The 1,130,358-nt window shown below is 43.9% G+C and overlaps 22 protein-coding genes and 2 long non-coding RNA genes across 65 annotated transcripts; 8 read left to right on the forward strand and 16 right to left on the reverse strand.

Annotated features, from left to right (window-relative positions):
* Positions 1-7,548: 7,548 nt before the first annotated feature.
* Positions 7,549-105,889, reverse strand: HEG1 (heart development protein with EGF like domains 1). Of its 6 annotated transcripts, XM_075933173.2 has the most exons (25): positions 105,586-105,889; positions 66,574-66,918; positions 66,259-66,360; positions 66,034-66,180; positions 62,592-62,873; positions 59,137-59,466; positions 58,339-58,671; positions 56,842-57,183; positions 54,611-54,952; positions 52,203-52,541; positions 49,787-50,404; positions 47,965-48,309; positions 47,062-47,403; positions 43,206-44,621; positions 36,213-36,329; positions 35,544-35,663; positions 32,375-32,469; positions 29,823-29,881; positions 29,094-29,254; positions 27,703-27,837; positions 19,528-19,570; positions 19,366-19,403; positions 18,077-18,164; positions 14,941-15,115; positions 7,549-12,981 (listed from the first exon to the last, which is right to left on the reverse strand). In XM_075933173.2, exons 1-25 carry the CDS (start codon positions 105,887-105,889, stop codon positions 12,832-12,834), a joined length of 6,768 nt encoding a protein of 2,255 aa, XP_075789288.2. In that variant the 3' UTR covers positions 7,549-12,831. The 6 variants fall into 6 exon arrangements, with proteins under 6 accessions (XP_075789288.2, XP_075789291.2, XP_075789290.2 ...); XM_075933176.2 differs by having other exon boundaries at positions 52,203-52,361; positions 66,034-66,360; XM_075933175.2 differs by having other exon boundaries at positions 7,549-12,723; positions 66,034-66,360.
* Positions 105,890-112,938: 7,049 nt separating this feature from the next.
* Positions 112,939-212,545, reverse strand: SLC12A8 (solute carrier family 12 member 8). 2 transcript variants are annotated; one of them, XM_006137661.4, is made up of 14 exons: positions 206,304-212,545; positions 200,241-200,469; positions 198,021-198,167; positions 193,251-193,442; positions 188,439-188,670; positions 155,054-155,167; positions 139,353-139,440; positions 136,379-136,466; positions 127,860-128,006; positions 122,065-122,752; positions 120,663-120,760; positions 118,657-118,774; positions 117,076-117,136; positions 112,939-114,865 (listed from the first exon to the last, which is right to left on the reverse strand). In XM_006137661.4, the coding sequence occupies exons 2-14, from the start codon at positions 200,358-200,360 to the stop codon at positions 114,700-114,702; spliced, it is 2,259 nt and encodes a 752-aa protein (XP_006137723.3). In that variant the 5' UTR covers positions 200,361-200,469; positions 206,304-212,545; the 3' UTR covers positions 112,939-114,699. The 2 variants fall into 2 exon arrangements, with proteins under 2 accessions (XP_006137723.3, XP_089635807.1); XM_089779681.1 differs by lacking the exon at positions 206,304-212,545 and adding an exon at positions 205,945-206,234.
* A 9,948-nt stretch (positions 212,546-222,493) lies between these two features.
* ZNF148 (zinc finger protein 148) lies at positions 222,494-286,536 on the reverse strand. 2 transcript variants are annotated; one of them, XM_075933178.2, is made up of 8 exons: positions 286,371-286,536; positions 263,086-263,176; positions 252,795-253,140; positions 251,247-251,369; positions 240,384-240,507; positions 239,665-239,748; positions 231,481-231,599; positions 222,494-231,232 (listed from the first exon to the last, which is right to left on the reverse strand). In XM_075933178.2, exons 2-8 carry the CDS (start codon positions 263,121-263,123, stop codon positions 229,637-229,639), a joined length of 2,430 nt encoding a protein of 809 aa, XP_075789293.1. In that variant the 5' UTR covers positions 263,124-263,176; positions 286,371-286,536; the 3' UTR covers positions 222,494-229,636. The 2 variants fall into 2 exon arrangements, with proteins under 2 accessions (XP_075789293.1, XP_075789294.1); XM_075933179.2 differs by lacking the exon at positions 263,086-263,176.
* Positions 286,537-286,573: 37 nt separating this feature from the next.
* LOC142830150 (uncharacterized) lies at positions 286,574-315,234 on the forward strand. Its single transcript, XR_012905128.2, has 3 exons — positions 286,574-286,706; positions 311,187-311,367; positions 315,183-315,234. It is a non-coding gene; the product is annotated as an uncharacterized LOC142830150 (long non-coding RNA).
* A 3-nt stretch (positions 315,235-315,237) lies between these two features.
* LOC149524035 (uncharacterized) lies at positions 315,238-318,309 on the reverse strand. Its single transcript, XM_089779685.1, has one exon. It carries the CDS (start codon positions 318,300-318,302, stop codon positions 317,466-317,468), a length of 837 nt encoding a protein of 278 aa, XP_089635811.1. The 5' UTR covers positions 318,303-318,309; the 3' UTR covers positions 315,238-317,465.
* Positions 318,310-326,274: 7,965 nt separating this feature from the next.
* On the reverse strand, positions 326,275-384,684 carry SNX4 (sorting nexin 4). The gene is made up of 14 exons (XM_006137659.5): positions 384,418-384,684; positions 379,794-379,912; positions 365,500-365,638; positions 365,267-365,416; positions 361,659-361,706; positions 355,702-355,757; positions 347,417-347,489; positions 345,031-345,092; positions 343,283-343,348; positions 333,811-333,900; positions 332,254-332,353; positions 330,713-330,858; positions 329,114-329,228; positions 326,275-328,318 (listed from the first exon to the last, which is right to left on the reverse strand). The coding sequence occupies exons 1-14, from the start codon at positions 384,529-384,531 to the stop codon at positions 328,271-328,273; spliced, it is 1,326 nt and encodes a 441-aa protein (XP_006137721.1). The 5' UTR covers positions 384,532-384,684; the 3' UTR covers positions 326,275-328,270.
* Positions 384,685-384,813: 129 nt separating this feature from the next.
* On the forward strand, positions 384,814-462,481 carry LOC102457599 (TGF-beta receptor type-2-like). Of its 3 annotated transcripts, none has more exons than XM_089779683.1 (7): positions 384,814-384,953; positions 433,770-433,920; positions 443,025-443,227; positions 448,790-449,604; positions 450,540-450,681; positions 453,053-453,180; positions 458,216-462,481. In XM_089779683.1, the coding sequence occupies exons 3-7, from the start codon at positions 443,095-443,097 to the stop codon at positions 458,426-458,428; spliced, it is 1,431 nt and encodes a 476-aa protein (XP_089635809.1). In that variant the 5' UTR covers positions 384,814-384,953; positions 433,770-433,920; positions 443,025-443,094; the 3' UTR covers positions 458,429-462,481. The 3 variants fall into 3 exon arrangements, with proteins under 3 accessions (XP_089635809.1, XP_075789301.2, XP_006137720.2); XM_075933186.2 differs by lacking the exon at positions 384,814-384,953 and adding an exon at positions 401,215-401,493 and having other exon boundaries at positions 453,056-453,180; XM_006137658.5 differs by lacking the exon at positions 384,814-384,953 and adding an exon at positions 401,216-401,493.
* On the reverse strand, positions 461,998-544,018 carry OSBPL11 (oxysterol binding protein like 11). Of its 2 annotated transcripts, none has more exons than XM_075933183.2 (13): positions 543,890-544,018; positions 501,514-501,582; positions 500,433-500,608; positions 499,264-499,343; positions 496,994-497,176; positions 489,218-489,419; positions 483,661-483,806; positions 481,881-482,021; positions 477,049-477,547; positions 475,018-475,204; positions 472,168-472,350; positions 469,203-469,356; positions 461,998-463,689 (listed from the first exon to the last, which is right to left on the reverse strand). In XM_075933183.2, the coding sequence occupies exons 2-13, from the start codon at positions 501,573-501,575 to the stop codon at positions 463,612-463,614; spliced, it is 2,091 nt and encodes a 696-aa protein (XP_075789298.2). In that variant the 5' UTR covers positions 501,576-501,582; positions 543,890-544,018; the 3' UTR covers positions 461,998-463,611. The 2 variants fall into 2 exon arrangements, with proteins under 2 accessions (XP_075789298.2, XP_006137717.2); XM_006137655.3 differs by lacking the exon at positions 543,890-544,018 and adding an exon at positions 529,500-529,947.
* LOC102456685 (glycerol-3-phosphate dehydrogenase [NAD(+)], cytoplasmic-like) lies at positions 543,903-588,873 on the forward strand. Of its 3 annotated transcripts, XM_075933188.2 has the most exons (10): positions 543,903-544,037; positions 564,414-564,605; positions 569,519-569,722; positions 573,931-574,108; positions 577,315-577,455; positions 578,181-578,319; positions 581,683-581,795; positions 583,598-583,831; positions 584,428-584,534; positions 586,248-588,873. In XM_075933188.2, the coding sequence occupies exons 4-10, from the start codon at positions 574,001-574,003 to the stop codon at positions 586,342-586,344; spliced, it is 939 nt and encodes a 312-aa protein (XP_075789303.2). In that variant the 5' UTR covers positions 543,903-544,037; positions 564,414-564,605; positions 569,519-569,722; positions 573,931-574,000; the 3' UTR covers positions 586,345-588,873. The 3 variants fall into 3 exon arrangements, with proteins under 3 accessions (XP_075789303.2, XP_006137715.3, XP_025034598.3); XM_006137653.5 differs by lacking the exon at positions 569,519-569,722; XM_025178813.3 differs by lacking the exons at positions 564,414-564,605; positions 569,519-569,722.
* LMLN (leishmanolysin like peptidase) lies at positions 586,382-617,067 on the reverse strand. 2 transcript variants are annotated; one of them, XM_089779682.1, is made up of 17 exons: positions 616,894-617,067; positions 615,401-615,498; positions 615,293-615,323; positions 614,585-614,667; positions 613,858-613,975; positions 612,672-612,850; positions 609,005-609,110; positions 608,692-608,786; positions 608,266-608,383; positions 606,610-606,717; positions 604,808-604,884; positions 603,661-603,771; positions 601,216-601,348; positions 600,386-600,545; positions 597,927-598,057; positions 597,091-597,305; positions 586,382-586,441 (listed from the first exon to the last, which is right to left on the reverse strand). In XM_089779682.1, the coding sequence occupies exons 1-17, from the start codon at positions 617,059-617,061 to the stop codon at positions 586,429-586,431; spliced, it is 1,944 nt and encodes a 647-aa protein (XP_089635808.1). In that variant the 5' UTR covers positions 617,062-617,067; the 3' UTR covers positions 586,382-586,428. The 2 variants fall into 2 exon arrangements, with proteins under 2 accessions (XP_089635808.1, XP_075789300.2); XM_075933185.2 differs by lacking the exon at positions 586,382-586,441 and adding an exon at positions 588,936-595,277 and having other exon boundaries at positions 597,095-597,305.
* A 5,571-nt stretch (positions 617,068-622,638) lies between these two features.
* Positions 622,639-652,042, reverse strand: LOC142818181 (protein mono-ADP-ribosyltransferase PARP14). The gene is made up of 17 exons (XM_075933190.2): positions 651,789-652,042; positions 648,391-648,530; positions 648,258-648,291; positions 647,330-647,578; positions 646,285-646,521; positions 642,776-645,066; positions 641,260-641,496; positions 640,635-640,856; positions 639,510-639,570; positions 638,550-638,699; positions 637,975-638,037; positions 635,550-635,717; positions 634,039-634,245; positions 633,338-633,946; positions 627,374-627,519; positions 626,654-626,828; positions 622,639-624,558 (listed from the first exon to the last, which is right to left on the reverse strand). The coding sequence occupies exons 1-17, from the start codon at positions 651,973-651,975 to the stop codon at positions 624,269-624,271; spliced, it is 5,466 nt and encodes a 1,821-aa protein (XP_075789305.2). The 5' UTR covers positions 651,976-652,042; the 3' UTR covers positions 622,639-624,268.
* Positions 652,043-656,961: 4,919 nt separating this feature from the next.
* Positions 656,962-705,046, reverse strand: LOC102456104 (protein mono-ADP-ribosyltransferase PARP14). Its single transcript, XM_006137650.5, has 19 exons — positions 704,754-705,046; positions 701,990-702,129; positions 701,849-701,882; positions 696,668-696,718; positions 695,021-695,209; positions 690,385-690,651; positions 688,431-688,667; positions 683,649-685,924; positions 676,369-676,605; positions 675,825-676,046; positions 674,434-674,527; positions 672,627-672,776; positions 670,381-670,443; positions 668,790-668,957; positions 667,027-667,245; positions 666,322-666,927; positions 663,045-663,190; positions 660,879-661,053; positions 656,962-657,872 (listed from the first exon to the last, which is right to left on the reverse strand). The coding sequence occupies exons 1-19, from the start codon at positions 704,938-704,940 to the stop codon at positions 657,583-657,585; spliced, it is 5,751 nt and encodes a 1,916-aa protein (XP_006137712.3). The 5' UTR covers positions 704,941-705,046; the 3' UTR covers positions 656,962-657,582.
* Positions 705,047-715,404: 10,358 nt separating this feature from the next.
* DTX3L (deltex E3 ubiquitin ligase 3L) lies at positions 715,405-726,069 on the reverse strand. Its single transcript, XM_075933214.2, has 5 exons — positions 725,862-726,069; positions 724,228-724,454; positions 721,697-723,205; positions 719,964-720,181; positions 715,405-717,972 (listed from the first exon to the last, which is right to left on the reverse strand). Exons 1-5 carry the CDS (start codon positions 726,049-726,051, stop codon positions 717,903-717,905), a joined length of 2,214 nt encoding a protein of 737 aa, XP_075789329.2. The 5' UTR covers positions 726,052-726,069; the 3' UTR covers positions 715,405-717,902.
* Positions 726,070-726,117: 48 nt separating this feature from the next.
* On the forward strand, positions 726,118-758,730 carry PARP9 (poly(ADP-ribose) polymerase family member 9). 13 transcript variants are annotated; one of them, XM_075933197.2, is made up of 13 exons: positions 726,230-726,380; positions 726,475-726,541; positions 734,029-734,064; positions 735,069-735,108; positions 735,704-735,836; positions 736,973-737,811; positions 740,768-740,995; positions 741,082-741,300; positions 743,568-743,643; positions 746,418-746,792; positions 748,121-748,272; positions 749,965-750,139; positions 756,566-758,730. In XM_075933197.2, exons 5-13 carry the CDS (start codon positions 735,809-735,811, stop codon positions 756,976-756,978), a joined length of 2,505 nt encoding a protein of 834 aa, XP_075789312.2. In that variant the 5' UTR covers positions 726,230-726,380; positions 726,475-726,541; positions 734,029-734,064; positions 735,069-735,108; positions 735,704-735,808; the 3' UTR covers positions 756,979-758,730. The 13 variants fall into 13 exon arrangements, with proteins under 13 accessions (XP_089635815.1, XP_089635816.1, XP_075789314.2 ...); XM_089779689.1 differs by lacking the exon at positions 734,029-734,064 and having other exon boundaries at positions 726,118-726,237; XM_089779686.1 differs by lacking the exons at positions 734,029-734,064; positions 735,704-735,836 and adding an exon at positions 730,006-733,031 and having other exon boundaries at positions 726,229-726,380.
* A 144-nt stretch (positions 758,731-758,874) lies between these two features.
* On the reverse strand, positions 758,875-770,865 carry FAIM (Fas apoptotic inhibitory molecule). Its single transcript, XM_075933216.2, has 5 exons — positions 770,648-770,865; positions 765,758-765,893; positions 763,581-763,809; positions 761,307-761,356; positions 758,875-759,708 (listed from the first exon to the last, which is right to left on the reverse strand). The coding sequence occupies exons 2-5, from the start codon at positions 765,866-765,868 to the stop codon at positions 759,559-759,561; spliced, it is 540 nt and encodes a 179-aa protein (XP_075789331.2). The 5' UTR covers positions 765,869-765,893; positions 770,648-770,865; the 3' UTR covers positions 758,875-759,558.
* Positions 770,866-770,934: 69 nt separating this feature from the next.
* Positions 770,935-801,456, forward strand: CEP70 (centrosomal protein 70). 10 transcript variants are annotated; one of them, XM_075933203.2, is made up of 19 exons: positions 770,935-771,037; positions 774,521-774,595; positions 778,363-778,470; positions 780,240-780,339; positions 780,493-780,616; positions 782,716-782,896; positions 783,329-783,498; positions 784,854-784,913; positions 785,701-785,800; positions 786,116-786,204; positions 788,360-788,434; positions 790,538-790,637; positions 793,395-793,565; positions 794,693-794,836; positions 795,346-795,514; positions 797,593-797,710; positions 798,568-798,647; positions 799,863-799,945; positions 800,388-801,456. In XM_075933203.2, exons 2-18 carry the CDS (start codon positions 774,587-774,589, stop codon positions 799,922-799,924), a joined length of 1,860 nt encoding a protein of 619 aa, XP_075789318.1. In that variant the 5' UTR covers positions 770,935-771,037; positions 774,521-774,586; the 3' UTR covers positions 799,925-799,945; positions 800,388-801,456. The 10 variants fall into 10 exon arrangements, with proteins under 10 accessions (XP_075789318.1, XP_075789326.1, XP_075789324.1 ...); XM_075933211.2 differs by having other exon boundaries at positions 798,580-798,647; XM_075933209.2 differs by having other exon boundaries at positions 786,125-786,204.
* On the reverse strand, positions 799,721-859,976 carry ESYT3 (extended synaptotagmin 3). The gene is made up of 22 exons (XM_075933202.2): positions 859,485-859,976; positions 850,328-850,369; positions 848,421-848,555; positions 847,550-847,626; positions 835,120-835,186; positions 833,779-833,868; positions 829,431-829,486; positions 824,919-825,039; positions 823,117-823,278; positions 820,844-820,926; positions 817,754-817,802; positions 817,049-817,138; positions 815,463-815,525; positions 813,883-813,945; positions 810,864-810,950; positions 810,238-810,387; positions 808,788-809,200; positions 807,268-807,366; positions 806,534-806,665; positions 803,999-804,104; positions 803,311-803,360; positions 799,721-801,854 (listed from the first exon to the last, which is right to left on the reverse strand). Exons 1-22 carry the CDS (start codon positions 859,821-859,823, stop codon positions 801,818-801,820), a joined length of 2,511 nt encoding a protein of 836 aa, XP_075789317.2. The 5' UTR covers positions 859,824-859,976; the 3' UTR covers positions 799,721-801,817.
* A 41,676-nt stretch (positions 859,977-901,652) lies between these two features.
* On the reverse strand, positions 901,653-954,666 carry CFAP221 (cilia and flagella associated protein 221). 3 transcript variants are annotated; one of them, XM_025178792.3, is made up of 25 exons: positions 954,469-954,666; positions 948,040-948,224; positions 947,479-947,579; positions 940,475-940,561; positions 940,267-940,362; positions 939,422-939,522; positions 936,529-936,632; positions 932,182-932,341; positions 931,590-931,713; positions 931,372-931,483; positions 930,982-931,090; positions 930,388-930,475; positions 929,500-929,589; positions 922,759-922,854; positions 922,037-922,133; positions 921,179-921,315; positions 918,265-918,345; positions 915,431-915,538; positions 915,157-915,333; positions 913,197-913,355; positions 912,393-912,493; positions 910,639-910,731; positions 910,328-910,414; positions 908,361-908,426; positions 901,653-902,202 (listed from the first exon to the last, which is right to left on the reverse strand). In XM_025178792.3, the coding sequence occupies exons 2-25, from the start codon at positions 948,176-948,178 to the stop codon at positions 902,091-902,093; spliced, it is 2,625 nt and encodes an 874-aa protein (XP_025034577.2). In that variant the 5' UTR covers positions 948,179-948,224; positions 954,469-954,666; the 3' UTR covers positions 901,653-902,090. The 3 variants fall into 3 exon arrangements, with proteins under 3 accessions (XP_025034577.2, XP_006137696.2, XP_089635817.1); XM_006137634.5 differs by having other exon boundaries at positions 921,179-921,318; XM_089779691.1 differs by having other exon boundaries at positions 921,179-921,318; positions 954,503-954,665.
* Positions 938,113-940,460, forward strand: LOC106732993 (uncharacterized). The gene is made up of 3 exons (XR_001369226.4): positions 938,113-938,212; positions 939,230-939,337; positions 940,231-940,460. It is a non-coding gene; the product is annotated as an uncharacterized LOC106732993 (long non-coding RNA).
* Positions 954,667-965,024: 10,358 nt separating the features above from the next.
* SCTR (secretin receptor) lies at positions 965,025-993,554 on the forward strand. Its single transcript, XM_006137630.5, has 12 exons — positions 965,025-965,343; positions 971,493-971,603; positions 978,989-979,092; positions 979,464-979,561; positions 980,629-980,761; positions 983,250-983,403; positions 983,502-983,562; positions 988,845-988,914; positions 991,305-991,396; positions 991,508-991,646; positions 991,826-991,867; positions 992,954-993,554. The coding sequence occupies exons 1-12, from the start codon at positions 965,082-965,084 to the stop codon at positions 993,134-993,136; spliced, it is 1,449 nt and encodes a 482-aa protein (XP_006137692.3). The 5' UTR covers positions 965,025-965,081; the 3' UTR covers positions 993,137-993,554.
* An 11,572-nt stretch (positions 993,555-1,005,126) lies between these two features.
* TMEM37 (transmembrane protein 37) lies at positions 1,005,127-1,015,970 on the reverse strand. Its single transcript, XM_006137629.3, has 2 exons — positions 1,015,746-1,015,970; positions 1,005,127-1,009,660 (listed from the first exon to the last, which is right to left on the reverse strand). The coding sequence occupies exons 1-2, from the start codon at positions 1,015,764-1,015,766 to the stop codon at positions 1,009,085-1,009,087; spliced, it is 597 nt and encodes a 198-aa protein (XP_006137691.1). The 5' UTR covers positions 1,015,767-1,015,970; the 3' UTR covers positions 1,005,127-1,009,084.
* A 21,298-nt stretch (positions 1,015,971-1,037,268) lies between these two features.
* Positions 1,037,269-1,044,034, reverse strand: DBI (diazepam binding inhibitor, acyl-CoA binding protein). The gene is made up of 4 exons (XM_075933227.2): positions 1,043,876-1,044,034; positions 1,041,871-1,041,988; positions 1,039,865-1,039,927; positions 1,037,269-1,037,528 (listed from the first exon to the last, which is right to left on the reverse strand). The coding sequence occupies exons 1-4, from the start codon at positions 1,043,882-1,043,884 to the stop codon at positions 1,037,455-1,037,457; spliced, it is 264 nt and encodes an 87-aa protein (XP_075789342.1). The 5' UTR covers positions 1,043,885-1,044,034; the 3' UTR covers positions 1,037,269-1,037,454.
* A 204-nt stretch (positions 1,044,035-1,044,238) lies between these two features.
* On the forward strand, positions 1,044,239-1,069,103 carry C7H2orf76 (chromosome 7 C2orf76 homolog). Of its 6 annotated transcripts, none has more exons than XM_089779695.1 (7): positions 1,044,266-1,044,389; positions 1,045,182-1,045,244; positions 1,052,243-1,052,395; positions 1,053,406-1,053,456; positions 1,062,393-1,062,430; positions 1,062,570-1,062,651; positions 1,066,242-1,068,864. In XM_089779695.1, exons 3-7 carry the CDS (start codon positions 1,052,263-1,052,265, stop codon positions 1,066,343-1,066,345), a joined length of 408 nt encoding a protein of 135 aa, XP_089635821.1. In that variant the 5' UTR covers positions 1,044,266-1,044,389; positions 1,045,182-1,045,244; positions 1,052,243-1,052,262; the 3' UTR covers positions 1,066,346-1,068,864. The 6 variants fall into 6 exon arrangements, with proteins under 6 accessions (XP_089635818.1, XP_089635821.1, XP_089635819.1 ...); XM_089779693.1 differs by having other exon boundaries at positions 1,044,267-1,044,389; positions 1,045,182-1,045,260; XM_089779696.1 differs by lacking the exon at positions 1,044,266-1,044,389 and adding an exon at positions 1,044,445-1,044,524.
* An 8,618-nt stretch (positions 1,069,104-1,077,721) lies between these two features.
* On the reverse strand, positions 1,077,722-1,118,536 carry STEAP3 (STEAP3 metalloreductase). The gene is made up of 5 exons (XM_075933223.2): positions 1,118,296-1,118,536; positions 1,094,771-1,095,262; positions 1,093,530-1,094,057; positions 1,091,746-1,091,910; positions 1,077,722-1,081,485 (listed from the first exon to the last, which is right to left on the reverse strand). Exons 2-5 carry the CDS (start codon positions 1,095,251-1,095,253, stop codon positions 1,081,195-1,081,197), a joined length of 1,467 nt encoding a protein of 488 aa, XP_075789338.2. The 5' UTR covers positions 1,095,254-1,095,262; positions 1,118,296-1,118,536; the 3' UTR covers positions 1,077,722-1,081,194.
* Positions 1,118,537-1,130,358: the final 11,822 nt, after the last annotated feature.

The raw sequence follows: 1,130,358 nt of genomic DNA on the forward strand, positions 1-1,130,358 counted from the left end.
ATGAATGTTTGATTTTAAGGAAGAAATCTGAAGACTGAACATTGGCTGGAGGGAATGAGGAATCCAGATGAATTTGGAAAGCAGACTGGAACAGACCAAACTGGAAAGGAATCCCTGTAAAGTACTACAGCTTCTATGGTAATGGCTAAACCCACTACATCTGATCACAGTGCTCCCGCAGAGCTTGGGGAAAGTCCAGTGGAATACTGCAGGAGAAATATATATAACAATGGATATGTTTGCATGTAGATGCAGCCATTAAGTATATTTAAATATATTTTCCTTCTGCTTAATGTACTAGCTATCCCAAGCAAGTCACCTGCTGTGCGGAACCCTGTTGGAGGTGGGGAAAGGAGTGCCATGGCATTAGATGGGGATGTCAGAGCTTCATAGGAAATGTGGCAACAGAGAAAGGATGAATTGTCTCAGGGTTGCTTAATATGTTGGGTGCACAGGACCAACTGCACTGAGAGTTCTGCTCTTTGCTCTGGTTCCGGCCCTGTTTAAAGCTTTGAAGTTCTGTTGGCACAGAGAAGCCCCTCAGGTGTAGCAAATGATAAGTCACCATAGCTCCCTTCCCCTAAGCATATGGACACCTTTACCTACCAAGAAATGGAACTGGTACTGAGTTAATCAACAGCCCACCTACAAGGCTGCCTGCTGGCCTGGTTCTGCTATGATCTGCCATGCAAGGTGACCTAGCTTTGACGCCTGCTCCTCTGAATGCCAGCTGGGGCTAGGAGACCTGCAGAAGCAACATGCAAAATTTACAGTGGCTATGGGCTAAACCTCATCTTGCTGAAGTACTTGTGGCTTATTAATCAGCAATACTGACGTACTCTGAACAGAGTTCTATCCGTCTCGCCTTGCTCAGAAGATCTGTAGCTGTAACACATGGAGGCGGTATTAAAAAACTGGCCCACACTTTCAATTTTGGGTACCTAAAATTAGGAGTCATAACCCCTAGAAAAATCAGGCTACTTTGATTTAGGTGTGTGTCTATAGATTTAGTTTAGCATAAGGCGCCGAAGTTTGTAAATATTGCCCAGAGGGCAGGAGAAAAAAGGAAGAATGCTTTATCATCTGGAATCTTTCCCCAACTACAGTATAGGAAAAACAAACCTTGTACCATTACTGCGTAGTGCTTAGATGCCAAGGTAGGAGCTAGATAGAAATAGAGGTGGTAGACACAAATAGATTGACAGGATTAGTGTTTTGTTTGTAACTGAAGCAAACGATGAAAAAAACATGTATCCATGTCTCATGTAGTCATGATCTAGCTGTTGCACTAAATGTTAAGGTGCATTGCACCCAACTAGAATTCTCTGCATTAGCAGAGTTAGAATTACATAGGCAGGCAGGCCGACAGCCTGTATGGGCCTCTGGGCAAGATGGAGGGGGGGCTGGCCCCATGCTCCTGGAAAGGGCGGGGCCTTGGGCAGAAGGGGCGGGGTCAGGGGCAGCCAGCTCTCAGCCCTGCCCAGAGTGTGCTGCTCCCCATCCCTGGGGCCAGGAGCCCCAGGCCCTTTTGAATTGCCAGGCCCCAGGGCAGCTGCCCCCTTTGCCTTCCTTGTCAGAGGCCTGCGCATCAAAATTGGTCAAAAATTGGAAAATTGTATTCTCCGCCTACATACTGTGTTTGCAGGTCAGCAAACAGTAAGACCAGCTTAGAAGTGGACTGAATCATGGGGCATGTTTTTGGTAACACTGGAATTCTGAAGAATCTCTCACAAAAAGCAAAATTCACCCTTGTGAAGATATCAAAGTATCAGCCCTATGCATTAAGTCCTCTGAGCAGAGCTTAAGTGGGAATGATATGGTGCATAGGTTGTGCGCTGACTGTTTACACAGGGCAGACTGAGTGCCAGCTAGAAAGCATGCTGAGTTTTCAAAGGATAAACTCTAATATTACAAAATATTTTCTTACTTCTACCTGCTGTGCTTTGTGGAAAGGTTCCATAAAATAAAGACAAGCAACCCTTCTGAAAAAGGCCCAATCCTGTAGCTATTATTCCTTGACTAGAATCAATGTTTCTTAACCTTTTTGAGAGAAGGCTTGCTGCCTTGCTACCCTGTCTTAAAGAAATCTCAGGGACTGGTTACCGTGGTCATTGACAAACACCCTGGAGGTCTCTTGCAGCCCTACGGTTTCTACAGTTTGGGTGATCCTGCCGATTTTAATGGGAATGCTCATGTGAATATAGGCTGCAGGAATGCACCCCAAGGAGAGGTTAGAAGCAAACGAAGAAATTAAAACAAACTCTTAACTGCCAGAGTATGTAATGATGCAAGTCAAATTGATCCTTTCAGTCCTAGGTACTGGTCCTGCAGCCATTCCTCACACAAGTTATCCCACTATCTTCAATGGGACTTCTCATATAGCAATCAGCTCCGGCCAACTGATGGGCCTCCTTAGTGAATCACGAGGAACCAAGCACTTTGCAGGATTAGATACCCAGGATCTACTTGTGTGAGGGCTGAAGGATCAAGTCCTTCATTTGAATCCTCAGCTGGGCCCCGGCTGGGAGGTAGCACTAAGACGGTAGCCCCCTGTGAAGAGGGCAACAGCACCATTCACTGAATGGAAATACTGATCAAAATGCCAGAGAGGTTCCAACAGAGACTTGGAAAGTTTAGATCCTTCATCATAGAATCGCAGAAGTGGAGGGCTGGAAGGAAACTCGAAAGATCCAGCCCCCACACTGATCAGGACCAACCCAACCTAGATCATTCCTGACAGGTGTCTGTAACCTGTTCTCAAAACCCACCAGGGATTCCACAGCCTCCTTTGGACAGTTGCTTTACTGTCCCTCTGTTGCTACGGTGATCAACACCAGTCCCCCCAACACACCTTTCAAGATCCACAGGACCTATGCATGCCAATCTCAACATGAGGTGAGCCTCATCCCAAGCACTAAATGCTCCAATAGCAGCGAAGTGGGTGAAACCAGACAATCACTGCACTCTCAAATGAACTCACATAGGAAAGGGATAAAAGACAAAACACCCAGTCAGTCCAAAGTGAACACTTGTCAAAAAAAAAAAATCTAATTTATCAAGTCCTCATCTCCAAGGGAAACACTGCAAAACACTCAAGAAATGGGCCTGAAAGCTTAAATTCATTACTCTGTTAGTCCCTCAAAAACACAGACTGAAGAAAGACACTGGATTTACCATTTATCATGATAATCTGTAACCCATTGACCTCCTCTTTTAGTTAACAGGCCACTTGACACTGAATGGTTCCTTACAAAAAGTGTTCACTACTTATGCCGAACCATCTGTTCCACTTGCATTTTGCCGTGATGCTGGGAGTCTCTCTCCCAAATAATAAAGAAGAGTTCTGTATGGTTTGAAAGCTTGTCTCTCTCTCCAACAAAATTTGGTCCAATGAAAGATATTCCCTTACCCGCCTTGACTATCTAATATCCTTGTAGTTGGACTGTTTTTGCTAATATCTAATCTAAATCTCCCATGCTGCAGATTAAGCCCATTGCTTCTTGTCCAACCTTCAGTGGACATGGAAAACAGGTGATCCTCTTTATAACAGACCTCTCCCAGTCTTCTTTTCTCAATACTAAACATACCGAGTCTAACCTTTCCTTGGTTTTCTAAACCTTTTCCTCATTTTTGTTGCTCTCCTCTAGACTCTCTTCCATTTGTCCACATCTTTCCTAACATGTGGCACCGAGAACTGGACACCGTATTCCAGCTAAGACCTCATCAGTGCACAACTGGGTGGAACATACACCAGAATATTTGCCTTTTTTTTTTTAAACAACTGCACCACATTGTTGGCTCATGTATAATTTTGTGATCCACTATAACCATCAGCTCCTTCTCTGCAGTACTACTGGCTAGCCAGTTATGTTTATTTATTAAGCTGTTTTGCACATTATAACTAATTGCTAGAGTTTTCTTTAAGCACAGCTCCTTAGGCAGAAGTAGATTATGCAAGAATCACACCGCCTTCGTGTTCAGAGTTGAGACGCGTTAAATATTACCTTCTGTGGGCTTAAGCCTGCGCAAGTCAGGGATGAAGTTCAGGGCAAGATCAAAAGCTGTAAGCGGATGAGAAGAACAAGGGACCCTGACCCTGCATCACTGAGAATATTGGTGCCAATCACATTGTTACTACTGCCTACTGCCTGCAGCATTAAGATAAAAAGCAGAGTAAGCAGTGAAGTGCTACATTTGCACATTACTGATCACAAGTAAACATCTCCTTAGATACACTAGTCTATTGCACCTCTCTTATCCTGCAATCTCAAGAGCAAGGTCTAGGCATAAACAGGGGTCTGATATGAACTGTCAAGAAACGCAGAGGAGAGATTACTCACCTGGTGCAGCAGCTGCAGTTCTTCCAGATGTATAGCCCTACGGGTGCTCCACTGTGCGTCTGATCAGAGATTTGTAGCAGCAGCACCTATTTGCTCCACACACGTGCCCCACACATCTCTGTGCCCTTCACAAGCCTATATGGGGCTGTGTGGATGAACCACCCTCAGTTTCTTCACCACCACATGTCCCACAAAGGAGATTCCAAAGCAGAGGGGAGAGAAGGCAGGCAGGTAGTGGAGCATCCATAGGGACACACACGAAGAACTACAGCTACTGCACAAGGTGAGTAACCACTCCTCCTGCTTCAAGTAGCATCCTGGTGGGTGCTTCACCTCAAAGCTGTACACCTCTAGAAGGTGGGAGGCTTAGAGCAGGATCCAATATGAAAGAGAGAGCCACATCTGATCTTGCAGCAAATACCAAGGCAGAGTGATTAGACCATGGACCACTAAGGACCATGATACTGTTGACAGATGTCTGCGACTGACATCCTTAAACCCAGCTACAGAATGAGAAACTCTCTAGTGGGACGTACTATCGCTCTCAAAGGGGGCTGAATCTGAGTTTTTTCATAACAGATAGTAATACACCTAGAGAGCCACTTTGATAACCACTGTTTTGAAATAACCAAACCCTTGATTCTGTCTGTAATGGATACAAGTTGTCTACAAGGCCTTCTGAAATCTTTGGTACTATTGTAACAGGATCAGGCCAGATGGTTACAGGGGGGTGGTAGAAGGAAAGTATATTAGCCCCAGATTATATAGGTCTCTTTTCCTGGGCTAATCCAGAACAAGCAGGAACTTACTAGAATCAACTGGGGCAGAGAGGTCAATTAAGACACCTGAAGTCAATCAGGAATTTTCCTGAACCAATTAAGAAGGCCAATCAGGACACCTGGAGCCAGTGAAGAACCAGTTGGTACTGGTTAAAAAGGACTCCCATTCTGTTAGCTCGCTGTATGCAATCCAAAAGTGAAGTGTCTGACATTCTGACTGCAGTAGGGGGATTCTGGAAGAATGGAACAACAGCCGTGTTTGGTTGCATCCTTCTACCAGCTGCGTAACTGTATAACCCACTAGGGAACTGACAGTAATTGGTCTAGACTGTGATTTCTTGGTTTGTAAACCATACACCGCCATCCCTTTACACCTCTGAGATGCAGTCTAGCATGCTGCAGTACAACGATGCAAGCTGACACGCTACCCAACTGTTCCAGACCATTATTGTTACTTGAAGACTGTCCAGAATCCTTAAAATGAGACTTGTAAGAACAAGAAACCTGCTGGGAATGAAGATACACTCTGCCGGATTCATTTAATCAGTTCCCAAAACTGTCTGGAGTCATTTTCTATAGAAAGTGGTGGAGGCATCATCAGGCAACAAGGAAGAAATATTTGTAAGAGGTATCACCTTCTTATCTCCCCTTGCCTCTTGGCCCGCCCAAGTCCCTTCCTCTAGCACAGGTGGTAGTGGAGGAGGTTGAAGCAAGAGGGCCCTTCTCTGCTCCTCCAGTGGTGCAATGATTTAGAAACAAATTATTCATGATAGGACACCCATGGGCCCAAACGGAGGCATCCATTGTGTTCCTGCCACGTGGGTGTCACTTGGGGTGTGTCTAAACTACATGGCTCCATCAAGGGAGCCATGTAGATGAGGCTGATCGGCAGAGGGAAATGAAGCCACGATTTAAATAATTGCGGCTTCATTTAAATTTAAATAGCTGCCACGCTCTGCCGACCAGCTGATGATCAGCTGTTTGTCGGCAGATCGGAGCAGTCTGGACGTGCCGCGGTTGACAAGGAGGCCTTTGTCGACCGGCGCAGGTAAACTGCGTACCTGCGCGGTTGACAAAGGCTTCCTTGTCGACTGCGGCGCGTCCAGACTGCCCCGATCTGCCAACAAACAGCTGATCATCAGCTGGTCAGCAGAGCACGGCAGCCATTTAAATGAAGCCGTGATTATTTAAATCGCGGCTTCATTTCCCTCTGCCTATCAGCCTCATCTACATGGCTCCATTGATGGATCCATGTAGTTTAGACCCACCTTTGGAGTCTATCTTTCTGTTGTATGTCAGTATAAGAGGAAAGTGCCATCTTCTGGAATAGACGGGGACACCTGGACTGATTCTTGAGATTCTAAAGAGTCCTGCTCCACACACTCCCAAAGCAGAAGGAAGTTTGTCCATTTGCAAGATAGACAAAGGTAACGGTGGTATTCTAGGAGGCAGAGGGGATAGTGACCAAGAGAGACCTGAAGCTGATGGACCACAGTGCTAATTAACAGAGGAGACACTGACTCGGAAGATACTATCAGGTCCTTAGGACACCTAAATTCTTGTGGTACCAATGAGGTCAGAAAGCAAGTCAAACGAGAACCTGTGCAGGATGGCTTCCGAATTGATGCAGGTGGTACCAAGCACTTGGCAGGGGAGTGAATTAGCTCCAGTTTCTTTGGAGTTTTAGGTGCCCAAGTGATCTTCGGTACCACTGACTTCTCTGTTACCAGAACCGTACGTTGTTCAGGACTGGACTCAGAACTCTTCACTGCTCTAGGTATGGGTACCTGAGCTTGGTGCAGGGTCTGTCTTAGATGGCGGGTTCCTCTTTGCTTTTGCGGTACTGATACCACTCAGAGCCTGCATGGAACTCCCCTTGGGACCTGAAGTCTCCATACTCTTCTTGTGTGTCAGAGACTGAGATTTTCTTGGAGATTTACTCCTCTCCTTCTGCTTAGAAGCTGACATCGAGACTATCTTTGCTGAGGTCTTCAGTGCTGTGGTACCACTTATATTTCTAGTAGCATCTAGTGACCAAGATGTCAATGTGGACAGGGCACTAATAGTCCTGAGAGGTCTCTATATAAGGGGATCCTCTGTCCCAGAATCTGAAGCTGATCATAGGGCTTGCTTCATCATCAGGTGTCTAAACTTGATTTCCCTCTTATCTCCCCTTGAAGAATGCGTGGAGCTTGCACTGACGAGGAGTATGGATAGCATCCGAACAGAATAGGTAGTGAGATTGCCTCTTGCTGACTGGAACAGCTTCATGACAAGAAAAGCATCTTTTTAATCCCAGGAAGCCTGGCAGTCACAAGCAAATTATTGACAAATTGACCTCTATTAAAAGGGGGGGGAAACCTCAGTAGTAATGATCTATGAACAAAAAATATAAAAACATTTGACTTTTTTGAGAAAGAAAGAAAGAAAGAAAGAAAGAAAGAAAGAAAGAAAGAAAGAAAGAAAGAAAGAAAGAAAATTTCAACCATGAAAAACACTGGATATTAAAGTAAATTCCAAATACTCATAGAGAACAGGCACAGTTGTAGACTCCATCACAGGTTGCAGGCAACTGAGAAAGAACTGAGGGTGGTTCACATGCAAGGACCCATCTAGTCTTGGTGTGGGCCATGAAGATTTGCAAGGTGCAGGCAGACTCTGCTACCAAAAATTCCCAGCCACAGGCACATCTGTAGTGGAGAACCCCCAAGAACACTTCTCACAGAATCATAAAATACTAGGACTGGAAGGGACCAAGAGGTCATCGAGTCCAGTCCCCTGCCCTCATGTCAGGCCCAAATACTGTCTAGATCATCCCTGATAGACATTTATCTAACTTACTCTTAAATATCTCCAGAGATGAAGATTTCACAACCACCCTAGGCAATTCATTCCAGTGTTTAACCACCCTGACAGTTAGGAACTTTTTCCTAATGTACAATCTAAACCTCCCTTGCTGCAGTTTAAGACCATTGCTTCTTGTTCTGTTCTTAGAGGCCAGGAAGAACAAGTTTTCTCCCTCCTCCTTGTGACACCCATTTAGATACCTGAAAACAGCTATCATGTCCCCTCAATCTTCTGTTTTCCAAACTAAACAAGCCCAATTCTTTCAGTCTTCCTTCATAGGTCATGTTCTCTAGACCGTTAATCATTCTTGTTGCTCTTCTCTGAACCTTCTCCAATTTCTCCACATCTTTCTTGAAATGCGGTGCCCAGAACTGGACACAATACTCCAACTGAGGCCTAACCAGCACAGAGTAGAGCATAAGAATGACTTCTCGTGTCTTGCCCACAACACACCTGTTAATGCATCCAAGAATCATTTTGACTTTTTTTGCAACAGCGTCACACTGTTGTCTCATATTTAGCTTGGGGTCCACTATAACACCTAGATCCCTTTCTGCCGTTCTGCTTCCTAGACAGTCGCTTTCCATTCTGTATGTGTGAAACTGATTGTTCCTTCCTAAGTGGAGCACTTTGCATATGTCCATACTAAACTTCATCCTGTTTCACCAGTTCGTCCAGATCATTTTGAATTATGACCCTATCTTTCAAAGCAGTTGCAACCCCTCCAAGGTTGGTATCATCTGCAAACTTAATAAGCGTACTCTCTATGCCAATATCTAAATCGCTGATGAAGATATTGAACAGAACCTGTCCCAAAACAGACCCCTGTGGAACCCCACTTGTTAGTCCTTTCCAGCAGGATTGTGAACCATTAATAACTACTCTCTGGGAATGGTTATGCAGCCAGTTATGCACCTACCTTATAGTAGCTCCATCTAAGTTGTATTTGCTTAGTTTATTGATAAGAAGATGATGTGAGACCGTATCAAATGCCTTACTAAAGTCTAGGTATACCACATCAACTGCTTCTCCCTTAGCTACAAGACTTAATATCCTATCAAAGAAAGCTACCAGATTGGTTTGACATGATTTGTTCTTTACAAATCCATGCTGGCTGTTTCCCTATCACCTTATTATCTTCCAAATGTTTGCAGATGATTTCCTTAATTACTTGTTCCATTATCTTTCCTGGCACAGAAGTTAAACTGACTGGTCTGTAGTTTCCTAGGTTGTTTTTATTTCCCTTTTTATAGACAGGCACTATATTTGCCCTTTTCCAATCCTCTGGAATCTATCCGGTCTTCCATGATTTTCCAAAGATGATAGCCAAAGGCTCAGATACCTCCTCTATCATTTTCTTGAGTAGTCTAGGATGCATTTCATCAGGCCCTGGTGACTTGCAGACATCTAACTTTTCTAAGTGATTTTTAACTTGTTCTTTTTTTATTTTATCTTCTAAACCTACCCCCTTCCCACTAGCATTCACTATGTCAGGCATCCTTCATCAGACTTCTTGGTGAAGACTGAAACAAAGAAGTCATTAAGCATCTCTGCCATTTCCAAGTTTCCTGTTACTGTTTTCCCCTCGTCACTGAGCAATAGGCCTACCCTGTCCTTGGTCTTCCTCTTGCTTCTAATATATTTATAGAATGTTTTCTTGTTTCCCTCTATGCCTGTAGCTAGTTTGAGCTCGTTTTGTGCCTTTACCTTTTTAGTCTTGCCCCTGTGTTCCTGTATAGTTTGCCTATATTCATCCTTTGTAATGTGTTCTAGTTTCAATTTTTTATATGACTCCTTTTTTATTTTTAGATCAGGCAAGATCTCCTGGTTGATCCAAGGCGGTCTTTTGCCATATTTTCTATCTTTCCTATGCAGCGGAATAGCTTGCTTTTGGGCCCTTAACAATGTCCCTTTGAAAAACTGCCAACTTTCTTCAGTTGTTTTTCCCCTCAGTCTTGCTTCCCATGGGACCTTACCTACCAGCTCTCTGAGCTTACCAAAATCTGCCTTCCTGAAATCCAAGAAGAACTAATGTCTAGTGCTGAATCTTACTTGTGCCTCTGTTCATACTCAAGATGGGACACAACAACAAGCGGAGTGCAGTGGAGACTCAGTAGGAACAGAGGTTCTGAGGCAAACAAACACTTTTATGTGTCAGTTATCTCAGGGTCTGTGTTTGCATTGGAGCTAACTCACGTGACCTTCTCTGCAAAGTTACTGCCCCAGAGTAAGGCTAGCTGGTGAAAGCAGGCATAATGGGAAATAGCCCTTGAGTTTCTTCATTCACACTGACACTGCATTCACTTACATGTGGCAATAACAATCTAAGGGCATGTGCCATTGTTAAGCGCTACAGTAAGAGAAGCCAATCTATGAATTCTTTCCTATGTATTGTGGGACAACTTGTCTGTTTTTTCAGAGCACACAGGGGCAACTGTGGGAAGATATTACAAGGTTAGTGGCTTTAGGGTGGAGCTAGCCAGCACCCACATGGTCAAGAGATTATGTTAATAGCTGACTTAAGTGCTAGTCTATATCCCATCTCAGACCAGCTCACCTGAATTGATAAACACTAGCAAGCTCGAGTTAAGAATTTTTGCATGTGGAAAGGAAGTTGAGCTAGGAGCAACTAGAATTATAAATTGAGTTCACTACAAAGTATCACCAATCAAGATAGGGGAAACAAGTTAAAGAGTTATTCAAGAATGAAACATCTGAGCAGTTAGAAAAGAGGTCGGCAATAACATGGTGGTAGTTCACCAGGATTAGCCCCTGGTAGGCTGCTGCCGCTATGTTTACCTGCATGGCAGCAGGTACTGGCAATTGCAATAACCATTGTTCTGGGGAACACCATTCCTGGCCAACAGGAGCAGTGGGAAGCAGCGCAGGCTGGGACACCACTTCCTGCAGCTCCCATTGGTCAGGACTTCCAATCCATGGCCAATGGGAGCTGCAATCATGGCCATGCAGGTAAATATAATGGTGGGAGCCTGCTAGGAGCTAACCCTGGCAGACCAGATGTGGCCCCTAGGCCAGTATTTGCCTTCCCCTGAGTTAGACCCTATTAAAAAAATGCAGAAAGGCTTCCGCAACAAATATTTTGTAGCTTTTCACGTCACTTTGTTGGTGAGCATTCCAATGTTTTATAATCACACAGTGCACAAGAAGCTTTTTTTTTTTAAAAAAGTAATTTGGTAGAAATGTGTTGAAAATTTTTGATTCAAAAATTCCTGACCAGCTCCATTTGCAGTGCAAATTGTCAGCTAATAGGACCAATAGGGAAAAGAGAGCCAGAAATCCTCAACCTTTTTGTTGTGATCCAAAGCCTCATGCTTCTCCTTTAGTCAACTGGCCACAACAGGCCTGACTTTCATATGTACTGAGTACTCCTCTAGCGCTCACTGAAATCATGGGAGCTGTGGCTATCTGAGTTCAACACCAAGTGTAAAATTCATGATGCATCAATCCAACCAGGACTATAGCATTACTGGTTTTGCTCCCTTTCTCCTTGAAGTTCATGAGGGGGCTGCCCACATTTTCTGCAAAGCAATGAGACCTACCTCATCAATTCTCTCCTGTACTTTCTTCTTCCATTAATGAATAATTAATCTGATACTGCTGCTTTTTAAAAGCTTTTAAATCCCTGCTGGAGGTTGCTATGGTGACCTATTTGAATATAATAATACAAGTTTTGAACAACGCCGCAGATCGGTGGGCAATACATGGTCATGTTCATACATTTCCAAACACAAAAAGAGACTTTCAAAGCAGTGCAAGGGATCAAGTTGTACCTTTTTCCATTAAAATTAAGGAGGCGTGGCTAAATCCCCCATACTCCTTTGAAAATGGCAGCCTACAAATTCAGCCAGTGCTGCCAGCTATGTTATACTATGAGACATTTGACAAAGAGACACACACTAATAAAGGAAAATAGTATTTAGAAGGCAGACCAGCTCCCTTGTTGCACAGGAAGCAGATCATAACATAGAAAGGCAAAGAAGGATTTGAAATGTCCAGAAAGGGCACATAGGGTATGGCTAGACTACATGCTTCTTTCGAAAGAAGCCTTTTCAAAAAAAATCTTTTGAAAAAACTTTTCAAAAGAAATTGTCTAGACAGCCACAACTTTTTTCAAAAAAGCGATCCACTTTTTCAAGAGAGAGCACCCAGGCAATCTGGATGCTCTCTTTCGAAAAAGCCCTGTTTGTGGTCAAGAACGCATTTTTTTGAAAGAGCTCTTTTGAAAAAAGGCGTTCTTCCTCGTAAAATGAGGCTTACCACCTTTGAAAAAAAATCACCGTGTTCTTTCGATTTAATTTAGAAAGAACGCAGCAGCAGTCTAGACACAGGTGAAGTTTTTTCGAAAAAAGGCCATTTTTTTTTCAAAAAAAGGCCACCTGTAGTCTAGACATAGCCATAGTGTATCTTTGCATAAAAGTTGGCCAAGAGGAAACACACAGTAGTCAGACCAATATTTTACAACAACTGTAAACAAAACACTCCCTAGTGGTATTAATTTTAGAGTGCGAGCAAATTTTGTCTGTCTGTACTGATCTATTAACAAATGCATGTGATGTGATGTCAATGGCAAAGACAAAAGCGGAACACACACGCTAACTTGCATAAACTTCCACCTTGGTCTTTCATAGATCTGCATACTGGTACATTCTTCCCTTCCATCTTTGCTACTCAACAACAACTACGGATGGGTTTTCAAGGCAGCAAGACTCTGTGTTCTTTTGAGTTCAAAGTCCTCCCTGTATGTGAAGATTAAGACTGGTATCAGTTGAACTGTCATGTGACAGAGTGTACCTGGTAAACAAGGACACGTATCTACGTTGATCTTCCACTCCCACATAATTGTGTTAAAAATAGTCTCTTCGTCTGGTTTCGTCACTAATAAAGGAAGGGTTATATTGTCCAGGGTAGATGCATGAATGTCGAGATCCAGGCAAACCAGTGTAGGGAGGATAAAGTCCATTTCTTTCCAGTTCAGAGTTTCGTAGACAAGTTGGCTATAGTATAAAAAAAAAAAGAAAACAAAAGGCTCTTATTCTTAGGCCTGAGTCCTATTTCAAATGTAGCCTTAAACCCTTTTCTTTCTCCAGTCTCACATGATGAAACAAAAACATGCTTGAATTTGTTTTTTTAGTTCTTATCTGAGTTCCCTTTTATTTCAGGTATTTATTTTGTTGATGTAAATTAGCATAGCTCCATTGACTTCACTGAAGTTATATTACATGAGAATACAGGAACGGCCACACTGGATCAGACCAAAGGTCCATCTAGCCAATGGCCAGGTGCTTCAGAGGGAATGAAATGTTGATTTACATTAGCTGAGGATGTGCATCATAATTTTAAGCAATGATTGAATACAGTTATTTCAGTGGCTACAAGGAAATATGGTTTGGGCTGATCTCTCAGATCTTTCCCACCTGCTATTACGGATTGATCCTAGCTATTTTCTTGGGCTTTTTTTCTCCAGTCTAATTTTAAATATTTCATGCAACGGGGACATGCCTAGACTTCATCTCTGATTCCATGAAAGGCTCTCTCAGAGCAGTAGAATAGCAGGACTCTTTGCAGCTCATTAATATATTGTGAACATTTCTCTCTATCCTAAAGGTGTGTGCTACTTTGTTGGGCTAAATCTCAATAACCAAAGGATACAGGCCCAAACAGCTGATTAGCTCAAAACAACTACTGTTAGCCTTTGCACCTGGTAATTAAGAGGGGAGAGCATCTGGAAGCTACCCAAGTTCAGCAAACACTTTCTCAGTCACTTTGAATGCAAAGGGAGATGCTATGCCTTTGAAGAGTACTAACACATCAGCACAGTGTGCTAGCAAATATCCTTTCTAAGGGAACCCAGAAAGATGTTGGCAGCTCCACTTTCAAAGAGACGCTAATGCCACACGGAAGCCTCTGAAAAAAAATCCATTTGAAGACAACTCTGCTGAGTCACCATGTTAAATTATCAGGGACATCTGGATGCCAGCAGAATCTTTGGTAATGCCTACATTGTCATATCCTCTCTCTCAGGCTGTCTCTAGACTGCAAGGTTTTTTCGAAAAAACTTCACCTGCGTTTAGACTACAGCCATGTTCTTTCGAAATTAAATCGAAAGAACGCAGCTTTTCTTTCGACGGCGGTATTCCTCATTTCACGAGGAAGAACGCCTTTTTTCGAAAGTGCTCTTTCAAAAAAAGGCGTTCTTGAATGTAAACAGGGCTTTTTCGAAAGAGAGCATCCAGACTGCCTGGGTGCTCTCTTTCGAAAAAGCGGCTTGCTTTTTCGAAAGTACTGCTTGTAGTCTAGACGCTCTTTTTTGAAAGAGGCTTTTTCGAAAGCATCTTTCGAAAAAGCCTCTTTCGAAAGAGGCTTGCAGTCTAGACATAGCCTCTGTGAGAGGTGCCACCTTAAACTTTGGCTTGATCCTGTTGGAAGACGCCTTATTACTGTACAATTCAGCTGTGCAGGTTCTGTACCATCCACCCACAAAAACTCACTTTCCTGGTTACTGGTTACAATAATGGTCTTCAAAAAATGTTTGGGAAATCTCTCAATTTGTGAGGGCAAGGACAAGGGTCAATGTCATTGCTATGGTATAGTGAAGTCCAAAAAACGTGCTCTGGGAAACTTTAAATTTACCTGCCAAAGAAAATGCAAATCAAAGTAATGCTCATGGTCCTCTTATATTTCTGGACTACATTACTGCAGAATATGGGCTTGATTCTTCAGTATTTACTCGCATGCGTAACCATATTGACTGCATTAGGCTTACTCACATGAGTAATGGTTTGTAGACTCAAACTGTGCCTGCAAGACTCCCAAAACTCTGTTCATAACCTCAGTCATTTGCTTTGTCCTTTTGTCTTACATGCCACAGGTCCACATCCCAGGTAGGAAAAGATAAAATATCTCTGGACCATCAGACAGAGGAGAAAATATAGACAGAACCAAGGGATAGATACCGAATAATATACATCCGTCATCTGCAGCAGGTTTTTAGTGCTTCCATTTTCTTGCATTTCTATGGCCTCTCTGCCCCACTCCTGTGCTCGAGGGTTCTTGGGGTATTCAGCGTATGGTGACATTTGGAAATCCCCGCTCTTAAAGATGAGTTTACTTATGTCATTTTTATTCTTCCTGTTAAAAAAAAAAAGTGAAAAGGCAAAACTGACCTTGCTATCTTCTTGTTATAACGTAATCTAAGAAAGCCCCATTTTTCTCCAGCGTAGCTTATCGGAATAAATTGCCCCAGTGTAAAAATGGCATCTTTCCTTGTTCATAGTTAAATGTGCACCAGTGTGAACCCTAACATGATTTCCCAAGCAGACAAGCCTAAACCTGTGACGAAGGCTGACCTGATTTAATAGTGAGGGTAATTAACCACTGGAACAGCTTACCTAGCGACAAGGTGGATACTCTATCACAGGCAGTCTTTATCTAAGACTGCATGTCTTTCTAAAAGACATGGACTTTAGCCCGAAGAGAGGTATGGGCTTAATGCAGGAATTACTGGGTGAGAGTCTATGCCCTGTTGTACACAGGAGGTCAGGTCAGATGATCATAATGGTCCTGTTTGGTCTTTAAAAAAAAAAATCCGTGAATTTTTGAATCTTGGTTCATGTAAGAGCCATGGGAAGTCTCAACAGTCAGGAATAGGTCATCAAAAACATGAGAATCAAGGTCCTCAAGTTTCTGTACATTTGAATAGACATCTTTTGCAGATACAGATTGAACCTCTCTAATCTAGTACCCTCGGGACCTGACCGGTGCTGAACCAGAGAATTTGCCAGACCAAAGGAGGTCAATATTGTTTAGCAGCATTGCCAACACTTCCATTGCTTAATGGGCTCTAAGAAGAAAGTCGGGGTAAATGAGAAATAAATAACAGCACAGAACACCAGGAGCCAGGATTGGTGATTGTAAATAAACTTTATGGGACCACAGGAAACTTGACCACACCGAGGATAAGTGGACATCACACTAACTAAAATCAGGCCAGACCACGGATGTTGCCAGACCAGAGAGTTCTGGATTTGAGAGGTTTAGCCTTGTGACTGGGCTAACCTGCCCTGCACTGAACAGGAGGGAGAGGAGCCCGTTTATTGGGTAGAACACGCCCCTCCCCCACAGCCCTACTGGGCATGATCGAAGTGCAGCCTCACTATAAAAGACTGCCGGGCTGCTCAGTTGGGGCAGACCGCCGGGGAGGAAGGAGCTCCGGCCCAAGCTGCAGGCCCGCCGCCGGACCTGCCGCCAGATTCAGAGCCGGAGGGACTGCCGCTATTGCCACTACCATCCCCAGGGCGAGCACGGCCCCAACGCCGACGCTGGGGGGCTGCCCGCCCCGCTGCAGGAGACACCCCCTGCGCTGCTGCCCCAGAGACGGGACCAGCTGACGTTGCCGCCACCGCCAGCCCAGCATCGCCAGGTGGGACCTCCGTCGGCCACAAGGCTGGGGTAGGAAGCAACCCAGGGCAAGGGGCAGGGAAGGCCCCGGTGGGCTCAGCACGTTTCGGGGAAGACCCCCCCCTGAGCCAGTGGTGGGAACCACCCACCACCATTAGGGCCCTGGGTTGGGGTCCGGTGGAGAGGGAGGGCCCGGACCTCCCTACCCCAACCCCTCAGGGTGTGGCCTAGGCCTCTGGGCCTGTTGCGGAGGCTGGCCGAGGCCTCTGGGCCTGCTGCGATTGCTGGACTAGGCCTCAGGGCCGGTGGCTAGCGCTTTAACCACGGGGAGAAGGGAAGGTGCGGGGAGGACCCCGCCACAAGCCTGTATATTGAAAACTGCTTGGATCAATACCTTAGACAGTTGGGCTATGTCTACACTCGTGGCTTCTTGCACGAATAATATGCAAATGAGGCTAACAATGGAATATCCAAGCCTCATTTGCATACCTAATGAGCCACCATTTTTTTCAGAAGAGGCTCTTGCGCAAGAAGGAGCATCTACACTGCCCCTTCTTGCGCAAGAAAACCCCTCTTGCGCAATGCCACTACGCCTATTACTTGAGAGGAAGAACGGCCTTGCGCAAGAGGGGTTTTCTTGCGCAAGAAGGGGCAGTGTAGATGCTCCTTCTTGCACAAGAGCCTCTTCTGAAAAAAAATGGTGGCTCATTAGGTATGCAAATGAGGCTCGGCGATATTCCACGCTTAGCCTCATTTGCATATTACTCGCGCAAGAAGCTGCAAGTGTAGACATAGCCTTGGTGAGCCCTGATACAATCTTGCTGTCCACCACAGAAACAGTATCAATAATTGTGTATATCACAGAACTGCAGTACAGCCTAATTAACACTGTAAAGTGCTACATTAAATATACGGAGTACAATTCTGTTTAACCATGGGGGTAAATCCTGCCTCCCTTTCAGTGCTTAATTTATAATGAAAGAGGGGCTCAAGCTACTAGGTAGCAGGCCTCATGCATTTTTTTTAAACTTTCATGACTGACGCAGCAAGCCCAGATAAGCTGGGGCTATGAACTGTCACAGCCCTGGCACAAATCAAGGGTTGTACCATTCCATAGGTACAGAAAGTCTCTTGGCCAGGGTAAATCAGTGGTGCCAAACTGAGGAAGCACTTGTCAGCTGTACAGAGGTCTGCACTTCACATGTGATATGGAATCGAGCTCTGCAGAGACAACCTACATGGCAATAAACAGGCTGTCTGAGCAGGGAGAGGGGATGGGGCAAGGGGGAGAGAACTACCCTAAATCCTCTAGTTTTTCCAACTGTGTACATGCTTTCTTTCATCTTAACTGCAGATGCCATTGCAAGGCTGTTCTTTTGCTGCTTCTTGGCTTGGAGCAGGCAGGATTCCTTTACCTGCCCATCCCAATGACTCATTCCCAACTCTAAGCTGAGTTACTTGGGCTGTTTACTGGAGGGGAAAACAATTTTATCTTACATGTAAGTACAATCTATCCCTTGATATCTCCCCTAAATCCACATTTCACACTAGATTGTGTCCTCTAAATCCACATTTCACACTAGATTGTGTCCTCTAAATCCACATTTCACACTAGATTGTGTCCTCTGCCTGAAGCATTAAGTCCTGTGCCATCCACTATCTTCAGACCACTACCTGATTTATGATACCTACCGGCAGCAAGTAATGATCAGTGCTATCCCCAGGATAAGCAGAAGTCCCCCTCCTGCAGCTGCAATCACCACGGTGATTAGCTGATACGCTAAACACAAAAAAACACAGGAGACCTCACTCACTTAGAAATGGTAACATGCTTATACATATTTAAGTAAGTGTTCCGCGATATAGCTACCTAGCTATCCATCATGCAGAAGGATTTGGAATTTTCTTTTCTTATCCAATAACAATTGAATAGGACATTAAATTATATCAAGTAGATTTACCTGGAGTTGGGGAGTTTTGGAGGATAGAGTAGAAAAATAGAACTATTAGACATGGAAAAACAGGCCCCCTCTTTGGGGCAGTTTGTACTTATGAACATACGAGAGGCATGCAATAAAAAGTATGCCAATTCACTTCAGGAGATCACATGTAAGCAGCAGCAATCAGCTCATGACTGACTGTATTTTGCATCTTCTGCTGAAGTATGGGTCCCTTGCAGTTTTAAAGTAGGGAAATGGTGAGTTCCCTATAGCTTGAAGTCTTTAAACCAGGATTTGAGGACTTTAATGACAGTAACTCAGTCAGAGGGTAGGAGTGACAGGAGTAACAGGTGGGTGAGGTTCTGTGGCCTGCAACGTTCAGGAGGTCAGAACAGGCATCAAAATGATCCCTTCTCACCTTAAAATCAATCTGTGGGCATAGAAGGCCTCCAAGGAGTCATAATGTTAATTAGAGCTGGTCAAAAAACCGTTGGAACACGCTTCCCTTGGAAAATTCAGTTTGATCACAAATGAAACTTTTTTCAGGAAGAAGATCTCAACAAAAGGTTGAACGTTAAAATTTTGAAATTATTTGTTACAATTTTCTTGTTTCATGTTGCTTTGACATCTATATTATTAATGTTTTGATCTGATTACATGAAACTACAAGGTGCTTTCAAATCAAATGATTTTTTAATTTCTGTTCTGAGAAAAATTTTGAAATTTCAACATTTTGTCCCGATTTGGGACTTCCTCCACCCACATTTTTGGAATTTTCTGACTAGCTTTAATGTTGAGCCAATGCCCACAGCTGTTTCAGCAATAAGATTCACTATACCAACTTTCTAGCCTAGGGTAAGAGCTCCATTTCATAAAAAGGATAGGGATTTTTCATTAGTGATGCTGGTAATGATGATCCAGAGAAAATTAGAAGAGCAATGCATTCTGATTACAGCCCAGGCCAAAAACATAACAGAAACAGAAGACCTATTTGTGCCCCAACAAAAAATAATTTGAAAGGACAAGAAGTTCTGTACTTACGGTTTCTACAGTTGAATCCCCCTAAGCCAAATGGGCACCTGTAACAGGAAAGAACTATGAGTTTTAAACATCTGATCCTTAGTTGTGGCAACATGTTACCAAAGCAGTTTTGGGGGGCGGGAGGGGGAAAGGGGTTAGGTTAAGAAACAGAACTCACTGTACCTCACACAGGTCTCATTTTCAAGCTTGTATCCATCTTCACAAGCTAGAAAATTAAAAAGAAAGGGGATGAGAACCCCTCAGTAGTGAACTATAAGCAGGTGTATAGTCACTATTTCTACTGCTGTAGCTAGAAGCTCTAATCCAGGGGTGGCCAATCCGTTACAGATGAAGAGCCAAAATAATGGTGGATGCAGTGCAAAGAACCAAGGGAAAGAAGTTGTTGTGCAAAAAAAAAAAAAAAAAAAAAAAAACCCTCCCCCCCAAAACAAAACACTGCCCCTTGAAGAGCCAGGTGTGGCCCAACCAGGCTTCTGTCAGCTGCAGTGTCAGATCTCGCTAAACCAAGCGGCACCCTGCACGACAAGGAAAAAAGGTCAGAGCAGGGGACTGTGAGAAGAGCCGCAGGTGCGGGAGCCACAGTTTTTCCTTTGAAGAGCCACATGTGGCTCGCCAGCCACGGGATGGCCACCCCTGCATTCATCATAGATTCACAGAAGATTAGAATGAGAAAGGACTTCAGCCAACCATCCAAAACAGCATCCTTTGCACTGAGAGCAGGACTTCTGGCATGTCTACACTGAAAGTGCTGCATCCGCACAGCTGCACTGGTGCAAATGCGCTGCTGTAGTGCTTTAATGAAAATGCTCTAAGCCAATGGGAGAGTACTCTCCTGTCAGCTTAGTTAATCCACCTCCACAAGAAGCAGAAGCAATGTTGGTGGGAGAAACTCTCCCACCAACAAAGCGCTGTCTACAGGGAGGGTTAGGTTGGTGTAAGTATGTGACTCAGCGGTGTGGATTCTTCACAGCTGTGAGCAATGTAGTTATATGATATGCCTCCTTAATGTAGACCAGACCTAAGTCATAATTAGACCAAACTTGACAGGATGATGGGAATGGACAGGAGAGGCTGGATCACTTGTTCATTACTTGTTTTGTTCATTCCCTCTGAAGCACTCCCCCTGTCAGAAGACAGGAGACTGGGTGAGATGAACCTTTGGTCTGACCCAGTATGGTCGTTCTTATGTTCAGCTAATTCCCTGTACTCTTTGGGGTGGTGGTGGGGAGCTGCATCTACACTGCACAGCAATAGATCTTAGATCCTACGTCCCAGCTTAACTTGAGTTTGGAGCCTCCAGCTCTGCAAGGTCCTGGGAGCCTGCCTTTGAGCCCTGGGTTAGTGCAGTTGCAGTATAGATGCAAGGGGGAGTTAGCTTGGAACTAGGGAACCAGGATGGGCTTATATTGCAGTGTAGATACACCCCTGGAACATACAGAGCGTGAGAAGAAAAGACAGGGAAAAGAGCTGAGATGCTGCCAACACACGCACAAGCTGCAATCAAAACAAAGCCTAAATGTCAAGGAGCTGGGCCTGTTAATATATAACCTTAGACAGTGCTGGGGGGGAAGGAATCCAGGAGCCACTGCTCCCAGTGCGAGGTGAGGAGTGCAACATACGACAAAGAAGAGGTCAATATTCACTGCCATGTATAGCAGAATAGCAGCACAGACTCTCATTAACACGGAGCTGGGTATTATTTCTGGCATTCCTGATCCTTTAAAGGCCCCCTATCAAGGAAGCTAAGTACAATGGTCCTGACCCATGAATGAGGCTCCTGGGTGCTACAACAATAGACAATAATAGGAACTCAGTGACCAGATCACACCCTCCAATTGCTATCAGTTTGGCCCTTGGTTGACTTTATGCACAAAACTAGCCTTGTCTTAGGGCAGTGTCTGTTTGCAGCGCCCTCTGGTGACAGGCCAAGGCATAACAAGCACTCCTCCCTCAGTTTCCCTCCTTCAGATTCCCAAACAGTTTTTCTGCATACCCCTTCTGGGGTTCATTTATTTAAAAAGTCTCATGCATCTAACCCATAACAAGTCCCAATCAAGTCCCACAACCACAGTCCAGAGTGTACATTGAATAGAGCCCAAGTGTTATTTTACCGTTGCTCTGCTACAGCACCACCATTCCTTGCCAGACCCCTGCCCTGTATGGCTCCAGCATCCCTCACGACACCTCATTCCCAGCCTTTTGGCCCTCTGGCTTCAGCTCTCCAGCTGTGAGAGCCAGCAGGTATCTTCCCTCAGTTGCCCTGAGCCTTCATTTCTCTCCAGCCTTCTCTAGCCATGGCTTTCTGGCTCAGGAAGGCTGCCCGATTAACCCCTCCACTGGCTCTCTAGCCCTCAGCTCTTTTCAGCCTTCTGGCCCTGGCTTCAGCTCTTGCAAAGTCAGCAGGCTAGCTCCTTCATGGGCTTGCTGATAATTTCTCCTTCTCTCCAAGGAGGGCCTGCAGACAGCTCTGTTGTTTTTCCCAAAGACCTCCTCCAGTCTCTGTCCCTCTCTCACTAGGCCTCTGTGACCCTTTATAGCACCCATGTGCTGCTCTGCCCTCTTAATTGGCCAAATGGGAGCACCTGTCCTGGCACTGGGGTGCTGGACTTACTTCATTGTTACCCCTCCCCCCACCTTCAATGGGACCACCTGAGTGCTTAAATGCATTGCTGGATTGGCACCTCAGACCATAATTTGAGACGGTACACATTTTTTTTATGGAACATGTTATATGTTTTATGGATTTTCACTGAAATCAAAACTTTCTGTGGGAACATGTCAATTTCAATGACATCTTGTTTTTAAAATATTGGAAATGAAGCTTTTTATTGTGAAAAGAGTTTTTGAAGTGTCTATATATTTTCCAAAGTCAGAAGCAGAACCATTTTTTGATTCTATCAAAGCAGAGCATTTCAACGAGTCCAAATGTATCATTTTCTTGTGCTCTGACATTACACTGGCCCACCGTGATATGATCGATCTAATCACACAGCTTTGGCCTCTTGTGCAGATGTTAAACCTCTGGGCCCACACTTTGTAATTAGGATTTCCACCTTAAAGCAGAATAGAAAGCATGTGAAATCTGTAATAAGACTCCAAGCTATGCTTTAGGAAAAGTCTACATATTGTTAAACACTGCTGACTAATGAAGGCTACTGTCAAACCACAGCAAAACAACTGACAAAACTTTTGTCTCCTAGCTCTGTGATTTTTGTATGCTGTTTGCAACCTATGGAATGCCTTTAAAGTTCTTGTATAACCAGATGATTATAACTCTGTTCACCAAGCTGTCTCTCTGTATCCAGATAGCTGACAAGGAAAAAAATGAAATGTGACATTAATTGGTACCCATTTAAGATGTGTTGGCAACATCATCACAGTACACCAGGAGAATTCTGTAGCAGAGGGGTCCCCTAACACTAATAGTAATTGAAAGTTTCATCAATTTAAAGGCCAGAAGAGACCACTGTGATCATCTTCTCTGGCTTCCTGCATAGCACAGGCTATAAGAGTTCCCTGAATTAATTTCTATTTCCAATCCAATGGTTGTGGTTTTACTAGAGGACACCTCCAATCTTGATTTTAAAATTTTCAGTGATGGAGACTCCACTACAACCACTGGAAAATATTTCCAATAGTTACTTACACTGATTGTTCAAAATTGTGTTACTCATTAAAGGTAATTTTAATCTAAAATGCATCTAATTCAATTTTTATCTAAATTTGTTTAGTTGCAATTTTCAGCAATTGACTTTTGTTATATTTTGTCTGCTAAAATGAAGATCCCCCTCCAGAGTCACTGATGGGTTGAAGAAAAAAGGGGCAGTTGGAATGAAAAGTATTTCATCCCGTGATATGAATACATTATTGATTTTCCCTAGAATAGAGCTATTTACTGAACACCCCAGTCTTTTCTGCTCAACAGTTCTATCATTTCTATCTAATAATGGTCCAATACCACTATTAGGGCTTCATAATTCCTGAAATACTTAAACTGCCTCCTATTGTACTTAGCTCTCTGGCCTTAGATTTCTCCTTGCATCCTTTTCCTTCCTTTACCAATTATTTTCATTGCTATCAACTTTCCATTTTTTCCATTTGCTATTTATATTATTTGTAATGCTGCTTCCATTTTCCTTTTATGCCGCTCTGGTTTTTTTAAACCATTTTTCATTATCTCGCAACTGTAATTTTTTGGATATTTAGTTGCCAGTCATCATTCATAATTAAGTCAGTCCATCCAATTCTTTATATTAGATTTATTATTTTTATAAAATCAAGGAAGAGTCCTCAAGTAGGAGGACAAGTGATAAGTGTCTCAGTTAACCAGATACCTAGGCATCATGCAGGTAAATACAAAATTATATGTGTACATCTGACTTGTAACAATAGTGAGGAGTCAGCAGAAGAGCAGAGATTGAGCGATTTGTTCATATGGAACTAGATTTGTTCATACGGAACCCTATGTTGGGGGAACCCTATCTCCCAAGCTATGCGCCACAAAGGTGATTGCAACCTAATGATTAGCATAGCTTACACAGCCTTAGCACTCTTCTGCTACTTGGGGAGTGGGGAAGTAATGGCCGATTTTGTGGTCCAACCTGATGCCAGTCCTGATGCAGTTAGTGCACCCACCACTTTGTGCAAAAAAAATTATCCAGGTACATTGATAGGAAAACTATCATGTAGAGGGCAGGAACAGGTCCTGAATGCACCATTTCTGTGCTCCTAGGGTTCTTTAAATGTAATGCAGAGCTGCAGAACTCTGCTTCTATTTCCCTTTCGCTACCCATTTGCTCTCCCTTTCCTGCTATGCTGCTTCCCTCCCACACCTTTCCCCAGTTCCTTTGAATGTGCTTCGGAGAGAGCTCACCCTGACACTCCCCTCTCCGTGCTTTTAACTATTACTGGCTATTCTGAAATCTAAACATGGTTTTCTTTGGAGAAGGCGGCGGGGATAAGGGGGACAAACCAAGCCACAAACCTTGGAATTGGACCTTCACCTGACTGGGGCCGCCCACCAAATACAGAAGTCAAACAATGCCTATGCTATGAATCTCACATGGTGGAAAGGGGGGGCTATTACAAACTACAGAGACCTGCAGCCAAACAGAATTTTCAACTCCAGTCCTCTTGACTTTTCACTCAGGATTTCTTTTTGTCCAGGTTGAGCTCCCTCACCCACTAAATGCCTGCGGGTCCTTGGATGGGAGGAAGGGCTCAGAACTTTCTCTCTGCTCACACAGGGATCCTCGATTTTACTGAGAAAAATGCAACCTGTAGAAGCCAACACGGCGTGCCTGTAGTGGCATTTTTTTCATCCACCCTGCAGGTTTGCAGTCCAGTAAAGGATGGGGACAGGGCTACCTGGAGATGAATGGAAGTACGTTCAAATTATATTTAGGCTGAGATTTTCAAGCTCTTTTAGGCACCTTTGAAATCCGCACCTTAAACCTCACTATACTAGATGTTTGTGGAGCCGGGATTACCATTGTGGTCCAGGCAGCAGATTTCCCACAAGTGTGCGTTAGCTTTTTGTCGGGAAGCTGGAGGTTTGCTGCTGACCATTCACCAGGCCTTTTTTGCTCACCAAGTCACACCCACCTTCCTGTAAGGATTCCAGGTGACACCGCACAATAGGCACTTCCCACAGGAAGAGACAAACACTGTAATTAGAATTACCACTAGTGAGCACTGAACATGCTACAGGCTACATTTTCAGCACCCACACTCAGGGCCAGTTTTTCAGACCCCTCAGTCCCTTTCCTATGCACCAGTGGAAGGGGCTTGTTTCTAAGAGCTCAGCACCTTGTGTCTGGCATTCTTCGAGGAGAAAAAAAATGGCAAAATGTAAATGTCAAATTGGGAGCTGCTGGCTGCTGAGTCCTTTTGAAAGTGTGGATCATACAACCGGGACTAATTGGTAACACAGCTGTGTCACAAATCTGGCCCCCACTACTGAGCACTTGAAAATCCAGGCTCAAATCAAGACCTCTTTTTAAAGATCTTGCCCCACTCTCACTTCAGGCAGGTCACTACAGAAGATGGCACCCCATTCTGCCTCCAGCTCTTGACACATGGAGGTAAAGTTCCCCTCAGCACAGTGCTATGTTAAAGGCCAACTGCCCTAATGCAAATTTCACCTGCGCCATTTGCAAGCTCATGGAGATGTCTAAAATGTGTGGCACCTGACTGTCCTGCTCATTTTATCATAGCCAAGGTGATGGAGCATCTGGTATTGCTCTGCTGAGAGTCCCTTGACCAATAAAGTAACCTATTTATATTACAGATGGAATGAGAACAGAATGATCCCATCCCATCTGAGGTACTTATAAAGCCCCCATTACCATACTATTTGAGCACAGATAGGGGAGAGAGAGGTTTCATTACCCCCATTTTGCAGGTGGGAAGCTGAGGCACAGGGAGATGAAGTGCCTTGACCAAGGTCATACAGGAAGCCTCTGGCGGAGCAAGAAACTAAACTTAGCTCTCCCAAGGCCCAGCCTAACACCTTAACCACTGGACCATCCTTATTGTCTCTCACTCTCTCACTCACTCACTCACACTCACACACGAGCAAGCTCTTCATCATCTCTGACATCTACCTTCCTCTATTCTCAGAAGAAGAAAAGGAACGCTATTTTCTCTGACAGGAACCTATTGAAATAAAAACTAGATGTTAATTTCTGTGGGTTTCACACATCCCATCTCCTCCCCTTTGTTCCTGTCAGATGCCAATGCTGCTGCTGATCTTGATCCCATTCCAGGTACCAGAGCTAAGCAGGGAAACAGTATCACACATTCTTCAGCGAAGGCAGATTAGAGGGTTTTAAGCTTACCTCAAAGCCACTGCAGACTTGATTAGAATTGTTTAGTGTGATTTGATACAGTGTTTTTATTGTGCTGTCGACAAGAACCTAGCCAGCTAAGGATGGCAAGATTAAGCACTATCTGGGAACAGTCAACGTATCTTAACAAAAATACCCCCTACACACATGCACCCACTCACACACATGTATACACTCACAAAGGGTTCATTTGTTTTACAAGAGCACTTGTAGATCCCCACTGAGATTGGGGCTTTTTGTGCTACGCGTTGCATACAAATATTACAAGAGCTATACTGGTCTCTAAGGCCAGGTCTACAATGGACCTGGAAGGTCAGCTTAAGGTACATAACTTCAGTTATGCGAAATGTGTAGGTGGAGTTGGCTTGCCTTAAGCCAAGTTGTGGCAGCCTCCACACTGCAGGAGGCCGACAAGAACAAATGCTCCCGTCAGTGTCCCTTACTCCGCACAAAAGAAGGAGTACCGGATGACAGAGGGAGCTGCCCTTGGTGTTCGATGGGTCTATACTAGACCAGCTAAATTGAACACCAGCAGGTTGACCTCCAGAGCATCAATCTTCTGATAAATACAGACAAGCCCTAAGAGCTTGCAAACAAAGGCTGTGCCAGGAAACAGAGGCACAGTCAGAATGGCTGAGCCAGGGTTGGACCCTAGGACTCCTGGGTCCCCATCCAAGGCTCCCAAAGATCTCCTACAGATTGTAATATTATCAAAACAAACCAACTGGCCACTGCATACCCTCTTTCCCTCTCTGTCTGTGTGACCTTTTGTAGACTGTGAGCTCTTTGGAGCAGGGACACTCTTCCCACACATTTATACAGCATCTAGCAAGTTGCAGTCACTGTCAGAAACAAAGAGTGCACTATAACCCTCAAAATCAGGGCCAGCGGGCTCCCTCAACCTATGTATATTTAGTTTGACCACTGCCAGAGCAAAACAGGCCACAGTTTATTTAAAATCCGGTGAAACGGCTCTGTTAGGAGAAATTTGCTCTTGTATTTAAATATCCATTATGATCCTTTTTATGATAAAATAAATGTCCACTCCCTCTCAGCTACTCAGTCATTTCAAAATACTAAGGATACATAAATACAGCTTGTGAATTTAAAACAATTATCTTTACTTCCTCTGGAGTGCAGACAAAGGGGAAACACAAATAAGTGTGCTATGTTATTGATGCACTACGCCACTGAACTTTTGCCTCAGACATTCCAACCCCTCGTCTCTTTTACACTGGATCTTTTGGACTTGCTCAGCATGCTCCAGAAAGTGATAATATTATGATTCCTGTAGTGAGAGGGAATATCTTCTACTTCTACTGTAAAGCCCCATATCCAAAAAGAAGAAATCTAAGCTGTTACTATTTATTCATAGCTCCGAGCTGCTTAGCAAGCAAAGAAATACAAAAAACACAAGTGTGAAAATCATTTCAACAGGAATCATATTAAGCAAGCACCAAAGCAAATCTGGCTGTGAAAAGAACCACACCTCTGCAGGAATGATCCATCTTGTTGTATTTAAAGTAGCCACTCTTGCACTGGCAGACTGCAATGCCATCCGAGTCGGAACATTCTGAAGTTTCTCTGTCGCATTCAGGGTCCTTCTGTTTACACAAGCCATCAACTACCATAAAGACATCAACAATATCAGCATATCCTTGTAAATACACGGTTATGCGTGCTGATCGGCAGCTTTCCCCATATATCACACTGGGCCAGGTAATATTTTCTCTGTTTTCTTTAATAATATTTGTTCCCTTTTGAGATAAAACCACACACAGGACCTGATGCTGCAGTCCCTCCAGCAGAAATTGGCCCAAACACATAGGGATGGGTAGGAACCAAAACCAGGATCTGAATTCTATAGCTGTCCATATTTTTGAGTACTGTTCAATCACATGACACATATAAACACCACGCACATACAAACACCACAAACACTGATCGGCCAATACATATAAAACAGAACTCTTTTTTACCATGTGATTGTATAGTACGCAACACAATGGGGTTCTGGTATTAAGTTTGTGGTTCCAAGCCACCACCACAATGCAAACAACAAAGAATAATGTAATGGGCATGAACTGAAATCCTGCATCTAACCCGTCCCAGCTTTAGCGATCTGATAACCTGGATGAGATTTTTGCCCATATCTACACTAAATATATAATTTACTTACTATGAGGGTCAATATTTGAACACAGATATTAGCAGAGCCCTACAAATCTCTGGCTATCCACTTCATATCTGTGGATATTCACAACTCATATGAATGCGGATACAAATTTTGTATTGAGAACCCTGCACATTTGCAGATATCCATGGATATTTGCATCCCCGCTGGAATCTGGCATCAAGAAAAACCCAACCTCCAGAATGTAGAGGTTAACTATAGCAGCCAATAAATCAAATAAATAAATAAATAAATAAATAAATCAAATTGGCTGGAAGGTCTTGCCCCACTATAAACCTCACTAGCTGTCACCTTACCCCTTTTTAGCAGCATAAGCCCTGCACTGGGATAATTTTAATTGGTTCAAACCATGTGATTAGAATAAGTCTCCTGTTTTTTAATCTGGATTGAGTTCAATGTTGTACCCTAAAGATGAAAGGACCATGCACAGTGATTGTAATTCTGTGCTGCGTAATGTCTTTTGCCCATGTAATGTTTCCACAAAGAGGTAGATTTCTCACACATGGGTGTAAGATAAAATTTAAAATTCAGAATCTTGTTTTGGTGAGGGGGCTTTAAGATGACTTCCAACTAAATGAGATAAACATTTGAAAGACTTTTCAGAAAGCTACAGTCACTTTAAGAATAAACAAACAAAATGCGGATTACTTTTCACATTGGTTACGATCAATCCAGACGTTATTTACCTCGGTGGAGCAGCATAAAGCTGGAGATGAACTGGCAGGTTTCAGCAGGAGTTTTGCAAGCTCTAATGTAGCTTTTTACACTGCTCACAATGGTAGCGAATGTCGCATTGGATATCAAAGAGAAGGTAGCTTGAACTGAAACTCGGACAGAATTGGACTCCCTGCCAAAAATATACCTATGCATCATTGTTTTGCATTTTATTTCACTGATTGCTCTTATTAATACCAGTAATACATAGATTGCACACAACATTCTCTACGTATATTGAACAGACTGTCCAAACATTAGCAGTCCCCATAACAACCCTGCCCTATATTATCCCCACTTTACAGATAGGACAAATACATACATTTAAAACGAATTCTGTCTCAGGTGGGATTCAAATAATTCATAATAAAGCCAATGAAAGAAGATACTCATATTTTTCAGGGGCAAATTTAGGCCTTTAATATTAATGACTTGATTTTGAAAACAGGTGTCACTGACTTCACTGGGAACTGGGGTCAGCATTTGTGCAAATCAGGCGGTAAGTGACTTGGCCAAGGCCACAAAGCAAGTCAGTAGCAGAGCACTGAAGTGTTCTTTGCTCCCAGTTCCAACATTGCATCTATTTTATCAGCTGTAAAGTTTGAATCCAGAGGTGAACTTCCCCAAAGTTTTGAGGCTGTTCAGATCAAGGAGGCTGGCTTTCCCCTATCCCCAGCAAAAACATTTATTATATGCCTTACCTTATAGCTTTAACTTCTGAGTTGTAATAGCCAGGTAGCGTTGAAAGAGACATGTTCAGCTGCAGGAAAGAATGGCCATTCTATTAAACAGGATTCTTTTAACCTTTGCAACAGCCTGTTGTTTCAGCAAGACAGAGAGGCCTTTGTCTTGTCAGCACAGGAAGAATGAAGTTACCATTGTGCAGCTTTGGACATGAGCAAAGTCTTATGGTTTATAAAAATGAGCATCTGTCCGGGGCCTGCTGTGCAGTAAGCACAAAGGGGAAAGATCATCCAGCGAAGCAATGGGGAAAGAGGCCTGCAGAGGGCTGTATTCAGAACAGTGCTCATCTTCAAAGGCGCCTCCCCTGAATGCCATACGCAAGGAAAGAGCCTCATAATCAGTCATTTATTTTCATTTCTCATGAGTCTGTTTAATCAAGATCATGGTGAGTGAAATTCCATCTTCCTGCTGCTTTGGCTGTGTCACCAGACAAGCCTTTTTGCTTGGTTAAGAAGCACAGGGAACTGCTGTGACCTTAGTCTGCTCAAAAGCTGACCTAACTCGTGCAAAGATAAATACGAATAGACGGTAGGCAAGAGAACTATCCCTGGTATTATGACTGGAGGACTCCACTATGAGCTAGGAGTGTGATTTCCCTGCTTGCACACACAAACTCACAGTAGCTTGTATTGAACTATGCGTGTTTTAATACCTGGGTAGCCACGGTAAGAGTCGCGGAGGCATGGTTTGGCTGTGTCGAGAATAAACCCACCGGAAACTGGTGGGGACATGTCTGGCACAGCTATGCCATGCCACTGCTGCCCGAGCTCCCACAGCTAAACTCCTAGTGACATTTGTGCTAGCTTGACAAGAGTCGTGGAGAACATGCATGGAAGCAGGGGGAATTGCAAACCAAACTCATTGCGTAGTCATAGCCACGGTTATTTTTCCATGCAACATCAGCACCAGGTTGGAATTTATGGTGAAACTATGGGAACCCAGCATTACTGGCCCTGCTTTTATTGGTTTGCTTCAGAACCTGCAAAAAAAGCTCTTCAGAACCTTGAAATTGGAAACGGCAATATATCAACAAACCACGAGGGGGCGGGCACTTAATGCTAGCCAATAGGCATTCAAAGCCTAGTCAGAATAAGCTTCATCAGCTTTGCGCACTTTCTACATTACAGGGTCATCTGTGTCACTATACTACCTCTGTTTACCTCGCTCAGCCTCCTTGAATCGGGGCCTCTCCATTGAGATTTTAATGTATTGCAGGCTGAACTAAGATTTTAAAAATACACAGGTCTTTGAATATACATATCAGCCTAAACACCCATCCTTAGCTCCTGCCTAGGCAAGTCAATCTTCAAGCCAAGGAAGAAAAACAGGAGCTAATGATTCAAGTTCCACACCTAATACCGCCCATCCATGGGCATGAAGGAAGAGCTGAGGTGACCCTTTCTTGTTCCATCTCTCACTGGTGGAACTTGGCTCTCCAGGTGGGTAAACCACAACGGTTCCTTAGGTGGGAAACTTAGATTGGAACAGCATGAACACCAGCCAGTATTTTTCAGCTACATGCAGATTATCCAATGTTACCCCTATGTGAGCTGTTCTGTGAATGCAGCTTTCTTATCATTTATTTGTATTGGCACAGCAACCAGGAGCTCCGGACATAGACGAGAGGACACCACTGAGCGAAGTGCCACACAAACAGAATGGAAAGACAAATCTTGCCCCAAGGAACAGATTCATTTTTTCTTCCCACACAAACACAAATTCTGGTGTGAAGCACTGGAATCACAACAGAATCATAGAATTGTAGCAATGGAAGGAACCACAAGAGGTCTTCTAAGTTCAGGACCCTGCAGTCATGGCAGGATGAAGCACCATTTAGACCATCTCTGACAGGTGTTTGTCTAACTTTCTCTTAAAAGTCTCCAACAATGGAAATTCCACAACCTCCCTAGGCAATTTATTGCAGCACTTAACTACCCTGACAGTTAGGGCTTGTCTACACTGGCAAGTTACTGCTCTGTAAGGGTATGTCTACACAGCAGGGCTAAAGTCGAATTAAGCTATGTAACTTCAGGTATGTCAATTATGTAGCTGAAGTTGAAATAGCTTAACTCAGCTTTTGGCGTGGTCTACACAGCAGGAAGTCGAAGAAAAAACACTCTTCCTTTGACTTCCCTTACTCCTCATAAAATTAGGGTTACAGGAGTCGGAGTAACAAGTCCTCCAACTTGACTTTATTTCAAAATAAAGGCTTGTAGTGTAGACATGCTCTTTGTTATTTCAGAATAACATCAGTTATTCCAAAATAACGCTGCTAGGTAGACATACCCTACCTTTCTTGCTCAGAGATGTGAAAAACACACACACAAACCAGCAAGTTACAGAGCTGCTAAGTACCAGTGTAAAGAGGCTGCCAGTGCTGTTAGCTTCTCCCCTCATAGAGATGGTTTACCTAGAGCGCTGGGAGAGCTCTCTCTCAGAGCTGGTGATGTGACCACACTGCCATGTTAAAGTCTTACATAAGTTACAATGTTCCAGAGAAGACACTTACCATTGTTATTATTTCATCTTCAATTACACGGAGTTCAGAATACTTCCCATGAGTCGTGTTCAGTTTCAATAGAAGTTCACCAACAAATGTTTTTACTAAAATTAAAAACAAAGCCTGTTAGCTACAATACATGCAGCTTTGATACCCCAAGCCAATGTTCCTTCTCACCTTTTCCATCCATGTGCAATTTTTTTCCATCCATGTGCAGAATAAACTTTCTGTGCACATAGGCATGTGTGAATGTGCTCCGCCAGCAGCAACACAAAACCTAACTGTGGGTGCTCTACTAGTCAGCTGGGTGACATTTGAATTTCTACTATGTGACTGCACAAGCACACAGCTTACAAGGAATGCTGCCTCGACTGACATCTTACCATGTCTCATGAGCTAGACAGGGTTTAGCTTGGTTCGAAACTACAAGTGCCATAGCAGTGGGAAACCTATGAATGAGTTTACCACTAATAAAGCAAAGATCCCATGGGATTCTTCACAAGAAGTGGTATGTTAGCCCATGTCCTAGCTAGGGATGTAAGCGACTAGTCAACAAGTGATGTGACTAGTCGTCGTCCCCGACCCCTTGGTGCCTCTTTCCATACCATCTCTGTGGGGAGCAGGGGAGGTAGAGGCACAGTGGAAATGGCGCAAGCAGTGACTGAAGCAGTGTCTGTTTGTGCCGCTTCTGCTGCGATTCTGCTTTTGAAATGTACAAGTGCCTGAGCTTCCTGCAGGCCTTCCTTTCGAAATGTGGCTCTTGCTACAGTTCAAAGGTGGCGGTGCCCTTATGGACTAATAGAATAGTTGATGGAAATCCCATCGACTACTATTCGATTAGTTAATTAATCTAAATTAACATCCCTAGTCCTAGCTAAATCTTAGCTCAGATAGTTATATGTATCTAATTGAATACTCCTGTAGCTTAAATTGAAGAGAGAATTGGTTTTTGTCTTTTATTTCCTACCCTAACCTGCTCTGCAATGGTACTACTTGCTGTTAATCAGTCTGCATTCAACCATAGAGTAACTGGATTTCGCTGCTAGGTGCAATAATTCTTGTCCTACATAATCTTGGTCTATCATTTATCAAAACCTTCAGAGTAGCCATATAAATGTCCTAATAGAGACAGAGAGATTATCTGCCTCCCCACCACATGCCTCTACCAAATCTTTTTTTTTAAATATTTTGCTCATTCCATTTCTAATCTTCCATTTTTTGCATTATGTATTTTGACCTTCCTGGTTTTCCCTTTTTTATTATTATTATTATTTGTCTAAATCCTTCTTATGCTGTCGTGCCCCAAATGGCTTAGAGAAAGCAGCATACCACGCAACCTGCCATAGTCCAAATAAGGAGTGCAAAGGGTGACAGAGACTCCCAAAGGAGGGACACAAAAACATGGTTAGTGCAGGACACGTTAAAGAGGGTGGGATTCGTTTCTTAAGGGAGTCTTCCAGTAATCTTAATTACAGTAGTCTATTTCTGATCTGAGTAACTTCAGCATGGTCAGCACTTGTCATTTGCTTGTATGTTTCACCGTATTCTATGGTTTTCTTAAAGCCTCAGATACTGGAGGTATGTGACTAAGTAAGACTCTCAGCTTCCTCTTTTATATAAAAGAGACTTTTCTAGCGCTCCTCAGTGTAGAGAAAAGCTTGAAAATGTGACCCAAGTGTAAACTTGTGATGGGGTCAACAGGCTTGGCTGAAGCTTGGCTGGGAGTGGAGCAATATTCTGCTAGGGCAGGGGTGGGCAATAATTTTTGCAGGGGGGCCCACTCACACATTTCTGAAGTGGCCCCAGAAGGAGCGGAGCCTTGGGCAGAAGGGGCGGGGCCAGGAGGCTTGATCAATCCTAGGAGGCAGACATTAAGAACCCAATTTGGAATGTGGTCAGAACAGCAGGGATTCTATCTCTAAATCTTCTTTTAAATATCATGAGCGTGGCAGTGAAAATGAGGGATCATAGCTTCGTCTTTTATATATCTCATCCAAATTCAAATCTCATCCAAACTGGGGGAGGTCTAGGTTAGATATTAGGAAAAACTGTTTCATTAGGAGGGTGGTGAAGGACTGGAATGGGTTACCTAGGGAGGTGGTGGATCTCCATCCCTAGAGGTTTTAAAAGCCCGGCTTACAAAACCCTGGCTGGGATGATTTAAAGTTAGGATTGGTCCTGCTTTTAGCAGGGGGATGGACTCGATGGCCTCCTGAGGTCTCTTCCAACCCTGTGATTCTATGAAAAGACAAATACAGGTGCTGGTAATGTACTAAAACCTCCAATCATTTCCCACGCCTGCAGGCTACACGGGTGCACCTCTCACAGGAAGTTTTGCACTAGAGAAACCTCAGTGACTTCTCTTATTTCTGATTTACACTGGCATAATCAGAGGTGAATCAGATTTACAGTGTTTATATAATCTGCCCTCTTCTTAGTTCAAAATAAAAATTAAATCATTTTCTAACCGCGCAGTCCATCTTTAAAATGCCCTTCATTGGTACCTCAGCCTGATTCAGCAGCATTATTTTCACATTTGTTATTCTTTCACATCCTGGCTCATAATAAAGTCTTGTAAAACACAGTCACTTCTACAATAGATCATGAAATTCAGAGTCTTCTCACATATAGAGGTGATGGAATTTGCGTACTGAATATAAGTGTGTTATATCCTAAATGAAAGCTATAAAATAGGGCTTTGATCCTACAAGGACTTACACAGTTACTTAGCTTTATGCACATGATTAGTCTAGCTGAAGTCAAATTATACAATGGCTCTACTGGAATGCAATTAAGTCTTTGCAGGAGTGGGATCTAAGCTATTTTGTGGAATTCTTTTGGATTGTTAGAATGTATTAAAAAAAAAAACCCTGGATTTTCTGTCCTTCAAATACAGTTAAGCCTGTAGACATTATTTGAAACATGTTGTCTCTTCAGCTTTAAGACAGTGGAGGAAATCTTTAAATATCACTGAATTTGTTCCCCAAGACATTTTACCACAGAATACATTAGATTGCATACCAGTATACACATAAAAGGTGCTTAAACTTATGAAAACTAGTTATTGGTAGCTGAATTTGAAAGTAAAGAATTTGTGTGATCCTTAGGGGTGTTGGGTTTTTTCCCCTAAGTTGTTGTTGTTGGTTTTTTTTGTTTTGTTTTTTTACAATTCTCTTACCTAAACTGCATTTTCTTTTTTCTAGCTGGTATCCAAGAGGACATTTGCAGACATAGGAGCCCTGAGTGTTATTACATATGGCGAAAGCTGGGCATGGGTTAGAAAGACATTCATCCACATCTGAAACAAGGGAGAAAACACAACCACTAATACGATCACAGAAGTACAGGAATCATTGACAGTAGAACCGAAAAAGCTTATTTGGCTCATTCACAGGACCCTCTGTGCACTGCTGTATGACTCACTGCACTGTTACCACTTATTGCTGTTTATCCTGTTCTTGATTATTCTTCTGGTGCTGAGAGAATAAATGCAAAAAGCTTTTCTATTCTCATTCAGTAGTTTTACAGATTTTGCTTCAGCTCCTGAAAATAATACCTTGCTCTTATCAATCATTTTATCGGTACAGCTCAAGGTGCCTTAAAAAGGAGGTCCTCATTATCCCCACTAACCATACAGAGGTGAAGGGACTTGCCGAAGGTCACCAACAGGCTAGTGGCAGAGCCAGAAACAGAACACAGGTCTCCTGAGTTCCATACAAAAACTTCAGCCACTGGGAGCATGGCCTGTTTCTACAAACTGCTATCATTCTGGCAATGCAGACTGATTTATTTGATGCTAACACCGGTACAAGATGGAGGAGCCATGGGCTGTCATATTATCCTTTACCTTCACTGCAGTCTTCTCCTTGCCAGGCTGGTGAACACTTGCACAGATGTTTCCCCACAACACCAGTAATAATGCATTTTCCATCATGCAGACAAGGGTTTGTGGAGCAGATATTAACTGTGAAATAAAACATTTGGGGGATTAATTCCTGGCGTGGAGAGCGTGACTGTGGTTTTGTCTATTTTCATGTGCTCAGCCATACAACTCAATATAACACATTTTTATAGGACAAAGCATGGGATTCTCACCCCTTTTAAGAACTCTCCCTTTTCTGCCCATGGTTCGAAGTGCTCTTCATGATGCATGTGTTCTTCTCATTAACAGGAATATAAATTATACACCCATCCAAGTGCAAAACAGACCCAGAAGCGTGGGCTTGTTAATTTCACCCGATTGTAAGACAAGCTAGGTGGCAAATGTCACTCAGATTTCTTTTGTGGTTATTGCTGAGCAGGGAAATACACAAAGGCTGGAAGGAGGGGTTTATGGTTAAAACACAGAGCTTGGATTCAAGAATTTCCATGTGTATTTCTGGCTCTGCTGCAAACTTACTATGTGGTCTCAGACAGGTCAACTTTTCAAAAATGGCCACTTAATTTAGGTATCCAGCTTAAGATGAACTGATTTTGCAGAGTTGCAGAGTGACTTCACTGGAGGTACGGGCAGTGTTCCCTCTAAGCTGTGTGGCACAGGTGATTCATCAGCCCTGCCTAGTCAGTCAGCTCCCTGCATGGAGCCCTGAGCCTCTGACTGGGCGGGGCTGATGAATCACCTGTTAAGCTATGCCGCCCTGCAGCTTAGGAGGAACAGAGGTTATGGGTGTTCAGCACCTCTGGCAAGCAGGCCTAAGGGTCTCAAGTAGGGCACCCAAACATGAAATAGCCAAAAGGTACTTCTCTGTATTTCCGTTTTCCATTTGTAATATAGGGAAGAAGTACATTACCAAGAGCAGCAGGGGAGAGGGGACACGGAATTGCATGCACACTTTTAAGTCTTCACGCCTTATTTTTTAAAATGTGAATGTGTCAGAATTCTGAAACGTGGTGGGAGAAGAAATGATGAAAACACGGAAGTGTTCTCTCTCCCGCTCGCTTTTTTATGTCAAGACTTGGAATACTCTTAAAAAATCTTCAAAATTCAAAAATCTTAGACCAGCTCTAACAGCGACGAGGTAGGCATGGGACCAGGGTTCCTTCTAGGCAGCACAGCCACGCAGCTGCCTAATAAACCCCATAGAGGAGCTCAGGGCTGCGTGGCAGTTCTCTGCTGGGGGCCGGAGAAGCATGCCTCTCCCTCAGCTGCAGCAGTTCTCTGGGAGGGCCGGCAGGGAAGTGGTGGCTGGGAAAGAAATGCATGCCACCTGGCCCAGCAGCAGGGCCGGATTAAATCCAGAGCCCGGGGCTGCAGCCCACAAAGCCTTTGTGTTCTGGGCCAGACCTTCCTGGAGGGGGAAGGTCTGGGAGGCGGCTCCGTATACTGCTGTTCCACTCCCCGGCTGCAGCCACGTCAACATGAGCATCGGGAGGCTTTGTCTCTATGGTGCCCTCGCCTGAAGGCTCCACCCCCACTGGTACTGCAGCCAATGGGAGCTGCAGGGGGCAGTGCCTGCAGGTGAATGTGGGGCAGCGCTGGCCACCTGTTCCTCTCCCTACCAAATGGTAAGGACCCCACAATCCTCGCCCCCAGCCCTGAGCTCCCTTCCCAGACCCTATAATCCAACCCTCAGCTTGTTCCATCATCCTAGCTCCATCCTAGACCTCACACCTCAACCCTGAACCCCCTGCTGCATCCTATCTCCTGCCCAGACCCCGCATCCTCACCCAAGCCTCCTGCCCTGAGCCTATTCCCAAACTCTAAACCTTTGGTCCCAGCCTGGAGCACCCTCCTTTACCCCAAACACCTCGTCCCCAGACCCATCCCAGAGCCCACACTTCTGCCACAGTCCTCATCTCTCTCCTCACCTGTAGTCCCCCTTATTCTGAACCTTTCAGCCACATCTCTGCCATGGACTGACTAGTGCAGAATGAATTTTGTTATGTACACCAATATGAAGGTGGTGTATCACACATCATCTCCATATTGGTGCACATAAAATTCATTCCACACACTGACATGAAAAATTAGTGGGAACACTACATGGGACTTCACCCTACCACTCATATTCATGTAAGTATTCCCACAGAAATAGATGGGATTTCTTGCATGAGAAAGGCAAGCAGGATCGGGCAATTAATTCCTTAGCATTTCTAAAACAGTTTGGAAGGGATTATAGAAATACAGAGTATTATTAAATCCAGAGCACAAAGTATTAAGACCAGGTCATCAAAAGGATTTCCTCTTTACAGTGATTGTCAAAACCTGATTTAAAAAAAAAATTATATAACAAAACCTGAATCGCTCAATAAAAGACTGCATTAAATTAGAGTCTCATGTAAAATGCATTAATCCATGTCACCGTTCCCAATATAATACTTTTATACATAAATACAATCTGTAATGAATATATTCAGTCAGAGGCCAGTCCAGTAAACACATATTATTGGCTGCAGTGTTTCCTATTTTATATTGTCCTACTGATGTTAAAGGAACAACTGAAGTGAGTAAATATAGCAAGGATTTTCAGCCCCAGGGGCTTTAATTATGAATTATATTTCCATTCTGATTAAAACTGTTCGGAATTTCTTTAACGAAGATAAGGAGGCTTGACTAACTGAAGGTTTTTGTTATATAAAGCTCTTCATATGCTCCTCCCAGTGTACTGATGACTTAGCCACAGCTACCTTTCCTCAACCCCCTTATTCCCTTAAGGATAAGTACGTGAGTCACCATCCCAGTTCACTCCTAGAAAGAGGTTTCCCTTAGCCAAGTGTGAAGATGCCTGATTCTGCCAAATGATGTATTCTTGTTTTATGAAGTGGAGTTGTTGCCAAAGTTTCTGCTTCTAATATCAATATAGTTTTATGTTCTTAACACATAATTGGCAATGGCACAAGGCAAAAACTGGAACTTGTGTGTGGTACATTTCCCAATTTGTCTTCAAAACATAAAATAGACCAATGGATACGGAGAAGGTGACCTAGACCTTAGCAAACAGGAGAAGTGACAAATGTGAAGTAATGCACATCAAATAACATCATACTAACTATATATACAAAATGATGGGGTCTAAAGGAATTGTTACTACTTAAAAGATCTTGGAGTCATTATGTATATCTTTGTGAAAACAAAGATCTATACAGCGTGCAGCAGCAGTCAGAAAGGCTAGGAGAATGTTAGGAACCATGAGGAAAGAGCAAAATAATGTGACGATCATGACTACATAAATCTAGGGTATGTCTATACCTTGAATACCGTGTCTCATGGTTGCCCAGTCTCACAAAAGTTCAGAGATAGGAAACAAAAATGATTAGGGGATGGAACAGCTTCCATATGAGAAGAAATTAAAAAGACTGCGAGTGTCCATCTTAGAAAAGAGATTGTGAGGGAGATTATAGAGGGTTATAAAATCATGAATGGTCTGAAGAAAGTGAATAGGAAGTGTTATTTATTCCTTTACATAACAAAAGAACCAGGGTTCAGCCAATGAAATTAATAAGCAGGAAGTTGAAAACTAACATAAGCAAGTGCCTGTCCACATACCGTGAGTTATCTGTGGAACTTGGTATTGGGTAATGTTGTGAAAGACTCAAATATAACTGAGTTCAAAAAGGAATTCACAGAGGATAGGTCCATCAGTGGCTATTAGCCAAGATGGTCAGGGATGTAACAAGGTACTCAGGTACTCTCTGGGCATATCTAGACTACACTAGACTTTCGAAAGAGGATATGCAAATTCCGTGGGAATATGTATATCTTCTTTTGAGCTCTCTTTTGAAAGTGAAAGTAATTAATACGCGGTTTTGTTGGCGAACCCTCCTGTTTGTCAAAGGGCCGCATAAACCTCATTTTTTAAGGAAAAGCAGCTTGTCGACAAATGGGAGGGTTCGCTGACAAAACCGCATCTTAATTACTTTCCCTTTCGAAAGTGCGGCTTTCGAAAGTGAGCTCGAAAGAAGATATGCAAATTACTGTGGAATATGCAAATTACCCATGAGAATCAAGACTGAGGGGAAAAACAACTGAGGAGAGTTGGCAGTTTTTCAAAGGAACATTGTTAAAAGCCCAAAAGCACGCTATTCCGCTGCGTAGGAAAGATAGAAAATATGTCAAAAGACCGCCTTGGATCAACCAGGAGATCTTGCATGATCTAAAAATAAAAAAGGAGTCCTATAAAAAATGGAAAGTAGGACAAATTACAAAGGATGAATATAGATAAACAGCACAGGAATGCAGGGGCAAGATTAGAAAAGCAAAGGCACAAAATGAGCTTAAACTAGCTATGGGAATAAAGGGAAACAAGAAGACTTTTTATAAATACATTAGAAGCAAGAGGAAGACCAAAGACAGGGTAGGCCCACTGGTCAGTGAGGAGGGAGAAACAGTAACAGGAAACTTAGAAATGGCAGAGATGCTTAATAATTTCTTTGTTTCAATCTTCACCGAGAAGTCTGAAGGAATGACTAACGCAGTGAATGCTAGTGGGAAGGGGATAGGTTTAGAAGATAAAATAAAAAAAGACCAAGTTAAAAATCACCTAGAAAAGTAAGATGCCTGCAAGTCACCAGGGCATGATGAAACGCATCCTAGAATACTCAAGGAGCTGATAGAGGAGGTATCTGAGCCTCTAGCTATCATCTTTGGAAAATCATGGGAGACAGGAGAGATTCTAGTAGAGAGATTCCAGAAGACTGGAAAATGGCAAATATAGTGCCCATTTATAAAAAGGGAAATAAGAACAACCCAGGAAACTACAGACCAGTTAGTTTAACTTCTGTGCCAGGGAAGACAACGGAGCAAGTAATTAAGGAAATCATCTGTAAACACTTGGGCTGCGTCTAGACTGGCATGATTTTGCCGCCTGTCTCCACTGGCTGCGAGTATTTGCGCAAGATCACTGACTTTGTAATGTACAAAAATCAGTGGTTCTTGCGCAAATAATCCAACGCTCCCCCTCAGGGATAAGCCCTCTTGCACAAGAGCGCCAGAGTAGACAGCCATGTTAATTTCTTGTGCAAGAAAGCCCGATGTCTAAAAGGCCATCAGAGCATTCTTGCGCAAGAGAGCGTCTACACTGGCACGGATGCTTTTGCGCAAAAGCAAATCTTTTGTGCAAAGGCACATGCCAGTATAGACGCTCTCTTGCGCAAATACTTTTAATGGAAAAACTTTTCTGTTAATAGTATTTGCGCAAAATCATGCCAGTCTAGACGCAGCCTTGGAAGGTGGCAAGGTGATAGGGAACAGCCAGCATGGATTTGTAAAGAATAAATCATGTCAAACCAATCTGATAGTTTTCTTTGATAGGATAACGAGTCTTGTGGATAAGGGAGAAGCAGTGGACGTGGTATATCTAGACTTTAGTAAGGCGTTTGATACGGTCTCGCATGATATTCTTATCAATAAACTAGGCAAATACAACTTAGATGGGGCTACTATAAGGTGGGTGCAGAACTGGCTGCATAACCATTCCCAGAGAGTAGTTATTAATGGTTCACAATCCTGCTGGAAAGGACTAACAAGTGGGGTTCCACAGGGGTCTGTTTTGGGACAGGTTCTGTTCAATATCTTCATCAACGATTTAGATATTGGTATAGAAAGTATGCTTATTAAGTTTGCACATGATACCAAGCTGGGAGGGGTTGCGACTAATCTGGAGGATAGGGTCATAATTCAAAATGATCTGGACAAATTGGAGAAATGGGCTGAGTTAAACAGGATGAAGTTTAATAAAGACAAATGCAAAGTGCTCCACTTAGGAAGGAACAATCAGTTTCACACATACAGAATGGGAAGCGACTGTCTAGGAAGCAGAACAGCAGAAAGGGATCTAGGGGTTATAGTGGACCACAAGCTGAATATGAGTCAGCAGTGTGATGCTGTTGCAAAAAAAGTAAATATGATTCTGAGATGCATTAACAGGTGTGTTGTGAGCAAGACACAAGAAGTCATTCTTCCGCTCTACTCTGCGCTGGTTAGGCCTCAGTTGGAGTATTGTGTCCAGTTCTGGGCACCACATTCAAGAAAGATGTGGAGAAATTGGAGAGGATCCAGAGAAGAGCAACAAGAATGGTCTTGAGAACATGACCTATGAAGGAAGGCTGAAAGAATTGGGTTTGTTTAGTTTAGAAAAGAGAAGATTGAGGGGGGACATGATAGCAGTTATCAGATATCTAAAAGGGTGTTATAAGGAGAAGGGAGAAAACTTGTTCATCTTGGCCTCCGAGGATAGAACAAGAAGCAATGGGCTTAAACTGCAGCATGGGAGGTTTAGGTTGGACATTAGGAAAAAGTTCCTAGCTGTCAGGGTAGTCAGACACTGGAATAAATTGCCCAGGGAGGTTGTGGAATCCCCATCTCTGGAGATATTTAAGAGCAGGTTAGATAAATGTCTATCAGGGATAGTCTAGACAGTATTTGGTCCTGCCATGAGGGCAGGGGACTGGACTCGATGACCTCTCAAGGTCCCTTCCAGTCCTAGTATTCTATTATTAACTTTTGGTAAAATTACCACCAAAATTTTCTTCATTTCTCAACTGGGGAATATATTAAACTCTCATCTTTTGCTTCAAATGCTTAAAAATACTTAAAATTAAGAATGGCGAGGAGTCCTGTGGCACCTTATAGACTAACCGAAGTGTTGGAGCATAAGCTTCCGTGGGCAAAGACCCACTTCATCTTTGCCCACAAAAGCTTATGCTCCAACACTTCGGTTAGTCTATAAGATGCCACAGGACTCCTCGCTGCTTTTGCAGATTCAGACTAACACGGCTACCCCTCTGATACTTAAAATTAAGACTAATTCAGACTAATTCAATGTTTTTTATGCAAGCTATGTTAGATGTTCTCTTCACTCTATATACCCAATGTTTTTGGGCAACCGTTTAGGTGTTTTACCTGTTGTATGAGAAGACGTTACCAATTCCTTTGTGCGACTTAAGAGAGCAACAGTAGTTGGTTTGGTAGCTGCTGCCAAAGTAGTGGAAAACCTTGCAGTGGTTTTGTGAGTGGAAGATGTTTTGGGAGGATGTGTAGCTGGGATATTTTCTTCAGTGATTTTAATGCTAGCGGTAGTGCTAGTTTCCATCGCTTTTGTAGTTACTGCAGCAACATAGGCCAGTGTTGTGGTAGCAGCAATTTGAACTCCGTGAGTGTGCATTGTACTAGATTGATCTGTAGTTGACAGAGCATGTGCTGGCCCAGAAGTCACACCTGTTGACAGTGTAAAAGTTTTTCCTGTTGTTAGTTCCACTGCAGGGAACACTTCTCTTTGATGCGTCATATTTGGCAAGATACTAGTTGATCCTTTTGCCATCTCAGTGTGTTGGGTACCCTGGCTCAGACTTGTAGCAGCTGTTGTCGGAAGCAAAGTTGTCTTTTCCACATGGTCCTCCTTTCCAATGGTCCTGGAAGTGAAGGTTCTTCCTGTGGAGCTCTCTGTCACTAGTAAGGAAGCTGATGTGGATGAAGAGTGATGGCTGAACTGTTCCATAGGTTCAGTCTGAAGAGAAAGTGGCTCTACAGTTTTGAAACTAGTGCTTTCTTTCTGCTGGTGCGGTCCACTGTGATTCCTGTATTGTCCGGGTGTACTCCCATAGAATACAGCAGAGGTGGGCTCAGTTCGGTCTGACCCTTCCGATGTAACTGTGGACACACTGGTCTGAAAACTATCGCTAGCCCGTGATGACGAAGACGATGAAGGTAATACAGATGATACTATAGGAAAGGACGTGACTGACGAGGAGGCGGATGAAGATGACAGAGATGGTGGTGGGAGTGATGATGGTCGTATCCCTGATGAAGAAGATGGTAGAGAGGACTCTGATGATGCAAATGACTGAGGAGGCAGTGGCGTTGAGGAAATCAAGGGTTGTAATGATGCCGCTGAGGAAGAAGGTGGAAACACTGATGATGATGATGATCTGCCAGTTGATGATGATTCAGTGCCAGTGACAGACAGAGTTGTATTTTGTAAGTTGACTGTAGAAGAGTAAGTTGCCATTTTGGAAGACTGTACAAGCAAAGGCTCCGTAGACGGAGCAATTAAATCCCCCTCACTTGAAGATATGTTACTTCCTCTGCTCTGAGTCATAAAAGATGAGGACTGTGCTAATTCTGAAGAGCTGGAAATATCTGCATAAAAAGTGGAACTTTCTGATGATTCGGCAGAGGTACTGTTATTTGATATAGACAGTAAAGTCCTGTCTCCGCCTCTACTGAACGTGGTTGAAATGTACGTGCTGTCAGTGCGAGAAGCAGAAGTCCTTTTCTCAGTCTCGATGCTGCTAACCGGTTGATAGCTACTTGCAAAGCCTGGAATAGAAGAAAAAAAATTAACATGACTGTGATGCCCTCCCCCTCTTCCCACCACCATGCTGTATGAAATTGTCTTATGTATACAAATATGCATAAGCTGAAGATTCTTTGGATAAAGACCTCATGTGACGTATCAATTTTAATGTCACAATCTGCTGGGTCTGTATATCATATTTTGGTATATGTATCACTCTTGTATGTAAAGTTAGAAATATGGAGTATGGAATGGTTTATGGTTTTAAATGTGCACATGAAAGCCATCAAGGGTGTTTCCAATGAATGGACACATTAATGACTGGGTGATCAACTTAACCACTTGAGAACAGTCTTGTTTGTCCATTTTCATTTGCAACCACTTAAATCCTATTGTTTGTACTCAATAAAATTACTTTTATTTATTATCAAGCCCAGTGTAAATAATTGTTCCTCGGAAAGAACAATCAGTGTGCACATCTTCCTTTCATTATTTCATACTTCTTATCCAGGATGGGAAGAAAAGGTGTCCCTAGATTCAGTCAGAGGCTTGGAATGGATGACAAGAGAGGGATCACTTGAGGATTACCTGTTCTGTTCACTTCCTGTGGGACACCTGGCATTGGCCACCATTGGAAGACAAGATACTGGGCTAGATGGACCTTTGGTCTGACCCAGTATGGACGTTCTTATGTTATGTTATTGCTAAGGGGAGCTTACCTGAATGAGCTTTCAACACATGAAACTCTCATACAATGAAAGATGGATTGATCTGGGCTTTTGATTCCATTTGGGGGGTTGGTTTACTGGATGCTGTGGCCTGGAACTGCATTCTCACAGATGTGAAGTGATTCAGTGTTTGCATTGCTCTTGGCGGGAGGGGGGGGAGAAGAGGGGTGGTTTTCTCAGCCCTGTGCCTTGTCTGGGGGAGACCAGGAGATGTGGCCCAGCTGCACAGGGTGGTGAGGAACCCAGAGAGCAGGAAGGTGAGCTTTATCAGTACACTTGAAGACAGCCCCAAGAGGTCTTCTGTGACCTTACCCCATCACAATGATAGTAACATATCACAATATTTTGGCATTTTACTGAAATTATATGTCTGACACAAAATGTATTAGTCTGTGTATTGGACAACCAGTCCATCAGTTAGTATGGAGGCTATCTGCCAGTGAAAACTTGTTTGAGCATGCTTTTGCAAATGCAACTATGTACTTATGACTATCTTGTGATTTTTAACACTCTGAAATGTTAACCTCAACCTCTTGCAGCATTGAGTCTCACACAGTAACTGTATGTTCATCACAAGGTATTTTTTACCTCTTTCAATGTGTTTCCTTTTCACATGATAGAGTACTATTTCTTCTACTTGTGTTTTGTGACTGGGTGAACAGAAAAGCCTATTTGTCCTCTACATCATTCAGAATGACCTTATCCTCTAACTCTTCCTCCATTCCAAATTCAATAAAACCAGTCTTTTTTAAAACTGGTTTTGCACAGAAGACTTCTCATACCTCCATAGGAAGAAAATATTTTTCAAGAACGCATTCTACCTTAGACCAGGTCTATACTAGACCCGGAAGATGGGAGTAAGGTCTGCAACTCTAGATACGTAAATAATGTAGCTGGAGTCAACGTACCTTAAACTGAGCTTGGTGCCATCTTCATAGTGGGGGGAACGGGGGGTCAATGGGAGCAAACACCCTTGTTGGCTTCTTTTACTCCTTGTGACTGTGAGAAGTACCAGCGCTGACTGGGGGCACCATCAGCAATAGATTTATCAGGTCTTTATTAGACCTGCTAGATCGAACACCAAAAGATTGATCTCCAGTGCTGCAAGTGGAGATGGGGCCTTGGTGTGTATAAAATAATGTCTTGTCAAATTAATTGATCAAAGACTTCATAATCAGAAGCCCTCAAGAGCACAAAATGTCTCTTTAAAAAGTTAGCTGTGGATGACACCAAATATTAATATTTGTGGTACAGTCAATCATAGGAAGAGCATGTGTGTAATTAATTTCTGTGTTTACAGTGAATTTAGTGATGTCCTTAGATTTACAGAATGAGATTTTCAAAAGACTTCTGCATTGGCCTAACTCTGCTTGTACTGAAAGCTCCTATTGCCTCTTTGGACATGGAGTTAAGCCAACAAGGAGCATTTTGGAAAATATCACCCATAAAAAAGAAGGTAGAATGCAAATGAACACAATAATATCAGATTCCTCACAAATAATGGCCAGTCAAGAATCACAGTTTCAATGTCAATAATCCTAGTTGCCTGGACATTTACCCCTTGGTAAAGATTTCCCAGAAAGTGTGAGCTTGGCTTTGATTTATTTACTGTAGATAGAGCACTTGGGTATATGGGGATCACCATCTGTCTGACACATGCAAGGGATTTAATGCACTGGTGAGATTTTGTATGTAAGACAAGCATTTCAAAGAAACATGCACCCAAAACACTCACTTGAAGGATCATTTTGGAAAGAAGAGTAAGTTGGTATCTTGGAAGAGCGTCTAAAGAAAGTCTCGGTTGAAGACCCAGTGAAACCCACATCTTTTGCTGAGATGTTTGTCCCTCTGGTCTGTGCCATTGAAGAGGACTGAATTAATGCAGAGGAATTGGCAATTTCTGTATATGAAGCGGAGCTTTCTGTTGCATGGGTAGATGTGCTATTTGTCAGAGATTGTGATGGCCTTTCATCGCTTCCGGTTGACGTAGCTGAATGGTATGTGCTGTCAGTATAAGGACTGGAAATCCTTTTTTCTGTATTTGAGCTGCTAAGAGACTGATGGTTACTTCCAATGGCTGAAATGAGATTAAAGAAGGAATCAGAAGGAATGTGAGATCTATAACAATTTTACCCTGAAATACAAGGCCAAATAAATCTCACGGATAACTCCAAAAGTTCAATGGAGCAATACATGGGATTAATTGGGTTTATAAAGATTTAAAAAACAATAATAGCTGCGTATATATCACTGAGTATTTAAATAAACAGTATGATTTCTAATAAATTCAAACCATTATGAGCAGGACTTTCTAAGAATGATTGACACAACGTGTGTCAGTAGAGTTGGAATGATGCATTAGACTTACTTGTATGAATCGGAGTGGCCAGGAAGTTAACAGTCTCCTATACTAAGAAGACATGGTCCACTTTCCTACACTGATGGCTCACTGTTAAATACCAAATGCTGTGGAGGGGACCCCATTGAAGAGAATCAGTACTGCTTACAAATATTGCGCCCGGAAACTGCAAAGGCTCTGAATTTGTTAGTGATAATAGTATGTATAACCCACACTGGGGAGGCATGGGAGAGAACGTTTCTCTTATCAAAATGAGATTTTTGAGTTTAGAAAACTCACTGGACATATCATTTGGTAAAGAAAACGTTGAGATCTCAGAAGACTCTGTAAGCAAAGGCTCGGTGGAAGGCTCCATGAAATCGGCATCACTTGATGAGATACTGAAACCTCCAGTCTGTGATACAGAAGACAAGAACTGGGTTGAGTCTGAAGACTTGGCTGCATCTCTAGTAGTCGTGAAGATTTCTGCTGCCACAGTCGATGTGCTGCTGTGAGTTTGAGACTCAGATGTCTTCTCCCCACCTCTGGTGAAAGCTGTTGACACGTACGTCCTGTGAGCAGGAGAACTGGAAATCCCCTTTTCTCGGTCCGAAATTATAACTGATCGATGGCTACTTCCAACTCCTGAAAAAGAATTAAAATCTGAAAATTAAAGTTTTTATACGTACATCTTGAGCAGATCAGTACTTACACACATGTACACACACCTGAAAAGAAATGTGGACGTTATTCACTCTTTAGGACATTGTAGGGAGCTATTAGGTGGCATAACTGACTTTTACACCAACTGCTTCTCACACCCAACCTGACAGGTGGAATAGTGGAAGCATGCTGGGACATACTAGGGAGAAGGGCAGGGCATGCCTGCACTACAGGAAACCCTCGCCATTCACAGTGGATGTGTTCCTGGCACCACCGTGAATGGTGAAATTCGTGAATACTGGGAGCCATGGCTCCTGGCCCCTGCAGTGAGCTCCCCGCAGCTCCTGAACAGGCCACAAGGGGGACTCACAGCACACCCGCCTGCTACAGGGAGTTCCCTAAAGCTCCTGACCCCTACTGCACCCCCTCATTTTTTCCAGAGTATGGGTTCTTTCAAAAAAAAAAAAAAAGGGGGGGGGGGGGGTTCCGAAAGAACCGCATTTAGACTGCGGTTTCACTTTCGAAATACCCTTTTTCGAAACAGCGATTGAACATGAATGTGCTAATGAAGCACGGGATATTTAAATCCGCATTTTATTTGCACTTTCAATCGGGCTCATTTACATCCCTCTTTCGACAGAAGGAGTAATCTAGATGTGCCCTAAAGGTTTGTCAATTAGACATACTGCAGTTAGACACTGGGGCTGTCCTCTACCAGCTGACTTAGGCTCCACTGGCTATTTATAGATATTTAGGCTCAAGATGGAGCCAAGATCTGGCACCCTTCCACCTTGTAGCACTGCAGAGCCTATGTTCCAGCTAAGCCTGAATGTCTACACTGCAGTTACACAGCTCCTGAGCCCAAGCCCTGCAAGCCTGAGTCAACTGGCATAGCCAGCTGCAGGTTTTTAATGGCAGAATCAACCCTAACAGCCTGAATCTCTCCTCATATTCACACTAATATCTTACAATACATATAACCCCATTCAGCATAATGGGTCTAACTTGCAGGATACCGCTGGACATAAACAATTGTGCCAGAATCTGGCAGAGAAAAAATGAATTATTATTTTTGAAGTGATTAAAATATTTGGAGCAGTGTTACACAATAAGGCTAGTCCAAGGTTAGGGTGCTTAGTTGGGACCCCCATATTTAGCTCCCTGGTCTTCTGAAAACTTTCTGTCTGACCTCGGAGAGATCACTTGGCTTTTCTTTGCCTGAGCTCCCTTGTGGTCAAACTGGGATAACAGTGCTCACCAGGATGTTGGGAGAATACAGTTTGGTGCCCAGACATGATGGTATTAGCAGCCTGTCATAGGTATGAGTCTGAGTTAAAGAGAAACTAATTCTTTAATGAAAAGGGTTGACTTAATTGGGGGGGAGGAGGGAAGGGTTAGGAAGTTCTCTCTTATTGTTATTTAAATTGTGCAATAACCAGCATGGAACTGCAAAACTCACCAGCAAGATCACTGGATGAAGATGAATGAGTTGGGATCTCTGAAGAATGTGTAAGCAAAGACTCCGTCGAAGGCTCAATGAAGTCACTTGATGAGATAATACCTCCTCCCGTCTGTGCTACAGAAGATGAGCGCTGGGGTAAAACTGAAGACTCAGTATTTTCTAAGTTAGAAGTAGAGCTTTCTGCTGCATCAGGTGACATGCTGTTTGTCAAGAACCTTAACGTTGTCTCTCCTCTGGGGAATGTCGTTGCAATGTAAGTACTGTTGGTATGCAAATCAGAAGTCCTTGTCTCTGTAACTGAGATGCTAATGGGTTGGTGGCTACTTTCCATGACTACTTTCCAAGGCTCAGTGAAGTCACTAGATGAGATATTATTTTCTCCAGCCTCTGCTACAGGAGTCGAGGGCTGCGGTAAATCTGAAGATTTGGTCTTTCCTAAATAAGAAGTGGCGCTTTCTGCTGCAGCAGGTGATGTGCTGCTGTTTATTACAGATGTTAAGGTCCTCTCTCCTCCTCCAGTGAATGTCGTTGATATATAGGTACTGGAAGTATGCAAATCAGAAGTCCTGTTCTCTGTAGCTGAGATGCTAATGGGTTGGTGGCTACTTTCCATGACTAAAATATGAAAAAGAGAAATTATAATTTCATGTGCATAATTCCAAATACATGATTGAATGTTCTTCCAAAAGAACAGAGATGAACACAGTGTATGAATGTTAAAACAGGGTAGGTTTCAGCCTGGAGAAAATGCTGCTTTGGAAAGGCATGTACACTCCCTAGTTACTAACACCTGAAATTATTATTTGCAAAAAAGAAAATGAGCAGAGCCATGAATAATGCCACCAAAAATAATGGTGGAACTAACAAGCTGCATGGTTAACTTCACCATCCAGTTACACTGTTTGCATTGCATGCTGTTGGCACAAAAATTATAAATCTGTACAAATAATGTCAGTACAAGGAATGCAAATTCTTTTTACTCTATTTGAGCTGTTAAGGCACAGATAGCTATGTCCAATGGGAGATACGATATCCAAAGGTGGAAATTACATTAAATCAAAATGGATTTACAAATTCTATAATAATTGTGCTTAAAATACAGGACCAAATAAATCCAGTGTGTGGCTCTATTAACTAAAAGGGATATTTATGAACAGAACTCTCAGAGAATGAAAGGTATAGATAAAATGAGTATCATTAGAGCTTGAATAATGTCTATAATTTATATGATCAAGTGTGACCCAAGCAGTCAGATAGTGGGCATTCTCCTACACTTAGAAGGTGGGGTCCACTTACCCATGTTGTTACCTTAATAACACTCGTGTGTGTATATATGTGTACACACACATATATAAAATCACATCTGGAAATTGTTCAGTTTTTTAGCACCTGATGATAACTTCAAAGAAAAGAATTGTGTGGAACTTTAGGGCTGAGATTCCAGTGGCTGATGCAGAGGAGAAAAATGAGAGAGAATGAGGGAACTTGCCTTAAATGGCCAGCAGAAAATTCCCTTGGTGAAGTGAAGGTCTCGGCTGGCTTTTGCACCAACTGCCCCCTACAAGCAAGTACTGGAGTACTGGCTGCATGCTGGGGCTACCAAAGGGGCAGGGCATACCTGCACTACCTCAGTTCTGAGTGGAGTTATGCTTTCTTAAAGAGATAGCCAGATGGTGTACCCTAGAATAGCCCCTAAACTGCTCTAAATTATGCTGATGGATGTGGGCCACTGCACATGAAGAGGGGAATTGGGAAGATGTAATTTTGCTCCAAGACAATTTCCCTTCCTCCTATGCTGAGAAAGGCACTGTTGGATAGGAGGAAAATCTGGCAGAGAAAATATGCGGATATTGTAGGGAAGGGAAGGCTGGTCCAGCTGACAGAGTATTAGCTTGGGAAGAGACTTGTATGAGTATGAGACTTGGGAAGCCAGAGATCAAATCCCAGCTCTTCTGCAAACTCCCTGTATGACCTTTATCTAGGTTCTCTGTGCCTCTCCATTTCCTATCTGTAAAATAGGGGAAATAGTACTTCCCTGACTCATAGGGTGGTTGTGAGGAAAAATACATGGCAAATCATGAGGTACTAAGTTAATAGAAGCAATACAAGGACCTGTGCACCTCAGTCCTTTGTGTCCTCACCTGTGGTGCATAATAGTCTGGCCTCCTGGAGGCTGTAACACTGTGGACTCATTTCCATCATTGGCTTAAGTGGGTGTATGTCTGGTGCCCTGTGACATACAGGAGGTTAAACACAATGATCTAGTGGTTCCTGTGGCCTTACATGGGTTTGAGTTACTAAAGAGCATCTGAGTTTTCAAAAAATGGGTTGACTGAGTTTTCTGGGAGCCAAGGGCTCTTTTTACCACATTTTTATTACTGCAGAATAATCAGGTGGGATTCACAAAACCCACCTAAAAGATCATTTGGTGAAGATGAATCACTTGGGGTCTTGGAAGAATGCGTAAGAGGCTCTGTGGAAGGCTCAGTGAAGTCACTTGCTGAGATGTTATTTCCTCCAGCATGTGTTACAGGCGACAAGGGCTGGGGTACATCCGAAGACTCGGTATTTTCTAAATAAGAAGTAGAGCTGTATGCCACATCAGGTAACATGCTATTGTATGTTACAGACCTTGCTGTCCTCTTTTCACCTCTGACAGATATCGTTGGAATATATGTACTCGAGGTATGCAAATCAGAAGTCCTTGTTTCTGTAACGGAGATGCTAATTGGTTGGTGGCTACTTCCAATAGCTAAAGTGGGATTAAAAGATGGAAATCATAATTAATATGCCAAAATCTGATAGGATTTGTGAGTACTACAATAATATTGCTCTAAAACTTGGGACCAATTATGTCTCAGATATCATTTCATCAATTTAAATGGAGCTCAACATGGGGATAAATGTTGTTTATAAAAAGACTAGATAAATAAAAACAAGTGGTGTATTAAATCATAGGGCATTTATTTTCTATTGAGTCAAACCTTCATAAAAAGGACTATCCAAGAATGCAAGGCACAGACCACAATGAATTTAAGTAGATGTGGAATGATGCATTGAAATGATTATAAATAAACCACAAACCAAACTAACCATGTGTTAGACACTCTCCCAATTAAGAAGATATGATGCATTTCCTACATTTTTATCTTAACAATACTTATTGATGCATATGTATACTTCATGGGATAATAAATCTGGAAATTATTCAGTCCTTAGAAAATTATAATTATTTAAAAGATTACCAAGTGAAAACTGTGGCTTAGATTCCGCTAGTTGTTCCAGAAGAAAAAGTTTGTAGAGATTAGAGTTCTGTGAAAAACAAACTTTTTAAATTTCTGGAAATTAAAAAAAACCCACACACATACAAACGTTTTGGGCTGACCAAACAACAACTTAATTTGAAATTCTTTGGTGAACTGAAAAATTAAAAAAAAAAATCAGTTGAACAAAAGTGTTATAGTTTGATTTTAAGTGCTTTAAAAATATTTTTTAAAACAAAATGGAAGGAGATTTCTAAATGAAAAATCATCTTAAACCAAAAAATGAAAACAATTAAATTAAAAAATATCACAGTGAAGCCTTTTGACTCAGGCAGGTGGATTGAGAGAAACTGGCACTAAATGGCTTTTGGCTGCAATTGCTGGCTTTTACGTCAACTACCCCCACCCACAGCCTGGAGGGTAGAATTATGGAGGCGCATTAAGAATGGCAAGGGGCAGGACAGGGTATTACTTCACTATACCTATTCTAAATAGGCCGATGGTCCCACAGAGAGACAACTAGTGAGGTAAATTAGAGCAGCCCGAAGGTTGCACTAACTTATGCCAGTGGGCTAGGCCCAGTACAAATGCACCATGAAAATCAAGAAGATATAATGTGCTCCCTAGCAGCTGCTTGACTCCCATTCCACACACACCTCAGCCCAGGAATCTGAGCTTTTATATTCAGAAATCTTAAGAACTATTGTCATCTTTCTGTAAAAAGTGGGCTCAAACCTCTCAAGGTTAATACTAGAGCCAAAGTTTGTTATGAGATGCAGTGAAGTTATTGAAGGTGTAAGTCAATGACTTTTGAATTGGAACTTGACAACGCTAGAAATATTTAGAGGTACAGCCCACAACTGTAGAGTAAATATAAGAAATCGAGATTATCTGCTGTGCTAATCCAGCTAGCAGGTAAAGAATCCCTGCGGGCTTGAATTTCCTCTCTTATTCACACTGAGTCATTCCTTCCTGTGTAAGTAGTCTCATTCAGCATAAAGGGAGTACTTGCACGGCACGGTACTGCTGGACATGAGCAATGATGGCAGTAGCTGATAGGGAAAAAGGGTGACATTATAGAGAAATAAATGGATTGCTACTTTTTAACAAAAGTGATTAAAATGATCAGAGCAGTGTAGATGGGTAGTATAGTCCGGGGACCACAGCGGTAGGTAGGGACTTGAGAGATCTGGATTCAGCATCCTCCTCTGCCACAGACTTCTTGAGGACCCATAGGTAAGTCACGTAGCATCTCTGGGCCTCCGTCCCCCACCTATAAAATGGGAATAATAATCCCTACCTCACAGAGGTGTTGTGATGATGTGTACTTTGAATATTATTACGTGCTCAGATAGTATGGTAATGGGGGGGGAGGGAGAGTGTATAAAGATCTTTGATAGGGATCAGTCTGGCTTAAAGAGAAACTGGTTCTATTTTTTTTTTTTTAAACGTTGACTCGGGGGTTTTTTTGGGGGGAGAGGGAACAACAAAAGCTTCTTTCTATTGTTTTATGTTTTTATAAACGGAGCACTAACTAGCTGAGAATCACAAAACCCACCTGCAGGACCATTTGGTGAAGATGAATAACTGTCGATCTTGGAAGAATGCGTAAGCAAAGGCTCGGTGGAAGGCTCAGTGAAGTCAGTAGATGAGATATTATTTTCTCCAGCCTCTGCTCCAGGAGACAAGGGCTGCGGTAAATCTGATGATTTGGTATTTCCTAAATAAGAAGTGGCGCTTTCTGCTGCAGCAGGATATATGCTGCTGTTTATTAGAGATGTTAAGGTCCTCTCTGCAGCTCTGGTGAATGTCGTTGATATATAGGTACTGGAGATATGCAAATCAGAAGTACTGTTCTCTGTAGCTGAGATGCTAATGGGTTGGTGGCTACTTCCAGTAGCTAAAGTGGGATTAAAAGATGGAAATTAAGTTTGATATTCCCATATCTGAACAGATTTTTGAATTCTACAGTAATTTTGCCCTGAAATACAGGACCCATTATGACCCACATGTCATTCCATCAACTGAAAGGGAGCTAAATGTGGGATGAATTTGGTTTATAAGTATTAGATCAAGAAAAAGAAGCAGCATATAAATCACTGGATATTGAAAAATAATATATTTTCTATTGATTCAAATCTTCATGAGGAGGACTCTGCAAGGATGAAAGGTACAGACCACAATGAATGTATTAGACTTCTAAAGATGCATTGAAATGATTATAAATAAAGTATGTCCCAAACTAGCCAGCTGGTAGACACTCCTCTGTTAAGATGTGATTCTCTTTCGTACAGTTAGCTTAACACTTATATACACACGGCATGAGAAAATGAATCTGAAAATTATTCAGTCCTTAGAAAATGATTATTACTTAAAATTATTGAGTGAAACTTGTGACTTCAATGCCTTTGTTTCAGAGGAGAAAGTTTGCACAGAGAGCTCTGTGAAAACAGACTTTTTAGGTCTCTAGCAATTAAAAAAAAAAAAAAAACCATGTAGCAAATGGCTAACACTACTGTGGTGGATCCTGTGCTTTTTCTTGGGGTGGTGAGCCAGGGTGCCACCCCTTGTCCCTGTTTTTGGGCATTGTGGGCTCCACTAATGCCCTAGGGGAGAGAGAAGAGAGTGGAGAAAGGGCCTACGTCTACTCTCCAATTCCCAGTTCCAGCCCTTTGCAGGCTGCTTACCCTTTCTCCCCTTAGATAGGGTTTCCTTCAGTCCTTTGTGCTGGGGGAGTCCATCTGCTCTGCTTTAGCAGGGTTTCCCTTCTCCTGGTACTCTAGCCCTCTGGCTAATGGCATTGCTTCTCCAAATTCTAGTTAGCTCTTCTTCCCAATCTCTCTCTGACTGAGGCAGCATTTTTTAGAAGATCTTGGGAGGGGCCTTAATTGACTCCAAGTGCTCTCCAATTACAGTAACCTTTCTCTAGTCCATAGTGGCCATTGATCATTGGGCATAAGTATGACCCATCCATCACCCTGCTGCACCCACAAAAACAAACAAAAACCCCCAAGTTTTCAGTTGAACAGGCAATCCATTTTTGGTGAATTGGAAAGTAAAAAAAAAAAGTCAAAGAAAAAAAGGTTCAATTTGAGTTCAAGTACTTTAAAAATATTTTTGCTTTTTAAAATAAAATTAAAAGATTTTCTAAATCAAGTCATATCAAACTGAAACATTAAAACAAATCATTTCAAAAATGCCAAAAGGAATGTTTTGACTTTTTTGTAATTTCGTTGGGGTTTCCCACCGGAACAAATTTGGTGAAACTGACATGAAATCACCACACCGTTTCTGTGTCACCTAATCTTCATTTTTCACAGAAAAAAAATTGTGGTCAGAAAAAATTCACCCAGTTCTGGCAGAGTGATGAATGTGAGCCCTAAACAGCTCACTGAAAATTCATCTGCTGTAGGGGACCTGCCAGCTGGCACCAACTGCTCCTATTTCAACTGCCCATAACAACCAAGTTGGCCCAGTGGAAGCACACTGGGGCTGGTGAGGGGGCAGGAGAAGGCACGCTTGCAATACAACTTTTGATAAGCTTATGGTTCAACAGGGAGATAGCCAGCGTGAATACCTCCTAAACTTCTCTGACTTATGTCGACAGACCACTCAGACAACCATGGTAACAGTGGGTCATGTAATTAACTTTGATTGGTATAATTCTGAGTTAAAAATCAACTGATTCCTTAAAAAAAAAAAGAGTCTGACCCAATATTTGGTGGGTGGAGGTTCCTTTTATTATTTTTTTGAATGGCGCACTAACCAGTGGGGAATCATAAAACCCACCTGCAGGACCATTTGGTGAAGATGAATAACTTGGGATCTTGGAAGAACGTGTAAGGAAAGGCTCGGTGGAAGGCTCAGTGAAGTCTCTTGATGAAATATTACTTCCTCCAGCTTCTGCTGCAGAGACTGAGGTCTGGGTTAAATCAGAAGGCTTCGTATTTTCTAAATCAGAAGTAGAGCTTTCTGCCCCCGGAGACAGCACATTGCTGTGTGTTAACGACCTTAACGTCCTCTCTCCACCTCTGGTGAATGTTGTTGAAATGTAAGTAAGGGTGCTATGTACATCAGAAGTCATTTTTTCTGTAGCTGAGATGTTAATGGGTCGGTGGCTGCTTTCTGTGGCTAGAATGGGATTAAAAGATAGAAATTAAATTCAATATGGCCAAATGAGCATTGATTTGCAACTTCTACAATCATTTCCCCCAGAAATACAGAACCAAATAAATCCAAAGTTTAACCTTAAATGTTGTTATGCAATGAATATGGCTTATAAAGACGAGGTCAAGAATAAATTAGTTGGTTATTAATCAGTGTGCATTAAAAAACAAATCTTTTCTAACAAGAAGCAGTCCTGTGGCACCTTAGAGACTAATAAAAATATATAGTATCATGAGCTTTCCTGAGCAAAACCCACTTCATCAGATGATGCTCATAATATATATGTTATTCTCTAAGGTGCCACAGGACTACTCGTTGTTTTTAAAGTTACTGTAATTTTTATGAGCAGGTGTCTCCAAAGATGCTGACACAGTAAGTACCTAAGAACAGGAGTGATGCATTAGAATTATTATAAAGTATGATCCAAGCTGGCCACGTACCTAGCACTTTCGTTCACTAATAAAATGTGATTTACTTTCTTACATTGTCAGCTAAACAACATATTCATTTATATATAACTGAAACTGAACAGCTACCGAAAGGTACCCCTCACAAATACTATAGGTAAGCAATCCATAGTTGTGTGCCTTGCTAGCTGGTACAGAATCACTAAGTACCTGAATCTCCAATTTTACAGAGTCAAACCTTGCAGTGGCAAGCATCCCCATACAACATAACGAGAGAACCTGAAGGATATGACATGGGTTGACATTGGCAATGGTGGCAAAACCTGGCAGAGAACAAACAGCTGCACTATAAAAAAATAGATTATGGTTTTAAAAGGAAAATAAGGCCATTAAAATATGAAGAGCAATGTCAAAGAGGTTGCTGGGGTGCTAGGAAATGACAACAAAGGAAACCAAATTCAAACATCTGGCCTGCCACAGACAACCTGGGTACTACTGTACCAGTCAGTCTCCCTGTGCCTCAGTTCCCTCTCTGTCCAGTGGGGATAACAGCCTTTGCTTACCTCACAGGGGCGTTGTGAGGATAAATACATTACAGACTGTGTGACACTCAGGTACTATGGCAACAGAGGGGCATATAAGGATGTTGGATAGGTAAGAATCTGAGTTAAAGAGCAACTGCTTCTTAAAAAAAAAAAAACAGAGCACTAACCATGTGGTGAAGATGAATAACTTGGGATCTTGGAAGAACGTGTAAGCAAAGGCTCGGTGGAAGGCTCAGTGAAGTTTCTTGATGAGATATTACTTCCTCCAGCCTCTGCTGTAGAGATTGAGGCCTGGGTTAAATCAGAAGGCTTGGTATTTTCTATATTAGAAGTGGAGCTTTCTGCCCCAGGAGGCAGCACATTGCTGTGTGTTAACGACCTTAACGTCCTCTCTCCACCTCTGGTGAATGTTGTTGAAATGTAAGTAAGGGTGCTATGTACATCAGAAGTCATTTTTTCTGTAGCTGAGATGTTAATGGGTCGGTGGCTGCTTTCTATGGCTAGAATGGGATTAAAAGATAGAAATTAAATTCAATATGGCCAAATGAGCATTGATTTGCAACTTCTACAATCATTTCCCCCAGAAATACAGAACCAAATAAATCCAAAGTTTAATCTTAAATGTTGTTATGCAATGAACATGGCTTATCAAGATGAGGTCAAGAATAAAATTTGTTGCTTATTAATCAGTATACACTGAAAAACAAATCTTTCCTAACAATGAGCAGTCCTGTAACACCTTAGTGACTAATAAAAAAATATTGCATCATGAGCTTTCCTGGGCAAAATCCACTTCATCAGATATATATGTTATTCTCTAAGGTGCCACAGACTTCTTGTTGTTTTGAAAGTTACAGACAGCTACCCCTCTAAATCGTTTCTACTGATTTATGTAAGGATGTTGGATAGGTAAGAATCTGAGTTAAAGAGCAACTGCTTCTTAAAAAAATAAACGGAGCACTAACCATGTGGTGAAGACGAATAACTTGGGATCTTGGAAGAGTGTGTAAGCAAAGGCTCTGTGGAAGGCTCAATCAAGTCACTAGATGAGATATTATTTCCTCCAGGCCCAGTCTGTACTACAGGAGATGAGGGCTGGGGTAAATCTGAAGATGTGATATTTTCTAAATTAGCAGTGGAGCTGTCTGCCATATCAGGTGATTTGCTATTCATTAGAGACCTTAACGTCCTCTCTCCGCCTTTGGTGAATGATGTTGAAATGTAGATACTGGTGGTATATAAATCAGAAGTCCTTTTTTCTGAGCTGTTAATTGGTTGGTGGCTATTTCCAATGGCTAGAAGATAATAAAATATTATAATTCCACATGGATAAATCCATTATTTTTCTTCTAATATCACCCAGATGCAAACAGTGCATGTACAAATATTAAATATGGATATGTTTTGTGACAGACCCCCTCCCACACTTTATGAAATGGACTTATGGACACAAATATGCATAACACAAAGATGCTTGGGACAAATTGCCTCATGTAATCTAACAATCTTAATGTCGTAATCTGCTAGGTCTGTATATCTTATTTTGGTGTATGTATCATTCGTAGGTGTAAAGTTAAATATATGGAGCATGGAATGGTTTAGGGTTTTAAATGTGTAAAGGCAAGCCATCATGGGTGTTTCCCTCAAGGTCTGGTGAACTCTAAATGGCCTCTTTTGTCCTTTAAATCTTAACAGTGATTGGTTTTAGGAAGTTATATGATTCCCCCAACTGGTAGGGTCTGACGAGCTGTGATTTTTCTGTGTATGTCTACACTACAGAGTTTTGTCAGAAAAATGGCTGTTTTTCCGACAAAACCTGAGTTACGTCCACACTGCAATCATGTTCTTCCAAAAGTAAATCAAAAGAACACAGGGGTTTTTCTGGCATTGGTAATCCTCTTTCTACTAGAAAGAATCCTTTTTCCGAAAAAGAGCTCTTTTGGAAAAAGGCGTGTGTGGACGGGGAAGAGGGAGTTCTTTTGAAAGAAGAGGGAAGAAGAAAAAGCACAGGTGCCCTGGTGGCCATTCTGTCCATAGTAATCACAGATTAAATGCGAGAGAGCATCCAGTCAGTGAGGATGCTATCTTTCGAAAAAGCAGATCGCTTTTTCAATGCGCTTTTGTAGACACTCTCTTTTGGAAGAAGGTTTTCTGGAAGATCTCTTCCGAAAAAAAGGTTCTTCTGAAAGAAGCCTGACGTCTAGACATAGCCTAAGACTGAAATGTAGAAAAAGAACTCCCACACAAAGTGGAATCTAAAAAACAATGGGAAGAGAGCAGTTTCTTTGTGCTTGGCTGGAGTGGCACTCCCAAGAAAATGAACCAGAGACCCCAGGGTTTAGCTAGAATAAGGTTTAGCTAGAATAAGAACAGTTTTAGGGTGAGTTTGTAATAAGTTTATATGATGATTTTAATGTTAGAATTAGCTACCTGTTTTCTGTTATTTTAAATTTGCAACCTACTTTGCTCTGCCTGTTTTCACTTACAACCTCTTAAATCCTACTGCTTGTTCTTAATAAGATCACTTTTATTCACTATCAAGCTCAGTGTAAATAACTGTTACCTGAAGGAGCAATCAGAGTTGTACATCCTCCTTTTATTGTTAAAGCGGGCTTACCCTTTAGAGTTTCAGTGTATGTACTACACCTCGGGGAGTGAGGGGGGAGGGTGATCTCAGCTTGGCTGGGGGACCTGAGCTGGCCCAGCAGGACAGGGTGGTGAGAAACCCCAGAGAGCAGAAAGGTGAATGTCAGTGGCTTTGTCAGCACTCCGGGAAGCACCCCCAAGGGGTCTTCTGTGTCCTCATCCTGTCACACTTCTTTTCTGGAGAAATTGTTAATTTAGTGAACCCTTCATAGTCAGGAGCACAGAACATTAGTATTTAGAAAAAATTAGCATAAAGCCATGAAAAGTGCAAGTAAAAAAAACCAGTGGCACTAACAAATGGCATGCTTCTCTCCATCGTGAAGTTATACCATGGTGCATTCCATGCTGCTGGTACTTACAAAATTATAAAACAAGAGAAATATCTGGAATTAAATTCAGCAGGGGTTAACACACAGAATAACTATGGGCTTGTCTAAATGAGACATTCGTGTTCAGCAACACTCTACTGCGCACTAGATTGCTGCAGGCTAACATCCAGTGTGGACTCTATTATAGTGCAGTGAAAGTCCTGGAGCACTCTTGAGCTGATTACACTTTACAAGCAGATATGGCCAAATCTCCTGGAACTTTTACAGTTAAGCTATTAACTCCAGGGGCTGGCCTGTCAACTGACTGGTGCTTGCGGAGCTCAGGCTACCAGGCTGTTCAGTTGCAGTGTAGATGTTTGGAGTCTGCTGGAGCCTGGGCTCAAGACCGAGCCTGAATGTCTACATCACAATTAAAGAGCTCAGTAGCACGAGCCAGATGACACGGGTCAACTGTAGTGTTTAACTGCAATGCACACACAGGATACTGCTGCGGGCAAACTAGGAGCTTGCTGTGCAATCATGTCCCATGAAGACAAGCCCAAACACATGAGATGCAAAGAGGTGGGATAAGTGGATATTAGGCTTTGTCTATATTGGCAATTGAGCAACAACTGAGTGACAAAGCTTTTGTTCATAGGTGCTTAAACCCACCTGAACTCCAAACGACAAAAGTTTAACCGCAAGTACTAGTGTAAACAGAGCTGTGTTGGCAGGAATGCTATGGCGACAAAACAAATGCTGCTTATAGAGGGTGGAAGGGTTTTTTCAGCAAAAGTGCCAACAAATAGTTATTACACTGCCTGACTTTTAGTGACAGGGCTGGGTCAAGATAGCCCTGTGGCTAAAAGCTGTGTAGTGCAGACAAACCCTTGCTCCTTCACAACAAAGGCTTTAGTTTGAACTACTGATGACTGGACTCAGTTCACATGCACCAGCATGGTCTAACAGATACAGAAAGGACAGTCACTCCGAAGACCAAAGTTCAAATCCCAGTTTTGCTGCATGGGGAAAATCACTCAACCTCTCTATTTTTCAGTTTCCTAGTCTGTAATATGGAGGTAATGATTACAGACGATCAAAACTATTCTTTGACGGAAAGTTGGGTTTTTGATTGAATGAAAAGTGTCAGTTTCTGTGTGAAATTTTGTCTGTCAAAAAAATCAAAACCCTGGAAACCAAAAATATGTTCTGTTTTTCTACAAAAAGATGAATTTTTCCCCCAAACCCCCAAACCACACCTCCATTTCTACTAAGCGCTAGTGGTGATACCGATACATAGTTACATGGTTGCGAAATGTTTTGAGATCTATGGGAAAATGCAATGTAAGTATAAAATATAGCATTATTTTCTCTTCTATTAAAATAACAACTGGGCATTTTGTTCACAAAAGGTTTTTTTTAATTAAAAAAACTTTAAAACAGCAAGCTAGACTATTAATGCTCACCCTGGAAAGTAGTTTCAGAAGCAGCATTAGACTGTGGCAGCAAAGGGTCTGTCAGTGCTATAGAAGATACTGATGACGTGAAATAGGAAGAGCTGGACATTTCAGTACCAGAAGCAGAGCTTCCTGTTGCATAGGAAGATCTGCTGCTGTTTACTAGAGATTGCATCTTCCCCTCTCCGGCTCTGGTGGATGTAGCTGAAATGTGCGTTGTAGCAGTGTAAGAACTGGCAATGTTATTCTCTGAATCTGAGCTGCTCATTGGCTGTTGGCTACCTTCAATGGCTGAAATAGGATAAAGAAACATTAAAATTCCAATCTCGCGAATCAAAAAACTTTGACAGATTTTCCTCCAATAATACTCAGAGTCATATAGTTTGTGTGTAGCAGCGTAAAAAACATTTTTCAGCGTGGAGAAAATAAAAAGTACCATGGATAGAAATCATTGAGTGAAACTCAGAATGCAAAGGGTTAACCAGTTAAGCGGTTACCTGGTAAGCATTCTCCTTACCAGCATGCTTACTGGGTAACTGGTTAACCAGTGCCCGTCCTGGCTGAAGCAGAGCCAGGGACTTTCCAGCCCTAACTGAAACCTTTACATTGAGGAAACACTGCAAGTGTCAACTTCAAATCCTAGAATAGTAGGGCTGGAATGTACTTCTAAAAGTCCAGCTAGAACTTCCCCTGTGCCTCCTGAGGCAGGATTAACTCTGCCTAGACCATCCCTAAGAGTTGTTTGTCTAGCCTATTCTTAAAAACCTCCAGTGATGGGGATTTCACACCCTCTCCAGGGATCCTGTCCCAGTGCCATATCTTTATACAGGTTGGACCTCCCTAGTCCAGCACCCTCAGGGCCAGATGGCTCCCAGACAATCCCCTCCTGGCTGTTGCCCTGCTCCTGGCCCCCAGCAGCTGCTAGCTGGGCTGCGCTCCAGGCCCAGGGGCTGTAGGGCTGCCTGGGCTGAGTGTCCAGTCCCCAGCGGCTGCTGGCTGCCCTCCAAGTCGCCGGCAGCAACCAAGTTGGCCAGTCTGCCAGCCCCCCAGTGGCTGGCAGCTGGGCTCCGCTGCTGCCCCCTTGCTGGACTCCCAACCTACAGCTGCTGGGGATCTCTGGGTCCAGGGTTCTCTGCTTCAGCAATGTCCATGACCAGACCAGAGGGTCCTAGACTAGAAAGATTCAATCTGTAGTTGGAAAGCGTTTCCCAATAACTAACCGAAATCTCTTGCTGCAAACAAGTCAATTACTTCTTATACTTCTCAGTGGGCATGGTGAACAATTTATCACTATCTTTTTTACAGCACCTTTTTACTATGTGAAAACTTATTCGCTCCACCCTCAGTTTTCTCTTCTCTAGATTAACTATGCCCAATTCTTTCAACCTTTCCTCATGAGTCATGTTTTCTAACCCTCTTACCATGCCTGTTGCTCTCCACTAGATTCTCTCCAATTTGATCACATCTTTCTTAAAGTGTGGTGCCCAAAACTGGGCATAAAGCACCCTACCTGAGGCTTCATCAGTACCAAGTAAAGTGACACATTTACCTCCCATGTTTTACATACAACATCCCTGTTAATTCATTCCAGAATTAACATTTGTCTTTTTTTGCTACAGCATTACACTGCTGATTCATATTCATTTTGTGACTCACTCAGACCCTTTTCAGTAGTACTGCTGCCTGACTAGTTCTCTAATTTGCATTTGTGCATTTGAGTTTTAATCCCTAAGAGCCGAACTTTGCATTGTCTTTATTGAATTTCATCTTGTCAATTTCAAACCATTTCTCCGGTTTATCAAGATAATCCTGCTTGGTGCCATCCACAAAATTTAAGCACACTCTTCACTGCATCATCTATGTCATTAATATACACCCTGAATTGTACTGGACTCAGGACAGATCCTTAGAGGATGCTATTCAGTACGTTCTCCAAGTTGGGCAATGAACCTTTGATAAACATTGAAAAAAGAATGGCTACCAATCTGTTAAAGGATCAGTTATGGGGAGGGGAAAAAAATCAGTGAACATACATAGATGCATGCTGAACTTCACCATTCAAACTGCATTGCTTTTGCATTTTCCCTTTTATCCCTCCCTTGTCTGCATATTGTTCATGTCGACATTGCCCCTGAAAACAGACCCCTGCAGATGGACCTTTTCCCCAATGAAAGTCACTGCAATTCTACATGAGGACAGAACAGTTTGCAGAATCAGGGCCTTTGACTGCAGGGTCCTAGGGAAGGCTCCTTATCTTCACATTAGTTGGAGAAGGCCTACCAGACTGCTAGCGCAAAAAATCCCAAACAAACCAGTAAATAAAAAAAATATAAAATTATGCAAATTATTATTTTTATTTTTTTAGAAAAGAATAATAAATAAATAATAAAAGCACCACAGTGAGATTGCAATTAAGTTCAGCAAATTTGGGGTGCTGAGTACAAGGAATGTATGGCCCAAATGCACAGAATGCAAAACATAGGAAACAAATCCCCTCTCCACCACATTTAGTTGTTCAGGAAGTACTATTGCTAAACCGACCTGGCTCTTCTATAGCATTTTACAACAGTAGTTTCCATGATGCTTTACAAAGGAGCATTTCAGAAACTCCAAGAACGACTGGACCATCACAAAAATATTATTGGCTCATGAAATCTAGAGCCCTTAGCATGAACTACTGACAAAGGACACAATTCAGAGGAAGCCATCCGTTGCAGTAAGTAGTACATAAGACTGACACGCAGGAGACCTCGGTTCAAATGCTGGGTGTTCCAGACTTGCTTTGTGATCTCAGTCAAATCATTTAACCTCTCTCTACCTCTGTTTTCCTATCTGTAATATCAGAATAACGATCCTTACCCAATCTTGCAGCTTTATGCGTTTTCTGGCTGAAAAGCACTATCTAAACTATTAATTATTTTTAAAGCCAGAAAAGACCATTGTGATCTAATTCAACCAACGACCCCAGAATTTCACCTGCTGATTAACCTGTGGCTGAACTAGAGCATGTATCTTTTCAGCATCACATCTAAACTTGATTTAAAGATTTCAGATGCATAAGAATCCCTCATAACCCTCAGAAAATTGTTCTAATTGTCCTGGCTGATACAAATTTGCAGTTTGAATTTGTCTACCTTCAATTTCCAGTCATAAGGCCTTGTTATGCCTTTGACTGCTAAATAAAAGAGGAGTCTACTATCCAATATCAATTTATGTTCAAGTAACCTCTTAACTTTCTGTTTCCTAAGGAGACTGAGTTCTTGAAATCTCTCACCGCAAGACATATTTTACAGCCATCAGATAATTCTTGTGGTTTGTCTCTAAACCCTGTTTACTTTTCAATAAAAATAGTAGCACTCAGCATTACAATTCCTATTTTTTAAACTGCATTTGGTAATGTATTATAATATTTTTGCTATGAAATGACAATCTTATGGACTGTAAATCTCACCTGAGAAATCACTCTTTAAAGAGGAATGTATAAGTAAAGGCCCCGTTGAAGACTCCAGGAGATCAGGACTAGCTGATGATAGATGACTTCCTTCAGTCCAAGACATAGAAGATGAGGAGTGGGTTACATCTGAGGACACGGCAATTTCTGCATGAAAAGTGCTGTTTTTTAGTGAATCCGTGGAAGTGATGCTGTTTGTTAGCAACTGCAATCTCCTCTCCCTACCTCTGCTGAATGTAGGTGAAATGTACATATGGTCATCATGAGAACTAGGAATCTTTTTTTCCATATCCCAATTGCTAGCTGTCTGGTGGCTGCTTCCAATGACTGAAATACAATAAAAAGAAATTAAAATGCCTGTATTTTATCATTTGTGCTAACAACAAAACTGATCACACACACCCTGTGACATTAAGAATGTCCCAGAATATAGTTCTGAAAAATAGGGCATGATTACTTTATAAACCATTACTTACGTTTGGTGCAGAATACTGGGTAGGACTTACTGGAGCTACTGCTCTTATGGAAGATAAAACTCACCTGGAGCATCACTCTGTGAAGATGAATAGGTTGGTATCTCAGAAGACCGTACAATTAAAGATTCCATTCCAGGCTCAGTGAAAACCCTGTCACTTGAGGAGCTAATTCTTCCACTCTGCTCTACAGAAGAGGAGTGCTGGGTTAAATCGGCAGAACTGATTATTTCCGTATAAGAGATAGTGCTTTCAGGTGCAGTTGTGGGCATAGCACTGTTCGTTATAGACAGCAACGTCCTCTCTCCACTTCTGGAGAATGTAGTCAGAGTGTCCATATTGTCCACAGGAAAATTGGAAGTCCTCATTTCAATGTCTAAACTTGTAAGTGTCTGATGTCTGCTTCCAATGACTGAAAGGCAGGGTAAGGGAAGTGAAAAAAACCATTAAAAATGTTGTCTGCATGAACACCAAGTCTCCTTTTATCATAACATACGGGGCCAGACTTTGCTCTCTGTTATCTGGGAATTTGGAGTAATTAAGATGAAATTCAGAGTTTCTTTGTGTTTACATACCATGAGAGGAGAATCTAGACCATCATGTAAAATTCAGAAATCCATGAGCTTGTGCAATGTAAGCCATGCTGTATTTGGTTCTCTCTCTTTGTCTGGGAAACGTTTTTGGGAAATTATTCTAAAAACAGTAAAATGATTTCCTTAAAAAGAAATTATTGATGGAATACTTATAATCTGGAATCCCTAACAGTAGCTCCACAGAGTAATTAGCTTTGGAAGCCAACAATTATGCCTCTTAATAATGGAAGAGCTATAATGAACTTCAATGGTTTAAAAAAACCTGGAATTTAGAAACTTCTATCCGCCTGGATAATGAGCTGAAAAATGTACTCTGAAGTAATAAATTGACATAATCTAGCTGAGAAAAAAGAAAGGAGGCACCAAAGTATTAGGGCTGCATTAGAAAATTTTGGCTGGTGTCTGTTGTAGAATCAGAAACAAAACATGGGCCCCCCTACTCTATCCTCAATTCAGATCACCACAGCTGTGCACCATTCCTTTAATACTGATGCTAAGAGATGGGGTGTCTTCTCTGTTCCTCTAAATGCCAGAGACTGGATGTCCCACATTGTGCACCCCAAAAATGAAGCACTCTGGATTGGTAGGACCTCTTTCACAGCTGGGCCTTTTCTCTAGACTGCACCTGTGAAAAAATCTGAATCACAGTGCTGACCTGTCTGTGTACATCCCTTTGAGGTCAGCAGATGAAAGTGATCAATCAGGGGAAAGTGTAACTAGTTATTAATGTGAAGTGAATCCCTGGAATCACAAGAGTGCCTCTGCAGCTCGCTGAGCATTAAGGGGAATCATTTTATGACGATTCCTTCTGAAAGTGGGTTCAATAGTTAAATGTACACAACTGTGCGGTGATCAACTAGATGCAGGCAGAATTTCAATTACATTCTGCTCAAAGAAATCTGAAAAAGACAGTGCTCAGGGTGAAATGGAACTAAGCCTGTGAAAACTATGCAGTAGAGCTGATGGGAAACTGCAACTTAATTTTTCTTTAATTTCCCCGCAAATATGTCACGCTTCCCTGTTCCTCCTCAAAATTTGTAGCATCCATTAAAAAGAGTCATACAGTAAAATGTAAATTTTTTCATCCACTCTGTACAAGGCCAAAAAATGAGCGGAGAGCCTGGAGAAAATTTTCATCACAAAGTCAATAACAATTTCATCTCTTTGAAAGCTGCAGCGGGATCATTCAGACTCTACTGAAGATCCTGCTGCTAACCAGGCTTACCTGGCCTGTATTCCCACCCCTAGCACTTTTTGTAAGAGCAGAGCTGTTTGTTGCCAGACTCTGGTTAAATTCTAGGGGGCAATTTAACCTCATTTTCCCTAGTATGTATTCTTAATGATCTTCCCAGAAGTGTCATGTAGGATTGCAGCACGCACTGGGGCTGACAGGCACCATGGGTCACAGGGCAAGGGAGGATGAGGGCCCTGTTCTGCACCCCCGGAAGGGACAGGGCTGAGTGCAGAAGGGGTGGAGCCTAGGGCAGTCAGCCCTTAGCACTGCCTGGACCATGGCGCTGCCTCGCCATAGAGTGGCACTCCCACGGGTGTTCAAAGGAGCCCAGGACTCCAGCCACCACCACTGCTGAAGTAGCAGCAGAGGCAGCAAGAAGCTCCAGGCCCCTGTGCAATTGCTCCCTCGCCTGGCCCCCTGGTCGGCAGGCCTGATTGTGTACCTGCCATATCACAAGTAGCTGCATTTCCTGGGTGATGTGATCTCTCTCAAATATAGCAATTTCAATGTTAATTCAGCCAGAAGAGAGAAAGATGGAAAGTGTTTGACTGAGATAGTAAGTACCTTGTGGCAGGCAGGCTGTTTTTGATACAGGTTGTAAACCCCTAGGGGCACGGACTTTTTGGTTCCGTGTTTGGACAGTCCCCAGCATAACTAATGTAGCCTATAGGGCTAACCTGCTTGCTTGACTATAGATATATAGATTTATGATCTCCTTAAGGTTTTGATTATATGTTTACGATAAGCTACAGTAGCTTTATATTGGCAGTTTGGCTGTAACACAAGGAACTGACAGGCCATGTCCTGTATGCTGAACTAAGGCAAAGCTAGCATGCACATGCCTGGGACCCTTCACCCAGATTGCAGTCAATGCACCTATATTTGGGACCTTTCACCTAGATTATGCAGCCTTCAATGGCATAGAGGCTTCCAAGAATACCCTGAAATTTAGAAGTAACATCATTACCTGGAAAAACCCAAAACCATCTTGTTAGTCTTTAAAGCGCTACATAAGTCTTTAAAGCGCTACATAGTCTTTCCTTTTACTAAAGGAGAAAGACGACTTAGGATACACAACGCCAGTTACATTAATTACGTTGCTGGAGTTGAAGTATCTTAAATCGCATTTTGGTGCCGTCCACACAGCAGAAGGCAACCGGAGCATGCGCTCTGCTCGGCTTCCCTTACACCTCACAGGAGCAGGACTAATGGCGCCAACAGGAGCCTCAGTTTGAATTAGAGTGTCTTCGTTAGACCCACTAATTCGAACCCTGAGAGACCGTCGGTGGCAGCTTTGATCTTCTCTGTAGTGTAGACAAGCACAGACTGAAAAACCCAGGGGGACAGAAATAACATATGTGAGAGACAATCATGACAGACACTTGATAATGAACCGACATTAGGTGAGGAAATACAAATAAGAAAAGGAAACATCCCTTACTGAATATGTATCATATATATCCACATTAGCATAACATATTATAAAAGTGGCATCCCAGCCTAAAGGCAGTAGGAAAAGAAGTTACAGTCCTTGGGAAGTGTCAGAATGATGGCCACTAGTGATGATGAGGAAGGTAAAGTTGATGAGGAAGATAACAGTTAACAACTTAGGTTGTTCTAGAAGGAATGGTGCGAGTATATGATACAGAAATATACATGTACATTCCCTAGGTTATGAAACTGGGGTGTTTGTGACTGTGTTAAATGTATCAATAAACTATATTTGTGAGTATACAGGAGTTCCTATTGTATGAGTGTTGCAACTGTGCACATCAGGGTTCCCAATCAGAGAATAATGAAATACTGGGCCTGATCCTGGTACAAAGGACTTGTCAGCCCTAACAGCAGTAACTGGAAATTCATACGTAATCTTACATCAGGAAACACAACAGGGCCCTGGTCTAATGCTAGGGCTCCTAGGTGCTACAATAATCTGAATACAATCATAATACGTTTGTGTAATGCTGAGCACAATCAGAACCACCAGAGTTTGGCAGAGTTTATCATGTGCTTTGACATCAGCTGATGATAGACGATGCATACAGCTGTTATTCCTAAATAAGCGCCAATTCTCCAAACAGAATTCTTACATCCAGCAGAGACTCACAAGCCAAGCCTACACCCACTTCACAAAGCTGCTTGTTGCCGCGGCCCTTTTGGGTTCAGGGTTTCTGAAGCATTGGGAAGGGTTTGGGGCATTTTATCTGTAACTCAGTACCCAGACTTTCCTTGTATAGCAGGATGAGGCTCAAACATGTGGGCACGTTTGTGGAAGAGACAGCAAATTCTCTGCATCCACCATTTGTCACCAAAAACTTTCATATGTGAAACAGCAGATCACCCTGCTGGAGCAACACACAGAGGAGCTCTCACATTCGTTTTTTGCTGGATTCAATAAATGTAACATAACAGATAATTTAGGACCCTTTCGAGCTTGATACTGATGGAGCAAGCTTTCCCTTCCCAAGCTATTAAGTAACTTGTCACTGAACCAACAGTTCCGTGATACACCTAGGCAGAAGTGCACATAGCAATAGCAAAAGACAGGTCAAACACAGGTGCCTCGAGTGCAAAACTAATTCTGTGAAAAATGACAACCTGGGGTTCCACACGTCTGGGCTCCCAGCGACTCCTGATCAAACGGCATCAGATTAAAAGTGAAAAGAAGCCAGTGGCTTTTTCTACATAGCCTGCCACACTCGTCTTCAAACTATGCCTTCACTAACACCTGTGCAACGCCACCACCTCTGGCGGGGGGCAGATTCCAATACTATTTTCAGAACTTAACGGTTCTGTCAATGGTTTACAAGCCAGAACAGAATCCAGTTCATTCTCTCAGGGTATCATTGAGTTTGCTTCTCTTACACTAGTTTGGCTCTGCAGGAGTCACTGAAGTCAGTAGATGTCATTCTGAATATAGCTAGGGAGCAGCGTCATCCTGAGTAAGACAATGCCATTTGCAGAGCGGAATTGTACTTTCAGTTATGCCCACAAAGTATGTGCACCTGCATGAGAAAAGGAAGCAAGCTTGCTAATGCAGGCTCAGTTACTGGGTTTTGTGGGCATGTTTTGCTCAGTTATGTTTGAAAATGTGGACCACATTATGCAATAATACCCAACACCGAATGAAAGAATCAAATGTGACAAAAATTTGTAATGATTGCTCTCTCTCTAACAAAAAAAATATATTTCCTCATTATGCAGCTGTCACGTCAGAGATGAGAGACAATTACAATCAAATCATTGTCGACTCTCTTACAGAATCTGATCTTTAAACATGACCCTCAGCTTGTGCAGAATGGCTCAAACCCAAACATCTTGTAAAATAAACTAAATGCAGGACTGTCCAGTCCCTTCGGGTCCATTAAAAGATTTAGACTATGGCAGTCCCATAGCTCAGGTACAGTTTTGTCACGAAAAAATTTGTCACATGCTAAGCTGTTGCCTTTGATTAAAAGTAAAATAAATTCCTACAATTACCGCACCAGCCAAGAAAAAATATAACTGTAACGTGAAATTGATGCACCTCTTGCAGCTTTTTTGTTTCCTGTTCGAACTTGCAATGATGCTTATCAGACATATCTAATCTTAAGAGCTACTTTTTCTTCATAAGCACAAAAAACATGCTACTTATTCACAGTACAGTCATAATGTGTCCAGGATAAACAGATAAAATGCCAGCAGATTTTTCAGCCCCAGGGTCTGCTGTTTTCAGCCTGGCTCAGTACGCAGCTTGTGAAAGTCTTCAAACATATGCAGACAGGATCAAAATAGGTCTACACAACTTGGCTGGACTTTATTCCCTCCCCTGCTCTAGTGAGTTCCTTCTTTGCGTCAGCATCACAATCCCTGTCTCTCCCTGCTTATGCACCCAAAGTTCCCTCCATCCTTGAGGGTCATGTCACACATAGGTTGCGCCATCGTGAAAGTGGTTATTAATCGACATGCCAATCACAATGTTTTCAATGGACTTCATTCAAGCCCACTCTCACAAAGCACATGGTTTACTAATAGTGGGCAAGGTTGTGACCAAAAGGGCTTGAAGGAAGAGCAGGAGAAAGCAGGATTTCCACTTCCTGTTGCATCAGGCCTACCAGACTGCACTCTGACAGCAAGGCAGACGCTCCCTGTGGCGGGCTGGAGATGGGAAGGGATGAGAGTTTGGCTGTGAATCATTCCTAACTTTGGCACAACCCTCTTCTTCATTATTATTCACTCCCAATAATGATAGGGATGGACTAATCTCTTTTATTCAGATTCTGTCATTATAGGTCATTGGTTTACTTTGGCCATTCCACATTAGCAGAGGTGGGCAGAGCAGATCCTATAAGCGTGTGCAACTGGCACAGCTTTTACAAGCCAACTGGCCAGATCTGAAGCACAAGCCTTAGCTAAGGTCACCTAGCTGAACGGTAACAGAACCAAACTAGAACCAGGTCCCTTGAGTCCAAGGTCTCCACCTGCTGCCCCTGTGCCCTGTTCCCAGGTAATCTACTTGTCTTACCTGTGAAATGCCATCACCTCTGGTGCAGAACACTACACAACAGTTTTAGGACAGGAAATGAAGGCAGCAATATCCAATTGGAACTACAGGGGGAATTTAGGTAGGTCAAATTTAACTGTCCACATTGGAATTTGACCAGGATCAACCCTCTACCCTTGTATGCCATCTTCCATCAAGTCCTTGGGTTTGTATCTAAACTGAAAACCACGTGGGACATTAGTACAGTACTGATTCAGACAGACCATGAATCACAAACGCCAATCCCTTGAGCACCTCAGGATTATTCCTGGAGGCCAAGTACTACATAAGCTGATCCTTGTTTATCTTATAGAGGCTGCCAAATGCACAGCCCAACCCCACTCCCAAGGAAAACAGCAGCAAAACCTAAACTGATTTCAAAAGGAACAGGCCCTAAAAGAGGGGTCCCCTCCCTGAAATGCAGGCAGCTTGGACTGAAAGGCAGCTCCTGTTAAACAGCTGCATGCCATACATTTTAGGGCAGGAAATGAAGACGATTGTATCACTTTAAAACTGTAGAGGGAAGGGCAAAAGGCAAGCAGAACAGGATCTCCTGGGCTGAAATCTTACCACAGGGCCAGAGCTAATACCTGTTCAAACCATGCAGCATGAATTTATCTGTCTGCTTATGGCCACTGAACTGAGCATTGTTCTCTGCTCTTCTATGGAAGGGATTTCCTAATATAACCTCTAGAATTGAAGAAACTATCCCCTCTCACCAGGGAGCTAATTAAATCTGAGTGAATCATTTATCAGCAAAAATTGATAGAAGAGAATCTAGTAGCCACCCCATTCTACAAACAGGGACTGTGAGCTCAGTTTCCATCATGCACATCAGTCACTTCCTCTCATATGCCTGAGTGTTAATCTCCCCTTCATGACTCATTTGAGAGAAGGTAACATTTAGCAGTGGACAGGACAGGTACATTGTATGGATGTCAGCGAGTAGTCAACTATACGGTTAGTTGATAAGCCTAGGCTTATGGGTTGATCTTGTTTACTTCTTGCATTCCTGCATCCCCCTTGCTGCCTTAAAAGCCAGTTCCCCTCAGCGGCTCAGCAGTGCCGCCTACTCCCACACAGCAGCATGGAGGAAGAGGGCCAGGAGAGGCTGCCGTGAAGTAGCCTCTGTCCACGGCAGGCCCGAGCTCCCCGCAGACATCCGATGGAGTACCCTCTGTCCGCGGCAAGCCTGGGCCCTGTCCGTGGCGGCCCAGGTTGGCTGCAGACAGAGGCTGGTCCCCGGCAGCAGCTCCTGCCTGGGGGGAGAGAGGGAGAGGTCTGAGCTCCCTGCGGATAGAGGCTGGAGCAGCCTCTGCTCACGGGGAACTTGGACCCCCCCCCCCCACACGGACAGGGGGTGCTGCTGGACCAGTCTCTGTCTGCAGCCAGCCTGGGCTGCCTCCGACAGAGGCTGCTTCGTGTCAGCCTCCCCCAACCTCCTAGAAGTCTCTGTTTTTAAACTGGCTCCCCTTGCGGACCAGCTCCCACCTGCCACCCCGCACTGGTGTCTCTGATGCGGAGACAGCAGTACAGGGTGGCAGGGGGCTCTCCAGGAGTGGGGCCGGAGCATACTGGCTGCCGGCTCCAAACCCAGGGACTACAGAGTAGTGTAACCATTAAGAGTTCATGCAGTTACACGACTATTCAATTACCCGATATCTAACATTCCTAATTCATTGTACGGTGCAGCTGTATTAAGTTACTAATGTGAAAAATAAGGTGATGTTTTGTGCATTCTATAGCTTTCTGGGGCTATCACACACTAAACTTAGTTTCTGTTATTTCCACTACAATTCATCTGATGAAGTGGATTTTGCCCACGAAAGCTCATGAGTCTCATAATTTTGGTTAGTCTCTAAGACTATGTATACAATGCGGAGCTATTTTGGGATATTGAAAGTATCTCAAAATAGCTATTCTTTGTCTTTAAAGCAGTCCACTATTTCAAAATAGATTTTGAAATAACGGACGCGCTATTCCAGCATTCCTGTAACCCTCATTCCACAAGGTTTAAGGGACGTTTCGGAATACCGCTTTATTTTGAAATTTGGCGCTGTCTTGACAGCACCAAATTTTGAAATAAGCTACGCAATTTGCATAGCTCAAATTGTGTAGCTTATTTTGAGCTCCAGGTGCAGTGCAGATGCACCCTAAGGTGCCACAGGGTCACTCATTGTTTTATGCATACTAAAGTAGATCTCTCATGAGAAAGAGAAGTCGAAATTGTAACACTCACATCTGTTCAACTAATCTCAGCATCAGACTGAGACAGAGAAAAAAAATCTAAACAGAAATCTCCTTGCCAGCTGTAGGAAAACTTCAGGACCCAGGTTAGGCTATGAAGAATAAATTAAGAACAGAGCAAACCATCTACTTGCTGAATCTGTCCAGCCTCACTAGGTGGCACATATTTCTCTGCTGCGTCTTTATCAGCCACCAGGAAAATGGCTCTGTGTCATGTTTTGAAACACTGCTGCGGATGTAATGATTATGGGTGGAGGCCATTTGGGAGCCAAGCGAGTTTGTATGAACAAAAGCTACAGCCCTAAATCTGGACTGACCAGGGCTCTGTGGGACTTTCAGTTTCCTTCCTTGTCCTTGCCCTGAAAAAGCATGGAGAAAAAAAATCTGATGCATAAAAAAACTTGTCAGACTTTAAACTGGTCAGTTCAGTAAAAACATGTTGATACTATTCCTTCAAAAGGGGCTTTGTGCGCATTAACCGTGAGAAGAATTAAAGGGGGGGGGGGTGGATTGCAACACACATTTCACCTCTTCATTGTTTCTGTCAGTATTTATAAATAGGCAAGGGACCTAAGAACATAATCTCTAGGACAGTGGTGTGCAAACTGTGGGTCGTGACCCCCAAGGGGGGCACAGATGTTTTCCTGGGGGGCCGCCAACAGCCGGGCCCAGGCTGGCAGATCTAAGCGCCATGCCGCACTGCTCAAATTATCTTGGGGGTCACCACACGAGTATATGGGGGTCGTGGTTGAAAAAAGGTTACGCACCACTGCTCTAGGAAATAACCTGCTAACTAACAGTAGCCATGACTCAATAGACTTACAACAATGCCACAATGGAGGGCATCATCAGAAAACATTCTCTCCAAATGCTCCCTTCATAAGAATACACTTTGTATCCCATCCAACTTCAAGCTACTGCATGAGATAAGAGCAGGGGCTTGCTCTGGAGGCCGCACACCCAGATTCTAGCAGGCCACTCTCCATCCAGGCAAGTTACTTTTTAATTCAGCATCACCCAAGAAACAAATTAAATCTAACTCCGTGTCCAATATCCCCAATGTGGTTTTGTCTCTGTTCAGCATTTGCACTTTGCTTTTCAAAACATTTACTCCTCAAAGAGAGCTCTGGTGTGTCTCCAATGAGCTAGGAGACAAGGAACAGATGCATTGGCAATGTGCTTTATTTTTTTCCCATTGTGCCCATTTCACCCGTTCACTCCTCTCTGCTTTAACAAGCAGAGGAAACACGAAATGGCAAATCCAGATTGTTGTCCAGCACCGTCTCCACCGCACACTCCCCGTCTCTGTCTTCTCACAAGTCTCCTCTTGGAAGAGGCTTCATGGGGTAGAGGGTACAACCACTCTTTATGGAACAGAGCTCCCAACTTAACCCTTCAGGGCACCTTTGTGTGAGCTCACGCTAGTTGGCTCAGCATACGCATCCCACTCCTACCATCAACACCACTGCATGTGGACGTCACTAGCACTTGCCAGAGCTTGCAAGTGTTAGAGAGACACTTGTGTCCTCTTCATGCATGGCCCAGACCTCCAAAGAATCTTGAGGAACTATTGGGTTTGGGGACTGAACCTTTTGCAGGTCTCAAGGAGAGTGAAACTTTTCCCACTTCTTAAAAAAAAACTCTCAAGTAGTTCCCAGTCTCTTAAGTGGGAAATTTGGTTGATATCTTGCATAGACTCCTTCAAAGAAGAAAACTGTAACTGTCCAAGATTAACAGTAGGACAACTAGCCTGGCAATGCCCACTCACAATGCCTACCACAATGGACTCCTGGCCTAGAACTGGAGCACTTATGCTACCACAATACATGCATACAAAGAAGGAATCAATAAGCACTTACGCAAATGTATTGAGAACACTTTCCACTCCCCCCTCAGCCCCTCCGATATTAGGAAATTGAATACACACTAGCCATATAGGCAGTGGTACCATAAATATGACAATGTCAGACACAAACACAGCACGAGGCGTCTATGTCCGTCACTCAATCATTGTTCTCATTGCTCCTGTTTCGAAAAACTTAACACGCCAATCAAAAACTGCAAGGGAATCTTTTATCTGTAGCAATCACCAGCCAGCAATCAAACTTTATATGAAAAAAAACAACCAACCCAGCCTATAGGAGACAATCTAACAGCTGAATCACTGAAGAACACAGCTTGTCCTTTTTGGTGACTCCTTAAAACTTGTTTCACGAGACATAAGGGATCGATCGGCACAGGCTTCCCCAGCCAACAGATCTACGTCTAGACTGCCGCTCTGTGTCGGATCGGCTGATCGTTGGCACAGCGCGGCACCCATGTTTATTTTAATGAAGCAGGGATTATTTAAATCCCCGCTTCTTTGGCTATGCCAAATACACTAATTTACATGGCTCTGTGGATGGAGCCATGTAGTCTAGACACACCTTAAGGGTAGGCAATAAGGTCATAGGAGAGGGGAGGACTAACTTGAAAAAGAGACAGGACATGGGGGCAATGGGCTGGAAGGAGTTTGTCCTTTATATTTGTCTGAGATAGACTTAAAAAGCCTAAAAGGGTTTTGATTTCTGGTTTTTCACCTTAGAAATCTCTGAAACTTCCTGGCCTTCCCTGCTGTTGTTGTTGAACTTGGAGGAATCAGAGCTGGTTTACTGGGGACTTCTCAGGCATGCCAAGTCCTTACGGAAAGGAAGCTTCTCTCTCTATGGTTTAGTTAAATACAAAGAAAAACTATCTTCCAAGCCCTATGAAGAATAGGAACACCAAAAATTCACTTCCTTCCTCCGTTTGACTATCAGCTACATGATCCTAATAATTCCCCAGCCACCCACAGCATGCAAAGACACCTCGATTTCTAATGGTAAATACTAGCAAGATTTTGATTTATTTTCAAAATCTTTCAGGCCTTTCCTTTTACAACGAAGCACAATAAAGAAGTCAATTGTGCAAATTCCACCCCATTTTTTAAAGTTCCCTTGATGTTTTCATTAGCTAGACAAGAGCATCAATGCTTCAGGCCCTAAGCAGCTGAAGAAAGAGAAAAGCCCATTAGAGAGCTATTTTGTTGTCATTTTAACTTTTGCTCCTTTCTGAGGGCAGTGCTGCTGGAGTCTGTCAGACTGCTGGGAGAGGAAGTTGACTGGCACGACTCCACCAAAGTGGAGCTGCTAGGTCATTGGAACAATAAAAAAGCAAGAAAAAACATCCTGGATGAAAAAAAAAAAAAAAGAAAAAGAAAAAGAAAAAGAGTAAAACCCCTGGCAGCTTCATGGGTGTGTACCATACAGGTTGAATGGAGTGAACTAAGTTTTGAAACATCAGGACAATGTCACTGCTGACTTTTAGAAGCATTTGAGTTAATTTATAGCACAGACTTTTCTGCCGTGTGCTAGTAAGTGTAAGGAAAGGAAACAAAAACAATTTGGAAAGTTTCTGTTAGAAAATTTACACTGGGCTTGATGGAACAGTATTTCCGAGGAACCTAGCTTGCTGCTTGTATGTAAAGATTCATTACTTTTTGAATTTTAAACCGAGTATCACCTGGTTTGTTGCTCTATTAGGCAGTTCCCAGCAGCTGTATACACTTATTTAAATGGTAAGGTGTAGGAAAACTCTTTCAATAGGAATAGACTTCATTAACAACATGGGAACTGATCCCAAGAGGTAGTGAGTGATCTGCAACTCACAGAGACAGGCTCTTACACCGGAAAAGGTGTGTGGAGCTCAAATGTTTCAAACTGAAACTGTAGGACAGTGAACCTTAAGGCCAAAAGGGAGTATTAGACCATCTCACCTGACCTCCTGTATATCACAGGCCACTTAAATTTACCCTGCTACCCCTACATTGGACCCAATATCTTGGACGAGAGCCACATACTCATTCTGTACCGGTCTTACTAGTTCAGTTAGAGGGGAACATTTTGTGTAGACAAAGACTTTTGTTCAAAATAATCCGTAAAAACAAACCTAAGCCCTTCAAATAATTAATACTTGACACTTCTGGGGCACCTTCCAACCACAGTGCTTTTGTAACCCACACATCTACTGGGCGTGTATTGTCCCATACGGTGTCACTAAGAGAGAAAGAATGAGTTTCTCACTTGAGAAATAATGAGTTTGCTCTACAGCTGAGAGTTAGCTGACTTTTACCTCAAGCATAGAGGTTCATGCACTAAGCTCCAGAGGTTCCCTGGTTCGGTTACCCCTGTCGGCATTACACATTACAAACATGAATGATTTAGCCACATACTTCCTTCCCACTCCACAGGAAAGCACTGTTTCCCCCCATTTTTACAGGAAAATAATCACAACGAGGTCAAGTGACTTGACCAAAACCACAGAGGAAGTAAGTGCCAGAGCCAGCATTAGTGCTCAGGAATGTGGTCTGCACAAGGTAACCCAAGAAGTCACTGGCAGAGCGAAGAGCACAACTTCAAGCCCCTGACTTACAATCAAAAACCCATATTTTCTTAACTCGGTGCTGTACTCTTTGAGCAGACAGAACATGCGGGGGAGTTTTGTTTCGGTTCGGGCCTGATCCTGCGCTCCTACATGCCTCTCATCCCATCACTCCTCTCCTCTCTGAAAAATGTCATTCCAGCACAATTACCCCCAGTGGGTAATTGAGATTTACAAATGCTTGGTAGAGATCTTGAAGTTTCTGGTCTCTGTCAGTGGGATTAGAGCAGATGCGGTTGTACCTAAGGGCTTGACTATAGACGATGGATCGTATGGTGTGTCCTGGATGGCCCCACAGTAAGCCAACATCTTTATGGCTGACTTAGAACAACATTTCCTCAGATCCCGTCCCCTTTTACACCTCCTTTACTTACGCTTCATCGATGACATCTTTATGATCTTGACCCATGGCCAAGAAACACTGGATGCATTCCACAGAGACTAACAACTTACACCTACACCCCACCATCAGTCTCAGCCTGGACCATTCAACACAAGAGAGATCCATTTCCTGGACACCACAGTACAAATCACTAATGGAAAATTAAATACCACTCTCTACAGAAAACCCACTGACTGCTACACTTACCTACATGCCTCAAGCTTCCATCGAGGACACACCATACGATCCATCGTCTATAGTCAAGCTCTAATCCCACTGACAGAGACCAGAAACTTCAGGATCTCTACCAAGCATTTGTAAATCTCAATTACCCAGCGGGGGAAATAAAAAAACAAATCAAAGAGCCAGACAAATACCCAGAAACCATCTACTTCAAGAGAGGCCCAAGAAAACCAACAATAGAACACCACTTGTCATCACCTGCAGCCCCCAACTTAAACCCCTTCAACGCATTATCAATAACCTACAACCTAGATTTGATCTGAGGAAGTGGGTCTGGCCCACGAAAGCTCATCATCTAATAAACCATCTTGTTAGTCTTTAAAGTGCTACATTGTCCTGCATTTTGCTTCAGCTACCCCAGACTAACACGGCTACATTTCTATCACTATTCTACAACCTATACTGGAACAGGATATACACTCTGAGAGGCTCTGGGGAACAGACACATAGTCTCCTATAGACAACCACCTAACCTCAGGAAGATTCTTACCAACAACCACAGGACATACCACATTAATACCAACCCTGGAACTTTCCCTTGCAACAAACTCCATTGCCAACTTTGTCCACATATTTACTCTGACACCATCACTGGACCTAACCATGTCAGTTATATGATCAAGAACACATTCCTGTTCATCCAAAAATATAATTTATGCCATCATGTGCCAACAGTGTCCTTCTGCTATGTATATCGGACAGACTTCTCAGACACTTCGCCAAAGAATTAATGCCCACAAATCAGATATCAGACATCTTCACAAGAAAAAAACAGTTGCTTTTCATTTCAGCCTACCTGAACATAGTCTTAACGACCTTACTATATGCATCTTACTTCAAAGACACTTTAACACCAGATTACAGAGGGAAACTTCAGAACTTTCTTTCATCCTTAAATTTGACACTTTACGAATGGGCCTTAACAAAGATGCTAATTACCTTAACCATTACAAAGATAGCTTCCCACTTATCACCCCCGATTAACCATTCATTGACTCAAATAGCTATTCCCTCCCCCTCCCCACCTTCTATACTAAATCTGATTAGATAGTTTAATAATGTGTTCACTTTTTTCACTGTATTCCTTTGGTACATATGGTCATGCCACTCTTCCAGAAGATGTTCTGAGGAAGTGGGTCTGGCCCACGAAAGCTCATCACCTACTAAACCATCTTGTTAGTCTTTGAAGTGCTACATAGTTTTTCCTATCTTGTGAGTAAACTGTTAAACACATATTTACCATCGTCTCATCACTGTTTAATCCCATTGTGTACAAGGGATAACATGAACCTGAGGCACGCCAGCAGTAAGCAGCTTCTTTGGGGATCAGACACTGCTGACCTGCGATGGCTTTTAAGCCTCACAAAAGTGTTTATCACTTGGCATGCAGCAACACGGCAACACAGCAAGCATTATCCCATTGAGCTGTTTGCTGGGAGCGCAACATGCATCTCCAACAAAGAACACCTCAGCTGAGTCCTCTAAGCATCCCTCTTTGCTTCCACACAGTTGCTTTGCGTGTCTGTGGGAAGCAGGACGGCAGCAATGCCACTAAGCCAGCATTCTCTCCAGCCACATGCTTGAAATCCATTCTGGGAAGAGTGCTGTGCCTTGGCTTGACCTGTACTTGATCTCAACACCCTATCATTTGCTTCCCCCTAATGAGCCAGCCTGCCATCTGGTGCATGCAAAGCCAAAAGGTTGGAGCGGCTTTTTCATTGCTAATCAAAGCACAAGAAAGCCTTGTTTCAATTAAATGCAAAGATTCAGGATAGAGGAGCTGGATTACAGGGCGCTAAAGATCCTGTGGGCTCTAACTACAACGGCATTCGTCCTCACAAAAGCCACAAATCAGTTTGGCTGGAGGACAGGAGTCAGTTTACTGCATAGGAGACAGCCTTGCCAAGTGTCTCATCACAGAAATCCAAACCCTCTTGTCCTGGAAACCACACCCCTCTCCTGCCCCTTCTCCGAGGTCTTTCTTCACTTACCCTCATGCGGACTCTGGGCTGGAGTTGTGGGGTTCAGAGTTTGGGAAGGAGCTCTGGGCTGAGCCTGGGGCAGAGGTTGGGATGCCAGAGGGGGGCACAGGCTCTGGGAGGGAGTTTGGGTGCAGGAGAGGGCTAAGGATTGGGAAGCGAGAGGGAGCGAGGGGTGCAGGCTGCAGCCAGATGGTGCTTACCTTGGCCAAAGGCCAGCAGTGAAAGTAACTTAAAATTTCTTACAAGTACTGTCCTATTTGCAACCCGGGTCCCTGCCAGCTCCCTGCTGGCTTTTACCGCAGCTCAGCCAGCTCTTGCTGGAGCCGCGTACCAGGGCACAGCTACTTACTTTCACCTGTGGCGGAGGTACGGTGGGGCTTAGGCAGGCTCCTTGCCTGTCCTGACTCCATGCGGCTCCCAGAAGCAGCTGGCACATCCCTGCATTCCCTAGGGGCCCACATTGCCCTTCCCCGCAGGCACCCTCCCTGCAGCTCCCATTATCCACAGTCCTCAGTCAATGCAAGCTGCAGAATCAACATGGGGGGGGGGGGCAGGAGGGGAGATGAATGTGCCTGCCACTTCCAGGAGCCATGCCTGGCTAGGACAGGCAGAGAAACTGCCTTGGCTCTGCTGCACCACTTGACTTTTAGTGGTTTAAAATCTGCCAGATTGGCTTCGGTAGCCTCCAGGACATCATTTTCCAAACTATGGGCCTCAGCATGCCTGGTGGCTGCCGGCAGGGCCGGCCTTAGGCCGATTCGGTCGAATCGGGCGCCGCGCCCCTGAACCCGGAAGTGCCGGCAAGTTACAGAGCCGGGGGGCCCTGCTCCACCAATATGTGGAGCAGGGTCTCTCCCCCGGCTCTGCCTGGAGCGGGCCCTGGCCCGTCCCTGCTGTGCACGGCGGCTCCTCGCCGGCTGCTGCTGCCCATGTGCGGCATTGCATATGGGCGGGAAGGACGCCCGGCCGTGACGTGACATCACGGCCTAGGATTTTAAAACTCTTTGGAGGCACATTGCAGGGCTGCCTCCGTGTTCGGCCTCCGGCCCCGCAACATGGAAAGCAGAAGCCAAGGAACGGGCTTGTGCGGCAGCGGCGGTGGGGGAGGAGAGGAGAGAAGAGGAGGCTGCAGCAGAAGGAAAGGGGCTTGGGCTTGGGTGGGAGGGGCTTGGACAGAGGGGGAGGGGTGGAAGGAGAAGGGACTTGGGCAGAGGGAGGGGAAGACACCAAGAGACAGGGGTGCAGGACAGACAAATGCCAGGGGGGCCAAGTGCAGACAATGAGGGAAAGGGCAGGAGAGTAGGTGTCAGTGGGACAGGGTGATGTTGGGAGAGGAGAGGAGAGGGGAAGGGCATTGGGGACCGGAGGGGGAAGTGCTGGGAGAAGGCGTGAAAGAAGGGGTGGGCATGAGAAAGGTGGGGATGGAGCAAGGCATGTGTGAGGGCACAGAGTGGCAGGAGGGGAATGGGGCAGAGAGTGGTGAGGGGGTGGGTATCAGGGAAAAAGGGGGCAGGGGCAGTAAGGGAAGGGGGAGGCACCAGGAGGGTGCAGGCTAAGGGAAGGTGCAGGTGCCAGGGGATTCTGGGGTGAAGCAGAAGGGTAGACACTTGCAGGGGAGGGACCAGCACCAGAGGAGAGAGGCAGGACAAGTGTATAAAGGGAGGTGTTAGAAGAGGGGTAGCTCACCTGATCAGAGTGGGGCTATTGGAGAGTGGGCATAGGGGGAAGAGAAGGGCTGGTGGAAGGGGGCAGGTCTCAGGAAGGCTGAGGGCAGTGAGAAGGGCAGAAGTCAGGACAGCAGAGGAGGGTGAGGAGTTGGGGGGCAGCAGACACCAGGGGAGATGATGGAGCAAGGAGAGGAGACATGACAGCAGAGAAAAAAGGTAAAGGTTTATAAAATACTTATTAATAACTTGGCATGCTGCCCACGACCAGTTTGTTTGTGCTCCGCGGTGCAGTTTGGGTTTATGTGGGGATCAACATGTGGCCGGCGAGTGGGAGCCGAAACAAAAAAGTAGTCAGTGTAATGATCTTCTGTTGAAATGTGTTTTAGCAGTTAAATTCTTGGACTGTCATTGCTCATGAAAAGTGCTGTTACATGGGTAGAAATCGGGTAAATATTGAATTTTATTAATATCAGTAGAACTGACTTAAATGGGGCCTGTGTGTTGCGTAGTCTTGCCTTAATCTTTGTATTCATGCCTGTCAGTGTGAGAGAAGCTATTTGTATATATTTTCTTGCATATGCAACCACACTTAAGTTGAGGCCCTCAGCATCAGCATGGCCCCTGGGGCTTCCAAAGCTGAGTTGCCCTAGCTCATCCCTGACAGGTGTCTATCTAACCTGGTCTTAAATATCTCCAGTGATGGAGATTCCGCAATCTCAATAGGCCAGCGTTTCCCAAACTATGGGCCGCAGCCCGGTACCGGGGAGTGGGACTGACCCAGTGGCGCTGCCCCCCTCCGCCCCCCACAAAGCACAAGTTAGTCCAGCCTGGGGATTCTATTGCCCCCCCCCTCCCCCACCTCCCCCGCCGAGTAGTTGCGAACTGGCTGGCTAGTAGACACACTCATGCAGCCTGAGCACATTTACCAGCCAGGCAGTTCAAAACTACAAACTGATACATCCAGTAATAATACAACTTACCTAATGAGAAAATACCAGACATGTTATATGTCTAGTATTTTCTCAGTTTGTTTTTTATGTGTTCATATTTTTGGGCTGCAAAAAACAGTACTGAAAAAAAAGGGATCCAACTAAAGTAAAAAGTTTGGGAAACCCTGGTCTAACCAGCTTTCTGTCTGTCTTACAGTCCATTTATCCAATCCATATTCCGTAACTTGCTGGCAAGAATATTGTGGGTGACTATATCAAGCTTTGCTAAAGCTGGCACTAGGGGTTTGGGGAGGACCAGAAAACTTATTTGAATATTCATCATTTGATTAATGCATATGCAAATATGCAAATGAACATTACCGGTCCTCCAAAAGTTTGTGGATGGATTTACTGGTCCCTGTGTCAAAAAGTATGGGAACTCCTGCTTCAGGAGATCAAGCCTAACTCCAGGAGACTTTCGGCAACTCTAATGAGACTACTGGACTCAAGCAGATATGTGCACTCCCAGGGCTCCTTCTCTAACAAAGCTATTCAGTGACACCTTCCATGCATCAACAACTGTGCCTGAGGAGTAACGTTAGTTCAAACCAAGTGGTTTGGTTCGAATTAACATGTCCCGGCGTGCACTTCCTGGTTCGAATCAGCTGTGATTTGAACTAACCTGCTGGTGAGATCTTGTTAATGAAGCGCAGGATATTTAAATCCCTGCTTCATTAGCAATTTCGAATGCCTGCATTTGTATCCCTACTCCAAACTAGGCTGCGTCTAGACTGGCATGATTTTGCGGAAATACTTTTAACAGAAAAGTTTTTCCGTTAAAAATATTTCCGCAAAAGAACATCTAGATTGGCACGGATGCTTTTGTGCAAAAAGTACTTTTGCACAAAAGCATCCGTGCCCAGTATAGATGCGCTTTTGCGCAAGAAAGCTCCAATGGCCATTCTAGCCATCAGGCTTTCTTGCACAAAAAATTAAGGTGCCTGTCTACACTGGCCCTATTGCGCAAGTATTCTTGCGCAAGAAGGCATATCCCTGAGCGGAAGTGTCAAAGTATTTGCGCAAGAAGCACTGAATTCTTACATTAGAACGTCAGTGCTCTTGCGCAAATTTAAGCAGCCAGTGTAGACAGCTGGCAAGGTTTTGCACAAAAGCGGCCGCTTTTGCGCAAATCTTGCCAGTCTAGACGCACCCCTCGTGTTTATCTTCAACCATTTGTTGTTTAAAGTCTATTTAGAATGTAAATTCCTCAGAAGAATTTCATTTTCGGTTCCCACACATAAATATAGCTTTGTCTTTTATTAGAATCACAATAAAAGGATACAGCCCCCATGTTTAGAATCAGATGGGTTCGCTCATATGGCTGTCCTCTGTTAGATTTGTAAAGTGATATACACAGCAGCCAAGAAAAATAAACCTTATTATATATAATGACACAGACACCCCCCCCACATACTCCTATGCATATGTATTAACTGTAAAGAAAATTAATAGTAATTAAGGCCAGAAGGGAGCTTTATGACCATTTTCCTGTGTATTACAAGCCAAAGAACCTCCTTCAGTAATTTCTGCATCAAGCCCCTAACTTGTGTTTGAACTATTACAAATCTTTTAGAAAGACACCCAGCCTTGATTTAAATACTTCAAATGATGGAGATCCACCATCTCTCTGGATATATTTTTCTAATGGTTAATACTCTCACAGTTAAAAACGTGCACTCTATTTTTAGTCAATTTTTCTAGCTTCATCTTCTGTCATTAGCTCTTATGCATACTTCTGCAAATTAAAAAACAATATGCCACCAGAAACCTATTCCCCATAGAGGTTATATGTAGCACAAAATCAACTCATCTCTTTAACTCCTCTTAAATTAACTAAATAAATTGAACTTTTTATGTCTTTGATCTTAAGGCAATTTTTTCCTGACCTTGAATCATTCTTGTAGCTCTTTTCTGAACTCTTTCCAATTTTTTCATCTTTTTAGACTGTTCAAAATCGTATCTTGGCTCCACATAAAACTTAACTATGCCCTTTGGGAGCAGCCAGTACGATTCTGATTTTACACAGCATCCACATCATTTGTAGGCTGTGAAACAGTAATTAGACAAGCACATTCCAAACTCTGCTTCCGTTTGAATTGGGTTCATCACTTCCTGTTCCATGCACAGAAGTAAGAATGCAGGTCAGACTGGGAAAGTGTCTGTCAGGTGGAAGCTGCTACAGTACAATTTTGTCCATAACACAAACATGCACCAATTGGACAGAAATGGCTGGCTTGGAGTGGCAGCACAGCTAAAACAGGAAGCTGAATTATGTCATGAATGCTTGTACCATGCCTGTCCCGCACTATACCCATCCCACTCTCATTGTCATAAATCTGCAGCCCTTCCTCCTTATTCTCCATTAGGTCCCCCAAACAAAGCAGATTCAGGCTTTGTCTACACTCAATAGTTTAAAGGGCAGCCGCAGCAGCGCTACCCCAGCAGCGCCTTAAACTGAAAGGCTGTGTCTACATTGGCATCCCTTTCCGGAAAAGGGATGCTAATGAGACACATCGCAATTGCAAATCCACGGGGGATTTAAATATCCCCCGCGGCATTTGCATTTACATGGCTGCCGCTTTTTTCCGGCTTGGGGATAAGCCGGAGAAAAGCGCCAGTCTAGACGTGATTCTCCGGAAAATAAGCCCTTTTCCGGAGGATTTCTTATTCCTACTTTCAAGTACTTCCTTGAAAGTAGGAATAAGAAATCCTCCGGAAAAGGGCTTATTTTCCGGAGAATCACGTCTAGACTGGTGCTTTTCTCCGGCTTATCCCCAAGCCGGAAAAAAGCGGCAGCCATGTAAATGCAAATGCCGCGGGGGATATTTAAATCCCCCGTGGATTTGCAATTGCGATGTGTCTCATTAGCATCCCTTTTCCGGAAAGGGATGCCAATGTAGACACAGCCAAAGTGTGGCTGTGGCACAAGCGCTGAGAGACCGATTTCCCAGCGCTCTATGTAAACCACTTCTGTGAGGGGAGTAGTTAGCAGCAGCGAGAGCCCGGCTCCCAGAGCTGTAACCTGGTTTATTCTAGCCCTTTACAGGTATTTTTTTCAGAACCCTGAGCCAGAAAGTTACAGAGCTGTAATGTGCCAGTGTAGACTTGGCCACAGACAAGGTTATTACTTGGATGGCAAGAAAGGTGTGATAGAAGACAGAATTGGTGATTAAGTAGATGGAACTCCTCTCACTTAGGCAACGTCTCCACTTACTGGAGGATTAACGCTCCAGCCATCGATCTTCTGGGGTTCAATTAAATAGGTCTAGTAAAGACACACTAAATCAAACACTGAGGGCATCCCCACAACAGTGAGGAGTAAGGGAAGTTGATAGGAGAGTTTCTCCCATCAACCTCCAACTGTCGGGCAACCCTGGAAAATAGATGCAAGATACATCGACTCCAGCTACGCAATTCACGTAACTGGAGTTGAGTATCTTGCACTGATTTTCTCTGCCAGTGTACACCTTAGGCAATACTGATTTAGCCCCACCGTATTAGGGGATAGATTGTGCTGTCTTACTGGTGAGAGGTAAAACTCAGGTCAATAGCCATTGTGGTCAAAGTTATTGTGACACTTTTTGAAAGAGGAAGGGTTTCAAAGACCAGATTCCAACCGGGCTAATGACATTCTGCCTCTGAAAATCCACACGCTCTTTGAAATGGGCTTAGGATAGAGCTGAGCAAATGACTGTTTGTTTGTTTTTTGGTTCCCTGAAAAGTCTGAAAAACAATTAAAAAAAATAAGGTTTGATTGGACTGAAAACCAATTTTTTTCAAAACTTTTGATGACACAAAAGATCAAAAATGGTTTGTTTTGGGCAGTGACCAGTCCTCCGCAAGGCCGTATCTACAAGGAGGAAAGGAAGAGGCAAATCAATATACAGGCAGTCCCCGGGTTACATGGATCTGACTTACATCGGATCCCTACTTACAAACGGGGTGAGGCAACCCCGTACTAGCTGCTTCCCCCCAGCAGACCAGGGAGACACGAAGCTAGCGCCCCCCCCCCCCCCCAGCAGACCAGGGAGACGCGGAGCGGTTTTTCTCAGCAGACATCTCAGCTTGAGAATAAAGGATTGAGGGAAGTGAGGTGCGGGAGAATAAAACTGAGCTCTGGAGAAATGTTTGGCTAGAGTTTCCCCTACAATATGTACCAGTTCCGACTTACATACAAATTCAACTTAAGAACAAACTTACAGTCCCTATCTTGTACGTAACCCGGGGACTGCCTGTAATGGAGGTCACCTTAAATTTTAATTTTTGGAAAGGAAAACCCCAGACATTGGGCAGGAATGATTATATAATTGAAACAATATAAAGTGACCTCAACCACTTGCTTAGGAAAATAAAAAACTGTACATCCCCATCACAATGGAAGAAGTTTTTCAACGACAGGTTGTATCACCTCAGAAGGGAGTCAATACCTCCTCTCCCCAGCTGCAAAGCCCACCTTCACCCCAGCTGTCCTGCTTTCATCTCTCTGCCTTGAGATGCTCCTTTGCTTCAACACTACAGCAACCACACACTTTCCAGCAGACCCACCCTTGCAAGACAGCTCCCCACCTGGAGGGCCACATTAATTCCCCAGGTGCCTAAATTTACTCCTTTTGTCAGTATCCCAGTTGATCGTATGGTCTGTGCCCCCTCGTGGCTGGCCCCTTGCACTGCCCTTCAAAGTCTACCCACCTCACCCCGGCTTCCTCATAAATCCCCATTTTTACCCAAGCACTGCCTCTTTCACCTCCTCCTTCTCTAACGGCCTTCTAACGGCCTCCGTCAGGCGGATTCTGAGACCCCTCTCACGAGCAGACTCCCCCCCCATCCTGGGTGCTGCATCTCAGCTGTTGACCCTCTCATTACACCTCCTGACATAACTGCAGCAGGTGACAGGGCCAGGGTGTGACACCTGTTCAACTCAAAACACACCCTTTGTTTAGACTGCGGGCTGTATTTGAACATTTTTAAACCATAAAAAAATAAAATAAAAATAAGGGGGATTTTTGGCCAAAAAAAGTTTAGTCTGAAAGCTGTTGCCCTGTTCTGCCCTCGCTCACTCACTATCCTGCAGTGCTGTGTGCTGTTTAACAGCTGCCATATTTCCCTCTAGAAGTGGCTACATTGCTATGGTGGGCTACCATATTAACCCCCTTGGATTCCTGCTCACTAGCCAGCCATGGGACTAGCGGAAACCAATCACCTTCCGAGTGGGCCTGACAGCAATGAGCTAAGCCCTACCTATGGCGTGACCTATTCCCGAGTGTGGTGCTATTACTGCACCAGCAACATCTCACAAACCATCCCACAGCTGAGCTGCCCAACTTCCCGGCAACAGAAAATGGGAGAAAAATGGAAATGAGTAGGCTTAACACGAAATTAATCCCTAGGACAGATAAGGGCCCATCCCCCGGCTCCTGAAAAGGATGATGATCTAAACTGCACTTCCCAGATGAAGCTGTAACCATCTGCCGCAGGAAGTAGTGATGGATGGCAGTGTTGAGGGGATAGCAAGTATCCCTTCCAAAGGCTGAGCTAGTTTCTCTCTCCTCCTACCACGCAGGGGAAGAAACACTGACTAATAATCCTTGATGTAATGAGCAGCTTTCAGTGTGAGGCTAGCACTGGGCCATCTGTGTGATTACCAAGTATGCAAATACATACACAGAGTTACACACACCTCCGTTGTGAGCATTAGGGATGGGAGCAGGGGATAGAGATTTGTGTCTACAATTTTCACTGTTGTTTTTTTTTTAATGCCTCAGGAAGGCTCAAAACTCCCCAGGCCTTCTGATCACTTCTCCGGAGGGATTAATTCTTCAGTGAAGAGATTCTCCCTGATGAATGATGGTTCCGGCACCTTACAGTTCCGCTTTACATCTGCATTCTGCTGCCTGTGCAGCCAAGCCAGAAGACAAGAGAGAACAGCAAGGCTGCATTGTGCAGCACACTACTGTCAGTCAGACCTGACAGAGAGAGTCAGATCAGAAGGACAGAGTGATCTCTTGCAGGGTTTACACCTACTTTGCACAGGTCTGAATGGCTGCCTCAGGAACAAGGAAGAATCAAGCCCACTATCAGCTTGAAATGTTTTCCAGCCGCAGCCCTGGACATCCACCCCACACTGCACAGACAAGGACCAGCTCATAGCGATTGCTCTGGTTTTCTCGCCCAGTCAAGTGACAAACAAGTTAGGCTTTAATCCAGCATGTGACCGGACCTCATCCATTGTGGTTTCTTGTGGAGATATGAATGCTGGCTGCGTTACTAATCCTCAGGACTGAATTCTGAAGACCTTTTGTCTTAAAAAACAGGACATTCCAGCAGACTGTATTCTATGAGATACTTTTAAATACAAGTCGACAGGCACGCAAGCATAGTCATTCCAGGTCTTTCCATCTAGTACCAAATTGTCCTACTTCTTTATTTTGATTCCTTCACGTGTCCACGTTTGCTTTTTCTGTGCCCCCCAAATATGAATGTCTTCATGATTAGTCTTAGCTCTGATCGTGTTACTGCTATAAGGCCAGGTCTACAATAGGGGGGCAAAGTCAAACTAAGGTACACAACTCTAACAATATGAATAGTGTAGCTGGAATCAATGTACTTTGGTTTGGTTTACCACGGCGTCCCCACTGCTTACTACCCCATATTACCTTCCTTTACTCCTTGCAACCCAGTGGAGTACCAGAGTCAATGGAGTGGGATCAGTGGTTGATTTAGTGTGTCCTTACTAGACCCACTAAATCGACCCCTGGGAGATCGATCTCCCAGGAAGTGAAGACCAGCCCTAAGAAACTATGTTTCAAAGTACCAGTATTTCCTTGGCTGTCTGGCATTCAGCGAGGCCGACAGCCACAGTGGGCTCTGGGGCATAAGGGGGGGGAGAGACTGGCTCCATGTCCCCAGAAGGAGCAGAGCGTTGGGTAGACGGGCACAGGGCCCAGTCAGTCAGCTCTTCGTGCCACCCAGACCGCAGTGCCTATTCCTAGCTCTCAGAGCCATACAGAGTGGCGCTTCAGCAATAACTGAAAGGGGCCCAGGGTTCTACATAAGTTTTGACTCTCCCGGCCCTAAGGCAATTGCCTTTTCCCCTCTCCCCTCCCCATCAGTGGGCCTGCTGACAGTCTAACACTACCCCACCAGCCTGCATTTGATAAACGAGCTGATAATATCCTAATGAGAATTGAAATTTAGTGCTTAGCTCTGTAACCGAATCCGAATGAAACACTGAATGTTCTGATGCCTAAAGCTACTCAGGGACATTTTTATAAGGCATTTTAAAACTTGTGCCAAGGGTAAGAAGTCTTTTGAAGATGTCTTTGTGAATTACAGCTGCTGAAACACTTCTCTTTGTCCTTCTAGACACAGATGCAATTATGCCCAGTTCCAAAAAAGAAGATAAGGGATAAATTACAAGAGCCGTATTGTGCCTCACGATCAAGGTCACCCATTCGAATTTATGAGCAAAGCAGGTAATGTGCAGTTTGATGGTCTGCAGAAATACCTTTCACGCAAATGCTTTACAACACAACACAGCAGTGGGAAATGACTTTAATACGACAATGCAGTTTGCCTCATTTAAGCGTAATTTCTTGTGGGTTTGGTGCCCTTACTAGCTTGACCTATGAGCTTCTCAGATTTTACAATCCAGGCAGGGTTAGACCTGGTTCATGTTTTTGGAGATTTCCAAAAAAATATCATTCAGATACACCAGAAAGTGATGTAAGTAGGTGCTGCCTTTTGCTCCACAGCAGTACTGGTCCCCGGTATGGGGCTAGAGTAGCATGAGGCTGTGCTACAACAGAAGGTATCTTTTGCATTACATTGAGGCCCCGAACACTCCTGGGGCCTGATCTGACCTCTGCGAATTGTCATATCTCAAGTGAAGAAAATGGAGCTCTCACATTGTTCACCAGCTAAAGATCCAGCTCTCAGTCTTTACAAGATTTTCCACAACAATAAGTGTGTGAATGCTTTACAAGCGGTACTGCGGCTAACGGTGTTCTGCACAGCCAAATTCCTCTTGTGATTTCAGCTGGAGAAATTCCTGTAAATTTCTCCTCAAACAACTAGTCTGGTGTGTAGCAAATACAGAGTAGCTGCTGCTCTCCGCCCCAGAAGTGGCTGCACTTCAGTGGCAGGATAAGTGAAGGCTCGGGCTGTTCGGGATCCCTTAAGTTGGAAGGCATCCTATAAATTTGAACTGATAGGTTTTAGTCTATCTTGAATGAGACAGAGTTAGAGAAAGTTCCACAAGCTCACCTGACACTGATGACTATAAGGACGGTGAGGTATCTTTACTAACGTTGTTATATGTTTTATGAAATGTGCACAGTTCTCGACTATGATGCCAAAGGCCCTGGCTTCAAAGCCCTCACAGTAGAAGTGAGAATTATCTATAACCCAAGTTGTGCAGGTAGTCAAACAGTTGATTGCTTTAATGGCCTCCTCTGCATTTAAAATCTGAGGTCAAAGTTCAGTGCAAACAGGAGAAAAGTAAAACAACTTAATTGTCAATGATAATAACAAGGGGAGAATTTGACCCACTATCCTAGGAATTTGCGTTAAAACCAAACAATGCACCTGCCCTAAAAGACTTCTTGCTTTATTCAAGATACTCTTACACCATTTTTTCTCTTTGCTCCCCAATATTTTGTGAAAACCTTGGCGCTTCAGTAGATTAGGTATGACAGCAGTGTAACAGAAATGCAGGCAACAGCATTGTTAACAAGCTTGGAGAAACTGAAGTTCGTAGAGCTTCCTTTCCTCGAGGGAGCTGCATTTTTCTAAGATTATATTATTACTTGGGCTGGCCGCTCAGTAACACCGCATCATTTCCCTTTTGGGTGGGAAAGTTCTCTCCTCATCCTCTGACTCTAATTATGATTTCAGCCTGAAAGGATATATGTGAGCTTTCCACATAATGGAAGTACAATAAGCAGTGTCTCACATAGAAGCTGCAGGATGTTATGGTATGGGCTGTGGGGCAATATATGCATACATCTGTACACACACCTTTTCCATGTACACAGAGAGAGGGAAAGCTGTTGTCTATTATAGAACAATGCCCTACAAATATGCATTTGAACTATTAATACATTGACTTAGACTGGGTTTGTGCCCCCTTTTACATCTGCTCCCCATGAATGCTCTCGCCAACAAGTTTACTTTAATGTTCATGGAAACAGCACATATAAAGTGACAACTGCAAAATGTCCTTGGAAAAATTTGTACTATAATAATACTACCATCTAGCTCGTACACAGCACTTTTCATCAGTATCTCTCAAAGTACTTAACTACTAAAGAAATCAGTAATTGTATTTCCACAAGGAATTGGATTCTATCTTGTTACATTCAGCCAATCAGGAAAGAGAAATCAGACCATAGGACCTACATCTAATCAAATGTGAATAACAGATTCCCCCATTTGGGGTATCTAAGGCTTACGACCAACTGTTTGCACAGAATCTACAGGTTTTGACTTATTCACAGGAAGTTATCTGGTGACTAGTTCTGAATTAAGACATTAGTTTGGTGAATCCTCGGATAGCTGGTTGAGTTGTTTTTGAGCTTCTTTGCTCCACCAGAGAGCACAAGGCAGTCTTAGCAGGGGTAAGGAACCAGCCCCGTACCTTTTCCCAGAAACTCAGTGTGAGTTATGGGATGAGAGGATTAATAAGGTTTGAATTAACAAGGTGCTACAGTAGGTGTGCGAGTGTGTGTAACCTTACTTCAAACGAGAGTGGGAGAAAAAAGATCTCGTGAGCTTCCAAAATGCCACCTTACCTACCTCTCTCCACAAAAAAAGAGGGAATATTGTGGGGGAAGTTCTATGGTCTGTGTTATACTTGGAGGTCACAATGGTCCCTTCTGGCCTGCGAATCTATATAACATCATTATACTCACTCTAAGAACAACAAAACATGACCCCTTGAGTGTTTTAGGGCTTTCTGCTCAGATTACAGTGTTAAAATAGAGTAAGCCTGGGCTTTTCGACAGGACTTGGTGCTGGCCTCTACCCTGCGCAGGGAGCAGAGTTATGTCAGTGCGGTACCTTTTTGAAAATCCCAGTGTGCATGCTCATTTGCCAATGTCAAAGTTTTGAAAAAGAAAAAAAAATAGAGAAAGCTGAAATGCTTTGGGGCAGAAAGGATGGAGGCTGTTTTGCCAGGCAACAATCTTGGCTTACCCCCCCCCCCGCAAGCTGTCTGCTTTATTTATCCTCATTTTGGAAACCTATATACTTAACTTGGAAAGAGCGCTTGCAGTTCTGGCCGTCTGGCCTGTAAGCTGGGCTCTTGCTGGGATTTCAAAGACATTGGGGAACAGGACAATTTGAAAGTTCTCAGAAGGAAAATAATAGAAAGCCCCGGACAAGCTTTTCCAGGGCATATTACAGCTACATGGGTAGTTTTTGTTTGTTTGCCTTTTTAGAGAAAGCAGTGTGTGCGGGGAGAGGTGGGGGCGATATTGTGCTTTTATTGTATTTTGCTCATGTTTTTACTATATTGTGAAAATGTCCCATCACCATGGCTGTGAGAGTTTAATAAATAAAATTATTATTGCCGAATTAAGTACTGTTAAAGCATCAGTCCTCATGCCAACTTCCTAACTGCATAAAACTGAAATCCATGCCCCACCTCCTGCCTTCCCTGTGGGCTCCCCTCTCCCACCAGTTCACTCCATCCCCTGCTCTCCCCAACCCTTGCTCACTAATTTTTACTGGACTGGGGTAGGGGCAGGGCTGAGGACAGACTTTGCTGGGCCCAGCTACAGGCTCCTGGAAGGGGCGGGGTCATTGGTAGAAGGGGCGGGGCTGGAGCTAGCCTTCCCCAACCAGCCCTTCAGCACCACTGGTGATTTAAAGGGCTGGGGCTCTGGCTGTTGCTGCTGCTGAGGTAGCAGCACCAGGGTATCAACCCTCTTTGCCTCCCCCTTTCGGCAGCCCTGGGCAGGGGCGTGGGGTGCCACAGGGCAGTGGTTCCCAACCTTTTTGATACCAGGCACCGGCAAACCCACTCACATACTTGGACCAGTAGCATTTTATTTGCATATTCATTATGCAAATGATGACTATGAAAATACACAAATAAAACATTACTGGCCCATCAAGAGTCCAGACCCCAGGCCCCCCATTGTCAGCCCTAAACCCTAGAGCCCTCCACTACCTCCAGTGCCAGCCCCTGCCCCGTAGAGCCCCCACCACCAGACCCCCAGTAGCAACCTCCTGTTTCCAGAGCCCCACTGCACCCAGACCCCATCACCCATCTCCAGAGCCCGCAGTGCCAGCCCTGTCCCCATACTCCCCCCGCCACACACTCTACTAGCTCAGCCTCCAGAGCCCCCCAGCACTAGCTCCACCACTGGAGCCCCTGGGCCTGCCCCACCCCTCCTTACCTAGCCCTGCACTGCTGCCCGGTGCCTCCCCTCCCGCCGCAGCTGTTGGGAGAGGCGTGTGCTGCTCCGCCTCTCAGCCAACTAGCGCCAAGCAGGGGTGGGGTCTCCTCCAGCCAGGGAAGAGCGCTTCCCCGCATGACGGGGGGGGGGCCGCACAGCGCAGGGGCTTCTCCTGGCCATGGAAGAATGCTCCGCGGCCCTCCCGCCATGCAGGGAAGTGCTCTTCTGCCCAGCGCAGGTTGGCGGAGAGGCGGGGCAGGACACGCCTCCCCCCAGAGCCGCGGTGAGAGCGGAGTGCCCCAGTTCCAGCCACCTGAGCTGCCACACCCTGGCAGCCAGAGGTCTGTGGCTCGGCAGTTGGGAACTGCTGCCATAGGGGGTAAGAGATCCAACTGGAGGGAGGGGTTCTGGGATGGGGCCAGCAATAGGGCCTTTGGGTATAGGAGGGGGTTCTGGGCTGGGAGGTGGGACTGAGGGGGGGTTGGAGTGTGGGAGGGGGCTCCTGGCTATGGCAAGGGGATGGGGTAGGGGGGATACAGGTGCTGGGAAGGAGTTTGGGTGCAGCAGAGGGATTAGGGGAGGGGGTTGGGTGTGGGAGAGGTGGGAGTGCCGGCTCTAGGCTGCACTGACCACCCCCAGCTCCTTGGAAGTGGCAACATGTCCACCTAGCTCCTAGGCAAAGGGGCACAGTCAGTGAGTGGAGGTAATGCACAAAGCCTCCCTGGCTGTCCCTATGCTTAGGAGGGAGAGGGACATGCTGGCTACTGTCTGGAAGCCGTATGGAGCCACTGGGCAAGGAGCCTGCAAGTCCCAGCATGCTGCAAACTAGACATTTAGCAGCCTGGTGAGCAGTGCTGACTGGAGCCACCAAGGTTGCTTTTTGACTGGGTGGTCGAGTTAAAAATAAAATCCATCACCTGGCAACCCTAACAATGGTCCTGAACACAACTTTCAGGTCTCTCCTGCCATTACAACTTCAAATTTCAGTCACAGACTTTAAGGCCAAAAGGGGCCATTCCTATCTGACCTCCCGCATCACACAGGCTGAAGAACCTAAGGCTTCCCAGTGGCATCTGCCAACTAACCCCAGCCTCAGAAGGAAACAGCTAAGGCTCACACACAATTGACTGGACATTTTATTTATACTTTTAAAATAAATGGTGGTTCACAACGAGCCAGAACTATGAGTCCTCAATAGAGCTGGCCAGGAAATGGTTTTGAGATTTCAGAAATGTTCCCATTCCACTTTGGGATGACAAGACCTTTCAAAAACCAAAGATTGGGAGAGACCCCCACTCCGGAATAGCAAATAGCCTGGTGACTAGTGCACTCACATGAGATGTGGGTTTCCAGAGACTTAATCTTGGCTATAGACTGTTCTAGGTAGGGCCCCTCCCGTCTCTCGTTTTAAGCAGAAATTCCATCCAGGCCCTGGGAAACCCTTTCCCCATAAATGTTGAATTCAAACTGGTATAATCTCATAGGAAAAAAATCAGTTTAGAAGAATTGGCAGTTTCTGACAAAAACCCACTTGACAAAAAATTCTTGACCTGCTCTAGTTCCCATTGTTTTCCAGTGGTGTAAAGAAATCTCTTTCCAAGAATAACTTGAATTATAGTTCTGAAGAAGCAGTCTAAAATGTAAGACTTCCGCCTGACAGCAACAAGCTGAACCACAACCTCTGAACAACTCCTTTTCATGCTGAAATCACAGTAAAATAAAAGTCATTTCATGCGGAGCGATTTTCTGTTCAACATCAGGAAAAACCAGTCAGTTTCCACCAATCAGTTTTAAAGATCAAACTTGTACTTGCTTCATTTATGGCATATGCAAAAGCTCTCAAGCGAAGACTCCTGTGATCACAGACCCAAAGGGAACCTTATTGGAGATTAGGCCTTTAAATGGTACAGGCTGTGCCATCACACAAAAAGTGATCTCCCATGCTTCTCCCAGTGCAATTTAATGCCATGCATGTAATTGTTAATAAATGTAAAGTAATGCACATTGGAAAAAATAATCCCAACTATACATACAATATGATGGGGACTCATTTAGCTACAGCTGCTCAAGAGAAAAATCTTGGAGTCATTGTGGATCGTTCTCTGAAAACATCCACTCAGTGTGCAGTGGCAGTCAAAAAAGCAAACAGAATCTTAGGAATCATTTTAAAAGGGATAGAGAATAAGACAGAAAATATCTTATTGCCTTTTATAAAATCATGGTGTGCCCACATCTTGAATACTACATACAGATGTGGTCGCCTCATTTCAAAGAAGATATATTGGCATTGGAAAAGGTTCTGAAAAGGGCAACAAAAATGATTAGGGGTTTGGAACGGGTTCCATATGAAGAGAGATTTAAAAGATTTGGACTTTTCAGCTTAGAAAAGAGGAGACTAAGGGGGGATATGAGAGAGGTCTATAAATCATGACTGGAGTGGAAAAGGTGAATAAAGAAAAGTTATTTACTTATTTCCACAATATAAGAACGAAGGGTCACCAAATGAAAGTAATTGGCAGCAGGTTTAAAACAAACAAAAGGAAGTTTTTCTTCATGCAATGCACAGTCAACCTGTGGAACTCCTTGCCAGAGGATGTGGTGAAGGCTAGGACTTTAACAGGGTTAAAAAAAAACTAAATAGATTCATGGAGGTTAGGTCCATCAATGGCTATTAGCCAGGGTGGGTAGTAATGTGTGCCTAGCCTCTGTTTGTCTGGAAATGGGTGACAGGGGAGGGATCACATGAAGATTACTTGTTGTGATCCCTCCCTCTGGGACATCTGGTCTTGGCCACGGTCAGCAGACAGGATACTGGGCTAGATGGACCTTTGCCATCCTTATGTTCTTACATAATTGCCCCCCCACAACACATATCCGGTATAGAAGTGGAAGTGTTACAGCAAGAAAATGTGAGGATGGGAAAGTTAAAGCCCTGATTCTGCTTAAGGCGAGCATTCATGAGACTTGGGGTTTAGCTCCAGGTTGGACACAGAATTCCACAAGTTAATAGCTCTGTGCCTCACTTCCTTGCTAGTTAAATAGGGATGGTGTTACCAAGATCCATGAATGTGTGTGAGGTGACCAGTTATTACAGGAACGAGTGCAAGGCAACTAGCTATAAACAAAACAGACAAGGAAAGAGGAGTAGAGGGTGGTGCCAGCAAGTGCTTGGGTGCAGAACTGCTTGAAATCTTAAACAGCATTGGAGAGATTTGGATTTGAGTTCTAGATTTAAACTACAGATCCTGCCAGCTGGGGGAAAAGAAACAAACCGTTCCAGGAAGACAAAAAATGCCATAGTCACCCTTATCTGATCACAGAGGAACTTGTTCAGGACGCGTTACAGTGACAGGAGTCAATCACATGAGCATTTCTCCTAATCCATCAATTAATACACTGTGAAACTAACCCTTTCCTATGGTTTTTCAAGCCACAAGACAAACTGCAGCTCATTGCACTGCCTGTTTTAAAGGTAAGCAGTGGTTCCTGATGGGAAGATCTTAGGAAGGGTGCTGGACTATTAGGGTTGTATAAGTAATGTGATGGCTCTAATAGTTTCCAATGCAAGACTGAAACCATCACGAGCTTCTGTAGTAGCACTTGCAATAAAATATCTCATCTCACATTCATGTAATGCTTATTGCAATAACCCAGCATAAGACAGATTCAATCCATTTTAATGTAGGTGTCATATAGTCATGTTGCACCTGGACTACAAACATTGGCATCATTCATTAATCTACCATTTAAATAAATGATTACTGCTTATGGAGTTTGGTTCAAAACCCATTTAAGTCAATGGAAAGACGCCCAGTCATGTCAGTGGTCTTTCAATCAGACCCTTAATGCCTGTAAAGGACAGGGAACTGAGTGGCTCTCTCTCCCCTTCTCTTTTGTTTCTGGAAAGGAGCAAAGCTAAATCCATATCACTTCAAAGCAGCAAAGCTAAATCCATACCACTTCAGGGACTACGGATTTGCAACACAAAACATACATTACTTTATATTTCGCATAAAGAGCAGTAGGGAAGGGGGCGAGACAGAAAAGCATTTTAGCATGCAGGTCTTCCAGGTACTGTGCAGAGAGCATGGTGCTTGATGTGCCATTGCTCTGCACCTTGCATGGGTCATTTACACCAGTGCAGTGAATGGCTGTCAAGATTGTTTTGCACACGCTTGCACTGATGTAAATGATTCTATAAGGCAGAGACAACGGAATCAGGCATGTGGACTGGAGGGAACCATGTGATCAATACTAACTACTGTGTAGGAAGGAGATTTGAAGCCAGCTTGAGCACACAAGCCCCCTTTTGAGTTCATCAGCCTGCTCCCCACGCCTTCTTAAACTTCCCTCCTGCGCCACAGAATGCTGCAGAGGAGTCACTATTACATGGTTACTTTTAATGTTCATAATGTGCAACACTGAAGAAATGCAAGGCAGCAACTAGCATGGAAAAGATGACAGAGGGAGGAAGGAAGGAAAGACAACCCAGACATGAAAAGGAGGAATCTACTTATTTAGGCATTTGCACTGCTCCCACCATCGTCATGCTGTCTGAGCGTCTCATATTCCACAAAAGAGGGACAACAGAGAAGAAAGAGGAAAAGACAACACAGATGACAAGGGGGAAAAGATTTGCTTGATTGGGGACCCGAGCCTAGATAGGAAACTTGTAGATGCTCAGTGCTACCCTTTATCATTATTTGTATTACCATAGTACCTGGAGTAGCACTGGGCGATCTAGGCTAGTAAGTGGGCCACACGAGTGTCACTCCTTCATTTCAGTCGGAGTCAAGATTGTCAAAACCAGGACAGTCTCCTGGGATAGAGTAGTTTTGCTGACTGCATGTGCGTACCTAGAATTTGCGGGGTGTGCTGACTGAACCGTAGCAGCATTTTGATTGGATGCAGAGTCAGTACTGTGTGCAATCAGTATGCACCTCACTTCACGTGCCCCTGTTTTACATGTGTGTCACTTTAGTAACACTGCCAGGAAAACAGCTACGCAGACAGCGAAAACTGGCCACTCTGCGAGTGGGCAACAGTAAACAAAATGTGTCACGGGCCACAGCATGGAACCCCGATAGATCACAGGTTGCTCATCACTGACCTAGAGGCCACAACCCAGATCAAAGACCTATTGTATAAACACAAAGAGCAAGTGGCAGTCCCTGCCCTAAAGATTTTACAAATCAAAATAAACAGGATAGACATCTATGAACAGGGAAGTATCTTTATCCCCATTGTACAGATAGCGAAGTGGATCAGAGAAAGACAATGACTTGCCAGTGGATATAAAGATGTTTGTGGCACAGTTGGGAACTGAACCTCAATCTCTCAAGTCCCAGTTCAATGTCCTACTGACAGACTAGCCCCTTCCTCTCAAGGATACCCCAATGGTAACTGCCAACAGAAAATGCACAGTACGCAGGTTAGGTGGTCCCATCATTCCAGCTATTGCTTGAACCATTTGTCTTGTATTCAGAAAAAGCAGTGGTGCTGACAAACACCTGTGCCTGGATTCAGTCTTCATCTTACACAACAATCAAAAAAGATACAGCCTAGTCCTAATTTAGTCTCATCACAACATGATTGCCCAGCATTTACCTCTGCTCCCAGTCAAGACTGAGCTCCCCTGGCAGAGTTGCAAAGAGAAGCTTGGATAAGGGTTGCCTCTGTAATGCCTACTTTGAACCATCCCCATTAGCCACTCACTTTCACAGGCATTCATGTTTTAAGATTAAAAGTTTCATTGCAGTGCTCCTCTCTGCTGATACCATCTCCTTAGCCAAACTCTGCTGAGAAAGTACCTCTGCATTCTGACCTCAAAGAGAGTCAGATCACAGGCTGCCAAAATGCAATCTTCATTTTCATGTAGTGGCAGAGTGAAGAGTTTACCGGAAATGCTTGTGGAAGAAAGGCAAGGGTAGACAAAAGCTAACTTTTCAAGTGTCTATAGCTCAAACCCCAAATGATCTAGCAGACCACATCAGACTACTGCCGTAATACAAAATCATTAACCTGACTGACAGGCATAGACCCTTACCTAACATCTAGTGGATTGCTGTTGTCAGGGCAGAATGTAATTTATTATGAGGTTTACTATGGTTTTCCAGCAGCCACAATGCTATCAGCCTTCTTGATGACATTCTTCCTAATTCTTCTCAGGTGAGGATCAATAGAATTCATAGCCTACCGCATGATACATTTTATGGAGAATGGCTCAATGAAATGCCTACAGAGATGCTCACAATAAGCCAAATTTATTGCAAAGCTCATGGACAGATAGTTTTTGTTTTTCAAATTATAATGTTAAAAATGCATTCCTCTCTCAACTCAGGAGTTATCAGAGTCATGAAAAGATGCTGGATCTGATCTTAAATGATGTATTTTTTCTACCCATCTAGGAGCACATGCTGATCTTTAAGAGATTTTCTCTCTGTCAGGTAGGAAAATATTAATCCCCATTTTATAGGTAGGGAATTGATGCACAAAGTAGATTAAGTGACTATTGCAAGGAAACACAAGGAAATCTGTGGCTGCAATGCAACAGAGGTGAGGCCTCTTAAATCCAAAGCCAGTGCCCAAGGCCAGATTAAGACTGTCAGAGGCCCTAAGCACTGAAAAGATTATGGTGCCTCCCCATATATAAATCAAAATAAAAACAATACTATACCGTCACATCTCTCTCTCTCTTTTTTTTTTTTTTTTTTTGTGCCCCTGATTTGCTGGTGCCCTAAGCACGTGCTTAGTCTGCCTGTTGGGTAATCCAGCCCTGCCAGTGCCCAAGCTGCTAGGCTATTCTTCCTCCCTTGTTATGCAAACATTATTGTGCATAGTTCTTCATTTGATTCACCCAGATATACACTGTTTTATATGTGTACATTTGATAAAAGGCACCTTCTGGATGTGTTAAGAAAATAGAAAAAAATTTTCAAAAGTAGTTTTAACCACATGTTCTGCAATTGTAGCTCCCTATAAATAAAATACATCTCTAAATAGCACAATGTGACATTGGGGAGGTCTCTCCACCACAGAAATTACTGGGTGAAATTCTATGGTCGGTGTGACCACAAGGTCGGGTAATCATAGTGGTGGTCCCTTCTAGCCCTAAAACCACTGAAGCTATATTTATCAGATGCTAGGTTTCTTTACACTGTATATAGAAATTCAGTGCCAGCTTTTCCAACATATTAATCATCCTTAGAGCTGTGTGTTCAAGTTGGAAAAAAGGGAAGTCATGCTGCTTAAAATTATGTCCACTGTCCCTATAAAAAATTTGGTCTGATGTGTCAGCCTGTGTAATGCCTAACTGACCAGGGTCAGTGGATATCTGTGTAAATGTACCTGGCATAGACTAACAAGAAGAAGATTTCACAAATCTGCTGAGTCTGAGACTAACCTCCCATACTTCATCAACATAGCAGAAGTGCAGTGTAGAAAGACAGAAATAAATATTTAAAATAGATTAAAATTCTGAAAAAAACCCTACATCTGGATGTGATAGGCCAGTAATCAATGTGAAGCAGGATGAGAGGAAATCTGTTGAAGAAAACCTCTGGGTAGTATACAGAAGAATTCTCACTGCACCTGCTGATTCCCTGCCCTGGAAATATTGCATAACACCTGGTAACATATACACCTTTGGAATGCAGCAACAACTAACTACAGTACCATTCTAACAGCCGCTACTGAACTAAGGACCATTCTGGTGCTTATCCCCTTCCTATTGAGGTTCTGCTAGCCTTGGCACTTTCATTTCCATCTAGTTTTTAAAAAATAGAAGGTAGAACCTTTTCAAGTTGATTCAATCAAAAAATGGAAATTTACAATCTTAACATGTAAATGAATACAGATGAATGAATTTTATTGTAATCTTTGCACAAGCCTCCATCTGCTCCGATCCTCTTTTACTACACTAGTATACAACTGTGCAATGTCCAAGTGATTCTAAGGAGCCCAATAATTTATAATTAACAAAGCAAGTGAATCTGTGCTTAGAATCTCTCTAGAGTTCAGTTTGATATTTTGTTAGAGGCTTCTGTGTCTGTTCTTAAAAGTATAAAAGCATCATATTCTGTTTAACTGAATCCTCTCTTAAACCCAGAGGTATTTTTTCATATTCTGTTCTCCCTCAACAATGCAGCATTTAAACTTTTGAAACTCTACACTACACCTGAGGTTTTATATAGCAGCCAGGAATGCAAGCTTTAATTCCATATGTACTAAGAGAAGTACATTTATTTTCTTTTTTACATCAGCGCTTGTTTCGTATGTTAATAAAATGTAAATTGCTGCCACAAAAAGCAGCTTAATAAGGACTGCAACTAAAAAGTAAAACCTGAAGAAGAGAAATAGCTCAAACTTTTTTCTTCTCTCTCTCTCCTTTGATATCACAGGTGAGGGGCTACTATGGTCAGCAGTATGACATACCTTTACACTGAACAGGAGGTTAAGCTATTCTGTGTTACAATTCCAGTGTACTGAAGGGGTTTCATCAGATATTGCGGTTATAATGTATATATTTTATCTCACAGACTCTGCTAAACTCCTTTGCTTCCAAGGGCACGATTCAAAGCTCTTTGAAGTCAGTAAGGCTTTGCATCAAGTTCAAGGGGCTTTTTGGGTCAGACTTAAACCCAGCGGAACGGTGAGGGCTGTTTTGCAATCCTACTCCCACACACATACCCCTTGCGGGAGTCCCCCTACGTGCACTTTCCTGCCCAGCCCTTTGTGCTGGAGAAGCAACCGATGCCCCATTGCTCAGTAACAGCTTCCCAATGCCCGGGCACCCGAATCCGCCAGGAAGTGGACTCGGGACAAGCCCCCAGCTTTGTCCTCTGCTGCTTTCGCTCTCCCCGCCCCTCGGGAGCCCACGGATTTCCCCTTGATTCGCTTCCACGCCGCACCCCCGGGCGCCCTGCAAAGGGGCCGAGAAGGTGCACTAGCCCCTCACCCACATGCAACCTACGTGCCAACATTTGCAAACAGGGATTTTTCCAGGGGGGGGGACACAAACCAGGGCCATGCTTATTAAAAATACACCCCCCCCCCGCTCCTCCTCCCTGGGAATGCACTGGCCGGGGGGCAGGGAAGGAGGGAGAAGCAGAGGGTTGCAATGATTTTGCTCCAAAAACAGCCGCACATTTGGCCCGGGTCTCTGCCGCAGGCTTCGGGGCTGCCCAGCCCGGGCTGAGCTGAGCTGATCATCACCCCGCCCCACACACACAGACACCAAAGCAACACAGGCTCCCTCTCCCTAGCAGCCCGCGCGGGCTGGGGCAGGGGGCGCGGGCTGCAGGCGGGGCAGTGCCCGTGCGGCCGCCCGCCAGACACGCCGTGGCGCCTGGCCCCTCCACTCACCCGGGCTGCTGGTGTGTCCTCCCGCCGCCGGCTCCGAGGTGCTGCTGGACACTGGCGGCGCCCAGGGCACGGAGCTCTCCCTCTCCCAGGGAGGCAGCAGGGAAGCAGCCGCCGCAGCAGCAGCAGCAGCAGCGGCCCGGCTGGAAGACCCCGCGGCCGCCGGCGTGGTGGCTCCGCTGAGCTGGGTCCGAGGAGGGGGGTCGCTGGAGGCGGCGCGGGGGCCCGATCCCGCGGCGGGCTGTAGCAGCAGCAGCAGCAGCAGGAGGCTAAGTTGGCGGAGCAGCAAAGTGCACGTTGCTCGCATGATGCGGCTGGGGGGCTTCGCATGCCCGGCGCGGAGGCCGGCTGGTCACGCTAATGAGTGGTGGTAATTAACCCGGGAGAGACGGGGAGGGGGAGGAGAAGGAAGCAGGAAGATCAAGGGGAAGAAGCGGCAGCAGCCTCTGCCTTAGAAAGTTCCCCGGCTCCATCGGGCGGCGGAGTGGGGGGACTCCATGGTCGAGCCCCCGAGGGTAACACTAGTGAGTGACTAGCAGCCTCATGCTAATTACATGGAGCTTGAAAGTAAAAGGACAGGCACAGGCTCCTCCTAGAGGTTGACATCACCAGCCAAACCGCTTCCCCGGCTCCGCTGGTGCCCTGGCCAGCCCTCCTCCGCAGCCCCATCCTGGGGAGAAGGGGCCGGGGGCTTGGCAGAGCGGGGGGTAAGGAGGGCACAGGCCCGCCTCGGTTGGCCCTGAGCACAGAGAACTGAAAAGTGCCGCAGACGTGCCACTGGCTGGACTTCTCCCGCAGTCAAACCAGGCTGTGCGCTACCCAGGAAAGGGGCAGTGTTGGGGAGACTTCTGCCACCAAACAGCTCCCCCTTCATAGGCACTTGTGATAAGTGTAAGATGCCCCAGCACAGTCTGTTCTGTACAGAGATCCCCTCCCCAGTTATTTATCCAGACGCCTAGCTAGCTTCTCCTGCTCTCTCTCAGATTGTATGTAAACTCTTCCCAGGGGAGGGTCTCTGGAGCAGTCTCCAGTATATTGGCAGCACTTAAAATAACTGTTTGGTGCTGGTCTGCCCTGGGATAATTTTATCCCTACACCATGTTTACATAAATCATAAATGAATATATAACAAAACACATTTGCATGTGTGTTAGGACAGAGTAAAGGGTTTGGAATTGCATGTCAAAGCCCTAGCCCCTCAGGTCTGGAATCTTGTCACTTGGCTGTCACCACTGCTTCAGAAGCAGTGGAGTACCAATCAAGTTGCACATGGTGAACAAGAAGGAACATGTTTTCCTCCTGACCCTTATGGTGATCATCTGGTTCCATGAAGCATGAGATTTAGTTGCTGTCTTAGGACCCAGCCTTTAATTCCCATGGAAGCTGCTCAGGAAGTGCTTTTTGCAGGATCGGGCCCGTAAGCGTACATAACTGCACATTCTTTTAATGGCTGTAAAGTTATCCAGCTCCGTTTTAAATTTCAGGGTAGCATTTGACTCTACAGCCGCCGTCAGTAGTGAATTCCATGAGCTGGTGGCATGCTGTGTGAAGGATTTCCTTTTATTTGTTTTAAAATTACCTACCATTAACTTCATTGAGTGACCCCTTGTTCTTGTAATGTGAGCCTGTATAAAGGATTGGCAGATTTATTTTTACTATACTCTGTAACCCTAAATAGCTCACTTACAGATCCCTGTAAGTTTTCTCTTTACAAGTGGTAGCATCCACACTGTGGGAGGCCAACAGGAGCAAACACTCCCATCTGCTTCTCTTACTCCTTGCAAAAGCAAGAGTACTGAATGCTGGCGGGAGCAGGTCTCAGCAGTCGATTTAGGGGTCTATACTAGGCCCACTAAATTGAATGCCAGAAGATCAACCTCCAGAGCATCGATCTTCCGATAAGTATAGATGGGCCCAAAGTGACCACAGATTTACTCAAGAGCTGAACTTGGGCACCATGTCCTTACACTGCGTCTCTTGCTCTAACATGCCAGAGAACACTCCTTCCGTTTCTAATCCATTTTATTGTCCTCTGCCATAATTTCACTCTCTGACATTGTAAACTCAACAGGTAGGAGGCACAATATCACATGCTTGACTAAAAATCTCAATACGGTATTCTGACTATTTTGCTCAACAGGCAAGTTGAAAATAAGATCAGAAACATGAATACAAACTACACATTCCTGGAGAATAACTGTGAATTATATTATGTCAGTATTAAATATCTCACTGTTACACTGTACAGATTGTTTAGCAGGACCACGGTTATTTGCTGTTGACATACCTTTAAAAACAAACAGACAAATGAGAGCTAAAAAGAAATATTAATTAAAACCAGAAATGAGCTCACGCTTAACATGAGGATCTGAACACTTCCAGAATTTTGGAAGCCAGGGAGTTGGATAAATCCCCACTCAAAAGTTTCAAAGCATAAAAAAAGAGAAGAATATCCTGCAAAAGCTGCTGTAACCGCATGCCAGGAATGTGGGTATGAATACAGGAGAAGTTATATATATTAAAATTAAATGTGCAGTGAAACACCAGGAAATGTTGAATTAAGACTACCAATTGCCCTTGACCTAGTGGCATCCTGATTAAGCTTAATATAGGTAGAAAAACAATAAGAGGTGTAGGTCTCTTACCTCTTCAGAGGATGTAACCATAGCACCTCAAGTCCCATGCTGTCATCTGGGGAATAATGCATGGATTTGCCTTTTACAGCTCATAATGTAATAATTATGTCACCTGAAGAAGTGGGTTGTGCCCACGAAAGCTCATGTTGCCATCTACATATTTCATTAGTCTTTAAGGTGCTACTAGACAATTCGTTGTTTTTTAAGTTTTTCTAGTTACAGACTAACTCGGCTACTCCTCTGAAACAATGTAATAATTAGCAGTCGGTGTGCAGAGCTGAGCTGTGGCTAACTGCAACATAAAAGCACATTACAAATACATTTAACAGACATAGGAAAATCATGCCCCCTCTCTGACATATTTACAGTCACCATTGGCACTGTATTAGCAGGCTCTGGAAATGAAAATACCAATAGTCACACTTCCCCAGTTTAAAATTTTTCCATTACAACTGCCCAATTTGTTGGAGAGTTGGGGGATTCTGTCTAAGTTTAAAACAACGGTTTCACTTCTTGTTATATTTCCCTCTCTCCACTTCTCTGTCTTACAAGTGTGTAATATTCACCCTTCAAAGCAATTCCCAACCAAAACAGCAGTGCTGCCAACTCTTGCAATTTCATTCTGAGTCTTGCAATATTCTGCATGTTTCATTAAGCTTTAACTGCTGGACACTGTCAGCTTTCATTTTTTTAAAAGGTAAGTTTTTGGCCCTAATGGGAGCAGGGGAAAGGTTGAAAACATGACCTGAGTGTAGTTTGAAGGTTACCTGTTTCCGTAACTGGAAGGCTGCAGAGGAGGCTTGTATCCTGGTCGAGTAGGCCTTGACGAGCGGAGGGCAGGTGATAGCACATCCAAATGCATGAGGTTAACCAATTGGAGATGCTCTGTGAGGATACTGGGAGCCCTTTCATCCACTCAGCATAAGCGACAAAAGTTGGGCCAACTTATGGAACGGTTTTGTTCTGTCAATCTAGAAAGCAAGGGCCCTATGAATGTCCAGGGCATGTAGTTGCCTCTCTTTATTGGTCACATAAGGTTTCAGGAAGAAGCCCAGGAGGAAGACATCCTGACTCATGTGGAAAGCTGAGGACACATTAAGTAGGAGGGCGAGGTGTGGTTACAGCTGCATCTTGTCTTTAAAGAAGACAGCGTACAGGGAGCTCCAAAGTGAAGGCGCACAGTTTGGAGACCCTCCTCGCTGATATAATTGGCACTAGGAAGGCCACCTTCCAAGACAGGTGCAGAAGGGAGCACGTGGCTATGGGCTTGGAGGAGGGTCCAGTAAATCTGGAGAGGACCAGATTAAGGTCCCATTGGAGAATGGGAGGCCATACACGTGGGAAGAGCTGCTAAAGACCTCTCAGGAATCTGACTGTCATGTCATGTGATAATAATCAAAGGGTACTTGTCTGGGAGTAGCCAGCGCAGATAACTCAGAGCTATTCTCTGCACGGATCTTAAGATAAATTGTATCTTCATGCAATCTGCAGACAGTCTAGACTTATTTGCTCAAGGGAAGTTACTAACCCGGTGATCGGATGCTATAGGGTGGAGGATAGTAACAAATTCCCACCCACACTCTTCTGTCTGAAAAAAGGTAAGAAAAAATGTTCATGCCCATAAAAGTTTCTCTAACATCAGAGAAATCAAGATGTTTTAGAAAGAGGAGCACAAGACACAAACTAATCTTACAGGCATTTATTTTGTTAACTTGTAGCATTGCTCAGTTCATATTAAGAGTTTTCAATGGGGTCATTGGGATTAAGGTGCTTAAATCTGGGGCTTAGGAGCCTAAGTTCTGTTGTGAATATGGACCAAGGAGACTGCAGACGATGCCATCGAGAGCTGCCAACTTCCAGCCCTCTTTCCAATTACTCAAATAACTCTCAACACCATCAGAGCTATTATGAACTCAGTTTAGCAATGATAAAAATCTCTTCTTCGGCTATGTAGGTGATTATTAAAGTCTAGACCTTCCAAAACCTAGAGCAGCCTATCCCTTTAGCCAGATGATATATGGTCAAAATAGACTTTCCCTGCAATGCTGACGATGAGATCTCCTATGTTCAGAGCCATCACAGGATATGTGTGTGAAGCCTCACGCTCATGGTGCTGTGACAACATAGCATTGTGCCCATTCGTAAGAGAGATGGATTATTTCCCTGGTGCACAAGTACAAGAAATGAGGAATTTCAGTTCAGGGTCCATTTCATGCTGCAACACGTGCCATCCCTACTGAGGTACATTATGTTGCAACAGCAATGCCAACACTATGTACATGCCAATCTGGATACATTTCTCAAATCATTTGGGGTGGAGGCAAAATTGACTGCTGTGCAGAAGGCCAGCAAAACCATGTGCACTGCTGAAGTCCCCTTTCAGAGCCCCCAAAATAGACCATAAGCGGTGCTTACGGCTTTGTGCTAGACCGCTGCCCAGGAATGAGTGTCCCACATTAAAGCCCACTATAACTGGCAGGATCATTACAGGGCAAGCGAAGAGAAGTTGTTTCTGAGAACCTTACGATGGACTGAGAGTTCTGGGGAGAGCTTTTGTTGTTTGTTCTGGTTTTCCTGGCATACTGAACTTGATCAAACAGCAGGAATGGTGCACAATCAAAACCTCAGTGCACAAAGCTAGAAACGATTGTTTGTATTTCCGGCCATTCACATGGTTGCGTCTGATAGATAACCGCATGAATTGTGGTGTCTGATATTTAAACATTCCACACCAAAACCAGTCATCTGGGTTTAATTAACACATTTTCCAAACAAGATATGGGTGGTAAAGGGACATTTTTTCCCTGAGATATTTTGCTTCCGTTTGCTGTCTCTGATATCAAAGAGGGCATTAAACTGCTTGGGACCTAAGAGAGAGAATGTAAAACAAAGACTTTCTAACCATCTCTCATACTATGCCGTGCTATGTGTTTTCTCTTGTTTAAATACCTTGCTACAGGAAAATGGGGGCTGAATGAGCATCCCAAGACAGAATGAGCACCAGCAGTGGAGCTCCGGCAGCCCTGGAGCAGCATCAGACCCGGAGGCCCTGGGGCCGTGGAAGTCCTGGTGGTCCAAGGAAGAGGCAGCACTGATGGCCCAGGGCAGCAGCAGTAGCCCCACTTGGTCCCGGTGGAAGGGGGGCAGTGACAACTCAGATGCAGCAGAAGGCTCTGTGGCCCCAGGAGCTCGGAAGCGGGGGCAGGGGAACCCTACAGCCAGGTGGGGAGCTCTACTGGGTCTCCTGATGGAGTCCATCAACAGAGGGCGGAATTGCCCTCCCCTGATCCGGCAAACTCCCTCGTTTGGGATTGGTTAGGGAGGTCCAACATGTAGTAGGTTTCTGCTTTGTAGTGATCTTTTCTACGGCGAGATACTAGGAAAAAAGAATCTTAAATGTCTTCACAGATAAACCTATAGAAGTCCAGTACCTCCGAGCATCAAGTACCACCACAAGTCGATTTTACAGCTCCAATCCTGCACCCATTTAAATCAATGGCAAGACTTGCATTGAGATCTGTGGGTTTAGGATTGGGGGTACATTAGGAAAGATAGTAAGACTTTCATTTTAAGAGATTTAACCTAGCTCAGAATGTATTGCAGGGCCATCTCTATGTATTTCTATCCAATTTTTTTATATCCAACTCAGAAATCCTGAAATGAACGTTTCTAACATGAAATAGCTTGGGGTCAATCAGCCTTCAGGGTGGGTTAATTTGACAGAGTCCCTTTAACTTTCAGAAGGGCAATCATTTAAGGCAGGGGTCTCCAAACTACGGTCCGCGGGCCAGATGCGGCCCGCGAGGCCCTCTCATCCGGCCCGTGGAGACTGTGACGGGGAAGAAACTCCCCGCACTAACAGCCCCTCCCCTGGAGAAGCGCCGAGCGGCGCAGCGCCGCGGAGCTGGGGCGGGGAAGAAACTCCCCACACTGACAGCCCCTCCCCCGGAGAAGCGCCGAGCGGCGCAGCGCAGCGGAGCCCAGGGGAAAGCCCACGGGGAGGGGAGCGAGGGCGCACAGCCGCAGGCGCGGCAGGCGAGGAAGGCGGCAGGACCCAGGAGGAGAAGGGGCAGGGACGCCAGGGTGAGCGGCACGCCCCGTGCGTGCCGGCTCAAAAGGTGGAGGGGCCGGAAGGACAGGGGCGGCCGGCACTCACTTTCTTTTGGGCAGGCAGCCAGGAGAGGGAAGCCGGAGGAGCCAGCGGGACGGAGGAGGGACTCTGGACCCGCGCAGCCCTTGCCCTGGGCAGCGAGACTCCCCGGCCGGGGGTGCGGGGGATCGGAGCCGCCAACGGACGGACACACGCCCTGCGGACCGACGGCCGAGCCCGGGCTCTGCGCGTCCCTCACAGCAAGAGGAGTTGGGACTTGGCGTGGACATTTGCTCCCTATTGGCCAGTGCGTTCTTATCCTATTGGCTAGCTCTCTCATGAGGTCACTAGTGGGCTGGGCTCTATTTTGGCATCCAGGAAACAATTTCACCATTCACACTAATACAGGTGTTCATGTGTAGTGTATCAATGTGTTATTAAATAATAACTGAATAAAATAATATTAAATAAATAATTAAAAACAACATCCATGTTTTGATTGTTTTTTATTTGGACCTCAAGTGTGTAGTCGGCCCCTGAACTGCTGTTTGATAGTTAATGCGGCCCTCGGGCAGAAAAGTTTGGAGACCCCTGATTTAAGGAATGGTGAATTGCGACCATATCAGAAAATGAAAACACAGAGCAAACTTTCCGCAGCATCCCAAAGTAGGTTTATTCATAATTTCATTGGTAAAGCTCATTTCCTTCCACCTGCATGAAAATAACACATGATAGGAACAGCACTCAAATGGGCTGACCCTGTGAGGTGCTGCTGAATACCTTCAGCTCCCATTGAATTCAGGGGAGTCAAAGGCCTTCAGCACCTGGTAGTAGCATGGGTCCCAAAATCAGGAGGAATTCGCAGAGTGTTTTCTGTAGCAGATGGTGAGAATAGGAACATCTGGTTATCATCTCACTGAACAAGAAATACAAAAACTGTCTTAAGCTTAAAGGAAATGATCTCTAACCTCCTTTCTTACACATTTTAAATGACCAAACAGCTTATTTTGCCATGCTCGCTACTATTTTACCACATACTCCTGAGGCCTGCTCATTCATTCAGCCCTCAGCATTGCTTCCTATCTGGAGGACTGAGTAGAGGTGATGCCTTTCTTCTTCTGAGTGGAGTAAGGGCGCAGCCATGTACAGTGAAACCTTTGTTATCTAGCACTCTGTTAACCAGAAAACTTTGTTAACCGGCATTGCCCCCAGCCACAATACTGTCACATCTTCAGGCGCACAGGCCTGGCTTGGTTTACATGATTGGCTTAACAATTTTTTATTTAAGAAGTACTAATCATCTTTAACTCAAAATAGAAATGTGAGACCAACTGCCTCAAACTACAAAACTACCAATATTAAAAACCTGAGTTTTACTATTATTGTCCATTGGTTTTTCCTAGGTTGATAGGACACTCAGATAACAGGAATTTTATAGATAACTGGAATGCCATAATCCTTGAGTGTGCCCGATAACACAAGTTTTACAGTATATCCTAACAAGCACTTTTTAATAATTTATATGAATGGTTATTGTAAAGAGGACATATCCTATTTGGGTACACTTTATACCTTCAGGAAGAGGATCCTCAAATTATCACCTGAGTTTAAAAATTCTGCCTCCCACAACCTGCATTTTAGAAGTGAGGCTGCACTAGCTATTTAGCACCAACAAGTTACAATTTCACGGTATGATGATACAGAAGAGGTCCTCATGGTGGAGATGAGTTTATACATTTAAATGAACAGATTTCATTTCAATTTTAATGTACTTCATAATCCTCTTGATTTCCCTATTTAGGCCTTTCATCTAAGTGTCTCAATGCAGTTTTTGAGCCCCAATTCATTAAAACTCACATCACCTCAGTGAGGTAGAAAACTATTATTTTACAGGCAGGAAAACTGGGGCGTAAAGAGGTAAAGCAACTCAACTAAGTTTGCACCAAATCAGCGATGGGGCTAAGAACAGAATCCAGGAGTTCTAATTCTCAGTTTGCTGCTCTAACCGAAACGTCACATTGCCTTCTTATTCAGTCCATGGAAGTTTCAAATGGCATTTTTAGTTTTTGTAATATTTAGCATGTGGAGTATTTGAATTCTTCAGACTTCCGATGCTATTGGCCTCAGTTACTGATGACTTTACTATAGTCCTTTAATTTGTTTCTCTCAGCTGGGTTGCATCTGGAATCCAAGTGACAATTACAAACTTTGTCCTTTGCGCGTGCGCGCGTGCACACACACACTCACACACACACACAGACAACAGTGGAAGCATTGAAAAATATATTCATATTGTTCAAATATTTTACCAGGTGCCACAACAGCACTTAGTGTTTTAATAAGAGACTTTTGGAGTGAACAGCCTGTTTGTTTTTGTTTGTTTGTTTTCTTTTACTGAAATTGATTGACAAACTCTTCTCTTCTGATCACAGAGGAATGGTGGTAGCGGTCTCGAGAGGCAAAATCTGCATTCTCTTCCGTGAGCTGAGTGGTCTCCATGCCAACTGTTGCAAAGGACGGTGTAACAACAAACTGCTCCTCTGGGGATGGCCTTCTCCTGAAAACAGAGAAACACACAACCTTCAGATGTCCCATTGTTTTCCAATCTATCAGCAGCTGTGCTTTCAACTATGTAAACAAAACAAATTGAATCCCTCATGCACATCGACTTCGAAAAATTAAACTAAAAACTTTCCTTGGTGGCTATGTGAGCTGCAGAGCTCCGAGCACATTTTCCTTTACTAGAAAAAACAATAGCAGCTTACCAAAATGTTCTTACTAAATATCCCTCCTCTTGTTGGTTGCTATCCAGTTGCTCCAAAGCTCACAAAACAAAGTGAGGCAGAACTTGTTTCAATTACACAGTTGCACTTTGTGGTTGTTAGCAAATAAAAAAGATAGCCATATATCTTACAATCGTTTTCCAAAGTTTCCAGGCAATGTCCTTGCAGGAAAGTGAGAAGGATCTACTTCTAGTCATCCTGCTCATAATTGTAAAGGTTAGTCAATAAAACTCTATTTTACAGTAAGATTTGTAGTGATCTGTCTGTAGACTATAATCTACTGTATTTAAGAGATTTTTTACGAACTTAGGTGGCTAAATATAGGCAACGTGTTATTGCCAAGCTCAAGCATTCAAATCATCAGGATCAAAAAATCACGAGATTGGCTTAAAAGTCTTGAGATTTCAAAAAATGTTAGGCCATTCCTAATATCAGATTTGTGTCTCATGCATCTGACGAAGTGGGTCTTTGCCCACGAAAGCTTATGCTCCTACACTTCAGTTAGTCTATAAGGTGCCACAGGACTCCTCGTCGCTTTTGCAGATTCAGACTAACACGGCTACCCCTCTGATACAAAAAATGTTATGTCCTTTATTGTTGCCTCTGGTTTGCGACTCCTTAGGGTGCACGCTTTTGATCTGGCCTGCGGGCCAAATCTGGCCCACGAAAGTCGAGGGAGGCTCCCCAGCAGCCCCATGCACCGTGAAGAAATGCAGCTGCAGGACTCCGTTTCTGTTTTAAAATTGGAGGGGAGGGAATAAGTTTTAGGAGCCGTCCCGCTCCTAGCACATTCCCATTGGCCAGATTCTGGCAGACTCCAGTCCCCTGCCCTAGGTCACAACCGCCTGCTTCATCCCAACTCCCTCCCAGACTCCTGTCTCCCTCCTGTCCCTTAGCCCAAGACCCCAGTCCGTTAGCCCAAGCTCCCTTCTGCACCCAACCTCCATCCCAGACCCTGCATCTTCATTAATATCATGGAAGAGTATGGCCCTCGACTACTTTCCAAAATCTTGGAGTGGCCCCGTCAAAAATTATTGCCCACCCCTGCTCTTGATGATCTGAAGCTTTTCTCTGTAACTGTGATGTCTAGACACATACTCTTTTTTTTAAGCACAGGTGAGATTCCCATGGCACCTCTTGATTCCAGGAGCTGGGGCTTGAGAAACACATCAAAATTCACATGACGTGCAATACAGTTGTGACAGTTGGCAGTACTGCTACATCGATATATAAACATCTGAATAAGTAGCCTGATTTTCAGAGGTGCAAAGAGCCCTCTTACCCCAATTCTGCTTTGGCTGGAGGTGATCAGAGCTTCTGGAAGCAGCAGGACTGAGTGGTGGGGAGCACCAGAGGGCAGGTAGGTGAGTTAAGTGATCAACAGACCAGATAAGAGCCCCAACTGGATCCTGGTGACTTGAACCCATCACAATCATGTCTTCTAAATAGAAAGTTATGTGGAACCTGGAACCTGCCCTCTGCTTTCCTCCAGGAATTGACTCTGACCAGGATGCTCACTAGCATTCCCATCCAAATACTGGATAGCGTATGGCCATCTGGCACATACAGGGCTTGTCTACACAGTGGGGTGATTCAGGCTGATTTCTCAAGAGCACTCATGCAGTGCTCATTAATTGGTCTGTGCAGCCCCAGCTGGGGTACACTAATGGTTCCCTTGTGCACTTTCATATACATAGGAATGAATATTTATTTCTGCCTGTAAAATGAGCATTGCAACCCTGAATATACAAAAGGGGCAGGTCTTTTGATTAAAGCAGTAAATAGTTTTACATAGTAACTTTCTGTAGCCATATCAGCACTCAAAATACAAGATTATATCAGTTATATCAGAGAACACCAATGCACCCCAGAGGCGTGTAACAATTCTGCAACACACAGCCACATTTTTTGCACAATTTCAATTGTTTATTGTTAAGTGTGAATATTACTTTGTCACTGCCAGTGCCAAGCGATTAGTACCAACCTGCATGAGCTGACCAAACCTAACTTAATCCAGCTGAGAAAACTGAAGTTAGCTGCTGTCCCTGCAGAGGGAAAACACATGAAAAAGTCACCATGCTGCTAATTCTCTCGTAATAGCTTTACTTGATCTAGACTGGGAATAAAGTCTCAAACAAGTGTGCAGATTGTTATTAGCCCTAATTACACCAAAGGTGAAAGGTTTAATAACTGTGAGAATTTATTTCAGTTTTTCCCATACATGAAAGCTTTTTAAAGATTCTCAAGAATGTAACCTGAAGGTTTAAGAGAGAATGATTATTAAAAGGCATAAACTTTATTAAACTGTAAAAATAATATTATCCCCTATATTTTCACCAGTAGATCTCAAAACACTTATATATGTGTTTCACTATTCACATTTTCAGATGGAGAAAATAGAAACAGAGAAGTGAAGTGACTTGCTTGAGGTCACCTTAGCAGAGTTGGGTAGAAAACCTAGGTTTCCCAAGTGCAAGTTCAGTGTTCTAGCCACTAGGCAATATTGCCTACTTTACTGGTATAGATGGTGACAACATAAAATGATAAGGGGGAATAAACTCAAAAGCATGTTCAAATTTTATACAAAAAGACTGAAAAGCAAGGACATTTTAAATTAAGGGAAATTTTTCAAATAATATGTTCAAAAATATGAAAAGCTAAAGTTAAGGTACTCCTAACAACCTTAACTCTTCCCCAATATTCCATATCAGAGATAAATTGAATCTGAAAAAAAATGGGGAACTGATGTGTACAGTGTAGATGGAATATTCAACAACTTAACTGCTTATTTCTTTGTTTTTTACAGTTTGTGTTCACGGGATATACAATCTAGCAACTTCAAGTCTAAATTGTCAAAAGGAAATATTTTCAAAAGCATAACACTGATTCCCACCATATGTGCACCAAGGAAGCGTAAGCCATGCTTTCTGAACTTTTTTTTAGTATTTAATTTTGAACCTGTATAAGCCGATCACATGCACAGACCTTTTCAATGCCCTTTTGCTTAAGAGTATTTGCCCAGATTACGTTCCTCACGTATTGAACCCGTCTAATTCAGAATCAAAAGGCTCACTTGTTTTGCCATTACAAACACTGAGATTTAATGAGATACTTATTGTAATTCCAAGTTTTACAGCAGTTTTCTCAGGTACATTTATATTGACCAATTAGGTTTATTAAAGTGTATTTATAGAGCAGCCATTGATGTAATACATTTAATATTTTCAGTTCCTATTAACTTTATAATCAGTGATTTTATTGAAAGTAATTGATCTTTCTAATTTATTTTAAAGCATAGCAAAACAACTTACTAACTTCTAAGCAAGATGGTTGAATTAATCAGAAACAAAAATTAATCTGCATAATAATATTGGTAGCCAGAGACAAATATACATTTGAAGAGTCAATTATCAAATTTTACTATAAATGAGCAAGGAAATAATATCTGTCATTTGTAATATGTAACTCATATACTAAATGAAAACGCCTTAATTTCTACTTAACTTCAATTAAAATGTAATCGGTATTTAAAATGGAGTTAATATCACAGATTAAAAATACTCACCGGGGGGTAGTCCAGGACTCATTTGGCCAATGTAGAAATACAGAATAATTGCTACACTCAAATTAATGAGAGTGTAGATCCACTGAATGACAAACATGATTGCAAGCGATCCAATTGCCTGTTGAAAATGCAGTGTTCAGGGTTACTCCACAGTGCATGATTGCATTTCATTGTTATGCTAAGAAATATTTCCTGCAAAATCCAAAAGACGTTTTCTGCCATTTTTCTGATCTTGTGCAAGACCTGGCGGGCAATACACTGGATCCTGGAGGAGTATTACCAGCCATATAGCGTGGTTGCCCCAATTAGAGTTTATTCTTTAAGATGAAAACAGGCTAACGCTTTTGATAAAGCCAAATAAAAAGTGGTCTGTACCAATGTATTTGTATTGAGTGTGTCAGTATTGGGGCTTTCTCGGTGTCATCTGATTATCAGAAACTCCACCTTCACCAGCACTGCTAAACCCTGTGTACACCAAACCACTCACATTTTTTAGCCTACCAAAAACCTTCGTTCTCTGCATCCCCAGTGTCTCCTTTGGAATGTTAACCGGTAGCTCTGGATAGTCATGGACAAAATGCAGCCCAGGGACTCAATCCGGCCCACCTAACATTTTGATCCGGCGCGCAGACTGCATCTGGCCACTTTCTATTTATAGCTTGCTGCCCATGCCACTGAATTTCCAGAGGGTGGCTCAGGCAGCAGGATCCTATTTAAATGGCTCCCTGCTCACCATTGCAGCACAACCCTGGCAGGGACCAGAGCTGCGAGCCCTTTAAATAGTCACAGCAGCCTGGGTGGCTCCCTGGCAACATGGTAGCAACAGGACTGGGTGCCATGATCCATTTAAATAGCAGCAATTTAAGGCGCTCACAGCCCTGACACTACCATTTTGCCTGGCAGCAGGGCTCATGGCTCCAGCCCCTGCCAGGGTAGCACAATGTCAGGGAGTCCTTTAAATAGCCACAGCAACCCCAGAGGTGTACCAGGCAAAGTGGTAGCTGTGAGGCCAGGAGTCGTAAGCCCTTTGCTGTGTTGTGTTTTTAACTCAAAGCCTCTGGCCCCAGGTAACTCTGTGGGGAGCCCTGCCCCTTTCACCCCAGACCCCACCTTTTATGGGTGTGGAGCTGGCCTATGACTAGGGTTGCCAGGTGCCCGGTTTTGAACTGGACAGTCCAGTATTTGAGCTTTCTGTTCGGGAAACAAATTGAGAAAATAGAAATGAGAAAATAGAAATGTCCGGTATTTTCTAAATAAGATGTAATGTAGACTGTGATGTAATGTCAAGTGTGTCTGGTATTTTTGTTGAAACCATCTGGCAACCCTACCTATGACCATGTACCAAAATTCATTATGGCTGTGTCTACACTGGCCCCTTCTTCGGTTCCCCATTGGCTCCGGTTCGCCATTTGCAGCCGCAGGGAGCCACGGGAAGCAGCGGCCCGGGCCACACCGCTTCCCACAGCTCCCCTTGGCTGCAAACAGCCCATGGACCAGTCCCTGCCAGAGGGATACACAACCAAGCCTGGGACTCCTGCCAAACCGGGGGTGGCCTGTCTGTTACTGGCCCCAAGCTCCGGCCCTTCCTGCCATTGTCCAACCCTCTCCCCCGATGTGATCCCAGTGATTCCAAAAGCTACATGCTCAGGGACGGGGTTCCATGAGGAGAGAGGGTGGGGCGATGGCAGGAAGGGGTGTGGAGTGGGGGCTGGTAATGGACAGGACACCCCTCAGCCTGCTGGGAGTCCCGGGTCAGATTGTGCAGTCGTTCCATCCGGGCCTGGCATGTGGGCTGGGAGTTGGAGACTCCTGCTCAAGAGCTTTTGGCTCAACACTGTGTATCTGAGCAATGTGAGGAACTGACTGCAGGATCACTTGTGACACTGGGCGTGAAACCCCCTTACCCATATCCCAGTACATTTTACTGCATTGTGAATCCTTCTGTTATTTATTTTTACTTTTCAACCCTCCTGCAGTGATGCTCCAAGTAAAAGAAAGTGACTTACACCAGCAAGGGAAACCCAGTGATTGCACAGTCTGGAATAGAAGGAAACCGGCATTCTCTGAATTTCTAGTTCTTGATTTTGTTGCTTTACATTTGTATCTATAGAAAGAAAAAGAAAACAAAAACATTACAAAACCCACACTGGTGATGAAGTAGACTTGCATCCTAGTAAGCAGCCAGGCTACCCCTTGGTGAGAGTTTTTGTCCCTTATCTAAATCAAGTTACATGAAAACAAGATATCATTTCAGACTTCCAACTCGCATGAGAAGGCTTAGCCAGACAACTTGTGCTGGGGTAGAGAGGCAATGTTGTTTAGCATTTAGAGCAGAAGACTAGGGCATGCAGAGTTCTATCCCCAGATCTGCTATTGTCTCTCTGGAGGGCCTCGGGCAAGTCATTCTCCCTCCGTGCCTCAGTTTCCTCGTGTGGAGGAAATAATAATACAACTTCACAGGGCTTTGTGAAGCTTAATTCATGAATGCTTGTAGAACACAAAGGGCTGGTCCACACAAACAATTAGCATGTGGCAAGATGGGGTGTGACTCTACTCTGTCTGTATGGAACCTGCTGATGCATATCAACAGTTTATTAGTAAGCACTTTGAAATGGGACTAGCTCAAAGCACATTAACCAACTTGCACATCAGTAGGGTCCACACATAGGGTTAGTCTGTAACAGGCTAGTGTGGGGTAGATTCACAGTCCAGTTTGCTGTGAATTCAATGTTTATACAGACATGCCCTAAGAATCTCAGATGAAAAACTCTACAAATTCAAAGCATTATATATCTCGATCTACACTATAAATTAATCACAACAAATGGTCTGGTAGCACTTTATAGACTAACAAAACATAAAGTGCTACCAGACCATTTTTTCCCCCTGTAACAGACTAACTCGGCTCCCCTCTGAAGCTTATAAATTAATCATTAGATGAAGTGAGGGTGATGTGACAAATTACTCATGGTCTTCTTGAATAGCATGGGGATAATTTCACTGGGAAGAACAGGGGCTCCATGCTTACAAGCCTTCTCCCCTTCAGTATCAAGATGAAAACAAATGCCTTGGCATGCTCAGAAATCTTTCTGTGTGCAGCATTAAGAATGCACTTGCAGAATTATAGGCAGCATGCGGTATACAGTCAACATTCCCACATAATATTGCCTGTTCTCCACCAATTAATCTTCCACAGGCAAATTAGATTGGAACCTCTCCTGAGACTCATTATGATGAACTCTACCCTTACCTATAAAAAAAAAGATATTATTGTCATGAATCACTGAATGACAGCATCATATAAAACTAATCTCTAGCCTGCATACAGAAAAGCACCAGCAGGGCAGAGATTATTAACCATCCCTCCATGAAAACACAGATGTCTATCTCGGCTCTTATAATCTTTACCTTCCGTTTTCTGATTGGAGGGATTTTGCAGCTCATTAAAAAGTTGTTCTCCATATTCCATTAGCTCATGGTCACGTTTCTGCTCAGTGTCCACAGCTGATGATACATATAGATTTCTTTCATGCTCGTGACTCTGATCAGCAAAACTCTGCAGACTTTCATCATGAGGGTCTGATGTTTTGGTGCAACAGTAAGGAGCAGGTGTGGTATTATGATCAAGATCCAAGAGAAAGCTATCTTGTAAGGTTTGCTTGGCTGGCTTCTTTACCTTTCTCTGTTTGACCTTTTGATTTAAATTCTTGTCTCGCTCTTCTTTCTCTTGATAAGTCCCCAGATCTTTATTAAGAGGTTTAAAAAGCTGGTCCATGTCTTTTGTGAATTCTAGCAACGTACCATCTGATCTGCTTTGCATTATTCCATCTGATCCGTAGCGGGAAGTTTTCTCAAAGGTTAAAGGCTGGGAAGAGTTGACAGTCCTAGACACCTCCCTCTGTGTCCTTTTGGGTTTCTGCTGCTGGAGATAACTCATAGAGACTGAGAAATAAGAGTAGTCCACAGCAATGTATGTCAGCATGAAGTTTATGGTGACTATAGGAGCGAGAATGTTTACTTGGCCAACGAAGACGAAAGCCATGGTGATGAGACTTGTTAAGCAAATGGCAGCCACTGGGGTCTTGTTACGCCCTTTCTATTTTGTAAACCAAACAAACATATTTATATATATACTTGCATACCTCACAAAAGCAGAACTGAAGATGACACTCTCTGTTTACACTGATAAAGGATTATCAAAGTCTAGGCAATCTTTTGATGGACATCTTGCTGGTCATGACATAAAGGAACATATACATACATGAAAAGAAGCATCAGAGTAAATGAGAAACAGTAGAGTAAATGAGACACCAGGAGACAGGAACCATTGAGCAATAATCTGACCCCTGCCACTGCCTTGCTGTTTGGCCCTGGGAAAGTCACTTAACTTCACTCAGGCTATGTCTTCGCTGCGGTTTTGTAGTGGAAGAGGATACGCAAATGGTACGCTCATTGGCGTATCTTCTTCCGATTCTTTTTGCGGAACAGGTTTTGCCGATAAAAAGCCCCGAGTAGATGGGACCATTTGTTGGAAAAAAACCCTTTTTCGCAAAATCCTGTAAACCTCGATTTTTGAGGAATAAGGGATCTTGAGAAAAAGGGTTTATTTCCGACAAGTGGCCCAGTCTATACAGAGCTTTTTAGCAGCAAAACCTCTTCCGCAAAAAGAATCGGAAGAAGATATGCAAATGAGCATGCCATTTGCATACCCTCTTCCACCACAAAAACGCAGTGTAGACATAGCCTCAGTGTCTCAGTTTTCCCATCCCTAAAATCAGGTAATAAAGTGATAGAGCGTTGAAAGTATTATTACATTGTTTAGAGGAATGGTTCCCAAACTTTTTGTCATCACGCCCCCCTTTTTGATTTTTGAAAAACCGTCATGTCCCCCCCCCCCTAAAAATAGCAGCAAAACTTGTTGATAAAAAAAAAAAGAAAAGAAAAGGAAAAAAGGAACTGAACTGGGCAGCAAAATTTGATGGGGGGGAGGCTGGGTCGCCTCGCTCCCCCCCTGAAAATTCTTCACGCCCCCCCCCAGTTTGGGAACCCACGGTTTAGAGAATGCCTTAAAAAGGAAAATTTCAGGTCCATGGAAGAACATTCTTTGTTACCAAACAAAAGGCGTGACATACACAGGTGCTGGAAAGGAGCTCTGAAAACAGTTTCAACTGGCAGCCAAGCAAGCCTTGTGAGGCAGGGGAGAGGCGCCATTTCACATTAGGAGCTGCTGGCTTGGCCTTCAATTGAGGCTGAACTGCAGCTGCTGTATTAGGGGATTCCGCATTTAGCATTTCTCCTCTTCTTAATAAAGAAGCCACCGCTGCCCTAAGGCCAAGAGGAAAGGAGCAGATGAAGAGGTTAAGCAGTCAAGGATGTTGAAGGGTGTGGGTCAGGAAGAGTAACAAACGATGCCAGGCAAGGTTCAGGAAGGCAGACTACCACAAGAAGTACTGTTTATTCTTTTACTTTGGGGTGGGGTGAAGGTAGGGGAGAATAGAAAGGAGGTACGGATTGAAGTGTGTCAAGCTAAATTAAAGGCTTGGGAGTTGGCCGCGCCTGAACTTTAACTCCAGGCCTAACACACCCTTCCGTTGGCTTAGACGAATCATTCAATGTGTCTATACTTCTGGGATGCCTGTGCAAAGCCACATAAGGCTCAAGGGAGGCCAATGAGGGCATAGTGTGACTGCAAAACCTCTCTTACTGGCGAAGCTGTGAGAGATGTAAAGGACCCCAATCCACTCTCCGGTCTTATCTTCACTGAAACAATCTTAAATCTGATTTTCAACAGCTGAGTTAGCTGACATAAGGCCGGCGGGCTAGCACAGACCAGGACAAGTCATGGGCAAATCCTTCTTAGATCAGGATTTACTTATGACTACCAGACACAATGCTGAATACATCTTGTCCTTGCGCAGACTGACCAGTCCGTCATGGTTAAAATTATATTCAATGCTAGCTGTACAGCAAAAACAAGGCTTCCAAGCTTAGGGTAAGTTCATGTGGCTCGCAGGTAAAACAAAGAAAGATGTAGGGCTGTATAGCCTAATCTGGTCTGGAAATCAACAAGACACACCCATAAAGCCACTTTATCAAGCAGAACCACACTTCAATTAACTTGGAAGGTCCAATGGAAACCTGCAGCACCTAATAGATTCTTTCTGAGGAATTTAGGTCTTTACTCAAACTCTTACATTTGTGCCTAAAGCATCACCGGGATAGGACAACACTAAAGGCAAGAAGGTACCCTCTTAGAAGTTTATAACGATCAGTGAAGAGTAAACACCAATGCAGAAGAGGGATTATTATTAGAATAGCATAAATAGACGGAGTGGGATGATGAAATTAAGGAAAGGAAAACTGAACCTAAGTATAAGACAAAATTCTAAAGTGCAACATAAAACTCTGCCTGTGAAGAATCAATATTTTACAGGATCCTGGCCTACATTTATAAGGCTGTGGTTTGGAAGTCTCCCTAAGGACGTGGTAGAAGACCATCACTTGAGACATTTAAAACTGTGTTAGATGAGACACAGTCAAGCACAATCCTGCACTGAGGAATGGGTTAGATGACTTAGTAGGACTTTTCTGGCTATAGCTTACTACCAAATATGAACTGAAATGTTATTATGGTTTTTGAATGAAAGAAAGGGGATTTGTGGAGGCATTTACACATTCACCTACTGCACTGGAAATATGACACTGTGTGGGAAGGTGGCTACTTATGAGACCATGAGGACTAATGTCACTGTCCATGCTGAGTGAAATACACAAATGAAAGGAGTAGCATAAAGGGTGGAAAGGAAATTGGATTTCTAAGCTTCTTATGGCATCGGCAACCCAAGGGAACATTTTCAAATAGCAGCTAAGTGCCTAACACCCATTGATTTCCAATAGGAGCCAGCTGCCTAAATGACATTTATGCCTTGGACAATCTGCCTCCTAAGACATTAGTAGTACTGCAAGCAAGACATTTAAATCATGAGTTTTCCTTTAATACAATCTTTCAGCTCTGATTGGATAAGCAAGACATTGTTTTTCAAATATAAAATACTATAAGGACTTTCACCAACTTCCATATAAACCAGAGTACTGACCATACAAAGGTCCCTCCAATAGTGTCTAGAAGGGACACTCCAGTTATACCAACAGTGACACCAAATACATCCCCTTGAAATATGTATCATCCTATATTTTCCTCAATCATATCTGCTTCTTTAACAAAGGCACAGCTCAAATGATAGCTATTTTGATCCTCTCCCACACTCTCACTCATTTATTAATAGAAAAGGGTAATGTATCGTGCACTATCCATATTTTTCCAACAATATGATAAATGTGTCTCAAGCATAAAGAAGCAATGTTCTCAGAAAGCATCTTAAGAAGTAGAAAAACTTATTGAGACAGGGAACAGATGGTACGGTCTTAGGATGTCTTTGGCCTAAGGTTAACAACACAGAAAACAACATTTAGCTCCCTCATATTAACTAGGATTATGATGACTACAAAAATTAAACCCTTGTATACATGGACCAGTGCAGAATGTATCGTTACAGGCAACCTACTATATTAACCCACCCCGTGAACCAAATCAACAGTCAATCTCAAGGTGGCAGATACAAGCAGGAAGGAAGGAGATTTTCCTTTAATTCCTAACCTCTTTTCAAAGCACTTCCTGTCCTGACACCTTGCCAGGACAAAGGACTTCATACTAGGAAATTTTATGAAAAAACAGAAGCTTGCTATGGCAGTGCTATGTCATGTTAGGATCAGCTTTCCAGTTGGGTCCAAGTCAACGAATGAGCCCACAGGAGTTGGCTGCAGAATTTGGCCCTTTCCACAGAAGACACTTAATAAAAAAATCATACTGAAAGAATTTAAGTACTGCTACTTCTATTTGTGAGAACCACAGGCAGAAATGCATAAGAAGCAGAGTATACAGTGTTACAGAACATTTAATGTATTAAAACCTTAAAGTAATTTTTTCTCACTTTATTTACAACGCTTGCACATCTGAAAAATGTCTCTCATGAGATTTTTGTTAGCTTTCATGAGTAGTTTGTTATTACAGGCTGGCTTTGAGAGATGGAATTTTCCTTCTATCTATCTAGCAAAAAAGAGTCAGAAAAGAAGGATTTGGTTTTAATTTATGGCCCAATCCTACAACCCTTATTCATATGAGCCCAGCTGAACTGAATAGGATTACCCAGGTATATAAAGCAATGTATATGAGTAATAGTGGCAGAACCAAGCCTCAATCAGTACTCAACCAAAGGTTAGTTTAAAAGACCATTTAAGATGTGTAGTCCCCAAAACTGACCTTTTCTGAAAACTTATCCACCCATCCTTTATTATTCACTAGTATTAGAAGCCAAAGTGAGTTAGACACCTCACAATATAAATAAGCAGTGATCCCCGCCCTACGATGCTTACATACTAAGGCCATGAACCTGCTACTAGCAAAACTGGCCCTAATTTCAAACATGATGCCATCAAAGGAGATCAGAGAGCAGGGAGAGGTTAAGGAGAACACGTGTGGCGAGTACAGGGTCACATGAAGTAGGAATGGTGGTGAGGGTTAGGACATAAATTAGCCAATCTTTTGCATTGACTGGCTAATTTATTGCGGGCATCATAAAAGAAGTGGGTCCTATGGAGGGACCCGAGCAAAGAGAGGAGAGGGGTCTTGCAGGCCAGCTTAAGAAAGGGTTTTCCATGAGTAGGGCTCTGTCTGGAAGAAGCCAAAGAGGCTGATGTGGGAGAGGTGGACTGGGGTACTGAGGCACACACCAAAGATGGAACAGAGATGGGCGGGAGGAAACACAATAAAAAACAATGTCCGATACGTAATAAGGGACAGTCATATGGCCTCCTGAAGGCAAGGACGAGATGCTTGGACTTCCTGCCACAAAGGAGGGGGAGTCAATGGAGGGGTTCAAAGAGGAGACAATATGAACAGAGCAACAGGCAGGGAAGAGGAACTCAGTGGCTGTGTTTTGCATGAGCTAGAGAGGGGACAGTATGGGTACTGGTGAGAGCAGAGATTAAAGGAGGAGTTTACTGTAATCAATTAAGGAGCTGGTATTTAATTACTGTTCATCAGCCATGACAATTTACTGACAATGGACTCATTTTTTTATGCATCATTAAAACATTTGTTTGTTATTGAACCCACAGCTAATTCTATATCATCGATTACTAACCCCATGTCCAAGAAACGCCAGGGTAGGTATCACTTTTTCCTGGGCAATGCACTGAAGAATTCGGGGTGCTCCATACAAACCTCCCATGCAGGAAGCTAAGGACGAAATGTACAATCCTAATAAAAACAAGAAACCCACCAAGGACACCTGGGAAATGTAAAGAGAAAACAAATATCAGATATTTTTTAAAAAACCCTTAATTTTCTTTAAATCTTTACAAATGCAAATCCATTCATTTCCTTTGCAAAAATTTAACTGAACGAGTGGGTGAAAGCTGCAACTTAACCTGCTCTGTGAGCGTGAGCTATTAATACTTTAAAGTTATCCCAGGAAAGCCGTTCAATGTTGAATATTCTGTACCAACTGGAAACTACTCAATAAGCTCATGTCCAGAAATGTGTGCCACACAGAGAAAACACACTGAGAAAGCAGACATCTGATTCCATTAAACAACTGGAAGTGAATTTGAAGGGAGTTTATTTCAGGAGCGCACACTTATATACCGAGGACATCATACAGGAAAGGCTACACAAGGCCAAAACAGGAAGACAAATCCCTGTGTCCCATAAGGGAAAACCAATAGTGGAGGAGTGGCGGGGGATGGGGAGAAAGCCACAGTGCAATCGAATCAAAGATGCTATTTAAATAAGTGAGATTTCAAAAACATGTTCCAAAGGATATAATGCGATGACCTTATTTTCCTGTCTTAAATGTGCGAGGAATGTCCTTAAGTTAAATGAACATAAAACTTAAAAGTTTTTAAAGCAATAGTGCTAAGTAGGCTGTTTTACTCATATTTTATATTTAACACCTTTGGTTCTGGTGTATCCTAAACCAATATTTAAAACATCACAAAACATTTATACAAACTAATTACTTAAGTGCAGGCACCTTTTATTACTAATACCTGTATTTTGTATGGTGGAAAGTGCCAACCTGGTAGGTACAATATGGACAGATTATGGTCCTTGATCCAAAGAGCATACACAGTGCATAGACAAGGCAGCAAAGCATGGGAGAAAGGAGAAATAGCTCATTTTACAGATGGGCAACTGAGGCACAGAGAATTAACATGCCCTGTCTCATTTCATAGGTGAAGTCTGTGGCAAAACCAGGAACAGAATCTAAATTTCCTGAATTCCAATCCACTACTTCAACTTCACCATCGTCCTTCCTCTGTACTTCACTTCAAGGCTGGAGCAAGACTGCTGTTTGACAGTAAACCGCAACAGTATACCATGCAAAACAAAAAGTGAAAAAGACTGTAGCCAACTGAAATTCCAAAGGGACTATGAGCCAGCAGAATGTAGATGCACAAATTGAAATCTGATCAGATAATTCCTCATCTAAAAGATGTCCTGTGTGCTGAGCTGGCCCCTGAACTGTGGCACAAAAACACCCGTATGAGAGCTACTCCCGGCAGAGAAGTGTGTTGTGATTGCTTTGGGGAAGCTGGTGACTCCTGATTGCTGTTGGAGTCTACCATAGGGACCGCACTTCTGCAAGCGTGCACGGCAATACATGGCATTTTGCTGCATAGGACCGGGACTCTGGGAAATGTGGATGACATAGTGGCTTGCTTTGCTGACATGGGCTTTCCAAACTGTGGCGAGGCAAACAATGGTACATACATCCCCATTAGAGCGCCTCCTCACATTGCCACAGAGTACATCAGTCGGAAGCGGTACTTCTCCATGGTGCTTCTGGTGCACGTGGACCACCCTGGGCATTTCACAGGCATAAATGTGGGGAGGTCTGAGAAGGTGCATGATGCAAACGTCTTCAGGAACACTGGTCTGTACAGGCTGAGATTTTCTTTGCAGACCAAAAAAATATAGTGGGAGATATGGAAATGCCCATAGTGATCCTAGGTGACCTGGCTTGGCTCGCGAAGCCTAACACGGGGCACCTGGACAGCAGTAAGAAGTGGTACAGCAACAGGCTAAGCCAATGCCACATGATTATTGAATGTGCCTTTGGAAGATTAAAAGGGAGATGGGGGTGTCTCTATGGCAGGCCGGACCTTATGGAGGATCATATCCTCAAGGTTGTGGCCACATGCTGTTGCTTACATAATTTGTGTGAGAGTAAGGGTGAAGTGTTTGCCCGTGGGTGGCACACTGAGGCTCAGCGCCTGGGCCACCCTGTCAATATCATGGAGGCTCTGTGGAATCACTTTGACAATGAGGGGTGCTGACATTTCCATATAGTGGGGTTGCTCCCCTGCCCATCCTGAGTGAGGCATTCCCATGAAACCAAGGGGTGTTCCAGGCTTCCACAGGGGTCTCACACATAGGATGAATACGTGGTGGTAAGAGTTGGTAAGGATTTTTGGAAAACCTCACAACTGTGTTAACGTTCAGCTATCAAAGTCACAGCTGCTGTGATGGGGAGTGGAGTCTGGTTGGAATAATCATTACCTGACTGTGAAAATGAGCGTGTGAGCATAGAGGAAGAGTTGCTGGATAAAGAATTTTGCAAGTGCCGCCATGGAGGCTGATGTATGGGTGTAGAGGGAGGGTCATTGTAAAAAAGGTTCTGCATGTGCTGACAGGGAGGCCTTTGGTTCTATACGCTTTGCATCTTGATCTTGATAAGACACTTCATCTCATTTGGTCTTCCATGAGTTTTAGCATGTGCTCAGTGGTGTCTGTTCTCACTTTCATCTTCCCCGGCCTCTTTTCCTCCCTTTTCTGTGATAGACAAGTGGTGAGGCAAGGGGAATGCCTTGATGGGGAAGCAGGGCAGGAACAAGGGTGTTTGGTTTTGTGCAAGTAGAAAGTTGGCAGCCCTAGCTGTGAGCTGACACAAGAAAAGGGCTGGAACTGCGTGAGGGCTCCATAGTAGCTAAAGTAGTCTGCAGACTGTATTTTCCAGGAGGTGGTGTCCGTAGGGAGAAATAATGCTGCAAGTTGCCGATGCCTACCATGGTGTTCCAAACAGAAGCATTAAGGCTGGCCCTTGAAAAGGAGGAAATAACCAGTTCGTTTTGAAAGACAGACGCATGAGGAATGTCTGAAACATTCCACAAGGAAATCTCTGAGGCACCAAGAATCCTGGCCTGGCACCTGCACATAACATAGCGCAGGATCCCCTCAACCAGTGGGGTATGACCCAGATGTGTGAAACGAAGGGGTAACTGCTGGGTTCCACCCCGCTGCGTGGGAGAGAAAAGAACTGGTGGTAAATCCCAGGAACTTGGGCTGGGGAGGGAAGGAGCAAATCAATCCCATTGCCTGCTGCTGGCCACCCAATCCTGCTGCATCTCACTCAACCATGTTTCACAATTTATTCTTTATCCCCAGAGCTGAACAACACGAGACCCAGGCAAGCGAAACACTCGACACTAACGATGGCTTCCCTTTCCAGGTTTCAGCATCAATCCAGTGACCCCACATTGAGCTAAAAGCAGCCATCTTCTCCCCCTCCCCCCCAAGAATCCAATCCCAGAATACTTTGCAGGACTGGGTGAGTAGCAATACGGAAACATGGATTTTTGAGGTTTCCAGAGGTAAAAGGCTGAAAGCCACCGGTACAGATAATTGATCTGAGTGATAACTTCCAAAATGGTGAAACAAAATACAGGACTATGCAGCACTTTAAAGACTAACAAGATGGTTTATTAGGTGATGAGCTTTCGTGGGCCAGACCTACTTCCTCAGATCAAATAGTGGAAGAAAATTGTCACAACCATATATACCAAAGGATACAATTAAAAAAAATGAACACATATGAAAAGGATGAATCATTTTTTAACTGCATCCTTTGGTATATATGGTTGTGACAATTTTCTTCCACTATTTGATCTGAGGAAGTGGGTCTGGCCCACGAAAGCTCATCACCTAATAAACCATCTTGTTAGTCTTTAAAGTGCTACATAGTCCTGTTTTTTGTTTCAGCTACACCAGACTAACACAGCTACATTTCTATCACTTTTCCAAAACGGTGGCACAGAACATCTGAGTATACATGTGTAGCTTGGGCCATGCCGGCAGGTAACAGGTATTCCAGTCCATTTCCCCATAATACATGTCTCCGAAGTTGTGACTCTAGAGTCTATCTAAGGCAGTGGTTCCCAAACTTTTCGGCATCACGCCCCCTTTTTTATTTTTGAGAGACCCTCATGCCCCCCTCACTCCCTCCAAAAATAGCAGCAAAACTTGTTGGTGGGAAAAAAAAAGGAACTGACTGGGGCAGCAAAACTTGATGGGCGGGGGGAGGGGGAGAGGCTGGGTCGCCTTGCGCCCCTACTGGAATTTCTTCATGCCCCTCCAAGGGGGCACCCCCCCCCGTTTGGGAACCCATGATCTAAGATATCAATAAGACCCTCATTACCACAACTCCTAAGCACATCATAACCTGTAACACATGTATCCTGTGAGGAAGGGAAGCGCTATTATCTCTCATTTTGCAAATGGGGAATCCTCTTCTCAGTGGATACGATTTAGTCTCCTAAATGTTTACATCACTTTTGACTTTAGGCTCCTATATCAGTTTGGCATTGCAATGCAGAGGGTAGCACTGTCTACACGAATCTAGAAACCTGGGCCCAAACAATTTGCCCCAAGTCACACTGGAAATATACAGCCAAGCAGGGAACTGAGCCCAGATCCCCCGAGTAGCACTCTATACACTGGATCATCCTTCCTCTCACAGGTAAACATTTCTAAACAAACATGCACATCATCCTGTTCACTTGAGACACCTGAAAGTTTATTCCCTGCTTCTTTGTGTTCCTGAGGTTGTACATGGTGTGTGCTTGACTAGTAGTGGTTAATAAATGTACATGTTCTAAGGATACATCGGACTTTCTTCTTATTTATGAAAGCAGCCTGCAGTGTAAAGGAGGATGAATGAAAAGATATAAAATTAATGCTGCTTGGAGACAGCATGTAAAATTCATGCTGTGTTTTGAAAATCCCCAACCCACACAACACCCATCTACCTCCTTCCCCTAAAAAGAACATACACCGTAACTAACTAATTTGGCTCCACAAAAATATACATGTTATGAATGGATGGATAAAAAATTATGAGAATCAAATCAATGAACATAATTTCCATTAGAGAAACAGATTGGCCTCTTTTTATTTCAGAATGGTCTATATAAAATATTGGTGCTATTTAAAAAAATACTTGAAAGAAACACTTGATTGGGTCATGCTTTGCACATCATTTTCGTCACCAAAAATACTTGCATTTAAATGTGCTACTTGACATTCCACTCAGGGCTTAGAGGGAAAATGTCTTTTCACTGAGACTGTCAAAAATAAAATAAATAAATAAGTAAATAATTGTTAAAAGTTCAGAGAGTACAAATACTTCACAAGAAATTGGCAGTTCTAGCCTATTAGATCTCCTTTGAAGTGAAATTACTCAGTATCCCTATTTTGTATGTTTATAAAAATGCATTCTAGGGAAGACAAACAGCCAAATCTTTCTTTAACCACGACTGTTGGAAATGGACAATTTGCATGTTTTTTTGGTTTGTAATGATTTCTTCTCTCCAAACAAGGCTGATAAAATACAGATTTGCTTACAGCAATTCTAATAAGAAGACATATTTTCTATATTTATTGCATCACCATTTTATGTGGTAAGGGGAAAAATGTATTTGCTTTTTCCTGGGTCTTTCTGATATGTAACATGACAGAAGACTCTCCAGAAAATGTCACAGAATCATGGAACCACAGAGTAGAAGGGACTGCAAGGGTTATCTAGTCTAGTGGCTCTCAACCAGGGATCCGGCGCCCCCTGGAGGGTTTGGGCAGACTACAGGGGGCCCACCAAAATAATTCAGAGAGCAGGGCTAGTGTTAGACTCATTGGGGACCAAGGCAGAAAGTCAAAGCTTGAGCTCCACTACCCGGAGCTGAAGCCAAAGCCCAAGTTTTCCTGCCTGCCACCGCCTAGTGCTAATCCTGGCTTTTAAACTATTGAATACAGAAAAACAGGTCTTGTGGCGCAGGTGGGGAGTGGAATTTGTAGGTTATTGGGCAGGGGGCAGGGTGGAGGGCTCTGAAAGAAAAAGGTTGAGAACTGCTGATCTAGTCTAACCCCCTGCCAAGAGGCAGGATTTGTTGTGTCTAAGCCATCCAAGACAGATGGCTCTCCAGCCTCCTCTGGAAAACCTCCAGTGCAGAAGCTTCCATGACCTCCCTAGGGTCTGTTCCATTGTCCTACTGTATTTATGGTTAGGAAGTTTTTCCTGAGATTTAATCTAAATCTGTAGTTTGAACCCACTGCCTCTTGTCCTGCCCTCTGTGACAAAAGAGAATAACTTCTCTCCATCTTTTCTATGGCAGCCTTTCAAATGTCTGAAGGCCGTTATCATATTCCCCCTTAATCTCTTTTCCAAACTAAAAATACCCAGTTCCTTTAGCCTGTATTCACATGATTTACATTCCATCCTTTTGATCATCTTTGATTTCACCTCTGGTTCCTTTCCATTTTCTTTACAGCCTGTCTATATATTGGTGACCAGACTGGACACTCTGCTCCAGCTGAGGCCTAACCAGCACTGAGTAGAGTAGTATTATCAACTCCTGTGACTTGCATGCTATGCCTCTGTTAACATTGCAACCTGAAATTGCATTTGCTTTGTTTGCAACGGCATCACATTGCTGATTCACGTTGAGACTCCGATCCACCACAACTTCTAAGTCCTCAGTAGTGCTGCTGCCAAGCCTGTTATCTCCTTCCCTCCCCCCCCCCCCCGCCATTCTGTATTTGTGCACTTGGTTTTACTTCCCTAAGTGCAGCTCCTTACATTTGCCTCTGTTGAATTTCTTTTTGTCATCTATAGTCCAGTTCTCTAATTCATCAAAATCCCTTTGAATTTTAGCTCTGCCCTTCAAAATGTATGCAAAGCCCAACTTTTTATTGTTGCAAATCTGATCAGTGTGCTCTTTATGCCTACATCCACGTAGTTAATAAAGATGCTAAACAACATTGGATCCAGAACAAAGTCCCCGTGAAACCGCTCTTGAGTCCCTCCCTTCCGCCTCCAATCTGACCTCATTCTATTGATAGCTACTCTTTTGGGTGGTTTAACCATCTATGCATCCACTTAATGGTAGTTCCACGGAGCCTGCATTTCTCCAGCTTACTTATCAGAATGTCATGTGGGACTGTGTCAAAAGCCTTACTAAAGTCCAGGTATACTATGTCCACTGCATTCCCCCAGTACATCCACCAGACCAATTACCCTGTCACAGAAGAAAATCAAGCTGTTCTGCTTGTTTGTTACAAAGTACTGAAAGTAACCTCATTTTACAAATCTTGTCTCTTCTAGTTGTTCATTAAAAGTAGCAGGGATAGACAATACTTTTACCAACTAAAAAACGTTTATTACTAGAGTACAAGTTTGTTTCACTGTTTCTTTGCACTCCTCCATTGGTGTATCTATATCTACCTGTTCTTCTTGTCTTATACTAAGACTGTTAGCTTTTGGGGGTGGGAATGAGGGAGGACTATCTTTTTTATTCTGTTTGCACAACCTCTAGCACAGAGATCCAATATTGGGGCTCATGGACACTATGGTAATACAAACATACATACATACATACAAAGGACTATCAACATTCATATAACAAAGACTGAATTCAAATGGCTAGTATAGAATTATTCTACTTTTCTCCCAGAAACAGTGACAATTTCTGGGTTATAAATTATATGAATCCACATACATTCATATTTCAGTATAAATCTAATGTATTTTGTCTTATCTTGGGAACAGAACAAAATCTAGGGCTGCTCTCACTTAGAAGGAAAATGAAAGCATGCATTTCAAATAGAAATTGTAGGCTGAACTCTATTAAAAGAATTAACAATTAAATAAAGGTAAAGCACATCCAACTACTTTAATCCAAGAAACTGTCAAATTACAGCAAGCATATCATTTTGGATGATGTGGGATAACTGAAAATTAGCCATGTAGTATTTTACTTCCACTTAATGTAAGCTAGCAATGAAACACACTGAAATCTTTTCCTCTCTTTTCAAAGGGCCTTAGCGATAAGGTTCATTGACTATGACAGTACCAACCTGCTACATAGGCATATGCCAATGTGGAATGCCTAGCATTTAATAATCCCATTACTTACATTGCAATTACACTAGAGTGGATATGAAAATGTAAGCCTGGCTTGACTTAGTAAAGATAAGCAGTGTGCTTCTTTAGAGATTTCAATTAGATCTAAGCTTCTACTGATTTAATGGCATATACTGAATAAAGTATAGCGCTTATCATTAGGCAACATTAGCATATTTTAGCTATTAACATTATTGCTGCGGAATGATTCCAAGATTCAGCATCACCAGGCACGTTGGAGAATTCAAGCTATTCAAATCAATTTTCCCAAGAATCTTGGGTTGAGATTTTCAAAGGAGTCTAAGGTACCCAAATATCATTGCTTTTCCCCTAGGCTCTGGAAAATCCCAGCTTTAAATAATGCTCCTGTGATCTGAAAAGCATTGTTTTCTACAATGGATTGGGTTATTTTAAATAGAATGAATTACCTTTTCTGCTATCATAAAGTCATAGCGGAGCGACTCCCGGGTACAAATGGCTCCCAGCAAGAAAACAAAGATGATATATAGAAACCACCTGCAAACAACGGAGAGACACAATTTGTTCCCAAAGCAATGAAATCATCAAACATTTTCATTAGTACTAAAACCTGAAGAAAATTCAGTTACTTACAATTGTCACCCACACACTTTTCTGGGTGTGGCTCACTGTCCCATCTAGTGACACCGAGACCACTTACAGAGAGAATCATGAGTCTGCTCTACAGCCTTAGTGGAGAGCCAACTGGCTTTTAGTTCATGCAGTAGAAACTCATGCACTAAGCTCCAAAGATCCTAGGTTCGATTCCGCCTGTCGGCGTTACACAATGACCACTAATGAATGGCTTCATGAATAACTGACATTACTGCCATGCTTATGGTATTCTCCATTCTCCATTTAGGAACCAGCACAGTGGCACTATGTGCATGCAAAGGCAAAACTACACAAGAGATAAGCAACAACCACTGTATTAGTTTATTATTTTTAAATACCCATTGGAATCCCTTTGCGTAAAGCAAAGTAGGTAAGCTCATATTTAACTTTAAGCATACATATAATCCCAAAGGAGTCAAATGGGACCAAGTGCATGCTTCAAGGTAAGCACATGATTAAAGGTCAGATTCGTAAAGTTATTTAGGCACCAAAATATGCAGACGGTCACCCATTGGGATTTCCAAAAGCATCTACTCCAGTATTTCTCAGCCAGTGGTATGAGAACCCCGACAACACAACTGAAAACTGAGAAAACTGAATTTTTATTTTAAGTTTTACAGCGCTTTATTATTTTTGTACTTTTTACACCCAAAAATGTCATCGCTTGCCCAGCTACAATTAAGTTGTTTAAACAAATGTGTTGCAGTGGTAGAAAAAATGTAGGTACTGGGGGGTACTTATAATTTTTTTTTAAAGGGATACCTTATTAAAAAAAGGTTGAGAAACACTGGTCTATTCCATTACTGGGAGGCAGTGTGACTTAGTGGATAGCACACTAGATTGAGACTCTGCCACTGACCTGACAAGAACCCTTAAGCAAATCATTTCATCTCTCTGTCTCAGTTCCTCCATCTGGAAAATGGGGATAACTAAATCTACCTCCTTTGTAAAGAAAGCACTTGGGGTGTGTCTAGACTACATGCCTCCTTCGACGGAGGCATGTAGATTAGCCAGATCGGAAGAGGGAAATGAAGCCGCGATTAAAATAATCGCGGCTTCATTTAAATTTAAATGGCTGCCCCGATCTGCTGATCAGCTGTTTGTCGGCAGATCGGGGCAGTCTGGACGCGCCGCGCCGACAAAGAAGCCTTTCTTCATCGGCACAGGTAAGCCTCGTGAAACCAGGTTTACCTGTGCCGATGAAGAAAGGCTTCTTTGTCGGCGCGGCGCGTCCAGACTGCCCCGATCTGCCGACAAACAGCTGATCGGCAGATCGGGGCAGCCATTTAAATTTAAATGAAGCCGCGATTATTTTAATCGCGGCTTCATTTCCCTCTTCCGATCTGGCTAATCTACATGCCTCCGTCGAAGGAGGCATGTAGTCTAGACACACCCTTGGAGATCTACTGATGAGGCAAGAACTCCCCACCATGCTGCCTTCTCCCCCCCCCCCCACACACACTGGGCTCCCAGCTGTTGCTGGTGCCTCCTATGGTGCTCCTGCCCTGCCGTCAGACCTCCCTGTTCCTGGGCTCGGCCCTGTGGTCCAGGAACATCTGTGGTCCATGCTGGACCAGGGAGTCCTGGTTAAGGGAGGTACAACCTGTATTACCATCACACACACACTGCAGTCAAAAACCCCTCTCACACCATCATGCCAAAACTAATGTGTGCTGATCAGGATGAGAAATGGCATGGAAAGAACAGAGTGTCGTATTCACTCTGAGTTTGTCACAAGAAGGCTTCCTTTTACCTGATGTGAGGTCTACACAGCAGCTGGGTGCATGCTTTCCAGCTCGGGTACACAGAGGTGCTAGCGCTGCTCAAACTAGTGCACTAAAAGTTTCAGTGTGGACACAGACCCACCTGCCTGACCTCAGGCCTGCTGAAGGGGGATGGCAAAGGAGGCAGTTGCCCTGAGGCCCGGTAAATCAAAAGGGCCCAGGGCACCCAGGCATCATTGTTGCAGAGCGGTGGCAGCCAGAGCATCAGGCTCTTTAAATTGCTTTCAAAGCTCTGGGTGGTGTACTCTTTATGGTGCTCAGGGCAGGCAGGGGGCATGGCGTGGTCCCGGCGGTGCTGAGACTGGCTGCCCCTAGCCCCGCCCCATCTATCTAAAGCCCCGCCCCTTCCAGGAGCACGGAAACCCCTCCCCCCTACATAAACACCTTGCCATAGGGCCCAACAATTCTTTCAGCCCCCCATTCCTGAACTTCTAGGTACAAACTCAGGTAGCTAGCCAGATCTGCCTTCCATCCCACCAAGACCACACTGCTGTTTCTAGCACATTAGTTTAAGCAGAGCTAGTGCAACTATCTACCAGCACTGGGAAGCACCCTGCCAGCTGCTATGAAGATAAAACCAAGTCCTTCTTCATAAAACAAGTACTTGACAAATTTAGCTGCAGCTCATCAGCTAATGTAAGTAAACCACTCAGCCTGTTTCTTTAGAAGACTTGTTTTTCATTTCTTAAGCCCAGCCGTGTCCAATTTCAAAAGCCTAACTGTTCTAGAGTTAATATACGTCCCATACTCGGAAGGGGGCCTGTGGGGTGGGGAAGGATTGATTATATCTGCATTAATGAATCTCTTCACTAAACCATCCAGTGGAGGAGGTGATAATAGATGATAATTTGAACAACAGCCAGCCTTTAATTTTCCAGATGGGTGAGTAATAAAAGGTTGACTGGAATATGAAATAGATTGGTCACATTCAGGGCACACTCTAAACAAAAAGTAAATTCTTCTCGCTCTCTTTCAAGAGACTTACGAAATGCAGATAGCTGCCAGAGACCCAAGTGGGATGCTGGCCACAGGCTTCCGGAGATCTCCACTCATATTAAACCCAGCCATCACACCTGCATGTTGTAGACAAAGACAAATATAAGGTGGAATTAGATCATGTATTGATTGTGTCAGAACTGCATCCATATGTAGATACGGCACTGCGGCAAACACACCATACCCGTAGCTTTGTAAATAAGTCACCATTCAACCCCTGTATCCAATGGTAACAAGCTACCAAAACCATGCCCACAAAGCACCCTTTGTTCAGACTGGACAATGACAAGAGAGGGGGGGAAAGCATGAATTTAAACAAAAACGTCTTATCTTAATACAAACATCATGGAAAACAGTGTTATTCAATTGTCAATAGAAAAGTGCTGCTATTCATCCCAGTGTCCATTCAACAGGCCATAGTACCCAACTCTGACACATGCAGTTACACCCACACAGATCTTATGTCCACGAGAGACAACCTTTATTAGAAAATGGCTTGTACTGCCTGTGTCTCCCAGCAATCCCACGCACATTTAATTGAGAGAGAATAACACCGGGCAGGCACATGCCATCTTCCGTGCAAGAATCTGCTTTGCAGACGTCAGTTAAAGCTCCCGACACCCGTGTGAGATAGCTATTATCTCTAGCTTGCAGATAGGGGAACCAAAGCTCTGAGAGGTTAAGTGGTAAGCCCAGAGAGAGACACAAAGCACATGACAGAACTGAGGACAATGTAACTAAACTGTTATTATTATTTATACGCCAATAGCTCTTAGAGGCCCCAGATGGGATCCCAAGCTGATAGACACATAGAAATACACAGTACGTGACAGACTCTATCCCACCGAGTTTACAATCTAAATAGACACAACGGACAAAAGGACAGAAGAAAGGGAGAATTATCCCCCAGTTTGCAGCCTGGCAAATTGAAGCACAAAGGGACTAACGGACTGGCCCAAGATCATACAGTGAGTGAGGCTGTGGTAAAGCGAGAGCAGGGGTGGAGAACCCAAGTCCCAGGGTCTGGATACAGCCCATAGCTTGCCTGAATCCAGCCCCCGAGGCTTGGGGCTCCCCCACCCCAGCACTGGGAACCCCTGTTGGTGCTGCAGCCCCTCCCTCACCACTTCCTGTAGGGTTGGAGCACACAAATCTACTATCCTAGGCTCTGGTGTGTGATGGGAATGTGGGGAGTGTCTTTCCCCGTCTCAGTCAATGGCCACATCAGTGAGGGCTTGGGGGGGGGGAGAGAGGGTTGTGTTTGTTTCTCACTTGTGTGCAGCCCTCAACTGATTTTTTTGTGGGCCAGCGGCCCCTGACCCAAAAAGGTTCCCCACTCCTGAGGTAGAGTCTGAACTCACAATGCCTGAGTCTCACTCAGTTCACTGACCTATGCACAAGACTATTCTTCTGGGTCAAAAATCGTTTTTTATACTTCCTAGAAGTATTCAGATACTGGCGAAGAGAAAAGTAGCCATGTTACTTTAAAAGCATGATGAGAATTTGGACAATCTGAGGGAGGAATGCTTGGAAATCCCTTGGCTCACTTTATTTCCTATTCCCCCAAGACTCTGGTGTTACACCGACCCCTCTGATTCAAGGATTTCTGGACCTCAAGCCAATCAATACTGGTCATGGGTCAGAAAGGGAGAAAAGGGGTGAGATCTCAGCTGAACAGCCAGGAACTGACTCCAAAACGCTAGTCGCTGATGCCAACCGGGGGAGCAAGCGACCAAGCAATGGTCTGCCATTCAACTGTCAATGCGGCCAGGAATTAGTTGTTTTAATGCAGCATCAGAATGCTGAAGCCGGAGTAGAGGTGGTAAATAAGTGACAACCAGCCCCGATTCAGCAAGAGTCTGAGTCATGTTAAAGGTGATTTAGTTGGGGTTGGTCCTGCTTTGGGCAGGGGGCTGGAGTCGATGACCTCCTGAGGTCTCTTCCAGCCCTGGGATTCTATGATTCTAAGGCTCTCCCCTGAAGTGACTGGCCCCTTGTGCGGCATTTCTTCCGGAACCAAAGACTAGGCAAGAGCAACTCCCTTGGCAGAAACCCCACTGCAAAGGGGACTCATTGCCATTCCAGTAGATTGCAGTCTGCAAGGGACACCTTCCGTGGCAACGAAGTGAACACCACTGAGGCGGAAGGAAGTTCAGTGGTTAGGATCCTATCCTGGAACTGACTCTGGTGCAATCTTGGGCAAGTCATTTGACCACTCAGTTTCTCATCTGTGAAATGGGGATAATACTACCGTTAATTAACGAATATAGCCCACGGGTTGTCCAAGTTTTTCCCTACCACGCATCCCCCTCCCCCCCCCCCCCGCAGGGTATATATGTCCACATGTTATGCAATTAGATTTTTACTCATATTACTGGTATCACGTTGTAGTAATATTTTAAGAGACTCGTTTCTGCACGTTGGCTATCTCTCTGTGCAAGAACCCACTTTGCCAGGTTTTCTTCTAGATTTGGCCACTTGGCTTTCTTTCCTCGGCGCGCTCTTTTGCAAGGATTTAATTTCTCAATCTCCTCTTCTTCTTTTCTCCCCTCACGAACAGACTTTTTATTAATGGAAAATTTTCTGCCTGATGCTCTACTGCCATTTTCTTTTGCATATTTAACAACAGATAGTTTAAAATCGGCTGTATGTGATTTGCACTAGGCATCTTTAAAAATATTTTCTTGGACAATATTTGTTATAAACTGAAAAAGTTGTAAAACTTTGTGGTTGGTATGGGTCTTATATACTGGTACTAGGGTAGTGCTTATTGCTTTTTTATAGCTCAGCGGCCTCAGCCGTGGTTCATTACCCTTATACCAAGATCCAGTATTATCGGGTTGCATGACGTCGTAATCTTCAATGTTCATAGCTGGCAAGTGGCAACCATATCAAAGACCATCAGATTCTTTTATGAAGGCGGCAGAAGTCTCTTGGATATGATAGTTGATGACTTTGTTCTGTGATAATGTTAATTGACCCACAAAATTATACTGGTTTTGCCTTTCATGCAAGCAATAGCTGTACTGCTGAATGCCTACAACTTCAAAGTTGGGACAATTACGGTACCGCAAGCAGTTTAGGGTTTCAATAGTACCATAAACAGAAAGGATGATTCAACATACCCTAGTATTCTATACTATGCTTATACCTAATGAAAAGAAGCCAACACAGATTTTGGTAGTTTATTGTTCTTTACGAAAACCTGCGGGGTATATACATCCGCGGGTATTTAATATATTTTTTACATACAATAGAAAAACTGTGGGTAATAAATGAATGAGTGTTATACTTGGATGCGTGTTATATTCACTAATTTACGGTACTTCCTTATCCACAGTGGTGTGTGGAGAGAAGTACACTAAGAGCTTTGAGCCACTCTGATGTACAGTCCCAGGACCATGTGAGTACGATAGATTATATAGAGCAGTGGTTCTCAAACTGCAGACCATAGACCACTAGTGGTCCACGGTCGCCGTCTAGGTGGTCCATGGCTCAAGCTCAGTCCCACCCCCTTTCTATCCTCCCTCTACCTCCCCGCAGCAGGAAACCCGCGCCGGCACTCCAGCCTTGCATCCTCCTCCCCCTATGAAGTTGGAGTGCCAGCGCTAGCTTCCCTCTTGGGGGAGAAGCCCTGAGCCTCCCCACTAGATCCACCTCTTGGGAAAGAAGCAGAACAAAGCGGAGCCAGAAGTGACTCCAGGTGCTGCCTTCCCCCCTCCTCTGGCTGGGGAAACAGCAGAGCCCTGACGTGCTGCCTGGAGGCTTTCCCCACTGCTCCTGTTGGCTGGAATCTGGCCAATGGGAGCAGTAGGAAGCATGCCTGAGACACGATGCCTGAGACAAGCGTGGGGCTCGAAACCAAGTAAGTGCTCCCTTCATGCCCAGACCCCACACTCTACCCTGCTCCTGCACTGCCCCCCACCAAGACCCCGTAGTCCCAGCCTGCTCTTGCACCCACCCCCTTGGATCCACTTGGCCACACATCCTATCCCCAGACTACTCCTGTACCCTCCCTTGCTCCTGTACCCTCTCCCCAGCTACACACCCCACCCTCAGCCTGCTTCTGAATCCTCCTCCCTGGTCAGATGCCCTTCCCACAACCTGTTCCTTTCCTTCCTCTTGCCTCCTCCCCACTGGCCAGCTACTCTACTCCTAACCTGCTCATGCATCCTACTTCTCACCCATATCCTGTACTCTCACCCCATCCCACTCACTTGCAGCCCTGTCCTGCATACTGAACCCCTCATTTTTGTCTGCACCCCAGAGCCTGGAGGGGTGTTCCACAAAATCCACTAACCCCAAAACCCCAGAAGAGTAAATCCGGCCCATGGAAAGCTCTGAACCTCAGTCCTTCCTGTCAGTCCACCTCGCCCCATGCTGCTGGAGCTCCAGAGGAGGTGTGTTAGTTGGGGGCCACATCGGTGAGGGTTGGGAGTTTTGGGAGGAGCTGTTTTGCTTCTCACTTGTATGGTCCTCAAATAATTTTTCTGTGGGTCAGTGCCCCTTGATCCAAGAAAGGTTCCCCACCCCACCATAAAGAGAGAAAACATTGAAACTGTTTGTGTTGGACATAAATTAATATTTTACTTTACTTAAAACAAAGTTTGAAAAACGAACATGAGAAAGTTAATGGGCTTCCTCTGTTTAATAATTTAATATTTCCTTTTTTACTTGTTAAATTAAATCATTCTCCCAAGCTGCAGCCCTAGCAAAATGGCTCAGGCGCAATCACGTAATTAACGGCAAGTTTCCACTAGCAACAGGTGGTCCACAGACAGTTTTGCATTGAGCCTGGTGGGCCACAGGCCAAAAAGTTTGAGAACCACTGATATAGAGCACAAGAATTAATATGGGCATCATCGACCATACAGGCCAATACAGCCTCCTGTATACAACATGCAGGTCTCAGAGAATAGGACCAGGGAAGTTCAGGAGTTACAGGTGGTGCCAGAGCTTTCTTGCAGTTTTATTCTTAGCCACCTTGTCCACAAAAGCCATGTTACACCCACGGGGATAGCTGGCATTTCACGAAGTGCTTTCCTGAATAGCAGATGCAACAACCGCTCTTTACAATGAAGCAGCAACCTGCCTACCCTTAATAATAAAGCCCGCCCTGCTAAATACAAGGAAGAATGGCTTTGACTGGCAAGCAGCAGGAGGGAGTTCCTCCAAAAATTCTAGCTCTCAAGAAAAAAAACACTGGCCAAAAATCAACATGAGAAGCAGGGACATTTCTCTCCTCCAGACATAGATCAGCCCCCAAGGAAACATTCATTCCCCTCCCAGTTTGAACAATCCTATCTGCTGATGGTTCACAGAGAGAACTGAAACACGTCTCTGTTTCAATCCGATAGCAGCCTGGATTTTCCATACTGACTACTATCTCCCAAAGCAGATCATGGCAAGGCAGGATAAAAATGTAGTCAAGTCAACCAGGAAACCAGGGGAGTATCAAGAAAGCCTGTGCAGCACAACACCACCCAACATAATCCTATTCAGCGGGGATGGACACAGTAAAACTTTTGCAGGAGAGTGCTACTTACATCATAGGTCAGAGACAATCAACAGCCTGCACCACCTACACTTTACTGCAGGGATGGGGAACCTCTTTTGGGTCGGGGACCACTGACCCACAGAAAAATCAGTCAGGGGCCACACACAAGCAAGAAGCAAACAATGAAAAATCAAACACCACCCCTTCCCCCAGCAATGTGGCCCCTGATTGACAAGGAGAAAGACATTTCCCACATTCCCCTCACATACCAGAGCCTTGCGGGGCCCAGGCTAGTAGATTTTGTGTGCTCCAGCCCTGCGGTGGGGGGAACCCCTTAGTCTCAGGGGCCAGATCCAGGCAAGCCGGGGGCTGCATCTGGCCCTAGACCTGAGATTCCCCACCCCTGCTTTATAAATTGTCAGTGCTCACAGCCGTCACTTTCACATGACAAAGATTTTTACATGGCCTAGTACATTGGTCAAGGTAAAGAGGAAAGGCCTTTCTATTCCTCATCTCCTTCATTCCTCAGGAGATGAGAAGTGGACAATGCCAGATCATTTCTAAAAGGGGCCAAATTCTCGATTCACGTTCATTGGCACCACTCCACAGCCTTAGTGGAGCTGTGCCATTTTGCATCAGCAGACTCTTTAGCCCAAGACTTCTGAATCTATTTGCTGTCACTTTGAAACACCAGATACAGTGTATTCCAAAATTCAGTTTCAATGCAATGATATTTCACACTAAAATGACCTCAAGAGCTACTTACCTTTTGGTAACTAGAGGTCTTTGAGATGTATGATAACTATTTATGTTCCATTGTGAGTACATATATGCTCCATGTGTCTGAAACTACAGGGTTTTTGCAAGTAAGCTAGGCTGGTCCACACCTGCATCCCTACTCTCTGTAGGGCATAAGGGGTGGGGTGGGATGGGACAGGGTGGATTAACCCCATTTTCAATTCCTTTTCCACCACAAATCATGTCAAGATCCAAAGCAGAAGAGAAACAGGGCAGGTAGTGAAATACAGAAAGGGACGACGGATCTTGCAGAACTCCAGTTTCAACAAGGTAAGTAACCTTAACTCTCCTGTCCCTGAGTGCACGTCCTTATGTTGTATTCTGTGGCGTGGTGGTTGACAAGTATTTCTTAAAGAGAAGGAGGATGCAGGTGGTATAGCTGTTGTTGAACTGCTGTCCAAATGATGCATCAGTGAAAGAGTCTTTGATCGAGGCATAATGTTTCATCGATGTATGGAAGGAGCTCCAAATAGGTGACCTGAAAATGTTAAGCAGGGGACCTCTTGAAAAATGCTTCAGAGGCCACTTGTACCTTATAGAGTGAGCCCTAACTCAATGTACCGTCTGATAATGGAGTAGGATACAGAATCACTTAGGGTATGTCTACACTGCATGGCTATTTTGGGATACCAAAGGTTCCTGAAATAGCTACCCTGCATCTACACAAGCCGCCCATTATTTCAAAATATTTTTTGAAATAATGGGAGCACTATTTAGCCACCTTGGCAAATCTCGTTGCACGAGAGATAAGGGATGGCCCAAAATAACGTGTTATTTTGAAATTTGTCGCTGTGTAGACCCACCAGATTTCAAATGTAAAAATAGATTAAAAATAAAATACGCAATTTGTGTAGCTCAAATTGCATATCTTATTTCGAGTTTAGGGTGTGGTGTAGACATACCCTTAAGGAACTTCTGGGAGGATCCAATTTGACCTCAAATGCGTTCTGCTATAGTAATGAAAAATCTATCTGGCTTTCTTATTCGTTTCATTCTCTGCAAGGTAAAACACCAATGTTGATGCTGGTTGCATGTCGAGGGAAGACCTTGAGAGCAGCTCTAGACCAAATGGAAGTGGCTTGTCTTGATAATGGTTGTGATCCACTATAAATCTATAGAATCATCTGTGGGAAGAGTGAATGCCCACGTGTCTCTCATTTCAAGAGTCGTGAACCAAGGGTTCTTTTCCAGAGATGGTATCATTGATTCCACTGTAACCAAACATAATTTTAATTTGTGACTAAACTGACTGGCTACGTCTACATTGGCCCCTTCTCCGGAAGAGGCATGTTAATTTCCAACTTCAGAATAGGGAAATCCGCGGGGGATTTAAATATCCCCCGCGGGATTTAAATAAACATGGCCGCCGCTTTTTTTCCGGCTTGGGGAAAAGCCGGAAAAAAGCGTCTAGACTGGTGCGATCATCCAGAATAAAGCCCTTTTCCGGAGGATCTCTTATTCCTACTTTGAAGTAGGAATAAGAGATCCTCCGGAAAAGGGCTTTATTCCGGAGGATCGCCAGTCTAGACGCTTTTTTCCGGCTTTTCCCCAAGCCGGGAAAAGAGCGGCGGCCATGTTTATTTAAATCCCGCAGGGGATATTTAAATCCCCCGCGGATTTCCCTATTCTGAAGTTGGAAATTAACATGCCTCTTCCGGAGAAGGGGCCAATGTAGACGTAGCCACTAAGTGTTGCCAGTCAAGAATGAGTGTCAACCCTCCCTTCTTTTTGGGAATTAGGGTATATTTTTAATAGAACCTTTTCCCCCGATACTAAAGAGGTACTTGCTCTATTGCTCCATGGTGAAGGGAAAATTCTGGCCCCTGGAAGGGGGATCTCCTGGTGAGAATGGTATCTGGACAGGGAAGGGTTTGTGGGGGGATAAGGAAAGTCTATGGTATAGCTGGAATGGATGATATCCTCTTCTATAGGGTCAGGAGGAAGTTTTGGTTGCTCTCTTTGAAGGAAGGGGAAATACGACTTTACTATATTACATAGTCCTGGGTAATAGGGGCAGTAGGAAGGATTGAAGGTGTGTTACGGAGGTTCCTAAGGCACCATGGATCCCGAGGAGAGTGTTTTGGTTGGGTAGGGGAGGCCGGTTCCAGGTAGCTCTAGATCTCCTGTCTGGACTCACTTTCTTCAGTGAAGGTTGTTGTGATACCCCCGGTGGCTGAAATTCTTTATGGATGCTCTTCATTGATACTGGCAGTGGCATTGCTGGTGTGGAGTTTGGAAGTGGTGCTACTCTGCTTATTTATCATGGATCTGGGACTTAGGTCTTTGGGAGCTAGGTGCAAAGACTTGCCTGATTTGGACAGGGTCAGAGAGGGATTCATCTTCTTTGGAGTGAACTTGGGGGTTGGCAGAGATTGCTCTTGTGCTTATGACAGGATTTCCTGCTCTGAGGAAACCCTGACAGAGGGTCCATACACAGGCAGTTGGTGAAGGTAGGGCTGGGGGTGCCTAGCCCTCAGCCCCAGTCCCAGCCCACCCCTTCTGCTGAGGCCCTGCCCCCCATGGGAGCCAAGCCACCTCCCTGTCCCCACATGGGGAGAGGATGAGGGCGGGTGGCATGCATCCTCAGCCTCCCTAGGCCTGGAAAACGGGGAGGGAGGAGGACGCATGTCCCCAGCCTCCCAGGCCCCAAAACACAGGGAGAGAGGAGAGTGTGTGTCCTCAACCTTCCCGGCCCTGGAGCATGGGGAAAGCGGGTGACTCCAGCCTCCCTGGGTTGCATGTGGCCCCAGCCTACCTGGCCTGGAGCATGCAGCTCCAGCCTCCCCAGCCTTTAAGCACAGGAAGGGCATGTAGCTCCAGCCTCTCTAGGCTGAGAACATGGGGCGGGCATGCAGCTCCAGCCTCCCCAGCCCAGGATCATGGGGAGAGTAGGCGGTGCACGGAGCACTGGGGAGGGAGGAGGGTGCATGGTTCCAGCTTTCCCGGCCCCAGAACATGGCAAGGGTGGGTAGCACGTGAAGCACCAGCAATGGAGGAGGAAACATGGCTGCAGCCTCCCTGGTAAGGAGCTTGGAGAGGGCAGGTGCTGAGGACAGCAACACTCTGCCTGAGTAGCCTACAGCAGGCGTTCTGGGGGCGGAGCGTAGGCAGGGCTAGGCTGGCGGTTTGGAAAGTCTCAGCCTTTCCCACCTAGCGTACAGGCCACCTGTCGGTCCCTAGGTGTATTCTCCATCACCCCGGCGTTATGCTAGGCCTCATGCGAGGCGGTGCACTCCTTCCTGTCTCAGACCTATGTACAAAGGGGTACCCCAGTGGGGGTATGTCTACACTACCCTCCTATTTCGAAATAGGAGGGTAATGTAGGCATACCGCACTTGCAAATGAAGTCCGGGATTTGAATTTCCCGGGCTTCATTTGCATAAGCCGGGCGCCGCCATTTTTAAATCCCGGCTGGTTCGAACCCCGTGCCGCGCGGCTACATGCAGCACGAACTAGGTAGTTCGGACTAGGCTTCCTAGTTCGAACTACCATTACTCCTCATTCCACGAGGAGTAACGGTGGAACTGGCCTTCATATGCAAATTTGACACTATCACCCAAGGACAAAGACATGAACTGGTTGGGCCATTATATTCAACACCCAAATGACCTCAAAAGCTAAGTATCGAACATTTACAGCCCATTCTATTAGCTTCATTTAGCATGGACACTATAATTGACAGGGGTTTTTCCCTCCCCCTCTCCTCTCTTTTTCTGCTTTAAATTTTGGAGTTTCTGTGCCTTTTGCTCCACTCATCTGAAGAAGTGGGTTGTGCTCACAAAAGCTCATGATACTATCTATCTATCTATTTATTTTTGGTAGTCTTTAAAGTGCTATAGGACCACTCATCATTTTTTAAGTGTTTTTAAGTTACCAACTAAGACGGCTACCTCTCTGAGGCACCAACAACTGTGTCCACTTTGTGCATGCAGTTACTGCCACTGTGAAAGCAACGATATAAGCTGTGCAGTTTCTGTGGCTCTTTGCACATGTAAATTCCCAGTTAAATGCGTACATGTCCAGTTCCATACTAGGGATGTAAAATCCATTTTAATCAGTTAACTGGTTAAAACATTAGATTTAACTGGTTAACCAATTAATCAAGATCCCAAGTCGGGGATAGTCCATGGGGCAGCTGCTCTCAGCTTTGCTGGCCCAGCAGGGCTGCTGACCTCAGAAAGCTGGCTCCCACCCTGGCACAGTGTGACACTGCTCAAACATTACCCAATAAGCATCACCTAGGAAGGGCAATGTTTACTGGTTACCCATTCATCAAGCACACATGTGAAGTCATGGCAATAATACAGACTAATTTGGAATGCATTCACACGCAATTTTTTGAAAAAAAAAAATCATTTCAGAGGGGTGTTAGTCTGTATCTGCAAAAAAAAAAAAAAAGAGGAGTCCTGTGGGTAGCTTGGGGTATGTCTACACTTAGATATCCTGGGCTTCATTTGCATGTTCCCGGGCACCGCCATTTTTAAATCCCTTAGTCCGAACTCCGTGCCCGCGGCTACACGCGACACGGAGTAGGTAGTTCGAATTAAAGATCCTAATTAGAACTACTGTTACTCCTCGTCGAACTAACGAGCTAGTGTAGACGTATCCTTAGAGACTAACAGGTTTACTAGGGTATAAGCTTTCATGGGTAAAACCCACTTCATCAGATGAACTGGAGTGGAAGTCACAGAGGTGGGGGTATATATATTGTGTTAATGAAAAAAATACATTCATTTGTGCTTTGGAGAAGTTATAAAAATACAGGTATTTTTACTCCCTCGACAGTAATTATTTTAGCCTTTGTGACATGGTCAATATTCCTCCATACCCATAAATACACATACAAGACAGCAACATGTATGTACGTACACACGCACATGGATCACCTCTTTATCATTAAATTACAGAACTTTTAAGAACAAAGCCAGCTAAACACTCCTTTCCTCTGAAATGCTTTAAGTGGCTATTGCATGGAAAGAAATAGATTACTAGGAGAAGAATTTGAGACTAACTTAGCGTTTCCAACTTTCACATTTCTTAAACCTGGACCCCACAGGCTCTGCCTCAGCCACTCACTCTCCCTCCCATCACTCACTCACTCACTCGCCCCAGGACTCACCTGCCTCTGCAGAGCCAGGCTGAGAAGTGACACAGATCCTGACTGCCTTCCCGCCAACAAGATGCAGATAAGAGGTAGCCCCAACTGAGAAGTGACTGGCATAGGTTGATTACTTGGGACCCTCCCCATTCTCACCCATGCTGCTTTGTCCCCTGCCCTGGTCCCTCCTGGTCCCCATGGCTTCAGGCATTGGTGGCCCCCTCCTCAGGTGGTGTTTTCAAGTGCCGAGTCCCCTTTTCTGGTGCCCTGCAGGCATTATTCAGACTTTTGAAATCCAGTCAGTGCTTCTGACCAGGTACCCTACAAACCCCTTTTGACCAGACTTTTCAGTCAAAAACTGGGCACCAGGCAAACCTAGTGTCGGTGTAAAACCGGACGAACTCCACTCGGACTGCTGGAAATCCAGAGAAACAACAGAATTTGGAACACAGCCTTATTTTTCTTTAAATGAAATCCCCAGAAAGTACAATATACTCAGCTTCACTTCAGAGACAAGGTGGGTGAAGTAATATTGTTTGTTGGACCAACTTGTGTTGGTGAAAGAGACAAGCGTTTGAGCTACACAAAGCTCTTCTTCAGACTTAGAAGGTACTCAGAATGTCACAGCCAAATACATGGGGGAACAGATTGTTTAGCATGAGTAGTTAACATATATGCTAAGAAACAATTCAAGGTGAAGTGGCCAATTAATATCTCAGCAGTCATAGGACAAAAAAGCGGGTTAGTGGGCTACACGTTATGATAAGCCATAAATCCAGTATTTTTTATTAAGACCAGGATTTTTAGTGTCTAGCAAAGTTATACATTTGAGCTCTCAGGCTTGTCTTTTGAAAGTGTTGTGTAGATTTCCATTGAGGTCAGCTTTGGATTAATTGCTCTGTGAAAAGTGTTTGCTCACAAGTGGTGCGATACACAGGGGCCCACGCATAATTGGAGCCTGATGCCTCATTACACAGAGCAGCACAGTTTCCTTAATATCACTTCAATGATACATTCTAGTTCTTAATGTTACCTTATGTGTGAGTATTTCCACTATTAATAATGGATTTATTAAAGGCTAGCATTTGGAAAGAACTTCCCATTACTCTAACCCTCTACTTCTATGCCCTATGGCTGTGGTTTTCAACTTTTTTTTTCATTTGCAGACTGCTACAAAATTTTGAATGGAGATACAGACTCCTTTGGAAACCTTAGACACAGTGTGCGGACTCCTAGGAGTCCATGGGCCATCGACTGGAAAACACTGTTCTACGGTAACAACCACCTTTTCCAGACTCTTTAGACATAGTCCTACCACAGGTTGAAAATCACTGCCCTATGAAATCGTTTCACTCTGAGATAGTTCCAACCTCCAAACCCCACTCAGCCCCCACCATACAGAACTCCACAAAGTGAATGTACTTTAACCATTCTGAACTTGGAACTCTAATGGTTTCTTTCTGTGAAGTTCCTCTTCACTCCCAGACATAAATCCTGCAATGTCCAGCAGAGAAAAGCTGAGAGAGAGGTCTTCATCATCCATCACAAAACCCTCAAATAGAAGCTGAGGAACAGCACTCTTTGCATTCTGACAGACTGTCCCCATACGAGCAGAACCTTCTAGTTCCTTGATTATTTCACTTCTATTATTAAAAAGTCATCATATCAAAACCTCTCTCCTGCCAGTTCAATCAGTCTGACTCTACAAGGGACTGTTACTGAAGGAGGGGAGAGAAGAAAATGCATGCTACTCCCCTTTGTCTTAGCTAACAAACCAGAATCTAGCTAAGGGCCATGGCTGAGTGCCTCACAATTTTTGTGGCATGGTCTTGTGGCTAAGGGAATGAATGGGAACTCAAGGAACCTAGGTTCAATTCTCAGCTCCACCACAGACTTCATGCATGATATAGAGCAGGTCACTTAGGATTGGTCTACACCAAAACTGTACAATGGCCTACCTACCCCTGTGTTTGCTTACAGGGGCTCAGCTGTCTGATTGCATGTTTCCTGGTCCAAACGAGGCGTGTGACTGACCAGTCCATTCGTACCTTTGACGTGCATAATTATACGAACGGCCATACTGGGTCAGGCCAAAGGTCCATCTAGCCCAGTATCCTGTCTGCTGACAGTGGCCAATGCCAGATGCCCCACAAGGAGGGAACACAACAGGTAATCCTCACGTGATCCCTCCCCTGTCACCCATTTCCAAAGAAACAGAGGCCAGGGACACCATTCCTACCCATCCTAGCTAATAGCCATTGATGGACCTAACTCTGCAACTCTACTGTACTCCTTTTCCCCCTGTTTATCTGGTTAGGAGATGCTGCACTCCATAGACAGTAATCACGAGTAAGAGAGAAATGAAAAACAATATCATCTGCCATTGCCTTTCCTGGGATGCTACATCTTGAAGCTGAACTTGGAGCAGTAATTCTCCCGGGGTGGGGGGGAGCTTATGGTGCCATTAGCTACGCTGATAAGATAGCACAGGAAATGTTTCAAAGTACTACAAACTCTCACTGGGCATATGCAAGAAACTGCCAGCCAAATCACTGCCCAACTTGTTTGGGCTTAGAATAAGCATGTCCAACGAAAGGCAAACAAGAAATAACTCAGGTACTTTCACAGTGGCCGAGTTTCCATTAAGGTACTGAATACACTCAATCCCCATGGAAGATGAAGCCCTTAGGTTGTGTTAGAACAATGATAGAGGATTCAAAAGCCTTTGAGGTGCTTCAGTCTTTCCATAACAAGTGAGCAAAAGGGCAAGTATTCCAGCTACTCAACAAAAGCTTCCAAAAATGCATAAAACAGGAGACGCAGAGGCCCGACACATCAGCACCTCTTCTAGCCCCACGCTAGCAAACACTCCCTTTATCGTTAGCATCGTCCAAACAGCACTACAGGAGTGTTTAAGGAAATGGGAAGCAAATTCCCTTCTGTTAAGCGCCACACAAGCCACTGAAAGAAACATTCCTCAGTCAGTCTTTGCAATAAGTTCACGTAGCCTTGGAGATCAGGCTGGCTAAGCGAATACCTTGGGACAAAAGGGAAGCAAGGGGAACACTTGCTCTTCCAAAGCATCCAAGGTAGATTTCTAACAAAACAAGTATTTATGCTCCTGGAACACTCGTTTATTCCATCTGTTTTATGAAACCCTATAATATGCCTCCTTGTATTGCAGCAACTCTGCTAATGACTTTCAGCTAGTTGCTTAGAGCTAATCCTCTCAAAGTTCATTCTATAATCCAAGGATTCATCACCATGGAAACTGCTTACAATCGGTACTTTTTATAGCATGAAAACAGCATCAACAAGAGGTATTCTAACACGAATTGATGGTGATTTCATTCCCCCTTGGTGTGGCCAGATTCAATTTGTATGGTCTTTTTGTTAATTGAGGGAAGCGAAATAAAACCAGCCTCACAATTAAATTTAGCAAAAGTGTCAGCTGGCATGATAAGCAATGGTATTTCATGCACCATGCCACCTGCCTCACCTTACACATATCACCACATCAATACAGCAGCACTCATTAGGAAGAGTCTCTCAATAGCTACAGCAAGAGAGGCTGTTGCGAAGAAAAACCTGTAAGTTGGGAGAGAGGGTAACTGTGGGCTGGTGCACTGAGCAGAGGGTTAGGGGTCAACATATCCAGGACTTGTTCCCAATTTTACCACTGATTTGCTGAGTGACCTTAAGTAAAACTTACCCATGCATTAGTTGCCCCATCTAAAACGGGAGCAGAATGCCCATCTAGCTTATTTCAGAGGTGTTACCCAAAATGTAGAAAATAAATCTTGCTCAAATGTGACACGCTGGGTTAATAGTAGAGTCTAACACTGACCTAAACCAATGCCTAACTTTCTGCTCTGGTGGTCAGGACAGGTTACTCAGATAACAATCACTGCATACAAAAGAATTCCAGCCTCCTGTATCAAGGAGTCAAGATAAGAGTCAATGTTCATTAGGGAGAAAAAAAAGCATGAGAATTAGGAGGTCAAACCAACCACAGTTCAGCACCAATAGGTTAAAAACCACATGGAATTTCTGACCAGAAAGAAAAAGAAGATTGCATGAAAGAGGACAGTGAGGCTGTGCAGGATGTGAGGCATCCCAGAATCCCTGATTTCCCATGCACTTTCTGAGGCAGGGTGGCACAGCCAACTCCGATAAGCAGGAGAGCTGCTTGCGTTGCTGCCTTTAAAGGTGCTAAGACCGGATCACACTGCTACCTGGGCTCACTTCTGCAATGCAGCTTAGGAGACACAGCTTCAGGAAATAAAATGCACAGTACCTGTCGCGGCTGGGAAGAACACTCCGAAAACGGTGAAGAAGGACTCCCCTGTACTGTAGTCTGGTAGTGTGTTGTTAAGCAGAAGTTCTGCTGAATACCCAACAAAGCCATGTTCTGCAAACACAAGGAGTTTAAATGTAAACCATGAGAAAATGGATTTGGAAGCTGAGACGTGGGAATCCTTATTTTTTCTTTTTTCTCTCTCTCTCTCTCACTCTCACTCTCACTCTCACTCTCACTCTCACTCTCACTCTCACTCTCACTCTCACTCTCACTCTCACTCTCACTCTCACTCTCACTCTCACTCTCACTCTCACTCTCACTCTCACTCTCACACACACACACACACACACACGAAATGTCTTCATGGGGCTCAGCCCCACAGTCTGAACCCCATGAGTCTGCTAACACGGGACAGCTGTGGATGTCTAGCTGCTACGTAGACAGACACTCTCTCCCCCTCCCCTGCCCATGGAGATGGTCTAGTTTCCAACACATGTGACACATTCCCCAACTGGCTTAAGCCCTAAATTTGTAATAACCAATATGGCTTCAGAAAAAAAATGGTTCTATTTTAAATTTCTGCAGAAACTATAGATAAATGGAGTGGTGGATTAGCCACCCTACCACTGTGGTCCTAGTGAATTGGGGGCCCCAGAAAAATGGGTGCTCCCACACAGGCCTGCTGATGGGGGAAGGGCAAAGGGACAACTGCCCCAGGGCCTGGTGATTCAAAGGGGCCCAAGGCTGCCAGCCACCATTGCTGCAACTGTGGCAGCAGTGGTGGCTGAAGCCCTGGGCCCTTTAAATGGCTGCTGGGGTGCTGTGGGCTTCAGGTAGCTCAGAAGGCTGTCTGCTCTTGGCCCCGCCCCTTCTGCCTGAGGCCCCACCCCTTCTCAGAGTGTGCAACTGTCTCCCACACATCTTGCCCAGGCCGTTGGCTCCCCCGCCCCAACCTGCTCTATCGGCCTGACACGTCTGCCAGACAGCAGGATGGGACATGGGATCTTGCCCCTCTCCATCCACCCAGCACTCCAGGGGAGCAGGTGAAGCTCTTGAGCCCCAGCTTCACTCCCTGGCAGGAGAACCAGGGATGAAGGGTGCAGGCAGAAGGGGTGGAGAAGCGACCCAATTTGGTCTGATTCCCGGCCCCACAAAACTATAATCCACCTTTGGAATACAACTAAAATAGGCCCGGTCAGATCATCAGCTGATGTAAACCCTACGGCTGTGTCTAGACTGGCAAGTTTTTCCGCAAAATCATCTGATTTTGCAGAAAAACTTTCCAGCTGTCTACACAGGCCTCTTGAATTTCCAGAAAAGCACTGACGATCTCATGTAAGATTGTCAGTGCTTTTCCAGAAATACTATGCTGCTCCCGTTTGGGCAAAAGTCTTTTTCCGAAAGACTTTTGCACAAAAGGGCCAGTATAAACAGCACAGTACTGTTTTCCGCAAAAAAGCCCCGATCGTGAAAATGGCGATCGGGGCTTTTTTGCGGAAAACTGCGTCTAGATTGGCCACGGACGCTTTTCCGCAAAAAATGCTTTTGCGGAAAAGCATCCTGCCAATCTAGACGTGCTTTTCCAAAAATGCTTTTAACGGAAAAGTTTTCCGTTAAAAGCATTTTCGGAAAATCATGCCAGTGTAGACGTAGCCTACCTATGCCATTGAAATCCATGGACCTGCGTGGATTTACACCAGCTGAGGACAAGGCTCACAATATGTACCTATTACTCCTTGTCTGTATGGGGGAAACTGACTAGCAGAACTCCAGCAGTATCATGACAGCACTGTAGTTATGCCAGTATAAAACTCCACTTCCAGAGCAGGCTTATTAGCCTGAAATAGTCACTATTCCTCCAGAATAGCATCCACATGAGGAATTATACAGCTGTGGTATAATGTTACCATTACAGATCAGCCTGTCAATTGCCCCATGTAAAGAAGCCCTGAGTCAGCCATCAATGTCTCGTCAAGCACATGTTATCAATATGCTCACAGCTAAGATAAACTTGATGTCCTTTAAATTAGGTCCTCTCCTGTATGTACGACCCAGACCCAGACTGGAAAAAACAAAAAACCAAAGGTGATATATTACAGACAGAGACTCCCACGGCAAGTTTTATTTTTATCATCTCCACTTACGTTGTTATTCTTTTGCTGTACTGCGGTTTCCAAAATGTAGCTCAACACGCGGCTGAGAGCTGTGACCAACAAAGCTCCCGCCCAGATCTTCAGCAGATGTTTGAGCTGGTGTGTAAACATGTATCATAACGAGAAACAAATGCCAATGACTGTGTACCTTCTACTATGGCTGGAGATTTCCCATTCTCCACACCCACCTCGGGCTAAGTTTTTCCACATCACACATGAACTTTGATTTAAAAAAGGAAAAGCATTATGAAGTATGGAAAAAAGGCAATGGGTGAGAGATCAGAGCTGTGTAAAATGATAATCTCAAAGTATCTAAGAAATGTAATCCTCCCTTCACCATCCACCCACGCTCTACAGACTTGGATACATCTGAATTTGCCAGACATATTTCAGCCGAACAGCTGTGGTGTCATCATGGCATTTATAAGCTAAGGTCACAGGCTGGTCATAGTAAACATGGCTCAGACTATGGAAATGTGGTAAAAAGTACATGACACAGACAGACTCCACAGATAAAGTGACCATATTGTCTCTGTTGACTAGGCTAGTCCTGGTTTTTCATATGATGGCCTTGAGTAGCAGGAACTTCTTCCAAGGGATTTGAACTGTGCCAGTTTTTCATTTCATTAATCAAAACATCTGTTTGTGTTCATAACTACAAAACGTTTGCTCACAGCAAAACTACTATATCAATGAGAATTTCCCCATGCAAGACAGGAATGAACAGTCAAGTGGAATGAGTGTTCAGTGCTGTGACCAATGTTTGGAGTAAAGAGAAAAGCTGACTCTGTGTAGACTCGCTCACAGCTGTCCTTTAATACAAAGAGTCATTTACATCCCCTTTAAGGCAAAGCGAGTTCTGCATACAACAGCTACAAGTTTTACTTCTAAAGACACGAAGAATAACAGGGCTTTGAAACTATCAGACAAAATTCCAGTGGATAAGAAGCAGCTCCTACTGAATCCTCATCATATGGGCAGCCTTACTGTGAATGGAAACTCTTGGACAAAAAGCACAAAGAAATGTTACTTGCTACAACTTTTTTTTAATTTCAGAATCTTATGAAGTGAAGGACTAGAAAGGCCCTGAGTAGGTCATCTAGTCCAGGGGTACTCAATACACAGCCCGCAGGCCACATGCAGCCCGTTTTTTTGTGGCCCGCGGAGCAGTTTGGGTTTATGTGGAGCTCAACATGTGGCCCACAGGTGGGATCAAAGTAGAGGAAAGAGCATCTTTGTGGGCAGGCTTGCAAACCTAGTGAGGAGGGCTTTAAACTAGGGTTCATTGGGGGACAGTGACCTAACCTCTGAAGTAAGTGGGGAAGTGGGATACTGGGAAGAAAAACAAGGAGGAATAGGCAACAAAGGAGGACCCCTGATTCGAATGGACAAAGTAGGGCAATCAACTGGTTATTTAAGGTGTTTGTACACAAATGCAAGAAGGCTGGGAAACAAACAGGAAGAATTAGAAGCCCTGGCGTAGTCAAAGAACTATGATTTGATTTGAATAACTGAGACTTGGTGGAATGACTCACATGACTGCAGCACTGTCATGGAAGAGTATAAACTGTTCAGGAAGAACAGGCAGGGGAGAAAAGGAGGAGGAGATGCACTGTTTGTAAGAGAGCAGTATGATTGCTCAGAGCTTCAGTATATAGAGGGAGAAAAGCCTGTTGAGAGTCTATGGGTTAAGTTTAGAGTCAGGAACAACAGAGGTGATGATGTGGTTGTTGTCTGCTATAGACCACTGGATCAGGTGGATGAGGTAAACGAGGCTTTCTTCAGACAACTAAGAGAAGCTTCCAGATCCGGCCCTGGTTCTCATGGGCGACTTTAACCACCCTGACATCTGTTGGGAGACCACTACAGCAGTACACAGACAATCCAGGAAGTTTTTGGAAAAAGCTGGGGATAACTTCTTGGTACAAGTGCTGAAGGAACCGACCAGGGAACATCCACAGCTTGACCTGCTGTTGGCAAACAGGGAGGAACTAGTAAGAGAAGTAGATGTGGGTGGCAACGTGGGCAACAGTGATCATGAAATGGTAGATTTCAGGATCCTGACAAAAGGAAGAAAGGAGAGCAGCAAAATACACACCCTGGACTTCAGAAGAGCAGACTTTGACTCCCTCAGAGAACTGATAGGCAGGATCCCCTGGGATGCTAACATGAAAGGGAAAGGAGTCCAGGAGAGCTGGCAGTATTTTAAAGAAGCCTTATTAAAAGCACAGGAACAAACCATCCAGATGAACAGTAAGAAAAGCAAATATGTTAAGTGACAAGATCAGCTTACAGGGGAAATCCTTGGTGAGCTTAAACACAAAAAGGAAGCTCACAAGAAGTGGAAGCTTGGATGGATGACTAGGGAGGAGTAGAAATATATTGCTCGAGAATGCAGGGGAGTTATCAGGAAGGCAAAAGTGCAATTGAAATTGCAGCTAGCACGGGATGTGAAGGGTAACAAAAAAGGTTCCTACAGGCATGTTAGCAATAAGAGGGTGATCAGAGAGGGTGTGGGGCCTTTACTGGATAAGGGAGGTAACCTAGTGACAGATGATGTGGGAAAAGCCGAAGTATTCGATGCTTTCTTTGCCTCTGTCTTCACAGACAAGGTCAGCTCCCAGACTACTGTACTAGGCAACGCAGTATGGGGAGGGGTTGGCAGCCCTTGGTGGATAAAGAACAGGTTAGGAACTATTTAGAAAAGCTAGACATACACAAATCCATGGGTCTGGATTTAATGCATCCGAGGGTACTGAGGGAGTTGGCAAATGCCATTGCAGAGCCTTTGGTCATTATCTTTGAAAACCCATAGAGATCGGGAGAGATCCCGGATGATTGGAAAAAGGCAAATGTAGTGCCCATCTTTAAAAAAGGGAAGGAGGACAATCCACAGAACTACACACCAGTCAGCCTCACCTCAGTCCCCAGAAAAATCATGTAGGGGATCCTCAAGGAATCCATTTTGAAGCACTTGGAAGAGGGGAATGTGATCGGGAATAGTCAAAATGGATTAACCAAAGGCAAGTCGTGCCTGACCAATCTGAGTAGTTTCCATGATGAGGAAACTGCCTCTGTGGACGTGGGGAAGTCAGTGGATGTGATATACCTTGACTTTAACAAAGCTTTTGATACAGTCTCCCACAATATTATTGCCAGCAAGTTAAGGAAATATGGCTTGGATAAATGGACTGTAAGATGGATAGAAAGCTGGCTAGATTATCAAACCCAACGGGTAGTGATCAATGGCTCGATGTCTGGTTGGCGATCGGTTTCAAGTGGAGTGCCACAAGGATAGGTTCTAGGACCGGTTTTATTCAACATCTTCATTAATGACCTGGATGTGGGGATGGAATACACCCTCAGCAAGTTTGCAGATGACACTAAGCTAGGGGAAGAGGTAGATATGCTGGAAGGCAGGGATAGGATCCATAGTGACCTAAACAGATTAGAGGATTGGGCCAAAAGAAATCTGATGAGGTTCAACAAGGAGAAGTGCAGAGTCCTGCACTTGGGATGGAAGAATCCCAAGCATTGTTACAGGCTGGGGACCGACGGGCTAGGCAGCAGTTCAGCAGAAAAGGATCTGGGGATTACAGTGGATGAGAACAAACATGTACAGGTGTCAGCATTTCTAGTCCTCAGGGAGGTGGTGCCGGGAATGCCAAGGCATTGTGGGAAGTGCTTTGTATTCATGCCCGTCAGTGTGAAAGAGGCTATTTGCATATATATGCAACCACTCTTAAGTTGAGGCCCTCGGCATGTACTGCGGGTATCATTGTGGTCCCCGGGACTTCCAAAGTTGAGTAACCCTGATCTAGTCCAATCCCCTGCATGCAAGGAAGGACTATGTTATAACTAAATCATTCCTGACAGACTTTTGTCTAACCTGCTCGTAAAAACCTCCCATGATGGAGATTCCACAACCTCTGTAGCCAAATTGCTCCAGTGCTTAACCACCCTGGCAGGAAATTTTTCCTAAAGTTCCATCTAAATCTCCCTTACTGCAATTTAAGACCACAGCTTCTTATCCTATCTTCGGAGTTTAAAGAGAAAATTTGTTTCCCTCCTCCTTGTAACAACTTTGATGTAATTGAAAACCATTAAGTCTCTCCCAGTCTTCTCTTCTCCAGATTAAACAAATCCATTTTTTCCCGATCTTCATAGGCAGTGTTTTCTAGACCTTTAATTATTTTTGTTACTCTTCTCTTGACTTTCTCCAATTTGTTCACATCGTTCAGAAAAGTGGCACCCAGAAATGGACATGATAGTCCAGCTCAGGTCTTATCACATAGCACATAGTAGAGTGAGCCAATCCATGCGGGGAGCTGGCTTGAAAGACAGCTTCCTAATGTACTGGCTCCCACTTGCCCCCCTTACTCTCCATGCTGCTGCCTCTCAATCAGAGGCAGTAGTGCAGGGAGAGGGGGAGGCGGCTCCACGGATCGAGTGCTCATAGGGAGCAAGCTTAAAAGCACCAACTCCCATCCACTCCCTTGCTGCTTCTGAGACAGAGGCAGCAGGGTATGTATGTGTGTGTGTAGCTGATAGGATTAACCAATAAGCCCAGGCTAATCAATTAATCATGTAGTTGGCTACATGTTGACATCTCTACTGTTTATAAATGTACAGAACTATTAAAACAACCAGGAGTCCTGCAGCACTTTAAAGACTAATTTGGGCATCAGCTTCCATGGGTACAAATCACTTTGTCAGATGCATCCTTGTTGTTCTTGCAGATATAGAGTAACATGTCTACCCTGCCGAGACAGAACTAGGGGTGATCCTTGTGCTTCTTCGCCTGCTTTCTTAGTTACATTCGCTCTCTGCTACACATCTACTCTTTGAGTGTAAGTTTTCTGGGGCAGGGACCAGGCCCCCGTATTTGTTTTGTGAAGCATCTTGTGCACTGCTGTATAACAGTCATGCTATTTGTCTGTTTTTCCATTTGCCTTGGTAGATGAATACAAAAAACCTATTGATGAAAGTTATCCCTGACCAGCACCGTCCTCACTTTCAAATCTGAAAGAGAGAACAGTGCTGGGTCATGTTATATGTACTTATGAACCACTGGGCACCTCACTCTAGGGCTGTGTCCAGACTCAGGGGTTTTTTCGGGAAAAGTAGCCTTTTTCCGAAAAAACTTCCCCTGCGTCCAGACTCAAGCCGCGTTCTTTCGAAATTAAATCGAAAGAACACGGCTTTTCTTTCGATGGCGGTAAACCTCATTTCACGAGGAAGAACGCCTTCTTTCGAAAGTTCTTCTTTCGAAAGAAGGCGTTCTTCAATGTAAATAGGGCTTCTTCAAAAGAGAGCATCCAGACTCACTGGATGCTTTCTTTCGAAAAAGCAAGCCGCTTTTTCGAAAGTTCAACGTGCAGTCTAGACGCTCTCTTTCGAAAGAGGCTCTTTCAAAAGTATCTTTCGAAAGAGCCTCTTTCGAAAGAGGCTTGCAGTCTAGACATAGCCTAGGATCTTGGAGGAGGTGTTATCCATTTTCCCCACTGCTATTATGTATCAGCCACAATCACAGACATGCTGTACACAAACCCGGAGCTGTTGGCTACAGTACAAATAAAGGCTGAACACTAACTCGCTTTGGGCTTCATTTATGGCTCTCAGTGAGAATATTTTGAGGACCTGTCATATCCAGCGAAGGGGCTGGCTGGATCCCTAGGAGAATGGAGGAGCAACAGGATTTAGCTCACCCTGTACTCACATCCCTCACCTACACTGCATGTTACATTACGAAAGGACGCAGAAAGCTTCCATAACTCTCAATGCTTCACTAACCGAATATGAGGAGACGCCTCCTTGCGGAGAGCTAAATGCTGATGTTGGAAGCTTTGTTCCTTCTCACCCTGGGCCAGTTTTAACACTTTCCGTTTGAAGAAGATAAAAATACTCACGTCAGCTTTAAGACATGGGGCTTAAGAATATAAGGACACGCCTTAGTGGGCTGGCGGTGTGCAAAGTCTGGGGTTTCTGCCTAGCACTGTAAGAAGTTGGAAAATGACTGATTTGGAGACCCTGCCAGCAAGTGGTGGTTATTTCGGGTCAGCCCATTATGCAACTGTATAAAGGATATCCGCCCTGCCAAGTTTCATACAACCTGGAGCTCATTACAGATTAGTCAAGTTTTGGCCAGATACAAAAACCCTGCTCATAGCCTTAAAGTTAAGCAAACCCTGGCAAGGCGGCAGGACTGACCATGGAACTAAATCACACACAACTGAAACTACCTTAAAAACCATCCGCCAAGCCATCGGCACTCACTACACTGTACTTGTGGTTAGAGTTTTACGCAGAAAGGTGGATGCTGAAGTCTTAGAAGACTGAGGGATTTAAAAGAACAAACCACCAGTTTTCCATTCCAAATGCCACAAAGTGGTACCTGGCTTGGATTTTTCTCACTGGAACAGGAAGGAAGATTTTTCTTGCGGGATGTTTCCTGGGGCTGCCCTAGACTTTTTAGGTTGCTAGAGAGTAAGATGTAGCTCTAGGGGAGCCTCAAAACAAATATACAATGGTAGCATAATTATTCTCTTCTTTATTTCTCTCCTCCTTCTGTCACTAAATCCTGCCTGTTTCCTCATCGAAGTCTGCCCTATTCCTTTCCATTGCCATTGCCAAAATATCTACAAAGTCCTTTAGTCTTCGTGTAATAGCATTCTGGGGAGTGCCTAGCCATTGGGCTGTGAAATATTATGGTGTGGGTCTCTCTCAATGTCTCCTGCACTGTATATAAACAGTTAAATAGTTTTTGGAACAGGGGTATGGGTCTTCCATCTCTCAGGTGAGTGCCTAACCATCAAGCTACATGGTTATGTTCATTCATTCACCCTCTCTCTGGCCCAGTAACTATTTAAGTATTTTATTCACAGTGGAAGAGCTTCAACAGAAAAGATTGAGACAGACCCCCATAAGAATACCCCAGAGCCCTGTGGTTAGGGTACTCTCCTACACAGTCAACCTATGGAACTCCTTGCCAGAGGATGTTGTGAAGACAGGACTTTAACAGGGGTCAAAAAAAGAACTAGATAAATTCATGGAGGTTAGGTCCATCAATACTTATTAGCCAGGATGGGTAGGAATGGTGTTCCTAGCCTCTGTTTGTCAGAGGCTAGAAATGGATGACAGTAGAGGGATCACTGGGTGATTACCTGTTCTGTCCACTTCCTCTGGGGCATCTGGCAGTGGCTACTGTCAGCAGTCAGGATACTGAGCTAGTCAGACCTTTGGTCTGACCCAGTATGGCCATTCTTATGTTCTTATGAAAGAACCATGCTCCAAAGCCTTCTCCTCATTAAATGGAGGAATTGAACACAGGTCCCCCACATCCCAAGTAAACGACTGAATCAGTAGGTTAAAAGTTATAAGGTGGGTGCTCCTCCCCCCATTTTGTAAGTGGTATCTAAACCCACCTCCCAAAATGACCAAAACTATTTGGCAAACTCATGTTAAGAACATAAGAACGGCCGTACTGGGTCAGACCAAAGGTCCATCTAGCCCAGTATCCTGTCTGCCGACAGTGGCCAGCACCAGGTGCCCCAGAGCGGGTGGACTGAAGACAATGATCAAGCGATTTGTCTCCTGCCATCCCTCTGCAGCCTCTGACAAACAGAGGCCAAGGACACCATTTTATCCCCTGGCTAATAGCATTTTATGGACCTAACCTCCATGAAATTATCTAGCTAGTTAAATTTACAAATAATTTTAGGTTGACCAAAACTACATTTTTCAGGGGGAGGCGTCAATTCATCCAAAATATACACCTACCCCTGGTTATAGTGTTATATCCTTTCACCACAAAATCATCTACTCAAGCCCACGCAGGCTGATGGTACCCAGGAATTGTTGCTATTAGACAACTGTTAAAGAGCTACATGAAATGAATATAGTGTGGTCTCATTTCCAGAGGACACGTATCCCCAGCAAAAACTAATTCAAATTCTGTATCCTATTGAAAACCTCACCAGAGAGGTGAAAGACTGACTTGAGTAGGGAGAGTCAGCTACCCTCTCTTTGTTGGTACTGACCCTTCCAGGTCAGAGCTGAGGCATGGTACGGAGAAGCTTGTGCCACCACCGCTGGTGGGGTGAATACACAAAGAACTTCAGTTCACTGGGGCTTTCCAGCTCGCACTTGCAGTAAATTCGCTAAAAAATAATACCCTCAGTCCATAACACAAGAGAAACGTTTTTCTTCATCAAGAAAAAAAACCAAGACTCTTATTCAAAGTGATTTTCTAAGAGAACGCTAGGAACTAGTTGACAAACATCTGAATGGATGATCTCCCATCCAGGAATAAACCTTAAAGTATGGCGATTTTGCAAGCTTCACTGAGGTGCCATCCCGTGCAGATGCCAATTGCGCTACTCTTGTTAAGATGATTGTTCAGCAATAATCTCCACTCACATGCACACACGTAGGGGGAGACATGGTCCCTGCTCATCTAAATCAGACACAAACAAGAAAAATCGGCCAACTTTAAACGGTATGGCTGGATTGTCAGGATCAAAAGGCCGTGGTGAAGACGAGTGGGATCCAAGGAGGAAATTAATGATATGATAAATGCCTTTCCCAACCTGCTCCAAAAACCAAAGTCTGCATACTGCAAAGTCAAAGACAACCCCTACTCCCACACACACACACGCATGCACACACTATTCTATGACAGGACTCTGCTAAAAGCAAAATTAACTATCTGATTAAGTCCAGCTCAAACCTTTCCAGGGTGGGCTGCTCCTTAGGCTCCCACATCATGACTACTCAGCCCGCACCCTAGATCCTCTCTCTTCAGCCAGTCACTCAGGCACGCCTTATATTCAGATACAATAACACCTCCCTCAGTAAATTAATAGAACTTACATACCCCTTTTTCCAGCAATACCTCGAAATCTATTTGGGAGACCTATGAATGAGGGAGCAAAGAGGAGAAATGAATTCAATGAGAGGAGGCCAGGAAGTGGGAAGGAGCAGACATGAGGCAGAGCTGAATAAAGTGGAATGTCAGAGTTCCTACTAAATAACTACATTCAGGCCTGAAACTTGGTAGAGGAGGCATTAGCACAAGTGGAATTTTCCCCCCTCAGGCTGCCAAATGTTACAGGAGATGCATTTAGCTACCGCTGAACTGTAAAACAGAACAATTCAATCGGGAAAGATGAATTGTCAGGTAAGCCAGACTGGATAAAGCACAAACAAAATCTTTGCCAAGCTAGAGCTGAGATTCAAACAGGGTTTTAACATTTTTCAAACAGAGTGGAGCAGACATCCCTGCACTTCCTGATTTGCTGGAGAAATACAAGGAACTGTTTTAAATCACAATTTCTGACAGGCACGGGTGGATTAAACATATACTGGGGCTAGATTCACTGAAACTTGGCAACCCCTCCCTACAGACAGCAGCGTGTGTGGCATATGCTAGCTGAGTTAGGGTCACATGATTCTCAGTTGTTGCCTGCCCCATGGCTTTCCCCACGCCATGATGAGACCTACAAGGTTGAAAGAGAGTTCATGGTGCATTTCCTGCTGCCCAGAGAGTGCACCAGCAACCGTTGGCTGCCTGGAACCAGCTTTGCTCCCTGACACATGCAGCACACAACTTGCTGCTACATCCCCGGCCTCTAGCCAATGTCTATAGATCCAAAAATCTTAACTAAGAAGCCTGATCATGTGAGATTCCAAACCAAACAGTGCTGGATACATTATGATCAGAAGTACCAGAAGCTTTATCCAAAACCATGTTAACACCTTCTGAGAGTCAGCTCATTACTAGCACTAATTTAGGCTGTAGCTGTGCAGTCCAGTAACCTCAAACAATTTAATTAAAATAAATACAAACATGCACACTATCAGCCCACTGAATGGAACATTGCGCACAACAGTGCGTTAGTTCACACAAGCTATCAGCTTATACACTGCAATTCTAGACACTACACAAAAGGCTAAACACATAGTGCTACAGGGAGCCAGTTGGTGGATTGAGCTAGTCCATTTCATAGAACATTAGAACTGGAAGGGACCTCGAGAGGTCATCAAGTTCAGTCCTCTGCCCTCATGGCAAGACCAAGCACCACCTAGATCATCCCTGAGAAATGTTTTTCTAACCTGTTCTTGAATATCTCTAATGATGGAAATTCCACAACTTCCCTAGGCAATTTATTCCAGTGTTTAACCACCCTGACAGTTAGGAGGTTTTTCCTAATGTCCAACTAAACCTCCCTTGCTGCAATTTAAGCCCATTACTTCTTGCGCTATCATCAGAGGTCAAGGAGAATAAGGTTTTCCCTCCTCCTTGTGACACCCTTTTAGGTACTTGAAAGCTATATCATTCCCCCTTTCAGTCTTCTCCTTTCCAAACTAAACAAGCCCAATTCTTTCAGTCTTCCTTAATAACTCATGTTTTCTAGACCTTTCATCATTTTGTTGCTCTTCTCTGGACCCTCTCCAATTTCTCCACATCTTTCCTGAAATGTGATGCCCAGAACTGGACACAATTCAGGCTTAATCAGCGCAGCATAGAATGGAAGAATTACTCCTTGCATCTTGCCCCCAGCACTCCACTCACCTCTGGAGTTCTGGATTCAAATGCTAGCTTTAGGTCATCAGGGAAAGCGAGTCTGGTGATATCCTGGTTGCCCCATGAGTAACACGTCTCAAAGCCATCATAGCATTAGGGCAAGCGAGGGAATCACCTCTTGGGGCAGGCCTGGCCCTGGAAAAAGCAGTGGAGCTTTATTTTATTTAAAGAAGCCCTGATCAATCAATGCACCTGCAATGAAAAAAAAATACCTCTCTGAGATAATGAGCATATTGGTGCAAGACCACGGAAGGACAGTGAAAGGTCTAAATGGCAGTTGCCCAAGCCCAGTTCTAGTGCAGATGTGCTCAGCTCCCTCCAAACCCCAACTGAAATCAAGAGGTGTTAAGGGAGCTCCATACTTCACACAAGCTAACTGAAGTCTTGGTAGGACTGGGACCTGCTATGCCTGCCTCTTAACTAATGTTATTGCTAGGGATGTAAGCGAGTAGTCAACTACCCAATAAGCCTAAGCTGTATCAGAGGCAGCAAGGGCTGCCAGCTGGTTCTTACTACATTTAAAATGCAGACCCACAGCAATCCTGGCTCTGTTCCAGCTCATGCTGATCTGGGACCTAGCCCCATTGTAGCTCTGCAGCTTAAATGTAGTAAGAGCTGGGCTGCCTGACCTGGCTCCTAGTACATTTAAACTGCAGAACCGCAGTGGGGGTAGTTCCTGGACTGGCACGAGCCAGGACAGGGAGCTTTCCCTTAATGACTAATTGTGTCGTCAATACAAATTGTATTAACTACATGACTAGCCAATTATCCGCCTCTTGACATCCTTAGTTATGGCATCCATGTTGCCAAAAGTGCTAAATACACGTTAATCTTTCCAGCAACAGGGAAGGAACACTGGGTTACTGTATAATTTAGTTCTAAATTCTCAGTTCAACTCACGCTAACCATTTAAATAGGTTTTTTAGCATTATTTGTCTCTGTTCTTACTAAAGCTGATTATGGTGATGGACACATGGAGATACGCTGCATATCTTAATGCAATTTTAGGTCCTACTGCTGGAAGCAGATCTGAATAGGTGATTGCCACATCCACATAGAGCTCCACTAATGGTCAAGACACACATGCACTAATGATGTTTCCCTTTATCCACACTAAGGCCTGAGTCCCACATTGGACCCTTACGGTTGAGACATCATTCTACGATAGGTGTCTGGAACACTGCAAGATAGAAATAAAAAATGAGAGAGAGAGAGAGAGATGGGATCTAATTGTGATTTTTTTTCCTATTCAAAACATCCTAAGGATAAAAAGAGACACTGGCAGTGTTTATTGGAACCCAATTGCCAGGGGAGTTATAAAGTAGGGCAAACAATTTACTTCAGGCTCAGATATAACACACTTACAAGCAATAAAACAAAAAGCAACCCTGCATCACCATTTTTACTGTTAAAAAAAATTGGAGGGGAAGAAATCACTGAAGAAAGAAAGAAAGCAAAGCAAGCAAGCCCTAGTCTGTGATTTTTTTTCCTACACTCATAATAAGCAGAGCAAACCCAAAATGAAAGATTATATAAAGTCTGTAATTGAAGAAGTGAAAACCACAGTTAAAACAATCTAAAAAGACCAAGCCCTGAGAAAGGCAATTTGGACTCCTTATCTTTTGATGGAAAAGAATGTGCTCCCTTAGATTAATGACGTGTTTACCCAAAAGGAAATCACCGCCCTTCAGAAGCATTGACTGTTTGTTCCTTCCAAGTCACTGTTCTCTGATTCCGAACTGATCTCCCAAACCTCCTGTTTAAAGTCAACACACAATATAACTTCCTGTCAGATATGGGCTGTGAGGGATCCCAGAATTAACCCTCTCCCAAAAACAGCCAAAGGCTGGAAATTTACTGCACCTGTTGTTCTGGCCCCTGCCAATGTCAACAAGAAGGAAAATTAGGTATTTAGATCACTCTTAAGCCAAGACTTGCTATGCACATGCAGCGAGACGGGGCTCACTTTAATTCCAGCCAGTGAAATTATAGCAGGAGGATGAGTCAGACCCCAATATACAAATATTTTTATGTACAATGAACAAACTAACACGTGCAGAGACGGTTGGGGTTTTAAGGAGGAAAACCATTCTCTGTGCACATTTTACATGGACCAAAGAGAACGCTCTTGGCAAAGTTTAAAAACACTGCGTGCTGCAGCTTTGCAGCTCAATGCAGGTTTCAGTTCAGGGTAACACTTTAGATTTTTGCAGGCATTTCTACAGCACAGAAGCAGAGGATCTCTAAGTGCTTGATCAATGTCTAAATCAGACCCCATCACACCCTTCTGAGGTAGGAGGCATTATTACTATGCAACAGAAGGGGAAACTGAGCTAATAAGAAGTTGAGTGTCTTGCCAAAGCTCACCTTGTGGATCAATTGCAGAGCAGGCAACCCAGGCCTCTTGGGGTGTGTCTACACAGCAAAACTATTTTGGAATAACAGCCGTTATTCCGAAATAACAATGCGAGCGTCCACACAGCCATTCTGTTATTTCGAAATAACGGACGGCTTATTCAGACTTCTGTAAACCTCATTCTACAAAGACTAATGCCTATCCTGAAATAGCTATTTTGAAATAAGGCGTGTGTAGACGCTCCACTTCTGCTGTTTTAAAATAGTCCTTCACCAGAGCCATTCTAAGTTATTCCTCCTGGGGCTCTAAATCGAGATAGCATGTCTACATTAGGGAAGCCTGCCTCGGACTAATTTTGAGGCTTCTCTGCAGAGTAGATATGCTATTTTGAAATAAGCTATTTTGGAATAACTATTCCGGAATAGCTTATTCCAAAATAACTACACAGTGTAGACGTAGCCTTGTTGTGTAACTACAGGGTCATTTTATCTCTTCAAATTGTATCCCCTCCAAGGATAATACAGTAATATTTACAGTAAGAAGAACTGTTTATTGGGATGAAGAAATAACTTATTAATCAACATAAAAGCAGGTTAAGTATCCTATTGCAACTTGCTGTTCAGCAGAAAAACCTTTAAAGGAGATTTTATACTGCATAGTAACATGGTTCTGATGTGTATTACCTGAGACCTGGCTGGAGTGGAGGACTGTTTACTCCAGGACTTTCAGTAGTTCAGCACACCTGGATGTCTAAGACAGACGTGCCTGGGGGGTTGTCTGGGTGAGCACAAACCTTGGGTAAAAGCAGTGACTCAGTGAATAGCTGTATGACTAACCAAACCAAGCGTTATGATTGGCTCTCCTTATACCAATCACCACTAGACCAGGGACTCTGGCAAGTTCATTATGACTGTGACAGAGTCCCCACAATTGGTTTTCCTTGGAGACCATGATGACTAGGACAGGCTGGACTCTTAAGAGCACAGGAACAGCCATATTGCTCAGACCAAAGGTCCATCTAGCCTCTTATCCTGTCTTCTTGCAGAGGCCAATGCCAGGAGCCTCAGATTCCTTAGCAATCTAACTCAACCAGTAAATAGACTACTCATTGCAGCCACCTAAAGAAGCCATTTTCACTGGACCTCATCTTCTCTCTCAGCGTGGTTACTTCATGGGTCGCATTGGCCCTAGCGAGCTATCAACTTAGTAGAGTCTCCATTTAAATTACACTCCTCAGCTCTAGTTCTAGTGAAAAGGATCTGGTCAAGATTTAGGAAAAGGATCTGCTTCAAGCTTCCTATTGGACTTCCAAAATAAATTACCTGATTTTTGGAATGTTGCATTCTCTGCCTCTCCCACTGAACTGATGGAAGTCAAGGGGAAGTGCAGGGTGCTCTGTGTTTTGAAAGCCAGGAGTCTAAATTATCACCTTATGCATGCACAAACTCTTGTGAGCTCTAAGAAACTTTGATCTCTCTGCACGGTTAACTAAGCAGATGTTTTGAGAGTAGTGGAAGTGTAACCCACACACCTTCAGTTCCCTTTCCCATGTAGTGGCACTGAGACCACTTACAGAGAGAGAGAATGAGTTTGCTCTAAAGACGTAGCTGAAAAGCAGCTGGCTTTTCGCACAAGCTGTAGAGGCTCATGCACTAAGCCCCAGAACTTCCAGGTTTGGTGCCACCTGTTGGCATTATAGAATCTTATCCTGAAACACCAACCAGGGTCATTAACACATCAATATCTGTTTGTTCTCATCTGTCTTGACTTCTTGAAGGAGAACACTGGGGTTTGAAAAGTAAAGACAAAAGGTAGGAGATTAGAATGTAGGTGGAGGGAAATGCAGATCAATTGCTGGTTGCACTCCTCACCATACTACCTGAGCACCTCACGGACAGTAATGAAACAAGCTTCACAATGTTCCTCTCAATGTGGTTAAGAGAAGTAGCACCTCAAATTCCAATTCCATGGGAAAATATGAAATGTTAACAACAATACAATGCTTTGAATCAGAACCAAAAACTGAAAGTTTGAAAGTTCATAAAAAACTAAAATTCTGAAATTTAATTTTGGAAAAATCAGAATGACATTTCATTTAGATAAAGTCAAACTGTTATCTGTGGACATTAACAACTCAGCTTCTAAGTTATATTGCATTAAAGTTTATATATAATTGCATTCTAATTTATAATAGAATAATGTAATTGTGTATCACATCATAACATATTGTATTGTGACATGACAATGTAATAGCTGAACCATTTAAAATATTTTTTTATTTTATGGCTCTGTTCATATTTTATTTTATAAATTGGTAATTAGTATTGTAATTTGTAAACAGTACTGTAATTGGTACTGTGTGTTCTAACTGGTCATTGGAATTTTAATTTAGAATAGAATAGAATAGAATTTTTGATCCACTGCGGGTTGTAGGACAGGAAATCAAGTTTAAAGAAAGTCGCTGGAGAAATAATTTAATATTTGGAAATTATTTTCATAAAGAAAATAAATAAAATTACTTAGCAAGTGCTGGGCTACAAAAGGGTGGAGACATTATTAGGATGAAACACTGAAGGAATGAAATTATGCAACATAAAAGGTTTCATTAATTTAAAAACAATCAAAGCATACGAAAAAGTGAGTTTGTTTTTTCCCATATAAGCAGAAAGAAGAGGAGGAAAGTAGATATTATATATGAGATAGTAAACATTTTCCTTGACCTGCTTAACCTTGTTTGGCTTCTAGTAGTAAATACACTGCAGATATAAAGAGAGAGAGAGAAAGAGAGAGTGTATGTATGTAACTATAACAGGATTTATCAATTAGCACACGAAGCACTGACAGAGACAAGGAAGTTCAAAACTGAAGTGGCAAATGCTGCTGGTGTTATTTCCATGGAGGCTAGTTATTGTTAGCATCTCCATACAAGGACTGGCTTGATATATATAAATAATAGCTATAACTTAACATAGGTCTGTCCACCCACAGGCCCCAAAGCACTTTACAGACATGGGTAAAGCATTTCCACCCTCCTGTTTACAGATGGGGAAGGGAGGAGGGAGAGGTGAAGTGACCCAGCCACGGTGAAACATGTAGAATATTTATGAAGGAAGGGAAAATCACCAGATACTGTTGGTTTGTTGCTTTTTTCCAGCAAATCACGGAGCCTTTTTAAAGTTTAGGGCCTTGATTCTGTCACTTGTGTATTTGTAGGCCTATGCAGAGCCCCACTGATTTCAATGAGGTTCTGCCTCTATGAAATAAATTGCTGAATTGGGGCCTCATTTGGTCAATCCAACAGTCTGTACTCATGTATGTAGCTCCATTAGATTGGGGAAGGGGAAGGGAATCCAGTGGGAAGAGAAATAGCATGACAATGAAGCACTCGGTGAAACTGGAAAAACACACACAGAAAGAGGAGAGAAAAGAATAAGGACAGAGATGAAATTTCTGCAGACATAATGGCTGAAAAAAAGCCATTAAATGAGTGACAAGGATAAAGACTAATAAAAATGAAAAAATGGGAGTTAAAGGGGGAAAGAAGTGCAACTCGATAACTGGGATGAAAAAGGCAATAGGCAGAGAACAGTGAAAGGAACTAACAGGCATATTTTATCCTGCCCACTTTATCCACCAAGTCCCATCCCTCTGCGTGGGCAAAAGCAGAGACGACCAATACAGAAAGCAAAGCCGTCAAAGTAGATTCCTGTTTTTGTAAACTGAAATATCCTCTTTCTTCAACAGCTATTGTTAGCAGCTTCAACACGCTTGGCTCCTTCTAAGGCTCTGACTGAGGTGTCTCACTCAGAGCCCAAATCCCACCTCTCGATGCAATAGGGTGACAACAGAAGTTCTTGTCAAAATTAACTAGGTAGCAGCACAAAGAGCAACAGGAAAAAAGGCTGGTGCCACTGCCAACAGCCACGGTTGGGTGTCAGACACAAACTCTCCTCTGTTAGAACCATTTGTGTCATGGTAGCACATGGAGCACCAGCCCGACCACAAGACTACATTACGGCAGGCACAGTAGACAAACACATGGTAAGAGTCCTTCCTGCTCGTTCTCTAAGCACAGCCCATCGTGGTGCTACTCAAGAGAGCAGCAAGGATTGAACTGTGACTCACTGAGTCATGATTTGGTCCCTGGTTACCTTCTCACTCCAGGGATGTAACTTGTGCTTGGCACAACTTCCTTCTTAGATGCACTGGTCCATGCATGTGGGAGGGGATGACGTCAAGATTTTGGCCACTCCCTGCTTGTCCATTATCTTCCCGGGAGGGCTGAATGCTGTAGCTCTGGCTCAGTACAGGGGTGCCTTCTGTGTCCCTGTTCTCTCAGAAAAGACACCTGCAGTGGCTCATAACTGAGCCCAGACCCATCAAGCCTTTCCTCAGGACATTGTTCCATTCACAGCTTCCTTCACATGAACCTTCAAGCATTAGAGTTGCAAGCACAGGTGCCCTTAACCAGCGATAAGTCCAACTACGAGAGGACACACTCACACAGGCATCCAAATTACCACCCTCTCTGCTTAATGGATAAAGGAACGTCTTCACTCCAGAGGAGACTCATTAGCCTCACCCTGATGTGTGTCCCCCACACTGCAAAGCCACACCCACTCGTTACCGTGTCCCCACTGTTTCACCCCCTGTTTGTGTGTCCAGGAGCATAGCCCATTGTTCTCTGTGCTGAGATTCTCTAGGAGTCTTCCTGAGTAACTTGTAGGGAAACTTTTCTGGCCTGTGGGAAGTTATTGGAGGGCTGCCAGCACCTGAGTGGTTTAGTCGGCATCTTCATTGCTAAGCAAGTGGGTCCCCGCTGGAGTTAAAATGGAGCCCAGCTCTGCCCCACATGCCCAGCTAGGCTGGACTGACAGAACCTCCAGATCACAGGTTTTTGTGTCTAGACAGTAGTGGGGTGTGGACTAAAACCTGGGTAAGAGCCCAGTGAAGACATGCCCTGCATGGAGAAGCAGAAAGGGTGCTGCTCCTGTCTCTGTTGCCCCTAAGCACGGATTTCCCTCCACGAACTAATCCATTAGGCCGTTACTCTCTCCTTCCTCAAAGCACCACAAGGCCCATGAGCAGATAGTCACCCCCTGCTGGACAGATGGAGGGACAGCTGGAAAAAGCCGGTATTTCGTGTGATTGCATGTGTGCATGCATATAAATCACAGCAACGCCTGTATATACTTGTATATACACCTCTCTCCACTTCCCACTGTTCTCATCATCTATTTGTAGTGTGGTAGGGCCCACAACCCCCAGTTAAGGATCAGGACCCCATTGTGCCAGGCTCTGTACGGATAAATAACAAGGAAGACAGATCCTGCCCCAATGTACTTGTCCGGCAGGACACGACAGGTAGATGAGACAGACAAAAGGGTGAATAGACCCAAAGGATGAGGTGATAGGACAGCAGAGCTGAGAAGAAGAGCGGAAGTCACTACTGACTACTTATCTAACCAAAGCCAGGGACGAGTGATTCACAGGTATTCCTAGTCTTTTAAACAAGGATGGTGATTAACCACTGGAAAACATTTCCACGAGAAGTGGTGAATTCTGTCTTCAAGTCTTCAGATCAAGAGTTGGACACCTTTCTGGAAGACACACTTTAATCTGGACACAGGTTTGGGGCTCAGTCCAGTCCTGATGGGAAGATATTCTATGGCTTATGTCAGAATAGAAGATCTGATCTGTTGACCCCTCGGACCTCAAACATCTCTGAAGGCTGGCAGAAGCTGGATTTAAGGGAGGCTTTCATTAGCAAATACAATCGCTGCCTTAGGAACACCAATGGCATAGGGACGGCACTGGAGAAAGTGCTGAAGCTCTTGAGGACAAGGGGACTGGGGGTAGGAAAGGGCTTCAAAGTTGGCACCACTGGCAGAGCGAAGACAGGGGCCGATAGTTTAGTGTGATAACAGAACGAACAGATGAGGGAGGCTCCCTTTGCTACCGTAATATCAATATTTCATTACTAATAACTGTCTTTTGAACAGACGATTGGGTGTTTTCAGTTTCATTTCTCTCCCCTTTCTTTTGCTTCAATAGACATCAGATGGGAAATCCTGGCCCCCCGGATCTCAACAGCAAGACTCCTCAGGACTTCCTTGGGGTTAGGATTTCACCCATCTCTGAGTGGCTATTTCTAAGCACAGCCTTTTGGCATTTTTAAAGGGAGAAATTCAAGTCTAAAGGAAGGCATTCACCAATCACCTTGATCCCACTGAGCACCCTCAAAAGCAGCATAATCTAAACAATAAGGCACTGGAGTTAGAATCAGAATCCTTAAGGTCTATTCCCATCCTTGCCACTGACCTGATGAAAGACCCTGGGCATGTCCCTTTACCTCTGTGTGCTGTCACAAAGCTCCCTTCCATGCTCAAAATAATCAATGTCAGCTACTGAAATCAATGGGAATGATGGCATGAGGCACTTAGCAGGAGGTGCTTGAGAGCTCACAAGATTGGGGCCATTAAAGGGACACCTCTTGTACAGGTAATACATCTCTGTCTTTCACCTACAGACAACATCACCACAAACACTGAGTGTTGCTTAATACAATCACGGCGATGGGAATACACAGGAGGAGGAGGGGGGCTAGAAAATGCAGACAGACAGATTCCGAACCTATCTAGCAGTGGGAGGGGCCAACTGTGGTAACACTAGCCCCTTCCCTTCCCAAAATAAGTTATGGCTCACTTAAAAAAAAAACTCTTTAAATACTTACTGCTGAGACTATGCAGACCTGTGAAACCTTCCTGCCAGTATCTAAACAAGGATCTCAACAATGTTATCACTTTTTAAAACACATCTACACTGCCGTCGATATCCCAGACAATTGGCAGGTAACCAGTTAATAAATTTCTTCGCCAGACTTTTGAATAGACTGGCCTAGGGTCAAAAGTGATGTCACAGCAATTCAATGTGCTATAATTGGAAAAACCTGGGTAAAGCAATTGCATGTGTTTCAATAAATAAAGATTGCATTAGCAGTCTCCTGCTTTATTCACCGTTGCATCTACCTTGTCCAGTAGCAAAGTGGGATTTTCTTTTGCTTTTTCTTCAGTGATTTCTACTCAGAACTTGATGCCAATTTCCAGATGTGTTTCAAGGCAGGAAGTCAGCAATCAGGCTAGATAAAGCCCATGGGATTAGCTGCGCATCATCGTCTGACACACACATCCTTCCTGTACCTCTCTTTCAAAATGGGGCACACCCCTACACCCAAAGCTTATTTCTGCTTTGATTTTTTTATTTTTGTGATAGGTCCTTTTTGTAAAGAAAGTCAGACCATCAAAGCTCCTGAGACACCATTTTAAGGATCTTTACAGAGATAGAATGTTTATACAACAGAGAACTCGATTTAACGGTGGTTGGTTCCCTTGCTACAAAATGGCTCACGAGAGGCTCTCCTCCTCTTACAGCTCGCCAGCTGCAGGGCTAACAAACAAGTGTCAGCTCTCCCTGTCCGATTACAAAAAGGCCAGGGGATGAAAGGTCTTCAGAGAATTCACCCTTAAAAGGAAAGGGAGGAGAACAAATATTTACCCCAGATTTTGCAAAGCTAGTTTCAAAATACTAACGCCAAGTGACACCAGGGGGTTTCTCTAAAGAATAACTCCAAAGAGAATTATCTTTACAGAGATGCAGTTGGAAATAACTATGATAGTACTGATGTAGCACCTCAGCTGCACACCTAAAAGCCCATTCAACCCCACCAATTAAGGCTCACAGCATCTCTTATGAAAGGAAACCTCATTTTACAGAGGAAAAAAGGCCATTAGGTATTGCAGGGTCCTAGCCATAGGAGGTGAAGTGACATGCACAAGGTCACACAGCAAAGTTGGCAGCAGAATGAGCTCCCAGTCTTCAGTTCACACCATTAGGCCATGCTGAGTTTAATTATGTAATTTGCGGGCACAGCCAAAGAGAACAACATGGTAGAACATTTTCTTTTAAAGGCACATGAGACATTTACAAATTGCAAAGCAACAGCCATTTCTCTGTCAATTGCTATTCTTTTTATCTCAAAAGAGGAACAAAGCAGGACAAGATTAACACTGGATCTCCTCCCCTCCAACCCTCCTTCCTAAGCCCCAAACTCTTCATTTATTCCCATTGGTACTTCTGTTTCCACAGTATACCTGAAAGCAGTTGCCAAAACAGGAAAACAGGCGCCTATTTGAAGGGAGTCTTTGGGAGTAACCCTCCACAAAAATTACCAGAGATAGGCTAGGAAAATAAAAGTAGGGCATTAACAGCAGTCTTATCTTCTTTTTCCATGACTCTGGCATTCTATGCAAAGGCCAAAAGATTTTGCATATTGTTCTGAAGAAATGATCACGTACACGGTAGCAGCTTTCTTTCTTTCTTTCTGTATCGCTTATTTACTGTGGGTAGCAAACAGAGACGAGTATTGAAATGTACCAAAGAAGAAAATATGAAATTAAAACACAAAGGCAAAACCGAAATGTCCAATATAGACAAAAATAATAATACAGTAACAAACACAAGTTCTCGGTAAGAGCAACAAGGAGTCCTTTAGCACCTTATAAACTAACAGATGTATTGGAGCATAAGCTTTCGTGGGCAAAGACACACTTTGTCAGATGCATCTGACGAAGTGGGTCTTTGCCCACGAAAGCTTATGCTCCAATAAATCTGTTAGTCTATAAGATGCCACAGGACTCCTTGTCGCTTTTGCAGATCCAGACTAACACGGCTCCCCCTCTGAAGTTCTCGGTAGGGGATCAAAGGGCAGCAGGATTTGCTGGTGCCAAGTTATGTATATTGGACTCAATAAAAATAATAAACAGCATTCACGTAGCAAGACAATATGACTATTTTTCATTCCCTCGCACAATAAGGTTCTCTTCTTTAAGCAAGCCTTTTGTTTTATTGAAGCAGATGTTCATACAAGGACCATGAGATCCAGATTTTCAGTAATAACTAGTGATTTGTGGTGCCCTAGCTGAGATACTTGCAAAGGGCCTGATTTTCAAAAAGTTCTAGTAACAGTGGGAAATTGAGACTCTGGAGACTGTACCAGGGAGCAGCTATAGAAAGCCCTGTAATTACTAAAGAAAATGGAAGAGTGACATCACTAGAAGCTCTCAGCAGAACACTGGATTCAGTTGCAAGGAAGAACCCGCTAGCCTCCCACCATTTTTTCCTCAGTCGTTTTTATACGGGCAAGGAGCTTGACACAGATCAATTGTTATTCTCCTAGTTCTCCTTTGTGGCATTATTGCTCGCAATGCTGGTTGTTAAATGTTCTTTTGGCTACATCTGAAAACCACAGAGACACTCTCTGCCATCTCCCACTACATCTCAGCTTTAATTTGCTGCCCACTGCCATCCCAGGATCTTGCACCATTGCTACTTCCCTGGTATCGCTGTCCTCAGAGGGGTCTGCAACATCTCCCCACATAGTAGCCAATGAGCTAAGTAATTATGTTTCACCCACGGCCAAAGTTCTCAACCTACATTTCTTACCCCGACAATGTGAATTCATGAATAGTTAGCTGTTCTTGGGCTGCACTTCACGACAGCGCACACAGGGGTGGGGATGGGCAGGGCTGTTTGCTGACTCACTCTGATCACCAGACCAGATGCCGGTTTCTTCAGCCCCAACTTAGGGCTCTTAAAGCCTGATAAATTATTGGAGGAAGAGTGAGCTAGAGAGACAGAGGCAGGAAGTCCAGCTGAGAAACCCCCTTTCATATAAGTACAGTCCTGCCTCAAAATGCTAAAAATAAGGGTAAATCACAGGAAAGGAATGAGTTTTTGGACAATATCCTATTTGATGTTTGATGTCTGGGGAAATGGGAGTGGGGGAGGGGAAGAGCCAGGGGACTCTGCCAAAGCAGAACCAAATAAAGACACTAGTTTATGTATTTCTTAGGATTTATGTCTATTTTTCCAAAATAAAGATACAAAAGAACATAAAAGGATGGCCAGCAACATCAGATGCACTACTGGTAAGTTTCAAAATAACAATAATAATCACACTATCTTTAAATGAGCATGCAGGGCATTTCTTACCATTGGATGGGCTTTCTGGCAGACTATTAAAAAGCCGAAGTCAAAATACATGACACACACATATTTCCAAAGTGTTGTACCGACAATAACCACTCCTTTTAGCGAGGAGTGAAATGGAGAAACATCATAGGTATCCTGTCCCCATTTTTCAGATGAGGAAACTGTTGCCCAAACACACTGAGTGACTTGCCATATGTCATAAAGCTAGTAAATATCAAAATCAGGATTAAAACCAGAACAACCAGACTCACAATCCATGCTCCACTACTTAATCTCTGTGTCCCACTGTGTATCTCTCTTGTCCTCGGTACCTAAGTTGCTGGCCTGATATATACAGTACTCACATTGTTTTCAGCCTCATGATCAAACTGAACAGCCAATGGCAGTAGGTCTAAAACCCCAAAAAGTTGATTACACACAAATATTGACTTGCTTAAGAGATGGGAAGAACAGCTTTAAAATACTGATCAAAGGCTGAGGCAGTTTTGCCCAAAACCAAGGACAATTTATTTCACTTTAAATTGCCTCGCACTTCCCCTTTCCCTCAAAGCCAAGCAATATTAACTTGATCTCTTGCCTAGCTATTGCCGAGCTGTACTGGGTCCTTCTATTTTGAGTTTCAAAATCATTTACTACCCAACAGAATGTGTGAAAAAGATCAGCTGGGTTTATCAACATCTGTATTTATACTCTGTCAGTCATTAAATGCTACCTTGTAGGAAAGGCTGATTGTAACCAATTCCGGGTTATGCTCATGAATGCCATCTACATGTTTCATTAGCCTTTAAGGCGCTGCAAGACTATCATTGTTTTTTAAGTTTTTCTAGTTACAGACTAAGTCGGCTACCCCTCTGAAGCAATTGCACTCTAAATGAAGGGCTGGAAATCCAGACAGAGCAGACTATTCTTTCCAAAGCCCTACTGCTTACAATCAGTACTGAGATACCACTCAGAGGCTTTCTAGGGTAATGCAGGACTTGGCTATGAACACACTTTTCAGCCAACTAAAAAAAAACCACCACCAAAATCCAACCCTCTCATCAATAAAGTTCTCTGTAAAACAAACAAACAAAGACTTCTCAAAACAAGCATTAAGCCAGAAGTTGGACTGTAGATGTAAGCTGCATGCTTGGGGAGAGAAGGGGAGTCTGGAATGAAGTGAAGGGACCCCCCATCTCCCAACCCTAAGCCACAATCAAGCGTGACAAGCTTAATTTGGCCCTGAAAATTTTCCCCTCCTCAGGCAGGCCATAGATCCACTGTAGATTCCATGCTGCTTAAAGCTGGGTACCTCACAGCCACCTCCTACCTTTCCCCTCTCTCTTTGCTATCAGATAAATTCAAGGAAAATTAATAAAGGAATGAAAAATTCCAGACGTAAAATTGGGCACGTTTCCTCCCTCTCTTTATTTCGTATTTTCTTCCTTCCATTCTCTCCTCAGGTTCATATTCATCTTCTCTCCTACAATAAAGTGTGTCTACACCGCAATAATAAACCAACAAAGACCAGAGGCTGTGAGGCTCAGAGCCTGAGTTCACTGACTTAAGCTTAGGCCACAGGGCTAAAATAGCAGCGTAGCCATTCAGGCTTGGACAGGAGCTCAGGTCTGAAACTCGGGAGAGGGAGGTTCTCAGAGCCTGGGCTCTAGCCAAAGCCTTTTGGGTCTCTCTATACTGCAATTAGACACCAGTCGATATGGGCTAGTGAGGCTGTTTCATTGTGGAGTAAACATTTGGCCTTTCCCAGCTTTCACAGAATCATAGAATAATAGGACTGGAAGGGACCTCGAGAGGTCATCGAGTCCAGCCCCCCGCCCTCAAGGCAGGACCAAGCTCCGTCTACACCATCCCTGACACATGTCTATCTAACCTGTTCTTAAATATCTCCAGAGAGGGAGATTCCACCACCTCCCTTGGCAATTTATTCCAATATTTGACCACCCTGACAGTTAGGAATTTTTTCCTAATGTCCAATCTAAACCTCCCCTGCTGCACTTTAAGCCCATTACTCCTTGTCCTGTCCTCAGAAACCAAGAGGAACAAATTTTCGCCTTCCTCCTTGTGACACCCTTTTAGATATTTGAAAACCGCTATCATGTCCCCCCTTAATCTTCTTTTTTACAAACTAAACAAGCCCAGTTCATGAAGCCTGGCTTCATAGGTCATGTTCTCTAAACCTTTAATCATTCTTGTCGCTCTTCTCTGTACCCTTTCCAATTTCTCCACATCTTTCTTGAAATGTGGCGCCCAGAACTGGACACAGTACTCCAGCTGAGGCCTAACTAGTGCAGAGTAGAGCGGCAGAATGACTTCACGAGCTTTGCTTACAACACACCTGTTGATACAACCTAGAATCATATTTGCTTTTTTTGCAACAGCATCACACTGTTGACTCATATTCAACTTGTGGTCCACTATGACCCCTAGATCCCTTTCCACCATGCTCCTTCCTAGACAGTCGCTTCCCATCTTGTATGTATGGAACTGATTGTTCCTTCCTAAGTGGAGCACTTTGCATTTCTCTTTATTAAACCTCATCCTGTTTACCTCTGACCATTTCTCTAACTTGCTAAGGTCATTTTGAATTATGTCCCTATCCTCCAAAGAAGTTGCAACCCCACCCAGTTTGATATCATCTGCAAACTTAATAAGCGAACTCTCTTTCCCAATATCTACATCATTGATGAAGATATTGAACAGTACGGGTCCCAAAACAGCTTTAATGGTTCCAGAGTCCAGCCTCTAGCCAGAGTCCAGTCTCTAGCCTGAGGCTAAGTATCTAGGGTGCACCTACACAGCACAGTTATTTTGAAGTAACTGACGTATTTCGAAATAACTATGCGAGCATCTACACAGCAATTCCGTTAACGGATGACCTATTTCAAAATCTGTAAACCTCATTCCATGAGGAATAACGTCTCTTCTGACACTACTATTTTGGAATAGCAGTAGTGTGGCTGCTCCACTGCTGCTGTTTAGAAATAGCTCCTTCCCAGGGCCATTCAAATTACTCCCCAGTGGCTAACTTGGGCTCTAAATTGAGGTAGCATGTCCATATGAGGGAAGCCTGCCTTGGACTATTTTTGGTGCTTCCCTGTAGTGTAGACATGCTACTTCAAAATAGCTATTTTGGAAAAAAATCCAAAATAGCTTATTTTGAAATAAGCATGCGATGTAGACGTACCCCTAGACTGCAAGTAACCAGCCCTGCAAGCCCAAATCATCTGGCATGTGCCTGCCCCAGATGTCTAACTGCAGTGTAGACATAATACACATTGCTATTTTTAGTCTTGTAGCATGAACACCAATCAGTTAACCTGGACTCTGGTCTTTTTTCCCCAATGTAGACATATCCATAGTCTCGCTCTCTAACATTGCATCTATTGTCCCCTTTTTATTAAAAAATGACCACTAGTTTTAGGCTCTGTTTCTTTCTACTCAAGACAAATTAACTGAACAGTGAACATTAGGAATTAGGAACAGGAACACTAGGAATCTTCCTTATGTTTTCTTTAATTATAAAGCACAGCTTCTTTTATTCTTGAAATGCACGCTAACTCGATTTTCTGTACCTCGCACAACATTCTTCCATTTACTTTTGTCTCCAAGCACCCGTTGAGCAGAAAAGCAGGTTTAATTTTGCAATGCTTGCTATGATTAATTTAAAAAATAATTTTCGCAGAGCCTACTTTCTACAAAGAATCATAAAATACTTTCTCTCAGATATAAGTCGTATGCCCATAACCCCCGCACAATGCTTGCATTCAGCATTACAAGGACAAAATATCAATGTGAAATTCTTTCAAACCGGGAGGGCAATGAATATTTACAAGGTGACTCATCTTCCCATCCCTGATCCAACAGTTACATTTTCTAAAATGCTGAAAACAAAACTAAGGACAACAAAAAATGAAATTTGTCAACAGATATAAAAAACAGAGAACACTGGGACATTGGGGGTAAAATCAAAGATAAAGTGACATCTTCTGTTTATTTGGATAATTGCAATTTTTGTGGTTAGTGCCACTTAAACATTCCTATGGGCCTTTCACTGCAGTCCATCATATTATGCAATATGCTTCCCAGGGCTGGCTTTACCATGAGGCGAACTGAGGCAGACTGTGGGGGGAGTGGGCGCCACTAAGACCCACAGTGTAGAAAATTGTGTCTGCTGCTGGTGCATATGTATTCTTTCTGCAGTACCGTGAGACAAGTAGAACAGGAAGAAGGCAGAATGGAGACCTTTCAAAGTTTTGGCCCAAGCAAGGAGGCATGGGGGCGTTATTTGATGCTGTTGTGATGCTGTAACAGTGGGATGCTGTTGCAAAGAAAGCAAACATGATTCTGGGATACATTAACAGGTGTGTTGTGAGCAAGACACGAGAAGTCATTCTTCCGCTCTACTCAGCGCTGGTTGGGCCTCAGTTGGAGTACTGTGTCCAGTTCTGGGCACCACATTTCAAGAAAGATGTGGAGAAATTGGAAAGGGTACAGAGAAGAGCGACAAGAATGATTAAAGGTTTAGAGAACATGACCTATGAGGGAAGACTGAAAGAATTGGGTTTGTTTAGTTTAGAAAAGAGAAGATTGAGGGGGGACATGATAGCCGTTTTCAGATATCTAAAAGGGTGTCATAAGGAGGAGGGAGAAAACTTGTTCATCATGGCCTCTGAGGATAGAACAAGAAGCAATGGGTTTAAACTGCAGCAAGGGAGGTTTAGGTTGGACATTAGGAAAAAGTTCCTAACTGTCAGGGTAGTCAGACACTGGAATAAATTGCCCAGGGAGGTTGTGGAATCTCCATCTGTGGAGATATTTAAGAGTAGGTTAGATAAATATCTATCAGGGATGGTCTAGACAGTATTTGGTCCTGCCATGAGGGCAGGAGACTGGACTCGATGATCTCTCGAGGTCCCTTCCAGTCCTAGTATTCTATGATTCTATGATTTGAGGTCCCCGCCTCAGGTGCCAAAATGTTGTGGGCCAACCCTGATGCTTCTGTGATCCCTGGCTGAGAGAAATAGCATGGTTAACATTATTCCATACCGTAGGAGTTATTATTAAGTGCAGAGATGTTTGTATCCAACCCTGAACGACAACCAGCCTTAAAAGACTTTCCTTCTCGCTGAAAATGTTCCCCCTCCTTAACTAGGTCACCTGTCATCCTGTACATTTCTTTTTTACTAAAAGTGGTGCATTTCAATGCAAAAAGCTACAAAAAGAGAATTGATATTGAAGTCACAATGAAGTGCCAGAAGTTTTCAAACTAAAAGCATTTTGGATATTCATGCTAATATTTCATACAGCTCATGTTGCTGATTACAATAACAGAGAGCAGATCTGAAAAGAACCGAAACAAAAAATGCAAAATTATACTCCATCTATGTTTAGGGTTTTCACATTATAAGTAAGAATATTTTCCTGGTGACAATTAGTATTTTTATTTAGTTCAGTAACTCCTCACTTTAAAAGCTTCAGAGGGGTAAGTGAGTTAGCCTGTAACTGGAAAAACTTAAAAAACAACGAATAGTCTAGTAGCACCTTAGAGACTAACAAAACATGTAGATGGCATCATGACCTTTCGTGGGCAAAACCCACTTCTTTTTGTTAGTCCTTAAAGGTGCTGCTAGACTATTTGTTGTTTTTTAAGTTTTTCTTCACTTAAAGTCACGCAATGAAGTGACCCCAGTGAATACGCTGTTTTGTTATTCAGTTGCTGATCTAACAGAGAACATACTCATTTAAAGTTGAACAATGTTCCATTATAAGGTTGTTTGGCTCCTCCTGTCTGCCTGGCATTCTAGCCAGGGAGGGGTTCAGGGACTGAGGCTTGTTGCATTTCCCCGTCACAGCCTGCCAGCTGCACAGTGGTCGAGCCCCCAACCCTGCTCCCCAGGAGGAATAGAGCATGCCCCTACACACCAACCCCACTCCCAGGCAGCAGTGCCAGGCAGGCAGAGTGGGACAAGTCCCTGACAAGAGCACTGATAGGGCAGGACACAAAAAGATCCCCGCCCCATCCACACTACGTCCCTGCTTCAACCAGGCTTCACAATCATTGATGAGTACAGTATTAAACCATTTGTTTACAATAATTTAAAACTTCTACTGTATGTGCATATAATGTCTTTTGTCTGGCTAAAAAAATTTCCCTGGAACCTAACCCCTCCCGTTTACATTAATTCTCATGGGGAAATTAGATTCACTTAACATCATTTTGCTTAAAGGTAGCATTTTTCAGCATCATAACTACAATGTTAAGCAAGATGTTACTGCATTTGCTTTAAGGTAGCACCTAGGACCTCAGTCGCAAACCACGACCCCTTATACCATGTGCTGTAGAATCAAAGCCAGAATAAAAAGACAAATCTCTGCCCCCTGAAAATTTACAGTCTAAGACAAGAGACAGAAGGTGGCTATAGACAACACAGACTGGGGGAAGGGCACAAGAGGAAAAGGAGACAAGATTGCCACTATTGTCCACTATGTTTGGTGTACTGTCATAAAATTCATTATAGCCTCACCATTTTGTTTTGTAAAGGATATTACAGACATCAAATGGATAAGAAACATTTCTTAATGTACATTTGCAATCCTCAGTCTTTATGACTACAACTCGTCTAAAAACTGGTTCATTGGAAATAGCAGCTCTATTAATGCACACAGTTTCCTATTGTTAGAAAGCTTTCAGAAACTCAACACTCAATGAAAGATTATAGCCAGCACTTTTACAAGGAGGTACTAACATTTAGGTACCACAGTCAGGGACGTATGGTTCCAATACTGCAAACATTGGTACCTGTGTTTAGAGATGTTTCTTAGGCCTAGTCCACAGGCTGTCCTTGCTAGAAGTCCAAGATACGTTCCAAAAAACTTGGACTTATAGCAAAACAACTTAAAGCGGGGAATTTTTTTCCCACGTCTGACTTCCATTTGTACAAATTATTATTATTATTTTTTTTTTTTTGCGTGACTTAAGGGTGGGGAATGGGAATAACATCAGTTGCTATAGGTGTCAATGACTTTACCGTGGAGTGGATGTATATCAGGGCAACTTATAGCAGAGATGCCCTGTACACTACATAGTTAGGTCAATGTAAACTTCAGCTTACGTCAACCTAATTATGTCAGCGCACACGCTACAGCCTTGTCCTGCTAATGTAAGTGCCTTACTCCACCTCCACACGTTGGTGGCATTAGGGTAACAATCAGCTTTTGGCTGTCTTGTCAATTCCATGGCTCCACCATGGAGCTGTGAAACCAGGGCCGTTCTTAGGATTTATGGGGCCCAACACAATACTATTAAACAGGCGTCTCTATGTCCTCTATAGCAATGCAAGGGAAATTTTTAGAGATGTGATTTTATCATCTTCACTAACACGCTAATGAAATATTTTTAAAGAAAATTTTAAACTAAGGTTTGGTAGACTAACACAGTAGACTAACCCAAAAACTGACAGTATATACCGGGAGTTGGCAAATGCCTGTTAAATACTTTCATTACCACTTGAATGGCTCTTTCTTAGGTTCAGTGTTCTGCTAATAGCTCTGACAGGTTTTTTCACTTTTAAGTTAACTAGATCCTTTCCAGAGGAAGCAAAGCCACAGACAAGGAATAGGAAGAGTGGATGGGTGGGCATTAAGACCCAGTGGAGCCTCAAATTTTCAGGTGCCCAGTGCATTTTGTGTATTTTGCCTATGGGTAAGGATGGCCCTGCATGAAACTGACAAGAAAGCTGGGCAGTTAAAGTCAGGCATAAAACTGACTCCCCACTCCTAGCGAGGCTTCACACTGGAGGCTTCCCACTACGGATGCCAACTAGGCCAGGTGGCTGCCCCCTCCTCTCAGCCAGCAGCAGGCAGCCAGAGGGGTGCAAGCAGAGCTCTCAACCACCCCACACTACCCCTCTTCAGTCGGCGGAAGTGCTTCTGGTGAGGACACATACCTCGGACAGAAGGAAAGTAGTGTGGACATCAGCCATCACAGCAAATTCTGTGGTAGCTGTAAGTCACCCCAACACAGGTCACCTAAGGGCTGTAGTGTAGAGATGTCCTACATGCTTGCAGGACAGGGGCTCTGGATAGATGCCTAACTTTAGGGATTCACATCTGGAAGTTTTGGTCCATATTTTTGTTTGGATTTAACATTCACAAAAACATAAATTAAGGGGAAAACAAAATTCAACCCATGTTAAATACAGTTGCAACTGTGAACATGAAGCATTCGTGACATTTTACCTGGATCTAGGTGCGTGAATGATCCAATGACAAAGTCCAGCGTAGAAACAGCCAGCAAGAAGAGCAGTAACAACTGCAGCCGAATTATCCATTTAACCCCAGCCAGGTTAATTCCAAGCAGACAGAGCAGGACTGCAAGTGAAATGCCTCTAACTGCCCAAGTGCTACTGAAACCCAGTAGGTCGGAGATGGATTCCGCAAACCCGGTGATGTACATAGCACCTGCAACACACTGAAAGACAGTTAAACATAAGTGCCCACCCAGAGCAAGCACTGGACATTTAACACACCTGTACAGGAGGATGTTGGATGGCTCAGGGCATTGGTGGCAAGGTACAGAGCCTTCCACCTTTTAGTTTGAGCCAGTCCACGATGGCATTGACTGAAGGTCGCTACCATCTGATGGCTGCACCTCAACTGGACCGTGTCTACACTAGCAAAGTATTTATAAATAACTAAATTTGACTTAACTCCCGATTTAACAACTTCAAACAAGCGTGTCCACTTTGAGGGAAGCCTCAAAATTAGTCCAAGGCAGGTTCTGTTAAAGTGGACACGCTATCTCGACCTAGACTCCCAGGAAGCACTGGGGAGTAATTATTTCGAAATAGGGGCATCGAAGCATCCACACTACCATTGTTTTGAAATAACTATTTCGGAATTAGCATTATGCCTGACGAAAAGCAGGAGTATAGATTTCAAAGTCCGCAGCCTGTTATTTAAAAATAACGGGCTTGGTAGTGTGGACGCTCCACTTATAAATTCAACCTAGGGAGGGAGATTATTTCGAAATAAAGTCCCAGTAAAGACCAGGGCTAGATGTGAAAGGAATTTGGTCACCTCAATCAAATCCCCACAAGACAGACACAACATCACAAGCTGCACTCTGGGTAGTATAATCAGGACTCCTGATGCATGTTAAAGACTAACAAGTGTATTTCGGCATTAGCCTTCGTGGGTTAAAAAACACTTCGTCTCCATGCATCTGACAAAATGGTTTTTACCCATGAAAGCTTATGCCCAACTAAATCTGTTAGTCTTTAAGGTGCTACAGGACTCCTCATTGCTACCCACCTATGACTCTGGTTACTGCAATCCCCACCCTTCTAATTATACATACAGGTTGCTACAGCCTTTGGTAACAATGTTGGTCTTTATAGTTGGCCCAGAGTTTGATGCCCACTTAGCTACCAGTGACCTATCCACAGCCTTAACATAACTTCAAAGAGACCAAGGATTCCTGGGCCAACATTCACATGGAGAAGGAACACGAGACTTCTCACACAAGAATGATGTATGTTGGTACGGTTGTGCAAGCAAGTTTGAACCCATTCCATGGGTCAATAGGGGACTTATGACTCTGAGACTGTCAATCCACTACCTTTTATCAGCTCCAAAATGCACCCTTTTTAAAGCAACAGAATGCAACTCAATGAAGTAAGTAAAGGCAAGGGCATAATGGATTTGCCATATTGACACAAGAGACACACTGTGCATCTGCTGAAAAATATTCTGACGCGAAATAAAATAGATTGACCCAACCAAAGCACAAAATAAGAGCATGTCTCCGTAATTTCTTGTTTTCCTTTCTTTCTGTGACCAGCAATGGGTCCTCTTTAAAGCACCTGCTTAGGGAATGACTGACTGCTTCCCGCTTTATTGTTTTCAAGGTTTCTAACTCAGTATTTGGTTTGGATTTGACGTTTGCTGTTTCACCGGTTCCCTATCTCTTCACTGGAATGTAGCTTGCACTTCCAATAAGCATGTATTGTGCAACTCATATTCAGGGGCGGATGAGAGTTTTGCGGGGCCCAGGGCAGCACAAGTTTGCGGGGCCCCTTTTAGAGAAAAAATAGAAAAAAGGCATCCCCCCCTGTGCCCACTCCTCCAGTAGCCCCACTCTGATCATGTGAGCTACCCCTCCTCATCCCCTCTCCTAACACCTCCCTCTACACACCTGCCCTGCCTCTCTCCTCTGGTGCTGGTCCCTCCCCTGCAGGTGTCTACCCTTCTGCTTCACCCCCAGAATCCCCGGCACCTGCCCCTTCCCTTATCCCTGCACCCTCCTGGTGCTTCCCCCTTCCCTCACTGCCCCTGCACCCTTTGCCCTCTTTTTCCCTGATGCCCACCCCCTCACCACCCTCTGCCCCCCGTTCCCCTCATGCCCGTGTCCTCACACATGCTTTGTTCCATTCCCACCTTCCTCATTCTCACCCCTTCTTTCAAGCCTTCTCCTAGCACTTCCCCCTCCCCTCTTTAGTCCCCAATGCCCTTACTCTCTCCTTTCCCAGCATCACCTTATCCCCCCTCCCACTGACACCTCCCCCCCAACCCTTTTCCTCATTGTCTGCACTTGGCCCCGTGGCATTTGTCTCTCCTCTACGCTGTCCCTTGGTGTCTTCCCCTTTCTTCTCCTGACCTGCCCCCGTCCCCTCAGCACAAGCCTCTTCCTCTGCCATCCACCTTCTGCCTTCCAGTTTGCCGGGTGGCCACACACCCAGCCCAGGCTCCAGACCACGTGCTGAACTGAGCGGTGCAATGCTGGGCCGTGACATCACGCCACTCCCAGGCGTCTGCCCTCTCAGCTGTCACGCAGCGTTTCAGCACGCCGCGCATGTGCTCCCTCGGCCCCACATGGCCCGTACTGGCTGGCGCCAGGGAATTTAAAATACAGAGCTGCGGCACCCTGTCACAATCCCCTTCTTCCTCCAGCAGCCGCCAGCCAGCCCTTCGGCGGACAGCCCACCGGGAAATTCCCAGTATCCCACTGGGCCAGTGTGCCCCTGGCACTGGCGCGGGGCCTACTGAAGCACATGGCCCGGGGCAGCCGCCCCACTCGCCCTGCCCTATATCCGCTGCTGCTCATATTCCACGAGGTCTGGGGAGAGCTATTTGTTTTTCTGGATGCAGAGTAGGACTTGTGTTCTTCATTGGAGATCTGGGCAAAGTGGTGGAGGGCCTGGTTCTGTGCTCCCAGAAGGGGCGGGGCCTAAGGCAGAAGGGGCGGGGCCGGGACAGCCTGCCCTCAGCACTGCCCGGAATGCAGGGTATCACACTCGCCCCCACCCACTGCAATGCTCCGGCGGTGATTTAAATGGCCCAGCACTGGCCGGGAGCCCCAGGCCCTTTTGAACTGCCAGGCCCCTTTACACAGACATATGCACAGGCACGTGTGCCCCTTTGCACAGACACACGTGGACGTCAGTATGCACCAAACCGAGTGGTTCAAAAACTCAGTGGGTGCATGTGCGAGCATTACAATGTGGGTATTTGAACTTCTGAGCAGCAGCTGCCCCAACCATCTTATGAATGGGAGGGACCAGAGGATAATGGGGTCTGGGTGTGGCAGCAACAGAGGTGGCCTCCCCACTCCCGGCCCTCTGCACACAGCTTCTCGGTCGCAGTGGGAAGCAGAGTGTCCCACCCCAGGGCGCTCTAGCTCCCCCTGCTGTGGAGAAGTGAGGCATAGTGGGTTGGGAGAGAGACATGGAGCAGGCTGCTGGACCGCTCCTGCTCTTGCTGCCTGTGCAGTGAGTGGGGAGAAGGCGGAGGCAACCCCTGCTGTCGCCACACCAGGACCCCATTATGCCCTGGGTTGCGTTGCTCAGGGGATGAGCTAAGGAGATGGGGTGGGCGTGGAGCAGGATGGGACATGGGGCAAGGGGTGGAGTAGGAGTGAGGATGTGGTGGGAGGTTGCCCCAAGTCCTGCATGTGGGGCAGTGGGGGAAGGGGAGCTGCCCCAGACCTCACACCACCCTCAGGATAGCCCTGCGTGATGCACGATTCACTCACTTTCCTCAGCCAGGGGCAAAGAGGGATTACAGTGCAAAGTGTATATGTAGGTCTTTTTCTTATCCCGTCTTGTAACTAATGAATTTGTACTTTGTGTTGACTTTTAGAACTGACCAGTGCTTAAAGACAGCTGCATTTAAATACTGGCATTTAAATGAACAATTCTTCTCTGCGTGTGATACTTGCTGGCATTTCTCATACCTTTATTTTCTTCAATTACTATGGGCATTAATAACCACTTTCTTCTAGTAGGGATAGTTGTTTATGTTTCTTAACCCTTTAATTTTAATCCACCATGGCAGCGGCACACCAGTGTCTCTCTAAAAACAAAGAGTGGAAAAATGGCTTTTTTTTAATGGCCCGGACACTACTGTCTCTCCAAACTGCCTAATTTGTTTTCCCCACATGCTGGTCATTGGTCCCATAACCAGCGTCTCAGGACAGCAGAGACCTTTCAGACTGTGCCAGAGATGGCTCTGTACATCAGGAGGAAATCATTAATCTCCCTAGTCACGCCCTGCAGGACAGACCCTCCTTTTTGAGCTGTACTCACTGATGTATTTACCATAGATATGTGGCAACAAGCCTGATAGGGCAGGAGTGAAGACTGACAGAATTGCCCCTGGGCAAAATAAGATGGGTGGGGCCTGGCTCCGTGCTCATGGAAGGGGTAGGGCTTGGGAAAGAAGGGGTGGGGCTGGGTCATAGCCCTGAAAGTGGGAGGAGGCTGCCTGGAAAATGCTGCACAGGGATCTGGCAGCAATTTAAAGGGCCAGGCTCCGGCCACCACCTATGCTGCAAGAGCAGCCGTCCGGGAGCCCCAGGCCCTTCTGAATTACCAGGCATGGGCAGCTGCCCCCTTTGCCTCCCTGTTGGTGGGCCTGAGCTTGATCATATCAATAAGAATGGAATTATATGCCTACAACTCTGCTTTTTCCTCCTCAGTAGCATCATCTTCTGTACTTTAGAGCATGGAAGAAAAGGACCCAGGGTACGCTTGCAGCACCAATCATTTTTACCTGACCAAAAATGTAAAGAAGGCCAATGGTCCCTCCAACTTGACCCCCGAGGACAGTAGAAATCATGGAATAGACTCCTCCACTTCCAACGCTGCACCGCTCACAAACGCCAATTCCAGACAAGACAGTTACTAGGGCAACCACGACAACAAAGGACACCAGAAACATGCCCATTAAAATGCCGGTGTTTCCCTGTAACGGAGAAACAAAGTTACTGAAGAACACAAGGGAAATTTTTCAGGGCAAGAAAAAAAAAAAGACCTAACCTCCTCATGAGACTCCAGTAACCTCTAACACATTGTGTCTGTTCACTGTAGGTTATTTTATATTCAGATTAAATAACACACACGCTTCTGGCAATTCAGCAGTCACAGAAATGTATGTTAATTGTAAAAATCTTGCATTATGTTCAAGTCTTTGGGATTTAGGGGCTGGCTGCCTTTTTTGTTCTGTATGTAGGTCCAGTGCCCAGGAATATGGCTCCTAGGTGCTAGCTCAGTACAAATAATAATAAATCACCATATAATATTTATCCCCACTGGATCTTTCCAGGCAATTCTACTGTGAACAACAAGGGAGGGTCTCTCCAACAAAGCCCTATGTTGTACAAGTTCCTGAAGGCATAAGGTATCTCAGTGGGTTTCAAACTTTTTTTCTCATGATCCATTTGAAGAAAAGTGCTAATGCCCGGTACAGGGTGTGGCTGAGGATGAGTTTTGGGTGTAATAGGGGGCTCTAGTTTGGGAGGGAGGTCTAGACTATGGCAGAGGGGCTTACCTTGAGTGGCTCCCAGTCAGTGGTGCAATGGGGGTGCTAAGGCAGGCCTCCTGCCTTTCCTGGCACTGCAGACCATGCTGCACCCCACAAGCAGCCAACAGCAGGTTCCCAGCCAATGGGAGTGCAGAGCTAGTGCTCAGGACAGGGGCAGTGCATGGAGCTCTGTGTGCTCTCCCCTCTCCACCTAGGAATTGGGACTGCTGCCAACCACTTCTGGGGTGCAGCACAGTCTGTGGTGCCAGGAAAAGCAGGCAGCCTGCCTTAGCGCACACACCCCGTCCCAGTCACCTGATCACCCTGCAGCAAGAAGACCAAGTGCCTGATATTCGGTCCCGGCCAATAGTTTGAAAACTACTGGGTTATCTCGCTGAGCCCTCGATCTGTCAATTGACACAGCAGGGATATTGTCACGAGCAGATCACCACCCAGCAGAAGTTTCAGAGCTACAACTCCCTAATAATCATGAATAATCCGCCACAAGGTAAAATGGGGGAAAGGGGTAAAAAAGAAATATCACGGTTATCACAAAGACTGGGTCAGATAAAGACAAAACTAAACACCTCAGCACTGATCTGGTCCTGAAATACCTGCCTGGATTTTCAGAAAGCCCATTTCTTAGGGCCCTAAATGATTGGATTTTCAGAGAGATTCAGTCAACGGCAGCGCCAACTGAGATGGATGCTTCTGAAAAATCTAAGCCGCTCAGACCTACTACATTGCTAACACCCAAGTCAATGAATTACCAAAGGAGCAAAAATACACTTCATATACAAGATAAAAAATAAACCTATGATAAATAATTACTTGCTGGTCTTTATCTGGACTGCACACTGTGTCAGGGGACACAATATCTCAATCCACCTCCACGTGCTCTTCCAGCTTTCCCCAGATGGTTGGGATAGTCCTGACCTTTCAAGCAGGCCTGCTCAGTGCCTCTGCATCATGGAAATTGGATCTCCTCCTGGTGGTATCACAAGCGGATTTGTGCAGCCCGGGACTCCTCACTTCCTGACCTGGTGCAGAGGTCCACAAACAGCTGCCTTGGCACACGACGCAGTCTCGTCTGCTAAGCTACATTAAAAGACTGCTAATCATATCTTAAATCCTTTTGCCATGTATCCAATGGCTGCAGCAGTGTCCTGAGTTAGTGAATGGGCGGGAAGGGCATTTATATGGGAATCTAATAGCCCTTCACAGGCTGGCAAGGAAATCCAACTCTTCCCAGGAAAATGTAATGCTTTTGTCATCGTGTGCCACACAGCCTTTGGTACCTGCAGCAGGTTAGTCATCTTGTGTACCTTGATAGCAATATAGGTCATAGCCTTCCACCATCTGCCAGAACACGTGCTTTCAGTTTGAATGATGCTTGTCACATTTGGTTGGCCTTTCTATTCAAGTCAAAAGGTCAGGATTCCAAAAGTGAACTAGAATTTAGGCTGTTCAGGTCCCTCAGGGAGTTCTGACATCAAATGCTTCTTTTGTGACCCCTGTTTTTGCTGTCTTCTGCTTGTTCTAAATATTGCAGGAATCTCTTTTGCGGGGTCAAAAGTATCTCTTTATACTCTTGCTGAACTTCCCCAGCTAGTGTAACTTCTTGATCTCTGAATCGCAGTCATTTCCACTGAAAACTCATCCGGGACACCATGCCAATGCAGAGAGGACTGGAAACCTCTCCCTATCCTGCCCTCCCCCACAGCACTGCTCCCATTACTACATTATAGTGTTGCATAATTTCTTCCCTGCTGTTGACTGACAAGCTCTCGCTCTGTCTCCATTCCTGTGGTGTATGTATGTGAGGACACACTGGCCTCTGGCACCATATTGTTTCTCATCAGCAACAGGCAGCGACTGCTTCTATTTTGTGCTGGTCTAAGTCCCAGACTTTTTGTTGTTGTTGTTGTTGTTGTTGTTGGAGGGGTTTGTTTGGTTTTGTTTTGTTTTTTTCCAGAAATGTATCCAGGATGTTGCTATTCTTGTGAAATCCTATTTTAGTTCAATAGCCTGCTGGTTTAGATGTTGGTTTTACTGGATCAGTGGAAAACGAAGTCTGGCCTCATTGTGAATGCATCATTAGCATTACTATTTAACATTTCACTGTGGCCCAAATACCTCCAGTAAGGCTCAGGCTGTCTCTGCACTGTTGCTGTAATAATATGTAGGAAGACCTGACCTCTTCTGTTGAGAAAAGTTTCCAAACAAAGGTCTTGCTCTTACAATCAGATCTAGGCAAGCAACCTCCTGTGCTCATGTGAAGCCCCAGTGATTTCAAAGCCTAATGCCATTATTTTTCATCATGCTCAGTTTCCCTTTTAATAATCCTGGGTCTATTTCATTTGGGGGGGGGAGTTGCTTTATGTATTGACTGTGCCACCAATCACTTGCTATTGAATTGCAAAGTGAGGGATGGAGGCAATACAGTTGTGTTGGTGAAGGCTTTATGAAAACCTTTCTGACATCTCAGTTGAAATTAATGTGGGAAAGAGAAGCAAATGGTAAAAGAAAAATCCCAACTATTAGAGTCTGGGCTGCTGGGTAAGGTTGCCATATGGTTGAAACAAAAATATTTAATACTCCCCCCCCCCCCAAAAAAAAACGCCAGGAAAAAATTCTGTTGAAGGGGGGAAAAGGGGGGAGAGGAGAGACCAAAGTTGTTGAGCAAAGAAAAAAAAGCCTCCAAGGACTTATTAAGCCCCCCCCCCCCAAATTAAATAAAACAGCATTAAAATAGCATGTCCCCTTTAAGTGCAGGGATAGGAACAGGGGAGGGGTTGAGTACTAAGATCCAGGGGAAGCATTGCTTCCCCTGCGTCTTTTGGCTGGCAGCCATTTTGTGCCGGCAGCCTTGGGGAACCAGGTAAGCATGGCGGCTGGGGTCAGGGAGCTGCGAGTGTTGGGTGCCGGAGGGGACTTGTGGGGGGAGAGAAGCCGGGTGCTGAGTGTTTGTAGGGTTGCCAGGTGCCCAGCATTTTAGGTGTCCGGTATTCTCTGAATTTTTTACCGGACAGGAGCCAAAAATACCAGACCGTCTGCGTGACTACCGGACACCTGGCAACCCTACTAGTGGGTATCAGTAATGAGCCCTGAGTAATGATGTCACACCAGTGGAGTATCAGATTTCATAAGGGTCAGCCCTGGGTGACTGATGGAGGAAAGGCTTCCAAGGAAAATCATGGCAGCTGAAGGATTAGTGATTCAGTGGGGAGCACTTAGTTTTCCGAGTCAGTAATGAACTAATCCCCTAGGTGGAGCTAAGGGACAGGGGGTTTCTAGAGGTACAGGTTGGACCTCACACTCCAGTTCCAAGCAAGGGAATTTGCTGAACCAAGGAAAGTCAGGGCCCTCACTTCTCTCCTAGCCACCAGCCCTGCTGCCAGCCAGGCTGCAGTCCTAGCCCCACTGGGCTCTGCTCCCAGCTCCTGGGACTTCTGGGCTGCGCTCCTGGCCCCCCAGCGGCTGGCCAAGCCGTGTTCTGCTCTGGGGCCACCAGGCTGTGCTCCCACTTCATTCTCACTCTTAAAGCCACAACACTGGCAGGTACACTCTCCTTGACTCACGAATGGGACTCTCCTGGAGATCAAGAATTTTATGCTATCCAAGGCCCTTCATTCAGGTCTCCATTTAAAACTCTCATGTTGGAAACACAACTATTTCAGTACTGCTTGGAGGAGGCCAGCGGAGGATGCGTAACCATGGCAATACATTTTACCTGGAGAGTTATATTTGGATACACCATTACACATGGACTTCCCTACGAATTATCAGGCTTGTTTGGAAGTTGCAGAACAGCACATTACAGGGAAGTCACGAAAACGGCCCCAGCCTCACTATTTTTAAACACAGTCATTTACATATTCTGAAGAGTGAGAAGAAAAACCAAGAGATTTAACTGCTTCACTAAGCACAAAATCAAAAGCAACCATGGTGATGGGGAGAGGGGAGGGACAATAACCTACCCATTAATCCACAATGTTACCCTGTTTGTCCTTCACTCACCACTAGCCATCCGGTCCTCAGAAAAAGAACCACTCCAAAAATGTTGATCATGCAAGAAGTAAAGACGCCATCCCAGGTCCCAAAGAGCACTGGCTCCCAGACGAAGAGCTGTATCTTCCACCAGGGTTTGGTCTGTGTTTGAGATACCTAGAAGATAGTAACACCTTCAGTTACAACCATGCAGCCATCTGGATAGCTGCAGAAGCAGCACTGTGGCCTGTGTCTACAACAGAGTAATCTGAGCATAGAATCATAGAACACTAGAACTGGAAGGGACCTCGAGAGATCATTAAGTCCAGTCCCCTACCCTCACGGCAGGACCAACCACCATATCATCCCTGATGGATGTCTGTCTAACCTGCTCTTAAATATCTCCAGGGATGGAGATTCCACAACTTCCCCAGGCAATTTATTCTAGTGTTTAAACACCCTGACAGTTAGGACATTTTTCCTCATGTCCAACCTAAATCTCCCTTGCTGCAGTTTAAGCCCATTGCTTCTTGTCCTATCACGGGAGGCCAAGAAGAACAATTTTTCTCTCCCCTCTTTGTAACGTGAAAACTGCTATCATGTCCCCCTCAGTCTTCTCTTTACTAAACCAAACAAACCCAGTTCTTTCAGTCTTCCCTCATAGGTCATGTTTTCTAGGTCTTTGATCATTTTTGTTGCTCTTCTCTGGACCTTCTCCAATTTCTCCACATCTTTCTTGAAACGTGGTACCCAAAACTGGACACAATACTCAAACTGAGACATAATCAGCGCAGAGTGGAGCAGAAGAATGACTTCTCGCGTCTTGCTCACAACACTCCTGTTAATGCATCCCAGAATTATGTTTGCTTTTTTTGCAACAGTGTCACACTGTTGACTCATACTTAGCTTGTGGTCCACTATGACCCTTAGATCCCTTTCTGAAGTACTCCTTCCTAGACAGACACTTCCCATTCTGACTGTTCCTTCCTAAGTGGAGTACTTTGCATTTGTCCTTATTAAATTTCATCCTGTTTGCCTCAGAGCATTTCTCCAGTTTGTCCAGATCATTTTGAATTATGACCCTATCCTCCAAAGCACTTGCAACCCCTCCCAGATTGGTATCATCTGCAAATTTAATAATCGTATTCTCTATGCGGTCATCTAAATAGTTGATGAAGATATTGAACAGAACTGGTCCCAAAACAGACCCTTGTGGAACCCCACTTGTTACGCCCTTCCAGCATGATTGTGAACTGTTAAAAATTACTCTCTGAGAACGATTATCCAGCCAGTTATGCACCCACCTTATACAGTAGACTTCCGATAATCCGAAACCTATGGGACCTAGGTGGTTCTGGATTATCAAATATGCCGGACTATCAGGAGGTACTATAAACTGGTTATATATATACTGTATACATTATATACTGTATATAAAGTGTTCTTAACCCTTTTTATTGTACATACTGTATACAGTATACTGTAATGTTTTAGTTTTTTTAAGCCTTTTTTACCCTTTTTGCTCAGTTCAGCTGCTGCCGCTGTTACCTTGTGACTCATTTTTTGCCGAAGCTCACGCACTAGGCTCTTACTATTTTGATGCCGGACTATCATGAGTGCCGGACTATTGGATGCCAGACTATTGGAGTTTTACTGTAATAGCCCCATCTAGGTTGTATTTCACTAGTTTATTGATAAGATGCTTGCTATAGCATCACTTTACCTGACATCACCCACTGTAACAATGGAAAGGGGTGATAGGAAAGAACCATGAGGGTTCATAGTCAGCAGCAATGCCATGAAACTATGGCAGGCTCCAGAACATGGATGCAGAAAGCACCAATAATTGGTCTTTAGTTTGCTCTGTCACACAGAACTCAATCGAACAAATAACACCAGACTGAAGCACAGAAAAAAGTGCCTCTGTTTTAGAGAAGGCAGGGTCACAAGGCCTCAGTCAGTCTGGTGCAGGAGGCTAGATATAAAAGCTATAAAGATAGTTTATCATCAGGCACAAGAAGTAGTGTTACAGGAGACGTCCATCAGCATGCTCTCCATTAATGGAGTCATGGTAAGGGTATTCTTGGGTTCTTCTCAGGTTCTCCTCTGCTGTTCTGTTTAGGTGACATATCTGAGACACTGTCCCAGACTGAGATGTCAGTAGAGGAGGATTCCGCCACAACCTGTTACAGTGCTGAAGATGGAAATCAGAGATTAGTGGTTCGCAGAGAAGGGGCCTTTTCAACATACCTGTTGTGCTTCCTCATGGAACAGCTCTTGCACATGAGAGTCACTCCTCAGACCTGTGCTGCTGTTCAGCGTAGGCATTTTATCTTTTACGTTGAAGTTGTATGCCCAACCAGAAGCCATAATGCCAACCAAAAGTCTGGGGGGCCGAGCAGAAGGTCAGCTATTCCCCTCAGACAAATTCCCGTCGTGTTGAAAACTTCCCAGAAGAGGATTCATGGTATTGTTACTCCTAGTCAGAAGGGATGGGGAAGAAAAAGAAAGAACAACTCACTGTAATTTTTTGATGCCATAAAAGACGACAGTGGCACAAATCTGCTTTTTAAACAGCACCAGCCTTTCAAGCCACATCCTTGTAAACACACCTTGTAAAATATAGGAGCTGCCTCCAATAAGGCATCTTAATTGGACATGTTTAGTATAAATACAAGAAAACAAAGTCCTGGCCTGAAGTTACTTAGTTAGTTGTCCTTTATCTTTGATAGCTCTTCCCCCGTTGGCTGTTTAACCCCAATAAATGTACAGAGACCAATCAAAGGCTTCACAGCGGGGGCATAGGACATAACAATAGGGTAATGACTGAACGATGATATGTATAACGATGATTCTGATGGTTCTTACTGGGACCTTGTTTGTTTCTTTGGGTTTCTAACATCCCTATTGATTACACTTCTTGGTAGATGGAATTAACAAACATGCACACAAAGAATCCATCCTGATTACACAATCCATGTTTACTGAGCTGCAGAAGTGAAGTAACTTAAAATTCTCACAGGTACTGTGGAATCACAAACACGCCCCCTCTGGTGGGCGAAGGGCACAGGGTTGGGGGATTGTGATTTGACACTACCTGTAAGAAATTTAAGTGTGGGGTGGAGTCAGGAGGGGAGGGGGGACAGGGAGGGTTTTGTGGTGGATGTGGGAGGGCTCAGGGCAGGGAGCTGGGTGTGTAGGGGGTGAAGGAGTCAGGATGGGAAGTCTCAGGGTGTGGGGCTTGGGCGTGTGTATATGGGAGGCATTCAGAGGGACAAGGGTGCTATTTAGGAAGGACGGGGGGGGGGGGGCAAACAAGTTCTCCCCTCCCACAAAATTAATTCCAGGAGGCTTCTTGCTGTTTGAGTGAGAGTGAAGTTCACAGTGTGGGTCACTCTCTCCTCTGCACCCTCCCCTGCCCAGTCGGGAGAGAGGCATGCACGCACACTGTGTGATTTCCTCTTGCTCTCTGAGGGGAAGGGGGACAGCAAGCAGCGTCCTAAACTAATCTCCAGGGGCACGGGGCTGTAGCCCCCCAGCCTTCCCTAAATAGTGTCTGTGGGGGCTCAAGAGTGGAGCAGATCCAGATTGGTGGGGGAGCATGCCCCCAGCCAGCTCATTTAATCTGCCTGCCTGCAGCTTAGTAGGAAACCCGGGACCCCAGCTGGGAGCATGCCGCGTCTCCTCCTCCTCGCCAGAGCGGCACACTGGGGCGCACCAGCTTTCCCCTCTGTTTATTCGTATTTGAGTAGAGCCGAGAGACCCCAACTGAGATAGGAGATCCACGGTGCTAGGTGCTGTACACAAACCCACAGAGAGGGACAGTCTCTGTTCCCAAGAACTGACAAACAGACAAAGGAAGTTTATTGTCCCTATCTTGCAGGAACATTAGGAGACAGAAATTAAGGGACTTGCTCAAGGTCATGCGGAACATCGGGTGGCAAGCTAGGACTTAAATCCAGATTGCTCACATCCCAGGCCAGGGGCTTCACCACAAGACCCTCCTTCCTCAACCAGCCTTCCTTTCTAAGTCTGCCTTTGCCTTAAAACATAACATTGTGAGCATGCTAGTGTGCAAACAACATCTGTGCTCCCCAACAGCTGCACCAATGATCCTCCTCGCTAGCATTTCTGCAGTGCCTGGTACATTGGACAGCACAGGAGGTGTTTCTTTACCCAGTGCATTTGTCCTGTTAAGGAGCAATGAAGCAGTGAAGAGTTCATTGATTCCCTGCTGCTCATTCCCCATTTCGAAGCAAAAAAAAAAAAAAAAAAAAATCCTGCACAATTTCACAATTGGTTGCTGTTGTAAGGTGGCTGGGGCTTTAACCAGGGAAGCAGATGAATTCTTAAGCAACAAAGATTGGATTTTTATGCAAATGACCCCAATGACGAAAACATAGGGAGGAAAACACAGGACATGCAGGCAAAATTGCTTTTAAGTAGAATATTTTTCAGTGTTCCACAAGGCATCAGGCTGCTCTTTAATGGGAAGAGATTTTATTTAGTAAAGGCTCCACTGTGACCACCAAAACTCATTTCATTTACGAAAGACACACATGGGAGTAAAAACTGAGCATCTCTGTTCCTTATTCATTTGACAGTGTTCATTTCTAAGGCACATCTGCTTGTTGCAGTACCTGAGGGCACACAAGTAAAGCAGCCCTAGCAACAAAAGTCCATTTGCAGCAATTTTGGCATATCAAGAGGTGATCATTCATTTACTGTATCTATATGCAAATGTTGAACATATTTTATGTGCTAAGGCCCCACTCCTGAAATTTATAACTTGCAGGGGGGGGGACTGTGCTCTATAGGTCACAGGACTAGGGTACAACCTTGCCAGGATATTTTGCCCTCCTATGCTTAAATCCTCCACTAGCCTTGCTTCTTTCTTCTGCTCTCTCTGGTCTCAGAGAATCCCTGTTCTTTCTTTTCTACTCTCCAATATCTCTGCTTGTTTATCCCTAATATCTCTCTCTCCCCATGGTCTGAGAGCTTTCTTCTCTTCAGCTACTGCTGTCTGGAACAAACTTCCTACTACTTCTCCCTTTCATATAATTTAATTCTACGATGATGTATATGCATGTCACAAATATTTGCATCCATTTAGCATTGGAAAGCAATATGGGAAGCTGCTTTATGTAGGATGCTGTGTAAGATGCATAAACAAAAGGAAAATAAATACTTTGCTAGGATCCTGACAAGACATATACATGCTTAACTTTGTCCAATGTGAGTCGTCTCATTGAAGCTGATTGTTTATCTTACATACTGTAAGAAATTCTAACATACTTCTTGGAGAGGTCCGGGTCTGAGATTTTAGTCTTTGGGGCAAGGACCTTCTTGTTATGTGTGTATATAGATGCCTCGCTCAATACCACCACTACAAAATATGTATGTAAGTTAGAACAAAAGAATGGCCATACTGTATCCCAGGGGTGGCGAACCTCAGGCCTAGGGGATAGATGCAGCCCCCAGCTTGCCTGGATCCGGCCCCTGACGCTCAGGGGCCTCCCCACCATTGGGGAGTTTCTGCTGGCACTCCAGTCCCCACCCCACTGCCGTGCTGGAGCACACAAAATCTACTAAGCTGGGCCCCCCTCTACTCTCTGGTGTGAGAGGTGAAAGTGGGGAGTGTCTTTCTCCTTCTCAGACGAGGAACACATCAGTGAGGGGGTTTCGGTTTTTTTGTTTTTTACTTCTCACTTGAAGTAACAAGTGGCCCCCAACTGATTTTTCTGTGGGTTGGTGGCCCCTGACCCAAAAAAGGTTCCCCACCTATGCTGTATCCTGTCTTCCAGCAGTAACAGATGCTTCAAAGAGGATGACCAGAACAGGACAATCTCCTGTTGTCTGGTCTCAGCCTCTGGCAGTCAGAAGCTTCAGCACACCAACAACATGGCTTTTGCATCCCTGACCATCTTGACTAATAGCCACTGGTTGATAAGTTCATGGCGGCTAGATCCAATTCTTTTTTTTTAAATCTAGCTACAGTTTTGACCTTAACAGCATCCCTTGGCAATGAGTTCCACAGGTTTAGTCCACATTGTAAGAAGAAGCGGCGAGGAGTCCTGTGGCATCTTATAGACTAACTGAAGTGTAGGAGCATAAGCTTTCGTGGGCAAAGACCCACTTCGTCAGATGCATGTAGTGGATGAAGTGGATCTTTGCCCATGAAAGCTTATGCTCCTACACTTCAGTTAGTCTATAAGGTGCCACAGGATTCCTCGCCACTTTTGCAGATTCAGACTAACACGGCTACCCCTCTGATAATTGTAAGAAGAAATACTTCTGTTTGCTTTAAACCTCCTGCCTATTAATTTCATTGGGTGATCTCTGATCCTATTTGCCACACCACGACTGAAGAGTGTTATGCTACACACACCATTCAAAATTAGTCTTCTACTAATAATAATAGTCTTCTACGATAATAATTCCTTTCCTCACATTTAAATTAAGGTCTAATTCAAATCTTGATTCGTAGGCACTTCCTCATCACTAAATAAATAAATGAAATGTAACTATGAGCATGGCTTTCACAGCTAAGAGCAAAACAAGAGCTTTTAGGCTAGGGGAATACATCCATCGTGGTTTTAAGTAAAAATAATTCTGTAGGGTTGATTTTCGGGTTGTTTGCTTTTATGGTGATAAACAATTTGGAAGCTGAGGTATACTCATGTTTAATTATAAAGGCTTGTTCTAGAAGATGAAAATTACATCCCTTAATTTAGTGTGCATTCTGCAACTCACACTGCCTTTATACCTTTTCAGACTATGACTATTTCTTAATGATCACATTACAGACAACAAAAATCACTACTCTGAGCTATTCAACAGATGGCTGACTTTAAAGAAAAGAGGTTAATACATTTCCAACCACAACTGCGTGTGGTCCAGTGACCTCTGAAAGGGCTGTCTTCCTGTTACAGAAGTTACTTTCAAGGCCTGTTTTGTGATGGGATCCAACAGCCTAGAGCACATTGTTTTCACAAAATCCCTTAAACCCTTATCATGGTCAAGTTCTTAAAAACATCTAATTTGGAGAACTCCAAGGAAGAAACGAATTAAAGATAGATCAAATATCACTCAGCACAATATACTTATATAGCATACTCAGGAATGTTTGATTATATACCAATACAACAATGTTATCCAGGGAATGTAATATGCAAGCTCATTTTTGTTGCTCTTCTGTATTTTGAAAACAATAGTAACAGACTTATTAAAGGACAAAGCTTTACTGCTCTAGCAGCATATCAGTTTTACAGCCTGACTTGTCTTCAGTCCCTCTGCATCCTTCCCGCTACACTACACTACACTACACTACACCCCTCTCCACCCCCGCTCGCTGAAGCACACAAAATCTACTAGCCTGGCCCTTCCCTAGGCTCTGTTATGAAAGGGGAATGTGGGGAGTGTCTTTCTTTTCTCAATCAGGGACCACATCAGTTTTTTGGTTTGGTTTTTTTTTTCCTTTTTCCCTTCTCACTTGTGTGGGGTCCCCAGCTGATTTTTCTGTGGGCTACCGGCCCCCGGACCCAAAAAAGATTCCCCAGCTCTGCTGTACATTCTCTCTCTTTCTCCTACCCCATGTGTCTGTCTAGTCTATACTGTAAGGTCCTTGGGGCAGGGACTGTGCTGGGCTCTGTACCAGACAACAGGGTTTTGTTCACATCTAACCCTTAGGCAGTACTACCCTGACTGTTGCTGAACTAAGACTGAACTGATCCAAAACACTCCCGGTGAGAAAGTGTTCCCTGAACCTCTCGCCTCTTTGCCGAGGTACCGCAAACGCAGCCGCCCAGCTCCTATTATTAACTGGGAGGGGGGGGGGAAGGGGGTTAAAAATAGCTGAAAAAAGATGCCCAAGGAAACTCGCAGGTGGGGCAGCTTTTCCCTCCCAGGATTCACAGACCAGCTCTCCGTAGCCGCTTTGCCCAAACTAGCGCACCTGGCCAAGCCTGCTCCCGGGCACTCCGCGGCGAAAACGCCCCCCGACAGCCGGGGAGCTCCAGGGCTGACGAGTCCTAGCGCGGGCCAGGAAGGAGGCGAGGCGAGCCCTGCCCCGCTCCACCTGCGCGCAGGAGTTTCCTGGATCCGGGAGGCACCTGCAGCTGTTTCCCTGCGCCCTGTCCCCGGCTTCCCCCTGCCTGGCCCGCTGGGGTCCCCTGGCCGCGCTGCCTGGGAGGGGGCAGCCCCTGGGTCTCTGCTCGGTCCCTGGCGGGTCCCGCCGGGCAGGGCTAGCGGCGGGGAAGCAGCAAGCCCGTGCCTGCCCCGCACCCCCCGTCCCCCGGCTCTGCGCCCACCTACCGCCACGCAGCCGCTGCTGGCTCCGCTCCCCGGGGCCCTGGCCGGGGCCGCTCGGTCCTCTCCGCCCGCCGGCCGGCTCGCCTTACCCTGCCCGTCCCACCGGCTGCCGGATCTAGGCTGCGCTCCTGGGCCGGGCACGCAGTGCCACGTGGGCCTGGCCCGGCTGGTGCTGCGGCGGGACGTGGGGGTGGCCCTTCCCCAGGCAGGGACACTCCCTGGGAGTTTGCCAGGAGCCAGAGCCTGCCGTCTCCCTCCACAGCTGGAAGCCCTGGGACTGAGGGCTTGGCGCTCCCGCGCGGGGCTAGACAGCCTAAAGGGGACACAGGCAGCAGGGCTTCGCCAGAGAAGCCGCCTCTTGCCTCCAGAAAGCAAGACGGTGACAGTCCCAACCGCTGGACGCCCCTTATAGTGTATTGAGACTTAAATCGGGTGCCTACTCCTGGCTACTACGTAAGGCCCGATCCTGCCACCACTTCCTGGGGTCAGCAGTCTCTTTGCCTGGCCCTGACTTAGGAGGGGGCTGGGTTATGGCTTGACCCGGAGTGTTGGAAGTTCGTACAGAGGGAAGGCCCAGGCCCCCTGTTTCCAGCAGTTATAGCTTTGCCCTTCACAGGGCTGAGACTGGCATTCCCAGTCTCCAACTACTCCAGTGTTCACACCAGTAAATCCAGAGTACAACCTTTAAAAGGGTGTTTGACTTACACTGACAGAGCTGAGAGCAAAATTAGATCCATATAGGGGCCCCATCGAAGTGACTGGGACAACTCCCAATAACCTCACTAGAGCCAGAATTTCAATCCTAGTGTTTGGAGTCTGCAGGTGGAAAGGGCGGGGACGGGGAGCAGTATCTGAAAACATTGCATCCTGTCACAAGACACTGGGACCAGATGGCATTCACCCAAGACTTCTGAAAGAACTCAACTGTGAAATTGTGGAATTATTAACTATGGTTTGTAACCTATCCTTTAAATCAGATTCTGTACCCAGTGACTGGAAGATAGCAAAATTAACACCAATATTTAAAAAGGATTCTAGAGGTGATCCTGGCAATTACAGACTGGTAAGTCTAATATCAGTACCAGGCAAATTAGTTGAAACAATAGTAAAGAATACAATTGTCAGACACATAGAAGAATATAACTTGTTGGGCAAAAGTCACCATGGTTTCTGTAAAGGGAAATCATGTCTTACTAATCTATTAGATTCTTTGAAGGGGTCAACAAACGTGGACAAGGGGGATCCAGTAGATATAGTGTACTTAGATTTCTCAGAATGGAGAAGGGTAACTAGTGGTGTTCCCCAAGGGTCAGTCCTAGGACCAATCCTATTCAACATATTCAGAAATGATCTGGAGAAAGGGGCAAACAGTGAGGTGGTGAAGTCTGCAGATGATACTAAACTGCTCAAGATAGTTAAGATCAAAGCAGACTGTGGAGAACTTCAAAAAGATCTCACAAAACTAAGTGATTGCGCAACAAAATGGCAAATGAAATTTAATGTGGATAAATGTAAAGTAATGCATGTTGGAAAAAATAACCCCAACTATACATACAATATAATGGGGGCTAGTTTAGCTACAACTAATCAGGAAAGAGATCTTGGAGTCATCATGGATAATTCTCTGAAGACATCCACACAGAGTGCAGCAGCAGTCAAAGCAAACAGGATGTTAGGAATCATTAAAAAAGGGATAGAAAGTAAGATGGAGAATATCTTATTGCCCTTATATAAATCTATGGTACATCCACATCTTGAATATTGCGTACAGATGTGGTCTCATCTAAAAAAAAAGATATACTGGCATTAAAAAAACGTTCAGAGAAGGGTAACTAAAATGATTAGGGGTTTGGAACAGGTCCCATAGTAGGAGAGATTAAGGAGACTAGGACTTTTCAGCTTGAAAAAGAGGAGACTAAGGGAGAATATGATAGAGGTATATAAAATCATGAGTGGTGTGAAGAAAGTGAATAAGGAAAAGTTATTTACTTATTCCCATAATATAAGAACTAGGGGCCACCAAGGCTATGTCTAGACTGCAAGCCTCTTTCGAAAGATACTTTCGAAAGAGCCTCTTTCGAAAGAGCGTCTAGACTGCATGCGGAATTTTCGAAAGAGCAAGCCGCTTTTTCGAAAGAAAGCACCCAGTGAGTCTGGATGCTCTCTTTCGAAGAAGCCCTATTTACATTCAAGAAAGCCTTCTTTCGAAAGAAGCACTTTCAAAAGAAGGCGTTCTTCCTCGTGAAATGAGGTTTAACGCCGTCGAAAGAAAAGCCGCGTTCTTTCGATTTAATTTCGAAAGAACGCGGCTGCAGTCTAGACGCAGGTGAAGTTTTTTCGGAAAAAGGCTACTTTTCCCGAAAAAACTCCTGAGTCTGGACACAGCCCAAATGAAAGTAATGGGCAGCAGGTTTAAAACATATAAAAGGAAGTTCTTCTTCACACAGCGCAGTCAACCTGTGGAACTCCTTGCCTGAGGAGGTTGTGAAGGCTAATACTATAACAGGGTTTAAAAGAGAACTAGATACATTCAAGGAGGTTAAGTCCATTAATGACTATTAGCCAGGATGGGTAAGGAATGGTATCCCTATCCTCTGTTTGTCAGAGGGTGGCAATGGATGGCAGGAGAGACATCACTTGATCATTACCTATTCGGTTCACTCCCTCTGGGGCACCTGGCATTAGCCACTGTCGGCAGACAGGATGCTGGGCTGGATGGACTTTTGGTCTGATCCAGTATGGCCATTCTTACGTTCTTATGGTATATTTTCTACTAGCCCTATTAAGAGATAATGCTTATTGGTTGCATCCAAAAGAAGCAGCACAATAACAGGAGCCTTGGACAATTTGGTTTGTTACCAATACATGCAGCCAGTGGGGAGGGAATGTGACAGGTTATATAAATGCACAGAATGAGTCCATTATCACAGATAATAGGCTCAACACCTTGCTTGGCAAGCCTGTTTATTTATTGACACTCAGGTGGGAACATGATTTTTTCCCTTAAGGTGGAAGACAATGAGGCACATAAACAGTCAAAGGAGGATACAAGGCAGCAGCATCCTGTGTTCCACTGAAAACATGAAACAGATCATTCGTTTCCTTGCTTCTTATTCATAGTGAAGGAGGGCTTTTAATTTATTTGAAAAGCTGTAAAGCAGGGGTGCGAAACCTAAGGCCCAGGAGCCAGATGTAGTCCCCAGCTTGCATGGATCCAGCCTTGGGAGCCTGCGCTGGCAGTCGGGCGCTCCACCCCCTGTAACCCAAAATCTACTCACATGTCCCCCCGGGCTCTGGTGTATGAGGGGAATGTGGGGAGGGTCTTTCTCCTTCTCACCTGGGGGCCACATCAGTGAGAGTTTGGGTTTTATTTATTTAGCTTCTCACTTGTGTGTGGCCCGACTGGTTTTTCTGTGGTTCAGCAGCCCCGACCCCAAAAAAGGTTTCCCAGCCCTGGCGTAAAGAAATTCTCTCACAACCAAGTTCAGCCAGATGGAGCAGTATGGCTACATCTACATTGGCAAGATTTTGTGCAAAAGCAGCTGCTTTTGTGCAAAAACTTGCTGCCTGTCGACACTGGCCGCAAGTTCTTACGCAAGAACACTGACATTCTAATGTAAGAGATCAGTGCTTCTTGCACAAGAACTACGATGCTCCTGCTCAGGAATAAGGCCTCTTGCGCAAGAGGCCAGTGTAAACAGGCAACATGAATTTCTTACGCAAGAAAGCCCGATGGTTAAAATGGCCATTGGAGCTTTCTTGCGCAAGAGAGCATCTACACTGACACGGATGCTTTTGTGCAAAAGCACATCTCTTGCCAAAAGCACATGCCAGTGTAGACGCTCTCTTGTGCAAATACTCTAACGCAAAAACTCTTGCGTTAAAGAGTATTTGCGCAAAATCTTGCCAATGTAGACGTAGGCTATGGGTTTAAGAGCTGGTCTAGGCAAGGAAATTGACCGGAAGAGCTATTTCATACTAGGTCTTCTTGCATAGCTGACCATGTGGCAAAGGAAGGAGTCGTCTACGCCAAGAACTTCCAAAGCAGACTAAAGCATTCTTATTCTAGAATTCCAGTCCATTTTACATAGTTTCTGAGATCATGCCCATCATCAGTATCTGAGCACCTTCCAGGAGTTCATTAAGCAACATGACCAAACTTCTGTAGTCTGTTCTCTTATCTTCTCCCCAGGGGAGGAGTGTATGCTATGGAGTGCTATACTTTGGCAGGGTTTTAGGATTGCTTCTCTGTATTTATGGTGGAGAAGCAAAGACAAATAAATTTGCCTTGCACTTGGAGGAGAAGATGGTGATATTTGAAATGGTCCTCAATTCCTAGGTTTTTTTTCCCCAGAGCATCAAACTAACCTCAATGGCAGCTGAAAGCCAGAGACACTTTTCTGTTCTGTTTCCCAACCAGATGAACTTTGCCCTTTTTGTAGAGAGTTTAGTTGGGCCAAACAAAGGCCCGTTGTTGTCCAGGAGCATCACCTCACACCATTAGGACAACTTTACTATGCCCTGGGCCCAGAAAGGACTGAGACTTCGAACTTGATTAGAAATTCTGTGGGAAGCCAATGAAGAGAGCAGAGGACAAATCTGATGTGTCCACAGTTGCCTGTACAGCTGAGAAGGCAGTCTGCAGAGTTCTGGATTAGTTGGTGTTTCCTAAGTGCTGATGTTTTTGTCCCCATGTTTGCTGTAATCCACACAAAAAAGTACAAAGGCATGATAATTGAGGCCAGGGTAGGACAAAGTTTTCTAGCCAACTGGAGATGGTAAAATATTATTCATGCATACTGCTATATGAGAGATTAACATCAGTGAGGAATCCAATTGTAGGTGTGTATGTTTAATCAAAGGAGACTGCACCATCACTGTAAGCTCAGACACTCACACATTAAGTACCCTCATGACCATGTAGTCCAGTGCATTTCAAACTTTTCTATTGGGTACCCCTTTCACACAACAAACCTCTGGCTGCGACCTCCCTTATAAATTAAAAGCATTTGTTTTTTATATTTAGCACTATTATAAATGCTGGAGGTAAAGCAGAGTTTGAGTTGGAGGCTGACAACTTGCAACCTCCCATGTAATAACTTTGTGATCCCGATCTAATCTACCTCCTGCATGTCATAAGCCATAAAACCTCACAGTCACTGCTGTAATAGACTCCCAGCCTCTGGCTGAGATATTGATGTCCCACATTTTGAGTTAAAGACTTCAAGTTATAGAGAATCCACCATTCTCTAGTTCAAACCAGCATGTGACCTATGCCCCATGCTGCAGAGGAAGATAAAACCTCAAGGATCTCTGATCAGGGCATAATTCCTTTCAACCCCTTAATATGGCGATCTATGAGCCCCTGAGCAAGTGGGCAAAACCCAACAGCCAGACACCTGGGAAAGAATTCTCTGTCATAACTGAGGACCCTCCCTGCCTGGTGTTCCATCTCCAGTTGTTGGAGAAGTTAGCTAATAGCAGTTGCAGGTGAGTCATATACCATAGTAGGCAATTTCTTCATACTATCCACATCATAAACTTATCAAGCTCAGTCTTAAACCAAAGTAGATTTTTTTGCTCCTATTACTTCTCCTTGGAAGGCTATTCCAGAATTTCACTCCTCTGATGTTTAGGAAACCTTCATCTAATGTCAAGCCCCTAAGTGAATGACTGTACACCATTACATTTCATTCCTTTTCTATACCTGTAATCTAGGTCCTCCATATCATCTTGTTTGATATTCTAATCCTCCACCCTATTTTCAATAACTTCCCAACGTTGTGTCCTCTGCAAATTTTACTAGCACTTTCCCACTTTCTGTGCCAATATCATTAATGAAAATGTTAAATAAGATTGGCCTCAAGACTGATCTGTGAGGAACTCTATTAATAACTTCCCTCCAGCCTGACTGATCACCTTTCAACATGACCCACTGTAGTCTTTTCTTTAACCAGTTTCCTACCCACCTTTTGATTCTCATATTAGTTCCCATCTTCTCCAATTTAACTAATAATTGCCCATGTGGAACTGTATCATATGCTTTACAGAGTTCCAGATAGAGCAGAAACATCATTTATCTTCTCAAAAGAAAGAAATCAGGTTAGTCTGGCATGATCAATTTTTTATAAAACAATGTTGTATTTTATCCAATTATCATTTACCTGCATGACCTTAACTGCTCTCTGTCAAAATTTGTTACAAGACTTTGTAATTAAGGGTATGTCTACACTTGCCCCCTAGTTCGGACTAGGGAGGCAATGAAGCATATTGAAGTTGCTAATGAAGCTTGGGATTTAAATATCCCGCGTTTGATTAGCATATTCGCCGGCCAGTCGCCATTTTAAAAAGCTGGTAGCCCGAATTAACTCGCCGCGTGTAGACGCAGTAGTCCGATCCAAAACCCTTCCCTCGAATTAACTGTTATTCCTCATTGCACGAGGAGTAACAGTTAATTCGAGGGAAGGGTTTTGGATAAGACTACTGCGTCTACACACGGCAAGTTAATTCGGGCTACCGGCTTTTTAAAATGGCGACCGGCCACAAATATGCTAATCAAGTGCAGGATATTTAAATCCCAAGCTTCATTAGCATCTTCGGTATGCTTCATTTGCCTCCCTAGTCCGAACTAGGGGGCAAGTGTAGACATACCCTAATTGAGGTCAAACAACAGGCCTGTAGTTTCCTGGATCACACACCCCCTTTCTTAAATGCAAATACTATATTTGCAATTCTTCAGTGATTGGGTGTAACCTCTTAAGTTTACGGATTCATTACAAATCCCTGCTCTCGGGCTTGCAATTTAAAGTGGCAGTTCCTTTAATATTCTTGGATGGAGATTATCTGAGCCACCTGATTTTGGTCCTATTAAGCTGTTTGTCTTCTACCTTTGATATGATCCTTGCACATCCTCATTTCCTGTAGTCAAAGTTGCAGAAACTAGCTCCAAGTTTCCTTTGCAGTCAGTTCCTTGAGTTCTCTAGTCCAGTCCACTTCTCTGACTAATTTACTTAATTTTTTAAAGTTTGTTCCCTTGAAATTAAGGACCCTAAGTGCAAACCTATTTTTATTTATCTTCCCGTGTAATTTAAACTGAATTAACTCATGATCACATGAACCACATGGTTGCCTTTTCCAATTTGTTCTTCTATGAGGTCCTTGCTTCTTACCAATACTAAATCTAAAATGGCATCACCCCTTCTGGATTCAATAACTATCGAATTCTGTTGGCTACCATATCCAGGAATACCTGGGCCCTACCATTATTAGTAGCACTTGTCCTCCAATCTATATGTGGGAAATTAAAGTCTCCCATGATTACACATTTCTCAATTAGTAATTACTGAACTAAAATATTAGCAAAATCTCTATCCATTACCAAAATTGCGTCCTGGGAGGTCTGTAGTAGACCCCAGCACAATCCCAGTATAGTCTATTTTGCCTTTCTTCCCTGAAGTAAGTTTGACCCAAACAGATTGTTTTCTCCATTCCATCACTTCTAATTTCTTTACAATTTACCTGCGATTATATATTACTTCTCTATTTTTGTTTTTTCTTGAACAGCACATGTCGGTCAATACTCATATTTCAGTTATGAATGTCATTTCATCTTATTTCTTTTATCCCTATAAACTTCCTGAACTAGTCGTTCTAGTTCCTCCATTTTGTAATCCGTATATCTTAATTGTTTTTGCTTGAGGTCACCCATATTTCTCACCTAATTAGGTAAAGTCATTTCATGCTACCATTGCTTACCATACAATTACTGTTATTGGCATTAGCTTTCCTCTTGTCCATTTGCCTATCCCCTGTGGTTCCTCTTACCACTATCTCTTTTGTTTGATTTTCTTCCTGTGTGCAGATTACATGAGCATCTCTCAATCGTTTCCCCCATATTAGTAGTTAAAAGCCCTTAATTAGTTTTTCCAACTTCCATCCCAGCAGACTATTTTCTTCCCTACTTCGGTGAAGTCCATTCCGAGAACTCTGTGCTCCCAGTAGTTGACCATCCCCAAGCACTCCTTACAGAACCACTGCCTGAACCATCTATTGATCATCATACTCTTGTCTCACCTTCCCTCTCCTCCTCTAGGGACAGATAGAACTTCACTGAAGATCATCTAAGCCTCTTTATTTCTTTGTGTGGCTTCCCCAGAGTGGTGTCGTTTTCCTTGATAGCAGGAACCTATAAGTATCATTTGCTCCTTCATGAAGGAAAATCAATGGGTTCTTTCCTGTTCCTATTAGATCTTCTTTAGTCTCAGGTCCACATCCTGTATCTTAGCTTTTGGCTCACCCTTCTGTTCCACAGATCTGCTCTGGTGACAGACCTCACTGCTGTTCCCAGTAGAGAATTCCAATCATGTAGACCTGGCTCTTCTTGATACTAGTGCAATTGTCCAGCCTTTCTCCTTCTGTTCTTTCTGGCAGCAAATCTAGTCTGCTGTCCTCAGATGTCGTCTTCTGAATGACAGCCTCTATCCTACTGACTATTGACACTGTCTCTTCCCATCTTGTCACAGGACTAGCTACTCTTCTCTTCTTCATTGCTCTTCAATCTGCCTACCAGCATCACCTTCATTTTGCTTGGTTTTAGCTTCAACCAGCTGCTCATTATCCATGAGCTGATCTCATCCAGATGCTGGGTTATATTGGTGTTAATGGTATTGTCATACATGGAAAAGGATAGGTAGAACTGTGTGTTATCTGCATATTGTTGATCCTTCAGTCCATGTTTTCTAAAAATGTCCTAAAATATCTTTTCTATATGTAAGAACAGTATGAACTTGATGTTTAATATCTTCAGTGTTTTCAGGGTCTGGAGGAAAAGCAGGAATCTCCCCTCTGCTGTAATACAGAGCTCCCATTTCAAGGTTGTGAGATGATGGATGCTAATTAGCAGGACAGAACACTGATCCTCAGACTTTACAATAAAACAGATCTCTTTTCTCCATAAAGTCATAGTATGCCAGCCATCTGAAACTGCTCAGAGGGTTGGAATGTGGAGATAGATTAATGGGTGAGATGATAAAAGAATGGCGTAGTGAAAGCAAGCAAGCAGGCAGGAGCTAAATTCTGGGGCCCAGAAAATATAACATATCAGACAACAGGAAGCAAATTTCTGAGATGGGAAGATAGTAGCAGTGAGGTTAGGATTATCACAACTTCCACCTTCTGCACCAAGTGCAAAGTACTTTCCTTTGAACTGTCTTCTCTGACACACGCACAGCAATGTGCATATTTTAAAAAACAAACCTCAAAAGGAAACAATTCCACTACACACACAATTCTTACCCTTGAGAGAAGATGAGAAGAAGAAGCCACGTGATAGACATTTAATTTGACTAACTTGATGCTTTTGATTTAACAACAGCAAAATCCCTGTATTTCTGCCTTTGTAAGGTGGCACTAATAATAATATCTGACCACGAGAAAAAAATCAGACGCAACTGTGAAAGCTATAGAATACGTTCAGTGTCACAGCTTGTACTTCTGTGCCAATGCTAGCTAACCTCTCTCAAACTACAGCTTAAAAGGTTATGCAGTCAAGGGAGAGGCTGTTCTGAAAGAAGGCACCTGCTTACAATATTGTTGGAATATAAATGTAACTTGTTGCTAGGGTTATGAATACATATTTGCAGGCTAGTAAGAGCTGTACTGGCATAGAAAATATCCTAAGATACCAGAACCACAGCCAAACTGCTCTGCTAATCAATGGGTAATAGTGTACAATAACTGTCACAGTATCCTACTTTGGCACTTGAGTGTGAGATGCACAGAAATACAGGCCAACAAAATGAACTCCATCTGGGAAAATGCTACTGAAGCCAGAAAGAGGAACAGTTGTGGTTTGGTGATACTGGGATTCAGAACACAGCATCAAAAACTGCCTTGGAAAACACCCACAAAACTTTCCCTGAGTGCATACAACAGAAGGAAGTATCTGTCCTCCCTGTCCCCCAAAGTGCATGGCTGCTGACATCTACATAGATCAGTTGTTAGTAGAAATTTGGGTGGGTCCCAACTTATTGTGCAGGAGGAACAACCAAAGTTCTGCTACTACAGCAAATAATCTGTACTGCATATCACTGTGGATTATTGAATATATATTTGAGTACTAGGGTGCAGGATTATAGGGAAGGGGTATAGACAGTGCAGAGAAGGGATTTGAGAGCAGGGATGCTGCGTGATGGGCTACTCAGTGGCGAGGAGTGATCCCTGCTGTCCCTCAGGTAGGTACAAGTTAAGCCAGGGAGGAAGAGGTGCTAGTTATCTCCGGTGTGGGGCCTGGCTCTCATCAAAGTCATCCAGGGCTGGAAGGGGTGCTGAGTGGAGGCAGCGGTGTGACAGACTGGGCTGTTCTACTCTGCTCCCTCCCAGCCATGGCTTTCTGTAGATAGGCCAAGAACCATCAACTCTTAAGCCAGGAGTCCTGATCCATAAGCACAAGGACCTCAGTTTTTGCATTCACACAAGCTTGTACTTGAGAGGGCCTTGGTGCTAGGTGAGAAGGCAATGCTACACCAGTGGCTACCCCTGTGACAGATTTGGGGTGAGATAGGTTGCAAAGAAAATGTAGGAAATTGAATTTATTAGTGAATGATCTTTAGGAGGAGGAAAAGAAATTAGGTCCTTCAGCAAATAGAATATAAACTGACAAATACCATATTACCCCAACTGTCAAATTCATGTGTGTAATAAGTTAAAAGGCTGCTGTATGCGTGAGAGAGAGGGAGAGAATTATCCATTTTTCCAGGAACTCTGGGTATAATAGCCACTACAGTTCCAGGTTGTACTACTACATTATGAGGAAGACAATCTAGCATCAGAAAATTACCATTGATAAAGGTTTACTGGAAGAAATGTTCTAACATCCTTTCTTATAGTGAAAGGCAGCTTAAGTGTCAATGATTTTTTTTAAAATGTCAGGTATTAGCTACCATCAATAGTGTTACTAAGATATTCCACAGAGCTGCTCTTGTTCATGTAAGGTTTCAAGGCACTCAACAATGATAAGCATCAACATATCACTTGGTTGGAGGTCAGATACACAGATGAACTACAACATGACAAAATGTATCCCAAAATACTCAAGGAACAGACAGGGGAGATATCTGAGCAATCAGTGATTATCTTTGAAAAGTCATGGAATACACGAGAGATTCAATGGACAAATATAGTGGAAAAGGAAAATTTATAGTGTCCATTTATAAAAAAATATAAAAAAGGAAATAAGGATAATCCAGTGAATTACAGACTAGTCATCTTAACTGCTATAACCAGGAAAGATAATGGAGCAAATAATTAAAGAATCCATTTGCAAAAATCAAGAAGGTGATAAGTAATAGCTTAGATTTTTAAGAACAAACCATGTCAAACTAACCTGATAGTTTTGACAGGATAACAAATTTTGTGGATGGGAGGAAGCAGTAGATGTGGTAAACCTAGACTGTAGCAAGGCTTTTGATAGTCTTTCATGACCTTCTCATTAACAAACTAGGGATATACAACCTAGATGGAGCTACTATTAAGTGGGTGCATAACAAGTTGCATAACTGTTCCGAGAGAGTAGTTATCAATGATTCTCACTCATGCTGGAAGGACATAACAAGGGAGTTCTGCAGAGATCAGTTCTGGGTCAAGTTTTGCTCAATGTCTTCATCAATGATTTAGATAATTGTATAGATGGTATGCTTATAACGTTTGTGGAGATACCAAGCTGGGAGGATTTGCAAGTGTTTTAGAGGACAGGATGAAAATTCAAAGTGATCTGGACATACTGTAGAAATGGCATCAAGTAAATAAGATGAAATTCAATAATGACAAATTCAATATAGACAAATGCCAAGAACCCCACTTAGGAAAGAATAATCAGTTACATACATACAAAATGGGAAATGACTGACTAGAAAGGGATCTAGAAATTATAGTAGACCACTATTCAAGAGTGTGATACTGTTGCAAAGAAAAGAAAAAGTAACATTCTGGAATGTATTAGCAGAAGTGTTGTAAGCAAGATGGGAAAAGTAATTCTTATGCTCTGCTCTGTGCTGATTAGGCCTCAGCTAGAGTACTGTTCATTTTTGAGTGCCAGCTTCAGGAAAGATGTGGATGAATTGAAAGAGCAACAAAGATGATTGAAAGTCTAGAAAACATGACCTATGGGGATAGATTGAGAAAGCTGGGTTTGTTTGGCCTTGAAAAGAGAAAACAGAGGGGCAATTATAAGAGTTTTCAAGTAACTAAAAGGATGTTATGAGGAAAGAAAAAAATTATTCTCCTCAACCTCTGAGGATAGGACAAGAAGCAATGGGTTTAAATTGCAGCAAGGGAGGTTTAGGTTGGACAGTACAAAAAAAACCCTACTGTCAGGATGGTTAATCACTGGGATAAATTGCTTAGAGAGGTTGTGGAATCTCTGTCACTGGAAATTTTTAAGAGCAGCTTATGTTCTTATATTCACTCCCTGTCAGCAAATCCTTGTTTCCTTCCTCCTTGCCCCAACTTAGATAGTGTATGTAAACAAAGGCCCAATCCCTCTCCCTGTTGTCTCAGCTGTAACCTGCTTCTAAAGAAGTCCTTTTGAAGCCACCAACCCCTCAATGACAGGAACTTTGATAATTTTCCCATCTCCACAATAACAAGCATCCTTCACTTGCCTGCATTAAACTTGTGACAAAAAGGCTCTCTGGCTTTAACATACAGCTACCTATCTAGAACTTGTATCTTTCAAACTTCCCTAAACGAGCAGCTCAGAAAAAAAAAAGAGAATTGATGCTATTTCAGGATACAGTGATTCTGGTGTACAGCTGTAGCTGAGGCACATATAAAGCAGAGTTGTGGAATTTTTTTAAAATTAAGTGCCCAAACTTTAATAATGACCCCAAAAACAGTCCCAGCCACACCAAGGGTCTATGCACCTTGAGAGACCTGTGTTCTATTTCCAGCTCAGTCATTGGTCTGATGGGTGATCTTGAGCAAGTCACATCCTTCCCTTTGCTTTTGTTTTTCCCTCTATAATATGGAATAATAGAACTGATCTGTGTAAAGCTGTTTGAGATCACCAACGAAAAGTGATACAAAAGAGATAGGCATTAAAATAATAAGTATAACTCGACTATCATAAGAGAGGAGTGAGCTGATGACAATACAATTCTCCAGTCTTTCATCTGTCCCTTTTTTGATTCCTTAGCTGACAGGTATGTTCCTCTATCAGCCAGGGAGAGCCACTATGCCAGTAGTTATAATGAGTGAAAGAATTTTACTTTACTGAGCAAACCTGCTAAAAGAAACAGATCTGCACCAACCCCTTTCCAAAACGATCATGAAAACTTACCAACCCAGGGACAAAACCTACACTTGCCTAGTCTTTACCAAGAGATCATTTAAAAGTATTATATTTTACTTGTCTTTCAAGAATTGTGCTCAAACCAGGCAAGTGGAGGAGTAGAATTTTCGAGACTGGATTTACCAGGCTACATCTTTAATAATGTAAAGCCTGGCTTGGATGCTGTGATGGAAAATGGGAACTAGAAGGAGAGCCCTGCAGTGGAAGTAGAAAGAGGAGGCCACCACTTACCTGAAGCATTATTTCAGTGTTGCTGGCTTTACTAATTTCTGAAAGGAAAACATATTCTAATGCCATTTTCAGTCTCTCTCAAAAAGTAGTTGAGATCCAACAAAAGATTTCACTTGTTTAAATCCATGTATTGAGAAGATTAAACAAAACATCATACTAGTTACTGTGGGATACAATCCTTCACTGGCTTAGTGAGGATAATGGATTAGATTCGTACTAACTGTTTTGTGGACTCTGGTAATAACCAGTGTCCATTTACATGAGTGGATCACTGGAGTAGAGCTTCAGGATGGTTCCTCACATGAAGTAAAAGGAAAATTCCAAGTTTTGCATAAGGATTGTATCCTTCTAAACACAGAGCACCAATTTTGATAGGTCAGGCTATTTAGGAATTCGTATTAAGAGCAAGATGATTACACTTCTCTGTATGATAACCATAGCAAAAATTAAAGACAGCTTAATGTGTTATTCTCTGTGCAATAGTATTGGTTCAGTGAAGAATTAGGGGATATTTGTATTCCAAGTTGGTTTGCAGCAAGTACTACTTTTAAAAGAAAATGAGGGTAGACAAATATATTACATCAAATTATTGACAAATGTCCCCATTTTCAAAATCACAGATCTATTTTACTATTTGACAATTTTACATTTAAAGCATGAAATCCAACATTCTTAGCCTACCAATTTCAGATTTAAATGGTGTCTTACTTCCAATAAATAACTAAAAAAAATTCCTAAAAATAAACAGCACTAAGAAAATATAACAGAATACAGAAAACAGATCTGAGTAAGGAGGAGCAACTTTCTCGGTCATATTTCAAAGTATGCCTATAGTCAAAGATTTGAGAGGTTCTTTATACATTGTTTTCTATATAAGCTATAGGTTTACATGTTTATATGTTCATAAAATCATATTAGAAGTGAAGCAACATATTTATATGCATAGTGTACTCAACCCGTATTTATGGGATGTATGTTTTTTGTTGCGTCCACAATCATGTTATGAAAGCAATGTGCATAGACTAAAAAGTAGTGGAGTAAGGCGAGTCATACAAGCGTTACAAGAGTTTATATGCTTTTGTGTGTCCTCTTTACATATAATGTGATGTAGCTATCAAGTCTACTTCTTATGCAAAGTCAAATGGATTTCCACTTATTTTATTACTGGAAATGGTCCTATGTACCAAAATCATCAATACTAAAAAACATTTCAGTAAAATAATGGCACTAAATATATGCAAAATGTTTAGAGATTAGCACTAGGGCATGCTTTTATTTTTGATTACAAGATATACGCTTCCTTGTAAATGCAGAATGTTATGCATTGCAATTCTTTTTAAGGAGTCTGCTTTAATGCAGGAAGAATTTGTTCAATTAGATTATATATTACACATATTATGCATTTGTATCCAATATATTCAAAACTTTAATATTCAAGTTCGCATTTCTGACATGTACTTCAGGTCTGATTCTCGTTTATACTAAGGCCTCTTTATACTGTCATATGATGTAAATGGCCATTCGTGTACATAATCTATCTCATTTATCTTTTGTGATTCTATTCTACTTTAATGCAATCAACTCAAAATTTCTGAATTAAAATTAGTATCAAGTGTGGTAATAATGTGCTACATCTATAGAAAGGGAAAACAGGAAATAAATCCTATTAAAAAGTGCTATATCCCATTAAGTGAAATATTTAAATATTTCACTTATTTGTTGAAACTATTCAGATATGTTCCGGCATACTTAACATATTTCTACAGGCCCTTATCTGCCATGTTAAGAAATCAAATTTTGTCTTACATCAACTAACATGAAAAATACTGCTAACCAGTTTAATTCATAAAACAGTATTCTATATTTTTATTTTTCAAACAGCCAGTGACCACATTTAAAATGCATCATTTTGCAAATATAAATTATCAAACTAATAGATTAATTAAAAATGAAAGCAAATAACATAACTTCCTTTAGTATCACAATACATAAAAGGGTATTAAACCCCCAAAATGGCTAAGTTAACCATAAGAAAACAGTTATGTCAGAAGCAATGAAACCTATTAAGCCACTTAATGAATAAATCAATTCTAATAATACAATATCATTCACTATGACTATGCATAAAACCATCTTCCACTGTATTATACAGGCACAACAATCCAATCATTCATGCCATATTTTTGTCAAGCAAAATTTAATTTACAATCACAGTCAAATCAATAGGAATAGCAACTTCCAAAGTATTTTAAAAATTGCTTTAGGAGAGAGATAAAGGCAGAAAAACAATCTTTTAAAATGTGTTGTTAATAAAAAAATTTAGTTTGGCCAAGCCTGCTAAACAAGTAGTTTTATTTATTTATTTTTTATTTAGGGTAACAATGCACATTTCTTTTTTTATAATTCCAGCTTAAGTAACCAAAGCTCCATTAACTTGAATGGGAGCAAGATCAAACCCTAAGATCATAGTAATTCAGGTTAAATAACTTCCCTGCAAAATATTTTCACCCTTCTGAATGGATTATTAAATTCAAATGCTTAGAGAGACTGCTTTGAAATGAAATAACCCTTTTATACTTTGTTTGCCATCTCACCCTCTCTCCCTCTCTCTCTCTCACACATACACACACGCACACACACCACACCCTCCTCTTTCTCAAGAAATTCCTGATCTCACAGGAACTAAGACTGACATCCTAATTTCTATCAGAAACATAAGAAATATACAAATTCATACTTTTCAGGTTTATACAAAACCATCTATTACTTATATACATATTTTTACAGATGGAATTTGAATTTTGCTTTTCTTATTTTTACACAGACAGTAAAATGGACGGAACTGATGGTGTAAGTTAAAAGAATACTGTATAACCACTGAAATAAACTTATTATCCTGCCAAATACATAACTCTAGGGTGTTGGTCTTTTATTTATTAGTTGAAATACAAAGAAGGCATATGGACTTCAGGAAAATAACACTATATTAGAAAATGCACTGTAACAGTGTTCCACTAATATATCTATACCTGTATCTATATATCTATACAGCTATATACATATATAGATATAGATATATTAAAAATCATAATTCCAGACTCAATTTAGCACTACATAGTAAACCCTTGAAATAAAAGGATGTCACCTGCTTTATTTGGATACGAAATTCCCTTCCAGACCACATTAAAATAAAGACAAGAGTAAACAGACAAAATCCAGTAAAATTCAATTCTGACAATGAAAATTTCCCCGCATACTGTTGCAAAATTCCTTCTACTGAAACGTTTTGCTACAATAATAAAAAGCATACATTACATATAAAAGATACCAGTGTACTAAAAGTGACAGAAGTGGACTAGCAAATCCTTCAAAACACATATTATATAACTGACTAGCATTTAAAAACATTTCTCTTATAAAATGTAGGTCATTTACATTTATAAATCTGTGATTTTTTTTAAAGCAGTGATGACCGTGTTCAAATAGCTATGCCACATTCTGCAACCCAATACCTATTCAGTTTGAATTTATGACACCTTAATATCTGAATAAACCCATCTCATCAGTTGAGGATAGCTCAGACTTAAAAAATAAGCATGTAAAATGAACATACAACTTGCACTAATTAACTGCATATTAATTATGAAGAAAACTATTCCTTTATATTGGAACCCAAAGTCACATCAGGTCAGTATCAGGACTTAAGGACTCAGAATTAAAGTACAAGAATTGTCAGGAATCAGCACAGAAGCAGAAAAGCAGCTCTCTTCTTTTTAAACTAAACTTTTCCAGTCTCTCATATCTTGCAGAAGTGCAGTAAAGCCATTCATTTCTTACTTAAAGCATATATAGATGAAGTCATAAATCTAAAGACTGTCTCCTCTGTGACTGAAATTGTGCTGTGTAAACAATGTTATATACTGCGACAGGAGGACAGTTGAATTTATTTATAAAAATGATTAAGAATATTGATTAACTCAAACAAGGCTATTAACTCCAAAACTATTTTTGGAACTATCCTTATGCTACTTGTAAAGTTAGCACTGTCATGTATTATTGCTTACATACAGTACAACATTATATGCCTTCTAACATAAAGCAGTACTGTGATCAGTTTGTATATATTTACAGCATTTTTTTGTGATTTTTTTAAAACAAGCTATAAAAACATTACATACTTTACAGACAATACAGATTTCCACATTGGTACTCAAGTCAAACAAATGGAATGCATAACAATAATAAACATCATAAAGGAAGACTGACGTAAGTCCTTGATTGTCAAGACACATTTATATTTATAGATAAACTCTAACTGTGCAGAATCAGAGATTCAATCATACATACATCCTTATTTGATAAATCATATTTACAGCAAGATATTGCATAAAAAAATAAAATAATGTTTACACAATTTTACCTCTCCATCCATTGGATTAAAGAAAGCAAGAAACAACTCTTAGAAATGTTTGCTTGCCTCAATTTGTGTATCCTAAGAAAAAAAATTGTTTTAAAAAGGAAACAAAAGGTTTTTATATTCAGAGTATAGCAAATGCAACTATAAAATTTATTTCCCTGACATAAAGCAATTTAAAACTGAACAAAAGTTCAAATTTAAACTCAAAGATGTTTTTCATTCAGTAATACTTTCTTAGTACATATTTGTTGCAAAAGTGAATTCTAGTTTAATGTTACATGCTTAACATAAACATGCACCAACATAAAATGAATGAACTTTCAAAATTACAAGGCTTCCCATCTAGAAGAACTTTTAACACTAATAAAGCATAAAATCATTATTATGCCTTAGTACTAACCATATAATTTGAAAGTTCACATGTGTATTACTAACAACTAAAGTATCCATAGCACAGATATATTTCTTCCTGCTAGAGTTTCCAAATGTATTCCCAGGAATATTAGGATTTTCCCTGCAATTTGTAATTAAGTTAATTTAAAAAAAACTAACAAGAAAATTCAGTTTGCAAAGTTATATACAGAATAATCCAATACTGCAAAAATCAGATCAGATTAATCCAACTACTAGGGTAATTTTCAAATTTTTGCTGCACATGATGCAAACTTAGTATTCTGAACAATATATATTCTGATTTTTCAGAGGGAAAAACAAATGTTTTGGAAAAAGCTACAGCAGAACCTCATTAATGCACAGTAATGACTTGGAAAACCATTCAAAATGACTGAATTTTGAGAAGTAGCAAGTAAGCAAACAAAGGCCAGGATATCACATCACAAAATGTAGTTTGTTCATTTAGTGCAACAACTGTAGTTAGTTTTCATTATACTACTTCAGAGTATACTGATAAAAGTTCCGTAGTATGCTTGGTTGAAGTAACACAGTCTGACAAAAGTGAGACCTCACTACATTATTTTTACTATTAATACTTTGCAAAGTAGGGCGAAAGAAGATTGTGTGGGTAAGTATTAGGCAGTGCTTTGATAGGCAATCAGCGAATTAGAAAGATTTTACTGTATTTTCCCTTTATCATTGAACTGCTCCCTTTCTCCAAAAATATTGACAACCTACAATATAAAAAGTTATGAAAATGATAAGCAAACATGAGCTTGTTAGAGGCTGTTGTATTTTCTCCTTGCATCATAATTTTCCCATAGGCAACACTATGAGACCTACAGGACCATGAACAAATGTATTGGAAAGCCTGATTTAAATTCTTCATATTACTGTTTATAAAGTGTATAGTAGTACATAATGCTATCCTCTTCTGCAAACTCTATCATTTATCATTAACTCACTTTCAAACCAGTACAAGAAAATGTAGGTGCTTACTAATATATCATTGCAAGCCAATTCCTTCATTAGTAGTTGCAATCATGTTAAAACCTAACAAAAGACTAATGCTAACAGGGATACTGTCAAGTAATTTAGCTCCAAAATCCTACCTATTTAAAATTATTATTGTCTGGGGGCAGATGCCCTCAATTTCCTAAATATATATCTTTAAATTTATTGTTACCTTGTCACAGAAAAAAACCAGACATAAAAAAATCCACCTTATGTGCACATGTGCCCACACCTTTCACAAGTCATAAAATAAGAGCTACAGTTGGATTGCTGGGGTGTAAATGCTATTCCTAAAGTACTCTGACTAAATAATGTTGGCACATGAACAATATAACAAAGATAACGTCGTTTTCATTTTTAGTTATTCAAACACATTAGTGGCACAGATGAAAATAAACATCTGCCAGATCAAAAGGGGAAATCACGTGTTTGTGTGCATTAGGATAGGAAAAAATAAAATATGCTGAAGGAGAAAATACTTTTTAAAATGGTAAACTTGTTAAAAAAGACTGGCTTATAAAAAAAAAAGATAAATTTACCAGCAGAACAATCCTGGAATAACTGTAGCAACACAATCATATTGGGAAAATTCTGCTCTTAAATTTCTGCAGGTAGAAAAGCCCTACATTTCCATGGGTTAACAATCAATCAGCACTGCCTTTAATTATATAAGAACGTAAGAATGGCCATACTGGTCAGACCAAAGGTCCATTCAGCCCAGTATCCTGTCTGCCGAAAGTGACCAATGCCAGGTGCCTCAGAGGGAGTGAACTGAACAGGTAATGATCAAGCGATCTCTCTCCTGCCATCCATCTCCACCCTCTGACAGATAGAGGCTAGGAACATGTATAAAGTAGATCAACAAAATAATTACCATTGGATAGAGTGGGAACTTTACAACCAGTTATGAAAATGCTAAGCAACCTAAGGCACCAAATACAGCTGTAATGCCCCAGAAGCAAACCAGAGAATGAATTGTGACTCAGAAAGCCTATCTTCCTTCCATAACCCAACTTTGCTCTAGGGTAGAGGTGGGGAACCTTTTTTGGGTCAGGGGCCACTGACCCACAGAAAGATCAGTAGGGGGGCCACACAGATGCAAAACACCCCCAAACCCTTAATGAGGTGGCCCCCAACAGAGAGGGTGAAAGACACTCCAACGTTCCCCTCTCGGAGTCTAGGGGGCCCATGCCTAGTAGATTTTGTACAATGCTGGGGGAGAGGGCACCCTGAGCCTCGCGGGCCAGACCCAGGCAAGCGGGTTCCTCACCCCTGCTCTAGGAGGAAGCAAGTTATTTCACCCTTTGTGTAAAACAGTTTACTCACCTCTATGCCCCAAGCTAACTATTCTGGCTAATGAATAGAAAGAGTAGAGCCAAGGTTCCTCCACCCGCATTTTCTTACAAGAGTATTGGGAGAGTAAGCTCCTGCCCTCTTCAACATATCCAATGTCATCACTCTGGTGAGGGCAGAGTAGGCCTTACTTCATCTTATTCCCATGTATTTAACTAAGTGCTTTGATTATCTAGCTCCAAGGGATTTTTCTTATAATGGCAGTAAATAAATGGACAGATATTTGAAATGGCAGGACATTAAACTGAAGTTGCCAATGTAGCACTATGGGGGCAGTTAAAGTGAGGATGTGATGAGGTAATATTTAATGGAAATGAGGTACCTGCTTCATGATAGGTTGTATATTCTTGTGAGTTAGGTGCCATACGTACATCTATGTCTAAGCAAGTAGGACAGGAGATTAACAATAATTCTTTTAAAGGTGTTTTCTTATGTGTCACTAATATTCTACAATGGTTTTGCTTTTCTCCCTTGATGTTTACTTTTCTGTTTAACTCAGGGCCATATCTTCAGACCAGTTACTATAACTGCTACTGTAGTAGGGTATATAAGAACTTGCAGTATCAAAAACAGCTGCACATTGGACCAATGATTCCTAATAATTAAGGTTATCACAGGGCAACAAGAAACTGATCTCACTGTATACAAATGAGATATGCAGGAAGCTCATGTAAATAATACCCTTGAGATGCAGTCTATGGATTCCAGATAAACTTTCTTCCTAAAATGGGCCCAAGAAAGGCCCATTTTACTATACTACAACTACTATACGACAACTATAATGATGCCACACAAGGTGTAGAGAGGGAGGGATTGAGACCAGGGTCCCATTAAAACAATAAAATGTGGTACTATTTTGGGAAAGGTTAAGCTGCACTCTCCCACTGCTCAAATCTGCTAGCAGGGTGTTCTTCAGCATGATGACGTTCAACCTCCTCTCCCAGCTGATGGTTTCATTTGAGAGACATCAGCCAGGAACAGTGCTGTAAAAGGATGTAAGCATCCTTATCTGTATCCCCACTTGCTGGGTGATGTTAGGTTTAAATTGCCTTAAACTACCTGACAGCGTCCCCTCTAGGGAAAGGTTCAAAGGAATGAGTCTAGAGTTCAAAATTTTAAAGTTAACTTAAACTACACAGCATATTTATATTATTCCACCCTAACCCCTTTAAAAATGCACAGAAAACTATTTATCGTACCTTTCTGCATACATCAAGCTAAGTACTATTAAAAAAACATATTCATGATACAGGGATAAAGTTTGTAGTTTATTTATACTGTGAAATGCAACAAAAGCTTCGGGTCACTCATTTGTATGGAGAAAGAAATTCTGTTCACTAGCATTAGTCAACAGTTTTGGTAAAATGTAATGAACATTGTTCATTCACTAAAAGATATTCAATTAGAAGGCCTACTTCTTCAGCTTCCTGGGATGATTTAGTATGTTTAATTATCTGAATTGTCAAAGTTCTAGACAGAAAGAATTAAACCAGTTTTTACAGAAGTGAAGAAATTCTAATCTCATTTTATATTAAAAGATAATAATCAATGTTGTATGAAATGATAATGATGCAGCCATAACAAACCTAAAAATCTAAAATAGTTTTTTATTCTTTGAGAAATCAAAAAATATCAAAAAGAATCTAAGTGCTCTTTGTTAATCATTGTGAATAATCAGGGCAAAGTACAATTAAAGCTTTAAAATCTCGGGATACACCATTTGTGTAAGCTTTTCTGCAATTGGGAATGTAACCTACAGATTATTTTAACTAAAACTTCAACCTCTTGATATCTGTATGTGAAAGAATCATAAAAAAGTTATATCCAGGTTCAACTGTACAAAGAAATATGCAACACACTTCAAGACTGAAGTAAATGCATTAGCAGACATATATTTTGCTAAAAAAGTTTTAAAGTATTTTAAATTAATTAGACTTTTAAATAATGGAGTTAGTCTATCAGAATTTATTACTACTTTTTTCCTTGAAAACACAGCTCAGTGTAATGCAAAGCAAATATAAAGGGCATACGACATATACTTCATTTTAAGAGAGGGGGAAGTAAGGGTATCTCCATAGAATACACCAATGTTGCTTCACCATAATCTCTTGACATTTAAACTTTTAGTTTACTTTGTTTAGTATATTTAGATTCCCTGCGGAAGAGCAATGGCTACACTGACAAGCTTAGAAAATGACAACATGAATAATCTCAGACAATTACTGTTCTCCCAAGAACGTACAATGAAACTAAATAGGAAACTATTATGGGAGGAAACATTACCTTGGGTGGTACTTGTTTTCGTTTGTTTGTTTGCTTCAAATTTAAGTGTATGTAAAATAGCAAGTTTCTGGTCTCAAACAAGTAAGTAATAAACTGCCTTTTATAGGGGAGACAACATGTAAAGCAGTTCAATGATTGGTTACTAACCAAAAAATGAAGTTACTGATCTTGCTATATCAGCTTATTTTTGTTATAACACAATGTTCTTAAAAGCTGTACAGCACTGCATCTTATACAGAGCAACCCCACTCTCGGCAGATCTGTTCTAAAGTGCCAATATTATTTACAAAGATTTTCTTAGCCAAAAGTTTGGCCCGTTGTGGCATCAGGTGAAGCAGTCATCCCAGCCCTATTATCATTTACATTCACCAAGGGAAATTCTGGGAATTCAGCACTTGTCCCTGGTCCTCGCAGGTTCACCTGTCCATTGGCAGTGCTAAACTGAGATGATATTCCAGCTCTTGCTCCATGGTATTGAGCTCTGAAGGGCTGCTCAAAGGAGCTCATTTGATAAGCCTGATGGACAGGCTGTGCCTCTGCTTTCTTCTGAGAAGTCACTTGATCCAAGAAGTCCTGTGTAGAAGAGGAGGAAGAATGATTTGCCTCATCACCTGAAAAGGGAAAAGAGTGCTGGGAATCAGCAACCATTAGTCCAAAATGAGACTTGTCTGGAGTTGTTCTTAATGGAGAGCTCATTCCCGATCGAAAGCTATTAACAGGGATAGACGCATAGACCTGTTTGTCTATGGAAGAGAATGCTGACTGGCTTGTAAGAGTCTGGTTATCAGTCACAAAATTAAGGCTCGGGTTATTCAAATAGGCATCATTTTGGCTAGTTCTGTCCAATGCTTGTTGTAGAAACTTTGAATATTCTTGTAACATACTGGCTTTATCTGATGAGGAAGCTTGAGAGCTTGTTCCAACAGTTTCAGACTGGTTGACCTCAGATACTTCAGAAGAATTGATCGATATACTGGAGGTCACCTCAGTATCCGTCACGCCAAAAGATATTTCATGTTGTCCATTAGCTTTGTGGGAATAATGATCTAATAGGGTTTGAAGCACCTCATCTGGAATGACATTTTTGTCATGGTTACTTTTAATTTCCACATTCAGTGCCTGTGAATCTAATATGGATGCTGTGGTATTTTCATCAATGACACTTGCTACAGCTGCCTGTGTTACTGAAGGTTGAGATGCTATAGTACCTACATTCAAGGCATATTCTCTACTATTATTACTAGCCGCTTGCAGATACCTCTTTTTCTTTAAAAACTGCATTGCATCATCATAATTAGTGCTGCTGTGTACAGGTTTACTGGGTCCTTCCTGTAAAGTATCAACTTGGTCAATGTCAGCATTACCATCAGCGTCCAGTAAACCTTGTTTATCCACAAGATCAAAGGCATACTTTGGAACCTTGTTTTCTTCATATGTAGATAAAGGTGAAATGGTCTGACTTTGCTCAAGTGGCTGTTTTAGACTTCTCTTACTATTAACTTTTTTGAGAACCAATTTAGGAGGATGTATTTCTCCAGAATTTGCATCTTCTAAATGTGACCCGCTGACAGAAGAATGTGGCATTTCAACAGCATATTCTGCCACCATATATTCATCCTTTACTTTAGCACTGGCAGAATACAAAGGCAAGAAGTCATTTTTATCCTTCTTCTGTTCTGATTTATCTCCAATTTCCTTGTCCAAAGACTTTGCTTTCTCTGTTTTCTGCCTTTTCTTTTTTGGCAAGGAGCTGTCTTTCATGGGTGTAGAGAAGCCAGGATCTTCCTCTGATGTCAAAAGGCCAATTTTGGTAGCACTTCTATTAGGTTTCTTGTCACGGCTCTCATGGCACATGCGTTTATGTTTCAGCACACGATCAGTCCTGGAAAAGTACTGTAGAGGATTTTTTTTAAGTTAGAGAAAAATGTAAATAAGAAAAGCCATCTTTGACGTAAGAAATATACTCATTAATTCACTTCAGCGGAAGGCTGCCTACAACATACAGTTTGCATTACTATAATTTTTCTACAGCAATCTGTAGGATTGTCAGACTTCAAAATTTAGAGAAATTCTTATGTGTATAACTTCAGAATCAGCTTTGTTATTTCAATCATGTGAATTATTTCAATTAACCATCTTACCTGCAAACAATATTCACACTGGTAAGGCTTCTCTCCACTATGAGTTCTCTTGTGCCTTTCCATATGATATTTCTGTATGAACCTCATACCACATTCATCACAGCGAAATGGTTTTTCACCTAAGAACAGTCATTATATAAAAATATAGTTTAAACAAAATAAAAACAGAGAAGCAAAGGTTTATTCCACATAATAACCTTGGCAAATATTACTAGTTTCTACTGGAAGTAACAAAAAAGAGGATTTAGCATGCTCCTGTTGAAAAAGCAATCTGTGATTGTTCGTATACGTCTCAATTTTTGTCATACTCACTAATATGTCAAAAAACTATGAAGAAAAGCAAAAAGGGACTATCGTGCCAAGAAAGTTTCATTCAAAAAGGGAACATTTTAAGTAAAAAGTTTTTATTCCCATCTCTGTTCCCCCAAGTCCAGATAGGTACAGTAAATCTATGAAAGTGTTACAAAAGATTGCAGAGGATAATTTCAAGATGCCAAAAAACATATTTTGGACAATGTACTGATAACAACACCCGCATTCTTTCATACTTCTTGCATTATTTGACCCCATTTTCTAAAAAATAAATTTAAAATTTCAAGATGTCAGTGGTTTAAAAAGTTTTAAGTATCTGTTATTTTCCTCTAGTTCTCCCTCTTCTTTTCTTCCATATTTGTATAAAAAATGAAATAATGAACCTAAATAATATAAACATTTTGGTTTGATTTTGAGAGTAGTTCCAATAGTAAGTAAAAGACATGTTCACTTGACTTTTTATAATTAAATTAAAAACAGCAAATCTCTGTAATTAAATTCATTCTGGCAAACAGAATACTTGATCTCTGTCATATATTCATTTGTTCAGACAACATAATTTTGAATGCTGCTTTGACTCCTGTGCTACTTTTTTCTCACCTCTTACCTATTTTGTTCTTAATGAAAAATAAACAAAATTTACAAAGATCCATTCACATTATAAAGTAAGTCAGAATATCTCTGTTTTAACTTCTGTTCTTTGCTGTCTTAATTGTTTATGTTTGTCTGATGAAGACTAAAAAAAGAAATCTGCCTGTCTTTAATAACCTCTCTTTTACAGGAACTCACTGTTATTCAATGGAATTCACCTAAAGAACAGGGCATTTCTTGCATTACAGATGTAATATTAAGGCTTCAAGATTACTGATTAAAGGCAGAAATTTTGTCTTTTTAATAACTGTAAAATAATCTGCAAAGCTATGGCACATTAGATTTTATGAATTAATTACACATATTCCCATGTAAATTAGTTCCTTAAGAGGAAAAATGTAATGTTATCCTAGTATTTATTTAGGAAAAAAATTCCATCTTTCACAATGAAGAGACACTGGGGCAAAATTAAATTTAAAAAATAATTAAACCAGTATGATCTTGGCCAGGAGGGTATTATACGGAGTGGATTCTGTACAGGTGTAAAGCTCTTCAAGGCATAGGAATTACAGTATCTAGATGGAAACAGTATAGCAATACTTCCATTTCTCTATCTAAGTCTCTGCATTTGGAATATGATTATCATTTTGTTCTCCAATGTCAAACTTATTTATTGTTGAAGTGAGTGATTGTTTCTAGAAGTAAGGTTTACATGAGGGCTACTCAACTTTGGAAGCCCCAGGGCCCACAATGATACTCACAGCAAATGCCAAGGGCCACAACTAAAGTGTGGTTGCATATGCATGCAAATATATGTGCAAATATATTTAAAAAGCTTCTTTTACACTGACGGGCATGAATATAAAGATAAAGGCAAGACTATACAACATGCAGGTTCCATTTAAGTCAGTTCTACTGATAGTAATAAAATACAATATTTACGCAATTTCCACCCATATGACAGCACTTTTAATGAGCAATGACAGTCCAGGAATTTAACTACTAAAACATATATCACCAGTAGACCATTATATGGACTACTTTGTTTTGGCTCCCACCCGCGGGCCGCAAAAAACAGGCCACGGGCCGCATGTTGAGTAGCCCTGGTTTACATTGTTCCACTCTTTCCATCTGAGGTTACTTGATACTGTTATCTGTTCTCATTACTACCAAGTTATGAACATGGATATTCACAGATTTTTTTCCCCACTAAGTATAGAGGAATTTAACCACATCCCAGAACTAATCTAAATGAGGATGGCATAGCTGAAGCCTCATGTAAGACATTAAGATTTTATAGTGCTGCAGTTTTAGTTCCTTATTACTTATAATTTCAAATGAATGATGCAACATAAAATACAAAAACACTATACATTCTATGCAACCTTCTTCCACTATCCATGTAGTGAACAGATTCTGCAGCTATTGTAGGTAGCCTACTACTGAAGTTTACATTTTAATTATCTGAGTATTTGTCGTCTTCATCTTCTTCAATTATATAACTGGACACACCTACAGTAAATCATGACAATCTGATTAACAGAAATTAGAAAAGACAAGACTTTTTTTAGATCATATGTATATTGTCTTTCTTGCTGACCCCATGAGCTACCATGGTTTCATCCCTCACTTTTATGCACCGCTTCCAACTCCAGCTACTGAATCTTGCATCTCCAATTGCATCTCAGATACCTCTACTTGGATGGCCTGTAACCACCTCAAATTTATTTTCTTAAAAACTGAATTTATCCTCCATTCTGAGCACTCTTTGCTGTTCCTTCCCTCTTCTCAGACTCACCATTTCAGAATCATCTTTGAGTTTTCTCTTCCTCCTTCCACATCTTGTCTCTTGCTAACCTTTGTTACATTTTCTTTTTAATACCATCACCAAAATCTGGTATTCTTCACTACTCACATGGTCATCTCTTGTATTGAATATCTTAGATTTCACCACTCTGGTCTTCTACCATTGTACCTCTACAACTCTAGTCTATGCAGCTTAGCTGCCACTGAAGTTCTCTCTTTTTCCCCTTTCACACACTATTTATCTAGGGGTGTTTACACACTATTACCATAATATTGCACTCTTGTCTAACCTTCCACCTGCTTCTTGAATCAAATTTTTAAAAAATTTCACATTTACCTTCAAAGCCCTAAAAATCTTGTCCCACCTGTATTTACGTTCTAGTTTTATACTCTGTGTCACTCCCATCATCCCTTATTCTGCTTTCAATTAGGGATGATAAATTTAGATATATTGGCTAATCAAATAGTCGATATGCATCGACTATTCAATCAGTCAATAAGGGAGCCTCCACTTTTGAAGTGTAGCAACAGCCCCAGTGCTGTTGCTACACTTCAAAGGCGAAAGTGCTGCAGGGAGCATGGAGTCAACGGGGGACTGCTTGAGTCCCCCGCTGGCCCCGTGCTCCCCATGGTGTTTCAAAGCGGCAGAGTCCCCAGCTAATCCTTGACTCCATGCAGTGCTGCTTCTTTGAAACGCCACGGGGAACACGATATCAGGCTCCATATGGCATTTTGAAGCAGCAACACCACATGGGGCCCAGGGTTAACTGTGGGGGGGGGGGAGGGTCCCGGCTAACCCCGGGCTTCACATAGCGCTGCCACTTTGAAATACCCCTTTCCTCTTTCTGATAGAGACAGCATGGAGGGGTGGGGGAAGCAACTAGCCGTTCACAACCCTATTTCAATCTTCTTTCCTTGCTGCTTTCTTTTCCTGTTTCCTACCATTCCTAATATTGTGTTATTTTCAAACAGTTCCTACTTTTGGAACATCTTTCGGCTTCTTATCTACCAAATGCCCTCCTTACTGTCATTTAAATCCCCCTTTAAAGCCTAGTTCTGGGGTTGATGGCAGGCACAAAGAGGCTTTGCTTCCCAAATTTGGAGCAACTCAAATGAAAACAGAACTAGAGAAAGCTCAAACTTATTTTAGCTTTAACTTTCCCCTTGAAGCAATTCTCCAGCTCATGAAGGCTGGCGCACAGAGTACTCGGTTCACACACCTTTTCATGCCTGAGCTACTTTATTCTATCTGGGTAGGCAGCACTTGGAAGGGTGAGATGAGTGAAATGTGCTGATAGATTACTCTTCCAGTTATCTGCCTCCTTTTGTAGAGTGGGAAGGAGTCACATCATAAGAGAGAATTTGGGACATTTGTGAGCATACACTGAGTACTTCTTCAAACCTAAACATTATTTCTGTCTAGATCTTGAATGGAAAGAGCAGGAATCTTGATTTGAGAAAACTGTCCCCAAACGAGCTGCTTCACTTAGGAAGATAAGATTATTCAGCAGAGTGGCATAATGTTCTTCCAGATTAAACTAAGAAGTGCCTTGTGAAGGTGAGTCTGTGACCTTAATACCACAGTTAACTCTGGTTTAAATCTCTATAAAGATGGAGTATGTTATTAAAGTTCTAAAATTTATGAGAAAATTCATGTTCTATTCTTAAGATGATCTGATGCCTACTATAAACAATTTTATATAGCTGAAACCTAAAGACTGATTTTTTTGGTACAATTTTGTCCTTTTTTGAACCAGGACACATTATGTGAATTGATGAGATTCAAGACACAATCTTCTCTTAAACTAGGGAAAGAAAGAGGTGAGGATATATTTTGTTTAACTGGATTAAAGAGTGAGAAAAAAAAGCATTAGAAGAAAAGGAATAACTTAAATGGAATGTACACTATATTATGAAAGTTACTGATCTAAGTCATATAAAGGAAAAATCATTTAAGATGTTTTGGACATATTGTGTCTGTACTGGAAGTCTGTTAATATTAATTCTAAAATATATCTAGGAAGTGCAGCTCCAAAGTGTAGTGAACAGGACACTGGAAGAGCTTACAATCGAAATAGATAAAATTTAGGCAAAAGAGTAGAAAAGGCAAGCAAAAGCAGAGTGACTGAGTAATTATGTTTGATAAATGTTTTGTTAGTTAATTTAAAAAAAAAATAACTAAAAAGGTAAGTGAGCTGGATTAAAGAATTAGGAGGTGAGACATGAATGCAGAGGCAAGGAACTGGTACAGAAATCTCCACCAATGAAAACAAAGCAGAAGAGATTTGAAGAAATCCTATAGTTGTGTTTTCTTCAGGAGCCCAGTGATCTAAGAATACTGAAGTAACAAACAGTCTGCTTAGGATTTTCCCTCCTCCTACAAATTGAAAGTTGAGTCTCATTTCTCAGTATCATTAGCAACAAGCAGAATCATAACAAATTACAATTAGTATCTCAGATGATATTTATGATTATCACCCTCTTCCCAGGTATGACTTTTTCTAGGTAACATGATTTTTCATTAATACAATTTGTTAATTGCCTACACAGAATAAGGGTTGTTGACTGATGTCTTCCTACCTTCTCTGAATATGCAATAGTTCCGAGAATAGAAACCTTGCCTACTGCTACTAGTTGGCACATTTCTAAATTCCCTGTTTTTACAAAGATATTAATGGGACTACTGCCTTCAGCAGTATTAATACAGAAAGCTGGAGAATGGATAAAAAACTTTAACAGGCCAAAGAAAATCTGTTAATCTTTAGTCTTTTGAACACTGTATCAAGGTTGGAAACAATATAGGGTCATTTTGCTAGGAGAAAAGGCATTATCAGACCTTTTGAGGGCTGGGAAATGAAGAAAACCAAAACTGTTTACACAGAGAGAGGGAGAGCTAGGCAGAAATACTTCCCACAGTTTCTCACCCTTTACAGACTGTAAAGAACCTATGGCAATACTGAAGTTGAAGTCCAACTAACAGACATTTTTCTAGAGTAAAATCATAGAGATGGTAGCCATAGAAGGCAATCTCAAAATATACATTTTTCGAAAGGCCTCAGAATGCAGCTGTTAAACAGCATACCATAACACTAGAACAATTTAAGAACGAACACCATATATAAACTAAAACATAGGTGTTTAGGGTATGTACACTGTAAGAAGCCAAACTATAATTGGGGCAGGACACCAAAACTCACAGTTTATAAACCCAGAAAAGGCGATTGTGATCACCTAGTCTGACTTCATCACTACGGTTTCTGTTTATTTTCTAGGAATGTAAAGGGTTAACTGATTATCCAGCTAGCATCACCCTTACCAGGTGATGTTTACCAGGTAAACGGTTAACCAGATTAGACCCCTGCCTGACACAGGCAGGGATCTGTTTCAGCTTGGCTGGCTCTACCACGCTGCACCACGGGCAACGGGCACTCCAGGCTGGCTGGGCTGGAGCAGCAGCAGCAGCAGCTCCCTGCTTGTAATGCGCCCTGTTGGAGCAGCCTCCCACACACGATGCAGAGGCAGATTTGGCCTAAGCAGCCCCTGCCTCGCCTAGTTGGAGCAGCCAACAGTCTGGAAGATCTGGCTGGCCAGCCCCCTCCTGCATCACGTGGATCCTACCTGCAGGATCCCCTGCCTGCAGGATCCCAGTTAACCTGTTAAACGAAACGTTTAACTTTTTAAATAGGCTATTGCATCCCTATTATTTACTAAATTAACTTTAGAGTACTTTTTAAGACAACCAAAAACAGTTATTTTCTTTTTCTTCAAATAGATAAATTGTAAATAAATGTAATAGTATAAATGGAACTAACTAAGATTTTAAGGCAGACTCTCTTGACTGCACGATCAGTAAGGCAGAGAATTATACCACTAAAGAGTGTCCTAAATACTCATTTAACAGTCATCTAGGATACACCAGAGTTCTAATAGTTTAAACCGAATCTTCTATTCCAGTTTCCAGAAAAAATTACCAAACTATTCTAAGCCAGTAGGAGGCTAAAGGGGAGAGGGGTGGTGGTGTGAAACATTTTTCCAAAATTCAACAAATAGTAAAGTTAATTTGTTACACAGGAGGATATTTTTTCTCTTATACACAAAAGATTAACACATCTATGCAAGAACTGGCATAAGCAAGCTAACCAACCCTAAGCATAGACCAGCTCTCTCTCTAGCACTGGAAATGCTGAATTTTAAAAATATTAATAACATTTATATAATGCTTGTACTCAATTGTTAATTGGACATATTGCCCAGTCTCATTTTCAAAGCTATGTACAATGAACTAACCTGCAGATAAAATGATTCTGCAAAACATGACAACAGACTGTGCATTTTAAACCTTTTCCTGCTTTCTTGTGTGCGTGTATGGGCGTGCGCATGCATGGTCTGTTCTTGACGAGAATAATATCAACACAGAGTGAAGGCAGCAATTTCTCCAGAGTGAACTTCCCCTATTCTGAGCCAGAGGAAATACTAGGAATATAGCGAAGCCATTGGATGGAAAAAGAATGTAGTCTGTGCCTGACTACCAAAGGAAATCTGCTAAATCTGGATTTGTGGCAACATAAAACATAGAAATTCTTTAAAAACAGGATACTTGTGCACATAACTCCCTGTATGCTGCTTGAAAATTCATTTTGAAGTGTTAAACTCTCAATTTACACGCACACACTTGCACATTAGTAGCATTCATATCTATTTAAATGCTACAGCCAAGAAACTCTGCACATTCACCAGCTCTGCTTTTCTGTAAAAAAGGCTGAGAAATTGGCATCCAGTCCAAAAGGACGCTATCACAAAATATTTACAGAGGGATTTAAAGGCCATGCACCAAAATGCCAAAAACCCAATGAAGCCAAACCTGTTAGAGAATCTGATTTTGCACATTACAATAAGACAAAAATAAACAAATACGCATAAACTCACTCATTTGCTTTAAAATTTGGGCCTTATTTGACCTATTATATATTAGAATAATTCAGTGTTAAAACTTTTAAAATAGACTGAAAAGTAAAGCTGATGCTAATACCTTGGGGGTTGGGCATTTTGGCCATTATAGTCCTGATAGTTTTCCTTTCATTCAATAGGAAATAACAAAGCTTCTAAGCTATTAAGACCCCAGTGAAAAAATCAGTTTTATATGACAAAAGAGAAGATTGAAAAAAAATCATGGGTTGTTAAATTTCATGATTTCCTACTGTGGAAGCTACTTCATGATGTGCTACTATTTTACAAAGAATACAGTACTTAATTTCCACATTTGCTTACTACTATTTACACACACTTTGCAGCCAAAGAAAAGAGGAACAAGTCTAAAGCACAGAACTAAAAACACTTCTAAATGTGCTGTATCATTAAAATCAAAACAATCTCCAACAGGATATTAAGCTGGATACTTATTATTGGAAACCTGGTCTGATTTGGGAAACAATTATTTAAGCACACCAGTAAAGATACTCAAGGCACTATACTCACCAGTATGAATCTTCTCGTGTCTCTGTAGCAGGTACTTCTGTATGAAACGCATGTCGCATTGACTGCACTGAAATGGTTTTTCACCTTAAACAATATAATTCCATATCCATAAGTTAATAACTACAATCTGTTGTTTCTGATGATTATTTTGAGGAATAAAATAGTTGTCTATAAGAAACAAGCATCTGAGCGAATTCCAAAATATTCAAATACCAAAAACTTTATTCCTATTAACTATATGGCCTTCCAAATTCTTCCCATGAGTCACATCAACACAAACATAGAGGAGTTGGAGCTGAAATGGCTGTAATTTCCTCAAGAACAAGATCAATCATGATGCTAGATTAAGTTTGCATTTGGGCTTCGGCAAGCTATTATAATGATAAGTATACTTTTCATTTATCTGAACCAGAGATACCTCAGCAGGCATCTAGAGCACATTTTACAAATGGGGTCAATTTTGGCACTTAGGCTACAAGACAACTCGTTACTTTCTGATAAAGAAAAGAAACTTTGTAAACAGTTATAGCCTCAGTTTAATGAATGTATGTTGATTTTTTTCTGGTGTTCTTTTGACACTTTGGTGCATGGAAATGCTAAGCTTAGATGCCAAGTTACCTACACTTTTAGAAACGAAATTCTCATAGAGCTGAAAACATTTTAACTGTGTGTAAACAGATCTTTATATTGAAGAAAAGACAAGTGAAGTCAAGCAGTACCTGTATGAATGAAGACGTGTCTTTGTAAATGGTAGTTGGTTCTAAAGGCAGCATTGCAATGTTCACAAACATGAGATTTGGGGGTTTTCAGACCAAGCGATCCATCCTCATTTATTGTAAGGATCTATTTAAAAAAATAAAGTTTGTTCTCACATTTATCACTAACCATATTTTATTAACTACAAAATCAAAACATAGTATCCATTTGCAATGCAGAAAATTCAAATATTTCAAATAAAAATAGTGCCACCTTCTATAAAACTACATCAACAGGATTTTGGTTTTACATTTGCTACAACTGCCTAGTCCACACTTATGTATCACCCATTGTCTATCACGTAATGAACAAAAGCAACTGATGCAAAATCTGATTGCAGCTTCCCTATTCAGAGTGTAGTCATTTAAATGTCAGTGTTTACCTGTTGTGAAGGAGGTAAAGTAACCAAACCACCTTTGGAAACAGAGCCATGGATGATCATATTTTAAAGTAATACAGGTTGAATTTCTCTAGTTCGACACACTGGGGGCATACCCAGTGCCAAACCTCAGAATTTGCTGAACCACAGGAGGTCATTATTGTCTGGCAGTACTACCAACATTTCCACTGCTTACTGTGCTCTTAGGGTAAATTAGAGCTAAACAACAGCACATAACACTGAGAGCCAGGGCTGGTGGCTGTAAACAAACCTTATCGGATCACAAGAAACTTGACCACACCCATGATAAGTGGACATCCCGCTAATTAAAATCATGCTGGACCACCGGACTGAGAGTGCAGACGAGAGAGGTTCAACTTGTAGTTCTCAAACTTTTTTTTCCTCATGACTCGGTTGAAGGAAATTGTTGATGCCTGCAACCCACCATAATTTATCTTTTGACTAGAGTGCAGACTCCAGGGTGGGGCTGAGGAAGAGGAATTGGGGGAGGGGACCCTCAGAACTGGGGCAGGGAATCGAGTCACAGACATACCTCTCGTGGCTCCCAGTTGCAGGCACCACCACTCACTCCCTTTGGCTGGTACCCAGCCATGGGAGTGAGGAGCTGGTTCTCAGGTGGGAGCAGTGCACAAGGCTAAGTCCCCCCAAGACCTGCCTAGTAACAGGATCTGCTGCTGGCCAATTCTGGGGTGCAAAGCAGTCCATGATGTCAAGATAGGCAGGAAGCCTGCCTTAGCACGCCAACTGATCACCAGATCACACAAGCAAAGTGACCCAGTGCATGACTTTCCATGACCTAGTACTGGTTCATGACCTGTACTTTGAAAACCATTGCTTTAAATAATAAGTTGAATGCTGTATGATCTTTGTGGGAATAAAGCAAGAATATATGATTTTCAAAATATATAAAAGTTTAACCCTAAGTAACCTTTGCTACTGCACATCATAATAAAAATAAGATTGGCCTAATAAAACTGTACTTCTGTCCAGTTACATATACAATGCCAGTACAGAAGTAATTTTTTTATGTTTACTTATGTTCCGTTATATTCCTGTTAAGGATATAAATATCAGTTAAAACAGTTAACCAGTTAACCAATTCAAATTATATAATTTAACCAGCTAACCATTAACCAAGGTCACTTTGGCAAATCAGCTCAGGGCAGTTGAGTCTAGAGTCCTGTCCCAATGGTCAGTCACAGTGGGGGCTGCTCCAGGCCAGCCTGCTCCAGCCTGCATGGCCCACCATGACCAGGGCCAGGGTCCCACTGACCGGCCAGTCCGCCATGGCTGGGGCTGCTCCAGTAAGCATTTTGGTAAGACTAATGTTTACCAAACGTTCACATCCCTAATTCCCTTAGCCTGGACTTCTGATTCTTTGATATACTGACACGGTACAGTACGTAGCAGACTTTTATTTCAGTTTTGTATGCTAAGCGAATCACAATACAACCTCCCCCAGTAATCGGTAATACCTTGGATCCCATCTAACTCGTTCATCCTATGGAGCCCTTCCTCACTTAAGACTATCCCTTGAAAAGGTCTCCCTGTCAAATTCAGCTTTCCACTTTCACTAACGATGTTAGGGACATAAGCAACTAGTCGACTATCCAATAGGCATTTATCGGACTCAACTTGTCACTTCCTCCCTCTTGCTGCCTCTATCGGGGGAGGCTAAAAAGCTGGTTCCCCCAGCACCATATCTGTGGGAAGAAGGGGCAGGGGCACAGCAGGAAACTGGAGGTGCTTCTGCTTTTGAAATGTAGCACAAGCTCTTGCTACATTTCAAAAGCGGAAGCCCTGAGGGGAGCTGGGGACTCAAACAGTCTCCCACTGGCCTAGTGCTCCCAAGGGTGCTTTGCTTTTGAAATGTACAAGAGTCCTCCTGTAGCAAGCTGCTCTTGCTATATTTCAAAGGCAGAGGTGCCCTTATTGACTAATCGAATAGTCAATGCAAATTACATCGACTACTCTATTAGTTGATTAATCTAATTTTAACTTCCTTAATTGATATCATAGTAATTTTTTTTAAGATGCAAGAATTTTTTAAATACTAGGGAAAGTTCATTTTCACACTATCCCCCATTTGATATGTCAGTATAGTTTTGCTCACACTTGCCCCAAAATAGCACCATTGGGAGGAGACGACCAGCAAGAAAATGGCAGCCTGAAATTTTCAGATTTTAGGTAATTGAAAAGTGTTTTAATAGTGTGTTACAACTAGCGATGTAAAATCCAGTTGAATTGGTTAAATGGTTAAACGGTGCTGATGTAGCTCCCGGCCATGGCTGCCCTTGCTGGCCCCCATGCAGGTGGGGAGCCAGCAGCCCCGCACGGGAAGCCTGGCAGGACTGGAGCAGCACTTCACCCACAGCTGGGCCATAGGCAGGGGGCTGCTCCTGGGATACCAGTAACCATTACCCGGTAAGCACCACCATTAAGGATGATGGTTACTGGGTAATATTTTAACTAGTTACCCATTAACATTCTAGTTATAACAAAATCATCTCAAATAAATAGTAATGTGGTTGATTGATTGGTTAACTGATGCAATTAGCCCAAAAAAGTAATCACAATTATCACACTGTTAAACACTAGATACCAAATGAAATGTATTAAATATTTATTTCTACTACAACACCGAATGCAAAGTGTAGAGTGCTCATGTCATATTATTTTATTGCAAATATTCCAGCTTCTTATTTACAATGTCACCTGAAAATGGAACAGGTCTTGGATGGCACTTTACAGCCAGTGTTACAAGGTATTCACATCCCAGATATGCTAAACATTCATATTCACCTTCATGCTTCAGTCACCATCCCAGAAGACACGGTTCCATACTGATGACACTCATTAAAGAAAATGCATTAGTTAAATTTGTGCGTGAACTCCTACAGGGAGAACTGTACATCTCTTGCTCTGTTTTACCTGAATTCTGCCATATATATCATGTTGTAATAGACTTGGAGGATGACCCAGCTCACGTTTAAAAACACTTTCACTGCAGGTTTGACAACACACAAAGAAGATACCAATGTGAGATTTCTAAAAATAGCTACAACAATTGACCCAAGGCATAAGAATCTGAAGGGCCACCCAAAATCTGAGACGATGAAGTGTGGAGCACACTTTCACAAGTCTTAAAAGAGCAACATCCCGATGCAGAAATTATAGAACCTGAATCACCAAAAAAAAAAATCTAGCTTCTGGTGGTGGCATCCGACTCAGAGGATGAAAACAAATGTGTGTCAGTCTGCTCTGCTTTGGATATTTATCTAGCAGAACACATTAACAGCATGGACATATCTTCCGAAACAGTGGCTAAAGCATGAAGGATTACATGAATTAGTGCATTCTAGCACATAAACATCTTGCAAAGCTGGCTACAACAGCACCATGTAAATACCTGTTCTCACTTTCAGGTGACACTGTAAACAAGACGCAGGCAACATTAGCTTCTACAAATTGTAACCAATCTTATATGTCTGAGCAATTGGCTGAACAAGGAGGACTAAGTGGATCTGTAGGCTGTAAAGTTTTACACTTTTTTGAATGCAGTATTTATTTTGTACATAATTCTACTCTTATAAGTTCAACTTTCATGATAAAGAGATTGCACTACAGTACCTGTATTAGGCAAATTGAAAAACATTGTTACTTAAATTTTTTACAGTGCAAATACTTGTAATAAAAAATATATATAAAGTGGGCACTGGACACTTTGTATTCTGTGTTGTAATTGAAATCAACATATTGAAAATGTAAAAAACATCCACAAATATTTTTAAAAATGGTATTTTATTATTAACAGTGCAATTAATTGTGTGATTAATTTTAATGGCTTAACAACCCTAATAAATAGTGATTAGCACTCTAACTATAAAAACAAAGCAAGCGAAAGAGCTTCTTGCTGTGTGACTGCTGATAAACTCAGTATTAACTGTTATAGGATCTACTTTGAAAAATGTTCCAATTTTACGTGCTGGTTCTGCTATAGTAGACCTCACAGACAGTTCAGGGGCTGATCTAGCACACACACTTAAAATCAATGGGGTTACTTACATGTTTATCAACAACTACATGTTTGCAGGGGCCTTATAGATCTGTTAAGTCCAATGCTTATAAAATTATGTTCTGTAACAATATACTTCTACTTAAAGCACTGCCAGATATAAAACTATATTTTATAAAACAATGACATTTCATCACATGTATTATGTATATAATTGACATTTTAAAATAACTGTGATGAAAACAAAAAAAAAACCATTTTCTTCCTTTTTTGCTCTAAATTTGAGAATCTTTAATTTATTGGGTTGTGGCTCCCCTTAAATGAAGAAAATCAGTTGTGCCAATGCAGTTTTGGCAAAATGTAATCCAAAAAATAATGGGGTAAAAATTAATTAGAACTATAGATTTTTCAAGTAGACAATTAATAAATGAAAAATAGTACTGAAAATATTTCAGTGTATTTACCTCCACACTTAAAAACTCAGCTGTTGGGCTGAAAACAAATCAAGACCAATATTCTGGGATTATACCAATCTTTCTGTTTTTCCTGACCTCCCTATTTTTATGAGCCAATAAAAGATTGATACAAAACTTCTCAATGATTTTCTTCAAACTTTTTCAATCCCACTTCATGTCAGGGCTTCTATGTGGCTCAATCTGAGTGTGTGCAGCTCAGTGGGGGATCCTGGTGAGGGAGGAATCTGGATGCTGCCCATCTGCCCAACTTCCATGTATCATGACATGCCCCCCCCTGCTCACCAACCCACTGTACTTAGCCCTGCTCGCACCACAGTACAGAGCTTCCTGCTCCCAGGAGAGATTTCTAGGATTGATCTGACACCCAGCTGCTCTATGCAGGGGAGTAGCACCTCTACAGCCATTGTCCACTTCCTCACCCAGAATTAACTAATGTCCGTTGGTGACCAGGGCACCCCCAGACACACACACCAGCTCCACCATAACTTCTTTCTCTCCTGGCTCTCTGGACAGACTCTAAAGGGGAGGGATAAGCACTGGTGCAGCTTCTCTCTTTAGTTCTCAAAAAAAAACCATTTTTCTGCAGAAAGCAAAGAGAATCTGGAATGGGAAGGGGGGATATTTCTGCAGGGGCGCAGCAGCACAGAATATATACAAAGACACTTGAATTTTAAGAATGCTCTTTACCAGCAGCATATTTTATTAAATTTATGGATGAAAACTTTTTAAATTTTCAAAACAGTCATTTTAGATTTTCTTTTAAACTCTTCTCAATGCACAAGGCACACAATAATGCTCAGACTCAGAGAAAGGTACAACTATTATTAGATAAACATAGTGCAATGATTTATAACTTGCCTACAAAACTACTGACTCATAATTTTTAAAAAATAGTTGGAAAGAGAACTGCCTGGAAAGATAAAGAAGCACTTGGAAAAGGGGAAAGCGATCAGGAATAGTCAACATGGATTCACCAAGAGCAAGTCAGGTCTGATACCTTGTCATAGAAGACAGTCAGGTTAACTGGCACTGTGGACATGGGGAAGGCAGTGGACTGATATACTTTTACTTTAACAAGGATTTTGATGGCGTCTTCCACAGTATTCTTGCCAGGGAGTTATGGAAGTATGGATTGGATAAATGGATATTAAGGTGGACAGAAAGCTGGCTAGATTATCAGGCTCATCGGGTAGCAATCAATGACTTGATGTCTGGTTAACAGTCGGTATCAAGCAGAGTGCCCCAAGAGTTCGTTCTAGGGCTGTTTTTCAACATCATTATTAATGACCTGGATGAAGGGATGGACTGCACTCTCAGCAAGTTTGCAAATGACACTAAGCTAGATAGAGGCAGATACGTTGAAGGGTAGAGATAGAGTCCAGAGTGAGCTAGACAAATTGGGAGGATTGGGCTGAAAGAAATCTGATGAGCTTCAACAAGGACAAGTGCACAGTTCTGCACTTGGGACGGAAGAATCCCAAGCACTACTATAGGCTGGGGACCGACTGGCTAAGCAGCAGTTCAGCAGAAAAAGACCTGGGGATTACAGTGGATGAGAAGCTGGATATGAATCAACAGTGTGCCCCTTGTAGCCAAAAGGCTAATGGCATATTGGGATGCATTAGGAGGGGCACTGCCATCAGATCTAGAGAAGTGATTCCCCTTTATTCGGCATTCGTGAGACTACATCTGGAGTACTGCATCCAATTCTGGGCCCCTCCCTACAGAAAGGATGTGGACGCATTGGAGAAAGTCCTGCAGATGGCAACAAAAATGATTAGGGGACTGGAATACATGACTTAGTGGAAAGGATGAGGTATTTGGGCTTCTCTACATAAGAGAAGAGTGAGGGAGGATTTGATAACAGCCTTTAACTACCTGAAAGGATGTTCTGAAGAGGATGGAGAGAGGCTGTTCTCAGTAGTGACAGATGGCAGAACGAGAAGCAACTGTCTCAAGTTGCAGTGGGGGAGATATAGGTTGGAAAGTCAAAAACTCAAAACGTAATAGTAAAATGTTTTTAAGTACTGTACATCAGAAGCAGGAAGCCTGATAAACAACCAGTGGGGTCCTTGGATAATCGAGATGCTAAAGAAGCACTCAAAGATTATAAAGTCATCACAGAGAAACTAAATGAATTCTTTGCTTTAGTCTTCATGGATGAGGATATTGGGGAGATTCCCAAACCCGAGCCATTCTTTTTAGGTGACAAATCTGAGGAACTGTTCCAGATTGAGGTGTCAATAGATGAGGTTTTGAAACAAACTGACAAACTTAACAGTAACAAGTCACCAGGACCAGATGGCATTCACCTAAAAGTTTTGAAAGAACTCAAATGTGAAATTGCAGAACTATTAACTGTGGGTTGTAACTTATCCTTTAAATCAGCTTCTGTATCTAATGATTGGAAGATAGCTAATGTGACATCAATATTTAAAAAGAGCTCTAGAGGTGATCCTGGTAATTACAGACTGGTCAGTACCAGGCAAATTAGTTGAAACAATAGTAAAGAATAAAATTGTCAAATATATAGAAGAACATAATTTGTTGGGAGAAAGTCAACATGGTTTCTTTAAAGGGAAATCATGCCTTACTAATTTACTAGAGTTCTTTGAAGGGGTCAACAAACATGTGGACAAGGGAGATCTAGTGAACATAGTGTTCTTAGATTTCCAAAAAGCCTTTGACAAGGCCCCTCACCAAAGGCTCTCAAGTAAAGTAAGTTGTCATGGATAAAAGGGAAAGTCCTTTCATGGACTGATAACTGGTTAAAAGACAGGAAACAGAGTAGGAATAAACGGTAAGTTTTCAGAGTAGAAAAAGGTAACTAGTGGGATCGGCCAAAGGTCTGTCCTGGGACACATCCTATTCAATTTATTTATAAGTGATCTAGAGAAAGGGGTACACAGTGAGGTGGCAAAATTTGCAGATGATACCAAACTGTTCAAGATAGTTACAACTAAAGCAGACTGAGGAGCTTCAAAAAGATCTCACCAAACTAAGTGATTGGGCAACAAAATGGCAAATGAAATTCAATGTTGATAAATGTAAAGTAATGCACATTGGAAAAAATAATCCCAACTATATATACACACAATATGATGGGGACTAATTTAGCTACAACTACTCAAGAGAGAGAGAGATCTTGGAGTCAGTGTGGATAGTTCTCTGAAAACATCCACTCAGTGTTCAGTGGCAATCAAAAAAAGCAAACAGAATGTTAGGAACCATTAAAAAGGGATAGAAAATAAGACAGAAAATATTTTATTGCCTCCATATTAAAAACCATGGTATGCCCAAATATTGAATACTACATACAGATGTGGTGTCCTCGTCTCAAAAAAGATATATTGGCATTGGAAAAGATTCGGAAAAGGGCAACAAAAATGATTAGGGGTTTGGAATGGGTGCCATGTGAAGAGAGATTAAAAAGACTTGGACTTTTCATCTTAGAAAGGAGAAGACTCTGGGGGTATATAAAATCATGACTGGTGTGGAAAAGGTGAACATGGAAAAGTTATTTACTTATTCCCACAATATAAGAACTAGGGGTCATCACATGAAATTAATAGGTAGCAGATTTAAAACAAACAAAAGGAAGTTTTTCTTCATGCAGCGCACAGTGAACCCGTGGAACTCCTTGCCAGAGGATGTTTTGAAGACTAGGACTTTAACAGGGTTCAGAAAAGAGCTAGATAGATTTATGGAGGTGAGGTCCATCAATGGCTATTAACCAGGCTGGGTAGGAATGGTGTCCCTAGCCAGTTTCTCTGGAGGTGGGTGACACGGGAGTGATCATGTGAGATTACCTGTTGTGATCCCTCTTTCAGTGGCCAATACCAGATTCCCCAGTCAGCAGACAGGATAATGGGCTAGATGGACTTTTGGTCTGACCCACTATGACCATTCTTATGTTCTATGTTGATATTAGGAAAAACTATTTTACTAGGAGGGTGGTGAAGCACTGGAATGGGTTACCTAGGGAAGTAGTGGAGTCTCCATCCCTAGAGGTTTTTATGTCCCTGCTTGACAAAGCCCTTGCTTGGATGATTTAGTAAGGGTTGAGCCTGCTTTGGGCTAGAGGTTGGACTTGATGACCTCCTGAGGTCTCTTCCAATCCTAAGATTCTATACCAAAGGTTCACGTTGCTAAAACAAGCTCAAAGAAACACTATCAATACCTTATATCAGTGGCTTCCAACCTTTTTTATACAGCAGACCGGCAAACCCATTCATAAACTATTGGCGGACAAGGAACATTTTATTTTTAGCAAATAATGATTATGCAAATATGTAAATAAAATAATACCTGTCTGCCAACCCCCTCACCCCATCCTGTCACTGCACATCCCTCTGCCTCCAACCCCAAAACTCCCTGAACCTGTCTAGCCAACCTTGGTACTCTGTCTCTGGATTATTAAACTTGCCATCATCTGATATTCCCTATATCCCACTAACCTCATTACCTCACAAGTCTGCGTTGCCAAGCCTGTCACCCAGTGCCCACTATCTCCCACTTCCCAACACCCCCTGCTGCCAACTTTCTTTCGTCGGCCACCTCTGTCTTGCCTAGAGCCTATCCTGCATCCACAGGAACTACCAGAGTTGGCATGCTGTGTCCCAGTGACCCTGACTTAAATTGACAACTTCCCATTTCCCTGGATCCTGCCCCACTACCCCGGTGTCCCTTGCTCCACAAACTCCATGAATACCTGTTGTGCCAAACTCTGATCCTACCCCACTGACCCTGCAACTGCCTGTTCCACAAGCTCTGAGGCCTTGACCCTGCTCAGATGCCCTCAGATCTGCTGTCCCGTGAGACAGAATCATGAGCTCTACCACACCTGGCCCCATAATCTGTGACCCACTACAACCCACCCTTCTTGCCCTTTGACCTCTAATCCCTGCCCTCCCTCAGCCCCAGCCCTCCCCCCTTTAACTCCTAGCCCAAACTCTGCCCCTTGCTCCCCAGTACCTAATACCCTTTGACCCCCAACCCAATGCCCTTTGCCCATTTAACCTCTGATCCCTACAGCCCATGCCAATACTCTCTTTCCCCATGACCCCACCACACCCCCACCCAACCCTCAGAGCCAGGCTACATTCTCTAGGGAGTGTGGTCATTATTGCCATGGGGGCAGGGGAATCAGCCACTGGCAGTGCACCCCTTCCCTTCTCCTTTACGCCCACTCCCTCCCCAAGTACATCTCACACCCCCATGGGTAGAGGCTGGGTGGAGGGGGAGCACGCTAGCTTACTTGGGTGGGAGGGGGGCGGGGAGCACCTCCTGCTCTGCCTCCTCCTGCTGCCATCTCAGCCCCAGCACCACTGCAAGGCAAAAGCAGCTGCCAGAGCTGAAGCTGGCTGCTGTGCAGTGCATCAGGGGGCCAGGGTGAGCCCTGGCCCCCAGAGCCACTGCGAACAGCGGGCTTCAGCTGGCAGCCACTGTGGCCCCGCAGCCAACAGTTTGTGGCCTGGCACCATTCCAAGAACCAGCGGTTGGGAACCAGTTTTCTCTGGACTCTGGAAAGCTCCAAACTTGCACATTTAGGCTACATGTACACTGCAGAGCTATTTCAGGATACTGGAAGTATCCTGAAATAGCTATTCAGTGTCTTTAAAGCAGCCCTTTATTTTTAAATAGCTATTAGTACAACAGGTGTACTACTCTGGCATCCCTGTAACCCTCGTTCCACAAGAGTTAAGGGACATTTCGGAATAGCGCTTTATTTCAAAATGTGGCACTGTGAAATTACCTTGAAATAAGCTACGCAATATTGCATAGCTTATTTCAAAGTAAGGGTGAAGTGTATGCGCACCCTTACTGTGAAAACAAGCAACTTCAGACATAACTACTTCAAATTCTAAAGAAATCCAAGTCATAGCAAATCTACAGGTCCTTTTCAAGCTTGGTTTCTTCAAAATTAGGGTCTTACCTTTGCTGGTGACCGCTGTTTTCTTTTCTTTTTTTTCTGCAAATCTACTGGCTCTCGTATTTGTTTTTTGTCTCTCTTCTGTTCAGATGCATCAGTAAAGGTAATTTCCTGCTTTACACTGATCTGTTAAGATACCAAGTGCCAGTTTCAGGGGAGGTCCTAATTATCAAAAAGCAATTTCTCATTTTCAAATGACAAACTGCTGAAAAAAAGGCTAAGATTTTTGCAGAGGGTATTGTCCCATGGTTTCATTCTTTTACAACATTTACAAAAGGGAGCAATCAATATATTAAATGCAGAAAGGACATAATTCTATTCATATTTACAGTTTGCTGTACCCTCTCAACTCATCAACATAATTTAGGGTTTTTTTCTGACCTTTAAGTATATCTTTGTGATTCCTAATGCTTACCAAAATCTCTCAGATATGCATATAATCACTCTTTTTAAAAATACATGTATTTTTTTTTGCCAGTCATATTACCAATGGCAGGATTTAACAGAAACAGATTAATTTACTATATATTTGAGCTAAAAAAATTTAAAATACAGTTAATGAATTTTTCCCAGTAATATTTCTTGATCGAATGTCAACTTCATTAAAGATCATAGTGTTAAATATTCCTGATGTGTTTTCTAAACTATCAAACAATCTTTTATCTCCAGTTAAAGGGAAGCTCTCCGAATTTCCACAGTTTTTTTAACAAAGCTCTAGTTGAGAAAAACTATTATTTCTTTTTACACTTATATAACTCGTCTTTTTAAATCAACACTTCAATAAATACCCAAACCGAAGTATGCAATTTTACATAGTAATAATGTAATGTTACAAAACAATGCCTATTTTCAAATGTGTCTTCTCCTTATAGTGAATGGAAGACACTATTAAACACAAAGGAATACAACATATGGGCATCTACAAAGTGTCTCATGTTCAACCTGCAGCATGAATGCAAGCAATACCTGTCAAACGCTAAATTTCTATACGAGATATACTTTAAAAACATGTACAGAAATGCTTCAGGTTGCAAAATGAAAAAAAATGTCCAGACATGGACCAAATGTGCTATTCATAAAACAAATAAATCATGCAGGTTGGTCCTTCTAATACTATTACTTATCCTAGTTTATATTTGTTCTTTAATATTTATTATTTTGTGATTTTAAGTGTTTAATGTTAACCAGTCAATTCACATAGTAACAAAGCCAGTATAACTATCAATTTTTTTTTACAAATAGATGCTTATTATAAAAATGGAATACAACTGGGTGAAACTCACCTTGATGCACATAACCTACAAAAAGTTGCAATACACCCTTTAAACAGACTTAAGCTCATGAAGCTTAATTTAAATGAGATATAGGTTCTTGTAGACCCTCTGAAATGAATTTCACCCAATCATTAGCTAAAAACACTTTCATAAATAGCATCTTATTAATATATATTTTTATAATCAAAATGCAAACAGCTCATAATGTATTCCTAACAACTTTACCAAGCCATCCTTCCTAAATGAGTGTGCAGTATTTCATGAAGAAAATGCTTACAGGAACATTGACTGCATACTGTAATCCTTGAGGAAGTCTCTCTTGAGCCTCCATCTCTTCATCGTTTTTTACAGTCTCCTCATGGACCATGAGTTCATCATGTGAAATCATCTCTTGCTGGCGAAGCTCACTTTCTTGTAAGACTTCATTTGATGAAAGAATTTCTTGATGTGCCATAGTCCGGTCTTGAAGCACTGCCTCTTGCCGTTCCCCAGACACTGAAGATTGGTCAGATATTGCACCCATCCCTACCATAGCCCTGGATGACTGCATTTGGTCTATGCCACCACATTTAAGAAATAATCCTCCAAGTTTGTCTTCAATATTCATGCTTAAGTGCAATAGCCTACAAAGAGAAGTATAACAAGTGAATATTTACAAATGGGGAAGTTATTAAATTTCTTTCTTCAAACATTTTTTTAAAAAGTTTTACAAAATATAGTCCACAAAACATCTAAATATCTTTCCTGTAGGAACTGTCCAGGGCTTTCAATACTTCATCTTTCCTGGAATAAGCTAAAGAGGATTACTTACAAACAAACAAACAAACAAACAAACAAACAAACAAACAAACAAAACACACTCTCTCTCTCTCTCTCTCTCTCTTTCAAATAAGATGTAGTTTAGTATCTTTTTGCCAATATAATGGGTTAATAGTTATATGAATTAATAGCCAAAATGAACTTAAATATATTTCCTACCCTTAAAGGAAGCAAACTGCTTCAATTTTTTAAATTTTCTGCCTCTCTTCCCCATCCGCCCTCCCTCTTTAGTGCCTAATCCTTCTCCTGAAGTGGCCTCCTTTCACTGTGCTCTCTCTTCTCTACCGCCTCTCTTTATGTGCGCTGCTTCTCCTGTCACAACTGCCTCAGTCTGTCAGAACAGTTTTCTCTTCACAAAGGAAAGAAGGAAGAATGTTTAGGCTTTTCTTGCTGCTGCTGTTGCTGCATGTGAAGGAAGAGGAGTAATTAAACATACTTACAGATGGATGATCACCTCCACATCCACTCAGACACTAGAGTATGAGTCAGGGTGTATGGGTTTAGATACTTCCCCCACTAATAGTGCAAAACTTGGTAAGAAATAGGCAGTAGTTCAGCTTCCTCCATTCCACCTCAGTTAGGCCTGGTCTGAACTAGATGTGGCTAAGTTTGACCTAAACTCCCAAACAATGAATCCATACCACCAAGCCCATTCTGTCGACTTTAAGTCGATTTCAGTATCCTGCTTTCACAAGGAGTAATGCTAAATTTGACTTTGCATGTCAACTTTACTGCAGTACAGACACAGCACTGTGAAATTCGACGTTCTTGGCCCCCAGGTGGTATCCCACAGTGCCCACCTGTGACCACTCTGGCTAGGACTTTCAACTCTACTGCTCTCCAGGTGAACAGGAAAAGCCCCAGGAAAATATGAATCTCATTTCCTGTTTGGCCAGCATAGCAAACAGACCTCAGAGCAGGCCGCACACCTGACCAGCACATCTATGAGTTCCCAGGGTTGTAGACGAGCACCAGTAAGGAACATGCAGGAGATTCTAGATCTCATTGCTGTCAAAGAGGAATCTGTTCTCACGGAACTGCAAACCAGCAAAAGATACGCAGATATCTATGCCAAGATTGCAAAGGGCATGGAGGAGAAAGGATACTCCAGGAGTCTAGAAAAGATACATCTAGCAGTACTGAATGAAAATAAAGGAGTCATACCAAAAACAAAAGGAGTCAAATGGATTGTCAGGATCTTTGCTGAAAATATGCAGCTTCTATGAGCAGATGTATGTGATCCTTGGGGGGAACCGACCAGTTTCCCTAGCCAGTCGGTGGATTCCTCCCAAGACAATCTTCAGACAGTCTCATAGCAGCATGGAGGACATTGCGGATGAGAAAGAGTAGGAGGAGAATACTCAGTTAAGCAAGCAGAGCCACCAATGTCACCGAGAGCCAAGAACTTTTTAGAACTTCTAGGGGAGACAATCCCCTTCTAGGGTTACAAGGTGGTTAAAAAAAAAAAAATACCAGACGCACTTGATCTCAGATGGGGGGGGGGGGGGAGGGGAACCGGCCAGGAGGATGTGGGGGTGGGGGGGCAACTGGTGGGAAGGAGGGCTGGCTGGGGGGGGGGGGAGGGAGGTCAGGAGCAGCAGGGCTGGCTGGGGGAAATGGGAGGGGGTCGGGGGCAGCAGGCCAGGCCAGGGGAGATCAGGGGGCGACCGGCCGGCAGGAAGCAGGTCTGGCCGGGAGGGGATAAGGGGGAGTGGAGCTGGTCAGGAGAGATTGGGGGGAGGGGGAAAAGAACCAGCCAGCAGCAAGCAGTGTTGGCCAGGGGAGATGGAGGGGGGGGGGAAATCGGCTAACGGGAAGTGGGGCTGACCATGGGAGATCGGGGCGGGGACCAGCCAGTGGGAAGCGGGACTGGCCAGGGGAGAGAATTGGCTGGCAGGGTGCAGGACTGACCTGGGGTGCATGCAGATCCCAGGGCACTTCCCATCCCGCACACAGTCCTGGCGAAGCATGAGTGAGTCTGGCCCAGGGGATTCCATCCCGCCCCGGCCCCAGCCCCACCTCGCGTAGTTGCGTTGGCCTGGTTGGTAGACATGCTCATGCAGCGTGAGCGTCTACACCAGCCAGACAGTTCGCAACTACGTACTGATACTCCTAATAATAATAAAACTTACCTAATTAGAAAATACCGGACATTTTGTGTGTCCGGTATTTTCTTAATTTTTTCCTCAGACAGAACCCTCAAATACTGGTCTGTCTGGTTCAAAACCGGACACCTGGCAACCCTATCGCTTTCTCCCAGGATGTCTCACAGCCAGGCACTGGTCCCAGGGAGGATACTTCTGGTGAGTTTACATTTTTTATCTTGCTAAAAGTAGTTTAAAGCAATCAGGTGTGATTTGTGGTGGCCACTGTGCCCACACAGTGGGGGTCTGTAGAACAGGACCGTGGGGGAAGTTTATAGGCAAGCACACTGAATGCAGGCAGTCGGGGGCAAAGATGTCAATGTGCGTTCTATCTATCGTTTACTACAGTTAGGGAACCCCATTACAGCAAAGCCCTCCATTACAGGTATATCTAAACTACATCCCTTTTTCGATAAAGAGATGTAAATTAGACGTATTGAAATTGTAAATGAAGCTGGGATTTGAATTTCCCATGCTTCATTTACATAATGGCATCCGTGGCTTTTTTATTCCGAAAAGCGGATTTTTGGGGGAAAAAAACGCAGTCAAGATGGGGATCGTTCGACAGCAGCCATTATTTAAATGAAGCACAGGAAGTTCAAATCCCGGCTTCATTTACAATTTCAATACGTCTAATTTACATCCCTTTATCGAAAAAGGGATGTAGTTTAGATGTACCCTATATCCCCCGCATTTCCCATAGTCGCTATCCTCCACAGCACAAGGGTATTTGATTGCCTTGGCTAATTCAATCAGCAGTCTCCACTATAGATTTCCTCACTCAGAATTGATTCCCAACTTATACTGATCGGTAGCTTTTTTGCATTGCAAGCTTACACAGGGCAATTGCCATTCGCTTCTCCACTGTCAGAACAATTCTCATTCTTGTATTCTTGCACTTGAGGGCAGTGGAAATCAATTCGCAAACTTCCATTAAAGTGGCCTTATGCATTAGGAACTTTTCCAAGCACTGCTTATTGTCCCATGCCTGCATCACAGTATGATCCCACCAGTCTATATTTGTCCGACAGCATCAGAACCAGTGTTCCACTGTGAACAGAGGATCCAATGCTGATGTGCTTTGCAGAAGAGCATATTCATGGCCTCCCGAAATTCATCCTCGTTCCAGCAGACCCTGGATATATTCCAGCATTAGATGTACCACCGTTAATATCGACACAATGCAGGAAGTTTCTGGAGAATGTTGGGGATAACTTCATGGTATAAGTGCTGAAAGAACCGACATGGGGACATCCACAGCTTGAACTGCTGCTCACAAACAGGGAGGAACTAGTTGGGAGAGTAGAAGTGGGTGACAACCTGGGCAGCAGTGATCATAAGGATCCTGACAAAAGGACGAAAGGAGAGCAGCAAAATACACACCCTGGACTTCAGAAGAGAAGACTTTGACTCCCTCAGAGAACTGATGGGTAGGATCCCCTAGGATGCTAACATGAGGGGGGAGAGGGGCCAGGAGAGCTGGAAGTATTTTAAAGAAGCCTTAAAGGGACACACACCCCTCCCCAGACAGCTGCTTCTCTGTTTCTGCTGCCTGCTTGCCAGCCTCTTTGGCAAAGCAAAGTTTCAGCAGGGCCTGCTCTGTCTGCCCTGTGCTTTTTGGGGACAACACAGCTTTTTCCCTTTTGCTGTTTGCCATGGAGCCCGAGCTGCCCCTGCACAGGCGACAGCCCCACACGGTCATGCTGCAGTTCCTGCCTACTTGTTACTGCTGGATGCGGACACTGAACTCCTCCTCGTGTCCCTCTGCATGGCTGCAGCTGCTCCAGTCTGGCTGCCGCGCCCCACCATACCCAGGAGGTTCTGGAGGCTGGAGACCAGTTCGGAATGGTGGGATCGGCTGGTCATGGAGCAGTGGGACGACCAACAGTGGCTGCACGACTTTAGAATGCGCAAGGCCACCTTCCTTGAGCTCTGTGCCTGGTTCACACCTGCCCTCCAGAGACGTGACACCCATCTGCAGCCCGCCATCCCTGTCCCAAAGCCCTCTGGAAGTCGGCCACCCCAGACAGCTACCGGTCAGTGGCCAACCAGTTTGGGGTGGGGAAGTCCACCGTTGGGTCCATCCTGATGCAGGTAAGGAGCTCGCGGGCTGCAGTCCCTGCCCAGGCAGGGGGGAGGGGAAGAGAGGAAAGGGGAGGGAGTGCTGGATAAGGGGGACCCTCGGGGGGGGGGGGGCTGAGGACTGTAGGGGGTGGACTTGGGGTGGGGGGAAGGCCTGGCCCTAGTGGCTGGTGCAGTCCCACCCTCATACAGCCCTGCTGCTGGGGGGGAGGGGAGGGGAGGGGAAGGGGCACAGTCTCGTAGGGGATGGCTCCTGGGAGGTTGGGGGGGGGGGCGGCAGAGGGGAGGGTACCTCCCAAAGGCTCACACAACCCCTCTCTCATTCTCTGTTCCATGTGTTTTTTTGTCTCCTTCTTCAGGTCGTCCAGGCCATCAATTCCCTGCTACTGCGCAGAGTCATCCGTCTCCAAGACCTGGTTGCAACCATGGGCGGATTTGCTGCCCTGGGGTTCCCCAACTACGGGGGAGCCATCAACAGCACACATATCCCCATCCGGGCTCTGGAACATGAAGCGGCCCACTTCATAAACCGCAAGGGCTACTTCTCAGTAGTCCTGCAGGCCCTGGTGGACCACCGGGGCCACTTTACAAACATTTATGTAGGGTGGTCGGGCAGGGCACACGATGCCTGAGTTTTCCGGAATTCCAGACTGTGAGCCAAGCTGGAGGCGGGCACCTTTTTCCTACGCTGGGACTTTGCAGTGGGTGAGCACAAACATGCCAGTGTGCATAGTGGGGAATGTGGCATACCCACTCATGCCCTGGCTAATGGAGCCCTACACTGGCCACCTGGATCCCAGCAAGGACCTGTTCAATGCCTGCCTCAACCGAGCCTGGATGTAGGTGAAGTGCGCTTCAGTCATCTGAAGGGACTGTTCCGCTGCCTCCTCACCCACCTGGATGTCAGGGAGCGCAATATCCCTGAGGTGGTGGCAGCATGCTGCGTGCTCCACAATATTGTGGAGCTCAAGGGGGAGGCTTTCATCCCGGGGTGGGTGGCAGAGGCTGGTCACAAGGGCTGTGTGTTTCAGCAACCCCAGACAGCTGCCACCTGCCAGGCCCATCAGGCTGGGGTGTGCATCCGGGCGGCCCTAAAGGAGAGGTTCTCTGAAGTCCCCCAGTAATTGTCCCCAAGGCCTCCCCAACAGGGGCTTCTGCCTTTCCGCTCTCTCCCTTCCCCCTCTCCCCATCTCCCCTTGCCCGTTCCCTGACCTTCCAATAAACACGTCTGTTTCATTTAAAAACAAAAGGAGGTTTTTTTATTCAACATAAGAGAAGGGGGGCAGGAGGTATGTCTGAACTGGGAGAGGGTATCAGGACTGGGAGGATTAGTGGGGCTGCCTGCTCTGCCACCTCGGGTGCAGGGACGTGTTTGGGGTTGAGTGGGTCTGGGGACCAGAAAGGGTTGGACAGAAGAGGCATCTACAGCTGGGTCAGGGTTAGCAGGGGGGGCAGGAGGAAGGGCCATAGGCATCACTTGGGGAGGGGGATGGGCATTGGGAAGGGAGGGAGCAGAGGCATGGCATGGGGAGGGAAGAGAGGCATAGCAGGGTGGGCAGACGGATGGGCAATGGCCATGGGGGGGGGGCAGAACAATGGAAGGTAGGAGCAGCGGCATCAGGCGGGTGTTTCCCCATGCGAGACAGGACGTTACAGATGTTGTCACAACGCAACATCATCTCAGTCCACACATGCTCCTGCCACTCTAGGTCAGCACTGAGCCTGCGCGACAGAGTGTCGTGAATGTCGTGCATGACGCCGACGTGTTGCTGCATGAGGTCCTCTGCCATTCTGGCCCGTCTGTGGTTCCCCCGGATTCTGACAGGTGGCTGCAGTGGTGGTGGTGGCTGGGCCTTCCATCCCGGCTGTGGAGAACACAGAGAAGGGAGAGACCGTCAGTGCTCCCTGCACACACATTCCCTGAGGTCGTGCCCTCTTGTGAGAGTGGCGACTGCACCAGTCCGCGGCTCGCAGAAAGGAGATGTCCCGGTGCAAGGCCATGTTTGGCCTGCACAGCATACCGTGTCACCCGATGGGGCCAGAGGTCTGTGATGCCCTCTCCTTTCCCCCCAAACACACACACCACAGCCAGGCAGGCAAGGGAAGTGCGCGGCCACAGTGGGATCCCCTCATGGGCAGCAGAGGAGCCGCGAGAAGCCTGCCCTCCCTGGGGTCTGCACACACAGCTGCGGCTTGCTGGGCTATCAGTGGGAGCGGCTGCTGCCTTGCATGTGCAGGCATGTCTGTGTGCAGCACTCTGGGGTGTGTGGGGGGTTGTGCTTGCGCCCTAGTGCGCCCCATCTTCCCTAGGGACAGGACTTGTATGGCCATACATGAAGCTAGCAACAGGCTCCCAAGCATGTTGAGGGGCTGGCTGCTATGGCCGCGTGCCGCACCCTCCCGCTGCATGTGGATGCCCATGCTCAGACTGCGGCAGCATGTGCTGGCTTAGCAGCCCACGCGACACTGTGCCCCCTGTGCACCCACCTCCCCCCAACACCCCCCCGTGTGGGTGTGTGCGCGCCAACGTACCTGAAGATCTTTCCCAAGCCTCCTCGGAGGCCTGGAAGACGTCCAGGATGGCAGGGACTGGCTCCAGGGACAGGGTGATGGTCCCACTGTCCTCATTCTCCTCCTCCTCCGTAGGAGGCTGAACCTGCCCCTCCGTCTCGGGGACGGGCTCCGGGAGCTGGAGTACGGGCTCCTCCAAGCCAGAGTCCACCACGATGGAGGGGGAAGAGGGTTCCTCCCTCCCCAAGGATGTGGTAGAGCTCAGCGTAGTGGGGCAGGTGTGGAGTCCTGCTGTTGAGCGTGCCCTGCGCTCCCTGGCCTTTATGTACCCCTGACAGAGCTCCTTCACCTCTGCCCGGACTTGTTCCATGGTCTGCACATGGTGACCTCACTCCGCCAGGGGTATGGCCAAGTGAGAATAAATCTTCGCATTGCGGCGGTTGGCCCCGGGGGGATCCTGCAGGGACTCCTCTTCACCCCACAACTCGAGGAGGGTGACGGTTTCAGGGCCATTCCAGGTGGGGCACGCTTTTTGGTCCCCTAGTGGGTCCTGTGACCCCTGTAAGGGCCAGGGGGGTCTTGGGGAGCTTGCTGGGAGGCCATTTGTGGCTGAAGCAGAACTATAGAGTTGTGCTTGACTTGGCCGGAGTGGCCAAGAGGCCATCTTTTTTTCCCCCTGGAAGCCAATCCTTGCACAAAACGCCCTCTGGAGCATCCACACTTGCCTTTTTGCGCGAGCCGTAGCGCAAAAAGGAGTTATGCCTCATAGAAGGGAGGTATACCTACACTGCAAAAAGCCTTCTGTTCTGTCAATTGACTAGATTTTCTTGCACAAAAGCGCGCTTGAGGAGTGGACACTGCGCGGGTTTTTGCACAAAAACGGTTGTTTTTGCACAAAAACCTTGTAGTGTAGACTTAGCCAGAGGTTGCTAAACACATTTTGGTGCAATGTTTGGATGTTCCCAGGCATGATGTCTATTCTTAGGGCTTCTCTACATGGAAAATTATACCAAAATGAACTAAGGTGTGAATTTAAACAGATACAGTCATAGCAGGGTAACTCCTTGCACTCAGGATCAGAGAGTTCTGGTGCCGCGGGGTGCTGGGGAACTGGGAGTCCAACTTGATGTGGGGGGGAGGTGCATGGCCCAGCTGGGCTGCGGAGGGTTCCATGGGAGCTGGCGTGTAGCTCAGCTGGGCTGTGAGGGGGAAGAGAAGGGGATGGGAGCCAGTGTGAGAAGCCAGGTGCACATCCCGGATGGGCTGTCCAGGGAGCCAAGAAGCCTGGGGGTAGAGGGGAATGCAGGGGGGCCACAAACGACCTCTCCTGGTCCAGCAAAATCCCTTGTCTGGGACCAATCAGGTTCTGAGGGTGCCAGACTAGGCAAGTCCCACCTATATTAAATGCTCAAAATTAACCATTAGAATTTTTGTACAGGACAAAATAAGGAAATATTCCTGCAATTCTTTATGCAAACTAAGAGAGATAGCAAAATTACCTAATAATGCTTTAAAAACTAAAAGTGCTTAACATGTTGTACTTTTATCCTTTGTATTAATACAACAACATTATAAGCAGAACCCTCCTCAGAAATTAAGAAAAGTAGCACTCATAATAAATTAATAGTTGTTGAGTTTTGAAATGCAAAGAAATTTACTTAACACAAATCAACACACACAAAGCTAACAGATTATGAAATCAGAAAATTCTAACTCTACAATATAACAGAAATACTCTTAAAACTCAGATCATCCAGCATATGCCCTGTGAATAACTGGATTGCTGAATTTCTGCCAATATAGGCCTGATCCTGAAAGGATGTACCTCTATGCTTAATTTAGTGCATTGTGAAAAGTCCCATTAAAATTAATAGGACTCTTCACAGCAGAACTATTTATACTGCATGTGTGAAAATCTTCAGAGGTTTGGAGCCACAGTCTAGAACTTCTTGCCTTTTCTAAATTCTGTATTAGTTGACCATTCAGAGTCACACTGTGATCTATCTAGAGCGGTGGTCCCCAACGCGGTGCCTGGGGGCGCCATGGCACCCGCTGGGACATTTGTGCGCACCCGCTGAAACATCTGGGCTGGCCCCGGTCTTGGCGCGCAGCACATGCGCAGTGCTGACCCCGGGCGCACAGCACATGCATGGTGCCGGCCCTGGGCTCAGGGCGCTTGGGCAGCCCCTACCCCCAGCACATGCGCGGCTGCAGGCCCAGGGCGCAGCGCGCGTGCGCAGCCCTCACCCCCCGGGAGCATGGCGCGTGCGCGGCCCTGCCCCCAGAAGCCCGGCACGTGCACGGCCCCGCGCCCGGACGCCTGGCAGCAACAAAAGGTTGGGAACCACTGATCTAGAGTGTATTCAATACTGAACACAAGTCTCAAAAGCTTTCCATATTACTCCAGCAACAAAGCAAGTTAAAACCACAAACCAGAGATGCAACCACATGTTAGCTATTCAAAAAATCATGGATGGTCATAAAATATGCAACATTTGTTTACTTTCTGGAATGGAAAGCCCATGAATCTTGAGACACTGTATCAGCTTCTCTACAACATTAAACACAATATTTCAAATATCCATTAAAATTTCTATTACCCCATAGTTGAAATGAATAGAACGCATATGGTACCTGTGTCTTTACATTGTGAAACTTAAACATTAAGAAGCTCTAGTTTTACTGTAAGAGGGATTGTAGCACTGCCTATATTTAAGGTTGCCCATCACGTCTCTGTTTTGTGTTATTTTATCATTGCTAAATTGCTTGGGCTGAAAATTTCCATGCCAAATGTCTGCCATGAGCGGAATTTTTGTTTTGGTTTGGTTTTATTGTTTGTTAGAATATTTCAGCCAAAATAGTTTACCAGTTGGACAGCAGGGTCTGAAAAAAAAATCATTGTACTTGCCCATGATGTTTTGCCCACATTAAAACACTCTTTTCTTTGAAAAGTTCTAGTGCCCCTATCCTTAAAGAATCTTGGAATTTAGCAGAGATGGTCCTTTTACTGACCCTTTGTCAGGGCTGATCTGTAGGTGGCCTGTGTACATCCATCAGTTACTGAGCTGCAACCGGGAGATGAGTAGCCAGGTTGATGCGAGTCCTAGGTCAAGATACCAGGAAGTCAGGGTCAGATACCACATTACAGACAGCAGGCAAAAAGTAGAGTTAGGGAGGGATGTTAAAATGTGTTTATTTATTGTGTAACCACTGAAAAACATTCAGTGGTTACACATTTACATGCCGGGAGGAGGGGGCGCTACTTGTAATCATTCACATCTCTAGGATGAAGCAGGGTCAGAAGTTGGAGCATACAGTCCATGGCAAGGCAAGGTGTGGAGCAGATGCAAAGAAGTGGTATGAGCTACTGCTCAGGCTGCTTGCGAAGATGGCTTCCTAGTTTATATACCAGCCATCAGTAGACTGAGGGGGGGCTACCACACAGCCTTTTGGGGTAGTACTTCCTGCAGTTTCTGCCTTCACAGGTGCTTCCAACAGAAATCCAGCCTAAGCTTTCCATTGTAATGAGGAAGAGTCAGCAACATAGAACCTCATGGTCCCAAATTCTAATCCTGGAGGTTCTTAAACCCCAGAAAAATCCACCCAAATTTCATTCAATAACAATCCTTTGAAAAACTGAGGATGGAAACAGCAAGTAGGGGAAGACCAAGACCAGATGAGGACTCTGCTCTTTACACTGGTTTCCTAAGAATACAAAATTCATGGTCTCAATCCTTATCCTCAAGGTCACCAACAGCCTGAGCCAAAATACCTAGAAGAACCCCTCTAAATTTCTGGTGTGAGAACCACAGCTGAGACAACAGAACTGCCACTGTCAATAGCAAAGGTACACCTTGCACATGCATGAGAAAGAACTGTATCAGGGAATATCCAAGGCTGTGGAATAAACTCCCACAGTAATGAAGAGCAACCATTAACCCCACACTTCCACTGCAAGCACAAGAAAAAGTTATTTGACTTTTCTTGTATCAACGTGTAAACATCGAGTACAGTGAACATACATTAAAATAAAACAAATTAAAAATTCCTATACAATAGTCCTTTGGAGAGAGGAAGAGAGATGACAGTTACTAATCATGATGTTTAATGCACTTTTGGAAGGTGCTAAAACGCTACGGTGATGAGAGCTGTATAAGTCCCTCTAGAGAGGAGAGAATAGTAAAGGTGTCACTGAAAGAAGTATCAACTCTAGAAGTATCTCAGGCAATATTCCATTATGATAACCCCTTCTAAAATTTTATGTGTAATGAACAGGGACAGAGAACCTTGCAACACTCCATAAAGAAGAGTGTTGAGTGATGATGAGAAAATGTCTAACATCACATTCTGAAATCTCTCTTCCAGTTACGGAACGAAATGACTGAAGAACAATTCTGCTCATGACTATCAGAAATAGCTGCCTGGCCAACACCACCATGCTATCAACTAGGGATGTTAAATATCAGTTAATTGAATAGTTGATTATCCTCATGAATTCTTATCGGTTACCCAACTATTCTATAGTCCCCAGGTGTGGGGCCTGCAGCTAATGAGCTCAAGACCCACTCCTGAGGAGCACCCTGTCACTCCGTGCCACTGCCTCTGTATCAGAGGCAGCAGCATGGGGGGCTAAGTGGGAGCCAGTCTGCGAGGACAGCCAGTTTAAAAACCAGTTCCCCTTGCGGACTGGCTGCCTGTCACCATATGCTGCTGCCTCTGATACTGAGGCAGTAGCACAGGGTGGCAGCAGCCCCTGTCCTGGGGAGAGTCTGAGCTCCCGGACCCGATGCGAGCAGGAACTGAGCTGGGCTGCTTGCCTGCCCACCTGGCTCCTAATACACTTTAAATGCAGAGCTGTAGAAAGGATAGGTCCCAGACCTGGTGCAAGCTGGGACTGAGCCAGGCTGCAGGCCAGCCTGCTAAAAAGTTTATTGGCGAGGAAGGATGAGGGGAAATGCGTGTAGTCCAGGGGTCGGCAACCTTCAACATACATGCCAATTTTCTGTGGCACGCAGGGCAGCTTAGCTCCTCCTCCACCGCCCCCCGGTTCAGAGGATCCAGCCTCAGCTGCCCAGCTTCCTGCTGGAAGGGGAGGAAATGACTGGAGAGGCGCGTGTACATCCCTGGGGTTGTCCTTGCCCGCCTGGGCATGCAGCTCCCTGGAGCTAAGGGGTTAACACCCTCCTCCCATGCTACAGGCTCCGCCGACTGCTTCAGGAGGGAGCAGGGCAGGGCCTGCTCCACAGATCAGGCCCCGTCACATGTGGAGTGCCAGGGCCTGAGCTGTGCTGCACTGCTCCCATGAAGTGTGGCAGGCTGCAGGTGACGGATGAGCCCCAGGCAATGGGCTGGGCCAGGTAGGGAAGTGACTGTGCCACCCTGCCCCCTACCGCTGCTCACTCCAGCACCACTCCCAGGGCCGCGAGTCCCAGTGCTTATGCCCTGCAGTGAGTACGCTAAGGGGAACAGGGATGTAGGAGTAGGAGGGGGTGAAGAAGGATGCGGGGGGAGGTTGGGAGGTGGCAGGGGCTGCATTGCAGGGAGATGGGGTGTTGCAAGGGGAACAGGCTGCAGAGGGGGTGATCATGGGACTGAGGGAAGCAAGGCTGGAACAGAGGGAAGATGTGAGCAGGGGATACAAATTTCCATTGCAGAAGCTGCACTTTTTCCTTTACTCCCACTGTTTTGCCTCCCTCCTCCCATCACAACAGGATCCTCTTTGTACCTTATTGTGTGTGAATGAGAATTTCAGCCCATTTGCACAATAATCAACCAGCCAAAAGGGATTTGATGCTTCAGAGGGGTAGCTGAGTTAGACTGTACAGGATAAACATAAAAAAATAACAAATCGTCTGGTAGCACTTTAAAGACTAACAAAACAAGGAGATGGTATCAGGAGCTTTCGTGGGCTTCTTCAACCCACTTCTTTGGTTGCATTCTCACCCTCTCAACTTTTCTGATTACTCGCTCAAACCCCTCCTAATCCCAAACTCCCTCTTGTTCCCATGTCGCCGAACTTCCCTCCAGACCCTGTCCTCCTCATCTCCTCCTGCACCCCTAACATTATTCCACTCACTGGCAGACCCATCCAGAACGCTAAACCCCTCATTTTTGTCCCCAGCTCAGAGCCTAAGGGGGTCTCCAAAATCCACTAACTCTGGAACCCCAGAAAAGTAAATCTGGCCCATGGGAAGCCCTGAACTTCAGTCCTCCCTGTCCCTTCCCCTCACCATGTGGGGCTAGAGCACCAAAAGAGTGACGCCCAAAAGATCTCAGTTGGGGGCCACATCAGTGAGGATTGGGGGGTTTTTGAGGAGTTTTTTTGCTTGTCATTTGTGTGGTCCCCAACTGAATTTTCTGTAGGCCAGTAACCCCCGACCCAAAAAAGGTTCCCCACTCCTGCCATAAATAAAGAATAGTGATAGAAATGAAGCCGTGTTAGTCCTGTATTTTGTTTCAGCTACACCAGACTATGTAGCACTTTAAAGACTAACAAGATGGTTTATTAGATGATGAGCTTTCGTGGGCCAGACCCACTTCCTCAGCTCAAATAGTGGAAGAAAATAGTGTCAACCATATATACCAAAGGATACAATTAAAAAAAAAAAAAAAAAAAAAAAGAACGATCATATGTGTTCATTTTTTTTTAATTGTATCCTTTGGTATATATGGTTGACACTATTTTCTTCCACTATTTGAGCTGAGGAAGTGGGTCTGGCCCACGAAAGCTCATCATCTAATAAACCATCTTGTTAGTCTTTAAAGTGCTACATAGTCCTGTATTTTGTTTCATAAATAAAGAAAACACTGAAGCCTTTTGTATTGGACATAAGGTAATATTTTTCTTTACTTAAAATGAAGTTTTATAAACTAACATTAAAGTTAAAATGTTTATTCTGTTAATAATTTAAATTAAACCATTCTCCCTAGCTGCAGCACTAGCAAAATGGCTTGGGCATAATTATGTATTTAATGGTGAGTTTCCATTAGCAACTGGTGGTCCGCAGAAAGATCTGCTACGAGCCAGGTGGTCCACAGGATGAGCAGTGGAAAGAGCTCTTCCTCTCCTCCCAGGAGAGCGGCATGGTCCCGGGCAAGAGGGTTAAATCTTGGCATGCCAGCTAGGGTTGTCAGATGGTTTCAACAAAAATACCAGATACACTTGACATTACATCACAATCTACATTACATCTTATTTAGAAAATACTGGACATTTATATTTTCTCAATTTGGTTCCCGAACAGAAAGCTCAAATAGTGGACTGTGCGGTTCAAAACCAGACACCTGGCAACTCTACACGCCACTTCAGAAAGTTTGCCGACCCCTGGTGTAGCCTATAAGATTAACTGATAAGTTTTTGCTCATTGGTTAATTGACTATACTACTACATCCCTACTATCAACTGTATCAAAGGTTGCTGTCAATATCCAGCATTATCAGCAAGAATCATTAGAGCATACATCATGATGATCAGAACATGTCTGAACACAAATTGAAAGAAATTAAATAACTAATCAACTGCAGACTGGTGGGAACAAAGCATTTCGGTCACAACATTTTCAAAAATCTTTTCCAAACATAAGAAGTTAGAAACCAAGCAAAACTGCAAACCAATATAGATTTTAAAAAAAAATAAGGCTGACACCTTCATACATCAAAGCACAGGCAAGACCTTATTAATTTAAACAGAGCCCCTGACATTTATTAGCAGCAAGCCCATGAGTAACCCACTAGCTGCCAGGAATGTACATGACACCTGTGGTCAGAATTAAACCCGCTGAGAACCTCTCTGATCTTGGAGTCTGAAACTCAGCCGGGACAGACCTAATATTCTGCAATGACATCCTTTCCATCTTAGATATTAATGCCACAGTCATAAACCAATCTTTTCTAATCTAGCTGATCTGCTGTCTGAAGAATGAGGAAAAAGTGTTAGAGCAAACAATTGCTGAATTCATTATGGGTCACTGGCATATTCTATTCACCAAACTACCAACAACCCAAACTAGTTTTACCAGATAAATCCTCATGCTAATCTAGGCTAAGAGAACTTTAAGGAAAAGAATAACCTGTTGGCCTCCTGCACAGACTCCAAGTGGGTCAGCCTTCATCGGCCGCCAGTCTTCTCCCTGACTTTTTAATTACTCAAGCCCACAATTAAACGAAGTGAAAGGGATGACATGAAAAGAGAGGATATCTTGGAGCCATTTCATAGATGGCAATGGGCAAAACCGTTATTCTAATCCATTAGCTCAGGGCAGAAAAAACCCAGAAGCAATTCAGGTCAGAACACTAACAGTTCTCTGGAAAAGGCACTTTTCTGGGGAAGGACCACTAAAACTGAGCCTTCCCAGTGGCACTTGTACCATGATCCCTCTCAGCACTAATTAAATGTCAGTATACAGCAGAATAGAAATGTGGACTTTCTGTGTGTATTCCCTGTACTTATCAGGGACAAACTGATGGAAGACACTGGTTCCATGAACTCACAGTCAATAATTAAGAACTATAATCTGTACTGACTTGGAAATAATCTGTACTAACTTGGATATGTCCTAGAACTAACAGCCAAGGTGACTTCACCACTAAGCCAGAATTGGTGTAATATGTTACCTGTAACCAACATCACAAAACAGCCACGAAACTATATTCTGGTGTAATTATAGACCCTCTAACTAATGTCTCCTAACAGGTGGATGATCACATTCAGCACATGCTATAGTTTTTATATGGTGTTTATGGTCTACAGAAAGTGTAATGCAATAACTCCAGATATTGATTCCATAAGGTATACAATAGCTGACCATCTAATAATGGTTAGGTTGCTAGACAGACAGATACAGATGGCATTTCTTTAATTTAAAAATAGGTAGTGTAATGTGTATACTGTTCATATAAATTGTATATGCCTTTTCCTTAGGGTACACGTCTAGACTACAGGCTTTTGTCGACAGAAGTTTTGTCGACAGATACTGTCGACAAAACTTCTGTCGACAAAGAGCGTCTACACTACGTTCAGTTCTGTCGACAAAGCAAGCTACTTTGTCGACATGGTAGTGTAGACGCAAAGGACAGTTTACATGCAAGAACACCTTCTGTCGACAGAAACTCTGTCGACAGAAGGCGTTATGCCTCGTAAAATGAGGTTTACCAGCATCGACAAAACTGCTGAGTTCTGTCGACGTTATGTCTTTAGGTTAAACTCAAATCTGCAAATTGTAAAGATGCTAAATAAAATCTTACCTGAGCTGTTTGGCAAAACTCAAGTTATCAAAAGGCCAAAGGTTCGTCTTTGCAATGCTGGCTATCAGCTAGAATGAATATAAAAGACCTTCTAGGTACCATAGTGCAGTGTTTCTTGAAAAGTTTAAGACAGAGGAACACCAAACAATATTTTTTTTATGGGGAACACCAAGGATTTTTTTGTTGAGCCAAAAAAAGGGGGGGAAAGGGGAAGTTGTTGAGCAAAACAAACAAACAAACAAACAAACAAACAAACAAACAAAAAAGGACTGGGAAAAGAAACTGTTAAACAAAAATCCCAAACAGTTTGCCCTTTTATCAGGAGAGCAGGCATTGCCCTTTTAAGGGTGGACATTTTGAACTCTGTTCTCTGCGGCACACATGCTTTAAGAAACGCTGCCATAGCATATCATTCCCACCACACAATATGACTTGAGCTCCTAGTGCTGGCCCTTCCATGCTTCTCTCATGCTGGATGCAAATATTGTTTAATTGTTAATTAGCATGACCTTGAATGAGGCCACCTTGCATAAAATGCCTTGAAGATTCATGTCAATCAACTTATTTGAGCTAGAAATACAGTTTAAATTTAGTTAGTTCTTTGGAGAAATCATCAACTTGTATATAAATACCAAGTATGATGAGGTGACTATAGACCCCATACAGATGAGGAAGGTCCCAGAGAGGCTCTGGGGGTGGCTTGGGAAAGATACATCCCACCCCACTACCCTGTCAATCATGTAATATAGAGTACAGGGAGGAAACAGCAGCCAGCTATTGTGAGAATGTGGAGGGAGTCCTAAAATCACAAACTCCCAGCCAGGATATCTTCGCCCTGACCCTACTGAGAGTGCAGCAAACTATCATGGTAAGCTAGACAGACTAAGCCTGATTCAGAAGCTCAGCAGGGGAGATTTCTCTTTGCCTTTTTGCGATTACGCAGGAGTTTTATCACTGGCAGCACTGTGGAGTTTTCCCCATTTCACTTTTTGAGCTGTTCTAGGGGCACTATCAAATGTGCTGGGGGTTGTTATTTTTCTTTCGAGTCCCCATCTAAAGAGACTAATGAAGACTCACAAAGGACAGCCCTCAAATCACCCTTGTAAGTAGTAAGGAACCAGAGCCACCCAGTGTAAATAACAGGGCGCGGTCAAGTTCTCCTACTATCTGTGGGAGAAATCACAGGGGACTCTGTTACACCAAATTTTAATTCTAAAAATACTACCTTGACCACAATACTGATTATGGGTTGGTGGCATCTGTGCCATAAGTCAAATTCAGATTTGTTTTCCATAAGCCTTATTATACCAAAACAACCATAAGAGTCATTTCAACTTCAAATTTAGTATAGGTGGTCTGTGACAATAGCTTTTTTTAACTAAATTAAAGGCCATTTAGAAAATTCATTTTAAATATATTACAGGAGATCATGAAGTTTGCATGGGAGAAGGAGAAACCATGTGGTTTTCACAAGTGCACAAAAAAAAATCCTCTTTTCCTCATGGCCTCCACATACCACCAGCATCCATATCACTCTCTCTCTCTCTCACACACACACACACACACCTTCTCCCATGCACCTCTACAACCTACCAGATGCCCCAGTGAAGATTCACACAGGACTAAAATTGGTATACTCAGCTTCTTGTGCAAGGCCTAACAACCATTCTATCCCCTACAAGAAAGATGACAACTTAGCCTCCTACAAAAATCCATTAATAATTAAACAAAAATTGATTTAATACACACACACACTGGATTCTACCAAAGTGTAATGAGATCATGTGCAAGTTGAAGGCCAATACTCCTCACACACTTCTAGAAAATGAGCAAGTGATAATGACCTAAATTCATTCAGAGATGTTGTTAAACTTGATTACAGTGGGGACTAATCATAGAATCATAGAATAATAGGACTGGAAGGGACCTCGAGAGGTCATTGAGTCCAGTCCCCCGCCCTCAAGGCAGGACCAAGCTCCATCTACATCATCCCTGACACATGTCTATCTAACCTGTTCTTAAATATCTCCAGAGAGGGAGATTCCACCACCTCCCTTGACAATTAATTCCAATATTTGACCACCCTGACAGTTAGGAATTTTTTCCTAATGTCCAATCTAAACCTCCCCTGCTGCACTTTAAGCCCATTACTCCTTGTCCTGTCCTCAGAAGCCAAAAGGAACAAATTTTCTCCTTCCTCCTTGTGACACCCTTTTAGATATTTGAAAACCGCTATCATGTCCCCCCTTAATCTTCTTTTTTACAAACTAAACAAGCCCAGTTCATGAAGCCTGGCTTCATAGGTCATGTTCTCTAGACCTTTAATCATTCTTGTCGCTCTTCTCTGTATCCTTTCCAATTTCTCCACATCTTTTTTGAAATGTGGCGCCCAGAACTGGACACAGTACTCCAGCTGAGGCCTAACTAGTGCAGAGTAGAGCGGCAGAATGACTTCACGAGTTTTGCTTACAACACACCTGTTGATACAACCTAGAATCATATTTGCTTTTTTTGCAACAGCATCACACTGTTGACTCATATTCAACTTGTGGTCCACTATGACCCCTAGATTCCTTTCCGCTATGCTCCTTCCTAGACAGTCGCTTCCCATCTTGTATGTATGGAACTGATTGTTCCTTCCTAAGTGGAGCACTTTGCATTTCTCTTTATTAAACCTCATCCTGTTTACCTCTGACCATTTCTCTAACTTGCTAAGGTCATTTTGAATTATGTCCCTATCCTCCAAAGAAGTTGCAAGCCCACCCAGTTTGGTATCATCTGCAAACTTAATAAGCTTAATCATCGCTTATGAATCTAATAAACCCACGTCCATTACCTAATCTCTTCACAGCAAGAAAAAAAAACAGATTCTCTTTGCAAAAGAATCAGCTAGGACATACCAAATTTCCAACCACCCTCGAACAATTCATGACAGGTAATTTTATGGACACAATGGTGGACAAGAAAATTGCTTTTATACACATCCACCATACCCATCATAGGACTTTAGAAATGCTCAAGGCTGTAACTGATGCAGCCTAAGAAACTGACTTTGCCATTCATCTCATTTGTCTTAAAGCTCTTAAGATAGGAAGGTGACTTGTGTTAGGAACCATCATAATAATGATCAAGAGTTGATGACAATCCTAATGTTGTAATAGACAATCAACAGACAGGGCCATTGACTGCAGCATATCTTCTGTTGAAGAATTCTGAAATCTATTTGGGTCTACTAGTCTCCCTGGTAGAATCTATAATCTATTTCAACAGCAGCCACAAGCACATACTGTTCCATAGGAACTGCCATGCTGCATCAGACCGATGTTCCATCTAGTCCAATATCCTAGCACAAACAGTGACCAGCCCCAGGCACTTCTCAGAAAGTCAGTATGAATAACATACACCCAAGAAGGTTTCATACTCATCTCTAATGGTTAGACAATGTCTTAAATCCTGAAACATGAGGTTCTCTCTCGGGATGTAAGCAACTAGTCAACTATCTGATAAGCATAAGCTTATCGGATAGTCAACTAATGACGCGATTAGTCGCTTCCTCTCCCCTGCCTTCCCCCCCCCCCACTTGCTGCCTCTATCAGAGACAGCCAGCAAGGGGTAGAGGAGAGCAGAAGCTAGTGTTGGAGGGAGCCATCTTAAAAGCCCTAGCAGGGCTCTTGTACATTTCAAAGGCTGAGGTACCACAGGGAGTGTGGGGCCAGCAGGAGTCCCCCACTGGCCCCGTGCTCCCTGTGGGGCTTCCGCTTTTGAACTGTAGCAAGAGCCTGGTAGGGCAAGGCAGAGGTACCCTTATACGCTAACTGAATGATCGATGGAAATCCCATTGACTATTCCCTAGTTCTCTCTCTATTGTAACAGTTAACTTTTACTAAAAGAGTACCAGAAGTCTAGGCGGTTTGTTGCAGGCGTAGGTAAAGTACAGCCCGTGGGCTGGATCCTGTCTGCGGATGCTGCAGGGAGCCCCAGGCAGGCTCTGCACTTGCCTCACCCCATCTGCATGCCACTCAGAAATGTGGTTGTGGGGCAGTTTTTCTTTAAAAACTGAGAGTCCAATGGGGAAGGGGGGGAAGCTTTAGGAGCTGCTCCTGCCCCCAGCACTATCCAATTGGCCAGTTTCTGACCAGAAACTGGCCAATGGGAGCTGCCTGTTTCAATAATAGGCAGCCATGTAGCACAAGGGGCTCCAGAGCACATGGCTGAGGCCTGTGAGTTGGGGAGGGGAGAGAGACTGGCAGGGAAGATGATTCAGGAACCGCTGCTGGCAGGTAAGTCTCCTGGCAGAGCCTACCTCTGGCACCGCAGTCCATCCCTTCTCCAACCTTCTGCCCCCCACGCCTGCCCCCAACTCCACATACCCAAATCCTTTGCCCTCCTCCTGTAACCATATCCCCTCCCAGATTCGGCACTCCAGTCCCCGGCCCCAGTCCCCTCCTGCCCTAGCTCATAACACAAATCCCTGCACCCCCTCCTGTACCCCAATTCCCTGCCCTAGGTCACAATCCAACCCCCTGTACCCCAGTCCAGTGCCCCAGGTCACAATTGTCTCCTTCACCCAAACTCCCTCCCTTACCCCAAGCTCCCTTCTGCACCCAACCTCCATCCCAGACCCCGCACCTCCTCCATTAATACCATGGAAGAGTGCAGCCCTCAACCACTTTCCAAATTCTTGGAGTGGGCCCCCCCCCCACATCAAAAATTATTGCCCACCCCTGCCTTTTTTAATCTTGTAAAATTATTGGCCTCAATGACACTCCATATTTGCTTTTCCTAGAACCAGCACGTTGTAAGCAAAATCCATACATGTTACCATCTTATAACTGCGGAATTTACATAAAACTGCACAATGGCACACCAAGGCTACTCTTCTGCTCTGTCCCCTCCTATATAACCTAAAGAACTCAATCTTTCTCCAAGCAGCTTAGTAAAAGCATATTTTCCCCTATGAATGTTAAATATTTGCAACATTCAGTGAAGAAAACCCTACGACATTGGTCCCCATGACTCTGGGATAAAGGAGGAGAAGGCAGTTTAACAACACTGGCAAAAGCAGAACAACAATGCTGGGTCAGACCCAGATCAGACAATCATATAGTGTATGCTGGCAAATGAAGCTGCTTCTGATGGCTGTGGAAAAAAACAGATCAGAGAGGGGCTATGTCTAGACTGCCGCTTTTTCGATAGCTTGGTCGAAAGGGGCTTTTCCCAAAACTGGCCCATCTACACTGGGCCAAATTTTGGAAAAGCCTCCTTTTTGGGAAGAGTTCTTCTTCCTCGTGGCACAAGAAAGACAGGGCTTTGCAGAGAGTGCATCTGCTCTTCCGCAAAAAATGTCAGAAGAGCAGACGGGTTCCCTGGACGTGGCGGAGTTTTTCCAGCATACCTCCGGAAAAACTCCATAGTCTAGACATAGCCAGGGTAAGGAAATTGAGGAATACTAGTTACAGGAACAAGTTACACTTGGTTGGAGCACAGCAGAACTCTCTCATGTTCAACTTCAATTCTTGTGAAAATATAAATGTATTTTACATTTCTTAAAGACAGCCATTTTGAAACATCAAATAGTGTGAAAATGTGTCTTCCCTTTCTTAAGTATTCAGTGAATGCACAATTGTGTCACACTACCAGCTAATCTTCTTCACTCTACCTCCTTCATTAATGTAATATTATCCACCCATGATGCTATTTTTAAACTGTTCCATTTGACAATTCCTTTTATATTCTATTTTGGGAAACATCAGTAGTGAAAAGTTAATTCACTTATTGTGCAATATCACAAGGGCATTAAGACTGTCTCTGTCATTTTTAAGAATGGTCATATTTTTACCCTATCCACATGCAATTTTCATTTGGAATCTTTGGTTTTAAAATTGTATATCAACTTTCCAGTTTAAAGTTTATCCATACAATAATCACAACAACTTTATGCATTACTAAAATAACTTATTATTGCAATAAATTATTTTGTTTTACAGTCATTTTACATGCTTCTTAATTCTTCAGTGCCAGAGATCTAGACAGTTTATATTTGATAGGCTGCTCACAAATTATATCCTTCTGCTATTTGCAAGTTGGATCTTCTGCCCACACAGATTTCGTTTTATCATCAAACTATTTAATTCTGCACTTATAAAAATGTCATCCAAGCCATAAAGAATCAGACAGCACTGTCTTAAAGTTTTCTGTACAAACTATGACAAGATGCAGATACTGTAATACTTATCTGTCAATAAAAGCAGTGGAGGACACTAGCTACAAAATCAGACCAATATATACAGGCTATAGTTAAACTACAATTTTCCACATTCTTTTTCCAAAACTCAATAAAATGATGAAGGCATATTCAAACCTCAATATATTTCACCACTAACATAAACTGCTACTTAATTATTCCTGAACATAAGAAAAATCTAACAATATCCTATGTGAGAAAGCTAAAAAAAAGGAATTTTTGAGCAAAAAGTACTTATCTGCTTTTTTAAATAGATAATTGCAGACATTTTGTAGACTGAGTTATCAGAATCAACTCAATACAGTAAAAAAATTTTTTATTAGGAATACATGTACATGCAAAAGTAAATCTATCACTCTGCATAGTACACGTCTCACTATATTTCTAAAGGAAGGTAAACCTTTCTGCACATTAAAAAAAATAAAAATCAAGACACACACCAAGTAATGTAAGAAAATAATCTGAAAGTTTTCTGATATACAGTGAGCAGTTCAAATAATATATGAAAAAACCTCCATTATGCAATCTGTTCAAGATCACATTTTTAATCACAAATTCAGTTGTAATGCAGGTTGAACCTCTCAAATCTGGGACTCTTTGGTCTGACAGAGAGCAAGGGCCAGGTGGGAGTCTGGAGGTCAGGAGCCGGGGGATGGCATCAGGAGAGCCTTCAGGGACCAGGAAGCCTCAGGCTGGGCAGCAGCAGAAGGACCAGCAGCAGCCAGGAAGCCCTGGGCTGGACTGGTGACAGAGGTCCTGGTGACAGAGGGCCTGGTGGCGGCCGGGAAGGCCCAGGCCAGCAGCAGTCAGGTGCCCTGGGTCAAGCCAGCAGCACAGGGGTCAGTGGCAACCAGGAAGCCTAAGCCCTGAGCCAGGCAGATGGCCAGGAAGCCACAGCCCTGGTAGCAGGAGGGCAAGGGGCTTGGAACTCTGTGGGACCAAGAGCAGAACCTAGTGGCCAGGACTAACTATTGGGAGCAGGCCAAGGGCCCAGAGGGGAGACCAGTAGTGGGGCTGATATCCAGCAGCCAGCAGGGAAGCACTGACCTCCTCTGGTCCAGGACCACTCAAGTCCTGAGGATACCAGCCCAGGGAGGTCCAACTTGTAGTCTTTGTATATGTTATTTTATATACATGAGTATTATATGTAAGCAAAATAATATGCAATAATTAACATACAGATTGAATATATCTTAAAGCATTGTTGCTAATATATTAAAGGACACTGCTATTTAGATATGAAGATTAAAAATCCTAAAAATAATTTTATGTTTAGAATGTATATGTAGTATTAATGAGCTAAACAGATGGGATTGTGTTTTTAACTTCACTGAAAAGCACTAAAATAAAGTAACTAATAGAATCTGTGAAAACAACAAGGAGTCCTGTGGCACCTTAAAAACTAATACCGTATTTTCCGGCGTATAGGGCGACTGGGCGTATAAGACGACCCCCTATCTTTTTAATTAAAAGATAGGGTTTCATCTTATACCCCAGCGCCCTTCTGCCTCCTTTGCTCCCGGTGTCCCTGGTCTGCTGGAGATGGTCCCCAGCAGACCAGAGGCACCGGGAGCAAAGCCGCCAGGAGCGCCTGGGCTCCCCCCCCCCCCCCGCCGGAGCCCCTCCGCGGCTTTGAAAGCCTCGGGGGAAGCCGGCGGGGGGCATCCCAGGTGCGCATGGGCTCCCCCCCGCCAGAGCCCCTCCGCGGCTTTGAAAGCCTCGGGGGAAGCCGGCGGGGGGCATCCCAGGCGCGCATGGGCTGCCCGCCCGCCGGAGCCCCTCCGCGGCTTTGAAAGCCTCGGGGGAAGCCGGCGGGGGGGCATCCCAGGCGCGCATGGGCTCCCCCCCCCCGCCGGAGCCCCTCCGCGGCTTTGAAAGCCTCGGGGGAAGCCGGCGGGGGGGCATCCCAGGCGCGCATGGGCTGCCCGCCCGCCGGAGCCCCTCCGCGGCTTTGAAAGCCTCGGGGGAAGCCGGCGGCGGGGCATCCCAGGCGCGCATGGGCTGCCCCCCCTCCGGAGCCCCGCGGAGGGGCTCCGGAGGGGGGGCAGCCCATGCGCGCCTGGGATGCCCCGCCGCCGGCTTCCCCCGAGGCTTTCAAAGCCGCGGAGGGGCTCCGGCGGGGGGGGGAGCCCATGCGCGCCTGGGATGCCCCCCCGCCGGCTTCCCCCGAGGCTTTCAAAGCCGCGGAGGGGCTCCGGCGGGCGGGCAGCCCATGCGCGCCTGGGATGCCCCCCCGCCGGCTTCCCCCGAGGCTTTCAAAGCCGCGGAGGGGCTCCGGCGGGCGGGCAGCCCATGCGCGCCTGGGATGCCCCGCCGCCGGCTTCCCCCGAGGCTTTCAAAGCCGCGGAGGGGCTCCGGCGGCGGGGCATCCGGCGTACAAGACGACCCCCGATTTTTGGGGGATGTTTTTTAACTTCAGAGGTCGTCCTGTACGCCGGAATATACGGTAGATTTATTTGGGCATAAGCTTTCATGGGTAAAAACCACTTCATCAGATGCATGTCCACATACAGACTAACACAAGCATCCCTCTCAGACTTGACAAAATCTGTGTAACTGAAATAAATGTTGTGAAACTCTCTCTAATAAGAGTGCAAGTTTATCACTGGAATATAACCATATATAATAGCCAATGGTTTGTGCATTTGATGACAGTCCATATCCTGTTAACAGCAAAATTTCTGCAATCTGTATGAAGTAGAGATGTTAAAATGCATTTTAATAAAGTAACCATATTAAGTGGAACAGCCAATGTGCCCCAAGAGTCGGTGCGCACAGGGAGCCAGACTTGAAGCCCGGGGAGCCGCCACCTTCCCTTCCGAGCTGCTTTTTTATGAGGTAGCAGTGCGGCCCACACATACTAGAATCCTGGGTGTAGCTATGAAGGTTAACTGATGAGCCCAGGCTCATTAGTTAACCATGTACACAGTTACAGTTTCACATCCCTAGAATGAAGAGATACACTTTTTCGTCAAAGCTCTTAATCTGTGTTTTACTGTGTCTATGAGGAGACGCAGTAGCTTCAGTGCAACTTTATTTGAGTGTTAAGTGTCCACCTATATGGATCAGACTGCATGCTCAAGGCGTTAATATACTCTCCAATCAATATATGGCGATTTGAGACAGCAGCTTTCATTAAAATGCCTAGTCAAATATAAAACCTAACAAATTATTTCAGTTGAAATAATCTAAATTTTCTGGTTTAATTTTAGCACTTCACTCAGTTTGAAAAATAGAAATAGACAAGTGAGTTTCACTTTCAGGTTCTCATGAACAATGATAACCAGCAAAACAGTGCAGGATAATATTTAAACACGAAGAGAAAACTTGTGATTTATTTATGCATCTCTAATTTCACAAAATCATTTATCTTAATATTAAGGAGGGAGGGGAAAGTGCATTTTTTAAATCCAAAACTAAATTATGCAAAGTGTACCTTAAGATATTTCTAACTAACTGGAATTAGGGACCCATTTCCATAAGAAACTCCAAGTATGTGCAGTCTAACAGCTTTTCTACAAAGGGATACTCAAACTTATCTACATAGGGCAGCAGAACACTTCATAGGGGTATAAACTGTAGAATGTTTTCTAACTACCTCATGCAGACCTTGCTGACATGCTCTAAAACAGTGGTTCTCAAACTTTTTGGCCCATGGCCCATCTGGCTCAATGCAAACCTTTCCGCGGCCCACCAGTTGCTAATGGAAACTCACCCTTAATTACATAATTACTCCTGAGCCATTTTGCTAGTGGTGCATCTAGGGAGAATGGTTTAATTTAAATTACTAAACAGACTAAGCATTTTAACTTTCTCATATTAGTTTATCAAACTTCATTTTAAATAAAGTAAAATATTAATTTATACCCAATACAAAAGGTTTCAATGTTTTCTTTATTTATGGCAGAGATGGGGAACCTTTTTTGGGTCAGGGGTCACTGGCCTACAGAAAAATCAGTTGGGGACCACACAAGTGACAAGCAAAAAAACTCCTCCAAAAAACTCCAGCCCTCATTTATGTGGCCCCCAACTGAGACACCTCACTATTCTGGCACTCCCAGACCCACAGGATGAGGGGAAGGGATAAGGAGGACTGAGATTCAGGGCTTCCCATAGGCCAGATTTACTTTTCTGGTGTTCTGGAGTTAGTACATTTTGAGTATCCCCCTTAGGTTCTGGGCTGGGGACAAAAATGAGGGATTCAGTATGCAGGATGGGGCGAGAGGTGGGGTGTAGGCGTGGGATAGGAATGGGGGTGCAGAATCTGGGCAAGAGGTGGGGTATAAAAGTGAATGTGTAAGATCTGGGTGGGAGGTAGGGTGCAGAAGAAGGTTGGGAGTAGGGTGTCTGGCCAGGGGGAGGGAGCAAGAGCAAGGGAGAGTGCAGTCTGTGGCCAGGAGGGAGGGTACAGGAGCAACGGTGGATGAGGAACAGGGTTGGGGGCCAGGAGCAAGGGAGGATGCAGAGTCTGGCCAAAGGGGAAGTGCAGGAGCAAAGGACGGGTGTGGGGTCTTGGTGGGGACAGTGAGAGAGGGAGACTGGGGTGCAGCAGGGTCTTGGCATGAGGGAGCAGCCAGGAAAGCCTCCAGAAAGTGCGACACAGGGCTCCCATTTCCACAGGGGGGGAGGGGGAGGTGGGTGGGTGTGTCTGCAAGCCGGTCTGGTGGAGAAGGTCGGGGCTTTCTTCACACACACACCCCACCCTCTGAGTAAGAGGCGGAAGCAGCAGCCCCAGAGTTACCCGCTGCAGGAGGAGATGGGGGTGGCCGAGCTTGAGCTGCGGACCATCTGTGGACGGCACTTTAAGAATCACTGCTCTAAAAGGTACACAGTGTGCACTGACATAGCCTTGTTTCAAACAGCACTATATTAACACACACTAGGAAACTTTACAATGGGTCAGCAGGGTCTACTACACAGTACAGTTGGCATGCAACACATTTGAGCACCCTACAATTTATACCCTTCTGGTGACCACGCCATACCATGTAGACAATTCCTCAGAAAAGTTAAAGTGAATCAGGTACATGGACTTCATATCTTTAGTTAAATCCTAATCTACACCTAAAACTTAGGTTGACCTAACTACAGTAGGCTTCCGATAATCGGGAACCTTTGGGATCTAGGTGATGCCGGATTATCAGATATGCCGGACTATCAGGAGGTACTATAAGATGGTTTCATATATATATATATATGCAGTATATACTGTACATAGTGTTTTTAACCCTTTTTATTGTAGCACAAGCACTGTCCAGCATCACAGTGGCAGACTGACTTGGTCCCATCCGGTTTCGCTCGGTTCAGCTGCTGCCTTGTGACTCGTTTTTTGCCGAAGCTCATTCACTAGGCTCTTGCCATTTTGATGCAGGACTATCGGAAGTACCATACAACTGGATGCCGGACTACTGGAGTTTTACTGTACTTCATTAAGGGCTGTGAGAAATGTCACACGTGTGCAACCTGATTAAGTCAACCTAATGCACACTGTAAATGCAGGGAGGTCATTAGAAGGACTTTTCTGAGAACCTAGTTAATGCCTCAGAATGGGGGTAAATTTACTATAGAGATGGAAAAAACATTTCCCTCATTATAAGCACTAAAACAGCATAGCTGCAGCACTATACTTGTTCTACTGCAGCACTTGAAGTGTGGACATACCTCTAAGTAAAAGCACATTAACGCCTTGTGGATTCTTTCATTCAGGAGTCAGACAGAGGTCTTAGTCCACTATAATTTAAAATAATTTTATTCCTAAATAGGAGCCTCCATATGGGGGTTTAACAAACTGATTTATATGCACTGACTCTATACTTCTAAATTATTTACTTTAACTGAGTGCCCCAAGTATATAAATTAGGGATGTTAAAATGCACTTATTTTTTTAAACGTGTTTCTGCTGAAATGTTCAGTGGTTACACATTTACACAGAAGGGAGAAGGCAGGAGCCAGTGTTTGCAGGGAGCTAGCTTTTAAGAAGACGTTTTGGATGCAGCAGCATGGGGGGACAGGGAGGCAGGCGGTTCAGTGGAAGCCAGTACACACAGGGAGCTGGCTTCAAAGCCAGTTCCCCATGCGTGCTGGCTGACTCCTGCCTCTCCCCTGCTGCCTCTGATCCAGGGGGAGGAGGGAAGGCTGAGTGTAACCATGTACACGTGTACATGTTCACATCCCTAATATGAATGTTTTCACTGGAGATATTTACAACAGAACAACAGCACACTAATATTCCACTTCACCTGTGAATAAAACAGCAATGATCCTTGCATAGCAAGCAGAAGGCAAAATACCATCCCTTTCCAAGATTTTCCCAAAATACTGAGGGAACATCTGCACAGCAGGGCTAAAGTTGAATTAAGCTATGCACCTTCATCTACGTCAATTATTTAGCTTAAGTTGAAATAGCCTAATTCTGTTTTTAGCGCTGTCTACACAACAAGAAGTCGAAGGAAGAACACTTGAGGGTTACCATGAGTCGGAGTAAGAAGTCCTCCATCTCAACATTATTTCGAAATAAAGGCTTGTAAGTGTAGACGCACACTTACACTTACTAACATCACTCACGTCAGTTATTCCGAACTAATGCTGCTGTGTAGACATGCCCTAAAAATGGAACCAAGGTGGATAAAAATCAATTATTTAAATAAAAAAGTCTGTGGTTTATCACTTTTTAACAAAATCATCAATAAAATACTAAATTTCTCATTTAAAAATAATAGTTACAATTAAATCTTATCATAAACATGCTACAACTATACATACAGGCTGACAAAAATGAATTAATAACTCTAATCTATCCAACCTAACAAACAAGTTCTTGCTTCTTGTAAGTTCTGGGTTTTCAACTTCTGTCTCTTAGCAGAAAAGAGAGACATAGGCTGGATACGATTGTTTTTTGTTCTGTGCTTATGCAGTGGTAGACATTGGCCTAAGGAACTTAGTTATCTAAGTTCTAAGATATTGTCTGAAGACAGACACACAATATATAGGAAAGGACCAAGATGTAACAGAAAGGAACATTGGAGTGGACTGGGGAAAAAAAGGAATGCACTATTCAGCACACACAGCTTTCCATCAGCCCCTTTGCTTTGGAAAAACTGTCATGGCTTCTGGGCAGAAGAGAGCCCCTATCCGGGAATATTTTGAAGAAATTTGTTCCCTGGGTAAAAAAGGAAAACGTGTTAAGAGTGTAAGCAGTGATTCAGTCTTAGCTGCAAGAATGAAACATCATAAGGAAAACTGCTTTTTGGGAGAAAATGATGTGGATGAAGATGTGGATATGTCTGAAGAACAATGTGGATCAACTTTGCAATGCATCAATCTTCAAGACTCTTTGTCTTTTAGGATAAGTGTGATTTGACAAGTAAATTCCCAAGCTGTTTGCTATGGTGGATTTTGGTAGGACAAAAAAGTTTAGCTCAGCTAATCCTTACGGCTTGTTTAATTAATTAACTAGGTTTCAAATCTATCACCCAAGTATACAGTAGACTAGAGGAAGCTGCAATAAGAGAAAGCTAGAGCTTCCAGTTGCTACTGAGTGTCATTTTCTTATTTTATATTACATAATATATACCTCTTATTTTGGAACACCATGGTCACAGACCATAATGGTGATGCCATAAGTCAGTTCCCTATTTTACTTCAGCATACCTCAGTTTTCCCACAGGAACCCCATCCTACACTTGTTTTCACTGTAGTTTACTCCAAAATTAATTGCACTATAAGCACAATCTTAGCTTTTTTGATTACTTGGAATCAGATCTGTATCAAAATGATACTGGAAGTGGAGAAGATGAGAGCTAGTTGTAGAAGTTTTAAGGACACCATACATGTAGTGTTCTGAGAACTTGTCTGTTAGAGTTAATAACATTTAATTTAAAAAAAGAGTTTAAAGGAAAGAGGTCAGCCGGCAACTCAGAAGACTACTGAAAGTGTAAATGTGAAACATTTATGTAACATTTAAGATTTAATTTAATAAAATAAGTGATATTATGTTTGTGTGTGTGATTTAGTTCTTGCCATTGCTAATGTACAGTTACTGAATGTGCAGCTTGACACAGGTAATAAGTATTATGTACTATTTACTAAATTAATAAAAATCAAGTTATCTACAAAAAAAACCACAAAGTATACCCTCTCAAATGTTGTAAAAGGTTGTACTGAGCTGTAAATTAACATGTTTTAGTGATCAAATTTTCACCACTGCTTAAAGAAATATGTGAAATATCAGTTGAAAACCTGATTTAAATCAATTATTTTTTTTTTGGTGATTTAAATAGCTTTGATTTAAATCAATCTTCCTTGATGGTTCTGATCACATATTCATCCTCCTAATTTTCCTGTTAGGGTTTTTTTTTTAAACAGTCTAAAACTGACTAAACTCACAAATGAAAACTTTAGTTTTGCCATTTCCAAACGTATATCACCAAATTTGTGGTGCACAGTCCTATCAATGAGCTGACAGGAATAGAAGCTCAGTTGAGTTCATAATATTTCACTAGGACACAATATGTTGATAATATTATTTTAAAACATAACTAATGTTATTCTCAAAGAAATTCACAAATTAGAAGCAGCAGATTTCAACTTCAATAGATTTAGAATGCCATTATTCTCCCCTTCCCCAGAATACAGTGTTAATATGCATGTATATGAGACTCGTGTGTGTATAGTGTCCATAATACAACTTTTGGCCTTCCACAGAATTCATTTTTCTTCCAATATTTTTTGCAACAGATTTTTTTCTCATTGTGCTCCCTCAGATGCTAATTAGATACTTATAGCCTGACAATATGGTTCTGTTATATTAGAGACTTTCCATTAAAATTAATATATTTATGAATGTTTGCAGGATCAGGACATGAATTTGGGTAGAAATTAAATACATGGCAATAAAGAACCATGTCAGAAATATATATATTACATATACACCAGTTATCCCAGACTTGAGGTGGGGAGGACAGAAAATGTGAATGCAGTTTTTTATAGTCAATTACAGGAGGCTAGACTCTTTATTTTGTTTTTAAAGTTATATTAGCCTAGTAACTGTATAGTCTTCACAGCTATGAAGAAAGCACTTTCAGAAAATGAGCAAATAAATGCAATTATAATTAAACAGTCACTATGTTTTAAAATATAGAGGTTAAAAAACCATGATAGAGAATTTCAGTAGGGGGAGGAATTAATTAGTAAAGCTGATGTTGCAGAGTTTTCCTCTAATTATTCCTGGAAAAATCAGCATTTGTCCCTTCTGTGAAACCAACAGGACTTCAATCCAGAACCCTCAATTTCCTCTAGATCCATAGAAGACTATGTCTGACAGGCTGTGGGCCTCCTGGCACTGTCTGAGCTTCCCTCAATGACAGCTGTCCCTGGAAGTATGCATGAGTCCAACAGGGTGCAGAGGAAATATAGAAAAGTTAAGACATCCTGAAGGGGCATAAACATTTTTTGTAAATTCAAGTATTTTACAGCTAGAAAGGACCATTAGATCTTCTAGTCTAGTCTACTATATAATATGGCTCTCTGCAAGAAGTGGGATAGGATGATTCCATTCCTCAACTTCTTTTTCCTCCAAACCTAAGAAGGGCAAGTGTTGGCCAGTCCTCCCCACAAGCAAAGAAGTAAATCTGAACATAGATGATCCACTGTATTCAAGGATCTCAAGTTCCAGTACATATTCCTAGTGACTTTGAAAAGTAATATTAAAGTTTGTACTTTAGCTTTTATTTAATCTAGCATATTAAAAACAAAACAATAAATATTCTCTTTATTTTAATAAAGTTTTGATTTTATACAGTTTGCCTTTTCAATGACCTTCCCCCCTCCTCCCCCCCAAAGTGCTGAGGTGAAATCACCAGCTCTCTCAATCTCATTTTAAGCTTCTAACTTTCCAGAGTCACCAACATTTTACTTTCCATTTCATGGCCATGTTCCAGGGGGAGGCTGAGAAACAAATTTAAGAGTTTGCTCACTGGATTCTATGTATAACAATATTTTACATCATTATTCAGCATCTCTCAAACCAAAGAACTAAAAAAGATGTAAGGAAATGGAAAAGGGACAGCTTCACAGAGGGGTTATATTTGCCACACTGATGTGTAGCCCATGTCTATGCACCGTTAAAAAAAATAGATGAGCGATTATGCTCGTCCAGACTAAGGTTTGACAGGAGGGGCAAGAGTTTAAATCTCAATTACAGAACCCATCACAACTCCTCCACCCCCCTTTCTTCCCCCCAAGCAGGCACTTGTTAGCAGCCTCTGACGCTGGAGAGACCACTCGCAAAGCTGCCCATGGGGAGCGTGAGGGCGCCCCTGCAGATTAAATCTCCCAAATCAGCAGCTCCCCTTCCCGAGAACAATAGAAAACGGGGGGTGTTGGGGTGCCGGTCGCCGTGTCCCCGAATCTCCCCGCGCTTTGTCTGTCAGCCCCGCTCTCACTCCGCCGCCTGCCCCGCGCTCAGCGGGACTCCGGCAGGGAAAGCCCCGAGCGCAGCCCGCGGGGGGGGGGGGGGGCAGGCGGAAGGAAGCTTCCCTCAAATTCACCCTCCACAGCAACAAAGGGGGTGGAAGCTTCCTCTCTCCCCCCCCCCCTTCTTCCTCCACCCCCGCCCACTCAGGGTCCGGCCGCGCGGGGTCTCCGGCCTCCTCTGGCCTCCCCCTGCGCCGCTCGCGGTTGCGCGGAGCCTTCGGGGCCGCTTGGCCCGCAGCGCCGCGCACAGGGAGCGGCGAGGCCCAGCTTCTCCCTCCCTCCCTCCTTGCGCGTGAGCGGCCGGGCCCAGGCAGCTGCCCCGCGCCCCGGGGCTTACCGGCCGCGGCGCTGCGACGGGAAGGCGGGCGCGGCGCTCAGAGTCCCCGGGCCGCGGCCCCGGGCATGGCGGGTCCTGAGGGAAAGTTCGGCGGCGGCGAAGGCTCCTTCCTGCTCGGCGGCTCGAGGAGCGCAGCGGCGTCGGCCTCCTCCTGGCGGTGACAGCGACAGGCCGGCCAGAGCGCCGCCGCGCCGCGGTGCAGGCTGGGAAAGCGCCCGGAGGACCCGCAGCCGCCCTGGCGCCGGAGCCCTGAGAGTCGCCCCGGGTAGCCGCGGAGGGAGCCTCGGCTGCTCGCGGGGGCAGCGCGCGGGAACTACGGCGCTCCGGGCAAGCGAGGTGTGGGGAGCCGGCCCGGGGGGAGGGGGGAAGAGAGGAGATGGGGAAAGGGGGGGGTGGGGAGCTGGCCCGGGGGGGGGGGGGAGAAGAGAGGGGATGGGGAAAGGGGGGGGTGGGGAGAGGGCCCGGGGGGGGGGGGGGAGAGGGGAGGGGAGTGGGGGGGTGGGGGGGGCGGGGAGCCGGCCCGGGGGGAGAAGGAGGAGATGGGGAAAGGGGGGCGGGGAGCCGGCCCGGGGGGGGGGAAGAGGGGAAAGGGGGGGGGGAGAGGGGGGGGGGAGGGGGGGGGGGCGGCCCGGCCCGGGGGGGGGTGCGGGGGGGGTGGGGAGCCGGCTGGGGGGGGGGGGGGGGTGCGGGGAGAGGGAGGGGGAGGGGGGCGGGGAGGCGGCTGGGGGTGGGGGGGGGGAAGGGGGGCGGGGAGCCGGCCCGGGGGGGGGGAGAGGGGAAGAGGGGGGCGGGGAGCCGGCCCGGGGGAGGGGGAGAGGAGCAGGGGAAAGGGGGGCGGGGAGCCGGGACCTGAGGAGCCAGCCGCCTTGGAGAATGGGGGGGGGGGGAGCGGAGTCTGACGAGCCGGTCACGCTGGGGGCCCGGCCTTGTGTGGAGGGACCGTTGAGAGGGGCAGGGCTCTCCCAGCTGCCGAGAAGTATGAGACGCCCCAAGGTGTGGATGGGAGCAGGCAGGGAGCCACCGCAGCACGTGCGCTTCCGTGTGGCATAAACAAAAGCACTGATAGCTACCCGGTGCAAAACCTGCGGGAGCTACTCCCGGATCAGCAGTGCTGCTGGCTGCATGCGTACTGAGAAGTTCACAGCAGGGGCAGTGTTAAATGTAGCGGTAAACCTGCGACATATTAAGTGGGCGGGGTGTATGAAAGCCTGGAGAAACAACAGTACACAAGCCCTGAGTAAAAAATAGTAGGAGCAGTAGTGGATATGGGACTAAGGAAGAGCAGCAATATCCATCCTGAGCACAGAGAGAAGTTGGGGATAATCCATATTCAGGGTTCCCCGTAAAGCAAATATGCATGGAAAGTACTGATTTTAGGAATAGCAGCACCAAGGCTATGAGGTACTGAAAACCTGTGGGAGAAGCAGCACTGACTAGCATCCTCTGTCAAAATCTGCAGAAGTTGATAAGACATTGTTGGGTGTGGGGAGAAAATTACAGGAACAGAAGAACTGAATGGCATAGACCTGCAAAAGCAAGCCAAGCTCTTGGTACAAGACAAAAAATATAGACCCTCCAAAAATCTGCATTAGCAACAATTTGGAGGTTAGGTGTCAAAAATGTGTAAGACCAGAAGCACCAAACTGCCTTAATGTAACAAACTTGCAGGAGCAGAATCTTGGAGCAAGTTCAAGGCTTGAGGAGCACAAGAAGAGCCAGGTGCACATAAAGCTGCAGGAGCAGCAGTGCTAAAGGCAGGGGATCTATAGCAGTAGAGCCAGTATGCAAAGCATGCCAGGTAACTGCACTGTTAGGTATTTCAAGTGGAACTCAAGATAAATTTAAAAAAAAAAAAAAGTTAGTTGCCTGAAGCCATGGAAAGTACACTTATTTTAAGTTTTCACTTTTCTTGAAATATTACTGGGAAAAGAGGGGTAGCCGTGTTAGTCTGAATCTGCAAAAGCGGCAAGGAGTCCTGTGACACCTTATAGACTAACTGAAGTGTAGGAGCATAAGCTTTCGTGGGCAAAGACCCATGTATCTGATGAAGTGGGTCTTTGCCCATGAAAGCTATGCTCCTACACTTCAGTTAGTCTATAAGGTGCCACAGGACTCCTCGCCGCTTTTACTGGGAAAAGTGTGTTCCATCTGTGCTCCTTATAGTAAATCCTGAACAAAGAAACACAGCAAAAAAAGTCAGTATCAGTCAAGTAGTAGAAATGTCATAGCATGTCCCCAGTTTTCCCACAGTGGTTGTGAAAGCTGGGATACCTTATCCACTGCTGGAAAATATTTTATGGGCTTCCTCCCCCTACCCCATAACTTCACTAGTTTTGGGATTTACTTGGTTTTTTTTAAATGATGATTGGGGTTTCTATCTCTATGCCCTCTAGGGGAATGAGATTGGGGGCAGTGGTTAAGAAAAATGGGAGTATGGAAGACAGTCAGTTTGCATGAGGAATATACATATGGACAGGAAAACTAAAACTAACGGGCATTACTTTGATCTTGTATATTTGTTGCTCCACCTTCCCTAATCCTTTGTGTATTTAGACTGTAAATTTTTTTACAGTAGTGCCCAAGTAGAGACACTTTAACGTCTACTGTATTGAATATTTAACATTATTTTTGGCACAAATCACATGACAAATATTTTGTCAAGGGACATTTAGAATATCCACAATTCTGTGATTATCAACAAGTGTATTCCAAGCTATTTTACTAATCTCCCCACAAACTGTAGTGATTGAATTCTACCACATTTTCAGTCTAAAGCTAAGATGCATCATTTCAACCAGAAGTTATGGGCTCAGTGCAGGAATTATGTGAAATTCTATGGCTTAGGTAATGCAAGAAATCAGACTAGGAAATCATAATAGGCTCTTCTGAATAAAGTATACTTTAATAATTTTTGTGAATACTACTTTACACAGCATAGCTTTAGAGTGTACTGTGAACTATAGCTTCAAAAGTTTTCAAGTTGGAGTTTTAGCATGTACATACCCCAAATATCAGTATTTGTACACCTGAACAGTGTGTTCACTATCAGGAAGTTATCTAGAGGCCACAAGTTGATAATGTTCCCCTTCTGGTACAAGTAACTTCTTAACTTGAAGCATGTGCTTAAGTTTTTTTTCCCCCTGTATGGCACTAAAGTCTGCCCATGCAGTGCAAGGTCATGCTTACCCATAAAGGTAGATACTATGAAGTGGGTAATTCAAATAACTGCAGAATGTGTTCTCTAAACACAGCTGCCCTATAGAATCTCTGCCACAAGCCCCATGTCCATATTGCTCTTCTCCCATATCCTGGTAAGTTAACAAGCTGCATCTGCACAATCAAGTCAGCAAGCAATATCAGCTTTGTGCAGTTTTTAACTCCTGTTCTAGAGCAGTGTTTCTTAAACTATGTTCCACGGAACACTGGTTTTCCATGAACAACTTCACAGGTGTGCTGTGACCTCTGTTTGTTTTTAGCTGACTTTTTTTTGAAGGAAATTTTCATAGGTGTTCTGCCTTAAAAAATTTTTTTTTTTGGTATTCTGTGGTCTCAAAAAGTTTAAGAAACGCTGTTCTAGAGTGCCTCAGTAAAGGACTCTCCTTTTTAGGGTTATAGGTACATCTTGCTACCTAGTTATATTGTAATGCATTGCTTAGGACAAAAATATTACCAAAGTTAAGGCATAGTTTGAGGGGGTTTTATTATGATGGCTCTTTCCACGAGTTTTAAATAAATGTGTGCAAGTTATATTGTGTAATAGGTCTGTAAGACCACAGAGAAGAATTAGAGTGCTACTCCTTTGAACAAAATGCAAAAAAAATTGCAAATACAAGTAGTAGTTGTGGTTGACTTGCCTGCTGAACAAAATAAGACTAGAGGTTCTGAAGATAGGTTTATAGAAGCCAAGAAAAGTTGTACACTTATTTTTTCCTTCAAAGAAAATTAGCTTCATAACTATTCATTTTTGTCTATTAAAAAATCTTGAATCTCAAAAGTAAAAAACCTCAGTATTGGAAACTTGACAAATTCATGTAACTATTACTGGCCTCTAACAGAATGAACACAACACTTTTTCCTAGAATACATCAATTGGAACCTGCTTTTCAAAAGTGAGTTTTGCAATTAATATTATTTGAAGAAGGATTCTTGTAGTGAAATTACCAGATTGAGTGTCAGCAAGGTCTGTTCTTGGCATTTTCCTAACCTTTCCTCTGACTGCAGGCCACTTTGAGAACCTCTGACCACTTGTTATCCATGAGCTCCATTAAGCTGGTCTGTGGATAGTTCCTTGGAAGATGTGAATGTGGGTGGCTGCACACAAAGAATGAAGAGCAGCCCACTTAATTAGTGGAGCTGCATAGGTGTTACTTTGCAAAGTAAGGTGCCTGGACCAAAGAAGATGCTCATGTATGGTGAGGTGGCAGCTTTAGGGAGAATAGGAGGTAGGTGGAGGTGGGGAAATTCAGGATGTGAGGGGCTGCAGTGACTATAGAAAAGAGACTTTCCTCAGCTCCAAAGCTGTGGCTGCCAGGGAGAAATGGCTCTCCTTCCCAGCCCTAACTGTTGCTAAGAGGGGAGAGAGAGAACTCCCCAAACTACTGCTAAAACTTAATGGAAATCACTGGTCCAAACAAGTTTATATAGCATTGTTAGCCAAAGTGCTTTACAATAGTTAGATAAACTGTTGGAAAGATCATTTAGTGGTTTGCCGAGACCCTCAACAATTTTTAAGTGGTCCATGGAAAAAAGCTTAAGGACTACTGCATTATGATCTTGAGCAAGATGCTTAGGACCAGATTTTCAAATGTCTTTCAAAACGCGTACCTCAGATTTGGGGTATTTTTTCAGAAGTGCTTAGTGCTTGCAAATATAGAAGTGAGATCAGTGGTGGTGCACTTCCTCTGAAAGTGAGGCAAGAGGTATACAAAAAGGCACCCAAAAATTGAAGCACTTGTTGAAAAATTGGCCCTTTTCCTCATGTTAAAATGACAAAGTAAACAGAGGCTGTTAATTACACAACTCATAGGGCTGTTGTGAGACTTAACTAGTTAGGTATAAAACAGTAGGGCTACACCAAAATATAAAATGAAATGCACATGAACCTCTCCAGCTGGAGCAGCCCTACATCACACAGAAGAGGAAAAATGAAATCTCTTTTTTCCAAGAGGCCTATAATAAACCACAGTAATTTTTTTAAAGTGATTAAAATTGCCTCATCTTTTTCCTGCTAAGCTCAGAATGAATGACGGAGATAGCTTCTACTTCATATCATAAAAATACTAACAGGGATCTTTTGGAGGATACGGATGGATTTTAGCTGGTTTTGAAACAATATCTTCATACATTTTTAAACCCATGAACCATTCTTATGGTCTGACTCTAGACTGATCTGCAAAACAAAAGAACAAACATCACCTAGTAATTTCTACATAGAGTTCATAACTTTGAGCTATAGCAGATTTTGTAGAAGTCTGCCTTGACTTAAAGAATCCACTAGAGATGTAAACAAGTAGTTGGCTCTACAGTTAGCCGATAAGCCTAGGCTTATCGGTTAATCTAGTTGACTACTCAAATCCACACCCCCCCCTTGCTGCCTCTGTATCAGTGCTTGGGAGGGCTAGCTTAAAAGCTGGTTTCCCCAGCAACAGCTCTGCGATGCAACTCTCCTCCTCCCACCCCCTAACCCCTGCAGACAGGGGTGTTTCATGGCAGCCTCCCCTGCACCCTACCTCCTGTACTGCTGTCTGATAGAGGCAGTGGCATGGGAGGGAACAGGTGGCACTATGGAGCCAGTGCTTGGAAGGAGGAGGGGTGGGGAGAAATCAGCTTATAAAACCACTTTTAAGCTGTATCAAAGGTGGAAGAAGCAGGCAACCAGTCTGTGCAAGGATCTGGTTTTTAAACTGGCTCCCATCATGGACCAGGTCACACCTGGCACCCTATGCTGCTGCCTCTGCTGTGGAAGTGGGGCCGCATTGCACTGGCTGCCAGTCCTGCTCCCAGGGACTATAGAATAGTTGAGTAACCAATAAGAATTCATGCAGTTACTCAACTATTCAGTTACCTGATATCTAATAGGGATACGAACAACTAGTCAACTATCTGATAAGCAAATGCTTATCAGATAGAGGCAGCAAGCAGGGGGTGAGGAGAGAGTGACTAGCCTGTCAACTATCAGAAAGAGGCAGCAGGGGTGGGGGGGTGTACTTCAAAGGTGAAAGCGCCATGTGGAGCCTGGGATCAGCAGGGGAGTCCCCAACTGATCCCGGGCTCCATATGGAGTTTCGCCTTTGAAGTACCCCCTTCTCTTCAAAGGGGCCCTAACTAATCAAATAGTCGATGCAAAATGCATCAGCTATTCGGTGAGTCAGTTACTCGATATTTAACATCCCTAGAATGCACCATGTTCCTAGTTCCATTGTCAGAGTGGCTCATTACCTTCACTGTTAAGAATGTGTTCCTTATTTCTAGTATGAAGTTGTCTAGCTTCCACTTCCAGTCATTGGAGCCTATTATGCCTTTTTCTGCTCTCTACCATTAGAAATCTCTTCCACGCAAGTAATTGTAGACCATGATAAAGTCACTTGTTAACCTCCTATTAGTAAACTAAAAATCAGTTGAACTTAAGTCTCTTATTGCAAGGATGGTAAGTTCTGAAAAGATTCAGATTTGCAATTTTTTAAACTTTTTTTGAAGTGTTGACACTAGCACTGGACCCACGATTGTAAGACTGTCTTGACTTGCCGTGCTAGAGATCAACAGTCTGGTGTTCAATTTAGCGCGTCTAGTACTGCTGGCATCAATACTCCTTGCAGTCATGAGGAGTAAGGGAAGCAGTTGGGAACATTTTACATAGCTGGAGTTGCATACCTTAACCTGACTTTCCAGGTCTACTGAGAGACTTGGTCTAGACCAGGTCTAGTAAAGCTGTATATAGAGATAGTGGCACATCCTTACTTGTACTTGATACTCCCCTGCTTTAGCTTTCTTACCTGAAGCATCATTTCTGCTATTCTGAGATGTTCCACTCACAGTGTCAAGACCAAGTTATTTAGCCTCTTTGTTTCAGTGTGGAATACGTCATCTCTCGCTCACTCTTTTCCCCATGAACTTGTTGTAGACTGACATTCTGCTTAGTGGCTTCAGTCTTCCGAACATATACTTAGGATCACACACACATGAAAAATCCCACTGAACTCAGTGTGATTAAGTATTTGCAGGATCAGAGCCAACATTTGTATAGATACAACAGTGACACATACTACATAAACTTTTTTTTTTCTGAGCCTTACTAACCCATGCTAAGTCTCACAAAAATAACTTAAGGCAGGGGGAAAAAAAATCAATAGATGGACTGCAGGCCAAATCTGGACCATCAGATGTTTTTGCACTGACCATAAAGTGTATTTACTTACAGAAATAATTGTAAAACTATATATTTTCTCTGGGGTCTGGACTTTAACTGTCCTTTGACCAAGCAGTTTGGACCTTAACAAAAATAGATAGCTTTTTGATTCAAGGTGTCATTAAGGTTGAGTATATGTATCCCTGAATTTAAAGATTGAAAACCACTAGGGATGTTAAAATATGGATACACAATGATATTATCTCAGAGATTCTGTGCAAAAACCAAAGAATTATGATTAAAGGATTATAATACTGGTAGTGCTAGATTTAAAAAAAGAAAAAAAAGTCAGGCCTATGATACTGGGTTTTTTGCCTTGTGAGAGATTTGGCATCAAGTGTTGAAACCTAACAAGCCTACAGCTCTATATGGAAATGCATTTAATGAACTCCAGCAGCATGGTTCTCATTAGACAAGTTAATTCTGGGTTTATTCAGTACAGTATGTAATACAATGACCCTGGCAAATATAAACTTTGACACAGCTAATAATGAAGTAGTTTCTGAGGGGTAGCTGTGTTTGTTGTTTTTTCAGTTACAGACTAATAGTGCTGCAGCACCTTAGAGACTAACAAAAATATAGATGATATCGTGAGCTTTCATGAGCACAACCTGTAATTGCTGAACTGGAGCTCAAATACGCAAACCTATACCGTTTGAGCCAACCGAGTACTTAAATGACTAACTTTAAACAACAAAGTAGTTCAATTGACTATTGGAACAATTTAGATGTTCAGAGTTAGGCATGTACTCAAGTACCTTGCTGAATTGGGGCCTTGCTGCCAAACGTCCAGCATTGAGCCCTACTGATGATAATAACTGTACATATGGTTTGTAACAATTGAGTGCATTTCAGGAATGAAAGCAGTTATTTTTCTATGTGAATGAGGGATGAATGCCATTCCTTGTAGAGATTGTTAGCAGTACTGTAGTTATAAAATGATAGCTATCAAAAGTAGGAAAGGGTCTCCTTCCATCCACCCTTAAGTTCAAATACTTAACATAAGTGAAGAGGGGGTTTAACATATTAGTACAAATATCTAGTGAGGAAAAGGAAATGAGAAACCATGGAAGTGTTTGTCATTTGAACACCCCTAATTGATTTTGTTGTTTAATAAAAACCTAATGTTTAAAATACAATTAATCAAAAAGACTCAAGTTAAAGATACTCAAGTTCTTAGAATTGGCGGGGGGGGCGAGGGGGAACCCTACACACAACCAAAACACCTCAGTCAGAATACTGCTCCCCACCACTCAACCAGGAAAGCAAGGAATGAACCATATGGCTAAATCAGAGGCGCTCAAATTTTTTTGCCCACAGCCCACTCCACTTGACTGAAACTTTCTGCGGCCCACCAGCCAACCACTCATGGGGAGAAAATGCCTGTGTTTATCTCTGAGTACCTTAAACACTAGATTATACCTACCTACTACCTCCAGGCTACTGGAACATAAAAATGTAAATATTCAGCTAACACATAAGGGGGCATATAACTGATAGGAAAATATTAATCAAAATCATTACACAGGTTATGTTAGTTTACCAAAAACTTAATTTTAAATAAAGTAAACTTTGTTCAAAGCAAAATGATTCAACATTGTCTTTATTTATGGCAGGGATGGGAACCTTTTTTGGGAAAGGGACCACTGACTCACAGGAAAAAACAAAAAAGTGAGTCGGGGGCAGAGTCACAAGTTAGAAGCGGAAAAAACCCCCCCAAAACCCTAGCCCTCACTGGTGTGGCCCCCATGTGAGACATCTCCCTCCCCTCATGCAAAAAAAAAAAGTGAGCAGTTCATTGTGCAGGAGGAGGCTGCCAGAGAGTGGGATAGGGATGGGTGTGCAGGGTCTGGGTAGGAAGTAGGCTGTAAGTGGGGTGGAGGTCTCGTTGGAAGATTGGGTATAGGAGTGGGGTGGAGGTCGTGGTCTGAACAGGAGGATGGAGGCAGGTGGAGTGCTAGGTCTGAGCACGAGGGAGGGAGCAAGAGCAGGGTTGGGGGAGGATATTGGTGCAAGGCAGGGTGTGTGGGTTGGCAGGCAATGGGAGTGCAGGGTCTGGATAGGAGGGGATGCTTACTTGGCTCTGTGCACCTCACTGCTCCCATTGGCCATGATTCCAGCCAGTGGAAGCAGATGGGAAAAACATACAAGCAGTGTTCCCCTGCACTGCTGTTCTCCCAGCTGGGGTGGGGGAGCATGGACATAGCCACTTCCTCCTCCTGAAGTGCCAGTGTGTGTGCCCTGTTGCAGAGGAAAGGGGGTGCTCAGGCTATGGCCCACCTGCAAGATGTTTGAAGGGCAGACCACACTGAGAACCACTGAGCTAAATGGAAAGTTGAGTGTTCAATCCTTCATTATTTGGAAATCTGACTAGTGAAGCCAATTAAAATGGGAGCATGTTTCAAAACCCAGTAAGAAGAAAAATTAGAAGGTTCCAAATAGATTTCAAAGAGCAAAATAACTAAAGCTGTTAAAGAAACAAGCAGAGATTTTTCAAGTGCATCAGAAACATTCTTAAAAGAGAATGGGTGAGTTGGTTGCATCCCTAAGGATGCGTCTACACTGCACTATTATTTTGAAATAGCAATGTGAGCATCTACACAGACATTGTTATTTCAAAATAACAGATAGCTTATTCCAAAATCTGTAAGCCTCTTTCTACGAGGAATAACGCCTATTCTGAAATAGCCCCTCACCTGGGCCATTCTAAGTTATTCCTCCCCAGTGCCTTCTGGGGCTCTAAATTGAACTAGTCCGAGAAAGGATTCCCCAATATAGACATGCTAATTTTAAGGCTTTCCTGCTGTGTAGACATGCTGTTTTGAAATAAGCTATTTCGGATAACTTATTTTGAAATAAGCTTGCAGTGTAGACATACCCGGCCTAAGGTAACAGTTGAGAAATAGGGACACAGTTGAGGAGTTACATGATTTGAATTAGGGATGTCAGAGTGTAGACAACAACTACACAATTAACCAACAAACTCAAGTTTATTGGTTAATCTTGTCAACTACAGGCATTTCCCTCCCTTGCTGCCTCTGTAACAGGGGCAGCAAGGAGACGGGGGCATGAGAGTCTGTACCCGTGAGGCAGGGGCAGCAGGACGGGGGCGGAGGGGAGGGAGCAGGTTGGAGCCAATACACGTGGGGACCCAGTGAGTCAGCTCCTCGCACATATCAGCACTTCCAGACCTACCTGCCCCCACCCTTTGGTGCCTCCTACACAGGCAGTGGCTGGGAGGAGATCCAGCATAAAAGCTGATTCCCCCCAGCAACATGGGGGGAGTAGGGGGAACTGCCAGAGAGCAACCTCTGTCCGTTAAGAGCTCAGACCCCCCCTCCCCCAGTGGACAGGGCTGCTGCCACCCCCACTGTTGCTTCTGTATCAGAGGCACCCGTGCTGGGGTGATAGGCAGCCGGTCTGTGTGGGGAGCTGGTTTTTAAACTGGCTCCCCTTGCAGACCGGCTCCTGCCCACAACCCTGCACAGCTGCCTCTGATACAGAGGCAACAGTGCAGAATGCCAGGTAGGGATGTGAAGGATTAGTGGACTAGTCAGGCTAGTCAACTAGTCGCCCCCTCCCTCTGATAGAGGCAGCAAAGGGGGATAGGGGAAGAGTGGAGTGGGTACTTCAAAGTGGCAACGCCGCTTAGAGCCTGGGGCCAGACTCTGGGCTTCACACAGCGCTGCTGCTTTGAAACACTGTGTGCAGCCTGGGGCATTTCAAAGCTGATCCTGGGCTCCATGCAGCGTCTCTGCCTTTGAAGTGTAGCAACAGCCTTAGGGCAAAGGCAGAGGCTCCAAAGGCAGAGGCACCCTATCGACTAATCAAATTCAATGCAAAATGCATCGACTATTCAATTAGTCAATATTTAACATCCTTAATGGCAGGGGGCTTCCTGGGAGTGGGGCTGGGAGTGCAGCAGCCAATGCCTCTGGGGATTAATAGTCATGTAACTGCTGTCATTTCACGTTGTTCCACAGCTATTCAGTTACACCATATCTTAAAAAAAAAAAAATCCACTAATTTGAATCAAATAGCCACCGTGTAGAATGTTGGAAGATTTCTTCCTCACATCTGCTGTTTTCTGGTAATAAAGATGGGTGCAGGCAGATCTTAATGTGCTATGAGGTACTGAAGCAGGATGATAGTTTAAAAAGCAGTAAGTCACCAACCCCAAATAGCATACTGACAAGTTCAGAAGAAATTTAAGTAGGACATAGCTGAGCTGCTAACTTGACATCTGTTCTCGCAGATTGGTTGAAATAGTCATTCAAAGCAGAACACCACATGGAAGATCAGGTTAGGACAGGCCTGAGCAAAGTACCCTTTGCAGGCCAGATCCAGCCTGTCAAGCCGCCAGATCTGGCCTGTGGACACAGCGGGGGAGCCTCAGGCAGACTCCCTTTCTGCCCCTGCACATTGCTGTGAAAAAGCAACCATTGGAGGGCTCTGTTAGAACAGCTGTAAGCCCTGGGGAGGTGAAGGAGGCTTTGTGTACTGCCCCCTGGCCCAGGCATAATCCCATTGGCCAATTTCCAGCCAATGGGAGCTGCCTGATGACAACAGGTAGCTTGCAAATCACCCTCCCCCTGAGGCTTGTAGCTGTTCGAAAACCACATGGCCCCTGCAGCCAGAGTAAAAGCAGGGCAAGCAGGGAGTCTGCTTGAGAAGACTGCTGGTTGGGACTCAGGCAGGTAAGCCTACCAGCCAGATCCTGCCTCTGGCACATCAACCTCTCTGCCCCCTACACCACATAACCCAAACCCTCTGCCCCCATATCCCCTCACAGATCCTGCACCCCGATCTCCTGCCCCAAGTCACAACCATCTCCTGCCCTAGGTCATAGCCCAAACCCTTGCACTCTAGTCCCCTAACTTGGGTCACAACTGCCTCCTTCACCCAAACTCCCTCCCAAACCTTCTTCTGTACCCCAATCCCTTACTGCAAGTTCCCTTCTGCACCCCACCTCCATCCCAGGCCCTACTCCCCCTCCATTAACATGGAAGAATGCCCTTGACCATCTGCATGGTGATGGTCTCTGTAGTATGGTTTTATGAGAAGGAATCCCATTCCAGGCACATCCCATTTTCTTGGCACAACCAGACCCTTATCTTGCTTTAAATTTATGGTAAGAAGAAGCTATATACTGAATTTGGTGATCCTAGCTCTTACTGTTTAGGAAGAGCTCTTGAACAGACAACTCAAATATAATGGCAGATCACCAGTAACACTCATAAAGGACACATCAAGGTAGTGGGAAATGATGAAGGAAAGAGGTCAGTTATACAAGCTAACCTGGATTATTTGTGGGTACAACCCACTTCTGATGAATGGAGTATTAAAGTCCAGTTCTAAAATAAATCGGGTATGGGGGGGGGGGGGCAGGGAGAGAAGGAAGGGGAAAAAAGTGATAGTGAATTAGTGTTCATGTTACATGAAGCAGATATTTGCATCTTCTCTATCACTTCATGTAACAGGAACACTCTAATTCACTATCTTTCTCCTCCCCTGCATCCCCTATTTATTTTGGAACCGGACTTTAATACTCCATTCATCTGAAAAAGTTGGTTGTACCCACAAAAGCTCATGATGCCATCTACGTGTTGTGTTAGTCTAAGGTGCTGCTAGACTGTTTGTTGTTGTTGAAGTTTTTCCAGTTAGGGGACTGACTCAGCAACCCCTCTGAAGCTTCTGGAACACTTGGTCAGGTGGACTCATTGGAATGATAAGCTGTGACATTTTCTGGAGTTCCCAGAATTGTGAGCACTGCATTACTCCTCTCAGCCTCAGCAAGTGAGAGTTTTGCTGCAGCAAAGCTCTGTGTGACAGTGTGCCAGATTCTCTGCCTTCTCGTCAAATGCTTCCGGGCTCCGCCTAGCTGGTGATAATTTATGAACCCCAATCTGGGAGTCCCTCACTGACACCTTTCTCTGGAGTGCTCAGCTCCACTTACTGTAGTACCCACAGTCTTAAGTTCACTACTCCTTTAAAAGAGAAAAGTACTGTACATTGCAGCTTATTACCTTAATTGCAATTAGACACCATTTTAATCAAAGCATCAACTAGGCTAATGATAAAGTAAAACAAGTTTACTAACAAAAAGGACATAGGTTTAAGAGGCATGGTTACAAACAAATAATGCTTCTAAAGCTAAGACTCAAACTCGAGTCTTTTGTTCAAAGAAGATTTTCTCCCCACAAGTCTGTCTCACAGCATGGCTAGGCTTTTAGCCAGGACCCTACACAGAGCTCTAAGCACTTGATCTGACTAAGTTGGGGGTTTATTCCCCCTCTCTTTATAGTCAGTAAACCTTTGAAGTGGATCCCTACAGAAAGTTGCTTTTCCCAGCTGGGTGCAGTTGCCTTGCTGTGAAGGATAGATGCCAAATGATCTCTTCTTGCAATCTCCAACACACTTAATGTGGCCAGACCTGGTTTGAAGTGTTGGCCTCTTTCCTTTGTCTGGAGAAAACCTGTTTAACTCCCTCTGCTCTGCATGGTTTAAACACATTGTAGTCATATTTCCAACATATCTGGCAAATTTTGTTGATTATTACTACATACACCACACAAGAATATTAATAATATTAATGATCAGTGTGTTAATGATAGTTAACCAAAAGGTGACATGTAATACATCACGACAAGTGTGCGCCATTTGGCACCAAGATGTTCTTAAGGTAATGCTGTATGTTTACATACACCAGTTACAAGGCCAAACATATAGAGTCATAGCATCATAGAAATGTAAGATTGAAAAGGATTTCAAGATGGTCTAAGTTTTCTTGGTCCTATCCCTGAGAGGTATTTTGTAGCCTGTCCTTTAAAACCTCCAGTGACAGAGGTTCCATATATGGGTTATACTTCTAAGGCTGTGTCTAGACTGGCCAGTTTTTCCGGAAAATCAGCCGCTTTTCTGGAAAAACTTGCCAGCTGTCTACACTGGCCGCTTGAATTTCCTCAAAAGCGCTGACTTCCTACTGTAAGAAATCAGTGCTTCTTGCGGAAATACTATTCTGCTCCCGTTCAGGCAAAAGTCCTGAACGGAAAAATGATATCTAATGATTGAAAGCTGAAGATAGACAAATTCAGGTTAGAAGTAAGGTACATTTTTTAATAAGGGAAATAAAATCAGAATAATTTATTTAGGGACACTATTGATTCTCTTTTACTCCAATTCTTTAAATTAAGGTTGAATATCTAAAAGATGCAGGAAAGCCCAAATTTTTAAAAAAATGCTGCTTGAGGAAGAAATCAGTGGGTGAGGTGCTTTGGACTGTGTCTACACGTAGTCTGACTGGATACTCCTAATACTCCCTTCAGGCCTTAACCTCTATTAATGTATCCTTTCTGCACAGTGTTACAGGATTCCCCTCTATTTTACTCCTCTCCCTCATTCCAGTCTATCGTTGCTATTCTTTAGCATGCCAGGTGATGCACTGCATCCTGATATTCCTGTGTTAAAAGACTGTGCAACGAGCAAGAGTCAATAGCTGATGTTCAAACTCTTGCCCCTCCTTTGCTAATTCTAACCGGCCAGACTACTCACATTCCAAATATTTCAAAAACAGTCTACCAAATTTCATAAGCCATATGGTATGTTAGGACTAGACAATTCTAAAGCACATATTTAATTAGTTGTGTTCCTAAATAAGGACAGGAAAATAGAATTAAAAGGGTTTTGAAGGAGGGGAGGAGGGATATTTCTTAGAGAAATAAATACTTTTAAATGCAAGTCTACAGGGCCAAATCTATCCTCAGTTACACCAATGGAACGGAGGTCAGAATTAGCCCAGTCACTGTTTAACTCAAATTTTTGTGATCTGATCCAAAAAGATGGATGCTTGCCCAAAGTCACTGTACATACCTTTAAAAAGGCTTCTAGTTACTATTTTCCTAACAACAAGTAAATTGCATGTGCTAATACATTCAGGTGTGTATATTTGGCTTTTTTTTTTTTTTTTTTTTTTGAGAAAATATACTGTTTATCTAGTAAAACAAAAAAAGTCTAGATCTCCAGCCTTACTAAACCTGTTACAAAGTCTCTAAACATAGGGACAAAGGTCTTCATTGCAAAATCTTATCCCAAGTTAAACAACCCATTACAGAAGCTATTTATTACTGAATAACCACTAATCACAGCTCCTGTATTTATGTATAAATTTCATATCAACATAAAGCTTGTGAAATTCCAGATTCGTGCTTAACAGGAATGTTAATACAAGGGCAAACTTATGTAGATACATGTTGGAAAGATACCAGAGCTTTTTAGAAATTAGTTTAAGAAGCCTTCAACTGTAAGAGAGCAATAATACAAAACAGATGCCAACAGATTGGAGATTTCTGGGAAAGAATCTGATCCCATATGAAGCAGCACAATTATGCATTACACTGTGACCTTTGTTATGCGAATGTGTCAGTCTTTCTTTTGCAGCAGGAATGATGTCCATGCTAGAAACTTTTTCCTTGACTCCAGGTTGGTAAAATAAGGACCTTCAGTGCGTGTTCTTGCCATAGATGATCCCCCATTACTTGGAGGAATTAAGAGCCAGCTAAAATAGATGCTTTTCAGGCAACAGCATGGAGTTATTTATTGTTTCTACATGGTTTTCAAATGACACATGAAGTAAAATCCTGCCTTTCATCTAACCTGATTAGTTGCTCCCTTCTATTCTTAACTAGTGAGTGCTGCTGAGATTAGCAACATTCTCCGCTTGCACCTTAACTTCAGATTTAAGGACTCTGGAGTATCCAGAGAGACACTTGTGAAGTCCTGATCGCCCTGGCCTAACACTGTCGTGCTCCTCTGGGAGAAAATTAATCTCTTTACTTGTCAATGAGATCCAGTATGAGGACACATCCTGCCACCTCAGTTGTAGTTCAGCCTAGGAGGATTTCTACCTCCAGCCCAGATAGCCCGAAAGTTCTTTCTAAAGCTAGATCAGGTAGCCCAAGTACACAAAGCTTGTTCAGGGTACTTCCCGAGACCCTGTTACCAAATGCTAAGAATGCCCAGGAAACTCAGTTGAACCCTATGCACATTAATGCAGCTAGAACTTTTAAAATCAAGTTCAGTCAGGAGTTGAGGAGATCCCAACCCAACAAAACTTTTCAGTAACTCCTGTTTACTAAGGTGCCTTCCAGCTCGAGAGAGGAATGTTCTTTGTGTAAGATCATTTAAAATGAGCTGTCATTAAAAAGTGTCTTATTGATTAAAAAGGGCACTTCCTTGCAAAGTGATCTGGTTTGTGTGCTGGTAGAATACAGCCTACTCCTAAAAGGACAAGACAGACTAAAAATCCTTCACTGGAGCAAAGAGGGGAGGGACCTGTCCAACCCTAAGAGAAGGTGTCTGAGCTGCAGTGGATGTAGGGGGGAGGTCTCCACCTGAGACTAGTGAAGGAGAAGATAGAAAAGTGGGATTGAGATTTAAGAGTACATGTTTTTCCCTCCATATAATCTGGAGATAGACTTTATCATTAGGCCTAAAGTAAAGGATCTGGCTTGAATCTGAACTTCCCTAAACCTGAGACATGGTGTCTTTAATACAATGCTGAGATAGAGATTTTGTCCATTGTTGCCTTCTTTGTAAGTTCCATCCACTGGTGCTACAGCTCCTGCAACATGATGCTGGCTGTACTCGGTTGCCTCCAACAGCTATAAGAAATTGGCCTTAATTGCCACAAGCTCAGAGGCCTTGCAAGCTGTAGAGGAATGGAATATAAAGTAGCCTCAGAGCTTCCTTCTCAGATTTCAAGAATTCTGATAAAGTATCTGGCAGTTTAGATTCCACATAGTATGCAAAAAAATGGAACCACTGACTCAGAGAAAGGCGGGCCTTGGGAGATAGATGCAGAAGACTTGGCCTTTTGGGGGAAAAAGTTGCTTGTCTTTAAATAAAGCTAAACACAAGAGGAATCCTGCATAGTATGGTAGCTTATCTGTTTTGTGACACTCTGAAATCAATACTGTTTACTAACCTAAATGCAGTTTGATTTTTTGGTCTTCCAGTCTTTGGCTTCCCTTTAAAATTTTATGTTTAGATAACTATTAAAGAGGCTTTAATTTTGCCACATAACTACTCCTGGTGAGCTCATTTGGTGTATTTAATTAAAATGGCTACTAGGAGGCCATAATTCTACTTGGACACAAACTGAGCATATTTTGCAGATCAGTCCTGTTTAAGGAAGGTATTGTTTTGAGATACAACCCACTTATGCACTTCTCTGCACACCCGCATTAAAAAAAACCCTTGTTAAAAAGCAATGCAAAATAATTAATTTTTCAGAAAAAATTTCTAGATAAACAGTGGACCCAAAAATGTGTGATTGGCCTGATGTCCTTAATGCATATAGCAATGCTTCATTGTGGAGGAAATTAATAAAGCAAGCTATACGACCCATCTTTTTCTTTGTAGGCAAAGTGTTTTATTAACTCATTCTTTTGTAATCCTAAAAAAGGTACCTGAACCCCAGTTAAAAAAAAGACCAATAAGTTCAGGGAAAGGGCAAGCTGCCTGAGGAGGTGGGGATGCCACCGTCGCATGAACCAGGCAACACTAAGGACTGGCCAGGGAGGGGGCGGGCATGCTGCTGCCTGGGCAGCACTGAGGGTTGGCTGCCCTGGCCTAACCCCTTTTGCCTGAGGCCCTGCCCCTCCGGAGCATGGAGCCAGGCCCCCCTCCCACCTTGCCCAGGGGTAGAGTGAGGCTGTCTGCTCCTCTGATTATAGTATTGCCTAAAGGACCCATTTATGATTGGGGGCATTATACAAACTAAGACACATACAAGGAATGGGGACACTTTTTCGTTCCGATTATGAATGTACTCTTTTTTTTAACTTTATATAAAGCTGTCCGCTTCATGATTCCGTACGTCTGACATGTTTCTTACCAGTTCGGAGTTTTAGTATTGTAGCTGCAACTACATTTCTTTCTTTCACATATATAACAAAAAAGGAATGTTGACCTTACATTGCCTGCTGTACCCAGAAAATGCTGGCAGAAGAGAACAAAATATGCAGTTATGGGCTAATTCTGTAAGCGGTGATCACCCTGAACTGTAAGGAGGAATCACTGACTGGATTTAACCATTTTCTTATTATTTATTGTTTGGTGAAACTAAATTCTCAGAGGAAAGTTTTGTTGCTGTGATCAAAGTCAATGGTAGCACTGAAACAAACAATTGATGGCAACAATGCAAGTTTGTGTATCTGGATGAAGGAGCAACTCTTCAGCTTTCTCTGATTAATCATTTGCATGTTTCCTTTCATAAATACCAGGCCAAAAGATTAATTTCATCCTGCATATGAAACATGATAATTTAGAAAGATTGATACTGATCATTAAACACTGATCTCTTGTGAATATAGTCAACCCACTATGAAGCACATTGCTGCTTAATAGCCTACAAGATGTTCAGAATATGCAACGTACAAAGAGTTGTCCATTTCAATACAAGAACAGCAGACATTATGAAGCAGCCATCAAGATCTGAATGTATTCGACTCCGTGCTTTAAGACTGACATCCCAGAAAATGGCCTTGAAACAAAGAATACTTCATTCCCTTGGTTTCCTAATGTATCTTGGCTTCTGGGCTTTATAGATTGGAAGTCCATCACCTAATGAATTTAAACAGTTTTCTGTCTTGTAGAGTAGTGAGCATAACGTCATCAGCAATTCCAGCAGATAGGAGCTGAGGCATTAGGTTTGTGGGGGCTGTCAGTTGATGGAACTGCTAAATTCTTATTAATGTGGTTGGACCTTATGTCAATAGATGGGCCTGCTCTGTAGTACCCCCTTATGGTCAAGCTTGTTGCTAAAACATCCTGCCTCAGTTTCCCCTTTTCACATGGCCCTTTGAGAACACCATAGTCCAAAAGTTAAAGCATAATTCTAGCAGGAGAATTGTGTCAAGTCCAAATAAATTTCAAGTAAAGAGTCTCTTCCAGTTCCAGACAAGATCTCTTTGGCCTATACTCTCTCTTATCAGACTCAGGACTTGCCTGGCCATCCATGTTGGGTGCCTTGTATTCGGTAAGCCCAGTCTCCATCGCCTGTAGTCTGTGTGTGTGTTCAGGAATTGCAATGTTCCGATAGTGTCATCAACATCATAGAATCAGAGATTTGCTCCTCCTTGCGCTGCAGAGAACAGGGCCATCTTAATGAGCCAGTGGTAGTGTCTTGTGGACATTCTCTGCAGCTTCCTAACTGGGATTTGAAATAGCCAAGGAAAAGTCTGCCCCAGGACAATCCAGCTGCACGAGTATGTTAGGATTGGATTTGGGGAGTCCAATGCTGCAGGGATCCCTGTACGGTACAAATATGATCTGTACACTCATAGCAATGTACTTCATTACTGAATCTCAAGAGCTCCCAGTAACCAGGGATACAACGCTATTCAGTGCTCTTGCCTCCGCAGCACTTTACTTTTGTAGAGTGCTAATTGGCTACCAATTGAAGCCATCTCTCTAGCCTTCCCATTTTACACTTTATATGCCCAGAGTGAACAACAGATGTGGGTAAATGGCACTTCAGCCTCTTTATACAATGACACCTGATTCATCTGTCCTTAACCTGCATCCCAAGGGATGCTAGCTTGATTCAGCATTTAAATTACTATTTGCGCCAGCCAGCTCCAATAGCATGTGGCTTTCATTGTTATACGAGTTGCGTCTGAATGTCAGGTTTTAATATAGCTCATTTATAGCATCCGTGTCACTGCTGTAAGCTACAGGACATGAATGCTCAGGAGCAGCATCATTTATTTAATTGCACGACATGCCTGTCAGAAATAATAGCAATAAGGTAAGGAGCATTTCACAGTGATCAAAGAGAGATAAAGCTCAGCAAATACCATGAAAGGGGCCTGTGAGAGAGGAAATCAGGACTAGGGTATCACTGGCATTAAAAATGAGAAGAACATGGGAGATAGTAGCTAGTCATAACAGCCGAGGAAATTAGGTATGGAAAAGTGTGTTGCATAAAGAAAAAAAGTCTCAGCTGTAAATATGCTGACCCAGTTTCTCAAGCTGTATACTCAAACCACATTTGTCATAATTCTGTCAGAGACAGGCCTCAGGGAAACCACAGATCCAGATACCCCTCGAACAGCTGCAGCCATTTTCACATCTGGCTCCATGCGAGGCTGAGAGAAGAATCCAGACCTGTCCACTCTCAACTTTGGAGAAGCCTGGATAGGGATCAGAACTGGTGTCTGGACAGTCCTTAGCTCATGCCAAGGCTTGCAGAGGCTGTGCTCCAGCACCTCTAAGCTTGGCAGTTCATAGCCCTAGCATGTCCAGGCTTCCTCCACTGGTTATGAAACAAGGCTACAATTGGGCCTTCATAGGTGTTTGGGGAGGCCCTGTTCAACCAGGGGCCACTGAAGCCAGCGACTGCTCCAGATGAACCCCAGAGACAGCAGCACCAGTCGCAGCTCAGTCAGTCCCCAGGGTCAGCTGCCCAAGGAGCAGCTATTGCAGCTGGCCCCAGGACCACTGCAGCAGCACCCACGTGGCTGTCTGTGGGGCTGCTCTAGCAGCAACTGGCATGGCTGTCCCCAGGGCCAGCTGCTCAGGCAGCCCTAGGGTCAGCCACACTGGCTACTGCTCTCTGCTGTGGATGCAAATTGCCCCCTTGGGCCTGAGCAAGGAAGAGGTTGAAGGGCAACTAGGAAATGGATTTGCAGAAGGTCAGCATATGGCCCAAACAGCAAACAAGGCAGGTGATTTTTAAGTGTATGGATAGGGATAATTATATTGTCACATCAGGTATGAACAACAGTGGTAGCATTGCTCATCAGCTTATTGAAAGTTCTTTACTACTAGCAATTCTAGTCCATTGGGAAAGTGTTTTTATCTGCCTAAAGAGTTGCCAGTTTACTATGAAACTTGTCAAGTGTCAGAAGAGAAAAGAAGGTTTTAGCATATTAACAGGATTTTTCTCCCCGTTGAATATTATAATGGCTGCCATTAAAAGGTCAGTATTTACCAATAGCTATCACACCACCTGAGGTTAGATACTGCAAATTCTTCCTATACAAAGAACAGAAAATAGATAGTCACTACAGTGTCACCCTATGGCACTAAGCTAGTGATTGTACTAAGCATGATAGAGCTGATGGAACCATTTATTATTAATACTAGCCACTGTAATTGATTGTGGAGGCAAAGTGATACTGCTGAAAAGACACCTGACTTTCTGAAGTAGGGTATTAAGGCTCTTTTTAAAGGAGCCTGACTTTCAGAAAGTCATTATCAGAGGCAAACAAAAATTGGGATGACACCCAAAAGTTAAAAATCACTAGTCAGCTTTTAGCTAAAAACCTCAGCCATTAGCCCCTTTCTTCTCTCTCATGAGGAATCATTCGTGAGCTAATCCCAATTTTCTTCAGTGAAAATTTCTGAATGACAGATATATTTGGATGAAGACTGTTTGCTTCAACTACGTGCTGTTGCGCCCTAGATTGGTGTTTCTCAACCTTTTTTTATAAAGTAACCCCAGAACCTACAGTTTTCAGACAATTTTTTCCCCCTACCATTGCAACATGTTTGTTTAAACAACTTAATTGTAGCTGGGTGGACAATGAAATTTTGGGGTGTAAAAGTACAAAATAAAGCACTGTAAAACTTAAAACTTCCGTTCTCTCCAAATTTCAGCTGTGTTGACGTACCCCTCAGACTTCGAGTACCCCTAAGGATACTGGTACCACGGGTTGAGATATTACATTCTGACTTTTTTTTTTTTCTTTTTAATAAAAAAGGTCACCTATGGCAGTGTGTTTCTGCTTCCTGACTCTTTGACCAATGTTTTAGACAGGACAATAGCACATAAGGAATAGCACAATTTATGGCATGAATAGTCATTCATACTAAAACTGACATTTTTGGGAAATCTACAGACATTTTCACAAATGCCGAGCAGTTGCTTGAATACAGGCAGTCCCCGAGTTATGCAGATCCGACTTATGTCGGATCCGCACTTACGAACGGGGCTCTCTCGCCCCGGAGCTTGCAGGCAGCGGGACCGCCCAGAGCGCAGCGGTCCCGCCACCTCGACTTCCGGGGCGAGAAAAGCTGCTCTGGGTGCCCCTGGCCTGCTGGGGACCGTCTCCAGCAGACCAGGGACACCCGGAGCAAAGCCGGGGAGGCGGAGGGGTCCCGCGCCTCTGAGGCTTTGCCCTGGCAAAGCCGGGAAGGCGCGGGACTCCACCACCGCTGTGGCTTTGCTCCCCGTGTCCCTGGTCTGCTGGGGGGGGGGGCGCAGCTAGTGGCCCTCCCACCCCAGCAGAGGGAGACGTGGAGCAAAGCCCCGGGCCTGTGGTAGAGCAGGTGGGATGCTGCCCGTTGGTCCCGCAGCACCGCTCCTTGGCGCTACTGGACCAACCCAGCAGCACCCCAGCTGCTCTGCCCCAGGCGTCCCCAAGTCAGCCGCTGCTGAAACTGACCAGTGGCTGACTACAGGAAGCCCCTGCCCTGAGGCTTCCTGGAATCAGCCGCTGATCAGTTTCAGCAGCAGCTGACTTGGGGATGCCAGGGGTTCTTAAGTTGAATCTGTATGTAAGTCAGAACTGGCGTCCAGATTCAGCCACTGTTGAAACTGATCAGTTTCAGTAGCGGCTGAATCTGGACGCCCGTTCCGACTTACATACAGATTCAACTTAAGAACAAACCTACAGTCCCTATCTTGTACGTAACCCAGGGACTGCCTGTACTCAATTAGACTCCATGAATCATACCAAATTGAACCCAGAACTTACTAGCTACAGAGAGAGAGTGAGTGAGTGAGTGAGTGAGTGAGTGTGAGTGTGAGTGTGTGTGTGTGTTTAAGCAAACCACCAGATTAACTCTACTAGCAGCAGAGCTTTGACAAAATCATGAAAGGAAAGAGATATTACTTGATTTGTACCATGACTGTATATCATCTTTGGCATATTTTAAAAGGTCCTATTAATACACAGAGCATATATTAGTGTAGAAGAGCTAACTAGCCCAACCAGTATTCAGTGTTGAAGATACAATAGCATTTACAGAGAGAGAGATGTTCAAACACCAGCATCAAAACTGACTTAAAAGCAGGTACCAATTTACACAGATAACCCTGCCACTATTTTTCCTGCAATATTAGTTTGCTAATTAGTAGTTGTTTTGTGTAATGAATGTGATTCGCTACTTGACATCTTTTGCTAAATAGGAGTCTCTAGTCTGATCTTTTTCACCGTATTTTGCAAAGCTGCAGACAAATATCAAAGTTATGCAACACACAGGAAATATCATGAGACCCTCCATCCAGTTTGTCTAATATTCTGTTTTAGACAGTAGCCAACGTCCGATGCTTCAAAAGGAGGAATCCAGGTGTCTAACTATTAAAGTATTGATTTGCATTCCTTTTTTGTGTGTGTTTAAAGTGGAATTCTCTCCTATTTGTTGCCCTGTCTCTATAGAGCGTACAAAGAATCTGTCAGCACCCATTGTAAAAGTCCCATCAGAAGAAGCAGCAATTGAGACATAGAACTTTGGTTTGCACTCCATCACAATTCTCCTCAGCTGGTTTGCTATCTGGGAACACAAGTGCTGTTTACCATAGCTCCCACTAGACACTTTCCTAGCCATGCCAATAGGAAAGGCTGGCCTACCTGCTTATAATCCTCAAACAGAAGCAAGGTCATTTATAGTATGGGAAGGATAGATGCCCTGCTATATTTGCAAGCACTTAGAAAGTGTGTTATAGACTTTTGCGTTAGCTTAGAGAGAGTTGTTTTTCCTGTACAGTTTTTGGGGTATGCATCACCAGAGACCACAAAAAACATGGTTGCTGAAATGGTTGAGTGTGTCAGCAAAGCTTTTGCCAAAAGCAGGATGTCACAAAGCCAGACTGCACCACTGTGATATAACCGTGTTTGTCACTCTATTGTTCCCTGCCTTGTGTGGGGCACAAAGTAGAGCTGGAATGGGCTGGCCCAAGTTGGAAAACACTGGCTTGTAAGAATTAAGCGGCACACACAGTCCAACAGGGCTCCTCCACCGTTTGTCTGATTGCTCCCAATACAGCACAAGATAACAGGGGTGACACACCACCTTTCCTATGCCCTGGCTCAGCCATTTATACAGTTTGCTTTTTCTAACTACTGTCCAGCTTCTGGGCTCATTACCTCACGAGGCTCTGTACAAGTACAGATGATCCTTTCTACCCTTCCAACCCCACACTGCTTACATCCCTTCCGCTCAGAGCGGCCAGTGCCTTGGGTGTTCTAAGCATCCTTCATTTCCAAAGGGCTCAGTTGAGAGCTACAAAGAGCACCTTGTCACAGACCTCTGCTTTAAGTCCCATCTTGGCTACCCTCCCCTGCCCACCCCTTTTTCCACTGGGGCTCAGTTTTCTCCTTTATCATGCTCTGCTTTCCTTACAGCAACAGCAGTCACCTCTGGAGTTCCCTTGGACTGCGTGATGACTTCCCATTCTCCAGCCACAAGAATGGGGAACACCAACAATCAAACCTGGGACCTCTGGACCTTAGTGTGTGAGCTTCTAACACGAGCTAAAAGCCAGCTGGCTGGTAGCTGAGGCTGTAGAGCAGACTCATTCTCTCTGTAAGTGGTCTTGGTGCAGTACACAACACCTAGGTGGAGGGTTACAGAAGCACTCTTTAGGTGTGTGTGGGGGGGGTGGGGGTCCTACCTATAATTCCATTTCATCCTACAGGCCATGATGTCAGGGACAACCCACAGACTTTTGCCATGGAGCAAGCTGTGATAGTGTCACCAGCCCCATACCATCTGATGGTTTCTGCTCCCCATTAGGTCTTAATCCCACAGGGAACTTTCCCTTCCACTGGGCCTACTGAGAAAGCTCCCCTCTTTCTTTGGGTTGTTCTTGTACGAGTGACCCCACATCTCCACCCCCTACTCCAGCTTCTCTTTCACCCTAGTATTTCCTGTCTGGGCTCTCCCTTCTTGGCTTGTTAGTCTCAGTCTAAGGTTCTCACCCCCTCTTTGTGAGCTTTGGATACCATGCTCCAGCACAGACACCTTGTTTTCTGCTCTCCATTGAGGTTCCTTCCAGTAGGCTTCCCTTCATGGGTTCCACTCAATCCCATGAGCACAAGATGTTCCCTCTACCCCCAACTCTGTTCCATCAAGAATCTCCCACGTTTCTCTGGTGGAACGGCTGCCACCAAAGAAGTGTTTTTCTCCCGTGTGCAGTCTATGCCTAGAGTGTCCCCCTCTCAAACCCACTGCAGTTTAACCAGCCTGCTCTGCACAAGTGAGCAGCTGGCCACTAAGCCATAACTCTTAGCTCAGGTCATTTTTACACTCTCCTAGTCCAGCCACAGTATTCCACCAGGCCTCACCCCATATACAGGAAGCCCCTGATTAATGGGGCCTTCCCCCCCAACACTGATAGCAGGTTTTAGCTCCACTAGACAAAACAGACTTCTCTATCAGTAATAGGCCTTCCCGTTAGAGGGAATCTTACCCTTCCCCTGCTTATGTAGGGCAAGTCCCTTTCCTTAGGGATTCTGCTTCCATACACGCCTCAGCAAGTTTTACCGCAGTCTCTTTCCTCTCGGAAGCATCCTAGCACCAAACCTGAGTGGTATCTGCACAGCTTTTGTTCTAAAGTATTCATGACCACTTTGACTTCTTGCCTCCTAGGATCCAACCATTGATTGGTCTGATCATTAAACTCCCGGGCTGTATCCTTTTGTCCACTTAGCTGCTCTAGAGGTCTGTAGATATATTTAGATTGACAAGCCTACTGGGTCCAAAACAGCAGCCTTTAATACATCTTAGTTCTTGGCCTGCACCTCACTCAGTGCCATGTACGTGCCTTGGGCATCTCCTAGCAAATAAGGAGCTGGCTGTAAGACCCATAACCTTTTATCCCACTACACACACTAGTAGCAATTCTTTCAGAAGTCAATTGGAACACATCAGGATCATCCCTGGGGCCACTTTTACAGCACCCCATGCCCTCCCCACCCCAATATCCATTCCTCCAGCAGAAGTCACTTTGCAGTTACTCCTGTACCTTCATGAGTTCCTGAAACACCCACCGTTACTCCACCTGCCATCCCAGCAGAGATGATCACTCAGTTTGCTGGAATGCCTGCAACAGCCTCAGCATCTCCTTCTGTTGGCTGAAATGCCTGCAACAACCACCCCCTCAGCTCCTTCATCTTCTCCAGGTTCAGTCTGGCCTCTCATCAGCCCCTTCCTGATGCTGGCTGACAAGCACAGCCCAGACAAGTATCCTATCCTGAGTACCTGCCTTCTTTGTGCTCCACATAGATCACTCCTATGGGCCCCCTTCTCTGTGCCCTGGCCCAGCTTTTGATACTGTTCTCTTTCCTCACAGCTCTCCAGCTGGTGGGCTCATTAGCTCATCAGGCTACAGGTGCAAGTGATCCTTCTCCTCCTTCCGGACTGCAACTACCTAAATCTTTCCTAGCCTAGCTGCCCCCAGGGCCCTGGGTTCAAATAGTGACCAGGCTTGTTTCCAAGGGGCTCTGTTTATGCCTAGAAATGGCACCCTGTTGTGTGTGTGTATATGTGGGGGAAGAGGCAGGGCACATGGTCACCCAATTAACCCCGCATAGATTACTAGTGAAAGGTTAAACAGAAGGGCTGTGTGTAAACTGGCCAGTTTTTCCGGAAAATCAGCCACTTTTCCGGAAAAACTTGCCAGCTGTCTACACTGGCCGCTTGAATTTCCACAAAAGCACTGACTTCCTACTGTCTGAAATCAGTGCTTCTTGCGGAAATACTATTCTGCTCCCATCAGGCAAAAGTCCTTTTGCGCAAAAGGGCCAGTGTAGACAGCTCAGATTTGTTTTCAGCAAAAAAGCCCCAATCGCGAAAATGGCGATCAGGGCTTTTTTGCGGAAAAGCGCGTCTAGATTGGCCACGGAAGCTTTGCCGCAAAAAGTGCTTTTGCGGAAAAGTGTCCATGCCAATCTAGACGCTCTGTTCCGAAAATGCTTTTAACGGAAAACTTTTCCGTTAAAAGCATTTCCGGAAAATCATGCCAATCTAGACGCAGCCCATCAATCTGTTACTTTTTTCTGCAAAGTCCCTCTGTGGTGATGCCTTGTTGATATCAGGGGTGAGGGTACACCAGAGGTGACCTGTGCTCTGTGGGGGAGGGTGGGCAAAAGGGGCAGAGTGAGGGCACCCATCTAGGAGTCCATGATCCCTTATGCCCTCCCCCCCCACGCATCACCTATGGAGAGCATAATGTGAAGGGAAAAGATGTGACCACCCCACATGGGAGGAACCATCCAGCCCCACCTCTCTGGGTCAGAGTCAGGGCAGCCAATCCTGCCAGTTGGGGGTGGGGAAGGCAAAGGTTCATAACCACACAGATTCTCCTTGGAGTCTGGGGGGCTTGCACCCTTGTGGACATGAGAGCAGGGAGGGGGTGTGGGCAATGTCTTCCAGTATGTTCCCAGGCACCCCTTGCCCCGTGCCACTGCGCCCTCCCTGCCCACGTCTCCTCCTGCAGTGCCTCTCTCACCCGCCAGATTTCCAGCTCGCTTGGCCCTTGTCCCTGCCAGCAAGGCCCTTCTTTGGGTGGGTTCTGTGTGTGTCCCATGACACAGTTTACCCTTGCGGGTTTCCATCCATGTTGTTTCCCGTCCCACCCCCCAGTATTACTAAAAGCAAGGGCACACAGCACTGACTACGAGAGCCATGTGCTCCCTCTGCAGCCAATCAAAGCGCTGCTACAGTTCTGCTAGCACACCCCACAGACTGTAGGTACGCACACGCAGTCCTCAAAACTACCCTGTCCCAGGAGACCAGCTTGGCCACAACAATCTTGCCGCCCACTGAGATGAAGGAGGGTCGTTCATGCAGCCCATTCACTAGCCTTGGCTGCTCATCACTATTTTAATGGGAGCTCCATGTGTAACATCCAAAGGCAGAACATGCCCAAAATATTTCTCCTAAACAAGTGCAGATTACTGGTGTTTTTATTCCTCACTTAGGCTACATCTACACTGCCCAATCTTGCGCAAGAACATATGCAAATGAGGTGCAGCGATAAATATTCATCATCGTGCCTCATTTGCATACTTAATGAGCTGCCATTTTGTGCAAAAACCCCTTGTGCAAAATGGTGGTTCATTAAATATGCAAATGAGGCATGGCAATGAATATTCATTGCTGCACCTCATTTGCATTGTTCTTGCGCAAGATTGGGCAATGTAGACGTAGCCTTACAGTACAAGTATATTAGTAGAGATCAACAAGATCAACATCTGTAGAGCAAGTACATGACAAAGATTCTCTGGACTCAGATGGTACAGAGTTGGATTGCTGTAACTACAGTGCCCAGAGACTTTGGGTATGGATTCAGATTCATTGAACACTGTGAGCTTCACAAACTTCCATTTTGTTTTCAGGTCCCTGAAAAAATGTCTTACCTAAGGATTGCCTTTTAGGGTTGACTTCTCCAGGATATTTGGGTTGCACTTCTCTCCCTGTAAATACTGAAAGCTGCTCACATGCTTTTCCAAAGCTCTGGAGTTTGACCACAACCCCTTTGCCCTTATTTTGGAGGAACATTTCCAACACGTGGAGAGTATCTTTGCTGTGCATGGAACGGAGGGACTAACAGCAACAGAGCAGGCAGAGCGCAAACAGATGTTGTTTAAGGCAGTTTCCTTGCTTGTGCTATTTTTTGCTGATTTTTTTCCCTGGTGTTCACACTGCGAGGAGCGGATCTAGAATTAAAATGCAATAATTTTCTTAAGGTAAACCAAAATGCAGCTGTGGATTCAGTAACTGTTGATCAGTCTCAGTCTCTGTACCTTCCATGCAATATTACACACTGTGGATGGTCAGCAACGGTTAAGTGGTAGTGACAATGAAAACACCATGTTTCCTTTACTGCCCAAAGCGAGAAAGTACTTCCTCTGTATGGCAAGCAAATTGATAGCTTTGCAGTCTAGAAGGACACTTGAAGGGTACATCTAGATTACAAGCCTCTTTAGAAAAAGAGCATCTAGACTACAAGCAGATTTTTTGAAAAAGTGGCTCGCTTTTTTGAAAGAGAGTCTAGACGTTCTCTTTTGAAAAAGCACAGTTGCATTCAATAGCGCCTTTTTTGAAAGAGTACTTTTGAAAAAAGGCGTTATTCCTCGTAAAATGAGGTTTACCGTGATCGAAAAAACTGCCGTGTTCTTTCAATTTACTTTCAAAAGAATGCAACTGAAGTCTAGACGCAGGTGAAGTTTTTTCGAAAAAAGGCCACTTTTTTCGAAAAAACCCTGTAGTCTAGCCACACCCTTGCACTTACATTGTCTGGAAGCACCTGAAAGGCTGAGGTGTGCTTTGCGAATCAGGTCCAGGCACCATCATCATCTCAGAGTCCAGAAAGGAACCAGAAAAAATGAAAACAAGAAGCAGCTTAGCCATTCCTAGCCACCAAAGGCAAATGGCATTCTGCATAGTTGGGGGCAAAAGTGGAGAGGCAGGCTGTGACTGCCAGAGACAAGAGGAGCAGGGAAAACTCTAAAAAGCCACTCATGTTCTCTGGTTAGAAACTGCAGACGACATCTCTGGTTATCAAGCTGGATGAATGGAATGGAATGGAAAGTTGTGTGGGACATACACCTGCTTATGACTTCTCAGCCCAACGTGTGAGACAGTCATAGAATCATAGAACACTAGAACTGGAAGGGACCTCGAGAGTTCACTGAGTCCAGTCCCCTGCCCTCATGGCAGGACCCAGTAACATCTAGACCATCCCTGATAGGTGTCTATCTAACCTGCTCTTAAATATCTCCAGAGATGGAGATTCCACAACCTTCCTAGACAACTTATTTCAGTGTTTAACCACCCTGATGGTTAAGAAGTTTTTCCTGATGTCCAACCTAAGCCTCCTTTGCTGCAGTTTAAGCCCATTGCTTCTTATCGTATCCTCAGAGGCTAAGGAGAACAATTTTTCTCCCTCCTCCTTGTGACACCCTTGTAGATACCTGAAAACTGCTATTATGTCCCCTCTCAGTCTTCCCCGTTCCATACTGAACAAGCCCAATTCTTTCAGTCTTCATTTATAGGTCATGTTTTCTAGACCCGTAAGAAGAGGTTACTTACCTCGTAACTGTAGTTCTTCGAGATGTGTTGCTCATGTCCATTCTGATTAGGTGTACGCGCGCCGCGTGGACGGATTCCGGAGCTTTTTTCCCTTAGCAGTATCTGTAGGGCTAGCAGGGAGCCCCCTGGAGTGGCGCCGGTATACCGGTGCATATATACCCCTGCTGGCCCCTCCACCCCCTCAGTTCCTTCTTGCCGGCTCCTTCCGATACGGGGAGGTGGGTGGGATGCAGAATGGACATGAGCAACACATCCCGAAGAACTACAGTTACGAGGTAAGTAACCTCTTCTTCTTCGAGTGCTTGCTCATGTCCATTCTGATTAAGTGAGTCCCTAACCGTGTCCCCCCTCCGGAGGCGGGGTTGGAAGGTGACTAATTATCACATTAACCTTATGCAGAACTCAGAACTGCCCTCCTGACGGCAGTATCTTCCCTGGCCAGTTGTGTAATAGCATAATGCTCCGCAAAGGTGTGCACCGATGACCAGGTCGCCGCCCTGCAGATTTCCAATATCGGCACGTGGGCAAGGAATGCCTCCGACGTTGCCTGGGCTCTCGTGGAATGTGCCGTTATGCGCGGTGGTGACCTACCCGCGCCCTTGTAGCATAGCCGAATGCAGGAGGTAATCCACCGAGACTGGCTGCCCACGCATTCTTTCCGCCACTGAAATAAACAATTGAGTAGACTTGCGGAACCCTCGTGTCCTGTCTATATAAAAAGCCACCGCCCTCCTAACATCCAGGCAGTGCAAAGCCTGTTCCCTGGGGGACGCGTGTGGCTTGGGATAGAACACTGGTAGGTAAATATCCTGGGAGACATGGAAATGCAAAACAACCTTGGGCAGGAACCCCGGGTGTGGACGCAACCTCACCTTATCTTTAAAGAACACCGTATAGGGCGGTTCTGAAGTCAGCGCCCTAAGCTCTGACACCCTCCTGGCTGAGGTAATGGCCACGAGGAAAGCTACCTTGTAAGACAAGTGCTTCAAAGAGCACGATGCCAGAGGCTCAAACAGGGGCTTCATAAGGGCAGTCAGGACCAGGTTAAGGTCCCAAGCCGGGACCGGTGGTCTCCCATATGGCATCATCCTGTCAATTCCCTTCAGAAACCTTTTAACCATGGGTTTGGCAAAGATGGACCTCTGACCCCTCCCGCCCCCGGTGTGAAAAGCCGCTATAGACGCTAGGTGTACTCTCAGGGAGGCTGTGGCCAGACCCTGTTCCTGCAGGTGGAGGAGGTATTTGAAGACAGTCAGGACCGCCCCTTCACCTAGAGCGAGCGTTCTGTCCCCTAGCCACGAGGTAAACCTCTTCCATTTAGCTTCATAAAGGGCCCTAGTGGATGGCTTCCTGCTCTCTAACAGGACCTCCTGGACTGCCCTGGAGCAGGCCCGCTCCGTGACTGAGAGCCACTGAGGAGCCATGCCGGTAGGTGCAGAGATGACAGGCTCGGGTGGAGTGCTACCCTGGCCTCACAGCTCTGAGAGATTAAATCCGGCACGAGGGGCAGCCTGAGTGGGCCCTCCACAGTCAGATCCAGCAGGGTGGTAAACCAGTGTAGCCAGGGCCACACTGGCGCGATCAGGATGGCCTGGACCCTGAACCTCTGCACTCTGAGTAGTGTGTCGTGGATCAGAGGGAACAGGGGGAAGGCATAGAGTAGGCCCCTGGGCCACCTGATGTGCAGCGCATCGCCCCGAGAACCCAGACCGTGCCCCATGTACGAGCAGTACTCCCTGCACTTGGCATTGCTCAGTGTCGCAAACAGGTCCAGGCGGGGAGACCCCCACCTTTGGAAGACCCCGTGAAGTATGTCCCACCGGAGTACCCACTCGTGTGCTTGGATCGAACGGCTGAGCCTGTCCACTAGCCCGTTCCTGGTTCCTGGGAGGTGAGAGGCCTCCAGGCAAATGCCATGGGCCACACACAGTTCCCATAGATCGAGGGCTTCCCGGCACAGGGGAGAAGAACACGCCCCACCCTGTTTGTTGATATAAAACATGGCCGTAGTGTTGTCTGTCAGCACCTCCACCACTCTGTTCTGTAAGTGGGGAAGGAACGCTCTGCAGGCCAGCCTGACCGCCCGCAGCTCCTTGATATTTATATGGAGGGGAACCTCCTCTGGCGACCACATACCTTGCGTCCTGAGGTTGCCCAGGTCAGCGCCCCATCCCACGTCCGAAGCGTCTATGACCAGCTGCGCCGACAGGGATACTCTGGTGAATGGGACTCCCGCACACACCATGCCCTCGTCCTTCCACCAGTCTAACGAGCGAAGAATGCCCTGAGGTATAGTCACTACCGCATCTAGCGGCGACCTCAAAGGGTTGTGTGCAACCTTAAGCCACCCCTGCAATGGGCACATGCGCATCCTGGCGTGGTGGACCACATAAGTGCATGCCGCCATGTGGCCTAAGAGCCTCATACAGGTCCTTGCCGTCGTAGTTGGAAACTCCTGCAGCTCCACTACCAACGAGCGGATAGCCAGGAATCTGTCCCTCGGCAGAGACGCCCTGCCCAAGGGTGAGTCCAGATGGGCCCCCACAAAGTCTATCACTTGGGTGGGGTCTAACGACGACTTGGCATTGTTTATGAGGAGACCAAGGCTCCCAAACAATGCCCTTGCCCAGGTGACGTGATCTATCACGTGTTCTCGAGATGTGCCCCTTATCAACCAATCGTCCAGATATGGGAACACCTGGACCATGTGCCGCCGCAGAAACGCGGCGACCACTGTCATGCATTTGGTAAAAATCCTCGGGGCCGTACACAGCCCAAATGGGAGGACCGTGAACTGGAAATGGTCCTGACCCACCACGAACTGTAGGAACTTTCTGTGACTTGGAAAAATCGAAATGTGGAAGTACGCATCCTTGAGATCGAAAGCTGCGTACCAGTCCCCCTTTTGGAGCAATGAAATGATGCAGGCCAGCGTCACCATCCTGAATTTTGCTTTCCTTATGAAGGCGTTCAGGTTTCGGAGGTCTAATATGGGATGCATGCCCCCTTTCGCCTTGGGTACTAGGAAGTAGCAGGAGTAGAAACCCTTTCCCTTCACGTCTGCGGGCACTCTTTCTACAGCCCCTAGTGCCAACAGGTTGGACACCTCCTGCCGAAGGAGCGTCTCATGAGAATGGTCTCTGAAGAGGGACGGGGAGGGGGATGGGAGGTAGGGTAGGAAAGAAAGGGGATAGTATACCCCTGCTTTACCAGGTCTAGGACCCAACGGTCCGAAGTGATCTTTATCCACTCCTGGTAAAAAAGGGAAAGACGGTCCCCAAAGAGTGGGTAGGTAGGTGCGACTGGTAATCTGCTCTCTTGCGTACCTTCAAAATGAGGGCTTAGTTAGGTGACTGGGAGATGGCCCTGCGCCTCTCTCGGAGTCTGACCGAGGGCCCCTACGCCTGCCTCTAAAGAGGTCAGGGCGACTATTGCTGCGGCCCCTCCTGCGGCCCCTATCGTTTTGCCCTCGTCTATGATAGGGCCTGGCCCGGAAGGAGCGCCTCTGAGGGGCCGAGGTGTGAATCCCTAGCGACTTTAGCGTCGCCCTGGAGTCCTTCAAGCTATGAAGCTTGGAATCAGTTTGTTCTGAAAACAGGCCCGGCCCCTCAAAAGGCAGGTCTTGAATAGTGGTCTGCACCTCGGGCGGGATGCCAGACACCTGCAACCATGCGCTACGCCTCATAACCACCCCTGTGGCCATAGTGCGGGCAGCGGAATCTGCCGCGTCCAAGGCCGCCTGGAGGGACGTACGCGCCACTACCTTTCCTTCCTCTGTCATAGCCCCAAACTCCTGGCGAGATTCAGGGGGAAGCTGGCTGACGAATTTTTGCATTGATGCCCATGTGTTAAAGGGATAACGCCCCAGAATTAGTTGCTGGTTAGCTATATGTAGCTGGAGTCCCCCCGTGGCGTAGGCCTTCTGGCCAAGCAGGTCCAATTTCTTGGGCTCTTTTGCCTTCGGGGTAGGACCTGGTGGCCCTTGGCGCTCCTTCTGCCCCGCGGCCTGCACCACTATGGATCCAGGAGCTGTGTGGTTAAAAAGATGCTCGTGCTCTGCTTGGGGTACGTAGTACCGTCTCTCGACCCCCTTTTGGGTCGGCGCAATGGAGGCCGGCATTTGCCACAGGGTTTTTGACAATTTGTCCACCGTTTTATTCAGTGGAAGCGCCACTCGACCAGGGCCCACTGCCACAAGAATGTCCACCATAGGGTCTTGGTCATCATGGACCTCCTCGTGCTGGACCGCTAGGTTGACTGCCAGCCTTCGGAGCAGCTCCTGGTGCGCCCTGGCATCCATTGACGGGGGCTGAGGCGCGGGGTCCGCCAGGGCCTCGTCCGGTGAAGACGACGAGAATTCTCTCGGGGAAACTACCTCCTCCTCGCCGAGCTGCGCCCCTGGTTCCCCTTCTACCGAGATGTCCATATAAACCAAGCCCGGCTGGGGCATAGCCTCCTGCCCTTGACCGACTACCGGAGGTCTCGGCATCGTCATCATGGACGAGTTGTCTCCAGGCGGAGGGGCTGTTAATGGGGTGGCAGATGGGGTGCTGCTCCTTTGGGACGACCCTACCGCCGGCACCGTAGGGGGTGGCCCCTGGGCCTGGTGGTAAGCCCAGGGCATCCAGAATGGCCACTGGGGTTGCCCCTGCCACTGCTGCTGGTCTACCGATTCCCGGTGAGATGATCTAACGGATGAACGAGACCTATGACGGGATCGAGACCTGTACGATGATCTGGCTGTCGTCACCGATTCAGCCTCAGACTCCGATGAATACTCCGAAGCCGACCGGGGGGGGGGGGGGAGGCCATGAAGCCTGCACCCTTCGCTGCGCCGCCATGGCCGATGGCTTGCCCCTGTGCTCCGTACGCGGTGCCGGTGGGGGCATAAGCGGAGGCCCTTGCTGCAGCGGTACCGTGCCCAGCTGCATCTGGTAGGCCGGTAAGTAACCCACCGGTGCCGCCACGTGCTGCGGCACTGCGGTATGCTGCTGCGATGGCACTCCCAGGGTGTAAGCTGGTATCGGTGCCAGGAGAGGCAGCAGCGTCGTTGCCATGCGGGGCACCAGCTGTGGTGCCGCAGGTAGCGTATAGTACGGTGCGGGGCCCTGCACTGCCCACGGGCCCGTCTGCGGTACTGGTCCCTGCACCGGTGCCGGGGCCGTCGGTGCCGCAAGCGCACTCGCTCCTGGTGCCACTGCCAGTGCCAACTCCGGTGCCGGTGCCCTTGCCGGCACCAGGAAATGCTGCTGCTGTTGGGCTGAGGCCTGCCCTTCGCCCAGAGAGGCCCACGGCCCGGCTGCCATAGCCTGCTGGGGGGCACTTGAGGCTGACGCCGGCACGGTCCGCTCCTGCGGCACTGTGCCCTCCCCTTCCTCCGTGGCCATCTGGATGAGGTCCCGGGCCGCCTCAAAGGTTTCTGGGGTGGAGGGCCAACAGACCTCTCCTATCCCCGTGGGCTGCCCCGGGCTCTTGCCCTTGTCTGGGCTGCGCCTCTTCTTCGAGGTCTTAGAAGATAGGTGCCCCTCCTTAGGGCGCACCTTCTGGGCACTCCTCTCTGCAGAGCGTCCCCTCGAGCTCTTGGAGGCCCTCGGCACCGGGGACTGCGATCTGTGTCTCGGTGCCTTGTCGGTCTCAGGTCAGTGCTTGGCCGACACGGGTGCCGCCGACAGTGCGCTGCGGACAGAGTGAGGGCGCTCCTCGCCCTGGGACTGCAGTGCTGACTCCATTAACAGGAGTTTCAGCCGAGAGTCCCTCTCCTTCTTGGTCCGGGGCTTAAAGCTCTTACAGATAGCGCAGCTTTCGGCTCAATGATCCTCTCCCAGACACTTTAGACAGTCGGAGTGAGGATCTCCGCAGGACATAGGTTTAGAGCAGGAAGCACAGGGTTTAAGGCCCTGGCATGCCCTCCCCTCATGGGGAGAGTCCCGCTGTGCTCCCCTATCTAACTAATTACATTATTTACAACACTTAACTACTTAACTAGATAAAACTTCAATTAGAACTATAATACAACGGATAAAGAGATACAGCTGCTAAGAGATAGGCTAACAGCCTGAAAGCATGCTCCAGCTACCGTCACGGGCGGTAAGAAGGAACTGAGGGGCTGGAGGGGCCAGCGGGGTATATATGCACCAGTATACCGGCGCCACTCCAGGGGGCTCCCTGCTGGCCCTACGGATACTGCTAAGGGAAAAAAAGCTCCGGAATCCATGCACGCGGCGTGCATACACCTAATCAGAATGGACATGAGCAAGCACTCGAAGAAGAATCATTCTTGTTGCTCTTCTCTGGACCTTCTCCAGTTTCTCCACATCTTTCTTAAAATGTGGTGCCCAAAACAGGACACAATACTCCAATTGAGATCTAATCAGCGCAGAGTAGAGCAGAAAAATGACTTCTTGTGCCTTGTCATGACATGACATCGCATGTGTGCACAAGAGATCTCCAACTGTCCAAGGAAGACTGATGATCCGTCTTGGAGACTCCGTGCTAAGAAGAAGAGAGAGAATATTCTGCAAGAGACAACAGGATGGTGTGCAGTCTTCTTAGAGATAAGATGCAAGATGTCAGTCCAAGATTGGTTGGGGATCTGAAGTCCATAGACCAGGAACTATTGGTGGTGATGCATGCCAGCACTAATGACAATGCTTTGGATTGCTTGGTCCTGGCTCACACTGAGTCCAGCAGCCCCTGTTCTTGGCAGCTAACCCTGTCTGCCGTGAACAGAGGCTGCTCCGACACCAGCCCATGTTCATGGCAGCCAGGGCTGGCTGTGCACAGGGGCTGCTGCTGGAGCAACTCCTGTGCATGACTGGCCTGGGCCGCCGCAAACAGGGGCTGCTTGGCGGCAGCAGCCCCTGTCTGCAGGAGGGGCCAGCTCCCCACTGGGACCCCGCAAAGAGGGGCTTCACAGCAGCCTCCTGTCCTGATAGAGGCAGTGGGGGGAGGGAGGGATGTAGCAGGCAGCACCAGCTCCTGTTCCCCCTCCCCTTGCTGCCTTTCAGAGACAGCAGTGGGGGAGGGGAAGCGAGTAGTTGATACTCCTGTCGACTACCCAATAAGCTTATGTCAATTCCTCGCTAACATCCCTAATAAGGACCTACATGTGGCAGAGCAATTTAATAAGAAAAAGCTCTGAAATCTAGCATACATAGGTCTAAAGACTGGAAATTGAAGCTAGACAAATTCCAATGTGAAATAAGGCACACATGTTTAAACAGTAAGGCTGATTACTCATTGGATCAGTTTATCCAGGAGTATGGTGTATTTTCCAGCACTGGAAACTTTAAAATCCAGATTGGGTGGTTTTCTAAACAAACATGTTGTAGTTCAAACAGGAATTAATTCATGTATATCCTATGGCTTGTGTTAGGTAGCAGGGCGGACTAGATGGGTACAATGGTCCCTTCTGACTTTAAAACCTATGACTCTCACAGGCCTAGCTAATTTAGCCAAAGGAATTTAGCACTAAATGACAAACTACGAGATATATTTTGTCCTCAGAGCCATACCACTGTCAATGGAAACTGCACACACATCTGAGAGCCACAGCTGGTTACTTACAATCATACTAAATAAATAAATGTGTCAGTCTTTGAAGTGCCACAGGACTCCTCATTGTTTTAATCAAAACAACAACACATTACATCCAATTTGTAGTTAACTACATGGAAGTCAGTGGAGTAAATCAGTGATAGATAGATTTCTTTACTACAGCTGTATGCAGAACTTCTTTATATATAAAAAACACTTAATATTCTGCCTAGCAAAGGTTTTCACAATGGCAACTGAATATTTGTATTACTGCTATAAACGGGTGAATGGCTGCAGTATGTTTCTCCTGGGTTTGCAGAGTTTACATTAGTGCAACATGAAGTACTTCTTACAGACACAAGAGGGCGAGTTCAATTGTATTTTTCTTTTTGCTATGGCAATTCCATCTATGCATAGTCAACTGTACCAGAATACTAAATAGCAGCAGATTATTGACATTCATTTATATGCAGCCATTTTCTAAAGCAAAGATGATTGTTTTCATCATGTGCCAGCATATGTAAAGAAACTTATTTGTCTGTCAAAATATTTACTGTAAGTAAACAAGATAATAATCACAGAGCTCACTGAATTAATGCGGTGAATCCTGTAACTGGGCTATGAGCTAGCATTACTCATAGGAGTTGTCTGACTGGACGCATGAAACAAGTCACCTTAATATTTGCAGGCTCTGAGCATTAGCCTGAGGTTTGAAGTCAATCAAGATAGACGCAGCTTGCCTCCAACCTGGTTCAAGTAGGTTCCATTAAAAAAAAAAAAGCAATATTGCAGCCAAGTTCTGCTTCACACTCACTCAGCATTGCTAGTGTTTGCCACCCAGATATTACCAGCAGGATCTGGGAAGGAATCTGGGATGCCGGAGGGGGCTCAGGGCTGGTGGTGCGGGATGCAGGAGAGCACTGTGGACTGGGGCTGAGGAGTTGGGAGCATGGGAGAGTGCTAGGTTGAAGCAGAAGGTAGAGGTGTGCGAGGGGTCTGGCTGGAAGTGCACCCTTTGCTGGGTATGAAGAGTTTGGGCTTTTGGAGGGGGCTCCAGGCTAGGGCCACAGAGTTCAGATTGTGCTAGGGGGAATGGGCTCTGGAAGAAAGTTTGGGTGCAAGAGGGGGCTCAGATTTGGGACAGAGGGTTGGGGCACAGGAGGAGATTCCGGTTCCAGGCAGTATTTAGGTCGGCTTCATTAATAATTCTGTAACTGTGGACAATTTAAGGATTAAGCCAACAGCAAGGATCTGAGAATGGTAAAGGGCATTTTGTTGGTTATCCAGCGTGCATCGTGGCCATGCATATTTCACAAAGTATGGCTTTTCAGAACTGCATTAGTCATGCGGATCCTATTAGCAACATGGAAACTGCTGTTAAAAAGATAATTTCCCCTCCACAGTTTGGCAAAGCCTCCCGTGGCTGCCAAGACCACCAGTTATGGAGTTTCGAAGCTAAGGTAGGAAAAACATCACAGAAGTTGAGCACACCTTTGTTTTCACACTTTTGTCTTTTCCAAGCTTTTTCAGATTTGATTAAACCTTTCCAAAAAAAGTTTTAACCTGAGTAAGGCAATGGTTCATATGAAATGCACGTGGTTCCATTTAATCAAAAGACAAGGTGGGGCCAAAATTAACAGGAATCTAGTTTCAATGTTAGCCAGACACTACCTTCTTTACACAAAAAGAAAGTCATTTAGTGACTTTAAATCCCCCCCCCCCACACACACACACAAGATTAAACTCATTTTTGGAGTCTAATCTCTGCAAAAATCTGAACCCCCAATATGGAACAATCATTTTTCTAAGCCAGAAAATCTAAAATACAGTATTTTGCAAAAAAACAAAACACAACAAAAATATCAAAGAGCAATTTTATTTAGCATATTTGGCACGAAGCTTACAAGAACTGTTTTGTTCCCATCTCAAACACAACTAGCAAGAAAAAAGGCATATAATACATTTAGTAATTTGAACGGCATGTAAAATATGGGGGGGGAGGGAAGAGGCACCAGAAAGATCTATCAAACAAAATCAAAGTGCATGAAAAATATTTACTCCAAGTGCCTCCTCATATTAATTAAGGCACCACTACTCTAGAATGTTTACTGGATACTCTAAACGTACAACTCCTTGTTTTTGGAATGTACAAGTCCTTAACTTTACTTGGTCTAGGACCTGAATGCCACAGTTCTTTAAAATGGAATGATTTTGTAAATATGAAATGGGGAGACTTTCTGCTCAACGTAACTTCTTTGTGGATGAAAAATTTGTCATTATCCTTGCCTTGAAAAGGTAAGGCAGAGGAACTAAAAGTATAAACTAATATTTAACCTTTTAATAAATTTAGATCTTAACATACACAAGCGCTTAATGATTTTAAAATTTTTTAAATGATTTTATCACAAAATATCACTGCAAAACACAATATCTGGTACTGGAAAAATGCATGGATCATTATAGCAAATTTTCAAGCCTTTTGGCATACATTAAATCCAGTATCTGAAATAATGTTTAATTATTATAAATATATGATTCAAGTGAATATTATAGCAAATCTTCTTTTGGATCACTTACTAGGTCTGCAAATTCCAGAGGCATTTAAAACATGTAGCAACACCCAATGTTAAACAGTTATGGTGGGGTTTCTTTGTTTTGTTAAGATTCCGCAAAGCTAGCAAGAAATAAAGATGCATTGGCTTTTGAAGACAAATAGCTCAGTCTAACAGATTAAATTTATTCATTTGCCTTTTAAAATATTACAGCCAAACAGTAAGAACTACATTAATGTTGATAACTTGTCATAATAATTCACAGGTATATGTGCAATAGTGAAACATGGTGTTTTAAAAGTAAAGCAAAGCCTATTTAGATTGGTGATTTACAGAACACCATGAATCTTAAATATTCAAAAGAAAATCAGCTATTTTCATGTCCCCTTATATTTTAAAAGGGACTATTTCTATAGAGCTAAACTGCAACTGAGGCTCTGAGAACAGGGCCACATTTACATCTAGGGTAAGCCATTTCCATAAATGGAATCGAAGTTGTACCTGAGTACACCAGATCTGAGTTTGGCTTAGTTGAGTCATTAATCTCCTTTACCAGTTATCAAAAATTAGTTGACAGATGAATGTCAGTATTTAAATTCTAATGGGAAAGAATAAGAGAGAACTATCGTGTAGAACTGTTGTTCAATTCCTCTATTGTAGAGGGAATGAAGAAATCTCAAAAGTTTGAGACTGTTTAACCTGAATTTTGGGAAAAACAAAACAATTTCTCCATGGAGATACAAAGGCATGTATCTATGAACCCTAGGCAGTACAATGAATTTCAGGTTTTGTAAACCTCAAGAATACAACTGTATGCACCATTAACAAAAATAAAAATAAAAACAAAAAAAACAGCCCTCTTCCCCCAACCCTCTAGTACTACAAATCCTAACCATTAAGGGCAGAAGGTGGCATCAGGAGATCTAATGCAGAACATGATGGTTCAGAAGATACAGAGACCAGTTCAGTTGTATATGACACTGTACCTTTTCAGGTTAGTCTGGACTTTCCCTAAAGCCTTTGCCTCAATGTAGAACTGAAGCTTTCATTAACCCCTTCACCCCTCAATTATTTGCTACATGTAAAATATGCCACAAAGTGATTGATTGGGACTAACTACATAAGAATATTTCCTTTCTGTCCTCTATTAACACAACTACAATCAGCATAAAGAAAACTGTATTTACCCAAATCATTTATTTCATGATTTATATGTAGATCATGTAGCAACTTAGTATCTGTGATTGTGCACTTGTGCTTCTGTTCTCTGGCACTTTGTTGAGGAAAAATTAGTGTCTGGAGAATCACATCTTGCTGAAGCACTCTTTAGCATTTGTCCAAACTTGAATTCCCTTTATTTAAAAAAAAAAAAAAAAAAAAAAGTGATTTTTTTGCTTTTCTAAACAAAGGAGCCTTGCAACAAACAAACATACCAAGTTTGCATACAACTGCATGATTAAAGTATACAGGTAAACTCCCACTGATTAACAGGAACTTTACATATATAAAAGATGGGAAAAGATTACAGGATTTGGTCCACACCGTTTAGTGCATACTGTTACCAACACAGGAGATTCTCAATTGATACCATCTACATTTTTTGTTAGTCTCTAAAGTGCTGCAGGTCCATTCGTTGTTTCAATTTTTTTTTCCAGTGACGCTATGTCTACACAGCAGTATTATTTCGGAATAACTGTCGAAATAAAGTTGAACTGGAGGACTGCTTACTCCGACACCTGTAACCCTATTGTATGAGGAGTAAGGGAAGTCAGGGGAAAGAGTGTTTTCTCTTGAAATAACTGCTGAGTAGATAGCACCAAAAGTCAAAATAAGCTATTTTGACTTAAGTTACATAATTAGTGTAGCTAAAGTTGCATAGCTTATTTTGAGTTTAGCCCTGCAGCGTAGACATGCCCTTACAGACTAACATGGCTACCCCGAGTCTCTTAACTTCAGTGCATGCTGGGAAGAGAGAGAGGAGGCAGCAAGGATATGGCATCTTACATGCACGATGGACTACACTGTAGCTCCTAGTCAACTGATCTCCAGCCTCCTGTGATAGCAGTTCTCCCATTTGTTACAGACCTACATCTGGGTCACCTACTACCATGTATATAGATGTCCTGTCTGTCAGAAGCAAAACCTACCTTTTTGCACATACTAATCTGCATCACAGCGTAATTTATGAGGGCCTCTTTCAAGTCATGATTCTTTTGCTCTTTGAAGCGCTCAATATCTGCCCAGGCACTTTTCACAAACTCTCTGAAAATAAAACAATATTGTTTTGTCAATGTGTTTAAAAAAAATACTTAATATATATTATGGGCCCAAGCCACCTGCTACTGAATTAACTGGGAGGAGGACTGTGCCTTTATCAATACCTGAAGTTCTGCACTTTCATAGTCTACAAGTTGGATCATAGAAATTACTCTGCATCTTGGATGGCATCCTCATTGAATAATTCTACTTGCTCTAATACTGGAGTAATTCACCTAGTTCTTCAGAGATTGTTTAGTAGCAAATCATACAGTTTTTTTAAATAATTGGAGACCTTCACAGACAGATCCGAATGAGGTTATTCTACATGGTCACAGAACTAAATGAATAATAAATTTATATTCAGATTTTGCCAGGTTTGTTAAATACTTTTGTGCCAGTGCTCTGGTGAGTGGCTTCGGGCCTCAGTGTACTCTTACATCATCTCATTTTCTCTGAGAATCCTGGAGTAGGCCATCTTAAATGCTTGTGGCAAATAAATTTTAAGTCAGTAATGTACAACTGCTTGGATGTTTGTAGAAAATGAACACAAAAAGGATACTAGCGTAGCTGAAGCAAATTAATTTCAGAATAGAATATTTCCTTTTCCTGTTTGTCTGCAATATTTCCCTCCACTCTACTTAACCAAAGCAGGGGCAAATCCAGACACTAAAATAACGCACAGCTTACTGCTTGTACTGGATTGCACAAGCTAGATAAGTATTCATTTGAAAACTGCTGCCTGAGCTATTAAAGCAGATGTCCAGCGCTTCTGTCAAGATGATTAAGGAATTCCATTTACCATGTCCTAATTTCTATTGAGTATTTTGTTGTTTTGAACTCTGTATGAACTAGTCTGTTTCTTATCTTTTGGTATGTAAGAATTACAGCTAACAGATAGCATACTCATCTTTCCTATAATAAAAACAAATGTGTTCTGACACAAAAACATTGGTTTTAGAATGTCAGCTCCTATTAGTTAGAATACTAAGAATCAGTCGGTCATTCAAATATAGCTTGCTAAAACCCTTTACTCAAATTTAGGAATTCCATTTACTCAAACAGCAGTCAACTATCTTTCATGCAAAACATTCTAAGGAATTATTAGCTCCAATATCAGAAGCCATGTTTATAGACTAAAATTACATCTGAATTCTATATTCAAGTAGCCATTAGAAAGCTTAAAGCCTTGTTTGCTTACAGTCCACCTGTTAAATATATTACCAGCTGAACATGAAACAAGGAATCAGCCATTAAATGGAATTCAGTGACTGGAAAAGAGATCAACTCTTACAAAAACTACTCCCATAGATGAGGAGCTAACCGAGTGTACTGTACTTTATTTCACAACGTGCAAAAGACAAGAATTTTTATAGACAGCTCATAAACACCGAGGATATATGGAAAACTACTATAAAATACAAACACCTTTATGAACATAATTTATGATTTTTACGAACACTTTGTTTTGAACACATCAGCTCCTTTACCTGCCCTCCACGTTTTTAGATTTCAGTTGTTCTTCCCCTTCATGTATTTGTTCTTCAAGCACTTTTATTTTGCCTTCCCTTTGCTCAGGAGTTTCCTGACCAAACAGTTTGCTTGTCATTCCCTTCAGAGAAAATGTTCTCACAGTCTAAAAATCAAACAGAAAAAATACTCTAAGTGATTTGTTCCAATAGAATAATTAATATTGGCTGGCGGAGTTCTCACACGGACATCATAAAGGGCTCTTCCACTGGAAAAATGTACTACTGCTAGGTGGATGAAAGAGATGTGGAAGTTCAAATTAAAACCAATTATTAAACAAATCTATATTAGAACATTTTGAATAAATAGGAGTTATCTAAAATGTCACAAAGTCACTAACCTCTTCAGAAACCGCCTTCAGATTTCATTGTCATATGTAGTACATATTGAACCTCTCTAGTCTGACACTCTTCTGGTAGGGCAACATCCATGATTTTAGTTAGCCAGATGCCCACTTTTTCATGGGTGTGGCCAAGTTTCCTGCAGTCACATACACTTTGTTTACAGCTACCAGTTCTGGCTCTCAGTGTTCTGTGGTGTTATTTAGCTCTTGTTTATTCCTAAATGACTTGTAAGAACCCAGAAATCAGGGGAAGTATTTAATACTGACAGACAATATTGATCTCCTATGGTTTGGCACTAGTCTGGTACGAAGGGTGCTGGTTTAGAGAGGCTCAACCTCTATTATAACCATGTTATTAGAGACACAAGGTGGGCAAGGTAGTATTTTATTGATCCAACTTCTGTTGGGGAGAGAAATGAATTTCCAAGCTTATACAGAGTTTGTCTTCAGGTTTGGGAATGTACTCGAAGAAGAGCTCTGTGTAAGTGCAAAAGCTTGTCTCTAACAGAATTTGGTCTAGTAAAGGTATTACTACGCCCACTTTCTCTTCTAGTAACGTGACAGATATGATTCTTATGGCTTGACCCACTGACCAGTGAACTAAAAGGAATGACTCCCATTGACTTTAATGGGCTTCACAGTGGACCCATATTTAATGAATTTGTATTCAGACACCAATTTCTAATCTTCAAGTAATATTACTTATGTTAAATAAAAAATTAAATAATTCCACATTAAATTAACTTTAGCTGTAATTGTTCACGCTGTTTATTCACCTTTCATAATAAATGAAAAAATGAAGCTTAAGCTTTTAAAAAGGTACAAAGATTTTCCCCCAAAAGACTGTAATTAACCAGAAACTTTGATCTTTGTCGTATTCTACTACTGTATTTCATTTCACTTGAAACACTTCAGATCACCTTAACTGCATGCCTGTACTTGCTAGGACTTTCTAAAAAAAAGCCCGGGATAAACTGTCTAACTCACCATGAAAATAAGTTACAGTACCCCACTAAAAGATCTATATGTCATATGATACTTGTTATCATAACCAGCTGTCCATATGCTGTTAGAATGACATCTAAATGGCATTTAACTTGGTTAGCGCTCTAAAAAAAAATTTAAGTCTTGAGGAAGAAAATGGAAAAACAGACTCACTCCTGTTGCCAGTTCTTCACACTGCTGTTTCTTAGATGCCAGGTCCTGAACAGCCATTTCCAAGTCATACTGCATTAGTTCATGTTTCCTGCAAACTGCCCTAAAAACAATCAGTGAACGATTTGTCATGTAAACTTTGTCTTGCTACCTTTTTACCCCCTTCTAAACTTAAAAAAGGTACAAGTGTTCCTTTTTGCATACATTGTGTTCAGTTATTTATCCAGCCTGGATTTAATCACCCTATAACAATAAATATAACTCTCTGCTAGATTACAACGTTTCTGGCGTGTTAGTGACTTTCTAATGCAGTGACCCTAAGCATAATTTCCTGCTAACTCATTTTCTTAGACCAAGATTTTATATAAAAGATAAAACCAACCTATAAGGCAGTGTTTCTTAGAGCAGTCCACGGATCCACTCTGAGAAACCTGCTAACTGGCTGCTGCAATTTGTTTATTTACCAGCTCCGCAGCCATGGAGCCTCATGGCTCCCATTGTCTTCAGATCGCCGGGCCGCCAGTTAGCAGGTTTCTTAGAGTGGATCTGCAGACCACTTTGAGAAACACTGGTCTAAGGACTTCCTTGTAAAATAGTTTCATTTAACACCAGACACAGGAAAAATTCCAACTGCAACAAAGGGTTTACATGACATTTTGGACACTGACTATGATACAGGCAAAGATGCACATTAAATTTAGGAAAATGCCTTCCATTGTAACTTAGTTCAGAGAGTCAAAATTGCTTGAGTATACTACATTATTTTTGTTTGTAAAAAATGATACTGTGCTTAAATTTATATAGTGCCTTTCATAAGGATCCCAACATGTCTTTCAAACTGTACAAATGGATTTTCAAACTCGAGTATTACCACCTCCTTAGTGAATGTGGTAACATAGCAGGAGGACAAAGTACTTGAGGACAGGAAGGAGTACTAGGGGAAGTTAGGGAGGCAAAATGTAGCCATCACAACTGGAAGTTATAGTTTTAAACAGCTGTAAGTTGTCAGAGCCAAGGCAGGGCAGCTGACAGCCTCGCTAGGATCCTGGGCAAGGTGTGTGTGTGGGGGGGAGAGAGCGAGCTCTGTGCTCCTGGAAGGGAGGGGGCCTTGAGCCCCAGGCTCTGGTACCTAGCAGTGGTGGCAGTCGTCCACTTTGCTCTCCTGTTGGCAGGCCTGGCCAGAGCTTCTCTAGTGTCTCATAATGGAAGATGGCACCTCCAACAGAAGATTGTACTAGAGCAACATGCTGAGGCATTGATTCAAAGAGATGAACACAACTTAACATACAACATTACTTCCAATAGCACCTGGATTTTGACGGGAGGTTCTACCATTGAATTACTAACTAGCTCAGCTATATTCAACTCTGATTGACTCACTGGGCAATGTAAGATGGAAGCAAATAAAAGATACAAGGGATTTGGAGGCTTCAGAATGTAACTGTAATGTTTTCTCCAGAAGCAAAAACTGTAAAGACAGAAGTCAGTGGAGCATGTCCCAAAATAAAGCAACAGAAGTACAGGGGTTCTACTCTTTGAACTGTATGTTAACATACTTACCGCAGAGCTTCTGCATAGAAAAGATATTCCTTTAGCTGATCTGCATAATGCTCTTCTTCTTCTAATATATCATCAATAGAAGCTGCATATCTGGTAAAGTACAACCTTTGGTTAAACACAAGACTTCCTGAGTTAGCTTCTTAAATGATATAAATACTGTAAAAGGGAAAGAACCCTATTTCTTAGCACAATCATAAAAGTTACCTTAAGAGTACTCTTCATTGCTGAATTTAAAAGATATATTTTAATGCTGAAAAGACTAATATAAACACTCCTGAAGGTCTGTTTCCTAAGCTATTACTACAATGAAGTAATAAATCTTACAACAGTCAAATGTTTTTGCTGAAGAAGAGGCCATTTTTATTATAGGAAAAGGGAAAAAAACTGGCTAAAGAAATTTATTCTTTTTCATCAGTGATTTTCAGCAGGCAGTGGCAAAGTGAAAAATATTTATAACAAATTTCCTAAAGAGCATAGCATCTTTAAGGTTTGGTGAAGTGAACCTGATGCCTTCTAAAATGCTACAAGCAAGATTTAAGAGGGGGTTTTCACTTGACTCTCAGTCAACAGTCAGGGGAACAATGGCATTTGAGAGTCCTCAGCACACTGCAGGATCAAGTCTTTTGTACTTCCTTAAGTAGCAAGTCCAGCAACCTATGTTGCACAAATAAGAATGCCAATTCAGACTAGCAGTTATACACGCCAAGACTTTTAGGAAAGGATTTTCTAAAGTACTCAGTGTTGCCCTTATTGTGTCCACTCTAGTCACGAAGTATTTTATTATTGCTCCCACTGCCTTCAGTGGAGCAGAGTTAGGCTGAGGCTAAGACATTTCTGAAAAATCCCAACCCCTACTGCATGTCGCAGAAAGTGATTTTTGGATTTACCATCACTTTCAAAGGTAAGAAGTGTTGTTTGACAGCTTTCAGTGGACTCGCATGGTTTGAAAAAGGTTAGCATTTTTAAGCATGCTTAGGGACAGACAGCTCTGTAAAATGGTTACTGCACGTACCTTCTCGTGTACGTTTTGAGTTATATCTGGTTGGCCTACTGACAGAAATAAGCTTTTACTATTGTCAGCAACAGAGCCAATACAGCTGGGAGGAATGAGATGTGTTATAATCCGCCTCCTGTAGCATCAACAAAACCAACTAAGTTTGGATTCTAGAGTCTTTGTTGCAAAGCCTAAAGCAGAAAGTATAAAATAAAACCCTAAATGACAACAATATGTAAGGAACAAGACTGTGCCAATCCCCACCACATTCTTTGTTCTCGTGTTATTCCTTATATCCAGCACTTCATCTGTGACTTTCACACTGTAAGATCTCAGGGACTCCCCTCTCCTACCTGGGTTTGTGAAGCAACCAATACAAAAAGGACTTCTGGGCACGTGTCACAGGGTAAACCATCTTCATACCAAGCACTACCCAGGCCTGTTTTTCTTCCTAAATCATGGGACTTTGGGGGGGCAGGTAGTGGGTGAAAAAGCCAGGCTTGCTGAGATATGCAAGTGACAGCCTCAGTAGGGAGGCTCTCCAGTAACTGGATCTAGGGGAAAACTGGTAGTGGCTCCCAAGCTGAAAGGGAGCTGGAAGTGGGATCTGGAAGAGAGCTGGGAGTTCCTCTACTGAGATTCCTGTAAGAAACAACTGTGGCCGCTAGGTCTGTCCTGTCAAGGGATTGGGTAATGAGCCTGAGGGGAGAATATAGTTCTCCCCCACATCACCTTCAGGTAGGCTATCTGCAGTTTCTAGTTGGGGGAGTGTGGAACCCTGAGGAGAAGACAGGTATAGGAACCCCTCTTGCTCAAACCAAGTGCTGGAATATAGAATAAAAAAAATGTAGGGCCGGTAGAGGTCCTTTAGTTCAGCCCCATGGAGGCAGTCATCTTACTCCTATACCATCCGCGAGAGCTGTTTGTCCAACCTTTTCTTAAAAATTTCTAATGACTGGGATTCTACAACCTTTCTTGGAAGCCTACTCCACAATAACCATCATAATTAGAAATTTCTTTCAACTTAAATCTTCTTTGCTGCAGATTAGGCTCTTTACTACTTGTCCTATCACCAGTGGACATATGGAACAAATGATCACAAACTCCTTTCTTAGAACACTAGAACCGGAAGGGACCTTGAAAGGTCCCTCACAGCAGGACTCAGTACCATCTAGACCTTCCCTGATAGATGTCTTTCTAACCTGCTCTTAAATATCTCCAGGGATGGAGACACCTCAACCTCCCTAGGCAACTTATCCCAGTGTTTAAACACCCTGACAGTTAGGAAGTTTTTCATAATGTCCAACCTAAACCTCCCTTGCTGCAGTTTAAGCCCATTGCTTCTTGTCCTATCCTCAGAGGCCAAGGAGAACAATTTACCCCCCTCCTCCTTGTAACACCCTTTTAGATACTAGAAAACTGTTATCATGCGCCTTCTTCTCCTTTTCAAACTAAACAAGCCCAATTCTTTCAATCTTCCTTCACAAGTCACATTTTCTAGACCTTTAATCATTTTTGTTGCTCTTCTCTGGACCTTCTCCAGTTTCTCCACATCTTTCTTGAAATATGGTGCCCAGAACTGGACACAATACTCCAACTGAGGCCTAATCAGCGCAGAGTAGAGCGGAAGAATGACTTCTCATGTCTTGCTCACAACACTCTTGTTAATGCATCCCAGAATCATGTTTACTTCTTTTGCAACAGTGTCACACTGATGACTCATATTTAGCTTGTGGTCCACTATGGCCCCTAAATTCCTTTCTGCAGTACTCCTTCCTAGACAGTCGCTTCCCATTCTGTGTGTGTGGAACTGATTGTTCCCTCCTAAGTGGAGTAATTTGCATTTGTCCTTTATAACACTCCTTAACATATTTGAATATTGTTATCACGTCCCTCCTCAGGTTTCCTCCTCATGACTAACTATTACTAGATTTTTAAGCTTTCTTCATAGGGTTTCTTCAGGGTTTCCAAAACCTTTTATCATTTTTGTTGCTCTCCTCTGAATTCTCTCCAGTTTATCCAAAACTGCCTCCTGTGTCTCATACACAACACCGCTGTTAATACACCCCAGAATGTTAATAGCCTTTTTTGCAACGGCATCATGTGTTGGCTCACCATCAATTTGTGACCTATTGTAACTCCCAGATCCTTTTCTACAGTATTTCTGTCTAGCCAGTTATTCCCCATTTTGTAACTCTGTATTTGATTTTTCTATCCTAAATGTAGTAGGGATGGGAAGAATTAGTCGACGATCCGATAAGCAAATGCTTATCGGATAGTCGACAGGGTAGTCGACTAGTCACTCCCCCTCCCATCATTGCTATCAGAAAGACCCCATGCTCCACGCAGCGCTGCTGCTTTGAAATGCCATTTGCAGCCCGGGGCCAGGTGGGTTATCTCCAGGCTGCACACGGCATTTCGAAGCGGCACACCCCGTGAAGCCTGGGGTCAGCTGGGGATTCCCTCCGACCCCAGGCTCCATGGGGCACTGCCACTTTGAAATGCTGTGAGGAGCCTGACACTGGGCTCCCCACAGCATATCAAAGCAGCAGCACTGCACGAAGCCCAGGGTCAGTGGGGGAGTCCCCAGCTGATGCCAGGCTCTACATAGCGCTTTCGCCTTTGAAGTGTAGCAACAGCCTTAGGGCTATTGCTACTCTTCAAAGGTGGAGGTGCCCTATTGACTATTCGATTAGTCAATTACTCACAATTTAACATCCCTAAAATGTAACACTTTGCACTTGTTGCTGTTGCAACTGAGGTCTTTGATCTCGGACCAATATATAATGTGTCTATTAATAATCCAGCTCCCAGAAATGTGATTTTGTTTTGGACTGTGACTTGTGTGCTCCCCTTGTATAAAACTGTGAAGTGAAGTACAACACATCCAAGAAGTGTCCAGGCACCGTGACCTTGTGACCCACGTCCAATAATGCATTAGTTCACAGCTTGGTTTTCAAAAGAGGTAGGAAGGATACAAGGATAAATTAAATAAAAGTAAAACACCACACTGGGAGCTGCAGTAGGAAACATGTCTCATGCTATTTTCAATTACCATCTGGTGCATCAAAAACATTTTTTTTATTTAAGTATCAGAGGGGTAGCCGTGTTAGTCTGAATCATGCATCTGACAAAGTGGGTCTTTGCCCATGAAAGCTTATGCTCCAATACTTTGGTTAGTCTATTAGGTGCCACAGGACTCCTCGCCATTTTTTTTTATGTGGCCACACAAATCAGTTTTGTGGCCCTGTTCTGACTTTAAAGCCCACCGATAACATGCTGCCAAGGAGGTAAAAGAAAGCTCTGGGCTTGAACCCCAACAATGTTGAAAAGGTCTTGTCTTTGAGCTTGAAGGGGCATGGCTGATCTCCTGCATAATAATCCATACAAGCGCAATGGCATCTACCCAGTTTTGTGAGAGCATCATTACCACAGCATCTGTACTAAAGCCTGAATTTAAGGCTTTGTGGGTTGTTTTTTTTAAGTTCCTAAAATAAGAGTTGGGATTTGATAGAGCTACAGATGGACTGTACTTCAGTTGCAGTCAATTTTTTTTCCCCCAAGGGAAGATTTATGACAATGCTAGGAATTGTTCTGCCTAACTCCCACCTAAGCATACCCCTGTGCAGAATTTATATAAAAACTTAAATCATGCTTTGACAAAGTAGTAGGTCAGCAGAAGCTGCACTTCTGACTATTTGAACCCGAATTTGCACACTTTAGGCCAAAACAGGTTAAAGAAAGCATGGAAACCCCAAAGGGAAAGAGAAATGCATGGCAGCGAGCATGCTTGTAGAAACAGTGAAATAAGTGTTTTGGAGCTAAAACTTCCCTATGTTCTAAACCCACTTCACAGTCAATGGCAGTCATGCAGCTAAAATGCTCCTGTTATACTTTAAAGAAATTATTTTAGGTTGCCAGTTGATTATGGAGCAGAAATGCCAGAAAGGCCAGAGTCAAGTTTCTAAATGTGGGGATATCTAAACTGCACGTGGAACATACCAAGGGATCAAAAACAAACCAGACAAAAAACCACCCTACGGATGGCACCAGTACTACACAACTAAATGGCTTCTTAACTGAGTTAAATAAAAGGGACAGAAATATTTGCTTAAGCAAAAATGAAGCAGGTATTAGCGGGAGATGTGCAGAATAGTTTAAATGTAATGTAGGGAACAGGCTTAGATATTTATAATGTACACCTCGTGCTCAGAAAGTATATTCTTTGTGCAGCACTCCATACGAGTTCCTGTAACATTTGCTTTGGAAGGGAGGAGGAGTGGGAGAAGAAGAGGTGTACTGCTCATTTATTTTTCCAGTTGATCCCAGAGGGAGGAGAAAGCTTATGACAATTATACAATCGGTTCCTGAACTAAGAATGTTAAAATGGGGTTAACTGACTAGTTGATGGGCACTTCCGCATTCCCCCTCTGAAATGTACAAGAGCCCCTACTGGAGCCTGTGTAAATTTCAAAGGAAGTATGCAGAACTCCGGGCTGTATGTGGGTACCTGCTTTGAAATGCATAAGAGTCCCCAGTGGGGGCTCTTGTGCATTTCAAAGCCATGGAGCCCAGGGTCAGTGGGGGACTCACAGTTCCCCACTAACTCCAAGCTCCATGCTACACTGCATGCTGCTAGGAGCCCGGGGTCAGCTGGGGAGTCCCTTTGACATGGGTGGAGACGGCAGTTTCAAAGGGAAAGCCACCACACAGCTGATCAGCTATGAGGAGGCTTCCCCTCTGATACTGCAACCTCCGCCCGTTTTAAAGGGGCAGTGGATCCTAGGGACAGCTGGGGACACTCCAGCTGATCCCAGGCTCCCCATGGCATTTCCCCAGAACCCCGGACCAGCTGGGGACTTAGAGGAAGTAAGGGGGGGGGGAGGGGGAGAGATCGACTAGTCAAAATACTATCCGATAATCAAATGTTTATCGCATAGTCAACTTGTCTTACATCCTTATCCTAAACAGGGATTTCTCTACTACACCCCCTATGAACTCCATGACCCTATCCCCTTGGTCAGGTAGTCACACTGCAATATTGCTAATTAAGTTGCTTTTCAACCCTCCACTGTAAATTCGAACACCCTTCTAATTTCAATTCTTGGGGGAAGACTGTTTCCAAAGAATAAATGGACACAAATTAGACATCAAGAACGGTAACATACAAACGTAGGTAAGCGTATGTCTACACTACCACCCTAATTGGAACTAGGGGGGTTAATATAGGCAACCGAAGTTGCAAATGAAGCCCGGGATATTTAAATCCCGGGCTTCATTTTCAACTTCGGTTGCCTATATTAACCACCCTAGTTCCAATTAGGGTGGTAGTGTAGACATACCCTAAGAGAGCACTTTAGTCTCCCTGGACACAGAGTTACATATTTGAAAGTTGCCAGACTAGACCAAAAAACCTTCAAAAACAGACTGCAGTGTGAAACCACTGAGCTGGAATTCATATGCAAATTGACACAATCAGAATGGTCCTGAATAGGGACTGGGAATGGCTAGCTCACTACAGTAAGTAATTTTCTCCGTTAGTTATTCTCACCTTCTTATCAACTGTTGGAAGTTGGCCACAATCCACGCTGATTGAATTAGCCTAATTAGCACTGATGTAACACTCCCATTTCAGTATGTATGTTTAAATTCCTGCCAACTGAAGCTTTCACTACACACATCTGACAAAATGACCTGCAGTCACAAAATCTTATGCCCTAATATACTTGAAAGTCTTTAAGATGCCACAGGGACTCATAGTAATAGAGAGGTGGCCGTGTTAGTCTGATATTGCTAAAACAAAAGGAAAAACTATGTAGCACTTTAAAGACTAACAAGATGGTTTAATAGGTGATAAGCCAGACCCACTTCCTCAGATCATATTCTGGAAGAGAACTGGCATGCCTCTGGAGATGACCTTTGCCTGTCAATCTTTAAAGCATGGACTGATATAGGTTACCCTGGGTTAACAACACCAACACCACCACCACTACTCTGGGTTAACAACAACAACAATGTAAAGTCCTGTGGCACTTTATAGTCTAACAGATTTATTGGAGCATAAGCTTTCGTGAGCAAAGACCCACTTCGTCAGATGCATCTGACGAAGTGGGTCTTTGCTCACGAAAGCTTATGCTCCAATAAATCTGTTAGACTATAAAGCGCCACAGGACTTCTCATTGTTTATGCAGATTCAGACTAACACGGCTACCCCTTTGATACTTAACAACGTAAAGGGAAGCAGTCCTTATAACACCCTTGTGCCTCTACCCGTGGCTTTATGGTAAAGTGGAGGAGGTATGAACTAAAGGGAGTGTAATCCCTTGAATGAAATGTTTATTCAATTTGCTTTACTTTATTTGATGAAAATAACTTTAACATTCTGACATCACAGCATGGTGCTTGTTGACATCACAAAAGAGAAGCTAGGTAGGTTCGAGTGAGTTTTCATTTATGCTGCACTACTTGCTCATATACAGAAAAACTGATTTGTGGGACTATTAAACATGTAACACTGCACTCCATTTCCTTATTCCTTCCATGTCCTTTTATTTTGAGTTATGACTTATGCAGGCTGAACCTCCCTGGTCATATACAGAAAAACTGATTTGTGGGACTATTAAACATGTAACACTGCACTCCATTTCCTTATTCCTTCCATGTCCTTTTATTTTGAGTTATGACTTATGCAGGCTGAACCTCCCTGGTCTGACACCCTCACGAGCTGACTGGCCCCGGGTGAGGGATTTTGCCAGACAAGGGGAAGTCATTTTGGGCCTACTTGCCACTATCCCCCCTACCGCCCCATTGGGCTTCCTGGTTCCCCTGGACAGCTCAGGTAGGCTACACGTGGGCTTCCCGCCGCTTCCTCCCTCCCCACTTCAGCCCACCTGAGCCATGGATGTTGCCAGACCCTAGTGTCCCTGTTTATAGAGGTGCAACCTGTAATGGGATTTCAACCGTATAAATAAAAACGTTGTAGAATTAACCATGTGAATATTTTTAAAAAACATGGAAATAAATGCTCCCGTGTTTCATTTATAAACGGGATTTAAAGATGTGATAAAATGTTCACTTTTAAACCAATCAACTGCTAATTTTGATAATTCACCTTTAAATTAGTTTCTCCATAAAATTCCATTTGGCAACAGGAATCTGGAAATGTATGTCCCTTACTAAAACTGCACAAGGGCATCAACGTATAATACAGATGTAAACTGGCCTCATTAAATACTATTGCTAACAATCTTAACGTTCTCATAATCCACTTTTAAAATAAAATCATCTTTTTCATGTTTTATAGTTCCACTTCCAAACTCACAAAACTCCTGAAATGGGTTAAAAAACTACTCTACCTGTGACTACAATTTCGTCAAGTGGAAGGAACCAGAGATACACTGAGTAAAAGGCTACATCTAGAGTGCCACTTTGTTTCGGAAAAAGGTATGCAAATTGCATTCCGCAATTGGCATACATTTTTCCAATTGATTTTTTGAAAGAGGCTTTTCTGAAATTTGGCCCGTCTACATTGGGCAAAATTTCAGAAAAACCTTCTCTTACGGAAGAGCCCTTCTTCTTCGTGAAATGAAGACGACAGGGCTTCCGAAAGAGCGCATCTGTTCTTCTGCAAAAATTGTTGGAAGAGCAGACGTGTTCCCTGGATGCAGTGGAGTTTTTTCCAGGATAAAACTCTGTAGTCTAGACATAGCCTGGAGTTTCTCTACTATGTTTATTATTACATAAAAAGCAAAATTAGGCAAAACAACAGTAATTCCACATTGCTTATAGTGTCTTCACTACAGCATCTGAAGTGCTAGAAATGTGGTTTTTTTCTTTGTTTTTTTGAGAGAAAGTGTTTTGTTCTCCTTGTTTCACTCATAGCCATCACTGAATCCAATAGCTATTACACAAACATGGTGAGGGACAAAGAGATACCCTTGCTTTACTCTGTAGCTATTCCTTGATTACAACCACTATTTATTTCAGGATGGTACTTGAAATTATTTTGGAATCTACTATATAACCCTTGGGTGCTGAACAGTTAACAAAAGCTTAAAAAAAAATTTTTTTTTTTTTAAGTACAAATTAGCGTACCATCTACCACATGGTGCAAAGCACTCCTGCCAAAAACAAATGGCTCTCATCAGATCTGCAGTACATTAGAGTTTAATTCCACTGGTTTCTGGCATAGTAGCTTAAAAGAAAAGCTGGAAGAATGCCAAACACCTCTACAGTTTCAAAATAATAATAAAAAGTAACCCCTTTGACTCCCCTGAGGGCCCTTTGAGCTACTTAATACAGTACATGGACTCTAAAAACAGCCCATATCCACCAGTCACTGAAACATTGTACCCAATAGTAACCTACCTCTCCCCCCAAAGTTCTCTCAGTACATTTCTTGTAGAATTCCCTGCCCCCACCCTTAATAAACGTGCATCTGGCATACATCAAACTATCAGATATTCACTCAGTACTTACACATCCATGTGATGGCCAGCACTCTGCAGCCCATCCCCCATCTCCTTTTCTATTGCACTCCATTCACTGGGGGAAGGAGGGAAAAAAAAGCAAATCCAGTGAGAAAAAACAACAACATCACACATACAGCTACAGAAAGTTAATAAGCTGCATCCTGTATATAGTTTCTCTCCAGGTGACATATGAACGGAAACCGCCTCAAAAGTTGTACCTAGCCAAACTGCTTTTTTACCTCTAAGCACTACTGAACAATTAAATAGTGAGACTACTTAAAGTATTCTGGTCAGGAGTTGTCTACTTCATCCCTCCTCGGGCACAGACACACCACACACACAGAGGTATGCTGTTTTATAGTTCCAGTTCAGGATTTTCAAAAGGCGGACATGAAAAGAATGGTGTGTTAATATTAAAGAGATTAAGACAAATACAGTACTTTCTAACAGAATTACAACATAAGGTTCGTTCTTTTGTATTGACACATTTAGTGCCATTATATGCAATACAACATTGTCTATAAAGCTGTTATACCAAATCTCAATATGAGAATGCTGGTTTTTTTAAACAAATAAGAAAATAACCATTATACATCAGCAAATCATCAGATAGCAACCAGCCACATCATACACTGGAAAACTTAACAGCATTCGAAGTAGAAACATTGAAATCTCACTTCTGAAATAAGACTCTCCAAACCATAGTTTTTTTCTTAGCATCATGGTATATTGCTGATTATTTCTATAAATAGATAAATTCACTAAGTCTCCACTCTACTAAAGAAGCCTAGAGTTACCAAACAATCTCATATACATATATAAAAAAAATATGATCAAACGTAATCAAGTTTGTGTATAACCAGAGTGGAGATGGGAAGCACTTAGAAGTTCACCACTGGTAAACCACAGTTGTGTTAATCTGAATATCTCTTCAAACCAAGTAACCCGTGCAGTTATCAGTTATCCTAAAATTGTAAACTCCCTCTTTTAAATATAGATTGTACTTTTAGTTCTCCTCCTCTTTGGGTAATTTATATCTAATATTTATTGTTTGATAATTTACACAATTTTTAAAAACTCTACTTGCTAATATTGACATTTGTTTACCTTTGTGTTATTGCAAAAAGGCACCTAATTTAATTTTAAACCCCCAGCCAGAAAGACATCTGAAATCCATTAACCTTGTGAATTAAATTTAGCACTTGTACAGATTGTATAAGCAGGAGGTTCCCCTTAACCAGAAGTTAGATTCTTTAATTCTCCAGCGAGATGGAAAACTTGATCATGGAACTCAGGAACATAAATACAAAACTATTGGTTAATTCCACTTGTAAAAAGTGTACTAGGATATAGGAGAGAGATTGTTGATTTTTTTGATGTATTAAAATGATAGGGATACCTTTTCCAACTATAGATACAATGTAATAATTTATTAATTACATCAATTAAAATAATAGAATGCATTCTGCAGGAACAACCAGTTTAAAACAAGTGACAGAAAAACAACAAAAATCATGAAGTTAAATTAAAAAAAGGCTAAAAAGTTCTGCAAATGTAAAGACATCTGTGTTAAATGCAGCAGCTTGTAAATGTCTTGGTATTGAGCAGTGACACTTTCAAATGCAAATATTTAGTAAAACAAATATATCAAAGTTTGCATTTCAAAAGTAAGGATAAATATACGTCATACATTACTTGCAAACTGAGCGTCAGGAAGCTAAATTATGTATTTTTAAAACCTGTTCTAATTCTTACCTGAACACTCTCCCATAATTCCCATGCACTTTGTATACACCATAGAGGCGGTCTGCCACTCTCTAAAAGAAACATTTGTATGAAAGAAAGAGTTAATTTTTAGACCAGATTCTTTTATATGCAATTTAATAGCTTCTTGTAAAACATACATATCAAGAAAAGACTAACATTTACAGACTAACCCTTCAGATCTACAGCTGTAATATCTCAGCAGTATACGAGATGAAAATGTTATTTTGAAAGAGCTAACACAAAGCTTTGACTTCTCTTTTAAGATCAGTAACGTAACTTTTTTTTAAAAAAATGATGGTTTCAAACTATACTTAAAAATCACGGTTTCAAACTATACTTAAAAATCACCCGTGACCATTCTACATAAGAACGCCTACTGAAATACCGTCATACAGGCTATATGTAGAATCCATTAACCGTTTTAGTTGGATTACCAACACCTGAGTTAATGTGAGGCGCAATTCATTTTACCTGTATAATGCTATTGTAAATGGACATCACACAGGGGGAATATGTATGTATGTCAGGGGGTTCGGGGAAGAGGATGTATATGAAAACAGGAAGACAAAAAATCAAGCTTCAGTTCAGAGCTGTAGTGAAGTCTCTTCCCATCTCTCATGCTGCATGGCCACTTCCCCATGCCATCCTAACAAAGGGCTTAAAAAAAGAACTGCAAAAGAAAGCTGGGTTTGTTTCAGAAAAAAGAACCTTCAAGGATTTTCCAAACAGAATAAAGAATCCAAAAAGGCTCAAGCCTATTTTTCCCTTCGTAACACAATGCTATAAAAATGGGAAATTAAGAGAGTCAAGCTCATCACAATACTTGCTGCTAAATCTAGAGATCAATTCATGTGTTTGGAGAATCAGAATCCTGCATACGCTACACTATTGGTAACTACACAATTGTTGATCTTTCCCTCAACTTTATACACTGAACTTTGAAGTGCAACTTATTTTTGTCCTTCACAATTATTAAAGCACTATATAAGTCAGTGAGTTAAACAGAAGTTTTATAAAAGCCATAATTATTCATGTGCTAAAGAGGTAAAAAGGAAGTTACTTAGAACACTGTCATACAGCTCATACACATATGTACTGGCAGGAAGGCAAGTTACTGGAGTACAAGCAATTAATCCTCTGACGTGCCTCCACTCGACAGGTCAATCAATTACAATCCTCCCCTACAGCACACTTTTGCCAAAAAGTAACCCCCTGTTGAATACGCTAAAAACTAGCATTGTGCTCCTTGTTACCAGGGTTGTAATTTCCTATTTCCTTCTCTGCTTTGCATATTTGTAAGCTTGTGTTTTCAAGCCATAGGAGACAGCCATCCAGATTCCATGACATGATTGTTCTAATCATTCCAAAGGACATTATTAATTACAGACTGGCCTGTAAGATGAAATATTGTGGGGACCTTGCATAACTCACGTTAATTCTATAACACAAGCTCCACAAACTCTGGAAAACACAATATTACATGTTTATGTTGCAGAAAATCTCATGCCATTCTAACTCCTTTTTGCCACGAGAGAAAGGCAGAATCCTGCTAACTGAATGGTGAGGACTCAACATTTTCTAGCAGATGTGTAGCTCTGGCCCGCTTGTTTCTTCCTCCAGTGGCAGTATACATAAAGGAGAAGTAGTAATGCTATTCTGCTCTTCCCCCTTTCCTCTGAATTGTAATGGAAGATGTATATCTTACTCTCAGGTAACAGTTTACTTTGCACTTCTCACTATTTCTGTGAAATATGCAATGTTATGCTGCAGATTTTGACAAAATGTGCAACAAACGGGTATAAGCACACTCCAAATCACTACATGTCTTGATTATTACTTTGGATGTGGTTCTGATGTATCAATTGAATTCCAAAGATCTACTGCCCCAACTAAGTTCCAACTACCCTTTCTCCCAATTCTCCAAGTGATTTTCATGGCCTTTTAAATTGCCAATATACTTATAAATTACTGCATGTAAACTATTCTACAAGACAGAATAAAGCAATGAGCCAAACAGCATCATCATAAATGTTTCTGGAAGTATCTGTAAGCATTTGTTCAACTAGAAATCCATAGTGTAAAAACAGTCACTCAAAAAAGACCATCAAAACTTGAATAAATCAGATTAGGGAACAATACTGTAGATAAAGCAATTGCTTTACTCCACGCACTTTCAGAATTCCTCCACCCCCCAAAAGTGTATGGTTATAAAAGAACATCTCATCCCACCACCCTTCCAAAAAAAGCTGGACAGTACAACAAACCAACTTCAAGTGAAGAATACAAACATCAGTTTTCTCTATTGATTAAAGAAGAAATTCCGCCTTTTAAATATCGTATATTATTTGTCAGGACACACATGGGAAATACTTACAGCTCTGACTCGCAGAAGGTGCGATATGACAGACTGCAGTTCATCGCTATAGTGTTTTAGCTCAGTAAATCTCCTGGGAACAGGAAACAGATAGTACATCATTAGCTATCACAAAAACAAGCTTTCACAAATTGTAAGATAGAGCCACAACACAACAGCTGGAGACACAGAGCTTGACTTATGTTGAAGTTGAATTAGCTGTGGATTCCTAGAAAAATGACAACAAAATTAAAATCCTTTCTGGAAAATAATTGCACATATGCAAAACTACTGTACTTTTAATAACAGTAAAGGTTCAGATCAATGTATATGCTGTAAATCTAAGAAATATAAACCACTGGTTTTCTCCCCCCATTCCCTGAAAAACTGCTGTTTTTGTTTTTTTAAAGAGCACTTATGAAGTGGAATGTTATCTAACAGATATGATCTAAAAGATCAGGAAGAAACTTCTCTTTTAAAATCCATTTCATGGGTTTTATGCTTATTAATGAAAAACCGTTTAAATTCTTTTGAAGCTAATAAAATATTGCCTGTACTTACAATGTTCCTTTCATGCAAGAATCTCAAAGAACTCTAAAAAACCATTAACTTAGCCTCAGAATACATCTTATGTATAAAATGGATATCATCATGGCCAAGCTGAACCCCAGAACAGTTTGCTGACTTGCAAAAAGCTTCAAGAGGCCAGTACCAAACATATACACCATTTAAGACCAACTTAAACTTTATTTTGAAGCTTTTAGATACATGGTGTCCAACCTGTTCTGAAGCAGTAGCCATACTTAACCAACCAAATAACCTTGTGGCTAGTGTTACAGTAGCATGTTGGACACCACGGCTTTAGATGGTGCAGAGGAATGTGTTTTATCCAGGAATAAGGCAAGGAGTAGGAGCTAAACAACAAGGAGCTAAACAACTAACTAAACTACTGAATAATGAACTGTCACTTCTTGTAGTAGTAAAAAAAGTGAATGTCTAATGTTGGGTTTCTAAATTCTTAATAAGGCACCTCTATATAAGCAGTCTGATTTCAGAAATACTTGAATCCAGCAGGTCTCATGGGGGGGGAGGGTGAGGGGGGGAGGAAGAGGGGCAAAACAGGCCACCTATTTAGGTGGCTAATTATGAATCTAAGAAGAAAAATTTCAGCACCCGTTAAACAAAAAATCTTTGCTTATACCACATGTTTCTAATATTTAGGAAATTGCTTCTCAGGGCATCCTCAGAAAAGGCTATTTATATTTATGCCTTCTATGCCTAAAGAGAGTTTTCCACAAAAATGTGTAGCACGTTAGGGTTAAAGTGTACCGTTTCTTTCAAATCATTTAAAGACCAGCAGAAAATTATTGGGAAACACAAATACAGCCATTGATTTACATGGTGGGATTTAGAGGGTAACCCTTTTAGCTTACCTTTTATAAAACATATGCCAGGACAGTCTGTCAGACAGCTGAAGACGTGAATGGCAAAGAAATATCAAGAAAATAAACTTGCAAGAAAGATTTTAGATAGCTCTTATTCCAAACAGATGAAGACTGAAAATGGACAGCCCAGGATGGGAGAGGATTACCATACTGTCACTAAATCCAGGAGACCATGTTCTTCTTGCTAAAATCTATATACTGCCAACTAAGAAAATGTTATCTTAGGTGGTTCTGGGGTGCTTATTACCTTTGGTATCTAAAGCTCCGTGCATACCTGTCAAAGCTGGTGTCATTTTTCACCATTCCTTGACAACCAGGGATATGTAAACTTAAATTTCAGTTCTCTGAAAAATAACTAGGGAAAAAACTTTTGTTTTTTTTCCAATGATTTCTGTTTAGTTCATTATTAAAAATATTCATCTAAACACTATTATTCCAAGCTACCTGAAATTGGAAAGGCAAGCTAGGGATACCTTTCTGCTCTTGCAACTCCAACAGTAAAAATGATAGAGCCAGAACATGGCTGAACCATCCTGTTGAGAATGCAAACATTATCAGGAAAGTCCAAAACTATTTCCCCAGCATCTCAGCTGTGTAGCATCTGCAGTGCTATCAAGAGTAAAACATATTTTAATGTGTTAGGGCTAGTCTACACAAGTAAGTTAGGTTGACTTAACTACATCACTCATGGCACTGAAAAGCTTCATGTCCTGTGAGAAGTAATTATGTGAACTTAAGCTCTGATATAGACACTGCTTGGCTAATGGAAGAATCCTTCTTTCTACCTACCATGTGTAGGAGAGGTGGTTTTACTAGAGCAACAGAAGGCGGCCTTCTGTAGCTGTAGTAAGGGCCTATGCTACAGCAGTGCAGCTGTAGCACTGTGGCCATGCCACTGCAGTATTTTTAGTACAGCCAAATCCTTAGGAAAATAGGGCTTTCAATGCAGATGAAAAGTCGATAAGCTGAGTTAGATGCTGCTGCCTCTTCAGGCTAGAGCCACATTTTAATAGGAATACTACCCATTAAAATAATGCTGGATGAAAATACTTCACCTATTGTTACTACTCATCCTACTTAAGATGAAAATAACTGAATAACAGAATTATTCCTTTTTTCATTTATTGAAATGTTATAATTACAGTATAGAATCTGTTTTATTCATTTGCACAGCAAAGAGTGGCTTTGGGGGCTAGAAGGTTGGTTTTGGAAGTGTGGGAGCAAAAGTATCTTTCACTTTTGATGAAAGATATTTTTGTGCATTGATAGCACTGTCTTCAGTGAAAGTTACTGTAACCATAGTGAGTTTCACCTTCGCAAAACAACAGGGGAGTGAAAGGTATTTTTAAGTATAGGTTTGTGGGCAAAAAGAAACCACAAATGGCATGGGGACTAGGGATCAAGTGTACTACTGAAAGTCACACCGGTATAAGCAGAATCGATTGCCTAATGGGAGTCAGCCACATTGGTATTACCCATCTCTTTTTCATTCTGTTTTAGGAAAGTAGCTAGTGCAAAAAATTGTTATCCGACGGACTCTATGAAAAAGAACAATTCAACATCAGGAAACAATTTTTGATTGGATTTGAAGTACAGAAGAAAGACAACAGGATGTTTGGAACAAAACTGGATTAGAGAATTCAGTGGAAATGTCACTGCAAGTTTATTTCTGAGCAACAGAAGAGCACATTTTTATCAGCACTGACCTCTTCAATAAAAAACACTCAGCCTACCAGAACAGCTTTGGTTTTGTTCCAAACCAACTTCAGTAGTTAGATTTTGAAATGCTGTGTTGCTATCCAACTTTCAACGGTTGGTTTAAATTAAGGATTGGGAAAGCTACTGATATATACTAGCTCAGGGACTAAGACTACTAGCCAAGTGAAAGATACTTTTGCTCCCACACTTCCAAAACCAACCTTTTGGCCCCCAAGCCACTCTTTGCTGTACAAATGAACAAAACAGACTCTATACTGTAATTATAACATTTCAATCAGCCATGTAATACACTTGTAAAAAAAAAAAAAAGTGATTTGCCATTAGGGCTAGTGACACCACAAAATAGCAGGAAAAAAGTGTCCAATATTAGTTACTGAATTCCCCAATCTGTTGAATCTATTATATATTTTGAAGAGTGAGTGAGTTTGTGGATTTGTTTGTGCAAAATAAAGTCATACTTCACGATTACACTTACATACCATATTTTGTATAAACAATCCTGCTGCTTAAATTAGCTGAATGCACTACTTTTTACATGGGCTATACTGAATGAAAGGTTAAATATTAATTGAGTGAATATGCTGGGTGAAAGGTTTAAAGAATTATTTTTGTTTTTCACCAGAAAAAAGTCATGACTATTATGATTAAAAGTTCATAAAAAATATTTGCTAACAAAATTAAAATTGAGTCTTCTATTCAACTGTCATTTTAGTGCAGTGAAAATGTTTTACTGTTACAACTCACAAGATAATTCAAATTAGTTATGGAAAAAGTAATGAAGCTTTATGAGTTTCTGATTCAAATTTACTGTGCATGGTAATTATTCAATAAAATGAATAATGTTTGAAGTTGAAATACTACAAATTTAAAACTGTTTTTACTTCCCTTTTGCAAGCACATTAATAAAAACTTCTATTACAATTATTTAATTTGTCGAACTTTCCTATAAGTGTAATCTACACAAAATGATTTTGCCCGGTCAACGATGGGCCTTACATGCTAGTATTATATATTAGTCAATAGCATTTGGTTTCCCATTGGGGAGGCTGAATATCACAAGCAGCAACTGGCAAATAAATCTGTTAAATATCGGTAACATCCCTCATATAACCAACTTGATAAATGTTATTCAACAAGCTCTCTGCTACCCTTGCTTTTATTATATCTTATTTCCATTCCTGTCTGTATGTTCCTTTTTCTTTCCAAAAAGAGATTAGGCATCTTTTCCTTAGATATATTTAGTATCAATTTTCTTATCTCAGTCATAGGAAGGATCATTAGACTATATAATCTGACTTCCCATGTACAACAGACCAACAGCATCCCCTACTTCTCTCTTTTGCCTTCCCTTTCCCACTACAATATGTTCTTTCTAGGGATGTAAGCAAGTAGTTGAGTGGAGTACTCAACTACTCGCTTCTCCCTGCTCCTCACCCCACTTGCTGCCTCTGCGATAGCAGCCTCTGTTTGTGGTGGCCAGGGCTGGCCACAGACAGGGGCTGCTGACGGAGCAGCCCCTGCCCATGGCCAACCTGGGTTGCCATGAACAAGGGCTCACACCAGTCCGGGAAAACCGCGTCTCTGCATTACATTTTAAAATGCAGATGTGCAGTGGTGCCAAAACCGGCACAAGCCAGGAGAGCTTAGTCCTGGCTCACATCGGCTCCAGAAGCCACCCGCATTGCAGCTCTGCATTTTAAATGTAGTAAGAGCCATTGGACTCTTATTACATTTGAAATGCAGAGCCAGAGTCAGCAAATACCAACTACACGATTAGCCGATTAACTGCTCTAACATTCTTAGTTCTTTTCTCAACATCTCCTTTCCAAGTCTCTCTATAAATACTGTATTACTCTTTTCTGTGTTACCTCACTCTCTCTCTCCCTCCCATTAGCAGCAGCCTGGTAAAAAATCCAAACCCTAACACTAACAGTCACAGACTAATGAAAAAATATTGGGGAGGAGGCAATAATATCCAAACAAGGGCCCAATCCTACTTTTAGATGCTAGAAAAGAGGAAGGAATCATCTCTTCACATACCTTCTTTAGAGTTCCATCCTTTAGTTTCTGATGAATGTTAAGGAGCACCATAGTGTTGGAAGGAAGAATCAAAGAATACTAGAACTGGAAGGGACCGTGAGAGGTCATCTAGTCCAGTCCCCTGCCCTCACAGGGCATCTAGATCATTCCTGATATATGTCTGTCTAACCTGCTCTTAAATATCTCCACTGATGGAGACTCCATAATCTACCTTGGCAATTTATTTCAGTGTTTAACCACCCTGAGAGTAAGGAAGTTTTTCCTAACATCCAACCTAATCCTCTCTTGCTGCAATTTAAGCCCATTGCTTCTTGACCTCTCAGAGATCAAGGAAAACAATTTTTCTCCTTCCTTTTTGTAACATCTCTTTAGGCACTTGAAAACAGCTATCATGTCTCCTGTCTTCTCTTTTCTAAACTAAACAAACCCAGGTCTTTCAGTCTTCCCTCACAGGTCATGTTTTCTAGACTTATAATTTTTGTTGATCTTCTCTGGACCTTCTCTAATTTCTTCACATCTTTCTTGAAATGTGGTGCCCAGAACTGGACACAGTACTCCAACTGAAGCCTAATCAGTGCAGAGTAGAGCCGAATAATTACTTCTCATGTCTTACAACACTCCTGTTAATGCATCCCAGAATAATATTTTGGGGTTTTTCCCCCCCAATGGCATCACAGTGTTGACTCATATTTACCTTGTAGTCCACTATGACCTCTAGATCCTTTTCTGTAGTACTCCTTCCTAGACAGTCGCTTCTTATTCTGTATGTGTGAAACTGACTGTTCCTTCCTAAGTGGAGTACTTTGCATTTGTCCTTATTAAACTTCATCCTATTTGCCTCAGACCATTTCTCCAGTTTGTTCAGATCATTTTGAATTATGACCCTATCCTCCAAAGCATTTGCAACCTTTCCCAGGCTGGTATCATCTGCTAACTTAATAAGCGTGCTTTCTATGCTAACATCTAAATTGTTGAAGATTTTGAACATAAATGGTTCCAGAACTGACCCCTGCAGAACTCCACTTGTTATGCCCTTCCAGCATGACTGTGAACTATTAATAACTACTCTCTGAGAATGGTTATTCAGCCAGTTATGCACTTTGTCTCTTGGTTCCTTCTGTCCCATTACAGACTATCCTGGGAGCTCCAGGAATCTCTGCTATTTTACTCCTGTGCCACTTTCCTAGGTGCTAGAGAGAGAGAGAAAGAGAGAGACACTCTCTTGTATAGGTGGTTCCAATGTTCTACTGAGGGGATGCATTAACTGCATTTCATCCCTTTCTGGTTGGTTTTACTCACCATTACGTAAGTGCACACTTCAATCTGGCACTGCAATCCTAATCCTGGTCCACTGAAAAGCCTGGGGGTATCTGGGAGAGTAGGCCCACCTGCAGACAGCTTCTGTCTCATGAGGCAGGGCCCAGCTCCCCACCCCATGTGTTGCAACCTGCCACACAGGATCTCAGTGCCACCATATTTGAGGTGGCCAAACCTGCGTGGCGCTGAAGCCACGTGCACAAGGTTTCATTAGCTACAGTGGGGAAATCATGCTCCATTCAATGGGAAACGAGCACCACTGTGGGGTGAATGCAGAGCAGGCTACCTCTCCAAAACCCCACTCCCTTCCTATTTGTATTTTCTTTTTCACACCAGGCTTGGAGAAGTATATTTTTGCATAGGCCAGGGTCCAATAGTGGCTTAATTCAGCCCTAGACATAATGAACTGTCCATAGGCACCGGGGCTGGAGCATCCACAGAAAGAAATTAGTCTGTGCTTAGCACCTACTGGGGACCAGCTCCTTGCCTCTCCCCCAGAACCTTCCACCCGCCATGATCAGCTGTTCCATGGTGTGCAGGAGTCTCTGTGGGGAGGAGGAGTGGGGACAGGGTGCTTAGGGGAGGGAATGGACCTAGCAGGAGGCAGCAGAGCAGGAGTGGGAATAGGCAGAGCCTTGAGGGAAGGCGGGGCCTGGGGCTGAGCAGGGGTTGAGGACCTCAGGGAAAGGAAGAAGCTAATACCTTTGGAACTATCTGACACCTTGACCCACTGTTTCAGAAACCACTGTCCTATACCATCTCCTTCTGGCTGAAATGAACTATTATATACTCCCCACACTTCAGCCTGTTAGCGAGTCCTCTAGCCAGCTCTGCAGGTTAGTCCTCTGGCTAACAGCTTCCCAAGACACAGTAGACGGAAACTGATCTGAGTTGCCCAATGGCAGCTGTGAAAATGTCAGCTTGGAAGGAAAATTATGAACTGCACCACTGGCAAGTGCATATGTGTGTGTGCGTATACATATACATATACACGAGATATTAGCGCCATACACTTGCTGGTTTAGGAAAGTACCACTATATCAATTTGCTTTCAGTTCACTTTGGGAAATGTTTTTTGCTATTTTGTTATATTCTGCATAAAGTGATGGCATTTCCCTTAAGTTTCCCCTGCTATCCCTGGGCATGTCTACATAGCAAACCCGTTATTTCAAAATAAATTCAAAATAACAGGCTTCTTACTCAAACTTCTGTAAACCTCAACGTATGAGGAATAAGGGAAATTGGGGGGGGGGGGAAGGGTTATTTTGAAGTAAGTGTTTTGTAGATATGCCTAAAGTCAAAATAAGCTATTTTTACTAAAGCTGCGCAAATGACATAGCTTAAGTTGCATAGCTTATTTCGAGTTTAGCCCTACTGTGCAGACATGCCCCTTGTAAACTGGATTTTTCAAGCCACTTTTTACTGTCCCTTATTAGGTTTGTGTCAGAGATTTTTTTTAAATGTACAGATAGCATACATTCCAAAATGAAAAATTACATAGCTGGAATACACAAAAGCGGCGAGGAGTCCTGTGGCACCTTATAGACTAACTGAAGTGTAGGAGCATAAGCTTTCGTGGGCAAAGACCCACTTCGTCAGATGCATCTGACGAAGTGGGTCTTTGCCCACGAAAGCTTATGCTCCTACACTTCAGTTAGTCTATAAGGTGCCAGAGGACTCCTCGCTGCTTTTGCAGATTCAGACTAACACGGCTACCCCTCTGATACATAGCTAGAATACACTACCATTCATAATTACAATTATAATTAGTATGAAAAATCTTACTTGTCTGGGTTTTTCACTCTGAATGTTGCATTAAGAGCTTTTAATCTGGAGTCTGCCTGGAAAAAAAAGTGCCATAATGCAATTATATTTCAAAAACATCAAGCAACAAATTCTCTTTGCTGGCAGTCACAGTAGAGAGCTGTAGTTGTCTATCACAGTACTTCTTCAAAGATTTCAAATGTACTGAACAAGTATGAGTTGATGTCAGACTGCTGTTAAAGACTGGTCCGCACTAGAAATCTAAACTGTTCTGTGAATTAGCAAGTAAATAGTATCCAATAACATTACACTAGTATAACCCTAAACCCGAGCAAAATATTATTTTCTTAAAATATTACACAAGCCACAAAATTAAGATATATAACCCTACATTCTTTTCAGTTGATGCAAGTAGGTCTAAGGCCATATAGACACATTATCTTCTGTATTTTTTCAAACCAAATAAAACTAATAGTGGAAATGACTTTTATATGCTCTGAATTACTAAAAATAGTTCCCCATTGGCATGAAACGCAAATCTATTGTGTTCTCTCATTTGAAGAGTTACTGCAGAGGAAAATATATCTGTCTATGGATGAGAATTAATGCCAGCTTTTTGATGCAGTGTTAATTTTCAGTAGATAGGAAACTGCTATATTAAATCACAAGTTGGATCACTAGATTTTCATCAGTAATGACAAACAGTTGCCTAAATTAAACTTTCTGTTCTGTTTTTGAAAAAAGATATTCTATACTTCTGTTGCAAGCATGGATAGAATTCCCAACACTAATTCTTGCGTTTGTGGCTTAATTTTTTAGAATTAATGATTTTTTGTGTTTATAAAAAAGCAACAGACCTCCACTTATGTTATTTGTTTTACTGTGGTTCCTATCACTGTAATATCTACATATCCTGGTCAGTGGGACCCCACTGTGCTAGACACTGTACGTGCAAGAAGTCAGTCCCTACCCTCAGATAATAAGGCCTTTAAGAGCATGGCTACATGGAGATACTAAAAAAAATTACGACAAATTAAAGGTGAAAGGTGGTAAGTTGGAACACATGGAGTCCCTATGTGGATAGTCTTCCTCAGAGGTTACCTGAGTTCATGTTAGCTTAATCCTTCTTCAAATTAAAAGAAGTAGGTTTAAAAAAGTAGGCCTGTGTTCAAGAGTTTACTTTCCTGTGCACATTACACTGCTGAAAGCAAATCATGCCACTATTTCTGGTGCAAATAGCTGTCACTAAGAGTCATAATTCACAACTATACCTTCTGGTAGAGAGAGTTTTTAGCAACAATGTTTGTGACAGGAGTAATATTTTGTGCATCAATTGCATCCAAGTTAGCAAGTCTTAGGAACAATTTTTTTAAAAAGTTATTTAGAAACTGATTCCAGTAGAACCCAGTGCTCTCCTGGAGTTAGTGTGGAAACTTTCCCTTCATAAGCTTTTCTGTAACTTCTATTTATGAGATTGGCACTGGTATGAGACTATCTTACCTCTCTTCACATAGTGTTCAAGCTGTACTGTGTTTGAATTTTAGTCTAATACCTTGATGCTAGGATCTCATCTCATGTTGGTAGCAGGCTGAGAACAATATCTGAGCTCAATTAAAAAGTAATTCTGCTACTGTGATTTGTATAATACTCATCAGTAGCTGTCATGCCAAAGTGTGGCCTAGGAATAAAAAGGAATAATTTTCAAGTAGTTATGTTTCTTTCCCAAACAATCCCAGCATTCTACCGACTGAGGGACAAATATCCCAGACCCCCTATAGACACCACTCAAATTGTAAAGGAAGGACTTTTTATATTATTAATATTTTATTTAAAAATAGATTAGCTAGTTTTTAACAAAGGCAAATGACAGGTGTTAAGACTGGCAGCACCTTAGTTATGCAATCTGTTTCATCTGAGCACTCTGAATCTATTTGCTTGCTTTACAGACAGCTGTTGAAACTACAGCGCTAAGAGTTCTCTGGGAGAGCAAAATAGTCAATTCTAAATTAAGTTGTGAATGAATCAAAAGGATTAACTACATTCCATTCCAGGGCCAAATTCTGCCCTCTTTTGATGCCAATGGAGTTTTATAGGTGTAACTAAGGCACAATCTGTCTTACAAACTCTTTACTATTAATGAAGCATAGAGGAGGAAATAACACAGCATGACTTATTGTGCATTAAGAATTTTACCATTTTTATATTCTAATTTCAAACAAAATCATACTACAAGCTAGGTAAGGGTTATCAAAACTAGAACAAGTTTGTATAGGGTTCTGGACATTTTTCTAAATTGAGAATAGATTCAAAAAGAATTTAAAGAGGTGGTTAAATGGAGTGAATACTTGAAGTGGAATTGGCTGTCAACTAACACAGTCAGGTAGCTTTCAAGCATATAAGCAAAAACTGGATGACAATATGAACAGAGCAGTTAAAAAGAGGTATTGGATTTGTGCTCAGGAACAGACAGTGAAGTTTTGTTGAGAGTTAGGAGGTGCGGGTTAGGAAGGAGGAGAAAAAAGAATTGTACACCAGGTTTTCCCTCCCTCAGATTAAGTATGACTGGAGTGCATTGTGTTTTGTCCTCCTAGAGCAAAAAAGCTTGAAAGAATTTTTAAACATGTTCTAAATTTCAGTATTTGGGGATAGGGGAAAAGCATTATAGCTGGCAATGACAGAATTTTAGCCGGCAATGACAGAATTTTAGCCAGGGGGTAGCCAAGGCAATCCAAAATAAATAAATAAACCTCCCTGGTTTAAACACAGCCTCTTCATCTGTTTGACTAATGTACTGCAGTATCTAATTAGTCTGCAAACTCTTTGAAGTCAGGGAAAAATGACAGCAAATGGCCCATGTTCTGCTTCTGGTCCTGCATAACTATGCACTCCAAGTATAAATCTGCCTCTGATATTATTAAACTATCATAAGGAACCAAGTCAATTAGCTTATTAAAAACATTTTCACATTCAGCAAAGAAACAATGTGTAAAAGCAAGGTTTAGCAAACGAAACAGAAAGGCTCCATTCCCTTTTATTTTATAAAGAGTTAACATTTTCCTTAGGGAAGCAGAGATTCCAGAGAGAAAATAACCATGCACACTGTCTGAAACCTAGAAAGCAGAATGGCAATTGTTTTATCTCATATTTTACCTAAGATATCATCTGTCCTGAGACAATTGTTTATTTTGAATATTTTGCAGGAATTTCACTGTTGTTCTTTGGGTCCCTTCTTCCCCACTCAAGTAACCTACATTTCAATAAAGCTAAATGAACTCAAGAGATCATGTTTTCCTGACCATTGAAACAGAAGCTATATTTGTCTCACTTGCTCTTACACGTCATGATTTTCTCCTTCTTCCACTATTATTTTGATGTATCTACGTTAAGTTATTCCTAAAAGTTTAATAAAATCTCTTATGATCTTCCCACCATTTTCAATACAACTAACAAGTGTTTGTCATTACTGTTATCAAGCAGACTAAAACAGAAGCTTTCATTAACTGATGATTTTAAGGTATAAGAGATATACCATTTAAAAACATGAATTAAAGGTACCATCTGAATGCATTGCAAAATATGATGTGCTATCAGTAATTTTAAATGATGGTTCAGAAAATTGTCTTCCGTAGTTTTTAACACTTACAGAAGCAGTGCAGGGATAAGATTAAGTTTTTCCAAAAAGGTCTGTCAAGCAGATGTTACATCCACATAGCAGCCCATAAATAATCAAAAAGTTAATAAAAATGTGGTCATTCTGGCAAATGAAATGAATACTAAGGAAAACCATTGAAAATGTTATTCCTATTTCTGCACGTGCATCTTTTACATTTATAATATTTTATCTTTTTAATATACCACTTTATTACCCCTCTCACACTGTTTCCCCTCTACTATTATGTGCCATTTATATTTCTTCCTGAATTTACAGCTTAACTCCTTGGCTGATAAATGATAAGGAATACTTGTCTTCTTGCGTCACCTATTTTTTCCACTGAACATTGACCCTTAATCGCTACATGGAAAATCCCATTCTCCATTAAGTGTTTCAGTTCTCTATATGCCTCAATGTATAGAGCTGAACAGTTCGTTACAAACTTTTTTTTTTTGTTATTGTTAAGAGTCCGCTTTCAGGACTCTAGTGTCATAAAGAAATTGCACCTAGATTAAAGGTCCTGGATGCCTACCGGTGCTAGAAGGGACACCCCAAGACAAAGGTCCACCACAAAAGCACAGATATTTAATCATAATTGTGTGTCAGAGACCCTAAATTCTGCAGCAGCTTCAGATAAATAAAAACTCCATTCTCATTTAGTAGGAAAAATATGTAAAAATAATATTGTATTAGTGTAATATTTAATTAAATCTTAAATTAAATTTATTTAACTCTGCCTCTATATTTTTAATTTTCAATTAGTTGCAGCATCTTTATTGAAGCACTGAAGATGTGGTATGTATTTGCTACATGTTTTGGCAGGGACGGAAGCTAGAGGCTCTGGTACATAAGAACGGCCATACTAGGTCAGACCAAAGGTCCATCTAGTGCAGTATCTGGTCTTCCGACAGTGGCCAATGCCAGATTCCCCAAGGAATGAAGGGAAACAGGTAATCATCAAGTGATCCCTCTCCTGTCATCCATTTCCAGCCTCTGACAAACAGAGGCTAAGGACACCATTCCTACCCATTCTGGCTAAATGGGTAGTAGGTGGACAAAGGATATGTAGATGCAGATTTTCACACTAGGAAAGTAGTTTGAAATTATGGGATAAGGACGTTAGCAGGATGTACCCAATAATACAATCAGCAGTGAATTAAAGCCAAATTGCCATCAGCATTAGATGCCAACATTAAACCATCTTATCATTAATGGGGCAGATCACACCCCAGAACTTTTTTCAGGCTTTCAGCAGAATCAGGACAATGGTACTCCATTTATTCACACACAGTTCACATTCGAAAGATTTTCTTTGCAAACAAGAGAACTAGACACATGTATCTGAGCCTGCGCGAAGACGACTTAGACACTATATTTTGCACCCACAGAGACTAGAGTACAACTGGCTATGCACAAAAGTTGCATCGGTCAACAAATTCCCATGGATCCATACTTTGTCTGTGTTCCTGCCTGTCCTCCACCAGTTCTCCCTCTCCCACTATTGACTGTGATCAGAGTATGGGTTACTCTTGTTAGGAGTCTGTCCTAAACAGGTGTTCAATTTTCTTCTCAACTGCTTCCTATAAGAAGTCAGAGGAGTATGACTACCACAAAACTAATTCAAATGAGTCTAATTAAGCAAATAAATTTCTGCATAACATCTCTAGTATGAGACTCAGCAACAGTTGAACTAGGCAGATATATCTTGGATTACTTTCATTACTAGGGAGCACTGTCCTCTTTCCCCTATGGCCCTTTTGGCTACTTGTCCAATCAGAGACATCTGGTCTTGGCCATCTCTGCTTTTCTTCTGTTTAGCTCAGGTTTTCCTGAGGTTCCTAACTTATCATATCAAAGCCCAAGGTGTATCTCAAAATTCACTCAGAACTGTATTCAGAGCTTTGGCTAAAGTATTTCAGTTTCTATTGGCATGTCCCACCTCTTCACCCTAAATAAACAACCTCTACTTCAAGGCTGCCAACCTTTAGAGCTGGCTTTAATAGTCTTGCTTTGGCATGTTATTTGTCTAGGTTGGTGTAAAAATACAGGGTTCATAATTCTTAACATTAATTCTACATTGTGTTACATATGAATCATGGACAGATTAAATGACCTGTCAAAGCTTCCTTCACTTATGAAATCTGCTAATTATCTGTTACATAACACCAGTGCTACACTGTTTCCTTATATGGTCAAAATTATGCAGTTTATCATGGGCCTGCTATTTTTAACATAACAGCAAGCATAACTCTGCACAGACACCGAATTACATGTCTTCAATTGTGGTCAGACTGGTTCACACAGTTACAATGCATACAATAATTACCTTTAACTGAAACCCAGTTTCATTCACCATTTCTTTCCATCCGCCTTCCTAGAAATAAAAGTTTCACATCAGTAATTCTCTTTGATAAACACACAGCAAGCACAAGCTCTAAGACACATGATAATAGCATCATTTGTAAGAAGAAAGGACACTGGAGAATCCTCTTTGGATTATGTGGGAACCACAAGCATCCAAACTTTGGCTAAGTCCTGCCCTCCAGACCAAGTTTTAAAAAACCTTCCTTTTAGAATAATAGGTCAGTTATGCTTATCCATCACCCCTCTTTACAACTTGTCCCTTCACTATATGACAGCTGCAGGCTGCATTATCCCATGTACTTAAAAAGATTCTTGTCTGATGAGCGATTTATATTTTATAAGAAGAGGGGTAATGGCAGAGTCACTTCTTTAATGTTTCCAGCCAATACCAACTCCAGGACTGACACTGAGAGGAGGCCCCAGTCTGCCTGATTTCTAGCTAATTACACCATCTGCTAAGTCCAAATGAATGAACCACTTTTCAAAACAGCGCACCTCCAAAATAGGACATATTATTTATGTAATAAAAAAAAGTCAAGAAACTGAAGTGGTATAATGGCAATGTTCAAACTTAAAATTGAAAACTGTTCTTCTATATTGTCTAGATAACTCAGGTGATAAACATTCTATTTGTTCACAATACATTCCTCTTAACCCACAGAAGAATACTATACATGTTGGCTACGTCTACACTGGCCCCTTTTCCGAAAGGGGCATGTTAATTTCACAGGTCGTAATAGGGAAATCCGCGGGGGATTTAAATATCCCCCGCGGCATTTAAATAAAAATGTCCGCCGCTTTTTTCCGGCTTTTAGAAAAGCCGGAAAAGAGCGTCTACACTGGCCCTGATCCTCCGGAAAAAAAAGCCCTTTTCCGGAGGATCTTATTCCTACTTTGAAGCCGTTGTGAGCTGAACTGTAATAGAGAAACTTTCACAAATAAGAAATAATATTAAGAAAGCAGGGGTAAATAAGGCTCTCAACTAGTTAATGCATTACAATGTCAATTTCCCCTTTCTGGATATTCACATCTCCACATCAAATGCTGTGAATGACATACTTCCACCCTAACTTGATTAGCTTAATAAACACAAGCAACTTCTTCCTTTTATTTATTTATTTATTTATTCATTCATTCATTCTCTCTCTCTCAACTTCCACTCCAAGTGGTTTTTCCCCACAAAAGTTTATGCCCTAATAAATCCTTTAGTCTCTAGGGGTACGTCTACTCTTATTTCACAATAACTAGATTTGAAATAACTCCCAAAATAGCATACCCCCACTACAGGGGAGCCTCAAAATTAATCCGAAGCAGGTTTCATTACTGTGAACACACTACCTCGACTAAGAGACCCATGAAGCACTGGGGAGTAATTACTTCAAATTACTCTGGGAGTAGTTATTTTGAAATAGCAGAAATGGAGCAACCACACTAACACTATTTCAAAATAAGCGTTATTCCCTGAGGAAAAAAGCAGGAGTACAGATTTCAAAATAACTAGCTCGCTATTTCAAAATAACGGGCTTGGTAGTGTGGATGCTCTGCTTATTACTTCAAAATAAGGGGAGACTAGGGATGTTAAATATCGGTTAACTTAATAGTCGATTAACCTCGTGAATTCTTATCAGTTACGTGACTATTTCATAGTCCCTGGGGGTGCGCCAGCAGCCAGTGGAACTCCAGCCCCACTCCCGAGGAGCCCTCTGTCATTCCACGCCTCTGTATCACGAGCCAGGACTGAGCTGGGCTGCTGGCTAGCCTGCTAAAAAATGTACTGGTGATATGTGGGAGGGTAGAATGCATGCAGTCTGTAGTATTAACCGATAAGCTTTGCTTATCGGTTAATTGACGACACTATTACATCCCTAGTGTAAACCAGGGCTAACATGCCATAGGTCTCTTTGTTTATGCCAATTTCCTGTAAATTTTAATTAAGCTAGTCTTCCTTAAGCCAACTTTCTCATGATGATTACTACTAGCATCAGTAACAAATGGCAACCTAAGTTCAATCTTATTTGAGCAAAGGAAAGGATACTAATTCTTATAAGACTGTACCTAAGATACCAGATATAGTCCTGGATGCTGACTTACAACAAAGACAATTCTTGACACATTGGAGTAAATTAAGAGAAAAGCAAGAAAAAAGGATTAAATAGCTGGAGGAATTAATCATACAAATGTAGAAATGGAAGGGATCTTGGAAGTTACCAGGTCTAGCCGCCTGTAATGTTATCCAGATAGATTTAAAAGAACTAACAGTATAGTTTGCCTACGTAAATAATAAGCTGGAGATGTGAAAATGAAATAATTCAACCATTTAAACACCAAAAGGGGATTCAAGAATTATACTTCATGGTTCAAGAGGGTATGTATGTATGTATGTATGTATAACTATGTTCATTTATTTCATCCCAATGTGTAAAATGTAATATCACAACCTACTAGGCACACAATGCAGATTAAAAAAAGACAAATTAACACCTCAGTAAGTACTCAAAACTCTAAGTCAAAAAAGAGATTTCAGACAGCTTTACAGTGCAACCTGAATGGCAATAAACTTTAGTTCTGTACTTCCCCCACAGTTGACACTGTGGAGCAACAGTGAGAGAAGTCAAGTTGATTACAGCAGTCAGACTAGGGTATGAAATAGCCAATATTCAGAGAGCCCTGCTTATCTACTTTATATCTGTGGGTATTGACATCCGCAGATGTGACTATCGGCAGCTCATTTTTGTAGATACATATGTGGATATGGATAGAAATTTTAGAGCCCTGCGTGGACACAAAGATTCAAACCACATATGGTTTAATAAGTTAGTCAGTTGTATCCAAATGCCCCCGACGCAAAAAAAAAAATAGGTCAGTATGCTGACTGCAGTAAAATGTACAATATGCTAAATATCTGTTAATGCAGAATAGGGATGTGAAGGACTAGTCGACAAGTTGCTCCCTCCCTTTTGCTGCCTCTATCAGAAAGAGGCAGCGGGAGAGAGGGGAGAGAAGGGTGTACTTCGAAGTGGCAGCGCTGAGTTCAGCCTGGGGCCAGACCCCGGGTTCCACACGGCGCTGCCACTTTCAAACGCTGCCTTGGGAGCCTGGAGTCAGGCACCTCCCAGCATTTCAAAGCGGCAGCGCCACGTGAAGCCCAGGATCAGCGGGGGACTCCCTAGCTGATCGCGGGCTCCGTATGGTGCTGCTGCTTTGAATCACTGGGCTCCAGCGGCAGCATTTCAAAGTGGCAGCGCCGTACAGAGCCTGGGGTCAGCTGGGGAGTCCCCACCTAACCCAGGGTTCCACATGGTGCTTCACCTTTAAAGTGTAGCAACAGCCCTAGGGCTGTTTCTACACTTCAAAGGCAGAGATGCCCTGACGAATAGTCAAATAGTGGATACAAAATGCACCGACTATTTGATTAGTCAATTATCCACAATTTAGCATCCCTAATGCAGATGTAGAGCAGGCAATAGTTTATAAGTCACTGAAGAAAAGTTCAGTGCTTAATATTTAAAAGCTGAATAAAGTAGAAGTGGAGGGAAGGACTTAGCAACAAAGAACACCTTTTTATAATACCTGTGTTAAAAAGGAATAAAAAATGTTGTCCTGGCAAATGATGGGATGTGAAGCCACACGTACTAGAAAGTTTTCCAAACCAATCCTTCGTCTCTCCACAAAGTCTGGATCCATATTATCTGCTGATAACTTATGCCAAACAAACTCAGCCTGTGTGAACAGAATAAAGTTAAAAGCAGCTAAATTCAATGCTACATGTAAAGCAAAGTGAGCTGAAATTTCAACTTTTTTACCCTTTTTTCTGGCAAAGGTGGAACAACAATATGTGGATAGTTAACTAACAAATAATTCCTCAGCAACTCAAATTCACTGTATCGCCTCCAAAGTGAGTCTGGTGGGGAGCATTGTCCTTCAGTCTGTGACTCAACAGCTCTGAAAAATAAAATACCCAAACACAGCATTACTGATACTTGTCCAAGATGATCAGTACAAGTGTAACAATTCAGACAAATAGCAACACCCCACTTGTGATTACTGTAATAATTTAACATTATTCCACATACTTCCGTACTTAAGATTATTTTTTTTAAAAAAGGACACCAAGTTATTTCACAAAGCTACCTGAACCTTCTTTTAATCCTTTTACTGATAAAGGATCCCCCAAGATTTCTACATTTACCAGTAACTGGAAGATTTAAGATTCCCTCTCCCTCCGCCACCCCTTTTCCTCCTGTTTGTTTACTTTTTGCATTTCTCTTCACTCTGCAGCTAGTTAGTTAGGGCCCATTCACCAAACAGTTATGCACATGAGCATCTGTGCTCAAGCGAGTGAAGTCATTAATCACAGCAAGTAAGGACTGTGGGTTCAATCCTCTAAGGATCTGCTAGCTTTTGAGTCCCACTGACTTTGGGACGGAAGAGGGAGTCCAAGGCCCCTCAGAACTTCATTTAGCACCTTGCAGGATTGAGCCTTGAGACTTCAAGATGGTGTCTTCCATATTCAAAGGATTTAAGAGTATACAATACAAAAAAAATCCCTAAGCCACCCCCCACCCTCCAAAAAAAAAAAAACAGCTAAAGGTAAGACAATCAGGTGCAACAAGTAAAGTGGTCAGAGCAATTAATGTTTGTTAATACAACTCTTCTCCCCTCCACCCTGAAAATGCTGTATTGTTATTTTAATTAAATATCTAATATATCCCAACTGCCCCTCAGCTTTTGCTATTATTAGTCAGTTAGCTTTCTGACAGCTGCATGGTAGAAGAGCATCCTCAGATGGGATTTAAATGTGGAAAGAGTAGTGGCCTTCTAAATGATTCTGAGGAGTGTTCCATGCATGTAAAAAGCAGCATGGAAAGAAAGTGCAGATATGGATGAAAAACCCTGAATGTTGTAGCAAGTACTGTTGGTGACTCCCTAGCATTCTCTTTGAGTCAATATAGTAAGAAGACATTGTGCCATTAAAAATGCTAATTATTTAGAAAATATAAACCTGAAATCTTTACTACTAGAGGTTATTCAGGATTCCATGTCTTTACATTTGTACACTTTGCTAATTTCAGTGTAATTATATGCTACATATATATTTAATTGGTAATATATTCTATATATTTAATTTACTTCCTGTGATAAAATTGTTTTACTGTGCTGTCATGCACTTTCACACAGCTGACTTGTTCAGTCCCAAAAGCGACTGTATTTCAATTGAGTTTAAAGAATTTCTGTATTGCTACAGATTGTAAAGCATTCTGGGATCCTTCGGGATGAAAAACAATATATACACATATTTATAATAAAAAAATTATGCACTATATTTACTCCCTCCAACACACACAGGAAATTCTGTCCTTATGCAACAGTACATGTTAGAATATAACCGGAAAATATTGCTGATATATTGCTCACCATCTAGTGAGACATGCAGAGAGAAAACAGTGCCCTCAAAATGTGCAGACCTATAGTAGACTTAAAAATATCACTGCTTTTTTATTAAGTGACCAAATTTAATTTTTCTAAGCAGTAGTAAATGCATTCTGGGACTGCTGGTATAAACTTACAGCAAATACTATTAACTCTGCCATGGGATTACCAGCTGTAAGAACTAAATGATATTCAGCAGCACAGTGCACTGTTTTTTCCAGCAGATTTAAAGCTGTACAATGTCAAGTTTGAACCTGTTTCTATCCATTATTTCTAGCTGTACAGAAGTTTTTTAAAGGCATCTAAAGAACTAAGAAAACATTATCTGATTTTTTTCAAACACAAAATTCTAAGTTACAAGGTTAAATTCCAATCAACTTACGAAAACTATTTAGTACATTAAGACAGTAACTCTACATGATCAACATTTGAACTCTGAAAAAGACATCGCCATTATAAATATAACCACCGCAAAATCCTTGTTCAGTATTGTTGTTTCACTCTGCATCATATTAATGATTTAACAGTGTATTAAATAAATGGACTTTAAACAACAGAGTCTCCACTATCACTACTTCCTTCCCTCCTGTGGGCAAAGTATGTTTTTAATCAGGATGCTTAAAGCTTTACTTCAAATAATTGAAATCACACACATGATTTCCACAGGAAACACAAAACAATAAGATACTAATTCATAAACATTCCGACACACAAAACTGCCGCTGATTGCAAACAAAACTAGATGAGCACTACCTAAGCCAGAAAACAATCAAATTGCTAACAGACACCAGTTTTATAAAACCGATCTAAATCAAACTGCAGCTTTATCCAATAACATTGCCACAGCATCAGAATCCATCTCCACTCTAAGGTCTATGCCAGGGTGGGCAAAACAGCCTCCGCGGGCTGGATCCAGCCTGCCAAGTGGGTGGATCTGGCCCACAGAGTCCTGCCGCTCTCCTGCCCCAATTAGAGCCTGGGGACAGGGGGAGCATGCGGTGCTTGGAAACACCAGGGCTGTGTCTAGACTGCATCCCTTTTCCGTAAAAGGGATGCAAATTAGACACATCGCAATTGCAAATGAAGTGGGGATTTAAATCCCCCCCGCTTCATTTGCATAAACATGGCTGCCGCTTTTTTCCGGCTCGGAGCTTTGCTGGAAAAAAGCGCCAGTCTAGACGGGGATCTTTCGGAAAATAAAGCCTTTTCCGAAAGATCCCTTCTTTTTTTTAGGGGATTTAAATCCCCCCTTTTTTTAGGGGGGGGGGATTTAAATCCCCGCTTCATTTGCAATTGCGATGTGTCTAATTTGCATCCCTTTTACGGAAAAGGGATGCAGTCTAGACACAGCCCAGGTGCTCCTGGCATGGCGGGAGGAGGCTTCACATGCTTCCCCACCTCCAGGCCAATCAGGGCTTGAGCGTGTGCAAAGTTTCCTCCACTCTGACCATGCTCAGCAAGGAGCACTTAGAAGTGACATGCACTCCTGGCTGGGCGGAAGGAGACTTCGCGCGCTCCCCCGCCCCCAGGTCCTGATAAACCTGGGGCCCGGGAAGCATGGAAAGTCTCCTCCCAGCCAGGGTCATGGGCACCTAGGCTGAAGGGGGAGCGGGCAAAGGTGCTCCCCCACCTCCTGGCCAATCATGGTCTGAGGGTGGGAAACCCGGAAGTATCCTGGCCCCACCCCTTCCACTCGAGGCCCCTCCCCCCTTCATGGCCTACACTCAAAATATGAGTCAACTTCAACTATGCTGTCTTTCACCTACCACAGTAATCAATGTGGGGTTCACATCCATGCTGCCCTACTTTGGTCAACGGTGCATAGGGTTGCCTGCTCTTCAAGATTGGCCTGGAGTCTCCCAGAATTGGTACTAATCGCCCAGTGATTAATGAAAACAATCCTGCAGATGTTAATAGGATAGCTCAAAAAAAAAGAACATTATGTTATGTTGGAAAAAGCACACTGACATGAGCCCTACGCTTCATAAAGAGGTAGAATTATAATGTTACTGTAACAAGACACTTACATTTGTAGGAATAAGTCTGTAGTTTGTACAATGACACAGGTCAACGTCAGCTGCCTTACGCTGACCTGTGTAGCATAGACCAGGGTTAAGGCATAATCAGTTGTACTCAATTTATGCATGAGCCCAGCCTCTAGCAATACAGGTATGAAAGGCAGTGCAGTACTCAGAATTCACAGCAAACATTTCTCATTTCTTGGAAGTTGCAAGGTAGTTTTTCCTTGGGAGTGGGGGAAGAGCATAATTATAATTAGTATCAATGGCATTGCTGGTGACAAAAAAGTGACAGTGTGTAAACCAATAACTAAAAGAATTAAATCAGTACTACTGCAATATAGAGAAACTGACTTACAACAGAAAAACTTTAGGGATCATTCCTGAGCTTTTTATGGAGTAATAACTTCCAGTAGAATTCAGCAAGTAATTCCCCATTGATGACCCTCAGTAGGGAGTTCAGGATTTGGTCATCTGCATTTAAAACAATGTTAAGTATTCCAATATTTAAACACATCAGCTTACATGCTTTTAAAGCTGAAGATCACTTCAACTACAAACTGTGGCCTCCTCCAATGATACTGTCACAACAGCTCTGTCACTCAAGCAACACTGCCACCAATGAGATGCAACTTTATTGTAAGCCATGATGGAGAGGGAAGAGGAAACTGCCAAAAGACTATACGGAAAAGTGCCTGGAACCAGAAGGCCACATTTAAGTGGAGTAGATCAACCATCATCTGACTAAGGGGGAAGTGGGTACAGATTCCTGCAGTAAGTTCTCTCTTGGTCTGATAACAGGACATCTCTGTTACAGAGGGTGGTTTATATTATAAGACTGTGGTCCACCCTCTTTCTTTTTTTTTCCTATATCTTCCCGCTACTGTTCAAGTTTTTCTAGTCAAGCAATGTTTGATCTTCATTGAAATATTGGGATATTTTTAAAATTATACTGTCTCTAATAACAGATGACACATATGTTCAATCTTTTGGGAGTGAATTCACTGGGTCTCAGAATAAAAAGTTATAAAAAAATATGTATGCACAAGACAATGTTTTTTTATGTTTACTGCTTTAAGGGCTCCAGAGGGCAAAATACTGCTTAAAGGACCCAAGCTCCTCTACAACTTAAATACACTAAGAGAGCAAAAGTTCTTTTTAAAATTATCAAGTTGTTTTTAAGGCCAAAAGGTAACAATCTTGGATGAATTCCTGAAGAATACAAATGATATTAATTCAAAATGCAGTCAAATTTACACCGTCTCAGATGATCTTTGAACATTTAGTAGTAGTAGTAATTTTTCAAATTAGACAAAACTTAACTTCTTTCTTATTTATAAATTTCTGCTTATGATGGGGGATAAAAAAATATTACCTGCTTTCTTTCACAGGTGACTATTTGTGAGACAGAATGTCTTCAGGATTTTTTTTTTTCTTTAGGTGCAGGAAAAGAGTCAAGTAACAAAGAAGTTAAACACCAAGTACTTTTGTTAACAGCAAACATCATTTTGTTTTACTTTTTTGACAACACTAGCCCTTTAGGAAGAGGTCCTGCTGACTGCAATTGTCCTCCCACCCCTCACTAAATCATTTCACAGCCTACATTGCTGTGTAGATGAGTTAGACAGCATAAACCGATAACTTTTCACCTTTAGGAAGCTAATCAGTGACCGTTTCACTGCAACTCAAACAAAATCCATACCATAAAAATCATTTTTTATATATAAATTCAATAAACTTTCAGTGCTATTTAAGACCTGGGTTTACATCTCCACTTTTCAAATAAGCAAGATGTCACCAGACCAAGATCAAAAGCATCAGTGAGTCAGCACTGACAAATCTGCACACCAAGCTGCACCTTTCAAGGTTTACTCTGGATAGCAGTAGTCTTCAGCTGCAAACACTGCTGATCTCTTTCCAAAATGAACCATAAATATGCTTTTATATTGTTTAAAAATATATTTCCTCACAGAGATACTAGAAAATCATCCAGGCTTTGTTAATACTACATTTATAAAGGCTACATACAGCTCAACCTGAGTATGGCTCCTCATCATTCCTTAACATAAAGTTAAGGAATTTGCCTTCCATGTCTGGATCTGTCCTTAAATAATTAATAGACTTAGAAGGCTGAAAAAGCAGCATGCTCTAAAGCCCTGTTACATCCAGTGTGGCCAACTCTCACAATTTTATTATGCATCTCAATATTTGGTGTTTTTCTTAAAACCACAGCTCCTGCAGTCAAGTCTCAACATTATTTTTTAAAAGTCCCTTGCCCAGGGTTAAAGAAAAGATGACCCAACAGTGATCCAAATACTCATAGCAGAAGGCAAAGACAATATACCCAGAACTTATTATAAAAATATTAAATGATTTTTGAGACGTGACTCATGATTTTTGAATGCCTGAGACTGCCAATACTGTACAGGCAGTCCCCGGGTTACGTACAAGATAGGGACTGTAGGTTTGTTCTTAAGTTGAATCTGTATGTAAGTCGGAACTGGCGTCCAGATTCAGCCGCTGCTGAAACTGACCGCCAGTTCTGACTTACGTACAGATTCAACTTAAGAACCCCAAGTCAGCTGAAACTGATCAGCAGCTGATTCCAGGAAGCCCGGGGCAGAGCAACTGTGCCTCGGGCTTCCTGTAGTCAGCGCTGGTCAGTTTCAGCAGCGGCTGACTTGGGGACGCCTGGGGCAGAGCAGCTGGGGTGCTGCTGGGTTGCTCCAGTAGCGCCGCTCCTCGGTACTACTGGACCAACTCAGCAGCACCCCAGCTGCTCTGCCCCAGGCGTCCTGATTCAGCCGCTGCTGAAACTGACCAGCAGCGGCTGAATCAGGACGCCTGGGGCAGAGCAGCTGGGGTGCTGCCGGGTTGGTCCAGTAGTGCCCAGAGCGGCGCTGCGGGACCAACCGGCAGCGCCCCAGCTGCTCTGCCCCAGGGTCCACAACAAAAGCCTGGTCTGCTGGGAGGGGGGGGCATACTAGCTGCACCCCTCCCCCCAGCAGACCAGGCACACGGGGAGCAAAGCCGCAGCAGCGGGGTGCCGCACCTCTGAGGCTTTGCTCTGGCGCAGGACCCGCCGCAGCTGCAGCTTTGTTCCCGGTGCCTCTGGTCTGCTGGAGATGGTCCCAGCAGACCAGGGGCACCGGGAGCAGCTTTTCTCGCCCCGGAGGTCGAGGTGGCGGACCGCTGCCTGCGAGCTCCGGGGCGAGAAAGCCCTGTTCGTAAGTGCGGATCCGACATAAGTCGGATCCGCGTAAGTCGGGGACTGCCTGTATACCTTCTCTTAAATAGGACAGTACTTTGACTTTCTTTAAAGCTTTTTTTTCCAGGATACTCATTCACTATACTAATATTGACTTAAGACTCAAGACATCAAACGGGATCAGTATAATTTTACCCATGTCATACCCTGTCTAGGCATTGACAAAAAAAAAAATGGCACAAATCACTATAATACCTGAATACTCTCATATTAAGGACCGCAGTCTGCTGACAAGAGAATATGATTAGTATGAATGACACACATCAGGTTAGTTCCCTTTCCTTTTAGTTTAAGAGGCAATGAAAAACGGGAGGAGGGGAGAGGAACAGAGTGGACAGAGGGAAATCAAACTTGGAAATGAGGAACTATAAGTGAGAGGGTTGGGAAAAGACTAAGGCAGGGAACCAACCACCACACAGAAAATAATTTCAAGCTGAGAATAGCTACTTGTAATATCATGCACTAGGGTCACTGAGTACACTTTCCCCACACTAATGCCCATACCCATGGCTGTGCCGCTGATCTGGAGGTATAAGTTGCCCCCACACTGGAAATAATTGTGGGTGAGAACAAAGTTACATAGGTCTACTACCAGACTAGCAGTGGTATCCTCTGGGATACTGTTTCTAACTGCTTGTAATCCATCTTCATGTGGGATGTTGGTGTAGAGAGCTTCTACATCCATGGTAGCAAGGATGGTGTTATCAGGGAGGTTATCGATGTTTTGTAGTTTTTTCGGGAAGTCAGTAGTATCTTGGAGATAGCTGGGAATGTAGGTTGCATAGGGTTTGAGAAGAGAGTCTACATAGCTGGATAATCCAGTAGTGAGCGTGCCGATACTTGAAATGACAGGACATCCAGAGTGTCCAGATTTATGGATTTTGGGAAGCAGACAGAACAACCTTGGTTGGGGTTCAGAAGGTGTTTCTGTGTGGATTTGGTCCCGAGTAGACCTACCTCTACTCTTATACCTCCAGATCAGCGGCACAGCCATGGGTACCTGCATGGCCCCACAGTACGCTAACATCTTTATGGCTGACTTAGAACAACGTTTCCTCAGATCCCGTCCCCTTTACTTATGCTACATCGATGAAATCTTTATGATCTGGACCCATGGCCAAGAAACACTGGATGCATTCCACAGAGACTTTAACAATCTACACCCCACCATCAATCTGAGCCTGGACCATTCAACACAAGAGATCCATTTCCTGGACTCCACAGTACAAGTCACCAATGGTAAATTAGACACCACTCTACAGAAAACCCACTGACTCATACAGTTACCTACATGCCTACAGCTCCCATCCAGAACACACCATACGATCCATTGTATATAGCCAAGCCCTTAGATACAACCGCATCTGCTCTAATCCCTCTAACAGAGACCAGAAACTTCAGGATCTCTACCAAGCCTTTGTAAACCTCAATTACCCACCCGGGGAAATAAAAAAAACAAATTGAAAGAGCCAGACGAATACCCAAAAACCATCTACTTCAACACAGACCCAAGAAAACCAACAATAGAACACCACTTATCAACTATAGCCCCCAACTTAAACCCATCCAACACATTATCAATAAACTACAACCTATACTGGAACAGGATACTACATTCTGAAAGGCTCTGGGAGATAGACCCATAGTATTCTATAGACAACCACCTAACCTTAGGATGATTCTTACCAACAACCACGGGACATACCACACTAATACCAACCCTGGAACTTCCCCTTGCAACAAACCCCATTGCCAGCTTTGTCCACATATTTACTCTGCTGACACCATTACTGGACCTAACCACGTCAGTTACAAGATCAAGAACACATATTCCTGTTCATCCAGAAATATAATTTATGCCATCATGTGCCAACAGTTTCCGTCTACTACGTATATTGGACAAACTTCTCAGACACTTCGCCAAAGAATTAATGCCCACAAATCAGATATCAGACAGTTTCACAAAGAAAAAACAGTTTCTTGCCATTTCAATCAGACTGGGCATGGTCTCAATGACCTGACTACATGTATATTACTCCAAAGAGACTAACACCAGACTACAAAGGGAAACCTTAGAACTATCATTCATGCTTACATTTGACACTTTACGAATTGGCCTTAACAAAGATCCTAACTACCTTACCCATTACAAAGACAGCGTCCCCAATTATCACCCTTAATATCATTACCTCATAGACACTAACCTCCCCCTCAACCCGCCCTCTGTTCTAAAATCTGATTTGTTAATTTTATGTGTATTCACTTTTTCTGATTGTATCCCTTCGGTATATATGGTCATGCTAATTTTCTTCCACAATTTGATCTGAGGAAGTGGGTCTGGCCCATGAAAGCTCATCACCTACTAAACCATCTCGTTAGTCTTTAAAGTGCTACATAGTCCTGTCTTTTGTTTCAGCAAGACCAGACTAACACGGCTACATCTCTATTACTATTCTACAAGATTTATGTTTCTTAAGCCTATTATGCTTTAGAGCCATTATTAAAGTTAGCTGAATAACTCCTTAACTGACATTTTCAGCCATTTTAGTTCAAAATATTCTTTGCTACAGTGAATAGTTAAAAGAAAAAAATACCACCTCAACTTTTCCCCCAAAGTTTTTGATAGTCTAAGAAGATATGAATGATATTCATCCTGGAAAACACACACGACTGGAGAATTTGAGCATGATAAGACAGGGAAAGTAAGAGCAAATCTTTTTGCAGAGCTGTGATGAGCAAAAACACACTCATTTTGACTGTAAACTTTCATCCACAGAACTGACTTTCAATAAGGTGTCCTTGAGAGCCTGGAATTTTGTGGGGATGGATTTGTGAGAAGCAGGCAAAATGGGAGAAAGCATTTTTTAATCTTATAAAATACATCTTCACCTGGCTACATTATGAAGCCATAAAATGTCACTGATTACAAAAATCCTTTTCTCAAGGAACTCATTTAAAAAGGAAGTGGAAATTCACAGAGGTACTCATTACACTTAATACCTTCCTTACCATCTAATTTTGAGGCCACATTATGAACTCCATAATAAAATGCAAGTATTGTAGACCCAGCTTCAATTAAGATCATAATCACTTGTTGACATTCAATCAAAATTTTCAATTTGTTTTGGTTTTAAAAATACAATATAATGCTTGTACAATGTTCAGAAAGAAAAACCATATGTTTTCCCTCGAAGTACAGTTCTGACAATATACTTTATTCATTGGCTGAACCAACCTGCCTGGAAAAAATTAAATGACAAAAAATTAAAACCTTCAACTTTTACCTTCATAATTGATGTTATCATAAGCGATTAGGAGATTATGTTACTCTAAAAGCCACATTCCTTTACCTTAATTCAAAGTGCCAATGTGAAAAATTTAGCTCCTCTACTTAACTTCTTCCCATTTGTTATTTAAACTAATGATCTGAAATGACCCATTAAACAGTTCTTAACATAAGGGAAATTACTGCAAGAATCTTAAATGAGAAAGGAAACGTATCAGCTGTATTTCCTTGTAAAACCAATAATCCTCTTTCATACAGTCCTTCCTTCCCTACCTCTCCAAAAACCGATCTTTATATTGGGCTCTCTTGACAAACAGACAAAGAACCATTAGCAAAGGTGTCTGATATTATGATGAGTAACTTGTTCAGTAGTGTGCCAAAATATACTGATACCAAGTAGTTTTGTTAGCAAAAAACACCTTTGCATCCCAAGAATCACCAACTGTCAGGAAAACAACCGCAACCACCACGATTAGAAGTGTTCATCTCCCTAAATCCCCGAATAACTTTTAAGACAAGCATCAAGTCACCATATGGATTGAATCTGAACCTGTGCCTCAGCAGTGGATGGATACTTGGGAGAGTGGGGGGGACGGACGGGGACACAGAGAAATAAATGTACCAAGTTTAGGTTAGTATTATCTTAGATTTAGCTGATATTCTTACTATATAACATGAACAATCATCCTGCCTAATGGAGAGATGCACACTTTGTGGGATTTTTGTTTTTAGTAAAGCCTGCATTCTACTATCTTTTTAGGTTACATCATACTTATCTGGAGACATGCCTTCACAATGAAACCTAAAAAACTTTATCAGTTTTGACGTACTATACTGCCCCCATGAAACAATACAGAATTGTGTAACTTTATATTTCATAGAGAAGGCAGAGACCCCTCCTCGTCCCCATAATACTCTGGTGTAGGGGAAAGAGCACTGAGCTATGAGCCACAGGTTATGGATTCACTTCTCCACCATCTGCTATCTGTATTTATATGTACTTTAAAACCCTTACAGTTAAGCAATGCCTCTGATATCTGACCTTAGGGGGAAGCAAGTATCACTTTCTCCCATTTTACAAATAATTAGCTAAGAGCTTGCAAGATCACTTCTACAGAACTAGAAACAAAATGTGAGTCACAGTCATGCTATCACACTAGCTTTCTTACTGAATGCCACACACATAGGTACTCAGCTATCCTGCCTAACTACAATACTACATTCTTCCTAGATGCAAAACTAGAATTCAGGAACACTGACTACTGGGTCTGCCTTGCCACCAGCCCCGCGCCCAGGGGTTCTACCCAGCCGGTGGCCCCACATGCAACATCACAGCCATCAGCCCCAGGCACAGGAGCTAGTGAGGGGCAGCTCAGATTTCAAGAGAGTCTTTGACAAGGTCCTTCACAAAGGCTCTTAAGCAAATTAAGCTGTTCTGGGATAAGAGGGAAGGTCCTCTCATGGACTGATAAATGATTAAAAGATAGGAAACAAAGGGTAGGAACAAATGGTGGGTTTCCAGAATGAAGAGTGATAACTAGTGTCCTCCAGGGGTCTGTGCTGTGACCAGTTCTATTCAATATATACATAAAAGGTGGTGAGGTGGCAAAATTTGCAGATGATACTTAACTGATAGTTAAGACAAAAGCAAGTAGTGAACAGCTTCAAAAGGATCTTGCAAAATTAGGCAACTGGGCAACAACATTTTAATGTTGATAAATGCAAAGTAATGCATATTGTAAAACATACACCCAATTTATACATAGAAAACGCTGGCGACTAAATTAGCATTACCACTTAAGAGAGATATCTTGGAGTCATTGTGGAGAATTCTCTGAAAACATCCACTCAATGCACAACAACAGTCAAAAAAGCAAACAATGTTAGGAATAATTTTTAAAGGACAGAGAATAAGGCAAAGAATACCTTATTCCCTTTGTATAAATCCATGATACACCCACATCCTGAATACTGCCTCATCTCAAAAAAGATATCTTAGCATTAGAAAAAGTTCAAAATAGGGGAAAAAATGATTAGGGGTTTGGAACAGCTGCCATATAAAGAGAGATTAAAAAGACTGGGACTTTTCAGTTTAGAGAAGAGGCGACTAAGGGTCTATATGATAGGTCTATAAAAATCACAACTGGTGAGGAGAAAGTAAATAAGGAAAAGTTATTTACTTGTTCCCATAACATAAGAACTAGGGGACACAACATGAAATTAATAGGTAGCATGTTTAAAACAAACAAAAGGAAGTACTTCTTCACACAACGCACAGCCAACCTGTGGAACTCCTTGCCAGAGGATGTTGTGAAGACCAGGATTTGAACAGGGTTCAAAAAAAGAAGTAGATAAATGCTTATTAGCCAGGATGGGTAGGCATGGTATCCCAAGCTTCTGTTTGTCAGAGGCTGGGAATTGGTGATGGGGTGGAATCATTTGATGATTACCTGTTCTGTTCCCTCTTACTTTTCTGAATAGCAGTAATCTCCACTGATAGGACCACTTAGGGCAGGGGTGGCCAACCCATTTAACAAAGAGCCGAAACAGTGGCAGAAAAAATGCACAGAGCCACACCAGAATTGTCCGGGGGGGGAGGGGAGAGGGGGGGGAGAGAGAGAAAAGAGACTGCCCCTTTAAGCAAGCTAGCTTAGGCTTTTTGGCCATATCAGGCCATTTTGAATCATCGCCTCAGTGAGCACAAGGGGGGAAGGGACGCAGAAGCAGCTTCACAAGCCTCACTTTTGGGGGAGAAGAGCTGCATGTGGCTCACGAGCTGTGGGTTGGCCACCCCAACTTAGGGAATAAAGGGCTTTCCAAAGCATGTAAAGGTACCTGTTTGACAGGTGGAAAGCTATCTTGTGAAAAAGTCTGATCTGTTTTTATTTCACAATTGTTCACTACTACTCGAACTTTTAAAATTGCTATGTCTTCATAATACAGAGACACGTTTGCCATGTCTGCATAACACATGCAATTACTAGCACTTGATCTAGAAAACCATTTAACCACTAAAGACTATTTTCAATTAAAACAAACAACAAAAGTACACCCTAATTGGTACTTGGTAAGAGGAGTAGGTTAATTAAATACTTACTTTAAAAGTAAGTCACTGAAGAAAACATTAATTTGGTTTAGTCAGTACCAGAGTAAAAAAAGAAATTCAGTAAACAGCTAAATGCTGTGAGCTTTGACTTAACTAGCACAATTCAAAATATTAAGTCCCCTTGTTTTCCTATATGCCAAATAAGTCAAATAATTATTTTCTGGTACAATATACATTCTGAGCAAGCACATTTCACTCAGGCTACATCTACACTGCAAGGTTTTTGCACAAAACCAGCTGTTTTTGCGCAAAAACCTGTGGAGCGTCCACACCTCAAATGCACTTTTGCGCAAGAAAATCAAGAGTAAAACAGCAGAACAGAGGGTTTTTTCTGCCATAGTAAACCTCCTTTTATGAGGCATTAACTCCCTTTTGCGCAAGAATTCTTGTGCAAAAAGGCAAGTGTGGACTCTCCAGAGGGGTTATTTGCACAAGAAACTCCTATGGGAAAAAAGCAGAGGTGCTCTGATAGCCGTTCTGTGAATGGCCATCAGAGCTTTCTTGCACAAGAGTGTCCATGCATTGTGGATGCTCTTTTGTGCAAAAGCACATCACTTTTGCGATGTGCTCTTAGGTGTGGACGTGCTCTTGCGGAAGAAGTTTCTGTGCAAAAACTCTTGCACAAGAAGCAAGTAGCGTATACCTAGCCTCAGAGAATCAAGCATGCATCAAGGAAGGATGTGCAATTAAACACTGTCAAAAAATCTTTCAGATGCACCTTTCAGAAATACCAGGATGAACACTTACCTACAATATGGATCCAGCTCATCCAGAGTTTCTCTACCCTTTGTCACCTGTCACATTTTCCCATGAGTTGTACTATTTCAATATAAATCAATATTGCTTAATTGAAAGCAGAAACTAACCCAAATTTCTCACTATAACTGCACTTGATCTTGAAACAGAAGTTTTAAAGAAATAATGCTATTCTATTTTTTTCTAAAAGATAGCTCTTCTACTAGCCTACTTTCATTTTAGTTATTACCCACCTTGTCTCAATGAGGTAAGCAGTGTAGGTTTCTTGAATGTTCATGGCATTTCTTCCAGTCCGTTTTTCGGCTTCTGAGACCGTGATCTCTATTTTCTTCGATAAACAATCCTCCATTGTCTTTAAAGAAAAGTGTCACACCAATCACATACAAAAATTTATGTATCAATTCCTTCCTCCGATCCCTCATCACTACAATTTAGGTAGTAAGGCTTCAAACTTGCAGAGACTTTACTCTCATGCTAAACATGCTGTAAGCAGTACTGTACTACTGATAATGAATAAAGTTAAGCATATGTGTAAATCTTCAAAAAAACATTTTCATGACTTTCTTCCTTGCCTTACATGTAGAATTTCCACTCTTACTCTTCAGTAAAGAGACAAATAGTAATTTTATTTGCTTTACCCAGTATAACTCCAAGAATGATTTTATTACTTATGTCAGAACAGCACTTAAAAGCCTGTGCCTGGACCTCACTCTGCCAGCACTGTACAAATAGAGCAAAAAGATAGTTCCTGTCCCAAAGAGATTATAATGTGAAGAAAAGAGATAGACAGATAAAGACAGATGGGGAAAGCCCAAGAAAATAAGTGAGAATATCAGTCAGTGTGACTAACAGCTCTCTCAGTACATCATCTGATCACAGGCAAGCGGTAGGCTTTATGGTCAAGAAGAGTTTTAAGGCAGGAATTGAATAATATCAATAAATATAGATCTGCACATGCTTATAGGGAACTCCTCCCAAGCATGAGGGGCAGCATGGTCAAAAGCATAAAAGTGCTTGTTTGAAAATTTAACAAGTGGATGGTAAAAGTTGGCATCAATGGCAGAGCAGAGGCAGGAGGCAACATCTCAATAGCATATGGTAGGCTGTAAAGGGGCCTTGAAAATGAAAACTAATTTATGTTTAATGTGATGTAGAAAGAGAAGCTAGTGAGCTATGAAAATGACTTTTACAACAGTACTGTGACTGGATCTGTGTGGGGAAAAATTACAGCAACTAACCTCTCCTACTCTCTACTCTAGAATGTAATCCTGCAATCTCTAATTTTTCAAGAGAAAGGTTCATGCCATAAGCAACCTTAGAAATAATACAAAATCTCAGCTCTCCAGTAGAAAGAAAGGTATACAGTACACATATAAAGATCTACCTTCACATTCTGGAAGCTGCAACAGCTGTCAACAGAAAACAGACTTACCATCACACAAATGCAAAGACATTTTTCTTTAGCAGAGGGCTCTATTAAAAGATGGTTTATCACTGAACTTTTGGAGGGAGGAAAAAAGTTTAATTTCTACAACAAACAAGCAGAGAAAGACAATGCAGCAATACAAACCATTGTGGCTGGCTTAAATTTGCACTGCCATTGGAGCTAAAACTGGTGCAAGACTTTCAGGTAATTACCAGTATAGGAAAGCAGAACATGGCATCTGTTGGGTAGTGCAAAATTCTACATAGTTTAAGACAAACTAAAACAAAACATAAAAGCCCTGTTCTACTGACACTGCATTTTCCCTATGTAAACTCACCAGGAAATTAGTCAGATTGAATTTGTGTAGGTAATTTTTAAACAAGAACTAAGATGTGCTACCATCAGTACCCAGCCCAAATTCAACATGACTGAATTTGGAGAGAATTTTTATGGAGGGACCTTGGTGTTGTCCTCTCAGTCAAGTCTTAAATGACAGACTCACATCAGTGACTTTTTTTAAGTTGCTAAAAAGATATATTGTGAATGATACATGTAAGATTTACCTGTATTACAGCAGAATGTAAATTATGGCATAAGACCAATAAAATATTCAAGGAAACAGTATATTTGAGGAAATGTAGAAAAAAATCCAGCAAAGAATGCTGTTAGCAATCTTATATTATACATGCACATTGAAGCACAAATTTTCCAGAATTGCTCTGGAAATTCTGGCTCATCATCCATATGAGGAGCAAGTTATAAGGCTGAAATAGAGGCCACAAGCCATCTGTGCCTGTTCACAGATTATAAAGCCAGAAGGAACCAGGCAGTGATCATCCAGTCTAGTTAGGCCATCAGACTTTCTTGACTTAATTCCTGTTTGAACTAGACCATAGCTGTTAGAAAAACATCCAACCTTGATTTTAAAAATGAACAGTGACGGAAAACCCCTGCTACAACCCCTGTCAAATTAAAAATGTACACCTTATTTCTAGTCTGAATTTGTCTTGCTTCAACTTCCAGCCATTGGATCTTGTTATTCTCTTGTCTGTTAGAGTGAAGAATCCATTTTCAAATGTTTACTGCCTATGCAGTGAATACTGGGGCCAGTGAATGTGTATATACATGGACCATCTCCAGTGTGTCCTTTTGGGTCTGTCTAAATTGACGTGAAGACAATTTCAACAACATGTAAGGGACTGCACAAGTAGGGTGCTGTAAACACTCCATACTTAGCCAGCAACCTACAGCACCCTACATGTGCAGCTCCCACACAAGATTTAAGAACACAGGGTCTTGTGCTAGCCCTCCACAATCCCAGGTGAATTTTACTGATTACTATTAGTAATCTTCTTACTCCACACCTTCCCATCACACCCATCTGCACACACAATTCTGTTAGTCTGCTCACTTAGAATTATAAGAGCTATATTATTTATTCAAAAGCTTCAGAGGGGAACCGAGTTAGTCTGTAACAGGAAAAACTTAAAAAACAACAAATAGTCTAGCAGCACCTTGAAGACCAACAAAACAGGTAGATGGTGATATGAGCTTTCATGGGCAAAACCCACTTCTTCAGATGCCCGGAGTATAAAAAGTCCAGATCCAAGAATAAATAAGGGAAGGAGAGTGGGGAGAAGGAAAAGGAGACAGTGAGTAGGTAGTTCAAATAGTTATAAGAGGCTAAGAACCTCCATTGTTTGTTCGGTTGGTTAAGTCATTAAAAGGTGCAAGATAGTGTATGAGCCATCCTATATCCTGGTTCAGATCATTTGCATAAGAATTAAACTTGTGAATGAAGTTAATATTAAGTTTATTAATGTTAAGTTTATATTATTTGTGGAAGCGATACTTACATAATCTACTTTTAAAGTATTAGCCACCCTCAAGAGTTTGATATTTAAGAGCAACTAAAGAATGAACAAACAGGATTTTCAACAATTTATAATCAGATGATAATTCCACAATGCATCTATATGAGGTAACTTTAAATTCCTATCCATATCCCTGAGTAGCTGCTACCCTGAGACTTTGCTGTCTATAATGAAGCAGTTATTTTAACACGCAAGCAAAGTTCACAAGTCTCCTCAAAGGACTTTTTCATTCCACCTTTTGAATGAAATTTGTTAATAGTTTCCATAAAAGCAAGGTTACTTAGAAAGAGCCAAGATTTTTAAGATCCTCATCTCACAAGGCAATAAAGGTCTATATATAAATAGAAGTAAATGTTTTTTGTGACTGCTGTATAGACCTATGTCTACTATAATGGGTTTATGCCATGCCCTGTATGTTCAGCCAGTTTTCAAAGAGTTTCTCTAATGTAGACAGGGCCAGCTGTGGAAAGTTTGTAGTATAAACACCAACTCACCTCCTGATTGAATACTGATAAGTTACCAACAGAATACATTATGTAAGCCATGAAAGTGGACTAAGGATGTCATTAAACCACCATTTTGAATCTGTTTCCCAACAGTTATCCCAATAAAACAGTCATGCCATTTATTAGGAGCCAACAAGATGCATGCCAATATATTTTAAAGTGGTTTAAAATCTTTTTAAAAGAACATCAGTGATAAGCTCCAATGCCTTTGCACAAATGTGTTGTATATAAACAAACAAAAAAATTATGAATATACACACATTTGGTTATCAAAATTCAGTGTTAGTGGAAGAAATGGGTGAGCAGAGGAGTTGAGAAAGAGTCCAATATTATTTCAAATGACTTCTGTTTATTACAATGCTTTTCTACCACACCTTCCAAGGGTCTAAAAATGCTTCATATGTACTAGTGAATTTAGCCTCAAAATGCCCCTGAGAAGTAGGTGTCATCCCCATTTACCAGACGGGAAAACAAAGCATGAAACGTTATAGATAGGAAGTCAAGGCACACAGATTTAGCTTCTATCACCCCATGAGAAAGGCGGCTACTCTGGGCAGTATCTACGGCAAGCACAGATCAGCTGGGTACACCACGGGGAAGGACAGGACCTAGGGAGAAGCGGTGCTTTAGCAGAGGCGGAGGTGTATGCGGGGCGTTCGCGGGAAGCCATGCAAAGGTGCTGGCGTTAGGTTAAAGGCTCAGCAAAGGCTGGGGCACAAGTCACCTAGGAAGGAAGGCGGCAGAGGAGGCTGCCTGCCACAGAGGGGAAGTAACCGGCCGGGGTTCAGAGGGGCCGGGCAGGGGCAGCGGAATTCACCCGGGACAGGTGACTAGGGGAGGCACTTTCCACCTGTCGCTTCGCCACACGCAGCTGCCGCCGCAGCGCATCTCAAACTCGGGCCCCGCCGGCCGGGCCTAGCGCCTCTCTCCCGGCCCAGCCCCGCTCGCCGCCCGGCTGCCACTGGCAGGAAAGCGCGGCGCTCGGCAGAGGCGCCTAGGCCGGGGCGCAGCACGGCCGCCGCCAGCCGCGCCGCCAACTCGGCCCCCTCACCGTGTCCGTCGCTCCGCTACCGGGCTCCTCCAACACCGGCCCGCTGCCCGCCTCCGCCTCGCCCGCCGGGCCGCTGCCGCTAGCGCCGCGCTGCTCGCCCTCCGGCCTCTCCATTGGGAAGGGGGCTCGGCTCCCCCTCCGCGCAGGCGCTCAGCCGCGGCGGCTGAGGCCGGGCAAACTCATCGCAGGCTCGGGGAGAGCCCTCGGGCCGCGGCTCCCCCTGTCTGCAACCCCCGGCAGCGGAGCCTCCGCCGGTCGCCCGGGGCAACGGCGGGGGGGGGGGGGCCCAGTCACCCCGCTGCTAAACCCGGGAGGGCCCCGCGACAGCAGCGCCGAGCCCGACACAGCTGCCCATTCGTATTCGCCGCTGCAAGGCTGTGGGCCGAGCGCAGGACAAGGGGCATCCCTGCTCTGACGCCATCCAGCTGGCCCGGAGGAGCTGAGGCTTGATCCTGACAGGACTAGGCATTGTGTGTGGGACCCGTCGTCGTTTCTGCATTGCCGGTCGCTTCATTCTTTCCTTGCCGTCGTGGCTGGTAAATAACAAGCTCGCTGCTCCTGTTACGTGCTGAGCGCGCTGTGATAGTGGCGACATAGTCAGGGGAGTGTCACTGACTCCCTCTTCTGAAGGGGAACCACAAGCTTCTTTCTGAGCCTTGTGTTAATGAATAGTCACAGTTTAGCGACTCTTGTATCTTCCCTCCAGGCTCGATTGCCCGCTTGCCCATAAGAACAGCCACACTGGTTCAGACTAAAGGTCCCTTTAGCCCAGGATCCTGTCTTCCAACAGTGGCCAATGACAGGTGCTCCCAGAGGGACTGAACAGAACAAGTAATCATCAAGCCATCTCTCCCCTCACTCATTCCCAGCCTCTGACAAACACAGGATAGGGGGCACCATTCCTGCCCATCCTGGCTAATAGCCATTGATGCACCTCTCCTCCATGAATTTATAGCTTTGTTTTGAACCCTGTTAAAGTCCTGGCCTTCACAACATCCCCTGGCAAGAAATTCCACAGGTTGACTGTGCTTTGGGTGAAGAAATGCTTCCCTTTATTTGTTTTAAACCTGCTACCTATTAATTTCATTTGGTGACCCCCTAATTCTTATGTTAATAACTTTTCCTTGTTTACTTGTTCTCATAACATACTATTTCCCATAGGCATCTTCATGCTTTCGTCCATTTTACCCCATATACATGGCATACCCTTGATGAACTAATCCTTAAACTCTGTTCTTCAGATCCCTGCTCAAACCCCACTTCTCTCATGACAGCTACAGAAAGACAGCTACAAATTATCTAATTTATTTGTCCTTTAAACTGGTGTTATTGTTCTTTTTAATTTGTCCTCCTTCCCCATTCCTTCTGATTGTTGCACCCAATTGTTTCATCTTGTCTTAATTAGATTATAAACACTAACTCTTCCAACATAAATGTATAATATCTGGTGCCATGAGGCCCTGATGTCAGGGCCTGTGGGCACTATTATAATAGAAATAATAATTAAGCTGAATATATTTCATTGTATCTTGATAAGTAAAACCGTGTTTCATTGTTTTTTCAGTGGGCACAACTTCAGCATTAACCACAGCTGAACTTGCATACATTTTTCATCAGTAATTTATCTTTTTCTCCCAACTGCATTTCAAATAAACCCCAAAATCTTCTTCAAAGATCTGTGAAAGAATATCCTGCATCTGGTTTCTATTCTGTTGTCTTCAATGTTTGTACAAATTTCCCTTTAGCTGATTTGAACTGTTATCTCACCCTACTTTCTAGCAGGACAGAGTTTTCCAAGCTTTTCCACTGAAGGGTTTCTTGGAATGAAACCCTTTTACAAATATGTGAACTGTTGATATGTCCTTTGAATATGATTGATTTAAGATTTGTTTTATAAACCCAAAGTTCAGTTTAGATGTAAATGCATGATTGCACACTGTAGCATAAAATCTGTTTCCCATTATGGTGTGGTCTTCAGTATGTTTACTCAAGATATACATTAAGATACATATCTTGTATCCATTACATTTGCATTTAAAGGATGTGCATACTCAAATTTTTCTGATTCATATCAGCAATATAATTGACATTCTTTGGTGAAACCTATATACTATATCAAACTGTTTTATTATGAATAGAACACTATTAGTAAAAAAAAAAAAGTAATAATACACCTTTCATCCAGTTATGTCAAAAGCTCTTTAATAATGAATTCTCTCAATATCCTTGAGCGGCAGGTAAACATTATTATATCTGTTTTACGGATGGGCAAACTGTATAGAAAGAGGTCGAGTGACTTACAGAGGATCATATCAACAGAGATGGGAATAAAAATCCAAAGTAATGAGTCTTACTTAGGAGCCTTTACAGTAAACAACATTGCTTCTCTGTGAATTAAGTGAAAAGCAGGGAAAAAAAACACACGGGGCAAGATTTTGCCAACATTCAAGTGGAATAGTACTTTTTAATTATAAAAGAATTGGATATACTGAGAGTTTTGCAACCTAATTTTGATGCTGAATTATATGAACTACACTTGAGGGCCTAGTTTTCTCTCAGTGTCTGAGGGATGTATATACATTTATCTCACTAAGACAGTTACATAGGCATTATTCTTCTACCTTCTTTAGTCAAAAGTGCCACTAACGGCAATGGAAGATTTGCCTGATTAAGGACTGTAGTGCAGGGTTTGGATTTGTAAATAGGGGATTGCCACCACAGGTTGGATCTCCCTGGTCCAGCACCCTCTGGACCTGATTGGTCTCGAACAAGAGAATTTGCTAGACCAAGGGAGGCCCCCTGCCATTGGCTTCACCACCAGCTCCGCTTCCGGCCCCGGCCAGTCACCTTGCCACCAGGCTGCCTGCCACTGGCCCCAGCTCGGCTGTCTGTCTGTCTGCCTGCCTGCCATGGTCTCAGCTGCCTTGCTAGGCTGACCTGGCCCTGGTATCCCTGCTGGGCTGCCATGGACCTGGCCTCGGTTTTCCTGCCAGGCTGCTGTGGCACCAGCTTCCCCTGCTGGGTTGGCCTGCTGGGCTGCTATGGTCCAGGCTCTTCTAATGGGTTGCCACGGCCGTGGCTCCACTGCAAGGCTACTGCCAGTCCCACTGGGCTCCCAGCCCAGCTGGACTCTCAGCTGCTGGCCCTTCTGATGCCTGACTCCCAGCCACCAGGGCTCTCTGGCCTGGGAACATCGGTGGTCCTGCTAGACCACTGATGTTGCCAGACCAGAGTGTCCCAGCTTAAGGAGGTGCAACCCGTATTACGTAATTGTTTCCCGGGTGTCTCAGTTGGAGGGCAAATGACATTTTGGACCCTGTTAGTTCTTCTTGAGATCACCCGCTAGGTGATAGGCCTGGCTTCCTGCATCTGTTTCTGGGCAGAACCCCACAGTTCAACCACACTGGGACAGAGTCTCTGGGCATTGGCCTTTTCTTTCTCAATCATGTTAACATGACAGGTCCAACTCTTGGCACCGCTGAGCCCTTTCACTTTAGGGATCTGTGTGACCAGTGAGGTAGTTAATGTAACTGAGAAAACAGCTTTTTTCAAAACAAAGTTCACCCGAGAGTACAAAGCACACATAGCACATGGTAAAAACAATCAAGGTTAACATGTACCTAAGGCTTAATCTTTCCTTGCAAGCTTTTGTGCATTTCACTCAGCCCAGTACCTCCATCTCTGGGTTATAAGAAGCAGCCTGCTTGTTGCATTATTTTATTATTGTTTATTATTTGTATTATCATAGTGCCTACGGGCCTCATTCCCATTGTGCTGGATTCTGAACCAACAGAATAAAAAGACAATCACTGCTCCAAAGACCTTACAATTTAAGTATAAAACAAGAGAGAAACTATAGAGGAGTACTGTACAAGGAAGCAATGAAACAATATTTGTCAGCACGACCACTACTGCTCTCAGCACACCAGCAAGCAGTCCTACCGTTATCACATTTTTTGTAAGCCTCAGAGCAAAGTAGAAAATATTAGTTTTTGGAGGAGGTCAATGAGTTAGTTTTTGAGATGCTTATAGGGAATCCCAAGAATTAGAGGCAGCATGAACAAAAGCACCAAGGTGCATGTCTGAAAGTTTAGGTGAGTGATGGAGACTGACCTCATGATCCAGTCAGAGGCTGAAGTTGGCTTTTTGATACAGAATGAGAGGTGATAGACACTATTCTATTGCTCAGAAATGTAAAAAAGGGAAAAATCACAGCCATGCTTTCTGCATAGCCCAATAATATTTGTGCAACCAGTAACCCAAGAAGGAAACAATTAACTGGCAAATCTTATTTCCAAAGATATGACATATGTGTTTGTACAACACTTAGTTCCATGGAATCCTGCTCCACCGATGAAGCTGTGAGGCACTAACATGATACAAACAAATAATAATATCAATAATGTTTAATGATGATACAATATATTGGCTCACTGAAATTGGTCTTGGCTCCCCATCCCTAACGAATAGCTCCAGCAAACACAAAGCCCGCCCTTGCTAATAAAATTAGTTTTTTAATGCAATGTGGTAGTGGCTTGTTCCTGTGGTGCTTAAGGGCCTATGTTTGAACCCCACTGAAGGCTGTGGTGTCTATATGCATGTGGGCATAGTTTGTTACAATGAGTAACAAGGCAGAAATAAGTGTTCTTTAAGAGACAACAGAGGGAGGAAAGAATCACAGTTAGGGAACTGCCAATAATAAAAATCCTTGCTAGGCTACTTTAGCATGGAAAAAAGGAAAGGAGAAAGCCTAATAGGACCAAAAAGAGAAATCCTTCACCACAGATCAGCCCAAGAGCCTCACGGGTGTGTTTGTATATGAACTGACTCACTATGTGAAGGAGCCATAAAGATAGCAGTAAAAGCAAAAATCAAGCTAAGCACCCAAACAAGGAAGCAAAAACTCATAAAAAGAAAATAACTAGAGAGGGTCTGGAAGCCTTACAGAGAAAAGAAGGGTCCAAGTCACTTTGAACTCACTTTGTCCTACTCACTTTGAACTCAATGGGAGTTCTGCCACTGTTTTCAAAACTCGGCCCATAAATACCAACAAAAGAGGCAAAACCAACTCATGGTTCTGAAACCAGAAGTGATTACCCATGGCACAAAAAAGGCGTTGCTGAAAACTGTCCAAAAAGCAGCCAGAGGAAGAAGCAAGAAAAACCCAAAAGCCTTATGGGAAACAATAGAAAAATAGAACAGAATTTTAAAAAATGATTAGGAACAGCCTAATGGGGCAAATTTTGTCCTGATTTAGGCTTTGTGAATCTTCAGTAAACTGATTAAAGTTGTAGAAGGGCTATGGCAGGGAAAATCTATAGAGGAAAATAACAAGCACAGCAACAAAGAAGAAAGTCATACGGCACATCTCCAAGAGTTGTCAATCATCATTTAGGTGTACATGAGAAGCAATGCAATCTGTTTAGTGACATGAACAAGCGCTGTGTTAGGTGAGAACAACAAGGAGTCCTGTGGCACTTTATAGACTAACAGATTTATTTGGGCATAAGCTTCCGTGGGTAAAAGCTAGGACTCCTCTTTGTTTTGTCAGATACAGACTAACACGGCTACCCCAGTGTTGGGTGGAGTGGGTGACTAGTGTGTGTGGGGCCAAGGGGTGTGGTGAAGCTAAAAACAGCATAATGTGCCCCCATCCAAAGAATCGGTTCCTTGATAAGGAATCACTGGAATAAGCTGTACATAAATCTTCACATAGTTAATCTGACCACTTAACTGGCAGATGCTGAATAGGTTGCACCAAGAGAATGAAAAATGACAAAGCCCAACTAAGGTTGGGGTTTCCTCACAGACGATGTCAGGGAACCCATATAAATAGCAAGCCCTCTCTCCCATTTGCATGATTTCTGTAACAAAGTCCTGAGCACTGCAACATGAGTTAGTGCACAGGCAGGGAATAAATGAGAGGAATGTATTCTGGCGGATGCCAAATCCCACTGGAGACAGTGGATGTCGAGGACATTCAGCATAGGATTAGAACAAGTATCCTAAACACAAGCTGGATTAGGTGGTTGGACCTAATCCTGCATCACGAGGGTGACCATCCATCCCATTTTTAATGGGACGGTCCCTTATTTAAGCCCCCTTCCAGGAATCCTGCCTTTTTTAAAAAATGGGCAAATTGTCCTGTCTTTCTCCTGCTGGTCTGGTCAGGTTGCAGTCAGCACAGCCACAGCCCATGCCAGGCGGCTGAAATCCTGATTGTCAGCATCTCCCACCACACTTGCAGAGCTGAAGCTCTGCTCACCAGCGGCCTCTCCTCCTGCAGGACTAAAGTCCTGATAGCTGGCGCACACACCCTCCCCCACCCGCTTGGGGCTGAAGTCCCAATCAACAGCTTGGGGCTGAAGCTTTGATCACTGGTGATTCCTGCCCACCCCCGCAGGTCTGAAGCCTCAATTGCCAGTGGCTCCCATACCCCCCTTGGGGTTGAAGTCCCGATTGCAGCCCCCCCACAAAGCTGAATTCCCTGCAACGCCCCCCTAGACTGAAGTCCTGATTTGCGGTGCCCCCTGAATTCCAGCATACATACATCCACAGACGGACAGATCCATGATCCCTCCCACCCTGAAGCCAGGCGTGGCAAGGCTCACGCTGGGAGCGGCAGGGCTCAATCCTGCATGCCCAGTGCTTCCTGTGGGGGAAAAGCCTCCGGAGCCCCTGAGCAGAATCAGGGCCACGTTAACTTTCTGTGGGCTCCCAGGGGGGCAAAGGAGTGTGGCACAGAGAGGTCAGTCCCCATGGCAAGGGGCCAGCTAGACGCAAAGGGGCATGGCAGGACCTGCTCCACTTGGCCCAGGCCAATGCGAGGGCATTATTCACAAACTGGCACTTGTCAGACACACAGTGAGCTGCTCAGACCTGTGCTGCCAGCATGTCCTTTTCCTTCAAGGTCAGGGCCATGCCATGCCGCACAGCCCCCCAACTCAACATGCCCCTTGATTCCCTATGGCCAGAGCTGCCCACAACCCCACCAGAAGCACAGCATGCTACACACCACCCCTGCCCATAGCCCCACCACAACTGCCCAGAACCCCCATTCCATAGTACCCCAGCGCACACATCTTTCCCACCACCCTCCCCAGACTCCCCTAGAGACCCACTCCCCCACAGCCTGCAAATGTACCAATAAACTATTGGGATTCCTGGTTTTTAATTAACTGCCAGATCATGTGGCACTTAGAGGCAGTGTCCTAAAACGAACCTGAGGTGGATAGAGGGAGAGAGAGTGTTTTAGTATCTCACCACTTGAAACATTGCTTCATAAAGAACCATGCACCTGGTGAAATCAGGTAGCCATTTTGCTTAGACCTGCCGTCTGAAAGCTTACATAGGGCTTTGTCTACACTTCTAAGCTTAAAGTGCAACCACAGCAGAGCTTTAACACAGCAGTTGTCACACCACCAGCACTGGAAGAGAGCGCTCCCAGCGCTGTAGGAAAATCACCTTCACAAGTGGAGTAGCAAACAGTGCTGGGAGCACAGCTTCCAGCATGGTGGGCCTGTTTACACTGGTGCTTTACAGCCCTGTAGCTAGCTGCACTTTGGGGGTGTTTTTTCACACCCTGAGCAAGACAGTTACAACGTAATAAAGTAGCAGTGTAGACAAGTCCTAAGAAACTGATCTCCATAATGAATAAACTTATGGGCTGTGTCTAGACTGGCAAGTTTTTCCGCAAAATCATCTGCTTTTGTGGAAAAACTTGCCAGCCGTCTACACTGGCTGCTTGAATTTCCACAAGAACACTGACGATCTCATTTAAGATCGTCAGTGTTCTTGCGGAAATACTGTGCTGCTCCCGTTCGGCAAAAGCCCTCTTGCGCAAATTATTATTTGCGCAAGAAGGCCAGTGTAGACAGCACAGTATTGTTTTGCGCAAAAAAGCCCCGATGGCTAAAATGGCGATTGGGGCTTTTTTGCGGAAAAGCGCGTCTAGATTGGCAAGGACGCTTTTCTGCAAAAAGTGCTTTTGCGGAAAAGCGTCCGTGCCAATCTAGATGCTCTTTTCCAAAAGTGCTTTTAACAGAAAACTTTTCCGTTAAAAGCATTTCCGGAAAATCATGCCAGTGTAGATGTAGCCAACGAGTATATTTGTAGGGCCAAGTCTTGTTATTCCATCCTCACACAGAAATCCTATTGATGTCAAAGGATGAAAAAAAGAACAAACTACCCTTGGCAGACGTCGGTCACATTACTTGATACACTCTTGGAAGGTGCTCAGATGCTGCAGAGATCGCAGCAGCATAAGAAACTGAAGAAAAAAAGAAGAGAGATTCTCAAATTTCATTGTACTGCAACCTCCTTCTGAAAACAAAAGTTACTACACAACCCCTAGGAGGGAGGACCAAATCCGAGCCCATCCAATCCCTGCCACCACAGGCAGGAGCACCAATGCCAAAGCCTGAGTCCCACCACCCATGCTGAAGCTGTTGGGTTTTCATCTCAGATGGTGGGACTCAGACTTCAGCCTGAGTCCCAGCAAGCCTAATACCAGTCCTGGTGACCCCATTAAAAGCTGGTCATGACCTAGTTTGGGGTCCTGACCCACTATCTGAGGATGCATTTAGACGGAATAAGCAACGCAATTTGCACTATGCAAATTGCGTTACTTATTCCGAGTCTAAATCAAAAGAGCTTATTTTGAAATTTGGCGTGATCTACACAGCATCAAATTTCAAAGTAAGGCTCTATTCTGACAGATCCCTTAACCCTCATGGAACGAGGGTTACAGGAAAGCCGAAATAGCAAGTACTTTTAAAGACGCGGTGTTGCTATTTCCGGATACTTCCGGTATCCTGAAAGAGCAACGCAGTCTAGATATAGCCTGAGATCTGCTGTAATAGAATATGGCCCAGTGTTAATTCCAGTTCAGACATACAAAGTAGGTGACATAATATCTTTTATTGGCTCTCCTTCTGTTGGTGGAAGGGACAAGCTTTTGAGATGCACAGGTCTTCTTCAGATCTAAGAAAGGTAACCAGGCTGTTTTACAAATTATTGTAATGAGCCATAAAAACCAATCTCTCTGTTAAGTCCCTCGTTTTTAGTGTCTAGCAGAGCTATGCATTTATGTTTCCAGGTTCATCTTTGAAAAGCGCACAGGTTTCTGTTAAGGATAAGGACTAAGAGGCAGAATAGGGAGTGGCCAGTCACTCTGTGCAAAGCGTTCTCCCACAGGCGATTTGGTGTTTTTGTCATTTATCTTTTTTCTGTGTAATGACTGTCTGATTTCACTCACATATTTAGCACACTGGATAGGGCACACTTCATGTTGTGATAGGCATGTGCAGGACCTATGGATCTTGAAAGGTGTGTTGGGGCAGTGCTGATTATCGTAGCAGTGGAGATCTCTCGGCAGGTTTTTTTGGCAGGGTTTGGTGCTGCTTTGGGTTGCTGTGTGCGAGTCTGTGGGGCGCTTTCTTCTGAAGATGAGCTTGGCAAAGTTGGGGAGTTGTTTGAAGACCCAGTTGTCATTTCTCCAGCTGTCATTTCTGCTGACACTAGCTGTCTCGATAAGAAAGTGTCATGATGCAAGGTGATTGAGTGGAAGCTTAGTGGGAGAAACTAAGATTCCACTGTGCTTTATTATTGGACAAACATTCACTGAAGAAACTTGACTACTTTACAATTACACATTTGGGGCTGGATTTACTCTGGCAGACGCTGTGAGGTACCAATTATCCCTTTCTGTACCAGCTGATTTTCTTTGCACCAGGGGGAGGAAGAGTGATTCACATTAAGGAAAGGCCTGGCTATTCATAGATTGACCACTGAGAGCTTCTGCTAACATCTCTCACAGCTGCTCTATGACCAGTCCCAGACAGTACTGCCCACTGGGTGGTTGTCCGCTCTGATGGAGGGGAAATTGAAGCCACTTTTGCCACAATCTCTTCCAATTTTTTTTATTGCTAGCTTCTCTAGTTCCCCCAGCAGAACCCTGGACTGAACCTGGCCCTTTGTTTAAACACACAACACATTGTTTCAGGTGTCTGAAGTCTGATTCGGGTTCTCCAGTAAAATGTCTTTCAATTTTTAAGGGAGAACTCAGGGGAAAAAAAAACACTCCCACGATGTAATTTAAAATGATGCTGCAGAAATAGTTTTGACTGAGCTTTAACTCCAGCCTTCAGTATGTCCTGAGTTATGAGGTTGTCCAGACCTCTAAGAGAAGAAGAGGGGAGTTTACACCAAAAGGCATAAACAAGTCAACAATTTTAAAAAACCCACCATTTATCTCCTCCTCCCCAGTGTCTTGTTCCAAAGTTCATTGTGTTCTGTCACTGAAGCAAAGCCGTGGAACATAAATTAAAGCCCTTTGGACCAAATCCTGAAGATGTAACTCACTGAGCCAGGCAAAGCTCCCAGTGATTGTGGAGCATTTTTTCCCCTTGTATAATATTGAAAATTACGTGAGGATTTCAGCCTGGAGCTATTTGTTAGACGGAGGCCTGATCTAGTGGTTTGTGCAGAGAGCCAAAAAAGTACTGGCTCTGAAACCCATTCACTCCATGGCCTTGGGAGAGTAACTTCATCTCTGGTTCTCAGTTTTCTCATTTGAAAAATATGTGAAAAAGATTTTGCTTGTCTACACAGTGAGTTAGTGCACAGAAAACCAGGGTAGGAACCTACGTCACACGTGGCTGCAGCTACCAGCGTTGTCATGCTGTGTGGACAAGCCCTGACGGACAATCAGTAGCATCCTCTCAGCAGACATACATGTAAAATGTAGGTTATTGGAGGACTTCATCTAAGCTTCTGAAAACAAACACCTGAAAGCAGACAAAAGTGTCAAGGCCACACACACTCAGGAGCAATGCAGGCTGCGGGCCCTAGGAGTAGGAGGTTTGCCTATAAAGAAGCTGTGTAGCATTGGCCACTTACAAACTGCACTGTGCCAAGAGCTAGGGAAAATCTGCATGAACACAGCATTAGAAATAGGCAGGGTAGCCCCAGGAGAAGCCGGGCCAAGCTGGATGTTGCTGGATGTTGCTTTGAGTCAGCAAGTCTTCCAGACAACTTCCCTCAGCCGGGCTATTCCACAACCCCAATTTGATCTGAATGTTATCCCACTGGAGAACCAGCTGCTCTTCATCCAGGGTCAGCACCTCCCCCCCTTTTCCAGCTGGGGAGAGGGAGTGAACTGAACCCAGCCATCTTATCCTAAAATTATATTGCATGGCCATATCGTTATGTGTTTTCCTGTACGCCAAGCCCTTGCCCCTTAAATCCCAGCTATTTCCTATTTTTAGTTTGCAGAAGAGATGAGCTGAAACTGTAAAATCTGGATCTGGGCTTGGAATGCTCCTAAGCATAGTAGCACTCACAGCAGGGTTTGTTTTGGCTCATAAAAAGTTAGGGATCATTTAGATTCACATGCAGGTTCTGATTTCAAACATGCTTTTACTGTGGGGGTATTTTGATCTAGGCCTCTAGTTCAGGCCCGTCACTAGTTTCCCAGCTTCTGATCATTAAAAAAATTTAAAAATTCCATTGCTGCAATTTTGCTGTACTCCAAGCTACTGATCGTAGAGTGACCTTGTCTTGTCAGTGCCCACCACCGTTTAAAGATCTTTTGGATTCCTGCTGGGGACTTTGTTTCTCTCCAAGTTTTCCTTCTCTGCAGGAGATTCTTCCTGGTTTTAAAGAGTTTTAACATCTATCATGAATCATCTGTGACATTTCCAACAAAAGCCTGCCTCTGACTTTCACGCACACAAAAAACACACAATGCGCAAGCCTGGAAACTCGAAGGCCAAACAGAAATCCACTGTGGCCCTTGAGAACTGCCCTAATTCTGAAATAAGAGGGAGTCTTCTCAAAAGAACCATTGGGTAAAAATTCAGTATCTCAATATATAGATTGGAGGACAATCATTCTTTTTTTAAAGGTTATTAAACCTATTAAAGCTTTTACTCAGACATACAGGGCTTGAGCCCCAGAAAACCTCAGTTATTATAAAAACTATACCAATTTACAACTGCTAATGATCTGACACAGTTTACTCGTAAGCAGGTTCATAGTCTCAAGTTTATATTTCTTGGGAAAGTTCTCCATGGTTGTACATCTCTGCATATTTAGATATCCACCCCAAGGAAATAATTCTAAATATTTCAGCCCCCAGTTCAAAACTTCCTACCTAACTGCACAGATTTTAAGGCCAGAAGAGACCATAATGGTTATGAAGTCTGACTTCCTGCAGAACACAGACCATACAATTTCACCCAGCAATTCCCGAATCAAAGCCACAACTTCTGGTTGGGCTACTGCAGCATATCTTGCGGAAAGATAGCTATTGCCTTTTGAACATTTCAAGTGCTGAAGAATAATTTTTACTTCTACCATCAGTGCTTCTCCAGGATTCAAATCCACACAGCTAAAAGCAACATACCTTCTGTTAAGTTAGGCAACTCTTCATAGACTCACTCCTGCTGCATCATAAACTTTGCTTCTATGTACCTCTCCCAGGCCCCTCTCTTTATCCAGTTTGACCCTCCTTCTTCCTTTCCAGCTCTGATCCATTTTACCACTATTAGTCCTAGAGAATTCTCTGCAGTTCCTGCTGTCTCTCTAGTTGGTCAACCATTTCTATCATTTCAGTGTCTGTCAGGGTTTTTGTGACATCTGGAATCTTGATCAACAATTACCTACTCTTCCGCTCCATTATCCTACAGTTTAGCGAATACTGCATGCAGATGTGGTTGCCTCATCTGAAAAAAAGATACCCTGGCATTGGAAAAAATTCAGAAAAGGGCAACAAAAATTATTAGGGGTATGGAACAATGTGAGGAGAGATGAGTAAGACTGGGACTTTTCAGCTTGGAAAAGAGATGACTAAGGAGGGTATGATAGAGGTCTATAAAATCACAACTGGTGAGGAGAAAATAAATAAGGAAAAGTTATTTGCTTGTTCCCATCACATAAGTACTTACCAATTGAAATCAATATGAAGCAGGTTTAAAACAAACAAAGTAAAATATTTCTTCACACAATGTACTGCCAACCTGTGTAACTCCTTGCCAAGGGGTGTTGTGAAGACCAGGACTTTAACAGAGTTCAAAACAAAGCTATAAATTCATGGAGGATAGGTCCATCAAAGATATTAACTAGGATGGGCAAGTATGGTGTCCCAAGCCTCTGTTTGCCAGAAGCTGGGAATGGGCAACAGCAGATGGATCACTTGATTACCTGTTCTGTTCACTCCCTCTGGGGCACTGGCCTTGGTCACTATCAGAAGACAAAATATTGGGCTAGTATGGCTGTTCTTATGTGATGGACCTTGAATGTAAAGACAAGTACAGTACAAGCTTTGTTATCCGGCATTCTTGGGGAATGAGGGTTGCTGGTTAATCAAATGTGCTGATTACTGAAGTGTTTTCAACAAAGGCAAAAATGTTTAAGAAATGAAATAATCTTACTTAACACTGCACCTTTTAAAACTATTGCTGTATACAGTACCTCAATTTACTGCTCCTCTACTGCCTCAGAGTCATCAATATCAATAACTTCTACTGCCTCAGGGTCATCAATATCAATAACTTCTGTTGTCAATGATGACGGTGCTGAACCAGTGACACAAGGTGCAGAAGCTTTTTGAAGCATCTAGCAGAGGTCTGCCTGCCTGAAAGTCAGTTGCTTTTTCTTGAGGAAACTGCTGTGGATAACGTGCAGCTGCATGACTTCCTAAGTAGAATAAGACGACTGCTGCTCGACAAACTTCTCCAAAGTTTCCAGACACTGTGCAGCAGTAGCCCAAGAGGCTTTGGTTTCTTCACTATGGTCTTCTTCCTCTGAACCTATTTCATCTGCAGTACAGATACTTCTCTCTGGATGGACAACCATTTCTATAATTTTCAATGTCTGTCAGGGTTTTTGTAACATCTAGATCTTGATCAACATCTACCCACTCTTTAACTTTGTTATCTTTCAGTTCAGTGATTGGGTTTGTGGGGTCACCATTTTAGAGGACATCAAGTATCTCTCTGTAGCACTCTCCTTTTCGGTCTTACATTGAAGCCTAGAAATTCATCTTCATCAGAGGACCCCTCCACAATATCACTTGTGCCCACAATTTCTCCATGCTCTCTTTAAAGTTGTAGGCTTGACAGCCGACCACACACGTGCCGCAGTAAAGACTGCAGCCTTGATGTTGTACCATGACTGAAACTCTTGGACTGTTCCTTCAGAGTTGAGCAACTTCCCCATAAAATCCCTTCTGCAACTGACTTTTAGGTTTTGAATAATTCCTTGATCCATTGGCTGAATAAGTGAGATGACATCTGCAGGCAGGAAGACAGTAAAAATATTGCCAGACATAAGCTCTGCTTCAGAAGAGTGAGCTTGACAGTTGTCTAAAACCAGAATAACCTTTGTGTCTTCTGGCACTCCAAATTCTTTCGGATGCTCTTTTACAGCAGTAACAAAGATATGGTGGAACCAATACAAAAATATTTCCTTGTCCATCCATGCATAAGGCTGTGTCTTGTACCCCACTGGCAGATGGACAGTATCCTTGAATATTCTTGGCCATTTGAATTTCGAAACCACTAGCAACTTGATTTTGTGTGTGCCAGCAGCATTTGAACATGTAAGCAGAATGATGCAATTTTGTTCCTCTTGCATCCAGGTGCACCAACCTCATCTGTACCAGCAAGGGTAGATGATGGCAGGCAATGCCAAGAATCCTGTTTCCTCAGCACTGTGGATGTTCTCTGGGGTTATGCCATGTTCCCCAATCAACATCTGAAAAAATAAACAATATCTTTCTGCAGCCTCATGCATCAGCAGACTGTTTCTCTCCAGAAATATCAGGCCTTCTGATATCATGTCACATCTAAAAACATTCCATCCAACCATCAGAAAAAACACAGGTCTCAGTCATTTTCATCTGTTGATAAAAGTATTTGGCCTTTTCGATCAACATTGGGCCAGAAATGGGAGCTTCCTCAGAACTCTTCAAGGAAAAGCATTTGTAGAGCATGTAGTTTAACTGCTCCAATTTTGATTTGTGCAAAGTACAGCATTTCTCAATTGCTTTGCTCGTCTCAGCACTGGACACAAATTTCATCAGATCTGCCTTCTGAACCTTAATATCTTAGATTGTCAATGAGAACGCCAAACTCATGCGTCACTTGGTTCTATTGTCTCCTTTCTCAAGATGCCTAATTAGGCCCAATTTCTGGCTACTGTCAGCATAACCCGTTTTCTTTTCTGTCCTTTGCCTGTTGATGGTATATTGCTAGCCATAACTGCAGCATGGGCCAGATGATATCCGCTGATGGTACTGTATCATACTCAGAAGCACAACAAGAACAGCCTTTACTGCTGCAAGTTTACAAACACAACTTCTACAAGAGCTGGAAAATTATGCCAGATGGCTATCAGATTTTTTCTGGTTAACTGAAGGAGGAATTGTATTGCAGACTATGACAGATGCTGGTTAACCAAGTTTTCTGGATATTAAAGTGCCAGATAACAAGACTTGTACTTTATAAGGACCCAGTTCTTCATTGCTGATTGAAGCTAAACTGCAGCTGCTATATATCATCAGCAACACACACACAAAATGAACTGTAAAATAGCAAGTGAAAAATCATTACATTACAGTGTATACACTTAGTACTATGTATAGGTCTTCAAATTTATGGCTGCATCACTTAATAGCTGCAGAACATTAGCCCCCGGTTAGAGTAACTTTTGGGCTGTAAAAGAATGGACATCGTTTCTCTCTCTGCCATAGTAAATTACATTGGTCACTCCTTTAGCCTATTTTAAGGGCAGTGTGTTTCAGGATATAGAATATCTTCATTTGGGGTCAGAAGACTTGAGTTTTATTCCCATTTTCTCACAGACTGCTGGTCCTGGTAACTTGGACAAGCCCGATCTTTTCTAGGTACTAGAGGAGGGGTGAACCAATAGCAGCCCACCAGCCGAATCCAGTTTGCCAGAGCTAGCTCCTAGCAGGCCCCCACTGCTATATTTACCTGCACAGCAGGTTCCGGCAACTGCAGCTTCCATTGGCCGCAGATCTCCATTCCTGGCCAATGGGAGCTGTGGGAAGCAGTTTCCCCGGTCTGCACCGCCTCCCACTGCTCCTGTTGTCCAGGAATGGTGAGTCACAGCCAATGGGAGCTGCAATCATCAGTACTTGCAGCCATGCCGGTAAATAAAATGGTGGCAGCCCACCAGGGGCGAACCCTGGTGAACTGCCACTGTGTTATTGCCCACGCTATCCTAGAGTTTTGTCATTTGCAAAGTGGGAAGAACATTGTCTACACATCATCGTAAAACAGTTTGAGAGCTTGGGAAGAAAAATGCTGCATAAATGCTAAGAATTATTACTTTAGCTTCTGATTCAGGAACGCATTTTAGTCTATGCTTAAGTCCCATTGAATCTTTATGCTTGAAGTGAGGCATGCACTGAAGTGCCCTTTCTGGTATGTTGGTAGGTATGTTGTCCTGAGTCCTGCAAGTAAGCTTTATTCAATTTACAAATGTATTGACAAAAGGACAGCTAAGGTAAGAAACATGGTAGATTAGCAATTACTCTGTGTACCGAACTGCCACTGTGTGGGTTTTATTCGAATGAAAGGGATGTGTTGTGGTAAACACAACATTTTGATTAGATGCCCGCAAAAAATTGAGGTGCTCTTCAAAGATCCGTGGGACGATCTGGAGCTGGAAGCAGCTGAATGTTGTCATCAGAAAATCAGACTCTGGTCTCAGAGCCAAAGCTCTTCCCCCAGGCTTCCCCCTCCCATATTTGTATATAGTCAGAGGAGAGAGAGTCAGGCTTAGTTTGTTCATAAACTCCAGTTCCTGGGCGGACCCCACACACAGCTGGATTTGAAACAGCTGGATCCGCCTTCCCTGCACGTTCAGCCAGGAGCCTCACAAGCCTGGGAGATTTGGTTTGGGGAGCAAAATAATCAGAGACTGCCTGCACTGGTGGAAGATGAATTGATCAACACTGTGAAGCTGGTTTTCCAGTTGCTGGCAGAATCCAGAGAATGGGTTACTGGAAGAGGCTGGGTCTGATTTCTCTACTGTTGCTGTCCTTCCGTAAGTAGAAAAAAAGTTTCTAGTAAGCAGTGCTAAGCAGTATATTCTTAAACGTTCATTTGTGTTTCCTTCCTCTTTCCAGCAGATAGATAATCATTGATTTCTACCTTAATGGCCATTAGCTCGAAGGTTTGAAATAGAGTAGCGTACCAAAATCTGAGCTAACAGAAACACTGGCTTGGAAAGCAGCTGTATATTTCTCTTCTAACAAATGGTAAACATTTGACTTGGCTGTAAGTTTCTGCATGCATTCTCGGAACTGCTCAGAAATGTCAGTGTTTACAGTACAGAAATATATATAGGCCAGTGTTACTGGTCGGAAGGTTTTATTTTATTAGAATAGAATAAAAACAACCCAGGCAAACTGCTGAATGGTTTAACTTCAGCAGTGTCCAGAGGCTGAGATGTTTGCAGTGTAGAATATTTTTTTTATCAGCTTCAGTTTTGTGTGTAGGATTAATCAAACTATTAAAAACAGGGGGTGGGGAGTTTCTGCAGCAACATCTGGCTATTCAGCAAACTATTCCAATGCTTGCGGAAAGATTTCTTGGTAATAAATACTCTGTCTGAGAGTTTCTGTTACACTCTTAATACTGCAGATAAACTTCCTAAACCAGGATTTGAAAATGTACCTCTCTGTGTTCTCAATTCCCTTGTTTAAATCTTAATGATGGCTTTATGATAAGGAATAGAGTTGGACATAAATGGATGTTCTATACACATCCAGTAAGTATGTATGCATGTCCCTCTGTATATACAGCACCTATATATATATGTCTCTATATAGTGTATATTTACGTATTTGCAGAGACACTAGAACTTTCTTATGGTGAAATCTTAAAAACAGAATAGTTTTACTCAATGTGTAAGTTTCACTGTTACTGGAATTGCTCTTTCCTCAATACAGTGAGACACTGGGATTCACATTTCACTTTGTTCACATTCAAGTAAACTGGATGTGGGACTCTATTTCTAAATTCCCTTTTTGTGGGTCCCCATGTCTATAGAAAAGGGAATGAAAAAACCTAGATCAATAGACAGACAAACTTGTGCATTCAACTATGACGTCATTGCAACTAATAAATCCTAGAGAGACAAGCCAGGGAATTGAGTCTATATTGTTGAAGTAAAATTTTCAGTGTTGCACAAAATATTACTTGTGATACTAACAATAATTGGACAGATAAAACTTTAAACTATTTCTATGAACACATTGGGGACAGGATGACACATTGGAAAATGACTGCTAAAATAAATCAAATTCTTAGCTGAACTAACTGAAGTATTACAAGGTATTATTTTAATCAGTGTATTGGATTATTTGTGGTAAGAAAGGAAACCACTAATTATACTTGAGCAATGCCCAATTTTAAAGTTATTCAATTCATTTTCCTCTTTAAAAAAGCAAATTTTTTATCTGAAAAGAGTCAAACCAAAGTATATTGACATTACTAAATTAATCTGAAAGGTTAAGTGGCTGATATGTCAACAAAGTGAATGTTATTCAATTAATTTTGAGTGTTTAAATTTATAGTTCTCAGCAAAGAAAAAGCCAGAATCTCTGTTATTGGGATTTAATTCAACAATACTATTTTTGCATTCTATGATGCATACAGTTATAATCAGCTGCACATTAAGGCTAAGATTTTCAAAGGGGTTTTAAGAAAACTAGTGCCCAAATCCCATTGTTATTAATCAGAACTGGGCACCTAACACCCTTTGGGTCCTTTGAAATTCCCAACCCAAATTACCAAAACATGTATTTGATTTAAAATATGCATTTGATCACTCCTAAAGTGACAAATTCCAAAACCCACATTGATTAATTGTAAAAGGGCATCTGGATTAACTGTTTAATGACAACTGGAAAGTAACTCCTCAGCATAAATGACACACAAAGAAAGAAAATGGGGATTGGATTCCATATCAGTTACACCAGAGTAATCTCATGAATTTCAGTCTTTATTATCACAAAATAATAGAAATGTGGGGTTGGGAGGGACATCAAGAGGTTGTGTAGTCCACGTTAGAGACATTATTGTGGATTTACACCGGTATTGCTGAGAACCATGTTTAGTGCATTATCAGCTTCTAACTGTCCTTTTCATATCTCTTTCAATCAATCACATGGCTGAATGGTCACTCAGCTTAATTGAATATTTTCATCTGTATATGCTGAAAGCAAGGACTACAGTTTGAGATAGTTAAAAATTTAATAGAGGGTTTCCATAATTCTCATTAGTAAGTTATACAGTACAAAGATGCACAAGATTCTTCTAAAATAAATTATCTTTAACATCATTTTTTTCCCTTCTTGTGGCTGCTTTTGAGGAGTAGTTTGTTTTTTTAAAAAAACTGAATGTGAAGACAGGAAACTTCTCAGTGGCATGCCAGCAAAATTTTATACTAGACTACATTGTTCTGGAAACCTAGGGATCCTTTGCACATGGAGTTCGGGGTTGTGTCCAGTTCTGGAATCCAGATTTTTAAAGGAACATAGGCAGAATAAAAAGGGCTCAGAAGAGAGCTACCAAGAATGATTCAACATCTGAAGAACCTGCCGTACAGCAAGAAACTAAAGAAGCTTCATCTATTTAGTTTATTGAAGTTCAGAGACAATTAAGAGATGACTTAGTTTGTAATGGAGAAAAAACTTCTAATAGTAGAAGACTTTAACCCAGCTGAAAACCATAATGAGATCCACTTGCTAGAAACTGAAACTAAACACATTCAAAGAGAAATAAAGGGCAGATTTTGTAATGTGAGGGTATTACCCATTGGAATAATTTACCTAAGGATGCGGTGGATTCTCTTGATTATTTAAATTAAGATTGGATCTCTTTCTACAACATATGCTGTAGCTCAACCAAAAGTTATGGGGTAGATGGAGAAATGACTGGATGAAATTCTAATACATATTGTTATACAGGAAGTCAGAATAGTTTATCATAATGGTTCCTTCTGGTCTTAAAAATCTATTAACATGTTATTGGAAATATATAACTAGTGTAGTGACTTCTGTCTGCATTTGCAATTGGGCATCTGAGCAGCCCACAAAGGAATCAAGCTCAAGAAGTCCAGTAGGAGATGCGTGCCTCACCAAGAGAAAGCCAAGCTGAGCTCATACGTATTCTTGGATCTCACCGATGGCAAACTAAGCCCAAGGATTCCAGTGAGTGTGCATGATCATACTTGAAATTTCTGTACAAACGTTATGAGATTGATGAAGAATGTTGTCTAATGTGGCCAGAGCTCATTTTGTCTCTGGAACTTAGAAAAGTATCACACTGCCTTCTCCTCTGATTCAACTTGAGGGTATATTTTGGATGCTTTTATTATGAACACCACCCAGCTTACTTCACAATTGTGTCACAAAGACTCCAGAAGCAGTGTATTTCTAATACTGAGTCAGCTCAGGCTATTAATGAACTCAGACCATTTGCTTGTTTGACAGAAGACAGCATACGAGCGTATATTTCCATCCTTAAACCTATTGAAAAAGGGCTGGATTCCAATGAAAGTTGCTGATGCTCAGCAGTTCAATGCCTTAAATAATCAGGTTATTGTCATCCCCCAGGTGCATCTACACAGCAGGGCAAAACTTGAATTAAACTATGCAACTTGAGCTATGTCAATTGCATAGCTGAAATCAAAATACCTTAATTTGGCTTGGGGTGCTGTCTACACAGCAGGAAGTCGAAGGAAGAACACTCTTCCTTCGAATTTCCTTACTCCTTGTGAAATGAGGGTTACAGGAGTCGGAGTAAGAAGTCCTCCAGCTCGACATTATTTTGAAATAGACACGCTCTTCGTTATTTTGGAATAATGTCAGTTATTCTGAAATAACACTGCTATGCAGACATAACCTCAGTGTTGTCTCATGATAGTCACTTTCATGGTCCTTTCTTCTCCTGCTTAGTCCCATTTCAGTATTCTGCCTACAGTGAGTGTCAGATACATATTTTTCTTTTCGCTAACTCAGCTTTCTGATTTTAAATCTCAGCATAGTCTACGGTGCATTAGTGTAACATTTTTTATTCATTTTAATTGTGCATTTCTCTGATTTTGGTAATTTAGAGCCACATTGACCCTTACATTGGAATAATTCATATTAAAAAAAGAGGAAACTCCCTGGACCTGATTCTATGCTCACCTATACTAGTGTAAAACTGGCATGACTCCTCTGACCATGCTGATACCTACCTGCACCTGGTGACAGCCTGAAATAGTAACTCAGAGATGGGGCAGGGCCGGTCCTAACCAATTGGCAGCCCCGGGCGACTGCCAAGCTCACCAGTAGGGTTGCCAGATTGTTTCAAAAAAACATCCTGGACAAATATTTTGTCAAGAAAAAAAACTTGCCCTGGTCGGGAAGTAACTAGGGAAACCTGGGGGGAGGATTTGGGAGGTGAGGCCAAAATGCGGTACCGGTCCGCTCCTAAGACCGGATCTGGACAGAGGGACTTCACCTAATCATCCCAATTAGATGTTACCTCTGAAGCCTAATACCAACAGCACAAATGTCAACCTTTTAAAGTATTTCATGGATGATAACAGCATAGGATCTCCTGTGCAAGGACGTCACTCACTTGGCTCCAAGTCAAGGCACTGTCATCTGTGTAGCAGTCCTAGGTTTTACCAAGAGTCATGGGACTATTGGAACCTTGGGAAGGGGGTTTCTAGCAAGATGTTGGGTACCAAGTTAAAGAATCTGTGCGGTGCCTCCAGCTAGCAAAGCAGTCGGTACACCCCGAGTGTGCCCTTGAGTTCCACCCCCAAAACTTAATTTGCAGGGAAACCCCACGCCCCACTTACATTAATGGGAGCAACCTGATTTGTGAATAAGATGCACAAATGGACAAGGGAAAGCTACAGGAGGTGGGCAGTCCACCCTGGAGGGCTTTGTATAAGGGGTAAAAAATTGAAAATAGGTTATTTTAATTTAAAAAAAAAGGCTGAATGCCTTTCCTGCACCAGGTTATTGTAGCAAACATTCGGATCTCCACAAGGCCCACCTACCTCCCACAATCACTCCGCTGAATGGGTCTCCCTTATGCAGACACACATTACAGGTTGGCTAAGCATCCTGACTATTCAATGGCAAGAAAACTATCAGTCAGAAATGTTCAGAATTGGCCTGGGTCTCTAGGCTACTGTCCTGTGGATTAGCTGTGTTTCCCCAGAAAGACCACCTAGGTTTGAGCACCTGAGTTCTTACCTTCAGGAGTCTGGATTATAGTGACCCAAAATGAAAAGTATAGTTTAATCTTAATAGTAAGGTCAAAAATGGCATAAGAGAAGCAACAAAATGTCTACCAGCAGGGCTATCTTTCTGCAGACCCCTAATGTCTGGGGGTCTAGGTCTCATTCTGTTCCTCTTAACTCTCCTTTTCTTGAGTGACTGTCTTTTAAAATCCAGCTGAGCAGCCTTTGGGCAGTAGAATAAAAAGAGCCTGTTAAACTGAGAACAATGTGGTGCGCTCAGAAGGATATTGGTGATGGAATTTTAGTGTGAAGGCGCATGCGTTGTACCTCAAGTGTTGGGAGCTGTTTGACTAGCTGAAGCCACTGTTCTCTTTCCTGCCTACACACAGCCAGCTTCTTCTTGAATGAACCCCACATTTTCACATGGCAAACCCTCTTACAACAAGCAGCCAGCCATATAGAATACAGAGTATTCATAAATTACCACAGCCCTCTCCAAAGCTGTCACAGAAACATCCCTACTATTTGTTCAGAGATCTCTGGTGACCTATTCCAGGCTCCTCTCAGGCTGCTTTCTGAAGAGGAGGGGGTCTTGTTTTTATGGCAGTTGGAGCCAAAACCAGTTTTCCAATAAGGCTTTGGACACAATTTGTGCCCTGGATTCACTGTTGCATGTTTATATGGCAACCCTTTCCCACATCTCTGCAAGGAAACACTAGCAGGGTGCACAGGCTAACCCCATCTATTCCCAGTGGCATCTCATTTTGATGCCATAAGTGAGCGGGCTTTGGGATTTAGGTGCAACTTAGGCAAGGAGATGTTTTATTTTGTAAAACAGGTTGAAATCTGTTAGTATTGTAATTATCTTAATACATTTAGCGGTATTCTCTGTCTCAGCCTGATGGCTGAATGTGTCCATTTGTACTGGCGCCCTCTATGCTTATTAAGGCACAAAAGAAGGCAAAAGAGGGATTCAAATGATTATTTGTGGATTTTTTTAAAGGTGGGAGATCAAAACAGAACCAACTAATTTTACTAATAAAGGGGTGAGAATAGTTTGTGGGTGGGAAGGAGAATGGGGGTGTTTTATTTTTGGTACACGTGAATTTGTTTTTGGTTTTTGCCAAGGGAGGTGTAACTCTTACATAGATTTGATTTGGGGGGGGGGGCTATTACATTAATACCCAGAAATGACCAAGAACAAAGTAGCACCATCAGATCTTTCAGTGATTCTTCCTTCAGGCTGCTAATAGAATAAAGGTCCAATGATTTCTGCCCAAAGTTAGCTTTGCCTTCCTGGAGGAGAAAAATATTTCATTCTAGGTGCAGCTTCTGCCCCCTCGTGAAGAAAACCTGATTCAGACTTTTCAGAAAATCTGTGTAAGAGCTAGGTTGCATCAGTAGTTCTCAGGTAAGCTAATAAAAGAAAGGAACCTATTCAACACTTCAGGAAAAAGCTTGAAGATGCCTGGCCAGATTCATGAATCCATCCAGGTTAAGACTGACTCAAGAACCAGTAGGACAACGGTAGGCAGTTCTAACTCATCTTTATGTTCCATCCTCCTTCCCCTCATTCTGAAGCCAGACATAGAGGCTATGTCTACACTCGCGGCTTCTTGCGCAAGTAATATGCAAATGAGGCTAAGCATGCTGAGCCTCATTTGCATACCTAATGAGCCACCATTTTTTTCAGAAGAGGCTCTTGCGCAAGAAGGAGCATCTACACTGCCCCTTCTTGTGCAAGAAAAACCCTCTTGCGCAATGCCATTACACCTATTACTTTTCAGGAAGAATGGCATTGCACAAGAGGGCTTTTCTTGCGCAAGAAGGGGTAGTGTAGACGCTCCTCCTTGCGCAAGAGCCTCTTCTGAAAAAAATGGTGGCTCATTAGATATGCAAATGAGGCTCGGCGATATTCCACGCTTAGCCTCATTTGCATATTACTTGCGCAAGAAGCCGCGAGTGTAGACATAGCCAGACTGTTTCAGCCCTTGGTATAACTTAGAGCAGCCTCAGGACTGCCCTGAATTACTCTGACGGTAATGCTTCCCTAGCACTGTTCTAATTGGCCCAGGATTGCTGGAGTGCAATTTCCTCCCCCTCCCTTATGCCTGCAGAATACCCTAGAATTGTGGGGCAGGGAGCAGGTGGTTATGTTCGCTCAGGAATTTCCCTCCTGCCTTTCTAGCTTTTGTGTTCTCTGAGCAAAGCAATACAACCAGAAACTGGAATGAGGTCTTGCCTGATGTCTAGATTTGAAGCAGGATGGTCACTACTGGTCTGTCTATACAGCAGGGCTAAAGTTGGAATAAACTATGCAATTTAAGCTACGTCAATTGCATAGCTTAAGATAAAATAGCTTATTTTGGCTTTTGGCGCTGTCTGTACAGCAGGAAGTTGAAGAAAGAACACTCTTCCTTTAACTTCCCTAATTCCTCATGAAATGAGGGGTACCATGAGTCGGACATTATTTTGAAACAAAGGCGTATAGTGTAGACGTACTCTTTTGTTTCAGTATTTTGCAATAACGTCAGTTATTACAAAATAATGCTGCTGTGTAGACATATCCTATGAGATCTTTGGAAGATTTTTTTTTAATTTGTTAAAAGAAAATAAAAAAATGAAGATTTTCATTTTTGTAGAAAATCTCTACCACTTGTCTCAGGTTTACAAGAAAATAAAACTCAAACCTCTATTTTTGTTTGTTTTGTTTTTGACAACCAAAAACTGGAGAAAAAAATTAAACATTTTCAACATTTGCAATTAATACAAGTCATTCTTTCACCAAAAATGTTCAGACAATTCATAGTTACAATACAATGCCATATCAAACAAAGTCCATGATGTGTTTATTCCTCATATTCACTGATCATGAAATGAGCAATCACTGACTTAAAAAATAAAAACGAAAAAGGACACTTCATTCTGAAGCATTGCCAACGCCTGTTGTCTACCCTGATTTATGTAGTTCCACCATTTGTCCAGTTTGTTTCTCTGGAGATGTTTTTTTCTCCCTCCTTGCAGTGATGATTCATCAACATCATGTCTGCTTTCAGTCCAGTCCTTTATGCATTTGTATTGTAATCTGGAATAAAATGAATACACCCAGTGTGGAGTGTCACGTTTTATGAGATGGGCAACGTTCCACATTGTCTTAAAAAAAACAAGTACTCCCAGTACACCTTTAAGCATAGCTCAGAAAACAGCCCTAATGGGGACAGAGGTGAAAATCAGGGTGTATGTCTCGGAACAGCCTCTGAACTACACCATCTTGCTCCTGTGTTTAGGAGGTTCAGGCTACTTCTAGACTCAGGCTTCTTTCAGAAGAAGCTTTTCTGGAAAAGATCTTCTAAAAAAACTTCTTCCGAAAGAGAGCGTCTACACTGCGAAAGCACATTGAAAAGGTGATTTGCTTTTTCGAAAGATAGTGTTCACACTGAATGGATGATATCTCACATTAAAATTGTGATTACTATGAACGGAGTAGCCACCAGGGCATCTGTGCTTTTTCCTCTTCTTCCGAAAGAACTCCCTCTTCCCTGTCCATACACACCTTTTTCCAAAATTGCTCTTTTGGAAAAAGGCTTCTTCCTTGTAGAAAGGGGATTATCAATGCTGGAAAAACCCCTCTGTTCTTTCGATTTTCTTTCAAAAGAACACGATTGCAGTGTGGTCATAATTGACTTTATTTGGAAAAACAGCCGTTTTTCTGGAAAAAAAAAAACCTCTGTAATGTAGACATGTCCTCAGTACCAAATGTGAGAGAAACAACAAAAATAAAACCTACCTCTAGGAAAGACAAGCACTTATTAGGAACCATTGACCAGCCAGCCAATGGCATTATGAAATCTGTAGCACCAAAAGAAGATAGTTGTAGCTGGACTAATGTCCCCTCTGTTACCCAGGAACTCAGTAACAATAGTACAATGTAGTTTAAACTAGGATCTGATCTTATGGTTTTTGTTCCTGACGCCAGAAGCACAGGTCCCCTGAAAACTGTATCTACCACCAGTGGATTTCTTATGGCCCCAATAAAAACACAACTCAAATATAAATTTAACCCATCTATTAAAGAATTAAAACAGTATACAGCATATGGTAACACAGAGCAAATTAACCCCAGTACAACCAGTAAACGGTAAACCAACCCCACAACCTTGAACCAGAAGAGAAAAGAAGATGGAAAAAAATTCCCCAATACAACAAGGTAAGCTAAAATACTTTACAGGTGTCTGTCTGGCTTAGGTGACAGATGGTATTCAATGGATGTGGAGGGAAGAAGCAACCCTAGGACCTTCTACCATTCAGCAGGGGAACCTGCTGTCTGGGAGGAACACTAGGTCATCCCACGATGTTATTCAGGCTCAGGTCAATTACGGAGTCAGGTCTGGCTTACAGAGGGCTTTCACCACAGGGACCAGGCCAGGATTCCGGAACGGGCAAAGGAACCTAGGAGCTCTGCTGGGTGTCCCCTAAACACAAATCCCCACACCCTTCGGCGGATGCTGTGAAGGGAGGCACCCACAGCAGCTCGGAGATTCCTTTCCCTCAGTAAGGCAGCCGGAGGGTAGGCCTCACTTGAGCCTTTGCCACGGAGTGACAGCAGGACAGGCAAGAAGCAGCAGCAGACCAAGGGCCGAAGGATCAAGCAGCAAGGCTGTTCAGGAGGAGCAGCCCCGCCCTTCAGAGCGACAGTCCTTATATTGTTCCTTGTGCGGGAAAAGCAGCAAGGGTGCTGAGTGCACTGTGTCTGTGCCATGTGCAAAATGTCTCGTGCCGTCAGGGGCGGACTGGCCCGGCAGGATACCAGGAATTTCCCGGTGGACCGTCGTACGGTGGGCCGTCGTGTCCACACACATTGCTCCTCACTCCGAGCGGCTCCGCGTCCGCCGGACATGACGCAGGGGGCGGGGCTTGAGGGGTATGCAGGGGTGCCTGCGCCGCATGCCAGACATGACGCCGGGGGCGGGGCTTGAGGGGCACGCAGAGGTGACGTCATGGGGAGGGCCGTTCTCAACCCATTTCCCAGGTCTATTTTGATTGCCAGTATGCTCCCGCGTGCTGTGTGCAGCGTAGTGCACATCCGAGATAAATAATGTCCTTGGCGGGGAAATCCAGTTGGAACCAGTTCTGTTTACTTCTCCAGCAGTCCCAAAGACAAAATGGAGTCTATATTTTCAAGATGGAGCCCATCACAATAATAAAGAGTCTTTAGTCTTTACAAAAGCTGCGAGGAGTCCTGTGGCACCTTATAGACTAACTGAAGTGTAAGAGCATAAGCTTTCGTGGGCAAAGACCCACTTCGTCAGATGCATGTAGTGGAAATTTCCAGAGGCAGGTATAAATATGCAGGCCAGGATCAGGCTGGAGATGACGAGGTGGATCCAATCAAGGAGGATGAGGCCCACTTCTAGCAGCTGATCTGGAGGTGTGAATTCCAAGAGAGCAGAAGCTGCTTTTGTAGTTAGCAAGCCATTCACAGTCTTTGTTTAATCCAGAGTTGATTGTGTCAAACTTGAAGATGAACTGTAGCTCAGCAGTTTCTCTTTGAAGTCTGGTCCTGAAGTTTTTTTGCTGCAGGATGGCTACTTTTAGATCTGCAATTGTGTGTCCAGGAAGATTGAAGTGTTCCCCTACAGGTTTTTGTATGTTGCCATTCCTAATATCAGATTTGTGTCCATTGATTCTTTTACGTAGGGACTGTCCAGTTTGGCCAATGTATATAGCAGTGGGGCATTGTTGGCAAATGATGGCATATATTACGTTGGTAGATGTGCAGGAGAACGTACCCGTGACAGTATGGCTGATCTGGTTAGGTCCTGTGATGGTGTTGCTGGTGTATATATGTGGGCAGAGTTGGCACTGAGGTTTGTTGCAAAGATTGGTTCCTGAGTTCGAGTTATTATGGTGCGGTGCGTAGTTGCTGGTGAGAATATGCTTCAGGATGGCGGGTTGTCTGTGGGCAAGGACCGGCCTACCTCCCAAGGCCTGTGAAAGTGAGGGATCATTGTCCAGGATGGGTTGTAGATCACTAATGATGCATTGGAGAGGTTTTAGCTGGGGACTGTAGGTGATGGCCAGTGGTGTTCTGTTGGTTTCTTTCTTGGGCTTGTCCCGTAGCAGGGGGCTTATGGGTACACGTCTGGCTCTGTCAATCTGTCTCCTCACTTCCTTGTGTGGGTATCGCAGTTTACAGAATGCTTGTTGAAGATCTTGTAGGTGTAGGTCTCTGTCTGAGGGTTTGGAGCATATGCGGTTGTACCTCAGTGCTTGGCTGTAAACAATGGATCGTGTGGTGTGTCCAGGATGGAAGTTGGAGGCATGCAGGTAAGTGTAGCGGTCGGTAGGTTTTCGGTATAGGGTGCCACAGGACTCCTCGCCACTTTTGCAGATTCAGACTAACACGGCTACCCCTCTGATACTTTAGTCTTTACATTTCTCTAAAAAGTCCTTACATCTCCTGGCTCTTCAGTTGGTCATAACTGGCCCAGCCTTGATTTTCTGCAGTTCCCTGAGCTCAGAAGAAACAACCCTGATACTGCCTGCTGCTGTCCAGAGGGAGATTAACTTTCCTCCTCTGTCTCCAGAAAGAATCAAAAAGCCCTATTACAGGCATGTTTCTGTTTTTCAAAAGGTACTTCTCTTTAGCATACACAGCACCAATCCTTCAAGACAACTGCCAAGAGCTGGTTGCCTTTTAGACAATCAGACTTGTGCGCGCTCTCAGGTCTCTCACCCTCCACGGCAGGCTCTGCTCCCAACAATTGCACTCAACAGCTTGACCCCTGGAAGCCGTTACTGCACTGCGGCCATCGGTAGTGCTTAGCTATTAGATACATCAGTCACGCTCAGCTTCCTTGAGGAGCCACAAACAGGCCCAACAAGCTACACTGCAGCCACTTTATCTTGGAGCAGCTGCAGCTTGGGAAATTCATTGATCCAGCTGTCCAGTGCAGTCTTCCATTTCACAGCAAGCTGACCGTCATTGTTTACATGGAGACTGCCAGTTTTAAAATGTACCTTAACCAAAATGCTATTCTTGGCAAGGCAGAAGTACGGGCAATCCGATTTAACCGGCTTTTCATCGTTTTACACAGCGCACAATTTGCACCTATTAATAAGAACAGGCTGCACTAACTATTCGAGCTACAGTGCCAGCTCTGGCAGCTGCTGCATTTCACTTCACTTTTCCACTCTTCCCTTGCTTGAGAGGCCTGCACTGCAATTTGACCTGCGCCACAAGTTTCCGTAGAGCCTAGAAGAGTCTATATCTTATTGAATTTCTCTTGCCTTCTGTGGCTGGAGCAGTGGAGAAAAGTCTCTTACCTCTGGGTGTGGTAGATGGGGCTTAGTTTCCCTCTCTCTGAGTAGTTTAATCCTCCAGCCAACACAAAAACTCCACTTTATTCTAGAGGGCATAAAAAGCAATCCACTCACAGGAGCTACATCAGCCATTCTTCGTCCTACTCGCTGCCTCTTGGGGCCAATGGCTGTCAGTTGAAGGCTTGTAGCAACCTTCTCTCGGGATCCAGAGTTTGGTGAGATATTTTCCCCTAAGTGCAGGGAAGTGAAGAGAACTTCCACCTGCCTTTCTATAGTCACATGCCAGGTCACCAGCCCCCTTCAAAGGTGTTTCAGTCACCACCCTGCTGTCAGGTTCTGACAGCAATGCCTTCTGGCAGCCCCAGAAAACTGATGGAGAACTCATTCCCTCTCTCTTCTGTTAGCGCCAGACCTGTGCCATAAGAGAGAAAGCAGCCGTCTGCTCCATGGTCATTCTATTGTCTCTCCCTCTCTCTCGTAAGCACTTACATGCTTCTCTTTCATGGTGTAACCAAATCACAAACTTTAATGTTTTCATCCTCACAACACCTTGTGAGGGATGGGAGAGCTGGTATCCCCTGTTGTACAAGGGGAACGGAGGCACAGAGTGATGAAGTAACATCTCCAAAGTTTCCATTTTCCCCAGGTCTCATTTTATCCAAACTGGTAACATCTGACTTGAGTGTGAAGGTGAATAAGAAATTCTTGTTTGGACCCGTCTCATTGACTCTCCGCAGCTGTCGGTGTGTCCTTGCCTATAACAAACGGGATGGTTTTAAAAGTTACAATGCGCAATACCTGGAACAGAAAGGTTATAGAGATTTTGACAGCGCTTTTTGTCCCTTCAATCAGTATTTCACAAACAAGGTAGCTTTACCCTGTGTTTTGCATTCATGGATGGAAAATGGGCGTAATGTCGTTAAAGAGATTGTATCACCAAGATGAATGTACACCTTGGCTTTGTTAACATACTGTATCTGTAACCTATTTCCTCCCCTTCCTAGTGCTTGTTATATAGCCTCAGTTGTCAGTCAATTGTAACATGTAAGCGTCAGTCCTGCAGCTGTGTATGTACACGGGATTACTAACACGGACAACATTATTCATGTGAAGAAATGTTTGCAGTACCAGAACTTTCAGACCGTAAATTCCTTGAGGAACCATGAATCGTGTGTGGGTTGTTTTGAAGTACCTACGATACCTTGGGGCCTTATAAAACTAATAATAATAATAATGTGCAAAGGGCAGCATTCTGCATGGATTTTTTCTAAAAAAAAAAAGACCTTCTCTGTTTTATTTTAATCATTTAATAAAATAAAAATGCACCTGCATTTGCACATGCAGAGCAAATAAATCCCTCTGTGCAAGCCAGTCAGCATTCTGCAAAATATCAGAACGTGGAAAATAAACATTTGTTTATGGCTTTGCTTGCTGGATTTGTTTTATAAGAGACTAGAAGCCAGCCTGCCAAATAAGAAGACACTGATTCAATAGTCCTTTTCACTAAGTTATTTCTCCACTCGCTCCCATCCTGGTTTAAAAGGTCCCACATTTAGCCAAACCATTTTATGACAGATAAGAGGGTCTTTTCTTTTACAAAAGGAAGTGATAATACATCTGGATTCTACCAACCAATATGTGGGTGATGAATTCAGTTCTTTCCAAATCACTGACCCATGGAATAGGCATGCACCAAAGCAAGAGCAATGGTTAGGTATCTTGTGGGAATTCAGTTTCTGTTATGTCTTTAATTTGTCAACAGGAGTCTTTCCAGGGTTTCAGGAAAATACTCTAAGACATTCCCACCAGATGTGCAGGAAGGTGACTTTCGGGTTGCGTTCCTTCCAACACACATTCAGTCCACTTCTGTATATTTGTTCTATGCCTGTGTGTTTGTAAAACAGCCTCAGTGGAGGAGGAGGAGCAAGAGATCCTATTTCCATATATCCTTATCAGCACTATCCCCAATGGCACATAAGGCCTCAGCTCGGAAAGAATGTGTTTAAAACCCCCCGTTGTTTAGTGACATATTCATTGGAGCATGTTTCAGGGATAACTTGCTGAGCAGGAGCTGGGTTAGTAAAGAAAATAACTGTTGCGGAACAGGGCCCAGGTTATGAGCTGCACCTCTGAGTGACTTAATGTGGGGATGGAGGGGAGGGGGGCAGAAGTACCTATGTGCCAGCTTTCTATCCCCAGCTCAGGGCTCCTCTGGTGGCTGGGAGGACTGCTGCTCACACATCCACATGTAGCAATCACATAGCCCAGAACACCCATAGTGTGGACTTATCTGACCATACCCCTTCCTACTTCTGCATGCACCCACCTCAGCCATGCACCTATATCAAGGGCAGCAAGACAGAGCATGCCATGCAGGTTCTGCTCCCGGTGCAGGTGCTCCCTTGTGGCTGCATCCCGGGATTAGCTCTGCCCGGGCGGATGCTCCTCTCCATCTCTCACTTCTGTCATAACTTTTTTCTAGAAGTAGCAGTGCTTCCTCTCTCAGTTGGCCATATGTCTTCATGGCCGGGCCCTCTGGCCAGGTCACTATGTCGTTTTCCCCTGCCAGGGTAACAAAGTCTCACTGGACCCACTGTCTGGGTGCCATTCCAGGCAGCCTTCCCAATCAAGACTGTGCCACTTTTCCTACGATCAGTAGGGGAACCCAACCCCCACCCTCTACTCCAGGTGCCATCCCTGGAACACTATGCCCAGTGACCACCATCTGCTCAAGCTCTGGCCTTGCTGCTCTTTCCCTGAGCTCTTTCCTACTTTTCTTCTTTTTCTTCTGGACCCCCGCTGGGCTACCATTGGAGCGTCCTCTACTCCCTACTTCACCCTCTCTCAAATTCTTCCCAGGTTCTGCATTCCAAGGCACGATCCCTGGGCTTAAAACCAGAACATACAAGTGGCCATACTGGACCTGACCAATGATCCATATAGCTCAGTATTTTGGCCTCTGACAGTGGCTGGTGCCAGATGTTCAGAGGTAATGAACAGGGCAAGTTTTTGAGTGATTCATCCCCTGTCATCCACTCCCAGATTCTAGCAATTAAATTTAGGGACCTCAAGAGAGGAGGTCACACCCTTCACTACCTTGACTAATAGCCAATGATGGACCAATCTTCCATGAACTTATTTAATTCTTTTTGGAACTCAGATATTAAAAAACAAGAAAAAAAAAGACGTGGTTACAGACACTGTCATTCCTTGTACCTGGAAGAGGAAACTATTATCAGAAAGCAGGTGATCACCGCCATCAACAAGGGGTGGCCCGTGTGTATAGGCCGACTAGGCCGTCGCCTAGGGCGCCACATTAAATAGGTGCCCAATGATGATGTCACACCATTGAGGGCTGTGGAGGCGGGAGCCGATCGTGCATTCCACTTGGGGCGCCAGCTGCCGGCAGCCTGCCTTGGGCTGCCCCTGCCATCAACTAATCATCTGTGTTTCTTGCAAAACATGGAAAATACCGAGAACTTACTCTCTCACTGTACATCATCAGTTAAGAATATTCCACATTAAAATTGATAACGAGCAGTCCTAGGGCGTCTTATAGACTAACAAGTTTATTAGGTCATAAGCTTTTGTGAGTGAAACCCACTTCATCAGAGGAGTTGGAGTGGAAATTACAGAATCCAGGACATATGTAACAGCAAAAGAAGTTACCTGTGAATTGCAGGACCAGTGTTAATGGAGCTAATTATGTCAGACTGCATGCATTCTGATTTAGAAATGTGAATATAAATGAGAGGAAAATCTTTGCAAAAATGATAAACATTTTTTGTACGAAAATCTGAAAAGACTGAAAATATGGAAAGATTGTCAGCTTTCTTACCAGGTGTGTGAGCACATGAGCCTACATGTGAATGTTAAAATGAAGTATTAATACCAAGCAAATAATTTTATAACTGTGCATAACAGCTAAGATGATTTTTAGGAAACAAATTTTTATATTTTTCAACTTATTGAGGCTGTTTTTTCAAAGTTAGGGTAGAAATGTATAAGAGTTTTATTAGATACAAAGAAATGGTCAGTCTTGGAACTTTCTGATAAAAATACATTTATTTACATCACTATAAACAAATAATCAAAAGGATTAAAAGATGCTCAAGTTTATGGATCACAAAACTCAACCATTAAGTCTTAACAGCTACTCCATTCCAACATGTCTTTGCTGGTTCATCAAAGTCCTCCCAACAGATGGTAAATAGAATATGAGCCAAGAATTTTCAAACACTCCTCAGGAAGTTCATCTAAATCATCAGTAAACCACTGGCACTTGAAACAGAGCAAACTCTGTTGCCCAAATGTGACCCAGATAATGTTTCTGTCATGTTTACCTATTCAGAGGCTGTCTTTAGGTTGTTGGGTTTTTTAAATTGTCCTTTTTGTTCTCTTACTCCCATCTGCTTCTGCAGAGCTAGAAAAATACACACAGTGCTAAGTTCCTGGGCAAAAAATACATAAATAGGTTTCCTAAGATCAAGGTGGCCAAGGCAAAGCAACTTGTGGACCAAATACAGCTCGTTTTGCTGTGCTATTTGGTCTATTGCTAATTTTACCATCAATATGGGCAGGAGGTGACCTACAAAGTCCACAGCTCCAAGGTCAGTGTCTTATTGGGACTGAAGTTTGAATGAGGATGAGCTGATTGAGACAAAATTCTACAAAAATCCCTTTGTTGGTAGCTCATAAGAAACAAACAGAAAAACAATTAACCTTGTGCTAGCTCCTCCTTTTGCCACTCAGTTTTGCAGCCTGTATCTTATCTAAGTATCTTATATGGGTCCTGTCACTAACATCTGAGTGCCTCCAACTCATTACATATTTTACAACACCCCTGCAACTCAGGGCTGTGCTAGTCTCCCCATATTACAGATGAAGAACTAAAGCAGAGAGATTAAATGACTTGCCCAAGGTCACACATGAAGTCTGTGGCAGAGCACAACATAGAATCCAGGTCTTTCTAGTGCCATGCTAGTGCCCTAACGATTGGACTATATTCAGCAACTTCTAGACACCCTAATAGTAATTCTAGATAAAAACATTTCACAGTGTTTGCACAGCCAGTAAATTGTATTTTTTTTCTTTTACATGGGGTCTACGCCTCAATGACCGATAATGTAGCCAATTAGAGATGGGATTATTGATGTGAGCTTCATGGGGTTGCAGTTTTTGCTTTCTAGTCATGATATAATGACTGAGGTGTTGGCTCTAGTCTGTAAAGTCATAAATGGGCAGGGATCCTTTCAGAGCCAGCAGAATTAGTCCATGAGTATGTTGTTATTCATAGAATCATACAATACTAGAACTGGAAGGGACCTTGAGAGGCCATCAAGTCCAGTCCCCTGCCCTCACGGCAGGACCAAGCACCATCCAGCTTATCTCTGATAGATGTAAATCCAACCTGCTCTTAAATAGCTCCAGAGATGGGGATTTCACAACCTCCCAAGGCAATTTATTCCAGGGTGTTTAACCACCCTGACAGTTAAGAAGTTTTGTCTAATGTCCCGCCTAAACCTCCCTTGCTTCAATTTAAGCCCATTGCTCTTTGCCCTATTTAACCTACAAGGCCCTTCTGTTCCCTACAAATTACTCCCTTCCAGGTGGACCTGAAGGGGAGGCAAATGGCATAAGACTGTCTAGAAGGGAGTAATTGGAGAGTTTTAGGTGGCAGGGGAAGGGTAATAGGTTTTTCTTAGTTTTGGGACATTGGTATGACATTACAATGACTTTGGGTGAGCACATATTAATAAACTGAAGTACACACGAGATAGAGCATTACTCTCCATTTGTACTAAATTAGGCAACTAGACCTGGTCCTCTAGCAACTGGCAAACAGCCCATATAGCCCCCTAGTTGGACAAAATGTAGGTACCATGGTTGGTTTACACAGTAACTATTCACATTTGAATTTCACAAGACTGTAATTAACTTACATCGGCTGCATTTTTAACTGGTTAGGAACAATTATCACAGGGTAAACCCACAATTGCTGTTCTCCTCCACGGCAGTTTATATTGCATGGTAATTGCTTTTGGACATATCAAATGTAATTTCACAATAATTTACAAGAGCCCATTACATGGTATTGAAAACAGTATTAAGCGGTCATGTCATTAAAGAGTCGTCATCTAGTATTTATGACCTGAGTGACTTGAAATATTACTTAAAAAACAACAAATAGTCTGGTAGCACTTTTAAGACTAACAAAACATGTAGATCATAGGTTCCCAAACTAGGGTGTGTGAAGAAACTCCAGGGGGGGTATGAGGCAACCCAGCCCTCCACCCTATCCATCTCCTCCCCCAAGAAAGAGCCCAGTCCGTCTGGTAAAAAAATGTCAGAAAATACCAAATGAAATGTCCGGGCTGGCTGGGGCTGGGGGGAGGATGGAGCATCCTGGCTAGGCTTCAAAATGGCTGCCTTAAAAGGGCAACTTTGGGGGGGGGGGGGGCTCAACAAGTTTTGCTGCAATTTTTGGGGGGGGGTGAGGTATGAGAGTTTCTCAAAAATCAACAAGGGGGCATGATGCCAGAAAGTTTGAGAACCACTGATGTAGATGGTATCATGAGCTTTCCTGGGCACAGCCCATTTCTTCAGATGTTTTGTTAGTCTTTAAAGTGCTACCAGACTATTCGTCGTTTAAGTTCATCCTGTACAGACTAACTTGGCTACCCCTCTGAAGCTTTTGAAATATTACTGTAATTTATACTACTGTACTGTCATACAACCCAAATATGACCAGATTTTCAATGGGATTTACTGGGGGTGAGCACTTTTGGAACAGTGCTGCCTACTAATCTCATGAATGTAACAGTGTATCAGGATTTACAATCATCCATGCTTTGTAGGTTCCTGGCCAAGTTTTAGAACAATCTTGTTCATTTGATGTGTTACAGGCAGAGTGCCATCCTGTTGTAGCACTCAGGTTGAATTGTGAATTCACCCATGGCCAATTTCTACTTGCTCTCCTATTGTCAAGTGCCATATATTGAAGTAGGACTCTCGGATACCCTGATTAAATTGCTCCTTCCTCTGGATGGTGAGTTTTATTATTTAGGACCAGTCCAAGTAACTCATGAAACAGTTACAGAGACACAGACAATCATTTTACAATTATATTACCATAACAGAACACCATTCTGTTACAAGTATATTATTTCACAACTTGACTTAGGAGTTTACCAAAGAGGAACGGAATTAAGTACATGCATAAAATTAAGCAAGTGAGTAAGAGATGTGCTGAATCTGGGCTTTACTGAGTGGAAAAACAATGGCAATGACTCATAACAGAACTGCTGGGGTGCTTTGATTAACCAGGTCCTGCAAATAAACGAAATACTTGCAAACATTTCTGTGACTAATTTCTAGCAATATTCTAAAAGCTAGCATTTTGCAATGGGCCTACCTCTTTAGGAAAAAGATTTCAATCAGCTCTGTGTGAAACTGAAATATAAGTAGCTACAATAAAATTTGCTTAAACATCTACCTCGGGAGATTCCTATGAAGTTTGCCCATACTCCTGTCACTCCATGCACAAAAAACATCACTCCTGAAACAGTCTGAGGTTGCAGTTACATTGAATTAGATTGACTGGTGGCATCCGAAATGTATGTAAATTCTATACCTCTTCTTGCTTGCATTCATATCCTTTCTAGGTCTGATCCAAAGCCCACCGAATTTAATAGGTGTCTTTTCATTGACTTTCTATCAGGTCCTCTTTAAACTTCAAATTCTCAAATATGTAGGAATTTTTTCTTCTTTTTATGTGTCTTTTTTTGTCCACTAATTGTTGCACTTACAAAAAAATTGCTTAAAGTAAAACAAAAATAATAAATTAGCATACCAGAGGTACTTCATTTTAATGAACATGAAAATGTATCTATTAAAAAGGGAAAGATTGCTCCATTACAGTAAATGGTTTTACTTTAATAATCTAAACCAAAAGAATAAATGGAGAATATTACCTTATAATTCTTGTTGCTTAATACAACCCAATTCTTCCATAACTTTATTCCTGAGGGGTAGTAATTGGAGCCTGAATGAAGAGCAAGAGAGAAAAGCATCCTGTAATTTATTCTTTTTAATTTGTAAACAGATTTCAGTTCAGCCTGCTTATGACCCTTCTGCATTTACTTCCCATGAACATTTAATCAGCACAGTTTCACTATTACAAATGGTCATAGAATATGAACTTAAACTTGAACATTCAGCCATAACGAATAAATTATATATTTGATCCTAATCATCAAACTTCAAAATGCACAGTGGGCTGGTAAGCTAGATACAGCATATTAAGCCTTGGATAAATGCAAAATAAATATTAATAAACCAGTCATCCAAGCAGGAAAGAGAACCAATACCATGATTTAGGTCACTAGCCAAGACACCACAAATGCCACAGTGCATTTGCCATCCACTGCTTGTTAACGAATCACATTATGGAGAAAGAAGATTTTCAGAAGAGCCTAGGCATTTAATTCCCCAATGAGGGATGTGTATTTTTATAGATTCGGCTATATGGCCCAAGTGGGCTTCTCTGGTAGCATCCCCTAGTGGGGAGAATGTTGGAAGTGCTGTGGCCCACAAGGGAGACTAGAAATGGTTGCCACGCTGAACAGCCCCTGTTGAAACCCTCCCTTGTTTGCATGACCCCAAACTCTGTGCAGGAAGACCTTGGCTGGACTCAGCTTGTTACACCTTGTGTGCAAGAGGCAAAGATGAAGAGGACAGATAGAAAGTTGTGTTCAAGGATCCCCTAAACACAATACACAAGGGGCAGCCCTGGGAAAGGGGAAACAAGAGCTTGCTTTGTGTCTGGATTCTGGGCTACTTTGTGGGCAAAATAGCACCTGAGAGGCGGATCTAACTTATGGCAGCCTCCCCACAGCAGCCTGGAGTCCCCCCTATTTCTCAGTGCTGTGGGCACGCACCCTCCCAGCACATCATCAACTGCTGGGACAGGGGGAAAGCAATGTAGTGTTGATTGCTTTGGCCCTACTTTTCTCCTGCTCTGAAGGAACCCCTTGCAGCACCTACACGGCCCTTAGCTACCACTGCAGCAGGGAACAGAATCAGCCTTTGTATCAGCAAACCAGCCACTGGTTGTATGTATTTTGTATGGGTAATTCCCCCATGCACGCCCGATTGCTAAGGGCCTGGCTGCAGGAGATCATAGCAGGACAAGAGCAGGAGACTGCTACCACGATGGCTCTGTCTATTAGAAAGAACACAGCATGCAGTTATCTTTGGCTCTTCAATCTGGGCAAATTCTGATCTGCAGCCAACACGCCGAGTCCTGTCATACATAAACTTAAGAAGCTGCTGTGTTTGGTCATTTCTCCTCCTGGCCCTCCCAGGGTCCCCTCCCTTTCCTCTCCCATTGCCTGCCACCACACAGCCCTCTTCTCAGCCTACAACAAGCAAGTGCTCTCGTCCGAGGCCTGGTCAGCTGCCAGCCAGGCCCACTGAGCTATGCCTTCAGCTGTTGAGCGCCTGCCTGAGGAAACTGAATTGCTTACCCTTCCGAGACTCCTCTGTTCGCTGCTTAGTTCTCTGCACCCACTGGGGGGGAGGGTCCCCACACCCACCTGCCTGCCTCTTCCGCTCCCCATTACACCTCTTGCTTTGGTTATTTGGTGAGACCATTTGGGGGACTTCCTTGCATTGACGTCAAGACTCATCCCACCCTCTCAGGAAGTGCCCATCTGCCACGATTCCTGCTGCTAACCAGCTAGGGAGAAATTGAAGGGGAGGTGAAAGGGTCAATTCCTACGCTTTCAAAGTTCAAGGTGACAGTCTAAATCAGAGGTGGGGAACCTTTTTTGGGTTGGGGCCACTGACCCACAGAAAAATCAGTCGGGGGCCACAAGTGAGAAGCAGGGGGACTGGAGCACCAGTGCAGGGCTCCCCAATGTTGGGGGGGGGCCTGAGCCTCGGGGTTCTAATCAGGCAAGCCGGGGTGGCATCCAGCCCCCGGGCCTTAGGTTCCCCACCCTTGGTCTAAATGATGCCCAACGCTAGCTTGCAGTCAAGCTGAGTGAGCACAAGTGTATTAATTTACAGCCATGCAGTGTTTCTACAATGGAAAATAAAACCCAGAGTGCGCAAAGCAGAATCTTTGCTATTTAATGGTAGGGAAATTGCTTCATTATTTGGGGAAAAATGTGAACTGTACGTGCTGTGTGTGTGTGTGTGTGTGTGTGTGTGCATATGAGAGAGAGAGAGAGAGAGACTCTGCACTGCAAAGGGTGGAACAGTGGAACCCAGAAATAAAAAAATGACTCAGAGGCTGTAGGCTCGATGAGTCAGTCTGCACGGTTGTTGTTTTCAGAAGAAAAAGGAGGGAGCACAATATGGAAAATAGTTATCAGTACCACTGTGCTGCAACCAACCTGTCATCAAGTGCAGCAGCACTCTGGGGAGACTGCGCCCTGGGATTCTAAATTCAGCATTAGGCACCTTCTTCCCAGGCAGAGGGGGGACGAACTAGTGGGAGTTCAGAAAAGGAACATGTGTGATTAAGGGGCATGGTGGGATTGGCGTCAATGGAAAGACTGAAAGAACTTAGCCTTGTGTATCCTGCAGCCCTTTCTCACGCAAGAATCAAGGGACTATTTATGTGATCAAGAGTTTTCCAAGATCAGGCTTTTATATGGGGATAACTGGCTATGTGACAACTAAGGAAGAAGGGATATGATAATTGTCTGCACATGTTCCAAGGAGACAGACTAACTGCAGTAGAATCTCAGCTTTACAAACACCTCAGGAATGATAAAGGTTCGTAACTCCGAAATGTTTGTAACACTAAACAAAACATTATGATTGTTCTTTCAAAAGTTTACAACCGAACATTGACTCCATAAAGTTTTGAAACATTACTATGCAAAAGAAAAATGCTGTTTTTAACCATCTTTGATTAAATTAAACAAGTACAGAAATGGTTTCTTTACCTTATTTTTTTATACCATACTGTTTGCTTTTTTTTTTTTTTTTTTTGAACTGTTGCATGAGTGCCTATTTCCGGTTCCAAACGAGGTGTGTGGTGGACTGGTCAGTTCTTAATTTTGGTTTTTGTAACTCTGAGGTTCTACTGTATTCTGGGTGGCAGACTGGGATGAAATACAGACTAGGAAAATATAGACTTAATATCAGGAAAAGAATGCCTAACAATGGAATCTGCCAAAGGAAGAAGTGGAAACTCCATGGCTTGGGACACTTCACATTAGATTGGGCACAAAGCATTAAAAATGGTAGGATGTAATGCACGAGTGATGCTGTGAGGATTGGCTCGAGGACATGCAGTAATAGCAACAGACTACTATGTTGAGATGCACACTAAAGAATACCATCGACAGATAAATTAGATAATACATCTTTTCTATCTTTGATTTCTATGCTCCTGTGATTTCAGGAGATGGAAAACAACTGCATGAGCCAAAGAAATTGAAGCAAGACATAAGATAATTCTCACACAGCATTCTGGCCTAGCTCTTCCTTTCTGTTAACTAGTATGATACCATCGATTGAGCTGGTACTGATCGAAGAAATAGCACACAGGTTAAGATGTATGTTTTGTGACATTGCACCCATGTTACTGTCTATAACTTCAGCATATAATGATAAACTGTCTGTCGTGGCCCCCATCCTTTATGAAAATTGGTTTCTGAATATAAGTATGCATAACTCAGACACTTTGTGCAAGATGCATCGTGTAACATATTCATTTTAAAGTTACAATCTGCTGAATCTGTATATCATATTTCTGTGCATGTATCATTCTTGTATGTGAAGTTAGAAATATGAAGTGTGAACCTGGTTTTAATTCTAAACATGACAACAAGGACCATTAAGGATACTTTAGGAACTTAATAGCTCAGTACTCAAACCAACAAACTGTGAATGGTCTTTTTTGTCCTGTAAGCCCAAACTGTGCTTGGTCTTAGAAAGACACGTGACCATGGCACCTGGTACTGGAATCCATCTTGAATCTAGTACTTTTCCATGGGGATGGGGAGACTGAACAAAGAGTTCTCTCCCTGCAGGAAGTCTGTTTAAGGAACGGAAAGCAATCAGTTCTTTGTCTTCAGAAAGCTTTTGGAAATTGCATAAAGAGACCCGGAAAGAAAAAAAACACTGTAGTGAAAGGGTGAAGGCAAAGCTGCTGGGCCCATGTCAAAAAAAGATCAATTGTGGCCTGAGATAACAGCAACTGTTAGGAAAAGAATCTTTATGTAACAAGTTTCTTAGTGTATTAGAATGAGCTGGTGTCTTTTATTTTAACTTAGTAACTTACTTTGATCTGTCTGTTTTCACTTGCAATCGCTTAAATCCTACTTTTTATACTTAACAAAAGCACTTTTGTTTCTCATCAAGCTCAGTGTAAATAATTGTTACCTGGGGGAAGCAATCACTGTGCATCTCTCTCTTTCATTGCTGGACACCTGAGCTTTATCTGTGTAAAAGGTATTCCTAGGGTAAGATGGATTATTTGGGGTGTTTGGGTCCTTTGGGGGTAGGATTCCTGGGTGCAATCAGTGGCCTTTGAGCTGAGCTGGTTCAGTGTTTTTGTTGCTTTGCTGGGGAGCAGTAAATCCCAACTCTGTGCCTTGGCCAGGGGAGACGAGAGCTCTGACCCAGCAGGACAAGGTTGTGGGGAGCCCCATAAGGCAGGAAGGCGGGCACCAGTGGCTTCATTATCACACCGGGTGACGCTCCCAAGGGGACCTCTGTGATCCAACCCACCACACTGTCATGAGGCAAATACAACATGCAAACCTCAAGTAATTACAACGGCACTTAGATATTAGTGATTAGAAATACAATAGATAAGACACAGCCAGAGGGGAAAGAAATATTCTGATGATCTCCCCATTTCCATTTTACAGCAGTGCAAGATACACATCAGTGCTGGAACTAAAAGTACAGGTGGGGGGAGCCATGCCTTCTGGCTTGAAGTGGTTTCTATTATATGCAAGGTTTACAGTTTAGTTCAGTGGCTCTTACCATTTCCATTATACAAATTGTTCCAGCACTATCGAGCAACACCGAGATTCTAATAGATGTGCTTCACGCATCATGGGGTATCTTGGAAAATTTGCTACTGAATCTGACCAGCTCAAATAATTTGGTCTGTCCGCCACTTGATACCCATGTATATGTAAAAACAATAAATAGTCCTGTGGTACCTTAGAGACCAACAAATTATATATATAGAGAGTAACATGAGCTTTCATGGACAAAGCCCACTTCTTCTGATAAGCTGGAACCCATAATTTATATTGGAGAAAAAAGGGGGGGAACCCTGTCAATTGTACCACCGGTGTAAATGAGGCTAAGTGAGTTGGTAGAATGTCCCATTCTTAGCTTTTGACGTAAATGAGATGTGAAATGCGGGAAAGGCTGACTTTATAATGGGCCATCCAGTTAAGGTGTTTGTTCAAACCCAGGGAAACAATGTCAAATTTGCAGATGAAAGTCAATGCCATTCTCTCTCCCTCTCTCTGTAATTGACTTGTAAAAGTCCTTTATAGAACATCTGCTTTTAAAGCCATTAATGTGTACCCACGCAGGTTAAAATGTTCCCCAAGAGGTTTCTGTGTGTTATTTTTAATGTCTGACTTGTGTCCATTGAGCCTTTGTCGTAGAGACTGTTCAGTTTGGCCAATATACATGGCAGAGGGGCAATGCTGGCACTTGATGGCATAGATCACATTAGAGGATGTGCAGTTGTACAAGCCCCTGATCCTGATATGGTGGCTTATGTGGTTATGGTGTTGCTTGCATAAATGTGTGGACAGACTTGGCAACAGGGTTATTGCCGGGGTAGGTGCCTGGGTGAGAGTTTTAAACTATGTTTGATAATAATGGGCACTTCAGTTTAGCGGACAAAGGAAAAATGAGATCCGTTAGCTGGAAGTTGAAACTCGCCAAATTCAGATAAGGCAATTTTTAAACAACAAGGGTAATCAGCCCTTAGAACAATTTACCAAGGAGATGAAGGATTCCCCATCCCGGATCATTTTTAAATCAAGATTGGATGTTCTTCTGAAGGCTCTGCTCTTGTTCCAAGCAGTTATGGAAAAGCTTTCCTATGTGGAACATTTCTAGCTTTCTCACATGGATCAAAGAGAGACTAGATCCTCTTGGCTTTGAGAAATATTGAGAAACAAGTAACGTGCATAACTGGGAAAGAATTTTGCACCCCACATAATTTTATGAGTCGCTCTGTTATTATGTAGCTATGCCACCAGTCACTGGATGAAATCTAATTCTGAAGTCTCATCTTAGAATCAGATACGCTTATGCTCACCAAAAAGTGCCTTGAGAGGCATGGAAGCCTAGCTTTGTATTGTCCCAGTGCCATTAAACTTGTGTATCTTCCTCACTCACTTCTGCTTCAACTCCAATCTACTGTGATTTGGCCCCCCCGGGAAAGCCCTTAGCTTTGCATCCCAGTTATTTTGAGGCTATGGTCTCAGACAGGCCTGTTAGAAACAGATACGCCTAGTGGAAATTGTTCAGTTCCCCAAGTGAATACAGTAATGTGCATGAGTCTCCTCCAAACATATTGAGTAAGGCACTGCCTTGTGAATGTGTCATTTCACACAGCTGTCTGCTAACGCAAAGACCCAAACACAAAATCCAGTCCTGGAGGACATCTGGCCTCTGGACACTGGGCAGGGCCATTGTGTCGCCATTCATCAGTAAACAGCTCATACTCACATACACCTTTGAAAGTTTCACTTAGTCCATCATATGGCAAGCCCAGCTTTCAAAAGTAGGTGCATATGAAATTAATAGCATATCTCCTGTTGTCATTGTTCCTTTGGCTTCACTGGCATGTACGCGACATACTGTAGAATCCTTGCCACCCTTACTGGTTACCCCTTGAGAATGATGATATTGGGACTTTGCAGAAGATCCAGCACAGACATTACATTGGCTCTCCAGCTGGGGAGCTCATTAACTCAGACTACCAGCAGGCATAAATGCTCTCTTCTATCTACACCAAACCCAGGGCCCTGGGTGTTCTAAGTGACGAGACTGCTGGCTGCCAGAGAACTCCATTTTAAGCTATGTGAACTCTGTCACAGGGACAAATGTAAGTGCAAGAATGGTAAAACATGGGCCCCTTTAGGCTGAAGTGAGCAATGGTACACACGTAACAGGGTAACTACTGGTAGAATGGTCTTCTATACAGGTAGAATACGAGCCGCTTCAAGCAACTGAGAAGCAAACTTTTATAGACCCTTGGCTGAGAGATCTATTCTACTGTTCCAATAAGAGATACCCCAACATTTTCTGTTGTTCAGGTCTGCATTTCAATGCTTAGAGTCAGCTCTTATCCTTTCTAGAACAGCTCCTGATTCATAGCAACCAACACCAGAAAGCATGAACCTGTTTCCACACACAGGGACACAAAAAATTACCGTGGAGGAAGACACAAAGAACAAAGTAACCCACTTATTCGTGACTTCAGACCACCCTTCCATATTGCTGTTTCATGGTAACTTTGACTAACTATTATTTTATTGGCTCGCATCACATCCTTATGGCTTTAATTTATTTTTTGGAAAATGCACCCCACATTTAATTAGTTTATAGTTCATGCCAAGTTTTGCTTATCCAGCTTTTTTTTAAGTTTGTATTTTGATGTTTAGCATTTGCCTCAGCAACATCTGGAACTCCTTTATCGAAGTGTATTGTTACTTTTACTGCTTGTGCAGCTTTATTAAATCAGCTGAGTATTAATATTGAAAGTGCTCATCTGGGTCTAATTAGGACTTCTCTGAGTGATGTGGCAGCTAAACTGTGCCTCCGAGCTAATTGTTCAGGGACAGAAAGTTCTGAAGGAACTTTTGGTGGGTTTCTTATGCTTACTTTTACTTGTTGAAAAAGAGAAGGTGTTCTTGCCATAATCACTTTCAGAAAAGATAATGGCATTCATGCGGAACACAGTACAATCTCCACAGAATTTTGACTTGTTGCAACATTATTTCTGGAGCTTATTTATGTAATTAAATTAGACATTAAAAAAGGTAGATATTTGCATTGATTTCTTCATTTTGCAATACCGATGACACTACCAAATTGTTAGCTTCTCCACATGCACTGTTACAATATTGTCGGATTAAAGAACCTGAGATCCCAACCCTGCATATCAGTAGGAGTGTACAGGGTGTCTGACTGCATGCGCTGATTTGCAGGATAGGGGCATAAACAACAAACCAAATCCTTCTTTAGAGAATGTGATGTATGTGCATGCGCACACACAAACATACTTCAGCAACGATGACAAGTGCACATATTCCAATCACTCTTCTTTTTGGGAGTAGGGAAGAGAGCATACCAATATTTGCAGTCACAAAACAATGTTTCCAAGCAAACACGTGAGCAATGGCACAGTTTCAGAGCAACTGTATGAGTATCCGCCCTCCATGGTCCCCCTATGTATTAAGTGGCATTTTAAACTCTTATTTTGCTATTAAACTTTTATTTGCTACTAGATTCTTTATCATGTTTGATAAGATTAAGGGAACAAATCCTCTCTCTGCCATAGCAAAATAAAGCATAATTTCCCAATAGCCTCTATATAACTGTGGTGTCCTCAGCTAATTCTTTTAAAGATTACCTGACTCACTGACACTTGGCATTCAAAGCCCAGATCCTGAAAATCCATACTCCCATGAGAAGTTAGGCAAGAGGTGCCTTTAAGATCAGTGGGACTGCTCACTAGCTAAGGCTGGGGCCTTGTCTACACTGGCAAGTTTTGTCACCAAAGACTGCCCTTTGTTGACAAAACAGTGAGAATGTACACTCTACACTACAATGCAACTTTTGTTGGAAAAAACACCCAGTTTTGGTGAAAAAAACTTCCATCCCTGCAAGAGAAACTTGCGTCTTTTCTCTGCTCTTTATTGTTGACAAAGAGCCAGCGCGGACTGTTTTGTTGAGAGAACTGGCTTCTACCTGTATCCCACAATGCTATCTCTGAAGGCTTTGCTCAGTGTTTTGTGATCTCTGCTGCCCTTCAGGCATGCACCTCTCCCCTTTCAAAGCCCCAGCAAGTATCTAAAAGCTGATTGAGATGCTCGGTTTGGGGAACAAAGAACAAATCACTGGAATGCTTCTCTTCTGCCCTGCACTAGAAAGACAGCAGCAGGCAGACTGCTGCTGCAGAGGGAAGGCTGGAGAGACTGCAGTGCTGCTTTGACATTCCTCAGCATGGAGAGCTCACAGAGCTAGGAAGGAATCCTAAGAAACGCAAGGATCAGCTCTGTTTTCCCACGACACTGCACTGTGGGCACTTACCCACATTGCTTTGCTCTTATCTGTTGACAGGGAGCTAGCAATGTGGCCATGAAATGTCAACAATGGGAGGCAGAAAAACTGGTTTAAATGGTTTTCACTTTTGGTGACTTTTGCATGTCGACAGCACTTTTGTCACCAAAGCTAAGTGAGTGGGAGTCTGCAGGATGGAGCCTTTATTTTGAAAATTAGATTTCAGACTAACCTGTTGGAACAATACACATGTAGACCGACACATGGTCAACATTTTCAAATCTGGGTGCCTAAAGTTAGGCTGCTAAATTAGAGTGTCCTGATTTTCAAAGGCTAAGATTTTCAGAGTCACTTAGGGGATTTGGAAACCCAAATCCCATTAGAATTAATGGGCTGTTACTATTAAGGACAAAAACCAATCACAGTCACAGCAGAACGAGGCACAATGGGAACTGAGTGTCCAAATCTCCTTGGCAATGCTAAAAATCTCAGCATGAAGTGGAACAAGCTGACAGCTCTCATTGAAATTGACAAGGATTTTAGGTGCTCAGCGCCTTTGAAAATCAGGCTGCGGCAACTCAGCGCCTACATTTGGGCCATTTGTTTTTAAACACACTTCTTTGATGGCTCTTTTGTTTGCCCTTTTAAAATCAAAATAAGCAGCTCTCTAACAGGAAGTTTAAATTTAGCTGAGATTTATTCCTTAACCTAAAATAGATCCTTAAGCTCTGGTACAAAAATAAATATGATTTTGTACCCAAGCCAGGTACAGCGCAGCTACTGCACATGTGCTGCCGTTATTTCTTCATCATTGTGCGTGTTTAGAATCAGATCTCTGTACCCAACCGTATTCTGTGCCACAGAAAGGGCTGCCCAACAACAAACAGACCAAACAACAAAAGGCTTTATATTAGAGGGGAAGGGCTTACCTTGGAAGATGAAATCCAGAAACCTCTCCCCTGCCAAACTCCTTAAATTCAGAGGCAAAGGACTTGGAAGAAGGGTCGTAAATTCACTCATCTCTGAACCCCCCCAGCAAAGGGAAAACAGCCCTAATCGTTAGCCCTTCTCAGCTGCAGCTCTCAAGGCATCTTGTGAAGTAATTTTCTGCATCTCCATTTTACAGAGGGAGAAATGGAGGTGGCACAATTACGGTCACACAGCAGCAGGGGTGGACAGAGCATTCCAATTACAGTAAAACTCCAACAGTCTGGCATCCAATAGTCCGCCCGATAGTCCGGCATCAAAATGGCAAGAGCCTAGTGAGTCAGCTTCGGCAAAAAATGAGTTACAAGGTAACAGCGGCAGCAGCTGAACTGAGCAAAAAGGGTAAAAAAGGCTTAAAAAAACTAAAACATTACAGTATATTGTATACAATATGTACAATAAAAAGGGTTAAGAACACTTTCTATACAGTATATAATGTATACAGTGTGTGTGTGTATATATATATATATATATATATATATATAACCATCTTATAGTACCTCCTGATAGTCCGGCATATCTGATAATCCGGCACCACCTAGGTCCCATAGGTTCCGGATTATCAGAAGTCTCCTGTACATGGGTGCTAACTCCAGAGTGACTGCAGTATCATAAGTGAACAATAAGGACCGAGAAAGGATGGCAATAAGAGGGTCGGGGTGGGTGCGTGATCTGGTGGCAGGGCCAGACCCAGTGCAGGGCCTGCTCTGCTCAGCCAGTCCCTCTTGCTCAAGGCAGTGAGAGACAGCTCACCCAGGATGTGAGGGAAGAGGTGGGCTGTACCTACCAGCTGCTCAGAGAGTCCCTGCCATGAGCCCAGTGCCCTGGCAACTGGGACACACAGGAGTACTGCCCCTTCCCCAGCGCCCCCTCTGGGGAATTCTGCCCTTTGAGTCCCTGACATTGCTGCACTATAATGTAGCTAGGAGCCGCACCACCACAACACAGGGCCTGGGCCGTGGAGCCATGTGCAGCTTCTTGAGCCAAGGAGCAAATGCCATTCTCCCTCCTCCAGGTGTTTTTGCATCTTTGGTTTTCCAATTTCTGTGGGTGTATTTGAACCCCCAGCTAAAGTCTTACCCCCCACTGCCTGATAGGTCAGTGGCAGAGCCAGGAACAGAAGCCAGGTCTCCTGACTCCCAGTCCAGTGAACTATCCACTGGCCCACACTCCCTCTAACAGCTCTGCGTATTCAGCGTGGACATAAGTGCTCTCCAGCAGGACCCGCTGCCTTGATGCTCACACTGCTACAGCTGCTGCCCGTGAATTCTGGCCTAACACATTAGACTGAAGAGGTCAGCAGAGAAAAACGATAAACAAAACACACGTACAAGCAGAGTCAGCTCGGGCTTGTCCCGCTGTCCTCCTGTGGTTCTGTGAATCACACGTTTCTTTCATAGGCAAACTAAGCGCCAGCTAAGACTTGAGACACAAGTGACTAAGAAAACCAATAATTTTGTTTCTATTTGCAGCACGTTCTGCCTGGGCACGAAGAAATCTGAAGACCAACTTGTGTAAATGGTGTGACTCCACCTCCCCAGCGTGCGAGGAAAAGGTGTGCTACAGCAACTGTAATTTGAATTCCTACTGTGAGAACCCATATGAAATCTGTGTGGCCATCTGGTAAGCAACAATCATATTACCAATGTGCTTTCTGAATGGCAAAAATCATCTGAATTATGTACAGAATAAAAGAAGGAACCATGTGAAACGATAGCCTTGGAGCATGCTATTGCTTAGAGCTATGCACATATTAAATGCACATGCACAGGGTTCATTCTCCATTAATCTTCTTTCCCACACAGTCTCAATTTGCACGGACACAATTTGAGATTTTCAGATGCACTCTATGAAGTTTCACCACATACAAGTCTACTATTGGCCAAGCCCTGCAACTGTACTCCAGCAAAACTCTCTTGGATTTAACCCTGCAAGTGAGATACTCAAATCTTGACACAGCCTGAGATGTCAAACTCTGATTTTTGTGAGAAGCTGTTGGCCACATTAGGAGACACTATGTACCGGTAATTCACTTGTGGCTTTAGCACTTGGAATAACAGAGCCATCACAAATACATGCCAGTTAAACCTGCCTCTAAGCCAGAGGTGGCCAAACTCACTAGCCTTATATGGCTCCTTTACACTTAAGTGTGGCTCAGAGCCCACCTTTCCCCCACCACCCCACACCTCACCTACTGGACTTGAGGGAAGCTCGGGACCTCTGCCTTGCAGGGGGACAGAGGATGTGGGTAGAAACTTCTGTCCAGCAGAGACAGAAGGTCTGAGGGATTCAGCCTCATGGGGCTTGCCTGCCAGAGTTCAGACCTTCAGCAGGAGCAGAGCTGACTCCGTGAGCCCTGGCAGGCACCACCAGTGGGGCTGATGCCCCTAGCCCTGGCAGGTGTGTCTCAGCTCTTGCACTTCTGAAGGTTGTCTCATGAGACTCAGATGGTCAGTAAGTCTGGCCCACCCCTGCTTTATGCCATGGTCAGGCATTCCACATTTGATGCCTCTATGGAAAAACACACATTTCACATAAGAGAATGTAAAAGTGCATGGAGCCGGTGCCATTATTCAGCAGAAATTGTAGCCCTGCACAGTACACAGGATCCCAATAGTCCCACACTGGTCCCCTCTGACCCTGGGACCTATGAATCTCCTAGTCACGCTATAGGGATGTTGTGATTAGCTGGGCCAAGCAATGTGTAGTTTCATATTAGCTAGCAGGTTGAGATAAATTCTAGGTTCCCCACAGTCTTCATCTCAACCTGCTAATTAGTGTCAAAGTTACAAATTGCCTCACTAGGGGTTTCCCTGGAGTCGGTTAGCATGTGTTCACTGACACAGGGTAAACCCAGGCTTTTCCTCCTTAGTGAAGACAAGCCCTTGAAATCTGATAACAAAACCAAACAAATCTCTCTCAGGGGGATGGTCATCCCAAGCCATTTCAATCAGCAGAAATCCACCCTTGCTGAAGAAACCAAAACAGCAGCATGAATCCTCTCACATGGATTGAGACATGCATCATAGCAAATTGCTCCCCTCATCTGGTGAGGCAGTCACCTGGGGGGAGGGGGGCATGTCACAGGATAATAGATCTTTATTAATAAATCAGTCAGGCACATTTTTGTGAGCTGTGAAAGAGTCTGTGGTGTGAAAACCTCTCATCACATAGCCTTTCCTCTCTTCATCCTCCCCAATTGCATTGTTATTTACCAGGCGCTTGTTAGTACTTTTCCTGATCCTTCCCTGGCAGGTTGTTGGCTGGCCATCTGCCACAGAGCACACACTTCCACTTCTTTTCATGCATCGGATGAAGTGAGTTGCAACTCTTTAAAGCTTACACATAAAACATTAGTCTATAAGGTCCTCTGGACTCCTTGTCGTTTTCACAGAATCTACACCTTATTCCATTCTGTGGAACTCAGATTTCCTGTGTGATAACCTCCAGGACACATTGATCTCTCAGGGGCTGATCATGGAAGTCAATAAAGACTCCGAGTGACTTCAAGATCCCATCTTCTGTTGGCAAAAGCACATTTAAGTGGCTTCTCCTTATCTTTTGCCAATAATTTTTTCTCCTGTAATCTTTGGGTGTAAATGAAAAGTTCATCCCCTCCCTAATACCGTCTCATTCTCAGTGACCAAGGAGGGAGAGCATGATTGTACCCTTCAGAATTATTTCCCTCAAGGTTATGGGGGGTGGGCGTCATGAAGTCCAAGATCAGATGTCTTTCGGCATTCAGGTTTCAGGATGCTAGGGCAATTTTCCACGTAGCCCAGTGATTATAGAAGAGCAGATCTGGCATCACTGACTTTCTGAACAACATCGAACAAGTCACTGAATCTCTCTGTGCCTCCCTTTCCCCATTGTGCAATCTTAGGGTAGGAGATGCTAGCAAGTGCAAGTCATCATGAGTGCAAAGGTAATGATATTTATTGTTATTTTACACAGGAACTCCCAGCACACGTGGCCTGGCCTTGTTTTTTTTCCCCAAGGTCTCCATATTTCATTCCAATGCCTTGATGCCTGGAATCTGTTGGTTAGAGCAGAGGACCAGTCCAACTCCACTGAAGCAAATGGGCTTTGGAACAGTCATTCGGTCTCTGAAGGCCTGTCTCCACTTACTGGGGAAGAACGACTCTGTGGAGATCAATCTCCTGGGGTTTGATTTAGCGGGTCTAGTAAGGACCTGTTAAATTGACCACTGATGACTCCCCCATTGACCCCAGTGCTCCGCCACCTCACAGGGAATAAGGGAAGTCAATAGGAGAGTTTCTCCCATCCATCTCCTGAAGTGGGGATGCTGCGGAAACTCAACTAAATGTACATCAACTCCAGCTACGTTATTCACATAGCTGGAGTTGTGTTTCTTAGGTCAACTTTCTCCCTTAATGTAGTCCTGGCCTTAGAAGCACATTGCCTTGACTTAGCCTGGAGAGACTTGTGGGAGGTAATTCAGTCTTCTGCATGGGGAAAGCATCCAGCTGATAACATACCCTTTGCAGGGTTTCTTTGCCATTCTTGGTGCTTAGCACAATAGAGGCCCATGTGGAAGGGTTCACCATCTCAGCTGTGGAAAAGGTGACACAGTAAAAGTGCCTGTTTTCCCTGGAGGTTGTGGAATGGATACCTCAGTCAGTCTCTGTGGCAGGCTTTGCATTGGCTTTTCATTTCCTCCCAAATCTGTGTTCTTGAAATGCTGATAAAAGCTGTTTTTGAAAGAAAAACTCAAAAGCCCCAAAGAAAACATGTCCCCTCCATTTTGTGGTTAAGCTCTTCCCCCTGGAGACCATTGTGAGTGCTCGCTGCAAAGTGCCGGGAATACCCATCTAATCCTGGAATGCAGCTTTCACGGTTACTAACAGGAAACCATTCTACGAGCTGTTAAACAGATACTGCTCCACACCATGCACACACACTCATGTGCCACCCATTAGAACTGGAACAATCTCTCCGTTATTAGCTGCCAAGCTCCCAACCTCCTCTCCTTAAAAAAAAAAAAAAAAAAAAAAAAAAGGTCTGAGACTTGCTGAGGCATTCCAGCTGTAATGGCCGTACAATGCAGTACAACCACAGAAAGGTCTTCTATTGCCATTTGTGTTACTGTCCAACTGTGTTTACATCTGTCGTGCTACACAAAACACTATTTTGCACTTTTTGAGCACCAGCTAGTTGTGGAGCTCATGGTGCGTTCCTGACAGTTTATAATACCCATGATATGGGAAAGTCGGCTTAAGATATGCAATTCCAGCAATGTAAATGACATTGCTGGAGTTGACATACCTTAAGCTGAGCTAGGGCACCATCCTTACTGCGAGAGATCAATGAGAGAAACACTCCAGTTGACTTCCCTTCATGAGAAGGGGCATCAATGGAGGCACCCTCAATGGTCAATTTAGCATGTCACCACTAGACCCACTAAATCAAATGCCGGAAGATCAACTGCTGCAGCATGGATTTTCCTAGTAATGTAGGCACGCCTTCAGTTCGGGACCCAGCTCCTCATCTTCAAAGTTGTCCACAATATTGCTCCCCTCTTACCTCTCTACTCTTACCCATCACTTTTTCACCCAAGATACCGCCTTTGTATGTTTTGCCCATATCCACCTCTGTGCCTCATTTCGTTCTGACTCTCATACCAAGAACGCCACACACTAGCCTCCAAAGCCTAGATCCTCAAAGGTATGTAGGCTCCTAATTTCCACTGATCACCTTGGAGGATCTGGGCCCAAGTGACTATCATAGCGTTCTAATCAGATACTACTGTGACGGTGTCTATGCAGCAAGCCAGACTCCTGTCCCTACCTACTCTATATAGCAAGGCTACTCAAAACGCAACAAGCGGCCCGTTTGTTTGCAGCCTGAGTTGCGGCTTGCGTTTCTGCAAGGCTCAACACGCGGCCCACAGGTGGGATCCTTCAAACATGCCTACACTGGGAACATGCTCCACAATGGCAAGTCAATATAATGGTCTTCTGTTGATGTGCATTTTAGTAGTTAAATTCCTGAACTGTCATTGCTCATTAAAAGTGCTGTCATATAGGTAGAAATCAGGTAAATATTGCATTTTATTAATATCAGCAGAACTGACTTAATTGGGGCCTGCGTGTTGTGTAGTCTTGCCTTACTTTTTGTATTCATGCCTGTCAGTGTGAAAAAAGCTATTTGCATATATCTGCAACCACACTTAAGTTGCAGCCCTCGGCATGTGCTGAGAGTATCATTGTGGCCCCCGGGGCTTCCAGAGTTGTGTTGCCCTGCTATATAGGTTCCCACAGTGTTTATCAATCTAGTTTCTGAGCCCATGGATCCTCCTCTTAAAGTACATCTCCGAACCCACGTCTCAAGGAGCATTGCATTGCTACAGCCATTGATTTTAACACAAGTCCCAGTTATTTTCTATAGAGCAAAATGTGTTGCATGTTAGAAGCATGCTTCATATCACAACATGACAATCCAGAATACGAATATCAAATAAAACCTCAAGGTACAGACTATTGCTGTTATACCTATAGCCCAATACTGCCAACCTTACTTACGTCAGTAATTCCAATGAAGTGAATACAGCTTCTTAAGTGGGTTTTTAGGATCAGGTCCTTAAATATTTTTATTGTTGACTAAAACACACATAACATGGATTGCAGAAAATGCATCAATGTTTACTTAAAATGGATGATGTTCAAACAAATGCATTAATTCCACAAAATGAACTCTCTTAAGAAGTCAGTTACTACTGACATTATGATTTCTATCTTTCATCTGTTCATTGGGAATGTTTGTTTGGGTCTCCACTAGCTTTGCTGATCTCCACACTCTACTGGGGACATTCCTAGGCAACAAAATCCACAATAAAAATTGTTTTAGGTAAGTTATGCAGAAGAGCCACAGATTGCATTCATATTTATTTCCATCAACCACACAACAGAAAACTCCTTCTGGAAAAGGAATCATTAGTAATTTTTTTCATCACAGTATATTAGCCTTTGTTTGCAGCGATAGACATTATCGTGGATGACAATTTTCAAATGCCCAAAGTTCCATTTTCAAAAGAAATTTAGGTTAACATTTTCAAAAGATCCGAAGTCTCATTTTCAGAAGGGATTGAACCTAAGTCTCATTGACTTTCAATGAGATGTAGGCTCTTATTTTAATTAAAAGCCTAATTCATTTCTGAAAAAAATGACACTTGAGGCTAGATTTAAAAAAAATTACTTACCTGTATTTTTAGACTAACATAATCCATTATGGAAACATGGGCCCAGCATACACTCTGGGCATGCTCAGGGTCCTATTCGCTACATGTTATAATTTTACCGGCCAAAAGACACCTCCAGCAGGAGTACAGAGTGTCCGAAGTTTAGTTATGTCCCTTCTAGAATGAAAGCCAGATATGGAATGATCATTCAAGGATAGAATGTTAAGCAAAGCAATAGCAGCGCCTAGAGATGCAGGTAGATACATAAATACCCTTAAAAATCTGATCCTGAGACACTTTTGAAAATATTCCCCAAAGTCCTTGTTAAAAGGCTAACAATCTATGGTGCTAAAAGTAAAGGAACTCTGTCCATTAAAAATGTTGCTCAACTGGAGCACTGTACAAGTCTAGGATGGTTTACATGATCACACCTCATATAAACATCATCAAGAATTACTCCTCTAATAAGGTTTATTGCATGTGTTTTCAGGGCACTGCTCGTTGCATTATCTAGGTGTAGCTACATGGATACAAACATTGTCATTGCTTTCTGCACAGAAAACCCACTGAAAGGGAAAAATCCTCTTGGAACCCCCAAGACATTAGGGTCTCTCAATTTTCTTTTACTTGTCCTATTGAGTAGGGAGAAACAAGGATATTTGCCTCCTTTAGATCCATGCCTGTTTTGAGATCTACAGATCCTTCACTATGTTCTCTAGATGTCTCTTTCCATCTTTCATTGCAGTACTGCTCCTTCCAGAGCCATTGCCCTTTACAGGCCCCCTGGCTGGTGGCTAACCCTGAAGCCACCCTCTCAGGGGATGCCTGGAGGGTAAATTCCAGGAGATAATGCAGAGAAGGGACATCACCCAAGTCTTTCAGTTCAGCAGTGACTCAGTATTATGTAAACACGGCCACAACACACATACTGGGCTCTAATTCCTATGTATTATAAGTGTGTCAAATCAAAAGATCAAGACGTCTTTAGAAATAGCAAAGACTTGTCCAAAGACTTGTTCTGTCCCCTGTGGAATGAGAGCCAGACACTGAGAGGTCATTCCAGGAAAGCATGTTAAAACCGAGCAATCAAACCACAAACTTGGCGACCAAACTGTGGAAGAGACCAGAAAATGCCATTTATTATCTCCACCTAAACACAAAAAACCCCAACAAAATAGAAGTTCTCATTCAAGTATCTTCTTCTGAGTAGACATTTCTATCAAGCTGAATTACTGACACATCTTGGAAAACAGAGATTTGGACCATCACACTAAATATTTGTATTATGGCAGCACCTAGAGATACTATTGTTGGTCCCAGTACAGATTTCTCCTCGGCCTGAAGTTCCAGCAGGCCTGGCTTATTCCCCATCTCAGAGTTGGGAGAACCAGCCTCTTTGCTTGCAACTCTTTCCCCATCTCTGAATGACTCAATCACACTCTCAGCCTTTTCACTAATCAATCCTGGCCAGCCTCTCTCAGCTCACCCCTCCCCCTCCATCCCACCTTTTCTAGGTTCTCTGAGCTTTTTCAGCTCCCTTTGGTCCAAGCCTTAGCCTTGGGAAGAGTAAAAACCTAGCATAGATGGAGCCAGCCATTGTTACCTTAACTCCCTTGAAGATGTGTAAGAGAGGCTGACTTTTCTGTCATTGTTTTACCTTTCCTGCTCAACTCTGTAACTTCCTCCTCTAACTTAGCTCTATGAAGCCAAACACGCTGCAGTACAAAACTGAACTGGGAAACAGTCACATCATATTTGTAAGAGATAATACAGGCATTTCCCCAGTTTTTCCACACACGGGGCAGTGACAAGCATTTCAATCCAGCAGACCTGGTGTCAAAGCAGGATCATGTAACAATAATCCTCATGATCTCATGACAGTCACCAGTAGATATCTGACCATATTAAATAGCGCTACACTACCCCTGAAATCTGGCTTACTGAAAAGTTCCCTCTTGAGGAAGACCACGCGCTGGGATAATGCTTTATTGCAAATCAATGAGTGCAGGGCACTGAACACATTCACGATGCCACAGTAGATTTTGAAACAGTAACTGGGTCAAGTCTTGGCCTCATTGAAGTTAATGGCAAAAAGCCCATTAACCTTGATGGGACCAAGATATGGCTCCTTTCACTGAAGCACAGTAAAGAGTCCCTTTGAGTGGAAGCACCAAACACCAAACACAGGACCAGAACCAAGTGAGAAGGCGGCAGAAGCTGCTCCAAACAGTAGTGATAGCAAGTACCAGGGACAGAAAAAGAAGGATTAAGCCACAGCTTGGGGAAAGAGCTACACACAGATGCACATTGTCTTTTCTACAAAAATCCTCTATAATCCTCCCTCTAAAAAAATTGACGCAGTAACTATATATACGAGAGAGAGAGAGAGACAGGTGACATTTAGTGGTCTGTCATGATGAACCAGGCACACACATGCAGATTTACAAACTGAGAGGAGTGCTGAACATCAGCAACTAGCAATGAGTTGCAGAAGTTCAGAACAACTCAGGATCAGCTCCCACCATCATGGCGAGAGTAGGTGAACAGCATTTCAAAACTCATAGCTTTGCATTGTCAGGATGGGTCCTTGGAATACTGTAGGAGTGGCAGTGTTTAATCAGCGTGTGAAGGGTGCAGCTTCCTTCTTGAACTTCTGGAATCGATGATTCTCCATCTGATGTAAACTAGCCTAATTCCATTAAGGCAAAGGAGCCACCTGATGATCTGTAGTGCAGTCTGTAGTTACTTACCGATGAGTAAGTATCAGAGGGGTAGCCGTGTTAGTCTGAATCTGCAAAAGCGGCGAGGAGTCCTGTTGCTTTTGCAGATTTTGCACTTGCTATTTTACTATAAGGTGCCACAGGACTCCTCGCCACTTTTACCAATGAGTAAGTTATTGATAACTGGTAGATTCTTTGACCCATAACCTGCTATTGAGCTCTACTGTAAATTTCCCATGGACACAAGACAAAGTGTAACTTTTTTCTACATCTCCCCACATCGGTGGTTCTCAACAAGGGGACTTGTATCCCAGGGGTATGCAGAATGTCTTTCAGAAGTACATCAACTCATCTAGATATCAGCCCAGTTTTACAACAGGCTACCTAAAAAGCACCAATGAAATCAGTACAAACTAAAATTTCGTATGATGCCGTTTATACTCCTCTGTGCCATACACTGAAACGCAAGCTCAATACTTGTGTTCTGCTTGATTTATTTTATTTCTGGTAAACATCAGAAGGTAAGCAACTTTTCAGTCATAGGGTGTTCTGACACTTTAGTATTTTATGTCTGATTTTGTAAGGGAGGCAAAACTTGGGGGGTTGCTAGACAAATCAGACTCCTGAAAGGGCATAGTAGTCTGGAAAGGTTGAGAGCTATTATTGTACATCATAACCATCACAAGCAATCCATACACCACATGGAATCAAATGAACAAGCGGCCGAGGTCGGAGATATAGTACAGGACTGTTGTATCGGTTTTGAGTGTTATCGCCTGATGCATTGTTGCGTCCTTGCATATTTGCAGGAAACAAGAGAATGACAGCATTAAGATCACCACTCTCTGCCACAACCCACAGCTCCCAGTAGAAAATGTAATGGTCCCAAATTACAACACCTCACGGTGCATCATGACCCATCAGTCTAGTGAGGAAGGAATATTTTACATCTGTGGTTGTGTGGATGAACAGGAATGCAACGATAAACTTATATTTGAAAACCACACCAATGGTGAGTATTTCTTCTTATTATTTAAATGATGGCATGTTAAAGATGTGCCACTCCCATTGGAAGCTGCAGCCCTCAGCGCTTCTGAAAACCACATTAATGACCAGATAAGGCCAGAAGGGACCATTCAATCTTCTATTGGACCTTCTGAACTGAATCGTGCACTTCTCTCTGCACGGAGTCCAATGACTTGCACTTGACTGAAACATCTTCCAGAGGAGCCTGCCTCAGTTTCACTGCACTGCCAACCAGCCCCCTCCTGTTGACAAAAAACAGCCCCCTCCTGTCGACAAAAACTCATTCTCCTCCTGAACCCCCAAGTTCCCTCATGTACCCTAAGTAACTGCCCTAGCACCGACACCTCTCTCAGAGCCAGCACTCCATCCCCCTCCTGCAACGCAAGCTCCAGCCCTCAGCCCCCTCCGAGAGCCAGCACTCTATACCTCCTCCTGAACCACAACTGTAGTGAAAGTGAGTGAAGGGGCATGGAGTGAGTGGAGTGGGGAAACCTTGGGGTAGAGGCAGAGTAGATCTTGGGTTGCCCTTAAATTCAGGAAGGGATCTGGGATATAAAAAGGGTGAAGACCTCTGCTGTAAGGGAACTATGGGAGGTCAACTCTAGAGCTCTGACTATAGTTCTCTTCAGCCCGTTTACTTCATGGTAAAACTCTAGAGCCTTGTCTCCACTAGGATTTTAGAGCAAGATCCTAACACCTGGGGGCAAAGCCTTAGCGGAATTGTGCAGGAGTAAATGAGAGCAGAAAACAGTTACTAACCTTTCACAAGTGTTGCTCTTCAAGATGTATTGTGCATGTCCATTCCACTTGGTGTGCACATGCTCTATGCACTGTGGCTGGAATTTTTTTCCCCACCTTCTGATGCCGTGCAATGCTGGGGAAGGCATAAAGACAACCCCCAATCACCTCAGTTCCTTTTTTCTGGAAACTCCAAGGCAGAGGGGTGGGGGCAATGGAACTGACATTTCACAGAACAATTATTAGAGGTTAGTCACCGTTTTTGCTTCTTCACCTGATTGAACATATGTATTCCTCTCTTGGTGACTATCAAGCAGTTAAATAGGCACAAGGATCAGAGTTCATGTTCCCAAAGACAACCGTACAACCCTCAACCACATCTGGCACTATGAATACTTGAATACTGAATGATGGCACAATGGAGGAGGAAATGTCACAGGTTGCTTTTTTGCTAATGCCCAGGATTGGGATCTGGACTAGGAATGCTTGGTATCTTGCAAGGCAGACAGACAGCTTGTCCAGAAGAGATACACCTGCCAGAGCATAACTCACGTGGATACAAGAAGTTATCCAATATGAAATTCTCCGTGTGGAGATTGAAATACCTTTCCTTCTGTCCACTATGGCCACCAATAGTTGAGTGGGCCACTGAAAAGGGTTTGGCCCTGACTATGTAGAATGCTTGTCTTACGCCCAATATATTTACCTGTTGCTCCTCTCTGTTTGTATGTGATGTCGGGTAAAATAGAAGTACATTGACTTGTTGATATGAAAATTGGAAACCACCTTAGACAAACTAAAGACGAGAACATAAGTATCCCTTATCTTCACAGGCGCCTGTGTATGGTGGTTCGGATATAAGAGAATGTCAATTCAGAGATTCTTCTAGCAGAAGGAATGACCATTAGAAAAAAGTCCCAAGGGGGAAAGAGGTTCCCTTTGTTGAGTTCCTTAGTTCTTGAAGGAATCTAATTGTCACGTCATTAGGGGAAAAAAGCAGTTACCCAGCTTATCCAAAATGCCAGGTGAATCTTAATACAGGAAATTTTTAACAACACTAATTATTTACAAGAGAACGCAGTTCACTGAGAAAATGTTCAAATGCAAGATCAGTTCTAGCAACCATCACATATGGTAAGAAGGAACTGAAGGGTGGCTGGGTGCTTTGTACTGGTGCCAGTGATGGGCAGCAGCAAGAGAGCACATAAAACACACCAACAGGTATCACTGAGAGAAAAATTTCTAGGCACTGTGCACAGGGTCTGTGCACACATCAAGAGTGGAACACACAAGTATAATCACTCGAAGAAAAATGAAGCACATTCATTGAGGTTCATGCTAATACATGGTAAATTGAATAAGAATATAAAACCTTATCAGCAAAAATTAAATATAAGTCAATTTTGATGTCTCAAGAGGTTGTATAACTTATATAAACTTTAAATAAGTACCTGAATATCTGGAGATTCACCTGAATTTGTCACTGCTTCTGAGCACCATACAAGGAGGCTGACAGAATATTTACTAACAAAACCCCCCTTTGAATATTCATAATTTCAGAGCAACAAAATGCTGGGAACACAACTACAAGCAGGCAGCATAACTTCTCCTGCAGAGTAAGGCACACGGCATAAAACATGAATCTTCAGAGTAAGCAAATCATTTTTTACAAATGTAAATTATGCTAAATTTGCAGGCCTTTACACTTTCCAAAGCCAAACGAAACTTCTGTGGGACAGGGCGATAGTGAAGTCCAAATGCCGATATTCGTGTAGATAATGTCTCACAAAAGTGATGACTGGCTCTTTGGAAATGCCACTGCCACCAAATATTTTCACAAGTTGCTGTGTTGCCAACCAATATATTTAAAAGTTATAATTTGAAACACTAAGGTTTCAGGGCTCAAATAATGACATTTCTGCTTTTATTAATTACCTGAACCACCTTGCCAATGACAACCTTACAAGACCCAGACAATGCATTTCCTTACAAATTGTTTATATGTTAACATCTTATTTTTTTAACCGATGATTTGCATTGTTTTCTTAAACTTTAAACATTATAGGCAAAATCTGATTTAAGACAAATACTTACAAAGGAAACTACTAAAGCATTATACCAAATCAATTTTCCATTTATTTAGTCTTAGGCCCTGACTTCATTAAGGAAACTAAGACTTCCATTGTTGACCTTGCACTGGCGTAGAACAAAATTTGAACTGGTAATTTACTGGGACTGAGCTACAAAAAGGCAACATCTCTACATTGGAGCTCCTCAGTGATCCCATTACATGTGCAGATGTGTCATTTCCTCTCCTCCCATCCCCCAACCTATGGTGGAAAACCCCAGCCACTGGAGATGGGAATTGAAATGATGCAGTCAGAAGATGCTGTTTCTTGTTAAATACTGAGGTGGCTTTTCAGACGTGTGGTGCTGATTGATCTTGGCCTAGGCGTTCTAATTCACATCTGACAGGGATTGAACTAAACGACTGGTAATGCACTGCAATATTTTGGTTTTAAAGTACTGCATTTGTTTTCAGAAAAAGCAGAAAAGATCTACACATTTAATGGCCACGCTCATATGTGGGGATTTTGCAGTGTGGAGGGACATCATTGTTAAATAATTGACAAAAGTTATGCTCACAGCTCCAACTATTAGTTAGCAAGATTCAAACATGTAAGTCCCTAAAAAAAATTGAAAATACTTTACTCTCTCACTCTGCTTTTCCACTCCAGCTTTCAAAGAAATGATCATAACCATGGGGTAAATCCATTAGAGCTGTAGGTGATACCCAGGCCTGGTATTCTCCAAAAAAAACATATTCCTGGGTTAGTTATTGATTTATAGCCGTTGGGCTGATGTTGTGGTTTGAACTTGAGGCCTATTTTAGAAATACTTTCACAGTCTTGCAGAAATTAGCTGCAGCAGATTTTTTGGAATTTGCCAAGTAAAACAGCTAAGTGGTCCGTTTTTCCAGAACTTGAATTATAAACTGTACACGCTGAGGTCAAACAGCAGGGGACTGTGCTTATGGAATGCTTCTTATACTTCTTCCTCTCAGTTATTATACTTGGCAGAGAAATGTCTGAGTCAGATTTTACTTGAATCTCTCTACCGAAGTCAGCATTTTTACTCTAGGAACTGCAACATCAAAGGAATTGTATGTGTAAGGGTCATCTTCAAATGATCTGAAGGCTGGTAAGGATTTTAAAAAGCACACATTCTTGGCCACTATTTGGGTAAAAAATATTTAACAAAATGTGGAAAAAAAAACATTTCAAATGGTTTTGACGGACCCTCAGCTACATGAATCCCGTTATATTCATTCACGCTAGTAGTAACGCAAGGAACTTGCTCTCTTCCCACTCCTCACTCTCATCATCATTCAGAAACCTTTACTCATGCTGACTAGCACCCTGCTGCAAAAGGAGATTCCCCGAATTCAATGGGAATACTAAGTCAGGTACTCCGCAGTTAATACAGGTCGAACCTCTCTATTCCAGCACACTCTGGTCTGGCAACATCTGTGGTCTGGTATGATTTTAGTTAGCTGGGTGTGGCCAAGTTTCTTTACAGCCACCCGTCTGCACTGTTAGCTCTAATTTACAACCAAATGTCTTCTAAGAACCCAGTAAACAGTGGAAGTGTTAGTAATACAGCTAGATAATATTGACCTCCTATGGCTTGGCAAATGCTCTGCTTTGGCATTGCTCAAGTCCAACCTGTAGTGGCAGAATTTAGCCCAATATAAGACTGCATCTGCGTCTAGCTCTCCATTCCACTTTAATCCACAGCTTTATCTCTATTAACAATTTACATCAGGTTATACCACCATTTGTTTTGACAGTGTTCTGCAAAGAACCTCTAATTATAAACCAGATCCCCAGATCCAAACTGTCCCAATCTTTTAAGATTGATCCAGGTTTTCCAGCTTTGTTTCATCATTGGCTTTCAGATCACTGGGAGGTCTGTGTGCATGGTTTATAAGAAATTAGTTGTAATAGTTCCAAGATGTTGAGGAACACACAGACACACACACACGATGGAGGCGAACCAACTAACAAGATTTCCTGACATGACCTCAGTGGGATGCTGCATATCACGGCCACTTGGAACTTCACAGCAGGGATAGGACCAAAACTCTTTTTTGGTTAGGGGAGCAGTGGAAACATGCTGTCTTGTATATGCAAATAGTTAAAAGTCAAATCCCATTTTGTCTGTTACAGAGAAGGTGAATGTTCTCTCATACCTTGAAATTTGCGTAGGCAGTGTAGCCTAGTAGATAGAACACTGGACTAGGACCCAGGCTTCTTGAGGTGCTGCCATTGGACTACTGGTTGACCCGTTTCACTTCTCTGTACCTCAGTTTCCCTTACTGGGGATAACAATACTCAACTCCTTTGTACAGTGCTTTGACATCCACTGAGGAAAAGTGCTTTATAAGAGCTCAGCGTGATCATCATCTTGCAAGAAACCTCTACCATTTGAGCTAAGACAGCACAGATACTGGAACCAGTGGTGCTGCTGCACCCCCGGCATGGTTTCCATTATGTGCAAAGTTTACTGTTTCGTTCAATGACTTTTGTAAGCACACAAGGCTTCTGACACACAGTTGAGCAGTTCCAAGACCATCCAGTAGAGGGTAGTGGAGCATACACATGCACCAAGCTAGTCTGCTAAAACAGTGTGCGTTATGTCCTTGGAAATACTTAGTTAACTAAATCCCATTTTGTCCCCATGCACTACCAAAACTACATGTGGCAGGGATTTTGTAGCAGCACATTCTTACCCATTTTCCTTTCCGCAGGCTACTCCATGCTGCAGAGCAAAGAGGTCATTCCTGTAGCAGCCATAAGTCTGCTTCCCCCTCTGCTCATGGCTGTCATGATAACGGTGACATTTTACCTCTGCCGCACCCAGAAACGGAGAAAGAGAGCCAAGGACTGGGGCCAGAAGCACCCACAGCCCCAGGCTTTGCCCGAGCCAGGGAAAGCTGCTGAGGATGATGAGAAGTTATCTGTGATGACCGACGACCATCACTCCCGCATGAGCTTGACCTGTGCCAACAGTATCAACCACAACACCGAGCTGTTACCCATTGAGCTGGACGAGGTAGTGGGGAAAGGTCAGTTTGCCAAGGTCTGGAGGGCAAAGCTGAACCACACCACTTCGGGGCAATACGAGACCGTAGCTGTTAAGATTTTCCCATGTGAGGAATATTCCTCTTGGAAAAATGAAAGCCAGATCTTTACAGATGCCAGCCTCAAGCATGAGAGCATCCTGCAGTTCCTCACAGCAGAGGACAGGGGATCTGGGCCGCGGAAGGAATACTGGCTCATCACTGCCTACCACAGCAGGGGGAACCTGAAGGACTATCTGTCCCGGCACATTCTGAGCTGGATGGACTTACAAAAAATGGCCAGCTCTCTGGTGAACGGCGTGGCTCACCTGCACAGCGACTACACTGCCTGCGGCAGGCCAAAGATCCCCATCGCTCACCGGGATATCAAAAGCACCAACATCCTGGTGAAGAGTGAGTGGGAGTGTGTGATCTGTGATTTCGGCATTGCTCTAAGGCTAGACCCTTCCTTAACAGCAGATGACTTTGCTAACAGTGGGCAGGTGAGTAAATCCAAAGCTGGGTCACTGACAACTTTACAGAAATTCATGGGGTCACTCAACAATACATCCTGAGTATGCCACAGGCTGAAAACCACATGCTGCCAGACGCAAGAAGGCCCTAGTGGGAATGAGAAGGGGTGCGTGGGGAAGGGAGGGGAATGTATGAGAATTTTATGATTTTGTCCACTTTGATGTAAAGGGGGAAGTCAAACTAGATTTGCCCAGCTGATAAATGTGCTCAGTATTAGAATGGGATATGCTGAGGCACACCAGCAAACCATGATGCTAGCTTTAAAACAACACACAACCCAGTCCAGTGTCTTCTCTATTTCAGGCGCAGGCTGGGAGTTTAGACTTTCCAGTTCACAGGATGTTTAATGCCGACGACAAATAAAATCAACCATCTACTTTAGCTTTTCTAAAAGAGCAGATGCAGGAGTGAGATGCCCATGCTAGTGATGTGTATAAAATGTGTATCTGCAAAAACGAGTTGTGGATCTCCAAAGACATAAAGCAGATATCTGCAAATTTGCAGGGATCTAGATACAAAATTTGTATCCACATATGCATCTGTATCTACAAAAATGAGCCGTGGGTAGCCGCGGATATAAAGAGGATATCCATGGATTTGCAGGGCTCCAGAGATGGGGCCCATCTGCAGAATCATTAGGCAGATAGTACATGCTCATTGTACTCCCCGTGGCTGCTCATAATGAAGCTGAACAGCAGGGAGAGAGGATGGGAAATCATCTTACATCCTCCCAGTGCTTAGCAGTGGGTGTGAGTTTGCTCCTGAGCAAGACCAATCAGGCCATGATGATATTTCAGTCTCTTCTACCGACTCACCTCAGTTTTAACATGGCAGGTGCTTACTAGGCTGCAGCTGCCCTCAGATACATCTACTAACCTCTGGCTTGCTTGTTGTTCCTGGCTAGGTCGGCACTGCCAGGTATATGGCTCCTGAGGTTCTAGAGTCTAGAGTGAATCTGGAAGACCTGGAGTCCTTCAAACAAATGGATGTCTACTCCATGGCCTTGGTTTTATGGGAAATGGCCTCCAGGTGCGAGGCTGTAGGAGGTAGGAAAACTGCACCGCAGTCCTATGTATTCCCTTCTTCCCAGACGCAAAGACAGTGCATTTTTGTAAGTGAACCACCCTCGGACGTAATCGTTTTCATGCTCTCTTTCCACTACGCAGCCACCAGGCCCACTACATCTTTCACTGATACAACCCTGCTGCTCATCTCACGCATAGCAGTTCCGAAAGGGTGCTGAGCACCAATGGAAGTTAGATTCTCCAGCACTTCCTAGGATCAGGCACACAAACTGCTAAGCATTCCCTGCTTGCTACATGCCGGCTTGCAGAATGTTCTTCAGGCATCGGTTCGCAGAAGCCATGATGATGTGCAAGGTGCACCAATGCAGATGGGAGAAAAGAGCAGGCTCTCCAGGGTTTTGGAGGCTGTTGTCCGTGGTGATGGAACACTGCAAAGGGGACGGAAAGGGAACCAGAGAAAAAAAGTGTGTCTAAAAAAGCTCCTGGGTGAATCTTAGCTCTACTGAAATCAATGGGTTTCCCTAATTGACATTTGTGGAGCCAGGATTTTATCCCATGCCTCCAAACAGGCCTCTAGCCAGCCAAGTAAACATGCCTGTGTGCACAGAGTAGAGCTATGCAAAGGCACATTCCTGGTGCACCGTATAGTTTCTAAAAATGCCATGATTTACACTAGAGCGTGATGGGATTCTAAGGGTTCTCACCACCCCCAACCCCAATCTGAAGCACCCAGTGAAAACGTCAGCATTACACAAGGCAGATTATATGCATGAGTGTGCACACAGCAAGCATGGGAATTAACTCAGTCGCCAGAGGCAAGTTATGTTCTGTTCAACTTAACAAACACGCAAAGCCACCGAGCCCTGAATATACACATTTCCCATCATGCAAGAACACTGCAAATGGCATTGTTAACAATGCACTCAACAAACGAACCACAGCAGACTCCCTGTCCCTTTATACAACACAATGAAGCGCATCCAGCTCCCATACAAAAGCAGTTTACAAGCTCTGGCATCCTATCCAGTCATAGCCCCATGACTTTTCAGTCAGTGTCTATTTCACTATAATATCCTTGCTCCAGTCTTTCCACGCTACAATTGACTAGGATTCCGAAATGTTCTCTTCTTCCTTCTCTGCCTGTCTCTTTTCCTTCAGGCTTACTGCTTTTGCCAGTTTTCCTTATGATTAATTCCCTCCTCCTGTTATCCAAATTGCCCCATTCACCTCAGCCCTTTCTTCTCACCATCCCGACCCTCTTCCATTCCGTTTTCCTGCTCTGCTGCCCTCCTTATATGCCCCCACAATTCACTCCACTCCCCTTTCCCATCTCCTACACCCGTGGCCAGGGAGCTGCAATGATTCCTGGAACAGAAGAGACTAATACATTGAAAAAAGGACCCATTGTTAGAGACTGGCATCGGGGAAGCCATGGAAATCCTACCTTCCTCCTTCAGGAGCTCTGCTTTCAGCAAATCCCCGTACAAACCAAGGGGATAGCAAGAAATGTCTTCCTTTGCCACAATAGTTGCCTCAGAGCCCTCCCCTCTGCTATACCAGAGTGGAAGAGGGTAAGTGCTTCCCTAAAGGGGCAGATGAGCCTGTCACAAGACAATGACTTACAATGTACCCATTGCTGTGGGATGTAAGATACCCCAAACCACTCCCCCTTTTAACTTGTCATACCCGGATATAAAAAGCACCTCAAAAATCTGAAACTTAAAGGCTAATGAGAATCACTGTATCTTAGGTCCTTCTGACAAAAGCTGAGTTGGTGAGAAGAGTTTTGCGCCATATTCTGAAGGGTAATTCTCTCAACTCCCTCGTGCCACCAGAGGGAGCTATTTCCACAGCTCTGGAGTCTCCTCAGCAACACTTCCCAGGCTCCCGCTTTCTCGTTTCCTGTCTGCGGGTGGGTCTCAGCTCCCGAGGTCACACTCTAAAGGCATTTACCTAATCTGTGATGACACAATGCTGTCTCAGGCAGACAGGAAGGCTGGAGGCCAAAAGCAAAAAATGTGTTCCAGTGAAAAGATTCTGAAACGTTTTAAAAAAAAATTTTTTTTATTGGGAATGGGTGTTTCCTCCCCTTACCTTTTCATTGCAACCCCACTGATGTTAGGTACAGCAGAGGTTGCCCATATGTTTCTGCAGATTTAAATTCACTAACTTTACTAGTGATAAACCTCAACCAAACCCTCTGCTCCCTAACACTTTCTGGACTTTGAGGACATTAAGGTCTGTATATAAACTTTGTGTCTCTAGCCAGTCTTAAAAAACAAACAAACAAAAAAAACCACACACACACACACACACTCATTCCCTTTCTGGTTCAATGCACCAGAAAACAATGAAAGACATCCAGTAACTTTGATTTATCACTTTCTTCTAGAAGTAAAGAGTTATGAGCTACCATTTGGATCGAAAGTCCAAGAGCAACCCTGTGTGGATACCATGAGAGACATTGTGCTGCATGGCAGAGGGCGCCCAGAGATACCTTGCAACTGGCTGGTGCATCAGGTAAAGAGCAAAAAAAAAAAAAAAAAAAAAAAGGACAATAATAATTCAAGACATCTATTCATTGTCATGACTTGCAATTGATATATCATCTTTGAATGACAATTTAAATACCTCTATAGTCCAAATCACACACTGAAGGAGGGAGATGTTTCAAAATTGCCTAGGTAGGAGCTCTTAAATGATGGGAACACTTTTGAAAAAATTCCACCTGTTTTGCAATTTAGCTAATTTGATAAATAAACTCGATGTTAGGAGCCAAAACCTCTGGCTTAGAGCATGTCTGTCACGTGTTCACACTGTGCAATGGCTCACTTAATTCACAGGGCACTGCTTCTGCCTCCTAAACAGGGGTCTTCTAAACCCACAGAGTTTTCAAAATGGCCTCACATATGCAAAATACAATCTGAATTTTGCATTCACTCCAGCCTCGGATTATCATTTATCCCATTTTTACTGGACAGCCCCTTATTTAAAGACCTCCCGGGATCCTAACCATTTTTTAAAAACGAGCACATTGTCCCATATTTCCTCTGCAGAGGGGAGGGGAGAATCACAGAACCATAGAGCTGGAAGAGACCTCAGAAGGCCTTCAAGTCCAGCCCCCCCTGCTCAATGCAGGACCAACCCCAATTAAATCAACCCAGCCAGGGCTTTGTCAAGCCAAGACTTTGTCAAGCCAAGACTTAAACACCTCTAGGGATGGAGATGCCACTACTTCCCTAGGTAACCCATTCCAGTGCTTCACCACTGTCTTAGTGAATCGTTTTTCCTAATATCCACAAGAAAACTGATGTTCAACAAGGACAAGTGTAGAGTCCTGCACTTGAGACGGAAGAATCCCATGCAACTTGAAACCATTGTTCTTTGTTCTGCCATCTGTCACTACTGAGAACAGCCTTTCTCCAGCCTCTCTGAAACCTCCCTTCAGGAAGTTGAAGGCTGCTATCAAATCCCCCCTCACTCTTCGCTTCTGCAGACTAAATAGACCCAACTCCTCCAGCCCCCTAATTATTTTGGTTGCCCTCCACTACATCCTCTCCAATGCATCCACATCCTTCCTGTAATTGGAGACCCAGAACTGGACACAATACTCCAGATGTGGCCTCATCAGAGCCAAGTAAAGAGGAATAATCACATCTCTGGATTGACTGGCAGTGATCCTCTTAATGCAACCAAATATGCCATTAGTCTTCTTGGCTACAAGGGCACACTGTTGACTCGTCTCCATCTTCTCATCCACTGTAATCCCCAGGTCCTTTTTTACAGAACTGCTACTTAGCCAGTTGGTCCCCAGCCTGCAACAATGCTTGGGATTCTTCCATCTCAAGTGCAGGACTCTACACTTGTCCTTGTTGAACCTCATCAGTTTTCTTGTGGCCCAATCCTCCAATTTGTCTAAGTCACTCTGGACTCTATCCCTGTCCTCCAGCATGTCTACCTCTCCCCCTAGCTTAGTGTCATCTGCAAACTTGCTGAGGGTGCAATCCATCCCCTCATCCAGGTCATGAATAAACACGTTGAACAAAACCAGTCCCAGAACTGAACCTTGGGGCACTCTGCTAGAAACCAACCGCCATCCTGACATCGAGCCGTTGATCACTACCCGCTGGGCCCAACCTTCCAGCCAGCTTTCTGTCCATTTTACTGTCCTCTGAAGCCTCAAACACTGGCAGCTCCTCTCCCTTCCTCACTCTACATGCTGTGGGGGTGAACTTGATCCCTGCAGTGGGGCAGGATAGACGAGCCGCCGGCTCTTGGAGCTTCAGCCACTGGAGCCCCGAGTGCCGGCAGCTCCCCATCCCCTGCTGCAAGCCTGAAGCCTAAGGTGCCAGTGCATCTCCCTCACTCCCATGTGGCTGAAGCCCTGAGTGCCAGTGCACCTCCCCTGCCCCTGCAGGGCTGAAGCCATGAATGCTGGTGGCTATCCCCACCCCATGGGGCTGAAGCCCTGAGCACTGGCAAGTCCTCCCCCCGTGTGTCCCGTATTCATCATAGAGAAATATGGTCACCCTACTCCAGGCTCTCTGTAACAAAACACTATTTTTGAACCAAGAACCAAGCTGTAAACAGTGTCAAAATGAATGTGTGGTTTCTAGCTGGAAGAAAGTTTGTGGACACATTTTTGGCAATGTTCACTCAGCTATTAGACCTCACATTTGAAGGAAATTGTGAGCCCTCAAATCTCAACTGCAATATTCTTTAAATTTTTAAACATGGGGTTCAGATCTGCACCCTGCCAGCTTTTAAATAACATTTGTAACTGCTGATAAAATATGCACCCCCTTGGGTCTATGACAAGCCAGATTGCAAAGGCCTGGCTCTACCTAGATTATTTTTATTAAGCTGAAAAAGAGTTGTTTCTGATCAGGATATTTATCTTCCCCTCGCTCGTTAGAATCAGTTCTCCTAAAACACAACGTGTGACAGCCATCTGCTGGGAGGAAAACAGAATATGTGTTTATACATTCTATAACTATTTCCCACCCCACTAGCTCAAAGGTTCTTACTCTCTTAAGGTTTGATGCTGAGAGACTGACACAAGACACTCATCTCAATGGAGTTACAGCTGTCACACAAAGCAAAAGTTGGAACAGGCTCTAAGTCAGTGGTTGCCAACCTTTTAAACCATAAGATCACTTTTTCAATTTAAGTGCAATGTAAGATCTACCACCTCAAGCCCAAATACCCTTGTCCCAGTACCTTCCCACCCCTTTGAGGCCCTGCTCCTGCCTCACCCTTCTCAGAGGCCTCACCCTGCTCTCTCCATCCCCCTTCCTCACTCACTTTCACCAGGCTGGGGTAGGGGTGCAGGCTCTGCTCTTGAGTGAAGGGGTTTGGAGAGTGGGAGGGGTTCTGGGCTTAGCCCAGGGTAGGGGATTGGAGTCCAGGAAGAGTTTCAGGGTACAAGGTCTGGGCAGGAGGTTGGGTGCAGGAGAAGGTTCAGGGCTGTGACAGGAATTCAGGAAACAGGCTCTGGCTGGGCACCATTTAACCGAGACGGCTTCTGGGTGATGGAGCTGTGCGGTTAAGGCCACCACTCCTGAAAGCAGCTGGCATGTACAGCGATGGCTTCATGGTGCCATGTGCTGCCCCTCATCTACAGGCTCTGTGCCCACAGCTCCAACTGTCCCGGTTCCCTATTATTGATCAATGAGAGCTGCAGGAGTGGTGTCTGCAGGAAAGGACGGCATGTGGAGACCCCCTGCTCTGTCTCTCTCAAGGGCTGCAGGGACATGTCAGCCATTTCCAGGAGCAGCAATTATCACCGAGATAATGACTCCAGCCAATGACTGGAGATGAGTGAAGGACAGTGTGTGTTTGTGTGAGAATGACAGACACGCACCGTATGTGAGAGTGACAGTGATTTGCATTGCCAAGCTCCCTCCATCCCTTTCTCTCTGTGTGGAGATAGGGTACAGGAGTGGTACACCCTGACATCAGTGTCCCCCTTTTCCCCTCCCACAACCTGCACAGTAAGCAGGGGGCTCCAAGCGAGGCAGCTCCAAGGCAGAGGCCGGGAACAGCATGACAGTGGGTGGAGGAGCAACTGAAGAGCCAGTGCTTGATAGCTTCCTGGCCAGACCCACCTGTCAGAGGCTCCAAGATCTACCAGTTGGTGACCACTGCTCTAAGTTAATGCATTGCTCAAAATGCTAGATCGATTTGTGCACTTCCTTCATAGGGATACCTCCTAGTGAAATGAGAAACCACAAACAACATTTTAGGCTGAGATATTCACAGGCACCTATGTGAGTTAGACACCCAGATCTGGTGCCTGACTCCCTTAGACAGCTGGAAATTCCCATTTTAACCTAAAGCTGTTAAAACAATCACAGACATTTATTATAGGATAATTAACTGGCTGTGCAGCCTTTTAGAAATTGTAACCAAAAGATTAAATACAGGTTTGATCTCCCCGTCTGGCACCCTGGGCACCCTCCCAAACATGGGCCTGGGCTTCTATCCTGACCCTGGCCGCCCTTGCTCCCAGCCAAGCTTTCTGGTCCAATAATATCTGTGGTCCTCCCAGACCACGGATGTTGTTGGACCAGAGAGTGCCGGATTTCAGAGGTTCAACCCCGTAGTCAATTTCACCATTTCAGCTACAGTATTTAAATCTGAAATTTCACCATGTTGTAATTGCAGCAGTCCTGAGGCAAGGAGTTGTGGGGTGGTCACACAATTATTGTAGGAGTTGGGTTATGCTATTGCCACTCTTACTTCTGTGCTTGGCTTCAGAGCTGGGCAGCTGGAAAGCGGTGGCTGCTGGCAGGGAGCCCAACTCTAAAGGCACCAGCAGCCATGCAGAAGTAAGGATTGCATATACTATTTCCACCCTTAACTTCTACACTGCTGCCTGCAGAGCTGGGCTCTTAGTCAGCAGCTGCCACTGACTGCTCAGCTCTGAAGTAAGGATGGCATGGCATGGCATAGTATTGCCTCCCTTACGTCTGAGCTGCTGCTCGCTGGGTGTTGCCTTCAGAGCTGGGCATCTGGCCAACAGCTGCTGTTCTCCAGCTGCCCAACTCTTAAGGCAGGGCAGAAGTAAGGGTAGCAATAGCATGAACCTGGCCTAAAATAATCTTGTAATCCCCCTCCCTCAACCTTTTGGGACAGGATCCCCATCTTGAGAAACACTAGTCTCCCTAGGGAAATCTGTATAGTATAGGGTAAAACACGCAAGAGACCAGATTTCATGGTCTGTGATGTATTTTTCATGGCTATGAATTTGATAATACAGTTTTGCTATGAGTCTAGATAATGCCCAGCAGAGAGAGAGATCCCATCTCAGCTGGGGGCTTTGGGTGTTCCTCATTAAGTAATAATGAGAATGGCAGCATTTATCACCAGTAATTAATTACACAACAGTATCCGTGATACTGCTGTTTCCCATGTACTTACAGTGGAGAAATAACTGCAGTAATTGAGGCAATTGATCACCGAAAGTACAGTAATCCTAGGACTTCAAAGTGCTGATTTTCCACCTCTGTTTCTCCTGATTCTCCAAACCTAATCTCCAATTATTTTATTTCAGGGAATGCACTTTCTGTGTGACACCATCACGGAGTGCTGGGACCATGATCCCGAGGCTCGCCTTACAGCCCACTGCGTGGCAGAGCGATTCAATCTGATGGCACAAACGGACTGTGATGACATCCTCAACAACAATACAGACAATGAAGGAAGGAAAACAGCCCACCCAAGCGGAGAACATCAAACTAGTGACGGGAATAGAAATATCCAGTGATGGGAAGAAACAAAAGCCTTGTACCAAAAAGAAACTAGGAGATAAAAGAAACATGTGGCTCTAAAAAGACCTCAGATCATTTTCTGAAAGAGAACTAAGAGTCTATAATTTATTTATCAGACCTTTCACCCCATTAGGTACAATGCAAAGAGCTCTGGGATCAATACTTTGGCTCAAGTGCAACACTGTATAGAAATGGATTTATTTTGTACTTAGATGTACGATGTTAACACATTTTCTTTATTATTTTAAAACTAGCACATTTACCTGGTGTTTCTTAGGTCCTTAAGGAAGGGCTTGGAGGGGGGGGGGGTGAGAATGAAAGGGGAAAATGCAGGAGTCAGGATTGGGGGGTGAGGGACTCTGGGCAGGGGTGTGTGTGTGTGTGTGTATGTGTGTGTGTGTGAGAGTGATGGGATAATCCACCCCCCCCCAATATTCATGCAACAAACTGCTTTACTCTCGCTCCTTGACGAAGGGGAACAACCAGCAGTATCCCCAGATGGATCAGGATGGTGGTGGGGAAACTTCAGGCCACCCCCTCACCCCATCAATGGGTACCTGAGGGCCAGGAACTGAGGCAGCCCTGGATTGGGAGGGCACCCCCAGCCAGCTCCTTCCACCTGCCTAGTGATTCTTTTTTTTTTTTTTTTTTAGAAGAAATCCCATTCCAGGCACATCCCATTTTCCTCATACAACCAAACCTTTATGATGCTTTAAATTATGATAAGAGGAAGCTGTATACTGAATTTGGTGGTCCTAGCTCTTACCACTTAGGAGTCGTCCTTGGACAAACAGACACTTTCAAATATAGAGTAGATTAATGTTTAACCTTTATTAATAAGCACCTAGATTCCACCTCTATTCCTTTACACGTTTTGTTCTTTTCACGTTTAAACCAATGAGGTTTACCCTTAATTTTCTAGTCTATTGATCTCAGATGTTAGACGAGAGCATCATCTTTCATGACACCATTCACACAGCAGCCAGCCCTTTGCGTATTGCAAGGAGACCTGAAATTAGGTTAGCAAAAGCCTGATTTGCTTTTTAACACCAACACACATCTTTTCCCAATGTAAAATTCCTAGGAATGCTTGACTTTTCCTGCTGTGTGTTAAGAGTACAAAGGTCTTTGGCAAAAAAAAGACCTACTCAGAGAATATGGTTCCACTCTAAACAGCACCCACCCCTTAGCCCAGCTAGGACTGAAAGGCAACAAGAAGAGTGTGGCTCCACTGTGTAAGGAAATCTGCAAGTTCCTGCATGATAAAATCATCTTCACAAAGGCAGTGTATGGGGTAGCGTTCACAGGAACATATTACCTGTAAGTCTGCAACTGCATGGATCTACTGCACAGGTAAGGGGAAGGATGGGAGAGAGCAGCAAAATGGCCGTGAGGGGTCTGTAATCCACAGGCTCTGTGTTATAGGGAGAGATTCTGTGTAAAGCCTCTGGATTTGCACCACTTCACAGGAGTGACACCCAATTTAAAGCCGTTTCTTTTCCTAGATCTTCCCAGTTCTGTTTCCATCTCTCTCTCAGGTTGTTACAGGGGGAAAAGGAGAGAGATTATGTGATTATACAAGTGGGTGTTACTGAAGCATCAATTCTAGGGGAATATGTTTATTGAAAAGGTTTGTATGCTGCTGGGCACCTATTTTAAACCTCCATCTCATAGCCCCAGCCACATGCAGTGCTTCAATCCTCTCCCTTGACTGCTCTCCCCCCCCCACCTGGGACTTGGGACCTTTTTTCAAGTGTGTGTCTACATTTGAAACAGCTTTGCTTCTTCCATTTATCAAGAGCTTCCTCCCTTTCATCCTGCTAGCCCCATACTTCACTTCTTTCAGCCACTAATCACCACTCTGACATAACCCACTTCCTCTCTTACCACAGGCCGTACAGAGAGAGAGAGAGATAGCAGTATACAGCATATACACAGGAAAGAGAAGGTAAACCTGTGACTCCCACATCTAAGGGTTGCAACAGGAGACTAATGTGATTTCTGCATTAGGTTCTACAGCACCATGTTTGTTCCGCATAGAGTCAATTTCAAACGGTGCAACTCCCAGAACAAGTCTAAAATTAAGATGCTTCCAAAGGCATCCTGAACCCCCTCTCACACAAGGGGAGCGGTGCCTACCAAGATGGTGGTGAGGAAGCAAGACAGTTAGCTGAGAGTCACACTTGTGTCTCAAATCCTAGAGTTGAAGTCCAATTCCTTTGCAAAGGGAGTATCTGCAAGCTGTGGGCCCCGGGCATGTGGGTGATTTTGCCTGAAAACAGGAACTTTGTTATTTACATGACACATTGTTTTCTTGAAAACATACATGAACAAAAGGAGTAAAAACAGTTTTCAAGCTCAGAGGCCTCAAGTCAGGCATTTGAGTAATGTAGATATGCCCAGCACCCAGGGCTTTCTCTGAGTCAATCACGTTTTAGACTGAAATGTCACCTGAACTCACCCCCTTTATAAACAGGGATACAGAAGTGGCTGCAGTAGGAAACTAACTTGCTTTATCTTCATGTGCTTATGAACAGGGGACACTTCTGAAGGAGGACCCTGGTCTCCTGTTACGCTAGCTCAGGTGTCCAGTGCCTTCTGGTGGAACAACCCCAAATGGTGAGGAAGGCAGTATCGGGTACAGGAGCAGGGAAATTTCAGAGCCACACAAAGTCAGCAGAGAACTCAGATTCCCCTCCACCACAGCAGGCGCCTTGATACCATTGTGCCTTTCTGCTTACTTCTCTACTGGGGGCTGAAGCTAAAGAAGGGAGTAGGTTGCCAAGGATTTTTTTGGGGGGGGGAGGGGAGGGGACAAGGAATTTTTCATAGATCCTGCCACCATCATCCCAAGGACTTTAGATTACCCTAACTGAACACTGGCAGATTTAGCATGTTGTACTATTAGCACGTGCATAAACATTTGGACAGACCCCCACAATAGCTGGGACACAATGCAGTTGGGTAAAGGATAAAGTTTCAGCATTCACTCTGATTTCTTTACATCTGTGGATTTAAAAAAAATCCCTTGAATACTATTAACCAGTCATTAAGCCTGTTATTAACAGGCTCCTTTAAGATGCATTCATAGATGGAGCAGTGATGTATACTGACAATGAGCATAACCTGTCTATCAAAAACACTGAGTGAACAGTAAAAAACAAGCAGTAATGGCAACATATTTGTTTCCTTAACTTGGCTAGTACAAAGTGTTCATCTGTATCACGACCATTAGTCAAAATTATTAAAAAATTGCCTTTAAAATAAATTAATATTTATTTTTTCAAAAACAGGGGTGCTACAAGGTATTAAGCCAATAGTTTCAATTTTAATTTTACTTCTGTTCTAAATAATTTCCAAATCTGTAGGGAAAAATAAAGGGTATTCTGTACAATTAACTCAGAGCCTAAACCACACACCCATTTGCAGAAGGAAGTTTAATATAAGTACTAGTGGTTAGATTCTATGGCTGCGGAAATATGGCTAGACAGTCGTGAAAGACAGATGTAAATACAATATTCATCCTAATCACTTGGACTCTGGGAAAACAAACAAAACAAACTAATCATTTTGTAGTTTTATTTTCCCCCACATTTTTCCTCGCACATGGACTATGATTTATATTCAGACCTCAGTGCATTTCACAGCAAAATGTACAAGGAAATCAAATAGTTGTGCATTAACCCAAAGTTTTTTTTTTCTTTGCGCTGAACAATTTACAGGTTTTTGCTGGATGTTAATATGGTTATTTAATTTTTCTTTGATGCCTTCTTACATTCTTATGCCTTCTGTGGGAAACATCTTACCAAATCACACAGTTATGAGTTCGTATGATGATGGAAGAGGCCAAGCCATTTACAGTGGCTGGTGAGTGGCAGATAATGTTATATACACTGATTGGAAGACTACATCAGAAGGAAAAACAGAGTAAGGCACCACTCTTGGAAAATTATGGTAGCTTGTAGTAACAATAATGAAAGACATAATCAGTACTATTCTTAATTGCCAGCAATTCTTAGACTTCAATAAAATACTTATACTATAAAAAATGAGGGATGTTTGTACCTGAATACGGTTTCCTGATATCTGATTGTGTTTTAATATATATCCAGTCTCAAGCAAAATAAGCCTTTTCACGTACTATGAAAAACCAAACCACAGTCCATGTGTTCAGTGGTCACATTTAACTGCTTTGTTTTTTTGTTCTGGACATATATACAAAAGGAGAAAAATCAAACCAATCCAATGGACAGCATGTAACACTGGCACTTCACCTCCAAGATGACCACATGCGCTGAGATGAAGAAATTAATACAAAAGTTTTAAGTTTGCTGTTCAGTTTGAAAGCCTTAGTCCTTGAGGAAAAGGTTGAACTACATTTTCACTGTGAGTAAATCTTAAACAATCACTCCAAAAGTGAGATTTAATAAAATTAGGAGCTGAAAAGTGTTCTGAATTATTCTTCCAATTCAAGTCAATTCTTTCAAGTATACTAAAATGTTTCAGAGAAAAAAATGTCTCCATGGTTACAATTCCAATCAATTTTTATAAATCCTTAAAAAAAGAAAAAGCTAGTCTCTACATAGCTCCTATATTCCTCCAATGCATGCTCACGTGCTTTTAGAAGGGAAAAAAAAATCTTGTCACAATCCAGATGATTCTTAACACTGATTCCAGGTGCAACTTCTGAATTCTCCTCTAGTTTTCCATCTGGAGGTTAATCACTGGGTATACAAGCAGCAAACACTTTTTTTGTTGACATGGGTACTGAGTATTTCACAGTTATTAAACAGAGCTCAGTGCACAGATTCTCAAAAAAAGGTTCACAAGTCACTCCAAAGTTAAAGCCTCTGAGGCAACATTTCATCTGACCTCTGCTGTTCAGAAAATCAAATGGTTTATCTCTTAGGCAGCTTTTGCATTGGACCTGCTTAAAAGAACACATTACATAATTCAGATAAAATCTTTTGGATCATACAAAAACAAGTTGGTGAACATACCTGGCAACGTGGTCTCGACACCTTTGATTATGTGTAACTTTAAAGTGCCCTAGCATTTTATTCCTTTATGCGCATTTGAATTTGTGCAATTCTAAAAAAAGGTCGCACAGCGTTATAGACTGTGTTTTGAGAGTGACAAAGATTAGATAAACAGAGGAACCCATCCTGAAGAATCTTATCTAGTTAGTGTCCAGTTGCTGATTCTGTATGGTGGGGACAGTTTTCCAGAGGGGGTTATAATAGACCCAGCCATCTCCCTGCAATTCAAATGGGAAACGTGTTACACAGATTAATTATAAAAATTCATATAGAACAGCATTTTGCAAAGCCAAATGTCAGACTGACAGCACTAGAAACTAGAAATACACAGCTCATATATATTATAGATATCAACAGTGCAAGCCTGCCCCATAGTCTTCTGCCATTGTGTCTTAACTTTGCTGTGGAGAGGCCATCTCTAAGGATAAGAACACCTAAGAGCTTAGCATGCACTAAGTCTGAGTGTGAACAGCTAGAGTGCAAATCTATAGCACACTAGTCTGTCTCACACTATGAGCCCTACTATCACGCTCTAGAAGTTCTGTAGTGCACTTTGACATAGGTAGATTTTGTTTAAAACAGACATAAGTGTTTTACGGAACTTTCAAAATGTGGTAGCAGTGTCCATATGACCAGCTAGTACATCCAAGTTAGTGCACTCTAGGTTTACAGACTGGCTTGTCACACAGGAACTGACCATGGAGGCAAGCCCTAAGGAACCAGACTCTGGTCACTAGGACTAACATGCCACTAATTGATATAGATATTGTGATGAAGCTCTGGCACTCTGATCTGGTTTGAAATCAGCAACTTATTTTGGAAAGGGTAAGCAAACAGCCATCACAGAGAAATGGCATGTGCTCACCAGCAATTTGGGCTGTGTTTGAAATGATGATCTAGAGAGGATCTTATTTTCCCTTCCCTGAGCCATCCAATATGTCAAATTCTGTTTTAAAATAAAATATCTAAAAGCAAAAAATTGTTTTTTAAAAAACAAAATCACACACCAATGTAATTAGAACAAATTCCATGATTAAAAAACATTGTTAGTTTGAAAAATTTAATTTTTGTTTTCACAAGTTAATGAAGTTGGCCAATTTCCCTGGGCAGTGAAAATCTTAGTAAGCCAAGTGATATGTTCGATCAAATTTTAAATTTGGGAGAGGTAATTTATTCTCTCTCTATCACTTTGCCACAGATGGACAGACATCAGGGTAAGTTTTCACAAACCAAAACATTTTGTTTAGATTTTTAGATAATCCTATGAGATCAAAGAGGTTACTTCAGCAAAGTTTCTGAACCAAGAGAGATGGAGACTCCGAGGGTACTGAGGGAGTTGGCAAATGTCATTGAGGAACCTTTGGCCATTATCTTTGAAAAGTCGTGGAGATCGGGAGAAATCCCGGATGATTGGAAAAAGGCAAATGTAGTGCCCATCTTCAAAAAAGGGAAGAAGGACGATCCAGGGAACTATAGGCCGATCAGTCTTACCTCGGATCCTGGAAAAATCATGGAACGGATCCTTAAGGAATCCATTTTGAGGCACTTGGAGGAGAGGAAAGTGATTAGGAATAGTCAGCATGGATTCACAAAGGGCAAGTTGTGCCTGACCAATCTGATTAGCTTCTATGATGAGGTAACTGGCTCTGTGGACGTGGGAAAGTGAGTGGATGTGATATACCTTGATTTTAGCAAGGTTTTTGATACAGTCTCCCACAATACTTTTGCCAGCAAGTTAAGGGAATGTGGATTGGATAAATGGACGGTAAGATGGATAGAAAGATGGCTAGAAGGCCAGGCCCAGCGGGTAGTGATCAATGGCTCGATGTCAGGATGGCGGTCGGTTCTAGTGGAGTGCCCCAAGGTTCGGTTCTAGGACCAGTTTTGTTCAATAACTTTATTAATGACCTGGATGAGGGGATAGATTGCACCCTCAGCAAGTTTGCGGATGACACTAAGCTAGGGGGAGAGGTAGATACGCTTAAGGGCAGAGATAGGGTCCAGAGTGACTTAGACAAATTGGAGGATTGGGCCACAAGAAATCTGATGAGGTTCAACAAGGACAAATGCAGAGTCCTGCACTTGGGATGGAAGAATCCCAAGCATTGTTACAAGCTGGGGACCAACCAGTTAAGTAGTAGTTTTGCAGAAAAGGACCTGGGGGTTACAGTGGATGAGAAGCTGGATATGAGTCAACAGTGCGTCCTTGTAGCCAAGAAGGCTAATGGCATATTAAGTTGCATTAAGAGGGGCATTGCCAGCAGATCCAGAGATGTCATTATTCCCCTTTATTCCGCTTTGGTGAGGCCATATCTGGAGTAGTGTGTCCAGTTCTGGGCCCCCCACTACAAAAAGGATGTGGACGTACTGGAGAGGGTCCAGCGGAGGGCAACCAAAATGATTAGGGGGCTGGAGCATGTGACTTATGAGGAGAGGCTGAGGGAGTTGGGTCTGTTTAGTCTGCAGAAGCGAAGAGTGAGGGGGGATTTGACAGCAGCCTTCAACTTCCTGAAGGGAGGTTCCAAAGAGGATGGAGAGAGGCTGTTCTCAGTAGTGACAGATGGCAGAACAAGGAGCAATGGTCTCAAGTTGTGGTGGGAGAGGTCCAGGTTGGATATTAGGCAAAACCATTACACTAGGAGGGTGGTGAAGCACTGGAAGGGGTTACCTAGGGAAGTAGTGGAGTCTCCATTCATAGAGGTGTTTAAGTCTCGGCTTGACAAAGCCCTGGCCGGGTTGATTTAGTTGGGATTGGTCCTGCCTAGAGCAGAGGGCTGGACTTGATGACCTTCTGAGGTCTCTTCCAGCTCTATGATTCTATGATTGTTACTAAGTGTATGACTACAGAGCAATTACACACCCCATGTTATCTGGCTTGGAGTTGCAGGGCTCGAGCTTAGGGGCTGTTCAACTGTGATGTAGATGTTCAGGTTCATGGACTCTCCATCTTGAAGAGTTCTACAGACTGGACTGAAGCCTGAGCCCTAATGTCTACATCCCAATTTAAAGAGTCCCTGAGCCTGAGCCCATTTGCCCAAGTCAACTGTATATAGATACCCTGGGAGAAAGAATATTCTGCAGTGGTCCCTTTGATTTGACTTTAGAATACCCTACAGTTTGTGGTTCTGAACCACAAGTATTTTAAACCTTTTGCTATACTGAGATAAGCAAAAAACAAAAAAACCCAAAAGGCTTTCATATTTTACCATACTGTTGCATTTGTGATCACACAAATTTCTGTCACAGTATAGATTAGGGATGTAAACGAGTAGCTGACTACTTGCATTCCCCTCCCACCCACTCCAGCAAAAGGGCGGGGGGGGGGGGGGGAAGGAGTGCCAGAAGCAGGAGCTGGTAGGAGTTGGTTTAAAAGCTGGTTCCCCCCCAGCACCATCTCCACAGTGCAACCTTCCCCCCCGCCCTCCAACGGCTGCCTCTATCAGAGGCAGCAGCGCGGTGGGAAGGAGGGGAGAGGCTGCCACACAAAGCAGCCTCTGCCTTGGCAGGCGGATAGGGGCTGCTCCAGGCAGGCAAGCAGCTTGGCTCATGCCAGGTCCAGGACCTACCCCCGCTGCACCCCTGCAGTTTAAATGTAGGAGTCCAGCTGCCTGTGTGCCCAACTCCGACTAAATTTAAACTGCAGAGGCATAGCAGGAGTAGATCCTGAACCCGGCGTGAGCCAAGACTGAGCATTCCCCTTTATTAACTAATCGGGTAGTCGATAAAAATTCTATCGACTATTCGATTAGCTAATTACCCACCTTTTATCATCTTCAGTATGGATCTGAATCACCACAACATAAATCTGCAGAGCAGCTTCTGGTTTCTACATAGACAGGAACATCTGCTTACAGGCTATCACACCAGTAATTCTAGTCTTTTGAGGGGCATCTTTTATAGATAACTAGGATAAAAACTAGATCATGTGCCAGTCATTGAACAAAGCTGCATTCAAACCTGAAAAGGATCTTAATGAAAACAAGCTGATGAAGATATGAGGGAGAGAGAATGTTCACTCTGACATTTCTTCCTTTTTGTTACAATGATGTTTTTGTATGCACACCAGGTACTCAGCTCTTTAGCTTCCCTTATACAGGCTGAATCTCTAAAATCCGGGACTCTCTGGTACAGCAGGACCACAGATATTGCTGAACCAGAGAGCCCTGGCTGGCCAGGTTTAGCAGTGCATCCCCAGTAGGGCTGATGCCAACAGCCCTGGCCAGGGCTGACAGCAAGGAGCATAGTCCCAGCTAGGGCTGGAGGTAATGGGGGTAGTGGCCAAGAGCACAGCACCACCCGGGGCTGGCATGGTGGGAAACACAGCCCCTATCTGGGTTGGAGTGGGGGAGGGTAGTCCCAGTCACAGCTGATGGCGGGGAGGGTAACCCCATCTGTGACTGGAGGCAGCATGGTCGGCAGCCAGGAGCGTGGTCCTGGCTGGGGCTGGCGGCATAGAGCACACCCCCAGACAGGGCTGGAGTCAGTAGGGCTTGCAGCTGGGTGCAGCTCGGGCTGGTGCAGTGAGGAGGTGCAGTCTCATCTGGAGTTAGAGGCAACAGATCCGGTCTTTGTCTGGGACTGCTGTGGTGGGGGACGCAGCCCCAATCAGGGCTCGCATGGTGTGGGGCTGGAGGCAGCAGCAGGAAGCACAGCCCTAGCTGGGAGCAAAGCCTACAGCCCGGTAGGGAGCATTAACCTCCCCTTGTTGGGCAAACTCCGTTGTTCAGAACCAATCAGGTCCCGAGGGTGCTGGACAAGGGACGTTCGACCTGTATTTTGTTCAGATATTCAGTGTCTCCAGTTACTTTTAAACCACCCACAGCTTCCAAGTGTCTCAGCTGAATTATAAAACTTGTTTACTTTCAAAGAAAGTTAAGCCATACAAACACTTGCAGTTGTGGGGTCATAATTGCAAAACTAGGCTGTGCTGTGAGCGAGGAGGCAATGTTCTGCATGCTAGGGGCTTGGCTGCTCTTAAACCATCTGGCTATTGTACAAGGCAGTAATCCAGATTTCCCAGTAGATGGACTCTGAAGCAAAAAGCTGAGTACTTTACCCTGACAGGAAACTCAGGTTGAATAACAACTGGCACTAGAATTGATATTGTGAATATATGTTCTTACAATAGCTAGCAAAATGAGAGAAGTGCATTTATCTATATATTCCACTTTACAAATTACAAGAGAACCAGCAAGGCAAAGTAAGGAAGAGGCAGCTCCTCTCATGACACTAAGGGGATTTTTCAAATTAGATGCATAACAACCAAGTTGCTGGAACAGCCAAGAGGCAATAAATACCTCATTCAAGCTGTTTGTTATCTTAGAATAGAAAACTACTATTTTTCTAGTGCTGGTCTCTGGGTGAAAAATACATTACTACTCTAGAAATAGAGTCACTGTATATTTTTATGCCTTTTACATAACCATATCAAAAGCTGCAGTTTCCATTTTTATTATTATGGGCAAGGATCTAGGTTCTTAACACTTATGTTTAGTACACAGAAGTTCTTTACCAACAGCCTTTTAGCTTTAGAGGCATCCAGTCTGGAAGGGAAGAATTATAAGAAAAGCTGACTGATATTTAATTAAATGTATTATATGATACAAGACCCTGTGGCAAGCTGTCACCAGCACTACCGAGCAAATCTTCTACAGGCTCATGACCAGTATGTTAATATAAATACTCGTGTGAGCATTTACAATACATGCACCCACACACAGAAGTGACTTACTTCTTTAACAAAGTATTTTGTGCTCCATGGTGACTCTGTTTCTGCACGAAGTCTCTCTTCATTTCTCTGCCGTTCCTCAAGGGCTCGCTTATGCTCTGTTGCTTTGTCAATGTCTCCATCCTTCAGAGACTGTGTTACATGTTGCCACAGTCGCCTACCAATCAGAAGGCTATCATTTATTCATGAGTATTTTCAAAAAAGTAACGGACTGATCACAGGCAACAAACAAAAATTCATAGCCCATAACTTGTCCACAACCTTTACTATAAATATTCTGACTAAATATTGGGGGAGGGCAGCTGCTGCAGAGGGAGGGAGACAGTGGCACAGCTGCCGGGGGGCCACCAGAGCAGCGGATGCTCTAAGCTGGATTTTACATCCCTGCCTCAATCAGTTAACTGGTTAAACATGATGTTTAACTAGTTAACCACTTAATCAGGATTCCATGGGTAGGATGTCCCAGCCCATGGCACAGTACGGTGGACCTGGACAGGCTGAAGCAGCCCCCTGCCCCTGTCGGCTATCCTGGCTGATTAACCGATAAACATCACCCCGTAAGGGTGATGCTTACCAGTTATAATTGGTTCTCTGGTGACGTTCCTACTCCGGGGACTGCTGCTGGGGTCGCTGAAGCAGCAGCGACTCTGCTTGCTACTCAGGTGGTCCCAGGACCAGACCCATCAGCTGCCAGGCAGTCCCCAGGGCCACCTGAGGAGCAGCTGATGAGGCTGGCTGCGAGGTCATCCAAGTGGCTGGCTACAGAGCCACTCCAGCAACAGCAAATGTAGTTGTCCCAAGGGCCACCTTAGCAACAGACCCCTGAGCCTGCTTCTTGGAGGGCTGCTGTAGAAGTCCTGGAGGTTGCGAAAAGTCATGAAATCAGTGATTATTACCATGACAGACACGGAGCCCTAATCAGCAGCTCTGATTAATTTCACGTATTTCAGTGGCTTCCTGGATTGCAGTCACTTTTCTTACCAAAGCAGTGTTTAACTGGGGACACTATTTCACAATTATATTCCAACCTCTTCTCAGGCATGATAAATTAATGTTAAAAAAATAGAGCAGGATTGAAAGGCATAAGAAAAAGGGGAGCTCGTAATTTAGTCTTCCATCTCTAGGCTAGCATGAAGCTGCTCTCAACTACAAAGCTAGATCACAGATGGGCAATAAAACAGCAGTGGTCTACCAGCTGCCACTATATTTACCTGCACTTCCATAGATACCAGTGATTGCAGCTCCCGTTTGCCAAGGACGTCACTTCCCACAGCCCATGTTGGCCAGAAACAGCAATTCATGGCCAATAGGAGCTGCAATTGCCTGTACTTGTGAAGGCACAGGTAAACATAGCAGTAGCAGCCTGCCAGTGGCTAACCCTGGCAGTCAAGATCTGGCCCTCGTGCCAGTAACTGCCTGCCCCTGTGCCAGACTGCACACAAATGAAAAGATGCAGAAAATTTCAGCCTAATCCCTAGTGGACTTTTGTATGCATCTTAAAACTGCCACACAAATTTTGTTTCTGCAGAGGGCTGCCCTGTTAAAGGACTGCTGGGCTTCACAGATGAATGTCTAAGGCCGTGGTCCCCAACGTGGTGCCCGCGGGCGCCATGGCGCCCGCCGGGGCATTCATGGGCGCCCGCCGACAACCTGGGCCAGCCCTGCCCCCGGCGCACGGGAGGCGCCGGCCCCAGGTGCGCGACACCCACCGGCGCTGGGTGCGCGGCGCTCGGGCGGCCCCAGCCCCGGGGCACATGCAGGCGCTCGGGCGCAGGGTGCTCGAGCGGCGCCGGTGCTGGCCTCAGGAGCGTGGCTCGGGTGGTAGCACCGGCCCCGGGCCCACGGCACAAGGCGCTCAGGCGGCCCCAGCCCCGGCCCTAGGGCACACACCGGCGCCGGGTGCAAGGGCATCCCAGTCCCCTGGCGTGCCCCCGGACGAGTGGCCCCCACCTCCCGGGTGCCCGGCGCGTGAGTGGCCCCCACCTCCCGGGTGCCCGGCGCGTGAGTGGCCCCCACCTCCCGGGTGCCCGGCGCGTGAGTGGCCCCCACCTCCCGGGCGCCCGGGGAGCCTCTGAAGGTTGGGGACCACTGGTCTAAGGCTTAAGAATGAGGTCTTCGCATAGAAGGCACAATACATATTCATAAGACAGTAACTGGCTGTGCCCTGAACATGCAGTTTTAATAGTGCAAGCAAGTACTATTCTGAGCAGTGCTATTCATTTCTGAATATCAAAGAGCGCTTCGGCTCTACTGGTCCTATATCCTACCCACAGATATTGGAGCCTGTAGTTTTCTCCTAGGCCAGGCCTGCACAACTCAGAAAGCGACAAGGGCCATATTACTCCAAAGAAAACAGCTGCGGGCTGCAAGTAGGGATGCTCTCCCAAAAAATACCAAAACACATGGCTAAAAATTTTTGTTGAGCCAAAAAAAAAAAAAAAAACCACACCCCACAAACACCGCATGTCTCCACTTGGCCCCCTGGTATTTGTCTCTCCTTCACCCTCCCCCTTGGAGTCTTCCCCTTTCCCCTGACCTGCCCCCCTCCCCTCAGCACAAGCCCCTTCCCCTCCCCTACCTGGCTTCTGCCTTTTTTTAATCCGGTGGTCGCTGGCTGTGACGTCACGACGTCGTGCCAACATTCTGGCGACTGTCGGCATCCTGCCCTCTGGCTCGCGCCCCGCCTCCTTGTGCTGGAGCAGCACGCAGGCAGCCTGGCAGCGAGAATTGCCACACTTCCCCCTCCCCAGCAGTGCTCCACTCCTCCGCCCAGCTGGCGGATTGGATGGAGTCAGGCCGCCCGTAGTTGTCATGGGCCTCACAGTGAGCCCTTGCGGGCTGCATGCGGCCCTCGGGCTGTATGTTGTGCAGGCCTGTCCTAGGCAGCCTGGTCTGTATGTTGAGGAATTCCGTAAGATTTATAAAACAATATATAAAACAGATGTACATTTTTATTTTTATTTTTTACCTTGACTCAAATGGCCCTTGCTTCTCTAATGGTCGTACTCGTTTTCTTGTCACTGACAGTTTTGTTAAGTCCACATATTTGGTTTCTCCATTGCTGTAGGTGAATTCAAGAATGCTATTCCATTCCCCTTGCACTCTGCAGACTACAGTGTTTGTTGCATTGTGCTTTACTTCACCTGTGACTCTGGAACACAATTAAAAAAAAAAAAAAAAAAGACCACAACTGAGAATGGGCTGCAAAGGCCTGTTCTGACTGCTTTGTCATTTACATTTCATTTTGAAAGAAACTGCAAGCAAGTCTCTCCTATGGTCTAAATTTTTAAGTAATTATTTAAACCATTTCTGCATTTGCCTGGAGAAACTGGAGGAAGAATAATGAGAAAACTGTTTTTCTATCATTCCTGTGATATCATCCTACAAACTCAGCTTTTTAAAAGCCTTTTCACAGGAGAACAGCGAGCTGAAAAGAAACTCACATGTGGGGTCACACTAGTAAAATATTACTACAGTTAATATTTCTCTCTTGGATATCAAGTTCGATATTTATTTACATGTTAATTATATAATTCTTTCTGCTCCACCCTCCACTAGTTAACCGCCTCATCTTTCACATCTCTACTGCCAGCAGCAGCAATACCACAACTTCCCCTGAAATAAATGTGTGACATCCCCCCACACAACTTATTTTTGGGTCACAATCACTACAACACTAAAATTTCAAACTAAAATAGCTGAAGTAATGAAATGTATGATTTTTTTTTTAAGTCTTATGACCATGAGATTGACCAAAATGGGCCATGAATTTGGTAAGGCCCTAGCCATAATAAAATAATTACAAAGTTGAAGACACAATATATATGGTATGAATAAAAGGAAATATGCCATTGAAGTAATTTAAAAAATATGACAAATAAAAAGAACAGGTGAAGATAAATTATCAAAATGCCCTGGAGGACATATGAAACCTGTCAATATAATTAGATTTTCATCTTCCATGTCAATCTTGAGATGTACAAAAATGTGTTACAAACCCAACTACCTGAATTTCAGATTATCTGTATTAACTGCTCCTGACATATGTCCCTGCCTGCCAATTTCCGTGCTCTCCAGCACGCTATTCTGGGCAGCATGGGCCCTCAATTTTGAGACACTTTACATGTTTTATTAAGACAGCCTCCTTAAACTGATTCTCTGCAAGAGCAAATTTCAGAGTCACAATAAACTATCACAGCATATTACATTTAAAAGCCTCTACTGTTCAGGTCTATTCAACTGAACGTGGCAAAAATATGAAATATTAGGCATGGGTTTTTAATAGCACGCACTCTATCCAGGGGATGGTTGAGAGATACATGTGCTGGTATCAGAAAATAGATCACAGTAAAGTGCCAGAAACTGTTTCGCTACAGGCTGAACTTCTCAAATCCAGGAGACTCTGGCCTGGCAACATTTGTGGTCCAGCAGGGCCGTGAATGTTGCTGGACCAAAGAGCCAGGGAAGCAAGAAATGGGAGCCATCCGGGAGAATGGGAGAGGCTGGGGAGCTCTGGCTGAGCCAGGTGGCAGCTGGGGCACTCTTAGCAGCAGGGAGACCAGGCGGTAGTCAAGTAACCTCCAGTGGCAGCAGGGCTAGGCAGCGGCTGGGTGGCCTGGGCTGGGGAAATTTGGGGAACTTCCCATGGCAGCGGCTGGGCAACGCTGGCTGGGTGGTCCCTAGCAGCAGCGCGCAGCCAGCAGCATGGTGAGCCCTGGCTGGACTAGTGTTAACAGAGCCAGTGGCAGGGCGGGAAGCCCAACAGAGAAGAACCCAGCAATGGGGGAGCTAACAGGGGAGGTCTGGGAAACTCCCTGGTTTGGGAGCGCTCAAGTCCCAATGGGGCTAGACCAGGGAGATCCAACCTACACAGGCCTCCTTGCTATATATTTTTCCTTCCTCCACCATTTGAGCCTCTCCATGTTTTTTATGTGAGTGCTCAAGATCACTTGATCTGACTAGACTATGTCGTAAAAGAGATATCAGTGTTAATGGGTCCCCAAACCATCTAATTTAGCTCTTCCCTTGAACCCAAATGTCTGTGTGTGGAACTCAACCATTATCTCCATCACACAAAGCCTGAACAGGTGTGTGAGAAACAGAACAGAGGCTATTGGGAGCAAATCTAACCCCTAACATTGCACAGCATGCATGCATCACGTACTCAGTGTCCACTCACACCTTTGGAATGGAATAGTAATGACCACAGTGGGGCTTTGGATAACTTAGTGTTACTAATATTTACACTGATTTTAGCTCCTGCATTGTATTCACCTCTTCTCTGTATTCAACATTTCATTCACATTTTATTCAGTATTCCAGGAAAGCCCGTAAATATTTCTATACTACATATTCCTGATAATCAGACAAGCTTCCAATTAAAACTCAGCTTGACACCCCACTCACTCTCAGGTGAAGAGCCTTGCCGGGTCCCCATTCATGCCATTTCCTGCGGTGCCTCTACCTCCTCTGCCCCCCATGGAGACGAGCGCCTGCTCCCTCCCTTGCTGCCTCTAACAGAGGCAGCAAGGGGAGCAGGGAAGTGACTAGTCACCTGTCCAATAATGTTATGCTTATCAGATAGTCAACTAGTTGTTTACATCATTAGTGGGCAGGCCATGTAATACTGCCTCATAATTCTGCAATACACTCAATCATTTCAGGAATAGGAAAAAAAAGGCATCCCTGAATACAGGTTATTTAGACTGACAACACAAAGCTACTCAGCATGCAACAGATGGTGACAAAGACTAGAGGCTAGGTATTAATGTACAGGGTATAATGATAGAGTATAGGAAATATAAATGAGTATACATACCGGTGTAGTTTGCCGCCATAGAACGGTTTGGTATGGAAAGTAATACTTGCAGAATACCCAGTCTTTGCACAATTAACATTGATCTTTCCTCCCAATTCTACCCAAGGAATAGTTAAAATTGATCGAGCATATGCACAAGGTAGAGAAAATGTGTATTCCTCTCCATGTTCCAGAAGACTTAAGAGTCCTGCATGCAAAAATAGGTATGTCATAAAAGTGTTTCCAATGTATAATACTAAGGCAAGTGGTTGTTGAATGAAAAACATCTAAGAGTCTCAGCAACACCCTAAATTATTACAGATTCCAGATGGAATTTTTTTTTTGTTTTTTTGTTTTTTGTTAACCAGATCATGCCATTAGTTAGATTTTATAATAATGCAGACACTGGCTACCAATACATTTGCTGTTAGCTTTGAAAACCCACATTCCTTATGTTACACATTCAAAAGCATAACCCTAAAAGCTTTGTGTTCTACAGTCATAGTAGCAGGTAAATGTCCACTCATAACTGTTTTTCTACTATAATGGTAAAAGATCCTCACTCTCATGCTACAAGCATGAGGTGCAGAATGAATAACCAAAGCTAGAGCATTTGGAGGTTGAAAGTCACCTTTCCCTCCCCCATGAGCAGATTGTACATTCCAACTTTCCTGAAGGTGTTTACAGGATTAGTCCTCCTTCATGTCACTTCCTTTTTTGTTACTGACTTGCACATGAACACAACCATTTCCTGGCTACTATACATGCAACAGTCATTACAATTAATTTTAAAGTAATAACATTCACATTTTCTCGACACTCCCTGAAGGAATCAGATTTACTTATCTCTGATTCTCTCAATAAAAAAGTGAAAAGAAAGTGATTTTGTGCTGTGTACATGCCAGCTGATGACTCCTGTAGCCTTAGGTCACTGTGCTTCTTCTGACATTTTATTTTTACAGTTTCTCTTGTATCCTGTCTTTTCCTGGTCACACTGCCCTCTGCCCTATCCTTGCCTCCTCAGCAGATGATACAAGATCCTTAATAAGGCAGCTCTTCACCTAAATAAAGCTGTGGGATCACACCCCCTATGTGAGTTAGGCACAATTCCTCTCATCTTATGGGCAGATATGAGAGGCATCAAGTTTTAAATCACCACCTTTGGCCAGACTTCAGATTTTTGAAGAACAGCAGTGCTCAAAGAAGACTTCAGTTTCAAAGTTGCCTTCCCCAGACTCAAAGCAATGATTTACCCATTCCTTGCCTGTCATCATTTTATCACAAGTTATATTCAAACATCTGAGAGTCAGAATAACTGGACAACACAATTAGGAAGCATAAAAAGCTGAGAAGGCATCTCTAATTCAAAACCAGGAAATTGGTGAGTTATATTGAGGGACAACGGAATCCTGGGATAATGAGCGACACTCTTACAAAAGGAATCCCCATTAAATGTAAAATAAATTTAAAGAATTGAATACTAAAGCATAAAATATGTTTACTTTGAGAAAAGGGAAAACTAATATTTATGTTAAGCATTTTATGTTGAATATTCCCATTTACTTCATGCTTTGGAGCCATAATTTAAAAAAATTAAGCTATGCGCAAAAACCTTTGCTTCAAAACCTCATGTTGCGTTTCTAGATAAATAGTCTTGCTTTTCTGCCATAGTGTAGCCCTGTGCAGATTTGTGATTTTATGCAATCTTTTGATTGTTTCAGCTATGCACATAGCATCTTCTATACTCCATAATCAATAAACGTGCCATCCATCATCTAACACCAGGACTTTATAAAGTTTCTCAGACCCTCTCTCTCAAGGTAAATGGAGGGGATCCAAGGCTATTTTGTTTAAAAAAAAGCTACCACACTTACAATAGCCTATTAACAACCCTGCAAGGGACTTCTTTTGGAAAATCCTGTAGATGAAACTACTGAGAGTAATTCATTTGTTATTCCAACACTGGAGTTCACAGAAAACACCAGTCAGATAAATATAAAAATCAATCACCTTTCATTTCTGCAGTGTACAAAAAACAGTATTTTCACTCACCTTCACCAACCATTGTTACTCCTATTGACATTCCCAAGAATTTACTTTTTGTCCAGACATGAGCATTTACACACATCTTCCTCTCTACACATTCAGCATAAAACCCTGACACAGGAGGATGATGGGAAACTTGCTCAGCTACAAATCTGACTGTATAGTAGTCTGGTTCCAGTTGGCCATCAGGCTCTTGTGAAAGATCGCCTTGCTCCGAGAGTGAGTGGGATGAAGAGTTACTACTGGTGTCAGATGCTACTTCGCCCTTAGCTATTCTCCACGAGCAGTGAAATGTTTCTCCAATGATTGGATTGTACGGTTTCTTCGCAATAGCTCCTTTGCGACCTTCGTGAAATGAAGTGAGATAATATTCAACAAAGCGGATCATCCTCTCCTCTGGGGTAGCTCCATTTGTGATTGCAATGAAGAGGTCCGGGTGAGACATGAAGTCAGCATACATCTCCAGCAAAGAACGTTTCTCTAAAATAAAAGTGGGAAGAACCACCTGAAATAAAGACAAAAAACTATAACAACTTAAACGTAAGTATACTATATATTTATGAACAAATTCTTAAAGTAATCAGATTACAAAGGGAACGGGAAATAGGGATACAATACTTTTAACAAAGATTCAAAGTCCATTCTGACAAAAAATAAGCAAAATGTTCTCAGACTAATGAGAATGGCATAAAAAGAAAGTTTCAGTGAAAGATTTTCTGAGATTTAAAACAAAAATAAAAAGCGACAAACAACAAAACATAAGAGAACTTCCTCAAAAATGGGAAACAGCCATAAAGGAAGGGAAAACTTCACTGACAAATTTTTATGGGGGGGGGGGGGGAGAGAATAAAAACAATTCTGAACTTAATAAATATGGAGATATACTATCTCATACAACTGGAAGGGACCTTGAGAGTCATTGAGTCCAGTCACCTGCCCTCACAGCAGGACCAAGTACCATCCCTGACAGATTTGCCCCAGATCCCTAAATGGCCCCCTCAAGGATTGAACTCTCAACGCTGGGTTTAGCAGGCCAATGCTCAAACCACTGAGCTATTCCTCCATTCTTATCAATAAGGAACAAGAAATGGGGAGAACTAAACTGAACCCTCACAGGGCAAGGGTAGCAAAAATGTAGTCTATAGGTGCTTTCATCTATAATTCATAAATGCAGCCGCCATCATGCAATTATCCATCTGGACTGAAGCAGATCACCACTCCAATGAGAGAGACCCAAGAAGCCCAATCATCTATGGGGAGGAGAAAGCCTTTCTGGCCAAATGCCATCAACTTCTGCAGTCTAAGCTTTAATTTTTTTAAATAAGTTTCTAATCTACTTGCAAAGAAGATCTCCCCATCTTCCACATGCAAGCTAAGTATGAATCAGTGGCAGCCAAATCTTTCAAGTTATGCAAAAACAGTGTCGGTGTCTCTGTTTCTGTACCATGCTTCCCAAAGCCATGCAGAGGAACAACTAAATTAGCTTTGTCAAGTTTTCACCGCTGCTATTAGGATCCCTGAGGGCAGCTGTGAAATTGAGAAGACAACCATTTCTTTCTGCTACCTCTAGATCAGGGTGAGCAAAGGGCCCTCCACAGGCTGGATCTGGCCCACAGCTGCCCTGCCACTCCCCCACTCCTGGGCCAATCAGGGTCTGGGGGCGGGGAGCTCACATCCTTTCCCCGCCCTACGTGGGGCACACAAAGGCTAGAGACATGCCGACTGTTAAGCATCTGGGTGTCTCTATAGCCACTGCGGGGCCCAGGAAACTTTATGCACTCCCTCACCCCCAGGCCTTGATTGGCTTGGGGGACAGGTGAACAGCTGGGCAGCTTTGGGCTGGAACCATAAGAACGGCCGTACTGGGTCAGACCAAAGGTCCATCTAGCCCAGTATCCTGTCTACCGACAGTGGCCAGCACCAGGTACCCCAGAGAGGGTTGACCGAAGACAATGATCAAGCGATTTGTCTCCTGCCATCCCTCTCCAGCCTCTGACAAACAGAGGCCAAGGACACCATTTTATCCCCTGGCTAATAGCCTTTTATGGACCTAACCTCCATGAATTTATCCAGCTTCTCTTTAAACTCTATTATAGTCCTAGCCTTCACCGCCTCCTCTGGCAAGGAGTTCCACAGGTTGACAACACGCTGTGTGAAGAAGAACTTCCTTTTATTAGTTTTAAACCTGCTACCCATTAATTTCATTTGGTGTCCTCTAGTTCTTCTATTATGGGAACTAATAAATAACTTTTCTTTATCAGCCCTCTCCACACCACTCATGATTTTATAGACCTCTATCATATCCCCCCTCAGTCTCCTCTTTTCTAAACTGAAAAGTCCCAGTCTCTTTAGCCTCTCCTCATATGGGACCCGTTCCAAACCCCTAATCATTTTAGTTGCCCTTTTCTGAACCCTTTCCAAGGCCAAAATATCTTTTTTGAGGTGAGGAGACTACATCTGTACACAGTATTCAAGATGTGGGCGTACCATAGTTTTATACAGGGGCAGTAAGATGTTCTGGATCTTATTTTCTATCCCTTTCCTAATAATTCCTAGCATCCTATTTGCCTTTTTGACCGCCGCTGCACACTGTGTGGAAGTTTTCAGAGAACTGTCCACGATAACTCCAAGATCTCTTTCCTGATTTGTCGTAGCCAAATTAGCCCCCATCATACTGTACGTATAGTTGGGGTTATTTTTCCCGATGTGCATTACTTTACACTTATCCACATTAAATTTCATTTGCCATTTTGTTGCCCAATCACTCAGTTTGGTGAGATCTTCTTGGAGTCCCTCACAGTCTGCTTCTGTCTTGACTATCCTAAACAGTTTGGTATCATCTGCAAACTTTACTACCTTACTGCTTACCCCTTTCTCCAGATCATTTATGAATAAGTTGAAAAGGATTGGTCCCAGGACTGACCCTTGGGGTACACCACTAGTTACCCCTCTCCAATCTGAAAATTTACCATTTATTCCTACCCTTTGTTTCCTGTCTTTTAGCCAGTTCTCAATCCAAGAAAGGACCATCCCTCTTATCCCATGGCCATGTAATTTACACAAGAGCCTTTGGTGAGGGACCTTGTCAAAGGCTTTCTGAAAATCCAAGTATACTATATCTACTGGATCCCCCTTGTCCGCATGTTTGTTAACCCCTTCAAAGAACTCTAATAGATTAGTAAAACAGGATTTCCCTTTACAGAAACCGGCTTGGCAGGCCATATCTGGCCCATAGAGGGGCCTTTGCCCACCCCTGGGCTTGACACATGCCGGTTGTTTTAAAAGAGCTGGCGTGTCTCTCTATTGTGGGGTGAGGAGGACTCTTGTGGGGTGAGGAGACTTTGCGCGCTCCTCTGCCCCCAGGCCCCACTAGATGCCTAGAGGGAACTCCAGGTATTTTAAAACAGCTGGCGTTTCTCTCTAGAGGGCGGGGAGGGGGAGGCAGAGGAAAGACTTCTCACACTCTCCCACCCCAGACCAATCAGGCACAAGAAGTCTCCTAGTCCTGCATCTTTTGCTCAAGACCCCACCTGTTCTGGGGTGGCCTGTGGTCACTTCAGAAATTTTTAAAGTGGGCCCCCTTTTAAAAATTATTGCTCACCCCTGCTTTAGATAAAAGTTCTGAGGCGCAGCAAAAGCATGGATGGGGAAGAGCCAGGGGAGCAGAGACCTCTTACTACCCAGCAGTGAACAGAAAACAGAGAGCAACTCAGTTGCAGAACACCACTGTGAATGCCAGGATGCTATCAGGCTGGAAACTGAAAGAAGGAATATCCTTTCTAGCAGCCAGATGAGGGTTGGAGAAAAAGGGAACTCATATTTATAAGACACCTGCTAACCAGAGACTGCTAAAGAAGATACACACACAAAGCAGGTTCTAGTGCAGGGCTACTCAACACGTGGCCCCCAGGTGGGAGTCAAAACAAAAAAGTAGCCAATATCATGGTCTTCTGCTGATATGTGTTTTAGTAGTTAAATTTCTGGACTATCATTGCTCATTTAAAGTGCTGTCATATGGGTGGAAATCGAGTAAATGTTGCATTTTATTAATATCAGGAGAACTGACTTAAATGGGGCCTGTGTGTTGTGTAGTCTTGCCTTAATTTTTGTATTTATGCCCATCAGTGTGAAAAGTGATTTGTATATATGTATTTGCATGTATATGCAACCACATTTAAGTTCCGGCCCTTGGCATTTGCTGTATCACTGTGGCCCCTGGGCTTCCAAAGTTGAATAGCTAGATTCTAGAATCACTGTCTTCCTCTCATCCATCATTTGAGAGGAAGTTGCCAAGAAGAGAAAAAATATTGGAGAGAAGTAAAGAAACACAAAGTAGGGAAAGAGAAAAGAAATGAGGAGAGAAAGGGGATGGAGAGAGAAGAAACAAAACATGAGGGGAAAAGTAAAAAAAAAAAAAAATTGGCATGAAGCCATAAAAGAAGGCATGATGAAAGCAAGAGATGTGATTATATTTTTAAAGTTTACTAACAAGAATTATCTCTATACACACTCACAGAGTTACAGCATACAACTGTTTCTTTAAATTATAGGAGAGGTGGCTTAGAGTGGTACAGTAATGTGTGTGTCTCATATATTAATTTTACTGGCTAATAGGCATCAAATACATGCTTCAAGTCCTACAGAGCAGGCTGAAGTTGGGACCTGAAGTCTTTGCAGGCTGAAACTCTATATAAGAATAACTGCTATCAATTCCATTTTACACAAAATAGGTGTGTTTCCACAAGCTCCTGGAAAATTGCCACATGGCATTTGGCTAGACAAAGGCTAGGTGTCTCTTTACTTCCACTATAGCTGGCTTTCACACCTGGATTACTTACTCTTGTTAAATCCATGCCAAGTTTCAGTTGAGACAGAAGATGTAATATAACACTGCGCTGTTCTTCCACTGCTCCGAGGTCATCTTCTTTGTTAACACATGTATCCTCCAGTTCTTCATCTGGGTTTATTTCTTCAGGTTCCTGGTTAGAAAAATCCACACTCACAAGTGTCATTTAAAGATCTAATGGACTAAAAAGGTAAAGCTTAGCATGTGCCTTACTGAGCAAGTCTAAAAAAATGAAAAAGAAATGTAACACATCGGGAATAGTCTCAAATGAGCTTCCATAGGCAACCACACTAAAGATGTTAAGGAGCAGGTATCTGGCTAATCAAGTAGTCAATAGAATTTGTATCAACTACATAATTAGTCGATAAGGGGAGGCACTCTGCGGAGCTACAGTCGGGGGATCTCCTGGAGCTAGTGCGAGCTGGGCAGTACTGGCATTACTGAGCAGTACTGGCTTGCACCAAGTCCTGGACCATTGCGACTCTTACTACATTTAAAAGACAGCTTCAGCGGGGGTAGGCCCGAGACCCTCTGCTCCCCTGCACACCCCTGATACAAGTTGTCAAGTAGTGACTCAACTACCCAATAAGCATAGGCTTATCGGGTAGTCGACTACTCAAGTAGTCGCTTACATCCCTAAATCACACCCCTGTATTTCCATAAGTGTCTCACTTTTCTTTCTGCTGATGCTACATCACGTTGTACTCACAAATAAACATGTTGAACAAACCTGTCATTGTCTAGGTTTACTTAGTTCTGTCTCAGCACAGGGGGGCGGGACTTGATGACCTCTTTGAGGTCCCATCTAACCCAATGTTTCTATTATCTTATAAATCTAAGAAGCAGCCATTTAGTTATTATACTCTAACCACAGATGTAGTAATTAAAACATTAGTCATGAACTTTGAAAAGGTGAGTTATTCATTTTAAGGGTAATTCTGCATCTTGGCCTATAGGGGGTGCTATTATGAAAAGAAAAGTCTGTGAATTAAATACCAAGTTCTTATACCAACTCTACTGAAAGATGTTAAAAACAGAGAAGTGAGCCAAGATAATTTTACATGCATATAGAACAATTCTGTGAAACATATAATCTGCCCCAAAGGATTGTTTAGTTTCATACATCCACAACTCAGAATCCAAGTTGCCTAAAACCACAACTGAAAACCCTCATTTTCAAAATCTTCATTAGTCTTATATTTTACAAAAACGTTTTTGCATTTTAAAATAATTGCTAGTTTAGGTTATTGAATACAACAGGTTTGAACATCTTTTTAATTACCCTGTAGTGAAGTGATTAGCATTTTCAATCTAAAGATTTTTTTTAAAAATAGCATGCGAGACCTAAGGAAATAAGTTATTAGAAAACACTTCTATTAAGTTGAAATTTTACTTATCTATTCCATGTGGAGCAATTGTCTCAAGTAGATTACTGTGAAAACTTGGAAAAATTCAATTTATTTAACTGAAATAATTTGTGTGCATTTAAACATCGTAAACTGATGCTTTAATTTGCTCCTTTCCCATACCTCTTAACACATACTTTATTCATATTTCATTCTACAGCTGTTTACTAGAAATAACATTTATTACAAGGCAACAAAACATTTAGCTCAGAAATACCACTCCTTATTCTACTCAAGTGTCTGTACTTGGGGGACAACCCCACTAACGTTTTCCTACATTATATCAACATGAATTGCTAAATATCTCCAGACAATCCTACAAGTGAAAACATTCCTCACAGAACTGGAACTGTCACATTACCTTACCCTTGTTTGATGGCAGGTCTCCGGCATAGACTGCTCCTCTCTGACAGATGCTGGCTTGTTTTGCTCTGATGAAAAATTTTGAGCTGCTCCATTTTTGAAATGATTTGACAAAGCTATCTTTGGTTCCAACCAACTGATTGTTGTCCCTGAAGCAAAAGAAAGTTTACGCTGAAACTTATTCATACTCTAGGAGTTAAACAAAAATATATTTTTGATTAAGCAGCTTTTTAAAAAAGCTGCAAGCAATTAAATCTTGTTCAGCAGCCACAAAACACAAAGTGAGTATGCTAGGACAACCCCTTCTTTGATCATTAGCATGAGCATGGTGATTGGGCAGCTGTTAGATATGCAACTTATACAGTAAAATAAGATTGTGTTAAAACAGGTGCAATCAGACACTAGATAAAGAACTCAATCTGATTGGAATGTTATGCAACTCCTCTGGATACATTTTTCCATCAATTAAAGAAATAGTAGGAATAGCTAATTCTCAATTTCTGTCAGTTTCAGAAATCAAGTCTAAAACCAACATTTTGCCATTGTTTTCTCTGGAAAAAGTACAGTGGAAGGAATAACATGCTTTGTTGAATAAATAATAGCTGCTCAAAGAGATAGCAGCAGCACCTGGAAAGCTTTCACTCACTAATTTAATGATTCAAGGGTCTCTAGTTACTTTCAGCTAGTTATCAGAGTGGATACAATTCCTCATCAATAATGAAAATGTTCCATTCTATTTCAAAAGCAAATGTTCAGTAGACCCCAATAAAGTTGTATCAAAAACACATACAAATGCTATGATACAGGAACATTTTGGCTATAATACAAACCCAGAAACATACAAATATTTAGTAACTTGGAATCTTCTATCTATAATTCAGTATGCTGCATTTATGTAAATGAAAATAAATTAGGGACACTCAGAAAAAACAGCATGCTGCCTGTTCCTAGCCTTATACACTATCACATAAATTATCCAAACTTCCCTTATCGGAAATGTTCTCACATTTTCTAATGTAAGCTAGGGACAGGAACTAGTTTCATGTAAAGAAGGGTCAGAAAAATAGGTAGGCATCTTGAAAGGGGGCAACTTGTGTGCAGGAATGTTGGAACTACAGGTGCAGCAGCACCCATTGGTTTGAAGTGGTTTCCATCATATATAGGGTTGACAGTTTTAGTCAATGGCTTTCAGCGTGCACGCACACATACACAAACTGTTCCAACGTCACTGTGTGAGATATACAGTTGTTTTGCTACTGGACTCAGTAGCACTCAACTTCGCACGGCAAAATTTAGTTTTCATAGAAACAAGAAGAATATTACCATTGCTTGTATTAGCCTCTAGATAAACAGTAATCTTTCAGTTTGTCAATCTTTAAATAATAATCTTTTTTATACTTTCAGCACACTAATTGCCAGGATCACTGTTCCCTCCCTTTTTTAAAAAAAAGAATAGTACATTTGCACCTCTTATCCTTGAGAAACCTGCACAGGTTTCATATGATCCATCTTGGTTGATTTGTATACTTATTTATTCAAATCTGACTAGCATTTCCTTTTCTGCTCTTTATAAGGTATTTTTAGTCCACTTTACTACTAAATGCAAACAGGCAGGTTTGTGTGTGTGTGTGATTTTTAAAAATTACATTTCAAATCTTTCTCTAAATATAATTTCATTTTATCCTTTATTAACAGACTGGTTTTTGCTATAATAAGTCTCCCTCAACAAAGTCAAAGTATTAAAAAATGCTTTTATTCCCCTTAGCCAAAGCTAGACACAAATGTATTCTACAGTTTGCCATTCCTCTTTTCCTTTACAAACTTTAAATTCATGCTGTGTATCTTTGTTTGATTGCTTTCGTTTTTTCCCAGTTCCAGTGCATATTTCCCTTTTTTTTTTTACAACAATGCCTTTTATGACACATTGCCAGATGTTTCCTGCTTTATTCTTCCTCACAGAAACTGTAGTTTGTGGGCTCTACAATCTGCTTTTCTGACAACTGAGCACAATTTTACCTGATGCATTATGAATTCTTTCTGTATTTTGCAGAACTTAGGTCAACTCTTTGAATCCTCCCAATAACCGCCACATTCTCAACTTTATGATTAAAATAGCTTGTCACTTGCAGTACCTTGACAGTCAGTCCAGACTGTTTTTGATCATGCTCTCCCCCTTAGCTTAGCCCTCAGGGTGTGCAGCAGATGCCCACTGTCATGTCTTTTTTACTCCTTGTAGTCTAATAGAACACTTATCACTATATTCACAGATTCATAGATACCAAGGCCACAAGGGACCACTGTGATTATCTTAGCTATCAAATTGCATCTTGCTGAATTTTAAGTACATTTTCCACCAGTTCTGCACTACTGCATTATGAACACCAAGCAAGTCTTTGTCTATTTAGTATCATTTCAAGTTTTTGTTTGTTATGTCCCACATTTCTAGCATTGGATGTATGCTGCAGAATGTGGACACATTTAGTCTTTTTCATGGAATCAAAGACGACAGAGTAAGAAATGGCCTATTAGATCTTGCAGTTCCTGTATTTCTAAAGCCTTCATTATTTTCTACATCATTCCATCTTTTATTTAGGAGCTTCATCCATAGCTTAATTTGTGTGTCAAAAGTCCATAACAGATCATTTGACCTATGCAAGAGATCCTTATCCTTACATAATCAAGGATTAAAGCAGGAGTGGGAAACCTTTTTTGGGTCAGGGGCCACTGACCACCAAAAAAAATAGGGTCTGAGCTCCCGGACCCAGCACAAGCTGGAACTGAGCCGGGTTGCTTGCGCACCTGGCTCCTAATATACTTTAAATGCAGAGTTACAGCAGAGGCAGGTCTAGAACCCAGTGCAAGCTGGGACTGAGCTAGGCTGCTAGCCAGCCTGCTAAAAAATTTACAGGTAGTCCCCGGGTTACGTACAAGATAAGTACAAATCTACAGTCCCTAAGTCGAATTTATACTTAAGTCGGAACTGGTGTCCAGAGTCAGCCGCTGCTGAAACTGACCAGCGGCTGACTGCAGGAAGCCCGAGGCAGAGTGGAATAAGGAGTAACAGTAGTTCGAACTAGGAAGCCTAGTTCGAACTAACTAGTTCGTGCCGCGTGTAGCCGCGCGGCACGGGGTTCGAACCAGCGGGGATTTAAAAATGGCGGCGCCCCGCTTATGCAAATGAAGCCCGGGAAATTCAAATCCCGGGCTTCATTTGCAATTGCGGTATGCCTACATTACCCCGCTATTTCGAAATAGCGGGGTAGTGTAGACATACCCTTAGAGAAAGGCTTTTTGCTGTTTGATCAATCTGCACTTAATCTGTACCTTCTACCTCTTAAATTTTAAAAAAATCCCATTTTTTTTTATGAGAAATAGTTTATCAGCATGTAGCAGCTGCGTTTTAACATTTTTCCCCCGGGCATAGTGACTTTCTTAGTTTCTTGTAAGTTAAAGCTACAAAAAAGAGTAAAAGTTTTAGATATGCGATTTTCACAATTCATTTCAAAATTAAGCCTTGAAGAAACAATTGCACATAGATGGTTTACCCTACAATGCAGTTGTTCAAAGCCACATGGGCTAATTTTTTTTTTTTAAAAGAGAGTTAAACATAATTATTGTTATTGTGCAATTCAGCAGCTCTTGTTGCTAAGATCAATTCAACATAGCTGGGAATCTTAAAAATATATTCCCATCGTGTAAGTAACTTATCTAGGCACTTCATTACAATAACTATCATATAATGGTAGCAGTCTAGTAGAAATTATTTGCTTACTCAGAAGCTTTTACTAACCCAAAAAAACACACAATAGATACCCTCAAATTAACATATTAATGTGCAAAGACTCACAAAATGAAAATACACATTAAACTATGTACTTTATACACAAATTAAATTAAAACAGTTTTGGTAAACATTTGTTTGCATGAAAATGAATAATTAGAGATAAACATTTGCTCTGTGCATGCACAGACACAGCATATTGTTCCATAGTGATTACTACGTGGAGAAATCAGTTTTTCTAATTTAAGAGAGAAGGTAATTTTATTTTAAGATTTCTATAAGGTTATCTCTACCTTAAAAGGTTGTATAGTTTAACATCCTTTATCTACAATGCCTGTTAAAAATACATTGAGCTAAATCAAAACAGGAGTGCCTGCATACAAACTTGAATGGTAAAAGTTTGTGCATGAACAAAGCCTACAATGAGAACTTAATATTTCTAGGATAAATTTTAAAATAGAAGCCAGTGTCATGTCACTACTTCAGTGATACTAGCGCTCTAAAAATAGAACAGTCATGGAATTCACTGAAGCAATCTGTTTTTACAAAAAATGAAACAGAACAATGTTCATCAAAACACCTGACACAGTTCATGTCCCAAAGAATCAGCAATCCCATGACATTTTGCCTCCACCACCATTGCTATCAAGCTTGCTATGCACATATTGGTTTCTAGCCACATCCCAAAGGTAGCCTCATTTTCATGGTGCTGTTTGCACACTAATTAACATGCTCCAAGGTCCTTGAAAATGAAAAGCAACCACATTTTATATATTATACACACACACACACACAAATAAATAAAGTAGACATACTATAAAAACTTCACCATGAAATATCAACACTGCACATTGAGGCACTTCATGAAATAAGAAGCATGATGAAATGAGAGTAACAAGTTTTGACAAAGTCTGAAACACAACAGTGATCTTAGTTTTAAAAACAGAATAATATATCATTAAGGTATCCATTTAATACTGTTCTTAATCTTATGCTTTCATCAATTAACATTCTGGTTTAGAACAATGCTATCCTGGATTTTTTAAATAAATTTTAGGGAATTTAAAATGAGTTGAGCACACTAAGTGGCTGCCATCTGAAAAAGGAAATGACTAGTTTTAAAGGGCTTCTGCTAAAAGATGTAGAAGAAATCAACAATAGTGGAAATTTTCCATGATTCCCACCAACAACCGACACTTAAAAACACCCACTACGTGCATCTATTTAATTGTTTCTCAGCCATCATGAACACCTAGGGCACCACAAACAATTAAGGGGCCAGACTGAACCTTTAATCTTAGTATTGTAGAAAGAAGGACACAGTCATGCCTTCCCAAGAACTGCAGTAGGAAGGGTTATCACTCAGTCCCGCCTCTCCAGTTTGTCCCTTGCCTGGGAAAAAAGGGCTCTTCACCTCAGGCCTAGAGATGAACATGGGATGGAGCTACGCCTTTGCCTGATCTCCACCCTGCTATGCACATAAGAAGAGAGAGTGCTGAACAGCACTATTGTGGTCACAAAGATAGGTGAAGGGAAGAGCATCAGGACTAGAAACGATCTGGCCTAACAAAAGTAATCATGCAGGAACATAAGAACAGCCATACTGATCAGACCTGATATCAAGTCTCTAATAGAGACTGCCTCAGAGGAAGGTGAAAGGAACCTTGCAGTAGGCAGGAAAATTCAGTAAAACAAGCATTTCAGTTGAAATCAATAAATTCTAGGCATTATGCTTCTGCCACACAGAATGTAGCCCTTTACCCTAAATCCATGACCCACCTGCTGGTAAGGATCCCTTTTGCTGCGAGGCATGTTGAAGCTGGAGAATATGGAAGCAGTCATTTAAGCAGTTCATAGTTGCCGTGGAAGTTGCTTTCAGCATTAGTAGATCTGGATCCAAGGATGTAAGGTGACCAGAGGGAGGAAGACATTCTATGCTTCTGATCAACTCTCTCTGCTGTCCCTCAGCCTGAGACATCATCTATCAAACAAAACAGTGCTGAAGTCAGAAAAGATGATAGACATTTTATGGTTTATCACTTTACTGAAGTGCTTCTCAGACAAACCTGAAAAATATTACAAACTTAATATACGTCCCAATGAATAAGAATTAGTTTTACAGGTGTCAAAAATCAAAATATCATCTTGTCACTTAAAACGCATGGTTAAAGATGACCTGTAAAAATATATATAAATTAAAAAAACATTTGTGCGCTGCATACCCCCACTGAACCCTCCATGAAATGCATGCCACAAATCTCACGCAGTTCGTGGCATTTCTTGTATTACAGTTACATAGTGAGATAACATACCAAGAAGATTTTACAAAGTGAAAAAAAATGTGAACCAATAAATGACCTTAAGTGCTGAGTGCACTCCGTGCTTGGCTGATGGATACATACAATATGGGAAACCATCCTTTGTACAGAACACAGTAAAAAGCTCACTGCTACAGAGTATGGAACCCAACACAGTCTATCTTGTGGCATCAATGCGGTGGGCAAGGTGGTCAGCACCTTATAGGATGTATTAAGTGCCTTAAATGATCAGGCCCTAAATCAGTGTCTCTCAACCAGTGATACAAGTACCCTTAGGGGTACTCGAGAGAAGTATGGGGGGTACGTCACCACAACTGAATTTTTGTTTTAAGTTTTACAGCGCTTTATTATTTTTGTATTTTTTACACCAAAAATTTCATTGCCTGCCCAGCTACGATTAAGATGTTTAAACAAATGTGTTGCAACAGAGAAAAACAATCGTGTGTGTCTGAAAACTGTAGGTACTAGGGGAATTATTTATTTATTTATTTATGGGAAAAAGGGTACTTTATAAAAAAAAGGTTGAGAAACACTGCCCTAAATTACAGAGAGAATGTGGCTCAAATTTACATCCTATTATACAGATGTAAAATATGCATGATAGATTGAAAAACAAGCCTTCCTGTAGCCAGTGGATTTCCTCCCTCTTCTTTCCCCCACTCTTCCCCTGCTGTTAGACAGATCAACTTTACTGCCTGCATCATTGCTACCCCCAGTGGTGCCACAACAGTGACTAATTGTCTGACCTACATTTTGCAGTGAAGCCTAAAAGAAAGGCAGATGCGTTCCTACACACTGGTACTAAACTAAACTAAATTTGTAGTTTCAAAAAAATCATCAAGAGAAACTATTGCACAGATTTTCTGTGACCACAGGAACTAATGTAATCATTTTTTTTTATTTTAACTACATCTTTTCTTGGGTACAAGCAACTAATTGAAGAAGAAGAAGAATCCTGCTGCTCTCTGGAGTCTTACAAATTTCAGTCAACTGCCTGAACACAAAAACAGAACCGACAGGCAAAGTTTCTTACATGCACTCACTTTAGATTCATACATGTGTCTGATCTACACTAGGGGATAAATCTGAATTAAGATATGCAACTCCATCTATGTTAATTGTGCAGCCAGAGTCGGCATAAGTTGATCTGAACTTTAGCGCCATCTTCACAGCGGGAGGCCAACAGGGGAAACTCTCTCGTCAACTTCCCTTACTTCTTGCAAGTAGGAGTACAGGTGCCAGGGGCACCCGCAGTGTTCAATTTAGTGGGTCCTTTCTCATTAGTTATTTGCACTATAGCACCTAATGACCCCAAGATACGACTGAGATCCCGTTGTGCTAGGTACTGTACAAACCCACAGAAAGAGATTAGTCCTTCCTCAAAGAGATTCATAGATTGCACAGCTGGAAGAAGTCACAGGATAGTTTCTAGTTATGCCTTTCATCTGACTCTTCTAGCATATGCCACCCGACCTCTGCACTCACTCAGAAGCGTACACAAAACATCCAGTAGGTCAAGAAACCTCTCCTCTCAGGCTGAATGCAGAATGACAACTGTTCCCTTAACAGTGAAAGCATTCATAGGAAAGTACTTAAAATCACCCAGATACATCTACTCTTAAGTCTTTTCAAGAGCACTCTTTCAAATATTCTAAAAGTTTCTCACACAACTAGCTTCATATACTGTAACAATTCCCACTCAGTCTAAATTGATCAACCGGGCCAAAGTACACTTGCCTTATTTCCTAGGGAAAGAGCACATCCAGAAGTACTTTTGCTCAGAGAAAAGTAGCTGCTTCTCTTAGATCACCTGCTTTGTAGTACAAACAATCACCTCAAGGTTTCCAAAACAGCAATACAGATTAAGTTGAAAGTAGGGATTAAATTGCGGTTATCTGACTAATCATGTAGTCAATACAATTTGTATTGCCTATGTAATTAGTTAATAAGAATCTCTCTGCGGAGCTCCAGGAGCCGGCTCGAGCTGGGACTGAGCAGTCCTAGCTCATGTTAGCTGTAGGAACCACTTCAGCTCTGCCTTTTAAATGTAGTAAGAGCCACTGGGCTCTTACTACATTTTAAATGCAGAGGCACAGCGTCCCAGATCAGCACTAGCTGGGACTGCTCAGTCCTGCCTCACACTTAGTCCAGAAGCCCCGGTTCGCAGCACCCATCCCTTGCCATTGTGAACAGAGGCTGCTCCAGCACTTGCTTGGCGGCAGCAGCCCCTGCCCACGGCGAGCCTCAGCCCGCCACAGGCAGAGGCTGCTTTGCAGCAGCCTCCTCTATCCCCCCGCCACCTCTGATAGGCAGCGGAAAGGAGGGGGCAGCGAGTAGACGATGCTCTAGTCAACTACTTGCTAACATCCCTAGTTGAAAGCTAAGAAAGTAAAAAAAGTTGGTGTTTTATAGCTTGGGTCTAATTATGTGAAGATTTTATACAATTTACAGGAGGACTATGTATTAATTATTTAGAAAAAATCCTTCATCAGATTCTTGAACTGAGATATATCAGGGGTTCAATACAGGCAGTCCCCGAGTTATCTGATGCATATGAGGCGCAACCGGGCTGTCCCGCTGTGGGCGTGCTCCGCGGCTTTGCTCCTGGTCTCCCTGCAGACCAGAGAGATGGGGAGCAAATCCGCGGAGCGCGCCCGGGCTGTCCCGCTGCGGGCGTGCTCCAAGGCTTTGCTCCCCGTCTCCCTGGTCAGCAGACCAGGGAGATGGAGCAAAGCCGTGGAGGACGCGGGCGGTCCCACCACCCGCGTCTCCCTGCTTTGCTGGGGGGGAGGGGGTGCAGCTAGTGCCCTCCCTCCCCCCCCCCAGAAGACCAGGCTTTTCTTGCCTACGCCTGGGGTAGAGCAGCTGGGGCGCTGCCGGGTTGGTCCCGCAGCGCCGCTCCTCGGCGCTACTGTACCAACCCGGCAGCACCCCAGCTGCTCTGCCCCAGGCGTCCTGATTCAGCCGCTGCTGGTCAGTTTCAGCAGTGGCTAAATCAGGATGCCTGGGGCAGAGCAGCTGGGGTGCTCTGCCCCAGGCATCCCCAAGTCAGCCGCTGCTGAAACTGACCAGGGGCTGACTACAGGAAGCCCGAGGCAGAGTTGCTCTGCCCCGGGCTTCCTGGAATCAGCCGCTGATCAGTTTCAGCAGCAGCAGCTGACTTGGGGACGCCTGGGTTTCTTAAGTTCAATCTGTATGTAAGTCAGAACTGGCGTCCAGATTCAGCCGCTGTTGAAACTGATCAGTTTCAGCAGCGGCTGACGCCAGTTCCGACTTACATACAGATTCAACTTAAGAACTAACCTACAGTCCCTATCTTGTAAGTAACCCGGGGACTGCCTGTAGTTGTAATCTAAGCACAGCATTAAGAAATGAATACATACAAGTTTATATAAAATTAGAGAAAGTTAAGGAGTGACTTGAATATAGTCCCTAAGTCTCTACATGGGGAACAAATGTTTAATACAGGTTTTGCCGATCACGCAGAGAAAGGTTTAAAATCCAATTGCTAGAAGTTGACACTACACAAATTCGGACTACAAATAAGGTATATTTTTAAGAGGTCACAGTAATTAACCACTGCAACAATTTACCAAAGGTCATAGTGGAGTATCTATCATTCTCAATTCTTAAAATCAAACTCAGATGCTTTTCTAAAATATATAGTCTAGGAATTATTTTTGGGAAGTTCTTTGGCCTGTATTATACAAGATGTCAAACTAGATCACATGATCCCTCCTGGTTTTAGAATATATGAATCTATGAAGGATAGGCTATAAATTCTGACAAAACTTTTAGGTTTGCCTATCAAACAAATAAGAGTATACAGAGGAAAAAGGAAAGCAGTCTGCTTAACACTTCCAGATTAATAACCGACACAGCAAATCCCTCATCTTTATGCTTCCAGAGCACTCTACTGATGTTCCTAATGTAAATATATAATTACACCCTATCACGTAATCCAATACTGAAACATTCCAAACCAGAAGATGAAGATTATTTTCTACAGCGCTCTCTCTGTAACCTTCAAAAAATTGTTGTGATTCACTTCACACAAATGCAAGAAAAAAAAAAATCAAAGTACAGGCAGTCCCCGGGTTATGTACAAGATAGGGACTGTAGGTTTGTTCTTAAGTTGAATCTGTATGTAAGTCGGAACTGGCGTCCAGATTCAGCCGCTGCTGAAACTGATCAGTGGCTGATTCCAGGAAGCCCAGGGTAGAGCAACTCTGCCTCGGGTTTCCTGTAGTCAGCGCTGGTCAGTTTCAGCAGCGGCTGACTTGGGGATGCCTGGGGCAGAGCAGCTGGGGTGCTGCCGGGTTGGTCCAGTAGCGCCCAGAGTGGCGCTGCGGGACCAACCGGCAGCGCCACAGCTGCTCTACCACAGGCGTCCGGAGAAAAGCCTGGTCTGCTGGGGGGGGCGTACTAGCTCCCAGCAGACTGTCCCGCTGCCGGCGTTCTCAGAGGCTTTGCTCCCTGTCTCCCTGGTCTGCTGGTCTCCAGCAGACCAGGGAGACGCGGAGCAAACCCTGTTTGTAACTGCGGATCTGACATAAGTCGGATCCGCGTAACTCGGGGACTGCCTGTACTGCTTCCTGAATGTTGGCATTTTAAGGGGGACTCAATCTAGGCCTTCATCACCATCACTATGATTCAGGTCCTCTCTTTTTTGCAGAGTGCAGTCTGACATTTAAGAATGTCATTCATCACTTGGAAGCTTAATCAAAGATCTTCAAAGATTCCTCTATCAAAAGAAAATTACTTTTCACAGACTGCAAAATAGCTCTATAAAAAAGGATAATTTGCTAAAACAGCTACAGTATAACTTTTACATGGAGACTAGCATCAGTGTCATTTATTTTCTCTTCTGCTCTTCCTGAAGTTTTCTATTTTTATGTGACTTGAGGATTAAAAGAAGCAGGTAGCGTCCACACTTACAATATGCTAAATTAGTTTTCCCCATACCAAATACATCTCCTGAAAGGAAGGGTATTTCTGATATACTGAAGAACCTAAAACAGTCTACCTTTGTAGCTTAGATATTTAAGTTTCAGCATGAAACTTGTTACAACAGGCATCAGATTAAAGGAGAAAGTGGTTTAACCAGTTCTTAAAACAGCAGAAGCCATAGGAATGCAGACTAATGTTTTTCGTGGTTCTTGAGGGCACTTCACATCTCTAACGTTATCAGCTGTTTAATCCCGCTATTACAACAAAAATATCACATGACTGGGGCACTTATTTTTTCCAAAGCCACTCCACTGTAAGAACATTTTACTGGGAACACAATATGCAAAAGTCTATTTCCCCCTTTAATTTTTATTTTAGAACTCATGTTTAAATGGTAACTTATCTTTTATCCACATCTTTCTTTTGCCTTCTGTACTTTACAAACAAATTCTATAAATCAAACAGATGTGTCTAATATATTTTTTGCCCTAGTTTTTAAGTGACACGTATTCAGTGTAACTGGTACCATAAGATGCAGATCCCTTTGAGTTATGCTTTATTCTACCTATTAATAATGTTCTCATCCCTCCATAATGTTTCCCTCCTTCCTTTTCTACTTTCTCTTTACTTGAATCATTTTTTGAGAAAGGGAGAGTGGGGGAAGGCATCCCTTATGTGCACCAACTCCACAATATGTGCAAGATGATCTAGAACTAACTTAATGCCTTAAACACACAACAGCTACCACGTTCTCTCTCTCACATGCTCTCTTTTAAAGACATCTTGTACAGGATGGACCTCCTTAGTCCAGCACCACTGGGACCTTACCAGTCCTGAACGAGAGAATTTTCCGTACCCGGGGATGTCTCCTGCCACTGGCTCCCAAGGCTACCCCAACAGGCATCCTGCCTTGCCTCCCCCCGCAAAGTCAACTTGGCTGGGCTGCTTGCCCAGTTACTGCCAGCTCCCTGGCAACAGAGGTTCTGACTCCTGCTGCAGGGCTCTAGCCCCACTCATCCAGGGACAGCCGTGGGGCTCCAGCCCTAGCCCTGCACTCCAAGGGTCTGCTGTAGGGCTCCAGCCCCAGGGTTTGTGTGGGGCTACAGCCTCAGCCCTGCACTCCAACAGGCTCCTCTGGGGATTCAACCCCGCGCTGCCACAGTGCTTGACTCCAGCCCCACACTCCTGGGGGCTGCCATGCTCAGGGAACTATTTCAGGGCTCCAGTCCCGGCCCCACACTCCAAAAAGCTCCTGGAGGACTCTGGTCCTGCACAGCCATGGGGTTCTGACCTCAGCCTCGAGCTCCCAGGAGCTGCAGCCCAGCGCCAGTCTAGGCTGCTGTGAGGCTCTGGCCCCGGTATCACGCTTCCCCCAGCTGGCTGGCCCTCCTGTCCTTAGGCTCCCAGGCTCTCTGATCTAGGAGCATCTGTGGTCCTGCCAAACAACGGATGATGCTGGACCAGAGAGTACTGGTTTTTGGAGGTACAACCTGTATTAACACTCATTATGTAGCATATTGTTTTGAATATAATGCCTGCAACAAAAGATGGGCTTGAGCCAACTCATATCTACTCCTTTAAGGGCAGCCTGGCATGCTGGACAAATCAATAGCCATTGGGTTAGGGTTCCAATAGCTGATCTGGAAGCGGCGCGGGTCCAGCCCCGGGTGCTCCGCCGCTTTGTTCAGCGTCTCCCTGGTCTGCAGAACAGGGAGATGCTGAACAGAGCGGCGGAGCACCCGGCAGGACCCGCGCCGCTTCCAGCTGATCTGGAAGCGGCCGCAGGTCCGGCCTCCGGTGCTCCGCCGCTTTGCTCCCGTCTTCCTGGTCTGCTGGCTCCGCCAGCAGACCAGGGAGACGGGGAGCAGCTTTTCTCGCCCCGGAGAAGGCGGGCGGCGGGACCAGGCGTCCCGGTGCTCTAGTTCTCCGGGGCGAGAAATCCCCGTTCGTAACTACGGATCCGACATAAGTCGGATCCGCGTAACTCGGGGACTGCCTGTATTAAAAAAAAAAAAACCTTTAATGCCAAAGCACTTTACATATCTAAATTGAAATAGAAAATACATTCTGATCACTTCCACCGCCACTGAAATGCTGCCAGCTCTGGAATGGGAACACTGCAGGTTTTTAACCTCACACAACAGCACACCTGTATAGTTTAGGTCTATGTAGGAATTCTATATCCAACTAAAACTATCGGGGTTTCTGTCTCATCCAAAACAGTAAGGACAATACTGTAATATGTTGGTGCTCTCAAAGTAACATTTAAATTTTGATTCATACAAACCTCTCTAACATCTAGTAGGTGGTCGGGCTGCAGAATAGGCACTCTCTTTCCTGTTGCCAACTTGTGATGTCCAACATTAAAAAAGGAAACTGGATTTTGGCTGGGTCTTCTCTGAACACCAGGAGAGTTGCTACTTCCTTGAGAAGCAAGAGAGAAGCTGCGAGATTTCAGAGGAGGATTGTTCTAAGTAATAAAAAAAGAAAGAAATTTAAAATTTCTAATACCCAACATACATTTAATTATGCACATAAATAAATCAGAATATAAAAATCAAGATTTAAATAAAGCGAGAGTGGACAAGGTAACTTAATTCACTGTTTTTTCAGCAACTCTGGTAATTTCAGAGCACAAACTGAGGAAGTTTCTGTTCTTTTGTACTATTTCTGATTGTCTTGCTAAACTGCTTACAGTTAGCTTGTGTTTGCTAACATGCAACCCAGGAATTGAGATGAAACATTTATCACTTTATATGATTAGGCAGTAGGCCCTTCTAATCAAATTTGGCTGTGTAGGAAGACTGACATGCAAACTGACAAGTAACAGCCTACACAGGGTTGAATCTGACATTTAATAGAGAAGAATTTCATTTACAACAACATAGAAGACAAAATGAAATACTTGTAGTACTTATCTAGGATTACACCACAGCAACACTTAGTGAAAATACTACTGATGCGGACAGTGGGGGAGGGAGAGATAGGGAGTTGGTAGTGGTGGGAAAAGTTTGTGGTAGGGAGGCCACTTACCAGCAGCAGGCAAAATGGAGGAGCCCCCAGTGATCTCTCTGCAGGAGAGCTCCCCCCTGGATTTGCTGCCCTCCAGTGGTGAGTAGGAGGATTCCCTTCCCCCCCTCCCTTTCCAGGTTATGGAAAACTATCAAATTCCAGGCACATCTGATTTTCCTGGAACAACCAAACCCTGACCTTGCTTTAAGTTAGGATAAAAGAACGCTGCACACCAAATTTGGTGGTCCTTGCACAAGGGTGGGAAAGAGGTGGCTAGCAGGCCGGATCCAGAGCACCAAATCCAGTCCATGCCCACCTTGCCAACACCCTTACTACAGAGCAGGGACAGCTGTTTTTAAAGAGCAGGCTGCTAACTGCTCTGCAAGCTGGGCAGGGAGGAGAAAGCTTCACGCTGTTCCCACCCACTAACAAAATCCGAGGTCCCATTGGCCACTTTCTGGCCAATTGGAGCCGAGAAATTTTGCTGAAGGCAGAGGCAATGAATGAAGCCTCCTCACTCTTCCTCCCTCCCTCTCTGTGTTGGAGCAGAGCCACATGGAGCAGCACTCTCCCCCACCACCACCCCACACACAGAGGCATGAAGCCTATCTCAGATTTGTACAAAACTGCTGGCTGGGAGCCACCTAGGTAAGTGCCTCCTAGCCAAAGCCTGCCTCTGGTACCCCATCTCCTCTCCACTTAACTACCTGCCCCAGGCCACCACCCAAACCTTCTGTATCCCTTCTCCCCATCTCCTCGAGGTCACAACTCCCTCCCAGATGCTGCACTCCCTCTTACATCCTTCCCTCATGCCAAAATCCTCTCCTGCACCCATACCCCCTCCCTGACTCTGCATCCTATTCTCCTGCCCCACATCACCACCCAATCCCTCTGCGTCCCCTTCCCCCTCTTCTCCTAGATCACAACTCCCTCCCAGTCCTTGCAACCCCCCTATACTCCTCTCCCAGGCCAGAATAATCTTCTGCTCTCATAATCTCTCCTGGACCCTGCACCCCAAATCCCTGTCCCAGAGCATAACCCCTCCATCCAAACTCCCTCTCAGACTCCACACTCCCTCCTGCATCCCAGTCCTCCATCCCAAGCTCCCTTCTACACCCCACCCGCCGTCCCAGCCCCCTCACCCTCTCCACAGAAGTGCAGCCCTTGACCACTTACCAAAAATCTTGGAGTGACCCCCACCCCATTAAAAATTATTGCCCACCCCATCCTAGCTCTTTACCATTTAATTTGGAGTTCTTGACCCATAGACAGATATGCAGACAGAAACCTCTAAAATATAGAGAGAGATTTTTGGAAAAGACCATTTCTATTACAGACTATAGGTCAAGTGTACGCAGCCACCTGGTCATGTTTTCTCCCTAGGTCTTGGGAAGTTTTCAGGTTTCTACCTTAATCTTAGCTCATGATTTAGCAGAATATATCAGTTTTCAGTTACTTTTACCAGAGACCTTAACCAATCAAGAATGTGAATATTTTCTCTCATGTTTTTATTTAAAAAAAACAAACATTAAAATCATGCAGTACCTTTCCAATTGCTTCTGTGTGATGCTGCGTGCATATCTGGAGTCTACTAACCCAATGCTGCCGTTCTTTAGCATCAGTGGCTGATAAATAGCAAACAAAAAGAATTTCGTACAGGAACAAAAACTGAAGTACAGGCAAGAGTACAGATAATTTTTCTTAATCCTTTAAAATAACACTAATGTGGCACTTGAATACAGTAGGCTCTCTCTTCTCTCTGGGTAAAGAGAGAAACCAAATAAAACTATTTACAATGCATGGAACCAATAGTGTATCCTAGTTTTATTATCCTTCAAAAGGAATGTACAACTTCCTTTTTGCTTAACTACATCTAAGACAAGGAGACACACAGGTCAGGAAGACTGCAGTAGTGAGCCTCCAGAGAAAAGGAACAAACACAATTAGCCCATGTTTCCATAAAAGTTATTTTCTATGGCTCTAGACTAAGATGCTTATAGAGCAGTGGTTCCCAACCACTGATTCAAGTATCAGTACTGATACCTTAAGCTCCTTTCCATGGGAATTATTGGCTGGCTGTCTTCCAATCAGCAATCAAATTTTAAAAGTGAAAAGTCTAATATTAAATATTAGTCTAGTGTGGCTCATATTGAAAAGGCAGTGCAACATTGTTACCTACCATAACTTATGAAACACTGAAATACAGAACTTAAGGCAGTGGTCCCCAACCTTTCCAGGTTGTCGGGCGCCAGGGGGCGTGGCCGTTCGCCGGCCGGGCGCCAGGGGGCAGGGACACTTGCGCCCCGGGGGCGGCCCCCCCCCCATAGCTGCATGCCCGGGGCTGGCGCTCCCCCCGCCCAGCGCCACGCACCCGGGGCCAGCGCTCCCCCCCGCCATGCGCCCGGTGCCAGGCCAGCCCCGAGCACCTGGCGGGCGCATGGAAATGCCCCCGCGGGCACCGTGTTGGGGACCACGGACTTAAGGGACTGCCTACTGAGGTTCCTTCCCAAATAGAATTTATGGTCTTGGAAAAAAATCACCATCCCAGAGATATTGGGGCCGCTCACAATTACATTATATTCTGCGTGTGCAGTTTTGTTCATCTGTTTCTAAAGCAAACAAAGAGACAACCAAATGCAAAACTACAACTATATATAGCAGGTAGGAGTGTCCTCTAGTGGAAAAAATCTTCTGTCCAAGAACTTCAGTCATACCTCTTAGTTTATACTGCTCTCCACTAGCTGCATTAACCGTGAAGGTATGAGAGTCTTCATCACTGGGTGAAATTACAGCTCCAGCTAGCTGCAAGGTACCTCTGGGTTTTTGATTTCTAGACTGTTCATTCACGAAGTACTCCAATAGGCCAGCTTCATTGTTTAAAACAAAAAATCTGTGATTGTGATAAAAAGTCCATTTATAAAATAAAACTAATGCACGTCATTTTAACATAAATCACCACCACCCAACCAAGACTATCTCCATGTAAGTTTGGGAGAATTGGTTTTAGTTTTAATTGGACCATGAGACACCAAATGTATTTATGCAAATACAACTTGTCAGCATAACCTCAGTGCACATACTAACTACAGCTTAAAATTGCACAAGATGAGATTCATACAATGACTATTTCAAGATCACAACTTTGCACGGTGTACATGAATTGTTGCTAAATATATTAAAAGTACATTTATGATACTTCAGGAATGTAGTCTTGAAAGATTTAGCAATGGGCATATGAGAAACTTTAGGACACAGCAAGGACAGCCACAAAGATAGGGGAGCGCAATTTATGCCTCTGGACCAATGCTAGTTAGGAGGAAAACACCTTGGAACTTGTACAGCACACAAAAGAAGGTATTTAAGAGGTATCCTTAGCTAAATCTCTGCCACTAGTGTTGTGCAACCTGCTGCAATTAGACAACATGTGCCTCCAACTGCAAAGCTGGTTGCATTGTTGTGGTGTCATATGAACTAAAGTTTGAGAAAGTGTTGCTGAATGCCCTCCCTTACACTCATACATCACAACAAAAGGCCATTTAAATTCATAATACTCTCACTCTGCTTTTCATTAATCTCTTAGCCATGTACTAATACAAAATGTTATTCCTAAAATTGATGTAGCAGGTCCATTTCTTATCTACTTGGTGGTTTAACCCAATATTAAATCTGAAAAATACATACGCATTTTCCACTATTTTAATTGCTTAGCGGAAAAAAATGGCTGAAAAACATACTGATTTAGATAATATCAACCAACCTTATTAAAAAAAATTCAACAACAAAATTTGGACTTACCGATACTGCCAGCCAGTGACGAGATTGGTATATTTCATTAAATACCCATAAATATTTTCCATGTGATCACTGTCATAAAAACAAGACAAAAATCAGTCACATAAGACCAAATTAATTAATAATTAAATCCCTTACAAGTAGAAGATCTATAGCATCATTTATGCAGTCTGAAGTCTATTTGCAACAAACTGCTCAACATTTATTTTAAGGAGAATGTGTTTGACTGTTTTTGCAGGCTTACTGCAGAATAAATAAGTTTTTAGCAGACTTACTGGGCAGTTGATATAACTAAAGAATGAGAATTTTGAATATGATATAGACACTTCTGGACATTTAAAATGCTTCAACATTAAGTGCTCAATATACTATTTTGATTCCTGACCACTAGATGTGTTAGATAGCAGGTAATAGAATAGTCAACTAACTGCATAAATTGTTAGCAGTTAGTTGACTATTCTATATTCCCCAGGGGTGGGGCTGGTAGCAGCGCAGGGTGACAACAGCCTCTGTTTGAGGGAAGGGGGGGTCCAAGCTCCCTGCAGAGAGAAGCTCCTGGGGGAGAGGGAGAAGGGAGGCTGCCTGCAGTGAGCCAGGACCCACCGCGAGCAGAGGCTGCTTCCTGGCAGACTCCCCTGCACCTCCTCCCCAGCAGCCTCTCTGATAGAGGCAACCGCGTGGAGGGGAGAGGCGGGGCGGAGCAGGCAATACCACAGAGCCAGTGCTGGGGGGCAATGAACTATTAAGCTGGCTCCCCCTGGCACCAGCTCCTGCTCCCCCCCCTTGCTGCCTCCGATACAGAGGCAGTGGGGGGGGGGAAGAATTCGAGTAGTTGAGAAGATTAACCAATAAGCTTAGGTTTATAGGTTAATCATCTACTCGATTACTCATTCACATCTCTAGTGACTATCACCCTTCTTCTCTCAAGCAGGTAGTTCTGAAGTTCTACACAAAAATAGTTTTCATCACCTTAAAAAAAGACCTGTATTAATCTTACTAATTAAAAAGAAATCCATCATTAGTCACTACTAATTAAGGATATAAAGTTCTATTTATGTTGAATTTCCAGGACATCAACAAGTACACTAAAACTGCCTTGTTACAAATAGAGAAGATGCTCTGAGAAGCCCCAGATATAGTTTAAGATCACATTAACATTAAGGTATTAAAATGTCTTCATTTGTTCTATAACAATTTGGCACAAAAATGAATAGACTTCTCTTCTGGGGCCAAAATCTGTAAATAGCGCAACATTATCTCCCACTGAAGACAAGAGGCACGTGGAGCAGCTAGCACTAAGCAATACTAAGCTCCATACACAGAACGATTAGCATTTATTTTCAATTAAACTTTTGCCAAAATAGTCAGTTACTCTGAATGTATTGGTTAGTGGGTGTCTTCTTATGAGAACAGCTCAGAGTTGCCTTATAGCAGTTCCTGGAGGCCCCAATTTCATAGGCACAATACACACAGAAGAGGGTACAATCCAAACAGACAAGACAAGACGGGGGGAGGGAGGAGAGTTCTCAATTTTACAATGGGGAATTGAGGCACATAAACCATCAGTGACATGCCTACTGTGATGGGTTAGATCACAGAAATCCCTCTGGGATGGTCCCCCCCTACTAGGGATGTGAAGAACTAGTCGCTACCCCACCCCTTCCCCTTGCCGCCTCTCTCAGACAGAGGCAACAAGGGGGGAGAAAGAAGGGGAATTTCAAAGCGACACCACCACCTGAAGCCTGGGGCCAGATCCTGGGCTCTACATGGCGCTGCCACTTTGAAACGCCCTGTGCAGCCCAAGACTAGCTGGGCAACCCCAGGCTGCATGTAGCATTTCAAAGCTGGTGACTCCCTTGCTGACCCTGGGTTCCACGCCAGGCTTTCACCTTTGAAGTGTAGCAACAGCAGTAGGGCTATAGCTACACTTCAAAGGCAGAGGCGCCCTATTGACTAATCGAACAATCGATGCAAAATGCATTGACTATTCAATTAGTTGATACTTAACATCCCTACCCACCACCACTATCTGACTGAGCCACCTATACCTACCTTCCTGCTCTCTGGCCTCTCTTCCACCTCCACCCCCACCTGTCCTGCAGGGCCAGAAGCACTAGTCTCCCTTAGCAGAGAGTTTGGATTACTGCTCCCTGCAAAGCAACACAGACAATGAACCACTTCAGCTCTGGGAGAACTTAGCTATAAAGCTGCTGATAGCACCGAGGAACCAAAACTCCCAAATCAATGTGTTTTACCCTGAGTCAAAGTTTTACACAGAGAAAACTCAAAGATGTCCACCTTCTTTAACAACTGAAGAGAAATATGCACAAAGGTTGCTCACCTTGTAAGATTTACAATGGGCTTGCTAATAAACAGAATGTTTTTATTAAGTACAAAAATTAGGATTTTAGTGGTTGCAAGTGAAAACAGATCAATATCTTACTAAAATAAAAGATATCAGCTAATTCTAATATACTAAAAAACTTGTTACATGTGAATTCTTACCCTATCTAAACAGCTTATCTAAACATCTTTTTCAGAAGCTAAGCATCCCCTAGCTTGGGCCTAATCCTTCCCACTGTTCAATCTTAGATGTTTCATTTAGGCATCTTAGGTGGTTAAGTGGGGAATCTCCTGGTGTCTGGCAACTGTCCCATTATTTGGTTTTCCCCTCTTATAGCCATTTTGCCCGAGGCAGGAATTCTTTGTGCTTAGTTCAAACTTCTCTTACTTCAAGTGGAAAAGTACAAGATCCAAAATGAGTTACAGCATCAGATGGCCTTGCCTATGTCTTTCTAGGACCAACCATAGTTTGCGTGTCCAAGAATAAAATCATTCACAGGTTGTTGGCTCGATCACCAAGCCATTTAAGTTTCCAGAGCATCAGTAATGGCCCTCATTAGCACTTTTAGCATTCTAACCAAATTCACACTTCATATTTCGAACTTCACATACAAGAATGATGCATGCACAAAAATAGGATAAACAGATTTAGCAGACTGTAACTTTAAAATAGATATGTTTCATGAAGTATTCTGTTTAAAGCATCTTCAACTCATGCATATTCACAAGCCAATTCTCATAAAGCATGGCGGGACCCATAACATCTATCATCACAGAGGAAATATGCAGCAGAACCAGGGACTGAACCCCAGTTTCATGCAACTGCAATCATTGGCTTTAATGACAATTAAATATAGAGAATTATAAAGATAATACTCTATACATATTTTCTTCATAGTTAGCTTCAAATTAAATCTCAAATCTTTGCCTTATTATAACAGTTGATGGTTCTTACATTTTACAAAATTCAGTATATATGGGAACACCTTACCTAGGTAACTTACTTCAGGTAAACAAGCTTCTCTTCGCTACTAAAAAGCACATGCTGGCAGAACATGGCTACTGAATCGAAGGGATTATTGTAAAGTCCGTTCATTAACAAAGACTGCTAAAGCCAGCAAGTATCAGACACAATGGAAAAATCTTTGTGCCCACAAATAAATCTGTTGCCTATGTTTTGTTTACAAAGGGTTTCCCTAACATAACAATGTTAACTGTTTACATATGTGAAGTTCTGAACTATTTAAACATTACGCAGAAAAATATATCAAATTACATCTTAAAGCCTTTTTTATGACATATCGAACAGGACATTCCAAAGTAGATGCTCAATTACTATCCCATAAGAGGTCTTGCTGACTGTCTCTAAGAAGTATACAGACAGCTTATTAATTATACTCTAATTTTTTGCAGTGGAAACCAAAGCAAGTGGCACTAATTTTTACCCAATCATAGTTAAGGATGTTAAATAGCGGTTATCTGACTAATCATGTAATCCAGGGGTGGGGAACCATTTTTGGTCAGGGGCCACTGATACACAGAAAAATCAGTCAGGGGTCACACACAAGAGAAGCAAACACACAAAAAACAACCATCACCACCCTCACCATTGTGGCCCCTGTCTGAGAAGGAGAAAGACACTCCCCACATTCCCCTTGCACACCAGAGCCTAGGGGGGCCCAGCCTAGTAGATATTGTGTGCTCCAGCCCCACAGAGGGACAGCAGAAGGGCTAGAGCACCAGCATGGCCTCCTCAATGCTGGGGGGGGGATCCCTGAAGCCTTGGGGGCCGGATCCAGACAGGTCAGGGGCCACATCCCGCCCCAGGTTCCCCACCCCTAGTTGACAAGAGGGCCCTCTTATGGGAGCTGGCACAAGCCCGGACTAAGCAGTCCTGGCTCGCACCGGCTCTGGACCGCTGCAGCTCTGCATTTTAAATGTAGTAGCCACCATGTTCTTACTACATTAAAAATGCAGAAATGCAGCGTCCTGGATCGGCATGAGCCAGTACTGCTTGGTCCCGGCTTGCACCAGATTCAGCAGCCCCTGTTCAGGGTTGGCTGCAGGCAGGGGCTACTCCAGCAGCAGCAGCCTCTGTCCGCGGCCAGCCCTATCCATGGTGAACAGAGGCTGCTCCTCCCACTGCGAACAGGGGCTTCTAGATTTGGCACAAGCTGGGACCACACAGCCCTGGCTCACACCAACCCAGGATGCCACATTTCTGCATTTTAAATGTAGTAAGAACCCAGTGGCTCTTGAGTCAGGTCCCCCCAGCACTGGCTCCTATTCCTCCTCCCCCCCCCTTTGCTCTGCATGAGAGGCAGTGGGGGGAGGAGGGGAGAGCAAGTAGTCAAATACTCCATTCAACTATTCATTTACATCCCTAATTATAGTACATAAAATGGCATATCTATAGCACAGAGCTTTTAAGAAAAAAAAGGCAATTTAATTTTATGTAGTTGGTACCACAGCATATTGAAAACTAGCCAAAAATGCCATAAAAATTGCACATCTTTGGTACACACTCATGACTGACAAATTGCATATTTATTTACATGTAATTGCTATTCTGTCAATTTCTCTGTGATAGACATTTTACTATCACAATGTGCAGATTTGTAATAATTGTGCCAAGTGATTGCAACCTCCAGTGACTTTTACGAGTGTTGAACACTTCTGAAAATCAGTGCTTTAACCGCATTTTTACATCCCTAAACTAAACAGTTAAGTCCAAGCATTATTAAAACGTGAAACTATTTTTTCCACAACTTACTATGATTACGCCATTTGTATTGTTACTGTTGGTCCTCAGTCAAATGATAGTACAAGTTGGACCTCCCTAGTCCAGATGAGGGATTTTGCAGGACCAGGGGAGGTCATTTCTGGCCTTCCTGCTGCTAGCCCCACCCCCCGGACCTGCCCCTCCACTGGGCTTCCCAGCTCCCCCCCCATCAGAAAGGGGCAGCAAGTGGCAGGTAGGGGGGGGGGGAAGGGATACTTCAAAGCAGCAGCACTGCTTGAAGCCTGGGGCCAGACCATGGGCTCCACGCAGTGCTGCCGCTTTGAAACACTACATGCAGCCCAGCACCAGCCGGGGTATTCCCCGGCTGCATGCAGCATTTCAAAGTGGCAGCACCGTGTGGAGCCCGGGATCAGCTGGGGATTCGTCCGCTGACCCTGGGCTCCATGCAGCGCTGCCACTTTGAATCGCCACAGGGAGCCTGGAGTCAGGGTCCTTGCAGTGTTTTAAAGCAGAAGCACTGTGTGGAACCCGGGATCAGTGGGGGATTCCCCAGTTGATCCCAGAATCCACATGGCGCTTTTGCCTTTGAAGTGTGCCAACAGCCGTAGTAGGGGCTGTTGCTACACTTCAAAGGTGGAGGCACCCTATTGACTAATCAAATAGTCGATGCAAAATGCATCAACTATTCGAATAGTCAATTTGTTGATATTTAACATCCTTAATGCAGACCCCCTAATTCAGGAATTTCAATAAAAAACACCAATGCCCAATTCCAAGAAGCAAATACGCTTCAAAAATTGACCCTAGTAAGAGATTAAAGCAGAGACACCCAAACTGCTTGCCACAACTTTCCACTAAGGATGTTAAGAGGTGGGTAATTCGCTAATCTTGTAGTCAATAGAATTTTTACTGACTACACGATTAGTTGATAAGGGAAGACATGTTCAGTCCCAGCTCACACTGGGTCTGACAGCTAACTCTGCTGGTTTGCTGCCGCTAGCGCAGCCTCCCCTTGCTGCCCCAGCGCTGCTGCCTCTGATAGAGCTGCAATGGGGATAGGTCCCGGACCCAGCGCGAGCCAACGGGGGGAGGAAGAGGAAAGGCAGCACTGCAAAGACAGTGTGGAATTGGCTTTTAAGCCAGCTCCCTCTCCCCTCCTTTGCTCTTTTGATACAGGCTTAGGCTTATCAGTTAGTTGTCTATTCACTCACATCCCTATTCCCACCAAAAAAAATACCTCCAAAAGTTACTAAAAATTAACCATAATCCAACATTTCATCAGACTGAGAAGTGCTGTGTGCTAAGAGAAAAGCTGCAGACTTAACAGCAAGGTCTGGTGACCCCCCCATCACAACATATTTATTACAGGACAGTGCCTGAAAGCACTGCCAGAATCAGGGTCCCATTGTACTCAATTCTCCAGGAACACTTAGGAAACCAGCCTCCTCCACCAGGAACTTCAATTCAATTGCAACAAAGTGAGTAAAGCAAACAAAAAGCAGAAAAGGGACAGAGGAAGAGAATTATACATAGCAAACAGGATGCACAACTCCATGTTTTTAAAAAATGTAAACCAAGTTATTGTTTTAAAAATTCCTAACTGAAAGGCAATAACCCAATCTCAACATTTGCTCATCTAAAAATCTCAGAAAAAGTGTGAGATTTTATATATTTTATAATATATGCTTGCTGCATATATTCATTTATTCCTCTTTTTCCTGGACTAGTCAGAAGTTTCCATCTACATAGCATTATTACTTCTCTTTTTTTTAAACAAGGGAACAAAACAAACCCCATAACTTCCTCTCTCAATAAGTCCTTAGTACTGTGGTACCAATCCCATATGGTTCTGGGAAACCACCAAAATCCTAAGAGTTCTACTCTCCCTACTGCTGTCTTTTGGGCATGGCTGGGATCCTACAGATATCTAGTGAGAAGGGGCAGAACTCACTTGATCATTTTAAGAGCACATATTGCAACATACTTTGGGTTTTTTTCCTAACTAGCTTTTGAGGGGGAAAAAAAATAGGAAGATTCAAATAGTTCAATTCACTAGTACAGGCAGTCCCCGGGTTACGTACAAGATAGGGATTGTAGGTTTGTTCTTAAGTTGAATCTGTATGTAAGTCGGAACTGGCGTCAGCCGCTGCTGAAACTGATCAGTTTCAACAGCGGCTGAATCTGGACGCCAGTTCTGACTTACATACGGATTCAACTTAAGAAACCCAGGCGTCCCCAAGTCAGCTGCTGCTGAAACTGATCAGTGGCTAATTCCAGGAAGCCCGGGGCAGAGCAACTTGGGGACGCCTGGGGCAGAGCAGCTGGGGTGCTGCCGGGTTGGTCCAGTAGCGCCGCTCCTCGGCGCTACTGGAGCAACCCAGCAGCACCCCAGCTGCTCTGCCCCAGGCGTCCTGATTCAGCCACTGCTGAAACTGACCAGCAGTGGCTGAATCAGGATGCCTGGGGCAGAGCAGCTGGGGTGCTGCCGGGTTGGTCCAGTAGCGCCGAGGAGCGGTGCTGCGGGACCAACCCGGCAGCGCCCCAGCTGCTCTACCCCAGGCGTAGGCAAGAAAAGCCTGGTCTGCTGGGGGGGGGGGGCACTAGCTGCACCCCCCTCCCCCAGCAGACCAGGGAGACGCGGGTGGCGGGACCGCCCGCGTCCTCCACAGCTTTGCTCCGTCTCCCTGGTCTGCTGACCAGAGAGACGGGAAGCAAAGCCTTGGAGCACACCCACAGCGGGACAGCCCAGGCGCGCCCGGGCTGTCCCGCTGCGGGCGTGCTCCGCGGCTTTGCTCTGCGTCTCCCTGGTCTGCAGGGAGACGGGGAGCAAAGCCGCGGAGCACGCCCGCAGCGGGACAACCCAGGCGCGCCCGGGCTGTCCTGCTGCGGGCGTGCTCCGCGGCTTTGCTCCACGTCTCCCTGGTCTGCTGGGGGGGGCTCCCCCCCCAGCAGACCAGGGAGACGTGGAGCAGCTTTTCTCGCCCCGGAGGACGGGGGCGGCGGGACTGCAGCACATCTGGGCGTCCCGCCGCTCCAATCCTCCAGGGAGAGAAAAGCCCCGTTCGTAAGTCGGATCCGCGTAACTCGGGGACTGCCTGTATTTCAATAGCAGTTGATTCAAACAGCAGATTTGAGGTGTTCAAGCTCTGGGAGGGAGAGAACAAAGGGGGAGGAGTAGGGACAGAACGTGAATCAGCAGATTTGTGGTGCTCTGAAAGTGCTGGGAGGAAGGGGAAGGCATAGGTAAGTGAAGGACCCCAGTGCGCGAGAGGCGCATGTGGGAGGACGACCGACAGGGTGTGCACAGGCTGCACGTGGGCTGTGTTCCCCACCAATGACCTAGATAAGAGGGTTATAACAAGTAGCCAGGAATCATGTAAAAATGAGCCTCATTTCTTTCTTTGACTGAGTTACTGGTCTAGTGGATGGGGGCTGGGAAAGGGAGGGAAGCAGTAGATAAAATCTATCTTGATTTTGGTAAAGCTTTTCCACAGTTCCACATGCAAACTAGGGAAATGTGGTCAAGATCAAATTACTGTAAGGTGGGTGCACAACCTGCTGAAAGACTGTACTCTCAAAAAGAGGATATTAAATAATGACAAATTCAAAGTATTTCACATAGGAAGGAAAAAAATCAGATAGCTACAAAGTGGAAAAAAAATCACTGACTAGCCATTACTAACACTGCTGAAAAGAAGCTGGGGGTTATAAAGGATCACAAACTGAATATCAGTCAACACCACGATGCAGTTGTGAAAAAACGCATACAGGTGTGAGGTGTATTAACAGCAATTTAATATGCAAGATACGGGAAGTAACTATCCCACTCTATTTGGCACTAGTGAGGTCTTAGCTGGAATACTGTGTCCAATTCTGGGCACCACACTTCAGAAAGATGTGGACAAATGGTGAGAGTCCAGCAGAGAGCAACAAAAATGATAAAAAGTTTAGAAAATCTTATCTATGGGGACAGTGTAAAAGTTAAAAAATTGGATATGGTTAGTGTGACGGACCCCGCCCCCTCATGCTTTATGAGGTGGACTCATGGACATGAATATACATAACTCAAAGGTGGTTTGAGCAAAATATTTCATGTAACCCATCAATCTTCATGTCATGATCTGCTGGTTCTGTTTATCTTACTCTGTTATATGTACCATTTGTGTTTAGAAAATTAGACACATGAAGTGGGGAATACTTGGTGAGTTCCAAATGTGTAAATGGGAGACATGGAGGGTGTTACCTGCAACTTCTAGATGAGCCACTGTTAAACAATCTTTTGTCCTTAAGTCTGAGCAGTGGTTGGTAGGGAGTGTCCTCAACTCCTTAACAAAAGGAATAAGAAAGCAGAAGCCTAGGTCTTTTGGCTGGGCTGCACCTGAAGGAAGGGGCTGGAGACCCCAGGGTGGAGAGACAGCCCTGGTTTGGAGGGGCAGCTGGAAAAGAGATTTTAGGGTGAGTTTGATTAAGTTTGTACTGAGGTTTCAATGTAGAATTAGCCAAGCGGTTTTGTTTCTTGTGATTTGTAACCCACTTTGCTCTGCCTGTCTTCACTTATTACTACTTAAATCCTACTGTTTCAACTGAATAAAACCATTTTTATTTCTATCAAACCCAGTGTAAGTGATTGTTACCTGGGGGGGCACCAGCGTGCACATTCTCCCTTTCATTGTTAAAGGTGGCTTACCTAATTCCTTGAGGTCTGATTGCATCTGGGGAGTGCTCTCTCAGGAGGCTGTGCCCTAAACTGCACTCTCCTTGGACCTGAAGTGGTTCAGTGTCAGTATTGCTTCTCAGTGGGGGCAGGGACCTTAGCTCGGGGCCTTGGCTGAGGAGACCAGCAGAGCTGGCCTAGCAGGACCAGGCAGTGAGGAGCCCCAGAGAGCAGGAAGGCAAGTGGCAGTGGCCGTTTCACCACCCCAGGGGGTCATCTGTGACCACACCCCGTCACAGTCTTGAGAAAAGAATCTCTGGTAAGTCTTCAGACCCATGAAGGGCAGAGGTAAAGAGGACAGTCATCAATCATTCTCCACGTCCACTGAAGGTAAGACAAGAAGTAATAAGCTTCTTCAGTAGCAAGGAAGATTTAAGTTAGATATTAGGAAATATCCAAAAATAGCTAAGACCTGGAATAGGCTTTTAAGGAAAGCTGAGGAATACTTATCATTGGAGGCTTTTAAAAACAGATTGGATAAATATGTCATGGATGGTTTGGGTTTACTTGGTTCTGCCCCAACACAGGAGACTGCACTTGATAACTTCACAAAATCCCTTCCTTATTTTTCTACGATTCTGTAAGACAAACACACCAATAGTTTGATAAAGTAAACCTCTAGAAGTGCTCCAAGAAACTTATTTCAGTGAGACACACTGCTTACCCCTTTACTTATATAAATGTTTCATGACACCACCGATGACCTACAAGAGATCATTCCTCTTTGTTCAAAGTTCAGAGAGGATTTGCAATTACATTAGGCTCTGGGTCAGTAACAGCAATCTTTGCAGCAAAGCTCAAATCCTAATATATTACAAGATATGAATATATCTGTACTCACTGAAAGAGCCAGCATGCACAGAGAGAAAAGTATTACTCCACATGAAAAGTTACTGTCAGAGGGAATTTTAAATCAGCAAAGTGTTTTGAAATACCATTCTGCCTGAACTTGCAAGGGAGGGGAGGAGGAAAGAGATGCATAGTAATGCTTACTAGCCATACTAATGAAACTGTGAGGCGGTTGACTTCACTAACTCTGGGAAAGAGCAGAAAGTTGCTAACAGAATGAAGATACAACACCTTCTGAATAAAAAGTAAAATACTGCTCCCTCTGGACAGCTGTAAAATGGCCTAATTGAATTGCCATTTAGAATGCTTTCTAGTGCTCAAAATAGATCTGCCTGCCAAGTGGGTGTTTAAACCAAATTTAATTTCTGCTTACATTAATACTGAAACTACTCTGTAAATACATCTAAATTTAGCAAAGACTCTTTCCATATACACATAAATATGTATGCCAATTCAAAATGAAATCTAAGTAAATATCTGGGTGACGCTGATTTACGGTATCACAACAGAGGTAATTTTAGAAGCCTCAATAATTAATGCTCAATTTGAAGCATTTTAAAGACGTCTAATTTTCATAGGGCACATTCTCAGCACTGTCTGCAAAACAGGGCTTATTAAAAACACTCAAATTGAGCACCTAAAGATGGAGATATGCTAAGCTGTCTGTCCCCCTCTTCCTGCAGCTCAGTCCACCTGCTGCTGTGTTCCTAGTGCAGGGAGAACAGAAGCAATCCTTGCTCTTTCTTTGTCCCCCAAACGAAGAAGCACACTCAGGTATAAGATATTTGACAGAACTTTGAAAGGAGAAATGCCCAAGACCTGCTTTTTCAATATAAATAGCACAATAAGGCATTTTATATGTTCAAAGCACAGCTCCTATTGACTTCAGGTGCAGCTGTAAATGCTCAGAACTTCTGAAACCCCAAGCCTCAGAATTTCAAGTCCAGATTGGCAATCACTAGTGAAAAGTTTGGTTTCAAGTTAACAAAGACTAGCATCACACAGAAGCTCTGTGGCAAAAACAGGGATGGAGCATGCCTGGTGTTGATTAGGGATGTAAGAGAGTAGTCAATTAGTGTACTACCTGATAAGCTTAAGCTTAAACTTGTCAAGTAGTCAAGTTGACTACTCACATTCTCCCCCTTCCTTCCCCATGCTGTCTCTATATTAGAGGCAGCAGGGGGGAGGGAGCAGGAACCAGTGCTGGGGGGAGAGCTAGCTTAAAAGCAGGTTACCCCCAACACTGTCTCTGCTGCCTTCCCCCCCACTTTCTCCTCCCCACTGCCTCTATCAGAGGCAGTAGGGGACGGGGGTGGGGGAGGAAGGGAAGGGAAGCTGCTCCAGCAGCAACCCGTCTGCAAGGGGGCCCAACAGGAAGTTGGGACCTCCTGGGGACAGGGGCTGCTGCCCAGGAAGCAGCCCCAGTCAGCAGGGATGCCCAACTTCCCACTGGGACACTTTGTGGACAGAGGCCACTATCAGCTGGGCAGGCAGCCCCATGACCAAACCTCTGTGTGTCTCTACAGTTTAAAAGGCAATAGGAGCCGGGCAGCCTGCCCCAAGGTTCCTACTGCATTTTAAATTGCAGAGCCAAAGTGGGGTGTGGTCCTCGACCTGGCACGAGCTAGATCTGAACTGAACTGCCTGCCTGCTTGTCCGGGTCGGGGTCCAAACTCCACTGTGGCTCTGCAATCTAAAATGCAGTAGGAGCCAGGGGGCAGGCTGCCCGGCTCCTACTGCCTTTAAAATTGCAGAGCCACAGCGGGATTTCATCTTGGCACAAGCCGGGAGTAAACAGGGCTGCCTTTCCCGGTCAAGTAACTGAGTAGTTGATAAAAATTCTGTCGACTACTCAATTACTAAAATATCCTCAATTTAAAATCCCTAGTGTAGATAGAATCTCTGAGGTATTTAACTGATAAAATCTAAGATGTCTCTACAGAGCATCTGCACACTGCAATTTTGCAAAGGAATATAATTTGACAAAATCTGGGCAGATTTTCACAGGGAAAGTCAAGGTCACCTGACAACGGTCATCCCTTGCCAAATTTTCATGGTTCTGCTCCAAAACATGGGGGAGCAAGAGCTTTTACAAAGCAAGTTTTTCCAGAAATTTTTAACCTGGGCAAAACAATGTATTTTTCTCTAGCCTCATTTTCAAATGGCTGAACTCCCCAAAAAAAATCTGCCTCGGGCAGCCACTAAGCATAGAAAATTTCAGCTCAAATAGTAAGCTTGGCAAAGTTACAAGGAATTAAAAACCAGGCCTTATCATAAGAAGTGTTAAGCAATCTTAATGATAGGTGATGCTACCTGCCCCACACCTATAATCAAATGAATCTGTACATGCAAATGAGAGGAAAGTGTGTCATGATAGAATGTGTAAGAATCCGGTATACGTGCCCAATTTTCTAGGGGACTATTCTGTTCTTTACATGTTCTTATAATGTACCCGAAATAGTCATGTGCTTTCTTGTAGAGTATTACACGATACAACATAAGGATCTGCCATGCTGTTTGTGCTCCCCAGGAGGAGAATTTCATAAACTGTATTGTGATGGAATGTTTTGTTATGGTAGGTTTTTCCTTACTCTTTTAAGAGACATGTAGTTATGTGTTTATGTAAGAGAATCCAAGGCTGAAGTCTCTCCACTTGTGGTGAAAGACAATGGAATTTGTTATGGCTGTTGGCTCCCTCTGGAATTCATTCCACAGTGAGCCATGAACAGCACAAACGATGTAATCTCTCAATAAGGTATGTTAAGGACATTTCCCTGTACATATAGTTTTAGTTGTGGATGCACATTTGGGATCAAATCACTAAGACAAATATGCTATAGTCAGTACTGAGTCTTTTGAAAATTCCTGCCCCAATGGGTTCTACAGCTTTCCCTTACATCAGTTCTCAAATATTTTGGCCCATGACCCACCCCACTCAACACAGATCTTGCCAGGGACCACCAACCAACCGCCCATGATGACAAAATGGATGCAGGACTGGACTGAGGGTGGGAGGTCTTAGTGGAAGGGAGGCTGCAAGAGCAGGTGGAGGGTGGAAGGTTCTGGCTGGAAGGTTGAACGCAGGAGCAGACTGGGAGTTGGGGGTCTGGCTGCAAGGTTGGGTACAGGATCAAGATGAGGGTTGAGGGGTCTGGCTAGAAGGTTGGGTGCAGGAGTGGGGTGGGGGGTGGAGAGATCTGGGAAGGGTGCATGCAGGAGGGTGGTGGTAGTGCGGGATCTCAGTGGAAAAGGGTGCATGAGGGGCATTGGCATGTGGGATCTGGGCATGAGGGAGATGAAAGGGGCACTTACCTGTGTCTGTGCCTCCCACCGCTCCCAGACACTACTCTCCTACCCACCCCCAACTGCTCCTATTGGCCGTTATTCTGGCCAATGGGAGAAGCAGGGAAAGCTTCCAAGCAAGCAGTTTTCTTTGCTGCCATTCCCCCAGGTGGGGGAGAGGGAGTGGCAGTGCACAGAACCCCTTCTTTCCCCAGTAAGCTGGATCCAGCCTACAAAGTTGCTCCGACCTTGCAGGGATGGGGGCTAAAGTGCCAGTGTGGACTCTCCGCTGTGGAGGTAGAGAGCCCCAAGCCTACAGCTCACCTGAAAGAACTGAGAACCATTGCCTTACAGGGTCCTCCATGATGAAAATGCTCCATGGCATCAAGACCTGGATAACATACTTTAAAGTCCTGAAAAATCAGTGAGAGTGTTTACACTGCAATGCAACTTGTTGGGAAAAACACCCAGTTTTGGTGACAAAATGACACTTCCAACCCTGCAAGAGACTTTTGTCTTTCCCCTGCGCTTTATTGTTGACAAAGAGCCAATGTGGACTTTGCTGTATGTTTTATTGAGAAAACTGGCTTCCACTTCCCACAATGCCTGCCCTCATAGCTCTGCTCAGTGTTGTGTGATCTCTGCTGCCCTCCAGGCACGAATCCCTCCCCTTTCAAGGCTCCGGGAAGTATCTGACAGCTGAGTGAGCTGCTCCATTTGGGGAACAAAGAGCAAATCATTGGAATGCTCCCATTCTGCCTTGCACTAGAAAGACAGAGGCAGGAAGACTGCTGCTGCAGTGGGACAGCTGGAGAGATTGCTGTGCTGCTTTGACATTCCTCAGCACAGAGAGCTCACAGAACTACGAGAGAATCCCAAGAAGCACAGGGATCAGCTCTGACTTCCCACAACACTGCACAATGGGATGCTTACCAAAAAGGGAGCTAGCAATGTGGTCATGAAATGTCAACAATGGGAGGCAGAAAAAAGAATGTGACCAGTTTTCACCTTTGGCAATTTTTGCATGTCGACAGCACTTTAGTTGCCAAACCCTCCCAGTGTAGACATAGCTAAACTAAGTGTCTGCCCTTACTCCTTTAACAGTTCTTTTCTAATTCTGTCCATTTCTTTAACACCAGTGAGGTTACCTGCTTGTATGCCAACATCCTATGCCACCTTCCCTTTATTCCCTAGTTCTCGGTTGATGTATAAAATGTGACAGGCTTGACTATATTGGGAAAACGTTTTCTTTCATAACATTTGTTACCACAATATTATACATGCAAGTAAATAAGAATGGTTGTTTTAAAAATCCTCTCTCATCATATCAATAATTGTGAACCAAAGATGGACCTTAAGTTCCCTGTAAGCTGCACGGCTATTTTCTGAGCTCCACTCAGAAGTTCAAAGCTCCCACGCAGGCAAGGAGCTCATCTGACCAGGGGGAGGTGGGGCATCCTCTCGCTATGCAGGCAGTTAACTGGAGCTGCTCTGTGCTAGAAATTGAGCAGCTCCCAGAGCAGGTAAAAAGCAAGATAAGGGAATAAGTGGCTGGGGAAACGGAGGGAAGGAGAGAGTAATTAATTAATTGGCTGAGGGGGAGTCAGAAGGAAGTTTGGAGAGATAGGCAGAAACTCATTCCTCTCAAGCCTCCTGGGACATGGAAGATAAGAGACTGACTGCATGGTGTAGATGGGGGAAAAAGAGGATGAATGGAAGCTGGCATTGGGGCAAGGTGGAGGCAGGGGGAGGGAGTTTGTGCTGTGAGGTGGGGGGGAGGTATGGATAATTTGTTTGTGCTTTAGCTGGAGTTAGGACAAGGCAGACTCCTAGTTCCTGCTAGTTTGAGATGCAGGATTTTATCCCAATCCCCACCTGGGCTGGCGGAAGCAGACTGCACAGGGGTGAGGAAAGAGGGTGGGTGGGTGGGTGCTGGCATCTGTGCAGTGAGGTGAGGAGGTAGGAGGGAGTTTGTTTGGGGTGTCCCTGTCTCACTTGCTGCGGTGTCCCCGTCTCACTTGCTGCAGAGTCCTCTCTGTCTCGCTGGGTTGGGGTAGGGGGGAAGAAGGGGAGAGAGCAAGCTGAACGGAGTAGGTGTGTGCCAGGACATTTGCATGATTACATTTCAAACAAAGTTTACACTGGTGCTAATGGCTTTAAAAGAAAACAGGTTTTTTTAACAGAATTTTTTTGGAGTGCTGCAGATATCTAAAACTCTGATCTTAATGATTTTTTTAAAATCCGGTGTTACTAAATTAATACATGGTAAATTATATTGCATTAAGGCCAGATCTTTGCTATGTGGTAGAGTTCTGGCTCTTATGAGTCAGAAGTAGCAAGTATTACGTGTAATACTAGTTGTTTTGTAGAATGAAACCTTATTTGCAAGCTCTTTGAAACATGCATCTGTCTACAAATCCTAAAGCCATGTATAGTTGTTTCTAGTGGTGGTGCACATCCACACACTACCTCAATATTGGTGTTACACATAAGAAAATTCAACCCACCCAAGGATTGAAAACACTACCCTAAGGTTAACCACAACCAACTAAATTTTAAACTCAACAATCCTCATCCATATTGAGTGCTAAGTTGTGCTTAACTCATTTGTTAATATGTATTATAATATAATGCAATTACTCTGTATGGAGAAATCCCAAAAAGAATAAACAGCATCAGGCACTAAGGCTTTTCAAACATCCCCACTGACAAAACATACAGACTGCATGTTAATGCAGTGCCCCCTGCACCAGATTTGCCGTTTCAGCTCCCAAAAGAAAATGTTTGAACAAGTGGTACTGTAACTTCACCCTGGCATGTGTAATTATCTGCTGATCACAGGTGCACACTGTTCCTTACAGACTACATGAGTGTATTACCTTGTAAATAGGTCAATTAATTTGCCTTTACTTTGAATTAGTTTTTATTGGAGTTTTTTTAAATAAAAGATTTATTAACTTTTGCATGATCCAGGTCACGAGTCTATTCTACCATAGAAGAGATCGGTCCTGAAAGCATCGACTTCTCAGAGATTTCAAGGAGAAGAAGGTCATTGGATACATACAGAACTAGAACAGTAAATCTGTAGCAGGCATGGAGTGGACACAAAGAGGCACTGAGCTGCACATGGGAAGAGACTTTTGGGAACCATAGGACTGGCACTATGCAGGAAAAGAAAGCAAAAAATGGAAAGGGGAAGAGAAAGGAGCTTTAAACAAGGCAGAACATATACTAATTTTAACTTTATTATTAAAGGATTATTAAAAGAAACACACATTAAGAATTAAAGGCCCAAGTTTTCAAATGACTAATTGGACATCTCAAGTTTTTGGTTCCCAACTCGAGTCACCTTAAAGGGCCCCAATTTTCAAAGGCTAGGGGATCAGCAATTTCTGAAAGCCAGACACCTTTCAGACATGTTAAGATGAACATCTAAAAACTGAAGTATCCAAATGTCTAATAATTTGAAAATCAAGAGCTAAGGAATTTAACCAATAAAAAAGCTGTATGAATACACAAGAAAAGTAAAGGTGAAAGGAGAGAGAGAGGGTGATACCAATTGGTTTCTGACTTCTTGATGTCATAATTCTAGCACCAAAGTTTGAGTGTTTTAAGGGCATTGATAACAGAAAAATTACGGGAAGAGGAGGAAGAAAAGTAAGAAAGGGGCAGAGGAGAAGCAAGCCTGCCAGCTCTAAGACAGACTTATCAGGTAATTGTCATTTTTCCTCTGTGGACTGGCTGCAGCAAAGTAGTTTAGAATGATAATTTGAAATTACCACCACCAAAAAAACCCCACGGATAAAGAGTATAAGAAGTTTTACTTTTAAATAGAACAGAAAAGAGAAGATGATGAGAGAGAGAACAGCTAGGGAGGCACCGGAAGAGATGAGAGTGAAAGTTACATAGAATAGGCCTAAGAAAATTGGCCACTAAAACAGACGCAATTAAACTTCCTTACTCATCACAATACTAGGGATCTTGACTTTATTCTCAAAAATCCAACCTTAATCAGATCAGATATTATTAACTATGCAATTCTGAGGCACAGCACAGCTAAAACTTAGTTATATTGACTTAAGTATATAACAAAAAGAAAAATCAGAGTTAGGAATTAAGGATGAACTTAGCGCCAAGGTTAGAGAATAACCACCCAGGGCTCTCAAATACTACCGTATTTTCCGGCGTATGAGGCGACTGGGCGTATAAGACGACCCCCTAATTTTTTAGTTAAAAGATTGGTTTTCGTCTTATACCCCAGAGCCCCTCCGCCTCCCCGTCTTTGCTCCCGGTGTCCCTGCTCTGCTGGAGACGGTCCCCAGCAGACCAGAGGCATCGGGAGCAAAGCCGCAGCAGCGGCGGGATCCCGCGCCTCTGAGGCTTTGTCAGAGCAAAGCCTCAGAAGCGCAGCACCCCGCCGCCGCTTCGGCTTTGCTCCCGGTGCCTCCGGTCTGCTGGGGACCGTCTCCAGCAGACCAGGGACACCGGGAGCAAAGCCTCTGAGGACGCCCCGGCAGCGGGACAGCCCCGCCGCGCCTGGGCTGCCCCACTGCGGCTTTGCAAAGCTTCGGGGGAAGCCGGCAGCGGGGCATCCCAGGCACGCCTGGGCTGCCCCGCCGCCGGAGCCCCTCCGCAGCTTTGCAAAGCCTCGGGGGAAGCTGGTGGCGGGGCATCCCAGGCGCACCTGGGCTGCCCCGCTGCCTGAGCCCCTCCGCGGCTTTGCAAAGGCTTTGCAAAGCCGCGGAGGGGCTCCGGCGGCGGGGCAGCCAAGGCGCGCCTGGGATGCCCCGCCGCCGGCTTTCCCCGAGGCTTTGCAAAGCCGCGGAGGGGCAGCCCAGGCGCGCCTGGGATGCCCTGCCGCCGGCTTCCCCCTAGGCTTTGCAAAGCCGTGGAGGGGCTCAGGCGGCGGGGCAGCTCAGGCGCGCCTGGGCTGCCCCGCCGCCTGTATACCCGGCGTATAAGACGACCCCCGATTTTTGGGGGATGTTTTTTAACATCAAAAGTCGTCTTATACACCGGAAAATACGGTATGTGTGCTGCAATAATTTAATTTATTTGGTTTCCCAAATTTAATGCACAGCATTAGTAGCCAGACCTATGAGGACCTCTCTCATTTCTCAGATTAACTCCAACTCATCCAAACTTTAACTCCAACTCATCCAAACTTTACTAAGAAGTATTATTACTAAAGCCAAACCCAAGAGGCAAATCACCTCAATTTCAACTTAGCTGTTAGTTAATTTTAGATCTGATTAAAAGATTTTTGTAAATGTATTTCATGGTCTCTCAACTGTCTTACAGAGTTTATTTTTCCCTACTCAGTCTGAAATGTAAACTTGTTAACTTTAGTCTCCTTAAAATGTTACTCCAAATCAGGTGACAGCAAGGCTTTTATTTTCTGTGTCCACTGCCCTTTAGAATTCACATCCCACTGTGTTCCTCTGAAGTCCCTATATTGTGCACATTTTAAATGCAGAACATATATTTCTTCAACCACAAGTTCCATGTCCTTAATGCCTGAACATCTGCTCAATGACAGAAGCAATCCCCATGTAAAGGTCAGTACAGTTAGTTTACAATATATAATCCATTAAGTTTTAAAAAAAATTCTTTGCAAAAAATGTGGATAAAAGATCTACCCTACTTGACCAATATTTTCTATGCCCATCATGAGACATTTTGAATAGAGTCATAATGCTATTCTCATGACTTGGAACCATCATCTGCTAGCTACAATGGTTAGTTTATATGAGATTTAGTTATCTATTAATTTGCCTTGTCTCAGCCATCCTACTGCAACCCAAATGGAACTGGAGTCCTCTCTTCCAGCAAGAGATAGTCTTCTCTCTTTCTCTAGCGGTTATGATCACAGTAGATAATCTAGTAATAAGCAAAATCAGCTCAAAGAAATAATCTTCCTAATGCCCATCAACAGCAAGAAGGGGAAGTCTAGGCAGGCAAAAAACTGCACATCTAATAGGTAAGAAACTACTTTCCCCTGATCATCTTATGCCATCTTACACAAATGAGAGTTCAATAGCAAAATCTAGTAACAGAAACGACAGACTATCTAGAAATGGCAGGGTGTCCTGAAAGCAAAATCCTGAGACAATGTGATTGTTCATCCATAGTTTTTCAAACATACATTGCAACATCCAAGTGGGCAGTATCAAATAAGTAGGTGCTGATAAAGTGAAGAACAAGAAACCAGGAAAGGATGGCTTACTTTGAAGAGTTCTGATTAAGAAAGAAATATCCATGGTGGTAATAGTAAATATGCAGTTTCTCTCTAACTTTATCTATTGTCTGAAGTAGCAAATATTGTACAGGTTGAAACTCTCTTGACAGGAACTTTCTGGTCTAGCACCATGGATCAGGACCAGAGTCCCAGTGGAGGGCTAGCGCCTCAGAGCCTGCAAGCTAGCAGGGCAGTAGGAACCCCACATACAGTTGCAGGGCTGTGGGAGCACCATGCATGGCAGCAGAACCCCAGTGCAGAGGCTGCGGGGCCGCCCAGAATGGCAACAGGAGCCAGACTCTGCAGCAGGAACGTGGCATGGCACTGAGAGCTCTGTGCATGAAGGCAACGGGGCTTCTGGGCATGGCAGCAGGAGCTCGGAGTGTGCAGAGGTGACAGGGCTGCCTAGTGCAGCAGTGGGAGCCCGATGAGCAGAAGCTGGTAGGACCATGGAGGCTGACAGATTAGCAAGAGGGGGGAGCCAACTGGGAGGGCAAGGGTCGAGCCAGGGCTGGAGGGGTCTGGCGGCATGGGAGGCAGAAATGACCACCCCTGGTCTGGCAAAATCCTTCATCCAGGACCGGTCAGATTCCATGGGTGCCGAACCAGGGAGCTCCAGTCTGTACTTACCTTTTGAATAGGCAGAAAAAATTGTCATTGTAATTTTGTACTATAAAACCATCAGTCACTGTTCCTCTTAACGCACTGAAGTTGCCACACTCATTTGCTCATTTTATATGTGTGCAACTGATTGTCCTTATTTAATTTCATTCTTTGTACCTCAGACCATTTCTCCAGTTTGTCCAGATTACTCTGAATTATAATTCTATCCTCCAAAACAATTGCAACTCCTCCCAGGTTGATTTAATCCACAAACTATATAAGTGCATTCGCTATGCCATCATCTAAATCGCTGATGAAGATAGTGAACAGCACTGATCACAAAACTGATCCCTGTGGAATCCCACTCATTATGCCCTTCCAGAATGACTGTGAACCATAACTACTTCCTAAGTGAGTGCTTTGCAGCTGTCTTTATTGACTCTCATCCTGTTTACTTCAGATCATTTATCCAGTTTGTCCAGATCATTTTGCCTTTTAATCCTGTCCACCATAGCACTTGCACCCATCCAAGCTTGGTATCTTCCACAAAATTCAGTGTATTTGTATTCTCGTTAACCATAAAATGTCATTCTAGACACCTACTGCCATTTAAATGTATTTATACATAGATAAATACAACACAATTCTGATTGATGCTAATTAGTTAATTCATTCATGTGACCTAGTTTTGGCCCAGACAAATCCAAACTGAAAAATACAGTTGGGCTCTTTATTTATGTTTGGCCTATGCATGGTATAATTTATAGGGCTGACTAACCCATTATAACTCCCGTCATTTGAAGAAGTGGGCTGTGCCCATGAAAGCTCATACCACCATCTACATGTTTTGTTAAACTATAAAATGCTACCAGACCATTTGTTGTTTTTTAAGTTTAACCCATTCCAGTAACTTACTGTCTTTTCAGTGAGAGGCACAGTAACTGAGTCTTCTTTCTAAAACTCTTGAATTTTTATTTACTTAGTCTATGCATATTAAACTGCATAGCACTATGCATGACATGACAAGGCTTTTTACTATAAAGAGCAGAATATTTAGGAAGCTGAGCTCTAAGCAATGATCAAATTCAATTTACTTAAGGTAAAAGTTGCAGTGAGAATACAAACCACTATCCACTCTTTCCATTTCTTTGCCTTACAACTGGGCTGTCTACACACTGGTGCGATCTTGCACAAAAGCAGCCACTCTTGCGCAAAAACTTGCTGCCTGTCTATACTGGCCGCATGTTCTTGCGCAAGTTAAACTGGCGTTCTAATGTATGAAATCAGGGCTTCTGGCGCCAGAACTCTGACGCTCCCGCTCAGGAATAAGCCCTTTTGTGCAACTGGTCTTGCGCAAGAGGCCAGTGTAGACAGGCAACATGAATTTCTTGCACAAGAAAGCCCTATGGTTAAAATGGCCCATCAGAGTTTTCTTGCGCAAGAGAGATCTACACTGGCATGGATGCTCTTGCGCAAAAGCACATCTCTTGCAGAAAAGCACATGCCAATGTAGACACTCTCTTCTGGAAGAGTTTTTGCAGAAGAACTCTTCCGCAAAATAGTTTTTACGTGAGAACGCACCAGTGTAGACGTAGCCTTGATGTTTAAATATCCACCCAGCAAAACCCCAAAGCTTAACTTTAAGCACACTGAAAAGTCTTGCTTAAAGACTAACAAAACATGTAGATGGTATCACGAGCTTTCCTGGGAACAACCCACTTCTTCAGATGAATGGAGCTATTAAAGGTCCAGTTTCTAAATAACTAGAGGATGGGGGGGGGAGGGGGAGAGAAATAGTCAATTAGAGAGTCCATGCTACATGAAGCTGATAGAGAAGATACTAATTGTTCTTAAGTAGCCATTGTTCTTTTTTTGTGTCATCAAGATGTAGAATGTAGAGGGCCATTCATCCAATGTCTCTTATCTTACCTTAGTAACAGGAATCAAACCTGTAAATGAAGTTAAGTTCTAAGGCTTCCCTGTGTAGTTGCCTTGTGGAATTGGCCTGAAACAATATGGTGACTTTGAGAACCATTAATGAGTGCCTGGGCAAGATAAAATGTTCCCCAACTGGTTTCTGTGTTTCCATTTCAGATAACTGATTTGTGTCCATTAACTCTACGGAAAAGAATTAACAGAGACAAATCAGATATTTGAAAAGGCAACACACAGAAACCTGTTGGGGAACTTTTAACTTACCTTGGCACTCTTTAATAGATCTCCAAGTCACCGTATTATTTCAGGCCAATTCCACAGGCAATTATTATTTTTAAAAATTGTATATCCCCTTGTCACAGTAGAACTTCACATCCATTAGCTGTCTATGCCATAGGCCCTGAGCTGATGGCCAAGGAAGTTCCTGAAGCAGCAGGAGCAGCTGCCGCCATCACGCAGCCCCGGCAGCCACCGCTGCCAAAGCAGAAGGAGCAGCCACCCTTGCCACGTGGCCTGGGTCACCACCAAAGCAGCAGCATGGCATCTGCTAGAGCTGGAACCGGGGCTGCAGTGAGGCTGTTCCAGCAGAGACAGCCTCACTGTACCCTGGCTCCAGCCAGAGCAAAGGGGGGACAGCTGACCACCGTCACACAGCCCAGCCAGAACTTACCAGACATCACCACCGCTAACCTTCCGGTTCAGCAGGAAAGCGAATCGTGGTCAGTGCTGCTCTGCAAATGAGGTGGGCAGGCCTAAAATTTCTTCTGCATGGCCACAAAGGTGCGCAGCTTAGAGGGATCCCTGCTGTAGACCCATTTATTTGTCCCATAGCTTATAAGCCAGTTTTAAAGGTTTGATTAATCAAATCAGTAGATTGTGGTCATATACTTTATAATGTGCAGTTTTACTTCTATAATGGACTTAAATTCTGAAACTGAACTTCTGGAACCCAATACTGTTGTATTATATGGCATGAGATATCACTCGTCATCCTCGTCTATGAGCCAATTTTCTGTAGAGATGGAAGAAGTCTAACAATCTATCACGAATTCTTATCAACCTTCAATTCAATAAGCCCAATAGTTTAGATCAAGTCAATTAAATTTAGAATACTCTTTCCTTTGTCATTTAGATTTGGCATTCTAGTTATCTTTTTTTATTTTTAAATGTCTTTGACAAACTCCCTCACAAGAGTCTCAAATAAGCCAAACAGTCATGGGGGAAGAGGTGAAATGCCGTCACGAATTAGAAACTGGCAAAAGACAAAACAAAAAGTACATCTAAATCATACATTTTCATCAGGGAAAAGGATTCACAACTGAGGTGCCCCAAAAATACATATAGTGATGGTATAGTTAAACATACTTAAAAATGATCTGGAAAAAAGAACAAAAAAATAGGGTGTGAGATTTTGCAAGTAACAAAGTTGTATGTTAACCAAATGCACGGTAGAGTAAATAATTCAGAGTCCTAATGAAACTAGCAGAATTTGAAATACTATGATAAATTATATAGTGACAAATGCAAAGTAAAGCATAATGGAGGGAATTACATGAACTATCCATAGGCTCTAAAATAACAGTAGGTCCTCAAAGCAGACACAAGGCATCCATGGAACTCAACAAACTTTCATTCTGTGTGCCACAACACTCAAAAAATAAACAAAGCAATAGGATAAATAAAGTATTCTAATACTCTCATTGACTGACTATGGTATTCAATTGTGACCACTACTTCCAAAATGTATAAGCAGAAATAGATGAGGCACAAAAAAGGTAATGAAAATGATTAGAGTTATGAAAAAAATTGTATACAAAAAAGACTGAAGATGCACAGTTTGTTTCACTTAAAGCAGATAGTGGATAAGAGGGACCATGAAAAAGATAGTGGAAATAACAAATAGCATGGAAAAGATAAATTGGCCACACCTATTTACATTCATCTACAAGAATAAGAGAATGAAATTAAGAAAAAAAATTCAAAAGTTAAAAAAATTAATATAATGTGTAATTCACTTAGGGAACTCACTGCTGCAAAATATTATAGATGCCAAGGGTTAACAGGATTAGACAATAGAAGAATATGTGCAATTATGTTAGACAGAATTGGGGCAAAAAAATATGAAGGTGATTATGACCTGACGTGTGGGGGTTTATAAGACAACCAAGGAGTTAAAGAAATTTTCCCTAAAGGCCTTTATTCCATAAACTGTCAACTACAGGGTTTACCGTAAACTTCTCTCTCCAGTACCAAGTACACTTTCCGAGACAGATTGGTTCAGAGTAACAGACACCTAGTCAACTAATTCGACTTTCTTCATTCCTACGTAACACACAGAGATGAACAATCGAACTCAGTGCTCTCCTATCTCTACATGTTGTAAAGGCAGACAGACTTCCATGTAGGCATGTAAAATCCAGTTTAACTGGTTAACCAGTAAAACATGTTTAACCAATTATAACCAATTAAAAAAGGGGAGGAGCAGGGCCAGGCCTGCCACTGACAAGGGCTGCTCTGGGCCCCACAGAGCTAGAGCAGCCTCTTGCCCAGAGCAGAGAGGGAGCTGCTCCAACCCCTGGTTAACCAGAACCAATAAGCATTAAGATGAGGCTTACCAGCTAACCATTCACATCCCTATTTTGGAGAGTATTCTTTCAAATGGTCAGTCACTTTCTCTGTTTGTGAAAGTGTTACAAACAGCATTATGGTTATTTAGAATTTGTATTACAATTGTGTGTAGGAAAGGTACACCAGACAAGGATCAAAGACTTAGTGTACACATGAACAACAAAGATGGTCCCTATCCCAGACAGCTCAGAAGCTACATGTAGTATAGGATGGAATTAAATGGTAGAAAGAATATGAATGCAAAGCAAAGCAAAACAAAAGTGCAGAGGGACTCCAGGGCAAACGTAGGACCCAAAATAGAGATGTTAAATTTTGATTAATTGACTAATCGAATAGTCAATGCAATTTGCATCGACTATTTGATTAGCTGACAGGATGCCTCTGCCTTTGAACCTCTGTCTTTGAAGTGATGCTTCAACACTTCAAAGGCAAAAGCGCTGCAGGAAGCCCGCTGGACCTGTGCTCTCCATGGCGTTTCAAAGCAGCAGAGCCACGTGGAGCCCGAGGTCAACTGGAGAGTCCCCCGCTGACCTCGGGCTCTGTGCGGTGCTGTCGCTTTGAAACACCGCAGGGAGCCCAGCGCCAGGCTCCATGTGGCGTTTCAAAGCGGCGGCAGCACACAGAACCTGGGTTCAGCGAAGGAGTCCCCAGCTGATCTCGGGCTCCACGCAGTGCTGCTGCTTTGAATTGCCACGTGCAGCCTGGGGACACCCCATCTGGCCCTGGGCAGCACTTGGTGTTTCAAAGCGGTAGCGCCGCATGAAGCCCAGGGTCTGGTCCCAGGCTCCAGTCCCCATGCGGCGCTGCTGCTTTGAAGCATCCCCTCCTCTCTCCCCACCTTACTGCCTCTGATAGAGTCAGCGGGGGGGGGGGGAAAGGGAGGATGGGGGGAAGAGAGTGGACAGACTAGTCAACTAGCCTTTCAACTATCCAATAAGCATTTGCTTATCGGATAATCGACTAGTCATTCACATCCCTAACCCAAAGCTATTTTTATTTAATTGTTTTGTGCATAAAATTTCCAAATTTCAACTGGATACTGTCTATACAATAAAAAATAATTTTCCCATCCTGCCTCCACTGAACACCGAATTTACCTGTTACAGTTTAATTCATTGTGCACACTGGTGAAAATTTTTTTTTAAATGGCATAAACTTATTGTTCTGTTGAATATTAATTACATCAAATATCTCAACATTTGAAAGAAAAAAGTCGGAGTTTTGTGGGTGGAAACTACCTCATTTCCCCATCACCACTCAGTGAAAATTATGCTGTTTGGATTATACAGGTTTCAGTACAACTCCAAAAGACACTGTCTGGTCAGATTTATTTACAGTTACAAATGTACAGTTTAAGTTTTGGGAGGCGGTGAGGAGAAAACAACCTTTTTCAAATCTAAAGACAAAAAGAAATGTTACCATGTTTTTATTTTTTTTAACCAATAAACATTATCTTATCGCATTTGCAACTCAAATAATGCAGCTTTGTGCTAAAGCACAAGAATTTAAATATATAATTGACTGGAAACTAATCTATTTTTATTTTCCAAGCTGACAGAAATGCTAAAAAGTGAACAGCTTAAACACTCAACAGCTGATTTTTAAAAATCTTTTTAGTTTTCAGAGAATACTATAGTTCATAGTTAATTTAGGTTAATATTTCTAACAAGCATTGAACTATGCATCAATATTAATACAAGCCTAAATAATATGTAGATGCAATAAAATTAAATCTATGGCCATATTATTCCACGCAAATGTAATGATTAGGTGTGATTTTCATCTCCCTTTTCATAAATTTTACAATACTATTGGCAATCATTTTATAGATTTATCATAACGTGTAAAGATCATTTTCTGAAGATCAAAAGAAGATTTACAAGTGGAAACCAGCAGTATCCTTATTTTGCAGTTGCAATAGACAAATGTTACAGATTACATGTTGTTGCCATGAAACAGATGTATAAAATTTAAGAACAGCACAAATAAGATAAGTGTTTTCTCTCTGCAAATCAACAGATTTCACCAGGGTGACTTCTCCAAGAAAATTAATTCATTTAATAGAAACAAGGAACTGATCAGACAGATTTCTAACCACAGAGTTACCTTTTAAATTCTAAATGTCAGGGTAAGATCTGAAACCACTCAAATAATTAGAAGTGTAGGAGGCTGAAGTGATTTGGGATTAATTCCCATCTCTCTCAGTCATCTTTATAACTTCAACTTGTTGATGTTTTTAATTATCAAGCTACAACAACGGATTTATATGTAGTCAAATTAAATATACGGCCCTAAAACGAGATAATATGTTTGCCGGACTTACATTGGGATGTCAAAAGCATTGATTCTCAAGTGTCTCCTCTCTCCAGCCTCCTTTCCTCTCCTGTTCAATTGTGTCTCGGACCTTGGAGGCAGGGAAGGCCTACGAGGACCGAGGGGCTCCCCTCTCCCCAGAGGAAGGGTGGCTGCCCCCAGATCTTGTCCCCTCTGGTGTCCTAGTGGGAGCTCACAGGGCAGTCGGAGTGGGGAGGCGGGGCGGGCTCGTCTCCCAAGGGAGATGGAGCCGGGTGCCCGGCCTGGCACAGCCGGCTGCCCGAGCGCAGGAGACACAAAGGCTGCCTCTGGGGATTGCCCTCGGGGGAGGGGGGACCTACCTGTATTGCCAGCCCTTGGTGCTGCCGCCTCGGCTGCCGGGGCTCCGGCTGCTGTTGTGGGCCGGGAGCAGGACTTCCAGCTTGGCTTCGCTCTCGGCCACTCTCACGGCGGCGGCCGGGGCCGGCTCCCCACTTTGCATGGCAGAGTTTCTACGCCGCCCGAGGCCGGCGGGAGCCGCAGGGCGCTAGCAGCACCCCAGCCGCGGCCTGGCAAAGCGGGGGACACTGAGCCGGGGGCGGCGCAGGGGGGGGCGGATGGCGCCGGGGCCGCTCCCCTCTCTCGGCCCCCTGGGCCACAGGCGGCGCCGGAGTCACCGTCCCCGCCCTCGCCAGGCCGCGCGCGCCTCCTGCTCCCCACGCCGCGAGCCCCTCCGGATCAGCGGGCGGCGGAGACACAGAGCCCGCCCCGCTCGGCTGGGCCGGGCCCGCCGCCGCCGTCCGCTCCGCCCTGCGCCCGCTAGCGCCGCCCCGCCTTCCGGTCATCCCCGGCTGCCATCTTTGTCACGGGCAGCGCCGCGCTCACCGCCCGCGCCCCCCCCCCAGCGCCGCTGTCGGGGACGAGGGGCCGCGCCCCCCGTCCTAACCCCCCCCTGGAGAAAGGGGCACGTCCCTCCTTAGTGCCCTGACCCAACCCCCCCCGGAGAACGGGGTAAAGGGCACGTCCCTCCTTAGTGCCCTGATCCTACCCCCCCAGGAGAACGGGGTAAAGGGCACGTCCCTCCTTAGTGCCCTGATCCTACCCCCCCAGGAGAACGGGGTAAAGGGCACGTCCCTCCTTAGTGCCCTGACCCAACCCCCCCCCCAGGAGAACGGGGTAGAGGGCACGTCCCTCCTTAGTGCCCTGATCCTACCCCCCCAGGAGAACGGGGTAAAGGGCACGTCCCTCCTTAGTGCCCTGACCCAACCCCCCCCCCAGGAGAACGGGGTAGAGGGCACGTCCCTCCTTCACAGTCCCCCGGTCCTGCCCACCCTCAGGAGAAGGGGGCACCTCCCTCTTTCACAGCACCTCGGTCCTGACTCCCACACCAGGGGCACCTCCCTCCATCACACACACCCCACACCCTCCACCGCCCCATCCAGAGGTATTAGAACTACAGTATTTGTATGTGGAGTTGCTGAGAGCCATTGAACTAGGGGTGAACAATAAGCAGCCTGTGGGCCTGATACTGCTCACTAGGGTTAACCCCTGCGGGGAGGCACAAGGCACTTCATTCACCTGGCCGTCTGCAGGTATGGGGCTGCTTGCAGTTCCTGTTGGCTGCAGCTAGCTGTTCCTGGCAAATGAGAGCAATGAGAAGCCATTGTGCAGGTTCGAGTCACCTCCCGCAGGTCCCATTGGCTGGAAATGGTGAACTGCAGCCAACAGGAGCCACAAGTGTGCATACCCTTGGATGCACAAGTGAATGAAGCATTTGGTGGCCCACTGGGGGGTAACCCTGGTGAACCGCCTCCAGCCTGCAGGCGGATTATTGCCCAGCCCTGCATTCTGAACCAAACTGTAAAGCCTATAAGATGGAAACCACTTGAAGGCGGGAGTGGTACTGCAGCATCCTTAGCACCATTAATTCACTGGTCTTGTTCTCCCCACCTTCCGCCCAGCCAAGAGAAGTGGGCACCTTCCTCTTTCACAGCCACTCTTCGTGGTGAAGGGAGATGATCCCATTCTGGGACAGGAGCCATCTCTGTGGGAAGTGGTTTGAGGGCAAGAGGTTGGAAGAGCTTTGGAGGGTGTATTTCAGTCAGATGGTGACACTCCTGTGTTCAAGCTGTCACTGCAGGGTGGAAACGTGCTTGAGTGAGTCTGGAAGCCAGCCCTCTGACAACATGCAAAATTGTCCCTGGGTCATGATGTCAGTTCCATGTCAGCAAGAGCAAGTTTAACCTGTACATCAATCTGCTAAGGTGGCAACTCTTATCTATGGTACTAATGCCACACACACAAGTGGAAGCAAAATAAATGAAAACCACACCTCTCTGACCTGGAGAGAAGAAGAAAAAAAACATCCTTACAGACATGGCCCCCAACTGAGAAGCAGGGAAAAAAAGACATACCATGTGGGTAGCAGGGCACTGAGGCTCAGGACTTATCCTCAGGGCCGGGTTAACTCTTCTGGGGGCCCAGAGCTAGCAGATTTTGTGAGGGCTCCCTATGCTTTGGGGTGGAGCCCAAAATCAGGGGTTCAGTGTGCAGGAAGGGGCTGCCAGGGAGTGGATTGCTGGGAGGTCTGGGCAAGAGGTAGAGTGCAGGAGCAGGCTGGGGTAGGAAGTCTGGGGGGAGGCAGGTGCAGGAGCAGGCTGGGACTGGGGAGGAGCAGGGGGTTGAGGTGCTTACCTGGCACAGCTCTCAATGGGCACAGATGGCCCCATACCAACCTGTGCATGCAGGCACTGCCCCATACCACTGCCATTGGCACCTGATTCCTCGCCAGTGGAAGCAAGGGGTGGTGGAGCCTGCAAGCAAGCGCAGGGACAGAGCTTCCCTGCACTGCTGTTCCCCCAACCCAGGAATAGGAGGAACAGCAGCAAGCAGAGCCGCTTCCTCCCCAGGCCAGGCAGAGCTCATGGGTCACAGTTTTCCCATCCCTGTCCTAATGTATTTATTATCACAACATCTCTGCAAAGTAGGGAAGAGCTATTTATCCCCATTTTACAGATGGGGAATAGATGTTAAATGACTTGTCTAAAGTCACACACGAAATCTGTGAAAGAGCAAGGACTTGAATCCTCATCTTCCAGGCCTACCTGAGTGCCCTAACTACTAGCCCACCCATCCTCTGTCCCACTGAGACATAGGGGCAGGGCTACAAACACTTGATTTAAAAGTTACCAATAGAGCTATACCACAGACGTGAGGTGATACCCATATGGTAAACCACAGGTGAGCAACCTGCAGCCTGTTGGTTGCATACGGCCCACTGGGGCTCCACCTGAAGCCCATGGGGCCCCGGGCTGTTCCCCTCCCCCACACACCTCTTGCACACTGGGGCACCAGAACCCCACACTGTCTATGCAGGCCCCTTCCCTCCCAGAGCTTTCAGAGAAGCCACAAATTGCTTGATTCACTCTCTGTTTCCACAGCTGATTTGTGGCACTCCAGCTCTGGGAGGGAGGAGGAGGAGTGGGGAGGGAGTGTGATCAGGCAAATTGCATGCTCCGAAAATTCTGGGAGGGAGGGGGAGAAGTAGGAAAGTGTGGAACTCCAGTGCCCCAGTGATCGAGAGAGACATGATGGAGTGGGACAGATGGGAGGTGCTGCAGGTGGTACCCCAAGAGGGCCGTGGTCTGCTGCAGCCCACTGAGGTGAAGGGAGGGCCACTTATGTGGTCCATCCACTATTCGTGGTTGCCCATCCCTGTAGTTAACTATATAGGGTACATCTACACTGCAACACTGTTTCGAAATAACTAGCACTATTCCAAAATAACTTAGTCCGCATCTACACAACAGGCAGTTATTTTGAAACAGTGTCAAAATACTGTCGAGCTAGAGGACTTCTTACTCCGAATCCTGTAACCCTCATTGTTAGCTCAATTTGCGTAGCTTCAGTGTAGACACACCCTATTAAACTATTTGGCAGATGCATTTGATAGTCTGATTGCCTGACCTGCTCTCTGTCTGTCCTTTTTTTCATCAGCATGGGATGCCCTTTCTGATCTGGTCCCCAACTCCCTCCGCCTGTCCTGCCCCAATTCTACAAGAGTCTTCTAAGCACATAGTTATCAGTTTCACGTATACATATGGTGGGAGGAGTTTGAGCATTGGGTGGATCACACAAGGAGAATTGGAACTGGTGTGGAAGAAAGATAAGGGCTGAATAGAGGGACAGAAGGCAGCTTAGGGAAAGTTAGTGAGTGTGGCTTTAATAGAACAGCAAAGCAAACAACACTAATGTATTAGCAAGACTTGTGACTCTTACCATTAAGAGCATTTTAGTTGGGAAAGCTTTGTCTTTTTAGATTGTATCCCCATTCAGGACAGGGAATATGTCTTCCTCTGTGTTTGCACTGTGCCACCACACTTGGATTCTCAAGAATTAAGTCAAATCAGAGGGTTTATAATTAAGCTAGCTATTATTGTGTATGTGTTACAAACCCTATATTGCTAAGTGTCAAAGGAAAATCTTAATTTGTTCAGTTAGTAGGGGCTTTTGCTTATGTAGCAAGGGGTTCTGTCCCTATTGCTGCTGAAAATATGGCAACAGCCATGGTATTCAGAGATGGGGAACCTTACGCCTGAGGGCCAGATGTAGCCCCCGGCTTGCCTGGATCTGGCCCACGAGGCTCTGGGCTCTCCCACCATTAGGGAGCCTGTGCTGGCACTCCAGCTTCCCTGCCACTGCACTGTGAGGCTGGAGCACACAAAATCTACTAGGCTGGGCCCCCAGGCTCTGGTGTGTGAGGGGAATATGGAGAATGTATTTCTCCTTCTCAGTCAGGGGCCACATCAGTGAGAGTTTGTTTTGGGTTTCTTTGCATCTCACTTGTATGAGGTCCTGGAGTGATTTTTCTGCAGGTCAGAGGCCCCTGATCCAAAAAAGGTTCCTTCCCCCCCTCCCGCCCCCAATCCAGTCGAGGATAACAACAATCATGAAGCCCATAGTGGCCACAAATTTGCTCTACTGTTGGGAGTTTTGAGATTTGAACTCCTATGAATCCTAGACACTCCAGAGCAGGCTCTGTCTAATAAGGAGATTATGTGCTCTCCCGTTATGTTTGTTGTATCTATCCATTGCTTCTCTTCTTATACTTACAACATTAGTTCTTTGGAGAGGTGACCATATTTTTATGTGTGTACGGTTCTAGCACACTAGGTTTGTTCTTTTAGGCACTACAGCAATACAAATCATAGTGATGGACTCGCTAGCATGGATCTGTACAACTCTTCTAATTAATAGAAAAAAAACTATTTAACTGTGTCATATTCTGTCAACAGCTAATGGAGCTTCTCCTTTAGCTGTATTGGTAAGGGTTTGTTCTTTTGCAGTAGGAGGTGCTGAGTTTCTTTGCCATGAAGTCCCAAAAAGCCACGCTATGTAACTCCGTGACAATTGTAAATGTCTACAAATTTGGAATGCCATTTTAATTTTATATGAGTGCAAAAGAAGCATCTGAAGTTTTTTAAGCACACAAAAAAATTGAATTGGTTCATCCTTTCCAAAATCTTTTAAATAACATTTTAACTACTTATTTTTCAAGCCTCTTTTTTCCCCATCCTGTTTTATGTCTGGGTAATCCATTGGCGACCCCTCAAAGCTGAGGATGATCTCTTTCATGGGTTTTACTTGTCATGGGTCCTTATGAGATTGAGCTGTCCAATCCTTGAGCCACAGGCTCAGTGGCAGACAGTGTAGGTGATGGTGGAAGACAGAGTTGGACCATGACTTCTGCATAAAAGTTGTATTTCCTTTCCTTTTCTTCTTTTTTTTTCTAGCATTTTTCTTCAACCATGGCAAGGTGGTTTTCCTCAGAAGTGGACATTCTTTCTCTGACACATCTTCACCAGTTATCCCTGTCTTGGACGGCTGTTGTGTCATGCCACATCTCGTTATGTTTATACTGAGGGTGTCTTTCAAGCATTTGTTTTGCACTCCCCGTTTCCTTTGTAAGTTGGTTGGACAGTGGTTGTTTTGGGAAGTGTATGTCAGGCTTGAACATTCAGTGCCCACCCCACCTCGGCTGGTTCTGGTTAATCAGGGCCTCATCACTGAACACGATGGCTTCTGCCAGTACAATGAGAGCAACAACCCTTCCACGTTAGGTTGAGGATCTTTCAAAGAAAGTGTTGAGTCTGATCTTCCAGGTGTTTTCTGTAGGTTACCCACGCCTCACAGCCATAGAGGGGTGTTGGAATTACAACCACTTTGTATACTAAAAGTCTAGTGTGTGTTCAGATGTTGTGATTGTTGCACACCAGGGCTATGTCTACACTCGCGTCTTCTTGCGCGAGTAATACGCAAATGAGGCTAAGCATTGAATATCGCCGAGCCTCATTTGCATAACTAATGAGCAGGCATTTTGTGGAAGAGGCTCTTGCGCAAGATGGAGCTGTCTACAGTGCCCCTTCTTGCACAAGAAAAACCCTTTTGCGCAATGCCGTTCTTCCTCTCAAGTAATAGGTGTAACGGCATTGCACAAGAGGGTTTTTCTTGCGCAAGAAGGGGCAGTGTAGACAGCTCCGTCTTGCGCAAGAGCCTCTTCCACAAAATGGCTGCTCATTAGTTATGCAAATGTGGCTCAGCGATATTCAACGCTTAGCCTCATTTGCATATTACTCTTGCAAGAAGATGTGAGTGTAGACATAGCCCAGGTGAAACAGTCTGCTGAAAGCAAGGCTGGCAAACCAGATTCTGTGCTGAATCTCAACATCTATGTCTGTCCTCTGTGAGAGATGGCAAAGTGTTCTACATTTTCCAGTTCTTCTTTATCCATGTAGATCTTCCCTTCTGGGTCAGACAATTGACTGGAGACTAACTGGTGGAGAACTTTTGTTTTGTAAGCTTCAGAGAAGCAATTAAGGGCTGCTGGTAGATACTCCTTGGAGCATATGTCTACAACACGGCCGAGTTTTTTCGGAAAAACGGCAGTTTTACCAAAAAAAACTTCACTTATGTCCACACTGCAATCACATTCTTTTGGGAAAAAAATCAAAAGAACAAAGGGGTTTTTTGGACATTGGTAAACCTCTTTCTACGAGGGAGAAGCCTTTTTCTAAAAGAGCTCTTTTGGAAAAAGGCATGTGTGGATGGGGAAGAGGGAGTTCTTTCAAAAAAGAGGAAAGAGGAAAAAGCACAGGTGCCCTGGTGGCCACTCTGTCCATAGTAATCACAGCTTAAAAACAAGATAGCGTCCATTCAGTGTGGACGCTATCTTTCAAAAAAGCAGATCGCTTTTTCAATGCACTTTGGCAGTGTGGACACACTTTTTTGGAAGAAGTTTTTTCGGAAGATCTCTTCCGGAGAAGCTTCTTCCAAAAGAAGCCTGCAGTCTAGATGTAGCCGGAGTGTGCAACTACAGCATAATCATCTCTGTACTGGAGTTTGGTTATTGTTGCTGATATTTCTTTAGTTGTGGCATGGAGAGGAGAAAGAACGAAGAGTTTGCCATCAGTGCGATACTGAATGCCAATGCCCAGTGGCAGACAGTCTTGGATTAACGTTTTCATAAGTGCTAAGAAAATGGAGAAAAGGCTGGGTGCCAGCACACAGCCTTGTTTTACACCTGTTCGGATGACAAAGGGCTCAGAGGTAGAGCTGCTGCACAAGGTAGAGGCAGTCATCTGGTCATGGACAAGTTTTATGTAAAGGGATGGAGGGAATGGTCCAGCTGTCGAGGGAAACTTTCCTGGCTTCTACACTGCCCTGGTGATATGGGCTGGTGAAAGGATCTGAGTCCAAGCTCCCACTTCCTTTAGCCAGATGCCTTCCTGACCTCAAGGGCTCCCCTTCCACTCTCCTGTGAGGCAGGGTCCTTGTAAACCCAACAAGGCTGAGCCCAGAATTCCTGGGCCTCAACCCCTAACCTTGTCATGGTCACCTAGGGCAGGTCACCTAGGGCAGGTCATGACATTTCTCTGACCCACTGATGATTGCAGACAGTACAAGGCAAATACTACGTATTAAAGAGACGCCAATTACAATAAAATAAGAAACCAACGGGAAAAGTTAATGGGAAACCTATCACTCTGCTCTGTGTCACAGGGACTTCACAAACAGTGTCGCTGGACTGTAAGGATAGTTCACAGTCTGTTCCTTGTAGGTCCCAGGCCGCCTTCTCAGGCCCTGGCTGGGCTGCAGGGATGCTGCAGGTCAGATACTTACTCTGAGTGACAGGACCCTTCTCCTGAGTGTTAGACCCTCCCCCCCAAGCAGGGCCTGCAAGGCTTCTTGGCAGGGGGAGTATCCCTGTGCTAGGCCTTTACTCAGGGTCCCCCCTTGTTCTCCCCTGCTGCTCACTGCACCCACCTCCAGCTTGCTCCAGCCTCAGCTCCACTCTCTGCTGTGCTGCCTCCAGCTCCCAGGCTGCTTCTCTGGCCCCTCTGGCTCTGTGGCTACAGCTTTGCCCCCCACATGGATTTACTCTCTGTACTGTGTGGCAGGCTCTATGGCTGTAGCTTTCTTCCCAGCAAGGATCTGCTACTGGGTTGTGTCTCTGTCTCTCTTTGGCGCACATGGCTCTCCTCCCCAACTCAGCACTGGCCCCTGCTCTCTCCTGAGGTTGGCCCCACTCTGTCTGATCCAGGTAAATCCAGCTCACATGCAAGACAGGACCCCTTGGCCTCCTGTCTAGCTTGCCCAGCCCCTCAATTAGGGTGACCTGGAGAGCTGGCCTCTTCCCATTGTTCCTAGGCTCTCAGTCTCAGGGTCCTGATTTCTCATCTGCCCTTCCCCTTCCTTTTGGTACTGGGGGACTACCCAGCTAAAACCCCCCACTGAATTTTAGTAAAGAGCCAACAATCTCCTTACACTTTTAATAGTGATAAATTTGCTTGGGCAGCAAAACTTTGACATGGTTTTCCACAGAGCCTCATGGTGGACAGAGTAAAAGGCTTTGGTCAGATTGATAAAGACCATACTGAGCTCCTGGTGTTCTTGACATTTTTCCTGGATCTGTCTGGCTACAAAAATCATGTCGGTGGTGCCCCATGGTGCCACACAGGGACTCTGAAATACTTCCTCTGCAAGAGAGAGCAGGCGATTCAGTAAGCTTGTAGAAGGGATCTTCCCAGTGATGGAGAGAAGGGCAATGCCTCAATAGGGCCGAGGGTGGCAACTATCTCCAGATTTGAAAATGGTGATGATGTTAGCATTGCATAAGTCAGCAGGGGTTTCTTTGGTGCACCAGATTTTAGTCAATGTTTCTACACACACACACACACGCACGCACATCCTGGTGCTTTATGGTTATTAATTTGACAGTTTTATCAAGATCAGTGTAGAAGGATTCTTTCTGTTCTTCTTCAGCGTCAAGTGTTGGTGCATATGTACTGTATTGACCAACTGAATGAGAAGAGTCATAAGGTGCTCGTTGATCGCAATAGGCCATCTAGGCAGTTGACTAGAAGGTTCTTTCAAAGCAAACACCAGGTAGTCACCTGTCACTTGCTGGCTTTCCTTTCCAAAAGGAAGTGAAACCACCATCCTCTTCTCTCAAGTGGCCTTCGTCTGCACATCTTGTTTTGCTGCGAGCTGCAATGTCGATGTTGTAACTTGAGAGTTCTCAGGCAACCATTGCTGTTCTGCATTTGGATCTTTCGCTTTCAGATTCGTCTAGTAGGGCACGGACATTTTAAGTTGCAAGAAACATTTTTGGGTTTTGACCACACTGGGAGTGATCTTGCTGGATGCAGTTATCCAGTCAGGTATGGCGGGATAGCCTATGTGTGGGGTACCTTGTCTAGCCCTTTCCCTCATCCTTTCCTGTATGGGGTGAGTAGAGGGATTTCTAAAAAGGCCTACTCAGTCATGCCTGCTGCTACCCACAATGACCCTTTATCTCAGTCCAGAGGTACATAATGACCATCTTGCAGTCATCACCTGCATCAGAGTCCGTGACTCCTGATGATCCTATCACCTGTCCCCTTCAGCAGCGGCGGATATAAGGCAGGGTGAGCGGGGCGGCTACCCCGGGCCCCGCGCTTCAATAGGCCCTGCGCCAGCGCCGGTGTTTTTAGATGACATCACATCTCTCACCCACTTCCCTGGGGAGCCAGCCTCCCACCACCTTTGTGCTCGGTTAAGAGTGAAGCTGAAGCGCAGACACAGCCCCCGGGGTCAGCTGCCTCTTTCTCTCTCACAGCCTCAGGCTCCCCGCCCAGGTTGCCAGTTCAACTCGCAAGAGAGCGCGAGGGGAGCAAGGAATCTCATGTGGCGCGCGAGAGAACACATCGCCTGCCTGTGTGTGGCTCATCACAGCTAGCCCCGGGGCGGATGGCTGCTGGGATCTAGAACGACATCCCCCCTTACACACACACACACACACACACACACACACACACACACACACACACACACAATCAGGCCACCTAAGACACCCGAATGCAGGGCCATCACCCCGCCCCAGTTCGGAGAGTGGCGAGCGCTGGAGGGGGTGTTGCGATTTAGCTTATCACCGTGGCCGGGAGGGCGGGGGCCAAGGAGCAGCAACGTGCCTATTTGTAAGCAGCTGAAAGCTCCCCAAAGTGCCCATCCCGGCGGTTTTGGGTTACCCGGGTTATAAACACGAGACACTGCCGAGGGGGAAGGGAGCCCCCGGTGCCCAGAGCGGAGACCCAGGGCATGGGGGAGGGAGGGCGGCCAGTGGCACTTACTGCAGTGTCTGTGCTCAGCCCTCAGAGCCACAGCAGCAGGCAGCCGGCAGCCAAGTGGCTGCAGCCACACAGCGCTGCCATAGCCCGGCCACAGCTGAGCCTGTGGAGCGAGCCCCCCTTGTGGCGGCACTTTCCCCTTTGCTCTGCCGGGCAAACTTCTCCCAACTCCACTTCTCCCGGCCATATTTTGCCCCCCAAAAGGCAGGCGGGCGGTATCCCTCCGCCGCACTCTAACCTCGCCGGGCTAATGGGCAACCTGGAGAGAGGGCCTGTCCTGGGGCAGGCCTGCTGAGAGCCCCTGTCAGGTTAGCTTTGCTCTAGCAAGGGTTTCCTTCCCTGCTCCAGGGGCGGATGCTTGTTCAAGCCCGCCTAGGATAACAAGATATGAGGGTCAAAACGGCAGCCTGGCTACTCTGTTTCAGCCAAAATTACAATATAATTAAATGAAAATTTGTAATTATTAATGCAGAATTTTGTTTAACAATGAATTACAATATAATTAAAATAAAAATTATCCAACTAAATTAAGTTTATCAAATGTATCCAATTCACATTTAGTATGAAAATAGCCTTCAATCTGCGCATTTGATGCTTTTTTCTATTTTTTCTCCAAAGGGGGCCCCGCAAAATTGTGCTGCCCTGGGCCCCGCAAAACTCTCATCCGCCCCTGCCCTTCAGCACTCACCCGTCTCCACACAACTTTATGGGTAGGGGTGGGAGGAAAGTTCTTCCTGGGAAAAAGCCTGCACACAAGTAGTTTAATGTGGGGGGAGCTGTTGTGCACCAGCAGCTACACAAATATAGCCAGAAGAGGCACCTGTGTCCGGTGGCAAGGAGACCAGGGGGTTCTCCTCCATTGCAGTCTTTGTTGAGAAGTAATCCTGCTATTCAGATCTTATATTGGGTTGTGTTGAAGACTTCCCATCCAAGACTTCCCATCCTGTGAATGTGTCATGCTGACAAGCAGAACTGAACCTGGGACTTCTGAAGCTTAGTGCATGAACTTCTATCTCTTGAGTTAAAAGTCAGCTGGCTCTGAGCTAAGGCTGTAGAGCAAACTCATTCTTTCTCTCTGTAAGTGGTCTCGGTGTCACTACATGGGGCAATGAACCACACCCAGAAGGTCCAGGTAAATTCTTGGGATGGGGTTCCATGTCTATACAGTAACTAGCACAATGGAGTCCTGATATATACAGTGTCTAATAATACAGTATCTGTAGGCACTACTGTAATATAAACAATAGCAAAAATGTGACATTAGCACATATTTTAAATTATTTTGCCCTCCAAAAAAGTTTCAAGTTGTTTTGTAAGGGGAGATTAAATAAGGGCTATCAGTTTTTGCATTCTTCAGCTTAGCAACAGCATTTCTGGTTGGTTGTATGATTTAGGAGACTCTTAGTAGACAGGGAAAGTAGACAAGAATATGCAGTCTTTCAGCCTTACCAACAAAAAAGCTAAATTCAAGTGCTGTTTCTACTTGGATGTTTCAGATCTCTTGAATTCAAAGAATGACATTTCTTAAACTAAATATATTCCATGTGGCATCTATCAGAGTCACTCTTTTTACATCCACTTAGGTAAAAGGCCTCACCAGATTTCAACCCTTTATATGACACTCTTCTAGGCTGGCTATGACCTGTATTCAGGAGGAAATATTTTGCCTGGGAGGAAGCTACTGTTTTTTGTTGATCAGTTGGTGCCCTCTAGTGAAAGATGAATGTGAAAGAAAATTGGATTTCCAATCAAGTACTATATCCCCAAGTCAAGGTTGATAACAGTGAAGTACCAGGTACAGTTCTTACAACAAAGAGCTTATTAAATGGCGTCAGAATGAAAAAGCTATACTGGACTTAAGAGACTCACCTTTTCCCCACAAGCCAAGTAATCTCTGGGAACAGACATCTTCCTGTAAAAAGGCAACAACCATACCTCTCCATAAAATTAGCTCTAACTAAGAACTCTTCGTGTTTGTCTACACTACCACCCTACTTCGAACTAGGGTGGTAATGTAGGCAACCGGAGTTGCAAATGAAGCCCGGGATTTGAATTTCCCGGGCTTCATTTGCATAAAGCCGGGCGCCGTCATTTTTAAATGTCCGCTAGTGCGGACTCCGTGCCGCGCGGCTACACGTGGCACGGACTAGGTAGTTTGGACTAGGCTTCCTAGTCCGAACTACCGTTACTCCTCGTTTCATGGTAGTTTAATGGTAGTTAACGGTAGTTTAATGGTAGTTCGGACTAGGAAGCCTAGTCCGAACTACCTAGTCCGTGCCACGTGTAGTCGCGCGGCACGGAGTCTGCACTAGCGGACATTTAAAAATGACGGCGCCCGGCTTTATGCAAATGAAGCCCGGGAAATTCAAATCCCAGGCTTCATTTGCAACTCCGGTTGCCTATATTACCACCCTAGTTCGAACAAGGGTGGTAGTGTAGACATACCCTTCGGTAGTAACTTGCACAAAACAAAGCCTCAGCTTCTTCCAGACCTTGAGAAAAAAAGATTTTCCCCACTTTGCAACTAGTTACTTTATGGAACTAAGCTGAGAGGGACAGAACTAGGGCTAGTTGTAGGGTTTGTGTTTATAATCTTTTAGATCAGATTTTGCTTTTGGAGAACCAATGCTAGAGGTGGCGATGACTTTTTAATCTGCTAACGTTTTGGGTGGGACCAGAACTTGGATAAATTAGTCTGGTTTTGCCCCATCAGTGAGTTTAAAAAAGAGATTGGCAAAATCAGGAATGCTTTTGGCTTAGCAAACTCTCAGCAATCATATTTTGATTTGGGGATTTTTTTGGGATAAAAAAAAAGAATGGTTCCTCTCCACATCCCAGGCTATGTCTAGACTGCAGGCTTCTTTTGGAAGAAGCTTTTCTGGAAGAGATCTTCCGAAAAAACTTCTTCCAAAAGAGAGCATCCACACTGCAAAAGTGCTTCGACAAAGCAATCTGCTTTTTCAACAGATAGCATCTGTTCAGTGTGGATGCTATCTCACATTTAAGCTGTGATTACTATTAACAGTGGCCACCAGGAACCTGTGCTTTTTCCTCTTCTTTTGAAAGAACTCCCTCTTCCCCGTCCACACACACCTTTTTCCAAAAGAGCTCTTTCAGAAAAAAGGCTTCTTCCTCATAGAATGAGGATTACCATTGTCGGAAAAAAAAAACTCTGTTCTTTCAATTTTTTTCAAAAGAACACGATTGCAATGTGGACGTAAGTGAAGGTTTTTTCAGAAAAATTGCAGTTTTTCTGAAAAAAAAAAACCTCTGCGGTGTAGCCATATCCCTATATTCTCTGTGCCTTAACTGTTTACAGGCAGGAAGATGTCTGAATAAATTATGATAGTTTTGTCCCATCTTTGCCTCAGCATACCTATGGTACTCTGTGTACATGTTATAAATGTTTAAAATACTTGACACAAGTGACTCCATCATCTATACAGGACTATGGATTTTGTGAGAGCATTTACCCCAAAGACAAAAAAATCTCGGTACATAATTCTGTCCCTTTAGAACTGAAAGTAACATTTCTAACTAGCAACTGGCTTTATACAACCATAAGGCCTAATGGGGCAACATAGTGAGATTGGACCTTCACTGATATCAAAGGGAAATTCTATAACATAATTTTAGGACCAAAACCTTTTCACTCACCAAAAGCCTGAATGGAATGACCCTATGTGAGGAGGATTCACCATAGTAACTGCTGTGCACACAGACTGAACATATTGTGGCAGGCAGAGATGCAAAAATTCCCTTGTTCTGCCTCTGTGCGGCCTCACCCCTCACTGATGGTTGGGGTTGTTGGGTTTTTTTTGTTTGGTTGGTTTTTTTTGGGGGGGGGGGTTGGTTTTGTGAACCTATGAAAGATTGGGCTGGAGAACCATACATTTCCTCTAAAGAAATTCCCTGCCACAAATACAGAACTAGCCCTCTCTCTGGCCCTTTATTTTAAACATAGGTACATAGTAAGCATATTTCCCACAACAGGAAACACAAGAACTGAGTCAAGAATGTCAGGTCCCTGATTTATTTCCTTCTGTCTGCGGACAACTGCTACCAACAGCAACAAAACAACTTTTTACCTCTTTCCGCTAGGCTCTTTATACTTGCTGCTGCACTTGCACTGGGATGCTAACTCTGCCTGCAATCTGTTACAAGTGCAGGACCAGTGCTTCCTCCTGTGGGTATCCAGAACCTCTCAGGATCAGGCCCTGAATAACAAGAATATAAGTAAGTACAGATTTGCTTTCCTACATGGTCAATATTAGTTTTTACTTATGTTATTACTTGTAGTACCATGGAGTTCCATAATGTGGCATTAAAAAGATGCATAATTCCATCACAGTGCAGGCCACAACATATATAAAAAGTGATAATCTTCTGTTATCACACAACTGCCAATCATTTGTAATCTGGTCATGAAAAATAAATTACCCAGATATGATCCGGATCACCCCCCAATTACCCGTGACTTAATCTGAAATTAGTAGGAGTTGTGGGTGGCTCCATACCTCTCTGACTCAGTTTTTCCTATGGTCCTTACTGAGGACTAGCCACATTTAGGGTTGCCAACTTTCCCAGTAGGACAGACTGGATAACATTCGCAATAATAGTGGCTGGTCAGGGAGAGCTGGCAACCCCAGCCACAGTCAAAGTTTGAAGTCTTAAATTTCATCTGAATTTTAATTATTTGTGCCCCCAAAAGTCTTGTTTTTTAAAAAAACATGCAAAATATTTTCCCCATTCACCCACAACAGCTCAACAGCTATATCTCCAAATTTAAAAAACAAGTTACCTTTGGCCAAGTCCACTTTTAAACACATTGGCAAGTTCATTGCATTCCCCTCCAGTAGCTTGTCTGCACAGAAGACAATGGTAGAGAGAGATCTGTGCTTTGGTGCATAAGGTCCTGCAAGAGAAAAGGGAAGAGCAGAAAGGTACTTCACCTTCCCCACACTGAATTTTTTATTCTCAGGAGTACTGGTGAATTAGATAGTTACTCACTGAGGGAAAAATGGAGGCAAGTTAGTGGTGCTCATTGCCTTGTGTTTGTAATCTTTGCAATGATTGACTACTAAGGTTAATCACTTACTCAGAGCAACAGACATTTAGTCTATTAATAATGTGGGAAACACATTTCTTGCTTCTTGTTTTTCTCTGCCTGATTGACCACATAAAGTAGAAACTGGGTGCAAGGGGACCTGTTCGGAGCAATAGTTAAAGGGCCAAATTCTACTCTCAAATTTTGTTAAATGTATAAAATGAACTCACTATAAAGCCTTCAGGTGCTGCAGGCATAAAAGGCGAAAGGAAAATATAATTAAAGGAACAGATGGTTTCTTAAAATAGCTTGCATACCAACTGGTGTTCCCTGCCCTCGTTTAAAAACAGCTAATGTGCCGGAGTGAGTGTAACACAGAGCAGAATTTGTCCTGTTATGTTTTACGTTGCTGAAACGGACTGGTGGAATGTCTAGGTTTCTGACCTATATAGATTTTACAGTACTATTGGGTTTGGATTTACTGTGCATGTCAAACACTGCTCTATGTGATATATAGGTTAAGGGGCTTGGTTTTATTTGGCTACTGCTGGTTCCTCATGTAGCTTTAACAGGCCAAGCCCTTTTGTAAGTTATTTTTGGTGTTTAGGAGCTTCCCGTTTTCTCACAATTGCCTCACTTTTCTTCCTTAAACCCTGTCTTAGTCATATAGACATAGGGCCAAATTCTGTTCCCAATTATGTAACTGGGTGGCATGGCAGACTTTGTCCAGAGGTGGCAGCAGTCCACTCTGTATCTGAAACTGCCCACTTTTCCCTGTTCCCCTTTTACCTCCTTCAAACACAAGTTCTGCAATATTTCCAGCTCTGCTCAGTATTAGTCATCAACATGCTCTGTGCACCGCAGCATCAGCACATGACTCTTGGATAAAAATATACATGGGGCCTTATTAAATATGGTGGGAAACCTTGCCACTATCTGAAGCTAGTCCTTCTGTGGGATTTCGTGCTTGGCAACTTAAGTAGCTTTCCCCAACCAAAAAAAAAAAAGCACAAATTAAGCAAATGGGTCATTCCCCAGAGTCTTCGGTAGAGACTGGGGGCAAAAGAAATCCTTTCTCCAGCCTGAGGAGCAACGACCTTATCACTGCTGTTGCAGCCTCTGAGGTAACAGAACTCCCACCATGCGCATGTGCATGTTTGGGGAGATTTGCTCCTGGAACAACACGATGATCAGGCCCACCAATGGAGGGAGGGGGCAAAAGGGGCAACTGCCCCAGGGCCCAGCGATACAAAAGGGCCTGGAGCTTCCAGCCACTGCCTCTGCTGCTGTGGTAGCAGCAGCGGCCAAAGCCCTGGGCCCATTGAATTGCTGCCGGAGCGTCGCGCAGTGTGCTCTGGGCAGCACCGAGGGCTTCCTGAGAGAAGCATGGTGCACTCTGGACAGTGTGAAGGGCTGCCTAACCCCAATCCCGCCCTTTCTGTCCAAAGGGGACTTCTGGGGGCATGGAGTAGCCCCCCCCCATCCTGCCATGGGGCTTGGAGAGGCAGTCGGCCCCACTGACAGTGATGATGGGAGTTTGTTACCCCACAATTTAGACCTCAGGCATTCCAATAATGATTTGCCTCAGACTATGCAATTTGTGTATTGAAAGGGGTTAATAAGGTAATGGTCTCCTTAAAAGGGTCTATCAGAGTATTACCAGGAGGCTTGTCTCTGACCCACAGAGGGCTCCGCACAGCAAGGTAATCTTGCTAACCCTTGAAAGGACACGGATACAGCCTTACACTGAAAGGATTGACAATCAGGCAGAGATTCTTCAAAATCAAAGGATTTTTTTTAAAAAAAGGATAATCTGTTACATTGAATTCAGTAAAATGAAACAGAATACATTATACAACATAAGAAACATTATTAGCGCTTACTCAGAAATCATACGTTAAGATGGCACATCAGACTAAAAGTCAGATTCCATGGAATATTTCTATATTGGATATAGAGACTATAACAGATACAATGTAACGGTAGAGACACACAGAGGGCCTGCATGTGTATGTACAAAAGCCCATAATGCAATGCTGCTCTTGTTATCGTATCTAGTGCCCTACCAAATCCACAGCCATGCCAAATGTGTATGAAATCTGGCCGTTGGTGTGCTTTTCCCAGGTACTATACAGATTTCACGGAGACCAGTGTTTCTCAACTTGGGGTGCTGACCCACTCAGAAACAAGCATCCTTCCAGCTTTATTGACAGACACACCAGGCACTCCTTAACAGGAGATAGGAAAATCACACTTACACTAACACCCAAAATCCCTCTGACTCATGTGAGGGTCCTTCTGCTTTGTCAGTATCAGAGGGTATGTCTACACTACCCCGCTAGTTCGAACTGGGAGGGTAATGTAGGCATACCGCAGTTGCAAATAAAGCCCGGGTTTTGAATTTCCCGGGCTTCATTTGCATAAAGCGGGGAGCCGCCATTTTTAAAACCCCGCTGGTTCGAACCCCGTACAGCGCGGCTACACGGGGCTCGAACTAGGTAGTTCGGACTAGGATTCATATTCCGAACTACCGGTACACCCCTGGCCTGCTGGTCCAGCTACAGTAGGGGAGATAGATGGAAAGGTGTGGAACCCCAACATCCATTTCTTGGGGTGAAGAGTGGCAAAAGCTGCAGCAAGCCCTCAGTTCAGGTCACACTACTGGGCACCGTCACCAGCACCATAGTGGTAGGTTGTCTGTGTCTCACAACTATATAGAAGTGTTGTAAGCACAACTGCCCAATAGACATGTAGCTTAAAGCATGTTGTGATGCCTCTATCATTCTGTAGGTCTCTTTCAGTTTTCTTTAAGCTAATTCTAAAACCAAAATGGCTGACTTCATGAGCAAAGTGGTCAGTCACAAACCGAGTGTCATCGAGTGAGCTACCAGTCATCAGCAAATAAAGGCTTCTTAATGAGTAAGTCTGTCATTTTCATGTCAGCATGGAAGCATTTCACACTAAAAAACTTCCCTGCAGTCCACAATTGGATAAATACTTCTCTGTCAAAGCCATGAAATTCATGCATAAACATAACTGAAAATAAAGGATGGAGAAGAGTGTTTGGTGCCATGAGGGACTAGATAGGGATGTGATGCTTTGCTATTTTCCAGCACTCTGGCCATCATCTCATTATGGAAAGACCAAATGACAGGCATTCACTGAGGAGGGCGTCCAGTGATAAACAAAATGTTGACAGAGTCCCTCATGGTTTACAGAGGTATACCAAACATCGAATGAAGACCCATGGTTTGCTCCTAGTACTTTTCCTGAGGCTGACAGGATGTGCGGATCATGTCTACAGTGCCCTATCCAGACCAAAGTCCATGCCGAGACTCCAGGAGGATGGTTTCCACAAGACAGTGTTAAGTTATTGAGTATGAATTTTCCCACTAAAAATGCCACGATTATCACAGTTTGCTTTACCACTCTTACTTTTACAGAGGTGATCAATGTTGACATTCTTGAAATTCTATAGCACCAACTCTTGGTCCCAGGTATTATGGAAGAGACAATTGAAGTGTCTTGCAGTGTGGTAGCCACCCTGCTTATAGAGATCTCAGCTGGGATGCCACCTGGTTCATCTGCTTCTTTTTTGACATTTGCTTGATTGCCATAACAATCTCATGAGGGGAGGGCTAGTGCAATCGCTTCTTCATGGAAGTTGGAGAAGAACATTAATTGCTTCCTCAGAAATGTTGCAAGGGAGATTGAGAAGGAAACTGAAATGTTCCATCCATTGGTGAAGTATTTCTTTTTTTGTCTATTGAGTCCATTTTCATCCAGGGACAATACAAGGGTTACCCCATTGCACTCGGAGACATACACAGCAGAGAGCCCAGCAAAAAAGGTTTTGATCTTTTTATGTTCTGCTGCAGTTGTAGCTCTATACTTTCTTTTCCCGCCACTCATTTTTCATTTGCCATAGTTTGATCTCAGCCATCTTTTTGGCTCAATACTCTGCATCTTCCTAGCTGCTGAATCCTTGTCCACTCTGTAAGTTCTATACGTAATTCACTGTGAGTTCAAGACCATTTTTATCAAATCCACTCTGATTTTTCCTCTGAATGAAGCCAAGAACGTCAGCAGCAATATTATATGTTGTGTCCCAAAAATGTTTCCAAGCTGTCTCTTCACTCACTGAGACTTCTGTAATTGAGGAAAATTCTTTCATGAGTTTCTGTTGGATCTTAAACTGTTTGTCGGAGTTTTCTAGGCTAGAAATTTGATTTTCTTCACAAGTTTGAGTTATTCTCTATGTTGCTTGAGATCTATATAGAGGAATATTTCATTTCTCACAAGTCTATGGTTCTGACTAGCAGTCAGGCCTCTCATGACATGAGGGAGGCAGACCTCCCTGAGATCCCTTCACATACAATAAAACAGTGTTTCCCAACCTTTTTTATAAAAACTCCTTTAAAAAAATTATAAGTACCCCCAGTACCTACAGTTTTCAGATACACAATTTTTTTTCTACCGTTGCAACACATTTATTTCAACAACTTAATCGTAGCCGGGCAGGCGATGAAATTTTTGGGTGTAAAAAGTACAAAAAGAATAAAACACTGTAAAACTTAAAACAAAATTCAGTTTTCTCCAAATTTCAGTTGTGTTAACGTACTCCCCAGACTTCTCTTGAGTACCTTATGGGTACTCCTGCCACTGGTTGAGAAACACTGCAATAAAATAATCAAACATATGACAGTGATTTGACTGACGGAGTAGTCAGGTCATCACAACTGTTGGCAATAACTAGATTGCAAGCAGTTAGAGTACATTATTATTACCTATTCTGTGATGACCTATCACATTGCCCCATGATGCATAGTGATAACCAACAGTAGCATTGACATCGCCTAAGATAATATGCTTGTGAGCAACCTGGTGACGCACATGCACTGATGACAGAAGCATAATAATAACCTTCAGGGCAGGTTTGCGAGCCATTGAACAGCCAGTGGCAAATCCCGCACCACAGCATCTGCATTCAGCCTCAGATTTGCTAATCTAGTAAAAGTTGTAACAAGAACTTCCTCCTAGCTGTGACTCACCAGCAAGTCATGTTGCACTAAGTGAAGGTAATAGTTATGTTGCACTGTGCCCAGCTATGACCAGGTCCGTCACCTCTATCGAGGCAGAGGGGAAAAAAAATCCAAGTTTCAAAATGTATTTGGATTTTCTTTATATTTTGACTGCAGCAGAGCGATGCAGCACTCTGTGAGAGCTGAGTGGAACAAGGGTCTTTTAGAAATCTGTTTACAGTAGGGATGTAGTATGTAAGCATCACCTTCACTGGGTGATGCTTATCAGGTAACCGGTTAACTGGCAGCCTGAATAGGCTGGAGCAGCTCCCCATGGGCTAGGCCCACAACACTGAGCTGCACCGCAGGTGGGGAGCACTCCAGCCTGGCCCTCGATAGGGCTGCACTGACACTCAGGGTGGATAAGAATGTGGCCTCTGTTTCAAGCTGTGATAAATGACCATCACTCTCTGGCCACCTATGTGCAGGATTGTGACAAAATCCCTCCTGTAGGAGCCTCTGCCTGCCCCCATCACAGCAGTATTTAGATTAAAAGTCAGCCTTGTGCTGCTGAATCATCGGCAGCATGGTTGGGTTACAGTGGAAAAGAGGGGGGAAGCTGCCAGACTGGTGCAGAAATTGCAATGAGGAGGTTGGCCAACCTGGGTGCAGGTGTGAGTTCAGAATTCCTTCTCCCTTCAGGTTGTAACTGGTGGCAGACTTATGGCAAACTGTTCACTATGTCCGGTAACAGCTTTGGGCATTTGTGGCCTTTAACAGGGCAGCAGGGCCTCCACCGGGCACTATTGGCATTGCCCTCAGATCGTCTGCCCCATATTATGCAACAGGTTTCCCTGCTTATATCATAACTACTCACTGCATTTAGAGAGCGCACTGCCCTGCACAACCTGCAGATGCCTTCAGCAGCCCTTGATGCTGCCCAGAGGAAAGTCACCCACATCTCCTATTTGCAGCTCAGCTGATCATGTCCCTGCCTGTCTCAGCCCCCCTAGATGTGCTGTCATGGATGCAGCCTGTCAAACTCAGTTGCACATGGCATGTGAAATGCATACAACCCTCCGGCCCCGGCTGCCAGAATAAGGCCCCCCCACTTACATTAAAGAACCTCAGAGCCCTATTGCATCTTGCAGAGGCAGGATTTCGGGGTGACATTTAGGCCCCCTCTGCACTACAGTTCCAATCTGGTGACAGAAACACAATCAGGGGGGGCTCTACAGCCATTAACCATGTTGTCACTGGGTTAGGGGACAACTCTGCTGTGGACAGATCCCTGCACAGGGCAGTAGCCAGTCTAGATAAGACCTCCCACGTTGGCAAAGAACCTCCCCAGAGGCCAGCAGTGATTTTGGAAGCAAGCCCAGTTTTTAAATGGGCGCCATGATGGCGCTGTTGTTAACAGCTAACTGTGCACACTGTCTTCCTTTTGGCTTCCGGCTTCTGCTGGTTCCAGTCACACAGGAACCCTCCCCTGCCCTTTTCACTTATGCACATGCATTCAGCGGCTGCTGAGGGTTTCCCAAGTCTCCCTTTGTGTTGAAAGTCCAAGGCACTCTTGCACAATGCCAACGGGTGACTGTCAGCTGAATGTGCTAATTTTGTACACGCTAAGGAATTTGCTGCAGCCTTTCTCCTGAACTTTGCAGCTCACAAAATGACTGTTTCCCTTGAGGCAAAGGGATCACTTTCTTCCATGATAGTAAGCTCTGTAAAACGCTTTCACGGAGCAGCGTGCTGTGAGCAGCTGCTGCTCAATCCTGGCGTTAGCTTCTGCCACTAATTATCAAAGGGTTTTGAGCAAAACATTTTTCAGCAGGTCTGAGCACCCTCATCTGCAAAAGCTGGCAAAGGTAGCGCCTCTGCAAATGAGGCCATTGGAGCATAAAGCTGAGCCCACTACAACTGAAATGGCCAGGATAAGAAGTGAGTCATAGTGACTTTGGCCTGATCCTGCAAGTTACTGAATGCTCTCAGCTCCCACTGAAATCCATGGAGAGGCAAAGTTTGTATGCAGTGAGATTGGAGCCTGCTTGGCATCTCTTGGGGCTACTTGGCACCTTGCAGGATCAAGCCCAAAATCTTTGTTAATTCACCCACCTGCAACATGGGACACCTTATCAAAGAAAAATGTGTGATGTTGCCTATCTGCAAGAATTCTGCAAAATTTGAAAGCCAATGCACTTTCTTAGTGGTACTAACCCATTGTACAGTGATACTTAGGATATAGCTTGGGCGGGTGTCCTATGAAGTTATGAGCTATGTTGGTTGAACAGACCTCACATCTACTAATGAATGCAGCTGGACACATCTAGAGATATTCAGCATTATTAACTGCCAAAGCATTTTATAAACATGAACTAATATATACTCAGAACTGTGACCCAGTGTACCTCAGTATTCCTACCGTACACCAGTGATGGGCAACCTGCAACCCCTGGGCCACATGTGGCCCTCAGGGTTCTGTGTGTGGACTGCGAGACATTTTGTTTACTGTCACGCACACGTAGGGATGCCAGATTCCGCTGCTTTCCATCCGCATAGTTGTCTCCCCCCCTTACTAGTATGACTAAAATGACATGCATGTAAAGCAAAGGTTTGGGAAATGAGATGTGTGCTGATTGCACACAACATTGACTGTGAAAGCCTGGCACTCCTTCTGCATCCAGTCAACTCACTACTATGGTTCAATCGGCACACCCCACAAATTATAGGTATGCAAGCCTCCACCACAACCTCCTGCCACGACCGCAGCCCTTCCTGCATTCCAAATCCCTCGGCCCCACCCCCAGCCTGGAGCCCCCTCTTGCACTCAAGCCCCTCATTGTCAGCCCCACTCCACAACCCACACCAGAGCCCTCACCCCTTCCTGGACCCCAACTACTATCTGCCCCAGCCCAGAACCCCCTCTCCCCCAAACCCCCATTTAGAGCCCTCACTCCAAGCCCCTGCCTCAGCCCAGTGAAACTGAGCGAGGGGAGAGAGAGCAAGCGTTTGGGGGAGGGGAAATGTACTGAGTAGGGGAGGGGCCTCAGGGAAGGGGTAGAGAAGAGCCAACATGGCTTCAGGGCAAGGGCGAGCCCAGGGTGTTCAGTTTTGTGCCCATAGAAAGTTGGCAACCCTTGATGAGGAGACTGTGCAAGAGAGAACTCTAATTTCTGGAGCTAGCAAACACGTCAAGAGAAAACAAAGGCAAGAGGATTTTTGCTTGATGTGTTTGACGTTTTCCCCAGAAGGAAAATTCTTCTTTAGAAGTTGATCCTGCATAGTGTACAGAAGGCGTGACCCTGAGTAGACAAGGGGACTTCTAATCCCACAATAACACTGTGTGGCCAAGTTGTTTGTCTTCTAGCAGGAAGAAGGCAAGAAAAGGGAATATGTAACTTCATTGGCTCATATGTTCAAATGCTGCAAACATGCCCACTCTCCCGCTACATGCCACACATTTTTCCCTGGCACTTCTGAGAGACAGTGGGGGCAGGATTTACAAAGCAATTCAGGCATCTAATTCCCAATAAGCACTAAGAATCTAAATGGTTTCACAAATCTGGCCCTGGGGACACAAGGAACTGGAGAATTACTTCTGAGCCAGTACAGTAATTCCTCATTAACACTATACATGCATTTCTGAAAATGTTCATGCTAAGCGAAAATGTTCTAAGCAGGGTCAATTTTTCCATTAAAAATAATGGAAAAGGTGGGGGGGGGGGTGTTTCAGGTGGTGCAGGCAAAGTCGGTTTTTTGTTGGTGCTCGGTCATCAACGTCAACATTAGATATCTAGCAACACAAGTTGCCGTGGTTTGTTAAAACACAAAGATAAACATGAGTGAGAGGAGCGCTGTGACCACGTGTATTCATCCGCTCATGCATATTATCGCTGTTTTCACCAATTTATACTGCCACATGAAGTAGTCCACCACTGGATTATTTTCGTGTTAGTTCGGGGACGGTCATGTTATTCGAAAAACGTTCCCTAAAATAAATTGTGCTATTGCAAAAACATGTTAAGCGGGCACGTGTTAAATGAGTAATTTCTGTAGTGCTACCTTGCCTTTGCATTGGAGTACCACAATCTTGCATACCCATTTGTGCACCAAGCAGGACTTTCAGAATTAATAATCTAATACCCAGAAGCTGAGGAGCCATCTCTACATCGATGACTTAACAAGGCTGAGAAAAACTGCAGTTTGAGTTTCAGGCTGTTGTGATAGCATTCTTCCATTTCCACCCTCCAAGGCAGTAGCTCTCCACCTGTCCAGGCAACAGGACCCCTTTGAGGAGTCTGATGTGTCTTGCATAACCCCAGGTTGCGCCTCATTTCAAAACTGCTTGCTTACAAAAATCAGACGTAAAAATACAAAAGTGTCACTGCACATTACTGATGAAATATTGCTTACTTTCTCATTTTAATCATACTGATAAGAAATCAACTGGGAGAGAACTATTGTACTTACATTTTGGTGTAAGCAAAGTCATTCATTCTCTGTATGAAATGTATGTTTGTTTTGACTTTGCTAGAAACCTATTGTAAAACTAGGCTATTTGCTAGCTGAGGTGGTGTATCCCCTGGAAGACATCTGTGCATGCCCTAATTGAGAACCACTGCTCCAAAGGACTGTCCAGCACAGGGGGAGGCAGCAGATGATGTTTCTAATGTACAAACCAAGCAAAAAGAAAAAGTCTGTTTAAAAATTCTGCTTTGTCCCAGGGCTTTCACTTTTGTGTGCATGCGCGCACACACAGCAGGCCACGTGAACCAGCTGTGGTGCTGCCAGATCTATGTATATCTTTTGTGAGTTCTGTGATTTTTCCTGCACTTCCTCCTGTGCGCTCTCAGGAAGATTCTAACAACTCAGCAGTTTTGGCTGAATTACAGTGGGTGCTTCAGTAGCCTCTGCCACTGGGGCAGGTGGGGGTAGCTTGAGCTGCAGGTGCTGGATCTCATTCAGAGGGTCTTTTCCCCTCTCCTTCCCTCCCTTCTACTCCCTGGTGTCTTGTGTAAAGCCAGGAGGTAGCAACCCATTTCCCCCCCAGACTCCCGTTGGCCTTTTACCTTATGCTCCTGCATAGTGCTACAGAGGAAAGAGAAGGCTGAGAGCAGCTAAGGGGAGCAATGAGGTCTTTGCAGAACAGAGCAGAAAGCTGCCTTCTGCGGCTAGGAACAGTTCTAGATTGTGCACTAAGTGGGTGAAAAGTTAAGTGTAAAAACTTAACAGACTCTCCTTTCATTGATATGAGGAACACCAGGCCCCTTGCAAGGGGAATGCAGCTGGAACTCCACAGTTCAAACACTGAGAGTCTGGTTCTCCTCCCAGTTACAGCAAAATGGGGCCCTACATCTGTTGTGTAACCTCCTCCCTTGGGTACCTCTGCAGGAAATGGGGTTGGGAGTGAACCACTTCATGAGGCTGCTTCCTAAGTCACGGGGGAGCAATAAAAGACAAAGACCCTTTCTGTTTTGAAGCCTGGATCTCAATCTCTTTGAAAGTTAATGCATTTTATTAATACCTAGATTACATTTACCAGTCATTTAGCGAATTCAGCTGCCTCAGTCACGATCCCTCCTTCCCAAAAGCATTTAATGCCTTGCTTAACTCCTACACACTTTTGTAGCATGGTTCCTATGACAATGTCGATATTTACCCATTTGCTGTACATCTTCCATTAGCTCATTCGTCCCCACGTCACCTGTGTTTCAGTGCAATTTCTAGGTACATGACAACAGCCAGGTCCTTTTGGAAAAATCCACTAAAAACCAATGATAGTTTTGATAAAGAAAGGCTGGTTTTCATGCTCAACTGATCTATCAGCCCAGTTTAAGGGAAGGCTAGAGGCCTTGTTTCTTTCTTCTCCTTGCCCTTATCAGTTGAAGTTGTAACTGCATCATGATGGGTTAAAACTGTCCACTCTTCAGTCTCATATGCCTGGTGCTGCCTGCAAGCTTTTTGGGCTCAGATTCTGTAGATTCTTTGGCAGTCTCTTTCTAATCCAAGCAGCTGTTTCATCAGCTTTTCATTCATGACTATGGAACATAGTGGCTGTGTCTACACTGGGCCACTTATTCCGGAAAATCAGCCGCTTTTCCAGAATAAGCTGCGAGCTGTCTACACTGGCCCTTGAATTTCCGGAAAAGCAACGACGTTGAACTGTACAAAATCAGCCGCTATTCCGGAAAAACTATTCTGCTCCCGCTCGGGCATAAGTCCTTATTCCGGAACACTGTTCCGGAAAAGGGCCAGTGTAGACAGCCCAGTAGTCTTTTCCGGAAAAAAGCCCTGATCGCGAAAATGACGATCGGGGCTCTTTTCCGGAAAAGCGCGTCTACATTGGCCACAGATGCTTTTCCGGAAAAGGGGCTTTTCCGGAAAAGCAGCCTGCCAATGTAGATGCTCTTTTTCCGGAAATACTTATAACGAAAACTATTCTGTTTTGAGCATTTCCGGAAATTCATGCCAGTGTAGACACAGCCCCATGTGTAATGCTGGCAGATGGAACCAACCCTGGTATCTCTGGAGCTTAGTGCATGAGTCTGTATTGCATGAGCTAAAAGCCAGCTGGCTCTCAGCTAACATTGTAGGTTAGAACAAACTCATTCTCTCCAAGTGCTCTCAGTGCCACTAGATAGGATAGTGCACCCAGAAGGTGTGTGGATTACACTTGCTCTCGCGACATTTTCCTGGAAAAGCCATAATATTGTTCTTTCTTTTTAATTATTTGTACAGAATTCTATGTTGAATAAAGAATTAGCTTAGGTTACTTTCCCATCCTTGTGGCTATTTTCTAAATATTTCTCTAAGCTCTGCAGTAGCGCAGTAATATTGAACTTAACTTGTCTTGAGCAAACATCAACATAGCACAACTCTAGCTTCTATTCTACTCTCACTTTTTAGGTTACTTATTTTCTCAAAGAAAAAGTCTTAAATTTGGTCTTCTCTACAGAGATACATTTTGGGGAACATTTTGGGGAACCATGAGAAAGATTAGAAACCGGTTTTGAACCAATCAGGTGTGAAAAAACACATTCCCCATATGTTTCAATCAAAACTTGAGCACCAGAGTGTCTAAAATGAGTGAAGCTAAAATCTTCAGACTGGGTTTTTTAACAGATCCCATTTGTTCTTGACAAAAATCAGTTCAGTAGCTTTAAAGTTACACAGGAGCTATCTTTTATTTTGTATTTGCCATGTACCTATCAGGATGGAGCTTCTAACTAATTGCAGCATTTAGATAGTACCACAATATAAATGTTTAATAATAATCTCTCTCTCTATATAAAAAAGTTTTTCCTGATGGGTGACAGAATGACATCATCATGTCATCAGCCTCAACAGGTTCTCTGGCTGCAAAAGTGGCCAGAGAGAGGGGGGATGGTGAGTGTAGCGAGCAGACGGTGCAGCCCCCTACTAATAATTTAAAATCATGTCTAACTATTAGAGCAGAATCAAGTTATAGAACCTTCATGCATCTTCACTCTCTCCTATGGGAGCCTTCGTTGGAAGTGTTCATTTCAAAATCACATTTCAAGTAGACATGATCAGAATTTTTAGTGCAAAAATATATCTACCCAAAACATGGTTAAATCAAAATTGAATTTTTTTCTAGAAAAAAAATCAATTCTGATGAAAAATGTCTGCCCACAAGTAGTATGGAAATGAAAATGTTCATTTTGAATGTCATTTGTGGTGTCTTCTTGTATTAAAAACCAAACAAAGCAGGATTGGCAATGCCAGCTCAAAAATGTTTTTAATTTAAAATTTCTTGCGGGGCGGGGGAGGGAATAGCTAAGCAGCTCTCTAATTTCAAGTGCATATTTGTTAAGGGTGTTCTTACATTGTCACTGAAGCTATCAGACTTGTAAGGTCTTAGGCTAAATAGGTCCCTCCCTATCAGGCCCACAACATTTTGGCACCTGAGGCGGGGAGCTCAAATGATGCACCCCCCATTCTCCCTTGCTTGGGCCAAAACTTTGAAAGGTCTCAATTCTGCCTTCTTGTTCTACTCCTCTCATAGTACTGTTCTGCTACCTACATATGTGCCAGCAGCACACACAATTTTCTACACTCTGGGTCCTAGTGGCATCCACCCAGGCTGTGTCTACACTGGCACCCTTTTCCGTAAAAGGGATGCTAATGAGACACTTCGGAATTGCAAATGCCACGGGGGATTTAAATATCCCTCGTGGCATTTGCATGAACATGGCTGCCGCTTTTTTCCAGCTTGGGGTTTTGCCGGAGAAAAGCGCCAGTCTAGACGGGATCTTGTGGAAAATAAGCCCTTTTCCAGAAGATCCATAAGTCATGACTCCATACAATGTGACATGTAATACAGACAATATGGGACAGATTCTCAGATGATGTAAATAAGTATCTCTCCTCCCTGCTGATTTCAGTGGGGTTACAATGATCTACACAAGCTCAGGGTTTGTTCCTAAGCATTTTTTGTCTTTTAACCCAGGGTGTTAGTTTTCATTCAATCACCAATAGGTGGCAGCAGAATCTAGCAGTGCCCTGACTATGCAGTTGTTTTTTTCCTCCTACCTTTGTGGAAGTTTTCAACTAATCTCCCAGTTGTATTAAGCATCTGTAAGCACCAGGATTAACCTGCAGCCCTAACCCTCCCTATACTCACCTTGCCTCAGTGACCCTAGTGCCAGTCATCATCTAGCCTCTGCAGCAAACTGCAGTCTGAAATGGCCACTCATCATAGGCAAGGGGGTGTGGACTTGCTGCCTGCTCAGTGTCCTGGCTGCCTCCCCACAGGCCTGGCCTCAAGCTCTGTAGCACTGCCTGCCTGCCTTTCCCTAGCACTACTTTGTCTCAAGGAGCCTTTAGCTTCCCTAACAGCCAGGTCCCTTCTGTGCCATACCTGGAGCCCTTATTTAAACAGCCTTCAGCTGGGCCCTAATTGGCTGATATGTGCCACAGCTGCTAGGCTCCACAATCTCAGCCCTCTCCCAGGACTTGCTTTTCATAGCAACCAGCCTGAAACAACAGTTCTGAATATAAATAGTCCTGATCATCTCTGTGGATGGGTGACATCACAACCAAAAGATGACAATTCAAATGTCAACATAGTTAAGTATTTCACTGATTACTTTAGTAGTAGCTTGCAAGTAATGTGCTTGCCCCCAATCTCAGACTGCCACCCCGTGTCTTCCCAGATGTTAGCTAGAAGTTCCAACTATCCCCTACCTTGCTGCCAAAACCTACAGCTTCCCCCAAACAGCTCCTGTGCATCTGCTGAATCAGCAGCATATTGAAAGTGGAAATGCAGGGCAGCATAAACATAGGCACTACTGGACTGGCTCTGTTGTTCATTTTTATGGTAAATTAAAAGCTGCCACCTTTTTAATTTAAAGGAATCGGTCACAGAATTTCCTGTGTGCTGCTCCAGAGTGCCATAGAAACTAGAGAATTTGTTAAGTTGCAGGTTCAGATTTAATAAGTCATGGCATTAAATAAATAAAACTTCAACTGAGTTAGTTAAGACAGACATCCAAGCAATACTTAATGCTGTATGATGCAGAATATAGCAAAGGAAACATATGTACCATATCTGAGAGCAGAGAAGTCAGGCAGCCTACTCAAGTTCACTTCTGACTAATTCCCTGAAACTCACCTCTTGTAGACTGTTCAGAACAAAGAAGAGTCCTTTCATGCTTGATCTTATTTTGAATCAACAAGGCAATTATATTTGTAATTAATTTATCACTGCTTTGACCACAGTTAGCTCTGTGATTAGACATGAATCCAGACCTTAATGTTTTTCTGAGACATTGATAAAAGAACACACTTGCTATACCACATGACCTAGTTAATTTTGTCAATTACAAAGTTTATCAATTACAGATGTAGAAGCTGTAGAAACCATTTTCATATTTAGCTAGAAGCCATCTTGTATATCAGAAACCATTTCAGCTTTTCTCTCAAGCACGTAGACCAAAGTAAACTTTCTGTCACCCCGTGAGAAGAGGCCTACAGGATGGGCTATTGGTATGTGTTAATTGGGCTGGTTGGGACAGAAGATGTACTCCCTTGCACCTGTCCGCCATCTTGTTGATAAGGCTTTGTTTTTCCAAATTTAATTAAGGATTTCTGTAATTGAATGCCCTGACGTCAGACTGTTTGGTTAAGGGTATAAAAATACTAGAATTAATTGTATTAGCAGCTTTACTGGGTCTGGCTCTGCTGTGACCACGTTTAGCTCATGCTGTGCTTTATTAATTAATAAAGCTGCTTGTTAGCTGCCTAAACACAGAGGAGCGTGTTTTTGCTTCGACACAGAGCACTTAAGAGCATCCCTTTTCAATTACATCATTTTGTCCATTACCCTATATATCTATGATTATAGGCATCTCTTTATATGCTATGTATGTTCACAGAAAAGAGACCACAAACATGAACTATTGACAGAGGACATCTTCTGGTAGCTGGTTTATAAAATTGCTATGCTAAAAACATCAATTAAACAATCCACTATTTTATCCATTACAAAAAAAACTATAACCAAGTTATGGATACGTCTACATAGCAACATTATTTTGAAATAACTGGTGTTACTTCGAAATAACTTAGTCCACATCTACACAGCAGGCAGTTATTTCAAAATAGTGTCAAAATGCTGTCAAGCTGGAGGACTTCTTAATACTCTGACTCCTGTAACCCTTATTGTACAAGGAGTAAGGGTCCTCTATTTTGAAATAAGTGCTGTGCAGACACTCCCAGAATTATTAACATAGCTCAATTTGCATAGTTTATTTCAAGTTAAGCCCTGCTGTGTAGATGTTTCCTATGACAAAAATCATCTGGTAGAGTAGTTAAAATATCCTTCGATACATTATTATTTTATAGCACCTGCTTCATGTCGGTTGTAGGTAGTTCCTTTCTAAACATCTGGACATTTCCCTAAAGATCAAGAGTTTAAACTGTAAAGGACACACAATCCATTATTTAATAACATGCTACAGTCCAACTATAGGTCAGCTTATTCATAACACATTAGGGTTACCTAAAGTTCAGAATACAAACAGAATGCATAATAATGAACAGGCCTACTAGGACAAAGACATTCCTGTGTCTAAAACAAAGCCCACTTCAGAGTTTAGCCAGAACCTTTGGCTGACAGAAATGATTCTGGGATTCTTGGTCAAGTAATCATGAGAGTTTAATATTAAAAAAACAAGTAAAGTATAATATTTGCTAATATTGGCTAGCAGTTGCATAGTTTAGATCCAGCTTGTTACAGAGAATGCTATTGTTTTTATTATCTTAATGCCAGGGATCATGTCATATCAGGGCCCCACTGTGCTAGCAACTGTGCAAGCATAGAGTACTAGATAGACCCTGTCCTGAAGACTTCGGAATCAAATAGACGTGATATACACAGGGTGGGGAAAGGCACCACACAAGCAGAGTGAACAATGTGATGGCAGCAAATATTTAGGTCCACATTTTGTTAGTGGAGTGGATTAGTTAGGACAGGATAAACTAAATGGAAGGCAGAAGAAGAGAGAAGGGGACAACAAGGCAAGTGAGAGGAGGGAAGGAGAGGAGGATATGAGTTGCAGGAGTGGAGCAAAGCTGAGGAGAAGAGACTGAAAGGCAGGGGATAGGAGGAAGTAGGAGCAAACATCCAGAGTATGTCTTCATGCTAGCTGGGAGGGAGGTTTAATGCTTAGAATGAGTTGTCATCCATAGGTAGAGCCCTGCAAATCTGTGGATATTCGCTCTATATCTGCACCTGCGGACTTGGATGCAGATAGCCATGGCCCATTTTTGCAGATGCAGATAATAAATACAAAGTTTTGTCTCTGTGCAGGGCTCTGTACATAGGCTAGCTCTGCTTAAGCTAGAACCTAAAAGCAGCCATGTGGCTGTGGCAGCCCAGTCAACAGCTCAGACTAGCCATACAAGTACAATCCCACCCACCCTCTCGGTACATACTTGGGGCTAGCCTGACTGCTGCTGCGATCACATGGTTGTTTTAGGTACTAGCTCAAAGTGCGCTAGCACATGTGTGGCTGCCTGTGCTGGGAATTACATCTCCCAGCTGCTGTGCAAATGTATCCCCAGCCAGCCCAGCACTGAGAAAACCGATGTGGGGTCTTGACAATAATTATAGTGTTACACATGGCTATAGTGTTATGCACCTGTGTATATGAAAAGGTGGCCATGTATTCCTGCTGGCCGTCTGTCAGTTTTGTAAAGTCTAGTGTTTGTCCTTATTGGTGTAACCCCGAACAGATGCACCAGCCTTTTGAACTAGTGCTACTGGCAGCAGGGCTGGCTGAGCATATGTGTATGTCAAAGACCACCCACAGGCCTGTCAAATGTTGGCAGCCTATCTTCCCACTGTGAGTTATTGTAGCTGCCCTCCTTGGCAGACAGAGCTAGAAATTCACTGACTCAGGACACCGCTGCAAAGGCAATATAGATTGTCAGATGGGGGGCAGGGAGTGGGCCATGCCTGCAGCCCCCTGCACTACAGGGAAGCACGGGATGTGTAGGACAAAGATAAACATGCAAAGGCCATGGAGATGAGAGAGAGAATGAAACAGAACTTACAGGAGTAAGTGAAGGACAAAGCATGCGAGGTACACAAACCATGAGAAGTAACTTGTGGCAATTGTATGAGAAGTCAAAGGTGGTCATATCTGATTACAATAAAGACACTAAAGAAATATCAAATTATGGCCCATCTTCCCTGGAAGCTGTGCAGTTGAATCACTCAGGAGAGATTCAAATGCCACCCAGCTGATGGTGATAGAAATGTAGCCGTGTTAGTCTGGGGTAGCTGAAGCAAAATGCAGGACAATGTAGCACTTTAAAGACTAACAAGATGGTTTATTAGATGATGAGCTTTCGTGGGCCAGACCCAATTCCTGCTTCCACTATTTGATCTGAGGAAGTGGGTCTGGCCCACGAAAGCTCATCACCTAATAAACCATCTTGTTAGTCTTTAAAGTGCTACATTGTCCTGCATTTTGCTTCACCCAGCTGATGAGCAGAGCAACCACAGATAGGTTGTTTCTACTGGTGGTGCACATTCACATACACCTCAGTGCAAATAAAAAGGTTTTTTGCGCATGGATGAAAAGCATCTGCGCACAGATGGAAAGGATTAGAGGGAATATTGGTCATGATATTGCTTTGTATTCCCAAATAACCCTTCTAGATCCCCTGTTAACCTAAAGAATAAGAACAGACCATGTATAATGGTAGGTCTGGACCTAGACAGAGAGATTATCTGCTGAACCCAGTCCTCCAAATGCACACACCATCTTCTATCTGAGTGAGAAAGGAAGCAGATCATGAGCTCTTGACAGAATTAAAGCTGTGAGCAAGTCCTGCAGTCTAGCCCTGGAGAGATGTAACCTACCACCCGCTTTTTACTGAGCCCACAATTTAAATCTGCAGCTCTTACCAAGTCTGTTGTTATATTTACCCACTGAGTGGCATGCAGAAATCACAGAATCTAACACAGCAGTTTTAATAGGAACTTCTCCATGGAGGTCTTAAGGCAGCAGTTTGCACTAAAATCTGGGTAGCTCACCTGCAAATGCAAAGGCAACTAGGCTGAAATTGGCAAAATGGAGTGGTCTCTTGACTAGACTAGCCAGGTCTATACTAGGGGAGAAGGTTGACAAGATTCGCAACTCCAGCTAGGAGGATAGTGTAGATGGAGTCGACACACCACTATAAGAGAACTCTCCCAACAATTTCCCTTATTCCTTGTGACCTGGTGGAGTACCAAGTTTGAGGGGGGGTGCTGTCAATGGTCAATTTAGCAGGTCCTTACTAGCCCCACTACACTGAACCCTGGAAGATCCATCTCCATCTCTTGGTAAGTATAGACAATGCTGGGGGTTTGTTCTGGATTCCTGCACTCTGCCACTGTCTCAGCACGCCTGTTCTTCAAGAGCCACTGAATCATTCAGTGCCTCAGTTTCTCTACCTATCAAATGGAAATGACACTGACGTACTATATAATGGGGGTTACAAGACTAAGCCCCCGGTTTACATGGGAAAGCTTTTTTTGGAATGACTTAAAGTCTGAATTGAAGCAGACAATTCCGCCAGTGGAGCAGTGGCTTTTCTTGGCTTAGCGTACGTTGCCTGGGAAGGGATTTATGCTCCAGGAGTCAGTGCGTTCCCACGGGGCGTTACACGCCGTAACGGGCCATATATACCTATATTAGCCCTTTCCTGTTTAGGTAACGCCGCCGTAAGGCACGGCCCTCCGGTGCTCGCAGCCCCCTGCCCGAGGAGACGCTATAGGCACGCGAAGAACGAGCGTCACGAACACTGGGCAGCCTGGTCGCAGCCCGGCTGGTCCCAGGCTGCTCTCGCCCTTCGCCTGGGCGTTACAGCCCCTGGCCGGCGCGCGCCGTTCCGGGGCCGCTCTTCAGCGCTTGCACCTAGCGGGGCTCGGAGAGAAGCGGCTCAGATCCCGGGGCTTCTATCCAGGGCCCCGGGACAAAGGTGCAGCCCCGCCCCTCATTTGCATCCGCTCTCTCCATTGGTCGCCAGGCAGCCCCCGGGGCCCCAGCGGGGAGCGTCCCAACCTGCCTCCCGGCCGCTGGCGCTGACAGGCAGAAGGTTGGAGCAAGTCGGGGGTCGCCGCCGCTGCACCGCTGAGCTGTGCCGAGCTACCGAGCAGCCACCGGGCGCGGGAGGCACCATGCCGCCTCTGAAGGTCTGCATCGTGGGCTCTGGGAACTGGTGAGTACCGGCCCCGCGGGGCTGCGAGCGCCGGGCAGGGAGCGGGGGTGCAGCGGGTGCCCGGCGGCCGGAGGAAGAGAGAGGCATGGGGCTGCACGAGAGATTTTGGCTGGAGTTGGCGAGGGAGGGGGGCAAAGCAGAGCTCAGGCCCCTAACGCCAGGCTGCCCCCTGCTCAGCTCCTTCCCCGGCCGCTTTGCAGGCACCTCGCGCTGGCGCAGGAGCGAAGGTTTCACAAACCCCGGCCGGTTAGTCCCCGCACCCCAGTGGCACCCGAGAGCCTTGTGTCCCCGCCTGTGCAAAGCCACCCGCGAGACGGACCGCTCCAGGCGAGTGTGAGGCCGGATTCACTCCGCTGGTCCGGAGCCAGAAGCCTGGAGCAGAGCAGAGCAAAGCGCTTCGTGGCAGGCACTGACCTTTGCTAGATGCTTGTCCAGCACAATACGGACCAACCTGATTGGCCTCTAGGGACTGCTAATAATAAACAATGGGCCATAGTCTGAAAGCTTGTGACTCTTGGAAGGAGCTGTTCTTCTCCTTTGGTTTCAGGATTTTAGTGTTGGGTGCTAGGAGAACCCAATGGTAGTCCAGATGAGTTTCTGGATTTCACACATCCAGGTATATCTCCATCAGAAGCTGGTGGCTCACAGAAGAGGACACATGCCAGTAAGAATAGCAGAAAAGCAATAGAAATATGAAACACCGGATACCTATTAGTAAGAATACTAATGGCATTTTCATGCTCCACTCACAAAGCTTTGCATAAGTGTTCTTCCTGTTTTTTAGCAAGGGAACTTAAATGGCTTGCCCAAGATCGCATAGAGCTGTGGTGTTCAATACACTAACCGCAGGTGGCTATTTGGCAGTAACCACTTTAGGGTATGTCTACACCGCAGTATTATTTCAGAATAACTGACATTATTCTGAAATAGCATAGTCTGTGTCTACACTGCAAGCAATTGTTTCGACATAATATCAAAATACTGTTGAGATGGAGGACTTCTTGCTCAGACTCCTGTAACCCTCATATTACTAGGAAAGTCGAAGGAAGAGTACTCTTCCTTGGACTTCCTGCTGTTGCCTACCTTATTTCGGCTTTATCCCTGCTGTGTAGACGTGCCCATAGTGACTACTGCTTCAGAACTGGACACTATGAACATGGAGTAAGTAGAACAATTGGGAACAGAATCGAGGTTGGCTGATTCCTTATCCTGTGCCCTCTCTCCTCAACTGTGTTCTGAGGGGAAGTATGTATACATGGCAGATGCCTCATGTAAGAAACATACTAAACCCTAATTGTAGCAAATGAGTCCTCTGAGCCTTGGAATTCTGGTGGAGGGACAAGAGGAGGATTCCATGGGGCTCCCAGAGAGACTGGAGTGATCTGTGTGCCCTGACTAACTGAAATAACCTCGTGCTCACTTGTCTTCACAGGGACTCTTTTTGCAACTTTCAGGTTCTAACTGCAACTGAATGCAGATTAAATTTCCCCTACTTTGATATTTAGTACTGTTACCTCTGCCTGGAAATGGCAAGTGCATGCAATATGCTAGAGGCATCACCAGGTTTTCTACACTCCCTATGAGTTTGGTAAATAGTTCTCTCTCTCCTCAGTTGAAGCTTTTATTTTTTAGTGGCAATTTCAAGCTATGCCCCTCAGTGAATTATTGCAGAGGTGCTTATGTCTGCTAATGGAAGAGAAAGATGAGGGGCTTGATTCTACAGCTGTTGTACAAAACAGTAATTCCATTTACTTTAAAATCTGGATCAGCATATGTGCACTGGTTCTTTACACAGATGTCAAAAAGTTCTACTCTAAAAAGGGATATAAATTTGAGAACATGATTTATTATGGAAAAAAGTGGGGGTATGCTACTAACACCCATGTATCTCAGAATATTAAGCTTGTTCCTTCTAAAAAGATCACAGGGAAATATTTACATTTTAATGTTAAGTCATTAGGTTTCAGAGTAAACACAGAGATGAATGGACTTTAAGTGCAGTTCCTTAGAGTTGAGCATTATCTGCAGACTTAGGATAGTATTGGGTGAGTGTTCTGATCACTGTCTCAACAACAGTTGGGGTAGGCATCTTTAAACTGAAAGCTTACATTCTGCAAAAGCTGATGGTGCCCCCAGAGAAGAATTCAAAGATATAGCACCATATACTGGAACTGTTCAAACCCTGACAGATAGGTCTGAAATGAGAGGTAATGATACCTCTCATTAATATGTACAGACATTTTAAAACATGTCTCTGCCCTCCCCAGCAGGAGAACAGAGTTTCTTCCCTAAGGTCCTGTTTACACTGGGATATAATATCATGTTTTGTCAAGAGCAGTCCATGTATATTCAAATCTCTAAACTATTATTTTAGTATCCAGCCTGGGCATTAAGGCAAGGAATGGCTCTCCAAGATACACATTATGTAACATCTGCATTTAAAAGGAACATTGTCTCACACTAGAGACGATAAGTCAGATTTTGAAAAGCAGCTAACTGAGACGCTCAAAACTTATTTTCAATCAATAGGATTTGGGCTCCTAAACATCTAATTCATCTTTGAAAGGGAGAAAGGGTGATTTTGAAAATCCCCCCTCGCAAAACAAATTACATTGTGTGTTTTAATATCAATATACTTCCCTATCTGCATACCCCAGGGAAATAACAGCATTGCTGCTCTAACTACGATGGGCTGCCCAGAGTTAAAATTCTAGCTCCTAACTTAGGCTACCCAAACCACTATGTGGAACTGGATTTGCTGCAACTGCATACAATAGGGGCATGGGTGTCAGCCTGCCCCTTTATTCACTCTAGAGTCTTGTTTGTGTGGTCTATTGTACCAGACCAGACTGGAAAGCAAGAAGCCTCACTTGTACTCACAGCACTGCCAGGAATTTAGTAGCTTCAGGCAAATCACTTTGCTGCTCAGTACTTCCAACTACCCACCTGTGAAATGGGATGATTGATATTTACCAATGTTTGTAGCACAGGTTAATATTTATAGAGGAAATCCCAATGTGGTAAGCATTGTCAAAGCATTTTAGGGCTTTGGTCCTCTGAGAAACTGAGCACCTCTTGCTTTCAATGGGAGCTGAAGGTTCTCAGCACCTTGCAGGATCTGGCCATCTCATTTCATTCCCTGTTTGGCTCAGAAGGGGAACAAAGTGTCACTGTACCATGTAGGGGGTAGGACTAATACTAGTAGTGTGTAAGTCTTCATTTAACACCCACCCACACACAGATTTAAAACTGCATTTGCATTTTCCAATAAAGTATTTTAACACCTTTCCCAGGAATCCACTGTTCTCTAGAAAGGTGCTGATAGACATTCGGCCTTAAATGGGTTTGTTGCAATCATATAAGTGAATGTTGTGCTACCATTCTGCTCTCCCCATTCTTGTGAATCAGAAGGATGTTGAAATGGGCAAGAACCCAGATCTGGAAAGCTCTTTAGATGTGATCCATAACCACTGAAGTCAGTAGGTCGCTTTCCTCTCAGTTCAGTGGACTTTGGATTTTGCTTTTCTTCTGGTCCACAAGAGCAGAGTATGAATGAACAGCGTGGCATGCACACTTTTCTGTATGCACGTCTGATCCAAATCTCTCGGTGGTTCTTTTGATTGTTTAAGCCCCAAACTGGAGGGCTGAGGGTAGTTGCAGCTGGTGGAATCACATTTTAAAGAAGAAAAAAATCATTTTTATTTGGGGCAAGGAATGTTTTTTGAGTTTGTCAAAACTGGAACAGTGTTTCTTTAAAATGAAGACATAACAGTGAAATGTTTACTGTTAGCAGACAGCTCATTGCTTCTGTTGGCCTCAAACTAGATATTTAGGTAATAGTTCAGGGATCATTTCAGAGTCTCAACAAGACAGTTGACACATGACACAAATGTTTCAATAACTTCTCCCTGCTGCCCAGTGGATCATCCTGACCTTTATTATACCAACTGTGTTAGAAGCCTTATTGCTGATTTGATTATGTAAATTACCTGTCAAATCAGAGGAACAATAGGTTTTGTTAGTAAGGGTTCTGCTATTTGCTTTAAAAATACAGATTAATTTCTAAATTACAGTATCTGTGAGCCCGATCCTTAAAGCTGATGAATGCCTTCCAGTCTCCTTCACTACAGCAGAAGTTGAGGGTGCTCTCAACTTTACAATACTGAGCATGTATTAGTAGAGGAGCAAGTGTCTATTTAATGTAGAGAGACACACACACAGTCTCTCTCTGTGAACTGCTACTCGTCTCCCCTGGTTAGATTGCTCCAATTATTCAGTATAATTAAACCATTTCAATTCCACTTGTACCATTTCCTATGTGGACACAATTATTCCAAAGTAAGAGTTCTTTTTTCAGCTTAACGTAAACCAGTTTTAGAGTGACATTGGTTAAACTTAAAAAAACCCCACTTTATTCCAGAATAAGTGTGGTCACTCACATGAGGCGTTATACCAATATAGCTATGATAATGTAACTGTAGTGGTTCAAACCCTACCTCACACTGATAATTTTCCCAGGTAGCCAAACCTATACATTGTTCAGGGCAGGGGCTGTCTTTTTAGTCTGTTTATTACACAGCTTCACACAATGGAACCTTCATGCATGACTGGGATTCCTGGGCACTATTGCAATACAATTAAAGAAAAAGTCACACAAATATTAATTTTAACTTTAATATTAATGAGCCATCCTGCCCTTCTATCAAAGTTACTGGTAGAGTTTGTCACTGGCTTCAGACAGAACAAGGTTGTTTCATTGCCATCCAAAAGTTCTGCAGCCCATTAATGCTAAGAGTCAGCACTTGAAGCATAGTATTATTATTATTGATCTGTCTTGGATGAAATGGTTTAAGACTGAACAGGGACAACTATTTTGTGTTGATTTTTTTTTTTTTTTTTTTTTACAAATCGAGGGTTTCTCTCTACCCGTTAATGGTATCTAACTAAACGAGCAGCCTTCTATTATCTCTAATAATTTGACCTTTGGAAGATAAATGAGGTCAAATGTTGTTTATGTGGGAGTGCCGCTGGGCTGTGTTTGCGTAAGAGAACCTTCCCTGCCACGCTGTATGGTCTTTTCAATGCTGGTTTCACAGATAAAGCAATTCTTTCCAAAGGTGGGTTACTACTGAGCTATGAATTTAAAATAGAGCACCAGTTTTTGAGCTCTTTATGTTCAAGATTCCCACTAATTCACAGGGAGAATCTTTTTCCTGCTGACTGATGAACGTGGCCCTAAATTTGCTTATTTAGTAACCTAGATTCCTTTGTGTTCTAGTCTTGTCAGTTTCAAAACTGCTCCAGTAGAATCTGAGCACCTCTGCTAGGAAGGCTTTGCTAGTAAAGCAGTCGGGTTCTTTGAGAGCTGCTCATCCATCATACACTATTAAAGACTTTAAAGAGCATGTGCCAGAGACAATCTTTCAATTTAAAAATAATCTTGGATTGCATAAAGGCCAGAACAAGCCATTTCACTTAACGTTTAGTGTTACTTACACAAACACAATCAGCATCATGTTTTTCTGCTGGAGTAATTTTAGATTCGTTATTGTTGGCTTGATTTGTAAACAATCTGTAGTTTCCATTGACACCAACAGGATCTGCAGATGCACAGCAGCTATGAAAATCAGGCCAATGTTTTATATTACAGTAGCACCCTGAGGCTCCTGGTGAGTTGTGGGCCTGTTTGTAATGTAGTAGATACTGTATATACAGTTGGTAAGAGATAGTCCCAGACCCAATATTGGCTGTGTCTACACTGGCATGAATTTCCGGAACTGCTTAAAACGGAATACTATTCCGTTTTCAGTTTTTCCGGAAAAGGAGCGTCTACATTGGCAGGCTGCTTTTCTGGAAAAGCCCTTTTTCCGGAAAAGCATCTGTGGCCAATGTAGACGCGCTTTTCCGGAAAAGAGCCCCGATCGCCATTTTCGTGATCGGGGCTTTTTTCCGGAAAAGACTACTGGGCTGTCTACACTGGCCCTTTTCCGGAACAGTGTTCCGGAATGAGGACTTATGCCCGAGCGGGAGCAGAATAATTTTTCCGGAATAGCGGCTGATTTTGTACAGTAGAGCGTCGTTGCTGTTCCCGAAATTCAAGGGCCAGTATAGACAGCTCGCAGCTTATTCCGGAAAAGCGGCTGATTTTCCGGAATAAGTGGCCCAGTGTAGACACAGCCCAAGAGTTTACAAGACCAACTAAGGATGGGCCAGGTTCGGGGGGACGGACGTTGTTATCCTCATTTTAGGAATTGGGAACAGAGAGATTAAATCATGTATCCAAGGGCACAGATAAACTATGTAGCAAACCAGGAACCCCTGATACCCAGTGTCCCAGGCCAGTGCTTGCACAAGAGCAGCCGTTCTTCCCAAAGCATAATCACTGCACTCTTCCACAAACCTTCAGCCTCCTTTCAGTCTCACATTCTGATGGGAGGGGCATAGAACTGAAATAGAAATTAGGTATAAAGGTAGTTATAAATACAATAGGCCTCATCTGTTACCAGAGAGATTTCTCATGCCCCTTTAATGAAGCTTTCCCCCTGAAATGTTTACCTCTATACTTTACATTTGTAAATGGCTTAAAAATAAAAAGAGAGTGTCTTCATGATAAAAGGTCTCACAACAGCCCCATAGTCTTTGGGTAGCCTGGTAGTACTGCATATCTTGCCACCTATCCTGCAGCCAATACTCTGGCAAAATCCCAGTTGATTTCAATCAGACTTTTGAATGAAGACAGTGAGATAGAGACCCTTGTTCTGTTATCACTTATTGAACAATTGGCCTTGTACAAGCTAATTTAAGTTAATACCATATTTGAGTGAAAGGAGGCAGTTACCACATGGTTTCCGTTTCCCTCTGTCCCAGTTGCAAAGCAATTATGATTTGTAGTTTGGACAGTCTCTAATTGGACTTTGATAAAACCTCGTGTTTATCCGTTACAGATAGCTGGCTAACACACAAATTATGGCCTGTTCATGCTTCTGATTGTAGCTTTATTGTAACTGGGTCAGGGGACAAGAGTTTTATAATCAGATCCTCTGACTCAAAAGTTGTATTTCTAGTGTGAGCAAGTTCATAATAGTTTCAGAGGGATAGCCTGTAACTGAATAAACTTCAAAAACAACAAACAGTCTAGCAGAACCTTTAGTCTAGCAGCATGTTAGAGACTAACAAAATATGTAGATGCTATCATGAGCTTTGGTGGGCACAACCCACTTCTTCATTAATCCTCATAGACAAAAAATTAATGGACACAAATCAGATATTCCAAATGGTAAAACACAGAAACCTGTTGGGGGGAACATTTTAACTTGCCCAGGCACTCACTAATGGATCTAAAGGTGACAGTATTACTACAAGGCAATTTCAAAAACCAACTGGAGAGAGAAGCTGCAGAATTTGATTTCATTTACAAGTTTGACACCTGCAATAGAGGTTTAAACAAAGACCTTCACTGGATGGCCCGCTACATCCCACATCCTACTGACATAAAAGGACAAGCACCAGGAACTTAGAATCCATTCTATCAGCTTCATTTACCATAGACACTCTAATTGACAATATATTTTTCCCTTCTCTTTCCCTTCCCATTCCCTCTCTTTCTTTGCTATTTATCTGTCCCCTGGACTCCTTAATTTCTTTCATCTGAAGAAGTGGGTTGTTCCCACAAAAGCTCATGATACTGTCTACATGTTTTGTTAAGCCTCTAAGGTGCTGCAAGACTATTTGTTGTTTTTTAAAGATCCTTAGTCAAAGTAGGGACTCAAAATTTTAAGTTCTTTCTTAAAACTTGAAGACCACTAACCCCTATTTTCATTTCAACCAGAAAGGACACTGTCTCAACGACTTAATTACCTGCATCCTGCTCCAGAAGCCTTTTAAATCTGCACGTGAAAGGGAATCCTCTGAACTGTCATTCATGCTAAAATTCGACACTCTACGTGTCGGTCTCAACAAAGACACTAACTATCTTGCCAATTACAAAGATAGCTTCCCCAATTATCACCTCTAATACCATTAGCTCACAGACATTTACCTTCCTCTCCCCCTCCCCCTGCATCTCCTTTCTGTTCTGAAATGTGATTTGTCCCTTTCATATGTGTTCACTTTTTTTTAATTGTATCCTTTGGTATATATGGTTGTGACTATTTTCTTCCACTATTTGATCTGAGGAAGTGGGTCTGGCCCATGAAAGCTCATCATCTAACAAACCATCTTGTTAGTCTTTAAAGTGCTACATAGTCCTGTATTTTGTCCCTATTTTCATGGTAATCTTTTACAGTTTAATCAGTTACAATTTAAATATTTTTCCTACAGTGTACATAACTCAAACATGGCAGTAATATGCTGGTGCATGAGAAAATGAAATCAAGGAAAATGACTAGTTTAAATTCACTGTCTCTACCAGTAGTTCTGAACCTTTGTGGGCTGTCTGCGTATTATGTATGGTCCTGAGTATGTCACATGGACTGCAACTGTGTGCTGAGTGGCCTGTGGGCTATGGACTGAGAACCACTAGTCTAATCTGACAGAAAAGCAAATAAATGCACAGCAGGAATGATGACATTTCCCAATTATCACCTCTAATACCATTAGCTCACAGACATTTACCTTCCTCTCCCCCTCCCCCCGCATCTCCTTTCTGTTCTGAAATGTGATTTGTCCTTTTCATATGTGTTCACTTTTTTTTAAATTGTATCCTTTGGTATATATGGTTGTGACTATTTTCTTCCACTAGATGACTACAGTTGTTTCAGCTTTTAATGATCTAAGGTCTTGTTTGTCAAATGGTTAGACTTTAAAAGTGATTTTCAAACCTGACTGTGTCCCTTTAGCTAAGCTAGACCACACCTCAGGCAGGCCTCCTCCCCTTGGAGTGCAAGTATTCAGCAATTGATAGTATCAGTTTGATACTGATTTCAGGTAAGCTATATAGATTTTGCTACATACAGATTGCTCAGCATCTTCTCACTCAGGTTACCTTAAAGAAGCAAAGAAAAAATATCTGAGAAGCAAAAATATAGTAAAAGTTCAAAATTAAAAACCAAGATATGTTAACCCTTGATTTCTGAGCACACTTGTATTTAAATTAGCATCAATTTTCTCTGTATCTTGAGAGGGTATTTTCTGGGAAGAGCTTTCTGTTGGGCTTAGTGAGCATATGAACAGTATCTGTAATGAGGGCTTTTCATGAGGTAGAAGTATTTTGCTCACTGCAGTTTGTGTTTCTGTTGGAACTAAGGTTACTCAACTTTCCTAAAGGAGATTGTATCAAAACAAATATACAGAATACTGTTACTAAGTGTTTTATTTTGTTATACAGGGGGTCTGGTATTGCGAAAATTATAGGCAAAAATATCCAGAAGTCTAACAGGTTTGATCCTATTGTGAAGATGTGGGTGTTTGAAGAAATCATAAATGGGAGGAAACTTACAGAGATAATAAACAAAGAGCATGAAAACGTGAAGTATCTTCCAGGACATAAGTTACCTAAAAATGTGGTAAGTTGGCTAAACTGAAATGTTTTTTCAAAGCTTTCAGACTGATGGGGGTGGGGGCAGACTGAGAATTTCACAATCCCTGGTTTACTTTAAAAATATCCAAACCTTTTTCCTGCCGTACACCTACCTACCTACCTACCTAGAAGCAATTTAACACTAGGGAGAGATCATTGGTTGGGTGAAGGGAAGCTACACTTCTTTGTTTAGACCTTAATTCTTCAAATGGTATCCCTATTGCTTGGATCACTTACAACTAGACATTAAAGTATGAATTAGAGGGCCTTTAATCCTGCTTTCACTGCAAACCTTATCTGTGGATTTACTGTCTCATCCTGTGTACATGCCAAGTATTAAGGTTACTTCCATCTCTTTTCTACCCAACTTTAACATTTGCATTACTTCTGAATCTGGCCTGCTGTTTGCATTGCATATGACTGTCTCATCTAAAGGACATACAACTTCAAACAAACCAGCTATATTTGTGTTTCTGTACACAAAGCCCAAGAGCATGCCCTGCTGTAAATCAGCATATCTCCACTGCATTTATAGAACTGTACTGATTTACACCAGCTGTGTGAGCACAGCATCCACCCTAAACAACAACGCCCCCCCCCCTTCCATTTCTAGCTAAAAATTCAATAGAAAAGCTCACAGCTCTGGAATATAACAGAATGAATAGCATTGCTGTAATTGCATATGTGATTTCAGAATAGTAATACTGAGGCACTTTAATTGCTAATGCAATAAAATCTACCAAAAGCAAAAACTATAACTTTCACAGCCCCTTGGAATGTGTGATCATACTAGACAATTTATAGTTTCATAAACTTAAAGAAACGTGATCATTTTAGATTTATAGCTACTTAGTTTAAAACAAACCAGATGACATTTTGTTTGTTCAGGAGCTTGCCATATGGCAGTGTTTTGGAAAGGAAAGAAGCTAGCACAGCCTTTACAGAATAGCTTTTAATTTGTGCAAACAGAAATTAACATGCTGTATGAGTGGCCTCCTTCATTACTTTTTCTAAATTTAGTATCATAATTGCACGTTTGTACACACATGGTTTGAAACTGCCATATGTGGATTTGTTCTTCTGTGTCCAACACCAAGTGAGACATGAACAACCTTGATTATTTTTACAGTGACATGACAGGAGAAAAAGCCAGTCTTTTAGTCCTGTCAAACTGACCTACGCTTGAAAATTATACTGGCTAAATCGGCCTTTCCCTAGCACAGCCTGGCAGATATCCATGTTTAATTTAGTCATTTATTGACAAAACCAGTTATTCCTCTTTTTGGAGGAACATAAGTCCCCGCTGATATAGTTCTATCAGCACAGTGGCAGAGTCAATGCACATGAACCTGGACTGAAATAAGAAGTTTTCCACTTTCATTCCCCTAGTGCAACATACATTCTCCGGCAGCACTTTTGAACTCCTCTGCCCATGGGTCAGCCTTACTTCTAAATGCCAATGCCTACTTTCATAACCACCTGTCTTCCTGTTATCAGCTACCTTTTCACTGAACTCACAGCTCCTTGCTTTTGGTCTCATGCTGCCTGCTGGTTCGGGGTGAGTGTGCGAAAGGTGAGAAAGCACCTTCCCCTATGGTCCCCCAAGTAAGCATGCTCCAGCCAGCCAGGGGAAGGAAGGAGCGGCACACCAGCCGGCTGCCCTCCCCCATTCCCTGGCTAGCTGGGGGAAGGCTGGGACTGATTTCCTCACTTACTGGGGAGGAGGGGAGGAGCATGAGGTTGCATTCACACCCTTGCAATCCACATTTTCAAAAAAAGCATCTCCCCCACGGAAATTTCCTGCTTATGGGCCTGAGAATGGAGATGCTAGATTTCCTTGCACTGTGGGGCAGGAGTGTGTGCAGGCTTCTTTCCTCCTGCTGGAAGAATAGTTACAGGGATGTGGTGAAGCTCAGATATTTACTCCAAAGAAGAATCCCAATGCTACACAAAGGGAAAGGAGCTGAGGCAATTATACTGGAAGGTAAAGGACACCACTAGGCATTCTGGAGCCTCCTGCATATTTTGTGCCTTTTTTAATCTGCTGGATTCAGTAATCAGCAGAGACCCTGTCACTCTGCAGTAGATATTTCCCATGCTGGGGTTTGTATCACCCTCATCCGTGCAGAACATACACGTTCACCTTGGATGGACAAAGCTACGGGAGAAGAGCGCAGCAACAATTTTCTAGGAGGGATTGTTTTAATTAGATACAAATCAAAAACAAATCTTGTTTTTGATGGCTGACTTCACTCCACTATGCTCTATGACAGGGTGGAATTTCCCCATTCATGCAGGTCTGCCTGGCTTAGGCTAGTTATTTTAAAAGAATGTGAAACCTTGACTTCGAAGGAGCTGATGCAGAGAGCTACAGTGTAGCTGTGGGATTCGTATTGTGTGGGACTGAAAGTGCTGTTGGATTTCTACTCAGCTCAGACTATGGCGTGTACCTCACACTTTAGGGGAATATGTTCTCTTATTATTATCAGTAAAGCTACTGGTAGCTGTGGCAGAGTGAAATTCAGCTGCTGCCTTCTTTATAAGCCCTGGTTGTGTTGTTAATTCCAGCTGGAATGGTTTATGCATGGGACAGGGTTGGGCTTGCCATCTCCTTGGCATATTCATGTTAATTTTTTTTTGCAAATATTAGTGATTTGGCCTATCTCCTGCAGTAAAGCCTGGGTGGGCAGGATGGCTATAAAGATCCTTGGCAGACTTTCTCCCTGATCATTCCATCAGAGTGAGAGTAACCTCCCGCATGCTCACAAACCCTCAAATCCCTATAGGCCTTGAGACAGTCACAGGTGATCAGAATCATCTAAAGTGTGGCCTTAGGCCTCCAGTTCTTGACAGTATGGCTTCAATGCAACTGTATTACCGGGGTCACTTGGGAAGGTAATGCAGTTGTAGGCTGTTTTATACTTCCCATCTTATCTCCATGGGGTTAGTATGAGACAGTGATTTAATAAATATGCTGCCTTCATGGACATTGTCAACTGAAATACAATACCTGCTTATTAAAGGCTAACACTTTTACAATGTTAATTAGTTTAAGGATTCCTTTATTTTTAGTCTATATAGATTTCTATTTTAATGCCCTTCTGTGATGGATTAGGTATACAATTATTTTGTAAGTATGCTAACTCACTCATGGTACAGGGATGGTTAATTTTTTCTTCGCTTTTCTTCTAGGTGGCTGTTCCAGATGTTGTCGAAGCATCGACTGGGGCAGATATTTTCATCTTTGTTATACCCCATCAATTCATTACACGAATTTGTGACCAGATTGCTAGTCACATAAAACCTGGTGCAATTGGCATTTCACTGATCAAGGTACTTTGTGATCTCTGCAGTCACTTTGTATGGTGTGAAGCAATACGTACGCATTATGGGAAACGTGGGGCTAGATTCAGAAACTCTGTTTCTCAGCCCAGGATAACAGCATTTACGTTAATGCTGAAGAGCTACGAGTCTCAAGCCTTAAAGCTTATTACATATACTCTCTCCATCCAAGGCTGTTTTCTGAGAGCCCCAAAAAATTGGACAACAATAATTATTCAGAGTGGAAATGATTTGCAGTTGGAATTGGGGAGGCTATATTAAAAAGCTAAAGAAGCTAGCGACATTGTAATCTGAAAAGGAAAAAAATATATATTAAGAGTTTCAGACTTACAATTCTCCAGCTGTTGCCTTCTCCCCTTTTAAGATTCTCCTGCAACCAGCAATATAGGGGGGAGGGAGCATACCACACTTTGATTTTTTTCCTTCTATAAATACAACTGGAGCTATGCCTTTCATAGGATGTGTATTGTTTAAACCTTGCATGAGAATATTTTTAAACTTACACTACATGAAAACTTGATTGTACAACTACAGGAAGTTTAATACAAAAGCCAGAGTCACCATAATGTAAAATCTTGTGACATAGTCCTGGCATTTAACATTGTAGGGAGAACTGCTAGCAGAGGGCTTATTGCACGAGGCCTACATTTCACACACACACGTGCTTAGTAACCTCATTTCTTTTCTTTTGACTTTGAATATTACCTTTTAACCAGGGGGTTGATGAGGGTGTTGAAGGCTTGAAGCTCATATCAGACATCATTCGAGAGAAACTGAAGATAGACGTCAGCGTGCTCATGGGAGCCAATATAGCTAATGAAGTGGCTGAGGACAAGTTCTGTGAAACTACCATTGGTAATTATCATTCAGGGAAACTTACAGTCAAGAGCTCTGATTGGTTCTACTACAATTCATTTCTGCTTCTAGCAGTCCCTGGCACAGGAATAGGACAGCATCTAAAGATAGAAACAGAGTATAATGTATAACAAAACGTAAAAATCTTGGAAGGTTTTCTGAATAGCATTGCATATACAGCATATATTAAACTCTGAACTCCCCTTCCCTTAAAGCAGGCCTGGGTAAAACAAATCACCAAATCTGACCTGCAGATGCATTGGGAAGCCTCAGGCAGGCTTCCCGCCTACCCTCCCCCGACACATTGCTGAGAAAAGTGACTGCTGCAGGGCTCTGTTTGAACAGCTGTGAGCCAGGCGGAGGGAGGAGAAACTTCACGCACTGCTCCCACCTCCAGCACATCCTATTGGCCGATTTCTGGCCAATGGGAGCTCCCTGTTGTCAACAGGCAGCTTGCGAAGCATCCTTTCCCACTCCCCTCAGGCTCATAGCTGTTCAAAAACCACGTGGCCCCTGTAACCAGTGTGGCAGGCAGGGAGTGTGCTTGAAAAGGCTGCTGGCTGGGAGTCAAGCAAGTAAGTCTCCCAGCCAGAGCCTGCCTCTGAAACCCCAACCCTTTGCCCCCTACCTCACATAACCCAAACCCTCTGCCTTCCCCCTGCTGTGCCCATATCCCTCCTAGATCCTGCACCCTGATACCCTGCCTCATGTCACAACCCCAATCCTCTGCCACCCCTTGCATCCATATCCCCTCCCAGATCCTGCCCAAACGCCTCCTGCGCTCTAGTCTCTTGCTCCAGGTCACAACTGCTTCCTTCACCCAAATCCCATCCCAGCCAACACACCCTCTCCTACACTCCAGGCCCCTACTGCAAGCTCCCTTCTGCACCCGGCCTCCATCTCAGACCCCCCACCTCTTCCATTAATATGGAAGACTGAGACCCTTGACCACTTTGCAAATTCTTGGAGTGACCCCCCCCATCAAAAATTATTGTCCACCCGTGCCTTAAAGAAATGGCCACATTTCCAACAATCTCCATGGAAACAGGATCAGACTCAAACGGCAGATGCTAGTAGATGCAGCTATTAGCTAAACTCTTCCATTAAAAAATTAAGGCTCAATTCTCCGCCTATAGGAGTTAACGTGAGACGCCATAGTAATGTCAAAGAGTTCATGTCAAGTCTTTCAGCAGCTGACATGCAGTAGTGCAACTAGGGGTGCCAACAGGATCTCTGGGTCCCTAGGCAGTGTGTGGGGGAACTCTCCTGGAAGGGGCATGACTGCAGCCAACCCTTGATGCCGCCCAGACAGTGCAACCCCCACTCGCCCTCAGAGCTGGCTGAAGTGCATGATCTAGGGCTCTGGATGGCACAATGCATGCTCCAGCAGCAATTCTAAGGGGTCCCCACCCCTCCCATCAGTGGGCCTGAGTGCACCTCTGCCCCTAGTTTAAATTTCTCAACCCTCCCACCTCTTTGCAACTGAAATTGTATCTCTCACTATTGTGTCTCTCAAAATGCCTACCTGAGCACAAACTGTTTCAGGGCGGTCCCTTTCCTTTCCATTTTTATAGTAACTCTACATCTGTTGTGAAAATTGAAAATGCAGCTTTAATTTATCACAGCTTGGGTGGCTGTTTCGATTCTATGTTCAAATTTCAAACAGCTCATTCCTGTGCAGTGGGAATAGTGAAAACTGTACCATCTTGGCAACTTTCGCTCTGTGAGGAGGCTACTCGACATTAATACGAACAACAGCTGAGCAATATTATTGTGGTAGCTCTTTGAGGGTATGGAGGTGAGCTTAGCACCTTCACATTCTTAAGTTTTAATGAAGATTTTGAGGCTTCCTGTTTAGAGAGAGTTTCCCTCTTTGTTCTCCTGCCCTTCCTCAAAGTGTTTCTGCCACTTCTGTTTGGGAGAGAACCTCTTGAAGAGCTGTCTTAGCTGCGAGACAGGCCAGAGGGCCTTGTCACTTCAGAGCAACAATGCATTCCCTTTCCACATGCCAACTCAGCTAGAGAATGAGGAATCCAAAGGAAGCTTGTGAGCCAGCGCACTACACCCAAGGGCTGTGGGACTGAAACAGCTCAGACTTGTTCTGATATTTAACACCACAGAGCCTGACTGTCAGAGGTGCTGAGTATCAGAACTCCTGCTGGAACGGGGACTGCTGGCGTTCAGCCCACTGAACATCAGGGCCATGTAGTTCTTATGAAAACAAAGGCCAACGTCACTTGCTAAAAGCCAGGTGTAAAGCTTCATTCAAAGATCTCCACATTGCTCTCTCAACTGCACTGCCCGCCTCCTATAAAATGACAGTGTTTTAATAGTGTGATACCAGCCACCCTGAGGTTGTGTAACAACACTTTTTCTAATAGTAGTGCAAATACTGAATCCCTCTATAAGCAGGAATGCATTTGGTGTTATGAGATGTTTGCCCCAGCAGGTTAGCAATGCTTAGCAATGATGCGGTTATATTTTCAAAGCAATGTGCAAACATTAGTTGATCCTGACCCCACCCTGCTAAGAGGCTAAGTGTCTTGGCCATACCCAAACTGTGAGTCAGCAGCTGAGCTAGGATTATAGCTAAGGAATTTAACTCAACCCAGTGCTCAGTCTTTTCTAGCCCTCAGGGGGCATGTCTACACATCAGGGCTAAAGCTGAAATAAGCTATGCAACGTTAGCTACGTAGTTGACGTAGTTAAAGTTGAAATAGCTTATTTCAGCTTTTGGCACTGTCTAGACAACAGGAAGTCTGAGGTACAGCACTCTCCCTCCAACTTCCCTTACTCCTCATAAAGCGAGGGTTACAGGAGTTAGAATAAGAAGTCCGCTAGTTCGACATTATGTCAAAATAACTGCTTGTAGCGTAGATGCAGACTATGTTATTTTGGAATAATGTTATTTCAGAAAAACGAACACTGCCATGTAGATGTACTCAGGCAGGGCTATGTGAGCTGAAGCATCTTTGTGTAAATCCCTGCTTTCACTTGTAAGAGTCTACATTTAGACTAGAAAACAGCATTTGACAAGGTTTGGAATTATGAAGTCTAATTGCACCTGTTGGGTGGAGGTGAGTGATGGAAACCATCCAGCTGGAACCACTCGAAGTGTTATTGGATAAATGTTTTGCTAATGCGATTTGACTTATGTGGTTAATACTGGCTACCAGCTGCAAGAGTTTGTATTGGTTCACTAATCCCCCTTTAATAATGTCTAATTATACAGATTATAAAACCTAACTTAAACCCTTCCCTCCAAGTCATCCTTCTACTTCAGTATTTTATAAACATATCCATTTTGTCCACCCTGCAACTTGAGTAATAAGGAATGTGTAACTCCCATCCTTCCTTCCACAGGGTGCAAAAATGAAAAGCATGGGCAGATCTTTAAAGAATTAATGCAGACCCCAAATTTCAGGATTACTGTGGTGGATGACTGCGATACAGTGGAAATCTGCGGAGCCTTAAAAGTTAGTGATTCCAGAAAAATCAAATAATTTTTTTTAGGGCCAAATTCTACCCTCACGTCTCGTTTCAAGATTCCATCATCTAGTACTGGCTCCGCCACTAAAGCTGCTAGATGGCCTTGAGCAAATCACGTGGGGATATTGATGTTCTTCATAAGTATTATAAAGCATTCCAAAACAAATGATACAAATGCTTTCCTTTTGGTGGGTGTGCATGCCTCTGAGAGCAGAATTTGGTCATTGGTACAGGAAGCCCTCGCCATTTGTGGTAGATGTGTTCCTGCATCCATCATGAATGGTGAAATTTGCAAATATTCGGAGCTGTGGGAAGCTAGGAGCCGTGGGGAACTTCTCGTGGCTCTACGCAGCAGTGATGAGTTCCCTGCTGCTCCCTCTCCCCGTTACAAGAGGCAGCAAAGGGGGAGGGGGAAAATGCATGTAGTCGACAAGATTAACCAATAAGCCTAGGCTTATCGGTTAAGCATATAGTCGACTACATGTCAACATCCCTCACGTGTATAGGCATTGCCTAGCACAATATTACCCTGATCCTATATGGCGCCTTAAGGCACTCCTGTAATAGAAATAATCGTAATAGACTATATCATCCAAGCTATGACTAGACATGGAATTTAACTTAGATTTCTTCATGCAAGGGCATTTTTATTTAAAGAGGTGGCAAAAGGACTGATAGTCCTCTTTCAAGCAAATGTTTTCATTCCACAGTTCAAATAACTTATAAGGAAATAACAGACTGTAGGCTCTGTGGGGTAAGAACAGTGCCTCCTGATGGTTCTGTGATGCATTTAGGAATAGGGGCACTCCAGTCCTGATTGAGACCTCTGTGTACAACTGCACCGCCACTGAGAAATAATATTGAAATTGAAGCGTGTTCTGAGCAGCACTTGAGTAAGATGATTCGTTTGCTTCAAAACGTTGAAAAAGTATTCCAGCATACAGTTCAGTCATCTATATTCATATCATTCACCTTCTCGTGACAAAATGCATTGTTGTTTTGAACTGAATTTGTGTGTGGTTTAATAAATTAGTTATTTATAGACACAGACGTGTATCCCAGGCAATTTTCCGTCACACAGTGGAGTGCTTTTGTGTATAGAGATAGCTCAGGCCTGCTCCTGCTGAAATGAGAGTTTGAGTGTATGTGCAGAGAGCAAAACTGAGGCACGAGTATTTCTGGGTAGCCACTCTGACATCTACTACTCTAATATATTGTGAACTGTCTGAATACTAAGCATGGAATATTTTTGATTAAGCATTTGATTAGGATTCCCAATGAACCTCTTTTAAACTTTTTATAAGGAGGGTAATATATTACTGTAAGCATAGGCCAAGACTGAGCTCAATAAGCATGAGCTCCTGCAACCAGTGCCTGTTTGTGGAGGTAGACACCCAGGATAGACAAAGATTCAATTAAAGGCAAGAAGAGAAAGGTGCCCAGATCCCAATGCCAACCTGACAACAAGAGGAAAAAAATATTCTAGATGCGCTATATGGACCAAATTTTTAAAACATCCCTTCATTTTGCAACCTGAAATAATAGTGGGAACTTTTTTTTCCGGTCATAGAAGTCCAACTACTTTACATTTGAGAGCAATTAGACATTTAAGTGGTATGAAATATGCTCACAATTATTTGGAATTAGAATACCCAAGAGAGTTAAAGTGAAAACACGTTTACTCCTACTGTGTTCTTTTACAATTAGCATATGCTGCCAAAGAACTGCACATCATATCTAACTTGGTGTCCTCCTCTCTTTTGCACCTTTTCCAATCCACTGCTTTTAGAACATAGTAGCTGTAGGAGCCGGATTCTGCGATGGATTGGACTTTGGCGATAATACAAAAGCAGCAGTTATTCGTTTGGGTCTCATGGAAATGGTAGCCTTTGCAAAGCTATTCTGCAGGGGTCCAGTATCAATAGCTACTTTCCTGGAGAGTTGTGGCGTTGCTGATCTAATCACTACATGCTATGGGGGACGCAACAGGAAAGTAGCGGAAGCCTTTGTGCGGACAGGAAAAGTAAGGAACATTTTTGAGACATCATAAGTCCATATGTTACATAGTGATTTACATACACATCAACAGTCATCTTCCTGATGGAAGGTTAATACTGGCAGCAACATTCCCTCTGATCTGAGAGGGGAGTGTTCAGACCTGACTCTTACCTTGCTAACTGCAAAGACTCTTTTGGGGATTGGTGCAGCACATATTATTCCAAGAGTTGAAAGCTCTGGCCTGCAGAAAGTTGGACTAATATAAATTGGAAGAACAGAGAATAGTATCCCACAATTCTAGAATAAATGAAAATCAGCTTCCCGCTTGGAACAAGCACGTCGGGTGCTGCTTCTTTCTGCGTATAAAAGCAAAGGTTATATAATATGGACTGTATGCCTCACCCACTGCTAAGGGACCCAAGAAAGAATCTATTCCAAGCCTCCCACTGCCTTCTGTTCATTAATCATTTGGCCTATAACAAAAGTGCAAAGCAGGCGTGGGCTGCAGTTTAGTCACTGGATTCTTTTGTCTAATATTTTCAGAACCTTTCTGCCTGACACACTGTTTGGTTATGCAGCTTCCTTATATTCTACTTGTGTGATCACTCTCATTTCTTCTAGTCAATTGAGGAGCTGGAAAGAGAGATGCTGAATGGACAAAAACTACAAGGTCCTCAGACTTCAGCTGAAGTCTACAAGATCCTGAAACAGAAAAACATGGTTGAGAAGTAAGTAGTTTTTTTTTTTTTTTTTAATACTGAATTGGTAGACTTGTTATGGTCAAAAGTTATTACTAGCTCACAACTGTGTAAAGGTCTTTATGAAACAAGAACACCATCAAGGACAGGTGTTCACAACTCCAGGCACCATCACTAAGGCTGCAAGTCTGTCATGCATTCCATTACTTTCTATGATCTTTGACTTCTGTAGTGGCCAGTACAGCTGGTCTGGATGCTGCCTGAGCAGATTTGACAGCTTCTGGACTACTGCTGGGGTGGTCTTGGGCCACAACACTCCCCCTCAGTTGTAGCAGGAGTTTGGCTGTGGGAGGGGGCTGGGGTTGGGGCACAAACTCCAGGTGGCTCCCCAGAAGCGTCAACACGTCCCTCAGCTCCTAGGCAGAGGTGCGGCCAGATGGCTTTGTGCACTGCCTCCACCTGCAGGCATCACTCCTCAGCTCTTATTGGCTAGGATTCCCACTCAATGGGAGCTGCAGAGCTGGTGCTCAGGGTAAGGGCAGCACATGAAGCCCCCTGACAATGTTCTGCCTAAGAGCTGACACACACATTGCTGCTTCCAGGGAGCCACTCAGAAAAAGGTAGGAAGCCTACCAGGCTACCAACCCAACATCTCTTGGCTGGCTCCCCCAAAATCAAGTTTTAGTTAGAGGTATATAGTACAAGTCATGGACAGCTCACGGGCCATGAATTTATCACTCGTAACTTGTCCCTAACTTAAAATACCCACAACTATATCTTAGCCTTAATCATCACTATTCATATAAGCCTGCACCCTTACGGTCAGTATCTGCAGAACAAGCCAAAGGCTGAATGACATGCAGAACAAAACTACTTGACCAATGATCATTTCCACCACAAAAAGGAAAGAGTTTGAGGCTCTGGCCAGGAGGCACCATGTTAAGTACCCCTTTTCTCCTCCCCCACGCTCATAGCAGTCAGTTCAGAGCAGCACACATGGCCCCTATAGCTGCTCTGAGCATGTGCAGGGACATGAAGTGCAGGGACGTGAAAGGCAGGGACCCTGGCTAAGGAATCTGCTGGGCTACTGGCCAGGAGCCACACATGTAAGTGCCTCCTGGCCAGAGCCTCCTTCTGCCACCCTAACTCCTCCCTTCCCCGCCACTGCTGTCCTATATAACCCAAACCCTCAGCACCCCTCACTCCTCCATCCATATCCCTTCCCAGAATCCTTATTCTTTTTTTCTCCTCCTCCAGGTCCCACACAAAAATACCCCCACAATAGACCTAACAAAACCCCTATGACAACCTACTTCCTATTTATTTACCCCCTTTCTTCACCTCTCCCCCAGAGCCCACCCATAGGGCCCCACTTGCCCAGGTAGCTGCCTCCTCAAACTCTAGAGCCCAAAGATCCAGAGGGAGAAGCAGCCGGGATGCTTGGTCTCAGATTTGCACAGAGTTTTCTTTGTGCCACCCTTTCCTCCTCTCAGGGCATGCTGGGAACTGCATCTGCCAAGAACCCTCTAACTCCCTCTTCCTCCATCCAGCAGTCTATGTGCAAACTGAGCTCTTTAGCATCCAGCAGGCCCTATTGGTGGCTAGCAGCTCTGTAGTCTAGTGGGAAAATACATTGTCAGCATGTTAATTTCTGCACAATTCTGCATTGCGTAGTGATGCATTGGGGCTCTTTTCAGGAAGTAAGCTTTCAAAACCACTTTAATTACTTTATCCTTCTTTTAGGTTTCCATTGTTCTCAACTGTCTACCAGATCTGCTATGAGGGTAGGTTGGTCCAGGAATTCATTTCTTGTCTGCAGAATCATCCCGAACACATGTAAGAATTTCAAGTGGCTCATCTGGTTGTGCATTCATCTCTTTTGGGCTTCTCTCCTCTTGGTAGCAAATAAAAACAGCCAAAGTCATCATGTGGCACAACTTCTTGTAAAGGCAAAGCAGATTTTTTTTTTTTTTGGTAAAGTCAGCCTGAATATTTCAATATTCTGTCCAAGGAATGAGGAAGCATACGGGATTTAATAACCTTAATATGGGTTTGACTTGAGGCTGATTCTGAAAAGACCAACCCAAGAGAATTATTTTCTTTCCTGTTGATCGTAAGTAGTCCCCATACTCAGCTGCCCCTCAAACCACATCAAATCTGATTCTCATGCATCTTATCACTTTGCCGACTAATATTTCTCATGCAGAAATGGTTCAAAGATGCATGTAAGCTCATGAAAAACACTGGAAAAATAAATGAAAATTAACTTTTCCTTAAGAAAAACTACCTCCGCATCATCAAATAAAGAAACAAAGGTATTATACAGTTCTCCTAAAATACAACTGCATTTCAAAAGCAAGGTGTCAATGCAATATTTTACTCAATTTGGTTTCCTAATAGAAAACTCTTGTGAAAAAATATGATTGTTAGTCTGTTCAAACATGACTGACTGAACTGCTTCATTTGTGTATACTGAACAAGATAATGAAAACCTTACCGCCGCAGCTTCCAAGTGTCCTGGTGAGAGATTTTCATTCATTTATTAAAGTACAAGGAATTTGGAAGGACTAAGTAACACTATGAAATGCATTTGTGTTTAGCATCAGTATTTCTCAACATCTGATGCCTAGTAATTATAATTAATCAAGAGAGTAAAATATATCTAAGATTGAAAATTCAGATCCACGGTTCACCCTCACCTATATTTTGTGCAATGTTGTTGATTTCAGTGGGGTTACAAGTGTGCAAAGAGGGTAGAATTTGGCCAGGGAAGGTACAGCTCTTGATGTTTCGCTGTTACACGCACAAACTAACTGCTATAACCACACAGACTTCCTATATGTTTACACTGGTGAATGAGTATGGCTGCATTTTAACTCTAGGTAGGAAACTCTACTAGAGGCAGTGCAATTTCATCCATCATGCAATAGACAGCAAGCATTACAAACACAGCCTTGCTCCTCCTAGAAGTTAAATCAGCCATCTCCATCATGCATTCTACACTCAAATATCCTTACATCACTTCTGAATCTTAATGACATTATGCTATCTTGTGCACCAATATTTTAATTCACCACAGTTGGCAGCCAAGTTTCAAGGCTGTAATTTAACATTTTAAACACTGTTTTGTAACTATTTGGGTAACTTTGCACGTTTGATGTTTTCCAGGGTTAAAAGCCTATGAATGATTGTGGTACTTCATTTTCCAGCCTTTCTTCATTGAGAGAGGATGGAACCTATACTTTCTGCCGGTACTCCACAGACATGCTAGGCCATAAGTCACAGAACTATAGAATACTAAAAATGGAAGGAACCTTGAAAGGTCGAGTCCAGACCCTGCCCTCAAGCACCAGCATTCCTAACAGATGCCTATCTAACCTGCTCTTAAATATCTCCAATGATGGAGATTCTACAACCTCCCTAGGCAATTTATTCCAGTGTTTAACCACCCGACAGTTAGGTAATTTTTCCTAATGTCCAACCTAAACCTCTCTTGCTGCCGTTTAAGCCCGTTGCTTCTTCTCCTATGATCAGAGATCAAGGAGAGGATTTTTTCTCCCTCCTCTTTGTAAAACCATTTTAGATACTTGAAAGCTATCATCATGTCCCCCCTCAGTCTTTTCTTTTCCATTCAGTCTTCCCTTACAGGTAATGTTTTCTAGACTTTTAATAGTTTTTGTTGTTCTCTGGACCTTCTCCAGTTTCTCCATCTTTCTTGAAACGTGGTGCCCAGAATTGGACACATTACTCCAATTAAGACTTTAATCAACGCAGAGTAGAGCAGAAAAATTACTTCTTGTCTTTTTCACAACACACTTGTTAATCAAATCAAACATCAAATGTGTAAAGTAACCATTTTATAAATTCTCTATACAAAGACTGTCATAAAAATAGTTTTTCTTGCACATTTTACAAGAACCCTGTTAAATTCTTGATCTAAAGTTGTTTTGATTAAAATATAGAACTGTGGAAAGAAGCCCAAAATCTTGACCTTAACCAGGATCAGGAAGCAACTCCCATTAATCTCAATGGGAAGTGTATGTCTAAATCCTCTACACAGCTTTGAATACCTCAAGCTAAGTCTTTTCAATACTGAAAGTAAATATGCTGTATGATTTCTAAATGGAAGGCATGATTGTGGGTTTGAAGTTCTGGGCCCTTTCTTTGGTCTCCTTAGGCAAGCCAAACTCCATTTGAAGTTGTTTTATTATATAGCATTTTCAGGGTTGACAATGTACATCAAGTCTGAGTTCATATAAGTATAAGCGATTAACTCTGCTAAATTTATAAGTATTTGCTGTAATTTCACTTTTTCAAATGCACTGTTAAAATAATTGACAATTCTAATACACAAATTACTTTCTCCTTGTTTGTGTTTCATGTTTGAATTTACAGTGTGTGTGTCATTCTCAGAGAAGCACAAGACTGAGGTTCAATTTTCTAGACAAGTGTTTATTGATGTACAATGATTTGTTTCATTATTTTAAGATGGCTGTACCTTACACTAAAACAAAAACTTTCACTCAGAACAACACAAACAAAAGTTAGCCCTTAATCCTCAATTCCAGTCTCAAAAACAATGCAAAATTTACCCTTACATTTACATTCTGTATTAAAACAGGAAACACATACTCAAGGTCACAGTTAATTTTTTCATCCCAAATGGTTCTTTTGTTTTAAGAATAAGCTTTTTATTTCAAAAAGCTGACATTTGTACAGAGATGCCAAATGCTCTATACCACACAAACATATCACTTAATGGACACACATTGACCCTAACCCTACAAAGTGATGTATGCCTACAGACCCTTGCACCCACAATGTCCCATCAATCTCACTTTGCAGAGTCAAGGTCTTATATGTTCAGCCACAGTTTGCCAACTTGACATTAATAGGAACTTCAGGGAAGAAAGAACATACACCTGTCCAGCTGCACTGAGATACATTAGTGTAAGAAAACATTTCAGGACAGAAAATATTTGAAAACAGGCACTCTCCCTCCTAAGTAAGGGCAGCCGATTCAAGATTTGAGATTAGATATTTGTTCATTAGTGCACATCAAAAAGATAAACTACATTATACCAAATCAGTAAAACACTAGAGCAAAATTCTCCTTAGATCCTCCTGCAATGAACCCAGACTCCCAAAGATCCAGGAACTCATCATTTAGGAGAACAGAACGCTGCAGTAATAGAACTGCCTGAAGGTTTGGAGAATTTTGCTCATTGCATACCATTTGTCTGAATTATCCCTATCCCCTCTCCCTGTAACACTGCTCTACAGCCAAAATGCTTCTGAAATAAATGTAGTCAAACTTTACTAATTCTGGGTCACGGAGAACAAAAATGATGCTTAAAATTGTTGATTGGCTCTAGTTTTCAAGATATGCTATTGGGTCAGTATATACGACCCTTGACTTGCAAATGGCGGAGGATAAGTGAGTTATAAAGGGAAGGGATCTCAATTTAAACCAGAAAATGACTAAAATACATCTTTGACTGAATCTATGAATAAATCTATGACTGGGTTTAGACAGTACTTGCTTTTTAGGCAAAACAATGAATGATGCAATCTGAAACTGCTATTGCGTCATACATGATATGAATTGCATCATGTTATTCCTAGAAGTCATGGATGTTTTTCTGCATAATGGCAATGTTTTGCCATCAATTCCAGTTGGTCATACAGTCCATATGAAGGAAACCTATGACAACATGAAACAACTTTTGAGGTGCATAAACTATGACCAACATCAGTGGCAGCTTTGTGGCGATTTGAAGGTTGTTGCTCTCTTGCTTGGTCTGCAGACTAGATACACAAAGTACTGCTGTTTTCTCTGCGAATGGGATAGTCGTGCAAGAGATTCCCACTACATCAAGATAGATTGGCCACTCCGACAGTCATAGGAGCCTGGGAAGAAAAGTGTTCAGCATCCACCACTTGTTGAATCAAGGAAGATTTTGTTACCACCCTTACACATCAAGCTGGGTCTGGTGAAGAACTTTATCAAGGCCATGGACAAAACACAAGCAGCTTTCAAGTACCTCTGTGGAAAATTTCCACGGTTAAGTGAAGCTAAGATAAAGGAAGGTGTCTTTGTTGGTCCTCAGATTCGTGAACTTCTTTGAGATGATGCATTTGACCATGCACTGTGTGGCAAGGAAAAGACGGCATGGAAAGCCTTCCAGTTAGTGGCAATAAATTTTCTCGGAAACAACAAGGCAGACAACTACAGGTTGTTGGTGGAAAACCTCCTCAAGGCATACAAAAGCCTTGGTTGCAACATGTCACTAAAGATACATTTTTTGCACTCTCATCTAGATTTTTTTCCACCGAACTACGGAGCAGTAAGTGACGAGCACGGCGAGCGATTTCACCACAACATTGCAACAGTGGAGAAACGCTATCAGGGCAAATGGAACCCATCAATGCTTGCAGACTATTGCTGGACAGTGACAAGAGATGCTCCATTTAATGAATACAAGAGACAAGCCAAGAAGCGCCGAGTAGACACTGAATAGGACTAAACTATGTACATAATAGTTTTTTGCCTTTTGTTTCATTAAAAAAAATTTATTTATATAACCCTTTTGCTGATTTTTAAAGTGTTACATAAACAGGACAGGTGAAATATTATCATGTAAAGCAACCATAAACACATGAAAAAACCTAGGTTTACAATTTATGATTAAAACTCTACTATCTACACAATATACATAGATGTAATGTAAAAACTTAAATATCTTGGAAACAGTAGCCAATCAGTTGTTTTAATTGTCATATTTGAATTCAGCACATCAAAATACATAATAAATAGCACATTTTATCTCGGAAGCAGACGACTTCTAAAAAAATTGTAGACCAGTGTTATTTGAGACTATGCCACTATTGCATTCCTCAAATCTAAGTCACCTGACCTGTCAGTTGCCATTTTAGATTAAAAGTAGGAAAAAAATGTGAAGTCTCAGAAGTGAGACACTTTTTTCCTATAACAAATATGTAATGCTTTACAAAATAAATATTCTATTATATAAATCAGTAAAATTCACCTACAGCAAGTCAAGTAACTTATTTGCTAGTCCAGAAAGCAAGCTAGCTTGGTAATACACATGATGCAGTAATAAGTACATCACAGAATAAACGCAACTAGGAAACTAAAGTAGCTTCCTGCAGGTTATTTTAGAAAAACAACACTGACAATTTCATTAGGTAGACAACACTTAGAGCTGCCTAAATGATTGTTTAAACTAGGATTTTCAACTGTATATTCTGCATGCATTCTGAAATGGCTTATACTTCCTCCTCTAATTCTGCTCTTAAAAACCTGAGATGTTTTTACTTGTTCAGCTTGAGTTGTGGAAGTTAACAGTAATGTTGAATATTTAAATCTAAGACAGTATAGAAAACTGAGGTAGGCAGTTTTATTCAATTATTCCTTCTGAGATGAAAAGGGATATTTCCATTGAATTGACAGCCACCGTTCACTCTCACCTTAAAGGTGACTTTGTTACCAGCCATCATATTGCTACTACAATAGGGCTACCTGTCATTAGCTTACTAATATAAAGTGTTTAAACTTGTTCAAACAATTTGTTTGCAAATATCTGGAAGTCACTTCCAATTCTACCATTCATAGCTGGATTCTTGACTGCTGCATGTTCTCACAAAAGTCATGACTGAAATCTCAGATTATTAAGACTATTATATTTTTACTTCACTGGGTTAAAGGAACTACTCAATTGCTATGTCTACACTAGTGGCTTCTTGTGCAAGAACTCTTGTGCAAGAAAACGTCCACACTGCCATGTGCCAGCTGTGCTTTTGCACAAGAGCATTCATGGCAGTGTGGATGCTCTCTTGCACAAGAAAACTCCAATGGCCATTTTAGCCATAGGGCTTTCTTGTGCAAGAAACCCCGGCTAAGCGTCCACACTGCCCTCTTGTGTAAGAGCTCCTGCGCAAGAGGGCTTACTCCTGTTTAAAAAAGAGTGTAGCTCTTGCGCCAGAAGCCCTCTCTTACCACCCCGTACTGTAAATTTATTTGCACAAGAGCGGGCAAGCCATGTGGATGCTCTGCGGATTTTTGCGCAAGAACTGCCATACTTGCGCAATAAGCCGCGAGTGTAGACATCGCCAATGAGCGCAGTTAAATCTGCCTCGAAGTGTGCTGACAGGTAAGTGAGTTCTCTTTCTACAATGCATAATTGCCACTGTCACTGTATAGTACACAATGCACATATATAGAGCACTGACTTTTCAAACTACTTTGCATGTTTTACTAAATTCTCAGAGGAAAGACTGAACAATTGGGATAATTGTTCAGCTGAAGATAGGATTATTCATTCAAAGACAGCAAGTTTCACATTTGTACAGACAGAAGACTAAGATATCAAATGTCAAGTGCAATAAATTAACACTGGTAAAAATGCTTAACATCTATAAAGATAATCAGAAAGTTGCAACAGTGCAAATATTTTTCATTACTAAGAAAAAATAACCAAGAACATTTTTCAAGTATAAAAAGCATCACTGCTGAATGATGCTACTTAAATTCTATTATTGCACAACAGATAAGATACACTATCAACCTCTGGGACCTAAGAAATCTTCTCAAAACCTTTATGAATTTTCAATAAACCATTGCACGCTTCTGTTGCATTGTGTATATATAAAAATTACCAGTCTATTCGTTATTTTAGGGTGTCAATCCAAAATTTTATGCATGTTATCCCTGTTATTGGATTTCAAAACACACATTTAGGGCTCCTAAAATATAAAGCAGTGTACATAACTTGAAACTAGCCCAAGGCAAAGAATTCTCAGTTGTGATTCCTTAGGGCAGCTGTGTAGCAATCTGGGGGTTCAGTGACATTGGCCACATTACAAATACCCTATTTTTACAAGGATAATGTAAAACAAAATGCAGTAGGCACACACAGATTTTTCTTTAACACACATACAACAATAACAGAAATTCTCTCTTATTAATGGATAAGTTCATCTGTGATGAAAGGATTTTTATTCTATATCCTCACCCTTTTTCCTTGCAAAAAGGGAGCAAATCCCTGACAACTCCATTGCCTTATAGCAGGCTAAAAGGAGGTTAGAAGATATTTATTCTCCTTGTCTTGGTATATTCTGGAAACACTGGGCACTCCTGATTCCTTACATCTATAATGGAAACCATTTTCTGAGAATCAGAACTATGAGAATGAACAGAGCAAGCAAGACTTATTTGTAAGTCCAAAATGGTCAGATACAGGCGCGTTTGCACCTGTAAATGCTCCCAGAAGCAACCATCCTGTAGAGACAGCATTCTACACATTTATCTAAATGTAGATGTTGTTCACCACCAAGTTGTGCTTCTTTATAGCACAATATGCCCCAGTTCAAAAATATACCATTTAAAAATAGCTGTTTTCATATCAATGTTTTAAATCTTCACATATTCAGTATCATTTTAGAGAGCAGCTGCATGTCCCTCAGAAGACCCAGCCTGTAGCTTTCTTAGTATGTTAGTCTTGTTTTGGCCTAAAGTAGTCAACATTATCTTTGTTTAGACCGCCACCACCACTATTTTCCCCCGCAAAGAAAAGTCAAGTTAAAGTATAAGTGTTATGTGTTCACATTATTTATGCAGAATAGAACTTTTTGTTACGTCACTGCTGTTTAGGTCTAAATACTCAAAGTTTCTTTAAAAAAAAAAAATCCACCTCACCGTAATTCTGTAATTTGAACACATGCATTGAAGGTAAAATACAAAAACTACTGTAGTGAAGTGAAATATTTTGACCATCCCATCAAAAATGCATTAGTGTTCCCTTTCTGTAAAAATACCTTGGCAAGATTCAGATATTTAGTGTATTAATGTTCATATAACTGGCACACATTAAATGAAAGTGGGCTTAGAAAACCTGAAGTAGGATTCCTAACATTTTTTCTTTGTTTAGAAAAAACAGAAGTTTGTTTTGTTCAGCTATTAGAGCTTAAATAAATATAAACAAACAAATTTTATGAAAATATACCATCAATTCATCATAAGTTCAAAGTACAGAATGGTGTTTTGGCAGCAATGCCTTATCATTTTGTTTGTGTGTCTGTCTCTCTGTAGCTGAAATTGCAAGACTCAGTAAAAGCCGATTTCAGCCCAAGCTCCTAACAGTGATGGCAACTGATTTTTACATGGCTTTTGACTAAAGAAACATTGAGATATATCTCCAGTTTGAGGATGCTAAAAAAAACCACTCTGCTACCATTTACAAAGAGAATTTAGCAAAATAAAGTCCAAGAAGGGTTCTTACCATTTCATACATATATATCACTAGCGATTGAGATGTCAGTTTGCCTAATGCAGCTAGCACATTTGATCCCCCAGTTATTACTGTTAAAAGTAAAGGCTTGAATTCAGAAAATACTGGCACTTCTTGAGAAAACATAGTAAACTTTGCATCCTCTGAAAAGCTAGCTGCTGTTGTCAGTCAGCACCTTCTTGGCTACCAGAAGAAGTACTAATTGCCATGAGATAGACCAAAAGGCAATCATTCAACGTGAGACTGCTGTTGCAGATATTGCACGTGAGACTGCTGCAGATATTGCACTATGGTAGTGCTCTTGACTCGAGGGATGCAGCATGATGGTGAAGTCTTGGAGTAAGTACATTTTTTACCCACATCTAACTCCACACACAAAGAAGAAATCCTGCCAGCAAAGGGATCAAATTAGCCATCAACAGCCAGAGAGTTATAACCAGGCTGGAGGAACAGGAGCACAAATCTGAAGTAAAAAATAAAAGATAATACAATTTACAAAATACAAACCTAAGATACAGAACAGAGAACAATTTAACAAGCACATATTTCAGGGGAAAAAAAGCATGAATATGTACAAACTTCACTTGAAATACTGTTTCTGTTAGTGCAAATTAGCCTCTCAGGGCTAGGAACTCTGCAGCAGTAACATGATTAGGCCTTAGGACAGGAAGTGCTCTGTGTCGCTTCTACAGTTGCTTCAGGATTAGCAACTAGGAAAATGGTCAAAAAATAGATGAAAAAGTCATGAAAAGGAGAGCCAGAAGTGTAAAAGTGTGGGGGGGGGGGGGGAAGAAATCAACATTTTAACTGTCTCAGACTTTCACAAGAGTTTTTCTGAATAACTCTGATCTAGATTGCCAAAAAAGCAGAACATTGAAAACCAAAGCACAGAACTGAGGTGAAATAAGCAACAGCAGAACTGAAAGAGGGGGCTGCAAAAAGAATCTGCCCTTATAAGTTCTCACTGAATGTTTTTCTACTGATTTATAAGAAGGTGGGTAATACTAACATAACCGTGGGTAATACTAACATAACCAGCAGTTTCAGAGACTTGAATAATCTCTATACCTAAGGAATACAGGGTATACTGTGTTAGATCTAAACAAGTCCAGTGGCACTTTGAAGACTAACAAATTCAGGATATTTGAGCATAAGCTTTTGAGCTACTTCCTTAGATGCTGAAAAGAAAAAAAAGACTTAAAGCAGATACTAGAACTCAAGTTAATTTACCTTCTATTAATTTTTATAGTTCTTTTCACCCTAGAAAAACTTTACAAAACTATGCTCTCTAATTTCTTCTATAGCCACTGAAATCTGACCACTTCTAGGATGGAACAAAACAGATATTTTAATAGTTTGCAACAGAAGAATACAAAAATTTAAGGACTAGAGGTGAAAATAGCATATTCAGCTGAGTCTAGAGGGCAGGTTGAGAGAGACAATGTAGTTAACAAAGCTGGACTATGGCTACCATATCTAAGAACTAAAGAACATTTTCAAAATTATGGGAAAGTAATATACCATTAGTATGAATTAGGGAAGTGCTGTGATATTTTTTGCTAACAACTTTCATTTTAAAAAGTGGCCAGGAAATCAAATTATTAAAAAATGAAAGCTCCAAGTAAGTAAAGGAAGACCACCAGTTATTAAGAAATGACACATACAGTCATATCTCTAGTTATACATGTTCTGTGTTATTTTATTCCCATTAGGTCAAGTTTACAAGTGAAATTACAAAAAAGTGTTAATTCATTATCCCACTGGGGTCTACTAGGAGGAGTCCAGGCCTGTAGAGCTTGCAAGAGAGTCATATAACCCTGCAAACACACATGTCTTGTGGTTTCGTGGAAGCTTCATAGACTGCAGACACATCTCTGGGAGGGCTACCAGAGATTATACAATGTCAAGTGGTTGATCTCAAGCCATATTTCTTCCCCTACACTAGTGGAAACATTACCATACAGTATTAAGGTACCACCACTATGGCTCTGCTTTCTTCCCTCTCAAAGTTTTTAGTATTTTGCCATAGAGGGGAAGGGAAAGATTGCCCCTCCATTTTGATTTACTTGATAGTCAATATAGTCTCTCCACAAAAATGGGATAGAAAATATGTTGAATTCCAATCTAATCAAAGTAAAAACTTTTCAAGTTACTTAAGAACAGTTACACTGCTGAAATCCTATAGCACTTAGTATTCTGCAACAACCAACAAAATCCTCTGAAGTTCTCAGATGTTTTACTTATCTTTATTTCACATACGCAAATCATAAGGAAACCTACCAATTGATGGTGCTCTTGTTATGTTAGAAGCTGGAGGATCCTGTTCAGGTGGACAAGAATCACAGAAGTCCCAACAAGCTGGACAAATTAGATTTCCAGCATGTACCCAACCATTCATCTGAATGCTGACAGTTAACACTTGACCTGAGCGGCTGCACAAATATGCTGTGTCCTTGACCCAAACATTTAACCCTTCGGGAGAACAAGAAACCTTAACATAAAGAAACAGTCTGTTTATTATCCAAACTTGCTTATATATTCTTCAAAAAAGTAAATATTTTGTTCACAAACTGGCTTGGAGACACCACAGATTTACTGGAAACATATTTCTAATTTTAGAACAATTAATTGTTTTAATCCGTTATTTGTTTCAAGATTTGGTAATTTTTTTCTATGCAATTACTGACTGAACCACTGAATTAAGAATTACTATAATCATCTCCATTTTATACAAGTGGATTTTCAGTTGTGCAAAGAATATTTTTGAACCCGTTTTTAAGTAGTACAGCATAGATGATGATGATGATAAAAAAATAACTTGCATCAAGGCAGTGCCTTCTATCTAAACTCAATGGGACTCACAAATAAACTAAGTTAGACGTATAGAGAAGATAACAAAAGATAAAACATCACATATTCCTATTTTATAGCTGGAGAAATTGAGGCACAGACACAACCTTGGACAAGTAATTAATCGGAAATCTGTAGAAGAACTAAATATAACATCCACAACTGTTCTCTAGCCATGTTCTTAACCTCAAGTTCTCTGAGTTTTTATAAAAGCTGTGATTTTTTTCAACAGTTTCTAAATTATTAAAAATATTATCCTTACCTGATAACATCCACTGCCCCAGTCAGGGTAACTAAGTTTTTTTCTGCACTGTGCCATGACAAATGCTGATTTCTGAATGACACACACAGAGTTTGGTCCATATTTCTCTGCACCATAGTTTTTAAAAGGATCTGAAAGAAAGAGGAACACATTTTTGAAGAGTTTACTCAACTTCGTTAAATAAACATCAGTAAGCCTCTATTCAAATACCGGCAGTCCCCGGGTTACGTACAAGATAGGGACTGTAGGTTTGTTCTTAAGTTGAATCTGTATGTAAGTCGGAACTGGCGTCCAGATTCAGCCACTGCTGAAACTGATCAGTTTCAACAGCGGCTGAATCTGGACGCCAGTTCTGACTTACATACAGATTCAACTTAAGAATCCCAGGCATCCCCAAGTCAGCTGCTGCTGAAACTGATCAGCGGCTGATTCCAGGAAGCCCCGGGCAGGGGCTTCCTGAAGTCAGCCACTGGTCAGTTTCAGCAGCGGCTGACTCGGGGACGCCTGAGGCAGAGCAGCTGGGGTGCTGCTGGGTTTGTCCAGTAACGCCGCCACTCCTCAGCGCTACTGGACCAACCCAGCAGCACCCCAGCTGCTCTGCCCCAGGCGTCCTGATTCAGCCGCTGCTGAAACTGATCAGCAGCGGCTGAATTAGGACTCCTGGGGCAGAGCAGCTGGGGTGCTGCCGGGTTGGTCCAGTAGCGCCAAGGAGCGGTGCTGCGGGACCAACCGGCAGCGCCCCACCTGCTCTACCACAGGCCCGGGGTTTTGCTCCACATTTCCCTGGTCTGCTGGGGGGGGGGGGAGCACTAGCTGCGCCCCCCCCGCCCCCAGCAGACCAGGGACACGGGGAGCAAAGCCGCAGCGGCGGGGTCCCGCGCCTCCCTGGCTTTGCTCTGGCAAAGCCTCAGAGGCGCGGGACCCCTCTGCCTCCCTGGCTTTGCTCCAGGTGTCCTTGGTCTGCTGGAGACGGTCCCCAGCAGACCAGAGACACCTGGAGCAAAGCGGCAGCAGCGGCGTGGTGCCGCGCCTCTGAGGCTTTGCTCTGGCAAAGCCTCAGAGGCGCGGGACTCCGCTGCCGCTTTGCTCCCGGTGCCTCTGGTCTGCTGGGGACCGTCTCCAGCAGACCAGGGACACCGGGATCAAAGCCGCAGCAGCGGCGGAGTCCCGCGCCTCCCCGGCTTTGCCACAGTAAAGCCTCAGAGGCGCGGGACCCCTCCGCCTCCCCGGCTTTGCTCCCGGTGTCCCTGGTCTGCTGGAGACGGTCCCCAGCAAACCAGAGACACCCGAAGCAAAGCGGCAGCAGCGGCGTGGTGCTGCGCCTCTGCGGGACTCCACTGCCGCTTTGCTCCCGGTGCCTCTGGTCTGCTGGGGACCGTCTCCAGCAGACCAGGGACACCGGGAGCAGCTTTTTTCGCCCTGTTGTTCAAGGTGGTGGGACCGCTGCGCTCTGGGCGGTCCCGCTGCCTGCGAGCTCCGGGAAGAGAAAGCCCCGTTCGTAAGTGCGGATCCGACATAAGTCGGATCCGCGTAACTCGGGGACTGCCTGTAGTAAACTAATTTATAGGACAAATCCAGCAAACAAACTAAAAAGACAAACACACACAAAACACACTTAACTCTTCAGACTGCTCATAGGATGTTAAACTAAAATGCCAGGACACCATTTCCAAAATTTGTGAACATTATTATATTACCTGAAACAGCTTAACCTCCTTTGGAATAAATCAACTTCTGTTAACATTAATCTGAATTCATCTTCCACCTGACTGCAAAAGCAAGTGTATGTCTGGCCAGCCTGTAGGTACAGGTTGGACATCCATAGTCCAGCACCCTCAGAACCTGAGTGGTCCCAAACCAGAGCTTGCTGAAGTAGGGAAGGTCAAATCTCCAGGGTTGGTCGTCAGCCCTGCTGTGGGCTCTGCCTGTCTGGCAGAACTCATGGGTACTGTTTCCCCTCCCTCCGCTGGGGCTCTCGGCTGCAGCCTCGTGGTCACTGCCAGCCCTTCTGCAGCCCGTCTGGCCAGAAGCTTCCTAGCTGCTGCTGGGCTCCCAATAGGCCCCAACAGCATGCAGTGCTAACATGTAGTGCTAATTTACCAAGCCAGTAAGGCCACTGAGTTGCCGGCAGCATAAAACTCAGAGTATCAAATAAGGCAGGAATGCAGCCAGAGAATCCAATGGTAAATGTTCAATATAATTTACTCCACCCATTTGTATATGATAAAAAAACCTAAAAGCAAAGCATTGGGAGTTGAAAAGGAAAAAATAAGCTGTCGCTGAAACCAGACAATAGAAAGTGAATTGAAAACTTCAAAGAAACTTGTGATCTAAAGAACGCTCTTCTTAACTGAAAATGTATGGGTATTCAGATAAGACCATAAGATGATCCATGTGAATAAAGCAAAAAAACAAAAAAACCCCACACACTTTGAAAATGTACTTCACTGTGAACTGACCTGGTTGATTTTCCAATATTCTACAATCTGAGCTGCGCTGAAATTCACCACTTAAATGCCAACTAAATTCTTGACTGAAGGGACAATAATCAGCAATTTCTACTGAGCCACCATAATAAGGCAAATCTTCTGACGGTACTCCATTAAGACTGTCAAAGTACTGAATTAAAAAAAAAGAGAAGGCAGTGAAATAGTTTGTGCAGCAAGTACACGTGTACATTTAGCTTTTATTTAACCTACAAACATTACCAGTGCTCAAGTTGGAAATTTGTAACAGGAGTCTATGTTTAAGTAATGCCTTTGAGCCAGATAGATCCTAAAACACTTTAAACTCTGCATGCATATACATATATATGCACACATTGTATAAATCACTTTTCCTACCAAATCATAACTTTGTCAGGAGAGAAACGACACTACTTTACCAATGCACAGCATATCAGGCAGCTGTTTAGGTACAGAAATGAAGGAATACCATATATAGAAAAACCTTCCAGGGAAATTTATGAAAAAGTGTGTAATGACTTAAGATGGAATTTGTTCAGAGTTATTAAACATCTTTGTTCTTTCAAAAGAGACCTACATGAGCTTTCAAATGTCAGTTGCATTTCTTTTAAACATGGCACTTTCAGCAACATTTATTGCCTTCACATATTAGTTCAGTACCAAATCAGAGGGAACAAATGCTACACCCTAAACCTTTGGAAATCTTGACCACCCAAAATCAATTCCCTTCTCCTACACAATTTTAAAAAAATATTAAAAAAATAATTGGTTTACTGGATTTGCTTTACTGAAGAGCTATATCCATAAAGTAAGATGCATTGTACCTGATACTCTTGAGGTAACCGCTTTGGGAATTTCTGTAAATTGCACACTGCTACTGCCCTTTGGTCCTGTCTACAAGTTAACTGCAGTGGATTACTCCTCAAAGTGTCACAGTATGGACTCACCAATTGCCTCCTTCAAAAGAGCAAAGAAAATCTTAGCTGAATTAGATCATATTTATAACAATTGCTTTTGCTAGGCAATTCTATATGGCCTGATCTATTTTTCTCCCTCTCATATTGTCCATCATGTGATTGGCACTGGTCTCTTGGTTGGCTGCCAAGTTTATTATTGCAATTTGTTTAGTTTTGAATGTCATGGAAAATACATCCATATGTTTACCAACACAATAGTCTCAAAAGACTAATCTAGGACACACTTACTCATCTAGCAGATCTAATTTTTTGCTATTTTCCTCACAAATATTTATGCAGGTAAAAGAATTAATATTTGAGAAGGCCTGCTAACAATATTCCCCCATCAGTAAGAACAATGAGCTCCAATGGAGTATCTAAAACAATACTAGAACTAACATAAACCAGGCCTGTATTTGAAGAGGACCTTAAGCCACTCTCCATTGTTGGTGGTGCAATCAGATATTTAAACTTTTAAGAATACTGTCATTTGCACTTCTAATTCAATGGAGGCACATAAGAGCATGGCCACTATTCAAGATCAGACATAAAAACAGAGTAAAAGCAAGGATATTAGTGATGGAAACCAATAAACTATTATTTTTGCACAACCTAATAAAAGTGAGTTGATGGTCTATACAACAGAAGAGAAAAATGTACAGTAAACTTCCGATAATCGGGCACCTTTGGGACCCAGGGGGTGCTTGATTATTGGATATTCCAGAGTACCGGAAGGGGAGCTATGAGGGGTCAGGAACTGCTCAGGGTGGGCAGCACTCCAGCTGCTCTGACCCTGGCTTCCCCAAGTCTGCCACTGCTGAAACTGACCAGCGGCGGACTTGGGGAAGCTCTGTCCCCGGCTTCCCCAAGTCTGCTGCTGGTCAGTTTCAGCAGCAGTGGACTTGGGGAAGCCGGGGACAGAGCAGTTGGAGTGCTACCGGGATGGTCCCGCAGCGCCGCTCAGTTGAGGGGCGGCGCTGTGGGACCAACCCAACAGCACCCCAGCTGCTCTGCCCCTGGCTTTCCCAAGTCCGCCATTGGTCAGTTTCAGCAGCATAGGACTTGGGGAAGCCAGGGGCAGAGCAGCTCCAATTGTCCAGCAGGCCAGAGCACTTCTGGGTTCCAGTTGGTGCTGGACTATCAGGAGTACCGGACCACTGGATGCCGAACAACTGGAGTTTTACTGTAGATGAATACTGAAAAAGCACACTGCAAGTTCAGCAGATTTCAAAACATCCTATTGTAAAACATGCCAAAGAGGAAACATTTACAGAGGATACAGGCAGTCCCCGGGTTACGTACAAGATAGGGACTATAGGTTTGTTCTTAAGTTGAATTTGTATGTAAGTCGGAACTGGCTCCAGATTCAGCTGCTGCCACTGAAACTGACCAGGGGCTGACTACAGGAAGCCGGAGGCAGAGTTGCTCTGCCCCCAGCTTCCTGGAATCAGCCTGATCAGTTTCAACAGCTGCTGAATCTGGAGCCTGGGACAGAACAGCTGGGGCACTGCCCGGTAGGTTCCCACAGGACCAACCCGGCAGCACCCCAGCTGCTTTACCCGAGGCGTCCCGCAACAAAAGCCTGGTCTGCTGGGGGGGGGGCGCACTAGCTGCGCCCCCTCCCCTCCCAGCAGACCAGGGAGACCCGAGCAAAGCCGCACAGGCGGAGGGACCCCACCGCCCATGTGGCTTTGCTCCTTTGCCCCCGAGCAAAGCCGCCCAGGAGGCGGGATGCCGCCTGTGCGGCTTTGCTCCTGTCCCCCTGGTCTGCTGGGGGGGTCCAGCAAAGCCGCTGGACCCCCCCAGCAGACCAGGGACACCCGAGCAAAGCCACCGCCTAGGCAGCTTTGCTCGTTTGCCCGGGAGCAAAGCCGCCCAGACAGCTGGACCCCCGCCGCCTGGGCGGCTTTGCTCCTGTCCCCCTGGTCTGCTGGACCCCCCCAGCAGACCAGGGAGAAGCTTTTCTTGCCCCGGAGGACACGGGCGGCGAGAAAAGCCCCGTTCGTAAGTGCGGATCCGACATAAGTCGGATCCGCATAAGTTGGGGACTACCTGTACTTATTGTCAAGGCCATCTGTCCTCTGCTGCAAGTCAAATGATTCTGTAGCACTCCAGTGAGACAGTCTGGAAATTTTGTTGCAGCTAAAATTGAACTGTCTTCCAATTTAAAAGCTACCATGTGTTGCAATGAGTGGGACAGGCATCAGACTTGTGGCTCACACCACTAAACAGCCATACATTTTTTGAAATGTATAATGAGTAAAGACAAACAGAGGAACATAAACACTGAGTTCTTAAAAAGTTTGTTCTTACTTCTCTTTCTTTTGGTCAATCCAAAATTTACAGCTTTTCATCACAAAGTCACAGCCTTTATCTCGGCCCCAGTCTAATTTCTCTGCCATGCTGTAATTGGCTTTATACCAGCTGTAAAAATATTTTAAAATGGAAACACAAATGAGAAACTGATCTTCTCACTACTCAGCAGAAGACAGTTAAAAAAAACATGATAACCTACATTGTTAACATGTTCAGTGAATGAACAAGATGATTAATATCCTCACAAAATATGTATGTCCTTGAAATATCTATCTATACCAGTGTTTCCCAACCAGGTTTCCACGGAACCCTGGGGTTCTGCAGACCATCGTCAGGGGTTCTGCAAGAAATCGTGGAATAAATAAATAATTTTTTTCTTACAATGTAAGCTGACAATATATATATATATATATAAAAACCAGATCTTTACAAATAAATTTTCTTGACAATAATTTAGCAGTAATTGAATTGCGCTCCCCGCAGTCAACTTTTTCTGGCCAAGCAAATGTTTTCATAGGTAGGGGTTCCTCGGGATATGAAAAATTATTTTAGGGGTTCCTCCATGGGAAAAAGGTTGGGAATCACTTATCTATACTTATCTATTGTTTTGACTTTACATTAACAAATAAGGCAACTTTTTGCTTTAATTCACTGTCTGTAGTTATCATTCAGCAAGGGTAAAACATGCCAAAGAAATATGAGTAATTGCCCAAAGGGCTTACATATATAAAGGGAAAATTCTGCTCTCATATCCACAGGTTAGACCTTGACTGATTCTTCCGTCCTACCATGCACAGAAATTCTATACCTATAAGAAGAGCTGAATGACAGTGAAGATGTGCTATGTGTTTCTTCAAGGAGATTTTTACCCTAAAGGAATAATTTGATTATACAAACCAGATACACATGAAAGCATAGTTTTTATGGCCAAAGTAATGATATATGGCATTCAAGAGAAAAATGAAGATAACAAATAGTGCTGTACAAAATATCTTTAGTTCTGAACTTCTTACATAAAATAAGTTGCATCCATGCTACATCTCTATGTGCATGAATTCCACAGTACTTTCATTGTTTATGGCTTGAAAACACACAGGTCCAAAACTGAAGACTGATAACATTTGGTGTTTTCAGTAACGCTTACCCTGTATCTTCCATTAATGCTAAGGTAATCCGGGAGAAGACCCTGTTCTGTGTGTGGGATCCAGTCATTGCCTCATTCTGAAAATTACCAGTAACTGTTAGCAAGTTTCTGAAAAGTGATTTACAGAGTTGTCAGGCAAAAACATGTTCTGGGAAGTATTTTAAAGTTATTTTCCCACATAGATAAAGTTTCATTGCAAGTTAAGAAAAAAATTTAATATTTTTTGAAAATACCTTGGTGTGTCCTAACGACTTCCCTAGAAAACCTTGAAATTTAAATTTGTTCCCTTATTGCTTATCTCCACCAGCTAACATTGCTTTGATATTGTGGCTTAACCAAAGACTATGAAGTGTCTAACATCTGTACTATAAAAAGGAACAATGTTGCATAGATAGTCTGATAGGCTAAATCAGTGTTTCTCAATCTTTTTTTGCTCATGGCCCCCTTCTGAACCTCATTCATCATACGCCTGGCAGTTAAATTTGGGTGGCCCCCTAATGTTCTGGTTTTTTCCATGTGGCCCCCTAGAAGTAAGGCATGGCCCTGAGGAGCCATATGGCCCATGTTGAGATTCACTGGGCTAAATGACCATAGTCTTAGTGATGGAAGAGTCAATTGCCTTGTTCAGAGAAATTTCTGTGCAGTGGAGATGGCAAAAGCCAGAATGAAGGGAATCATGGAAATACAGATGAGTGCTAAAATAGGTTATGTAGGGAAGAGGTAGATCCAGGTCCCCTATTACTGAAGGTTTTTTGTAACAGGTCAGACCAATTGTTCCCAAACTTTTCAGGGTCAAGCCCAGGCTACGGCTCTTGTGCAGGGGAGGACACGTGGACAGGATAAGGTGGCAAAGAATGGGGTCTCAGCTGCAGGGTCAGGGCAGAGCTGTGGCAGGGGTGGAACCAGAACCATGGCTGGGATATAATGGGGGCCAGTAGCCAGGCCCTCAAAGCTGGATGCTGCAACTGGGTGGCAGTCAGGGGCTGATCACAGGGCCACAGCTGAAGCAGAGTTGGGGTTAGAGTGGGGTTGCGTAGCGCTCCCTCCATGCCTCCCGTGGGGGCTGGCCTGGGCCTTGCTGTGCCCCCCAAAACACTCTTGTACACCCCTTGAGGGACACACCCCATAGTTTGGGGACCACTGGGTTAGACAAACATTTTTCAGGGATGTCTAGATATATTTTATCCTGCCTTAATGCAGAGGGAGGGGCTAGATGGCCTCTCTTTTCACAGCCTTACATTTCTATCATTTTATGAAGTCGAGGCAGTGACTAAACTGCATTATCTAGAATTAGAGACAAAAAGATGAAGAAAGAAAGGATAACAAAAAGATAAATTGGCTCAAAGGAAGTTCTCCCTCCCCACATACACTCACTTAGTAAGCAAAAACTAACTTAAAAATGACCTTAGAAATGTAGTTTTCCTATGAAGAGGCTAATTTGTTGTACAAACTAAAGTAGGATCACTGCATATTACACATAGTGCTGTATTACACTAATACATTCTAAAGGGCAAGATGTGGAAAACAGGTAAAGAACTACAGAAACGTGAACCTCCAATTATCATTTGATGCAGTCTTTCTAGGAACTGGTGAACCTTGCACTCTGAGAATTAAGAGTTTGGCCAATGGTACAGAGGTTGTTTGGGAACAAATATAAATAACTCTAAGCTGTGCTGTAATATATTTCAGTTAAGCTAACACCAGTGGCTTTCCAATAGACCTACAGATACATTTGAAAAATTGAAAATCTGTCCCTTTCAGTGATAACATAAGTATATTTAGAGTTATTTACCAGCACTAACCTCCAACAACCGCTTTTCCCAGTGATTGAGCTCAGTACCCATGCCGCCTTGGTTTTCAAGCTCCATTCCCTCTAGGATTGGACAGTCAAAATGCTTCCGAGCTTCCTCCTGTAAACAGCACTGTTATTACATTGTTTACAACCCCCCTCTCAAAATACTAAGAAACAAACTCAGATATGAACTTAAGTTTTTTTTTAAATAGAACTATTTTAATGTCTTCCTTTTACCACAGTCTGCAATTTTCCTTTGAATGCAGAAGAACTTGTTCTTGCTGAACCTCTACCAAGCTAGTGAATCTCCCATTACTGAATCTAGCAATCTGGTTGTTAGCAAGTAATAAGTAACATACCATACTATTTACTTATTACAAGTTCATGTCACCTCCATCTGAAAACAATGTTTCACAAAAAAAGAAGCTGTATTCAAATAACCACCTTTCACAGTTAGGTATGTTTCAGAATTTCTAAACAAAACATCATTTTTCTAATATGAAAAAGTTTTGTCAAAATAAAAATTTTCCATTGGAATTTTCCATCAGAAAAATCAAAAAATACTTCCATTAGCTAACAGGGATCACAATGTTGCTTAAAATTTGTGGCCTACCTCCCAGCTCACACCTCACAATGTAACGAGTAACCAGGATAGGCAGAAGCCCCTTACTATAGTTAGTATTGGTTAGACCTCCCAGGTCCTTCACCCTTGGGTCATGACCAGTCCCAGATGAGAGGATTTGCCAGACCAAGAGAGGCAATTTCTGGTTCCCCTGCTACCACAGCTCACCCCAGCCCTGAACCAGCTGACCTCCTGGCCAACTTCCCCTTGCCACCACCTTCCCTGCTATGCTGGGTTCCTGGCCCCACCAGGCAGCCTCGCTGTAGTGCACTAGGCTCCTGGTCCCACTGGTCAGCCCTGCTGCAGTGTGTCGGGCTCCTGGCCCCACCAGGTTGCCTGGCTGCCCAGCTGCTGGTGAGTCCAGCTGCCAGCCCTCCACCAGGACTCTCTGGTCCTGGAACATCCGGATGTTGTCAGACCAGGGAGTACCAGATTATAGAGGTTCAATCTATAGTACATCTTTAAATACCAGCTTTAGGATTTGGGCTACAAGCAGTCATTTCAAATTTCCTGAAAGTAAAGGTTAGACCAGAAATTCTGCAAAAAGGCTACAATACCAAAATTAATGTTGTGAAAGTACTGTTGTTGTTCTGTCTCATTTTTTAAACTGGTTTCTGGCCTCAATTTCCTTAAAAGTAAGTTAAAATTTGAGAAGAAAGACTGGATCAGAGAGAGTGGTGTAGAAGGAGCATAGAAGAGAGGGTCTCAAAAGTCCCTGAATAATTTCTAAAACAAGAGGAAAGATGTGATGAAATTTTTCAACTGAGACACTTTATTATAGCTTATTATTTGTCCTCTTAAACCTCAAGGCCAATTAACTGTTTATCTTATTTAAATATCCCTCAATTAACTACAAGTATAATTTTCTTTAAAGTCTGTCCCAAAGCAGATTATATTGTCAAATATTATTTTATATAATTCCTTTTAGTATCCAGTAAATTAACATTTTTGTTATCAATTAGATGGTAATGACTGAAGTTCAAGTATATGATCGTCATCAGAGCAGATACACTGTGAAAGAAGTTTAATTTAATCAGTACTTACAACGACTCGAGGGGTTATTAGAAGAAATACATCATGGCGCAGCATCTTATTACCGCGTATATCCCATAACCTTACTGCTTTACTGATGACCTTATTGCTCCACTGATACAAACCTAGACTGTAAGGAGAGTTTTAATTAGAGTAGTTTTATCAGTATCTAAGCAATAAACCTACGCTATGCTCTCAAACTGAAAATTATCTTCCATAAATGAACAGTACTCAGTATCCTCTGAATATGTATTTTAAATCCTTGTAGAAAATGAAGTAGTCTCACTGGACATTTGTCCTCCTTTCTAATATTATTCCTGGTTGTAAGCCTAACAACTCTGACTTTCAAGAAGCTAACAACCAGAATATATTTCTTACAAAAATGAATGGCCACTGTCAAATTAAAAAACAACAAGATTCAGAGATTTAAAAATATACCTGTCATTAAAAGGTGGGAACCCATCTGCATATCTTGCTGTCAAAGGATTTCCATCATCATCATGATAAAATGCAAATAGCCCAGCAGAGAAACCCTTCAAGATAAATAAAGAAAAATTTAGACAATACCAATAATCCATCTATAATAGTAAAAACCACTAAAAGATCAATATACAACCCCAAATATATATGCTGAGAATGTTAAACTTACATGCAATTAGCACAGATGTTGATAGATGCAAACTAAACCTTTTATATAAAGTAGCTGAGAGGATGTAAAGAAATAACAATATGTTAAAATATCAACTCTTACCAGTGCATGAATAATTTCATGTTTTACTGCAGAAAGCAGTCCAATAAATTCCTGAGCTTGAGTAGAAATCATATTTGGACACAAATTAGCATATCCTGCTACTGGCCTGCAAGACAAACATTGCTTTGTTTTATAAATTGGACTTTGATTAAATGCTGGGTGATTAAAAAACAAAACAAAACCTCATTAAATATGAAGGTAAGATGTTAAACCTAAAATGCACTAATCTGACTTAATGCAGATATCCCCCAAAGTGGGTGAAAAGTTACAGTCATGCCATGTAATATTTTCCCTGACTATACAGATCTGTGGTGTCCAACCAGTTCTGAAGTTCTACAGTGGCTACCGCAATAGCAAACTAGCCACACTCAACCGGCCAAGTAGCCATATGTGGCTAGCGTGTTGGACACCAAGGATATAGATTATCAGTAATACCATATATCTAAATAGATGTTAAACATAGCATACAAAAGTTACTGGAGTCCAGTAAGTTAACTCAGTGATTTTCAAGCTTATTTCATTTTCAAATCCCTACAATATTTCAAATCGAGGTGTGGACCCCTTTGGAAATCTTGACCACCCAAAATCAATTCCCCTCTCCCACACAATTTTAAAAAAAAAATCTTAAAAAAGGAATTGGTTTACTGAATTTGCTTTACTGAAGAGCTATATCACACAAGATCGGTATTTGTTCTTAAAAAACTGACTTGCTGCAGCAGAAACAAGTCTTCTTTCTTCTACCACAAGGAATTCTAGGTAATCTGTTAGCAAGCCCATGGAGTCGTGCAGATATGTGAGTTACACAAGGATTATTGCTAGGTTAGTTTGTATCCACTGCTGTAATCTATTTTAAAATAAAGATATTTTCATTCTGCTTAAGCTTGTAAAACTCCAGGCAGCAGCAGAGAGGTAGGAGCAAGCTGTCTTCATGAAAATTTAAAACAAAGTCCATCACTGAGATCAACTTCCACAAGGCTTCAAGCAGGTGATAATGGATGCAAATGCAATATCACAGTGTACGTACTTTGCAGATCAGGCCCAATCCTACTCTCATTTGTAGCAAGACGAAGGCTTAAAGCATAAACCCATAGAGCAAAGTACAGTAATAGTTGTCAGTAGACTCTACTGAACCACTACACATATACAATTTGTAACAATGGAATGATTCAATCCGTGGGAAATTTTCACTGCCCCCTAGATCATTCAAAGACTATCCCCAAGACGCTACTTTATATATAGGTACAAATAAATTATACGTCACTCCTGACATGTCAGGTTACCAGCCTCTGATGCTATTTAGGTATCACCCATCACCCTGTACCTTGTGGTTTGATTAGATCATCTCAATCTATCATGCAGTCATTTTAGACCCTTTCCTGAACCTGGGTCTGTATCTGTGGGGAGTGTCTTTTTTAATGAGCTGGTAGTACCATGTGCTTTAAACTTATGACCAGTACCAATTACTGTTTTGCAGTCAGTACCTAGCACTAATTACTGGTCTACATCTGGTCCATTACCAATTAGTGTTTTGCACTCTCAGCCCTGTTATGTGTCAAGTTCTGTGAGCAGGGGCCTCTTGCCGCACAGCTTAGCTTTGCTTTATATTAGCCATGTTTTGTCTGTTGTTAGCTAGGCTTCAGGTCTAAAACCAAGCCTGTGATACATGGGCTTATGTTTTAGGCCTTCATCTTTCTACACCATTTAAATTAGCAAAAGTTTTTCCATTTACCTCAATAGATGCTTTCTCCATTATGCATATTAAGGAAGGAGATTTAGCTTGGATTCCGAATTTCCCAGCTTCTCTAGAGTTCAGTGTTTGTTGTTGTTGTGGATTTTTGTGGGTTAAGAAGAACATTTAGGCTAATTTAATAAATACTGAAAATGTTTCTGTTGTCATAATTTATACTTGAAAAAATATTTAAGGAAAATATTTTGTTTTGCAAAATCTCAAAGTGGACTTCATGACTACTGACCAACAAAGAGAAAGAAATGAGAATGAATGTTTTCTTAAAGTGTAACCTATCAGCACTACCTGTTCCACTGCAGTAGAGTCATTTGAAGGCCAGAAAGAACCATCTAGTCTGACCTCCAAGCTACCAACATCATCCAACATCCACATGCGAAACTCAACAGCTGAAATTAGACCTACATATTACAGGTCACAGGAGACTGAATTGTTATATGCTATAAGTAGAGAATAAGAGGAAATGACGTGAACCAATGCCTGGAAAAATATATATGCACTTGGATCATACTGCAAATGATGTGCAACACTGCAGCAGAGGAAGTTACAAGCCTCCAAAGTCACTGGCAATCTGACCTGGGGGGAAATTCCTTTTTAAACCTACATATGGCAGTCAATTAGAGCATGAGCATGTGAGCAAAAGGGAGCCAGCTGAACTTAGAAAGAGAATGTTCAGAGCTACATCAGGCACCACCCCACCACAGCCAGTGTCCCATCTCCCATTGTGACCATCTCTGATGCTTCAGTGGAAGGAAACCAAAAACCCAGAATACTTAGTCTTCAGTGTAAGTCCCTTCCTGACCACTGCAGGTGACCTGAAGCCCTGAAGCATGAGATTTTAGGAACATAAGAAATAAACAAACTACAGGCAGTCCCCGGGTTACGTACAAGATAGGGACTGTAGGTTTGTTCTTAAGTTGAATCTGTATGTAAGTCGGAACTGGCGTCCAGATTCAGCGGCTGCTGAAACTGACCGCCAGTTCTGACTTACATACAGAATCAACTTAAGAACCCCAGGCGTCCCCAAGTCAGCTGCTGCTGAAACTGATCAGCAGCTGATTCCAGGAAGCCCGGGGCAGAGCAACTCTGCCTCGGGCTTCCTGGAGTCAGCGCTGGTCAGTTTCAGCAGAAGCTGACTTGGGGATGCCTGGGGCAGAGCAGCTGGGGTGCTGCTGGATTGCTCCAGTAGCGCCGCTCCTCAGTGCTACTGGACCAACCCAGCAGCACCCCATCTGCTCTGCCCCAGGCGTCCTGATTCAGCCGCTGCTGAAACTGACCAGCAGCGGCTGAATCAGGACCTGGGGCAGAGCATCTGGGGTGCTGCCGGGTTGGTCCAGTAGTGCCCAGAGCGGCGCTGCAGGACCAATCGGCAGCACCCCAGCTGCTCTGCCCCAGGGTCCAAAACAAAAGCCTGGTCTGCTGGGGGGGGGGCACACTAGCTGCGCCCCCCCCCCCCAGCAGACCAGGGACACGGGGAGCAGAGCCGCAGCGGCAGCGGGGTGCCGCGCCTCTGAGGCTTTGCTCTGGGAAAGCCTCAGAGGCGCGGGACTGAAGCCGCAGCCGCGGCAGGTTCCCGCGCTTCTGAGGCTTTGCTCTGGCAAAGCCTCAGAAGCGCGGGAACCAGCCCGGTGCCCCTCGTCTGCTGGAGACGGTCTCCAGCAGACCAGGGGCACCGGAGCAGCTTACGAACGGGGCTCTCTCGCCCCGGAGCTCGCAGGTAGCAATCCGCCACCTCGACCTCCGGGGCGAGAAAGCCCCGTTCGTAAGTGCGGATCCGACATAAGTCGGATCCGTATAAGTCGGGGACTGCCTGTATCCATTACATTAAGAAATACAGACCTACCTAGTGAGTTCAGCAGTGAGTCCAAAGACACCCCCCCAAAAATATTACTGGAATAAAATTAATCTAGAATAAATTTTTACCTGTCCATTTCTGCTTCCAATTGGCAGTAGGCTGCATATGCAATAATATTTTCCTGGCCACATCTTTCAGTAGTAAGAGCACTAACGTAAAGTACAAAATCAGCATCTCGAACTCCTTCGTGGTCTGTTAAGCCAGCAGGTCCACAATGCCATTCATTTTCACTACATGCCCTACATTGCTATGACAATGCAATTAAAACAGGAAAGATACGAAATAATTAGATAAATAACTTGAGTTAGAAATGTAACTGGATTCAAGACTTAGCATTTCTTTGAAGCCAAGTAAAGATTAGAAACCCTACTGTGGATCGGGTGAATACACTAAAGTCAACGTTTTTAAAAGTTATTGGTGACTTTGGTTCCTGAGTTTGAGTGTCCAACAGGAAATGTACTTTATAAAAAGGCCTTATTTTCAGAGGATAAGTAGTCAGCATTTTCAGAGTCAGATCTTTTATTGGTGTCTCCAAGTTGCACACCCAAAAACTGATGCACCTACCTCACTAGCGGTTCAGACTGTATTTGACATTAGTCAAATTCATTATGATTCATTATAATGAAATTTAATTATTTTAAAATAAACGGAGTCAAAGTGTTACACGGTTTATTTGAAAAATGGTATTAAGAGTGTAAAGCAACAATGATCAGAACAAATCAGAGAAGTACTAATAATGTATTTTAGTATGAATCAAAATGCCTACGAAAATATACGGTGTCAATATGTTTTCAGTGGAATATCTGGGTGGTAGAGGACTTCAAAACTGGATCCTATGATTGTAAATTCATTCTAGAAAGTTGGATACACTGAATAAATATTATGAAATGGCTTTAGCACTCTGGCAATAGCTGGGGCTTAATATTCAACAATGTCTTTTCTGAACCTATTTTCATTAGTAGTTGTATAAATTCTATCATATAATATAGATACACACTCCATGCCAATGCATTGTAATGCAATTGCAGCTATTTTTGTAAGGCTGAATTCACTGGACTTTTGGCCCTATCATATAATCAGAGAAATTCTGCTATTGTCTCTGATTCTATTGTGTCTTAATGCTCAAGCCTGATCACCTCCGACAAGTACAAGCTACATATAAAAAGCTCACACATATTAATATTAACTTCACTGGTAATCTTCACAAACCATAAAACTTTGAATGCTAAGTAGAAGTCACTTGGTTTGAACTACCTGTAAGTGTTCCTCAGGAACTATAACTGGGCCACATCTTGTGTGTTCTGCACAGGTTCCTCGGCAATATCTATGAGGGTCGCCTTTCTTCTTTAAATACTGGTTTGTTGCACATTGCCTTTAATTAAAGTCAAGAATTATTTTAAAACTGAAAAGGCAAGCTATAAAATAATTCATAGCAGCTAAAGATATGGAAATAAATAGATGCTACATACGAACGGCCATACTGAGTTAGATCAAAGGTCCATCTAGCACAGTATCCTAACTTCTGACAGTGGCCAATGCTAGGTGCCTCCAGAGGGAATTAACAGAACAGGTAATCAAGTGATCCTACCCATCACCCATTCTCAGCTTCTGGCAAACAGAGGTTAGGGACACTATTCCTACCCATCCTGGCTAATAGCCATTGGTGGACCTATCTTCCATGAATTTTTATAGCTCTATCTTGAACCCAGTTAAAGTCCCAGCCTTCACAACATCCTCTGGCAAAGAGTTCCACAGGTTGATGGTACACTGCATAAAGAAATACTTCCCTTTGTTTTAAACCTGCTATCTATTAAAATTACAATACTATTACTAAAGCCTTCCACGGTTATACTGTATGAAAAATATTACTTGCAAGAAGTTATTACTTTTCCACTATAGTATAAAACATTGTTCCACATTAATATTAAAGTCCACTCAAAACTATTTTAAATATTTATATATCGAACAAATTTTCACTCACCTGCTTAATGAAATAGTACCTGTTGGTTTGCGAACTTGAAAAGTCTTCTCCAAATAAGAAATAGCTTGTGGAAAAAGTTTGTTCTAAATTTAATGAAAACAAAAATACAAACAGTGGTTTCCTTGTTGCAATACAATTACAGATGCATGCTAGGAGCACTAACTCTCAAATTATAGGGCATTTGTTAAACATGAATGTACAGCAGTGGAATGTATAGCCTGACATGAAGACTTGCTGACTTAAATGCAGCTAAGCATAATAGGGCATGGCAGTCTCTGCAATAACATTGACAGTAACATACAGTCAAGTATCAGAGGGGTAGCCGTGTTAGTCTGAATCTGCAAAAGCGACGAGGAGTCCTGTGGCACCTTATAGACTAACTGAAGTGTAGGAGCATAAGCTTTCGTGGGCAAAGACCCACTTCATGCATGCATCTGACGAAGTGGGTCTTTTCCCACGAAAGCTTATGCTCCTACACTTCAGTTAGTCTATAAGGTGCCACAGGACTCCTCGTCGCAGTAACATATAGGTTATGCTGAAAGATCCCAAAGTGTTTTACAAACTATACACAAAATGCTATTGGCCACCAGACATTTTTTGAACAAAAAATAACAGATAACTCATGTACAGTACATTGTGGAATAGCTTCTGGGATAGCAAAATGCCATATATACAAACAAAGAGAAAGGGAAAACAAGTGTAACATACTTTTATAAGGTGTCGTTTCTCAGGAAGCAAACTAGAAAAAAAATGAAATATTTTAATATAATATATTTTTACATTTCAAAACTGTAGAAAAACATCAGATCTACTTACTCCTCAACACTTCTGTCATATATAGTCTTAATTCTCAGTTTTTGATCAACATTTCTCTTGAGAACATGATTTTCTTTAAGATAAACTTTGTAGACAACCTGATAAAAACCAGAGCAGAGAAGGTAATTTGACAGGTTATTTTTACATTTCTAAATGACAGGTATTTACAAATTCTGAATGCTCCCATATTGGAAAGACTTTTGATTTAAAATAAAATAATCATTCTCACCTTTCTATTCGGAGGTCACTTAGTACTCTAGACAGCATCCCAAAAGTCAATGTATTTACTTCCACATACATCTCTCCCGTTATCTCCTCTTACTTGTATTTATTATAAATTGACTAAAATAGCCTGAATTTTTTTAAAGAGTTTCATAAGCGGCTAAACATGTAATTTTGACTACAGCAGAAGCCCTGTCCATTTACTCTCTTGAATTTCTGGTTATTTCCAGAAAGCTAATTCAAACATCTTCAGCAAGGATCCAACAGATTACAACCAATGCATGTAACCCTGAAAAGTCATAATAAATAAGCAGTTTTCTTTGCAACACATTATTTTAGAATGGTCTTGTTATTTTACATCTGTTTGCTTTAGTTTGGGGTAACTTTACAGAGCTTCGCTGAGCCATTTTTCAAAACTCTGGCATTAGTGAGATACTGACACCTCTCACTGGAGTGCTATTACCCTCCAACATCCTTCCACTACCTGACTCCTAACATAGATACCTATGAAACCTACTAGGGATGGGAAAGGTTAACTGGTAAGCATCACCCTTAACGTGGGGTGCCCTGTGTGTAATGGGTTGGGAGGGGCATGGGATGCCCTGTTTACAGCATCAGGATGGAGCAGGGAGTAGGTATGGGGTGCCCTTTCTGTAAAGAGGTGGTGGAGGGATGAAGAGAGGTGAAGGGGGGGAACACAGTGTTCTCTTTGTAACACTGTGAGAAGGGAGGAGACTGTGTTTAACCAAATTACACCAGATTTTACATCCCTACAACCCACCCACACACTTCAGTAGCCTGGTCCTCACTTCTCCCATCCTTTGACATATCCTCCTTACCCCATGCCACCCGTGCCCCTCTTCGCCCCATCTGACACCAGGCTGCTCTGATATCCCCATATCCCATCCCTTACACCACCTTCCTCTCTGTCTGTATGCAGCGAGCACCCCAAACCCCGACCCAACCCTTACAAAGAGGGCACCCCAAGCTCCTCCCCCCCACACACAGGGCACCCCAAACCCCTCCCCCCACGCACAGGGCACCCCATACACCTCCCCCCCACGCACAGGGCACCCCAAGCCCCTCCCCCCCACGCACAGGGCACCCCAAGCTCCTCCCCCCACGCACAGGGCACCCCAAGCCCCTCCCCCCCACGCACAGGGCACCCCAAGCCCCTCCCCCCCACGCACAGGGCACCCCCCACCCCCGCTGGCCTGCCACGTCACGCAGCCCCTGCAAACCCCGCCTAGGCCCGGGCGCCCCGCCCTCACCTCTCCGTCGCCGGGAACCCGGTGGTGACAACTGGCGGCGGCGGGGGTCGGGCTGCAGCCCAGCAGAAGCAGCGCAGTAGCGAGGGCGGAGAGCGGCGGCGGCCGGCCCCTGCCCCGGCCCCAGCCCCGGCTGCGGGGCTCGGCCGCCATCTTCCGCCGCGTCTCCATGGAGCGAGTGAGTGGCAGCGCGTTTCGTCCCAAGCAGCCAACCGCGAGCAGGAGAAGGCGGGGCGCTGCCGAGAGAAGCGGCTGATTGGCTGTTATGGGCGATACCCAGGGGGCGGGGTAGACGCGGGAGCTGCTTTGGGCTGGGCTGAGTAGAGCTGCGAGGGGCTGGACTAGGCAGGGCAGGGCTGGGCTGGGCTGGATTTGACTTTCCAGGCTGTGAGGGGCTGGGCGAGGCTAGGCTGGGACAGGCCAGGGGAGCCTGGGCTGGCTAGTCCAGCTCTAGACTGGGTAGGGCTGGACTAAGGTGGGCTGGCTAGTCCAGGCTGAGGCGGACTAGATTAGGCTGGGCTGCATTCAGCTATGCAGGGCAGGTCCCTGGCTGGGTGCTCCAGGTTGAGATGAGCTGGGCAGGAGTAGACTTGGGTGGGCAGGACAGTCCGGGCTGAGAGGGGCTGACCTCTTTGGAGTGATGCTGAGGGATGAGGAAAGCAGGAAGGCCTGCAGGGGATTGGCTTGACTAATAAGGTGGTTGGCAAGTCCCTTACTGAGCGAGCTGGGAATCTCCACCAGTAACTCTGTGGCCTGCCAGGTGGTGGAAATCAGGCTTTTATGCATTGTCTGATACATTGCCCTGCCCTGCGCAAGCCTGACCAGCCCTTATTTTGACACTTGCTTTGCACGCATGGCATGGTCATCAGGTAACTCCTGAATTATGAGCTTCAGAAGCACAGACTTTCAGCTAGTGAACTAAGGACTTTACTAATGCAGCAGGCAGAAGAAAGGCAAACACACAGGGGCTGCATCTAGACTGGCATGATTTTGTGCAAATACTTTTAACGGAAAAGTTTTTCTGTTAAAAGTATTTGCGCAAGAGAGCATCTACACTGGCATATGCTTTTGCGCCAAAGCACCCGTGCCAGTGTAGACACTCTCTTGCTCAAAAAAGCTCCGATGGCCATTTTAGCCATCGGGCTTTCTTGCGCAAGAAATTAACATTGCTGTCTACACTGGCCTCTTGTGCAAGAATACTTGCGCAAGAGGGCTTACTCTGATGCTCCCGCCCAGAGATATTTGCACAAGAAGCACTGATTTTGTACATTATACCGTGTAGACAGGCGGCAAGATTTTGTGCAAAATCTTGCCAATGTAGACACAATTTATTTTAATTATGATTTAAATCAGCGAGCAGAACACCCTGATTTAAATAATTGATTTTAATCATATTTTGGTTATTTCCCTAAAGAAAAGTTGATTCTCTTTGGAAAGCATTAAAAGATATTGATTTGCAACCAAATATAGCCTTTATACTGAATCTGGTGCTTCTTTTTGCTATCCAGAAGGATATGTTACATCTATACACATTTATTTAAGCCATTACATTGCTTAACTTATGTTTATTCTAGTTCTAGTGTAGACTCTGCTGCAGCCCTAGGCATAACTAACAGTGTGAACCAAAGGCTTTGAACCAGAATTGGCCTGGTCTAGGCAAAATAATAACATACTGGTACCGAGTAATAACATACTAATAGCCAAGTAAGCACATTCCTGACCTGAGAGGATGGTACAGGAACACCTAGAGGTATTATGTAACTGCATAAGCACATTTCTAGGAGAAGGTACAGGAACACACTGATCCCAAGTAAAATAAAGATGGACTGACAAGATAAAAATGGGGATGTTTTATTCAAACTAGTACAAGCCAGGACACGTATAAGTGTGTTAACTAACCACATCAGGAGTGTAATATGCAACTTATTTCTATCAATATATAAAAGGAGAAATCAGAAGTGGAGCTCTTTTGTCCAGCTTGGAAGACAGCCTGAGCTGGTCCATCGTCATAGACATGTTTTAGTGTACCTGTAGCTCTTATAGCACAGGTGGGCAATTATTTTGGAAGGGGGAGCCACTTCACAAATTTTGGAAGTGGTCTTGAGCTGACCTGGAAGGGGCAGAGCCTCCGGCAGAAGTGGTGGGGTTGAGAGCTATCCTGCTGGGTATGGTGACCTTATTTTCTGAACCAGCTGCAGCTAGTAAGAACAGTTTAATTTAAATTATGAAAGAGATGAAGTGTTTTAACTTTCTCATGTTCGTTTACCAAACTCATTTTAAATAAAGTAAAATATTATGTCCAGCACAAAAGATTTCAATATTTTCTTTATTTATGGGAAGGTGGGGAACCCTTTTTGGGTCTGGGGTCACTGGTCCACAAAAAAATCAGTTGGGGATCACACAAGTGAGAAGAAAAAAAACTCCTCCAACCCCCCCAACACTTACTTATGTGGCCCCAACTGAGACACCTCACTCCTCCGGTGCCCCAACATCACGGGGTAAGGAGAAGGGAGAAACTGAGGTCCAGGGCTTCCCATAGACCAGATTTACTTTTCTTGGGTTCTAGAGTTAGTGGATTTTACTGACCTTCTTAGACTTTGGGGTGGGGACAAAAATGAGGGGTTCAGTGCACGAGACAGGGCTGCCAGCAAGTAGAATAGGAATGGGATGCAGTATCTGGGAGGGAGCTTGGGTGCAGAAGCAGGCTGGGAGTATGGTGTCTGGCCAGGTGGAAGGAGCAGGAACAAGGGAGGGTGCAGTGTGTGGCCAGGAGAGAGGGTGCAAGAACAAGGGAGGATGTCAGAGCAAGCTGGGGGTGCTGGGTCTTGGAGGGGGAGGAAAGTGACGGGATTGGGGTGGGAGGTTTGGCCATGAGGGGGAACCTTACCTGGCTTAGTTCCCCCTTGTCACAACCTTTGCAGCCATGCTGTCCCGGAGGAAGGCCTCGCTGCTGCGGCCATGCAGTCCCGGAGGCCAGAAACACCGCTGTCGTGGCCGTGTTGCCTACCTCTGGGGCCAGCAGCCACAGGCTGCCCCAGAGGTGCTACGGCCCAGGGCCGGCCCCGAGGGCACCACTGCCGCGGCCACGTGGCTTGGGGCAGGCCCCAGAGGCATCACAGCCACGCGGCCCCAGGCCGCTCCAGAGACTGAAGGCGCTGCTACCAGCGACCACAGCCATGCAGTCTGGGGCCACCCATGCAGGTGCTGTGGCAGCGGCGCCTCAAGCCTCCGGGGCCAGCCCCAGACTGCATGGCCCTGGTATCAGCTCCTCCGGAGTGGTCCTGTTCAGGAGCCTCAGCCCCAGCACTGCCTCTCTAGCAGCAGTGCAGGGGGTGGAGGAGCAGGGTTGAGCTTCTCCCCCCCAACCCCAGGGGGGGCCTGTAATTAGGGGGTGGGACCTGTAATTGCCTCATGGGCTGGATCAAAGCCTAAGGCAGGCCAAATCTGGCCCACTGAGAGGCTTTTGCCCACCCTGTATTAAAAAGTACTGGTACGTCCTGTGGAAAGCCTGTATGTGTTGTACACTACAGCTACTGTACCATATGCCTCCTAAGAGTTACACTGTAATCCAGCAGGCTCATCTCTTTGATGGGATTCTGGGAGAGGGTGTATTTAAGCTACTGGGGTCAGCAGTGGTTTTGGGGCCTGAGAATGTGGGCTTCCATTTCCATGAAGGAGTAACAGACTGTGAGTCTATGCACAGGAAATGAACTAGTGAGGCCCAGAACAGGAAACAGTGCAGCAGTCTTTTGAGACCCAAGGAAGCTTAAAACAGCTGGGATCCAAAGACTGGGATTCCCACACAGCAATATGGAGAGCAGCCAATATGGTTTTTTTCCCATTTTTTGTGATGTGCCAGTTACACATTGCCCTATAAATAAAAAAGATCATTTTACTATGTTAGAAAAGATGGAGACTCTGAACCAGATGGTCCCCTCATGTTGCTCTTTGGGTATGTCTACACTAGCCCCCTAGTTCAAACTAGGGAGGCTAATGTAGGCATTCGAAGTTGCAAATTAAGCCTGGGATTTAAATATCCCACGCTTGATTTGCATCTTCCCAGTCGCCATTTTTTAAATTTACAAGTTCCGACTAACTGTCTGCGTCTACATGTGTCAGGGACCCGGTAGTTCGAAATAAAGCCCTAAATCGAACTACCTGTTAAACCTCATTCCAGGAGGAATAACAGGTAGTTTGAACTAGGGCTTTATTTCGAACTACCGGGTCCCTGCCATGTGTAGACGCAGACAGTTAGTCCGGACTTGTAAATTTAAAAAATGGTAACCGGTTGGAAAGATGCAAATCAAGCGTGGGATATTTAAATCCCGGGCTTGATTTGCAACTTCAAATGCCTACATTAGCCTCCCTAGTTCAAACTAGAGGGCTAGTGTAGACATACCCTTTCTTACCACAACAGTGTGGGGATGTTCTTGTGGTTCTGCTGTAAAAAAAACCTCATCACTAGAGTAAATCTTTGGTACATCCGCAGCGGTTCTCTAGCAATCTTAAGGAGCAATGCAGTATTTTAACAGTTTCTTCAAAGGACCAATACAATAGAGCTTCATAAAATCCCTAGTGTACTGCCAAGGAAATATTTACCATGGTCTCTGGGAAGCATTATTCACTTTGATGGAGAGCTTCTGCACTAGCTCAGGGGAGAAAACTAGTGGCAAAGAAGAGAGCCAGTTTTGTAAACTGTCCTCATCTCTTCAAAGGTGATGAAAAGTATCAGTCAATCCCTGTTCAGCAAAACATTTAAGCTTGTACTCAGTGCATTACTGGATTGGGACAGATATGCACAGTGCTCTCAAATACACAAAATGAATACACCGAATAGAGAGACTATTGTCTCCAAATTCTTTCAATAATAGCCAGTCTATATATATATAACTTATAGCAGATAAAAATGTTTAAAGTTTCATTGTTAATTGATTGTGTTTCTAGTATAGGACTGGGAAAAATATGGACCTCAGGCCAGATGCAGCCGGCCAAGCCACTGGATCTGACCTGCAGGCGCAACAGGAACCTCAGTCATGCCCCTGCATGCCATTCAGAAAAGCCCTATTTGTCTGTGAACGGCTGTGAGCCCATGCGGAGGGGAAGAGAAAGGCTTTGCACATGCTGCCCTAGCCCCCAGCACAATCTTGCAGCTCCCATTAGATGGAAACCATCCAAACGGAATTGCCTATTTGAAGAACAGCAAGCTAAGTACCCCTCCTTCCTTGCCTTCAGGCTTTCAGCTGTTGACAGATGCACATGGTCTGGGCGACCTAACGGAACATGGAAGAGTCACCCAGGTAAGCATCTCCTGGCTAGAGCCCACCTCTGGCACCTCAGCCCCTTTCTCTCTCCAACCCTTTACTCCCCCATTCCTACCTCTCTACCTCACATAACACAAACCCTCTGCCCTCCCTCCTGCACTCTAATTCCCTGCCCCAGGTCACAACCCCCTCCTACCCTAGGTCACAACCCAACCACTGCATCCTCTCCTATACAGTCCCCGGCCCCAGATCACAACCCCCTTCCTTCACCCAAAATCCTTCCCAGATCCCCCACCCCTCTGCCTAACCCCTAGCTTCCTTCTGCTCCAGCCTGCATCCTAGACCTCGCACCTCTTCCATTAATATCATGGAAGAGTGTGGCCCTTGACCACTTACCAAATTCTTGGAGTGGTCCCCCTATCACAAATTATTGTCCACCTCTGCTCTAGTAGTTGTATAACGAATGACTTCATAATACACCATTAACTATTCAGAATAACTGACAGCTTTATTGAGGAAATCATAAATAAGACCTTGTGATATGAGTGGCAGCATCAGAAGTTAATATCACTGTCATCATGAATGTAACTAATTTTCAGAAGTCCAAATATTGCAATAGACCAGCTCTGTAATGCTTAGCAAAGTAATTTATCAGTAGGTAGTTTTTCAAGCATTTTCTATATTTCAGTAATTTAACACATGCCCAGTGGTTACCATCTATACAAGGTTATATTTTTATAGAAAAATGGCTTATGCTCAAGACTGTCTAGAAAGAATGCCAGCCATTTCTACATGATGATCATCATGAATATTCCAAAAAGTTTGATTTTATACTTTTGTGTTTTGATTCTGCAGGATGCTGAAAAAAAAAGGGGGGGGGGGGAGTTGGCACTCTGTGAGGCACCTGGAGAGAAAGGCATCTGGATAATACAGAGAAACGAGCAGAATTATAACCATATAGATGGAAGCACTAGTATCTGAGAAATGAAAAATGGGGCAAAAGTAATCTACTGAATGCAAATACTGTAATATGCTTATATTTTTGCAATTTCCTTGAAATGTAAGCTTACCAGGAGCAGGAGTTTGCTGACATATTAAGAGGTATATTGGGGGAAAAACTAAAATCAAGGCTCTGTGTGATGGGGTGTCTGCCCTGCAGTGCCCCTTTAAGAGTTAAAACCCAGTCTTAGGAGATGGCTGAGAACACAGAGCCCACAGTTGAGGCAGAGACATCCAATTAGGGGCCAGTGGTGTGCTGTATAGATATGAGCTCCTGGAGGAAGGAGAACAGACACTCTTGCTGGAGAGCAGGAGGGACCTTGCTGGGGAGCTTTGGCCTTTCCTCACTCCCAGGCTGCAAGGCCTAGAGTACTAGGGCTGCAGGGAAACAGCCAGGATAGGAAAAGGCAGCAGGTCCACACCCCCTTGCCAAGGATGAGTGGCCATTTCAGACTGTGGTTTGTCCCGGAGGTAAGGGGCTAGATGAGGACTGGCAGTGAGTCACTTAGGCAAGATAGGTATAGGGGGATTGGGAGGAAAGACCCCAGTGTGCAGGGGCACTAACCTAGGACAGTATGAGGAGGAAAAGGCACTGTGGGCAGGAAGGAACGTGGGGCTGAACCAGCAGAAGGCCTGCAACAGAGGCTGGGACACCGACCAGCAGTGGGTTCTCTGAGATGAGACAGCTGATTCCCGAGTGCCCAACTGGAGGCACCGTGGTGGTGAGTGCTCACCCCGTGACAATCTCCAGCTTGTGGCACGTGTTTGAGGGTTTGAGAGACACTCTCTCTCTGTCGGTTATTCAGTGCCTTATGATGTGTGTCTGGGAACAGTATCCTTATTGATATGCCAGCCTCTTTCATAAGTATTGAAACAAGGGTCGCAGGGGGTGCTGTAGTACCCTCTGATTTGAAGTGGTTTCCATCATGTACAACACCCCCACTATGCAAATTGTTCCAGCACCCCTGGAGCCAGTTTATTTTAGCTGGAGAGCAACAAAAAAAAGTCACATCTAACAGCCCTTGTTATTAAAATTTCTGGTTACAAAATTATCCTTGCAGTATTCACAAAATTAAGGCACCCAAAAAATCTCTTCCATTATTATTAAAAAATAAATCTTATCTTTTAAAGGTAATAAGGTATTCTGGATATGCTTGAATGTCATTAAATATGACAAACATTGATGGACGAACCATGTTATCAGTCACACTGTCATAGAGGTCAGTAGGATCTGCAATGTTTTTTGGTGGCGGTGTGATGAGTCCTCCTCTTCCCTGGCAATACATGCCAGTGAGAACTCGAGCAAGGTACACATATTTTCTGCCATTCCCATCAGGTCTGGAGTATGTATCCTGTGCAGAATAACTGGCATCAACAGCAAAATAGGTTCCATTTCCAATGGCTGCAGCTGTGATCAGAAAGACAAAGATATGAAAACTTCTTAAAGAACAACAAGACTTTCATTCTTATGTAACTTCTAAAATGTGCAACCTTTTCTTCTATCTGTGAAAAAGGATCATTTGAGATTAAAATTAAGAGTTTGACAGCTTTGTTCCAGCCTCACTTGGAATAGGGACTTTTACCAAAATATCAATCATGAGTTTATTGAGATGATCACTGAGTGACTCATGCAGACTTCCATTGCCTTTTCTTATGGGGAAGATTGTTAAACTGTTTTTCTCTGTAATCATTGTATAGTTTTTTATCTAACAAATGGCAAACATTTATAATTTTTTAATTGTAAGATTACATAACTAATTATATTTTTCTAATTATTCTTCGCGGGAGGCAAAGGAGTCATGGAACTTCGCTTGGGACCTATTTCTCTTCTGAAAGTGGGAGAGAACTTCTGATGCAAATAGTCAAAAATTAGGCAAGGAATTGAATCCTGTTGCTAAAGATTTTATATCCTCATCCTCTCTGTTCTTTGCTGTTCATCACACCTGTCCATTGTGTCATGTCTCAGATTGTCCCTGATCCTGCAAAGTATATATTTTCTGAGTACAGTAAACTTCCGATAATCCGGCACCTTTAGGACCCAGGGGGTGCCGGATGATTAGATATGCCGGTACCCAGAGTACCGGAAGGGGGGCTATGAGGGGTCTGGGGTGGGATCAGCGGGGAACTGCGCAGCGTGGGTGAGGGCAGCGCTGCGGTACCAACCTGGCAGCACCCCAGCTGCTCTGCCCCCAGCTTCCCCAAGTCCGCTACTGCTGAAACTGACCAGTGGCGGACTTGGGGAAGCTGGGGGCAGAGCAGCTCCAATTGTCCGGCTTGCCGGAGCACTTCTGGGTGCCAGTTGGTGCCGGACTATCAGGAGTGCCGGATAACTGGATTCCAGACAATTGGAGTTTTACTATAATCTGACTGAGTTCAATGCTTACATCTAAGTAATAGTACGAGTCTTTGCAGAAGCAGGGCCTCAGATATAGTATGTAGGACAGAGACTGTCACTGGGTATTACAAAAGAAAACAACTGCATGTCATGTTAGAAGTTCTGGATAAAACAGGATTCAAAGCCAGTGCAGAACATATTCAATTTATATTTAACAGAGCTATCCATCACACTTAGTTAAAGAGGAAGAATATATCTATTAAATGAAAATTAATTTAACTCTTGTGAAAAGTGCCAGATTGACTGGTGTCACGTGATAATCCCCAAGAACAGATACAGCACAAGCAGCAGTGACCAGACACCTCTCCATACTGCTCAGCCAATTTGCCTCATCTAATCTAAAGGCACCACTTTCCTGGTGTGAAAGATAATTCATTTTGTCTCCATGTCAATTCACTCTGCAGTATTGAATGTTGACAAGGAAGCCATACAGGGCCATTCTGATTAACAGTTTTTGTGAGCTAGATAATACATTTCACAATTATCAACTTTAACAAAGGCCACCAAAGTTTTAAATTATTTTAGATTTGCAAAGTACACTGAGCTCTCTGTACTAGTTTGCAGTTGATATTGTACATGGGCCAAGAGATTACCACTTGACATTGATAAACTCCTTAGTCTTAATCACAATTTACAATTTTTAGACAAAAACACAGCACAAATAAACTGAAAATAAAAGCCTAGAAATTAACGAATAATGAAATCACGTTAACTGGCTAGACTTAAAAATCCTTCAAAACATAAGAAAAGCCTTTGGCTTGAGGAATGATCTGTCTGATAAAACTAACCAGCTGCATAGTTCAGAGACTATACCAGCACTGGTATATTGGAACTCATTAGCAAGACATTTCAATAATTAAATACAATAGTGAACTTCAGAACTTGGACAGATGTTTTCATATGCTCACAGCATGCACAGAAGAACCTAGTAGGTCATCTAAACCTTCCTTCCTTCCAGGCAGAATTAGTCCCTATATTTACAAATTCTTTCTCTTTTTCTCTGACCTCGTGCCTCACCATGCACTGTGCATATGACACCATTATCTTACCTATTTCATATTCACCTATTCCCTATTTAAAAATTAACATGCTTTGAATAATAATTTACCATTCTTTCCAGCAAAACCACGATTAAACCCATTGTAATTAATTGTGCTCAGTGAGGAACTAATTGTTCCATGGAATAGGAGCATCTCATTGTTTGTGTTGCCATTCTTTTTGTCTAGAGACTGTTTTTTGATTTGGTAGGTCTGCCACAGGTAAGGATTTTGTACTCGTTCAATCTGTAAAGTTAGAAAATGAAGCACATCAGTATCGATGATGACAGCAAAGAAGTCATGAAGAACAAATATAAATTATTTAGTTTTCAGATCACTCTGCCCGGGTAGTATCTAGTTAGAGTTGGGACACTAGAAATACAGACATTATACAATTGGGAGTGTGTCTGGGAACTGGAGACCAAGATTGGGGCCAGAGTTAAGGCTAGTGTCAGAGCAGAGCTAGTGTCAGAGCAGAGCTAGTGTCAGAACAGGGCTGGTGGTTCTCCCTCCCTCCCCCTCATGAGGCTCGCTCAGGCCCTACCATACATTCCTAAATTATCCTCCATGCCTCCCAAGGGGCCCCACAGTTTGGGGACACTGATCTAATAGTAGATAGCCACTGTCAGATTCTGTTAGAATGGAAAATGGCCGTAGATGTATGACCTCAGTGTGTAGTGTTGGGGAAATAAAGAACTGAAAGGGGTGATTACAAGTAAATACTCAATAAATGATGAAAGTTTTTACTTATGTTTTAAATAAAAAACTTCATTCTCTTCATGCTACTTCACCTTTTCTATTTTGAACATAGAGCAGGATTTTAGAAACTTCGTCTGAACATCCTGATATTCTTGCTGGGCTGCATTTAGGGTAACCATTTTGACACGTTCTTGATTCATATCACACCACTCTTTCGGGAGTGTTACTGACTGTCTTTCTGCAAAGTAAACATTTTGTTAATACAAGTAGATATGCCTCTGCTTATATAGGCTTATGCCTTATCAAAAACTGAAAAGAGCACCTATTAGCCAATCATTTTATAATGGATCCTTCCACAAATTCTTTGGCAAGCCTATTTTTCCCATGTATACTCCATGGCTTTTGTAGCACAGATTAGAGTTTCTATTTTACTACTGACCAGAGCTCTCATGGACCAAAAACATTAACTAAAGTAAGGCTTAGAAATATTGGGAAATTGTATTAGTTATTTCTGAACCACTCACTATTTTGTTCCTAAGTACAAACAATGTCAATGGGACAACTCGCACGACTAAGGACAATTCATGTGAGTAAAGACTGGCAAGACTGGAACATTTATCCTTTATACCATGGAATGGTATTTGCTTCTGGCTTTTACAAGTTTCTATTATATTGGTAATAGGGTTGCCAGATTTTTTTGCTCAACAACTTTGCCCCCTCCCCCTTTTTTTTCATCCTTCAACAGAATTTTTTCCTGGGTTTTTTTTGGGGGGTGGGGAGGGGGTGTTCGGTATTTTTGTTTCAACCATCTGGCAACCGTAATTGATTGGCAAAGCAATTAAGTTGAGAAAGATTACAGCTACAGCTCATTCAGTCTTCTATCAGTAGGGGTATGTCTAGACTACATCCCTTTTTCAATAAAGGGATGTAAATCAGACATATCGATATTGCAAATGAAGCCAGGATTTAAATAACCTGAGCTTCATTTTCATAATGGCAACCGCCACTTTTTTTTCAACCCCCCCCCCCCCCCCCGGCAGTTTAGATGGGAATCTTTCGAAAATAAAATCCTTTTTTGAAAGATCCTGTACTTTCAAAAAATGAGGAGTACATAGTTCTTTATATTTTATATTCTGAAGTGTAAACAGAGTAAGTAAAACAGTCTGAAACCTTAGACACTTGAGCTAAAAACTTCTCCCCATAATCTTGCCAACTTCCGCTGATTATATCTCGATTTGATTTATGGAACTGCCTGGTAGATCAAGTACATTGGAAAATGTATGTGAGTTTTCTCTAGACACTTAAATGTGATGGATGCTTAGACTCAAACTCTGTGGTGCAATCCAAGCTTGGAAACTGAAGGGATTTTTTTTAAAAAGCAAGTTGTTTTGGTATAATGGAAAATGACTGCAAGCATACAAGAAGCCAGACGTTAGCAAATTTAGAGAGTTGGTAGTTAAGATCCTGTGGGAAGCAAGAGGAAAAAGTTCAAGAGAGTTGGGAGTTTTTCAAGGAGACCCTATTAAGGACACTAGGAATGTAAAGTCCCTGATTAATCAGTAAACCACTTAACCATTAGATTAACCTAATGTTTAACTGGTTAACTGACTAAACAGGGTCTCAGTGTTCCAGTCCCCCAGGCCCCAGGGCTTCCAATCCCAGCCCTGTGCTGGGACTGGGACTGCTACTGGCTCCCAGCCCCCATGCTACAGCTGGGGCTGCCACATGTTTCCAGCTCCCATGCTGGGGCTCGGGCAGTCTGCTGGCTCCAAACCCCAGCCACCAGCCATGCAGGGCTGGCTGCCAGGGCTGGTGCAGCCCTCTGCCCACGGTTAACCATTACCCAATAAAGGTGATGCTTACTGGGGAACTGATTAACTGGTTACACATTCAAGTCCCTAAAGGGCACAAGAGCAAACTACCCACTGTGCAGGAAAGATAGGAAGAGACCACCTCTCTTAACACAGCAGATTTTCAATTACTGGAAACTCAAAAAAGAATCCTATATAAGTGGAAACTAGGTAAAATTACAAAGGTTTATATTAGCAAATAACACAAGTTTGTAGTCACAAAATTATAAAGGCCAAGGCACAACATGGACTAAATTAGCTAGAGACATACAGATAAGAAAACATCCTGCAAATACAGTAGAAGAAAGAGGGGGTATGTCTACACTGCCACTCTAGTTTGAACTGCAAGGAGGTTTAACAGTAGTTCGAATTAGGAGCTTTAATTCGAACTACCTAGTCCGTGCCACGTGTAGCTGTGGGCAGGTAGTTCGAACTACGGGCATATAAAATGGCGCCCGCCCGGGAACATGCAAATGAAGTCTGGGATATTTAAATCCTGGGCTTCATTTGCAAGTTCGAATGCCTACATTAGCCACCCTAGTTTAAACTAGGCTGGCAGTGTAGACATGCCCAGGAAGACCAAAGGCAGCACAGGTCTGTGATTCTATGGGGTGGGGTGAGTGGTTGAAGAATAATAACAGAAAATATGGGAATATGGAATAACAGCCAAATATGGATATTTGACCCTTTTTCTTTCAGTTTTCATCCTAAAGTTTAGGAGTGATTGGACATCTAACATAGTGAATGCCAGCGAAAATGAGATTGGATCAGAGGTTAAAACAGGGAAAGAACTCGTTGGATACCATCAAGCCACCAGGGCCCGATGAAATACACACTAGAATACTCATGGAGCTCACTGAGGAGATATCTGAGCCATTAGTGATTATCTCTGAATAGTCATGGATGACAGGAGAGATTCCAAAGGACTGGAAATGGGCAAATATTGTGCCCATTTATAAAAAGAAAAATATGGACAATTCAAGGCTGTGGGGACCTGGCAGCCACTTCTTGGGTGCCACAGAAAGTACTACCGGGGCCTGCACCCTGAACCCCCTTCTACACCAAACCCCCTGCTGCAGCCCCGAATACCCTCTGCACCTGAACTCCCTCCCAAAATCTATGCCTGCATCCCTGCACACTGCAATCCCATGCCCCAGCCAAAGCCCCCTGCTGCACCCAAATCCCTCAGCTCCAGCCCCATTTGAGAGTGTGGCCTCCCAGATAAAGCCTTCACCCCCCTGCATTGCAAGCCCCACCCCAACCCAGAGCCCTCTACAGCGCACTGGATCACTCATTTCTGGCCTACCTAAAGCCTGCATACCCAGCAGGAATCCACACCACCCTGCACTCGAAACTCCTGCCCCAGCCTGGAGCCCTTCCTACACATGAAACCCCTCATCCCCAGCCCCAACCAAGCGCCCATCACACCACCCAGAGCCCTCACTTCCAAACCCCAACCCCCTGCCCCAGCCACTCCTGCACCCCAAACCCCTCATCCCTTGTCCCACCCAAGGGCCCACGCCCTCAGCCAGCACCCTCACCCCCTCACACAACCCAACCCCCTGCCTCAGCTGGGTGAAAGTGAGGGTGCTGGAGAGGACTGACTGGGAGTGGAGATAGAGCGAGTTGGGGCCCAGCCTCAATGATGAGGCAGGGTAGGTATGTTTGGGTCTTGTGTGATTAGAAAGTTGGCATCACTAGTGGTCACCCACATCACCACTCATAAGGCTGGCACAAGTCTTTGCAGAATTAGGGTGGGAGCGGGTGAGGGGGCACTCCAGCCCAGCCAGAGTAGCCCCCATAAACATAATGTTAAACATAATGTTTAGTTGCTTAACTCATTAAACAGGATTTTACTTTAAAGGTATTGCTGCCACCAGCAAGTAAGAATGGCAATACTGCAACCCCCTACAATCGCCTGGCGACTCCTGTGCCGGACTCACTTTTGGGTTGGGATCCCCTCGGTTACACGGTGAAAATTCAGTGTTTAAAATCTGAAACTGTGAAACTGAGCAAAATCAATTGTGATTTTGGTAGGGCCCTACTTAAGAGAGAAGACTGAAAAAAATGTGTTTATCTAGTTTGAAGAAGAAAAGACGGAGACAGGACATAACAGTTTAAGTACATAAAAAGTTATTCTCACTAACCTCTGAGGGAAGGACAAGAAGTAATGGGCTTAAATTGTAGCAAGGGAGGTTTAGGTTGGACATTAGGAAGCACTTCCTAACTGTCAGGGGCTACGTCTAGACTGGCCCCTTCTCCGGCAGAGACATGCTAATTTCTAACTTTGGAATAGGGGAATCTGCGGGGGATTTAAATATCCCCCACGGGATTTAAATAAACATGGCCGCCGCTTTTTTTCCAGCTTGGGGAAAAGCCAGAAAAAAGCGTCTAGACTGACGCGATCCTCTAGAATAAAGCCCTTTTCCTACCTTCAGGTAGGAATAAGAGATCCTCCAGAAAAGGGCTTTATTCTGGAGGATCGCACCAGTCTAGACGCTTTTTTCCGGCTTTTCCCCAAGCCGGAAAAAAAGCGGCGGATATGTTTATTTAAATCCCGCGGGGGATATTTAAATCCCCCGCGGATTCCCCTATTCCAAAGTTAGAAATTAACATGCCTCTTCCGGAGAAGGGGCCAGTCTAGACGTAGCCTGGATGTTTAAGCTCTGGGATATATTACCTAGGCAGGTTGTGGGAGTTAACAGCAGTTTAGACAGATATCTGGCAGGGATGGCCTAGATCAGGGGTGGAGAACCTCAGGCCTGGGGGCTGGATGAGGCCAAGCTTGCCTGGATTCCCCAGCTGGTGCCTGGAGCACTATCACACTCCAGTACTGGGGAGCCCGTGATGGTGCTCCAGCCCCCCTGCAGGCTTGTAGCACACAATCTACTAGCCTGGGCCCTGGTGTGCAAGAGGAATGTGGGGAGTACCTTCCTCCTTCTCAGCTGGGGAGCCATATTAGGGAGGTGTGTTTTTTGGGCTTTTTTTTTTCTTCTCACTTGTGCATGGTCCCCAGCTGACTTTTCTGTGGGTCAGTGGCTTCTGACCCAGAAAAGGTTCCCCATCCCCGGCCTAGATAATACTTCGTTTCCTGCCATGAGGGCAGAGGATTGAACTAGACCAGTGTTTCTCAAAGTGGGCTGTGGGCCTGCTATGAAAAAGCAGTTAGCGGGCCTGCAATGCTTTGTTTACTTAAAAGGCCCATAGCCACAGAGCCTTGCAGCTCCCATTGGCTCTGGTCCACTGTTTCCAGCGAAGAGGAGCTGTACAAATTGGCGGCCTGGACCATGCCACCTCCCGCATCTCCCCTTGGCTGGAAACAGTGAACTGGAGCCAATGGGAGCCATGAGGTAGCCAATGGAAGTCTTTAGGTAATCAAAGCAGTGCAGTCCCACTAGTGACTTTCCCAAAGTGGGCCCGCATCCCACTTCAAGGAGAGCTGGACTAGATGATCCCCTAAGATCCCTTCCAGTACTACAGCTCTATGTTTCTAAGAAACTCAGCATCAAATAATGTGCTGGCTTTCTGACACAGTTGCAGTTACATTTCAAACTAAAGTTACTGAGTGGAGTCACTGACCAGTGGTTAATACCTAGCAACTGAAAATGTATGGCAAGAGATAGGTTTACTTCTGGGAACAAGGCCTTGTCTCTACTACGCAGACGCAGCAATTGATCAACCAGTGGTCCGTTTATTGCATCTGCTTAGAGGTGATAAATCAAACGCTGAGTGTTCTCTCATTGACCACAGTACTCCACCAGGACAAGAAGAATAGCTGGAGTCAACAGAAGAGCAGCCCCCATCAACTTTACTGAGTGGAAGATACCATGATAGGTTAGATTAAAGGGACTGTAGACAATGCCTAGTCTTCATCTAGAACCACTGTTGTTGGATGACTGAGCGCGCCTTTTTGGCACATCCTAAGAATTTTGATCAGTCTGTATTGGGCGATGTCCTCAAATTCTGAAATCTCTTTATACTTTTACATTGGTATAAACCAGGAGTAAATTTACTGAAGTCAATACTGTTATACTAGTTTAATACTGATGGAAGTAAAAGGAATATCAAGCCCAATATGTTTAAAAATAATTTCAGAATAATCAACATTTTTAAGAAAACAGACTAGCACTATTTAGAATTTTTAATTATATGAATGAAAAGGTCATAATAAAGCTGTGAAGATCAGCTCCAGAAAGTTTTAATTACCTTCATCCTTTGGGACACGTTGAATGATTACAACTGTTCCTTGTTCATCTGTTGCTTGTAGAGTTTTCATGTTTACTTTGTAGTCCTTCCTGAGGAGTTTGATATTAATGTGAGCTTTTCTAGCTGCTTTAGCATCTTCTAAGTGCATATTTGTCAGAGGGTCAAAGTCTGTGAAAGCCACTTTATTTATGGAGTACTTCCACTGCACTAAATTGCTCACAAGTTTTGCCTTCATTTGTTCGTCTTGGGTATCTTTAATTCTTTTGATCATGTTTTGTATTTTTAGGGAAGCTTCATAGACATCTCTAGTCATACCAGAAACTCTAATAAAAGGAGGAGTTTCCCTGGTTTCCACATGAATCGTAATCTGTAGGCTTTTCTGGAGTTCACTCAGTTTCTTAGCTTCCGGTTCATCAAAGCTTTCAATTAATTCATCTGGAATAGTGTTTTCACACTGTTCTTTTAAAATCAGATTTTTTATCCAGGATTCAGTGGCTTCCACATTTTTTTGGTTTTCACCACAAATCTGAAACATGGCTAACTCAATTTTCTTCTCCAAAACAAATTCATATTTCTTTCCAGTAGGTCGTTTTTTGCCCATAAAAAATGCTGTAATGAAGGACAAGGTCTGTCATTACTTATTTTTTATTTTGGAAAATATTTACTTTTACATACCCATTTGCAAAACACTCACTACTCACAAGTTATCTTAGAAAGCCATGATCCTGATGTTGGTGAAATTGTATCTCCTTCTCTTTTCTGCATACTTGCATAAAATGCATTTTGCATCTGCGGCTGGAAGATGACTATTTTAATTTTTTTCACATGCTGGACTGCTTTACTTGCAAAGTCAACTACCGCATCCATCATATCCTCAGCTACCTTAGCTGGATTCTGCCCTGCCTGACCTGTAACCAATATGTAAAAAAAATATATATATTTGTTGGTGAACAGTATGTGAACTGGGATGGTCTCTATATCAAAGAACCTCCCATCCCACCCCTTAGTTGTACTGTCTGAGCATTTAGAAACAAAACATTGTAGCTTTTCCTTTCAAAATGGAGTGTTGCTTCAAGATACAGCTAACTGAAAAAAATGTGTAAAACAACACAAAATGAAATAAAAAAATCATTTGGGGGTCAAACTACAGGCAGTCCCCGGGTTACGTACAAGATAGGGACTGTAGGTTTGTTCTTAAGTTGAATCTGTATGTAAGTCGGAACTGGCATCCAGATTCAGCCGCTGCTGAAACTGATCAGTTTCAACAGCGGCTGAATCTGGACACCAGTTCCGACTTACATACAGATTCAACTTAAGAACCCCAGGCATCCCCAAGTCAGCTGCTGCTGAAACTGATCAGCAGCTAATTCCAGGAAGCCCGGGGCAGAGCAACCCTGCCTCGGGCTTTCTGTAGTCAGCCGCTGGTCAGTTTCAGCAGCGGCTGACTTGGGGACGCCTGGGGCAGAGCAGCTCGGGTGCTGCTGCATTGGTCCAGTAGCGCGGCCGCTCCTTGGCGCTACTGGACCAACCCAGCAGCACCCCAGCTACTCTGCCCCAGGCGTCCTGATTCAGCCGCTGCTGAAACTGATCAGCAGCGGCTGAATCAGGACTCCTGGGGCAGAACAGCTGGGGTGCTGCCGGGTTGGTCCAGTAGCGCCAAGGAGTGGTGCTGCGGGACCAACCGGCAGCGCCCCACCTGCTCTACCACTGGCCCCGGGCTTTGCTTCACGTCTCCCTGGAGCAAATATTTTTTTTTTTTTGCTTTTATGTTTTTATTTTGGAAGAAAAAAATATCAGTTTTGGTTAAAGCCAAACTGTTTTTTCCCCCAGAATTTAAAGTTCCGCCTCTGAGAGAACCAACTATTTACACAGCTCTGGTATCATTAACTGGCACCTCTCCTAGTCAAGTCACTTTACATGATCGCATGCTTTTTCAACATCTTTTCACTGACTGCAGCCCCTCCACCATACAGTCACTTGCCAATGTTCTGACAACACAACTGTCTATAAAAAGGCACCTGAATCCAGTAATTAGGCTACTTTGGGCCAGAATACACTTCTGCTGAAACCAGTAAAAGGAGTGTCAAGCCTTTACAGACTAAATTAAACATGTTAGTTTTAAGCCACCCTGTTGGGTTGACTTTGGGTGTAAGCCCACCACAGTGATCTTGATATTGTTTTTCCTTTCAAAATCTACTAAGAAAAAACAAACCTGTTCCAATCGCTGGGAAGGCGACAGATGTGTAGTTTCTCAGTTCACACTCCTGGAGTACTTTAGAGACCTGCACTTTGACATCTTTATGATGAACAAGGTGAATAATTTTATCACACAAGAGGTTTCCTCCTTGTGTGGTTATAAAGCCTCTGTGAGGCTGCAAGGCTGGAAGACAGACAAAAAAAGAGAGAGAGACACAAAAAAACCCCACTGAGATCAATGCTTTATAATAACAAAGGACTAAACTCTTAGGTTACATCTACACTACAAGTTTTCTTGGCAAAAAATATGCTAATGAGTGACTCATTTGCATGAGCTGCAATCTCATTTGCATATTTTCTGCTAATCTGTTTTTGCACTAGGGGTTTTTGCACAAAACCAAGCAGGGTGGACGTTTTCTTTTTGCGCAAAACCCCCTTTTAATCCACACAGATCTTGATATTCCATCAGCTTTATCGAATTAATATTTTTGCTGCTAACATTCTATGTTTAAAATTTCTTTAAGTGGATATCTTAAATTGGGGGTGAACTTTATATTTGCGCAGAATTTCCTATTTTAATTATGAACGAAATCTGTGAGCTCAGCAAATAATAGTTTACTACTTAAAATAACTAACTTTAATGTATATTAAATCATTTATACATTCAACATTTCTTAAAATATGTATCAATGGATATGCGCACAATGCCTCTGAATGAGAAAGCCCTTATATTTATGTCATTTGCCTCCAGAACTCTCCAATTATTATCTAGACTAAACAAGAAACCAACTGATTTTAGGGAACTGCAAGGAAGCAGAGGCACATATAAATCCATGTATTTAAAGCTTTTAAAAGTGTATGTCAATTAAAATGTTATAGTTGAGTTATAAACACATAAAAAGTGCTTACACTGCAAAACACTGATGGACTCATCAGTGCAATGGGACAAATATCTCTATTAGGCAGAAAGGCAGCAAATCGACTGTGAGATTATGCACTCATCCTACTCAGTGCAGAACACACTCAGCTCCCATTGGCTTGGGAGCTGAGGGCACTTGGCTCCATGTGGAAGGCACTCAGCACCTTGCAGGAGCAGGCTAATTCATGGGGAGAATCCACAGACATTCCAAAAATTTGAGCACAAGGTGCAATAGTGGAACTCAACTGCCAGAACCGTGGGGGTGCTCAGTAAGGATATTCCTTGCATGAATGGGTGCCAACTACAGTCGGCAATGGTTTAATTTCGGCACTGGTTTGGCAGAATCCAAAGACCGAAGAAGAGCTCCCAGACAGCATTTATGGGGTTACAAAATTTCAATTAACAATAATTATGCACTTTGGAACACAAACAAAAAGACACTGATAGTCTCTAAGATGGGGTGGGCAATAATTTTTGCAGGGGGGACCACTCCCCAAATTTTGGAAGTGGTCACAAGCCACCCCGAAAAGAGAGGGGCCTTGAGTGTAAGGGGGCTGTTCCTTCTAGGAGCCTCTGGTGGGAGGAGGAGACTAACTGGCCTGGGGGTGGTGGAGCGCGCAAAGTCTTTGTCCCCTCCCATCTCCACCCTGCCAGGGGTGCGCAACACCTATAGAGAAACACCAACTGTTTTGTACAGTGGAAGTAGGACATTTTGTGTGCTCCTCTTGCCCCCAGGCCAATCAGGGTCCGGGGGTGAGGGAGCATGCGAAGTCTCTCGCCTCCCATGCCACCTTACAAGGGGCGTGGGACACCTAGAGGGAACTGCCAGCTGTTCTGAACTGATGGCAGTTCGCTCTGGTGCCATGCACCCCTGGTAGGGGAAGGAGACTTTGTGCCCACCCATGACCCCAAGTCTTGATTGGCCTGGGGGCGGGAGAGTAGCAGGGTGGCCGGGGGCTGCGTCAAAGAGCTTGGTGGGTGAGATCCAGCCCACCAACCCCATCTTGCCCACTACTGCTGTAAGAGATTGATCCTACACCCACTGGAGTCTATGGCAAAGCTCCCATTATCTTTTCCAGGAGCAGGATCAATTCCCAAATTGTTATTTGCCTGAGTTCAAGCAGGTACTATCAAGTATGTGCCTAACTTTAAGCAGGTGAGTTAAGTCACATGATCTTAAAGTGATTTTGAAGCCAGCGGGTTTCTTCAAGTTCTGAAATTAAGCATGTACTTAAGTACCTTCATGAATAGGAGTCTAAGGTTGCTCTACATCCCATGGACTCATGAGGAGCAACTTATATCTTCCAAATTATCTTCCTTTTGCAAAAATAATACATTTCCCAAGTGGCAGTCACGAGAGCAGGATTTTCAAAAATCAATAAAGCCTGCACAATTTTATTTAATGCAATGTGCCTCCCTATTATATTATCCAACTAGGGCATTGTAGGGGATGAATAAGCATAAACAGCCATTCACATTTACAAGAATAATGGAATCAGAAAGAACCTATGTTGCATCATACCCAGCACAGCACATTCTTTCGCAACCTCGGGTCCAGCTGCTTCCATCACTGCTTTGAAGACACCTTCAATAAATGAGAAAGCACACCAGTGTGCTAAGTCAGTTTAACTGTTGCACTCACAGGCTGCAGTTTACAATGTGGGCCACTGTGTCAAAAGAAGTCACAAAATAACTGTTGGGATAGCCTGATATTATTTTGTTTCATGTCACTGTATTGATATGTGTTGACATTGTGCTACTATACTGAAACATCCCAATGCAATGTCAGGGCAGAATTCAGCCATTATTTATTAGTTTTCTGGGATTCTTTTGGACAGAGAAGCTCTCAAACAATGCAAAACTGGGTACCAATGGCCAAAATGATACATTTTACAATGGAAAATTACCATTGGGAATAGCACCAAAAGCTAGAGGACCACAACCCAGAAATGAAAGGACAAGATCGCTGGCCTTTAATGTAACAAATAAACATAAAGTGCAGAAGTTATAAAAGATTTACATATTGAAAATGCTGCCCCCATTTCAAGTACGAGGCAGTGAATTTATCATTAAATAAATGTACATTTAATAAAGTACCTGATTTGGCATCAAATGATGAGTTTGATATGTTTACAATCACATCTGTATTTTCCTTTGTAATGTCTCCAGTTGCTACCTGGAATGTAATGGAACCAAGCTGCATTTCATGAATTCCTAACTCTGGGGTTGAAACATGCCCAAAGGAAACTGCAAGGAAACAAAAATACATTAAGAATGGTCTGCCTTAGTAAAAGTGCTATTTCCTTAAGGTTTCGTATGCTTTGCAAATTTAGTACAGAGCTCGCAGATTGGGATCCCTAAACATAAAGTATCTTCGACTCCAATATTATCTAATCCAATTTTTTGCTTCTGCTTTTCATTATTCAAGATTCCCAGTCCTAGATATAGAACCCAGGAAACAGAGAACTCTTCCCATTTAAATACCATAGACCCATGTTACGCCCACTGATGTTGATGGAATTTTGCAATAAATGTCACCGGAAGAAGGGATAGGTTCTATATACTATTGTATGACTCTCGTTCATGGCACGTTGTTCGGTCATATATTGTGCTGGCAGAATTTCCCTCTTGCAGATTAATGGACGGAAAAGAACTACATCTGCTGGGCACCTTTGTATGGACCATTTAGGCTACAGAGATATGGGGGAATCTTCACAGATGGCCTAAAAGAAGGGAAATCATGTTGAGCGCCCACCCATTCTCGTTGTCCTTATGGGGTATTATCTAGGGTTCGCTTGGCAAGGTGATTGCATCTTTAGGATCCCAGCCACCACTGCAATCTCTTGGTATAATACCGGTGGATTCTCTTCCATGTAGTAACGCTGGCAGCCTACCTGAACAGCAAGAATGGCACCATAAAAAATAGTTTTCCACCTCCTGGATTTAGGAATATTACTTCATTAGCCTGTTCTCCCTGTTGACATTCTCCTGCCAACTGCATATTTATAAAACTTCTTAAAATCCCATCCCAACCCAAAACCAAACAAACAATCTTACTTGGGCTTGATGATGCAGCCTTAAGATTCCCAGTCCTAGATTCTAGTTCATTTGTAAATGCCTAGAAAGAGAATCAAAGGCATTGCCAACAAGGTTTCAGAGATTTGCCAGCAGAAATAGTTTCAAACCTGACTATTCTCATAAGTAAAATTAACAGCTATGACTCTACATTTGAGATATCTCATGCAGACAGTGTTCACCTTACAGAGTCTCAGTGTCAGGAATAGTAATGGGAACTTTTGTGGAAACAAGGTGCTACTAGTTGCAGGTATTTTACTACTATCATCTAGAACTGCTCTGATCAGGGTTAGAAAATACACCATTTAAAACGCTTACAAGTCCAGGAATCGTGTCTATATTAGTACAACATTTCTACCAGAAGTGGAGCTGAGCCAGTAACAGCAAAGATGAGAAACATTTTAGGAGCCTAATGCAGACTGAATGTTAAAATATGAGCTTATTGAAACTTTGCACTGCTAAGCAGTGAATTTGTTCTGAATTAATTAGCTGCTTTTTACCACCATTAAAATCATGCCATCTAGTTCACCACCTGTAACTTGCATGCAGAAGCCCTGGTGCTTAAGAAATATGCATGGAAAATGCATATCCACAAGTAGGGAATGAGGTCTGAAAATGAGGAACTCGGGTCAGTACGATATTGAATATTGAATGATTTATCAACAGAGAGTGAAATGATGGTTCCAATGAAGTGAATGGACAAAACTCCTTTTGACTTCAGTGGCACCATGATTTCATCTACCATGTCTTCAGATTTCTAAGAGGAAGCAGCTGATCATTCAGAGCACAATCCTATAATCCTCAATGGGTCAAATCCTGAGGTCCTCACTCACTTTTCATTAAATCTTCACTAGAGCAAACTACTATTAAACTACACAGTATCAGTTTCAGAATCCAAAATATTGAGATCAGCAGCACCTCTCTCATGAACATGGATGTCGCATGTAAGGATCACAGGATCAGATCCACTGAGACATCAGTGCTAATCTGTCATCAAAATAATTTATAATGAAAATAATAAATTAAGGGTTTAAAAAGATTATCTAAATCATTGATGATAACTAAATTAGTGTATAATAGGAAAGACATTAACATGAAAGAAATTACCTGAATATTATCTGTATCTCTTGGGTGCAACAGAAAATGAACTTCCTGAAGAGACTGCAAATTGTGTTTACTACTGAATTTGAACACTTCATCGAACATCAATTTAGCAACAGCGGGTTTAGGAAACCCAAACCCGCCTGTTCCGATTGCGGGAAATGTGATAGAATGTAGAGACAACTCTTCGGTTTTCTTCAGACATTTTTTGACTATGTCTCTTAGCGTCTGTATAAAAAGACAGCAACATTTGTGTTTGTCAACACAGTCTTTATTCTTTAATTCCAAATAGTGCCTGTTGGTCCTAAGAAAAACCCAGCTCTCATCATACATCCCACATCCTGAGATAGTTCAAACCAACATAAATGGAGCTGAAACAAAATACAGGACTATGTAGCACTTTAAAGACTAACAAGATGGTTTATTAGATGATGAGCTTTCATGGGCTAGACCCACACCAGACTAACCGGACTAACACGGCTACATTTCTATCACTATAAATGGAGCTGACACTCCCTGCTCACTACTGTGTCACTACAGTGCTGAATCCACATTCATACCATTTCCTGTTAAACCAGGAGCACATCCAAACAAACTCCATGCTCTGAAGAAAACTGATAAAGACTGTTACCGTCATGGCAGTGCCACTTCCATGATCCCATGCGGGAACGACGGTATGGAGCAGGAAGTGGCAGGCCAGATCACATCCACTGGTTTGGAACACGGACCCCTCATTGGGTGCGTTTCTTTGGCTTTCTTTATTGAATTCTAGCTGGAGTGTTGGTCCAGCCTTCTGCAGCAAACATTGAGAAAGTGGCCCTACACCAAGCCGCAGATCCGTGCCCACGCTGCTGACAATCACATCCGTCTGAAAGAAAAACCAACCAGAAATATTTCAAACAGGATCTTTAATGGCAATGTTTCACAGCACCAAGAGGCTGTGCATGTAAGAGGTAATGTGTTGACACAGACATGAGGCTCTGCACAAAGAGGTGCCAAGCGCCATGGGAGCCCAGGAAACATGCATTTTGTTGCTTGACATCCCCTGCAGCATTTGCTAAATGCCTTTGAAACAACAAAGCACAATTTTTTGTTTAAGTTTCTCTTTAGCATTAATACAAAGAGGTATTTGAGTTGGCTAGAGGGCTAGAAAGGGCTGTTACTGCACTAGAACTTACCAATATAAAGCTTTTAAAGAGAGCAACTGCATAAACCACAGTTTATGAAGCAGCACCATAATTGTCTGTAGTGAGTCGTGTGTGTGTGTGTGTGTGTGTGTGTGTGTGTGTGTGTAAAATAAAGAGTCACAATGGACTACACAATGACAGTCCAGATAAGCCCGACTGAAATGCATCAGCTGAATTCTGGATAAGCAGAAAGTGTGAAAGCCAAAGTGCAATTAGCTCAGGTTTCCAATGTGCAGATCCACCCTTCAGCAAAAGCAAATTAAGTAGTTGCTTCTGGTCTTGCACTTTCAAAGCCCATGACCCCTGCAAGCTGCACAATCCAGCACTGTGGCCTTCCCCAGTGAAGAGAAACTCACAGGCTCCTCCTTGTACAATAGCAAGACCAGAGAGAAAGGTACCTTGTGGCCTGGATTTCCTTCTGTCAGCTTAGGGCACTATGAATAACAGTGTGAACCCTTCTAATTTCAAGCCAGTGTGTTCAAAAAGCTAATTATTTTGTATGTTGGCTCTAAAGGTGGATCCAAAATCATGCTCAGCTTTGATTTCAACATTATGAAATTGTGGCAGTAGGGGAAAAACTGGGGTTTGGAACCCACAAACTGGGGGCAGTTATAGTAGGCTGAACCAAACTCACAGAGCCAAATACCCTAGAATTTCTGATTGTCTGAAATTCAGATCTAGAGGTAAACTCTGTGGCTTGGGTTCCTCTCTCATTCATTGATAGAATTAACACATCATGTGCTCATCATCTGATGAAGTGCTTTTTACTCACAAAAACTCATGATGCTATATATTTTTGTTAGTCTTTTTGGTGCCGCAAGACTACTCGTTCTTTTAAGTTACAGACTAACTCGGCTACCCCTCTGAGACTTTTTTACATCATATGTTTCATTTTGGGATACTCATTTTAACTTTGAGAAAATGTTTACATGAAGCTGAGTAATAAATTAGAACACCTACTGTAGCATCCTGAATGTCTTTTGTCTCTAATATGACACTCAGACCTTCATCAGTTGTTACCATCTGGAGACCCTGTCTGTTCTGAACACCTTTCTTTTCTTTGGCCTGGTGGCCTGTTTTGGACTGAGGCAATAAATTGCGTTGAGGTGATTTCTCTGTAAACACTTCTTTCAAGGCATCCGTGAGAGCCTGAACAGTTTTCTCTGTAAAGTCCACAAGATGAATCTCCTTTAGGCAGCTTTCTCCTGGAGACTCTTCCAAGGTTTCCTTGATGGATTTTGCAATTGACAGCGCACACAGTTGTAACGGGAACCCAAAAATCCCAGAGCTTAGAGCAGGGATGGCTATGGAATGATGATTGTATGTTTCAGCCAGGCGTAGGCTTTCCTTTACTGCTCTTTTTAACAAGTACACGCACTTTTCTACTTCATGATCCCTCCACCTGGGCCCAACGGCATGAATCACCTGTTTACATGGGAGCTTCCCAGCATCTGTAATAAGAGCACGACCGGGCTGCAAAGGGCCTCGCTTCTGCACAATACGGTCACATTCTGTTTGTAGTTCAGGCCCTGCAGCTTGTGAAAGTGCCTCAGCAAGGCCACCGATATGCTTCAAGTGCTCATTTGCTGCATTCACCACCACGTCAGTTGGATGACTGCACAAGTCCCCTTTATAAACTGCTACTATAACCCCATCTTGCAGGGTTGTTTTATAGCGAAGCTGGGTTTTTGTATCATTTTTAATTTCACTGTCTTCTCTTTGCTCTTCTCCATCTTCCTGCAGTCTAATCAGACAATTAAACTGATGCTTTGCCTCACTAACATGCAGGCGTTCTTTGTCTCTGAAAAATGCTTTAGCTCCCGGTTTATCAATTAACACAGTTGTAGAATATAGGGATGACAGAATTTGTTCAATGAGGTGGACACCCTTTAATACTTCTACTTTGGGTCCGCTCAAGGAAATACTTTTACGTGACGTCTTAGTGCCAAAATTAACTGTCACATCTTTCTTTTTCAATTCATGACAAATGTGGCATTTTTCCTTCTCTATGAACTGTACAACTACCACAGACTTCACTTGGATTAACCTTTGCACCTGCGTGTTTCTATCTACAAAATCCAAAAGCTTCCGATAAGCTTCTCCTACTGCTTTAGAATAGCCAGCAATAACTACTCTCTGATCTCCCTCCAGAGGGAGCAGGTCATCCAATATTAGAGTTTCCTGGGACGCATTATATCTGTTGTACAAAGTATTAGTGAGTTCCCGCCATTCTTTCTTTTTGATGACTTCTCTGTCTTCCAGAGGAATGCACTTATAGTCTAACTCTGTCTTCATTCGTTCTTCTGCTTCTAAGAGGACTTTAGGAGAGTCTCCTATGAGCAGTACAGTATCGTTCTCAAGCTGATAAAAGGCATTGACTTGATTCGTCACAAATAAACTTTGCGACAGAGTTTCATTATCAATGTGCTGCAGGAACTGGAAAATCTGAGGATGAATAGTCACTGATTTCTGTGCCATGTTATGCACTTTTTCCAGTATGTCACTTTTGACTTTAAATACTTCTGCAGCTATTCCACACAGGCCAACTGTCTTCTTTGCAGCATCATAAGAGATCTTCAAGCATGGGTACTCCTTGTGAATATTCTTCTCTAGCCCAGCGTTGTGTAAAATGGCATATTTTTCTGGGGGAACGGACATAGCTATTTCTATACTTTGCTTTTCTCTTTCTGTTTCTCTCACAGCATTTTCCATATGTTCTTTCAGTTCTTTCTCTGCATCCTCTACAGCCATCAGATCACCTGCTATGACAACCCGCTCTTTAGAAATATCAGGTATAGTCAAAACACCATCCTTCACCAATGTGTTTTTTATGGCTTCCCAAACCATTGCATTTACTGTACACTTAATAGTCTTGTATTTTGATAGGATACATGAGAACTTAGTGGATGCATCCTCTTTCCAAGTCTCAATCAACTTAATCATTGAGCTTCTCTGTTTAGACAAAGTTGCTGACGGAAACAATGTTATTTCTGGGTATGCACATTTGGCTTGGGGCCATTTTAACTCACAGTGGCAATTTTCCATTTCCTGATTTATTTCTTGGATTACTCTATCATGGCTCTGTAAAAACTGCAAGATGTAAGGATCCACTGGGACTCTGATTGGTTCTGGCAACTTTATTAGTGGTCTCTTCTTTCCATAAAGAGCTGTACCCAACGAACTGTAATATGGATGTACAGAAATTGGTGTTTGATTGAGGGAATGCTGCTTTTCCAAGACAGTGTTGAGATCTATAAGTGAAAATATACAAAGAATTTCAATAAAAATAAATAAATCAACACTATTAAACAGGATAGTAATTTGTCTTTTGGGTTTATTTCTTTGTTTAGTGACTTCCAAAACACTGGTTTGGGAGGGGAGGGGGAGAGAATAAGAGCTTTGTTGTCAACTTGTTTAATTAAATACACTTGTGCATACATTAAACGCTTTACTATAATGCCTTATTGAGAGATGAGCCATGTCAAAAGGAGGAGAAAATATTTCTTATTCTAAACTTTATCAAAAGAACTCTTAAGCCTGCAGAAAGTTAAGTCAATTTGGAGGGGAGCATTTTCCTGCAATTTTAGATGCGATAGACAATGCAAAGGAAAATATGATTGATGAAAGTAAAGAATGCAGCACTGCCAAAAGCCAGGTTACACATCAAAGTCTAACATGCTAAAACGTCTTAAGCAAGCATTTAGCATGTTCTACCAAAATAAGTCACTTATCAGAGGTCTTCAATCAAAAGTCAAGCTAAATTATTCTGGAAACCTTGGCACTCTGAATATAAGAAGTTATTTATTGAAGGTGGCCATTATACCAGGACGGGACACTGGTTTTGTGCTGACTCAAAGGAAAATGTTGCAACCTACAAAACTATCCCACTTAGATGTCTCCCTTCCAGATGCTGAAGAAATTTGATCCTGCTCAGCATATGAAATCCAAACAGATCATCACTCAAACTGGTTTAAAGAACCTACTTTCCCTATCCTTATATATAATTAAATTATGGTGAAAGACCATGGATGTGCTTATATTAGGAGATCCATCAATGCATGTATAACAGAGATATTAAAGGCCATATAAAAGTCTAGTGTACACAGGATAGAAGGGCTCTGGAACCCTGAACATGTAACAGATACACATGGGAATTTCTAGTCAACCAAATCATGAGGTCATACTTAAGAGTCTATTAATCCTTATTTAGATAAAAACTTTCATTGGGTCAAGTTATGAGATGTTGAGAACCTGCAAGTCACATAGAGACCAGCATTGTGCTATGTCCTAGAAAGAACTCAACATCTTGCTGGGGTAGGGCCTAAATACCTAACTTTTATGACCCCAAACATGGATATTTATTAGTACCCCAGCCATCTACTTTCAGACAGCAAGGTGGTTAACCATTTTCTAAGACTATCATGTCCACTTTCCACTGAGAAGAAGTATTGAACATAAGACAGTTCTACCTTTGTGATCAAAAAAAGTAATAATAGCTGACTTCTCCTCAGGTAACAGTTGGACGTCTAATACGGGGCCACCTCCACACTTTGGACTTTCAAAGTAGATTGTTATATAATCTTTAGAAATATCTGATGGGATGTTTTCAGCCTTGATGCTCTGTGTCAGTTCAAGAAGCCTGGCGGTAATTTTAAAGTTTTTAATTCTGTAGTTTTCTGCACATATGTCCAAAAATTCCATAATATCTGAAATGACAAAAAAGGCATTCATGAAACATTTTGTACTGTAACATTCTAAGGCTCAGCTGTGATATCTGGAATGCTATTGAATATGGTTTGGTTCTCTTTACACTTAGAATGAAAACATTTTCAGCACTGGGCATGTTTCCTAGTGTAAATACCACTGTATTTTGTGGCAGTGGATTCCACAGGCCAACTGTGTAATGAGGTATTTATTTATTTATTATGTAATGAAGTATTCCCTATAATTACTTTTCAATTAGCTGTCTTTCAATTTCATGGGTTGCCTCTTTGTTCTTATATTATCATAAAGGTAGAACAGGAGCACTCAATTTGCTTTCTCAGTGCTATGCCTAATTATATTTCTTTGACATGTCTCCTCCTATTAATCTCTTCTTCAAGACAAGTCATTCTAATCTTTTTAATCTCTTGTCATATGACAGTCTCTCCATATTGCTAATATTTTCAGCCCTCTCTGGATGCCATCCCCTCCTATTTCTGTTAGATCTTTTCTGAGATGGAATGGCAAGAATTCCAAGTAAAGTTGCACCATCTATTTATGAAGTTGGCATGATAATATTTTCAATATTATTTTCTCTCAAAAATCTTTTTACACATTCACATTCTGGTTGCTTTTTTGATGATAGCTGCACACTGAGCAGATGTTTTCTGGCAACTGTCCAGGTTTTTTTTTTTTTTGAGTGATTATAGTCAATTTAGATCCCAATTAAGTATTCACATTTCTTTTATAGATCAAATTTTAATGAATTAAAACTACATATAAAAATTACTGGCAGTGTACACTCTGTCTTACCTATACTTTTAATAAAGGTAACTACAGCAGCATTTATTTCAGGTATCATTTCCATACTGAAGTCCTTGTCTCCCAATAAGCCACTGATATTCTCCAACAGCATCATTAGCATGCCTTCTGTGACAGACTCTTCTACATTTTCAAGAACAACTAGAGATAAAGTTGTTTGAGGTTGTTCTTGAATATTCTCCACAGGAGGTGCACTATTCTGCACTGAATTTTCCTTCTTTTGCAAGACTTCTTGAACATCTAGTTGGATAGAAGGACAAATAAAAGGATGTCATTGAGTTATACAGCTGTAGACCCTCAATAGATTACATGGACCAACAATACATTTCAAAAGTTTGGAAGATTTTTAATATTTGGAGTTATTTGGGAGCCCATCTCCAGCATGAACTAATACAACATTCATGCCAAATTTAAGTATGCATTGTTAGAAGCAGGGGAGAGCTAAGAAGAGAAGCACTCCATATATATTCAGCTAAAGACAGCTATTTATTGCTATCGTTTGTTGCAATGTCTAAAATAGGATTGATGTTCAATTTTGAGAAATCAAAAATGTCTATAAAAATAATTGTAACAACATAAGAATTTCCTGGTTAACTTAATTTCCTTAACCCGAAGACTGAACATTACCTTTTCATTGCTGATCATTAGTTTTGATATCCAAGATACTGTTCTCTAGCTACACTTCAAATGACAAAGATTGTCATAGTTCTGCTAAGAGGCGGGATCTAAGTTAGCTCATTACCATATTAATGAGATGTACAGTTTTTCATAACAACATTAGAAATGAACCCTTTCTAGTTCTGCAACAGGATCTTCCACTATGTTTTTTCAAGTTAGCATCACAACTTGTGACTGCACAACCTCACCCGAATAAGGGGCATCATGTCAGAGAACCACAATATTATGATGGACACTTTACCTTGCTCCTCGGCTCTGCCTGCTGTCTTTAAAGCCTACAAATAAAATGACAATAGAATGTTGAAAAATTACCTGATGTTCTTCCGATTGCTTTAAAACTCTAGAGGCTGTGGATTACTCTTATAGTTATTTACCTGTTCAGGATCCAACTCTTCTGGACACACAGTTTCTTCGGCGGCACCTGTTGTTTCAGGCCATGTGACAACCAGCTTTAATCCTCCTTTCTCTGGCAAATCAAGCTCATGGATCTTTTTGTCAAGAACTCGTTGCCTCACTAAAATACAAATAAAGAAAACATATAACCTTTGGAAGAAAAGACAGTCTGCACGTCTATGCGGCACTCATATCTAGGATGCTACTAAATTCACAATTCATTTTGGTCAGTTTCATGGTCACGGGACGTGAATAATCGTTAATTTCATTAGTTCGGCTATTTAAATCTGAAATGTCATGGTGTTGTCATTGTAGGTAATTGTAATTAATATGGTAACGAGCTATCTGACTAGGGTTGTAAACACAGTCCTGTTTTTTTGTGACATCAGATACTGATTGCGTCATGAAACCTGAATAGGTTTAACTTTCTTTACGATGTTTGTGGACCACTGGCTCCATCTAGTGGATATTTTGGGGGGGGGCTTTGTTTTTATTTTTAAGGCCTGTTCGAAGACACAATCATAGAATCACAGAATACTAGAACTGGAAGGGATTTCAAGAGGTCGTCAAGTCCAGTCCCCTGTACTCATGGCAGGACCAACTACCATTTAGAGATCATCCCTAACAGAAGTTTTCTCAACTGCTCTTAAAAATCTCTAGTGATGGAGATTCCACAATCTCCCTAAGCAACTTATTCCAATGTTTAGCCACACTGACAGTTAGAAAGTGTTTCCTAAAGTCCAGTCTAAACTTCCCTTGCTGCAATTTAAGCTCATTGCTTCTTGTTCTAATTGGCAGGTTTGTTGTAGGGACAAACAAACAGATTTACTCAACCATCTTAAAATCTCACTTAAAAATTACAAAACAAAAGAATTACTCGTATCAGAGGATCAGAAATCTAATGAATCTAATCAGTGTGGGATGGGAAAAGTGGATATATAGAATAACTAGGGGGCTAAGCCCCCTGCTCACTACATTCGCCAACCCCCTCTCACAGAAGTAGTCAACCCTGGCTCTTCCTCCAACTACTGGGAAGGGCCGGCTAAGGCCTCACCAGCCCAGGCCCCTTCTCCTCACCTCTCCAACCACATCATCCCAGGCCCTTTCTCTTGATCCCCACCATGCCAGCCCGGGCCCTTTCTTTCTCCCTCTCTCATCCCTCCACAGCCTAACCCTAACCCCCTCTCTCCCAGACGAGGCTACGCCAGGCCTGCCTCTGCGGCCAGGGAAGGTCGGGCTGTGGTGCGCCAGGCCAAGCCCAGTCCTGCCCTGGCAGCTGGGAAAGGCTAAGCTGCAGCCTCGGCATGCCAGACCAGGCCTGGCTCTGTCCCCGGTGGCTGGGGAAGGCCGGGCCAGATTGGAGCCATGGCACATCAAACCAGTTTCGGCACTGCCCCCAGCTGCTGAGGAAAGCCAGGCTGCAGCGTGCCCGGCCAGGCTAGGGTTGCCAGGTGTCCAGTTTTGAGAAAATAGAAATGTAATGTAGATTGTGATGTAATGTAGATTGTGATGTAATGTCAAGTGTATCCGGTATTTTTGTTGAAACCATCTGGCAACCCAAGGCCAGGCCCGGCTCTGCCAGAAATTGGCAGAGAGGCTCAGAAGTACACATAATACCTGAAACTACTTGTAACCTGTTTTGCTTTTTTAATCACTAAATTTCAAACTGATCATATCCTTTAAGGACAGAGGAGGAGACTCTCCTATTTAATGAATCAATGACTCAATAAGGCAAAGTTAAAGAGAAGGAAATTACACTGAAATACATTTGCCTGGGACCACAGGGCTGGTGCCTCTGCTACTGCTACACACCCCTAACTCCAGCAAAATTGCCAAGGAATCTTTAATGGTCCCAAGAAGTCATCATCTCATTCTTATATCACATCTGAACAACAGCAGTGCTGGTTCCCTACTGCCTTTCATTTTCTGTGCTACTCTGCAAAGTCAGTACAAAGTGGTGGCAATATATACCTATTATACACCCATGGAGAGCAGTGTGGTCCCAGGACCTCACACCAGCAGTATCGGCTGTTCCACCTTTCAGCCCCACCCGCAGCCCCGGTGTCTCCTGTTTGGGGCTGCACACCAGGAAGAGATGCAGCACGCACAGGACATTGGCTCTTGAACGTGACAGGACCACACCTCTCTCTGTTGGCTGCAGTGTCTCTTGGGAGCAGAGCCCTGCAGATATACCTGCAGACATCTGCATCCACGGATAGTGGTATCTGCACAGGGCCCTAGATATAAAACTACAATTGTGATTCTATCAGGTGATTAGGCAAGAAGAGTTGCTTTCTGTGCAGATACATTTCACCAGAGAAGATGACAGTAGAGAGCTTAGGACTTTAAACATTTCCAGTGCTGGAAAGTTGTAACAGGTTTTCTGAAGAATCCTATATGAATTGTTATTAAAAAGGCAGGAAATCCTTGCAACAAATGCTCCCAAAACCGAGTGTTTTGGGTTTTTGGTTTTTTTTACATTTTGTCATTTAAAAAAAATCTAAGCATTTGCAAGGAGATAAGGGGCCCATAGCTCCAAGCTCAAAGTTGCTCCCCCACTAAAATCTGAAATGGTGCTCCTGCCCCATAAGTTCATGAAGGGTAGGCCCATTAATGGCTACTATCCAGGATGGAGTTCCTGGCCTGTATCACTGAGATGGGGAACCTAAGGCCTGGGGGTCAGTTGCAGCTCCTGGCTTGCCTGGATCTGGCCTCTAACGCTCGGGGCTCCCCCTCAGCATTGAGGAGCCTCCATGGGTGCGTCATCCTCCCTCCCTCCCTGCTGTCCCTCCATGGGGCTGGAACACACCAAATGTACTAGCCTGGACCCCCCTGGGCTCTGGAGCGCCAGGGGAATGTGGGGAGTGTCTTTCTCCCTTTCAGCTGGGAGCCACCTCAGTGAGGGTTGGTTGTTTGTTTGGGGGTTTTTCTTTTTCTTCTCATTTGTGCAAGGCCCCCGACTGTTTTTACTGGGTCAGTGCCCTGGCCCCAGAAAAGGTTCCCTGCCCCTGCTCTATGCGAATGCGCTTGATGATTCCCTGTTCTGTTCATCCCCACTGGGGCTCCTGGGTGGCAGGTCACTGGGCTAGAGGGACCCTTGGGCTGACCCAGTCTGGCCCTTCCTACGCCCATCTCTGCCAAAGGCCGGGCCAGCGCCCCGCTCCTAACACGGGGACAGCGGCGCTGGCTCCCGGGCGAGATGAGACTGGGGGGGCACATTTCAGAGGCAGTCCCTGGGGCGAGGGAGGGGCCCTGAGCCAGAGACTCTCTTGCCCTGCGGGGACCCCCCCCCCCAGGTTCCGGACACACATGTTCGGATCAGGCGTTTGTGGCCCAAACTCCAGCAAAACGACCCCCCCCCCCCAGCCCCCGCTCCTACCTTCCTGCTGGGCGAAGCAAACCAGGACCTGGCCGGGCCGCTCCTGGATCTCGCACTCGCCCCCTCCGGATCGCTTCGCGCTCTGGAAGTAGCACAGGAGTTTCTTCCGCAGGCTCTTGGGGAGCCCCGGGCCCCCCCAGTCCGCCTCCACCCGCACGGGGAAGGGGCACGGTGCCGCCCCCGCCATGGCCGGCGAGTGCTGAGCAGCCGGGGCTGGTCACAGTCTTGCAGAGCCAGTTTCACTTTCATTTCAGGAAAGTCTCCTCCCCCCGAGTTTCTTTTCCCTTCCTAACTTGGGGCAGGGCTGCAGGGAGGGCGGGAGGCAGAGCCGGGGATCCAGCCCCTCCCCAGGGAAGCCAAGTCTCCCTCTGCTTCTGCTCTCACATCCAACCCCTGGCAGGCAAGTCCCCTCCCTCCACCGCCCTACCCAAACCTCCTGCCAGCGCTTCTCCCCCGCCTGGCTGTCACTTCCCATCCCCCTCCACCAGACACATCCCCCCCACACACACCCCTCGTGGGGTCCTGGTACTATGTGTTTTTGAGCAGAAACTATGTGCCTGGGTGATGCACTGTCGGCCACAGAATGCCCTTGAGAGTATGGCGAAGTCACGAGAGAGTGAAACAAAATGCAGGACTATGTAGCACTTTAAAGACTAACAAGATGGTTTATTAGATGATGAGCTTTCGTGGGCCAGACCCACTTCCTCAGATCAAGTGGGTCTGGCCCACGAAAGCTCATCATCTAATAAACCATCTTGTTAGTCTTTAAAGTGCTACATAGTCCTGTATTTTGTTTCAGCTACACCAGACTAACAGGGCTACATTTCTATACAAGAGAGTGAGGCACTGGTGTATATCACAGTGGCCAAGAAATGCAGCTTTGCACGGTGCACAGTGTCCCTTGGTTAGTCCAGCCCTGGCTGCCACTGTTTTGGTACTCTTGTTTACACAGCATAATCCAGTCAGGATACTGTACAAAGCAAGGAGAGAATAAGTGTGGAGAGCACACAGCTGGTTACTCAGTAATCTGGTGTGATATTGTGCCCATCTTTTATGTTCTTCTGCCGTGCAAGGCTTGCACCCTCCCGTGTTCCTGCTCCCTCCACCTGGCCAGACACCCTATTCCCAGCCTGCTTCTGCATCCTACCTCCCACTCAGACCTTGCAACCTATCCCCCTTCTGCATCTCACCTCCCTCCCAGATCTGGTACCCCATCCCTATCCCACTCACTGGCAGCCCTGTCCCATACATTGAACCTCTCATTTTTGTCCCCACCCCAGAGTCTAAGGGGGTCCATAAAATCTACTAACTTCTGAAGCCTAGAAAAGTAAATCGGGCCTATGGGAAGCCCTGAACCTCAGTCCTCCCTGTCCCTTCCCTTCACCCTATGGAGCTGGAGCACCTGAGGAGTATCAGTTGGGGGCCACATCAGGGAGGGCTGGGGTTTTTTGGAGATTTTTTGCTTTTCACTTGTGTGGTTCCCAACTGATTTTCTGTGGGTCAGTGACCTCTGACTCAAAAAAGGTTCCCTACCCCTGCCATAAAGAAAGAAAACATTGAAAACTTTTGCATTGGACATGAATTCTTTATTTAAAATGAAGTTCGATAAACTAACAGGACAAAGTTAAAACACTTAATCTATTTAATAATTTAAATTAAACTGTTCTCCCCAGCTGAAACACAAGCAAAATGGCTTGGGCATAATTATGTTATTATGTATTAGCAATTGTAAGTCTGCTGAAAAGTTTACATTGATCCAGGTTGGTCACAGGACAAAAAATTTGAGAACCAGTGCCATAGAGCAAACTCATTCTATTTCTTTCCCTGTAAGTGGTTTAAATGCCACTACATGGGACAGGGAACCACACCCAATAAACACATCAGCAGGGGAATTTCTAATACACACCCTGGAATATCCCATCACTTCCTTCTCACTGTGACTAAGAGGAGAGTTTGTCTTTATGAAGCTTCTTATCTATAATTGACACTTTTAGGCCTCCTGCTGGGAGCAGCCCTCTGGTGGGAAGTGCATGTGAGATATAAAACTGCTATAAAACTGGGAGCCCAGCCAACCTCTGAAAGTGTCTTTCTCCTTCTCAGTCAGGGATCACAACAGTGTGGGTTTGTTTTGTTTTGTTTCTCATTTGTGTGTGACCCCCAACTAATTTTTCTGTAGGCCAGTGGCCCCGACCCAGAAAAAGGTTCACCACCCCTAAATCAGTGATTCTCAACCAGGGATACGTGTACCATTGTGGGTATGCAGAGGTCTTCCAGAGAGTAAATACATCAGATAATCCAGATAGCTGCCTAATTTTACAACAGGCTACATAAAAAATACACAAATTGCGTAGCTTATTTCAAGATAGTCTATTTTGAAATATGGCGCTGTCTCCTCAGTGCCAAATTTTGAAATAGACCACTATTCTGACAAGTCCCCTAATCTTTTTGGAACGAGGTTTACAGGGATGTCAGAATAGCATGCCTATTATTTCCATTACATTTTGAAATAATAGGCATGCTGTAACAATGTAGAAAATGCTATTTCAGGATACTAGACATATCCCAAAATAGCGCTGCAGTCTAGACATACTCTAAGAGTGTAGTCTTTTGCTTATTTGGGCCTATTAGACATAGGTAGAAAATGTGGGTGGTTAGGCGTTTAGTAGATTAGTTCCCTGTAGCTGTACACATGAAAACATTGCAAAACAAGCCAATGATTTAAAACATGCATATTAAGTGGCGAGGAGTTCTGTGGCACCTTATAGACTAATAAGTGTTGGAGCATAAGCTATCGTGGGCAAAGACCCACTTCATCAGATGCATGTAGTAAAAATTTCCAGAGGCAGGTATAAATATGTAGGCCAGAATCAGGCTAAAGATAACGAGGTGAATCCAATCAGGGAGGATGAAGCCCACTTCTAGTAGCTGATCCTGAAGTGTGAAATGCATATTAAGAGTTCCCTGTGAGCTGAGTGCTTGGGTGCTCACCCAAGAGAGATTCAAATGCTGATTAGCAGAGCTAGCTGCCTGGCAACTCTCCCTATCCCAGGCAAACTTCCACACCAGGGTCAGCAATCTATGACATACATGCCACAAGCAGTACATGAGGTGGGAGCTCTGCCTTTCCCCTCCTCCCCCCATGCAGCCAGGAGCCTGTGACACTCTTCCCTTAATGTGTACATCTACACGGTGATGTACAAAAAATTCTACTCTAAGCCCACTCACCTCTGCAGCAGCACTCGCTTTCCTCCTGCTCCTGGACGGTGAGTGGCATGGCTGCACCCATTGGCAACGGTGGGTGCAGGGCCTTGTTGGAGGGAAAGACTGGTTGAGGACTGGGGGGCATTGAAGCTGCAGGTGGGTGCATTGCTGCAAAAGATGTGTTGAAGCCGTGAGTGGGTTGGGGACTGAGTCAGGCCCGGAGCCGAATTCGAGGGTGACTGCTTGGGCTTCTGCTCTGGCAGCCATGGCCATGTTGGTGGCCCGTTGGGGCTGAGGCCACATTGTGGGATGGCTGTTGCTGGCAGTTTGGGCCTAGAACATGTGGTGGGGGGGGGGCAGATTGCTTCCATGGCGTGCTGAAGTTGTGGGTGGGTGGGCTGCTGCCAGGGGCACATTGATACTGCGGGAGGGTGGATTGGGAACTGAAAAGCATTGAAGCTGCAGGCGGGTGGGTTGGGGACTGGGACAGGCCCGGGACTGCATTGGGGGTTGGCTGTTTAGGTGGCCATGGCCACATTGGGGGTTAACTGTTGCTGGGGCTGAGGTTGCATGTGGGGCAGTTGCCACTGGCATTTGAGCCCTAGAACATGCGGTGGATGGGAGGGTTGCTGCCACAGCTGGGTTGATTGCTGCCAGGGTATTGCAGCCACGGCTGGGCAGGTTGCTGCCAAGGGTTTGAAGTCATGGGCAGGCTGCTGCCAGGGGTGGGAGAGTTTTTGAAGCCCCAGGCTGGCTGCTGCTAGGGGAAGGGTTTGAAGCTATGGGTGGGCAGGTTGCTGCTGGTGGGAGGGGGGACGTCTGAAGCGATGGGCAGGCTGCTGTTAGGGTTGTGTGGAAGCCACAGGAAGTGAGGTGCTGGGGCTTGGCGCTGCGGGCAGGTAGACAGGGACAAGCCCATGGCCACATGGGGGAGGGGCCAGAAACGGAGAGTGGCGGCGAGTTGGGCAGCCACTCTGGCATATGCTGTAAGTTGACAAAACCTAACTCAGAGGATCGTGTCCTGCTTAAGTATCATACTACAAGCCTGAGATCGGTGAACACTACAAGGCAAAGTAAAACCAAGGATCACACTAACTGGTAAGATCTGCATTTTAATTTATTAGTGAAGCTAGTGTAAGGACTATTAATTTGACTTTAAAAAGCATCACCAGCATGCTGACCTGTAAACAGAAGCGAGTAAGTTAAATCTTAGCACACCACTTCTGAAAGGGTGCTGACTCCTGTTCCACACACTTCTATATCCCTTCCTCTCACCCATGACACTGACTTCCAATCTTCCTCCCCAGCACTTATCCTCTTTCATTCCTTTGCTTCCAATTCCACTGTGATTATTTTCAAAAGACTTTCCTGTAAATCAGTAGCTTCGGGGGGGAGGGGGAGGGGCGGGAGCCAAGTTAGTCTGTTACAGGAAAAAACAACAACAAATGATCGGGTAGCACTTTATAAACTAACAAAACATGTAGATGGTATCATGAGCTTTCAGGGGCACAGCCCACTTCATCAGATGCTGTCTACATGTTTTGTTAGTCTATAAAGTGCTACCAGACCATTTGTTGTTTTTTTTCCCTATAAATCAATGTTTCTCAAAGTGGTCTGCAAAATTACTTAGAGAAATCTGTTAAATAAACACATCTGAGTCGCCACTTACCAGCACTGTGGCCACGGAGCCTCCTGACTCCAGTTCACCCTTTGCAGCCAAGGGGAGCAAGATGTCTAAGACTTCCAAAGACACAGGCTACAGTCAGCCAGGGCCATATGGATCACAGGGCTGAAAACCACTTGTCTATACAAGTGGAAAAATCCTCTGAGTAAAGTTGTTTTACAAATCCAAAACCTAACATCTTCACATTCCATATTTTGTTGCTGAATGATGGTAACAGTAACAGATTTATAACAAATACAAAATACTGCTAACATTTTCTTAGAGGTATCATACAACATGCAATATCCATTTATTGCAACTAACTTAGTTTTACTGCAAGCACTTATTAATAGGACGTGATGACAGCTCGAATGAAGATACAGAGTAAAATTGTTCTGTAGTACAAGTGTTCAATATATTAGCATCATAAGGCTTAGGACATTCTCTTATTAAATGCCAGTATTCCAGGTTTATTTGTACTTTGATTTACAATGTTAGACTCTGGATGTAAAATATAAAACCTCAAGAACTGAATGCCTGGCTTCCAGAATTATAAATTGTGCACAGTCATAATTCTGCATAAGAAAGGCTAATAATTAAATTGTGTTTGTATACCATACAAGATTTTTTTTATTTAGTTGATATACAATGCAATTGAGCAGTTTGATGGAAAACTGCACTCAAAACTTAAAGCAGCGTAAATTGTTATTACTGTTCTAGTAGTTGCAAATATTTTTAAAAGCAGGCTCTCTTGTTTTGACTATTACAAAATTATATTTAACTTACTGGGCATATCAAACTTTAAAAAAAACCTAACATTTTATTATGTTTTACTATCCTTCATTGCAATGTTTCTCTCTTTAACTTATTATTTTGTATGAATACCTTAAACATAAAGATTAAAAATCCCTTCTGTGTAACCAAGAATGCTTATTTAGTGAAAGTAATAAGATATTCTGGGTAAGCCTGAATGTCATTAAATATGACAAACATTGATGGATTGTTTATCTTGTCAGTTACACTATCAAATTGATCCGTAGGATCGGTGTTGTTTTTTGGTGGTGGTGTAATTAGTCCTGTATTTCCAACACAATATTCTCCAACTAGGACTCGGGCCAGGTACATATATTTTTTCCCATTTCCATCTGGTTTTGAGTAGGTATCTTGGGCAGAATAATTGGCATTGACAGCAAAGTAGGTTCCATTCCCATAGCATGCAGCTGTGAGCAGAAAGAGAAAAGTTTAAGAATTTTTCTATGAGCAACAATCATTTGTCTTCACTTTGCTATAACCCAAGATACATACAACCTTTGCCAAACCTTGCCATGAATAAAAAAAATGAACATCTGAGGGGGTGGTAACCTGGAGCAGAGAGTTGGGGTGTGGGAAGGGGTGGGGTGCCAGGTGCAGGCTCTGGATGAGACACGCTTGGCTAGGCAGCTCCTGGCCAGCAAACCAATGGGATCCTCAGGCAGGCTCCGTGCCTGCCACAGCCCTAGGTTCAAAGCAGACCACACGTTGGACTGAAAGGCTTGGCAGGCTGGATTTGGCCCGCGAACTGTATCTTGCCCACCCCTAATCTATAGCTATACAGCAGAACTATCAATTATTTAAACTGCAGTGTGTGATGTTGTACAAATGCGACATTTAGAAATATACCCCAATTGTGAGCTCATCTGTAAAAAGTGGGGAGTTTCATAAAATGTCACAATAGCTTCTAATAATAAATACTGATGGGAAAAGTATTTAAAGGTGCAAGAACAAAAAAAAAAGAGACTGAATTAGTTGAAACAAAAAGGTCTTCATATATAATTCAAAGATTGTATTAAGATCTTGCCCAGCAAATAATTGTGGGATCAGAAATCAATAAACCAAAACTGACATGGAGAACAGTAAGTAAGTAATTGGTGATCAAAATAATAAGGGGGTGGGCTATTCTACCCATCACTCCATTTTTGGGTTCATAAAAAGATACTATGGGAGAAGGAGCATTTCCTTCCTCTGATTCACATAGGTCCTCCTATCACACAGAACAATGACTTGGGACTGTGTGTTGGTGACAGGTAGTACCCTGCGGATATCCGTGGATCATTTTTGCAGATCAGGATACCAATTTTGTATCCACAGGTAGTGACACTATTCACACTAGGGATGTAAATAATCATTTAATTGGTTAAACTGTTACACAGTTAAAATTGTAACATTTAACCGGTTAACCGCCTGTCTGGCCTGAGTTGATCCAGCATGGCTAGGGTAGAGGAGAGTTCTGTCAGCCTTCCTGGGCTGAGTCAGACTGGCCAGGATAGGGGCATGGCCAGTGCCCCCACGAGGGCCAGAGTCCCACCAGGCTGCTTCCAGCATGCGCCAGTTATGGCTGTGCTTTGGGCTCTGCAGAGGCTTATTCTGCAGAGCCTGCAGTGTGGAGCAGCAGCCAGCTCCCCAAGAGCGGGACCGGGAGCAGGCACACATGGGGAGGCAAGAGTTTAACCCATATCAGGCAACCGTTTAAACGGTTAAACTCTTACCTCCCTAATTCACACCATATTTATTAATAATCCTAGAGACTGGGAGCTGACTGCCATACACATACCTATATGCCAGTCTACTTAGGCAATTGTACTGTGCCTGTAGATTGTTTTTGCACAGCAAGTACAGACAGACAAGAACTGCAGGATCGTACCTAGACAGTAGGCCTGGTTGAAAATTTCCATAAAACCATTTTTTATTAAAAAATAAGGCTTCTGACCAAATGATTTTTTTCACAAAGAATGTTACATTCTGCCAGAAAAAAATTGATTTTTTTTTAAGTCAAAAAACCCCAAATGCATAAAAACAAAGTTTTTGGCATTTGGCTGAAAAATGAAATATTTGGGGCCAAAAATTAAATATTTTGATTTGGATATGCTGCCACTGTTGCCTTCCTCATTCTCCTTTGTGTACCAAGATCTGCCCCTCCCCCACACACACTACATCTCTCATGACACACCGTGACCAGAATATCTCACGATGCAACTCCCTTCTGTAGAAGGCGACTGATGAATCATGGGAGATGCAGTCTGACCAGGAATCTCCGTCTTTGGGGAAGAATGAAACATGGGGCATCTGAACAGCTGCTCCCATAAGACACAGCAGCAGCATTTCCAATTCAAAACATTTCTGTTGTCCAAAATATTTCAGGTTTTGATTTTTTTTCCCCCCACTAAAATGTTGAACTTTTCTGGAGTTAAGCTCTGAGAACAAATCTATTTTTCTCATTTTCATCATAATTTGCTGTGGATCAAGAGTCAGTTTTCTGGCTCTCTCAACTGACTTTGGAGATGGCTAAAAAAAGCTTTTCTTGGCCCCTAAACATACTGCTCAAAGTGACACTAAGCCATACGAAGAGGATATATCCCCTCAACCTGCTCTCTTCACAGTGACATGCCCAGACTTTGGCTAGGCCCCTAGCCATACCAGCTTACTAGCTAGCTGCAGTTGTTCTGCATGCTGCCTGTGGTCCTTGGGTTTCTTAGCTGCCATTGCAGCTGACTGCAAAATGCAACCACAAGCCATAGAGCTGGAGCAAGTCAGTAGGCAACACTGAAAAACTCAGCCCAGACAATAGGGGGTTCCTTTAAACTGACAGCTTTCCATACCCACCAGTCAGTTCCCTGGGGTGTGAGGCAGCAATATCTATGCCCAGTATCACAAGAGGTGCCATGAAGGAAGCAGCAGCCCACGAAGCACCAGTGAGGCAGGTAAGGGCCAATGGGGTTGTGGGGATGAAGTACGGAGAGGGAGGGAAGGAGAGGCATGGATCTCAGACAGCAAAAAGGAGCAGATACTTGTGGGTGCGGTCCTGTGCCCTGTGGGTCAGACAGGAGGAGAGATCTGGGGAATGAGGGCTCTTGGGACTGAGGAAGGAAGAAAATGGGGGGAAGTGAGGATCCCTGGAAGAAGCGTGGCAGGGGAAGGAGAAGAAAATATTCGGAGACTACGAGGTGTTTGCTCTGAGATCTTCTGATGAAAGGAAGTGTAGAAATGTTAAGAATCATTACTGTATTACTGCTTCCAAAGAACAGTTGAGGCACATAAGGATTACAACTTTATACAGCAATGAATAGTCTCCAGGACCAGTACGATCATTGTGCATGAGACAAATATATAGGCAGCATGATAACCTTACACCTTGTCATCCTGTTTTGTCCCAGGCTCATGAAAACAACAAGCTGTACATTTCACATTACCATTCATTCCGGCGTAACTTCGATTAAATCCCTTGTTATTAATAACGGTTAATGAGGTACTCGTCGTTCCATGAAACAGAAGCTTCTCATTGTTGGTGTGGCCATTTTTGGAATCCATCTCCTGCTTTTTTATTTGGTAGGCCCGCCAGTAGTATGGATTTTGTATCCTTTCAATCTACAACATTAGAAAAATGAAATATTGATCATGTCTAATACCCTTCACGGCATCAAATGAGAAAAACATGATGATTAATTATAAAGGGGGACTTTCTACACTATTTATAGTGATATTCCCCTTGAATAGAGTAATCCCCACTAAACAGTGTAATGCCTCCAAAGTGACATGGGTATAATTGATTTTGTGGCTGGCACTGATTGTGTGATGGTGATTAATTATGATAAATACAGCACTCGGTATTACATGAAATTGAAGCCTCTTGTTATTTGTGCTGTCATATTTGAAATCCGTTACCTGCTTCTTTATAGACAGGTTTCAGAGGGGTAGCCATGACAGCTCATGATACCATCTACATGTTTTGTTAGTCTTTAAAGTGCTACTAAAATATGTTGTTGTTTAAGTTTTTATAGACAGGGTTGCTATTAAGTAAGGATGTGGTATGTGGTACGCTCTCTATCTACAACGTTAAACAAATGAGACGTGATACTGCTAATGACCAACATCTTCAATTAAAGCACATTGATATAGGCATTGAGAGCAGCAGCTGGCCCACAATATGACAAAGTATTCCACTTTCCGAGCTCCTGTAACTTGTCTTTTTTTATAGCCGGTTAGGAGGATATCAAAAATATACAGACTATCCCATAAGAACAAGCAGTAGCAGGGAAGCAAAATTCCATTTAATTGGTCAACCGTTTAAACAGGTTTAACTGGTTAAATGATTAAAGGGGGCATGGGAACAGTCCCCGACCTTGCAGCCTGGCCAGAGCAGCCCCTGCCTGTGGGGGCACCCGGGCTTCCCGTGGACAGAGCAGATGACCAGAAATGAAGAGGATGTAGGGGGGGATGAAAAGGAAGGACAGCACATCCACTGCTTTTTAGCAGAGAAAGGCGGATCTGTGCTCCTGAACTCTTCCTTATTTTAGCTTCTAGCTTGCTAGAAATTTAACAACAATGCATTGCTATACTCCACAAGCATATCATGGAGTAGTCAACTAGACGATTAACCAATAAGCTGAGGTAAATGATGTACCACTAGTCACGAAAAGCAACCGGTGAGCGCGATTGCACCAATTACACATTAGAAGATCTCAGCAGAAATGTGGAGGTTCTAGGGGAAATCTCCATCAAACAGTAAAAGTTTCTGAAAGGGGTGTGCTGGCCATTCCCTAAAAACACTCAACAGGGACGGGGCCATCAACCACCTCTTACTTACGACACTAAGGTGGCGAGATGATCTGAAAGCTTTTAACGGACTGATGGGCTTTCCTCTCAAGAAGACCCAGAAACTCAGCTGATATAAACTGACAAATCACCTTGGCTCCATTGAACCCAGTGAAGTTGTGTCAGTGCTCAGATATAGGGGAAGAAAGGTAGTACGGATAACTTTCCATAACTAGCCACTATTCTCAGCATATCACTGATTAGACTTATTCCGAGAAGCAATCTCACTGGAAGGTTGAGCAGATTGACTTTACTAATCTTCTGAAAACTGGTGCTACATATGTGATAGTTTAGCTTCCTTTTTGAGCTTCTTTGTTCAAAGCAATATCAAAATCCACATGTATATTATAAATAAAGACAGATTAGGAAAGGATATTCTCGGCTTTATCGGCTCAAAGCTGGGCAAGAAGGCATACATTTGTAACAGTGAGGGAAATTAACAAATGGAACAATTTACCACTTGTACGGGTGGACTCTCTCTCACTGGCAATTTTGAAATCAAAGTTGGATGCTTTCTAAAAGATCTACTCTATTCAAAATTAATTGCTTTGGGAAAGTTCTATGGCCTGTGTTACACAGAAGCTCAGACTAGATGATCACAAAGGTCCCTTCTGATCTGAAATGAGAGCGTCTATTAACCATTCCTGTCCTATCAAGGAATTGTCCAAATTTAGAAATCTAAACCAACTCTTCTTGCACCCTTCGTTATTATCTAAAGTAGTTTCAGTCACCAAGATATATAGGCTCAGAAACCAGTATTTTACCTTTTCAATTTTGAAATTTGCACATGTCTGTTGAAACTGTGTCTGAACATCCTGATATTCTTTCATTTCTGGATGTAGCAGCACCACTTTGACACGTTCTTTTTTCATATCACACCAATCTGCAGGGAGAGCTACTGACACATTTCCTGAAAAGTAAACATTGTGTTAACCTTATTTACACTCGGTTCCCCAGGTTATGCAGTCATGTGCCATATTACAAACTCTTTCGGAAAACAGAACACTCATTTATTATCCAATCCCTAACTAATGTCATTCTTTTCAAGAACATGCAAAGTGCTCCACTTAGGAAGGAACAATCAGTTCCATACATACAAGATGGGAAGCGACTGTGTAGGAAGGAGCATGGCGGAAAGGGATCTAGGGGTCATAGTGGATCACAAGTTAAATATGAGTCAACAGTGTGATGCTGTTGCAAAAAAAGCAAATATGATTCTAGGTTGTATCAACAGGTGTGTTGTAAGCAAAACTCGTGAAGTCATTCTGCCGCTCTACTCTGCACTAGTTAGGCCTCAGCTGGAGTACTGTGTCCAGTTCTGGGCGCCACATTTCAAGAAAGATGTGGAGAAATTGGAAAGGGTACAGAGAAGAGCGACAAGAATGATTAAAGGTCTAGAGAACATGACCTATGAAGCCAGGCTTCATGAACTGGGCTTGTTTAGTTTGGAAAAAAGAAGATTAAGGGGGGACATGATAGCGGTTTTCAAATATCTAAAAGGGTGTCACAAGGAGGAAGGAGAAAATTTGTTCCTCTTGGTTTCTGAGGACATGACAAGGAGTAATGGGCTTAAAGTGCAGCAGGGGAGGTTTAGATTGGACATTAGGAAAAAATTCCTAACTGTCAGGGTGGTCAAATATTGGAATAAATTGCCAAGGGAGGTGGTGCAATCTCCCTCTCTGGAGATATTTAAGAACAGGTTAGATAGACATCTGTCAGGGATGGTGTAGACGGAGCTTGGTCCTGCCTTGAGGGCGGGGGGCTGGACTCGATGACCTCTTGAGGTCCCTTCCAGTCCTATTATTCTATGATTCTATGATTCTGGATCAGATTTACTGATGCACCCAGGCTATATTCTTCCCTTCTGGTGGCTCAAAGTGGCCATAAACCTATATGAAGGTTCACAGGTAGCCCACCAGGGGTGCATCTACACAGCAACATTATTTCACAATAACTTAAAGTCCGCGTCAAGCTGGAGGACTTCTTACTCCGACTCCTGTAACCCTCATTGTACAAGAAGTAAGGGAAGTCTAAGGAAGAGTGCTCTATTTTGAAATAAGTGCGGTGTAGACAGTCCCAATTTCAAAATAAGCTACACAACTGACCTAGCTCAATTTATTTCACTTTAAGCCCTGCTGTGTAGACATACCTTAGCTTCTCCTGTGCCACACGCCTCCCTGGGCCAAGTGGTGGCTAAAGGAAAAGGGGTGAGGATGGTTTGTTCCCTAGCTGCTAGAACTGGAATCAAGAGGCTCAGAACTGAGGGAACTGTAAAGGTGGCTCCAAGTTTTCTACTGACCCCAGCTCAGCCAAAGTGGAGAATATGATCCAGAATTTTCCACTTTGCTCCCAATCTGTTCCATCCCTTAATCAGATACATTTAACGGAGGTTTGGGATATTTCAAAAAGTGCTTACTCTTAGCCAGACTCCACTTTGTCATCGTCATATTTTTCCATATTTGTATTGTGGTAGTGCCTAGACACTACAAGGGAATTTGTTTGTTGTATTTAATGTTTTCATTACATCAAGAAAAGAAAGATTGTGCAGACCGAACAATGATCAAATTAAGGACGGCAGCCCAGTCTTCCAACTCTAAATATTACTCTTCAGAGTAATACAGGGCCTACAGATTTGGCCCTCCTTAGGTTTTTACTCAGCCTGATTGGGGACTCAAACTCATATTAAACTCACTGGAAATTTAGCTAAGTGAGGACTGCATCAAAATTAATAGCAATGTCAATACCATATCCATATTCCAAGGACATTAAAGGGCCACACTGATACCATTGCTCAGTTTCCACACAATCCTTAAATAGGTAAGCTCCCATCAAAGTAAACATGATTTTAGCTGACTATAGACTGAGTAAAACCTGAATAAGGACTACTGTATTTTGACACACTCTTAGATTAATCTATATTAGGGAATACTAAACTAGTCTGCAATGCACTTATTGCTGAAGAAGAGCGTTTCACAACCCCTCCTTATGAATTCATGACATGGGGTGAGCAGAAATGTCGACTATGGAAAGGTTTGGAAACAGACATAGCCCACCCCCTTCACCCTTTTCTTGGCTCTGTTTCTGGAAGTGATGGGGAATGGGAGACAGCCACAATTAATCCTGGCGTCAACAGGCATCTGAGAGAAAAAGGGGGTTTCCTTATCAAACTAAATATGGCTTCTCTTTCCCTCAAAATATAAAGCCCAAACGCCACTGCAGCTGCCTTTCTCTGTTTTTGTCAAAGAGGCTAAGATTTTAGCTGCATTGTTAATTGGTGTGAAACGGACCTGCATTTAAGGCAAAAGATCCCTCTGTTTAAATCCCCCTCAATCATGTCTTTTCAGGAATGATAAAGATTACATTAAAACCGAAACTCTCTCCAAGAGGAACAAGAATAGAAAAGAAAAGCAAACCAGAGTCTTCTGAGAGAACAATGATCACCCTTCATAACTGTAATTATACTATTCTTTAAACAAAGGAACATTTATACTAGTAGGGACAGATGATGAACAGCTCCCCTTAGGACTATGTCCTTATTATATATGCTACAATACTTAGAGGCTACAATGCCACTGTGCTACACACACTACATATTTAATAGAAAGATCGCTCCTGCCTAGAAGCATTGATATAATCCAAATTAAGATGCGAGAACAGATGGATACAACTGAAGAGGCAATCTCAGGATAAGAATGCAGTGACTATGATCTATGCAACATGTGGTGGTCATAGCACACCAGGTTCCTAGTTGTGTTCTTTGTAGACATTTATTTTCTGTATTTCTTACAATCCAAGTGTAAGAAGTTCATCATCCTCATCTCAACTCACAATCCTGGGTTTAGCAGGCCAGTGCTCAAACCACTGAGTTCTCTCTCCCGCTAGCACTTTTCCCAATTCTCCAGTATATGGCTGGCTACTCAGAACTCCAGATGTGCAAAGGAATTGCTACTTTTTGTGTCCCTTGTACATTCCCCCCACAGCTCACCCATGGTAGGCTAGATACAACACGGCCCTAAGTAACACCAAAGAGTTTTTATTCACCTTCATCTTTTGAGACTCGTTGAATGGCCATCACTTTCCCTTGGTCATCTATAGCATGTTTTTTTACCACATTCACTTTGTAGTGTTTATTCTCAAAGGTAATGTCAATCTCTTTTTGGTTTACTACTGAAGCATCCTCTAAGCGTAGATTGGTTAGTTTGTCAAAAGGCAGGTACTGGTTATGTTTGAAATATTGCCACTCAACTAGATTGCTGAGAAGTTCTGCCTTGGATTGTTCTTCTTGAACCTCTCTAACTCTTTTGATCATGTCTTGAATTTCCAAGCTAGCACGCAAGACATCTTTGGTAACACCAGAAATTCGAATGAAAGGCACAAGCTCCTTGCATTCCAGCTGAATGAGTATATGCAGTTTCCTCTGGAGTTCGGCCAGTTCCTTATATTGCCGTTCATCAAAACTTGAAATCCATTCATCTGAGATCATGTTTTCATCCTGTTCCTTTAAAATCAAGTTTTTAATCCAGGATACAGCGTCTTTCACATTTTTTTGGCTTTCACCACAAATCTGAAAAATGGTTAGCTCAATTTTCTTCTGCAAAACCACTGCTTGCTTTTTTTCTGTAGTACGTTTTCCAAAGCCCAAGAATGCTGCAATGAAGTATACATACTTGCAGTTACTTAGCTGCTAAAAGTTAAAATCAAGCTTATGTAGGTCTCTACTTAGAAATGAACAAGACCTCTACTTACAAACAAATTTTGACAACAAGGACTCTGATGTAGATGCTTCAGGTACATTAGTAGTACCCTCTCTTTTCCGCATACTTGCAAGGAACACACTCATCAGTTGTGGCTGGAAGATGATAATTTTAATGTGTTTCACAGACTGAACTGATTGATCACTTGCAAATTCAACTATAGCATCCATCATGTTATTAGCAACTTCTTCTGGGTCAATACCTGCTTGACCTGTAAAATATAACAATACAAAAAAAACCATATAATTATTACAGTGTGTTGAAAGACACTGCATGCAGATATAGTTTTCTTCAAGTGATGGACCCATGCACAACTAGATCGTAAATACAGGGCCAATCCTTCATTCTTTGGTTTCGATTATTCTCATTCATTTGAATAAATTTTGGATACTAAAGGAATGCAGAAGCAGGCCTAATGAGAATAGGCTCATATCCCATCCATATATACCCTCTTCCTGCTCCTACCGACAACAGCTGAAACTCTCATGGACTTCAGTCAGAATAGGGATAGGTACATGGATACCTTCCAGAGGGATGTCCATGAACATCAGGCTAACTGAGACTAGCATTCATAGTTGTCTCGATAGTACAGGTTGAACTTCTCTAGTCCAGAACACTCTGGTCCAGAAACATCCGTTGTCTGGAATGATTGTAGTTAGCCAAATGTCCACTTTTCATGGGAATAGCCAAGTTTCCTGCAGTCCCATAAAGTTTGTTTACAGCCACCAGTTGTAACTCTCAGTGTTCTACTTACAAACAAATTTTGACAACAAGGACTCTGATGTAGATGCTTCAGGTACATTAGTAGTACCCTCTCTTTTCCACATACTTGCAAGGAACACACACATCAGTTGTGGCTGGAAGATGATAATTTTAATGTTTTTCACAGACTGAACTAAGGGTACGTCTACACTTGCTCCCTAGTTCAAACTAGGGATGCAAATGTAGCCGACCGAAATTGATAATGAAGTCGGGATTTAAATATCCCGCACTTCATTAGCATAATCTCGCCCACGTACTATTCCGCTCACCAGCTGATTCGAACCAGAAAGTGCACTCCAGGACGTGTTAGTTTGAATCAAACCCTTTGGTTCGAACTAACATTACTCTTCATTTTTTATTCGAACTAATGTGTCCTGGAGTATACTTCCTGGTTCGAATCAGCTAGTGAGCAGAATAGTGCGTGGGCGAGTTTATGCTAATGAAGCGCGGGATATTTAAATCAATTTCGGTGGGCTACATTTGCATCCCTAGTTCGAACTACGGAGCAAGTGTAGACGTACCCTCAATGTCCCTAAATGTCCTCTTATCAGCCCAGGAAGCAGTGGAAGTGCTGGTAATGCTGCCAGCCAATAATGATTTTCTGTGATCCAGAAAATTCTCAAGTTTGAAACTGGTCAGGTCCACAAGATGCCAGGCTAGAGAGGTTCAGCCTGCAATAATATATGGTTATTTTCAAGTCACTAATGTTAAAATATAGCAGCCTTAAATCACCTGGTATGGGTTTTCATATTTAAGCTAACAATAATGATTTGCAGCTTTCTTATTCCAAAATCCTTGCTGACTGCTACTAGCCATTATTTAAATGTTTCAACACCACAACAATTTTCTTAATTGGAGAATAAACTTAATAGGAGAATAAACTTTTCAGGTAAATCTCATCCTTGGCACAATGATGTCAATGGAATCACACAGGATGAATGTGGTCTCAAGATGGCTAATTGGTTTTAGTTTTATTTTCTAAAGAAAACAAACCTGTTCCAATTGCTGGGAAAGCAACAGATGTGTAGCTATTCAGTTCACACTCCCGGAGCACTTTGGAGACCAAAGACTTGGTATCATTCTGGGCAACAAGATGGATGATTTTTTTGCACTTCAGGTTGCCTGGTTGCGTAGTTATCAAGTCATTGTGAGGTTGCGAGGCTGTAAAATGAAAGAAAATATATAAGGCATGACAAAGTGATAAAACCTTCACAATAGCACAAACCCTTCTACCTCATCCTCACCCCACCTGCCTGTATTACCCTTTCCTTACGTCCCAATCTCCTTCTGTACCAGATTCAAACCCTCCACCCCCACTTTCAAGGCCACAGCTCATCTTCTGTCCACCTCTTATCTGATTTTTGTCCTCAGCTTATTCTGTGCACTCAGAAAACTTGCTATAATTCAGCGTTGTACTGGTATCCTACCGCAGCTTGGCACCTTTTCTCTTTCAACCCCTTCACCTGGACTCTCCTCTCTGGTTCTGTGGACTACACAGCCTCAGTCCTCTTCAACTCTCCCATCAGCCCACTTCCTTCAGCTGCCTTTAAGTGCTAACCTACACATTTGCCTCTTCCCTGACTTTTTTCCCCTCCAGTTGTGTGTACTTAAACATGGAGCTCATAATTTGTCAGATCTTTATCTTCTAAGTGCTGTATTTCTCATTTATTGATGTATTTATGTCTAAAATTAGACATAATACAAGTTCTACTGAGGTGGGAACTTTTTTACTTGTCTCTGAACCATACGGAATATGTAGTGGATTGCAGATATAGGCACCAGGATTATTTTAGAGCATTGAGGGGCAAGCTATGCTAGAGAATGGGCTGCATGGGTGGCCCTCCACCTCAGTGGGCCACAAGATTTTCTTAACCAAGACATCTCCTGTCAACTACACTTGTGTACCTAGCATTTGTGGGATGTGCTGATAGAACCACAGCAGCGCTCTGACTGGATGCAGAGGGTTCTTACAGTCAATATTGTGTGCAAGCAGCAAGCATCTCATTTCATGTGTCCTTGCTTTAAGTGTGTATTACTTTTGTAATACTTGCAGGAAAAAAAACTATGAAGATGAAAACCAGCAGAATTTGGCAACCCTGCGCATGAACAAACGTAAACAAAATGTCTCACGGCACGTAAACAAAATGTCTCACAGAACCCCAATCGGCCTCATGGGGCCCTTCGGCACAAGTTGCCCACCTCTGCATTAGAAGCACAAAGTCTTATGAAGTTGCTCCTGGATGGTGCAGCTTATTTCCAAAGACACCCTCCAACTCTTTGTTGGTTGCCCTGTTTTGAAAGGTATGACAGGCAACAACAATATGAGAGAGAGTGAAGAAGATTCTTTTAATTTACTTCTATGCTGGCATCTTTTAAGGATTTTGCTTTATACTTTATTTTAACATCTCTGAAGATGTTTTACAAGCATCATATTAATTAAGGAGTTGTGAAATCATGGATAAACGCAAGTACAATAGCGGGTTAATTTTCAGCAGTAGTATGCACCCATCACTCCCACTGCCTTTAGAGGAAACTGCAGGTGCTCAGTGCCTTAGAAAGTAGGTCAAAAATATCATTTTTATACCTAGCTCAGCACATTCTGCTTCAACCTGTGGTCCAGCACTTTCTAGAACTGCCTTGGAGACACCTTAAATAAGAAAACCCATATTAGTTTGACAAGTCACATTAATAGTACTGTTAAAGTCTCACCTAGGTTAACAGGACTAAGTACCCAATCTCTCTTACTTCTGGCAACAGAATAGGCTAAATTTTTTTTTTTTTTTTTTTTAAACAGAAGCCTACGTCAGATGCCTCTTAAGGCATCTGCCTGTTCTTCAAAAGTGCAGAGTACCCAACAGTTGCCAATGGGCAAAAACTGTTGCTTCTTTATAGATAATGCCTATAAAATTTAATAGGGGAAAAAACCAATAGGTTTCTACATAAAATTTAAGTTTATCATATGTAAAAGAGAAAGATTTGCTTTCTATGGAACGTTTAAACCTTATGCAGATGATAACTGGGTCACAGTAGCTTGCTCCTTGAGGGCTGCAGAGCCTAGGGCCAGTGAGCCCTTATTATTAAAAAGCACACCTAGGTTGGATTAAACAACTCCCAATTTAGGCAGCAAGTGGCTGCATTGAATGAGGAAACTCATGAAACTACAGGAAATAAGGAACCTAATCCCAAGAAGCCACCACAGTAAAACTCCAACGGTCCGGCATCTGATGGTCTGGCACTCCTGATGGTCCGGCACCATCAGGAACCCGGAAGTGCTCCAGGCAGCCGGACCATTGGAGCTGCTCTGCCCCCAGCTTCCCCGATTCAGCCGTTGCTAAAACTGACCAGTGGCTGAATTGGGGAAGCCGGGGGCAGAGCAGCTGGAGTGCTGCCGGGTAGGTCCCCTAGCGCTGCCCCTCAGGGCTGTGGGACCAACCCGGCAGCACCCCAGCTGTCCCCAGTTCAGCTGCTGCTGAAATTGACCAGCTGCTGACTCCAGGAAGCCAGAGACAGAGCTGCTCTGCCCCAGCTTCCTGGAATCAGCTGCTGATCAATTTCAGCAGCAGCTGACTTGGGTACACCTGAGGCAGAGCAGCAGGGGTGCTGCCGGGTTGGTCCCCGCAACGCCGACGTTTGGCGCCACCAGACCAACCCAGCAGCGCCCCAGCTGCTCTGTCCCAGGCGTCCGGATTCAGCTGCTGTTGAAACTGACCAGCGGCTGACTCCAGGAAGTCCGGTGCAGAGCGGCTGTCTCGGGCTTCCTGGAGTCAGCCGCTGATCAGTTTCAGCAGTGGCTGACTTGGGGACACCTGGGGCAGAGCAGCTGGGGTGCTGCTGGGTTGGTCCAGTAGCGCCAAGGAGCGGTGCTGCGGGACCAACCCAGCAGCACCTCAGCTGCTCTGCTGCAGGTGTCCCCGATTCAGCCACTGCTGAAACTGACCAGCAGTGGCTGAATCAGGGACTCCTGAGGCAGAGCCGGACTATCAGAAGGGGGGGCTATGAGGGGGTTTGGGGTAGCATCCCCCCACCCCACCCCAGAGCCCTCATAGCCCCCCCTTCTGATAGTCCGGCATATCTGATAATCCGGAACCCCCTGGGTCCTAAAGGTGCCGGATTATTGGACGTTTACTGTAATTGGAAGCTCCAGCTAGATCAAGCCTGGGAACAGCTTGCCAAAGTGGGAAAGGCCCCTGGCAGGAAGGCCTGTAGAGTGAAGTGGAAACTGCTGGGAGCAAGCAGGCTCCAGGAGAAAGACTTGGGATGTAAGGCTTCCCTACTGAGGCTGCAGGCAGGAAAAGTTTGGGAATGATCTGACAAAAGGGTAAAACAGATGGACTGCATTTTGGAACTCCTTCATTTAGATGAATAAACTTGGACCCCTGAGAAGGGTGGCAAATGGATCAGAAATGCCTATGTGGAGTTTGTTTCAAAAGCCTTCTGAGGGAGAAATTATTAGTAGGCATCACAGAGCCACCCGGTTATGGAGGGGTACATGGAGGCAGCTGACCCTATTACAAAGAACATAACAGATAATGATATCCCTCCTATAGAATTGTATAGGGAAGTTTAAACATTCTAGAGAAAGGATCTCATTTTTATAGCATTCTATAAGATTTTTCTAAACACTGGGGCAAAGAGTATTGTATTTATAACAAATTATTTCAAAATACAGATACTTCTTAGTACAGTTTTCCTAGTTTGAAAATGCCAGTGCACAAGGAATTTTAAAAAAATGGCTTGTATAGACTGAAAATTCTTCCCGCATCCTATTACACATGCACTTAAATTAATCAGAACGTATTTCTCATTGATTTCATTCACTAGATAAAGTACCTGTTTTGAGGTTAAACAATTTATTTGAAATGTTTACAATGACGTCTACTTTTTCCTTGGTAATATCTCCACTTGCTATTTGGAATATAATGGATCCAATCTGCATTTCATGCACATCCTGTCTGGGGGCTGTAACGGGCCCAAAGAAAGCTGCAAAGGAAATTCAAGAAATTAAAATGGATAAATGAGTATCTCAACAAAGGTTCTATTCCCTAGATTGAGGGACTCACCTGCCTCTATGTGCATTTAATGAAGAGCTCGTTGAAGTCTGATTTTTAGTCTTAGTCTGTCACATTTTCATGGAGAAGACTACAAAAATACCCAGTTGGCAATATAAAATGAAATCACATTCCCCCAGACAAAGCTCAGGTAACTCAATGGGAGAAAGGTGGGACAGGGAAAAGAGATCCACCCCTGATCTGGGTCTAAGGCACACAGCTTCAAAACAACTCATCCTGCCGCAATTGCTGCTCCAATAGTAGCTACAGCACTTCACTACCAGTCTGTTGGAGCCTCTGCTTCTTTATAAATGCAGAATCCCTGGACTCTGTTTTTACTGTTCCATCACTGCCCTCCAAGCTGGGTTGGCACAAAAAACACTGTTACAGTGAACATGAAGTGGAGATGATCCCTGCCTGATTGTACACTCATCCTACAGTGGGCCAATATGGAGTATTTGAGTGAAAATGTGATTTAATATGAAAATAAGCCAACTTGCAGGTTCTCATTTTTTTCAGTGGCCTTTGGGCAGGTTCTCTGCTCCAGGACAGGAATTCCTTATCTGTATATTAGACTTTTTTACACATTGAATTAAGTGTGCAGTATTTATCCTGTTCTTTGTAATTCTGTCTGGACAAGGAAAAAAATATTTTGTTTCACATTGTTTTTTGGTCAGTCTTACTTTCTTATGGAATGTCCACTGATTTTAATATGAACAAGACTGGCCCCATGGGATGTATGGTCCAGTAATTCACCCAGCTTCACAGATGGTAATAAAACTGTTTACACCTGCTCAGAAACTGTGTTAGTTGGTACGGTAGTAAAAGTACTTGTGCCCTATCTTACAACAACTTCCAAATGCTGGTATGACTGGGGGTGTATCATGGGAAAGATTTTACTAGTGTACACAAACCTACTGCTGGAGTGAATGTCTCACTTGTAAATGTAATTTTCTGCCTTTATTCATATTTACTAATAGGATTATCACTGTCTTACTCTGAACAGTAGGACTAACACATTCACCAAACCAATATTCAAAAAATATATTTGAAAAAAAAAAAAAAAAAAACCTCTTAGAATTGTCACCTCTCACTAGAACAGTGGTCCCCAATGCGGTGCCCGCGGGCACCATGGAGCCCGCCGGGGCATTTGTGCGCGCCCGCCGACAACCTGGGCTGGCCCCGCCCCCAGCGCGCGGCGCACGGGAGGTGCCAGCCCCAGGCGCGCGACATACACCAGCGCCGGGTGTGCGGCGCTCGGGTGGCCCCAGCCCCGGGGCACATGTGGGTGCTCAGGCGCACGAGCGGCACCGGTGCTGGCCCCAGGCGCGCGGCTCGGGCAGCGGCGCCGGCCCTGGGCCCACGGCACAAGGCGCTCGGGTGGCCCCAGCCCGGCCCTGGGGCACATGCCGGCGCTGGCTGCAAGGGCATCCCGGTCCCCTGGCGTGCCCCCGGACACGCGGCTCCGCCCCTGGGCGCCTGGCGCGTGAGTGGCCCCACCCCCCGGGCGCCCGGGAGCCTCTAAAGGTTGGGGACCACTGCACTAGCATATTGATAAAATTTACAAAACTTTAACCATATGAACTTACCTTGTCCTTCCTGGGTACTTTCTGGCAGAGTCTTGTGCACTTTAACACTGGTAATATTTCCACTTGCTCTATTTTGCAGTTCATCTGAAAATGCCTAAAGGGAGAACCACTATCACCACCCATAGGCAATTGTTTACAGTTTTGACAGTAAAATACAGATTTGAAAAGTACAAATTAAATGAAAAAATAATTAGAGAAAACTAAAGGTGAACTAGCTACTGTCCACTGAGCAATCGTATTCAATACAGAACAGAAATAGTGATAAATTGGAATAATAAAGGAATCATGACTCCTTTAAAATTATGAACAAGGGAGACAATTTGGCAAATTGCTTCAGGTTTAACATCTTCAGGCAGTACAGTGAAAGTCTAATTAGCATTTCATAGAGTGTATAGACAGAGGGCTTATTCCCAACTTGAGTGATAACTCACTCCTGTCCACACAAAAACCTTTAAAGCTTAAGTTTAATGGTGCTTTTAACTCCAGTTGGATGGTCCATCTGGGAGGATAGGCAGTGGCTCTAGCTGCACATCTCATCAGCTGTGAACATAATAACTATAGGACTCTTGTGCCGCACAGGGTAGCTGCTCTCACACAAGTAAGCTCAAGAGGAGTTGAAGTGTAGAGAACTTGAGTTAACTATTCAGGGAAGACAGAGCCAGAGGGGGGGGGAAGAGAATGCTACCTAAGGCTGTACATGAAAGGTTCACATGACTCCATGGGCTAAGAAATATTTCAGCAGTAACCTGTGCCAGCTCCAGCAAAGGAGAAAAAAAGGTGCGCAGGAAAGACAGGTGACTGTGCATGGAAGAACAAAAGGGCAACTTTACATTCTATATTCCAAGGGTAATTCTATCAGAGCAGGAACAGTAATTGTCTCAAGACGGTGCATGAATTATCCAGACGGAAATCCATGGATACTCTCTTGGCTTCTGTGACAATGAGCACTTTTACTCCTGCCCACGTCCAAAGAAGCATAATTTAATGTCCTGCAGACCAAAGGGGAATCTGACACTCGACAGTGACATGACACACACTGTCTGTCTCCAGTAGTGCTTTTGCTCATAATGCTCTGGCACTAGTGAAGCACTACCAGTGGTAGGCATGGTGGAAGCACAAAGTAGATTGGCAGAAACATGAGTTGCCACTCTATCATTTAGCTTTCGGTAGTAAAAATGCCTTTGATTGGCTTGCACTAACACATCAACTATTGCTACCAGTAGCGAAGCTGCACTGGTGCTAGACAAATAGTGGAAGGAGGATTGACTATTCCTGGTGGAGAGGCAGCAGGGAAATAAGGATGAGACTTCAGGAAACTACTGACAAAACCAGTGTAATCCATTCCTTAAGCCCACACATAACAGAAAGCACAGTAATAGGTGACAAATTACCTTAATATTTTCTGTATCATTTGGATGCAACACAAAGTGAACTTCCTGAAGAGACTTCACATTTTTGCTACTACTGAATTTGAACACCTGGTCAAACATTAATTTGGCAACAAAGGGCTTAGGAAATCCTAAATTCCCAGTTCCAAGTGCTGGGAATGTGATGGTATTTAAAGACAGTTTATCAGCAATCTGAAGACATTCCATGATGATGTCTCTTAGGAGCTGTTGAATCACAACAAAGTTCACATTAGCAAATGCAATTCAATATTTTTACTAGTATTTTCATACAAAATACATCACAGTTCAACATGGATTCACATATATGAACAAAACAATGGCCATACTGGGTCAAACCAAAGGTCTATCTAACCCCGTATCTTGGACTAGATTCATCATGAGCTTAGTCACATCAAAAAATTAAGAGAGCTGACCACAAGAAATACTCTAACTGATTTCAATGTTGGATTCACGTTAAATCTACATTACTGCCAACTGAGAAGCCCATTCAATCAAATGAGGATTAGGAAAATAAAAAGCCTTCTACCTTCTGTCCAGATTCTTGCCCGTTTTTCCATCCAGGAACAATGGCATGAAGCACAAAACGGCAGCCCAGGTTGCATCCATCTGTTTTGAACACAGACCCTTCACTCGCTACTTTTTGTAGGCCTTCTTCAGACAGTTGTGCTTGGAGCTTTGGGCCTGCCTTGCTCAGCAAGGCTCTAGAGAGTGGACCTTTATCAAGCTGTAGATCTTGGGCAACACTGTTTACGATGATGTCCGTCTTAAACAAAACCAAATACCCGTTATAAAATTAAAACCTGAAACATTTAAGGCCAAGTGACTATACCAGCACCTGCAGATTTAAGAAATAACAAAGCTAATTCAAAAGTAGCAATCTGGAATAAAGCAAATCTTTTGGACAAACTGTATCAATGTATGCTCACTTACACCTACATCACTGCACTGACTTTTGTGGGGCAACCTGGGTGTACTAGAGTGAAGTTTGTCCCTTATGTAGAAGTTCATATTTTACATAGAATTATTGGAACCCCATGTTCTTACCCTACTCTCATCTGAAAAAAAGCTATATACAATACTCGTAATTCACATTCTCATAATGATCCTGCTCATGGCTGCATCTCCATCCAAAGAGTAAAACCGACATGATGGACTACTGAGTTTCACATGCCTTTCTGCTCCTGTGTAAATTGGTATGAGCAGAAGCAGCCACATGGGTGTAGTTCTGTGGAAAGGGAAGTGAAACAGGAGTTATAGAAAAGCAAGAAGGAAAATAAGAGAATGAATTAACGGAGGGAGAGGAAGCAGACAAGAAAAGGATTCTCTCACCTGCCCCTGCCCGCCCCACCGTGGTCAACATGGGTTATGAATGATGACCAAAAAGCAGTCAACCCCAGACAAGAGGAGCGTGGTACATCATGCTCTTGTAAATCTCTCTGGCCAAGAGAGATGTTTCATTTACAGGCCAGAACTCTTAGGATGGATAGTTAGTTGTCATCATGTGGGTCCTCTAAGTGGCAATATAAACGGGGCACAATAAGGATCCCAAAGGCGTTCTCTGCCTCAGATAAAAAAGGAGAGGTTGCTGAATCAAAGAGCGTGAAAAGGAAATGTCTAAAACAAGGATAAGAAAAGGATAGAACTAGAGTGTGGAGAGGGGAGAGAAATGCATCAACTTGAAAACCACAGGGAAAATACAAAAAGACTTCAATGAAAAAAGAAGAGATAGTTAGAAAACAGAAGGAAATATGGGTATGTCTATACTACAGCACTACTTCGAACTAACTTTATTTGAATTAGTTAATTCGAACTAAGCTAATTTGAATTAGTGCACCTAGACCTAAAAACTAATTTGAATTAGCGTTTTGCTAATTCGAACTAGCATGTCCACGTTGAGTGGACCCTGAACTGAAGTTAAGGCTGGTCAGAACCAGTGCCGGCAGGGCATCAGATTAGGACTTAAGAGCGTGGAGCTGCTGCCTCTGGCTAGCCGAGGGCTGTGCTTAAAAGGACCCAACCCCACCCCAGACAGACAGTTCTCAGGGTTCCCCGTTTGCTTGTCTACCTCAATGAGGGACAGCAAAGCAGTACTGGCTTGGAGTGCCAAGCGCCCACACTCGGCACATCACAGCACTCGGCCATCAGCCCGGCTGCACTTGCCACAGGCTGCCATCTGGGGGGGTTAATCGGGGGGCTGTCAGGATCCAGGAGGCCCTGCAGGAGAGTTTCCACCCTGAGGAGTTCGCAGAGCCACCCCAGTCCTCCCCATCAGGGGCTCGTGCCCCATTCCTCCCTCACCTCCTTCCATTTACCCCTCCCTAGCCCCCCTTCCTGATGTAAAAAATAAAGGACACGTGTGTTCAAAAATAGAAACTCTCTTTATTTAACAAAACTGGGGGTGGGGGTGATTAACCTCTGGGGAGACTGGGAAAAGGAGGTGAGAGGGGAAGAGAGAGGGTGGGAGAGGGGAAGGGAAAACCTGGGAGGAGGAGAAGTATAAAACTATGGTATGCCATATCTTCAGTACTGTGTAAAATGTGGTCTCCTCACCTCAAAAAAGATATTTTGGCCTTGGAAAGGGTTCAGAAAAGGGCAACTAAAATGATTAGGGGTTTGGAACAGGTCCCATATGAAGAGAGGCTAAAGAGACTGGGACTTTTCAGCTTAGAAAAGAGGAGATGGAGGCGGGATATGATAGAGGTATATGAAATCATGGGTACGTCTACACTACAAAGTTAATTCGAACTAACGGACATTAGTTCGAATTAACTTTGATAGGCGCTACACTAGCGCTCCGCTAGTTTGAACTTAATTCAAACTAGCGGAGCGCTTAGTTTGAACTAGGTAAACCTCATTGTACAAGGACTAAGCCTAGTTCGAACTTACTAGTTCGAATTAAGAGGCGCGTAGCCCCTTAATTCGAACTAGTTGGAGGCTAGCCCTCCCCAGCTTTCCCTGGTGGCCACTCTGGCAACACCAAGGAAACTCGTCTGCCCCCCTCCCGGCCCCGGAGCCCTTAAAGGGGCACGGGCTGGCTACGGTGCCCGTGCCAGGTGCAAGCCTGCCAGCACCCAGCCAGCAGACCCTGCACCTGGCACGGCTCGAGCCACCCACCCGATGCTCCCCAGCCCTCCCCCTCTTCCCAGGACCAGGCTGGCGGCTACCGGGAGCTTGCCCAGGACCGTAAGAGGCGGGCACCTGCCTGGTCCAGTACAGACATCGTGGACCTCGTCCACGATCTCCGCACTAGGCACAGGAAAGCAGCCGTCTAGGGCAGGAGAGCTGCCAGCCTGGCCACCCAGGAGCAGGTTTGCATGAAAATCAAGGTGGTCCACTGAGACCCCCGACCCTGAGCCCTGAGCTTAGAATGGCCATACTGGGTCAGACCAAAGGTCCATCTAGCCCAGTAGCCTGTCTGCCGACAGCGGCCAACCCTAGGGACCCTGGAGGGGATGGACCAAAGACAGTGACCAAGCCATTTGTCTCGTGCCATCCCTCTCCAGCCTTCCACAAACTTCGGGCAGGGACACCACTCCTACCCCCTGGCTAATACCACTCCATGGACCCAACCTCCATGAATTGATCTCACTTCTCTTTAAACTCTGTTCTAGTTCTAGCCTTCACAGCCTCCTGCAGCAAGGAGTTCCACAGGTTGACTATTTGCTATGTGAAGAAGAACTTTCTGTTATTAGTTTAAAGCCTGCTACCCATTCCTTTCCTTTGGTGTCCTCTAGTCCTTCTATTATGGGAACTAATGAAGAACTTTTCTGTATGCACCCTCTCCACCCCACTCATGCTTTTATAGACCTCTATCATATCCCCCCTCCATCTCCTCTTTTCTAAGCTGAAAAGTCCCAGTCTCTTTAGCCTCTCTTCATATGGGACCTGTTCCAAACCCCTCATCATTGTAGTTGCCCTCCCCTCTCCCACGCTCTCTCTTCCCCTCTCCCACCTTCTTTTCCCAGTCTCCCCCAGTTTTGTTCAATAAAGAGAGATTCTATTTTTGAACACAATTGTCCTTTATTTTGTACATCAGGAAGGGGGGATAGGGAGGGGTAAGTGGAAGGAGGTGAGGGAGGAATGGGGTACGAGCCCCTGATGGGGAGGACTGGGCTGGCTCTGCAGGCTTCTGGGGGTGGAATCTCTCCTGCAGCCCCCCAATTGTCCCCTCTCCGCAGATGGCAGCCTGCGGCAAGTGCAGATGGTCTGATGGCCGAGTGCTGTGATGTGCCCAGTGTGGGCACTCAGGGCACTCCAAGCCAGGACTGCTTTGCAAGCGGGGCACCCCTGAGAACTGTCTGTCCGGGGTGGGGGTCGGGTCCCTTTAAGCACATCCCTCGGCTAGCCTGAGGTAGCAGCTCCACGCTCTAAGTCCTCATCTGATGCCCTGCCGGCACTGCTTCCGGCCATCCTTAACCCCGGATCAGGGTCCACTCTGTGAGGACATGCTAGTTGAAATTAGCAAAACGCTAATTTGAACTAGTTTTTTTTAGTCTGGATGCATTAGTTTGAATTACCTTAGTTCGAATTAACTAATTCAAACTAAGTTAGTTCGAATTAGCGCTGTAGTGTAGACATACCCCATGAGTGGTGTGGAGAAGGTGAATAAAGAAAAGTTCTTCATTACCATATTTTCCAGCGTACAAGACGACTTTTGATGTTAAAAAACATCCCCCAAAAATCGGGGGTCGTCTTATACGCCGTGTATACAGGCGGCGGGGCATGCCAGGCGCGCCTGGGCTGCCCCGCCACCGGTTTCCCCCGAGACTTTGCAAAGCCGTGGAGGGGCTCCGGCGGCAGGGCAGCCCAGGCGCGCCAGGGCTGTCCCGCTGCTGGGGCGTCCTCAGAGGCTTTGCTCCCGGTGTCCCTGGTCTGCTGGAGACGGTCCCCAGCAGACCAGAGGCACCGGGAGCAAAGCCGAAGCGGCGGCGGGGTGCCGCACTTCTGAGGCTTTGCTCTGGCAAAGCCTCAGAGGCGCGGGACCCCGCCGCTGCTGCGGCTTTGCTCCCGGTGCCTCTGGTCTGCTGGGGACCGTCTCCAGCAGACCAGGGACACCGGGAGCAAAGCCGGGGAGGCGGAGGGGCGCTGGGGTATAAGACGAAAACCTATCTTTTAACTAAAAAATTACGGGGTCGTCTTATACGCCCAGTCGCCTTATACGCCGGAAAATACGGTAGTTCCCATAATAGAAGGACTAGAGGACACCAAATGAAATTAATGGGCAGCAGGTTTAAAACTAATAAGCAAAAGAAGTTCTTCACACAGCACATAGTCAACTTGTGGAACTCCTTGCCACAGGAGGCTGTAAAGGCTAGAACTATAACAGAGTTTAAAGAGAAGTTAGATAAATTCATGGAGGTTGGGTCCATGGAGTGGTATTAGCCAGGGGGTAGGAGTGGTGTCCCTGGCCTCTGTTTGTGGAAGGCTGGAGACGGATGGCACGAGACAAATCGCTTGGTCATTGTCTTCGGTCCATCTCCTCCAGGGCACCTGGTGTTGGACACTGTCGGCAGACAGGCTACTGGGCTAGATGGACCTTTGGTTTGACCCAGTACGGCCATTCTTTTGTTCTTATGTTCTAAGCTCAGGGTCAGGAGTCTCACTGGACCAACTTGATTTTTATGCAAACTTGCTCCTGGGTTCGCATGTGGCCTCTGGTGGCTGGGCTGGCAGCCATGCGGCTGTAGACGGCTGCATTCCTGTGGCTAGTGTGGAGATTGTGGACGTTGGAGGCCTCCCCCCAAACCTCAACGAGATCCACCATCTCCGCACTAGACCAGGCGGGCGCCCGCCTCTTGCGGCCCCGGGCAGGCTCCTGGGAGCTGCCAGCTGGGTCCTGGGAAGAGGGGGAGGGCTGGGTGGCAGCGGGTGGCTGGCTCATGCCGTGCCAGGTGCAGGGTCTGCTGGCTGGGTGCTGGCAGGCTTGCAACTGGCACAAGCACTGTAGCCAGCCCGTGCCCCTTTAAGGGCTCCGGGGCCGGGAGGAGGGCAGAAGAGTTTCCCTGGTTTGGCCCAGAGTGGCCACCAGGGCAACCTGGGAAGGGCTAGCCTCTAACAAGTTCGAATTAAGTGGCTACACAGCCCTTAATTCGAATTACTTAATTCGAACTAGGCGTTACTCCTCGAAGAATGAGGTTTACCTAGTTCGAATTAAGCGCTCCGCTAGTTCGATTTAAATTCAAACTAAAGGTTTGTATGTGTAGCCCCTATTAAAGTTAATTCGAACTAACATGAGAGTTACTTAATTGGAGTTTTGACTGTTGATCCGAATAACACAGTTAGAAGAATTCAATGCCTGGCAATTTTCAGATTCCATCAGCAAAGTTAACACTGCATGGAATATGCAAGATCCAGTCATGACAGGTACCTGAGATAATTAATCCTTCCCAGGTAAAGATCCTTTGAGCAGTGCAATCCACAGCAGCCAAAGTGCCACTAAAACACTGAGATACTGCAATCATGGGGGCCATGTAAAACAACAGATAGAAGACAGCTCAGAGTTACAGGTTCCTATGCCACTACAGCCAAGTTTCAGTGGGATTTAAGGTGTCCAGGATCAGAAATTTAATTTTTATTTAAGTATTAGAAGTTCTGCCCCTCTCTCTCAAGGCGAAGGAGACTATAGGTAATTGCTAACAATTTCCACTATAGACTAAGAAATAGGTATTTTCACACAGCTGGTGAGAGGATAAGAGTGCAAAGGTCAGCTTGGCAGTACTAGCAGTCCTGGTTTCACAGCTAGCTGGAGCTCATAAACAAGGAACAAAGCCATAAACAAACAGTGGAGGAGAAAGACGGGTTTCTGACAATGAACGCAGTTCAAATAAAACAGTCAAAGTAGGGATGTAAAAGAGTTGTTGATTAATCGACTACTTGCATTCCCCCTCCCGCCCGCTTCTATATCAGAAGCAACAGGGGTGGGGGAGTGGAGGGAAGCAGGAGCAGGTGCTGAGGGGAGCCGGCTTAAAAGGCAGCAGTGCAGGGGAGCATGGGAGGCTGCTCTGGTAGGAGCCCCTGTTCGCAGAGACCCCCCCCCCCAGACGTGGGCTGTTGGACATGGTGCGAGCCGGGACTGAGCAAGCCCGTTTCAGTCACGGCTCGTGTCAGGTCCAGGAGCTACCCCCACTGCGGCTCTGCAGTTTAAATGTAGTAACAGCTGGGCTGCCTGTGTGCCCGGCTCTTACTACATTTAAATTGCAGAGCTGCAGTGGGGGTAGCTGCTTTCCTTATAGACTAATCGTGTATTCAATACAAATTGTATTGACTACATGATTACCCAATTACCTGCCTCTTAACATTCTTAGTCTAAAGTGTGTTTGTTCATCTCTATTTCTGTATAAACAGCATGAAAAACTCAGCTACTACAGGTTGGACCTCTCTAGTGCGGCACGCAAGGGACCTGACTGGTTCCGAATGAGGGATTTTGGCAGATCAAGGATGATCATTTCTGGTCCTCTTGATGCCAGCTCCACCCTCTGCCCTGCCCCCACACAGGTTTCCCTGCTCCCCCCAACAACTCAGCTGAACCATGCGCTGCCGCACCCCCCACCATCCATTGTAACGCCAGCCCCACCATCCATTGTAATACTAGGAGACTCTGATGCTGGAAAAGACCAGCGAGTTCCAGTTTATAGACAGGGAATCTGTAGTTCATTTGCCTAACCTATACAATTTCACAAACAATCAATTATTTGTGTTAGTATATTGCATGTTTCCTTATTAATTATAATTCAAAATTTTGGTTTTTAATATATTGAAAATAAAACTTTACAAGTTAGAGAACATTAGATAACATAAAATGCCTACCGTAGCATCTTCAATGCCTCCTTTCTCTAGTATGACGCTTAATCCTTCATCTGTTGTTACCATCTGGAGTCCCTTTTTGCTTTGAGCATTTCTGCTTTTTCTGGGCTTAAAGGCTGCTTTAGACTGCGTTGATGAACTGTGTTGGGGTGATTTCTCTCTAAACACTTCTTTCAAGGCATCAGTGAGAGCCTGAACTGTTTTCTCTGAAGAGTCCACAAGATGGATCTTCTTCAGGCAGCTTTCCCCTGGAGACTCTTCCAAGGTTTCCTTGATAGACAGTGCAATTGACAGCGCACACAGTTGTAACGGGAACCCGAAAATCCCAGAGCTTAGAGCAGGGATGGCTATGGAATGATGATTGTACGTTTCAGCCAGGCGTAGGCTTTCCTTTACTGCTCTTTTTAACAAGTACACGCACTTTTCTGCTTCATGATCCCTCCACCTGGGCCCAACAGCATGAATCACCTGTTTACATGGGAGCTTCCCAGCATCTGTAATAAGAGCACGGCCGGGCTGCAAAGGGCCTCGTTTCTGCACAATACGGTCACATTCTGTTTGTAGTTCTGGCCCTGCAGCTTGTAAAAGTGCCTCAGCAAGGCCACCGATATGCTTCAAGTCCTCATTTGCTGCATTCACCACCACGTCAGTTGGATGACTGCACAAGTCCCCTTTATAAACTGCTACTACAACCCCATCTTGCAGGGTCATTTCACAGTAGGACTGGCTTTGTTTCTTATACACATTACTAACTTCATCATCTTTTTGTTCGTCTCCTTCAGCTTGCAGCCTGATCAGACAGTTAAATTTTTGTTTCACCCCTGTAACATACAAGAGTTCTTGTTCTTTGAAACACATCTTGGCCCCCGGTTTATCAATTTCCACATTTTCTGTATATAATGACGACAGAATTTGTTCAATTTTGGGGACTGCCTGAAACACCTCCACTCTCGGTCCTTTCAGGGAAATACCTTTATGTGTATTTTGTGTGCCAAATTCAATTCTCACGCCTTTCTTTTTTATTTCAAGCCACACATTGGACTTTTCCTTCTCCACAAACATTACAACTGCCACAGACTTCGTCATGACAACTTTTTGTACCTCAGTGTGTTTATCCACAAAATCAGAAAGTTGCTGATATGCTGCTTCTACTGCTCTGAAATGACCAGCAATGACTATTTGATCCTCCAACTCATTAATTATTACTGTTTCCTTGGAACAATTATGTGCCTTATAAAAATGGTCCTTTAGCTCCTTCCATTCTCTCTTTTTGAGGATTGAATTGTCCTCCAGGTCAATGCATTTGTAAATCAAATCCTTCTTCAATTCTTCTTCTGCTTCTAGAAGAACTCCAGGAGAACCTGCTATCAGCATTATGCTATCAGTGACAAGCTCATAAAAGGCATTAATTCGATTTGAAATAAATAAGTTCTGTGACAAAGTTTTATTATCTACTTGTTGTAGGAACTGGAAAACGTAAGGATGGACATGGATTGATTTGTGCGCCATGCTGTGCACTTTTTCTAGTATTTCACTTTTGACTTTAAATACTTCGGCAGCCAATCCACATAGACTGATACTTTTTGATGCTGCATCATAAGATATCTTCAAAGAGGGGTACTCCTTGTGAACATTCTCCTCTAACCCAGTACTGTGTAAAATTGCATACTTTCCTAGGTCAAGTGACATAGTTTGTTCTATGCTCTGCTTTTCTCTTTCAATCTTTTCCCTGGCATTTTCTATTAGCTCCTTCACTTCTTGCTCTGCATCTTTCAAAATTGCTGAGTCACCTACTAAGACAATCATGTTCTTGGGAATGTCAGGTATAATCAAAACACCATCCTTTACCAAGCTGTTTCTTATGGCTTCCCACACCACTGAAATTATTTCACATTTAATGGCCTTGTACTTCGATATGCACCATGAGAACTTTTTAGAAACATCTTTATTCCATGTCTTGATCAACCTGATCATTGATCTTTGTTTAGATAAGGCATTGGAGGGACACAATCTTACTTCTGGTTTTGCACAGTTGGATAGAGGCCATGTTAGTTCACATTTGCAATCTGCCATTTCATGATTTATTTCCTGGATTAGCCGATTATCTGTCTGTAAAAACTGCCAGATATAAGGATCCAGGGACACTGTAATTGGTTCTGGCATCTTTATTTGTGGCCTTTCCTTTCCATATAAAGCTGTACCCAAAGAACTATAGTATGGATACACAGAAATTGGCACTTTGTGGAATGAATGCTGCTTTTCCAAGACAATATTTACATCTAAAAATAAAATAAAATAAAAATTACCCAAGTCAAATCAATTAACTGTAGCACTTCTAAGCTAATCCTCAGATTTTTGTTTTTAATGTTGCAAGTCAAGAGTTACTGTATTTATTTTGATTCTGACAGGAGTGCTTTTTAGGTTAAACAAGAATATTTCCTAGTCAATGAGGCCGTATCTACAATAGACCTGGAAAGTCGGCTTAAAGTACACAACTCCAGCTACACAGAATATGTAGCGGGAGTCAGCTGACCTTAAGCCAAGCTTCGCGCTATCTCCACTGTGAGAAGCCAACTGCAGCAAACACTCCTGTTGACTTCCCTTACTCCTCACAACTGAGAGGAGTACGGACATCGGCTGAAGCTGCCCCCAGGGTTGGATGTATGGGTCTATTCTAGACCCACTAAATCAAACACCAGAACGTTGATCTTCAGTGCAGTGAGTGAAAGGATACTCTGACAAGTGACATTTTTCTAGGGACTCAAGGGCTTCTATATAATTGCACTTAATTATAAGAAGCAGAAAGAACTTGACATGTACAGCATGTCCGTGGTGTGAAAAATGAACAAGACTCTCATTAAAACAGGTGTAATTTATGTGATTGCAGTCAGATCCTATATATTGTAGTCCGATTCCTAAGAGAAGAGTTAGATTTATGGCATTGGGATGTAAGGTGGATTTACGGAATTATAATGCACAAAGTGTTCCACATGGAAGTTTTAATGCAGACGTTGGTGTTCTATACTTTAAACCTTCTGGAGCCAAATGCGGCTTGCCTTACCTATATGTAGTGTCTACCTATACATAGGCTTGGTAGGATTCAATGATCAATTCCTGTAGATAAATGTCTGTTTCAGCTGACATGCTGAAATCCAAGACAAAAAATCTATGGGTGGGTTGGTGTGCCCCCAGGGATCAGGTGTCACAGCTCTGTTGCAGCACAGAAGCTCTCTGCAGCTTTTGGGAGCAGCTCCATGCCAGCGGAGCTGAATGCTCTCCCATGGCACTGGTGACACCCAATCCTGCGGACATAAGCACACTGGAGGGTGTGTTGTCCTAATCCAACAGAGTAGAATCCTCCGGACAACATTAAGGAGCAGGACGAGCCCCAGAAGCAGGGGAGTCCACCCTACAACTTAACAGTTTCTTGCAGGGGACAGCTCCCACACTCCCAACTGGTGAGCGAGAGCCAAACCTACTTATAACAGATCTTCGTCTGGAGTAAATAAATATCCAAGTTGCTGAAATGTCTTGCACGAGAGAGACTTCGCTCGCAGTTGTTTGATTATAGCTACAATACAGACCTACACCTTGAAACATTTTAGGAGACTGGTTAAATTGTAACTGGGCAAATAGATATTATTTTGAAGCAGGGTCTCAAACTCACAGCCTGTGGGCCATCTATAGACCGAGCATTTTCACAATCTGGCCCAGGAGTCCCAGCAGCCCAAGGGGTGTGTCCCTCTACTCATTCCCAAGCCCCACCCATTCTGGATGCTGCCTCCTCTTCCTCTCCCCCCCACTGCACCCCTTCCCTGGAGGGACGAAGCCTCAGGGATTACTGGGGGGGGGGGAAGGGGGGAGTGGAAGGAGTTTGGCGCAGGGCAGCAGCAGAGGTCGCCCCCCCCCCTTGCACTCACCACGGTGGAAGAAGCCATGGGGAAGGAGTAGGCTTGTAGGAAGAGTATGAACACTTCCCCCCCCAAGACCTTCAGGACACCTGGGCTGGACTGCAAAAAATGTTCCAGCCACTTGAGTTTGAGCCCTCCCCCTCCCCCCCGTTGTAAAGGATCTGTCATAATTATAGCCAAAATTAATATTACCTCAGAATTAATTCTGAAGTTTCCAGATCAGAGAGGTCCCACCTGTACTACTGTAATATCTACTGCACCACTCCCGTTTAAGAGTTTAACTGTTTAACTGGTTAAACAGGATTTTACATCCCTAATATGAATGGCCTTCACATGATACATTAAAAATTGCTACTCCAGTTTCTTATGCTCGAGAGTTCTATGTAAAACTGCATTCAAGTGAGCACAAATTATTTGGTACATTCTACAATGTTGTTCTCAATAATGACTGATGGTCTGTAATTATGGATCCTGTTGCATCAATGCCCCACATTATTTTTACAAATAGATTAGGTAGAATTTTATAGAATTTTAAAATATCGTGTGCAGAATTTGTAATTTTGGAAGGGGGGGGGGAAGAAGAGAACAGAATTCCTCTCCAGCAGTACTAATTTAAGAAGCAGAAAAGAAAGAATCCTCATGCTGCCTCAAAAACACTTCAAAGATTCTAACAACAAGATGTCCACCGGAAACTAAGGGCTTCATATAGTAATATCATATTTAGTCCCAAATCTAGGTTTCTAACCGCAAAGAGTAACAACCTGCGGAACCTTTTAACTCTTTTCTGAGCATAAATTACTCATTTCTTAATATAATCATGTTCATGTTGAGCTTTTAACTGCAAGATTAAATTAATGATACATATTTATGTTACCTTTCTGATAAAGGAAAGTAATAATAGCGGAATTTTCTTCTGCGAACAGCTGAACTTCTGACACTTGTGCACCACCATTTCTTGGACTTTCAAAGTAGATAGTTATATAGTCACTAAGTGTGTTAGGTGGTACATTTTCAGCCTTAATGCTGTTTGTCACCTCAAGATGCCGTGCCATAATATTTTGTTGCTTTGCTCTACGGTTTTGGTTGAACTTTCCAATAAATTCCCCTATATCTAAAAACAGAAAAGAAAAACATTTACCAGATAATTGTTACCATTATGATGTTAGGAAAAAGAACATAAACCATGGGTGTAATGATAAAAATGTTCCATTATACATAATTAATCTTTATTAACTAGCTTTGCAAAATTCTACTTTCCCATTTTCTTGAGTGAATTTATTTTTTTTGACAGGTAAACAAAATATCATTAGTTTTTCCACTATCATTGGCTATTATGATAGAAGGTGGATGAGCAGCGTTTGTTCCTGGTCTTGTAAATAGCAATTTTACAACTACAAAATTATTCTCCGCAGGCTACCAAAGCCAAGATTAGAGAATTCAGACATTCCTGACTTCCAACTGATGCTACTTCTAATAGACCACACTCCCCTAGAGATATTTATTATATAGGATACTTCTTTTTTAAAAATCAAAGACATATTGAAATGCTGTATAGTGATAGTACTGGATTCTGTAATTAGTCTAAAGCTACCACTCAAATTGAACCCCACTGATAAGAAGGTGTTACTCCCTTTACTGCCACAACTGTTGTGCCTTCTTATACCATATTTGAATTTGGTCATGTGTATGGTGGCTATTGTTCTCCATCCAAACTGATCTGGTCTGTTAATAAGATCAAATACAGCTCTTGTTCAAGATATATTTCATACTAGTGAGACGTGTATGTAAATTTAAGGGAATGCCAGTCTCCTGGAATGTATATTATTATAATGTTCCCAATCATATATACCTGATGAGAGTCTCTAATCCAAATTAGAACATTAAAGGTTGAATCTCTCTAGTCTGGCACCCATGGGATCTGACCGGTGCTGAACCAGAGAATTTGCCAAACCATGAGGAGGTCAATATTTCCTAGCAGCAGTACCAACATTTCCACTGCTTAGTGGGCTCTTAGAAGACATTTAGGGGTATATTAGAGCTAGATAACGGCACAGAACACTGAGCACCAGGAGTGGTGGCTGTAAACAAATTTTATGGGACCACAGGAAACTTGGCTACATCCATGATAAATGGATACCCAGCCAACTAAAATCATGCCAGACCATGGATGTTGCTGGACCATAGTGTGCTGGACTAAAGAGGTTCAACCTGTATATAAAATAAGGTAATATATCAAATATAGAGTACACCATGCATGCTATATATATTCACAGCTTGGCACTCTGAGAATAGTTTTATATTGGTTTGGAAAAAAACTGTTAATGATCGTTTATAACGTAGGATCAAATAATTTTCCCATTGAGATCAATGGCAAAACTATTACAGCGACTTTAATGGAACAAGGATTTGGCCCTTAATGAAAATTTTAGTATGTTTTCTGGCTTAATAAACAAGCACCATTCCATTAAAAGTTTTGCTGAAAAAGTGATGGCACAATATGGCCCATAATAATAATTCACCAGGCATAAAATACTATTTTATATGATTTGCAATAATTATTTTTACATACTGCCAGCTGTGCAGCACTTCTATACACACAACTATAATTTACAAATGACTGTAGCTCCCCTTGCAGTTACAGGACACACTAAATCTAATTATTCTGGTGTAACTCCTTTAGAGGAGTTACTCTTGATGTTAATGAGATTGGGTTTTGATCCTTGAGAGAGAATATGTAGCTCTGTTTTCCAGCTCAGCTGAAGTGTTACCTGAATGGCCCCTTTTAAAGCCTCAAGTGAAAAGAACATACCGTAAACATCCCATCTTACCCATATCTTTGATAAATTTAACTACAGCAGCATTTATTTCAGGTATCATTTCCACATTGAAGTCGTTGTCTTCTTCTGACAAGCCACTGATGTTCTCCACCAACATAGTTAACATATATTGTTTTGTAGTTTCTTGTATATTTTCAAGAACAACCAGAGATGAGGCCATTTGTGGGAGTTCTTGGATATTCTCCACTTGCCATGGTTTCACCTGGAGTGCAATTTTCTTTACTGAGTGATCCTTCTTTTTCAAGACTTCTTGTGCATCTAGTTCCACAGAAACACAAATACATGGAGATCACTATTATACACACTCGTAGTTACTCAGAATGGATCAACATGTTAAGTTTTAAATCTCTGCAGTGGATTCACACCTCTTATTATAGAAAAGATGAAAAGACACGTAGTCAAAAGTTATGCTCAAGCTGAAAGTTCTTCTACAGCCCCATAAAGGGACATCCAGAGCAACATCCTTTTAAAACATGCAGTTACTCCTACTGCTAAATAATATGACGCTACTAGTACCAATTAGTCCTTGAATGCCAAATACTGATCTCTAGATTAATTGTGAAATGACAACAGTAAGTGAGAGCTAATGAAGCTAATTAATTTGAGAAATGTATTAATTGATTATACAGGCAGTCCCCGACTTACGTGGATCCAACTTATGTCGGATCCCTAGATACGAACGGGGCTTTTCTCGCCCCGGAGGACTCGAGCGGCGGACCGCCCAGACCCGCTGCGGTCCCGCCGCCCGCGTCCTCCGTGGCGAGAAAAGCCACTCCGCGTATCCCTGGTCTGCTGGGGGGCCGCCCCCAGCAGACCAGAGAGACGCGGAGTGGCTTTTCTCGCCGCAGCAGCAGACCAGGGAGACGTGGAGCGGCTTTTCTCGCTGCGCAGGACGCGGGCGGCAGGACCGCCCACGTCCTCCTCGGCGAGAAAAGCCTGGTTTGCTGGGGAGTGGGGAGGGGGACTAGCTGTGCCCCCCCCCCCCAGCAGACCAGAGAGATGCGGGCGGCGGGACCACAGAGAGGCGCCGCGGTCCTGCCGCCCGCGTCCTCAGAGGCTTTGCTCCGCGTCTCCCTGGTCTGCTGGGCGGGGGGGCGCAGCTAGTGCGCCCCCCTTTCCCCCCAGCAGACCAGGGTTTTCTCACCGACGCCTGGGGTAGAGCAGCTGGGGCGCTGCCGGGTTGGTCCAGTAACGCCGAGGAGCGGCGCTGCGGGACCAACCCGGCAGCGCCCCAGCTGCTCTGTCCCAGGTGGCCAGATTCAGCCGCTGTTGAAACTGATCAGCGGCTGATTCCAAGAAGCCTGGGGCAGATCAGCTTTGCCTCTGGCTTCCTGGAATCACCCACTGATCAGTTTCAGCAGCAGCTGACTTGGGGACACCTGGGGTAGAGCAGCTGGGGTGCTGCCGGGTTGGTCCCCACAGCGCCGAAGTGCGGCGCTGTGGGGACCTACCCGGCAGCGCCCCAGCTGCTCTGTCCCAGGTGGCCAGATTCAGCCGCTGTTGAAACTGATCAGCAGCTGATTTCAGGAAGCCCGAGGCAGAGCAGCTTTGCCTCGGGCTTCCTGTAGTCAGCCGCTGGTCAGTTTCAACAGCGGCTGAATCTGGATGCCAGTTCCGACTTACATACAAATTCAACTTAACAAACCTACAGTCCCTATCTTGTATGTAACCCGGGGACTGCCTGAATATGTGTACACGTAGGACCCCATGTAGCAAAGCACAACAGGTAGATTAAAGTCTATCATGTTATTCAAGCTGGGATTTTCAAAGAGTTAATGCCCAAATCCCTTTGGTGTTTTAAATAGGAAATGTGTCCTTAATTTTCCTAGACTCATTTGAGAATACTAGTTTAAGTGCTTTGCTAGATCTGGGTCTGAAGTTAAGAGTTAAATATCACCCGTGTCTCTGAAATGCTCTTCACCATTATTTTTACAACACCTAAAATGACTAAGATTAGAGCAAATATGTTGTTCCATGTTTTCAGTCTATGTGGACAGCACTTTGTGTATAGCCAGTTTTGCCAGCTCCCCTGAATTCTCCTGCTTGTTTGGATCCCTCACACAGTAACAAGCAGAGAAAAGAATGTTAGAATATATGGAAATGTGACTCTAAAACCATGGGAAAAGTCAAAAGGAGATGGGGGAGTAAATGTAAAACCAGCGGCTACTTTAAACTCAGTTTTTGAAATTGGTTAGCTATTGCTCCATTAACCTGCCTCTGAACTATGGAATCAAGCAAATATTACCTAATAAAGCCATTTTTGATGGCCTTAAGCCTATGCCACAAGAACACACTCCTGACCTGCCAGCCACAGGGCTTCTCTTATCTCTATGTCATCAGTTCCCTTCTGGTCTCCTGGTTTAAGTATTCAGGAGAATACTTCTGTTGCATCATTAATTACCATCTAACACAGGGGCCTCGCAAGCCACCTGTGGCTCTTTAGCTCTGAAAGTGCAGCTTGCGTAGCCGCCCCACATGCCCCTATATTGGTTCCGGCCCCCTGTGATTTCTGGGTGCAGGGGAGCCGTCCGGTGCAGCAAAATGGTAGTGGCGGACGGAAGCCTGATGTGGCCAAAAAGCCTGCCCGCAATTTTTAAAAGGACAGCATCCTCTCCCCTCCCCCCCCCGCTCAGCAACTCTGGCTGGTGGGGAGCTGGTCCTTCCCCCCCCAACAATTTTGGTGCGGCTCTTGGCATTTTTTCCGCAGCTGTTTTGGCTCCTTGTTTAATGGAAAAAACAACAAATGGTCTGGTAGCACTTTCTAGACTAACAAAACATGTAGATGGTATCACGAGCTTTCGTGGGCACAGCCTTACATGTTTTGTAAGTCTATAAAGCGTTACCAGACCATTTGTTGTTGTTTTTTCCTGTAACAGACTAATTTGGCTACCCCCTGAAGCTTTGTTTAATGGGTTGGCAACCCCGATCTAACGGTAAATCATGCAGGGTGAAGGGTGGGCATAACTTGAGGCTGTGCGGAGCCTCACAAGAGAAGAGCCAGCACAGCCTGGGAGGGCAACAAGCAGCAAAGGAGTCGTCCAAAAGGAAGACAGAAGACTGGTGCGCCACATGTCTGTTTGCCTAAAATCCTAGGAAAAGAAAAATCTGAAAAGCTCCCCTGAACACATTAAAATTTAAGACCTAATTTTCCTTTACTATAAAAGTTTCAGGTAAGAAACCAGAAATATGCTAAGAGTTAATTTTCCACTGAAGAACTGTGAGTTTCAAAAGAACTTGACTGTTGCACCCAACTCAATTATTCTACAGAAAAACAATTTCCAAAAGCCACACAGATGCCCGACATGAGAGATTTATTTACTTTATCTTAATCTCTTTGTCCTATGCAGCAATTTGCAGGAGAGTCAAACAATGAGTTAGGAGATTCTAATTTCTCTTTAAGATATATATGGTATGAATATTTTTGGTTTCCAAGGTCAAGGTCTCCAATTCAAGAAGGTACATAATGATCTTTCAGACTGAGTGCCTAATTGTAGAAGAGGAGAAAAAGACAAGATCTTGTCTTGTTGTTTTGCCAATTGCAGATGAGAACGTAACTTACATGCCCGAGATAGTAACTTGGTTCCAAATCGCTTTTCACTTCCTTTTAAATTCTGTTGAGATTCCATATTAATCGGGCGAATAACTACCTACCACATCAGGACAAAGCTAAACTAACCTAAAGAAAAGCCATCTGAATCTTATTTATGACTATAACCCCCTTCATTGTCTCTTGTCTGTTTTAGCTACTGCCATGTAGTTTGTATCCAGAACTTTCAGCAACTCCTGAGCCAACTGGTAAATTTTCCCCCACCAGACTGACTATAATATGAAGAATTTTTGACAAACAGCGGTAGGGTTTTTCATATGGCATGGAATCTACTGCCTTATTTTACCAACTCTCAAAATCTGAAAAAAGGGATCTGTGTGGAACAATAGGTCCAAAGGAGAATTTACCTCCTATATGCAGCCAGTATGTACAGCAGTTCTCCACTTGCTACTTTAGCTCAGGTTGCCCCACCATTTACCTTACACATATATGAGATCTGCATGGATCCCGTGATTTTCCCTAGTATTCTTTCCTTGCACTAGTGCAGGGGTGTCCAAACTTTTTTCAAAGAGGGCCAGATTTGAAGAAGTGAACATGCGTGAGGGCCGTCCCCGCACTCTCAGCCCCAAGGCGGAGGGCCCACAGGGTCAGAGGTGGGCGGAGAGCGCAGGGCACGCCGGCCTCACGCCAGCCCGGGGGCAGGGCGAACCCGCAGCCGAGCGGTGCTGTGGACGTGCCCTACAGGGCAGGCTCTAGGACCGCAGAGGCCATGGCCGGCGGCGGCGCAGCCGGAAGCGGCGCGCTGGGCACGCCAGTTCAAAAGAGCGCCGGGGAGCCAAGAGAGGGGGAGGAAGCGGGGGCCGTATTAAATCGGAACACGGGCCGCAATTGGCCCGCGGGCCGGACTTTGGACATGCCTGCCCTAGTGTATTTATAGCTGGCTTGAAGCCCTCATCTCCGGTGCACAGTGGGTATCGGTACAGTTACTCTGTTTACACCCAATCATCCAGGCATAACATGGCATTTCAAAGACCCATTACCAAAGAGGTCATATGTTTGAGAAGTATGCCTATATCGTACCTTCAGCATTTTCAAAGGTGATGATTATTTGCTGATTATTTCTGACACAGGATTTGATGGGTCCTCCACCTGACCGCATTTTATTTTCAAAGTACATGCTTACAAGTTCATCATCAATTTCCTCCCCTGGTGCAGTGACGATTGCTACAGTGGATTGCTCAGAGGATGGCATCTCTTTCCCCAAATTCCCTGAAGAGGATGAAATTAAAGATCAGAAATCTGATGGCTTGAACAAAATTAAAAAGAAGAAAAAATGGTCTTTTACCTGTCTCGGCATTAATATCAAGCTTATCAGCACAAAAATCAGGACAGAAGAAAGGGAATCAGAGCTATTTCTAAAACGATTAATTTATTTCACAAAATTATTTTAAAAAACTACATAAACTAAATGTATGCTAATGAAAGACTGTGGATCAACAATTCCGGAGATAATGTCTCCTCCACAAAACCAGAACAGCAGAGGGGATGGCTGTGCAAGCTGCCCCACAATTCTTAGTTTGGCTCATTGATGACAAAGAGGACCATAATAACATTTTGATTACACAAGATATTTTTCTCTTACTTTTCCCACCGTTGTCACCACCAGTGCCAGCAATAAGGAGACCTCTCCCGTAAGCAGGTACTAGGGTTTTAAACCACTGTGTCATCTACAGCCATTTAGAGCAGTGTGGGATAACAGGATGTTTGGGCTATTGCTGAAAGTGGTGGAGATGCCCGGTCAGAGGCAACAATGGGAAATAGGTGTAGACACAGCCACCAATGAGAGAGGAAGTTAGTATTCAGGCTTACAAAATTAAGTCCTCGTAAGTCGATGTAATGTAGACAAGCCTTGAAACAGGATGCAAGCAGTGTAGGCTGGTTCTCCCAATCAGATGGGGAATAAACCAGACCTTCCCGTGCTGTGGATATACATGCAGATGTCTTTGTTGCTTTTAAATCCACTTTTCTAAGTATTGTGTACCTCCGGGCAAAAATATATCACACTTTGTTCTGAAGAAGTGATCTGTGTCTCTGTGAAAGTATGCTGTCCAGGTTCCCAAAGAGAAACCCCTGCAGGTCCAGTCCCAGTTGGGCCTACTGTATTAGTCACAGTTGATACCAAAGGGCCATAATCCAGGCTTTGGTCTGAGAGGACGACAAACTGAAATTCTGCCCTCAGAAAGGTGAAGGTTCAATGCTTAAAACTTGCGAGGGGTTAGCCAGAGACACCAAGGAGAGAGAAGATAGCTTATCCAAGAACTGTGCCAGCTTAGGCCTGGTTTATACTACATCAGAAGGCTGACGTAAGATACACAACTCCAGCGATGTAAATTATATCGCTGGAGCCAACACATCTTACATCACATTTCCACTCCTGTCTGCTTCCTTTACTCCTCGTGAGGTGCAGTGAGGGCGCCCTTTGAGTTTGATCTAATGGATCTATATTACACACGCTAAATCAAACCCCAGAAGATCAACCGTGGCAGCATCGACCTTCCACATAGACATGTAAAAGAGAAAGACTATATTTTTCAAAATGTGTAATTAAGTCTACGCTGAATTAAACAAGCGTCACAAGCCATGTTATAGTTTAAATTTCCATGAAAACCATCAATTAGTGCAAAAGCAGAATTTGTGAGTGTCCTATTTAACAAGTTGCATACATACCCGTCCTGTTTTCCTGCTCTGCACATGTAGAATTCCCATCATCAGAGCAGACTGGAAAAGATACATAGAATTAAATTAACTGAGAAGAAAAAAAAAACCCTCCATGAAGCTAAATAAATGTGATTGCTTGGTGATTATTGCAGTTGGAGGAACGCTGTCACTGTTCAGAAATGATCTAGTTTGAGTGTGGCGTCCTTTGATACCACTTACCTTAGAATTATTCCTTGTGATATATATTTTTATTTCAAGTAAGGCATTATATCTCACAAAATAATCAGTATCCTCTGTAAGCTCTGCACTTGTGCAACTGTTCAGGAGAGATTCAAATGCCACCCAGCTGATCAGCAGAGCGCCCACAGCTATGTTTTTTGTTTTTACTGGTGGTGCACATTCACACATGACTTGGTTCACATAATTTTTTTCCCCACACATAGATGGAAAAATTTAGAACATTGCTCATAACCTCAAAAATTAAGATGTATCATATTAAAAACAAGCCAGTGCCCAGACAGCCTGTTCAACTGTATCCATCCAATTTATCAGAAACATGGCTAATAGATCCTGCAATCCGTTATAGCACTTTAAAGTAAACTCTGGCTCACATGAAATGGATGCTGCTGAACAAGAGATCTGCGGGACACAAAGTTTTTGTTGTAAGCAGCATCACTAAGGCCCCTGATCCAGAGCAGGGCTTCTAGGCACCACTGAAATGTAAATAAATAATAGAAGCATGGAACAGTGATGACAAATGCTGCTAGACTGTGTTTATGGCTTGAAATTTTGGCCCCTCTCTCATATGTGCAAGTAAGGATTACTCAAGTAAGCACTTATCATATAGGGGTATGCAGAAGAAGAATAGGAAGGGAGAGTCTTACCCTTAGCTAAAAATCCTGCAACAAAAACGGCATACCAGATGAGTTCTCCAGTATTGCAGCATAAGGGGCTCCTTAATTTTCATTCCATTATGGGAGATTAGTTAAGGAGGTGTATTTTATCAAATGGGAGGGTTACTTTTTAAGACCTCAATGAGGTTAAAAAAAAAGTTTTATCTTTCTAATTAGCCCAAGAAAATGCAGATATGCATACAATTTAAAGAATCCTACAAGCCAAAGTTTACATAGATATTTCTGATGATTGTACAAGTCTTGAAGAGAGGATTCCACCTCGCAATCTGGCCTCGAAATGTTGCTGTGGGGATACGTGTAAGCCTCAAGAGGCTGAAGGTAGTTTTATATCTACAACCTCACACTGAGAGCCTAGCCACAAGGACACTGATTACTGAAATACTAACTCATCTTGAAAGCAAAGCTAACATCATCCATTCATAGTATTCAACGAACAGTTCTTTTAACAGACAAGGGATCTGTTTTGCAGAGATCTGTTTCCTCTATGACTCTTGCTGAAATCGAGCGTTAAGGGGCGGAGCTAACAAAATAAATATCATAGAGCACAATATAAGGGGTTAGAGCAGTGGTCTCCAACCTTTTTACACCAAAGATCACTTTTTAAATCTCAGAACAGGTGAAGATCTACTGCCCCGCCCCTTCCTTGAAGCCCTGTCCCTTTCTTGAAGCCCCGCCCCTTTCTAGTCTCCTCCTGTCCATCACTTGCTATCCCCAGCCCTTACTTACACACTCTGATAAACAGTTTATTTTTAAATTATGCGATATATAAAATTAAAATCACGTGTTTATAGTTATGAAATAAATGGTATGTTTTTTATTCATGCTATTTAAATCTACAATGAAGCATTTATAATTGTACATTTTGTGGGGACAGAGTTCTGCGGCTGGGGGCAGGGGAGAGGGAACAGGGTGCTGGGAGGGCAGAGGACAGGGTTCTGCAGCAAGGGACAGGGTGCCAGTGGGGACAGAGTTCTGTAGCTGGGGACAGGGGAGTGGAGTCTGGGGAGCGGGGACAGGGTGCCAGTGGCAGCAGAGCCACCTGCATCTGCCTCCTCCCAGAATTCTCCCCCCCCCCCTCGCAGGAAGCCAGCACATGCCTCCTCCAGGCCCCCCGTGGCACAGGGAAACCCCAAGCTTGCTTGCCCCGGGGCTAACCCCCGCCTCCCGCGGCAGGGCCAAACCCCCGCAGGAGCCTGTCTCGGGGGCAAACCCCCCATTCCGCGGCGGGGCCAAACCCCCGCGGGAGCCTGCACCAGGGGCAAGCCCCATCCATCCCGCCGCGGGGCCAAACCCCCCTTCCGTGGCACGGCACGGCACGGCCCGGCCCCTCCCCTCCCCTCCCACAGCGCGGCCAACCCCTGCGGGCACCTACCCCGGAGTCAAACCCCCCTCCAGCGGCGCAGCACGGCCAACCCCCGCAGGCGTCTGCCCCGGGGTCAAACCCCCCCTCCCACAGTGCGCCAACTCCCTTCCCTCCCACAGCGTGGCCAAACCCCGGGGTCAACTCCCGTGGCGCAGGGAAACCCCTGCGCCCAACTCACCCCTCTGGCGCCAGCAGCGCAGAGAAGCCTCCGCACTCCTCCTCTAGGGCCAACGCCCCCACCCCCAGCACGCAACAGAGCTGTGGGAGAGGGAGCAGCCTGCACACTTCCGGAACCCCTGGAAGTGACGTGGGCTTCAGAGAGGGGTGGGAGGAAAATGGGGGGCAGGGTTGCCTGAACGCCTCGCGATCAACTGCTCGAGGCCTCGCGATCGACGGGTTGGTGACCACAGGGTTAGGGTGTGAGTTGCATGTTAATTTTAATTGTAAGGCTAAGCAATTTTGATGGTGTCCCTCTTAAGTGACACAGCTTACTTTATCTTTCATCATGCCTCCATAAAAATACATTTAACTTCAGAACTGCATTAACAACTCTGATATTGTTTCTCCAGGGCAACTTTTGTTCTGTCAATGTTACACTGACGCATCACAGATGATGCCTGAGTGTTGCTCATGATGAGTGGCACAGAAGGAGCATAACACCTGGAATGTTCAGAGGCAATCCTTGTATGTCATGTAGTTGTAGCCATGCTGGTCCTAGGATATTAGTGACATGAAGTGGCGAGGCAATATATTTTATTGGACCAACTTTTGTTGGTCAGAGAGCTAAGCTTTCAAGGTGCATAGAGCTTCAGGAACAAGAAGAACTCGATGTGACTCAAAAGTTTCTGTCTCTCACCAGCAGAAATTGGTCCAATAAAAGATATTGCCACACCCACCTTTTCTCTCAGTTACAATCAACTAGTTAAAGGAATAGGCTATGGTTGCTGCTGTTGAGTGCTAGACTAATGATAAAAATTGGAGGAGAAAAATAGCTTTCACAAGCTTAACATATTTAAAACTTTCTGCAGGAATTAGAAAGGCTGAGCAAAACAGGTGCTGATCCAACACAATTAAGCATATGCTAAACTTTAAGCAGCTGACTAGCCCTTTTGAAGTCAATGATATTACTCACAATGCTAAAAATTAACCAGGTACTGAAGTACTTTGCTGCACTGGGACATGACAGGAGCCTACAGCAGGAGATAGTAGAATTCACTGATCAAATCCAAAACACTCCTCTGTTCTAAGGTCATGTCTGCACTGGAAGGGAAAAATGTAAATTCCAGTTTGAGGAGACATACCCATGCTAGCTGTGATCGAGCTAGCATACTAAAAACAGAAGTGTAGCCATAATGGTATAACCACCCCAAGAACATACTTATGGTTTTGGAAGGCATCACACACAGAATGGCTGGCTCCTTCCACCATGAGTGGATATCCTTCTGGTTTTAGCAAGCTAGTTTCATCACTTCTTACAGGGAGAGGGATTGCTCAGTGGTTTGAGCATTGGCCTGTTAAACCCAGAGTTCTGAGTTCACTCCTTGAGGAGGCTATTTAGGGATCTGGGGCAAAATCTGTCAGGGATGGTACTTGATCCTGCTGTGAAGGCAGGGAACTGGACTCAATGACCAGTCCCTTCCAGTTCTAGGAGATAGGTAGTTAACTTAGGTTATATACACACACACACACACTATATTTCCGTGGTCACCAACAGGTCGATCGCGAGGCCTCGACCAGTCGCTCACGAGGCATCCTGTCTGCCCCGCCCCCATTTCCCTCCCACCCCCAAGAAGCCCCACTACTTACCTCAAGGAGGGGGTGAGTCAGCCCTGCAGGAAGCGCACAAGGGGTTTCCCAGCATGCGCGTGTGGGGGGGGGGGTTGGCCCCAGGGCAGGCGTGCACACAGGGCTTCCCTGCACATGGGGGGGTTGGTGCCAGGACACGTGCATGCGGGGCTTCCCTGCACAGGGGTGGGGGTCAGCCCCTTGGGCAGGCATGCGCGCGGGGCTTCCCTGCGCCGGGGAGGCCGGCCGGCCCCGGGGGCAGGCGCCTTTGGGGCTTCCCTGTGCTGCGTGGGGTCGGCCCCGGGCAGGCACGGGCTGGTTTCCCTGGGGTGAGGGGAGAATCCTGGGAGGAGGGAGATGCAGGGGACTCTCCGCCTCCACGGGCACCCCAGCCATAGAACGCTGTCCCCCACTCCCCTGGCCCCAGCTACAGAACTCTGTCCCTATTCCCATCCCCACTCCCCGAACTCTGTCCCCACTGGCACTCTGTCCCCTGCTGCAGAACCCTATCCTCTGCCCTCTCCCCTGCCCCTAGCCCCAGAACTCTGTCCCCACAAAATGTATAATTATAAATGCTTCATTTTAGATTTAAATAGCATGAATAAAAACAGACCATTTATTTCATCACATCTGATTTTAATTTTATGAATCGCATAATTTAAATATAAACTGTTTATCAGAGTGTGTAAGTAAGGGCTAGGGATAGCAAGTGATGGACAGGAGGATAATAGAGAAGGAGGGGCTTCGAGGAAGGGGCAGGGTTTCAAGGAAGGGGCGGGGCGGTAGATCTTCGCCTGTTCTGAGATTTAAAAAGTGATCTTGGGTGTAAAAAGGTTGGAGACCACTGCTATATTCACTCAGGCTGCAGAACCCAAATCCAGGCAGAAAAACCACATATTAGAATTTTGGCTGAATACATCTCTACCCAGAAAGTAGTTCAGCTTCTCCCCCCCACCGACTAGATTGGGCCAAGAGCTAGGAGTCACTGTGGAAAGCATTTTCTCTCCCTTTTGCAGTTTTCATCTTAGCACAAAAGAAAAAGCTTCATTTCCCACAAATAATATTTTACAATTTTATAAGCAGATTCAATATTTCAGATTTGTTTTTTTGTTTTGAACAAAATCTTACCTGGATCTTGGAGTTTGCTTGGTGTCTCAGACTCCTAAAAGCAAAGGACAGTCAGCTAATTAAAAACAGCATGTGACATTCTTGTTATTACTTCAAAACGCTGAACACTGCAGATTAGGATTCTATTTTATATTTATTTACCTCCTTAGGAGCCGGTACTTCCCCAGGCACATCTTTTTGGGTTGCACCTGTCGTTTCAAGCTGTGAGACAACCAGCTTTAATTTTCCTTTTGCTGCGCAGTCAAGCTCATGGTTCTTTTTGTTAAGAACTCGCTGCCTCGCTAAAGCAAAATAAAAAAGCTTTTATAATCATGGCAGAAGGGATATTAGTCTTTACGTCTATGCACCATTATAAATATCCTAATGCTGGGTTACATACTCTTCACTGCTGAGCACTGTTAAGAAATCATACAACAAACTCCAATGAAATACGCACATTTTAAAAATCATGGCACTAGACTGATGGGCTAAACTTCATTCAATAAATCTGCTCTTGATTACCTCCTATTTATTTTTCTTTGTTTGCATGTTGCCTAGTTAAGGCTAATTATGCTCCTCACTGACTTCAGAGCAAGGCAGATTATGCCCTTAGATTGCAGGCAGTTTGGAGAAGGGAACTTGTCACCATACAAGTCTCTAGTGATGCTGTTGGGGCTATATAAATAAGAGACTGAATAATTAATAACACATGCCCTATGAGTTCTCTCAGTTTCCTTTCAATTGTTCAATTAGTAATATTGGGATTAACAGAGACATGAACCTGGGAGGGTGTTTGGCCTCCTAAGCCCATGCATTGTGAGGATCTTGAAAATCTGCAGGAATATGGATTTTATACAAAGCTCCTTGGGTTATCCTTTTCCCTGTGGCAGCATGGTCCCCACTGGGTGATCCTCCAGAGCCCTCCTATGAAGGAATGCTGAATAAATATATGTGGGGAGTTATTCACCTTAACCAGCAGTAACTTCTGAGGGCAAGAGAGCAGAGAAGAGGAAAATAAACGCAAATCTGCTATTTGTACTATAGTAGCATCAGAGACACGGATGAAATCAGGGCTCCATGGCAGAGTGCTTCACAAACAATACAGCATCCAATTTACTCACATCAGTAAGAGTCTGCACTATCAGGGCCTATGACTAACTTCTTCAGTGCAAGGAATGCCTCTTATTATGGGTTCATTCGTCATGAAGTGTAACTGGGCCCCAATGTGAATGGTTTGTAACACTAATAGCACTACGCAAGTAGGTAAGTTAAGCATGAGCATAAATATTGGCAGGTTTGGGGCATTAGGTGGATCTGATCAAAGCATTACAAGGGGAGCCCAACCCAAAGAATTTCCACTGTGTATAGCAATGTAAGTATCACAACATCATTCAAAGCACATTAATCCATCCTGCATATTGGATACAGAATGTGCCATGAAACCAGAACACATTTACTTCCAAGTACAGTGTTTTTGCATAACTGACTCTACCTAGTATTTTTTTTAAGATTTGTTCCAAGTAAAAGATATATGTGTGGCAAGATTCTAGTAACAAACGAAAAGTCTTAAAATAAAATACACAAATATGCACAGCCTTGTGGGGTGAGGTTCACAAGTTACAAATGGACATGAGAAATGAGCATCAGAAAGTCTGAGATCTACTCAATCTGATGTGTGTAGGAAGGGAAGAGTGGGCATACAGTGATACTCTCTCTCCATTCTGTAGATATGGCTCATCATTAGCAGGTGTAAATTCTGTAGAGGAAAAGTTTGTAATAAATAGGAAGATATAACTGGGCATTTTTAGCACAGCACTTTCCTTCCAAGCGCTTTACAGAGTTAGTGGTAGAGACATTCTGGTCCAAACATGGCCATGCAGAGAAGTGTGGGAATTTTAAGGTTTATTCCACACCTCTATGCAAACTGTCCTGCTCCCAAGTCAGGCATGTGGAGGCCAATACAACCTCCTGCTTCTCAGCAACCAGGTTGCAGAATGGTTGAGACAGGCACAGATAGGAAGGGGAACTGTAGCTCCAACCCTCATAAAGCTTCAAAGAAGCAGAATTGAGCTGACAAAGCAGGGAAGTAAGTTATGCCCTGTAAAAAGCTGCAGTAACTGCCCTTATTCTCCAGATCTGTTTTCTTTCCAAGACTCCTGATGGGGCAATGTGCGCACACACTGCCCCTTCCTAGGTGCCTGGGCTCACTGGTTAATGTTCATGCTTACACACAGGCATCTACTTATCGGTTAATTGTTTAGCAGACTGCACTATCACATCGCTAGTTCACAATAGGGATGTTAATGGTTTATCAGTTATGGTGGAGGCTGGCAGGCAGTGGAGCCTGAAGCAAAGGGGGGGGGACAAAAGGGGAGGCCATTCAGCCCAGTCAGGGCGGGTGGGTTGGCTGGGGGGAGAGATCTGCTCCAACCCACATGGGCTGGAGTTGCCCCCCCCCCCCATTTAATCAGTTAAGTGTTTAAACTTAACGTTAAACTGGTTAATTAAACACACAGGATTTTACATCCCTACTTCACAGGCAGGGAAGGGGAGCAGCAACAGAAGGGGAAATCCCAGACGGGGCGGGCGGGGCTTGGCTAGCAAGAGGGGCGCTCAGGGGAGGAAGAGACGCAGCAAAGGGGGAGGAGAGCATCACGGAAGGGGGAAGATGCGCGGGAGGGGAAGGCAGCGCAACCACGAACAGAGGGAATGAGGGCGAGCAGGCACCGCGCGTGGCGGGGCAGGGATGGGGAGCCAGCGGGCGTCGCAGCGGGGAAAGGGCCGGGGACCAGCAGGCGCCGCGGGCGTGGCTGACTTCGGGCAGCAGGTCCGGCGCCAGGGGCCAGCTCCAGGACCCTGCGTGGGGGCCGGGCAGCCCCCTCCCCAAACTGCAGACACGCCCGCGAGGAGACCGGCCCGCTCCTACCTTCCTGCTGGGCGAAGCAAGCCAGGACCTGGCCGGGCCGCTCCTGGATCTCGCACTCGCCCCCTCCGGATCGCTTCGCGCTCTGGAAGTAGCACAGGAGTTTCTTCCGCAGGCTCTTGGGGAGCCCCGGGCCCCCCCAGTCCGCCTCCACCCGCACGGGGAAGGGGTACTGCGCCTCCCCTGCCATGGCCGGCTAGCGCCGCGCGGTGATTGAGGAAATCTGCCGCCTCCCGTGGGGACAAACGCCCCGGCTAGCAGCTGGTTTCACTTTCATTTCCTAGATAGCTCCTCCTCGCGGGGTTTCTTCTCTGCAGCGTGACCCAGGGTGAGCTAGGAACCGGCAGGGGTGGGGCATAGGCACCTCCCCGCATTGCAGGGGGCCCTGAGCGGGTCTGAATTTGGGAGAGCCCTGTGTGAAAGCGTGAAGTGGTGTCCTATCGGCCTCCTAAAATTAGCTGCATAAGTTGGTCAAGGAGGGCGTGCATGCTCCAGGGGAGGGAGACACCACACAGCTCCCTCTGCACCAGCCCAGCTGCAAGAGACAGAGAGGCTAGTCTATGCTGGCGCTTCTCAGGCAAAATTATTTTGCAGAAGAGTTCTTGTGCAAAAAACTCTTCCAGAAGAGAGCGTCTACACTGGCATGTGCTTTTGTGCCAGAGATATGCTTTTGCGCAAGAGCATCCGTGCCAGTGTAGACACTCTCTTGTGCAAGAAAGCTCTCTTGGCCATTTTAACCATCGGGCTTTCTTGCACAAGAAATTCATGTTGCCTGTCTAAACTGGCCTCTTCTGGAAGAGCTCTTGCGCAGGAGGACTTATACCCAAGCGGGAGCATCAGAGTTCTCACGCAAGAAGCCCTGATTTTATACATTAGAATGTCAGTTTACTTGCGCAAGAACACTCGGCCAGTGTAGACAGGCAGCAAGTTTTTGCGCAAGAGCGGCCGCTTTTGTGCGAGATCGTGCCAGTGTAGACACAGCCAGAGAGTAAGAAGAATATACAGAATAATGAAGTATGAGAAGGGCTATTAAATACTGACCCATCACAAACTGTTATAGCTTTTAGCAGTAAAGGGACCTCGTGGCATTTAGCTAAAAGTCAAAATATTGCAACAATATTTTCAGTCCTACACATGCATCTCTGGGGGTTCTTGACAATCCTTTAGTCTTAGCCACATAGTTCTGCTTTAAAAATAGGTTTCTGTCCCCTGTTGCTGTGTGAAACAGAGGTTCTCAGACTTTCCAAATCTCAGTGTCTCGTTCAGAAGCCTGATGTCAGAGCCCTACTACCTGGGGCTGAAGTATGTAACTTAACTTCATGGGGCCCTACACAATTGCCCTACTTGCCATCCCCAATTGACAAGCCCTCCAGTTCCAATCCCCTCACTTGCGCTGGAAGAGGGGGTCAAAAGGGGTAACTTCATTGCGGCCTGGCAATTCAAAGGGCCCATGGGGGTGGCAGCAGCTGGAGTCCCACACAGCACATTACAGAGCCCCAGACAGCACTGGGAAGCAGGGTACAGTTGAGGTGGTGCCAAGGGCCAGCTACCTAGGCCCTGCTCCTTCTGCCTGTGGCCCCATCCCTTCCAGGAGTGCAGAACTGCCTCCCCCCTCTCCTAGCCTATGGGCCTGGCAAGTCTCTTGCCTGCCATAAACCAGTCCCATGACCCCGAGGTTGAGAAATACTGTGAAGTTAGGAAGTCTCAGAGGGGTAGCAGTGTTAGTCTGTAACATTAAAAACAAACCAAAATGTATAGAATCATGAGCTTTTGTGGGTAAAACCCACTTCATCAATGAAAGCTCATGCTTTTCTATTTTTTAATTAGTCTCTAAGGCTACGTCTACACGGGCATGATTTTCCAGAAATGCTTTTAACGGAAAAGTTTTCCATTAAAAGCATTTTCGGAAAAGCGCGTCTAGATTGGCAGGACGCTTTTTCCGGAAAAGCGTCCGTGGCCAATCTAGACGCGCTTTTCCGCAAAAAAAGCCCTGATCATCATTTTCGCAATTGGGGCTTTTTTGTGGAAAACACTACTGTGCTGTCTACACTGGCCCTTTTCCGGAACAGTTTTCCAGAAAAAGTCTTTTGCCCGAATGGGAGCAGCATAGTTTTTCCGGAAAAGCACTGATGATTTTACATTAGATCGTCAGTGCTTTTCCGGAAATTCAAGCGGCCAGTGTAGACAGCTGGCAAGTTTTTCTGGAAAAGCGGCTGATTTTCCGGAATAACTTGCCAGTGTAGACATAGCCTAAGGTTCCACAGGACTAGGGCTAGGTAAGTTAACATACCCCCTGGAAGATCTCTGCAGACCCCAGGCATACTCATACCCTTGATTGAGAACCACGTGATTAAAAGGCCTCCACAAACAACAGATAAAACTGACTATGTGAATTGCAATTCACAGCAATGTAAATAAACTTGGGGGAAAAGCAATTTTTTCCCCTACTCTCATTCACTTATAGTTATCTTAGGTATTGTTTGTGGTAAGTGAAGTATTTTCAGTTTTAACTTGATGGTATCCCTTTGAAAGGATATTGCTAGCCTAAATTTAGACCAAAATTTAAATTTTTTGAAAACAAACTTCTACAGAAATCTAATATTTTCCACTATTTAGAAAATAATTCTAATACAAACAGTTGTTTAGCTTCAAACAATTAAATATTTCTCTGCATTGTTTGGATGTAAATTAAGTTTAACTGGAACAAGGTACTCTTATTCCAGAATCTGTGTGTGCACATGAAGTTATTCAGGGATATTTGTTCCTGAATATCTATTCTTGAGTAGATATTTCTGAATAATTCCATGTGTAGACAAGCTCTAAGTCTAGATCTGATTCCTGAAAGCAAAACTGAATGTATCAGGTCCTCAAACGGAAGGTCATGACCCCTAAGCAGCTTGTAGTCCCATTTTAATGGGGTTGCCAGGCATGGTGTTAGACTTGACAAGGTCCAGGGCGAAAGCCAGAGCACCACCACTCAAGGCTGAAGCCCAGGCTAAAGCTCTATAGCCCACTATTTGAAAGCCCAAGGGTGGGTGGGTTACCGGCCACCCACTTAGAATAATAGAATACTAGGATTGGAAGGGACCTCGAGAGGTCATCGAGTCCAGTCCCCTACCCCTATGGAAGGACCAAATACTGTCTAGACCATCCCTGATAGACATTTATCTAACCTACTCTTAAATATCTCCAGAGATGGAGATTCCACAACCTCCCTGAGCAATTTATTCCAGTGTTTGACTACCCTGATAGTTAGGAACTTTTTGCTAATGTCCAACCTAAACCTCCCTTGCTGCAGTTTAAGCCCATTGCTTCTTGTCCTACCCTCAGAGGCCAAGATGAACAAGTTTTCTCCTTCCTCCTTATGACACCCTTTTAGATACCTGAAAACGGCTATCATGTCCCCCCTCAATCTTCTCTTTTCTAAACTAAACAAACCCAATTCTTTCAGCCTTCCCTCATAGGTCATGTTCTCTAGACCTTTAATCATTCTTGTTACTCTTCTCTGGACCCTCTCCAATTTCTCCACATATTTCTTGAAATGTGGTGCCCAGAACTAGACACAATACTCCAACTGAGGCCTAACCAGTGCAGAGTAGAGGCCTTCTCATGTCTTGCTCACAACACACCTGTTAATGCATACCAGAATAATGTTTGCTTTCTTTGCAACAGCATCACACTGCTGACTCATATTCAGCTTGTGGTCCACTATAACTCCTAGATCCCTTTCTGCCATACTCCTTCCTAGACACTCACTTTTCATTCTGTATGTATGAAACTGATTGTTCCTTCCTAAGTGGAGCACTTTGCATTTGTCTTTATTCATCCTGCTTACCTCAGACCATTTCTCCAATTTGTCCAGGTCGTTTTGAATTATGACTGTATCCTCCAGATTAGTCGCAACCCCTCCCAGCCTGGTATCTGCAAACTTAATAAGCATACTTTCTATGCCAATATCTAAATCGTTGATGAAGATATTGAAGAGAGCCAGTCCCAAAACAGGCCCCTGAGGAATCTCACTTGTTATACATTTCCAGCAGGATTGTGAACCATTAATAACTACTCTCTGGCTATGTCTACACTCGCAACTTCTTGCGCGAGTAATATGCAAATGAAACTAAGCGTGGAATATCGCCAAGTCTCATTTGCATATCTAATGAGCCACCATTTTTTTCAGAAGAGGCTCTTGTGCCCCTCAGTGTCTACACTGCCCCTTCTTGTGCAAGAAAAACCCTCTTGCGCAATGCCGTTCTTCCTTAAAAGTAATAGGTGTAACGGCATTGCACAAGAGAATTTTTCTTGCGCAAGAAGAGGCAGTGTAGACGCTTCTTCTTGCGCAAGAGCCTCTTCTGAAAAAATGGTGGCTCATTAGGTATGCAAATGAGGCTCAGCAATATTCCATGCTTAGCCTCATTTGCATATTACTCGCGCAAGAAGCCGCGAGTGTAGACATAGCCTCTGAGTACGGTTATCCAGCCAGTTATGCACCCACCTTATAGTAGCCCCATCTAAGTTGTATTTGCCTAGTTTATTGATAAGAATATCATGCGAGACTGTATTAAACACCTTACTAAAGTCTAGGTATACCACATCCACCGCTTCTCCCTTATCCACACTTCTAAAAGCCCCTCCCCCAGCCTTGCAGGAGGGATGACAGGACCTAGGGATCCACTGATTCCGGCAGACAAATAATGAAAAACACAGTCAGGGAGTGCAGGTTAAAGCTCCACAGCTCAGAGCTGAAGCCCAAGCACTGAGGACTTCACCCCTGGACGGGGGGGGCTAAGGTTACATACCCACTGTCCAGAGCAGAAGCCCTTGGGAAAGTTTGGTGTGCCTGCCCAGAGTGGCGAGGCTTGGGTGGGCTGGGGTTTGGTCCCCTCTCCTAGGGTCATACAGTAATTTTTTGTTGTCAATAGGGGATCACAGTGCAATGACGTTTGAGAGCCTCAGAGTGTATTTTTGTGTGAGATGAGAAATGGAATAAGGAAATATATTGATGTAAAGTAATCTGTATTTTACAGTTATTTCAGTTGTGTTAATGAGTAACATAGGAGAATAAATGTATTGGTTTATAAGGTAAAAGTGAAATCCTGGCTTGACTGAAGTCCATGGCAAAACTCCCATTATCTTCAACATTTCACAAAGTTGACAATGTTCCTCAGAACACAATATTTTTCTTCTGCATGCTTAACCCAGTGGTTCCTAAACATTTTTTCACCAATAACCCCTTTGCACATGACTAAATTTCCCAGACTCATTTCATTTTTTGTTTTGCATTGTCATTATTCTATCATTATTCTATGAGATTTACAAAATCTTTCTTTGGAATTAAAATAAGACTTAGAAATGAACCAAATGTGAAAGCCTTCAATTACTAGTTATGTATTTATTACAACTATTAAACTGTGTATCAAACTTTTAGCTGGTGTTATCATTAGACTATAACGGAAAATAATTGTCATATATGATTACTTAAAATTATAAACACAGATTGATATAAACAAAAATACTATGGTTGAATTAAATTTAAATTTAAAACTGAAATAAAAGAAACACTGGGTTATTCAATGTGATGGAAGGACCTGCTTGTAACACAATTTTGTCACATTCAGTGCAATACATGAAACATTCAACCTAAGATGTTATTCTCCATACATCTTGTCTTTATTTTGATTCTAACAAGATGAGTGTTGAATAAATAGTTTCACATAAATAGTTGTTGAATATGATTATAAATGCCTCAGCTCTTATAGTAATAGATATGTAGCTGTGTTAGTTTGGTCTAGCTGAAACAAAAAACAGGACTATGCAGCACTTTAAAGACTAACAAGATGGTTTATTAGGTGATGAGCTTTCATGGGCCAGACCGACTTCCTCAGATCAAATTGTGGAAGAAAAATATGGCCATGCCAATTTTCTCCCACAATTTGATCTGAGGAAGTGGGTCTGGCCCACGAAAACTCATCACCTAATAAACCATCTTGTTAGTCTTTAAAGTGCTACATAGTCCTGTGTTTTGTTTCAGCTCCGATAGTCTCAGATACTCTGACTTCTACTGCAGCTAGAACTAGATCAACAAGAGCTTTTTAAAGTCCATCTTCAAACTTCCATGACATGACAATTAAATACATTCCAGCTGTTCTTCAATATTAAAATCCTTAGACAATTTTGTTTCTTTGGCAGAGGTGGTCTTAAATCCAGCTGTGGGCATCGTCTGCACAGGAAAATATTATTGGGAGAATGCTGAAGAATGTTACATTTTACATTTTCATCAAGAGTTAAATCATTTTCACACAAAAATGAATCTAATAAAGGCAAACAGTCACAACTGTCATTTGTCATATGACATGACAACTAAAGCTTGTATTTCATGGCTTCTGCTTTGTCTTGCACATCAAATATGATTCAAGATATTCCCTGGAGACTTAAATTCAGTTCATTTAGCTAAGAAAATATGTCTGCCAAGTATGCCAGCTGTGAAAACCATATTTTATCTTTAAATCAATTCAAAATTTCAAAAGGATAATCAATGGAAGACAACAATATCTCTGAAGTGTGAAGAAATGGGCCAATAGCATCCCCCTGGGATAACTAAGGACATCAGTTAGTACAACTAATATTGAGTGTTCATTTCCAATGTCACTGAAAAGAACGTTAGCAATTATGTAGCTACCTTCGTATGAAGCTTGAGCACGTTATTGTTGGCATGGGTTGTTTCAATAACACATAGTTTTCCAGCCTTCAATTCACTTAATTTTCATTTGAAAAATTCTACAGGCTTATGTGATGTTTTCTGATTATAATATGGCCATGAAAACCATTGTTGATACAGCTGTTTATATAATTGAAACAAATCTTATGTCAGGTATGACAAATGACCAGAAAGGGTTAAGAATTCTGCCGGCTTATTGTCAGCTTGTAGAGACATGTTGGAAAAGTATATAACTGGTAATTGGAACCATTCAGTACTAGAGAGGCTAGAACTTTGAAATGCAAACTTAATTGGTGTGTTTATATATCTTTGTAAGAGGTTAGCCAAGTAAACACACACATACACATATAAATCATAAGCTTTTGTGGGCAAAACCCATTTCCTCAGATGAGCAAAGTGAGAAAAAAGGGGGGAATGTCACAATTTATAACAGAAAAATAAATGAGGGGGAGAAAAAAAAGCTGTCATTTATAGTGCCAGTGCTAATGAGGCTAATTGAGTGGGTTGAAAGCGACCCATTCTTAGCTTTTCATGTCATTTGGGTGTTGAATATAATGGCCCGTCCAATTCAGAGGGGTAAAGAGTTTGTCTTTGTTTAAGCCATGTTAATTACCATGGTTTGGGAAGGGAAGGTTACATCAAAGGCCTATTGTTTGCTCAGTACTGTGTGATCAAGAGGCTATCAGGAAGTTCTGAATTCCCCCCATGGCCTCTCAGCAAGTAATGTATAAAAACACTACTTTCATAAACTGAAAATGCACTCTCCCCTCCCCACAAATGAGTATAGCAGCACTCTCAAATTCTTGCTTGGAGAAGAACCATTAGATTTGATACATTTATATTGACATCTAGGCAGGGCCATCCCCACCAATGCTAGTGCCCTATGCACCCCAGAACTGGCACCCCTGTGCAGCGGTTCATCTGCTTTGCAGGGGATAAGAGAAGCTGCAGGGGCAAGAGCTAGGGTTGTCGATGCTCCTGGACCAGATGGAATTTGCTGCAAGGACATCCAGTCCATCCGATCCGTGAGAATTGTCAGCCCTGGGCAGGAGCAGGGTAGGAAGGGAGGTGAGGGTAGCAAGAGTGCAGGCCAGAGGAGCAGAAAGCAGTTGTGCAGCTGGCCAGGGAAAAGCAACGCTATGGAGGGGAAACCCGCTGTTTCTCTCTAGCTATCTTGCTGCCCCCTACTACTCCTAGTCCTCCGGCATGTATTCATGCCGATCGCTGCCGCCTGGTGAAGGGGGGATGAGCACAGTCCATGGGGGGAGGGGGTGTTTAGGGATGTGGGCCAGAGAGCCCACGGGTGGCAGGGCTCAGCTAAGGCTGGGGGCTGCTGGCATCCATACACAATATCCAATTGCATGGCTACCACGAACTTCGGAGCATTTTGGTGTCCCAAATTTTGTGGTGCCCCACAGCGTTGCATGTTTTGCATATCAGTAGGGACAGCCCTGCATCTCATTTGCAGAATCTTCTGGGCTCTTTGCTCCCTTCTTTCCCTTTTCTTGTTGAGGCTGGAGTGAGGAGGAGTTAGTATTAATTACCAACTGATTGGTGACATAATTACAAGATCTGAAATATTCCAGGAAAAATATGATGGGAGAAAGAATAATGTAGAACCCTGCTATTTTACATTGTTAGACTTATAAAGCAAACACAAAATGGTAAATCCTCTGCAGCCCTAGACAAAGTATTTTTCACCTAGTATCAGGAGGGAAAGATAAAAAGCTTGCTTTTGACCATGTTGAGTTTGTTAGCAGGGGGGAGATGTTAGAAAGCTTGGATTAAAATGTAGTTTGTCTGGAGGGAGACAGATCCACAGCAGAGAAGTAAAGATGGCTGAGAGATTCTGCATTAGCAGATCTTAATGCAGGATCTGACTTCACTTGCATTGGTGTTTTTCTATTGTAAAGCATTTAGGCTGCTTCTGTAGATAAGGATTCAGGCTTTAGTGAATGAATACTGGATTTGCATGATCACATTTCAAGCAAATGTTTACATAGATGTTAATAGTTTAAGGTAAGAAAGAAAAAGATTCTTTTAACAGTCTTTTTTAGAGGATTGTAGATATCAAATTCTGATCTTAATGATTTTTAAAATTCTGTGTTAATATATGGTGAATTGTGAAAATTGGAAGAACTTTACTATGGATCCTGTTTGTTTGGCCTTTCAATTAAATTGGGTTGCAGACAGGTGATTTCATTAAGTTTTAGAATTTGTATGGAGAGGGTATTAGCAAAAATCTATCCTTAATGACATCTGGTTTATGGAGAGGGTATTAGCAAAAATCTATCCTTAATGACATCTGGTTTAGTTCTGGCTCTTATGAATCAATGGGTGTATTCAGAAGTAGCAAGTACTATGTGTGAGGCTAGGGGTAAGTCTACACTGCGGGCTAACATTGAGTTATGATACACAACTTCAACTACATCAATCGCATAGCTGAAATTGAAATAGCTTAACTTAGCCTTAGGCTCTGTCTACACAGCAGGAAATCGAAGGAAGAACACTCTTTCTTCAACTTCCCTTACTCCTTGTGAAATGAAGATTACAGAAGTCAGAATAAGAAACCTGTTACTTCAAAATTATTTCGAAATAACGGGCTTGCTGTGTACAGATGCACTCTGTTATTTTGAAATAAATTGAGTTATTTCAAAATAAGGGTGAATGTAGACGAAGCATTTTCGGAAAAGCATGTCTAGATTGGCAGGACGCTTTTCCGCAAAAGCACTTTTTGCGGAAAAGCGTCCGTGGCCAATATAGAAGCGCTTTTCCGCAAAAAAGCCCTGATCTCCATTTTAGCCATTTGGGCTTTTTTGCCGAAAACAGCACTGTGCTGTCTACACTGGCCCTCTTGCGCAAATGATTTGAGATCATCAGTGTTCTTGCAGAAATTCAAGTGGCCAGTGTAGACAGCTGGCAAGTTTTTCCACAAAAGCAGATGATTTTGCGGAAAAACTTGCCAGTCTAGACACAGCCTATGTGTTTTGTAGGATGATCTTATTTGCAAACTCGGAGGCCATATGTTAATGTGTTCTGGGGCTTCTACTCTTTGAGTTGATGACACACACAATGTGAAACTTTCAAACCAGGAGAACTTTGGTCTGTTTTATATGTCTCCGTTTCAGTTGAATAAAATGGATCCTAAACAGTCATTTAAAATATCCATAACTAATCATCTGAAATTTTACTTCCCTATTTTCAGTGTTGTCAATTGTTTGTGGATTTGTTTGCTGTGTTGCTTTACTACTTATTTTTTCTATGTTTGTACACTATTAATCAAATTAAGAATTGATATCCCAAAGAAACTATTTAAGCCTGAGTAAATGATTTTTACTCTCCTTTCCAGTGTCAGTAAATACTGTATTACTATTTGTAGGGAGAGCATGTCTATTTCTAGTTTTCTTATAGATTTGTTTAACATCTTAAAGCTGAGCTATGTGTGGATAATATGCATGCAAAAGGGATAGTTTTGTGAACTGCAAAAGTTGGTAGCATACTTGTGCTTTGGCAGATACTTTATTATTTGAGAGCAGTTTTAGTGGAGATTCTGAAGATTTAGTTGTCTATGGGAGACGGGAGTAGGTTGTTAAATTGGGGCTTTGGTGCATATTTTTTTATGTTTTTACTTAACGGCCATGTCTTTGATTTATTTATAGAGCTGTTTTCAGTATGCCCCATTTTGGTGTGTTTACTAGACTGAGTTGGTAGGATGATAAAGTGGTAGCACTTTAAAGCCTAACAAAATTTGTAGATGGTATCATAAGCTTTCGTGGGTACAGCCCACTTCTTCAGATGAAGAGTGTGCCCACGAAAGTTCATAATACCATCTATATATTTGTTAGTATTTAAAGTGATACCAGACTATTTGTTGTTTTTTAAGTTTTTCCTGTTACAGACTAACTCGGCTACCCCTTTGAAGCTTATGTGTTCAAAAGGTAGTGTTAATTTTCTTTATTTGATTTCATATTACATAAACATGTTAAGGCTAATTAACAAGGTGCAATGCTTGTTTTAATATTTTTCTTCTTTCATACCTATGAACTGTTTAAAATATACATTTATACCTAGGTTTTTTGTTTGTACTGGTGGTGCACATCCACACACAATCTCAATATTGGTGTTGCACATAAGAAAATTCAGCCCACCCAGGGATGGAAAATATTAGAACAAATTCTGCTTGGTGGCCTCCTGAAATCCTGCCTGTGGCCTCTTAGGATTCCTATTTGAAAACCACTGCAGTAGAAGACAAAGGGTACGTCTAGACTACATGCCTCTGTCGCCAGAGGCATGTAGATTAGGCTACCAGACATAGTAAAATGAAGCGGCGATTTAAATAGTCGCCGCTTCATTTAAATTTACATGGCTGCCGCGCTGAGCCGACAAACAGCTGATCAGCTGTTTGTCAGCTCAGCGCGATAGTCTGGACGCGCGCGTGGCAACATCAAAGGTATTTGTCGACCACCCAGGTAAACCTCATTCCCTCCTGGGAATTTTGGACACTGAACACTTCTAAAAACAAAGGAACAAAATCCTGCAGATCAGAGAACTTCACATATCAGTACTTCCCAAACTAATTATTCTTCTTTGCCTTCATTAATATAAAAACTCCAAAACACTATATGGCATTTTCTCTTGGGGAAGGAAAGAAAGGAAGAATCACATGTGATAGATTATAGTCACCTTGCTTAATGCTGGGCTCTTAGATATCACGGTGAGGGGGTGCACTATAAAAACCTCAACAGAATAGATTCTGATAATACTAAGGTTGTATAGAGAGTGTATGAATCTGTTAGCTATGCATTCATACAAGTAATCCTTATTTACATGTATAACCCTTTAAGAATTTCTCAAAGGGTTTGCAAGATTGGGCCCATATTAGGGGGTCAAAACATGTCTTGCCCTTAGGTGATAATTCCTGTTCTTGCAACTGTAAAAGAAAAGTGCACATTTATAAATAAAGCAATGTGTGCTTTTCTTGGAAGAAATACTCTAACTTTATACATGCATCTAATCAACTGATATGTTGAAGTAAACGTATCAGGGGTCTGCAAACTATAGCACATCGGAGTGATGTTCATTGGCATGTGGCTGGGAGCTCTGTTCTGGCCCACCAGCAGGGAGCCTGCACTGCTGCTTGAGTCTCACAGCTGATTGGCTAGGGGCGGGGCATTGTCAAGCAGCTGCTAAATGGAGCTGCTTGGTACTTGAAATGGAGCAGCAAGATAAGGAGGTGTTAATGGCTTTGATGTACAAACACCTAAAGAGACAGATAGGTGCCTAATGGGATTATTTTCATCTGACTTTCAATGGGAGTTAGACATCTGGGGTTTTCCAGAATGCAAAGCAGGTTAGGCATGTATCTGCCTCTTCAGGCACCCAAATACCTCTGTTTTTCTGAGTCTAGATCTAAAAAATAAAGCTAAAGGCTCTAATGGAAATTGTTAACAAAAGCATAACTCATGATTTTTCCCCGTTACCAGAATTGGCTGAAATATGATGACCTATTTTCAGAGGGGAAAAACAAAACATTAACTTATGAATTCATTTTCATTTCAAAGTATGCCAAATGGACCCATTTATTTTATTTTTTTCCCTTTTTCAAAATGTTCTATGTCTTTTAAATTTCCTCCTGCCCCCCAAAAGAAGTTAGCGAAATTTTTTCCTTTACAAAAAGCACCTTCAAAAACTGGTGCTAACTAGTTATAAAAGACTTTGAAGTTTGAGATAGAGACATTTTTTACACAAAGGGAACCATTTTGACAATACCGACAGTTTGGGATGAGAGAGTTTTGTTTTAGAAAGAGTCCTTTCCTGCTCCCTAAAAGAAAAAAAAAACACTTTAAAATGTTCTACCAGCTCAGTGTTACACTCAGACACTTGGGTGCTTCTTCAGCTCCCCTTAGTACTACCAAGAGGTGTGTGTTCCACACCTTACAGTAGCGAGTTTTTAACTGTAGTGCAGACCTACCCTCAGCACACTAGCTCAGCTAAAGGTAGTGTGTGCGTATATGTCTCCTTGAGCTGTAATTTGCACCTCCAGCTGTAGTGTAGATGTATCCTTGGGGGGGTTACCTGAGCTCACTCAAAAAGTTTGTGATGGAGCCAAGAATTAAGCCTGTGTATCCCAAAGTAAGAAAGAAAAAGATTATTTTAAACAGTTTTTTTGGAGCGTTGCAGATATCTAAAACTCTGGTCTTAATCATTTTTTTAAAATTCTGTGTTACTAAAACAGTAAGATCTACATCTTAATGTATTTATTAATGAAGCTGCTGTAAGTAGGACTATTATTGACTTTAAAAAGTATCAATGGCATGTAGACCTGTAAATAGAAGTGAATAAGTTAAATCTCAGCACAGTACTTCTGAAAGGTTGCAGACCTATGTGCTATATTGTATTCTGAATGCAGCTTAAGAACAGTTGGCAGATACATGTTTTTATTCAATTCCTTTTGCTTTCAGTTCTTCTCGAACACGTTTCAGATACTTAGGATCTGGAAAACCAAACCTAGAGGAAAGAGAGAATACTTGTTTGGACCATTTACATTATGAAACAATTTCCCAGTTTTACGGTATCTTCCATATCTTCCATTAAAAGATCTTAAAACACTTTTACGAACATTTGCTTTGTGAAACAAATAGTCCCTCAATAACAGATGAGAAAAGTGAGACACAGAAAGGTTAAAGCTTAACATTTTAAAAGCGGCCATTCATTTTGGGTGCCCAAACTGTCACACCTTGAGCTTGATTTTCATAGCTGCTGTGCATCTAAAATTCCACTTGTAATCTATGAGAACTGTGGCTGCTTAGCAACTCTGAAAATAAAGCTCTAAAACGAGGCACAATGCTCAGCAGACTTGGTAGTGCCATGGGATGAGGTTGCAAAGTGGTGTCTTCCCACACTTCTGCTCTCAGGTCATCCAGGAACCACTGTGACTGCTAGTACAAATTAGAGCATCCTTAGAGTCACTAAGTAATGCAGTGGGGCTCTTATGCTAACTGGAGAAAACACACCCCAGCTCCCTTGCCAATATTTATGGATATTTCAGATGATTTACAATAAAACATTTCAATTATAGGACCTTATTACAAAACTACCAATATCTGACAGCAGAGCCGGCCCACAACATTTTGGCACCTGAGGCAGGGAGCTCAAATGACACCCCCATTACCTGCTCGCTTGGGCCAAAACTTGGGTCTCAGTTCGCCTCATGATAAGGCCAGCCCTGTCTGACAGCATGTTATATTATAACTATCCAGTTATATCATTCCTTTGAATCTTTTGTCAAATGATTTAACACAAAACCATAACTTGATGTGATTATATTTAACCATTAATATTATAATTTTTGAAACCTTTATTAGAAAGCTGAATGTTTTTTGGGGAGGGGAGAAGGAAGTCATGTGATAAAAGCTAGGGGAAAGCAGGAGGTATTTAATGTCAGCAGGACCTCAGCTCTATAATAAATGGAAACATGTTTGTCCCTGCCCCAGCTTCCCAAGAATGAAACCCTAAGTTGTCTCTAGGGCAGGGGTGGGCAATAATTTTTTACCAAGGACCACTTCAGAAATTCTTGAAGTGGCCCCAGGTCGCACTGAAACGGGCAGAGCCTCAGGCGGAAGGAGCGGGGCCAGGATACTTCCCTGCTTCCCCACCCACAGACCATGACTGGTCTGGCGGTGGGGAAGCGCGTGAAGTCTTTACCCCCGTCCCCAGAAGTTCTCCCTAGGCGCCCATGCCCCTGGCGCTGGGAGGAGACTTTTCACACTCCCCCTTCTGTCCCCAGGCCAATCAGGGGTTGGAGGATGGGGAGCACACAAAGTCTCCTTCCGCCCTGCCAGGAGCACATGGCACTTCTAAGTGCCGCACGCTCCTGGCAGGGTGGGGGCAGGGCAGAGAAAACTGTGTGTGCTTCCCCCTATCCCCAGTCCCTGACTGGCCTGAGGGTGGGGGAGTGGCAGGGCCTCTGTGGGCTGGATTCAGCCCACAGAGGCCCTTTTGCCCACCCCTGATCTAGGGTACGTGCCCGCATGAGCGCGCACAAAGAATAAGAATCCTGCCCACCTATTCAGCAGAGCTGCGCAGCAGCACGTACCTTCTTGGAAGGTAAGCTACTGGTGGTGGGCTCGGTGGGAGGACAGAGTCACATGGTGGCTGCCCAGCTGCTCCCAGGGTGGGCTGCATGGTGGGCGGCTGCCCCATGTGCCCAGGCTGGAGCAGGAGTTGGCTCCAGCTCCGGTAAATGGGGCAGCTGTCCACCATGCGACCCTTCCTCAGGAACAGCTGGGCAGCTGCCTTGCCTGTAGCTCTAGCCTTTTCCCAGGGATGAAGCTGTTGCCAGGGCTGGCCACAGCTCCAGCCCTTTAGTGTGGGGGCTGCCTACCTGTTCTAGTGGCCGGGGCCGCTTCGGCAGCTGGGGCCACGTGGTTGGTGGCTGCTCCAGGGACTGGGGCTGCTTGGTAGACGGCTGCTCCAAGGGCCAGGCTTAAAATACTCACGTTTCAGGTCCCCCATGTATGCTTGTTTTATGGTGAATATCATTCCAGGTGATAACATCCGTTGCACCAGAAGTACGTGATTGCCCCACAGTGAAGATCAATCGTTGGTCAAAGGCCCTTCTAAGCAGCTTCAAAATTTCTCTTCCTTCCTTGTTGTCAGGTAAGTATGCTGTTCGACTTGTTGCATAATATGGTCTGCCTGGGTTTGGATGGCTTTTCTGTTTTGTAAAAAATACAATGAAAATTCACTGTATACTCAAGGCACTTCATTTTTGGCTTGTTTTTTCCCCCCTTGGAATTCATCAGTGTTTATTACAATAAACAAAACAAAACAAAACAAAACAAAACAGGGAGTAGGGTGGCAGAGGGGGAAAAAAACAGGAAAAAGCAAAACCGATGGGTGGCACAATGCAGTGGGCAGGTTAACCGGTTAAACATATAATTTAAACAGTTAACATTTTAAACATGATTTTATATCTGTAGTCTCTGCAACTGGGCAGTCTCAGCTGATGGGACCCAGCTCCTTGCCCATTTCTGAAAAATTCCTGGGTTCCAAAAAGCCAAAGTTTGGGTAAAAACAAAACAAAACAAAAAAAAATATCCCCGAAGAATGGCGTTTTCAATATCTCAAAATTTTTCAAAGAAAATCAGTATATGCCAAAACTAAAGGGCCACACGTATACCAGATATACTAAAAACATATGAAAAGTAATCTGACACCTCAATTTTTGCAATGCTATTTATTCCCAGCTCTCCAAATCCATTTTCTAACTCCCCCAGTTTGTTCTAAATCACATAGCATGCTTCATTTTGACTCTGCCTTTTTTATTTACACATCTTTCACTTCTTCTCGGGTTTTCTGTGTATCTGAAGTGTCACTATTCACCCTCACTTTCAATAGTTGTCACACAACCTCTCTCTGTTAGGACATCTTATCTTTTCTTTTCTCCCTGCCCATCCCCTTCTTTCAGTTTCTTATATTTTCTTACTTAGAAACAGCCATGGATGAATTAATTGTGTATCATATTCTTGCTCTCCTAGCTCTCTGGAATGCTTTCTTTCCCCCTTCCTCTTTTGTTTTTTCTCATTGATGTTACTTGAAAGGATGATTTGGCGTGCAGTAGTAATTAAAGAGTCCTGATCAATCTATTTTGATAGTCTCAAGGGCTAGCCGTGTTAGTCTGTAACTGAAAAAGCTTTAAAAGTTTTTTGTTTTTGTTTGGTGCAGTTTAAACAACATAACCCAAAGCCCTTAAAATAATGTCCTTTCCCCAGTGCACTATACACTTCATGATTTTCCTCTCACAGCACTTTTACACCAGTATCACTTCACTGATTTCAACGGAGTTACTCCAGATTTACACCCACATGGTGGGAGTATCAGACCCACTGAGTATAAAAGTGAAGATTACCATTTGGCTTTATCTTTCATTTTATTTATTAATATTTTATATTTTTGTGATTCCTTTGTAGCTGTGACACAGCATTGGATGTTAGCATTGCATATTAATGGCACATCATAAAGAAATATAATAAAATGTGATGTGATAGAAGACTCTTAGGAAAACTGAGATTTGCAATGCATTGCCAGAGCCCCGGAGCCTAACAAAAATATTGGAATAAATATCTGCAGAACAAGAAAAACCACTCTAGAATACAAGAATGGGAAAATACTGGATTCTATATTTGAATACTGTTTAGTTAAACTTTTACACACTTTCAAATATACTTACAGTCTGAATCCCACCTCGCATATTATAATCAATCTTAATAGTCCCACAATGAGGATAGCCAGGGAGTGAATAATTCATATTTAAGGAAGTCATTGTTCCATCTGGTTGATTTCCTTTTAGGAGACCATAAAATGTATTACAGACAGGGCAGACTGGCTTATACTTCATTGCCTCTTGGATGCATGCTTTGCAAAATTCATGTTTGCACTTTAGTACTTCTTTTTGATGGATTTTATCCATGCAAATAGCACACTGGTCTTTGGCTTCCTCTCCTCCTGCTATCTGGGGTCTAGATTGTTCTTTGAGAGGAACCCTATTCATTTTCTTATCATCTGCATTCCAGGAAGTTCCTGAAGCACTTGCATAGCTGCCACCATAAGTGAGAGCTCTCTCTTCTTTAAATGATGCAGGGCTTTCAAAGTTAAGAGAGCGCCCCATGTGCTTTCCATCAGCATGCACATCTGGTAAACTTTGTAAATTGAGTTTCTTCTCCTTTTCCTGTATTGTAATACCTGCATTTTCCTGTTGTAGATTATTAAAGGACTTGGTCAGCTGTTTTTTCTCTTCTTCATTTATTGCTGCAGCTTTCTGAAATGCAGTAATGAAGCTTTCATAAGCATGTGCAGACATATCTAAATTTTTGGTTTTAGGTTTGAATATGACAAATACTGTCTGACTCTGTGGATAGCCCTTGGTCTCCATTATAGTATCAAATTTTTGATTTATCGCTTCAATTTCTTTGTTGAATATTGTTTCCAAGAGTCTAAGTCTAACAGAATCAACTTCAATTCCATTCCTAAAGGAGTAAGCTTCAGATGTTATTTTCACAGGATTTTCAACTGGGCTGTTTGTATTTTCTTCTTCAAGAAATTTTTTTGCTGCCAAAATCTCATTTGCAGGACCACGCAGTATTACTGTATTTCCTTCATTTTTGGCAAGAAGACGCCTAAACTTAGTATTTAATTTCTGTAGTGTTTCATTTAACTGGGAACGGTTTGACAGCGTAACTTTTTCTTGTTTTAAATCTGCTATTCCTTTCTGAAAATCATTGATAAAAGACTGACGAGCTTTATCTGCTAATCCAGACTTCTCAACAGATATGAAACATACTGAAGTGAGTCCATGATCATTCTCTTTGCTTTTTATTTTTACTTTAAAACGTTCCTGTAATTTTTTAATTTGTTCTTCAAAGACATGGTTAAAGTATTCATAAAGAGCTGATGGAACTTCAATATTGTTCACTTCCTCCAAACCATTCCTAGTCATCTCTTTCAACTCATTCTTTCGTTCAGAGTATGAAAAATCAGTGTGCTGGTCATTTTTTATAAGGAGATCATCAAAATAGTGATATACTTTTTCAATATCTTCATAGTCTCCTTTCACTTTCTCAATGCCATGGTCACTAGATTTTTGTTCTATTTTTAATTGTGGGCACAGAACGATCACTTGTTGTCTTTGCTGTTTAGTGAACAGGTTGGTATTCAAGGTTGCAGACACATGGAGAAAAATCTGAAAACGAAAGAACAAGAAAGATGATTCGTAGCTTTCTTAAAACTCTGAGTTTGTTCTTTCAAATATTTAATACAGGCTGAACCTCTCTAATCTGGCACTCTCTGGTCCAGCAACATTGGTGGTCTGGTATGATTTTAGTTAGCCAGATATCCACTTACAATGCATGTGGCCAATTTCCCCAATGTCCCAAAAAGTTTGTTTATAGCAACCAGTCCTGGCTCAGTGTTCTGTGCTGTTATTTAGCTCTAATTTACCCCAAATGTTCTAAGAGCCTAGTAAACAAACAAACAACCCTAAACTCTACCAAACCCTACCAAAACAAAGCACTGCATTAGCTGTCCAATTATCCTCCAGAGAAGGTAAGTGAATGAACTACATATCATATGCCGGGGTAGCCGAGTTAGTCTGTACAGGATAAACTCCTATCATCTGAAAGAGTGGGCTGTGCCCACAAAAGCTCATGATACCTTCTGCATGTTTTGTTAGTCTATAAAGTGCTACCAAACCATTTGTTGTTTTTTAAGTTTATCACATATCATATATTACTCATGTTGCCTAATTTAGTAATGGAATGTGCTCCTATTGTATGATGACAAGTATAAGAAACTATTATGGAACAGACTGATTATGTTTATTAATTTCTTTGAAAAGCTTCCTAAATGTGCCTCAGTAGCAACCGAGGCATACAAGCTGATTCTGAAAAAAATATACATGTTCCTGTATTTCAGGGGATATGGAAATGTCACAAACATAATTATGACTGCAAATCCATACCATTGCATTACAAGTCACCATGCCATACTCTATGTTTATCAGATGTATGGACATGTCTCAGTGTTTACTGAACATGGAAATTTATAAATCTAATGCGGAGTGACAATTTCTAACTCTTCTATTCTGGCTAGGTGAAATGAGCTCTCTCTCTCCAACAAGTGTATGGATGCAGAGCTGTACATGTGTAATTCAAGGGGCCTTGAGAGCCTGGTGAATTATTGTTTTCTATTTTATAGTAAACATACCTTTTCAGTAAATGCTCCAGAAGATGAACTGGCATCATGTTTTTCCCCAAGCTGTTTCTTGTCAGATTTCTTCTGAAGCTGTGAGGTGCTAGTCAGGCCCAGGGATTGTGTTGTAGGCTGACTTTCTCTAGGATCCTCTACCTCTGAATCTGCCTGAATAAGTATCTTCAGATTTTTGCCATCAATTTCTAGGGCATGGTGTTCACGTGATTTCACACTGTTCTTAGCTGTAGTGAGGAGGGAATAGGAAGAAGGGTGGAAATCAGGAACTTCTGTTTATTCTTGTGTATCAATGAACACTAAACAGTCAGGTTCGCCACTGCTTTGCCCCTTCTGTTTTCATTTTCACGAGTTCAAAATGAGTGTAAAAGGCTAACATTCTGATCAGGCACACCCATTTTGTAACCTGTAAATGATTACACAAGGGGGAAAGAAGAGGAAAAACAATCCTCAAGGAATTCACACATATTAAATATGCTGTGAATTTTAAGGTTTGAAACTAGATGTATTTAATCCACTTTTGTACTGTCCCTGTGATGGAGCCTGTAATGCTGGTCCAGTTCATGGCACAAATTAGAGCCCACCACCTGTTAAATAGCACTTTTCATTTGTGCATCTCAAAAAGATCTATGCTGGCTGTCAGTGGCCAGCAAGATCCCCATACGTGTCTCCTTCTCCCTGACCATGCCCCTACATCAACAACCAACATGTGGGTGACATAGGGGCAGTTATCGAAGTTGTACATCACCCAAAATTTGCTCTACCCAGAATATCAATGCTGGCGTGTGGCACAGCTAGCATATCACTGACACAGAGAGGTTCACAGCTGGCATGCTCCCTAAGGACACAGCACGTATACCCTCTTCCCATCCACATTCCCCTAGGTGGCTATGACTGATACACTGCCACCCTGCTCAACGTCGCAGCTGATACGCCTTTGCTCTTGCTGAGCAGCAGCATGTGAAATGCCAACATGCTTCCAGTGGCACACACTGCTGCCTGCTGAGTGACACAGCTGCCATGCTGCTGGCAGGCCATCACATGGCATAAGTTGCACACCATATCCCTGTGGCACAACTCTCATGCTGCTGAGTAACATGGCTGGCCCTCTGAACTGCTGGAGACACGGGATGCACACCCTGTCCTGCATTCCTCCCCCTGCAGGATATATACTAGGAATGTTAGTGTATAGCCATATAAATGATTAACCGATAAACCTGGGTTTATAAATTAATCCAAATGACAACACATGCCCCAGCGACCATCAAATAACCATGTAACTATAAGATTTGGTGCAGCTCCACGATTATTAAATTAAACAACTAACATCCCTAGGACATACAGCTAGCACGCCTACGCGGTCCCCTCATGCCTGGGACACCCAGACAGGGCACGGCTGGCACCCTGTCCCATAGCCTTCGGGTGATGACCAGATACCCATGTTTATAGGACCAGTTTGGCTATCCAGGGCTCTGTCTCACAGAGGCGCCTATTCCCCCCTCCTGCTCCTGATCTATCACACTTGCTCTGGTCACCCTACCCAGTGGCTCGCACCGGCCCCGTTGGCGGGCACACGAGGGGCGTCCCCCTGCCCTGGAGCGCCAGCGAGGGCCGTGCCCCCCCCCTCCATTCACCTTTCTCCAAGACGAAGCGCACCAGGTAGGTGCCCGGCTCGGGGCCCGGCTGCACCTCGCACTCGCCTCCCCCGGAGCGCCGGGGCGACTGGAAATAAGCCCCCAGCTTGAGGGGCAGCTTCTCGGCGAGCTGGGGGCCGGGCGCGGGCCAGACCCGCACCAGGAGCGGGGCCGGGGCGGCGGCGGCCATGGCAGCGGGGAGCGCGGCTGCACTTTCGCTTTCGATTCCCGGGCCGGGCGTGTCGCTTCCGAACAAGAGACACTCCCCGCCCCGCCAGGTCCCGGGGCCGCGCCGCTTTCGGGGCACAAAACCCGCCCCTGCCCGGGGCGCGCAGAGAGGGCAGCGCCAGGGGTAGAGCGGCGCGTTCGGCGCGGGGTGAGCGCAGGGGGCGGCCCGGGGACAGTTGCGGTGCCCGATTCTGATCTCGGTCCCGCCCGGTGTAAATCGGAGTGACTCCATTGCCCAGAGTGAACGGAGACCGGAGCGCGTACCGCCAGCGTAACTTGAACTGCGGACTGGTACTCGCGTACCCCCCCCCCCCACTTTGTCAATAGACGTAATTCAAAGGGGTAGCCGGATTTTCCGATATTAACACCGTTGTATTCCTATTAGGCTTTTTAAAAAGTGCGCTTGCGGTGTAACAAACGGAGCCCTACGATACACGAGCTCAGGGCAGGAGGTAAGGAGGTGGGGGGGGGGTCACACCCTTCAGGGCTAGATTCACTCTTCTGCAGGCCCGCGCCCAGTAGCTGTTGTGGGGCCACCCAGTGTAGATCAGTCTTTTTCTAATTTAAAACTAAAGGATGGAGCACATGCTGCGAGGGGGGGGGAGAAGCTTGGAGCCTCCCCTGGAGACTCTGAGATGGGGTCAAAAATGAGGGTTCCGAGAGTGGGAGAGGCTCCAGGCTGGGGCACACGGTTAGGCTGGGTGGGAGGGAGAAAGTTCTGGGGGTTCAGGATCTGGGCTGGGGCTGAGGTATTTGGGGTGCAGGAGCAGGCTCAGGACAGGAGGTTGGGGTAGGAGACCAGAGAGGGAGTTAGGGTGCTGGAGTGGATTTAGGCTTGGGGCAGGGGATTGGGGTGTAGAATTTTTGAATTTAGGACTAGGGCAGGGGTTTGGGGTGTAAGGCGCTAACCTTGGGCAGCTCCCTTTTGGAGCTGCAACAGGGCTGAGAGAGGCTCCCTGCTTGGCCTCACCCCCTGCTGCTCCTTGGAAGCTGCTGTGGGAGTGACCTTGGCTGAGGGGGAAGCAGGTGGTTCTTCCCCTATAGCTCTCATTGGCCATGATTCCCAGCCAATGGGAGCTGCAGGTGAGGACAGATCAGCGCATGGACAGGTGGAGTTTCTCTCCTTGTTCGTGACGAGCCGGTGCACACATCTCCAAGGGGGAGGAGAATGGCAGTGCGCAGAGCCACCTCCTCATTTCCCTGCTAGGCATGGACGGATTACTATCACAATAGTGTCAATGGCTGTAGCTCAGGGCCTCGGGCGAAGGTGGGACCTGCAAAAAGATCTGCACTTTTGGCAGCCCTGAGATCTTTTTGCTTTAGGTATCCACAGTGGGGATGTTACACGAATAGTCGTGTAACTGCATGTAACTATTCGATGGTCCCTGGAGGTGGGGCTGGCACGCAGTGTGCTCCTGGAGCCACTCCCGGAGAGCCCCCTGTCATCCCGTATTGCTGGCTCTGTATGAGAGGCAACAGTGTGGGGTCACTGGTGGGAGCTGGTCTATGAGGGGAGCCAGTTTAAAACCCAGCTTTACGAGCAGACTGGCTCCTGCCTGCTGCCCCATGCTATTGCCTCTGATACAGAGGCAGCAGCGTGGGGTGGCAGCAGCCTCTGTCTGCGGGGAGCTTGGATCCGTCCCCCATGAACAGGGGCTGCTGTTGCAGAGCAGCCTCTCAGCAGCAGGCCTGGGCTCGCCACAGACAGGCTGCTCTGTGGGATGCCAGAGCAGCCTCTGTCCGGGGAGGCCAGGCTGCTGGGGACAGAGGCTGCTCCGTGGCTGTCTCCCCTACCCCCTCTCCCACCCATGCTGCCGCCTCTGATAGAGGAGCTCTGGTTCCTTCCTGCCCCCGTTCCTGGCTGCCTCTTTAGGAGGCAGCAAGAGTTGGGGCAGGTGGGTCCACGGAGCTGGCACGTGTTGAAAGCCATCTCCCTGTGCATATTGGCTCCTGCCTGCCCCCCTCCCGGCTCTAAAGTTTAAAAAGCAGAGGTGCAGCATTTGGGACTGAGCGTGAGCTGGGAATCAGCTGATTCCAGGCTCGCGCCCAATTCCAGCTACACCTCTGCCTCTCCTGCCCCCCCTGATGGTGCTCGGGGGAACTGGCTTTTGAGCCAGTTCCCCCCATTACCATCTCCAGCTCACCTCCATCCCTCTGGTTGCCTCTCACTGATAGAGGCAGCCAGGGGGGTGGGTTGGGAAAGCGACTAGTCGAGTAACTATTTGAATACCAGATAAGTATATGGTGGGGTACCTTTTTTGGGTCAGGGGCTGCACACTAGTGAGAAGCAAAAAAACCCCAACAAACCTTCACTGAGGTGGCCCTTGACTGAGGAGAAAGTCACTCCCCACATTCTCCTCGCACGCCAGAGGCTGGGGTGTGGGGTCCAGCCTCGAAGATTTTGTGTGCTCCAGACCCATGGAGGAGCAATGGGGGGACTGCAGAACTAGCACAGGTGCCCCAATGCTGGAGGGGAACCCTGAACCTCCAGGATCCAGACAAGCTGGGGGCCGCATGTGGTCCCTAGGCCTTAGGTTCCGTACCTCTGCTTTAGATCCAGTCATCAGAACACTTTTCTAGAGCAAGGGTTAGAGTTTTTGTAGGGACATAACAGTGGCTCAAGGGGAACCCTGGATTTGTTTATGGGTAAACAGATGGTTCAGGGGAGTACAGGCAGTCCCCGGGTTACGTACAAGATAGGGACTGTAGGTTTGTTCTTAAATTGAATTTGTATGTAAGTCGGAACTGGTACATATTGTAGGGGAAACTCTAGCCAAACATTTCTCCAGAGCTCAGTTTTATTCTCCCACACCTCACTTCCCTCAGTCCTTTATTCTCAAGCTGAGGTGTCTGCTGAGAAAAGCCGCTCCGTGTCTCCCTGGTCTGCTGGGGGCGGGGCGCTAGCTTTGCGTCTCCCTGCTCTGCTGGGGGGAAGCAGCTAGTACGGGGTTGCCTCACCCCGTTTGTAAGTAGGGATCTGATGTAAGTCGGATCCATGTAACCCGGGGACTGCCTGTATTCTAAAGTTTGTTTAGGCAAGCAGTAGAAACTGATCATTTGTGGCTACCTGTGGTTTTCCTTGAGAGAGCTCATAATGCACAGCTGGTCTGATAATTACTGATTTGGGTGTGAGCAGGCATGGGTTCATTAGCATCTGGAGCAGAGGTTTCCCACCAGGCAGTGCTTTTCTGCTTTCGGTATCCCATAGTTCAGTGTGGTTCTTGCTTTGGAAGTGTTGTTCTCCATTCTGTGTGCTAACGTAGATGGCTGTGTGTCCTATCTTTGATGCAGATGAGGCAAGGGATGTTTCTTTAATTCTATCACCCTTGTCCACAGGGATTTAGGGGTGTCTTCCCCTGCCTTTTCATTGCTTTGTCTTTGGTTCATCCAGAGGCCTTGGGTGCGGGTGTTCTCCATGAATATCATGCCCTGGCTCCCCAAGAACACAGAACTGGGAGGAGACCACAGTTTGGTCTGGAGAGGCATGTAGGTCTGCTCCAATCTGGAGGGTTGACCTGGCCTTTTGGGAACACAACTGGTCCTGGTCCTCGTCTCTGGCCTTCTCTGCCTGGGGACAGGCAGGAAGGACTACCGGTAGTATGAATAAAGACACTGCAAATAAAATGTATTACAGTGTTTCATATTTTTTATTTTTAAAATGTTTTAAATCAGTTTTAAAACTGGGGGGGGGGGGCATAGTCCATTAGAACTTAACGGGGCTTAATTTATTTAAACTGGTTTTAATAAAATGCATGTAGCAAGTTTTCCAGAACTGTAAGCTTATGTTTGTGTTGCTAAAGGCAAGTCGGACATAGAGGCACCAGTTTCATAATGCTGCATAGGGCCCCATAAAGGACGACCTTGAGTGTTCTCCTTTCATCTGACTTTCATTTGCTTTCTTTCTTCATCCTTCCAGACCTCTGTGCTGCTTTTCATACGGTCAACTATGACGTCTTTCCTGATCGCCTGGGACCCATTGCTGGAATCTCAGAGAACTTGATTGCTTGATTTTGCTTTCATCTGTCAGGGTCCTCTCTTGTGCAGCATGTAGCAGAGAGAGGCTGGTTCAGTAGACAGGGAGCTTGCCCTGAGAAACCCGGGTTCTGCTTCCGTCCACCCCCAATGGACTGCCAGTTTGACCTCAGGCCAGTGCCTTAGGGACAGAATTTCAAAGGTTTTTAGGCATCCAAAGATCGCAGCTAAGCAGCTAGTTGGGTTTACAAAGCACCTACCTTTCTAGGTGCTTGGATTTTTGAAAATCCAACTAGGTGCCTATGTACTTTTGCAAATCTGACTAACTCTCTGTGCCTCAGTGCCCCATATGTATGGACAACAGAATTTCTCTAGTCTATGCCACTGCTAGCCCTTCCCTAGAATTTGGCCCCTTCTTTTCACTTAGGCCTCTCACATCTTCCTCTTTTCTGAATGTAACTGTGAGTCAGAGGGCGTGGCTGGCTTTCTTCTGAGTCCCCTGCATTCTCTCTTCAGAGGGAATTTCTGTGCTGAGCCACTAAGAGCTCTGACTGAAAGCACATCTCCTGTATGAAACTGGGTGGGGAGGAAGGGTGGCTACCTAATTGGCACCCTTGCATACTTGGTCTGTTAAATATGTTCATATAGAGATTTCACTTGATTTAATGAAATCATTAAAATGACAGAGATATTGCAGTGAGTCAACGCCCTGTGAATTAGAAAGATGTGCCTCTTTAAACAAAAGCTGTCACAATAATTGTTTTGTTTCTGATAACTACATGGCAGGAATCTGTTAAATTTATTGAAACTTCCTAAACAAATACTGGGGTATTTTTTAAAGAGAGAAATTAGGGCCTGGAGTAACATTTGGATTTTTATTGGAACCCCTCCAAATTGTGGCTTATCTAGATGAAAAGATTTGATCTTGGGAAAATAAACAGATGGCATAAGTTATTGATCTTGCTAAAAATAGACTTCTGCTCCAAAAGCACAGCCTGTTAGCCCTTGAGTGAAATGAGAATGTCTGAACCTGCTGGTAGTAACTTACATATCGGCTACGTTTAGACTGGCATGATTTTCCGGAAATGTTTTTAACGGAAAAGTTTTCCATTAAAAGCCTTTTTGGAACAGAACATCTAGATTGGCACGGACGCTTTTCCGCAAAAGCACTTTTTGCAGAAAAGCGTCCGTGGCCAATCTAGACGCGCTTTTCTGCAAAAAAGCCCCGATCGCCATTTTTGTGAGCGGGACTTTTTTGCGGAAAACAAATCTCAGCTGTCTATACTGGCCCTGTTGCGCAAAAGTTTTGCGCAAAAGGGACTTTTGCCCGAATGGGAGCAGCATAGTATTTCCGCAAAAAGCACTGATTTCTTACAGTAGGAAGTCAGTGCTTTTGCGGAAATTCAAGCGGCCAGTGTAGACAGCTGGCAAGTTTTTCCGGAAAAGCGGCTGATTTTCCGGAAAAACTGGCCAGTCTAGACACAGCCATCCAGTATATGGCCAAGCTAGTAAAGGGCAACACATCGTCTCTCCTTCCTTCTCCCTTGCAGATATGAATGTGCTCGTATCACTGCATTTCAGTCCAATGACTCCAAATGGGCACTGATTTTGTTTAATCCACCTTAGTCATAGTGAGGAGTAGGGACGTTAGAGTTTAACGACTAGCCGATAAGCTGATGCTTATCGGTTAGTGGTGTCTGTTAAATTCAGGGCAGCGAAGCCTCCTCCCCAGAATCCGCGGGGGGGGCTGGTGGCCCTGCTCCTGGGGCGGCTTTGCTGCAGGCTTAGCAGTATAAAGCTAAGCTTTCTGCTGCACAGCCCACTGCACATGCAAGCTCTGTGGTTTTTAGCAGCTACATGGTTACCATATTAAACACTTTTGCATCCCTAGTGATGACAGCAGCTGGTTAAACCTAGTCTTTATGTTGTGTCAGAAGAAACAAGGATTTGATAAGAACATAAGGATTAAGCCTCAGAATTAACTAGCACATTGGTAATGGATGTGATAATGTAACATCTGTCATGCTGATTTCCAGTTGAATATGCTTTGTGGGATAAGGACTTTTGAAAGCTGCAGAAGGTGGCCTTTGCCTTGCTGAACTTTTCATACAGAAGAAGTAATAGAATCTCACCTGAGCATGAATGCTAAGAGTTCCTATAGCATTTATCTCTGTGGGTTCCTTGATTGCTTACAGATCTGTACTGCAAGCCCTATGTCATACACAGAAGCCATGTATTTAGTGGCCTGGGCAGAGATGATGCGTAACTGTTGAAAATGTGTACAGGGTGTATTTTGAACCCACTCTGCAAAAGAAATAAAAATATAAACAGTTGTAGAAGTCTGGAGGAGGTGCGGGACCTCACAACCCTCCACACCTGTCACCCTTGGGTCTGGGCACAGGACTGGGAGCCAGTAACTCCTGAGTCAAAATCAGCTGCTGACGCGCTCTGTAATCTAAAACAGACCAACATTTTCAAAATGAAGTGCCTACAACGAGGCACAAACACATATTGAGGCACCAACACAAATGGCTTGATTACCAGTGCGAGTGTCCATGAGTCTGTGGGAAGCTAACCAGACAATTTATAACCCTTGGCTCTCCCTCTTCTTACACTGTGCTCTGTTCCAGCAGCGTGATGAGGCCCCCAGGTTTGAAAATTTTGAACCTCTAGTCTAGTCTATGTTGTCCAAGCTGCAGAATGGGGGAGGGGGGAAAATCCCCTCCCTCCTATGACCATATTTACCACCCGGCAGGTTGTACACAATAAGATGCTGAGTCTGAAGGTTCCTGTTGACAGTGGTCTGGGGGCACCATGGCAACTTGCCTGGAGGGTTCCAGGGAAGTTAGGAAAAGTCTGTTGGGGAAAGGCAGTTAGATGGGCTGGTGCTGGAGGTGGAGGGAAGAAGAGGGCTCAGTGGGTGTGGGGAGGAGAAGGGTTTTTAAGATGGGGAACATGATGAAGATGCTGGTAAGTGACCTGGAAGAAAGGAGAGTCAAAGAATTATTCGGGGGAGGGGGCCAAAGTACCCAAGTCAGTATTTAAGGGCAGGAGAAAAGATATTGGAGGGATGGCTGATTAGACTGAAAGAAACAAGCAGCATTGTAGCCAATAGGTGGTACTGTCCTTGTGTGTGATCTGGCTTGACGGCCAGGGAAATAAACCAGGTGCCTGCAGAAGGAGATGATTTGTCAGCTGATAGTGGCCTGTACACACAAGGTGGGGGACTGCTGTAAAACTTACGTCATGTCCCTCTCTGCGCATATTTCAGGGCCAGAGTTGTGGAGAAGCCCCTTCATTTGGGTTTGGGCTCCTGCGTTTCAGCCCTTCTCCAAGGAATACTCCCCATCAAATCCCAACAGAGATTTTCCTGTTCAAATCCCTGACGAAATTTCAAGCCAGGCACAAACTGGATTTTCTGGCCAGCACAGCTCCTGATGTAGCCATGTGGTCATTAGTGACAAAGGCCTGAGGAGTGCCCCTCTTCTCTTTCCCTACTGCCCCATCCTCCCCCCTCCCTGAAAGCCCTTCATCTCACACAAGTGCCCTACACTCTTCATATATTGGAAAATAGCTTTTTGAGGCTCCTTACCTTCTCCCATAGTTAGCCCCAGGGAGAAAAGAAATATCCAGAAGAACATAAAATTGACTTTGTCTTGGTTACTTTATCCTCTTCAGGAAGCTGTTATTTACCCAAAACTGAAACATGTCCCACATGGGAAAAACAATCAGCATGGGCCAGGGAATGTGCTGGGTTGAATCTTGCAAGGCCAAATTCTTGCAAGGCCTTGAAAGATTCAATCCAACATGTTCCTTGGGTTGTTTTTCCCTCAAGGAATGTTTTAGTTTGGGGTAAATAACAGCTTCTGGAAGTAGATAATGTGCCCCAGAGAAAGTTAATTTGATGTTCTGGTCATTGATGTTTTCTCCTTGTTATTTGCTATGTCTTTTTTTTTCTAACATGGAGGGGCAGCATCCTTCAGTACTGTGTTACATTAAATGTGTAAGTAGTGTATTGTAAGTATATTTCACATTTTTTATTTCTCCTTTTCCCAAAGTAAATGTTCCATGATTTTTTAATGACACATTTCTGTGTATGTGCGTGTGCACATCAGTTTGATCATAAGTTGAATGACAGGAATCAGTTCACATAAATGTTTTTGAACACTGGTTTGTAGATCAGTATTATTCATTCTGTATAAATGATTTTCAGCCAAAATGCTGAGCCATATCCAAGAACAAGGCAAGGGAACAACACATTACCTTTTAATGTATTGAATACATTATTGTAATGTTAAGAAAATTCAGGTGACCTTCTCTTTGAAAAGCTACAGGTCTCCTAGGCCTTGGAGCAGGGACTTGAAATTTGGCAGGGTAGTGGTCTTTGTCCTTTTGCCATCCTTGTGAAAATCTGTCTACATTTGGCTAAATTATAAACCTTTGACACATCTTAGTTTGCACATGCTCACTAGAGTATATATTTATATATGTCTGTGATTTAATATGAGTATTCCTGTGGCACCTTAGGATATGTCTGCACTTCAGAGCTATAGCTATTGGGCGTCTATTGAAGCAGCCCGTTATTTCAAAATAATGGGAGGCTTATTCCGGCTTCCTGGTAACCCTCGTTTCACGAGGGCTAAAGGGGCATTTGGGAATGGGAAGTTATTTCAAAATTTGATACTGGGTAGACAGCACCAAATTACAAATTAAGCTATTTCAAAATACACTCGAAATAAGCTCCGCAATTTGCATAGTGCAAATTGCGTAACTTATTTTGAGCTAAGGGTGCTGTGTAGATGCTCCCGTAGAGACTAACAAAAATATATGTATAGTATCATGAGCTTTTGAAAGTTCATGTTACTATATGTGTGTGTGTGTGTGTGTGTGTGTTTGTCTCTAAGGTACCACAGGACTTCCCTTTTTTAAAATTACAGACTAACATGGCTACCGTTCTGATACTGTAATATAATATGTTTACTTTTTCCTTTTTGTATTATTACTCAGACATCCAATCCAGAGACCTTGGGGGAGGATTGCTATTCAGGTAAGATGTTTTCTATTTATGTTATGAAGCAGATTAGAATTTATGAATTTATACCCTTCTTCTTTTAACTGAAATTTCACTGCAGATGGAACAAGTATATTTGAAAGCATGCAAATGATTTAGTTGAAACAAACCAAATCGTAGGGCTTGCTAAGGATGTCAATTTTATGTTTCGCTAGTTTTATTTGGTTTCCTCGCACCTTTAGAAGTACATTACAGGTGTGCTGAAGAAAAGTTGTTTGATGGAAAGCCATTTAAATTCAGTATATCTTACTAACAAAGGGATGCAGAACGGTCTTATTTTTAAATTTTAACTGTGCAGAGAAATAGGTATTGTAACTCAGCTGTAAAGTATGGTAAACTCATGTAAGTGGTAAGGATTTACACAAACAAGTTAGCCAGGTGCTTATTGTATGTAGTTTTATAAAAATCTACTGACACAGAAAAGCGTATATCTTTGGGGGTTGGTAATGGTATAAAGATCTTTGCAACTCTACATTGCTAGCTTCTGGGAGTCTGATTAAAAAATGTTAAACTGACATCTGTTTGGTGATTTATGTGAAGCAAGTTGGTGGCCCATTTTCTTTTCCTACAGTGCTACTTGAAGTTCAGTCTTTAGGGAGAATGTGCCTGTGGTGGGCTCAAAGGGTGGGCCTGTGAGAAGCTGCAGAACTAAAGAGTGAGCCTGTTGGGTGAGAACATGGGACAGGAGAACCAAGTGCTCACAGGTTTGTAGGAAGAGGTAGATCTCTGGCTGCTCCACAGTATTGATGCTGAACTTCCTTTGTTCCTCACAATCGAACTGGACTCTCCATGCTGTGGTAATGCATAAAGGATTGGAAGGAGGGAGGATGTGAAAGCCTGGAAAAAGGATGGGATGATGGGATCTCTCAGACAGGGAAGTCCACATGGACAGAGGAAGGAAGAAGTGCTCCTCCTGGGATGTCAGGGAACAGCATCGGATTGGAAGAAAGTGTAAGGGTGTAAGTGTAGCCTGGTATAAGGACAAAATCATTACAGGCTGCACATTGAATTAGGAGACAAAGAATTGACCTGGTTGGGGTAGGAGGAGAGTGAAAGTCATAGCATTTAACAAGTGAATGAGCAAGAACAAGGACAGGCTGGGACTTATAAAGGAAGCTTTCACTTGTAAGGTCTTTGTCTCCTTTCATTATTGGTAAAGGGAACCAAAAATTGTCCTTACTGGTGTTCCTTCCATGAGCGGAGTGAATTTTGGCCCATGTACCAATATTGAGGTCATGTGCTGGTTTGGATGTGTGCCATCATGGCACCCAATTTATTAACACATAGATGTTCCCGGCTACGGGAGCAGAAACTGCCTCCCCCCGCAATGGAGCATTCCAGAGCAGACACCTCCCATCCCTTACTAAGCGGCAGGTCCCGTTCCGGGCCCCAGCTGCCAGAACAGTATCTGGTTTTCCCTGCCACGTGGCAACCCTGGCCACTGGAGCAGGCTTCCCCCCATGAGGCGGCTGTGACAGGTCCTGGACCCCGCCCTAGTGGCTTCCTCACCACGCTGTCTCAGCCAGCCCCACCCATTGGAGCAGCCGCCTGCTGTGCAAGTACTGCCATGAGGCTCTTCAGAGGAGGTGGGCGGGGGAAGAATTTTTGTGCGTGGCCATGCAGGTGCGCGCCTTAGTGAGAACTATGATCCTTACTATGTTTTGAAGGTAGAATGAGAGAAGAGCAGACTATGACAAAAAGAATGTTCAGTGAGTAATTTCCCTTTATCATTTCAAGTAAATTTAAAAAATAATGATTGAAAGCTTTAAAATATGTTGTGCATTAAAAATGTGTTAGATATTGGATCACAGCATTTCTCGTAATTTGTTTTATTATCTAGTATCCAGCATGGATACAGAGGAAAGCTTAACAATTCCCATCAATAAAGATTTTTATGAAATCCTCATGAGACAAGAGAGCTGTCTACGTGACCTCATTGAAAAGAAGTTTGGGTGTATATCTCTGCTTAAAAGTATAAAATGTCCTCTTGAAGTGTACAGGAAAAGCCTGAAAGAAGGAATTGAGGTATCTGTTTGGATGGATGATATGACAAGACATACTGCTGATGCTTTGGTGAATGCAGCCAATGAACATCTGGACCATATTGGAGGCCTAGCACTTGCCCTGGCGAAAGCTGGTGGGCCAGAAATTAAACAAGAGAGTAAAAGTTACATTGAACGCCATGGAACACTTAACACAGGTCAAATAGCGGTAACAGGTGGAGGCAGGCTTCCGTGTAAGAAAATTATTCACGCAGTAGGTCCACGATGGTCTGTATATGAAAGTGAGAGATGTTGTCAGAGACTTGAGGCAGCCATTATAAGTGTCCTGAAATATGTTAATGCTCCAGAGAATAATATAAGCTCTGTGGCTATCCCTGCAGTGAGCTCAGGAATTTTTGGGTTCCCATTAGACTTATGTGCTCATGTGATCGTACAGACTATTAAGAATTTTGTTGAGCTAGCTCCGTTATTTGGCTGGGTCAAAGAAATCCGCTTGGTGAACATTGCTGAGCCCACAGTTGCAGCAATGAAAAAGGCCTGTGAAGAGTTTCTGGGCAGGAGTGACTTCAACTCAGTTCAGGAGACTCCGCCAGCTTCAGCAAACCAGCTTCTAAATTCCATCACAATCAGAGGTCTTTGCCTACATGTCGTAAGAGGACACATTGAGGATCAGCAGGTAAGTCTTCACGGTGGAGTCTGAGGGCTTTGTTCCTGTGAAGTGCTAAGCATGGAGTTCCATCCCAGCACTATGCAGGATTGGATCGTAAAAGATCAGGGGGCATGATGTATTGATCCCGTAAATATGTGTCTTTCCTTCTTGCCTTCAGCTACCCAACATTAGAATTAGTAGATCAATACAATATATACCCACGTGTCATCTTATTATATGGCTATTGAGTTTGAAAAGCTTTCTGAGTGAGTAGGGCAGGGCAATCTACATAAGAACAGCCATGCTGGGTCAGACCAAAGGTCCATCCAGCCTAGTATCCTGTCTGCCAACAGTGGCCAATATCAGATGCCCCAGAGGGAGGGAACACAACAGGGAATCCTCACGTGATCCTTCCCCTGTAACCCACTTGCAGACAGACAGTGGCTAGGGACACCATTCCTACTCGTCCTGGCTAATAGCCATTGATGGACCTAAACTCCATGAATCTGTCTCACTCTTTTTCCTTCACTGCTGCAATTGACGCAGCGGTGTTGATTTAGTAGGTCTGGTGAAGACATGCTATGTCGATGGGAGAATATTTCCCATCGTGTGGACTAGGGATCTGAATGGTTAATCAGTTAATTGGTTAACCGGTAAGCATCACCCTTAGTAGGTAATACTTTCCGGTTATGGTTAACCGGTGGCCTGGCTGGAGCAGTCCCTGCCAGTGATGGGCCCAGCGTAGCCAGAGAAGCCGACCGTGCAGTGGGCAAGGGCACCCTAACCTGACTGGAACAGTCCCTGCCCATGGCGGAAGGCCACTCCAGCCTGGCTGGCCTGCTGTACCGCAGGCAGGGGGATGTTCCAGCCTGGCTGGCTTGCCTCTTATCCACCCCCGTGGAAGCAGTTAACCAGTTAAATACGTTTAATTAATTACACAGGATTTTGCATCCCTAGTGTGGGCACTGCTGTAAGTTGACCCAATTTACATTGACTTCAGTTACGTAAGTGAAGTAGTGTAATTTAGATCAACTTATAGCATTGGCATAGACCAGTCCTCAGTCTCACCATTCTGGCATTCAGTATATACTACAACAGCTGAAGATATTTTCTAAAACCAGTGTACATATCATCTTTAACCAGCATGTGATTTAAACAGCCCTATTTTATTTATTATAGCTGGAAAATCTGGTAAAAAAATGGCTATCCTAGTTATGAGCAAACCAGAAAGGGTGATTAGATTTGAAGCTGTGTCACCTGATAGTATTTCACAGACTATATTTCACAGAATTTTCCATATTTTGTTTGTTAAAGAAACAGCTGGACTCCTTAAGAAGTTTGTTTTTATAGAGGTGAAAATAAAGAGTATCAATTATGGTGATTGTAACTCAAGTTACAGTGGGGGAGGTCTAGGTTGGATATTAGGAAAAACTATTTCACTACAAGGGTGATGAAGCAGTGGAATGGGTTACCTAGGGAGGTGGTGGAATTTCCATCCCTAAAGGTTTTAAGTCTCAGCTTGACAAAGCCCTTGCCAGGTTGATTTAGTTGGGATTGGTCCTGCTTTGGGCAGGGGGCTGGACTTGATGACCTCCCGAGGTCTCTTCCTGCTCTGTGGCTCTATGATTCTATGGCCATTGGTTGGCTGACTATAGAAAGTTATATTTCTCATGAGTGATTAAATGGTAGTAGTTCAAAGCCTCGTATTTTTAGCTACTCTTAAACAGTCAAGCTAAGGTTAGACTCAAGTTTTGTGTTTCACAAATGGAGTTTCAAATTGCAGGAGCCCTAGGGAGTATGTGATTGGCAGAAAGAGAAAGCTCAGGGATTTCCATCCTCCCAAAGTGCTCCTGACCAGAGGACTGTTTGCATGGCCAGTAGAGCTTACTGTTCTAAGGCTACATTGACAGTATACACCGCTCATTGTGGTATGTAGGCTATGTATAGCTACATGCTACAGTGCCTGTTGCACCTACTGCCGTTGTAGTTACTCATGTCAGAGAACGGCTTTGGCAGGGGGTAGGTTAAGTTTCAGAAGCTCCTTGCTGGCCTAGCCTTTCATTGCAGCAAGGAGAGTTTCTAGGAACTGAACAGGTCCCCTGCCAGAGCCTTTCCATGCAGAGGGAAAGGGCTCCAACAGCAGAGAGCTGATGGATCCTTTCTCTGCTGTTCTTACCCCTGTGTTGGGTGCTGGAGCCTTTCTTTGCCCTGGGGAAAGGCTGCATCAACAGGGAGTCAGTGATTCTATATTGCTTATAACAGCAGTGTAGATGGGGAGGCACAGGAGTGTAAGCAATGTATTCGTATACCTAAGCACATTCTTCATCTGTGCATTTATTTGCCTGAGCTTTGCCTCACCCGTTATACTGCTGTTGAACCCTTGTAGAGAGCTACGCTGTTATATATTCTGCACATCGAAAGACACTTGTGCTACGTCTAGACTGGCATGATTTTCCGGAAATGCTTTTAACGGAAATGTTTTCTGTTAAAAATGTTTTCGGAACAGAGCATCTAGATTGGCACGGACGCTTTTCCGCAAAAGCACTTTTCGCAAAAAAGCCCCGATCGCCATTTTCACCATCAGGGCTTTTTTGTGGAAAACAAATCTGGGCTGTTTACACTGGCCCTTTTGCGCAAAAGTTTTGCGCAAAAGGACTTTTGCCAGAACGGGAGCAGCATAGTATTTCCGCAAGAACACTGACAATCTTACATGAGATCGTCAGTGCTTTTGCGGAAATTCAAGCGGCCAGTGTAGATAGCTGGCAAGTTTTTCCGGAAAAGTGGCTGATTTTGCGGAAAAATTGGCCAGTCTAGACACAGCATTGTAGTATAGGTGTCCCTTAAAAGGGGGAGTTTCTGGAGTTTAAGAAAAAACTCTGCAGGCTGCAGAGGGACATTTGAAGTGAAGATCTAACAGTAGTGCAGGTGAAATATGCATTTACTGAAGTGAAATATACAGAAAGCTTGTGTTCTTGTCTTCCAGACTGCGATTATTGTTAATTCTGTGGTCATGAATGATCTGTCAAGAGGAAGCATTTCAAGAACAATTCTGCAAAAAGCAGGCTCATCTCTTCAGGAGGAATTTCAGTTTCAGTTAGAAAAATTTCCTCCATATTGTGAGAAAGTCATAATGACAAAAGGATACAATCTGGCCTGTAAGTCTGTGCTGCACGTAGTATGGTCATCACAGAGCAGCAGTGATGAACGCAAGGTGATGTTCTGTTAAACAGGGTTTTCATTCCTTTTTCTCATGCCAGAAAGTAAAATAAGGGCTAAAACTCTCCCTATTTTCTGCAGACGCTAAAAACTGCAATGTCAAGATGTTTGCTTCAGATTCAGGAGTATCGTTTTCCTTCAGTTTCCTTCCCAGTAATTGGATTGGGAGTATTACATCTGACAGTGGATGAATTGGCAGATACCATGATTGACGAAGTGTTAAACTTTGCAAAGGAACATCCTGGGATGAAGTTAGATGTGTATTTTGTGATCCATCCAAATAATAGTTCTGCCCATAAGGTAAGAGGATTAGCATTAACTGTAAGAACTCACAATAACTATGAAGAAAGTTTTTGTGTATTTTTACAAGATAAAGTACTTTACATACCAAACTATATATCCACTCAAGCTCATCTGAAGAAGTGAGTTTTGCCCACGAAAGCTCATAATACTATACATATTTTGGTTAGTCTCTAAGGTGTCACAGGACTGCTTGTTGTTTTTAAAGTTACAGATTAACATGGCTACTCCTCTGACTTTCAAACTATATATAACATTTGTAAAAATGGATAGTAATGTATCTTTTTAATAAACCCAGGGCAAGCTTAAATCTGGCAAGATTGGACTTGTAGTCTGATTGACATTTCCTGAGACAATAAATGGCGCCCTGGCAGGGAACAGGAATCAGCCTATGTGAGAAACAATTCCTCTAGAATGTGTATGCTAGTGTGGCATTGCAGAATGCTAGCCCCTCTTTTGCCCAGTTGGCTTTCTGTAGTAGACAAGGATGTAAACACATGAGGCCAACTTCTCTGCTGGTGATTTCAATTGAACTTTACCTGTTTATGCCAGCAGAGAATTTAGTCCAGGTTATTTATACATGGCTATTTTAGGTATCTATATATTACAGAATAGAATGATAAATGACAAATTGATGTGGTTCTCGTTGAACCCAAAACTCTCATTGTCTTAAAAGGTGAGGTGTGAGCCTATAGACTAGCAAAAGTAATGGGCTGCATCTAGACTGGCATGACTTTGTGCAAATACTTTTAATGGAAAAGTTTTTCCGTTAAAAGTATTTGCACAAGAGAACGTCTACACTGGCACGGATGCTTTTGTGCAAAAGCACATATTTTGCGCAAAAGCATCTGTGCCAGTGTAGGCGCTCTTTTGCGCAAGAAAGCTCTGATAGCCATTTTAGCCATCGGGCTTTCTTGCGCAAGAAATTAACGTTGCTGTCTACACTGGCCCTCTTGCGCAAGAATACTTGCACAAGAGGGCTTATCCCTGAGCGGGAGCATCAGAGTATTTGCACAAGAAGCACTGATTTTGTACAGTACAAGGTCAGTGTTCTTGCGCAAATACTCGCGGCCAGTGTAGACAGGCGGCAAGATGCAACCATGGAGTATGGGCTGGTAAAAAGATTACTTTATGCTTTTGCTTTTGCTTTTGCTTCTGCTCTGAAAGGCTATCCTGGACTATTGAATCATACTCCTGACCAAATTCAGATGTGAAATGTAATACAGTATGTATCAGTAATTGAGAGTAAGGAAATCCAAGCATAACTTACATGCTGAAGAACTACAAAAAGGTATAGACACTCCTACCTTCTTGGTTCTTCCTGTTAGTTGCTTTTCCTGATGGATCATCTCTTCCATGCCATTAATATGTAGGTTACATCGATATTGACTCCTAGAGTCACATAAACTGACTTATACCCACTCATTGACGTGTAATTTATACCACTATGCATGTAAATTCTGATGTTGTCCCTTTGTTTTTGCAATACCTGCAATAAGAATGTCCAAGTTTAATAGCAATGACTTTTGCTCACTTATGCTTTAGATTTACTGTTCAGTTTCTTCATTTTTTGTCAGTATAGTTCAGTGTAAAATCTTATTTTCTAATGTTGTATTATTTTGCAATGTATTTTTTATGGTGTTTGAAGATGGTTTTTACAGTTTTTCTATATGTCAGAACTCTGACAAATTACATTTGGTTATCATTCGTCTCTGTGTTTTCTTGGCCCACACGGCCAGTTTTTTCACTAACTTACCAAAGCCTGTTCTCTCTTCACCACAGGCCTTCAGGCTAAAAACCCAACATAAATTTTTACTGCTCAGTCTGCAGGAAGCCCAAACCTGCTGCACAGGCACAGAGCAGTGCTCCTTAGTGGCTTTCCACATGAGATACGGAGAGGTGCTTTGTGAGTTAGGTAGGAGGATAGTTAGTGCATCAGTGCACAGCCTCGATCCATCAGTATAAAACTGCAAGCAGGAGAACTAGGCAGCTTCTGTTTCTGCCCATAAGCTATAATAGCAGCCACAGCCTGGTCATATGGATTCCCCACGTATTATCCCCAGATGGAACTGGAAGAATGCCTTCTATGTCCCGTACAAAGCTCTGGAACAAGGCTTGGCACTGGGAACCAGCATTAGGTCTTGTGTGAAAGGAAACTTTTAAAATTGCTTTCCTAAGAGAAATCTGGCGAAAGAGACTCTGTTCATTTGTTAGTGCTTTGACACATAACTGGTTGTAATGTGATTCTAAATCTTTTTTTCCTCAAGATTTTCCAAGCCAAGTTTGATTCAGCAAAAAGCAAACTGAGAGTAGATGTGGCATACAACAAAAGTGACAATTTGAGTAAGTAAAGTATACAAAGAGTGAATAAGGTACTGAAAATTATACTCTCCTGATAAAAATCTATTGTCTAGGGGTGACATGACCACCTAGGCATTCTGCATTTAATTTTTGACTCTGTTTTGTTATTTGTCAGGCAGAGGTGAAAAAGACAACATTGGTATAATGGGGAAGATGTATTACCTCCTCTAAAATTGTGTTTTGCAAAACTTGTATTAGGGTTATGGTACTGAATTAGTCTGCTTTTGACTTATCAGATTCTCATTCATGTAAAAAAAAAAAAGTAATTGACGAACTAACTGTTCAATTCTTCGGACACCTTGCAGTCTTTTGCCCCTTGAAGAGCCCGTGTCATTGACATTGCTGTTATCAGGAGTTAGGGTTGAGTGCAGATCTTTGGGATTGCTAGTTCAAAAGCAGGATTTTTTAAAGGTGAATGTAGAATGGAGGAAGCTAAGCTTTGACATTTATCATTTATTCTCTCCAATCAATCATCTTCATCCCCATTCCTTTCATTTCAGGAGCCACTGGGTATGGTAAACTGTTGGCAGTGGTAGTTCTAACTGCTCTGCTTTGGCATCTTCATTCCAACTCATGCAAACAGATTCAGAGCACAATCAGCACCAGGGATGTAAAATCCCATTTAATGAGTTAATTTAGCGTTTAACTGGTTAACTGGATAACTGGGGTGGGCAGCGGGGAGCGTTTCAGCCCACTGTTCTAGCCCGGCTGCTTCCGACCCCAGGCTGGGCTGCGGGCTTGCAGGCCGGGCATTGGCAGCCTCAGGTGGAATGGCAGCCGGCTACCTCTCCACCCCACCCCCGCCACTTCTGTTCCACAGAAGGCTGCCAATTTCCAGGCTGCAAGCCTGCACAGAGTGGGAGCCGGCAGCTCTCCTCCCTCCTCCTGCCACTTCCACACCTCCTCCCCCATGCGAGGCTGCCAACTCACAGCACTCACAAGCTAGGAGCCAGCAGCCCTCCACCCACGTTAGCAACCCTACCCATCCAACCATTCACATCCCTAATCAGAACCATCCTTCTGTAGAACACAGGATTTGTCATGTCCGACTCAGGTCCTTGCTGCCCCATCCGTGTTTGGGTAGCTGATGCTTCAAAGGAAGATGACCCTTCTGGCCTCCAGTAACTCACTTGGCCAGTTGTGCCAGTTGTGCCTTTCTGGGCAAGAGGAGTTCCTGTCCAATGTACAAGTTTTAATCCTCCTTCTGTATTCTGGCTTGAATGGCTACAAGTCTAATTATTGACCATGAAATTGTCTAACCCATCCTTTATGCCTAATTAATTGTCATTGATCCAGTGAATGAAAATAAACTTCAATCAGTTCAAATCAAGAGAAAGACCAATAGGACCCTTTAACTTAGGTGTGGTGGGGGCTTGATTCAGTCCCTGAGGCAGCCACTCTGAGGGAGGGAGAGAGAGAAGGTGCCCCCTGTACATATCTCTGGATTATGCTATTGGAAACAGATACAATCCAGGCCTGAATCATGCCCTGTATAGTAGTTTCTAATTAATCAAAATGAGATCCAAGTGAAAATCATCACTGGTTGATTTGAGAGAAAACTCGTCTTTCATCTAGATTGTAATAGACATCTTTATCAGAGGCCACCTGCTGAGAGGACATGAATGCAGCTGTCCCTTTTCAATGTGGTGATCTTGAAAGTTGTTTCCTTATTCCCCCCCCCCCCCCCAAGTTTTCCTAGAACCATGCCCAGAATTTTAATACATCTGACTAACTTTAAAAAAATAATTAAACTTTGGGGACCTAGGCATTTTAGATACTATAAAGTTCCAGAGCTTATTGTATAGGTTTAATTAACAGTAAAACTTACACCTGCAGTAGGGAGTGCCTGGTCTTTAGCCACTACTTTAAAGTTTCCAGTATAGTTTTGTTCAACATTTGGCATAGTCCTGTGAGATGCTGAGTATTGTCATTACCATCAGTAGGAATTGATGGAGCAAAGTACTTTGTGTGATTGGGTCTCAGTGCCAAAGGGTAAAATTTCAGTTCAAGACAATGTCCTGGGTGGCATTGCTTCCCTGCCTGTAGTCAGGTAAGTTGTATTTGGATTGTGCCTTTTATGTTCACATGATTGCAGGGAGCACCCCAGCCCACTACCATTTCCATCAGTGGACTCTTTAATGCAAGTTGAGAATGTTGTCATTTGAAACATGTTCCAACTAGCTAATGCAAAGCGAATGTGAGTGAAACACCGATTTGAGCACCGATTTACATCCTACTTAAAAAAAAATCCAGATGTAGTTAAGGTGCAAAAAGTACTTTATTTTATCCATAGCCAAACACCAGAAGGGATTTAAAAGGGCTCCTTTGTGAGTAGGACAGTGCCATCTCCTTCATTTCCCTGTAGAATTAACATGTATTCTCTGAACATGAAAACAGTCTTAACTAGAGACTTAAAAGCAAGATTTAAATTTTCAGTTTGTATAAACCTTTAATTTCATCATCTCCAGTGTCTCCCAAAATAGCAGCTGCAGCTTAAACCACATGTTAGAAGAATGTGGAAAAAGATGAAAATGAAAGAAAAAGTTTCTAAATGGCTCACAGAAGAGGAACTGCCATTTCATTTGACTTCAATCTACTCCTTTGAGTCAGTCATAATATTCACATTCTGAATGTATCATAAGGGCAGCAAGGTTTCTTTGTGATGCAAAGTCTCAGGCTGTATATAGAAACTTGTGACAGCACTCGTGAACTTCTTAGTCTACCAGTTGCACTTATATAAGCAGTATTTCTTTCAGGATCACGCTCTGAAAGACAGGCTGAAACTGAGAATACAAACACTGGACCAGCCATTGAACTTATTGGAAATCGCTGTGAAACATTGGAAGCAGCAAAAATATGGATCAAGAACATAATGCAAGTCCAGGAAAGTCACCTTTTTGTTATAGAAAACAATCACATTTTTAACCTAAGCAAAAAAGATCATACAGAACTCTCTCGTCTGCAACGTTTTGGTGTGTCCATATCAGAGGAAGTGATTGGTGGAAAGGCAAGATTAGAGATTCAAGGTCCTCCTAGTGCTGTGATTGATGCAGTGTTCGTGATTGAAAACTTACTGTGTGATGCGCAAGAGAATAATAGAGCCAAAGAAGAGGAACTGCTGCTGTCAGAGGGTCAGTGTGGTTAAAGGAATAAAAACAAATATGAAGCAGAGAGTATGTATATGTACTACTGGTATTTAGATAAGCTTATATGTGCGAATACAGTAGAATCACATTAATCTATGTGCTTATATACTACGGTAATAGGCACTGTGCAAACCCTTGAAAGACTGTGTTGACTTTAATTGATCCACTGGGCAAGATTGCAGTGTGTTGCAATTTATCCCACTCAGCTAGCCATGCGGATGTGGGTAGTCAGCCCTCATTCTGGGAGTTCCTCTAAGAAAGGCAGCCTGAAGGGCCAGCTAGCTGAGGCTCCCTGGGAAATGTGCTGCATCAGTGCGTACCCTTGCTGAACTGGTGCTGCATGCTTTATAGATTGCTTGCTGCAACTCATCTTCTGGCAGCAGACCTAGTGCTATGAGGGTCCCACAGATAGAGTTGCTGTGGTGGGAGTGACCCAGGCCCTTGGACTTTAGTATAGAAATTACTGATGTCAGTTAAGTCCATTAATTGTTTTTAACAGTGTTACAATAAGAGTGAATCTGAAACCTGTGCAAAATACCACCTCAATGGGCAACTTCTTGTCTTTGAAATATCATTGTTTTCCAGGTTAGTTTTATATGCCCTATAGTTAAAAGCCAGTCATTTTTCCTGGTCATTTAACATGGATTCCACTGTATAAAATATAGATATGCAAATACAGAGATACATAATGGAGAGGTTACATCCTGTATCTCTTGTTTCTGACTTTTCGTCGGTTCCTTTAGCAGAATTTGATTTAACAGACATGACGTGTTCAACAAATTTAAATGCAAGCTATAATGTCCTTAGCAGAGTTGAATCAGTTAGAGACTTTCTAGATCTGGACACGAAGTTGCCCTGTTTAAATGTACATGAGTGTAGAAAGATGCTGTAGTATCCATATCCAATGATTATTGAACTCAATGGAAGTCTTTTCATTGACTTCAATGAGCTCTGGATCAGGGCCCAAATATCCTTCATGTTTTTTTAAAATAGAAATATTAAAATTAAAACTAATTTAGCAATAAACTCACGACTTACTGGAAATAACCAGTTGACCCATAAAGCATGAAAGGATAGAGTATCTCAGCCTCCCTTAACAGAACTCTTAAGTCATTACTGCTTCAAAAATATGTGGAAAGGAGGAGCCTTGATCCATATGCCCCAAACTGCTTGCTTTATGTAACATTCTTCTCTTACCTGAGCAACCAAAATAAACTCTTAACTTCTTCCTCCACTGACTGTTGCATTTAGGGTGAATTTAACAAGTGGAAAGTCTTAAATTATTATTAATTTAGTTTGCTGCTTGTACCCAGGCCTACTGGAAACTGGTTATCCTTCAGAAAGACTTCGAGGCAAGACAAGGGGTACCAAAATGCATTACCAGATCTCTCCAGTAGAATCATACTGTCAGGAATTCAAGGACCGAGAAAAACAGTTTGAAAAAGCTGGGCTTCGTGTTCTTAAGGTAAAGAGTGTCCTTGTGAAAGAAATCAGAAGGAATCTTAAGAGCAGTCATTTACAAGAATCTGGATGGAGTTAAGAAAGCTATGCTGTTTAAAAAAGAATAAGTGCAAAATCAATGGGCGAGGGTGGCTCCTGTGGCACAGGCAGAGGCTGCTCCATCCTGGCTGCTTCTGATCCAGTGCTGGGCTGTCAGCTGCAAGCCCGCATGTGCTGGGAGTCAGCAGCCTCCAGCAGGACAGAAGTGGCAGCCCAGGGTTGGGAGGGAAAGGCTGCTACTTCCAGCCCCATGTGAGGCTGCCATCTCCCAACCCTGTGTGCTCCCAGATAATGGTTAACCCTTATCTGGTAAGCAAGCATCACCCATTAAGATTGATGCTCACTGGATAAACAGCACAGCTTCACAGGTGATTAATCAGGCCCTTTCAGTGAGTCAGCTCCGCCTCTGACTGGGCGAGGCTGAATAATTACCTTCAAACTGTGCTTTTGAGCAGTTTACAGGGAACACTGCTGTTCACATCCCTAATTTAAAACAGGATTGCATAGGTCTATGGATATTAAATCTTTCATGGTTCCAGTAGATAAGATTACTTTTTAAAAAATTCAGATACCTGAAGGGGCATAAACCATCAAGCCTCAGGACATATGCTAATCTCTAAGGCTGTGTCTACATTGGCCCCTATTCCGTAATAGGGATGCAAATGTAGCACTTTGGAATAGGCAAATCCGCGGGGGATTTAAATATCCCCCGCGGCATTTGCATTAACATGGCTGCCGCTTTTTTCCGGCTTGTAGATAAGCCGGAGAAAAACGCCTGTCTGGCCGCGATCCTCCGGAAAATAAGCTCTTTTCTTACTTGAAAGTAGGAATAAGAGATCCTCAGGAAAAGAGCATATTTTCCAGAGGATCGCGGCCAGACTGGCGCTTTTCTTCGGCTTATCTACAAGCCGGAAAAAAGCGGCAGCCATGTTAATGCAAATGCCGCGGGGGATATTTAAATCCCCCGCGGATTTGCCTATTCCAAAGTGCTACATTTGCATCCCTATTACGGAATAGGGGCCAATGTAGACACAGCCTAAGTGAGTCAGAAACTTTTTTTATGGACAGGTTATTCCATAACTGGGGTTTTTGTACCTTATCCCAAGACATCTAGTATTGGCCGTTATCATAGTCAGTAACCTGGTTTGGATGGACCAGTGGTCCATCCATTCTGATATCTCATATGTTCCCAGACACCTCTTCCAAAGGTATTGCAGTACCCAATCTTCCTAAAAGTTTGTGATGCAGAACTGTGACTGAAAGGCACAATTCAGTCCAAAGACTTCTCAGCATGCACTTGATTCTGTGAGAGATTGAGTGACTAACTCTTACTGAAGTTAGGATCCTCACAAGATACCCTCAGCCCCTAGCTGGATCAGGTCCTAGCCACATACGCATTGGCATTTATGGCAGATACCTACATCCGTACAACACGAGTCATCCATTCAAAAATCACTGGAACAGGGCACAGTGGTTTTCTAGTTGACTTCCGTGAGAAGCACCGGGGCCATGTTTTTTCCCACACTTTAGATATATGTTGGCTATTCGAACTAGATCAAAATATATATAAAAAAGGCCTTGTTAGATTAAAGACTGTCACAGCATATGCTTTCAAAAGTATAGTTTTCATTCTACACTACTATTGTTTATATTACAGATAGAAAAAATATACAATTCTCTTTTATCAACTGCCTTCCAACGGATTAAAAAATATGTAGAAGGAAAAAATATTGGCAAGCAGGTGTGCCACAGGCTGTACCAGCGTGTTCCTGCTCAGTTCTGTAGCTTGGTATGCAGATCTGGATTTCAGAGAACATACTCCCCTCCACCAGGTAATTTACTACTTGCCTCTTTACAATGATGTTGAAAGATTTCAGAAACATGCCACTAATTTAATAGCTTTGATATAATTCTGCTCCAAACAATAATGTAGCCATTTTACCCATGTTTGCTAGAATTGTTTCATGAAGAATAGTAAGGATTGGACCAATGGTTCTCAACCCCGGGGTCACTTGCAACCCAGTCAGTACCCAGCTGAAGCCCATGTGACATTCTCAGGGCCAGCCAGACAGTGTGTATGATATTGTGTGGATGCATCCCACATAACACAGAGCTGTGTATGGAAGTCAACAATAGTAAATAGCTTGGGAACCACTGGACTGGATATTTGGTATTTTTAGCTGGACTGTGTATTTGGTGATAGAAATACAGGTGGGACCTCCCTGGTCCAGCACCCTTGGGACCTGACCAGTCTCGAATGAAGGATTTTTCCAGACCAGGGGAGGTCAACTCCTGCTGCTCTGCTGATGGACTCTAAGCTCTCCTGCTGCCGCGAAGCAGCCCCTGTTTGTGGGAACTCCCAACTTTCTGCTGGGACCTCCTGTGGACAGAGTGGAAAATCAGGCCCAGCATCTTTTCACTTGAAAACTGAACAAGTTTGATATAAACTAATTTCACATATATACAAGGATCCATCCATTGGATTTTTGAATATGTAAGATGCCTCTGCAGTAAGCTTGGTGCTTCCCAAAATGTAATTGTAGAAGAAAACAGTCTCCAGACTAGTGAGTTTACAGTCTTGACAGACAGTATCTCTTAGTCAAGTAATTCAGAAGGTGGATTTGTCACGAAGTCCTTCAAGCTTAGGACCAGAGATGATGAGGCTAGGCTGAAGTTTTTTAGAATGAAGCTGTTCTGAGTTCACCATTGGAGCAAGGCAGATGACCTCTTCGTCTTCAGCGAGTAGAGCTCTATGGTGCTGTTGTCTTCGCTTAGCCAGAGGCATTTGCAGCAGCAATGGGTTTACTGTCTGTGTCAGTCCCAATTTCCCCATTGGTGCAGGAAATCACTTCCACAGTACCATCAACTCTATCAGTGCAGGGTCCAGTGCCACAGCAGCTGCTCGTTTCTTGGAGCTCTCATCCTATGGTACATTCAAAGTTGAGAAAGATGATGTTGCTTTGGTCATCTCCAGGTTCTTGGTGCTGACTTCGGTGGTCAGAGGAGGCTGAGTCTTCATCTTCAGATTCAAAAGCTGGTTCCCCCCAGTACTGTCTCTATGATGCCTCCTGTCCCCCCCATCTCTGCTGCCTTTGTCAGAGGCAGTGGGGGAGGGCAGGGGCTGCTGCTGCGAAGCAGCCCCTGTTTGTGGGAACTCCCAACTTTCTGCTGGGACCTCCTGTGGACAGAGGCTGCTGCTGGCTGGGCAGGCAGCCTGGCTTAGTAACTGGGTGCTGGACCAAACACTGCTGCAGCTCTGCAGTTTAAAAGGCAATAGGAGCCAGGCAGCCTGCTCTCCCACTCCTACGGCATGTTAAATTGCAGAGCTGCAGTGGGGTTTGGTCCCAGACAGTGCGAGCTGGGCTGCCTATCAACTAATTGAGTAGTCATTAAAAATTCTGTTGACTACTCGCTTAGTTAAATACCTGCCTCTTAACATCCCTTGTTCCTATGTCTCCTAAGTGCAAAGTACATCTAATCATTTCCTCTGAGCACTTACCACCCAGGCCACTTCTGAGACCTTGCAGCCTGTACTGGTGGGAACATACAGCTGGAAAGGCATTGGAGACCAGCATCTTTTCTGTGGCCTAGTTAGAACCTATGGAGGCACCGTCCCATCTTTGGGTCCCCCCTTCACCACTCCTGTTTAGCATCATTGACTGTGTGGGGAGTCTTCTTGTCAACTTCCTGGTGATCTCACACCCAGTACCAGGCCCAATGTGGAGCAAAAGATAACACTACAGGAGGATCTTGCCACCAAATTGCCAGAGGAGGCTCAGCCTCTATTGACTTCATCCTTATTTTCCCGAGATGAGTCAGTTACCGTGTAAGGGCCCTCCCCTCCATCCAATGACTTCAAGACTAGCAGGAACTTTTGAAAAGGCTTGTGTCAGTCTCGGATATCCACGTGGAGGAAGTTAGGAAGTTGTCACATGAATTTGTTGAAATTTTGGCTGCAGTTGTGTGTTCTCTCACTTGATCTAACCAACTGAGGCAATTTTAGAACCCAACAAAACCCTGTGACAAAGTCCCTCTTCACTACCTCCAAACGGGATTGAGGCTACATGCCCTCCCAAAGCTTTGAATATTTGTTTGGTCGTTGGTTGTTTCAGCTGCCAATAGGAGGGAATGTTTGGTAATGAGTTGTTACTCTTAAATCAAAGGATGCCAAAAAACTTGACTCCCTTTGGTAGGAAAATTTATTCTACATGAGTTACAACTTAGAATTAGCAACCAACAGGCTTTGTTAGGACATTATGACTTTCATTTCTGGGACTCTAATATTAAAGATTAAGGATAAGTTATCAGAGGACACAAAACAAATTTCTTTCACTGCTGCAGTCCTTAGGGCTGCCCAGGAAGTCCAGCAGGTGCCTCTGGACCTGCCATTTGAAGGGTCCTCTCTATTCTCAGTATAGACGGATGATGAACTTCATGATTTAAAAGATTCCAAGGCAACTCTGAAGTGTGGCATTTGTAAGTGTAATGGGGTTAATTCACTGCTGTGGCACCTCCTGCTGTTCACACCAGGATTTAGCTTAGTCCATGTCATGCATCACCTCCTGGGCTGCATCTCACCCATCGTTACTCTGCTCCACTATCTGGCTTAGGACCCGCATTGCTCCCTGGAGCACAGCGTCCTCTTCAGGACATCACCCGCCAGCAGTGTCCACCACTCTGTTTTCGCTCCATTCCAGGGGTATCAGCAGTCATCAGTCTGACTGTGGCCAACTGCAGCCCACAGTCTAACCTTGCCTCAGGGCCAAGCTGCAGTCTGTGAAAGCCATGCTGTGGTGGCTAGGTGCAATGCAAGGGGAGACCTAGGCTTGTCCACGATTCTGGGTCCTGACTCAGGAACCCTCTAGCAGCAATCTTGTCTTGCCCTCCTTCCCTCTCCTTGACTGCTTGCAATGTTCCCAGGCCCACTTCCCTGTGACCTTTGCACCTTCCTGGTCCTTGTATCAAGGCCACAGCCTTGGAAGTATTAGGCAGGAGCTTCTCTCTAGCACCCCTGAGCTGGCCCAGCTCTGCTCCAAATAAGGTGCTTCTCCCCATTGCTGGTCAGGACCCAACATCCGTCTGCTCTACTGAACAGCTCCTTGTAACAGGGCTGCTTCAGCAAGCTGCCTTCTGATTAACTCCCTATAAGCCTCTCTCTCATTGGCTGGGCTTTCCCTGGCCTGATAAGAAAAATAATAGGGATTGTAGATGCACACCATCTCCTTCTGTTGCAACAACTCCTAGTTCATCTAGGCACTCTGGGGCACTACACAAACATTTTGGCTGTCTCTACATTGGCATGATTTTGCGCAAAAGCAATCACTTTTGCGCAAAAACTTGCTGCCTGTCTACACTGGCGGGGAGTTCTTGCAAAAGAACACGGACATTCTAACGTGTGAAATCAGGGCTGGCCAGGAGGGGGGGGGGGGCGGGAAGCAGAGCTAGGGGGAGATCGGGGACCGGGGGGGCTGGACGGGAGGAAGGGGGGCGGGAAGCAGAACTGGCAGAGCGGGGGTGCAGCCACTGGCCACAGCCGGAGTTCAATAGGCCACGCCCCCGGCAGGCACTCCTTCTAGTTGCTAGTAGAAGCCGTCCGACACCCGGTCGGAAATTCAGAAAGTACCGAACATTGCGTGTGTCCGGTATTTTCTGAATTTTTCTACCGGACAGAGGGCGCAAATACAGGACTGTCCGGTAGAAAACCGGACACCTGGCAACCCTAGTGGACAGGGAAGAGGGAGTTCTTTCAATAGAAGAGGAAAGAGGAAAAAGCACAGGTGCCCTGATGGCCATTCCGCCCATAGTAATTACAGCCTTCATGTGAGAGAGCATCCATTCAGTGTGGATGCTATCTGTTGAAAAAGCAGATCGCTTTTTCAATGTGCTTTGGCAATGTGGCAGCGCTCTTTCGGAAGAAGTTTTTTTTGGAAGATCTCTTTCAGAAAAGCTTCTTCTGAAAGAAGCCTGCAGTCTAGACAGCCTCGAGGAACTTCTTCAGAAATTGCAGTCTCTGCTTTGTTTGGGAGCCATAGAAGTTCCCTGAAAGCAAAGGGAAGTCTAGGCCACTTTTAGGCTTGCAGAAACTCAACAGAAAAAGATAAAGTTTTCTATGCTTGCTTCCAATATTTCCTCCCTGGTGCCCACAGACTGGTATGCTGCCTTTGATTTATAGGAGGTGTAATTCCATATGGTGATCTATTCAGGACTACAGAAAATACTTAAAGTACTTGATGAACTATTCTCTCTTCCAGTTCACAATGTTATCCTTTGGCCTATCTGCAACTCCCAGAATGTTTACAAAATACATGGCAATAGTAGCTGCCTTTCTCAGGATATTGGGTGTACAAGTATATGTCTACCTATCCAGCATCTCTTTTATCCAGTCAACTTTCAAAGCTCTGGGACTATCAGTCAGTGTTCCCACTTACTTTTCCATCATAAGTGGAATAAATTTTTTCATGTCCACTGAGGCATGATAAAAACAAAATCCTAACTGTGGATGCTCTGCTGATCAGCTAAGTGGCATCTGAATCTTTCCTGAGCAGCTGCCTCAGCACACACCTTACAGTGAACACTGCTGTCAATCAACACGGTGTCAGGGGGTGGAGAGATATCTGACTGATGTGTCAGGCTTTCTTACTCCATATCAAAAGTAAAAGCTTGCACACGTGATCCCTGTCCCCTTCATCCCTGCTGTGTACCGACTGGGTACATGGGCAAGAGGACACCCTGTCATGAGCCTCTTTCCCCCATGCCGCCATCCCCCGTGCTCTGCTCAGCAAGCTGGGGAGTCCTAGGAGCAGTTGTTACAAGGAGGGAGAAAAAATATTCTCCTCAACCTCTGGGGATAGGACAAGAATCAATGAGCTTAAATTGCAACAAGGGAGGTTTAAGTTGGACATTAGGAAAGCTTCCTGTCAGGTGGTTAAACACTGGAATAAGTTGCCTAGGGAGGTTGTGGAATCTCCATCTCTGGAGATATTTAAGAGTAGGTTAGACCGACATCTATCAGTGATGATCTAGATGGTGTTTAGTCCTGCTGTGAGGGCAGGGGCCTGGACTGGACAATCTCTCAAGGTCCTTTCCAGTTTTAGCATTCTATGATTCTAACAGACAATATAGTGGCAATGTCTTGCCCCATCAGGCAGGGAGGAGCCCGATCATCACATCTCTGCTATGAGACAGTCCAACTCTGGGATTTTTGTATTGTCACTTTGATCAATCTCACAGTTACCTTCCAGGGGTGTGGAACAAGCAGACTACCTAAGCAGATTTAGTCACCCCAAATGGTCTCTATGTCCAAATGCTGCCAGGTTCACTTTCCAAGTAGGTCAGTTTTCAGCAAGAACCAGCAGGAAGGGGCAGCACTTTTGCTTCCTTCAAGATCAAAATTCCTTAATGGAACTTTCCTGGACAGGTAAACTGGGTGCTTTCCCACCAATCCCATGTTTTCCATCAGGCAGGACCATACGTACTAGTAATCCCAGCTTGGCCGTAGCAGCACTGGTTCTCCACACACTTCTTCCTTTTTGGATATTGCTTCCATTGGACCCAGCCCTGATTTCTGAAAACTACAGTTGCTTATTCCTCCCCAATTTCATTTAAACAGCCTAGATATTTCTTAGATCATCAGGAAGAGTCTTGTTCAAAAGAGGTTTAATATGTGCTCTTAAATAGTAGGAAACCATCTACCAGTTCTGTTTACTTGGTGAACTGGAAATGATTCTTTGTCTGGTTCACACAATCTAGAGTCTTGCTGATACAGTCTTTATTTGAGCATATCTTGAGGTTCAGTTCTTAGAGCCAAGTGCCTTGAAATAAGCTACACAATTTGAGCTACGCGAATTGCAGAGGTTATTTCAAAATAAACTATTTTGAAATAAAGCACTGATCTGGCATCTTCCTTAATCCTTGTGCAGCGAGGTTCACACTAAGCTGGAATAAGAAGCCCGTTATTTTGAAATAATGGGCTTCTTGTGTAGACAGTGCAGAACGCTGTTTTGAGATAACCAAAATAGAGCAGCTTTGAAACAACAGAAAGTTCTTCTTGAGGTCTGGGTGAAAGGGGCAAGCTGAAGAAGAGCTCTGTACAACTGGATAGCTTTCCCTTTCACTGACAGAAATTGGTTCAGTGGAACATATGTCCTCACCCCCTTTGTCTTGGATATCTTGGGAACAACATGCCTACAATACTGCAAACCCTAATAAAACTCATTCATTGGAGTCTATCCTTTTCATTTTCTGTTTTTTCTTTGCAGAACAAAAATACGGAGCTGGCATCTACTTTGTCAAGAGCCCTGGAAACCTAATGCGGGATACTAAGGAAAAGTGTGAAATGGACCATCTTATTTGTGTGTTTGAGGCTGAGGTAGTAACAGGCTTATACACTGAGGGCAGACAGTCTTACATTGTGCCACCAATAATTGGAGATGGTATGAATGCATATGACAGCGTAGTAGATAATGTTCATAACCCTGAAACTTTTGTCATTTTTAACAGTAATCAGGCTGTTCCACACTATATATTGACATGTTCCCAGATTTGGGCTGAGCAATCAGTGCCTTATGGGGCAACCAGAGGTTCAGTAAATGAGAGATCATCAGAACCATGGGACTTGGGTATTTCCCAGAACCATGAGCACAGAGGCTCCCCCAGAACAAAGAATATCTGACCATACTGCAGTCGGGTGGTGAATGCCTCACCTTTGATAATCTTGACACATCCATGTTGATATATACAAGACTTTAACCACTATGATAATCTAAAAGTTAAAACTTATCTATAGTTTTGTATCAGAAAGAGGTACTAGACAGAGTTTAGTTGACCGTTCCTGTAGTGGTTAAAATATATAGTTTCCAAACTATGCAGAAATTTTATTTTTCTCTAAATAGCCACAGTATGCACCCTATGCATTTTATTTTACTAAGTTGCTTGAGATGAGTAAATATATATTTAGTCACAGAAGTCTTTGATAAAAATCTGAAACGATATTTTATAAATTAAAAGAAAGTCACACAAACAAACACCATCTAATCCAAAGTAATCCCTTTATATTAAAACACATATTTTGCTGTTCATTTATTTTAAATTCTGCTTTCACTTGTTTAGCTAATCTTCGAGCATAAATGCTCTCATCTTTAGAATTGCTATTTTATAAATGTTTACATGCTTATAAAAGTGAATTTATTTGCAGTGTTAGTCACTATAATCGTGTTTATTAGCTGTATGATGTCAACCAGTAACATGTTTGAGAAATAAAAAAATTGCGTGACCAAAAATCAATCAATCTGTTGATTTGTTCTGATTTTTCTTTTCCTCTGAACAGACACTAAGATTCCTGACTTTGACAATAGCTGAGACTTGCCTATCACAGTATATTCAACATGGCCTTCTATGAAAGATTTTATGAAAAAAATAAAGCATGAGTTCACAACCTGTAGCTAGCAATCATTGGAGGCAATATACATGCTTCAGGGGAGTTATGATCTTGTTTTATGGTTAGTTGGGATGTGCCCACGGTTTGAAACTTTTTCATTGTAATTTGCAGTCGTGGTATAGAAAAAGCTGTGAACTGAAATATTATTTAAAAAAAATCAACTTAGCTATATCCTCAGATACGTCTACAATTGTCTTATTAATAAAGGTCATTTAAATGTAGCTAGAAGTACAAGCACAGGGGGTGAAACCAGTTGCTGGAATGGGACTTGAACTGAGGGTCCAAAGGAAAAAATTCCCAAGCACTGCTTTACATTCATGTTTTTCTGTAGATCAAAGTACTGCAGTCTGCAACATTTACACACACCAAAATCTGCTCATAGTTACACCTGGGCAATCCATTAACTTCAATGCGCTGATAAAATAAAGAACAGAATTTGACCCAGTCTATTTCCTGATCAGTTATGGCCATGAAGAATTACATGTGTGTCTACTAGGAAGTTTTAATTTAAAATTGGCTTATATACCTGCTGACCAAAAATTACCAAATTTTAAAAAGTATCTTGTGATATTGTAAAAGTACAGCAAAAGTTAAAGGGATTATCATCCAATGTAATATAAGCTTCTGGCTTGAAAAGAAGTACGTACCTAGAGCCAGAAAAGATTTTAATTTTTGTTACAGTTTAATATAATATAACAGGGCGTGGACCAAAAGACATCCCAATCATAACTATTGCAATGCATTAGTGAAACCTACAGCACAAGGTATCATCGCTTTATATAGCTATTGTGTCTCATAAGAGGACTTCAGTGCAATTTGAGTTAGCACATCTTTAATGTACTCTAGGCACACTTTCAAATTTTCTTTATATTTTAATAAAATTAAGAGTTTAATACCATCCTATAAGCTTGAAAACACAAACATTCCACTCCTAATTTAGCCTCTCCACTTGGCCAACAGATTTCCCCCTCCCCTTCATTTCCATTGATTTTTATTACCTTGTTCACACACCAATGTAGGTTTAAGTTTTATTCAGCCAAGTTTTGTTCAACCACATTAGTCGGTTTTCATCAAAATGTTCCATTTTGAAAGTGTCTTGGCACCCCAGTGAATTTTAAGAAGTAAACAGTGTTTCCATTCCAAGTATTTAATCATTACAACAGTTTTAATATACAGATTTTAGACAAACTAGTGAGATGCATGTTCCCTTTGTGTTCAATACACTTCTCACTCCTTCACTCTTAATAAGAGTTGTATATATTAGTACAGTTGCTGTAAATATAGAATATCTAAATTTTCAATACATTTTGTTTTAACTGACATAGCTATTTATTTCCCTAACTGCAACCATAGGAATTTTAAAATGACATTAGCATGTTACAATAAACATTTTATCAATAAAAAAATAACAGCTTAGGTGGATGTACTATTGTAAAAATTGTGCAAAGTAAATCTATGCAGAACATGAAAAGAAATCACATCAAGTTAAAAAAAACCCTCAACATTAAATATTACACTACTAATTTATTTTCCATTTTATTTCTGTAACAAAACTTTCCTTGTTAACAATTCCTACTTTAGTCCACCTTCCCCTTCTTAGTGTTATATATTTATATAGTTTACAAAAGAACTGCCAATATCTGAGGCTGTACATAATTGGATATTTACATCTGTTCCTCAAAAAGATTATAATTTCATATACAATAACCAGGAAATAAGAAACCTAAATGTACCTAGAAGTACATATTAAAATAATTAATTACCACAGTAATTGAGAATCCCTGATCTTTATTTCTATAACAGATTAACTCTAGGCTACTCTAAAACCTCTGGGATTTCTCTGTCATCTACAATAAGAGTATGAATTATTCCTTCCCTTCGCTTTCCACTACTGACAGCCTTAATGCAACAGTCATGATTACCAACACTGAAGTGAGTTTCTGTTCCATCTTCTACAAATTCACCCTGTGATGGGGAGACAAAATATCATCAAAAGAATATAGCTAACAAAATACTAGTGTTCATAAAGCAGCTAAGATCTGATTGTCAGATATTATGTACTTGTAGCTCCAGTAATAAGAAAAAACCCAATAAGCATTTGGTAGCTAAAAATATGGGACAAGATGGAAAATGTAAAACTGAAAATTCCCGAAAATAGATTATTTAGTCATAGTATTTGATTGTTGAGCAGTTATGATTTATTTATGTATTCATATAGGTTAAAATCAAGTTGTTTCCTGGTCAGACAAAAGTTTTGTAAAATATTTTGTAGGTGGTGACATTTGAAAAATTTCAGCTACCAATGTCACTGATAAGTTAATTAAAACAGGACAAATTAGGTTCTGGTGTAATTCTACTTGAAGTCAATTAACTTGCACTGGTTTCCAGCATAGTCTGTAGCTGAATTTGGCCATAAATTAATTCATAAGACTAGAATAAGATTTTTAACACAAGACTTATGGGGTCTATATGGTTTAAGCAAAACTAAGTTGGGCAAAAGGCTTCATGTGTGCCCTGAACTACCAATGATAATTCTGGAGTATATTTGCACTGCAGATACTTAGAGAATTCCAGCTGTGTTTTGGACTATGCCATCTTGGCCAAACTGAGTTTTAAGTCTATCTTTTCATACAATGAAAGACCAGAATGCTGTCCTAACATGTAAGCACAGTTTGGTAGGCAATCATGCAGGCTCACTACCTGTCGGAGTTAATATGTTAAGAACCCATGCACTAGGTATAAGTTCATGGGTTCTCAGTCTAGTGGTTGCAAACTGGTTTCAGGGGGATTCAAGTACTCTCTCCCGTTCCTTTGTGGCTAGTCACGAGAGGGAAATTCGAAACCTTTTTCTGTTATAATGGGGAAATAGAGTTGGAAAAGATTGAGAATGGTTGGAGAGTTTGTGCTCCAAGGGAGGCAGAAGGTTGTACTGTTAGCAGCTTGTGGAAGAGGAATTCTTGGGAACATGGTGAAAAATAGTTTCAAAATATAGCAAAGTTAAGACCAGATTTCCTTACCCTTTCTAATTTAATACAGTCATCAGTGTCTTACAGTATCAGATGCAGGATCAAATGTCTGTTGAGGAAATAGGTTTTGCAGTCCTCTGCATAAGTCCACAGACTAATTTTCAGTAACAGTAAAATTTCCAAACTGACAGATTGAGGATTCATTTTTATCTACAGGAATAGGTACCACAAGGCAAACTTCTCTACACCCTGCATCTGTCAAGATGCCTAAACATTAAATTGGAGGGACCACCTGGAAGCATGAAAAGGTAATGTGACCTTTATGCCACTCTGAACATCAGGCTTTAAATGTTTACTGCTCAGTCACTGTGGACAAAGGTAAATTTGAATTGGCTGGCTCTCTAATCCACAGAGCAATTCAGTCTGTTCCCCATTCCTCCTCCACAAAACACTTTACTTAAAAGCCCCACAGCTATTCTCCACAGTATCTGAATTATTTCACTGATACATAGTGTTACTGTTCTAACTGGGGTATGTTCTACTTCAGTTGTAAAATCAGAATAAGTCTCTTAAAAGCCTTTGTAAATGATCACATACCGCTGTTTCCATTTTTTTACCATTGCACCAGACATCCATAGTATCCTTCTCTGAAAAAATGAGAAAACAGAACAAAAGTTGCATAGAATACTAGAATTGGAAGGGACCTAGAGAGATCATCAAGTCCAGTCTCCTGCCCTCACAGCAGGACCAAACACCATCAGACCTTTCCTGATAGGGGTCTGTCTAACCTGTTATTAAATATCTCCAGCGATGGAGATTTCACAACCTCCCTAAGCAATTTATTTCAGTGTTTAACCACCCTTAGTTTGAGGAATTTTTTCCTAATGTCCAACTTAAACCTCCCTTGCTGCAGTTTAAGCCCATTGTTTCTTGTCCTATCATCAGAGACCAAGGAGAACAATTTGTCTCCCTCCTCCTTATAACACCCTTTTAGATACTTGAAAACCACTATCATGTCCCCTTCTCAGTCTTTTCCAAACTAAACAAGCCTAGTTATTTCAGTTTTCCCTCAAAGCTCATGTTTTCTAGATCTTTAATCATTCTTGTTGCTCTTCTCTGGACATTCTCCAATTTCTCCTGAAATGTGGTGCTCAACCCTAGACACAATACTCCAACTGAGGCCTAATCAGTGCAGAGTAGAGCAGAAGAATGATTTCTCGTGTCTTGCTCATAGCATTCCTGTTAGTGCATCCTAGAATCATGTTTGCTTTTGCAACAGTGTCCTACTGTTGACTCATATTTATCTTATGGTCCACTATGATCCGTAGGATCCCTTTCTGCAGTACTTCTTCCTAGACCATCACTTCCCATTCTGTATGTGTGAATGTTCCATTTTGCATGCCTTGTTATAGACCAAGACGACAGAGAAATTCCAAATGTTTACCATGAAATTTTAGCTGTAACTTCCCATGTGTGTTCTAGATAAACAGTAATATTCTAAATTACAAAGACTGGTTTCACAATGAGAGACTCTCTTATAAGCTTGCAACCAGCTTCTATTAGAGAACTCCACTTTTGCCTCAAAAAATGGTTTAGTCAATGCCAGGATTTTCTGAAACTAAAAATGTTTCTGCAAAGTTTGAGAAAAATTATTTTTGAGTTACTGAATAATAAATAAGTTAACGTTATTTGAAATTCTGACTTTTTTGCCTAACTTTTCTGGGAGAGCAGGGCTCGACAATCTATGTAATCTACTCACCTGTGGTGAGTAGATTACATCCTGGAAGAGCCAGATTTGGGTGATCCGCGCATGCACAGAACGATCCGTGCATGCGCAGAACGCTGGACAGCACGGCTGGCGAGTGGGAATCACCGTGGCTTGGCGAGCCCTGTGGGAGAGTGTCCCTCCTCTCTAACACATCTTATTAATTATCCTTCAAACTTTTCATGTTCTTACATCTCTGAGAAATCTCATGCATCATCTTCATCAGAAGAAAACAGGTTGCAATTAAGTAATTATTAATAATTTGTTTCTTCTAAAGCACTGTTTTGATTGCATTACCCAACATAATGTCCTAGAATATGTTCACTCTAGATTTCATATTTCTGAAACTGCCTTTGTTTGGGAGTGGTTAGTGTCCTAGGACCAAATCCTGCTTGCCTTTCTCATGCCATTTAAATCAAAAGGAATTAGGTATGTCAATAAAACTTGAAGAATTTTGCTCATATTCATGGATTCCCTTTTCATCCTACTTAATCTTAGTACCACTTTTGGTATTATTAGTCATTCCATCCTGAACCTGTAGAAGAAAACATGTCTCCAGACCTTTCCTCTTCTAGTCCTGATCCTGCATCATTAACCAACTGATAGCTATGCCACTGACTTCAATGAGAACAAGGATCAAATCCCTAATGAGAGCTTTCTGGTATTAAAATGTGGGAGGAGAGTTATTTATATATATGTAAATATCAAGATCAAATTCAAATATAAATACATATCCTTGATCCAAAAGATTTCCCATGTTAATTAAAAAGTTAAGACAATTCAACCATAGGAAGAACTAAAACATATAAAAAAGCCATTTTAGAAACACACTAGCTGTTTAAATTAACACATTAAACAAGACAAACTTAGGGTAACATGGTTACCGACCATCAGTTAAGAGTTATTACCACTGAGAGTAGGCACTGAGATTTCTTTGCTTCTACATCTGTAAGTTATAAATACTTTTGAAAAAGTGACTTGACTGAGGTCATATAGGAAGTTTGTGGTGAAGCAGAGACTTGAACCCAGACTTCCTAAGTCCTTAAAAAGGCATATAAGATTATATAAAAAGCAGTGATGAGAAAACTGACTCAATATTAACTTACCTAACACAACCCTACAATCCACACCATCCAAGCTTAATACCCAAGTATTTGTAGTTTTTGACCGATTCTCCATGTACTTCTTGAGGCTTTTCCCATTGATCTCCAAGGTATACTCATAGGCAAAACCACTCACTGCATCAATGTTAATAGTAGCCTTTGTTTTTGCTGCACCAACTGTAAATGTTTCTTTACCCACTAGTTTGAACATCCACTCTTTTCTTATTTCTTCCTGAAAAAAAAAAGGAGGAACTGAGTGTTAATAAACAGTCAAATATATTTTAGGGCAATGGATTACTAACTAACTAAAAAAAATTAAAACTACAATTAATTGCAATTAATCAACTGTTAAACAATAGAATACCAATTGATATTTATTTAAAAAATGTTTTTTCCTACATTTTCCAATATATTGATTACAAATACAACTCAGAATACAACATGTTCAGTACTCACTTTAAATTATTTTTTATTGCAAATATTTGCATGGTAAAAGAGAGAAACTAAAGAAATAATATTTTCAATTCACCTCATTATAAGTACTGTAGTGAAAGTGTATCTTACAAATTAAGTTTTTTTCTGTTGCATACTGCACACAAAAAGAAAGCAATGTAAAATGTTAGAGCCTACAATCTACTTAGTGGCTGAACAGGAGGTAGGGCTATCTCAGACAAACAAGCTTGTTTACTTTTACAGGAGATAATGCTGCCTGCTTCTTATTTACAATGTCACCTGAAAGTTATAGAAATGTAGCCGTGTTAGTCTGGTGTAGCTGAAACAAAATACAGGACTATGTAGCACTTTAAAGACTAACAAGATGGTTTATTAGGTGATGAGCTTTCGTAGGTCAGACCCACTTCCTCAGAGCCCACGAAAGCTCATCACCTAATAAACCATCTTGCTAGTCTTTAAAGTGCTACATACTGTAGTCCTGTATTTTGTTTCACCTGAAAGTTAGAACAGGTGTTTGCATGGCACTGTTGTAGCTGGCACTGCAAGGTACAGTTTGGTTCCTCCCTAAACTAAGAGTCTATGGTCTGATAGAACTACAGATGTTCCTAAACCACAGAGTCCAAGAAAAGAGAGGTCTGGTGGCAGGATGGCAGTGTAGCAGGGGGGCCGGCGATTCAGCCAGGAGCCTAGGGTAAGGGTAGCGGAGGGCACGGTGATGAGAGCTCTGGCAGCCAAGGAGCTTCAGCCCCATGGTAGCGGGGCTGGCAGTAGCCAGGGAGCTCCAGCATTCTACACATAAAGCAGACAGCATTATCTTCCATAAATGTAAACAAATTTGAGCAATTAGTTGAACAAGAAATAGGGCTGAGTGGACTTAATAGACTCTAAAGTTTTACACTGTTTTGTTTTTGAATGCAGGTTTTTTTGTTTTTTTTTTTACACAATTCTACATTATAAATTCAATTCTCATGCCTCTGTGGGAGGCAGCAAGGGGGGAGTGCATTAGTCGACAGAATGAACTGATAAGCCCATGCTTATTGTTTAGTCATATAGTCGACTACACATTGACATCCCTAGAGTGCATGGCAAGTGTCAGACATCAATCCCTGTATTTCTACAAACTCATAAGATGGGGTGATAGATTAATTTCTTGCTCAAGGTACAGTCAAAGTCTAGACTACAGAGAAAATAATAAAGATAAATAAGTAAAAGGATTTCATGGTCTGTTCAAAAGCATCTGGCCTGCAGTTTGCCTATTAACTACCACTGCTACAAAACAAACAAGTTTAGAGAGAGACAAAAGGACAGCAAAGTGAATAGTGCTCTGCCCTTCCTATATTGTGAAAACATCAGTAAAAGACAGTAGAAGTACTACCAGAGAACAACCTCAGGTATTGGTAGAGTCTAATGTTAGTATTGGACACTAGATGCCAGAAGCCATGCCAACAATTCTCATGTGTAATGCAAGCAGAACTACTATTTCCCAGTAAGGCAGCAAGCTTTCAGCCATGCTGCCCCAAAGGGATAATATCTGTAAGAAGAGGATTGCAAACCCAGAGTACAATAGTGCAGCCTGAAATACATTATTGTAAGTATTAGTCAGTTAACCTTGTTACAAGTGTAAAAACCATGTGTTCTACTTATTATTGCATTAAACTAATCATAGTACTTTCCACACAGAGATACATTTACATAAGTACTGAGTGTTTTGAACTTGTTCATTTTACCTTTCCATCTACATATACAACACGTTTTCCTGATGTGGTTCCATGCTCAAATTCAATTTTGTGAACACCATCACTTAAAGCAACCTCCCAAACAGCCACCAGATCTGTCATCTTCTCCAGGTGGCCGTACTGAGACCTGAGGGAATAATAATTTGAAGAGACTTATAATTCTTCTATTAATGTATTATATTCTTCAAAGTGTTAATAATTAAAAATAAAATTCCTGATCAAGAACTGTATGAGAGATTGGTTTAGCATTTATTTATTCATACACAATCAAATACAGCAAAAAAGTTTAAAATGAAACAAATTAAGAGGTGCACAAGGAAATTATGTTGACCACAAAAATTAGAACAGATAGGAACATATAGGCAAATATATTGTTTTACTTTGACAAATACTATATGCATATACATTTACATTAATGTAAATGCAAAAACTTCTAACTACAGAGGAATGCTAGTTACAAAACACCTAATTCCTCATACTCATCAGTAAATTACCTTGTTTGTTGGCATCTTCTAACATATAGTAAATTGAGTGAAACTGAGTGACCCACATTACAAATCATTTTAGATTTTTAAAGTATGGAGAATTTATATAACCATTTGATATACTAGCCAATTAGCCTGTCATAAGAGGGATTTTCAGGTCTCTCCTCCATGTCTGTCTTCTCTCCTGAGCCTCTGGTCGCTCTCTCTCTCTCTCTCTCTCCCCCCCCCCCTACTGCCTTCCCCCTCTCTCTGTCAGCTCTCCTCCGCCTCCTGCTTCACTCTGTGTCTCTCTCTTTCACTTCTCCTCCCCTTCCTGCCTCTCGGGGGATCGCGGAGCCCAAATGGCCATTTGGACTCCGTACTCCCCATGCTGCATGGGGGGGGCGTGGATCCCAAATGGTCGGTTGCACCGCTTGCTCCCACACAATGGCCCGGCTGAGCAGCGCAGAAGTCAGCCGAGCGCCATGGCGGGAGGCGAAGGGGGGCAGGGTGGTGAAGTTCACGGCTAGGGGGCAGGGCTTGGAGCCGCTGTCATGCCACACGTCACCACCCTGCCCCCCCTTCGCCTCCCACCATGGCACTCGGGTGACTTCTGCTCTGCTCAGCCAGGCCGCCACGGGGGAGCAAGCGGCGCAAGCAGCTGTTTGGGCCCCGCACTCCCCATGCAGCATGGGCCGCTCAGAGGGAACAGCCAGTATTTCAGTAACAGTGCCGCCCAGAGGGAACAGCCAGCATTTCAGGCAACAGCGCCCCCCCAAGGGAACACCCAGCATTTCAGGCAACAGCGCCCTCCCAGAGGGAACACCCAGCATTTTGGCGTTACAGACTCACAGACACTGGGCTACTATATATATGATTATACAGTAAATCTTTTCTAGTCTATTAAATTCAATCTTAACAGTTAAATAAATATCAAATAATTGAGTAAATTAAAGAAACTGCAGTTAGTACAATGATTTTCTAACTTTTGTCTGCAAACCCCTAGAGGGCTGCAGACTATGTCTAAGATTTCCAAATGGTTCTGTGCTTCCATTTGACATTTTTAGGGGTCTGCATCTGAAAAAGTGTTGAAAACAAGTGGCTTAGGTAATATCTAATGTGTGTCTACATGCATGTAAATGGTGCATGCATGTATTATGTATTCATGTAAAGAAAATAATATGCACATCTATAGATCTTATCAGAAATGACCATTAAATTTCAGATTGCAGACATTTCCAGACCAGTTTATACTGAATTGAATGTTCTGGCATTGTTCCTTTTTACCTTACTTCATCTTCATAGAGAGTAATCTCTTCACGGGATGCCATAGTAACCAATACGGCCTTAAATCCAATTAGCAGCAAGGAAAGAGAAAAGCAGAATAGCAGCAAAGAAAATGTCGAGTACTGCAGTTCCTCTTAATTAAGAAGTAATCCTTTTTCCAATTTAATATCCATTTTCCTCATTCTTTCCATTTAACACACAGGGATATTTTCACAAGAACTTCCACTAACCCTAACATATAAAATGTATCAAGTGTAGAAATATATTACAACACAGGCAAATATAAATCAGTACCTGAGCTGAATATTTCACTTAATTTATATTTGCAATTTATCCACAAAGGTTAAGGGGACATAATGGAAGACCTTTTGATTAACTTCAGGTCAAAAGGCTAAGATCCTCTGAAAGAGATTCACTCCAGATCAAAGTTTTGTGTGTCAAGCATTTTTCCCTTTGAGATATGTCAGTTGAGTATGTAATCGTAGTGAAAATTCACAGGACAGCTATAGCAAAAAACAGAATGTACATAAAAACGATACACAAAATGCAGGGAAATTGTAGAGAATGTAGTCTCAAAGAAAAACAGGAAAAGAGCTTAACACAAGAGGAACCTGGGAGGATATGAGGCTTAATGTGAAAGATACTTCAAGTTCTTCATTCTCGTGATTATTCCAGAACAAGATATTGAACAAGTACTATGGACCCCAGAACATTTATTTAAGGCTACATTGCATTTCCAACAGATGTGATGAGTTGCCAAACAGCCACACATCAGCCCTTCACACATCCTCTATACCTGTCAAAAATGCATATGTTCTGGAACACCATAATCAGTGCTTAAGGATGTTAAGTAGTAGGTAACTGACTAATCATGTACTCGATACAATTTGTATCGAGTACACGATTAGTCAATAAGGGGCACAGTTGCAACTGCAGTTTTAAATATCGTAGGAGCCAGGCATGCAGGCAGCCCAGCTCCTACTGTATTTAAACTGCAGAGCCGCAGATGGTGTAGGTCCCATATCCAACACAAGCTGGGACTGCTGAGTCCTGGCTCATGCCGGGTCTCGATCTTACCCTGCTACAGCTCTGCCTTTTAAATGTAGCAAGGGCCAGGCAGCTCTTACTACATTTAAAAGACAGAGCTGCAGTGGTGGACCAGACGAGAGCTGGGACTCAACAGTTCAGGCTCACACCAGGTCCCTGACTACTGCATCTCTGTCTCCCCTGCACCACGAAGACTGTGCTGGGGGGAACCGGCTTTTAAGCCGGCTTCCCCCAGCACTGCTTCCCCTCCCCTGTTTACTGACTCTATATTAGAGGCAGCAAGGGAGCGAGTAGTCAACTCGACTACCCGATAAGCCTAGGCTTATCAGGTAGTCCACTAATCAACTACTATTTTACATCCCTATCACTATTTTCCCTTCTCCAAGCTTCTGCATTGTATCAAGGCATTTCAATTAATCTATCATTTTTTCCCATTAATAGAAATGCTTGGAAAAACGATAAGGATATTTGATCACATATTAAACTATAACATACTTTTGAAATTTAGTACATATTAGTCCGCAATACTCCTAGAATGTTGTCACTTATTTATCTATTTTGTTGAATTTTGTTTTTCTATCCTATTTCCATTGTGTCAATGTTTTATATACGTTCTGTTAGTTTTTTTAACCTAGTCTTTAATGTAAAATATAAACATAAGTTAAAAAGACCACTCAGTATGTCCCTGCTGCTGCCCCTCCTCTATGCCATCTTTAGAAGTCCAGAAAACTTGTAGCAATGGAGTCAGATTCACACTGATGTTATTTCTTTTATATTCTTGGTTTAGGGAGAGAAACCACATTGCTACCAAGCTTATTACAACATGGGATGCTGATTTTAATGACAGTGCAACTGAAATATGTGATGAAGCAGAATATTTCTGTTGGAAGGAAGGGGGCTGAAGGGAACAAAGGTCTTGCCCACATCAGCTCCTTCCGCAGTTATGGCAACTAGCCCGAGCCTCATGTTATGGAATGGAAAGCTGCAAAGGCCACTGCCTTCCTCTCAAGAGGACCACCAGAGTCAAGCTCTATTTGGTATGTTACTAGGCTGGTTTACTGAAGACCCTCAGCACTTCTCATCAGCATGTTAGTAGTTGAACTTGACCAACTAAACTTAGGAAGTACATTTATGACAAATCACCTAAACAGCACCCTCATCTCAAAATAATCTATGAAATTTGCGCTACACAAATTGTGTATCTTATTTCAAGGTTATTTTAAAATAGTTTATTTCAAAATGTAGTCCCTTAACCCTTGTTCCACAAAGGTTACAGGGATTCTGGAATAGCGCATTCGTTATTTCAAAATAATGGGCACCTTTAAAGACATGAAATTGCTATTTTGGGATACTTCCGGTATCTCGAAATAGCGCCACTGTCTAAACGTACCATTAGAGACTAACAAAAATACATACAGCTTCAGAGGGGTAGCCGAGTTAGTCCGAACAGGATAACCTTAAAAAACAACAAATAGTTTGGTAGCACTTTAAAGACCAACAAAAGATGGAGATGGTATCATCCAGCTCCATGTTTTGTTAGTCTTTAAAGTGCTACCAGAGTACGTGTTGTTTTTTAAGGTTATAAAAATACATACAGTATCATGAGCTTTTCTGGGCAAAACCCACTTCCTCAGATGAGATGATCTCGAGTGCCTGGGTTTTGGCCAGGAAAGCTGGTGATTCTCTGTAGATGTTGTCTAGGCTGGTGGCTCAAGACGCTGGTTTTTTAAGTTACAGACTAACAGGACTTGTTCCCGGGAGAGCGCCAGTCCCAAAGCGCGAGGGGCGGAGTTGCCCGTGTGTCCCCCACCGCCACCGGGATCTCCAGGGCGGCCAATGAACAGGGGCCACTTGAATAAAGCAAAGGGGCAGAGGGCTCCGAGGCGCTCCCCACGCGGGATTAGCCCGGCGCTCGGGGCAGTGACCGCGGAGCGGGGCGCTGCAGGCCAGGCTGGGCGGCATCGCAGGGACCGGGGGGGGGGGGGGGTCAGAAGCCGCCCAGGCCCCGCTGGGCTCTGGGGTGCGACGAGCCGGCAGCGCCCCCGAGGAGGAAGGGCGCCAGCCTGCCCGGGGCTTCTCGTACCTGGGCGCGTCTCGCTGCACACCGCTCCCCGCCGCCGCGCTCCCTCCGGCCCCCGCGGCCAAAATGGCGACAGGGGCAGGGAAGCGACGCGCCGCGCATCGATCAGCGCGACCGCCCGGCGCATCCACTGGCAGCGCCGCTGCCGCCGGGCCGGGCCGGGCCGCGCGCGCCCTCGGGGCGGGTGGACTCTAAGGCCGGTAACGGGCAGCGGGCCAGGCGCGAGCCAGGGCGCTGGGGGCGGTTCCCTCGTGCCGGGGCCTGGGAGGGGCAAGCTCCGCCTCCGCCGGGGCGGGGCCAATCGCCGCCAGCAGCGTCCCCTGGCTCCGCCCCTCCTCAGTTGTAACGGTCGCGGCGGAGCGTGTGGCGGCTGGAGGCTGAGCTCGGGGCCAGGTGGGGCGGGGCTGGTGGCGAGCGGGGTGGGGGCGGGCGGAGCCGTGGCCCTACCGGGACATCCCCCCTCCCCGTGCCGCGTGCGCGGGTCCCGGCCGCTCAGTGGTTCCGTCCTCGCCAGGCCCGGTGCAGCGCCGCCTGCGCTCCGCTCCCCCGAGTCTCCTCGGCTCCCTTGCGGGCGGCGGCCGGTGAGCGGGGCCAGGCCGGCTCTTGCGCTGCCCCTCCCCGAGGGCCAGTGGCAGCGCCGGCCGGCGGGGTGCCGGGCTCTGGGGGGCAGGGTCTGGAGAGCGGGTGCTCGGCGGAGACCGCAGCAGCCGCGGGGAGCGGGGCAGCATGGCCGAGGCTGGGTCGTAGGTCGGCAGGTTTTGCTGGGTGAAGGAAGAGGGGTTTTTAGCCAGTCAGTGAGTGTTAACAGCAGGGGGCTAACGCAGGCATTTAACCAGCCGCCCTTGGCCAGAATACCCCCTCATTAAATACCCATCGTCTGCCCTTGTGGCCGGCAGTCGGCCTTGCAGCTGCGCTCCAGAACAGCCCTGGTGGGGATTGCCAGGTTTTGGAGCACTCAAAATCTACTCGCCTGGGCCCCCCAGGCTCTGGTGTGCAAGGGCAGTGTGGGGAGTGTCTTTCTGCATCTCTGGGCACAAAATACGTATGTGCGCCCAACTGATTTTTCTGTGGGTCAGCGGCTGCTCATTGACATCAGGTATGTAAGGTGGGGGAGGACTGTGCCAAAGCATCAGGCATAGCCCCGTCCACACTCCGCTGTAAGCGTTCTGGGGGCGGAGTGTTGCTTCCCCCTGCACCAGCACTCCCAGTGCTCCAGGGTTGGGGAGGCCAGGCTTGGCTGCATGGCATGCTCTCTTCCCTCCTTTGGTGTTCTGGGACTGGACAGGCTGAGCTAGACTGGGCTGTTCCGTGCAGCATGCCCTGCCTCCTCTCTCCTCCAGTGCTCGAGAGGCTGGGCTCGGCCAGGCCACGTGGCATGTTGCGCTTTCCAACAGTGCTGGGGAGGCTGCGGCGATTGCACACCTCCTCCCCTCGGTTGGAAGGGGGGAACATGCGTGTGGTGTGCCATCCTGCCTCCTAGGAGATAGGGAAAGGTTGGGGCTGGAGGGGTTCCCCATCCCTATTCTGGAGGCTGCTGCAATACATGGGTTGATCTGTCTCACAATCGGCTAACTACGTTAGTGAGTGGGCCGCATGAGTGGTCCTCCTTCATCTTGGTTGCAAGATTATCATAACCAAGATGGCCTCCCAGAATAGTGTAGTTTTCCTAACCTAGTTTTGCATACCTAGCATTTGTCAGGTGTGCTGACTGAATTGTGTGGTCCGTACTCATCTCTTTTCACGTGCCCTTGCTTTATGTGAACGTCACTTTAGCAATATCAGTCGGGGGAAAAAATTAGATGGAGACCAGCAGAATCTGGCAACCTTGCACTTGGGCAGTGGTGAACAAAATGTCTTGCAAGCCACACATTGAACTTGGGATGTTAATGTATAGTTGGTTACACAGTTAACCGATAAGCCCAGGCTTATTGATTAATCATAACAACTACATGCAAATTCCCTCCCCCCTTACCGCTTCTGATATTTCAAAGGTGGAAGCCGGTGTCTATAGGAAGCCAACTTTTAAGCTGGGTCCTTGTGCTTGCCGCCTGCCACAGAGCCATTTGCCTCCCACAGAGGCAGTAGCGTGGGGGAGGTGGGAGCTGACTCCCCCCTGAGCACTGGCTTCCCCCCCGCGCTGCTGCCTATAATAGGCATCAGTGCCCGAGGGAGAGGAAGAGCAGATGGGAGCTGATACACACGGGGAGCTGGCTTTTAAGCTGAATCTCTGTGCATGCCTGCTCTACAAAAGCCCCCACCTCCCTTTGCTGCCTCCCACAGAGGCAGCAGTGAGAGGGAGAGGGGCTTCTGCATGTCCACCTCCTCTCTCCCCATGTTGTTGACTCTTTGGAAAGTGGCGGGGCAGGGCGTCACGAAATCCAGCATGTGCGAAGAGCCAGTTTAAAAGCCTGCTCCCCATGCATGTTGGCTCCTGCCTGCTATGGCCCCTTTGGAGCTGGCACGTAAGGCAAGCCAGTTTTCAAGTCAGCTCGCCACTGCTTCCCACAGAGGCAGCAGCGCTGGGGGGGAAGTAAAAGGGGACCAGAGCTCAAGAGATCCAGCTTAAAAGCTGGCTCCTGACAAGCACTGGCTCCTAGGTAACCGCCTGCTCCTCTCCCCGATGTTGCTTGCTCTTTATCGGGGGCAGCTGGGAGCTGGTGCTTGCACCTGTCCCCCTGCATGTAAATGTGTAACTGCTAAAATTTTCAGGGGTTAGACATTTACACAAATGATAGTTAACATTCCTACATTGAACTCTGATGGGCCATAGGTTGCCCACCACTGGTCTGTATTGCATCTTGCACTGTAATATAATGGTACAGGTTGAACCTCCCAAATCTGGGACTCTGGTCCGGCAACATCCGTGGTCTGGCAGGGCCAGCGATGTTGCTGGACCAAACAGCCCTGGAGCAACATAGGGCTGGGGAGCCCCAGTTGGGCCAGGCTGCATTTCGGGAGCCCCTGTGCTGGCCTGGAACCCCCAGCATCAACAGGGAAAGCCAGTGGCTTAGGACCCTTAGCCCCAGCCAGGCTCCTGCCCAGGCTGGGGAAGCCCCCGTGTTAACGAGGCCACATAGCTGGGGAGTCCCGGTGTAACCCTCTACTGAAGTGGGGCTGGCAGAAGCGGGCAGCCGGAATCCCCAGCGATGGTGTGGACCTGGCTGGGGAACCCCCAGCGGCAGGAGGGCCGACGGTGGCCGGGTGGCCCTAGTTGGGAACTCTGGAGAACACCTGGCGGCAGTGGGACCAGCAGCGGCCAAGCGATCCCCGCCAAGAACCTTGGGACACCCTGGGGCAGTGGGTGGGCAACAAGGTGGGGAGCTGTGGCAGGCAAGCTTTAGCAGGGCCAGTGACAGGGCGAGGAGCCCAGGAGTGGGGCAGCCAGCAGGGTGGGGATGACTTTCCCTGGTCTGGCAAACTCCCTGGTCTGGAACAGCTCAGGTCCCAAGGGTGCTGGACCAGAGAGGTCTAACCTGTATTTGCGGCAAGGAGTCCTGTGGCACCTTATAGACTAACTACTGTGTAGGAGCATAAGCTTTCGTGGGCAAAGACCCACTTCGTCAGATGCATGCATCACGAAAGCTTATGCTCCTACACTGCAGTTAGTCTATGAGGTGCCACAGGACTCCTCGCCGCTTTTGCAGATTCAGACTAACACGGCTACCCCTCTGATACTTAACCTGTATTTGTTTACAATTTAAGATGTTTGGTATATTTTTGTGATGCAGTATTGTGACTTCTGGAACCAAAACTCTTCTGCATAATACCTATAAATGTCATTGTTGGCAATGAGAGGATTGAACAAAATATGTAGTGCAGGGCACAGTTCAGTAAAATTTGACTTTTGTTGTTTTCTTCCCTTTAATACTTGAACAGCTTCAGATCAGAGACCATTCCGATATTTTTAACAATCTGGCAGTGAAAACAACACAGGAGTAAATTATGACTGAGGTATAGTACTATTCATGTAAACTGTATTTTGCACCGTAGAACAAATTTATTAAAGATATACCTTCTTTGTGTTAATATTTCTGGTAGTAGTAATGTGGCAAGCCTGTCAAACAGTATGCTCGCAATTTGACCTGAAGTAACTTGATCATTTTGCAAATAATCTCTTGTTTTTCCACTTAAACAAAAAGTTAATACATTGCGAACTTAGCACATGATAAAACCAAAAAGATGAATAATTTCCCCATACAAACTGTTGTATGTGCATCCACTTCTAGTGGTATGGTAATTCATTAAAATATTTCTGGGCTTGACTTTCAAGAGGATTGAACACACACAACTGCCATTCATTTCATTTCTAAAATCGGGCTTTATCTGTATAAATACGGCTACTATGGCTAGCTACAAAATGAAAATGTAGGCAATTGTCACCATAGGAAAGAGGCAAGAAAGCAGTGAGTTAATAGAAATGTCCCTGGCCCACACTGTTGTTGTAAAATTGCTCATAATTGCTTTACTTCTAAATTAAGACTCACACTCAAATATATTTTGAATGGGTGATTCTGGCAAAGATTTTAAATAATAGAGTCCAGATTTCAAAGACATTTAGGGGAGGGGTTCCCAAACTTTTTGACACGGGGACCAGTAAATCCATTCCAATCCATCCAGCTTTTGGAGGACTGGTAACATATTTGCATATTCATTAAGCAAATTATGACCCCTCCCCCAGCCAGCCTCACTGCCCCCGCGAGCTGGTTCCCACCCCCGTGATCTCCCCTGGCCAGCCCCATTGCCCCCTCCCCTCCCGGCCAGCCCTGCTTCTGCCAGCCATTTCTCTCCTTCCCCCCCGCCGCGATCTCCCCTGACTAGCCCCACTTCCCTTCCCCCCCCCCCCCCCGCTAGCCCTGCCCCGCAATCTCCCCCAGCCAGCTTCACTGCCCCCGCCAGCCGGTTCCCACCCTCACGATCTCCTCTCGCCAGCCCTGCTTCTCCCGGCCGGTTCCCCTCCCTGTCTCCCCTGGGCATCTCCACTGCCCTGACCCTGCTTGCCCCGACCCTGCTTCCCTGCGGCCAATATCCAACCCCACCTCCACAGCCAGCAATAAGAGCTTACCTGGTAACCCTCACTATGCCTCTGCTGGGAGCCTGAAACATACGGCTGCATCCGCCCAGCCCGGCTGAGGGCTTGGGGAACCCAGCGCTGCATGGACAGTCCGGGAGCCCAGAACACGCTGGCAGCCACACTGAGGCCCGGTATTTTTTTCCCGCGGCCCGGTTACGGGTCATGGCCCATAATTTGGGAAACGCTGATTTAGGGTAACTTCCATTAAAATCAATTCCTAAATAGATTTTGAGGATCTGAATTTCCACTGAAATCAGTGGAAGTTGGGAAGTGGCCTAATTTTCAGAGGAGCTGAGGAATGAACATTCCCCATAGACTTCAGGTTTTAACGTTCTTGGCCTTTTACTAATGGTTTTCTGTAAACGGAATTAAAAAAACATAATTCATGTTTTTCACATGAAGAAAGACTATAGTATTTAAACACATTACTAATGAGAAAAGTCAGTGGTAGAACCATTATTACACCTTTTGCAGCTCTTCTACCTAGGTCTGAGTGCTTTGTGTACCATATACAAGCCCCATTGTTTTTTATTTTTATTTTCTGTTAGATTTTCTAGGAATGTTTTAATGTTTATAACAAAAAAATAAAAATGGAGGAACATTGATTCAAAAAATTAGCATCACAGCATTCTGGTTACCGTAAATATCAGGATTAATATTAGGGCAATGGGAGGATAGAAAAAAAACACAACATATAGAGAAAAGTGGGCCCAAAAGAGGAAGGGGTGAAGGAGCCATCTCCTGCTGCTGCTTCCACCTCTTTTAAAATGGATCCAGAGGGAGAGATGGTAGCTTTGTTAGAAAGGCTGCTCAGGTTACCAAGCCACCGTTTCTTTTCAGGATGGAGAGCAGCATCTGGGGAGTTCTGACACTTATTTTTTTTCTCTGTGACTGAAACAGTGATCTCTATTCTTGTATGAGCTTGTGTATTTTCTGCATCATTGCCTTTATTTAACTGACAGCCTCACATTAGGGATGTTAAAATGCGGTTTATTGACTAGTTAAGTAGTTGATGGAATTTCCATCGACTACTCAACTAGTCGATAGGTACTTCCGCATTCCTCCTTTCAAATGTACAAGAACCCCCATGTGGCGGGCCCCTCCTGCCTGGGTCCCCAACCCCTTGTGATACAGTCTCGCCCTGGCCCTTTAAGCCAGGCCAAAGGCCCTCTGGCCTGAGTCCCCGAAACAGTCTATAGCTGGCCCTTTAAGCAGGGTTAAGGCCCCCTGGCCGGAGTCCACAAAACAGTCTATAGCTGGCCCCTTAAGCAAGGCCGAGTCCACAATGCAGTTTGTCGTTGTAGCAGGGCACACCCCAGGTAGGGGGACCCGGGCCCCCCTACTCCACCGGGTCCCAGCCCAGGGCCCTGTGAGTGACCAGGTACCAGGTCACACTCTCGGCAGAGCCACCCAGCCAAAACACGCCGAGGTTCTCGGGCTGGGAGCGGCGGCTCCTGCTCCTGCCCTGGGCCACTTCCTACCTGGACCCCCGGGCTTCCTTCCTCTGGACTTGCCCAGCTGGCTGCGATCTCCAGGCCAGCGTCCCCTCAGCAGGCCGTCTCTGGGTTGCACCGATCCGCCTCCGCCTTCCTTCTGGCCTCTCCTGGAGTCCCTGGCAACTGCTGAGGGAGAGCTCCCTTCTCCTTCGGCTGCCTCCCCTGACTGAGTCCTGGCCCAGGCTTTTATAGCCCTGCTGCAGCCTGGGCATGCTCGGTAGGGCTGCGGGGGAGGGGCCTCTGCAGCCAGGTAACCCTGGCTGGGCCCTGTAGGTTCAGTGTGGGGCTGCCTCGCCCCGTCACACCCTGCTGTAAATTTCAAAGGAGGAATGTGGAACTCCACGTACAACCCAGAGCCAGCTAGAAATCCTGCTGACTCTGGGCTGCATGCTGGTCGCTGCTTTGAAATGTACAAGAGTCCCCAGCGGGGGCTCTTGTGCATTTCAAAGCCATGCAGCCTGGGGTCAGTGGGGAACTCCCCAGCTGACCCTAGTTCCGTGCCGCATTTCCCCAGAACATGGGTCGGCTGGGGACTCCCCAGCTGACCCTGGGTTCCAGTGAAACACCATGAGGAGCCTGGGATCAGCTGGGAACTCCTGGTTTCACGTGGCATTTCCTTGGAATCTGGGGTCAGCTGGGGAATCCATAGCTGACCCTGGGTTCTGGGGAAATGCTGCTCAGAATCCGGGGTTAGCTGGGGAGTCCCCAGCTGACCACGGGCTTCACACGCTTTGGTGTTCCCCAACTCAGCTGTGCTGCACTGCTGCTTTGAAGTACCCCTCCCCCCCTTTTGCTGCCTCTATTTCATAGCGGCAGCAGGGAGGGGGGGAATTGACTAATCGACAGACTATCCGATGAGCAAATGCTTATTGGAGAGTTGACTAGTCCTTAACATCCTTACCTCACATTTATACTTTGACTAGTTTAATATTCACATAAATATGTCTATTTAATATTCTTTATTTGACTGTCTTAACAAAATCAGTATTTTCATGTATTTGAGTGGTATTCAGGTTAAAATCAATAAAAATCACACAGGCTTTTGTAAAACTCAGAACATTTTTGATAAAGATGGAAAACAAAAGACTTGACTACATAGCAAAGATTTGAGGGCAGTCACCATATAACTATTTTATTTTGTTTGTGTTCAGGTCCCACGAAGTTATGCATTGTCAAGTAATGCCCCAGCAGGCTCTGTGCCAGTGAGTCCAGCACAAAAGTCCACTGAAACATGGAGCTGGAATGCAGTAGGGTGTCAGGTAAGTTCTTCTTTCTTTAAACAAATAGTGTGTAAGTTTGCAACACTTCTCTCTCCTACCCCTCCCCCCCCACCTTTAAAATGTGGAAATAGATTGTTTAGAGCAGTGGTCCCCAACCTTTTTGTAGCCAGTAGCACATTCATGTTTTCAGAAGAATGTGGCATTGAAGGCTATTTTCATATTAAATGTGAATTGGGTAAATTTGATAGAAACTTAATTTAGTTGGCTAAGTTTTATTTTAATTATATTGTAATGTTTTTTTTTAAAAATTCTGCATTAATAAAAAGAGGAAGATGTCCAAATGTTGAGCAAAAAAAGCAACCGCCTCCCCCCCCAAAAAATCACGGCACCTCTACATTTCACACTCCCTTCCACATGGCAGGGAATGTCCCAAGTGGCTTTCCAGCTGAGAAACTGAAAATACCAGACATTTTACTGGGGGGGAGGAAGGGGGAGTCAGGCCAGGGTTTTGGATTGTGCCTCAGGGCAGGGGATTGGGTGCAGGGTCTGGGAGGAGAGTTCTGTGGGTAAAGATATCGGAGTGGGAGTAGCTGGGGGGCCAGACACTTACCAGCGAGATGCACTGCTCTTCTGATTCTCCCACAGAACCTGCCTGGCCATGTGCTTGGGGACTGGTAGGTTCCCACAGCTACCATTGTCCAGGTCTGGCCAATGGGCTTGTGCGGGCGGGGGGTGGAGGAAGCGGCAATGGGGGTCCTCCCCTGCTGGCTCGCAGCTCTTGCACCACAAAGGGCCCCGCCACGGCTGTTTTGCGTGGGGGGGAAGAGGGGAGACCCGACCAGCGTGGGGTTTGCTCCGGTTACTGACGTGCCTGTGCGGGCTGCCTGCTGCAGAGAGGGCGGGGCTCAAGCCTCCAAAGCGCCGCGTTGAGCTCCCTCACGGGCCTCAGGCTGCTGACCCTGCTGTAAGCAGGGGTGAATGAGAGTAGTTTTAAAACGCTGGCGTGGGCGCTCATAAATGCACCCGCAGGTGCCATGGCGCCCGTGGGCACCGTGTTGGGGACCACGGGTTTAGAGAGTTAGGATACAGTATTTAATATAGAGTTCGGTGCATTTTTCTTTCCTTCTTGTAGATCGTCACTGAAGGTGAACTGAAAACCTTTTAAACTGCCAAGAGTGAGCTTGGGTTCTGAATTCCTTTTGTAACTAAGGCATGTTACTGTGTTTCGTTAGCTTTAGAAAAAGCATTCAGTTGTGCACACAACTAGGCTTCATCTACACTGCAGGGTTTTTGCACAAGAAGCCTTTTGTGGAAGAGATCTTCCGCAAAGAGTTTTTGTGGAAAAGGGCATCCAGACCTCAAAGAGCATCGCAAAAGCGATGTGCTTTTGTGCAAGAGCGCGCCCACACTGCATGGATGCTCTTGCATAAGAAAGTTCTGGTAGCCATTCACAGAATGACCATCAGAGTACCTGTGCTTTTGCTGATAGGGGTTTTTTGCACAAAACCCTCTCCGGAACATCCACACCTGCCTTTTTGAGCAAGAGCTGTAAGCGCAAAAAGGAGCTATTCCTCGTGGGGAGAGGAATAACTCTACCGGCAAAAGCCCTCTGTTCTGCTGATTTACTTGCGCAAAAACACACTTGAGGTGTGGATGCTTCGCCAGTTTTTGCGCAGAAACAGCCGTTTTTGCCAGAAACCTTGTAGTGTGGACATAGCCTTAGAGGGAATAGTAGCATTGTTTAATACTGTTAGATGACTCTCAGAATTCAAAGTTTGTTTCTCTTCTACCTCTCTTCCCACCTGAAGCAGGAGGAAGCAGAGTGGGAAAACATAAACAAGTTATTAGTGCGACATGGCTTAAAACCTGTGTGTCTTGCTAAACCAAGAAACAGCAGAAATGTTTCAGGTAATGATGTGCTGTTCTCTAGCAATTTTTTTTATTTAAAACTATGACATTTAACAAAATATCTTTTGATTTAACCTTTCACTTCCAAATGTTTATGGAGGTGCAAGTTGCACCTCCTTTTATTACTTTCTTTTCTATCTTAAATGTCTACAGATATGATTGTTTTAGACAAGCACTCTTCACTGGGGATAAGACTTGCATTAAAAACACTAGTGGAAGACACTGAACGACAACAGAAAATGATGCATGGGCTTATGGAGGCTAATCGCCAGCTTAGGTAAGACTGTCAGTGAAAAAGGGTTTTTCACAAATGTAAAAATGTGTCCTATAATTAGGCAAGTAGCACATATAGTAAGATGAGGACCTGAAACATAAGCCTTTGTATCATAGGTGAGGCCTCAGGTCTAGGCCATAATGATCAAGATTTTGCTAACAGAAGTATGCCAGAATAGCTGATATTACAGAAACAGTCATACCTAAGAGGTACTAAGCACAAGCTGTAAGAAGATTCCACAAAGGTTGTAAACAAAACATCTTGTGAAGAAACATCTTGGCATCAACACACTCCCCACAAATAATAGACATACTGATCCAAGTTCAGGACAGGGTTTAAACTGATAATATGATAGCGTTCGAACCCTCATGTGCAAGGTAATGGATGGTATCTAGGTAATGTTAGAAGGTGGCAACGTTCTACATCAGGAGGGATGTGTAACTTGTTTATACCTATGTATAAAAATGTACCCCAAGAAAGTTTTGTCCAGCTAAGGGGGTAGTGTCGCATCCCTGTCACTGACTGATCTGAATCCATTGTCGCAGGCATATGTTTGTAGACATCTAATCTGGGGTAGCTATTACTGTACTTCGTTTACAATAAACTGGACTGGTGCCTTTAATCCTTATTAAGGATGTTAAATATAGTTTAATCAACAAATTGACTAGTTGATGGATTTTCCATCTATTAGTTGATAAGCAGGGGAGCTGCAGTGGGGCCTGCTGCAGCTCTGCCTTTTAAATATATTGAGAGCTGGCAGGCTCTTAATACAATTAAAAGGCTGAAGCGCAGCAGGGGGGGATCCAGCATGAGCTGGGTCAACTGATCACTGGCTTGTGCTGGATACCCCCCTGCTGAGCTTCTGATTTTTAAATGCATTAAGAGCCCGCAGGCTCTTAATATATTTAAAGGGCTGGTGCACAGTGGGTGCGGATCTGGCACAAGCCGGGAAAACTGATTCCCGGCTAGTGTCAGGTTCGCCCTGCTGTGCTTTAGTCCTTTAAATGTATTAAGAGCCCGTGGGCATCGTCCCGTTCTCTCACCCTCCCTGCCTCCCTCCGCTGCTGTGCTTCTGATTTTTAAATGTATTAAGAGCTGGCGGCCTCTTCTATGTTTAAAAAGCAGAGTTGCAGCGTCTGAGACTGGGCATGAGTCAGGAGTCAGCTGAGAGTCAGGAATCAGCTGATTCCCAGCTCAAGCCTGGTCCCCACTACTCCCCTGCCCTCTGCAGAGACAGTGCTGTGGGGAACAAGCTTTTAAGCTGGCTCCCTTCAGCACTGGCTTCTTACACCCCCTCCCTCCCCACTCCTCTTGCTGCCTATGCTAGAGGCAGGGGGGGGGAAGCAACTAGTCGAGGAACTAGTCAACTAGTTGCTTACATCCCTAATCCTTATCTGATTTTGTGGTCTTTGGGGGGCTTTGGAGTCTGCTGTATTGGCTACTTGTGCAAAGCCAGCACAGTTCATAGAGGGGCCGCCCACACAGCTGAATGATTATCATTGGGTGAAGGAAAAAACCTGTAAGGACACCACAAAGATGACTTCTGACAACCAGAGCACAAAAAATTAGTTTAATTTTTTGGTAATTTTGTTTAACTTTTCTTTTTCTGAGTACAGCCGCTCCCCGAGTTGCGAACGGTCGAGTTACAACCGTTCACACTTACGACCAAAGCTCCCATGGAGCGGTCGTAAAGGTGGTCCCTGAGTTACAAACGTGACCCGTGCTTACGAACAGAGCGGTCGCGTGTAATTCTGTGGGGTCTGAGTTACAAATGGATCGAGTTACAGCCAAGTGTTTAGTCCGTAACTCGTTCGTAACTTGGAGAGAGGCTGTATTGGAGTTTTTATTCTCACCTAAGTCCAAATCCTTAGTTCTTTTGCATGGGACATGTGGGATTTATGGGTCATTGTATTAGGCTACTTTGCCACAGATGTTCTATAAGGGGGTTCTGGCCTGCCTTACTACCCTACTTTCACAGGCTGCTAAGAGTCCCCTTTGTGTCCTGCCTTTGGGGCTTAACTTCAAAAGTACCAATGCATCAGTACATTACTGAAGTGAGTTTATAATAAATGAAGGTCAGGCTCAATTTTTTTTTTAATTAGAGATGAGGTACGCCAGGAGAGAGGTCGGGCATGTCGACAGGAACAAAGAGCCAAAGATTTGGAAAATGTTGTGGAGAACATCAAATCCAAAATTTGTCAACTGGAAGATGAGTGTATAGCTAAAGTTTGCCAACAACAGAATCAAGTGAAAGAACTGCAGAAAGATCAGCAAGCATCACAGGTGCTTCTAAGAGTAATTGTTTGGGGATTTAAACCACAAATGTTTTTGACTGGTTTAAAGGGCTACTGAAATATATTCAGTGATTGAAATAACGGATGTGAGTGTTACCGAGTTTAAGGCTAAAAGGGACCACCAAACCATCTAGTCTGACCACTTGTAAATCACAGGCCACCAGTACCCATGCACTAAATCCAACAGTCACTATAAATTGTTATACTATTTATGATTTTAAATACCTACACGATTCTTTGAAGAAAAAGGTGGTAATGAAAGATAAAATTAATTCCCCTCCCCCATCCTCCCACCTGTTCACTACAGGTAGAAAGGATACATTTAGATTTTGTGAAATTATTGTAGTTTGCCAACTCTGTCTCTTGTTTTACACACCATGTGTCCTGCTCCTTTTAGGAAATTCCTATTATGTATTTGCAGACAAAGTACCAACAACAAAAAGAAAAGTTGCAAGACCAGGAAGAGACTATTGCACGTTTGCAGAAGGAGCTCCATGAAGTTGGGATGGAAGAGCAGCAGCGTGTTGCCACACAGAACAAAATGTTCTGCCAGTTTTGCAAGCGAGCCCCAAAGTCTCTCTTGGATCAACAGTAAGGAACTCTGAACCATCATGGTCATAAATGAGAACCTAATAATGTAAAATGAAGAAACAGTTTTTAAATAACTAGTCATTTAGAAATTGCAGGTCTTATTTACATATATATTAATTGGGTAAGTAATTTCATAGAGAAGAAAAAGAATTTCAGCCTTTGTATGCTAGGTGGAAGCAAAGGGAAAAAAGTGACTCACTTTCCATAATAAATAGAATTATATATGGAGACATATAAAGTATATTATATAGATACATCCTAATTTTTAGATATCCAGAATAGGGATATTAAAATTAGATTAATCAACTAATGGAATAGTCGATGGAAATTCCATCGATTAGTCGATAAGGGCACTTCCACTTTGAAATGTAGCAAGAGCCTGCCCAGCTGTTGCTACACTTCAGAGGCAGAAGTGCCACGTGGCAGTTTGCCTTTGAAATGCTGCATGGAGACTGGTGCCAGCGGGGAGTGCCTTGCTTTCCCCGGGCTCCATGCGGAGCTTCTGCTTTGAAATGTACAAGAGCCCCAGCGGGGATGGGGATGGCTTTTAACCCGGGAGCTTTCAAGCCAGCATTCCCTCTTCTTTTCTCCCTCCTTGCTGCCTCTTTCTGATAGAGGCAGGAGGGGGTGGTGGGGAAGCGACTAGTTCATTAGTTGCTTACATCCCTTATCCAGAATGGATCGAAGTCTTAAACCCCGCTCCCTCCTCCCCCCACACACAGAGCCTCTGCAGCCTATCCATAAGCATCTGAGGCAGTTTGTGGAGGCTGCTCTCTCTTTCAAAAGTGGTGTAGGGGATTTCATCCTCTCCCCCCACAACCAGTATCATCTGTATATTTCTGATAAATTAAAATGTCTCACAGACTGCTGTTTTCACAGAGGCCTTATTGTCATAAGAATTCAGTTGGCAAACTCTGAGCCAATAACTTTCTTGTGGCACTTTGTGTGATCAGAGTCCCCTCATTTGGATACTCTAGTCCTAGGACTTAAGGAACTTTTTGTCAAGCTGTTAACCTTCAAGGGGCTCTATTTGCAATCTGATATGTGTATGAAGTACTCTTTATTGCCACAGACTTGTCTTTTAACCCTGCACAGTGAGCCTTCTTTTGAATGACTCTGCCAATTTTAGCCTGATACAGGTCTCGCTAGTTCCTCTGGTATGCATAGCTCAGAAAGTTACGGCTTTTTAGCACTGCATTCATTGAAACAATATATGGGACAAATGGATATTTGGGATATAAGATATTGCATTGTGACTTTGGTTACAATCTTTTGATCGTTATATTTAAAATTACATAGAGTAATTGCTTATGGAATATTTTTAAAGTTTAAAATATATTTCTTTCCTCCTTCAGATTTCTTAGTCTGATTGATTATTATGAATCTCAGATTAATCAAATGAAAAAGGACCTAAGGTAGGATTAATCTGTTAATTATTAACTCTATTGTATTTTTGGTATATAAAGTTACATTACGTGCTTCTCTGGCTGAAGTCAATAGGAATTTTGCCCTGGACTTCAATGGGAAGGCATCCTGAGCTAGATGTTGAGGGAGCTCAGCACCTCTTGGTGGGCACTCAGCATATTTCAGGGTTTCCCCTAGTTGAAAATTAAAGTGGTTAAATGATACATATGTTCCAAAAATCACTAGCATGTCATAAGCAGCAAGGAACTACAATGGCCATGAAGTTTAGATACTGTGCTCTGATTCTGATCAGCATCCAAGATGGAAGAATGAAAAGTACATCGCTTCTTCAGGTGTTAGATCATGGGGAGATCTGTCTTCCATCTTTGTTTATGGCATAAACTAGAGTGGTTCAAAGATACTTCTGCATCTGGCTGCCCAGTTAGGATGCTATTTTGCACTCTGGAAGAGCACAGCCTGTACATGCCTATCCATGTTCCATTTGTCTCTGTCCATGGCTCTTGGCTAGGGTTCCAGAGATAGAACTGCTATGCCAGGGGAGTTCTAGCTGGTAGTGCAAAGCATTCAGCATGTAACTGACCCAAGAATCTGAGCTAATGATTGGTAATTGAGCAGTGTGATCTGCTTGCATTGGCATTTGATTCAGTAAATGAAATGCAGCCTGAGAGATGGAATTCTGTCCTGCTTTTCACTTTTCATTTTGTGTTACTTCCGTTGCATTCACGTGTGTTGAATTTCAGTAACATGGGTTTTATTTTCCCCCTTCTCCACCCAAAGCAGATATAAAAAAGATATAGATCATGTACAAGGAGAAGGAAAAGGCAAAGAAGAATTCTTGAATCTAGACGCCACACCTAACTATAGAGCACTGCTTACGGTATGGAACTGCTAGATGTTAATAAATGCAGATAACAAATAATGGTTATACTTGAGGTAAAAATAAATACTAGGTACATATGTATTTGATTTTTAGTCCTTTATTCCCATTTGTGTCATCTTGGATTGTATGTTCCTAGAAGGTAGGTTTGTTGTCATCTTAGCTGTCTAGTTTTTGGCCTTGACTAGGATCTGTACGAGCTATCATAATATACATATTAAAATCCTGATGTTATGGTTTTGTAGATGTAAAAGGGCACACATTGTTTAGATGGGTTCTTTATGTACTGATTGCAAGACAGACTTGTTTTTCAAGTCTTTCCAGAATCAGCTCACTGAGACAAAAGCCAGAAATGAACAACTTATTTGTGAAAATACAGATCTCAAGAAAGATCTGGAAACAAGGTAAGAAGTGAAAATTTGTCTCTGGCAAAATCTTTTCAACAGACTTTTTCTTTTATTGTAAAGCTGTAGATACCATCACAACACACCAGAAATTATAGAAATGCACCAAGAAGTTTGCTGTTGAAAATAATGCCTAGAATTATCTAAGATGCTTCAGCAATAATTTGCTTTAAGCTGTAAAGAGAACCATCAGCTACTGCATTGAGCATCAGGGTGGATTGATTTAAATCATCACAAAATGTCATTGATTTAAATCAAGTTGACAAATTGACAAATTTTGTCAAATTGACAAGAGAATGTCAATTTACAGCTCAGCACAGCATTTAACAACATCTAAGAGGTATACTTTGTGTATTTTTTTTTTAGATAAGTTGATTTTTATTAATTTAGGAAATAGTACATAATACTTATTGCCTGTATCAAGCTGGATTTTTAAAAAAATCAAAATACTAAATTTCTAATATAAAAATGAGATTAAATTGAAACTCTTATCACAACATGCTATACCTACACTTAGTCTCCTAAAAATGAATTAATGGTTCTCATCTGTCCAGCTTAAATATCAGATCTTGCTTCTTGAAAGTTCTCGGCTTTCAATTTGTTTCAGCAGACTAACGTGTGCAAAGACAGACACAAGTTAGACAGGACTCTTTTTCTGTGCTTATATGGTAGGAGACCTGGGCCAAACACAGAAGAGATAGTTAAGATATTGTCTAAAGACTGAGACACAATATATAGAAAAGGATGGAGACAGCATAGAAAGGAACAGTAGAGAGGACTTGAAAGAAAAAGGGAAGACATTATTCAGCACACAAACAGCTTCCTATATTCCCCCACACTTTTGCCATAGAAAAACTGTCATGGCTTCTAAGTGTAAAAGAGACCCTGTCTGAGAATATTTTGAAGAAATTCATTCCCTAGGCAAAAAGGAAAATGTCACGTGTAAGCAGTGCAAGAAAAAGATTTCAATTTAAATTAAAAAAAATCACTGATTTTTATCCATCCTGTTGAATATTCTGTTTGACTGTCCTGTTGAGTACTTGCCCTTCACTTTGGCATGTCTACACAGCTACATTATTTCAGAATAACGGACGTTATTCCAAAATAACATAGTGTCACATCTACACTACAAGCCTTTATTTCAAAATAATGTCAAGCTGGAGGACTTCTTACTCTGACTTCTGGCAACCCTCATTTTATGAGGAGTAAGGAAAGTCAAAGGAAGAGTATTCTTCCTTCGACTTCCTGCTGTGTAGACAGAGCCAAAAGCCAAATTAAGCTATTTCGACTTCAGCTACGCAGTTGACGGAGCTGAAGTTGCATAGCTTAATTCGACTTTAGCCTTGCTGTGTAGATGTACCCTCAGGCTGAGTCTACGTTGGCACCCCTTTCCGGAAAAGGGATGCTAATGAGACCAGTCAGAATTGTAAATGCCACGGGGGATTTAAATATCCCCCGCGGCATTTGCATGAACATGGCTGCCGCTTTTTTCCGGCTCGGGGTTTTGCCGGAGAAAAGCGCCAGTCTAGACGGGATCTTGCGGAAAATAAGCCCTTTTCCAGAAGATCCCTTATTCCTAGTAGGGCTTATTTTCCGCAAGATCCCATCTAGACTGGTGCTTTTCTCCGTCAAAACCCCGAGCTGGAAAAAAGCGGCAGCCATGTTTGTGCAAATGCCACGGGGGATATTTAAATCCCCCGCGGCATTTGCAATTCCGACTGGTCTCATTAGCATCCCTTTTCCGGAAAGGGGTGCCAATGTAGACCCAGCCTCAGTGTTCAGAAGCAGAGGAAGTGCAGCCATTCACATGTGGGAGCCAGAGACTCCCTGGATCGACTAATTGCCAGAAGCAGCTTGTAAGAATGAGATCTCAAAACTAGTAGCATTGTTATGCGAAGGCCTAATCTGCACTAGAAGAAAATTGCTGATGTAGCTCTACCAGCAATCCGCCTCATGTGAACATAGCTTATACCAGCAAAAGCGCTTTCATACCAGCAAAACCACAAAAAGACCGTGTAGAGAGAGTTTTGGAGGAAATAGAAAAACTGCAAAACCAATCATACTCCTGATAAACTTTGTTACACTAGAAAGAGTTCCAGTATAGTCCTGACTCAGAAAACGGTAGTTTGATTATATAATATTTTCTTTCCAACAGACCAACTGTACAGGAATTAAAACTTTACAAGCAACAAGTAAAGAAACTGGAGAAAATATTGAAGAAAAATATCAAGTAAGTATATTTAACTTTCCAACATAGTATAAACTTTACTATCTCTGATTTTTGGATGGTGAAGGTGTTCCAGTGTGTACGATATATATGCTGGTTTATGAACATGTTCCATGTTGTCGTTCATGAGACTGTGGTTTATGACCAATATTCTGCTGTGCATATGGAGAATGCTGGTGCATCTCTGAAATAATGGGATGGTATCCAAAGAAGAGAGCTGACAATACATCTCTGGACTCCATTTACTCTAGGTTTAAAACAGTGTTATTTTGAACACAGTTTCAGACAACATGAAAGGGATCAAACCATTCTGGTGTTTTGAGAAGTTTACAACTATTATTCCTATCCCAGTTAGGTCACATCCACACTAAGGGTATGTCTACACTTGCACCCTATTTCGAAATAGGGATGCAAATGAAGACATTCGAAATTGCAGATGAAGCTGGGATTTAAATATCCTGCGCTTTATTTGCATATTCGCGTTATGGCGCTATTTTGAAATAAAACACGCGGTGTAGATGAGTTATTTCGAGAGAAAATCCTTCTCTCAAAATAACTGTTAAACCTCATTTTATCTACACAGCACATTTTATTTCAAAATAGCGCTATAATGCGAATATGCAAATAAAGCGCGGGATATTTAAATCCCAGCTTCATTTGCAATTTCGAATGTCTTCATTTGCATCCCTATTTCGAAATAGGGTGCAAGTGTAGACATACCCTATTTGAATGAACTGTTGGATACCATATTTGTTGCAACTCTATGCATCTGAGGCAGTGGTTTTTACCCATAAAAGCTTATGCCCAAATAAATCTATTAGTCTGTAAGGTGCAACAGGACTCCTGATTGTTTTTGCAGATACAGGCTAACACAGCTACTCCTCTGAGACTTGTTGCAACCTTGTTAAGTAAGAGTCTTAAAAGTGTTAGAAACCTGGCGTAACTGGAGGAGGTTTTTATTGGTAACATTTTCTCATCTGTTAATTTTAATAAATAATATGGATAATGGATTTATAGTGATAGGCTTCTCAGAAGTGTATTTGAAGAGAGGTTGTTTGTCTCTCTCAGTGAAATAAGGTGATCAAGAAGCAGTATGTAAGGAAGGTACTCTGCTAATATGGCAATCAATGCTATAAAAATGTCCGAATGCCTATAAACACAGAAAGGACCAAATTCTGTGGTCCCTACTCAATTAAAATTCTAATTAATTTAACTTTTTGACCACTGTAAGAACTACAAAAATTTCTCCATTAAAGGTGGGGAATGCTTGAAAAGAGCAGGTGTGCCTGAATTTAGAAAGGTATTACAGTGGAGATGTTGACTGGAATACAATTGTGAAGTACCTTGAAGATTCAGAGCAGAAATTTCTGGGGCTAGATTATGATACTCCAGTAATGTCTTGCTGCTCAAATAGTTCATGTCAGTGGGACTTAATGTATAGCCAGATATTGCTGAACATAATGAGGATAATACACTTTAGCCCTTGCTAAGCCATGCTAAACATAGTTTAAATATGGTTGTTGTGGGACATGTTCATCCCTGGTTACCTTTATGCTGTTGTAGTATACTTTGCATATTGACTTTCAGCATCTAATCACAATTGGGGAATAGCATGTTAGTAAGTTCAGTGTCAGCTTTGACCTTTGAACTTTAATATGTTCAGCATTTGTGGCACAACTTTTAATTTTAAAACTTTGTTTAATATCTGATTTCAGTAATAGGATAAAAATGAAAAAAAAATGTATAAAGTAGGGATGTGAATGGTTAACTGGTAAGCATTACTAATTATGGCTAACCTGTGGGCTGAAGCAGCCCTCACCCACCTGCCGCAGGCAGGGGGCTGCTCCAGTCTGGCGGGGTCCACTGTGGGTGGGTGTGTTCCAGCCTGGCTGGAGTAGGCCTTCCCTCCTTCCCACTCCTCCCCCCAGTTTATTCCATTAACTGGTATTTTACATCCCTAGTAAAAAGCAGCCTGCATAAATATAAGACTAAAAAAAATGGAGATTTTTAGCTGTAAGTGCCAATGTATTTTTCCTTAATCACCTTGAAACTAAATAATGCTATTAAGAGACCTTGTATGAAATACTGTATTTGTTTTGAACTTAGATCACATGGGATTATTTGCGGAGAAAAGATAAAAGAAAATGAATCTGAGAGTTTCACAGGAGAAGATAAGCTACAAGCAGGTTGCAGGAGATACTTACAGGTACAGATACAGATTTTGAATGGCTTATTTTTAATTATAGCTAACTTTTATATTGAACCATAGAAGACTAATCTGATATGACTATTTAAGCTTAAGCATGTGGTGTTGTGAATCAGTTTTCATGTGTAGACCTATGCATTATAGTTCCTAATAGTGAGCATTTTTGCACTAAGGATCAGGCTGTTCATCATGAATCTATTTTAGTGTAAGTTACCACTTCAAATTGCAAGTAGGCAAAGAATGGATTGACGGAGCACAGAAGTTGTCACTGTCTAAAATGTTTTCAAGAACAGATAGTCTGCTCACTTTGCAGTACTTAAGCTACAAGGCCTTAAGAGGTGTGGAGGGACTGAAGGGGGTAATGCTTACTGGTTCTGGTTGACTGGTAACAAGGAGGGGCTGGAGCAGCTCCCATCTGCTGTGGGCTGGAGCTCACCATAGACAGGAACTTCTCTCTCCAGAGAAGCCTCTACCCATGGTGGGCTACCCACACTGCAGGCAGGGGCTGCTCTGATAGCAGCTGGGAGCCAGCAGTAGCTTGCAGTCCCAGTGCTGGGCTGGCAGCCCCACCTTTGTTGTTTAACTTGTTAAACGCTAGGCAGACCTAATGTTTAACTGACTAACCGGGATTTTATATCTCGAATACAAACACTTATCCCATGGCTGTTAATCAAGTGCTGCAAATATTTCTGAATAACTCAAAAAGTGATTGGTAATGTCTAGCTACTGTAAAGAACAGAATTATCAGACATACAGATGAACATGGTATGTTGAGTGAAGAGTCAACATGGCTTTTTTTAAAGGAAAATCATGCCTCAACAATCTATTAAATTCTTCAAGGGAATCAGCGAGGATTTGGATAATATACTGGGTCACATGTGGGTGCCAGGGCCTGAGATGTGCTGCACTGCTCCCCACAAGGTTTGTGTGTGTGGTGGGGAAGGGCAGGGAGCCCATTCACCAGCATCCTGCTATGCCCAGATCCACAGCCTGCAGGTGAGGGTGAGCCCTGGGCAAAAGGCTGGACCTGTCAGGGAAGTGACTCTGCCCCCCCTCGCTCCAGCTCTGCTCCTGGGGGCTGCGAGTCCCAGTGCTTACTCTCCTGCCAGTGAGTGTGCTAAAGGAAACAGGGATGTGCGGGTAGGAGGGGGTGAAGGAGGATGCAGGGGGAGGATGGCAGGTGGCAGGGGCTGCACTGCAGAGGGATGGGGTGATGCGAGGGGATCATGTTGTGGGGGGAGAGGGCGGGGATCATGTGGCTGAGGGGAGCAAGGCTGAAACAGATGGAAGATTTGAGTGGGGATACAGATTTCCTTTGCAGAAGCTGCACTTTCCTTTACTCCCCACTCTTTTGCCTCCCGTCGCCCATCACAGCACAATCCTCTTTGCATTCTATGTCCACACCTCTAATACTGCAGGGAATTCTGGGTACAGAGAGGCAACAAATTATTAGGGGTATGGAACAGCTGTATGAGGAGTGTTTAAAAAAACTGGAACTGTTCATCTTAGAGACTAATAGAGGATATAATAGCAGTTGATATCATGAATGGTGTGGAGAAAGTGAATAAGGAAGTGTTATTTACCCTTCACAGAACACAAGAACCAGGAGTCATCCAATCATTGACTAGGCAGCAGGTTTAAAGCAAAAGGAAGTACTTTTGCCACACAACACACAACCTATGGCCTTTTGTCAGAGGATGTTGTGAAGGCCAAAAATATAATAGGGTTCAAGAACCATTAAATAAATTCATGGGGGATAGGTCCATCAGTGGCTGTTACTCATGATGGTCAGGGATGCAGCTCCATCTCTATGCATCCCTAAACTGCTGATTGCCAGAAGCTGTGTTTGGACAGTGGGATGGATCACTTGATGATGGTCCTGTTCTAACTGTTTATTGCCTCTGAAGCATCTGGCACCAGCCACTATTTGAAGAAAAGATACTGGGCTGGATGGACTATTATTCTGAGCCAGTATGGCCAATCTTATGTAGTTTTGCTTGGTCACAGATGATACATTCTATCACCTGGTCATGTTCAAGGCAAGAAGTAATGCTCTAGAACAGGGCAAAGACATTCACTGTTAGCCTGCAACATTGCTTTTACTGCTTCTTTTTTCTTCTCCAAGCCTGTGTGTTGCTCATTACTCTAATAAACCTCAGTATTCCAAACCAGCTATTTGTCTTTACCTCTTCCCCCCATTTTTATGGATTAGTGTGTTACTTCTGTTCATTTGAACAAAATACTGTAAGTGCCGTGAATACAATTTCCAAAGGAATCAGGGTTTTTTTGTTTGTGTTTTGTTTTGGGTTTTTTTTGTTTTGTTTTTTTGCAGTAGCATTGCATGTAAGTATTTTGGCTAAAATTTACAAATTTAGTTGGTTGAATTTGTATCTGTGTAGTACTGTTGAGACATTTTGTATGAATACCAAATTTCCATGAGTCTGTCCCTTTATGTATAACTGTTTTGAGGGCTTGAAAAACAACTTTTTTAAAGCTTGTCTTGTAAGATTTTTCTCTAAACCTTCTTTGTGAACTGTGCACTCTTTTTTACGGTTAGTGAAAGTTGTAAGTAGCTTGTTAATGGTAAGGTGACTGACTAGGTCTTTGTCTTCTAATCAGTTACATAGATTAGTATTCAAATATACAGATACACGTTCACACTGTTCAATAAATATTGAAACTAAGATATTTTCGTAGGCTAAAAACCAGAGCATTGTGTAATTATTTGAACATTAAAATATTTATTTGGTTGTACAGGTGCTGTCCAGGATTGATTCTACTATTAGTAGTCCAAGAGCTCCTTTGGTAATATATAAGCGGAGTAAAGGACCAGTCCAAAATTACATGAAAGAGAATGGACAAGAATGTGGTTTTGAGCACCTTCCTCCTACAGTAGAAATGTGGGCAGACCAGCTAATGTCCCTAAAGGTAATAAATTATTGTACTTAGCTTAGTATTCCTGAACTTATGACCAAGGCTTAACAAATAATACAATCTATTCTCCACGGGAGAGTAGATTGTAACCCGGGAGAGCCGGGTTTGGGCGATCTGTGCATGCGCAGATCGCCAGACAGCGCAGCTGGCGAGCAGGGCTAGCCGTGGTTCGGCGAGCCCTGCTTATGACTCTCCCTTTCTTTCCATGTTTTATGTTAGCATATGTAGCTTAGAAAAAGAATCTTGTGCTGTTATTCCAGTCACTTAATTCACATACCCCTCTAAAATGTAGTATTCTGGATATAGCTAGGCAAATTTTTTCTTGGAAAATAGAAATTCGATGACACAGAACCACTTTGCAAATTCATGTCTTTTGTCAGATAGTTCATTAAAAAACCCCTTTCTCCAAAAAACATAATCAAATGTTTTGTTTCACTTCAAAATAGTGTTTCAATTTTTCAGTTTGCAACAATAGTTTAAAAATTTCCTGTAATTTTATTTTTAAAAAATTCAATTGTGTAAAAATGGTCAAAAGTGAAATAAAGATTTTAATTTGACCTGAAACAATTTTTTAGAAACTTTCTGAACTTGCCGATGAATTGAAAAATCAATTATTCACCCTGGTTAGGTCCTGTGATATGGAAAAGGGTTACGTATATTCCTCCACTCAAATATTATATCATACCACATATTTGGATTACTCTTCACATAATTTGAGTCACTGAAATAACTGTAAGATTTATATTCTGTGTATTTTATGTTCTGGTGTTCTGTTGTCTTTCTTTCCAGACTATTTGGGGGGTTTTTTTGTGTGTGTAAATAAAGATGTTATGTTTTAAGCCATTCCCACTGAAATGAACTGTTAGGATGGTGTTAAAGTGTTATTAGCTATACTTCAAGAAAAAAATCACACATGCACATTGTTCTGCTTGAGACTTAGAATAAACAAAAAGCTTCTGTTTACTGGTTTCATGAAAAATGAATCTACAATCTGCAACACTGGATTATGCATCTTGCACTAAATTAGTCTAATTCTTATTTATAAAATAATTAAGTTCCTGGTATTCTTCTTTAAAATTTGAGCAGCCTTTAATAGTTGAATTATTTATCTGTTACAAAAGGACTTACATAGATCCCTGAGAAAGCTATCCCTGGAATTGGTGCCCTGGCACACAATAGACACATGTAACAGTGAATGCATTCGTGTAGAAGACCTACAGTTCATAGTAGATACAATTTTGGAAGAAGTAGAAAATAAGGAGAAGGTAAGTTTTCAGAAGTTTGTTTTCTATATCTCAAACTTCTCTGAAATTCATGTTTGTATTCTTTGTATATTAATTTAGAGTTGTGCATTTCCAAGCCTGTACAAGGCTTCAGAGCAAGATGCATGAAAATAAATATGATGGTAAAACTATTAATATTGTTTAATGCCAGGTATAACTTTAATCAAAGGAATTAGACAAGGCATGGATTTGGCTTAAAGATGTGTAATCATCATTTTAGCCCTTATCTTATTTTGTCTAGTTCTAAATCAGAAATGAAAATCCTTACATATATTCTCCAGTCCATTAAAAGTGAGGTTACCCTAATCTCAAAAGAACATTGTTGGACATTTCTGGCTAAGCACTTTTTTAAAGAATGTCTTGTCGGAATGAATTCATTCCTACTGTTGGTCTAATTTTCTTCAGAGCTTAGTTTACATGTGGTTCATTGTTTAAAGGGTATTGCTAAGCAATAATTTTTTCTAACAAGTTATTTTTTGTGCTTGCTACAGAATGGCCACATGCCTTCTTTACAGACATTATATGCAATTGTGTGTCACTTCCAAAAGTTGTTTGATGTGAATTCTCTGAATGGAGTTTATCCACGAATGAATGAAGTTTACACAAAACTTGGAGAAATGACCAATGCTATGAGAAACCTCCATGATCTTTTAGAACTAGGTAAAAACTTACTGTTTTTCAGCCAGTTTACATGTATCTAAAAGTTGTCTGAGAAGTAGTTGATCTTGACCTAAGAGGAGATGATGCACTAGCCATATGAAATTATTAGTCAGTTTGTGAATAGAAAAATAAAAACAAGGCAGGGTCACCATCCTTTAGTTTGAAGAGGGGAAACTCGTGCAAAGATGCAGGATTGATGCTATGCCCCAGCTTTTAAACAGTCTCCTGGAGGAACCCCTATCCTGTATGAGGCTCCCATGGACTCCCATTCTTCTATTAGGGTAAGCACCATCGCTAAAGGCTCTGTACTCCAGCACACCTGTTTCTTACCATGAGCTCTGCCCAGTGAGTCCATTTGAAATAGGCTCTCTGTAGAAATGTGTATGCTTTTTAGGGACTAATGCACCTCAGCAATTAAAGCAAAGTTTGTTCTGGCCAGGAATAAACCACCAGTTAAATTATAGTAGGTTCCATTTTAGGCTCTTCCCTCTTTAGTCAGCCCCGTGAGAGAGCAGCCAGCCTCTTCCAGAACCAGAAATCTGAACTTACCTTCTGCTAGTTACATTCTAGTCCTTTGTTTTTGAACTGGAGTCTTTTCTGAGTTTCCCTGCAGAATGTGTCAGGGCATAGAATCTAAAAGATAGTTTTTGTCTGCATTTAGAGATCTTTGGGCATTTTTTTTCAGTGTTACAACTTAAATAACTGAATCTGTCCTCAAGACCAGCCTTTGTTTTTCCTCCACTCAAGCTCATTTGAAGATGTGTGTTTTGCTCATGAATGCTCATGATACTATATATATATTTGTTAGTCTTTAGAGTTCCACAAGACTGCTCATTGTTTTATATGCTATTGTAGACCTCTTTCATGATTTCTCTTCAGTGATTTTGTTTTGCATGGCCAATTTTGTCTTTTTTTTTTCCCCCAGAGCTTGCCTGCTTAACTTTTTTCTCACTTGTATTTTTTTTAAAAGTGGAACGTCAAAAGCAAATATGTGCCACTTTAGAGAATACGCTCATTACTCCTAGGAAGGAACAGCTACTTTGCTTTCTGGTTTTTCTGTGATCATGGACTTGCTGCTGGAAAACACTTTCCCAACACACTTCCCATTTGGCTTACCAGTATGGACTAGTTGTTTGGCTGCTCTGGAGGTGACTTCTGCGAGAATTCTGCATTCCTGCATGTGCGCAGAATTCATGGCACCCACAGATTTTTTTTTTTTTTTTTTTTTTTTGCTTCCTCACAGAAAAATGACTTCTGATGGGGAAGCCTCAAAAGCAGTCACATGTCTCTGTCCAGGTCAGTTTGGGTGCCCAGAATAGCTGGAAGAGATGTAAAATCACTGTTGAGGCAGCAGCGCTGGGCAGTCGTGTGTGTAAGAGGAAACACACTGTGCTTGTGGCATGCATGATGGAGGGAATTAATGTTACAGTGAGTGACTGGGAAAAATGGAGTTTCTGTTGGATCCTTGCTGCAGGTTAGAAGATGTAGTAGTACAGCATACTTTATTCTTTAGTCCCATGTGATTTGAACTGAATTTGAATCTCTTGTCACATGTGCTTTTTGAACCATTAAGAGATTCCTCGCTCAAACAGCCTTATTGATCATTGGATTCTCAGTTAGGGCTAGGGCTAAAGCTAAGCTATGCTATGCAACTTGAGCTACGTCAATTGTGTAGCTTAAGTCCAAATGGCTTATTTCGGCTTTTGGTGCTGTCTACACAGGAGAAAGTCTGAGAGGGAGCACTCTCCCTCCAATTTTCCTTACTCTTCTTAAAATGAGGGTTGCAGGATTCTGAGTCAGCAGTCTTCCAGCTCAACATTATTTCAACATTGTCGAAATAACGGCTTGTGTAGACATGGACTATGTTATTTTGGAATAACATCCGTTATTCCAAAATAATGCTGCTGTGTAGACATAACCTTAGTGAAGTAAAGAGTTACAAGTTTTACAGTTGGTGTATCCTCAGAATACTGAGATGTGGTATATTTAGAAAAGGTGTGAAAAAGTTAATGAAAGCAAGAATAGTAGAATTGCTTCATGCACAGAATACTTCCATGTTACATATTTATTATTTCTAGATCATTCAGCCCCACCTGCTGTTTTGGTGAACACTGTTGGAAAGCTATGTAGCGTAATTAATGAAAATGTGACTGGACAGGTAGAGCAGCTGCTAGGAACCGAAGAAGACATCCAAAGGTATTTGGGCTTTTGTGACCTATATAAGCGCACATGATATTCAACTTACGAGAACCAGTTAGGATTTTTCTTTAACTTTCAGCATCACCATTTTAAACTGTGTTGTGGAAGTACAGGCATGATAGAATATCCAGAATAAATGGACTGGAGAACTTGACTCAGGAAAATATGGTTCTAAGGCTAAAGTCAAGATAAAAAATTTCTGTATTTTACTTGAAAATATAGTCAATTTAAACCAATATCCTATTAGTCGGTTGTGAATCTTACAAGGGAGACAAAAAGTATATTGAGTGTGTGTGATAGCAAGAACTATTATTACAGGTGAAACATCTTAATAATCATTGGGAAATTGGTTGGTTGATTTCATTGATCAGGTGACCTTAAGCTCCCTGTAAATATTTTTTAAATGTCTTTCTGGTTCATAATGTTTTCACTTGTGCCATATGTGCCTAGCTTCAGGGCTTGTTTGTGTTTGAACCCTCAGTGGAAAAGAACTTTAGAGGCGGCAGCTGCAAGTAGATAGTGGTACATCAGGCTCTCCTCTTTATCCCCAAGACATTCAATGAAAAGCATCAAAGTTAACTGAAAAATCTTTTTCTCACATTATAGATAGAGAAAGGAGCTTGACAGGAAATGTATACAGCCAAGAACAGCAAGAATCAGTAGTATTCCCCTTCTGCAAGATTTTACATCTTCCTCTGAAGCAGCTGCTATTAGGCCCTGTTAGACAATATTCTTAATTACATATATGAACCACTGCTCAAATCAAGTCCTGTAAAGAACAAAGCCATGCTATTTACTATTTCAGTAAGTTTGCACAGGACCATAAACTTAAAATTACAATTGACTCATTTCAGTATTATCAACAGACTGGAAGAACATGAAGACTTCTTTCCTGTATTTCAAGCACTTATTCAAGATTTACTTTGTGTTTTAGGTAAGTTATGTTTACAACATGGTTTCAGCCCTTTGCACTCAACCCACAATGACCTTCAGTAGAAATTTCAATGTGTTGCATATGTGCACAGTCGTGATGTTCCCAGGCTTTACTTCCAAACAGGGAGTGGAGTCAATAAATGAACTTCTGTCTTCACATTGCTAGCATGCTACACATTGCTTGTTGCAGGGCATTGGAATGGGGAATCAGAGGAGCCTCAGTGCAGGTGGAATAGAACAAGTTTATTCTGGATCTTAATTAGGGGGTTTGCAGCAAAAGTATTACTGTGTGCCTAGCCAGAGTTAACTTGGACTGTTTTATTTCCCTTTGTTCCTCACACCATCCCATCCACTCTGCTGGGTCAAGTTTAGTAATGCTTATCTGGAACTGTAGGCTAAAACGCAGGGGCTGGTAACCTACCCGAGCAGCTTAGTCCTTATTCACTACAGCTTACGTGCTACATTCTACAATTCTCCCCCCACATGCCCATAAACTTATTAGGAAAGAATCAGAGCAATTCTACTTACTGCCTTAAAGAATGAGGTGAGTGAGTGCACTCAGTGTGGCTGCTCATTCAGACCAGTCAGTGGGTAACTTTTCCCAGTGCATTCTTGGATCATACTTTAAAAAGCAATTTTCAATTGCTGAAGTATATAGTGAGTCATACCCAAGGGATCTGTTTGTCACTTAACTGCAAGTAGGTGAAGAATTTAGCTAATAGGCCTGCATGTGTGTGGGATGAAAACATCTAAGTTCTTGGTAGTCATGTAAATAAGGGCTTACAGGTTGGCTTTGAGCTGCACACCATGCAAATGGCTACATGTTAGATTTTTACTCATTTTTAGAGGTTCACAGTCTGAAAAATCTTCTTTGAGAATGTTATACCTCTTGGGAATTGTTAAAATTGTAAGGAAACAATTAGTAAGATGTTTACTAGTAACAGTAGCACAAATGAAACAAGTAGCAGCTGGATGCCTGGAAAAAAGCAGCCTGACTGACTTGTTACTCCCAACTTCAGGTATAGGGAGGCTGGATTTGCATCAGCACCCTAAAGAACTTGACCAAACAACCCATTCCCAGAGAATTTAAGTGTAAAGTTTATTTGCTGTAATAACATGTGTCCTAACATTGAAGCTAAAATTTCTACTTGTAGACAATACCACTATTCTTCCTGTATACAAGTGACTCACTGCTGTGCTTTTAACTTGGTTTCAGAAATCAATAATGTGGATGACATTGTACCTACTGTGCAGAATCTCAAACTGCTAGTTCGATGAAGATGTTAATGTAACTCAGCTGTAAGTAAAATCTAATTTACAGCTACCTCCCTCGTGTTTGATCCTGATGTACAGTTTTTTATAATTTTTTTTGACTAAAATAAAAGTTAGTTAGCAAATCTTACTATTGCATTTTTATTAGTCCATTACCAGGTTAGAGAAGAGATCATGTTCCTGAAAATATATAGATGAGTTAACTTCAGTCCATCCTACTCTACCAAATCCAGACAGGCATGGTGTTAAAATGATTGATCCTTTTGGTATTTATCTCTGCTGTAAAATCAGTTACAGTATGTAGAGCTATGCTGCCATAGATGTTAAACACAACTTCTATGGAAAAAGTACAATGAAACACCTTAGCCATTCACTTACATTATTTTCTGCAGTGATTTATTAGATTAGAATTCATGAATAAGATCCAGTTCTAGTTGTATGAGTCAGTGACCCATTTTATCTACTGCAGGTTGAATCTCTCTAATCCGGCACCCTTGGACCTGACTAGTGCTGAACTACAGGATGTCAGTAGTGGCTAGCAGCATTACCAACACTCCACTGCTTCCTGGGCTTTTAGACAGTTAAGGGTGAATTAGAGTTAAACAACAGTAAACACCACAGAGCCAGGACTGGTTGCTGTAAACAAACTTTATGGGACTTGCTGATAAGGGATGTTGCCAGACCAGAGAGTGCTGACTAGAGGTTCAACCTGTACTGGACTTGTGGCTGGCTGCTGTAAAAGTTTTTTGGGATATTGACAATTAGGATTCTGGGGAACAGGATGTGGAAGTTCTGGAATATAGCCGGACTAGACTGTTAGATAATTGAAACGCGTTAGCTTTCAAATGCAGATTTAGTGGCAAGCCTGTTCTGGTATTTTGAACCAGCTATGCTACTGAGAGCTAGATCTTGGCTCAGAGGTTGCATTTGTTTCACAAGCAAGATTAAAATTGCCTTTTTAAAATGGTTTATTGTACATTTTGAAATTTTAAAATATACTAAATTCCTGGAAGTAGTTTGCCTCATACTTAAAGTCTGTTATAAAAGTAAAGTGGACTGTGCATTCTTAGCAATATTTACAAGACTTTAGAAATAGTTAAGTACAATAATAAATTCAACCTTAAGGCATCAGATAAATCCCTGCTGATAATTTGGCACAGTCACCCTACTTTGGTGGCTTTTACGTGTGTGTGTATATATATATATCCAGGGCTCGACAGATTATACAATCTACTCGCCTGTGGCGAGTAGATTGTATAAACCCGGAAGAGCTGGGTTTCGGTGATCTGCGCCAGACAGCGCGGCTGGCAAGCCCTGTATATATCCATTTCCAGATGGCATCTATAATCTGCTTTATAAAAAGCTCCTGAATAGTTGAATTGTAACAGTAGTATTTAGACTATTCTAAATGGATTGCAATAGCTTCTCTTTGAGCTCTTTGTGTGAAGTGTTGAAGTCTGTTCTGCAACTGCCATAGTTTTAAAGCATTCTGTAGACAAGAGATACAGACAGCATAGAGAAGTGACATCTATCTTTTTTTTTTTAAATAAGTCAGACCTGCTGTATTCTTGGGGCTGGAAGTATTCTTAAGTAGTGAATAATCAAATATGGAAAGTAAAATTTTTGAAGATGTGTCTTGTAGGACCTAATGCCTGTGTCTTTGTTCTTGGTTTAACACCTCCAGAGCTAGTCTAAATCTGAAAATTTCAATTTCTACCTTTTCTAAAATGATAGCCAGCCATTTGAAAAGGGTAAAATATAAACACATCATCTCACAACTTGCTTTGTGTACAATATTCTGAAGTTTTAAAAACAGATTAGTTACAGAATATACATATATACACACCCCCCCATATAAAGAATATAAGTCATTGCATGTAAGGCACATGGTACAGGACATCATCTTCTGCTTTGTCTGTACGTTCTCAACTCATACCTGCCGGAGACAGCAAATTAGTGTGTGTCATGACTACCTGATTTCAAAATGCAGAATTACAAGTGATTTTAAAATTTGGAGCAGGTATTTTTAAATGTTTGACATTGCTGTGGTTATTTTTTTATTCTGTTGCCTGACCATGATCACTAAACTTTTCAAATGTGAAATTAGACAGGCACAATCTTGAACACTACAATTTAACAATTCCTATACATTAATACTGTAATTTAAAAATTGTCAGATCAGTATTGCTGATTAAAACTTAGCAAATTAAGATTTTCTGTCTCCCAGGTTATTAAACTAAGAGCATTTAAGCAAATGATACCCCATTAACTATTGCACATTAGTCTGCAAATAGCATTAATATACCTTCTTAGTTTAATTCCTTCTGAGATTATTAGTGCAGGCAGTCCCCGGGTTACGTACAAGATAGGGACTGTAGGTTTGTTCTTAAGTTGAATCTGTATGTAAGTCGGAACTGGCGTCCAGATTCAGCCGCTGCTGAAACTGACCGCCAGTTCTGACTTACATACAGAATCAACTTAAGAACCCCAGGCGTCCCCAAGTCAGCTGCTGCTGAAACTGATCAGCAGCTGATTCCAGGAAGCCCGGGGCAGAGCAACTCTGCCTTGGGCTTCCTGTAGTCAGCGCTGGTCAGTTTCAGCAGAAGCTGACTTGGGGACGCCTGGGGCAGAGCAGCTGGGGTGCTGCTGGGTTGCTCCAGTAGTGCCCAGAGCAGCGCTGCAGGACCAATCGGCAGTGCCCCAGCTGCTCTGCCCCAGGGTCCAAAACAAAAGCCTGGTCTGCTGCGGGGGGGGGCACACTAGCTGCGCTCCCCCCCCCCCAGCAGACCAGGGACACAGGGAGCAGAGCCGCGCCTCTGAGGCTTTGCTCTGGCCAAGCCTCAGAGGCGCGGGACCCCGCCGTGGCTGCAGCTTCAGTCCCGGTGCCTGTGGTCTGCTGGGGACAGTCCCCAGCAGACCACAGGCACCGGGACTGAAGCGGCAGCAGCGGCGGTTCCCCGCGCTTCTGAGGCTTTGCTCTGGCAAAGCCTCAGAAGCGCGGGTACCCGCCCGATGCCCCTGGTCTGCTGGAGATGGTCTCCAGCAGACCAGGGGCACCGGAGCAGCTTACGAACGGGGCTCTCTCGCCCCGGAGCTCGCAGGTAGCAATCGCCACCTCGACCTCCGGGGCGAGAAAGCCCCGTTCATAAGTGCGGATCCGACGTAAGTCGGGGACTGCCTGTACAAAACTAATGCTTGAAATGAAAATAAATTAACCATTTAAATTTGGTTCCTAATTCAAGTTAATTGTACATTTGCAGTTTAACTATTCACTCAAGTTACAAAACACATGCCCATAATTTTGGAAGTCAAGTAGCACACTTATAATAAAAGGTGTTTCACTTAAGATACAGCTTATTTAGCAAGCTTTGAAGCTGTAAAGACAGACTTACCATTGAGAGAAGCCTTTGATTAAATCTTCCTTTGACAAGTCAATCAGCACCTTTTAAAAAATGCCATATTTTATAGTCAGCATTAAACTTGCAAGAGTGAGCAAAGCTTAAATGTATAATTAACTTCTTATCCAGTCAAAATTCTACAGCCAATCAGTGCTTCTGTTGCAAGGAACTGAGCTTCAAGCATTCTGTTACCATCCTCAGCACTGAGGACAATTTCTGAGCAACTGTCCATCAGAGCAAGGGGTAGAAAATTCACTCTTCTGCTTGGGGAGATTTCACTTTTGCCAGAAAACTTCCATCAGAAAGTTACTCAAGTTGCAAGGGGAACCCAGATTCATTTGCAACCAAGGGCCATATTTTTGAAGTGAAAATATTTTGCTCTTTACTAAAAGTAGTATTGCAGAATTTCAGTTCCACAAAAGTTTGAGTTTGTGGCTTTTCATCCTATTTTGTCGTACATTTTTTCCAAACATGCAAAACTTTTTAAATAAAAATTATTCCTTGGCTAGCCTGAGCTGCTGAAACTCCAAGTTAATGGCAGAAAGCTTTAATCCCCTGTGATACTAAGGGCCAGAAAACAGTTTAAAAGAAAGTTTTATACAAAAGAATATGAACAGAGGTACAGTCAGCTTCCATGGGAAAGACTGTTTAAAACTGAATAGTACTTCATAATTTAACTTACTTTTCCCAATTCCCTTCTTTCACGTGAAATAAGCGATCTGCTATTTTTGACTGCAATGTCTAGTGTCCTTTTCTTGACTTCTTCCAAAGATTCAAAAAATTCAAATCTAAAAAAAAAAAAAAAAATGTAAGTGCATGCCAAGAGACCAGAAGCAAAGTCAAACAGTAATAATAAAACAAAACTTCACAGCCACTACTGAACAAACTAGTATTGCAGGAGTGTCGTCATAGCTGTGCTTTCTGGGATAAGGTACAGTATACAGTACAAAGCAAAATGGTAAAGGTTGAGAACTTCACTATCCATTTGAATACAAACATATAACTGCTGTTTTGGACCCTAACATTTGCTCAGAGCAACTTGCACCAGTCTGAAAGGCTCATACCCTACCAGTTCACTAGAGACTAGATCCCTCTACTTGTCTGTGGTAATATTTCTATACTTTAATCGTATTAGTTGTTAAACAGATCTCTTCTAGATAATCATTTGAGGGCTGATGAGCACTCTTCAGTACAGGAGAACAATGGCAATACAGAAGATGTGTGTTTTGGAATGATTTGCTATTTGTCAGTTTCTTCCCTCACATGCAGAAGCAAAATAGCCATAACACACAACCATCAGCTGGAAGTAGCTCACAATCCAATTGTCACACGTGAGGGCGTGTTTCTGAAACAAACTTAGCCTATGAAGGAAGAAGTGTGGTAACTGACTTCTTGGTCACAATTCTAGCATATACTTAAACCAGAGGACAAAATTGCTGAGGTGCTGTAGAGGAAGCGAGTTTCATCATTGCTAAATAGTATTTCCAGAAGTCAGATTAAGGTGAAGTGTTTTGAGATAGCAAATATGTATTTCATGAACAGCATTATAAGTAGTACAGGACAATTGATGTTGGAAAGAAGAGTGGGAGAGAAGAGGAAGTGCTCCTGATAGCAGTGGTGAGAGTTTGAAAGAACAGACACACATATACACAGCAGTCATCCTTGGAATAAAAAACAGCAGTTCCCCAGCTTTAAACAAAAACAAGATTTTTAAATAGTTACTGGTTGTGTGCCTACCTAAGCGGTCTCTCTTGATTTTCAAAAAGCAATGAACAGCTCTGCAGTGTCAAGGTGTGGGATTCCAAAAACTGAGGCACTCAGTCATTTTAAAAAATGTTGGCCAAACAGTTGAGTAGCATGTCTTACTAATGTGCTAAGCACTACTGTGTGTGACCCTATGCAAACAAAGTTACTTACACATTTTTAAACTCTTTGTGAAAGCAGTCAGTGGGCTTCTAAGAAAGGGTCTGATTAAAGAGAAAAAGGTTGGTTTGGTGTGCCACAAGAAAGAGATTAATGCCGAGAGAGACCAATAGAGACACAGAATACAACAGGCACATACACAGTAAGAGTCAAGCAGCAGCATTCAGCATTACTTGAACTTTGGGAAGGACGGCCTTAGAGTAGTGGTGGGCAACCTCTGGCCCATCAGGGGGCTCTCTGTATGGCCAGTGAAACATTTTGTTTACTGGTGCCTATGGACAGGATTGCCAGATTTCACTAGTTTCCACCTGTGACTTAGTATGGGTACCTTGCTGGTTGCTAGACTTGGGTTGTGAGTGACCTCCACTGGCTGCAGCAGGGCAGGGGATGAGTCGTCATGCAAGGGGGCTTCAAACCTGTCTGAGTTCTCCCAGGGAGCGGAACAATGGGAAGAAGGGGAGTGGAGCCCTGACTGGGGGCAGGGCTGGAAGTGGGTTAACGAAGTTGCTGTCTGGGAAGCAGGGGAGAAGGAGCTAGGGAGTGGGGCTGGGACTGAAGGGCCCAGCCACCCCACCCCCCATCTCAAGGGGGGCGGGGGCACTGAGGCCTCCTAGCCCCAGTTCCTGTAACCAGATTACCTCTGTGCTGTATCCTGGAGAAGCAATAAACTCCCTCTATTCTACTGGAGTCTGTTCGTGCCACTACAGGGGTGCAGGAGACAGGAAAACCCCAATGCGCCGTCACACCATCCACAGTTTTTCTTACCAGTATTACTAGAGTGACACACACAGCCAGGGCAAGGAAGTGAGGTGCATACTGATTGCACTCAACACTGACTGGATGCAGAGTGTGCACGGCTATGTCATAGCACGGCTATGGTTCAGTTGGCACACCCTAAAATTCTAGGTACACAAGGGCAGTTAATCTCTTGGGTTAGGACAGTTTTGCTGTCTTGGTTATGACAATCTGGCAGCCCATTGAGATGGAGGGGCACCTCAGGTAGTTCACTCACTAGCCTCAGTTGCCCATCACTACCCCAGAAATACAGGGAAGACTGGTGTATGCGGGGAAATATCAAACCTTAATTACAAGCAAATTCCAGTCCCCAACAAAAACCTATTACAGCTTTTCCTATAGTCTTTGCATCATAGTCCTTTATGCATGACAGATGCATACAGCTATGCAACCTATTTCACTGGGTAGGGAGTGCCTGCTAAAGAGCTTTAGAATAACCAGTTTAATTTTTTCTGTCCATAATATTTCAGCACTAAGTGATTCTAAGTTTTCTACTTACTTTTCATCATAATGGGGGTCGAATGTTTTTTTCTTAACAGTAGTCTTCCTTCTGCTTGCCCGTCTTTTATCTGGAAGCAGGTAGACACGAACATATGGATCTACTCCACGATTAGAAGGTGGCATCAAGTTTCTTTTAAAAGAAGACAAGTCTGTGTTGATACACTAGAGAAGCTCTTTACTGGGTTTATTCTAGTAATAAGCCAAACTTAGGCTGTCGAATAAAATAGTCTTGGTGGTGGTTTGTAAGCAAGGAATGATTTGTGGTATTCCAAATTCAGTTCTATAAAGTTTTTAGACTTGCTGACTACACACTGCTTTTGAATAATGAGGCCACTTAGAGGTAGCTAAGTATAGGTATCTATTCTTGAGAATCAAGGCAGGTACCCCTTGTGTTTCAGGGCACATGCCAACCATTAGTGGTAGTAAAGATACTGTATAGGCACATAATTCCATAATGTGTCTATATAGTAACACATCTGATAGGACATTTTCCACTGAACCTGCTGTACCAGTCATTGTCAGACTGCTGGATTGAGATGTGGCAATTAGTTTTCCTATGCCTAGTAAAATTAGAGTTTGGAGTCGGCAAGTGTTTCTTACAGCAGTGTTAGCACTGCTGTGTTACATATGCTGCATGAGATACACATACTGAAATGAAGCATTAACTTGTACAGGAAAAGCTAGTCTCATTTAGATTATAGGTAGATGCAAACAACAGTCTATACGTGTTACCTGCAGCCATTTATCATCACAATGAGACTGCGTCGCAAAGAGGCGTATCGCACAGCGAGCTGGATCTCTCCCAGGGGCATTCCAGTTAGATTTGTTCCACTGTAAGAAAGTTACATGTTCAGGATTTTCAGCTATTTAGCATCTGGATGCACACACAAGATTAGTACACACTGTGCGCTAGGAGATACAGGGGGTCAAGGTACATTTTCAGTTAGGAAAAAAGGTCAGTGGGGAAAATCTACATAAAAATGCATTGAAATCAAGTGTCTCATTGAATCAGTCATTCACCAAAACAGATCTTGCATTTCAACTTCAGAAATGGAAACCCAGGTTTCAAAGCACAGCACTTACCTGTTTCTGGTATTCTCCATTTGTTCCTACAAATAGAAACCATGAAACCATGCTAATTTTAATGTTGAAGACAGTCATTTGATTTATTATATTGGTATCTTTTCTTGCTATTAGTGTAGCATAAGGATGACAGCAAATGCTTCCATAAAGAATTTAAATGCTTGATTATTGTAAATGCTCTTTAATAAGTTACAGTACAATGTGTAATCCTCCATTTGTGGATTAGTTTGGTATCATGTCTTTGTACATCACCTGGAATGCTAAATGGTCCCTGAGACATAGGCAGTGTCCTACAGCAGCAGAGATTCATAAGAATTTTCTATTTTAATTTGCCTTAAATAGCTGAAATTGGTTTGATGCCTCTACTTGTTTGACAAATTTCTGTGCTACTTTCAGTTCATGTAAAAGGAGTTAATTATACAGAACCAGATGCATAGGACTCCCACTGACTCCTATGGGTCAGACCTTACCTAATGGCAGAACTGGCTCGTACACAGTTTTCCAGCCTCGTAATGAGACCATCCATGCATTGATGGTGAAAACCATTCAAAGTTATTCAGTTTTCAAAACTGGGGGGAAAAAAAGTCAGCCAAACCTACTTGACGTTGAAGCTTCAAAGGAGTAGCTAAGTTAGTCTGTAACCGGAAAAACTTAAACAATGAATAGTCTTGCAGCACCTTAAAGACTAACAAACATGTAGATGGTGGTATGAGCTTTTGTGGGCACAACCCATTTCTACTTGATTTTGTCTGTTTGCATCACAAGGTTCTGCTTTAGTATATGTAACACCTGAAGTTCTATCCTTACCTGTAACCCCAAAATATGCTTATTGTACCCAAGGACAAGTGTACTTCTCAATGATGGGATGTAGGACTTGCTATGTGAACCATGTGGAGTGCCTTAAATGCATAACCTTCATGTAAGGAGATACAATTCCCCTGAATATATAAAGGCAAGGAGCTGCATCTGCTTACACAGATTTGAATTTGATCTCAGAAGCAAATAAGCTTCTGGAGAGCTACTGACTGAAATGTTTACAGAAGTTCCTGGCTAAATCTTTGGAATTGAAACCTCAGCCCACTACTGACTTAAATAGTCGTGTACATGGTGGAAGCCTATTAAAAAAAAGGATGACAAGGTAAAGCACAATTCAAATGTAGGATACATACTTAAGAGCCAGGTTGCTGTCTAATTCAAAGCATGAAGTGGCAAAAGAGCTCAGTGAAGCAACACTGGGAGCAGCACTGTGTTCCAGTTTTCTTGTTGGTAGAGTCACCAACGGGTGTGGTTCCAGATATTGTGAACCTGCTGGTGCATTAAACTCAGCAGAATTCTCATTTACAGCAGATCCTGCTGGGTGCTCAATTACAGTAAGGCCTGCAGTGCTCTCTTTTTTAGCTCCTTTGGCTTCAGGCACTCCAGAGTCTTTGCTCACATGGGATACTTTGGAGGGTTCTATTTTTGGTGGGAGGGGACTTTTGCGTTGGTTTCCACCCTTCTCTGCAGCAGGTACAGGAACTTGCTTCAGAGCTTTGCCACCAGTATTGTTGCTTTGTGGATCAGGTTCCTTGATGCACAAGACCTAAAACCAGGAAATACAGAGAATATCATCCTTTAAGTGCATGTACATTCTGAGTAGCACAGTACTCATTTCCTGTTAGTAACCTGGAAATAGTCAGTGTTTTTGAAATGAGAGTCTCTGGTTTCATAAGAGAAGATAGGAAGTAAGCGCTTTCATATGCACACTAAGTGATTAGTCCCTGCCTGACTGGATCTACCTAGCTTAATAGTACCCCAATTCCTGTTGGTCTTACTGGTCTCCTTTCCTAACAAACCATTGTCAATATTGGGGCAGTTTGTTTATTGTTAGGTTACTGAATGCAAATTTAGGCCTTTTATTTTATATATGTGGCCTAGACAGCCATTGGGGCTCCTGGGTGTTTCCCACTTTTGTAATCAGGTCACTTATTTAAGTGTTTAAATATTCATTTTAGCAGCCTAACTTTAGGCTTTAATTAATACTGGCCCCTACCTTCAAAATTCTGACTTAGCAAAATTTCCAGGGGAGGAGGGAATGAGACCAAAAACACACACCAACTGAGATGAGATGCAGCATATATTTCAGAAGGACCAGTTTTTAGGATAAATTAAGTTTGAAACTAGCATCTTATTTTAATGTTAGAGCTGCTACCACTGCTATATTATTTTACACCCTAGTCTAGCAGTTAAATGATAAAGCGAGGAGAATGTGAAGTGTTTCTCTTAAATATACACAATTTGTAAAAAAAAATCCTATGCTAGTGGGTAGGGCAAGGACATCCAGTACATGAGTTAAATCTTATTTAGTTCTTCTGTATGTTTGCATTAACTAATTTAGGAAATCCGATCCATTTAGCTTGGGTGTTATCTTTCTGGACAGATTCGTGTGGTTTTTATTCAGGTGCTGTTAAGCCTAAATATAATTTCATTACTTCTAGCAATTATTATTTATTGGGGTGTACAGATTTAAAACTTTATCCACTCCATAGCCTGTGTAGAGATTTATCTGTTTATTTCAGTAACATTCAGGCTTCTGCTAGGACAGTCAGTAAAGAGAGTATATAGAAGACTAAAACATACCCGTAACACAAGTTTCATCTTAATAAAACTGTCTAAACCAGACTGATCCAGCTGAAATCTCTGATCCAGAGTCATCTCAGAATCCTTTAGCAAGTGAGAGAGAGATACAGCCAAGGTTCCCAGCACATTCTGCCGATCCTTATCTTTTATCTGGAAAAGAAGGAGGTTTTAATTGGAAGGCAAAATTGCTATATATGTAATATACACCAAAGCTAGAAGAAGTTTGGAATAGTCTAGCAGACCAAAAACCCGGAAAGAAGAAGAGGTTGGTCCACTGTAGGACCTACTAGAGAATATGGTTGCATTCGAACAGGACCATGCCAACATTCCAGAAAGCACAATCAGTTAATATACTTTAAGAGCAAATCCCATACATCTAAGTAGAGAGGGACCCAAAGCAGCAGAACTGGCACAGACATTTCTGCAGGGACCAAAGATTTAATTAATCCTTTAGACATTCTTCCCCAAAAGGGAGCGCACACATCCAATGACTGCTTGCATTCCAGCTTAAACACAAGTCCCAGCAAGCATGTATAGGACGGAATCAAGGCCGTATCCACCGTAACTAGACATCAAAAGGCAGACCATACATTCAGACAAAGAAAGGGAAGCACATCCGTTCTCACCTCCAAATGAAGCGACTGGGACTGGGCACTGTGGACGAAGAATGTGAAAGCCTGGCCCCACATCGGATCTTTATTGAATTTGCAGGTCTGTAGAAAGAGCAGGGTTGTGGAATTTTAGTTGTTTGTTCTCAGCTAAGTGTTAAGTTGGGGTTATACAGGCAGTCCCCAGGTTACGTACAAGATAGGGACCGTAGGTTTGTTCTTAAGTTGAATTTGTATGTAAGTCGGAACTGGTACATATTGTAGGGGAAACTCTAGCCAAACATTTCTCCAGAGCTCAGTTTTATTCTCCCACACCTCACTTCCCTCAGTCCTTCATTTTCAAGCTGAGGTGTCTGCTGAGAAAAGCCGCTCCGCGTCTCCCTGGTCTGCTGGGGGAGGGGCGCTAGCTTCACGTCTCCCTGGCCTGCTGGGGGGAAGCAGCTAGTGCGGGGTTGCCTCACCCCGTTTGTAAGTAGGGATCCGATGTAAGTCGGATCCATGTAACCCGGGGACTGCCTGTACACAGAACAATGATGTAGGAATGGGCATGCCTCCAGTACCATGTTTTAGCCAAATGCTCTATCCAACCCATAGGCTATGTCTACATTGCAGCAGTTTTTCAGAAGAAATGCAAATTTGCTCCTTTACAAGTCTCGTGCTCTCATTTGCATATTCTCTTCCGCAAAAAGGATTGGAAGAGATTGTTGCGGGGGGTGGGGGTACCCGCAGTGTAGACAGGGTAATTTGTAGGAAAAAACCCTTTTGCGCAAGATCCCTTGTTCCATAAAAAATGAGGCTTACAGGATCTTGCGCAAAAGGTTTTTTTTCCCTGACAAATGGCCTCATCTACACTGTGGGGTTTTTTCCCCTCAAACACCTCTTCTGCAAAAAGGATCGGAAGAGAAAATGCAAATGAGAGCACGAGATTTGCAAATGAGCGCTTCATTTGCATTTCCTCTTCCAAAAAACTACTGCAGTGTGGACATAGCCATAGAGAGAATGAAATTCCCCAGTCAGACATGTACACAAATGCTGTCTCTGGCTGGCAAAGCCAGAACAAGCGAGTGCCAAGATAGGTCAGCCAGGTTATAATCCACTCTGACTAGCATTCCCACAACCTGCAGACAGCAGGATTCCTTTGTGTCTCCAAAAAGCAAACAAATTGCTTCTAAGTGGAACCTCCCAGATAACAGGAAGTGGCTTTCACAGTCACTAGCACTGAATTCCACTGGGTACTAGCCGGTAGGAATGAAGGATAGAGGCTGGAGCAGAGATTCTCAGGCTGGGGTCCACAAGCCCACGCAGTGGTCAGTATGTAGCTTGCCACCTGCCAGATCTGGCCTGCTGCCACCAGTCTTGCAGCCCAGCAGGAGCCTTGGATAGGATCCTAGTCTTCTGAGCCCCCCACACCACTCAAAGTTTCTGGCTGCAGGGGCCACGTGTTCTACACACTGTGAGCCTCTCAGGGGCAGAGGCTTTGTGCACCCCAGCACAATCTTGCAGCTCCCATTGGCTGGAAGTTGGTCAATGGGAGCTGCACTCAGAACATATGGACCCTGCAGCTGGCCATTTTGAGTGGTGGTGGTGGTGGTGGTGGGAGGGCATGGAAGGCAGGTAGCTTTCCTAAAGGTCTTGCTGTCCCAGGACACAACCCAAACCTGCACCCCTATCCAGGTCACAACCTCCTCCCAGACCTTGCATCTCCCTCCTGCACCCATATGTCCTCCTGGATCCTGCAACCCCAAATCACAACCCCCTCCCTTCACCTTAACTCCCTCCCGGATTCCACACTCTCTTCTGCCCCCCTACTCTATCTCTTCCATTGACATCAAAGAGTATGGCCCCTGACCACTTACCGAGTTCTTGAAGTGGCTGCTCATTAAAAATTATTGCCTACCCCTGCTCTAATCCCTTTTGTGAGACCATTTCAGGCAATGTCTACACTGCAGTTCTTTTTCAGAAAAAGGTACGCGAATTGTGCGCTGCACGGGGGAAATGTGGGAAAAACCTCCTCTTTCAGAAGAGCCCTTATTCCTCATAAAATGCAGAGAGCTGGGACTGCCAGCAGGGTCTTTGCTGAATCTGCTCCATCAAATGGACTGCCTCTGCCAGCCCCAAAAGCACTGTTGGCAGGGCACTCTGGTTGGGGATGGGAGAGGAGCATCAAGGATGCCTGAGAAGGGAGAACTGATGAGGAGGAGGAAGATGACTGAAGTGAGAATCTGGGAAGGGACTGAAAACAGCTAAAGGGGCAATGATTAGGGTAAAACCAAAATTTCACTGGCAGAGGGAATGGAAATGATAATGGGAGAATATTTCAATTTCAGTGCAGGCAAATTGAGCTTGTGTGTATGAGAAATGGGATTCACTTCAATTTGAAGGTGAGCAAAATGTACTTGTGATAAAAGTGATTGTAGGGCTGTAAGCAGAATGGAGTTAATGGGTGTCTGTCAAGGTGAGAACTGATTAACTGAGAAGAAACTCATTGCAAAGAGTAAATAGATCGAGGAGGAGAGCGGGAAAAAACATTTTAATTTGACAGAGTGAAGGCAAGAGATGGTGATGGGAATTTGTTTCAAATATAGAGAGGAAAATGTATTTGAACAACAGGGGCCAATAGCAGCCTGGCACTCATGAAAAGGGATGTGGTTCATGTGATGACACCATTATGTAAGAGTGAGCTGAACCACTCTATGAAAAAAAAAATTGAGAAGCCACTGCTTTTGGCTCTGTGTTCTAGTAACAAGCCAGCATTGGCCCCCGGCATCCAGTTAAACCACCACATAAAATGTGTCTGTACAACAGGTACTTAAAACCACACCTAATACTTCTATATTCAAGCTTTACTTGAAATACAAACCAAAGCCATGCGTGAAGTAGTGCAGTCCCTCTATATGTAATCTGTGTGCCACACAACTCTGTCTATCTAATTCCAGTTACCACTTTCACTAGTTGCTTTAAGCCAGCTAAGCAGCAAACATATCTTCACATAAAAAACCATGTTTCCAGACCACAGGAGTATTCAGCAGCCTCTCACCTTGCTTTTCAGAGTTTTGTTACCCACACTGAGCACGACATAGGAGGAAGCATCTTGGTCCATCTTCAGTTTCCCATTTTTTAGTAAAAGGAGAGAAGACAGTTATTAGTCATGTTCAGCCAGCAATACAAAACCACTTCTGCTTTAGTTAATCTGCAATATTTAGCTGGGGTGGGGTTGGGACAGAAAGCGGGCTGAGATTTGGGCAAACTATTTCTATTAAAATTAATAGGAATTAAGCAGACACATCGCCTAAATCCAAGTCTAAATGTTTAGAAAGAAAACTCTATTTTGGGGTGTTCCCCCTTGACGAGAATGGTTACCAGCAAGTAGCATGGCCACCTCCTTGCACCAGATATTTTTGCACCATCTTATCCAATTCAGACAGGTGAGTATGAACTCAGTAATGTTGCAGGAGGAGACAGCATAAGCAGTAAAGAATGAACAATGATATGAAGGCATCATCCAAATCACATGCTATTTGAATATCAACACAAGTTACATTCTGAACCATTCTTAACTAACTTAAGTTTTGAATTTCCATGGCTACTACACTAAGCATCATATTTTGATCTTGCACTAGCCAAGGTTCATATTTAAGTCAAACTGTTGTGCATTATGGATATAAATTATAGTTATTAATGTGAAGTTCATCAGGAGGGAAAACCAGATAAAAATACTTCCTCTCAGCAAAGATTTCCATTTTCATATAGCTGCCCAAATGATTCACAGGCCTCAATCGAGGGGGATTTCCTAGAAATCTGGAATCACTGTAGACAGAGCTAGAGGTACAGCCCTTGAAATTTCATGACAAGATGCACTTTCCTACTGGAGGATAGTTCCTGCCCAGGATGGATAACACTGAGCTTCCAGCAGAGACGAAAAACCCCACATGCTATTTCAAAAATGCATTTTGTGTCTAGATGCGTTATTTCAAAATAAGCTATTTCGAAATAACACTGCAGTGTGGACATACCCTACGAGAAGAGGAGTTATGAAAAGCAAACAGGACGCCAGTGACCATTTCTGAGAAGGAAGATGCCCATTACTCCACTTGGGAAAGAGAAGAAAGCCTTACAGCAGTGGAGATGAGGATATGGATTAGTCCAATGGCAGGATTCTTGTATTGTGTAAGGATGGTGAGGGTTTTGGTTTAGTTTAAGACTGCAGTTGAGTTTTGTTTCTCATTCCCTTAGTGTGAAAATGAAATCACAGTATAGCAGTGGGCTGCATCTGTTAATGGAGCCTGTAGAAAGATACCAGGGATAGTTCCGGCCCACCAATGTAGAGAACAGTGGTTATTCAGACCCCAATTCCTGACATGGCTGAAATGTTTACCTTTAATGGAAGCCAGCCCAACTGGTTAGATCTTGTGTCATGTAGCTTGTCTTTTTATGGTGTGTACAGAAAATAGATGCATTTACCTTGAGGTATTTCTGGGTTTGGAACTTCTTTACACCAGTGTCACCATTTGAGTATTCAAAGTGATTTCTCTGTATCTTTGAAGAAGGTGTTAAAAAATAGCAGCACTAACTATTGTTAGTTAGAAGCCCAGGCTGCTTCTTTCTACAATTACTTACCGAAAGGTTGCAAGCACTTTCCAAATAGACTATTAACAATGCGGTGGCTAGGCCATTCTTATCCTGTAAAGATTAGCAACAAAAATAAACTCATCAAGGACGAAAATCACAGTAGAGCACAAATGCACGGGCTACGTACTGACATGCTGCTAGACTGAAATGATCAGTTTTTCAATCTGCTCCTAAAACCTGGCATTTAGGGGCATGCAACTCAGTCCCTTTTGAACAGGTAGGCATTGAGATCATGTAACCAGAAACCAAGCACTGTATGTTCCAATCCTGCTCTCATTGAAATCAATGTGTGTTTTGTCACCGAAGTCAATGGAAGCAAGATTGTTTTCACACAGAGTTAGATCCACATCTCATAAGCAGTATGGAGGGGTGTATGAATCTGGGTGCACAAATTACATTGTGGAACAAGTGCTGTTCAGGTCAGAGGACAATAGACTGAGGAAATCAATGACTAGGGTTGTTGGCCACCTTCAGTTTCTCCCAACACGGCTAAAAGTGACTTGTATCACTCATTCATTGCTGTGTCATCCAGGTATAGATTATATAGCTCATGAACTAGCCAGTGAAGCTCTGTTCTTCATATTTTCACACCTATCAATTGATAGGCCGCATTTCCCAGATGCCTTTCCTTATCAGATAGTCCATGTGCATATGTAGCCACAAAAATATACACATCAGTGAGATAATACAATCTAGTCAAACCACAAGTCTCAGAGGGGTACCCATGTTAGTCTGTATCTGTAAAAACAGTGAGTAGTCTGGGCTCCTCCTAGATGAGCCAATTAGTGGTGATGGAAGTTTTAAGATGTATACCATGTCTCCAATTACAATTTTTCAGAAGTAGAGTCACTTTGAACCTTTCAACTTCATTTTCAATTAAGTGTTAAGGGTATTAAAATTGTAAGTGTGGTCAATTAAGTTTTAGTCTTCAATGTTGTGACCTCAGTTAGCCAAGTCCTTCACTGGGGAGCTGAGCCCCTCATTCAGCAAAGCACGTAAGCATCTCCTCAACTTTCCACATGGGCTCATCTCTCTCTAGTCAGCAGTGGATCAAATTCCATTGGCTTCTGTGGAACTGAAGTGTATACTTAAGCCCTTTGGTTGAATGTGGCAAAAAGGGAACCCTTTTAAAAAGGAGAGATGCAGACTAGCGCACTGAAAGAGTACTATGGTCTTCTCTAGCCTCAGCCCCAAACTAGTCTCACTATTGGAAGCTGGTTTTTGCTCCATGCGGGGGCTCAGATACTGCATTACATACATCATTTGGGTGTGGTCAAAGGAAGCAGGGAGAAGAGAAAGACATTATTGGACCAATGCTGTCAAATGCTGCTACTATTTTTTTTTAAGTAAGGGTTTGCATCATTTTTCTTATTTTAACCTAATCAGGAATTAGATGAGCTCTCCTGATTCTAAACACATTCAGTCTCGGGGAAGTTTATATCTAATCTCCATCAAACAAATGTAAGTTCTAGGTAGATTATTTACTTAATAGCTTCGTTCATAGGCTCCCTTGAAGTATAATGTCAGACTAAGTTATTCAGACATTATATATCTATCAAACAAATAAAACTTACCTGATGTAGTTTTTCTTGGTCAGTTACTAATGAAAGCCACTCCAGCTTTAAATGCAAATGTCCACTTTCAGTCTTACTTAAGGGAAACCACTAAGTGAAGAGAATTAAAAAACAACCTGAGAACTGCTGGCAGAAAACAAACATTGTGTCACAACTGTACTGTGAATTATGCACAAGTGCCAATTAAAATTGCACTTTATGAGCTTGAATTTTTAGGCACAAACTGACCTACTGAAGTGTATTTAGAAACTAAAGACTTGAAACATTAACATTAAATTAGGTACTGATTATATAGAACCAATTATACCAATAAGCACTGGAAACTCGGAGCAGCAATCTGCACGGGGTTGATTTCCAGAGCAAAAGTTTTTTTGCCCATGACAAGTTATACTAAGACATTTTTAACTAGGATTTATTGAGACACTTGTACAAACATACATTCAGGACACACTATGCACATGCAACACAAGTGCAAAATAGCACTTCAGAGTCACTTGAATCGCCTGTTTAATTGAAGAGCCATTCCTTTGGATATTTCAAGTTCTATGAGCAACAGGAACCACCTTATACTTCTCTTTCCCCATGATAAAATTGTTAAAGCAACTAACAAGTTGCAAGTGTGCAGAATCATCATCCCTGAATGTGCAAGGTCCATACTATAGACCGTAGCCAGTGCCACATGAACATAGACCATAACTTTTTTACCTTATCAACAATTCCATCATTCATTACATCAGCAAGGCTTATAAGTAAGCTGCAAGACAAAAAGTGAACATATAATATCCACTACTATACTTTCAGTTTTGGCGAACGGCATATTATAATTCACGGACAGGAGGGATTCCCTATAGATAGATGTTTTTTGAAACACTCGTGTATAGAAAAAGTTACGTTACCCTTAGCATGTGTAATTGAACATGTTTGGCGTTTGTTTTCTCTCTCTTCGGATATGTTTATAACACCACACATCTAAAGGCCCCTTTGAAACATATCCCTCAAGTGTTCCTCATTTTAGGAATCACCACTTATTTTAATGTTACCAGCATTCCATACAAATTCAGGGGCCCATCACTTTTAGTACTCAGTTATTTGCAATCAAACAAACTCAAAACACTGAGGTTTAGAGACAGAATTATTTAGACTAAAAAGAATTAATCCCTCAGTGTTAACATTTCCTGCATCCCTTGGCCATAACAACTGGGTCTACACATTTACTCCAGTTGTGAGCTCAACGCTAAGCGAAAGTTAATTAAAATGTCACACACTATAACAAATGTTAATGGGAAAAGGTGAAAATGGGAGACAGAACTAGTACAAACACAAAGACCTATTTATATCACTCAAGGACTCCTAAGATCATGCCTGATAAACAGGGCCATCCCTAGAGAGACAGGGGGCTTGGAGCAATCCCTCCCTCAGCATCCCAGGTGTGGAGCCAGGGCACCCCCACCCAAGTCCCACCATGATTCTGCTCCATCCCTTCCCCACAAGCCTTGTCCTTGCTATGCCCGATTCAAACGGGAATTACAGGGGCCCAGGTGCGGGGCAGTCGCAGAGGTCCCTCCCCTGCACTCATCATGGCAGAGGAAACTGGGGCAGCCAAGCAGCCTGCTTGGCCTCACCCCATCGCACCACCCTCCCAGCCTACTTCGCTTTGCTCCTCCACAGTAGCGGGAAGCGGAGTGCCCTGGGTGCTCTGCTTCTTGCTGCTGCAGAGAGGGTTTGCACAGCAGGCTGGGGGTGGCACGGAGCAGGGCAGGCTGCTCCAGCTCTCACCACTGCAGTGAGTGCAAGAAAGGGCGACCCCTGCTGCCGCCTCACGCTAGGCCTGTCCATAGGAAGGCTGAAGCAGCCGCCATGGAGCCTGGGGTGGCCCGAACCATTCTATGGACAGGACAGCGAACAGCTCAACAAGGTAAGTGTGAAACTTGGAATCACCATCAACTTTTTCTCTCTCTTTCAGAAGACTCCGAGGCCTGGCATGGCCATCAGTTTCCACTATTTATTTTGGTCTTGTGCTGGACTGTTCAGGTTTCAGAGGGTCATGTGGATGGATTTGGCTCTCCCCACCCTTCAGTTCCCCTCTTTCTAGGGGTATGTCTACACTACCCCGCTAGTTCGAACTAGCGGGGGTAATGTAGTCATCCGCAGTTGCAAATGAAGCCCGGGATTTGAATTTCCCGGGCTTCATTTGCATGAAGCCGGCCGGCGCCATTTTTAAATACCGGCTAGTTCGAACCCCCGTGCCGCGCAGCTACACGCGGCACGGAGTAGCTAGTTCGGATTAGGCTTCCTTGCTATGGCTAATCCGAACTAGGCTTCCTAATCCGAACTAGCTACTCCGTGCCGCGTGTAGCCGCGCGGCACAGGGTTCGAACTAGCCGGCATTTAAAAATGGCGCTGGCCAGCGTCATGCAAATGAAGCCCGGGAAATTCAAATCCTGGGCTTCATTTGCAACTGCGGATGACTACATTACCCCCGCTAGTTCGAACTAGCGGGGTAGTGTAGACATATACTAGGTGATTTTCATACTGTCTGTGGCATCCTCAAAGCATGTCCTAAATACATCCTGTCTTTTCACCATATTCAGTGCCTTAGATTGGGTGGCTCTACTTACAGTTTCTGATGTTGCAAGAAACTGTTGCCAAGGGACTTGGAAGGTCTTCTACAAGCATTTACTTTGGAATGAGTGGATCACGTCTTAAGTAGCCAGATGCAAATTTGCAAAGTTTCAAGAGGGGCTAATAAAGGACCATGTGCCCTGCCTGGGTATCTCCAGCAGTGAGAAAGTCAACACCAGAGACAAAAAGATGCATCTTGTCTGAGGTTCCTACCATTGTGTGTGTGTGTGTATGCACACACGAGAGCGCTTGTATAGTTGACCCTTGTTTTGTTTCTAGAAAACAGAATCAGGCTTTAAACAGCAGTTACAGCTCTAGCCCATGTCAACTAACTTGCTTTTTCCTAAAGGGACAAATATTTTTAATGCTGTCAAATGGAAGGATTGAGAGGAGGGGGCTTCGCTCTACTAACTATGCAGCTTAAAAGAAAAAAAAAAAGGAGGATGTTTAAAAACCCCTCACCTAATACATCCCACTTCAAGTGTTTTAATGACTTTTTTTCCCACATATCTTCAATAAAAGGTGAAAGATTTCTAGTTTGCCATGGTTGTGAGCAAGCTAAGGTCTGGATACCAAACCATCTTTAAAACCATTTTGAGTCGGATGGTGACAGGCTCATATTAATAACTTTCATTCTTTGGGCCCAGTCATTCCATGAAAATTAAACACAAACACTTCGTTTTGGGTCTTAGTCACATCCCATGTTGGATAGGTACTCTTAATGAAGTAGCAAGTTTGCCCTTTGGTCCTGGCTTGCAGAGCTCAGACTTAAGGTCATTGCCAATTCTTGGTCTCTAATAGGAAGGCCAAAAAAAGTGCCAACAGCGGTGACTATTTTTATGACAGGGATCCTTCTCCATTAGGAACCTAATTGAGAGCATCACATTGGTTTCACATACATCAGTGATCTGACAGCATCCAAATGTAGGGACTTTACTACCATGATTAGTTGGGAATGGATCAGAACTAGAAACCTAGAGGAAGTAGTCTCCACCCCCATCTACCGCCAGTTGTTTTACAAGAAGTAGCTACATTTCACATATGATTTACATCTTGCACTGAACAACTAGCATGGAACTGTCTATGCCTTTATTCTTATGGAGGATTGTTTTTAAAAAAATTGAGCATACACATACTATTGTAAAGAAGTGGAGGAGAAATTATGTGCATCACCTGCCCAGAAAGTCATCTTTATCCGTATCTTCATCATACAAGTCCACTTCTAAATCCTGTCCAGGCAATTCATGAACAACAAACTGCAGTGGGGAGAAAGGGGGGAGGGGAAGAAAGTTATAGGAGTTAGACAAATATTCACGGGCTAGTGACAAGAATGCAGCGCTTCCCGGGGTCTATTGAGGAAATACCGACCAAGCAGCTCACCTTAACAAGGAAACTTGGTTTTATGGTAATGTAGGGTCAGCATAAGCATGATGTGTTTGCATCTTGTCTAAAATCTACGTACACACACAGTTTGAAAACTGGTATGGTAGTTCAGGGACCGGGATCAAGTTTTCAGGGCAAACATCAGTTCATAAGAAGTTCCAAAGATACTGGTTAAAAACAGAATGTTACCAACTCAACTGTCCAATGATCTGCTCCAATACAATTAGGCAAGGGGATCACAGGGGCCTCGAAAAAAATCAAGACCAGCTCCATGCATAGAGGTAGGATCAAGTAAACCTAGAGCACCCTGACCTATTACTTCTTATCCTACCTTCTGTGAACTCCAAGAACAATTGAACTCCGTCCTCTTCATAACAGCCATTAACATATTTGCATATAGTCAGGTCCCCTCTCAGTCTTTTTTCCAAAGACTCAACATGCCCAGTTTTTTTTTTTAAACCTTTCCTCACAGGTCAGGTTTTCTAAACTTTAATATCTTTTTTGGTCTCCTCTGGACTCCCCCATTTGTCCACATCTTTCTCAGTGTGGTGCCTAGATTTAGACACAGTGCTCCATATGAGGCCTTAGCAGTGCTAAGTAGAGCAGAACAATCACCTCCCATGTCTTACATACAACCCCCTGGCTAATACATTCCAGAATATTAGGCACAACTGTAATCACATTATTGACTCATTCAATTTGAGACCTATAATCTCCAGATCCTTTTCTGCAGGACTATTCTCTAGTCCCATTTTGCAGTGGTACATTTTTCTTTAAGGGAAATATTTTTGCACTTATTTTTATTCAATTTTTTGTTGATGTCAGACCAATTGTCCAATTTAACAGTTATTCTGTATTCGAATCCTGTCCTCCAAACTGTTTCCAACTCCCGCAAGCTTGGTGTCATCTGCAGATTTTATAAGTAGACTCTTCGCTCCATTGTCCAAGTCATTAATGAAAATACTGATTAATACCAGCCCCAGGATGGAGCCCTGCAGGACCCCACTAGATATGTTCTCCCAGTATGACAGCAAGTCATTGATAACCAGTTTTTAAGTGACATTTTTTTCAATCAGTTGTGTACCCACTTTGTAGTAATTTCATTTATACTATACTTTCCTGGTTTGCATGTCATATGGGACTGTGTCAAAAGCCTTTCTTATACCAAACAAAATCACATCTACTGCTTCCCCTTATCCACTAGGCCACAAGGTCAAAGAAGGAAACTAGTATGATTTGGCATGGTTTGGTTTTTGACAAATCCATACGGGCTATTCCTTTCAACCTTATTATCCTCTAGGTACTTACCAGACAATCAGTTTGTAATTTGATTGCTAGTAAGATAATGGAATAAAGTTAGGATGATACCTCAAACTCCTTTTATACCTGTTTTTAAAAGACTATATTTGCCATTCTCCAGTGGACCTCACCAATCCTCCATGAAAATGGTTCCCATATTGCTTCAGGTAGTTTATTACATACCCAAGGATGAATTTCAGCTTGCCTACTTGTAGACTATTTTGATAAAATTGATGTATTCCCTGTTCTTTTCCTATTTTGGCTTACATTCCGCCACTCGTTAATATTAACTGTACTGAGTGTGGTCTCACTAACCTTTTTAGCGAAGAGAGAAACAAAAATGGGCATTAAACATCCAAACATTAGCTTGCCTTCCCTGTTAACCAATATTTCTCTTTGTATTTCTCTTGCTCCTAATGTATTTAAAGAATCTCTCATTGCCTTTTATGGCGCTTGCTAGCCCCTCATTCCTTCCTTGCTTTGGAATCAGGAAAACTATCACTTCACGATCATGTTCACTGAAATTGCCTTCCACCTTCAGATTTGCTTCCAATGGCTCTTGTTGGTAAGAATCAAGTCTAAAGGGCTGTCCCCCTTGCTTACTTCTTCTACCTTAAAAAAAAAAAAAAGTTATCCCTGATACCTTCCAAGCATTTATTGAAGGGCAGCAAAAACAAAAACAAAAAAGTACCCAAATCAAATATAATCCACATATGCAAACTACAACAACTTCGTATGGTTAGAAAGATCAATAGATTCTATACCTCATACATTTCGTTCCAGATGGGATTAAGATTTCGTTGTATGGTCTTGCTTCGGAACTGCACCAACCCAACTCGAAGATTAGCATAAGGGTCAGACTTCCCCCGGAAGTGGTCTTTCTGGACAAGATTTTCAGCTTGTAGGAGATGAACTCTTACTACTCCCTGAACAGATCAACATGAAAACATGAGCCTGTTGATAATTGCAACACATTGCCTTGTAAAATAGTTATTTCAGGAGTTGATTCCAACCATCATTTAGCAAGGCTGCCATGGTATTTTGATGCAGAACATCTTATGTAATAGATGTAAAACAGGAAACATTTGTAATGTGTAATTTCATTTACTTAAAAGAGAGTTTATACAGATGCACAATCTACTATATATGTGAGAGTCTGTGTGTTTCTTCATGCAGTGGCCATGGAGAGGTGCTTCTTACCTGGCCCCAAGCTGCAACAGCGAAAGTGCAGAGGAGTCCTCTCCCCAGGAAAGCCTGCATACTGAACCCCTCATTCCCAGCCCCACCCCAGAGCAATGATTTAAGTGAAGTATGTACATTTGCATTTCACCCCCCACACCGCCAAAAATTCATTGAGCTAAGGACATGAGCAATGGTTATAGATCAGGCAGGAAAGGCCTCCGGTTGACATTACACAGGGAACGGAGCATGTTCAGGCCTTTCAGGAAGTGTGCTTGTCCCCCAGAGCCTGAAAGCACAAAAAGTAGCCTCCATTGGTAAGGCACAGTGGCAGGATGCTTTTGAGTAGTTGTTGCAGACGTGGCCATTCAACTTGCTTTTGGTTACTACACGTAGGTGACTGAGGAAAAGGCATAGATGGGTGGAAAACATTCACTCAACAGCTAGAATATTTATAGTATATTCGAGAGTGAGATTTGCATTTGACAATGTTTTGAGTGAGTTTTTGCAAGATATTTTATTTAGTAAAATGATTTCTGACTGCATGCCTTCCTGTTCTTTAAGTGTCTCAGAGCATTATTAAGTGAAGAATTGCTGGGTGAGCATACAAATCAACCACAAATTGAAGAGTCAACATATTCCTTCATTAACCTAAAGCTTTCACCTGGGAAGAGAGATCACTGATTGATTTCTTAAGCAAGCCTTATTTACTATATGTATAGGATATATAAAGACTAAGAGGAACAGTTGGACAATATCTGCTTTTGTACCTTCAAAATACTGGGGATACTCTATGAAGATAAAAACACGACTAAGTAGAAGATATTGCTGCAGTATAACCCGGTGTCAGGTTAGAGATTGAAATTACCTAGATACCATTGTGATGGGTTCACTAGAAATACCCTAGATAGGCAGAATACCTCTCCTTTCACCCTCTGGACCTCCCATCAACTACTACTGTCACAGGATTCAGTATCCTCCATCTTCACCTTTTGCTCAGATCTCTTCTACTTGTTTGAGCTGACAATTTAGTTTTAATAGACACAAATGGGAGAAAACCATTGGTTAGTATTATATATGGCATGGGCAAGCTTCCTCTGAAGTTGTGTGTCTGCCCCAGAGTTCAATATTGCAGTAACTTGCATTCTCAACCTGAACAGATACCTGCTACCATGCTTCAGTTTTGTTAAGTGCCTATGTCACCTCGGGTCTTGTCCAAAAAACAACCAAACTTGTGACAATCACCCTAGTTCTCACCGTTTAGAGGTTGATGCATTAGCCAACTGTGCACACACTCCTCACCACCACCCCTTCCAATCGTAGCGTACGGCATATTCAGCTGATTGAATGTCCATATATCATGTCACCCTGTTCAGAAAACACTCACACGTGGGATAGGGAATCGCAGTTGGGAAATGTTCATGTTCTTTTTCAGTGGAATTGTGATTCTGTTTGGTAACACCAGCCGTGAAGCAATCAGGTCTTGGATTAGTGTGTCTGACATTTCACTGAAGGGAAAATTTAAACAAAAAAAAGTTAGCTACAGCAAGTCATTGCAAGTTTTAGCCTTCTCCTTGCCTTGAAAGAAGATGCCTTTCCCCCGCTGCAAGTAAAGCATCAAGATCTCTGTGATCTTGCTCATCCATTTGTGTGTGCAAGGGCACAAAATTTAAGTTTGCACATGCATATCAGAGTTGTACGTGTCGTTCCAGATGTGCCCATCCAAGTGACTATTTGCATGCACGTTAAAATATTGCCATTACAAAGGCGGGCTGGAAATCTGACCTTAGAGTATAAATGAGGGAGAGGATATAAAAAAGGCCAGTTAGATGGGGAGAGTAACCGATTCATATCGGAGGTATCGTTTACACTACTTTGGGAAAACACCCACCACAAGCTCTGGCAACCGTCAATATGGGCAGAGAGCGTGCACCTTCATAGTATCAGAATTTTGGAGTATTTTATTTGGAGAACTGAAAATCAGGAGACCCAACTTTGTATCAGCAGAAAATGATCACATTTGACCTAGGACTGGTGTATGAGGCCATGGGTGATTTCAGTTAGAGCCTGTGTATAGAATTTGATCTCAGCTTAGCCTTACCTTGAAAGCTGTTGCACTGACAGCCCTAGAGATGGATATCCTCCATGAAACCTTAGAATAAGCACTGCATGTATAGCAATGTGAGCTTCTCCCACTCCCCACCCCCTTTGCCTTCAGCTAGAACCTCAAAAAATAGCCACCCTTAGGCAATTTAGCTTCCATTCTCCATTCACCCCTGAGCAGCCTTACTAGAGAAGCTAAGAAAGGGAACCACTCATGAGGGTGTATTGTCCTCACTGCCACAGGCAGCTCCGGTGAGCCCTCCCCCAGCACAGCCCCCTGCCATGAATATTGCCTTTCCCATCCCGTCCTCAGCCCCCCACATACCAACCCCCTACCCCCACATCCAATCCCCTACCCGAGCCGCTACACTCCCTGCCTTGACTCCTGCATCCCCACTCCCTCCCCACACCCAACCCCCTGCCCTAATGCATGCACCCCCTGACCTCTGTCCTTAGGCCCCCACACACACTTCCTGGCCCCCTGCCCTGACTCCTGCACCCTTCACACCGTGACCTGACTCAAGCATCCCCGCCCCCAAAAAAGAGAATCTGAGCAACATCGGGGACATCTGCAACTATTTTATAAGTAATTAAAACTAAAAGGCTAAAATCCCCTCCCCCCCAACGCATTTTATGACACCTTTGTAAGCAAATGGTTTGAGGAAGATCATGTGTTTGATCTCTGCTTTACTGAGCACACAGGGAGTAGGGGGGAAGCGTTCTCCTTGGCCTCAGAGGATAGGACAAGCAGAAATGGGCTTAAAGTGCAACAAGGGAGGTTTAGGTTGGATGTTAGGAAAAACTTCCTAACTGTCAGGGTGAGGGTCAAACACTGGAATAAATTGCCTAGGGAGGTTGTGGAATCTCCATCACTGGAGATATTCAAGAGCAGGTTAGACAGACACCTGTCAGGGATGGTCTAGATGGTACTTAGTCCCGCCCTGAGGGCAGGGCACTGGACTTGATGATCTCTCGAGGTCCCTTCCAGTTCTTATGTTCTAGGATTCTATGATCTGTTGTACACCATTAAAAAAAAAAAAAAAAAAACCACACAGGAGCTGCAGACTTAAGGCAGCAGCAATGGTTCATTTCATGTACAACTCTAGGAATACAGGACTTTGCAGCTAATCAATCATCAGAGCTGAATTTGCTGGGTTTTGTTCAACAGTAAGACCTAATGTCTGGAAAGAAAAGCTAGACAAATTCTAATCAGAAGTAAAGTAACCGAGATGTAGTGGTGTTAGTCTTGTCTTTTATTTCAGCTAGACCAGACTATGTAGCACTTTAAAGACTAACAAGATGGTTTATTAGGTGATGAGCTTTCGTGGGCCAGACCCACTTTGATCTGAAGAAGTGGGTCTGGCCCACAAAAGCTCATCACCTAATAAACCATCTTGTTAGTCTTTAAAGTGCTGCATAGTCTTTTGTTTAATCAGAAGTAAGGCACACATTTTTAAACAGTGAAGAAGGTGGCCCATGGGGACAAGGGAAGTAATAGATTCTCCATTTTGTCAAGTCTTCACACCAAGATTGGATGCCTTTTGGAAAAAATTTGCTTTAGCCCAGGGGCTTTCAAACTGTGGGTTGTGGCTTGTAAGGGCAAGCCGCTAGCTGGCTGCAAAATGCTCCATTCACCTGCGCCTCTGCAATTATGGGCAATGGCAGCCCCTGTTGGCTGCAGGAACAGGAAACAGTGATCCACAGCCAACGGGAGTTGTGATCACCCATACCTGCAGAGGCACAAGTAAACAAAAAGTCTCGTAGCCAGCTTGCAACTTGCCCTTACAAGCCATGACCCAGAGTTTGAAAGTCCCTGTTTTAGCAACAGTTCTAGACAGGGTTTACTAGGTGCAGTTTAGTGGACTTTAATATACAGATTAGACTGAATGATTTGGTCTTAAAAACTGTATTGAATCTATGAAATGCAGTAAAAAAATCTTTCAGGTTTAGCCTCATATTTGGCCCTCTACTGCTTTATTTGCACAACAGGCATTTGACCTACTTCCACATAGCCAGAAGCATGTAGGACACACAGGCTACATCTACACTGGCCCCTTTTTCGGAAGGGGCATGCTAATTTTGAAAGTGGGAATAGGGAAATCCGCAGGGGATTTAAATATCCCCCGCGGATTTAAATAAACATGTCCGCCGCTTTTTTTCCGGCTTGGGGAAAAGCCGGAAAAAAAGCGTCTAGACTGGCCCGATCCTCTGGAATAAAGCCCTATTCCGGAGGATCTCTTATTCCTACTTTACAGTTTAGGGCTCTCCATATACTGCTTTCAACAAACAGCAGTTTGGCATGAGTAAGTCTATGTCTACACGAAAGAACAGAATTTTAAAAAGAAGAAAAACAAAACAAAACACATCACTCCCTCATCTCATCCCATTGCTCATAAAATGTTAGTGAAAAGAGGAATAGCCTTATCCAGCATAATCCATGATGCAGTGCACAGTTTGACTATGACAGAGTTCTGGAATCCAATGCAACTGCATGTAGCTTCTAACAAACAAGTGAGTAGGCAGGATTTTGTATTTCTTTATTCTTCCCCCTCAATCAGTCATTTTATGGAAGCGTTCTGGCTCAACCTGTCTCTCAGCCTGTTTCACAACCAGGCATGTGTGTTTATAAGTCAGTCTCATGATCAGAGTGCTTCTAAAGTTAAGTCACTACAAGGGAAGTAGGATGGAGTGAAGCAGTCAGGCTCTAACATTTTGCAGAGAACCAAATGAATTGTTGCTTTTAGGGCCAGGTCTTCACTTGCCATGCCGGAGATCGAGCTGCTAGTGCTCAATTTAGTGGGTCTAGTTAAGAGCCACTAAATCAAATGCTGAGTGAGGGTGGCCAGTACTCCTCACATTGAGTAACTTCACAGTCCCATTTGATTCAGTACAGTAAGCGGCTACTCAACATGCACAAGAGCATCTGGTCCTAAGTGTTTTTCAGCATGTGGTGGTGGGAAGAGACAGAAAACCAGCCCCCAAAACAATTTTTAATTTAAAAATGACTTGTGAATAACCAATGTGTAGTTTCCTTTTCCTCTTCATGTCACATGAAGAGTTTTCTGCTACGCTGAAGGAACTCAGAAGCAGGGAATGAATGCATCTTGGCTCCTAGTAAATAGCTTGAAAATCCAGAGTAATGAGGCCAAACAGCAAGATGTCCACATTCACTGTGTGAGTTTAACAAACAGGCATTTGGGAAGGGCTGGCATAACTTTGTTGCATTTTTGGGAATCTGAGGGGGTGAGGATAATTTCTTGTGAGAAAAGCAGGGGTACTTCTGCCCTTTTGGATTTTGTGGTTGATTTAAAAATAGGATTCCATGATTAAGAAAACTACAAAGGAGTACACAAAGCTCAGGATATATGGCTTATATTTCACCTCAAAATAAATACAGTATGCAAATCCCTTAATTCTGGATGTCTGTCATCACAAACCATCAATGCAAAGTAGTTTTTGCAGGTGCAGAAAGGAAAGCCAGCTTTTTAAATGTAGGCCTTGTTATGGCCCCAGTGTCTTTTGCAACCCCACATGGAAGTGTTATGGCTAGACAAATCTTCTATTGTGAGCCTCAAATGTGAAGAGATGATAGAAAAGCAATTCTGATGCCTGCAGTAAAACGTAGAGTTCAGATTTTGCAGGTAATCCAGATATATTTATGGTCAAGGGTAAAGTCCTATGATACATAGTTCTTGAAAATCTTTTGGCTCAGTTTCTAGAGAAAGGGGTTTCATTTCTATACCATTCTCCCTCCCATTGTTTAAAAGCAATAGAAAGAAGAGAAGTGAACACTCACCTAATTCCTGGGGCATCAAGGAGGTTGGTCAGTCCTACCCAGTTGATTTCCAAATGCTACAGTAAGGAGGAGAAAAAAACCCCCAAAGTGAACCATATTAATAAATTTGCAACAAATAATTAATGAACCTAAAAAACACACAAGGCATAGCCAGCTAGGTAATGAAAACAATTCTGAACTAGTAACTGGATTGCGTTTACACCTAAAAAACCAATGGCTGAGAAGGAGTTTCCTTTATCTGAGCTACCAAGTCCTGGAGCTAGTGCTTCTTTGAATCTTTTCTTCCAAAAACTTAGGAAATGGCAGTTCCTACATTCCTATTGGAGCAGGATACTGGCCAGTCCAGCATCCTGTCGTAGCCATTGCTGGGTGCTTCACAAAAGATGTAAGGAATCCCGTAGTGGGAAACTGTGGGGTAGGTCGCCCACCGGGGAAGTGCCCTCCTAATGCTGCCGGCTAGCTGTTGCCTGATCCCCTAAAGCATAAGTATGTCTAGCTGGTCCAAACTTATGTTGTTTATATTTCCAATTACACATGGAAGAGATTGCCACAACAGAATGTAGAACCATAGTTAACTGATCACCGACTGACTTCCCATGGACCTATTCTAACAATCCAAATGCCAGAGCAGATTCAGAGCCATATTTTTTTAAAAAACTCCCCTCAGGATGTCGGAGTATTGTTTCCTACTTCTGTGCCCCAGTTATTCCGCTCCGTGACAATCACCATTTTTTCTTTACATAAGTCACAGCTTTAAAACGCACTACTTTCTGGCTCCGAATCAGAAATGTGGAATTTCTTTCCTTTTGGGATAGGTAGAAAGAGCTGTTTCAGAGGGACCAGAGCCAAATAACACAATGGGCTTTACGTGAAAAGGGATTTTTTTTAAAAAGACCATCCCTTAACAACCAAGGAACTAAATGAGTGACCCTGAAAATATGGCCCAATATTTTTAAGGACTCAAACTATTATAGCAGTGTCTTATAGATCCACATGCGGCAGCGACAGACCATGGGACAGGGCAACACAGTACTGAGGTTTTATGCAGGTGATCCCAAATAAGCACTGATTACTTACACACGGTGAACATGTGACTCACCACATGACAATCACCCCGCACCATTCTGATTTCCATCCCCACACATTAACCAGCATCCACAACTGGCCTGTCACTGGGGATTTAGCCGATATCCTTCTGAAGGGAGAGATCAGGGACTTTGCACACTTCCTTTGCCAGACGCTTACTAAGGAATCAAGTCCCGCACCCCCACACCCTGGAGCACACCTCATTCTCCAATTGTGCCATGCCAGCTAGGGCAGCTTGAACAAGAAATGCTCTGGGAAAGCACGTTCCCCGGTGGCTAGGGTGACTCAGCAACGTCACACACAACCTGCAGCACTAAATGGAACCCAAACACTCGATCCAGAGTAGAAAGACTAACAGGCTCAGTGCAATAACTCCGGACCCACCTCTCTGGAAAGGCTTTTGTAAAACCAGTTTTCATCGAGCCCAGAGAGGGCTGGAGCTTCATGAATCCTCATACAAGCTCAGACTAGACCAAAGCAGCTAGTTTGGTTTGTGGCATGACTAAGCTCTTCTCTCTTATCTGGAGCAAAAGATTTACAGGCATTTGAACTGATTGTTTGCAGTTAGTCCTTAACAACAGCTGCTACCAACTCCCATTCTTGAATCGGAAATAGGGCATTTACCTTGTCCCTCTGCTGAGAAAGTGATAGTTTGGAATTATTTGAAATGTTAAGTCTAGCACTTCCTCCATGTCACACAGTACAACTTACTTTCCTCTGACTTGTTCTTACTACCGCCCCGCCCCCTCTTTCCCTTGCAGCCAATATGGACTTGAACCCCACAAAATCCCCAAAGCCCGAGACCTCAATTTCTAGTTATTAAACTTGCATTTTACTAGCCTATGGCTCAGCGTTTCTTAAACTGTTCCATGGCACACCAGTGTGCCGTGGAGAACGCTAGAATTCAAAATGGCCAGCCTTAAAGGGGCAGGTGACCTCTTTTTTTTTTTTGCTCAATAAGCCCAACCCTTTTTTATCCTCCTCAATAACTTTCCCCTCATCCTCCCCCCCACCAGCACCACCCCTTTTTTGTTTTTGCGCTCAACAAAAAAATCCTTGCTGTTTCTCAAAAAAAAAAAAAAAAAATTGCTTGGTGTTCCTCGGTCTTAAAAAGTTTAAGAAACACTGCTATGGCCACTTCCTCTAGTAAGCCTCTACTCCAGGATCCCCAGCTCATGTAAAGTGAAGTCAGTGGAGCTACATGGTTTACATCAGCTGAGGATCTTACCCCGAAAACTAAGGCTAGGTCCACACTACAGCCGAAGGTCGTCTTAAGGTACTCAATTTCAGCTATGTAAAAAACGTAGCTGAGTCTACACACCTTAAGCCAAGTTTCGGCATGGTCCTCACAGCAGGAAGTTGATCGAAGAAATGCTCCCGTCTACTTTCTGTACTCCTCACATGGAGTACGAGTTCCAGTATCGATGAAGATACTCTCAGCGTTCCATTTAGCAGGTCTTTACTAGACCCACTAAATCAAACTCCAGAAGATTGACCACCACAGTATCAAAGCAAAGTGAAGATGTTGTCTCAGCAAACTAAGACAAAACCCTCATCTATGCACTAATCCAGCTGAGTAACACAAGGACCTTTAGCCATACAGGGATTTTCAGCAGAAGAGTGGATTTCATTTTTGCTGCTTTGCATTTCAAAGGGGCAGTGCAAGCAGAGCCCGGGATCAGCTGATCCCAGGCTCCTGTGGTGCTGCCTCTGGGGCAGCATTTCCAAGGGGCAGAACTGCATGGAGGGGGACTCCAGCTGATCCTGGGCTCCATGCAGTGCTGCCCCTTTGAAACGCTGCCACAGTATTTCAAAAGGGCAGTGTACACAATTAATCTTTTGAATCACTTGACAGCCCTAATATATTATATGTATAAAATGAATATGATATTTGTTAGTAACTGGTGCGTGCAACAGTGGCACACATCTGAACAAGCACACAGGATCTCAATATTGGTGCACGAGACAAAACTCACTCTGATCACGGAAGGAAAAGTCTTAGAGGGAACACTGGTTATATTGCCTGAAATAATTTAACATTGGTAAAAAACACTGGTGTATTGGTACACCCTCTCCAGCAATATGGCCAACCTATATAGTCACTAATGGACTTGGAACAGAATCTGCTTTAGTTTGGGACTACAACAGAGGCACACAGTAGCAAAAGTTTCATCAAAGTTAATGTAGATCAGAAATCCATCCTCAGACGTCAATATCTATATTCACCCTCCTCCCCACAGCTCTGTTCTTCTTAGCCTATACTGGAGATCACTGGATAGTCCCATGGTCTGTGCCATGAATCCTTATAATCTCAGAATGCACAATGATCAAATGTATCCTATTGCAATTATGCCGCACACTGAATTCAGTGCAGGAGCACGTGGGCAGCAGAATTTTGTCTAAATTTCTACTGTGCTATAAAAAAAAACAACAAATAGTCTAGTAGCACCTTAAAGGCCAACAAAACATGTAGATGGTAGCATGAGCTTTCATGGGCCTTCAGGAGTGTCATCTGAAGAAGTGGGTTGTGCCCACGAAAGCTCATGATAGCATCCACAAGTTTTGTTAGTCTGTAACAGGGAAAAACAAAAACAAAAACCAAAAAATAGTCTAGTAGCACCTTAAAGACTAACTCAGCTACCCCTCTGAAGCTACTGTGTTATGCTCACTAGGAACTTGAAGTATCTTCATTACAGTCAATGCTAACTAAAGGGCAATGCTTCATGGAAGGATTTATAAGTGTGACCCCATACTTTGTGCATTTGGTCTCTAATCACTTTTACACTCAATGCAGAAATACATAAAAGGAATGAGTCATGTTCTAATCTGTGCCTAGGAAGAGAAAATGCTCCTCCTAGGATTCAGTGGAGTTGGGATTTAATTTACAACAGGTGGTATAGACAAGTTTACACAATTAGGCCTTTAGTGCAAAGGATAACACAGGCTGGCACCTAAGATGTCTGCATTTATTAACTGCATTAATATCGGGCAATAGTTTTAAAATAAAAGGCATACAGAGCCTGTGCATTCAGAGGAGAGCAAATGCACAAGAACATCATTCATAATATTATCTAGATCACTGGAGAGAGACACATTCCTCATTTTTAAAGCTCCGTTCAAAACTCTGTTTAAGTACTGAATATCAGGCAAGGAAGTAACCAAGTTATGACAGACATATTTAAAAGGCGAACTGGCCCTCACCGTCATAGGAGCAAAGCTCAGGAGTCAAGAAGGCTGCAGGTTGAATTCACTACAGACTTACCGGTTTCTGCATAAAAAATATTGTCAGGGCGCCAAAGAAAGGCACATCTGGGAGAAGTGGTTCCAGTATCATCCGTAATGTTCCGTGTAACTGAAAAGGACAGAGGAGGGGAACTTTAGTTTGAAGGTAACAGCCAGGATAAGTCTGAACTGCTGCCTCATTCAGATTGTGTGGCCAAAGCTCACAAAGAGGACATGGAAATCCAGAGTTCAAGCTCTGACATCGGTACCCAATATTGTATGATACATTTCTTCTCAATACCCAGCCTACCACCAGGGTCCCAGATCTGCTCTTATCTGAGGGGCAGTTTCATAGAGCATTTATCTTCCCTTAACTTTGGGCTGGAACATCTGCGTAGTTTGTAATGAGTTGTGAAGAGGCAATCCGAAGCGGAACCATTTTCACTGGAATTTTGAAAAACCCACCACAGACATTGAACATTTCTAGCAGCCTTTCACTAGAAATTTATCCAAGTGACGTAGGACCTCAAGCCCCATTTTCAGAAGAGACTGAAACTCAGGCTCCAAATGTTTAAGTCACTTCTGAAAATAGGGCTCAAGTGCTTGAGAGCTTTATCACTTACATTTTGTAGATGGTTTTCACAGACATTGACATTTGGCGCCTAAATCTATCCCAGGAATACCGGGATTAGTTGTGACCATGTGCAACTGCCCTTTATTGGACAGAATCAGCACTTCTCCCCTGTGCGCCTGAGATGACACATTGCTAATGGTGCCAAGTATCAGAGGGGTAGCCGTGTTAGTCTGGATCTGCAAAAGCGACGGGGAGTCCTGTGGCATCTTATAGACTAAGATTTATTTGAGCATAAGCTTTCGTGGGCAAAGACCCACTTCGTCAGATGAAAGCGTATGTTCCAATAAATCTGTTAGCCTATAAGGTGCCACAGGACTGCTAATGGTGAAAGTCGAGATTTTCAAACAGGTCGAAGGGAGCTGCTTATCTAACGCTCCTTTGAAAATCCCAGCCTCAGCATGATGCCCAAGCAGCACAGGGTCTGTGCTTAGACTGGAAGGGAAGGGGGGGGGGGGAGTGGGTTAATCTTCTCTCTGCAGTCACTGAAGTTCCAAGAGGTTTAATAGCTCCCTATTTTATTGCACTTTTTGCCTGCAAATCTCCGAGCTTTCCAGGAGATGGTATTTTACACCTGAAGACTAGGAGCCGCAAGGCAGTGCAGCGACTTGTCCAAGGTCACTCAACAGGCCAGTGGCAGTATCAGAAATGCAACGCAGGTCTCTCTGCCGCCGTCTCCTACCCTAACCACAGGGCCATGCTGCCTCAATACAAAATACAGCATCAAGTGAACATTTGTAGTGTACCCACCTGTATTCCTTTCACTCCTCCTTTGAATTTTGATATTTCCATGTGAATCTCGCAGTCCCCTATATAACTGAGAGAAAGTTCTCACATTATTCTAATGTTTGCAATACCCACACTTGAACAAAATGGAGTTGTAAAAGGGAAGGGAAACGAGCACATCTGCTCTAACACAACTTCACAGAACCAGAGGAGCGTGCACGCTGCTGAGGAAGAACAGATTAGCTTCTTAAACCAACAGGCTGGAAGGTTTAGTTACCGTAAACTGAAATATCAAATGGGGTTGTGGGCAGAGCAGCAACATGGAACAGCATTTTCATAGCAAGCTTAATGCCTCATTCTCAGGTCTGGATAGTGTGCACATTCCTACTCAGGGAATAAATGAGAGTTATTGGAGTTCAAGGGAGTTAAGAAACAGCATGATTCTCTCTCTCAGACACTAAGGAGGCTCATGACTTCCGGTGCAGGATCAGAGAACAGACTCCTTTGCCTATGCAGAGACCCACTGAAATCAGAATCACAGCCTCATACACTATTCCACTTTTCTTGGCTCATAGCAGGCTGGGCCAAAGATGCCCAATAAAGGGCGGGGGGCCAGCCTTAAAATAACTGAGTGGCCTTGAGGCTGGCCCATAAGATAGACAATATGTCCACTATTGGGCCATTACCAATGAGTGAGTGTATCAGATTGAGAATAAAATGAACGTGGAGTGCAATAGTTTTGCAAGTTAAGAACAACCTGAAAATAAACTAACTTCTTGATTTTTAAAACATCACTAGCTTGTGTGGAGTGGTTTTCAAGTAGGCTACCAAGATTCTGTTTAGCCTGATATTGTAATTACATCCCCAGATGTCTTTTTATTAGGCAAGTTCACAAGAGACTAGAGAATCTAAAGAATACTTATTTGGTGTTGTGCATGTACAAGACCGAAGCGCACGGCCTATTTAAATCCTGATGAAATTTGGGGAAAAAAATCCATGCAATGTATTTTTCCAAAGGAAAGGAAGGAGGTGGGGGGGCTCATTTACCAGACTAAGAGGTTTATACTAATAAAAACTGAAACTCCAATACTGCAGCATTGCAATTTTGCATGTCACCATACAAGGTATACTTAAAATTAATACTGGTTAATCTTGAGCAAGAGTCGCATTACCAGATAGAAGACACAGCTTGGGTTTATAAAAATCCCTTGGCCTTCTAGAGAATTAGAGAAACTCTTCCAATCAGTCACTAATGCCTTTTACTTTTAGCAATCACTTCGCTGCAGAACAATGTTTAATATTCTCTCCAACAGAGAGTCATAAGATAAATTCCCATGTGGAATATTCAATGTGTCGTCAGACTTAATTATGATTAAGGCCATTCTAAGTCAGTATTACACAGGAATTGCCATGTCAGGTCAGATCAGAGGTCTACCTCACCCACTGCCCCATCTCTGACCATGGCTGTACTACGTGCTTCAGGAAACAGTGCAACAAACTCCATTATGGAGAGAGATGCTTAAGAAATATCTTGTCCGAATAAGGAGTTTATTACCAATTTTCTTCAAAGGTTGGTTCATGCCCTGAAGCAGAAGGGTTTGCAATCCTCCAAAAACAAAACAAATCACCACTAAACCTGTTTTTTTCTAAAACAATGACACAGACTGGCAATATCTTGAATTTCCTGAGCATACATTAGGGAATTAAAATAATTTGATGAATCATACTGAATTAGGTTTTGATAGCTTCAGCGTATATGGTATTAAAATGCAAATTGCTAGCAAGCTTTTTCCTTACCCATCTTTGTGTTTCTCTGGGGATGTCTATACACACACACACACACACACACACACACACACACACACACACACACACTCACTCACTCTCTCCCCCCCCCCCTCCCTCCCTCCCTCCACTAGCCTCCGGTCCTTCTTCCTGATCCAGGAAAGAGGCAGGCCCAAGGATGGCCCCCAACCTTTACGGAAACATTGGACAGACTAGGCCTACGGAAGCCCCATAAGACTTGGCAGGTTCTAAGCTGAAGCTTGATGAACTTACAACTTCAGAGAAACCCCTCTGGTGGGTTGATGCCTGTTACGCTTATTAGTACGTGTGTAGGTTCTTTTATTGTTTGAATGGGTCTTCTCTGGAATGCCTTTAACAGTGTGGTAACTAATAGCTGTAGCCAGGGGAACCACAGCTTAGCTAGGACCCATGGCAAGGTGGGAGGGCCCAGCTCTGCACCGCTGGGAGGGGGGCTGAGCCCTCTGTCCTCAGAGTAGAGATGTAAGCAACTAGTTGACTAACTGATAAGCAGGAGCTTATCAATTCGCACTAATCGACTAGTCACATCTGCCCCTCCCCCACTGAGGCTCTGCATTGCAAGGGACAGGGGAGCCGGCGCATGCTGCTATAGCAAACTAGCCACGCGCAACTGGCCAAATAGCCACACGTGGCTAGCGTGTTGGGCGCCACAGGACTAGATGATCATAACGATCTCTTCTGGCTTTCAAGTCCACAAGTAAGGTTTGTAAAGGAGAAGGCCTTTGCTGGGAAATCGGCAGTGAAGGCAGGGAACTGTACAGTCTGGACCCATCCTGACCAGAAGGCAATGAGATGAGTCTCTCCATGCCAGCTGAGGAGCAGGAAGCCTAAGATTGGGTGCCCTCATTGGGCCACTAAGGAGAAAATACAGGAGAGCCTTTTACTTCAGGAAACAGAGCAGAATCAGTAGCACTGGGGCGTTCAAATGAAAGCACATCCTCCTTAGTACAGTTTGTCAAAAGTCGTGAAATACTGAAAGTCTTTAAGCCAGCTTCAACAGTGGGTGAAATTTCTGAAAAAGTAAGTCTCTCTACCAAAAAAAATAAAATAAAAAAAAAAAAATTCATTGAGCTCTTTTCCCAACAATCACCCTCTTTAGAAGGATGCAACAGCCTGTGCCAGCCCCAAGATAATTCCTTCATTGCACCTAAACATCACCTCATACTGTTAGTTTGTCACAGGAGCTCTGCAGCGTATTTCCTGTCTGTACACATGTGCATTTGTTCACTCTGTTTTGCAGGAGCTGAGTCTATGTCATACCCTGCTCTGTACCAAACTGGTTTGTTGAGTTAGTAACAGATGACACGTTTGCTCACTATCATGCAACTTTCAGACATCAGCTGAGCAGCCATGGAATCCTATTGCTGAGATCCGGGTCTCACCTCCCCCAACCCCTCTTTTGCCTGACATCTCATTTTGTCACATCAGCTCTTCAGGTAGCCATTATCAAAACTATACTGTAAAAAAAATGCCTTCTTGATTTCCTTTTAAACACATGGGTGTGCAGCGTCTATTGATGGGACTGGGGGGGGGGGGGGAGGGAGGGGCAAACCTGCACACCATGCCTCTCTTCCAGCAATCAGGTTTACTATAGTTGTAATCATACCCTTACAATGCAATGGCTGCAGAAGACACAAACAGGTATGTGAACAAGAGAATCCATAGAGTGATTTCTCTTCTGATTACATTACAAAAAGGTTTAATGCAGCTCAGAACCCTACACATCCTTTGCTTTCTTCAGAGCCCTTCAATATACTTCCCATGGAAGATCCTTCCTCTGAGTGAAATACTTTGCACATCTATAAACACCTTTCCTGAGCACTGTAAAATGCTTTACAAATGATATTTAACTCTTGTAATCTTAGGTGGCAGGTGTTTGAGCTTTTATTAATATTGGATACCGAAGAAACTGGCAGAGAGACTAGGCTACTTAACTAAACTAGAGGAGTCTGAAATAGCAGCCAGACTGGCTGCTATTACCATGCTCTAACCACTAGGAGAGGCTCCCTTGTGTGAGCCTATCCTAAATGGCCTTGAGCAGAAAGCTTGCGTCTACACAAGTTTCAGAGGCCAGATCAACTGAAGGAACCCTGCATTATGGGACTAAAAGCAGTAGTGTTGGTGTTTGTGCACTTGGTGGAGCCTAGTCACAGAGCCCCTCCTTCCTTGTTGGGTTTCAAAGCCAGGGCTCTAAATGAAGCCTGGATATATACACGGCATTGCCCTTAACCCTGCAATACGAGCCCAAGTCAATTGACCTAGGCTCAGCCCTGCTGCATAGTTATTCTTTTGCTGTGTAGACAGACCCTACGGCAAACTTCTAAAAGAAGAATTTGGTTTCCTAAGTGGTGCCATGTTATCAGTCAGCATGGCTAATGCCACACTCCGGCAAGCAATAAATACTTTTGAAGGCAGCTTTCTATAATCCTGCTATTGAGAACAACAAAGGATGCTTAGAGAGGCTGGCTGCTATGTACTGTAGCAACTAAGCTACACAAAACTTAATTTTCTCTCTAAGTTGAGCTATGACACATAGGAGAAGGTTTTAATACAAGAAATGGATATCAAATAGGCAAATAGTAAATAATCCAGGAAGCCTCACTGGAAAGATTATAGTACTGTAGCGTCAGACTAGACTAGCACAATGGAAAGCAATTCGGTTCCATGACATACCTCCTGGAGGGAGGCACCGATTTCTAATATACAGGCAGTCCCCGGGTTACGTACAAGATAGGGACTGTAGGTTTGTTCTTAAGTTGAATTTGTATGTAAGTCGGAACTGGTACATATTGTAGGGGAAACTCGAGCCAAACATTTCTCCAGAGCTCAGTTTTATTCTCCCACACCTCACTTCCCTCAGTCCTTTATTCTCAAGCTGAGGTGTCTGCTGAGAAAAGCCGCTCCGCGTCTCCCTAGTCTGCTGGGGGGAGGGGTGGGCGCTAGCTTCGCGTCTCCCTGGTCTGCTGGGGGGGGAAGCAGCTAGTGCGGGGTTGCCTTACCCCGTTTGTAAGTAGGGATCCGATGTAAGTCGGATCCATGTAACCCAGGGACTGCCTGTACCATGTTTCTAATGGGTATGAGCCAATAGTTTGCAGCATCTTAAACAACTGAAGGATTATTCTGAAGAAAAGCAGCTGCAGGATGTAAAGTGGTGGTGTTTGAAAAAAATGTATCAGTTTGGAGATTATTGCCGGAACCAGTAACCTCTCAACTTGGAAGATGCTTTATATAGTCTATTGTTTATGCCAAAAAATCACCTGCCACACACCATGGCCAGATATAAGATTAAAATCTAACTTTTAGTTGTTTAGGGAACCTAGGCAGTTCTCCGTTCCCACTCAGTTCTCCCAACACTTTGACAGGTGGTCCCTGGAAGAAGTTTGTATCTTCTGGCCACCTGCAGAAGACAGATTCCCTCCCTAAATTAAGTTTGAAAACTCTATTATTTACAATAAACAAATGGGATCCATAGATCTGGGATTTAAACTGGATAAATAAAAAAGAAAAAACACTTTGTACGTAACTTGAAGGGCTAAGAGCAAGCAGTGATTTTACTCAATGTTTCTTCCTGATTCCTGATCACTTGAGCCGTTTTAAAATTTACAACAGCTTAAAGTATTTTAAGATTTGCTTTGACATTTTAACCTGAACACTTAGGAATATGGTTTGATGGCCAGAGCATAGAATTGGGAAAGATGACCTTTAGGTCCCATTATCGGCTCTGCCAGAGATTTCATGAGAGACCTGTGGGCAAGTGAAACTGTGCCTCAGTTTCCCCATCTGGAAAAAATGGTTGTATGTCTCAAGAGCGTAATAAGACGTAATGAGTTAGCGTTTAATCAAATCCTTTGTCATACTCTGATGCAGTGTAAATGGAAGCTATTATTAACATTTAATTTGAGCAACATTTCTCAAGCATCTGTTGTTTCCTTTGGCAATTATGAATAATACCAGAGACCATTTACTTATGGATCATACCTGTTGTCTACTGAGCATACACAAGCCACTGAGCACTTTCAGGCTCAAAAATGGTAATAAACATCACTGTCTGGCGATTTTAAAACTTAACTAAGAAGGAGGTGTAAACTATAGCTAAGAAGGGTCCATCCACACCCAGGCTTGGGGTCAGGAAACTGGTTCCACTGCTAGTTCTTCTGCAGATCTCAATCTGTCCCCGCCCAGCTACCTCTGGGTGTAAAATGGGACAGAAATCCTGCCTTGTGGGGATTCTGCAGAGCCAAAATTTGTTAGCGAGTACAGGATGCTCCAAGACCTTCAGTGCTACTTAGACACAAGTGCATCTTACAGCATCAATGGCAGTGCCTGAGCAATAATCCAGGGGAAAGGAATGATGACGTCCCTGAATAATTTCTTGCAGATATGAGTTAAATGCCAAAATAAAAGGATCATGTTTATAAACTCAGAGTCACTCATTAACACCTAGTCATCCTTCTAGTAGGCCAAATGACTGGTGCAGATGAATGATAATTCTCTTTATGCCATGCAGAGTCCCAATGCCTGAAGTCTGCATGTGCACAAGCATACACCCTTTTACTCTTTTCAAGAGCCTGGGTTTGAACTTCAAAGAGCAGGCAGATCAATTTCTAATCAGTCATTTGTGAATGCACTCTGAACCCACGGCTTGAGGCTGAAGAGATACCAGACTACCATAACATTACCTACAGCAGGGCTACTCAGCCCACGGCCTGTCTGCATGCCGCCCGCGGTGCGGTTTGAGTTTACGTGGGCCTTGCGGGGCCGCAGGGTGATGCCTCCATCCCCCCGCCCCGCCCCAGCATGCCTTGAGCTGCTCGGCAGTCGAGTCACGATGCTGATACACAGGCACAGCCTGTGACCTCCAGCGGCAGCACCTTGCTGCTAGTGGAGCCAGACTGGCTCTTGCCATGGAGCACTGCAATAAGCAGGGCCACCAGTTGGCACACGCGCAAGAGCCACAGGCTGTTTGGGGGGAGGGGGGGGGGGGAGGCAGCAAGAAGCAGCAGCACTGGGCAGTGAGGCAGAGCAAGAAAGGTCTGAGCTGGGGTTTGGGCTGGGTCAGGGTCCATTCAGGCTGGGTCCCTCCCCAACCGATGCTAGGAGGGAGAGGGGAGCACCTTGTAAGGCCAGGGTGGGCTGAGGACCTGGGGTCCATTTTATTCAGGGTGTAGCCTGAGGATGGGGTGGCACGACCCTGCTGCATTGTGCCCCCCTGCCCTCTCCCAGGCTGCTATGATCTGCTTCCCTGTTACTGCAGAGTGGAGCCGGATGCTGGGTCACTACAGCTCCTGGCAGCAGAGAGCGTGCAGAGGGCTAACTCCTATTGCCGCCCCTTGCCAGGCCCCCTAGAGCCCAGCAGTTCCAAAAATACAGTTGAGGCAGCCACCCTGAACTCTTGTGTCTGCACGTTGGAGCACTCGGGATTAAACTTCTTCTGAGTAAAATCACTCCAAGAAATGCACAAACTTCTCCCTCCGCCCCTCCCCCCCCCCCCCCCGGGGTCACTGAGCATACAGTCATGTTAATGTGCGTTTTAGTAGTTAAATTCCTCGACAGTCTTTGCTCATTAGAAATGCTGTCATATGGGTGGAAGTTGGGTCAATATTGCACTTTATTAATATTTATTAAATAGGGCCTGCATGTTGTGTAAAGTCTTGCCTTAATCTTTGCATTCTTGCCTGTCAGAGTGGAAAAAAAAGCTAGTTGCATATTTATTTGCCTGTGTATGCAACCACACTTAAGTTGTGGCCCTCAGCATGTACTAAGAGTATCACTGAGTAGCCCTGGCCTACAGGCTGATAGCCATTAAAAAACAAGCTCCTTTTGCATTAGTAACCTCTTATGACTCGAAGTCTTCATTATATTTCACCTTCTCTTATAAACTTGATGAAAGTACCTGGGCTCTTCCTCTGTAGGGACACAGCCTCTTGTGCCCAACTGACATCTTGCACCCACAGTGACAACATGTGCTAGAGCTAAGCCCAAGTGCCATCTCCCCCTTAATGTCTATTTGAAACAAAATTCCTTGGATGAAGAATTCTCTATACATGATCTTATTATGGATGTTAAAAATAAATTTAAAAAAGGTAACCATGTAAGTGTTAAAAAACCTTAATGGTTACATGGTTAACTATTTTACCTGGGGATGTACAGCCAGTAGGACTAGAGAGGGAAGGATGGTGGAGGGAGATCCCCATGGCTCTTAGATAGCCAGCTGCCCTGTGCTGCAGGCTGTGCAGTACAAGCTGGCTGCCTGCCCTGCCCCTAGGGAGTAGAGCCAGGAGCTGACTTGTACTGCAGAGTCCACAGTGCAGGGCAGCTGGCTCCCGGGGAGGGCGGAGTTAACCAGGAACAGAAATTGATAACCAATAAGATGATGCTTAACTGGTTAAACTCTTACATCCCTCTATGATCTCAGCCCAAACAGTTGAGTGTGAAGGAAGTCTGAGTGATACTGCTTCAGTTGCTTAAGGTATGTGAACAAGAAAAACCAGACACCAACATGCCTCCCTATCACATACAAACATGTTTGGCCGAGAACTCAACTGCCTGACTACAAAGAGAAATGAAGCTAGAAACTTTTGACGTGTATTATGTTCTAATTAGGAGAGCGGGCCAGGTTCCGCAAGCAAAGGTAGAGGAACTGGTGCAGTTTTACTGAATGAGGGGTCCCCAGCTATGAAAAGATCAGCCAGAGCAGAGTCTGCTGTACTGCATATTGAAATGGTGTTCTGCAGCATCTCTCCATGGCACTAATTTGGGAACAGGGACGGATATGGCCAGGGATCTGTTACTACCTGGACCACTTGATTAACACCTCACCAAGAGATGGGAAGCCTAGGGATTACTCATGCTACTACAGTTCAGAGCATCAGCAAATGTGAAAGGACAGAAGATATATCTGAAGGAGAGACAACTGTAACCACTTTCTAAGCAAGCTGCATGTGTCAGCTTAATAACACTGCTGATGGCTAAATCTGTATTTACTGGCACCACACATGCCAGTCCTGCTTATTTTCACTCAGGTCTGTTCCGAAGTCGGGTATCAATGGAAAGGAATCAATTTGACTTGGCTTGGTTTGGCTCTTAGCGCACAACTCTAAGCACACCTAGCCTGAATATACACCAAGCCAGGATTTCCCTTGACTGCCCAGAGACAAGAACTCTCACTCACATAGCCGTGCTATCTAGGTGCAACCGACTTCTTCAGTTTTAGTCAGTTGTGTTAAGATAATGGAGACACTCACACAGTTCAAATTGGTTTCTCCTTTTTAATGGGCAGCTCTGACAATGCAGAGGAATTAGCTATGAACTCAGACTAACTTGCCAACGATGGTAGCCCTTAGCAGCAGCATTCTTTGGGGTGCATAAATGGTCTTTTTTGCCCATCTGAATCTGCCCTTCATGGAGATATGTTTCTTACCTTTAAAAACACATGAACACTCAAACCGTGTCATGGACAGGAGGACGACTGTACCTCCATCCTAGCAGAGACAGAGTTATGCACAATGGAAGCCCCTGGTAAGCAGTTATCAGCCTCACCCATTTTCTTAGCCTTCCTTCTGCATCCTAGGGAAACCACCACAGGGCAGAGCAGCACAGCTTATTACGCTGCTTCTCATCACCACCCCTTGTGCACTGCATCCTGAAGCACTGTCCAACCCGAGACACTGGCATTGTTTGAGAGACAGCTGTGCATTTCTTATTTTTAGAGCATTTGAGTGCACAGTACAGTGCAGGACACAGAAGAGACAGGTTGCCTGACTGAAGGAGATCACAGTCTAGGATGACCTTGCAAGCCTGACTAGACAAGACATGATAGGTGATCCCATGACAGCTTAGTTATGTTTTGGTCAATATGCTATTGTAAGACCTGGCTTAGCAATGCTGAAAGGCTTAATGGAAGCAGCATGTCTTCAGGGGACCTGGATAAGGAGCAGGTGCCCAAGGTGTAGATCTAAGAAAAAGCACAACTGAACCAGTGGGAAGATTCAGATAGAGCAGGGAAAGGAGGCTTAAGAGCTGGGAGGAGTGAGGCAAGCAGTAGAAATACTCTACAGAGCCTTAAAAGGCAGGCAGGAAGCCTTGACCTTGCTGTGGAAGGCACGAGACCCAAATACATGAAACAAAGACTTGCTACAGTCTTCAGGGATGACTGTAACAAAGGGAATTCTACAACTGTTACATCAGATAGCATGTTGTATCAAGACTGACAGTGTTACAAGAGGAAACCCAGCATGGAATTTTACAGTTTGCTAAGGGAGATGCACATTTCCTGTTAGTTGTAGTGAGGTTTCTCAGAGATCCAAGGTAAAGGTAGAGTCACATAGTGTCTGATCAATGCTACCATCCACAGCACAGCTTGCTCTTTGGTGCACACTGCTGTTGTGGCATTACCAGGCAGGAAAGCTTTTTGTCCTAGGTGTCTAGCACCCTACAGAAGTCCCAAGAAAACATTTTCCTCTATGAGCCAGCTCTTTTCAATGAAACTGAGGAAGGAGTTTTAAGTACGAACTATTTGGTTGTTAGCTGCTTTCTCTCATTAAAGACCGCCACTCTTCTAGAGGACTGAAGGGTAGGAAGTGCCCCTGGATTTTAAAAAAAGCTCTACGGGTGATTCTTTGCTCAGTGTACAGCTGCAGCTAAAAAAAAAAAAAGTAGCAAGCAAAATGGATTATGAATATTACTACAATGTTCCATTGATTTGTCTGTAGAAAGGTGGTCTCATCTGGAATTATGATCACCTCTTTCCAAAAGAAGATATGGCAGAACGAGAGGGGAGGATAATAAGGAAGAAGAGCTTGGAAAAACTTAGATTGAGTTCGCATTCGTTAGGAAGGGGATGAACAGACTAATCAATGGCACAGATGCTAGATCAGGAACTGGAATCCTCTCCACCTCCTACAAGAGCAAGGAAATATTTTTCTGCATAGCATGATTAAACAGCAGAACTTGGTGTCAAAGAATGTCATTGAGGACAAGAATTTAACAAGATTCAAAGAGGAACTGGAGATTTTCTATGGACATCCACCATAGCCAGAGAGATACAATTAAAGATAGACTTTTGAGGATGGAACATTAAGCTTCATGTTGCAGGGAATAAGCCAATCACTACCTAGAGGAAGTCAGGATGAGCCTTACGGGGGGGGGGGGGGAGAGAAGGAGGAGGAGGAGGAGGAGCGGGTGTCAGATTATCCCATACTAGCTGGGTTTACCCAGCGTTGCTCAGGAAACTGGAGTAACAAAATTCAGAAAAGGAGGGGACCCTGAGCCAGGGGACCCCCAGAGCCACAGACCCTAGGGGCTGATGGCTCCTGGCCCACTCCTGACCCTCTGAGAGCAGCAGGACCCTCCTCCCCCCAGGACTGAGCAGTCAGCCCCCAGGAGAACAGTACACAGTCATGCGGCCAGTAGCAAGAGGACTTCTTTGCAAGGCTGGCTCAGGGATCCACCTGACCTGCCTTGGCAAGCAAAAGCTCAGAGCTCACATCTAACCCTGTGTCTGGTTCCAGCCATAGGAAGAGCCCCACTCACAGTACGAACAGCAGCCAGCTGTCTTCATAGCAGTGTAACTCAGAGGGTTTAACCCAGCCCCTCCGCCCTGTGCTACAGCAAACACACGGATTCCTTCTGCTCGGATAAGGCCAGCGAGCGGAGCAGAAAGGCTGGCTGGCTTTGGTTTCCGGAAGGGGGAGGTGGCAGATGGGGAGGGGTTACACACAGGAGAGGTGCTCCAGCTCATGCCCAGGGCTGCAGGTGCCACGGGTGCCCAAGCCATTGTGTGCATGAGGGTGGGGAAGAAGAGGGTCGGTTATGTAACCTTGCAGGCAGGAGCAGGTGAGTCCCAGGAGGCCACACGTAGGAGGCGCACCCCAGCTTGAGCCCAGGGCTGGGTTAAACCTCGATGCGGGTCCAAAAGTACCTTAAAACCTTCTCCCAGAGGAAAGGTTATCCCATGCAAAGTTTGGTTGCTGTAGCTCTTAGAGTGCCAAGTTTTAGTGCACAAACTTACAAACAGTCTCCTTAACATATTAGATAGGGCGGTAATTGGACAGATGTGGTGGAAGAAAATCAGATTCTCTGTCTATGGGGGCACATGCTGGAAGTTAGGGAGGTGGCGGGGGAGGAGTGGGGTGGCAGCGTCCAAAAGAGCCAACCCTACTCCCCCTTCCCCATTCTGTCTGGCCCAGCACTGGTTTTAACCGTCAGTGCCCTTTTCCACACCAGCGTCCCTGCTCTTCCCGGGTCTACCTGCCTGCCGGTTTACATACCGGCTGAGGTGCACCTGCACTGTGCAGAGGCGGCACGCAGAGGACAGCCCTCACAAGCACCACAGGCCCAGAACAGCAGTGGCCACTGGTACCTTAAAACCTTCTCCTGGAGGAAAGGTTACTCCATGGAAAGTTTGGTTGTGGTAGCTCTTATAGTGTCCAAGTTAGAGCACAAACATTCTCCTTTATATATTAGATCTACCTATTGCAGGATTCGTAGTTTACTCTGAAGTTCCATGCAATGGCCACCAACAGACAAGATGGACCTCAGCTCTGATCCACTGTAATCATGGCTATATTCTTACAGAACCTCTTGAAGGGCAGCATGTTAAGAGCATCTGATAGAAATAATTTAACTTTACCTTATTTGCACGTCCAAGGTCACTTGTCTTCTATCAATTTCCTTGGTATAAGCCTTTACTCCATTGATTTTAGGGCACTGAAAAAAAGAGAGAGACATATACAAGACAAGGCAGTTAACATCTTTTAAATTAGAATTCTTTAGTTGGCCCTATCTTCTTTCATTAACAAAGTTCTGTTGACAGTCTAAATTAGTGAGTGAACTAGAAACATTGGCTCAATTAAAAAAAACAGTTTAAAGGAAGATGCAGCACAAACCTGTACAAGTGAAATATGCACTCAACAAATTTAATTTTTGCACATTTTTTACTCTTGATTTTCTACAAAAATCTAGGCTGAGTTGCACAGCTAGATCTAGAAGCATGGAAGCCTCAACAGTGCAAGACTGCCAGTCTCTGTACTAGTCTGCAAAATTAGTATGCGAGTGCAAGTCCTGCTGGGCAATCCTGACAGTTTCAAACAAGCCTGGTTTCAGATGAGCCAAGCAACAGTTCAAGGCTTGCAAGGAAACCTCCTTCATTACAAGTTTAAAGGATGGTGATAAGAGAGCCACCTTTATTGCCTAGCATCAGTCAAGTGGTCTGCTAGGATAGGATTCAAGTCCCTGAGAAGGTTGAGTGTCCTCCCCCAAAACCAGACAATCTTTCTTTTTGGTTACATAGGGGCGTATTTAAAATCCAAAGCAAACCAAGGATAGGAGGAGCAATTGAACAGAAGGTCTGTGTCTGCTGAATTAGGACCAATCCTGTTTGATTTCTAGTATTCTGGAAAGGAAGGAACTGTAGACTGGAATCCCAACCTAGCCCCTTTCTTCAGTTGGAGAGCAAAGCAGAACAGGATCAGTCTGTAACCCAGTACTGTGACTTCACCCACCTTTTCTCCAAAGTCGAGTTTGGTAAAGGTGCACGTCCTCAGGTGCACGTTCTTCGCTCTGATCTTTGGTTCTATTTTTTCCTTAAATGCTTTTTCCATGACTGCCCCAAAGTACGGCCAGGCTTGCACAATGACCTACAGAAAGCACAAAAAGCCACAATAAAGATTATTTGCACAAAACGCACCTAGCTGAAGAAAAACAAACAAACAAACACACACAAACCCACGATCCTTAACTCTATGCTGTTCACCACATGGCTATTAGTCACTCTACTTTGCAACAAAACTTGTTTTTATTCACACCTTTGAGAGGATTGATTCCAGTTTCCTAGAAGATGGTTGAAAGATTTAACACATACTGTTTGAGACAAATATCATGGACACACAACAGCTTTGAGACTATTCTAGCCACTTTGTGAGCTACAGATTCTACTCCTGCTCCATGGAGAGTTACAGGAGTTCTAAGTGACTTTTAGTTCCTGCAGGGAACTGATTAATACAAATCCTTAGGCAGGTAACCAGTCTGGAGAAGCCTCACCAGAGTCAGGGGGGAGGGGCACACCACAGAAACTGTTTTTAGTTGATTTGTTAGCCAGACTTCTCCAAGGACCGAAAAAAACCTGTCCAGGGACCACCCAGATTTTGGAGGGGAGAGGGTATAAGATACGGGACTAACCACATCCAAGCACTAATAGGACATGATGACTAAGGGGGTGAGACCCAGCAGCACTGTATCCCAATCAGAGTCGCCATGTTGAAGGTGGGTGATCCTCTGGTCAATTAAGACCCGCATAGAAGCTGTTCACTATAGAAACAGCAAGATAAAAGCATTAGAGAGAAAGAAGATTTTCTGAATATACAGGACTTTGCTTTATGCAGGGTGGCTGGTCATTGATTTACCTACCCCCAAAAGAGACCAGAGCTGCAGATGCCCAACTAAACTCCAGCCTGCTGGGACCACAGTGCATTGCAGGAGGAATAACCACCTAAGTTCCTGGTCTAGAAGAAGAGAATTGTGGGACACTGCCATAAGATGACAGCCCCACTTAGGTCTCAGGCCTCTAGCTATTTCCAGGAGGACACAAAGGGGTCAAAGGTGCAAGTTCAGAGCGTTGCAGTTCCCGAGGTATGTGTCCCCTGCCTAGAACTGGTTGTGTTCCTGATCCAGGGGCTTTGTTTCACACCTTTGGACTAAAGCTTCCCCATCTGATTAGGGATCAGTGGTGTCCAACATGAGACATCTTACAAGGTGCTTTAGCTTCAGAAGTTTCTGAACATGGATCTTCTGGAGATCTGGCCCTTTCAAAGTGCCTCATATTGGGCCTTAAAAAAAAACAAAAATAAAAAGACACCCCCACACACACACTTCTGAAAATTCTGGCCTTGTTCTACTTCTAAATATTAACTAAACAAGCAAAATATGGCTTCTCCTCACAAGAGCTAGCAATTCAGAGGATGAGACAACAGTAAAGGGCGGGGGAAGCACTGGATGTATGGTAGGGCAGTATTACACCAAAAAGATCACGTAATGAATTACTGGTATACAAGCATGTTTGTTTCCAGTATTTAGGTTTTAAGCAGCATCTAGAGTGCAGTGCTTAGTGAAGGAAGATGGGACATCTGAGGATTAAGGAGGGTTTTCTTGTGTTCGATAAATCTGGAGTCACATTTTCCAGGAGAGAAGGCACAGTCCTTACTAACCAGAGAAGCACACGGCTCAGACTGAATCTGCACAGACTCCGTTTGCTCAAAGGTTTAAGCACAGGCATTAAATGTAAGCAGTCTCTAAAGCAGCAAGTTGTTATTCTCATTATATTTGTATGTTAAGGTCTTGCTAGAGAGGTAGCTCCAGAACAAACACAGTTCAATAGAAAGTTTCAAAGACAGTGCCATGAAAACCTTCTCACCTTGTTAAGCCATTCCACCCGTTCAACATCAGGGAAGTGGACCTAGTGACAAGGAAAAATAAAGTGATTTCATCAGGCCAAGAGCTCATTACACATAACTATACAGCTTTATGTAAAAGTAGCCAGGATGTGGAAACTGAGCTCAGGTTGGGAGGCATTCAGTCCTTTGACACATGCTGTATTGCACATAACCTCATGTCCCACTTGTCTTATTATATTGCTACTTCTGAGAGGACACACATTCAGAAAACAAACAATTGGAAGATTATTGAACTTAATCTTGTTGATTTCAAACCAGAGACGAGGGATGTTTGAGTAGAATCGATTCACCATTTAACAGATGCTCAGCCAGCTCCCGGGGAGCATCAGTGTGTGTCAGTGAAGCCTCCTCCCCAGGAACTAGGCAGGAGGGCCCTCTTCCTGGGGGGGCTGTGTGGCAGGTTCTGCAGTATAATGTTAAACTTTATACTGCAGAGCCCACAGCGCTTGTAACTGTGTGACCATTACGGTTTTCTTTAAAGTGGTTACACGGTTTCCCTATTACACGATTTTTAACATCCCTAATGATGAGTGCAAAGTACTTCACTAAGAAAAAAAATCAAATCCCCATTTTGAATTTGTGCGATAACTGGCTATGTGGCAGTACTGTTGAAAAGAATCAGTGTTATAATGGAAACCACAAACTACATAATTGCTTAAATAAATGTATCTAGTTATAGTTTAATCTCCTAAGGTACATCTACACTTGCTCACTAGTTCAAGCTAGAGATGCAAATGTAGGTGACCAAAATTGCTAATGAAGCAGGGATTTAAATATCCTGCGCTTCATTAGCATGATCTCACCGGTGTGATACTCCGCTCAACTCGTTATTTGCCAGTGCATTCATCAAAAAGTAGAAGTAATGTTAGTTCGACTCAAACCCCTTGGTTCGAACTAACGTGCCCTGGAGCGCACTTTCTGGTTCGAATCAGCTGTTGAGCTGAGTAACATGCTGACTAGATCATGCTAATGAAGCGCAGGCTATTTAAAATCCCTGCTTCATTACCAATTTCAGTCACCTATTTTTGCATCCCTAGCTCAAACTAGGGAGCAAGTGTAGACATACCCCTAGGTAGCAGCAGAGAGAGACAGAGACAAGCAATGGGCTTGAATTGCAGCAAGGGCGATTTAGGTTGAACATTAAGAAAAACACTAACTGTCAAGGTGGTTAAGCACAGGAATAAGTTGCCTAGGGAGGTTGTGGAAACTCCCTCATTGGAGAGGTTTAAGAACAAGTTAGACAGACACCCGTCAGGGATGACTAGATCTGGGTGGGCAAATACTGGCCCACAGGTGAAGCTGCAGATCACCATTCCTAGCCAATGGGAGCTGCGGAAAGTAACACGGATCAGGAGACGGCTTTCTGTGGTTCCCGCTGGCCACACAGCTGCAATCCCTGCACTTGTGGCCGTGTAGGTAAATGAAGTGATGGCAGCCCACCAGGGGCTAACCCCGGTCAACTGCCACTGTGTTATTGCCCACCCTATGCTAGATAATGCATGGTCTTGCCATGACTGCAGGGACTGGACTTTACCTCTCTAGGACCCTTCCAGTTCTAGTATTCTATAAAAGCCCTATTTAGTTGTAAGTCAATATATTTTAATGGTTATGTCAACACGTGAGAATGCTGCCTTTGAGAAGTTAACTGAAGTACAAATGAAAAAGCTGATTAAAATATAGGATTTCCAATCAAGGCTTTTCCTAACATGACTGACTTAAGTCATCCCACCCATAAAAAACTGGGTATGGTTAGTCTTGAGACTGGAGACTGAGGGCGAATCTTACAACTGTCTTCAAACATTGTAGGGGCTGTTAAAAGGGATAGTGGTAGACACGGATAACTGAAGGTATGATAAGAAGCAATAAGCTTAATCAGCAGGAAGGAAGATTTAGGTTACATATTAGGAAAAGCCATCCAATTATCCTCCTGATAATTAAGGTGTGGAATCATCTTCCAAGGGAGGTTGTGGAATCCCCTAACTTAAGGTTTTAAACAAAACAGAGTCAACAAAACTATCAAGGATGGTCTAGATTTACTTGTTTCTGCCTCACTGTAGGGGAGTGGACTGACTTCAAGGTTCTTTCCAGACCTACATTTCTACGATTTTTTTATACATGCTGCATAGCTTCTGGGCCCATTTACATGATTCCTGTAAGACCGACATACTACTGACAATAAAGCAGCATTAGCAAAAAGAGTTCACATTCATGCATTGGGAAACTAGGGATTTTAGATAGTGTCACTGAACAGTCGTGTAACCGCATCAAATGTTAGCAGTTAAACAGTAGTCCCCAGGGTGGGGCCGACAGCCTGTGCACTCCTGGCCCCACTCCTGGGGAGCTCCTTGCCACCGCCTCTATCAAACCAGCTCCCTGTGCAGACCAACTCCTGCCTGCTGCACCACACTGCTGCCTCTGGGGGGGCCTGAGCTTCCTGCAGACAGGAACTGCACTGGCATCCCAAGGAGCAGCCTCTGTCCATGGTGTGTTCAGGTTACTCTGCAGCAGCCTTCCCTCCCTTCCCCAAAGGAAGCAGCAAGGGTGTGTGCATGAAAGCAAGTGGAGTCAGTGCTCTGGGGGAGCCAGCTTAAAAAGTCCCCCACAAGCATGGACTCCTGCTTGCCCCCCATCTGTCTCTGTGGGAGACAGCAAGGAGGGGGTAGGAGACTCCATGGAACTGGCACACACAGAAAGCCCGCTTAAAAGCTGGCTCCCCATAACTATTGGCTCCCATCTGCGCTCCCTCACCCTTTGTGCTGCTGCCTCTCTATCAGAGGCAGCAGTGTAGGAATGTGGGGAGCGAGGGTGAAGGCAGCTCCATGGGATCTGGTGCTCTTGGGGAGCTGGATTAGAAGCTGGCTCCTCATGGTACTAGCTCCCACCTTCCTCCCCTCTCACCCACCTTCCTCCCCCACCTTGCAACCTAGGATACAGAGGCAGCAAGGGTGTGTGTGTGCGTGCGCATGCGCACAGTCGATGGGATTAACCAATAAGACCAGGGTTATCAGTTAATAGTGTAATCGATATGTAGATGACATCTCTATGGACACCTGAGGGACTAAACCAGTTCTGATCACAAAATGGCCACAGTCTATTAAGGGGGCTGGGAAGGGGGGGGGGGGGAGAGAGAAATCAGTTTCAGACATTTACTTTGTGGTTCGTGACTAGATCAGCCCATTGCTCCAAATGAAGTAATCCAATGACAGACGTGGTAGAAACAAGAAACGCTATCTGAACAATTGTGTGATGCACATTTTTATACTCACAGTGCTTCAGAGCTTTAAAGATGCCACCTGAGTAACTCAGACAGTTAAAAAAAAAAACCCACAATGGAGAAGTCTATTGAGCAGCCTGGATTTATGCAAAAAACTCCACTGGGGCATTTTCTCTCAACCTTCTGAAGAAGTCAGCATTTGTGACAATCAAGAAATGCATACCAGGCTCAGTGACACACACCAACTTGACTATTGAACAGACATTTAACATGAAGGGAGATTACAGGGAGAAGACGATCTCCTCCTTTGCTGTCAGCATGCCTGGAAAGGTCCTTGGAGAGCACGGTGGAGTCAGCCAGTGGTCAGCTCCAAGGCTATAGTGAGGTACACAATTGCTCATATTTAAAGCTCCAGTTGAATGGATGAAGAAGTTTGTATTTGTGAGGCAAGCATCTCCAGAGGACACTTGAGATGTGTCAATGGGGTGGCACTGGGAAGCTTGGATTGCTATTGCCCTGTGTTCTGAAGATGGAGAGAGAACCTCAGATCACCACTGCTGCCAGCCGACGGGAGCACATATATCTGAACATTCATGCCTTCCCCATCCCCCACATTTGCACTGACTACACTGGCATTGTTTCAGATATGGAAACAGGGGTTGTCTGGCTGGCATGGGCCATATAGCCGTAAGTCATAAGAGACCAAGGGCATTAAAGAGGAAGAATTCCCCAGTAGTTAAAGCAATCTGTTCAAATACTACATGATTAGGGTATGTCTACACTACAGAGTTTTGTTGGAAAAACCATCTGTTTTTCCAACAAAACCTGAGTTACATCCACACTGTAATTGTGTTCTTCCAAAAGTAAATTGAAAGAACAGAAGGGGTTTTCTGGTGTTGGTAATCCTCTTTCTTTGGAAAAAGGCTTCTTCCCCATAGAGCTCTTTTGGAAAAAGGTGTGGGGTGTGTACGTGCACACAGGTGCCCTGGTGGCCACTTGATCCATAGTAATCACAGCTTAAATGCAAGATAGTATCCATTCAGTGTGGACCTCTCTGTTTTGGAAAAAGTTTTTTTTTTTTTCGGAAGATCTCTTCCAAAAGAAGCCTTCAGTGTAGACATAGCTTTGGTGAATTATCTGCCATTTAACATCCTCAGTTTATATCAATCTCACTCATCCAAAAAATAAAATCTTACCTATCCTGTACTACCATTAACCTTCAACCCACATATACATAATTCTCTCCCTTTATAAAAGAAATGTTTAACAAAGTGACATAAGGTTACGATATACAAAAAAAAACCCAACTACAAACAGGCTTTTATATTTGTTACCAATTTCTAATTTATTCAACTTGAAATGACATAATCCTAAATGCACTCTTAACTGTGTGTGTTTTTTGGTGGCTCATTGTCTGCAAAGTCTCTGGATAATGAAAATGTTTAGTCAGTTTCTCTTGGCCAGATACTGTTATGTTTGCTTACATGTGCAACACCGGGATGTTTTGTCCTTTAGAAGATAAATTGTTTCCATTTCTATTGACAGAATAATAAATAGAGGCATTTCCACTAATAGAAACGTGTAGCAAACTGTAATAAAAGGCTACGTGTGGGGGTTGTAAATTCAGCTGACAGTGGCCCATATCCTGGAAGACTCTGGTGGCTTTCAACTCTCATTGCCTTCAGTGAGAGAGGAAAGTGCTTAGTACTGACAGAACCAGGTCTGGTGCTTTTTAAACAAAGCGAATACTTCCTCCCTACAAGGATTCTCTGCCTCTTCTATTGTCCCCAGCATTCCATTTGTATGGTGGGGTTTCTGATTTACTTCAAACCTTTGCTCTTAGGAATACAGCATGATAGATTAATAAATGCATTGTTGCCACCTATCCCATTACCATGAGTCTCAGGATATTTGTGTCTTAAGGTCCTAGCTGATGGAACCAAGAGATTCTCACATAGTATCAGCTAAGCTGGCTTTGCTTTCTGCATACAGTGATGGCTGTGTACCAGCTTGCTGAAATCGATGTGTAGGAAACCCTACCTGCACACGCATCTCCCTCCCCACACCTTTTTCCAAAAAGAGCTCTATGGGGAAGAAGTCTTTTTCCAAAGAAAGAGGATTACCAACACCAGAAAACCCCTTCTGTTCTTCCGATTTACTTTTGGAAGAACACAATTGCAGTGTGGATGTAACTCAGGTTGTGTTGGAAAAACAGATGTTTCCAACAAAACTCTGTAGTGTAGACATACCCTAATCATGTAGTCGATAAAATGATCGGCTACATGATTAGTCGATAAGGGAAGCCTTGCTCAGTCCTGTTTCAAGCCACGGGACTATCCCCGCTACACCTCTCCAGTTTAAATGCAGGAAAAGTCGGGCACACAGGCAGCCCAGCTCCTAGTAGAGAAGCAAGCAACTAGTCGACTACCCAATAAGCCTAGGCTTATCCAGTAGTCAAGTCACTATTCAGACTCACTTCTCCCCTCGCTGCCGCTGTATCAGGCGAGGCAGAGGTGCAGTGGGGGAAAAACATGAGCCAGGACTGAGCAGTCCCAGCTCACGCCCGGTCCCAGATGCTGCAGCTCTGCTTTTTCAATGCAGTAATAGCCTGACAGCTCTTATTACATTAAAAAAGGAGAGCCACAGTGAACACCCTTATCGACTAACCGAGCAGTCAATGGAAATTCCATCGGCTGCTTGATTAGCTTCCTAGTTTCTATTTAACATCCTAGCTCCTTCTACATTTAAACTGCAGAGCCACAGTGGGAGTAGCTCCTGGACCCAGCATGAGCTGGGACTGAACCAGGCTTCCTCAGTCCCGGCTCGCACCAGGTCCGGGAGCCCCCCTGGACAGGGGCTGCTGCTGGAGCAGCCTGGGTCCACTGCAGAGGCTGCTTCACAACAGGCTCCCCTATCCCCCTCCACCATGTTGCTGCCTCTGATAGGGCTGCAGCACCAGAGGGGGGGGGGGGGAGAAGAGAGAGAGGAGAGAAGGGGAGGTGGCACCATGGAGACAGTGCTGGGGGAAAACCTGCTTTTAAGCCAGCTCCCCCAGTACCAATTCCTGCTCCCCCACCCTGTTGCTGATAGAGGCAGCAACCTGGAGGGGGGAGGAGGAGGAGGAGCAGGAGCAAGTAGTCGACTCAACTACCCAATAAGCCTAAACGTATTGGATAGTCGAGCACACCCTAATAGAAACATACCAGAAACAACATACCAGAGCAAAGATTTAATGATATATTCCATCTATTTCAATAGTGCATATGTGAAACAGGATTCACAGGGGAAGGGGAAGAGATGCATCATCCCACACCTGTTACATGTATCCAAACAAACATTTATGGAGCAATGCATGTCTTACATGAATATTAAAGCTTTCCAATTAATATTCACTGTACATAGTAATTAAGTGATTTTTTTTTCAGGTCTAAGCAGCTGCCGGTGCCTTTACTTCACCTCACAATTCAATAACCTGATACATATTCCAGTCTGCTTAGTCAAGCATGAGAATGTCCAAATATGCAGATTCAGCAACTCTGTGGACAACAAACTTGTATTTCCCCATGTGTTGCAAGCAAGCTAACACCTGATATTTATAAAGGGCCTCAAAGTTGCAGCACTCAGTCAAGAAAGAGGATGTATTTTGCCAACATACTTGGGGCTAGCCCTGCTTGGAACACAGGGTTGGACTAGATTAGTGTTTCTCAACCAGTGATCTGAGTAATCTCAAGTACCCCTGAGGGAAGGGGGGGGGGAGTGGGCCCACGGGGGAAGGAGGAGGTACATCAACAACTGAAATTTGGAGAAAACTGAACTTGTTTTAAAGTTTTACAGTGCTTATTATTGTTGTACTTTTTACACCCAAAAAAGTCATCACCCGCCAGACTATAATCAAGTTGTTTAAACAAATGTGCTGCAATGGTAGAAAAAAAAAAATGTGTGTGTGTCTGAAGACTGTAGGTACTGGGGGTACTAATAATTTTTAAGAGAGGGGTACTTTCTAAAAAGAGGTTGAGAAACACTGGACTAGATGACCTCCTGAGGTCTCTTCCAACCCTAATCTTCTATACTTCCTGTTGCAGACTCCACCATATGTAAATAACTTGAATAGCTGCATAAAGGCAAAGCCAGATGCTCCCACATGATGCAATAACAAGGAGCACTTTAGAGAGGTGTTTCTCAAGTGTGGCCACAGCTTCCTGATGGGTTATGTGGGGGAAGTGGCCTCTCCACCATGTGTGCAGGCCAGGGTTGAGACCTGCTCTCTCCCCCCCCCCCCCCCCACTGGAGCCAGACATTAGAGGAGCAGGTAACTGGTGAGAGTTCCCCACATTCTCAAAGACAGAGGGGTTCTGGGTTTTAGTTTTGGGTGGCAAGCAGCAGGATCCTGCAGCTGAGGGACAGAGCCCAGCCATAGGGTTTTGGCCCTGGGTTCACTCCCTATTACCTTGGGTCCACACTGCCAACCCTGACCCCTCACCCATTCCCACTGTCTCCCAATCCATCTCCCCATCCAGAGCGTAATTTGTCTCCTGTCTTCCCAGAGCTAGAGCAGGTCTGCTGTGACAAGTGATCTCTGCAGGTTTGTTAATATCACTCCACTGCTTTCTAGCTAGCTAGTCTTCTGCGAAAAGTGAGTTTGTCAATACTACATTTTGTTGCAGAAGCAGCCTTACTAGCTAGAAATCTTAAAAAAAAAAAAAGATACAATAAAAAAGGAAAAGGAAACAATAGAGCACCCTACTGTGGTTTCTATTGGTCCAAAAAAGAAGAGACACAACTGTACATTATTTAGTCTGGAAAAAAACCCCAACACCTTACATAAGTTACAGTTATGGACACACACACACACACACACTTGTTTCTCCTAAAAGTATGTTCGTTTTTTCCCCTATCAGAGCAGCCACCAACAAGAACTGGTGGCCACACCAAGACACCAAAATTGTGTCACAAGAATCCCTGCTTTTGAGAGAGAGCGAGAGGGAGAGAGGAAATAGACATGCACTTTAAATACCATCAAGTGGGAACTAATTGTTTTGGTAGCTGCCACCCAAACCACTGCATAAGAGATGCACATTACAGGCAAGGAATTTTACAACTGCTTCTGGTTTTATAAGGAGGAATCTGATGATTAAAAAAATAAAGTTACTCAGGACTGGTCAAATGACTGAAGTCTCACCCATAGGAAACCCCTTCCAAGGAGCAGATGTGGTTCATGGGACATCAGCAACTTAAAAGTCACATTAGCAACTGAAAGTGTTTTACTTACTGTTGTACAAGGAACACAAATTTGCTGAAACTGAAAGCCTCAAGAGAAAGTATTTATTTTGTTCATTCAGAGTACCAGTGGATAGCCAGTTTTGCTGTTTTCTCTGTAGTTAGCTTAACCAGTTGTGTATGTGGGTCTTTAAAGATGTTTAAAACATCGGGACATATTTAAAGCCATTACAATTCTCAAGAAGGTTTAATGGCAGATACATATGGATCTAAACAAAAAGTCATTAAGGTCAGGATCGTGGTGTGCCTATTTCAGAGCTGAGCAAGCCAGAGATAGCAGGGAGGGGTGTCAAGGCACATCTGTTGTGTTACAAGACCACGTAAAGGATGGAGGTCGGGCAACAGCTGGGCCTACCAGAGATGAATCCCCGGCAGAACTGATTTGCCCGGTCCCCAAGTGCTTTATTAAAGACCCTAGAGGCCGAGAACGAGCAGGAGTTTCAATAGAAAGTTTCCGAAGAGAGACAACAGCCCCTTCCTCACCGAGCCTGGGTCGCGCTGCGAAAGAAACAGCCCCCGGACTAAGGAGAAGGGTTCGGGGGCACTTGGGGCCAGGCTGCCGGGACCCAGAGGGGCAGGGGCGGGGGCGGGGCCCCCCTGCTACCCACCCCCCGTCCCGCACTCACCCAGGCGGGCAGCTGCTGGAACGAGCCGCCCTGGCGCATCCGCGCCGCCGCCTCCTCCTCCGCCAGCAGCCCGAAGGCGGCCGCCAGCCGGGAGCGCTTCCCGCGCCGGTTCCGCCGCCAGCACAGCCACAGCCCCACGCCCGCCAGCAGCCAGCTCGCGCTCAGCCCCAGCGCGCCGGCCAGGTAGACCGGCCCGAGGCACAGCAGCACCCTGGCCGCCAGGGAGCCGAGCTCGCGGAGCAGCCGCAGGGTTTCCGGGGGCTGCCCGGCGAGGGCGCACGGAGCCTGGCCGCTGGGCTTGCCCTGCCCGGAGTCCCCGCTGGGCTCCCCCGGGGCCATGGCGCCTTCGCCGCTCAGCGCCGGGCCCGCAACTCTAGCGCCGCTGCTCCCGAGGGGAGAACCGCGCCCGCCTGCTCCCGACTGCCGGCTCCATCCCGGCTCCCTGCGCGGCGCCCTCGGCTCTTAATCAGGGCGGCAGCCGCTCAGGTGCGGCTCCCCTGCGCCCCGCCCCGTCCGTGGCCAGCGGCACCCTGCCCTCTGCCGCCCCCTGCAGGAGAGTCTCGCGACAGGCCGACGCTGGGGAAGGATGGGAGCCAGGGCCGGATTGAGACACGCTGAGGTCAAGTTTCAGAGGCCCCGTGGCCTTACCAAAGCCCTGGTCTAAGAGAAAGGGCCAGGAGAAGAGAAGTGATGACGTTTTATATTTGCAGCTAGGCGGGCACATAGGCAAGAATGCAACTAAAAACTAGTATTTGTGTAGCCCTAAACCAGGAGTGGGCAATCATTTTTTGCCAGGGGCCACTTAAAAAATGTGGGCCACACCAGAAGGGTGGGGGCCAGGATGCTTCTGGCTTCCTTACCCACAGACTATGATTGGTCTGGAGGTGAGGGAGCTCCTCTGCTCCTCCCTTCCTTCTAATCACCCATGCCCCTGGTGGTGGGAAAGGACTTCCTGTGCTCCTCCATCCCCAGGCCAATCAGGACCTGGGAGTGGGGGAGCACACAAAGCTTCCTCCCACCCTGCCAGGAGTGTGCTCCTCGCAGGGCGGAGGAAACTTTGCACCCTCTTCCCACCCCAGAGAATGGTAGGGCCACTGTGGGTTGGATCAACCCACTTGGCGGGCCGGATTCAGCCCACAGAGGTCCTTTTGCCCACCTCTGCCCTAAACTGTAGCTTACTTAGTCTGTGCATAAATCTGGCCCCTAGAGCTGCTGGGGAAGCCAGAGGAGAAGGAAGCAGGAAAAACCAGAGGGCAAAAGCGAGCAGATGCTTGAGCTGGGAAGAAAGAGGAGCACAGGAGGGACAAGCCTAGTTTAAATAAAAGGAGGCAATTGGGGGAACTGAAAGAACCAGGGAGATCAGGTGGCTGCTGGAGTCAGGAGGGGAGTAAGGAGAAAATGAGGGAAAGAGGGCAAGATGAAGGCAGAGGAAAGTTATCCCTGGAGGGAGGAAGAATGAAAGGAGAGGAAAGAGGTTTGGGAGAAGGAAAGAGCTTGAGGAAGAGCAGGGAAAGAGAAATGGGACAGGGAGGGGTCACACAGGATCAGGGTGCTGGAAACATGTTCCTAGCGGGGGGGGGGGGAAGGTGTGTGTATGTGTGCAGAGAGCCCCTTAAACAAACGCTGAACCCTGTCTATGATGGAAACCACTTCAAGCCAGGGGCTGCGGCAGCACCCCCCACACAGCTGGTTACCAGCACTGCTGCATAGGATTGCCAGAGAAAAGAGAAAATGAGGAAAGTGAGAAAAAAAGTACCTTGGGAGGAGATGTAACAACTTCGGGGGAAACATACTGAGGAACAAGAAGCTGGGGCAGAAATACAAGGAAGTGGAGAGAGGTGGCAGGACAGGTATGGAGCTAGAAGTACCCTGACCCCTCCTGGCCTCAGTACCGGGTGTAATTGGTATAGGGTGGTGGATGGGCAGCTCCTTTCCTCAAAGATAATGAAAGCTAGCCCCTCCCCCTTCTGCTTAGCCTGGCACAGACAGTGCTCTCTCACAGACAAAAGATGTCCTTCCCATCCCCAGCCTGATCCACTGCTGTACATGCCATCTGCTTTCAAGAGTGGTGCAGGGCTAGGGCAGGAGTGAGCCTGCTTTAGCCCCACTGCTCCACCACCTGGAAGCCTTCTCAGTTACACAGTACCCAGCCAGAGCCTGCTTCCTGAACCCCTGTCCCAGCCCTGAACCTCCTCCCACACCCAACCTCCTGCCCTAGTACCCCTGCACCCAAACTCCTTTCCAGAGCTTGCACCCTGAACCCCTTCCTGGACCCCAATCCCCCACCCTGGGCTAAACCTAGAGCCCCTCCCACATTCCAAACCCCTTGGCTCAAAACCAGAGCCTGCACCCCAACTCTCTACCCCAGTCTGATGAAAGCAAGTGATGGGGGGGGAGGTGGAGTGAGCAAGGTGAGGTCTTGGAGAAGGGGTAGAGCAAGGGCAGGGCCTCAGAGAAGGGACAGGAAGGAAGAGGGGCAAGGGTATTTGAATTTGAGGTAGATCTTAACATCGCACTTAAATTTAAAAAAGTGATCTTGCGGTTAAACATGTTGGAGACCACTGAAATATAGAGTATCCTGCAAGGCATTTTTAGGCATGCAGACTTACACATTGATGGAAATGCAAGCTTCATAAAGAAGCAGCCAGTCACTGGGCTGCAGGACTGAAAGAGCTGCATTTATGATTGGTAGGCATCGTATATTCTGTGAATTGGAAATAATAATATGTGCTCACATAACTAAAAATGATGTCCTAATACATATACACAAAAGGACAGAATTACAGTTGTATTGATTTAAAAAAGAAAAGAAAAGAAAAAGAAAGAAAAGAAAACAAACTGGAGGTCCCAAGCAAAATTTGAACCCTCCAAAACCCAGCAAAATCAGAAGGGGATAAAAAGTTTTACTCCGAGTTTTCCAAAATCAGCAGTTTTCAAAAAGTGGAAATACAGAACTGTTTATGCTTTAAACCAGTAGCTCTCAACCTTTTCAGACTTCTGTACCCCTTTCCAGAGCCTATGTTTTCTGTGCACAAATTGCACCTCATTTTAAAATGATTCACTTGGAGCACCCCAGCTGCTCTGCCCCAGGCGTCCCCAAGTCAGCTTCTGCTGAAACTGACCAGCGCTGACTACAGGAAGCCGGAGGCAGAGTTTCTCTGCCCAGGGCTTCCTGGAATCAGCTGCTGATCAGTTTCAGCAGCAGCTGACTTGGGGACGCCTGGGGTTCTTAAGTTGATTCTGTATGTAAGTCAGAACTGGCGGTCAGTTTCAGCAGCGGCTGAATCTGGACGCCAGTTCCGACTTACATACAGATTCAACTTAAGAACAAACCTACAGTCCCTATCTTGTACGTAACCCGGGGACTGCCTGTATAGTAAAACACAGAACAGTATAAACAAGTCATTGCCTATGTTAGGGATGTGAAGATGTACCCGTGTACGTGGTTAACTAATTGTGGGGGAGCCTGGACTACCATCTTGGCAATAACTGGTGATGTCTGCCTTGTCCAAAGTGCATCTTTCTGACCTGTTTCAAGTCTGGTGTAACAAAGCGTGCAGGCAGGGTCAAAGGAAGCTGTGAGAGTCAGTAAATGTTTTTCAATAACAATGCAGATTACGCCTGGTACACAAGATCACATCAAGAACGCAGGACAAGCAGCCTTGTACTGGTACTGTTTCTGATAAGCAAAAAGTACAGATGCAGCCATACAGCTGTCAACTGTGCACATTGCAGCAACATCCTGAGCAGCAGGATGTACCCCAGATAGGGGCATTAGGCATTTTACGTATCCTACACAATACATAATCAATTGGTAAATATTATTAGAATGAGCAAGTCTCTCTTTGCTATAAAGGGCTTAGTAAGAAGAATAGATGGGAGGGAATGGGCAGGATTGACACTCATGTCCTGCTTGATGTAACTAGAAATGATTAGGCCCTTTACACCAGCTACGTCAGTGGTGGCGTTCCTATGAGTGGGAAAAGATGGAACCACGACCTCCTGCCTGGCACTGTAGGTAACATACGGGTGCAGTGTAAGTGAATTAGGCTTTATCATTGTATATAGTAGATATTTTAGTAATTGCTTTTGCATTGCTTTGCATTGTATTAATTGCTTTAGAATTTATAGTATTTAAGGTTTAAATTGTATAGTAATTGTTCTTAAGGCTTGTCAAATTTAAACAACTGTATTAACTGCTTAAAGCTTGCAATAAATCAGAAAGTGGTTAAGTAGCCCTGAAGTGTACTGGTTTCCCTTGGATCTAAAATAAAGCTAACCACACGACACTGACGAACCTAGGCTCATTTGTTAATGTGCAGTTACATGCACCTGCCCTTCCCCCCATGCTGCTGCCTCTGTATCTGAGGCAGCAGGTGGGAGGGGAGGCAGGAGCTGGTATGTGCGGGGAATCAGCTTCCAAGTCTGCTGTCCCATGACAAGAAATTAGACCTATAACCACTGTGTTTTTAATAATCCAATGAAAGCATTTGTGCTGTCTGTCTATGAGACACTGCACTACAAAATATGCAATGGTTTTGAAAATGTATTAGTACTAATTTTGCTGTTGCTCTAAAATTGGCCTATCGTAACAGAAAATGTATTTTAAAGATGCCGGGTTATGAAAAACCATTGCCAATGTCTTTCTCTTAAATTATAGAAAATGCATAAAGGTTTTTTTTATTAAAATGTACGCCTAGGCAAAATCCATGCTGATAAGAACATAAGAATGGCCATACTGGGTCAGACCAAAGGTCCATCTAGCCCAGTATCCAGTCTGTTAACAGTGGCCAATACCAGATGCCCCAGAGGGAGGGATCACAATAGGTAATCCTCACATGATCCCTCCCCTGTCTCCCACTTCCAGAGAAACAGGAACTAGGGACACCATTCCTACCCATCCTGGCTAATAGCCATTGATGGACCTAACCTCCATGAATCTATCTAGCTCTTTTTTGAATCCTGTTAAAGTTCTAGCCTTCACCACGTCCTCTGGCAAGGAGTTCCACAGGTTGACAGTGCACTGAGTGAAGAAAATCCTCCTTTTGTTTGTATTAATTTATTAATACAATAAATTTAATTTGCTTATTAATTTAATTTAGTGACCCCTAGTTCTTATATTGAGGGAATAAGTAAATAACTTTTGCTTATTCACTTTTTCCACACCAGTCATGATTTTATAGACCTCTATCATATCCCCCCTTAGTCTCCTCTTTTCTAAGATGAAAAGTCCAAGTCTTTTTAATCTCTCTTCATATGGGACCAGTTCCAAACCCCCAATCATTTTTGTTGCTCTTTTCTGAACGTTTTCCAGTGCCAATATATCTTTTTTGAGATGAGACAACCACATCTTTTTTGAGATGAGACAACCACAATATTCATGGTTTTATATAGAGGCAATAAGATGTGTGGTATAAAGACTCAATTTAGGATGATTTCCATAACTTATTCATGGCTTCACTGCTTGAGAACAATGTGGCAATCCCAGAATTAAACCTAATAAATACTGCACACACCTTGTTATCTTCAACTAGTTTCAGTATATACCCAGCAGTTCATCTCGTAGGCGCCTGATGCAGCGTCTAAGATCAGGGTAAAAACCACGCTCAGTATGTTAACACAAAGACTGTCTGAAATGAAAAGGGTTTCAAACATGTTTTAAAAGGCGCTAGCTCCAACATCCTCGCTTGACAAGTAGTTATTGTTCAGTTTCCTCACAGGCATCTTATAGATTTAACAGTTCCCCTCTACATACTACTCACCCCTTTGGAGTGAGGTTTGATCCAGATTCTAATTGTCATATTTCGAAGACTTGGGACCTGAGCCTACTGACCTTCTTTTCATTAAAAAAAACCCACCACCACAACAAAAACAAAGTACCACCAAGACCTCTCTCTGAATGCTGGGAGTTTTACCTGAGTAAGGACCACAGCATCAGGCCTGCTGTATTGTGCTGTGTTGTGGAGGAATGCAGCACAAGCTGTGCACAAACCTTATGTCATCTTGTGGATTTAGAAATTTTTGCCAGAAGTGGTGCACTTAGGTGGTGCTCATGAAAATAATGATGTATGTGCCTAACTTTATTTTTTGTGAATGGTCCCATTGACTTGAATCAACCCTAACTCTAGCCCAGAACCACTAACCAGTCCCAACCCCGGCCCTCATCAAGGGTAACCAACCGGCCTTAACTGTAACTTCTGAAACCAGTGGGATTCCTCACATGCATAGGATCAGCAGGACCTATATATGTAACTTTATGTTTCTAGTACTGTCCTGTCTAGTCTTCCTTCAACTCTCCTCCTTTGAGTTCCACACTTCCCTACTGATGTCCCTTGTCTCTGCCTAGATAATTGCTTTGGGGGTAGAGACTTTATTTTACTGCATGTTTGTACAGCACCAGACAGCACAAGGAGGCCCTGACTGGTACCTCTAGGCACTACTGGCATATACATAATAACTGATTTGTTTCACTTGTCTACTTCCCCTGGTTAATGAGGCATGAGCTTTGGAGAGCAGTAGAGCAGCAGCAAGTGCCATCCTTGCTACAGCTGGGAAAGCGCAGCGTGTGTCTAGCTCCAGGCAGACACAGGGAATTGGGAGGAGTCTCCGCTGGGCACATGAACTGGGTAATTAACAGTAACCAAGCACAAGAAAGTGGAATTAAAAGCAACAACAACTAGGATCAAAATGCAGAGAGAGAAGGAAAAAAGCTTTCCAAACAGTAAACAACACAATAAGAGGGGTGTCATCTACCAGTGATTAAAGGCGTAATCAAAGTTGGGGCTAGTGGATTCTGGTTCTGTTCCTAGCTTCCTGGGTGAGAAGCAGTGTTGCAGCTGTGTGTGTCCCAGGATATTAAGAAGAGCTGTGTGTCTGCTTGAAAGCTTGTCTCTCTCACCAGCAGAAGCTGGTTCAATAAAATATGCTGCCTCACCCACCTTGTCTTGTTGTGTGACATTAGCTGCTCTTGTCTGACCAGATACCTAGCCACTCCCACTTGACAAAAAATCAGCATGTACCAGAGTGCCTTGTTTTTTTTGCATTTTTGGGTATGCAGGTGGTGCCATCTGTTGGACAAAATAGGTATTGCATTAATACGCTGAAAAAGAAAAAACAACAAATGGTCTGGTAGCACTCTATAGACTAACAAAACATGTAGATGGTATCATGAGCTTTTGTGGGCACAGTGCACTTGTTATTTTTTCTGTACAGACTAACTCGGCTACCCTCTGAAGCTTTTGAAAAAGAAGGCAGATATACAGGAAATACTGTGCCAAAATATGTTCTACGTCAGGGCTACTCTTTGCAAGCATTGGGGGCCACAGTGATATTCACAGCATGTGCGGAGGGCCTCAACTTAAGTATGATTGCATATACTTACAAATATATATGCAAATATATGCAACTAAGTTCTTTCACACTGACAGGCATGAATATAAAAATTAAGACAAGACTACACAACATGCAGGCCCCATTTAAGTCAGTTCTGCTAATATTAATAAAATGCAATATTTTAATAAACAATGACAGTCCAGGAATTTAACTTCTAAAACGCATATCAACAGAAGACCATTATATTGACTACTTTTTTGTTTTGGCTTCACAACAGTCCAGGAATTTAACTATTAAAACACATGTCAACCCAAACCACACTGTAAACCCAAATTGCACCTTGGGCTGCAAACAAACAGGCGGCCTGGGGGCTGTGTGTTGCGTAGATCTGTTCTACGTGAATACTAAGACAGAGGTAGTTTTCCAGTTGCCTGTGAGTTTCAAAGGTACTAGAGTTGAGTTTTGGGATTGACTATGAACATATTTAAAATTATTTGTGGAGAACTGGTGTGAGGGTCTGTGCCTTATCATTCTCATTTGCCCAGTACTCAGGTTTGGTAGGCACTTTTATCTGTACCCAACATTGCTAATCACAGAAGCAGAGCCTGTTAAAACAACCTTCTTTGTTTCCATTTCTCCATTTATGAGATGACTGATTTGACCAATCTTTTAAAATTGAAGGATTTGTGGGCACAGAGCCACACATGTTGCAGTCTAGAAACAGTTAAAGGCCTTTTTCTTGTTGCAGGACAATAGCTTCTTGGTAACCTTTGTTGATCCTTTCAATAAGAAAAAAATCTTTCAAATGACTGTTCTGCTTTGTTGACTATATAAACAGTCACCACACATGTTGCTCCTTCAAGTTTCATTTGTGTACTTTGCTGTGCATTTCTCCATCACAGTTGAGTCTGATATGGAAAATACAAGTCCAACCCCTCCAATGGGAATTTGATCCTTAAAAAGTAAATAAGAGCCCTGACAAGAGGTGTTTTAACAAAAGCACCAAACAAATTAAGAGCCAGCAGTTTCTGTGTTGCTGACTATGCAACATCTCCCAGGAAGTTCAAGGAAAGTTGTGATAACTTAGCAACTCAGAAAATCAGGCCTTAAGATTTTAAGGCACAAGTAATGTTCTGTGTATTGTGTGGCACACGGCACCTAAATCCTGCTTTGTTTGCAGCAAGACTAATGCTGAATTGAAATTGCTGTGGCCATTCCAGTACATCCCAGACAGAACTTTGTAGGAAATGATCTAGAACTAGTGAGTTTCCAAATGGGCATGCGGCATCCTTTCCACTCCCAGCTTTTCATGAGCAGTCAATGTAGAAACACCTTGGACAGTGTAAGTCCAGAATTTAAAGGAATTACGTACTCTAAAAATAAATCACCAAGAAGCCAGAGTCTGATATCTTTACATACCCTGGGCAACTCCTTCCTCCACAAACAGGTCCCCACTGAAGCCAGCAGGGCTTACTCATGGAAAAAAGTTCTGCTCAGTGTGGGGCTATGTCTAGTCTGCAGGCTTCTTTTAGAAGAGGTCTTCTGAAAAAACTTCTTCCAGAAGAGAGCATCCACACTGCCAAAGCGCAGCGAAAAAGTGATCTGCTTTTTCGAAAGAGAGCTTCCACACTGAATGGATGCTCTCTTGCATTTCAGCTGTGATTTCTGTGGATGGAGTGGCCACCAGGGCACCTGTGCTTTTTCCTTTTTCCTCTTCTTTCAAAAAAACTCCCTCTTCCCCGTCCACACACGCCTTTTTCTGAAAGAGCTCTTTCGGAAAAAGACTTGTTCCTCGTAGAAAGAGATTTACCAATGTCAGAAAAACCCCTCTGTTCTTTTGATTTTTTTCTGAAAGAACGCGATTGCAGTGTGGACCTAAGTGAAGTTTTTTTTGGGAACATGGCCATTTTTCTGAAAAAACTCTGTAGTGTAGACATAGCCTGAGATAAAGGATCCAAATCTGGGCCTGTTTTAGTGCATCTCTTGAGATTTCTCAGACCCCTTTGATGGTACATGCATCCGCTGTTTGTTTTAACAGCCAGAGGGACACAGCTGAGAAGCTGACAGAGTAAGAAGCCCTCATAGATCATTAACATGAATCCCTCATTATTAGACAAACATGACTAGGGTACGAACTATACATGGGAACAAGGCTCATCCCAACCCCGCTCTGCCCGCTAGCACAAAAAACGTTCTGATACCCATTACTGATCCCTATCTGAGTGACATTCATATCATGGGCCCATTTTTTGCAGGGTCTGAGTTCTTGTTGCCATGAAGCCATAGCTGTTGACTCCATGGATGCTCCAGGGCTCAACCACTCACTGGGGAAAGAAACAGGGTGCTCAGCACCCACTGGACTGGAATAATTTTTGCAGGCCCTACACCTGGACGGTGGCTTTGCCCCGATGCTCCACCCTAAGGATATTAAGTATCAGGTAATTGACTAACTGAATAATCGATGCATATTCGATTAGTTGATAGGGCGCCTCTGCCTTTGAAGCATAGGAAAAGCCCTAGGGCTGTTGCTACACTTCAAAGGAGAAAGCGCTGAAGCCCAGCATGGCGGCGTTTTTAAGCGGCAGCACTGCATAGAGCCCAGGATCAGCGGGGGAGTCCCCCCGCTGATCCCGGGCTCCAAGAGGAACTGCCACTTTGAAATGCTGCAAGGAGCCTGAGGACGGGCTCCCCGCGGCATTCAGAGCGACAGCACCACATGGAGAAGCTGATCTGTGCGGTGCTGCCGCTGTGAGGTACCCCCTATTCTCCACCCCCTTGCTGAGGCAGTAAGGGGGGGAAGCGACTAGTCGACTATCCTATCGGCTATCCGATAAGCGTTTGTTTATTGGATACTTTACCAGCTGACTAGTCCTTCTCTACCCTGGGGCCTCAGCCACATTCTGCCTCTTTCTCCAGGCTCTGCCCCCTGACCGCACTCCCACTCAACTTCTTCCCCCCAATACCCACCCACCGCTCATATGGAGGGAGGGCAGAGAGGAGCACCCACAAGCAAAAACAAAAGTCAGCGCCTGTGCCTCCAGCCTTCAGGGGTCGATGGTCAAGATCACAACTTTCCTATAACCTGGGATTGGAAAATTGATGGGACTGTCTTTGTACCAGCTATACAAAATTGCCTAGTATGGTTTCAAGAGGTCTTCCTCCAGTCTGTGCCTCCCTGGGAATTTATCGCTATTCCCTTTTTATAGAGATTTCCTCTCTGTTTTTGCTGAAAATCGTCACTGGCAACTACTGGGCAGCTCCACGGAGCTGAGACCAGTGGCAAGAGCAACAACATTTAAAAAATCACTGGGAACTTGAAAATCTTCACAGACAAAGGAGAGAAAGGATGAATTTATTTATGGGGTAAGTGTAGAGATCAGTTTGATTCAATGCCAACACAGGTGCTGAAAAAACTGGCGCTAAGAACGGATGAAAAGAACGTTTACCATTGTATCTAGCAAAGGACTCCACTTTCATTCAAAGCCTATCAACTAATTCTCCACTGGTGCCAATGAACCTGTGAAACTTCTGATAGCTAGTCATGTTCTATCAGGGCCTTTTCTGATTGCTGTTTCTGTGAGCTTCTCATGGGAGTTGACTGGCAAGTACTAGAAACATCTGATGTAAATTAACTTTGACTTATCAGTCAAATTGGGAGGTATAGCAAAACCCAATCTATAGAAATGCATGAAACTGAGACCATCCACTGAGAGGCTAAGCAGCCTCAGTTGTCAGTGAAGGCAGTGGGAATTGGGGATATCCGCATCCCCAATCGGGCTGGATATGCCAGTACTGTGCTTTTCTCTACGTGCGTTCTCCTCTCCCCTCACATACAATGTAATTTGTTCCAGTGCACCACTCAGACCTTTAACATGGAGCTGAAGTGGTTCCTTGGGTCTTGTGCCTGGAGAGTATTTCACATTTAATGCAAACAAAACAAGCAACAGCTTTTATACTTAGCACAGAGAGGTAGAAGGAAAAGTACAGAGTCTGATCCTCAATTGATGCAAATCAGTGTGACTCCATTAATTTTAATAGAGCCACATTGATTTATGCCCATTGAAGATGTGGCCTGTAATTTAATTCACTGGCTCTCAGCCTTTCCAGACTGCTGCTGTGACCCTTTCAGGAATCTGATTGGCCTTGTGTGCTGCAAGTTTCACCTCGTTTACAAACTAACACAGCTGCCCCTCTGAAACTTAACGACTACTTGCTTACCAAATCAGAGATCAAAATACAAAAGTGTCCCAACCCACTACTACTGAAAATTTGCTCTCATTTTTACTGTATAATGATAAATGAAATCAATTGGAATATAAATATTATACTTACTTTTCAGTGTACAATATACAGAGCAGTATAAACAAGTAGATGACTATATGAAATTTGTTTGTACTAACTTCACTAGTAACCTTTTATGTAGCCTGTTGTAAAACTAGGCAAATTTCTAGGTGAGTTGATGTACCCCTGGAAAACCCTGGTGTACCCTATACAGACAGTCCCCGGGTTACATGGATCCGACTTACATTGGATCCCTACTTACAAATGGGGTGAGGCAACCCCGCACTAGCTGCTTCCCCCCAGCAGACCAGGGAGACAGGAAGCTAGTGCCTCCTCCCCCCCCCCCCCAGCAGACCAGGGAGACGCGGAGCGGCTTTTCTCAGCCGACACCTCAGCTTGAGAATAAAGGACTGAGGGAAGTGAGGTGTGGGAGAATAAAACTGAGCTCTGGAGAAACGTTTGGCTAGAGTTTGCCCTACAATATGTACCAGTTCCGATTTACATACAAATTCAACTTAAGAACAAACCTACAGTCCCTATCTTGTACGTTACCCGGGGACTGCCTGTACCTTTGGATTGGGAACCACTGATCTTATAGACACAATACTCTCATGAGATAGGTATGCATTATTATCCCAGATTGAGAGACTGAGGCAGAGAGGTTAAGTGACTTGCTCCACAAAGCTGGGTGAGGCAGATCTACGACAAACTCTAGTTTACTTTTTCCTGGGAGAGAGTGAGGGAGCCATAGAGAGCTAGGACATAATGTTGGAATTACTGACAATGTTTAACTGCTAGATTGCACCATTGTACCACATGGGGTCGCTGTTTCCCACACTGTATCCTACCAATCTCAGATTTTTCAAAAACTCTGTAACAACTAAGCATGTGATTCATTCTTTGTCATTTAAAGAAAGACAACTTCTGGCAGAGCATTTGGCAAGTACTTTGAATTAATCTTTTCTCTGTTAATTTCACTTCAGAGATAAAATAGCACCAAAGAGCTTCAGGCTAAATTCAACTGCAGCATGTGAAAAGTTTAACAACATTGTGTTTAGAAAACAGCAATTTAGATCTTGGCCAGCTGGCATTCTAGATATTGATAGCTCATGTGTTTCTTGCATATGCTTATACTAGGAAGACATATCTGTCTAGAAAATGACATCATGTCAGCAGCTTGTTTTCACCATCTTGTTTCCAAAACGTGTTGCAAATTCTTTAGTTATGACCATGTTCCTATGCTGGGACGAACTTAAATACACATGTGAAATTTACACACACAAGATAATTTTCACTGAGAAAATATTTATTTACAAAGAATGAACCATCCATCCCACCCCTAATCCAAACCTCAGAAAGCCAGAATAAATGGCTTTTCGGTCAGTAGCTTAGCAGGAAGCGAAAGTCATGCAGTAATGGTGGTGAATCATAGAAGGAATCACTTTCTTCTGACTTTATTAGAACAGGAAAAACAATATCATCCCTTGACGTTATTGGGCTTAATTCTCCATTCCCTTACAAAAGCATTCATGACCAATGTGACAATAGGAGCCAAGTCTGAGCACACATGGTAATCCCAAGGATTAGTGCCTTCCCCTCCCTCCTAGCCCCTCCTGCCTGCTGTTACCAGCTATTCCATGGAGTGGAGGAGGTGCTGGAAGTAGAGGGGCTGACAGAAGTGCCAGCCCCAGGGTAAGGTGTGGGAGGGGGCAGCTCCATGCTCCCTGAAGAGGCATGTCCTCAGGTGGAAGGGACACAGCTAGGGGCTAGCCTCTCCCCGTCAGCCCTTCAGCAATGCCTGGCGCATGCTGCCTGGGGCTCTGGAGGTTATTTAAAGAGCTAGGGGCTCTGGCTCCCACAATAGCAGCAGCAGCAGTACCAGCAGTGCGGGAGCCCCCCTTGTGAATCACTGGGCCCCAGGACATATGTCCCCTTTGCTCCTCTCCTTCCCCCAGTCAGCAGGCAGGAAGGAGGAGATGCAGGGCAGGAAGAGATGGGGGAGGGGAACAGAATGGGCTGGAGTGAATGGGGGTGGAAAAAGGCAGGGCAGAAGGGGAGGAGGTCAAGCACCATCCAGGAACTGTGCCTATGAATATGGCCATTCCAGATTCTTGCCTTAGATATCACACCCATCACATATTTTACAAGTTTGTCTTCCTATGGAGTCCTGTAACAGCCAGCTTGGAAAATGCCAGTATTCTAAGGGTTAATAGTACACACAGTCACAGAGAGGTATAGGAAACACACACTGTAAGCCAAAATGCATTGGACCTAGTTGACACGTGAGCCTGGCTATTGTGCACTGCTCCACTGGCACAAAACAGCTGTAAATGTGCCTATGGGTGCGTCTACACAGCACCCTACACTCGAAATAAGCTACACAATTTGCACTATACAAACTGCGTAACTTATTTTGAATCTATTTTGAAATTTGAAATTTGGCATGTCTACACAGTGCCAGATTTTGAAATAACGTGCTATTTCGAGCCATCCCTTATCCCTCATGCAAGAGGTTGACCGGGATGGCAAAATAGCGCGCCCGTTAATTCTAAAAATATTTCGAAATATTAGGCGGCTTGTGTAGACACAGGGTAGCTATTTCGGGATAGCTACCTCTGGTATCCTGAAATAGCTGTGCAGTGTAGACGTACCCTAATCTGTGCCTTTGAAGGTCCTGTTACCAATGGGTGGTGGTGTCAAGCCACTGAAGCAACATTTGTATCATTCCCCTACTTTACACTCCTGCTGCCCTGGTGAACCCTGACTGCCAGAATGGTCACTGGGGACCAGAAGGCGGTGGCACAAATTATAGCACCCATAGGCTACTTTACTTTAACCAGATCTAGTCTTGGACGGAGCCCAACTCAACTGACCAGAGAACCCAGCCCCAAGAATGAAGGGCAATTAACAGGCCTTGCATCTGGAAAGTGAAGTATGAAAAGAGTCATCTGATGACTTGAAAGGTGGAAATAAAATGGAGAACTTCCTAGGTTACAGCAGAGCTGTGGGAAACCTCAGTCCTGCCTGCTACACACATTGCTCTGTTATTGACCAATGACTCCTCCTAGGTTTGCGGTTTGGAGTTAGTTTTGTTCAGAGTAGACACATTCTCCTTTTCATAGAATCATAGAATACTAGGACTGTAAGGGCCCTCGAGAGATCATCGAGACCAGTCCCCTGCCCTTATGGCAGGACCAAATACTGTCTAGACCATCCTTGATAGATATTTATCTAACCTACTCTTAAATATCTCCACAGATGGAGATTCCACAACCTCCCTGGGCAATTTATTCCAATGTTTGACCACCCTGACAGTTAGGAACTTTCTCCTAATGTCCAACCTAAACCTCCCTTGCTGCAGTTTAAGCCCATTGCTTCTTGTTCTATCCTCAGAGGCCAAGATGAATAAGTTTTCTCTCTCCTCCTTATGACACCCTTTTAGTATCTGAAAACTGCCATCATGTCCCCCCTCAATCTTCTCTTTTCTAAACTAAACAAACCCAATTCCTTCAGTCTTCCCTCATAGGTCATATTCTCTAGACCTTTAATCATTCTCGTTGCTCTTCTCTGGACCCTCTCCAATTTCTCCACATCTTTCTTGAAATGCGGTGCCCAGAACTGAACACAGTATTCCAACTGAGGCCTAACCAGTGCAGAGTAGAGCGGAAGAATGACTTTGCGTGTCTTGCTCACAACACACCTGTTAATGCATCCCAGAATCATGTTTGCTTTCTTTGCAACAGCATCACACTGCTGACTCATATTCAGCTTGTGGTCCACTATAACCCCTAGGTCCCTTTCTGCCATAGTCCTTCCTAGACAGTCGCTTCCCATTCTGTATGTATGAAACTGATTGTTCCTTCCTAAGTGGAGCACTTTGCATTTGTCTTTATTAAACTTCATCCTATTTACCTCAGACCATTTCTCCAATTTGTCCAGATCATTTTAAATTATGACCCTATCCTCCAGATTAGTCGCAACCCCTCCCAGCTTGGTATCATCTGCAAACTTAATAAGCATACTTTCTATGCCAATATCTAAAACGTTGATGAAGATATTGAACAGAGCCAGTCCCAAAACAGACCCCTGCGGAACCCCACTTGTTATACCTTTCCAGCAGGATTGTGAACCATTAATAACTACTGTCTGAGTACGGTTATCCAGCCAGTTATGCACCCACCTAATAGTAGCCCCTAAGTTGTATTTACTTAGTTTATTGATAAGAATATCATGTGAGACCGTATCAAACACCTTACTAAAGTCTAGGTATACCACATCCACCGCTTCTCCTTTATCCACAAGACTCGTTATCCTATCAGATTGGTTTGACATCATTTGTTCTTTACAAATCCATGCTGGCTGTTCCCTATCACCTTGCCACTTTCCAAGGGTGTGTCTAGACTACATGCCTCCTTCGACGGAGGCATGTAGATTAGCCAGATCGGAAGAGGGAAATGAAGCCGCGATTAAAATAATCGCGGCTTCATTTAAATTTAAATGGGTGCCCCGATCTGCCGATCAGCTGTTTGTCGGCAGATCGGGGGAGTCTGGACGCGATGCCCCGACAAAGAAGCCTTTCTTCATCGACACAGGTAAGCCTCGTGAAACCAGGTTTACCTGTGCCGATGAAGAAAGGCTTCTTTGTCGGGGCATCGCGTCCAGACTCCCCCGATCTGCCGACAAACAGCTGATCGGCAGATCGGGGCAGCCATTTAAATTTAAATGAAGCCGCGATTATTTTAATCGCGGCTTCATTTCCCTCTTCCGATCTGGCTAATCTACATGCCTCCGTCGAAGGAGGCATGTAGTCTAGACACACCCCAAGTGTTTACAGATGATTTCCTTAATTACTTGCTCCATTATCTTCCCTGGCACAGAAGTTAAACTAACTGGTCTGTAGTTTCCTGGGTTGTTCTTATTTCTCTTTTTATAGATGGGCACTATATTTGCCCTTTTCCAGTCTTCTGGAATCTCTCCTGTCTCCCATGATTTTCCAAAGATGATAGCTAGAGGTTCAGGTACCTCCTCTATCAGCTCCTTGAGTATTCTAGGATGCATTTAATCAGGCCCTGGTGACTTGCAGGCATCTAACTTTTCTAGGTGATTTTTGACTTGTTCTTTTTTTATTTTACCTTCTAAAACTACCCCCTTCCCACTAGCATTCACTATATTAGGCATTCCTACAGACTTCTGGGTGAAGACCGAAACAAAGAAGTCATTGAGCATCTCTGCCATTTCCAAGTTTCCTGTTACTGTTTCTCCCTCCTCACTGACCAGTGGGCCTACCCTCTCCTTGGTCTTCCTCTTGCTTCTAAGGTATTTATAAAAAGTCTTCTTGTTTCCCTTTATTCCCATAGCTAGTTTGAGCTCATTCTGTGCCTTTGCCTTTCTAATCTTGCCCCTGCATTCCTGTGCTGTTTGCCTATATTCATCCTTTGTAATTTGTCCTACTTTCCATTTTTTATATGACTCCTTTTTTATTTTTAGATCATGTAGATCTCGTGGTTAAACCAAGGCGGTCTTTTGCAGTGTTTTCTATCTTTCTGACACATCGGAATAGCTTGCTTTTGGGCCCTTAACAACGTCCCTTTGAAAAACTGCCAACTCTCCTCAGTGGTTTTCTCCTCAGTCTCGATTCCCATGGGATCTTACCTATCAGCTCTCTTCAGGGCCAGACGGAGGCATGGGAGAGCTGGGCAGCTGCCCAGGGCGCCAACCCACGGGGGGCGCCTGATGGCAGCTGTAAGGGGCATGCAGCATCCCTTACAGCTGCCATCAGGAGCCGCGCACCTGGCTCCCGCAGTGCTAGCCGCACGGCGCCAGAAAGAAGCGCCCTTGCCCCTATGGCTGCGGGGCCATGCACAGCTCGGTGTGTGCGCTAGAAGCACTGGCCGGGCCGGGCTGGGAGGTGCACGTGCCGTGTGCCCCGGGAGCAGGCCCCAGGCTGCGCACCAGCGGCCATGGCCGGCACGCGCATGCACCGTGCGCCCCTGGGACGGTGCCGCACGCCCGGGCCCAGGGTGCCAAAAGGGCTCGGGCCAGCCCAGGCTCTCTGAGCTTACCAAAATCTGCCGCCTTAAAATCCATTGTCTCTATTTTGCTGTTCTCCCTTCTACCCTTCCTTAGAATTGTGAACTCTATGATTTCATGATCACTTTCACCCAAGCTGCCTTCCACTTTCAAATTCTCAACCAGTTCCTCCCTATTTGTTAGGATCAAATCTAGAACAGCTTCCCTCCGGTAGCTTTTTCAACCTTCTGAAATAAAAAGTTGTCTCCAATGCAGTCCAAGAACTTATTGGCTAGTCTGTGCCCTGCTGTGTTATTTTCCCAACATATATCTGGATAGTTGAAGTCCCCCATCACCACCAAATCTTGGGCTTTGGATGATTTTGTTAGTTGTTTAAAAAAAAACCTCATCCACTTCTTCCACCTGGGTAGGTGGCCTGTAGTAGACTCCTAGCATGACATCACCTTTGTTTTTAATCCCTTTTAGCCTAACCCAGAAACTCTCAACACTTCCATCTCCTATGTCCATCTCCACCTCACTCCAAGGCTGTGTCTACACTGGCATGAATTTCCGGAAATGCTTAAAACGGAATACTATTCCGTTTTCAGTTTTTCCGGAAAAGGAGCATCTACATTGGCAGGCTGCTTTTCCGGAAAAGCCCTTTTTCCGGAAAAGCGTCTGTGGCCAATGTAGACGCGCTTTTCCGGAAAAGAGCCCCAATCGCCATTTTCGCGATCGGGGCTTTTTTCCGGAAGAGACTACTGGGCTGTCTACACTGGCCCTTTTCCGGAACAGTGTTCCGGAATAAGGACTTATGCCCGAGCAGGAGCAGAATAGTTTTTCCGGAATAGCGGCTGATTTTGTACAGTAGAGCATCGTTGCTTTTCCGGAAATTCAAGGGCCAGTGTAGACAGCTCACAGCTTATTCTGGAAAAGCGGCTGATTTTCCGGAATAAGTGGCCCAGTGTAGACACAGCCCAAGTGTGTTCATTTTTAATATATAAGGCAATACCTCCTCCCTTTTTTCCCTGTCTATCCTTCCTGAGCAAGCTGTACCCTTCCATGCAAACATTCCAATCATGTGTATTATCCCACCAAGTTTCTGTGATGCCAACAATGTCATAATTGTACTTATTTATTAGCACTTCCCGTTCTTTCTGCTTATTTCCCATACTTCTCGCATTTGTATATAGGCATCTAAGGTCTTGATTTGACCTTGCCTCCCTGTTTTGCCCTGACCCTCCTTTCTCTTTGCCATTGTAGCCCACGCTCCCTCCCATGTCCGACCCATCTCCCAGGTCTCCATGTTCTCTACTTACCTGTGGGCTTTGCTCACCTGTCCCCGTCGAACCTAGTTTAAAGTCCTCCTCACTAGGTTAGCCATTCTGTATCCAAATAGGGTCTTCCCTCTCCTCGTAAGGTGGACGCCATCCCTGCTTAGCAGTCCTTTCTAGAATAGCATCCCATGGTCGAGGAAGCCAAAGCCTTCCTGGTGACACCATCTTCGCAGCCAGGCATTCACCTCCAGGATGCACCTGTCTCTGCCCGGGCCCCTACCTTCGACAGGAAGGATCAAAGAGAATACCACCTGCACGCCAAACTCCTTCACCCGTACCCCCAGAGCCGTGTAGTCACTCTTGATCTGCTCAGTGTCACACCTCACAATATCTTTAGTGCCCACATGGATGAGTAGCATGGGGTAGTAGTCAGAGGGCCGGATAATCCTTGACAATGCCTCCGTAACATCTCAGATACGGGCCCCCGGCAGACAGCATACCTCCCGAGATGAAATGTCAGGGCGACAGATGGACACCTCCGTCCCCCTCAGAAGAGAGTCTCCGACCACCACTACCCTCCGTTTCCTATTCGCAGTGGTGGCAGCAGATCTCCCAGCCTTGGGGGGTACGGGGCTTCTCCTCCTCCAGTGTAGGGGGTGATTGCTTATCTCCTCTTTATACAGGAGATAAGCAGTCTCCTCTTTTGGATGCAGATTAAGATTCCTACCTTCCATGTGGCCAGAAGGACGTTATTGTTTATGATGAATTGTTTCTGTCCCAGAATAACAAGGAATAATGAAAAAAGATCCAGCTGCTGAGCTACAAACTGTCCTGTATCACTTACATGGTCATTCTGCCCTTACGCAGAGGATGTATTCTGTGCCCCACGTTTCATTCATTAAATGCAACTTCAGTTCTTTTGCTTTCCCCTATTCAAGGATGCCTGTTTCTTCGGCAGTTAAACAGGGAGCAGCCTTAATTAATGGTGCAGGGGTGACTCTTATTCAATCAGTTTGCTACTAAAAGCCCTCCCTAATTCAAAATTATTGTAATTTTCCATGAAGTTATGAAAGTGACCTCATACCCAGACAGTGGCATGCAGAAAGTTATAAAAGTTGATGGCTACTGGCCATAGTGTGTCATTAATTTTAAACTCTTGTTTACCTTTTCTCATAATAGATGAGACAGTCTAACGAGCTTTCAATCTAATTTAAGACAGACACGACAATCAGGTGTGCCGAACAACAAAAATGAGTGAAACACGCAATAGTTACCTCAGTTCCCTACAGGAACTGCTAGATGTTTGTGAGTCAATTAATTTTGCATGAGACACCATTACAATAGATATCAGAAGTTTCTATCAGGAATGTTAAATTGCGGGTAATCAGCTAATCGAGTGCTCGATGAAATTTCCATCGACTACTTGATTAGTTGATAAGGGGGAAAACTGCAGAGCTGCAGTGGGGTTAGCTGCTTGGTGGCTCTTAATACATTTAAAAAGTAGAGGTGCGGTGGGAGGCCAGGAGTGAGCCGGGACAGCTGATTCCCGCTGCCTGGTCCCCTCCACAGTGCCTCTGCTTTACAAATGTATTCAGAGCCTTCAAGCAGCTAACCCCGCTGGCTCTTAATACAATTAAAAAGCCAATGCCGGGAATCAGCTGATTCCCAGCTTGTTCCAGTTCCCTGCTATGGCCTTTGCCTCTTTTGCCCCTCCTCCCCGAGATGGTGCTGGGGGAACCAGCTTTTAAGCCAGCTCCCCACAGCAATGGCTCCTGCTCCTCCCCACCCCTGCTGCCTCTCTCTCATAGAGGCAGCAAGGAGTGGGGAGTCGGGAAGTGACCAGTTGAGTCACTAGTCAACTAGTTGCTTACATCCCTGGTTTTTACAAAGTGGGTCTTGACAGGGGTAGGTAAATGGCTTTATCAAATAATTGGGGGAAGATATTCAGTGCATAAAACACTACAGCTATGTCTACACTGGCCACTTATTCCGGAAAATCAGCCGCTTTTCCGGAATAACTTGCCAGCTGTCTACACTGGCCCCTTGAATTTCCGGAAAAGCACTGACGATCTACTGTAAGAAATCAGCCGCTTTTCCGGAAATACTATGCTGCTCCCATTCGGGCAAAAGTCCTTTTTCCGGAAAACTGTTCCGGAAAAGGGCCAGTGTAGACAGCACAGTAGTGTTTTCCGCAAAAAAGCACCGATCACGAAAATGACGATCGGGGCTTTTTTGCGGAAAAGCGCGTCTAGATTGACCACAGACGCTTTTCTGGAAAAAGTGCTTTTCCGGAAAAGCATCCTGCCAATGTAGACGTGCTTTTTCCGGAAATACTTATAACGGAAAACTGTTCCGTTTTAAGCATTTCCAGAAAAGGGTGCCAGTGTAGACATAGCCTACAAGAGTGAAGGAACAAAGACCATAGTGGGAAAAGTGGACACATGGGTTACTGAGATTGATGCTGTTGGTGGAGAGGAGCAACCAGAGAAGAGCTAACTTGTGAAAGGCCCTAATGGCAAGGACAGTAAATGAAATTCTGGCAACTTTGAATCCATGGGAGTTTTGCCCCAGACTTCAGTGGGTCCAAGATTTCACCCAAGTAGTTTATCTTGGATGCAGTGCAGAAGGGGAAGCCAGTGAAGGGCAATATATAATATAGCAATTCCTATGTCCTTAACCAAATTCCCCATTGGACTCAGGGGAAAGCTAGGCTTAAAAATTGCTGTCTCTATGTGGCTCCTTATTTTATAAATGAAATGACTCTATAAATGCAGTGCCAGATATGCACCAGTCCAGGATCTGGCCCAGAATATCCGAGCTGCACCGCTGAAGGAACTGGTGCTGAATCGCCAGCCCTGCATCTACTCAACTGAGTCAAACTTCACTGAGGTTAGAGAGAGAAGAATTTGGCCCAGATTATTGATGACTGGTGGTGGGTCCGATTTGTCCATAACAAGGAGTGCTATGATTGCGAAGAGAACATCAAAGCCGCTAGGAAACAATGGAAAATTATGTTCAAAGCTCTGGATAATAACTTGAGGTTCTTGTGGACTATATGTACAAAAATATTTTGTGACTTCTACTTTTCATTTGGTACAGTAAACTTCTGATAATACGGCACCTTTAGGACCCAGGGGGTGCCAGATTATCAGATATGCCAGACTATCGGAAGGAGGGGCTATGAGGGGTCTAGGGTGGTGTGGGGGGGATGCTGCTGGTCAGTTTCAGCAGCAGCTGAATCGGGATGCCTTCGGCAGAGCAGCTGGGGTGCTCCTGGGTTGGTCCGGTAGCGCCACCCCTTGGCACTGCGAGATCAACCTGGCAGCACCCCAGTTGCTCTTGTGGCACCTGCGGCAGAGCAGCTGGGGTACTGCTGGGTTGGTCCGGTAGTGCCGCCCCTTGGCACTGTGAGATCAACCCGGCAGCACCCCAGCTGCTCTGCCCCAGACGTCCCCAAGTCAGCCGCTGCTAAAATTGACCAGCGGCTGACTCCAGGAAGCCCGGGGCAGAACAGCTCTGCCTCGGGCTTCCCAGAGTCAGCCACTGGTCAGTTTCAGCGGCAGCTGAATCGGGGACAGGTGGGGTGCTGCCGGGTTGGTCCCGCAGCGCCAAGGGGCAGCGCTACGGGACCTACCGGCAGCACTCCAGCTGCTCTGCCCCCGGCTTCCCCGATTCAGCCGCTGGTCAGTTTCAGCAGCAGCTGAATTGAGGAAGCCGGGGGCAGAGCAGCTCCAATGGTCTGGCTGCCCGGAATACTTCTGGGTTCCTGATGGTGCCGGACCATCAGGAGTGCTGGACCATCAGATGCCGGACTAATGGAGTTTTACTGTAGTTGCATCAGAAACACAGGGCAGATCTGCCGATTGATTTCACGAATCACTGTAAACTCAGCTTCCAATCTGTCCTGTTATTTCTTGATTTCCAAAATGCTATCATCTCCTGCTGCTAGATGAGCATAAATTAGAAGAATGTAAATAAAATAAAAAATACACACTTTTTGGCACAGTCTTGTGGGTGTCCTTAGACTTGTAGCTGTAATAGCCAAATACTGCATAATTCCCCTGCATGATACATAATTCTTCCCTCTTCTTTCCTTCTTCCTCTCATTTGTTCAGTTTTCAGCTTCTTGAAAGGTTCTAAATCCACTAATTCTGTAAACTAATAGTTTACAGAATTTGCCTGTTACACCAGAGAAGACCCATTATTTCCAATATAAAACAGCAATTTCTTCCTTCTCCTTAAAACCTCTCTCCCAATACTCAGATCTTTATACATTGTAAAGACATAAAACAAAAAGACAGAAACTTTGTATGTCACTTTTACAATTAAATGGCTTCAGGGAGATCGTGTTTTTGGCCTCTGTTTTACTAAACACAAAGATCCTTTGTTTCCTCATCAGGAAACCCAGTCATAGGAGCTGCAGGCTCAAGGTAGCAGCTATTGTTCATGTGTTAATCTCTAGGAATAAGCGACTTTGCTGTTAATCAATAACAAGAGCTGAATGTGCTGGGAAAGAGCTACAATTCAAGAACTAAGAACATTAGATTCAGTAGAAATTAAGAACCAATGACTTGAAGCTGAAGCATGACAAATTCAAATTGGAAATAAAGTCCAAATTTTTAATTGTCAGGGTGATTACCCATTGGTAGACCAGTACATGGATACAAAATTTGTACAGATTGAATCTCTCTAGTCTGGCACTCTCTGGTCCGCAACATTAGTGCGCCAGCATGAGTTTAGGTAGCCAGATTTCCATTTACCAAGTGTGGGCAAGTTCCCCATGGTCTCATAAAGCTTGTTTACAGCCACTAGTCCTGGCTCTCAGTGTTCTGTGCTGGTTTAGACAGCAGATGGGAACAGAGTCTTTGACAGATGAGAAAACTGTCCATTGGTTTCAGGGCTGAATGTGGGAGGATGGGCCACACCCTGAAGGAGAGGCAGGCTTGACAGGAAAACACTGACTGAGGAGGAGACCAGCTGGCAGGGAGTGAGGATAGGAAGGAGCTGCAGTGTGGAAGCCTGCAGTCATGCTGAGGTCCTAGGGAGGAGAAGGAGGAAATCTAGGAGATAAAGCATAAGCTCTTGGAGCCTGGCAGGAGAGAAGAGTTTATTCAGGAGGGTGGTAGATAAGGAAGCCTGACAGACAGAGTAAGAAGAGGCAGCAGAGAAAGGAAATAATAGCAAGTTCTGGGACAGAGCAGAACTTAGCTGTAGGATCCCTTGGCTGGTATAAAGAGTAGTGGGTGGGCCCATGTTTTCCTACTGGTCTGGTCACTAGAATAGAAGACTACCTGAGACAGTGATATTTTGATACCCTGGAAGGGAAAATTACAGTGACCAGGCTGGAGGGACGAGCCATGAAGAGGGAGCATTTCAGGCTACAAAGAGGGAGCACAGCAAATTCTGAAGCATGAGAGAAGATGCAATGTGAATGAGAGACAGAAGGGGGCATTAGGCCAAGTGAAGCTATTTCCACAAGAAGGTGACCCAGTGGAGAGCAGAGGACCCCTGACAGGGGGCTAATGTCAGAAAGGAAAATGAAAAATGATTTTTAGAATTTGTTTATAATCTGTGCAGCTGCTGTTAGTTTAGCTAAAACAGAGTGAGTGGAAAATCACTCAATATATATCAGGAAATAAGTTTTCTTGACAAGTACGTAAGGGGTTGAAAAATAGCTGTATTCCTTTGCGACGGAAACTGGAGGAGTATCACTTCTTCCAAGTAAATGAGGCAGAAAGCAAGAAAGAACTAATAGCTTTCTAAGAGGTATTAAAGAAGTTTTATTGCAAACAGAATTGACATACCATAATTACAGGAGTTGTGGTAGAGAAGTGCTAGGTTTTACACCTATAAATGAAGGGCAGATATTTTGCTGTAGAAAATAATATTTTTAAAGGTTGGTATGGTCAGTATTTGTAAAATGTAGTTCTGCGTGCTCTAAGCTCATAATGAAGGTAACCAAAAACAACACTGCTTAAATAGTGGATGAGATAGAAAATACAGAGGGGCAGATATTCTGCAGGTGTAAAAGGAGGCAGTCCTTTAGAAGCAATGGAGCTATTCTGATTTACATGTGCTAAGGGCCTGCTCTCTTTGTACTACAGCTAAACGGAGGCTCTTATCAAATACAGTCCTACAACTAAATGTGACTAGTGCCCTCTCCCAGAGGCCCCACTCTTGCTTATGCCCCTACACTTCAGTTAGTCTATAAGGTGCCACAGGACTCCTCGCTGCTTTTGCAGATTCAGACTAACACGGCTGCCCCTCTGATACTTAAAAGTAGGAAAGAGGCAGATGTTTATATTTGTGTAAATAAAAAGATGCAAGAGTCCAGGCACATAGAGAGCTTTTCTATTGTTAACCAATATTATAATGATTGTAAAATGACTGTAGTTCTGCTTATGGGCTATGTACACAATTATTTTATTTAATCTTAATAGGAGAGAGACTGCCAAATTTATCTCTGGATTTCTTGGACTTTTGTGGACTAAAATTGAACTTGGAACATTATTTTCCCAAACTTACTAATTGTGAGATTTTCCTAAATTCACAGATTTTAAAGTTCAGCAAGGACTATTATCACTGTCGAATCAGTCACCTTTCAGAACACAAGCCACAGAATTTCATGCAGTAACTCCTGCAATAAGCCCAATAGCTAGTGGTTCAGCTAGAGAGTGTCAGTCCTCTACCATAGCCAAGATCTGCTCTGTAGTTTTATTTTCACCAGCATGTTGTCAAAATCAGACTGTATGATGCCTTGAGGCCCTTTTGGAAAACATTTCTGAACAGAAAAAACAACAACAAATGGTCTGGTAGCACTGTATAGACTAACAAAACTTAGAGATGGTATCATGAGCTTTTTGTCTATAAAGTGCTACCAGACTTTTTTTTTTTTTTTTTTTTTTCCTTCTGTAACAGACTAACTCGGCTACCCCCTGAAATTTCTGAACAGGACAGTGTGAAGACCTTGCTTCTTCTCTCATACCATCTCTGTGAGACTTTACCCCAGGTAATATCTATTTTAATGTAAAATCCACCATAGCAACAATGTGCACTGGACTCCAAACTCTGGAATGGTAACTGCAAATGGTCCCTTTAATAGTAAAACACAACACTTTTTGTCCCCTAAGTGCATTATCAACTTGTAAATAGTTAAGCTTTACATATGCCTTGTGAGGTGATGTTGTTACTGCATTTCACCCTGGGACACTGAGTCAACAGAGGTAAAGTGACTTCCCCAAATGGGAGGCAGTGGATAGGGCATTAGACTGGAAGCTTGGAGACCCGAGTTGTATTCTTGGCTCTATAAAATGCGGATGTGCTTTGATATTTACAAATAGAAAACTCAGTACAAGAGCCTTCCAGTGTCGTCTACACCAGTGTTTCTTAAACTGTGTTCGGCGGCACACCGGTGTGCCACGAGGCAGTTGGAGGTTGCTGCGGAGAACAACAGATTTAAAAATGGCCACCCTTAAAGGGGCAGGTGACTTTTTTTTTTCCTCAATAAGTTTTCCCCACCCTTTTTTCTCCCCGACCCTTTTTCCCCGACATTTTTTTTGCTCAACAAAAAAATCCTTGATGTTCCTCAGAAAAAAAAATTATTGTTTGGTGTTCCTCGGTCTTAAAAAGTTTAAGAAACACTACACTGTCAAACAGAACAAAACAAAAATACAACCCAGCATCAGTGAGTCTCAGAGCCCAGACTTGTGCAATGGTGCTAGTTCTACCACCTGTGAAATGCAGCAGGCTTCAAAGTCCAGTCTCCCGCCTCAGCTGAAACATCTACATGGCTATTTTAACGCTGTGGCATGAGCCTGCATCAATAGCCCTGGGCTCGGACAGACTCACTGCCGTGGAGTTTTTTACAGTGTAGCCATACCCAGTGTTGCTCCCACACAACAGAGCCTTAATGTTGATTGGAGCATTTAGGCATTACCAGAAGACACATATTTACTACTAATGAAGTATTCTTCTTGGATGTAAAGGCTGGAATAGAAGCGAGGCATTCCTGGTGCTCAATGCCCCACAGAGGCCATTACCCCTTCTCTCACGTTTGACAAGTGAAGAAATGACCTGAGTGGTTACCTGACATTGTGGCAGGGTATACTTACCCCACACTGGTTCCTCAGGGGTTAACGCCATTCTATGGGCTGAAGAGGCCACACTCCTTACCCCTACTGGGCATGCTCCAACTGGAACCACAGTATAAAAGGGAGTGCGACTCAGCTCATTCTGGGCTGTCCAGGTAGGAGATGAGGGGTGTACTGCAGGCACTTACCGGGAAGAGTCCCAGGCTGCAGAAGCCAGTTGGGCTGGGACACTCAGCCAACTGTGGAGGCTGTGAGATTGCTGTTGCTGGAAGCCAGCATAGGAAGTGGCCCTGGGATCAGGATTGTAGCAAGGAGAGATTGAGATTGATCCCAAAAGTACACGTTTCTCAGGGTCTGTGGTTGGAACCTGGTGGAGAGGAATGGGCTTTCCTGTCAAAGGACACTTACATAGACCCCGGCAGGGCTCTGAGATGAAGACAGGGCCTTCTTTTGCCTGGTGTGGTGGTTATTGTTATAAAGATTGATTCTACATTTCAGTTCCCTTGAGATTTGATTGGGGGGGAGGGGGCAAAAAGAGTGATAGCTGAGGAGAGATGATCTATATCACGTATTGGAGTTTGAGAGGTTCAATGAGGGGAGCCTCCCTTTTCTGAGCCTCCGGGCTGCTGTGATCGCCTCTGGAATCTTTTCCATGGGGCTCCAGCAGTGCCCACAGGTGCTCGGTGACCTGCACAGGCTTCTTTTCAAATGGCTGGTGACTGTCTGAGAGGCTTCTCCTTTGGGGATTCCTCCCATCTGTGCTCAGTCCCAAAGCTTCTGCATGCCCATATGATTTCATTCTGTGGACCGCCGGAGAGAATGGACCAGGTAAAAGTCACTTTCAAGCCCAGGATCCCCTCCCCATCTGGAGATTTAAAATCTGTTTGAATCAGAGCCTACTGTTCTAATGCCAGCTGGTATCAGCGGTCACCATATCACACAAAGGGTACGTCTAGAGACTCTAGACTACAGGCTTTTGTCGACAGAGGCTTTGTTGACAGATACTGTCGACAAAGCTTCTGTCGACAAAGGGTGTCTAGACGAAATCCAGTTCTGTCGACAAAGCAAGACGCTTTGTTGACATGACAGTGTAGACGCAAAGGACAGTTTAGATGCAATAACGCCTTCTGTCGACAGAACTCTGTCAACAAAAGGTGTTATTCCTTGTTTTGTCGACAAAACTCGGTGGCAGTGTAGATGCAGGTATAGTTTTGTCGACAAAAGTCCACTTTTGTCGACAAAACCCTGTAGTCTAGACACACCCAAAGAAAGGTGCAAAGACCCAAACCATCTCAGATCTGGAGTACACTACTACAGCTTTGGAACAATTGTTTAGCATTGCAAGAGGCACGGGAGACTAAAAGGCATTAGCGACTAAAATGTTTCCCTTCCATTACTGTCAGTGACAAAACTCCCATTGTTTTCAGCAGGGTCAGGATCAGAGACAGAATCCAGATTGTTAGCAGAAAATTTAGCAGGTCACTTTTGTAAAGCTAACTTTCCTAAACATCTTTATCTGCCTGTCTATATAAACATATTACTCTAAATAAATGTGACAGGATAAGGACTCAAAAGATAGCCAAACACAACTGTGTTTCTCCAGTGTGTACAATTCTAGTCTGATAATCTAATCCAAATCAGAGAGGAGGCCCCAGGAATTCCTTCCGATCGACACGAAGTTTGGGTCTCTAATACCAAAGGGCAGAAAAATAGCTCTAACCTTAACATTGATTCTTCTGTTTATTTCTTTTACTCCCTAAAAGAGGTGTTCAATGTACAAAGCAGGCCATGTTGTTCCCTCGTCTGGTCTTCTTCTGATTATGAAGACTCAAGGATGAAAGCCAAAATTCCCTGGAAGAGATGCCAAATGGCAATGAAAGACTAACTACGCCCAGACATGATGACTTTACACTGACTTAATAAATTCCCCAAGACACAGGGCCAGATCCTCAGCTGGTGTAAATGGGTACATCGTCATTGACTTCAGTGGAGTTTCAGGATGCCAACACTAGCTACTTTAATGTGAGTCTCATGATAGTGTTTTTCTTGAAATCCCAGCTCCTGGAGTCAGGTGACTGTGAGAATCTCAGCTTGCTTGCTTGCTTGCTTTCAATAGACTCCAGAACTTCCTACGTGAGTGCTAGCCTTCCTTTCCTGCATCACCCCTTTTAGTGCAGGAAAGCGTAATTCTACTTTATTGCCTGGTATTGAAGAATGCAGAAGTTCACCTGAAATAGTAAACTCAACAATCTGAACTTCATTAATCAGCAATAAACCCGGAGAAACAAAAGGCAGCCACTGAAAGTGCCTGATAGGGCTCTGTACTACTGCATGCCTTGGAGGCGCATGGCTTTTACAGCAGACTTAGCCAGTTGGCCAACATAAAGATCAGATTAATGCCGTGGTAAATCACATACCGCATACACTCAACAGCCGTCTATGAATCACCCTGCCTTCCTGCAGGAGTGGAAGCTGCTCCACTCCCTGAAACAATTAATCCCTTAAAAGAAATAGAGGGACAGAACCTGACTAGGTGTAAGACAATGTAGTTCCATTGACTTCAATGCAGCCATGCTGATTTATGCCACCTGAGGATCACATTCATGCACTTCGGGGGCTGGGAGAGGATGATGCAAATGTAACGTTTGTGTGATGGATGAGCCAAGCCAGTGACGTTTGCAACTTAATATATGGCAGCCTTAAAGAAAGAACATATGTAAAGCTCCATGGGAACAAGAGAGAGCAAACACACAGTGAGTGATTCCTTTGGACATTCTGCATGTGAACTGAGACACAAACTGGCAGCAGCCTCTACAATGGGAGAGTAGATGATGCTAAATTTAAAGGAGCAGTATAAAGAGTGAGATCTCCTTTTAGGGCAGTGGCATTGCCTTAGCTGACTATATGGACTACTGTGGATACGTAACAGTTGTTATCAGATAACTTCTGTGTGTAGTTAATGGGAAGCATTGTGAAAAGGTCAAGCAAGCTATTGCTATGATCAGATAGGCTACTGTTGACAGTGAATAAGGTGCTGGCTTTCACTAGCAACAATAACATGGTTTGTTGTTGACCCTAGGGCTACGTCTACACTGGCCCCTTTTCCGGAAGGGGCATGTAAATTTCAGCAGTCGTCGTAGGGAAATCCGCGGGGGATTTAAATATCCCCCGCGGCATTTAAATAAAAATGTCCGCCGCTTTTTTCCGGCTTTTAAAAAAGCCGGAAAAGAGCGTCTAGACTGGCCCCGATCCTCCGGAAAAAGCGCCCTTTTCCGGAGGCTCTTATTCTTACTTCAAAGTAAGAATAAGAGCCTCCGGAAAAGGGCACTTTTTCCGGAGGATCGGGGCCAGTCTAGACGCTCTTTTCCGGCTTTTTTAAAAGCCGGAAAAAAGCGGCGGACATTTTTATTTAAATGCCGCGGGGGATATTTAAATCCCCCGCGGATTTCCCTACGACGACTAGTGAAATTTACATGCCCCTTCCGGAAAAGGGGCCAGTGTAGACGTAGCCCCCGAGTATCAGAGTCAATATCTGCAACTCTTCAGATGCTTGGGTGAAAAATAAAATCATTCTCTGCTTCATTGTTCATCCAGAAAGGAAGCTAACAGGGGAATAAGGTTTAGAAAAAGCAGCAAAGTGGGAGTGCTGGAGTTGTTCCTGTTTGACACCTGATGCCTTACAAATAACATTTATAACTGGGAAAATCAGCCAATGTTTGTTGGTGCTAAAGCAGTCTGACTAGAGTAAACATTTCCTGCTCTCCTGAATACAGAGCTGGTCTGTAATTAAACTCTCACTAGACGATATCTTTGGTTTAAGCTTGTCAGCAGCATGTATTAATTTATATTTAAATACTATTAAGTGATGTTTTTTCAGTTAAGATGAGATCTGACACAGAAAGCCTTCATCTAATAGTCCTGAGAGGTAAATGTCTGGATGCTCTGAACTCTGCATCGACCTCTCCCTGTTGGTGTGAGACAGACAAAGGTTATGCCTATACTGAAGATCTTACAGTGGCACAGCTATACAGGCAGTCCCCAGGTTACGTACAAGATAGGGACTGTAGGTTTGTTCTTAAGTTGAATCTGTATGTAAGTCGGAACTGGCGTCCAGATTCAGCCGCTGCTGAAACTGACCAGCGGCTGACTACAGGAAGCCCTAGGCAGAGTTGCTGTGCCCCGGGCTTCCTGGAATCAGCCGCTGATCAGTTTCAACAGCGGCTGAATCTGGATGCCTGGGACAGAGCAGCTGGGACACTGCCGGGTAGGTCCCCGCAACGCTGCACCTCGGCGCTGCAGTGACCAACCCGGCAGCCCCCCAGCTGCTCTACCCCAGGCATTCCCAAGTCAGCTGCTGCTGAAACTGACCAGCGGCTGATTCCAGGAAGCCCAGGGCAGAGCAACTCTGCCTCAGGTTTCCTGTAGTCAGCCGCTGGTCAGTTTCAGCAGTGGCTGACTTGGGGACGCCTGGGGCAGAGCAGCTAGGGTGCTCCTGGGTTGCTCCAGTAGCGCTGCTCCTCGGCGCTACAGGACCAAACCAGCAGCACCCAAGCTGCTCTGCCCCAGGCGTCCTGATTCAGCCGCTGCTGAAACTGACCAGCAGTGGCTGTATCAGGACGCGTGGGGCAGAGCAGCTGGGGTGCTGCTGGGTTGGTACAGTAGCGCCGAGAGCAGCGCTGTGGGACCAACCGGCAGCGCCCCAGCTGCTCTACCGCAGGCGTCCCGAGAAAAGCCTGGTCTGCTGGGGGGCGGCGGGGAATGGCGCACTAGCTGCACCCCCCCCCTCCCCCAGCAGACCAGGGAGACGCGGGCGGCGGGACCGGGATGCGCCGCGGTCCCGTCGCCCAGGTCCTCCGCGTCTCCCTGGTCTGCTGGGGGCCCCTACAAGATTCGAACTACCTACTCCGTGCCGCGTGTAGCCACAGGCACGGAGTCCACACTAATGGGGATTTAAAAATGGTGGCGCCCGGCAAGATGCAAATGAAGCCCGGGATATTTAAATCCCAGGCTTCATTTGCAACTTCGAATGCCTACATTTGCCACCCTAGTTCGAACTAGGGTGGCAGTGTAGACATACCCTAAGTTTCTGCAAGACTATTTGTTGCCTTTTAAGTTTTTCCAGCTACTGGTGAAGTGATCCTCCATGTACAATTATATGTAATGTGACTCCCAGGGGTGGGTCCTTGGGGTTGGGGACTGAACCTCTGGATTTAAGAGGCCCAGATCTGCGTAGCTTTTTTCGATTCTTTTGTTGGAAGAGGATTTTCTGACATTTGGCCCATCTAGACTGGAACGAGGAATATAGCGGCTTCCAAAATAGTGTGTTTGCTCTTCCTCAAAAAAAGCGGAAGAGCAAACGTGTTCCCTGGACACGGAACAGTTCTTCAGGTATCCTGGAAAAGCTGTGTAGGGTAGCCGTACCCTTTGAATGAGTGATTCCATGGATTTCACTTGGATTGTTTATTGGGATGCTCTAATGAGGGCTTGTTTGTATCTCAAAATTGACTGGAATGGCCATTCCAGATTAGCTCCCTTTGCGGATAGTTACTTTTGAAGTGCATTAATTAATCTCGAAAAAAATCACTTTTGTTCCCAAACAGAATGACCACATGGAGAGCTGCTCTGGCATACAGCTGTTCTGGAGTTCTGATCAATTGCTTTGTGTAGAAAAGGCCCCAAGTACTTGGCCATACTGGGGCCATTATTTTTAAAGAGCTTTGAGATCATTCAACATGAAGGGTGCTATTGGAATGTAGCCCTTCCTCACTGTGGCAGGGCACACCAATGCATCTGACACCCACGCCTGTGGTGTTGCCAGAAGCAGTTTGTCCAAACACTGCACTGATTGCAGGGACAGAACAGCAGGCACAATGGAAGCACAGAAGGAAAAGCCTTGATAATAATGGCAGATTGCAGTTCTGATGCATGAGGTCAATTTTCAGAGCAATACACGGGCATTCAATAGGCAATCCTATCAAATAATGTTAATTAAACCTTTGCTTCTTCACTCACTGCCCTGAAAATTCACTCAAGGATATATGCATCCAATATGATTGCAAAGGCAAATTATTATTGATTTGTAGGCAACACGCCAACTATGGGAGACCAAGCTGGTGAAATTGTATGTTTTTAATAGGGCAGAAATTCATTGCTGAAGTAAGCGTAATTTGGTTAAGAAATCTGATGCCACAGCTACAAATTTAATCAGCTGATTTAAAAAAGGGCACATTTAAGTACCAGTAACTTGTGCAATTAAAATCTCTCCTAGCAAATAGTTGAAAAGCTTTTCTCGCAGCCAAGAAAAGCTGTAAAAGTGGGTGCCCAAAACTGATCACATGCAATCCATAGGGCCTGGAAATTGCAATCTTATTAAAGTTAGTGGAAACAAGTGGTGCTCAGCACCTTGCGGAATCTAACCCTTACTTTACTAAGGTGCATCTGAAAGCTCTCCTTTGTAAAACATGAATGACACTGGCTCAAGATGGTATCTGACAAGTGAATACCTCACAGGAAGGCATTGGTAAAGTATTTATACTGATTCTTGGCATTCATTTAGTGTCTCTATTGTTTGGGGGGACCAGCACTTGCAGTTGGTGACAGAGAATTACCGAATACTTGTGAGAATTTGATCTCACGTTTGGAGCACTCATGGAGGTGGCAGACACCAACTTGTCACTTGACCTTAGTGACCAACTAGCATCTGATTTTGTGGAAAAACTTGCCAGCTGTCTATACTGGCCGCTTGAATTTCCGGAAAAGCACTGACGATCTCATGTAAAATCATCAGTGCTTTTCCGGAAATACTATGCTGCTCCCGTTCGGGCAAAAGTCTTTTTCCAAAAGACTTTTGCGCAAAAGGGCCAGTGTAGACAGCACAGTACTGTTTTCCGCAAAAACCCTGATCGCAAACATGGCGATCGGGGCTTTTTTGCGGAAAACTGCATTTAGATTGGCCACGGACGCTTTTCCACAAAAAGTGCTTTTGCGGAAAAGCATCCTGCCAATCTAGACACGATTTTTCCGAAAATGCTTTTAACGGAAAACTTTTCTGTTAAAAGCATTTCCGGAAAATCATGCCAGTGTAGACGTAGCCTAAGCCCTATCTGGTTGGGCCCTGCGGAAGGAGGCCTGTGGCTCAGAATGTAAACATGGGAGATGTGGATCTGAGTATCCCGTCTTTCTTGGAGGACGGGGGCTGCATCCATGCAGATCTTTAATTAGGGGCTAATGGCAAAGCCTGTGTGCGCTCTGTGCTGTGGAATAACCATCAGTTATTTGCTGCTTTAAAACCCTTTCTCCCCTCAATAATTTGTTTCTACCATTACAAGAAACAACAGTCTAGTTTAGTTTATGGAGTGGTCTGATGTTCTGAAGAATTGGCTGTGCCCACAAAAGCTCATACCACCATCTACATTTGTTTGTTAGCCGCTAAGGTGCTGCAGGACCATTCGTTGTTTTTTTAAGTTAGATCACTGCAGGTTACTTGTCGCGCACTCGGGAAGGAAAGCACTGCCACTGACGGCGCTCAGTGACACATGCAGGGTAAGCATGCCTCGGGCAGTGTGTTCTAGGGCATTGTGGTATTCTACCCTCTGGGACAAGTGAAGGCAGGAGGCCTGACATCTGAGGGGTGCACTTGGAGACACCAGGGAAAGGACAGAGGTGTAGGTAGTCCTACTGCTGTGATTTTTTTTAAAGGAAAAGTTGAAAATTTCTGAAGGGGACCCACCGACGCCATCTACACACCCTTCACCCCATCTACACACCCTTTAAAAAAAGCTGGGTCTTAAAGGCCTTGGACACTTCAGCATGCCAGCTGTTCTTTCTCTAAGCCTGGGGAAATCATGCCATAGGGTGTCTGAATATGGGTTTAGGGGCTCAAGTACTGATACCCACATTTGAGATTTTGAGCTGCCAATTAAGGATCTCTCTGATTGGTGTCCCCGGGCTGATATATGGGGCCCAATAGGTTAATGATTATACAACAGTTTGAAGACACAAATGGTGAGAGCTGTTATTTTACATTCAAAAGACAATGGCTTAAAAATTTTCACAAGTGAAAAAAATCCTGACCACATGCATTTAAATGCTAAAGCCTTCTGTGTTTGAAATATATGTTCATACACGTCTTAACTTAGGCCTATGCTGCAGTTTCCCTCTGCAACCCTATATAGGTCATTCAATTTAAAAGATTGATGCCTTTCTTTTTACCCTTATGAACAAAGTGTCTAGCATTCTAGCCCAAATATGATTTGCAAATGAAAACGTTAACTGTCTCCTAATTTCTAAAATGCACATTTTAACCTGATTTAGTTTTTAAATGTTCATTTTTTTTTAGGTAATCACAGGGGTAAGTGATAAAGCAGGATTCAGAATTTCAATATGTTAGCCCACTAATGAGACAGGCATTTACTAGGAAAGATGAATACACCTTAATTTACCAGCATAATGAAGATTAATAATTTAGCCAAATAATCTTTTTCAAAGGAAGGAAGAGGCACATTGACTTGTCTCCAAGGGGCACAAACTTATCACATCCTGGTTATCAATTTACATGTTCCTGTGCCATGGAAATGGATGGGAGGTGAGCCTAAGTAAACAATGTACTGAAGTTTGTACTTATATGGTCATGACCTCTCTCTCTTTTTAGAAATCAAACCACATATTAAATACACACATAATATTATGGGGCTAACACTACAAATTTCCCAAAACTAGAATTCTTAAGTTACTTTCTTAAAAGGGATATTAGGGCAAGGAAAGACACCCACTATAACAAAGTGTTCTTAGATTGCAAATGTATATTTTTATGGCCAGCGCTTGGATGGTCTAATTTTAATTTTAAGCGTCACGGATATAGATCTTGGACAACAAAAAGTGCTGTAAAGGAATTAGTCTTGTTAAAAGTACATAGGTGTAGAAAAGAGAAGAAAATGCACCAGCTGCTAATTTTTAATGGCCTCATTGGAGAAAAGGAGGCAGGAAACATTTAAAGTCACATTTGGATATTCAAAATGCTTCTCTTTAACAGCAGAGTTTTCCTCGGACAGATTTTGATCATCCCTTTGGTTGGGAGGGCTGGCTTGTTCTTCGGTGATCAAATGTGAACCTTTGGGAAATCTTTCCAATTATGGAGAAGGATCCAGTGAGTGAAATTGCCTTGTTAAAAATGGCTGCATTTATTCACTAGCTAAATATATCAGTGGTATGTTTAATTTTTTTATAATTCTGGTATGTGCCTCAGTTTCCTGTGTGCTGTGTTATGTTGGGGATGAAAAAGGACTGTTTTCTCTCAGAGCAGCTAAAGAGACATTAAGATGGGTGTTAGCTTGCTGACTGGAGTGTAGGTCCCACATCAATGGGACTCTTGAGAATGCAATGGCAAATTCAGTTGTCTGGAAATGACATGTATATCTAGCAATCAACAACCCGGAGAGCTATAGACTTCCCCACCTGTTCTCAGGGGAGCTGAAAAGCTCTTCCTCAGCACAGGGACAAAGAACTGGAGATATAGGAGGTGTGGGGACAAGTGCGGGCTGCTGGAGGCAGTCAGCCTCTGACCTGGGATTTGGCTCAAGTAGGTCAGATGGATGGAGAGATGCAGCTTGAACAACAGGGTTCACTCTAGCTTGGCTGGGCTGGGCCCTGAACTACCCAAGATGGACTGTGCTTTCACCTTCATTCCTCTGTGCTAACTTAAGGACCTTCCCATATTCCACATGACTCATAAACCCCCTTGTTTTGACCATACTGTCTGTCACTGCAAATGCTTGGTGAAGTGCATTCATCCCTAAGAGTGCACCAGTATCCACCAGGGGCCTGAGTCACTGAATGGAGCACATGGTGTGAAGCAGGAATACTGGATGCCCAGAGCTCCAGGCTGAGGCAGTAAATTCACATGGCTTATTCTGTAGGAAGGGTGCTGTGGCACACTAACTCTGGATCTGTGACCATTATCTGTCTGACTTCTGATGGTTGAGATCTCAACATAGCAAAGCACTTACGCCTGTGGTTCTCAACTTGTGGTCCATGGTGACTTTTTCGGTGGTCTACAGGAACATTGTTCCAAGTCACATGGCATGAGCAGGCGCTGCCATTAGGCTGTTTTATGCCGTGTTCACAAGCACGCAGTGCATCATCCATAGTGTCACCTAGGACGCAACCGCGTTGTGTTGCCAGTAACTTCCGTCTGAGGCTCTGAGTATCAGTGTAGCTGCCGCTGTCGTGCTGAGCTGTTGCTGTGTCGTTCGTCCTGTGCTACATGTGCTGGAGGTGGTCCACGAACATTTTTTGATTGGCTTTGTGGTCCATGGACTGAAACGAGTTGAGAACCACTGACTTAAGCACATGAATAATGCCACTTCTTCTTAGCATACTGCAATGGGTTAAAATCACCAACATCCTGTTGGGTTGTCCCCTGGCAGGCTGATCATGCCACTGACACCTGCCTTTCTGCTCCCTGGGGCTCCCCGCTATCCTGTCCTGCTTGGCCACATCCTCTGGTCTCCCCATCCAAGACACAGGGTTGGGGTTACCATCCCCCTGCAGAGCAATAAAGACACTGAACCAGTTCAGTGCTAGGAGGACTCAGTTCTAAGGGCTCAGCCCCCAGGAAACCAACCCCTGAAAGGATTCTGTATTTCTCCAGCAGGTGATTTAGGAGGCTTTGCCTTGGGAAACTAAATGTACTCATTGTTTTTGAGATACATTTTTAAAAGTGTTACTATTTTATTTACCAAAATAATATTTAATCATAGAAATAAAAATGTTTTGTGCAGGCCAGAAAACTTCTGCATTTCGTGACTGACACACTTCAAGAAGCACTTATAATTATGTAGGCAAATTTCATGTTTTTAAGCAAATAACACATGGGCTAAGGCAGGGGATGCACAGAGTACAATTAAAGAAGAACACAGGAAGCTAAGTAGAGCAAGGTGGGGGGTTGAGAGGAGTGGGTTTCCCATCTCATGAATTCTGTGGAGGATTCAAAAGAGTTTCCTGCTCCACTGGGACCAAACCAAAATCCTTCCAAATCAGGTACAAAAAGTGAGAGAATCACTGTTAAATAGCCAAGACCCAAATGGTTGGGGCTCTAAATCAGGTTTCTCACAACCCAGTTCTGAATCCAGCACAACAAAGGTCTGATGCTGAGTTTCCTGTATCCCAAGTGAATGCCACTAAGCTATTGTGGGGTGAATCTCTGAGAGCTGAGAAACCTTCCTGACAATAGTTTAATTGAAACCGATACATTTCAATGAAAAGTTTTGGTTTTCCCCACAAGAGAAATTTCACTGAGAAATTCCTCCACCCATGGTAATTTGGAGTACTTTTTTTTTTAACTGATGTGGGATTAGCAAAACCAACATGCATATGCCAGTATGATACAGAACAGAACTTGGAATTATATATCGATCACCTTCCATAATCCAGGTAACCCAAAGTAATTTGAACTAGTCAGACACTGCATAGCAAACATTTGGCAGCCTTTGAACGAGTAGATTCCAAAGATGTGGCAAGTCAGTTTGACCAGCTGTCGTGTGTTGCAGAAACACAACTTCCCATAACTGAAGAAACTGCTACATTGCAAAAAGGGGAGTCATTCCTGGGGACACAAAAGGTACAATAGCTGACCTAGTGCTCCCCATGTTCCCACTGCACAAGGGGTCACCCTGGGTGGTGTAAAGTTGCTTTATAGCAGGGAACCTTTTTTAGCCAGGGGCCGCTGACCCACAGAAAAAATCAGTTGGGGACCATGCAAAAAAGCCACCTCACTGACATGGCCCCCGACTGAGAAGCAGAAAGACACTCCTCACATTCCCATTGCACACCAAAGCCTAGGGAGGCCCAGGCTAATAGATTTTGTGGGGGGTAGCCCTCAGGTTCCCCACCGTAGGTTCCCCACCCCTGCTTTATAGGGATAGAAAGTATGGCTGCTAGACCTCCTCTGTGCTGTGGCTGCTGGAGTTGTCCCTGGGGGCTGTGGAAACAAAGAACCTCCTCTCGGCAGGCTGATCCCTGGCCCTACAAACCTTAGAACACAGGAGCAAGGTGCATCACCTTGAAGATCTATTGAGTGGCTCTGGGTTCTGTTGAAACAACTACTACAATTCCACTGGTGAGAACAGCCCTCCGATGAGAGCTGTTTTATCATCTCATTCTATGGCTGCCCTGGCCCCATCCCTTTTCAAACCCTTCCTCTACCACCACCTGTAAGTAAAATCTTAGCTGCTTTATGCTGCCTCATTCTGGCATACTGCTATCAACCCTTTTACTAATCTTTGCTCTGGAGAACAGAATCCATGCATCACATATGTCCCCAAATTAGAGTATTAGACAAGTCCATCTAGACTTGTTGCTCAGTTTCCCTCAACAGAAAAAAGCAGCAGCATGCATCTCGCCTATTTAAACACTCATTGTAATAAGAGAAAATCTGAAGACACCCAATACTGTGCAACTTCCAGGTTTACCTTGGTGGCAACTGTGTTTTTAAGCAATTAGCAGAAACCTACTCTTAGCCTCTCTGAGACAACAAAGCTAAAATAATTGGCTGGGAGTAGCTACAGCTGTCTGACACACAGAGAAGAAAACCACAAGGAGTCCAGTGTCACATTAAAGACTAACGATTGTATCGAGGCATATGCTTTTGTGAGTTGCAACTCATGAAAGTGTATGTTCTCATAAAACTGTTAGTCTTTAAGGTGCCACTAGACTCCTTGTTGTTTTTGCTGAAACAGATTAACATGGCTACCCTCTGAAACCTAGGGGAAAACAGGCTCCCTTTTTGCACCACTCCTTGCACCTGGGGATTTTGGTTGGTATCAGCATTTATCTGTTCTGACTCCAACTTGTTTCCTAAGGGGCTGCATCTCAAGGAAGCATTTCTGGCATATAACACAGGTCCTAACATGCAATGGGGATTTCAGCATTTCATGACCTTACCTGACAGAGGTGCAGTCCATAGGAATCAGGCTTTTTACGGTCTCAGCTTTAGAAAGCTTAGACCATTCTTTAAATTGCCTAACCAGCTCTCCTAGGATAAACCAAACACACAAGTCAACCCACTACTTGCCCACAACAAAGACTGACTTTATGACAGTTGCTTGGCACTAGGAAAAGTTACATGCATCTCAGGTAAGGGGGCACTATACTTAAAACTTCCCCCTAGAATAACCCCACCTTAATTAGTGTTCCAAAGTTAAGCAAGGATGTGTCTGTGTGGTAACACCCTGGAGCCTGCTTTCCTCAGGGGAGAGGCGACCGCGAACACACCCACCCACCCCAATTCCAAGGCAGACTTTCACACAGAGCTTTTCTCTCAAATGTTTGTCACAATAACCTTGCATGAGGCAAGCTTTAACTTGAATATACCACAACGTAGAGAATAAACAAGCCCTACTCAAGCTACTGCCAAGCCAACCCCCTGCTAACCTGTCACAGAGTTCCTGAGGCACCTTGGCATTTCCCCTTTCTCCTAGTAGTCTATGAAGTCTGTTCACTAGAAACTTCTCCTTTCCCTCATTCAGGAGCTTTCTCTCTCTCTCTCTCTCTCTCGTTACATCTGGATCCATTCCACCTGCTTGGGAGCGGCCTACTTGAGCAAAGTGTTAACTCCCTCACTACTGGATGCTGGAGGGGACTGTACACCAGTGGACCTTGTCATCAGCTGGGGATGGACAGCCAGCCACACACAGGGTAGGCTTCTTCCCTGTTTTTCAGGGCTCTATTTACTTTCTTCCCTAGGGCTACATCTACACTACATGTTTCTTGTGCAAGAAGCCTTTTGCACAGGAGTTTTTACGATTTTGTGCAAGAGAGCGGCCATACCGCATGAACGCTCTTATGCAAGAAACCCCTCTGGAGCATCCACACATGCCTTTTTGCGCAAGAACTCTTACGCAAAAGGGAGTTATGCCTCGTAAAAGGAGGTTTACGTATGGCAGAAAAAGCCCCTCTGTTTTCCTTGATTTCCTTGTGCAAAAGCACATTTGAGGTGTGGATGCTCCACGGGTTTTTACACAAAACCAGCTGTTTTTGCGCAAAAACCTTGCAGTGTAGACGTGGCCTAGGAAAACAAAGTGCACAACAAAAAACACAAACAGTTTCATAAGGGGTTTAGACTGGGCTCCTCAGCTACTGGGTAGGGCCCTTTCCAATACCAGGAGCCTCAGGGGAGGAAGGAAAAAGCTGACAGACTCAAGTCTATGTCTGGTTTGCCCCTCCCTGCACAGAGCTGAGTTTGCCTTTATGTTGTCCTGGTGAGAGTGTGGCTCACACATGAAGTGTTGATCACCTATGTCAGCTGATTCCCAGGACCTGTCTGCTAGCCTGCTTGCTGGGCAGAGGGCTGCTCCCTTTCCACCCCCGCTTCCCGCAGCAATTAAAGGAGCAGATTGCCTTGTCACAGGGTCAGTGCCTGTTGTTTAATTGTGGACAATAACAGGACTTAAGTCCCCCCTCCCAGTACCAACCAGGAGTGAATAGCTTGGGTGGAGACTTAGAGTCAGGGCATGTCTACATTTAAAATGCTACAGCAGCACAGCTGCGTCTGCCCCCACTGTAGTGCTTCAGTTAGACACTCGCTACAGCAACAGCAGGGGTTCTCCTGTCACTGGAATTCATCTGCCTCCCTGCGGCCATGTCCACTAGCAAGCTTACAACGGCAGAGCTGGACTGATCACTTTTGCAGCTGCTCTGTGGCGAAGGGAGTGCCTGTTGGCAGAATACAACCACTTCCATGAGCAGAGGCAGAGAGGCTCTCCAGCCGACATAATGCTATGCACATGCCTGCTTGTGCCAACAAAACACATGTTGCTCCAGGATGTGTTTTTTCACATCTGAGTGACAACATTGTTGCCAATATAAATAATAGTGTACACATGGCCTCGGAGGCAGTAGCTAAGCTGACAGAAGAACTCTTCCATCACTCTAGCACTGTCTACGGGAGTGAGATCAGCATAACTGCATCTTTTAGGCTATAGATGTGTTACACCCCCGAGAGGTGTAGCTGTGCTGAGGTAAGTTCCCAGTGTAGACTAGTCCTCAGTGACGCACCGGAAACCACTCATGGACAGGCCCCTGGGCTGTACTGCAGGCTCATCCACGGAGTTTACTCTAGTTTGTGAGCAAAATCTATATCAAAACAATATTGAAATTAGCCAAATCCAAACAATTTCTTCATAGAGGTTTTTACATTTTATTTGAAAGCAGCAGACACTCTCAGACAAAATGCATATAAAACAGTACTTAGTGGCAGAGAAAAGATAGTCCATTAAATAGGTATGTGTGTGCGGAAAGTTGTATATAAAACTACAAACTATTGATGCGCTTGTGTAATTCTCCAGCACTTAACCCCAGTGCACAATGAACAAGCATATAGGGAAGGAATCCCTCACAGAGAGGTCATTCAGCTCAAATACAATATATACAGTAATGACTGTAGTCAAGATTGTACAAGAGGGGGTTTGTGCCTTTACAGAAATCTGTTGCTTGCTGATCATAATTTCATACCTGTTCTGCACAGATACTGAAGTCCTGAACCGGCAATATTGTGGGGCTGAGATACAGCATGTTAGTGTAAAAGAAACAGGGACTGACTTGAGGAATTTGTGAACTAGCTGTTATTCCAGAATGAGGGTTTTGTTGAGTGCTTTCTGCTTCATTTTCTCCAGCCTCTCTCTGAGTTTGCTATTCTGGGATTGAAAATACCGATCCAGATGGTCTCTTGGGTCTCTGCAGGAGATGGTGAAAGTAATTTATAACAAGGTAAACTGTTACAGAAAGGTGATAAAACCAAAGCGAGAGCCATTCATGCCAACGTGTCACATTCACTTTGTTTTTAGAGGCAGGAGATATCTTTAGGAAGGCCTATTTAAGTGCTGTTCTATATGAGTATAGACAGTATTAAAAAAGGTAAAATGGACTGTGATGGGGGCGTTTCCTCTGAGCTCAACTAACTGCTTACTGGAGAGCTACTAACTTTGCAGCAACAATATGTTTGGAGAGATTTCAAGAGAGTGAAAAATAGAAATGGTATAATCCAGTAAAATACACACACACAATACTGCTAAAAAGTCTCAGAGGGGTAGCCATGTTAGTCTGTAATTGAAAAAACTTAAAACACAGCGAATGGTCCAGCAGCACCTTAGAGACTAACAACAAATGTAGATGGTATCATGAGCTTTTGTGGGCACAACCCCATTTTTCAGATGAATGGAGCAAGAGATCCAGGGGTACAAATAAACAGCAAAAAAAGAAGGGATAGGGAGGGAAAGAGAAGGAAAAAAAACCTTGTCAATTAGAGTGATCATGCTAAATGAGGCTAACAGAGTGGGCTTAAGTGCCCAATACTTTACTTTTGATGTCTTTAGGGTGTTGAAAGTAGCAGCCCATCCAGTAGTTCAGACCTTGATCACAGGTGTCAAATTTGCAAAGAAACGTAGGTTCCACAGCTTCTCTCTCCAGTTGTTTTTTGAAATTGCTTTGTAATAGTATAGTCACTTTTAGATCCATTAGAAAGTGCCCGGGCAAGTTAAAATGTTCCCCAACAGGTTTCTGTGTGTTACCACTTTGAATATCTGACTTGTGTCCATTAATTTTTTGTAGTAGAGACTGTCCAGTTTGGCCAATGTACATGGCAGAGGGGCACTGCTGGCACTTGATGGCATAGATCACATTAGTGGATGTGCAGTTGTATGAGCATCTGAGGTGGGGGCTTATGTGGTTAGGTCCTGAAACAATGGTGGACAGAGTTGGCACTGGAGTTTATTGCAGGGGTGGGTTCCTGGGTGAGTATGATGGAGATGTGCTGTGTGGTTGCTGGAAAGAATTTGTTTCATGTTAGAGGGTTGTCTGTAGGTGAGGACTGGCCCATCCCCCAAGGCCTGTGAGAGTGAGGGATAATTTTCCAGGATAGGTTGTAGATTGTTAATGATGTGCTGTAGGGGTTTAAGTTGTGGGCTGTAGGTAATGACCAGTGGTATTCTGTTATTTTGTTTGTTAGGCCTATTTTGAAGAAGATGTCTGGCTCTGTCAATCTGTTTTCTTCATTACCCTGGGTAGGTATTTAAGTTTTAAGAATGTCTGATAGAGATCCTGTATATGTCTCTGTGGGCTTGGAGCAAATCTGGTTGTATCTTAGGGCATGGCTGTAAACAACTGATTGTGTGATGTGTCTTGGATAGAAGCTCGAGGCATGTAAGTAGGTGTGACGGTTGGTAGGTTTCTGGTATAAGGCGGTGGAAATGTGGCCGTCATTTAATTGTAGTGTCAAGGAAGTGGATCTCTTGTACGGACTGTTCCAGGGTAAGGTTGATAGTGAGGTGGAAGTTGTTGAAATCCCTGTGGAATTCTTCAAGGGTCTCTTTCCCATAGGTCCATATGATGAAGATAATATCAATGTAGCATAGGTAGAGTAAAGGTGCTAGGGAGCGAAACCTGAGGAAGCATTGTTCAAGATCAGCCATAAAGATATTGGCATAAAGGGGTCATGCAGCTGCCCATAGCTGTGCTGCTGACTTGAAGATAAAAATTTTCCACAAATTGGAAATAGTCGTGGGCAAGGTTCAGGTCACAGAGCTCTGAAACCAGGTGTGCAGTGGTATCATTGGGGATAGTGTTCCTGATAGCCTGTAATCCATCATCACGTGGAATGTTGGTGTAAAGAGCTTCTACTTCCATGGTGGCCAGGATGGTGTTTTCAGAAAGGTTCTGATGTTCTGTAGTTTCCTCAGGAAGCTGGTGGTGTTTCAAAGATAGCTAGCAGTGCTGGCAGCATAGGGTCTGAGGAGAGAGTCAACATAACTGGATAATCCTGCTGTAAGTGTGCCAATGCCTAAGATGATGGGACATCCGAGATTTCCAGGTTTGTGGATCTTCGGGATTTGAGTTTTTTAGTATAGACGTGGTCCCAAGTTGTATCAGGGAGTTTCATGAGCAGGTGATTTAGGATTTATTGGTATTCTTTAGTGGGATCAGAGGAGAGAAGCCTGTAGAATGTGGTACTGGTGAGTTGTCTGGCAGCCTCCTGTTCATAATCTGTTCTATTCATGATGGCTACAGCGCCCCCTTTGTCAGACTCTTTGATTATAATATTAAAATTGTTTTTAAGGCTGTGTATAGCATTGTGTTGTACATGGCTGAGTTATATGTCACATGTTGTTTGCTGACAATGTTGGCCCATGCACATTTGTGGAAGCAATTGATATAGAAGGCAAGACTCTCATTACGACCATCAGGAGGAGGCCACATAGAGGCTTTCTTCTTGTGGGGTTGGCAAGTGGGATCTTGAGGGTCAGTATGTTGTTCGTTGGTGTGTTGGAAAAATTCCTTTAGATGGAGGTGGCAAAAATAGGCTTCCAGATCACCACAGAATTGAATCATATTTGTAAGGGTGGCGGGCAGAAGGAGATGCTAACAAGCCTTCTGTTGGGAATTCAAGCAACTTCCACTGGCATCAAAAGACACTAGATTAGGTCTTACTTGTTTGTTAATACAGTCTGGAGTCCGCCATTTTAAAGCTCAAGCAAATAGGAAACTTTTCCCCAAATCTGTCATGCAGGAAATGCTAAGCCTGTATTATGGCTGTATTATTGCCTACTTGCTTTAGCAGCAGCTACTGTCTTGTGTCCCCTCCCCCACCAATGAGGATTGTGACCTGTGGATTTATGCAGTTTCCAGACTCACTGGCCACGGGCTCCCATTTCTCAGACTTGTCCTCAGTCCCGTGTGGTCATGTGGAGAGAGCAACTGTGGAAAACTCAGCATTAGGATGAGAATCACGATTTTTCTTAAAAACAGCGAGGAGTCCTGTGACACCTTAAAGACTAACAGATTTATTTGGGCATAAGCTTTTGTGGAAAAAGACTCAAAAGTTTTTGCTCAAATAAATCTGTTAATCTAAGGTGCCACAGGACTCCCCATTGTTTTTGGAGATATACACTAACATGGCTACTCCTCTGATGCATGTCACAATGCAAGGCACTGAATTTTTCTTTTTTCTTTTCGTTGTTTTGGACGTTGCACCACAAGTTTCTCTGTAATCAAGACACAGAGCCTGTATCATTGCACAATAAAGTGTCCTGAGAATAAACTCAAACTCCACATCTCAGTAGCTGCAGGGAGAAGCAATTTCATAGCATTTAAAGCTGGCCTGGGCAAAATATGGCCTGCAGGCTGGATTTGGCCTGCCAAGCCACTGGATCTGGCCCACTGAGGCAGTGGGGAGCCCCAGGCAGGCTCCCCTGTTTCCCCCGCAGCCCCGTGCAGAAATGCAATTGTCTGCCTTCCTTTCTGTTTCAAAACTGGAGGTGAGGAGGGAAGTTTCAGGAGCTGCTCCACCCCCAGCACATTCCCATTGGTCGGTTTCAGGCCAGAAACCAGCCAATGGGAGTTGCTTGTTTGAATAACAGGCAGCCAAGAAGAACCACACCCCCTCTCCTCAGCTCAGTTATTCAGCTCAGTTATTCAGTGAAGCACATGGCTCGGCAAGCAGGCAGGCTGGCTGGCTGGGAAACATTTTAAGCTCTGCAAGCCTTAGCTCTGCAGGCAGGCAGGCTGATTTGGCTGCTAAGTCTCCTGGCCACAGCATGCCTCTGGCACCCCAGCCCCTCTCTGCCCCAACCCTCTGCCTCCCCCACTCAACATACCCAAACCCTATGTCCCCCTCTTGCACTACACTCCCTCCCAGATCTGGCACCCCAATCTCCTGCCCCAAATCCCAATCCCCTCCTACCATAGGTCACATCCCAAACTCCTGCACGCCAGTCCCCTGCCCTAGGTCACAACCACCTCCTTCACCCAAACTCCCTCCCAGATTCCAGTCTCCCTCCCACACCCCAATCCCTTATCCCTAGCTCCTTTCTGCACCCAAACTCCATCCCAGACCCCACATCTCCTCCATTAATATCATGGAGGAGTGAGGCCCTTGACCACTTTCCAAAATTTTGGAGTGGCCCCCTGTCAAAAATTATTGCCCATCCCCGTTTGAAGTCAGAAAATGTCATTAGATCATCTAGTCTGACTTCCTTTATGTTGCAAGCCCTTAAATTTCACCCGGATACCTCTGTGCTGAGCCCATGATTTTAGTGAGACCAAAACGTGTCAGTACTCAGTCAGTATCACCTGAGGCTCCTGCAATGGCAGGGAATTGATTAGCTTAGATATGCCCAGATCATCCTAGCAGGCGATCCATAGCCCAGGCTGCAGAGAATGATGGAAACTTCCAAGGTCCCCAACTAGTTTCCCATTCCCCAACTAGTGATCAGTTTGACCCTGAACATGGGAGCAAAACACAGCAGCCCAGGGTCTGAGAAAGAGGATTCCCTGTTCTGGTCTACCTCCCCCTGTGTCCCATCTCCTGCCGTGACCAATCTCTGATGCTAGGAGGGTAAAAATCAAATAAAACCAAAACCAATCCTCACAGTCATGGTGGCAGAGATACCCTAAGAATGGCAAAAAACAAAACAAAAAACAAACAAAAAAACCCACCAGCAATATATTCTCTAGTAAATTTTACATTTTAACCTGCCTGGTCACTCAATCCTGGATTTAAAAGTAGCCATTCTCCTACAAAAGAATTCCACAAGCCAACTATATACATATAAAGAGAGTGGGGAATTGAGCTCATAGGCAAATTTGACACTGTTTCCCTTGGCCTGAACAAAGACATTAACTGGGTGGCCCATTATAACAGCTGCTTTCCCTAAATTTAACACCTCACTGAGATCAAAAGCTAAGTATGGAATACATCCAGCCCACTCAATTAGCCTCATTAGCACCAGCATGGCAATTGACAGGCACTTCCCCCCTCCCTTTTTCTTCCTGTTATAAATTCTGAAAGTCCCCCCTTTTTTCTCCACTCGACCTCATCTAAAAAAGTGGGTTTTTCCCCCATAAAAGCTCATGATATTTATATGCAGGGCTCGACAACCTTTGTAATCTACTTGCCCGGGGCAATCTGGAAGAGCTGGGTTCCGGCAATCTGCGCATGCGCAGAACACCGGACAGCGCGGCTGGCGAGCAGGGCTCACCGCAGCTCGGCAAGCCCAGTTATATATATATATATATATGTTAGTCTCTAAGGTGCCGCAGGATTACTTTTTTTCTTTTTTTTTTTTTAAGTATCAGAGGAGTAGCCGTGTTAGTCTGGATCTGCAAAAGTGACGTGGAGTCCTGTGGCACCTTATAGATTAACAGATTTATTAGAGCATAAGCTTTTGTGGGTATCTGACGAAAAGTGGGTCTTTGCCCACAAAAGCTTATGCTCCAATAAATCTGTTAGTCTATAAGGTGCCACAGGACTCCTCGTCAATTTTTTTAAGTTACAGACTTACACGGCTACCCCTCTGAGACTTTCTCTAGTAGATGTAATCACTGGTCTACAACTAATGCTAATGGGAGTAATCTAGCCAACACAGCCTCCTCTGGCTAGTGCAGAGGTACCCAAAGCTCAATGAATAGAACATTTCTAATGCAATATTCTTTTCTGTTCAATAGACGCTCTTATGCTGTGCTCATTACCATAGTATATACGCACCTTCCAGTCATGCATTAAATTGTGTGACTAATACCTGTCACATCTGTTCTTTCATCCACTCTCCAGGGGAGAAGTGTGAATAGGGAGTATTTTGTTTTGATTTTTTTATAACACACACACATGGACACAAAATTATTTGTTTGTTAGAGAAGGCCAGGTCAAAGAAATGTGCCTTGCATTAGAATGAAAGATGGTGAGGTTTGTGATGGTCTTTAGTTACTATGTGAGTTTGTTCCAAACCCATGGGCCAGGCTGTCTCCTGAGCCAAGATTTGTTTAAAGTAGGATTTTTTTAGCTTTGTAGAAAATAACAGAATTTTAAAAGAATGAATCTTAACAGTCACCCATCTGCTTACCCAGAAACAGGAGCAGAGGTATCCACTATGTTGCTGGAAGCACGTTTAACTTCTAGTGCTGTATCACTAGGAGAAAAAGACCATTCCTTATTAAAACAAACTATTCCAAATCCTCATGTTCTAAAGAGCAGAGTGAGAGGGAACAGAGAAAGCAGGACTGAGACACATAAATAAATTCAGGTGCTTATGTACTGTAAATTACTGTAAATTGACACCACAGAGATTACAATACTATAATTAGCACTTCATTACAGTCGCCATAATGCTTAGCATTTATATAATGCTTTATGTATGATATGCTGCTTAGGGGTTTGAAAACTCAATTCCTTTTTGAATGCATGGGAATTAGGTGGTTATGAAAATCACAGCCTGCAAATTCAAAGCTGTTCTCTCAGCAGCTTTGTGAGGGAGGCAGGCAAACATGATTACCCCTATTTTGCAGATGGCAAGACTTACCATGGAGAAGTGAAGCAGTTGGCCCAAAGCCACACAGTGCATCCGTGACAGAGTCAGGGTTAGAACACAGGATTGGCTCATACCTAACTCTACATTTGTTTGTATCAGACCACATTGCCTCTGGCCAAAGCCTCACTGCTTCCACAATACCATGCTCCCCATCTTACTTTACCATCTTAGCCCCTGATCACCTTCCTTGCCCTGCTCAGCCTCCCTCACATCCTCCTATGACTCCCCACAAGTGCACTTGCCCCCACTCTCCAGCCCATGGAGTTGCTGTCTTGAAGCCAAGACAATAGAGTTAGCCATCCTTGCCTGCCTGCTGCTTAACCTACAAAACCCCTGTCCATCCTTCAGAGCCCTCCCTGTCTCCCCTCCGCCCAGCCGGGCTCCCCAGAATCTCTGTGCTGAGCTGTGGATGCAATGCAGCCTAGCAGTACTGGAGAACGGAAGTCACCAGCAGAGCCTGATAGATCTCCTGAAATGTTCCCTCTAATCTTTTCCATCTGTGTGTGGATTTTTTCCATCCATGCGCGGAATAATTTTTACATTCACTGTGGCATTTATGGATGTGCACCACCAATAGAAACACAAAACCTCACAGTGCATGCTCTGCTAATCAGATGGATGGCATTTAAATTTTTCCTCGGCAGCTGCACAAGCGCACAGCTAAGAGGGAACACTGGTCTCTTGGCTTTCTAGCAGAGACCAGATTACATAGGCTCTGGCTTCCTCCAGGCCCGAAGAGTGCTCAATTCCCTGTCCACCCAAGGCTCTGCCCACCTATGCTCCCTTTCCCCAAGCCCCCACCCTCACCCCAACTCTTCCCAGTTCTGCCCCTACTCTGAGTGTGCCCCATCCCTGCTCTTTTCCCTTCCCCTCCAACACTTCTTCCGTGCTGTGAAACAGATGATCCCAGCAGGTGGGAGGCTCTGGGAGGAGTTAATCAGAGGGGACACCTGTAGACTGGAAGGACTGGGATTGGGAGGGAAGGTGGAATTGGCTGCTGTTGGGTGCTAAGCACCCACTAGGTTTTTCCATGGGTGCTCCAGGGTGGCTATGCCAGGTTATAACAAAGAGCTAATCCCCTTTTTTGGGTTTATATATGTGACATTTAAAAAGCAGCGTATGTGCAAGACACCATGGGAATGACTGTATGTGGGAAGCAATCTTTAGCTGGGGCAACCTAAAACAAACATCATAATCCCAAGGGAAAATTTCAAAGGACTCATTTCCTTTGCCAAAGTCAGTAAATATCGGACAAAAAACCAACCAACCAACCAACTTCATGGAAAATTCACCTGGCCCAAGAAGAGCCAGCGTGTTTTAATGTAGAGATTAAGTTCAAACTGTGAAGTATGAAACAAAGGGACTCGGTCCTGCCCAAAGAGCACAATTTGAACATCATCTTAATGATGGAACCACAAAGGGACCTCAGCAATTGGCCTGTCCATAATCCTGAACATCCTAGCCAAGCATCTTCCCTGGATTTAAAAAAAATATCCATTTACCTTCCATCTTTTCCTGATTCAATCTGCGGAAATTCGGCTTTCAGCATATCTGGGGTAAGAACCACTTTTAACTCCGATTCACTCTCACTAAAAATGAATATGTTAAAAACATTTAGTTTTTCTGTAGCAGTATTATTTCTATCCATCCTATACTTTTTAGCCTGGGAAATCAAAAGGATACTTTATGCAAAAAGAACCATCCTTTTTTTTTGTCACTGTGTACGTGTTTTATGTAAATGCTATATGCACTCACATAAGTGCTAAAAGTTCACTGTAAATTATATTAAATAAAAAATAAAGAGGAAACTTACTAGCCAGTTATATTTTCCTTGTCTCTCTCGGGTAAGTCATCCAGCATAGGTGGTACCTCTCTTGGAAGCATATCTAAAGTGTAGGGATCACTGCTGTTGAAATGACACATAACCATACAGTTATGGCATAGGATAAATATGTTCAAGGGATCTTCAGATTCTGGAAAATTCAGATACTTTGGAAAGCACATACATCAGCTATCTATAGATACACAAGTCAGCAAAGCACAGTTTTGTTCTTTAAAGTTTTAGGTCCAAAATTGATAGTTAGGCACCAGGGTGCGTGTTTAGACACTTAACTAAGTAGTGTGATGTTCAAAGTAACTGCTCATCTGCAAATTCTTGGTGAGCGCACTTCAGAGGGAACACTAGTCGGGGTGTATGAAGGGTTCAGGGCAGGGGGTTGGAGTGTGGGACAGGAGGCAGGGAAGGGCGCTGGGGGTGGTAAGTAGAGTATGTGGGGGGTCAGGGGCCAGATTACTTTACCTGGCTGGGGCTGGGCTGCTGCATCCGGGCAGCAGTGATTGGATGCTCAGCACTTGTGAAGGTCAGGCCATTTGTTTAGGTGCCTGCATATCTGCATAGGTACCTACCTACCATCAGGTATTGAAATGGTCACAGGAAGGTTTTCATTCAGCTCTGAGGCTGTGTCTACACTGCACCCCTTTTCCAGAAAAGGGATGCAGATGAGACAAGTCGGAATTGCAAATGAAGCGGGGGATTTAAATATCCCCTGCTTCATTTGTATAAACATGGCTGCCGCTTTTTTACGGCTCGGGGCTTTGCCGGATAAAAGTGCCAGTCTAGATGGGGATCTTTTGGAAAATAAAGCCTTTTCCGAAAGGTCCCTTATTCCTGATTTTAAGAGGAATAAGGGACCTTTACGAAAAGGCTTTATTTTCCGAAAGATCCCTGTCTAGTCTGGCGCTTTTCTCCGGCAAAGCCCCGAGCCGTAAAAAAGCGGCAGCCATGTTTATACAAATGAAGCAGGGGATATTTAAATCCCCCGCTTCATTTGCAATTCCGACTTGTCTCATCTGCACCCCTTTTCCGAAAAAGGGGTGCAGTGTAGACACAGCCTGAGTGTTTTACACTGCTAATGCAGACACTTGTAGCAGGCACTATGTTCTCAGTTCAGCAAAGCACTGAAGCACGTGCTAATTGTATGCACCTAGTTATACTTCGCTGACTTCAAGGGGAGTTAAGTACGTACTTGAGCATATGATTAAAAAGCTCCCATTGATTTCAGTGGGCTTCTGGTCAGGGCCCTGATGAACAGGGATGGATTCAAGTATGTTTTGAATTGAGGCCTAAGTGCTACTTCTTTCCCTCTGCTGAGCAAGGACTGTGGGAGCAGGATGAGTAAAGAAGCAAAGCTGGCAGTGGAAGGGAGAGGGGGAATGATATTACAGTCAGATGCCTGGGCCTGTCATGTGTCCTGCTGGCACCCTCACACAAGCAGGATATGCTGAGCTGAGTTGCTAGGGCCTCCCTGAAGTGTCTGGGCATAAGGTCAGCTCTTATTAGACTGAAATGCCACTTATACTGCTAGATTCTGCCCCCCTTACTCACCCTGAGCCTGATCCACTGCTCACTGGCTTCAACGGATTGGACCCAGTGAGTAGTAATTTACTCTACGCCTTGTTCCCCCGTTTCCCTGGGACAATATGTGGAGCTGGTTTCTGGTCGATAGGAGGAAAGGCGACAGAATCTGGCCTGGAGGGAAGGTGTTGTATGTTCAAACTCTTTCTTACCAATGAGGCATCATTGTGCTTGTCAGAGAGGGAGCATTAGACAAGGCTGAATAAACCACTGATGGGAATCGTCTCCAGTATGTTACTCCTCGAATGACTTCCTGAAACGACAACAGTGCCATGCCCGTGAAATGCAATGCTGTAAAGAGAGCGGAGGGTGGGGAATGCCTTGCTTTGCTTGATGAAAGCATGTGTTATCCAGGCAGCTGACAGCTTCCACAAGTTCCCAGGCCAGGTATGTGTGGGGCCAGCTCTGCGTCCTAGAAAGGGCTAGTGCCTCAGGCACCAGGGATGGGACTGTGGGCCCTCAGCGCTGCCTGGAGCATGGTGCTGCCCTCCCTTCCCCCAGCTCTCAGAGCCTGGGCGGTAATTTAAAGGGTCCCAGGGCAGTAACAGCAGTGACAGTGAGAGCCCTGGCCCTCTTTGAATCACCCAGCTCCGGGCAACAGCCCTTTTTGTCCCCTGCCATCCCCCGTTGACAGGCCTGTGTTTACTAAGCTTCAGTTCTCTTCGCCTGAAAAGCTACTGGCTCTAGCACAGGGCTCTGAAGATGCAGTTGAAGGTTTAAAGAGAAACAGGGAGGAGAGCTTCACGGCTGCTGAAGAAAAGACACGGAGAAGCCCTGGGAAGCACAAGGTGCATCCAGTGAACAACCACATTTACCTGCAGCAGCATAAGCCAATCAGAGCTTAACACAGCTTCCCTTGAGGATAAGCGTTTATGTTCTTTTAGAGTCTACAAGGCAAATTCTCCGCCAACTTATACCTTTTGCAGCAAATATTTCACTGAAACCAAAAGCTGTACCTTGTGATGCAGAAATTTCTTTTGTGTAATTGGGATGCTGGATCCTGTGGGATATTCTTTGGTGAATTTATATTTTGGATGAGGACAAAGATGATATTCAATGTTTGTTTCTGAATAGTCCAAAGGCTGCAGAAAGACGTACAGTCCTGGAGTAGGATTCTGAAAACAGACAAGAGAAAGAGAGTTCCAAAAAATAATTATGAGCCCTTTGAGGAAATCTGCAAGTGAAAAAATTCAGTTCTTGTTACTACAATAGACTTCCGATAATCCGGCACTTTTGGGACCAAGATGTTGCCGGATTATTGGATATGCCGGAGTATCGGGAGGTACTCTGGCAGGGGGCTGTGACGGGTTTGCCGGACCCGCACTGCATCCAGGTGGTGGGCGGGGAATGGCGCGGCAAGGGGCGAACTCTCTGTCATTGCAGGAAGGCGGGGGAAGCCCCATGCCGCTGCCAAGAGTTTCTGGAGGGGAGGGGAGCGGGCTTCTCACACCCCAGACTGCAGTAGTTATCCCTGAGCAGAGGGGTGAGGGGCGGTGCTGTGGGACCAACCTGTCAGCACCCCATCTGCTCTGCTCTGCAGCTTCCCCAAGTCCGCCGCTCATCAGTTTCAGCTGCGGCAGCGGCGGACTTGGGGAAGCGGCACGGAGCAGCTCCAATTGTCCAGCTGGCCAGAGCACTTCCGGGTTCCAGTTGGTGCCGGACTATCGGGAGTGCCGGACCACTGGATGCCGGACAATTGGAGTTTTACTGTAATAAGACCAGGCAAACTCCACACCACCTTGATCTCACTTTTCCGCCCTTGTTCAACTCAACACCTCACCTCTCCTTCCTTCCCTCTACCCCAGGTCTACGTCTGTCCTATGATCCCCTCTGAAACACAACTAGCAAAAAACACGACCCAGGACCACTCCTGGCCTACTGATTTCAATGGGTGTTAGGCACTTTTAAAAATCCCATTAATCTTAGCATCATGGAATCATAAAATACTAGAATAGAAAGGTACCTCGAGATGTCATCAAGGCCATCAAGGCCAGTCCCCTGCCCTCACAACAGGGCCAAGCACCATCTAGATCAGGGGTGGGCAATAATTTTTGCTAGGGAGCCATTTCACAAATCTTGGAAGTGGTTGCGGGCCACCTCCTGAAAGGGCAGGGTCTTGAGCAGAAGGGGTGGGACTTTGGAAGGGGGTTATTCCCTCTAGGTTATTCCCTCTAGGTGCGGCTTGCCCCTGGTGAGAGGAAGAGACTTCACACGCTCCCCCGCCCCCAGGCCAATCAGGGCATAGAGGTGGGGGAGCACATGAAGCCTTTGCCCCCCACACTCAGCCTGCCAGGGGTTCACAGCACCTAGAGAGAACCACCAGCCATTTTGAACAGCTGGTGGTTTCCTCTAAGCGCCACGCGCCCCTGACAGGGGGAGGAGACAACACACACTCCCCCTTCCCTCAAGCCAATCAGGGCCTGGGGCGGGGGAACACGTGAAGTCTCACGCCCCCACCTCACCAGGGAAGGGACCTGCCAGCCATTTTGAACTGTGCTGATATGCAGATGAGAACTGGCATGCAAGTGTGACAGAGCCCTTAGCTTCTGTTTGTCTGGAAATGGGTGACAGGAGAGGGGTCATGTGAGGATTATCTGTTGTGTTCCCTCTTCTCTGGGGCATCTGGTATTGGCCACTGTCGGCAGACAGGATGCTGGGCTGGATGGAGCTTTGGTCTGACCCAGTATGGCCGTTCTTATGTTCTTACAGAGTGTGGTGTGGTACATGCTGCGGGGGCTCTGAATGCCATTCAGCACTTACCTGTTGCTCCCTGCTCTCTAGGCCTGTGGCACACAGTTTGTATCTATAAACCTAAGGAAAGTAATTGGGAAGGTAATTCCTTCCCAACCCCGTAATGAAGCAAGGTACATTTCCCTCCACTATGTGGAGGTTTTACTAGAATGGAATTTTACTTACAAATATGCGAAGTGGGTGACTGTCTGGAGGCTGGAGTAACGCTTTGGGAGCTGCCAGGTTTAAAAGTCCTGTGACCCTTTCCAGGGATTTCTCTCCGGGGTGTTTGTGTAGATCCCCTGGGGGTGAGGGAGGACTGAGCTGTGGCTCTGGAGAAGTTACTACTGAGATCAGCTCATCCTGGAACAAGTTGGAAGACAAATGTTATCAGAGTACAGAGGGAGCTTTGGTGTAAAAAACACTGTAACAACATGAAACCAAATCATGGACATTTTACCTCGGCTCCCTGCTTTAGTGGTCGGGAAAGTTTCTGAGGTTTGTAACTTGTCGATGCATGGTGTGTGCAAAATGGCTGGTACCTCATAATGCTGAAGTGCTGAGGAACCTAGGTACAAATGAAAATGATTTGTTACAATACATGCATGTAGAGGTCAGTATGTTCTAACTTTCCAGCTCTAAGATGAATACTTCACAAGGTCTCTTCCTGTAATAGATGCTTGGACCAACATTTAGTGACAATGACATGTGACAAAAACTTTGGCCAGGAATTTTTAAAAGCCCTATCCTGGCAAATGAATCTGTGAAGGAATGTTTTCACTATAGATGTTTTCTACACAGCATCATGTGTGAAGTAATACTGTTTTTCATAAACAGAATGAAATTGATGGGCTCTTTGCGTAATACATGTAACACGGGTATGTGAAAATAAAATGGAATGGCAGCAAAGGTACACACAGGAAAAATAGTTAAGAGCTCCTTTAAAGCAATGTTGCTTCTATGGCTATGTCAACACTGGGAAGGTTTGGCAACAAAAGTGCTTTCGACATGCAAAAGTTGGAAAAAGTAAAAACTGGTTAAACTGTTTTTTCTGCCTCTCATTGTCAACATTTCATGGCCACATTGTTAGCTTCCCTGTCAACAGATAGTGCAAAGCAGTGTTGTGGGAAGGGAGAGCTAATCCCTGTGCTTCTTGAGATTCCTTCTGCATTCTCCCACAGCCGCCTCAGCTGATGGAAGTGCATCATGAGTAGTTCTTTAAACTCTCCATGCTGAGGAATGTCAAAGCAGCACAGCAGTCTCTCCAGCCTTCCCCTTCTAGCAGGGCAGAACAGCAGCATTCCAATTATTTGCTCTTTCTTTGTTCCCCAAACGGAGCAGCTCACTCAGCTGTCAGATACTTCCTGTAGCTTTGAGAAGGGAGGGGCATATGCCTAAAGGGCAGCAGAGATCACAAAACACTGAGCAAAGCCACCAAGGCAGGCATTGTGGGATACTGGCAGAAGACAGTTCTCTTGACAAAACAAACAGCAGAGCCTACACTGGCTCTTTGTCAAAAATAGAGGGAGGGGAAAAGACAAAAGTCTCTCACAGGGCTTTGTTGCCAAAACTGGGTGTTTTTCCTGTCCAAAGTTGTATTGTAGTGTGAACGCTCTCATTGTCTTGTCGCCAAAAGATAGTTTTTGGCAACAAAACATGCCCGTATAGACAAAGCCTATGCTTGTTGCAATCAACAAAACAAGGACAAGATCAAATTCAGCACTGATTTAAGCCCAGTGGAATCTCCTGACTTTAGAGGGTGATAGAATTTGGCCTTTTTCATTTTCTAAATTTTGAAGGAAAAGGGGGTTAGATGTCAGAACGTAAAAATAGGTTCTGGATTCACAAAGCTTGAAAACCACTATGATGTAGTTGAAGATGGAGACATACATGAATATGTATTTACAATCTAAATTGATGGAATACACAGGATATTCTACAGTACATAGAAAAAAATCACATCTTTAGTTTTTGTAATTTTTATCGAGGGAAACTGGTATTTGCTTTGGGGGCTCAGATCCTACATTCCTTACATGCTCAATTCTTTAATTCAGTGCATAGCAAATATGTGAGAAATGTGAGATTGGGCCCTTTAGATCAAAAGACTTATCAGTCTAAATCATATCTTTTCTCAAAGGCAGTCTTCAGCCTCATGATTTAGGAAGCTGAGAGAGCAGAAGACTGGAGACACTTTTCCCTGGAGAAGCAGAACCTTATATTTATGATGTGGTCTTCAGCAGTTTGGTGAGCACATGGACTGACAGCGAATATGGAGAGTCTCAACCTGCAAACCCTTACTATGTCACTAAGTCACTAGCTCTTACCCATGTAAGTAGTCCTGTGTGAGGCCAGGTCTACACTAGGGGGCAATGTTGAACTAAGGTACGCAACTCCAGCTACATGAATAGCATAGCTAGAGTCGAGGTACCTTAGCTTGAGTTACTATAGTGTCCCCACTGCAGGGAGTCAACAGGAGAAACTCTCCTGTTGACTCCCCTTACTCTTCTCAACCCGGTTGAGGATTAGAATCAACAGGAGCGCACTGAGAAGTCAATTCAGCAGATCTCTACTAGACCTGCTAAATCAACCTCCAGGAAATCAATCTCTGCAGAGCCAATCTCGCAGTAAGTGTAGGCAAGGCCTAAGAAACCATAGCAGCTGTATCAGTAGAAATCTGTTTGTAATGGTAAGGGTTTGCAGGTTGAGATTCTCCATATTCGCTGTCAGTACATGTGCTCACCAAACTGCTGAAGACCACATCATACTAGGATGGTATACTTCTGCATTACCCCCATTGCTCACTCTCTGGTAATGTGTGGGCTCATTTGTGGTATGTCTACACAGTAGCGTTATTTCAGAATAACTGAGATTATTCCAAAATAAAAGAGTCCATGTCTACACAGAAAGCAGTTATTTCAACATAATGTTGAAATAATGATGAGCTAGAGGACTTTTTACTCCAACTCCTGTAACCCTCATTTTATGACAAGTAAGAGAATTTGGAAGAAAAGTGCACTTTCTTGGACTTCCTGTTGAGTAGACAACAGTTCCAAAAGCCAGAATAAGCGATTTCGACTTAGGGTGCTTAGCATATTTCAGCTTTAGCCCTGCTGTGTAGACGTGCCCTGAGGGAGCTAACAAAAGGCAAATCCCACAGTCATTACTCCTATTGACCTAAGCAACAGGGTCTACTCCTTCATATACAAAATGTGATACTGTATATCTTTTGTCACACTGTCCCTAATGAAAGAAAGCAATATGACATAGGTGAGTGACTAAGCTGTACTGTCTCACCTTTAAATCATAGAACGGGTGAACGTGCTTGACTTTCATGTCTATAGGCTTGACAGGAACTGGACCAAGACCATCGGGAGCCTAAAACATTAAAGTATTTCAAGACACAACAATATACTGCACATTTTTTTTCAGCTGAAATAAGTCATCCATACAACTAGTTAGAAAAAACAGAGAAAGAAATTGGAAAACATTTTGTCAGCATTTTCTTCTTGGGTAGTTGAAATTTTAATGAATATATTTTTCCATGGGGAAAAAAATCAAATTTCAACCAGCAGTCATCACTGCATTATTATGAACATGAGGACAGTAAAGGGCAGTAAATAAAATGTAACACTTTGTTTTTTCACTATTTTGCCTATTCTTATAATACAACTAATGTCTGAATTAACAGTATTTGGTATTTTATTGTTCTCATATAGCCACCATGATATATCTGGTGAGTTCTCTGAGCTGGTACCTGCATTGCTGTTGGAAACCTCATGGATTATTGATTGTAGGGATTTCAATGTACAATGGATATCAGCTCAGGTGGGTGCTTAGATGTTCTCCTGGAAGTGAAAGATCCTTTGGGCTTTAGCTCAGTAGGCTAGGGAAACCAGCAACAAGATTGGCCACATGCCTGATTATGTCTTTGTCTGACTGTATCAGGCTTTTAGGCCATTAGTACAGCCATTTGTAAGACAACTATCACTCACTGCAGCATCTAGAAGGGAAGCCACGTTTCCTAATGGATAGAGCACTGGACAGGTTTTAGGAGATGTGCATTCTATTCCTGGCTCTTGCACTGGCCTGCCAGGTGACTTTGGGCATGTCACTTTGCCTCTCTGTGCCTCCTTTTCCCCATCTGTAAAACTGGGATAAAGACACTAACCTCCTTTCTAGAGCACTTTGAGATCTACCGATGAAGAATGCTATATAAGAGTTGGGCTTCATCATTAATGAGGGTGCATCTAGACAGTGGCATGATTTTGGGATACATCAGCTATCCTGAAATAGTGTTTTCCACATCTTAACAGCACACCCATTATTTCAAAATGCAATTGAAATAACCGTTTTGCTATTACACCATCCCAGTAAACCTCGTTCCATGAGGATTAAGGGACTTGTCGGAATAATGGTCTATTTTGAAATTAATTTTGAAATAGACTATCTCAAAATAAGCTATGCAATGTATGTAGCTCAAACGGCGTACCTTATTTCAAGCTAGCACCGCTGTGTAAATGCACCCTATGTATCCTGTTAGATTGTCTCCCTACTCCATTGATTCTGTACACGGGGATTAATCTATATCGACATGAGAGATAATCTATTTCTTCATATGATGTTGTTGTGTATCTCTTATCCCATGCACCCTGCAAGATCAGTCTCTGCTCTGGAGGAATCCTGACCATTATGAGCATGAGGACTCCATTTGTATGGTTTTTCTGCATCTGTCCCTCTGCAGCAATTCAGAATAAAGGGCATGTCTTCAACTACTCTTCAAATGGAAAAAAAGGCTCAAAGCCCACTTCTGCCCTCACTTATAAAGTTGCAAATCTCAGTGAGGTCAATGGGATCCTTACAGTAATCTTGAAAGAATCTTACACAGTGAAACCTGTCTTAAGGGACCCCTCAGGTGATGAACAAAACCAGGTGATAAACAGAAGTTGCAGATGGTCTGAAACCTCTGGTTCATATGCAGTGTGTAAACCAGTGGTCCCCAAAGTGTGGGGTGTGACATTCATAAGGGCATGGCAGCCCCACCTTGTCCCCAGCGATGACCTTGGCTCCCAGTCCAAGCCCCAGCCTCAGCTCCCAGCTTCGGCTCCTGGCTGTGGCTCTGCTCCTGGGCCCACCCTCTGCTCCCCCAAGCTGCAGCTCCATTCCCAATCCTGGTTCCTGGGTCTGGGTGGACAGGGGTAAGGGAGGGCGTGATGTGAAAAGTTTGGTGACCACTGGTGTAAATCCATACAATGATCATGTATTGCAAGGATATCTGGAGTGGTGCTACAGACTTGTTGAACCATATAGTTTTCAAATACAAAACACATGGTCTTAGAGCAGAGCTCTTTAAAGAGCACTTGCCTTTAGAGATCTCTTCCTGTTTGAGGTAAAAAATTAATATGAGAAAGGGAAATGTCTTGTTTGTTATTAAGGATGCACTGACTCTTCTACAATGTGGGGAGTCATTCTTCATAGCAAACAAGTCTAAGGTGTGTTACTAAGTAATACCAATATTCTTAAGTATTTTCAGTAGCCACCTGTCTACTGAATGTAAATTCAAAACATGTTGAGGAATAATAGTCTTTAACCAGATGACTGGGGCAGGGACCTTGCCTTCATACATTTGTAAAGTCTTATGGGTTTATATAAAGAGCATGGTATCTGGTATAACAGAACTAATACAATGGTGTTTATACTTCAAAGTCCAGATCCTAAGCTGGTGTAAATTGTAAACTTAAAAAACAACAAATAGTATGGTGGCACTTTAAAGACTAGCAAAACACGTAGATGGTCTTTAAAGTGCTATCATATTATTTGTTGTTTTTTAAGTTTATCCTGTACAGCCAGCCGCCTTTCTCAAGCTGTGAGTCCCAAATCCCTGGGGGATCATGAGCAACTTAGAGGGGGGTCATGAGCAACTTAGAGGGGGGTCACGGTATCACAAAGTTTGAGAACAGTGTACAAACTAACTTGGCTACCCCTCAGAAACAGGTGTAAATTGTCACAGTTCCATAAACATCAACGGAACTTCAGCTACAGCCTGAAAATCTGAATCCAACCTTTCAAGCTAATACTATTTTATTTTACTCTGAGCATTCACTTTGCCGTTTGCTCCTTCAGAGTGCGGTAAAGTGGCCTTAGTGTAAATGAGAATCAGACACTTCATTTCTAGTAATTGATTTGTTACCAGTGGTAGCATGGGACGTACCAGTTCATCAGACCACTGAGGCGGGTAGTAGGCCGGGAATGTGAAAGGTAATATGCGATCTACAGATAGGTTGAAAGTGACACTCTTCTGTTCTTCACTCATAGCTCTTGGGCTGATGGTTTTCAAACTGCTGTTTTCTGCTATGTGGAGAGAAAGAATCAGGATAAATGAATTATAATAACTGTAAGATATTCTCTCAAAAAAAATAAAGCCCAAACACAACACAGACTTTAATTTCTTCCTATGTCAAGATTTGCTCAGCCATTTTGATATAAATCATAAAGTATTATTATTTCACAGGGGCTTTAGAAACCACTTTTAAAAGTAGTCTTAGAAGCATTAGATGTTTATAGGTAAATGTTGGTAAACATCAGTTTCACCAACTACAAACCGACAGAAATATTTCCATCAATAATGTTTTAAATGTACAGCTAGGAGAAAGAAAAAATGTTGATTGAAAATATATTAGTTTGATTTAAGCGTATTTACTTTTGACCTGTGATGACATTTGAACATTTATAAAACTTTAACTTTTCTGAATCTCAATGTCTACTGTCATTAAATAGTGTATCTGTATCTGATTAATAATTGCCCAACTAACACAGGCTAAGCTTCGAGGCTCTCAAGAATAGTTAAGAGATTTTTTTTAATGCATACATATTATGTGTCTCAAAATCGTACATATTTTGACTGTGGCTATTTCCAGTCCCCATCACATTCCTATACTTTTTGATTGCAAGCTCTTTGAATGGAGTTGTCTTTGTGTGTGTGTTGTATCTAAAATCTTGTCAGTGCTATCAGAATAACCACAATACACTGTGCTTAGCCAAAATGCAAATGTCTTGTCCTAAACTTTACCTGATACAGAGCTTTCTTCATTGTTTTGCCTTTTGACATCTCCCGTTAGTTCACGAAACAAAAGTAATACACGATTTAGCCGCCACTGAATCAGGACCTACAATAATTATTTAAAGTTTTCAATTTAATATTAATTGAATACTCTACTATTTTTATTTATATTGATATCCAGTACCGGCAGGTTTATTTATTCCAGAGGTCACTTGGACTGCAAAGAGTTTTTTGATATGCTGCATAATTTTTGTCCTAGGGTATTTTTATTTGCTTTTTGGGAAGTGTGGCAGCATGCATGTGTAATACGGACAGGCAGAACCAAACCTGGGACCTCTGGAGCTTAGTGCATGAGCCTCTACAGGTTGAGCTAAAAATCACTTGGCTTTCAGCTACGGCTGCAGAGGAGACTCATTCTTTGTCTTTGTAAGTAGTCGAATTGCTACTACACGGGACAGTGAACCCACCCAGTAGGTGTGTGGGTTACACATGCACTAGCTGCATAATATTTGGACTAAAGACTAGCTAAATGTGACATTCACATATAAAATAGAAGATCGAACAGAAGAATTGAAGTGTTTTTTTTCTGGAAAGGCTGTAACATATCTATGACAAACAATGAAGCCAACTGGCTAAGAGTGTAGGTTCCTTGAAGATGGCAAAATAAGTGTATGTGTTTTATTGTGGGCTTTCTAAGACATGTTGTTAATACTGCATTTCATTTACATTACCTTGCGAGCTGCTTGCTGAAACCGTCTTAAAATCCGGTGTCTGTTTTCCCAAGGGTCATTAAGGAGGAGGTCAAACTTGGGCTGGACACTTGGACACTGCACAACACACAAAAAGTGAAAATGTAGGTTTTAATTGTTTAAATTAGACAGTGGAGGAATATTTAGCAGTCATTCCATGGACTGAACCCACCCACTGTTTTCTAGCATTGAGATTATACCAGGTAAAATGTCTAGCCAAATAATAAACTAATTCTGTGCCTAGGCCATATCACTCCATCAGTTTTTCAATCGAAATCTTCATTTATGGGTCCATTGCGAAGCTATTGTTAAATATTCAGAGACACAATATATTCTCCTGTTGTGCTAGTCTAAACCTGAAGTTAACTCCATTGAAGTAAGGTATGAACACTACATAAATGTGATCAATTAGTGGTAGCACAGGAGTAAAGATAACTAGTCACATCCAGAGCTCCCTGCAACTGTGTAAATCTAAACTAACATAATTTACCTTACCGATGTTAGAGCCAAAACCTGGTGTCGTTGAAATCAGGCCATGTCTACCTCATGAAATAAAGTCAAATTTATTAAGGTTGATTTTTTTAGCAACTGATTTTGTAAAGTTGAAGGTGCATGTTCCTACTGTGCAAAATAATTGGATGCAGCTTGACGTAGCGCATCCCCAGTAGGGTGGCTACCACTGACTTTGAAAGCGATGCACTGTCCCACAGTTCCTGCACCCCTTGGCATTCTGAGTTATACTCCCAGGGCACGCTGGGACCAAAACTGTGCAGCGGGTGGTTCTGGGTACATGTCAGCGTCCCATAATGCACTTTTCTCCTCCCTCCTTCCTGCTTGAAAGCAATGGTAAACAAGTCTCTTTGCACCCTTTCCCCCTGGTTATCCACACAGGTGCTACAGCAGCATAAGCACAGAACCCATTGTGGATCCATTGAGCATCAAAGCATTATGGCAATCATATTAACCATGGGGAGCCTTATGCTGGAGTATATCCAGAGGGATCCAGAGTCTGCTGGAACAAGGAAGAATCTCAGGAGGCCATGAACAAACACTTTTGCAAAGCACTTGAGTTGAGTGACTGGCAAATGCTGCCAGCATTCGATCCTCTGGACATAGTGGAATGCTGGTTCCGATGCTGTCAGACAAGCACAGACTAGTGGGACCACATAGTTATGCAGATATGGGATGATCAGAAATGTCTGCCAAACTTTCACATGCGTAAGGCACTTTCATGGAAGTTTACACATTGCTTTCCCCTGCCCTGAAGCTCAGAAATACCAGAATGAGACCCACTCTGACAAAGGAGAAGCGAGTGGCAATTTCCCTGTGGATGTTTGCAATGCCATAGAGATATCGGTCAGTTGTGAATCAATACGGAGTGGGGAAATCTTCAGTGGGGCTGTTGTGATACAAGTAGCCAAAGCAATCAACACCCTGCTGCTACGGAGGGTAGTGACTCTGGGAAATGTGGAAGACATAGTGGAGGGCTCCAGTGGGGTGCCAGATGAAATGCACATCCCCAGCAAGGCATACCTTGCTGAAGAGTACATAAACCACAAGCGGTACCTCTTGATACAGGCGCTGGTGGATCACAAGGGCTGTTCCACTGACATCAATATGAAATGGTTGGGAAAGATACATGCCACACACATCTTTAGGAACTCCTGCCTCTTCAGAAAGTTGCAATCTGGAACTTTCTTCCCGGACCAGAAAATTAACATAGGAGGCATTGAAATGCCAATAGCCATCCTTGGCGACTCAGCCTACCCCTTTGTTCCTGTGGCTCATGAAGATGATACCGGCAGCCTAGACTGCAGTAAGGAGCAGTTCAACTACAGGCTGAGCAAAGTGCAGAAAGGTGGCAGAATGCGCTTTTGGGCATTTAAAGGGAAGGTTCTGCTGTCTACTGACTAGGTTAGACTTCAGTGAATGCAACATTTCCATTGTAGTGGCAGCCTGATGTGTGTTCCATATTTGTGAGAGCAAGGGGGAAAGTGGCGGAGTGGGGGGTCAAGGCACAGCACCTAGCTAGTGATTATGAGCAGCCAGACCCCAGGTGAATAAGGAGAGCACAGTGAGGGGCAAAGCCAATCAGAGAGGCTTTGTGTGGTGGGGCATACCAGTCCCACACTGGAGAAGCTGGGCCTAACCAGGCTCACCTGGTTGAGGAAGTCCTGCCCCCGCGACCCTGCTGGGCAAGCTTGTACTACAGCTCAGGTATACAGGCCTGGAGACAGGCTCAGTCTGGGCTGGCTGCTGAGGAGGAAGGAGGCATGGCCAGAGCTCCTGCAGGCAAACCGCCAGAGGTATCAGACCTGGAGACCAGCCTGCAAGACACCAGGGCCGCGGGAGAGGATCTGGAGAAAGAGGTCAGTGGAGAATTGTAGGAAGTAGCCTGGGGCGGGAAATTGTACTCCATGGAGCTCAGGGTGTTGAGGTGGGAGTTCCTGCTGAGTTAGCAGTGGCCTGTGCCACTGCTAATAGGGGCATGGGCTGGGACCCAGTGGAGTAGGGAGAACTCAGGTCCCCCTACCACCTCCTCAGTCCCCCAATACATGGGTCCTGCACCTGCTTATTAATGACTTTGGCTGCTAGGCCGCACTTCCCCCAGTGGGGTGTGAATGTAGAACTGCATGAGAGTTCCAGGACATGCAGGGTTGGGCGTGGTTCCAAGAATCCCCAGAGATGCGACAGCTTCCCTGCCCCAGGGATAGAGATGAGTGTGTTACCCCATGACACTTTTAAAGTCAATTTTATGAATGGCCAGATCTGAGAGTCATGAAAGTTGCTCTCAACGAGGTGTCTGTGCATTTAGTAAATCCCTGTTTCAACACAAGTTATCAAGAGACTGTTGTTCAGAAATCATGCACTATTATTTAGGGAACACAGCAGGGACAGAAAAGGAGTTCATGTTGAAAGCTTGGAGGGATCATAATTGTGAGGACAGCCTTTTGCGTAGGGACACATCCCTCTGGGAGTTGAGTGTGAGGCTGCCCTTGATATCCCACCCCCTCCAACTTGCAGGGCCTTTGAGAGAGGAAGCTATGGAGCTCAGTGAGGAGGGAATGTGGTTCTGCAAGGGCAGGAGGGGTGTTTGTGCATGCAGCCGTCCTGGAAGGCCACCATGCAGGTTCATTGCATCTCCCATGGTCTTCAAGACTCTCTCCTGGTTCTTCATGTTCAGCTCCCCGCATGCTCTTCTGTCCTCACACTCCACTTTCCTCTCCAGGAGCAGTGTATTCCTCCACTTGCTTACGTGCTCCCTGTCCAAGTGGGCAGACTGCATTTGCTCCTTGAACATGCCATCAGTAGTCAGTTTTCACCTGTGGATTTGTGCCAGCTGGACACCTGACATAGCTGAGAGAGTGTGTAGCATACTCGCTGCTGTTCCTGCTGTAACAAAAAGTGAAGGCCAGACTTCTCAGGAGATACATTGTGAAGAGTAAAACCTAATCTGTTAGAATAAAAGGAAGCTCCGTCTAGAGACCATAAGGCTGTGTTACGTACAAGGCCACAGTTACGCTTATAAGCAGCCAATATGCAGCAGGTACACCAAAGTGTTCTTGGAGGAGCAGCTGAACTAGGTTTGGTGGCAGGCATGGTAGGAGAAAGGCCAGAGCTCGAGACTGCCAGGGCCTGGCCATGCGGCAGAATAGGGGATCACACGGTGTTCTGTGTGTTTGCCACTCCCTGTTTTTGGGGAGAGTGCAATGTTCCCTTCCCACAGGACAATGTGGGCAAGAGGGGGTAAGGGTTTTAGTGTGGCAGCAGGGCAGGAGCTAACATAGTACCCATGTGTTTGGAACCTCCTGTTTGCCAGGGGAATGCAACTTTCCCTTCCTGCGGGTCTATGTGGGTGGGAGGGGGAGGGTGTGCAGTGGCAGGACAGGGCAGCAATTGAAACCATGCTTCATTGGAGATGAGCAAATAGAAGTATAGTGCTAATAGCTTCCCCTGCTTCATCTAGGTTGCCATGCGAGATAACAATCTTCTCCAAATTACACAGATACTGACTGATGGTGGCCAGAAACCTGCACCATATGCTGCAGTGACGCCAGACCAGTGTTTCTCAACCTTTTTTTTTTATAAAGTATCCTCTTTTTCAAAAAAAAACAAAAACTGTAAGTATCCCCAGTACCTACAGTTTTCATATACACAAAAAGTTTTTCTACCATTGCAACACATTTGTTTAAACAACTTAATTGTAGCTGGGCGGGCAATGAAATTTTTGGGTGTAAAAAGTATAAAAATAATAAACTGCTGTAAAACGTAAAACAAAAATTCCATTTTCTCCAAATTTCGGTTGTGTTGTTGTATCCCCCAGACTTCTCTCGAGTACCCCTAAGGGTATTCGTACCACTGGCTGAGAAACACTGCTCCAGACCACTGACTACTGGTTTGGGGTGGGAAAATGTCCTACCGTGGAGGATGGAATAAGTTAGGTCTCCTCAGAAACCTTGTGAGAAGGATGAAAGAATTCCTCTATGAGAGCTTTATGGAGATGAGCAGGGAGAATTCCCACTCTGTGTCCAGAAATGTTAACAAGCTATTCTGGGGATCCCCCGCTGTGCAGACACAGTGGCTGCCACAGGTCACACCCAATTGCCTTAACCAATTTCATGATGAAAAATGTGAACTCACCAGAAGCACCCTCCCTGGGATTAGTGCCCAGCTACGAGAAGTCCTGGGAGGAGAGTTATAAAAAGTTATAAAAAGATCCTGGCTGTCATTGACATTGGTTATCCCACTCAGTGGCTAAACACTCTTCTCCTTCTCTTCCACATCCATGCTGTCCTCCATACTGCTGCCTGAGGGTGCCCGAGGAGTGCCTTGGGAGGAATCTATGAGCTGGCTAGGGAAGCTGGGCTGAGTGCCCCTCTAGGATCAAATGCAGCTGCTCATAGAAGTGGAATATTTGCAGCGATGATCCAGACTATCCATTTGCCTCCTTTGTCTTCTGGTATGACTGCCTCAGCTCCTTTATATTCACGTGGCACTGCTGGGTTTCCCTGCTGTTTCGTTTCTCCTTCCCCCTTGCAATCTTGGCATAGAAATCTGCGTTCTCCAAGAACAGCTTCCTCTCCTGACACAGAAATGACGTCTAAGATCTCCTGCATGCTTCATACTGGTGATCGTCTGCAACCTTGGGAACTCATGGCCAGGTGTGCTGCTCAGGTATGCAGCCTTCTCTGAGGTCTGTTTGCCATGCTGGCCACACAGGAAATGAAATTCAAATGTCCCCAGAGCTTTTTCTGTTCACCTGGAGAGCAACAGAGTTGAAAGTCCTAGCCAAGCAGTCACTGTGGGCCATCACCCTGAGGCTAAGAACTTCAACTTTCACAATGCTAAAGCGGCGAGGAGTCCTGTGGCACCTTATAGACTAACTGAAGTGTTGGAGCATAAGCTTTCGTGGGCAAAGACCCACTTCGTCAGATGCATGTCTTTGCCCATGAAAGCTTATGCTCCAACACTTCAGTTAGTCTAAAGGTGCCACAGGACTCCTCGCCGCTTTTGCAGATTCAGACTAACACGGCTACCCTTCTGATACTTTTCACAATGCTGTGTCTGCACTACCATAAAATCAACCATGCAAGGTCAAATTTTGCGTTACTCCTCATGAAAAGCAGGAGTACCAAAATCGACTTTAACAGCCCTTAAAGTCGATGAGTGGGCTTAGTCATATGGAGTCACTGTTTACAAATTTGACCTAATGTGGCTATGTTCAACCTAAACTCCCAGTGTAGACCAGGTCTCAGTGACAAAATGCCTTTTCAGTTCAGTGCAAGATGGTTTGGCCTCACTCCAGATTTAAACTGGCGGAACTGAGATCAGAATTTGGCCTGATACACTACTGTAGATCCTAGAGTACAGCTTGGGCTGCACTCAAGAAGCGGGGAAAAACCCCTCACTGTGGCTCCCAAATGAGCAGGAGAAAGACCCTCCTCTCATTCCCCTTGCACACCAGAGCTTAGGGGGACCCAGCCTAGTAGATTTTGTGCACTTCAGAGCCCACGGGGAAGCTAGTGGCGGGGAGGTTGAGCCTTGGGCCGTGTCCACACTCAGGGGTTCTTTCGAAAAAAGTACCCTTTTTTCGAAAGAACTTCCCCTGCATCCAGACTCAAGCCGCGTTCTTTCGAAATTATTTCGAAAGAACGCGGCTTTTCTTTCGATGGCGGTAAACCTCGTTTCACGAGGAAGAACGCCTTCCTTCGAAAGTTCCTCTTTCGAAGGAAGGCGTTCTTCAATGTAAAGAGGCCGTCTTCGAAAGAGAGCATCCAGACTCGCTGGGTGCTCTCTTTCGAAAAAGCGGATTTCCTCTATCGAAAGATCCGCCTGCAGTCTAGACGCGATCTTTCGAAAGAGGCTCTTTCGAAAGATGCTTTCGAAAGAGCCTCTTTCGAAAGAAGCCTGCAGTCTAGACACAGCCTTGGAGGGCAGGAATCAGGCAAGATGAAGGCTGCATCCGGTCCCCGGGCCTGAGGTTCCCCACCCCTGCTTTACGGCAACAGCAGTATATGGTTTACAGCAGATGCATGTGCCTGCTTATTTGCGCATTCAGTGTTTCATACACAGTGCTGTCCTATCTGAGACAGTGCTCCTTTAGTAGAACTGAAAATGAAACAAACATTTTTAGAGCTCTCAAATTAGTAACAAAAGCAAACGATGCAGAACAATTAGGTATGCAGTATTAGCGTAATAATGAAGAATTACACGTAGACATACCTGTTCAACAGACCGGATAATACGTGTGAAAGAAACTTCCACTTGATCCCTTTGAAACTCTCTCTCTGTAATAGGATCTCCTCTTTTGATCTAGTTTGCCATCAGCAAGAAGGTCCACATTAGTGCAATGTAGTCTATATGCTCTTTCATCACTTACAGTTAATTACAACTATAACAGTCTACAATGAAACTGACAGACAAAATGCAGCCTTTGTACATTTCAGGGAGATGGTGATCACTGCACTTTAGAAAGTCAAACAAAGTAACATTGATGATTCTCAAATTCTGCTTCTGTAGACACTAAGTCACTGGAGCATCCCCTGAATTCCATGAGCGTAAGGACGTGGGAGGATAGGTCCCTTTTCAGGATTAGGGCTGGGGGCTCCAGGCCTCTTGCATGATCATGCATCAAGGAAGTGAGTTGGGCCCACTGCCTTCTCCCATGCAAGGTGCCTTGTCAGCTGCGTGTCCGCACAGTTGTTGGAATAAGCCCCTGTGTGAGACAAGGAACCTTGCTCAGGACCATCTTCTCCTAATCTCATGTTCAATTATGTTTCCTTAAATTGGCTTAAATAAAACCTTTGACGGTATTAAACAAATACATATTACAAAAAAGAGAGTGAAATCAACAAGATGAACATAGCTAATAAAGCAACATGATTTTATATTGTTGTATGCCTCATTTTACTTCCTGTTTCTCTTTTGTGTTCGTTCAGATGCTTATGTCTGAGGTTAGGACATGAACCTGCAAACACATGTGAGTAATGTAAGTACACAAGAGGTCCCATTGCAGACTATTAATGAGAGTAATAGTTCATTAGTCAGTTTTATTTAGGCCAAAAATATAAATTGGATTTCAAAGTTGCAGAATAAACAGTGAAGGCTAACCTTGTATTGCTCTTCTTCCTGCCGTCGTTCTTCGATTATCTCTTTCTTAAATTTCATTGAAATTGGATCTTTACCTGTATGAACTTGCCTGCATTTGCAGAAGAGATGAGAAATATCCTTGAAAAAACATGCTGTTTGCTTTATTTAAAAGATAATGAACCTAAGTCTCCTCTTTTTCAGGCTTCTATACAGCTAATCCTTTACCTTAAATGGGACTACTCATGCATTTTAAAGACTTAGTTTAACTTGGTTTGAGCTTGATTCACACTGAAGTGAATAGTGAAGCTCCCGTTGACTTTATTGGCACAGGATGAGGGCCCATAGAAGTAGAATCTAGACTCCTTTCAACAGCTTTCTTTCTAAATGTCAGTAAAAATAAAATCACTATGCTGATTGCTTACTACTACTAACGACTTATCAAATTCCTCTCAGAAAAAAGAATGTGTATAAAATAAAGGCAACTTATTGATAAATTAAAGTTGCATGATATGAAATGGTGGTTTCAAACATGAATAAACTTTCCTTGATTCAGAGAAGTCATATTCAAACCAATCTTACTGCTGTCTTATAAAAAAATGTATAATTAACTCTCACCACTTAAGCTGATTTGCTTCTTCTTCCATAGTATCTTGTTTGACTTTTAGTTCGAATACAGCTTCCCTCATTTGTCTTGTTTTTGCACCTTCATTACCTTGGCACAGGACTGTAGGCAAAAGAAGATAATTATTCTACCACATTTAAACAAAATTCTGTCCAAAATGAAAATATGTTGGGTTTTTTTAACTGAGAAAACCTGATTGCTGCAACAACTGATCCAATTAATACAGAGCAAGATTAAGGTGACACTTTCTTCAGAATTTAGGGTCATATTATACCATCAGTTTTGAAGGCAAGCTCTCCACCTCATATCGTCATGGAGTTCCACTCGAAATTAAAAACAAGGCCCCCAAGTTTATTTTATTCTGGATCATTTCATTATGTTACCTTCTTTCAAGTGTTTAATCTTTAATTTGCCCGGTTCTTGAATCAAAACAGATGCCACAGCATAGGGATTTGATAAATCTGCTGGGAACCATAGGTTTTGGTATTCAATCTCCTGTGGGATAAAAATTAATAGGAAGAAATAAATTGTGTGGGTGAGCTTTAGGTAAAAGGAATTGTATCAGCCCCAGGAGGTACTTTTGGTTAGCAGTTCTGCGTACCTTTACTTTCTGAATTTGGCTGGATTGTGGAGGCTTTAAATGGTCTTTTCTCCGTACCACCTGTTTTCCTAGTGACACTGTTTTCTTCTCTGAGGTAGTTTTCTGTGTTTTGAATTCTTCCTTTCTAGATTTCAGAAGACACAACTGTAATCAGGGTTCTGTGAGCTGAGCCCACCACATGCCTTTATGTGCCTTCTAGATATACAAGAAGATTGTGATGGTGTCTCTCAAATTACAATAATGGGCATGTAACTACCTAATCTTGCTACTTCACAATTCCTCGGAAGGATGAGAGATGTTCCAAAATATCTTATTGCCCACTTGATTCCGAAGGCCTTGTGATTAGAGTGCTGATTGCATCTCAATAGGTGGAACAATATGCAGTGGAATAGGTTATTTTTAATTCATTAAAGTTTCACTTAATGCTGTCCAGCTGCACTTTCAGCAGAATGAAGTGTTATCGAGATGCTTGGTGCATTTGAATAATACGATTTAAATGGCATGGCAATGTAGCAATGAACTCTTGTTTTATGAAGGCATTTTTAAAAGAGAAATGGGCAAAAATATTCAGGGATAAATTAGTCACACATACATGAAACCCCCTTTCGGTGTGGATGTTCCTGTGAATACACATACATAGGGTTGAGCGTTAAACTGTGAAATCCTCAACTGCATTTTCATCTGTGCTGTTCCATATTCAAATGGTGCATATTTAACAACCACATCCACTTTCCCATTGCCGGGAATTATTCCTGTAAATGGGAACAAAATACATTACATTTATACTGAAGTCATAGGAGCACTCTACTTCTGATCAAGACTAATCGTGTGTGCTGAAATGGATCCTGTTCCACATTTTTAAGTGATTCAGTTGTGCCAATATCCAGATGCCCAATATCTGGATGGATAACCTGAGATGCTTGAAAGGAGTTGTATTTTCAGAAAGTGCTGTGCTCTAATACCAATTCACCACTCACTACTGAAAACGTAGGCCCATGTCTTTATCGCTCTGTTGGAATTCTTATACCCTTGCATTAAATCCTGACTCCATTGAAGCCAATAGGAGTTTTGACATTGATGTCAGTGTGGCCAGGATTTCAACCCTTCTGTGTAAAGCTGGTTTCCTTTATATGGGATCTGGTGCACCATTCCTGCTCATGCCTTTAATATCTCAGGCATTTTGCCAACTGATTTGCCCAACAAAATGTAATTGTTGGTCATTTGGCTGGATCTATTTCAAGAACTGCCAATCCCCAGTCAGCTAGCAATATCCTGAAATGATAGAGAGATGAGGCACAACTACCATAGCAAAATTTACAACTTCTGCAAAAATGACAAAAGATCATTTACATTTTTAAAAACCTTTACTACTATTTGCAACTCTCAAGTCCTCTGGCAATTGCTGCTGTTTTAAGCAATGGGGTACAAATGGATTTCTTCTTTATTTCCCAGATCTGGGAATTCATCTGGGTTGGATTCATTCTCTGCTTCCAATGGTTCTAAATTCCTTGCTATCTGTGCTAGTGTTTCATAAAATGCTTCTAGCACTTCAATTTGCTTCCACAACCATTGCCTTTTCAGAGATCGGCCCATTCAGAAATGTTGATCTGGATAAAATAGTAATACTCAGATCCAATCAGCTGGCCTCAAAATTAAGTTGATGAAGATTTGCAAAGTTTAAACCCAAGCCATCCCATCCCTGATTTTGCCAATCTATAACATTGATATGGTATGGGTATTGGTACTTCCTGCAAGCTGACAGAAATAAAGCAAGAACACTGAAAGAATAACCCAAACAAGGCAACAGAGAAAAGGGTCTTCTTTTTCATCCACACACATGCTAGAATCTAGGATTAGCTTTATCTGAAAAACCATCCAAGTCAAGTAATTTTTAGAACCATTTCACAGTTAATACTGAGCAAGTCAGAAATACAGGGATTATAATACACTTAGGGCTGGTATTTACTGGGAAATTAAGTCATGTTAGATTAGAACATGACCTTTAGGAGTCATGTTAATTAAAATGTTAAATATAAATTAGCAGTCAGGGATAGACAGAGACTTTCATGCCTACAAGGCTCATGGGTAAGCCTTATTGGAAACAGAGTTAAATATGTCCATCTGACACCATGCTTAAACAGGGTTCTCCCTATTTATACCATGCTTAACATCATGTTGTCTAACATGACTCCACAAGGAATGTCGTAACATGACCTAATTTTGTGGCGGAGTGAAGCCTTATGGGTATGTCTACACTAGCTCCCACAGTGGGGCTCAGCTGACTTCTGCGCCGCTCAGCTGGGCTGCCGTGTGGGAGCAAGTGGCGCAAGCGACCGTATGGGATCCACACTCCCCATGCAGCACGGGGAGCGCAGTGCCCAAATGACTGTTTGGGCTCTGCAGTCCCCCAAGTGAGAGGCAGGAGGGAGAGGAGAAGAGAAAGAGAGAGACAGAGGGAGAGGCAGGAGGGGGAGGAGAGCTGAGAGAGAGAGAAGGAGAGGCAATAGGAGGAGGAGAGAGAAAGACACACACACACACACACACACACACACACACACGGAGCGAGAGACCAGAGGCTCAGGAGAGAAGACCGACGAGGAGAGACCTGAAAATCCCGTCATATGATGGGCTAATTGGCTAGTATTGAAGAGTAATTAGGTAAATTGAGGAGTAGGGTGCTACTCAATATGGGCAAGGTGATCAAAATCTGTCCCTAAATTTGCAAGGTGTTCCCCTTTATCATTCTACAAGGCAAGAGCTAAAGTTATTTGAAAATTATTATATGAAAATTTTCAGTCGCCAGCTGAGCCTCTGCCCACTTAGCTCCTATTCCTACTTTCATTTTTTCCATTTGCAAGGAGAGAGCAGCAGACTCTGCCCCTCTGGATTTCGAAGAGCAAGGCTTTGTTGCTGTCATATTGTAACTAACACATATTTTGGATCTAGTTCTAGTAATGGAAAACAGTTTAATTCCCTTGGAATTTATTCTACACGGCACCGTTGGGAACAAATACAGACCATCTGTTACATTTCCAATACCCATTTGTCTGACATGATGCTTTTCTCCACTGGGAAGAGATGCAACAAACAAATGGATAATTAAGTAAAGAAAAAATGCTCTTTTGTTGGAGCCTCAAGTAGTGCATTTAGAGAAGAGAAGCTCTAACTTACCTAAATGCCTAATTGAAAGCAGTAGATGTGACGCTACACGTGATTCAGATGGTCTAACTCGAAGGAGTTGAGTGGTATCTCCTTACTGTTTCCATTTATGAGTTGTATTAAATTGGATATTCATCAAGATGTAGGATTCATTCATATCATAGTATAAAGGGCTCATTCATATTATAGTAGAAAGGGAGATGACTACATTTTTCAAAAGCACCTAAGTGACTTAGGAGTCTAAGGCTCATTTTCAAAGTGACTTAGGCACCTAGGGCCAGATTTACAAAGACCTTTAGCTGCCTAAAGATGCACATAGGTGCCCAGCGGGATTTACAAAGGCTCCTAAGTGAGTTAGGCATCTGAGTCCCATTGAAGTTCAATGGGAGTTGGACATCTAATCCGTGTATGTGTTCTTTGAAATCCCACTAGGTGCCTATTTGCATCGCTAGGCACCACACAGTATGTATAACCTCATGCTACAGTTAAGCCTATGTCATCTTTGTCCGACTTATAACAGCCTTCCTCTTCTCCATAGCCACATTCATGAAAACATATAATTAAATGACATCTAAATTCTGTGTAGCCAGCAATTGTCTCCTGTAAAACCCATAATACCCGATTCCCGGTTATGCCCTTTTATACTACTCTAGAAATACTAAGGGCTGAAGTGGCTCTAAATTACACTGCCATTCCATGATGCAGCCTTGTATATTATGCAGATGACTAGTTTTGTTACTGACTTGGAATATTAATAATCGTGTTGAGCTTTTCCAGATCCTTTGGGCAAACATAGTGTTTTCTGAAACTTCCCCTCAGGAAGTGGGTCTGGCCCACGAAAGCTCATCATCTAATAAACCATCTTGTTAGTCTTTAAAGTGCTACATAGTCCTGTATTTTGTTTCAGCTACACCAGACTAACATGGCTACATTTCTATCATTATAGTGTTTTCTGATATTTTAAAGAAGCAAAGATAAGCATGGCTTGCTCCCTCTCCCTCTCCCTCTCCCCCCCTCCTCCTCTCTCTCCATCATCAATAATATCAAAAGCCATGTACATGGTCTTCATAAGTGGCCAGATTTCTTGACCAGGACTAACTAATTATACATTGGAATTAGTGGTGTTACACTAAAATATTAACATCTCTGAAAACTTGCTGTAGACCAGTGTTTCACAATTTTATTTGGCCATGGAACCCTTTTAAATTCGAAAGAATTTTGCGGGACCCCTAATAACAATCTAATAAATGGAGCTGAAAAAGTAGACCACCAATACATAAGGATAATAATAAACAAATGCTAAACAAGGTCATGAGATCAATATTTAGTTTAATTGCACATATTTAAAAAAACACAATTTTTTTTAAACCATAAAATGTTATCGTAATGGAATTTTCTCACAGAACCCTTATTTTCACTTCGCGGAACACTATGGTTCTGCGAAACACCATTTGGGAAACACTGCTGTAGACAAATCTTCCAAATCCTATCCATGTCCAAATTGCCCAAAGAAAATTGAAGGACTTATGCTACAAAAGAAAGATACCTACTAGGGGCATAAGAGTTCAAACTTCCATTGAAGCTCCCTGTTTATTTTTCTATACCTGTGTATGGGACTATGTTTCAACAGCACAGTATGGGTTTAACAGCAAATATTTTCGGGGTGGAGACTGTATCTTTTTATGTGCATTTCTGAACAGTGCTGAGCACACAGTCATAAATAATAGCACTCAGTGAACAATTATTTGGATGTTTAGAGCTTTAAACAGAGGTGGGCTACCTGAGGTTGGCTGAACGGTAAAGGCTTTATGAGGCTGAATGTACTCAATCTGGAATTCAAAATCAATTGGACAGCTGCACTGTAAAGGGACGACATACTTCTTGCTGCAAAGGAAGAAGTGAAGACTCATGAAAGAAAACAAAATAGCAATGAGAATCACTGTCCAGAGGCTCACATCTAGAAAATTATATTTTCTCCAGGTGTCACAGAGATGGATTACCTAATTAAAAATAATAGTAGTTTTCCATACTTGCACAACTAAGTTGTTTTAGAAAACCTTAGGTATGTCTACACAGCAGTGTTACTTCAGAATAACTGACCTTATTTTGAAACAACAAAGAGCACGTTTACATAGCAAGCGGTTATTTCAAAATAATGTTGAGCTGGAAGACTTCTTACTCCGACTTCTGTACCCTCATTTCACAAGGAGTAATGGAAGTCGAAGGAAGAGTGTTCTTCCTTCAACTTCCTGCTGTGTAGACAGCACCAAAAGCCATATTAAGCTATTTCGACTTTAGCTACTCAACTGACATAGCTAAAGTTGCATATCTTAATTCAACTTTTGCCCTACAATGTAGGCCTACCCTATAGGCCTACCCTTTCGGATTAGAAAATAAGAGTAAAATATGACCTTAATTGGTGTGCTGCTCCCCATCTCCTACTCTTAGTTTCTCTTATACATAACTTAAATTTACTTAGTTTCATTTTTAAGAAGGTAATTATTCTTGTGTGACATCACATGTATGTTTTAGAAATGGTACCATCTAGGAAGCACTAACATTCAAATTTAGAGCCCTACTGGATACACAAACAGAAATCTGTCCAAGCTCATGATACCACCCACATATTTTGTTAGTTTTTAAAGTACTACCAGATTGCTACCCCTCTGAAGCTTTCACATAATATATGTTAGGTATGTTGCATAGTGGAAAAGCACTCAGATGCTATTGGGTTGAAGATGGTGTCAGAACCTATACAGGACAGAATCAGTGAATGCTATTCTCCTACCTACTCTACATCTGTTATTCCAGCTCAGAGGCAAATAAGTAACAAGAATCTGGTAGCGCTGTTACATATTTTATACTGCTGTAAATATGACCTGTCTCTAACGAAGGAACTACAGGCAATGAATTATTACTGGAACAAACTCAGAGCTGTCACAACATGTTGGCTGCAGTTCAAAGTACAGGCTGAAAAAGGAAAATCATGTTAGAGAGTCCACATGTCAGACAAGAGGCCTCCTTTCTCTCAGTGGAAAAAACATGATATAGTTCAGAACTAAATAATGCTTTTTTTCTCGTATCACCTGGAGAACAGAAGTTCCTGTTGGTGAGAAGCCCTGCCCGTGCCCATGCCCATTTCCATTGTTTTGGACAATTGTTGACAAAGGGATAGCTAGGAATTTGGGACATCTAGGCTTCCTTCAGCTTTGTATTCATTTGGTGTTTTTAAAAGGACATTGTTAGGTTAAAAAACAAATATGAACAAAAATGTTTTCTTCTACAAATAATATCTTGAAAGTGAAATAAATATTACATTCTAATTTGTTTTTCAATGTTTACAATAATTTTTCTGTTTCCCTCAGCTTGGACACTGAACAGACTAAACAATTTATCTCTAGTTTCACATTTGCTTCTCATTTGTTATGCACCAGCACAACGATGCAAGGCTTCAGTTGAGAATAGTGAGTGGAGTGTTTACTTTACATCCTGTTTCCACTGGAATTAAAAAAAAATCATATAAACATTTCTATTAGGCTTAGGTTTTATTAAAGCTTATTTTTTACCCAATCTAAATGTGGGGGCTTAGTTGAACTGTGTTTTTAAAATATCTCTAACAACTGAAAATAACTAATGTGAATTTGTTGTTCAGTTTTCATTCACAAAAATCGATAACACAGTTGCTTACGACTTGGGTCATTGGGAGCGTTTTTCAAGAGGCCACCGACAGAGCTGGTCTTAGGGGAGGGCCGTGACCGCATTTGGGCCTGATCTCTGGACTCCTCCATCCAAGTTTCTCTGGTTACTCCCCGACCTTTTTTTTTTGTTCGACAAATTTTCCCCAGCAGATTTTTTGTTTTTGCTTTTTTGCCTGGGGCCGCCAATTGGTTAGGACCGATCATGCAGATACCCACAGATATAAAACGGATATCTGCAAATTAACAGGTTTCTAAATACAAAATTTGTATCTGTGTCTGAATCTGCAAAAATGGGCTGTGGATGTCCACATCCATATTTGCAGATGTGGTTATCTGTGGATATAAAGTAGATATCCGCAGATTTGCAGAGGTCTACTCATGTACATTAGAAAGTTGTACCCTTTGACCAGACCAGTGCAAAGTGACACAAAACCCCTACAGGGGTGAATGCAGCTGTACTGGTATAAAAATGGTTTATACTGTTATAATGTATTCCTGTATGGGAAGTGGAATATACTGGTCTACTGTTGTAAGGGTATTATTACTATTTCAGCTAAAAAAAAATCATACTCATAACCAAAATAGTTCTACTGGTACAAAAACAGCACATAGATCAGATCATTACAATGAATTTCTAGATCCTCAAAATCTTAAGTAGTACATAGACATATGCTGATTTTCTGCATAGGGAGAATTTCACTCTTACAGATAAATCAAAGTTAGATTAAAAATGTATCAGTGCCAATTGATAGTAGCTGAGGTTCTGGCCTTATGTCTCTACAGATGTTTAGTTTATGCAGACTTCAGTCTTTCATGAACATACTCTTGAAAACAGTCTGTGGGAGTGGTGCTGCATCCTATATGGTCGGTGACTTAATGAAGGCTTCTAAGGTTTGTTTAGAAACAAAATAGATATTTTAATTTTTGCAGGCTCTAAAAAAACCAAAACCCAAATTGGCTGACATCTTTACTCACCTCTGCCCCAGTGAAACATCTGATAAGCTTATATATGATGGAAATTCTACAACATTCATAGCAGGGTAGCCGTGGATAGGAACAAGCAAAGTGTCATCTCCCTGGAAGAAACAGGGGAAAGTACTATTTAACAGAATGAATTAATGTTATATTTATGGGGGGGGAGACTAATTTAGAATCACGCTTCAGGAATCAGTGCCTATCCAGGAGTCCCAGAACCTAGAAGTTAGCAATTTGGCAGCATGAGAAACTCATCCTCTAACAGTCCATAGATGGAGGCCGTAGAAAAGTTGTTCCTTTAAATAACCCACAGCTTCTCTCTGCCTCGAGAAGTTATGTTTGGAGCTCCCCTGCATCTGCTCAGCTAACACATTACCACAACACTATGAGATCTGCATCAGATACAGTCTGACTTGTGGATTATTGGTATAGGCTGAGGGCCCACAACTCCACGACATTTTTCGGAGGGGGGGGTGGGGGGGTCTTCAGACTCTATGAATAATCTAGAGTAAAGGATGTTGGGTGCCTAAATTTGGGCACTTATGCCCATATTTAACCATCTATATCAAAATATCGCTATAGTCAGTGTTTTTTCTGGCTTTGTGCCAGGCCTTTGACAATATTTTAATGTATTTTTTCTGTGAATATTATTTTGATTGGCACCGGGTCAAAAAGTAAGGTGGGCTATACTGGGCATACTGAAAGAGAAATCGATGATAAAGCAAAGGGTACTGTGGAGTTACATGAATATTTGTTACAAATGTTTGTTTTATTATCATACTCTGTAAAGTATTTTTATTACATTTCAGCTAAAAGGATGTACTTTTATTTGAGACACTTCTTACCTGACAGTGAATCCGGATACAGTCATAGTAATATCGCCACTCATCAGGACAAAAATCAACTGTAACTGCAAATGACAAGCCAGGGACAAGCCGATGCTATAAAATGACACAGGATATAAACCAGGAGGCACTTAAATACTGTGAGTGTGCAATGTTATCAAGTGCAAAATCAAATATGAACACACTGGTTGTTATTTCTGACACTTACTGTTTTGTTGTATTTGATCTGAAAGTATTTTGTCTGAGGTGGTATAATGTGAAGATTTATTGCATCACCGGAAATATTTATCAGATTCTGTAGAATTTAAAAAAAGTTATGTTTATGAAAACATTTGGGAATATTGTAAAGCTGAATTTTCTTGAGTCCATACTTAACAAAGCAAGTCTATAAAATAATGAAATAAGAGACTGAATGTTGACAGAGAAAATGTTAAAGACGGTTAACTATCATTTGAATGACTGTAGTGACTCAGAACTTTGGTTTTGGACCAGGAGCCCAGTTTGCTAGGCACTGTACAAACAAAGAGGCAGTCCTCTCCAGAGAGCTTATAGCAGGGGTGGGCAAAAGGGCCTCCGCAGGCTGGATCCGGCCTGCCAAGTGAGTGGATCCAGCCCACAGATGCCCTTCCATTCTCCTTGCCCCAAGGCCAATCAGTGTGAGAAGTCTCTTCCCACCCTGTCCCCGCCCTGCAAAGAGTGTAGGATGCTTAGAAGTGCCATGCGCTCGTGGCAGGGCGGGAGGAGGAGACTTTGCGTGCTCCCTCTGCCCCCAAGCCCTGACTGGCCTGGGGGTAGCGGGGGCGTGTGCGAAGTTTCCTCCTCAGCTGGTGGTTGACTCTCAACACAGCGCTCTCTTGTAGGGCGGGGGCAGGGAGCAAGACTCTTCATGTGCTCCCCCTCCTCAGGCCCTGATTGACCTGGGGGCAGCAGGGGGAGCACGCAAAGTCTCCTCCCACTGCCAGGGGAATGGGTAACCTGTTCAGAACAGCTGGCGATTCTCTCTGTGGGGAGGTGGGAAGATTTTGCGTGTTCCCCCACCCCCAGATCAAACAGGGTCTGAGACCAGGGAAGCACAGAAGTGTCCTGTCCCTGCCCCTTCTACCTGAGGCCACACCCCTTCTGGGGCAGCCCCAGGCCACTTCAGAAATGTTTGAAGTGGCCCCAGTCAAAAATTATTGCCCACCCCGGCTTATAGTCTTGTTCAGAATTTCAAAATGCAACACAATAACTAGTAGTTGATTTAAAAAATAATTCTTTGAGCCTTGTGTGCAGAATTTCTCAGTCACAAAGGACTAAATCCTAATTATCTTCGGCATGATGAGTTGTGCCTTATTCCACAAGTAATCTCATTGAAATCAGTGGGACTACATAAAATAAGATGCCGTCAAATCACAATCTGGCCCAAAGTGTTTTTCCCTTAAATATAAAAGGATCAGAAAATGAAATTACTAATTTATAATTATGTTTATAGAGGCCTTTCAAATAAAAGGAAATAAAATGACTATTGTCTGGAGTTTTCATTTACATCACAAAACTCTGAACAGTGATAGTTCTGCCCGCAAAGATCCAAGGTTATAGTAGCCTTCTTCCCAATTCTAAGCTGCATTAGCAGCTCTTGTTATAACAGAATAGCTTCCCCAAAGGAAGGATGCTTGCTGAGCAGCTGTTCAGGGGCTCAAAAACTGGGTAAAGCACATATGCACTTGTCAGGGCATCAGGAGTTCACTGACCAAACCTTCGTAGGCAGGATATTGTCATAGAATCATAGAATAATAGGACTGGAAGGGACCTCGAGAGGTCATCGAGTCCAGCCCCCCGCCCTCAAGGCAGGATCAAGCTCCGTCTACACCATCCCTGACAGATGTCTATCTAACCTGTTCTTAAATATCTCCAGAGAGGGAGATTCCACCACCTCCCTTGGCAATTTATTCCAATATTTGACCACCCTGACAGTTAGGAATTTTTTCCTAATGTCCAATCTAAACCTCCCCTGCTGCACTTTAAGCCCATTACTCCTTGTCCTGTCCTCAGAAACCAAGAGGAACAAATTTTCTCCTTCCTCCTTGTGACACCCTTTTAGATATTTGAAAACCGCTATCATGTCCCCCCTTAATCTTCTTTTTTCCAAACTAAACAAGCCCAGTTCATGAAGCCTGGCTTCATAGGTCATGTTCTCTAGACCTTTAATCATTCTTGTCGCTCTTCTCTGTACCCTTTCCAATTTCTCCACATCTTTCTTGAAATGTGGCGCCCAGAACTGGACACAGTACTCCAGCTGAGGCCTAACTAGTGCAGAATAGAGCGGCAGAATGACTTCACGAGTTTTGCTTACAACACACCTGTTGATACAACCTAGAATCATATTTGCTTTTTTTGCAACAGCATCACACTGTTGACTCATATTCAACTTGTGGTCCACTATGACCCCTAGATCCCTTTCCGCCATGCTCCTTCCTAGACAGTCGCTTCCCATCTTGTATGTATGGAACTGATTGTTCCTTCCTAAGTGGAGCACTTTGCATTTCTCTTTATTAAACCTCATCCTGTTTACCTCTGACCATTTCTCTAACTTGCTAAGGTCATTTTGAATTATGTCCCTATCCTCCAAAGAAGTCGCAACCCCACCCAGTTTGGTATCATCTGCAAACTTAATAAGAGTACTCTCTATCCCAATATCTACATCATTGATGAAGATATTGAACAGTACGGGTCCCAAAACAGACCCTTGAGGAACTCCACTTGTTATCCCTTTCCAGCAGGATTTAGAACCGTTAACAACAACTCTCTGACTACGGTTATCCAGCCAATTATGCACCCACCTTATCGTGGCCCTATCTAAGTTATATTTGCCTAGTTTATCAATAAGAATATCATGCGAGACCGTATCAAATGCCTTACTAAAGTCTAGGTATATGACATCCACCGCTTCTCCCTTATCCACAAGGCTCGTTATCTTATCAAAGAAAGCTATCAGATTAGTTTGGCATGACTTGTTCTTCACAAACCCATGCTGGCTATTCCCTATCACTTTATTACTTTCCAAGTGTTTGCATACGATTTCCTTAATTACCTGCTCCATTATCTTCCCTGGGACAGACGTTAAACTGACCGGTCTATAATTTCCTGGGTTGTTCTTATTCCCCTTTTTATAGATGGGCACAATATTTGCCCTTTTCCAGTCTTCTGGAATCTCCCCTGTCTGCCATGATTTTTCAAAGATCATAGCTAAAGGCTCAGATACCTCCTCTATCAGCTCCTTGAGTATCCTGGGATGCATTTCATCAGGACCTGGTGACTTGCTGACATCTAACTTTCCTAAGTGATTTTTAACTTGTTCTTTGTGTATCCTATCTTCTAAACTTACCCTCTCTCTGCTTGTATTCACTACGTTAGGCACACCTCCAGACTTCTCGGTGAAGACCGAAACAAAGAAGTCATTGAGCATCTCCGCCATTTCCAAGTTCCCTGTTACTGCTTCTCCCTCCTCGCTAAGCAGTGGGCCTACCCTGTCCTTGGTCTTCCTCTTGCTTTTAATGTATTTATAAAAGGTCTTCTTGTTTCCCTTTATGCCTGTAGCTAGTTTGATCTCATTTTGTGCCTTTGCCTTTCTAATCTTGCCCCTGCATTCCCGTGTTGCTTGCCTATATTCCTCCTTTGTTAGTTGTCCTAGTTTCCATTTTTTATATGACTCCTTTTTTATTTTGAGATCGTGCAAGATCTCCTTGTTAAGCCAAGCTGGTCTTTTGCCATATTTTCTATCTTTCCTACACAGCGGAATTGTTTGCTTTTGGGCCCTTAACAACGTCCCTTTAAAATACTTCCAACTCTCCTCAGTTGTTTTTCCCTTCAGTCTTGCTTCCCATGGGACCTTACCTACAAGTTCTCTGAGCTTATCAAAATCTGCCTTCCTGAAATCCATAACCTCAATTGTGCTGGTCTCCCTTCTACCTTTCCTTAAGATCATGAACTCTATTATTTCGTGATCACTGTCCCCTATACTGTCTTCCACTTTCAAGTTCTCAACTAGTTCCTCCCTATTTGTTAAAACCAAATCCAGAACAGCTTCTCCTCTGGTAGCTTTTTCAACCTTCTGAAACAGAAAGTTGTCTCCAATGCAGTCCAGAAACGTATTGGATAGCCTGTGCCTCGCTGTGTTAGTTTCCCAACATATGTCTGGATAGTTGAAGTCCCCCATCACCACCAAATCTTGGGCTTTGGATAGTTTTGTCAGGCAGGATACTGTTTACTTATTAGAATCTAACTGCCTATGGCACCTGGGATTCCCAGGGCGTCACCCATCCAAGTACTAGTCAGACCCGGGACAGTTTACCTCCGAGATTGGATAAGATTGGGGGCGCTCAGTCTGGTATGGCCATAGGCCTATTTGGATCTACTGAGATAAGTATTCAGTGCAACAGAGATCCTAACAAACACAGTCATTGTCTCCCTCTTTCCCAAAAAACAAATCTCCGGGACCGGATGGCATTTATTCAAGGGTTCTAAAAGAACTCAAATGGGAAATTGCTGAACTATTATCTGTGGTTTGTAACCTATCCTTTAAATCGGCTTCCGTACCTAATGACTGGAAGGTAGCCAACGTGACACCAATATTTAAAAAGGGCTCTAGAGGCAATCCTGGCAATTACAGACCGGTAAGTCTAACTTCAGTATCGGGCAAATTAGTTGAAACAATAATAAAGAATAAAATTGTGAGGCATGTATAGAAGAACATAATTTGTTGGACAAAAGTCAACATGGTTTCTGTAAAGGGAAATCATGTCTTACTAATCTATTGGAGTTCTTTGAAGGGGTTAATAAACATGTAGACAAGGGGGATCCAGTAGATATAGTATACTTAGATTTTCAGAAAGCCTTTGACAAGGTCCCTCACCAAAGGCTCTTGTGTAAATTACATGGCCATGGGATAAGAGGGAAGGTCCTTTCTTGGATTGAGAACTGGTTAAAAGACAGGAAACAAAGGGTAGGAATAAATGGTAAATTTTCAGAATAGAGAGGGGTAACTAGTGGTGTCCCTCAAGGGTCAGTCCTGGGACCAATCCTGTTCAACTTATTCATAAATGATCTGGAGAAAGGGGTAAGCAGTGAGGTGGTAAAGTTTGCGGATGATACCAAACTGTTTAGGACAGTCAAGACAGAAGCAGAGTGTGAGGAACTCCAAAAAGATCTCACCAAACTGAGTGATTGGGCAACAAAATGGCAAATGAAATTTAATGTGGATAAGTGTAAAGTAATGCACATTGGGAAAAATAACCCCAACTATACGTACAGTATGATGGGGGCTAATTTGGCTATGACAAATCAGGAAAGAGATGTTGGAGTTATCGTGGATAGTTCTCTGAAAACTTCCACACAGTGTGCAGCGGCAGTCAAAAAGACAAATAGGATGCTAGGAATAAGACCCAGAATATCTTACTGCCCCTGTATAAAACTACGGTACGCCCACATCTTGAATACTGTGTACAGATGTGGTCTCCTCACCTCAAAAAAGATATTTTGGCCTTGGAAAGGGTTCAGAAAAGGGCAACTAAAATAATTAGGAGTTTGGAACGGGTCCCATATGAGAGTGGTTAAAGTGACTGGGACTTTTCAGTTTAGAAAAAAGGAGACTGAGGGGGGATATGATAGAGGTCTATAAAATCATGAGTGGTGTGGAGAGGGCGGATAAAAAAAAGTTATTTATTAGTTCCCATAATAGAAGAACTAGAGGACACCAAATGAAATTAATGGGTAGCAGGTTTAAAACTAATAAAAGAAAGTTCTTCTTCACACAGCATGTAGTCAACCTGTGGAACTCCTTGCCAGAGGAGGCTGTGAAGGCTAGGACTATAACAGAGTTTAAAGAGAAGCTAGATAATTTCATGGAGGTTAGATCCATAAAAGGCTATTAGCCAAGGGATAGAAATGGTGTCCCTTCGTTTGTCAGAGGCTGGAGAAGGATGGCAGGAGACAAATTGCTTGATCATTGTCTTCGGTCCACCCTCTCTGGGGCACCTGGTGTTGGCCACTGTCAGCAGACAGGCTACTGGGCTAGATGGACCTTTGGTCTGACCCAGTATGGCCGTTCTTATGTTCTTATGGTATGCTGTTCCAGGCCATACTGTCACAAAAAAAAGCACTGGGAACAGACATTAAATGACTTGCCTAAGGTGATTCAGAAGGCAAGTGGTAGAAATCTAGTATGCATCCCAGACTTCATGATTCCCAGTTTAGCTCCTCATGCACCAGATCAAACTGCCTCTGGAAGAGGGCCAAGAGCATTTTCAGAGTTTCCTTTGATTGATGAGCACACGTACAGCCAAATGCAATCATAGTGATCTAGGAAAGCTTTGACCTGGATCTCCACCACTGGCTTTATGGCAAATCAGTCTATTAAAGGATTGGCTTGAGGTCACATTGGCCAGGACAGAAGATGGTTGGGCAGTTGTCATGATTATGAGGGTTAGCCAGCAGCCTGGGGATTAAGGGGTTAACTACACCTAGCCAGGTGGAGTGACCAATAAGAATGTAGGTGGGACTTTTCAAACTGGGACAAAGGAATTTGGTTTTTTTTTCCTTTCTCCCTTTTGCCTCTTTGGGTGAGTTCTCTGCAGCTACAGAGAGGGACAAGCATGTCTCTCTCTCTCTCCAAGACACCATTCTTCATTTTCTGTAAGTAGGGTAAAGTTTAGGCAGTTTCGTTAGGTTTTATTGTTTTAAGGATTAGGTATGGGATCTGAGATCTGGCACTGTTTAAAAGATGTTTTGGCTTTTCTTTGTAACTAAGTTCTAGGCCCATGGAGTTTCTCCATGAGTATATTTTGTTACCTCCCTATCTAGTCATTATGTTTGCAACAGGAATATTGTTGTAATAATAAAGGTTCTTTCTTTTCTTTTTATTAACCTGGCAGTGGTTAATTGTGTGCCTTGATTTTTATTTTAGGGGTAAGATTTCCCAAATGATCTTTCCCCTGATTTCTTTATCAACATTTGGGTGGTGGCAGCGGAAGTTTTATTCCCAAGATCTAGGTTTTTAAGATCTTGGGGGGAAGTTTTATACCAAAGCCTGGTAGATAAGGCTTTGGGGTACACTTGCTGGCCCCCACTTCTGCATTTATCAGGCCAGAGTGGGGAAGGAGCCATGACAGCAGTATGCACAGTGTACATGTATTATCCATTTACATTGTATTAACTGTTTCCTGCCTCAAGACTTACCAGGATCTGCTGGTGATGTTTTTCAATTTCATACCCTCCATAATGCAATACGGCTGGCTTAGCCTGTATGACATTGTTTCTCAGGAGTTTTGCATAAATCTCTGCAATGAAAGATAAGCAAACATGAGAGAAGGAGCCTGGGCTACCTAAATATCATTTATTGTTAAGTATATTTATTTAACATTTGTATGTAGCACCAAAACCATGCATGAGAGAGCGAACAAAGATGCAGGGCTGCATCCTGCCGAGCTCAGGGAGGACAGTAAAAATACCTTTATGCCACCTATGCAGATTCATAATCCATAGGGTAGCCGTAGCTGGTGGAATATTAAATTACATCTGGCTGCCAATGGCTCCAAGGGCCACTTATACTACAAGTACACCCCTTTTCCCATGACCATCCCTCTACATCTAGGCCAGGAGGTAGGTAGAGTTGCTCTGCCACAGAAGGGGACTTCAAAAAGAGCAGGACTGGGTCCCTGAAAAATAAATGACTAATAATGTTCCTGGACGTTTAGTTTGCTTCCGGCCTGCAGAATAGTCAGACAGCAGACTACTTACTCGACTCTAGCAGGTGATCGGGGACCCTATTTCTCTTGTCAGGCTCCTCCACGAGGCTGTCCAAAAGGATGGTGGGTACTTTCTTGAACGATTTTTCTGCATGACTGAATTCTGAAGGGGCTGACTGAACCACCTCCATGTTGGGATGGAACTGCAGCCCCACAAGTACCAAAATATGTCATTACCTATGATCAAGCACAAAATCATAATCTTAACACAAAAATATCATATTGATTGGTACAGTCTTATTATCTGTTTGTAACTGTTGCCTTCTGTCTTATACTTCGATTGCAAGCTCTTTGGGACATGGCCTGTTTATTTCCTCCTGTGTCTGTACAATACCAAGTGCAGTCAAGTATTGGTCCATGTCTGGGGTGGCTCCTAGGCACTACAATAATACAAATAATAAATAGTAACAATAATAAAATAGCTAACAGAGAATATAGAAGCTGAATTCACTTTAGCCTAAAAGCAAGGCCTCTGGATGACTTAATGATGATTACAAAATTATGATATAGTCACTGACTGATAAATCCAGAGTGGAAAGGGAACCAAATGAAATTCTCTGATATCCAAGTGATGGGGTATCAACCAACTTGACAGGTGGAGATAATGTACTCTGCTAAACACCTAGCATCTACTATATATTTTAGAAATGTGCATCTGTCTATCTGTCTATCCGTCTTGTGTCTGTTCAAAAACTCCTCCCTAAACGGTAAGAGCTAGAACCACCAATTTATCTTTTCCTAACTTAACACAAGGTCAGGGTTTGGTTGTGCCAGGACAATGGGATGTGTCTGGAATCTGACTGCTTTCCATAACACAGAAAGGGAGGGATCAGAGAGCAGGGTAAGTTATGCTCTGCAATGACCACAGGGGGGTAGCAAGTGCAGGGGATAGTTATACTGAAGAGTGACCAAAGGAGGGCAGCTGCACCAGTAAGAGAGTGGACAGCTGGGGATGGGGTTCTCCATATCGCAGGCCACCAGCCTGAGTAAGTGCTGCCCTGCCCCAAAGCCTCAGACAAAACTCTTGTCCCCAGCGCTGGATGGGGGTGGGGGAGCCTCATCACCCAGCAGCCCCACCAGCCAGTGGCCTTGCTGCCATGGCCCTCATGAGAGGAGCTGCCACCAGAGCAGCTCCACATTCACCACCACAAGCAGCCCTGGGAAGCCTCCTTGACTGCAGCTTCCTGCCCTGAGCCCCCCACTCTTACCCTGAGCCCCCATGCCCTGACTCCTAAACCGTCCCTCCCTCTGCCCTGAGCCCTTCACCTTCCACTCCCTATCCTAAGTCCCCTGTCCTGAGCTCCCTACCACCTGCCCAGAGTCCTGCACTTCCCAGCCCCATACTCTGAGCCCCTAACCCCTGCCCTGACTCTTGTACCCCCACCTCCTACCCTGCACCTCCCAGCCCCCTGCCATATACAATCACTTAAATACAGCATGTGTATTTTCCTCTTAATTTCCAACAAGAAAAAAAATTCAAACATGACTACAGTTAGGGACCTGAACAATGCTGGGTACATCTGCTAGGGGCCATCCGGCTTCCCGCAGGGGGCCTGATGCCCGCAGCAGGGGTCTGTCTCCCCGCACAATCATTGGCAGTGGTGGTGAAAGTGAAGCAACGCGGCCCCAGCTTGCTCCATTCTCCTGGGAGCTTTGCTTGGGAGAGGGGCGGGACTGCCCCCATACTCACCAGTGGGAAGGCTGGGGGAGCAAAGCGAGCTGGAGCCATACCGCTCCACTTTCCCCAGCACCGCTGGTGAGTGCATGGGGGGGTGGGTCTCCGCTGCCAACACCAGCTTCCCTAGTTTCCTGGGCCACTTTGGTTGGGGGAAGAGGCAGGGTGGGGATGAGGAGAGGTGGGGCCTAGGGCAGAGAGGGGTTGACCTGGTCCTCCTCCAGGCTGCGGGGGGTCACATGGCTGGTGGCCCCCAGCTTCCTTCTCACCAATCACCCCTGATAGAGAGATTAATACGCTCCTGACCACTGCTAATACCTGAGTTTCCACGTGCTGCTCATAGAAACAAATGACCCTTGCACCAAGCAGCCTACCTCCGCTAGGACTGGCTCCATCAATAAACAGATGCTCCAAGGAACAGACAAGATTATTTACTCATTTCCCTCCTCTTACTTACAATACCTTTGAATTACTGGACTGAGCCTTCAACAGCAGTGTCACATCCGGTTATGACCCAGAGAGAGAGAGCCAAAGTGAGGGATAGCGCAGTCAGGAATTATGACGCATGCCCATAATACGCTGCCACTGGACTACAGCCCTGACCTACAAAAACCCAGAAAGGCTATCACCCGTTCTTGTAGAAAACAACTGATGGGGGTAGGATTAGTGGTTGACAGCTGGCTGCAAGACTGGCACTTGAGACATCCTGATAGTATACCAACAAGTGGGCATGCTACGCCATGGGCAGGATGTTACTAACTTTCTCAGTAGGAGCAATATAGTCGCCCCAAAATCTGCTGGCTAGTTCCCACTGCTGCTAGCAGAGCATGGTCGAGGCATCTAGGGGTCCTCTTCTACCTGACCATGCTTCTACTGGGAACATGGTATGTTCCTTAAGAGACAGACTCATAGATTTATAAATTCTATTGCAGGGATGGCGTGAGGGGAATGTGCGGAGTATCTTTCTCCTTCTTAGTCGGGGGCCACTTCAGTGAGGGTTTGGGGGGGTTGTTTTTGTTTTTGCTTCTCACTTGCATGCAGCCCCCAACTGATTTTTCTGTGGATCAGTGGCCCCCAACCCTAAAAAGGTTCCCTACTATTGTGACCATCTAGTCTGACCTAAGGTATAACACAGACCATAGAACTGCCCTAAATTAGTTCCCAGATCTGATCTTTTAGACAAACATCTAATCTTGATTTTAAAACGGCCAGAGATGGATAATCCACCATAAGCCTCCGTAAATTGTTCCAATGGCCGATTACACATTAACATCTTAAACATTTACACCTTATTTACATTCTGAATTCATCTAGCTTTGACTTCCAGCCATTGGATGATGTTAGCGCTAGTTATGATGGACCAGCGTCCTTACCTGTCCTTGACAGGTCTTACCATGCACACTCCAGTATCTCCCAATAGAGATATTCTAGTATCTCCCAAAGGAGGAGGTAGATGATTGTGTCTATATAGAGAAAGAGATTTTATGTTCCTCTCAATGACCTCTAGCACAAACAAGGGCAGAAAGGGTCTTTTTGACATATGAATTGCCCAGATAGGTTCTTCCAGTATCTGATGAGTATTTAGGTTTAGGGCATTAACTTATAGCTTCCTCTTTAATTGTTAAATATTAATAGGTCAAATTATAGAAGTGGTATTTAAATCCTTTGTTTAACTAGTGTTTGGATAAGACATTTATTTAACAAAGATAAATGCACATTTAAGCAAGCCAAGGGGCTTATGGATCCTATTTAACTAAACACAGTTATCAGAACAGAAACTTGTCTAGAGACATGCCCGAAATGTTGCACAATAAGAAAACTAGACATAATCCACATGGAAATTTGCTCACAAATATGGCATAGGCCCTTTGCTCCCCCACCTCCTGCAACTGCTAGGTGAAGGAGAAGGGAAGACAGCCTTGGCCCAAGCATGGAGAGGAAAAGCCATTATGCCTAAAAGCTTCCCTCCCTCAAGGAGCCTCCTTTTCCCCTTCTCCACAAATGTTCTTCTAGCCCAAGAATGGAGGTGGCCAGGGACAGTGGTAGGGTTGCCAGATGGTCCCCCCCAAAATACCGGACACGCGGTATTTTGGTCAAGCAAAAAAAAAAACCCAACGTGCGTTTGGTCCCAGCCCTTCCCCCCATCCCCATGGCCCCGCCTCCCAGCCTGGGAGTCCCAGCTGCGAGGTGGGGCCATGATCAGCGCTGGGAGCCTGTGATTGCGCAGAAGCCTTGTTGGGGTGGGGAGTCCCAGCCACTCCCCCTGCCCCCGCCAGGCTTTTGTGCAATCACAGGCTCCTAGTGCCGATTGTGGCTCCACCTTCCAGCTGCTCCCTGCGCCCACGCCAGGCTTCCGTCCAGTGTGCAGCTGGAAAAATCAGAGAATACCAGACATTGCACATATCCGGTATTCTCTGATTTTTTTACTGGACAAAGCGCAAATACCGGACTGTCCGATAGAATACCTGACACCTGGCAACCCTAGACAGTGGAGATGGGGGCTATGTTAGTAGCATGCACTGGATCCAGGTTTCAAAACAATCACATACTTGATGCAACATTATTTCCTGCCTATGAAAACACCTACTCAAGGTGGGGCTCTGTCCCGCTCTAGTAATAGTGATAGGTGATAGGAGTCTTTTAACTCAGACAGCAGAGCTCAGATTTCACCAGAGGTCCCACATCAAACTTCACTGCCAACAACCCATCCAGGAATGTGGCATTATACATGCTCTACAATTCTTACACTCGCTTAGATCCTACTGCTACAGCTACTGGCTACAACTAAAATGGTTAAGGAAGAGCTCCACTATAGAAAAGACCTTCCACAGAGTGAGCTGGAGATCTGCTGATCTGAGAAACAGAGACTCCCAGATTCCTGGTACTTTGTTTTGTGGTTCTATGTCCTGCATTCTGTTTGTCTGGACTATGTGCTCTTTGAGGCAGGGACTGTGCTTTTCCTCCCTAAACATGTAAAATGCTTCTACTGATTTCTGGGTCCTGTGTAATGTTTCTTAATAACTTAGCATGCTTCAGTTTTACAGGTTAGCTCTTCTGAACTCAATAGTTTTCACAAATCAGGACGAGAAAACAAATGTATTGGGAAGGACAAACATGATTTTATACTGGTCCCAACAAAAGGTTCACAATTGCATGTTAAAACAATTACAAATACTGGGCTACTTTCTCTCCATTTGTGTTAATTAACTGCTAACTTTATACTTTGGAATTTAATTATAGATTGAATGTCTCTAAACTGGGTCTCTCTGGTCTAGCAACATCTATGGCCTGGTGGAGGGCTGGCGGCTTGGAGACATGTGGGCCGGCTGGGCAGCAGGCTGCCAGGAGCCTGACATGCCTCAGCATGGCTGTCTCGTGGGGCTAGAAAGCTTAGTGGGCTGGCAGGGCAGAGGGGGCCAGCAACAGGCTTTGGCCAGGCCAGGGATAGGGGAGCCAGTAGCAGAGGGGCCAGAAATGGTCCAGCAAAATCCCCGGTCCAGCAAAATCCCTCATCTGTCACCAATCAGTTCCCAAGGATGCTGGACCACGGAGGTCCAACCTTTATAAAATCACCATACTCATACTCTTTGCTATGGTTCCACAGTAAGTGTAAAAGGTGTGAAAAGCAGGCGATGGAACTATATTAGGAAAATACTTTTCCATATAGGTTCATATCAGTGACTGACAACAGCAATCCTCCCTCCCCCAACCCATCAACATATTATTCATTCCCAGTATATCTGCATCTGCCTTTAAGATCATGATCCTATACTTACTATTGGCCAGGACTATCAATTTAACTACTCTGTGTAATAAACATTACAGGTGAAATATTGGCCCCATTGAAGTCAATGGCAAAACTCACACTGACTTAAATGAGAGGCTTTTACTCTACGTTTATTAATATTTGAGCCATTAGATCTTTCTGTATCTTGTAGAGTACCAAGCACACTTCATAAATAATAAGTGAGGTGAGACTCTGAATGCAGATTTATTCAGTGGCTTTAAATAAAATTTCATTTTTATTTTATGAAGGTAAAGGCGTCAATATTTTATTGACTATCTTAAAAAAAAGTTAAAACACATTGTTTTGAGACTGACTGCCTTTATTATTAGCCCTGGACTATGTCTTCCCCAGGTAAGAATTTGAATGGAGATTTAAAATAATTCAGCATTTGATCATAAGGGCCAAAGTTTCAATGTTCTTGCCTCCACGGCCCATATCCTTGGCATGCACAAAACCCCACACAGTTGTATTTGAAAGCCATAGCCCTGATATGCAATGGGCTCAGTGTACACAGAGACCATGCGCGTGAAGCTGTTTGCAGGCTCAGAACCACAATTAAAATCAACAGGAATTGAGCATCTAAATACCTCTGAGGAGCTAGGCCTGGGGTGCTTAGGTATCTGATTGGCACGCACACATTCAGGTTTTTGCATGAACGTTGGATTAATGTGCGCTCAGAAGGATGGCCAGATACACAATCGTCTGACTGGCACCTGCAAACAGGACACGCCTGCAAATACTTCACCCTTAAAACGGTGCCCCTCGATGTGTCCCTGAAACACGGGAACACGTGGCAAAAATCCCTGCCACCCCCAGCAGGAGAGGCTCCTTTATAGTGAAGTCCCAGGAACGGAGGATGGCATGAGATGTAGGGCAGCAGGTCTGTTTGCACAGGGGGTCCTGTATTCAGCACCAGGGGCCCCGGGCACCCACAGCAGGGCAGGCAGCCAGCAACTCACCTGTGCTCAGCCTGCAGCCAACTTCTGCACCTACCTCCCTACTCCGCCCGCGGGCCACTTCCTAGAGCCCTGGCCACGGCTATGGGGAGGGGGAGTGGAAGGGGGAGCAAGGCAGCCCAGCCTAGCAGCCTGCCCCCCCTGTGCCCTGCAGGGCCAGCAGCATCTCCCCAGCCCAGCTCCTCTCCCCTGGTTGCTAGGCTAACATCAACTCAGTTCCAAGACAAAGCCTGCAGCGGGCCGTACCATGTTCAGCTCTGGCGCAGGGGGAGAAGTGGCAAAGTTTAAGGGACAGGACTTAAAGGAAAACACCAGGATTTTTTCCCATCCCATCTAAAAAATGTTTTTCTAATATTTACATGTTTAGCCTCCCAATCTAATTTCAGTGTATTGTGAAAGGTTTTTTGAGGGGAGCCAGCTTAAGTCTTAGGCGGTACCACCAGTGAGTTAGAAAGGGGTAGACTGGGAATATGCAGAACAGAACAGCTGGGTCCTGTAAGTTAGGTCAGTGGTTTTCTCATTTGTAACCCCCCCCAAAGCAATTTTGATTGGAGGCACGTCCACCTTTGGAAATCTTAGCTGTAGTCCATGGAGTTTCAGGAATCTGATTCGTGTACCCCAAGTAGCTCATCACTTCAAAACTATTTGCTAACAAAATCAAACATAAAAATACAAATGAGCCCCAGCACACTCTTGCTAAATATTGCTTACTTTCTCATGTTTACTATATAATTGTAAAATGAATCAACTGGAATATTACTTACATTTCAGGGTATAATGTACAGAGCAGCATAAACAAGTAATGGTACGAAATTTTAGTTTGTACTGATTTTTGTAGTGCTTTTTATGTAGCTTGTTGTAAAAGTAGGCAAATACCTAGACGAACTGATATGCCCACTTGAAGATTTCTGTGTACCCCCTGGGTTCAAGTACTCCCAGTTGAGAACCATTGTTCTATGGTAACAAACTTTTGCAGACTCCTTAGACAAGGAGTGGGCAATAAAAAAAACAGCAGGCTATAAGGTTAGTCCCTGGCAGGCTCCCAGCTCCACGTTTACCTGCGCCTATGCAAGTATCAGAGGATCACAGATCTGGTTGGCTGCGAATTGCTGTTCATGGCCAATGCAAGTGGTGGGAAGTATTGGGGACCAGTACGCTGCTTCCCGTTGCTCGCTGTGGACGGTTCGGGGTGCGATCACCCCCTCCCGGAAGGGGAGGGGGGCTCGGCAAACCCCTTTGCCCTCTTTTAACGGGGTCCTGTCTAGGGCCCCCGGTTATAAGCCCTGTCAGTTGGGTGCGATCACCTCCTCCCAGCCAGGCCGGGGAGGGGGGTTCAGCGGACTCTGCAACTGCAGCCCGTCTCTGCGGGGTGGGGCCTGGGCCCACAGTCCGGTCCTTCCCAGGACCTCTATCCGGGCCGGCCCTACTGTCCGACCGTCACCCTTCTCTGTTTCACGCACGCGCTGTCGCTGACCAGGATTGAATACTCCTGGGGGATGGGAGAGGGGGACCCGGTCCCACCCTCTCTCCGGGTCCCAGCCGGGGGCCCTAAGCGCAGGGGCTCACTCACGCCCCGACACGGTAGATGGGGGTAATTCCCTCTGTAACCCATCTACCCAGGGACGCCAAAAGGGCCCTGCCCCGAGCTCCTTCCTCCCTTCCCGGGGGCCTTCGTGCCCCCGTACCAATCCCCAGAGCCTACCCAGGTTCAGGAGTCCAGGTCCGGCGTTGCTCCGGCGATGTCCCGCAGGTTTGCCCCCTCCAGCGGGTCCGGTCCCTGTCGGATCGCTCCTTCCAGGGCCGGCGGGGTTGGGTCCGGTCACCGTCGGAGCCAGGACTGGCCGACCGCCAGCTGCAGCGGCCATCTCGGGAACCCTTAGGGCGAGGCCGGGCCATCTGCCGGCCTCGGTCCTGCCCTGGGTCTGTCCTGCGCTCGGGAGCTCTCCTTCCTCTCTGATAGTGGGCCTTTTTAAAATGTCCCGCTGCGCCGGACGCCGCCCAGGGCTCCCCCGCTTCCGGCGGCGTGCCGGCATTTCCAGCAGCCGCCCGGCTGCCTATCTCTGCCCTGGCCCCCCCCCCAGGCGCCGCCTCCGGGGAGGGGCCAGCAGTTCCCCACTGGCACAGGCGCGGAGGCTGGGTCTGACCCCGCCGGCCTCCTTCGCCCGCGCCGCGGCCAGGGGGAGGGGCTTGGGCCACGCCTCCACTCCCCGCTGCCCGGCAGCCCGGGCCATCAACCGTGCGGGTCACTGGCGGCCCGTCACACTTGTGTTGGCCACAAATGTTGATTTGCAGTCAATGAGAGCTGCAATCCTCCAATACCTGCCGAGGTGCAGGTAAACATGGAGGTGGAGGCCTGCTAGAGACTGACCTTGTGGAGTAGATTTAGCCTCCTGGCCAGAATTTGACCACCCCTGCCTTAGACATAGTGGCTATGTCTACACTGCACAGTTATTTTGGAATAAGCTATTCTGGAATAGTTATTCCAAAAGAGTTTATTTCAAAATAGCATGTCTACACTGCAGGGAAACCTCAAAATTAGTCTGAGGCAGGCTTCCCTAATGTAGACATGTTATCTCGATTTAGAGTCTCAGGAGAAATAACTTAGGATGACCCCGGTGAGAGGCTATTTCGAAATAGCAGAAGTGGAGCATCTACACACATCTTATTTTGAAATAGCTATTTCAGAATAGGCGTTATTCTTCGTAGAATAAGGTTTACAGGAGTCGGAATAAGCTGTCCATTATTTCAAAATTATTTTGAAATAATGGAATTGCTGTGTAGATGCTCGCATAGTAATTTCAGAATAATGGACGTTATTCCAAAATAACTTTGCTGTGCAGACACACCCAGTCTATGGACCCTCAGGCTACGTCTACACTGCACATTTATTTTGGAATAAGCTATTCCAGAATAGCCATTCCGAAATAGCTTATTTCAAAATAGCACATCTACACTGCAAGGAAGCCTCAAAATTAGTCTGAGGCAGGCTTCCCTAATGTGCTATTTCGATTTAGAGCCCCAGGAGGCACTAGGGAGGAATAAGTTAGAATGGCCCTGGTGAGGGGCTATTTTGAAATAGCAGAAGTGGAGCGTCTACACAGCCCCTATTTTGAAATAACTATTTCAGAATAGGTGTTTTTCTTCATAGAATGAGATTTACAGAAGTCAGAATAAGTCTCCCGTTACTTTGAAATTATTTTGAAATAATGCTATTGCTGTGTAGATGCTCACATTATTATTTTGGAATAATAGCCATTATTCTGAAATAACTTTGCAGTGTAGACACACCCTCAGGAGTTTGCAGACCACAGATTAAAAACTATTGGTCAAAAGGATGAAATCTTAGTGGCTGCATCTTGGTGAATGTGTGGGATACTTTTACTTCTCTGAGATGTCACTGGAACAATACCTAAAGCAATGTAATTGTTCATTCCTATCACTTTGCACTTGCCAGTGCCCCCCATAAGGCATTGGAAAGTAAATTCTTAAAGACAGTTTCCAGGTGTCTTTATCTTTTCGGATTGCAAAAGGGTGGATTTTAATTATGGGCTTCACTCTTACTCAGTTTATATAAAAATCATTCAGGTGAATTGGGATTGCAAGAGCGGGGTCTGTGTTTTTATTGTATTATATATTGTTTGGCAAAGAGATCTCACAATTATAATAGTTAATTATTATTCAATATAATTGTTCTCACTTTTAATAAAAGAACATAGAAAGGATAACCAAACAGCTATTAATTAAATAAAAAGAAAGAATCAGATTATACCTGCTCCAATTAAACCCTGTTAGTCCACTCTCAGTACTTGTATGTGTTCTGCTGCTATAAAAGCTTACTTGATGACATTTACTGCAGTTTGCCTTAAAAGCAAAACATTTTAGTTGCAGCCATGAATGCTTACATTTAGGAGAGGGAATAATCTTTTAAAAATTTCTATAAAGAAAACCAAATAGTACTACCAACATTAATTTGAAAATGATTTTGTTAACAAAATTCAGTTTGGAGACCCTTGATTCTTGCAGATATAATTTAATTATATGGAAAGTTATTCTGTAATGGTAAGAACTTCATATAACAAAACCAATGAATACCATCAATTTTTGATGTTAACAACTAAAAAAGCATTACAGCTAAACCATTTTGTAACTCTATCTATATCTATTAGTCCTTTGGGCTCCTAATGGAGCATAGGGCCTCCACAGTCATTCTCCATCTCTTGTGATCCTTAGTGATAGTCTTGATTTGATCCCATGTTAAGCCAGCTGCTTTTACTTCATCCAGGCAGCTTTGTCGCCATTTTTGTTTGGGACATCCCCTTTTCCTCTTTCCCTTTGGATTCCATTCTAACGCTTGTCTCGTGATACATTCCTCACAGTCCTTATATAGAATGTGGCCTGCCCGTTGCCATTTTGTAACTCGATTGCTTTGCAAATTACATGCATAGTTTTGTGCTGCCTATTTATCTCATTCTAGCCATAAAAAAATCCAGCAAGACTTTATTGAGGTAGTAATGTCATTAATTTTAACTAGGCTATTTGCAATCGGAGAAATTGTCTCCCTGCAGAGGTCAGCTCAAGGCATCCATGCTACTTATATGCCTCCTATGCCCAATTTTGAGGATTTAAGTAGTGCAGGGGCACCATGCCTCTGCACAGGGATCAGTTTGATTCAGTGTTAGTATGAGTTTCTAGGACTGGGCCCAAAGTGTTTTTCACTGTTTATACTATTTATTATTTGGGTAACAGAAGAATCCAAAGGACTTTATCCAGGATCAGGGCCCCATTTTGCTAGATGCTGTATAAGGGTACATCTACACCGCAGAATACTGACGTTATTCCAAAATAACATAGTCCGGTGTCTATACATAAGCAACTATTTCAACATAATGTTGAGCTGGAAGACTTCTTACTCTGACTCCTGTAACCCTCATTTTATGAGGAGCAAGGGAAATTGGAAGAAGAGTGCTCTTCCTCGGACTTCTTGCTGTGTAGACAGTGCCAAAAGCAGAAATAGGCTGACAGTTGCTGTCTATCCCTGTTTGAACTCCACTTGGTGTGAGTAAAGGAAACTTTACTTTTGTTGCTACTTGGTTTCCAATCAATACCAATATCAGGTGTCCAGTGGAGGTCAATGGTACTCATGCATACAGTACTCACTTGGGGTATGTCTACACTACCCCGCTAGTTCGAACTAGCGGGGTAGTGTAGACATACCCTAGGACATTACATTGTTCTGCACGAAATAGAAAAAATACACTGATAACAATTAGTTTAAAACTTTGCCAAGACATTTTTCTCTAAAGAAATTATTATATTTGAAATGCATGGGCACAATTGTACAGGTAACAGCTGTACACACAGTAATACAGGGTTTTTTAAGCTCAGAAATGTTCAGTTATTGTTTTTTAATAAACAGATCAATTTGGAGCAGCAAACTCCTAGTAGAAGAAAAAAATGTGTGTTTGGGAGCTTTTCTGGTAGAATGATGTGTCATAAATTGGTACTAGATAAAGGTAGGGAGAGGAAATCAAATAATGGTAATTAGTTTAGGTGGGTTTTTTGTTAAAAGGACTGAGGAAGAGAGAGCGGATGGGGTAAGGGTACTATTCTTGGATTGGGTTCACCTGACTGCTCTTTCATGGCCTTTCAATGAGATCTGGCGCAAGTCACTTAGCAGCCCTGTGCCTCAGTTTCCCCTCTGCAAAATGGGGACAATAGCACTTTCTTACCTCCCAGGGAAAGATTGTGAAGTGCTCAGGTATTATGTTAAAGGAGGCCATATACACACCCAAGACAGAAAGCAAGAATTTCTTTCAAATGTCCAATAGCAAAGTTATCCAATAGCAAAATTTCCTCTCCCAGGTGCCAATGGCTTTGTCTCTGGTCTAGACACAGAATCATTTGACTTCAGCAGATATTTGATCATATCAAATATCAGGGCAGTAAAGTGCAGAGTTGGTGCCTGCTGCTTTTCCAGATTCCCTGCTCATATTCACCAGATACGCAGCCTTTCAAGCAGACAGGGTGGACTTCTATCCATTTTGTCCACAAAGCAGAGCTGGTCGAAGTTTTGTCATTGCAAAGGCGAATTTCCACTTTTCTTTGAGACGGTGATTAGTTTGCATACATGTGGGTTGTTGGATGTGTTTGTTGCTTGATTGAATTTACTCACAACTTCATATAAAGTTGGCAGCTGGAGATTATTGGAACAGTTGGGTTTGGCAATCTCCGATTTGTAGCCCACAGCCCAGATAAGAAGTTATCCCCTTAAAATGGTTTGTTTTGACAGCAAACTCCACTAAAATGAAGTCTTCTGCTACCAGTGAACAGGACACTCAAAGCACTGTGATTACTATAAGGAGCACAAGAGGATAAACCTACAATTCACCACGAGGTACAGCAGGTGTGTATATAAGTGATGGTGACCTGAAATCTGTAGTGCAGTCATTAAAAAAAACAGCTGTTTCCTTTGAGGTTTTATGCGTTTCAGTGGCTGAAGCTGAAGTCCAAGAAATATTTAGATTCCTTCCCTTAGGGGGTGTGAATAGCAGATCATATTCCACTCCCAGCCCAACGCTTTCCTCTGCCTTAAGATCTCCTTTAATGTGCATTGCTGTCTGCAACCCCACCTGCTTGGTAGTTGACAGTGTTTGGCTCCTCTATAGAAACTCTATCACTCTACTGAGTTCTCTTTGCACTTGTCCCATCTGCACCCTCTCTAGAAGTGCATGTTAACAGCGGAGAAGGCAAGTGCAGCCTGAATCACATTCTGCCAGCCCTGTTTCCCAGCAGGGCACTTATTTCTAGGCTGTGTGCATCCTCGAGCCCCAAGGTAATAACCATTTCCCTTTTACAGATTAGCTCTGCCATTGTGAAACTTGCATCTTACACAGGAGCCCTGCTTGTTCCCTTATCAATAGGAACATGAGGAATGATCATTCCTCGCCGACATGCAGCGATAACAGTGAATAATAGCCGAGAGGGGTAGAGGACTGCATAAGGAACATGCTCAACAAACGTGCTTGATATTCTTTGGACAGGATCCTGCTGCAAAGAAAGAGGGGAGTTTGGGGGTGTGCTGTTGTCATTACTGATGCTGTCTAGGGTTCAGCAGGAGGTGAAGAGCATCGGCTCAGGATGATGAAAGCAAATTCCAGCCAGGAGACCAGAAGGAAGAAGAAAGTCACATGGAGAACGTATGAATAGCCTGATGATCTTCCGCACATAGGAATGAAGGAAACAGACAGCAACTGACCATGTGGAACAATCTGGTGATTCTTTTCTGGTTTTCAGCTGTAATTGTAAGTATTTGCCACTGTTTATTTTATATCACTTGGAATCACATTTAGGATAAATAAATACATATGTTCCATGGGACTGGGGCAGCATAGTCTAATGGAGAATGTGCCAGATGGAGCAACAGGAGTGCTGGTTCTGTTCCTGGTTCTGCTGCTTGACTCACTACATGACTCAAGCAAGGCATGTCACAGTTTGGTGCCTCGGTTTCCCTCTCTACCAGTGGGGAGGATAATGTTTACTCATTTTTGTAAAGCACCTGCAGGTCTGTCGGTAACAGAGTGATTACAAACAATGCAATAGTCTATAAATTGGCAAATGAGCTTCACTGGAGCTATGCTGATCTGCATCAGCCAAGAATCAGGGCCATAACTTTAAAGAGAAACTGGTTAGAACATACTTTAAAAAAAATGTATTCATTCTTCCTAGCTTCTCGCTTGTTTCTGACTGAAAGAATGTCATAGTCTCCATACTTTGCAACATATATTTTGGTTTCTTAGCATAAGATTCCTAAGGTTACTGAGTTTTTACTTCATTATTCACTCTCTTGTACCTCTGTGTCTTACCATCAACAAATTACAAAGGATAGCTAAACCTGGGGCAAAATGACTGGTCAGCTTACTCCAAATTTTTGTAACACGTATAAAAACAATACTTGACTACATCCAGTGTGGATAAGGGAAGTCAGTATACGGCTAAGTTCCCAGCTGGTGTAAATGAGCAGTTTTATTGAGGTCAATGCAGCTGATTATTTCTGGGAATTTGGCCCCTACTCACTGGATAATGAGTTAAAATGCATGTAGGCATTCTGTTTTCATGATGAATACAGGCTACTGACTTTTTGCTTTTCAATGAGCTTCCACAATAAAAATAGTGAACCTCATTTTCCTGTCGAGCCAGTTTATTGTTGTTTTTGCTTTCTGGTTCTTAGGTTCTAGGCCAGGGGTACTCTCACTTTCAGGTTTACTCAGGACTCCAAAAGCAGCCACTTTCTTCTGTGCTTCCTATCACCTACTTCTATCTCCTTACACTTTTTGTGCTTCCTACTGAAAGATGCTATGTTCTCCTTCAGTCCCCCTCAGACACAAAAACCAGAACCCCAACTGTTATAAAACATAATAATGTACTGTTGTTTTGTTTGTTTGTTTGTTTTTTACATTCTGTGTGCTATATATGACTAGTATTGCTTTTTATATTACGTATAGTTCTCATAGTCTCACATGTTTAAAAATGTCCAAAAATGGATATTGTTTGTTATTGAAAATGTCATAAATTGCTATTCTCTGTAAATTCAGTACACCTAATTATTATAATTTGGAATGTTTTCTATATAACTAGAACAGCTTATGACATTATTTATTTATTTATTTATTTATTGTAAATTAAAGCTTTGAATCTGTAGACATCCCCAAACAGGAACATAGGCTCAAAGAGGAAGAAGCTATGAAAGTCTACGCAGTTAGAGAAGCAGCTGAGAAACTCTGGAATGAAATGTTGATTTTCCTCAGTAAACACTAGCTTATGTGCTGCATGCTACATTAGCCAAGTGTTTTTTAAACATAAAAAGAGGCAATGTACAAGGAAATGGAAACTGTATGGATTCAAAGTGAATGAGGTATAAGGAATGTAATGTCAGATTCTTTCCTTTGAACTGTGCACTGTAGACACTAGATAAATGAATTGTATGGTTCTCTGGTCAGTGTATTAATGGGTGCTCTGGACATTGCAGGAGGTTTTCAGCACATGGCAGATGGCTGTGCTCAGCTTTCATTCTTTGCATCCTCCAGGTTCCACTGGCATCAAAGAATGAAGGATCAGACCCAATGGGAAACTCTTCTTAGTTGGAAGCAAAGTTTGTAACTCAGAAATTGAATTCTTCATTAACTATCTGATTGAATGTGAAATCCAGTTATTGATACTGAAGTCAATTACACAACTCATAGAGTAAGATGATCATCATTTGAGCCTAAAAATCATTCATTTCAAGAAATGTAATTTTATGTGTACACTATATGCTGTTTAGGGACTATTTACTGTGACAAACCAAATGCCTTATAAGTTGCTGAACAGACAATATGTTAAAAGCAAACAAAAACATTTTAGGGATAGAAAAATAATGTGCAATATAAATTTAAAGGAAAATGATTTTTTAATAAATAACTTTTCAGGGACCTAAAGAAAATGATACCCAGAGGTGATGCATGGTATTTTTTAGAAAAACAAAATTATATTGTTTCTGAAAAAATAGTATTAATCTGGTCACTAAAATTTATGTTGTGTTTGCTGACCAATGCCTAGAATAGTTAATGTCCAATGTGGAGAATTCTGGGCCATTTTCGCCATTTGCTTGAGCAGCACTTGATATTGATTTTCCTATTTTTAATTAATGTTTTGCATTGAATTGAAACACTATTGCACAAATATAACTTGAGCAGGACTGCTGCGGTTGTATTGTTAAGTCCTGAAATGTACTAAATGTCTTTAATAATGTAACTGATTTGAATATCTATGTCCATGTTTATTTCTATATAAAGGCACCTAACAAAATTCAGAAATGATTTAATCCAATCTATAATTAACTGCAGGAAATAATGACTATAATTTGATTTCTTTATACAATTAAACCCAACAGATATCCATCTTTTTGGAAGACTTTTATTATAGATCTAATGGTTTATAAACATCAATTTCATGAATAGTTATTTTTGTCGCATGTGACTATTCTTTGCTTGTATGATTCCAAAAAGTTCTTTTTCTCATACACGAATGAGTGATCTTTCATTGTATTATGGCAGGATGCACAGTGGGAAGGGGAAAGAAGGAAATGCTGAGTAGAATAGAACAATTGGATGAGAGATGATCCATTTTTAAAAAGAGCAAACTCTATTCAGGAAGAAAACACCAAGAAAATATTTGGGGGTGAAATCCCGGTTCCATTAAAGTCAATGGGAGGTTAGTTGTTGACTTGAACATTGCCAGAATTGTACACCTGTTCTTTAAAACAAACTCAGCACTGAAAACATTATGGGTCCTACTGTACATAATACTTATCTTCTCCTTCAAGATTCTCAGTGCTGATGGACAACTTCAGTTAAAGCTGAACTTACACAATTAGTGAGGTGACATGTTCATGAATTGTACTTACACTTATGCTCTCATGTCTCCACCTGCAGTTTCACTGATTTGCAGCAATATTTCTGAATGAATGAGTGCAATATTGACTCCCGTGGGATTGTATTTGTTTAACCAATAGAATTTGACCCAATTTTGCAAGTGAAAGACTGGTCCAGAAATGCCCTAAGGTGCTTGTATAGTAGGAAATGCAATGTTTCGCTCCCAGTCCCAAACAGAAGATGGGGAGGTATAGAAAACCTTGGTGTAAGGAGATTTTTGTGGGTGGCAAATATTTCAAGAGAAAAAAGCAAAACAACGCAACTGTTTTTCAATATTTGCAGATCAAGGCCATCCCGCCAGTATGTGACTTACTGAGCGTCCTGAAAAAGGAAGAAGAACTTTGTGATGAGGCTCTGGCTCAAGAGGAAAAGAACAGAACATCTGAAAATGACCAGTTTATGAGTTCAGGTAAATGGTGGATCTTTGAGGAAAATTCCATCCTTAGATCACCGTGCATATGAAATCTGATATTGTTCCTCTCTATAAGCTTAAACTCTCATAATGAATCAAGGGAGCGCTGACTCATAGGGAGGGTAGAATGCCAGTCGATATCTGTCTTGTAGTTCTCAGAACAGATTTTTGCCCTTGATAAAATGAGTACAATCAGTGAGGTGGCAAAATTTGCAGATGATGCAAAATTACTCAAAATAGTTAAGTCCCAAGCGATTTCCTCGACCCAACTTGAGTGGCTGTTTAGTTCCCACCACCCTTCATTTAGTATTATGCCCCTTGGTCCAGGGAAGGCAGCTTGAACTCCCAGCAGGTTTGGATGAGCAATGATCCAGTGAAGTACAGTGTTGCAGAGATCTGTTTGACAGCTTGGTGGCACCTTGGATCATAGCCCCAGCCCTGCCAGCCAGGACCTCACTGTGGTTTGTCCTAGTGGTGTCTTTCTGACAAGCTGACAGGTCTTTCAAGAAACCCTTCATTTGGATGGAAACTATACAGAAATACTACTACTCATGGGAGCCCATGCTAGGTTTCCTTTCCCCGAAGACGTTCCCTCTAGTTGAATATTAGGTCACTTGTTTCATATTTGGTTTGTCACATTTGCTGGCGATTGAAGAGAACAGTGGTTAGGAGCAGGCATTGTCCTTTCACAGCACATCCTCTTATTTGCTTTGATCTCTTGGATGATCTAAAAGCACCATAGACATACATTCATGAGTTAAGACTCACAACCCCCTGTAATGTAAGCAAGCGCAATGTGCTTGGCGCAGGAGAGTGACTGGGGATGGAGATGATTTGGGGGCTGAGATCTTTATTCCTTCTGGCATAATTCAGAGCAGTTTAGAGGCTGCTCTAATTTTTGTTAGCTGGCTATTGTCCCAGGGAGACCACATACCAGCAGCTGAGACTCAGCAGGATTCCGCTGCGCTTTATGCTCACTATGACATGCTTCCTACACAGGGGTAGGGATGGGTTGTTGTCTCAGGAGCTTTACAACAGCTGTGAGATACTGCTTTTCGGAGGCACTTCTCAGCTCACCAGTGACAACTAGATTCCAACAGCTTCGTGCCACACGGGAATCTGACTATATATGTCCAAGGGCAAAGGTAGCAGCAAATATGTTTGTTCTGTCCCCCCCGACATCCCTGGAGAAAAGCATCTCCCAATATCACAGACTTGCTGGTATTTAAATTGATATTGTACTTTGTGAAATGAATGCGTTAACATCATAATCTGTTTTACAAATTTTTAACCAGCTCTGTTGATACAGACCTTTTAAACCCAGACAGCACAGCAGAGCTCAACATAAACATCCTTGGGGTTAATGTATGGTTAAAGCGAACTACAGTAGTTAAATTATATAGCTTAGAAATAACAGTTGCCAGATTAGGTAAACACTCAAGCAGAGGCATTTACGAGAGCTGAAAGCCATTGCCAACAAGTAAGCTACTTTTTTCTAAACATGATCCCTGTTACCCAGGAAGAAATCAATTGAAAAATGACAAAAGCATTTCTGGACTTTAGATCTGTGCGCTGGTCTGATGGTGGCTGATCCTGCAAGGTACTATAACTAAACACTGTATAGAAAATGCCAAGCACTTCTCTCGCAAACACATTTCATTTTAAATCTCATTTTCATGCTGCATCATAAAACAAAAACAGATTTTGAATCCTTGAAATGTTTCACAAAATGCAATTCTTGTTTGTCAGCCAGCCCCATTGAACACATTCTACATAGTGTTCAGCAACTTGCAGGATTGAACCCTTAGTCTGCAAATGCAGCATCGCGCCAGAGGCCTTGTTTCTCAGCCTATTAGACAAAATGTGGGGTGGGGTGACAGAGAAGGGTTGCTCAAATGAATGTAACTGAGTGAAGGCAAGCGCAACCTTTCTCCATACACAGATAGCAAAACAGGAAATATCAATCTGAATAACTTCTGCTTAAATGAAGAGAGCAACAAAACAAGAAAGAACAAAAGTAAATTGTCCATAGGGGAGGGAGGGAGAGAGAGAAAGAGAGTGAAAGGGGTGTATGTCTTTGCTAACAGTGCATGCAAACTGTCTGCCAGTCATTGTAGAGTGCAGAGGCCTTAGTGAGTAAAAGGTGCAGAACAGAAAAAAAGTCACAACAGTTACATTACTGAATACATTACAGTGGGATTTCAAATCAGTAATGGGTCAAAGGTGGGGCCTCAAACTGAGATATTAGGTGGGAAAGTAAGCTCACACAGTAGTCTCAAAAGTGTAGCTTGTGCAAGGAATAATGTCTTTAGTCATCACCCTGTCAAATTTGACTAACATTTGGGAGAGAATAATGTTTTCCCCCTAACTTGTGACTAGCTGGTGTAAATCTGTTCCTTTATAATGACAATAATTACTTTTCTAGACTAGCTAAATTAAATTTTGATCTCGTACAGCAGTAAAACAATCGGGACCAACAGCTGAGCCCGGAATACTGTACATTAACATTATTCACTCTAGTAGAATCTCAACTGTATTGAATGAGGTGTTGAAGTTGCAATCAGCAATTACATTTGTACAAATATGGCATCAGTACAGTATCTTCCTGCTTTTTCTGTAATATAATTTTGTATCTGTGTAACATATTAGTCAAGGTTTGTATTTCTGTGCATATAAATGAAATCTGGTATTTAGAGGTACCTTGTCTAGACTTCACTCTAAAATAGAAATAAGATATGCAATTTGTGCTATGCAAATTGCATATCTTATTTCGATTTTATTTTGAAATAGGCTATTTCGAAATTTAGCACATCTACACAGCACCAAATTTCGAAAAAAAGCACTATTTTAATAAAGCCCTTAGGGTATGTCTACACTACAAAGTTAATTCGAACTAACAGATGTTAGTTCGAATTAACTTTGATAGGTGCTACACATGCAAACCTCTAGTTCGAACTTAATTCGAACTAGCGGAGTGCTTAATTCGAACTAGGTAAACCTCATTCCACGAGGACTAACGCCTAGTTCGAATTAACTAGTTCGAATTAAGGGCTGTGTAGCCACTTAATTCGAACTAGTGGGAGGCTAGCCCTCCCCAGCTTTCCCTGGTGGCCACTCTGGGCACCACCAGGGAAACTCGTCTGCCCCCCTCCCGGCCCCGGAACCCTTAAAGGGGCACGAACTGCTTACGGTGCCCGTGCCAGGTGCAAGCAGGCCAGCACCCAGCCAGCAGACCCTGCACCTGGCATGGCTCGAGCCAGCTACTCGCTGCCACCCAGCCCTCCGCCTCTTCCCGGGACCAGGCTGGCGGCTCCCGGGAGCCTGCCTGGGGCTGCAAGAGGCGGGCACCTGCCTGGTCTAGTGCGGATATCATGGACCTCATCCACAACCTCCGCACTAGGCACAAGAAAGTGGCCGTCTAGGGCAGGATAGCTGCCAGCCTGGCCACCCAGGAGCAGGTTTGCATGAAAATCAAGGTGGTCCAGTGAGACCCCCGACCCTGAGCCCTGAGCTTAGAATGGCAGTACTGGGTCAGACGAAAGGTCCATCTAGCCGAGTAGCCTGTCTGCTGACAGCAGCCAACACTAGGTACCCTGGAGGGGATGGACCGAAGACAATGACCAAGCCATTTGTCTTGTGCCATCCATCTCCAGCCTTCCTCAAACAGAGGGCAGGGACACCATTTCTACCCCCTGGCTAATACCACTCCATGGACCAAACCTCCATGACTTTATCTCACTTCTCTTTAAACTCTGTTCTATTTTTGACCACACGTTTTCTTTATTTTGTACATAAGGAAGGGGGGCTAGGGAGGGGTAAGTGGAAGTAGGTGAGGGAGGAATGGGGTACGAGTCCCCGAAGAGGAGGACTGGGGTGGCTCTGGGGAAGCTCTCTTGCAGCCCCTCGAATGACCCCCCCCCCTGGATGGCAGCCTGCGGCAAGTGCAGCCAGGCTGATGGCCGAGTGCTGTCATGTGTCGAGTGTGGGCACTCAGGGTACTCCAAGCCAGGACGGCTTTGCAAGCGGGGAACCCCTGAGAACTGTCTGTCCGGGGTGGGGGTCGGGACCCTTTAAGCACAGCCCTCGGCTAGCCTGAGACAGCAGTTCCACACTCTAAGTCCTATTCTGATGCCCTGCCGGCACTGGTTCCGGCCATCCTTAACCTCGGTTCAGGGTCCACTCAGTGTGGACATGCTAGTTCGAATTAGCAAAACGCTAATTCAAACTAGTTTTTAAGTCTAGCTGCACTAATTCGAATTAGCTTAGTTCGAATTAATGCTGTAGTGTAGACATACCCTAATTCTTCATGGAACAAGGTTTACAGGGATGCCAAAATAGTGCATCCCATATTTAGAAAATTATTTCAAAATAGCGGACATGTTCCTTGGACGTGGGGTAGCTATTTCGGGATACCTCCAGAATCACAAAATAGCCTTGCAGTCTAAAAGTACTCTAAGTAACAGACTAGATGCTTTCCCAATGACAGCTTTAGAAAGGCTGAGGTGACGCCAAAAAATTCAGAACTGGTTACTTTCATCTTTCCAGATCATTAAACAGTTCTTGTGATAGAGGAGTATGGGCCAAAAACATGATCCCAAACACATTGAAATCAATGGAAAGACTCCCTTTGACTTCTCTGTGCTTTCGAATCAGGCCCCAGATCTTCCTCATCCTGATGAAGCTGTCCAAAGGAGTCCCATCGCTATAGGCAGGGGCGGATGAGAGTTTTGCAGGGCCCAGGGCAGCACAATTTTGCGGGGCCCCCTTTGGAGAAAAAGTAGCAAAAAGGCATCAAATGCTCAAATTGAAGGCTATTTTCATAGTACATGTGAATTGGATAAATTTGATAGGAACTTAGTTTAGTGGGATAATTTTTATTTTAATTATATTGTAGTTCATTTTTAAACAAAATTCTGCATTAATAATTAAACATTTTCATTTGTATTTAAGTCTATTCTAGCTGTCTAGCTCTTTTGGCAGCACATTCTTCAATTGTGTCATAAAGTCCATTTCCTTACACAGGTCGTTTTCAATCGATATAATCGAAAGACCTACAAAACGCTCCTGGCTCACAGTCGATTCTCTTTGGCTGCCCATGGCTGGTTTTTGCCAGGGAGCATTGGGTGTTGGGCAGCCAGGAAGCATTGGGACTTGCGGGGGCCAGGTGGAGTGTGGGTGTTGAGACTTGGGGAGGGTACAGGGGGCGTGTGGATGTTGGAGCTTGGGGGGGCAGGCAGCGTTGGGTGTTGGGGGGAGGCAGCATGTGGCTGTTGGGACTTGCAGGGCCAGGAAGCATTAGGTGTTGGGATTGAGGGGGGACAGGCAGTGTGTGGGTGCTGGGTTTAGGAGGCAGGCAACGTGTGGGTGTTGGGACTTGGGAGGCAGGCAGTGTGTGGGCACTTGGGTTGGGGGGAAGGCAGGGTGTGGCTACGTGGAGGATGGCGCACAGATGGGCCATAGGGAGGACCAGCGGGCAGGGGTGTCTGACTCATCAGACAGGCAAAAATGACCATTTCAGCCTCTCGAACAGCTCCTGGCTGGGCGGGGGCAGCTGGCAACTCCCCCTGCTCCCAGGGACCGGGGGGTGGCATGTCCACTGTCTTTGGATCTGGATTGCGCTGCGCCCACAAGTCGGGGGAGGTAGGGACTGGCGAGAGGAGACGGGGTCTCCCTGGCGGGCGGGTCACTCTGCCCCTGGGCATGGCGAGAAAGGGATCTGGGCTCCCCCGGAGGAGAGACTGCGCCACCCCCAGCCTCTCTCTGGGTGGGGCAGGAGGGCGGAGCAGCGGGATACCTGGGCACCATGGCAACAAGCCACTGCCGGGCGCATGCCACGGCTTAGTGGAGCTGCTCGCAGACACGCAGCGAAGGGCAGTGGTGGAGGCGGCTCCAGCAGGTAAGGGCAGCAGCGGCGGATATAGGGCAGGGTGAGCGGGGCTGGCGAGGGGCCTTTTGAAGCGCGGGGCCTAGGGCACCCGCCCCGCTCACCCTGTCCTATATCCGCCATTGGCTATAGGAGGAAAACATCCTTGTCGTCAATGGGAGCAGGATTAAAGATTCTTCACACTTTAAGATGATTTAGTGTTTTTGTTCTCTGAAGATGCCCAGGGAGTATGTTCTACGATGCTTTTGTTCTTATATCTTAGGTAGATGTGCTGGAATGTGGGATAACATGAACTGCTGGCCATCTTCTTCAGTTGGACAGACTGTCAATGCTCATTGTCCAGAATTCTTCCAGATGCTTACTGGGAAAAAAGGTAAAATAAAGTAATTAAAGCCGCCTTTAAGCTGCGTGTGATTTTAAAGGGCCACTTTCTGGTTAGAGTTTGTTTTTAGAAAACCTAAACCGAGAAAAAAAAAGTTTCAATTTTTTTAAAGGCAGGTTACCATAATTCTGTGGTGTTTGCAGCCTGAATATTTTCATCATTGTAGTAGTGCAGGGGAGCTTGAAAATGAAATGGACTAAAAATAAAACTATTCTTTTTTTAATTGTGGCTCAGAGAAAAATGAAGAATAGTTCTTGGGTATTTTTATTTTAAAATGACTTGTCATTTGAAAATATAACTTATTTTGTACCTATTTTTTAAAGTAAAGAGATTGAAATTGGAACAAAATGCTTGAAATTTTCAAAACAACATGTTTCAATTGACTCAAACTGATTGGGGAGGTAGGATTTCAGTTTGGAAAATATTTCAAATTTTCATCTCAATTCAGGATGGGGAAAGTCTTTTGATAGATTGAAAAAATATTGGATTGGAAAACCATTTTCCAGCCAGCCCTACTCATGATGATTTTTGGTTGCAAAACCACAAGTTAAGTGAAACACAGCTACTAATTCAGCCACTAGAGGGAGCTGCTAACACTTGAGAAGGTCTCATATTTAGTCTCTCCAGAAGAAAACAGTAGCATACATATCAAAGTTGGATGGTGATTGAAGTGGAACAGAGGTCGTATAGCCAAAGGATGCTATCTGAAATCATGGGTGCATTCTGCTATCTGAAGGAAAGGAAAACCGTAACTCTAGCAACTCTAAACTTAATTTGCCCTTCATATACACAGAGTCTGAGTTGTAGTGAGTCATTCATAATAAGCAATGATCAAACTGAGTGGGTTCAAAACAGAATCACAAGACAATGTTCACTAGCATTAAAATTTGTTCATGACCCGTTTGGGGTTGAAACCATCAACAGTTTATTTCCAGTGTAGCTGCATTCTGTTGTACTACATATACTGGGACTTGTTTGTGCTTCATACATTGAAACCTTTACAATGCTGACTGTCTTGTCTCATGCAATTTTAGGGGGAAACCAAATATACACAGGAAAAACAACTGCCAAAACTTTGCTCTCCACACCACTTAGCTACAAAGAATACTCGTAGTCACAAATACAAAAGAACCACAATTTAGGGAAACAGATGGATTTGAACCAAAACCCTGATCTAGGCCTGTCAATGGGGTGGTGGGAAGAGGTCTATGGACGGGGGGGGGGGGGGGGGGGGGGAGGGGAGGAGGGGAAGGGAAACAGTTGCCCTGGGACCTGGCAACTCAAAAGGGCTTGGGGCTCTCTGCTGCTGGAGTGCTGTGCCATGTGCTCCGTGTGGCTCTGAGGGTTGGGGAGGGGCGTGCCACACACAGTGTGGCATGGAGGGCTGGCTTCTCTCAGCCCCACCCTTCTGTCCAAGGTACCGGCCCTTCTGGGAGTGCAGAGCTGCCTCTCCCTCCCCCAACTTGCCCAGGAGCCAAGCAGGCTATCTGCTCCCTTGCCTTGATCTAAATATTCCTGAGTCCTGGGATCGACAATTGCATCTGCACCACAAACATCTTGGCTGATCCCCCACCTGTGTAATAAGCTGAAATGAAAGTCAGGACCCAAATGTCCGATCAGTGAAGGTCAGATCTAGATCTGAATGTTGAGTCTCATAGACCCATAGAACTGGAAGGAACCTGGAGAGGTCATCAAGTCCAGTCCCCTCCCCTCATGGCAGGACCAAACAACATCTAGATCATCCCTAACAGGTTTTATAAGCAACTGAGCAAGGTTGCTGATAAGGTTGGCATCCGTGGCCAGGATTTCACCCACAATGAAGTCACTGGGAGTTTGATTCCGTATGGCCAGTGTTTTACCCCATGTCTCTGGATTGGTAGACAGTGGTAGTTCCTGGCTGACAGATGTTCCATGGCTGTTGCTATTACCCAGGCTATGTCTAGACTGCAGGCTTCTTTCGGAAAAAGCCTTTCTGGAAGAGATCTTCCGAAAAAACTTCTTCCGAAAGAGAGCGTCTACATAGCAAAAGCACATCGAAAAAACGGTCTGCTTTTTCGAAAGACAGCATCCACACTGAATGGACACTATCATATGTAAGCAGTGATTACTATGGACGGAATGGCCACCAAGGCACCTGTGCTTTTTCCTCTTTTCTCTTCTTTTGAAAGAACTCCCCTTCCCTGTCCACACACGCCTTTTTCCGGCAGAGCTCTTTTGGAAAAAGGCTTCTTCCTTGTAGAAAGAGGTTTACTAATGTCAGAAAAACCCCTCTGGGTATGTCTACACTACAGCGCTAATTTGAACTAACTTAGTTCGAATTAGTTAATTCGAACTAAGCTAATTCGAATTAGCACATCCAGACTTAAAAACTAGTTCGAATTAGCATTTTTCTAATTCGAACTAGCATGTCCACACTGAGTGGACCCTGAACCGAGGTAAGGATGGCCGGAAGCAGTGCCAGCAGGGCATCAGATTGGACTTAGAGCGTGGAGCTGCTGTCTCAGGCTAGCCGAGGGCTGTGCTTAAAGGGACCCGACCCCCACCCCGGACAGACAGTTCTCAGGGGTTCCCCGCTTGCAAAGCAGTCCTGGCTTGGAGTGCCCTGAGTGCCCACACTTGGCACATCACAGCACTCAGCCATCAGCCTGGCTGCACTTGCCTCAGGCTGCCATCCGGGGGGGAGTCAATCGGGGGGCTGCAGGAGAGCTTCCACCCCGAGGAGCCCACAGAGCCACCCCAGTCCTCCCCATCGGGGGCTCATACCCCATTCCTCCCTCACCTCCTTCCACTTACCCCTCCCTAGCCCCCTTCCTGATGTACAAAATAAAGGACACGTGTGTTCAAAAATAGAAACTCTCTTTATTGAACAAAACTGGGGGAGACTGGGAAAAGGAGGTGGGAGAGGGGAAGAGAGAGAGTGGGAGAGGGGAGGGCAACTAAAATGATCAGAGGTTTGGAACAGGTTCCATATGAAGAGAGGATAAAGAGACTGGGACTTTTCAGCTTAGAGAAGAGGAGACTGAGGGGGGGATATGATAGAGGTCTATAAAAGCATGAGTGGTGTGCAGAGGGTGCATAAAGAACAGTTCTTCATTAGTTCCCATAATAGAAGGACTAGAGGACACCAAAGGAAAGGAATGGGTAGCAGGCTTCAAACTAATAACAGAAAGTTCTTCTTCACAAAGCAAATAGTCAACCTGTGGAACTCCTTGCTGCAGGAGGCTCTGAAGGCTAGAACTAGAACAGAGTTTAAAGAGAAGTGAGATAAAGTCATGGAGGTTGGGTCCATGGAGTGGTATTAGCCAGGGGGTAGAAATGGTGTCCCTGGCTTCTGTTTGTGGAAGGCTGGAGATGGATGGCACGAGACAAATGGCTTGGTCGTTGTCTTCAGTTCATCCCCTCCAGGGTACCCAGTGTTGGCCGCTGTTGGCAGACAGGCTACTCGGCTAGGTGGACCTTTCGTCTGACCCAGGACAGCCATTCTAAGTTCAGGGCTCAGGGTCGGGGGTCTCACTGGACCACCCTGATTTTCATGCAAACCTGCTCCTGGGTGGCCAGGCTGGCAGCTATCCTGCCCTAGACGGCCACTTTCCTGTGCCTAGTGCGGAGGTCGTGGACGAGGTCCACGATGTCCGCACTAGACCAGGTGGGCGCCTGCCTCCTGCGGTCCTGGCCAGGCTCCTGAGAGCCGCCAGCCTGGTCCTGGGAAGAGGCAGAGGGCTGGGTGGCAGCAGGTGGCTGGCTCGAGCCATGCCAGGTGCAGGGTCTGCTGGCTGGGTGCTGGCAGGCTTGCACCTGGCACGGGCACCGTAGCCAGCCTGTGCCTCTTTAAGGGGTCCGGGGCTGGGAGGGGGGCAGAAGAGTTTCCCTGGTGGTGCCCAGAGTGGCCACCAGGGAAAGCTGGGGAGGGCTAGCCTCCCACTAGTTCGAATTAAGTGGCTACACAGCCCTTAATTCGAACTAGTTAATTCGAACTAGGAGTTAGTTCTCGTAGAATGAGGTTTACCTAATTCGAATTAAGCACGCCGCTAGTTCGAATTAAGTTCGAACTAGCGGATTGCATGTGTAGCTCCTATCAAAGTTAATTCGAACTAACGTCTGTTAATTCGAATTAACTTTTTAGTGTAGACATACCCTCTGTTCTTTCGATATTTTTTTTCAAATTCAAAAAAAGTGTTTTGTTTTTTTTAAAATCTCTGCAGTGTAGCCCCAGGCTTTATTTCATTATAAAAATACTTCCTCTTCAGCATGGATTCAGATAGACATAGTAGCAACTAGTCAGAGTTACTTTTCTCCAATGATCTGCTCTGGCTTGTAGTTTGTCTAGGCCCAAACCAGGATTTATTACTTGTCCTGTGAGGTGCCTAAGACAAGTTTAAGCCCATGACATCAATACACTTAACCACATTCAGTGGGTGATTAGTTTCTCTAGAAATCCTAGGTGTAAAAATTCCATGCTTCTGGTTATGTTGCAAATCCCAGCCCCACTGAGATTTACCACATGGACAATCCGTACATATGCTATGCATGCTCACCAGAGGTACGTCTACACAGCACCGTTTTTTCCGAATAACTGACGTTATTTCAAAATAACAAAGTGCACTTGTATACACAAGCAGGAGGACATCTTACTCTGACTCCTGTAACCCTCCTCTGATGAGGATTAAGGGAAGTCGGGGGAAGAGTGCTCTATTCCGAAATAAGTGCTATGTAGACATTCCCAAATTCAAAATAAGCTATTTCAGCTTAAACTACTCAATTAGTGTAGCTCAAATTGCATATCTTATTTCAAGTTTAGCCCTGCTGTGTAAACGTGTCCTCGGGAAAAACTACTGAGCAGCATTTCTGGGTTTCATGCTTCAGAGTGTACGCTGAGTTCTTTCTGGCAGCATGTTGCTCAACAGACTGGTAATATAATCAGTCATGTGCTGGTCTTCCACTCAGGTAAGAAGGATTTGCTCCCATGTTATAATTCCACAGGTCTAAGCTCTCCCTTTCTGCTGGTGCACAAGCACACAAATCAGATGTTATTTCCCTTATGCCTCCCTTTAAATACACACACTGACCACTGTGTTTTTAAAAGAAGAGATCAGCCTTCACTTAAAAATCACAGCAACGATTTCATACAGACCGAACAGAGCCCTCCGCCTGGAGGCACTGTTTGTACTACTTCTGAGTTGGGTGAAAACTTGGTATGGGCTGAGTTAAAACCTTTTCCAAACTGATGTTTGAACACGCCCTTCGCTCAAGATAGTTGTAAAAACACTTTAGGGGCCACACCTAAAACCTGGTTGGCAGATTCCATGGGGTATCATGACTAGGTGTGTGAGAGAACAGATGGAAATGGAGAGCAGACAAAACACAGAGAGAAAGGCACAGGCCAGGCGTGAGAAAGCTAGAATCAGGCAGGAGGAGACTAGCAGCAGCTGATAAATGTGGTGTCACCATGAAAGAGGCTGGGGCTAGAGACGGAGAGAGAAAATGAGCACTTTTGGATCTGTTGAGTACAGAGGCTTGGGGCTGAAAGCTAGGAGGAGATTGCTCCTCTTGGTTCTGGTTTCTCCTGTATTCAGAGAAACAGGACTTTGTGCTCTTCTTGTAGCTAAGCAAGACTGCTTTATGGAAAATACTAGAATCCATCAGTTTTTAGCTCCCTTACTGCTGATAATCAGACAGCTTGTCCTCTTGTCAGACAGATATAAGCAGTCAGATACCTGAGCTAGGAATCTTCCACAAAAATGTTAAACTTCTCTAGGGAATGAAGCTTCGGTGCCATGAGTCACAGATTTGCTTTTTCCTGGAATACGAACCAGCAAGCACCAGATGTACGGAACAGCTTTGCTTATTTATGTTTCAATTAATAAAATACACCCATCATATCTGTCCCGGCACGTGTGAAGCATATCATAAGAACCACCCAAATTACACAGGGCAAATTTCAATATGATTAACTAGCCGCATCATCAATAAATGCATGCATTATGCACAGCAAGTCTCTCCCACTCACCCACCCACCCACCCACAGGAAAATGCCTGCAGAAGTGATGGCTTTGCACTGGGCCCCTAAAGGTTAACAGACTTGGTCCCTGAACTCCAGAGTCAATGTCCATGGCTGAGGAACTGTTAAAATACCACAGCCAAGCAATGCCACTGGCAGAACCAAACTTGGGCCCTCTGGAGCTTAGTGCATGAGCCTGTAGTGCTTGAGCTAAGAGCCAGCTGGCTCTCAGTTAAGGCCAGGGCTCACTCATTCTTTCTCTCTATAAGTGGTTTCGGACAGTGCCACTAGGTGGGACAGTACACCACACCCAGAAAGTGTGTGAGTTACAGACACACATGCAGAGCAGTCTCCCATATAGCCCATAGACAAAACATTATTGGGCTGTAGTGCCCCGGCTACCACCCACTGAGGTAGCATAACGCCCATTAACTTCATTAATGCAGGAGTCTTCCATTGACTTCACTGGGCTTTGGAGGAGGCTCCTAGCCCTGCTAGACACTTAGTTGATTCATTTTGCTTCTGTTCAGCCACAAGCTACATTCAAAAGGTGCTCCCACTCCTAAGGCTATGTCTAGACTGCGGTGCTATTTCGGGATACTGGAGCTATCCCGAAATACCAATTCCGCGACTTTTAAACGAGCCTTTTAAATAGATTTAAAAATAACAGGTTTGCTATTCTGATGTCCCTGTAACCCTCATTCCACGAGGCATAAGGGACGTTTTGGAACAGCAGTTTATTTCAAAATTTGGCGCTATGCAGAAATAAGCTATTTTGAAATTAGATACGAAATTTGCGTAGCTCAAATTGCGAATCTTATTCCGAGCTCAAGGTGCAGCGTAGATACATACTAAGTGAATGTCATCTCTATTGTACTGTCTGCTCTCTGAGAAGGGAACTATTCTGCATGCTGTTAGGAAACAGCTATTTGCTTGTTACTGATTGGCAGGTGGGATACTCATCCTTGTGTAACACCAACAGGTGGAACCAAACCTGGGACTTCTGGAGCTTAGTGCTTAAGCCTCTACAGTTTGAGCTAAAAGCCAATGTGGCGCTCAGCTAAGAGTGTAACACAAACTCATTCTTTTTCTCTGTTGTGATTTGTCCTTTTCATATGTGTTCATTTTTTTAATTGTATCCTTTGGTATATATGGTTGTGACTATTTTCTTCCACTATTTGATCTGAGGAAGTGGGTCTGGCCCACGAAAGCTCATCACCTAATAAACCATCTTGTTAGTCTTTAAAGTGCTACATAGTCCTGCATTTTTCTCTGTAAGTGGTCTCAATGTCACTAGAGGGGACAGCAAACCATGTCCAGTAGGTGTTTGGGTTGCACATGCATTACATCTTGCTTTGTTACTGCTGCTACCATACAGGTTTTGTGTATCGAAACTGCACCAGTGAAGGTTGGTCAGAAACCTTCCCGAGACCCGATGTGGCTTGTGGCTATGATGTGAACGACACTGCCAATGAAGAGAGAGTGAGTCTGATTTATTGTTTGTAAGTGGCAGTTTGTTGCATCATGAAACAATGATCTTGGGGAGCAGGGAGTGATTCCAAACTAGTCACAGTGGGAACGGATAGTGTTTGCAGTTCAAATGTGAGACTGGGAGTCAGGCGGGGTTTCGGTGTGTCCCTCTGTCTGTCTATCCATCTGTCCCAGAAGATCCTTCGGTTTGCGAATCACACTCCTTCCCCAAAAGCAGAATACCCGTGTTTATGAATAAATAGGCATGTGACACAAGACAAAGAATGAAAGTGGTTGCCCTTCTCTTAGCATGTCAAAATGGGCTCATTTCCAGGAACTCTTTAAAATTTAAAGTGAAGATTAAAACGTACATCCCTTTACAGCGTGTCTACTTCCTGAAGCTGAAGACTATGTACACAGTTGGATACAGCACCTCCCTTGGGACTCTGACAATAGCCTTAGGAATCCTGGCCGCATTTAGGTGAGGGGAGGTTCTATGCTCTTTGTTTGCATCTGTTCAGAATGGCTGATTGACTCATACAAGCCCCATATTCCATTGTTCGTTTTCAGATTAATCGAAATGGTGACATTTTCAAAACTGTTATAGAAATCAGAGCTGGAAATGAGCTCGGGTCACTAGTCCATCCCCTATTCAGAGAGGATGCTGTCCTGTGGCATGTTTTTTCTGTGTTTTTACCAGGCTGGTTTCCAAGGCTGGCACGGCCACCACGTGTTTCCCTTATGCGACTGACTCACATTTTAATAGTTCTTGCCAGAAGGGAGTTTTTTCTTTGCTATTCAGGCTAAATTTCCTTTTTCAAATGCATTGGTTGGGCCAAATTCTGGTCAGTTTTTCACCCCAGTAAATCTGGAGTCCTGCATTGGCTGCAGGACAGTATTTCAGTTTTATACCAGCGGGACAGAGTACGTATTTGAGTCCTGGGCATGTATAATTTATGCTTGCTGGAGGCTTGATTTTGTTGGTTATTCAACCAAATAAACTTCTTTTATCAAAAATAATGTATTAGTAAAATGCCACAGGAACCCCAAATGCTTTGCAAACTACAGTCCATCCTAAGTTCACAAGCTCTCCAGGCACTCATTGGCTGCCAGTGGGACGCAGCACATAGTGGGTTTGCAGGTACAAATCCAGAATCCAGACAGCACCACTGATGTGCAACCAGCCGTGGGTAGGAGACTATAGCCTGGGGTACATCACAGTGCAGAATGTGCAGGGAAGGGAAATTTTGGCCAGAGCAGTTACTACAAACCCTCAGCTTTTATAGCAGTGCCCTGTGCATGAAGAGAAGACGGAACATGGTTTTTTCAGATCTTCTCTACAAGAATCCCTTGGGACGGGTAAATGACATGGCATTAACACTGATTATCCTTCAAATGCCATGTAACTCTACATGGCATTTGAAGGATAACGGGCTGAGTTGAATCTGTTACACTTTGAATCTCTAGGCCCTGGGAGTCTAGGTCTTTTTTGAAACCTGATTAGATCTAGAAACATAACTTCATGAGATTTCTCTCTTTTGGGTTCAGAAGACTCCGTTGTACGAGGAACTACATCCACATGCATCTATTTACATCCTTCATTTTCCGAGCCTTGTCAAACTTAATCAAAGACGCCATCTTATTTTCTTCTGAGGACGTTAACTACTGCGGGGCACACAAGGTAAACACAGGGTCGGATTAACTATTCTGGAGCCCAGGGCTATTAGATTTTGTGGGGCCCCTAGGCTCTGGGATGGGGCCAAAATGAGGAGTTCAGTCGGCAGGGCTGCGGGTTGAGGCAGGAGGATAGGTGTGGGAAGGGGTGAGGGCTACAACTGGAGGTGCTAACTCTGGAGGGCTGGTGCATAATAGGAGGGGGCTGCAGGCTGGGACCAAGGGGTTTGGAGTGTGGGAGTAGACTCAGGTCAGAAAATTGGGATGGGGATGCAGAGTCTGGGTAGGAGTTAGAGTGCAGGAGGGGGCTCAGGTTTGGGGTCTAGGAGGTAGCTAGGGTGTGGGGCAGAGGGCTGGGATGTAGGGTTTGGGGGGAGTTCTGGTGCAGAAGGTGGCTGGGGTAGGGGGTTGGAGGGTAGGGCATTTACGTGGGGTTGGGAAGTGGGGTTTTAACTTGTTTGGTGGGGGGAACAGAGGGCTCTGTTTTCCCACACTGCCCCCCGCAGCTCCCATTGGCCATGATTCCCAGTGCTCCTGGTGATGCGACTCCAATGCGGGAGGGGATGAATGGCAGTGCATGGAGCCGCCTCCCTGCCCCCAATGCCAGGAAGGCTGGACAGGAACCCAGGGCTTTATGGGCTACAGCACACTAAAAACTCCTTAGCTGGCCCCTTTTAGCCTACAGCCCTTCGCTGCAGCCACTAAAGCCCCCATCTTCATCCACCCCTGGTTAACTCCAGACTTCCAGCATCCTCAGGTCCCCACCCTTCCATTGGAATTCCAACAAGGCAGTCTGTGAGCCAGTGCCGCTGCTGCGTCCTTGACCTTTCCTTACCGTAGAGCGTTACTGGAGAAGCCAGTGCTGTCTTTTCTTATTAAGGCACCCCTCTCGCTCCCTCCTGTCACTTTCTGTTAACGGTGGTCATACTGAAATTCTTTACAAAGTTTAGCTAGACCTTGAGGGTTCCCCCCACCCTTCTCTCAAGGAAGAATCCAAATGGATAGGGGAAGTGCTCTGAGAATTCGGGGGGATATCCTGGCTCCACGGAAGTCAAAGCGAGTTTTGCCATTGGTTTCAACTAAGCCAGGATTTCACCTTCCAGGCTGAACCTTACACAAGCTCCTCTGTGTGTGGGTGCATCAACACGGCACTGTTTTTCCGGAATAACGGCCGTTATTCTGGAAAAACAATACCAGCATCCACACAGTAATTGCGTTCTTTCAAAAGAAAATCAAAATAACGAAGGGCTTTTTCCAGCACTGGTAAACCTCATTCTATGAGGAATAATGCCTCTTCCGAAAAAGGTTTTTTGGAAGAGGGTGTGTGTAGACGCTCCACTCCTGTTATGTTGAAATAGCTCCTCACCAGGGCCATTCTAAAGTTATTCCTCCCCCATACCTCCTGGGGCTCTAAATCGAGATAGCGTGTCCACATTAGAGGAACCTGTCTCAGACTAATTTTGAGGCTTTGCTGTAGTGTGGATGCTTTATTTTGAAATAAGCTTTTCTGGAAGATATCTTCCAGAAAAGTTTATTCCGAAAGTTGCTTGCAGTGTAGACATACCCTGTGTAACTGGGTGGGAGATGGTGGCCTGGAAGAGGAAAAGGAGTGCCTATTAGACGATGCAAAGCCTGCCCTTAGCTTAGATAAGGAACCCCCTATCTTTGGCTGCCTAAGGAGGCATGAAGCCTTACGCTTCCTCCTCTGGAGCCAGGTCCGGCCTCAGGGCAAGGCAAGGAAGGCGGCTGCCTTGGGTTCCATGCTTTCAGGGCCCTGCACTGCAATTCAGGCCCCCAGCGGCGGTACGGGCCAAGGTGCCTGGCCAGCCCCTGCTGTCAGCGTGCTGCCTTGGGCCCTGCAAATTCTTTGGCTAGGCCTATGTGGAGCGATGCATTACTCCCTCCCCCTTCCAACAGAACAGAGAGCATGGAAAGGATGTCAGAGCTTCCTCTGCTCCCCAGCTCAGCCTTCCCACCACAAACTCTTGGAGCTCTAACCACCTGTCAGCTATGGGGCCGGGGCTTCAGTGAGGAGAAGAGGTTTTGCTCTGTTGCATAGCATGATCCATATAATCCTGGGTCTCTCTACTGGGGCTGCCAAATTAAGGGACCAGGCAGTGCCAGCATTTGGCAATTGTCTTAGGTACTTATATAGCTCCCATCACCATACTGCCTGACGATCTCAATCTTTAATGTAGTTATCCTCAAAACACCTCTGTGAGGTTATCCCTGCTTGACTGATGGGGGGTGGAGAGAGACTGAGTAACTAGCCCAGAATAGGAAAATCTTATGAAAGAGCAGGGAAGGGAGCACATCTTACTCCAGTCCGCTACCCACTGGACCTCCCTTCCTTTCCGGTCAACTCCTGAACCAAGCCCACCAACCTGCGTCAGTGTGGGATGCCAGAAATGACTGTCCATCCAAGTTCTTCCATCTCTGCAGGCAGACAGATGGAGGTACAGCACACGCTAATGATACTATCTTTGTTTCCTTAGATTGGGTGTAAACTCGTCATGATCTTCTTTCAGTACTGCATCCTGGCGAACTACAGTTGGCTTCTTGTGGAGGGACTGTATCTCCATACCCTTCTGGTTGTTTCTTTCTTCTCGGAAAGGAAATACTTCTGGTGGTTCATCGCCCTGGGATGGGGTACTGTTTGTTTATTTTTTCCATCAAAATCATGGTTGGGTGATTATTGATTTATCCATGAGATGTTTATAGAACAGTAATTGGATTTTTCACTGCAGGTGCCCCAGCCATATTTGTTATAGCATGGTCCATCACCAGGCACCTATGTGAAGATAAAGGGTAAGCCATTTTAATTAAATGCAAGTTTTACTCAATAGAGGAACATGCAACATAAATGTATAAGAGGCAGCTGCATAGGTTATGTGCCCATTGAAAGCCTCATCAGCTGTTATTACTGTTCAGGTCTGCCAACAGTAGGGAGCTGGGGGGAGAGGAGACAAAGGGGACAGTTGTCCCTGGGCCTGGTGATTCAAGTAGTAGTGGTGACAGCCAGAGTCCTGGGAACTTTAAATTGCTGCCAGAGTGCTGTGCCATGTGCTCCGAGCTGCCCTCCGCCCTGCCCCTTTCGTCTTCAGTCATGTCCCTTGCAGGAGCATAAATCTGCCCCCCCCCCCGCCTTGCTCAGGGGCCCGCAGAGGCTGTCGGCTCTGCTGTTACAGTTTAACTCTAGTGAACCAAACTTGGCCTTGCTGAGAGTCAGTTAGGGTCTCAAGAAATGTGCCTTCTCATTTTTTACATCCACACGTGGATTAAATTTTGTTATGTGCACCATGGTAAATGTGGATGTGCACCACTATTAGAAATACATGCTGCCGGTTGTGGGTGCCCTGCTAACCAGTTGGGTGGCATTTGTATCTCTCCTGGGTAGCCGCCCAAGTGCGCAGTTTACCGGGAACAAGGGTGTGAAGGCTGTGCAGCTGCTTCAACCCTGATTACTAACTGACACTTAAAGGGTTCACCCAGACTGATAAGGGATTCTACTGCCACTTGCCTCGCAGCCTTGGGAGTCTCTGTGCATCCTTCTCACAGTACTGGGCTCTCTTCCTGACTTCCACCAGCCCCACTACTCTGTGCAAGATAATGCCCACAGCCACCCACAGCCAGTGTCCAGCCCCTCTCTCTGGACACTCAGGGTGTCTACACAGCAGGGCTTAACTCAAAATAAGCTACGTAAATTGAGCTACATCAATTGTGTAGCTTATTTCGAAACTGGAAGCATCTATACAGCACTAATTTCAAAATAGAGCACTCTTCTTCCGACTTCTGAGAACAGCCTCTTTCCTTCCTTTCTGGAACCTCCCTCCAGGAAGTTGAGGGCTGCTATCAACCCCTCCCCCCCCCCCCCCACTCTTCCCTTTGCAGACTAAATAAGCCCAAATCCCTCAGCTTCTCCTTGTAGGTCATGTGCTCCAGCCTCCTAATCATTTTGGTAGCCCTCCACTGGACCCTTTCCAATGCGTCCACATCCTTTCTGTAGTGGGAGGCCCAGAACAGGACGCAATACTCCAGATGTGGCCTTACCAGTGCAGAATAAAGGAGAATAATCACTTCTCTAGAGCTGCTGGAAATGCTCCTCCTAATGCACCCTAATATGCCATTAACCTGCTTGGTTACAAGGGCCCACTGTTGACTCATACCCAGCTTCTCATCCACTGTAACCCCCAGGTCCTTTTCTGCTGAACTGCTACTTAGCCAGTTGGTCCCCAGCCTGTAACAATGCTTGGGATTCTTCCGTCCCAGGTGCAGGACTCTACACTTGTCCATGTTGAACCTCATCAGATTTCTTTTGGCCCAATCCTCCAATTTGTCTAGGTCACTCTGCACCCTATTCCTACCCTCCAACGTATCTACCTCTCCCCCTAGCTTAGTGTCATCTGCAAACTTGCTGAGGGTGCAATTTATCCCCTTGTCCAGGTTATAAATAAAGATGTTGAACAAAACTGGCCCTAGAATTGATCCTTGGGGCACTCTGCTTAAAACTGACCATCAACCAGACAGAGCCTACTAGGGTTGTCAGGTGTCTGTTTTTTTACCAGACAGTCTGGTATTTGCACCGTCTCTCCGGTAGAAAAATTCAGAAAATACCGGACATGTGCAATGTCCAGTATTTTCTGAATTTCCGGCGGGGCACCAGAGGGAAGCCTGGCGAGGCCTGGGGAGCGACTGGGAGGCGGAGCGCGATTGGCTTTGGGAGCCCTGTGGTCGTGTGTAAAAGCCGGGCGGGGGCCAGGACTCCCAGCCACCCTCCTCCCGCCCGGCTTTTGCATGAGACCAGAGGCTCCCAGCACCGATTGCGGCCCGCCTCACAGCTGGGAGCCTCTGGTTGCCAGCAGATGCCAGGCGGGGGGAGTGGCTCCCAGCCCTGCCCCCGCCCGGCTTCTACTGGCAAGTAAAGGGAGCGCTTGCCAGGGGTGCAGCCAGAAGGAGTCCGGCTGCAGCCTGTGGCTGCACCTCCCCCCCTCCCGCCAGGTCTGCTTCCTGCCCCCCTTCCTCTGCCCCCCCTTCTTCTCCTCTGGCCCCATGGTCCCCGATCCGCCCCAGATCTGCTGCCCACCCCCTCTTCCTGCCGGCCAGCCCCGCCAGCTCTGCTTCCCGCCCCCCCTCCTTCCATCTAGCCCTGCGGCCTTCGTCCCCCCCCGTCCCCTGTCAGCTCTGCTTCCCACCCCCCTCCTGGCCGGACCCCACCCCCCGGACAAGAGTGTCTGGTTTTTTAGCAGGGGTCTACCTGGCAACCCTAATCACTACCCGTGGGCCCGACAATCTAGCCAGCTTTCTATCCACCTTACAGTCTGTTTATCCAATCCATATTTCCTTAACTTGCTGGCTAGAATATTGTGGGAGACCCTATCAAAAGTTTTGCTAAAGTCAAGGTATATCACATCCACTGACTTCCCCACGTCCCCAGAGCCAGTTACCTCATCATAGAATCTAATCAGGCTGATCAGACCTGACTTGCCCTTGATGAATCCATGTTGATTATTCCTGATCACTTTCCCCTCTTACAAGTGCTTCAAAATGGATTCTTTAAGGATCCCCTCCATAATTTTTCCAGGGACTGAGGTAAGGCTGACTGGTCTGTAGTTCCCTGGATTGTCCTCCTTTCCTTTTTTAAAGATGGGCACTACATTTGCCTTTTTCCAGTCATCTGGGACCTCTCCTGATCTCCATGAGTTTTCAAAGATAATGGCCAAAGACTCTGAAATGACATTTGCCAACTCCCTCAGTATCCGCGGATGCATTAAATCCGGACCCATGGATTTGCGTATGTCTAGTTTTTCTAAATAGTTCTTAACCCGTTCTTTCTCCACTGAGGACTGCCCATCTCCTTCCCATGCTGTGTTGCCTAGCGCAGTAATCTGGGAGCTGACCTTGTCTATGAAGACAGAGTCAAAAAAAGAAGGTCAATGGATGATGAGCTCTAAGGCGGGTCTCCACTGCAGCCATCACTTGAAATAAGCTACACAACTTGAGCTATGCAAGTTACATCTCTTATTTTGAAATAGCTTATTTTGAAATTGGGCGCTACTTACACAGCACTTATTTTGAAATAAATCGCTATTCCAAAACACTATTACTCCTCCTGAAATGAGGTTTACTGGGATGTCGGAAGAGCAAACCCGCTATATTTTTAAATAAAGACAACACTCAAAAGATGCAGAACAGCTATTTCGGTATCCCAAAATATTGCTGCGTGTAGATGTAGCCTAAGGTTGCTGCTTCCCCTTTGTCACCTAAGTGATTGGATTCCTAAAAGTCTCTTCTTCTGTTTCTCAAAACTTGTTGTCTCTGTTTAAAGGGGTTGCAGTTTCCATCCCATGTTGTAATCAATAAGCAGTATTTCTTCCTCCTCCGCCCCCGGTTATTTAGCTTGATGGCTTTGTTTCCTTTCTATGCAGATGTACTTTTCATTGTCCTTCGAGAAATTACTTGGCTACATTTACATTGGAGACACATGAAAACAGGCAAAATAATATTCCTTTGTCTCAGACAGATTGGGCTCATGCACTGCTTGTGAAACATCTTTTAGGAACATATTTCAGGCACACATTCATAGTGCTTTATACAACCCCCTCTATATACACTATGCAATTATATTAATAACTAGCAGGTTATGGGTTTGCATATGATACGTTGCATGACACTGTTTAGAAAAGATTCTGATAATAGCATGTTGGAACAATGAGGGAGTCTTCCTGATATTGTGGGTTTTACCCATGAAAGCTCATGATCCTATTTGCGGTCTCTAAGGCTACGTCTATACTGCACCTCTCTTGTGCAAAAGCCTATGCAAATGAAGCATGAATTAGCATATTGCCACACTTCATTTTCATAATTAATTAGGGGCTGTTTTTGTGCAAGAGGCTTTTGCGCAAAAAGGAGCTGTATAGATGGTTCCTTTTTGCAATAAACCCCCCTCTTGCGCAAGAGCTGTTCTGCCTGAAAAAATAAGGAAGAATGGCTCTTGTGCAAGAAGGGGTTTTTGTGCAAAAAGGAGCTGCCTACGTAGCTCCTTTTTGTGCAAAAGCCTCTTGTGCAAAAATGCCCCCTAATTAATTATGCAAATGAAGCAGAGCAATATGCTAATCTGTGCTTCATTTGCTTAGGCTTTTGTGCAAGAGAAGTGCAGTGTAGACATAGCCTAAGGGTATGTCTACACAGCAGCATTATTTCAGAATAACATCACTTACTCCGAAATAACATAGTGCATGCCTACACAGCAAGCCATTATTTCGAAATAATGTCATATTGGAGGACTTCTTACTCTGACTCCTACCACCCTCATTTTATGAGGAGTAAGCGAAGTCAAAGGAACAGTGTTCTTCCTTCGACTTCCTGCTGTGTAGACAGCACCAAAAGCCAAATTAAGCTATTTCAACTTAAGCTATGCAATTGACATAGCTGAAGTTGCATAGCTGAAGTTGTATAGCTTAATTCGAATTTGCCCTGCTGTGTAGTTGTACCCCATGGTACCACAGGACTAACATTTTTAAAGTTACAGACTTACACGGGTACTCCTCTGAGACTTTTTGCCTGATGTGAGTTATTGTATAACGTGCCCTCTGCCAGACGGCATTGAGGGACTCAGTATGCATCAAATGATTTTAAACTCCTTTTAAACAGTGTTAGTCTACAAAGGGATTTTCAAATCTAGTGGATACTCCCTTGAAAGCCAGCTGGCATTTTCTTTTTGTACCCCAGTAAGAGACTTGGAGCACAGCCATTTCAAAGCCCAACTTTGTAGCTGACTTCTAAGCACAGCGGAACCTCATTTCTCTGATGGCTTCAGGTGTCCCCTCCCCACCCAAGGCTTTTAGATAAACAGGACTGTACTTAATTTTAAGGGCAATGTGTCATTTGGCTACTCCAGATGCAACCTAGCCTCTTTGAAGTTTTGCCACTGATGACTGAGGGAGCAAGAACAGGCCCTGAATGGAAAATGGAAAAATGTGTGAAAAATGAAATAGAGGTCTTTGTAGAGCTAAGAGATTAAGATCCTATGTGAAAGCAGTTGGCATTTGGGGATCTAAAAAGTACATTTTTCCCTTTTCTTATTATTACAGATGTTGGGACATTAATACCAACGCTGCTATCTGGTGGATCATTAGAGGCCCTGTAGTCTTATCCATTTTTGTAAGTCTGTTCTGTAACAAGTGCTTTCAAAGTACATTCCCAAATGTTGCAAAATCAAAGATCACCCTCTTGAGATGTTTTAAAACTGTTTATCAAATTATTTTAAACATGTGTCTTAGCTGGCATGATACAACCTCCGTGACTTCTGCTTATGAGGAGTCAGCGCCTGTAAGGAATGTCTTAGGGCTACTGATACAAGGAAAGTTCTGAATTCCCTTCCAAGAAGCAAAAGCTTCAAGGGGATCAGATTTCCACATCCTGCTGATGTCACATGAACTTCAACTGGCTTGTGGAAGCTTGTTTTGGACTGATCCATGAGCGGCTCTGGAGGAGGAACAAAAGGGCTGAGGATTTCAGCACAACAGGCTCTGACACTGCCTTGCTCAGTGATGCCAAAACCAACTTGCTTTGGACCACATAGCTATCACTTTTAGCATCAAATATGAACCCAGAGCCAAATTCTGCTCTCATTTACATGCATGCAACTCTTTTGACCCCACAAAGATTAATGGAATGCCGGACAACTGCGCTAGCCACTCAGAACATTTAGCATTTGTTTTCATTGACTGCAACAACCTACATTCACACCAGATGGGGTGGGGTTTAAATTCCAGGAAGGTAAAACAATTCAGCGATAATGTAACAAAATGAACTGTATAATGCAGGAATGAGGGAGAATGTCTCCTACAGCAGCACAAAACACAGCTCTAAAGATGGCTCATGTATACTGAAATGCAATGTTTTCATGCATAAAAGTAATGAATCACTCCCTTAACAAATCTACATCATCCGAAAGGACATTCCTATCTGCAACATCCATTGGGGGAAAACTCAAAAAGGTTCCCTTTCGTGTTTACTCAAATTAATCTAATAGGGCCTCACGTTTAATACAGTATGTGTAGGAAAGGGTTAAAAGCTACAGTGTGATGGCATGTTGAGGAAGCCACTGCAGGTGAGTAGCTTAGTGGCTCACTAGCTGGGTAGTGGCAGAGCACAGAGTATCTGCTGTTGGTAGATGTGATGTGAAACATAAATAAGATGAAGTTTATTCTCCGTGTTCCAGTTGGGATTATACTGCTTCTTACCAAGAAAGGAGAATTGAGTCTGTATCAAACTATATCATAGTTCAGGCAGAACCTCTGTAATCTGAGATTCCGTCACCTAGCACCATCCGCGGTCCGGCAACTCTGTGGGTGCTGCAGGACTGGAGCATTCATGGGGAGAACCTGGCACCAAACTCTCTCCTCTGCCCATTGCCCCTGTGTGTGGGCGGCCCCGGGCTTAGCAACTCTTCCATTGCCCTCCCAGAATTTCTGGAGCACTGCAAATAATGCAGCATTCAAGCTCAGGGATGGAAAGGGAGGAACAGAGACAGGATTTCCTCGGGGGAGGAGATGGGGAAGAGGTAGGGTGGAGGTGGAACAGGGGCAAGACTGAGGACTGGGGCCTCAGAGGAACTTGCAGCTGAGACCTGTCACTGGTGGCTATGACCCTGGGTGGCAGCAGAGGGGCCAGCAGCTTAGAGCTGGGGGCCAGCAGCTTGGGACCCTGGGTTGGGGCTGGTGGCAGGAACCCGGATTGGCAGTGGGGCCCCTGGGCATTAGTTTCCCACGCCCCTGCTTTCCATACCTGTGGAGAATACTGACACTGCATTGAACTCCCCTTGGTTCAGAAACTTCTCTAGTTTGGTACGGGACATGTATTTCTACTCTTTGCTAAGCCAAGTGAACAGAGGAAGATACTGCTTTCCTTTCCCCCTTCCCAAGCAGCAGATCAGCCTTTTTAGTTGGTTTTCTTCCTTTCAGAGGAAAACTGAACCATCCCTCCAACAATTACCATTATGAAGCCTGCTATGCCTGTCGTTAATCTGGATCCATTATCTAAGATCCTCTGCAGGCAGAACAAATGGATGATTGTCAAAGGGTAACATTAATGGCTTCCTCTGAACATCTTCACTTGTGTCTAATCAAGCTAAGGCAATCAGCTGGCTCACTAAAAGCCAAAATTTGAACAGGGGGTATTTGAAAATTGTGGCCACTATTCATTTTACCAGAGAGTGTCACTTCCCTTTTCTTTGACAATTTGTCTAGAGTTTGGAAAATGAATACTGTCAACTATTTAGCTGTTAGTGGAATCCACCCCTTGTGGAGGTGAAGTACAGGGACTATGTGCTGCTTAAGTCTTCAAAATAGGGATTAAGTAGGATTTAAGTGATGCATAAGTGGCACACAGGGGAGTATCACCCTCTAGGAACACCTAGAGATTAATGTCGTTAATTAAAACAGATTAGTAAAGTCAGGCTGCAGGTCCTGTGTAGGGTACAGCAACTGGCTACTAATAAGAGATTTCAAAAGGCTGATAACAGTCATTCATGTTTGTTGCTTTTACAGGTTAATTTCATTCTTTTTGTAAATATTTTAAGAATCTTAATGAGAAAGCTCAGATCACCAGAAGGAAGGGGAAATGATTTCAACCAATACAAGTAAGTTATCACTTTACTATTTGTGTGTGTGTACATAAAATACCTCACTGTTAAATAGTTCCCCTTTCTCCCATTTTACAATATCATCTTCCCGTTTATTTCTTCTCCTAGGAGACTTGCAAAATCAACCCTCCTTCTCATCCCCCTTTTTGGAATTCATTATATCATCTTTGCTTTTTTCCCTGAGGATGTGAACAGCGGCATGATGGAAATTCAGCTGTTCTTTGAACTAGCACTCGGATCATTCCAGGTGATATTTCACAAATATAATCTTTTAATCACAAAAGGAAATTTCCTTTCCTTTTAAATATCCCATCTTCAGTAGTAGAAACAAGGCACTTGATCCACTTTTGGATTTTTTGAAAAGCAATTTTAATCTGAGAAAATTGCCACTGAAATACTAAATGATATGGTTCTGTTATTTTACAGGGCTTTATTGTGGCGGTACTGTACTGTTTTCTCAATGGTGAGGTGAGTTTTCTGCATGCACAACTACTACTATGTTACTGCCACAGGCTCAAGTATACTACTGCAATGAGCATTAGCTCTTTGCATGCAAATCCCTTATGCTTTATTTGTCAGCCTGCCATCCATTCGCCTAGCTTCACCTCTGAAGCTCCCCACAGTCTTATGTAGAGGTGAGTAACCAAGTATGTACTATCTGTATACTTTGCCACCCCTCCCTCCAGATTATTAAACATCAGGCCTGGGATGAAAGCATCCTCTTAATCATTGGCCATATTGAAAACTGACCATGTATTTTTACGTGTAGCGTCTGTATCTAAACTAGGTCCTAATCCACAGCAATACTTTGTTACCCCATGACAGTTTAGCTCCCTGGCAACAGTTTTATTAGAGTTCAGATAAATTATGTCATTTTAGCTTTTTGAGGCAGGGACTGTCTTTGTTACATGTTTGTGCAACCCATAGCACCATGGGGCAGGACTATAGGTCCTAGATGCTACCTCAGTTCCTGCAAAGTTGGAAACAGTTTTCCCATTCCAAGAGAATTTGAAATTTCAAAATCTCTCCATCCCAAATTTGTCCCCCCCCCCCCCCCCTCCCGAAAGCAAAATATCATATATTCATTAACTGAAAATCTGAAAACAATTTTGGATCAGGTCAATCAAAACGTTTCTCCTAAATATCAAAAGATTTTTGAAATTATAAAATCTGTTTACATGTCTAAATGAAAACAGCTATTTCAAGAACAAAAATGGGAACTTTTCATTCTGAAAATATCAAAACCAGTTTTCCCCCCATAATTTAGAAAGTTAAAATTCAAAATGGGAAATTTATCAAAACCAAGACTTACCCTTTTCTGACAGAAGTGTTAAGAAAATTCCTAACCAGCTCTAACCAAAATGCAATAAAATAGTGGTATCCAATACTACATCCATTCTTAAACTGGGGGCTAAATAAAGAATATTTCACTGGAACAAACAATAAGCTTTGAGTAAAGAGAACTGTCTCTTTTTTGTCCATTGTGCCAATTTCCTGCACTGCAAGGTTCTACACAACTCACTGACTAAAATGTTCTGTGACCTTATTGCTTAGGTTCAATTGGAAATTCACAGAAAATGGAGGCAGTGGCATTTAAGCCAACATATCCACTTGCATCAGCACCTCAACTCTTCATCCAGTAACGGAGGAAGTGGTTTCACCCAGGTGATGCAGATGATGAAACCCAGCCCTCAAGAGCAAAAGAGGCAGACTATCCAGAAGTCAAGTATAATTTAGTACATAAAGTGCAGTTTGGGTCCAATTCCTTCCTAAGATATACATGGACAACCCCCATGGGTTGTACCAGGAACTTCCTGAACTACCGGAAAGCAGAACTTGTCCCTTGATCAACTGTTCTTGCAGCACATTTGTTTGGCTGTATCCTGTATAGTGGCATTACCACTATGTTTTTTCTTTTTTGTTTTGATTTTTTTTGTAAGGAAGTGCTCTCTCCCTCCCCACCCCACTTTCTGGTTCCATGACAGCTAAAACCAGATTATATGCTACATTAATTGTACCCACATTGCTTTAAGGTACTGAGAAAGCATCTGGAGCAAAAGCTGCAAGCATTTGAAGTGAGGTGGTGGGCCATATACTAGGAGGGACAAGACTAGATACACTGAGAAATGAGGATATCTGTAACACTTGACTATATTCACTCAAGAGCATCAATTACAATGGATTAGCCGTGTTGCAACAAGGACCGCCACACCAACTGTTCTCCATAGAAGAGTGCTTGGTGAGAGGCTGTGGACCTCCAAGGAGAGAGTGGTGCGACAGAGTCCATAAAACCATCAAAGAAACTACTGAACAGTCTCAAATGGCAGCTCATACCATGCCTAGATTGAAACTGCTCAGACCCTCAGCCCTACCCACCCTTGACACTGGAAACAGGAGATGTCAATGATGATTTCCACCTTGTGTGATGTCAGCCTTGAGTTACCTCTGAAACTGAGCTTTGTCCAAGCCAGACAGTGTGACGAGTCATCAGAGGCAATCACCTGCAAGCTTGTGACAGGTTCCAGGACATTCAACTAGGGCTCAGGCAAGTGAAGAGCAAGGCAGGTGTATAGGTTCATAAGAGAAATGGGCTTGCTAGTGTCGCAACCTGGCAGGGATCATTCCCATTGCCTTGTAGTTCTGTATTGCCAACCAGGCTGTGGGTAGTCATGCCTAATGGTGATGGCAAAAGTTCATCCTACCATTTAGAGCTGGGTCCCAGGCATGTGGAGTCCAGGATATGAGCTTGAGGGTCACTACTGGCGAGACAGAAGCCAAATACTAGAACTGAAGGGCATGGTAGGGTACTGAGGAACACCGAACTGCTGGGGGGGCCTGGCCCTTAAACAAGACTGCTAAAGCAGCAGCCATGAGTGGCTGAGGCAGTCTGAGTTTTAGTGCGGTGCAGTGAGGTTCCCTGGTTGCCTGCCGGCACAATGAGTCAGGGAGCAGGCCAGCAGCTATTCCTAACTGGTTGGAACTCTGCAGGCCCACTGACAGGAAGGGGCAAAGGGGGCAATAGCCCCTGGGCCGGGAGATTCAAAGGGGCCCAGAGCTCCTGGATGCTGCTACTGTGGCAGCGGCAGTGGCCAGAGACCCAGGCACCATTCTGTGTGTCTCGGAGGGCTGGGGGGGAGGAATGCACTAACGGCTGACTGTTTGAAGCTCTGCCCACAGCCCCACCATTCTGGGGGCACGGAGCCAGCCCCCCACCTTGCTTTGGGGCCCATGGTGGCTGTCAGCCCCGCTGGAACCCTGACATTCTGAGCGACTGCTCGAGTGCCTGTTTCCATGCTAGCTAGACTCTGCTCCTGCCTTAGCTGGGTGCCTGGCATTTCTGGTACCTTGTTACACTTTTTAATTCTTTCTTCCAATAACATGGCTTCCTCCCATGCCATTGTGGCTGGACTGGGTTCATGATTATGAAATGTTCCTTATTTCTTTTTCTGTTGAGGGCCGGACTGTAGATACAATTCTGCTTTGCAGGATGAAGGTTGCACAATTATTGCAACACCTTATTGGTTCAAGATGTAGAATTAGTTGTTTAGCCCTTTGTTTTACCCTGTCTTCAGTATCTCTCAGTTGTAGGTAAAATGTGCTGGGAAGACTAGGACTTGGCCCAGCTGTGACTTCTTTCCTACAATGTAGCCATTGCATAGGTTTCAATGGCATCAGACTACATGGGTGTGATTTTCTTCCCTTCAACTGTTCTAATAATGCAGCTCTCAGAAACTACCACAAATGTATTGTCTGGGTTAATATGATCACTTAAACTGGTAGAAGCGGAGACCCCTTCTGACAGGTTCTTATATTAGCTCTCCTTTCCCCTAAATAAAATAAAAGAGCCTTCACCACCCATTGTTATGTCTGTGCTTGTGAGATCTGTCTCGCTGGTGTTCCAAGTGAAGGCAGGGGAAAGTTTTTCCAATTCTGCCTTACACAATACGACTGAAATCAATGAGATTATACACAGCATGACCTCAATGGCCCTGCATACAGTGCTTAATCTGCACCAGGCCTTGTCAGGGCTGAGCTCTGGCACGGCTGGACTTGGCATTTCAGAGGTCTGGGACTCGGCAGTGAGGCTGCACCCAACCCTGACAGTGCAAGGGCTGGCCTGCCCCAGAAACAACCCAGGGCCCTGCTCCTCTGCGCCAGGCACACTAGGTGCGGTCAGGCAGGCTCAGCCTAGCAGGATCCAAGTGTAGAGGGGCTTAGTGGGGGGATCCCGGTATGGGTAAGAGTTCTATGTGCGGTCAATCTGGCACTTAGTGTGGAGGATCTGGATGCACAGGGGCTTCTTGCGGGGGGGGGGGGGTGAGAGGAGGTTCAGGTGCAAGGGCAATGGGACTCTGCCGAGGGTGCCCAGGTGAGGCAGGCTGCAGCTCATCTGAAGGGATCTGGCTATGGGGGTGGGGGGACTTAACAGGGGATGTTTGGGGGTGGGGAATTCAGCAAGTTAGTGTTTGGATGCTAGGGGAGTGGGGCTCAGTGGTGAGGGTTTGAATGTGGGGAAGATCAGGATGGCCCAGGTGTAAGGGCATGAAATTCCCTGGGGTGGGGGTTCAATAGGCTCTGCTTAATAGGGGAGCCCCATTTATTGCTGCTGCTGAAAGGGCACCACTTGCCATGTTCTCATTCTCCTCCCTTGTTTCTCTTTATCCTCTTCTCTTCCCCATCCCATCCTCTTGCCCACTGCCTCATCTCCTCCCTCTTCCTCTCCCCACTGTCCCCTGCCTGTATATCTCCCTCCCCTCACTCCCACATCCCCCTTTCCCAGCCCTGTCCCACCATCTTCTTTTCCCACTCCCTCTTCCCCAATTTCTCTCACCCCAGCCCCCCTTACTCTACCATGAACATTCACTATTGTACAGAAAACTGAATGACTCCCAACACACAAAAGGAAGCCCGACTAGCACTAGGACCCAGAAGGCAGCATCTCAGTGGGGTCCTCCTTCAGCCCAGCAGTTCTCTGCTGGCAGAAAGAGGAAGCAGCAACAGATGACCCTGCATGCCCCCCACTTGCCTCAGGGACAAGGGCACCATTTATTGGGGGCTAGGGAGGCTGTAGCCCCCCCTTCTGAGTTTGAACCTCTGAATTTCATACTTGAGGTCTGCTTAAAGCCCCTGTCCTGACTCCAGAGGCAGTTCTTAAATGCAACAGAGTTTGAGCTGCTTGCAGCTTTGCCTCTGGGGCAAGTAGTTTGTTATAAAAAGAGGCAGGCAGGGTGATTAAGAATAAGAAAAGGCTGGGCATTCAAGCAATTGAAGGATTGTTAGATCATCATAAAAGCATTGCCAAGTACTCCACTTTAAAAGGGGGGGAGGGGAAGAGTAGGAATAAGTGTTGTGCTGCAGGGATCTGCATTTGGAACACTGCTGTTAAACTTCTTATAAATGTTCTTGAAAAAGAGGTAAACAGTGATTAATCCAAAGCTGACTGCAAAGAGTTACACATGGATCTCACAAAACTAGGTGATTGGGCAACAAAAGGACAGATGGAATGCAATGCTGATAAGTACAAAGTAACGCACATAGAATAATATAATCCTAACTATAGATACAAAAACGATGGGGTATAAAATAGCTGTTACCACCCAAGAAAGATCATGGAATCCTTGTGGCTAGTTCCTTGAAAACATCTGCTCAATGTGCAGTGGCAGTCTATAAACTAAAAAGCAAACAAAATATTGGGAATAGTTAGGAAAGGAACAGATAAGACAAAATACCAAAATGCCTCTATATAAAATCACTGTATGCCCACATCTTGACTACTGCATGCAGATCTGGTCACTCCATCTAAAAAAGATATATTGGATTTGGAAAAGGTACAGAAAAGGCAACAGAAATGACTAGGGGTAAGGAACAGCTTCCATATGAGGGGGGATTAACAAGACCTGGATTTTTCAGCTTGAAAAAGAAATGACTAAAGGGTGGGGGATATGTTAGAGGTCTAGAAAATCATGAATGATATGGAAAAAATAGAATAAGGAAATGTTATTCATTCCTTCACTACATAACACAAGAAGCTGATCCATTTAAATGTATAGCCAACAAGGGATGGATCATGATGATTGACTCTTCTGTTTATTCCTTCTGAAGCACCTGGCATTGGCCTCTGTTGCAAGACAGGATACAGGGCTAGATGGACCATTGGTTTGACTCAGTATGACCATTCAGCTGTTCTTATATAAAGCTGAAATGTATCTGCCCCTTACGATAACCTACTAGACCTCCACTCGCCAGAGCTGAGAGAGAGCCCAGGAGTCCTGATGGGGTCTGTCTTTTGCCACAGAGCTAGTAACAAAGTAAGAATATATATTAAAATTTTAAGGCTAACCAGTGTCACTTTAGTGACTTGCCACAAGATGTCAAAATATGTTAGTGTTAGAGCTGAGTGGGTCTAATATTTATTTAATTTTCTTTCCTTTAGATAGGAATTAGATACAGTGCTCCTTCAGCTAACTGCTAAGGTGTCTGCCAAAAAAGTAGAGTTTTCCAGTGCATTAGTAGCTCTGGGATAGAGATGATGTGTGTGTGGGGGGGGAGCGGGGGGCAGGGGAAGGGCAGATGGGGTTAGTCCCTCCCCCAATTTGGTGCTTGGCTTGTACTAAGCATGCTTAGTAACACTACTGAAGCCTCCATGCTCTCACTTTTTCCTTCTCCACATCATGACATGCACAGGTAGCCCCCCCCATCTGAAATGTCCCCCCCTACTGGGGGTGGGCAATGCTGGAACACCTGGTCACAAAGGGATCCTGGCAGTTCTGACAAAACCCGAAAACTTTGTTCGTCAGCGCAACAGGGCTACAAAGGCTCCCTCCTGCCCTGGTTCCACATGGCTCATGGAGGGACAAGAATAGGGGTGGGACAAGGGCGTTCAGTTTTGTGGGACTAGAAAGTTGGCATACATACCTCCTCACTCCCGCTGCACAGTTTCTCTTTGCTACGCTATCATTTTCTGGTGAACATCTCCCCATATGATTTGTGCCATTGACTCAGTGGAACTAGTTGGGTGAAAAGGGGGCCCTCACTAGAAGGAAGGGATGTATAATCTGGCATTGGTGGAAAGTCAGTTTCACTGGCTCCTTCCATAATCCATTAGCCTCACTGCTGCTATGTTAGATCACACATCGCCAGCAAAACAAAAATGTTTTAAAAAGCAAGATGTCAGGGTAAAATCAAATACATTTACAGGACTTCTCGGGGTGGGCCTGATTGTGATTTTGAAAATGGCTGAATTTCATGCTGATGGTATCTCTAATTAGGGCTCGCCTACACTGAACAGTTATATCTGCATAGCAACATCTCTCAGGTGGGTGAGAAATCCACACCTTTGAGACATGTTCTTAAGCCAACCTAACTCCCATATGGACAGCGTTAGGTCAGCAGAGGAATTCTTCCACTGAGGCTGTGTCTACACTGCAGGAAAAATTCGGAAATGCGTATATTTTTCCGCTTTTCTTCCGAAGCTTTTTCGACATTTGGCTTGTCTACACGGGGCCAAATGTTGAGAAAAAAAAACTTTTTTCGGAACATCCCTTCTTCGTAGAACAAGGTTTACAGGAATGCTGAAAAAACACGTCTGCTTCTTTGAAATGCTTTTTGGAAAAACACGTGTTCCTTGGACATGGTAGACATAGCTTGAGCTAGCTATTGCCATAGGGTATGTCTATACTACAAAGTTAGTTCGAACTAACGGATGTTAGTTCGAACTAACTTTCATAGGCGCTACACTAGCGCTCCGTTAGTTCGAATTGAATTCGAACTAACGGAGCGCTTAGTTCGAACTAGGTAATCCTCATTCCACGAGGATTAAGCCTAGTTCGAATTTACTAGTTCGAATTAAGAGCTGTGTAGACCTTTAATTCGAACTAGTGGGAGGCTAGCCCTCCCCAGGTTTCCCTGGTGGCCACTCTGGGCACCACCAGGGAAACTCGTCTGCCCCCCTCCCGGCCCCGGACCCCTTAAAGAGGCACGGGCTGGCTACGGTGCCCGTGCCAGGTGCAGGCCTGCCAGCACCCAGCCAGCAGACCCTGCACCTGGCACGGATCGAGCCACCCACTCGATGCCCCCCAGCCCTCCCCCTCTTCCCGGGACCAGGCTGGCGGCTCCTGGGAGCTTGCCCGGGACTGCAAGAGGCGGGCACCCGCCTGGGCTAGTGCGGACATCGTAGACCTCGTCCACAATCTCCGCACTAGGCACAGGAAAGTGGTCGGCTTGGGCAGGAGAGCTGCCAGCCTGGCCACCCAGGAGCAGGTTTGCATGAAAATCGAGGGGGTCCACTGAGACCCCCGACCCTGAGCCCTGAGCTTACAATGGCCGTCCTGGGTTAGACCAAAGGTCCATCTAGCCGAGTAGCCTGTCTGCCAACAGCGGCCAACCCTAGGGACCCTGGAGGGGATGGACCGAAGACAGTGACCAAGCCATTTGTCTCGTGCCATCCCTCTTCAGCCTTCCACAAATCTTGGGCAGGGACACCACTCCTACCCCCTGGCTAATACCACTCCATGGACCCAGCCTCCATGACTTGATCTCACTTCCCTTTAAATTCTGTTCTAGTTCTAGCCTTCAGAGCCTCCTGCAGCAAGGAGTTCCACAGGTTGACTCTTTGCTTTGTGAAGAACGACTTTCTGTTACTAGTTTGAAGCCTGCTACCCATTCCTTTCCTTAGGTGTCCTCTAGTCCTTCTTTATGGGAACTAATGAATTTTTCTGTATGCACCCTCTCCACCCAACTCCTGCTTTTAGAGACCTCTATCCTGTCCCCCCTCCGTCTCCTCTTTTCTAAGCTGAAAAGTCCCAATTTCTTTAGCCTCTCTTCATATGGGACCTGTTCCCAACCCCTGATCATTCTAGTTGCCCTCCCCTCTCCCAGCCTCTCTCTTCCCCTCTCCCACCTCCTTTTCCCAGTCTCCCCGAGTTTTGTTCAATAAAGACAGATTCCATTTTTGAACACAGTTGTCCTTTATTTTGTACATCAAGAAAAGGGGCTAGGGAAGGGTAAGTGGAAGGAGGTGAGGGAGGAAGGGGGTACGAGCCCCCGATGGGGAGGACTGGGCTGGCTCTGCGGACTTCTGGGGGTGGAAGCTCTCCTGCAGCCCCCCAATTGCCCCCTCTCCCCAGATGGCAGCCTGCGGCAAGTGCAGCCGGGCTGATGGCCAAGTGGTGTGATGTGCCCAGTGTGGGTACTCTGGGCACTCCAAGCCAGGACTGGTTTGCAAGCGGGGCACTAGCCCTGAGAACTGTCTGTCCGGGGTGGGGGTCGGGACCCTTTAAGCGCAGCCCTCGGCTAGCCTGAGACAGCATCTCCACGCTCTAAGTCCTCCTCTGATGCCCTGCTGGCACTGCTTCCGGCCATCCTTAAGCCCGGTTCAGGGTCCACTTAATGTGGACATGCTAGTTCGAATTAGCAAAACGCTAATTCGAACTAGTTTTTAAGTCTAGCTGCACTAATTCGAATTAGCTTAGTTCGAATTAACTAAGTTAGTTCGAATTAGCGTTGTAGTGTAGACGTACCCTTATTGATTACCTGTAGCAGTGGGGAACCTCTACTGTGGCTGTAGTAAGTGTATACACTGACTTGCTACAGTACCACAAGTGCTGCTATAGCATTATGAGTACAGACTTAAGCACTGTCTACACTCAATACGTTTAAAGCTCAACCATGTTAGTGCTGTAAATGAAAAGTGTGGCCCTGGTAAAACCGCCGGGAGAGAGGTCTCCCAGCTTTCTCTGTTACCTGCTTCCCTCACAGAGGTGGTTAACGGAGCTGGGAGCCAGCTCCCAGCCCTGCAGCCTGGTTCACACTGGCGTTTTGCAGCACTATAACTTGCTGCACTTGAGGGGAAAGGAGGAGTTTCAACCCTGGAGCCAGAAAGTTACAGGGCTGTAAAATGCCAGTGTAGACTTGGCTTTAGCCTTATTTACCCACAGCAACAAAAGGAAGGAATGTCAGGATGAGGATTAGAATCTGAGAATCCTTGGCATCCAGCCCTGTGCTTGGGTGTTTACAGTACACTGCTCTCTGACACAGGCATTGACAAGCATCTCAACTCCTGGGTTACTTACTTCAAACAAATAGAACCAACAGGCTTTTTGTGAGTCACTCAGCCCCAGTCCATGTAGCATATAATTAAATTTCCCTCCCTCACAGCATCCCAGATACTTCCAAAAAGGCACAAACTTTTTCAATATACACCCTGTAGACATTGCGGCTTAGTCCTGGGCCCCTGACCTGTGTTCCAGACCGTAAAGAAACAGTTAGAGATCCCCCTTTTCCCGGGCCCAGAGTACAGGGCGGTGCAGGCACCTATAACCTGTTTAACACTCTGTAGGCCCAGCTCAAGCCCCGGCTTCAGGGCAGACACACAAATAGCAGTTCACTGGATCAGGTAGGACCAGTAGGGTTGCCAGGTGTCCGGTTTTGAACCGGACAGTCCAGGATTTGAGCTTTCTGTTCGGGAAACAAATTGAGAAAATATATATGAGAAAATATAAATGTCCAGTAAATAAGATGTAATGTAGATTGTGATGTAATGACAAGTGTGTCCAGTATTTTTGTTGAAGCCCTCTGGCAACCCTAAGGATCAGGCCCAGATGCAGGGCAGTGCAATAAACAATTTACAGGCTCAGTCCTGGCTGCAGGCTGAGTAAATAGTTTCTAAAGCCATGGCCTTGGTCAGGGCGGGGCAAGTAGTTTAGAAGGCCCAGCCCTTGGTCAGGGTGTGGTAACAAACAGCACAATTAGTTCACCAGGCTAAGGCCCAGGCCTGTTTACAGGCGGAGCGGGGATGGGGTCTCCTTGCTGGCGGAGAGCTGACAAGCGCAGGGGGTGTCACCCCTACCAGGGGGAATCTGCCACCGAAAGAGAAGGCTGGCAGAGGGAACACAGGCTCGCCCGCTCCACTGGGTCAGCGGGGATCTGGACCACAACACACCGACCTGGTCAGTGGGGATTCTGACCACACCACGCTGCCCAACTGACCTCCATCTCCTCTGCCGGCCCGAGGTCAGCTACCCTTGGGCTGCTTCCCAGTTCCCCCCAGGGCCTACCTGGCTCCACAACTGTTCTGCGGGGTCCACCGAGGATGGAGGCGCTAGCAGCGTCTCCATGGGCTCCGGGTACGACTCAGGCAGGGGTCCAGATGGACTGGCCCAGTCCTCAGGGCCCGGTGAGAGTCCTGGCAAATCTTCAGGCCCTGACCAGTCGTTGGGGCCCAGCAGCGGCTGTGGCAGCCTTGGCTAGTCTTCAGGGGCTGCAGCAGTCCTGGCGGCCTCATCTAGTCCTCCCGCCGAGGGCAGCATGGTTGGGCCTTCCTCCTTTGGAGCTTGGGCCGAGCATCTGGCTTACTTGGCAGCCAGGCTCCAACTGAGCTCTGAGCGCTGCCTCTTATACTCCCAGACTTACTTTCCTGCTTCCTGTGGGCAGGGCTGGGTGAGTCTGGTCCCACACACTAAGGGGTCTTAGGGTGTGTCTAGACTACTGAGTTTTGTCGACAAAAGTGGACTTTTGTCGACAAAACTATACCTGTGTCTACACTACCGCTGAGTTCTGTCGACATAACGTCGACAGAACTCAGCAGTTTTGTCGACGCTGGTAAACCTAATTTTACGAGTCATAACACCTTCTGTCAACAGAGTTCTGTCGACAGAAGGTGTTATTGCCTGTAGGGTTGCATCTAGACTACAGGGTTTTGTCGACAAAGCATCTTACTTTGTCGACAGAACTGAATGTGTCTAGACGCTCTATGCCGACAGAAGTTTTGTCGACAATATCTGTCGACAAAACTTCCGTCGACAAAACCCTGTAATCTAGACGTACCCTTAGAGAGCCCTTCCTCTGCCTGGTCAGAGGAAGGCCATGCTGCTATTCTAGACTCACTACACACGTGTACCAGGCTGCGTCTAGATTGGCATGATTTTCCGGAAATGCTTTTAACAGAAAAGTTTTCCGTTAAAAGCATTTTCGGAACAGAGTGTCTAGATTGGCATGGACGCTTTTCCACAAAAGCACTTTTTGCGGAAAAACATCCGTGCCAATCTAGACGCTCTTTTCCGCAAAAAAGCCCCGATCGCCATTTTCGCAATTGGGACTTTTTTGTGGAAAACATTTCTGAGCTGTCTACACTGGCCCTTTTGCGCAAAAGCTTTGCGCAAAAGGGACTTTTGCCTGAACGGGGAGCAGAATAGTATTTCCACAAGAAGTACTGATTTCTTACAGTAGGAAGTCAGTGCTTTTGTGGAAATTCAAGCAGCCAGTGTAGACAGCTGGCAAGTTTTTCCAGAAAAGCGGCTGATTTTCCGGAAAAACTGGCCAGTCTAGACACAGCCCCACATACACACACCCTGAGTTTGAGAATCAACATTTATCAGTCAAGTCAATTCCTCTGACTGTTGTATGTTTGTAGGGGAACACTTTATTTCTATCTGAATACAAAAATGTAGGTCAAGAGATTCAATGAGAAGTAATACATGTAAATTTGAATATTAATGCCATCCGATTCCTGATGTAACTATTTGCAAACCCACAAATCAGTGGAAGAGATTTGACTCAGACTATGGTGGCAGATGAAAGGTATCCAGAGGCAGCAGATGGCTGTGTGTCACTCAACCTTGGTATGAATTTTTATAGGTCATGTTGGAATTCCTTTTAGATCAAAGGTGAATCCTATTATCAACATGCACTGGAATGAACACCTACCGAAGCAAGGTTTGATTATGACAATCTCTGTAGTCACAAACTGCATTCTCTCCTCCACTTCTTTTCCAGGTGTTCTAGTACCAAATAGAGTTTAAAAAGGTCAATCCACCTTTGACTTATTTTAACCCTGTGAGAGGAAGAGTTCTCCACATTCCTTCGGCCATTTATAAAGGCATTAATCAGTACAGGGGTCTGTTTTTCCAGGGTGCAGAGCACTTGCAAGATCCACTGCATCTAAGCTCCAGATGCAGATGGACACTTGTACTGAGGGAGGTGAGAACAAAACATAAAAGCCATCTGTTTATTGCATGCAGGAGGTGATCCCCCTGCTGCTCTTCAAAAGCAGTAAGCAAAATTGCTTTGCTCTCTGGGGATATGGCTGCTAACGGTACTTACTAGTGCTGTAGAGCCGATAAAAGGCAGCTGCATGAATTCCTACAGCACCAGCCTCATACTGAAGTGTGTATTGAACTGAACAAAAATCAGCAGGAAAATAATTATCAGGACACATTACAATGGGGAATAGCACAAAACAATTATAAAAAGAGTTCATGCAAAATCCTGAACCTAGTCACTTTGGCTACTCATCTGCCATTGAACAATGAATGTAAGTATTATCTGACTGCCAGAAAACCTATTGTCAGGGTTTATTGGTCAGAGGCATTCCTGTCCCATTGCATTGCTCCCTTATGTTCAGTATTCTGTACTTCAGGGACGTAAACATTTGCACTAGACTGTGAACCCCTTACTGGCACAAGTATTCCCACTGAAGTTACTGGGACTACTGGTGTGGGTAAGTGGTGATCAAAGGGAAGAAAAAGATTCTCCATCTGCCCTCCTTTGGTGATTGACAGAGAGGGAGGACCAGGTGCCCTGTGGTGAGTAGAACCAGGAGGGCATCAGCTACCAAGCTAGAGTAAAAGGGTGGGACAGGAAGTTCAAGAGGTGGGCATCAAGGGGGAATGAGGGATCAGATAAGATCTATTCATGAGATTGCAAACAAACAAATTATAGTTGAACTGTACTCTTATTTCAAAGTAGTTTATTTAACATCATTTACTTCAGGAATATTGACTTACCAACTTTTTTTGTCTTAGTCTTTAGAAAAGGTACAAACCACTGTATCTACAGGCATTTATTAGATGCAATAGCCTAAGAAAAATCAACAGTAGTATTATCTACTGCAGCATTCCAACTGCAGCATTTGCTAACAAAATACACCTGGAAATCACAATGTAATAATCAAGCACAATAATTTGCTAGAGAAAGCCAGCTATAGAAGGAAATTTTGCACAATTCTTTCAGTAGGGGGCTTTTTTAAAAAAAGATCTTCTCATATATTCATAAAAATGTACATGCTGGATCATCCTAAAGCATAAGCAACTGTTTTGTGTCCCATGTGGACTCTCTAACTCATTCTCTGATTTTTCCTGTGGATAATGGGGATATACAACTCATGGTTCAGTTTCCCCTCCTCCCCCTTCCAAAAGAAGCAAGACTGGAGCACCTTGGATTTAACTCTTGCTGATGTTAAGGCTGGCCTTGAGAATTGCATACACTGTTTATTTCCATTGCTATGGAGTTACCAAAAAAAGGAATGTAATTTCATCAAACATTGTGCCTCCAAAAAACCCTAAATACACTGGCCATTAATCTCATGCAAGTGCTCCATCCCCAGGTTTATCCTGCTCAGAGATACTCTGTGTTTGTAGCCCCACACAGAAGCACTACTTAAACTATTGTTAAGGCACTCACTCCATAGACCGACACAGTTGGTATAATCAATGTGCAACAATCTGAGGCTTGGGCCTGCAAATTCTTGCTCATAAAACATGAAATCTGAAATCAATGGGACTCTTCCCATTAATTAAATGGTTGCAAGTTCAGCTTCTAGTTAACCAGTGCATTTCAGTGAAGCAAAAGAACCTTATTTAAATAAGAGAGAGAGCGAGGATCACAGTGGAACATTTCATAGGAAGATTCAAGGTGCATGATCAAGTATTCCTTGTGCATCCCAAATTCCTACTGAAGGCAACAGGAGTTTTAGGTGCATAGGGAATACAGGAAGAGACCCAATATTGCAAAAGATAAAATTCAGTTGTTACTCTAGGTAACGTAGCTTAGTGCATTATTCTATCAGGAAGACATACTGTACAAACTAGGATGGTAGGGTACAATGAATGTTTACCAGGATAAGACATACAGGCAGTCCCCGGGTTACGTACAAGATAGGGACTGTAGGTTTGTTCTTAAGTTGAATTTGTATGTAAGTCGGAACTGGTACATATTGTAGGGGAAACTCTAGCCAAACATTTCTCCAGAGCTCAGTTTTATTCTCCTACACCTCACTTCCCTCAGTCCTTTATTCTCAAGCTGAGGTGTCTGCTGAGAAAAGCCGCTCCGCGTCTCCCTGGTCTGCTGGGGGGGCGGCGCTAGCTTCGCGTCTCACTGGTCTGCTGGGGGGAAAAAGCTAGTGCGGGGTTGCCTCACCCCGTTTGTATGTAGGGATCCGCTGTAAGTCGGATCCATGTAACCCGGGGACTGCCTGTACATATCTAGATCTAGACTGAAAACTCACTCAGACTGTGTTGATGAGGAATACAAAAAGGTTTAAAAGTTTATTCTGTGAAAGTTACAACATCTCTCAAAGAGAAAAGTATGAGAATATCTCCTAGGTAGAAAATGAGCAGTCAGTTTAAGAGCATTCTACAAGATTGCAAAGTATATGTAGCAATGCTTATGATTCTTGGCTTTAGAGAACAGATTTGCACAAACAATGACATTTAATCATGGCTTGCGCAAGTAGCATTTTCACTCTACTACATTTATTCTACAAACTATATTCACTGTGGCTACGTCTACACTGCAGGCATCTTGCGCAAGAGATGTGCTTTTGCACAAGAGAGCGTTCACAGACTAGCCGTCAGAGCACCTGTGCTTTTTCCGATAGGGGTTTCTTGCACAAGGAACCCCTGTTGTCCGTCCACACACACCTTTTTGCGCAAGTGCTCTTGCACAAAAAGGCTTATTCCTAGTAGAAAGAGGAATAACCCTTGCACAAAAACCCTGTCTTCTGATGATCTGCTGTACTTTTTCTTGCGCAAAACACACTTGTAGTATGGACATTCCGTGAGTTTTTGCGCAAAAACTCTGCAGTGTAGACTTAGCCTCTGTGTTTGTATTGGTGTTAGAGTATATTTTAGAAACTGGTGCAGTACTGTAAATTAATGGCTTGGTCTAGAGTTATTGATTCTAATAAAACTACAAAGAAGGAGTATGTTTAAATATGTCTTTATAGAAATAAAAAAATCTTTCCAGAAGACATAGAATAGATTTTATCAGACACTGTGAAATATTTTCTAAATGTTTTAATCCGTTGTCAGTGGTTTATTGCGCTTGGAACAGGAAGGATATTGAAAAGACTTTGGAGCCATGCTCCAAGCACTAAATTCAGATGCTTGTATTCTGCTTCTGCCAGCCATGCAGGAACTTGACTAGACTGTCGACAGCTTGACTAATTTTACTACATTAACAACTTGCAGGGTTTTTAAAGCTGTCATGAACTTTATGCATCTTTTTCATTCGAGATCTTAGGTCTGGCACTCTGCTCTCCATGACACCAGCAGTTTCAGTGACACTCAGTAAATGCAGACTCAGCTCACATTGTGTTGGGGGAAGTTTATGTTGGTATGTTTCCTCATTTTAAATCACAAGGAGAAAGCATTCTGTCCAAATTTTCAGGTCTACAGATCTTTTTTCTTTCATCACAGAAGAGCCTCTATTGATGCACTGGGAATTACTAGTATGGTGTGACTGGAATAATTCTGGCTGTGCATGGTGAAAGGCAGGGATGAAGGCTCACTGTGGTGGAGGAAATCACATTAGCTAACTTAATACTCTCAGGCCTGTTTGTCCAAGGAACAAAGTGAAAGGAAAACGGGCAAATGAATTAATAGTAAGGTCCAACTTTAATTAACCCTATGGGCCAAAATATCCTCTCGGGGGATAACAGGGAGCCTATTACAGCTCCCTGATTCTGAGTCCTAGTTTGCACTGTCATTTACTGAAGTATCCCATGAGTGTTTACACAAGCAGAGGCTGGGACAGAATGGCTGGTGCAGTAGCAGGGGCTGCTGACTTTAGGCCACTGGATAGTTTCCTTTTCCTCAAAGAATTGTCCCCTGGTCATGTATAGCCACAATCCAATCCCTCTGCACTGCTAAGGGCTGGAAACAAAATGAGACTGTTGCCCTATCTCCCACCACAGCGGATGTATATACCACGAACCTCTAATAAATATGGAAGGGATAGTTAGTTATAGGGGCCTTGAGTGATAGTTGGAAAACATGAATTATTTAGCATTGGTTCAGATCTGTTTCACTTGTGTCTTGTGAAGAGAATGATGGGGCGTGAAACCCTGATAAAGATTTTCAATATGCCATGCTCATAAATGTGACAAGGCATAAATAGTCTGCCCTATCTGAAATGAAACTCCATCAGCAGGACTGAACATGCTGGCGGTGCATTCCTCCTCACATCCTCAAGAAGAGCAACTGAAGATAGGGGTAGAAAAGGAAATACCAAACCCAGAAGCACCACACAATTTCTTACTCCTGTACTTTAAAACTATTGATGCAGATTGCAACTTTTAGGTCTTTTGTCCATAAAACACTTAAAATAAAATAAAATAATTGATTTTAAAACAAAATAGGACTTGTTCCTAATTTTGTTATCCACAACTACTGCAGAAAATTTCATTTAAACATATAATAAATCTTAATTTGCCCCCTTACTAATATCCTGCAGTCATCTTCAGTGAACTTTGCGTACATCCATGAAATTCTCAGACTGACTCAAATATTTTCTCTTTGCAAATCAATTTAAAAGCCTGGATTTTTTTCCCCCAAATTTCATGTGACTGATTTTTTTTTCCAGTCTAACTGACAAAGTTGGTCACACAAAAGCAGAATCCACCCACCAGTTCTAGAATTTTCTTGCTCTGTTCCAGGGGTACGTTATGTTGTTAATGTGAAGTCCACTCATTCCATTAAGGAAGAAAAGGCAGGCAGAAATGAACTCGCACCAAAAGGTCAGTGTGAAGCCCAGGAAAGTAATGTGATCCTTCAGGAGGATTAAAAAGGTCAGCACTCCACTGGATGACAGGAGAAATGAGAGAAAAATAAGGACTGATCCCATTGACCATTTTCGTCTTGAATTAGTGTCTTCGCAGACTTGGGAGACCATCAGAAGTTCCAGGCCAAATATCGCTACAACTACAGCAAGAGACACCACGCTTCTTGCAAGAACCATTCCAAAATTCATCCCCTCCACATTGGCCTGATTAAGATCAGTGACGCATTTTAATGAAGTGCTGCTGTTGCCTAAGGTGCAGAAGTGCCACAGTCCGAACAGCTTTCCTTTTGCAAAAAGCCAGTGGCCATCGCAAACTGAAATTGATGACAGGACCACTGCTATTGCCACGCATAAAATAATGAGGCTTCTGATCAATGTCTCAAAGAACGATTTCTTGGGTCTTCTGTGAGCAAGCAACCTCTGTGCCTTAAAAGAGAGATTACAGAAGAAAACAAATTACAAAAGTCATCTGTGTTAAAATGCGGTTACTATTCAAGATGTATTGAAGCCATAGGAACAAAAAGGAGAGGCCTTTAGAAATGATGTGAATGCATGTGTAATACTAATAATTAACACCTTACACTCAAATAGATCCTGCAGTGTATATTAGAGATGTGAAAGTGTAATCATGTACACAGTTAATCAATAAGCCTTTAAAAGCTTGCTCCCTGCATGCACTGGCTCCCAGGGAGTTGCCTGCCCCTTCTCCCCCTCCCCCCCCCCCCGCCTGTATCAGAGGCAGCCGAGGAGGGGTGGGGAGACAGATGGGAGCCAGCTCCTTGTGCGCACTGGCTCCCTGGGAGCCATCTACCCCCCTCGTAACTGCTGAAAATTTCAGAGGTTACCCAATTAATTAAACACATTTTAACATCTCTAATGTATATATTTATTAAAATTAGAGAAGAATGATGCTGTGGTTGAAACAACTTATGGGGACTCAGGAAGTCTCTGTTGACTTTCCTGCTTGACCACATGTAACTGGATATGAACCTAGGACCTCTGCAACTTAGTATAGGAACCTCTACCCACTGAGCTAAAAGCCAACTGGCTCTCAGCCTATGCTGTAGAGGTCTCTTGATCTTAACTGTTGCTGTGGTCTGGGTGCTATTGCTTGGTTTCTGTGGGTTACATACAGACTTGTCAAAGTCACTATTTTGCTTCCCTTTGTTTTTCTTGTCCATTGAGGTGCCACTTCTGTGAATGGTGTGAATTCTTATGCGTGGGCTTAAATGTTCACACATGAATGGTCCTGTTGACTTGAGCAAGACTCCTCACTACATACTCACTTACGGAAACTTAAGCACATGCATAAGTGTTTTACAGTGTATTTGTACAGGGCCAGGAGCAGTAGAGCCCTGATCTAGACTGGGGCCTCAAGACACTGCTGTAATGCAAATAAGAACTTACTTTGGGATTCTCCTATCACTCAAAGATGTCACACATAGATTCTGCTCAAATTGAAAAAGACAGTCACCCTTGGAACAGAAACCAAGCCTGGAAAATTTCAGACCAAAAGATGAAATGTTCAGAAAGATGATAGCCATGGAACAGGAGGTCCCTGTGGAAGTTGCTATAACTTTAAAGATAACGATGTCCCCTATACACCAGGGCTGTGTCTACACTGGGCCACTTATTCCGGAAAATCAGCCGTTTTTCCGGAATAAGCTGCGAGCTGTCTCCGCTGGCCCTTGAATTTCTGGAAAAGCAACGATGCTCTACTGTACAAAATCAGCCGCTATTCCGGAAAAACTATTCTGCTCCCGCTCGGGCATAAGTCCTTATTCCGGAACACTGTTCCGGAAAAGGGCCAGTGTAGACAGTCCAGTAGTCTTTTCCGGAAAAAAGCCCTGATCGTGAAAATGGCGATTGGGGCTCTTTTCCGGAAAAACGCATCTACATTGGCCACAGACGCTTTTCCGGAAAAGCAGCCTGCCAATGTAGACGCTCTTTTTCCGGAAAAACTGAAAACGGAATAGTATTCCGTTTTAAGCATTTCCAGAAATTCATGCCAGTGTAGACACAGCCCAGCTGTAGGCTGAGATTGCTTAAGGAGGGAATGAGGACTGGGGCAACAAGGTTGCAGAAATTTGGATGGTGCCCAGAATGCCCAGAGCCTGCACGCTCCTTTTCTCAAACACTCTCCCCCCACCTGCCTAATGTTCTGGGAGTTTGGGTGCTGGAGGTGGAGCTTGGGGTGAGGGGAGTTTGGCTGTAGGAGGGTATCTGAGGTACAGGCTCTGGGATAGAGTCAGGGGACTGGGGTGCAGGAGGAGTGTAGGGCACAGGCTCTGGGAAGGAATGTGGTGAAAAAGGGGTGAAGGGTACAGGCTCCAGGATGGAGTCTGGGTGCAGGCTCTGGCCTGGAGCCGGGGGTGTTGGAAGGGTTGCTGGGGCTCAGGCTCTGGGAGGGAGTTTGGGGACTGGAGGGAGAGGATGTAGGCTCTGGGAGGGAGTGGGGTGCACAAAAGGGTGCAGGAGAAGGCATGGGGGTGCTATGCTTACCTGGGGCACCTCCTTTGGCAGCAGCTTCTGGAGGGAGGGGGTCTCCACACTGCCACCTACCAGTTGCCCTGCAATGCTCTTCCCTCATGTATCCCCCGGTCTGGCTGCCACCCCTAGGAGATTTAAAATGCCCTGGGGAACTCTGCTGCCACCATTGGCAATGCAGCATAGCTTCTGCTGGCACGTCCCTGCAGCCTGGGGATGTGTGTGTTTGTCTCCATGTACTGCTGCAACTGCTGGGAGCAACACATGGAGATACACCCTCTCACCTCTCCGGGCCACAGGCAGGTGCCAGCAGCTGTGGGGAGTGAATGGCAGGAAGCTGCTCTAGCTACACTGTGCTGTCCGTGGTGACGGTGGGGCCCCCAAGGGCATTTTAAATTGCCCAGCGGAGACACAGGGAAGAGAAGCAGGCAGGGCACAAGGGATGCATGGGATGGAGCACAGGGAATGGCAGGCGGAGCTGGGGAGGCACCTGGCCCTGGGCCAGGAATATTCCTGGTGCCAAGGCACCACAGACCCATATAACTTGCCGCCTATGAATGGGGGCTAAGGTGCATTAACTCCCTCAGTCTCCATAGAAACCCAGCCCTCATGAACCCATAACACTCACTGGGGCTGAATCCAATCTCACTTACACTGATGGAAAAACTGGTGTTACACCATCGATTTCTGTGGTATTCCTTTGAAATACAACTTGTGCTAGTGAAAAGCCCCTGAAGCCTCCTTGCTTTATGAAACAATGTGTAATATGCTTGTTCAGAGATTAAAGAGAGAGATGGTTTGACCTTAGGGTTCCCAGTTTTGGTTGGATTTATTCCTGGAGATTTCATCATACAACATTATCTTTAATTAAAGTTTAATCTTTAATTCCTGGAGACTTCAAACCAGTCCTGGAGAGCTGGCAACCCTATTTGACATTCTTTACAATGACTAGAATCTTTAGAGAGTTCTCCATTAGATCATCTGCCCAGTAGCACACTTGATGGAAGTCAGTATGCATTTTGTCTGAATGAGGAGAGCAGGTGTGAGCCCTTGAATTAGGGGGTAGATTGTGATAGCCTTGTTCACATTAAACAGTATTTTACACCAGGAGTAGTCCCACCAAAGTCAATGGGACTACTAGAAAAGTAGGAGTAGAAGCAAGGCTCTCACAATCTGACCTATATTACAGTATTTAAATCCAGTTCTCTCAAAAATAAACCACAAGTGTCAAAACAGCCCCATTTATGTCTGGTGAACAGCCCTTTGTGCTCTGCTTCTCCACAACTAGCCTGCCAATGGGCCACAATGTCACTACCAATCCTTATCCCTAGAGTGCGGGAGGCTAACATAACTGATTGTGCTAGAACACAAACAGGAAACACATGATGCAGAGCAGTGCTTGGCATAGGAGCCAAAAGGAAAGTGGAGAAAAAATTGTTTGTCTAATGGAAATGGTTGGGATAGAAGTGTTATCCTGTCCCTGCCAAGAGGGGTTGAAAAATAATAGAGTTTTTAAAATAATAATTTAAGAATATTAAAATGTTACTAATAAGCCTCTAAAATCTTTAATCTTTAGTTGTTTATAAAATTGAATGTACTCAGTTTTTAGCACTTTTATGTTCACAGCATAGCCTATACATGAGGAAACAATCTCTGTTTTTATTCAGATTATTGTTTTGTACAAAGATATCCACAAGGTATTGAGTCATGCTGAAACTTTGCACTGTCATGTATCAGTGCAGCTCTAGCCCTTCCAGTCCCAGGATATTAATCCTGGATTATCCTGGAATACAGAGCTAGAACTGACACTCCCTAGTCAGATCAGAGCTCAGTCAGACTAGGGACAACACACACTCCTGAGAAAACAGACAATCTCTGCCCCAAAATTCACTGTCTTAAAACCAGATTTTCAGGTGTTCAATACCCGCAACTGGAGCTGGATTTTGAAAAGTGTTGAGCAGCTTCCACTCTCAGGCCCTAGCAAAAATACCATATTATATTTGACTAAACAGTATGTACATCATTGCTGGCAAGGTCAGCAATAAATTCTTTCAGTCCCCTGTGCAAATAGCATTTGAGTGCCTGGGGCGAGCATGGCTACATATGGCAGTAGCCCAGCAGTGCCTGAATACCTCTCAAGCATGCTCTGTAACCGCAAAGGAGCAAATTCTGACTGGGAAGATTTTATAACACTACTCTTGCCAAGCTACTGCCTGTGATTCAGTGACAGCAGGTGCCTCCAAAGCCCAAATATACAGACTGTTCTGTGCCTCCATGCATTCTGCTGCTCTTCTCCCCCATCCCCCCACAGCACTTGTGTGCTTTCCCATTAGATAGGTTTCCAAAGATGTCTTCCATGATAGCTAAAGAAAAATATACCCAGGCTGCATAAAACCTTGAACTCTGTATCTCCTGCTCATGGGTCTTAAATCTCTTTGATAAGTTTGCAGTGACTTACCCACCAAGGTCAAAGAAAGTCTGTGTCTGGGCTAGAAATAGAACTCAGGTCTCCTGTTTTCCAGGCTTATGTGCTAACTAGCAAGACCATTTTATTTTTATATAGGCTGAGGCTTAGTTTTCTGTGATGGTGGTAAAAGTGGGCATGAGTTTGGCTTGTTACCAGCTAATATTTGGTTTTATTCCCATCTCACATTACACTGATGAGGTCAATACACATTTTAAAGTAAATAGAATTGTTTTAACATAAATGAAATCTGGCTTTAATTAGCTATCTCAGAGATAATCCATCTAGTTATTCTGACATCGATGGGCAGTGGGGCTTCCTAAGTACAATTAAATCCTAAAATAACTAATTTCTGCTACTTGCTTACTAAGTAAGTTACTGCTACCATTGACTGTTCTTTACATCAATCCACATGTTCTAACACAAACAGCAAGACTTCTTTCAAAGTGGTGCTGCGCTGCATGTTGTAACCCAAACTAAACTCCATCTAGGGGTGTGTAGACTGATCAGCTTGTCCAGTCAGTCTCCTCCTTGCTGATTCCTCCAGCAAGTATTCTACAGTTCAGTCCAGTCCAGGCTAGTTTTACTTTCCGCAAATGAAGCGGCTGCACTGATTTTTTTCAGGAGACTATTCCGCCTCCTAAGAGATCTCATTGCCAATGAGTTCCCTCTGTCACCAAGCCTAAACATCCCCCTCCCTTACCATATGGATGTACTTTATTTTGAAAATATCACCTTTCATATAAAGCCTCACAAGACGCTCAGAGGAAGAATCATGCTGCTGAACTGCATGCAACATGTCAGTGCTGGAGAACTTTGTAAACAACACAAAGTGGGGGAAGGAAACGGACCAACTTTGATTTATTAATTAGTATTGCTATTAGACACAGTGGCCAGACGAGTCTCACTCGATCCCCACTTGTTTATAACATCGTTTGCTCTCTATATACCAGCAAACTCTTGTTATAGTCTGGGGCATGTCATTTTTCCAGAAACAAGGCATTTCCCTGCTTAATATTATATTAACAACCACGCACTAGTTTGTCTTGCAGCCAGTGAAAGGAAAGCTCGGTTTTAAATTACGACTGAGTGGCCCTGAAGACACAGAACAGGAAGAATACAGCTTGTGCGGTAATTAAGAAATCTCTCCGAGGAAAGGTCAGATTAGATTTAGAAGGCAATAGGTCCTTTCCTAACCCCTTGTTGCTCGCCCGTGTCTGGGTGAGACTAGCGCGGCAGTACTGTACCCTGTACCCAGATGGTACGAAGGCTCTCCTTTTTAGTTCAACGGGGGGGGGGGGGGGGGGGGCTGTCAAGGCACATCCAGAGGCGGCTGGGTTTTGTTCCGTGCACAAAGAAGGCTACAAAGAGCAACAGGTAACCAAGAACCAGCCTCGCTGGCGTGCGGCCAGCAGCTTCGCTTGCAGGGCGATAAACATTTAGCCTCCAGCGGGAGAACAAAGGGAGACAACAGCATGTCTGCATCCACATTGCTTCGGGCTAGTCAAAACAGCAGAGATCCCCCCCCCCTCACCCCCCGGCCGGGCGCCCCCTCGTTACCTGCACCGCTATGGCTGTCATGCTGACTCCGGCTGCCCGCAGCGAGGAGGAAACCCGAGAGAAACTTTGCTGCGCTCCAGGTGCGGACAACAAGGTCCCGCTGCCCGCGCCCAGCTCAGAGCAGGAGGGTCCCGGCCGGGACAGCGGGGGGCAGCAGCCAGCCTGCCAACATCTTGCCGGGGCCAGGCAAGCCGGGTGCTGCTGCTAGGCAGGGCTGGCTGCTGCCCTTTGAGTTTCCCCTTTGGCTGAGTCAGCAGCCGAGCAGCCCAGGGGAGGAGGCGGCCGCAGCCACAAAGGAGGGAGGGTAGGAGGGAGGCGGAGGTTGCTCCGGGCAGAGCAACAAGCGAGAGCGCTGGGAGCTTGGGAAGGGCCCGAGGGGCGGGGGGGCAGCCCAGGCCGGGGGGAGGAGGGCAGAGAGGAAGAGGAGCAGCGAAGGAGGTGGAAGCAGAGGGAGGGGAGAGAGCTGGAAAGCAGCACCAGGCCAGAGTCCCTGTGGCCTCAGCTTGGTCCTTAAGGGACTTGGGGCAGGTGCCTGGGGTCTTCCTCCAGAGAAGTGTTGGAAGAGAGACCTCAGAAAGTCAGCCCTGGTGCAACTCCAAGTGCCTGGGCAGGGCCAGGGGTCTTCCTCCCTGAGCCACACCAAGGGTGCTTCCTAAGGCCCTCCTGGAGCACAGATTTAGGTCCCTGAGTGGTCCAGGCTAGTTCGGTGGGAGCAGCTTTGGTAGGACCGGGGCCAAAACAAGCCCTTTTGTATGTCATCCCATCTGGGTGGGCCGCCGCTGGCAGTGGATGAATCTGGCTTTTGTTATTGGTAAAAATCAAACCAAAAGGCACACAATCAGATGGAGCAAGATACAAAGCTTCTGGGAGCTGGGAGAATAGCGGGATTTCGAGCACGAGTTTTGCAGAGTTTGGAGGTTATTGTAAAGCCCCAGCTGCTGGAGGCACGTGATGAGGTGAGAACAAAGTAACATGCCAGCCCACATGTCTACAGGGAAAAGCTTGCAAACATGAGTGGAGTGCAGGCTGACAAACCAAAAAGTAAATGTAAAGCTCCCTGCATGCATATATGAGCTATGATGTTGAAGCCAATCTTATGATTTTCTGAAGCTTCACTTGTGATTTTTGAACTGTTGGATTTGGATTTGATATTCATCCCAGAGATCCACAGTGGGATCAATTAGATAATGTTCATAAAGAGCTATGAAGAAGAAAAGTGCTATAAAATGTGTGGTAGGTTTTATTAAGGCATAAAATTCATAGAAATGAAGGTGTCCTCTCCACTACACACATTTGTGTTAACCAAAATGCTCCTTTTCAGGAGCTCAGAGTCTCAGAAAGACACAGATGTGTAAGTGATGAATTGCTTTTCCTTATGGAACATCCTGACCGTTCATCTTTAAACATGTACAAAAATAAGTACCTAGCTGACCGAATCTCAATAAAAGGACACACGCATACACCGTAAAGAAATCAATACAATTCCAATGTGTCCCTCTTACCAGACTTTGTAGCATGCACTGGAGCCCATCTGGATTTTGTTAGCACCGAGGACATTAGTTGCTGTTATAGTTAAACTAGTGCAAAATGGTAGTGTAAACAACCACAGCTGATAGTCATTGCAGTTTGCACCGGTACAGTTTACTCTGTTTCAAGCAAGGGTGAGCTGCACCTTTATTGCTTAGAGTGGCTTGGCCATTTTATGACGGGGATTGTTTTTGTAGCTGTCCACTGATGACCATCTCTGGGGAAAATCTCTGGTGTTGATGACACTGTCTCCTTTGGAAGAGAAGTGAGGTGACTGCAGAATCAAACACCTTGCACAGTATGAACATCTTGCCGCAGCTGGCCCCAGATGTTCAACCCATTGAGTGAGAGAAGAGAGCAAGCATTCTCCTAAACTACTCTACTAAAAAGGCAATACAGTCAATACCAGTTTTTCCTCTGTGGCTCTAAACTGACACTTTGAAAGTTTCTGGGTGGGGTTAATAGTTGGATCATGTCTTTGTTCAGAAGGGTAAACACATCCTTGCTGCTTGCTAAACCCTCATCTCCAGATGTATGGGGGATGCAAAGAGAGGGTCTGATTCCAATCTCATTTTCCACTGAGCTGTTCCTGATTTATGCTGCCAGAACTGTGAACAAAATCTGGGCTAGTGAGTAATTTCTCACATGCTCCTTTAAGAATAAAATTGCCTTGAAAGAACATATATATCACTTGCGGCTCCTCTCACATGTGCAAAGGACAGTATTGTCTGCTGCAGCAGTTACTACTGCTGTTGTATTAAAGAAGTGTTGCTCCACTTTCTTTTAGGCTTTTGCCTTTACTTTTCTTTTACTTTACATTCAATGCTATGGAATGAGGAGCACACGGAACTTGATCGTGCTTCACTGAAGTCAATGGGAATTTTGCCATTGATTTTAATGGACTCAGGATTGAACTCCAGTTTTGAATGACAGATGATGTGGTGAAAGCTGAAGTACTCAATGTTTTCTTTGCCTCTGTATTCACGGACAAGGTCAGCTCCTGGACTTCTGCGCTAAGTGACGCAAGATAAGATGGACAGCCCGTGGTGGGTAAAGAACAAGTTAGGAACTATTTAGAAAAGCTAAACGTACACAAATCCATGGGCCCAGATTTAATGCATCCGAGTGTACTGAGGGATTTGGCAAATGTCATTGCAGAGCCTTTGGCTATTATCTTTGAAAAGTCGTGGAGATCGGGAGAAATCCCGGATGATTGGAAAAAGGCAAATGTAGTGCCCATCTTCAAAAAAGGGAAGAAGGACGATCCAGGGAACTATAGGCCAGTCAGTCTTACCTCGGTTCCTGGAAAAATCATGGAAGGGATCCTTAAGGAATCCATATTGAGGCACTTGGATGAGAGGAAAGTGATTAGGAATAGTCAGCATGGATTCACCAATCTGATTAGCTTCTATGATGAGGTAACCGGCTTGGTGGTCATGGGAAAGTCAGTGGATGTTATATACCTTGACTTTTGCAAAGCTTTTGATACGGTCTCCCACAATATTCTTGCCAGCAAGTTAAGGGAATGTGGATTGGATAAATGGACGGTAAGAGGAATAGAAAGATGGCTAGAAGGCCGGGCCCAGCGGGTAGTGATCAACGGCTCGATGTCAGGATGGCAGTCGGTTTCTAGCGGAGTGCCCCAAGGTTCGGTTCTAGGACCGGTTTTGTTCAATATCTTTATTAATGACCTGGATGAGGGAATGGATTGCACCCTCAGCAAGTTTGCGGATGACACTAAGCTGAGGGGAGATGTAGATACGCTTAAGGGCAGAGATAGGGTCCAGAGTGACTTAGACAAATTGGAGGATTGGGCCACAAGAAATCTGATGAGGTTCAGCAAGGACAAGTGTAGAGTCCTGCACTTGGGACGGAAGAATCCCAAGCATAGTTACAAGCTGGGGACCAACCAGTTAAGTAGTAGTTCTGCAGAAAAGGACCTCAGGGTTACAGTGGATGAGAAGCTGGATATGAGTCAACAGTGTGCCCTTGTAGCCAAGAAGGCTAATGGCGTATTAGGTTGCATTAAGAGGAGCATTGCCAGCAGATCCAGAGATATCATTATTCCCTTTTATTCGGCTTTGGTGAGGCCACATCTGGAGTACTGTGTCCAATTCTGGGCCTCCCACTACAAAAAGGATGTGGACGCATTGGAGAGGGTCCAGCGGGGGGCAACCAAAATGATTAGGGGGTTGGAGCATATGACTTATGATGAGAGGCTGAGGGAGTTGGGTCTGTTTAGTCTGCAGAAGCGAAGAGTGAGGGGGGATTTGATAGCAGCCTTCAACTTCCTGAAGGGAGGTTCCAAAGAGGATGGAGAGAGGCTGTTCTCAGTAGTGACAGATGGCAGAACAAGGAGCAGTGGTCTTAAGTTGTGGTGGGAGAGGTCCAGGTTGGATATTAGGAAAAAGTATTTCACTAGGAGGGTGGTGAAGCACTGGAATGGGTACCTAGGGAAGTAGTGGAGTCTCCATCCCTAGAGGTGTTGAAGTCTCGGCTTGACAAAGCCCTGGCCGGGTTGATTTACAGGCAGTCCCCGAGTTACGCGGATCTGACTTATGTCGGATCCGCAGTTACGAACGGGGCCCTCCCTCTCCCTGGTCTCCAGCAGACCAGGGAGAAGAAGCAAAGTGGCGGAACACACGGGCAGCGGACAGCCCAGACGCGTCTGGGCTGTCAGCTGGCCGCGTGCTCCGCAGCTTTGCTCTGCTCTGCTCTGCTCCCTGTCCCCCTGGTCTGGAGACGGGGAGCAGAGCAGAGCAGAGCAGAGCAGAGCAGAGCGGCGGAACACGCGGCCAGCTGACAGCCCAGACGCGTCTGGGCTGTCAGCTGGCCGCGTGTTCCGCCGCTCTGCTCTGCTCCCCGTCCCCTTGGTCTGCAGACCAGGGGGACGGGGAGCAGAGCAGAGCAAAGCCGCGGAGCACGCGGCCAGCTGACAGCCCAGACGCGTCTGGGCTGTCCGCTGCCCGCATGTTCCGCCGCTTTGCTCCCCGTCCCCCTGGTCTGCAGACCAGGGGGATGGGGAGCAAAGCAGAGCAAAGCCACGGCGCTCGAGGGCAGCAGGATAGCCACGGCGCGTCTGGGCTGTCCCGCTGCCCCCGTGCTCCACGGCTTTGCTCCTGACGCCTGTGGTACAGCAGCTGGGGCGCTGCCGGTTGGTCCCGTAGCGCCGCTCTGGGCGCCACTGGACCAACACAGCAGCACCCCAGCTGCTCTGCCCCAGGTGTCCCCAAGTCAGCCGCTGCTGAAACTGACCAGTGGCTGACGACAGGAAGCCCCGCCCCGGGCTTCCTGGAATCAGCTGCTGATCAGTTTCAGCAGCAGCTGACTTGGGGATGCCTGGGGTTCTTAAGTTGAATCTGTATGTAAGTTAGAACTGGCCTCCAGATTCAGCTGCTGTTGAAACTGATCAGTTTCAGCAGCGGCTGAATCTGGATGCCAGTTCCGACTTACATACAGATTCAACTTAAGAACAAACCTACAGTCCCTATCTTGTACGTAACCCGGGGACTGCCTGTAGTTGGGATTGGTCCTGCCTAGAGCAGGGGGCTGGACTTGATGACCTTCTGAGGTCTCTTCCAGTTCTATGATTCTATGAATGGTATATACACACAACAAGCCTGCATTAATTATATGCTCTAATATAGATATAAGGGCATATAGTAAATGCTGCAGTTAGTGTTGTAAAGCCACTTTTTATTATACAAACTTATTTGAATTTGGTCGTGATTTTCTCAAAAATGTGTAATTACTTTCATATAAGACACTTGCAACTCATAAAAGGTGTTGATTTCCATGCCTAAACTCTGGAAATTTTCATAGCATCCAAGGCCAGAAGGGACCATTGTGATCATTTAGTCTGACCTAAAATGATTTCCTGTGTTGACTTATCCAATACCCCAATGCTGAGGAGCCATAGAAATGCCTATACATAAAATAAATAAACCTCTTTCTTGAGCGCCTTAAGATGTCTCTTTGTTGTAATGAAAGGCAGTTCTCTTCTCTGTCTTCTCCTTTCAATAGTTGCAGCATGTGTTTGTATTTCCAAAAGCACAGCTCTGACAGACACTCCCTCCCCTGTGGAGTCTATTTACCACATCTCCAGCCTCTCACCTTGAATTGTGAGTGACGACTGTAAACATCCTTATCTGTTGCCAACAAGCTTGTAGTTATATATCTCTACCTGTGCCGTCAGCAAAAATATCTCCACTCATAAAGTTTTATTCCCTTTGCCTTCTCCTTCTTATTCTTTCCCGTCCTGCAATGAATTACTGATCACTTTATTTTCTTCTGCTGAAAGTACATTTTTTTAAAAAAGGAAGTTGTGTTTTTTGCTGTGTCATCAGATATCCTTGCCTTACTGCCAAATTCTGATTTCAATGATTGCAGTGAATGTCTGGAGTGACTCCATGAACTTATGTGGAAAATCTCTAGATTTAGGTCCTAATGCTACAAGTTATTGTGCGTGAGCCAGAACTTCTAGGGTTGGGACCTCACACTGGTGTATCCAAGGTCAGAACCTAGCCCCATTATCTTCTATTTTCCTACCTCTATTGAACTCTGATGAGCTGCTTCTCAATGTGACTTCTTTCTCCATTTTTCTTGTTTCCATTTCTGAGCAATATATTTGTCCATAAATAATACTTATTTTTGTTAATCTTGAAGCAATTTTACTAGGAGTTTTAAAGTTATTTCCTCTATAAATACATTTTCCTGACACGTTTTCTTCCATAACACTCCATTTTTCATATTTTTCTCCTTGTTGCAAATTCTGTTACTTTAGTTTTCACATTTTTATGGTAAATTCAGACCTTTGCAGTCTCTCTATCCCAGAATGTTTGCTTAAATCATCTGTAATGTATATTATCTGCATGTTGTTTCATGACTATAGTGAATTCTGAGTGTAAGCTTCGCCCTCTCTCTGAACAGTGTATTTTCCACTTTAGTTTTGTTCCTTGTAGCAGATTTTGCAGGGTCAGTAAGAAATTCATTCTTGCAGTTTTTCTTTGGTTGTTGGCTTGCCACATTGTTGTCCTGTGACTACATTATCTATGTCATCAAATTTTACACTTCCTATATTCCACTTCTGTAGTGCTTCAGTGTGGATACTACCAATGATGATGGTGGAGTTCTCCTGTCAGCATAGATAATGCAACATTTCAAGTGTAGGCATGCCCTGAAACAATTCAGTTTTCTTACCATTTATGAGCCAGGAGCAACTACTCGCCGATCAGCTCAAGAGGTAGTTGACAGGTTGATGGAAGAAATTCTTTCTTTGCCTTAGTGCTGTTTACACCAGCAATTATGCCAGCTTAACTACACCTCTCAGGGGTGTGGATTTTTCACACTCTTGAGCAACGAAAGTGAATCAGCCTAATTTTGTAGTGCAGACCAGGCCTTAAAGCAATGTCTATAGTTAAGTAGTTATAGCTGCACAGTTGTAGCACTTTGGCACTGTAGCACTTCCATATAAGTATGCACGACAGCAACAGAAGGTATTCCCTTATCATTGTAGGTAATTACCTCCCAAAAAATGGTACCTATGTCGATAGAAGTTATAGCCCAAAGTGAAAACCAGTCAAACCCGTTTTTCTGTTTAGCTCCATGTTTTTCTGCCTCCCGTTGTCAACATTTCATGGCCACATCGCTAGCACGCTGTCGACAGATAAGAGCAAAGCAAGGTAGGCAAACATCCCACAGTGCAATGTTGTGGGAAGACAGAGCTGATCCCTGTGCTTCTTGGGATTCCTTTCTAGCTCTGTGAGCTTTCTGTGCTGAGGAATGTCAAAGCAGCACAGCAGTCTCTCCAGCCTTCCCCCTGTAGCAATAGTCTGCCTGCTGCTGTCTTTCTAGTGCAGGGCAGAAGAGAAGCATTCCAATTATTTGTTTTTTGTTCCTCAAACAAAGCAGTTTATTCAGCTATCAGATACTCCCCAAAGCTTTGAAGGGGAGGAGGGTGCATGCCTGCAGAGCAGCAGAGATCACACAACAATGAGCACAGCCATTAGGGCAGGCATTGTGGTATACAGAAGGAAGCCAGTCCTCTCAACAAAAGGAACAGCAGAGTCCACATTGGCTCTTTGTCGTCAATAAAAAGAAGGAGAAAAGACAAAAGTCTCTCACAGGGGTAAAAGTTTTTTGTTGCCAACACTGGATGTTTTCCCCCACAAAAGTTGCATTGTAGTATGTACACACTCTTATTGTTTTGTCAACAAAAGGCAGTTTTTGGTGACAAAATGTGCCAGTGTAGACAAGACCTTACGGTTTCCACACTCTAGCAGCCAAAACTGTCGCTGTCTCTTGCTCTCACTGGATACCTCTCATAATCAGCCCACTTTCCTCTGTGCCCACCAGCCTGTATGAGAGCTCTGCTGCTCCCCCGGCAACACTGCATATTGGCCTCCTGCTGTCGAGAGTAATGGGTTTCAGGCCTGGCTCAGAGCATGCCTACAGATTCAGGCCTCATCTGTAAGACAGGCATTCCCCTACTGAGTTTAAAAATTCTGCTGCAGGCCCCCTTCACTTCAACTTCAGATGCTAATAAGCATGGATGTGGCAATAGTGCTTTGGCTACTTTGAAAATTCTGACCAATGACAATTTAGGCACCCAAAGGATTGAGGTGGCTACGGCATTAGGCAACAGCTGAGTGATGGCTTTGAAAATGTCAGTGGCTCTCAGTGGCACTGGAACACTTTTACAGTGGGGGTGCTGAAAGCCAGTGGTCCCCAAACTTTTTACCTCACCCCTTTACCTCAGGACCAGGCCATAGCTTGGGGGTGAGGTATGCGGGTGGGATAAGGTTATTGTTTTGGAAAATTGTGCCTGTGAAAACTGCATGTGTTATAGTGGGAATAGCTTAGTACAGGGCTACTCAACTTTCGAAGTCCTGGGGCCACAACGATACTCACAGCACATGTCAAGGGCCACAACTTAAGTGTGATTGCATATACATGCAAATATATGCAAATAGCTTCTTTCACACTGACAGGCATGTATACAAAGATAAAGGAAAGACTACACAACACGCAGGCCCCTGCTGTTATTAATGAAATGAAATATTTACGCAATTTCCACCCACATGACAGCACTTTTAATGAGTCCAGGAATTTAACTACTAAAACGCATACCAACAGAAGACCGTTATATTGACTACTTTTTTGTTTTGGCCGTATGTGGCCTGCAGGCTGCGTGTTGAGTAGCCCTGGCTTAGCACCTTTAAAGGGACACTGGCATCTTAAAATTCTTATTTGTTTGTACAGGTTGTACCTCCCTCATCTGGCACTCTCAGGACCTGACTGGTCCTGAACAAGGGGATTTGCCTCATGAGCGGAAGTCCCTCCAAACATAGCCAGTGCTGCCCTGGGCTAGGACTCCAGCTGAGCCCCACTGCTGCTTGCCTGGCCATGGCTCCCCAGGATGGAGCTCTGTGGCAGCCAGGGCTCTGTGGCTTCTGGGGCTGCCGGGGCTGAGGCTCCACAGATGCTGGGACTGTGTGGGCACTGTCAGCTCCCCACTACTTCCCGGCAGCAAGAGCCAGAACTCCCTACTGTGCCCCCTCCCTCAACAAGGGGCTCCTGGTTGACTCGCGCCCCCTTGCCTGCTCCCGTCCTGAGGTCCGACCTCTTTATACCTGGGCTTTGTGATCCAGGAACATCTATGGTCCTGCCAAACCACAGATGTTGCCGGACCAGAGAGTCCCAGTTAAAGGAGGTACAGCCTGTATCACCAGGTATGGACAAGGACTGCATTGTGCTCAGTGAGGTCTTGGGCAGGCCTGCATACGTATCTGTGGCTCAGCGAATAGTGGACGATAGACCCTTGCAATTCTAGGGTAAGTAATGTAGATATGAACCTATCTTTCTCTTTCTATAGACGTGGCAGAATTTGATTTTGTTATTTAATTTTGGCAGATAATATCAATATTTACTTTTAAGCTTTTTTTACATTTTTCATTAATTTACATTTTCACAGTTGTGGGAAATCAGGAATCATACCATAATTGTTTACTGATAGCACACACTGAGGTTCAAAAAATTAAAGCTTTATAACTGGAACAACACAAACTATCAACATCGTATACAGGTTGGACCTCTAATCCAGAACTCTCTGGTCTGCCAGTATCCGTGATCTGGCATGATTTTAGTTAGCTGGATGTCGATTTATCATGGTTGTGGCCAAGTTTCCCACAGTCCCATGAAATTTTTTTGCAGCCACCAGTACTGGCTTTCTGTGTTCCGTGCTGTTATTTCACTCTAGTTTATCCCTAACTGTCTTCTAAGAACCCAGGAGGCAGTGGTCATGTTGGTAATGCCACTTGATCTCCCATGGATCATCAAATTCTCTGGTTCCGCATCGGTCAGGTCCCGAGGGTGCTGGAGAGGTTCAACCTGTATCAAACTTTTAGCCTTAAATCAAACTCTAATAAGTTCTGAAGCAGCATTTTTCTTATGTTGCCTATAAATCCATTTCAATGTTTAATGGTGGAAATATTTTTTCATTGATTTATATTCATATGGTTAATCAACATTTACCAATACAAATCTAATTTTTCCAAGCCTATACAGATAGCCTTAGGAAAGTAATAGATTTATTACACGTGTAAGGAATACAGATTAGATTCTGGATCAAATCCAGTCCATACTGGAATTGTCTTATTATTATCACTCAACATTTGGTAAGTCTCAGTTCAGTTGCCGGTGGACAAGCGCCTACATTATAAACCTTCCCTTCCACCTTCAACCACAATTGGCACCCCTTTTCAGCAGTCTCACCAGGGCCAACTAGATAGGAAGATTAAATCTGAATGTAGTTGGTCCATATCATGACTGAGATATACTGTCCGACGGGGGAGGAGAACCATGTACTGCTGTTGTCTATGATGTACCTGCTCCAGGAAAGAGGACTTAACTTTCCATGGTTGTCAATCCAGCATCATCCTGAAATGGCACATCCATGCAATTATATTTTTAAAACCTGCACCATGAACATTGCATGTTAGTGCATTTTAGATGGGCATGCATCAAACACATGTAGAGAAAACTACCAGGGCTGCTGGTTTTTTTAAAGCTAAACTGTGACATACCAGGGAACAATTCATACTAGAGGGCTGCTGTGTCACCTCTGACCTGCAAGGTTGGATGCCTTACAATGCCTTGCTGTAGTAGCTTCCACCTGCACAACTCACAAACAGCCTTCCAGCATGCAAGCCACACCCTCACACCCTGACTGTCTGTGGGTAACTGCAGCCGATGTGGCTTGTTGGGTAATACTAACACTCTCCATCCTCACATTTCCCCGCAGGAATGAATGTCCTATATTGCTTTTCCTAGACCTCTCCCAGACAGCAGAAATATTTTAAGTCCATTATTTCTCTGAGGGAAGAATATGCCAATTTATTATTTTAAATAGTGTTACCAGACATTTTAGCTTAAACACACAGGATTAGTTGCATAGCAAACTTTCATACTCCAGCAGATTATTCATCAAATTCTTCAGGTCAGGACTGCTTCCCCCACTTCCCCACAGCCAAAGTGCAACAGGTGTTTTCTATTTGTCTTCTTAGGTGCAATGCTCCAGAGACAGGCTGGGAGAGAGGGATGCCTACGGGTTTTTGTCCTTCCTTTTTATAGTTTCAGTCTCCCCTTGAAAAACATCTCCAGTTGAGAATCAGGAGGCAAACAGTTTATGTGGAAGGATATTCCCTGCTGTTTTTTCCCACCTTCTTTGAACTTCCTTTGTTTTCCTTTCCTGCTAGATGACTCAGTGTATTACTTAAATTCAAATTAAGGGAAGCACAGATTCCATTGTTTAGGACAGACCTGGACAGGAGTTTGGAATGTGGGCCGATAACTTAACAAGGTTGCCAAACATATTTTATTATGACAGCTCTGATCTGCCAATTATGAGTTTCCAAATGATACTTTATTATGCATACCTTATACAGAGATTATTACAATCATGTGTACAATGCATTCCATCACAATAAACTTATTTTTTCATATACTATACAGGAGTACTATTCATACTAACATTTTTAGCACCCAAAGAACACTACCAAGATAACCAGAGAAAGAAATGCTTCTACCACCAATATTCCCTCATTGCAATAAGAAGAATAACCAGTTAAGGTAAGCTATTCAAAGTAAGGAGCAGCTGCAAAGTCGGTGAAAAAGAGCTTTAGGAAAAGGGTAAAGTGAAATGTACTAGATGTGATTGGTATGTGTTTTACATACTCTGGCTCTGGCAATAAGAAGATCATTCCAAATAGAACAAATCAAGAAAAATACACTCACTGAATAATAAAATGGGTCAAATTTTGCAAAATCTCTTTTGCATTTGATAGCATGCAAATAATGCTTTTCGGTAAGGGGTAATAATACGAGAATGATAAGTAAAGGGTTGTCTTATCACAGACTCAAGTTAACATTTATTATTGGCATATACAAAGTCCAGACTCCATCATATACTTCCTGCAAACTCAACAGCCTAGACTTGAGGACATATTCCTACCTGACTCACCTTCACTTTTGGGTCTGCCTGAGAGAACAGCTTCCCCTCTTCAATACTTTGCAGTACTCAGGATGTTGCTGCCCTTCATAGATATAATATTGTAGGCTGGGTTGGAATTTAGTAGAGCTTGGGAGACAATAGCAACTCCCTTAGCAACTATTGGATGAATCCCCATCATTCCAGTATCTTCCAATAATCAGAAATATCTGTTCCTCCATTTGTCAAGGGTTTTATCTTTATATCTAGGATCTTACATGGCATGCAACACTGTGGTTAGTGAGTCAACAGCTCCTTTAGCTTTCTGAGAAGAGTAAAACATCAAATATGAAGCAAGAAGGAACATTCTGGCCCTGAAGGGTTTGCGTAGGAACAACCAACTAGCTGCAACAGAGAACAGCTTGTGAAGCTACATAATGCTCATCCTGCTGATAAAACAGTCTAACTTCTGAACCTTGGTTACCATCTTTTTCAACTCTGTTTTCAGCAGAAATATTAATGAGTATCATAATTTTGAAAAACAAGAGTGTTTTCAAACCATGAAGGTCCATGCACCAACAGCATCCATCTAGCTAATGTTTGTACCTGGTAATGATTTCTCAATGATAATGTCATTTTAATAGATTTATCACAGGCACTTCTTTTGCTGTCTTTGGTTGGTCTCTCCATGCACTAATACTAATGTATTAACTTCTGTATAATCCATTTTTTCCCTTAATATCTTTCCTACATTCTTTTACTGTGGTCCTTACCTGTGTAGGGACTCCTAAATTTCATCTCCATGGCCTCTGCTTCTGCTTAGATTCCCAGCTGAACATGGAAGGGCTGATTCAAATGAGATTCTATTTTGGTGTAACTGACATGATGAAGAAAGTGTAAATTACATCAGTTCAGGTCTTATCTATACAGTGGGCTTAATCTGCAGCTTTTTGATGTGTGTCAGTTATGCAACACATAAGCTGCACTCTTACGGTGTGTCTACACAGCAAAGTTATTTCGGAATAACAGCCATTATTCCAAAATAACTATGTGAGAGTCTACACAGCAATTCCATTATTTCTAAATAATTTTGAAATAATTTCAAAATAACAGATGGCTTATTCCTATTTCTGTAAACCTCATTCTATGAAGAATAACGCCTGTTCCAAAATGACTATTTTGAAATAAAGCGTGCGTAGACGCTCCACTTCTGCTATTTCAAAATAGCCCCTCACCAGGGGCATTCTAAGTTATTCCCCCTGAGGCTCTAAATTGAGATAACACGTCCACATTGGGGAAGCCTGCCTCCGATTAATTTTGAGGCTTCCCTGCAGTGTAGATATGCCATTTCGAAATAAGCTATTTCGGGCTAACTATTCCGGAATAGCTTATTCCGAAATAACTGTGCAGTATAGACGTAGCCTTAGTGTGCACATGGCATGGTGTGCCATCTTTCATTGCATATCAGTGTGTACCCACAGCAATAGCTTGCTGCATACTCAGGGCATGCATTCTTGGAGGGTATCCCATGGTCATGTATTTCATTACTCAGCAGTTTGCATTCTAGGGATTTTTATGGTTGTTGAAAGCAGATGCCAGGACAGATCAATTTTTAAAAAAACCCTCATGTTTCCTCTGTCTCCACCTTGCATTTCCCTTCAGGCTATTTTTTAATTGCTGTGGCCAGCATGGATCCAGTAATGCTCTGTGCCAGTATGCTTGCAACTGTGAATACGCAGAGGCAGTTTAGGCTGTATTTCAGCACTCAAAGCCAGGTGACTTTGGACTTTGCCCGTCATACCATTGAGCAGATGATGTGACAGCAGTAGCAGCTCCTCCAGGAGCAGGAAGAAGCAAGAGGAGGACAAGGAATAAGAGGAGGATACCCATCAACTGGTAGTGCAGAAGAGATTTGTGGTGCGCCTTCACACCATTCAGTGTTGTTTCTGCACTTGGGAAATCAGTGTGCATTGGTGGAAAAGAATTGTTCACAAAGCCGGGTTGACCTGCAGTGCCAAGAGATTTTCAGGGTGAGGAAGGTGGGGTTTTTTGGAGATAGGTGCAGAACTCACCCTGGAACTGCAGTGGATGTGTGCCAGCACACAATGCTCCATATCACGGACCAGCAGGTTGCCACTGAGAAGCTTTAAAAACCACACACATCTCATCCCTGCATGCTACTGGTCCATCGCCAACCAATTCAGGTGAGACAGCTGCTGAGGCTGTTGCCATGGAAGTGCATTGCCCTGGAAAAAGAACGGTTGCTCCAGGAAGCTTGGTAATGCTCAGAAGATTATTATTGGCTTGACATGCCTGGGCTCCCCAAACAGGAAAACCATAGGACTCATGGGCCTATTATTTGCCCCATCCCAATAAGAATCAGAATTTATAAACAGAAAGGTGTTTCTTCAGGGTACATCAAGGACCAGTTGACCCCAATGGCAGGTATATGGACATAAATGCAAGGAGGTCTAGGAGGCTCCATGATGCAATGATCTTTTGGAATTCTCCTCCATTTACCTTACCAGAGAAAACAACCTTACCTGTTGTCCCTAGGATCACTATGGACATTAACAATGTGCACACTGCTCTGGTTATCCCAGGAGACCAAGCTTGTCCTCTGGTCCACAAAGCCATTCACATGCAGCATGGAGTGGTGGGAGGAACGGTTTCACTACCACCTCAGGAGCTGCCAAATGGTAGTGAATTGTGCATTTGACTATCTGAAAGGAACATGCTGCTGCTGCTGGTGGAACAGGTTGGAAGCAGCCAAGAAAAGCCTGCCAAAGATTACAGCAGCATGGTTTATTTTGCGTAGTATTTGTGAGAGCGAGGGGGAAAGCCTTAAGGATGAGTGTGAGGCCGAGGTGCAGTGACTGACTCAGTGACCTAAGTAGTCTGCAAGGCATTCCGTAGAAAATGGAAACCAGATGGGCAGTAGTGTCTGGGGTGCCTATTGCTCTTATATTGAGTCTGTCTGAAATTGTGCAGCTGTGTATGCAGCTGTTAACACATGGAGTGGGAGTGGGATGTTTTGTGAGCTTATGGGCAGTTTTGTGAGCTTATGGGCAGCTTATGCAATATTGTGGCAATCCTTATTTCACCACCTACCTTTGACTAGATGCAATTGTAAAACCTTATGCATTAGGTGTATGGAACCTCTTCCTTAGGGGTATGGAATAGTTTCCCTGCAAGGAGAGATTTAAAAGATTGGGATTATTCAGTTTAGAAAACAGACGACTGTGAGAGTGGTCTGTAGAATCATGAATAGTGTGGGGAAAGTGAACAGGCTGCAGGTTTAAAACAAATAAAATGAAGTATGTCACACAACACACCATCAACCTGTGGAACTCATTGCCAGGGGACGTTATGAAGGCCTGAGTTAAAAAAATTAGATAAGATCACGGAGGATAGGTCCATCAATGACTATTAGCCATAGGGCTCCATGCTTTGGGTGTCCCTAAAAGCTCTGACTACCAGAAATTGGGACTGAGGATGGACCACTTGATAATTTTCCTATCCTGTTTATCTGGCACTGGCCACTATTGGAAAACAGGCTACAGAGCTAGATGGACTACTGGTTTGACCCAGTATGGCAATTCTTCTGTCTTTATTTAAAACAATGATTTTCGATGTAAAATGCATTGACGACGTCTCATGAATAAAGTTTTCAAAGTTTTTATTATTAAACACAAATAATCTTGAAATGAAACCGCACTGAAACAATAGGGTTTTTTTTATTATGAAACAAAATAATCACCTAACACCTACGAAAGAAATGTTTAAAACACTCAAAGTGGTGCAGTGGAGAGCACATGGGTGGAGAGTGGAGGGGCGTGCTTAAAGTCACGACGCCTCTGCCTCTTTTTTCACAGGCTTCTGGTGTTGAGTGGAAAAATTACCAGGGTGCAAGTGGGCTTATGAGCTCTCTGCTCCTATGTGTAGCTGTTCTCATTGCCTAGAGCTTGGGGTTGTGAAAAGTATGGCCTCTAGGAGCACTGCTGGGGGAGGAGGGTACAGCAGGCAGGAGATACTGTATTGCGCAGGATCTGCATAATATGGCAGGGTGATGGTTTATAGCACTGCATTGCCTGCTACAGTAACAGCAACATGTGCAAAAGCCGAGCACTTCCCTCTGCACTGCCTCTGGATCTCCCAGCTTTTTTAATTTTACTTTTTACCATGCCAATGCCCTCCACGGCAACCGTCTTGCTGGCCTCAGCCATTCCCAAAGATTTTCTCCCTGTCTGTTTCTTTCTCCATCTTTGTTCTCCCACACTGCCTCCACCTTCCTTTATTTGGGATTTTTTTTTGACTCGGCCATGACCTCAGTGAACATTTCAGCCTGAGTTTACCATTAGGCATTGGAGGCTGTGCAGAACTTGGTTTTAGGGGGAGGTGGGAATTCTGTTGCTGGTTTGGCTTTGCAGTTTTGGAATGACTACAGCTACACTACGAACTTTTTCCAGAAGAGGTTTTTGTACAAACCTCTTCCAGTGTGCATCTCATTTGCATATCTCAAACTCATTTGCATAGTCTTCCGATCCTTTTTATGGAAGAGGCTTTTGCACAAAAAAGCACTGTGTAGTTGGCGTCTTTTTGCGCAAGAAAACCTTTTTGCGCAAAATCCCTTCTTCCTCATTTTGATGAAATTTTGTTTAAAACATTGAAATGAAGCATTTTGATAAACATTCTATTCCTTGACACTGACATTTTATAGTACGCATTACTATATATAGGTTTTAAACATTGTTTAGCAGGAAAATATTCTTTCCAGCTCAGAAAAATAAATGTCAAAAAGTCAAAATTTCTCATAGAATGGAAATTGTTTGAACTAGCACTACACACAGCTAATGGGCAGGGAGAGGGCTTTTCATATGAATTTAAGCTAGTTACTACAAGGCAACAGCTGCTAGAAAACTCATGCCTGCTTTGAATGCAGTAGACCACACAAGCCAAGCGGTTGCCAATGAACCAACATTGTACTGCATTGCAAAACAATGGTCCATCAAGCATGAAAATAATTAATGAAATCAAGGATCAGCTGGATCTAACTGCTGATATCTTCAGATGTTTTTTGAGCAAAGATGTTGTTGCACAAGTATCTTCTCATGATGGAAATAAGGCACAGGATACAAAAGACCAAGGTAGGATATAAAAGACCAAGCTATACATAGAGATGGAGAACAAAGAGTACACCATTCAGGAAACAATATAATCACTGCAGGAGCATTGCTAACACTGCTTGCTACTAGGAAGTGGTGTCAGTTGCAGATAACAGTGCCCGCACCTTGAAGTGCATCACTAAGTTCCTGCCAAAAAAATTACCATCTCAGTAGACAAAAAGTGGAAGAACAGAAGAATTGTTTGATCTCCATTTTAAACAAGGAACAAAAGTAGAGGGAAAAAATAAGTGATTTGCTCAGTCACACAAGATCTGTTCAGATCTTCAAGTACCAGTCACAATGCACTTTATTGCCAATATAATCCTGCTGCTCTACTGGTACCGTCTGGCAGCTGAAAGTGCCAGGCAAATGGCAATTATACCTGACAGAAGGCATGTTAGCAAACTGTTGGGGGTATAGAAGTAGTGACACGTAGCAGATAAAAGCAGAAGTAGATGTCTTTGCCAGTAATAGTTCTCTTCTACCTCAATAGCAAATGGAAATGCCTCAGGCTCATTACTTTAAGAACTATAGTGGTTGAGTTTTGGGATGAGCTATGGCATTTAGGGCTGACAGGGAGTTAAAAATTCCCATAGGGTAAACTGAACTGCCACTCCTTTTACTAGGGAAATGATATAACATGAAGGGGAAGAAAGTGAGACACATAATAGGAAGAAAAGGAGGCATGTAAAAAATAGTTTGCAAATGTAACCACGTAACCCCTAGCAGTGACATGCGCTGTGGGCTCTGCAGTAAAGCTTAAACAAGCTTTATGCTGCAGAGCTTGCAGCAAAACTTCCCCAGGGCTGTGTCCAGACTCAGGGTTTTTTTCCGAAAAAGTAGCCTTTCTCCGAAAAAACTTCACCTGAGTCTAGACTGCAGCCACGTTCTTTCGAAATTAAATCGAAAGAATGCGGCTTTTCTTTCGACGGTGGTAAACCTCATTTTACGAGGAAGAACACTTTTTCGAAAGTGCTCTTTCGAAAAAAGGTGTTCTTGAATGCAAACAGGGGTTTTTCAAAAGAGAGCATCCAGACTGCCTTTCGAAAAAGCGGCTTGCTTTTTCGAAAGTTCCGCTTGCAGTCTAGATGCTCTTTTTCGAAAGAGGCTTTTTCAAAAGTATCTTTCGAAAAAGCCTCTTTCGAAAGAGGCTTGTAGTCTAGATATAGCCCAGGTGTGGGACAGACAGCCCCTGGCAGCACTGCTTCTGGGAAGCCAGCATGTAGCTTGCGGTGGGGGAAAGAGGAAGAATGGACAGGCCTGCCACGGACAGGGGCTGCTCTGGCCAGGGCTGGAGCAGCCCTCTGCCTGGGGTGAGTGGGGAGCTTCTCCAGCCCCTACCAGTTAACTGGAACTTAGGGTTACTAGGTAGCTTCAAAAAAAATACTGGACACACTTGATCTCAGATGGGGAAGGGGACCGGCCAGCAGGAAGCAGGGCTAGCCAGGAGTGGGTTGGGGGCAGCGAGGCTGGGGGCAGCAGGGCTGGCTGGGAGGAGGTCGTGGGGAACGGGGAGAACTGGCCAGTGGGGAGCAGGGCTGGCCGGGAGGGTTTCAGGTGGAGTGGAACGGACCCCGGGGGGAGACGGGCAGGGGGAAGAACCAGCCAGCAGGGCTGGCCCGGGCACATGCAGATCCCAGGGTGCTGCCCATCCCGTGCACAGTCCCAGCAGGATGCACTGGCAAGTCCGGCCCCGGGGATTCCATCCCACCACTGCTCTGCCCCCTCCTCTACTGCATAGCTGTGTACTGCCTGGCTGGTAGACATGCTCACGGAGTGTGAGCATGTCTACCAGCCAGGCAGTATGCTACTACGTACTGATACTCATGATAATAAAACTTAATTAGAAAATACTGGACATTTATATATCCAGTATTTTCTCAATTTGTTTCCTGGACAGAAAGTTCAAAACCGGACACCTGGCAACCCTACTGGAACTTAGTGGGTGAGACTAGGAAACCGATGGCTACATGGAAGAATCAGTTCACTAATCCTTACACTTCCACGGGTATAGAAAAATCTTGGAGTCAGTTACCCAGCCTGAAAGCATTTCAGTCTATTATCCATACTGCAGAACTGTTGCAAGGTTGTACCTGCAGCATGTACTACTCCTATACGCAGGAGCAACAAGTGTGATGCACTTTACCTTTTTTATTTTGTCCTATAACAGGATGGGTTTTACTTTCCACCTTTTAAGGAAGAGAAATCCATTTAGTTCTCTGAAATCTCAACAACCCTAACATTCATGGTGGTGAGGAGCTGACACCTTTCAAAGATGATGCCATAGCATGTATTAAACAGGAGAAGTTACAAAACAACCTTGGCTATGTCCAAGATATGCCTTTGAGAGTTAGTCCTAGGATTTTCCATGTAAGATTTTTTTTATTGCTGGGGAGGTAATTGCTACAATGTGATCAAAGCCAACAAACTCTTGCCTGTTCCAATAATAGGTTGCTTTTCCCCTTTAATACAGATATCCAGAGTGAAAAATGCTATTACTCTATTTAACATTGAGAGAGGGGAGAGATGGAGGGAATGGCATATAACCAACAGTATGATCAGGTGACTGATACTGGGTCACTGTTCTTGCCTAACATTGTACAGTCTAGTTACTAGAAGTCTTCAGAGTGTACTAGGTATATTAACTATGAAGGATGGACTGAAATCAAGCAGGTTTGCGTCACTCTCTCAGGTTAAGGGAAACCAGCCATAGTTGAGTCAGTATAGAGCAGTGGTTCCCAATCTTTTTTTTAAAAATACTGGGGGACCAGCAAACCAAAACTTTTGGCAGACTGGTAACATTTTATTTGCATATTCATTACAGAGCAGAGTTTGCCGATATCTACAACATTAAGAAAAAAATTCACAGAAAGAATTCCACTCTGGCTGCAGCATAGGGCACCTCCTCCCCCAGAGGCACCCTCTTTAGTAACTGAAATTGTTTCACAAGTGCTACCATCAGTCACCTCTGCCCTCTCCCCTTCCCCCACCATGGGTTGAGGGAGTGCCATTATACCTCCCCTTCTGTACAACCCCTGCCTTGTCTCTCCCTCCCCCATTTCCCCTCAGTCTCCCTCCATTGCACTGCTGCTCCCATCCCCCAACCTCCCTTCAGCACCTCCTGTCCCCCTCCCACATCCCTATTCCCCCCCCCCCCCCAATTCCCCCCTGCCCATGCTAGCAGCAGCTTCCCTGGGCCCTAGACAGCAATCAGACAGCTCTGCTGGGAGCAGCCCCGGGCCAAAATCTCCCCTGTAGCTCAGGGTACACAAGGCCCCATTCCCAGGGGGAGAAAGGGAGGGTCTCCTCCCCTCCTCCCCCCAAGCACTGTCTCCCTGGGGTACGGGCTAGGCTGGGGATGCTGCCCTGGGACAGGCCCTGCTGGAGATTCCTCCTCTTGGCTGCAGCCCAGGCTCCAGGAGCCCATAGCAGCCTCCTCTCCATCTCAGTGATCACTTCCTCCTTGCCTGCTCCTGGGTCCCAGAGTGACACCCATGCCTGTGCTTGGGCAGGGTGCAGTGTCCTGGCTGGTGGTGGTTTGCTGACTGGTGGCTGGGAACTGTTGGTCTAGAGAACCAGACAAGCAAGAATCCTGCTACACTGTAATAATATTGATAGTCTTAAATTAGTCAGTTTGCCACAGATTGTTGTGGTACACTAGCCTTGGATAACTTAGTTATCCATTATGTCTCTACTATCTCTAGTGTAATTATGGTAACAGTGAGGGTATGTCTACACTACCCCCCTAGTTCAAACTAGGGGGGTAATGTATGCATACCGAACTTGCTAATGAAGCCTGGGATTTGAATTTCCCAGGCTTCATTAGCATAAAGCCGGTGCCGCCATTTTTAAAAGCCGGCTAGTGCGAACCTCGTGCCGCGCAGCTACTCGCGGCACGGGCTAGATAGTTTGGAATAGCTTGCTAGTCCGAACTATCTGTACGCCTCGTGGAAGCCGCGCGGCACGGGGTTCGCACTAGCCGGCTTTTAAAAATGGCGGCACCGGCTTTATGCTAATGAAGCCTGGGAAATTCAAATCCCAGGCTTCATTAGCAAGTTCGGTATGCATACATTACCCCCCTAGTTCGAACTAGGGGGGTAATGTAGACATACCCTCACTGTTTAAATTTTGCTATTCAATTGTGAAAGGTTACTGGGGCCCTCTAGTGGGCAGGACAGGTGTGAAAGATCTCAAAACTAAAAGCAGCTAAGCTACAGCAAACAGGACATGCAGGAAACTTGTGTTTCATCATAGCTAGTCTTTTGGCAAAGGTTTGTCCCTAACAGTTATAAAGTGAAGATTAGCTAATGTAGTCAAATCCTGGATTAAAAGGCCACAAAAGACATGAGTAACAAGTGTACTTTAATCATTTAGTGTAAAGGTATCCAGTTATTTAGGTGTACATTTATACCTGATCAGCTAGTTAAGACAACAGTTTAATCTGAACTGACAAACTCAAACTGCAGTGCACTACACATCCACTACTACCAGTAAGGCATATTCCAGTGCAAGTGATGAGTGGACTCAGTTCTTAGATGCCATATTTGCTCTTTAATTCTTCCACTTTTGCTATGTAAGCTTTCATTGCCTCTTCTTTGGACATTCCTGAAATCAGGAGATATGCATTAGATAGAATCATAGGACTGGAAGGGACCTCAAGAGGTCATCGAGTCCAGCCCTCCACCCTCAAGGCAGGACTAAGTTCTGTCTACACCATCCCTGACACATGTCTATCTAACCTGTTCTTAAATATCTCCAGAGAGGGAGATTCCACCACCTCCCTTGGCAATTTATTCCAATATTTGACCACCCTGACAGTTAGGAATTTTTTCCTCATGTCCAATCTAAACCTCCCCTGCTGCACTTTAAGCCCATTACTTCTTGTCCTGTCCTCAGAAACCAAGAGGAACAAATTTTCTCCTTCCTCCTTGTGACACCCTTTTAGATATTTGAAAACCGCTATCATGTCCCAAACTAAACAAGCCCAGTTCATGAAGACTAAAGTAGATGAAGACTAAAGTATTCTAGCTATTTTCCCTAGAGAGTACTTGTAATAATCACTTGTTACACTTAAGCAATCAAGGTTTGCCTTAATTTGTCTAGTAGTCTGTTACACTCCAAAACCACTTTAAAGCAGCAAGGACAAATGGTTGCTTCAGGAAATCATCTCAGTGCCAGTCACTTTGTATCAACGGACATTAAAAGGGCTAGTGAGTAAGCCTCATACTGCAGTAGAGTAACAAGAACTCACTTGAAAAATTCTGAGCATGCCGTAGCATCATGATTTTAGGGGAGGCATTCTAACTCACAAGCTATAGTACCTTCATTGAATGAAGTGAGCCATTCACCTTAAATAACTGCAATTACTCCTAAGGAATCATTTGTTTGTCCAGCGCTTGTGCTCTAACCTGTAACTTATGCTCAGCTGGTTGGCTATTTAGCAGCAGCCTAAATCTTTACAACATTGGAGTGCTACTGTTAGAAAACTGCTGCATTAGATCAGCTATCTGTGGTCTGCAGATCTTTGGGGGTCCAGACTATGTTTAAGATTTCTATAGGGGTCCAAGCCTCCATTTCGAATATAAGGGTCTGCAAATGAAAAAAGTTGAACACCATTGATCCAGCTAATCTCCATTAGGTAAGCACTATAGGCAAAACTATGATGGGGTAACTCCTGCACATCATGAGCTGAACCCTACGACAGCTTGAGGATCACCCATCTTGTACCCTGCCCTTTTCCCAGGAGCAGTTCTCTCTGCCATCCCCCCCAGTGATAGACATGGAGTTGCTACTTGCTTTCCCAACAGGAGGACTTCAAGCAACCTCAGCTATAATTTCCTTGCACCACAGAAAGTATAGGCTGGCCTGTTTCCTGAGAAGCCTCTTTGGACTGCTACCTGGTGACAGGATTTTAACAAGGGGAGGGGGTGGGATTAAAACTGTAGCCTGAAAGAACAATGCAGCTACAGGACAGGCTATACTGAAAACTCACTTCTACAAGTGCAAAAAGCTAGAGGTTTACACCCTTGGTTGGACAGTTGGTAGATTAGAAGGGAACAGATCACATGTGACACCAAATTAGAGATGGAACCTGCATTATTTGCAGGATTCCTTAAAAGAAAGTACTTCTACAAAGTATGCAGCTTTGTCTAGTTACAAGCCAGCTTACTATATCTAAAAGGAATTTTAATGCCAAGTTAGCTTCTTGTTTTAAGCCGGCTCCTAGTGGGTACTGGTTCCCACCTGCCGCCATGCATCCCTGGGAGCTGGCTACTGCCTCATGCATCCCTGGGAGCTGGACTGGGAGCCACTTGTAACTGTTTGGTTAACCCATACGCAGTTAACTCTTTACACTGCTACACTTACATCCCTAGTATAGATAACAGCAATACCCTCCACTGTTATCAGAGGGTGGCTTAGCAAAACGGTTTGCACTCTAGTCCCCCCCAGCTCAGGTAGCAATGTACCTAGATATTCTAGAATCTAGGAAGCCATGAGGTAAACTGAGACACTAGAGACAATCCTCCTTGATTATAATTCAGTTACTTTGTCCCATGTACTTGCATCAATAGTATTAATGAGGGAGGGAGGAGAATGGTTCAAAAGTTGGCGCTAGCCTGGCACTTTGCACTCCAAGATTAATTCCTTGCTTTGCAACAAGTTTATTTAACCTCAGGACAAATTGTATCTACTACATGATTAGCCAATAAGGGAAGGCACTGCCCCCACTGTGGCTCTGCAGTTTAAATGTTAGTTCTTCTGCCCTACTATGGTAGCTAGCCATTAAATCACAGACCATACAGCAAGTTAATTAGGAATTGCTACTGGCTGGCTCAGGTTGTCTGACATGTAGTCATGGAAGACTCGCTCATTAAGTAGCAAGTGTATTGAGTTTTGTAACCAATCCTACTGTTTTCATGTCATCCGTATTCAATGTTTACCTTTTAATTCGTTCCAGGCATCCCATTTCGCTTTGCCTTTGAAGTCCATGAAACCAGGGCGCTCTAGGACAAAGTTAGCCACAGAGAGTTAATGTAGTTTTATCTAATGACTGTTTGGTACCTCAAGTCCTTTCTGGAGATTGCTCGACATGGTGGCTCTCCTCAACATGGTCTCATTTTAGGCATCATCGGCCTGCCTGAATTAGCATGTTTTAGGCTACACTATTTTGTTGAGCTGCAAGAAAATGCACTGTTAATACTAACAGAACTCCACGTCATTGGTCAGAACCCATATTTACCATGAAGTCCATTTACAGCCTTCAGTTTACTTCGTGCACTTGACAGCACTGTCATTCCATCATCTTGTGAGGTCTGTTTACTTATTTGTGGGGGCACTTTATACAGTAACAGAGAAGACACTGACAGCAGTCGTAAGACAAACAAGGCATGAGGCTCAAGGGCAGCTGTAGGAAGAGCCAATCAATCTGAATGCTTGTTCAACTCAAAATTAGTAACCTTTCAACAAGACAGGTAGAGGAGTTGTTAGTTGTAAGTAACCATAAGGTTTGTTAGGAGCAAACCACTAGGGATGGAGAGCGTTACCTAGTTACCCTGTAAGCACTGCCTTTCCAGCATGCTTGCCAGTATAACCAGCACCTAGAGCAGCCTGTAGCAGGCCAGTTAAACATAGGTTAGCTGATTAACATTTTAAATGGGATTTTACATGCCTACAAGCCACAGCAGAAAACTGTAGTACTGTACATCTTGGAAATATATATTAACTTGAAGGTATTAGAGATGCTGAGCTGTAACTCACTTGAGGTGCAAAGTACTGTAGCCAAACAGATGGCATAATGCACAAACGTAAGAATGGGAAGAGGCTTCCTATTAAGAGTAACTTTCAACTCTAAATCTTCTCAAATGAGTAAAAAAATCTCAGTTCCCAATTAAATTTAATGGAATTGCATGCAGTCATAGGTAAGTGGTATGAGGAAACTGGCTAAATACACAGTCCTGCATTAACCTTGTGCCAGCCTTACAGCAGTGGAGTGACCTGTAGCATTAGTTGGCAGTTCCACCTATTAATCTAGAAGTAAGGTAGCTCTGTTGCATTTCCTATAGTCTACTAGAGGCAGCTTTAACTAAGATATTGATAGCTATATAAACTAGCTGTAGCTTAATCTTATGCAATACAATTTATGGCCAGATTTTTTCCACCCCCGCCCCCCCAAAAGTAGTGAAGAATGCACAGTGGAAAGAGTACGCAGAGAATGAAATGGTAAGAACACAGCATTACTTTCATCTTCTACCAGCTCCCAGCTGTAGACCGTTCGGTCACAGTTTGTCACATATGTGACAGGAGTACTGCTGCTCTGACGTAACCCTAAGTTTCCATAAATCTAGATATGGTCTAAACCTGAACATGTAAAATGTTGCCACAACAGTGCTTTAATGCAGCAGTATGATCACAGCAGGAGCACTGGAGAGAGCTCTCCCAGAGCTGTAGGGAGACCACCTCTAGGAAGGAAGTGGTTAACAGCACAGGATCCTGTTTACACAGGCACTTGACAGCACTGTAACACTCCTACTATCCAGTCAGCTGAAGTGGGTTGTGCTCACAAAAGCTCATGACATGTTGTGTTAGTCTTTAAGATGCTACTAGACTATTTGTTGTTTAATTTGTTCCTGTTACAGACTAACTCTGCTACCCCTCAAACTCCTATTTGAGAAAGTTACAGTGCAGTAACTTGCTTCCACTCTCCGTATCTGAGAGATTTTTGCCTGAGAAAGTAGAAATGCAATTGTTTACTTATTAGTGATTTGCAAACTAGAAGTGAAGGCTGTGTTGCATTACACACAGCTCAATTTTATTAAAGAATAGTTTACTGCAAGACTGATATACATCTGAAGCTAGTGATTAAGCAAGTACCTCTGCCAATATTTGAGCACTTCCATTTATTCCTCTATCCTGAAAAACAAATCTAGCACTCCTTTTCAATACACACCTGTGTTTACATCTCCCACTGTAGCTTGTTTGAAGTGACCATAGATGAACAGCATTTCTTCATCTGTTGGTTTAGACTTCAGTTGCTTAACTTCTTCTGCAGCTTTATCAAACTCAGCCTAAATGAAAAGAAAAGTGCATGAAAAGATCAAGAGTGTTAATTTCCACAAGAGTGTTAATTTCCACTTTTGCTTGGAGATATTTGTGTAAATCTTGAAAGAGCGTAAGGTTTGTTTGCAGATAACAAAAGAGAAAGGATTAGGGATGTAAGCAACTAGTTGACCAGCGATGCAAGTAGCTGTTTTCCCTCCCTGGCTGCCTCTATAAGGGGGAGTGGGGAGGGAGCAGGAGCCAATGCTGGGAGAAGCCAACTTAAAAGCCAGTTCCCCCCCAGCACTGTCTCCATGGGGGGGGGGGGGGGGGAAGGACGGGGACGACACAGACAGGGGAGGTAGAGGCACAGCAGGAAATTGCACAAGCAGGGACTGAAGCAGTCTCCGCTCACACTGCTCCTGCTGCGATTTGGCTCTTATACATTTCAAAGGCTCAGGGCCAATGGGGGGTTCCCCACTGGTCCCACACTCCCTGCAGGGTTTCCGCTTTTGGACTGTTAGCTACAGTTCAAAGGCAGAGGCACCCTTATAGACTAATCAAATAGTTGATGGAAATCCCATCAGCTATTTAATTAATCTAAATGTAACATTCCCTAGGAAGTTTACAAAAATTGAAGTTGAAACCAAGTCTAGTGTTCACTTGAAGTTATGAAGCATTCTACTTTGCTAGATAACTGTAATTATTGCAATTATTAGCATAAGTCACTTTGAACTATGTTACTAATCAGTATTTTCAACTCTTCCTTTGTTACTTCAGTTTGTGCCCTGTAGGATTAGGAGTGAAAGGCTGCTATTGTAAAATCAGCAGGATCAGAGATGTTTGCGAAAACACTGATGGGGAAAGAAGTTGGGAAAAGCTGCAATGAACACTTGGCAGAAAGGAGGCCTTGAATACAGCCCTCACAAACATTAAGCCTGCCTCCTCCCCCCATTACAAAAGTTCACTTTGAGAGTCCACCTACACCTTCCATTTTTACTGGTGATCTCTCATCCCAACCTATCCATCCAGCAAGTGGCCTCTTCCCTGTATATTCTGTCCAACCCTATCAGTTTACTATCCCAAATATTACACAGCAGAGATTTATACAAGTGCTTCATAGCCCTTTGGTTAATCGAAATACTATCTCTGATGGAGATGCACACAACTAGCAACTACTTCTAGTTAACAGCGAGGACATGCCAACGCCTCAACTTGTGTCCCTGCAGTTACCAAGCTAGACCTCGGTGATATTAGGAGTGTTCAGGCTCTGGAACAGAGTCTCCTTTCAGCATTAGCACCACTGACTTCAGCGGCGCTTCAGTTACTCTGACGGGTACCTGGATGATCAGGCCCCTGGCTCTTCACCATGCCCCCTCTCTAGCCCTATGGGCATCGGACTCTCACTCTGCCCTGGCACCCAGAAGCGCTTGTGCGCCCAGGCAGGCGCCTCTCTCTGAGCGGCTCCTTGCCTCCCCCCACGCAGGAGCAGCGGCGCGCCGGGCTAGGAAGCGGTGAGACAAAGGGGCTGGAGAAGGCGGGTCCCACCCGTGGGAGATGGGTGCGGAGCATGCGCCCCTCCCAGCCCCCCGCCGTACCCTCAGCCCAGTTCCCGGGTAGGGTCCTTCCAGCCCCCCCTCCGGGATACAACCCCCGCGGGGGAGCGCGGAGAATCCGCCTGGGGGCAGGCCCGCCCCGCTCCGGCGCCCCCGGCCTCTCCCTGGCAGCGGGGGAGGCAGAAGGGGGGGCCCCACGGAGCCTCCAGCAGAGAAGGGGGAGCCGCCCCCTCGATGCGGGGAAGGGAGGCGGCGGCACAAGAGCGGGATGGGGGGGGCCGCAGACCAGGCGCGCGCAGCCTCCCCTCGTCCCCATCGAGGGGTGAGAGCGGCGCGCCGCGCCTCTGGCCCCGGCCGTACCTGAGACATGGCAGCGAACTGAGCGGCGGATCCGCAACCTCGGTATCTTCACGTGCCGCAGCTTCTGCTACTACTGCGCCACGCCCACCACTTCACCCATCGCCCGAGCGCCCGCCGTCCAATCACAGCGCCCGGCGGGAGAGGGGCGGGGTCGCGGCGCGCGGCGGCCAACCAGGGTTCCATGAGCGGGGAGGGGGGGAACAGCTCCAGTCCCGCGCCAATCCTCCCCCGCGAGAGGCGGGCTCAGGGGCGCCGCCAATCACCCCAGGAAGGCGGTGGTCAGAACGCTCGACTCCAATCCCGGAAGAGCGAAAGGCGAGGCAGGGCGCTCAGAGTGAGCGCTGAATGGGGGAGGGCAGAACTCAGGGAGGGGGCGGGGACAGCGCATGGATGCGGCCAATCACGGAACCGTGCGCGTTCAGCCGGGTCCCGTCCTTACTGTGGTGGGTCACGTGACACGGTTGGCGCGAGCGAGGGCTGAGAAGCCGGAAGTGGCCGCGGGCCGATCGTCGCTGTAAGAGCCGAGCGGGAGAGTGGCGGTTTGAGGGGCGGGGCTGGCGAGGGAGCGCGAGCTCGGCGGTTGGCGGGGAAGCCTCTAGCACGCGCTCCGGCCGCTGGGAGCGCGGCGAGCAGCCGAGTCCGGGCTGCAGTAGGTGGCTGAGCAGCTGCCGAGCGGCGCAGGGCCTGGTGTCGGGCTCGCGGGAGCGGCAAAGCTTGCAGGGCCAAGGGAGCCCCCGAGAGCCCAGCTGTGTCAGGGCGGGCCCACGGCAAGATGGGACCCGTTGCCGCTAACCCCCCCCCCCCGCAGCCTGCGGCTTTCATCCCTGCTCTGGCGAAGCTGGCGGGGTGCAGCTTTACATGCATTGCCTCAGTGCCCAGGAGCCCCGAAGGGCACCGGGAAGCGTCCCGGCCTTGGGCGGTGACTGCCTTGGCCCCTGCGAGAAATGCAGGGTAGGGACGTGAGGGGTTCACCCGTGAGTGGCGCCCTTACCGGGTGATGCTTACTGGGTCCGGTTAACCGGTGGGGGCTGGAACAGCTCTCTGCCTGGGGGGGGGGAGACTCTAGTCCAATTAAACGGGCTTTTATATCCCCAATGTAGCATATGAAAGGGCACCTCTTTGCCAGAGAAGTCACAGATGAGGGAAAGCTGTTGACTTTTTTACAACAGTTTTGCATGCCTTGGCAGAAAACTCTGATCTGGGGACCGTAAAACATGAAAATATCAGAGGTGGACTGGTTATTGGTGTTACAGACAAAAGCATCTCGTAGTCCCATAATTAATGATAGATTTGATCTTATACACAGGCTAACTACAAAACCTTCCAGATTAAATGCACAAGATATGGAAAGAATCATAGCCCAAAAGAGGTGTGTCTGGCCGAAGGTACGAGAGATAATAAATACACAAAATATAGACATTACATAGATATTTGTTGCACTGGGACAGTCAGGAGCCATTGTTTCCAGGAACTATCAAGTGTGATTACAAAGCCTGCTTGGAGAGAGAAACTGAATGTTGATGGAAAGATTATTGACTTTAAATTGTGTAGAGCCTTGCATAGATACAAAGTTAGTATCTGCATCTGCAAAAATGATCTGTGGATATCTGGATGTGTATACCAGTGGATATCTGCAAATTTGCAGGGTTCTAAAATGTGTATCTGTATGCTATCTGCAGGGCTCGACAAATTATACAATCTACTCGCCCGTGGCAGAACGCCGGACAGCGCTCTGGCTATCTGTATCTGCGAAAATGAGCCGCCAATATCTGCATTCACATCTGCAATGCACCTGTAGATATCCATGGAATTGTAGGGCTCTACAGAAATGAAAGTCATACCACAAGGGTTGTACAATCTCCTTCAAATCCTATTACTAACAGCTCATATCATCCACAAATGAATGGAGAGGTTGAGAGAACTTTGCATACAGCCAAGAAAATAATACAACAGGAAAGTTTTGTTTATTGATCTGTAGAGTTGCAGATAAATATTGATATCAACTGCTGGTTCAGCACAGTTCCTGATAGGAAAACAACCTAGAACTACTGTTCCAATTTTGGAAAAGAATCTACAGTAGAATTTCAGAATTGTGAACAGAAGAGTTATTTACTGACTAATCAGCCACACACCTCATTTGGAGCCAATATACACAGACAGCAGCAGAGACAAACAAAAAGCAAAGTACAGTACTTAGGGTACGTCTAGACTATATGCCTCTGGCGACAGAGGCATGTAGATTAGGGTACCGGACATAGTAAAATGAAGCGGCGATTTAAATAATCGCCGCTTCATTTAAATTTACATGGCTGCCGCGCTGAGCCGACAAACAGCTGATCAGCTGTTTGTCGGCTCAGCGCGGCAGCCATGTAAATTTAAATGAAGCGGCGATTATTTAAATCGCCGCTTCATTTTACTATGTCCGGTACCCTAATCTACATGCCTCTGTCGCCAGAGGCATATAGTCTAGACGTACCCTATGTTAAATATAAGCTACTAAAAAGTAAAAGGGAAGCAACATTTTTCTTCTGAATAGTAAAGCTTCGAAGCTGTTAGTGCTCAGTTGTAAACTTTTGAAAGAACAACCATAACATTTTGTTCAGTTACAAATGTTTAAGAATTATGAAAAAACTCAATTTTCTGAGGTGTTTGTAACTCTGATATTCTACTGTATCTTCACAGTGAAGACAGTAGCTAAACTGGATAAAAAGGCAAAAAGAACTTATGAACATTTTTATAGCAATTATCACTCAGCTGCCAGACTTAGAATGTAGTGACTGTGTTTGCATCAAACTGGATGGAAGAAAAGGATGTGTAGTCTCAGCTGTTTTAACAAAAACAAAACAAATTTATTGTCCAGGCCAGGTGTGATAGAGACAGAAAATGGAGACTTCAACAGAAACTGTTGATTTTAGTTTATTCCTCAAAACAATCAACATAGCAAACTACAGATGGTTCATTGAGAATGAGATCATTCAAAAATTTTAAACTGATCCGATACAGTCATTGCAACTAATAGACAGTCAAACAACCAAGTTGTTGTTTGTTAGAAAATTAGTTTGACTCAAAGGTTGGACTTTAGAGAGCGTATGATAGTGTAACTTTTATATAAATGCTAAGAATGTAAAACTTAAAATTCAGAATGTACTGGAATATTAAAATTTATTATACTGTTCAGCCACTAGGTGGCACATAAAATACCTTTCTTGAGATGGTAACAGCAATGGTACTTTAAAGCAGTGTTTCTCAAGAACTAGTCTGTCGATTGGTGATCCCTAACATCTCCCTGACACAGTTTAGGAAGGTGGCAAGCCAGTCCCTGGTATCAAAGAGTTTGAGAAACAGTGCATTAAAATATCTTTAAGAGAACATATAACTTGCTTGTATCTCTACGAGGGAAGTTCTGTAGCCAGTCTAAATCTGATATAGAAGCCTGGCCTATTAGTAGCAGCCCTGCAGCCTACTGTGTTCATGTAGATATCCAAGTACATGACAGTGATAAAGCAAGTGTATGTGGCAGGCGTAAGGGGGGGGGGGGAGAAGGAAGGGAGGGAGGAGGGAAGAAGAGCAAGTAAGGATTGTAAGGGGTGGAGGATTGCCTTTAGCAGATATTGGGGGTTAGAGGCAAAGGGCTGTCAGTAGTGGACACTAGGATATGAGGGAAGAGGATGCAATATGGGGGGAATTTTCAGTGGACTGTCAACTTGGATTGCTCATTCATTCTTGGGCTCTTAGATGAGAAACAGAAAAGGGATTCCCAGACCTTTGGTTTCTTTATACTGCAGGGGCAGGGCTTTAGTGCAGCTCTTTAGTCAACCTCGGTAGCCTTCTGTCTGTCTTAGACATGGAAGGCATATCTAAGCATAAGTCCAGAAAAGGTTTGCTTCTTACAGAGTACAATTGGCCATCAGTATGTTTGTATTGGTCAGTTCCTTGGTTTTCTAGGTTGCACCTTCTATGTTGTGCCTCCTGAGAAGTGCAGCACAGAATCTAGCTCATTTTGATGTTAGATCAGTCTAAGTTATCAGCACTTCCTCATCTAGGTGTGAGTGTTCAACTCATTGGCTAGTCTTCATCTTAGAATTTGTTCCCTCCAGGATGATCTTATGTAGTTCTGGTGGGTACTGTGTGCTCAGAACCCAGTAGGGTCCTGCACTGTGCCAAGGTTCTTTCAGTCCGCTATGGAGAAGGACCAAGAAATGTTCACCTCTTTATAGCATAATTAAAAACCCTCTTCTCAGATACAAAAGAATTTATTTTCTGTATGTACATGTTGATATATAAATGGGATGCTGATATTCTTTGTTTTAACTTGATTATTATGCTTCAGACATAGAACCTGGGTCAAAAACTTTAAACGTGACCATTCCCCCTGCTTGCAAAAGTTAGGTGAAGTGGGAGGACAGAAGGATTCTCCTCCAAATAAAAATGGAAGTGGAGCCCTGTGAATTACTTAGAAGAAGGATAGCTCGGGGTTTAGCACATTAGCTTGGGACTTGGGAGATTTGTACCTAAGATCCCCATCAGATTAAAATAGCACTTTTCTGCCTCATAGGAGAGTTGTGAGCATGAGTGCATTAAAGATTGTGAGGTGCTCAGATATTGCGGTAATAGGGACTATATAAGTATCTAAGGGTATGTCTACACTACCCCGCTAGTTCGAACTAGCGGGGTAATATAGGCATACCGCACTTGCAAATGAAGCCCGGGATTTCAATTTCCCGGGCTTCATTTGCATAAGCGGGGAGCCGCCATTTTTAAAACCCCGCTGGTTTGAACCCCACGAGGTGTACCGGTAGTTCGGAATAGGAATCCTAGTTCGAACTACCTAGTTCGAGCCCTGTGTAGCTGCGCTGCACGGGGTTCGAACCAGCAGGGTTTTAAAAATGGCGGCTCCCCGCTTATGCAAATGAAGCCCGGGAAATTCAAATCCCGGGCTTCATTTGCAAGTGCAGTATGCCTACATTACCCTCCTAGTTCGAGCTAGGAGGGTAGTGTAGACATACCCTCAGATTGATAAAGACTAAATACACAATTTAAAACATTTCAGATTCACAAGTCTCAGTTACTAAGGAACAACAAATACATAAAAAACATGGAAAAAAACCCAATAAAATGAGCAAGAGAGAGAGAAAACGTTCAGATTAGTTGGAGAGAACTGATGTAGCTGTTAATGGGCAAACTAGCTGAAATGTATCTTTATACAAGGCAAACTTCCTATTACTGAAGCTGTGGCCCAATGAACTAATGGAACAGGGAAGTGGAAGAACATCTGTTACTGAAAACTAGGGATGTTGTTAGTGGTAGGAAACCACTCTGCTGACTAAAAAGACAGGAAATTGACTGAAGGTGCTGAACTGATTAAAGTCTGGCTGATTTTGCTTAAAGGGGAAGTGGGGGAGAAAAGTAGACTTAAGTGAAAATCACCTACCAATCCATATTCTGCCTTCAGTTACAGAAGTGTAAACCCAGTGGGGTTGTTCTGAATTTATGCTAGTGTAAATGAGAGGAGAAATTGTCCCCTAATTCATACACAAATTACATAACATCTTAGTGCTATTATTTTGTTGGATTTAATTTTATTTGTTATACAATGAAGGGATGAGCCTTAGGTAGTAGCACAGGTATTTTTCTATAGGCTGTGTCTATGCAACACAGATGTGTTATTAATAAGAACTTATTTTTGATTATGGAGTCTAATTCTATCCTTTAGATGATAGAAGACAAGCAGACTCTTCCACAACTTGGACTTGCAAATAAATTAAAAGCAAAACATTCATTGCACATAAAACCCTTCTGCCAGGTAGCACCAGCGGCAGGGCTGGGTTCAGTATCTAGGGAAGTGGTTCTCAAACTTTTTGGCCTATGGCCCGACCTGCTCAATGCAAACCTTTCCGTGGACCACCAGCCAACCATCTATGATGACAAAATGGGGGTGCAGAACTGGGCAGAGGGTGGGGGTCTAGCCAGGAGGTTGGATGCAGGAGCAGGCTGAGGGTGGGGGTACAGGAGTCTGGCTGGGATTTTGGCCAATGGGAGCAATGGGGAAAGCTTCCAGGTAAGTGGTTTCTTGCGTTACTGTTTCCGCAGCCGGAGCAAGAGGAAGCAGCAGCTCTCAGAGCCACTACCTTCCCCCACAAGCTGGATTCGGCCTGTGAGGCTTGGGACTCTGCTCCCTGCAGCAGAAAGCCAGCCTCCTAGTGGGTGGAGCACTAGTGCAGGATCCCCACTGCAAGGGGGACCAGTCCTGAGTACACAGCCACTTGCAAGATGGTCATGAACCACACTTTGAGAATCACTGATCTAGGGCTTCCTTTCTATCCATCCAACACAACTGGTTCGAGCCACTCACCCAGTAATTTGAGAAATTCACACAACACCCTGGGCGCCTCTGAGAATTAATGCTACCCCACATGCAAGGAGAGGGAAGTAATGTGGCATTAATTTGGGAAAACACAGAGTTCATAACCAAAACCATGAGTAAACATCCCTGCTCAAGTAGGTTGGGCAATATTCTTTTCCTCTCAGGTTCTCAAGTCCAGCAATGTACATGTCTCCTTCACATGCCCAACCCTTCTCTGCATGCCACTTACATTTGCTGCCCTTACAGCAGACTCAGATTCAGAGGTGCATCTGCAGCGTTCATCTCCCATCCTGAGTGGAGGGGAGGTAGACGGCATCTTACTCTGCTGGTCATTCGCCGTTCACCTCGTGCTGCTCTGCTGGTCATTCATTGCCCCTTGCTGCCACTGCTTTGCTAGCTGCTCCTTATGTCTTTCCATCACCTGCTGGCTGCTCATCATGCTGCTCGTTGCATCTTCCACTGGCTTATGGTGGATTTGGCTCTGGGCCAAACCTAGTGATTTCATCTGTCATTGATTTCAGCTCTTAGCCCGAAGCACAGTGGAACCACAAGAGATTCCAGCATGGAGTCAATTTAAATATTAGAGACTCCTTTGGAGCCTTCTTTAGCTCTGCCAATAAAACAGTGGAGAGAAACAGTTGGACCCGTCTTACAGCTCATACCTGGAGGGCATGCAGTCTGCTGACTCAGGGAACGTCTATGCTGTGGTGCTGTTTTGGGATGCTTTTGCTATCTCGAAATAGTGTATTCCACATCTTGACAGCACGCCTGTTATTTCGAAATAGCTTTCAAAAGAATGTCCCTGTAAACCTCGTTCCATGAGGATTAAGGGATGTTTTGCAATGGTTGTTTATTTCAAAATTTGGTTCTGTGTGGACAGTACCAAATTACCAAATAAGCTATTTCAAAATTAACTTGAAATAAACTAAGCAATTTGCGTAGCTCAATTCTAGCTAAGGATTCAGTGTAGATGCATCCTCAGAGTCCTCCCTCCCCAGCTTAATCTCATAGGGCTCTGGAAGATGAGCCTCTGCCCATCCTCTGTATTTACACTGACAGGGTCTCTACTTTTAACTGAGTTAAACAGTCTGACTTTTCTGCATTCCCACAATAACGGCAAGCATTGGTGATCATATCTCACAATTCCTGAATTTAGTATTAACACAATTTGTGACCCAACACCAGCCAAGTTGATTACAATGAGAAAAACACTAAGCAGCTGAATATCTAATATATCTAAGCGAAGCAGGGGGAAACTGCATTTACATAAATACACCCAGGATTTCTTTCCCATTCCAGCTGACTGTAATGTAAGCATTGATTCAGACCCTGCTTACACGCATATTTAAATCACTTTTCTGCCATTTTTTCCCTTCTGACCTAGTGGTTTGTTCATAGAGCTGCCGATGTACTTTGTGGATGTTCAGTCGATGGAACAACTGCAGAACTGGGCCATCTGACATTTAGGCTACATTTACATTACACAGAGGATCGATCCATTGGCAGTTGATTTAGTGGATCTAGTTAAGACCCACCAAATCAATCACAGATTGCTCCAGTTGACTCCCCTTTCTCTACTTCAGACATGAAGAGTAAGGGAAGTCAACAGGAGAATTTCTCCTGTCAACCTCCTGCATTGTAGACCCTGCAGTAACTTGACTTAGTGAATAACCTAGCTGGCGATGACATACCTTAAGTGGAGTTGCATAGCTTAGGTCAACTTTCTGCAGTAGTGTAGACATAAGCATAGGGTCAAATTCTACCTTTACCATCCTGGACAATCCTGTATCAATGAGGAGGCTATGGCCCTGCCCTTGTTCACATTGTAGTCATGGCAGAAGTGGTGCAGAATTGGATCTGAACTGGGAGGGCACAATGTTTACAATATTGTCAATTTTTAACTCGTCGTGGGCATCGTACTGATGTACCTGCACCTGTTTCTTTTAGCAGTTATAGTTCTACAAAGTGATAACTTGGCAATTACTCTCTTTAATGTCTTCTAGGGTGTTTGCAGTTAATTCATATGTCATCAGAAAACTCAACTGTTACTGTTCGCCTGGTTCGCTCCTTTGAACACCGTAATTTCAGACCTCTGGTGTATCATGGAGTTAATTTGGACCAAACAGTAAAGCAATTCATTGCATTTGTAAAGAATGGTAAGGCACTGTTGTTCTTGAACACTCATTTTATCCCTGTACTTTGCAGTCTATGCATAAGCTGGTGTAGAGGAGCAAATTAATGGGATAACTTTTGTGGCTCCATTAAATCTGCCAGCTGCACATGTTTCCTTTTGGGCTGCCAGGGTGCAGCTGCTGGGGAATCAGGGATACATGGAGATTGTGGCTTTGGATCCCACAGAGGATGCCCAGCTATGTGCAGGCATTACCTCCCTCTGCACTGCACTGGAAATCCCACTGTCAGATGTCAAGACTCACGGCATGGGATACATTGTTGGACAGCTGCTCAAAAAGCATTAGGTATGACTATCATCTACAGAATCTCTGGTCACTGCACCCACATGAATAGGGACTACCCCAGTATTTGTGGAGAGAGAAAGCAAAGGTGGTCTCATGTGAGTGGAGAGAAACTGTTCTGTGTAGTTGTTCTAGGTGGGGGAAGCCCCCATATATGTTTTGTTTTCTTCTAGGCTGAGTTTTGTTAGCCAGAAATGCACAAGCTGGAGTTGCACAACACCAAGCAAGATGGAAAAGGATTCATTTTCAGTGGTTTCCTTTGGGGAGCTGGTTAGCAGATAATTTTTTTCCAAATCCAATTAATTTGTGTAATTTGTTCGGGTGCAATTTGAAAACAGGGATGCAGGACTTCTGCCCCGATGAAAATGTTAAATGGCTACACATCACAGTAGAGCTTTGGAAGATCAGACTCCAACGATCTGATCTTGCCCACCGTTTCTTAACATTTTACATGTCGGTAGTCCCACTGAAGTCAATGGGGCTTAAAGTTAAGCATGTACCATAGCATTTGCAGGCTCTGGGCTCAGAGTTGTATTGTTTGCTCTTCAACTAAGACAAGTTTCCTGATTTGAGATCTATTTTAAATTGCATTCAAGTTTAAAATGCAAGCTTCATGAAGTAATCATGATCACTTAGAATATGAAAAGAAAACTGTTGCATTCCTTTTCATGTAGTCTCTTTATTTTTAATAGATGTGTCATTAAGAACAGGACTTCCACCTCCCTTTAAAAAATACAAATACGGTATGTGATTTTTCTTATTACTTAAGAAATTTGTGTACAATATGTTATACCAGTTGTCGTGTGATTTTACTGCATTACAGTTATTTTCATCTAAACATAGTAAGTCAGAAGCTGCAAAACAAACATACACACATACACATACATACATACACATGGTGTCACAAGGAGGAAGGTGAAAATTTGTTCCTCTTGGTTTCTGAGGACAGGACAAGGAGTAATGGGCTTAAAGTGCAGCAGGGGAGGTTTAGATTGGACATTAGGAAAAAATTCCTAACTGTCAGGGTGGTCAAATATTGGAATAAATTGCCAAGGGAGGTGGTGGAATCTCCCTCTCTGGAGATATTTAAGAACAGGTTAGATAGACATCTGTCAGGGATGGTGTAGACGGAGCTTGATCCTGCCTTGAGGGCGGGGGGCTGGACTCGATGACCTCTCGAGGTCCCTTCCAGTCCTATTATTCTATGATTCTATGATTCTATACACATGTTTTGCAGCTGTTTTCAGGAAACAACTAGTCCAGCTAATGGTTAATATGGCACAGTCCTACTGAAAATGTCACACATACACCATTAGTTTTACATCATGTGTCTACAAAACTCAACAGTTATGAACTTCTTTATTCACTTCAGAATTAGATAGTACATTATAAATTCTGCTGCTAATTGGCAAAGGCATTTTGGGGTATTAATTTTTTATCATTTTTGTAAGTGCCTTTTAAACTCTGTTCCCATTCTGCACAGTGGCTTGTGACCCACAGTACTTTGAAATCACAGTCCTCTTCGTGCTTATGCATTTCAATATCTAGCTACTAATTGTGAGGTCACAATGGATGGCCAAGAAGGAGCAGAAGGCACCAAGTGGAAAATGTTTAGATTTATGTACTTAAAGAATTTACATAATATTAAACAAGAGGAGGAGGAGAACATAGCTAAGTAAATAGTAAAGCTCTTAAATGTAAGCTTGGCCTGAAATGAAATAGCCTGGGGATAAAAAATAAATCTGATTCTGTGCTCTAATAGTTGTTGCAAGTAATACATTTCACATGCAAGTTTCCTTGGTGTAAGCAGGTGCAGAACATCATATTCTGAACAGAACTTGCTCTGTGTAGTCCTGATTTATCCCTTTTTCTGAGATTTGGCTTGAATGATGCTGTTTTGGAGATTAGTGCAAAAGTGGTGCAATGGATGATAGCAGGAACATGCAGCGTGCAGCATAAAGAATAGTTCAAATGACACTTTCCCTAAGTCATAAACCTCTAAGATGAACTGTCCCAAGGATTTCCTTACAGATACCTCTCTGCTGTCAGTGTCATTCCCACCTCCCTCTGTCCATGGTGGAGTTAGCAAACCACATCTGTCACATAGATGAAACAGCTCCCTGAGTGAAATGCAACATGTACTTCCTGTGAATGGTGCTGAGAATTACATGCCTATATCAAACGACTAACATGTCATAGGGGCTAATTCTCCACCCACAGTGATGGGGAATCAGGAGATACAATTTGGGAGCAAGTGGGAAATGAATCAGGGATTAGAGTTTAGTTTGTTAATGTCCATAACTTCAACTTGTTTCTCTGAATTTTCAGGATAGATGTGAATATTTTTTAAGGACTTAAAATTCTAGAGATTTGCAGCATCTGTCTCTAAAGTACCACCCTTTTGTGGCAAATGAAGGAGACCTTTGCTGTCAGTTTATTCGTTATGATGTGACATATCTGTAGATCCCTGCTATCAGTCCACGCACAACTTTTGGTTTAGTTACCAGACATGGCATCAGGAGAGATTTGCTGTGCACGTGTGCTCGTAGACATATTGCTAATCGATACTCAGCAGACTGAACAAGTAACAGAACTATAACAGGGCAATAGTTTGATACCTTTTATCCTAGTTCAGCCTTGCCTCCCAGTGCTGGGTGCCAGTCATGCTAAGAATTTGCGTGTAAAGTATCCAAACCAAGCTCCTGATGTTTCCTCTGAGCCCTACTCTCTCTCTTTCATTTCTCTACCATGGTGCTACCCACCACCATCCTCCTCAGCATGCAGGCCTTTAATCTGGGCTTCTCCTCTAATTCTTTTGGTTCTCTCGGCACATCTCTGAACAGATCTCACTGCTTCTTTCTGGCCAGCATCATAAAGTGTCAAAGTTATCCTCATTCTGACTCATCCCTTCTAGACTTTGGTTGCCCCTCACCTTTACTAATATGTTCATTTGTATTTCTGTAGTATCTTGCGCCCATTCATGGACCAGAACCACATTTTGTACAAACAGAATGAAAAGGTGATGCCTGCCCCAGGGAGCTTCCAGTCTAAGGCCACATCTACACTATGAGATGAGGTTGAATCTATTATGGTAGATTTCTTAGTTGTAAAGTTGAAGGCCCGTGTCCCAATTACAGGGAAAAATTCAATGTAGTTCAAAATAGCACATCCCCATTAGGGAGACTGCTGTTGACTTTGAGAGCAATACACTCTGGGTAGCTATCCCACAGTGCCTGCACCACTTTGCATTCTGGGCTATGATCCAGTAGACTCTGGGACCAAAACTGTGCAGTGGATGGTTATGGGCTTATGTTGTCAGCATCCCATAATACATTGTCTGCTCCTTCCCACTTGATTTAATCAATGAGAAATAGTCTTTTTGCTCCTTTTTGGCCTTGGTTGCCCGTGCAGACTCCATAGCAGCATGAGCATAGATCCACATAAAACCATTGTGATGGTGATGTCCAGGGCTTGACAAATGGCGGCGAAATCTACTCGCCAGCCCCACACTGCGCACGCTCAAGACCCGCATTGCACATGCGTGCACCGCCGGTGAACGGGGCGACCAGCTGAAATCTACTCGCCACGGGTGAGTAGATTCACTGATTTGTCAGCCGCTGCTGAAACTGACCGCCAGTTCCGACTTACATACAGAATCAACTTAAGAACCCCAAGCGTCCCCAAGTCAGCTGCTGCTGAAACTGATCAGCAGCTGATTCCAGGAAGCCCGGAGCAGAGCAACTCTGCCTCGGGCTTCCTGTAGTCAGCGCTGGTCAGTTTCAGCAGCAGCTGACTTGGGGACGCCTGGGGCAGAGCAGCTGGGGTGCTGCTGGGTTGCTCCAGTAGCGCCGCTCTTCAGCGCTACTGGATCAACCCAGCAGCACCCCATCTGCTCTGCCCCAGGCGTCCTGATTCAGCCGCTGCTGAAACTGACCAGCAGCGGCTGAATCACGACGCCTGGGGCAGAGCAGCTGGGGTGCTGCTGGGTTGGTCCAGTAGCGCCCAGAGCGGCGCTGCGGGACCAACCAGCAGCGCCCCAGCTGCTCTGCCACAGGCATCCGGAGAAAAGCCTAGTCTGCTGGGGGGGGGCGGGGTGTACTAGCTGCGCCCCCCCAACCCCAGCAGACCAGGAAGACGCGGGCGGAGGACTGAGATGCACTGCGGTCCCACTGCCTGGGTACTCCGCGGCTTTGCTTCCAGTCTCCCTGGTCTGCTGGAGACCAGCAGACCAGGGAGACTGGGAGCAAAGCCTCTGAGGACCTCAGCAGTGGGACAGCCGCGGGGCGTCTGGGCTGTCCCGCTGCCGGCTTCCCCCGAGGCTTTGCAAAGCTGCGGAGGGGCTCGGGCAGCAGGACAGCCGCGGGGTGTCTGGGCTGTCCCGCTACCGGCTTCCCCGAGGATTTGCAAAGCCGCGAAGGGGCTCGGGCAGCGAGGCAGCCCAGGCGCGCCTGGGCTGCCCGAGCCCCTCCGCGGCTTTGCTCCGCGTCTTCCTGGTCTGCAGACCAGGGAGACGCGGAGAAAGCCCCGGAGTACATGGGCGGCAGGACCGCGAGGTCCCGCAGTCCGTGTCCTCCGGGGCAAGCCCTGTTCGTAACTGCGGATCCGACATAAGTCGGATCCGCGTAAGTCGGGGACTGCCTGTAGTCCACAATTTTTCTCTTCTAATTTACAAGTGGGTAAAGAGCATCAAGCTTCTAGCTTCTTCGCTGAAAAAGCACTTTTGTCCTGTATTGTTTGTTCAAACATAGATGTTGCAGTTCTTTTATTTATATTAAAGTGCCTATTTATGTAACTATGATGGTTCTTTACTGAACTATGCTCCCTAAGATCCTGAGTGTGTTCTTCCATCTGTGCTCATTTTAAAGTGTCAAAATGAAGTTGTTGCTACTTTTTTTTCTCCTGATAGTCCAGTGGAGCCAACATTGCTATGGTGGAGCATGTTGGGTTCTCTTTTTGTGCAGCCCCAACAGACTTGTTTATTAGATTCCAGTCATCTACTGTGCACCTGTGCATTATAAGAACATAAGAACGGCCATACTGGGTCAAACCAAAGGTCCATTTAGCCCAGTAGCCTGTCTGCCGACAGTGGTCAGCACCAGGTACCCCAGAGAGGGTGGACCGAAGACAGTGATCAAGCGATTTGTCTCCTGCCATCCTTCTCCAGCCTCTGACAAACAGAGGCCAGGGACACCATTTTTATCCCCTGGCTAATAGACTTTTCTGGAGCTAACCTCCATGAAATTATCTAGCTTCTCTTTAAACTCTGTTATAGTCCTAGCCTTCACAGCCTCCTCTGGCAAGGAGTTCCACAGGTTGACTACATGCTGTGTGAAGAACTTCTTTTATTAGTTTTAAACCTGCTACCCATTAACTTCATTTGGTGTCCTCTAGTTCTTCTATTTTGGGAACTAATAAATAACTTTTCTTTATTCACCCTCTGCACACCACTCATGATTTTATAGACCTCTATCATATCCTCCCTCAGTCTCCTCTTTTCTAAACTGAAAAGTTCCAATCATTTTAACCTCTCTTCATATGGGACCCGTTCCAAACCCCTAATCGTTTTATTTGCCCTTTTCTGAATCCTTTCCAAGGCCAGAATATCTTTTTTGAGGTGAGGAGACCACATCTGTACACAGTATTCAAGATGTGGGCATACCATAGTTTTATACAGGGGCAGTAAGATATTATGGTCTTATTTTCTATCCCTTTCTAAATAATTCCTAGCATCCTATTTGCCTTTTTTGACTGCCGCTGCACACTGTGTGGAAGTTTTCAGAGAACTATCCATGATAACTCCAAGATCTCTTTCCTGATTTGTCATAGCCAAATTAGCCCCCATCATACTGTACGTATAGTTGGGGTTATTTTTCCCAATGTGCATTACTTTATACTTATCCACATTAAATTTCATTTGTCATTTTGTTGCCCAATCACTCAGTTTGGTGAGATCTTTTTGGAGTCCCTCACAGTCTGCTTCTGTCTTGACTGTCCTAAACAGTTTGGTATTATCCGCAAACTTTACCACCTCACTGCTTACCCCTTTCTCCAGATCATTTACCCCTTTCTCCAGATCATTTATGAATAAGTTGAACAGGATTGGTCCCAGGACTGATCCTTTGGGGATACCACTAGTTACCCCTCTCCATTCTGAAAATTTACCATTTGTTCCTACCCTTTGTTTCCTGTCTTTTAACCAGTTCTCAGTCCATGGAAGGACCTTCCCTCTTATCCCATGGCAGTGTAATTTACACAAGAGCCTTTGGTGAGGGACCTTGTCAAAGGCTTTCTGGAAATCCAAGTATACTATATCTACTGGACCCCCCTTGTCCGCATGTTTGTTAACCCCTTCAAAGAACTCCAATAGATTAGTAAGACATGATTTCCCTTTACAGAAACCATGTTGACTTTTGTCCAACAAATTATGTTCTTCTACATGCCTCACAATTTTATTCTTTACTGTTGTTTCGACTAATTTGCCCGGTACTGAAGTTAGACTTACCGGTCTGTAATTGCCAAGATTGCCTCTGGAGCCCTTTTTAAATATTGGTGTCACATTGGCTACCTTCCAGTCATTAGGTACGGAAGCCGATTTAAAGGATAGGCTACAAACCACAGATAATAGTTCAGCAATTTTCCATTTGAGTTCTTTTAGAACCCTTGGATGAATGCCATCTGGTCCCGGAGATTTGTTAACATTAAGTTGTTCTATTTATTCCAAAACCTCCTCTAATGAAACTTCAATCTGGGACAGTTCCTCAGATTCATCACCCACAAAGGACGGTTCAGATTTGGAAATCTCCCTAACGTCCCCAGCCGTGAAGACTGAAGCAAAGAAATCGTTTAGTTTCTCCGCAATGGCTTTATCGTCCTTGATTGCTCCTTTTATATCTCGATGGTTTAGGGGACCCACAGGTTTTTTAGCAGGCTTCCTGCTTCTAATGTCCTTAAAGAACATTTTATTATTTCTTTTTGAGTTTTTGGCTAGCTGTTCCTCAAAATCTTTTTTTTGCTTTTCTTATTACATTTTTACACTTGACTTGATAGTGTTTATGTTCCTTTCTATTTATCTCACTAGGATTGGACTTCCACTTCTTAAAAGATGCCTTTTTGTCCCTCACTGCTTCTTTTACATGGTGGTTAAGCCATGGTGACTCTTTTTTAGGTCTCTTGCTATGTTTTTTAATTTGGGGTATACATTTAAGTTGGGCCTCTATTATGGTGTCTTTAAAAAGTTTCCATGCAGCTTGCAGGGATTTGGCTCTAGTCACTGTGCCTTTTAATTTCTGTTACACAAAAATGAGGAGGTTAGTTAAATTCCCCTTTTTGAAATTAAATGCCAGAGTGCTGGACTGCTGAGGTGTTCTTCCCACCACAGGAATGTTAAATGTTATTATATTAGGGTCACTATTCCCAAGCGGTCCTGTAATGGTTATCTCCTGGACCTGATCCTGCGCTCCACTCAGGACTAAATCCAAGACGCAGTCATTTAAGCCATTGAGAAATGTTATTTCTGCTTCTCTTCCTGAGGTGACATGTATCCAGTCAATATGGGGATAATTAAAATCCCTCATTATTATAGAGTTCTTTATTTTGGTAGCCTCTCTAATCTCCCTCAGCATTTCAATGTCAGTATCGCTGTCCTGGTCAGGTGGTCGATAATATATCCCTACTGCTAATTTCTTATTATTGGAGCATGGAATTACTATCCATAGCGATTCTATTGAACACGTTGATTCATTTAATATTTTTATTTCATTTGATTCTACATTATCTTTCACATACAGTGCCACTCCGCCACCCACCCAGCCTGCTCTATCCTTCCTATATATTTTATATCCCGGTATAATTGTGTCCCACAGATTTTCCTCATTCCACCAGGTTTCAGTGATGCCTATTATGTCAATCTCCTCCTTTAATATGAGGTACTCTAGTTCACCCATCTTATTAGTCAGACTCCTAGCATTTGTGTAGAAGCACTTTAAAAATTTGCCACTGCTTATTTGTCTGTCCTTCCTTGATGCATTGGATTCCTTTATATGCGGTTGTTTGTCTGCTCTGGCCCATGGTTTGTCCTCTCTCCTTCTCTCTTTCTGACTACAGCTTAGAGAATCTCTTATCAGTGGATTCTCTTCTAAGAGAAGTCTCCATCCGATTTATGTGCATCTCCGCACCAATCGGCTTTCCCCCCATCTCTTAGTTTAAAAACTGCTCTGCGGCCTTTTTAATGTTCAGTGCCAGCAGTCTGGTTCCACCCTGTTTTAGGTGGAGCCCATCCTTTCTGTATAGGCTCCCCCTCTCCCAAAAATGTCCCCAGTTCCTAATAAATCCAAACTCCTCTTCCCTACACCGTCGTCTCATCCACGCATTGAGACTCTGATGCTCTGCCTGCCTACCTGGCCTTGCGTGTGGAACTGGAAGCATTTCAGAGAATACCACCATAGAGGTCCTGGATTTCAGTCTCTTTCCTAGCAACCTAAATTTGGCCTCCAGGACATCTCTCCTACCCTTCCCTACATCATTGGTACCTACATGTACCACGACCACCGGCTCCTTCCCAGCACTAAACATAAGTCTATCTAGATGCCTCGAGAGATCCGCAACTTTCGCACCAGGCAGGCAAGTGACCATACGGTTCTCCCAGTCATCACAAACCCAACTATCTATGTTTCTAATGATCGAATCACCCACTACTAACACCTGCCTCTTCCTAACAACTGGTGTTCCCTCCCCCTCAGAAGTATCCTCAGTGCGAGAGGATACCGCAACATCCTCTGGAAGGAGGGTCCCAACTACGGGAAGGTTTCCCTCTGCTCCCATTGAATGCTCTGTTCCCTTGAGACTTTCATCCTCCTTAAGAGCACTGGGGCTCTCAGACTGGAGGTGGGAGAGTACTACAGTGTCCCAGAAAGTCTCATCAACATATCTCTCTACCTCCCTTAGCTCCTCCAGTTCAGCCACCCTGGCCTCCAAAGCCTGAACTCGGTCTCTGAGAGTCAGGAGCTCCTTGCAAAGGGTGCACACATATGCCACTCGCCCACAGGGCAGGTAATCATACATGTTACACTTGATACAATAAACAGGATAGCCCCCACTCTGCTGCTGGGCTTCTGTCTCCATTTTTCTTATGAATAAGTTTAAGTATTAATGGGGCTTCTTATTAAATGTCTGGAATATAGATTATTATAAAAATTATGTTTAAAGAAGGTCAGAAGTCACTAGAGCCCTTTAACCTCCCCCTCTAACCTCCCTCTCCAAACTCCTGTTAGCTGCTCCTGGTCGCAAGCTCCCTGGTCGCTGACTCACAGCTTATCAAGCTCTGGTAGCCCCTCCCCCTGACTGAGGCTCAGTCAATTAACAGAATCTTGTTGAAGACAGGTTACCTGGGTATCATGGAGGGCAGTGAATGAAGGCAATGGGATGGTGTAAACATTCATGAGATTGTAACTTGCCTGACAGAACTTCTAACGCAGTTGATAACATACAAGAAGAAAGGCACCTAGCTTGAGTCCCATATTTCAGGTTTGGATTGCAGAGATGGCTGCTAGTGGAGACAGTTTTGCTTTTCCCTTTTTGAACTTGAAAATCCTCAAGAGATGGTAGACCTGGAACTCTCACAGTGCCATTATCCAGTGCAGTGAACCACATCTTAAGGGAAGTTTTTTGTCTTTTCTTCCAGATACAATGAAGATTATTCACCAAGCACATGGATCTAAGGTACATTTGCTCTCAGTTTCTTACCCTTCCCCCACCCCGTATGTACGGATACAGCAAGATCTATGCTCTTCTAGAGAATGTAACGATAGTGCTGATAAAACCTGCATTTTTCTTCATATTTCTATTTACTTTTTTCTAGACCAATGAACTTGTAGTGAGTTTGGAGGATGATGACAAACTCATTTTAAAAGAAGACAGCACTTTGAGAGCAGCTGGAGTAGGTAGGATTACCTTTATGTTGATTGACAATACTGATCATTGTTCTTGTCATTGTACTGATAACTGGCTGATTATGTTTGGATAGCTGGCTGAAAAGTAAATGCTATCCCTGATGCTCTTTACACTACCTGATAATTATGCAGGGAAGAAGGGGGGAATAATGTACATTCACATTGCTGGGCAGAGGGCAGCAGGTATGTGCACTCCAAATGTTCAGAATGTAAATTGTGATTTTCAGGAGGTATGCTTAGAATTCTGCTGAGGGTAATTTTAAATGATTGACGGATAGGTTATTAGTACTATGTCTGCTTAATCTTATCAGTAACATTTAAACTGATGTTTTGGTTAGACATTTAAGTAGGGGAACTATTGTGGAATAATGAAATGAGATTAGGTGTGTTTAATGTGCAACACAATATTCAAATTGAACAGGGAGCAAAAATAATATCACACAGAAATTGCGCTGAACATGGCAATGGTTAAAATTAACCTGATTCCTTGTTGTCTGGCAGAAGAATGCATATGGCGCATGTCTTGTGATTATAGCTAAAAAGATGTCTACATGGGATAAATTTGATGGTCACTGGATGTCATATTGACTCCCTGCAAAAGTGGCTAAATGATTATGTGACAGCTGAGCAGCCGAGACTTTGAGGCCCAATTCACAGGCATTGAGATGACACTGATTAGTTTAGAATGTTGCTTATTTAAATCAGGTGCACAACAATCTTATGCTATGAGTGAAACATCACAGAAGAAGTTAGAAATAGAAGAACCCATTCAGCATTAGACCACCTAACCTCTCCCTAAGCCAAAGTAGGATTTTCCCCTTTTGTCTGATCTAGTTTAAAATGCTTCAGTCAGCAGTCCTTCCTGCTTTCCCTTTAGGAGACCATAATAAATGTTAACTATTGGGGAAAAATAAAAGGAACTTCAGGAAATACTGTTTTTGATTTCATTCCTTTACTCCTGTCTAATCTCATTGAGCCACACTGATCAATTGCGCTTGGTATTTATACCCGATACTTTTACTTTCTCCCCCTTTCCTCTTTGCATGCCACCCTGCCCCTTAATGGCTTAATCTGTACTGTGATCTCTGTGAGGCAAGGATGGTCTTGTAATATATGTGTGTACCATGCCTAGCACAATATGCCCCTGCTAGAAGGCCTTACAGAGGGCTGGTCAATATTGTAATATTAATGATAAAAATCATTCTTTAGCTTTCTGCTAAGCCAATCCTTTTTAACCCAGAAGAAAACCATGTTTTCAGGAAGAAAGAGCTGTATATGCCTCTTGTCAGCATGAGTCTTCCTTAAGACTTGAGGTGGCACGGCCTAGGCCTAGGCAAGGCACTGGGAAATAGTGGCAGATGTTTGTTTAGATCTGCCTTCCCTCCAGTGCTGTTCTCCTCCCCCCGGACAGCATTGATGAACTATTGTACATTCCTGCATTTAAAACAGGTATTGTAATACTATAGGTGGTGTCATTTGATGCAATTTCAGTAAATTATCAGCACTCCAGCCAGAGTAATCTTGTTCTGAAAACAAATTGTGATAAACTAGACTTTTTTTCTTTCTTTGTAGTGGGAAGGAGGGAATGGTTAAAGAATTGGAGAAAAGTGCTTAAAACAATGCTTCTGAGATTATTCTGGTTAAACTATATACTTATAATTTATGCTGAATGAGTCAATGCATAACTGTTGCATGAGTAGAATGAAGTTTTTGCTGTGTAATGTGGACTATCCTCCTACACTTACCAAATTTTGAAGTTTTAGAAGAGCCATTTTTGTGTACTGATGTATTAAAGTTTACCTCCGTATGAAAAGCTCTCTTCCACTGACTTACAGAATAGTCTACAAGACTATTCAGTAGACTACATGAATAGTGTAGGAAGGCCTTTGCCAACTCCTGATTTGTATCCATTAAGAGTAGATTTGCATTTCTAGTAAGCAATAATAATGTAGCAAAAACTCTTTGGGCTAGGGACTGCTTCTGTTCTGTTTGTACAGTATTTCACACATAACTTAGGGCTTCTAGGCGCTATGGCAGGGGAGCCACTTCCTGAATTTTGGACATGGTTTCTGGATGCCCTGAAAGGGTGGAAGGGGGGGGCTGTTCCCTGTAGGAGCTCCTTGCCACCAGGCCCTGATTGGTGTAGGGGTGGGGGAGTGCTCAAAGTCTTTGCCTCCATCCCCACCCTGCTAGGGTTATGCGGCGCCTATAGAGAACTGGCCAGCCATTTTGAACAGCTGGTGGTTCCTGCTGGTCCCGCATGCCCCTAGCAGGGGAAGAGACTTTGTGTGCTCCTCTGTTCCCAGGTCTTGATTGACCTGGGGGTGGGAGAGTGTCAGGGCAGTTGTGGGCTGGATCAAATGGCTTGGCAGGCCAGACCCGGGCCACGAAGGCTGTCTTGCCCACCTCTGTGCTATGGTAATATAAAGAATAAACAAAACAACATGGTGTCATATGACATTACTTCTAGTCCTGAACCTGTCTCCATTGAAATCTCCCACTGGTATGTTTAGATTAGGGCTGTCAAGTAATTAAAAAAAAGAATTAATCACGATTAATCGCATTGCTGAACAGTAAGGGTATGTTAACACTGCACACTTATTTCTGAATAAGCTATTCCGGAAGAAATACTCTGAAATAGCTTATTTCAAAATAGCACGTCTACACTACAGGGAAGCCTCAAAATTAGTTTGAGGCAGGCTCCCCTAATGTGGATACACTACCTCGATTTAGAGCCCCAGAAAGCACTAGGGAGGAGCAATTTTGAAATAGCAGCAGTGTAGCGTCCACACTACAGCTATTTCAAAATAGTACTTTCAGAAGAGGCGTTATTCCTCGTGGAATGAGGTTTTCAGAAGTTGGAATAAGCCATCCTTTATTTCAAATTTATTTTGAAATAAAGCAATTGCTGTGTAGATGCTTGCATTGTAATTTCAGAACAATGGCTGTTGTTCTGTAATAATGCTGCTGTGTAGATGCACCCTAATAGAATATTATTTATTCAAATATTTTGCATGTGTTCTATGTTTTCAAACTCATTGATTTCTACTATAACACAATACAAAGTGTACAGTACTTTATATTTATTTTTATTACAAATATTTGCATTGTAAAAAACAAAAGAAACAGTATTTTTCAATTCACCTCAACAGTGCCATACAGTTGAGTAGCCCTGCTCTAGAGCCTACAAGTCCACTCAGTCCTATTTCTTCTTCAGACAATTCTCTTTATCAGGAAAGTTGAACTTACAAATGCAAAACTATGCATGAAAAATAACTGCATTTAAAAAATACAACAATGTACAATTTTAGACTCTAGAGCAGGGCTACTCAACTTGGGAAGTCCTGGGGGCCACAATGTTACTCACAGTGCATGCCGAGGGCTGCAACTTAAGTGTGGTTACAGATACATGCAAATATGTATGCAAATATATGCAAATAGCTTTGTTCACACTGACAGGCATGAATATAAAGCACTTCTCACAGTGCCCCGGCGATCCCAGTACTCCCTCCCTGGGGGCTAGAAACGCCGACACTCTGTATCCATCTGTTCCAGCCAGCCTATATGCTTGTGTTTTTCAGTGCTCACCCCGCCTGGGAGTCACCTCGCTGTTGTAGAGTGTGTTCCCAGTGGAGGCCATGTTCAAAGGATCCCACCCACAGGCCGCATGCTGATCCCCGTGTAAACCCAAACTACACCACGGTCTGCAAACAGATGAGCTGCAGGCTGCATGTTGAGTAGCCCTGCTCTAGAGCCTACTAATCCACTCAGTCCTATTTCTTCTTCAGCCAGTTTCTCAGACAAACAAGTTTGGTTCCAATTTGCAGGCGATAATGCTGCCCACTTCTTGTTCACAATATCGCCCAAAAGTGAAAAGTGATTTTTTGTGTGGCACTGTTATTAGCTGGCATCGCAACGTATTTATGTGCAACATTCAAATGCTCTTTCGTGCTTCAACCACCATTTCAGAGGACATGCTTTTATGCTGCTGAAGTTCATTAAAAATAATATGTTAATTAAATTTGTGACTGAATTCCCTGGGGGGAGAGTTATTTGTCTCCTGTTCTGTTTTATTTGCATTCTACCATATATTTCATGTTATAGCAGTCACGGCTAATGACAGCACATGTTCATTGTAGAACACTTTCACAGCTGATTTTGCAAAACATGAAGAAAATATCAATGTGAGATTTCTAAAACTAGCTACAGGACTCAAGGCTTAAGAATCTGAAATGCTGTCCAAAATCTGAGAGAGACAAGATGTGGAGCATGCTTTCAAAAAAGTCTTAAAAGAGCAACACTTCAATGCAGAACCAGAATTGCCAAGAGAAAATCAACCTTTTGCTGGTGGCATATGACTCAGATAACAGAAATTAACATCTGTTGGTTCTCTCTGCTTTGGATCATTATTGAACAGAACACATCAGCAGCGTGGATATAGATCTTCTGGAATGGTGGTTGAAGCATGAAAGGACATGAATGTTGAGAAGATCTGGCACATAAATACCTTGTGATGCCAGCTACAACAGTGCCATACAGCCACCTTTTCTCACTTTCGGGTGATGTTGTAAACAAGAAATAAGTAGCATTTTTTCCTGCAAATTGTAATCAAACTTGTTTGTCTAAGGAAACTGGCTGAAGAAGTAGGACTGAATGGACTTAGAGACTCTAAAGTTGTACGTCATTTGGCTTATGAGTGCAGTTAGGTAACAAAAAATTGTACATTTGTAAGTTACACTTTTATGATAAAAGATTGCACAAGAGTACCTGTATGAGGTGCATTGAAAAATAATATTTTTTATCCTGGTACAGTGAAAATATCTGTAATTAAAATATAAGGTGAATACCACACACTTTATATACTGTTATAACAGAAATCAATGTATTTTAAAATGTAGAAAATCATTGAAAATATGTAATACATTTTAGTTGGTATTCTGTTATTTAATAGTGTGATTTAAGCACAATAAATGTTTTTAACTGTGATTAATTTTTTGTACTTAATCACAGTTAACTCCTATGCTTATTGACAACCCTAGTTTAGATTTTAATATTTAGGCTGGACAACATTTGCTAGAAGCAAACACTAGAGTTTCCCTTGTAAAAAAGCCAGGAACCCAATCCTGCAAAGTGCTGCATGCCCTCCAAACTACTGATTTTAGCAATTGGGCTGGAGAGATGGAAATGATGAGGGTATTAGATAAGCATTTTTACAAAATCCTCTGTGGTGATTATTATTATTACAGGTATTATGTAGTCAGCATAGTTAATGTGTGCCTGTTTCTAGAGCAAGAACGTATGTTAATAAAGTATTCAGCATTCACTGCAAACAATCTTGTCAGTTTCCTAGTCAAGATTCTAAAACCTCTTCTGCTCCTTGTTTTTTTTAACAGGCAGACTGCATTACATTCAGGATTAATTTAAAAAGCAAATGTGGAACTTATTGGCTCAGCACCTTAAAGAATTCCATGTTTAATAATTGTGAAGGTTTTCTTTCAGATTTGTCTCAGTCTGAATTAGTAATGTTGCTGACTTATTGTTTTAGAAGAGGAAGTCCTTGACCTGCTGGGTTGAAAGAATTGTGACTGCTCTGAACCTTTGTGGGTCCTTTAGCTGTGCCATATCCCCTGTGAATAATTAGAGGTATTTGAAGGTACTGCTAGAGAAGCCAATTTGTGTCGTTCACTTTGCATATTGTTGAAGCCTCATGAATTAATCATTAGCAGGGCAAAAAATTAACTTCTTCAGACACATTTTGATGGGCCATGAGGGAGAATGTAAAGTGATCTGTAAAATATTCTACTAATCCTCTAAGTATTAAATTATTATACCTACAGGCTAATTTCAGAATTTTTTTCCTCCCTAACTGAATAATGGACTGAAAAAACTACTAAGCTTCATTTCTTTCTATGATTCTTAGAAAGAATAAACATGCATTCTTGTAGGTTGCTGAATGCCATCCAAATGGTTTTTGAAGCCTTCGGTGAAATTAGTCTTGAAAGTTTTTGCAGATTTTTGTTCACATTTAAATTACAATACTCTAGTTCTTTTAACCAGGCTAAAGTATTATATTTTGGTCTAATGTAAAAATAAACAAGGTGGTAAGTAGCGATTGCTTTTAATCAAAAAGTCATGGAATGCATTCTGAGGATCTAATTAATGTTAATAGGCTGCTGTGTGGTTAATACAATCATCATATGCATTTATTGGATATGCTGAATATTTATTTTATATTTTTTTCAGCAAATGAAACTGAATTAGCATTCTTCTGTGAAGATGATTACAGAAACTACAAAGCTAATCCTGTTTTGGCCTGGTGACGATCCCACAAGACCTGTTTTTTGTTTTGTTTTGTTTTTTGTTTCCCCAGACCTGCTGTAAACTTTTTTTCTGTTTAATGAGATTTTTTTTTAAATCAATAATTTCTAGAGGATTGTCTCTCAGATGTTGCAATTTCTTTATTATGGAAACTCATTTCTCTCAGGATGCTGAAATTCAGGCAGACAAAAAAATCAATGACACACATTTGCTTTCCTTTCATACATTCCCCTCTCCCCACCTGTTATGTCTTACAATGTAAGTAGTGTAAATGAACTCTGACTTATAACACACATTCTAATGGTGTGATTCCACAGCAGTGGATTAAGTACAAGAGATATTAACTACATATGGAAATTGTAGAAGGCAGATGTAAAATCCCATCATAATGGTATCCTTTTTTATGGAAAAAAGAAATCTTTTATGACCAACTCAGATATTAATGATGGAATCCCTAGGTTACATGTAATAGCTTCATTTCACTCATCTTATGTTCAGTCTTACTTGTTTGAATGGTGCAGGCTGATTCAGGTTTCATAGTATTCACTTGTGAATGGTTTCCATTATATTCTATATTCAAACCCCATTTTGTGTGATGAAACAGACAAATGACTGTTTGGAGGCTTTTGTGCTCAAGGACCAGTCTGACTGTTTTAGCATTATTTCACTGAGATGCCTTGGTGTAAGGAGTAGCAACTTGACTTCTTGTGTGACATCAGTATGCACAAGCAGACATCAGGCATTTCTCCAAATGGTGAGAAAGCCAGTGACTACTCATGGGTTCACTTTAGTATTAAAACAAAACCTGAATGATTACATTGCTTGTGAGGGGAGGTACAGCCTGTGGGCAGCTATTTCCATGACAGGAAGCAATTCTTCCCTATTTTCTCAATGATGAATACTCCCATAGTGCCACTATCCATTAGTTCCTGGAACATCTATACTTTTCTGCTACATTGTCTAAATTTAGAAGTAGAATAGTTCTCCTAGAATGATTGGATAGACTTTCTCTCCAGGAAGAGTTAATACTGCTGTTCCATGAAATTGCAGTACTAAGGCAGTGACATTTCATTGGCTATGCTGTACCGTAACATGACAGTGGCTTTTGTTATACTCTCTAACACTACTTGTATACTATGTGCTGCTCAACTTTTTTTTTTAATCCACTCTTTACAGCACTTTGGTCTTGGGGAAAAAGGCATAGAAATTACCAGGGCTTAGTTATATTGTTCAAATAAAGAGTGTTGGAAGAGAATGCAGGGAGGATTGGGAATGGAATATGGGGCCTTTAATCTCTGGAACCTGGTTTGATTCTGGAGCAATTGAGTGATGAATAAAAATTGTTAGCACCCAGTAGCTAGTGGGAAATGAGGTAGAGGTCTCTGTCCAGTTCCTTCTGGAATGGTGAGCCCATCACAAGTAGAACACTGCCACAGCATCTGATCAAAGGTGATTTCCCCATGGCAGTGTGGGGGAAAGTAGCTTGAACTGATTCTGCTCGTGCTTATTGTGGGAATAATGAGGCCTTTACTTTCCAGGGCTATCAACCTTTCATCCCTTACCAGCTCTAAATTAAGTTATAAAACAAACAGACTAGTTGTCTTTATCTTGAGTTGCTTTGATTTTAAAACAGACTGAGGTTTACAGTCTTATGGATGATGGAATGAGACAAACCTCCTGCAGAGAAACCAAAGCAGAGCTAGGTATAGATAACAGTAGTTGGAAAGGGTTAGCAACTAGAGGAGAGTAGAGAGCTGGGAATATCTCATGAAGGACACAATGGCATCAAGGAGGAGAGGGTTAGTTAGACGTTGGCATGGGCAGAGAATTGCAGTAGACACACAAGAGGAAGTTTGAATGGAAAGGTAGCAGTATGAGCAGTGGCGTTTGGCTGAATCATTTCTCAGCTGGATACAAAAACAATCGTCAGTTGTCCTACTTTTTACACATTAAAAGGTCACTTTGTTCACTTAAAATACCTTTTGCAAACCTTGCTGTGCAGGGATCTGGATTTTTCAGAGACAATTCTGTTACCTTCTGACATTTCCTATTTGCTAAGAAATAGTGCTGGCATGGATATTTATAAAAGGTTTGTTAAATGCTCCCAATTCTCATTGGCTTAGACCTTCCCAGATCTTCAAGGAGGGGTCTGAGAGGCATGTTGTACACTGTCAGAATTAATTAGGGGAACTGCTTTACCTTCTGAAAGTTATTTTGTTATAGATGTGATTTGCAAGTACTGAATGACCTATGGAGAGGGACAAATGCTCCAGTGAAGCACTCAGCACACGACCTTACAATCCGTTAATTTGAAAAACTATCTGCTGGCAACCTTTAGCATGTAGTGCTTGTCACTCGTCTAGAACAGCTGCAGATTCCTGTTCTCCTTGCCCAGTAATAAGGAAACTGACTTGAGGAAGGACTAAGGATCCTTAAAACCTGCAGCATGGGAGTGTGATTGTAGGAAATGTACTTGTTTGTGCTTGGTCACATCAGTAAGAAAATGCTGGGTTCTCTTTGAAGTCAATGGCAGCAGGATCAACGTAAACCTGGGGCATGGAACCTCTTTTCTATCAGAGGCCACTGATCCACAGAAGAAAATGGTGGTGAGGGCCTCCACACACCATTGTGAGGGGGGTACATGGAGGTTCTGGGTTTCTCCTAGACGCTGGAGAGGAGCCAGAAATGAGGGATGGAAGATGTGCTTGGGGCTGATGTGTGGGAGAAAGGGTTCCAGCTTCAGGGTGTGGGCTCTGGGGTGAAGCTTGGCATGAGGGGTTTAGGGTGCAGGAGAGTTCTTAGAGCTGGGGCAAGGGTTGGGGTGCAGTAGAATGTGTTGGGTGCAGGATCTAGGAGGGAATTTGGGTATTGTAGAGGGTTCAGGATTGGGATGTGGGTGGGGGGGAGGGGCTGGGAGAGACTTAGGGTGAAGGAGGGGTTCCAACTTGGGGAGTGAAAGGGAGGTGGTATCCAGCCAAGTGGCTCTTATCTCAGGCAGCTCCTGATCGGCGGGGCTAAGGCAGGCTCCCCACTTACCTGTCTCGATTCCCTGCTGCTCCTGGAAGTGGCTATCTAGGTGCGAACTGCCTGTGCCCATAGACACCAGCCCTGTAACTCCCATTGGGCTGGTGGGGGATAGCACGTTGGACTTTTGGGCTCCCCTGATTGCTCCTTCACCTAGAGGCTGCAGGGTTATGCTATTGAACCAGCCCTCAAGACGCTGGCCCCATGGTGGGGCACTGAGGCACAGGTCTTCTGGTCTGTGGCATGGAAACTTGCCATGGGCTGGATGAAATGAAGCAGTAGGCCGGATGTGGTCTATGAGCCCTCATATAAACCAAAATACAAACAATTGTGACTGCCTACATTGGCTTTAAGGCTTATAACGATCTGTAACCCAGTAACAGCTGCTGCCCTCCCCCCTGCCTTTCCTTCAAGGAGAGGGGCATTAACATGAAGGTCTGGGGCTTCCCCTAGCCTCTGGGATGAGGCCAGAAATGAGAGTGCTTGATTTCTTAATACAATATGTGTTAACTACTGTATGCTAACCAATCTGTTCCACATGGGCTGTGTCTACACTGGGCCACTTATTCCGGAAAATCAGCCGCTTTTCCGGAATAAGCTGTGAGCTGTCTACGCTGGCCCTTGAATTTCCGGAAAAGCAACGATGCTCTACTGTACAAAATCAGCCGCTATTCTGGAAAAACTATTCTGCTCCTGCTCAGGCATAAGTCCTTATTCCGGAACACTGTTCCGGAAAAGGGCCAATGTAGACAGCCCAGTAAAAAACCCCAGAAAATACTGAACATGTAAAATGTTCGATATTTTGTTTTTCCTGGATGGAAGGCCGGCGGGTGGGGAAACGAGGAGCACAGTGATTCTTAAAGATACAGCAACCTTTTTTTTGTCCCCGTCCCCCCCCCCCCCCTTTTTTTTTTTTGCTCAACCAAGTTTTTTTCCTGCCCTGTTTGGGATTTTTGGTGAAAGCATCTGGCAAGCCTACAGATCATTCTGGGCTGTATGCCAGAGGGGAGGGATCCTCAAGCTTTATGTTAAGAAGTGACCCAGGGAGGGCAATGGGAGAGGTAGTTCCCTTTAGGTAATCTCAGCCTGTTTTGGCAGGATTCTGCACTGAGCGAGTGGCTGCCTGGCTCTGTGACTATTAGGGTCTTGGGTTCGGGCCTGGTGGAGTCAGGTGGGCCCAGGCCCCCCATCTGGACCATCAGCCCTCCCCTTTAATGGTGGTCTCTTGGGTATAGGCCACTAGGCCATGCTGCTATGAACCAAAGGGCCACCTTGTTGACACCAGCTACTAGGCCTTGCTGCCCTGGGTACTGGGGCTATCATCTTTGCTTGGGCCCTTAGAGCCCAGAATAGTGAAGGTAGAGATGGACAAATAGACTCAATGCTGGTGTCCATGTACCCAGTACCCCCCCTTTCAAGATGGGGTAGGCATACACTGCCACAGTCCTCTTCCCAAACCGGAAGCTAGGTCCTAGCCGGGACCTGAATGATAAGAGCAGAACAGGCAGAGCTGTCCCCTTCATTGGATGGTGCAGGGCAGTCACACTGGGCCCTGTGCTTCAGCGGGACATAGGCCTGGGTGCTGCAGTGGCCAGCAGCAGTGCGACTGGCCCCACTCTGCCTTGCCAGCTGCCAGAGTCACTTGGGAGCGGAGGGTTGGGGCTTTGGGGAAGGAAAGACTGGGGGCTGGGAGGGGCAGAAGCAGGAAGAGGTGGGGTGGTGGCTTGGGGGTGGAGTGGGGAGCAGGAGCAGAGCGAGGAGTTGTCCTGGGCCCTGCACCCCTCCTCAGGATGGCCCTGGTTATAGGCTCCTTCTGAAACTGGCTTTCAGAAAATCGTGCATGACAACCTCATCTACTGCTTGGTTTAAACAGAAACGTCGTTTGCCCATAGAGTGGTGAGCAGCGAGCGGGGGAGGAAGACAGCCCAGCCTAAGAGCTACTGGCACAGTGTAGCTTTGTCTGCAGAGAATCCAGCAGGTGTCAGCACAGCCTGTTCTTCAGTTCGCCTGAGCCAGGAACACCAGCAGGTGGGAAGAACAGTTAGTTCTCTACGAGGTAGTTTAACTTGCACAGAGTGTGGGGCTCAGTGCTGGTGCTTTCCTTGCAGACTGTTGCATTTTATATTGAAGTCAAAATGCTGGGTCCAATCTTAACTGCCTCCTGTTAGCTAAGGAGCATCCTGTGCCAAGTCACTTCCAGCGTGTCAACCCCTGCACAGCGTGGATGTTAACTTCCCCCTTGTTTGGTGTGTTGTCTAGAAAACACCAGTTTTACTTTTGCTTAGGCAGATTTACTGAGCTTTAAAATAAGCCTGACTACCTTGAATTCAAGGTGAAATGCCCAGAGCAAACACATGCATGTAAGCTCCATCCCTAAAGCTTCAGCAACACAAGGTAAGTCAGAACACACACATCATCTTCACGTCCTCCTCCAGTGAGAAAAGGGGAATCTTGCATCCTGGCCTCAAGGCCACCCTGTCTGCGCTTTGATCAACTCAGGTGGGCTGGGACTTCCAGCGCAGAGGGAGCAGGCTGCAGCATTATGAATTGATTCACTCAAGCATGGTAGTTGAAGTTCACATAAATTATACCCATGTAATGGGCAAATAAATGGTGCGGAGAGGGTGTAACGGACTTCCTTACAGCCAGACTTCCATTTATCCACAGGCGTTTGCTTACAAGTGCAAGGCTAGCTACGGAGGAGATGAAAGAAAGTAAAGCTGACGTGGTGTGGGCTGGTCGGTCTGACTCCCCCTCCCCCCCCTTAACTCTTCCAGTTTTGTTTCTCTTGCTTTAATCCTCTCTTCTGGCCTCAGACTGTGGGAATCCTCTCTTCTGGCCTCAGACTCCTGGGGCTTCTTAACCTTTTTTGTGCATGAGCAAAAAATTGTCTTGGGCCCCCAAAGTCTAAGTACAGTAATCCACAAGCATTTTTGTTCCCATTAGTGATGCATATAATACATTGCCACATTTCATTGTATATCAGTCACAGCTGGCATGAAAAGGAGGTAGCAGGGGAATGGATGGGGGTGGACTGCTGGGGGTGCCAAAGAGAAGCTGGATGGCAGGAGTCCAGGGTGCTCTCATTCCCCCTCGCTGCACAGAAAGAGCAGATTTCAGGCTGTTGCGGGGCTGGCCCTGCGGTCTCATGAAGCACCACTCTCCCAGGAGCGCGGAAAGAAGGAGAGGACTGAGGAACAGATGTGAGATGGGGTTAGGGACAGAGCAGAGTTACATAGGACAGCAGGAAAAGTGGAACTTTTCATACCTTCCTACACCCTCTGTTGTATGCTAGAACCCACTGGATTTTGCATCACTCCACCAAGGATTAGCCCAGCAGGCATCTCCTAGAGATCCTCTGGTGGGTTGGATCTTAGGGCATGGAAATCAATTCCTTTACATGTAGGGGCCAAATTCAGAAGTGCGAGGGACAGTGAATAGACCAGAGGAAGGTGCAAATATGTCAACTTAGACTTACCTCTGCATTTGGCCCTATGCTCCCATGCAGCCTTCCTAGATGGCGTGTCGTGCTGTGTAACTGAGTTTCCCTGTAACCTGAGAACTACTTGCAGGCTCTCTTTTCACATCACAATTGGGTCTGATTCTGCCAACTTTATCTTCACCTATGAAGTCCATTGGGATGAGGATGCCAGGAAAACCTGTTCAGAGCATGTATATTTCTCCTGTTCTACATGCCACTTGTGATACTTAAGAATCCAGATCAGGAAGCTCCTTGGCTTCACTTTAAAATGTCAAATATTGGGCTAGTCTCACACTGCTGTGTAGTCAAGCCTCAGGTTCTCCCCCTCACTCCTCCAGGTGGCATGAAATAAATCAGATCAGTCGCCTTTAGTCAATGACTTAATAGAGAGTTAGAGTGGTAAAGAGATGGACGGCCCCCCTCTACATCATTAGTTCTTATTTTTTTTCTATTTTTTCAGGGAGAATTTGACTTAGCATATTTAGCTCTTTGCTAGTGTCTGCTTTCCAGCTACTGCCTCTAGGTAACGGAATGAGACAGCTATTTAACAACTAATAGTTGAAAGCAGATGGCTCTTTGATCCAGGAGAAAGAGGCATAACAGCTGATGTCTGGAAGTTGAAGCTAGATACCCTCACTGTTAAAAAATATTCCCTTTGCTTCTGATTTGAGTTTAACTAACCAGTGGAACAGCTGGATGGGGTAGCTCCTCCAATACTCGCTGTCCTTAAGTGTGGATGTCTAAGAAAAATGCTCTAGGTCAGGGCTACTCAACTTTGGAAGCCCCGGGGGTCACAATGATACTCATAGCACATGCTGAGAGCCGCAACTTAAGTGTGGTTGTACATACATGCAAATATATTTGCAAATAGTTTCTTTCACACTGACGGTCATGAATTCAAAGATTAAGGCAAGACTATACAACACACAGGCTCCATTTAAGTCAGTTCTACTGATATTAATAAAATGCAATATTTACCTGATTTCCACCCATATGACAGCACTTTTAATGACAGTCCAGGAATTTAACTACTAAAACACGTATCAACAGAAGACCATTATATTGACTACTTTATTGTTTTGGCTCCCACCTGCAGACCGTGCGCGTGTTGAGCCCTGCGTAAACCCAAACGGGATGCATGTTAAGTAGCCCTGCTCTAGCTCTATTACAAGTCAGTGGGTTTGTTGCATGGATCCTCAAATTACATGGCCAATACTATACAGGTCAACTTAGATAGGCATAATGATTCTTTCCAGCCCTAAATCTATGAAAAGTGATTCAATTGCTCCATGAACAAGAATTGCAGGTAAGGTTCTATTGTACCCATATATTAATCACTGTATGTTTAATTTAAATTATTTGGCTCTTAGTTTCACATAAATTCTTGGTAGTTTTGCAGAACTCTTGCAAAGACTGTCACTCACTAAACAATAAAAAGAGCCAAACCTCCCTCGTGTAACAAATCCATTGTTTGACAGCTAAGGCACAATCTGCAGATTGCATTAACTCGCATCAAATTTTGAGTTAGAGGCTACACAAGCAGTGACAAAACTTACAGATGTAGCAGCTAGTGTACTTGTGCTAGCCTTCTTGGTGACTTGGCTAGGTGCCTTACAGTGGTTTTCAAGAAATTGCATCCCACTTAAGATTTGATTTAACCATAGTTTGATAAATCACTTTGTAAGTGAATCCCTGAAGTGTGGGAGACCAAACACATTGCTAAAAGCCCTGTATAATAAGGAAGGAGTCAGCTGTACCTGCAGAGGCTAAACTTTAGCACAGGAATTTAAATTAACTCATTAAAATCAACTTACAAATTAGCTCATTAAAATGCTGCACTGCAGATCTAGAAGTAGTGAATCTGTTTTCCCACTTCCTTGAGGTAGTGACCAAAGAAACTAAGGCCAAAGAACCAGTGTACTCCTCCTTGGTCCTTTTTAGCTCTGTAAGAAGAAAATGTTTTGCTTACTGAATTAAGCTCTGCTATTCCTGAGCTGCAACAGCTGGTATAATATCCAGGGCCAGCACCCACAAAGGCCCAGATAATTACATATATATTCAGCTGCAACTGCTGCAGATACATGGAATAGTCCCTCTTACACTCACATGACACAGAACTTACAAGCTAGCTCAGAGCATCGATGCTTCTAGCTCAATATCTTCTCCATCATATTAGCAAATACCAGCTGCTTATGTTAGTGGGTTTTGTTTCTCACATTTAAATCCTGGACAACCACGTTGCTTTATTGATAGCTTTATTTAATAGAAAGATACTTTAGATTAACATTGTATTGTTTATAGAAAAAGAGACAGCACACACAAATGAATACTATGCCATTATGTAGACACATTCATACTATCTCTATACAGCTGTAACTGTAATACTAAAAAGCCAATGATGAAAGAGGACTGAAACTGGCCCTGTTCTCACAGCTGATACCCCAAGACACAAAGTAAGCAAAATAAAATAAAAATACAAACAGCTTTCAGCTATAAATCTTGCAAGAAATATACAAACTCCAAATACAAAAGTAATAAGGAAATGTGTAAGCTAACATTCCACAGCCTCCTAGCAAATAGTGAAGTGGGAAAATAAGTTAAAAAGGCCAAAAGCATTTCCAAAGTTTTAACGCTTTTAAAAATGATTATTTCTATAAAGCCAGAATAAATTACCCAGAATTTTAGTGTAAAGGATTTTACCTACAGACCCCAAAGATAGAGAGCCATTCTGAAAGTGGAATGAATTAGGATTCAAAGTTCTTTAGGTAAAGAAATTGATCCCAGAATAGTCAAATCTTTTTTTGGTTAAGGCCCAGATGTCTTCGTCAAGGTAGAGAAGAGATCCAGACGACAGAGAAAATAATAATAATTAAAAAAAAACGAACAATAATAAGTAAATAAAAATATTTTGGGATTCAATCAAAAGCAACTGGTGATCCCTTGACCCACCTATTGATTATCTTGGGCTAGCCCTGGGATGGGGAACCTTATTTTGAGGGATCTGGGGGGCCCTGACTCATAGAAAAATCAGTCAGGGGCCGCACAAAATGAGAAGAAAAACGAACACACCCTCACTGAGAATGAGACTGAGAAGGAGAAAGAAACTCCTCACATTCTTCTTGCCCACCAGAGCCTAGGGGGGCCCAGGCTAGTCAATTTTGTGTGCTCCAGCCCTACGGGGGGACGGCAGGGAGGCTGGAGCACCGGCACAAGCTTCCCAATGCTGGGAGGGGGAACCTTGGGGGCCAGATCCAGGCAAGCCAGGGGCTGGATGCCTTAGGTTCCCCACCACTGGTCTAGGCTCTATTGGTTCAGCCTGACCACTTCTTGCTCAGTAAGTGATGCCACCGATGCCAAACCCTATATCTCAGTGCAAAAGTTATTTTGATACATAACCCCCCCCCCCCCACACACACACACACTTGTTTTACACACACTGAAGACAAAGCCCAAGGCTCATGCAACTTTCTCTCCCCTTTTTTTTGGCTACCAGGGTAGCCATCTACCAGGTTGCCTGCTGCAGAGGAGTGAGGGGAAGCATCAGAATCAGGATACTTTCCCTGAGCCAGAAAATGTGAAATCGGTGCTTTTATGTTGGCTTTGCCTGATGATGAAATCCAGCAGGAGGCTGGAATGAGTAAGTGGACTGAATTCAAATTGAATTCCAGGAGTTAAATTGAAGTGGATGGAATTGCACCAGAGGTGATTTTGGCTCAGACCTCTCGCAGATGCTGTAATTTGCCATTCAGTTGCACATATTACTGTCAAATCTGCTTTGTGAGTAACGTTAGCAGATAATGATCTGGGCATGGAGGGGTTCTAGATAATTCTTCCTGCCCTGAAAGGCACAACAGGAACACACACTAATTTCCTTCTTATCAAAGGAAGTATCGTGTGATTGTGAAATTCTGCCCAATCACTCTCATCACTCGATTTCCTTTTATTTAGTAGGAAGACATGGTGTTTTCAGATTCCAGGGTGACACTTAACACACCAGCAGAATATCATCACTGGACTATTAAGTTGCCGCTTGGAAGTTTCACTCTCCCAAGCAGTTAAAGGCTGAACAGAAAGTTCTGATCAGCAGTGACTTTTAACATTTCTCTGCTGATTCAGCTCTTGGCTCTTGTCATTTCTTCAAGGCACTGTCTAATAGCAACTTTTGCACTTTACTCAGTTGTAGAAAACCAGGTTATTACAACCAGATCCTAGCATCTTATTTGTTAAGGCCTTCTTCTATTTCCTCTTGATTCTCCTTTTTAAAGGCTCTATTGTAAAGCCTGGCAGGGATTTCAGGCAAGTTGTAATCTCTGTGGGGCAAGGACTGTGGATTTGTATGTGTTGTTAAGAACCTATGACGTGGGTTGATTTCTCAGTCGAGAATGATGTATTAATTTAGATTGTAGACAATCTGAACAATCACTGGGATAAAGAAAAACAAATGTAAGGTCTGATTCTCCACTGCCTGGCGCAGAATGTGGTCATTTACCCCTGGGCAAAGTGAGTGAGAAGTTCTGCCAAATGATGCTAGTGCGTGACTCGACTCACTCTGTCGCTAAGTAAATGACTATTGAAGTTGCAAGGCACCGGAGAATCAGGGTGTAGCCGCGTAGGTGTCTCTTCCACAATTGACACTTGGTAATAGATGAGTTTTGCTTGCTTGAGAATGTTCGCAGCTGTAAAGTCCCTTTTTTTTGATGTATTGGATCTACCATAAAGAGGGTAGATGTGTCATTGCTGGTGGGGAAACACATACACCCAATAATTGTAGATGAAGTTGGACAAGTTCATTTGAGTTTAATCAGTGTAGTTTCAAATAGCTTCTTCCCAGAATTCACTGCTAATTCAGCTCGCAACTGTTGTTTCCCTAATGTCCAGAGTCAAAATGATGAAGCTGCGAGTTCTTTTGGAGCTGTATCTTTACACTCCTTTCATTAGGTGATTCATTAAACTTTGGTTTCATAGCGCTGAGAATGTGTGGTAGCAGTGACCACTGTGGATTACACTAAGCTCCTTAGGGTAATCAATTCTTCCAACTACAAATATGCACCTGCATCACCTGTATCTACAAGACCAAAAAATGCACCATCCACATTTGAGAAAACAGCGACTACGCAAGTATGTCATCCAATTTGATGTGTCCAGCGCTCAGGTTTTGAAGCTCACCCCACATACCTCCAAGTAACTGGATGTTTGTGTGATGGTGGCAGGAGATAAATAGTTTGTTGAGATTTATGCTGTTCTCATTCAGCTTCAGCATCAGCTTCCCGTATGAAGAACCTCAGGGACTGCTCACACAGCTCAGAATCACTGGTTAGGTTTAGCATCAGGGTCAGATGATCCATCAGGTCACATGCAGAAAGATTTCTTCCTAATCATATGGGATACAAATTGTCTACCCTGCTATTTAAAAAAAAGAGAGTTGTGGGATCCCCAACAGACAGAGTACCATCAGCTACTGTCTCCATTGACCAGTACGACTTACAGAATTCCATTCGTTTTTCTCGTCTATTTACAGCTGCTCTCTCAACGGTCATGGCGATTTCTTAAGGCAACATTCATGCTAGCAAATCAGCATAAACTAGTTTCACGGTAACTGATTTTCTAAAGTCACTAACTGTGGATATTCACCCACAAACCTACACAAATTAGGAAAAACCTCCAGAAGCCTTCATAGTGCTTTGAAATTCTCCATCATCCGGAAGGCTTTGTTACACATTACTGCAACTTTCGCCGCTTGAATATTCACCAGTTGCAGCTGGCAGTGTGAATTTCACATACCTTCCCTTTTCCCAGCCGTTCCTGATGCGCCGCAGTCTTTGGTGGATGCAGGGCAAGTGAAAGAATATTTTTGCTAAGATCACGGTACATGGCACCAGTAGTGTGAGGGTGTAACTTGGCGGCAGATAGAATTTGTATTGGTTTTCATCAAAGGCCCTGGTCCAGCCAAAGGTGAGGGTGTGGATCGTGCTGACTAGTAGGGCAGTAAATCCAAGGGTGGACTAAAAGGAAAAGAAACCCACCATTAACTGAGATGCCATATGTCTCACAGGAGAAACACTTAGTGTAAATAGTGATAGAAATGTAGCCGTGTTAGTCTGGTGTAGCTGAAACAAAAAACAGGACAATGTAGCACTTTAAAGACTAACAAGATGGTTTATTAGATGATGAGCTTTCGTGGGCCAGACCCACTTCCTCAGATCAAATAGTGGAAGAAAATTGTCCCAACCATATATACCTATAGCCCCGAACTTAAATCTGTCCAACACATTATCAATAAACTACAGCCTATACTGGAACAGGATACTACACTCCGAGAGGCTATGGGAGACAGACCCATGGTCTCCTATAGACAACTACCTAACCTCAAGATGATTCTTACCAACAACCACAGGACATACCACACTAACACCAACCCTGGTACCTTCCCTTGCAACAAACCCCGTTGCCAGCTTTGTCCACATAGTCACTCTGCTGATACCATTATTGGACCTAACCAAGTGAGTTATAAGATCAAGAACACATATTCCTGCGCATCCAGAAATATAATTTATGCCATCATGTGCTGAAAGTGTCCGTCTGCTATGTACATTGGACAAACGTCTCAGACACTTCGCCAAAGAATCATTGCCCACAAAACAGATATTAGACGGGATCACAAAGAAAAAACAGTTTCTTGCCATTTCAACCAGAAAGGACATTGTCTCAATGACTTGATTACCTGCATCCTGCTTCAAAGACCTTTTAAGACTACACTTTAAAGAGAATCCTCTGAACTGTCATTCATGCTTAAATTCGACACTTTACACCTAAGCTTAAACAAAGACATCAATTATCTTACCCATTACAAAGATAGCTTCCCCAATTATCACCTCTAATATCATTAGCTCACAGACATTTACCTTCTTCCCCCCACTCCCATCCCCCTTCTGTTCTGAAATTTGATTTGTCCTTTTCATATGTGTTCATTTTTTTAATTGTATCCTTTAGTATATATAGTTGTGACAATTTTCTTCCACTATTTGATCTGAGGAAGTGGGTCTGGCCCACGAAAGCTCATCACCTAATAAACCATCCTGTTAGTCTTTAAAGTGCTACATAGTCCTGTTTTTTGTTTTAGTGTAAATAAAGCACTGTGCACTTATATGGCACTTTGCTAGAGTAAGACACTGCCTACCTGAACAGCATAATAGCTAAGGCTTTGAAACCTGCTCCCACTGAACTGAATGGAGGTTTTGCCATTGGCATTGCTGTGTGCAGAACTGAGCTCTAGACAAGACAAGCATCTTCAAAGCATAGTGTAACCTTTAACCCCTTACAGCTGCCATCAGGCGCCCCCCATAGGTTGGCACCCCGGGCAGCTGCCCGGCTAGCCCATGCCTTAATCCGGCCCTGGTGCTACCTTCAAGTGAGTGACAGTGTACAGAGGTTGAGTGAACTGAAGCGGAAGCAAGTTGAGATAAATGGCAGCCTAGAGTGGTTTCCCTGGCCCCAAGTGGAGTTTGGGTAGGTTCCGTTGGTAGCTGCAAGCGGGGCAAATCCCAAGCATGTATTAAATAGCTCCTTTTGAAGACACCTGCACAGCCCGCAGTTGCTACAGGCCACTTATTTAGGAGTCTAAATATGGACTTTGGAGCTTAACTTTAGTCCCCCCTTGTCCTCTGAATCTTGATCTATGCCTCTTGTTATTCATAGCCAAGACACACTGCTATTGGGTGTCGGGGTGGAGTAAAGATCAAATCAGCTTATCTGTGAGTGGTAGGAGCCAGCTTTACCAGATTCCTCAAAAGTAACTTTAATAACAACAAAACAGACCAACTGTGCCTGTCCTGCGGTGTCATTAATGGGGCATTTTAAATGACTGCGAGGTGGAGAAAAAAGAAGCTCTATGGGGAGTGCTTCCTTGTAAGGGGTACGTAGATAGGTACTTAAAAGGGCCACGTCATTTGGAGCCCCTTACTGAGTTATGGATTTCATCCCTACATCACTCTTACAATTTCGGGAAATAGTATCCCCACCTTACAGATTAGGAATTTAATCGTGGTCCCACGGGAAGTCTATGGCAGAGCTAAGACTTGAGCAGGTGTTTGGTAAATGCCTGTGTAGCACCTTATCCCCTAGTTAGTGGTCTCCAACCTTTTTACACCCAAGATCACTTTTTAAGTCTCAGAACAGGCAAAGATCTACTGCCCCACCCCTTCCTTGAAGCCCCGCCTACATTACATGAGGAAATCTAATGTAAATGTACTGCGCAGGTGCGCAGTTCAGAGAGAGCTCAAGAGTTGTAGAAACCCTGAGATCTACTGGTAGATCATGATCTACTGGTTGGTGACCACGGCCCTAGATCATCCTTCAGACCAAGCCCAGCCTTTCTTCCTACTCAAACTCCTCAAGTTCCTAAGTGATAACAAGCCCCGCCCCACAACTAGGTAAGGAGAGGTGCATCTGATTTGGAGAATTAAGAATGATAACTAGCCCTGATTGCAGCTGAAAGATGCAGTGCTCGTAACAGCAGCAATCCAAGTCATCATGGCTCATACATCATTTATCTGCTGTTAGCTCTCACTGGCAGCAAAATCCCCAGGTGAAAAGTGGAAGGAAGTGCCAGCTTGTGACTAATCTTTCAGAGAAAAGATTTAAAATGGGGAGGAAAGAAACGTACAAAGTGGAGCAGTAACATTCTGCATTAGGAAAAGTCTTCTTTGGAGAGTTACTCCAAAGGGGTTTTCACATAAGGGATGGCACTTGAGGCCAAAGTTAATTATTTCCGCCACTCACTACAGGTAAAACTAGAGGGCTACGTCTACACTGGCCCCTTTTCCGGAAGGGGCATGTAAATTTCACTAGTCGTCGTAGGGAAATCCGCGGGGGATTTAAATATCCCCCGCGGCATTTAAATAAAAATGTCCGCCGCTTTTTTCCGGCTTTTAAAAAAGCCGGAAAAGAGCGTCTAGACTGGCCCCGATCCTCCGGAAAAAGTGCCCTTTTCCGGAGGCTCTTATTCTTACTTTGAAGTAAGAATAAGAGCCTCCAGAAAAGGGCACTTTTTCTGGAGGATCGGGGCCAGTCTAGACGCTCTTTTCCGGCTTTTTTAAAAGCCGGAAAAAAGCGGCGGACATTTTTATTTAAATGCCGCGGGGGATATTTAAATCCCCCGCGGATTTCCCTACGACGACTAGTGAAATTTACATGCCCCTTCCGGAAAAGGGGCCAGTGTAGACGTAGCCGAGCAGAAGCAAAAGTTAGAACAAAAGAAGACAAAGGATCACACTGGATCCGTTAGTATTAAAAGAAAAAACAGCTGCCTTTAAATATCTTCGACTGTAATGGGAGCTGTATTGGGCCCTCTGTCCTCCTACAATGTGTGTCCTGTGTGCTACTGCCCTCTGCTAGCTGAAGTGTCAATGTGTGTGATCAGCACTGCGTAGTGGCTGAAACATGCACATAAGCTGAGACACCAAGTCATGCGAAGATACATCTACACAGCCACAAGAGACCTGTGAGAGTGAGTCTTAGAGCTCAGGTTGACCTGGACTTGCAGGGTTCATTCTGGGCTCTGAAACCCAGCAAGTGGAGTCTAACCTTCAGCCTGAGCCCGAATAGCTACATGTCTATTTTTAGCCCGGCAGTGCAAGAGTCGTGGGGCCAACTGCTATGATCCCAGCTCTGAGCCTTGCTGCCATGTCTGTTTGTTTTGCTGCACAGATATATCCCTCGAGGAGGCTCATTGAATGCACAAGGTTGAAAGTTTCACAGGTTACTGGCCTAATCGGATGAAGAAGCTGTCAAGCATCCTGAAAACACTTGTAATTAGTTTGCCAGTTTTCTAGCCCTCATACAATATTGGATTTAAGTTCTGTAATTCTTGCTCTCTTTTTCCGTTCAGTTTCTATCTAAGAAACTATCTGATTAACTGTACAGTTGGACTTCTCTGGTCGAGCATCCTCAGGACCTGACTGATCCCGAATGAGGGGCTTTACTGGTCCCTCCCCTAATGGCTTGTGCTGCCCTGCTGCCCCCAGGGTAGGGCTCCAGCCCAGCCCTCCTGCTGCCCCAGCCCTCCCTCCCGCTGGGGCTCTCCCATCTGGAGCTTCCCATCTGCAGACCTGTTCTGGCCCCAGTAGTCGTGGAGCTCCAGTCCCAGCTGCAGCTAGTGAGTTTTGGTCCTTACTGCAGAGCCAGGCAGCTGCAGAGCTCTGGCCCCAGTAGCAGCTGGAGCCCAGGCCAGAACTCCCTGCCATGCCACCTTCTGACACAGGACTCCTGGCTGAGTCACCGGTTCCCCCCCCCACCGCCACATCACCAGACTTCCCAGTTCCTGGGTTGTGTGGTCCCGGAACATCTGTGGTCTGTTGCCAAACTAAAGAGTCCCAGTTTAGGGAGGTACAAGCAGTACAATTTTGTATGCTGTTACCGTATAGGTTTATTGCTTCTACCCATGCAGGATTCCATTAATTCAGCATGTGTAGAAGTACTCTCTGCCTCCCCCAGGTCTTCCATTGTAGATTGGTCCTTATACCAGCCTCATAACAATAATATCTGGGGGTATGTCTACACGGACTAGCTAGTTCGGATTAGGCTTCCACGAGGCGTACAGCTAGTTCGGATTAGAAGCCTAATCCGAACTAGCTAGTCCGTGCCGCGTGTAGCCGTGCAGCACGGAGTCCGAACTAGCCGGCATTTAAAAATGGCGCCGGCCGGCTCCATGCAAATGAAGCCTGGGAAATTCAAATCCCGGGCTTCATTTGCAACTGCGGATGACTACATTACCCCCGCTAGTTCGAACTAGCGGGGTACTGTAGACATACCCTGACAGCCTTCCAGTAATGAGTACAAGAGGGTTAGTCGTGTTAGTCTGAATATGCAAGAACAACGAGAAGTCCTGTGGCACCTTATAGACTAACAGAGATATTGGAGCATAAGCTTTTGTGGGCAAAGACCCACTTCGTCAGATGCATGTAGTAGAAAAAATTTTCTACTACATGCATCTGACGAAGTGGGTCTTTAGTCTAGAAGGTGCCACAGGCCTTCTCCTTGTTCTGCCAGTAATGAGGCCTCAATGACCATGGCGAACACCTGTCCCATGTAGCTCATTTAGACTTGTCTGTATGATGCAGTGTTCAGAGTGATGTTCTGCTTCCTGCCTAAGATAAGTTTACTGCTTCTACTCCCATTGGCACTGCAGAGTCAACAGAGTAATGGGGGAGTGAGCTGGATTCTATGTTGGCTCTCCCATCATCTCCCATCTTGATTTCTGGTGATGCATGAGCCAGAAAGAAGCCAGGTCAGACTGATGTTCATATTCCAAGAGGGGTCTGCAGGGCTGGAAGTTAATAAGCATGCCCCCCACGCCCATTTTTCAATCTGGAAGCCATTCCAAAATGATAAACATGGAAGCCTTGTGCGGTATTTGAGTCACAATTTTAAAACTGAAACACTGAGGAAAATGAAACATAAGGGAAGATAAAAAAATTTCTCCATTTAAGTCAAGTTTTGCACATGTATCATTCATAAAATAAAAATGCAATGTCTACATCATGTATACGGCCCATTAATCTTAAATACTCGGAGATAGGCAAAGCTTACTGTAAAACTGAATTTTTTAAATAGCAAATCCTCTGGGATTGTGCAACAGCACAAGCGTGGTTGTTCTTTCTGTAAGGCTGCACATACGAGCAAGTTTTTGGGCAAGTTAAGCATCAGAAGCATATTTTAGAGTGGCGAGATTAGACACTACAAAGATATGGTGCTCCCATTACTGAATAAGGCCTGAAACCATCCAGATGAGAACTGGATAATAATAATGAATGGATTCATTTTTTAAAAATTGCTGATAGATAAAACTCCCACAAGACCCTCAGTCAATCTGATTTGCCTCAAAATGAGCAAATAAAGAGCACTTAACTTGGAAGTGCATTTTAAACTCATCACGGGTGAGGCCAAGACGGGAGTAAAGCTTTGATACTTTGATACTTGTTCAACTTGCACCTTTCCAACTCTCTCTCTTTTCAAACATGTATATAGGTTTTGGAATGTGAAAGAACTATGTTAGTCTCAATTTCATTATATCTCCTAAATGCTTTAGCTGGTGTTCTGCATTGTACAGTGGCTACATATGGAGACAATGAACAAGAAAATATAATATTCCACCATGCATTAATTCAGCAGGAAAAAATAAACATTGGTACATGCAATTTTACATCTAGTGTGCAAAAATAATAAATGCATCTATTATTGTTGTGATAATTTCTCCAACATTACCAATTTGCTTAAAAATTAATAATTCAAAAATTCCTCACTGGAAAACCTAGAAATTAGCATTTAAAAAAAGCTTAAACTTGCTTCTCCAACAAGATATTTCTGCAGTAAATCTCGACAGCTCCATTGCCTTTTCTGCATTGTGTTGTAAAGTCGTATTGTTATCCTGCTGTTACTGAAACAGATTCAAGTGAGCAGGGATTTCCATACACTAAGCCAGCCAGTCACAGGGCAGGAGAGCCAGGAGCTATTTTGGAAGAGGGAGTTATTTATTTGTTTGATACCAACACTAATACATTGTTAGTATGAACTGAGAATGGTTACCAAAGGGCATGTACTAGGCTCTCATTAAATGCACTAGTAAGAAACCGCTGTGCTGGCTTGCAAGACCATGCGTGCATGGACCCACATGGTATGTCAACACTGCAAGAGCAAACATGATGCACTAAGTCTCAGAGTCTGGGTCAGCTGACAAGGGCTCAGGTTGCTGGGCTAAAAAAAACCAAACGTAGATGCTGTGGCTCAGCTTGATTCCAGACCTCTGAGCCACAGGGAACTGACCCAGGCCAGCCGCAGCGGTGCTGTGGGTCTTTTATTACAGAGTAGATCAGGGCTGGGCAAAATACGGCCCGCCAAGCCACCGGATCCGGCCCGCGGACCATCCTGCTGGGACCCTCAGGCACACAGCTGCGTGGTTTACAGCACAGTCTGTGCGGCTCTCTGCTCTGCAGGATTGGGGAAGCTTCATGCAATCTCCCCCGCCTCCAGCCCAATCCTCAGCTCCTATTGGCCAGAAACAATGGCCAATAGGAACTGACCCCAGCCAATCTCTCAGCTCCTATTGCCTGCAAACAGCCAGTCAGAGCTGAGAAATTGGTCTGGGGGCTGGGAGAAGTGCAAATCTCTTTCCCTTTCCTGAGCTGAGAGCCACGTGGAGGGAGCAGCCTGCAGTTTCAAGTGGGGCTGCAGCAGGCAGGGACCCCAGCCTGGCTTGGGGTGCTGCAGCGCTGCAGGTTTAGGTAAGAGCTTTCCAGCCAGAGCCTGTCTCTGGCACCCAGCCCCTCCCACACCCCAACTCTCCCCCAGGTCACCATCCAAACCCTCTGCACCCCCCTGCTCCAGGTCACAACTCCCTCTCACATCCTGCACCCACTCCCATAGCTCTCCCCCCGGCCAGAATCCTCTCCTGCACCCAAACACCGTCCCAGATCCTACACCCCATTCCCCTGCCCCAAGCCACCACCCACACCCCTTGCAGTTTGCACCCCCTTTTCCCCTTCTCCCAGATCATAGCTCCCTCCTAGACTTTGCAACCTCTCCTAGTGCCCCTCCCCCAGGTCAGAATCCTCTCCTGCATCCATACCCCCTCCCTAACCCTACATCCCTAATCCCGTGACTCCCTGCTTTGCCCAAACTCCCTCTCAGACCTCACACTGTCTCCTGCATCCCACTCCCTTACCCTGTGTGCCCTTCCGTGCCCAATCTCTGTCCTCGACTCCGCCCCCCTAAAGAAAAGTGTGGCCCTTGACCACTTTCCAAAATCTTGGAGTGGCCCCTTGCCAAAAATGATTGCCCACCCCTGGTGCAGATGTACTCCAAGACACATCACTGTGGTGGAGGGGAGCAGGCATGCAGCATGCTTCACAACTCTGAAAGGAGGAAGGTTTGATATTTTCAAAAAGTGAAAATGGGAGCCTAAGTCCCATTTTCAGAAGTAATTTAGGTACTTAGGAGACTCCGAGTCAGTGGGACTGAGGCTCCCGAGTCTTTACTGACAATGGCCCCTAAGCACCTCTGAACATTTTATTCTTCGACTCCTAAGTCCCGACTGAAAATGGGGCTTGTGAACTTTGGAAAATTCTTCCCTGAAAAGTATCTACAAGTGCCACTGGCTCCTTTCTAGTAGAGCAGCCCAGTCCTTTAGAAGTAGTCAGGGTATTTCGCTTATGCTTGTTCTGTTTTATTTAAGTTCTTGCACTGAGCCCATCACTGGGTATCTAAGGACACTCAGGCCAGACCCCTGTTTCAAACGGAATCCCAATGCAACAGGGACTCCTGTAGGACACCTCAGCCCCTGTAATGCAGATCAGAGGAGTGACTTGACCTGTTCTGATGACAGACAGGGTGGTCTAATGAACACAGCCCCGCAGGAGGAATTCTCTTTCCAGCCTGGCTGCCTGTCTTAACCCACTGGTATGTTCACGCCAGTGCTGCGGTGACTCTCCATTAGCCAGTATTCATTGAAGCACTACATGAAGGTCAAGCAGTAGCAATGGAAATGCCACACTACTCCTGATATGCTCCCAGTGTGGTCATCTCCATAGATGCCAGGTGCCATTCCCCAGCTTGCAGCATACTCTCCACAATTCCCCATGCGCAGCAGTCCGATCTCAACTCCTCCCTCTATTTTTAAGATTCGGCCACTGCTGTTAATTCCCCGGTGCCGGCAGGACTCGAGAGTTTGCTGTTAATTAGGCATTCTGCAGCAGCACTTAACATTCGGGAATCCTGACTTAGCGCTAAACCCCTTTACTCTCACCAAGCCTTTTAATAGATTTGTGACTATTGTTATTAGGATGGATAATCTGAGGCATAAATCCCTTCGTTAAGACTGCAGCCTAGCCAGCCTATGTCCCCAGCACATTTCCTCTGCAGAACACCTTAACAATCAGAAGGAAGCACTTTCTTCTAAAATCCTAACAATCACGGATCTCTGCTTGCAGCAGTCATAACTGCTTGCATTTCTATGGTGCCTTTCATCCTGATGCATCCCAATGCTCTTTGCAAACTCAATGCCACACGATCATCACATTATGCATGACTGAAAAGCAGCCATCTCTATGGGGGAACAAGCCAACTGGAGGGACCGTTTCTGCCCTCACAGGGAAATGGACTAAAATGACCTAAAAAGTATTTTGCATTTCTAACTACTATGAGAGCTGTTTACAGAGCAAGGCAGCATCCTGCAAGGGTAGAGGGTAGGGATGTTAAAGACTAGTTGACTATCTGTTAAGCATTTGCTTATCGGATAGTCGGTTGACTAATCGACTTCCGGCCCCTCTTGCTGCCCTATGACATAGAGGCAGCAAAAGGGGGGAGGGATAGGCACTTCAAGGTGGCAGCACTGCACAGCTGTGCGGCTCTGCCACTGGGGACTCTTGTGCATTTCAAAGCAGACACTCCCATGCACCCTGGAGTCAGTGGGACTTCCTGCTGGCCCCGGGCTGTATGCAGAGTTCTGCATTCCTCCTTTGAAATGTACAAGAGCCCCAGGAGTACATTTCAAAGGAGGAATGCAGAAGTGCTTATCGACTAGTTGATTAAATGCATTTTAACATCCTTAGTAGAGGCTGGGAAGGGAGAGGAATCAACTGAATGTGGACTTTTAGGCAGGCAAAGCCTTTGCGGGAACGTTTGCCAGAAATCAGAGTTAGCTCCGCTAACGTGGTGAAGGAAAAACCAAAGGGAGAAAGTTTTAGGCAAGGCACTAAAAGAGCAGCAGAGTCACTCTCGTGCACAAAGTCTTTTGTTAATGCGCATGCAGCTCATTAATGGAAGTTACAGGATTGCACAGGGACAAGAAGAAACCGGATGTCTTTCAAAATCAAGACTAGATCCTCCAGCCCTCTCTGTGAGAGAGCAAAACCCCAAACACAACAGAGTGGACGTGTTTCTGCAAGCTGCGGGGCAGTGTGGCCGTGGGGTGAAACTCCCCAACATCCTTGTGAGCCCCAGAACCCTGCTCTCTAGCTCTCACTGGGGAGACGTGCGAGGGAGGACGATGTAGAATCCACTGGCCCAAAACCGCGTGTGGTGGATGGAGCAGCAGATCACGCTCCAGCCCTTCTCCTCACTGCCTGCTGCAGCAGCTCTCTGCTGGCACTGCGTTCCACCCCCTGCCCACACGCAACTCCTGCATACCAGGAAGCAAGTGGCGTGCTCCAGTGGAGAATTTGGCTCCCCTTGTGCCTTTAACCACTGGAATAGGCAAACCTTGACTTTACCTGAATGAAACTGAATTCCCTCCAGTTGAGAGAGTTTGCGATGGAAGGAAGTGAAGTGATGGCAAGTAACGACAGCAGGCCCAGGGCCATTATTCCATAAGAGATGTAAAGCTCCATTCGCCAGACCTCCTCCTCTATCCAGACATCGGCCTTCTTCTCCATGACCTGCAACAAAGAAGATTAAGCAGCTTTTTCCACGTGAAGCGGTTAGTGCCAGAGAGAATTATCTGAGTAACTGAAAGGGGCCTTCTTGGACGTTTGGTTCTGATTTAATTAGACTAATACTTACTTTTAATGAGCTGCCTTCTTGTGGATAGAATCAGAACAACTTAAGAGCATGTGTCATAGACCGTTGTACTGTACACAGAGAATCTCCTCTAGCTTTGTGTGTAGCAGTAGGCATGGAGTTCTAACCCTGTGGTCATTTAGCCATGGAACAGGTGCAGCACAAGCTCCTTTACTCGCTCCTACCAACATTCTTCTTCTGAAGGAAACTTATCTGGGAGGAACAGAATAGACTGGCCTCCAGGATCCACTAACTCCATTCACAGCCTGATGTTAAGAAGTGTTACGTCTCCACAATTCTCATTACCCTCCATAGGACTTTCAGCCCCTCCGCACCTGCAGGATCAAGCCCTGAAGTTGCATTTAGAAATGCAATTAACATGAAAAGTCAGTTTAAAGCCAAGAGCAAAAGTACAGATCTTTGAATACAAAGCGGCCTCCTAATGGCATTCATTTTAAGTGCACTTACAAGGAAAATTGTTCAAGCTAATTGAAGCCAAGATGAGATTTATACTGTAGGGCAGAGGTCAATGTTTAGAACAATCCATTTATCTCATTAAATGGTCTTAATTCACTAAGCGAGGACATGGCTAGAAAACAGGAGGCGTAAGTGAAATGAGCAAGAAGTCCTGTCTGGCACTGATTTGTGACAGGCACGGATGGAAAGCACAGTTGAGCGTCAGAGCACCTCCCCTCCCCAACAGCAAGAGCACAGCCCAGCAAGAGATCCCTCCCAGAGCTATTTCCAATGGGCAGAGTTAGTTCACTCGAGCATGAGTTTGCCCACTGGGATTAGTGCAATAGCTTTCTGAAGGAGCATCACAGCAATGCTAGCAGTGGGGTAGGTGTGTTTGCATTTCCCACCCATCTTCTTTACCCTTTACCAGAAAACCCATTAAAAAAGCAGCAGTGGAAAATCCCACAGATGGTTTTGTGAACTCAAAATCACACAGAAGGGCACAACTAGAGTGTCCCTACTAAAAGCCTGAAAGCCTGCAAGTAGCATGTAGAGGGAGACAGCAACATTCAAAACCTGGAGAAACCTCCCCCTAGCACTGGCTTAGGGTTTCTATCCCCACTCTTCCCCCATTGCTCCCACCTTCCATGGGTTCAGAGCTCCCTGAAGACAGGAGATAGATTCTGCTGACTTTATTCACCCCAGGAGCAATGGCAATGGGAGCTCTACTCTCTAACTGGACCCAAGAGACTGGGAACCTCTTGTTGGAAATGATACTTGTCATGGCTTATCAGAGTTGCAAGTACAGCTATCAACTGGGCAGCGGAACACCAGCCAACCTGACCTGTGATTCCAAAGTGACCCCGGGTCCTTTGGGAACGGGGCGTCTGCCCAGCTAATAACTCACGTGAGATGGGTCTCATTCTGTGGGAAACAAAGGTTGGAAAGTGAAGCAGATGACTCAAAACCTAGGTCTGCTCCACAGGATTAGGGCGGATGTATAAGATTATGCCACGTGCTGATTGGACAATGAAGGTATTACCTGCTTGACGGCTGTGCTAATTAGCAGATACCGATGAGATCGTCGCATGGGCAAGCACAGGCTGTACACAGCGTGCAAGGCTGCGCAAAAGAAACTCAGAAGGCCAATCTGCTTTCTGTGCTGTAGCCACTGGTCTAGCCAATCTGGAAAGCGCCTGTACTTGGTGCCATAGTACAGCTGGAAAGAGGCTGCCAGGACCCCGGGTAGATAAACGAGAGAGAGCATGACGTAGGCTACACAAGGCAGTGAGCTATTGACCACCTCCACTGGCATCTTGTAGAACTTGTTTTTCTGTTCCCGGATGTAAGGGTGTAAGACCTGTCTGATGAAGTTGTAGGTGTAGAAACAGAGAAAGAGACCCAGAGCCAAAAAGACAGGGATTTTCCAAGCTGGGAGGAGGCGCAGGGGAATGTTCTCAATCTCGCAGGCTGAAGATAAAGATCCCATGTCCACGGGGGTGAACCCCATGACCTGAGCAATTTCTGCAACTGTACGTCTGGCTTCTTGATTATCACAGCAAATCAAGACCTGCAATGAACCAAAAGATACATTAATGGGCAAACAGAGACACCACATGAAGGGAACAGGCATTTGGGAAGGAATCTGGATTAACGGGGGCCTGGATTCCTTAAAAACAACATGGCCATGTCATATGATATTGTTAAGGGATGCCAAGAGTACAAGAAGCCCGGGAGGCAGCATTCATTTAGATGTGTGATCTACCCTGAGATCACAAAGCACTTTACAAAGCCAATTAAGCCTCACACAGTTGCTGTGAGCCAAGTAACCATTTCCTCTTGATAGCTGAGGCACAGAGGAGATACACCAGTCAGGAAATTTCAAGAACTTTTGAGTATCTTCCCGCTTATTAAAATTGATTGACAGAACAGTTTTGGTCTAGATTAAAAAATATTTACATCTCATATTAAAACCCTCCACCCACCCTTTGTGCTTTTAGTAGGTGCTCAGTACCTTACAAAATGCACAGATCCTCCAGCTCGCCTCTGTGAGGTTACATAAAACAAATTTGCCTCAGGCCACAGAAGGTTTCCATGTTAGTGCTGGGATCAGCTCTTAGCAATATCTGGTTCCCCCACCATCCTTTGGTATGTCCACTAGCTCTCACCTCTCTGCTAGTAAAGCACTTAACTAACAGGGTCAGACCCTGCATCCTGAAGTCCATGAAAGTTTTGCTTGAGTAAGGACTGTAGGCTTTGGCTCCTAGTAAAAGAAAACCATACCTGCTTATTCCCATCTCTGGGACCTGACTGTAAGGTCCATGCAGAGATCACATTGAATCCTTTGACAACGGTGCAGGCTGGGAAAAGGGAAGCCAAGTACTCGGCATTTGATTCTTTGTGATGGTTAATTTCAGTGTTGTTGCTGACATCCACCAGTATTTTACCAGCTAGCGCATCTGTCAGGTCACAGAGCGTGGAGTAATGTTCCCTGAAAACTGCCACAAAAATAATATCCGTCTTCTTGACAGCATCTTCCTGGGCAGTCACTTCAGCTGCTGAGGGAAAAAGGCCTGCGCAGCGCTTTGGATTGCGGCTTCCGACCACCACCTTGAAACCCGAACACACCAGACGTGTAGCCAACGAGCGTGCAAAGTCGCCACTTCCCAGGATCCCTATGGTTTGACCAGCAGCCGGGGCAAGATTTGGGCTGCTCTCCATATTCCGACAATCTAGGAGTGGTTTTGCCATGTCTCCACGGGGCATCCCTTTAGGCTAAAGCACAAAGGATAAGTTCATTGGAAACAGCATTTTTAAAACCTTTATCTCCCTGTCTCAGTACGAAAGAAACAAACCCACCGAAATGTGGCAAATGCTACATACTCATGCACAGCCAGTGCACACGGGGTCTGTGTGGGAACCCACAATACTTAGCCAGGAAGGATTCCCCCACCTGCAAACTGGATGTGTGATGCTGTGCCCCCTGCAGGGCTCAAACCCAGAACCTCTGGATCAAAAAGCAGGAACTTCTATTGCTTGAGCTCAGAGATCCACCTCTACTAGGCAAGGCTATGGCAGGCTCTCCAATCTATCTACCCATGGATCCAGCCACTGCTCGTGGAGGTATGAGTTAAAGGTGCAAAGTAGCTGTGTGACTCCATTGTGGTGGCCTCTGGACATGTTCAGTCAAAGATCATAGAATCATCGGGTTGGAAGAGACCTCAGGAGGTCACTGTGTTCAACCCCCTTCTAAAAACAAGACCTATCCCAACTAAATCATCCCAGCAGGGCTCTGTCAAACCTCTAGAGATGGAGATTCCACCACCTCCCTAAGTAACCGATTCCAGTGCTTCACCACCCTCTAAGGGTATGTCTACACTACAGAGTTGTTTCAGAAAAAGGGCCATTTTTCCAAAAAAAACCTCCAGTTACATCCACACTGCAATTGTGTTCTCCCGAAAGAAAACTGAAAGAACGGAGGGGGTTTTCCGACATTGGGTAACCCTCATTCTACGAGGAAGAAGCCTTCTTTCAAAAGAGCTCTTTCGGAAAAGGGAGTTCTTTCGAAAGAAGAGGAAAGAGGAAAAAGCACAGGTGCCCTGGTGGCCACTCTGTCCATAGTAATCACAGCTTAAATGCGAGAGAGCAACCATTCAGTGTGGATGCTATCTTTCAAAAAAGCAGATCACTTTTTCGATGCACTTTGGCAGTGTGGATGATCTCTTCTGGAAAAGCTTCTTCCAAAAGAAGCCTGCAGTCTAGACATAGCCCTAGTGAAACAGGTTTTCCTAATATCTAACCTTGATTTTCCCCATTGCAACTTGAGACCATTGCTCCTCATTCTGTCATCTGCCACCACTGAGAATTGCCTGGCTCCCTGCTCTTTGGAACATCCCTTGATAGTTGAAGGTTGCTATCAAATCCCCCCTCAATTTCTCTTCTGTAGACAAATAAACCCAAATCCTTTAGCCTCTCCTCAGAAGTCAGGGGTGGGGAACCATTTTGGGTCAGGGACGACTGACTCTCAGAAAAATCAATCGGGGGCCACCCACAAGTGATAAGCAAAAAAAAAAAAAAAAACCCTCCAAAAAACAAACACCCCCCCAAAAAACCCAAACTCCCAAAACAAAAACAACCTCCCTCCAAAAAATCAAACCACCAAAACCAAACCCTCACTGACGGGCCCTTGACTGAGAAGGAGAAAGACACTCCCCACATTCCCCTTGCACACAGGAGTCTAGGAGGGCCCAGGCTAGCGTGCTGCAGCTCTGTGGTGGGTTGAGGGGGCTGGAACACCACTGTGGGATCCTCAATACTGGGGGGAGCTCTGAGCCTTGGGGACTGGATCCAGGTAAGTCAGGGGCCAGGCCTTTGTTTCCCCACCCCTGCCATAAACCATGCGCTCCAGCCCTCTAATCATTTTTGTTGCCCTCTGCTGGACTTTCTCCAATGCATCCACATCCTTTCTATTATTGGGGGGCCCCAGAATTGGATACAACATTCCAGATGTGACCTCGCAGTGCCAAATAAAGGAATAATCACTTCCCTCAAACCCCCTGCCTTTCCCTCACCCTAACCTTACTCTCCATACTATAAAACCACAGCAGCCTTAACATTGGTGGGGGGTGAGCCTTTTCCACCGCAATGGGGTGGTCTGGCCCTGTTCCAGCCCAGCCAGGGAACTGGGACCAGCCAGACCCTGGTTTGTGGCATGGCACCTTTAAGAACCTGGGGTTTAAGTGCACCGCTGGTGACAGGGAAGCTGGAGGTGTGAGCTGGACAGAAGAGGAAAACAAAGCCTTCCCAGAGTCAGAAGGACTGGCAGAGCTCCCTGGCTCAGAGGTCACTAGAGTGGGAGCCAGCATTGATGGTGAAGCTGAAAAATCAGGCAGCAGTTCCATAAGGTGGAAGAAACTGAACCCGAACAAGAGGAGCCTGACTTACATACTGGGCTGTGATCATGTAACTGGCGCAAGGCCAGTGCTGAGGGGCAGCGCTTGCAAAGCTGTGCTGTGCCAGGAGGGGCTGTGCTCTGGGAGAGGTCCCTGTCACACACTCCTCTGAGGGCAGGGGACTTACAAGGCAGGAAATGCAGTGCGCTGATCTAAGTAAGAGCAAGCCCACTGCCTTTAAACACAGGTGGCCATGAAGCTGGTGGTGCCCTCCTACTCCACATCCGGGTACGTTGCAAGCGCATCAAATAGATTTAGAGCTGGCAAGTCATTTAGAGCTGGCACCTAGATGCGGCATCTCAAGTCACAATGAATGTGACTGGGCAGAGGCGCGTGATGCAGCTTACACAGCACTTGCCAGTTCCAATTTTAGTCAAGTGCTTTTAGCTCCAGACCTTGGACAAGCAATCCAAATGTACTCCATCCCCCTCCCCCCATGCACATGTAAAATAAATCCTTAAATACGAAGGGCTTTACACCACCCGCGTCTCCTTATCTGGCACCTTCCACCCAGCCAACTAGCTAAGCTATACAAACACTAAGGACTGTAGCCTCCCAGCATTCACTGGGGTTCTATCACCAATGGGGAGACACAGCCCAGAGAGGCTAAATGACTTGCCTAAGGCTACCCAGTGAGTTAACAGCCGCGCCAAGAGTAAAGCCCAAGTTTGTGCTAATTCTGCTGCCTTAATCCCCTTTCCCTAATAAAACGTTACTCTACAAAGACACATCTCTCTGGCTCTTAAGCAAATGAATGGAAATTAACATTCAGGGTGACAGAATGGTTGTTACCCAGAGACTCATTTCATTATAAGTCTAAAGCACCTCAAAAGCTTTCCTAGAGCTCCCAAAGGGACTGTGAACTGTGCTGGAAGACAATCTTTTTGTAGTGTGACATTTATGTCCTGTAACTGCCATTCAAAACAAACAGGGACATTTGCAATTTTCTGGAATAATGAACAGCCTCTCTGCCTCCCGTTCCTTGGTTTCAAAAGGAAAAAAAAATAACGCATCGCAGAATTAAACAGCGTGTGAAAACGAGACAGAGCAGGATATTTTAAAAATAAACAACGATATTTTCTAAAATTAAATGTGAAGTTGGGCTCCACTATTTCAATCTAGGGCTATGTCCAGACCACAGGCTTCTTTTGGAAGAAGCTTTTCCGGACGAGGTCTTCCGAAAAAATGTCTTCCGAAAGAGAGAGTCCACACTGCAAAAGCGCATTGAAAAAGCGATCTGCTTTTTTGACAGCGTCCATATTGAATGGTTGCTATCTCTCATGTAAGCTGTGATTACTATGGGTGGAGTGGCCACCCGGGCACTGGTACTTTTTCCTCTTCTTTTGAAAGAACTCTCTCTTCCCCATCCACACACTCCTTTTTCCGAAAGAGTTCTTTTGGAAAAAGACTTCTTCCTCATAGAAAGAGGATTACCAATGCTGGAAAAACCCCTCTGTTCTTCCGATTTAATTTGGAAAGAATGCGATTGCAGTGTGGACGTTACTTAGGTTTTGTCAGAAAAATGGCTGTTTTTTCAACAAAACTCTGTAGTGTGGACATACCCTTAGATTGGAAGCTCTTTGGGGTGGGATCATCTTTGTCTGCAGTGTTTGTACAGCACCTAGCACCAAGGTTCCTGGTCCATGCCCACAAAAGGAGCTGCTAGGTGTCTGGCGTAGGTGCCCAGGTCCCAGTTTGGGTCCCACTGTGATCCACAAAACATTTACCAATCCCTAAAGGCGGCTAAAGTTTTTGCGGAGTAAACGTCTGCCCCAGGGTATGTGCCCTGCTGCCTCCACGTATGCCTGTAGACCCCTATCTCTCACCTAAGCCCCTATCTCTCACCTAAGCCCGAGAGCAATTCATGAACCACGAGAAGACAGCTGCTCAGCCAGCTAAGTCACATGCAGGGCCCAGTCAGATCCCATTCCACATGGAAGGGAAAGGAGGAGGAGCCCACCTTAAACTCTCAGCTCAGGGGCTGAGCACTCACCTGGAATGGTTGGCACCTTCTTCTGCACCTTATGCGCTGGCTTTTGTGGATCATGTTCTAAGGCACCTCTCTCTCTCCACATCAATTGTACAGGAGCCTAGGTGCCTTACTTGGCTTTGCGGATTGCAGTATTGTCTCTTTTATTTTCTAGGTGCCTCCATACAAGTTTAGTTGCAATGACACTCAGCATTGCAATAGCTAAGTCCCTTTGTGGCTCCTACACTACCTCAATAGTACATCTCACAATAGTTTTTGTATATGAAAAATTCTTGTTGATCTCACGCTAAGCACATTGCTCTGAGAAGTGCTAAGTCTCAGACAAACAACCTGACTGGGAATGGATTCCTTGATTAGAAATTGGGATTTCTGTAATGTCTGTATCTCCCTTGAACACATACCTTTCGTTCCCCTATATATTTCCACCATACTCTCCTTCCAGCATCCCTCTCCAGATTCTCTTGGGCCTTTCCAATACTCCTCCACTTCCCCAAATCCTACATCTCTTTCCATACCCTACCTTCCATTATCCATCAACCTTCATATTGTCGACCTCTTCTCAATGGCTTCCTGAGTCCCTCCTGCAATGAGGTGTAACAGTTAATCCAAACTAAGGACTTAGTTCAGATTAACTTCTGACTGCCGTGTGTAGCCGTGGGCAGTCAGTTCGAACTAAGGGAATTTAAAAATGGCGCCCACCCAGGAACATGCAAATGAAGAAGGGGATATTTAAATCCCGGGCTTCATTTGCAAGTTCGAATGCCTACATTAGCCACCCTAGTTCGAATTAGGGGGCCAGTGTAGACATATCCTAAATGCATAACCTTACACTTCTCACTATTAAATTTCATCCTATTACTATTACTCCAATTTACAAGATCATCCAGATCTTCCTGTATGATATCCCGATCCTTTTCTGAATTGGCAATACCTCCCAACTTTATGTCATCTGCAAACTTTATTAGCACACTCCCACTTTTGGTGCCGAGGTCAGTAATAAAAAGATTAAATAATATTGGTCCCAAAACTGATCCCTGAGGAACTCCGCTAGTAACCTCTCTTCAGCCTGACAGTTCACCTTTCAGTATGACCCGCTGTAGTCTCCCCTTTAACCAGTTCCTTATCCACCTCTCAATTTTCATATTGAGCCCCATCTTTTCCAATTAAACCAATAATTCCCCATGTGGTACTGTATCAAATACCTTACTGAAATCGAGGTACAGGCAGTCCCCGGGTTACGTACAAGATAGGGACTATAGGTTTGTTCTTAAGTTGAATTTGTATGTAAGTCGGAACTGGCTCCAGATTCAGCCGCTGCTGAAACTGATCAGCGGCTGACTACAGGAAGCCCTAGGCAGAGTTGCTCTGCCCCCGGCTTCCTGGAATCAGCCGCTGATCAGTTTCAACAGCGGCTGAATCTGGACTCCTAGGACAGAACAGCTGGGGCACTGCCGGGTAGGTCCCCGCAGGACCAACCAGGCAGCACCCCAGCTGCTCTACCCCAGGCATCCCGCAACAAAAGCCTGGTCTGCTGGAGGGGGGCGGGGGGGCGCACTAGCTGCGCCCCCTCCCCCCCCAGCAGACCAGGGAGACCCGAGCAAAGCCGCGGAGGCGCAGAGGTCCCGCTGCCTGTGCGGCTTTGCTCGGGTCTCCCTGCTGTGTTGGGGAGTCCCCCCCAGCACACCAGGGAGACCCGGAGCAGCTTTTCTCGCCCTGGAGGACACGGTGGTGGGACCGCTGCGCTCTGGGCGGTCCCGCCGCCCGTGAGCTCCGGGGCGATAAAAGCCCCATTCGTAAGTGCGGATCCGACATAAAATTTGGACTTGAAATTTCATGTGACAGGTCCTTTAATATTCTTGGATGAAGATTATTTGGGCCCCCCGATTTACTCCCATTAAGCTGTTTGAGTTTGGCTTCTACCTCGGATTTGGTAATATCTACCTCCATATCCTTAGTCCCATTTGTTATGTTGCCATTATCCCTAAGCTCTTCATTAGCCTCATTAAAGACTGAAGCAAAGTATTTATTTAGATATTGGGCCATGCCTAGATTATCTTTAACCACCACTCCATCCTCAGTGATTAGCAGTCGCACTTCTTTTTTTGTTTTCTTCCTATTTATATGGCTATAAAACCTTTTACTGTTGGTTTTAATTTCTTTTGCAAGGTCCAACTCTACATGACTTTTAGCCTCTCTCACTTTGTCCCTACATGCTCGAACTTCAATAAAGTAGCTTTCTTTGCTGATCCTTCCCATTTTCCTCTCCTTACATGCTTTCTGCTTTTTCTTAATCACCTCCCTGAGATGCTTGCTCATCCAACTTGGTTTAAAACACCTACCTATACATTTTTTCCCCTTTCTTGGGAGACAGGCTTCTGACAGCTTCTGCAACTTTAACTTAAAATAATCCCACGCCTCCTCCACCTTTAGATCCATAAATTCTTTAATCCAATCCACTTCCCTAACTAATTTCCTTAATTTATTAAAGTTAGCCCTTTTGAAATAAAAAACCCTAGTCTCAGATTTATTTTTGTTAATCCTTCCATTTAGTTTGAACTGAATTAGCTCATGATCGTTCGAGCCAAGGTTGTCCCCTACAACCATTTCTTCTATGAGGTCCTTACTACTCACAAAAACCAAATCTAAAATGGCTTCCCCCCTTGTTGGTTCAGCAACTACTTGATGAAGGAATTCATCAGCTCTCACATCTAGGAAAATCTGAGCCCTATTATTATTACCAGTACTCGATCTCCAGTCTTATATCTGGAAAGTTGAAGTCTCCCATGATTATGCAGTTTCCATTAGTATTTACTTCTTTAAAAACATTAAATAGGTCTCTATCCATTTCCAGATTAGATCCCGGTGATCTATAGTACACCCCAAGCACTATCCCTGGGGAGGATCTAATAGTTTTCTTCCCCATTGTGATTTTTCCCCAGATAGACTCTGTCTTCTCCATTCCATCACTTTTTAATTCTTTACAATCTACCTCATCATTGATATACAATGCTACTCCACCACCTTAACCTTTATTTCTGTCTTTCCTAAATAGCACAGACCCTTCAATACCTCTACTCCAGTCATGCCTAGTATTCCACCATGTTTCTGTTATTCCTATAATATCTGGTTTCATTTCCTGGACTCCTCACATTGGTGTACAAACATCTTAATTTTTGCTGTTTGGCCTCACTCACATTCCACTCCACTAACTCTGACCTCCAAACAGGAACCCAAGGTCAGCACAAACAAAACAAACAGACTAACCTACCGTGCAGCTCTCCAGAGCTAGAGGAAGCCAAGAACAGCTTAAGAAAGTTAAATGCATGTTCAGATCACTAACTTTCAAACTCCTTTGTCAATTGTCACCAAACTAGCCAGATAACAATGCTACCTTGGGGTGAGCTATGATGTGAAATGTCAGGAAGACCAGTTTCTTATTGAGGAAGTTATAAGGAGGGGAGGGGGGAAAGAATTAAAAACGAGGCGTGTTGTGGCAACCCCATGTGAAGCAGCTACCACTGTTCTGTTACTAAAAATCATCTTCTCTACTAGGCATCAATAACTCTTCAGATCGTTAGATACAAATAACTTTTGAAAATCTAATTTGTTTGTTCCTTTCTGCTGTATACCTATTTCATTTTCAGCTTTTATTATTTGCAAGAGTAGCACCTACATGCCCTAACTGAGATGGGAGCCCCCTCAGAGCTAAGCACTGTGTATATAGTAGATGAGGTTCCCTGATGCAAAGAGCTTGCAGTCCAAATGGATCAGATAGCAAAAAGCCCCATTTTATAGGCTAAAGCACACAGATAAAATGACTCGACCAAGGTCATGTAGGGAGTCTGTGGCAGAGTCAGGAAAGGAATCCAAGTTTCTCAAGTCTAAATCCAGTTCCTTAATCACAAGGCCATCCATTTTCTCCCTCTTCCTGGACAATGAAAATAGGCTGTCAATTTCACTTTTGCCTGTAGATTTTAATTAGTGTAACTGAAGTTCCTATGCACTGACAATATGATGCAATGTTTATATTATAATCCCCTGCAGTGTCTGCAGGCATGTTGGCTATAAACAGGCTCCACTTGTCAGTGGGGGAGGGAAGAAACCAGCACAGACTTTTTTTTTTTTTTTTTTTAATAAAACTGAAGTGAAAGAGCTTCATTTTAAAATAAGTTGTTTTTATGGTAAATTCCATGTCCATGACGAAGAGGCAAGTTGTGCCACCGGTTCTGAAGAAGTCTGCAGTGATCTCAGCAAGCTCTTCTTCAAACGCAATACACAGAACGGCCTAAGAAAATCCACTTTGCTTTTTTGAAGGCCTGGTTCTTATTACTGATCTTACAGTCCGCAGCCTTTGGCACACAGCCGGTCAGGCTGCAAGACAGTTTTTGATCTGAGGAAGTGGGTCTGGCCCACGAAAGCTCATCATCTAATAAACCATCTTGTTAGTCTTTAAAGTGCTACATTGTCCTGCATTTTGCTTCAACTACCCCAGACTAACACGGCTACATTTCTATCACTGTTTACATTGAGCATCCGTAGTGCAGCCCTCCAACTCTCAGGATTACTGACCTCTGCTCTTACATACGTACCCTAACTTCAATTCAGCCTCTTGTTTCGAGGGTGAGCTGTCATGTCTAGGCTAAAGTGGCTGTATTTGCCTCTCCCTCACAGTCTACTGCAGGAGGCAAGGGGAGGGCATTTTCAACTGGACGTCTGAAAGTACACCAGAGCCTCAACCACAAGTATCCTATTTACTCATGGACCAAATCAAATCTGCACATAGCTACCGAGCCTCATCAGTCTGAGTCAGGCTCTGTTTCTAGGAATCGCTTTAGATAAAATGTTTCATTATGCAGATCCACTAATAAGCACACTGCTTGAAGCAGACCCAAAGAAGTAAAACGCAATCACTGTAAAAATCCTTGGTTCAAATCACCCTAAAAGTGGAAAGTGTCTCTTATTTGCTGTACCAAGATGGTCCCTCTAGGTCAGTGTTTCTTAAACTATGTTCTGTGGTATACAGGTGTGCTGCAAGGCAGTCAGAAGTGTGCCCTGGAGAACAACAGAGTTCAAAATGGCCACCCTTAAAGGGACAGGTGACTTTTTTCCCCCCTCAATAGGGGTATGTCTACACTACCCCGCTAGTTTGAACTAGCGGGGTAATGTAGGCATACTGCACTTGCAAATGAAGCCCGGGATTTGAATTTCCCGGGCTTCATTTGCATAAGCGGGGAGCCGCCATTTTTAAAACCCCGCTGGTTCGAACCCCGTGCAGCGCAGCTACACAGGGCACAAACTAGGTAGTTCAAACTAGGCTTCCTGGTTCGAACTACCGTTACTCCTTGTGGAATGAGGAGTAACGGTAGTTCGAACTAGGAAGCCTAGTTCGAACTACCTAGTTCGTGCCCCGTGTAGCCGCGCTGCATGGGGTTCGAACGAGCGGGGTTTTAAAAATGGCGGAGCCCCGCTTATGCAAATGAAGCCCGGGAAATTCAAATCCCGGGCTTCATTTGCAAGTGCGGTATGCCTACATTACCCTCCTAGTTCGAACTAAGAGGGTAGTGTAGACATACTCTAACTTTCCCCCTCACCCTATTTTTCTTTTCTTTTTTTGCTCAACAAAAAGTCTTTGGTGTTCCTCATAAAACAATTATTGTTTGGTGTTCCTCTGTCTTAAAAAGTTTAAGAAACACTGCTCTAGGCTATCAGATCATTTGCACTACATCAGTCCCTAGAAGGCCTAGTCAAGACCACAGGCCCATAATGCTAGGTGCTGAACAAACAGAAAGGAAGACGTGATCTCCATTTCAATCTACTGCCCTCATCCTGCATGCACCCTAATAGTTTTGATTGCAGAACTGGAATCTTTTATGCCCCTACTAATTCAGATTGCAAAGCACCAACTTCCAGTATTAGATCCTCTTGTATTTACTAGTGAGCTAATAGATAATGAAATCAGATTTGGAAAGAGGCATATGGATCCTAAAATTTATACTCATGAAATGAGCCTTCACTGTTTTCATTCACTCCTCACCTACAGCTGTTTGTTACAAGTATAAGAAGTCACGTAGTTTCTTTCCCAAACTTAAAGAGGCTCCCTCAGACGAACATGGCAGGTGCCACATACTTGTTGGAACTGGAACAGATTTGGCTAAGAAAAGGGCCTTTTACACAAAGCGGCTTGACCCTGAACTCTGCTATACATTCCAGTCCTTCCATTTCCATCCAGGCAGCAAGGAAATAGCGTGACCAACCTGCAAGAAGTTCAGAACATGAGAAGGCAACACCTAGGGGGGAGGGGAAAGCAATGCCTGTAACAGGAAGAAATAACTTAGCCTTCTTTTTCTGCAGCACAAAACAACTATTACCAAGCAGTGCAAGTCAGGGAGGTGAAGTCAGGAAATGCCAGAATTGCCCTGCGCAATTTTCATTGCGCCCCTTGGCTACGTCTACACTGTAACCTTCTTCCGCAAAAGCTTATGGAAATGAAGTGTGGAGTGGAATATTGTTGCACTTCATTTGCATAATTAATTAGCAGCCGCTTTTGTGCAAAAAGGAGCTGTGTAGACGGCTCCTTTTTGCGCAAAACCCCCCTCGTGCGCAAGAGCTGTTTTTCCTCATTTTTTTAGGAAGAACGGCTCTTGCGCAAGAGGGGGTTTTTGTGCAAAAAGGAGCCGTCTACACAGCTCCTTTTTGCACAAAAACCTCTTGCACAAAAGCGGCTGCTAATTAATTATTCAAATGAAGTGCGGCGTTATTCCACTCCGTGCTTCATTTGCATAAGCTTTTGCAGACGAAGGCTACAGTGTAGACGTAGCTCTTGTGAGTATGCATTATTATACAGGTTTGGATTATACGATCACATGCCATTTTTTTTCCAGTTTCCTCTGCTCCCAACTCCCAGTCTCTCTCTTCTTCCCCAGTCAGTCGGCAGTCCTGATTGCCTCTGCCCATACCGCCAGGCGCCTTGTTCCAATCTACTCCCTCCCAAGTCCCGCTGTACTACCCGGCCAATCGATTCAGGTGGCTTCTTTCTCCTGGCTGCCGGGGCATCAGCAGTGGGGGCATTGGAAGCAAGCAGTGACAGGCTTCCCACTCTAAGGTCTTGTGCTTGGACCTGGCCTGGCCTGGAGATGCTAAGAACTTCAGGGAAGTTCTACTAAGCCCGGCGCTGGAGTATGTTCAGTGTGCATGGAACCACTGGGGAATTACGCTGTAATGGTCTAGTTGCACTGGGGCGGGCAGACGCGGTTCTCCAGGGTTAGCACCTGGGTAGGGGCATCAGATGCTTTATTTACATGCACATCTGCAGGTACGGCCGCTTGTAGCTTCTGTTGGCCACAGTTTACCATTCCTGCCCAACAGGAGCTGGGGGAAGCAGCATGGTCCAGGAGGACCGCCTGCCTGCCAAACTTCAAGACAACACATAGGAGCTCTAGAGCAGGGGTGGGGAACCTCAGGCCCAGGGGCCGGATGTGGCCCTCAGCTTGCCTGGATCTGGCTCCCCTTCCCCTCCAGCATGGGGGACCCCATGCTGGTGCTCCAGCTGCCTGCTGCTCCTCTAGGGGCTGGAGCACACAAAATCTCCTAGGCTGGGTCCCCTTAGGCTCTGGTGTATGAGGGGAATGTGGGAAGTGTCTTTCTCCTTCTCAGTCAGAGGCCACGGTGAAGGGTGTGTTTTCCACTTCTCACTTGTGTGCAGCCCCCAACTGATTTTTCTGTGGGTCAGTGGGCCCCTAACCCAAAAAAGGTTCCCCGTCCCTGTTCTAGAGCTCCGCAATGAAAGGTTGCCAGAATTTTTTAGCATGGGCAGAACGCATTTTCCTAGCTTTGTTCTTGGAAATGGACGAACTGTTCTAGCTAAATGTTTCCAGATTTATTCATACATAAGTAAACATCTGGTATAGAAAATTTCAGCCCAAATAGTTAAAAGTCTGGCAAAAATATTTTAACTAATGGAAGACAAGGTCTCATCATGGGAATTATCAGACAACCTGACTAAGCATCCCTCCTAGCTCTGCCTGTACTAAAGGCTGGTGCTTAAACTCGACTAATGAAAACAAGAGGCAGGAGTTTATGATTTTAGAGAGCGCTTAAAAAAAAACCCCACAACAAGCAAAATAATCAGCAGGCTGTACGACATCCTGAATCTCTGCTCTGCCAAATTCTGCTCAGGAGACTGATTCCCTGATAGACTGTACAGGTATGGGAAAAGCTCACTTCTCTTCCTTTATGACAAAGGAGATGTTTACACAGTTTCCTTTGCTGCTCCACTGTAATGAAAGCTACGGGTGTGGATTTGCTGTGGGCAGCCGGCATTCTGATATAATAACGAAATGCCTCAGCAGGATCTCGTTTGTAATAAAAGTTTCATAAAGTTGGAATCTAAGGATTTGGGGCCCAAGTGTATGGAGTTTAATCTTGTGGTTAGTGCAACAGAATGAGTTTTGGGAAGGAGGTAAATGCTGATCGTGGTGCAGGACAGTCTGTAAACTGAAAAATGATGCTCTAATGTTAATGCCTATAATACACTAACTCATCTGGCAGATGTAATGGCAAAGAAGAAGGCTATTTTCATTACTATTCTCTCTCAGTTCTTAAGAGGCTCACATGGATATTTGGCAGAGCCTTGAGTACTGTACTTAAGTCCCATGTGGCTGCTATAATTTTCTTCAGTGTTCTTGGGGACTTTGCTGCTCTTCACAAGTTAATTATAATTTAATGGTGACTCACCCTTTTCTAAGCTTTTCCTCTGCAAAAAGCAGGAATGGCAGCTAAATGGAAGCCTGGTATACCAGGCTGCCTGCCTGAATGGAAGAAGTCTCTCGGAAGGATCTAAAAATACCCTGCAGGCTGCAGATAATGGGTGTGATGCAAGGATGCACTCCTTTCTGAGACAATGAAGAGAGAATCTTTTCCACTTTTCTGCTTGCAGATAGTGTTTGGAGTCAAGTTACATGCACACCTGGCATCCTGTTATTATTCGCTTTAGAGAGTCCAGAGACAGCAGAACCTGTCTTCAGAAATCACTCGAGTCAAGTTCAGACCTGGATTGCTTAACCAGTGTTGCGGAGTGGGATTCTAGTAAAATGCACTCAGTGTGTACGTGTGGCTATTTGTTGGTGGTCTCCTAAGAAAGGAGGCTTCCTCCCCAGTGGAGGAGGCCAGCTGAGGTGCTGTTTCTCCCCTGAAAGCTACTGGCATGTGGTAACCCCTTTTCTTTGATTTGGAACAGCTACTGGGCAGACTCTCTACAGAAGAGTCTGAACCAAGTTCTGAGAGACGGCAGTTACTTGGACCTGCCTTGCTGCACTAACAGATGCAAGGAACCTTGCAGGGGGAGGGTTGTTCCTCCTGTTTTGCTTATGTTTGATCTGGCACTGTCTCTCATACAGGTTTGGCCCTTGTTTTCAGGAGGAGCAGCTGTCTCATCTGCTCAGACACAAGAATCAGTCTGGTCCTTCTAGTTGGTTTGGAATGGCAAACCAGCATTTTCCAGGCCAACTTGCAGCTCTGAGAATCACTTTATTATTCCTTTTCTCGGGCTTGTGGAGGATGTGGGCCCTCCATAGGAAAGAAGGCTGGATTACTTCTTGGCCCGTCGACAGTGAAAACACCAAAACATGTGAGGAACTCGTCTCACGCAGACTCAGACTCTTGCTAAGTAAACTACCCACTCAGAGAGGTCTCCATGGCTAGGGCAGCAGAAGAACAGTAGCTGAGAGAATCCAGAGCTGTTCCGTTCTGCCAAATGAATATAAGAACGGCCATAGTGGGTCAGACCAAACGTCCATCTAGCCCAGAGTCCTGTCTGCCAACAGTGGCCAATAACAGTGCCCCAGATAGAATGACCAGAACAGGGAATTGTCAAGTGATCCCACCCCATTCCCAGCCTCTGACAAACGTGTGTCTGACAAAAATGTGTTCAGGAATATTGCTCCTGGCTCAAGTACATCAGTACCTGTGCTGGGACACTTATACCAGCCTGCCAACCACCTGGCCCTCAGGCAGGAGCTGGGATCCTATCTGTACACTTACACTACAGGACTGCCTGTTTCTTTCTCTCTGACCTTCTCCCTCCCCTGCTTATGTGCACGATACAACGGTGTGACACAAACACTAGATCTATAAGAATGTGGAGAGAGGAGGACGATTATTGACACAAGGAAACATTCAGAAGAAGCTAATTGGACTGAAGCAACGGAAAGTGGAAGATGAGATTGAAAATAGAACAGAATAAAAGAGAGCGTTTTCTCAAACTGCGTCACCTTGTAAACCTAACCTTTAGGTTACCACTCACTCTGCCTGCGTGTGTACTGCATCCTTCCCCCATGCTTTTCTCTGTATAGACTGTACACTCCTCTGTGCAAGCATTTTCTTTTCATGTGTGTCCAAGAAACACCCTGCAGGCTTTCAGTGCCATATTTGCCTTGCCATACTGCTATGGACATTGACCAGCCCAGACACACCGAGGACTGAAACCCCCAAATCCTAATATTTTACTCACCTGTCCAAAATGGCCTGTTGTCGGTGAGTTTTGCAAGGGTGAACTACATATAAATTAAGGGTGACAGTAGCTGTTGCCACCGTGGGGCGTTGCTGCAAAGGCTAGGCTACAGCAGTGCCTCCTGCATGTCTGGCAGCATGCTCTGTGTACTGCTAGAATGGAGTTCCTACAGCATGTGCCATAACTGCTCCATAGCAGTCCCCAGACCTAGTGCTCCTTCTAGTCCATCAATAGACCAATTCCTGGCCTACAGAGCTCAACAGAACTGACCAGGGATGTAAAATCTTGTGGAACTGGTTAAACACTATGGCTGTGTCTACACTGGCATGAATTTCCGGAACTGCTTAAAACGGAATACTATTCCGTTTTCAGTTTTTCCGGAAAAGGACCGTCTACATTGGCAGGCTGCTTTTCTGGAAAAGCCCTTTTTCTGGAAAAGCGTCTGTGGCCAATGTAGACGTGCTTTTCCGGAAAAGAGCCCCGATCGCCATTTTCGCGATTGGGGCTTTTTTCCGGAAAAGACTACTGGGCTGTCTACACTGGCCCTTTTCCGGAACAGTGTTCCGGAATAAGGACTTATGCCCGAGCGGGAGCAGAATAGTTTTTCCGGAATAGTGGCTGATTTTGTACAGTAGAGCATCGTTGCTTTTCTGGAAATTCAAGGGCCAGTGTAGACAGCTCGCAGCTTATTCTGGAAAAGTGGCTGATGTTCCGGAATAAGTGGCCCAGTATAGACACAGCCCATGGCTGTGTCTGGACTGGCATGATTTTGCGGAAATATTTTTAACGGAAAAGTTTTTCTGTTTAAAGTATTTCCGCAAAAGTGCATCTAGATTGGCACAGATGCTTCTGCGCAACAAGTGCTTTTGCGCAAAAGCATCCGTGGCCAGTCTAGACGCAGTTTTGCGCAAGAAAGCCCCAATCGCCATTTTAGCTATTGGGGCTTTTTTGCGCAAAACAGTTCTTCCCTGTCTACACTGGCCCTCTTGCGCAAGTATTCTTGCACAAGAAAGCTTTTTCCCGAGCGGGAGCATGAAAGCATTTGCGCAAGAAGCACCGATTTTTTACATTACAAAGTCAGTGCTCTTGCGCAAATTCAAGCAGCCAGTGTAGACAGTTGGCAAGTTTTTGCGCAAAAGCAAATGCTTTTGCGCAAAATCTTGCCAGTCTATACACACCCTAGGTTTAACCGGTTACTTGATTAAAAGGGGCACAGGTACGGAGGCTGCTTAAGCTCAGTGGGGTTGGAGCAGTTCCTGCCCAAGGGGCGCTCAGGCTCCCCATCGACAGAGGCTGCTCTGGATGTCTGGAGCATCCCGTCTGTAGCAGCCTCCTGCCTGCAGCAGGCGGGAAACTGTTTTAGCTCCCAGCAGTTAATAGTTAACCAGAACTGGTAAACATCACTTGGTAAGAATGATGCTCACCAGTTAACCATTCACATCCCTACTCCGGGTTTTGCTCTTGATCTCCTGCTATCCATGTGTGCATTTACTCCAATGCTATCTAGTCCTACATCCTCCTGCTACTGCTGGACCCCGGCCAGCAGCAGGCTAATACCTTGACTGATTCTTAAATTTTTTAGTCCTAGCATTGTGCCTGCCCACTAATCAGCCTAACTTCTGTAGACAGTTTCTTCTGTGCTGACCTGTGGCTCCTGCTCTCACAGAGCCCCTGATTCTCTGTGGAATCCAATCCCCCTTGAAAAGCTACTGCTTTTACCTGCTTTCCAATCTGGATGAAACTGACGATTGCTAGCAGTTGGAAAATACAGTGCAATACAGTCCTCTCCTGGCGCATTCAAGGTGTGGTTATGAGCCAACAATTTCATTACAACTGCTTTCCATTTTAGGTTCTCGACTTTGATTCTTTTCAGCCATGAGACACAGGTACAAACAAAAGAGCCCAGAAAAACTAGGTATTTCCTAACTTTTTACTGGTGGTATTCATCTAGCTGACTAAAGATAGATCTTGAGTACACGTATTGCCTTCTGACTGAGCCAGGAGATGCCAGAATCCTTTCCTTACCGATATGCTGCCGATTCTGAGGCAGAAAGCAGTTACCAGCTGGAGCAAAGCAATACAATGGCACAGGGAGTGGACGTTTTAGCCAAGGAACTTGTATGACAAACCCCGGTTGTTATGTAAAGTGCTACAGGCTGAGGATGTTTACTGCCTATATAACGTTGATGGGCGGAATCAAACCTGGGACCTCTGGAGCTTAGTGCATGTGTCTCTACTGCTTGAGCTAAAAATCCACTTCCTCTCAGCTACGGCTTTGGAGCAAACTCATTCTCTCTCTCTGTAAGTGGTCTCAGTACCACTTCATGGGACAGTGAGCCACACCCAGTAGATGTGTGGGTTACGCCTACCTAGAAGACACACGACCTGGATTTAAAGGTGTCATCCCAAATACTTCAGCACAGCGAACCTAGAAAGGAGAAGACTGAGTCAGCCTGGCTGGCCTGTGGGCCGTGGTTGAAGGAAGTGCAAGTGTTTCCAACTTGAAGCTCTGACTATTAAGCATGTCCATATGTAAGAGCTCATCACAGGTACTCCTGCCTGCTTTTTAGTGGCCCTCTTTGTATTATCCAAACAGCTGTCCTAAAGCTTTTCAGAAGTTACAGTCAAGGTAGAGAGAGAGGGAGAGAGAGCCATCCCACAAGCAGAAACCAAGACAAAAGGGTGTGTAGAGTAGCAAAGATGAACAGCATGAACCTAGGGAAGAGATAAGGGATATCAGTAGCAGTCAGAGTCTCCTTCTGTTTTTCAGAGAGGATTGAAGGACACAGGTCATGAGGAAGGAGCGAACAGTTCAAAGGGAGATCTGTTGGAAGACAAAGTGAGAACTCAATCTAGCTTTGCTGAGTTGGGGAAAGGGGAAAACTTGGTTTAAAAACAGCCAATAATACTGAGGCTGTATGTTCCTTGGGGCAGAGATGAATCCAAGATAAAAGAGCATTAGAGTTCACTGTGCTACCTACCTGACTGCTGGTGCATGGAACTACTGGTTAGATCCCTGCCCTGACATTAAATGGATAATAGGCTTTTCAGTGTATAATCCAGCTCCTTGTCCTTTGCAACAGAGCACTTGCATAGCACTCTTCTCTCATCTTTTTAATCAGCGCTGTGTGACTGACCTACAAGACTCCTGCTTTCATGACCACCTCTGCTTGCTACAGCAGGGAGCGAGCAAACCAATTACCAACACAGAGAGATCTCTGGGCTTTTAACTTTAAGCCCTTGCTGGAGTTAGTCTAAATACTTTACTGATCATTTGGCCCCTTCTATACCATCTTGTTTCTTAGGTCTGAGGGCAGGGCACTGCTGAAGCCTGCGGTTTGCAGATACTGACAGAGCACGGACCATATTTATGTAGGCTCCGTGATCCCTTTTTTCTGAAGCAAAAGGAGGGTCATAGACCTCTTTAAAACTGTTTTCAGTATTTCACAGGGCCCTTGGCACGACACATTAATTGGTGCTTTATTGCTTTTAGGTTCTATCTGTCTGGTATTATTTTCTTGAGTACTTAATACATATTTTTTAGTTAAGTCTATTGGAGTGCTTCCTTCTATGTATAACTCAGGCAAATATATGTCCTGAAACAAAAGTTAATTCAGTCCCAATAATAAGTAATACTTGGCTACGTCTACACTGGCCCCTTTTCCGGAAGGGGCATGTAAATTTCAGCAGTCGTCGTAGGGAAATCCGCGGGGGATTTAAATATCCCCCGCGGCATTTAAATAAAAATGTCCGCCGCTTTTTTCCGGCTTTTAAAAAAGCCGGAAAAGAGCGTCTAGACTGGCCCCGATCCTCCGAAAAAGCGCCCTTTTCCGGAGGCTCTTATTCCTACTTTGAAGTAGGAATAAGAGCCTCCGGAAAAGGGCACTTTTTCCGGAGGATCGGGGCCAGTGTAGACGCTCTTTTCCGGCTTTTTTAAAAGCCGGAAAAGCGGCGGACATTTTTATTTAAATGCCGCGGGGGATATTTAAATCCCCCGCGGATTTCCCTACGACGACTGCTGAAATTTACATGCCCCTTCCGGAAAAGGGGCCAGTGTAGATGTAGCCCTTGTGTATATGTGATGGTACTTGATATTATAAATAAATTGGGGCCCAGATACTTAGGTGATGGACACATTAGAAATGCCTTGTGCTCCTGTCCACATCAATAACTTTACATATGCAATTGCTTCCAGTGACTTCAGTGGAAATTCTAATGTGAATAAAGATGAATATGTATAAAAGGTGTGTAGGGTCAAGGCGTAAGGCAGAGATTTTGCAAATCTGTTAAGAGAAGCTGGGGGGTAATAAAAGTGAATTGTGCCTCATGCATTATTTTCTAAGGCGTTGGTTAAAATGTTCAGAAGTTCCCAGGTGACTCAGTGCTTTTGAAAATGTTGCCCTGGAGGTCTATAGTAGATTACTCTACTAATGCCCATTCAGTAAGACAAGAGCCCTAGCGTAAGGACGAAGGAGAAACCACATCATGAAGAACAGCTGTGTTTTAAGTCTGAAAATCAATTAGCATTTGCCTCCATTATAAGTTTGGTTTGGTGAGTGTCATAATGAAGGATGATAAATGGGATTCGTAAAAAGCTGGTGCTTATTTAATCTTAGAAGGTCGTATTTCATCACTATAGCAACCAGCATCTTTTCCATTTCTCCAGCAAGTTGGTTTCATTAGTAACATTGGTCTAATCAGTTTGAGAGAAGAAAAATCTCTCGTTTTACTAGAATCGGAGGCTATTTCAATGAGTTTTCTTTTTATAATACAGGCTGGACCTCTCTGGTCCAGTACCTTCAGGACTGGTCCTGAACAAGGAAATTTGCCAGACATGGGGAGGTCCCCTGCTCCCAGCCCCCCGGCCTGCCTCCCCTCCCTGCTGCCCCATGTGCCTGATGGACCACAGATGTTGCTGGACAAGGGAGTTCTGGTTTTTGGAGGTCCAACCTGTAGTGCAAGGCCCAGTTCCTCATGTGTGTCTTCCTGCAGACGTATCTTTGAATCATCATGTGCAACTTTTTCCTTTACAATTACACAGGAAATCAGACATACATATTTAATATTAGATCTGGCTTTATCTGTACCTGGCTTTACCTGTACCTGAGTTTTGCCACCTGTGATTTGTGAAAAGAGGTGAGGAAACTAAAGCCTGGGATGGTATTTAAATCTTATCTTTAAAATCTGAAATCTATAGGAAGTTTGATACTACAAATTACTTTCTTTCTCCCCACAACATATTTAGGTTTTATTTCACTCCACAGGATGACACTTCGCAACGCAGAAGTCTTACTTTGAAGACACTGATTTAAATGCTGTTTTGTTGAGGGTACTGTTACATGCTTGTGTCACACCCCGCTGGCAGAAGCAGGCTTCTAGAATCCGTTCTACTGCAATATAAAGAATTAAATGCTTCCATGGACTTCCTGCTCTTTATTCAACAACTCATCACACCTGGGCTCCAATCCTGCAAACCCCTACATCTACACTGCCCTCTCTTGCACAAGAAAATATGCAAATGAGGTGAAGTGGTGAACACTGCTGCACCTCATTTGCATACTTAATGAGCTACCATTTTTGCACAAGGGGCTTTTGCACAAAAAGGAACCGTCTGCACGGCTTCTTTTTGTGAAAACCCCCCCTCTTGTGCAAGAGCCGTTCTGCCTGAAAAAAAGCGGCAGAACAGCTCTTGCGCAAGAGGGGGGTTTTGTGCAAAAAGGAGCAGTGTAGACAGCTCCTTTTTGCTCAAAAGCCCCTTGTGCAAAATGGCGGCTCATTAAGTATGCAAATGAGGTGCAGCAGTATTCATTGCTTTGCCTCATTTGCATACTGTTTTGCAGAAGAGAGGGCAGTGTAGATGTAGCCTAATTAGTGTTCTGTTGTTACTACACCAGGACAGCCACATGTTAACAATACATTTATGTAAACACACACAGATGTAAATAGGAAAATTCATAAAGCCACTGAGCTTTAAGTACCTGATCCTGCCACTAAGTCTATGAGAGCCTACCTGCATGAAGCCAACTGCAGGATTAAGGCCTGGATTATAAGTACACTGGTGTTACGGTGCCTTTTCCCTCTTTCTTTTCTTGGAATATTTTTCCTTCAGCACATCTAAGTCCCAACCAAAAGCTACTTCCTTGAGCATCTTGAGCAGTTGTTCTATTTACCATAGTGGGCTGCCTATATGGCCCTGAGGCTGTCACATGGACCACAACTCTGTGCTGACCAGGCCACAGGTTAAGAACCACTGACCCTGAGGAACCTTACCTGGTACCCGGCCCATTTCTCCCTTCCTTCCCTTTCAGTGTGCTGCCAACAAAGTGTTAATCATCTGGTAGGTAGAACAAGCAGCCTCCTCAAAGGCTAGTGGGAGGAAATATTTCTACAGCTCATTGGTAGGCAAATTTCCCCCTCTCCCTAGATCACAAGCATAGCACAGGGGTAACACTCCTGAGTTTCTACTAGTTTGGTCAAGGAACAGAATCAGACCACACATCATGCCAATTAATTTATACCTTGATATGCTGATCTTCATTTCCAAGCAATCTAAGACTGAACAAAATCTAAACTCCTCTGTGGCCTTCAAGCATTTTCCTTGTACAGACTAGGGATGTCAGTGGTTAACCAGTTAGCATCACTCTAACTGGGTGATGGTGGCCTGGCTAGGCTGGAGCAGTCCCTTGCCCAATGTAAGCAGGGGCTGCTTCAGCCCAAGTAGGCCCACCATGCTGCACTGCGGGCTGGAGGCATTCCAGCTGCGCCACAGGTGGGGGACAATTCAGCTACCAGGACTACTGCACCTGTCATGAGTGGGGGCAGTTCCAGCCCGGCCAGGACCTCACCTGTGGGATCCTGTTTAAGGGGTTAACTGGTTAAATGCGACATTTAACCAGTTAACTTATTAAACGGGATTTTACATCCTTATTACAGACCAGCTTTGATGTTAATATAATTATTGCCATTATTTCTATGTTCAAATGGAATTTCTATTCCTAGCTCTGCCACCGACTCATAACCCTGGGCAAGTCACTTCACTTGTTTCCCCCATCTATAACATGCAGATTATAAACTTTGCCATCCCTGCATGAAAAGTATATTCAGTACAATGGTGAAATATTGTTAAAGAGACAGAGTCAATTTAAAATGTACCCATCTATTAGTAGTTTTTTTAAACCAACTGCTTAAATACATGTAAGATGGTTATTGCAGGGCTGCAGAAAAGAGGTTTTATCTGATTTCAGTCAGTTGTCCTGGAGTCCATTTGACAGCACTTAATGTAGAGTCAGTTTCACTTTTTCCCCTGCTTTAGAGACTGTCCATTTCCTCTCCACTCCCATTTGTGTGTGTTTCACAGCAAGAGTGAAGAATTACCAAAAACAAACAATCAAAAAAGGAAAATGTAACTAACTGTAAAACCACAACAACTAGGATTTGGGGGCAGATACTTCCTCAAAGCACTTCTAACTCTTTTCTAAAACAGCTCCAGAGACTGTTGCTCCCCCTTTAAAACATTCTGACAAACCAAATACTTTCATCATGAAAACCAGGGACACCAGGTCCCAAACACCAGTGGCTTAAAGCACAAATAGCCAAGCAATTAAAGTTCAATAGGATCTCCTTGATTGAAACCAAGATACATGAATACACCGAACAGACTGAGAGAGAGAAATCATAAGCTCACTATTCCCTGAGTGCATTAGTTCTCAAAGGGAGGGGAGGACAAGCAAGTTTCCAGGGCTCTGCCAAGCATGGCTGGCATTCAACTCACTAGGGCGCAGGGCAGAAAGCTAAGTGACTGCAGTCTGCGGCCCCCCCACCTGGGACTGAAGCCTGAGCAACTTAGCTTTGCGGTGCCCCCTGTGACATGGAAACTGCCCTGTCTGCCCCCTAGCGCTGGCCCTGGCTTTTGTATGCAGAGAGCAGTGGCACAGGTGGCCGGTGGAGTTTTTATAGGGCCCGCGGGGGGCGGAAAGAAAAAGGTTGAGAACGTGCTCGTGGCTCTTCCCGGGATCCGGGCATGGCCCTTGTTTTAGGGAAGGGGGGGCAGTAACCACGGGCCCCGGGCGCGCCTAGGAAGAGGGCGAGGGGGAATCCCGCCCACGGGCCGGAGAGCTGCCCGGGGCGCTGGCCACGTGCGAGCCAGCCGCATGCGGGAGGAAGCCTCCGGCCCCACTGGGCTTCTGGCGCCGGCGGGGCCCCGCTGCGGAGGTCTCAGCCCCCAGCCCCGCGCCGCCCGGCCCCCGCTTCCCGCCCGCGTGCGAGGCCTGGGGGGGGTCCCCCCGGAGCCTCCTCTCCCAGCCCGGGCAGCGGCGCGTAGCCGGGAGGGGACAGGCCCCGCTCGGGGCCGGGCACTCACCTCGGCCGGGCCGGGCCGGGCAGCGGGCGGAGCGGGGCGCGGGCGGCGGGTAGCAGCGACGAACGCCCCGGCCGTGCTGCGCGGCGCGGAGCTCCTCCTCCCGGCCCCGGGGCAGCGCCGCCCGCTCGGCCCCTCGCTGCGGGCGCCGGGCCAGCGGGACGCGCCGGGGTTCCGCCCTGCGGCCCCAGCCTGGCGCAGCAGGTGCCAAGCGCACGCAGCCCGGCTCGGGGCGCGCCGGTGGGCGAGGGGCTGCTTGGGGCGGGCTGCCCGCTCCTTCGCGCGGCTCCGCTGCCTGCACGGGCCGGGGGCAGCCGCCGCCAAGCGAGCCGCTCCCTGGCCCCCCATGGGCGTTGGCGCAGGGCCAGGACCCCTTAGTGCCAGGCTCAGTCCAGACCGCAGCAAGGCGCAGCGCCCTGTCTCCGGCGTCCCGCTTCACATGGGGGGCCGCAGCCTAGAAGCGGCAGGGAAGCCTCAGCCAAAGGCCCCTCTTAAGCTTTTCCATCCGTGTGTGGAATAACGTTTGTGCGCCCTGTGGCATGCGCAAATGTGCACCACCCACAGAAACACAAAACCTAGCTGTGGGCGGCTTTGCTAATCGGCTGGGCCACATTGGAATGTCTCCTGAGGGTCTGTCTGAGCCCACAGCTTACAGCAGGGGTGGCCAACCCAGTAAGTGAAGAGAGCCGAAACAGAGGCAAAAAAATGCAAAGAGCGGCACCTAAATTATTGAGCCTCCCCCCTTCCCCCAAAAAAATCAGCTCCAGGATACTACCCCTTTAAAAACTGCAGGCAGTTTGGCTACATCAGGCTGCCATTGGCTGCCACCATTTTGCCCCCCTGCCACCGGTAAGCACAGGGGGCTGGGACCAGGGGCTGATTGTAGGGGCATGCAGGGTGGCTTTGTGAGCTGCACTTCCAGGGATGAAGAGCCACATGTTTAAGTGGATTTTAAACCTGGAGTTTCTTTCCTGAGATCCAACATTTGTACTTTTCATACCTACCTGCACTGCCCAAACTCCTCTTCTTCCACACAGATGCAAGGAACCTGATTTGGGAAAGTCTGAGGCCTGGGGAGGGCCTCCCCTTTGTCCCCAAGCCCACAGGTTTCACCAGTGACTGGCCAGTATGTTTTCCCTAAACTCTAGATTTGGGGCGCACACTGTTCAAAACAGGTTACAGCCTGGTCTCAAACCTTATCTAATAGAAGATTTCCAATGTCTCCCAGAGCCTTTCTTCAGATAAACTGGGCTTGGCTGTATTCTGCTGCGCATTACATGTAATGCCTAACTCCCTAGAAGCACATCCAAGGCCATGGAGAATTTCTCATAGTGACCCATTAGAACTTAATGTGAGCAGCAGGGATGAGTGTTGGAACTTTCTTCTCCAAAAGCATGAGCCGCTGTGACTTAAACTCATGTAGAATTGTGGTGTGAGCAGTTGGAGTCCTTTCCAGTAGGAGATAATGACACACAATATAATGCATGTGGAATGGGGGTAATGATAATTTGGGGGACAAAAGAGGATTTGAGGCCCGGCATTCCTTTCCGGAATTTATTAACAATTCATACTAAATGAGAATAGATGATTGTTCCTCGAACTAGGTTAGACTTTACCATGTCTGTTAGTGTTTCCTTGATTTGTACACACGGTGGATGTTGTCAAGTCCAGAAAGGCTAGCTGAGCACATAAGCCCCTGCCTGTCTGGTGCATGCCTGTCTCTTTTTTCTATTTTACAGAGGCAATAAGTAACAATTCAGAAGGGCCAGAAGCTAGATTCCAAAGAGCACATACCTACAGGTGTAAAAACAAGTAACAAGAGATTCTTTAAGTCAGGGGTGGGGACCTTTTTTGGGTCAGGGGCCGCTGACCCACAGAAAAATCAGTTGGGGGCTGCACACAAATGTGGGAAAAAACAAGCAAACCCTCACTAATGTGGCCCTTGACCAAGAAGGAGAAAGACACTCCTCACATTCCCCTCACGCAGCAGAGACTTGGGGGCCCAGGCTAGTACATTTTGTGTGCTCCAGCCCCGCGGTGGAGCAGCAGGGGGTGCTGGAGTGCTAGCACAGGCTTCCAAATGATGGGGGGAGCCCTGAGCCTTGGGGGCCAGATCCAGACGAGCCGGCGGCCACATCCGGCTCCTAGGCCTGAGGTTCCCTCGTCCTCGTGCTTTAAGTGGATCAGAAGCAGGAAGCCTGTAATGGAATTCATGGTTATTCTTGGTCCCCTGGGCTTTGATGGAGTAATTCATGCAAATAAGGGACATTGCTGAGAAGCTAAATGATTTCTTTGCATAGCTTCCACTGCTGAGGACAATGGGGAAATTCCAACATTGGACTTTTTTCTGGTAACAAAGAGGAAGTGCTGTCAGAGAGTGAGGTGTCAGGAAAAGAGGTGCTGGAGCAAATGGATAATTTAAAACAGTAAGTCACCAGCTTTATGTGGTCTATCTGGGAGTCCTTAGGAGCTTAAGTATGAAGTGGCTGAGCTGCTAATAAAAATATTCAATTGGTCATTAAAAGCAGCCACTCTTCTAGAGGATTGGAGAGCAGCCAATGATGTCTCTATATTTAAAATTGGCTCTAGAGGTGAGCTGGGGAATTATAGACCAGCAGCCTTCAGCTGTACCTGGCAAATGGGTTGGAAAGATAATTAAACACAGAACAAAACACCCAGACGATTAAGATGTGATAAGATCTAACCAGTATGGATTCTGCAAAGGACACCGTCTCAGTAATCAATTGAATTCTTTGAATGTGTCAATAAAGTAGAACAAAGAAGAACTGGCTCATATAATGCATGCAGATTTCCAAAAGGCGTTGGAGAAGGGCCTGCGGAAGAGGCTACGGAAGAAGCTGAGTAGTCATGAGGTGAGAGACACAGTATTGCTATGGGTCAAATTGAGAGGAGATGGTCCTAGATTTGGTCCACTTTGGCAAGTGTTTTGTTCTTTCTGATTCCTTTTCAGCCTACAGAGAATGCTGCTGGAGTGAAAGAGTGGGGGGTTATTCCTCTTTCTGCTTGCCACAAGACTGACACACGAAAGCACCAAATATTGGGTCAAGTGCTGCCCTCTCACTGGAAACCCAGAGCACAAAGGGCCTTGCCAGATCCCAGACCTGGCATTCAGGGAGAAGCAAGGAATACACCAGGCTTGCCAGCAGCCTAACTGCCTCAGCCCTCCCCCGCAGAGAAGCAAAGCATGCTGCACCCTTTCGAAGAGCGGCACCATGGCAGGCCTGCCAATCGGGGTGAGAGGGCCAAGGGGGCAATTGCCCTGGGACCCAGCGATCCCAGCCATACTGCTGTTACCGTGGCAGTGGGCAGAGTCCCAGTTCCTTTAAATTGCTGTCAGAGGGTGGTGTGGCACATTCTGGGTAGCTCTAAGGGCTGGGGCAACAGGGCATGCTCCAAATGGTGCTAAGGCCTGGCTGCCCCTGCCCTGCCCCTTCCACCCAAGACCCTGCCCCCTCAGGGAATGCAGAGATGTCCCCCCCGCTCCACACCTTGTCCAGGGGCCCAGCAGCCTTCCCCTGCATGAAGGCCATGCCGACCCTCTGCATTTTCTAGCCATGTGCGGGATACATTTTTTATATGAACGAAAGCATGGGCAAATTGCACCCCCCACAGAAACACAAAACCCAGCGGTGGGTGCTCTGCGAATTAGCTGGGTGGCATTTGAATTTCTTCTGAGTGGCTGCCGAAGCACACAGCTTCTAGGGAACACTGGTGGCGTGCCCTTCTTCCTTGCACCTGACCACAGGCTGGGCCTGGAAGGCACAATGTAGCCCATAATGTGGCATTTGTTCTGATTCTACGGTTACGCTCCTAACTACCTACTCGGAGGAAAGGGAAATAGTTTCCCAAAACAGATTGCATGAGTTTAAAGTGCCCCACGGATGTTAAATACTGACAGCGGGATTATCATCCTGTCAGTGTACTGGGGTTAGACAGATCCTGTATCCATTACAGGCAGGAGGCCAAATGTATTCCACAGTGCTGAGTGTTTTGTTTAGTGGGAGGGTGTGGTTTAGGGAGCCTCACTACGTGCTATCTATGGCCAGGCACTTACTGGCTTTTAAAAGCCCCGCAAGCGGCTGTGGGTGAAGATAAGAAGTTCTATCCCTAGATGGGGAGAGTATTAAAACAACCACATATTGCTAACAACTCAGCGCTGTTCCATTATCCCAAAAGCTGGCGCTGATGGGAACCTGCATGGTTGAGAGAGAAACTTAGTGTCTCACCCACAGTGATTGCAAATACTCTGCTGAGAAATGAGTCTGCTACCATATAGTCAGGCTGCTAGCAGGCTGGGAGGCCAAACAGCACCGGCAGAGAAGATACTTGTTTGAAAACCAGTGGCAAGGCATGGCCCATAGAATAAGGAAGGGAGGAGAGGATTTTCCCCCAATGTTTATTCCTTTCTGTCTCCATGGCTCACTCTGCTACTCCCCCGGCAGAGCTGAGGCCTGTCTCTCTCCTCCAGTAGGATCAAAGCAGTAGGAAGAGAGGCACAGTGGAGCAGCTCAGACACACATTACCCAAGGTTACCCAGCTGAGTGCAAACATTGTGCAATCAGCCTGCTTTGCATCATTGTTTTCATGCCATGGCCATAGAGCATGGAGCAGGCCACAAAAGATGTTGTGGGTACATCGGTGCAGAAGAAGCCCTGCAGCAGCAAGTCTCAGTCAACTGATTCAGGCTTGTGGACTACAGAAAGCTGTGTAGGTGTTTAGGCTTAGGTTGGTGTGTGGGTTCCAGCTTCAGCTAGGGCCAGAATGTCTACAGTGCTGTTTTTAGCCATGCAGCATGAGCTTGAGCCAGCTGACCTGGGCTCTGGGACTCACTGACAAGGGTCCTTTTTTTGCCGTACTCTAAAACACATGCTCATTTGCCCAAAGAGCTCCTCTCTGGTTGAAACAGGAGTCGCTCTGCTCCCCAGGAGCTGACTCGCAATATTAAAAGGGTTTGTGCTACTAAATTATCTGAGCATTTAAAAATATCTTCCTGGAGACAGCAGAAGAATGTTCCTGCTGATTTCAGCTTTTTAGAAGTGACCTAACAATGCTCGCTAGCAGGCGCAGCAAGGCCATTGTGCCTGTCTCTCATCCATGGCTCTTTGTTCTTCCGCCTTCCACTGCAACTTCAAAAGTAGCATCACGAAGCAGTTCTGCTCTGGACAGTCATGTGAAAAAGATGTCCCTTTCTTTCTGAATAGCTCTGCTCTGGATGTACCCAGCCTGCTGACTTTTGTGCCTAACTGGTATGCCTAGCAGGGCCACTGTGGTTCTAAGAGAGCAGGCTGGATTCTTTCCTTCTTGTGCAGCTGCCACAGAATGGTGGGCTCAGCTCCCAGGAACGCCCATCAGTTACACCTGTGCAAATGCTTGGTGCGCTGTAGCCTTGCACAGGTGTCCCCGAGGGAAAGAAAGAACCTGGCTTGCCTGTCAGGTTGTGTGTACAGACTCACAGGTGGCAAATGTCTCTTTATTTGCAACCGGTTATAGAAATCATTGAGGCGCAACACATGCGGAATCCCACCATGCCATTTTCCATAGGCACTCTTCAGAGCCAGGTCGCATTTCTGAGGGACTAACTTTTATCGGGTATGTAATTGTAAATGAGTTGGCTGCCCCTCCAGGCAGCTCCCTCTTGTGGCCTGGGTGCTTCTGCCCTGTCCTTTATTCTCTCTCTTCCAGGCCCTTTCTCAGAGGCTACATCTACACGGCTGGGTTTTTTCGGCAGAAGATATGCAAATCGCGCTCTTATTTGCATATCTTCTGCCAATCCTTTTTGCGGAAGAGGTTTTGCCGCTAAAAAGCCCCATGAAAATGGGGCCATTTGTCGGGAAAAAACCCTTTTTTGCAAGATCCTCAAAACAACGAGGTTTACAGGATTCCACACACTGGCTCATCCCATCACTACCTCTATTGGAGAGGAAGGGTCCTGGATTTATTCCAACAAAGAACTCAAAATTAAATGGTAGACGTCCCCAAATCTGCCCTGAGGCAGGGCTCTTACCTCAGCGCCTGAGTGAGCGGAAGGGTTCTGTCAGAGTCCTTTTTATAAGGGAGTTTTGAGGGGCCATGTGACCCACCCTGGGGCTCAGCTTTCAACAGTTATGTTCAGAGCTGACTCCCCTCCAGCCTATCTGGAGTCAGCCCACTGGCAGCTCTCTTCTATAGAACCAGCTGCTTGAAGTTCCCTCCCCACACCAGGTGTCTGGCTAGTTCATTTAGCAAGCCTTGCTCCAGGCTTCCCCTTGCCTGCAGGCAGCTTTCTCATGCTTGCTGCGGTCTCCCAGGAATCACAGACGTAGTCAAGTTCAAAGAGAATTCACTGTTTGCCAGTGATGCAGGCATTCTCGCTCAGAACTGTGCACTGGGGCATGGATTTAGTAACAATGGTCTAGAAATAGGCGGAAAAGCTAGAAGTGTGTGACTGTGATTCAGACAAAGCACACGCTCTCTACAGTGTGAGCTAATTATTGCCAGAGAGGTGAGCTGGCACATACGTTTAACTCCAGCTGGGAAAGAGAGAGCATGTGCAGAATGTGTGAACGTGACACTCTTCACCCCAGGGGAGCATTGTGTAGCCCTGTATTTATCATTACACATATATAATTGTGACAGTGCATATAAAGCATACCATGTAAGGTATCATGGGAAAGGTTATGATCAGCTAAAAACCCCTGTTCTATCTAAATATATGTATTATGAATGCATATGAAGTTATGAGAACAGTGTTGTTAGGTTGTCACTAAAATATGCTGTGGGTTTAGGAAGTGCCTAGATACTAGCTCTCCAAAGACTATAACCCGGGAGATAACCAACACCTGGGTGGGTGAGTATCAAACGACCATCAACAGCCATTGTCCAGCAAGAGGACTACTATTCAATGACTTGCTTGTACAAGGCCACACCAGCGGAATTGCTCAAACTTACCTGGTGACTCAGCATGCCTGGATTTATGTTCTCCAAGCACATGGACTAAAACAGAACACACACCCATGCTTGGCCTTCTCCCTTCCTCACCTATGGGGCAAGCAATAAGGATGCTCAGAAGGTTGAAGATGCCAACAGAGAAGACTGGCCCAACTTTCAAGGGTGAAACCCAGAGTTGTGGACTCGAGTCCCACGACTTGAACTCGAGTCCGACTTAAGTCGCCTAGGTGACTCGATTTGAGACTCGACTCAGGTTCATTGTTTGTGATTTGAGACTCAACTTGAGACTTGCTAATTTTGTTAAATCAACTTGGTGAAAAAATTGTCTGAAAATGCCGATATTGATGGCTTGTACAAAAGTGACTTGACATTTTTTAAATTAAGACTTGAGACTTGACTTGGACTTGACTCGAAAGTGACTTTAGGGACTCGAGACTCAACTTGAGACTTGAACTGTAGTGACGTGAGACTCGACTTGGACTTGACAATGACGACTTGAAGACAACACTGGTGAAACCTGTGTACTATCAACTGCACTGTCCAGTGGAATGAGAAAAACTACTTAATCTAGTTGTTGCCCAGTGTAATAAGGCTGAGCGTTTAGACAACACCACACTTACGTTTTATTTCTTTTGGTGACTAACTCTGTCTTTTTGCCTATAAATCTCTCCTTTACAGTCAATACATTTTTAACAGTTTATCTTTACCTGTGAGTTTGCACGAAGTGTCTGGTAAATTGCTCAGGTTCACAAAGGCGGTGCAAGTGTAAGACAGTATGTCCCTGAGGTACAGCGCTGGGAATCAGGGAGATTTGGTGGGTGCCTGTCTCTGTGTGATTCCTGAGTGGCTCGGGGAGCATTCCTGCAACCTCGCTGGACATGGTGCACCACATGCAGATGTGCTCAGTGATAACAGCACCTGGAGCGGTTTGCTGCTTGTCGCTGGCAAAGCATTGTGAGATGTAGCCCAGGCTGAAGAGCAATGTTCTCTCTAGTCTTCTCCATCCATATGCAGAATAATATTTATGTGCACCGAGACATGTGCCAATGTGTACCAGGAGTAGAAACAAAAAACCTAGCTAGGGATGTTCTGCTAATCAGCTGGGCAGCACTGGAAACTCTTCTGAACAGTCGCACACATGCACAGCTTATAGGAAACACTGCTGGAGAGTGAAGGGGGCACAGTAGTGCCACAGTCCCAGGCTGTACCCGGTAGCCCCATCACAGTTAGAATTTCTAATATGGGGAGAACTGCAATGTCTCAGCCTAGGTCAAAACCTGAGGAGTGGCAGCTCCGTAGTCTGGCAAGGAATAGCGCATGAGAGGTGGAGGAAGCTCCTTCCAAACAAACTCTAAGAGATAAGTGAGGAAGTTGGACACCGGGAAGAATCACAAGGAGGAACGAGCGACAAAGGAGGACCCCTGATTCGGATAGAGAAGACAGGGCGATCATCTGGTTATTTAAGGTGTTTGTACACCAATGCAAGAAGCCTGGGAAACAAACAGGAAGAATTAGAAGCCTTGGCCTAATTAAAGCACTATAATTTGACTGGAATAACGGAGATTTGGTGGGATGACTCGCATGACTGGGGCACTGTCATGGAAGGGTATAAACTGTTCAGGAAGAACAGGCGGGGGAGAAAAGGAGGAGGAGTTGCATTGTATGTAAGAAAGCAGTATGATTGCTTGGAGCTCCAGTACTTAGAGGGAGAAAAGACTGTTGAGAGTCTATGAGTTAAATTTAGAGGTGGAAGCCACAGGGATGATGTTGTGGTTGGTGACTACTATTGACCGCCAATCAGGTGGATGAAGTAGACAAAACCTTCTTTGGACAACTGAGAGAAGCTTCCAGATCGCAGGCCTGGTTCTCATGGGTGACTTTAACCACCCTGACATCTGTTGGGAGACCAATACAGCAGTAGACAGATCATCCAGGAAGTTTTTGGAGAATGTTGGGGATAACTTCTTGGTACAAGTGCTGAAGGAACTGACCAGGGGTCATGCACAGCTTCACTTGCTGCTCACAAACAGGGAGGAACTAGTAGGGGAAGTAGACGTGGGTGACAACCTGGGAAGCAGTGATCATGAGATGGTAGATTTCAGGATGCTGATCAAAGGAAGAAAGGAGAGCAGCAAAATACACACCCTGGACTTCAGAAGAGCAGACTTTGACTCCCTCAGAGAACTGATGGGCAGGATCCCTTGGGATGCTAACATGAAGGGGAAAGGAATCCAGGAGAGCTGGCAGTATTTTAAAGAAGCTTTATTATAGGCACAGGAAGAAACCATCTCGATGCGCAGCAAGAAAAGCAAATATGGTTGGTGACCAGATTGGCTTACCGGGGACATCCATGGTGAGCTTAAACACAAAAAGGAAGCTTACAAGAAGTGGAACTGATGACTTGGGCTGATGACTAGGGAGGAGTAGAAATATATTGCTCGAGAATGCAGGGGAGTTATCAGGAAGGCGAAAGCGCAATTGGAATTGCAGCTGGCAAGGGATGTGAAGGGTAATAAAAAAGGTTTCTACAGGCATGTTAGCAATGAGAGGGTATGGGGCCCTTACTGGATGAGGGAGGTAACCTAGCGACAGATAATGTGGGAAAAGCTGAAGTATTCGATGCTTTCTTTGCCTCTGTCTTCACAGACAAGGTCAGCTCCCAGACTACTGCACTAGGCAACGCAGTATGGGAAGGAGGTGGACAGTCCTTAGCGGGGAAAGAGCAAGTTAGGAACTATTTAGAAAAGCTAAATATACACAAATCCATGGACCCGGATTTAATGCATTCAAGGGTACTGAGGGAGTTGGCAAATGTCATTGCGGAGGCTTTGGCCGTTATCTTTGAAAACTTGTGGAGATTGGGAGAGATCCTGGATGACTGGAAAAAGGCAAATGTAGTGCTCATCTTTAAAAATGGGAAGAAGGACAATTTAGGGAACTACAGACTGGTCAGCCTTACTTCATCCCTGAAAAATCATGGAAGGGATCCTCAAGGAATCCATTCTGAAGCACTTGGAAGAGGGGAAAGTGATCAGGAATAGTCAGCATGGATTCACGAAAGGCAAGTCGTGCCTGACCAATCTGATTAGCTTCTATGATGAGGTAACTGGCTCTGTGGATATGGGAAAGTCAGTGGATGTGATATACCTTGACTTTAGCAAGGCTTTTGGTACAGTCTCCCACAATATTCTTGCCAGCAAGTTAAGGAAGTATGGATTGGATAAATGGATTGTAAGATAGATAGAAAGCTGGTTAGACTGTCGGGCCCAACAGGTAGTGATCAATAGCTTGATGTCAGGTTGGTGGTTGGTTTCTAGCAGAGTGCCTCAAGGATCAGTTCTTGGACCAGTTTTGTTCAACATCTTTATTAATGATCTGGATGAGGGGATGGATTGCACCCTCAGCAAGTTTGCAGATGACACTAAGCTAGGGGGAGAGGTAGATATGCTGGAAGGCAGGGATAGGGTCCAGAGTGACCTGGACAGATTAGAGGATTGGGCCAAAAGAAATCTGATGAGGTTCAACAAGGACAAGTGCAGAGTCCTGCACTTGGGACGGAAGAATCCCAAGCATTGTTACAGGCTTGGGACTGAATGGCTAACTAGCAGTTCAGGAGAAAAGGACCTGGGGATTACAGTGAATGAGAAGCTGGATATGAGTCAACAGTGTGCCCTTGTAGCCGAGAAGGCTAATGTCATACTAGGGTGCATTAGGAGGAGCATTGCCAGCAGATCCAGAGAAGTGATTTTTCTCCTTTATTCAGCTCTGGTGAGGCCACATCTGGAATATTGTGTCCAGTTCTGGGCCCCCTATACAGAAAGGATGTGGATGCATTGGAGAGTGTCCAGTGGAAGGTGACCAAAATGATTATGGGGCTGGAGCACATGACCTATGAGGAGAGACTGAGGGATTTGGGTTTGTTAGTCTGCAGAAGAGAAGAGTGAGGGGGGATTTGATAGCAGCCTTCAACTTCCTGAAGGGAGGTTCCAAAAAGGATGGAGAAAGGCTGTTCTCAGTAGTGACAGATGGCAGAACAAGGAGCAATGGTCTCAAGTTACTGTGGGGGAGGTCTAGTTTGTATATTAGGAAAAACTACTTCACTAGGTGGGTGGTGAAGCACTGGAATGGGTTACCTAGAGAGGTGGTGGAATCTCCATCCCTAGAGGTTTTTAAGTCTCGGCTTGACAGAGCCCTGGCTGGGTTGATTTACTTGAGATTGGTCCTGCCTTGGGTAGCGGGCTGGACTTGATGACCTCCTGAGGTCTCTTCCAGCTCTATGATTCTATGATTTTAAGATGTTTGGAAACCCTGGGAAATGTACCCCGACCCTGCTGACACCAGGGACCTGACTGCAGAGAGAAGTCAACCTGGACTGACATAATGAGCCTGACTGGATTTGAAGGAAAACTAAACCAGGAACAAGAGAGAAGGGAGCCCTGAGATTCAGCAGAACCCTGCTGGTATGATCTATGTACTTCCATTTCCCCATCTGTAAAATGGGGATAACACGTCCCACACCTACCTCATATGGGAGTAAGGAGAATTAATCATGTTTACACAGTGCTTAGTACAGATTAAATGTTGACACTCACAGAAGTCACAGGCAGCTCTTCCCTTCCCACAGCCGGAAGGGGTAGTTACTTGCTCTCAGCTGCGAGTCTTCTGCTCTCAGTCCACTGAGAACTGCTGTGTGTGTGGCTCTGGAGTCTGTTCCCTTCAGGCTGCAGCTTGGCAACCTTTAGGGCAGGGGTGAGCAAATACTGGCTCGTGGGCTAGATCCGGTCCACCACAGTTAACTCCTGGTGGGCCCCGACCTCTATATTTATCGGCATGGTCACAGATACCAGCAGTCGCCGCTCCTGTTGTCCGTGGATTGCCGTTCGTGGCCAATGGGAGCTGTGGTAAACTGCTGCTTCCAATGGTCGGGAACAGTGATCTGCGGCCAATGGGAGCCACCATCACCACTACCTGTGGCTGTGCAGGAGAATGTAGTAGCTGTGGCCCGCCATGGGCTAACCCTGGTGAACCGCCACCGTGTTATTACCCGCTCCTGCTTTAGGGTTCAGTACAAGACCCCTCTTTTCAGGCTGGCTAGCAGGCTAAGTGTTGGATAGTGGT

This window comes from Pelodiscus sinensis, chromosome 7 (assembly GCF_052426305.1).
Source record: "Pelodiscus sinensis isolate ZL-2025 chromosome 7, ASM5242630v1, whole genome shotgun sequence".
Classification (NCBI taxonomy): Eukaryota; Metazoa; Chordata; order Testudines; family Trionychidae; genus Pelodiscus; species Pelodiscus sinensis.

Excerpts from the sequence above, each read along its gene's own strand:
- SNX4 (XM_006137659.5), bottom strand. The coding sequence starts at position 384,531 with ATGGAGAGGCCGGAGGGCGAGCAGCGCGGCGCTAGCGGCAGCGGCCCG. Across the intron at positions 379,913-384,417 it reads GTAGCGGAGCGACGGACACG|ACAATGGAGGATTGTTTATC; the intron begins GTGAGGGGGCCG and ends TTTTCTTTAAAG. Across the intron at positions 333,901-343,282 it reads GCTGGCCATCACATGGATGT|ATATGCAGCTTCTATTGATG; the intron begins GTAAGTACTGAG and ends GTACTTTACCAG.
- LOC149524035 (XM_089779685.1), bottom strand. The coding sequence starts at position 318,302 with ATGGCTCCTCAGTGGCTCTCAGTCACGGAGCGGGCCTGCTCCAGGGCA.
- PARP9 (XM_025178783.3), top strand. The coding sequence starts at position 733,966 with ATGTTCTGGTCATTGATGTTTTCTCCTTGTTATTTGCTATGTCTTTTT. Across the intron at positions 735,109-736,972 it reads GGGGGAGGATTGCTATTCAG|TATCCAGCATGGATACAGAG; the intron begins GTAAGATGTTTT and ends TTTATTATCTAG. Across the intron at positions 740,996-741,081 it reads GCAGCAGTGATGAACGCAAG|ACGCTAAAAACTGCAATGTC; the intron begins GTGATGTTCTGT and ends TATTTTCTGCAG.
- TMEM37 (XM_006137629.3), bottom strand. The coding sequence starts at position 1,015,766 with ATGACAGCCATAGCGGTGCAG. Across the intron at positions 1,009,661-1,015,745 it reads TGACAGCCATAGCGGTGCAG|GCACAGAGGTTGCTTGCTCA; the intron begins GTAACGAGGGGG and ends CTCTCTTTTAAG.
- LOC102456104 (XM_006137650.5), bottom strand. The coding sequence starts at position 704,940 with ATGGCAGGGGAGGCGCAGTACCCCTTCCCCGTGCGGGTGGAGGCGGAC. Across the intron at positions 676,606-683,648 it reads GAGGCATTGAAGATGCTACG|ACGGACATCATCGTAAACAG; the intron begins GTAGGCATTTTA and ends GTTTTGTTTAAG. Across the intron at positions 657,873-660,878 it reads AAGTTACGCCGGAATGAATG|CTGCATGCTATGGGAATGGA; the intron begins GTAATGTGAAAT and ends TTCTGCTCACAG.
- OSBPL11 (XM_006137655.3), bottom strand. The coding sequence starts at position 529,639 with ATGCAAAGTGGGGAGCCGGCCCCGGCCGCCGCCGTGAGAGTGGCCGAG. Across the intron at positions 499,344-500,432 it reads AGAGCAGTATAAACTAAGAG|CCACTGATGCTAAAGAACGG; the intron begins GTATGACTGAAG and ends GCTATTTATCAG. Across the intron at positions 475,205-477,048 it reads AGTAACAATGGTTGGTGAAG|GACTCTTAAGTCTTCTGGAA; the intron begins GTGAGTGAAAAT and ends TTTTGCATGCAG.
- LOC102456685 (XM_006137653.5), top strand. The coding sequence starts at position 564,565 with ATGCCGCCTCTGAAGGTCTGCATCGTGGGCTCTGGGAACTG. Across the intron at positions 574,109-577,314 it reads ATAAGTTACCTAAAAATGTG|GTGGCTGTTCCAGATGTTGT; the intron begins GTAAGTTGGCTA and ends CTTTTCTTCTAG. Across the intron at positions 584,535-586,247 it reads CAGAAAAACATGGTTGAGAA|GTTTCCATTGTTCTCAACTG; the intron begins GTAAGTAGTTTT and ends TCCTTCTTTTAG.
- C7H2orf76 (XM_089779692.1), top strand. The coding sequence starts at position 1,052,263 with ATGTCATCAGAAAACTCAACTGTTACTGTTCGCCTGGTTCGCTCCTTT. Across the intron at positions 1,052,396-1,053,405 it reads CATTGCATTTGTAAAGAATG|ATGTGTCATTAAGAACAGGA; the intron begins GTAAGGCACTGT and ends TATTTTTAATAG. Across the intron at positions 1,062,431-1,062,569 it reads ACCAAGCACATGGATCTAAG|ACCAATGAACTTGTAGTGAG; the intron begins GTACATTTGCTC and ends ACTTTTTTCTAG.
- CFAP221 (XM_006137634.5), bottom strand. The coding sequence starts at position 948,178 with ATGGAGGTGGTTCAGTCAGCCCCTTCAGAATTCAGTCATGCAGAAAAA. Across the intron at positions 931,091-931,371 it reads GATTAAACACTTGAAAGAAG|TCCTGTGCCAAGGTAATGAA; the intron begins GTAACATAATGA and ends TTTTGCCTACAG. Across the intron at positions 910,415-910,638 it reads AAGGAAAATATAACTGGCTA|TGAGAGTGAATCGGAGTTAA; the intron begins GTAAGTTTCCTC and ends ATTCATTTTTAG.
- SLC12A8 (XM_006137661.4), bottom strand. The coding sequence starts at position 200,360 with ATGGCTTCTGGTTGGGCATACAACTTCAACGTAAAAGATAAAATGCCT. Across the intron at positions 155,168-188,438 it reads ATTCACGCACCTAGATCCAG|AACATGGCTTTGTTGGGTAT; the intron begins GTAAAATGTCAC and ends TTGTGTTTGCAG. Across the intron at positions 114,866-117,075 it reads GGTTTGGTCAGCTCATGCAG|GAGAAGGCCATCCCCAGAGG; the intron begins GTTGGTACTAAT and ends CTCTGTTTTCAG.
- LOC142818181 (XM_075933190.2), bottom strand. The coding sequence starts at position 651,975 with ATGGCGGGGGCGGCACCGTGCCCCTTCCCCGTGCGGGTGGAGGCGGAC. Across the intron at positions 648,531-651,788 it reads TTGCTTCGCCCAGCAGGAAG|TGAGGCAACGAGTTCTTGAC; the intron begins GTAGGAGCGGGG and ends TTTGTATTTTAG. Across the intron at positions 646,522-647,329 it reads TACCTTTATTAAAAGTATAG|ATATTATGGAATTTTTGGAC; the intron begins GTAAGACAGAGT and ends TTGTCATTTCAG.
- DBI (XM_075933227.2), bottom strand. Across the intron at positions 1,039,928-1,041,870 it reads AGTGGGAGATGTAAACACAG|AGCGCCCTGGTTTCATGGAC; the intron begins GTGTGTATTGAA and ends ACTTTGTCCTAG. Across the intron at positions 1,037,529-1,039,864 it reads TGCCTGGAACGAATTAAAAG|GAATGTCCAAAGAAGAGGCA; the intron begins GTAAACATTGAA and ends TCCTGATTTCAG.
- SCTR (XM_006137630.5), top strand. The coding sequence starts at position 965,082 with ATGCAATGTTTCGCTCCCAGTCCCAAACAGAAGATGGGGAGGTATAGA. Across the intron at positions 983,404-983,501 it reads GTTCATCGCCCTGGGATGGG|GTGCCCCAGCCATATTTGTT; the intron begins GTACTGTTTGTT and ends TTTTCACTGCAG. Across the intron at positions 988,915-991,304 it reads CTGTAGTCTTATCCATTTTT|GTTAATTTCATTCTTTTTGT; the intron begins GTAAGTCTGTTC and ends TTGCTTTTACAG.
- CEP70 (XM_075933203.2), top strand. Across the intron at positions 778,471-780,239 it reads GGAATGCAGTAGGGTGTCAG|CAGGAGGAAGCAGAGTGGGA; the intron begins GTAAGTTCTTCT and ends TCCCACCTGAAG. Across the intron at positions 780,340-780,492 it reads AAACAGCAGAAATGTTTCAG|ATATGATTGTTTTAGACAAG; the intron begins GTAATGATGTGC and ends AAATGTCTACAG.
- LMLN (XM_075933185.2), bottom strand. The coding sequence starts at position 617,061 with ATGGAGACGCGGCGGAAGATGGCGGCCGAGCCCCGCAGCCGGGGCTGG. Across the intron at positions 601,349-603,660 it reads ATTGACCAAAAGAAAGAGAA|GAGGCAATTGGTGAGTCCAT; the intron begins GTAAGAACAAAC and ends GCTCTTTTGAAG. Across the intron at positions 600,546-601,215 it reads GGTTACCTCAAGAGTATCAG|TACTTTGACAGTCTTAATGG; the intron begins GTACAATGCATC and ends TTTTTAATTCAG.
- LOC102457599 (XM_006137658.5), top strand. The coding sequence starts at position 401,442 with ATGGGTTACTGGAAGAGGCTGGGTCTGATTTCTCTACTGTTGCTGTCC. Across the intron at positions 401,494-433,769 it reads TCTACTGTTGCTGTCCTTCC|CACGTTCTGCCTGGGCACGA; the intron begins GTAAGTAGAAAA and ends TTCTATTTGCAG. Across the intron at positions 443,228-448,789 it reads ATTTGAAAACCACACCAATG|GCTACTCCATGCTGCAGAGC; the intron begins GTGAGTATTTCT and ends TCCTTTCCGCAG.
- STEAP3 (XM_075933223.2), bottom strand. The coding sequence starts at position 1,095,253 with ATGCCCCGTGGAGACATGGCAAAACCACTCCTAGATTGTCGGAATATG. Across the intron at positions 1,094,058-1,094,770 it reads CCAGAGATGGGAATAAGCAG|GTCTTGATTTGCTGTGATAA; the intron begins GTATGGTTTTCT and ends GGTTCATTGCAG. Across the intron at positions 1,081,486-1,091,745 it reads GGGAATTCAGTTTCATTCAG|TCCACCCTTGGATTTACTGC; the intron begins GTAAAGTCAAGG and ends TTTTCCTTTTAG.
- FAIM (XM_075933216.2), bottom strand. The coding sequence starts at position 765,868 with ATGACAGATCTGGTGGCTGTTTGGGAGGTTGCTTTAAGTGATGGTGTT. Across the intron at positions 763,810-765,757 it reads TTGTATATGTAGATGGAAAG|GAAGAAATAAGAAAAGAGTG; the intron begins GTAAAATGAACA and ends TTTTTTTTTCAG. Across the intron at positions 759,709-761,306 it reads GTAAAAAAATGGAAACAGCG|GGTGAATTTGTAGAAGATGG; the intron begins GTATGTGATCAT and ends TCCCCATCACAG.
- HEG1 (XM_075933172.2), bottom strand. The coding sequence starts at position 105,889 with ATGCGAGCAACGTGCACTTTGCTGCTCCGCCAACTTAGCCTCCTGCTG. Across the intron at positions 59,467-62,591 it reads TTCTGAAACTACTTTCCAGG|CCATTGGAAATAGCCACCAA; the intron begins GTGAGCATTAAT and ends ATTATCTTCTAG. Across the intron at positions 29,882-32,374 it reads AAGATGAAATAATAACAATG|CTGAACATGTCTCTTTCAAC; the intron begins GTAAGTGTCTTC and ends TCTTTCCTGCAG.
- ZNF148 (XM_075933178.2), bottom strand. The coding sequence starts at position 263,123 with ATGTACACAGGCCACCTACAGATCAGCCCTGACAAAGG. Across the intron at positions 240,508-251,246 it reads AACAGCGGTCACCAGCAAAG|ATCCTTACAATAAATGAGGA; the intron begins GTAAGACCCTAA and ends TTTTTTAAATAG. Across the intron at positions 239,749-240,383 it reads ACACGTCTTCATTCATACAG|GTGAAAAACCATTTCAGTGC; the intron begins GTACTGCTTGAC and ends ATATTGTTTAAG.
- DTX3L (XM_075933214.2), bottom strand. The coding sequence starts at position 726,051 with ATGGCCGCCGCCGCCCCGGCCCCGCTCCTGGTGCGGGTCTGGCCCGCG. Across the intron at positions 723,206-724,227 it reads CTGGAGCATTTACTGAAAAG|ATTTTTCTCCATGTGTCTGC; the intron begins GTATGTTTACTA and ends TTTCGTTTTCAG. Across the intron at positions 717,973-719,963 it reads ATACATGGGGGACCTGAAAC|GTTTGGTTTTCCAGATCCTA; the intron begins GTGAGTATTTTA and ends TCTTTCCTCTAG.
- ESYT3 (XM_075933202.2), bottom strand. The coding sequence starts at position 859,823 with ATGGCCCCGGGGGAGCCCAGCGGGGACTCCGGGCAGGGCAAGCCCAGC. Across the intron at positions 833,869-835,119 it reads GAGGAGTGAAAGGAATACAG|TTACACGGAACATTACGGAT; the intron begins GTGGGTACACTA and ends TGTCCTTTTCAG. Across the intron at positions 801,855-803,310 it reads ATCAAAGGCTTCTCTCAATG|GTATGAGTTGAGAACGTACA; the intron begins GTAAGTCTGTCT and ends TGTCTCCGGCAG.